Source organism: Bos indicus x Bos taurus, chromosome 6 (assembly GCF_003369695.1).
Source record: "Bos indicus x Bos taurus breed Angus x Brahman F1 hybrid chromosome 6, Bos_hybrid_MaternalHap_v2.0, whole genome shotgun sequence".
NCBI lineage: Eukaryota > Metazoa > Chordata > Mammalia > Artiodactyla > Bovidae > Bos > Bos indicus x Bos taurus.
Window position 1 is genome coordinate 66,247,416 of NC_040081.1, and position 1,043,132 is coordinate 67,290,547.

The 1,043,132-nt window shown below is 39.5% G+C and overlaps 8 protein-coding genes, 1 non-coding gene and 2 pseudogenes across 28 annotated transcripts; 4 read left to right on the forward strand and 7 right to left on the reverse strand.

Annotated features, from left to right (window-relative positions):
* Positions 1–2,423: 2,423 nt before the first annotated feature.
* Positions 2,424–148,228, forward strand: ATP10D (ATPase phospholipid transporting 10D (putative)). 4 transcript variants are annotated; one of them, XM_027544421.1, is made up of 24 exons: positions 2,424–2,669; positions 21,451–21,492; positions 37,822–38,148; positions 40,604–40,798; positions 64,994–65,198; positions 67,539–67,624; positions 77,131–77,237; positions 77,524–77,655; positions 78,040–78,167; positions 78,287–78,539; positions 90,078–90,316; positions 98,796–98,984; positions 101,350–101,956; positions 102,693–102,799; positions 105,379–105,505; positions 107,137–107,321; positions 110,319–110,628; positions 113,513–113,589; positions 123,177–123,302; positions 130,551–130,751; positions 135,470–135,550; positions 136,847–136,951; positions 141,402–141,589; positions 146,640–148,228. In XM_027544421.1, exons 3-24 carry the CDS (start codon positions 37,829–37,831, stop codon positions 146,968–146,970), a joined length of 4,299 nt encoding a protein of 1,432 aa, XP_027400222.1. In that variant the 5' UTR covers positions 2,424–2,669; positions 21,451–21,492; positions 37,822–37,828; the 3' UTR covers positions 146,971–148,228. The 4 variants fall into 4 exon arrangements, with proteins under 4 accessions (XP_027400222.1, XP_027400225.1, XP_027400223.1 ...); XM_027544424.1 differs by having other exon boundaries at positions 2,425–2,669; positions 40,633–40,798; positions 146,640–147,290; XM_027544422.1 differs by lacking the exon at positions 21,451–21,492 and having other exon boundaries at positions 2,425–2,669; positions 146,640–148,213.
* A 1,742-nt stretch (positions 148,229–149,970) lies between these two features.
* Positions 149,971–458,633, reverse strand: CORIN (corin, serine peptidase). The gene is made up of 22 exons (XM_027544426.1): positions 457,815–458,633; positions 405,159–405,303; positions 392,493–392,693; positions 347,909–348,116; positions 326,294–326,475; positions 261,253–261,366; positions 240,703–240,810; positions 239,477–239,587; positions 236,188–236,304; positions 232,801–232,908; positions 224,569–224,800; positions 221,284–221,429; positions 220,025–220,132; positions 210,796–210,909; positions 209,622–209,732; positions 208,429–208,555; positions 182,110–182,226; positions 179,228–179,277; positions 178,899–179,073; positions 163,253–163,524; positions 161,073–161,206; positions 149,971–151,160 (listed from the first exon to the last, which is right to left on the reverse strand). The coding sequence occupies exons 1-22, from the start codon at positions 457,884–457,886 to the stop codon at positions 150,978–150,980; spliced, it is 3,135 nt and encodes a 1,044-aa protein (XP_027400227.1). The 5' UTR covers positions 457,887–458,633; the 3' UTR covers positions 149,971–150,977.
* LOC113894263 lies at positions 186,853–188,425 on the reverse strand (annotated as a pseudogene).
* Positions 458,634–466,679: 8,046 nt separating the features above from the next.
* NFXL1 (nuclear transcription factor, X-box binding like 1) lies at positions 466,680–528,487 on the reverse strand. Of its 10 annotated transcripts, none has more exons than XM_027544435.1 (23): positions 528,258–528,487; positions 527,669–527,854; positions 524,598–524,774; positions 520,838–520,947; positions 518,900–519,030; positions 517,481–517,659; positions 517,091–517,252; positions 516,888–516,988; positions 516,183–516,297; positions 514,504–514,628; positions 513,775–513,897; positions 510,706–510,796; positions 506,044–506,164; positions 505,649–505,808; positions 504,532–504,623; positions 490,422–490,443; positions 489,569–489,709; positions 485,256–485,422; positions 482,321–482,390; positions 475,262–475,366; positions 471,177–471,263; positions 470,306–470,359; positions 466,680–468,270 (listed from the first exon to the last, which is right to left on the reverse strand). In XM_027544435.1, the coding sequence occupies exons 2-23, from the start codon at positions 527,850–527,852 to the stop codon at positions 468,097–468,099; spliced, it is 2,691 nt and encodes an 896-aa protein (XP_027400236.1). In that variant the 5' UTR covers positions 527,853–527,854; positions 528,258–528,487; the 3' UTR covers positions 466,680–468,096. The 10 variants fall into 10 exon arrangements, with proteins under 10 accessions (XP_027400236.1, XP_027400234.1, XP_027400231.1 ...); XM_027544433.1 differs by having other exon boundaries at positions 524,598–524,771; positions 527,609–527,854; XM_027544430.1 differs by having other exon boundaries at positions 527,609–527,854.
* Positions 528,488–545,002: 16,515 nt separating this feature from the next.
* Positions 545,003–560,831, reverse strand: CNGA1 (cyclic nucleotide gated channel alpha 1). Its single transcript, XM_027545302.1, has 8 exons — positions 560,725–560,831; positions 559,140–559,259; positions 558,140–558,202; positions 550,739–550,780; positions 550,541–550,687; positions 549,230–549,337; positions 548,343–548,449; positions 545,003–546,832 (listed from the first exon to the last, which is right to left on the reverse strand). Exons 1-8 carry the CDS (start codon positions 560,829–560,831, stop codon positions 545,418–545,420), a joined length of 2,109 nt encoding a protein of 702 aa, XP_027401103.1. The 3' UTR covers positions 545,003–545,417.
* A 33,463-nt stretch (positions 560,832–594,294) lies between these two features.
* Positions 594,295–622,989, forward strand: NIPAL1 (NIPA like domain containing 1). Its single transcript, XM_027544438.1, has 6 exons — positions 594,295–594,483; positions 607,727–607,993; positions 615,214–615,270; positions 618,457–618,547; positions 620,231–620,391; positions 620,913–622,989. Exons 1-6 carry the CDS (start codon positions 594,438–594,440, stop codon positions 621,527–621,529), a joined length of 1,239 nt encoding a protein of 412 aa, XP_027400239.1. The 5' UTR covers positions 594,295–594,437; the 3' UTR covers positions 621,530–622,989.
* Positions 622,990–634,594: 11,605 nt separating this feature from the next.
* Positions 634,595–695,915, reverse strand: TXK (TXK tyrosine kinase). 3 transcript variants are annotated; one of them, XM_027544441.1, is made up of 16 exons: positions 694,684–695,915; positions 692,748–692,815; positions 676,460–676,514; positions 675,352–675,454; positions 674,445–674,650; positions 670,561–670,626; positions 663,942–663,996; positions 655,234–655,313; positions 654,185–654,312; positions 650,564–650,638; positions 647,219–647,390; positions 643,702–643,918; positions 640,921–640,985; positions 639,799–639,917; positions 638,154–638,311; positions 634,595–635,257 (listed from the first exon to the last, which is right to left on the reverse strand). In XM_027544441.1, the coding sequence occupies exons 2-16, from the start codon at positions 692,761–692,763 to the stop codon at positions 635,189–635,191; spliced, it is 1,584 nt and encodes a 527-aa protein (XP_027400242.1). In that variant the 5' UTR covers positions 692,764–692,815; positions 694,684–695,915; the 3' UTR covers positions 634,595–635,188. The 3 variants fall into 3 exon arrangements, with proteins under 3 accessions (XP_027400242.1, XP_027400241.1, XP_027400240.1); XM_027544440.1 differs by lacking the exon at positions 694,684–695,915 and having other exon boundaries at positions 692,748–693,514; XM_027544439.1 differs by lacking the exons at positions 692,748–692,815; positions 694,684–695,915 and having other exon boundaries at positions 676,460–676,702.
* A 461-nt stretch (positions 695,916–696,376) lies between these two features.
* On the reverse strand, positions 696,377–864,974 carry TEC (tec protein tyrosine kinase). 4 transcript variants are annotated; one of them, XM_027544444.1, is made up of 19 exons: positions 864,876–864,952; positions 864,136–864,214; positions 809,423–809,608; positions 757,937–758,041; positions 753,854–753,935; positions 753,010–753,138; positions 735,461–735,507; positions 733,632–733,804; positions 729,725–729,790; positions 722,456–722,510; positions 717,539–717,618; positions 715,871–716,004; positions 709,280–709,354; positions 708,372–708,543; positions 708,033–708,249; positions 702,192–702,256; positions 698,661–698,779; positions 698,420–698,577; positions 696,377–697,042 (listed from the first exon to the last, which is right to left on the reverse strand). In XM_027544444.1, exons 3-19 carry the CDS (start codon positions 809,558–809,560, stop codon positions 696,959–696,961), a joined length of 1,899 nt encoding a protein of 632 aa, XP_027400245.1. In that variant the 5' UTR covers positions 809,561–809,608; positions 864,136–864,214; positions 864,876–864,952; the 3' UTR covers positions 696,377–696,958. The 4 variants fall into 4 exon arrangements, with proteins under 4 accessions (XP_027400245.1, XP_027400243.1, XP_027400244.1 ...); XM_027544442.1 differs by lacking the exon at positions 864,136–864,214 and adding an exon at positions 836,138–836,219 and having other exon boundaries at positions 864,876–864,893; XM_027544443.1 differs by lacking the exon at positions 864,136–864,214 and having other exon boundaries at positions 864,876–864,974.
* TRNASTOP-UCA lies at positions 859,656–859,728 on the forward strand. Its single transcript has one exon. It is a non-coding gene; the product is annotated as a tRNA-Sec (tRNA).
* Positions 864,975–924,273: 59,299 nt separating the features above from the next.
* On the forward strand, positions 924,274–996,174 carry SLAIN2 (SLAIN motif family member 2). Of its 3 annotated transcripts, none has more exons than XM_027544447.1 (9): positions 924,274–925,005; positions 950,684–950,832; positions 955,437–955,601; positions 958,895–959,056; positions 963,072–963,431; positions 963,799–963,936; positions 970,436–970,513; positions 991,134–991,452; positions 993,144–996,174. In XM_027544447.1, exons 1-9 carry the CDS (start codon positions 924,617–924,619, stop codon positions 993,208–993,210), a joined length of 1,827 nt encoding a protein of 608 aa, XP_027400248.1. In that variant the 5' UTR covers positions 924,274–924,616; the 3' UTR covers positions 993,211–996,174. The 3 variants fall into 3 exon arrangements, 2 of the variants coding, with proteins under 2 accessions (XP_027400248.1, XP_027400249.1); XR_003511527.1 differs by having other exon boundaries at positions 924,280–925,005; positions 970,405–970,513; XM_027544448.1 differs by lacking the exon at positions 970,436–970,513 and having other exon boundaries at positions 924,296–925,005; positions 993,144–996,164.
* On the reverse strand, positions 928,853–928,954 carry LOC113894832 (annotated as a pseudogene).
* Positions 996,175–1,043,132: the final 46,958 nt, after the last annotated feature.

Consider the following 1,043,132-nt stretch of genomic DNA (forward strand, 5'->3'; position numbering starts at 1 on the left):
AGAAATGTTAGATACTAGAGGAACATTTGGAAAAAAAACTGAAACACATTAATAGTGGTTATTTGCAAATATATTCGTAAGTATTGATTTCTTCCAATTTTACTGAGACTCAGTTGACATACAGCATTGTATAAGTTTATGGAGAAGGAAATGGCAATCCACTCCAGTATTCTTGCCTTGGAAATCCCACAGACAGAGGAGCCTGGTGGGCTACAGTCCATGGGGTCTCAGAAGAGTCGGGCACAGACATAGGGACTAAACAACAACTGCAACAACTGTATAAATTTAAGGTGCGCAGCATACTGATTTGACTTACACACATCATGAAATGAGTACCGCAATAAGTTTAGTGACCACCATCATCTCATATAGGTAGAAAAATAAAAGAAAAAATACTTTTTTCTTCTGATGAGAACTCGTAGGATTAGCTTTTAACAACTTTCATATATATAACATGCAGCCGTGCGGCCATGTTAGATGTATTAATCATGTTGTTCATTACATCCCTAGGACTTAGTCATCTTATAATTGAAGGTGGTACCTTTTGACCTCCTTAATCACCACACAAAGATATTACATTATTACTGACTATATTCCCTGTACTGTGCATTTCATCCCTGTGATTCATTCCATAACTAGAAGTTTGTAGCTCTTAAATTCCCTCAACCATTTCACTAAAGTATTAATTTTTAAAACTTAATTAAGTACATTTAAATCAAATGGGACACATGCTCCTTGCATTCAGTCAAATGTTACAGAAACAAAAAAAAAGCTGGTAATGTCTCCTCTTCTACGTCCCCTCATTCTTCATCCTTTTCCTCTGAGTAAACAATTTTGTGTATCTTAACATCATATTTTATGTTTATATTAAGTTCCATTTATTATAATTTTATATTTAATATACATTTTATAAATATATATGAACAAATTGTATTACAAAGTGTTTTACATTATCCTGCTACTGCCTTTTTTAACTTAAATATAATGTAGATTTTCATCTAAGACAATTTAAATCTAAGCCAGTGATTCTCAACCTTTGCTGCAGATGAGAATCACATGGAGAGCTTTAAACAAATAAAAGAGATTGCTTGAAATCCATCCCCAGAGATTCAGATTTAATTGGCTTGGGTGGGGCCTTGGCATCAAGCTCCTCAGTTGACTCTGATGTGTAACTTGTGAGGACCCGATTTAAGCAATCCAAACTGGCTGCAAATAGCAGCTGCCCGCCTGAATTGTCCTGGTATGCATCCTCTCAAGAAAGCCCTCCACTGAGATTATTTCAGCATCAGTGCTGAGGGGAGATTACGGAAAGCCCATCTTAAACTTTGTCTCCCCAGGAAGTGTGGCTATCAGATGGGAAAATTGCTTCATCTTTTATGTCACTTAGAGTCTAATGACTGCTCAAAGGGTTACCAGGGCCAGGAATTTCAGAGACCATGAGATTGACACTCTGCTCTACTAGGCTAGGCTTATCCCAGAACTGACAAAACTTGCCTGCAAGAGTTTCCTGAATTGGCCATCACAGGAAGCCACACCCAGAACTTGTTTCTCCTTGTCTGGGAGAGGCACCTACTCTGTAGGTGCAGGAACTTGTTTGGCCTCTCCAGCTTGACCTTGCAAGTCTCCTAGCTCCATGGTTCTGTCCTGATGGGCTCTTCACTATTAGCGAAACGTTCGTACTATCATTTAGTTTTCTTCACTCTTGCCACATATTTAAACATTTGAGAAAATGGAAGATAAATATACAAAAAAATAGTTGTGGAGAGATTTGCCCTTCTTTATCTTTGTAGGATAAAACAATTGGTAGCCAGTGATTCAGACCAAATAGATCTGAATTATTAATAGTCACCGCTGGTTCTGCCTTCTTTGCATGCCCTTTCCCTTCCTCAAGGCACTTCGCGGGTAAGAAGTGTTGAGAGAGTAGATGGGTTGTTGGAATTTACTTGGAAGTAAAATATTTTTTTAAAGCTGTGAATTTTAAGCTAGCAGACCATGGCAGCACAGAGCCACATCATTCTGGGTGAAGAAGGGGATAGAAGGTCAAGGAGTGAGAAAAAAGACCAAATAATTTTTCTTTTTTTTTCTCAATCTCTTTTCTAGTTAACATCAATATTAAGTATTTAGATTTGACCCTTTTACCCTCCAAAAATAATTCCCAAGAGTTTCAAGTTTAGGTAAATGAATGAACTGTTAAAACAGAATTTCAGCGATACAAGAATGAACCGAACACCCAAGCAGGCAGATTCTGGGTTACTGGGAGACATCTGCATCAAGCAGACAGGAAGCTCGCACCAACAGCTGGAGCTGGGAAACCCCTCGGCGGCCAGGCCCCTCCCCTTTCACCTGACGTCATGAGAGGTGGGGCGGAGAGCGATTGGCCTTCCGCGGAAGCTCGGGCCACTCTGCATCCCCGCCGAAAGGGGAGGCGGAGCAGCGGGGGCGGGCCGCCGGGAGCAGAAGGTTGCCAGCTCGGCTCGGGCTGGGCTCTGGTTTTGGCAGCTGACTTTGAGAGCCGTCTGAGAAGTGTTTTGTTGGTTTTTTTTCTTCAAAGTCAAATGGCTGGCGTAGAAGCATAACCCGCCTCCTCTCTTCGGATCTGTGCTTGGTTCTTCTCTTGCATCTTGGGACTTGTGACCATCATGCTGTGATGTGTGCCCAGAGAGGAACTGGTAAGGGTGAACCAGCGAGCCTCTTTGACGGTTTCCCTGCCTTTTCACTACTCTTTCCCTCTGTTTCTTTACTCTCTCTGTCCTCTGCCTCCCACAGTAGTGGTGTTCAAATTGGATGAAGTACCTCAAAACTGGACTTCGTAGCTTTGTTAAACTTTAAAAAGAAGAATCTTACACCATTTTCAGTCACTTGATTACAGGAGAGGGATGACTATCTTTTCTGAATGCTGGGTTTTGTGAAAAGATAAGTTATGCATACACACCCTTTGTCATCTCATTGTGAAATCGAACAGTTTAAAGCAATTTTGGCTCTGTTTCAAACATAATGAATAGAATAGGGATTGAAATTTTTACCCAGTAGATAAACGACGGATTGATTCCTTAGGAAGAAAAAGGTGTTTGTGTTGGAGCTTGCTCAGAAATAGTTTTTACAGGAGCCCTACCAAAAAGCCCTCAATTTTCCATGCAAACACTGATTTTACAGAGCTTCATTGTTGTTTGGGGCACCCTTTACATTGTAAAACCTGTGATTATACTTTATACAGCAGAGAGACATCTAGTTGGTTAATGAAACCCTCCATTCTGGAAGGTCAGGCTCCCTGTGCCTTCAGAAATGATGTATTTAAACTACTCATAATCATAAGGGCACGTCTACTCGGGTATTTAGAGTGTTATCTAAATAAAACCAAAGATTTTTCTTGCTTCTTTTCTCAGAAGTTCTTTTCAAGGAGAAAAACAATTCTGTAGTCTGAGGGCAAGTCTCTGACTCTAATCAACCTTGAAAGATGACCCACAAGGATAGGGCACTCCTTATCCACCAATGTTACTATATCCAAAAAGTAACTCCAGAGTAGATAAATATTTTGAAATTTGGCTAGGTCACCGTTTCTGGGAAGAGTACCATCAGAAAGATATTTGGTGGCTTGTTTAGAGCCAATGTGTAGCACATGATCATTATAACGGTAAATTCACTCAGTGCCCAGGTGTAAGCACTCACTCCAGTTAACCCCACAAGGTAATCTCTCTCCTGAACTCTTCTGTCCATGATACAGATACATATTACCTACATTGTGATAGTTTATCACAAAGAGATCATGCTATATAATTTGAAAAACAACTCTCCAACATTCAAAAACTTTTAGACAGTTTTAAAAAGTAACACTGTAACTGCTAAACATTTGTTAAGTTGTATGAAAAAGATGGAGAGTCTGAGCAGTCTAAAATAGGATGTCAATACTGTTTGACCTTTGCCTGATAACTGAATATTTGTTCAATACAATTGCTTAGTGACTAAATAGAATTTGAATGGGATGCCTTTTATTTTGATATCAATAAATGGAGGAAACGTTTGGAATTTTATTATAATTTGTAATAGAACAGAGATGATACATCTATTAGACAAGTGGACTTAGAATTAACTTGAAAAATTACGAGGTAAAAAATGTCCACATATTCAAGCCGTCTCTACAGACCTTATTGTCTGATCTAGTTGAAAGTAGTCTTTTTAATGAGGCAAAACCAAAGAAAATGCTACAAACAAGATCACTTGGGGATCCTCAAAACCCAAGGCATTAGCAGCTGTGCAGGTTTCATTTTCAGCTGAAAGAGGTTTGTTGTGAGTATATTCTCTTAAAACATCATTCCCTTCCTCCCTACTGTGAAAGAATTTCAAGCTGAAATTGATAGAATGAATGATCTCCCTCATGTGCCTTTAGGAAAGCGAAGCTTAAAGACTGGGAGACCAATTTCCCATAAATGCCTGATTTACAGAGGGCTTCCCTGGTGGCTCAGAGGGTAAAGAATCTGCCTGCAATGCAGGAGACCTTGGTTTGATCCCTGGGTTGGGAAGATCCCCTGGAGGAGGACATGGCAGTCCACTCCAGTATTCTTGCCTGGAGAATCCCCATGGACAGAGGAGCCCGGCGGGGTACAGTCCATGGGGTCACAGACACCATGGAGCGACTAAGCACACACACACACAGAAGTCCATAAATTGGAATTTTCTTAAATGCCAAGGAGTTAATCAGAAGTTTTGCCTTTTATCAGCATTGGAAAGATTTGCTTATGATTTCCAGAGTAAAAAATAAATGACCCAGGTTGGGTTGGTGTCCAAAAAATGAGTTACATTGAGTTTCTCTTATATGATTAGACTAGTCGTATCTGCTCAGGGAATTTTCAAAGCAGGTCTCCATTTCTTTTGACTTTTTAGCAGATACTCACTGAACTCTCTCCTTGTTACATGCCCTGCCCATAAACACAGCCTATTCCAAACCCTGCCGGCTTCCCCAGTGGCTCAGTGGTAAAGCCTGCGATGCAGGAGATGTGGGTTCAATCCCTAGGTTGGGTAAATCCCCTGGAGAAGGAAATGGCAACTGACTCCAGTATTCTTGCCTGGGAAATCCCATGGACAGAGGAGCCTGGTGGGCTACATTCCATGGGGTTCCAAAGAGTCACACACGACTTAGCTACTAAACAACAACATTCCAAATCCTCGGTGAACTCACTTCTGGCTTGCTATAGTTCAGGTGTCCCAAATTGTAATTCCTCTGTTATTCCCGAATAAACTCGTTTCTTTGAACATGCCTCTCAATTTACCTCTTTACTAAGATGGACATTTCTACTGTAGATGGATTTATTTCATTTTAGAAACCATCTTAGTCATAGAAACAGTACTTTTCCCAAAGCTAATATCACAGTTAGAGTAAAAATAATGGTGGTACTAGTTTTAAGAGTGTGTCCCTATGGACTGCAGCCCATCAGGTTCCTCTGTCCATGGAATTTCCCCCCTTAATTTATTTCGCTGTTGCTGCTACTGCTAAGTCACGTCAGTCGTGTCCGACTCTGTGCGACCCCATAGACGGCAGCCCACCAGGCTCCCCCGTCCCTGGGATTCTCCAGGCAAGAACACTGGAGTGGGTTGCCATTTCCTCCTCCAGTGCATGAAAGTGAAAAGTGAAAGTGAAGTCACTCAGTCGAGTCCGACTCTTCACGACCCCATAGACTGTAGCCTACCAGGCTTCTCCATCCATGGGATTTCCCAAGCAAGAGTACTGGAGTGGGTTGCCATTGCCTTCTCCGAATTTATTTCGCTAAAATCTCCTTACTCCATTTAAGGCCATTCTGAAAGAGGAAGATGAGTACAACTACAGTTCTGTTAAAAAACAAACTTACAAAATTTCAACTCTTTATGTAGGATAAATAATTTTAAAAATCTTATTATCTTGGTTATATGGAAGGTGAAAATTAGCTTTAAATTATCCAAAAATGTGAAATCTTTCTTCAGTTTAGTGAGTGAAGTCGCTCAATAGTGTCTGACTCTTTGCAATTCTATGACCATAGCCCGCTAGGTTCCTCTGTCCATGGAATTTTCCAGGCAAGAATACTGGAGTAGGTTGCCATTTCCTTCTCCAGAGGATCTTCCCGACCCAGGGATCGAACCCAGCTCTCCCGTATTGAGGACCGATACTTTACTGTCTGAACCACCAGGGAAGCATTCTTCAGTTTATAGTACTCGTAATTTCTTAGCACTGTGTTTAAAAATTCTCATTCCTCTTACAGACTATAATAATATATAGAAAGTTCTACTAAAAATCTTAACTGTCCTTTCTTCTTTGCTAAAGTCTTCCATAGAGAGGTAATCTCAGATAGTTTAATGACACATTCCAGTAATCTGTGATGTCCTTCAGCCAACAAATTAACCTTGCCATGTTCGAAAAATGCCTGTCTTTTAAAAAATTTTTATTGAAGACTAGTTGACTTACAATATCATTAGTTTCAAGTGTGCAATATAATGATTCAGTATTTTATACATTATGCATAAAGTTATTACAATATTATTGTTTTCTCTGTGCTATGCACTATATCCCTGTGACTTACTTATTTTATAAGGTAGTTTGCACCTCTTAATCCTCTTCACCTGTTTCATCCATTTCCCCTTCCCTTCCTGCAACCACTAATTTGTTCTCTATATTTGAGTCTGTCTCTGCTTTGTTATATTTGTTTGTTGCTTTATTAAATTTCATATATAACTAAAAACATACAGTATTTCATCTTTTTTCTGACTTATTTTACTAAGAAAATTAACCTCTTAGGTCTATCCTTGTCACAAATGGCAAGATTTCACTATTTTTTTTATGGCTGAGTAATCTTCCATTGTGCATATACCACATCTTTTGTATTCATTCGTTTATTGAGGAACACTTAGGTTACTTACATATCTTGGCTATTGTAAATAATACTTCAGTGAACATTGAGGTGCATGTATCTTTAGTGTTTGAATTTGGGGGGATAAATACCTAGAAGTGGAATTGCTAAGCATGTGGTAGTGGTTGTCGTTCAGTAATGTCTGACTCTCTGTGACCCCATGGACTGCAGCATGCCAACCTTCCCTGTCCTTCACTATCTCCCGGAGTTTGCTCAAACTCATGTCGATTGAGTTGGTGATGTCATCCAACCCATCTCATCCACTGTCACCTCCTTCTCCTCCTGCCCTCAATTTTTCCCAGCATCAGAGTCTTTTCCAATAGAGTCAGCCCCTCGCATCACCAAAGTGTTGGAACTTCATCATCAGTCCTTCGAATAAATATTCAGGATTGATTTCCTTTGACTGACTGGTTTGATCTCCTTGCAGTCTAAGGGACTGCTTGCAGTCTTCTCCAACACCACAGTTCAAAAGCATGAATTCTTTTGTGCTCAGGCTTCTTTATGGTTCAAGTCTCTCATCCATACATGACTACTGGAAAAATCAGAGCTTTGACAAGATGGACCTCTGTTGGCAAAGTTATGTCTCTGCTTTTTAGTTCTGTTTTTGAGAGGACTCTGTATTGTTTTCCAGAGTGGCAATGTCAATTTACATTTCAATTAACAGTGCACAAGCATTCCCTTTTCTATACATTCTCACCAATACTTGATGTTTCTTTTTGATGATAGCCGTTTTGATAGGTGTGAGGTAATAGCTCATTGTGGTTTTGATTTGCATTTCTCTTCTGAATAGTGATGCTGAGCATCTTTTCAAATGCTTAGTCATCTGTATGTCTTCTTTGAAAAATACCTATTTAGATTCTGTGCATTTTTTAGTCAGACTGGCTTTACTTTTTGATACTGAGTTGTATGAGTTTTTTTAAAAATATATTTTGGATATTAACCCCTTACAGACGTATCCTTTACAAATACCTTCTCCCATTCAGTAAGTTGTATTTTCATTTTGTTGATGGTTTCCTTTTTTGTGAAATAGCTTTTTCATTTGATGTGGTCCCACTTATTTTTGCTTTTTGTTGCCCTTTCCTAAGGAGACATATCCATAAAAAATATTTCTAGGACTGATATAAAAGTATACTGCCTATGTTTTTTTCTAGGAGTTTTTGGTATCAGGTCTTAGTTGAAGCCTTTCACTTTTCAAGTTTATTTTTGGTTAATTTTTCATCTTTTTACATGTGATTGTCCAGTTTTCCTAACACAACTTATTGAAGAGGCTGTCTTTTCCTAATTGTATATTTATGTCTCCTTTGTCATACATGTTAAGTCGCTTTAGTTGTGTCCGACTCTTCGGAACCATTGTAGCCCACTAGTTTCCTCTGTTCATGGGATTCTCCAGGTGAGAATACTGGAGTGGGTTGCCATTTCCTCATCTAGGGGATCTTCCTGACCCAGGGATCAGACCCATGTCTCTTACATCTCCTGCATTGCCCAGCAGGTTCTTTACCACTAATGCCGCCTGGAAAGCCCCCTTTGTCATGGAGTAATCAATTGACCAGATGTGGGTGGGCTTCTTTCTGGGTTCTCTATTCTGTTCCATTAATCCATGTGTCTGTTTTTGTGTGAGTACCATACTGTTTTTAATTACTGTAGCTTTGTAGTATAGTCTGAAGTCGAGGAGCATGATGCCTCCAGTTTTGTTCTTTTTCTCAAGATTGCTTTGGCTAGTCAGGATTTTTTGTAGTTCATACATATTTTGGGATTACTTGTTCTGTGAAAAAATGCTGTGGATGAATTGATAGAGATTGCATTGGATATGTAGATTGTTTTGGATAGTACAGTCATTTTAACAATATTCTTGTGATCCATGAGCACAATACATCATTCCATTTATTGGGGTCAACTTCAGTTTCTTTTATAAAGGTCTTATATTTTTCAGAGTACAGGTCTTTCATTTTCTTTGGATTTATTCCTAGCTATTTTATTCTTTTTGATGCAATTGTAAATGAAATTGATAGCTCATTTTTATTGTATAAAAATGCAAAAGGTTTCTGTATATTAATTTTGAATCCTAAAATTTTACTAAATTTATTTATTCTAGGTTTTTTCTTTTTGGTGGAGTTGTTAGAATTTTCTGTATCTAATATCATGTCATCTTCTAGTGACAGTTTTAATACTTCTCTCCCAGTTGTATATCTTTTATTTTTCTTTTCTGATTATAGAACCTAGGACTTCCAGTACTATGTTGAATAAAAATGGGAGTGTTGTCTTATTCCTGATTCTAGAGGGAAAACTCATAGCTTTTCACTATTGAATAGGATTAGCTGTTGGTTTGTCATAAATGGACTTTTCTATGTTGAGGTATGTTCCCCTATACTCACTTTTTTGAGAATTTTTATCATAAATATATATTTTTAATAATATCATATTCCTTTGAATATAATTTTTTTTATCTTAGTAGGTAAAGACTTATTACTAGATATCCATCTTAATTTCCCATCATTCTTTAATTTGTACTTGAAATGCAAACCATATTGAACTACAGTGTTATGTAACATGGGGTTACAGGGTTTTCCAGCTGCCTTACCTTTATTCATCTTTTCTTTTCTAAGATTTACAAATCTCATATCTGATTCTAGACATTTCCCAAGACTCAAAGTTCTGTCTCTTGGGCAGCCTACCCTACATTTGTCTTCCAGTCTCATGTCATGTATTCTCATAAGATGTTCTAGTTCCAGAAAGGTATGTACTGCATGATTACTCTAGTGTTATTTATTTATTTATTTAATTTTTGTCGAATTGAGTGTTTTGACTGGTTCTGGGCATGTTTATTCATTCTCAAAGGACCAGCACTGTGCCTATAAGACAAGGTAAAGGGAATGAACACTCAAAGGTAAGCTCCTAGAAGACAGAGATTTTTGTCTGTTTTGTTCTCTGATTAATCTCTGTCACCTGTTATAATGCCGGCATAATAGTGGAAGCTCAGCAAACATTAGTTGGAAGGAATGAAGTTGAGCACTTTCAGTGTGCTGGACAAGTACTGCTACATTGATTTCATAAACCTCCTTTTAAAACAGTGTGAGGCTGAGTAGTATTCCATGGTGTACAGTACACATAAAAAGGAACACATGTGAGTCAGTTATAATGAGGTAGATGGATCTAGAGCCCATTATGCAGAGTGAAGTAAGTCAGAAAGAGACAAGCAAATGTATATTAACATGTATCAGTGGAATCTAGAAAAATGGTACTGATGAACCTGTTTGCAGGGCAGCAGTGGAGACGCAGCCATGAAAAACAGACTTGTGGACACAGTAGGGGAAGAGGAGAGAGGGTCGAATTGAAGGAGTAACACTGAAACATGTACTTTACCATATGTAAAATAGACAGCCAGTAGGAATTTGCTGTATGATGTAGGGAGCTCAAACCTGGTGCTCTGTGATAACCTAGAGGGGTGGGTTGGGGTGGGAGGAGGGAGGGAGGCTCAAGAGAGTGGGGACATATGTATACCTATGGCTGATACATGTTGATATTTAGTGGAAACTAAGACGATAGTGTAAACCAATTGTCCTCCAGTTAAAAAGCAAAAAATTGTCATTTAAATGAAAAAAAAAAAAGTATGAGGTCTGTGATTTTATTTCCATTTTACAGATGAGGGAACTGAGGCTCAGGCTAAGAGCTTGTGATACTGACTGAGAATCTGAGCATCAGTACCACTAAAACTTTTTAGAGCCTGTGTTCTTTCTACTATCTGCAGGTGCATCTGCTGTTTTGAAAAAAGCTGATTATAGTATCACTTTTAATTCAAATGTATGTGTTTTGGAGGGTGGAGAGCATCTAGTAATTATTGGAATTGACCACTTATCATGAATCCAATTTATAATTCCAGTGAACACCATCCGTTTCTTTTTAATACCATTTGTAGTTTTCATCTATTTCTTATTGCTGTGTATATACTATATTTAATAACACTTAACTTGCAAACTTTGGGGACAATTTAAATGCAGTCATCCCTCCCTGCCCTTAGCGGCTCAGACTGTAAAGAATCTGCCTGCAATCCAGGAGACCCAGGTTTGATCTCTGAGTCGGGAAGATCCTCTGGAGAATGGAATGGCAACCCAATTCTTTTTTTTTTTTTAATTTTATTTTATTTTTAAACTTTACAATATTGTATTGGTTTTGCCAAATATCAAAATGAATCCACCACAGGTATACGTGTGTTCCCCATCCTGAACCCTCCTCCCTCCCCATACCATCCCTCTGGGTCGTCCCAGTGCACCAGCCCCAAGCATCCAGTATCGTGCCTCAAACCTGGACTGGCAACCCAATTCTTATCTGGAGAATTCCATGGACGGAGGAGCCTGATGGGCTACAGTCCCTGGGATTGCAGCTGCTGTTGCTGCTGCTAAGTCGCTTCAGTAGTGTCTGACTCTGTGCGACCCCATAGACGGCAGCTCACCAGGCCCCGCTGTCCCTGGGATTCTCCAGGCAAGAACACTGGAGTGGGTTGCCATTTCCTTCTCCAATGCATGAAAATGGAAAGTGAAGGTGAAGTCACTCAGTCGTGTCCGACCCTCAGCGACCCCATGGACTGCAGCCCACCAGGCTCCTCCATCCATGGGATTTTCCAGGCAAGAGTACTGGAGTGGGGTGCCATTGCCTTCTCTGGGGATTGCAGAGTCAGACACAATTGAGCGACTAACACTTACTTACCTATCCCTGCCTATCTGTGCAGGGTTGGTTCCAGAACCCACTGTAGATATCAAAATCCACAGGTGTTCAGAACGCAGAGTTGACCCTTCATATCATCAGTTCCGTAATTCAGCGAGCCATGGTTGGTGTAGTACTGTATTTATTGAAAGCAATCAGCCTATAAGTGGACATATGCAGTTCAAACTCATGTTGTTCAAGGGTCAAGTGTATGTATGTTGAGACAGTTTAAGTAATTGACATATGTAATCTGTGCTTGTGTTACTTTGTCATGTGCTGAAATTATTTTTATCTGTTGTGAAATTATCTATGAAATACTTACATCATATTTTAAGTGACTAAAATACTTCCAGAATTGAATCTTAAGAAAAGGTTTTAGAAATGAATTAAACCTCTCGTTCATTATACTGGAATATTCTTTTAATAATTCAACTAAAGTAATACCTGTCTTCATCATTTATCCAGTAATGCCACAAACTTAAAAATTATAGTCTTGGATGTGTTTATTTGGTTTATAATTTAATACCTCAGGTTCATGATCTGCAAGAGGCCTTTGGAAAACATTTGTCGTCTGTTTAGTTTTATGAGTATATACATTCTTTAAATGCCTAAATTCTTTCCATTTTAGCTGCAAATAACTCCACTTCCCAATTTACACTTTTTTCTTCTTATTATTCCATATTCTTTTAAGCGTTTTATTTTCTTTTGCTTTTTACAAATTTCCATGATGACTAATCCAGAAAATAATTGCCCTACTTTTTGTGTATAAAAAAAGTAGTTTCACTAATTATTTAAATAATATATGCATCATTGGGGAGTAAATGAATAGTTGCATAAAAATGATACTTAATAGTAATGAATCCATGGAGAATATATACTTTAAATGAAAAATAAGTCTCTCTAAAACAGTCACAGATATAGAAAACAAACAAACTTATGGTTACCAAAGGGAAGGAGTGGGGGGAGGGATAAATTCTATAAATTATGGAATTAGCAGATACACACCACTCTGTATAAAATAGATACGGATTCACTGTATAGGGCAGGGAATGGTGTTCAGTATTGTGTAATAACCTATAATAGAAAAGGATTTTTAAAAAGGAACTATATATATGACTTAGTCACTTTGCTATACATCTGAAACTAACACAATATTATAAATCAACTATATTCAATAAAAAATAACTTTTTTAAAAGGTACAAGAAATAAATCTCTTCGGAGCAAATTTGGGTTGCCTAGGCTCATGGTTTTAAGCCTGGTCCCCAGAGTGAGAGCATCAGCATCACTCGAATTTATTAGAAGTGCCAGTTCATAGGCCCCACTGCAGACTGACTGAATCAAATTGGGGCGAGAGTGTGTGTGTACCAGGTGGAATCTGCTTTCACAAGCTTTCCAGTGATTCAGATCTCTGGCAGTTTGAGGACACAGGCTTAGGCTTAGAATCTTAAGATTTCTTTATTTTGTTATTTTACTTAATTTCAAAATTGTTATTTGATGTACAGTTGATTTACAATATTCATTTCATGTATCCAACATAGTGGTTCAATATTTTTATCGAGTACACTCCATTTAAAGTTGTTATGAAATGTTGGCTATATTCCCTGTGCTGTACAGTCTGCCCTTGTAGCTTTTTATTTTTTCCTTGTAGCTTTTTTATACATAGTAGTTTCTGTCTCTTAATCTCCTACCCCTGTCTTGCCCTTTTTCCTTCCCTCTCCCTATTGGTAACAACTAACTTGTTCTCTATATCTGTGAGTGTTTTTCTGTTGTTGTTTTTTTTTTTCCAACTATAATTTTTTTTTTTAATTTTATTTTATTTTCAAACTCCACACAATTGTATTAGTTCTGCCAAACATCAAAATGAATCCATCACAGGTATACATGTGCTCCCCATCCTGAACCCTCCTCCCTCCTCCCTCCCCATACCATCCCTCTGGGTCATCCCAGTGCACTAGCCCCAAGCATCCAGTATCGTGCATTGAACCTGGACTGGCATCTCGTTTCATACATGATATTTTACATGTTTCAATGCCATTCTCCCAAATCTTCCCACCCTCTCCCTCTCCCACAGAGTCCATAAGACTGTTCCATACATCAGCATCACTTTTGCTGTCTCGTACACAGGGTTATTGTTATCATCTTTCTAAATTCCATATATATGCGTTAGTATACTGTATTGGTGTTTTTCCTTCTGGCTTACTTCACTCTGTATAATAGGCTCCAGTTTCATCCACCTCATTAGAACTGATTCAAATGTATTCTTTTTAATGGCTGAGTAATACTCCATTGTGTATGTGTACCACAGCTTTCTTATCCATTCATCTGCTGATGGGCATCTAGGTTGCTTCCATGTCCTGGCTATTATAAACAGTGCTGCGATGAACACTGGGGTACACGTGTCTCTTTCCCTTCTGGTTTCCTCAGTGTGTATGCCCAGCAGTGGGATTGCTGGGTCATAAGGCAGTTCTATTTCCAGTTTTTTAAGGAATCTCCACACTGTTCTCCATAGTGGCTGTACTAGTTTGCATTCCCACCAACAGTGTAAGAGGGTTCCCTTTCCTCCACACCCTCTCCAACATTTATTATTTGTGGATTCCATGTATCAGTGATAACATACAGGATTTTCCCTGCCTGACCTAATAGCATAATAACCTGTAGGTCCACTCATGTTGTGGCAAATGACAGAATTTCACTATTTTTTATGGCTAAGTAATATTCCATTGTGAGTGTGTGTATGCATGTGTACCACATCTTTATCAGTTTATCTGTTGATGGACACTTAAGCTGGTTCTATATTTTAGCTATTATAAATTCTGCAATGAACATAGATCTTTTTGAATTAGGATTTTCATTTTCTTCAAATATATAGTCAGGAGTGGAATGGGTGGATCATATGCTAGTTTTTTGAGGAACCTCCTATACTGTTTTCCACTGGGCTGCTGCACAAATTTACATTCCCACCGAGAGTGTACCAGGATTCCCTTTTCTCCACATCCTCATCCACATTTGTTACCTGTAAACTTTTTGGCGATAGCCATTCTGACAGGTGTAAGGTGATACCTCATTTTAATTTATATTTCTCTGATTAGTGGTGATGAGTGTGTTTTCATGTGCTTGTTGACCATCTTTGTCTTCCTTGGATTTCAAAAATCAGGTGGAATTGACCAAGTAGAGTCACACCAAAGCACCCTACTCAATCATTCAACAATGATTTTTCCACACTTTTTTCATTGCTTGACTCTTATCCTCTTAAATTCTTTTTTGATGATTACTCATTCCCTGGATTCATAGTGTACCACAGTGAACCTGACTGGACATTAATTTATTTTAAAAAATACTCATTGAGTACTTGCTATGTGCTGGGCATTGTCCAGTTACCAGTTAAAGCAGTGTACCAGATGATCTCATAGAGGAAACAGACATGAAAATAATAATTATAGCTCATTCCTCTTTCTTTTGGATAATCTATTAAAGCTTATCTTTAGGATCACAATACAGTGTGTTTATTATGTTTTACATACACAAAAATACACACTTCATCACATAGAGCTGAAGGTTGCAGTCTTTGTATGAATGAATAAAGATAACACACTAGGAAATTTGTATTCTTCTGCCAGTTTAAAAAGATACTTTGTAGTTTTCAAAATGAGCACTTGTCTGGGGTTTAGCTCTACTTACTTATCTATTGGTTAGTGTTTTAATGCTCTCAGTATTTGTTGTTCTGAAGCCTAGCCATAAACATGTCAAAGTTTGTCCCAAGGCAATTGATCTCTGAAGTATTTCAGGCAATGAGGTGAATCTCATGAACTTCTTGCAGGATCCCTCTCCTGAACTGTGTGGCCTTTGAAGACAAGAACCACAGAGTTTACACATAACTTTTAATCATTTTGGTTGTAATGCCTGGACAGTACTTTGCTGACATATGGTAGCCTTTTAGTAGCTATTTATTAAACAAATGTAAGGAAAAGCAATCTCTGAACAGTGAGAATAGTTTTCACTAAAATAAGTCTTCTGTTTCTATAGGTCTTCTGCTTCCTGAAGACCACTGAGATGGTTAATTCAGTTTATTTGTTCTAAAGTAGTTGGGAATATGAGTTCAAATTTCATAAAGGCAGATATTTGGTCAGTCAAGTGAGACACAAACCTATGAAAATAGTCATGAACATTCAAAACAAGGTCTTCAACTGCTGGTTGAAAACCTACAGATATGCCTCTGGAGACCCTGAAGGCATCACTATATAGAGTACTTTACAATAATTGGTGCTTTGAGCATTTTGGTGATGAATTCTCAGAAAGAAAAACTTATTCAAAATGTTGTATAAAATGTAGGAAAATTGAGAACACACAATCATTTCTATCATGAAGTTATTTTGGTATTTAAGGGATAAACTTTAAACCTCTTGAAAAAAAAATAGGGTACTCAGAAGAACTTCCTTCCTGAGAGTTTTAGAACAATGAAATTCAAATACCTCAGCTATTTTTAAAAATAGGTTCTATTTCCCCTTTTATGTCTTTTGTGTTGCAGAGTCTTATTAGCAGCCATTTTAGGCTTACCTGCTAAAGATCTTCATTCAAAGTATAATAATTTTAGCATATATAATAAAAGCTATAATATCATGAGATAACTAAGCTTATATTACTTCTAGAGTTGGTATGTGTAAGATTGTTAGAGGTATTCTGGTTGTTACTGCATATAAGAGAGGTGTTATTTTAGTCATTCATTCCTATGTCTATTCCACAAATATGTGTTGGAAGTCTGTTCTGGGTCTGATACTGTTCTAAGCGTAGGTTACATCAGTGGACAAAGGAGATAGAAATTTCTACTCTGGAAGGGGAGACAAGAACTATAATACAAAAAAAATTATAGATTGTTAGAAAATGACTTGTTTATGAAAAATAAGAAACGGAAAAAGAATGAATTGCTGAGACAAGGCTGTGTTAGGAGTGGAATGAAGGAGGGGCAGAGGAATAGATTGGAGAGGACATTGGGAGGTAGGTGTGTGTGGCCTTGGTGGCTTTTATTATAATTAATGTGGTAGCCTTTCAGTTCAGTTCAGTCGCTCAGTCGTGTCTGAGTCTTTGCGACCCCATGAACCACAGCACGCCAGGCTTCCCTGTCCATCACCAACTCCCGGAGTTTACCCAAACTCATGTCCATTGAGTTGGTGATGCCATCCAACCATCTCATCCTCTGTCGTCCCCTTCTCCTCCTGTCCTCAGTCTTTCCCAGCATCAAGGTCTTTTCCAATGAGTCAGCTGTTCCCATCAGGTGGCCAAAGTTTTGGAGTTTCAGCTTCAACATCAGTCTTTCCAGTGAATATTCAGGAGTGATTTCCTTCAGGATTGGCTGGTTGGATCTCCTTGCAGTCCAAGGGACTCTCAAGAGTCTTCTCCAACACCACAGTTCAAAAGCATAAGTTCTTCAGCGCTCAGCTTTCTTTGTAGTCCAACTCTCACATCCATACATGACCACTGGAAAAACCATAGCCTTGACTAGATGGACCTTTGTTGGCAGAGTAATGTCTCTGCTTTTTAATATGCTATCTAGGTTGGTCATAACTTTGCTTCCAAAGAATAAGAGTCTCCTTTAGAGAATTTTAAATTGTGGAAGGAGTTTGAGGTTCCAAATGAAGTGTTAACAGGGCAAGTTAGAGTGTTGGACTCAGATGATAGTGGTGGAGTGATGCCAAGTGGTGAGAATCCAGATATACTTGGAAGGTGATGGTGGTGGTGCTCAGTCATGTCCAACTCTTTGCGGCCCCATGGACTATAGCCTGCCAGATTTCTCTGTCCATGGAATTTCCCAGACAAGAATACTGGAATGGGTTGCCATTTCCTACTCCAGGGGATCTTCCCAACCTAGGGATTGAACCCACGTTTCTTGCGTCTCCTCCATTGGCAGACAGATTCTTTACCACTGAGCCATCCAGGAAGCCCCATATTTGGAAGGTAGAGTCAACAAAATCTACTGACTATGTGGATTGTGAGACACAGGACCCTGGATGATCCAGAGGCCTTTGGGCTCAAGGTCCTAGAAGGATGGAGCTGCATTCAACTAACTGACAAAACTAATCTGTGGAGTAAGCAGGTTTTGGTGGGGGTGGTATCAGGAGTTCCATTTTGCGCATGTTACCATTTGACGATGAACCCAAATGGAGATGCGCTGACTAGTTGGCAATCAGAAGTACATATCTGGAAATCCAGTCTGTGCTGGAGGGTGGTTATGTGGTGGGGAGTCTGTAGAAGTTCTCTTCTGAGGGCTTTGACTTTCCCAGTAAAATAGAAATATGGTCTTCAGCAGAGAGGGAGCTGTTGGAAATTAGAGAAGAAAGTCTAAAACAGTTGTCTGTAATAGTGGGAAAGTGAAGAGACTATAAATGCTGTATGATTGCAGTTGGCATGTCTGGTCAACTAGTAGTTCACGGTCAAGAATTTAAAGTAACACTAAGCCTGCTTATTTGCCACCATATCTTTGCACAAGTTCTTACTTATTTCTAGTCCCCTGGCATGTTTATGAGAATATTGCTGCTATCACTTGTGTATTTCTCTTAGCCACTTTCAACTTTTCAGTATTGGAACAGTATGTAGAGATTCAGATCGAACTGATTTGAGTTAGCCAGGAAGTTCATTTGGGTTTTCTGTAAGCTGTAACTAGGGTAAGGGTTTGGCCAAGAAAGAAGTGAAAGAGGAGCTAAGAGGCTGAGAGAATATACAAAGAAGTGAGAACAGTGTTGACCACAACATTCAGACTAAGTAGGGAAGTGTGGCCACGCAAGAATGAAAGGCAGTGAGAAGGTGGCGGGGGGGGGGGCGGGGAGCAGCTGCTTGGAGGTCCCTGTGGGGTCAGAGAATATGGAAGGCAGAATAAAAATGAATCATTTATTTTAAACACATGTTATGTGTATATAGTGAATCGTATTTCAGATATATGGGAAAAACTTTCTATTGAAGGCGTCTAATACATTTTTTAAACTTAAATGCAAATATCTGAAACCTTTAACTTCAGTTTTTCAAATGAAGTATGCCTTCAGCATTTTTTCCTTCTAAGTGACTTTTCCTTATCCTAGTCCTGTTCTTCCCACCCTCACATTCTTCGGAGATGCTCTGTGCCTCTGCCAACCTGTTGCTCAAGTGCTTTTGCCCTGTGTCAGAGCCTCCTAATAACCACAGAGGCTTATTTGCATTAGACTTGGGTGAGTTTCTCACTCTGAGCCTCAGTTTCCTCATTTAAGTGGGGATAATAATTTGTACTTTATTGTAAGAACTAATGTTAATGTGTATTTATCCCTTGCACAGAACTTGGCATGTCTTTAAAAATGGTAGATACTGTTATCATCTTAGGCTTATTGAATGAATCATATGTTATTAGAGCTGAATAACCGAATCTCAAAAGCATGCTGTTCTGTCATTTCAATAACATGTTATTTTAGAAGCATCTAGGATTATCAGTGGCAAAACATTGTATTAACGATTGCTATCATTAACCTTTTAAAAATTATTTTTAATTGGAAGATAATTGCTTTACAGTACTGTGTTGGTTTCTGCCATACAGCAACATGAATTAGCCATAGGTATACATATGTCCCCTCCCTCTTGAACCTCCCACCCCAACCCACCCCTCTAGGTTGTCAGACAGCACTGGGTTTGAGCTTCCTGCATCATACAGCAAATTTCCACTAGCTCTCTGTTTTACATATGATAATATATATGTTTCAAAGCTACTGTCTCAAATTGTCCCACTCTCTCCTTGCCCCACTGTGTCCACAAGTCTCTTCTCTATCTGTCTCCACTGCTGCCCTGCAAATGGTTCATTTAGTACCATTTTTCTAGATTCCATATATATGTGTGTTAATATATGATATTTGTTTTTCTGTTTCTGACTTGCTTCACTCTGTGTAATAGGCTCTAGATTCATCCACCTCATTTGAACTGACTCAAATATGTTCCTTTTTATGGCTGAGTAATATTCCATTGTATATATGTACCACAGCTTCTTTAGCCATTCCTGTGTTGTTGGGCATCTAGGTTGCTTCCATGTCTTGGCTATTGTAAATAGGTCTGTGATGAACATTGGGGTACATATGTCTTTTTCACTTATGATTTCCTCAGGGAATATGCCCAGTGGTGGGATTACTGTGTCATATGGTAGTTTTATTTCTAGTTTGTTAAGGAATCTCCATGCTGTTCTCCATAGTGGCAGTATCAATTTACCTTCCCACCAACAGCACAAGAGGGTTTCCTTTTCTCCACACTCTCTCCAGCATTTATTGTTTGTAGATTTTTTGATGATGGTCATTCTGACCAGTGTGAGGTGATGCCTCATTGTAGTTTTGATTTGCAGTTCTCTAATAATGAGCAATGTTGAGCATCTTTTCATGTGTTTATTAGCATCTTTATGTCTTCTTGGCTTCCCTGATGGCTCAGTTGGTAAAGAATCCGCCTGCAATGCAGGAGTCCCGGTTCGATTCCTGGATTGGGAAGATCTGCTGGAGAAGGGAAAGGCTACCCACTCCAGAATTCTGACCTAGGGAATTCCATGGACTGTATAGTACATGGGGGGTTGCAAAGAGTTGGACACAGCTGAGCAACTTTCACTTCACTTCATGTCTGCTTTGGAGAAATGTCTGTTTAGATATTCTGCCCATATTTTGTTTGGGTTGTTTATCTGGTATTGAGCTGCATGAGCTGCTTATATATTTTGGAGATTTATCCTTTGTCAGTTGTTTCATTTGCTGTTGTTTGCTCCCATTATGAGGGTTGTCTTTTCACCTTGTTTATAGCTTCCTTTGCTGTGCAAAAGCGTTTAATTAGGTCCCATTTGTTTGTTTTTATTTCCAGTACTCTAGAAAGTGGGTCATAGAAGATCTTGCTGTGGTTTATGTCCAAGAGTGTTGTGCTTATGTTTTCCTCTAAGAATTTCATAGTTTCTGGTCTTACATTTAGGTCTTTAATCCATTTTGAGTTGATCCCTCTGTATGGTGTTAGGAAGTATTCCAGTTTCATTCTTTTACATGTAGCTGTCCAGTTTTCCCAGCACAGTTTATTGAAGAGACTGTCTTTGCCCCATTTTATATTCTTGGCTTCTTTGTCAGAGATAAGGTGCCCATTGGTGCTTGGATTTTTCTCTGGGCTTTCTGTCTTGTTCCATTGGTCTATATTTCTGTTTTTGTGCCAGTATCATGTCTTGATGACTATAACTTTGTAGTATAGTTTGAAGTTGGGGTGGTTGATTCCTCCAGCTCCATCCTTCTTTCTCAAGATTGCTTTGGCTATTTGGGGTCTTTTGTGTTCCCATACAAATTGTGAAAAATTTTTTGTTGTTGTTGTTCTAGTTCTGTGAAAAATAGCATCGATACTTTCATAGGGATTGCATTGAAAGTATAGATTGCTTTGGATAATGTAGTTGTTTTCACAATATTGATTCTTTCAACCCAAGAACATGGTATATCTCTCCATCTGTTTGTTTCATCTCTTTCTTTCATCCGTGTTCTATAGTTTTCTGCATATAAGTCTTTTGTCTCTTTAGGTATGTTTATTCCTAGGTATTTTATTCTTTTTGTTGCAGTGGTGAATGTATTATTTCCTTAATTTCTCTTTCTGATATTTTTGTTGTTAGTGTATAGGAATGTAGGGGATTTCTTTATATTAATTTTTATATCTTGTGACTTTAATAGATTCATTGATTAGCTCTAGTAATTTTCTGGTGGCATCTTTAGGGTTTTCTATGTATAGTATTACTTCTTCTTTTCCAACCTGGATTCCTTTTATTTTTCTTCTCTGATTGCTGTGCCTCCAAAACTATGTTGAATAATAGTGGCAGGAGTGGGCCCCCTTATCTTGTCCTTATTAACCTTTTAATGTATGTTTATTTTTTTTCAGCTTTAAGAATAAACTGAGAGTGGGAACTCACTATGAATATAGGTGAGTTTTTTTTTTTTTTTTTTTTAGTTCCCAATAACAAAGGTACATGCATATACTTGCATCACTTACCTGTAGGTTTGCTAGCTTAATTCAGTTTTGAGTCAAAGCATCAGACAGAGGTGACTCATTTAGGTGTGTGATCCCTTCAAAAAAAAGTTGAGGTATATTAGAGATAGTAGATATTTAAGTGTCTATATATTGACATATATGTTTCAGTGTCTATATATTGGGGGAGATATATATATATATATATGTGTGTGTGTGTGTGTGTGTATACGGTTTATTCTCACACAGGAGAATTGAAGAAACTCTTTATATTTAATATGTTTGGAACACTAAGAATGGATACATTTTTCTATATAAAACAATGCATCTGTTTACCCCAGTTATATTTTATACTGCTATCTTCTTTATGGGGCTTCCCTCATAGGTCAATTGGTAAAGAATCCACCTGCAATGCAGGAGACCCCAGTTCAGTTCCTGGGTCAGGAAGCTCTCCTGGAGAAGGGATAGGCTACCCAAATAAACATGTTGTATTTGAAAATTCTAATTTGACTCATCAACAATGATATAAGCCTGTCACCTTTTGCTCTACTTGGTCCCCTCCCTTAATCTGGGCTAGAGGCTGCTTCTCTGATGTAAATAGAACAGTATTTTCTGTTTCTGTCTCCCCACTATCAACCATTGAGTCTATTTTTCAGGCCATGGTTCTTGAATGAATTGGGACTGAGTGAGCTTGATTTAAGCATTCTTTTCTAGAAAGGGGTATGTGCTTAAGTAAAATGGACTTTTTCCTGTTTAGCATCCTAAAAATGATAGAACTGTCACAAAGATTTTTTAGTGGTCAAAGTGAAAGATACTTAGTTTCTTATATTCTCATGTAGCACTTCCTTTCATGATACTAACCACCAGGTATCAAAAGTAATAGTTCAGTGCTTTTGGTGATGTATTACCCTTGCCTGGCCTTAATATGGAGCAAGCATCTTATCTGCAGTGATTTTGGAGCCCCCCGAAATAAAGTCTGTCACTGTTTCCATTATTTCCCCATCTATTTGCCACGAAGTGATGGGACTGGATGCCGATCTTAGTTTTTTGAATGTTGGGTTTTAAGCCAGCTTTTTCACTGTCCTCTTTCACTTTCATCAAGAGGCTCTTTAGTTCCTCTTCACTTTCTTGACTTCACACTCCAGGATGTCTGACTCTAGGTGAGTGATCAGACCATTGTGGTTATCTGAGTCATTAAGATCTTTGTCTTTTGGGGCTCCACTGCAGCCATGAAATTATAAGACGCTTGCTCCTTGGAAGAAAAGCTATGACCAACCTAGACAGCATATTAAAAAGCAGAGACATTACTCTGCCAGCAAAGGTCTGTCTAGTCAAAGCTATGGTTTTTCCAGTAGTTACGTATGGATGTGAGAGTTGGACCATAAACAAGGCTGAGTGCTGAAGAACTGTGGTGTTGGAGAAGACTCTTGAGAGTCCCTTGGATTGCAAGGAGATCAAACCAGTCCATCCAAAAGGAAATCAGTCCTGAATATTCATGTGAAGGACTGATGCTGAAGCTCAAACTCCAATACTTTGGCCATGTGATACAAAGAACTGACTCACTAGAAAAGACCCTGATGCTGGGAAAGATTGAGGCAGGAGAAGAAGGGGATGACAGAAGATGAGATGGTTGGATGGCATCATCAATGCAATGGACATGAGTTTGAGCAAGCTCTGGGAGTTGATGATGGATAGGGAAGCCTGGCGTACTGCAGTCCATGGAGTTGCAGAGTAGGACACCACTGAGTGATTGAATTGAGCTCTGTGTATTCTTGCCACCTCTTCTTAATACCTTCTCCTTCTATTAGGTCCATACCATTTCTGCCCTTTATTGTGCCCATCTTTGCATGAAATGATCTCTTGGTATCTAATCTTCTTGAAGAGATCTCTAGTCTTTCTTATTTTATTGTTTTCCTCCTTTTCTTTCCATTGATCATTTAAGAAGGCCTTCTTCTCTCTTCTTGCTGTACATTGGAACTCTGCATTCAGATGGATGTATCTTTCCTCTTCTCCTTTGCCTTTTGCTTTTCTCAGCTATTTGTCAGGCCTCCTCTGACAACCATTTTCCCTTTTTTCCATTTCTTCTCGTTGGGGATGGTTTTGATAACCACCTCCAGTGCAGTGTTATGGACTTCTGTCCATAGTTCTTCAGGCACTCTATCAGATCTAATCCCTTGAATCTGTTTGTCACTTCCACTGTATAATTGTAAAGGATTTGATTTAGGTCATACCTGAATGGTCTAGTGGTTTTCCCTACTTTCTTCAATTTAAGCCTGAATTTTTCAATAAGGAGTTCAATGTCTGAGCCACAGTCAGCTCCCAGTCTTGTTTTTGCCGACTGTATAGAGTTTCTCCGTCTTTGGCTGCAAGGAATATAATCAGTCTGATTTCAGTATTGATCATCTGGTGATGTCCATGTGTAGAGTCTTCTCTCGTGTTGTTGGAAGAGGGTATTTACTGTGACCAGTGCGTTCTCTTGGCAAAACTCTATTAGCCTTTGTCCTGCTTCATTTTGTACTCCAAGGCGAAACTTTCCTGTTACTCCAGGTTATCTCTTGACTTCCTAGTTTGCATTCCAGTCCCCTATAATGAAAAGGACATCTTTTTGGGGTGTTAGTTCTGAAAGGTCTTGTAGATCTTCATAGAACAGTTCAACTTCAGCTTCTTTGGCACTTGTGGTTGGGGCATAAACTTGGATTACTGTGAATAGAATAGTGTTAGAATAGCATAGAATGGTGTTTCTTAAAGTGGGTCCCAGGACTAGCATACCAGCACTACCTGGAAACTTGTTAAACATGTAGATTCTAGATCCCCACCCGAGATTTGCTGTATGAGACTCGGGTGTGTCTCAGGACTTTCTGATGCATCCTGGTGTTTGACGTCCACAAAGGGCACCTTGAAATGACTATGCACAAACGTGTTTTTCTTTTTAGGACGAGTGAGCTCGTGTATATATTTCAAGTTGTTTGTTGGCTGGTGATGGGATGATCTCAGAAATTTAAAAATACCTACTGGACTCAAGGGAGTTCATTATCCTGTATTTTACCTTTGGTAATCTGCCCTGCTGCAAGCTTCATTAAGCATTCATTAAGGGAAACGGGGTTTTTGAGAACTGACTGCTTTCAAGTATGTTTATGTACAAGAGGGAACATAGTATGATATTGTAGATATGCTCTTATTGAATGACTGTGGCTTTTATATCGTCTAGAAAAATATACCCTGGTTAGAAATAATTTAGCTTAAAATGATTATATTTGATTATTTTTAATTTTATATATAAGTAGGATTGTGTAGTTGGAAAGGCATGGCTTTGGAATCAAAAATTGTATGCCTTGAGTTCTGGAAACCTTCCTTGACTTCTTGTTTCTTCTTCTGAAAAAATGGAAAGAAAACTCCACACCACGTTGTGAAGTTTAAATCACATGCAAAATGTATTTCATAAGCAGTAATAATCATTGCAGAATTGCTTGTACTTATTCTATTCTTGGTTTATGTTTATTTCTGAACTTAATTGATTTTAGGCTTAAAATTGATAGCTTGTAATTTTCAGAACTTCGTTTATTTTTTAGCCTCTGTGAGTAAAGAATATTGGCTCATGTAGCATCATGCAGGCCTAATGTTAAGCACAGCTGCTTTGTTGTTCAGTCACTCAATCGTGTCTGACTCTCTTTAACCCCATGGGCTGCAGCACTGCAGGCTTCCCTGTCCTTCACCATCTCCTGGAGTTTGCTCAAACTCATGTCCATTGAGTTGATGATGCCATCCAACCATCTCTTCCTCTGTCGTCCCCTTCTCCTCTTGCCTTCAGGCTTTCCCAGCATCAGGGTCTTTTCCAGTGAGTCGGCTTTTCGCATTAAGTGACCAGAAGTGTTGTAGCTTCAGCTTCTGTATCAGTCCTTCTAATGAATATTCAGAGTTGATTTCCTTTAGGATAGACTGGTTTGATCTCCTTGCTGTCCAAGGGACTCTCAAGAGTCTTCTCCAGCACCACAGTTTGAAGGCATCAGTTCTTTGGCACTCAACCTTCTTTTATGGTCCAACTCTCATATCTATACAAAGGCAGCTTTAGACTGTTTCATAGCTATTATTTACAACTTCTTCCTTCAAAAAGTTGATGGGAACAATAAAGGACAGAAATGGTAAGGATCTAAAAGAAGCAGAAGATATTAAAAAGGCGTGGCAGGAATACACGGAAGACTATACAAAAAAGATTTTAATGACTCGGATAACCACAATGGTGTGATCACTCACCTAGAGCCAGAAATCTTGGAGTGTGACGTCAAGTGGGCCTTAGGAAGCATCACTACAAACAAAGCTAGTGGAGATTATGGAATTCCAGTTGAGCTATTTCAAATCCTAAAAGATGATGCTGTGAAAGTGCTGCACTCAATATGCCAGCAAATTTGGAAAACTCAGCAGTTGGCCACAGGGCTGGAAAAGGTCAGTTTTCAATCCTAAAGAAGGGCAATGCCAAAGAATGCTCAAACTACTGCACACTTGTAGTCATTTCACATGCTAGCAAGGTCATGCTCAGAATCGTCCAAGCTGTGCTTCAGCAGTGCATGAACCAAGAACTTCCAATTGTATGAGCTGATTTAGAAAAGGCAGAGGAACCAGAGATCAAATTGCCTACATCTGCTGGATGATAGAAAAGCAAGAGAATTCCAGAAAAACTACTTCTGCTTCATTGACTATGCTTAAGCCTTTGACATGTGGATCACAGCAAACTGGAAAATTCTTCAAGAGATGGGAATACCAGACCACCTTACCTGATTCCTGAGAAATCTCTATGCAGGTCAAGATGCAACAGTTAGAAATGGACACGGAACAATGGACTGGTTCTAAATTGGGAAAGGAGTACGTCAAGGCTGTCTACTGTCACCTTGCTTATTTATCTTATATGCAGAGTACATTATGCGAAATACCGGGGTGGATGAAGCATAAACTGGAATCCAGATTGCTGGCAGAAATATCAATAACCTCAGATATGCAGATGACACCATCCTTATACAGAACGCAAAAAGAACTAAAGAGCCTCTTGATGAAGGTGAAAGAGGGGAGTGAAAAAGCTGGCTTAAAACTCAACATGTAAAAAACTAAGATAATGGCATCTGGTCCCATCATTTCATGGCAAACAGGTGGGGAAACAATGGTAACAGTGCCAAACTTTATTTTCTTGGGCTCCAAAATCACTGTGGACACTGACTACAGCCATGAAATTAAAAGCCGCTTGCTCCTTGGGAGAAAAGCTATGAGAAACCTAGGCAGTGTATTAAAAAGCAGAAACATTACTTTGCCAACAAAGGTTCATCTAGTGAAAGCTATGGTTTTTCCAGTAGTCATGCATGGATGTGAGAATTGAACCATAAAGAAGGCTAAGCACCAAAGAATTGATGCTTTTGAATTGTGGTGTTGGAGAAGACTCTTGACAGTTTTTTGGACTGCAAGATCAAACCTGTCAGTCCTAAAGGAAATCAACCCTGAATATTCGTTGGAAGGGCTAATGCTGAAGTTCCAATCCTTTGGTGACCTGATGCGAAGAGTCAACTCATTCTAAAAGACCCTGATGCTGGGGGAGATTGAAAGCAGGAGGAGATGGGGAATGACAGAGGATAAGATGGTTGGATGAATCACCAACTCAATGAACATGACTTTGAGCAAGCTCTGAGAATTGGAGAAGGACAGCAAAGCCTGGTGTGCTGTGGTCTATGGGGTCACAAAGAGTTGGACACGACCGAGTGACTGAACAACATCACATTTTTACTATAACAAAAGGAAAGTTAACAATTTCTGTTTTCTTTTTATTCCCTCCTCGAGATAACCAATATTAATAGATTTGTGTGAATTTTTCTGTACTTTTATTCATGTCCTTGCAGATGTGTATGATCATGCACGCATTCAGGCAGTTTGTGTTAAGGCTGATCAATGGAAGGTTCAGTGATGCTGTAAGAAATAAAACCTAGACCTATGAATCTGTGCTGCAGGAGGACCAGTCCTTGGTTACTAATCAGTAGACTCTTTTGTGTCAATGTGACCGTCTTGCAGCCTAAGAAATTGAAAAGGCTTAATTCCAGGTTGACGTTTCTTGATGGGCTCCTCATTCTCCACAATTGACAAAGCTCCTAAATAGTCATAACTTCATGAGAAACTAGGCAGGTGATAGGAGCTACAGCCACTCAGGTGTATCCTACATCTTTGCAGATCTGTTTACTGATTAGGGCGGTAAATCAGAGTGAAATTTGAACTGTGTCCAAGTTCTTCTCACTATTCTTTGAATCCAGGTCTTTCATATTAGTCTGTTCTTCATTCATTTTTTACAAATTTTGTATTATTACATTTACCTCTGTCATTTGTTTTATTCCTTTTCTGCTTTAGTACCTAATAGTTATCAGTCCAGGTCAATGGTTAGAGAAATGTTATTTTTAATACATGTATAATATCCCAGAATGTGGATGTTATAATTTAGTTAGCTGTTCTCCAGTTGACTTTCATGATATTTACAGGTTGTTAGTGCCAAAAAAACCCAACTACAGTATACATTCTTGTACATATAGATAAGACTCCCCAAAGTGGACTTGCTCTGTTAGTTGCTGGTACTGTTGTTTAGTCATTCAGTCTGACTCTTTATGACCACGTGGACTGCCCCATGGACTGTAGCTTGTTGGGCTCCTCTGTCTATGGAATTTTCTGGGCAAGATGACTGGGGTGGGTTCCATTTCCTCCTCCAGGTGATCTTCCCTCCCCAAGAATTGAACCTGCATCTCAGAGTCTCCTGCATTACAGTGGATTCTTTTACCACTGAGCCACTGGGGAAAGCCCATTGTTCTATCAGTATTCATGTGTATTTAAAATTTTAAGAGATACTGTCAATTTGGGGGCCATGAGAGAGGGTAAAAGAGGAGGAAGATAGTAGCAGTTTTCACTCCCATTGTCTGGGGGTTTGTTTATACCTATCCTCACCAGCACAGGCTATAATTATTTTAATATTTATCAGTCATATGGATAAAAACAGTATCTCATTATACCTTCAGTTTGCAACCTTCTGGTGACTAGTGAGGCTTGAGAGTCTCTTCATATTTATTGGCCCTTTGGATGTCCTCTTTTGAGAATTGCTTATTCATATTCCTTACCCAATTTTATTGGCCTTTTTATTTTTGTCTTATAAATTTGTATGACTGATTTGGTTACTAGGAATATTAAGAGCTTGCCATCATTAAGCGGAGAAGGCAGTGGCACCCCACTCCAGTACTCTTGCCTGGAAAATCCCATGGACAGAGGAGCCTGGTAGGCTGTAGTCCATGGGGTCGCTAAGAGTCAGACACGACTGAGCGACTTCACTTTGACTTTTTACTTTCATGCATTGGAGAAGGAAATGGCAATCCACTCCAGTGTTCTTGCCTGGAGAATCCCAGGGACGGGGGAGCCTGGTGGGCTGCCATCTATGGGGTTGCACAGAGTCAGACATGACTGAAGCGATTTAGCAGCAGCAGCAGCCATCATTATGAGCTGCACTTGTCTCTTGATTTTATTTATAATTTTTGCTATGTAAGATAGATGATAGGTAAGTGAATAGTTAAATCATTTGTCTTTACTAACTTCTCTCTTGCTTTAGAAAGTTTTTCTCAGCTAACAGTAATAAAATATCTTTCTAAATTTTCTTTTGGTAAATTTATTGTAATTTTTGTATTTAAGTTTTTAATCTAGAGATTTGTTTTTAACTTAAAAGTTATTAAATTAAAAATTTATTAATATTTTAATAAAAGATGTATTTTTAATGTATAGAGTAGGAATTTAGCTTTCTGTTTTCAAGATGAATGTCAGTTTATTCCAGAGTTGTTAAATTACCATTTTCCAACTTGAAATTCCACTTTTCCATATGTTATTTTCCTGTTTATAAAAGCAACTAGTTTTGGACCTCTGCATTAATTTCTATAGATTACCACAGTTTAGTGCTTAAAACAACCCCAGCTTATTAATGTATAATTCCATAGATCAGAAGTCCAGGAACAGTGAGGCTGGGTTTGTTGCTCAGGTTCTCAAAGTCTGAGGTTAGGATGGGGAAGGATCCACTTACAGCCTTATTGAAATTGCTGGCAGAATCAGTTCCTGTGGTTACAGGACCTAGGTCTCTGTTTTCTTCCTGGCTGTCAGTTCAGGATGCTGTCAGCCCTTTGAGACCACCAGCAGCTGTTCTTTTGAATTGTATTTCATTTGCTAAATTTTATTGTTTCCCCATCAATATTCATGAGCGAAAGTGGTTTATAATTTTTTTGTGGCAGTTATACATATTTTAGTACATACAGATATTTGTATGATGGCGATAAATAATTATTACAATAAAACATGTTTTTTCCAACCATATAGCTGCCTTGCTGTGGAGTAGTGTTGCAAGTTGGGTGTATGTAGCATTTGTTTTGTGTTCATCTCATGCCAAATCCTCTCTCCTAGTATCAACATGTATTAGGAATCTTGATCTTTAGGATCTATGGTCATATTCATTAACTTTTAAATCCCAGATAAAATGCTAATGTGTGAGTTAAAGCAAGGTGTACAGAGTCAGGTGGCCTTTGACTCCATATTTCTGGGTAATATTAGGCTTCAAGTGGCCATGCTGAGCCCAGGAACATGCAGTCCTTTTCATATAGTTAATCTTTTTTAAAAAATTATATTTGTTTTTAATTGGAGGATAATTGCTTTACAATATTGTTTGTTTCTGCCATATATCAACATCAATCAGCCGTAGGTTTATGTATGTCCCCTCCCTCTTGAACCTACCTCCCACCCCATCCCACCTCCATATAGTTTAACTTTGAGTGCTATTTTTCCATCACTAACCATCAGCAAATTTGTTGTAATCCATTTTACAACAAACTACTACTAATTTTCATATAGTAGTAGTTTGCTCTTAAACTAAAAATGAAATTAGAAATGTAGATTTTAATAAAACCTATGTAAACTATAGTTTTTTTTTTTCTTTTTTAATGAAATAATCTATCTTTTAAGGACAGAAGGTCATTCAGGAGTGATGTATCAGAATCTAAAACGTTCTTTCTTATTCCAAGTGATGATGAATGACCTTTAGGCACCTAGTTCTTGGTATGTTTAAAAAATTGTGTTAATTTTCAAGGGTTAGTGGCAGAGGATGAGGTCAAATAAAGCATGGAGCCTTTTGGTTTACTAGTGGAAAACCATGACAAATCAACTCTTCATGGAGTGGGAAGTCTTTGAATTATGAATGCTGTTCTTGAAAAATTCTGAAAATGCTTCACATGCAGTTGCTCGTTAGAGCTTCTGTCTGTCAGAGTGCTCTCTTTATCCTTTGGGGATAGTTGAGAGCGTGTTGCTCTGCTCAGCTACTTGGTTGCCTGGCAGACTCTCCAGCTCAGTGAAAGAACTAAGTTGCTAAAGCTGTGTGACCAGGTGGTTGAGTGTGAGTTACATGCGCTTTAAGAAATGAAACATCAATGAGTAATTTGGTATCGTCGTTAGTATCAATACTATATATAACATTGTCAACACTTGTGAAAAAATACTATGGTTGAGAGAACATTTCCCGGATTATCACTACAGTTGTTAATTTTACTTAACACTTGCATGCTTCCCACACTGCCCTAAGAGCTTTACATATATTAACTCACTGAATCCTCACAACAAGTCTTAAACTGAGGTTAGGTGGCAAGTGGAGGTGCCAGGAATTGATGTCGGTGTCTGGCTCCTGAGTCTATGCTCTTGATCACGATTATACACTTATTGATCTTACAAATCTAGGACAGAATGATTTCCTAAAAAAGTCCTTCAGACTTGGAGAAGCAGACTCCTTCTACTAATAAAGACAGAATGGTGCAGTCAAAGCTGAGAGTGAATTACTTCTGTTGCCTTAAACTTTCATCTTTTCCTTTTGTGGAAGGCAGGCCAGGCTGAGCCATGAAAGAGGAAACAGTGTGTTTTTGTTTCTGTTTCCCTTCTATTACTTTTCTGTAAACTTCAGTGATCAGCCATTTGTTGATCATCTCACTTTGAGCAAGCATTAGTTAGACTCTGTGGAGTCTGGAAAGGACTTAGCTATGTTCCCTGACTCTGAAAAATGAAGCTACCTGCAGCCCACTGTAGAGACTGCAGTGCCTGAGTCATGCTCAAGTTTGTAATGAGAGCAGAGAAGGAATCAATGTACCGTATCTCCTGTGTGGATCCTTCTCCATCTCTCCCTCTCAAAGGTAAAGCCAAAAGTCTAGCGGGTGAAGAGAGGCTCATGTGGTGAGTTCGTATATGATTGATCAGCCTGCCACAAAGAGAGGGCAGATTTGCAGAGGTGCAGGGTGTAGGTTATACTTGGCAACCTCCTTGATAAGTCACCTGGGTACTTATTAAATTCCACATTTGTGGGCCCCATTCGATAGCCTCTGAATCAGAATCTCCAGGGGAGGGGCCTAGGGAATGCTGATTAACAGGGCCCCCCAGGGAATTCTTGTTGGGGGAGCTTGGAAAACACCGCAGGAGTGGAATACAGTTTGTTTACAAACATTGAATTGTAGAGTTAATGGTTGAGGATGAGATCAGATGATATGTCTTGCCTGTCTTTTGTGATTGGATCTCTATTTGTATCCGACTGAATGTTGCTTACTTTGCAAGTATCATTAGATATATTGAACAGAGCATTTACTTAGACTTGGACAACCTTAATGTGCAAGCAGTATGTTGAAAGTTTGGACTTCAGCCCAATTTACAGGGTTTGCAACCTTGACTTATGTTGAGAAACAGCCAAGGAGAAGAGTGGGGAAAAGAATGAATGTTGTTAATCTACTGTGTGCCCCATGACACTTCATGGTGCCGCCTTGTGTTCCTTAGCCAGGTGAGGCTAATAGGTTAACTATGTGGGCCACATAGCTGTTAGTGACGCAACTGACATTCAAACCTGGGCCTATAGAGGAGAAATTTGATTTGTCAAAAAGTGATGATCAGAGTGTTCATTCACTCAATTAAAATTGGTGAACCAGAAAAAGCAGGGTTAGGATGAGGAGCTATGGTAAAAAACTTCGATGTTTGCTACCATGTGAAAATATATGCCCAGTGTTCTGTACTTTTTTCATTTTAAAAGAAGTCAGTTATCAGCATTTTATGTGAATTTCTCTATTTTAAAATTTTAGTCCTATATTCAAAAAGTGTAAAACAATGTGTTTGCCAACACCGTGATACAGAATACATCATTAGGTAGAAATTTGCTTAAGGGCTTCTGGCTTGTGACTTCTAGATTAAATAATCTATCTAAAGTCTAAACTTTAAAATGTCAAGATTCGTGCTGTGATTTACTGTGATTTGCTGTCCCTTCATATCTTAAAGGAAAAATTTCGTGAACATTTATGTGAAAGTAATAATGAAGCCTTTTCTAAATATTTGTATGCTTTTAACTTTGCTGAGGTAATGGAGAAAGATGAAAAAGCTACTTCTGGCTTCTTGCACTGGGGAAGGTATTGCCCTCTCCTGGGCCTTTAGTCCAACTACTGTGTTTTGGTTGCCTTCTACCATCAGGAGCTAAAAGTGGATCTGTCTATTCGTATGCTTTGAACCCATGAGGAGCCGTGTGCAACTGGTGTCTTTCCAAAGTGTATAGAGCAGCATATTGCTGCTGCTGCTAAGTCACTTCCGTCGTGTCCGATTCTATGCGACCCCATAGACAGCAGCCCACCAGGCTCCCCTGTCCCTGGGATTCTCCAGGCAAGAACACTTGAGATCAGTATATTAGTGGACCTTGAAACCAATTTGGTGCCAGCTTGACCAGTATTAAAATGAGAGAGATTGAGAAAGAGAGCAAAGTAGGATAGAAGATGCTTGCATGGCAAGTAGGAAGGGCAAGAATTGCTTTGTGGTACTATTGTTTCAGCTGTATACGTGTGTGTGTTGCATAAGAGAATGTATTTCCCACTGTCCTAGCAGTTAGATTTTGAAAGCACTGACCTAGAATGACTAAGTAGATTCCTTGGTCATTCTCCTGGAATCTAAGATGGTATAAATTCTAAACTGGAAATTTGAAAGGATTTTCACCACATGTTAATTACATCCACACTTGTGACTCCATGGACTGTAGCCCACCAGGCTCCTCTGTCCTTGGGATTCTCCAGGCAAGAACACTGGAGATCAGTCCTTTAATCCAGTCATTACTTTTCAGGCAAAGAGTGGCCATGACGAAGGGAAGGAGGGTCATTACAAGATGGTAAGTCACATAGCCTTAGAGAGTAGGACAGAGACTCCATGACTAAGAGAGGATGCTAAGGAGGACACTGAGCCAGTCCCAGTTCTGTGTTTACAGAAATTCCTAGAGGATGAAAAGGAGAAAGGGGGAAGACAGTATGAGTAAAAAGAACACCTAATGCAAGTTTAAGGGCACTGGAGAGGCTCAGAGGAAGGTGGACCTGGGGATACTTTGACAATGAAACATTTTCCATTTGTAGAATTGCCTCTTTGGAACTGAGTGAATGGGGAAAGGTGACCTGAAGTTAACACTCTCCACGTGTTGTATTTGCTTCATCATTTCTAAGTTTACATTCTCAAGAAACTCTATTGTGAAATTTAATAATCTAAGTAGAATCTAGATTGTTGTATGAGATTGAGGGGCCCAGCGGGATGCACACTCCTGTGTCTTAAGAGTTTGACTGTAAATGCAAACTCTTAAGGTTTTCAGAAGTAATATAAAGTTGTATTAGTTTCAGCCTGCTAAAAATTAAGTTTTGTCATAATGGCCCCCTGATGGGATGAAATACATGAAAAGTGTTTAGTGCTTATATTAAATATTTTACATTATCTACTGATTCATCGATAAAGCACTATCTTACATCCTTATTCTGGGAAGATTTCTGGATATCTTATGAACTACTTTAAGCTCTCTTAGCTCTCATTACTCGGAGAAGGCAATGGCACCCCATCCGGTACTCTTGCCTGGAAAATCCCATGGATGGAGAAGCCTGGTGGGCTGCAGTCCATGGGGTCGCTAAGAGTCGGACATGACTGATCAACTTCACTTTCACTTTTCACTTTCATGCATTGGAGAAGGAAATGGCAACCCACTCCAGTGTTCTTGCCTGGAGAATCCCAGGGACGGGGGAGCCTGGTGGGCTGCCGTCTACGGGGTCGCACAGAGTCGGACACGACGGAAGCGACTTAGCAGCAGCAGCAGCAGCTCTCATTATTACATATAGGTTAAGAAGCTAATTTATATACAGTTGACTCTTGAACAATGCAGGTTGGAACTGCAGGGATCCACTTAAACTAGGATATTTTTCAGTAGTAAATGTTTACAGTATTACCAAATCCTGGTTGGTTGAGTCTGTGGATGCCTGGAAACTGGAAATGCAAGGCCACGTACAACTTATATGTGGATTTTCTACAATGAGGAGGGTGGGCACCCAAGCCCCCATGTTGTTGATGCATCGCCTGTACTGAAGTGAAAAATAGGCTTTTCAAATTACTTGAGAGATAGATTGTTAAAACATGATATTAAAAGAGGACTAGTTTGACCAGTCAGTGTACTTTGTTTTAGCTCTCTATGGACAGATATTTGAGAGAGCAAACTCCAAAGGACAGCAAACCGATGGGATGGAACTTTTTTTGTCTTGTTTCTATTCCTAGTATACAGCTGATGAAACTGACTTTTTTGGCCATTTTCTCTCACTGATAGTAGATGCTGTGTATTATGGGTCCAATATCCAGGCACAAATACACACATTTGGAGGCTATTGTGTTCTTCCCATTAAAGGGGATTTTCTGCCTCTTACTTGTTTTTATTGTTTTAAGTTTTAAAGATCTGATAAATTTTTGTGAGATTATTTGTAATTCAACTTACTTTCTATAAGTACAGTGATGGTGAGGCTGTGTAACTGTAATCTCTTGGATTGCTTAAGGACCAATATAGAGTAAATAAGTGTGTTAGCTGAATGGATTATTACAAATATTGATTCACTAGAATTACTAGAATAGGACCAAATCTTCCACTGCTGCTACGTATTGATTTATGATTTCAGATCCATGAAAGCTGGATATAATTTTAATATCCTTAGGGGGATAATTTCTATATCTGATTAGTTATAATACTTTAGAGAAAATAATAGACATGTTATAAACTTAAAATGAAGCTTAGAAAGGAAGAAAGCTTAAAGAATTTACCCAAACTATTTTATTACCTTGAAGACTCTTTTGCACTTGGGATTGCATTTATATATTTACATACATATTGCCTCACCTAAACCCTGAGATTCTGGAGATGAGGCTCCAGGTCTCTATATTTCTAACCTCATGTACTTTCCACCACATAACCTAGTTTTTCTGCAGATGCAGTCATGGACCACCTGAATCTGATTCATCAGGGGAGTTTTATTACCAATACAGATTGGTACCCACAGATTTGTGGGTATCTGTGACATACCCACAGATTTACTAAAAATCTCCAGAAGTGAACTCCACCCTAAAATGATCAAGTAAATGCAATGACATTGATAATGCAGGAATAGACATCAAGGCTTCCTGACCTTGCCCTCCACTCTCCTCGCCTACTCAGTGAACTTTTACTGGCCATCTACTAAGTACCAGCTACTCTGGATGTGAAGTTAAATGAAGCACATTAATAGTTAAAAACAGACTGACTTGGAAAGATTTGATTTGAATCAACCTTATCTACATGCTAACCACGTAAATTTCAGCAAGTCACTTAACTTCCCTAAACCTATTTCCTCTTTTGTCAAGTAAAATAATGACTGTCATAAGATTAAGGTAAATACTAAATAAGATCAGTTTAGTTCAGTCACTCAGTCGTGTCTGACTCTTTGCAACCCCATGGACTGTAGCACGCTAGGCTTTCCTGTCTATTACCAGCTCCTGGAGCTTGCTCAAATTCATGTTGCTGATGCCATCCAACCATCTCATCTTGTGACATCCCCTTCTCCTCCTGCCTTCAATCTTTCCCAGCATCAGGGTCTTTTCCAGTGACCCTGACGAGTCCAGTGAGTCAGTTCTTCACATCAGGTGGCCAAAGTATTGAAGTTTCAGGTTCAGCATGAGTCCTTCCAGTGGACATTCAGGACTGATTTCCTTTAGGATTGACTGGTTGGATCTCCTTAAATACTTTTGCAAAGTGCTTGGAATAGAGTGTGCTCTTAATGAACATTAGATTTTTTTTTTCTTAAATTAATGAGCTCATGTTCTAGGAAGGGCTGAATTTCCTGGAAAATACACACTCGAAAATAGAGAAAATAAGGGAAGGGATGTAAGAGATTTTGTTTTCTATCAAACCACCCCAAAACTTGGTGGTATAACTTTTATTGACTCACAGTGTGGTGGGTTGACGGTGGGAGTTGAGTTCAGTTGGGACAGCTTGTCTCTGCTCTAGATTGTATCATCTGGGTACACTCAGGTGTTGTCAGTCTGCTGGCACTCGGTGGCCTCACTCCTATGTTGATAGGAGCAATAGTTGCTAAGTGGGTCATGAGTACTCATCATGAGTACTACCAGCCTGGGCTAGATACGTGGTAGTGGCCGCAGGGTTCCCAAGAGCAGTGGGAAAGGAGTTGTTAAGGGAGTCCCATGAGCAGGCACTTTGCAAGCCTCTGCTTGTGTCAGGTTTACTAGTGATTCATTAGTCAAAGCAAATCACGAGACCAAGCCTAGATTCAGCAGGTAGAGAAAGACTTCACCACTTCATGGGTAAAGGGATGTGACTACAGGGATGGAAAGCATTTGTGGCTATTTTTGTAATCTTCACAGGCTTTACTGATTGCTTCATGCTAGGTGATTTATATGTTATTCCCTTAATCCTCCCAACAGTCTCCTGACATGTGTGACAATCTCATTTCAAGGATGAGAAAATTGATTAGATAAATTGAGACTTGTACACATGAAGCACAAACTTCTTGCCTCAACTTGTGGAGTGGCCTTTTGGGTGCTATCTCTTGTTGGTTAGGTGATCAGCCCACAAGGCAGAAGGTGTATGCTCTATTTCGTTAAGATTTGGTTAAAATGGAGTTTTAGTGACTTGTTTTACTCTCATATTGCTACCTTCTAGACTAAATAAGACTTCTCAGGTGGCTCAGAAGTAAAGCATCCACCTACAATGTAGGAGACGTGGGTTTGATCCCTGGGTTGGAAAGATCCCTTGGAGGAGGAAATGGCAACCCTCTCCAGTAAACTGTTGAGTCATTTGTTTAGTATAGAAAAAATTTAATCTTACTAACATTACTGTTCTTTAAGACTTTCCAGAAGTTTATGAGAATTGTTTTAATGGACTTTTCTTTGTTTTGCCAGATCACCTATGCAACCTGGGTCTCACCGCATTTTGGACATGACCGAGCTTCTTCAATGGGCCAGGTATCACTGGCAGCGGCCGATTGGCCGTACGAACACAGACGATGACGAGAGACCATACAGCTATTCCTCTCTGCTTGCCTGCGGGGGCAAGTCCTCCCAGACCCCCAGACTGGCAGGAAAGCATCGGGTTGTCGTTCCCCACCTCCAGCTCTTCAAGGAGGAGTATGAAAAGTTCTCTGGAACCTACGTGAATAACAGAATACGGACAACAAAGTACACGCTGTTGAATTTTGTGCCAAGAAATTTGTTTGAACAATTTCACAGGTACTTTTATTTTTGCGGGGAAAAAACTTAAAATGTTCTTTGTCATTCTGATTGATATATAAGATTTTTCATTTTCATAATGTCTGTTACCTAAGCCTAACACTTGCGACATTATCTTTGACAATTCTGGTAGGGTCCATTGTGGAATGATGAGTCCTTACATTCATATAACACTTTAGGACTAATAAAATGCTTTCTCGTGACACGAAAAGATATTGTTATCTTCATATTACAGATAAGGAAACTAAGTTTGGCCCTGTAGTTTAACCAGTGTCCTGCCAGAGGTGAATGAGGGGCTATGACCTTCAGTCTATTCACTCCTGCTTTTGTGTTCTGTCCATTAAAAGAATGTTAATTCTGTGTTTAAATTTGACTTATAGCCTTTTCTTCTTTTTTAAAAAATATTTATTTATTTACTTCTTTGGCTGCTCTGGGTCTTAGTTACAGTACATGGGACCTTAAATCTTCATTGTGGCATAAGGAATCTTTAGTTGCAGCATTTGGGATCTTGTTCCCTGACCAGGGATTGAACCCGAGCACCTTGCATTGGGAGCAGGGAGTCTTAGCCACTAGCTCCTAGCTTTTTATTCCTCATAAAAGGAGGAAATAGAGCTCTGAATTAAATACAAATGTAACCTGTAAGATTAGGTAAAGCAGATATAATTCAGTGTAATATGTATTTGCTGAAGCCCTTTCATCAGGTTAAGTATTGAAGGAAATGCAAGGTTACATGAAGCTTCTTTCCTTATGGAGCCTTATGTTTAGCAAGGGCAGCAAGATGTGCATACAATGAAAAGACATGGTGGATGTGATGCGCGCTGTAAGGTGCTGCCAACTAGGATGGAAGCCTCAAAAAGAGAAATACTACTGTTAGCCAGAGCAGTAGAAAGAAAGTGGTATGTGAAGTTAATTATGAAGGTTGAGATTTTCAAGGCAGAGATGTCTGTAAAGCACATTTCAGATGGAGGAAGGAATACAAAGAAAAGCAGAATGGCAGTGGCATAGAAGATTTGCTGGAGGCCTGGGAAGTAGTCCTCTGTGACTGATACTGTTAGAGGCTAATTGAAAGCAGGACAGAACATTTAGGAAGATGCTGCATATATCTTGGCAAGCCGTAATAGAGACCTGACTTAGAACAAAGTGGGGATGAGAAAGAGGACAGTCTATTACAGATACTATGGAATACTAAGGAATTAAGTGAAAGGAGTGAAAAGATGATGTGAGCAAATTGAGTTATGATGACCAGGATTATTAACAGAAAAAAGAAAGACAGGAATAAAAACAAGGTTGGCTCAAAGGTTATGTTTATGTTGTTTTTGTAAATGTTGAGTTTGAGATGCTAATGTGAGTATAGAGATTCTCAGCATTTGTGGTTATTTTTTCCAGTATTATTCATTTCATATATATTCATTCTCATTTTTTAATCTCTGTATATTCCATGTAGTTATGAAACAGTGAATATGGTTAAAGAACAGATGTGAATTTGTCGAATTAATGGTTTTAACTACTATGGATGTTTCTATCTTGTATGGGGTTTGCAGTTGTGCCCATGATAGAATTAGAACCTGGAACCTGAATAGAGTTCAGGGCCCAGCCCTATAGATAGAGATGCAGTTAACCTGGTGTGCTGCAGTCCATGGGGTCGCAAAGAGTCGGACATGACTGAGCGACTGAACGGAACTGTATATGCAAATCATTGAAGCCACAGAAGAAGCAAAAAGGGTTGCAAGTAGCCAAAAATTTCAGCATAAGAGGAATTGGAGGTGAGAAATGAGGAATATGTGTAGATTATTTTGAGAAGTTTGGCTGTGGGAAGAAAATGTGATAAAAATTCAAGGGACCGTGCAAAACTGAGATTTAGTTTCTTTCTTTTAAGGAAAGAGACTGCTTGCATTTGCCTTAGAGTCCAGTGGGAAATATTTGATTATATAAAAGGGACGTAGTTCCTTAAAAAATAGTTCTCAGTAATGTGAAAGCAGAAATGGAAGTGTTGATCTCAGGGGAATATAAACCCTCAGGGTTTTCTAATTATTTTGAACCTTGTTTGAACCTAATGATTGGACAATCAAGTTAACTTCGGAAAGTTTGAGTTAATTTTTTGTTTTTGCAATGCATTAACTTTGAATTTCCTCTTAAGGTTTTTGAACTTTTTAAAAGAAAGTAGTACCTCCTATTGTGCTTTATTATGTTACACAACTCACAATGGTCACACTGCAATATTGACTATAATATATTTAATAAATGATACCTCACATTTATTAGAGTACGTCCAACCAGATGTCTGCAGGGATAATACATCGTTAATTCAGATTTGTTAGATATCACTAGTTCTGTTGTGTAGCATCCAAAATCAACTGATAGGAACTTGTGGAAAAAGGCCACCAGGTCTTTTGCCTCGTTTGTTCCAGGCTTCGCTTGCTTTGTTAACACCTCCTTGTGTGTGTTTGGGTTTCAGAGTCGCCAATTTATATTTCCTGTTTCTAGTTGTTCTGAACTGGGTGCCTTTGGTAGAAGCCTTCCAAAAGGAAATTACTATGCTGCCTCTGGTGGTTGTCCTTACAATTATTGCAATTAAAGATGGCTTGGAAGATTACCGAAAATACAAAATTGACAAACAGATCAACAACCTAGTAACTAAAGTTTATAGTAGGTAAGTGTAACAGGAGCTATGCTGGGGAATATACATGCATCATTTAGAAACATGCAGAATGTTACTCTCCACTCCTTAGATGTGACTAGGACACTTTTGGGGGTGGGATGGTGTTTTGAACTAATATTTATTAAAATCCTAGAGTGCATTTACATCAGGATCATAGGAAAACAATAAACACATTAAACCATTGTCAACCAGATGTTGATAAAGTAAAAGCTTCTATAATTTAGGTGTAAGTAGAGCTGAAAGAATTAAACTTCAAACCATAAGAAGGAAAGCAAGCAGATAGCTTTTAACCCTAGATATTTACAATTTGGGATTAAGAGGTTGGGATATGAAATGTATGAATGAATATGAAAAACAAGATGGGATATGAGAGAAGGTGAGTTTCTTGTGGAGGAAAGGAATTGTGAGATACAGAGAAGTGCATTCTTTTTTGTAAACAAGCAAGAAGCCTATAAAACATTTCCTGTTGCAGCAGCAACTGAGGGCATTCATAATAGGAGGACTTATAAGGAGCATACTTGCTCTGTTGGAGACTTCTATTTCAAGTATTTATGAAATAGCCTGTGTAGCCAAGAGTGAAGTCCATTAAGGTGAGTGTTTAACTGTGCTGTATATTAATGACTACATTTACAAATTTCAATGCTAGTGTCCAGAGACAACTATTTATAAGGCTGTGATGTGTTCCTTGAAGTCATACGTATTGTGTGTGGTAGGAAAATGTAGGACAGTTTACAAAATTGGGATTGTACTACATATATTGTTTTTATTCTATTATTTTAGCCTAATTTACATCATGAATATTTCCCTTGTCTTTATCCATCAAGAAAGCACTTTTAATAGCTACATTGTAATAAGACTCTAAGATAATTTAAACATTTCCCATATTTATATAATTTAAAAATATATCAGTGAGTATTCTTACACAGAAGTATTGAAGATCTATGATTATTTCCCCATTATAATTAGGAATGGAACTAATATATCAAGAGGAGAATATATTTTTTAATTTATTAAAGTATCAGTTTAGTTCAGTCACTCAATTGTGTCCGACTCTTTGCGACCCCATGAATCACAGCACGCCAGGCCTCCCTGTCCATCACCACCTCCCGGAGTTCACTCAGACTCACGTCCATCGAGTTGGTGATGCTATCCAGCCATCTCATCCTTGTCATCCCCTTTTCCCTGCCCCCAATCCCTCCCAGCATCAGAGTCTTTTCCAATGAGTCAACTCTTTGCATGAGGTGGCCAAAGTACTGGAGTTTCAGCTTTAGCATCATTCCTTCCAAAGAACACCCGGGGCTGATCTTCAGAATGGACTGGTTGGATCTCCTTGCAGTCCAAGGGACTCTCAAGAATCTTCTCCAACACCACAGTTCAAAAGCATCAATTCTTCAGCGCTCAGCCTTCTTCACAGTCCAACTCTCACATCCATACATGACCACAAGGAAAAACCATAGCCTTGACTAGATGGACCTTTGTTGGCAAAGTAATGTCTCTGCTTTTCAATATGCTCTCTAGGTTGGTCATAACTTTCCTTCCAAGGAGTAAGCGTCTTTTAATTTCATGGCTGCAGTCACCATCTGCAGTGATTTTGGAGCCCCCAAAAATAAAGTCTGACACTGTTTCCACTGTTTCCCCATCTATTTCCCATGAAGTGATGGGACCAGATGCCATGATCTTTGTTTTCTGAATGTTGAGCTTTAAGCCAACTTTTTCACTCTCCTCTTCCACTTTCATCACGAGGCTTTTGAGTTCCTCTTCACTTTTTCCCATAAGGGTGGTGTCATCTGCATATCTGAGGTGATTGATATTTCTCCAGGCAATCTTGATTCCAGCTTGTGCTTCTTCCAGCCCAGTGTTTCTCATGGTGTACTCTGCATATAAGTTAAATAAGCAGGGTGACAATATACAGCCTTGATGTACTCCTTTTCCTATTTGGAACCAGTCTGTTGTTCCATGTCCAGTTCTAACTGTTGCTTCCTGACCTGCATATAGGTTTCTCAAGAGGCAGGTCAGGTGGTCTCGTATTCCCATCTCTTTCAGAATTTTCCACAGTTTATTGTGATCCACACAGTCAAAGGCTTTGGCATAGTCAATATGTATAGTCTATGTATATTGACTGTGTATATACATACACTGTGAATCTGCACAGCAGATTTAGTTATACGTGTATAGACATTGTTTTTCATATTCTTTTCCATTGTGGTTTATTATAGTGCTTCCCTTGCAGTTCAGTTGGTAAGTGATTTATTATATAATATCAAATATAGTTCCCCGTGCTATACAGTGGGACCTTGTTATTTATCCATTCTATAAATAATAGTTTGTATCAGCTAATCTCAAACTCTGAATCCTTCTTTCTCCCACCCTCCTCCCCTTTGACAACCACAAGTTTGTTCTCTGTATCTGTGAGATAAATTCATTTGTGTTATATTTCAGATTCCATATATAAGTGATATATCTTTTTCTTTCTTACTTCACTTAGTATGATTTCGACCTACATCCATGTTGCTGTAAATGGCATTACATGGTATTTCACTCTTTTTTGTGACTGAGTAGTATTCCATTGTGTGTATATGTGTGTGTGAATATACATATTTTACCTTCTTTATCCATTCATTTGTCAGTAGACGCTTAGGTTGCTTCCATGTCTTGGCTGTTGTAAAGAGTGTTGCTATGAACATTGGGATGCATTGTATCTTTTCAGATTACTATTTTCTGTGGATATATGCCTAAGAGTGGGATTGCTGGATCATATGGTAGCTCTATTTTTAGTTTTTAAGGAACCTCCATACTGGTTGCATTAATTTACATTCCCACCAACAGTGTAGGTGGGTTCCCTTTTCAAGGAGCAATATTTTTAAGTCCTTATTCATGTGGCTTTTGTGAATGCCAATTACAAAGTTTATAAGGTTAATTCTCTGAAGTTCTTTTTCATGAGAAATGTATCTACTTCTTAAAAAGTTATCATTAAGGATAGATTTATGAAATTGTCATTGTGTTTACTGCTTTACAAATAGGGTTTTGGTGTCACTTTTTTTCATTTCAGAGTTTGGAAGGTTTATGGAGTACTCTGACGATAATGAGTAGGTTAATTTGGCCTGAGGGTAGTGGCCCAGTAAAAGGGCTGTAATTAGAAATAAGGGGATCCCCTGGTGACTCGGTGGTAAAGAATTCACCTGCCAGTGCAGGAGATGGGGGTTCAATCCTTGGGTCAGGAAGATGCCCCAGAGAAGGAAATGGCAACCCATTCCAGTATTCTTGCCTGGGAAAACCTATGGACAGAGAAGCCTGGCAGGCCACAGTTCTTGGGTTGCAAAGAGTCAGGCACGACTTAGCGACTAAACAACAACAATAAGAAATAAAAGGGGAGTTTGAGGCCTGCTGTGGCAGGATGTCATGCCCAGGCTACTGCTTACACACTGAATAAAAGCTCTCCAGAGAAATACAATCAATAGGAATAAGATTTATTACAAGGAATTGGCTCATGGGATATGGAGGCTAAGAAGTCCCTTTGCGACCCCATGGATTGTAGCCTGCCAGAGAATTGTCTGTCATGTAGTTTGAAGGCCAGAGAGTGATGGTGTAGATTCCAATCCATGTCTGTAGGCCTGAGAACCAGGAATGTCCAGGGAAGATCAGTGTACCGGATCAGTCAGGTAGAGAGTGAATTCCTTCGCCTTTTTGTTCTATTCAAGCCCTCAACAAATTGGATGATGCCCACCTATACTGGGAAGGGCTAACTGCTTTACTCAGTTCAGCAATTCAAATGTTCATCTCTTCCAGAAACACCTCCAGAGACACCTAGAAATAATATTTAACCAGGTAGTTGGGCATCCTTTCAACCAGTGAAGTTGAGTCATAAAATTAACCATCACAGATATTTTCCTTGAGTTGTACAGGATCCATGTTTTGAGCCAAGAAACAACATAGTAAAAGTTGTGCTTTAAGGAATATTGGTCAATTCGGGTCATAAGAATGGCTTCTTTATGGATCTGCTTCTGCTAATTAATCCAGGGCACTAAAAGGAGTATGTGCTAAGTGCAGGAAGGGATTCATAGAATAGATACTGTGTAGAAGGGCCCAGTGGAATTTGGTGAACTTTTGTGATTTTTTTTTTTCCAGATTTGTAGGGTAAAAATACCATTGATAGAAATAGGGAGTGTTATGGCAGAAAGTGAAAAGGAACTAAAAAGCCTCTTGATGAAGGTGAAAGAGGAGAGTGAAAAAGTTGGCTTAAAACTCAACATTCAAAAAATGAAGATCATGGCATCTGGTCCCATCACTTCATGGGAAATAGATGGGGAAACAGTGGAAACAGTGTCAGACTTTATTTTTGGGGGCTCCAAAATCACTGCAGATGGTGACTGCAGCCATGAAATTAAAAGACGCTTACTCCTTGGAAGGAAAGTTATGACCAACCTAGAGAGCATATTGAAAAGCAGAGACATTACTTTGCCAACAAAGGTCCATCTAGTCAAGGCTATGGTTTTTCCTTGTGGTCATGTATGGATGTGAGAGTTGGACTGTGAAGAAGGCTGAGCGCCGAAGAATTGATGCTTTTGAATTGTGGTGTTGGAGAAGATTCTTGAGAGTCCTTTGGACTGCAAGGAGATCCAACCAGTCCATTCTGAAGGAGATCAGCCCTGGGATTTCTTTGTAAGGAATGATGCTGAAGCTGAAACTCCAGTACTTTGGCCACCTCATGCAAAGAGTTGACTCATTGGAAAAGACTCTGATGCTGGGAGGGATTGGGGGCAGGAGGAGAAGGGGGCGACAGAGGATGAGATGGCTGGATGGCATCACCAACTCGATGGACGTGAGTCTGAGTGAACTCCGGGAGTTGGTGATGGACGGAGAGGCCTGGCGTGCTGCGATTCATGGGGTTGCAAAGAGTCGGACACTGAGCAACTGAACTGAAGTTCATCTAAGGTAGAATGAACTAGAAATGATAGCAAGACAGGCATCCCAGAGGAATGTCCAGTGGGCAAATAGGAACATATGACAATTTCTGGAGGGAAGGAAAGGCTGCAGAGAGAAATTTCAAAGTCATCAGCCCATTTAGAGGTGATTCTGAAGTTAGGAGTTTGACTTACATTCTCAAGGGAGAATATGTGACAAGGTAAAAGACTGAGCTTTGAGTTCAAAGGCACCTATTTCAGCCTTTGGAGAAACTTCACAGGCTGTGTTTGACAAGTGCTACTCTTCTGAGATCCCAAAGCATGTGGCATATTTCTTGGGTTGACTTCAGTGCTCTGATACAGAGCCAACTTTCATAAGACAGTAATTCCTAATCTGCAAACTTATAAAATAACCTGTTATATTTTAGTTTGCAAGTCAGAATAAAAGATATCTCGGTTTAAATGTCTAGTTTTATAATAAACAGAAGTATATTCTGAACAAATTTAAGGCTCACTTGACTAAGAGTTCAACCAGATGACATTTTTTTTGTTTTGGTAGAAAAATAACTCAAAGCCTTGTCCTGATAATAGAGCTGTCTTTCATTTTATATGAGCAAATGATTAGGGAAGGCTTCTCTGAAGAAGTGATACTTAAGCTGATATATGTAGAAATCTGAGTTTTTTTGTTATCAGAATTCTTCAGTGGCTTTCCCAAAATTTGTTTTAAAGACTTATTGAAGCAAAGTAACTTTTTTTCCTCTTTTGCGAGATGCTATGTATGCTCTGTGTGTGTGTGTGTGTGTGTGTGTGTGTGTGTGTGTATGTGTATGTATGTGTGTGTATTAGTTGCTCAGTCGTGTCTGACTCTTTGTGACCCCATGGACTGTGTAGCCTGCCAGGCTCCTCCGTCCATGGAATTCTCCAGGCAAGAATACTGGAGTGGGTTGCCATTCCCTTCTGCAGGGGGTCTTCCCAACCCAGGGATTGAATCCCGGTCTCTCTCATTGCAGGCAGATTCTTTTCCATCTGAGCCACCAGGGAAATCCCAAAGATGCTGTGAACTGTACTTAAATAAGAAAATATTCTGTTTTTTCTTATATAGTCTAAGGGGAACCAGAAAAAAAAATGATGTGTTGTATAGAAAAATAAAAAAATAATAAAAGGCCATGGTTTTAAAATTCATAGATCACTTTACTGAAACAGTGGTATGAATCATTCAGTGATGTTTAAATGCTTTCATATGCCAGGGACAGAGAGATGAAATGTTGATACAATCCCTGCCTTCAAAACATAGCTATAGGAAGTAGAATTTTACAGTGATTATCTGATGAAAAAAATCCATATTTTGACCAATTTTACAATTACTCAGTGTCAAATTTAGCAAATGGAAAGAATATTTCTTATATATTTCTAAATACAAATTCTTGTACATAAATTCTAATTTTTAGTGTGAGTTTAGAGTTGATGCTGTATATTTGCTTTTTAGGGTTGCTCTAAAAGTTCTGGTTCTCATACTTAGTAGCTGTGTAGTCTTGGGAAAAATTATGTAAACTAGCTAAATTCCAGTTTCTTTCATTATGAATAAAACAGTATCAAACAGTAAGCATAGCGCCTACCCCTTTCTAAGTGCTGAGTAGTGTGCTCAGTCACTCGGTTGTGTCCGACTCTTTGTGACCTCCTGGACTGTAGCCCCCCAGACCCCTCGGTCCATGGGGATTTTCCAGGCAAGAATACTAGAGTGGGTTGCCATTTCCTCCTCTAGGGGATCTTCCCAAATAGGGATCAAACTCACGTCTCTCTCATCTTCTGCATTGGCAGGCAGATTCTTTACCACTGCACTACTTGGGAACCCCTTTATTACAATTTCCTAATGGGAGACATGGTATAATTTTTTTCTCAGGTGTCCTTTGGATCTGTTTTAGATGATTTGCATATAAACTTGAAGATGAGAGGCAATATTCTTTTCAGTTGTTTTAAAGTCTAGTCCGAGATAATCATTTTATGATTGCATTTCATAATGGAATCTGCTAATTCTTTTTTATTTATTAACTGTTATTCTATGTAATTTGCCTATTTTTTGGTGCTATAGAAGAAATAATGCTTACATCCCAGTGCCTACCCCTCACTGTTCTTGGAACAAATTATAAGAATATAGAGAAATAAAGATTGTCTATTTATTGTTATTCATTTAAGTTAATGTACTAACTTAAATTCCTGTGAAATACAAAGAAATTACTTTAAAGTACTAATTATTTCTCAGTAAAAGTAAGTTGAAGATATGGGATCATTAAACTTTGCAAGCTTTTGCAAGAAGCATTAACATTTTTATGCAGATAATTTGGTTCTTATTTGTGAAAGACTGTGGTCTTTCACAAGGTGCTTAATTTTATTTGGGAAAGTATCATTGGGAAATAACAAATGCTGGAACAGAAAGTAAACATTTAAACCCTATTACACCTCAATTAAGTTAGAATGAACTATTAGCAAAAACCTCGCATTCTTAAGATTGCCTTTAAAATGGCAGCCATTTGCTAAGGTTTTAAGATTTGCTTCAAGTATATTAGAAGTGTGCTGAAAATAAAACTATTAATCATCTGACAAATTTAGCCGCATACTGTGTTGCTGGCACTGAGAGATTTAGAGGTTTAAACAAAAAACAAAGTGCCTGCCATCCAAGAACTTATATTGTTTTCTGATCTTTAAAAATCACCGTGTTGGTGGTGTTTTGGTTTGTGTGCTTCAGTTCAGTCAGTTCAGTTCAGTCGCTCAGTCGTGTCCGACTCTTTGTGACCCTGTGAACTGCAGCACACCCGGTCTCCCTGTCCATCACCAACTCCCAGAGTTTACCCAAACTCAGGTCCATTGAGTCGGTGATGCCATCCAACCGTCTCATCCTCTGTCGTCCCCTTCTCCTCCTGCCTTGTCTTAGTTGTGTCTCACTCTTGCGACCCTTTGGACTGCAGCCCTCCAGGCTCCTCTGTCCATGAGATTTTTCTAGCAGGAAAACTGGAGTGGGTTGCCATTTCCCTCTCCAAGAGATGTTCCCAACCCAGGAATCGAATCGGCATCTCCCGTGTCTCCTGCATTACAGCCGGTGTCTTTACCCACTGAGCCATTTGGGATGTTGGGAGTTGAAAAATACTAGCTGATGTTAATATTTTAGCATTATCTCATAAATCCATGGTATTTCATTATTCTTGAAACTAAATTTTAGTGGCCTTCTAAGGTATTAACCTTATTTATGTGCGACATTTTCTAAAGTAGTTCTTGAAATTCACTTTCTAATACATGGTTAATCTGTATTCTATTTGGTGGTCATTGGTAAGTTGTTATAACTGGGAGTAAAGTCCAGTATTTGAGAGGTGGAGCTTCTTGTTCTTGCCTTGTTTTAATCCCAGAAATACTAGAAACTGTGTGACCTTGAACTAGTTCCTTAACCTCCCTAAGCCAGTTTTTCTCATTTGTAAGAGGTGGGGAGTGGGGCATAGTGCATTCATAGTACCAACTACATAACATTGATTGAAAATTAAATGATTTATGAATTGATAAAGCCTCCAATAAATCTGTCTAGGTTGGTCATAACTTTCCTTCCAAAGAGTAAGTGTCTTTTAATTTCATGGCTTCAGTCACCATCTGCAGTGATTTTGGAACCCCCCAAAATAAAGTCAATCACCTAGACGGCATATTAAAAAGCAGACACATTACTTTGTCAATAGAGGTCCGTCTAGTCAAGGCTATGGTTTTTCCAGTAGTCATGTATGGATGTGAGAGTTGGACTATAAAGAAAGCTGAGCACCAAAGAATTGATACTTTTGAATTATGGTGTTGGAAAAGACTCTTGAGAGTCCCTTGGACTGCAAGGAGATCCAACCAGTCCATCCTAAAGGAGATAAGGCTTGGGTGTTCATTGGAAGGACTGATGTTGAAGCTGAAACACCAATACTTTGGCCACCTGATGCGAAGAGCTGACTCATTGGAAAAGACCCTGATGCTGGGAAGGATTGAGGGCAGGGAGAGAAGGGGACGACAGGATGAGATGGCTGGATGGCATCACCGACTCAGTGGACATGGGTTTGGGTAAACCCTGAGAATTGGTAATAGACAGGGAGGCCTGGTGTGCTGCTGTTCATGGGGTCACGAAGAGTCGGACATGACTGAGCAACTGAACTGAACCAATAAATCTGAGCTGCTCTGTGCCAGTGATATTCATTATATAAATTGTTTTTAGTGTTTTTTTCAGAGAAGGACTAATGAACGTCAAAAAGAAAAATTCATTCATAATCCCACTCTTTGTTTAGATTTGTTAAAGTAGGAAGTAGCAGTCCACATTTTCCACCTTTTCATCTCACTGCAGCCAACTCCCACCAGTGGAATTACTATTAATAATCGAATATATTCTTCCCAGATTTCCCCAGTGCTTATATATTGACATAAAAGCTGGGCAACTTTGAACAAAATGGGGCTAGAAAATGGGTAGCTTTCCTCAGCAATCAGTGCAAAGAAATAGAGGGAAACAATAGAATGGGAAAGTCTAGAGATCTCTTCAAGAAAATTAGAGATACCAAGGGAACATTTCATGCATAGATGGGCACAATAAAGGACAGAAACAGTATGGACCTCACAGAAGCAGAGGATATTAAGAGGTGGCAAGATTACACAGAAGAACTACACAAAAAAGATCTTCACGACCCAGGTAATCACAATGGTGTGATCACCAACCTAGAGCCAGACATCCTGGAATGCCAAGTCAAGTGGGCCTTAGGAAGCATCACTACAAACAAAGCTAGTGAGGTGATGGAATTCCAGTTGAGCTATTTCAAATCCTAAAAGATGACGCTGTGAAAGTGCTGCACTCAGTATGCCAGCAAATTTGGAAAACTCAGAAGTGGCCACAGGACTGGAAAAGGTCAGCTTTCATTCCAATCCCAAAGAAAGGCAATGCCAAAGAATGCTCAAACTACCATCTCACACACTAGTAAAGTAATGCTCAAAATTCTCCAAGCCAGGCTTCAATAGTACGTGAACCATGAACTTCCAGATGTTCAAGCTGGATTTAGAAAAGGCAGAGGAACCAGAGATCAAATTGCCAACATCCATTGGATCATTGAAAAAGCAAGAGAGATCCAGAAAAACATCTTGTTTCTGCTTTATTGACTGTGCCAAAACCTTAGACTGTGTGGATCACAATAAACTGTGGAAAATTCTAGAAGAGATGGGAATACTAGACCACCTGACTTGCCTCCTGTGAAACCTGTATGCAAGTCAAAAAGCAACAGTTAGAACTGGAAATGGAACAACAGACTGGTTCCAAACTGGGAAAGGAGTATGTCAAGGCTGTATATTGTTACCCTGCTTATTTAAGTCTTATGCAGAGTACATCATGAGAAATGCAGGGCTAGATGAAGCACAAACAAATCAATATTGCCAGGAGAAATATCAGTAACCTCAGATATGCAGATGGCACCACCCTTATGGCAGAAAAGCAAAGAAGAACTAAGAGCCTCTTGATGAAAGTAAAATAGGAGAGTGAAAAAATTGGTTTAAAACTCAACATTCAGAAAACTAAGATCATGTCATCTGGTCCCATCATTTCATGACAAATAGATAGGGAAACAGTGGAAATCATGACCGACTTTATTGGGCTCCAAAATCACTGCAGATGGTGACTGCAGCCATGAAATTAAAAGACAGTCTTGGAAGAAAAGCTATGACCAACCTAGACAGCATATTAAAAAGCAGAGACTACTTTGCCAAAGGTCCGTCTTATCAAAGCTATGGTTTTCCCAGTAGACATGTATGGATGTGAGAGTTGGACTATAAAGAAAGCTGAGAGCCAAAGAATTGATGCTTTTGAACTGAGGTGTTGGAGAAGACGCTTGAGAGTCCCTTGGACAGCAAGGAGATCGAACCAGCCCATCCTAAAGGAAGTCAGTCCTGAATATTCATTGGAAGGCCTGATGCTAAAGCTGAAACTCCAATACTTGGCCACCTGATGCAAAGAACTGACTCATTGGAAAAGACCCTGATGCTGGGAAAGATTGAAGGCAGGAGGAGAACGGACGACAGAGGATGAGATGGTTGGAAGGTATCACTGACTCAATGGACATGAGTTTGAGTAAACTTCCAGGAGCTGGTGATGGATAGGGAGTCCTGGCATGTTGCAGTCCATGGGGTCGAAAAGAGTTGGACATGACTGAGCGAATGAACTGAGCTGATTGAGTTTACCTGAAGGATGGATTATAAGTGCTATATCCTAAATGGTGAGAGTAATACGGAAGCAACAAATAACAAGTAGATGCAGGAAATTCTGGCTGTATATTTAGGCTGTGAGGGAAGAAGAAAGTTTCTGCTAGTTTTAGTTCTATGTCCAAGAAGGAAATACAACCTCATTTAGAGTCTACCACATTGATAGATTCTCAAAGCTAGTTAAGATTGGCAATGTACATTGTTGCTTAGCTTGCAGTTTTAAAACATCGTACACACCCATACCCTGTGGCATTATGCCTCTACTGTCACTCTTGACAGTTATACTGCCCCACTTTCTTCACATGACTCTAGATCATCCTGCAAGACGCGCCTCCTCCAGAGGTCAATGTCCCAGCTATTTGCTTCCAAAAGAGCCTGAGCATACCTATCTTATAAAATTGCTGTTTGTGGTTCTTTTTCACATTTTGACTATAGCTTTCTAGGGTAATGACCGTAATTTAATCACTTTTGTATTCTTAGCATCTAACATGGTAACTGGCATAAATTAAGATCAGTATGGCTCAGTGGTAAAGAATCTGCCTGCCAATACAGGATACACAGGTTCAGTCCCTGGGTTGGGAAGATCCCCTGGAAGAGGAAATGGTAACGTACACCAGTATTCTTGCCTGGAAAATCCCATGGACAGAAGAGCCTGATGGGCTCCAGTCCATGAGGCCTCAGATAATCGGGTACCACTGAGTGACTAAGCACACACACAGCCAGCTATTGGGGACATTAGCCACTTTTTAAAATCTAGTATGAACTCCAAATCGGGAATAGTGAAGTTAATTCAGTTGTAAAATTAACCTCATTTGGATTTTGTTCCAGTGTAGAGTGGAGAGTAAATAAACTTGTCCTTAGAAGAATTCTGTTTACTAGGTTTGAAAGAAAAATAAAATCCTTAACCTTAGTATTCAAGTCTGTCTTCTCTCCCTACTTTCACAAATCCTCAGCAACTTTTCTTATACCTTTCTTCATAGAAAAAGTAGAGGTCATTAAGCATGAACCAGGTATCTCAGTTCCTTCTTATGTCATCTTCACCTGCTTTCTTCTGACTTTACATGAAGCAGTAACTCCCTTCCTTGTAATAGTAGTCCTTTCATCTGTGTTCTTAATTCCATTCCTTGTTACTTCTCGATAGCTTCAACCAACACTGTCCATTCTCTCTCCTCTCCCCTGCCTTGCCTTCTCCATGGGCTTCTTCCTTGCATGCTGTGTGTGTGTCCAGTTCTCTCTTTTTTTTCTTGCCCGGTTCTTTCATCCTTACTGCCCTTTGCCTTCCCTTCCCTTGCAGTGGCTACTTTCACCCTTTATTCCTTTCAGACCTAAACTTGATGAAGTAGACTCCTCCGTCAACTTCTAATCATGCCTTAACCCACTGAAGGTCTCACTTTCTTCTTTACTCTCCATGTCAACAATTTCATACTCCCTACTTAATAGCAGACATCCTAATAACCACATACCACAGACGTGATCCCTTTGTGGCTTTTGTTACTCTGATGACTCCCTTTTTAAAAAATTTTTATTTTTAATTGAAGGATAATTGCTTTACAGAATTTTGTTGGTTTCTTCCAGACATCAACATGAATCAGCCATAGGTATACATATGTCCCCTCCGCCCCCCCATCTTCGTCCCCATCCCACCTCTCTAGGTTGTTACAGAGTACCTGTTTGAGTTCCCTGAGTCATACAGCAAGTTCCCGTTGGCTATCTATTTCACATACGGTAATGTAAGTTTCCATGTTCCTCTCTCCATACCTCCCACCCTCTCCTTTCTCCCTCCCCCACCCACCATGTCCATAAATCTGTTCTCTATATCTGTGTCTCCACTGCTGTTCTGCAAATAATTTCATCAGTATCAGCTTTCTAGATTCCATATATATACATTAGTATACAACATTTATCTTTATTTTTCTGACTTCACTCTGTATAACAGGCTCTAGGTTCCTTCCATCTCATTAGAACTGACTCAGATTGTTCCTTTTTATAGCTGAGTAACATTCCATTGTATATATCCATTCATCTGTTGATGGACATCTAGCTTGCTACCATGTTCTAGCTGTTGTAAACAGTGTAAATATTTTGAAATTTCCTGCTTTCTTGATTTCTCCAACATTTCCTCTTGAATCTTACTTCACTTCCCTATCACCTTGAAGTTTCTTTCCCTAAGGAATCCCATATCCTTCAGTCCAGTTCAGTTCAGTCACTCAGTCGTGTCTGACTCTTTGCGACCCCATGAATTGCATCACGCCAGGCCTCCCTGTCCATCACCAGCTCCCAGAGTTCACTCAAACTCACGTCCATCGAGTCGGTGATGCCATCCAGCCATCTCATCCTCTGTCGTCCCCTTCTCCTCCTGCCCCCAGTTCCTCCCAGCATCGGAGTCTTTTCCAATGAGTCAACTCTTTGCCTGAGGTGGCCAAAGTACTGGAGTTTCAGCTTTAGCATCATTCCTTCCAAAGAACACCCAGGGCTGATCTCCTTCAGAATGGACTGGTTGGATCTCCTTGCCTGGTGTCAATTGCTCTCTCTGTGCCTAGGAGTTGTAGGTACTATATTTCTACTTGTGAACTTCTGATCAAAATCCTCAAAATGCTGGACCTCTTCAATTTTATATCCTACGTAAAACTTTTCAAACTAGATTTATTATCTTCCCCATGATGCATCCAGTTACTTCTAAAACCTGGGACATGGTAAAAAAGACCATTCACCATGAAGGTTTGAAACCACAGCATCATCCTTGATAACTTTTTTGTGTATAATAAGTCAGAATACTTGTCTCTGTTACCCAAATATTATCTTGATTTAATCTCATTTTATCCATCCTTTTTGCTACTGTCTTGATTGTAATCATCTTTATCCCTTCCCTGAATTATTTCAGTATCTTTCCATTGGTTTCTTGCCATTCCTATTTCTAACCAGCCTGCCACCCAACAGTCCATCCATTACTCTGCAGCAGGATTGAGCAAGTAGAAATAGGATCATACTCTTCTATGAACCTTTAGTGATTTTCCAGTTTTTTGTTTGTTTGTTTGTTTTTATGAAATGAAAATCCTTATTTCTAGGAATGGCAGTAGGACTGAACCTTCAAAATGTGATTCCTGCCTACCTTTTGGGTCTTCTGTTTCTTCCTTCCATGGAAGAGTAAACTGATATATTCAAACACTAAAGAAAAACTGTTAAAGCAAAGCATTGATTTATCTTTCGTGGTAAACTAACAAACTCTTTAGGTAATTAAGGAATTCTTTTAGTTGGATTCAACTTTGTACATAAGGTATTTTGGGAGACTATATCCTGAAAATATTCTTCTTAGGTAGCCCTTTGGATGAATTATTTCTTGAAATAACAGTATAATTCTGTGTAGCAGAAGTATGTAAGTGTTGGCTTCATGTAGCATTTCTATTTAATATGATGCATTCATTTTTAATATATAGGTCATATAGCTTTTATTTTTTTTTTGTTTTGTTTTGTTTTTTTTTTTTTTTTCACTTTTTTTTTTAAATTTTATTTTATTTTTAAACTTTACATAATTGTATTAGTTTTGCCAAATATCAAAATGAATCCGCCACAGGCATACATGTGTTCCCCATCCTGAACCCTCCTCCCTCCTCCCTCCCCACACCATCCCTCTGGGTCGTCCCAGTGCTCCAGCCCCAAGCATCCAGTATCCCGCATCGAACCTGGACTGGCAACTCGTTTCCCGCATGATATTCTACATGTTTCAATGTCACTCTCCCAAATCTTCCCACCCTCTCCCTCTCCCACAGAGTCCATAAGACTCTTCCATACATCAGCGTCTCTTTTGCTGTCTCGTACACCAGGTTATTGTTACCATCTTTCTAAATTCCATATATATGCGTTAGTATACTGTATTTCTGTTTTTCCTTCTGGCTTACTTCACTCTGTATAATAGGCTCCAGTTTCATCCACCTCATTAGAACTGATTCAAATGTATTCTTTTTAATGGCTGAGTAATACTCCATTGTGTATATGTACCACAGCTTGCTTATCCATTCATCTGCTGATGGGCATCTAGGTTGCTTCCATGTCCTGGCTATTATAAACAGTGCTGCGATGAACATTGGGGTACACGTGTCTCTTTCCCTTCTGGTTTCCTCAGTGTGTATGCCCAGCAGTGGGATTGCTGGATCATAAGGCAGTTCTATTTCCAGTTTTTTAAGGAATCTCCACACTGTTCTCCATAGTGGCTGTACTAGTTTGCATTCCCACCAACAGTGTAAGAGGGTTCCCTTTTCTCCACACCCTCTCCAGCACTTATTATTTGTAGACTTTTGGATCGCAGCCATTCTGACTGGTGTGAAATGGTATCTCATAGTGGTTTTGATTTGCATTTCTCTGATAATGAGTGATGTTGAGCATCTTTTCATGTGTTTGTTAGCCATCTGTATGTCTTCTTTGGAGAAATGTCTATTTAGTTCTTTGGCCCATTTTTTGATTGGGTCATTTATTTTTCTGGAGTTGAGCTGTAGGAGTTGCTTGTATATTTTTGAGATTAGTTGTTTGTCAGTTGCTTCATTTGCTATTATTTTCTCCCATTCTGAAGGCTGTCTTTTCACCTTGCTAATAGTTTCCTTTGATGTGCAGAAGCTTTTAAGGTTAATTAGGTCCCATTTGTTTATTTTTGCTTTTATGTCCAATATTCTGGGAGGTGGGTCATAGAGGATCCTGCTGTGATGTATGTCAGAGAGTGTTTTGCCTATGTTCTCCTCTAGGAGTTTTATAGTTTCTGGTCTTACATTTAGATCTTTAATCCATTTTGAGTTTATTTTTGTGTATGGTGTTAGAAAGTGGTCTAGTTTCATTCTTTTACACGTGGTTGACCAGATTTCCCAGCACCACTTGTTAAAGAGATTGTCTTTAATCCATTGTATATTCTTGCCTCCTTTGTCAAAGATAAGGTGTCCATATGTGCGTGGATTTATCTCTGGGCTTTCTATTTTATTCCATTGATCTATATATCTGTCTTTGTGCCAGTACCATACTGTCTTGATAACTGTGGCTTTGTAGTAGAGCCTGAAGTCAGGTAGGTTGATTCCTCCAGTTCCATTCTTCTTTCTCAAGATCGCTTTGGCTATTCGAGGTTTTTTGTTTTTCCATACAAATTGTGAAATTATTTGTTCCAGCTCTGTGAAGAATACTGTTGGTAACTTGATAGGGATTGCGTTGAATCTATAAATTGCTTTGGGTAGTATACTCATTTTCACTATATTGATTCTTCCAATCCATGAACATGGTATATTTCTCCATCTATTAGTGTCCTCTTTGATTTCTTTCACCAGTGTTTTATAGTTTTTTATATATAGGTCTTTAGTTTCTTTAGGTAGATATATTCCTAAGTATTTTATTCTTTCCGTTGCAATGGTGAATGGAATTGTTTCCTTAATTTCTCTCTCTGTTTTCTCATTATTAGTGTATAGGAATGCAAGGGATTTCTGTGTGTTGATTTTATATCCTGCAACTTTACTATAGTCATTGATTATTTCTAGTAATTTTCTGGTGGAATCTTTAGGGTTTTCTATGTAGAGGATCATGTCATCTGCAAATAGTGAGAGTTTTACTTCTTCTTTTCCAATTTGGATTCCTTTTATTTCTTTTTCTGCTCTGATTGCTGTGGCTAAAACTTCCAAAACTATGTTGAATAGTAATGGTGAAAGTGGGCACCCTTGTCTTGTTCCTGACTTTAGAGGAAATGCTTTCAATTTTTCACCATTGAGGATAATGTTTGCTGTGGGTTTGTCATATATAGCTTTTATTATGTTGAGGTATGTTCCTTCTATTCCTGCTTTCTGGAGAGTTTTTATCATAAATGGATGTTGAATTTTGTCAAAGGCTTTCTCTGCATCTATTGAGATAATCATATGGTTTTTGTTTTTCAATTTGTTAATGTGGTGTATTACATTGATTGATTTGCGGATATTGAAGAATCCTTGCATCCCTGGGATAAAGCCCACTTGATCATGGTGTATGATCTTTTTAATGTGTTGTTGGATTCTGATTGCTAGAATTTTGTTAAGGATTTTTGCATCTATGTTCATCAGTGATATTGGCCTGTAGTTTTCTTTTTTTGTGGCATCTTTGTCAGGTTTTGGTATTAGGGTGATGGTGGCCTCATAGAATGAGTTTGGAAGTTTACCTTCCTCTGCAATTTTTTGGAAGAGTTTGAGCAGGATAGGTGTCAGCTCTTCTCTAAATTTTTGGTAGAATTCAGCTGTGAAGCCATCTGGACCAGGGCTTTTGTTTGCTGGAAGATTTTTGATTACAGTTTCAATTTCCATGCTTGTGATGGGTCTGTTAAGATTTTCTATTTCTTCCTGGTCTAGTTTTGGAAAGTTGTACTTTTCTAAGAATTTGTCCATTTCTTCCACGTTGTCCATTTTATTGGCATATAATTGTTGATAGTAGTCTCTTATGATCCTTTGTATTTCTGTGTTGTCTGTTGTGATCTCTCCATTTTCGTTTCTAATTTTGTTGATTTGATTTTTCTCCCTTTGTTTCTTGATGAGTCTGGCTAATGGTTTGTCAATTTTATTTATCCTTTCAAAGAACCAGCTTTTGGTTTTGTTGATTTTTGCTATGGTCTCTTTTGTTTCTTTTGCATTTATTTCTGCTCTAATTTTTAAGATTTCTTTCCTTCTACTAACCCTGGGGTTCTTCATTTCTTCCTTTTCTAGTTGCTTTAGGTGTAGAGTTAGGTTATTTATTTGACTTTTTTCTTGTTTCTTGAGGTGTGCCTGTATTGCTATGAACTTTCCCCTTAGGACTGCTTTTACCGTGTCCCACAGGTTTTGGGTTATTGTGTTTTCATTTTCATTCGTTTCTATGCAAATTTTGATTTCTTTTTTGATTTCTTCTGTGATTTGTTGGTTATTCAGCAGCGTGTTGTTCAGCCTCCATATGTTGGAATTTTTAATAGTTTTTCTCCTGTAATTGAGATCTAATCTTACTGCATTGTGGTCAGAAAAAATGCTTGGGATGATTTCTATTTTTTTGAATTTACCAAGGCTAGCTTTATGGCCCAGGATGTGATCTATCCTGGAGAAGGTTCCATGTGCGCTTGAGAAAAAGGTGAAATTCATTGTTTTGGGATGAAATGTCCTATATATATCAATTAGGTCTAACTGGTCTATTGTATCATTTAAAGTTTGTGTTTCCTTGTTAATTTTCTGTTTAGTTGATCTATCCATAGGTGTGAGTGGGGTATTAAAGTCTCCCACTATTATTGTGTTATTGTTAATTTCTCCTTTCATACTTGTTAGCATTTGTCTTACGTACTGTGGTGCTCCCGTGTTGGGTGCATATATATTTATAATTGTTATATCTTCTTCTTGGATTGATCCTTTGATCATTATGTAGTGACCTTCTTTGTCTCTTTTCACAGCCTTTGTTTTAAAGTCTATTTTATCTGATATGAGTATTGCTACTCCTGCTTTCTTTTGGTCCCTATTTGCATGGAAAATCTTTTTCCAGCCCTTCACTTTCAGTCTGTATGTGTCCCCTGTTTTGAGGTGGGTCTCCTGTAGACAACATATGTAGGGGTCTTGTTTTTGTATCCATTCAGCCAGTCTTTGTCTTTTGGTTGGGGCATTCAACCCATTTACGTTTAAGGTAATTACTGATAAGTATGATCCCGTTGCCATTTACTTTATTGTTTTGGGTTCGAGTTTATACACCGTTTTTGTGTTTCTTGTCTAGAGAATATCCTTTAGTATTTGTTGGAGAGCTGGTTTGGTGGTGCAGAATTCTCTCAGCTTTTGCTTGTCTGAAAAGCTTTTGATTTCTCCTTCATACTTGAATGAGATCCTTGCTGGGTACAATAATCTGGGCTGTAGGTTATTTTCTTTCATCATTTTAAGTATGTCTTGCCATTCCCTCCTGGCTTGAAGAGTTTCTATTGAAAGATCAGCTGTTATCCTTATGGGAATTCCCTTGTGTGTTATTTGTTGTTTTTCCCTTGCTGCTTTTAATATTTGTTCTTTGTGTTTGATCTTTGTTAATTTGATTAATATGTGTCTTGGGGTGTTTCTCCTTGGGTTTATCCTGTTTGGGACTCTCTGGGATTCTTGGACTTGGGTGATTATTTCCTTCCCCATTTTAGGGAAGTTTTCAACTATTATCTCCTCAAGTATTTTCTCATGGTCTTTCTTTTTGTCTTCTTCTTCTGGAACCCCTATTATTCGAATGTTGTAGCGTTTAATATTGTCCTGGAGGTCTCTGAGATTGTCCTCATTTCTTTTAATTCGTTTTTCTTTTATCCTCTCTGATTCATTTATTTCTACCATTCTATCTTCTAATTCACTAATCCTATCTTCTGCCTCTGTTAATCTACTATTTGTTGCCTCCAGAGTGTTTTTAATTTCATTTACTGCATTATTCATTATATATTGACTTTTTTTTATTTCTTCCAGGTCCTTGTTAAACCTTTCTAGCATCTTCTCAATCCTTGTCTCCAGGCTATTTATCTGTGATTCCATTTTAGTTTCAAGATTTTGGATCAATTTCACTATCATTATTCGGAATTCTTTATCAGGTAGATTCCCTATCTCTTCCTCTTTTGTTTGGTTTGGTGGGCATTTATCCTGTTCCTTTATCTGCTGAGTATTCCTCTGTCTCTTCATCTTGTTTAAATTGCTGAGTTTGGGGTGTCCTTTATGTATTCTGGCAGTTTGTGGAGTTCTCTTTATTGTGGCGTTTCCTCACTGTGTGTGGGTTTGTACAGGTGGCTTGTCAAGGTTTCCTGGTTAGGGAAGCTTGTGTCGGTGTTCTGGTGGGTGGAGCTGTATTTCTTCTCTCTGGAGTGCAATGAAATGTCCAGTAGTGAGTTATGAGATGTCTATAGTTTTGGGGTGACTTTGGGCAGCCTGTATCTTGAAGCTCAGGGCTGTGTTCCTTTGTTGCTGGAGAATTTGCTTGGTATGTCTTGCCCTGGGACTTATTGGCCCTTGTGTGGTGCTTGGTTTCAGTGTCGGTATGGAGGCATTTGATGAGCTCCTGTCAATTAATGTTCCTTGGAGTCAGGAGTTCCCTGGAGTCAGGGTTTGGACTTAAGTCTCCTGCTTCTGGTTATCGGTCTTATTTTTACAGTAGTTTCAAAACTTCTCCTTCTATACAGCACCATTGATAAAACGTCTACATTAAAGATGAAAAGTTTCTCTACGATGAGGGTCACTCAGAGAGGTTCACAGGGTTACATGGAGAAGAGAAGAGGGAGGAGGGAGTTAGAGGTGACCCAAATGAGATGAGGTGAATCAATAATGGAGAGAGTAGGGTAGCCAGTAGTCACTTCCTTATGTGCACTCCCCAACCAGACCACTCAGAGATGTTCACGGAGTCATACAGAGAAGAGAAGAAGGAGGAAGGTGACAGAGGTGGCCAGAAGGATAAAAGGGGGGAATGAAAAGGAGGGAGACAGATCCAGCCAGTAATCAGTTCCCTAAGTGTTCTCCACCGTCTGGAACACACAGAAATTCATAGAGTTGGGTAGAGTAGAGGGGTTAGGGAGGAGACACAGGCGACCTGGTGGAGAAAAAGGAGAGTCTAAAGGGAGAGAGAGCAGTCAAGCCAGTATTCTTGCTCCCTAGTGAAAAATGGGTCCTGAAGATTGGGTTCTTAAAGGTACAAAATTGATAACAAATACATAAAAGCAAGAATTAAAAATCTAGAGTAGAGTTTGGAATTTCAAAAATACAATGTTAAAGAAAAGAAGAAGGAAAAGAAAGAGAGAAAAAACGAACAAATAAAAACAAACAAGGTCGCGAAAATTGTAAAGAAAGTACAGGTACAAAATTGATAACTAATACCAAAAAGCAAAAATTAAAAATCTAGAGTAGAGTTTGGAATTTCAAAAATACAACGGTAAAAAAAAAAAAAAAAGAAGAAGAAGAAGAAGAAGAAGAAAAATAAAGAGAGAAAACAGACAAATGAAAACAAACAATGTCACAAAAATTATAAAGAAAATACAGGTACAAAATTGATATTATTCAGATATACAATGTTATATAGAAGAAGAAGAGAAAGAAACAAAGAAGAAGAAAAAAAGAAGTCACAGAAATTATATAAAAATAAACTATAGGTACAAAATTGATAACAAATACCGAAAAGCAAAAATTAAAAATCTAGAGTAGAGTTTAGAATTTCAAAAATACAATGTTAAAGAAAAGAAAAAAAGAAAAAAAAAAAAAAAAAAAAACAAGGTCAAAAAATTATAAAATATATACATATGAAGTTTGCTGAAGAAGAAAAAAATAGGGTCTTTTTTTTTTTTTTTTGCAAAGTAATAGGTTATAAAAGTGAAAATTAAAGGAACAATAGAGGACTTAAAAAAATTTTTTTTAATTAAAAAAAAAGAAAGAATGATCATAAAAATAATAAAAATATATCTAGGACTTTCTTGGTGGTGTTGTGTGTTCAGTTCATTTTTGGCTAGTTCCTTGGTCAGACTTATATTTCTCACGATCTATAGGCCCCTTCCTATGTAGTCCGTAGTAACCACAGGGTTTTGGTCTATTGCCTGTAGCTTCCAAGGCGTTTCCCTCTGTTATATCTTCTTCTGTTTGCTAGTCTCTTCAGTATCTGGTTTCCACCCTGACACAAAGGGGACGGTGGAGGACACTTTTTTTTTTTTTTTTAGGCTTACTTGTTCAGTCGCGCTGTGGGGAGGGAGGGAGGAATGCTGCAAACAAATAACACTGGCGTGGGCTCACAGTGCCTCAGCCACCCTGGGTCTGCCCCCGCTCACGGCGCGTGTAGCCTCCCTGTCCACACTGCTCGGACTCTAGGTTGTTCCGCCGGGAACAATCCGAGGCTGGCCCTGGGCTGCATGCACCTCCCAGGTCCAAGCCGCTCAGGTTCAGGCACTCGGGTAGTCCTCAGAGGCGCAGACTCAGTTGGGCCTGCGTTTTGTGCTCTTCCCAGGTCCGAGCAGCTCAGGTGATGAGGTGTTTGGCGAGCGCCAATGCTGCGACTTACCGCCTCGCTGCCACTCGGTTTTCTGGTTGTAACACCGGCGCACCTTCTCAGGCAGATGTTGACCGTCCAGACCCCCAAGAAGTTTTAGTTAGCAAAGAAGCCCGCTTACAGTTTTATAGATAATGTCTCTCTGGGGCTGCGATTGCCCCCTTCCGGCTCTGGCTGCCTGTCACCGGAGGGGGAAGGTCTGCAGCCGGCTATCTCTGTTCAGTCCTTTGTTCCGTGCGCGGGCCTGACGGTTTTAGGTTAGGACTGGCTTTTCGCGTGGTAGGTATCCCACAGTCTGGTTTGCTAACCCAAATTATTTCGCTCAGATAGCGCTCAGGGTATTCAGGTCAGATTCTTACTCTCAGCGATGCAGCCCGCACCGCGCCTCCCTGCCCAGCCCCCGCTTGCTAATGGCGGATGCAGGCGTCTGTGCTGCTTCTCCGCTGGGGGAGTTACCGTAGGGCTCGCAATCTGCGAGTTTTAATTGTTTATTTATTTTTCTCCCTGTTATGTTGCCCTCTGTGCTTCCAAAGCTCGGCACAGATTCGGCAGTGAGAAGGTTTCCTGGTGTTTGGAAACTTCTCTCTTTTTAAGATTCCCTTCCGGGGACGGAGCTCCGTCCCTCCCTCTTTTGTCTCTTTTTTTTTGTCTTTAATATTTTTTCCTACCTCCTTTCGAAGAGTTGGGTTGCTTTTCTGGGTGCCTGATGTCCTCTGCCGACATTCAGAAGTTGTTTTGTGGAATTTACTCGACGTTTAAATGCTCTTTTGATGAATTTGTGGGGGAGAAAGTGTTCTCCCCGTCCTACTCCTCCGCCATCTTGGCTCCTCCCTCCATATAGCTTTTAGAATATAGCTATCTCCTAAGCTTCTTGACAACAAATTTGAGTATTTAGCTCCATAATAGAAAATAAATCTTTACTTTAAAATAAGTGCCTTTTTATGACAAATACTAGTTCTTTACAGATACATGGGAGACAATAAGGAAATGAGACAGATCTTTTTAAGACCTTGTTGGAATCATTGGATGCGAAATGCTGCTTAACTAGTTACATGGTTTTCTATGATACAAACTTACTATTCTACTCTTAAGGAAAACGCTTTGTGGAATCCAATTCATGCCATTTTTTATGAAAAGCTGTAAAAACTTTGGTAAAACTTTAGCACAAAGCAAGAGATTTAAGGCAAATCAACCTCAATTAATGTGCCTTTCTTTTAAAAAGAATTGAATATATAGAATGAAAACCTGCACTTTCAAAAAGGGTTAAAAATTCTTATTTTCCTTTCTAGGGATCAGCTATAGCCAATTCAGAACTGTTTTAACCAGTATTTCTATTAAATGATAGTTAGGGGTGTTAATGGGGTTTCCCAGGTGGCTCAAGCAGTAAAGAATCCGCCTGCCAGTGCAGGAGATGCAGGAAACAGAGGTTCAATCCCTGCATCGGGAAGATCCCCTGGAAAAGGAAATGGCAACACACTCCAGTATGCTTGCCTGGGAAATGCTATGGACAGAGGAGTCTGGCAGGCTAAAGTCCATGGGGTCGCAAAGAGTTGGACTCAACTTAGTGACTGAATACATACACTGTGGGTGTTAATATGCTGGTATAATGATTTTTTAAATGTCTGGGTGTTTATTTTCTTTTGAGTTTATTTTACTCATCCTATCTACCAGATGAGAAGCTCTCCAAGAGCGGATAATGTATCTTGTGCACTTTTGGATCCTTGATACCTGACATGGAGAGCACGCAGGAAATGCTTCATTTATGAATAAACCCATCCAGTGTTAATTTTAATTTTATTCCAGAATTACTCAATTAACATAATGGTTCAAAATCTCACAGGAAAAAAAGAATTGAAAAACTTAGTAACTAAATTTTCAGATGAAGCAAGCTGTGGAATTTAAGTTTTACAAATTCTCTGGCTTCCCCTTTTAGCATTTAACAGATCACCCTAAATTTTTAAATCACTTTAAGTTATAAACTAAAATTAAAAAAAAAAAAAAACCATTATGTGAGTTTTGGGCTTGAGATTCTTTTTAAACTTTTTTTTTTTTTTTTCAATTTTAGGAAAGAGAAAAAATATGTGGACAGATGCTGGAAAGATGTTACTGTTGGGGACTTTATTCACCTTTCCTGTAATGAGGTCATTCCTGCAGATATGGTTTTACTCTTTTCCACTGATCCAGATGGAATCTGTCACATTGAGACTTCTGGTCTTGATGGAGAGAGCAATTTAAAACAGAAGCAGGTGGTTCGGAGATATGCAGAGCAGGTAAAAAATGTGTTCTCCATTGGTGATATTAACATTTTCTTTTCAGAAGATGACTGAGCTCATTTTCACATGTACAGATAAAGAGATGTTTCAAATATATTTTTACCTTTACAAAATAGAAGTCTCGAGGGCTTAATGTAATTCCAGATATCAGTAGAAGTGTGCCATATTTCATAGATAATAGGATATAATGACTTCGAAGTTCAGACATTTCATTCTGACAATCACATTTCTGGGAATTGAATTTACGAAACCTAACAGTTTTGGAAAATTCTTTTGTAATAGAAATGATCAACTTCTGTTTTTCTTAAGCTTCTATTTGTATGTTGTTTTATTGAAGCTGGAGATATCATTTGGTTATTGTTCCTAAAATCTGGTAATTACTTACGTATCAAGGCCTTTTAAGACTTTCATAACTTCTCATGCCACAGAGCTCTGACTCTTCACATACTGTGGAGAGGGAAATAAGAACTTTGAATTTATATTAACACAAGTTTGAGTAACATTCAAACAGTTCTGTCATTTAATTACTGTGTGGTTTTGGGGAGGTCACTTAAACACTTTATGCCTCAGTTTATTAAAGTGGAAATGATGACACCTCCCTCATAGCCTGTTGTGTGACAAAATGAAGAAATATATATAAAAACATCATGCAAAGTGCCTATCAGTTTTTCTTTCCTTTCTCTGGAAGCACTTAAAATGAGGTATTTTATTTTATTTTAATTTTATTTTATTTTTAAACTTTACAATATTGTATTAGTTTTGCCAAATATCGAAATGAATCTGCCACAGGTATACAAAATGAGGTATTTTAAAATATAACTTTTTTTTTTACTTGAACTACTATTAAGTCACGTTTCTTACAAACCAAAAATATTGTAACCTCATTATATCCTTTGGTAAATTTGATCTTGTCACTATAAGTCCATCTTTCTACCTATAGATTAATTTAGATCCTCTGATTGTTATGCCTCTCAACTTCCTGTCATTGTCACATTTGTAAGCATTTTCACACTTAAAACATTGGTAAAAATCCTCTACCACTTGGAAATTACATACCACTAAATACCTACTTTGAGGGGTGATACCAGTTGATTAATCAGCATACTTTACATTCAGTTAAGGGTAAGCTCTCCAGACTCTTATGGCCTCAATTATAATCCTGACTCTAAAAACCTTCTTGTTTTGAAACCTTTAGCAAATTATTGGTCCTCTTTGTGTGTATCTTTCCTCATCTGTTAATTAGGCCTAATTATAGTATCTAGTGAAGAAGAAAATAGTTAAGATGTTTAAAGGGCATAATATAGATTCTAACTCATTAGAAGAACTCAGTAAATATCAATTATTAGCAAGCCAAATCACACGATCATATGACTCATTTTTCAAATGTTTGCTGATACACATATCAATACTTTGAGATGTATCAGTAGCATTTATCTTATCCAAAAAACCATATAAAAAAAGGAAAGGATATAAGATTGATGTGGCTTGTTCTTAGTGAATCCATGCATTATACAAGCCATGCCTATTTTCTGTAAGACACTGTTTATTCACTTGTTGGTTTCATAAAGCATTTTAAAATTATTTTTTGACCTATTACAGAATTTTGTGACATCTATCTAGATTTAATTTTTTAAATAAAATTTGCTGAGATTAAATGCATGCATGCTCAGAGTACTTATATACAGTATGCATGCATGCTAAGTCACTTCAGTTGTGTCTGACTCTTTGTGACCCTATGGACTGTAGCCCGCCAGATTCTTCTGTCCATGGGGTTCTCCATGCAAGAATACTGGAGTGGGTTGCCATGCCCTCCTCCAGGGGATCTTCCCGAACACAGAGATTGAACCTGTACCTCTTATGTTTCCTACATTAGCAGGTGGGTTCTTTACCACTAGTGCCACCTGGGAAGCCTATATTACATGCATATGTGTGTGTGTGTGTGTATGTGTGTGTGTGTGTATATAGATATACACTTAATCTCAGAAACTACCTATATGTGTAAAGAACAATAAGAAAAGTATTTTCAGCTTTTCAGTGTCTTTCGGATAAAAGAGTGTGTTTTGTAGGAGAAGCTCCCTCCTGCAGGGAGTCCTGCATGAATTTCGGTGTACAGTTCAGCCATTCTTATCACCTGAAGATATTTATTAATGCTCTAGGACCATTCTCATCTTATCTATTCATTCATAATTATGTGTGTACTTTCCTTCATTTGGGCAATTTTTGACATATATTTTGTGACATGAATACCTTTTATCTTAGTGAAAGGATAAACACTTAAATCTCAAGATTTAACCTTTAATTTTTGTGTGGTAATTTTTGAAATATATATATTTTTAGGACTCTGAAGTTGATCCTGAGAAATTCTCCAGTAGGATAGAATGTGAAAGTCCAAACAATGACCTCAACAGATTCCGAGGCTTCCTGTGAGTGATACAAGACTTTTCCTTTGTGGGTGTGAGTGGAATTGTATGTTGCAGTTATATTTAACTAAAAAAAAAAACAAAACTTTTGTGTACTTATACCCAAGTTAAATCACTAAAGGCTGTAAGTTAAACCACCTACAAATTTGGCTTATTTTAATTATTTGATAAATATTTACCTATGTATATTTTTAAAACAACAACAAAATCTTGTTCTTAAAATAACCCTAGAATCTCTTTCAGTGATATATGAATGATTTACATGAGCTCCATGTTAAGCCCAAGACATCTTAGTTATTTGGAAGAAAGTGTTTGGACAGACATAGCAGCTTAAGTGACATAACAGGATGGTGTCCTTCTGTCCTATTAGAGTAGGTGGGCAACTCAGTTAGTAAAAGTTAGCCAATGACTTTGAAACACATTTAAAAAAAACTATGGGAATCCACAACAGCATCCATCTGGAGGCTTCCTATGGCATCTGTATCCCTTTCCAATGGAAGCTAGAATTTAGGGTCTTAACCTGATTTCTGGCTGGCTTCTGCCATTTAAGTGCTTTATTTTTTGATCCAAGTTACCGACTGTGGACCCTGGCTGATCCAGGGTGTTCGAAGCGGGGACGGTGTCGGCGAGGATCAGGATACAATAGCTTCAATTAGATATTAATTAGAGATGTAAAGAGTAATAGAATGAGGATAGCTCAGTAGGAAAATTCAGTGGAGAAAAGAGGCTGAGTAGCTTGGTTTACGCAGGAGACCAATAAAACTTCAAGACAAGAAGTTTGCACCACTTACGTAGGCCGCAGGCGTCCTTCCGTTCTCCCCAAGGAGAGGAGACACTGAGGCCTCCCCGGTCGGATCTTTGAAGCCCAGGCATAATTAGTAAGCATGGCAGGTTCCGCGCTCCAGATGGAGACTCAGCCAGAGTGAGAGAGAGAGAGACATGGGGAGACCAGTATTTCGAGAAACTGATCCCAATTCTTTATTTTCCATGGTCTACTTTTATACACTGAGATGTTATGCAAAAGTCACGGGGGGTCAGCAGTCCTGACTTTTATCAAAGTCAGGTGCTTCATACAAATGTATACAGAGGTCTTAGGGGTGTTACATCATCTTCTGGCCAGGGGGCCTGCTGACAATTTATGACCCTCTCCTTGTGACAGCGGTCAGTCAACCAGGACACTTATTTCTCCAGGGGTGATTATTCTTAAAACAGACGTCACCCAAATAAAGTTACATTCCTATAGGGTAAGGGTATAGTGGGTTTTAATTAAGGAAAGAATTTACTTAGCCTAAGGTCTAACGTGATTAATATCAAAGGTTAATACTTATTTCTTCTATATATTCATTAATGTGTATAAGGGCAGGAGATGTGGAGACTTAGCAACAAACATTGGCTAAACAAATGAAAAACCCTTCACCAATACAATTTCTAATCAGCCCATTATACTAATAGTTTTCTAACTTTTCTAAGAAACCTGTTTTTAGAAGGCTTAAAGCATCTTGTGCCTCTCACGGTTGGGAGGTTGTGAGCAATCACATGTGGCCGGACAAGCCTGTCAGGCAGGCCAGAGAACCTTCAGAGGAGTTTGTAGGTTAAAACACTCTTGTCACACCCAGGAGTTTTTATTAACTGGAGCTCTAGATTAACTCCTTCTCCGAAAGAGGTGGTGGGGGACAGCCCCCCGTAAAGTCAGAGGTGTAGGTGAGAGCACAAAGTAGTAAAGTAGGCAGGCTCTGGTTATGGGGGTAGATGCTCGAAGATTTCCAGGGGGACTCCTGAGGCTCGATCCCGCCTTTGCGTATGTCGAGCCTCCTTCCTCGTGACCTTTGCCACGGGCGAAGTACCTCACTCTGGCCCCCAACCACTGACTCTTTTTATCCTTCCTAATGTTTAAGAGAAGTCAGTTAGACCTACTTCATAGTGATGATCTTATAAGAAGATGGCAGAGAAAAAAAAAAGTTCCTAAATCATCTTTTGACACCAGAATCATCCTGATACCAAAAGAATACAGAAACATTTAAAGGAAGGTGTATAGCCCTCGTGATCATAGATGCAAAAAATTTATACAGATTAATAGCAAAGCAAACCCAACAATATATGAAGAGGAAAGTAATAATGACTCAGTAGGACTTACACCAAAAATGCAGTGTTGGATAACATTAGAGGATCAAACAATGTAATTTATAATATTAGCAAACCGTAATTAACAAATGGAAAAGAAAAACCAGGTGAGAATCTCCTGGACATAGAAAAACTTTGACAAAATCTAACTTCCATTTTTGCAAACTGAAAATATAAGGAAATTTTCTCTTCTTATTGACGGGCATCTATAAACACCACACAGCTAGCATCATGCTTAGTGTGTTGTGTGCTGAGTTGCTCAGTCGTGCCCGACTGTTTCTGAAGCCATGGACTGTAACCTGCCAGGCTCCTCTATCCATGGGAATTCTCCAGGCAAGAATACTGGAGTGGTGAATAGTGAAGGACTAAACATCTTTCCCCTAAGATCAAGAACAAGACATGAATATTATCTCTTACCACTTTTATTCAAGGAGCTCCTAGCTAATGTAAAGAAAACGAAATAAAAGCAGTAAGTGATAAAGCAGTAAAACTGTCTTTTATTCATTGATGAGATGATGGTCTTTGTAGAAAACGTGATGAAATCTATTAAAAAGCAACTGGAATTAATAGTTTAGCAGTGTTGTAGGAAATAAGATCAATATAAAAATATTAATGTATTTATGTACATACCAAAGAACATTCAGATATCAAAACTTTTTAAAAAATCAATTTACAATAGCATCAGAAAAAATACTTAAGAATAAACCAGACAAAAGATATGAAAGACCTACATATTGAAAACCACTGAACATGGTTGAGATAAACTAAAGATGTAACTAAATGGAGAGATATTTGTTGTTCATGCATTAAAACTCAGTGTTGTCAGTTTTTCTCCCAAAATTGATCTGTAGATTCAGTGTAATCCCAATTGAAATTCCAACAAAGTTTTTTATTTTTGAAAGTGAAAGCTGCTCAGTCATGTCCGATTCTTTGCTACCCCATGGACTATATACTCCATGGAATTCTCCTGGCCAGAATACTGGAGTGGTAGCCATTCCCTTTTCCAGGGGATCTTCCCAACCCAGGGATCGAACCTAGGTCTCCCACATTGCAGGTGGATTCTTTACCAGCTGAGACACATGGGAAGCCTAAGAATTCTGGAGTGGATAGCCTATCCCTCTCCAGGGGGTCTCCCTAACTCGGGAATCAAACCGGGGTCTCCTGCATTGCAGGCAATTCTTTACCAACTGAGCTATCCAAGAAGCCCACCCCCATCCTTTTTTAAATTTCATTTTTGGAAACTGGCAAGTTTATTCTAAAAATTTATATGGAGATAGAATCATCTAACTAAAACAACTTTGAAAAAGAAGAACAGATGTGGAGGGCTAAGACCACCAAATTTTGTTTTTGACATAATGATAGACCAGTAGGTCAATGGAGTAGATTAGAGTCCAGAAATTGGTCCAGACATTTATGGGCAGCAGGATTTTTACAAAGATGAAAAAGCGGTTTAGTGGAGAAAGGTTAGTTGTTTCAACAAATGCTGCAACAATTACACATACATATTAAAAAAAATAAACTTCAACACAGACCTCTCACCACCAAGATTAATCACCAAGATTAACTAAAAATGGATCCTGTACTTCAGTGTAAACCTGAAATTATAATACTCCTAGAAGGGAACATAGGGGAAATATTTGGTATCTTGTGTTAGTCAAAGATTTCTTAGATATAACTCCAAAAGTGCAGTTCATAAAAGGACAAAAATAATTAAATAACTTTGTCAGTATTAGAAACTTATTCTTTTCAAATGACACTGCTAAATGAATGAAAACGTAAGTTTTCATTCAAACTGGAAGAAAATAGCTTGCAGTGTGTATATCTCATGTAGGACTTGTGTTCAGAATATATGTCTTTATTATTAAATAAAATCTTTATTATTTGCTTATTGTTCAATAAGCAAATGAACAGTACAGTTTTTAAATGATCGAAAATATTGGACACTTCACCAAAGACAATACATGAACTTTAGATATCTGCGTGAAAAGATGCAAGTTAAAGCCTTAGGAGTGTAACTCCTCAATTAAAAGGACTGACTATACTAACTTTTCACAAGAATGTAGAGAAACTAGAATATGCATATACTGCTGGTGGGAATGGAAAAAGCACGATCACTTTAGAAAATAGTTTGGAAATTTCCTTTAAAAATTAAATACACACCTACTTTATGATCTGGTTATTCTACTCCTAAGTAGTTACTCAAGGGAAAACATTTATCCGTATACTAACGTGGACACTAACGTTCAGAGCTGCTTTATTTGTAATAGCCCCAAATATTCCATCAACTGGTAAATGGATAAACAAATGATAGAGCCATACAATGAGTACGACTCTGCAGTGAAGAGGAATTCACTAGTGATATATGCAGCAACATGGATGCATCTCAAAATAATGTTGAGTGGAAGAAGCCAGACAAAAAAGAATATATACTATATGATTTGACTTATATAATTTCTCAAAAAAGAAAGCTAACTCATAGTGATAGCAAGCAGATAGTGGGTGCCTGGGAGAGGGAGGAGAGGAAGAAAAGATTACAGAAACACATAAGGAAACCTTAGGAAGCAATGGATTTGTTCATTTTTCTAATTGTGATGTTTTCACAAAGGAAACGTCAAAACATCAAATTTTGCACTTTAAATGTGTACAGTATATGTATTTACTGTATGATTCTTGTTATTCTTCAATCAAGTTGTTTAAAATTTTAGAGAATTGTCAAAATGGAAGTTTAGAACATAATGGTAGCATCTTTAAGTAGCATCTGATACAGATGGGTGTTGGTGCAGGGACAGGAAGCTATGCAGTGGGAAAAGGGAAAGGATTTAGTCCAGATAAAGAGATAATGCCAGACTTAAACCATCAAAAATAAGATACCAGGCAGACAACTAAATACAACTAAATACAGAGAATTACTGACGTTCTCGGTTGAGGGACCAATACAGGAAATAACATAGGGGCCTGAGACCACAGTGCCTTTGTGGAGTCCTAAGTGGTTTAAGTATGTCTGGAGGGTCGGTGAGCTATATAGAAGATCATAGAGAGGCGAGATGATGAAGGGAAGTTAGCAGATTCTCCTGCCATCAGAAACATGCTCATAAGTTTAAGAAGAATCATTTCTAGTATTATTTTCTCAACTGCTGACTATTTATACATTTCCTGTTGTAATTGGAAGATTTAGAGGTTGTCATTTTTTCTGACCTGTACTTCAACACCTGAGGTCCGGGTCAAAAAATACCTTAGAGTCCAGTTTGTACAGCCCCTCACTGGGAACGCTGACTCCCCTGACAAGCTCAGACTAGATTCTGGCACAATTCTGGACAGAAAAGAACAGAACTTTAGTCTCTTTCTGTGTGGTCTGGAATATAGTACTCTGCACAGAATCTGAGTCAGAGCATGCATATTTAGTAGAGTCAGCCCAGGTGGATACAGTAATTTTTTTTTTCTTTTTTTTTAGTGTCATCCGTGCTATTGGCCTGTAGTTTTCTTTTTTTGTGATGTCTTTGTCTGGCTTTGGTATCAGGGTGATGTGGCCTCGTAGAGTGAGTTTGGAAGTGTTCCTTCCTCTGCAATTTTTGGAAAGAGTTTTAGAAGGATAGTCATTAGCTCTTCTTTAAATGTTTGATAGAATTCTCCTGTGAAGCTGTCTGGTCCTGGGCTTTTGTTTTTTGGGAGATTTTTGATCACAGCTTCCATTTCAGTGCTTGTAATTGGGTGGTTCATAATTTCTATTTCTTCCTGGTTCAGTCTTGGAATATTGGAACTTTCCTGAGAATCTGTCCAGGTTATCCATTTTCTTGCCATATGGTTGTTCATAATAGTCTCTTATAATCCTTTGTATTTCTTCATTATCTGTTGTAACCTCTCCTTTTTCATTTCTAATTTTGTTGATTTGATCCTTCTCTCTTTTTTTCTTGATGAGTCTGGCTAGAGGCTTGTCAATTTTATTTTCTCAAAGAACCAGCTTTTAGTTTTATTAATCTTTACTATTGTTTCTTTCATTTTCTTTTTCATTTATTTCTGCTTGGATCTTTATGATTTCTTTCCTTCTACTAATTTTGTTTTTGTTTTTGTTCTTCTTTTTCCAGTTGTTTTAGGTTTTAGGTGTAAAATTAAGTTGTCTATTTGTTTCTCTTGTTTCTTGAGGTAGGATTGTATTGCTATAAACTTCCCTTTAGAACTGCTTTTGCTGAATCCCATAGGTTTTGAGTTATCGTGTTTTCATTATCATTTATTTCTAGAAATTTTTTGATTTCCCTTTTGATTTCTTCAGTAACCTGTTTGTTATTTAGAAATGTGTTGTTTAATCTTAATGTGTTTGTGTTTCTTACAGTTTTTTTCTTGTAATTGATATCTAGTCTCATAGCATTGTGGTCAGAGAAGATGATACAGTAATTTTTTGTGAAATAGTTTTTATCTGCTGAACTAGATCCTTACATTTTTCCTGCTGTGTGGCCTATTTTCTAAAATTAACAGAAATTGAGATGTTCAGGCTCACTCTCTATATTATTGATGGCTTCTATGATCATCTTACTCTCAGGAAGCACTGACTTTTCCCTATTTGTGCCCAAGTTGTATGCTGAATATCAGATTTCTATCATAATAACTATACTATCGTTATTATACTTAGACATTTCTATATGAATCACCTCCTGTTAAACCACAGAGGCCAAGACTATCTAAGTTTGTTTTTCTGTTCTTGGCATTCAGGTGGGTGTGCTGGCCATATAGTACATCTTGAATGGATGAAGGCTGTAATCAGACAGTCCATGTCTTGCACAGAATCTGAAGGTCCCATATCATACGTGCCAAATACACACTCACCGAGTACAGGATGTTTAGAGTTTGGAGCCAGTACAATCAAAATAAAAGTTGGGCTTTAATGTAAAGGTGGTAAACTAGAGTGATGTAAGGGTGAAAAATGAGGATCCCCAAAAATTTTAATACACTAAGAAATTTTGTAACTGATGCTTTTGTATATTATATCTGTTCCTGTAAATGTTCTAGGAATAATAAATGCTATGTTGTTGTGGAGCCTAATCAAGCCTGGGATACATGCCTGAGAATGCTACATGGGAATGTAAATATTGGGATTAATTTCCTCATCTGTAAATCCAGGAAGTATTGATAGAATTAGGTTAAACCCAAGGACACTGCTGGTTCTGACTATGACCCCATGGGTCTCTCTTTCTGCATAAACCCATATATATGAAGGAATGTAAACACATACCTCTTAAAAGAAAATACGTTGCAAGTTAGAGGAGTAAAATGACAAAGCAGATTTGTCTGTTTTCCTCCTCATTTGAAGAGTAGGAAAGCTCTTCAAACTTCTCTTGAAGAGCTTTCTTTTTTCTTTTCCTTGCAAGATAACATGGATAGCAGATATAATGACAATTTCCCTATATATAAAGTGTAATGAACACCATGGGCCCTCACTCAGTTTTAGCTATTTTATACTTTGCCAACTTTGTTTCAATTATCCTCCCAGTTCCTTCTCTATATGCCCCTACATCACATCATTTCACTGTAAATACTTCAGTATGAATATACAACAGAAAAAAGCTTTATAGAAAAATAGTCATAGCATCATTATAACATTTAAGTAAATTAAGAACAATTTCTTGGTAGTATCTAATACCTAGTCTTTGTTTTAGTCAGTTCACTCACTCAGTCGTGTCTGACTCTTTACAACCCCATGAATTGCAGCACGCCAGGCAATGGCACCACACTCCAGTACTTTGCCTGGAAAATCCCATGGATGGAGGAGCCTGGTACGTTGCAGTCCATGGGGTCGCTAAGAGTTGGACACGACTGAGCGACTTCACTTTCACTTTTCACTTTCATGCATTGGAGAAGGAAATGGCCACCCACTCCAGTGTTCTTGCCTGGAGAATCCCAGGGATGGGGGAGCCTGGTGGCTGCCATCCCTGGGGTCACACAGAGTCAGACACGACTGAAGTGACTTAGCAGCAGCAGGCCTCCCTGTCCATCACCAACTTCCAGAGTTCACTCAAACTCATGTGCATCGAGTCGGTGATGCCATCCAGCCATCTCATCCTCTGTCATCCCCTTCTCCTCCTGCCCCCAGTCCCTCCCAGCATCAAGGTCTTTTCCAGTGAGTCAACTCTTTGCATGAGGTGGCCAAAGTATTGGAGTTTCAGCTTTAGCATCAGTCCTTCCAATGAACACACAGGACTGATCTCCTTTAGGATGGACTGGTTGGATCTCTTTGCAGTCCAAGGGACTCTAAAGAGTCTTCTCCAATACCACAGTTCAAAAGCATCAATTCTTTGGCGCTCAGCTTTCTTCACAGTCCAACTCTCACATCCATACATGGCCACTGGAAAAACCATAGCCTTGACTAGACCGACCTTTGTTGGCAAAGTAATATCTCTTTGTTTAAATTTCTCCAATTATCTCAAAATTTTTTTATAGTTAATATATTCTAACCAGGATCAAAACAAAGGTGTACATGTTGCATTTAGTTGATATGTCTCTAAATTTCCCCTCCCATTCCCTCTTCCACCACTTCTGCTCCCCTCCCCCTACCCCCCCACATGACACTTGTTAAATAGACCAGATCATTTTGCCTGCAGAGGTTACCCCTGCAGATTTCATAGATTTGGCCAACTTCATCCTTGGGTGATGGTTAACATGTTTTTCTGGCCTTGTTTCCTGAAAACTCTTCACAGACATTTAGAATCTGATGAAAGAAATACTGTCTAGAAAATGGCAGATGTATATGAATGTACATACATAGACGCACACAGGGAAATACTGTATCCAGTTTCAAAGGCTTCACAGATCCCCTGATGCCACAGACCCCTGTGTGATTCATTCTCATAGAAGCTTGATTAGATTCCCAGGGGGGTGAGCAGTTTCTGTCCCTAAACTTCTGGAGGCCTTGATGTCCTGTAGTTATGTTAAGATTGGTATTGTTAGCCTTACCCTTTCATTATAAAGTTCCCCACCAGCCTTCTACCTAATGATTTTAGTAGCCACTTACTATTATTGCCCAAGAATAGTCCTTGATTTCACCAGGGCCGAGATAGTAAATTTCTAATTCCATTAAGAACTTTTCCCTCATCAGCTATTAAGTTACTCCCAAATACAGTTTCTACTACAGAAAATAGTTTTCTTATTTGGATTATCTTTTAGTTTTTGTAGTACTAATAGTTAGTAAACAATGAATGATAGAAAACAGTGTTAGAAACCAGTTGTGTCTTTTTTCCCAAAGTGGGAAATAACTAGATCAAGTACATCCAGATTTGAAACTTTTCCTGTGAACTGCTTAACTTTATACTCAATCAAGAAAACTCAAAATTCATAGTGTTTATTTTTCCATTCCCATTTTTGCTATTTAAAAATAAATCTATATGCTGTCTTTTTTATAGAGAACATTCCAACAAAGAACGCGTGGGTCTCAGTAAAGAGAATTTATTGCTTAGAGGATGCACCATTAGAAACACAGAGGCTGTCATGGGCATTGTGGTTTATGCAGGTTTGTTACCCTTCTGACTTTTGACCATCTCCTCTGTGCTTTTCTGCAAGTTAACATTTTCCACTTATTCAAATGCAATCTCTAGCAGCAGAAAGGAAATTTTGTCTTGATAATCTTATTCATTGGTCTCTGTTTTTCTAAATGGATCACAAATGGAAACTAAATTTAACAAAGTGTATTACATAACTACTTTTCATTAAATTGTCTGCCAGAGAGACTTTAAAATACGATATTTGCTACTTGGCTTTAATTTCCACATTTTCTGAATATTTTGTTACCCATGTAGGCCATGAAACCAAAGCAATGCTGAACAACAGCGGACCAAGATATAAGCGCAGCAAATTAGAAAGAAGAGCAAATACAGATGTCCTCTGGTGTGTCCTACTTTTGGTTGTAATGTGTTTAACTGGTGCATTGGGTAGGTAGAATTTGATTATTTGCTGACATCTTTCCCTCAAGATATTCATTTTAAAGTATTATATTTTCAAAATGATATTTATGAATTTAAGTTTGACTCCAGTAAGTGGGGGTGGTTATTGGCCAATAATTATTTTCTTCACATCTTCATCTCAAAAGCATTAATATTGATTACATGTGGCCACAGTAATAAAGGGACCTGGGAAGAGATGTAAAGAGAGAGAGAGGCAGGAGAACATGTAGTCTTTTGAATTTGAATTTGTTTCTCAAACAGCTAGTGTTCTACCAAAATAAATACTGTCATCTCTCTTTCTTTAGAAATAAAGTTTTATATTTGCATAATATATACATAGCATCCTTTTGATGTCTGTGCATTTTTTGAAAGGTCATGGAATCTGGTTGAGCAGATATGAAAACATACCCTTTTTTAACATCCCTGAGCCAGATGGACATAGCTTATCACCAGTGTTGGCAGGTTTCTATATGTTTTGGACCATGATCATTTTGTTACAGGTAATTTCTATTGAGCTCATCATACAATTTTAAAATCTTTCCTACTTATCTAGCTCTGTATGGCTTTTCATCCTTTCTTTTCTCCCTTTAACGTTTTTAAATTGTTTGGTTCTTCTTAGGTCTTGATTCCCATTTCTCTCTATGTTTCCATTGAAATTGTGAAGCTTGGACAGATATATTTTATTCAAAGTGATGTGGATTTCTACAATGAGAAAATGGGTTCTACTGTTCAGTGCCGAGCCCTGAACATCACTGAGGATCTTGGACAGATTCAGTACCTCTTTTCTGATAAAACAGGAACCCTCACTGAGAATAAGATGGTTTTTCGAAGATGTAGTGTGGCAGGCTTTGATTACTGCCATGAAGAAAATGGTGAGTGTTGAGTTTCTGTGAAAATCACCCTTGAGGTTTGTCTTTTTTGCATCCACTTAACAGTTCAGTAATTCTGGCACAGAAGTTCAATATTTAATCATTGTGTACTTAATTTGTCCAGGTGCTCATGGAGTTTCATTGTTGTCTCTTTAGAAGTTAGTAGGTCAAAAGTTAGTCGAGAGTTGGTGGGTTAAAGTCAAGGCTCTGCCTCCGTGATTTTTTTTTTTTTTTTTTGACCATGGTTTCTCTGAAAGGAAAGGAAATTGCTAGCAATTGTAGAAGGTTTGGGGTTAGATATGGTGTCAGTGATACTGCATTATAGATATTCTTGAGAATCTCATGAAACTCTATGGACCATTTGTGTATTAGTCACTCAGTTGTGTCCAACTCTTTGTGACCCCATGGACTGTAGCCTGCCAGGCTCCTCTGTCCATGGGATTCTCCAGGCAAGAATACTGGAGTGGGTTGCCATTCCCTTCTTCCTATGGACCATATCCCTTTAAAAAAAATTTTTTTTAATAGTTCCAAAGAGACGACAGTCTTCCCTTACCCCATCACTCAGCCCATAAGTAACCGTTGGTCCCTGGCTAAGAATACCTATTTTAAGAAGAAATAAGATAAGTAGATAAGAGGAAGTAAATATATAAATTGCAAGTTTTCTTTTAAGAATTAAACTTCATTCATTTTATTATTTACAAAAGTAAATATACTCTTATAAAAATAATTCTGAGAAGTGTCCAAAACAGATTAACCTAGAGGTGAACCACTGTTAATAATTTGAATATATAACCATCCATTTCTTTATGTATATTCTTATATATGTGAAAATAAATGTTTGCACATTTCTTTTGTAAGTTAAGTAATAATATTATTTTGGAACTTGCTTATTTTATTCCTCAATATCTCATGGGCTTTTTTCTAAGTCAGTTCATGAGTTAACATGAAATTTATAGTATCGCATTGTATGTGATCAAGCTTAGTTAGCTATTATAGCAGTGTGTGTGTGTGTGTGTGTGTGTGTGTGTGTGTGTAAGTCTATGCAGTTGTGTCTGACTCTTTGTGATCCCATGGACTGTAGCCCTCCAGGCTCCTCTGTCCATGGGATTCTCCAGGCAAGAGTACTCATGTGGGTTGCCATGCCCTCCTCCAGGGGATCTTCCCAACCCAAGGACTGAACCTGTGTCTTTTATGTTTCCTGCATTGGCAGGCAGGTGCACTCAGTTGGTAATGATCCACCTGCAATACAGAAAAAGGGTTCGATCCCTGGATTGGGAAGATCCCCTGGAGAAAGGAAAGGCTACCCACTCCAATATTCTGGCCTGGAGAATTCCATGGACTGTATTATATCGTCCATGGGGTCACAAAGAGCTAGGCGCAACTGAGCGACTTTCACTTTCTTTACCACTAGTGCCATCTGGGAAGCCCGTTATAATAGTACTTGCAATTAACATCACTTATTCATTCAACAAGTATTTTGTGAGCTTCTAACATGTGACATGAGTTTCTGATGTAGCTTACAGTATAAGGCAAGAAGATAGACAAGATATAATGTTCAAAATAAAATTCATCATGCAATATCCATTTCTGTACACATATCTAAAGTTGGTTTTGCTAGATCCAGAAGTATGCACATATAGAATTTTTATAGATCCCACAAAATTTATCTCTAAAGCATTGTGCTAATTTACATTCTCATAACCCAGAAGAATAATATCTATTTTTCATACCCAACCATAATGGGATGAAGCTATTCTTTTTAATTTGTGAGTTTTGTAGATGCAGTTAGCGTTTCATTGTCTTAATTTTTCTATGATTAGCAATGAGATACTAACTTTTTATGTTTTTAGCCATTTGAATTTCCTTGACAAAATCTATTTTACACGTCTTCCTATTTTACGAATGAGTTTTTCTTATTCTTAGTAATCTGTAGGAGGATTTTATCTATTAAGGCAGGGTTGGTGTTCAGCTTGTATGTCCCTGTCTAGGTTGTCTCTGGCCAGTGTCCATTTTCATTTGTGCACTTGTACTGAACCTTTGTTCAATAATTTGAATTATTTGGAAAACAATAATTTGAATACCAATGGTGACATAATTCTTTTCTTCTACATGTGGCAAATACTTCTCTGGTTTGTTATTTATCACTGTATTAGTTTTCTATTGCCACATAACAAGTTACCACAAATTTGATGGCTTCAAATAACATATACTGTCTTATAGCTTCTGTGGGTCAGGAATATGGGTCCAGGTAGCTATGTCCTCCCTGAGTCTCTCACCAGGCTGAAATCTGGGGGTTGGCTGGGGCTGTGATCTTACCTGAGGTTCAGGGTCCTCTTCTTAGTTCCCCAGTTTTGGAAATGTCAGAGTCTTGAGGTTGTAGGACTGTGGCCCTTGCTTTCTTGCTGGCTGTCAACTTGGGTCTGTTCTGAGTTCATGGAGATAGCCCATCATTCCTTGCCCTTTGACCTCTCCACAGCATGGCAGTCGCTTCTTCAAGGCAACCAGCAGAACCTTTGGTTTTGAATCTCTCTGACCTCAGGGATGTTCTGACACCTCTTTGTACCTGATGAGGTCATATCACTCTGACTGGACCACTAGTAACATTTTAGTGCTTTTCTTTTGAGTATTTTTTCCTGTAAACATTAATATATGTTTTTTAAACAAAGTGACATCACAGTGTGCTTTGACTTTTATAACCATTTGTCTCGAGACTTCATCATGATTGCCTTTCCATTCTCTTCTTATTTTTCTAATGGTTATGCTGTATCGCAGTGTAATAATTGCCACAATTTATGTAACGGATCAACCATCAGTTTAGCTTATCAACAGTCATTTGCTGTAGTAAACAGTACTGCAGTGAACATCACTGGAGTTAAACCCCTATGTCCATTTGTGAGATTAGTCTTTTCCAAAATTATCTGATTATAAATTCCTATTTTGGGGAAGTATCTTCTAGCAGTCATGTTTCACAAAATATATGGTTGGAAACACTATTATTTTTTGTATTTGTGGGATTTTAATTTTGTAGCATCTAGGAGAGCTGACCTCTTGCCCTGTCCCTCAATATATATAGTGCTGCCCAATGAGTACTTTTCTTCTGTAGCCCCTTGTGCAGGGAAGATGCTAAGTGACTGAGAATCAAATGCTACCAGGACTGAACTGTAATTGGTAAGATACCTGTCTGTGAACCAAGGAGTGTTACACCACCTCTGGGAGGTGTTGACATTGCCTGTCCACACGTTTCTACCATATATACATTCATAGCTCTTAATCTCTTGTCTGTGAAAGTGAAAGTCGTTCAGTTGTGTCTGACTCTTTGTGACCCCATGGACTATACAGTCCATGGAATTCTCCAGGCCAGAATACTAGAGTGGGTAGCCATTCCCTTCTCCAAAGGATCTTCCCAACCCAGGGATTGAACCCAGGTCTCCCACATTGCAGGCAGATTCTTTCCCAGCTGAGCCACAAGGGAAGCCCAAGAATACTGGAGTGGGTAGCCTATCCCTTCTCCAGGGGATCTTCCCAACCCAGGAATCAAACTGGGGTCTCCTGCATTGCAGATGGATTCTTTACCAACTGAGCTATCAGGGAAGTGCTCAAGAGACAAGTCTCGGCTTAAAAACAAGCATATGCATACAAACACACACCATCCTCCCTCTCTCTCTCTCTCTCTCTCAGTGCTAAAGGGGATAATGATACAGGCTAGTTTTCCTCAGAACTTAACCCTGAGGCCTTATATTCACTGAAATGAAAATCAGTTAAGCCTTCAGGATTTTCTGTCAAAAGAATTGCCTATGAGGTATTCCCATTGAAAATGTTACTGCTGCGAAGTAACCCTTTACTCTTATTAAGTAAGAGCAAGTACTCTTAGTTCTTGCAGTTGAACTGAATACATTTGATGACACCATTTCTTGTTCTAAAACCTTTCAACTTATAAATTTGGTTCATGGACTAAGCATCAGCAACACCCAGGTATATCTTAGAAATGCAGAGTCTTGGGCCCCTCTTTAAAGTTTCAATTAAAATCTTCATGTAACAATACATCAGGTGACTTATATGGATATTAAAATTTTTTAAACTCCCTTAAAAGATTACTGAAAAAGAATGTTAATAATAAACATTTTATTTTAGAATGGTTTTAGACTTACAGAAAAGTTATAAAGATACTGTGCATTCCAGTATGCTCCTCCTGACCACTTTCCCTTGTCTTAACATTTTACATTAGTCTTAAGATACATTAGTCACAAATAATGAACCTATATTGATACTTCATTGATAACTAAAATCCAGACTTTATCGGGACTTCCTTTTTACCAAGGGTCTTTTTGATCTCAGACCCTGTCCAGGATACCACGTAACACTTAAGTCATCATTTAGGTGGCTCTAGATTTTGAGTTTCTTGGCCTTTCCTTTTTTGGGTGACTGCTCAGATGGTAAAGAATCTGCCTGCAGTGCAGGAGACCTGGGTTCAAACCCTGGGTCAGGAAGATCCCCTGGAAAAAGGAATAACTACCCACTCCAGTACTCTTGCCTTAGAGAATTTCATGGACAGAGGAGCCTGGCGGGTTACAGTCCAGGGGGTCGCAAAGAGTCGGACACGACTAAGTGACTAACGCTTTCACTTTACTTTTCACTTCAAGAGTTCTGAGGGGCACTCTTTAGGGATTTTGTAGGGTGGCCCTCAATTTGGGTATGTCCGCACAGTGCCTTTATGATGAAGCTTGTAAATCTGATGGATGTAGTGGCAGCCTTTAGTGGTTTCTAAAAACAAGGATTTTGGAATCAAGCCTCCTAAACCTGACTCCCATCTTCACTGCCAGCAAGCTGTGTGACTCTGGGCAAGTGATATAATTTCTCTGGGCTATGATAAAAAACGATTGGTGATATTAATAGTATCTACTTCATGGGGATGATTAAGAGGATAAGAGAAAGTAAATTATGAAAAAGCAGTTGGAGACTTCCCTGGTGGTCCAGTAACTAAGACTCTGCACTCCCAATGCCGGGGACCCAGCTTCAATCCCTGGTCAAGGGAGCTAGATCCCACATGCTGAAACTGAAAGATCCCATGTGCTGCAACTAAGACCTCAGTTCAGTCGCTAAGTCGTGTCCGACTCTTCGAGACCACATGAATCGCAGCACGCCAGGCCTCCCTGTCCATCACCAACTCCCAAAGTTCACTCAGACTCATGTCCATCGAGTCAGTGATGCCATCCAGCCATCTCATCCTCTCTTGTCCCCTTCTCCTCCTGCCCCCAATCCCTCCCAGCATCAGAGTCTTTTCCAATGAGTCAACTCTTCGCATGAGGTGGCCAAAGTACTGGAGTTTCGGCTTCAGCATCATTCCCTCCAAAGAAATCCCAGGGCTGAACTCCTTCAGAATGGACTGGTTGGATCTCCTTGCAGTCCAGGGGACTCTCAAGAGTCTTCTCCAACACCACAGTTCAAAAGCATCAATTCTTCGGCGCTCAGCCTTCTTCACAGTCCAACTCTCACATCCATACATGACCACAGGAAAAACCATAGCCTTGACTAGATGGACCTCTGTTGGCAAAGTAATGTCTCTGCTTTTGAATATGCTATCTAGGTTGGTCATAACTTTCCTTCCAAGGAGTAAGCGTCTTTTAATTTCATGGCTGCAGTCACCATCTGCAGTGATTTTGGAGCCTAAAAAAATAAAGTCTGACACTGTTTCCACTGTTTCCCCATCTATTTGCCATGAAGTGGTGGGACCAGATGCCATGATCTTCGTTTTCTGAATGTTGAGCTTTAAGCCAATTTTTTCACTCTCCACTTTCAATTTCATCAAGAGGCTTTTTAGTTCCTCTTCACTTTCTGCCATAAGGGTGGTGTCATCTGCATATCTGCTGCTGCTGCTGCCGCATTGCTTCAGTCGTGTCCGACTCTGTGCGACCCCATAGACGGCAGCCTACCAGGCTTCCCGTCCCTGGGATTCTCCAGGCAAGAACACTGGAGTGGGTTGCCATTTCCTTCTCCAATGCAGGAAAGCGAAAAGTGAAAGTGAAGTCGCTCAGTCGTGTCTGACTCTAGCCACCCCATGAACTGCAGCCTACCAGGCTCCTCCGTACATGGGATTTTTTAGGCAAAAGTACTGGAGTGGGGTGCCATTGCCTTCTCCATGCATATCTGAGGTTATTGATATTTCTCCCGGCAATCTTGATTCCAGCTTGTGTTTCTTCCAGTCCAGCGTTTCTCATGATGTACTCTGCATAGAAGTTAAATAAGCAGGGTGATAATATACAGCCTTGACATACTCCTTTTCCTATTTGGAACCAGTCTGTTGTTCCATGTCCAGTTCGAACTGTTGCTTCCTGACCTGCATACAGATTTCTCAAGAGGCAGGTCAGGTGCTTTGGTATTCCCATCTCTTTCAGAATTTTCCACAGTTTATTGTGATCCACGCAGTCAAAGGCTTTGGCATAGTCAATAAAGCAGAAATAGATGTTTTTCTGGAACTCTCTTGTTTTTTTCATGATCCAGCAGATGTTGGCAATTTGATCTCTGATTCCTCTGCCTTTTCTAAAACCAGCTTGAACATCAGGAAGTTCACGGTTCACATATTGCTGAAGCCTGGCTTGGAGAATTTTGAGCATTACTTTACTAGCATGTGAGATGAGTGCACAGCCAAATAAGTAAATATATTTTTTAAAAGGCACGTAGAGCATAGCACAGAATAAATTCTTTATAAATACTAGTTGCTAGTATTGTTGTCGTACCTGGAGGAGGAAATGGCAACCCACTCCAGAATTCTTGCCTGGAAAATTCCATGGACAGAGGAGCCTGGCGGGATGTAGTCCATAGGGTCACAAAGAGCCACATATGACTGAGTGACCGAGCACATTGTTGTCGTGTCAAAGTAGGACATAGGCTTGTCTCTTGAGAAGCTCATGGTTCAATGTGGGAGGGACACCTGGAAACATAAAAATACCTTTTTAAGTGTCGTAGGTTTAAAGTCAGCGTTGCCTTTCTATATTGTTTTGATTTTTCAGCAGTCAGTTTTGGAGGTGGATTTGCACTGATCAAGGTTTGGGGCTTTGAAGATATTGGCCTAGAAATTCTTGGAATGCTGGAAATATGAGGAATTAGAATAAAAGGCTTTGTGTCAAGGCTGTGTGGATGATACAGTTGAAAGAAACTCAGCTGAGTGTGTTGTTTACAAGCAGGTGAAAGTTGGAATGCTGGAAATGTTTGTGTAGTTAGTTCATAGCAAAATGTTCAGTGGAGGATATGGGGATGATATAGTTGAAAGAAGTTTATCTGAGTGTCCTGTGCTTTTCAACCTTGTGTTTGGCCCTTTGGAGAGCAAGTTGAAAAGTGTGATAAATGTTTTGTTCCATAGGCTAATGCTCACTTCTTCCAGATATCGCATAAATGTAAATAATAGGTCGTGAAAGGTTACTGGATGTTTGAACAGGAGCATTGGAAGAGAAAAGAGATTAGGATTAAATAAGAGAGAAATAAAGTAGTTAATGTAGCATCTAACATAGTACCTACCTTGAGACAAAGGAAACATTACAGACTTTGTATATTTTCTCTTACCAGCTGGAAGGCAAGAATTCTCTTGCCACTTTGAGGTATTCATGGAACTTTTCAAGTCTACTTTAGGAGACATAAAAAAGTCTTGATGATCATTTGGATGGATTTTATTTATCAGTATAATAATAAACCTTTGCTTCTCATGCTCAATTAAAAAAAAAAATTCAGAGTCTAAAAGTATGGCTCTTAGTAGCTTTGTTTTGTGAATCACATTGTAACTTTACTGGTCTATTTATTTCTCATCGCTTCCCACAAATGATTAAAGATTGAGTTACTCCATGTCTTTTCTTATTTCACTCTTACGGTTTTATCAGTCCCTTTTGAGCAAGTTCATCCTAGAGGAACAGCTCAGCTATCTGGCTCTATACTAATTCCACAGTTCCTTGATGAATACTTTCCCTACTGATGACTATGAGAAATTCCTAAAGTATAACCTTCATGTTTATATATGTTGTATATTATTTTAATTATTTAAAAATGGTATCACATTGTCAATATGTAAATTTTTTTAGCTACTCAAGCATTTATCAACCTAGCACTATTGACATTTTGGGCTGGATGACTTTGTCTTAATGGGGAATTGTTTAAGATACTTAGAAGCATTCTTGGCCTTTGCCCACTGCATGGCATAGCACTCCCCCAAAGATGTAATAGCCAACTTGTGAACAGGCATTGCCAAATGTTTGCTAGGGGATAAATTTGACCCTCCTTCAGAATCACTGAGCTAACCTCTTGTATACAAGTAACTATGTGCGATACTGTGCTGTGCTGTGCTAAGCCAGTATACAAGTAACTATGTGCGATACTGTGCTGTGCTGTGCTAAGCCATTTAAGTTGTGTGTGACTCCTTGCAGCCCTATGGACTGTAGTCTGCCAGACTCCCCTGTCCATGTGATTCTTCAGGCAAGATTACTGGAGTGGGTTGCCATGACCTCCTCCAGGGGATCTTCCCAACTCAGGGATCAAAACCCACCTCTCTTATGTCTCCTGCATTGGCAGGTGGGTTCTTTACCACTTGTGCCACCTGGGAGGCCCTATAAGTAACCGCTAAGGACATATAGCAGATACTTGTCTGACTTTGATTGGCTCATGATTGGAGTCATGAAGACTCAAATTCAGATCCCAGCTCTACCCACTCTGAACTGTTTACTGTCTTAGTCTCCTTAGCTGCAAAGTGGAACAGTGATCATTTCTAGCCAATAACATTTTTTTTTAAAGATAAAATATATATAGATACAGCTATATGCAATTGTTTATATAAAGGACCTAGCACAGCATGTACAATCACAGGCAGTGGTCCTGGCAAGGTGGCCAAGGGTCAGCAAAGAAAGCTAGGGGAAGTGTGAAAAAGGAAGGGAAAATAATAACAATAAAAAATTTAAAAAAATAAAGGACCTAGCAAGATGCTTGATGAAAAGGAAGTACTCAGTAAGTGCTAATGCTCTATCCTACAGTGGATTTTCCCTTGACGCTAGGCATGTTATTCATACGTCTATTCATACCCTTATTCATTATTCATATTAATATTTAAACTACAAAACATGGACTCAGTGAAATCAAGCAGGGAATATTGACCATTTTAATTTTTTGGCTGTATTTAATAACAGTATAGCATGAAGACTCACAGCACTGGCTGTGGAATTTAAACTGGAGTTTAATAGAACTGTATCACTCTCATGAGATGGGGAAACTTACTTTAATTTTTATTTCTTTATTTATAAAATGAAGGTATTGATAATATCTACCTCAGAAGGTTGTTACAGGGATTAAATGAGACAAATGGCTGGCACATAGTAACATTTAGCAGTACGTCTAAGCTATAAAGTGGTACCAGTGAGTGGGATGAAGCAGAGGTCTTCAGTGAGGAACTGGGACTGAGGTAAGTAGAAAGGAGGAGAATGGCTGTCTTGAGCTAAGGCATGGGTAAGAATGGAGAACCTCAGGGTATTTGGGATGCAATAAATATATCTGTTTTTGAAGTTCAGAGGACATATAGGGAAATAGTCTGTATTTTTTTAGGCAGAGAATATAATAAACTTACAGAACTGCAGAATTGGAAAGGATCTTGAAGTCATTGAGTCCAAATCATTCATTCTTCCAGTAAGAAAACAGAGGCCTAGAAAGTGATTTGCTGGAAGCCACTTTTTGAAAGAGTTAGTCCTAGAACACAGAATCGCCATGTTGCCTCTTAGTTTCTCCTTGTCCTTAAAAAACATAGACAAAAGCTGTTAAAATAAATAGAATATGCAGATGCTCTTTGTTTTATAAATTGACTTCCTGAAAGCCATACCTATTCAGTAGCTAGAATTGGCATGAATACTTCAGATAACTAGCAGTCCAAACAAGCATGTAGTTTTTGATTGTCTACTCTCTATTCCAGACACTGGACATAATGATAAACAAGACAGACAAGGCCCCTCCTCTCATAGAACTTCTGTTGGAGAAAATTATCACAAGTTAGTTAATTTTTAAATAAAAAATATTAAAAATTGTTTTGCAGAGAATTAAAATTGGGTGACTGGGCTTCCCCCGTAGCGTGGATGGTAAAGAATCTGCCTGCAGTGCAGGAGACCTGGGTTTGATCCCTGGGTTGGGAAGGTCCCCTGGAGTAAGAAATGCCACCACACTCCAGTATTTTTGCCTGAAGAATCCCATGGTCAAAGGAGCCTGGTGGGCTACAGTCTATAGGGTCTCAAAGAGTTGGACACGACTAACATTTACTTACACTTTATGATACAAAATGAAAAGTACTTCGAATGGGATGGTTGAGCAAGGCCTCTCTAGGGGGCATATCAGAGCCTAGATCTGAATGACTTGGTTTTTGAATTCAGGAGTAAAAGCCTTCCAGTCAGATGGAGTAGCTAGTATAGGGGCCCTCAGACAGAAATGAGCTTGACAGTTTTCAAAGTAAAGAAAGGCCAGTGAGGCTAGATTTAGTGTGGAAGAGGGGCCAGAAAAGTTAGGTCATCAGAGGCCAGATCATTTTGAGTTATGTATGCCAAGAAAAGGAATTCAGATTTTATTCCAAGTGAACTGAAAAGCCACTAGAAAGTTTTGTGTGGGCAGTAGTCTGATCTGCTCTATCTTTGAAAGATCACTCTAGCTACTGTTTCAGGAGTAGAGTACATACAGCAGGGAGGCCAGTCAGGAGGCTATTGTTCTGGTCCATTTGGGAGATGATGGTGAGTTGGATTAAGGTGTTGGAGATGAAGAGAAGTTTAGGTATTTGGGATATATTTTAGATGAATAATAGACAGCTGTCGGTGATGCTTTCAATACTAGGGATAAGGAAGAAAAGAGAAATCAAGGATAATCCTAGATTTTTGGTATAAATAGCTAGGTAGATATTTAGGTTTCATTTACAAAGATAAGAAAGACCAGAGAAAGAGTGATTTGATGGGAGCCTGGGGGAATAGAAAGAGCAGTCTACATTTACCATACCAAATTTAAGACGTCCATTATTTATTCAGCTAGTATTTTTTGAGTATCAACTCCTTCCCTGGATTTTAGGAATATCATATTAACAAAAGGCAAAATTATCTGCCCTTCTGGAGTTTATATTCTAATGGATGATTCAAAGAATTAAAAATAAGGTCAATGATGTATAGATGGTGGTAAGAACAGTGTGGTTAGATCTGAGAAGTCTTCACTGACAAAGGACCATGACTTCAAGGAGACTTGAAGGGGGTAAGGGAGTGAACCATGCAGATATGTGCCCAAAATGTGCACAGAGATAATAGTTTAAAGATGACGCCACAGAGGAAGAGTATGTAGGTGGTGAAGGAAGGAATTCTTGTGGCCTCTCTCATTGCTGCTACTTTTCTCAGTGATACAAGTTCATTAACTCAGTGTATTGGAGGAGTTTGGAAGCCAAGTTTTAAAAAGGAGGGGATCGTGTGAAATAGCTGTTTAAGAAAATGCTTGATATATTCGACCTGCAAGTGTTTCATCTCAGGGAATGACCCAGTGTGGTTTTCTTTCCCTCAGCCAAGAGGTTGGAATCCTATCAGGAAGCTGCCTCTGAAGATGAAGATTCCGCCGACACTCCCAGTGGCTCCCTCAGCAATATGGTGAAACCGAGGGCCCTCAGCTGCAGGACAGTTCACAGTCGGCCTTTAGGAAGTATCTCCTCGAATCATCTTACTGGGAGCTGTTTCGCTCTAGAAAGTAGAGAAGGAGCCAGTGAAGTGCCTCATTCCAGACAGGCTGCTTTCAGTAGCCCCATTGTAAGTGTGAATGCGTGACTTGAAACTTGTCTGTCTGTGTTGAATAATGAAAGAACATTCTCATAATTAAAATAGACCACACACTGTTGTCTTTTCTCCCTGAGAAGAGACTGTGTAAGTTCAGTCTGATTGCCACACATTCACAATATCTTAATTTTGGAGATCAGTGTCAAGAGATAGTATACCATTTCTGAAAAACATGTTTCTGGTCAAGGTCAGTCACTTCTGAGCCTGGAGAAAGCTGCCTTGCTTTAATGATCATGGCTCACTTTCAGAACCAGCACAACTTACTGGAGGTATCTCATACACTGGTAAGTGTGTCTAATTGATCGGGAAATCAGAGGCCTTTCAGTATCCTCCGAGGCCTTTTTATCTCTTTGTAATCCTCCCCGAAATCCCACCAAATATGTGTCCTCTTCTCCATTCCTAGTCCTCAGCAGATCATTTTCTAGTGTTTCTATACAGAGCTCAAGAGGGTGTGTGTTCTTAAGTCCTGAGAGGAAAATATGGAGGAAGAACCATGTGGAAGATGGAAAAGAGGAAAGATACTGGTGCGAAAGAATTAGAAATCAAAACTTTTGTGGCACTTAAAATCACTTTGATAAAATTTCAGCTGCCTTCTCTGCCCTCCACATTTCATTAACTTCTCCTTATCCTCATTCAAGATGAGGATTCCCTAGCCATGAGACTGGTAAGCAGTTGGTGGTCTCTGAAGTAGGTGACATAACAAGAAATAAACAGTTTTGGGAAGACTTTTGTTTCTGCAGTGAATTTATCTAGACTTTCATAGTAGAGACGCGATCTGAGTATACCCCAGGGATCTCATTTGTCCTGGAAAGGCCTTGAGGGGAGTCTGGCTTTTTTCAAAGTTCCAACAAATAGAGCAATTTAGAATCTAGGAAGATCATTTCACTGAAACTCATCCAATGCATTTCTTTGGCTCTAAGGATATAATGCCTGTTATATCCTATCATTACCATATGTCAAGCTATTCCAAACATCTGGACTTAATTTTTCTCCAGTCTCTGAGGGAAAAAAAAAAAAAGGTAAAGAATGCATACAACCTCTTTTCTGTACTCATTTTCAGGCTATATCAGAAGTAGATATCTGTTTTCTTCTGTTTTATCAATTTTGCCCATTACTCTGCTGATCTTTTACCTTTTCCAGCCGCCTGCAGTTAACCACATGTTGACTCATGTTTACTTGGAAGTCAAGGATACTAATGACCAGGTGGGCTTGTGCCATGGCCTCCCTCTCAGTTTCCCAATCCAGCCTCACTCTCTTCGTGGAACAAAGGATTATTTCCTAATTTGGAGTCATTATGGTTTTTGTACCATTTCCCCTGTCTAAAATTCATTCTCCCCTCACCACCTACTTCTATCTACCAGGTCTGATGAAATACTTTTTTAAATATCATTTCTTCTGAAGACTTCTCAGACTCTGTGTTTCTAAGTTCTGTTTACACAGTCCCTCCTGCCCTTCAGTCCCTTAGTCCTCATGGTATTGGCATTATTTCTGCCTCTGATGTGGACCTTGCTCCTTGAGAGCAAGGACTTCATCACCTTGAATCCTCAGCATCTAAGGTCAGAGTCTCCCATGTCTGCTCTCCGTGAAGTATTATTGGAAGCCGCTCAACAGGCTCAGTTTTCCTGTTCAATCTGTTTTGTTTTGACTTGCCTTGTACTCCAGTTCCATGCATTGTGCTGATTATACAGCTTCTCTGGGGTTGCTGCATTGTTTTGTGTTTTGAATACCAGACCCTTACATACAGGATGACGAGGTCTTCCTTGAGATCCGAGACCATCTCTCATGCTTGCTCTAGACAAGCCAATTCTATCCTTCTTGTAGACTAAAGATTATTTTGAGAAAACTGTAGATCCTTTAACCTGAAAGCTGACATCTGTGAAAATTGTACATATGATACTAAAAGTCTGTTCATGTATCCCAGGTCGTAGAACACCAGTGTGAAAGCATAGTGAGGGCTGTGATGTCTGGAAGTGAAAAGTTGTTAAGATGGTGACCTTCATGGGGGAGGCAAGGGGAGAATCAGAGAGGGTCCAAGGTAGAGTGCTGGCAAAGGTGTGCCAGCTTCAGGAGTTAGAATGACATTGAGGACCTTGAGTCCTGGATTCACATGACCTACTTTAGAAATAGAAACCTTGACTTTGTGAGTCAGTGTTTTTATGCTTCTTTAATCCTCAAGAAGTTTTCATTCAGCAAGCATGCTATTCATTCTACCTGGAGTGCTATCCTCCTAGATCTTTATATGGCTGTTTCCTTTCTTTTCACTGAGGTCTCAGCTCAGATGTCACCTCCTCAGTAAATCTTGTTGTTCAGTTGCTAAGCCATGCCAGACTCTTTGTGACCCCATGAACTGCAGCTCGGCAGGCTTCCCTGTCCTTCACTATCTCCTGGAGTTTTCTCAGACTCATATCTATTGAGTCAGTGATGCTATCCAACCATCTCACCTCTGTCATCCCCTTCTCCTCTTGCCCTCAATCTTTCCCAGCATCAGGGTCTTTTCCAGTAGTTAGCTCTTTGCATCCAGTGGCCAGAGTATTAGAGCTTCAGCATCAGTCCTTCCAATGAATATTCAGGGTCGATTTCATTTAGGGTTGACTGGTTTGATCTCCTTGTTGTCCAAGGGACTCTCAAGAGTCTTCTTCAACACCACAGTTCAAAAGCATCAATTCTTCAACATGGTGGTAAGATTCAGTAAATCTCACTGACCACCCAATCCAAAGTATGTTCCATCTCCTGCACACTTGTCTGAATAGAACCATCTTGTCTTGTATAAATAGAACCATCTATTTATAGGTTAATTTATCTCCCCCACCTAGGATGTCAGTTCCATGCACCCAGGACCCCATATATTCTGTGCACCCATCTTTCCTTGAGGTGTTGCTGATACCATAGATCAATAATAAATATTTATGGAGTAAATATTCCATAAATGGAGTAATATCCCATTAATGGAGTAATGGAAGACAATGACATAATACTAGAGCCTGGGATATAAAACGGATAAGACACATCCCCAGCTTTCAGCTTTGCTTTTGATAGAGGAGGCAGACATATAAGTAAATAGAAGTAATCCTGTATTGAAGATGCAGTAATGGTAGTTAATCCATAGTATTAAAAAGGCACAAAGAAGAGAGTCATCAACTCTATGGGGATGAGAAGGGATCAAGAAAAGCTTCACAAAAGAGGTAAAACTTATTTTATGATTAAACTAATGAGTAGAGGGTTCACAGTAGAAAAGGAAGGAAAAGCACTCAGGGCAGACAGTATATAGTGTGTGCAAAGGCTCAGAACCACACAACCGGGGAGAATGTAGTGGGGAGGAGGAGCTGTGCATGTGTGGCTGTTGGCCTTTGTCTTTTCTCTTAGGTCTTTGGTATTTAGGAATCTGAGGCAGAAGGCATTTGTATCTATATCTGTGCCACAGTTGTCCAGATGGAGTGCTGCGTCCCTAGGATTGGAGTGAGGGTGGAGCAGGAAATGAGATAAACACCTTGGGTGCAGGTGACAGAGGAGCAGAGCAGTGTTGGGCTTCCCAGGTGGCTCAGTGGGAAAGAATCGCCTGCCAAGCAGGCGACATGGGTTTGATCCCTGGGTCAGGAAGATCCCCTGGAGAAGGAAATGGCAACCCACTCCAGTATTCTTGCCTGGGAAATTCCATGAACAGAGGAGGCTGGTGGGCTACAGTCCATGTGGTTGCAAAAAGTTGGACACAACTCAGCAACTGAACAACAGGGCACAGTGTTAGACCTTGGTCAGTGTTATCTCCCACACGGCGTATCTTTGTTCATTCTTTAACTTTGGACATTTTTGAATTTGCATAAACAAAGTGGGTCCAAGTCATTCTCAGTTTGAAAACAGAGTTAACATTCAGTACATAGTAAGACTACACAAAAACTTTGGCAGACACTTTGAGAGAGCAAAGAGAAGTCTTGGCCAGTGTTTGTTTTAATTGGATTTGCACAGGGGGCAAATACAGAAAGAAATGAAGGAAGGAAAATAGGAGAGGGAGAATGGGGAGGGAGGGAGAGAGGGAGAAAGAAAGGTGAATGTGAAATCTGCAACCTGGTAAGAAAACATTATATGAATCGTGGCAGCAAATGTAAGGTTTCAAATAGCCAGATGCTAGGACTAAGACGTTGTACTCCCACCATGAAACAGATACGGCTTACTTTAAATATGGGAAGCTGTCTACATCATGTTCTGTAGTCTCTAATTAAGAGTATACAATTTTTCACTGCATAAAAAAATGTCTATTTGAGGTCAAGTGGGAGGGGGTTATGTCTTTGTTTTCTAAGAATAACATCTTTTTAATGTTATCCACCCCCTTCTTTATGGAATATAAAACCAGCAAATGTTTATTAGTAATGTACAGCAATAAAATTTTATAGCTTATCCACGTGCCAGGTACTGACACAGCTACTGAGTTAGGAATCCAAAAATCCATAAGATATGTTAAAAAAAATCCATAAAAAAATAATGAAATAATGCCTTTTGCAGCAACATGGATAGAGATTATCATACTAAATGAAGTCAGACAAAAACAAATATCATATGATATTACTTATTGTTTAATCGCTCTGTTGTGTCCGAGTCTTTTGTGACCCCATGGAATGTAGCTCTCCAGGCTATTCTGTCCATAGGATTTCCCAGGCAAGAATACTGGAGTGGGTTGCCATTTCCTTCTCCCGGGGATCTTCCTAACCCAGGATCAAGCCTGAATCTCCCGCTTGGTAGGTGGATTCTTTACCACTGAGTCACCAGGGAAGCCCGATATCACTTACATGTGAAATCTAAAAAAATGATACAAATGAGTTTATTATGAAACAGAAATAGACTCAAAAACGTAGAAAACAAATTTATAGTTACTAAAGAAGAAAGGGGGAAGGGATAAATTAGGAGCATGGGTTTAAGAGATACAAGCTACAATACATGAAAAGGTCTTGGAAAAGACCCTGAAGCTGGGAAAGATTGAAGGCAGGAAGAGAAGGGGACAACAGAGGACGAGATGGTTGGATGGCATCACCGACTCAATGGACATGATTTTGAGCAAGCTCCGGGAGTTGGTGATGGACAGGGAAGCCTGGTGTGTTGCAGTCCATGGGGTCACAAAGAGTCGGACATGACTGAGCAACTGACCTGAATACATAAAATATATAAGCAACAAGGATTTACTGTATAGCTTGGGGAAGTATATTCAATACCAAATAATAACTTAGAATGGAAAAATTTTGAAAAAGAATAGATGTATATATAACTGAATCATTTTTTTGTATACCTGAAACATTGTAAATCAACTGTTCTTCAATTTTAAAACATATGCAAAAATCTATAAGATATAGGTTCCTTCCTTTAAAGGAACTTTCTCTGTGGGGAGAGAAGTACATATACATGGAATTATTTAAAGCTGGATGGTGTGGATTTGGTTCTTGGGTTAATTCAAGTTCAGAGAAGACAGGAGCTGTCCATCACAGAAAAAAAAAAAGAGAGAAAAGTTAATTTTGAAATAGAAGGTAGCCATGAGGAAGATTTGGATCTTAGAAGAAAAAAAAAAAACAAACCCTGTCAAACCATCTTACACATAACAATTGTGTGTGATAACTCTATACTTCTCCTGAGTTCAGGAACTAAACACCTTAGTCACTCAGGGTTAACTTGTTAGAGACACCAACTAAAGGGAAGAATATTTTGTTCTTGCAGCTTCATTTTGACATGGCTCATTCCTTAAATCTTCTGGGTTATTCTTTATATATATATATGTTTATGCTTTTAGGGTCTTGTATGGTCCTGAGTTCCTCACGTCTATTGCGACAATTCTTTTTGTAAATACAGTTTCCAGTCAGAGTCCCAGCTTTGGTCAGCTCCATGTCTTCTTTTATTCTCATGGCCACAGCATCGGTTCTTAAATTCCCTGAATGACCCATTAGGTTGACTTATGTCAACAGTGTTTGTCACCAAGATGGAACTTACAATCCTGTCATTAGTCTTAGAGGAACTTCAGAATGAAGTAGAGTCCTGATGTTCTGAAGCCAGTTACTCATCCGTGTGGAGATCATCAGTACAATAAAATCACTGTTTGCTTCTAAGGTCTGTAACTCAATCCTTATCGTGTTCCAAAGAGCAAATGTCTGTTAGAGATAACATTACCAAAACCTGCATACTGGCTTCTTCTTGGAGATTCCCAGTACCTTTTAAACACTCTTAGAAGTGCTACAATAGAGAGACCTATTTAAACATTTCTTAAACTTATTTTAGTATGGGACTCTTTGGAGTTTTGCTTAATATGTATAAACATTTTGAGAAGGATGCCTTTGGAAATACTGCTCCAGCCTGTGGCGTCTCTCACACTCACTAGATGCCAGTATCATCATAGCCTTCATCAATTCCATGCAGCAAGGTTCCCAAGCATCAGACCTTGCCACTCTCTTGTAACTAACTTTGGCAAGGGGATCCTCAAGGAAGGGATGGTTCTCCAAGTAACTGAGGACGCAGCACAGACTCTTGCTGGCTCAGTGTTACTCTGTGTGAGTCTTGAGAGGGAATGTGGCCAACTAGTTAATGAGCAGTCGTCAGATTACAGACATTTACAAGCTCTATCAAATACAACATGGTTCAAATTTTGCTGAGTAAACTGTCTCAGAACAATAGATGCTGCCTTTAGGTAGAAATTTAAGAATGTCTTTTGACAGCAGAAAACTGGGACCTTTGAAACCCACTGTGAACCAGGTAGAAGGCAATGGCGCCCCACTCCAGTACTCTTGCCTGGAAAATCCCATGGACAGAGGAGCCTGGTCGGCTGCAGTCCCTGGGGTCGCTAAGAGTTGGACACGACTGAGCGACTTCACTTTCACTTTTCACTTTCATGCATTGGAGAGGAAATGGCAGCCCACTCCAGTGTTCTTGCCTGGAGAATCCCAGGGACGGTGGAGCCTGGTAGGCTGCCGTCTATGGGGTTGCACAGAGTCGGACACGACTGAAGCGACTTAGCAGTGAACCAGGTAAACTGCCTGAAAATGAGTGTGTCATTCCAGAAGAAAAAGGAACATAAAATTATTTCAGTTTCTGTTGTGCTGGTCTCATCTCACTTGTTGTCTTATTTACTTTATACAGCCACCCTCTGAGGTAGGTATACTTCTTAAGATTATTCAGAAGAGGGAAATGAAGCTCAGAGGGTTAAATAAGTAAGTTGCCTGAGGCCCCTAGAGAGCATGTGGTGGATCTAGAGCCTGAGCCCAAACCCAAATGATTTCCAGCCTGTGCTCTTTGCTTGTTGAGCCTGTGTTAAAACTTACCGGACTCCTAAGTGTAGAACGCAAGCCATGATCACTAAGTCTAACATCAAGCATCTCCTTATTTGAGTCTGTTCTCTCCATCGCCTCTCTCAGCTTTCCTGAAGTCAGTATGCTTTGCCAGCATCCTGGATTCCTCTAGAATACAGTGGCACTTTTTTGAAGACTTGATTCAGAGTTGATGATCCCTTTTTTGAATCATCTGAAAAATTTCTAAAGCAGTTGACTACATATTATAAAATTATAAAGAAATTTCTACAACAGTATTCTTTCCTTAAAGTTGGTACTTCTAAATAAGTGTGCAAAGTACTGTGTTAAACAGAATGAAGTATTTTCCCCCAATAATCAAACTTCTTAAAGCCAATTTGTAAAAGGAATTGTACAAAAGAGAAAGGCATAGGTCACAGTTGCCAGATATATTTGATAATCAGAAATCTCTTAGAGGGACCCTTGAATGTTCATCGCTGATTCTGTCTCTGGGTCGGGAAGATCCCCTGGAAGAGAGAATGACAACGCACTCCAGTCCAGAATCCCATGGACAGAAGAACCATGAACAAGGGGGTACAGTCCATAGGGTCGCAAAGAGTTGGACACATCTGAAGCAACTTAGCATAGCAAGCATGGATGTTCATGGCTTGTAAGGTATTACTAGGGAAATACAGATAAACTCTGTTAACTTGCTTATAGTAGTTTTTATTTTGCAGGGTTGGTTTTTAAACAATAGTAGTGACTTGAGCCATAAAATATTTTGTTAAAATAACATAGTATGAATAACATGCTCAGTTTTAAAAGAATTAATATTCATCAGTTGCTGTTGGATGAATCTATGCCCAAAGTAGAATCCTACAGTAAAATATAGCTCTGTACTGTATATTTCAAAATAAGGCAAGACTCATTCAATTAGAATTTGGTGAAAGGCATTGTCTCTATCTCTTACTTTAATAGTCAAGGTAATCTCCTTTCATATATGCATTCTAGATTTTGCATTTAATTTTTTGTCTTTTCCTTTTTTTCATTTCCCATGATACCATGTACATTAAATTTTATTTTTAAAGAATACGGTCTCATGTTTCATAGATTCTGGTTAGAAATCATCCTTCTTGTGTAGATTTAAAATTCATATTTTTAGATGCTTATTGTGACCACACTTTGTCTCATTGGATATTCAGGAAACAGATGTGGTACCAGACACCAGGCTTTTGGACAAGTTTAGTCAGATTACACCTCTGCTCTTCACCCCAACGGATGAGACTATCCCAGATCCACCACTGGAGACTCTATACATCATCGACTTCTTTATTGCATTGGCAATTTGCAACACAGTAGTGGTTTCTGCTCCTAACCAGCCACGGCAAAAGGTAAGACTAATGCAAACAAGGGTCACCTTCCAGAAGAGAACTGTGGGTTTAAATATATTTGTTATGTGCTCTTACTGTGCATGCATGCTAAGTTGCTTCAGTCGTGTCCAAATCTTTGCAACTCCATGGACTGTAGCCTGCCAGGCTCCTCTGTCTATGGGGATTCTCCAGGCAAGAATACTGGAGTGGGTTGCCATGCCCTCCTCCAGGGGACCTTCCCTACCCAGGGATCGAACTGGAGTTTTTTTACATCTAACCTGCATTGGCAGGTGGGTTCTTTACCACTTTTGCCACCTGGGAAGCCCCGTGGTCTTATATGGATTGTGATTAACAATAGTAACAGGTAACATTTATACATCACTTAACCTGTACTCTGAATTTATGATGTTCTAAGCGATTTGTTGGTATTAATAGGTTTAATACTCCCAACAGTTCCATGAGTTAGGTACTATTACTCTACTACTCATTTTACAGGTAGGCTTAAGTAACTTGCCCAGGGATACAGGACCAGTTTATTGAGGAAATAGGATTGAACCCAGGGAGTATGGATCCATGCTACTACACTACTTTGCTTCCAGGAGGATAGCTAATAAGAGCAGTTCTTGGCAAATGTGACTCTCTTCATTTTGCTTTACTTTACCTAACAAATTGAAGCTTTCTGTGAAACTTCTGAACATACGCACTACATCAAGCAAAATATAAAGTATTAGATTCATTATCATGTTTAATGATAATATACCTTTTCATATGCCACTTGGGTAATGTAAACTCAATCGCTGGAAGATCCAATACATCTATAATATACCAAGGTTCTGCTGTTCCCACACAAGCTGAATCTTTAAAGTCTCTTTGTAGCTTAGAATTCATGGAAAATTCATTTTCAATTAAAAAGGAAAGCTTGCTTTAGAGATTGGTGATTCACCACTCGCTGTGCTGTCTTCCTTGAGTATAACTATTTCCCCTTTTGCACACATCCACTTAAAATTCAATTTGCAGCTCAACCCAATTAAATTTTCATTTTCTATTAGATCATTTTCTCTTGGCAACTTCAGAGGTGGTCAGTTTTAACATAAAAATAACTTCTCATTAAGCTTTCACTTGATCAGAAACTATATTTTTATCAGATTTCAATTAGAAACTTGCTCTTTGAAGTTATCTAGTTAGAGGATAAATCACTGGTTATTCTGTTTTTTTCCCTCATACAACACCTTTTGATATACATCTATTTCCAATGCAGACATCTTTTGGTGTTTTCTGCTTAAGAAATATAGTTGTCTTATCCCCAAAGAATGTAATATTCTGTGGCCTGAAAGAAAATCTCTGTAGGCATATAAAAGCCTAAGCCTCATGATATTTTAAGGTGGTACCTTAAAATAGGTGAATAAAAGCAGTAAATAAAGAGCTCATTGAAATTCATATGTAATACAGAAACGTCATCTGTAGTTGAGTTCACTTTTCATTTTTGAGTTGCCAGTAAGTTTGCAAATTGACCAACATGAGTCCCTCAAACTATCATAAAATTAATAATTATTAGGAGAAAATTCTTTAATTCTTTGGACATTCTATTGTGAAAATTTTAGAATTCAGTTAATTGGTCTTTCCAATTAGTATTCTAAATTGAATCACTGATAAGAGTTAAGATCTAGAAGAAATCAGAATATGAACAAGAAAAAGTTCTATAAAAGTAGAAATTTGAATTCATATCATGATATTGATAGTCTTTCATAAACTACTTTATTGGCGTATTTTTCTTAAGTCAAATTAACAACCTTTTTTATAATCTGAAAAATGAAAGAAAAAACACATTTTGTTAGTCTTTTGATTTACTTTCTTCTAGTGTTTTAAATGTGTATTACTCATTTGTTTTTCTGCTGCTCATACTGTTTTTATAGCTTTTTCAGTATGGCCCTGTAATCTTTATAAACTTGATATTTAAATATTATATAACATTTTAAGATGTTTCTAATTTGTTATTGAATACTTATAATTTTTAAATTATTATTGCTAGGATGCATATAATAAAGATAATTTTTTTATATTAGGTTATATTATCAGAAAAATTTGCTAAAAGTATGCCCACTGCTACCAATATTAGCACGCTTTATATCTTTTGCTATGAGCTGTCAGATTTCTTCCTAAATGGTTGTAGAAATTCTCAGTGCTATCAACATTAGCACATCTTTTTCATAACGGCTGCTTTTATTTTTATTAATTTTTTTGCAGCATTGTGCAAAACATGAAACAGTTTGCTATGTAAGGGAGTAGTAACTTTTCATTGTCCTTTTTGTCCCCTAGTTTGAGTTCATAGTTGTTATCAACTGCTTTTGACTGTTTTATTGAGACCTTCTCATGTTATCTTTCTTAGGTCGGACTCTCTTCTCTGCGTGGAATACCCATTAAATCTTTGGAAGAGATTAAAAACCTCTTCCAGAGACTGTCTGTCCGAAGGTCGAGTTCACCATCTCTTGCCAGTGGGAAAGAGCCATCTGGAGTCCCAAACGCCTTTGTGAGCAGACTCTCTCTGTTTAATAGAATGAAACCAGCCTCACCTGTGGAGGAAGAGATCTCCCAGACGAGTGAGAGCCTCCAGGGCTCTGATGACTCAGCTTGTCCCACAGAAATTGAGAAACAAAACAGCGATGCAGGCATCGCCAATGGCAAGGTGGAAGCCCTCCCTGGACAGCCCTTGACCTCCAGCCTGTGTTATGAGGCTGAGAGCCCCGATGAAGCTGCCTTAGTGTATGCTGCCCGGGCTTACCAGTGCACTCTGCAGTCCCGGACCCCAGAGCAGGTCGTGGTGGACTTTGCCGCTTTGGGACCATTAACGTTTCAACTCCTACACATCCTGCCCTTTGACTCAGTAAGAAAAAGAATGTCCGTGGTGGTCCGGCACCCCCTTTCCAACCAAGTGGTGGTATATACAAAGGGTGCTGATTCTGCAATCATGGAGTTGCTCTCTGTGGCTTCCCCAGGTGGGTTCATGCAGGTCTGAGAAAGAAGTGATGGGAAGGGCTTGGTGATCACAGGGCTACTCTCAATGGTCTTGTAAAGGCAAACAAGCAGATCTGTGAGGATCCATCACACTTGATGAAGTAGGGAAAGTTGCCTAGGATTTGGTGAGAAAGCACCTAAGTTTTGGGGTTCCGTAGACCAGGGTTCAAATCTGTATTCTTTGTTTTGAAAGTAAGAATGTTGTGTAACTCATGGCAGAGGACACAAACATTTAAAACAATAGAAGTTACACTCAAGTATAGGGTTTCACATTTTTATATAATTCTTACGCAATATTAGGGTTCTCAAGTATAGTCTTTCACATTTTTACAAAAACAAATAACGTTTGTCCATAGTATAATCAGCAGATAATGGATCAAAGGGATATACTATATGCAATATATGCAGTGCCTCTGCTCAGAGCCTAGAAAATGGTAAGTGCTCGGTGGAAGACAGCCAGCATCAGTATAATCATTGTTACTGTCATTATCACTGTTGTGGGAATGCTATTTATATTAATTTGGGGGCCTTTTTCTCCCCAAGGAGAAAGGAACAAGGGAAAAATTTATTCTGAGGGGGTCCCTTTTATAAATGCACATTTAGGATTCAAAACTGTGAGGCCTTTTGTTTGTTATGGATTAAGCTTTCATTATTTTTTAAAAATGTCTGTCGTTGGATAAGCTGGTAGGAGCACTTGTGTGTCGTCAATTATTTCAGATGGACCAGGTCTGGAAAAACAGCAGATGATGATAAGGGAGAAAACCCAGAAGCACTTGGATGACTACGCCAAACGAGGCCTGCGCACTCTGTGTATAGCGAAGAGGGTGAGGCTGCTTGGGGCACCCTCTGGCTTCCTTCTTTCCTGTGTTCGACCATCATTTAATGAAAACAAGCATGTATCAAACCCTGATCCAGATATCTGAGAAAGTTCCTGGGCCAGTGGCTTTCTTTTCATATAGCTTCTTTATTCCTTATATATTAGTTGGTCAGAGTTTGTTCTCAAAGTATTTTGCCAGAAAAGTTTTCAATAGATTTGAGTATTTTCATTTGGAAACTGCAGTATGGCTGGGAATAAAAATTCCTGGATCCTACTCTCTGCTCTCAGTACCTTGTAAATGTCATTCCTCTGTCTTGCAGCATTTTTAATGAATGAGGCCAGAGACTGGCCTTTATTTTCACCGTAGAAGTTCTTGATAATTTTTCCTTGTTTGCTTGTACATCTTTATCTGTAAATCCAGATAAATTCCCTAAATATTATCTCAGTTTTGATTATTCTCTATGTAGAATAATCTTGAGACCTAGTTTTTCCTTTCTACATAAAAAATTATGTAATAAGAAAGTCGAGTTCCAAGAAGTGATTTGAGGGGTGTTACTACCAAAACCATCCCTGGGAGCCTGGGAGAAACTGAGACACAGTCTTTTAAGAGTAAATTCGTTAAGTTTTTTTTTGTGCCCCTTGGCCAGTGGGGCATGGCTTCTGTACTGACCAAGTCCAGCTGCTCAGCTGTAATGTGTGCTATGTGCTAAGTTGCTTTAGTTGTGTCTGACTCTTTGCAACCCTGTGGACCCACGAGGCTCCTCTGTCCATGGGCCTCTCCAGTCAGGAATACTGGAGTAGGTTCCCATTTCCTTCTCCAGGGCATCTTCCTGACCCAGGGGTTGAACCCGCATCTCTTTATGTATCCTGCATTGGCAGGTTCTTTACCACTAGTGCCACCTGGGAAGCCCACTCAGGTGTAATAAGCCTATGCAAAACCTTACACCTTGAGATCCCCCCCCTTATTAATAAACCAAGACATGCCAAGTCCCATCCCTACAACTGTATCCCCAAATGCACACCTAGGTAATGTTTCTTCCTTCATTGGAGATTCAGCTAGCTCATTGATGAGAGCCCTGGCAGGAGAAGATGGGGAAGTCTAGTTAAGGTAGGGAAGGAGAGTCTAGTAAGGCCTAAGGCAAGGGAAGAATGTACTTATGGGGAAGGGAAGGGAGTCTGCTATCAAGATATAGCTAAGACTTTGTTCCTTGTTTCTTGTCCTTCAGTGTTTTATCTGTCAGCCCACACAGGGGAAATACTGGAGGAGAACCAAGAAGGCTGCTCTTGCCAACTCTCTCTCTCCTCCATAACTACCTCCCACTCATTCTGTCATCCTCTCCCTCCCTGGCTGTGAGCCCTGCAGTTAATTTTTGCTGTGTTAGAAGCCAGAGTGTCAATTTTCTGTCCTTCATTGTGAGCTCTAACTAGTAGAGAAGATAGAGAGAGTTGTGTAGATCAAAGTATCCATTCTTTAATGGCTGTCCGATAATACCTAAACGATAGAGCTCCTGAGAGAACTGCGGGTTGAATTGGAGTCTTAACTGAATTGGAGACTGTAACTAGGTCCTGAGGCCAGTGCATGCATCTTTCATTTCTTTCCCAAATTCTAATTCTTGGGAACTGCCTTAGGGAAAGTAGCATATTTTATAGACTCCGAAGCACTTAATTTCAGCTGCAAGGATAATCAAAAGCCTGTCTCACACATGGTTGTAAGAGTGAAGAAAGTAAGATCAAAACAGAGCCTCTGCCTTTTCAGTGGAATGATTCTGTCCTAATAAAGATATAGCCCAGCAAATGTCAGATTCTCCCAAATCAAATTACCTTGTGGGCAAGAATGAATAGAGGAATTGGCTCACCCTATCAACTGCATGCTGCTTTATAAGAATTGAAAGTAGATTTCTTCTCTATAGCAAGCTGAAGACAAAGGAACATGTAGCATTGGTTCTTTCTCTAGGAATTCCACTTAATGTTTTGTTTGGAAGAGAGCTTTCTTGCTTTAATCATTTGGCTTCCTCTTTCTTTTAACCCCTATGAATAACTCACCCCATAAACCAACCATCAAAAGGAATCAAAGGTGGGACTTTCCCAGTGGTCCAGTGGTTAAGACTCCAAGCTTCCAATGCAGGGAGTGTGGGTTTGATCCCTGAGTGGGGGAACCAAGATCCCACGTGCCGCATGGTACGGCCGAACGAAACAGTGCTGCCCTATAGTTCTGTGACACCTGAAATTGAGTACCCAACGCCACTTTCTCAACTGCACCATTAGAATCCCCCTGGATTTCACTTTTCAAGTGGTTCCTTTCTCCTTTCTCTCTTCATAGTTCCTGGTTTAATTAAATGGATTAACCCACTTGCATCTTATGAGTAGAATTTCCCAGAGATACTGAGCTACAGGGTCCATCCATCCTCAGGGTTTTACTAGTCTGATCACAGAAAGGTTTGCTACTGCGTATGGTATTTGGACCTGGCCTGAGTGAACCCAGAAAGAGGTATACCTAAAATGAGTTCATGGTTTGATATTTTTCTAGGGTGGGTCTTGACAGGTTTATCACATAGCCTGCCTCATAGCTTTTTTCCCCCTCCATAGGTCATGAGTGACACTGAATATGCAGAGTGGCTGAGAAATCATTTTTTAGCTGAAACCAGCATTGACAACAGGGAAGAATTACTCCTTGAATCTGCCATGAGGTTGGAGAACAAACTAACTTTACTTGGTAGGTGGACTACAGTGTATTGTCTTAATGGAGAATTTTTTTAAATGCTTAATGCCTCTGTATTAGTTATTTATTCACCAGTGCCTTTTTTTCCCACTTTAATCCAATATATATATGTGGTTCTATCCACCCTGTCCAGTTTGATTTATACCCACCTTCCAGTCTTTCCCAGTCCATTTTCAACCACAGTAAACTTGACTTCATTTGTGGTAGGGTCAGGGTGATCATCCTTAAGATCATTTAACAATTCAACACTTAACATAGACTATAAAGCTGAGTAAATACTCTTGTTCAAGAGAAGAAAGCTAGAGTTTCTTGCCAGGTATTGGATAAGGTTTTTTAATATATGTTGTCTTTTTGAATCCCACACTACAGATCTGTTGTATGTAGAAGAAACTTGGGGCACAGAGCAGTTTAATGACTTGTTCAGAGTCACAGTCTAGTCACCGGCAGAGCTGGGGAGAAGCTCAGAGCTATCCATCCCTCACTCTAGGGCCCATATTCTTTATTCTGTGCCTGCAATTGGACTAAAAATTTTTCTCTCTCTCTTACTTTTTGGTTTCAGCTAAAAGTTGCACACCTGACACCTCTTGTTTCAGATTGAACTGCATCTTAAAATCACCTGGAGCAGTTTAAATAGTACCAGTGCCTACCCATGGAATCTGATTCAATTGGCCTGATATGTGGCCGGGGTATTTGAATTTTTCAAAGTTTCCCAAGTAGTTCCCAAGAGGAAGTCAAGATTGAAAAACACTGTTTTAGAGTCTGGACCTCTAGATACTAATATAAATGCTAACACACCAAAATACCAGTCTCTAAGCTCCATTCCTCAGGTTCAGAGAAAAGCAATGACCTGACTTGGTCTCTAGCCAGTGGAGTAATGATCTTCCTCCCAAGTCATTTCTCCATGACAGTGTGAATGGTCTATAATAGATCCACTTTTCCTCATCTGCAGTCCCAAACTCAACATGCTCTGTGGGTTTAGCGCCAAAACTCATTTATTGGCAAGATCAGGCCTCATTTGATAAGACAGTTTAAAGTGTTTATTATCCTAATTAGTGTGATTGTAATTTATAAGTTTTGCTAAAGAAATATTAATATGCTTGATTACCAGATATTATAAGATATGACACATGTACCGTGTTACTTAAAAATCTGCAGAGCTTTTGAGTTCCAAAATATAGCTAGTCTCAGTTGTTTTAGAAAAGGAAATTATGGACTTATAGTATGAAAGAGCATTAAAAATAGATATTGTGGGTTACTGACCCGAACATTCTTTTAAAGCCTGTCTTTACCCTTGGGAATTATAGAATTATAAAATTGGGAAGTAAGTTTATATAAGTAACTGAGTGAAATCCCCTCAATCCCCCTAGAAGAAAGCTAGCCAGAAGGAGAGCAAGTAAGTTTGATAAACTCATTGATTGCTAAGGCTTTCCTCCCCCAGTATTACTTTTTTGTATATGATTTTGGTCTGAGGGGTCAACATTTCATTTGGACCCCTTGAAGCTACTGGAGTGGTTTGCATAGTTCGGGACAGGATCAGCCAACAGATAGGGTTCCATCATAGTTTAGGTGGGCTTCAGCTGGCTTTTGTTTCTTACAAGCCCTATTGAACTCCGGTTATTTTCTAGGTGCTACTGGCATTGAAGATCGTCTGCAGGAGGGGGTCCCTGAGGCTATAGAAGCCCTTCACAAAGCTGGAATCAAGATCTGGATGCTGACAGGGGACAAACAGGAGACAGCTGTCAACATTGCTTATGCGTGCAAACTACTGGAGCCGAATGACAAGCTCTTCGTCCTCAATACTGAAAGTAAAGTATGTACCCTGAGATTAGCCCGGTCTCCTTTTTTTTTTTTTTTTAAAGCCAGTGGAATACTTGTGATTTCATGACTGTTAGGAGAAAGAAAAACCAATAACCATTAGCTCCTTGATAATTAGTTCTTCTGTCCAGCAGTTGGACTTCCGTGGTGGCTCAGTCGGTAAAGAATCGGGGCTGCAATGCAGGAGACTACTTGTAATATAGGAGACCTGGGTTCAATCCCTGGGTCAGAAAACTCCCCTGGAGAAGGAAATGGCAACCCACTCCAGTATTCTTGCCTGGAGAATTCCATGGACAGAGGAGTCTGGCAGGCTACAGTCCATTTGGTCAGAGGAGTCAGACACGACTTAGCGACTGTACTGCTACTACTATCCAGCAATGTAGCTTGTTTAGTTATTTTAAAGGCTTGGAAAATATAATGATTCAAAGGAAAAAATTCCCATTAAAAGAATTTACATTGTATTTGCTTCTCCCTTTACCCCCATGTAGAATTATCACTGAATTGACCAGATTTAGCCCATGATGACAAAATATGTCAAGCTGTGAGGCAGGCACCTACCTCCCTTTCAAGCTGAGGGGAAGTGATTTCTGGTGTAATCTTGTGAGTATTTTCCTGGTAATTCTAAAATTAGGCTCAGAGGATAATCTTGCCCTCTAGTGGCAAATCTTATATAGTGCACCTGAGAATATCAAAAGTTGAAAGAACTTGAAGGGAAAAAAGTTTTTTCTTCTCCTTTTTTAGGGAGAAGGAATTTAAAAGGTTTGGATTCAGCCTATATTTTCCAATACCCTCTTCCCTCCAGCCCTGTCACTCATCTCTAACACAAATAATCTAATTAGTTAAACAGGCATTTTATTGAATATTCTTAATACAGTGATACTAAGAATTTGTGCGTGTTGTATAATTTGCCTGGAAAACCTTCCTCCTTCCTTCCTAAGTTGTCAGACTCTATCAGTCACGTTCATTTTGGCATAGCAACCTGCCTCTCAGAAATTCTCTGGAACTTGTCACCCGGATCATGTCTTGGGTCTTGGTCGCAGGCTACCATGTTTGATTAGCCATGTTTTTATGGTCAGTCGTCAGTCAGTACCCAACTAGATGGTACATTTTGAGGGAGGAGAATTTTCCTTAATACAGACTTAGTTTTCCTTGGCAGTGGACAGTGGCTCAGGAACCTATAAGCAAAACTAGCAGCCAGATCCCAGTATCAGCTAGGGAGTTAGCACCAGAAAATGCCTGGTGATTTTAGTCACTAAAATGTATGTGCCCTTAAGTCTAGTAAGACCTGGATTCAAATGCTTAGCCTGCCAGTGACCAGGTATGTGACCTTTGGGAGTTAACCACCTGAGTCATTTTCCTTACCTGTAATTTGAGAGTAATCCCTATTTTATAGCATTGTTGTGTGTATTAAATGGGAAAATATACATTATTTAATATGACCCCTGGCAGATGTAAGGGCTCCCCTGGTGCTTCACTAGTAAAGAACCCGCCTGCCACTGTAGGAGACGTGAGTTTGATCCCTGGGTTGGGAAGACCCCCCAGAAAAGAAAGTGGCAACCTACTCCAGTATTCTTGCCTGGGAAATCACCTGGACAGATGGGTCTGGTGGGCTACAGTCCATAGGTTTGCAAAAGAAGCGGACATGACTTAGCAACTGAACAGCACACAACAGGTTAATAGATCTTGATTTTCAGTGACTGCAGAGTATGTTACCTTCCAAATGTACCATTTTAGTTTAACCAAACTTCAGAGGGTTTTTAAAGATAATTTTTTACTATTACATTTTGAGCCTCTAATGAGCATGTTTGATTCACTGGGGACATTTGAGGTGTATGGGATCAGATTTGTACCCATGGTAAAGGTTGCCAGGTAGCTCCATTTTGAAGTTGACTCTCTTGTTAATTGTATCCATCCCTGTTGTTAAGTAAGGTTGTTAAGTCTTTGTTGTGTCCATGTGTGCCTACATATCCATACCTACTATAGTCTATTTTATTGTGGGTTGAGAAATACTTGATAAAACAGCATTTGAAATAAGAGAAAATGGCCTCTGAGTGAGGGACTCTTTCCTGAATAAACTGTTTTAGACCGAGTGTATAAACTTAAATGCAGTGCTCTAGGCTTTTGTTTGTCTCTGTCCTTTGTGTCATTTGACACTGTAGTTTCTGGTTATATTATTCTTGTTTTGAGTAGAATTCATCAATGAATATTTATTGAGTGACTAACTTGGTCCTCTTTTAGGCGTTATGATGGTTTCAAAAATAAATTAAAAGTGCTATCTGTCTTCAGAGACCTTCCTAACAAGCAGGGGGTGAGGAGAGTGGAGGGGATTGTATGCAAACCAACTGTGTTGAGGCCGCTGAGGACAGGACCAGAATGTTAGCTCGGTGAGGGTGGGGACTTCCGGTTCATTGACTTGTCCCCAGCACCTAGAATTCTCAGTAAATAGTAAGTGAATGAGTGAATAAACGAGTTGAATCAAAAAGAAGAGAAAAATAATAATTACTGTTTTAAATTCTGAGTATTGTGCTTTACACTAGGAGCTTTGCGTGTATTATTTCACTTACTCCTCACAACAACTTTATAATGTAGACATTTGTATTTTTCAGATTAGAAAGTTGAGGGTGAGAGAGGTTATATAATTTGCCTAAAGCCAAGCACATAGAAAATGGAAGAATGAGACGAGAGCACACTTGAGATTTATAGTTTGAGAAGTAAACTGCACAAATATTTGTAAACTGCACAAATAAACAAATCTTACACCTATTTCTCAGTTGTGTAGTTGGAAGTGAGATGTTCCTCATCTATTTATCCCCTTCCCACATACACACAGAAGTCTCTGCAGAAGAGCTGTGAGGTCTTCAAAAGGAACCTGTTACTCCCTCCCTGGGGTTGCCTGGATGCAGCAGATGTTAAAGAATAGCAGTGATAAATTTAGCTGAAGGTGGCCAGCAAGGGAGCCCCGAGGCTAAATGTTTGTGCCTCTTGTTTCAAGAATGCCTGTGAGATGCTGATGGATACAATTTTGAAAGAACTTCAGAAGAACCCAGCTTCTCCAGAGCAAGCATCGTTGAGTGCGAGTTTACACCAGCCTCCTCCCACCCTGCAGGGCTCAGGGCTTCGGGCTGCACTCATTATCACAGGGAAGACCCTGGAGTTTGCCCTGCAGGAGAGTCTGCAGAAGCAGTTCCTGGAGCTGACTGCTCGCTGCCAAGCTGTGGTCTGCTGCCGAGCTACGCCCCTGCAGAAGAGCGAGGTGGTAAAACTGGTTCGAAGCCACCTCCGGGTGATGACCCTGGCCATCGGTGAGTGGGAGTGGAACCCAGCCCCATGCTTCTCCCTTTCGTGTCACACCAAAAGCTGATTCTTCTGTTTGTCCTTTCTTCCGTACATCCCTTTGCCCTTCTCTGGGTCTGTCGTTCTCCTCCCTTCTTTCTCTCCATCCCCGACTGCCTCCCCATTCCCCTCCATCACCTATTTGGCCCCCTGTTATGAATCAGGTGGTAGAGATGTGACATAGAAAACAACATAATAGGAGTCTGTGTTACATATCAGATCACCTGGGTTAGGAGGGTTATGTAGTTAAACGTAGACCTGATAAGTCCCTGAGTTCTACCTTCAAGAAAGTTAAACTCAGGAAAATTAACAATTCATTTATTTGTTCAACAACTGTTTATTGAGTGCCTTCTATGTACCAGGCATTTTCCTAGGCAGTGGAGAAAGACAAGTGTACTAAACCGACAAAGTACCTTTTCTTAAGGAGCTTACATCTAGGAGGAGGGCAATGCAGTAAAAAGTGAAACAAAACAAAAAGGTATAAAGATGTAAGATGTCAGATAGTGACAAGTGCTATTGAAAAAATTAAATCAAAGTCAAGGGATGAAGAGCATTGGGGGAGGGGGAAGGGGCTGCTATTTAAAATAGGTTTTTCAGAGATAGTCTTACTGATTAGGTGGCGTGAGCAGAGACTTGAAGGAGATGATAAAGCAGCCATAGGAGATCTGGGTTGGGGGGAGTTTCTGGCAGAGAAGACACTGAAATGTCAGGATATGCACCATGCTCAGCGTGTCAAACCCAAAGCGGGTTGAGCAAAAGGAAGGGTCTTCTGCAGGTTAGTGAAGGGCAGAAACATGGCAGGCAACCAGATCATGTAAAGTCTTGGAGGCCATTAGGAATTTTGGCTTTTATCTGTAGAGATAGGGAGCCACAGGAGGACTTTGGGCAGAGGAGGGACATGATCTGCCTTAAGTTGAGAAGGGTCACATTGGCTCCTGTGTTGGGAGTAACCACTGGATCACAAGGACATAAGGAAGACCAGTTGAGCAGCTATTGTAATAATTCAGGGAGAAGAGAACTGTGGATCGAGCCCAGGTGGGAGCAGAGGAGGTGGTGGGATGTGATCAGATAATGGACATGGTTTGAAGAAAGAGCTGGTTAAATTTGCTGATGGCTTGGATGTGTTGAAGAATAGTAGGCGTCAAGGGGGAGGTCAAGGGTTTATCTCTAAGAGTATAAAGGATGGAGCATCCATTTACTGAGATGGAGTCAGGGAAAGCAGGAGTTCGGTCTTACACACATTAAGTTTGAGAAATCCATTAGCTGTCAGCAGTGATGTTAGGTAGGCAGCTGGAGATAAAGTCTGAGATTTTAGCAATGAGGAATTGGCTAGAGACATAAATTTGGGAATTGTAAGTCTAGTGATGATATTTAAAGCCTTGATATTAGATAAGCTCACCAAAAATGAATATAAGTGGAAAAGAGAAACAGGGTGAGATTAAGTTCTGTGACATACCAAAATTCAGACATTAGCACAATGAGAACTCAGTCTTTCCTTATAGTCTCTGCTTCTACCTGGATTATTTTCAGTCTCAGGTAGCCTCTCCCCTCAGGATGCTGTTCTAGCCACTGAAAATTCCCACCTTTATATCTCATCCTATTAGCAACCTGAGAGAAATAATAGTACATGTTTTCAAGTTGCTGGAATAAAGTATCAGGGTTAGGGTGGAATTCTGTTCAACTGTCCTATTGAAAGAACATATAAATGAGTGAATTGTTCAAGGCCCTGAATCCGTATGTTCCTGAGGCTAGAGCCCTGGACATGTCAATTGTATCAATTAAGTTGAATCATGTACCCATCTCTGAACCAATCACTGAGGCCAGGGAACAGATGATGCTAATTTCCCAGGCTTGCTTCAGTTGCCCATCCCAAATCTGGAGATTTGGGTTCATCCTAACAAAACACATGGACTCAGTCCCCAGGAAAAGGTAGGATACTTCATTAGAAAACAAGTAAAGTTTGCTGGGCAGTTGGGAACAACCAATGTTCATTACCAGTGGGAATGTAATAACTCCCCTTAAGAAGCTTCCCCTGTGTTGAGACAAGGAAATCTATAGCAACCATAATAATACCACGTGACAGGTTTACTAGAGACACACTCAGTGGTACTTGAAACCTAAGGAAGGGGCATCATATCTAAAAGAAACATGATGACTTCCCTGGTGGTCCAGTGGCTAAGAGTCCACCTGCGAATGCAGGAGACACGAGTTCAATCCCTGGTTCAGGAAGATTCCATATGCTGTGGGGCAGCTAAGCCAGTGTGCTGCAGCCATTGAAGCCCATGCTCAGTAGAGCCTGTACTCCAGAAGAGAAGCCACTGCAAAGAGAAGCCCACGCATCATAACTAGAGAGTAGCCCTTGCTCACTGCAACTAGAGAAAGCCCACACATAGCAACAAAGACCCAGCATAGCCATAAATAAGCAAATAAATAAGTATTATTTAAAAGGAATATGAGAAGGATTTCCCAGAGGAAGTGATATCTAAGCTGAGAGAGCAATTAAAATCTAGCAAGGTGGGGCGGGGATGATGAGGGCAGTGTTATAGGAATAGAGAAACACGAGGTGCAGGGCTAGAAGAAGCAGAGTATATCTGGGAAATTGGAAGTAGAGTAAGTGACATAGACAAAGGGGAGGCTAGCCCAGGCAAAGGATTTTCAAGTAGTACTGATTTGGAATTCTTCTGATGGCAATGGGATACCACCTTGAATTCCTGCTTAGCCAGCTTCCAGGCAGCTTGGAGACATGGGATAAACCTTGAAGGATTAGTTTGTTGGCTTGAGAGGCTGCTACTGATTTGTAGTTTGCATCTTTTCTTTGCTCCTCATCTGTTTCTCTTCTCCTGTCTCACGAAGGTGACGGTGCCAACGATGTCAGCATGATTCAAGTGGCAGACATTGGCATTGGCATCTCTGGGCAAGAAGGCATGCAGGTGAGTAGATGTTGCACACCCGAAGACCATAAACTTGACCTTCCCATCCAAAGGTAGCCTTCTCCACGGTCACATCTCTGTGGTAGAGTGAGGCTGTCTGCAGCTAGCTCAGAAGTGAGTGACAGGGCATTTATCCATTCATTCGCTCAGTGACTATTTACTGGGTGAGTATTATGGTATTTTCCTGTGTAATTTTAACTCACTTGTTCAGTTTTAAAAATATAACGTATCTAAATCATAAGAACATATGTGTTATCTCTGCAATAACTATGACTTGATGCTGAGAGCCACTGAGGATTTGAATAAAAGACCTGAAGATCCTAAATAGGGAGATGCGAAGAGAAGATAGGAGAGGATGAGGGAGGTGTGACTGCCAGTTTTCATGTGTATGCACTGGATAGTGTTGTAGGCACAAAATTCAGATAGAGGCTTGGACAAAAGACTGCTTGTCATGATTGGAGCAAGTACTGTCAAAAGAAAGTGGGCTGTGAGGCTGAGGGTTTCCTGAGAATTGTAAATTATGATGTCTTTACAAAAGATGAGAAATTCAAATACCTCCTTTGCCTGCCGCGTTGTTAATAGTCAAGTGAAGTCATAACTGTATGCTTTTATATTCTCTTCGTTGAGGAGAAGCAAATGCTCCCTCGGAGTTCTTTCTGAGGGGGCTGCTTTCTAGGGAAAGCACACTTGCCGAAACTACATCATGAATAGTAGACCAGAGAGAAGTCTTGTTTCATGGGGTCATGTTGGAAAGCTGAGTGGTAACTCCAGGCAACCCGTTAACGCTCTGTATGCAGGCGTTTTTGCTTGTTTGGAGAGGGTTATTTTTTTTTTTTTTTTGGCGGGGGTGGGGATCTGCATGTAAGGCTTAACCTACATGTTTAAAAAAATTTTTTTATTTTTATTTTTACATGTATTCTCCTTTCATTTCCATCTTTTCTTTTTATTTTATTTTATTTTTAAACTTGACAAATTGTATTAGTTTTGCCAAATATCAAAATGAATCCGCCACAGGTATACCTGTGTTCCCCATCCTGAACCCGCCTCCCTCCTCCCTCCCCATACCATCCCTCTGGGTCGTCCCAGTGCACTAGCCCCAAGCATCCAGTATCGTGCATTGAACCTGGACTGGCAACTCGTTTCATACATGATATTATACATGTTTCAGTGCCATTCTCCCAAATCTTCCCACCCTCTCCCTCTGCAACAGAGTCCAAAAGACTGTTCTATACATCAGTGTCTCTTTTGCTGTCTCGTACACAGGGTTATTGTTACCATCTTTCTAAATTCCATATATATGCATTAGTATACTGTATTGGTATTTTTCTTTCTGGCTTACTTCACTCTGTATAATAGGCTCCAGTTTGATCCACCTCATTAGAACTGTTTCAAACGTATTCTTTTTAATGGCTGAGTAATACTCCATTGTGTATATGTACCACAGCTTTCTTATCCATTCATCTGCTGATGGACATCTAGGTTGCTTCCATGTCCTGGCTATTGTAAACAGTGCTGCGATGAACATTGGGGTACACGTGTCTCTTTCCCTTCTGGTTTCCTCAGTGTGTATGCCCAGCAGTGGGATTGCTGGATCATAAGGCAGTTCTATTTCCAGTTTTTTAAGGAATCTCCACACTGTTCTCCATAGTGGCTGTACTAGTTTGCATTCCCACCAAGAGTGTAAGCGGGTTCCCTTTCCTCCACACCCTCTCCAGCATTTATTGCTTGTAGACTTTTGGATCGCAGCCATTCTGACTGGCATGAAATGGTACCTCATAGTGGTTTTGATTTGCATTTCTCTGATAATGAGTGATGTTGAGCATCTTTTCATGTGTTTGTTAGCCATCTGTATGTCTTCTTTGGAGATATGTCTCTTTAGTTCTTTGGCCCATTTTTTGATTGGGTCATTTATTTTTCTGGAGTTGAGCTGTAGGAGTTGCTTATATATTTTTGAGATTAGTTGTTTGTCAGTTGCTTCATTTGCTATTATTTTCTCCCATTCTGAAGGTTGCCTTTTCACCTTGCTAATAGTTTCCTTTGTTGTGCAGAAGCTTTTAAGTTTAATTAGGTCCCATTTGTTTATTTCTGCTTTTATTTCCAATATTCTGGGAGGTGGGTCATAGAGGATCCTGCTGTGATGTATGTCGGACAGTGTTTTGCCTATGTTCTCCTCTAGGAGTTTTATAGTTTCTGGTCTTACGTTGAGATCTTTAATCCATTTTGAGTTTATTTTTGTATATGGTGTTAGAAAGTGTTCTAGTTTCATTCTTTTACAAGTGGTTGACCAGATTTCCCAGCACCACTTGTTAAAGAGATTGTCTTTAATCCATTGTATATTCTTGCCTCCTTTGTCAAAGATAAGGTGTCCATATGTGCATGGATTTATCTCTGGGTTTTCTATTTTGTTCCATTGATCTATATTTCTGTCTTTGTGCCAGTACCATACTGTCTTGATAACTGTGGCTTTATAGTAGAGCCTGAAGTCAGGTAGGTTGATTCCTCCAGTTCCATTCTTCTTTCTCAAGATCGCTTTGGCTATTCGAGGCTTTTTGTATTTCCATACAAATTGTGAAATTATTTGTTCTAGCTCTGTGAAGAATACTGTTGGTAGCTTGATAGGGATTGCATTGAATCTATAAATTGCTTTGGGTAGTATACTCATTTTCACTATATTGATTCTTCCAATCCATGAACATGGTATATTTCTCCATCTATTAGTGTCCTCTTTGATTTCTTTCACCAGTGTTTTATAGTTTTCTATGTATAGGTCTTTAGTTTCTCTAGGTAGATATATTCCTAAGTATTTTATTCTTTCCGTTGCAATGGTGAATGGAATTGTTTCCTTATTTCCTCTTTCTGTTTTCTCATTATTAGTGTATGGGAATGCAAGGGATTTCTGTGTGTTGATTTTATATCCTGCAACCTTACTATAATCATTGATTAGTTCTAGTAATTTTCTGGTGGAGTCTTTAGGGTTTTCTATGTAGAGGATCATGTCATCTGCAAATAGTGAGAGTTTTACTTCTTCTTTTCCAATTTGGATTCCTTTTATTTCTTTTTCTGCTCTGATTGCTTGGCCAAAACTTCCAAAACTATGTTGAATAGTAATGGTGAAAGTGGGCACCCTTGTCTTGTTCCTGACTTTAGAGGAAATGCTTTCAATTTTTCACCATTGAGGATAATGTTTGCTGTGGGTTTGTCATATATAGCTTTTATTATGTTGAGGTATGTTCCTTCTATTCCTGCTTTCTGGAGAGTTTTTATCATAAATGGATGTTGAATTTTGTCAAAGGCTTTCTCTGCATCTATTGAAATAATCATATGGTTTTTATTTTTCAATTTGTTAATGTGGTGTATAACATTGATTGATTTGCGGATATTGAAGAATCCTTGCATCCCTGGGATAAAGCCCACTTGGTCATGGTGTATGATCTTTTTAATGTGTTGTTGGATTCTGATTGCTAGAATTTTGTTAAGAATTTTTTCATCTATGTTCATCAGTGATATTGGCCTGTAGTTTTCTTTTTTTGTGGGATCTTTGTCAGGTTTTGGTATTAGGGTGATGGTGGCCTCATAGAATGAGTTTGGAAGTTTACCTTCCTCTGCAATTTTCTGGAAGAGTTTGAGCAGGATAGGTGTTAGCTCTTCTCTAAATTTTTGGTAGAATTCAGCTATGAAGCCGTCTGGACCTGGGCTTTTGTTTACTGGAAGATTTTTGATTACAGTTTCAATTTCCGTGCTTGTGATGGGTCTGTTAAGATTTTCTATTTCTTCCTGGTCCGGTTTTGGAAAGTTGTACTTTTCTAAGAATTTGTCCATTTCTTCCACGTTGTCCATTTTATTGGCATATAATTGTTGATAGTAGTCTCTTATGATCCTTTGTATTTCTGTGTTGTCTGTTGTGATCTCTCCATTTTCATTTCTAATTTTATTGATTTGATTTTTCTCCCTTTGTTTCTTGATGAGTCTGGCTAATGGTTTGTCAATTTTATTTATCCTTTCAAAGAACCAGCTTTTGGCTTTGTTGATTTTTGCTATGGTCTCTTTTGTTTCTTTTGCATTTATTTCTGCCCTAATTTTTAAGATTTCTTTGCTTCTACTAATCCTGGGGTTCTTCATTTCTTCCTTTTCTAGTTGCTTTAGGTGTAGAGTTAGGTTATTTATTTGACTTTTTTCTTGTTTCTTGAGGTATGCCTGTATTGCTATGAACTTTCCCCTTAGGACTGCTTTTACAGTGTCCCACAGGTTTTGGGCTGTTGTGTTTTCATTTTCATTCGTTTCTATGCAAATTTTGATTTCTTTTTTGATTTCTTCTGTGATTTGTTGGTTATTCAGCAGCGTGTTGTTCAGCCTCCATATGTTAGAATTTTTAATAGTTTTTCTCCTGTAATTGAGATCTAATCTTACTGCATTGTGGTCAGAAAAGATGCTTGGAATGATTTCTATTTTTTTGAATTTACCAAGGCTAGCTTTATGGCCCAGGATGTGATTTATCCTGGAGAAGGTTCCATGTGCACCTGAGAAAAAGGTGAAATTCATTGTTTTGGGATGACATGTCCTATAGATATCAATTAGGTCTAACTGGTCTATTGTATCATTTAAAGTTTGTGTTTCCTTGTTAATTTTCTGTTTAGTTGATCTATCCATAGGTGTGAGTGGGGTATTAAAGTCTCCCACTATTATTGTGTTATTGTTAATTTCTCCTTTCATACTTGTTAGCATTTGTCTTACATACTGTGGTGCTCCCGTGTTGGGTGCATATATATTTATAATTGTTATATCTTCTTCTTGGATTAATCCTTTGATCATTATGTAGTGACCATCTTTGTCTCTTTTCACAGCCTTTGTTTTAAAGTCTATTTTATCTGATATGAGTATTGCTACTCCTGCTTTTTTTTGGTCCCTATTTGCATGGAAAATCTTTTTCCAGCCCTTCACTTTCAGTCTGTATGTGTCCCCTGTTTTGAGGTGGGTCTCTTGTAGACAACATATGTAGGGATCTTGTTTTTGTATCCATTCAGCCAGTCTTTGTCTTTTGGTTGGGGCATTCAACCCATTTACATTTAAGGTAATTACTGATAAGTATGATCCCATTGCCATTTACTTTATTGTTTTGGGTTTGAATTTATACACCATTTTTGTGTTTCCTGTCTAGAGAATATCCTTTAGTATTTGTTGGAGAGCTGGTTTGGTGGTGCAGAATTCTCTCAGCTTTTGCTTGTCTGAAAAGCTTTTGATTTCTCCTTCATACTTGAATGAAATCCTTGCTGGGTACAATAATCTGGGCTGTAGGTTATTTTCTTTCATCATTTTAAGTATGTCTTGCCATTCCCTCCTGGCTTGGAGAGTTTCTATTGAAAGATCAGCTGTTATCTTTATGGGAATCCCCTTGTGTGTTATTTGTTGTTTTTCCCTTGCTGCTTTTAATATTTGTTCTTTGTGTTTGATCTTTGTTAATTTGATTAATATGTGTTTTGGGGTGTTTCACCTTGGGTTTATCCTGTTTGGGACACTCTGGGTTTCTTGGACTTGGGTGATTATTTCCTTCCCCATTTTAGGGAAGTTTTCCACTATTATCTCCTCAAGTATTTTCTCATGGTCTTTCTTTTTGTCTTCTTCTTCTGGAACCCCTATAATTCGAATGTTGTAGCGTTTAATATTGTCCTGGAGGTCTCTGAGATTGTCCTCATTTCTTTTAATTCGTTTTTCTTTTATCCTCTCTGATTCATTTATTTCTGCCATTCTATCTTCTAATTCACTATCTTCTGCCTCTGTTATTCTACTATTTGTTGCCTCCAGAGTGTTTTTAATTTCATTTATTGCATTGTTCATTATATATTGACTCTTTTTTATTTCTTCTAGGTCCTTGTTAAACCTTTCTTGCATCTTCTCAATCCTTGTCTCCAGGCTATTTATCTGTGATTCCATTTTGATTTCAAGATTTTGGATCAATTTCACTATCATTATTCGGAATTCTTTATCAGGTAGATTCCCTATCTCTTCCTCTTTTGTTTGGTTTGGTGGGCATTTATCCTGTTCCTTTATCTGCGGGGTATTCCTCTGTCTCTTCATCTTGTTTAAATTGCTGGTTTTGGGGTGTCCTTTCTGTATTCTGGCAGTTTGTGGAGTTCTCTTTATTGTGGCGTTTCCTCTCTGTGTGTGGGTTTGTACAGGTGGCTTGTCAAGGTTTCCTGGTTAGGGAAGCTTGTGTTGGTGTTCTGGTGGGTGGAGCTGTATTTCTTCTCTCTGGAGTGCAATGAAGTGTCCAGTAATGAGTTATGAGATGTCTATGGTTTTGGGGTGACTTTGGGCAGCCTGTATCTTGAAGCTCAGGGCTGTGTTCCTTTGTTGCTGGAGAATTTGCTTGGTATGTCTTGCCCTGGAACTTGTTGGCCCTTGTGTGGTACTTGGTTTCAGTGTCGGTATGGAGGTGTTTGATGAGCTCCTGTCAATTAATGTTCCTTGGAGTCAGGAGTTCCCTGGAGTCAGGGTTTGGATTTAAGCCTCCTGCTTCCAGTTATTGGTCTTATTTTTACAGTAGTTTCAAAACTTCTCCTTCTATACAGCACCATTGATAAAACATCTACGTTAAAGATGAAAAGTTTCTCTACTGTGAGGGTCACCCAGAGAGGTTCACAGCGTTACATGGAGAAGAGAAGAGGGAGGAGGGAGTTAGAGGTGACCCGAATGAGATGAGGTGGAGTCAATAGTGGAGAGAGTGGGCTAGCCAATAATCACTTCCTTATGTGCACTCCACAACTGGACCGCTCAGAGATGTTCACGGAGTTATACAGAGAAGAGAAGACGGAGGAAGGAGACAGAGGTGGCCAGAAGGATAAAAGGGGGGAATGAAAAGGAGGGAGACAGATCCAGCCAGTAATCAGTTCCCTAAGTGTTCTCCACCATCTGGAAGACACAGAAATTCACAGGTTGGGTAGAGCAGAGAGGGGTTAGGGAGGAGACACAGGAGACCTGGTGGAGAAAAAGGAGAGTCCAAAGGGAGAGAGAGCAGTTAAGCCAGTAATCTCGTTCCCTAGTGAAAAATGGGTACTGAAGATTGGGTTCTTAAAGGTACAAAATTGGTAACAAATACATAAAAGCAAAAATTAAAAATCTAGAGTAGAGTTTGGAATTTCAAAAATACGATGTTAAAGAAAAGAAGAAGGAAAAGAAAGAGAGAAAAAACGAACAAACAAAAACAAACAAGGTTGCGAAAATTATAAAGAAAATATAGGTAAAAAATAGATAACTAATACCAAAAAGCAAAAGTTAAAAATCTAGAGTAGAGTTTGGAATTTCAGATATACAATGTTATATAAAAGAAGAAGAGAAAGAAACAGAGAAAAAACAAAAGTCACAGAAATTATAAAAAAACTATAGGTACAAAATTGATAACAAATACCAAAAGGCTAAAATTAAAAATCTAGAGTAGAGTTTGGAATTTCAAAAATACAATATTAAAGAAAAGAAGGAAAAAAAAAAAAAAAAACCAAGGTCAAAAAATTATAAAAAATATATATATGAAGTTTGCTGTAGAAAAAAAAATAGGGTCTTTTTTTTTTTTTTTGCAAAGTAATAGGTTATAAAAGTGAAAATTAAAGGAATAAAAGAGGACTTAAAATTTTTTTAAAAAATTAAAAAAAAAAAAGAAAGAATGATCGTAAAAATAGTGAAAATATATCGAGGACTTTCTCTGATTTTGTTGTGAGTATGTGGGTTCAGCTCATTTTTGGCTAGTTCCTTGGTCCGACTTTTATTTCTCAAGATCTATAGGCTCCTTCCTATGTAGTTGGTAGTAACCACAGGGTTTTAATCTATTGCCTGTAGCTTCCAAGGCGGTTCCCTCTGTTATAGCTTCTTCTGTTTGCTGGACTCCAGTGCCTGGTTTCCACCCTGACACAAAGGGGACGGTGGAGGACCCTTTTTTTTTTTTTTTCTTTTTAGGCTCACTTGTTCAGTCGTGCTGTGGGGAGGGAGGGGGGGATGCTGCAAACAAGTAACACTGGCCTGTGGTCGCAGTGCCTCAGCCACACTGGGTCTGTCCCCGCTCACAGTGCATGTAGCCTCCCTGCCCACACTGCTTAGGCTCTAGGTTGTTCCTCCGGGGAACCATCCGTGGCCAGCCCTGGGCTGCCTGCACCTCCCAGGTCCAAGCCGCTCAGGTTCAGGCACTCGGGTAGTCCTCAGAGGCGCAGACTCGGTTGGGCCTGCGTTTTATGCCCTTCCCAGGTCAGAGCAGCTCAGGTGATGAGGTGTTTAGCGAGCACGATTGCTGCGACCTATCGCCTCCCCGTCGCTCAGTTTTCTAGGTGTACAACTGGCGCACCTTTTCAGGGAGATGTTGACCGTCCAGACCCCCCAAGAAGTTTTAATTCGCAAAGAAGCCTGCTTACAGTTTTATAGATAATGTCTCTGTGGTGCTGCGATTGCCCCCTTCCGGCTCTGGCTGCGTGTCACCAGAGGGGGAAGGTCTGCAGCCAGCTATCTCTCTTCAGTCCTTTGTTCTCTGCGCGGGCCTGGTGGTGTCTTAGGTTAGGGCTGGCTTTTCGCGTGGCAGATATCCCACAGTCTGGTTTGCTAGCCCAGATTTTTTCGCTCAGATAGCGCTCAGGGTTTTCAGGCCAGGTCCTTACTCTAAGCGATGCAGCCCGCGCCGCGCCTCCCTGCCCAGCCCCCTTTTGCTAATGGCGTATGCAGGCATCTGCGCTGCTTCTCCGCTGGGGGAGTTACCGTAGGGCTTGCAATCTGCGAGTTTTAATTGTTTATTTATTTTTTCTCCCTGTTATGTTGCCCTCTGTGCTTCCAAAGCTCAGCTCAGATTCGGCAGTGAGAAGGTTTCCTGATGTTTGGAAACTTCTCTTTTTAAGACTCCCTTCCCAGGACTGAACTCCGTCCCTCCCTCTTTTGTCTCTTTTTTTGTCTTTTATATTTTTTCCTACCTCCTTTCGAAGACTTGGGTTGCTTTTCTGGGTGCCTGATGTCCTCTGCCGGCATTCACAAGTTGTTTTGTGGAATTTACTCGGCTTTTAAATGCTCTTTTGATGAATTTGTGGGGGAGAAAGTGTTCTCCGTCTTACTCCTCCACCATCTTGGCTCCTCCCTCCTAAAAATTTTTATTTAAGTATAGCTGATTTACAATGTTATGTTAGTTTCAATTTTACAGCAAAATGAATCAATTATACATATACCCAACTGTTTTTAGATTCTTTTTCCCAGATAGGCTATTACAGAGTATTTAGTAGAGTTTCCTGTGCTGGGCAATAAATCCTTATTAGTTATCTATTTTATATATAGTATATATATCAGTCCCTATCTCCCAGTTTATCCCGGTGCCCTTACACCCTGGTAACCATAAATTTGTTTTCTACATCTGTGACTTTGTTTTTGTTTTGCAAATAAGTTCATTTGTACTCTCTTTTTTTTTTTTTTTTTTAGATTCCCACATATGTTTGATATTTGTCTCTGTGTGATTTACTACATTTAAACCACATTTTGACCAGTCTGAACCTGCTGGAGGTCAGGTTGCCATGCTATGTCTATTCTAACATGTTCTGCTCAGGGTGACATTCTCTCCATCGTCCCCACAGGCTGTGATGGCCAGCGACTTTGCTGTTTCTCAGTTTAGACATCTCAGCAAGCTCCTCCTTGTCCACGGGCACTGGTGTTATACCCGACTTTCCAACATGATTCTGTATTTTTTCTACAAGAACGTGGTATGTAGCTCCAGAGAATTCATCCTTTTCCCTGTGGCCCTTCCTCTCCTGCTGGTGTAAGGGGTGAAGAGGGAGGGCCCAACGTTAAGCTTACTTTGCTTATTGATGTTTGGGAAGCAGCCAGGATGACTCCTGCTGTCTTACTAGGAATAATCTGCTATGTTTCAGCAGCTGACAGCAAATTGCTAGGCTTGTCTATCTGCTAGCATTTTCTATTCCCTATGCATTTAAATTCAATTTAACCCTGTCTGATTCATTTAGAATCCAATTTTTGACCTGCTGTAAAATGATTGTGACAAGCAGAATTATGAAATGTTTAATGCTGTCTGTCAGTAGAGAATGAAAAGGTTTGCTTCTGTGTTACAGGCGATTACTAAAAAAAAAAATCTGTTGTCCCTAATGGATGTCCCATGTGGTATGTTGAAGATGCAGATACAAATGAAATCCTAGAATAGTGCCTTAGCCTATAGAGCTGGCTAGTACCACTAGATAAAGAATTCTATGGCAAGCCTGTAAAAGGTGTTTGTACTTGGTAGCTGTAATTCTGAAAAGGGCAGAATTTGATTGGTAAGCGTCTTGGCTTTTAATCTTCAACTTATCGCTTAAATTTCAGTTTCCTCTTTTATAAACCTATGTTGACCTTAGGTTGCTTCACCTGAATCCCTTCTTAGTGGGGTGATTAGGTAAAATGTCATGATTTTCAACCAAATTTATTCTTGGTCTTTTAAGTCCATATGTAGCAAGTTAGTAGTAAACAAAAATTTACATCACTATTGAAATACCATCTTTAGGGAAAAGACGACTTTGGGTCATTTTTAGATCTGTGCATGTGTGTGTGTGTCTATCATCAGCAGGAACATGTTTTTTCTTCTAGCACAGTGAACTTTTCAAGAAGCTCTTGGTACTTTACTAGTTAGAATTAGCACACTTAGTCACCAGAGTACATGATGCAAAATGCTGGGCTGGATGAAGCACAAGTGGAATCCAGATAGCCAGCAGAAATATCAATAACCTCAGATATGCTGATGACACCACCCTTACGCAGAAAGCAAAGAAGAACTAAAGAGCCTCTTGATGAAAGTGAAAGAGGAGAGTGAGAAAGTTGGCTTAAAGCTCAACATTCAGAAAACTAGGATCATGACATCCAGTCCCATCACTTCATGGCAAATAGATGGGGAAACAGTGGACACAGTGACAGACTTTATTTTCTTAGGCTCCAAAATCACTGCAGATGGTGATTGGCTCCATGAAATTAAAAACACGCTTGTTCCTTGGAAGAAAAGCTATGACCAACCTAGACAGTATATTAAAAAGCAGAGACATTACTTTACCAACAAAGGTCCATCTAGTCAAAGCTATGGTTTTTCCAGTAGTCATGTATGGATGTGAGAGTTGGACTATAAAGAAAGCTGAGTGCCGAAGAATTGATGCTTTTGAACCGTGGTGTTGGAGAAGACTCTTGAGAGTCCCTTGGACTGCAAGGATATCAAACCAATCAAACCTAAAGGAAATCAGTCCTGATATTCATTGGAAGGACTGATGCTAAAGCTGAAACTCCAATACTTTGGCCATCTGATGCAAAGGACTGACTTATTTGAAAAGACCCTGGTGCTGGGAAATATTGAAGGCAGGAGGAGAAGGGGACGATCGAAGATGAGATGGTTAGATAGCATCACCAACTCTATGGACATGAGTTTGAGCAAACTCCGGGAGCTGGTGATGGACAGGGAAGCCTGGAGTGCTGCATTCCCTGGGGTCGCAGAGTCAGACATGACTGAGTGACTGAACTGAGCTGAACATTCAAAGTTTTAATAAAAAACTTTACAAAAATATTTGAAATGCACAATGTCTCTGTCTGAGTGTTGACTGTAGGTTAGGCTGTGATTTTAATGTAAAATTCCAGGACTTAGTGGTCTGTGACTTTAAGAAAGGAGCCCCTCTCCTAGGTTTCATTTTCATATCTTTGCATTTTTCTACTTCTATTAATATTATAATGCCCTGATTCAGCAGTGAAAAATCCACCTGCAATGTAGACACAAGTTTGATCCCTGGGTCAGTAAGATCCCCTGAAAAAGGAAATGGAAAACCCATTCCAGTATTGCCAGGATAATCCCAGAGGAGGAGCCTGATGGGTTACACTCCAGGGTTAACAAAGAGTCCGTTACGACTTGGCGACTAAACAAACAGCAGGAGTTATGATGCAGCCCACTCCACCACTCCCTCCTTTTAACTCCATATTTCTAGCTAATATTAGAAAGGGATGCCTCATGCTCTTGGAGAGAGAGAATGTTTATTTGTAGAAAGCACATCACCAGGGAGCAGGGACCCCACGGTCTTTCTGCTCTGTAAACCTTGATGGCTGTTCACACTGAAATCCTCTCTACTTGTTTTGCCTCTTTCTTGCCTAGCCAAACAGGGACTGGTTTGTAAACTATGGAGAATAGGGCCAGTATCAGAAGCCATTTGAGTAGCTTAGCTTTCTGAGACTGTGGTTCTTTCATCTTGAACAACTTTTGAGATAGTAATGAAGGCTATGGATTCAGTCCCCAGAATAGAACCCCAAACTGCACATACCCTAAACCACTGTGTTTTCAGGAGCGATTCATAATGTATATCCATGGACCATAGGCTAAGAAACTCTATTCTAAGGATTGTGGCCCCCATCCTAGTGTTCCAAGGTATCTGTGGTGCCAATAATAATATTTTAATCAATTAATGTTAATTAAAAGTCATGTTATTCTTGCCTTGAGAACCCCATGAACAGTATGAAAAGGCAAAAAGATAGGACACTGAGAGATGAACTCCCCAGGTCAGTACGTGCCCAGTATGCTACTGGAGATCAGTGGAGAAATAACTCCAGAAAGAATGAAGGGATGGAGCCAAAGCAGAAACAACACCCAGTTGTGGATGTGACTGATGATAGAAGCAAGGTCTGATGCTCTAAAGAGCAATATTGAATAGGAACTGGAATGTTTGGTACATGAATCAAGGCAAAGTGGAAGTGATCAAAGAGGAGATGGCAAGAGTGAACGTTAACATTCTAGGGATCAGCGAACTAAAATGGACTGGAATGGGTGAATTTAACTCAGATGACCATTATTTCTACTACTGTGGGCAGGAATCCCTTAGAAGAAATGGAGTAGCCGACAAAGGAGTCAACAAAGGAGGCCGAAATGGAGTACTTGGATGCAATCTCAAAAACGACAGACTGATCTCTGTTCGTTTCCAAGGCAAACCGTTCAATATCACGGTAATCCAAGTCTATGCCCTGACCAGTAATGCTGAAGAAGCTGAACTTGAATGGTTCTTTGAAGACCTACAAGAGATTTTAGAACTAACACCCAAAAAAGATGTCCTTTTCATTATAGGGGACTGGAATGCAAAAGGAGGGGGTCAAGAAACACCTGGAGTAACAGGCAGATTTGGCCTTGGAGTACAGAATGATGCAGGGCAAAGGCTAATAGACTTTTGCCAAGAGAACGCACTGGTCATAGCAAACACCCTCTTCCAACAATACAGGAAAAGACTCTACACATGGATATCACTAGATGGCCAACAGCGAAATCAGATTGATTATATTATTTGCAGCCAAAGATAGAGAAGCTCTATACAGTCAGCAAAAACAAGACCAGGAGCTGACTGTGACTCAGATCATGAACTCCTTATTGCCAAATTCAGACTTAAATTGAAGAAAGTGGGGAAAACCACCAGACCATTCAGGTATGACCTAAATCAAATCCCTTATGATTATACAGTGGAAGTGAGAAATAGATTTAAGGGACTAGATCTGATAGAGTGCCTGAGGTTCATGACATTGTACAGGAGACAGGGATCAACACCATCTCCAAGAAAAAGAAATGCAAAAAAGCAAACTGGCTGTCTGAGGAGGCCTTACAAATAGCTGTGAAAAGAAGAGAAGTGAAGTGAAGTCACTCAGTCGTGTCCGACTCTTTGCGAGCCCGTGGACTGTAGCCCACCAGGCTCCTCCATCCATGGGATTCTCCAGGCAAGAACACTGGAGTGGGTTGCCAAAGAGAAGCAAAAAGCAAAGGTTAAAAGGAAAGATATACCCATTTGAATAAAGAGTTCCAAAGAATAGCAAGGAGAGATAAGAAAGCCTTCCTCAGAAACCAATGCAAAGAAATAGAGGAAAACAATAAAATGGGAAAGACTAGAGATCTTTTCAAGAAAATGAGAGATACCAAGGGAACGTTTCATGCAAAGATGGGCTCAATAAAGGACAGAAATGGTAGGGACCTAACAGAAGCAGAAGATATTAAGAAGAGGTGGCAAGAATACACAGAAGAACCGTACAGAAAAGATCTTCATGACCCAGATAATCATGATGGTGTGATCACTCACCTAGAGCCAGACATCCTGGAACGTGAAGTCAAGTGGGCCTTAGGAAGCATCGCTATGAACAAAGCTAGTGAAGGTGATGAGCTATTCCAGTTGAGCTATTTCAGATCCTAAAAGATGATGCTGTGAAAGTGCTGCACTCAATATGCCAGCAAATTTGGGAACTCAGCAGTGGCCACAGGACTGGAAAAGGTCAGTTTTCATTCCAATCCCAAAGAAAGGCAATGCCAAAGAATGCTCAAACTACCGCACAGTTGTGCTCATCTCACACGGTAGCAAAATAATGCTCAGAATTCTCCAAGCCAGGCTTCAGGAGTACATGAACCATGAACTTCCAGATGTTCAAGCTGGTTTTAGAAAAGGCAGAGGAACCAGAGATCAAATTGCCAACATCTGCTGGATCATTGAAAAAGCAAAGAGAGTTCCAGAAAAACATCTTATTTCTGCTTTATTGACTATGCCAAAGCCTTTGGGTGTGTGGATCACAATAGACTGTGGAAACTTCTTAAAGAGATGGGAATACCAGACCACCTGATCTGCCTCTTGAGAAATCTGTATGCAGGTCAGGAAGCAACAGTTAGAACTGGACATGGAACAACAGACCGGTTCCAAATAGGAAAAGGAATGCAGTAAGGCTGTATGTTGTCACCCTGCTTATTTAACTATATGCAGAGTACATCATGAGAAACGCTGGGCTGGAAGAAACACAAGCTGGAATCAAGATTGCTGGGAGAAATATCAACAACCTCAGATATGCAGATGACACCAACCTTATGGCAGAAAGTGAAGAACTAAGAGCCTCTTGATGAAATTGAGAGAGGAAAGTGAAAAAGTTGGCTTAAAACTCAACATTCAGAAAACTAAGATCATGGCATCTGGTCCCATCACTTCATGGCAAATAGATGGGGAAACAGTGTCAGACTTTATTTTTTTGGGCTCCAAAATCACTGCAGATGGTGATTGTAGCCATGAAAATTAAAAGACGCTTACTCCTTGGAAGGAAAGTTCTGACCAACCTAGACAGCATGTTAAAAAGCAGAGACATTACTTCATCGCCAGAGGTCCGTCTAGTCAAAGCTATGGTTTTTCCAGTAGTCATGTATGGATGTGAGAGTTGGACTATATAGAAACCTGAGTGCTGAAAAATTGATGCTTTTGAACTGTAGTGTTGGAGAAGACTCTTGAGAGTCCCTCAGACTGCAAGGAGATCCAACCAGTCCATCCTAAAGGAGATCAGTCCTGGTGTTCATTGGAAGGACTGATGTTGAAGCTGAAACTCCAATACTTTGGCCACCTGATGTGAAGAGCTGACTCATTTGAAAAGACCCTGATGCTAGGAATGATTGAAGATGAGAGGAGAAGGGGATGACAGAGGATGAGATGGTTGGATGGCATCACCGACTCAATGGACATGAGTTTGGGTAAACTCCAGGAGTTCGTGATGGACAGGGAGGCCTGGCGTGCCATGGGGTCGCAAAGAGTCAGACACGAATGAGCAACTGAACTGAACTAAAAAGGCACTTTATAGTTCATGAGCAGTTTCTAACTGGATCTTGATATTAAGACCTGATGTGGTATAATTCTCTAAGTCTTTTCCAGGCATAGAAACCAAAATTTATAGAGGTTTTTAAAATGACCTAAAGTTTTTACAGTGGTCATGTATGGATGTGAGAGTTGGACTGTGAAGAAGGCTGAGCGCCAAAGAATTGATGCTTTGAACTGTGGTTTTGGAGAAGATTCTTGAGAGTCCCTTGGACTGCAAGGAGATCCAACCAGTCCATTGTGAAGGAGATCAGCCCTGGGATTTCTTTGGAAGGAATGATGCTAAAGCTGAAACTCCAGTACTTTGGCCACCTCATGCGAAGAGTTGACTCACTGGAAAAGACCCTGATGCTGGGAGGGATTGAGGGCAGGAGGAGAAGGGGACGACAGAGGATGAGATGGCTGGATGGCATCACTGACTCGATGGACTTGAGTCTGGGTGAACTCCAGGAGTTGGTGATGGACAGGAAGGCCTGGCGTGCTGCAATTCATGGGGTCGCAAAGAGTTGGACACGACTGAGTGACTGAACTGAACTGAACTGAAAGTCATATAGTCATATAGAAAGTGTCCCCTTGGACTTGAAACAAGACCCCCTAAATCTGAGTTGAATGACCTTTCCTGTGTCCTACATTGCTTCAGGGCAGAAAGCTTTTGCTATTGAAGACTTACTGCACATGAGACAAAATACTGAAACCATGTTGAATGTATGTGCCTGCCTCTGGGATGACCACCTGTCCTGGTTTGCCTGGGTCTGCCCTTGTTTAAGTCGTAAGAGTACTATGTCCTAAGAAACTCCTTTGCTTCAAGCAAACTGAGATGATTGCCCACCCACTGGCACCATCCCACTTCACCACGAAAAGAATAATTGAGAACCCAGAAAGCAATTGAATGAACATGTGTTGTGATGGCTGCCACCTACCAGCACGGGTCCAGCTTCTCTTCATCTGGAACTGGAATGTCTCTATTTGAATCCTGGCTCTGCCACTTATTTGCCGGCTAACTTTAGGCAAGTTCCTTAGCCTCTCCATGCCTCACTTTGCTCATCTGTAAAAATAGGAACAACAATAATTTCCAAGTTGTTACGAAAATTAAATGAATGAATTATAAAGCTCTTAGAACCATGCATGCCAGCACCACATAGTAAACAGTCTGTGTGTGTGTGTGTGTTTTAATAAAACATTTACCAAAAAAAAGCTGTAAGGTCAGCTGTGGTTCTCTATTCTGTCAGCAAAGAAGCTGTACTGAGAGGCTGAGATCACACCATTCAGAACAGCACTGCGTGGCATATGTGGTCATGGCTCTCATAGCAGACTCTAAGATGTGACTTTTTCTCTTTGTGTCCCTAGGCCTACGTGAACCTCCTTTTCTGGTACCAGTTCTTTTGTGGGTTTTCAGGAACATCCATGACTGACTACTGGGTCTTGATCTTCTTCAACCTCCTTTTCACATCTGCACCTCCCGTCATTTATGGAGTCCTGGAGAAAGACGTGTCTGCAGAGACTCTCATGCAGCTGCCCGAGCTCTACAGGAGTGGCCAGAGGTCAGAGGTGGGTGCTACAGCAAAAACGTGCACACCAATACACAGCCGTCGTCAAAGTCAGGCATCTTCCAGGGTGCTTGGCTCAAATACTCTGGTGTATTGAAACGTATCTGAATCATCTGTGTTTGTTTCCAAAGATCTCTACTAATACAACAGACATAAAGTTACTCATTTCTGAGAGAAAAGAAAACTTTGAAAGACCTCAGGTGCTTCTAAGAAGAAATCCAGTCTTCAGACCTTACAAATAACATTATCTAGTATTTCCTAAACCCCCGGCGCCTTCTCTTGGGCAAACTATGACGTATTCACAGTCCCATTTATCTTCACAAAGCACTTTGAGAGAGAACCTGGTGGTGTTCCCATTCTAAGATGAAGAATCTGAACTTCAAAGGGGCTGATGAATTTTTCCAGAAATCTCATAGCTATGAAAAAAAAAAAAATAGCAGAACTGGGATGGGAACCCTTCTTAGTCTGGTTCTGAAGCCAAAATTAAATTCTTCAGGTTTTACTGTCATGTGAAATAGTGGCATGATCTTACTGCCTCCCTCTCCCTAAACCTGTGTCCACCTTCCACTTAATTAACTTCTCAGTCCTGTCCACCCACCTCCGATATATCCCTTATATCTGTCCCCTCTCCATCCTTCTCTCTGCCCTCATTACCTCTTACCCAAAATATTATAATCACCAATTGAGCTAGTTGTCTCAAAACTCTTTTCATTTGTCCAGTTCATCTTTTACAAAATTAATAACTATTTTTGAGATAGCCTTATGAACATTATGTAATGCCTCTTGTATGCCAGGCATATATATATGCATACATACATTTATGTATGTAAGGTGCTTAGCATACATAAATGTAATTCTCAAAATGACTCTGCAGAATAGGTGCTATCGTTAGCCACTCTGTAGATGAGGAAAGTAAGGCACAGGGAGGTATCTTAAGTAATCCACCCATGTCACCGAGCTCATGGGTGGTGCAGATGAACCCCAGTTCCCAAGCCTCTGCTGCGTTGCTGAAAGAACATTGATGTTATCTTCACTCCCTGGGTGCTTCCAACCCCTTTGCTATTTAATGGCCAGAAATCCAAAGTGCTCTCACAAGTGCTCAGGATCACAGGGACTGAGGTGGACCAGCAACCTATAGATACCTGTAAATGGACAAAGCTGAGGGCTTAGTCTGGTAAAATATTCTAGCCTTAAGAAGAAGTCTGTGTTAGTCAGGACTCTTCGGTTTCAGGTGACAGAAAACCACCTCAAATTGGCTTAATGAAAAAGGGAAATATATTGGCCCCATAACTGCAAAATCAAGGACTAATGGTGACATCTATTATTCTTTTTTTAATTTAATTTTTATTTTGTACTGGAGTGTAGTTGATTTACAATGCTGTGTAAGACACCATTATTCTTAAATCAGATGTAAATGTGCTGGTTATGACTCCGTGGCTCAGCTGACGGTGACAGTGTTAGTTGCTCAGTCACGTCCAACTCTTTGCAATGCCGTGGACTGTAGCTTGCCAGGGTCCTCTGTCCATTGGATTCTCAAGGCAAGAATACTGAAGGGGGTTGCCATTCTCTTCTCTAGGGGATCTTCCCTACCCAGGCATCGAATTCAGGTCTTGTGTGTTGGGATTTGAGTCCTATGCTTTTCCCTGTGTGTATCGTTGTGACTAGAAAGATCATTTTCTCACCAACCAGACCTGGGATATGGATCTTTCCTGAGGGCAGAGCTTAACCACGTGGACAGGATTGGGAAAGAGGATTTCCTGTCAAAGGGCTGGAGAAATGAAAATGAGACCCATGGTAAAAATTCATGCATTGGGTTTCACTGGACTCACTATTCTGAAGACACTGACCCAGAACAGCACATGTTACAAATGATGGGTGATGGTTAGCCCGAGTTTACATTCTGGCTCAGTGGTATGTGACCTTGGTAAGTTACTTAACTTGCCTGTACTCCAGTTTCTTTATTTATGGAGATTATGTGAAGATTAAGTAAGATAATATGTATAAAAGTTCAGCCATATTACACTCTCAATGTTGTTTTTACCCCACCCCTAGACTTAACCAGAAATTTGAGGAAATCCTAAATATAAAATGATGCTTTATTTTTGTCTATCCAACTTTCTTCTGGCTTGAACTGCCTTTCCAGACTGGAAAGTAAGTTAATATCCTTAGGCTCATGGGTATGGGCTTCCCTGATAGCTCAGTTGGTAGAGAGTCTGCCTGCAATGCAGGAGACCCTGGTTTGATTCCAGGGTCAGGAAAATCGGCTGGAGAAGGGATACGCTACCCTCTCCAGTATTCTTGGGCTTCCCTTGTGGCTCAGCTTGTAAAGACTCCGCCTGCAATTCGGGAGATGTGGGTTCAATCTCTGGTTTGGGAAGATCCCCTGGAGAAGGGAAAGGCTCATGGGGCAGTCAATGCAAGGAGAAGTCAGCTTCCAGGGAGGAGGAAATCCTTACAGTTCTTCAGTTTCATCCAATTCATTTCGATCAAAGAACCAAATGGGGTATTCTAAAAAAGTCCAATCTGACTTAAGGTTCAAAGCCAGGGGTGCAGAAATGTGTGGCTGACAGTAATGAAGTTGTCCTGCACCCCAGGTCTAAGTAAAATTCCAAGTCCATTGAGGAAAGAAGGATAGAAGGGAGATCTTTAATGTTTTTATAGCTGGTGTTTCAGAAGCCCATTTGTACAGCCTGAAGATTGTAATTGGTCTTTACCCTGGAAGAATTGAGGTCATTGTTTCCTGTTGTTGAGCCCTGCTATCAATTCTGTGCACACAGTGTTCCACTGAGCTGGCCAGTTTTGTAATACATGGTGATTGCAGGCAGTGTCCCAGCATGTGGCTATTGATAAAAGGTAATTGATTTCATTGATTTACCTTCCGGAAGAGCTGTCCTTTCTGTGAACTTGGCCTCCAAACAAATTCTGTTTTATGTTTGGGCCATTTCCTGTCTTTGGTGTCATGAAAGATAACTTTCCAGGGTTATAGCATCTCTCTCCTTGAAAGGAGATGGGTCTGGAAGGCCGCAGTGAGAGGTGTCCCTTCCAAACAGCTGTCATCTATTACCATCTTTCTTCACCCACACAGCCTTCTGGCTTTAACCTCATGTCCAGATTTTTGCCTCTCAGTTTCCAGGGATCTCATGAGTTACTCCTTTCAGCCTCTCATCTGTCTTATCTTTGACACTTCCCTACCCCGAAGTCCCCTAATTCACATGACTGTGAAGAAGGTGTACTTGTTACCTTTTGGCTCTAGGTATTTTGAGCAGCCTCCATTCCCCTAGAAGCATGGAGCTATATTTTAACTTACCCTGGAATTATTCTCTCTTGTCCAATGACATTTTGGTGGCCCTTTTGACTCCGCTGCATTCTCTTCCACCCATTTGATTGTGCTTAGTTTATGGACACTCGAAGAAAGGCAGGTAGAAGATTCCATCATTCCAATGAGAAATTGTAACAGAAGATACAGGGGAAAGTAGACTGGAAACCATCACTCTTCATCACTTTGATTTTTCCAGAGGACAAAGAAATTAAAAAACAAAAGAAAAAAAGATAGAGGCCTCAAACTTCTTTTGAGGGCTGGAAGAATGTATATGGAGATTTCGAACACTTATAAAGTTTTAGAAGACAGCTACCCATTTTGAAGAAAATTTCAGCCTCTTTTTTCATTTTAAAGGAAATAAGACTATAAACATGTTAAGAAAAGGAAAAAGTAGCTCAAAGACATGATATATGTGTTGTCATTTTTGTCCGTGGCAGACATCACTAATAAACCATAGCCCTCCATCCTTCCTGTCAGGTCTGAATGGAGCCTCAGAATCCTTCTGTACACACAGTATTATTTGTTCAGAATTATCTTTTATTTGAAAACCTGTTTTCAATCATTTGGTATTTATACTTGATCTTTCTCTTTCTGCAGGCTTCTGGTAGGAAGCAGTTTAGCACATGAAAAGTTAGGTAAAAATAGTTTATTAATCCGAGAAATATTTGTTGGGTACTTGCTGTATACCAGGCACTGTTTTAATCACTTGAATAAAAGAATCTAGGTCCCACTTTATGAAGCTTGCATTCTGTTGAGAGAAACAGGAAATGATTAGGTAAACAAGATGATTTCCGATTGTGAGGAAAGATTTCTAAGGATCCCTGGTGTTAATAGTAAATGATAACTGGACATAACTTTTAGATTGGTCTGGGGTCTATGCCTCTATGAAGAGTGATATTTGAATTAGGGTATGAATAATGAGGACCTGGTTGTGTAGGAGGTCTAGGAAGAATTTCTAGCAGAGATAACAGCACAGGGGAAGCCCTGAGGAAAGAAGGGATTTGGCATATTTGAGAAACAGATGAAGTCTGTGTGTTGGGAGGATGGTGAATGAAGATTAGACCAGGAGGGTGTGACCCTGGAGAGCAGGGATTTCAATGAGAAGACCACACAGGACCTCCTAGATCATGGGAAGGGACTAAGATTGATCCAGTGTTAGAAGCAATACAAGTTGAGGAGTTCCTTCAGGTTTTTTTTCACCTGTGAACTCATTTTATTCAATTGTCACCCCCTCATTCTTTCACTATTACTTACAGATCTGACCTTTGTCATGAATGAGAGACTGAAGGAGTAGAGTTTTCTCTCAGAGAAGCAAAACAAGCCCTGGCTGGGGGTGTTCCTTGATTTTGCTTTGACCCTTATTAATCTTTCTCCCTCCCCAATGTCTTCTTTGTTTTCAGGCATACTTACCCCTCACCTTCTGGATCACTTTGTTGGACGCCTTTTATCAGAGCCTGGTCTGCTTCTTCGTGCCTTACTATGTGAGTCCTTGTTCACTCAAAGGATTTGTTGTTAATGAATAAATGGTGCCTCTTTGTTCTCTGTCACTGGTGTCAGCATTTAGAGTAGGTATACGAGGGTAGATTGCTCATGGAATTAAGTTATTAACTAAATATAATGCTTCTAAATATATAACTAAACTAAATATATAACTAAATATAATGCTAAATATAATGCTTCTCTCAAATATGGTAGGGTAGTGGGTTAAATTTGAAGAGAGGTACCTAGATGGTAGGTAACGGGTTAAATTTGAAGAGAAGCGCCTAGCTGCATCCTTTTGGTTCTCTTTTTAGCCCTGTACTGCTTGATAATTTTCATCAATGACTTGAATAAAGTTGAAAGCCTGGCGTATAATTAGATGAGTCAAAATCAGAGAGGCAAAGTCAGAATATGAAAGCTATTATTAGTCAGTGCTGGACTAATTCTACCAGGATGACATTCAGAGTATTAAATTTAAGTAGTATCCCCCAAACTAAAAATTTAATAAAAAAAAAAAAAAAAAAAAAAACACCCTGTTATTGCAGGTAAAAAATGGAAAAAATATGACTAAACAAAGAATTAATTTAAAAAATTTAGACCAATACCAAGCAGCATGATATAGTTGCCCATTCACCCACCTCCCTCGCCAGAAGAAAACGCTAATTTGATCATGGATGGTTAACAAAAGTTCATTAACAAAAAGGGAAAAGGTAATAGTCTTTAACAATTTTCATTCTTTATTCAAATAAAACTACTTGAATTTACCCACCTAGAATATTCAAGGTATACTGTATTTCAAGAGGAGTATAAGTAAGGCAATCTAAAGTATATTTAGAAAAGAATGACTAGAATTGTAAAATATCAGAAACCTGTGTCATGTGAGGAGTACTTTAAGGACTTGAAGACATAAGCATATGAAAGGGGTGGATATTTACTTAACCATGATAAAAACTCAAGTTAGTCATAGTATCTGCTTCAAAGGTTTGCAGCTCTGTTAAGTGGAACATATTTGAAATTTCTGTGTACTTCAAAGAATCAGAAGCATAAGTAAAAGAATCAAGGAAGATGAATTAAGATTCAGAATAAAAAATAATTCCAACTGAAAAATCCAAAGATTAGCTGGCCTGTCTGGGATTCAGTCTCTTTTTCTAAAAATGTTCAAGTTTATTCTAAATGACCAATTATTAAGAACACTGAAGAAAGGGACTCAGTCCTCATTTGGGCCATGGAATAAAGTGATGATACACCAGAGTGTGCACAACTCTCCAAGATCACCAACTTTTATCCTCTCTTTGTAGACCTACCAGGGCTCAGACATTGACATCTTTACATTTGGAAACCCCCTGAACACAGCTGCTCTGTTCGTCATTCTCCTCCATCTGGTGATAGAAAGCAAGAGTTTGGTGAGTGGTTTTTCTGCCTCTGAAGTAGCCTGCAACTGTTCTTGGGGAAATGTCTTCATGCCTAGAAAACAAATGGTAAAGAGAAGAGTAATGACTCCAAGGAAGAAGCCACTCTCACAGCCACTCTTGTGGATTGTTGAGCGCTGTTACGCTAAGGTTAATGTGCGGCCAGGGGCAGTGGGGAACACCTGCCTGGTCCGCTTGGTGGTGCTCATGGTGTGAATGGTTCATGGTGTGAGTCAGGCTGGAGAAATAATTACTAGCATTGGCCAGCATTCTTCAAGACCAAGCTGATGCCTTTCAACTAAAATGAAAACAGGTGTTGTGCCATAATCCTGGTATAGTGACTTTTGTAAGTAATGATTTTATGCTTTTCTCATAAACAAAAAAAATTTTTTTTCTCCCTCCAAAAGTTTTACCATCCATTTCATTTATACCTAGGTCTTTTTGAACTTAGTTGTCAACTAAATGATAAAGTTAAGTCTTTTCTTCAAAGTGATTGCAGGATAGCTATGAAACAAAGCTAGTATGGAAACTGCCTCTGTAATTATTTATGCTGCTCATTCACTTCCATTGTTTCTGCTGTCGTCAAAGCCTCTGTCATTTCTTCCTGAATTATAGCTACAGCCTCCTTGATCTTCTCACCTTGACTCTTGACTCTGCTGGCCCTTCTCTACAAAGCAACCAAAATCATCCTTTTGAAATATAAATCACACCTTTTTGCTCTCCTTTGGGTAAAACCCTTCAGTGGCTTCCGATTTTACTTGGAATAAAATCTAAAAGCCCTAAGACAGCCTATTATGCTTCATGCAGCCATGCCGCCTCTTCTTTCTCCAGTGTCATTTCCACTTATTTGTGGACTAGCACCACACTGTCCCTCTTTTTCTCAGGTACAGTGAGCTCATTAGCACATCAGGGTCTTAGCACTGACCATATCTTCTGATGGGAGCATCCCTTGCTTACTTTTGGATCCCTGTACTTTACCCAGATCAAAAGTTTTTGTTTCTTTAGCTTTTTTTGGTTTCAGCAAAAATGCTGCTTCTCTCAAGCAGCATTTCCTTTCCTAACCATCCATCTTCTCCTATTATCCTCTTACTTTATTCATAATCCTAATAATAATTTATAATTCTTCATTTAATTATGTGATTATACTATTCATGTTTGTCTTCTACATTAGACTGTAATCTTCTTGAGGGCAGAATTCATGTTTTGTTTACCATTGTATACCCGTATCTAGGACAAGGCTGGCACACAGTAGGTGCTCAAAAAATATTTGAATAAATAAATGAATAATTAAATAACCAATGTTTGAGGTGATTTAACATCTTACTGGTGATGCATTTTATATAGGAAATAGCTGGGTGAAATTACAGTTTTAAATGATATATGAGGTTATATCATGAGATTATAATTTTTTATAATCTCATGATGTAATAATTTTTTAGGTAGGGCTGAATATTTTTGGCATCACATGCTTTGCTTATAACCTTCTATAACCAAACTTTATAAGCCTAAAGTATTATAAAAAGTTTATATCTACAGATACCAGATGGGAAGAGTAAAGGGAATTCTAGAACTAAAATATTAGGGATTATTTTAGTATGTATTTAATTTCATTTTTAAACTCTTATGTAGATACTTTTGGCTACTACCTAAGGAAATGTCATAAGTTCTGATGTCAAAAGGTGTTGCAAAGATGCTAATATGCCAAGTGTCCGTTTGGGTTCAGTGGTTATGAGCAACAGCAATCTATTTTAGCTAACCTGAGCAAATAGAAAAGTTATTAAAAATATATTGAAGAATCATAGTAAAACAAACAAAAAGATGTCCTGAGGATTCAGAGTGACTCGAGATCCAGGGAACAGAAAGCAATGGATAAGCTTGTCAGGGTGGCACTGCAGTCTGAACTGGTCTCAGTCATTTTCTCTCTTGCCTCATTCGTTGTGTTCCAAATTCAGTCCCTGGTGACAGAATTCTATTTCCTTAACTCCAGTCACAGGCTTTGGCGAAAGAGGAAGGTTTTGTCAAGATTGCACATAATCCTGGGAGTCTTCACTAAGAGAAGGGGAGCAGAAGCGAGGTGCTAAGAACAATGAGTACTATATAAAGAATGTATCATTAAAGGATTGTTTCTCACACTGCAGGGTGGGATAGAGCTCATGGCCTCCGGAGGTCTACTGTCAGTAACAGTCATTCCGAGAATATGAGTTGGTTTCCATCACCTTTTACTCACCATCTCACTGTCACTTCTCCCCTCTCCCTGTTGGTTTTTACCCAGCATCCCTTGACTTTATCTGCATCCATTTATTTAAACAAGTCAACTCCATCAAGTTACTTCTCACTTGCCAAAAGTACTTCTTAAAAGGAAAAAGAAAACCCTGGCAGTAGGGCTCAGTGAGAAGGAAAAACATTTGATAAAGAAAAAAAACCATTGTCTTTGGAGGCATAAAGATCTTTTTTTTAACTGGAGAAGCCCTAGTTGCTTTACAGTGTTTTATTTTCTGCTGTACAACAAGGTGAATCCGCTATGAAAGTGAAAGTGTTAGTCACTCAGTCAAGTCCCACTCTTTGTGAACCCATGGACCATAGCCTGCCAGGCTTCTCTGTCCATGGAATTTTCCAGGCAAGAATACTGGGGTGGATAGCCATTCCATTCTCCAGGGGATCTTCCCGACTCAGGGATCAAACCCGGATCTATATTTATACATATATCCCCTCCCTCTTGGAACTTCCACGCATCCCACCCCTCTGGGTCACCATAAGCACTGAGCTGAACTCCCCGTGCTATACAGCAGCTTCCCACTAGCCATCCGTTTACATATGGCACTGCTCGTATGTCAGTCCCATTCTCCCAATTAACCCCCCTCCCTGTGTCCACATGTCTACTCCCTATATCTGCGTTGGCATAAGGATCTTTTTTGTTTGTTTGTTTGTTTTTGGCATAAGGATCTTAATTGAGGATTCATCCAACATTTTCTGAGCATTTTGTGCATGTTTACAAAATATGAACTGTTTTGTGATTTTTGTGAAGATATCTATCCTGGGAAAATACTTTGCAAGGTGAAAAAGAAAACAGAAAATTGCATCTTGTTTGAGAATTTTAGGCCTAGAAAGTAAAGAAGATTAATAAAAGCATTCTTCCCCCAAAAGACTAATAAATACCACCATGGTGTACACAGTGATTTTAGGTGGGACTGTACACTGCACTAAATAACACGACTAGATAATGTGAAAGTGACTCTCTTTCATACTTTAGATTATGTTAAACAAGTCTGTTTGGGGCTATCATGTTTTATCACAGTAACTCTTGCTAATTTCCTTTTGTAACAAACATAGATCAGACTCCAGACTCAAAGCTGTTATGATAGGAAATGCAGATATTACATTTAAGGTAGTGATATGCTTTTCTTTCTAAATAAAGTTATTTAGTGAGCCTGTTTATAGCAAAATAATAAAAATAATAATGCAAGCTCTGTGTAGTTATGAAGGTGGATGGGTTATAATGTGATATACAAAGATGTGTATCTTGTTCATGTAGAGTTACTAAGGTTGCAGAGAACTTCAGAGCGATTATCCTCCAAGGAGTGGCTCAGTGACCTAAGCCATGTCTTGTAGCTGTACCACCTGAAATTATTCCCAAAAAGAACATCTTGGTCAAACATGGAAAGAAAGGAGACAGTATGGAAAATTGCACGTCTGCTCTTCCATGCTTCTAACTGGAAATTTTTGCACATCCCTTCCATTCATATTTCTTTGGTCCAAGCAAGACATAGCCATGCTTATTTCAAGGGAGTGGGGAAATGCAATTCTTTTGAGTGTTTATTAGAGGCAGAGAATGAGATATTGGTGATCAACAGTGATATCTACCACCTACTTAAATGGATAAAGTTTGAAGTTCACTGGATTAAGGTATTATCTCAAAGAAGAAACAGACCACTAAGTGACTATGTGGAAAAATAAGGAGAAAATCCTAATACCTCATGGAGCATGTGTGTATGTTAGTCACTTAGTTGTGGGACTCTGCGACCCCATGGACTGTAGTCCACCAGGCTCCTCTGTCCATGGGGTTTCCCAGGCAAGCATACTGGAGTATATTGTCAGTCCCTTCTCCAGGGGATCTTCCTGACGCAGGGATCGAACCTGGGTCTCCCACACTGCGGGCAGATTCTTTACCATCTGAGCCACCTGGAAAGCCCAAGCATGGACAATACAAAATGAGCTAGTCATCAGAGTTACTTTTTGGCATTTGATTTCATTTTATATAACTTAAACAGTGATATGAACTATTCATGAAGGATGCTCTTGTGCTTCGATATTTTGTGTTTTGTTCACTGATTTGTTATACCGTTTACCCACTGCTTAAATACAATGTTTCTTCAAAAGAGCAGATTTTGCCAGACTGTGAAACCATCAGAGTGTATTCATTTCCCTTGCTCTTCTTGTCTTGCAGACTTGGATCCACATGCTGGTCATCGCTGGGAGCATCTTGTGCTATTTTTGCTTTGCCTTGGCTTTTGGAGCCATGTGTGTGACTTGCAACCCACCGTCCAACCCCTACTGGATTATGCAGGAGCACATGGCAGATCCAGTGTTCTACTTGGTTTGTGTTCTCACAACCTGTGTTGCTCTACTGCCCAGGTATGGTATTTGTTTTATCATCAGGAGAGTAAGCAAAATCATAGGTTTAGAATTCTTCTAGCCACTACTAAGAATAGATGGTTAGACCGTCATGTTTAGTAGTAGAAAAGTCGGTCTGTGTGGTAGTTAAAATATTGGTTTTATCTCTTTTACCAGAGTACAAAAGTGGCTTAAGCAAATGAAAAGATTTATTTCTCTTTCAAGGAAATTTCTAGTCTGGTTGATAGTCCACAGGGATAGGGCAATTTTGCTTCCCAAAGTTATTGAAGGACTCAGATCCTTTGCTTTGTCTTTTGTTCTGCTGGCTCCCAAGGGCGTTGCCTTCATGTGCATGACTGAAGCTGGTCACCACCAGTACACTCTGGTCCTGGATCCCTGCCCTGCATCTCTGCCTTCAGGAGGGAGAAAGAGAAGATGGAGGGCGTGTAGCTTTCCAACTTTCCTCTTTTTATTCTTTTTCGTAATGATATGACCCAGATGTAATATCCATCACTGCTCATATCTCATTACCTAGAATCTGCATATGCAGAACTCTGAGTGGCTAAAATCTGGTGGTTTCTGAAAAAGGGGGGAATGGGTACTGAGAGACATGTAGCAGTCTCAACTAAAACCTATAAACTTTGAAAGCTTACCTCCTTTTGGACTTCAGTTATCTTCCTCATTTAAGTTTAACTCAGTTTCTCATGTGGATGGAAATGGCTAAGATGTGTGCCTGGGTTTTTACTCTATAGGTTCTTCAGACTCTTTAGAGCTTTTCCCCTTTGTAGTTTTATGTAGCTGTTTAGCTGAAAACACTATAGCAAAGAATTGTTCTCCCTTTATAAATATGATATAAACATCAAAATGATGATTTCATATTATTTGCTCACAGGGTTGACAAATTGGCTCACAAGCAACTCTGACCTGCTGCCTGTTTTTATAAATAACATTTTATTGGAACATAGACGTACTTACTAATTTATGTACTGTCTATGGCTGCTTTTGCACTATAATAGCAGAGTTGAATAGTTCCAACACAGACTGTCTGGTTCCCCAAGCCTTACTGTCTGGCCTATTGGATGAAAGTTTGCCAACCCCAATCTGTCACATCATCATAAGTAACAATGGGCACAGACCTTTTGTTGTGGATAGACATCCCTTCTAGAAATGCATAAGAAAAACCCATCTGAGTCATTCTGGGGTGGCTACAATTATATACTTAACTCAGTTTACCAGGGATATTGTTGCTTCTGTAGTTCTCAATGTAATTAACAACTTTCAGATTAAAAACTGACAAGATGAACATGTAAAATTTATGAAGAAACACTTACTTTAAAATTGGAACCTGAACATTTTTTTCAAGTGCATTAACAGTACAGTTTTACTTATTATTGTTGTAGTAACCTGAAAAAACAAGCCCCTAACCCAGCAATCCCACTACTGGCTAATATACTCTGAGAAAACCATAATTGAAAAAGTCACATGTGCCCCAATATTCATAGCAGCACTATTTACAGTGGCTAGGACATGGAAGCAACCTAGATGTTCATCGATGGATGAATGGATAAAGAAGAAGTGGTATATATACACAATGAAATATTCAGCCATAAAAAGGAACGAAATAGTGCCATTTGCAGAGAGGCAAATTTGCAGAGGGGGAGATTTGACACAGACAGGAGAATGCACTTTGACCATGGTAACAGAAATACCTTGGTCACAAGGCAAGGAATGCCTGCAGCCACCAGAAGCTGGAAGAGGCAAGAAATGAATTATCTACAAGAGGGAGCATGGCCTTTCCGACACCTTGATTTTGTTGTTCAGTTCAGTCACTCAGTCATGTCCAACTCTTTGCAACCCCATGGACTGCGCATGCCAGGCTTCCTTGTCCATCACCAACTCCTGGAGCTTGCTCAAACTCATGTCCATCAAGTCAGTGATGCCATCCAACCATCTCATCCTCTGTCATCTGCTTCTCCTGCCTTCAGTCTTGCCCAGCATCAGGGTCTTTTCCAGTGAGTCAGTTCTTCACATCAGATGGCCAAAGTATTAGAGTTTCAGCTTCAACATCAGTCCTTCCAGTGAATATTCAGGGCTGATTTCCTTTAGGATGGACTGGTTTCATCTCCTTGCAGTCCAAGGGACTCTCAAGAGTCTTCTTTAACACCACAGTTCAAAAGCATCAATTCTTCAGCACTCAGCTTTCTTTATAATTCAGCTCTCACACCCATACATGACTATTGGAAAAACCATAGCTTTGAGTAGACGGACCTTTGTTAGCAAAGTAGTGTTTTTGCTTTTAAATATGATGTCTAGTTTGGTCATAGCTTTTCTTCCAAGGAGCGAGCGTCTTTTAATTTCATGGCTGCAGTCACCATCTGCAGTGATTTTGGAGCCCAAGAAAATAAAGTCTGTTACGGTTTCCATTGTTTCCCTGTCTATTTGCCATGAAGTGATGGGACTGGATGCCATGATCTTTGTTTTTTGAGTGTTGAGTTTTAAGCCAGCTTTTTCACTCTCCTCTACCACTTTCATCAAGAGGCTCTTTAGTTCCTCTTCTCTTTCTGCTGTAAGGGTGGCGTCATCTGTGTATCTGAGGTTATTGATGTTTCTCCCAGCAATCTTGATTCCAGTTTGTGCTTCATACAGCCTGGCATTTCGCATGATGTACTCTACTTGTAAGTTAAATAAATAGCGTGACAATACATAGCCTTGACGTACTCCTTTCCCAATTTGGAACCAGTCCGTTGTTCCATGTCCAGTTCTAACTGTTGCTTTTTGACCTTCATACAGATTTCTTGTGAGGCAGGTAAGGTGGTCTGGTATTCCCATCTCTTGAAGAATTTTCCACAGTTTATCATGATCCACACTGTCAAAGGCTTTGCCATAGTCAATAAAGCAGAGGTGGATGTTTTTCTGGAACTCTTTTGCTGTTTTTGTAATCCAGTGGATGTTGGCAATTTGATCTCTGATTCCTCTGCCTTTTCTAAATCCTGCTCAAACACCTGGAAGTTCATGGTTCACGAACTGTTTGAAGCCTGGCCTGAAGAATTTTGAGCATTACTTTGCTAGCATGTAGGATGAGTGCAATTGTACCTTGAACATTCTTTGGCATTGCCTTTCTTTGGGATTGAGATGAAAACACAGATTTCAGAATTCTTGGCCTGCTGAACTGTGAGAAAATAAAGTTCTGTTGTCCTGAGCCAGCACATTTATGGTGTAGCAGCTATAGAAAACAAATGCAGACTTGTATAGGAAGGTGGTACTGCTGTAATAAATACCTAAAAATGTGAAATAGGCTTTGAAATTAGATAATGAGCAGATCCTGGAAAAATTGTGAGGTACATAATAGACTGTTGAATTTTGAGGCATGTATGCAGACTGTCAATAGAACTATGGACCTTAAAGTACCTGCTGGTGAAAATTCAGAAGAAAGTAGAAAGCATGGTCAGAGAAAGTGATATCTTGGAAAATACATAAATGGTCATTAATGGAATGTTGCTAGAAATGTGGGGAGAAGGCAAGGGCACCCCACTCCGGTACTGTTGCCCGGAAAATCCCATGGATGGAGGAGCCTGGTAGGCTGGAGTCCATGGGGTCGCTAAGAGTCAGACACGACTGAGCAACTTCACTTTCACTTTCCACTTTCATGCATTGGAGAAGGAAATGGCAACCCATTCCAGTGTTCTTGCCTGGAGAATCCCATGGACGGAGAAGCCTGTTAGGCTGTAGTCTATGGGGTCGCACAGAGTTAGACACGACTGAAGTGACTTAGCAGCAGCAGCAGCTAGAAATGTGAGTGTTAAAGGTACTGTTGGCAAAGTCTCAGAAGGAAATGAGAAACATTATTGGAAATTGGAGGAAAGGGAGTCTTGGCAATACAGTGGCAGAGAGCTTAGCTGAAGTGTGTTCTACTGTTATGTGGAAAGCAGAATTTGTAAGTGATGAACTTGGGTATTTAGCTGAGGAGTTTTCAGTGTTGAAGGTTTGGTCTAGTTTCTTCTTGTTGCTTATTTATAGAAACTTGGCAACTGAACAACAACCTGGAAAAATGTGAAGGAAAAGAGATTGAGGGAAGGTACTATTAAGTCCAGAGAAACTAGATTTAGAAAATCCTCAGCCCACCCAGATTTCAAAAGTTGCTAAAATTAGGCAATTTGCTATTGGGAGTATGCTCGAAAGAGAGGGCCAAGAGTGTGGCTGAACAGCCTTTGCTGGTGCTGAAGAGATTGGGTGTGTGACTCATGGATCCTCTCAGTCACCTCAGCAGTCACCAAGGAAGCAGGTGAGATACACAGGAAAGATCTGTGGCGGACCCTCTTATCTAATGGCATAAATGCCCATTAGATACATTGGAGACTCAACAAGGTTTTTGCAAATGTTCTTGTTATTTAGTTGCCAAGTCATCTCTGACTCTTTGCGACCCTATGAACTGTAGCCCACCAGGCTCCTCTGGCCATGGAATTTCCCAGGCAAGAATATTAGAGAGGATTGCCATTTCCTTCTCCAGAGGATCTTCCTGACCGAAGGATTGAGCCCATGTCTCCAGCACTGGCAGGCAGATTCTTTATTGCTGAACCACCAGGGAAGCCCCTAAATACTGTCAGCTTGGTCTGAAGGGGTCAAGTTTGTGGTAATTTGTTACAATAGCCATAGAAAACTAGAAGCTAGCATTTTAAAAAATACTGTGCCAACGCTCTGCCTGCTTCACATGTATTGTCTCATTTAACTTAACAGACTATTGACTAGGGGATTGTTGAAGAAACTAACACCTATGGCATTAGTACATCTCTGGTCATTAACATGAAAACATTAAGACTGTAATGTAGCTCTGTTGGTATCTCTACTTTTATTACAGATTTTATTTTTTATTGGACAATCAGGAACTCATTATTTTCTCAGTGTTTAATAAACATTAATTTCATGTTATCTCCATTTTATAGTTCACTTATCCTCCTCCTTTACCTCAAGAAGGGCCACCAGACCTTTTTACTTTTTCTAATCGGTGAGTATTTTTTGTGGTCCATAATGCATTCGAGGTGAATGTAATTCTGTGATGCTTTTTGTAACCTAGGTTTATATACAGAGTTCTTCAGGGATCCCTCTTTCCATCTCCAATTCTGAGGGCAAAACACTTGGACAGACTTCCTGCAGAGGAGAGGATTGAAGCTCTCAAGAAGTGGAGAGGGACTGGGCAGATGGATCAGTTGACATCTAAGTATGCTGACCACTCAGCTGTTGAGTCAGAGAGAATACCCATTTATGACCCGTCTGCTGTCTTTGCAGTGATGTCGGCAACTGCTTGTGCTGTTGAGAAAGGAAACTTACCTGTATGTGAAACTGCTTTAGACTCGGACTTCTCTGAAACTAAGGCCTCAGGGATGGCTGGACCCTCAAAGGATTAAAAAAAGCAGGATATCCTTCTTGGAGATGCCAGTATTCCATCAAGTTTGGGAAAGCAACTTTGAAGAGGCTCCTTTGCCAAAGCAGCATGACTTGATTTTTCCTTAAGGGACGGGAACATTTTACTGGAAATGTTTGGAAGAGCCTATGTGATGACCTTTACTGTTGGTTTGTGGATCCATGTGTAATGGACGTTAGAATTTGACCTGGACAGAGTTTAGAGAAGTGAAATATATAATTCAGATTCAAATGCTTTCATGAAACTTTTTGGATTTTGTGAAAGCATTTTAGTTGTTCTATAAATGCACATATTTTCAAGAGGATTCATTTGGGACATATATTTATTTGACTCTGCTCAGTGTTCTCCTGAGGTGGAGTCTTCCTGAGAAAGGGGCAGCGGGGATACCAGGGGTCCATGGAGATGCATTCCTCTCTTGGCTTCTAGTCAAAAGAAGACTTTTTATGAGGTCTGCCTCTGTACACATGCTGTCAGTGAAGTGATAGAGGCCATAGGTAAGGAAAATGGAATCAATTGAGTCCAGGCCACCTTGGCAATTTCCTGTATTCTAAAACTGACAGTAGCCAGATCAAAATGAGACAATCAAAGCAATCTTCAAGAGACCATTTGAGGGTTTATCATCTTTACCCTATAACTTTCCTGGCATGCAAATACTTTCAAGCTCTTTTCAACCTCTAAAAATGAGGTATTATAAACTGACACTGATACAGGTGATTCTCAGGAGAATTCTATGAGGTTCTTAGATTTGCTTTTAATTACATTTAGGACCAATTAGTCCTATACCAAGGTCTATACCAAGTCTATACCAAGTCCATTGCTGTTGCAAATCATGTATGCTGGCTTTAATTGAAACAAGGAAACTAGTTTCTACCATAACTGCCAGGTATTATTATAAGATCATGTATTCTTGTCGAGTTCTTTTAAAATTCTGTATCCATTCATCTGAAAATTATCAGCCAACCCAGAACTTCCTTCATGAAATCTCCATGCTAATGTTCTGTGTCTGTATCAAGCTCTTTTTAATGACTATGCAGCTGTGTTCTCAGGGCTTAAGTTTCTACCTGTTGCCTACTGTTCTGGTCTGATATTTTTTGTAGCCTTCTAATATTATTGCAAATGGTCTTTTATACAGACTGATTTCTAGCATATCCAAAATCCCATATGGCTAATGGAGGTAGCTATCTGCTTTCTTATGATTTTTTTAAACTTTTTAATAAATAACATATTAAAAGCTGTCATAACTCTGATACTCATCAAATCCAATAGTAATTGATACCAGAACTGAGAAGGAAAATCGCAAAGCAATACCTTTAAAGAGTATTGTTTGACCTATCCTTATATGGTAAAGTCAGTGGTGTCATATCATCTGTTATCTTCATAGCAACTAGCATTTATTCCTTGAGATCATCATCTTCTGATAAATAAAAATTTAGAGAGAGATTCACTTAAAAAAGATTAGAATCTAAGGAATGAGTCCAAAAGACTAAAAAAAGGTCAGTCTCTCTGATATAAATTATCTGTACACAACAGTTCATGTTATGGGTCTACAACTTCTTGCCTACAATTCAGCAATCCCAGGAACTCTGAAAATTAAAAAAGTTTTCATAAATTAAGCACAAATACAATGGGTTAAACAGATACAAGACTATTTATTTAATATAGTTATTCATATATTTTGCCACAAAAATATTAATAATTTTATTACTGTGCTACTAAACATTTTAATATGCTTTTTAAATTTTTTAAAATTCTGGATTCTGAGACACATCTGGTCCTCAGGCAGAGATTTGGGGTCTTTATAAAGCCTTTAAAGATTCTCATTTCCAAGTGAATAACTCTTATGCAAAGTTTCCTAAGCTAATGTTCCAGCATTTTCGGTAAGTATTCAGCATATTTTACCAAATTTGAGGGAGCCCAATTTGCTCCTAGTAGCCAAGAAAAATTAACAGTATATATTTGTGATATAATTTTTACCCCAAAAGATTTATAAAGGAATTGGATTAGATTCCCAAAATGTGTTCTAGAAGACAAAAATCCTTATCCTCTTACCAGGGCTAAGGTTTTCCTTGGACACTCAATGGGTGATTAGAGATTATCGCAGACTCTTTCAGACTAATCAAATCGTGGCATTTAAAAGAGCATGTTCCTGGGGGAGTGAGATAAAAGACAAGTAAATTTTGATTGGTGGGAAACTGACTGCCAACGTATAATCGTGGGAAACATTTTCTGGGGCTTGCTCCATGTTTTACATCCAATTCAAATTATACCATTTTATTTGTATTAAGGGTTATTTAAAATAACTACAGTATATACATTTCACTGAACATAAGTTGAGCATAGTTGTTCCATTATATGACAGAACTGATGTATGTTCTTAAGTTTTCATACAGTTGTGACCATAATTTCAGTTGCTGGATTTTATATTCTCGATAGGTTTATACAAACTATAGAACAAGAGATGAATCACATGGAAAGTGTCAAGACAGCTTTGTGAATGTCACCTATGCAAACACATAGAAGAGAGTACAAAACGACGTGTATAAAACTGCAGGTAGTCTCTGGGGGTGCTGGGGCAGCCCAGGCTGTGGGGGAAATCCTTTGTTGTTGTTTAGGTGCTTAGTCGTGGCCGATTCTTTGAGACCCCATGGACTGTAGCCTGCCAGCTTCCTCTGTCCATGGGATTTCCCAGGCAAGAATACTGGAGTGGGTTGCCATTTTGTTCTCCAGAGGATCTTCCCAACCCAGGGATTGAACCAGTGTCTCCTGCATTAGCAGGAAGATTCTTCACTGCTAAGCCACCAGGAAAGCCCATAAATTAAATTAGGTACATGTGAATATTTGTGTTTTGAAGGTTTTTAGTGGGGAAAAAAATACTTTAACCACCAATTACTTTATAAATTGATGTGCATCATGACATAGTACTTAAAAGCATATTTAATTTTTTAATTATCAATGGGAAGAAATGGCAACACCAGCTATTAAATATCTTTTAAGAAAAGTTACAAAATGTTTTTATTCATGCAAAAAGTTTACTGTGCTTTGAAATACATCTCTGTGACCTTATTGGTATGGCTGGACAGAGAAAAACTGAAAAATACTTAGGTGTGGGGTGCAATTTAATTTCCTTAAAAAACTGCATCTCTCCACTCTATAGCAAGTCCTCCTTTAGCAAAGTTTAACCTCAACTTCATTGTCACAAAGACAGAAATTTTTCCCACAAATAGTTTCCCAGTTGTCAAAATCTCAGTTGGCTAACTGATACAGAGTGAACAAACCCTAACTCTGGGAAGGGTCTATGGAGACTTTTCTATGCAATTACAGCCTGGATTTAAATTCCAAATGGGCAGTCTTTTCATATCAAGTGCTAATATTGATGTGAAAAGAACTTTGTTGTCAATGGGATTTGCTCTTTCAGCTACCTAAGTGGATGCTCTGTCTTTCATAAGTTCTCAGAATTATGCAAACTTTAGAAGAATAATAACTTAGGCATGTAAGTTATCTTGGCTTTTCATAAATCAAAAGCAAGCCTCTGATGTTGTTATTGAAATTTGCCACTATGCTCTTATGCTGGAGAAATTTTCATTTTGCTGGCAAAGATTCATTAGCCTGGATCTCAATGTCCTTTTGCGACTGGACAAGAGGGAACTTTCTCTAACCTGTTACCCTGGTGCCTACACTCTTCTCTTTCCCAAGTTGACCATTTCACTTTACAGTTGAGGTTAGGCCTGCCTGGCAGAAGAACAAACTCTGTTTTGCTTTGGTTTTTAAAAGATTTTCATTCAACTTGAAGTAAGAGAAAAACAGAACTGGAAAAAAAAAAAAAAACTGCCTGAAATTCGACTGAGACAAACACGACCATTTGCAGTGCACTGTGGAGCATTCCTGTCTATGAAAAGTGCTCCTGTACAGCTCTCTACAGGACGTCCTCCACCGTCGGAAAGGCCGTTGTCTTTGAATGTTGCTGGAAAAAGTCTCTGATCATCTTTGGAATTAGTTCAGGAGAAAGGTACGGATGTATATTTGTCTTTCAATCCATTTGACAAAGTATGTCACGTTGCTGTAAACTCCAGGCCCCAGGACTTTGGAAAAGCAGACGGAGCCCCATGAAGTTAAGCCAAACAATGTCCACTGTCCTCCCGGCTTCTCACAAACCAGAGGCCCACCACTGTCACCCTGTAATGAAGAGCGGTGGATGTTAGTCACTGGTATTTCAGAGCCCTCGTGTGTCCACGCTATCCTGAGGGTAAAACAAAGCCCAACCCAGCTTAACCAATGTCCTGAAAAATTTCAACAAAGGTCTCATTGTTAATGTGTGAAGGGAACATGCTGTCCCCTACATAAACAGAACTTCCAAATGAACATTTTAAATCTTGATCTTTTAAAGAATAGAGGTGGCTTGGGAAAGGGCTATATTCTTTTTTTTCTGTGAAATTGGAGGACATTTTGTCATTTCTCACACTTAATCAAAATATATCAAACTTTTTTTTTTAATTTAAGTATATCAGGACTGAGTCCCTAACTGATCTAATTCTTTTAATTTTGATCCAGTTATAAATGTAGAACATGTTCAAGGATAAAGTTTTCTCACAAAAAATAGTGCTAGAAAAATCTAAAAATAAGTCACTTCCAGGATTCTTGCTGTGTGAATGAATGTATTAAGTAAAACACACTCAGGGTAAGAAAAACTTAATACTTACTGTATTTAATAGAAAAGAATTAGCATGCTTAAATAGAAAATACCACATAAGAATTACAGTAAAACTTATTATAATGCAGACATAGAGATTTCATTTGCATAGAGACGTTCATTCTTAATATTTAAGTCTAGGTATTATAGTTAAGTGAAAGTGAAATCGCTCAGTCGTGTCCGACTCTGCGACCCCCATGGACTGTAGCCTACCAGGCTCCTCTGTCCGTGGGATTTTCCAGGCAATAGTACTGGAGTGGATTGCCATTTCCTTCTCCAGGGGGTCTTCCCAACCCAGGGATCAAACCTGGGTCTCCCACATTGTAGACAGATGCTTTACCATCTGAGCCACCAAGGAAGGCTAAATATTTCTTTGAGCCACTTTTTTTTTTTGCGGGGGGAAGTTGGGGGCAGGTGGCGGCAAGAATACTGGAGTGGGTTGCCATTCCCTTCTCCAGGAGATCTCCCTGACCCAGGGATTGAACCCGGGTCTCCCGCATTGTAGGCTGATGCTTTACCATCTGAACCACCAGGGAAGTTATTACAGTTAAGTTTTATTCACTTTTCTTTGTCCACATATAATTAAAACACTATGGCTTTAAAAATGCTAATATTTTCTACATCTGAAAAGATGAGACTATGAGAGATGTGTTCTGCATGGCTTCAAAAGAGAAGGATAGATACTGTAGAAAATAAGTATGTGGACTCATGACAGATATTTACAAAATACTCCTTGCTTTGCAAGAATTTCAAACTTGGAAGTGTATCTATGGTCCTCCCACTTGGTAATGTTGAGAAATAGAAATCATGTTTATCGATGCTCTCCCAAACACCTTCCCTGTGTTAGTTTATTTAATTCTCATGAAATAACTACAGGTTAATAATTATTATTTACATGTTACTACTTATATAAATATAAATATTTAAATATATAATAATAATTGTTATAATTTATCCCTCCCTGCTTTGGTATCTATGTTTGTTTTCTATGTCTGTAAATCTGTTTCTGTTGTATATATAGATTCATTATTTTTTCAGTTCAGTTGCTCAGTCATGTTCGACTCTTTGCAACCCCAATGGACTACAGCACGCCAGGCTTCCCTATCCATCACCAACTCCCAGAGCCTATTCAAACTCATGTCCCTAGAGTCAGTGATGCCATCCAACCATCTCATCCTCTGTTGTTTCCTTCTCCTCCTGCCTTCAGTCTTTCCCAGCATCCGGGTCTTTTCCAATGAGTCAGTTCTTCTCATCAGGCGCCACTAGTTTGCTTTTGCTTCTATTTCTTTTGCTTTGGGAGGCTGACCTAAAAAAGTATTGCTACAATTTATATCAAAGAATGTTTTGCCTATGTAATCTTCTAGGAATTTTGTGGCATGTCTTATATTTAGGTCTTTAAACTCTTTTGAGTTAATTTTTGTATAATTATAATTATGTATAATTTTTGTTGTAATTTCATTGATTTACATGTAGCTGTCCAGTTTTTCCCAACACCACTTATTGAAGAGATTGTCTTCTTTGCATTGTATTCTTGCCTCAGAGATTTACCATAAATGTGTGGGTTTATTTTTGGCCTGTATCCTGTTCCACTGATCCATATGTCTGTTACCATGCTATTTTGATTCCTGTAGCTTTGTAGTATAATCTAGAATGAGTATGTCTCCAAGTTTTGTTCTTTTTTTCTCAGAGTTGCTTTGTCAATTCTGGATCCTCTGTGATTCCACATAAATTTTAGAATTTTTTTTTTTTTTTACAGAACTAGAACAAATAAAAGTCACAAGTATTTTGACAGTTCAGTTCAGTTGCTCAGTCATGTCTGACTCTGCAACCCCCATGGACTGTAGCACACCAGGCCTCCCTGTCCATCACCAACTCCTGGAGTTTATTCAAACTAAGGTCCATTGAGTTGGTGATGCTGTCCAGCCATCTCATCGTCTGTCGTCCCCTTCTCCTCCCACCTTCAATCTTTCCCAGCATCAGGGAAAGAGTTCTTCACTGATCAGGATTTTTTAACAGGGGTGGCATTAAATATGTAGATTGCTTTGGGTAGTATGACCATTTTTACAATACTAATTCATTAAATCCTAGAGCATTGGATATCTTTCCATTTCTTTGAATCATCTTCAGTGTTCTTTACAATGTTTTAGTTTTCAGTACATAGGGGTTTTCACCTCCTTGGTTAAGTTTATTCTTAGGTATTTTTTAACATGATTTTAAAAATGATTTTTTTTCAATTTTTTCTTTCTGATATTCCATTTAGTGTAAAGAAATGCAAAAGCTTTCTGTATATGAATCTTGTATTCTGTTACCTGGCTGAATTCATTTATTAGTTCTAATAGTTTTTGTATGGAGACTTTAGGATTCTCTATATAGAGTATCATATCATCTGCAAATAATGACAGTTTTCTTCCCCTTCAAGGTTTTCAGTTTTTCACCATTGGGTATTATGCTAGCTGTAAGTTTGTCACAAATCACTTTTATTATGTTGAGATATAGTCCCTCTATACCCACTTTGTGGTGTGAACATTAGCAAATTGAACAATAAAAACCATATTATCATCTCAATAAATGTAGAAAAAGCTTTGGACAAAACTCCATACCCATTTTTTAAAAGTGGGCATAGAGGGAACATAACTCAGCATAATAAAGGCATATATGGGCTACCCTGGTTCAATTTCCTGGATCAGGAAGATCCCCCAGAGAAGGGATAGGCTACCCACTCCAGTATTTTTGGGCTTCCCTGGTGGCTCAGTCAGTAAAGAATCTACCTGCAATGTGGGAGACCTGGATTCAATACCTGGGTTGGAAAGATTCCCCTGGAGGAGGACATGGCAACCCACTCCAGTATTCTTGCCTGGAGAATCCCCATGGACAGAGGAGGCTGGCGGACTACAGTCTATGGGGGTCACAAAGAATCAGACACAACTGAGCACAGCACAGCATGTGACAAACCCACAGCTAAACATCATACTCAGTGGTGAAAAGCTGAAAGCATTTCCTCTAAAATTAGGTACAAGACAAAGATGTCTTGTCTTGCCACTTCTACTCAACATAGTTTTGAGAGTCCCAGCAATAGCAATCAGAGAAGAAAAAGAATAGTAATCCAAATTATGAAAAGTAAAATTGTCACTGTTTGCAGATGACATGATAACTACATGTAGAAAATCCTAAAGATGCTACAAGAAAACTATTAGAACTCATCAAAGAATTTGGTACAGTTGCAGGATACAAAATTAATACACATAAGTATGTTGAATCTGTAGACACTAACAATGTAAGGTCAGAAAGAGAAATTAAGGAAACAATCCCATTTACTGTTTCATCAAAAAAATAAAATACCTTGGAATAAACATACCTAAGGAGACAAAAGACCTCTACTCATAAAACTATAAGATACTGATGTAACAAATTGAAGAAAACACAAATAAATGGAAAGATATACCTACCATGTTCATGGATTAGAAGAATCAGTATTGTCCAAATGACTATATTACCCAAGGTAATCTACAGATTCAGTGCAATCCCTATCAAATTACTATGTCATTTTTTGCAGATCTAGAACAAAAAAATCTTATAACTTGTATGGAAACACAAAAGATCCCAAACAATCAAAGCAATCTTGAGAAAGAAAGAAAAGCTGAGAAATCAGGCTCTGTTACTTCAGAATATATTGTAAAGCTACAGTAATCAAAGCAGTATGGTACTGGCCCAAAGACAGTCTTATAGATCAATGCAACAGGATAGAAAGCCTAGAAATAAGTCCAAATAACTATGGTCAATTAATATGACAAAGACTGCAAGAATATACAATGGAGAAAAGACAGTCTCTTCTTCAGTAAGTGGTGCTAGGAAAATTGGAGAGCTACATATAAAAGAATGAAATTAAAATACTCCTTAACACTATGCACAAAAATAAACTCAAAGACCTAAATGTGAGACTGGATATTACAAAACTCTTAGAGGAAAACATAGACAGAACACTGTTTGATATAAACCATAGCAAGATCGTTTTCAATCCACCTCCTATAGTAATGAAGATAAAAACAATAACCAAATGAGATTAAATTTAAAAGCTTTTGCACAGCAAAGGAAACCACCAAAACAAAAAGACAACTTACAAAAATGGGAGAAAATATTTGCAAAGGATGCAACTAACAAGGGATTAATCTCCAAAATATACAAACAGCTCATGAAGCTCAATATCAAAAAAAATCAAACAACCCAATCAAAAATGGGCAGGAGAGAAACATTTCTCTAAAGAAGTGTTACAAATGACCAAAAAGAACATGAAAAGATATTCAACGTTGCTAATTATTAGAGAAATGCAAATCAAAACTACACTGTAGTATCAACTCAGACTAGTCAGAAGAGCCATTATCAAAGTCTACAAACAGTAGATGCTGAAGAGGGTGTGGAGAAAACGTAACCCTTCCTATACTGTAGGTGGGAATGTAAATTGGTACAATCACTATGAAGAATAGTACAGAAGTTCCTTAAAAAACTAAAAGTTACCATGTGATCCAGCAACTCCTGGACATATATCTGGGGAAAAAAACAATTCAAAAAGATACATGCACCCCAATATTCATTGCAGCACTATTTACAATAACCAAAACATGGAAGCAACCTAACTGCCAATAGAATGATAGGTAAAGAAAATATACTACATATATATGATGAATTATTATTCAGCCATGAAAAAGAATGAAATAAAGCCATTTGCACCATCATGGATGGACCTGGAGATTATCACACTAATTGAATTATGTCAGAGAAAGACAAATATCACATCACTTACATTTGGAATCTAAAGAGATGATATAAATGAACTTATTTACAAAACAGAAATAGACCCACAGGCTTAGAAAACAAACACAGTTATCAAAGGGGAAAGGTGGGGAGGGGGACAAATTAGGAGTTTGGAATTAACATATACACACTACAATGTAGAAAACAGATCACTAACAACGACCTACTGTATAGCACAGGGAATTCTACTTAATGTTATGTAATAGCATACATGGGGAAAGAATCTGATAAAGAATGGATATAACTGAACCACTTTCCTGTACACCTGAAACTAACACAATACAATAACTCACCTATACCCCAATATAAAATAAAAAATAATTATATATGTACATATTACCATTTTAAACCTTATTCCAGTTGAGTTCATTTCTTTTTTTTTTTTTCCTTTTGTGCTTTGATGATTTTCTTTTGAAGTGTGCTTGAGTTCCTTCCTTTTAGGTTTTTGTGAAACTATTTTCTATGTGTTTAATTTGTGATTACTATGGAGTTCAATTATGTTGACCCATTACTATAGCTACTTGCTTTAAATTTATTATAGTCACTTTTACAAAAATTCTGATTGCTTTTTAATCTCTGTACTTGCATATTTAAGTGATCTTCAGTCCTTTTCAGTTTCAACATCAGTCCTACCAATGAACAAACACCCAGGACTGATGATCTCCTTTAGGATGGACTGGTTGGATCTCCTTGCAGTCTGAGGGACTCTCAAGAATCTTCTCCAGCACCACAGTTCAAAAGCATCAATTCTTCGGTGCTCAGCTTTCTTTATAGTCCAACTCTCACAGTCATACATGACCACTGGAAAAACCATAGCCTTGACTAGATGGACCTTTGTTGACAAAGTAATGTCTCTGCTTTTTAATATGCTGTCTGGATTGGTCATAACTTTCCTTCCAAGGAGTAAGTGTCTTTTAATTTCATGGCTGCAGTCACCATCTACAGTGATTTTGGAGCCCAGAAAAATAAAGTCAGCCACTGTTTACACTATTTCCCCATGAAGTGATGGGACCAGATGCCATTATCTTAGTTTTCTGAATGTTGAGCTTTAAGCCAACTTTTTCACTCTCCTCTTTCACTTTCATCAAGAGGCTTTTTAGTTCCTCTTCACTTTCTGCCATAAGGGTGGTGTCATCTGCACATCTGAGGTTATTGATATTTCTCCTGGCACTCTTCATTCCAGCTTGTGCTTCCTCCAGCCAGCGTTTCTCATGATGTACTCTGCATAGAAGTTAAATAAGCAGGGTGACAATATACAGCCTTGATGGACCCCTTTTCCTATTTGGAACCAGTCTGTTGTTCCGTGTCCAGTTATAACTGTTGCTTCCTGACCTGCATACAGGTTTCTCAAGAGGCAGGTCAGGTGGTCTGGTATTCCCATCTCTTTCAGAATTTTCCACAGTTTATTATGATCCACACAGTCAAAAGCTTTGGCATAGTCAATAAAGCAGAAATAGATGTTTTTCTGGAACTCTCTTGCTTTTTTGATGATCCAGCAGATGTTGGCAATTTGATCTCTCGTTCCTCTGCCTTTTCTAAAACCAGCTTGAACATCTGCAAGTTCACGGTTCACATATTGCTGAGGCCTGGCTTGGAGAATTTTGAGCATTACTTTACTAATGTGTGAGATGAGTGCATTTGTGCAGTAGTTGGAGCATTCTTTGGCATTGCCTTTCTTTGGGATTGGAATGAAACTGACCTTTTCCAGTCCTGTGGCCACTGCTGAGTTTTCCAAATTTGCTGGCATATTGAGTGTGGCACTTTCACAGCATCATCTTTTAGGATTTGAAATAGCTCAACTGGAATTCCATCACCTCCACTAGCTTTGTTCATAGTGATGCTTCCTAAAAGCCCACTTGACTTCACATTCCAGGATGTCTGGCTCTAGGTGAGCCAGATCACACCATCATGATTATATGGGTCGTGAAGATCTTGTTTGTATAGTTCTTCTGTGTATTCTTGCCACCTCTTCTTAATATCTTCTGCTTCTGTTAGGTCCACACCATTTCTGTCCTTTATCGAGCCCATCTTTGCATGAAATGTTCCCTTGGTATCTCTCACTTTCTTGAAGAGATCTTTACTCTTTCCCATTCTATTGTTTTTCTCTATTTCTTTGCATTGATCACTGAGGAAGGCTTTCTTATCTCTCCTTGCTATTCTTTGGAACTCTGCATTCAAATGGGTATAGCTCTCCTTTTCTCCTTTGCTTTTTGCTTCTCTTCTTTTCACAGCTATTTGTAAGGCCTCCTCAGACAGCCATTTTGCTTTTTTGTATTTCATTTTCTTGGGGCTAAAACTCCAATACTTTGGCCACCTGATGCAAAGAGCTGACTCATTTGAAAAGACCCTGATGCTGGGAAAGATTGAGGGCAAGAGGAGAAGGGGACAACAGAGGATGAGATGGTTGGATGGCATCATTGACTCAATGGACATGGGTTTAGATGGACTCCAGGAGTTGGTGATGGACAGGGATGCCTGGTGTGCTGTGGTTCATGGGGTCACAAAGAGTTGGACACAGCTGAGCGACTGAACTGAACAATCCTTTTACATATTTGCTTCTCCTCCTGTGATTTTTTTTTTCTTTCCAATAGATTGTTGCTTCTTTTCTACTTAGAGAAGACCCTTTAATATTTATTTTAAGGTTGGTTTAATATTGCTCAATTCTTTTAGTTTTTGCTTGTCTGAGAAATTCTTTATCTTTTTCTATTCTAAATGATAATCTTTCTAGGTAGAGTATCCTAGGTTGAACATTTTCTCTTTCAGGTTTGAATATATCATGCCATTTCCTAGAAGTAGTGATCATCATATTCATAACTTACCAATGCCATAAACCTAACTAATGAGAAGCCCTGGTGGCTCAGTGGTGAAGAGTCTGCCTGCCAAGGCAGGAGACATGGGTTCAAACCCTAGGTCAGGAACAGCCCCTGGAGGAGGAAATGGCAGCCCACTCCATAGTCTTGCCTGGAAACATCCATGGACAGAGGAACCTGGTGGGCTACAGTCCATGCAGTCACAAAGAGTCAGACACAACTGAGCACACAAGCCCAGCCAATAAGCATAGGCCTTTCAAGGGGCTGACTAAATTGTTCTGTCTGAAAGCCTGATTGATTTTTAAGCAAAATTTACTGGAAATATTTTGATTAGACATATTCCAGTCTTTTCATCTCCTCTTATATAAAAGAATTAAGATCCTGATTTATGCTGTGCTACACAACTTAGTGACTGAACCACCACTACCACCACTTATTTATGCTAGTTATTAAAATGGGATATGTTTACAGCATCCCTACGTTTCCAGATCAGAAACTTAGCCACATAATTATTTAGAACCTATTTTTTGGAGGATTCTGTGCTAATGTCTAAACAAGTAAGGAGCTATTTTTACCATAAAAGGGCCAAAAGTCCACTTGGATAATGAGAAAAACTTTACATGAAAGCAAAATCTAAGGGCTATAAATAAAGGAGTCTTCAAAAGAATGAGCGATTGCTTCCAGCTGGAGGGGAACATAGGATCCCCTTAAGAGTAGATTTTGAGCTAAGCTTAGTGAGATAGGTAGACATGTTAGCTGGAAAACAAGTGAAGCAGCAGCAATTCGAAATGAAAGAAGGATACAGAGATAAAGGCACAATTTGGTCCTCTTTTCCTTTTCATAATATTAGACTTCAGGCCAAAGTTTGGTTTCAATATTGAGTCCCTTGGTTTCTAGACCTTAATAGAGGACCATGGCCTGCGATGTGTCCTGTTGAGGCAGTTGAGGAAGATAATGAGAGGTTCTGATGAATAGACTTGGTAAAAAAGTAGCCTTTTGTCTCTCTTCTTTTATCTGGGGTTTTGTTAGAGAGCGTCTGGTATGTGTCTAAGATGCCCACAGTGTGGAACTGCCACCACTAAAGAAGTTGACAGGACCCAGTTCTTATTAGACATTATTATATGAGCATGACCACACCCATGTCTTTGTTGGGCCTTAATTTCTCTTTCAAGAATCAGCCTTCCATCCCCTCGCTTGAGCAGTTACCATTTCATTATACAGTTGAGGTTAGGCCTGCCTGGCAAAATAACAAACTCTGTTTTGCTTTGGTTTTTAAAAGACTTTCATTCAACTTGAAGTAAGAGAAAAATAGAATTAACAACAACAAAAAAGCTGCGTAAAATTAGACTAAGACAAACTTGAACATTTGCAGTGCACTGTGGAGCATCCCTGTCTGAAAAGTGCTGTAGAGAGCTGTCCTGAGGCCCTAGTTCTTAGTGAACCTCCAGGTCATATTGGCAATACAGAGAAATGTGTTCACATTAATCCTTGCTTCTAGGATAGTTAGTGGCCAAGCACATTCATAACTTCATTCTACCACCTTAGTCCTGGGTGATATGGGGTAAATTACTTAACCTCTATGGTCCCTTGTTTCCCACAAGTGATGATTGTGAGAATTCAGTGAGTTATTAAAAAGTATTTAGAAGAGATACTGGAAACATAACAAATTATTTTCAAAAAACTTTCCCAAAGAGCCACACATGAATAATAATGAGCCTATATGGACCCACTGGACCTATTGCAGAATTGAATCTCTTTGGTAAGCACTGAGCAACTTACCATGCATGAGTCAACCGTGCCAGACTCATAGCCAGCACAGATCATCCGGTTGGTGATGGTCTTCATGTCAAAGTAGGACTGACATTGTTCCAGAGAAATAACACGTACTTCTCCCTCTTGCAGCTTAAAAGGCACTGGATTTTTTTTTTTTTTAAGAGAAATAAAACATGAGGGTAAAATGACTCAAAAATTAGGCTAGTCATACAGGAAATCATTACATTTTTATATCAAGAAAACCATATTCTTAGAATGTTATTTCAAAGACAAAGCTCATTTAGACTCAAACTTTTCCAATTAGAAGTGCTGATGGTCATTCCATTAGTCAAATGCCTCCATTTTGTTAATGAGAAAATGGAGGCACAGACTGGTTAAGTAACCTGGCTCATGGTTTCCCTTTCATTTTTTACAAATGGGTTTTCTAATTTATTTTTTGTGTTTTGGTTGCACTACACAGCATGCAGGATGGGTCCCCTGCCCGATATGGAACCCAGGCCTCTGCAGTGTAAGCACTGAATCTTAACCACTAGCCCCACCAGGGAACTGCCTCCCTCTCTTATTACATGTGGCAACATAAACAATTGGTATTACAATTAAAATAATCAAGCCAGAGCTCTGCCCCAGATGGAGGCTGTCCGCTGTGTGACAGCTAAGCATGTGAGTCCATTCTGCTAAAGTTCAGATCATCTGTTCAGAGTAACAGGGGAATGGTTGCCCCATCCTTGGTTTAAACAATGTTATCTCACCATGTGCTATAGTAGCCATCATTAGATCAGGACCTTTAATCCTAGAAGATGTGTCAGAAAGATGTCCAAAGGGAAAAGTGTCCCTTAGTGTCAGCAGAGAGAATGTGTGATTTCCAGCTTGTCTGAAAGTTCTTGCCTGGGAAATCCCATGGACGGGGGCCCCGGCAGGCTACAGTCTATAGAGTTACAAAGAGTCAAACATGACTTGGTGACTAAACAACAAAAGGTGGGTAACAGGACACCGACATGTATCATCATCCCTGAGAGCTACAGTACTACCCTGACATAGTTGGCATGGCCAGTGCTTACTATTAAAGAAAATATCGATTAAATTCTTACTCTAAACTTTTAACAGGTCAAGCAAAGTAAGAGTCCTTTACAGGCAGCTGAGAGACAGCAGTACAAAGTTCTAAATTTCTGTATGTTCTCAATGGTGAAAAAAAGTATTTCCTCTAAGATCAGAAACAAGACAAAAATGTCTACTTTCGCCACTATGAATAATCACCATAGTTTTTAAAGTCCTAGCCACGGCTATCAGAGAAGACAAAAGGAATCCTCATTGGAACAGAAGAAAAAACTCTCACTGTTTGCAAAGTCACTCAGTTGTGTCCGACTCTTTGGGACCCCGTGGACTGTAGCCTACCAGACTCCTCTGTCCATGGGATTTTCCAGGCAAGAGTACTGGAGTGGGTTGCCATTTCTTTCTCCAGGGGATCTTCCCAACCCAGGGATCGAACCTTGGTCTCCTGCATTTCAGGCAGACACTTTAACCTCTGAGCTACCAGGGAAGCCCTGATATTATACATAGAAAATCCTAAAGATCCTACCAGAAAACTACTAGAGCTTATCAATGAATTTGGTGAAGGTGCAGGATATAAAATTAATACACAAAAATCTCTTGCCTTCCTATACACAAACAACAAAAGATCAGAAACAGAAATCAGGGAAACAATCACATTTACCATCTCATCAAAAAGAATAAAATACCTAGGAATAAACCTACCTAAGGAGACAAAAGACATGTACTCAGAAAACTATAAGACACTAATGAATGAAATCAAAGATAACACAAACAGATGGATTGGAAGAATCAATATTGTCAAAATGACTATCCTACCTAAAGCAATCTAGATTCAATACAATCCCTATCAAGGCAGGGATGACTGATCTTGCATGTCAGCTCCAACCATCTGTAGGGGCTCCCTGGAGAAATAAGGTATAGAGAGGGACTTCTGAAGTTTCCTTTGGGTTTGCAGGTTTAAGGGCATGATGAAGTATTGACTTCTGCAATTTGCATGGAAGGGGGAGTGACACATATGCTATTTGAGACTCTCTGTTATAAGTGAAAATGGGAAATGATTACCAAAGGTTAGGAAGTACCCTAGTGTTTTCCAGTTAAAAGCTGAAAGGTGAATGCTCCCAAGAATCTTGACTTACTTTTGTTGCCCATATGTCCCCAGCCTGTGATATAGCAATAAGTATCAGGTTCTAAGGACTGATCCGGGCTGGGTAAGCAGACGGGTCGGACGTAGCTTGTTTCATTGATATCTTGGCTTAGCTCCACTATGCTGATGTCGTAGTCCACCACCGCTCGACTGTAGCGAGGATGCAGGATGATGGTTTTCACAAGGCGCATCTGCATGAACGTTGATGGGTGGTCTAGGTTATTGATGCCAAACACCACTTTCCAAACGGCAGCATTCTCTCTCCTAAAATGATGATTCAAGAGCTATTGGCACCTTAAACTCAGACTTATCTTTTAATATTTATATATGATTTTTAAATATTTTTTTAAAATAATTGCTCTTTCCACTCCCATATCCCATGTATTCATATAAAAAGCATTTATATAACCCTTGAGCAATTGGTAAATATCGTATTGTTCTGGAAACCAAAACTTGGGCTTCCTAAATGGGGCTGCTCTGGAAAATAACACTTGTTCACTTTGAAAGGGAGACAGAGTAGTTACTTGCTTCATTGAGTGGGGAAGATGATGAAAAGTCATGAAGAAGAGACAAGAGAAAAAAAATAGAATGAAAATCAGAGGTTAAGTGATCCCTCCAAGGAGGCAGTGCTTCAGAGAAATGTCAAGTTTTCAAGAAAGGCTTCTGAAAATTTCAAGCTAGCAACTTAAAAGGTCACCCACAACTTATAATGGGTAGTCTCAGACGTCACTGTTTTTGAACACTTGACAGCAATAGTCTAATTCCACTTTAAAACACTTTCCCACTTGACTTCAAGGACTCCCCATGCTCCAGAATTTCCTCCTGTCTCTGGGACCTCTTCCTCTCTGTTGCATCCTCCTCCTCTGCTCTCAGTGTCTTCATTGAAGTGACCCAGAGCTCTGCCTTTAAGTCTTCTCATTCTTCACTCGCCCCTTTGAAGAGCTTATCTAGTCACATGGCTTTAAATGCCACCTGAATGGCATTTGTAACTTTCAAATGTGTATCTCCAGCTCCATCCTCTCCTTTGAGCTATACAATTCATTCTACAGTTATTTGCTATTTACAGCTACCCATTATGCAATATTGGATCATCTCTCTTACACCCAACACTGAATGCATCAGCAAGTCCTCACTGCTCCACTTTCAAATATATCCTGAATCTTGTTTCCCCTTCTGCCACCACTACAATCCTAATCTAAGCTACTCACCTCTCCCAAATAGTGGCCCTTCTTTTACTCTTAACCCCTATAACCCAGTCTCCTCACACAGAGTGACCTTTTAAAAAATAAAATTTGTTTCCTGTTCATAATTCTTTTCAGATTCTTTTCCACTATAGGTCATTGAAAGATATTGAATACAATTTCATGTGCTATACAGTAGGTCCTTGTATAGTCAATACTTGAAAATAACTAAATAGAATATAGCCTTTAAAAATTATGAATTGCTATGTTGTACACCTGAAACTTATATTGTACATCAATTATACCTCAATAAAATTGATATTATTTGAATATATGTAATACCCATATAGAGACAAATATAGCTTTATAGATATATAGATATTGTGCTGGGGATTTCAGTAATGAGCAAGAAAGACATGATCCCTGCCTATACAAACTTTAGGATTGAGTGAAGATAAACAGTAAAAGAAACAATTATAATAAAATGCAAAAAGTGCTATGGCATGAATATTACAGGAAAATATTACAAAATTGTTTTTCATTAAATAAAACCATCCGTTGCATAACATGTCATTCTTTCTTCCTTTTTCTTCCTTCCTTCCCTCGATCCATCTCCCTGTTCCATTTTTTAGTTTAGAGGAGTAAGCATATGACCATCTGAGAAATTCAACACTCACTCGAGATTCTATTATTTAAGGCATCTGAAATAGAACAATTATTGATCTCAAATGTCTACCTGTTTGATAGCTTCTTACCTCAATTCAAAGCTACTAAATTTTGGTTACAAAAAATATTCATCTATCTGCTTAAATCACAGGTAGTATGACAAACAGTTGAACACTGCAAACTATTTGTAACAAAATGAAATTGAGTAAACTTTACAGACTTGATTGCTATATACAGGTTAATGTAATTCTAACTGTAAAACATGTGTCAATAAAACTGCTAAATGTTATTATATTCAGTAGCCTCTTGTGACACAAGCTATTGTCATTATGGCATTAATACCCACCAAAAGCAAAAAAAAAAACAAAAAACAAAACAGGAAATTCACATACTTCAATATTCAGTAAGGAAATTGTTCTGTTTTCTTTTTTGTTATAAGAGGAAAAATAAAGTCTCTTTAAATCTTTTTTCCAAGTCTGGAAAAAACCAGGGGAAACAATAACCTGTTGTTCAAAAAGGGTACATGAAGTGAGGGAGATGTGTCAGATCAGATCAGTCGCTCAGTCATGTCCGACTCTTTGCGACCCCATGAATTGCAGCATGCCAGGCCTCCCTGTCCATCACCAACTCCCAGAGTTCACTGAGACGCACGTCCATCAAGTCAGTGATGCCATCCAGCCATCTCATCCTCTGTCGTCCCCTTCTCCTCTTGCCCCCAGTCCCTCCCAGCATCAGAGTCTTTTCCAATGAGTCAACTCTTCACATGAGGTGGCCAAAGTACTGGAGTTTCAGCTTTAGCATCATTCCTTCCAAAGAAATCCCAGGGCTGATCTCCCTTCAGAATGGACTGGTTGGATCTCCTTGCAGTCCAAGGGACTCTCAAGAGTCTTCTCCAACACCACAGTTCAAAAGCATCAATTCTTCGGCGCTCAGCTCTCTTCACAGTCCAACTCTCACATCCATACATGACCACAGGAAAAACCATAGCCTTGACTAGACGAACCTTTGTTGGCAAAGGAATGTCTCTGCTTTTGAATATGCCATCTAGGTTGGTCATAACTTTCCTTCCAAGGAGTAAGCGTGTTTTAATTTCATGGCTGCAGTCACCATCTGCAGTGATTTTGGAGCCCAGAAAAAAAATTCTGATACTGTTTCCATTGTTTCTCCATCTATTTCCCATGAAGTGATGGGACCAGATGCCATGATCTTCGTTTTCTGAATGTTGAGCTTTAAGCCAACTTTTTCACTCTCCACTTTCACTTTCATCAAGAGGCTTTTGAGTTCCTCTTCACTTTCTGCCATAAGGGTGGTGTCATCTGCATATCTGAGGTTATTGATATTTCTCCCAGCAATCTTGAGTCCAGCTTGTGTTTCTTCCAGTCCAGCGTTTCTCATGATGTACTCTGCATAGAAGTTAAATAAACAGGGTGACAATATATAGCCTTGACGTACTCCTTTTCCTGTTTGGAACCAGTCTGTTGTTCCATGTCCAGTTCTAACTGTTGCTTCCTGACCTGTATACAGATTTCCCAAGAGGCAGATCAGGTGGTCTGGTATTCCCATCTCTTTCAGAATTTTCCACAGTTTATTGTGATCCACACAGTCAAAGGATTTGGCATAGTCAATAAAGCAGAAATAGATGTTTTTCTGGAACTCTCTTGCTTTTTCCATGATCCAGCGGATGTTGGCAATTTGATCTCTGGTTCCTCTGCCTTTTCTAAAACCAGCTTGAACATCAGGAAGTTCATGGTTCACATATTGCCAAAGCCTGGCTTGGAGAATTTTGAGCATTACTTTACTAGCATGTGAGATGAGTGCAATTGTGCAGTAGTTTGAGCATTCTTTGGCGTTGCCTTTCTTTGGGATTGGAATGAAACTGACCTTTTCCAGTCCTGTGGCCACTGCTGAGTTTTCCAAATTTGCTGGCATACTGAGTGCAGCACTTTCACAACATCGTCTTTCAGGATTTGGAATAGCTCAACTGGAATTCCATCACCTCCACTAGCTTTGTTCATAGTGATGCTTCCTAAGGCCCACTTGACTTCACATTGCAGGATGTCTGGCTCTAGGTCAGTGATCACACCATCATTATTATCTGGGTCGTGAAGATCTTTTTTGTACAGTTCTTCTGTGTATTCTTGCCATCTCTTCTTAATCTGCTTCTGTTAGGTCCATACCATTTCTGTCCTTTATCGAGCCCATCTTTGCATGAAATGTTCCTTTGGTATCTCTGATTTTCTTGAAGAGATCTCTAGTCTTTCCCATTCTGTTGTTTTCCTCTGTTTCTTTGCATTGATCACTGAAGAAGGCTTTCTTATCTCTTCTTGCTATTCTTTGGAACTCTGCATTCAGATGTTTATATCTTTCCTTTTGTCCTTTGCTTTTCGCTTCTCTTCTTTTCACAGCTATTTGTAAGGCCTCCCCAGACAGCCATTTTGCTTTTTTGCATTTCTTTTCCATGGGGATGGTCTTGATCCCTGTCTCCTGTACAATGTCACAAACCTCATTCCATAGTTCATCAGGCACACTGTCTATCAGATTTAGGCCCTTAAATCTATTTCTCACTTCCACTGTATAATCATAAGGGATTTGATTTAGGTCATACCTGAATGGTCTAGTGGTTTTCCCTACTTTCTTCAATTTAAGTCTGAATTGAGGGAGATGTGTAGAAATGCTATAATAGTATATTAAGTGTGTGTAGAAAGAATGAGTCACTCCCATCTGGGTAGAAGCAAAAGAGGAAAGAGGACACAGGGCTACATGAAGGCCCCACGAATCTAGTTTCAGTAAAAAGTACCCAGTGGAGAAACACAGGAACAAGCTATGTTCATGTGGTCCTTTTAGTAAAGAGTTAAATTGGGCTACAAAGATGAAAAACCAAGTCGAGCAGCTGAAAATCTTCAGCATCAGGGGGATTTTTTTTCTCAGTGCTGTCAGACTTCAAAGCAACAGCAGGAAAAACTGGCCAATACTTAAAGAAGTTTGTACAAAGATCCTCATGCTCTGAGAGTGAGGAAGCAGGCAGACTGAAGCCAGGTGAAAAAATTCACAATAACAATAAAAAATGACTGAGGAAGGTGTTAAGAGACATTTTTCTTCTTTAATTCTCGCTCTAGATGGCATTTCATTACCAGAAATTCACATTTAATTTGCTTCATGTTTATACTCCTGTATTAATGATGAATACACATTATAGATAATGTTGAGATAATATGATTTCAACTCCTAATTCTCCAGTGATCACTCTAGAGAGAATACACAACTACTTGTATACTTCAGATACATTATGATGTCCAGGGGAATTTATACAGAATTGAAGGCATGAGGTCTCTGGATACAATAACCAATTTCAGTTTGCAATTTTCCACACTCAACTCTAGCTTAAACATAAACTCACCACATTTTCACTTAATTCAGCTGGCCAGGTTTAGAGATTTTCTTCTATCTTTGCCTCTTCTTAAGAGCACAGAATTTCCCCCTTTTTAAATCCTGAGTTTACTTTGAATAACTTATACTATTTATCCTTTTTCAGAAAATAAAAATATATTTATAATTAATATTTGTGATAGAAATCACTCTGTTTTACAAGACTTACTCCATAAATAGCACAGTCAGATGGTGACTTGGAAGTATTAATAGTTTGAATAGCATCATTGCTGTTCTACAAATCTTAGGAGCCTCTTACTTTTAATATTGCACCTACCCTTGGTAATTTTTTTAAAGAATTCTCTGCAACACAGTGAATAGACTTTATAATAGAGTGACCACAAAGCAAATGCATAAAGGGCTGAGTATAAGTCAATAATAGCGAGTGTCACATCACAAGACTTTCCATCTCCAGGGCCACCTGCCTCTCAGCTCCCACTCACGGCTGTTGCGTTGGAATGTCCAGTGAGACCTGACCTTCAAATTGTTTCAGAGAAGCCAGAGTTCTGGATTTTATGTAAAGCATACATAGTTTGAAGTGCTGACTGAAAGTTTTTAAATGCATCCAAGAAGCAAAAGAGATCAGATCTAGATTCTTCTTTAGTGTGAGATCTCTGTGGTTTCCAAGTATTTCTACATGTCAGTTAAATCATCTTCTCCCCAGTTATGTGGTGTAAATAGGAATGCTTATTCCATTCCAGAGTAGAGAAAGCAGTGACTCAGAGCAGATGAGGGACTCATCTAAAGTCACAGAGATACTAAGTGATGGTAACAGACCAGAAAGCCTTTAAACCTCTAACACAACCTTTATACTAAGCTTCTCTGAAACAAAGAGGAGGGTTCACAGGCATCAGCACAGGAATCAGGTGTCGGCTACAGAGGGGAAAGCATGCACGATGGGTGGAGGCTGGCTGATGAGTGATAGGATGGCAGACATCAGGAAGATACCTTCTCTTTCCTGAGTGTGTCCCCCAGATACGATGGAGATCTAGCCTTCAGTGATGAACTTAAAGAAGTGAACAATTCTATCATCCCAGGGGCCAAAACAAGCAAGAGAAGGGGATAGTCAGATACACATCCTAGACCCTGAGAATCAGATTAAAGAATGTTTTGGATAAAAGGACAATGTGTCCAGAGATTCGTGAAGCAAGTACAGCTAAACAGAGAGGGGAGAGTTTGAGTTCCAAATTCTGAATCAGCTAATAAAGTAAATGTGACAACATATGAATCTCAGAGCTTTGAAACTGGAAAGTTTATCACAGAACAGTGGCACAAAATTGTAGCAACTGTCAAAAAATCCTAGTCATAGAACCCCCCTTCCACCGTTGCTGGGAATGTAAATTGGTACAGCCACTAAGTATGGAGGTACCTTAAAAAATGAAAACTAGAGCTACCGTATGATCCTGCAGTCCCACTCCTGGGAATATATCTGGAGAAAACCATAATTTGAAAAGATACATATACCCCAATGTTCATTGACACACTCTTTGTAATAGCCAATACACGGAAGCAACCTAAATGTCCAGTGACAGATGAATGGATAAAGAAATATGAATAATACTCAGTCATAAAAAAGAATGAAATAAAATCATTTGCAGCAATATGGATGAACTGAGAGATTATCATACTAAATCAGACAGAGCTTCTGCACATCAAAGGAAACTATTAGCAAGGTGAAAAGACAGCCTTCAGAATGGGAGAAAATAATAGCAAATGAAGCAACTGACAAACAACTAATCTCAAAAATATACAAGCAACTCCTACAGCTCAACTCCAGAAAAATAAATGACCCAATCAAAAAATGGGCCAAAGAACTAAATAGACATTTCTCCAAAAAAGACATACAGATGGCTAACAAACACATGAAAAGATGCTCAACATCACTCATTATCAGAGAAATGCAAATCAAAACCACTATGAGGTACCATTTCACACCAGTCAGAATGGCTGCGATCCAAAAGTCTACAAATAATAAGTGCTGGAGAGGGTGTGGAGAAAAGGGAACCCTCTTACACTGTTGGTGGGAATGCAAACTAGTACAGCCACTATGGAGAACAGTGTGGAGATTCCTTAAAAAACTGGAAATAGAACTGCCTTATGATCCAGCAATCCCACTGCTGGGCATACACACTGAGGAAACCAGAAGGGAAAGAGACACGTGTACCCCAGTGTTCATCGCAGCACTGTTTATAATAGCCAGGACATGGAAGCAACCTAGATGTCCATCAGCAGATGAATGGATAAGAAAGCAGTGGTACATATACACAATGGAGTATTACTCAGCCATTAAAAAGAATACATTTGAATCAGTTCTAATGAGGTGGATGAAACTGGAGCTTATTATACAGAGTGAAGTAAGCCAGAAGGAAAAACATAAATACAGTATACTAACGCATATATATGGAATTTAGAAAGATGGTAACAATAACCCAGTGTACGAGACAGCAAAAGAGACACTGATGTATAGAACAGTCTTATGGACTCTGTGGGAGAGGGAGAGGGTGGGAAGATTTGGGAGAATGACATTGAAACATGTAAAATATCATGTAAGAAACGAGTTGCCAGTCCAGGTTCGATGCACGATACTGGATGCTTGGGGCTAGTGCACTGGGACGACCCAGAGGGATGGTATGGGGAGGGAGGAGGGAGGAGGGTTCAGGATGGGGAACACATGTATACCTGTGGCGGATTCATTTCGATATTTGGCAAAACTAATACAATTATGTAAAGTTTAAAAATAAAATAAAATTTAAAAATAAAAATAAAAAAAATAAATCAGACAGAAAGACAGATATCATATGATACTGCTTATATGTAGAATCTAAAAATAAAGTATACAAATGAATGTATAAACAAAACAGAAATAGACTCACAGACACAGAAAACAAACTTATGGTTACCAAAGGGGGGAATAAATTAGGAGTTTGGAATTAATATATACACACAACATGTAGAATAGATAACCAACAAGGATGTACTATTTAAGAAGAGAACTATACTCAGTATTTTGTAGTAATCTCTAAGGGAAAAGAATATGAAGAATATGTATATGTATAACTGAATCACTTTGCTGTACATCTGAAACAAACAAAACATTGTAAATTAACTTATTTCAATAAATTTTGTTTTTGGCCATGCTGTGTGGCTTGTGGGATGTTAGTTCCCTGACCAGTGATTGAATCTGGGCCCCTAGAGGTGGAAGAATGGAGTCCTAACCACTGGACCACCAGGGAATTCCTTCAGTTCAGTTCCATTCAGTCACTCAGTTGTGTCTGACTCCTTGGGACCCCATGGACTGCAGCATACCAGGCCTCCCTGTCCATCACCAACTCCCAGAGTTTACTCAAATTCATGTCCGTTGGGTCAGTGATGCCATCCAACCATCTCACCTTCTGTTGTCCCCTTCTCCTCCCGCCTTCAATCTTTCCCAGCATCAGGGTCCTTTCAAATGAGTCAGTTATTTGCAAAAGGTGGCCAAAGTATTGGAGTTTCAGCTTCAGCATCAGTCCTTCCAATGAATATTCAGGGCTGATTTCCTTTAGGATGGACTGGTTGGATCTCCTTGCAGTCCAAGGGACTCTCAAGAGTCTTTTCCAACACCACAGTTTAAAAGCATCAATTCTTCTGTGCTCAGCTTTCTTTATAGTCCAACTCTCACATCCATACATGACCACTGGAAAAACCATAGCCTTGACTAGACAGACCTTTGTTGTGAGGGGGGCTACCCCATGTCCAAGAGCAAAAGGAATTCCTTATACTTCAACAAATCAATCAATAGGGGGAAAAAAAAAACAGGAAAAATTAAAATGGTTCTTAGCAAAATAATGTGTGGGAAGAACAAGAAAAGAGGATTTCTATCTGGGTAAATATTTAATATTAGTAGTAAACTATTTGAACTTTCCTTAAAGTTCAAAAAGATCATTAAAAAATTAATATTAAAAGTAAACTATTTGAACTATTTGAACTTTCCTTAACTTCTAATACCTTAATTCAAGGAGAATGATCTTCAGAGAACATCCCAGAAGATTCATATTCCATGTGATAAAACTGTTAAGTGGTTAATACACTGAAGTGTGGAGTTGATGCCTGGTCTAAGACTATGGGAGGAGTCAGTAGTAGATAAGGTAACATTTCTAGTTCCACCATAGACTGGGTGGTTTAAACAACAAACAGTTACATCTCATAGTTGTTGAGGTTAGAAGACAAAGATTAGGACGCTAGCAGGGTCAAGGTCTGATGAAGACTCTCTTCCTTGCTTATAGATGGTGATCTTGATGTATCTTTACAAGGCACAGGGAGAGAGGGCCAACTTTCTTGCTCTTCTAAGGACACTTAGGCCATTCATGGGGTTTTACCTTCATGACCTAATCACCTCTCAGGGGCCACAACTCCTAATACCACCCTCTTGGGGGTTGGATATTAAACATGGGGACACAAATGTGCTGTCCATAACACACCTGGAGAACTAAAATGTTCAGTATCCTAAAGAAGGAGAAGCTGCAAAAAAAAGAGAGAGAGCGAGGTGGGTGGCGGGATAGGTCAGTGACACAAGAATTTTCACTGTTGTTTTAGAAGAAAAGTGAATAAAGTATTTCAAAAAGGATGTAGTCCTCAAATACTGGGGAGGGTTCCAGTAAGTTGGCAACTGAAAATTCACCATTGGATTTGACAAGATGGAAGTCACTGAGAACTTTGGTAAGTGCCATTTCAAGTGACCTTGATGAGAGCGCAACCGCAAGGACCTGAGGTGAGTATAGGAAGTGTAGGAGTGGAGACAGCGACTGCAGGAAACCCTGAGGGGTTTTACTGTGAATAATAGCTGAAATGTGGCAATAATTGAAGAAGGATGTGAAGTCAAGAAAAGGAGGTTTAAGTTGGAACACTGAGACATGTTTGCTGAAGCGAATGATCCAGCAAAAGGAAAGAAACTGATAAAAAAACAGCAGTGATAATTTGAAAAACTGTCTTTGGAAAGATGAATGGAAATGTGGTTATCTTTAAATAGGAGCAAGGACACATCCTCCACCATTACTCAAGAGAAAGGAGGGAACATGGCCACTGGCATAGACACCTTGTTGGGATTAGGGGTGCAGCAAGGCCAAAGATACAATGATGTCTGTTTTCTCATAAAGAGTGAGATGAGACCAGTGGAGGGTGAAGGACATTTGGGGAGAGAGGAGAAGATGTCAAATAATTGAGAATGGAAAAGTGGCTTTACTGTGAACATATACTGATGGGTACCACGTTGTTAGATGCACATTTGAGATTCATGATCATACATTTGACACGAGCTTAGGTAGCAGTCAGGTGTGTGATATTCTCCAGCGATGGCCAGCTGTTCGGCTACAGGTGCAGAGTATGTGAATAGGTAGCTGCAAGACTAGAAGAAACAATAACTGCAAAGGTTGGAAGTGGGAGAACTCTTTAATGAGTTTCTGCAAGCCCCAGAAATGATAGGGATTGGCCCAAAGTTTAGGCCACCTGCTTGCCTAGATCCTAGACCCAGACATCTGCCACTGGAGTGGGTAGAATGCAGAGAATGCCTCTTTAGGGACAGACAAGTTGGGGGCATGGAGTCAGGTTGGGGTCACCACCATTGCTCACTCTCTGGTGATGCTGGAAAACGGCACCCCCAGGAGACGTATGGATCCCAAATGGAGAATTCCTGTTTTAGTGGACATCAGTACTTGATGGGAATGGGTCAAATCTCTCAAGGTGACAGAATGGAAAGAACAGACTGTAAATGACTGGCATAGTTTATAAGTACCTAGAAGATAAAGAAGTGACCATGAGGACACCATGTGGGCTCAGTAATAAAAAGTCAGACCCAGCCATTCACTTCTTTTCCTGATTGTATTAAAACACTGTTAGATCAGTACAGGTGGGTGAGCACAAGGGTTTTGTTCTATGGGGAATGAGAAAGAGAGCTGTCCAGAAATAGGTGAAAACATTATTGAGTACTATTAAGAGTCCAGTGGGTACTGAAAGTCAGACATGACACTAAACTGCATCGTTGGGTAAATGTTCTCAGTTCTAAAGAGCATAGGATTGAAAATGTGCTATTCACATTGACTCTTAGTTAGAGATCCACCTGATGTGTATGGCAGAAAGATGTAGGGGTAAAGAAGCTGAAGGTCCTAATGGGAGGACTGAATGATACCAGGGTACTAGGTTAGCTGGGGAAAGAAAGAAGAGAGATGAGGAAGAGGCAGAGGACTGAGATAATAGGAGACATACAAATAAGCAAATGCAAGTCTTGGAGTAAAGAATTGGTGTGGTAGAAATCAAGATTTGGGTTACCTGGCAGGGTTAAGGGTTGTGATCATATAGTGAAAGGATAGTTTTTCATGCAGGTTTCCTGGAGAGGAATCAGACACTTCTGAAAATTATGAGTTGTGTGCCAGCCTAAAAAGTTCATCCTTTAGCCTTTTGGAGATGGAATAAGGGAGGAAAATTGCTTGTTAAATTACCCCTGAAACTCAATGTCTTTCTTCCTTAGAACTGTGGAAGTTAAATTGTTATTAGGGCATCTGGGACTTCATCTAATCAACTTAGTACCTCAAGTTTTTAATTTTCCTTTGGGATTTTTAAATACTTCTCCATGGAAGAGCAAGACAACCTTGCCTTTGTTCCCCCCCATGAATATAATTAAAAGAGACAGGCTTGCAAAGACCTACTGATGGGTCACACTGGGCCCTGCCAAAGTATGGGATCAGGATATGAAGCAAATCCCATTAATTATAGCAATCAATGATTCCTCCAGAGAGTAAGGCTTACAATTAGAGGTTTTCAAAAACTTTCGAGGCCACTGGAGAGACTGTAAAATAGAATCAAAGAGATCAGCACCCATTCAAGCAAAGACTTGCTTGATACTGGGCAATTTCTAACTTTGTATGGATAGGCCAGGCCCCACTCAACAGTTCTGTGAAATTCAGTTCCATAAAATTTCATCAGGGCCTTTGATAGAATATCCATGTCCTTAATTATAAACACGTATATCTTTTCTATTGCAAGGTTCCTCCTTAACTTCACAGATCTGTTAGTGGATCTGACATAAAGAGGAAATTCGGATACCACATATGGGAATGACAAAAGTGGCATGTGAACTGAGTGAACTAGCGCATAAAGGGTGTTGTTCCTTTAAAGAGCTGTTGGATTTGTTTAGGTAATCACCTTTTGATGAATGCACTTGCTAGCACAATCTTCTGCTTATCAAGGAGTTATAAATCAGAACTGGAAAAGACATCTGGAAACATCTGGCCCCTTCCAAAGCAATAACATTCCAGCGTATTTCCTGACATACTACACAGACTCTTCCTATCATTTGGTGTCGCTCTTACACACTAAAAGTTCTCAAGAGGAGGTTCTGGTTTGACTTTTTACATTATATTTTCCCCAAAAGAGCAATCAAATAGCTAGACATACACGTTTCCCTTTTATACTCAATTCTTATGTTATATTCTAATTATTTGTTTAGATGTCTGTCTCCTCACTGGCTTAGAATTTCAAGAAATTAAAGATGTGTTCATTTCTTTAACCCCCACATGAAGATGAATATATGTTCTGGGACTCTATCCTGTAGAAACAAGGGTACTAATAGGTGAGTAGCTTTGTATAAGAAGATGTATTAAGTGTTGTTAAAATGAGAGTAAACTGGAACTAACATGAATGTCCATCAACTCAGGAATAATATTAATAGAAAAAGTTATTGTGAGTCTCTGTGATGGAGTGTCATTTAGCTTTGAAGAAGAATGAGCTTGCGCTGCATCCATTGACTTGAAGGGGATGTCCATGATGTACTGCCACATGAGAAAATCAATCAGCAAACAAAAGTACAGAGTGCGATTTCAAATTGTAAAAATAAACGACACCCTGTGAAAAACAGGTGTTTATATCTGTGGAGGAACAATCGCTAGGGGTTACCTTGAGGATGATGAGAAAGTATAAGACAGAGTGTGTGGAAGGAGATAAAAATAGTCTAGCAAAATGCAAAAATATGCCATAACGCTAAGGGAAAAGTCAGAATGCATGTTTATAGTAATAATATATTAAAAATAAATATTTACCTTTATTGATGTCTTCATTGGTATCCAGCATAATTCTTAAGGCATTACAGAGACTATTTCAGCTGATGCCTCCACCAACACTGTGAGGTCAGGATTGTTATTTTCCTCATTTCACAGATGAGGAAACTGTAGCCCAGAGAAGTTTATAAATTGACCCATGGTCATACAGTAAATAGCAAAGCTGAGGAAATCCCCAGTGGCTCAGTGGTTAAGAATCTGCCTGCAATGCAGGAGACACAGGAGACAAGGGTTCAGTCCCTGGGTCAGGAAGATCCTCTGGAGAAGGATACGGCAACCCACTCCAGTATTCTTGCCAGGAAAATCCTATGGACAGAGCAGCCTAATGGACTACAGTCCAGCCATAGAGTCACAAAGAGTGGGGCACGAATGAGTGACTGAGCATAGCACTGAGCACAGAGGAAAAATAATAATAGACAAATAGGCAAAAAAATGAAACTGCATTTTTTTCCTACAAATTAGCCTGGTTAAATGACAATAACCAATTTAATGAAGTGATAGAATTGTGAGTTTTTTAAAAAATATTTGTTATTATTTATTATTGCCATGCTGTGCTTAGTCACTCAGTCATGTCCGACTCTTTGCAACCTCATGGACTGCCAGGCTTCTCTGTCCATGGGGATTCTCCATGCAAGAATACTTTTAAATAAAGTAAAATTATTAAAAATAAAGGGAAGAAATGGGAAGGACGGTGGTTTTTAAAACAAGTCCTCAAATACTTTGCCATTCCTCTCTGAGAGAAGAGCTCCATGTTTGGGCCCTTTGAATGTGGGTGGGGCTGTGACAGCTCTCATCAACCCCATAGCAGAAGGGGGTTGTGTGTCTTTGGTGGCTGGATCAAAAACGGTGACACAGCTTCCTCCTGGCTTCCTGTTTTGGGACTCTTGCTCTGGGGAATGCTAGCCACCCAGCTGTGAGTCCTACTTGGAGAGAAACAAAGGCCCCTGCCAACAGGTACAATCTACTCCCGGATTTCAGATGGCTCCAGCCCCAGAACCTTAGAACCTTCCAGCAGAAGCCCCTGACATTGCCAAGCAGAGACAAACCACGAGCTATGTCCTGTCTGGATGTCTAACTTCCAGAATCCTCCATGGGCATAAAACATGGTTGGATTTCATCGTTGTTACTACTGTTGTTATTGCTTGGTTAGGGCTTTTTTTGCTCAGAAATTATATAACAACAATCTAAACCAACAAGGACCTTCTTCAGGGATGTTTGTCAATCTGGCATAGATTTCCCCTTGGTCTTATTTTTCTGCTCCCCTTAGGTATATTTTGATGATTAATTTTATGTGCCAACTGGCTGGACCATGGTGCCCCAACATTTGGCAGACCACCCTCCCTAATGTGGGTGGGCCTTACCAGATCAGTTGGAGACATTCATAGAACAAAGACTGATTCCCTCCCAATGCAAGACAGAGTTGCTAGCCAGCACACTGCCTTTGGACTTTTACTTCAGCTCTTACCCGAGCCTCCAGCATGTCTGCCATCCCTTCACACTGTACATTCACCAAACCTCCAGTAACATTTGCCGATTCCCTGAAAACTCTTTCTCTCACTGGTCTGTTTCTCTGGGCAACCCTGACTAATACACATATTTTTTCTTTTACTCTGCTTCCCAAACTCCTCACCAATTCCTCTAGCCTCCTAATGTCACTATGCTGCTGCTGCTGCTGCTGCTAAGTTGCTTCAGTCGTGTCCGACTCTGTGTGACCCCATGGACTGCAGCCTACCAGGCTTCTCCGTCCATGGGATTCTCCAGGCAAGAACACTGGAGTGGGTTGCCATTGCCTTCTCCAATGCATGAAAGTGGAAAGTGAAAGTGAAGTCACTCAGTCGTGTCTGACTCTTAGCTACCCCATGGACTGCAGCCTACCAGGCTCCTCCATCCATGGGATTTTCCGGGCAACAGTACTGGAGTGGGGTGCCATTGCCTTCTCCCAATGTCACTATAACATCCAAGTAAATCCCCACTGTTTAATTTCATATGCATTTGATGTCTTTAAGAGGGCTAGAAAAGAGACTAATGCTGGCTGAAGAGTCAGTCTTCTTTACTTCCTCCTGCCCCTCCCTCTTCAGGACATAAATCATGATTAATACACATCTATTGCCAATAAATGAGCATGATAACACCAAGGGCAGAAAAATCTAAGCAGACAAAGGCCAGGGAAGGAGATCAACTGTGACTTCTGCATTGAATTATGGAATGACATATGCCATTAAGAATGCCCAAATGACAAAAGATCAGATCCACGCAAAGCAAAAGAAAAGGTGCAGCTTACCCCTCGAAGCAGTGGGCGACCGTCAGAACCCATTTCTTGGCAATGAGGACACAACCACAAATGTGCCCACTGGGTTCACTCTGCAGGGAACACTGCCAGGGCCACCTTCCTGGGCGACTTGTCCGACCCCCTAGAATCCTCTTGTTCATCCGGGCAGCAGGGCGGCGCCCACAGTCTGCCAAGGAGCAGGACAGAGGACAGACAGATGTGACTCATCGCTAAACCCAACTGGATGCCTGCATCTTGGCTGTCATGTACACGAGATCATTTTTCCCCCGAGCCAATCCAGTTAGGTTCATATACCATTGTTATACCACAAATTCTCTCACCTTGTTTAGTACACAGGAGAGAAATCTTACTTCTGCTGTAACAGGACTGCCTAGATTTGGAAACAAAAAAATGGCATAATATTAAGTTACGTATTTATTGTTTACTTCAAACACTTTACCAGTGGAAAGGAAAACACAGGTTGTACTTAAGACAGGAACTCTTAAGGCAGGGCTGTGGTCAGCTATCACTTTGGGGTGGGGGTATAGGAAGGATGTACTTTTTTAGTGTATTTAACATCATGATAGTTTCACATTTGTGGGAAGAGAAACTACAGTTAGCCAGGTTTCTCCTATCACCTTAGCTGTTTGCACCACCCAGAATATAAACTCAATGATTTTCAAAGTAGGGAGAGGAAAAGGAAAGGAACTAGACTGCTTCTCAGAATGTGTGATGAGGAGGGAGCACGTCAGATTTTTATGCTTATGGAGAGGGTGTGTATGTCCAAAAGAAACTGAGAAATGGTTTGAGAGAAATAATGTATTACTTCAAAAAGGTAGAGAACAGACAAAGGAACTGAATATTTAGACTAGAAGAGAATCTTGTAGAGACTTTATTACCTTTTAAAAAACTGTAGTTGATTTACAATATTGTGTTAGTTTCAAGTATACAGCACTGTAATTCAGTATTTTTTCTGATTATATTCCATTATAGCTTATGATAAGATGTTGAATATAACCCCTCATGCTATACAGTAGATCTTTGTTGCCTATCTGTTTTATGTACAGTAGTTTGTACCTATTAATCCCATATTCCTAATTTGTCTCTCCCTGCTTCCCTTTCACCTTTAGTAACCATACATTTGTTTTCTATGTTGCTGAGAACTTTCAGTTATTTGTTTTCTATGTTGCTGAGAACTTTCAGTGTTAAACTACGTATCTATGATTAGCTGACAGGAAGAAGGGGGATTAAATCCATGCCATGTTACTCTAGGTGGCAGGATCAGAATCAATAGGTGGAACTTATAGAAACAGTGCATTCAGGAAAGCAAAGCTTTTTAAAAATCAGAGTTAAATTTTGAAGGAAAACACATGGCCATGTTTAAGCATCTATCAATGTGGCTGCACAAGAGAATTCAGTTCAGGGTGTGATAAGTTTATATCACAAGGTTCTCTGCTAAGCATTTATTCTACAATGCAAATTTAAAGGAAAAAAACAACACTTTGAGGCTATCAAATATACTAGGATGTGCGTAGAATCCTTGATCTGTCAGGAAAAAACAAAACCCTAAGTATTAATTTCCACATTCCTTTTTGAAGACCTGCTATATTTTCTTTTGTTGCTAAATTTGCATGTGGATCTGTGTATACAATAAATTATATAATACAGAAAAAGCACATATACGTTTTACCTTCCCATAACCTGAAGTCCTATCTCCTCCTCACTCTCGTCTCATTATCCTTAGTTTCTATGTAGCACTTCCAAATATGTGAAATTCATTGTTTGTTATTGCTTATACTCTCTCTTCTCACCTCTAAAGTGTATGTTTCCTGAGACTAGGGTTCTTGTCCCCCTTATCACTTCTACATCCCCTCAGAGCTCAACAATAAACCTGGCATAGAAAAGATAGCAATGATTAGCTGTTATCTATTAGATCTTAAAATCATAGCTTTTAGGAATAGGGAAAGATCAAAGACTATCTATCTGTCTTAACTCTTTTATTTTAAAAGGAAATTGAGGTTGTGTGGGATCACACATCTAGGTAGTAAGGCAGGACTAGAATTAAATCACTGACTCCTCATTTCAAGTGACTTTATCTATCTATCCATCTACCTATCTATCTATCTACCGACCTAGAAGGGCTTTCCTGGAAGTTCCAGTTTGGGAGAACAAACCACTCTGTTGGAAGATTCAGGTCATTGTTTTGGAGAAGGTGCTTCAGTTGACAGAAGCAGAAATTTTCAGAAATTTGGTCACAGTTTTGTCTATAGGGAAAATGTCAAGACATCTAAAGAAAAATGACCCACCTTTTAATTTTCTTCTTTGAAATTCTTAAGAGGTGGTTTCCCTAGCACTAATTAAAAGCTTTGGAGTCACAAAAACTTGGTTTGAGTTCAGAGAATAGCACTTACCATTTGTGGGCTGTGAATCTGAGCAAGTTTTATGTAAATATTCTATAGCTATGCCCCTATAATGTCATAATCACTAGATGTGTTGCAGGGGGAAAGACAGGCGGAGGGGCCCCGCGAACAGACTGAGAAGAGCGGACGCGCTCACCGGAAACGCCCGTCCCTCATCCGGCACCGCTTAGGCTCGGCCCGGGAGAGCACGACCACACCACATCCATCAGTTGCACTTTCATGCCCCTATAATGTCATAATCACTAAATGTGTTAATTCCCTCAATGTATCTTTCTCCTGCACCCCTGCTCATAGATGAGGGAGCAACGCTTTTTAACATTCCACGATTTTTTTTTAGGGGAATTTTTTCAGAAGTGAATTTTCGAGGTTACTTGATTACAATTTCTTTGTGTGTGTGTGTTTTTCTCAGACTTTCCGAGGTTTATCAGCTGTCATTACTTCAATTTCTTCTGTTAACTAGTTCCATGTAGCATCTGTAGGAAGTGTAGACATTAAGAACTTATTTCAAACAGGATGTGAAAAAACACTCTAAGATTAGAACCCGAGCTCCTCATCCTACACTATGATAGTTTCTGTAATCGTAATTTAAAAACGCAATTAGCCAAAAGAAAAAGATGTAAGTCTACAAAGAAGGAAAAAAGCCAAATGATGTTGAAATACAAATGTCCTTAGGTAGTCTATGGAAGTTCCTCTTTGATGTGACACATTTAGAAGACCTTAGATTTGAAACAGAAGCAGGGCCTTATTGATAGACCTTTGCTCCATAATCCACTCCACACAGCTCTAGTGATGGGTTGTCTTACCCTTTTACCAGTAGTTGGTGCAAAGTTGTTGCATTAAGGCTCTCCCAGTTGGAGTGTAATGTAAGCCACTGTTGGTCTTGCTCCTGTTCCTCTATCAATTTGGTCATAGATGGTTCCCTAATAGAAAGACAAATACCAGATAAATATTCTAGTGCAATGATCTTTGACCAAGCAATATCATTATTGAGCACTTACTTCTGCCTGCCAAAGTAGAAGATGTGGGCTCGATCTCTGGGTCAGGAAGATCCCCTGTAGAAGGAAATGGCAACCCACTCCAGTATTCTTGCCTGGAGAATTCCAGGGACAGAGGAGCCTGGGGGGCTATGTCCATGAGGTCATAAAGGAGTCAGATAAGACTTAGCAACTAAACAACAACAATAACAACTCTTACAAAAAAGAAGCATTAAATTAATAGTCAATATTTCAAGAGGGGGATTAGTATTCAAAAAAGTTTGCTATGGAATGTGATCAGCAAGAGAAGTTACTAAAAGTATCCTGAAGCAATAAAGATCCACAATGTTATAACTATTTTAGTCACTCTCTGCGGAAATATATTTGTACATCTGAGGTGTTGGAATTCTAACATATGCCATGTAAAAGCCAATACCTGAAAAACAAGAGCAAGTTTTGGAAGGAATCAAAAGTAAATAAAATGTAATTGCCTGGAGTATTTTTCATCTTTTCTTATCTAGTATAATCTTACAATAAAGCAATATCTTACAATAAGTAATAAGTAGAGAAAATCAATGGCTATTTAGTGTCTGTTTAGACAGTATAAAATTGTAAGTGGGATTTTTTCAACATACTGCAAAATATTTATGCAGTAAAAATTAGGAAGGACTCTAGGAAGCAGAGATAGTGGTGAGCATCATTTTGCTGTTTACCTATATTCTCACTCAGCTTCCACCACTACTCTGCTTTGAATGCCTCATTCAGGTATCACATAAATACAATTGGCCTGTAGCCAAGCTTTAAAATTTTAAGTTTCCAAACTGTTTGGGTTTTTATGTAAAATATCCTATACTGCAAGAAATAGTTGGTTCACTTAGGCAATCCATATTTGAAGAAAATCTTTTGGATCTTTTTCACCTGATGCTATCACAGGTCGATGAGGTGGTGGAATTCATTTTAGACAGGAGGAAGGAGGGTTCCTTCTGAATCTGGAAGAAAGTAGGAGAGAAGGAAATAGGTACTTGGATTTGGAGATGGGGAGAGAATTCAAGAGAGTTCATGAGAGAATGCAAATTAGATAATCAGATGAGTTCAGTTCAGTTCAGTCCCCCAGTTGTATCCAACTCTTGTGACCCCATGGACTGCAGCATGCCAGGCTTCTCTGTCCATCACCAACTCCAGGAGTTTATCCAAACTCATGTCCATTGAGTCAGTGATGCCATCCAACCATGCTTATCCCCTGTCGTCCCCTTCTCCTCCCACCTTCAATCTTTCCCAGCATCAAGGTCTTTTCAAATGAGTCAGTTTTTTGCATCAGTTGGGCCAACTATTGGAGTTTCAGCTTCAGCATCAGTCCTTCCAATGAATATTCAGGACTGATTTCCTTTAGGATGGACTGGTTAGATCTCCTTGCAGTCCAAGGGACTATCAAGAGTCTTCTCCAACAACACAGTTCAAAAGCATCAATACTTTGGTGCTCAGCTTTCTTTTATAGTCCATCTCTCACATCCATACATGACTACTGGGAAAACCATAGCTTTGACTAGACAGATCTTTGTTGACAAAGTAATGTCTCTGCTTTTTAATATGCTGTCTAGGTTGGTCATAACTTTTCTTTCAAGGAGTAAGCATCTTTTAATTTCATGGCTGCAGTCACCGTCTGCAGTGCTTTTGGAGCCCAAGAAAATAAAGGCTGTCACTGTTTCCCCATCTATTTTCCATGAAGTGATGGGACCAGATGCCATGATCTTAGTTTTCTGAACGTTGAGTTTTAAGCCAACTTTACACTCTCCTCTTTCACTTTCATCAAGAGGTTCTTTAGTTCTTCCTTACTTTCCGCAATAAAGATGTTGTCATCTGCATATCTGAGGTTACTGATATTCCTCCTGGTAATCTTGATTCCAGCTTCTGCTTCATCCAGTTCAGCATTTTGCATGATGTACTCTGCATATAAGTTAAATAAGAACGATGACAATATACATCCTTGATATACTCCTTTCCCGATTTGGAATGAGTCAGTTGTTTCATGTCCAGTTCTAACTCTTGCTTCTTGATCTACAAACAGATTTCACATGAGGCAATTCACGCGGTCTGGTATTCCCAACTCTTTAAGTATTTTCCACAGTGTATTGTGATCCACAAAGTCTAATGTTTTGGCACAGTCAATAAAGCAGAAGTAGATGTTTTTCTGGAACTCTCTTGCCTTTTCAATGACCCAATGGATGTTGGCAATTTGATCTCTGGTTCCTCTGCCTTTATTAAATCCAGCTTAAACATCTGGAAGTTCACAGTTCATGTACTGTTGAAGCCTGACTTGAAGAACTTTGAGCATTCCTTTACTAATGTGTGAGATGAGTGCAATTGTGCAGTAGTTTAAGCATTCTTTGGCATTGCCTTTCTTTGGGATTGGAATGAAAACTGACCTTTTCCAGTCCTGTGGCCATTGCTGTGTTTTCCAAATTTGCCAATATATTGAGTGCAGCACTTTCACAGCATCATCTTTTAGGATTTGAAATAGCTCAACTGGAATTCCATCACCTCCACTAGCTTTGTTTTTAGTGATGCTTCCTAAGGCCCACTTGACTTCACATTCCAGGATGGCTGGCTCTAGGTGAGTGATCGTACCATCATGGTTATCTGTATCATGAAGATCTTTTTTGCATAGTTCTTCTGTGTATTTTTGCCACCTCTTCTTAATATCTTCTGCTTCTGTTAGGTCCATACCATTTCTGTTCTTTATTGTGCCCATCTCTGCATGAAATGTTCCCTTGGTATCTCTGATTTTCTTGAAGAGATCTCTAGTATTTCCCATTCTACTGTTTTCCTCTATTTCTTAGCACTAATCACTGAGGAAGGCTTTCTTATTTCTCCTTGCTATTCTTTGGAATTCTGCATTCAAATGGATATAGATTTCCTTTTCTCCTTTGACTTTTGCTTGTCTTTCTTTTCATAGCTATTTGTAAGGACTCCTCAGACAACCATTTTGCCTTTTTGCATTTCTTTTTCTTGGGGATGGTCTTGATCACGGCTTCCTGTACAATGTCATGAACCTCCATCCACAGTTCTTCAGGCACTCTGTCTATCAGATCTAATCCCTTGAATCTATTTGTCACTTCTACTGTATAATCGTAAGGAAATTTATTTAGGTCATACCTGAATGGTCTAGTGGTTTTCCCTACTTTCTTCAATTTAAGTCTGAATTTGGCAATAAGGAGTTCATGATCTGAGCCACAGTCAGCTCCCAGTCTTGTTTTTGCTGACTGTATAGAGCTTCTCCATCTTTGGCTGCAAAGAACACAATCAATCTGATTTCGCTGTTGGCCATCTGGTGATACCCATGTGTAGAGTCTTCTCTTGTGTTGTTGGAAGAGGGTGTTTGCTATGACCAGTGCATTTTCTTGGCAAAAGTCTATTAGCCTTTGCCCTGCTTCACTCTGTACTCCAAGACCAAATTTGTATGTTACTCCAGGTATTTCTTGACTTACTACTTTTGCATTCTGGTCCCCTATAATGAAAAGGACATCTTTTTCTGGGGTTAATTCTAGAAGGTCTTGTAGGTCTTCATCAGCTCAGTTCAGTTCAGTCACTCAGTCATGTCCGACTCTTTGCAGCCCTATGAATCACAGCACCCCAGGTCTCCCTGTCCATCACCAACTCCCAGAGTTCACTCAAACTCATGTCCATCAAGTCAGTGATGCCATATAGCCATCTCATCCTCTGTCGTCCCCTTCTCCTCCTGCCCCCAATCCCTCCCAACATCAGGGTCTTTTCCAATGAGTCAACTCTTCACATGAGGTGGCCAAAGTACTGGAGTTTCAGCTTCAGCATCAGTCCTTCCAATCAACACCCAGGACTGGTCTCCTTTAGGATGGACTGGTTGGATCTCCTTGCAGTCCAAGGGACTCTCAAGAGTCTTCTTCAACACCACAGTTCAAAAGCATCAATTCTTCGGTGCTCAGCTCTCTTCACAGTCTGACTCTCACATCCATACATGACCACAGGAAAAACCATAGCCTTGACTAGATGGACCTTTGTTGGCAAAATAGTGTCTCTGCTTTTTTTTTTTTTTTTTTTCATATTGGATTTATTTATTTTGGAGGGACTGGTTATTTCAAAAAGACATTTATCAATTTTCAGTATCAAAACAGTTACACTATTGGTTTTTTTTCTCCCAATTGGTCCCCAAAGAGACCACACCAAAGGAGAGAACATTTTAAGCCAATTAAGCTGCAGGATGCACCCCTAACAGACCTCACTGAAACCTCATCAAAAAAGGGGGATTGGGTAGGGAAAGAAACTTTAAAAGGTCAGCACACTGCTAGCCCACAGACTGTAGAGAGCTCTCACAGGCAGAGGGGTGACCAGTTTGCCTCAACCCCAAAGAAGCAAAGTTCCAAAATATAAAAATTTACAAGTTTTGTACATACGCTTTTCAAGATTTCTCCAGCACTAACCAATACAAAGCACAGTGAGATGGCACTTTTAGAGACAGCAGCTTCAGACCCAGAAAAGGGTGATGAGATGAGTTTCATATGGCTAAATCAGTGGCAAAACATAATTTTCTTTCCTTTCTTTCAAGGAGGCAGGAGAGCAAATAAGTGGTCACTTCAATATAAGGGGCACATGATCCATTCTGTGAGCAGTTGGGAACAGGGTAGAGCTGGGACAAGGATTTGGTCTCAGAGGTTTTACCATCTTAATTGTTTGGTCACTTCTGATGAAAAAAGAAAAAAAAAAAGTTGTCCAAAGATACCGTAAAGCTGAAAACCTGAACAGCACTTTTTTTTTTTTGGCTAACTCCTTCTGGAATCATCTTTCTGCTTTGGCAGGTACTTTTTACAGGGCAATGAGGTTTCCCCAAATGGAGCCTTTCTCTGGGCTGCTAGGCTCTCAGTAAGGCAGGCCCAAACCTTTTCCCTTTCTCTCTGGAGAAGGCAATATGCATTAAGCTGAAACGTTACCTTCCAAAAGTGAGAAAGGGATTAGACTGCTGCTTCAGTTCTACGGAATTATCTGGAATGTTTTTTTACAAATGGTTGTAACATCAAGAACAAAAAAGGTAATTACAAAATGTGTACATCACAACATGCTTTTAAAGACACTTTGCATTGTGCTCACATTCCCTTAAACGTTGTTCCCAAAGGTGCTCAGCCTCTAGCCCAACTGGAATCTCTGGGGAGAGGTAGAGACTGTTTGGCGAAAAGGACACAGGAGTAGCGGGGTGGGAGAGGTGGCGAAAGGAGAAAGCAGCCTTCCAGTTAAAGATCAGCCCTCCGTTTAAAGGTCAGCTTCGGGCAGGCTGGCCCCAGTAGAGTCGGAGTCGGGGTGAGAGGGAGGAGCAGCGGCAGGGCGGGGCTGGGGTGCTCTACATTTTATTCAGGTCAAGCAGAGTCTGGTTCAGCATCCTTTGTGTACAGAGGTCCTCCTCTTTGGTGCATTTCAGTTTATCTTCCAAATCATCAATTGTCTTTTCCAGCTTGGCTACTGATCTCTCAGCAAACTCAGCACGAGTCTCTGCCTCCTTGAGTTTATCGGTAAGAATCTTTATCTCTTCCTCATATTTGTCTTCCTTTTGAGAGTACTTTTCTTCAGCAGCACTCAGACACTTCAGGTGCTGGTCCATCAGTCTGGTTTGCTCACCCATCTTTCGGCAACGGGACTCTGCCAGCTCCGCTCGCTCCTCTGTGCGCTCCAAGTCTCCCTCAATAATCACCAACTTGCGAGCCACCTCTTCATACTTCCTGTGTGCCTCTTCTGCAATGTGCTTAGCTTCTTTGAGTTGGATTTCCTGAAGTTCCATTTTTTCTTCATCTTTTAAGGCTTGGTTTTCAATAACCTTCATAACTCTCTCGCTCTCATCAGCAGCTTTCTCAGCTTCCTCCAGCTTTTGCAGCTCAGTGGCCAGGCGCTCTTGAGCTCGGTTCAGCTCCTCTTCAACCAGCTGGATCCTACGGTTTAAGGAGACCACTTCAGCCTCAGCCTGTTCTCGGGCCCATCTTTCTCCCTCCACTTTCTGCTGGAGGCACTTGGCCCTCTCCTCTGCATCATCGGCCTGCTGCTGCAGAACCTGGATCTTGCACTTCATTGCCTCGGTGACGGCGATTGCGGCCATGACAGTGGTCCCGGCCATGGTCCCCACCCAGCTCCTGCTTGCCTTCGGGTTCCTTCCTCCTCCGCTCGGCGTTGCAGCCGCTTGGTTCCTGCAGGGTTGAACTTGTGGCCCACACTAGGCGAAGAGCACGAGCAGTCGAGGCTGACAGTAGGAAGCTTGGGATCTCTGCTTTTTAATATGCTATCTAAGTTGGTCATAACTATCCTTCCAAGGAGTAAGCGTCTTTTAATTTCATGACTGCAATCACCATCTGCAGTGATTTTGGAGCCCCCAAAAATAAAGTCTGACACTGTTTTCACTGTTTCCCCATCTATATCCCATGAAGTGATGGGAGCAGATGCCATGATCTCAGTTTTCTGAATGTTGAGCTTTAAGCCAACTTTTTCACTCTCCTCTTTCACTTTCATCAAGAGGCTTTTTAGTTCCTCTTCACTTTCTGCCATAAGGGTTGTGTCATCTGCATATCTGAGGTTATTGATATTTCTCCTGGCAATCTTGATTCCAACTTGTGCTTCTGCCAGCCCAGCGTTTCTCATGATGTACTCTGCATATAAGTTAAATAAGCAGGGTGACAATATACAGCCTTGACGTACTCCTTTTCCTATTTGGAACCAGTCTGTTGTTCCATGTTCTGTTCTAACCCGCTTCCTGACTTGCATATAGATTTCTCAAGAGGCAGGTCAGGTGGTCTGGTATTCCCATCTCTTTCAGAATTTTCCACAGTTTAAGTTCAGCTGCTTCAGCATTACTTGTCAGGGCATAGACTTGGATTACTGTGATATCGAACGGTTTGCCTTGGAATCGAACAGAGATCATTCTGTCATTTTTGAGATTGCATTCAAATACTGCATTTTTGACTTTTCTGTTGACTATGATGGCTACTCCATTTCTTCTATGGGATTCTTGCCTACCATAGTAGATATAATGAGTTAAATTCACCCTTTCCAATCCATTTTAGTTTGCTGATTCCTAAAATGTTGACGTTCACTCTTGCCATCTCCTGTTTGACCACTTCCAATTTGCCTTGATTCATGGACCTAACATTCCTGGTTCCTAGGCAATATTGCTCTTTATAGCATCAGAGAGGTTAAAACGTCTGCCACCAATGTGGGAGACCCCTGGGTCGGGAAGATCCCCTGGAGATGGAAATGATAACCCACTCCAGTATTCTTGCCTGGAGAATCCCACGGACAGAGAAGCCTGGTAGGCTACAGTCCATGAGGTTGCAAAGAGTCAGACATGACTGAGTGACTTCACTTCACTTTACTTCCATCACCAGTCACATCCACAACTGGGTGTTGTTTTTGCTTTGGCTCCATCCCTTCCTTCTTTCTGGAGTTATTTCTCCACTGATCTCCAGTAGCATACTGGGCACCTACCGACCTGGGGAGTTCATCTTTCTGTGTCCTATCTTTTTGCCTTTCCATACTGTTCATGTTTGGGTGTCTCCTGAGGAGGTACAGGTCAGCAGTGGACTGCTGCAGGAGCAGGGGCTCTGGGTGCAGTAGACATGGGCATAGCATAAGACCTCTTGGAGGAGGTCTCCACTGACCCCACCAAAGAGCCACCAGAACTTACACAGGACCAGGGAAACAGACTCTTGGAGGGCACAAACAGAATCTTGTGTGCACCAGGACCCAGGAGAAAGAAGCAGTGACCCCACAAGAGACTGACCCAGAATTGCCCATGAGCGTCCAAGAGTCTCTCACGGAGGTGTGAGTCGGTGGTGGCCTGCTGCAGGGTTGAGGGCACTGAGTGTAGCAGTGCCTGCATGGGACATTTTGAAGGAGGTTGCCATTATCTTCATTACCTCTACCATAATTTGGCCTCAGGTCAAATAACAGGGAGGGAACACAGCCCCACCCTTCAACAGAAAATTGGATTAAAGATTTACTGAGCCCATCAGAACAAGACCCAGTTTTCCCCCTGTCAGTCTCTCCCATCAGGAAGCTTCCATAAGCCTCGTATCCTTCTCCATCAGAGGGCAAACGGACTGAAAACCACAATCACAGAAAACTAACCAATCTGATCACATGGAGCACAGTCTTGTCTAACTCAATGAAACTATGAGCCATGCCATGTAGGGCCACCCAAGTCAGACAGGTCATGGTGGAGAGTTCTGACAAAATGTGGTCCACTGGAAAATGGAATGTCAAACCACTTCAATATTCTTGCCTTGAGAACCCCATGAACAGTATGATAATCAGATAGTCTCTACTTTTCATTTCAAGAAGGAGGGGAGATCCTCAGATGAAAGGTGTGGGGGAGGGGCAGTGGCAGGGGTGTGCAATGGTAAGGAAAGTGACATGTATATGAAGTTGCTCCCTGGTGGAGGTATTTGGGAAAACATATCAAACATAAAAGTATGGTGAGCAGCGGTGAGGATTCAAATGAACCTGGAAACCTTGAAGTGGTAGTAGCACTAAGTCTGTGAGCTTAGCGACTTGCTCTTTTGATAATGGAATGTCTTTTTTTTTTTTTTTTTGCAAAAATAGGGAGAGAGCACAGGAAGGGAAGGAAAGTTAGATTCGGTGGCATTGAAAGAAAAGTTACCATTTCACCTGGTTACCATTATTTAAAAATGACTGTAATCACAAAATAGAAAAAAAAAAAAAAACAACAACCTCATCAAATGCAGTTATTTTTAATAAAACCCTCTAACGACTTGAGGATAGAATAAGAGCCAAAAAACTAAAAACAAAACAGAGTTCTTCATAACAGATGAACTCTAATCATTTGATTTTTTTTAAATGGCATAACCCCCTCCCATACTTTAAGAAGCATTGCACAAGCTTTAATTGATTTAGGATCTTGAATGAACTGTTATATAATCTAATATGCCACAAAACTGACTGGAAAATGCGAATTTTTTTCCTTCATCAAAATGAGGCTGTGGCTTTCCAGTAATCCCAGAAGTGCTGTTTTTTGGAGGTACAGTGGGATGGAAGTAGAGAAATCAGAAGTCATGCATCCACTCAAGGTTTCAAGGTTTCTCTTAATACCTGCATCCTGGGAATTTCTGTCTGCAATAGAACAATCTGTGGCCTCTTAAATCCATGTATTTTATTGGCAAAAAGCCAAAGGAAGATCGGCTTCAGATCTGTTATTTAATGAAAACAGTCCTTAGGCAGATATTCACAGGGCAACAGGGACTCACATGAGGATGGTTTGGCGTAAGCATAGGATTCGCACTGAGGCTGGTTGGGAAAATCACTGCAAAGGAACCAAGGTCCCTTCAGTTGCCTTGAGGGATGTTTTTATTCGATTAGCCTCCAAGAAAGGCAATTTAGCCTGAACCTCTCAGTTACGTCAAGTGGAAATCCTAAGAAATTCATCAAGAAGAAGGGAGTATCATTACGAAAATTAGTTTCCCATGAAACTCTTAAACACTAGCACGCTTCTCAGCGCTAGAAATGTCATCTTATCACCCATTAAAAAAAAAAATCGGTGAATCCATATGGCTCAACTTCTGCCATCATACAGAATCTGAGCATCTGTGTGGTTTCAACATTATTTCTTTAAATAATTTAAAAAATCATAAAAGTAACACTTACACATGGAAAAAATCCAAACATCATACAATGAAAAAATATTCTTCCCATCCAAGATGTATAAAATCACCACTGTAAATAGCATTTGAGTATCCTTGCCAAGCACTGTCTATAATGCTTGTATCCCTCTTTTTTTAGTCTATATACATTTCTGGGAGATAGTGACAGACAGGGAAGCCTGGTGTGCTGCAGTTCATGGGGTCACAAAGGGTCAGACATGACTTAGTGACTGAACAGTATTGTTTTGTATGGTGTTGACGCTTTCATTTAAGGACCTATCTTGGAAGTCTTTGCATAGTAATAGATAGACAATATTAATAATGATGATATTAATAACTATTACTTATTTTCTATAGGCAACACACTATAAGATTAACTTGTTTTATATTATTTAATCCTCTCAACAACTTTGTGAGTTATGTATATGTACATGTGAAAGTCTCTCAGTAGTGTCTGACTCTTTGCAATCCCATGGACTGTAGCCTGCCAGGCTTCTCTTTCCATGGGATTCTCCAGGCAAGAATGCCGGAGCAGGTTGCCATTTCCTCCTCCAGGGGATCTCCTGACCCAGGAATTGAACCCAGGTCTCCCACATTGCAGGTGGATTATTTACCGTCTGAGCCACCAGGGAAGTATACTTTATTGTTATTCACCATTTTGGAGATGAAAAAATTGAGGCAAAGAGAGAATACAAAATTTTCCACAGGTCACACAGCTCTGATATTCCATCCCTTGGTCTGACATCAGAGTACCTCTTCTAACACTGTGAGCACCATGCAGCCCTCTGCTTTATTCAGAGCACACACCACGTTCTCTCCATAGCTGCATAGTGTTCCATTACATGCACGTACATTTACTTCACCAATCCTCTATTGTGACCATTTCCAATTTGGAGTTATAATGAAAAAGCAGCAGTTAACACCTTAACCACTCACCTTTGCCCACATGCACAAATGTGACTTGAGAATAAATTCCTAGAAATAAAACTATTGAATCAAAATGTAAATTTTTTATGAATAGTATGAATTTCCCCTTCAGAGAATAATGCCAGTTTACAAACTTAACAAGACGAGGTGTGCTTATACATCTTAATTTTTATAACTACGCATATAATGTAAGCCATGCTATGAAAATACATCTGGAACTTAACTACTCAAATTTTGTTTATGCATTGGTAATTAGTTTGATGTATAATTTTCATTTTATATCAAGAGAAAAAGATATCCTTTTGAGTAGAGACCAAAAGAGCAAAACAACACCTTTCAAGTGATGAAACATCAGAGTCACTATATCTTAAGGTGTCTATGCAGGGAATGAAGTCTCATGCTTCTAGAGCAACCATGAAATCATATGCAGAGATGAAAATTCAAGCCACAATCTATTCCAATGCCCTCTTTTAACTGTGTGAGAAAACTAAGACCTAGGTATAGACCTTTCCCAAACACTTGTGGGGCCCAGAGCAACAGTATAGATAGAGGCCTATATACTATATCATTCTCAAAAATTCTCCAAGCGAGGCTTCAACAGTATGTGAACCAAGAAATTCCAGATGTTCAAGCTGGATTTAGAAAAGGCAGAGAAACCAGAGATTAAATTGCTAACATCCACTGGATCATAGAAAAAGCAAGACAGTTTCAGAAAAACATCTGCTGCTGCTGCTAAGTCGCTTCAGTCATGTCTGACTCTGTGCCACCCCATAGATGGCAGCCCACCAGACTTCCCCACCCCTGGGATTCTCCAGGCAAGAACACTGGAGTGGGTTGCCATTTCCTTCTCCAATGCATGAAGGTGAAAAGAGAAAGTGAAGTCATTCAGTTGTGCCCGACTCTTAGCGACCCCATGGACTGCAGCCTACCAGGCTCCTCTGTCCATGGATTTTCCAGGCAAGAATACTGGAGTGGGGTGCCATTGCCTTCTCTGAGAAGAATACTTCTGCTTTACTGACTATGCCAAAGCCTTTGACTGTGTGGATCACAATACACTGTAGAAAATTCTTAAAGAGATGAGAATACCAGATCACCTTACCTGCCTCCTGAGAAATCTGTATGCAGGTCAAAAAGCAACAGTTAGAACCAGACATGGAACAATGGACTGGTTCCAAATTGGGAAAGGAGTATGTCAAGGCTGTATATTGTCACCCTGTTTATTTAACTTATGTACAGAGTACATCATGCGAAATGCCGGGCTGGATGAAGCACAAGCTGGAATCAAGATTGCTGGGAGAAATATCAGTAACCTCAGTTATGCAGATGACACCATCCTTATGGCAGAAAGTGAAGAGGAACCAAAAAGCCTCTTGATGAAAGTGAAAGAGGAGAGTGAAAAAGTTGGCATAAAACTCAACATTCAGAAAACTAAGATCATGGCATCTGGTCCCATCGCTTCATGGCAAATAGATGGGGAAACAATGGAAACCATGACAGACTTTATTTTCTTGGGCTCCAAAATCACTGCAGATGGTGACTGCAACCATGAAATTAAAATACATTTGCTCCCTGGAAGAAAAGCTGTGACCAACCTAGACAGCATATTAAAAAGCAGAGACATTAGTTTGCCAACAAAGGTCCATCTAGTCAAAGCTATGGTTTTTCCAGTAGTCATGAATGGATGTGAGAGTTGAACCATAAAGAAAGCTGAGCACCAAAGAATTGATGCTTTTGAACTGTGTTGTTGGAGAAGACTCTTGACAGTCCCTTGGACTGCAAGGAAATCCAACAGTCAATTCTAAAATAAATCAGTCCTGAATATTCATTGGAAGGACTGAAGCTGAAGCTGAAGCTACAATACTTTGGCCATCTGATGCGAAGAACTGACTTATTTGAAAAGACCCTGATGCTGGGGAAGATTGAAGGTGGGAGGAGAAGGGGATGACAGGATGAGATGGTTAGATGGCATCACCGACCTGATGGACATGAATTTGAGCAAGCTCTGGGAGTTGGTGATGGACAGGGAAGCCTGGTGTGTTGTAGTCCATAGGGTTGTAAAGAGTCAGACATGACTGAGTGACTGAACTGAACTGATACTATATCATATTAGATAATATATTAGATATTATAATTTTAGTTAACAAGCTGTTAAAGAAAATTATTCTATCTTCCCATTTTGATCAAGATAACTTTCAAGTCAAATATAGAAAGAAAGCTTGGACTCCTTAAATCAGAGGTTTTCAAACCTGAGCATTCATTCGAATCACTGGAGGACCAGTGACAACAAAGGTTGTTGACCCCATACCTGGACTTCTAGGTTTGATAAGTCTGACATGAGGCTCCTAAATTGCCCTAACATGACCCCAGGTGATACAGATGCTGTGGCCTGAGACCACACTTTGAATACAGTGCATCAGACTCCAGGTGGGCACACCTCTTGATGGACAGACTCTATGCCCCATGAGGTGAGGCATAGCTGAGGAGAAAGACCACAGTGGTCCCTCTAAATCAGGCTTTCTCACCCTTGGCACTACTGACATTTGATGCCAGGTAATTATTTGCTATATGGGGCTGTCCTGAGCACTGTAGGGTGTTTAGCATCACCCCTGGTTTCTACCCACAAGATGCCAATATCTCCACACCACTCCTGGACTGCCAATCAAAAGGTCTACTGACAATTCCAAATGTCCCCTTGGGGCAACCGCTGGTTGAGAAACACTGCTCTAAGTCCTGGGCTCCAGCACAAGGCCCCTCTGCTCTGGATCTAAAGGCAGTACTGCACACAAATGCAAGAGATTTTCACTCCAATTTGCTTCTTGAAATGTGTGGCCATAAGACACAAATAAAAATTGTATAACATAAACCCACCCCACTTCTACTGAAATGAGAAGATACAACATACCTAGGATTCCAAATCATCCTGATATTCTGAAAGGAATTCTGTAAGGCTTAGGTGAATAATCAGATCTCTAGATTATTTTTGTCCTGTTTTTATCTGTCCTATTTTTTTTTTAATCTGTTTAATCTGTCCTATTTTTATCACATTCTCAGGTTACTTGGTATTTAGTAATAAGGCATATCTTCCTTGTGTTACAATTATGTTAGGACCGATTACCTAAAAAATGAAGCTCAGCACAAACCCCTTAAAGTCGAGGGCTTCTTTACTTCTGACAGCAACACAGTAGCGCAGGACTTACCTAGACTTACCTTCCATTGCAGTGGAAGGACAAGGACTGCTCTATAGTATCTGTTGCTTGGGGAAAGCATGAGTCTTTGACCTTGGGAACTGATGGTTAGTCTTGAAATATAAATGCCTTGTGTGGTGGATATATTATTTGCAATTCTAAATATCCTCTTCAGAACTTGGAAAATTTCTATTAACTATTTTATATCTGATTTCAAAAATCTTTTCTTATACCCTGTCATGTTATTATCTCTGTTTGGTTCCTATAGATAACATGTTAGTAGTAAAAGATAGTAAAATTATTTTGCCAGGTAGAAGGATGGTTTAGAAATACTGATGGAAAGGCATCATGAGTTTCAAACACATGCCAGTGAACATGACTATAGAATCATTTGACTGGTTAGATAGCTGAGCTTATGCTTTATACAACAAAGACTGCCATCAACAGAAATGTTTCAAAGAAAACCATAAAGTCTGAATTATTTTCCCAGTAAATTAAGTAGTTAAAAATATTTTTATTGTATGTAATCTTTACTGAAAATATATATTTTCATTCATTTGTCTACCTCAGAGGTAGAGTATAATAATTGTATTAGGCCATGATTTATAGGTAGAAGTGACAAAAACCATCTATAAACAAGAAGAAGAAGTAATAGATTATAAAATTAAATTATAACAGGTTCATATTTCATAAAATAAATCAATGGAACTAAATAATTCATTTCTAATATAAAGTTATAAAACTGTACCTATTAAATATGCATTATCATTTAATATAAATTAAAAAATAAAACTAACACATAAAGCACTATTTAAAATAAACACCGGTAAAAGTATAAAAATAAACCAGTCATAAAATTTTAAAGTCATTTATTTGATCATCTATAAGAATTCAAACTTATAAAACAAACTCAGTAATTGGTGTCAGACTGTAAGTATATTTTTGAGCATAAGTACATACCTCTTTCAGAATCTATAGTAGACCAAGTATTTCCTTCTAGCTATTTTATCTCAAAAAAAAAAAATCCCATTTCTTTTTTGATACGTTGGAGGAAAACTTTGGGGACAGTTATATTTTTTCTTTTTTAAGAGACAGAGACTCAGTATTTTCTTGACAGCAACTTATTTAGTTGTTTAGAAAGTGTTTCCTGTTTGTCTTTGCCTTCTATCAGTTCATGAGTGTAGAGATTACCAGGTTTAATTGTAATATGCCATTTTTTATTCCACTGGTTCAGAAAGTCTGGGAGCCAAGGTAGAATTTATTTTTCTAATAGGATCCTTGCTATGTCAATTGCTCTTTTCTCTCTTATCTCGAGATCATAGGTATATAGAAAGTGTGTGCATGCTGTTCAGTTGCTGAGTTGTGTCTGACTCTTTTTCAACCCATGGACTGTAGCCCACCAGGCTCCTTTGTCCATGGGCTCATCCTGCAAGAATACTGGAGTGGGTTGCCATTTCCTCCTGCAGGGGATCTTCCCTATTCAGGGATCAAAACTGTGTCTCTTGCACTGGCAGGTGGATCCTTTCCCACTGAGCCACCTGGGAAGCCCACAGAAAGTGTACCTTTACTCAATTCAAAATGTTAAGACAGACTATGATACTGGGTATGCTACAGTATAAAATAACGCAAATTTCAGGGCTTAAAAAAATTCACTTATTACATCAACAAAAAAAATGAGCATTTTAGAACCCAAAATAGTGACAGAATAGCTCAATATCAAAATGTGGAAATGCAGTCAGCCACTAAAGCGATGGGGAGGACCTTTAGGATAGCTGGTGCCTGAGGACCAAGTACGTTCAGGACCCTCCATTTCTCATATCCACTTCCATCAGTGAAAAGGAGGGAGAAGAGATGGGAGGGTGGTTTTAGTGACCTCCAAGTGACTTTTCCACAAGCTAGGGGACAGGCTGTCTGCAGCTCTAAACTCAAATCCATTCATCTTTGTGACCAAAAAGGAGTCTTTTTGCCAATGTCTACTTAAATCTTATTGAAGGACTTTATCACAAAACCAATCACTGTTGCCCAAGAGTGAGGTTCTTTGATTCATCCAGCTTGAGTGAGGTATCACCTACCCTTCTACCAATTACTGAAGTCAAGAAAAGTGGATCATGTCTAAAGATGGCAGCTCCCTTTTGGATCCCAAGGATCAAATGGGAACTAAAGTAAGTCCCCAAAATTAAGGGATGCAGGTCCCCAAGGAAGGGAGGAATGCAGAGAAGCAGCACAACAAAAGTCTGCTCCAAGTGACTTCACTTGAAATTTTTAGTTCAAAAGATTATTATGCCTCAGAGTCAAGATCTACATGTTAGTTTGTTAGCTTTTGGAAGATGTAGGAAGGGTACACAATTGGGTAGAAATTAGACTTGTGTTCATGAATGAAATAATGGGTTAATACTCAGTATTAAGTAAATTTGCTTTACTCAGTGCTGAAGGAATATCACCCTAACAGAATTTAAACAAATGACATAGTCAGATGGACAAGGATTAAAACTGATAATTAATAAGGCTAATATGTTAGAATGGAAATTGAGGCAGCACATTGGTGTTATATCAGATAGAATGGCCCTCTCAAGGAGCTATTTTACATACTTTAGTGAGAGGAACAAATTACAAATATGTGAAAAAAATAGTTTCTGATACTGGTAGATGCTGTGAAGAAGACAGTGGAAGCAAATAGAGAGTACCTTGGTAACTGTGAAAGCTGCTCCAATGAGGGTTGTCAAGACCTTTGTAAGCAGTTGATATTCAAGCTGAGACATGATTGATGAGATGGATGTGATCCTGTTAAGGTCTAGAGACCAGCTTTCTGAACAAAGTAACAGTGAAGCCGAGGCATCTGGGATGGGAATAAGTTTATAGCACTGGAATATCAGTAATAAGGTCAATGCATCTAAAGTTTAGCAGACAAATGCAAAGTGCTAGAAGATAGGTCAGAGAGGGAGGCAGCTTCCAGATTATGCCTTGTAAGCCAAAGTAAGAAATTGGATTTTGATTCCAAACTGTACAAATTAAAAGAAAAGACCAGTGGGTTTGGCATTTAGATAATATTGCTATAAACTCTGTCTTGGGAGTAAAAAGCAAGCCAGATTGCAGTAGGTTTCAAAGACAACATGGAAAAGTCAAGTCATCTCCGGGAATCTCTGGTACAGTTCCAAAAGGCACAGGCTGCCATATAAGGACTTTTAACAGAGATAACACAGGTCTTTCTGGTCAATTTCTGATGGATTCTCAAGATGTAAATCATGTTCTTATCTACCTAGGACCCATTCATATTCATGCCCAACAGCAATATGTAATGATGACTAGAGAATCTGATGCCCCAAAGACTTCAAAGAAATTGCTTATTCCCCATTCTAAGACCTTCTTGCTCACAAGTAGCCCTGTATTTTTGGTGGAAAGGTGTGTTTTGACAGTACTTAATTCTGGAGAACTCATGGAAACCATCTTTGGCTTTACAAATCCTGATGTGAGTCCATTTTTAATGATGAACATTTTTTATCACAAAATGGAAAGTAACAGAGTAAATAAAAATGTGATTAACCCAGGATCTTACATAGTTTATAGTTAATAATGGCAAATTTCCCTACACCACTGAGAAGTTTCCATTTCATTTCATAAATTATTCATTAGCCCAAAGGAGACAGTTTGAGATTCAGTTTGCTAACCAATAATCTGAATTCTTGGCATAGCTTGCTAATAGTGATCATGTGGACATGCTCTTAGGACAACTGGTAGGCTCACCTTGCTCTCGCTTATTAAAGCTTCATACCTAGTGGTCTCATTTGTTGTTGTTCAGTCACTCAGTTGTATCTGACTCTTTGCAACCCAATGGACTGCAGCATGCCAGCCTTCCCTGTCCTTCACTATCTTTCAGAGTTTGCTCAGATGCATGTCCATTGAGTTGATGATGCCATCCAACCATCTCATCCTCTGTCACCCACTTTTCCTCCTCTCCTCAATCTTTCCCAGCATCAGGGTCTTTTTCAATGAGTCAGTTCTTTGAGTCAGGTGCCCAAAGTACTGGAGTTTCAACTTCAGCACCAGTTCTTCCAATGAATATTCAGGGTTGATTTGTTTTAGGATTGACTGGTTTGATCTCCTTGCTGTCCAAGGGATTCTCAAGAATTTCTCCAGTCTCAAAGTTTGAAAGCATCAATTCTTCAGCACCCAGTTTTCTTCATGGTCCATCTCTCACATCGTACATGATTAATGGAAAAACAATAACTTTGACTATATGGACCTTTGTTTGCAAAGTGATGTTTCTGCTTTTTAATATGTTGTCTAGGTGGGTCATAGCTTTTCTTCCAAGGAAAAAGTGTCTTTTAATTTCATGGCTGTAGTCACCATCTGCAGCAATTTTGGAGCCCAAGAAAATAAAGTCTGTCACTATTTCCATCATTTGCCCATGTATTTGCCATGAAGTGATGGGACCGGATGCCATGATTTTCCTTTTTTAATGGTGAATGTTAAGCCAGCTTTTTCACTTTCCTCTTTCATCTTCATCAAGAGGTTCTTTAGTTCCTCTTCGCTTTCTGCTGGAAGGGTGATGTCATCTGCATATTTGAGGTTACTGATTTTTCTCCTGGCAATCTTGACTCCAGCTTGTGCTTCAACCAGCCTGGCATTTCACAAGATGTATACTGCATATTAAATATGCAGGATGACAATATAAAGCCTTGATGTACTCCTTTCCTAATTTTGAACCAGTCCGTTGTTCCATGTCCAGTTCTAACTGTTGCTTCTTGACCAGAATACAGGTTTCTCAGGAGGCAAGTAAGGTGGTCTGGTATTCCCATCTCCTTAAGAATTTTCCACAGTTTGTTGTGATCCACACAAAGGCTTTAGCATAGTCAATGAACCAGAGGTAAATGTTTTTCTGGAATTCCTTTGCTTTTTCTATGGTCCAACAGATGTGGCAATTTGATCTCTGGTTCTTCTGACTTTTATAAATCCAGCTTGTATCCCTGGAAGTTCTTGGTTCATATACTACTAAAGCCTAGTTTGAAGGACTTTGAGCATTACCTTGCTAGCATGTGAAATCAGCACAATTGTGCAGCTGCTTGAACATTGCTTGGCATTGTCTTTCTTTGGTATTGGAATGAAAACTGACCTTTTCCATTCCTAAGGGCATTGCTGAGTTTTCCAAATTTGCTGGCAAATTGAGTGTAGCACTTTAACAGCATCATCTCATGGAAGATTCTTCTCATGGAAGAACTTAAAAAATATTTCCTCTTCCTTTAGGATGCAGCAACTTTTCTGGCAAATTATTCTTCTTGCTCGCCCCAGTAGAGCATATTTCAGAGAATTTTACATTTACACATTGGACTTTATGATTTTCTTCTCAGCCAGACAGTCATATAACCAGCAGCTTCTTGGGAATGTGTTAAGAATTTTTTCCCCGTGCCCAAACCACATATCTGCCAGAGAAGTTACGAAGCTACATGTAAAAGAAAACAGTGTTTTATGGATTTGCTTCACCTGATTTCTACTTAGAATAAACCAAGCATGTACTTATTACTATGTGACTTTCCAAAATGAGAGAAACATTTGGATCATGGTCCTGCATGATGAATTTGCACCACCATTACCACCTCCTCACTGCTATTTACTTAAAAATCCTACAATGATAAGATCACTAGGTGACCTTTTTATTTTTTTTTTAAAGCCAAATAAGTTTGGACTATTTTCCTCAACTGGTAGGGCTGCTATAAACTAGCTCATCTCTCTTTCTTGAAATTCATATCCTTATACATGCTCTTTCATGATAAGATCACTAGGTAATTAAGACTTGCCACATAACTCCCATACAAGGCAATACTAAATGAGGTTTATGTTTGAGAAGCTGGGTGACCACATCAATCATGGCATGTTTACTGAAGAACTGGGTGCCTCATCAGATCTACTCCTCACATCAAAGAGGTCTTTTGCCCTTAGTTGGACTTACATCCTAGCTCTGTATTTTTCTGCAACCTAGCAAGTTCCTTGACTTTTCTTATCATCAGTTTCTTCATTATGTAAAGTAGAAATAACAATACTACTTGTCTTATAATAATGTAGATAAATTGAGATAATACATATCAAGTACTCAGAACAGCCTGGCATATAAGTAAGGTTGGTCATTATTATTCTGTGTAAACTATTCTGGGAAATAAATGAAGAATCAAAAAATGTGAGTGATATATATCATTGTAGAATTAAGAGAGCTATCATGTTGTATTGATTTTTAAGTAACCACAGGAAATTTAGGGACAAAAGAAGTCAAGGGGATGAGAAAGGCTTCATAGAAGTCATGAGGCTTGAGCAAGGCCCTGAAGAATTTGAATAGGAAATGTAAAAACAATCATCTGTGGACCCAGAGGCAGCAGCAGGAAGGAATGTGCCTGTAAAGCACAGATAAAAGACCAGTCTGGAAAGAGAAGAAGAATGTAAAAGGATATGAATTTGAAGAAAAAGAGATGATCTAGCTTATAGCAGGCCTACCAGATGAGGAAAACAATCTAAATTTATTTGGTTTTAAAAAAATGGAAAGAAAGAGGACTTTTGACCAAAAATAATTTATTTCTGTCTCTCAAGAGTCCCTTGGACTGCAGGATCAAGCCAGTCAACCCTAAAGGAAATCAGTCCTGAATATTCATTGGAAGGACTGATGCTGAAGCTTAAACTCCAATACTTTGGCCACCTGATGTGACGAACTGACTCATTTGAAAAGCCTCTGATGCTGGAAAAGATTGAAGGCAGGAGAAGGGAACAAAGGATGAGATGGTTGGATGGCATCACCAATGTGATGGACATAAGCTTGAGCAAACTCCGGAAGACAGTGAAGGACAGGGAAGCCTGGCAGGCTGTAGTCCATGGGGTTGCAAAGAGTCAGACATGACTGAGCAACTGAACTGAACTGAAGGCCCATTTCCTCAATCATAGATGGCCATCTTGTTGTGTCATCACATGATGGAAGGCTGGAGGGAACTCTCTGAGATCTCTTATATAAGGGCACTAATTCCATTCTTGAAGGCTCCACCCTCATGTACTAATCACCTTCCAAAGCCCCACCTTTTATCACCATCACATTGGGGTTAGGATTTCACTTGGGAATTTAGAGTGGACATAAACATTCAGTCTATAGCAATTGGACATGATTGTACTATAGCAGGTAGGCCTTTAATAGAATTCAGTCATGGAATAGTGAGAGCTTTCAGGGAAATAGAGGCACCAAAGATCTCCTAATGCTATTTCCCTCACCACGCACTGCCCATGTTTCTTTGCTTCTCTTTTTGGCAAAATTGCTCAAAAAAGTTCTATACTTACTGTCTTTTGTTTCTCTTTTCTTATCATACTATCTCTCAGGCTTTTGCTCCCTTGCTCTATTGAAACTGCTCATGTCAATGACATGCATGTTGCTGACTAATAGTCATTTTCAGTCCTTATTTTACTTCTCAGCAGCATTTGATAGAACTGACCATCACTTCTTCCTTTATAGACTTTCCTCACTCAGTTTTCAGGATACAACATACTCCCACCCCACTGGTAATTCTTTCTCATCTCCTTTAGCTTGCTACTTCTCTTCTCTGATCCTCTTAATGTGAGGGCTCAGCTCTTGGTCTTCTTATCTTCTCTCTATACATTCGCTCTCTTGGCCACCCAGATCAAAAAATGAACAATATCATTTTTGAATACACTGAATACTCACAATCAAAGATATGAAAAAGTGTTGGTGAGGAGATGGAGAAATCTGAACTCTTCTGCATTGTTGGTGGAGTATAAGATGGTGTGGCCCCTTTGGAAAACAGTTCTGTAGTTATTCAAAAGTTACACAGAGTGTTACCACTTGACCCAATAACTCTAGTCTTAAGATATATACCCAAGGGAATTGAAAACATATGTTCACACAAAAACTTATACATAACTGTTCATGGTAACATCATTCATAAGAGCCAAAAAGTGGAAACAACCGAAATGGCCACCAATTGATGAATGGATAATCAAAAGGTGGTTCTATCTACTCAATAGACTACTATTCAGCCATAAACAGGATTGACAAACTGATACAACATACAACATGGATGAATCTTAAGAGATTATGCTATGCTGAAGAAGCTAGACAAAAAAAGCATATATTGCATGATTCTATATGTGAAATGTATACAATAGGCAAGTCCATAGATACAGGAAGTAAATCAGTATTTTTCAGGGGCTGAGGAGAAGAAATGGGGACTGACTGCTATTGAAAATGGGGCTTCTATTTTGATGAAAATACTCTGTAATTGGTGATGACGGTTACAATAACCTTGTGAAGATACTAAAAACAACTGAATTGTACACTTAAACTGTGAATTTTATGGTATCTAAATTATATCTTAATTTAAAAAAAACTACAAGGCTTTGAGCTTCCTTTTCATAGTTTACAGGTACAGGCCCAGCATCCTGGGCTAGATTTATTACTACAGGTGACTGGATCTGTCTTTGAGGTTCATGGAAGTCAATCAATAAGGAAACCATCCTGGATTAAACAGTTCATACATGACAAATGAATTCTGAAGTTAGAAACTTTGTCCTGGGAATACACATTAGGAAAAATTATGATGTGAATCTTATATCAGGGGCTATTAGGTAATACAATAGATGCTGTCTTTGCAGTTTTGCCTAAGACACAGAAACATTCTTTGGAAGGATGTTTCTTCTACTGACCAACTCTAAAGGATTAGGGCATAAAATCAAATTGCAACTAACTCTATAAAGGAATTTTTGCCAAAATAGTATAGCCTATTTCCAGATGATCTAACTTTTATAAAGATAAGCTGATGAGGCCAAGAGACACAAAGAATCACATTTCTTTAGACCAACTTCCCCAAATACCAGATGTCTCAACTGAACATTTGGCAAGCATTAGGAGGCAGTCTAAATTCTGATTTGTATTGCTGATTAAATAAATGTCCATATGTTTTTGATACTGGATACGCAGGTAGCAAAGTCAATATACTGTCATGAGAATTTAGGGGCTTGATTTATACCCTTATCCAATCAAAGAGCCATCATACTTCCAGCTGGGGTGAACTCCAGAGATACCTACAGATGGAGGTAAAATGTCTTTCAGCTTCAGAGGAGAACTCTGAGTCCTCTCATTTGGACAAGCACTTAGTTGAGAGTCTAGCATTTCTGCTGTTAGACATGGGAAGCATAATTTTGGTCTGAGAAAACTCTAAGTGCAGGTGTTTTTAATCAACTGCTTCTATCATGAAAGCATTTCAATAGAATCCCTGCAAAACGTGTCACTTGGTGTAGATCTGCATTTTTAACAAACTAGCTCCAAAATATACCCCCTCAAGTAGATGAATGATCTCTTTGGATTTAAGGTATGTTTGTTTTGGATACTATACTACAGTGCTTTTCTCTATAAATGTTTACTGAATGAGTGAACGATTTAATGAATCTATATTATATTATCAAGGTAATATTAGAGTTGAATATTTTTCTTATACAATTTTAATAGGAATGCCACGCTATAAGTGAAGCTTTCTCAGATGACAAAAAGATTTTCCTTTTAAAAACTGATTATTTACTGATATGTCTTCCCCATTATGTTATAAGCTCTTTGATGATGTTATTCACCTTTGCATCCTCCACACAATGCCTACTCCTGTGCAAGGTCCATAAGCAGATGCTCAAAAAACAATAGGAGAAAGATATGGAATAGAACTAGTTGGGATTATTTTTTACACTTCAAGATTTGGATGCACACTCTGTTCAGCAGTACCAAGGCAGGTCCATAGAGTGACTACTCCACCCCAGAAGCTAAAGGAGGACAGCTCTTTCCTCTCTCCTCTCTCTGACAGCTGGAGTATAGGTCAGTGACTAGTCATGGCCAAAGAGACCTTAGTAGTAGGGACTTTGGATCTGGAGGGAATGACTCAAAGATGCAGGATTACTTAAGTGTTAATTTGAAATACCAGTGGCAGAACTGTGAGTTTGCAGCACAGCAACTGGTCTCCAAGCATAGTGGTAACCACAGCTTCCTAAGTATCCTAGTCCCATGGTAAGAATTTGGCCTTGTCCTGCCAATGATCTTTATTCCTGCCCCAGCCTGACTTTCTAGATATCTGTCAATTCATGAGCCACCCATGTACACTGAAGAGTAAATTCAAAGGCAATCCAAAAGTATATTAAAAAAGAAACCTAATATTACCTTTTGTACTCACTTCCTTGGAAGATGAATCACTTCTTACCCCTTAACTCAGGCATATAACAATTATGGTTTTTCAACCATACTGTGCTCTCTCAAATTTTCCTATCCCTCCTATGAAATACAGTTATCTTTTAAAAAATCCAAACGTCTATCTAGATTTTAAATATCCAAGATATTGCAAAGATTTTCCCACTATGTTAAAGAAATGAAACAATGGAGTAAAGAGATTTTTTAAAACTCCTATATACACACAATAGCCAAAACCAGAAACCACTAAAATGAATACTTCATCAATGGATCAATAGATTTAAAATAAGGGGCTTCACTGGTGGCTCAGTGGTAAAGAATCTGCCGCCAATGCAGGAGACACTGGTGCTATCCCTGGTCCAGGATGATCCCACATGCTGTGGAGCAAATAAGCCCATGCATCACAACTACTGAGCCTGTGCTCTAGACCTAGGAGCTGCAGACGCTGAGCCCGCATGCTGCAACCACTGAAGTCCACATGCCCTAGAGCCCATACTCTGCACCAAGAGAAACCACTGCAATGAGAAGCCTGCACACAGCAACTAGAGTAGCCCCCACTTGCCACAGATAGAGAAAGTCCATGCAGCAACAAAGATGCAGCACAACCAACAATAAAACTAGATAAAGCAATTTTTTAAATATGGTGTATCCACACAATGGAATATTATTCAGCCATAAACAGAAATAAAACACTGATACATGGATGCATGAAAACATTATGCTTAGTGAAAGAAGTCAGATAATGATGATGTTTCCACAACATTATGAATACACTAAATGCCACTGAATTGTACACTTTAAAATGGTTAAAATGGTGAGTGTTATGACATGTGTTTTTTCCACAATAAGAAATTTAAATTTAGTATCCCCCAAATTAGGAGAAATATAAAGCAGAATATTTTAAAAATGATTCCTTCTGTTTACAACAGAACAGAGTGGCTTGTCAAGAGAATTTTCTGGTTATAAAATCTTTGTAGTTCCAACTTTACCTTCGAACTCTCAGTGGAGTTGTGTCATTATGTAATCAGGTTTCCATATTAAGAAATTACCCTGTGTCTGGCGAGAGGAAAGTAACGCTCTTCCAAAAGGCATTTAATTTATCTCTGATCACAATCACAACTCCTTTCATTTAGACACAATGAGGAAGTTGTGAAAATGAAGTACCGTTTAATGGATCTTGACAAATATAATTTTTCCACTCTGGCAAAGTTTAAAGCTCTCTTATTACAACAGTTACTCAATTTTCCAAAGATGTAGGACTTCACATGGGAAGAATAGGCTGAAGATGCTAGTATTTACATAATTCTTCAAACTGGGTTAACAAGAATGTGCTGCAGGTTGCTACCCCATAATTAGATGGCTCATTATTGTAAAATATTTCAAGTTTGCTCAGTGGAATACTGGGAAATGACATTAACTCAGTCTTTTACTCTAGAATTTTATAACGTTTTATTTCTATCATTTCTATATTTCCCCCAAACCTCACATTCATCATCAGTAAAAGAAAAAAATATGTGTGTTTATATGTTTAATTGTATAAACACACACACACTCACACATATATTCTAAGACCTTTCAATTATTGTTTTCCAATCCCAACAGAACTAGAAAAGAAAGCCTTACACACCAAGAATCCCACTTTCAAAGTATTGATTTCAGTGTGTGTGTATCAAAGCCAGAGTGATTGTCTTTTCATTCTAACAAGCAAAAATGGTGAACTCTTTCCTGATTTACATTTTCTGCAATACATAGGGTAAATTGAAATACCAGCAACTTCATGTTCTATTTCTCAACTTATTGAAAAATGTGTGTTGCTTAAAAATGCATTTTCAATACTCTCTTGGGGGAAAATTGCAAGATTTCTCCATCAGATTCCTCGGAAGAAACCATCTTAATGCTTTTATAAATAACAAAAGAATTTCATTTCAGGAGTCCTTAAAATACAATCATTTCATTTACTTTTAGAGGCTTTATTAAAGTAGGTTTTCAACCCACACTCTTCAGAGCAGGTGCCTGTAATTAAAAACAGCCCTCTCACCTGATCCATTTCCTGTGCTTTTTGGGTGTGAGAGCACTAACTCACCCGGAATTCATAAGGAAGACATTATTGCCAAGTCCCATGAAGCCCTCTGAGAAATTCATCAGGGCTACAAACTACTGACCTTACCCTAAACCCATCTGCTTGCAGGCCAGCTGACTCAGGGTCTCTTGCCAGCCATCCGCACACACGTGGTGTTCCATGGCAGATCTGCGAGCCATCAGGAATGAGGAGTTCACGTTTGCAGAGAGGGTCACTGAGTGGGGAAAAAAAGGAGGGGCACTCTAATTTAAAACATCTCTTCTCATGAAACCACATGATAACATGGCTTTATTTTACTTGCAGACATTTATTTTTATTTCTTTTAGCTAAAAACTATTTGAATTCTTCCGCTCTGCAAACCATAGTGATCACCACGTGGCAGAGGACTAGAAAATGAGTTAGATGTGTTGTCTGCCCTCCAAGAACTAGAGACTCAGGGAAATGGACAGGCAATTCTCAACTTTTTATTATGAGTTAGAAGATGGCCAGAGGGTCCCATTCCCATGAGTTTATCCAATGATTTGCAAAAGAAGGAGCTAGTTGTAACGTCATTCAAATTGTTTCCTTTCAAGAAGGTCTTTGAGAATGAAAATGTGTGAGTGATGTTAATTTGGGATTAATGTGGCATATGGGCTAATTCTTCTTTTATAAAAGAGAATCCTCTGTACTTCATACACCACAGATAATTTATGGAAACATTGCACAATTAATGACAATACATTTCATAATTATGATTTGGCCAGATGATGCCAAAATAAGGACCAAGGGAATGGAAAGAGGGATAAGTGTAGGACGACAGAAAGAACCAAACTCAAGATTATAAACTGCAACACTGGAACACCAGTGGGAGATGCCTTTAAGTCCTGTGCATGGAAGGTAGTAGATAGACAGAAATCTCATCTGGATTTGGAGCAAGAATATAGGGCAGACAGAAAGGCCACGCTAATATCTTATTCCAGGTAGTGTCAGTGATATAAGAATGACCAACTATTGATAAATGTTAAAGTTGAGGGATGATAGAGTTTAAAATTATATTCATATGGAAAGTTATATGATCATAAAAATTTGAACCCAAATATTTTCATGTGTAAGACACACAATAACCTGGGGGGATGTGTTCTGTGAGTTGGAAACGGCATTACAAATCATGGATGACTGCTTTTACAGTAGTAAAGTAGAATAGATGAACTTGGTTAGTAAGATCCATAAAACCAGTTAGGATTCATTTAACTTAAATGGCTGCCAGGCGTCAGAGCAGATGGCAGAAACAAGCAGCTCACCACAGTCCCACTCATCGGAACTGTCTATGCAGTCGGCTTCACCGTCACACCACCGGTCACGTGACACACACTCGTGGTTTGCACATTCTAGCTCATCAGCTTGGCAAAACGCTGGTAGGGGAACAAGAAGGGAGGAGACAAACATTTTAGGAATGGATGGGATTTTCACTAACAGGCATCTCACGGTTTGCCAACAGGTGCATCAAAGGAGGAAAAGATGTGGTGGCCGAGGCCTTCCAGTAAGAGTCAATACAGAGGAGCAAAGCTGGTACGATCTCATTTCTGAGATGTCCACCCACACAAACAGCAAGCATTTAAACAGCTCTACTATCTCCAAGTGACTAAGCTCTCTAGTTCTAACCACAGGATTGAAAAAGTGGCACCCAGAGCAGCAGAAATCCCAAAGATGACAGCACAGAACTAAATTCTGAAGTGGCTTGAGCTGAGCACTGGGCATGAGCAGACTGGAGTCACTCTAGGATGAAACCCAGCTCTGTCCACATATATGGTTAGTTTTATCTTTTTTAATCTCTAGTATTAAGTGACTCTCAAGTCACACACTAATCTTCTCTTGGGTTTTTAAAAACTATAGCCAAACTCCTTAATTGCCTATCTAACATCTATTACTTTTCTTTCTCCTTTCTTAAGGGAATCCGATTTTTATTCAGGCCTCCACACCAGCCCCTGTCCAGGGAAAGAATCCTAAGTCGTTTAAATAAGACATGGCATTTTTCTCACTACAATTGTATTTTCCTGAGTACAGTTATTAGCCCAGGAGCAAACATGGCATCTCAAATCAGCGTTTCGGCTTGTGGTTTTGTAGGTTGTACTTTACAAGGTGGTTCCTGACCAAACCCTGCCATCCAAGGCTTCGTGTCCTAACCTGGAAGAGAAGTGACCCGGAAGAGACACCTTCTTTTCTTATTGGTTCTCCCTAAGGATGCTTCTAGACCAATATCATCATGCATATGTTTTACACATTTGATTGTATTTGGCATATATTTTTCCAAGTGAAGTTTTAGTCAAAAAGTCTGAAAATACAAAAAGCTTTTGACATGTATTTCCAAATTTCTCACTTATCCAAAATGAGGGGTAATTAATGTTTAAAATAAAATGTCAAAAAAATAAAAATAAAATAAAATGTCACATTGACAAATGCCCAATAAGTACTTACAGCAGTTTTTTTCATCCATGTTATCAGGGCAGTCTGGAAACCCATCACAGATGACTGTGTGCTTCAGACATTGTTTACTGGATGGACATTCCCAAAGATCTCTCTCCTTACACCCTGGAGACAAAAGGAAAGGTAATTTGCAATAGATGTGAAGGTGAAATAACTATGGCTTTGATCAAACAAAGTAAAAAAAGAATGACAATATAAAGGGAGGATTTCTTTCTTCTTAACAAGTTTTGACTCCTGTATACCATGGAAAATGTAATTTTGAAAGTATAAATGCTTGGTAATCTCCATATTGCATTATACATAGTACATCTCTTCCAGGAGAAGATCAAAAGTGACATATGGCAAACAGGAAAAAAATGAAAAAGCAACTGTACAGTAACGTTCATCTTTTGCTGTTCCTTTTGCTTTCTGAGCCAATTTGCCAACACATACAACTCATCTCTAAAACGATGAGCTACACTTTTAAGCAAATATGCCCAACCTAGTGATCTAAATGTATATTATCTTAAAATGTAATTTCAATCAACAAATGGTAATGCCATCTGTGTTTTAGCCAAAGAGGCAACTCCTATGCCAAATATCTACAAAACTAGTTTATGAGCCAGGTATGAAAGCCATTACCCTCAGTAATGTAGCCAGAAATCTAAGATTAGAAACTATCTATTGTATGAGAAATAAACACAAAGACTATAAGCTTGAATGGTAATTTGTCTATAAAATAACAAGCTCTTGCAATGAACTTAATAAATGTCATTTGATTCACAGATAGTGAATTTATATGTTCGCTAAAACATGCCAAATGTCTAATTGTTCTTGCCACTCAGGTTGGACCCATGACTGTCACCATGTTGTGAGGGTGTGGAGGAAGAGACCACATATATTCATCTTCGAGCATCTTGACTCCCCTGCCTAGAATGGCAGCTAGCCCTCAGTAGACGCCCAACACATATGAATTTTAAATGGAACTTTATTTCATGTAAGAAACAAAAAATCTCTTGTTCCTAGAAAAAGGTAGTTTAGTTTACAGTGAATGAAACACCAAGCAGTGATGAAATAAGGAGTGTCTTTAAAGACACTATTTCTCATCAGCTGCTACTGCTGCTGCTGCTAAGTCACTTCAGTCGTGTCCGACTCTGTGCGACCCCATAGACAGCAGCCCATCAGGCTCCCCCGTCCCTGGGATTCTCCAGGCAAGAACACTGGAGTGGGCTGCCATTTCCTTCTCCAATGCATGAAAGTGAAAAGTGAAAGTGAAGCCGCTCAGTTGTGTCCGACCCTCAGCGACCCCATGGACTGCAGCCCACCAGGCTCCTCCGTCCATGGGATTTTCCAGGCAAGAGTACTGGAGTGGGGTGCCATTGCCTTCTCCGATTTCTCATCAGACCTGGTACAAATCATTCAGAGAAATGGCATGGATGATTGACTCAAGTTTCTTGGAGTCCCTCATAGGAAAATAATCTGCTTTAAAAAAGAATTTTCATTGAAAAATTATCAAAATAAATTCACAGAAGAGAGATTTTTACTACGGGAAAAGTTAGGTTTAAAGTGTTTCAGATGCTTAGCAGGTAAAGAATCCACCTGCAATGCAGGAGATGTGGGTTGATCCCTAGGTCACGAAGATCCTCTGGAGGAAGAAATGACAACCCACACTAGTATTCTTGCCTGGGAAATCCCATGGACAGAGGAGCCTGCCAGGACGCAGAGTCAGACACAGCTGAGCAACCAACCATGCATGGTCGCACCATTCAGGGCCTCCCTGGTGGTCCAGTGGTTAGGACTCTGCACTTACACTGCAAGGAGCATGGGTTTTATCTCTGCTCAGGGAACTAAGATCCCACATGCCACACGGTATGGCTGAAAAAAGGTGGGGGGGGGGGGGCGGTTAATGAAAAGTACAATAAAATATTTTTAAAATAAAGTGCTTCATCATTCAAACATATAGGACCCTGGGAGAGTATCTGACCACAGAATTGTATAGGAAATAAATAGTGAGAATCCTTCACTAACTATCCGGAATTGTCTTAGGCCCAGGGACATCTATTCTAAGAACTCATGGGGATATTATTTGGAGTTTTCAGCTAACCGAGAATATAGACGTCATCTGGAATGTTCTGACAATGAGACTCTCATCACAAACGACACCACTTGCTAGCAGATGATGAGAGAAAACAGCATGAGTCTTTCTGACTATTCACAAGAGTACAGAGAAGAACCTGAACACGTGGAATGAGCTGAGAAAAGACCACACAAGTCAACCCACTGGTCTAGAAGATCTGCATCCTCACTGAGGGTAGTAATAGGAACTAACACTGATTATCCACCCTAAATCCACATTCTAGATAATAGTTTTAGTTCTTAACACCACAATGTCAGAATTACAATCATCATTTCCTAAGTGAGGAAACTGAGAGTTAGAGAAAATAAATTGCTCCAAACGCAGCCTTATGGAGAAATCTCCAGTTGGGAAGAAGGTCCAAGTCCTCAGTTGCAGCCGTCTGTTCGTTGAGAATACATAGCACGTGCCAGGGGTAAGAGCAAGGGAAACAGAGCTTAGAGGCAGACACCTGGATTTAAGCCCCAGCTTCAATCTCATTAGCTGTGTGACCTTGGATAAGTTTCTTAATGTCTCTGAACCTCTGTTTCCATATCTCTAAAATAGGAATCATAACACCTGCTACAAAGGGTTGCTATAAGGGAGAAATGAGTACTCTCTGGTCAGTAATTTCCCTTCTGTATATTCTCTTTTCTAATAAAAGTTTGTGCGGCCTAATGCCCTCTTCTGTGGAGTTATGATGAGCATAAATGAATTAGGATGAAAAAAGGTCAGGACATGAGTCCCATGGAAGACAATACTGTGATTTTGTGAAGAAACCATTCTCTCTTTAAAGTGACATTTTTGGTGTAATTATGCTTTAAAAGGAAGAGGGTATAACTCCATTAAAAATGAAAAACAGATACGGATAGGATGGGATGTCTAATGCAGCTGTAGGTTATAAAATCAAATAATTGTTGATGTCAGGATAACAGCCACCCCTGCGCAGAGTCCATGGCCATAACCACTCACAGTGCTCACTGTGTGTTGCTAAAGTGGCAGTTAATCCCAGTTTTCCTGGGACTTTGCAGGTTTGAGCATCAATCTACCCCACTTCCAAGGAACCACTCGCAGTACCAGACAAACCAGAATGGTTCATCACCTAAGTGTGCTAAGCATTCTGCTGGGTTCTTATTCATTCTCATTTTCACAAAAATTCTGTGAAGCTGGCTTCCCTGTCTTGGGCAGATCCCACTTGAACTGGGGAACCTTGTCTCTCCATCAAAAAAGTTGTCATTCACAAACATAGGGAACTGACTTATGGACACAGTAGGACAGGGTAAGGAAGGAGAGGGTGAGATGTATGGAGAGAGCAACATAGAAACATATATTACCATATGTAAAGTAGATAGCCCATGGGATCTACTTTATGACTCAGGGAACTAAAACAGGGGCTCTGTATCAACCTAGAGGTATGGGATGGCAAGGAAGGTAGGAGAGATGTTCAAGAGGGAGGGGACGTATGTATACCTATGGTTGATTCATGTTGATGGTTGGCAGAAACCAACACAATGCTGTAAAGCAATTATCCTTCAATTAAAAATAAATAAAATTTTAGAAAGTTGTCATTATAGGTGAAGAGAGCAAACCACCTTAAAACAGATGCTTCTTGTACTTTACGAAGCTCTCAGTTATGCAAATATAAGGTAATTAGGTCTGTTCATCAGGGCTGCTAACTTGATCAGTATATCAGATAAAAAGTATTGCCACAAGAAAAGAAAAAAGTATTGCCACGGAGGAGCTGCTCATGAGAGCAAGGAAGAAAGGCCCTTCTGCATCCTGGTGCTAGTAGAGGCTGGACTGGGCTGGATGTAGCCATCTTCAGCCAGCAGCTGTCCCAGTGGCTATGGATGTGACCTCAGGGTGGAACACGGCAGCTGAACAGTGAGGTTCAGGCCTGGCAGGTATGACGGCCCCTCCAGAGCCTGGGACCCCTGACTATGGAGCCCAAATCTCAAACAAAAGCCATAGTACCTGTGGTAACAGCCGGGTCAAAAGGACCTGCCTCCCACTCCTCCCCCAGACTCCAGGCCTAAGCATCAGGGGCAACCAACACCAGCACAAATCATAGAGCTCTCGTCTCTGACCAGAAAACCCCAGTGGACTTCCCAATTCCTGAGTCACCTCCCCCTTTTAGGGGTGGCATCTTCATGCCATCCTCTCCACATGTGCTGGCCCAGCACCCTGGGAAGAGGCAGCCTGAAGAAACTGACAGGGCTTTATATCGTAGCATTGCGGTCATCCTCCATGTGTCATCCTGGAGATGGAGACATTCACCATCCAAACAGGCACTTCCTCCAGGACAAGGTGCCACCCTGATATCCTGTTCACTGTGTAAATCAGGGACTTCACCCAGCCTGCTCTCTTCTGCCATGTATAAGACCTGCTCGGTCAGAGACCAAGCTAGACGAGACTTCTTCCCTCAAGGGAGATCCCTGAGGTGACCTGGGGGTGGGGGGACATGCCTCCTGGATTTCCTAGCACTATGCCAGGTGGGCTCTTGGTTTTTGCCTTCTGAGGACTGAATAAGGCTTGCTATAAGCATTCCAAGCTGTGAGGGATAAAGGAAGGTTTCTCTAAATGTTACAGGTGAGAAGGCTGAGGCCCAGAGAAGTTACGTAACTGGTCAAAAGTCACACAGCCTCCAAGTGCTAAATCAGGATTTAAATCCAAGTCTAGGTCTACATGGGCTTCTCAGATGGCACTAGTGGTAAAGAGCCTGCCTGCCAAAGCAGGAGACATAAGAGACATAGGTTCAATCCCTGGGTTGCGAAGATCCCCTAGAGAAGGAAATGGCAACCCATTCCAGTATTCTTGTCAGGAGAATCCCATGAACAGAGGAGCCTGGCGGCCACAGTGCATAGAGTCACAAAGAAGTGGACACAACTGAAGGAACTTAGCACTCTAGGTCTACATGGACTTCCCTAGTGGCTCAGCAATGAAGAATCCCCTGCAATGCAGGAGACCTGGGTTCGATCCCTGGGTCAGGTCAGGAAGATCCCAGGAGAAGGAAATGGCAACCCACTCCAGTATTCTTGCCTGAAAAATTCCATGGACAAAGGAGTCTAGTGGGCTACAGTCCATGACGTCACAAGAGAGTCAGGCGTGACTGAGGGACTAAATACACACTAGGTGTACATAGAGCATGTAGTGCCATTCCAGGCTGCCTGTCCCAGATACCAAAGGAGACATCGAAGAGCTAACAAGCAGAAAACTCCCTAAAGGGAAGGAGAATATCTATTCCTTAATATGCAATAATTAATTTAATCAGAGATCAGGCCTAAGTCTCATCCTGAAAGTACATTTGCAGACACGCAACATGAGATGAACACAATGACCCTCAATCTGCCTTCTAGTCACAGAGCAGGAAGTTAGTCTCTTCTACCACAAAGGAACAAAGAGACACAGAGGCATGGAGACTGGCTCTCCTCAGTGTTAAAAAACATAACAGTTAAGTTCTTCTTTGGACTCCTTAAAAGTATTTATGTATTTCTTACAACAGAAAAAAAAAAAAAAAAAGTCTTTTGGAAAACCTTTAAAGTCAAGCTGTAAACCCCACCGATATCAGAGCCAAAGGCTTTAAACACAGCTATGGGGGTGTTGGGGCTTCCCTCAGGCTCAGACCGTAAAGAATCAACCTGCAGTGGGGGAGACCCAGGTTTGATCCCTAGGTTGGGAAGATCCCCTGGAGAAGGGAATAGCAATCCACTCCAGTATTCTTGCCTAGAGAATTCCATGGACAGAGGAGCCTGGCGGGCTATGGTTCATGGGGTCACAAAGAGATTAAATTCTATTTCTTTAAGGGGGTTTTGACTCCAAGAAGAAGTTCAGGTTAGAATAAAATGTTTTATTACATTTTATCACCCAAGAGGAGATCAAAGATAGATAATGAAATGGTTTTTAATCATTTGAAGATAAACAGAAGGTCCCTCAAGACACTCACATTTGTATTGTTGTCCATCTTTCCCTGTATGCTGAATGCCTTTTATGTAGAGTAGTGATTGATTAGTAATTGTGAAGCTGTATTCACGTAACAAAGGGTTTTATTTCTCCAGTAGATGCGGAAAAATTGTTCGAACTCTATTCTCATTTAACTGCCCCATTGAGAGGACCTGCTGCTCACATCACAGCCCAGGAACCACCTTACTCCTGCCGGCAGCTTACCTCCTTGTGGACACAGACCTAAAAAAGCTAACCTCAGTCTCACAAGCTCAAGTTCAAATCTATAATGTAAAGGCAAAGCTCAGAAGTATAATCTTGCTGTTACTTTCTTTAGCTTGCCATTCCTTTATGCCCCTCTTATTCATTTCTCCACCCAGATTATATCTCCATAGCTTAGATATCAATGCTTAAGAAAGGTTAGAATGAAAATAAGCCTCTTTAATCCACTTGCTAGACATACAGCCAACTTCATCTACATAGTAAAGGTTCAACTAATGACAAATTATTACTTTAAGACAAGAAACAGCACTGACTCTGCAAACCAATCCTACCCTTTAGGCTTCCCTCCCATGAAGCAATTCTGGAATGATGTGTTCATATTTACATAATGCTTCCAAACACTTGCTGAAAACATTTCTAATAATGCCAATATTTCCAATATAAATGTTGTTTACATTAACAATTACACAAGCAGTGCAACTTCAACAAAAATTTACCACAAGAGCAGGAGCTACTTCAGAATTTAGCATTACCCATTGCTAAATGCTTAATGTGTATATTTGACAAGTATTTACAAACGGCCTGCTCTGACCACCATGTTTTCCTGCTGCATAAGTGTCAAAGAAACAGCGTAAATTTCCAACCCATCAATTCTTTTACAACTAAGTTAAAGAAGTATTGCTCTGAGGGGAAAACCTAGTTATGTTGTTAGAAGTTCTGGAGGAGCTACAGATATGTGAAAGTGAATAGTTAATTGTCACATTATTCAGTAAAGCCCAAGCATTTAAGTGCCCTCCACACCACAATGGGCAGAGTAAATCAGAAAGACCTGAAGCATGGTGTGAAATGCTGCTTTGCTGGAGCTGGCGTTTGTATTACCAGACGGCACGCCTGCCCACGCCCATGGAAACAAAGGGACAAACTGAGCAAGGAGGCAAAATCGGGAGTGGATGGTTTCCCAGGAGTTCTCTCTGCGCTGGGCCTTCCTCTACTCCCTCATTTGACTTTAAGTGCTGTGTTCTCCCAAAGCATGGGGCATGCCCACTCAAACCCCTGCATATGTTCCAAAGGGGATTGTACATAAAATATTTATTATAAGTCATTTTGAAAAATATGATGAGAAATTAATTTCTCATGAACTAATACTGTTGGGGGCAATTAATACCCTCAATATATTAATTTACTACTGACTTTTAACTTTCCTCAACTAGAACTCTCAATAACATCATCAGTATTTTGAGTGTTTTATAGAGATTAGGTAATTTATTCGATAGTTCTGGTGAGCCTGTAATTGTGAGATTAGAGTATGCACAGAAACTTATAGCTTACCTAGAAATCTGACATTTTAGGATCATTTGTAATGAACAGAGCTTTAAATTTCTTCTTCACCAAATATACTCTAGACCTTAGACCATTTAATCTTCCGAAGTCTTTTTTTGAGACTAAGCATTTGCATTTCTCAAATAATCAGTCCCCTATTGCAAATTTCGATCTAGCCACCCAATGGAATATCATGTAACCTCTTTGAACAATCTAAGATAATTTAGTTTAAGCTGCACCTCAAAATACCATAGCCCATAGTTAGTGAAAAGAAAATCCAATAGATTCTTAATGAGTTATTTATATAGGGGATTGTCAATGAGTATTGACTTATTTATTTATATAAAGACCACAAACAAAGCAAGCAACAGCAGCTTCACAAAAAACTGTATGTTCCTCCCCAACAAAATTACCCCTGGTCATTGGACCATCATTCTGACAGCTCTGATTTTCTAGAAAATGCACTTATCCATATTTATCATAGCTGATAGGATTTCAGTTGATTGCTTGTGACATTTTGTCTAGACCAGAAGGGCAATGTCTACTATGGAAAACTCATTTTGGGGAGCAAGGCAATATTTCATCCTTCAAAGGCCAAAAGAATAAAATGATTTCAAAAGATGCATTGCCTCATGTGTTTTCAATAGCAAAAAAATGTCAGGTTTTTTAAAGCAGAACAACCTAAAGAGTCATAACCAAACTATTCTTTGGCTAGCCCTTCAATCATTTTGCTTTACTCCAGCATATTACTTAGTGAAGAGCATTGTCTGTTTTCAATTCCCTGATACATTTTGAGGTTCCAAGTACAACGGTAGCAGGGAAGTAAAATGGGAATTAGCTCCACTTAAATTGCCGTTGGCATTTCCTGCCTTTGCCATGGTGATTTTGGAACTCTAAGGCAGAAATGCCAGGAAGAGTTTTATCCTCTGTGGGCAGAGACAAAAATCATAGAGGGCATGAAATTTAATCCCAATTAAACTTAAACTTTGGAGCCTGCAGTCTGTCTTTGTGTATCTAGATGCCTGTTTAACAATATGGGAATTATAAGTAAGGACAGCATTATCCTGATCTTATAACAGATGACAACTGCTTTAGAATCTCTCAATAAAAATAATCTCTTACATTTGTGAAGAGCTTCTCATTTTACTGAGGGTTTGCAGTATGTCATCAAGGTTATAAACAGAAGTGTAATTTAGGGAAAATCAATGGAATTAACAGGAAAAACACTTATAACTCATGTCTTGCTGTTTGATAATTTAAGAAGTAAATGTCTTAACATTCAGTCCTGCTGCTGCTACTGCTAAGTCCCTTCAGTCATGTCCGACTGTGTGTGACCCCATAGACGGCAGCCCACCAGGCTCCCCTGTCCTTGGGATTCTCCAGGCAAGAACACTGGAGTGGGTTGCCATTTCCTTCTCCAATGCATGAAAGTGAAAAGTGAAAGTAAAGTCGCTCAGTCGTGTCCGACTCTTAGCGACCCCATGGACTGCAGCCTACCAGGTTCCTCCACCCATGGGATTTTCCAGGCAAGAGTACTGGAGTGGGGTGCCATTGCCTACTTAAAACTGTCAGTAAACAACGGACATATCTTAACACAACCCCTTATCCTAGTGTATGTTTGAGAAAAGTGCCATCTCACATACATACCACAGTTTTCTTCATCACTATCATCATCACAGTCAGCCTGGCCATCACATCTTCTGGAAGCCAGAACACACCGTCCTGAGCGGCACTTGAAGTGACTAGGTGAGCATTCTGTAAAAAGCAATGGGCCATATTACTGCCAACAAACAAAACCCAGACTCATCAGCTATGTTATTCATTTACGTGTCGGATGATGTGGAGAAGATATCACTGAAGATAAGGATGGTCCTTCACCAGGCTGAAATCACCAAAGTTTGCTTGGTTCTCTTCTGTCTGCCCTCAGCATCTTTTTCCTTTATCCTTGGCATCATCTCTCCAGATTAGCTGTTTTGTGTCTTTATGCTTTCCAACAATTACCTCTCTTTCTGAACGGACAATTGCTGGAGCCTGAAATATCCTAGGAAGCCAATGCTTCTAACTGCCCTCCTTTCATTTGTCAAATTGCTTCCCATTCTAATCTTTCCACCTGGTGAGCAGGCATTTCTCTACCTGATCATCTCACATGGCCAAGGTATTTGAATGCTTTGCACTTGAAGCTGAGCGCCGAAGAATTAATGCTTTTGGATTGTGGTATTGGAGAACACTCTTGAGAGTCCCTTGGGCTGCAAGGAAATCAAACCAGTCAATCCTAAAGGAAGTCAGTCCTGAATATTCATTGGAAGGACTGATGCTGAAGCTGAAATGCCAACACTTTGGCCACCTGATGTGAAGAACTGACTCATTGGAAAAGACCCTGATGCTCGGAAAGACTGAAGGCAGGAGGAGAAGGGGATGACAGAGGATGAGATGGTTGGATGGCATCAGCGACTCAATGGACATGAGTTTGAGCAAGCTCCGGGAGTTGGTGATGGACAGAGAAGCCTGATGTGCTGCAGTCCATGGGGTCACAAAGAGTCGGACATGACTGAGCAACTGAACTGAACTGAACTGAAGGAGCCATGGCTTTATCTTCACTGTTACCTTCAATATCCTCTAGTATAAAAGCAGCTTCCATATATAATGGACTCTGTGAGTTGTGTTTACAATAAACACGGAGATTATTATAAAGTCATCTCTGCAATTTATCTTTAAAATGAATACAGTGTCTAACAGATGAGTATTAAATTCTTCAATGTAATCAAGTTTATAGATTCACCACCTACATAGCCTTTCTATTGGCAATCAAATAAAAACAACAACAAAGAAACTTCTAAAGGTAGCTGATTTATTCATTCATGTTAGATACTGCAGTGTAATTGATTTAAAAATTAACAAAAATTAACCTTCGACTTCATCATCAGGCATTAGGCAGGTTTGATTGTCTGCATTTTCCTCTGGAAATTGATTGCAATCTGTGTCTTCTGGCCACTGTAGACCCACAATCCCAAGAACAGACTCACAGCGTTCTTTGGAATGCTCACAGAGAGCTCTAAAAGAGCAAAAAAGACAACATTACAGGCAGAAATAGCTACACCAAATGTTAGGCATCTACACAGGACTCTTAATTCTGTACAGCGTGGGTCAGTGTATGTATGTGGTGTGTGTATGCAGTGTGTGTGCGTATCAATGTATATATGGATGCACGTACACATAATAGGTATGTGGGAAACCAAAATAAGGGATATCATGACAAGGGAGATAGATTCCTGAAACACAGTTTCACCAAAAAAAACTCTACTGCAGGAATGGAAATAGCGTTGTTCCCAGAACGTGGATTCCCTTCTCCAGTTTACCTTTCTTGCTTTCTCTTTTGTCTTTCAGGCAGACACATTCTCCAACATTTTTGTTTCAAGCAAGTCCCCAACATCACTTTGGGCACTCTCTCACCAAAGGGCATTGAATCTACACAACACCCGCAGCCCCTTCTGGTGCCCTGTGACTGGGCCATTTCAAGTTTTAACCTGGCTTCCCTAAAGGCAATACTTCAGCTTACACTAATATGGTTGAAAAACTTGGTGCTTCTCCCAAACCCATCTATGTTGAGCTCAAGTTGGTAAAAAATTAAATGTGTTGGCTTTTGTTAAAGAAAAGATATACTAAGCATTGCTCTAGGTGTTTCAATGTGTGTTACTTCATTTGTACCCAGAATATTTTAAATCGAGGCATCAGCATGTCTCAAAGAAGATGTTTTTTACTTCAGATGGGAAAAAAAAATGTAGTTTTGCCTCAGTATATAACCAATAAATTAGTTTTTTAAAATGTTAAGTAGACATAACCAAAGTAAGTTCCTAGGCAAATTTCTCATTTCCTTTTAAAGACATTCTCATTTCTCAAAAGTTTCCAACTTTAAACTAAGTTAATATCAACAAGATAAAGAATGGCTTAGCAATTGAACAGAGAAGTTTCTGAAAAGTCTCCATCTTGATTTAACTGTCTAGATTTAAGACAGAGCATAACTTAATGCTGGTTTAGCCTAGGAATCTGGGACAAAGACAAAGCCATGGCATTCCCATATGAAGCAAAAATGAGAAGCTCAACAGTGTTTAACAACTATCTGTTGGATTGAATAGTTTTGTTGCAGATTAATATAAGGTGTATATAACTCAATTGCTGCTGCTATTTTAAATTAACCAAAATATACTTATTTTCAGATAGAAGTCAGGTACTGCCTGACTCTACCACTTTTTTTTCCCCTGTAAAATAGAATAAAATAAATGGCACTACAACTCCATGGCACACCTGCTCATATCATAATCTGTGTGGTGTTCAACCACAGAGACAACAGTCCCAAAAGATTACTTTGAGGATGACAATTAAAGTATTTAGCACATTATAAGGGCTCAATAACATTAGATTTTTTCCAATTCATAACTTAAAAACTGAATTTTAAGATCAGTAAACAAACCTGGCAAAAGCAACTATGTGCAACCCCATGAGCATATCAGTATTTACTCTCTTTATACAAAAAATATTTTCTTACAAATATCATAAGGTCAAATTCTCTTTGATAGCTACTAAAAATGAAAGACTGCAGCCTACCAGGCTCCTCCATCCATGGGATTTTCCAGGCAAGAGTACTGGAGTGGGTTGCCATTGCCTTCTCCAAAAATGAAAGATGTATATATGATAAGAAACAAAACTAAAATACCTAGAATCAGTTCACCAAATTGTTCACTGTATAGTATTTCAAGACCCATCTCATCTTAGGCATTTAAATATGAAACCTAAATCTTAAAATTATCAGTTATATGAGGATATAAATTTGTTCCAGAGAACACTATGTTAGGGAAATGTTTATACACATATGAAAAGAAAATCAAATACAAGAATTTGTTAAGTACTATTAAAAGTAAGTATTCACTATCATCAACCTTGCTTAGCAAAAATGGAATAAGATTTACAAATAACTTAACATAAAACTTGTAGATGTTTTATTAGTAATATTTTAAAAGGCATTTAACAGAAATTTCAGTATATTTACACAAGCCTACATTGTATTATTCTATTTGTACTTTTTGTTCAGTTTCCCAAGTCATTTTGAAATTTTATTGTTTTCTGTCCTGACTCTATAGATGACCCTTCCTTGTCATCCATTTGATATTCAGTATTTAATTTGTTTTCTCATCTGTTCACTGTTTTGATATTACTGCTTTTTCTTTAAGTTCTGAACGACTTTTGATCCAAACATATGGTTTTCACAGTTACCACTCACATTTAGGCAGGCACATCTGTGTATTCACTCCGTGATGGAAAGCAGCCTGAGAGCAGCCCCACCTCTGTGACAGCCACTTTGCATGCGCACATTCTCTGACTATAACCCAGGACACAAGGCAGAGAAGAAGGCCAAACCACCACAAAGCAGGGAGCTGTGCTCCTGTCCTAACATCAGAGCAGTGTTTAGTCTGGGCTCACAATCGACTGGCAAAGCTTCACTTTTTTGTACATTCGTCTGATCTTAATCTCACAATAACTCAACCCAACCATCATCACAATCGTGATCTTATAAGTAAAGGAACTGGCATTGGAAGAGCTCAAGGAAACGGTCTCAGGCTAAAAGTAGCTAGAGAAAGAGCCAGGACTTGAATCAGAAGGTGGACTGCAGTGTCGTAGTCTTAACCACAGGACATCACTCATATCCTAAGTCCAAGCCATCCTCTTGAAATGCTGTCCTGAATTTCACCCAAGCAGGTAGAAAAACTCTGTGTTCATCCCCTGTCTATCCTGAGAGGTTGGTGTGATGTCTCCTAACTTTTGACACAGTTAAAAAGCAGCATTTTAAATATATCAACACTGCTAGATCAAGAGGCAGACAGATCCCTCCTTCTGCTGTCTCACATTTAAAAAACCACTTCTTGATCCACCATAATGAAACATGTGATTTTATTTAGTTAAAGTCCATGAACTATTATCAAAGGCAGTTCATACCCCTCATTTGGTTCTTCAGTAATGACTTCTCACTTAGATACTCATTTTAGAATTCTACTTCTTTACCATTTTAGTATGTCATTTGTTAAACACAGAGCTTCTTAGCAAAGTAGGTACTTTGTCTAAACTCAGACTAAATCTTCATTTCCTTGGTTCTCCCTGAGGGACAATGAGGATGCCTGGGGGAGATGCCACTGTGTTACCTGCAAGGCGGGATACGCTGCTGTGTATCCTCGTCACACTTTGGTACCAAGATGGTGCAAGCAAAGAACATGAGGTATTTGTAACAGTTGGTTTGAACAAGTGCAGGGAAAAGAGAAGACTCCCAGCTGATGGATGCTTCCTTTTGAGTCCTGTGGCCAAGGTAATTCGGAAAATTTGTATGGTTGTAGGGCAAATTCAAGCAGAGTTCCAACGTAATTGGTTCACACTGACCTAACAATAACAACAACAAAAAGCCACACATACAGATACATATTATATATTTTTATTTATAAAATTTCATTTTGTTTATATTTATAATATAAATATAAATAATGTAAAATATATAATATATTATATTAAAATAATATAAATAATGTAAAAACAACTTTCTTCCACATGTAAAACAACTTACAAAATTAAAGTCTATTTTAGAATCTTTCTTAAAAGTATTTAAGACTAGAACGTAAGCAGTACATGAGGTTGCCATCAAAAGATAGTGTGGTTCATGAGGTGTCTTGACAAGCCAAGATTCATTTCTGTATATGCATCTGCCAGCACACTGCCCTGAATGAATATTTCAGAAAGTCTTCCTCATTTTCCCCTTGGTTTCACTTATCTGAAAGTGACTCCTTTTCCTGCTTCCTTTACTTTAATTTGTCATCTTCTGATTTATCCATTACTTCTAAACTAATGCATTCCCCATCACCCTGCGAGCCACTTTTAAAAATTAATGAATTTAGCTGAGGAGGCAAGTAGATGACTTTTTCCTATGTGTTTTGTGGTTAATAAACATATGAAAGTGAAAAGTGAAAGTCACTCATTCGTGTCCGACTCTTCGCAACCCCATGGACTGTAACATGCCAGGCTCCTCTGTCCACGGAGTTCTCCCGGCAAGAATACTGGACTGAGTAGCCATTTAGCCATTCCATTATCTAAGGACTCTTCCCAATCCAGGGATTAAACCCACGTTTCCTGCATTTCAGGCAGATTCTTTACTGTCTGAGCTACTAGAGATTCACTGATCAACGTGTAAAGCTACACAATTCCAGGGCAAGAGGAGGCTGAGGTCCATTAGATAGCCATTGCCAGAGAGATGGTCCCTAACCCTTAGCTTGGCATCCAAGGCTATTTCACACTCCAAACCACAGCCTAACTTTCTAGCCTCATCACCCATCCTATCTCATCAGCAATATTTGCTTGATGACACCAGACATTTTAAGAATTGCATGACTTCATGATTCCTGTTAGTTTTTATCTCTTTCTTTCCTTCACACACTTGTAATCACCCTTCAAATGCAATCATGTTTCTACCTGTCAGCACTTGCTTCCTGGAATAATCCTTTCCCATCCTCCTCACCAAGCTAATTTCTCCTTGGTCTGCAGCACGCAGCACAAACATCTCTACCAGGAAGCCTTCCTGGCCAACCACTCTCCCTCTTCCACTCCCAGAAGGAGCACCAGAGTATCTCCAGGACATACCTGCCATGCCCACATGGCCCTCTGCTCTATTCACTTACTTACTTGTCTTCCCCACACAATTCTGAGACTTCTGTGAAATGAGACTTTCTTTTTTTAAAAATTGAAGTATAGCTCATTTACAATGTTGTGTTAGCTTCTGGTGTATAGCAAAGTGATTCAGTTTTACATACATAATTAAAATGAATTCTTTTTCAGATTCTTTTCCATTATAGTTTATTATAAGATATTAAATATAGTTCCCTGGAGACCTTATTTCTTGATTTCATAGTCTGCACCAAGCATAGTGTGAGAATTAAGGGAGGAAAGGAGGAAGAAAAGTGTCAGAAACCATCCTGAAAGTGAAGTCACTCAGTCATGTCCAACTCTTTGTGACCCTGTGGACTGTAGCCTATCAGGCTCCCCCGTCCATGGGATTTTCCAGGCAAGAGTACTGGAGTGGATTGCCATTTCCTTCTCCAGGGGATCTTCCCAACCCAGGAATCGAACCCCGGGTCTCCCGCATTGCAGGCAGACAATCTACCATCTGAGCCACCAGGGAAACCATCCTAGGCATTTTAAAATGTAAAAATAATTCAAAATATAGTCCAAGCCATTGAAGCAGTCTAAGTCTCCAGGGATATAACATGAACAGGTTAGGCCAGCAGGACTGGACAAAATGCTTGAACCCAGAGGGACAAAGTGGACAGAAGCAGCTTGGGAAGACTTCCCAGGACAAAAGGAGTTTGGACAGATTTGGGGGAAAGCAGCAGCAAGGCTTTCTGTCCTTTGTCTGCTGTAGACATGCCTCATTCCCAGAGGAAAGAGGTGATCAACAGAGTGTCTTTGTAGAATCAGGCCGGGTCCACCAAAGCCCTCATGCCTTAAGGGTAATTATTCAAGTTAAATTTAATTATTTAACTAAGAAGGAAAACAGATTAGCAATTAGGACTGCAGTGAAATAGTAAAACAGCTCTGGGATGATTTCTCGATTTAAAGAATCTGAGGGCTTTTCAGAGACTATGCTATAGGAATCTTGACACTGATCAGATTAAAAAGCTCATGACCACATATATAAGACTCAGTTTACTGGGGAAGAAGTAACTCTCTAAAGCTGGTGTAATCCTGAGGATGCCTACAGTGCAGAGAGAAGGAGATGGAAGAGGGATGGGGTTTGTCCAACTTCTGAAAGAGGAGTAACATGAAATGTTTGATTTCAGATTACACACAAAAAATGCATGTTCGTTATAAAGACAATAAAAAGATGCATATAGGAAAAGTTCTCCATTCCCCACCTCCCTTTCTCTTAACTTTCCTCAAAACTAAAGACAGTTTTAATCCTTTCAGGCCTTGCACTTGCTCATGTTTATACACGTAAGAATTTACACGCATAGGCAGAGATATGTCTATGCTTTCGCCAAAGGATAACTGTACTATCACTAATACCTTTCAACTTGTTTTTGTTGCTTGATAACCTATAATGACCAAGCAGCAGAAACAGCTCAACCTCTATGTTTTTCCTAATTTCTTCAATATACTTAAAATTTTACCCCCCAAAATGGGATCATTTACACATATTTTGATGCAGTCTTTTTTCCCCTGTAGACACCTTTTCTTTCTCTTTTCCTCAACCACCCTATCAAGTTTTGACTTTCTTATCTGTTCATTTCATTGAGATTAACTAATAAACATATCGTGTGGACAACTTTTCTCTCTTTTGATATGTAGGGGCTGTATCACTTTTGATTTGGGATAAGATACGAGCTTTAAATATTTCAGTGTCAAGGGAAATGAAAGGATTAAGTTATGATCATATACTACTCTGAGATCTTTATTGAATGCGTTGAGGTTGATTGAATCCTGTGTTTTGTTCCTTCATAATGGCATTCTTCACGGAGTGCTAAGCAAGATAAACTCTCAAGATATCTGGCAACCTCCAATTCTGGGATTTATGGTACCAAACTTTTTTTTATCTTAAGCATTAGACTCACATATGAGCCTGATTTACAACAGCCACTAGAGGGCGATCATGTCACAAACATGTGAGGACGTTTAGCAACCACGGGGCTGTTTCCAATGTTTTCAGTGCTCAACAGGGCATCCTGAATATAGACGAGGTTTAAAAAGATATCTGTTGAAAGAAAGGTCGTGATGGAATCCCAATGATAGCCCACTTTTCAAACTTAAACAAGATTTGTTAAATTCAACCCACAGACAGCATTGTTAACTAAACAATGTTACATCTTGGTGGCAATAGTGGTAAAGAACCGGCCTGCCAAGGCAGGAGACATAAGAGACGTGGAGTCCATCCCTGGGTCAGGAAGATCCCCGAAGGGGGAAATGGCTACCGACTCCAGTATTCTTGCCTAGAGAATCCCACGGAGAGAGGAACCTGGCGGGCTACAATCCATAGGGTCGCAAGGAGTCGGACACGACTGAAGCGACTTAGCACACACACAATACCTTAAGGCATTGGGAATCATGTATTAGGTTATGGTCATTTACATGAGAAAATGTCACGTCCAACATCCATTGGCATATATATGATCCTCAGATTCACCTTTGCATCAAACTTTGTGGCTCAGACAGTAAAGTATCCATCTACCATGCAGGAGACCCAGGTTCGATCCCTGGGCTGAGAAGATCCCCCAGAGAAGGAACTGACTACGCACTCCAGTATTCTTGCCTGGAGAATCCCACGGACAGAGAAACCTGGTGGGCTACAGTCCATGGACTCCTAAAGAGTTGGACATGACTGAGTGACTAACACTTTCACTTTTCATTTTAAATTTCTATTATTTTCAATAATTTGAAGAGCTATTATAAGGTGAACACCCTGGTAACCACCACTCAGGTCAAGAAATTGAACTTTACCAGACAATCACAGGTGCCCTTCCATATACCCTGTCATATGTCAACCTTCTCCTTCTCCCACAAAGTAACTACTGAGTTTCAGAGTCATTACTTCCTTGTTCTTCTTTATAGCTTTATTACCTAAGTGTGTACCACAACCTACATACTACAGTTTGACTACCCATTTTTGAAAACCTATTTAAGTCTCTTATAATAGCTATGTTCCCCCGCTATTTCTTTATTTTTCCTTATTATTTAAATATTGAAAAATCTGGAGACTTGACCTTGGAGTGCGCCAGTCTGGATTTTGCTAATGGAACACTCTAGGCAGGTAAACATGTACCCCTGTACTCCTTGTTACCTGAACACTGGCACCTGAAGCCAGGAGGCTAGTTAGGTTTCACCAGGACTTGGACAAGGTTCTGGGTGCTGTGATGTTCTTTCATCAAATGACACATCCACCGACTTCTCTTTGTGATGTCTACAGCTGCATGTCCATGCTCAATGTCTTATCCTATTAATTCTCCTGTTTACCATATGGTAATATTCTAATTCAATCAATTACTTTTTATTTACTCCTTGAAAATGCTTTTAGAAAGAGATCATTCTTCTCAATTGACTCTCTGATCACACTTCTATACTCTCTGTTCCTCCAACTAGAGACTGCAAAGAGAGGCCAGAAAATTGACATGCCCCTGAGAAATTATTTGAATAACCAAGCTGTTACTTCTTCCTGGATTTAACTTTTCAGTGGGAGGATCATACTGCCATCTTCCCACTCATATATACGATTTTGGTTTTCTTTTTATGTTCTTAAAACACATTCAGCACAGTTTCCCTAGCATCTCACGGTCTCATCAGTTTCCTCTTTCATCACAGATGTTCTTGCCAGGTCCTTTCCATATATATTCAGCAAACGTTTGAACATCCCCTCTTCTGAATGTCCAGCACTGGACTAGTCACTTGTCCCCATTCCTTCTGTGTTATTAAAAATGAGTGTTGGAGGCTAACGTACATGGGCAAACATGTAGAACCAAAGACTGCTGGAACACTATGGGAAACTCAGGAGAGGCCCTGAGGCATGATAGTCATTTCTGGCTTCGCATGGCCACAGCGGTCATGGGTGCAGGGAGGCAGAGAGAGACACATGTCCAGGAGCTGCTCCCTCCACCAGGCTTCCCAGCTGTCCGGATCGCACGCTGCAAGGTGCAAGTGATGGGTTAGTCCCTACACCCCAGACTGAGGGAACATTACATCCCTGTTCCTACTCCCTAAGGCAAGGAGCTATCTGCTTTTGCCTCCCAGCAGAGTGCAGACGTATTACAGATTCTGGGCTTGAGTGGATAAGGTGACACTAGCCTATCACTGAACATTATTATCTGAAATATATTGCTTAGGCTTTTATTTTTTAAATTGTAGCCACTTCTGGGAATCTGAGATAAACCATGGAACTTATCCAATGAAAAATACAAAAACCATGAAGACATTTTTCACACCTTCTTTCAAGATGTCACTAATTTCTGCAGCTTCATCAGGCCACAAAGCAGTCATTCTCAACTTGCACTGCACACTGGGGTCACCTGGGAGGTTTTAAAAATACTGATGCCTGGGCCCCACCCAGTATATCCTCAGGGACAATCAGGAAGTTACATAATTTTTTAATGGGACAACAAGAACCACTGCCTTTAAGAACTAGCCTCCTAGCAACTCCAGTGAGAGAGGCTGACTCCACCAGACAAAACATCCACATTTTCCAAACCCATATTCTCCACTGGCAGGAAGCCAAGGAATGACAGTGTTGCTCACTTATGCCCCAGAATCTAAATAACAACAGTGTCTTATTGGTAGCAACAAAGATTTTTAAGTGATTAATCACATTTTCAAGTGATGAAGAGTTTTCTGAAGGGAGATGTTGCTTGTCCATGTTTTTATAGAGAACCAAGTAGACACACACCATTCTGAAGCTCTTTGAAAAATAAGGAGTAGCATCTTTACTCTCAACTGGAGGTTAGGCTTATACACTGTTTTTAATCACACACAAGGAATGGGGATGAGTGACTAGCCCAGTGCCTGATACTCAGAAGAGGAGGTGTTCAAGTGTCTGCTGAATATACATGGAGAGAGCCTGGCAAAAACATTTGTGATGAAAGAGGAAGCTGCTGAGACAGTGAGATGCTAGGGAAATTGTGAGCGTATTTGAAGAACATAAAAAGGAAACCAAAACCATATATATGACTGGGAAGGTGGTAAATGATCCCCCTACTGAAAAGTAATCTCCAGGAAGGCTGAAATCATGTCTCCTTTCTTTTCCATCAAAGTGCACAGTCCCTGGAACATCACAGGCTAAGTACTGGTTGAATATATATATGAGCCAAGTTATCTAGTGCTCTTCCTACAAATTCTTTTGACAGATGAAAAGATATTTAAATTTTTAATCTTAAAATATTTCAAGTATAGAGAAAACAGGAAAACATACAGCTAGTGAGTCCCCACCTAAATGTGATATGGGCTAACATTGCTCTCTCAAGCTTTTTAACCTAACAGTGCCATGCTATGTCAGATAACCCTCAAAACTTTAGTAAAATACACATGTCTGAGACAACACTGTCACTCTCCAAAATTCTGCAACCCAAGTTCAAAGTGAAGTTAAAAAAAAAGATTCTGAAAGAGTTCCAAGGAAGAGTCCGAGATAAGCAAAGTCTAACCATATACACACATACACATATATTTAATGGAGTTTAGAGTGAATAAAATGGTAATACGTCTTAGTAGTCAGACTGGTAACTATCTGCACTGCTCTCTCCCTGTGGGAAGTGGAGGACTGGGAATTGTGCTTTCAGCCAAACGGTTCTTAAGTGCTCATGAAAATAAAAAATCTTGTCAGATGGGTTATTAAGTGGCTGTCTCCCTCACTCTCCTATCCAGCCCACTGTTTTCACCCCTAAAGTTCCCCTAAGGGGTATGGGCTTTCCCCACCCATAAGCTCTATGCTGACCCAGAAAAGTCACGAGTAGAATTAGGATCCAAAAACTTGAACAAATCCAGGGACCTGAACCGTTCAGCTTTTCAACCTCCCAGCCTCCAGGACCTTCACCGCCAGGATCAGTGCTAAGAGGCCACACCTTCTTGTCAACTGAAAGCTTGACAGACCTCTTCTGAATCTTAAGCCCTAGCTGACAAGGAGGCCAAAAATTAGGTCTAAAGAGTGTAAGAAGGGAGTAGACTATGAAGGCAGAGTCCAGAAGTAAGATACCATTACTAGAAATCAGGGTCTTTGGGGACTTCCTGATTCATTTTAAATTCCTCGGGAGAGTATTTCTGCTCACCCTGCCCATTCCATCTTCCCCTAATTATCCCTCCTTATAAGCCAGTTTGGAGAAAGCCACCTGTCTACACCGTTTGGAGCCTTTCCCTTGTCACCAACACAAATGAACACAAGAGCCACAAGATTATTCTAGGTCAGCAAAGTTCCTGGAAGGGTGAGAATACATTTTATTATAAGAACAGACCGCCAAAGTTTTATGTGGTTGTTTAGATTAATTTTATATCTGCTTCTCAGATAAAGTTTCTACTTTTAAAGCTGGGCTTTAAAAAGGAAGAACGATAGCATCTGCCTATAGATGGAGCCAGGAAAATAATATATAGGAGCTGATGCTCAGTGGAAAGTCATGCCAATGATATTAAACAACATGGATTTATAGCCCATTCACAGTGACACATTTGTTTATGATTTCAGTTAATTAAGACCACTTTGCTTCTTTTCTGCTACCACATGTAACCTTTTTTTTTTTAAAAAGAAAAAATGTATGCATATACATATTTTGGAGGGATTCCAGACTTCAGCATTTTAACATCAATGAGAGAGGAAAATGTTGAATGCATATCCTGACAGAGTGATTGCATGTGTCAGAGGCTGTACTTACTACAATTATTCACACTGTTGCTGGGGTCACAAAGAGAGTTACCACCACATGAATCAAGGCAGGAACTGTAGAGGCATCTTTGGTCTCCTTCTTGACACAGAGTCTGACCTACAGAAGAGAGAAAGGCACATTCACTTTCATCAGCATCCGTAAGTAAACTCCAAGTGCTAGTTTCTGAAGGATCCAGAGCCGAGGAAGGACACAACTCTAATTTCCTTCCAGCATCTCCAAAAATATTGAACACAAGCTGAGTAGGTACTTTCTGGATTAATTTTCCTGCTGCTAAATACAACACTGTTATTTCAGAAGGACTCTTCAGGAATTAAGAAACTAAGGGGCAACCCATCCTTTAAAAATAGGTTGTTATAGTTTTTCATGAAAAAGATAGCATCTTGTATTTACATGGGTGCATATAGCTGATGACAAAAGAAAACTCAAGTAATTTGAGGGAAGCACCAATATTTTAAAGTCTCATTTGATCCCAGCTCTAGTTTTCCCTCTAAGGAAAATGCTCTCCTTAATAATAAATAGGGCATCAACATTACTATAATAAGGGTACTTTATCATGGCAGGATTGTAAGCAGCTGTTATCCATATTTTTGGTGTGTCTCTGGAAAGTAGCACTGCCCAGCTGCAATGACCTGAGAATTAGGTTTCTTGTTTCCAAATGAATGACAACAGTAATGTCAGCCTAATGGCTTTTCCTTAAGGTATATGGAGAGAAAACTGCTTTTCCCATTGATTTCCTAGTCATTTGTAGATAAATGGAAGAGGTAATAAATTACTGCCCATTCTCTTTCTATCTTGCCCCCATTATAGTCAATTATTTTTAAACACATCATCTGGACTCTACAATATCTTGCAAGGCATTTTAAAATATAAATAACAGCATAGGTATACATACAATCATTCTTACCTATAATTATGACAATATTTATTATACTGGACTTCCTTATCTAGCATTCTAAGTTATATCTACAATCTTACCTATAATTCTAAATATAATATTTAATATACTGGACTCTCTCTCCCTTCTAGTACCATTAATGAACAACACTATATATCATAGCCTTGCAAAAAAGAGATATTGCTCCCTTTTTTTCAATATTTAGCAGATAAAAGGGGTTTTTTTGCAAGGTAAGTCAGGCTAAGTCCCATGAATATTAGTCTCTTAAAAAATTTTTATTCAGACAGCATGCATTCATTATTTGAGCCAATATTAAGTGCTTGCTATGTGACAACTTAGTTTGCCAGCAAGGCATTGAGCATTAAAAGATAAAAAAAGTCTGATAGTTTCAACTCTAATTAGGGATATTCTTCATGAGCGAAATCTTATAATGCCATGTGATCATTGCTCCCTGAAGGTACATGTAAAAAGCAGTAAAAGCAAATTAGGGCAGTAAGAAGAAAGCTTCTCATAGGAGTTTTTAGGCAGATGGGATAAGCTGGGGTAAGAGGGAAGGATGGTTTTCCAAGCCAATAGCAGGATGTACAAAGGGCTGGAGTCACTCCCTTTAGTTAAGGGAGACTAAGCAGGAAGGCTGAGAGTGAGGCTGAGGGTTGTAAAGGCCTCTATCTTGAATAGGGCTCCAAGCCCTGGGAGAAGCGATCCCAGCCCTCCTCCCAGCCTAGTCAAGCATAAACAGTCAGTGATTACTGCTGACAGTCACTCTGCGGTGTCGTAACTCGCTGCCCTTCACTCTCAGCTTTCTAAAGGCAATGGCGTTCTCCCACTTCTCTATGCTACCTTGCTCTTTCCACCTTGGGGCCTTTGGATAAGCAGTTCCCTGTGTCTGAAAGGCTTTCTCCATTCCCACTCTCCTTTGCTAATTCCATTCATTCTTCAGATAGTAGCTCTAACACCTCCTCCTCAGGGAAGCTTCCCAGAAGCCCTTTACCAGGACATGCATCCATAACACGAATCCTAGTACTTTGAATTTCCCTCCTGGCCCGCATCCCTCCCTGGTTACCAGACCTACTGTTGCACGCCTATCTCCCCCAGAAGCCTGCCAGCCCCATGAGCTGTTCTGCTTGCCATTGAATTCCCAGCACCACAATATATTTTAGTATGCTGAATTTAGAAGAGTGAATAATCTAAATTCACTACAATTTTACTTTCCTTTTTTTTATATTTACATTTTATCATGTGACTTTTCTTAAATCTCACAGATATAAAAAAATACTAGCAAATCCTGCCACTGCATAGTAAAGAATACAAAATTATTTCAAACAGCATTGAATTATGTAGAGAGAAAGAACTATTTGATCAAAAGGGAGCTTATTGGCTGATATGGAATAACTCGAGGCCAGAAAAGGATTTCCTTCTGAATTTTCAAAACTGGTAAAACAAAGCTATCCTTATCTAGTTTTTTATGGAATAAATCTGTGATTTAAAGGCTCTCTCTTTTGGTCTACAATGCATTCTCATTAAAATTTTCTAATATCAATATACATTACGGCAAATCTAATTTAGCTACAGGTGACCAATCTCATTAGCTGATGTGGGATACACACAGCCTACAACAGGCTTTCAGGTACCAGCCACAGAAAATAGCTTACAGTTACATTTATGGAGTACTCAACACATGTCATCTCTATGAAGTAGTTATCATTATTCTGAGATTACAGACACAGAAACTGAGAAGTAACAGGGTTAAATCACTGGCCCAAAGTCAACCAGGGAGTAAGTGGGAGCTGGGATCCAAACCCAGGCAGCTGAGCGGCAACCTCCACATTTCTAACAACAAGGCTATGTACTAAGGCGCAAGTAAGACTTATAGACAAATGTACTGATTTTTAAGTCCAAAGATATTACTAGCCCTGTACCGAGAGATACTTCTACACAAACTGAGGCTTAAGATAATCAAGGTAGAGCTTTCTTTTCCAACAGAGAACCAATTTATTTGGCTTACTTTTTCTTTGGGGGCTTCACAGATAATAACAGACTGCTTTTAAAGTGTGTTCAAGCATATTGTTTGGCAATGGGAGGCATTAAATGGCTTCTCTGCACATGGTTAGTTTTGGAAGCCATTGCATTCAATTTCAGAAGCCATTTCCTTCTAACTGGAATCTAATTGAATTGAAGAGTATGTGCTACACTTTTCTCTCTATTGTAGTGTTTCCCCATAAAACAGCTAACTGAATCTACCTGTGCTGTTTAAGTGTTTAACCACTAATTTTCACCCTTAGGAATGAGTTTTCAGTGTAAGTTGCATGAGACTTGTATTTACCACCAAAAAAGGTTTCTGGCTGACCGGAACTGTGGGGACCAGTGCATTAGGCAATCTGAAATTATTTGTGTGGGAATCCTTTAAGCACTAGGTAACTTCCAACGTTTTGTTTTGCTCCCAAGGAAAGACTATTTCTGGGGTTGGAGCACACACTTACCATCACTGCAACTCTCCTCATCACTTCCATCCTTACAGTCCTCGTCTCCATCACACTGGAAAGTGCTGGGGATGCACTGTCCATTTCTGCATTCCACCAGACCCTGGCTGTGACACGCTAGGGAACACCAAAATAATGCATTTTAATTATCTGTCTTTCTTTCAGTGTGCGGATCATATCCATGATTCCTGTTTATCTGGCATCACCAAGAAATGAAGTGTTCTAAACATCTGAACGTTCTGCCCAAATGAATGAATGTGTCATTAAGTTTTTTCATCCCAAGTGTTCTTGGAATGCAAGGTTGTCTATCTGGAATATCTCTTGCCCTATTAAGTAGAACTTACTTAAAACTAACCTTTTCTAGATCACTGCATAAGTGAAACTAGTATTAACGATGATAGTAGTTATACTGGGCTTCCCAGGTGGCTCAGTGGTAAAGAATCTGCCTGCAATGCAGGAGACGCGGGTTCAATCCCTGGGTCAGGAAGATCCCCTGGAGAAGGAAATGACAATCCACTCCAGTATTCTTGCCTGGGAAATCCCATGGACAGAGGAACCTGGCGGGCTACAGTGCATGGAGTCACAAAAGAATCGGATGTTACTTAGTGACCAAACAACAAGCAGTTTAACTAATGATAAAAAAACTACAATTTCTTAAATGTTTACTTTATGGCAATAGCTGTGCTAGGAGTATTACATATCTAATCTCAAACCCTCATAAGAAATTTGTAAAGTGTGTATTATCAACCTAGTTTAGAATAAAGAAACTGAAGCTTAGAGACTTTAGCGTGTGTGTTATACTCTCAAGGCTGTTGACAAGTAGGGCCAGAATATGGAAGGAAGATTTTTTAACCCTAAGCCCCAGGATTTCACTCTGCCCCAACCTGACCTAATGCACCAATGAAATGCATAATACCTACCCCACAATAAACACTTTATTTCAAAACTTGCTTATGACATCTGCTATTTAAAAGGATGATCTAGTGACCATTAACCTTTCAGGAACCGGATGTCTTAATTCTATCCCTATTGTCTTTTAAAGCATCAGAAACCCCTGTATCATGTGACCTCAGCCTTCACAGAGTTGCTGTCTACATACACGTGAGCACCATGTTCTTGCTTTTCCAAGATCCATCAAAATACAGTCCACTCTGTTTCACAATGTCCACTCAGCTAGGACTCAGATGATATTCCAGTTCAAATATAATTCAGGAAAGAGGAAAGCCGGGCATAGTGTTTGCTAATTATTTTAAATGAGTTTTCTTGTCAACATAAAACCCATGCAACTTACATTTCTATTTATGCCTTAAATTACAAGCAAATTAAACAGCTAATCTCATATGTAGCCACTGTTTCTACTTTTATTAGACAGTAAAAGATGGAATAAAAAGTTTAATTAGCTCAAATATGCATAAAATGCACCTTATTAACTCTTTCAGGTCAATATTACTCTTCTTTAGTTCAGTTCAGTTGCTCAGTCGTGTCCGACTCTTTGCGACCCCATGAATTGCAGCACACCAGGCCTCCCTGTCCATCACCAACTCCCGGAGTTCACTGAGACTCACGTCCATCGAGTCAGTGATGCCATCCAGCCATCTCATCCTCTGTCGTCCCCTTCTCCTCCTGCCCCAATCCCTCCCAGCATCAGAGTCTTTTCCAATGAGTCAACTCTTCCATGAGGTGGCCAAAGTACTGGAGTTTCAGCTTTAGCATCATTCCTTCCAAAGAAATCCCAGGGCTGATCTCCTTCAGAATGGACTGGTTGGATCTCCTTGCAGTCCAAGGGACTCTCAAGAGTCTTCTCCAACACCACAGATCAAAAGCATCAATTCTTCGGCGCTCAGCCTTCTTCACAGTCCAACTCTCACATCCATACATGACTACAGGAAAAATCATAACCTTGACTAGACGGACCTTTGTTGGCAAGGTAATGTATCTGCTTTTGAGTATGCTATCTAGGTTGGACATAACTTTCCTTCCAAGGAGTAAGCGTCTTTTAATTTCATGGCTGCAGTCACCATCTGCAGTGATTTTGGAGCCCCCAAAAATAAAGTCTGACACTGTTTCCACTGTTTCCCCATCTATTCATTTTATTATTCCCTATCAAGTATAATATACTTTCTAGGAAAAAAATGTGGCAAGCCATACGCTATTTTACTAGGTAGTGTAACAGCTACCTGAAGACTCTTTAAAAAAAAGAAAAAAAACAATTGAAGCATAGTTGATTTATAATATCTTGTTAGTTTCAGGTATATAGCACAGTGATTCAATTATACATATATACTTCCATGTATATGTACCTATTCCTATTGGTTACTACAAAATATTAAGTATAGTTCACTGTGCTACACAGTAGACCTTGTTGGTTACTTATTTTATATACAGCAGTGTGTCTATGTTAATCCCAAAGTCCTAATTTATTTTTCCTTTTCTTTCCCCTTTGGTAACATAACTTTGTTTCCTGTGTCTGTGAGTCTGCGTCTGTTTGGCAAATAAGTTCATTTGTGTAATTTTTTTAGATTCCACATACAAGTGATGTCATATCTACTTGTCTACCTCTGTCTAGCTTACTTCACTTAGGACGATAATCTATAGGTCCATCCATGTTGCTGCAAATGGCATTATTTCATCATGTTTTATGGCTGAGTGATATTCCACAGTATACACAGACCACATCTTCTTTATCCATTCATCTGTCAAGGAACATTTAGGTTGCTTCCATGTCTTGGTTACTGTAAATAGTACTGCTATGAATATATGGGTGCATGTACCCTTTTGAATTTTGGGTTTCTCCAAATATACTCACCAGAAATAAGACTCAGAAATAAGGCTCTGAAGTAATAATACCATCACACACTCTGTGTAACTCCATCAGCCCTGAAGGCTCTCTTCTCTCTGTCAGTTCTCCCTATGCTCTCTCACAAATGGTGCCTGTGGGCACGTGTGGAGGCTCTTGCTTAACTGCTAATATACTGTTTGCAGACAGAAAGTTCCCAGTCTCTGGGAAGAATATCTGCTTTGACAAAGTCACAAAAGAAGATTTGTGGGTAATGCGAGAGAAAACAGCCACCTGCTTGGCCAGAGTGGCCAAGTCAGGCTTTGAGTTTTGGAAAGAGGAATTCAGACATCAGGTATACTACACTGTTATTGTCATCCTACCATTCAGTTATCATCTGTATAGGCCAGGACCGAAGTGTAAAAACCTGTTTAGATAGTGAGCCTTGAGTGTATTTCACTAAACAGACAGAAGTGGGAAAATGAACAAGATGAAAACCTTCAGGGCACTCACAGCAATTGACTTCATCGGATTTATCCACGCAGTCGTGGTCCCCATCACACACCCATTCAATGGCAATGCAGCGCCCGTCTCCACAGCGATGTTCCTCTATGGGGTTGCAATCTGGAGGAAGCAAGCACTCAGGAGGATGGAGAGAACCAACATGACAAACACTTGGAATGTATGGCCCATAGTGCCGGTACAAGTTAGAAAGTTCTTCTGTCACTAAATAATACACGACCAAAAATTTGAGAGCTAATCACAAAGTCAAAATGGTAAACAAGCAAGAAGAATTCAGCCGGTTTTATTAAAAATTCAGGAGAGGACATTCAGAATTAAACACAGTTCTTTAAAATGTGGTGGCTCAGTGGTAAATCCATCTGCTAATGCAGGAGACATGGGTTCGATCCTTGGGTTGGGAAGATTCCCTGAAGAAGGAAACTGCAACCCACTCCAGTATTCTTGTCTGGGAAATCCCATGGACAGAGGAGCCTGGTGGGCTACAGTTCACAGGGTCACAAAAGAATCGAACATGACTTAGCAACTAAACAACTTTAAAAGGTTCATTCCTCTTTTTAACTGAGATATAATTGACATAAAATGTTGTGTAAATGTATCCTAAATGAGATAAGTTAGAGAAAAATACTGTATATCACATGTGGAAAAAAGCTGAATTTGTACAACATAGACAAGTGGCTAGCAGGGGCTGGTGTGGGCTGTATTGGAAAGATGTTGTTTACAGGTACAAACATGCAACTAGTATGTGGATTCCTTCTTTAAAAGATAAGATGAGTTTTGAACGTAAAACAAACCCTTGATGTCTCCACTGCAGAAGTCGCCCTGTAGTGCATGGCAATCAAATACAGGAGAGGTCTTTGGTTATATATAACAAGAGGATCAAGCATTGCAAGCAGAGTTTTGCTCAAGAGCTCAAATCTAACCATGAGCCACTGACTCCAACCAAAGAAGAAACACTTTCAAAGAGACAAAAACATATTAACTCCCATTTCCGTTCCACTTCTTTAACGTTTCTTTAGTATGACTTTACCCAAGAAATATTACATTTACATATAAGACATGACAGACTAGTAATTGGAAAAGCCTCCTCTTCCTGAAAATTAAGAAACCATTTTGTAATTTAACTCACTAACCACACTAACAAACAATGAACTACAAGGCTTTGATTATAAATTCCTATAATTTTAAGTGAAAACCTTTAGGGAAATAATGTTACTTACCACAGTTTTGTTCATCACTCAGATCTCCACAGTCATCATATCCATCACACACCAGGCTATAATTAAGGCACTTGCCTGTGTGACAGTGAAACAGATTCTCGCTGCAATCTGAAAAAAGAAAAAACAGAAGCCACTGATGGGTCACCAGAGCAGAATAGGATGTTACCGTAGTAGCTGGTATAACAGAATCATATCATGGGGGGGTGGGGGGGATCATAATGGTGACCTGGTCCACATCTGCTGTTTCCCAGGGGAGGAGACTGTGGTGCAGAGGGAGCCACTGACGTGCTCAAGGTCATATAACAAGTAACTGTAGAACCATGATGAGGACCCACTGGCTCCCAAGCCAATGCTCTTATCACTTCCTGAAAATGCCCACATTCCACGCTATGTCACTTGAAAGCTTCCTCATAGCCAAATATGAGAAAAGACACTCTCAAACCACCATAGTTTCTAGTGAAGTTCACTTTCATACAGAATGAATACTTCATAGACAGTGAGTAGTTATTTCTTTAAAAAGTTTACTTTAAAATGAAAGCCTAGTTTTGTCAATGGTAAACATAGACATAACAAAGAGAAAAACTCGTTTACATTACAGAGTCGTTACTCACATTACTCACACAACTTTACCACTTAAGTCAACTGACTGTTTCATAGCATGACCCTCAGATAAGCAGTACTGTCCTAGATTATGATGCCAAAATAAGAAAAAGTGATGTAATCCTTGAAGAAAGTAGGTAAAAACACTAGACCATTCAGGTATGACCTAAATCAAATTCCTTATGACTATACAGTAGAAGTGAAAAATAGATTTAAGGGACTAGATCTGATAGACAGAGTGCCTGATGAACTATGGACAGAGGTTCGTGACATTGTACAGGAGACAGGGAGCCAGACCATCCCCAAGAAAATGAAATGCAAAAAAGCAAAATGGCTGTCTGAGGAAGCCTTACAAATAGCTGTGGAAAGAAGAGAAGTGAAAGCAAAGAGGAAAAGAAAAGATACACCCATTTGAATGCAGAGTTCCAAACAATAGCAAGGAGAGATAAGAAACCCTTCCTCAGTGATCAGCGCAAAGAAACAAAGGAAAACAATAGAATGGAAAAGACTAGAGATCTCTTTAAGAAAGCAAAGATGGGCTCAATAAAGGACTAGAATGGTATGGACCTAACAGAAGCAGAAGATATTAAGAAGAGGTGGCAAGAATACACAGAAGAACTGTATAAAAAATATCTTCATGACTCAGATATCGTGATGCTGTGATCACTCACCTACAGCCAGACATCCTGGAAAGTCAAGTGGGCCTTAGGAAGAAGCATCACTACAACAAAGCTAATGGAGGTGATGGCATTCCAGTTGAGCTATTTCAAATCCTAAAAGATGATGCTGTGGAAGTGCCACACTCAATATACCAGCAAATTTGGAAAACTCAGCAGTGGACACAGGACTGGAAAAGGTCACTTTTCACTCCAATCCCAAAGACAGGCAATGCCAAAGAATGCTCAAACTACTGCACTATGGCACTCATCTCACACGCTAGTAAAGTAATGCTCAAAATTCTCCAAGCCAGGCTTCAGTAATATGTGAATCGTGAATTTTCAGATGTTCAAGCTGGTTTTAGAAAAGACAGAGGAACCAAAGATCAAATTGCCAACATCCGCTGGATCATTAAAAAGGCAAGACAGTTCCAGAAAAACATCTTATTTCTGCTTTATTGACTATGCCAAAGCTTTTTTGTGGATCACAATCAACTGTGGAAAATTCTGAAAGAGATGGCAATACCAGACCACCTGACCTGCCTCTTGAGAAATCTGTATGCAGGGTCAGGAAGCAACAGTTCGAACTGGACATGGAACAGCAGACTGGTTCCAAATAGGAAAAGGAGTACGTCAAGGCTGTATACTGTCACCCTTTTTATTTAACTTATATGCAGAGTACATCATGAGAAACACTGGGCTGGAGAAAGCACAAGCTGGAATCAAGATTGCCGGGAGGAATATCAATAACCTCAGATATGCAAATGACACCACCCTTATGGCAGAAAGTGAAGAGGAACTAAAAAGCCTCTTGATGAAAGTGAGAGGAGAGTGAAAATGTTGGCTTAAAACTCAAGATTCAGAAAACTAAGATCCTGGCATCCAGTCCCATCACTTCATGGCAAATAGATGGGGAAACAGTGGCTGACTTTATTTTTTGGGGCTTCAAAATCACTGCAGACAGTGACTGTAGCCATGAAATTAAAAGACACTTACTCCTTGGAAGGAAAGTTATGACCAACCTACACAGCATATTAAAAAGCAGAGACATTATTTTGTCAACAAAGGTCTATCTAGTCAAGGCTATGGTTTTCCAGTGGTCATGTGTGGATGTTGAACTGTAAAGAAAGCTTAACATGGAAGAATTGATGCTTCTGAACTGCGGTATTGGAGAAGACTCTTGAGAGCCCCTTGGACTACAAGGAGATCCAACCAGTCCATCCTAAAGGAGATCAGTCCTGGGTGTTCATTGGAGGGACTGATGTTGAAGCTGAAACTCCAATACTTTGGCCACTGATGTGAAGAGCTGACTCATTTGAAAACACCCTGATGCTGGGAAAGATTGAGGGAAGGAGGAGAAGGGAACGACAGAGGATAAGATGGATGTATGGCATCACCGACTCAATGGACATGAGTTTAGGTAAACTCCAGGAGTTGGTGATGGACGGGGAGGCCTGGAATGCTGTGGTCCATGGGGTCGCAAAGAGTCGTACATGACTGAGTGACTGAACTGCACTGAACTGAACTTCAAGAAGCTTACAGTTTGATGTTGGAATAAACATCATGGAAGGAAATTTTAATAAGAAGATAGATCTTGTTCTTGAGTAAACCAGAACTCCTACCCTAGTTCTTCCATCTATTGGCTATGATGTTGAGTGTATTAGTTAAAATTTGCATCTGTAAACTTAATTATGAACTTATGATAAGAACAACTACTTAATAGAGTTCAGTTCAGTTCAGTCACTGAGTCGTGTTCAACTCTTTGCGACCCCATGAATCGCAGCATGCCAGGCCTCCCTGTCCATCACCAACTCCCAGAGTTCAACCAGACTCACGTCCATCGAGTCAGTGATGCCATCCAGCCATCTCATCCTCTGTCATCCCCTTCTCCTCCTGCCCCCAATCCCTCTCAGCATTAGAGTCTTTTCCAATGACTCAACTCTTCACATGACTAAAAAGTACTGAGTTTCAGCTTTAGCATCATTCCTTCCAAAGAAATCCCAGGGCTGATCTCCTTCAGAATGGACTGGTTGGATCTCCTTGCAGTCCAAGGGACTCTCAAGAGTCTTCTCCAACACCACAGTTCAAAAGCATCAATTCTTCGGTGCTAAGCCTTCTTCACAGTCCAAATCTCACATCCATACATGACCACAGGAAAAACCATAGCCTTGACTAGACAAACCTTTGTTGGCAAAGGAATGTCTCTGCTTTTGAATATGCTATCTAGTTTGGTCATAACTTTCCTTCCAAGGAGTAAGCGTCTTTTAATTTCATGGCTGCAGTCACCATCTGCAGTGATTTTGGAGCCCCCCAAAATAAAGTCTGACACTGTTTCCACTGTTTCCCCATCTATTTCCCATGAAGTGATGGGACCGGATGCCATGATCTTCGTTTTCTGAATGTTGAGCTTTAAGCCAACTTTTTCACTGTCCTCTTCCACTTTTGTCAAGAGGCTTTTTAGTTCCTCTTCACTTTCTGCCGTAAGGGTGGTATCATCTGCATATCTGAGGTTATTGATATTTCTCTCAGCAATCTTGATTCCAGTTTGTGTTTCTTCCAGTCCAGCGTTTCTCATGATGTACTCTGCATAGAAGTTAAATAAGCAGGGTGACAATATACAGCCTTGACGAACTCCTTTTCCTATTTGGAACCAGTCTATTGTTCCATGTCCAGTTCTAACTGTTGCTTCCTGACCTGCATACAGATTTCTCAAGAGGCAGGTCAGGTGGTCTGGTATTCCCATCTCTTTCAGAATTTTCCACAGTTGATTGTGATCCACACAGTCAAAGGCTTTGGCATAGTCAATAAAGCAGAAATAGATGCTTTTCTGGAACTCTCTTGCTTTTTCCATGATCCAGTGGATGTTGGCAATTTGATCTCTGGTTCCTTTGCCTTTTCTAAAACCAGCTTGAACATCAGGAAGTTCATGGTTCACATATTACTAAAGCCTGGCTTAGAGAATTTTGAGCATTACTTTACTAGCATGTGAGATGAGTGCCATTGTGCAGTAGTTTGAGCATTCTTTGGCATTGCCTTTCTTTGGGATCAGAATGAAAAGTGACCTTTTCCAGTCCTGTGGCCACTGCTGAGTTTTCCAAATTTGCTGGCATATTGAGTGCAGCACTTTCACAGCATCATCTTTCAGGATTTGAAATAGCTCAACTGGAATTCCACCACCTCCACTAGCTTTGTTCGTAGTGATGCTTTCTAAGGCCCACTTGACTTCACACTCCAGGATGTCTGACTCTAGGTCAGTGATCACACCATCATGATTATCTGGCTCGTGAAGATCTTTTTTGTACAGTTCTTCTGTGTATTCTTGCCTTCTCTTCTTAATATCTTCTGTTTCTGTTAGGTCCATACCATTTTTGTCCTTTATCGAGCCCATCTTTGCATGAAATGTTCCCTTGGTATCTCTAATTTTCTTGAAGAGATCTCTAGTCTTTCCCATTCTGTTGTTTTCCTCTATTTCTTTGCATTGATCGCTGAAGAAGGCTTTCTTATCTCTTCTTGCTATTCTTTGGAACTCTGCATTCAGATGGTTATATCTTTCCTTTTCTCCTTTGCTTTTCACTTCTCTTCTTTTCACAGCTATTTGTAAGGACTCCCCAGAAAGCCATTTTGCTTTTTTGCATTTCTTTTCCATGGGGATGGACTTGATCCCTGTCTCCTATAGAATGTCATGAACCTCATTCCATAGTTCATCAGGCACTCTATCAGATCTAGGCCAAGAGAAGACTCTATACATGGACATCACCAGATGGTCAACACCGAAATCAGATTGATTATATTCTTTGTAGCCAAAGATGGAGAAGCTCTATACAGTCAGTAAAAACAAGACCAGGAGCTGACTGTGGCTCAGATCATGAACTCCTTATTGCCAAATTCAGACTTAAATTGAAGAAAGTAGGGAAAACCACGAGACCATTCAGATATGACCTAATAGAGTTAGGGGAAGACATAAATAATAATGTATGTAAGATGCCAAGGCAATTCAATGGGAAAAGAATACTCTTCAACAAATGATGTGGGGACAACTGGATTGCAAGTATGCAAAGTTAAACTCTGATGTTTATCTCAAAGCATATCAAAAAATCTCAAAATGGATTATAGATTTCAATGTAAGAGCTAAAATTATGAAGCTTCTAGAAAAAAAATAAGAAAAAAGTCTTTCTGATGGGGGGTGGCAAAGAATTCTTGGATATGATAATAAAAGCACATACCTAAAAAATAATAAATGATATTCATTAAAATTAAAAAGATCTTCCCAGTTACTAAAGAATATGCCTACAATGCAGGAAACCCGAGTTTGATTCCTGGGTTGGGAAGATCCCCTGGAGAAGGGAATGGCTACCCACTCCAGTATTCTTGCCTGGAGAATCCCATGGACAGATTCTTTTGGGCTGTTACAGTCCATGGGGTCGCAGAGTCAGAAATGACTGAGTGACTAAACACTTCCACTTTTAAAATTAAAAACATTCGTGCTTCCAAAGATGCTATTTTAAAGATGAGAAAACAAGTCACATGCTGAAAAAAAAATATTTTCAAAGCATGTATCTGATAAAGGACTTATATCCAGAATATACATAGATGTCTTATACTCAATAATAAGACAAACCACCCAATTACAAAGAAACAAAAGAACTTGAATAGAAAGTCTTCATGAAGGATATACAAATGGCTGATAAGCACATGAAAAGGTGCTCAATGTAATTAATCATTAAGGAAATGCAAATAAAACCACAATAAGATACTATTATATATCCCCTAAAATAGCTGTAATAGATAAGACAGACAATATCAAGTATTATCAAGGATTCTCAGAAATCGAAACCCTCATATATAGTTGGTGGGGGTGTAAAATAATAATGCCACAATGGACAGCAGTTTGACAGCTTCTTATAAGCTTAACTATGACTTCATGAGATTCATGAATTCCACTCTTAGAAAAATCTACCCAAGAGAAGTGAAACATATACTCACACAATGACTGGCATGTGAATGTTTATCACAGTGTTATTCATAATAGCCAAAGCCTAGAAATAATCCAAATGCTCAACAACTGGTAAATGTACAAGCGAAATGTAGTGTATCCATACAATGGGACACTGCTCAGCAATTAAAAGTATCAAACTACTGATGCATGTGACAGCATCGATGAAGCTCAGACACATTTTGCTAAGTGAAAGAAACCAAATACAAAAACTACATATTGTGCGACCCATTTATAAAGTTTCTGGAAAAGGCAAACTTACAGAGACAGATGTGGCTGTGGCTGGATATGTGGGAGTGAGGACGGAATGCAGATAAATAGGAGGGAAATGTGGGGAAAGATGGGAAAGGTCTAGAAGTGGATCATGGTGAGGGTTTCACAATCCTATAAATTTACTAAATAACTTTACGGTATATAAGTTATACTTCAATAAGGTAAAAATGTTTACATGTAAAGGCTGTAGTTAGTAGCAACTAGACTTCTTAAATGTATTGGATTGGTCAAAAAGTTCATTCAGGTTTTTTTGTAAGATGTCATGGGAAAATCCAAATGAACTCTTGGCCAACCCAATATTATCTTTGCCCTTGGAGTGAATTAAGTTCAAAAACAGATTCTTAAGGCTGGAGAGGGATCATGGAAGATGTGCAGAGTTTTAGTAGAGTGGATGGAATGAAAATTTCAGCATGTTTCAAGTAGAAGGAAAGAACAAAGCAAGAACAAGCAACAAGAACAAAGCAAGAACAAAGGAAAGAAGTGAGAAAAAAAGCCACATATGAGGATTAGTCTGCTTGACTGATAACGATCAAGAATCTAATGGTAAACATTCCCGCCTCCTGAATTCCAGCTAATTGTTTCTCCTGAAGCAAAAGTCTGCCTCTGATACAATCGGTGATGGGTACTTCTTTACCATGGGGCTTCCCAGGTGGCATTAGTGGTAAAGAACCCGCCTGCCAATGCAGGAGATATGAGATGTGGGTTCGATCCCTGGGTTAGGAAGATACCCCGGAGGAGGGCATGGCAACCCACTCTAGCATTATTGACTGGACAGAAGAGCGTGTGGGCTACAGTCCTTAGGGTTGCAAAGAGTCAGACATGACTGAAGCGACTTTGCACACATGCACCTCTTTAAACATCCCAAATTCTGTAACAATTCATTATTAAAAATCTTGGGCACTGACTAGTGAAACAGTGAGTCACATCAAAATATTATACTTGTTATTTACATGAATCATCAACTTCTATTTCAAACAGCACTCTTCTAAGAAGTCATTTAAATACTTTCAGAATCACACCATTTTAGGCATGGAATGTGCCTTAGAGATGATCTGTTCAGTACCATCATTAAGAGGGTGTACACATGTGCACATACATAAACAGATACAGAAACTTGTAAGTCCTTTTTTTTTTTTTTTTCATTTCCCCTGGGCCAAATAATTTTCAAATGAGGACAATGATCATAAGGGAAAACATAAGGACTAAAAAGAGGTGCCAGTCTTCACCTTGACCGTACTATTTCCCCCATGCAGCCTAGGGTGCTAACTCCCCATCCTGCACCCTATTGCCAGCTGAGCTGACCACACACATACCGGCTGAGTCAAGAAAGGTTGACTGAGGTTCTCCTGCCCACTGAGCTAAGTTGGGGAACTTGTGCATCAAGATAGATACATTTCCTCGGGAAATGTTAAAGATCTTTTTTTGTTTTATTTTCATCTCTTATGAGAAGTTTCGAATCAGCATTACGGGGGGATCTTCACCTTGACCATCAGTGCAGAAGTACTTACATCACCAGAGGGAGGAGGCAGTGTGAAGGGGTGATAGATTTTAAACATATGAATTAATATTTTTTAAGCAGTACACTTCACTTTTTTGGATGGTAGGACTGGAGAATCAAATACTTCTTTCAGAATCTGATTAACCTGAGAACACTTAAAATATTCCCAAGGTCCATTCTGGGATCCCTGGTAATTCATACAAAAAAAAACCTCGTCGGATGTATTTTGTAAATTAATGCCGTCATTGATTAACTTATTTCATAAATGGAGATGATTCAAACATTTTTTATAATTCCTCATTATTCATACAGGTACAGGCTCAACTTTCCACTGCTATGACTTTCTTGGTTAGAAGCCATTCTCTGACGTTAGATACAAAATTAGCTGCATTTGGAAAACAACTTGTTACCTCCCTAAGGTCTGTGTGATTAGTAAACACAGAAAACCTTAACCAGAGGCAGTGCACACCCAGAAATACATAGCAAATAGCAAAGATCACAGTGCTTCCTTTTATTGGAATAAATGTTTGTTTCACCTGAAAAGAGATGCTATAAGGGCAATTTGGGGCCAACAGATCAAAACTTACAGAAGCTGCTTGCTGTGCTTTTCTTGCTCAATACAAGCATAATTTTGCATAACCTAAGGTGGGTATTTTTCTAGATACAGATCTTTTTTTTTTTTTCTGAATGAGAGTTTTGATACAAAATGCTGCTTCTAAAGTTCTTGCATGGTAATATTTATTTCAGTCTGGCATCTTACACTATTAACTTTTATCCCTCAAAAATGTCATTAAATGAAAAGAGACAGCTAAGGAACAGAAAATCTTTTTTTAAGAGCTTCATTCAATTTGCTCAGTCTCTTGAGTCTATAAACATAATCATGTTGCCTCAACTCAGGATTCAAGTAGAGATGCTCAATTTCCACCCAGAAACAGCCTTTTTTTGAGATGACCAAGAGGTTAACCAGTTTGCCCACAGTTTTCCAGCTTGTTACAGTGACCTGGGCTTCTTGATGTCCTGAGGGTTTTCAGCTATTGACTTCTAGCTCCAAAATGGGATTTCTCAACTGCAGTACTGTGGACACGTGGGGCTGGGTGACTCTGTTGTGGGGAGCTATCCTGTGCGCTGCATGTTTAGCAACAATCCCAGCCACTGCCCACTAAATGCCAGTAGCATCCCCTTAAACGTCCCCGGTGGTTACAATCAAATAGGTCTCTATATACTACAAAACATCTAGAAGGGAATATTGTCTCCAACAGAGAGCCACTGTTCTGGAATATCCAAGCATCACCTTATTCCAAGGCCAGTTTTAATCCTGTCTTTCCCGTTGGCTCTCTCATGCCAATCTGGCAACCAGTGATCTGTGCTCTTCTCTCTCACAAGATCTTTCTGTTTACACCATCTTTTGCTTTGCCATACCTATTATATTGGGCTTCCCAGGCAGCACTAGTGGTAAAGAACTGGCCTACCAATGCAGGAGACATAAGAGACATGGGTTCAATCCCACAATTGGGAAGATCTCCTAGAGAAGGGCATGGCAACCCATGCCAGTATTCTTGCCTAGAGAATCCCATGGACAGAGAAGCCTGGCGGGCTACAGTCCATAGAGTCACAAAGAGTCAGACACAACTGAAGTGACTTAGCGTGCACATCTATTATATTGTTCTAAAATACGATATTTAATTATCTCCGTGTTTATGTTATGATCTCTATGCCATTTCCCTGATTAGACTAAAAGGCTCATGAAGCAAAAAAATCATGTCTTAACAGTCTTTATATTTACTAGGTATCTAGAACGTTGCACTCATCTGACACACTAGTAAAGTAATGCTCAAAATTCTCCAAGCCAGGCTCCGGCAATACGTGAACCATGAACTTCCTGATGTTCAAGCTGGTTTTAGAAAAGGCAGAGCAACCAGAGATCAAATTGCCAACATCTGCTGGATCATGGAAAAAGCAAGAGAGTTCCAGAAAAGCATCTATTTCTGCTTTATTGACTATGCCAAAGCCTTTGATTGTGTGGATCACAATAAACTGTGGAAAATTCTGAAAGAGATGGGAATACCAGACCACCTGATCTGCCTCTTGAGAAATCTGTAGGCAGGTCAGGAAGCAACAGTTAGAACTGGACATGGAACAACAGACTGGTTCCAAATAGGAAAAGGAGTATGTCAAGGCTGTATATTGTCACCCTGCTTATTTAACTTCTATGCAGAGTACATCATGAGAAACGCCTGACTGGAAGAAACACAAGCTGGAATCAAGATTGCTGAGAGAAATATCAATAACCTCAGATATGCAGATGACACCACCCTTATGGCAGAAAGTGAAGAGGAACTAAAAAGCCTATTGATGAAAGTGAAAGAGGAGAGTGAAAAAGTTGGCTTAAAGCTCAACATTCAGAAAATGAAGATCATGGCATCCAGTCCCATCACTTCATGGAAAATAGATGGGGAAACCAGTGGAAACAGTGTCAGACTTGATTTTTTTGGGCTCCAAAATCACTGCAGATGGTGACTGCAGCCATGAAATTAAAAGATGCTTACTCCTTGGAAGGAAAGTTATGACCAACCTAGATGGCATTTTCAAAAGCAGAGACGTTACTTTGCCAACAAAGGTCCATCTAGTCAAGGCTATGGTTTTTCTTGTGGTCATGTATGGATGTGAGAGTCGGACTGTGAAGAAGGCTTAGCACCGAAGAATTAATGCTTTTGAACTGTGGTGTTGGAGAAGACTCTTGAGAGTTCCTTGGACTGCAAGGAGATCCAACCAGTCCATTCTGAAGGAGATCAGCCCTGGGATTTCTTTGGAAGGAATGATGCTAAAGCTGAAACTCCAGTACTTTGGCCACCTCATGCGAAGAGTTGACTCATTGTTAAAGGCTCTGATGCTGGGAGGGATTGGGGGCAGGAGGAGAAGGGGACGACAGAGGATGAGATGGCTGGATGGCATCACTGACTCAATGGACGTGAGTCTGAGTGAACTCCGGGAGTTGGTGATGGACAGGGAGGCCTGGTGTGCTGCGATTCATGGGGTCGCAAAGAGTCGGACACAACTGAGTGACTGATCTGATCTGATCTAGAACATGCTTCACACACAGCAGGAATTCAAAACTATTCAGTAATTTTATTGATTCCATATCATCAGATGGCCTCAAAACAGGAGTGAATTTTCCAGACATCTGAAAATTCTTCCATTAGGGTAGAATGAAATATTTTTATTTTTATTAATTTGGTAGAAATTTTTCTAGTATTTATTTGCTCCCCTGTCCTAATAAATATAGTAGCTACAGTCATTTTTGATGATTCAGAAACATTATTTGGAATATCAGTTTTTATTCTGTGCTACTTGGGTGGCCTCCTTTCCAAGATAGCTTCATGTGGTGCTGTTTTTAAAATCATTGTGCATATTGTAGTATTTCTGTCTCCTCCACAATGTATCACCTGACCTTTGGTGGGGCAGGAGTGGGAGGGATGTTAGAAGGATGGCATGGAGAATAAGATAACAACCACAGTCACAACCATAAATCCTAATGCCTTTTGAGAATTAATGCATGCCAGGCACTGGTCTCTGTACTTGACATCTAGTGATTCATTATTCTGCTCAACAATTCTAGAGATAGTTAGTATAATAGTATTATTTATTGTCTCCACTTTACTGATGAGGACACTGAGACCCCAGAGAGACTGAGTACCTTGCCATATTTACAGAGGCAGGAAATGATAAAGAAGAAATAGGAGGAGCTTCCCTGGTGGCTCAGTGGTAAAGAATTTGCCTGCCAATGCAGGAGACACGGGTTCAATCCCTAGTCCTCCTTGGAGCAACCGTGTCACAACAATTGAGCCTGTGCTCTGGAGCCTGGGAACTGCAACTACTCAGCCCACATGCCTCAGCTACTGAAACTTGCATGCCCTAGAACCCATGCTCCACAATAAGAGAAGCCACCGCAGTGAGAAGCCTGCAGCTAGACAGCAGTCCCCGCTTGCCACAGTTAGAGAAAAGCCCACACAGCAAGGAAGACCCAGCACAGCCAAAAAGAAAGAAAGGAGGAAAGAAAGAAATAGGAACCCAGGCAGTCTGACTCAAGACCTCGTATTATTATCTGTGTATAACTAATTATGCTAACTAGTATATTTAGTTAACTCAGTATAATTACTGTACCACAGTACACAAAAATAAATGGGGTAACAAGCAATGTTATCCCAAATTCAGAGTGAATGACTCCTGAAATTATTTGACATTGGTTTACATGGCATAAAGTATGAGGACTTTGTGGCAGTTCTTTTCCCTGTGACAACCCACTTTCTGAGGCTTTTTCATTTGCTAAGCACCTGCTACATATCGGATGCTGTTCTAGAGCTGGTTATAGAATCATAAGATGATAGAATATTAGCAACAAAAGAGACACCAGACACCCTCTAGTGCAGTGGTTTCAAACCTGACTGCACACTAGAGTCACTGGCAGAGTTTCACAAAGGGACTGCTGTCTGGGCGCCGCCTCCAGACTGGGAGAGCTCGAATTTCTGCAAGTGCGGCTTCCTGGAGATGCTACTGTGCTGCCGGTCTTGATGACAAGGAAAACCAGGGGGTGAGATGTAGCCTATTTCAAGTCACAGAACTAAAAATTTTAAAATCACGTCCTAATTTTCAAAAATTTTTTCTCTATACGACAAAAATCCTTCTCAGCAGTTGGATACCTGTCCATTTTACCAATACTTAAGTAAGAGACAGGGCTTCCCTGGTGTCTCAGACAGTAAAGAGTCCACCTACAATGCAGGAGACCTGAGTTTGATCCCTGGGTCAGGAACATCCCCCGGAGAAGGGAATGGCAACCCACTCCAGTGTTCTTGACTGAAGAATTCCATGGACAGAGGAGCCTGGTGGGCTACAGTCCACAGGGTCGCAAAGAGTTGGACATGACTGAGCAACTAACACACACAAGGAAGAGATCAACAAACACAACAAAATGAGTTGTGAGGAGGTCAGTAAGCAGTCCCAGATACCTGGTGAGCCACTGTAATAGACAATTATCTCCCTCAACGTAACAGAGCACCCAAACTAAACATTTTCCTGTCATATGAATGATCTGAGAACAATCATTCACCAAATTTGCACTTTCTGGACATTGGCAAGTCAAAAGCAGCATTAAGAGAAATTAATTTAATTTGGACCCACTCGGGAGTGGGTTCAAATCTGGCACTTTGAACCACTGGCAAATTATTTCATTGCCATGAGCTTCACCTCTGTACCTGAACAAAAAGGAGTAATACTTCCTTTGCTGAAAATTAAACCACATCATGTAGGTAAATGCTTCCCCAGCACACTTGATTTGAGAACTCACTCAAACAGCAAACCCCTTCCCTTCCTTCCTAGGAAGGCAGTCCTCCTCCTGTACCTGTCAGAACCCTCAGAACATGGTAAATCCTTGAGCTCCAACTGGGAATGTCCAGCAAAAACCTCCTTCTCCCCTTGGGAGTATCTGTGGGCTGCATTCCAGCTCTGATCCATGCCCTAAGTCAGACATGACACTATTCCTTCACTTCAGCACGGTGACAACAGGAGGGTGGCCCCTTCCATAAACACACACGCTGCAATACCACAGGCCCTGGCATGCTAAGTTGCAGAGGCTGATGTCCTCGTAAGGTCAGCAATAATTGCATGCAAAGCTTTCAATGTCTAACTATTTTCATGAACAAGTATTCTGAAGGGATGTATTTCCTCAACGAACCAAGCCAAATGGTTTTTGAAGTATGTTCATGAGGAAGGAAAGCCTGTATCTTCCTTAATAAACTCTTCCACTCCTGGGACATTGCTGACTACCTTACAGAATAATAATAATACCTTCTTGTTCAGTGACTGACTGGGAAAATGTACTCTTTCAACAAATGCAGCAGAAAGCTCCTCTTACTGTTTAGAGTGTAATGTTCCATGCAATGGGAGACGAAGCCAGTGTTGGCCTACCTCAGAGGTAGAGGCACCTGTAGAGTTTGAATATGACACAACAAGGGCCATAATTAGGGGATAAACAAGATATTCCACTGTAACTCCCATTACTGCATATAATTCTATTGAACCACTTAAAATCACTACTGTAGGTGCTTTGTATAATATTTGCTCCCAAATCCATAGCAATATTCAGTTCAGTTCAGTCGCTCAGTCGTGTCCGACTCTTTGCAACCCCATGAATCTCAGCACACCAGGCCTCCCTGTCCATCACCAATCCTGGAGTTCACTCAGACTCACGTCCATCAAGTCAGTGATGCCATCCAGCCATCTCATCCTCTGTCGTCCCCTTCTCCTCCTGCCCCCAATCCCTCCCAGCATCAGAGTCTTTTCCAATGAGTCATCTCTTCGCATGAGGTGGCCAAAGTATTGGAGTTTCAGTTTTAGCATCATTCCTTCCAAAGAAATCCCAGGGCTGATCTCCTTCAGAATGGACTGGTTGGATCTCCTTGCAGTCCAAGGGACTCTCAAGAGTCTTCTCCAACACCACAATTCAAAAGCATCAATTCTTTGGCGCTCAGCCTTCTTCACAGTCCCACTCTCACATCCATACATGACCATAGGAAAAACCATAGCCTTGACTAGACAGACCTTGTTGGCAAAATAATGTCTCTGCTTTTGAATATGCTACCTAGGTTGGACATAACATTCCTTCCAAGGAGTAAGCGTCTTTTAATTTCATGGCTGCAGTCATGAAATCTGCAGTGATTTTGGAGCCCAAAAACATAAAGTCTGACACTGTTTCCACTGTTTCCCCATCTATTTTCCATGAAGTGATGGGACCAGATGCCACGATCTTCATTTTCTGAATGTTGAGCTTTAAGCCAACTTTTTCACTCTCCTCTTTCACTTTCGTCAAGCGGCTTTTTAGTTTCTCTTCACTTTCTGCCATAAGGGTGGTGTCATCTGCATATCTGAGGTTATTGATATTTCTCTCAGCAATCTTGATTCCAGCTTGTGTTTCTTCCAGTCCAGCGTTTCTCATGATGTACTCTGCATAGAAGTTAAATAAGTAGGGTGACAATATACAGCCTTGACAGACTCCTTTTCCTATTTGGAACCAGTCTGTTGTTCCATGTCCAGTTCTAACTGTTGCTTCCTGACCTGCATACAGATTTCTCAACAGGCATGTCAGGTGGTCTGGTATTCCCATCTCTTTCAGAATTTTCCACAGTTTATTGTGATCCACACAGTCAAAGGCTTTGGCATAGTCAATAAAGCAGAAATAGATGCTTTTCTGGAACTCTCTTGCTTTTTCCATGATCCAGCAGATGTTGGCAATTTGATCTCTGGTCCTCTGCCTTTTCTAAAACATCTGAAAGTTCATGGTTCACACATTGCAGAAGCCTGGCTTGGAGAATTTTGAGCATTACTTTACTAGCATGTGAGATGAGTGCAATTGTGTGGTAGTCTGAGCATTCTTTGGCATTGCCTTTCTTTGGGATCAGAATGAAAAGTGACCTTTTCCAGTCCTGTGGCCACTGCTGAGTTTTCCAAATTTGCTGGCATATTGAGTGCAGCGCTTTCACAGCATCATCTTTCAGGATTTGAAATAGCTCAACCTGAATTCCACCACCTCCACTAGCTTTGTTCGTAGTGATGCTTTCTAAGGCTCACTTGACTTCACATTCCAGGATGTCTAGCTCTAGGTCAGTGATCACACCATCATGATTATCTGGCTCGTGAAGATCTTTTTTGTACAGTTCTTCTGTGTATTCTTGCCACCTCTTCTTAATATCTTCTGCTTCTGTTAGGTCCATACCATTTCTGTCCTTTATCAAGCCCATTTTTGCATGAAATGTTCCCTTGGTATCTCTAATTTTCTTGAAAAGATCTCTAGTCTTTCCCATTCTGTTGTTTTCCTCTATTTCTTTGCATTGATTGCTGAAGAAGGCTTTCTTATCTCTTCTTGCTATTCTTTGGAACTCTGCATTCAGATGCTTATATATTTCCTTTTCTCCTTTGCTTTTCGCTTCTCTTCTTTTCACAGCTATTTGTAAGGCCTCCCCAGACAGCCATTTTACTTTTTTGCATTTCTTTTCCATGGGGATGGTCTTGATCCCTGTCTCCTGTACAATGTCACAAACCTCAGTCCATAGTTCATCAGGCACTCTATCTATCAGATCTAGGCCCTTAAATCTATTTCTCACTTCCACTGTATAATCATAAGGGATTTGATTTAGGTCATATCTGAATGGTCTAGTGGTTTTCCCTACTTTCTTCAATTTCAGTCTGAATTTGGTAATAAGGAGTTCATGATCTGAGCCACAGTCAGCTCCCGGTCTGGTTTTTGTTGACTGTATAGAGCTTCTCCATCTTTAGCTGCAAAGAATATAATCAATCTGATTACAGTGTTGACCATCTGGTGATGTCCATGTATAGAGTCTTCTCTTGTGTTGTTGGAAGAGGGTGTTTGCTATGACCAGTGCATTTTCTTGGCAAAACTCTATTAGTCTTTGCCCTGCTTCATTCCGTATTCCAAGGCCAAATTTGCCTGTTACTCCAGGTGTTTCTTGACTTCCTACTTTTGCATTCCAGTCCCCTATAATGAAAAGGACATCTTTTTTGGGTGTTAGTTCTAAAAGGTCTTGTAGGTCCTCATAGAACTGTTCAAGTTCAGTTTCTTCAGCATTACTGGTTGGGGCACAGACTTGGATTACTGTGATATTGAATGGTTTGCCTTGGAAACGAACAAAGATCATTCTGTCGTTTTTGAGATTGCATCCAAGTACTGCATTTCAGACTCTTTTGTTGACCATGATGGCTACTCCATTTCTTCTGAGGGATTCCTGACTGCAGTAGTAGATATAATGGTCATCTCAGCTAAATTCACCCATTCCAGTCCATTTTAGTTCGCTGATTCCTAGAATGTCGACATTCACTCTTGCCATCTCTTGTTTGACCACTTCCAATTTGCCTTGATTCATGGACCTGACATTCCAGGTTCCTATGCAATATTGCTCTTTACAGCATCAGACCTTGCTTCTACCACCAGTCACATCCACAGCTGGGTATTCTTTTTGCTTTGGCTCCATCCCTTCATTCTTTCTGGAGTTATTTCTCCACTGATCTCCAGTAGAATATTGGGCACCTACTGACCTGGGGAGTTCCTCTTTCAGTATCCTATCATTTTGCCCTTTCATACTGTTCATGGAGTTCTCAAGGCAAGAATACTGAAGTGGTTTGCCGTTCCCTTCTCCAGTGGATCACATTCTGTCAGATCTCTCATCTAGCAATATTACTTAATGTAAATATGTGCTCAGACACTCAGTGGTATCCGACTCTTTGCAACCCTGTGGACTGTAGCCTGCCAGGCTCCTCTGTCCATGGGATTCTCCCAGCAAGAATACTAGAGTGGGTGGCCATGCCTTCCTCCAGGGGATCATCCCAACCAGGGAGTGAATCCATGTCTCTTAAGTCTCCTGTACAGGCAGGTGGGTTCTTTACCACTAGTGTTACCTGGGAAGCCCAGTGTAAATATACGTCCCATAAAAAATGTTTTTTATGTACAATCATGTACCATAGGTTTTTCTGAAGAGAGAATTCCAAATTATAAAAACAAATATCTTAGTGAAAACATTTCTAACAAAATATGAGCAACATAACTGAAATTCTATAGGATGTTAGATATTAGATAAAATAAATAAATGCATGAATAAATGTGAGGTCTGCTACTGCTAAGTCACTTCAGTCGTGTCCGACTCTGTGTGACCCCATAGACGGCAGCCTACCAGGCTCCCCCGTCCCTGGGATTCTCCAGGCAAGAACACTGGAGTGGGTTGCCATTTCCTTCTCCAATGCATGAAAGTGAAAAGTGAAAGGGAAGTCGCTCAGTCGTGTCTGACACTTTGTGACCCCATGGACTGCAGCCTACCAGGCTCCTCTGTCCATGGGATTCTCCAGGCAAGAGTACTGGAGTGGGGTGTCATTGCCTTCTCCAATGTGAGGTCATATGTAAACAAAGAATTTTGAGGAAATACCAAGTTAAGATAAAATTAATGTTTTAAAAAAAAAACCTGGGATTTATCAGAAACTTTAGTGAGCAAATATGTACTCTAAGTCTCTAGGAAGTAGATCAGGGCTTCCCAGGTTGCTCAGTGGTAAAAGAATCCCCCTGCCAGTATAGGAGTTGCAGGAGACATGGGTTCAATCCCTGGGTCAGGAAGATCCCCTGAAGGGGAAAACAGCAACCCACTCTTGCCTGGAAAATCCCATGGACAGAGGAATCTAGTGGGTTACAGTCCATGGGGTCACAAAGAGTTGGACATGACTGAAGCAAATGAGATCTGACAGACATCATTTCTCATGCTTTTTTCCAGGCATTTTTCAAGACTCAGGTACTATAAAATACCAGTTTGGGAAATACTGACCCTAACTAAATATTACCACAACATACTGCCTTTCAAAAGTTATGGCCTTCATGTGGAAGAAGAGTTGGCCTGCCTGGTAAACACACCAGAGGAATCTTTCAGTTGAGGTGAGCAATTGAGAGGAGCTCTTATAAAGCTTTGGCAACTCCTTCAGGAAGGAAAACACAGCTTTTCCTATAGTAACAATTGCTGGTCATATAACCATTAAAAAGCAATTCAAACACCATTGCATATGGGCTTGTTTTGGAAGCAGATCCTGCAATGTATTCTTGAGGCTAATTTTTCCATTTTATCTGTTGCATAATTGCAAACCAATTTGAGATCTGAATATATATTTGATGTGGACTGAAAGGCTGTGTCCTCCCAAAATTTATAGATTTGAAACTGTGTACAAGCCCTGTGCCCTTGTCTTTGTCTGACTCAAGAGTTAATGACTGGGAAATGTGAAGATGTACAAACAAAGAAAGCAATGGCACCCCACTCCAGTACTCTTGCCTGGAAAATCCCATGGATGGAGGAGCCTGGTAGGCTACAGTCCATGGGGTCACGAAGAGTTGGACACGACTGAGCGACTTCACTTTCACTTTTCACTTTCATGCATTGGAGAAGGAAATGGCAACCCACTCCAGTGTTCTTGCCTGAAGAACCCCAGGGATGGGGGAGCCTGGTGGGCTGCCGTGTATGGGGTCGCACAGAGTCGGACACGACTGAAGTGACTTAGCAGCAGCAGCAGAAACAAAGAACAGCTATTGGGCTGGGGAACTGGTAACAATTTAGACTACAATTCTGTCACATAACAGAATTACCAAACTCCCAGTTCCCTGGAAGGTACAGATAAATGCCTGACACACACTCATAAGTTGCTTTTACAGGAAGAAGACCCCCTCCAGATGAAAACTGCTGACCACAAGAACACAGACCTTAGACTGGTTGAAACCAGAAGGTTGATAAGGCTTGAAACTTACCTGATGCCAACCAATCCAAGACCTATCCATGAGCTGATCATGTCCTAAACACTATAAAACTCCTCACTACCCGCTCCAGGGTGGGTCACACAGTTCAGGGCATTAGTGCACTGAGGCCCCCTTTGCCTGGCAAAGCAATTAAAGCTACTCTTTTCTATTTCACCCAAAAGTGTGTTCTGTGTTTCTATTCTGTACCAGTGAACAGAGGCTGAGTTTCAGCAACATGTTGAAGCTTTAATCCCCAACATGAGGGATAGGGCCTGTGAAGTAGTGATAAAGATCAGTGGGTGGGACCCTAATTCAACTGAGCTGATACCCTTATAAGAAGGGGAAGAGACACATGAGAGCTCTCTCCTCCCTCCTCTCCCCTTCTCCCCTTCTCTTGCATTCCCCCCAAAGAGGTTATTTGACTACACAGGCATATGGCAGTTACCTGCAAACCAGGAACAGAACTCTCATCAGAAACTGAACCCTGTCGGACCTTGATCTTGGACTTTTCAGCCTCCAGAACTGTGAGAAAATACATTTCTGTTGTTTAAGTCTCAGCCTGTGGTATTTTGTAAGGCAGCTCAAGCAAACACATACAATATTGGACAAACCACCGTTTTTGGTCAAAACAACTAACTAAATCAATGATAAGAAAGTGGAGGATGTTTAAAGGCTGAATCTACCGATCCATAGATGCAGAACAGTTGGTTCGTGCCTTAATTCTCTCCAGGCTGAGAGGAAGCATAAACAAACAAGACATTTTGAGTGTTCTGTGTCATGAATGTTAAAAATCATGAGGGTAAAAAATGTTCCTATTAAAAATATCCTTCTTTTTTTTAAAAAAGTTGACCTTTATACTCTTAGAACTTTAAAAACAAAAACCCTCACCCAAAGAAAATAAATGAAAAGCCTTTTTCCAATTTTAAGATACTTGAAGGAAAAACACTTCGAGCCCGACCTGTTCCAAAGCACATCTAGCTGTCAAGTTCCTAATGGAATCAGGCTTTTGAAGGTGTGCAAACATGCAGCTGTCATGTGGGGCGGGGGAAGATAAACACTTTGCTCACCAAAGAAAGGCAAACTAACAGCAGTCCACCCAAGCACCGGGTGGTTGTCAGGACTAGACAACGGAATGCTCTGGTTTCCAGGCCCCTGAATAGAAGCCATAACCCTGCAGACAACCCCCACACCGCCTGTCACATTCTGCAATGAGCCTCGTCACTCCAGTCATCACAGTCGTTGTAGCCGTTACACTGCAGTTTCCTGGGGACGCAGATGCCACTGGTGCACAGAAAGCTCTCGCCCCCTCTGCAGAGCGCTAAAAAAAAAAGGAGAGAGGCAGAAAAGCAATGTCAAAATAAATAAGAGGGTTTTTTTTTTTAATTAGGAGAAATAAAGAACAGAAAGAAAACCTTCTCTTGATGTTCAACAGATGTGTTTCCCAACTCCCTCGGTTTCATTGTCACCAATTCCTCTCTGGCTTTCCAGAACATTAATTGTAAAATTACCTGAGAAGAATACAAAGTGTTTGCCTGAGAAAAGTGAAAGGAAATTCGCCAGTGGGCTTTCATAGCACAAGGGAGCAGCCTCGTCTATTGCACAACTTATGTGCGAAAAGATACTGAATGGGAGTATTTTTTTTAATAACCGAAAATTATTTCAAAGTGAAATTTATTGAACAAACATTTAAAATCCTTCTACAACAATGTCATGCAGAGAAAGTTAGTTACAAATAGTTGATATGTGCTTGAACACAGGCATAGAGACCCTATGCCTTGTACTGAAATGTATTTATTAACTTGGCTTAATAAAAATGCCAGTTAAAAATGTCAGAGCCTATTTTGGCATAAGGAATGTGAAACAACATTGGCTAATAATATTTTCTTTCTTTTCTTTTCCTTAACACGGTTGCACTTTGGTATTCTTTGCTTTAAATATTATGTTCTTTTTCTTCTCAAAATTCAACAAATATTCAATTATTTCAAAATTACATTAGACACAAAATGTGGGAGAAGAAGCTAGAAAGATTTTTCTAAGGGAGACCATTACTTAAAGGACAAATTAATTCAACAAAATGGGTGTTAAAATACACTTCAATATTTAGCAATTTGTATCAAATGCCTTTTAATTGTGTATAACCTTTGGCCCAGCAATCTTATTTCTTGGCCTTCATACAAAGTAAATCATCATGAATAAGTCCAAGTTTTTATATTTAAGGGTATTAATACCATCATGGTTTATAAGACGAAAACTGAAATAACAGCTATGCAATAATAGAAGATTGGTTACATAAATCTTAGTACTACATATAAGGGATACCATTATAGCCACTGAAAATTATATTGCAAAAAATAAAGTCCTGGACCAAAGTTCAGGATAATTTAATTGTAAAAACACCATCTGGTTCTAAAAAAGCATAATACAATTTGGCCTAGAAAGAAGTATTAACATATCTAAGTTTACTCTGATTATCTCTGGTATTAAAATTGAAAGCAATTTTTATTTTCTTCATTGTATTTTATTCTGTATTTTACAAGTGTTCTTATAATGATCATGTCTTATGTTTATAATCAGAGAAAAACTCAACTTATTTTCATGAGATCCGAATTCAGAGTAATGGTAAAATAAATATAAGCCTCCAAAATATTTCTCTCTCCCTTCCACAAAAGTTAGCAGAATCAGCCTATGGTCACCTGCCTGGCCACTGTCACCATTCCCTGAACTGTGTATTCCTTGATGAGATGAATCTTGTTGTCTAACTAAAGGGAAATAGGAAATAGGGAACATTTAACTCACAAACTGAAATACAGAAAACTTCAGACAGAACATTCCAGGCAGTAAGGTCCATGACGCTTACATGTTCCACATTCCCCAGCAGAGTGGTTGGCACTCAGGAGGTTCTTAATTAAAGGGAAAAAGTCACTTCCATCTCAGTGGAGCACAATATATTGCCACAAGGCAAAGGAAAAATGCAATTAATGGATTATCTTGCAATGCTATCAAAGAATCAGAGTTTCAATTTGTTGAACATTAAGTGAAAGTGCAAATGTCTTAGTCGCTCAATTATACATGACACTTTGCAGCCCCATGGGTATAGCCTGCCAGGCTCCTCCACCCATGGAATTCTCTAAGCAAGAATGCTGGAGTGGGTTGCCATTTCCTTCTCAGAGAATCTTCCTGACCCAAGGATCAAATCTGGGTCTCCTCCATTGCAGGCAGGTTCTTTACTATCTGAGTCACCAGGGAAGCCCTGTTGAACATTAACTACCAGTCAATTTGGTATGTTTCTTATGATGGTAATTCATGTGTAACCTTCAAAATATCAACAATGAAAATCTGGATTTCCATTATATCCCATGATTTCTGAATCAATACAAATGGCATCTATGGATTTCAACTGCCAAGACATGCAACAAGCTTAAGCTTTATAGGGTCTTAGAGGAGGAGAAGGGGATGACAGAGGATGAGACGGTTGGATGGCATCACCGACTTAACGGACATAAGTTTGGGTGGACTCCGGGAGTTGGTGATGGATAAGAAGGCCTGGCATGCCTTCTTGGGAAAGTTCATGGGGTCGCAAAGAATCAGACATGACTGAGCGACTGAACTGAACTGAACTGAGAGGACTCAGCCCAGAATTGCACTCCTCTAGCTACAGACAGAAACTCCTCAAGACTATACAGGAAACCAGATATAAAATGAAAAACCAAAACAGTAAAGATATTACTGGCCAGTCTATACAATAGCCTCTCTTTAGGGTTAAGAGAAAGTTTTCAAGAAGTGTGCATCCTATTGTGAGATTGTTTCTGTACCACACTAGAAAGTGCAGAAATTCCATCTGTCTGCATTTCAGCAGCTGCAACCCCTCAGAAGAATGACTGCATTCCCTACATTGTGGTTTGATGATTCCTTGGGAAATGTGGTTCAAAGTTCAACATTAAATAGCTCCTAACATCTAGGCTTCATCTCTAAGACCCCCATATATTTTACTCCAATAAAGCCATTCTTGTGTAAGGTTCTATAAAATCTGGATCAAATTTAAAACATGGAATTGCTGACATGTTTTGATTACTGATATCCCGTGTCTTTGCTGATTCAGCAGAAACTGACTTCTTTTGTGTGGTTTCTCAGTTGGAGAAGTGGCTGTCCCTGATTTTAAGACACTGAAAATTGTTTCTTTATTCTTATTCTCCCTTTGCAAGTCCTTTGGATGTTCATTCACAGCTTCATTAATCAATATTTTCTGTACAGTTAGGATAGCTTTGTACTTTCTCCTTCTGTTTGATGTCTTCTTAACCTGTATTCAGAATCTTAACTTTTGTGTAAAACTGTTTGCATTTGCGTAAAACAGTTCAACTAGCAAAACATTTCAGACATATCTCATTTAGAAGTTCTAAAGAGCTCAATAACTACACAAGTAAGAATTCTATCACAACTTCCTCAGGGTAAGTGGTAGTTTACAAAAGAGAAACTAGAGCATTGTGTGCTTAAGACTGCAATTGCCCAAAGCCATGGAGCTAAGAATACATGAAAACACCCCAGAGTTGTGAGGTCTGGGCTCTAGATCCAATCCTTCACACCATAGCCACTCTCTGCACAGTTGACAGGCATTCAGTTCAAGGACACCAGGTTCAGGTAAAAACTCAAACTTGCCTTTTTCTTTCTAAACAAAAGATAAATAATCTGTCCTTCAGGTAAACTAGACCAGATGAGATGACATTCTTTGTGAGCTCTCAATTTTTTAGAAAACACCCTGAGAGAGCTCTTAGCATGTTTTTGGAGAGATTTTCAACCATAAATGTCACTGTCTTGTAACAATCATCTTCCAATAGCCTTTAGACTGAGTCCTTAAGATGACAAAGGGATATTCCCAGAGGTGAAGTCATGCTATCCAATCTTGACATCATTTTCATTAACATCATCTATAATTCTGTGTATAAATTGGACTTTAGATCAATGGCAGTTTCATTCATTGATTGAGAAAATATTAACTAGCTCCTATATGCTAAGCATTACTCTAGCAGTAATGCCAGATACAGCAGTAAAGAAAACAAAACGACTTCACCTTCATGTAGCATATATTCTACTGACCATCACCTAATAAAGAAATTTTACTAACTAAAGATGCTTCATCACCAAAATTACTTCCATTTATACATATGACAATTAATATTAATACACTAATAGCAGTATACAAAGATATATTGCTTAAGATAGTTTACATATCTTAATGAAGAGGACAATTATGAATCACTTGGACTTCAGAATCTCATGGATTCTGAAGAGTATATACCCCTGAGGATGATCCGCTTTTTTCAGTCTTTTTGCTTCTGATAACAAACTGCTGAAATAACACCTATAGCCTGAAACAAACTTCAGATTTTCTGCAATTGTTTCCAGGCCTCTCAGGTCTCTCTGTCTGTAATACAGCATGTATATCAGCAAATCCTCTCATTACTTTGCTTGTTAACTTTTAGAGTCTTTTCTCAGAAAGTACTCACTGGTGTCTGCCTGCAAAGTATCCTCATTCACCATGCCTTTGAGTCCTTGCTTAAAGCCTAAAGCTCAAATTCAACTCTACCTCTGAAGAGTAAAGCAACCTGGCACACATCGCCTGAGCCTCTACTGACCGAGTTTGTCAGCCCTTCATTCCACATGCTGCTCAAAATCAAGTTACTATAAACCACCATTGCTCTTACCTTTTACAAAGCTACTCGACCATATGAAAAAGAATGAGGTGAGACAAGAATACTTCTTGGAGAGAGAATTGTATTTCCCTACAATAGGTTGATAAAAGGAGTGCAGTGAAAGGTAAGAGGTGAGCGTTGTAGTTGTTTAGTCGCTAAGTTGTATCCCACTCTTTGCGACCTCATGGACTGTAGCCCACCAGGTTCCTCTGTCCATAGGATTTCCCAGCCAAGAATACTGGGGTGGGTTGCCATTTCCTTCTCCAGGGCATCTTTCCAACCAAGGGACAGAAGCCCAAGAGGTGAGAAAGGAGAGAGGAAATCCAAGTGGGTGCTCAATAATTAACTTTGTCTTTACTCTGCCCTCTAAGTCATGTGAACTGGAAGGCCCTTCCTTTTGTTGGAAGCCACAGTCCATTGGGTCTCAAAGAGTCAGATATGACTGAGAGATTCACACTTCCACTTTCAAGAAATCTAGAGTAGGTATGGATGGATTACAGAAAGCTCTGTATGAAAAGAATGAAATCCGCATAGAGAGAGAGGAGCCAGTGAAGTCGGGCAATGTCTTGGAGGAGAGAAAGAGAGATTAAAAACTTGGTTGAATCTCCCCGAGGCACAATGTAGAGAAGACCTTTCGGAAAACAGAAATATCTAAAGGGACATTTCAAGTTGTCAGTGGGAGGTGTAATCACTTCCCCTATCTGCCATATGGAATTGACAAGGATTATGTTGCTTTCTAAGTTTTTTCCACTCATTTATTTAACCAATTTGTCATTCCTCTAGGAGCATGAATACAGAAAGATCCCTTGCTTTGTAAAGACTATATTCTATGGAGAATATAATATCAATGAACATAATAAATAAGAAAATTATTATATATTAGGTTAGAATATGATAAGGGCCATAAAGCAAAAGAGTACAACAGAGAGATAGCAGATGTGGGTGTGGGGTAGGATAGGCCTCCAAGTTAATTAGGGTGCCAGGGCAGGCCTCATTGAAAGCTGACATCTGAATAGCACCTTCAAAGATGGAGGGAGTTAATGAAATCTCAGGGGAAGATTTCAGGGCAGAAGCAAAGACCGTCAGGCCAGAACACAGCTGGCAGGTATGGGGAACACCAAGGAGACCAAGTGGCTAAGGCAGAGACAGTAAAGGGGTGAAGAAGCAAGGGATGAGGCAGAGAAGACAGGAAGGCCCAAACACAAGCCTCTGCAAAGATTTTGTAGTTTAGATAATAAGAGTCATTACACAGTGACTTGATGAGTGAAGAGTGGCATGATCTGACTTATGTTTTCAAGGATCTCTGCTTGTTGTGCTGAAAATATTCCAGAGAAGCCACAGAAGCAGTAGGGATAATAGGTAGGAGCCTACTGGATTTAATCCAAAAAGAGATGATAGGGGCTCAGAGGGGATAATGGTGGAGAGGCCAAGACATCTTTAGATGCTGGACATACTTTGAAAGTAGAACCAGCACTGTTTTCTGGCCCATTAGATGAGAGTTGTGAGGGAAAGACAAGAGCCAATGGTGTCTTTAAGTTTCCATCCAGCCAAACAACAGGAGCTGTCATCTGCTGAGATGGGGAAGACAACTGAAGGAGCAAGACTACAGGGGAAAAAGATCAGAAGTTACAATTTGGACATGTTGAGTCTGACATGTCAAGTAGACACCCAAGTGGAAATGCTGAGGAGAAAACTGGATACATAAGTTCAAAGTCCTGGAAAGAGGACAGGACTACAACTATAAAAGTATGAGTCATCAGCAAATCAATTTAAAGCCAGTAATGCCTGGCTGAGATCATGAGGGGAATGGTTCGTGGAGAGAGAGAAAAGTGAGACTCAGCGAGATGGGGCAGAGAAGATGAATGAGGGCTGAACTACTCCATGAGTAACGGGTACAGGGAAGAGGAGAAGCCAGCAAAGAGGCTGAGAAGGCAGTAGGAGGAAACCCAGCACGTGATGTGTTATCCTGGAAGCCAAGTGAAGGAGAAGATATCAAAGAGGACGAAGTGATCTGCTGTGCCAGAAGGGACCTGCTGATGGGTCAGGTAAGACGAAACTGAGAAATGGGGACACAGGTAAGAGCAGTTTCAATGGAGCAGTGAGAACAAAAGTCTGATGGCATACGTTCGAGAGAGAATGAGAGGAGAGGAAGTAACTCAGAATGAAAGGACACGTTTGCTCCAGAAGAGAATAATCCAATGGGACAGTAAACTACAAGGGAAGTGGGGCAAAAAACAAATGTGCTTTTTAAAATGGGAGTATTATTGCTTTACAGTGTTGTTTTGGTTTTTGCTGTATAACAATGTGAAACAACCAAAGTATACATACATCCTTTCCCTATTGAGCCTCCCTCCCACCCCACCCTCATCCCTCCAGGTCATCACAGAGCACTGAGCTGAGCTCCCATTCTACACAGCAGTTCCCACTAGATAGCTATTTTACACATGCTAGTGTATATATGTCAACGCTACTCTCTCAATTCTTCCCACCCTCTTCTTCCTCTGATATGTCCACAGTCCATTCTCTATGTCTGCATCTCCATTCCTGCCCTGAAAATAGGTTCATCGATATCATTAGAAATGTGGTTTTTTTGTTAAACATTTTGTTAAACATTTTTTTAAATTAATTTTATTTTATTTTTAAACTTTACATAATTGTATTAGTTTTGCCAAATATCAAAATGAATCCACCACAGGTATACATGTGTTCCCCATCCTGAACCCTCCTCCCTCCTCCCTCCCCATACCATCCCTCTGGGTTGTCCCAGTGCACCAGCCCCAAGCATCCAGTATCATGCATTGAACCTGGACTGGCATCTCGTTTCATACATGATATTTTACATGTTTCAATGCCATTCTCCCAAATCTTCCCACCCTCTCCCTCTCCCACAGAGTCCATAAGACTGTTCTATACATCAGTGTCTCTTTTGCTGTCTTGTATACAGGGTTATCGTTACCATCTTTCTAAATTCCATATATATGCGTTAGTATACTGTATTGGTGTTTTTCCTTCTGGCTTACTTCACTCTGAATAATAGGCTCCAGTTTCATCCACCTCATTAGAACTAATTCAAATGTATTCTTTTTAATGGCTGAGTAATACTCCATTGTGTATATGTACCACTGCTTTCTTATCCATTCATCTGCTGATGGACATCTAGGTTGCTTCCATGTCCTGGCTATTATAAACAGTGCTGTGATGAACACTGCGGTACACGTGTCTCTTTCCCTTCTGGTTTCCTCAGTGTGTATGCCCAGCAGTGGGATTGCTGGATCATAAGGCAGTTCTATTTCCAGTTTTTTAAGGAATCTCCACACTGTTCTCCATAGTGGCTGTACTAGTTTGCATTCCCACCAACAGTGTAAGAGGGTTCCCTTTTCTCCACACCCTCTCCAGCATTTATTATTTGTAGACTTTTGGATCGCAGCCATTCTGACTGGTGTGAAATGGTACCTCATAGTGGTTTTGATTTGCATTTCTCTGATAATGAGTGATGTTGAGCATCTTTTCATGTGTTTGTTAGCCATCTGTATGTCTTCTTTGGAGAAATGTCTATTTAGATCTTTGGCCCATTTTTTGATTGGGTCATTTATTTTTCTGGAGTTGAGCTGTAGGAGTTGCTTGTATATTTTTGAGATTAGTTGTTTGTCAGTTGCTTCATTTGCTATTATTTTCTCCCATTCTGAAGGCTGTCTTTTCACCTTGCTAATAGTTTCCTTTGTTGTGCAGAAGCTTTTAAGTTTAATTAGGTCCCATTTGTTTATTTTTGCTTTTATTTCCAATATTCTGGGATGTGGGTCATAGAGGATCCTGCTGTGATGTATGTCAGAGAGTGTTTTGCCTATGTTCTCCTCTAGGAGTTTTATAGTTTCTGGTCTTAGGTTGAGATCTTTAATCCATTTTGAGTTTATTTGTGTATATGGTGTTAGAAAGTGTTCTAGTTTCATTCTTTTACAAGTGGTTGACCAGATTTCCCAGCACCACTTGTTAAAGAGATTGTCTTTAATCCATTGTATATTCTTGCCTCCTTTGTCAAAGATAAGGTGTCCATATGTGCGTGGATTTATCTCTGGGCTTTCTATTTTGTTCCATTGATCTATATTTCTGTCTTTGTGCCAGTACCATACTGTCTTGATAACTGTGGCTTTGTAGTAGAGCCTGAAGTCAGGTAGGTTGATTCCTCCAGTTCCATTTTTCTTTCTCAAGATCGCTTTGGCTATTCGAGGTTTTTTGTATTTCCATACAAATTGTGAAATTATTTGTTCTAGCTCTGTGAAGAATACTGTTGGTAGCTTGATAGGGATTGCATTGAATCTATAAATTGCTTTGGGTAGTATACTCATTTTCACTATATTGATTCTTCCAATCCATGAACATGGTATATTTCTCCATCTATTAGTGTCCTCTTTGATTTCTTTCACCAGTGTTTTATAGTTGTCTATATATAGGTCTTTAGTTTCTTTAGGTAGATATATTCCTAAGTATTTTATTCTTTTCGTTGCAATGGTGAATGGAATTGTTTCCTTAATTTCTCTTTCTGTTTTCTCATTGTTAGTGTATAGGAATGCAAGGGATTTCTGTGTGTTGATTTTATATCCTGCAACTTTACTATAATCATTGATTAGTTCTAGTAATTTTCTGGTGGACTCTTTAGGGTTTTCTATGTAGAGGATCATGTCATCTGCAAATAATGAGAGTTTTACCTCTTCTTTTCCAATTTGGATTCCTTTTATTTCTTTTTCTGCTCTGATTGCTGTGGCCAAAACTTCCAAAACTATGTTGAATAGTAATGGTGAAAGTGGGCACCCTTGTCTTGTTCCTGACTTTAGAGGAAATGCTTTCAATTTTTCACCATTGAGGATAATGTTTGCTGTGGGTTTGTCATATATAGCTTTTATTATGTTGAGGTATGTTCCTTCTATTCCTGCTTTCTGGAGAGTTTTTATCATAAATGGGTGTTGAATTTTGTCAAAGGCTTTCTCTGCATCTATTGAGATAATCGTATGGTTTTTATTTTTCAATTTGTTAATGTGGTGTATTACATTGATTGATTTGCAGATATTGAAGAATCCTTGCATCCCTGGGATAAAGCCCACTTGGTCATGGTGTATGATCTTTTTAATGTGTTGTTGGATTCTGATTGCTAGAATTTTGTTAAGGATTTTTTCATCTATGTTCATCAGTGATATTGGCCTGTAGTTTTCTTTTTTTGTGGGATCTTTGTCAGGTTTTGGTATTAGGGTGATGGTGGCCTCATAGAATGAGTTTGGAAGTTTACCTTCCTCTGCAATTTTCTGGAAGAGTTTGAGCAGGATAGGTGTTAGCTCTTCTCTAAATTTTTGGTAGAATTCAGCTGTGAAGCCGTCTGGACCTGGGCTTTTGTTTGCTGGAAGATTTTTGATTACAGTTTCAATTTCCGTGCTTGTGATGGGTCTGTTAAGGTTTTCTATTTCTTCCTGGTCGAGTTTTGGAAAGTTGTACTTTTCTAAGAATTTGTCCATTTCTTCCTCGTTGTCCATTTTATTGGCATATAATTGTTGATAATAGTCTCTTATGATCCTTTGTATTTCTGTGTTGTCTGTTGTGATCTCTCCATTTTTGTTCCTAATTTTATTGATTTGATTTTTCTCCCTTTGTTTCTTGATGAGTCTGGCTAATGGTTTGTCAATTTTATTTATCCTTTCAAAGAACCAGCTTTTGGCTTTGTTGATTTTTGCTATGGTCTCTTTTGTTTCTTTTGCATTTATTTCTGCTCTAATTTTTAAGATTTCTTTCCTTCTACTAACCCTGGGGTTCTTCATTTCTTCCTTTTCTAGTTGCTTTAGGTGTAGAGTTAGGTTATTTATTTGGCTTTTTTCTTGTTTCTTGAGGTGTGCCTGTATTGCTATGAACTTTCCCCTTAGGACTGGTTTTACCATATCCCACAGGTTTTGGGTTGTTGTGTTTTCATTTTCATTCGTTTCTATGCAAATTTTGATTTCTTTTTTGATTTCTTCTGTGATTTGTTGGTTATTCAGCAGCGTGTTGTTCAGCCTCCATATGTTGGAATTTTTAATAGTTTTTCTCCTGTAATTGAGATCTAATCTTACTGCATTGTGGTCAAAAAAGATGCTTGGAATGATCTCAATTGTTTTGAATTTACCAAGGCTAAATTTATGGCCCAGGATGTGATCTATCCTGGAGAAGGTTCCATGTGCGCTTGAGAAAAAGGTGAAATTCATTGTTTTGGGATGAAATGTCCTATAGATATCAATTAGGTCTAACTGGTCTATTGTATCATTTAAAGTTTGTGTTTCCTTGTTAATTTTCTGTTTAGTTGATCTATCCATAGGTGTGAGTGGGGTATTAAAGTCTCCCACTATTATTGTGTTATTGTTAATTTCTCCTTTCATACTTGTTAGCATTTTTCTTACATATTGCGGTGCTCCCGTGTTGGGTGCATATATATTTATAATTGTTATATCTTCTTCTTGGATTGATCCTTTGATCATTATGTAGTGACCGTCTTTGTCTCTTTTCACAGCCTTTGTTTTAAAGTCTATTTTATCTGATATGAGTATTGCTACTCCTGCTTTCTTTTGGTCCCTGTTTGCATGGAAAATCTTTTTCCAGCCCTTCACTTTCAGTCTGTATGTGTCCCCTGTTTTGAGGTGGGTCTCTGGTAGACAACATATGTAGGGGTCTTGTTTTTGTATCCATTCAGCCAGTCTTTGTCTTTTGGTTGGGGCATTCAACCCATTTACATTTAAGGTAATTACTGATAAGTATGATCCCGTTGCCATTTACTTTATTGTTTGGGGTTCGAATTTATACACCATTTTTGTGTTTCCTGTCTAGAGAATATCCTTTAGTATTTGTTGGAGAGCTGGTTTGGTGGTGCAGAATTCTCTCAGCTTTTGCTTGTCTGAGAAGCTTTTGATTTCTCCTTCATACTTGAATGATATCCTTGCTGGGTACAATAATCTGGGCTGTAGGTTATTTTCTTTCATCATTTTAAGTATGTCTTGCCATTCCCTCCTGGCTTGAAGAGTTTCTATTGAAAGATCAGCTGTTATCCTTATGGGAATTCCCTTGTGTGTTATTTGTTGTTTTTCCCTTGCTGCTTTTAATATTTGTTCTTTGTGTTTGATCTTTGTTAATTTGATTAATATGTGTCTTGGGGTGTTTCGCCTTGGGTTTATCCTGTTTGGGATTCTCTGGGTTTCTTGGACTTGGGTGATTATTTCCTTCCCCATTTTGGGGAAGTTTTCAACTATTATCTCCTCAAGTATTTTCTCATGGTCTTTCTTTTTGTCTTCTTTTTCTGGAACCCCTATGATTCAAATGTTGTAGCATTTAATATTGTCCTGGAGGTCTCTGAGATTGTCCTCATTTCTTTTAATTCGTTTTTCTTTTATCCTCTCTGATTCATTTATTTCTACCATTCTATCTTCTAATTCACTAATCCTATCTTCTGCCTCTGTTATTCTACTATTTGTTGCCTCCAGAGTGTTTTTAATTTCATTTATTGCATTATTCATTATATATTGACTCTTTTTTATTTCTTCTAGGTCCTTGTTAAACCTTTCTTGCATCTTCTCAATCCTTGTCTCCAGGCTATTTATCTGTGATTCCATTTTAATTTCAAGATTTTGGATCAATTTCACTATCATTATTCAGAATTCTTTATCAGGTAGATTCCCTATCTCTTCCTCTTTTGTTTGGTTTGGTGGGCATTTATCCTGTTCCTTTATCTGCTGGGTATTCCTCTGTCTCTTCATCTTGTTTAAATTGCTGAGTTTGGGGTGTCCTTTCTGTATTCTGGCAGTTTGTGGAGTTCTCTTTATTGTGGCTTTTCCTCGCTGTGTGTGGGTTTGTACAGGTGGCTTGTCAAGGTTTCCTGGTTAGGGAGGCTTGTGTCGGTGTTCTGATGGGTGGAGCTGTATTTCTTCTCTTTGTTCAGTCGCGCTCCTTTCGAAGAGTTGAATTGCTTTTCTGGGTGCCTGATGTCCTCTGCCGGCATTCAGAAGTTGTTTTGTGGAATTTACTCGATGTTTAAATGCTCTTTTGATGAATTTGTGGGGGAGAAAGTGTTCTCCCCGTCCTACTCCTCCGCCATCTTGGCTCCTCCCCAGAAATGTGGTTTTTAATGCTTTTGTGTGAGTACAGTCTTTGCAGGGAGCATGGAGTGGTATTAAGTTCTGCCTCCAGGTTGCCACAGGTCAAAAAAACTATTACCGCTCTTGAAGATACAGGAGCTCAGGGATGGAGGATCATTAACATCAGGAATATATTTATAATATAAATTGAAGCCTGTATTATAGCTGCCTGTCCCTTTAACCCCATCACTGCAATGTGACTTCCTCAGAAGTATCTATCTTCCAAGGTTTGTAATCCTTCTCATTCTCTCCTTCCTCTTCTTCATCTATTAGACACCCGTTAAATGTGAGGTACATGTGCTAGTCAGTTCTAATAGCCCCATCAGGACTCAAATGAATTCCTATTACTTCATGACTCATATAATTGATATTAGCAGAAGATATGTATTTGTTTGCTTATACTCTCTCCTTTCTAGAATGTAAGCTCCTTGAGAGAAGGAGCTTCATCAGTTTTTCTCACCGTTGTGTACTGAGTCTAGAGTGGAATTAAATATTTGTTAAATGAGTAAATGAAGACTGAGAATTTAAGGTACCTAGCAGGAGTACATGATTGCTCCTATTTATTGGTTCTACCTGGATAAGCAATAGGTATCCTACAATTTTGTCCTTTTAACTGCTAGAGGAATAAACTGCTGGTGAAATAGGAGAGTCGTGCTGTGTTCTAGCAGGACACTCACTCAAACCCACGGACAAGTCTGGCTTCTGAGCAGCATCTGTTCCTATGTTAGAACAATGAGTATCGAAGGCCCTTCTACCTAAAATAATCTTCCCCACTGACCTGTGATAGTGTGTCTAACATTCTCCCAACACCTCCACCCACAGTACCCATTCCTTGGGCTAACATGGTGGCTTTTAGATGAACTCCAGGGTACCAAGGAAAGGGAATTTGGGGCCACACCATGGATGAAGGGGGTGTCTGAGTCACCCTCCTCCACTTCAACCACAGAGTTCTACCAGAGAGTTCAACTCTCTGATTGAAGTGGAGGAGGTTTATGTATTTGAGTCTATGTATAATTTCCTTTGAAATGGGTTTCTGCTGCCAAAAACAAATTTGAAAACCCCTTCACCCTTAAGATTTTAAGTGTTCAGTTCATGTCTAAGAGAGCTTACATTTTACTTCATTTTCTTGGCAATGAATACTTAGCCCTGAATTTAATTATAGACTGGTTTTTCATTTTACTTAAACTTGAAAGAAGGGGATACAAGATAAGTAACCTTCAGAGTGGGGCAGGTGTGGGAGGCGGGGAGTTCAGGAAAGGTCTAAAACAGGAGAAATACATGTGAGAGTTGAGACCTAGGGCCACAGTGAGCTCAGAGCAGCCCTTCCTGAAGGAGCAGTGGGTGCGGGTCTAACTCCCTCACACTACGGGGCAAGAAATGCCGCGTCACTATTTTTCTAAATCAAATTAATACATACTCCCCCACTCAAAAAAGTGCAAAGAAATAGTACTCAGGCATGCTTCAGGGGGCCTCTCCCACCTTAGGTGGTACAAGGATTAAAATTAGAGGAAGGGGCTTAGCTTTAATTCCTTAGAGAATAGCTGAGGGGTTCATGATGCTAAGCCCTCATGGTAGACAGGGTGCTCTGCCATGTCACTGCCTCACCACAGTCGTGCCAGGGCCCTGGTCCCTGATGTCAGCTTTCCTGGCTGCCCCACCGAGCTGTTCCTCTCTGAGCCCTGTCCTTCCCCCCAGCAAGTGCTCACCAGTCCCTGCTACATAAGGGACAGGCCAAAGCCCAGGCCCCCTCCAAATCTTGGGAGATGTCTCTACCCCTTCACACACTTCCACCATGCTGCCTTGCCCTGGGTGATCACACAGTCTCTGCTCAATCGTTCTCTCCTCAAGGCTGCTCTCCCTTTTCTGAGAATGCACAGATGATAACACACACATCTATTACACAGATTTTTTCATTCATTGCAGAGGAAGCAAATGTTTCCATTAGTACCTTTCAACATCTTTGTTCCAAGGTAGTATATCTTAGGTGGTCAGTAATGCCTGTTGTATAAATGCACTGAGAGAGTTCTTAACTTAGATATTCTAAAAATAGAAGTGCCATGTGGTTTCCTCCTTTAGGATCTGATCAAACACCTTGCAGCAAAGACAAGGTAAAACCAATCCCCTCACTACAGTCCAACTCAGCGCCTATTATATAACTTGTTTTTATTAGTGAGAAACCATCTCTGCCAAACCAATGTTCAAAGCAAGTTCAAAACAACTCCCCCAATTAAATGTCCTTAAGACTGAGTTACTCCTTGACTCATTTTTTTTTTCCCCCTCTGAAATAAAGCTATGCTTTGACTGAGTGGAAACTTTGCCAGCTGGCCTTCACCTTAAATTTCTGAAAATAGAGTTAAGTATACTTATTGCCTGTCCAACAGCATGAAAGATCTATCATTCTGGAAAAAAAAATAACAGTCATTGTAAAATTATCTAAAAATCATTAGCAGGACACAAAAATAGATTCGTAACTGGAAGCACTCTGATAGCAGAAGGGATAGAAATAGAGTTTAGAAAGCAGCTCATGTCATCACCCAACACAAGTAAAATCAAGTAAAATCACAGTATAAAATAAAGTTAGACAAAACCGTGGCCAGTGGATTTTAAATCTAATTAGACAGGGGAGAAAGTAAAGAAAGAGCAGAGTAAAAAGCAGGAAGTCAAGCTTTATGGTCAGAGACTGGCAGAAATAGACTGCCAAGCAGAAGTCTGAAGAAACTCTTTGAAAAGGAATCTCTATTCATTCAACAGTGGAGAAAGAGAAGAGAAAGGAAATTTTCTGAAATGAGAGAAACAACTTTCAAATAGATATTGTCTAATTAAGGGAATATACAAGTTTACTACCTCAAGTTTTAGGGTCTAAAAGTCTTAAATAGGGCTCTAAGAGCCAATTTTGTATTAAAAAAAAAAAAAAAACCCACTGGAAAATAAGATATATGACAGAAATCTGCTATTTATTATTTCATGCAAATAAATGCAGAAACATAGCTTCCAAAGAACATAAAAAATTTGGAAACTCGATGTTTATAGTTGACCCTCCTGTCAGGAATTATTATCAGGCAGGCAGAGATTTCTAAATTCAGAGATAATTACTCCAACATTTAGGGGAGTTATACTTTATAAACTTGCTTTGGGAAATAAAACCTACATCTTATACACAAGTAATTCTCAGTGGCACTTCAAAGTATTTTTGAGGTTTTCTCCAAACATATGGCTGTCTCAAATCACATTTTGCCATTATTCATTATGATTCATAAAACTGAAAATGACGGTACACTATACACACTACCTTTGACAAATTTCAAACAAAGGTAGGATGTCTTCTATAAAAGAGTTAATGCATGCATATAAACCTAAGAGAAATAAAGGAGATTATATATGACTTGGAAAGAAAATAATAGTCTCGTGTATGCACATGGTAGTATCTAAAATGTTATACATATTAACATTTTTCAGATCTTTATTAAATGTGTAAAACTCAGTCACAATATCTATGGAAAGACATAGAAGAAAGACAACATAGAGAAATAATCAGATTGAAGAGCCATCGCAGGGTATTTTTCTTAACTGTTGGGCTATACAAACTGAACTGATATCATTTTATAAGTTCACAGGTGCAAATGCCATTTTCAACTCAAACCAAATTTCTTTTTAATCCCAGTTTCTTTTACCTTTGTCCATTTTATGTACTAACAATGTAGAAGTTTGAATAGATTATCTATGACTTTGCAGTACCGTGGGACTTGAGACCCAGAAATAGAACATATACATGTTTAGAAATTCCCGAGGAACAAACTGAAAAAATATCTTTCAAGAACACATTACAGGAATAAATTAGGAGATTGCTATTAATATATGCACACTACTATAAATAAAACTGATAATCAACAAGGACCTACAGCACAGGAACTATATTCAAAATTTTGTAATAAACTATAAAGGGGAAGAACCTGAAAAACTATATATATATATAGAGAGAGAGAGAGCGAGCGAGCGAGAGAGAGAGAGCAAGAGAGCGAGCGAGCTTCCTTGTAGCTCAAATGGTAAAGAATCTGCCTGTGATCCAGGGGACCTAGGTTTGATCCCTGGGTCAGGAAGATCCTCTGGAGAAGGGAATGGCAACCCACTCCAGTATTCTTGCCTAGAGAATCCCATGGACAGAGGAGCCTGGCAGGCTACAGTCTGTGGGGTTGCAAAGAGTCACACATGACTAAGTGATTTACACTACTATAATATATATATATATATATATATATATATATATGAGAATCACTTTGTTGTACACCTGAAACTAATACAACATTGTAATTCAACTACGCTATGTTATGCTATGCTAAGTCACTTCAGTCGTGTCCGACTCTGTGCGACCCCATAGACAGCAGCCCACCAGGCTCCCCCGTCCCTGGGATTCTCCAGGCAAGAACACTGGAGTGGGTTGCCATTTCCTTCTCCAATGCATGAAAGTGAAAAGTTAAAGGGAAGTCGCTCAGTCGTGTCCGACTCTTAGTGACCCCATGGCCTACAGCCTACCAGGCTCCTCCATCCATGGGATTTTCCAGGCAAGAGTACTGGAGTGGGGTGCCATTGCCTTTTCCGCCATTACTGTTAATTATTGTTAATTACTGTAACAGAGTATTCCAAACATTATCATTATCTTCAAGATACTGTAGGATCTATCAATTTGGCAGATCAGATCGCTAGTAGCTGGATGCAAGATTCTGAACCCCTGGGTTGAAGCTCTGCCTAAAATCCTCTCTACTCTCCATCCTCATAACTGATCATAGCAAACTATTCACTTGCCCCCACGCAGGAAACCATGGGAACAGCACATATTCCATCGTTTGGGTCAAAGCAGAGTTGGTAAAACCTAGATCCTTCTAGCTACCTGACCCTTCAAGTTTAAACCACCCCTGATAATCAGGTCACTTCATTTCTAAATGCTATTATGATTAAAAGAAAATTGTGAGAAAATTAATTCATAAATACTCATCCTAATATCTTGACATAGATTGGGTCTACAGACAAGAAATGCAATTACTCATAACAGTGACTTTATGGTACCAAAATAAAAGTCATTTTGTAGAAAAGGTACAAACTTGAATTTAAATTAGGCTACCTGTGCTGCTTTGACCAAGTTATTTAAGTTTTGGGGGCTTTGGTTTCCTTATCTGAATTCTACCTGTTTTGGAACTGTCTTTGAGTATACACTAAACAGTAACAGATGTAAAATGCCAAGCACCAAATCATGTAAAGTCCACTGCGTTCCATTTACTAAGGCTGGGAATTGTGTAATTCGCTTCCCAAAGACAGCCATCACAAAGTGTTGAAAAATGCCTTGTGCTTAAAGAGTTAACCTGCAAATAACTAGAGCATGTTATTCGCCAATCTTGCAGATATAATACTGCCCACTTAGACCTGGAAGTGAAGGCAATGTCATTCATTGCAACAACCAAGATAACCGAGAAAGAGCATTGTCTGAAGAGATCAACACCCATAGGAACCAATATAACAACATTAGAATTACTAACTTTTCTTTGGCTCATAGACCAAAAAAAGGAAGTCAATTGCTCCAGGAAAGTTGACTTTCACTGTTAAATCGTTTGTGTCTTCTTAAACGATTTACATGCTGGTGGAACACAGAAGTCCCTGAACTCTCTCTCCCGTGCTTCCTCCACTTTCTTCTCTGCATGCCCTTCACAGCACAGCTTCGTAAAATCTCTCCTAGTATCCCTGGTTACCAGTATTATATATAACAAAGCCACACAGACTAAACCTGACATGGAAAAATCAACCTTGCCTAAAACTAAATATAAGCACAATTTAATTAACTTGCATTCCACAGTCATAGCTGCCAACTTACTGAGACTAGAAGACTTGGGTACACAGTACCCAAGAGCTCAGAGGGAGGGGGAAAACATGAAAGTTTTCTCCAAAATCTTCATATGTTCCTTTGTAAACAGTAAACAGGAATAATGTCTCCTGTACACAAGATACAGTGATCCAGTCAATGGTGGAGAGTGGGGAGTAGTGGAATGAGCCAAGGCAGAAGAGAAGAGAGTTTGAGAGAGGCTGGAATTTCAGGAGAGACAAACAGAACTAGAAATGAATGACAATCTGACAACAAGGTCAGACCTAAGTCAATTAAAGAAAGGTCTACTTTACCCCTAAAAGGAGGAAAGATGTTGCTGCAGATAATGGAAAGTCAAAAACTACGTGCCTGTCACTTTAAACTCTCAATACTGCAAACCGAGTAGTGACGTAGTCTCCTCTAAAAATACTCCACTGACCAACCTCCTGTGCTTAGGTTAATACTGGGGAATGTTGCAACACAAGTACCATCCAGTGGTGCATGGGTTAGGGGGTACTGAGCTCTCCTGGGGTGCCGTCCCTGGGGAAATGTCCATTTTCTCCCACCTGTCAAAAGGATATGGAGCGTGCAGTTGCCAAGCAGAAGCACAAGATGGCGGCCGTACTCAGTATACAGACGCTGTTGGCGCCAGAGGGGAGAACTCAGCCTGGGACCTTCACCACCTGACAGGCTGTGGAAATTCATAGGGAATTCCAGTTGGGAGGCTCCTCTTTTCTAAAAGGCATCCTTTGCTCGTGTCTATAACTGGGTAAATTTGAAATCACGGTATCGCACTTCTGCCAATTCTTACTACAGAGGAATAAAAAGTTCTTCCTAATTGTATCTTTGGCACATTTTTCTATTGGTTTTCTTCCTTATTGATTTATTGAGACTCCATCTGCTTCAATTATTTTTCCCTAGACCGTCACTTACTGGTCTTTTAAATTCACAGTCTTTTCAGCTGTAGAAACGTTTTACATGTACGTGAAGTCAACTATATCAGCCTTTATGGCTTATGTCTTCATAAACTGGGTCATAGGACAGAAACTCTAGGAGGGCAGAGATTCAGTCTGTTTGGTTTCCTGCGGTAGCCATAGGCCATAAAGAGCAATGGACACAGAGTGTGGCTAAATAAACTTTGCACTCAGCCCAGAACCTATCTAGAGTAGAAGGAAAATACCATGGCCAAAATTAAGACTGGTCAAGGCAGGCCAAAAATAGGCCACAGAGATACAGAAATCAAGTCAGGCTTCCTAATAGTCAAAACTGATTTTGCCATGGCCTATATGGCCATAGGTGAAAGGCTACAGACTGACTGACTAATTTTTGCTAGGGTATCATTCCTGATTATCATTTCATATGATACTACTTCTCATATTGCTGAAATGGTCAAAATATTATATACACAACCTGATCTGTATTTAGTGGAGCAGAATAAAAGAACTCTCGAGATGCTTTCCAAATTTAAGCTTCAGTAAAACGGCAAAGGGAAGAAGTTGGATAGTTACTTTCAGCCAGTCACTTTCTTAACACTGACCACCAGAGGGAGACCACATCCTGAAGCAAAGCAAAGCACAGAGCCCATGCTACTACTATGACAAGTGTCTGGATGTGTGACAGGGATGGAAAACAATTGTATTTTGCGCATCTGTACTAATTATGTTCAATAAGATAATGGGACTTCCCTAGCAGGCCAGCGGTTAAGACTCTGCACTTCCAACGTAGGGGGAATGGGTTCTATCCCTGGTTGGGGAAATAAGATCCCACATGCCATGCAGCCAAAAAAAAAAGTTAAAATTAAAAATAAAGTCACATTAAAAATCATTTTTACTTCAAATACAGACACAAAAATAAGAATTCTCACAGACCAATGCATTATATGGAGCAAAGTACTTGGTGCAATTATGTCAGAATTGACTTCTTCCATTTTCATAGCAACCAATAATTTCAGAAATCCAGTTATTAGCTTTATTTCAAATGGCTTTATGTACATTTTTAGAATTGTCACTTGTACCTAATGTGATTTTTGTGGAATGGAAATGATTTTTCAGCAGGTGATCTCATTACCAGATAATCTCATTTACAAATGCCTTTAGAAGGTCTCACCATGGCACCCACATTGAAATAAAAGGCTTCCCCACTGCAGAAAAGTTCTTCTGACATGTCAGTCATAAGCTACAAACTTTTCTGCTCTAAGAACTGTGAAGAAAACTGCCAACTTTTCTCTGCAACTATCCCCCTTAGAAAATGGCCATTCCAGGGCCATTTACAAGTAGACAGAAAAGGAGGCCAAATACTCTGTAAAATTTGGCTTGATTCAAAGGGCCCTTGGGAGATCTCACTGCCTAAAATATTTCCCAGCTGGATTTTATTCATTTAACTTATGCCAATACTCGACCATTAAAAGGCAGTTCCGGGGGACTCCTTGTTTACTCAATCAACTTAGAATTCTGGGGTCTGTCAGCAAAAGACACAGTGAGGGGCATGGCAGAAAGCATAAGGCCTTATAGACACTACAAGAGACAGGTCATTATCAATGATCAATACCTCCAGAGAGAGCACTTTGTAAATACTTATATATATATATTTTAAGATATTTAAACATTACTATAAAAAATTAGGAAAAATTAGTATAAAAATTAGGAAAAATCTAGACTGGGCCCCAGCAAGGACATACCTGGGTACAAAGGCCCCAGAGGAATGAGGGTCAACACGAGAGCAGTAGGGACCACAGAAGCCGGGGCAGTGAACTCCACGGGAATCAGAGAGGTGAGAGATCCTCTCTTGCTAAAAATCCCACCCAGGATTAGATACCCATGACTATAAGCTAATACTGATCAAACACATTCTCTTTATCAGGCAATGTCTGAAAAGCTTTGCCTTAATTTATACCTAAGAACTTCATGGCAAATACATGGGAAAGCAATGGAAACAGTGACAGACTTTATTTTCTTGGGCTCCAAAATCTCTGTGAATGGTGACTGCAGCCATGAAATTAAAAGACACTTGCTCCTTGGAAGAGAAGCTATGAGAAACAAAAAAGCAGAGACACTTCTTTGCCAACAAAGGTCCGTCTAGTCAAGGCTATGGTTTTTCCAGTAGTCATGTATGGATGTGAGAGTTGAACCATAAAGAAGGCTGAGTGCCAAAGAATTGATGCTTTTGAACTGTGATGTTGGAGAAGACTTGAGAGTCCCTTGGACTACAAGATCAAACCAGTCAATCTTAAAGGAAATCAATCCTGAATATTCATTGGAAGGACTGATGCTGAAGCTGAAGCTCCAATCCTTTGGCCACGTGATGCAAAGAGCCGACTCACTAGAAAAGACCCAGATTCTGGGAAAGATTGAAGGCAGGAGGAGAAGGGGACAACAGAGGATGAGATGGTTGGATGGCTACACCAACTCAATGGACGTGAGTTTGAGCAAGCTCCGGCACATGGTGAAGGCCAGACAGGGAAGCCTGGCATGCTGCAGTCCATGGGCTCACAAAGAGTTGGACACGACTGAGGGACTGAACAACAACATACCTAAGAACACAGCCATGAGGTGATAATCTCATCAGAGGATGAGACCAAGACTTGGAAAAGTCGATCACTTTTTCCCATTACATACCTAATAAGTAGCAGAAGTGAAGTGAAGTGAAGTCACTCAGTCACTACTTACTAAAACCCAAGCAATTTAATTCCAAAGCCCATGTATTTAATATAAACACTCAAGGGCTCTGGATTAGTTTTCAATTCTGTTGTAAAGAATTATCCCAACTGGGTGGCTTAAAACAGAAGTTTATTGTCTCACAGGTTTTGCAGGTCAGAAGTCTGACATGGTTCTCACTGGGCTAAAATAAAGATGCTGGCAAGTGTGTCTTCCCTTCTGGAAGCTCTGGGGGAGAATCTGTTTCCTTGCCTTTTCCGGTTTCTAGTGGCTGGGCCCCCCTTCCCTGGCTTTTGGTCTCCTTCCTTCACTTTGGAAGCCAGCAACAGAGCATCTCTCTAATCTTGCATGGACGTTCACATCTTTCTCTGACCCTCCTCTTCTGCTTCCCTCATTCACTGTTAAGGACTCTTGTGATTACAGTGGGCCACTCAGATAGTCCAGGAGAATCTCCCTGTTTTAAGGTCAGATGAGAAGCACCCCTATTTCCATCTTCAACTGTGATTCCTCACTGCCATGCAAATTCATGTATTCACAGGTTCCAGGGCCCAGAAGAGGGATATCTTTGGCGGCGGGAGCATTATTCTGCCTACCACAGATGCTGTGATATTTTACTATTTTTTTTCTCTGCCTCTTACATATAAAGATCCACCTGCAGATGACTGGCTCAGGGAGGTGTGCCTTCTCTCCCACCTCCTCTTCCCATTCCCTGTGTCAGAGATGCCATGACTTGGTATCTCTCTCTAGTCACTAGTCTTGGTTCCAGGATAATTCAGTCAATTCTACTGCAGGAGGAGACCATGGTGACAGGCATCTTGTGCCACGCAAGTTCACTAGGGGAAAATTGCTGTTCAATTCAACTCCTCTAATAAAAGTGTTCAAGAGACTCAGGAATGATACTCTAAAGGTAAATGAATCTGATATCAGGCTTCGGTGCAACCAAGAGCCATCTGGGCTTTGGGAGCTATCAGCCACATGTGCTTCTGACTCTCCCAGGAGGCAAGAGAGCCGAGCAAACAACCAGAAGAGGACAGAGTCCTGACCAGAAGCTTGGCCTTGTCCTCCCTGTCTTTCTCATTCATCATCAGTAACCAAAGTCCCTTTTAAAAACTCAAAAGAGCTACATGTGTGAGGGCAGAGATGCCACGGGACTTCACACTCTTCTGTAGCAGGCATAGAAAAGGCAGCCAAGAGGTAGCCGCAGAAAGCTGAGCAGACAGACTAGTTCCCCTGCTGGGATCAGCTACACACACGAAAGTGAAGACGTGGGGTGGGAGGGTGGGGGAAGGACATTAAAAATACTAAAACATAAGCATATTTTCCATTATTTTATCAGTTAAAATAATAAGAGCAGTACACTACTCAAAGCAATCTACAGATTCAATGCAAAGTTAAAACTGCTCAGTCGTATCTGACTCTTTGTGACCCCATGGACTGTAGCCTGCCAGGACCCTCTGTCCGTGGAATTCTCCAAGCAATTCTACTGGAGTGGATAGCCATTCCCTTCTCCAGGGGATCTTCCCAACGAAGGGATGAAACCCAGGTCTCCCCCATTGCAGGTGAATTTTTTACCATCTGAACCACCAGGGAAGCCCAAGAATACTGGAGTTGGTAGCCTATCCCTTCTCCAGGGGATTTTTCCAACCCAGGTAATTTGACAGGGTTTGCATTGAATCTGTCCAAGCTGATCACATTGGGGTCATGTCAGGGTCAGCTTGGACAGATTCAATGCAAACCGTATCAAATTACCAATGGTTTTTTATCACAGAATTAGAACAAAAAAACTTTTACAATTTGTATCGAAATACAAAAGACCCTGAACAGCCAAAGCAATCTTGAGAAATAAAAATGAAGCTGGAGGAATCAGGCTCCCTGACTTCAGACTATACAGTCATCAAGACACTATGGTCCTGGTACAAAATAGATATATAGGTCGATGGAATAGGGTGGAAAGCCCAGAGATAAACCTATGCACCTTTGGTCATGTAATCTATGACAAAGGAGGCAAGAATATACAATGGAGAAAAGACAGTCTCGTCACAATGGTGCTGGGAAAACTGGACAGCTATATGGACAGGGAAGCCTGGCATGCTGCGATTCATGGGGTCGCAAAGAGTCGGACACGACTAAGCGACTGATCTGATCTGATCTGATATGTAAAAGAATGACAGAACACTCCCTAACATCATACACAAAAATAAACTCAAAATGGATTAAAGACATAAATGTAAGGACGGACACCATAAAACACTTAGAGGAAAACATCGGCAGAACACTCCTTGACATAAATTTCAGCAAGATCTTTTCTGACCCACCTCCTAGAGAAATTAAAATAAAAACAAAAATAAATAAATGGGACCCAATTAAATTCAAAACATTTGCAGAGCAAAGGATAGCATAAAGAAAACAAAGAGACAACCCTCAGAATGGGAGAAAATATTTGCAAACAAAGCAACTGACAAGGGATTAATCTCCAAAATATACAAACAGCTCAAGCAGTTCAATATCAAAACAAACAATTCAATGGAAAAAAGGGCAGAAGACCCAAATTAACAGTTTTCCAAAAAAGACATACAGACAGCCAACAAACACATGAAAAGATGGTCAATATCACTAACTATTAGAGAAGTGGCAATCAAAACTGTAATGAGGTATCACCTCACTCCTGTCAGAATGGCCATCATCAGAAAGTCTACAAACAATAAATGCTGGAGTGGGTGTGGAGAAAAGGGAACCCTCCTACACTGTTGGTGGGAATATAAATTGGTATAGCCACTATGGAGAACAGTATGGAGGTTCCTTAAAAAATGAAAAATAGAGCTACCGTGTGACCCAGCAACACATTCCTGGGCATAATACCCAGAAAAAACCGTAATTCAAAAAGATACATGTACCCCAGTGCCCCAGTGTTTACTGCAGCACTATTTACAACAGACAAGACATGGAGGCAACCTAAATATCCATCAACAGAAGAATGGATAAATAAGATGTGGTACATGTACACAATGCACTACTACTCAGCCATAGAAAGCAACAAAATAGTGCCATTTGCATAGATGTGGATGGATCTAGAGACTGTTAGGCAGAATGAAGTAAGTCAGAAAGAAAAAACAAATTTTGTATAATATCACTTATATATGGAATCTAAAAAAATGGTACAGATGAACTTACTAGCAAAGCAGAAATAGAGACACAGACATAGAGAATAAACTTCTGGATACCAAGCGGGGAAGAGAGGATGGTGGGATGAATTAGGAGATTGGGATTGACATACGTGTGTGTGTGTGTGTGTGTTAGTCACTCAGTCATGTTCGACTCTCTGCGACCCCATGGACTGTAACCTGCCAGGTTCCTCTGTTCGTGGAATTCTCCAGGCAAGGATACTAAAGTGGATGATATATATACACTATGTATAAAATAGATAACGAATGAGAACCTACTGTATAGCACAGGGAACCCTACTCAGTGCTTTGTGGTGACCTAAATGGGAAGGAAATCTAAAAAAGAAGGGATATATATATACATATATAGCTGATTCACTTTGCTGAATAGCAGAAACTAACAATACTATGAAGCAATTGTTTTCCAATAAAAATTAATTTAAAAAATACTAGCAGTCATTGTGGTATGTGATAAACAATAACTTATAAGTTAAACAAAAAATATTTTGTATCATAATTTAAGAAATAACAATACAAGATTAACGTGATTTTTCTGACTCATTATTCTGCAAACTCATGAACTCATCAAAATGTATATTTTTAGCAACATTATTTTCAATCTATACAGTGGAAGCTGGTATAAATAGCTTGACAGAAAAGCAAAATTGCAAACAATGTTTGTTAATATTTAATTTTGACAAGGATCTTTTTTCTGATGCAACTTTCCTTGTTCCTTTATGGCTATTTTATACCCTGTGACAACACTGGGGTATATTTCTGCTTAGTTATTTTAAAATACAAATTTTAGCACATCTAGAGCTGATGATTCTCATGGAGCAATTAATGAAAAGGTTGAATTCTTTATATGAATTAGTTCCAGGTAAGTCTGAATTTAATTTTAAATGTAAATTTATACAATGGTATTTTAATGTTTATTCTGTTATTTCCTATAAATTGTGGCGATCATAAAAGAAATAAAAAGTGACTTCAAAATCTGCATACAATTCAAAATATCTGTTTATACATTCTATAGCTATATCATCGATTTTAAGGAAACTTTCATTTTGTATCTTCCTCATTAACAAGTGGTGGACACAAAAATAGTGCACCCCATTAATAAGGGATGCATGTAAAGTAGTGTTCTATTCCCATGGACAATGGTTAACTGTAATTTCTATTTCCAAGGCCATGGATGTTTGTTTTTGCAATGTTTCAACTTTGAAAACCAAGGATTTTTAAATCTTTGAAGAATTCTAATAACTCCTTGATAAACGCTTTATTGTAATGCTCATGTGTGTGCTTTTATTGTGAATAATTTACTAATAAAGTCTGCTGTTCGAGCACTAGTAGCTTCTGTCTCGAAATTCGGGTAGAGAGTTAATATCTGTGCAGACGCCATTGAGACAGGCTCCAGGGACCATCCACCATGCTGGTCTCCCAGAGGATCCCATGGGGAGGCCCTCTTCTTCCCCGGGGCCAAGCCCACCACTGCCACCCTCAGAACCCACTTTTGTTGTTGCTTCTGTGGTGCGACACCATCATGGCCACCAATCTGGGTCAAGGTCCCAACCCAGTCACTTTGGGGTCCTAGGGGTTCCCAGACAGTCCTCAAGCACATGCTTTGGGCCAACAGGCCAATTGTTCAGCACCCACACCTCCCAACCATCATGCGTTTGAATGTGCACACACTACCACCTAGCATATCCCTGCCTTACACACTCCATGGATGCTCGTTGTCCCATCGAATCTCACAAACACAGTATAAAGATAAATCTGTTAATTTCAAGACAGTGGCAGCAGAGCATTAAACCAAGTGTGGAAGTCTTCTAAGCACAGGGCCCTGCGCCACTGCATGGGTCACCAGCCCATCAAGCCAGCCCTGCCCCAGCCTTTCAAAGCAAAGAGAAAGGCAAGAAGGGTGAGATGGGGTGAAAACCAGTGACAAGTTCTTTCAAGATGTTATAAAAGCAGGGGTTCCAGCATCCCAGGAGGTCACCATATACATCCTCCACCCACATCTCTTCTACCACACCCACCAAAGTCCATCCTGTTGGAGTCACTGTCTAGACATGGGAACCACAGCGAAACATGGCAGAGACTGCTGGCTGTCCATCCTCCTGTGCTCTCCATGTCTTCCGTAACAATGGAGTTTAAGGTGAACCCAAGATTGCCGAACTGAGGACTACATTTTCCAGCCCCATATTACTAAGTGGTCCACAATAGAAAATAAGCAGATTCTTCTACTTTGCCTGCTTTAAAAGGGACTTGCTGCCATTTATTTCCTCTTTGCTCTCCTACAAGCTGAAGCACAGATACAGGGTTCAACCAGCTTCTATCACTTAGACAAGGATCGTGGGCTAAGGACTGGTGAAATAAATACATAAAATAGATAACCAACAAGGACCTACTGTATAGCACAAGGAACTATACTCAATATTTTGTAATATATATATATCTGAATCACTTTGCTGTAGACCTGATTTAAAACACAACATTTGAAATCAACTATACTTCAATAAAAAATAAAATTTAATTTAAATTAAAATTTAAAAAGACAAAACCAAGAAGTGAGTATAAGAGAGAAACAAAAAAGCTACCAAATTCACTCCTCTCAACCCCACAAGAGCCTGGCAGTAGAAATAAGTTCACCTTCTTACAAGATTAACTTTACAATCAACAATACACAATGGATCAGTGCAAGACAGTTTTTTAAAACTCAAGAAGAAAATGGGCTTCTACTTTGAAAAAAAATTAAAAAGCAAAAGGAAAACAATAAACCTTCTTGAAAGCTATTGGGAATAAAAAGAGATAATGGAAAACCTTGAGACTTAATTAGGTGTGGAGAAAATCTGGTAATAGATGAAACTGCAAAGGCAGACTTTTAATTAATTACTTATCTCTAGAGTCCTGTTTTCAGAGAGTGAACAATGAATAAGACAATAAAAAAGACCAGAAAAAGGAGGCAAAATAGTGAATATCTGCAGAAAGATTTCTTAAGTCTGGACATTTGTTCAGCATTTTTAAGGAAGAAAATATTTCACATAGAGAAAAATTCAAATAGCTAAAGTGTTTCTCTTCAAGATTCTTAACATCTTTCATAATTTTATTAAAGCTCAGTAAAATAGAACATTGTTCTCCACCTTATTAAATGGAGAGTGCTAAGTTATAACATTTCTTTGCTGCCCCAGGGTCTTTACAATGAGCAACACTTCTCAGTGCCAGGCGGAGAGTTACTGGGGGGAAATCAGGCCCTATGCTAAGCTGCCTAAAACTGCTGCCTGCTTTAGGCTCTTGCCATAGTTGTGTCCGACTCTTTGCAACCCCATGGCCTGTAGCCTACCAGGCTCCTCTGTCCATGGGATTTTCCAGGCAATAGTCCTGGAGTGGATTGCCATTTCCTTCTCCAGGGGGTCTTCCCAACCTAGGGATCGAACTCGGGTCTCCCGCATTGTAGACAAACGCTTTACCGTCTGAGCCACCAGGGAACTATGTATCAGTTCAGGGGTCAGCATCTCTACTGATGTAGAGATACCTGCACCAGTAGTTCTATCCACCTTCATTTACAATTTTTTGCCATTAATTACGGATCTGGGAAACCAAAAAAAAAAAAGAAGAAAAAAAGCCAGTTTTTAGATTTGTTTCCAAAGTAAAAGTGAACATGTTATGAAAGACCTTGGGAAATATTTTTAATGGTAAAGTGAACATCTGTTTGGTTGTTCACCTTTTATGCATTTTTACTTTTTAATTATTGATTGTGTTCTGAATAATTTGGGTGGTAACCTCTGGATAAGTGAGCAGCTGATTTATATAGAAATGACTGAACTAAAATAGAGATAGCACAGGAAAATAGATCATTTTGCTACAGTGGAAAGAGCATGGAGCTTTACCAAAACTGGGTTCAAGTCCCAGCTCTGCCTCTGATAAGCAGTGTGAACATTCATAGCCAGTACAGACAGGTATTCTGAAGACTAAAACAAAACAAGGTAAAGTGCCTACCCCTATATTTGGCACATATAGAGCTCATACAGGTGAGCTACATTATTTTAAAATCATGGAACACGTATGGAAATTTTTATGTACATCTAACATGCTCAAGAGGGATTATGAAAAACCCAAAATTCAATCCATAAGAAAAAAAATCAATTTTAACTTATTTTAGGTAAAATAGAGCTAATTAGGTTTTTGGAATTTTAAAACTGGAAGAGACTGGCAATCCTACAGTCCTGCCTCTCCCTCTCCATCCTAAAGATGAGGAAATTTGACTTGGCCAAAGTCACAGAGCTAATTAGAAAGAAGAGGCAGAATTGGAACCCAGATTTTCTAGTCTCTAATCCAAGGCTCTCAAGCAAATACGAATTAATCTAGAACAGAAGTTGGCAAATTTTTTCTCTAAAGGGCCACAGAGTAAATTTTTTAGGCTTTGCAATGAATACAATCTCTATTTCAATTGTTTATGCCATCGTGGAGCAAAAGTAGTCATAGATAATATGTAAATGAAAGGGCATGGATGTGTTTCAATAAAACTTTATTTACAAAACAGGCTGCAGGTTGTATCTGGTTCAGTGGTTGTAATTTGCTGTTGTTAATCTAGAACAAACTGACAGACTCTTTAGATAAAGGAAAATGATGGGTGTGAATTCAAATCACCAAATCTATTCATACAGTAAAAAACTGGATGACAATAAAAGAACTCAGAAAGTTGATTTTAAGAGGAACTAAAAAGCCTCTTGATGAAAGTGAAAGAGGAGAGTGAAAAAGTAGGCTTAAAGCTCAACATTCAGAAAACGAAGATCATGGCATCTGGTCCCAACACTTCATGGGAAATAGATGGGGAAACAGTGGAAACAGTGTCAGACTTTATTTTTGGGGGGGCTCCAAAATCACTGCAGATGGTGGTTGCAGCCATGAAATTAAAAGACACTTACTCCTTGGGGCTTCCCTGGTGGCTCAGAGGTTAAAGCGTTTGCCTGGAATGCGGGAGACCCGGGTTCAATCCCTGGGTCGGGAAGATCCCCTGGAGAAGGAAATGGCAACTCACTCCAGTACTCTGGCCTGGAGAATCCCATGGAAGGAGGAGCCTGGTAGGCTACAGTCTATGGGGTCGCAAAGAGTCGGACACGACTGAGCGACTTTACTTTCACTTTCACTTTCACTTTACTCCTTGGAAGGAAAGTATGACCAACCTAGACAGCATATTCAAAAGCAGAGACATTACTTTGCCAACAAAGGTCTGTCTAGTCAAGGCTATGGTTTTCCCAGTGGTCATGTATGGATGTGAGAGTTGGACTGTGAAGAAAGCTGAGCGCCAAAGAATTGATGCTTTTGAACTGTGGTGTTGGAGAAGACTCTTGAGAGTCCCTTGGACTGCAAAGAGATCCAACAAGTCCATTCTAGAGGAGATCAATCCTGGGTGTTCTTTGGAAGGAATGATGCTAAAACTGAAACTCCAATACTTTGGCCACCTCGTGCGAAGAGTTGACTCATTGGAAAAGACTCTGATGCTGGGAGGGATTGGGGGCAGGAGGAAAAGGGGACGAGAGAGGATGAGATGGCTGGGTGGCATCACTGACTCGATGGACGTGAGTTTGAGTGAACTCCAGGAGTTGGTGATGGACAGGGAGGCCTGGCGTGCTATGATTCATGGGGTCACAAAGAGTCGGACATGACTGAGAGACTGAACTGAACTAAAATATATATATATATGCATATATATGTTGCTATTGTGACTAATATTTTTAAATGATGTTTGATAAGAATCAATCCTGGCCTTAAGACCATTATAATTCTTGAGTAGTTATTGGGATAATGCAAGAAAGAAACTAAGAAAATAGGAGGCCTTTCAAAGAGTGGGGATTTTAAATGATCTTGTCTAAATAAGATCCATGAAGACAGCAAAATAGTAAATGTTAAATGATATAATTTATTTCAGTTAGAATATCTAAAACATAAAACACTAGGGAAAAAAGCAAAGTTCTCTAACCTGCAGAAATTAATACTGAAAACACATCACTATCTCACCAAGGGAACATCTTTAATATCAGAATCAAGATTATGATCATGCAAATAGGAATCATTTACTAGAAACAAGAATCAAAGAGTACGATCATGGACATAGGAATAATCTACTAGAAACAAGAACACACCTAAAGTATATCTGGCCTTGTGTCAGGACCACCTGGTGATACTGGTTTGATAACATAATCTTCATAATATTCTTTAGACACATAAAGGGAGATCTCATGGAAGAAGGTGCCCAAATGCCTTTTCTGCTCCATTAAGAGCTAGTGCAAAAAAAAAAAAAAGCTGCAATAAAAGGCAGGGGCCAATTTCCTATTGCTAAAAAGTATGACAGATTGGAATAGGTTTGCCAAGGAATATTGTTCAAACTTCCTCAAGGGAGCCTTTGAGAGTAGTTTAAACTCTGCATCTGTTTGGCATAACGTATCCTCCCTGAAGTGAAAGGAAAGAAGTAGAAGACTTTTTCAACATCTGAATTTTAAGGAAGCTATTCAAATTGTCATTTGACATACTCAATTGAACTAAATGTAGTACTCTGTTTTCCCTACTGTTTATGTTGCTGCCTAGTAGTAAATTGGTTGTATAGAAAGCACATCTACCCTTGGAGGCGCCAAAGAATAACCCAATGATATACGATGAAAATGAGGTTCATTACAGCGTGCCAACTTGCTCCCAACATCTGTTCAGTTTATACAATGACTCATTTGGAGTATTCAGGGCTTAGTGCAAACAACTGTGATTTTCCAATATTTGATTTGTCCTTGGGCTTTCCACACACCTAGACTTTGGTTTCACTGCATGATTTTGGAAGAAGAAAGGCATATGAACTTGCATCAATAAACAAGAGAACTGACTTGCAAATATGAAAGTTTTTTCTTTTATCCAATGTGTTTTAATTATTTGCCTTTGTAAAATCAACTCTTTAAACAATGACACATAGAGTTGTATAAGCGACTCTATAAAATAACAAACATGATTGTATATGTACACAACTTCTGCAACTCAACAGTTCTGAGTCAATAGGGCTATATTAGTCAAAAAGCATTTAAACACCTTTGTTTTCTATCAGAAACACAATTAGAGTCATTGCCTGGGTATTTTAGTCCAGTGTCATTTCCTTTTTGATCCAACTCAATGTTAAATCACAGAGAACAGTATTTTTCACATATATATGTGTATATATATGAATGTATATATAGTTCTTTTACTATTTATAATTATTATTATCATAAATGGTAATTAATGATTTATAAATTGCAATCAGTTATAACTTATAGCTAAATACATGTATGAGAAAAGTTTCAGTTTTCCAACCTAGATAATAGGCATTTATTTCTGTGCATCAGCTTAAAAAAAGATGGCTTCAATTATCACACAAGAATGCTAATGCTTTACAAATATTACTAAAAAGTAAATGAAAATAAGCCCACTTTTAAATGTTAACTGAAAGGATAATGTGTTGGAAAAAACAGAGAATATATTCTCTACAATACAAAGTAGAGAAATCCCTATTAGCTCTGATGTTATAAACAAAATTCCTATAGAAATAATATTACAAACATCACAACCAAAGCAAATTTTCAAAAAAAATTAAATTGGCCAAGTCCAAAAAGATGCTTGCCTTTGAAGAAGAAGACAAGTTGCGATTAGTTTCCTTAAGGGAAAAGTAATGTTTTTGTGTTGAAACTCAGAAATCTCAGAACCATGGATTTTTCTCATTTATTTTCTATTGTAATGTCCTTCAGGGTTTTTCACAGCAACAACAATGGCTCTAATAGACAACTCAAGCATGCAAAACCGGTACATATTCAATTTACCGGTTGGTAAAAAATGTTTTTTCTCACCCACAGCTTTGACCAGGTCACCCTACCCCGCCAATGGCCTCACTATTGTTCTCCTTATCAAGTACAGACTCCCAATTCTCCACTTCAAAGGCCCCCTCCAGTTTTCCCAGCTTTCATTTCCTCTCTAACCAGTCTGTATTCTTCCAGCAGAGAAATCCTTCGTTCAGCCCTTCCTTTCACTGGTCCCCATCCTTCATCCATACTATGTCTCACGCCTCCAAGCAGGCTCAGATCACTTTCCACAACCTACTTCTTTCCTTCAAATGAAATCTAAGTTAAACGTGTGAGGTTAAATGGCCAACTGCTTTTATTTCCTTGGTTTTATTTTGTAATCTAATGGTATTTGCCCTGTACAAAAAATATTGGGATCAGGAGCCCAGTGACAAATTTCTCCAGTATTTTAGTCATTCAGGTTCAATCTATGAGACCTATATGAGGCATGACACAGAATAAAAGATAAAGCATTGGCATGACATTTAAATATAGGGGTAAAGAGACACCCCTATTACATTTTGTGACTGCTGATTATAGGAGTTACAGTTGATATTGTTTAGGGAATCATGCCAGGACCGGAAGAAACTGGGAAGGCTAAGTACCAGATACGAGAGGAACAAAAATACAGACAGCCCTGTACACAACATAAGAGTGATAAACTGGCAATGAACTTTGGAGGGGGAACAGAGACAGCACAGGGGAGGGAGAACAAGGCTGCAAATGAGCACAATATCCCAAGTAGGAACAAGGGTAGACTAGAGTTCAGCCAGCCAGGCAGAATGGCCTTTGGGCATCTGCTGCTGCTGCTGCTAAGTCACTTCAGTCGTGTCCGACTCTGTGCAACCCCATAGACGGCAGCCCACCAGGTTTCCCCGTCCCTGGGATTCTCCAGGCAAGAACACTGGAGTGGGTTGCCATTTCCTTCTCCAATGCATGAAAGTGAAAGGGGAAGGGAAGTCGCTCAGTCTTGTCTGACTCCTAGTGACCCCATGGACTGCAGCTCCTCTGTCCATGGGATTTTCCAGGCAAGAGTACTGGAGTGGGTCGCCATTGCCTTCTCCGTTGGGCATCTGACTCAGGCATCTGACTTGGCACCAAATGCTAAGATGGACACACAACATTAGTGACACAAATCACTATCTCACTAGACTTAGCTTCTCAAAGTCCATTCCCCTTTCTGTAATATACATTGCTATCAGTTTGTTTATTTTGTTGCTCATAATACTAATCTTAATGAGACTCCCAGCTGCAATGTAAAAGCCTGGAATAATTCCATGCCCTTAAGTTACTTTCTTCATTGCTAAAAGCACCTTCATTCATTCTTTCATTCAAAAACATACTCAGTATCATGGTTGTTTTGTCAAGAAATATCCTGAAATGATGAGCCTCAGTGTCCTTATCTTACAGATAAGGATAACAGTATACATCCACTATATTACTTAGAAAATTAAGTGGAAAAAAAAAAAAAGGAACTTAAATGAGACTTAGTAACTGGCACCCAGCATGCATGCATTAAGTTAGTTATTATTATTTTTGGTGGTGCTATTGTTATTACTATATCTATTGTTTTTAATAGATGACAGTTGTCACTGTAACCTAACTTGAGCTGTAAACCAATAAAATCTAATTTTTAAACCAAACATGTTTATTTACACACATTTTCTATTTTTCTATAGAATATAATGCACCATGCTTTTTATACAATTTCCCAGAGTCCCATTGTGACTTCACTCCAATTTTCCTGAGGCCAGTAGGGCACCAACCTGTTTCATAATCAACTGGGGAAAAAATAAGAGCAAGAAAAGAAAACGACTAAAGCAGAAGATTTAACATTCCTTAGCCTGTGTTATAGTTAAAAGATGAGTCAGGTCATTTCTCACAACTCATTTGAATCTCAGAGGAAGACAGATGACATCAAAACTGTTTTTGCAATTTGCCCTTTAAATGTCCTGAAGTCTGTCCCCTTTCTGCATCCTTCCTCTGTGCTTCACATTCACCCTCCATAAGCTCATACACCTTCTTTGATTTCGGCCCAACACATGCACCCAAGCTCTTGTTCCCCCAGCTCAAACCTCTCTCCTGGTACCCTCCACGCAACGACCTAACCAGGAAATTCACAAGTCCAAAAGGTTCTTTCTCCCGAACTGTTCTGTTCCCTGTAGCCTCTACTTTGACAAATGGTACAACCACTGAGGCAAGATACAGATGGGCCCCAGGCTGAGCAGCTGGAGTTTGTGCCTGTGGACAAATAATCCAGGATGAAGAGGAGGAGGCGCTGAGCCCTGCCCAGATAAAAGACAAAGACCACATATTTCTCATTCTCAAGGTCAAGAAGACCTTCCCAACTATACATGCACAGAAAGCCTCCTTGGAGATCAAAAGAGAAGTGATGTCAACCTACCCGTAAGCCTCTTCACTAGACTCCATCTTGGCTAAGCGATGTGTGCAGACAAATGGGGGGGCCTTGAGATACACCAAATATGAACTCAGAACCGGGTAAAGCAAGATGAATGACCGAAGAAAACTCAAAAGAAATAGTGATTCAAACTACCACAAGAGTGGAACTTTCTCTCCGAACCAGCCTGTGTGTGCCTATTCATATGTACCCTTTTTCCTCCTAATAAACACTTTACTTGTTTCATTACTTTCCATTTCTTTGTGGAAAATCATTTTCTGCAAAGCAGTACGGGACAGGGCCTTGTCACTGGCCACTGGTCTAGCGGTTAGGATTCAGCACTCTCACTGCCGCAGCCTGAATTCAATCTCTGGCTGGGAACTAAGACCACCACCACCTTCTACCTGTTTCCAACCAAACATTTACTTATTATCATTCCTTCTGCCTTTTCCTCTCCCCAGTGGATCACAAATCTCCAGTGTATGAGTCCTTCAGCACAAGGACTTTGCCATGTTTACTCCTGAATCCCCAGTGCCAGAAACAATCCCAACACACAGTAGGCATGCCAAGCCCCTTTGCTGCACACATGAATGGCACATAGGTGATGCTCCATAACTGCTGAAAGAAGGCGTGAGTGCATTTCTTTTAAGCTGAGTTCCCAGAAAACAGAAGGAACATAAAAATAATTCCCCTTTACCTAAATTTTTCTAGTAATTTGCTCTTCTAAACGGGCTATTACATCATATGAAACAGTTGGTTTTCTATCAGAACAACAAGATAAATATGTTTTGTTACAACATTCAAATGTTAATCCCCTGGCTGTTGAGTTTTGCAATTAAGCAAGAAACTTTCCAGGCTTCAGATTGTATCCACAAAAATCTGTAAAAATCCTCTATTCAAAAGTTACTCTTAGCAGAGGGTCTTCTGAAATCCAAATTGAGAAAATTGGAAACAGCTTAGCCACTCCGAAGAATAGTATTTCATAAAATCCTACGGTGTAAAAAGCCAGGTCCTGTGGGGCCACTGGCTGGGTACATGAAGTAATTTCAGAAAACATTAACTCTTTAAGACCTTCCATATGCTACTGAGTGGACAGAGTAACTGCCAAAGACTCTCAAGATTTTTGAGTGATGAACTTTACACCTCATCCAGAACATTCTGTTTTTCACATTTGAGTTGATTTTAGTGGACCAGGGTCCGAGATACAGCTGTTGCTTTCTTGCTAGAAAGTATGTTGTCTTGCATCTTACTTCATATTGCTCCAGTCAAATCAACTTGGAAGGCTTTGCTTCATAAAAATAGCAAAAATGTGCTACAGATAACAGAAATAAATAAAAGGTCAGTGCATTCATATCTGCCTCTGTATTTGACTGGCAGAATAAAAGATTTCATGAAACAAAAATATTTTGAAGCTCTTTGATTTTGATCATTTCTATTCTATACGGGGCAGATCTGAGCATTGTATGTTTTCTTCAATTAGAAGACTACCAGCAGGCACTTACTTTCAGTGCAGAGTCTTAGCCTGAATTAAGCCACACATTTCTGACATCTTGTTGAAGGAGCCTGAGGGCAAAACTCTAAATTCTCCTTAGAGTTCAGGAGAACTGCTATTAGGTCAATAGCAGCAGTTATAAACTGAACAGCCACTTTTTGTCCTGTGTTGAGATTTATTCAAAAGGCCAACCATGAGAAATAAAAAGAAAAGTAGAGACATTCCCATAAAGAATACAAGAGACAGCAAAAGAGACACTGATGTATAGAACAGTCTTATGGACTCTGTGGGAGAGGAAGAGGGTGGGAAGATTTGGGAGAATGGCATTGAAACATGTAAAATATCATGTAAGAAACGAGTTGCCAGTCCAGGTTCGATGCACGATACTGGATGCTTGGGGCTAGTGCACTGGGACGACCCAGAGGGATGGTATGGGGAGGGAGGAGGGAGGAGGGTTCAGGATGGGGAACACATGTATACCTGTGGCGGATTCATTTGGATATTTGGCAAAACTAATACAATTATGTAAAGTTTTAAAAAAAATTAAATTAAAAAAACAAGAGAGAGAAGCTGATGGGATATGTACAGGTAACCATTGCATATCTAATCACAAATTATTCAGTTCAGTTCAGTTCAGTCGCTCAGTCGTGTCTGACTCTTTGCGACCCCATGAATTACAGCACGCCAGGCCTCCCTGTCCATCACCAACTCCCGGAGTTCACTCAAACTCATGTCCATCGAGTCAGTGATGCCGTCCAGCCATCTCATCCTCTGTCGTCCCCTTCTCCTCCTGCCCCCAATCCCTCCCAGCATCAGGGTCTTTTCTAATGAGTCAACTCTTCGCATGAGGTGGCCAAAGTACTGGAATTTCAGCTTCAGCATCAGTCCTTCCAATGAACACCCAGGACTGATCTCCTTTAGGATGGACTCGTTGGATCTCCTTGCAGTCCAAGGCACTCTCAAGAGTCTTCTCCAACACTATAGTTCAAAAACATCAATTCTTCGGTGCTCAGCTTTCTTCACAGTCCAACTCTCACATCCATACATGACCACTGGAAAAACCATAACCTTGACTAGACGGACCTTTGTTGGCAAAGTAATGTCTCTGCTTTTGAATATGCTATCTAGGTTGGTCATAACTTTCCTTCCAAGGAGGAAGCGTGTTTTAATTTCATGGCTGCAGTCACCATCTGCAGTGATTTTGGAGCCCAGAAAAATAAAGTCTGACACTGTTTCCACTGTTTCCCCGTCTATTTCCCATGAAGTGTTGGGACCAGATGCCATGATCTTCGTTTTCTGAATGTTGAGCTTTAAGCCAACTTTTTCACTCTCCTCTTTCACTTTCATCAAGAGGCTCTTTAATTCCTCTTCACTTTCTGCCATAAGGGTGGTGTCATCTACATATCTGAGGTTACTGATATTAGGTTAAGGTATTTGCTTAATATATGCAATTGTGTGTTTTATATAGACACACATACGTATACACAGAAATGTCCCTATACAACATATACTTTCTGCATAAAATAAACCCTTTCCTTGTTTTGTGGGCCTAATGTGATAGGTCTAATCTTTATTCTAAGTACCTGCAAGGAGTGATTTTTAAATAAGTAGTCTTCACACAGAGCACTTTGTGCGCATTCTGAATGCTATTAAGTTAGATGCACGTAGAAATCCTCTTTTCTTCTCTTAAAATGAGTGCACTATGTTATATAACAGGGTCATTCTAAGTCTTTGAACTCTTAACAGGCCCAGATCAAAACAGGTTCAAATATCAGCTCTGTCAAGTCCTGCCTCTATAATTTTGAGCAAGTTATTTAACCTCTCTAAGCATCAGCTCTCTCACCTACAAAATGAGCAGTGTCTCAGCCAGTTCATGTGGCCATAACAATCTGCAAACTGGGTTGCTTAAACAAAAAATATTTATTTTTCACGATTCGGGAAGCTTAAGATCAGGGTGCCAGCAGGGTTAGATTCCTGGTGAGGGCCCACCTGATTTATGTTCTCACATGGCCTTCCTTGGTGTGTGCTCAGGAAGAGAGCAAGTTCTGGGCTCTTTTCTTTAAAAGGACACTTTTGCTTCTCTTCAGGGTTTGCCACATTTCTCTAAGCACTAATAAATATTGGTCTTTTTCTTTAAAAAAAAAAAAAAGGTTACATCCCATCATGGGATCCACCCTGACAATCTCATCTAAACCCAATTACTTCCTCAAAGTCTCCACCTCCTAATACCACTCCACAGGGAATTAGTTTCAACATTTGAATTTGAGGAGAGGGACACAAACATTCAGGCTGTAACAGGAAGAATAACCATAACCCTCACAGTGCTGCTGTGAGAAAATGTCTTTAAAACACTTAGCACACAAGATGGCGGAGGAGTAGGACGGGGAGAACACTTTCTCCCCCACAAATTCATCAAAAGAGCATTTAAACGTCGAATAAAATCCACAAAACAACTACTGAATGCCGGCAGAGGACATCAGGCACCCAGAAAAGCAACCCAAGTCTTCGAAAGGAGGTAGGAAAATATACAAAAGAGACAAAAGAGGGAGGGACGGAGCTCCATCCCGGGAAGGGAGTCTTAAAAAGAGAGAAGTTTCCAAACACCAGGAAACCTTCTCACTGCTGAATCTGTGCCGAGCTTTGGAAGCACAGAGGGCAACATTACAGGGAGGAAAAATAAATAAACAATTAAAACTCGCAGATTGCAAGCCCTACGGTAACTCCCCCAGCGGAGAAGCAGCGCAGATGCCTGCATCCGCCATTAGCAAGCGGGGGCTGGGCAGGGAGGCGAGGCGTGGGCTGCCTCGCTTAGAGTAAGAATCTGGCCTGAATACCCTGAGCACTATCTGAGCGAAATAATATGGGCTAGCAAACCAGACTGTGGGATATCTACCACGTGAAAAGCCAGCCCCAACCTAAGACACCACCAGGCCCGCGCATGGAACAAAGGACTGAACAGAGATGGCTGGCTGCAGACCTTCCCCCTCCGGTGACAGGCAGCCAGAGCTGGAAGGGGGCAATCGCAGCCCCAGAGAGACATTATCTATAAAACTGTAAGCAGGCTTCTTTGCTAATTAAAACTTCTTGGGGGTCTGGACGGTCAACATTTGCCTGAGAAGGTGCGCCAGTTTTACACCCAGATAACCGAGTGGCGGGGAGGCGATAAGTCACAGCATTGGCGCTCGCCAAACACCTCATCACCTGAGCTGCTCGGTCCTGGGAAGAGCACAAAATGCAGGCCCAACTGAGTCTGCGCTTCTGAGGACTACCCGAGTGCCTGAACCTGAGCGGCTTGGACCTGGGAGGTGCATGCAGCCCAGGGCTGGCCTCGGATTGTTCCCGGCGGAACAACCTAGAGCCCGAGCAGTGTGGGCAGGGAGGCTACATGCGCCGTGAGCGGGGGCAGACCCAGTGTGGCTGAGGCACTGCGAGCGCACGCTTGTGTTATTTGTTTGCAGCATCCCTCCCTCCCTCCCCACAGCGCGACTGAACAAGTGAGTCTAAAAAAAAAAAAAAGTTTCCCCCACCGTCCCCTTTGTGTCAGGGCGGTAACCAGACAATGAAGAGACCAGCAAACAGAAGAAGTTATAACAGAGGGAAACGCCTTGGAAGCTACAGGCAATAGATTAAAACCCCGTGGTTACTACGGACTACATAGGAAGGGGCCTATAGATCTTGAGAAATATAAGTCGGACCAAGGAACTAGCCAAAAATGAACTGAACCCACAATACTCACAACAAAACCAGAAAAAGTCCTAGATATATTTTTATGATCATTCTTTCTTTTTTTTTTTTTTAATTTTTAGAAAAAAAATTTTTTTAAGTCCTCTATTGTTCCTTTTTCACTTTTATAACCTATTGCTTTGCAAAAAAAAAAAAAAAAAGACCCTATTTTTTTCTTCTTCAGCAAACTTCATATATATATATTTTATAATTTTTTGACCTTTTTTTTTTTCCCTTCTTTTCTTCAACATTGTATTTTTGAAATTCCAAACTCTACTCTAGTTTTTTAATTTTAGCTTTTTGGTATATGTTATCAATTTTGTACCTATAGTTTTTTTTATAATTTCTGTGACTTTTTTTTTTCTGTTTCTTTCTCTTCTTCTTTTATATAACATTGTATATCTGAAATTCCAAACTCTACTCTAGATTTTTAATTTATGCTTTTTGGTATTTGATATTAATTTTGTACCTGTATTTTCTTTATAATTTTTGTGACATTGTTTGTTTTTGTTGGTTTGTTTGTTTTCTCTCTTTATGTCTCTTCTTCCTTTTTTTTAAAAATTGTATTTTTGAAATTCCAAACTCTACTCTAGATTTTTAATTTTTGCTTTTTGGTATTAGTTATCAACTTTGTACCTGTATTTTCTTTATAATTTTCGCAACCTTGTTTGTTTTTCTTTGTTCGTTTTTTCTCTCTTTCTTTTCCTTCTTCTTTTCTTTAACATCGTATTTTTGAAATTCCAAACTCTACTCTAGATTTTTAATTTTTGCTTTTATGTATTTGTTACCAATTTTGTACCTTTAAGAACCCAATTCTCAGGACCCATTTCTCACTAGGGAGCGAGATTACTGGCTTGACTGCTCTCCCTCCCTTTGGACTCTCCTTTTTCTCCACCAAGTCGCCTGTGTCTTCTCCCTAACCCCTCTCTACTCTACCCAACTCTGTGAGTTTCTGTGTGTTCCAGACGGTGGAGAACACATAGGGAACTGATTACTGGCTGGATCTGTCTCCCTCCTTTTCATTCCCCCCTTTTATCCTTCTGGCCACCTCTGTCTCCTTCCTCCTTCTTCTCTTCTCTGTATAACTCCGTGAACATCTCTGAGTGGTCCAGTTGTGGAGTGCACATAAGGAAGTGACTACTGGCTACCCCACTCTCTCCACTATTGATTCCACCTCATCTCATTGGGGTCACCTCTAACTCCCTCCTCCCTCTTCTCTTCTCCATGTAACGCTGTAAACCTCTCTGGGTGACCCTCATGGTAGAGAAACTTTTCATCTTTAACGTAGATGTTTTATCAATGGTGCTATATAGAAGGAGAAGTTTTGAAACTACTGTAAAAATAAGACCAATAACTGGAAGTAGGAGGCTTAAGTCCAAACCCTGACTCCAGGGAACTCCTGACTCCAAGGAACATTAATTGACAGGAGCTCATCAAACGCCTCCATACCGACACTGAAACCAAGCACCACACAAGGGGCAACAAGTTCCAAGGCAAGACATACCAAGCAAATTCTCCAGCAACAAAGGAACACAGCCCTGAGCTTCAAGATACAAGCTGCCCAAAGTCACCCCAAAACCACACACATCTCATAACTCATTGCTGGACATTTCATTGCACTCCAGAGAAAAGAAATACAGCTCCACCCACCAGAACACTGACACAAGCTTCCCTAACCAGGAAACCTTGACAAGCCACCTGTACAAACCCACACACAGCGAGGAAAAGCCACAATAAAGAGAACTCCACAAACTGCCAGAATACAGAAAGGACACCCCAAACTCAGCAATTTAAACAAGATGAAGAGACAGAGGAATACCCAGCAGATAAAGGAACAGGATAAATGCCCACCAAACCAAACAAAAGAGGAAGAGATAGGGAATCTACCTGATAAAGAATTCCGAATAATGATAGTGAAATTGATCCAAAATCTCGAAATTAAAATGGAATCACAGATAAATAGCCTGGAGACAAGGATTGAGAAGATGCAAGAAAGGTTTAACAAGGACCTAGAAGAAATAAAAAAGAGTCAATATATAATGAATAATGCAATAAATGAAATTAAAAACACTCTGGAGGCAACAAATAGTAGAATAACAGAGGCAGAAGATAGGATTAGTGAATTAGAAGATAGAATGGTAGAAATAAATGAATCAGAGAGGATAAAAGAAAAACGAATTAAAAGAAATGAGGACAATCTCAGAGACCTCCAGGACAATATTAAACGCTACAACATTCGAATCATAGGGGTTCCAGAAGAAGAAAACAAAAAGAAAGACCATGAGAAATACTTGAGGAGATAATAGTTGAAAACTTCCCTAAAATGGGGAAGGAAATAATCACCCAAGTCCAAGAAACCCAGAGAGTCCCAAACACGATAAACTCAAGGCAAAACACCCCAAGACACATATTAATCAAATTAACAAAGATCAAACACAAAGAACAAATATTAAAAGCAGCAAGGGAAAAACAACAAATAACACACAAGGGAATTCCCATAAGGATAACAGCTGATCTTTCAATAGAAACTCTTCAAGCCAGGAGGGAATGGCAAGACATACTTAAAATGATTAAAGAAAATAACCTACAGCCCAGATTATTGTACCCAGCAAGGATTTCATTCAAGTATGAAGGAGAAATCAAAAGCATTTCAGACAAACAAAAGCTGAGAGAATTCTGCACCACCAAACCAGCTCTCCAACAAATACTAAAGGATATTCTCTAGACAGGAAACACAAAAATGGTGTATAAATTCAAACCCAAAACAATAGAGTAAATGGCAACGGGATCATACTTATCAGTAATTACCTTAAATGTAAATGGGTTGAATGCCCCAAACCAAAAGACAAAGACTGGCTGAATGGATACAAAAACAAGACCCCTACATATGTTGTCTACCAGAGACCCACCTCAAAACAGGGGACACATACAGACTGAAAGTGAAGGGCTGGAAAAAGATTTTCCATGCAAATAGGGACCAAAAGAAAGCAGGAGTAGCAATACTCACATCAGATAAAATAGACTTTAAAACAAAGGCTGTGAAAAGAGACAAAGAAGGTCACTACATAATGATCAAAGGATCAATCCAAGAAGAAGATATAACAATTATAAATATATATGCACCCAACACGGGAGCACCGCAGTATGTAAGACAAATGCTAACAAGTATGAAAGGAGAAATTAACAATAACACAATAATAGTGGGAGACTTTAATACCCCACTCACACCTATGGATAGATCAACTAAACAGAAAATTAACAAGGAAACACAAACTTTAAATGATACAATAGACCAGTTAGACCTAATTGATATCTATAGGACATTTCATCCCAAAACAATGAATTTCACCTTTTTCTCAAGCGCACATGGAACCTTCTCCAGGATAGATCACATCCTGGGCCATAAATCTAGCCTTGGTAAATTCAAAAAAAATACAAATCATTCCAAGCATCTTTTCTGACCACAGTGCAGTAAGATTAGATCTCAATTACAGGAGGAAAACTATTAAAAATTCCAACATATGGAGGCTGAACAACACGCTGCTGAATACCCAACAAATCACAGAAGAAATCAAAACCAAAAGCTGGTTCTTTGAAAGGATAAATAAAGTTGACAAACCATTAGCCAGACTCATCAAGAAACAAAGGGAGAAAAATCAAATCAATAAAATTAGAAACGAAAATGGAGAGATCACAACAGACAACACAGAAATACAAAGGATTATAAGAGACTACTATCAACAATTATATGCCAATAAAATGGACAATGTGGAAGAAATGGACAAATTCTTAGAAAAGTACAACTTTCCAAAACTCTATCAGGAAGAAATAGAAAATCTTAACAGACCCATCACAAGCATGGAAATTGAAACTGTAATCAAAAATCTTCCAGCAAACAAAAGCCCAGGTCCAGACGGCTTCACAGCTGAATTCTACCAAAAATTTAGAGAAGAGCTAACACCTATCCTGCTCAAACTCTTCCAGAAAATTGCAGAGGAAGGTAAACTTCCAAACTCATTCTATGAGGCCACCATCACCCTAATACCAAAACCTGACAAAGATGCCACAAAAAAAGAAAACTACAGGCCAATATCACTGACGAACATAGATGCAAAAATCCTTAACAAAATTCTAGCAATCAGAATCCAACAACACATTAAAAAGATCATACACCATGACCAAGTGGGCTTTATCCCAGGGATGCAAGGATTCTTCAATATCTGCAAATCAATCAATGTAATACACCACATTAACAAATTGAAAAATAAAAACCATATGATTATCTCAATAGATGCAGAGAAAGCCTTTGACAAAATTCAACACCCATTTATGATAAAAACTCTCCAGAAAGCAGGAATAGAAGGAACATACCTCAACATAATAAAAGCTATATATGACAAACCCACAGCAAACATTATCCTCAATGGTGAAAAATTGAAAGCATTTCCTCTAAAGTCAGGAATAAGACAAGGGTGCCCACTTTCACCATTACTATTCAACATAGTTTTGGAAGTTTTGGCCACAGCAATCAGAGAAGAAAAAGAAATAAAAGGAATCCAAATTGGAAAAGAAGAAGTAAAACTCTCACTATTTGCAGATGACATGATCCTCTACATAGAAAACCCTAAAGACTCCACCAGAAAATTACCAGAACTAATCAATGACTATAGTAAAGCTGCAGGATATAAAATCAACACACAGAAATCCCTTGCATTCCTATACACTAATAATGAGAAAACAGAAAGAGAAATGAAGGAAACAATTCCATTCACCATTGCAATGGAAAGAATAAAATACTTAGGAATATATCTACCTAAAGAAACTAAAGACCTATATATAGAAAACTATAAAACACTGGTGAAAAAAATCAAAGAGGACACTAATAGATGGAGAAATATACCATGTTCATGGATTGGAAGAATCAATATAGTGAAAATGAGTATACTACCCAAAGCAATTTATAGATTCAATGCAATCCCTATCAAGCTACCAACGGTATTCTTCACAGAGCTAGAACAAATAATTTCACAATTTGTATGGAAATACAAAAAACCTCGAATAGCCAAAGCAATCCTGAGAAAGAAGAATGGAACTGGAGGAATCAACCTGCCTGACTTCAGGCTCTACTACAAAGCCACAGTTATCAAGACAGTATGGTACTGGCACAAAGACAGAAATATAGATCAATGGAAATCGATTGCCCAGAGATAAATCCACACACATATGGACACCTTATCTTTGACAAAGGAAGCAAGAATATACAATGGATTAAAGATAATCTCTTTAACAAGTGGTGCTGGGAAATCTGGTCAACCACTTGTAAAAGAATGAAACTAGAACACTTTCTAACACCATACACAAAAATAAACTCAAAATGGATTAAAGATCTCAACCTAAGACCAGAAACTATAAAACTCCTAGAGGAGAACATAGGCAAAACACTCTCTGACATACATCACAGCAGGATCCTCTATGACCCACCTCCCAGAATATTGGAAATAAAAGCAAAAATAAACAAATGTGACCTAATTAAACTTAAAAGCTTCTGCACATCAAAGGAAACTATTAGCAAGGTGAAAAGACAGCCTTCAGAATGGGAGAAAATAATAGCAAATGAAGCACCCGACAAACAACTAATCTCAAAAATATACAAGCAACTCCTACAGCTCAATTCCAGAAAAATAAATGACCCAATCAAAAAATGGGCCAAAGAACTAAAGAGACATTTCTCCAAAGAAGACATACAGATGGCTAACAAACACATGAAAAGATGCTCAACATCACTCATTATCAGAGAAATGCAAATCAAAACCACTATGAGGTACCATTTCATGCCAGTCAGAATGGCTGCGATCCAAAAGTCTATAAATAATAAATGCTGGAGAGGGTGTGGAGAAAAGGGAACCCTCTTACACTGTTGGTGGGAATGCAAACTAGTACAGCCACTATGGAGAACAGTGTGGAGATTCCTTAAAAACTGGAAATAGAACTGCCTTATGATCCAGCGATCCCACTGCTGGGCATACACACTGAGGAAACCAGAAGGGAAAGAGACACGTGTACCCCAGTGTTCATCGCAGCACTGTTTATAGTAGCCAGGACATGGAAGCAACCTGGATGTCCATCAGCAGATGAATGGATAAGAAAGCAGTGGTACATATACACAATGGAGTATTACTCAGCCATTAAAAAGAATACATTTGAATCAGTTCTAATGAGGTGGATGAAACTGGAGCCTATTATTCAGAGTGAAGTAAGCCAGAAGGAAAAACACCAATACAGTATAATAACGCATATATATGGAATTTAGAAAGATGGTAACAATAACCCTGTGTATGAGACAGCAAAAGAGACACTGATGTATAGAACAGTCTTATGGACTCTGTGGGAGAGGGAGAGGGTGGGAAGATTTGGGAGAATGGCATTGAAACATGTAAAATATCATGTATGAAACGAGATGCCAGTCCAGGTTCGATGCACGACACTGGATGCTTGGGGCTAGTGCACTGGGACGACCCAGAGAGATGGTATGGGGAGGGAGGAGGGAGGAGGGTTCAGGATGGGGAACACATGTATACCTGTGGTGGATTCATTTTGATATTTGGCAAAACTAATACAATTATGTAAAGTTAAAAAATTAAATTAAATTAAAAAAAAAACACTTAGCATGGCACTTCATATATAATAAATACTCAGCAAGTGTTATATATCATTATTGTTACAGCTATTCCCATCAAATGTTATTATTAAGACTCTCTTATTTTGATTGGAAAGTCTGACCACTATATCTTTGTGGATTTTTTTTTCTTGTTTAATTTCATAACTGCCTTTAACCATATTCAGTCAAGAGAAGCTTAACTTAAAAGTAATTGATCACCCCTTCTACAAATCTCTATCAAAATGCCATTTCTATAGATTAGCCCCATCAGCCTCTAACTATTCCACCTTCACAATTACTCAGCACTTTTCTGTGCTTGATACGTGCATGTGTGCTAACTTATTTCAGTTGTGTCTGACTTTTTGCGACCCTATGGACCATAGCCCGCCAGGCTCCTCTGTCCATGGGATTCTCCAGGCAAGAATACTGGAGTGGGTTGCATGCCCTCCTTCAGGGGATCTTCCCGACCCCAGGAATGGAACCCTGTGTCTCTTACATCTCCTGCATTGACAGCTGGGTTCTTTACCACCAGTGCCACCTGGGGAGCCCTCTGTGCTTGATACTTATCACATATCACTAATGTTATCACTTCCACATATACTAATATCGTCACTTGTACATGCACATCCTTTTCTGTCACTTGTGACTCATATCTACACTAAATGTGTCTGTTTCCAACTTCAGATTATCACTGAAGAAGTAGAAACAGGAGAGTAGCCAGGCCTTTATCATTCTACAACAGCCATCTTCTAAGTGCAGCAGGTCCTTCCCTAGGGGTAAGCAAAGACTTTCCATGGGCACATACAGGCAGATTTTTAGGGAATCAATTTCCATGTCCTTAATTTCCCTCTCTACTACAGTTGCCTTTACTTGAGGCCATATGCAAGAATGAAATCATCAGTTTTTCTTTTCTCACCTCCCCTTTTGAAATGTCCTGTGAATGACTTAAAACAAATAAAAACACATCTCTTATCCATTCCAAGCCTGCAGTGGTATATAATCCTAAAGTGCGAAACCTCTGGAGTTCCAAACAGTAGACAATACAAACTACCTTCCCTTTAGCTGTCTTGCATCCTCACCCCTCAAACGTCAGAGAATACACTGTCCTAAGGAAAACCTTTTGATGGGCAAAGCTAAAAGAGCACAGAGAAGAAGCACTGAAGGCAAGAGTGCTTATTTCCTTCAGACAGCAAATGTGTGTCAAAGCCTTGAGTTTTGTCTGTCTGTCTGCTTAAATACGTATCTTAATATTAGAGATAGAGAGTGAGAGTCTAAGCTTCTAGCTCCAGTTAAGATGGAATAAGAATATTCCACCTCATTACCCCTCTGATTATAACTGAATATTGTCAATAAAACACATAAAGCAAGTTATGTTCGGTATCTGAAAAGGAAGGAATAACAGGCAGATTGAAAAGGGAACTTAACTTAAAATAGACTAATACAAATATTAAGTCATTACATTGTACACTTGAAACTAATATAATGCTATATGTCAAATATACTTCAATTAAAAAAAAAAGACTAATAACGAAGTGTGTTTTCTAGTGTTTTTCTTTTTCCACCCATATTTTGCAACACAGAATCAGGGTAGTAAAATTATGGAACTATGTAGCAGGCATGGTCAAGAGAAACTCTCTCCCTGGTCAGAGAAATGGGAGGGAGGGTCCCTGCCAAACAGAAGGGGAAATCCCCGAGGTGTCTTTTCTCTTGACCCTACTTTGGAGGGAGGTCCCAGTAATAAAGCAGCATGTCTGCAACAGGGGAGGCAGCGACAGCCTAGGCTGTGTATTTGCCCCAGAGGTGGACATGACACTGAATGGATGATGAAACTACAGCTTTTTAAACAAAAAAACAGGAGGAAGGGTCCCTGGGAGTTAGGGAGTTTCCAGGAGGCCACCGAGGAGGAAGCTGTGTATGAAGTCCTGAGCATATTCCCCAGAATGAATCCATAAACATGGTTTGAACAATAATACCAAAAGCTTTGAGAAGTAAACTGCAATGTTGGTATGGCCCAGCTACCAGACTGGTCCACAGGAGGCATACATCCAAGAGGCACAACAAAGTCTTTGAAAACTAAACTGACATTGGAACCAAAGCCCACAGAAAGTATAATGGAACTTATGACCTGAACCCCAGTGGGTCAGGTGACTATGAAACAACAAAACACAAATGGAAACCAACACCCTCCAGAGAATTTTAGCAAGGCCTAGAATCTCATAATGTACTCAAAATGCTGACTTGTTACTCCAAAATCGGTTGACAAACTAAAAAGCAGATCATTCTCAGTAACCCCAGTGAAAACATACACACCAACTCATCTCACATGCTAGTAAAGTAATGCTCAAAGTTCTCCAAGCCAGGCTTCAGCAATATGTGAACTGTGAACTTCCTGATGTTCAAGCTGGTTTTAGAAAAGTCAGAGGAACCAGAGATCAAATTGCCAACATCCTCTGGATCATGGAAAAAGCAAGAGAGTTCCAGAAAAACATCTATTTCTGCTTTATTGACTATGCCAAAGCCTTTGACTGTGTGGATCACAATAAACTGTGGAAAATTCTGAAAGAGATGGGAATACCAGACCACCTGATCTGCCTCTTGAGAAATCTGTATGCAGGTCAGGAAGCAACAGTTAGAACTGGACATGGAACAACAGACTGGTTCCTAATAGGAAAGGGAGTTCGTCAAGGCTGTATATTGTCACCCTGCTTATTTAACTTCTATGCAGAGTACATCATGAGAAACGCTGGACTGGAAGAAACACAAGCTGGAATCAAGATTGCCTGGAGAAATAACAATAACCTCAGATATGCAGATGACACCACCCTTATGGCAGAAAGTGAAGAGGAACTAAAAAGCCTCTTGATGAAAGTGAAAGTGGAGAGTGAAAAAGTTGGCTTAAAGCTTAACATTCAGAAAATGAAGATCCTGGCATCCGGTCCCATCACTTCATGGGAAATATATGGGGAACCAGTGGAAACAGTGTCAGACTTTATTTTTGGGGGCTCCAAAATCACTACAGATGGTGACTGCAGCCATGAAATTAAAAGACGCTTCCTCCTTGGAAGGAAAGTTACGACCAACCTAGATAGCATATTCAAAAGCAGAGACATTCCTTTGCCAACGAAGGTCTGTCTAGTCAAGGTTATGGTTTTTCCTGTGGTCATGTATGGATGTGAGAGTTGGACTGTGAAGGAGACTGAGCGCTGAAGAATTGATGCTTTTGAACTGTGGTGTTGGAGAAGACTCTTGAGAGTCCCTTGGACTGCAAGGAGATCCAACCAGTCCATTGTGAAGGAGATCAGCCCTGGGATTTCTTTGGAAGGAATGATGCTAAAGCTGAAACTCCAGTACTTTGGCCACCTGATGTGAAGAGTTGACTCATTGGAAAAGACTCTGATGCTGGGAGGGATTGGGGGCAGGAGGAGAAAGGGATGAGAGGATGAGATGGCTGGGTGGCATCACCGACTCGATGGACGTGAGTCTGAGTGAACTCCGGGAGTTGGTGATGGACAGGGAGGCCTGGCATGCTGTGATTCATGGGGTCACAAAGAGTCGGACACGACTGAGCGACTGAACTGAACTGAACTGAACTGAACCCTCAGATGACGTAGATGTTGGAATTATTTGATGAAGCCTTTAAATTAGCTATTATACGCATGCTCCATGAAGTAATGGTCAACAGGTTTGAAATGAGTGGAAGGACAGAAGTTCTCAGTAGAGAAATAACAACTTCAAGAAAGAATCAAGTAGAAATTTTCGAACTAAAAAATATGGTAACTAAGTTCCTTTCTTTTTAAGAGCCACAGAATGGCAGAACTGAGATGACAATGGAAAGAGCCAATGAACTTGAACATAGATTAACAGATTATCCAACCTGCATGAGAGAGAAGAATGACTGGAAAAAAAAAAAAATGAACATAAGTTTAGGGACCAGTTGGGTACTATAAAAAGAGCTAACATTGATGTCATTAAAATTCAAGAAGGAAATGAGAAACATTTATTCAGAAAATTGAAAAATAAATGACTATAACTTCCTAAATTTAGTGAAAGATATAAATTTAGACTTTAGAATCACAGCTGCTGCTGCTGCTGCTGCTGGTAAGTCACTTCAGTCGTGTCCGAAGCCCCCTAATATTGGGTTGGCCAAAAAGTTCGTTCAGAATGAATGAGCTTTTCCATCAACCTGATAGAATAAATTCAAGGAAAATCATCTTTAGGCACAAAATAATCAACCAAGTGGGGTTTATCCTCAGAAGCAATGCTATTCAACATCCAAAAAAATTTTTAAATGTAATCATCTGATTACCAAACTAAAGAAAAACCAAATGATCAAAATAACAGACTCAGAAAAGAGCATTTGATAAAATTCAGTATCTTTCATAATAAAAACGATCAGGGACCAAGAATAGAGTTTAAGGGTTAAATGATTATGTCAGCCCTTCCATTCATACTCTACCTTTCTCAAAGTTGGCTGGGACATATAACAGAAGTGACTATCATATCATATACACAATTCATGTCCACATTCAAAAGTAGGGAAATTATACAGGTACAGTGAGTATACTCCAGGGGAATGGAGAGTATTTTATAATTCTGTTTACCATAACAAACAATGAAAAATAGACCAATATCATAAAAACAATACTTTTTACAACAGCTCTAAAAGAATCCAAATATGTGCAAAATCTATATAACGAAAATGTTGATATCAGAGTCAAGGAAGACCTAATAAATGGTAAGATAAACCAAGGTTATGGTTTAAAAGATTCAATATGATTAAGATATCAAACTGACATCTTTCTAAACTGATTAATAGCTTTAACACAATTCCAATCAAATCACTGCAGGATTTTTTGACAAGCTGATTCTAAAATTTATACAGAAAGGCAAGACACTAGAACTTAAAAATAAATTTTCAATAAGAACACAGTTGAAAAATTCACACCACCAAGATATTAACACTTATGATAAAGCTATAATAATTAAGATAGCATGGTTTTGGATAGATACAGAATGGAACAGAGTAGAATCAAGAAACAGACCCACATGAATATGGTAAATAAACATAACAAAGGTACAAAAGCACTTTAATGAGGAAAGGATAGTCTTTTCAACAAGTGATCCTAGAAAAATTGGATATCAATTTGCAAAAAGAAAATACCACTTGACCTGTACTTCACACTTCATGCAAAATTTAACTCACCATATTTCAAAATAAAACGAAAAGTATAAAAGTCTCAGGAGAAATTATAAGAGAAAATCTTCATGCACATATGTAAGGCAAAGAGTTCTTTGATACAAAAGCATGTAACATACAAAAAAAGATTGATAAATTAGACTTCATTGAAATAAAAATGTCTGCTCAGTGAAAGACAATGTGAAGAGAATGAAAAGACAGGTGTAGGCTGGGAGAAAGTATTTCCAAATCACATAATCAATAAAAGATTTGCCACCGAGAATATACAAAGAACTCTCAAAACTCAACAATAAGAAATACAACCCAAGGGGGAAAAAAATAAGCAAAGGAAATGAAAGGGCACTTCACCAAAGAAGATGTACCAATGGGAAATCAGCATGTTAAAGATGCTCATTCACTAGTCAACAAATAAATGCAAATTAAAACCACAATGAGATACCTTTCCATACCTGTTAGAATAGCTAACACAAAAGCAATACAAATCAACCGGACAATACCAAGCACCGGTGAGATTATGGAACAACTGGAATTCACATACATTATTGGCGAGAAAGCAAAACAAAACAGCCAGTCTAGAAAACAGTTTGGCAATTCCTATATAATAAAGCACTTACCAATCTAGGTGTTTATCCTGGAGGAATTTGCTTAAAAAAATTTAAGTAAATGGCTGGCAATAATACTCATAATCACTAAAAGTTGGAAATAAAAAATATCCTTTAGGCCGTAGCTGGGAATCTTGCAGAAGAGGCAGCTAAGAGGACATGCCAACTCAGGGGCACTGAGTCATGGGGGCCACGCAGGATGAGGTTTGGGAAAACTTGCTTGAGCTTGGGGTACAGGTATGCATTAAAAATAAATGTCCTACAACAAGTAAGTCATCATACATAGAAATCAAATACTAATAGTAAAAATAATACTAATAGTGGATACAAGTAACAACATGAATTAATCTTAAAGGTATCACTGTAAGTGAAAGAAGTTTAGTCTCAAAAGATACTGTAATTCTATTTACATGACATCCTGGAAAGGTATGACAAAGTCTGAAGAGCAGATCAATGGGGTTGGAATGTGGGTTTGATCACAAAGGATAACATGAGTACACATTTTGGTAATAGAACTATTGTGCATCCTGATGTGTTAATGGTTATAAGAATCTATGCATGTGTTAAAATTCACAGAATTGTACACAAGAAAAAACTGAATTTTATTGTGTAAATTAAGAAGTTAAGTAAGATACTTTACACAGGGACACGTACTAACACACTAATATAAACTAAAAATCAGCTTATTTCTGTCAGAAAGTCACTCTAATTTGGCCAATTAGTTTGACAGTGAAGTTTGGCTTTACCAATTAGGTAAATTCTATGTCAATTGAATGAACCAAATAAACAGCTTCAAAGTTTTGATGTATATATTTAATGCATGTGATAGCATATAAAGCTTTTCATCAAAATTTGTGTATTATCAAAGATAAATTGAAATTAACAATATTTCAGTTTCCCAATTCTTTATCAGTATATGGATTTAAACAAAGTGATCTAACTGAAAGATGTTAGATAAATAAAATAAATAGATGTTTGATAAATCCTGGTAAAATTATCAGAAATTGAGACCATGAAGACTCTAATGACAGGATAATAAATTCATGGGCAAGTAAGGTGCTTTCCAATTTTTACTTTCAAAAATAGGAGAAGAATCAAACCAAGACTCTAATAATTTTAATGGTAGATTATTACTATGTGACTTTTGATATTAACCTGGAAAGTTGCTCAAATAATTGAGGACCATTATTATGGTAAACTCCTTTTATTTCCATGTACTTAATTATATGAATCGGAGAAGGCGATGGCACCCCACTCCAGTACTCTTGCCTGGAAAATCCCATGGACGCAGGAGCCTGTTAGGTTGCAGTCCATGGGGTCGCTAAGAGTCGGACATGACTGAGCAACTTCACTTTCACTTTTCACTTTCATGCATTGGAGAAGGAAATGGCGACCCACTCCAATGTTCTTGCCTGGAGAATCCCAGGGACGGGGGAGCCTGGTGGGCTGCCATCTATGGGGTCGCACAGAGTCAGACATGACTGAAGCAACTTAGCAGCAGCAGGAGCAATTATATGAATAAGTCTTCAAGTCATTACAATCCAGAAGACAAAAAAAGTACAAATGGAATTGATGCCAAACCCTGTTCCATTCTACACAAACCAGTTTTAAAAGAAATCATCCCATCTAACACAATGAGAGATGAATTTCCAACAAAAGTCACATTTAAGCTTAGTAATTATTTATACATAGTAGACTTAAGTCACAATTACTACAGAAAGTTAATCAAAATGCTAACACTCAGTCTCATAAATGAGAGAAGTTTTTTGTAAGTAATAATTTCCACTCTCATATGTGGCTTTTTTCTAGGGTGATAAAAATAATTATAAGCATTAAAAAGAATACACCAGAATGAAATTCTGTGAGCAAAGGGAAATAGAAGTGTGAAAAGAGAAGCTATGTAGTATCTGTCCAATATTAAAAGAAGAGCTTGCAAATTTTGAATGGCTGTGAGTGCCAAGTCACTATGGTATTTAAATTCCACTGAACACATTTAAAAGAGTAATATAACAGTTTCATTTTTAAAATGTCGATTATTATAATATCCTTTAGATTGTATTCTGTCAACTGCTTACATTCATGATTTAAAGTTTTTAAATATTAACTTAAAATCGTGAAAGGGGTATATAATTTTTCAAAATCCTTTTAGGGTCCCACAAGCAAAAATATTTGGAAGACCATACCTCTGAATACTATGTTACATTCACAGCCTCCTCAATATGGATTTAGCTCATTTTGTTTAAATGTGCACAGAGGTTTAGACACCAAATAAACATATGGATTGAGTGGATGAAATGGAGATGGCAATTGCTTCCCAACTGCTGAGCTCAATGGAATTGAAGTTATGAAGATCGTGATGCTATTTGGCATAATGAAGTCGCAATTTCAGGAGAGATTCAGACTTTGATGAGATGATTCTGAATCACGCATTAGTTTAAGTGGGTGGCCCAGAGTGTAGAGTTCAAACTCTAGGAAGTCTGAATTATCAGGAAATTGCCACGTTCCTGGAGCTCAATTTCAAGGATAACTGACTGAGTGTAAGGAGTTATGTCCATCAAAAGGACTGAGGTAGTATCCAGTCTTGGGAATTTTTAGACAGAAATATGAAACAGAACTAAGCTAACATTTTTATTGTGTGGGAAAAAAAAAAACAACCAGCAATTTTATTCAGCTACCTGGTTCTATAAAGATGTATCTGCTGTGATTAAATTGATCAACATAGAGATATAAAGCTGGAGATAGAATTAAAATAGATCAGGCTTTGAATTGTTCACATGTGAATTACCAGCATTCTTGTTAGAGTGGTCAGACTGCTTATTGACCAAAATAAAATAGGCTTAGCGCTATGAATTTATAATTACATATATCAAAAAATCAAACTTTTGCTTTGTTGATAAACATTTCTGTATTTTATTATCATCTGTAAGACCACAAATGTGGATTTCTGATAGCAAGAGGCAATACTGAACAAAAAGTGGATGCCCTTGGTCTCCAGCCACTGAACAAAATAATATTCTGTAAGATGCACAGGGATCAACCCATGATATTGGGTTTCTGAGTTACCAACTTCCAAGCCATGCTATTAACTCAAAAATAGAAGAAGAATGAATGAAAGCAGGTGAGGAAAGGACATCTCTCTATTTCTGTTTTAGGAACCACTGTGCCATCTCAAGCAAAGCAATATCTGGCAGAGAATAGACACCTAATCTCAAATGATCTATAAATAAGAATTACTGAACCCAAAGAGAAGAGCTAGTACTTAGGCTCAACAAGAAATCTGTTTTATTTGGCACTGCTTCTTTAGCTGGCATGGGAAGGAGGGAAGTCAAAACAAGACTGGCTTTCACAGAAAACAGAGGAAATCCACAAGCTGAGCATTCCTCATGGTTCATAGATGGAAAGAGATTGTTAGGGACTTCAAATGATTTTTAAAACCTTCAAGTTTCAATTCACAGCCAAACGAAATTCAAGTACTGGACAAGTTGATTGTGTAGTTTATTAAGAGTTCTTCCAAGTCTTTATCTCTATCACTGCCCTAATAACCACAACAGTAACAATAGCTGTTATTCCTATGGCTTCTCTTCCTTCCCTTATCTGTGATCACTCTCCCTAACATGTTCTATGTTACAGCCCTACAGACAGATGCCTTAAAGAACTGAGAAGATATCTCTAGGAGAAGAGCATTGCAGGCAGAGGAGTTGGAGCCTTAAGAGCAAAAAGGCAAGTATTCAGAGAAAAATCAGAGAGATGATACGGGCCAGATAATGAAGGGCAGGATGTTTGTGTTGTACAACTCTAGCAGGCACTGTTTATCTTGAATTCTGTGTGACTGGTGCCCCCCTGGAGTCATGCGAGGCAATGATACTGATGGAGTGCCCTGAAGGTTGTAGGGATAGTGGCTTTTATATTGAGGGAGATGGGAAAACTTGGAGAGGAGAGATGTAAATGTTTAAATGATCCCTTTTGCTTCCGTATGGAGAACAACCTGCTGGGGCAAGCAAGGATGCTAATAAGGAGGTGGAAGGATAATCCAAGCAGAAACTGAAATGACCAGAGCCAGGGGTTGTCATGAAGATGGTGAACACTGGTTGGATTATGTGTACATTTTGAGAGTAGAGACAGTAAGATTTCTGAAAGATCAGATATGGTATGGAAGAGAAAGAGAAAAGTCAAGAATGGTACAAGGCTTTTGGCTGAAACAACTAGAAGAATGAAGTTGTTACTAACATGAGGAGGGTTTGAAGGAGAGCAGGGGTGGGGTCAATACTAGATCAGGGTAGTATGTAGGACCTACTATGCTTAACACATTTTTGCAGACACTCAAGTAGAAATAACTAGAAAGCTGAAAGCAGTGTGTGTGTGTGTGTGGTGTGAGTATATAGCACAAGCATACATATACATGCAAGCCCAGAGTTTAGAGGATGTGTGGGTTTGAGATCCATGCTGGTAGATGTCAGTGTCTGGTGGTATTTCAAGCCATGAGCCTGAATTAGATCATCAAAAAGAGGAGTGGTCCAAGAAATGAGCCCTGGGGCACTCTAGTGTTTAGAGGTGAGAGAAATGAGGAGAAAATATCAAAGGAGGCTGAAAATAGGTGGCCAGAGTAGAAAGAAATTCTGTTGGTGGCTCAGACATAAAGAATCTGCCTACAGTGTAGGAGACTTGCAGGAAACACAAGTTTGAACTCTGGGTCGGGAAGATCCCTGGCAGGAGGAAATGGCAATCTACTCCAATATTCTTGCCTGGAAAATCCTATGGACAGAGGATCCTGGTGGCCTACGGTCCATGAGGGTCACAAGGAGTCAGATGCAACTGAATACGCACACAGACCAAAAGTAGAAAGAAAACCTCCCTGGAAGCCAAGCCTTCATCTTGGATGAAGAGAGTGATTAAAGGTGGCAAAAGTTGGAGGAGGTCAAGTCAGGGGAAGACTGAGAACTTCCCATAGAATTCAGCAACATGGATGACAATTCCTGGAGATCTAGGGGAAAGTAGCTTTGCTTGAGAGGTTGGAGCAAGGACTTCGGAATACAGGTTGGAGGCCTGAGGGAGTGGAATAAGATTAGGGATGAAGTACAGATTTAAGAGTCATTAGTACTTATGTGGCTATGAGCAACTATGAGGTTTCCTAGACAAAATGAACAGACTATTGAGAAAAGAGGGTTGAGACCAGAGTTCTGTGGAATATCAATATTTCAGGAGCCAGGAGAGGAGGAGAGAGACTGATGTGTGGCCAGAGTATGGGAAGCAGACCAAAACAGAGCAGTGTTCTAGAAACAAAGGCAAAGAGAGTGCCACAGATGAAGGAGAAATAACCAGAGACAAAGGCCTTCCTCTGTGGGGTGCAGCCAGGTTTCGGACTTCCTCCTCCACAATCCCGTGTCTCTGCTCTTACAGGACATAGTACTTATAGGCTGTAGTAGATCCTTATCAGCTTCAAAGGCTAAAGGAAGGAAGGGTATCCCTCAGTTCCTCATCCCTCTAGTGGGGTAATTTGGAGCCATATTGTACAAATCATACACTATTTCCCAGATTTTACCATGACATTAAGCCCCAGTTGACCACAATGGTAGCTGGATTCATAATTTACCTTTACTGGCCACCTTCCATCCCTTGAACCACCTTCCCACTCCTCCACTGGTCCACACCTCTCCCAAACATATGATTTGTGCTCAAATCCTTGTCTTAGGCTCTGCCTTTGTACTCATCTGTCTAGCTCTCCATGGGCTTATGAGCACTTTAAAAAGTCTGCATGCCAGCATTTCCCTGGTCCGTGGCTAAGATTACATGCTCCCATTGCAGGGGGCCTGGGTGGGATCTCTGGTCAGGGAACTAGATCTCACATGCTGCAACTAAAGAGATCCCATGAGGGGCAACTAAGACCTAATGCAGCCAAATAAATAAGCTTTTTTAAAAGTTCTGCATTCCGTCTTTCCTTCCCAGTTCCTCACTGACTACATGGTCCATAGAACACGCTTCTAAATGTCTGTTATACTGAAGCGTTTACATTTTCATAGTGCGTTATGGATTCCCAAAATGTTTTCAAATACAGTATTTTATTTAGTCCATAAAACCATTCTACCACCCAGGTATTATTCCTACTGTATTGAGGAAATTGAAATAAAATTGAGGAAAGAGAAATAAAAAGGGTTTATGAAACTTGCTTCAAGACCACCCAGTTATTAAATAAAACAACTAGGGCTTGAAAACAAGTCTTCAGATTTAGGTTTGGGGCCCTTAAAAGAAGCAACTATATATCAAAGAAAGAAAATGCTTTTACAACTTAAGCTGTCAATAATTTAAAATTATAAATGTTACAAAATTTGAGGTTCTAGGCAAATCTCATTATATTTGACTATTCATTGTAATGAAAAGTGTGTGGCTAATTTTGGTAACTCTACTCATCTGCCTCTGGCAAAATATTGACACTACCTTAAAGAAAGTAATTTTCCCAAGTGAATTCACAACACAAAATGAGAAAGGGGGTATTATGTTTTACTAAGATCTTGAGACAACAATGTACTGGGGCTAACATACTGAAGTGGTTTATCTCAACAACCAAAGCTAAGAAAGCAAATAAGATATTCGGAAAAGGAAGAGGAAAATGAAAGAATAAATAGCTGAAGTTCTTTCATGGCACCAGAGATCTATTTCTAAACTACTTTCCATACACAATTTCAGACAAGGTGGAGTAAAGGACTAGTCAGAAAGCTCAGAATGATTGATGGACCTTGACCTTTAGCCCTCTGAGTTCTCACAAGTCAACTATGGAAACACACACTAATGTTTATTTTAAAAACCTCTGAGAATAGTTTCCACAGCATTATCACGTTAGCACATTATTTACTTTACGGGACCAGGCATTGATATAAGATAGAAAGGGTAAGACAACTGAGTATCCTTCCATATGAGAACAAAATATCTTCAGAGTTATGACTGATTGAAAAGATGCTATGACAAGATGAATTAAATTTACAGAGCTGTGCATTGGGAAAAGCAGCTGTTACAGGTTGTGAGTTTTGGCTCAGCTCAGTCTAAAAAGGCATTTGAAAGCTCTTGTGAGAAGGAGGCTGTAACAGAGGGGAGCATTCAAAGATTAATAATCAAATCCCAGGACGGTCCCGGGATGAAAACAGAACTGGGGGGCTGATTTAAAATAATCTTGGGATAATCTTCCTGAACCTCAGTTTCCTAATTTATAAAATGAAGATGATAATACCTCAGAGATTTACTCTGGAAGCAAAGTGAGCTAACAGCTGTGAAAGCACTTTGGAAAGGAGAATGGGGTTCACAAGGTAAAAGCGAGGCTGCTGTTTTCTTGGGCAAATGACTTGACGAGTTGGAAGGAGAAAACTAAGATGGGAGTCAACTTTTAATCATCATTTGTTTCATGGGCTAAATAGACACCTGACACCCAATACAGGTCCGCAGTGCTGAATGCCTACCCAGGACACCCCCTTGCTTCCTCTGTGTCAAGTGAGACCCTTCATTTTTCAAACATTCAGAACTCCTTTATATCATTGACTCCACTTCTATTCCATTGACATTTAACTTGTGTTCTTCTACAGTTTCTGTCTGTCAGCATGTTATATGGAGTTACTAATGTTCTTTTTACACTGTTTCTCACATTCTTATATATAGATCTACCAAATTAGGCTTAACACTCCTTAAAGTATTAAATATTACTCCTTAAAGGTCGGGAGTATGAGAAGTATTATTATTATTATTACTAGAAAGTGAGTGAAGTCACTCAGTCGTGTCCGACTCTTTGCGACCCCATGGACTGGAGCCAGCAGGCTCCTCCATCCATGGGATTTTCCAGGCAAGAGTGCTGGAGTGGATTGCCATTTCCTTCTCCAGGGGATCTTCCCAACCCAGGAATAGAACCCGGGTCTCCTGCATTGCAGGCAGCCGCTTTACCGTCTGAGCCACCAGGGAAGCCAAGTACCTTGCAAAACATCACGCCTAACCTAGAGTCTCTCAAAAGGAGCACTACTGGCATTTGGGACCAAACAGTTTGTGTGGGTAGCTGCCCTACGCCCTGCAGGATGTTTTACAGTATAGTGGGTCTCTACCTGCAAAATGCCAGTAGCAACTCTTTCTGTCCCCAGAGTTGTGACAACCAAGTTATCTCTAGACATTGCCAATGTTCCCAGGTGGAGGGGTCGCAAAATTATCTCTGGTTGAGAACCATCACTCTAGGTGGATATAAACCAATATTATCGTTACTGTAATTCCTTTTATTTTTTCATATTACCTGCAATAATGCTCAGAACTGAATACTCAATGAATATTTACTAAATAAGTGAAAAAATGAGAAAAAGACTTTCATGAGTTATATTCATAACTGGTCTTACAGCACAAACCCTTATACGATTAAGGCAATATTATATAATTGATACTTTTCTACCTGGCATACAATATTCTTAGTATATGAACATTTTTAAGTAACTATGTGTGTGTGCGCTAGAAATTATATTCTCATGCATGCATAAATATCACAGCTAACAGTGGTTCTTTCCTAGCACATGCCCTATGAATATACCTGTGATGGCTAGCATACCGCTTATCTATCAAGCATGAGATGGAAAAATTATTTTAAATTCCTGGAAAATACTGCATCAAACACCGATTATCAGACTCATTTTCAGATAATTAACTCTACATGGAAAAAAAGAGTATAAAGAATTCTAAAAAGGTTGACAAATAGAGGGTCTCAGATGAGTGTACTTAGGACATTTCTATTCTCTTAAAATGTAAGTTTTTTTTAATATATCTTCCCAGATCTTTTCCAAAACCATCAATCTTTTCCGAGATGGAAAGATTTGTACTATCTTCTGATATTTGAGGAACATATGTGAAGTGGCATTTCACCTAGAGCTATTAAAGAATATTGGTATTACTTTGATTTTAAAAACTGATACTTTAGGACCATCATGTTATGGAACACTGATGATTTTTTATTTTCACCTCAGTGGATTCTTAAATCCTATATCAACAGGCTACTTTTTCCAAATGATGAGTAATAAAGTGTTCTTATTAAAATGGGAGAAATGTAGCTGAAAAAGAATTAAAAGGGCTTCTTTTTCATGTACACTCACTCATCATTCTGGTAGTTTATTGCTATATACAACCTTTTGGAGGGAATCCTAATTTAGTAGTAGACCTCTACTGTATATTGTGTTAAAAAGAAATAAACAAACCCTTACTTTAGGCTTGGATGAGTAACTTGTGACAGGTTAATGTCTCTCCCATCAAGTAAAACTGGAAAAGCCAGATGAAACACAAGAAACATCCATTTAAAGGCCTCTGATAGCTGGTGAGACTATTAAGAGGTGAGTGGCTAAGATCCAGAGAGAAGACAACTGTAGAACAAACAGTCTACATTCTATGTATGGATGCTTTTACCCCTTGGAACTTGCCAATTCTTGGCACAGTACTAGAAACTGAGAATCTGGACAGAGGGCCACTGCAAAGAGGCAGAGAAGCCAGTAGAACTTTTTGGTAATCCCACAGAGGTAGACAGACAAAAATTCGAGTTTTGGTGCTACCAGAGGAGTGGGAAATAAAGGTGCCGAGGATGTAGCGGGGAAGGAGACACAGAGAAGGGCAGGCCTATTGTGTGGAAAGATTTCCCCTCAAGGCTTCTGCTATAAAGAACAAGCCAAAGAGTTAGGTAGAAAACCTCTGCAAAGCCAAGTGGAAATCTAGCAATCTTTCTGCTCTACCAAAAAAAAAAAAAAATTACAACTTGGGACTGCCAAGGAGGAGCAGAATGCAAGAAACACCTTGGTTTCTCAGCAAGGCTCACCAGAGAAACGCACTCTCAGAATGGAAACAAACAGGAGGGAGGTGGAGTCTTACCGACACTGTCTTATAAACAGAGAGCAAAATCAGTGCAGTTCTTACTGGATCAATGTGGTCTGTTCCCACTCTACACTCCTGCCCTTCAGGAGAGGATCTGCTTCCCCCACTGTAATCCAACAGAGAACGGCCCTAAACAAGGGCACATCCTTCCCAAGAAGGATCACATCCAGTGGTGGCTTCAGGTGGGGGTATAAAGACCTGGCTGACTCGTCCCAACATGGAACAAGTCCCTGAGACCATATGAGCCCCAGAACTCCCTGAGGATTTAGCTAAAGCTTCAGTGGGCCTGGATCACATTTCAGCTTCTGCCTCCACCTAATCCTGCCTTCTCTCTCCTCCTTTACACAAGTGCTGATACCTAATAAACACCCTGTACAACAAATTCCATCTCAGTGACTGCTTCTGAAAGACCCAGCTTGTGACAGTTGCAGGAATGGTCCCAGAAAGCAGGCAGTCTGATGGGGTTATTGATCTGGATCACTCACTGCTGGCATAAGTGTGAAGTTGCCATTACTGATGGTAGGTGGAGACAGACATTCCCTGGCATCAGGGGGTGGTCCAATTGCTAAAATCGTTATCAGAAGTGAACTAGAATACTCTACCTAAAGAAAGGAATGCACTCAATGGGGTGACACACCAAGTATTTGGCAAGTAACTATAAGGACAGTGGATTGGATGACTTAGTGCTAAGCACCAATATTCTAGAAAAAGAACTCAAAACTGCAGGCAACTGTAACTCACGTTGTGGAAGCCAAAGGGCCCTCCTAGTAATTTAGAAAGAGGCTTTCACAGCCTCTGAGAATCTGGAAAACTGAGGATTGGAAAAGATTAATAATACTAACCCATTAAAATTAAGACTTTCTATTCCATAATAGACACTAACAGAAGAAAGTAAAGGTAAGCCAGCCAGTGGGAGATCTTTACAATGCATACAATGCAAATTAGGAACAGACAGACAGACTACCCAATTAAAATGGGCAAAATACTTGGACAGACACTTCACAAAAAAGGATATTTAAATAACCAAAACAGCTTGAAAATTCAGCCCCAATCATTAGGAAAATGTAACTTAAAACCACAAAGAAATACCACAACATTACCATCAGAATCACTCAAATGAAAATGACTGGCAATACCAAGTTTTGGGGAGAATTTGGAGCAAGTGCAACTTTCATAGCTAGGAGGAATATAATGTCCATAACCACTTTAAAAAACTGTTTTGCTGATCAAATACATAGCCATGTTCCATCAAAGACATGTACAAGAATAGTCCTAGCATCACCATTCACAGTAGCTGGAAACACCTCACATGTCTGTCAACAGCAGAGTAGAAAAATATATTGTGGTATAAAACATATTATTGTTTAGTCACTGTCATGTCTGACTGTTTGCAACCCCATGGACTAGCCCACCAGGCTCCTGTGTCCATGAAATTTCCTAGGCAAGCATACAGTAGTGGTTTGCCATTTCCTTCTCTCAGGGATCTTCCCAACTCAGGGATGAACTTGCATCTCCTGCACTGGCAGGCATGGGCAGGTGAATTTTTTACCACTGAGCCACCAGGGAAGCCCATAAAATATATTAGAATACCATGAAAAATGAGAATGAATGAACTACAAGAAGATGAAAGTACAGTGAATCTCTAAAACATAATGTTGAGCAAATGGAGTTAGACAAAAAAGGCATGCATACTGTACGATTGATACCACTGATATCAAGTTCAGAAGTTGGCAAAATTACCTGAGGTGATGGAAGTCCGTATAGAGGTCTCTTTGGGGAGGGTCAGATCACTGGTAGGAAGGTTGGGTTTCTGGATTGCTGTTACTATTCTATTTCTTGATCTGGGTGCTGGTTACATGAGTCTGGTCACTTTATTAAAATTTATTGTACTATATGCGTTATTTGTGTATTTCCTAGCATGAATTTCAATAAAAACTTCAAAAAATGCAACAAAATGCAGACACCTACATTGCTTTTCGTTTTCCTGCTGTGGTGAGAAGCAAATCCTGCTGACATTGCTGTTTTCACTTTGGTTTCTAAACTGTGAACATTTGAGGAAATCGGGCCAGGAGGCATTCACCATTCCCAGGACTGACTCACAGCCCTCTTTTGCAGACTCACAGAAGGATCTACAAGGCAGGAGTCCATGACTAGAAGAAAAGAGAAAGGTGGAAATTAATGTTTTTACAGACTGTTTCTCAAAATAATAATTAAACTAAAGAAAAGTTAGCCACCCATGCTACAATAATACCTTAATTTATATTTACTATAATCAACAACTTGAATTGTCAACAACAACCTTCAACCCTGTAACAAGCATTTTAGCCACCTCACTGTCATGATTCTAGAGGGAATAAACTAGTTCCATAACAGATCATCTAACTCTCTCTTGTAGAAGGATTTATCCAAAATGATTTTTTTTTTGAGATTTCTTGTGTTAAGTAAACCTGTCAACCAAAAAAAAAAAAAAAAAACCACTCTACTTACTGCCGTAAGGAAAAAATTAACATGAAAATGAATGCCTCCAAAATGAAAAGGCAGAGTAGATCACAAAATAGGTTAATCTCATTTCTTTATCAGACCTCTGAGAAATTCAAATTATCTCTGAGAGGCAGACAGAGAGAAAGCTGTTCCTTAACCTACACTGTCTCCTTAGAAAAGAAAATATTACACAAACAAATGGCAACTCTGAAACCTTGTACAGTAATTTATCTTTTCATTGCTATGCTATCTTCTGCAAAATAGCAAAACACAAACAATTGTCCACTAGCAGTAAGGTAATGATGCTTTGGAGTTTGTCTTTATTCATCTGACATGCAATCAAACACTGCTGGATCCGAGTTCCTGTGTCTGGGGATGGGGACGCTACAATGTCAAGGTCATGGACTTGTTCTCCTGCAGATCCAGGCAGCTTTTTCTACTTTGCAGCTATGGGTTGCACCTCTCACCCTAGCTGGTCATCTGGCAAAGGCATCTCAAATGATTTTTATGAAAACAAGGAAAGAAAATATATATGTCAGTCAAAGCAAAGCACACACTTCAAAAATGCAGGGTCAATAAGAAATTTCAGAATCATATAGTATCAGATTTGTAAGAAATCTTAATCAACACCTCATTCAAATCCTTCATTTGAGGGAAGTCTAGGGAGATTCTGAGACATACAGCTTTGTAACAGATGAAGTGGGAAGAGAATCCAGATTTTTAACATTCAACTCATGCCCTATCTACCATCCCATATCATTTATTCTCACATAAGGACCTAATAATTTGGCTTTAAGAATTCCTTGATCCAACAAATACACTTATAATTCCCCACTTATTCATCTATAGATCACTGGAACATAAAGGGATGTGCCAGCCACTGAGTTAAAACAGAAAGGATCAAGTCTATGAAAGGATCTTGAGAGTGAGACCTTGTTATACATAAAAATGTGGGAAAAGAGTACTCAACAATTACATTTAGATACAAACACTTTTGTCCTTCTCAGAAACTTGTCTTAAAATTAAGTACATTTTAGAATCCTAATATTCACATAACTATATTAACATGTATCCAAATTTGTTAGTGAAGATGTAAGAAGAAGTTTTGCATTTGAAAGAATTAGCTTTAGACATAAAATATGAATTAGTCCAAGCAAGTATCTCAGTGGAAAGGAGACACCTGATTGCCATTCAGGAAATAAATTAGATATTCATAGAACTGAAAATTCTGCTTAAATAACATTTTTGAGAAGATTTTCTTTCCTAGATCTCATTCCAGAGACCTTACATATTTTCTCAAATAAAACCGAGAAACGTGGTTGAGGAGTGTGGGGAACACAGAATTCCCATGCAATTGCTTCTACTTTGCTAGGCTCTAAGTGCTATATACACATTAACTCATTTCTCACTACAGTAGTACACCAGCAATACCATTACTGTCATCTCTACTCTACAAATAAAGAAACTGAAGCACAGAAAATATATGAGATTCTTCCAAGATCACTGAGTTAGTGAGTGTCCCAGCCAGCATTCAAACCCAAGCCAACCGATTCAAGGACTATTAACTACTCTATTACACATGAGTCCTTACTTTAGGAATGTATGTCCCAAAAGCATAACTCAAGGTTAATTCAAAACCTGGTATGCACTTTCCCAGTGAACCAACCATATACACAGTGGTTGGGTTCTCCCATCACTCTACAAACTTCTACTTAATCTCCAATCAATCAGTATTTGCCAAAGGGGCTAAGAAACACTAGGACAGGGTGAAGGCTTTTCTCTTTCTTTCCCAGGTGTAAGAGCCCACAATAGAGCTACACAGCAAGCTTGGTTTGGTTTCAGCATTCTTCCTTTGCTTCCTAGTCCCTGACCTGTGTTCCAATGTCCTGACACCATCCTGCCCACCCCACTCCAGCACCCCACCTGGAAAGCCCCCTCCACCAGACCATCATTGTTTTAGTCACTTGGTCATGTCCAACTCTTTGTGACCCCAAGGACTGTAGCCCACCAGGCTTCTCTGTCCATGGGATTCTACAGGCAAGAAAACTGGAGTGGATTGCCATTTTCTCCTCCAGGGGATCTTCCCAACTCAGGAATCAAAGTTGTGTCTTCTGCTTGACAAGCAGATTCTTTACCATTAGCACCACCTGGGAAGGTATCAGTTCGGTTCAGTTCAGTCACTCAGTCGTGTCCGACTCTTTGCGACCCCATGAATGGCAGCACGCCAGGCCTCCCTGTCCATCACCAACTCCCGGAGTTCACTCAGACTCACGTCCATCGAGTCAGTGATGCCATCCAGCCATCTCATCCTCTGTTGTCCCCTTCTCCTCCTGCCCCCAATCCCTCCCAGCATCAGTCTTTTCCAATGAGTCAACTCTTCACATGAGATGGCCAAAGTACTGGAGTTTCAGCTTTAGCATCATTCCTTCCAAAGAAATCCCAGGGCTGATCTCCTTCACAATGGACTGGTTGGATCTCCTTGCAGTCCAAGGGACTCTCAAGAGTCTTCTCCAACACCATACTTGCTGCTAAACATTTTTCCCCTTCCTACCATCAAAGCTACATTCCCCAAGTGAGCTGATTGAAATGAGACTTTCAAAGAAGAAAAGAGATGAAAATAACACAGAGTAGTACATAATAATAGATGGACACTTCACCCTCCAGAGGTTTTTGGCATCATTAGAAGATTGCTTGCTGGACCAAAGGAATCTCTGATGGAATTCCAGGTGCCACTTACAGAGGGAAAAGTCATCCCACATTGTCATGGGGGGAAGATCACTGTGAGGCTGAGTAGCACTTGGGGCCCAATTCTCCCAGGTGTTTCTTGGACCTTTCCTCAGTTCTGAGCCCACATATTCTTTGATCACTCCACATCTTCATTCAGAACCTTCTATGGTAAAGGCGATGAAAGTTCACACAGGGGTCCAGCAGACCATTTTCACTCTAAAGCTGAGTCTATAACTCAGAAGCTCACTTCTTGTCATTGACCCTCACCTGAGTTATTTTCTGCAGGAAATCACAAGCTACCCCTCTGAACTTTTCATGTTGGCCACGGCTCACTATCTGATCTTTGGCCAACAGTTCATTCATACAAGACTCAGTTTCATCATTTGAAAAGTGAGGGATTTGGAAGAGCTGATTTTTCATAGTCCTTTTACCACTGACATTCTGTTAATCAAAATTCACTCTTTATAACACAATACTTCTCAGAGGAGTGGTGATAATCCCACCAGCTTTGCTAAATTTCAAAAGGTAACAGATATTTTTTTTTTTCTCGAGACTTGATCTGGGAATATATAGAGACATTAAAATACCATTAGGCCTTCCATTCTAAAAATAGGGCCTAAGAAAAATGTCTAGAGTGTTTCCAAATAGCTCTCTTAAGAGGTGTAACCAACCGAGACCCATAGGCTTTAAATTGCCAGATGAGGACATGTGAAATAGTGATGGGGTATTAATAACTAGCAGCCCTTTCAAACACTGAGCAAAATGAGGAGCCATTTGTTCTTGCTTTGCATGAAATTCAAGTGCCTACAAGGGGTTGAAGCATTTTGCTTTTCATCACATGGAACAGTGTGTTGAGACAGACCACACTATTTTGGAATATAAGTGCTGATATCCAAGCAACAAGCAGACTGACATCTGAAAACAGTGCTCAGAACAGGGAAGGAGTCAGATTTGGCTATCAGGACACTATTTTAGAAAAGGTGATTATTTTAAATGGACATTTGAAGGGTATTTCGTGTTGTGCAAAATCCCCTTAAAACATTTCAACTAAGGCTTAAGCAGAAAATTCTTACCTCTGTAATTTTGTTGAAACAAATACATACAAATATAAATACTTCTACTATATATTAATAATGAGGTTTTTAGGGGATTTCCATTAGGAATACTACTCAAATTATCTCTCTGTTAATACAAAAAATTATAGACTTTACCTATACAATTTTAAGCAAATTTATCTACTAAATTTCCTGTATTTACAAATTTTATATATATATATATAGTACCCTTTGACCAACATCTCCCCATTTCCCCACCCACAAATTTACAGATTTTTACCTGCAAAAATAGCTCTGATAAAGACATAAAGTTAAAATTATTGAATAAGCTATAGCCACATTGTAGGCTTATATAATAGCTAAAGGATTTTTAGGTTTTATAAATCACTTTTTTCTAACTTTTTAGGTTTTTTTTGAAGTATGGCTCATGTACAATATTATATAGGTTACAGGTGTACAATACAGAGATTCAAAACTTTTAAAGGTTATATTTGATTTATGGGCTTCCCTGGTGACTCAGATGGTAAAGAATCTGCCTGCAATGCAGGAGACTTGGGTTCAGTCCTTGTGTTGGGAAGACCCCCCGGAGGAGGGCACTCCAGTATTCTTCCCTGGAGAATCCCCATGGACAGAGGAGCCTGGCGGGCTACAGTCCATGGGGTCCCAAAGAGTCGGGCACGACTGAGCAACTAAGCACATGGCGCTTGATTTACAGCTATAAAATATTTGCTATATTCTCCATGTTGTACAATATATTCCTGTAGCTAATTGTATCTAATATTTAACTTTTTACTTTAAACTACTTTTAGAGACTTACAGAAAAGTTTTAAAAATAACACAGAAAGTTTCCATATGGCCTTTATCCAGGCTCCCCCAAAGCAAACACCTTACACAACTACAGTACTATTATCTGAACCAAGAAATTAACACCATACAATATCTTTACCTCAAGTAAAGACCCAATTCAAATATCACCAAGATCTTCATTTAGGATCCCACACTGCATTTCATTGTCACTTTTTATTTCTGACAAATAAACTAACTTTTGAGTGTATCAGAAAAGCTTAGGATTTAAAACTCTTTTCCCATGGTGGAGGAGCAGTTCTTGTGAAAGGCTGAGTTTAAGATGGCCCCCAGTGACCTCTACCTCATACTGTTTATGCTCTGTATAATCCCTCCCCTTGAATGTGAGCTGGCTAGTGACCTACTTACAATCAGTAGGAGGTAATGGGATGTCACTTGCGTCATTAGGGTACATAGGACTGTGACTTCTATCTTGCTAGCAGACTCTCTTCCTCACTGGTTCTGTTGAAGCAAGTTGCCATATCCGATGGGCTTACTGGCAAGGACCTGAGGTTGTCCTCTGGCCAATAGCCAGCCAGGAACTGGGACCCTCCACCCTTAAGGAATTGAAATTCTTCCAACAATCACAGGAGCCTGGAAGTGAATCCTTTCCTAGGCAAGCCATCAGACAAGACCCCAGCCCTGGCCAATACCATGACTTGTACCCGTATGACACATCCTGAGACAAAGGACCTAAGGTACTCTCAGGTTCCAAATTACAGAATCTGTTAGATAATAGATGTGTGCTGTTTTAAGCTGCAAAGTCTATGGTAATCTGCTATGCAGCAATAGGTAACTAAAATATTTCTCTTTGATATATCACTTGGTAAGAGACATGCTATTGAGTTAGATGTACTATTCACTGATGAGATTTATACAACCTTTTTTTTTTTAATTCCTAAATTTGTCTCTGGTAATGACCAACCTAGACAGTATATTAAAAAGCAGAGACACTACTTTGCCAACAAAGGTCCATCTAGTCATCTAGCTATGGTTTTTCCAGTGGTCATGTATGGATGTGAGAGTTGGACTATAAAGAAGCTGAGTGCTGAAGAGTTGATGCTTTTGAACTGTGGTGTTGGAGAAGACTCTTGAGAGTCCCTTGGACTGCAAGGAGATCCAACCAGTCCATCCTAAAGGAGATCAGTCCTGGGTGTTCATTGGAAGGACTGATGTTGAAGCTGAAATCAATACTTCGGCCACCTGATGCGAAGAGCTGACTCATTTGAAAAGACCCTGATGCTGGGAAAGATTGAGGGCAGGAGGAGAAGGAGACGACAGAGGATGAGATGGTTGGATGGCATCACTGACTCGATGGACATGGGTTTGGGTGGACTCTGGGAGTTGATGATGGACAGGGGGGCCTGGCATGCTGCGGTTCACGGGGTTGCAAAGAGTCGGACACAACTGAGCAACTGAACTGAACTGAAGCCAAAACAAGTTGTTCAGTAAATAGCACTCACAAGGTCATAGTCATAGGGAGCTCCCAGAGCTGCAGACCTTAGTTATGAAGAGAATGTTAATGACTGATGATCTGGTAAGAAAAGCCACTATTTCCTCCTTTTAATTATGAGAAAATTGAAACCTAAAAAGATCTCATAGCCAGTACTATAATGCCAGCCCAGTGCTCCAGAATCTCACCCAGGTGACCTCATCTCATAAACATGAGTCCACAGATAACACAGGGGTATAAACTCACAAATCACACAGGAGCATGAATTCATCAGCACTGCCAGAAAACACAAATAACAACAGATGGCTCTTTCTCTCTCTGACGGACCAATGGCACCAGCTTCCTCCGTCTAGATCTCTGGTGGCCTCAAGTGACCTCATGAGATGTATGGCTTAGGTGGGGCATAATGGGAGCAGGAAAGAGGTTCCCTTGCTTCCCAGCTTCACTAGGCATGGGCATGGAAAACCATGCTGGTGAACGTTTATGGGTATCACTGTCTCACACCAGAAGAGAGCTCATGGGAGAAGTCAAGGTATTTTTTGGTCGCATTAGTCTGAAATTCTTAAAAATCCAGGACTGTGTCTTATTTTTCATTTGCAATAATCATAGTTTCAGCATGAAATAAACAGCTTGCTCAGGTAGGGTCACTGCAGAGCATTTAACGAAAGGCCCGTTTACCAAGATGCTGGAAAGGTTTCAAAAAACCAACTAGGGGTAGTGCAACCTGTGGGGACAGGTTGCTGCTGGCATCCCAGATTCAAGGGAAAAGGTAAAGTAGCAGTTACTGGAACTCGGAGAGAGCTGTGTGCAGAAGGCGGCCTGATAGGAGCCACAGCCCTTCACAGTGAGGCAGGCAATTCCAAACTGTGTAACCAGGTAAAGAAGAAATGAGGGATCAGCACTGCCTCTCTGAGCCACCAGAAGCTAGAAAGCAGACCTACTGTTAAAACTAACCTGTGGGGAAGAGTGGGCTGGAGGAGGGTGGGAAGTTAATAAAGAGAAATACAGGAGAAAGAGCCAGCACGAGCTCAACAAATACCTCTCAGGGGACAAAATTAGTGCTGTGCGAGGAGACTGTTCAACTATTATTAGCTTGAAATCTAGTAGGAATCTTTACACCACAGAAATCAGCAAATGCTACAAATAATAGTTTTGTTTTTCAGGGAGCCAATTTACCAGCATAGCACTGGATGATAGTATAAATCACATCATCTCCTCCAGAAAGAAAGCTGCTTTTATCTCCGCTGAAAGGAAAATTATGGTCATGCACTTGTTGAACCAGATGAAGACATTATGTCAACAACACCCTGCTATCTCCCACCACCACCATAGCCACAAGTCTTCCTTTGAGATCAACGACTTTCTTGGTGGTAATACTGTCTACCCAAGTCCCCAAGCCTACAAACCTTTGCTTCACCCTCACCATTCAGATGCAATTGATTACTAAGTATCACTAATTTTACTTCCCCAACCTCCCTCACATCCATTTATTCTCTTATTTTTTGTTCTCATAAAATTAAGCTAGTTGTAGTTCCCCTAATACAAAATAGATTTAGGCTGCTCTCTTTTTCCACCTTGTCCACATGGCAAACTTCTGTTTATCCTCCAAAATATAATTCAGCTATTACTTCCTCCCTTGGAGCAGCCTTCCCTAATACTGCCTAATGGAAAGAGACCCTCTGTGTTGTCCCCATAACACACACCTTTTTAAACTGATTGCATTGGACATTAATGTAATTGTTTTCATGTCTGGTCCCTTATTAGGCTGAGTCCCTTGAAGGCAAAACTGTGTTTTATTCATCAAAGTATCCTCAGCATCTAACAATGTACCTAGCACATTGTAGGTGCCAATAAATGCTTGCTAAAGGAATATATTAATAACTTTCCTAATATCCTTGTTGAAAAAAACTGTCAGAAGCTGAAAGGGAGCTCCCAAGCTCTACACGTGCCTGGCAAGACCCTCCAACTCTCCCTTATATCTACACCCCAACACTTGCATCCTTGCCAACAGTATCTGCTTTCAGGATTGTTTCCATTATGCCCTCTTTCTCATTTGGGGCAGATATCACAGGACTCAGGATATCTGGCTCTCCTCACTTCCTGGATTCCCATATCTTCATGGATCCTGGGTTTCCACATCCTTTTCTCAGTGAGATTTTCCTGAATGACACTTTACTTAAAATCTAACCCCTTGCCATCATACCCACACTCTCCAAAGCTCTCCACTTCTTTTTTTATTTTTTCTATTGCATTTAATCAATAGTATATCTGTACCTGACATAGTATTATTTTTAAAAAAATTTTAATATATTTATTTGCTCATTGCTGATCTTCCTCCAATATAACATATGGCTCATGAAGTCAAGGATCTTGTATATTTTGTTTGCTGCCAAATACACTATACAGTAAGCACTCCAAAAATATTTGTTTGCGAAGTAAAAGAATCACATGCAGAGAATAATTTGGTGGCCTCTTGGAACAAAGCTGTCAGTAGCAAAGTTGGGAGCAGAATCACTACTACCTAACTCCCAACTTAATGGTTTGTACAAAAGCTCACTCTCTCCTTGCTCTAATGTTTCCTCCTCCCCCACTGCCCCCAAATTCTATGTGGTTGGATCCTGAAATAATTCCCATGTAAGGGCAAATGGCAGTAAAACTTCTATGGATGAAAAGAAAGTGAAGTCACTCAGTTGTGTCCAACACTTTGCGACCCCATGGACTGTAGCCCATGTAGCTTATCTGTCCATGGGATTTTCCAGGCAAGAACACTGGAGTGGGTTGCCATTTCCTTCTCCAGGGGATAAGTGCCTTGCTTATACATCAATAGTAAAATGTCACCTTTAAAATAGAGAACCTCAGGAAATGCCGACAGATAAACACAGCTCAAATTAAGACAAGTGTGAATAATGTAAAACCATACAAACACCCCTAAAAGAGAATATAAAATTCCATAACCTTCTACACAACACGATCCTGATTCTCATTAATACTTGACATACTTACCAGAGCCCATGGGATAGAGAATTAACAAGTTACAAAAGAAATTTTCAATCATTCAATTATTTTTTTGCAGCTGTTTTGATTTTTTTGCACATCACGAGGTGATGCCTGATATAGGGATTTTTGAATGCAGTGAATCACTATCACTAAATCTAAATTCTAGTCACATCCATATAATTCCCATGAGTTATTGAGGACAAAAGTAAACAAACTACTCCACTGAGTCCGATGAAATATGTGTGCTTGAGACTTTGTCAGTAATTTGACAAGGCATTTTCAGGGAGATTTGAGCTTCTGTGTCCTCATTCAACAGTTTTGTGTCTTTGTAAAGCAAAAATAATACGAGTTATCTGACTATTATCCATACTTTGAGCCATTCTGGCACATAAAATGGAACCTTACTTATCATTTGATGTTTTATGTGTAATGGCATTAAGCAATTGCCATGTTGCCTGATGTTGAGAAGTGACCTGTGATACAACTGACCACCTAAACAGCCAGGTAGACAGCACAGCTGCAGCTGAAAAGACTGCTGTTTCCTAGTTAGCAGATAAAATCAGGGAAACAAGTGGCAGATGACTTTCTGAATTTTTACTTGGTATTAGCAACAAAACCTCTTTTTTCTTTGACTACTGACCCATAAAAATTCTTTAAAAATATAATCATGAAAAAACTTTATTTCTGTCATGTTTCCATTTATTCTCAAATGTGACACAATTCAAATTCTTGGGACATAGACAAAAATCTCTAATAATCAAATTAGCAGTAAAAAAAAAAGTAAGTTTATGCAGACTACCTGATTTATGAATTCTTCAAAAATTGTTTCAACCATACTTTTTGATTGGCTTTTAAGATTATTTCAGGGTCACATTTCCATAGGCGAGTGGCACATGCTTTCTTACAAAATCATGTCTTTAAGACTACAGTAAGCCTTCTAAAATTACATTATACAAACAAATCTGTTGCTTTTTTTACTAAAAGGTTAGCAGTAGAAATCAAACTCAACAATGTTGTAGTAATTTAATGTCATGCAGTAGTAGCAATTTTGAATATAAATTGGATGGTGGAGAAGAGGTTTTATAATTCCAGTATAGCAAATATTTTTGAAAACTCATTCCTATATCAACTTTGATGCCTGTCTTGACTATTCACCTAGAGGCTATCTTGGTGATTTGGCTGTCTTTAGTAAATGGATAGAGTTAAAACAGGACAACTTTATCTGTGTATTTGAAATGACAGGAAACTTTTACTGTAACTTTAAATAATGGGGCTAGAGTATCGACTCATTATTCTAGGGAACTCTGCTACTTCTAAAAAGGAAGCCTAGGGCACTGATAAAAAGTGAGTCAATTGTGTCTTCCAAAAACAGAAATCTTAAATACCTCTTGTTTCTGTCAACACTTTTTTTTCTCCTCTAGAGTGGCTGAAACAAAATATGCCTAGAACTTTTATTTAGCTACCAGGATTTTAGCAAAACCAAAAGCTTAAAAGATGAACACAAGGTGAGTAGAAGATAGCAACACAGAATTCCAATCGTGATTTTAGAAGCAAAACACAGAATTCAGGGTGAAAAGCAGGCAGATCGTAACACAATATTGACTGGGAGCTTTTTGCAGAAACTAATTTCTATGGCCGGTGACTTGTTATGTAAGTGAATATTGAAACATCTCTGGTGATCACATTCAGGTAACAAAAGATATATTAATATATCTCCTGTCAATAAATTAAATACCTAGAGTCAAAAGTTCTACTTTCTACCATAAACCTTTCAACTCTGAGCAAGAGCCAAGCCAAACAAGACACAGAGGTGTTTCCAGCAGATAATTTAAAATTTCCCCAAGGTGATACACTGAAAGTATTTCTTTGACATTTATTTAGGGGAGAACCTGACAGTTACAGCAGAGAGAAAGAGGCCTTTGCCTAGCAGGGTTCCAGCATACAAGCCCCACTGGGCAAAAGAGAAGTCCTGCAGGTAACTCAGCTCATCCTTTCTAAAGACATTTGCAGCTACTGGATCCATCGAATGTCAACACAACCCCCACAAGGCCCCCCAACTGAATTGTCTATTATTCTCAAAGCAAATATAAAAGTGCCCCTGAAAAAAATCATGGTAAATTTAATTTTTTTCATCTTTTTTCATAGGTTTTTAGAGTTCCTTGAATTAGAACCATGAGCCACTGTTGAACCCATCCACAAGAAACTAATTAACCATAAGATGCTAGAGTCCTTGTCACAGTGACTCCACTAAGTCCTCATCAGTTGGTAGAGTTTTGCCAAGAAAATGCACTGGTCATAGCAAACACCCTCTTCCAACAACACAAGAGAAGACTCTACACATGGACATCAACAGATGGTCAACACCGAAATCAGATTGATTATATTCGTTGCAGCCAAAGATGGAGAAGCTCTAAACAGTCAGCAAAAACAAGACCAGGAGCTGACTATGGCTCAGATCATGAACTCCTTATTACCAAATTCAGACTTAAATTGAAGAAAGTAGGGAAAACCACTAGACCATTCAGGTATGACCTAAATCAAATCCCTTATGATTATACAGTGGAAGTGAGAAATAGATTTAAGGGTCTAGATCTGACAGATAGAGTGCCTGATGAACTATGGACTGAGGTTCGTGACATTGTACAGGAGACAGGGAGCAAGAACATCCCCATGGAAAAGAAATGCAAAAAAGCAAAATGGCTGTCTGGGGAGGCCTTACAAAAAGCTGTGAAAAGAAGAGAAGCGAAAAGCAAAGGACAAAAGGAAAGATATAAGCATCTGAATGCAGAGTTCAAAAGAATAGCAAGAAGAGATAAGAAAGCCTTCTTCAGCGATCAATGCAAAGAAATAGAGGAAAACAACAGAATGGGAAAGACTAGAGATCTCGTCAAGAAAATTAGAGATACCAAGTGAACATTTCATGCAAAGATGGGCACAATAAAGGACAGAAATGGTATGGACCTAACAGAAGCAGAATATTAAGAAGAGGTGGCAAGAATACACAGAAGAACTGTACAAAAAAGATCTTCACGACCTAGATAATCACGATGGTGTGATCACTGACCTAGAGCCAGACATCCTGGAATGTGAAGTCAAGTGGGCCTTAGAAAGCATCACTACAAACAAAGCTAGTGGAGGTGATGGAATTCCAGTTGAGCTATTTCAAATCCTGAAAGATGATGGTGTGAAAGTGCTGCACTCAATATGTCAGCAAATTTGGAAAACTCAGCAGTGGCCACAGGAGTGGAAAAGGTCAGTTTTCATTTCAATCCCAAAGAAAGGCAATGCCAAAGAATGCTCAAACTACCGCACAATTGCACTCATCTCACACGCTAGTAAAGTAATGCTCAAAATTTTCCAAGTCAGGCTTCAGCACTACGTGAACTGTGAACTTCCTGATGCTCAAGCTGGTTTTAGAAAAGGCAGAGGAACCAGAGATCAAATTGCCAACATCCGCTGGATCATGGAAAAAGCAAGAGAGTTCCAGAAAAACATCTGTTTCTGCTTTATTGACTATGCCAAAGCCTTTGACTGTGTGGATCACAATAAACTGTGGGAAATTCTGAAAGAGATGGGAATACCAGACCACCTGACCTGCCTCTTGAGAAATCTGTATGCAGGTCAGGAAGCAACAGTTAGAACTGGACATGGAACAACAGACTGGTTCCAGATAGGAAAAGGAGTACGTCAAGGCTCTATATTGTCACCCTGCTTATTTAACTTATATGCAGAGTACATCATGAGAAACGCTGGGCTGGAAGAAGCACAAGCTGGAATAAAGATTGCCGGGAGAAATATCAATAACCTCAGATATGTAGATGACACCACCCTTATGGCAGAAAGTGAAGAGGAACTAAAAAGCCTCTTGATGAAAGTGAAAGTGGAGAGTGAAAAAGTTGGCTTAAAGCTCAACATTCAGAAAACTAAGATCATGGCATCCGGTCCCATCACTTCATGGGAAATAGATGGGGAAACAGTGGAAACAGTGGCTGACTTTATTTTTTTTGGGCTCCAAAATCACTACAGATGGTGACTGCAGCCATGAAATTAAAAGACGCTTACTCCTTGGAAGGAAAGTTATGACCAACCTAGATAGCATATTCAAAAGCAGAGACATTACTTTGCCAACAAAGGTCCGTCTAGTCAAGGCTATGGTTTTTCCTGTGGTCATGTATGGATGTGAGTTGGACTGTGAAGAAGGCTGAGTGCCAAAGAATTGATGCTTTTGAACTGTGGTGTTGGAGAAGACTCTTGAGAGTCCCTTGGACTGCAAGGAGATCCAACCAGTCCATTCTGAAGGAGATCAGCCCTGGGATTTCTTTGGAAGGAATGATGCTAAAGCTGAAACTCCAGTACTTTGGCCACCTCATGCGAAGAGTTGACTCATTGGAAAAGACTCTGATGCTGGGAGGGATTGGGGGCAGGAGGAGACGGGGACGGCAGAGGATGAGATGGCTGGATGGCATCACTGACTCGATGGACGAGACTCTGAGTAAACTCCAGGAGTTGGTGATGGACAGGGAGGCCTGGCATGCTGCGATTCATGGGGTCACAAAGAGTCGGATACAACTGAGCGACTGAACTGAACTGAACTGAACTGAATAACAACTCACCATTTCTTGAGACAACATTTCCATATATATACAACTTTAGTAGGGCTTCCCTGCTGGCTCAGATGGCAAAAATCTGCCTGCAATGTGGGAGACCTGGGTTCAGTCCCTGAGTTGGGAAGAGCCCTTGGAGAAGGGAATGGCTACACACTCTGGTATTCTTATCTGGAGAATTCCATGGACAGAGGAGACTGGAAGGCTACAGTCGATAAGGTTGCAAAGAGTTGGACATGACTGAGCGACTAACACAATGACAGGACAACTTTAGTACTCATGAAGTTCTTAGCTAAGTTAGACTTTAGTCCTTTATGACTTTCAGTTTTGGTTTTCTCTTTGCCCTGTGGAAGTATAGAGAAAAACTGCTCTTCTGGTCATGACCCAGGAGCATTTGAGGGTGGCTGTGGTGCACACTCAGGGCCCTCACACCACCAGGTGCCCCAACTATTCTTCACATAAACAGATTCTGAATCACTCAGTTCAGTTCAGTTCAGTCGCTCAGTTGTGTCCGACTCTTTGTGACCCCATGAATCGCAGCACGCCAGGCTTCCCTGTCTATCACCAACTCCCGCAGTTCACTCAGACTCACGTCCATCAAGTCAGTGATGCCATCCAGCCATCTCATCCTCTGTCGTCTCCTTCTCCTCCTGCACCCAATCCCTCCCAACATCAGAGTCTTTTCTAATGAGTCAACTCTTCACATGAGGTGGCCAAACTACTGGAGTTTCAGCTTCAGCATCATTCCCTCAAAGAAATCCCAGGGCTGATCTCCTTCAGAATGGACTGGTTGGATCTTCTTGCAGTCCAAGGGACTCCCAAGAATCTTCTCCAACACCATAGTTCAAAAGCACTATTCTGGTAATTTTTCTCTAGACATACTTATCATTGTTTTGTTTCTGCTCCATAAAAGAACCTTAAGTCTAAGATTTTCAACTAGAGTTGACCTAAAGTCTTTTTTAACTGATGCATATGAGTCAATATTAAAAGGAAAGCACTGAACCACCAAGCCAACCCTCAGGTATATCTAGTGTTTCCTGATCTATTAGATCCGGGATTCTGAGAGCAATGAAGAACAGCAAGTTAATGTATTTTAGCTAATTGTTCTGCCAAGTGAAGCTCACTCAGAAGGAAACTAAATCATTTTTGGAATACCATCAGTTCCATTCAGTTGAGTTCAGTCGCTCAGTTGTGTCCGACTCTTTGCGACCCCATGAATGGCAGCACGCCAGGCCTCCCTGTCCATCACCAACTCCCGGAGTCCACTCACACTCAAGTCCATGAAGTCAGTGATGCCATCCAGCCATCTTAAAACTGTAATTATTTAACATATATAGAATGATTTAGGCATGAATTTTCAGGAACATATCAATTATAAAAAGCAATCCCCAGCTACTGTCAAAGTACTTTGAACTCCCGTTGACCTAGACATTTAGGAGAGCTCACGAATTGAAGAGTTTATTTACTGATACATTCATTCCAGCAAATATTTATTGAGTGCCTACTATAAGCTAGGCACTGCTCTGGACATTGGCTATACAACAATGCAGAAAGTCATAAGTTCTCTGCCACTGTGGAGCTTATAAAGTTAGACAGAGGATATACAGACAAGTGAAAAGGGACACAGCCAGGCTGCAGTGAAAGACAATAGAATCACCAAGGGTGACCAGAGATTTCTCTGTGGAGACGTCTTCTGAGCAGAGGACATAGTTCAAGGAGATAGATCCAACCTGATGAAGGGAGAAGTACATGCAAAGGAAGTTGGGAAAAGGTTGTCATTTTTGAGAAAGGTCAGTGTAGCCGTGGTAGGGTTGATGACACCAGAGAAGCAAGAAAGTCTTCAAAAGCCACAGCAGGAAGTTGAGCTTGTAATCTAAGTCTAAGGGAAAACCTTTGAAAGGGTAGAGACATCACCTAATTTGTGTTTTTATTTTTTCCCCTTTCAGTCTTATTTAGACACAACTGACATACAGCACTGTATAAGTTTAGGATATACAGCTAACGATTACCACAATAGACTTAGCAAGCGTCTATCATTTCATATAGATACAAAATTAAATAAATAGGAAAAAATTCCTTGTGATGAGAACGCTTAGGATTTACTTTCTTAACAACTTTCATATAACATACAATAGTGCTAATTGTGTTTTTAAATCGTCACTTTGGCAGCTAAGAGGAAAATGAATTAGAAGACGAAAAGAATGAGAAAAATATGCAAATTTTGTATCTGTGAAGGAGGTGAAGAAGTTTATACCCTCCCAGAAACTCACATACCATCTTTGACTACCACATCAATAATAACATTATTTATAGTTAAAAATAATAATTTACTTATTATTTAATAATAATACTATTTATGGAGAACTTACTGTGTGCTAGAGTATACAGAGCATGTATGAGCAGTGCGTATAAATCATTCTTTTTGATACACACAAACAAACCCTTGTTGTTCAGTCACCCAGTCGTGTCCGACTCCTTGTGACCCCATGGACTGCAGCACCCCAGGCCTCTCTGTCCCTCACCGTCTCCCAAAGTTTGCCCAAGTTCATGTCCATTGCATCAGTGATGCCATACAGTCATCTCATCCTCTGATGCTCTCGTCGCCTTCTGCCATCAACCTTTCCCAGCATCAGGGACAGAGGAGTTTGGAGTGCTATACAGTCCGTGGGGTTGCAAAGAGTCAGACACAACTAGAGCGACTTAGCCTCTTGGGTAGGAACCATGAACATCTTCACCGTATCATTTGAATATGGTATACGAGCTGCCAAAATAAACAGTAAATAAGAATTATTTCCTTTCTACAGGTGTAAAAATATCTGCTAAGAACCGAGAGGCAAATCAACACTCCAGAGGAAAAATTCAATAGCAAACATCCCATTTTTTAATGTTAATAATTTATTTCATGAGTAACGTCCCTCTGCAAAGTACTAGAAGGTGTAAGTGGGGTAATGAAGATTAGCAGGATCTCCTGGGTGTCTTCTAAAAACAAAGCCAAGGCTGCACCTTTCAGGCCATAAACCCTGCTTCAGCTTTGTAAAGTCATAGGCCTATTATTTCAACTCTTTAGAAAAGGGTGATGGTTATATATCAAAAGCATGTGGCTGCAATGGCTGCTTCCTCTTCCAAACACAGAGACTTAAAGTGTGTCAAAAGTCATCCAGAAACAGCTGTCATTCTCCTGGCCTAGGAACTGCTCATTTCTCTCTACCAACTTTCTGATATTTTTAAGCTATTCCTTCTAAGCCACATAATATTAGGGCTACCTAAATCATTTATCAGCCAAATCTCTATACCTTGAGATATATTTTATTGAATCAATGTAACTGTGGATTATCCTGTGTTATAAGATATCCTTTAATTATCCTGTATTATAGTCCCTGATACACACATTTATTCTTTAGTAAATGAAACTATTAACGAAACTGTTCAATTAAACTGTTAAGTTTAATTGTTATATAGTAAGTTCATTGCTATATAATACAGTTGAGTATAGTTGAGATCTTAAAGGGACAGGTTAAAAAATATACTACTTACATATCACAGTAGATCTTTTTAAACTTAATTCTAAATATTATTAAGTATCTCTTTTCTCTAGAATAGCATAAAAGCAATTTTCTATTCTTTGAATCCCTGGAGAAGGGAATGGCTACCCACTCTGGTATTCTTGCCTGGAGAATCCTATGGACAGAAAAGCCTCACAGAGTCCACGGGGCTGCAAAGAGTCAGACATGACTGAGTGACTGAGCACACGTTATTTGAATAGTAGAGAAAATCAGTAAAATAAATGATTCAAAATAGTAAAATATAAGAAAAATATTTGATATATAATAGTATAAGAATTATTTTGTATGTTTTACCTTTCTGAACTGATTTTGTTTATTACATTTAGCTTGCAGATCTCATGCACACTGGTCTGAAAGTACAATTAGAAAAGTAAATATAATACAATAATAAGTGTTATAAAAAGTAGGATAAGTCCCCAGAAGATACCTGAAAATTGACTATAAATTATTATCCATAATAACAGAGAAAATAGAAAACTCTCATATGAGAGTATTTCTCAGGATGAACTAGGTCAGGAGAAAAACAAATTTTACCTAAAAGTGCCCTGCAGACTCTGAGCTGCTTAACTAGAATATTACAACTGATTTAGATGAGAGTAGAGATTGAATTATCATAAAAAGATGATCAAAATGAGCTTAAGAGTCTCCTGGAGGCTGAATGTACTCTCTTTCTTTATTTACATACTCATGAGTCCATAGAGAAATTAAAGCAAAGAGATATAAGTGAAATTGTTGAAATTATGGAGAAACAGAATCCAACTCCAGCAGCCTTGAGTATTCTACCTAATTTTCTTTCCATTCATACGATATCTTACATTTTTTCTGCAATCCTTCAATATCGAGCATATAGTAGAAATATTCTGTGTTCTCAGTGTCATCATACTGCCTCTTCTTTTTGATCCACTGAGAGCTATTGCTGACTTCTACCGAGCTCTTCATAAAAGCCTCACACTGTCATTTAATCCTCACGTGAACTTTGTAAAGCACGATGATTATCTACATTTTACAGACAAGTAGGCTCAGACACACAACTTATAGCCTGTGTGTCAAATAAGTTCAGTTCAGTTCAGTTCAGTCACGCAGTTGTGTCCGACTCTTTGCGACCCCATGAATCACAGCACGCCAGGCCTCCCTGTCCATCATCAACTCCCAGAGTTCACCCAAACTCATGTCCATCAAGTCAGTGATGCCATCCAGCCATCTCATCCTCTGTCGTCCCCTTCTCCTCCTGCCCCCAATCCCTCCCAGCATCAGAGTCTTTTCAAATGAGTCAACTCTTCACATCAGGTGGCCAAAGTATTGGAGTTTCAGCTTTAGCATCAGTCCTTCCAAAGAACACCGAGGACTGATCTCCATCAGAATGGACTGGTTGGATCTCCTTGCAGTCCAAGGGACTCTCAAGAGTCTTCTCCAACACCACAGTTCAAAAGCATCAATTCTTTGGTGCTTGACTTTCTTCACAGTCCAACTTTCACATCCATACATGACCACTGGAAAAACCATAGCCATGGTGGCCCCCAAAAGACATGGCCAGGTCTTAACCTTGGGAATCTATGAATATGGCCTTATTTGGGAAAAAAGGGCCTTTGTGGATGTAAAAACCTGGCAATGATGAGATCATCTTGGCTTATCTGCATGCGTAAGCCCTAAGTCCAGTGACAAGTGTCTTCAAAAGGCAAACACAGATACACAGAGAAGGCGGCAATGCGAAGATGGAGGCAGAGACTGGAGTGACATGGCCACAAGTCAAGAATGCTTGAAACCACTGGAAACCAGCAAAGAAAGGAAATGCATTCTCTGCCTGGAACCCCCAGAGGGAGCACAGCCCAAACAGATTTTGGACTTCTAGCTTCTAGAACTGTGAGAGAATAATTTTCTGTTTAAGCCACCCAGCCTGTAGTAATTTGTTACAGTCACCGTAGGAAATTAAAGTAACCACCACCACATCATAATTCCACTGTTCTAGGAACATAACTTTCATGCATTGGAGAAGGAAATGGCAACCCAGTCCAGTGTTCTTGCCTGGAGAATCCCAGGGACGGGGGAGGCTGGTGGGCTGCCGTCTCTGGGGTTGCACAGAGTCGGACACGATTGAAGCGACTTAGCAGCAGCAGGAACATAACAGATAGTTCTCTGCCACTATTCCAAAGTTTGACTCATAAGAAAGACCTAACAGAGTTTCTCTATTATGCAAACATTCTCTGCAAATGAGTCTGTCAAGGAAACATTTTTCCGAAAACTGTGTCTGTTAACAGTGCTTGCATACTTACTTCTACAATTTAGAATCTATTGTTTTTTCTCTACTTGGTTTTTATTTTATGGTAATGTAGGCTTTTTCCAGTTAAAATAATAAATACCTTTGTTATACTCAAAACATTCTTTATACATTAAATTGGTACAAATAACATAAAGTCTATTTGAATTTAAAAATACAATTCATTCTCTCATTACTACCCTGACAAGTTACTAACATTTTAATTCAGAAAATAATTGATGTTATATAAGATTATTTACTTAACAATGCTTTGAAATTTAAAAAGCTGTATACTATTTCAAATATTCCATAACATATTGATTTACTTTTATAGAAAATTATTTAATATAATTGGAGAAGGCAATGGCACCCTATTCCAGTACTCTTGCCTGGAAAATCCCATGGACAGAGGAGCCTGGTAGGCTGCAGTCCATTGAAATTACACTATTTCAATATAATATTGAAATTACATTATTTCAAAAATGGGGGAACATAGTCAAAGGTATAAACTTCTAGTTATAAAATAAATAAGTCATGGGGATGTAATGTAAGCAAGGAGACTATGGTTAATAATACCACATTGCATGTCTGAAAGTTGTTAAGAGAAAAGATCTTAAAAGTTCTCATCAGAAAAAAAAAAGCTATTAACTATGTGTAGTGGTGGATGTTAACTAGACTTACTGTTGTGATCACTTTAGAACATACACGTATATTGCTTCTGGTGGTACACCCAGAACTAATGTTACATGTCCATATATTTCCATTAAAAAAAAAAAATGAGCTTACAAAACATCTAACTCACATGTTCTCCTGCAGGGCCCTCAAAAGAAAATTATTTCTAGTCCTACTTGATATCATGCTGGACAGCCTCTGTCGCTCTGCTCCTATCCTTTGTCCTCCTCCTCAAACTGCTGTGGGTTCAAGTGTTGACCATAAGAATCACCAGTGTCTCACCCAGACCTGATTTAAATGAGATTTGGAACTTCTGAGCTGATGATATTGCGATGAGATTTTGGATCTCATCTATTGTGCTCACATCAATTACTTGCCCTTGCCCAGTGGTTGTGGGCAAGTTCAATTGGTGTGAGGCCCCAGAAGACAAGAAGGCAGGAGGAGAGTGAGGTCAGGGCATTCATGCCCACTTCTGTCTCCCTGCAGGACCAACTGGCTGGCAGTGTCCATGCTCCTTGGTCTTAAGTGACAGCACTTGACTTACTGGGAGACCCCTTGCCCACAGCCCTCTCCAGGTCTGTCTGCTCTTTGACCCTCCCTTGTTCTCTTAATCTTGCCCACACCTCCAAAATTCCTCTCTTTGCCATCACGCTTTGAGTGTGCTGTCTTCTGCTGGAAGACCAAAACACTTTCTGACTACTACGACTGATGGCCTCCATCCACCAGCCTGAATAATTTCTTGCCATAAATAAAATTATCCCAGATTTTCCAAAAATGTCTACTTCAAAAGAATTACCACTGGCTATGACTGGTGTGGGATTTTTTTTTCCCTCCTTTAACAACAATCAAAACAAAAGGCGGTAGCTTGAGATGACTCTCAGACACTCCTGCTGCCACTGACTCTTATCACTGAATGCTTTTGGTTCCAAAATACCTGTCAGCACCATCCCTGATGCACTTGGGAAAGGCCAGGCTGCAGCCAAAAAGCATGATATGTTGATAGCAACCGAGGCGATGGAGGTACGTGAAGAATTTGAGGAACTTCTCCATTTCCATGCTTTTGACAATGGAGAGGGGAGATGTCAGCGTGGTGTAGTAGGGCAATATCTGACACTGGCTGTGGGTGATGTTCATGCAGGCACCTGGGAAGGTGAGAAAATTACATTTAGGAGAAGACACATAAGAATTATATATTTATAAACTCATTTGATATGATAGACTAATGTGTTCATACCATAAAATAAATCTGCAAGTCAGAATAATTATGGATGTACAATAAGACACAAACATACATAGCAGCACTATTTATAATTGTCAAGATATGAAAGCTACCTAAGTGTCCATCAATATGAATGGATAAAGATGTAATGTGTGTGTGTATATATGTATATATATGTGTGTGTGTATGTATATATATAATTGAAATCTACTAAATCATCAAAAAGAAAAATTTGAAATTTTGCCATTTGTAACAACATGGATGGATTTGGAGGGTACTGTGCAACCTAGGTAGCATATTCAAAAGCAGAGACATTACTTTGCCAACAAAGGTCCATCTAGTCAAGGCTATGGTTTTTCCTGTGGTCATGTATGGATGTGAGAGTTGGACTGTGAAGAAGGCTGAGTGCTGAAGAATTGATGTTTTTGAACTGTGGTGTTGGAGAAGACTCTTGAGAGTTCCCTGGACTGCAAGGAGATCCAACCAGTCCATTCTGAAGGAGATCAGCCCTGGGATTTCTTTGGAAGAAATGATGCTAAAGCTGAAACTCCAATACTTTGGCCACCTCATGCGAAGAGTTGACTCATTGGAAAAGACTCTGATGCTGAGAGGGATTGGGGGCAGGAGGAGAAGGGGACGACAGAGGATGAGATGGCTGGATGGCATCACTGACTCGATGGACGTTGAGTCTGAGTGAACTCCGGGAGTTGGTGATGGACAGGGAGGCCTGGCGTGCTGCGATTCATGGGGTCGCAAAGAGTCAGACACGACTGAGCGACTGAACTAAACTGAACTGAACTGTGCTAAGTGAAATAAGTCAGAGAAAAACAAATGCTATATGATATTATGACATGTGGAATCCAAAAAATACAACAAACCAGTGAATATAACCATAAAGAAGCAGACTTACAGACACAGAGAACAAACTAGTGGTTACCAGTAGGAATGGAGTGGAATACAGGGGTAAGGGAGTGGAAGGTACAACCTACTAGGTGTAAGATAGGCTACAGAATATACTGTATACACAGGGAATATAGCCAATATTTTGCAGTAACTACAAATGGAGTGTACTCTTTAAATATTGTGTAACAAATTTTTCAGAAAAGAAAGCGAAAAGAAGTATGTTTGTGATCACAAAATCAAGCTGCTAATATTCACAGAGGGATAACATCTGTGTACTGGGAAAATGTGTGGAGAAAACACTCTCACCTAGCCAGAGGGCAATCACTATTCTAGATCACAGCTGGGCTGGGCAATATGTATCAAAAAAATATGTATTTAAAAAATGCATATCCTTTGACACTGTAGTATTTCTAAAAATTTATCATAAAAAAAAATCACAGTTGTGCACATGGATTTATCTACAGGGATCTTCATCTCTGTACAGTTTATACTTTTTAAAAGATAGCAATCACCTAAACATTCAACAAAGGAAACTGGTTTAAAATATTATGGAACAAACAACAGAATACTCAGTTACATGAAAGATGCTTTAGAAGACTATTAATCACATAGAATGATGTCTATAATAAATAAAAGTTACTAATCACAAACTAATTGTTATACCATGATCCTGTTTCTTAAAATAGATGATTATCAAGAGTTTCCAGTCCTGCCCATGTCAACAGTTCAGGGTAAGCTCAGAGACTCTGACCTTATTTTCCTCCAAATTGTGATCCTGAGAAGGATCACTTTCATGGCTTTTTCTTCTCCTTCAGGTTATAAATTTGCACGATTGGCCAAAAAATGGAGGCACATTTTTTTGGACTTCATCAAACTCATAATGCAAAATGGGAAATAAATGAATCAGAAAGGAAGAAAAACCCAAACTAAAATATGTAGACAGAACACAAATAGGCATAAACATGCATTCAGCTTCACATGAGTGCCGAGGTGGGAATTCTGGGCAAGTTTCACAAATATGACACTGAAGTCTTTCAGGAGGGAAGTTAAAACGCATTGGTGTGGGAGAGCATTACAAGCCAAAAGGAGGTACAGACAGTGGACTTCAAAATGACACAATTCTATGTATTGTGCTACAAGCAGAAAAGCTTGCTTACAAGAGGTAAGAGTAAATTTATGCCCATCCAAAATTTGAAACAATTCATGAAAAATTCAGTATCAAGAAAACCGATTACAAATAAAGTTTGTGTCAGGCACCAAACTAAGTGCTCAGATCTCCTCGTTCAGAATGATCTCATTTCTACAACCCAGGAAAGTGATATCATTTCTGTATTATACACAAAGCCAATTTTGGAAAAGCTAAGATATCTGTTGAGGAGAACACAGCTATTATGTGGAAATTCTAGATCTTCAAATTTATGTTTTCTGAATAACTTCCATTTGGAGCTACCTTAAGCTAACACAAAGAGGGTTATAATGTTAAAAACAGTTTTTAAAGAAGGTAATTCCTAATGGCCTATGAAAGAAAGAGGCCAAAAAGCATATAATGATATACCACAAGATCTATATTTATATTCATAGATAATATCACATGTTATCCTTCATTTTACATTATTTTCTTTAGGAGTCATCAGCTTTAGGGTTTATACACTTGATGATAAACCATATTGGATGAGATCATCAAAAGGCTCATTTATGCCACCAAGGCAAAGAAAACACAGAATACTGAGTGATCATTTTAAAAATACAAGATAATGAGGAAAATCATACTTTGGTTGGCTCTATTATGTTCATGACAGTGTGAGCTGTACAAAAGAAAAAAAAAAAAGATTTTCTAGTAGCAATGATAGATAATAGCCTGAAACCTTAACATATGTCTCAAAATAATTGGTATGGACAAAAATAATCATGTTTTATACTTATATAATGGTTTTATAAAGTTTTCCAAAGCAATCCTATTAGGATTATAATCTCTCATTATAAATGAAGGAACTAAGGCCCTCATAGATATGTAGGTAGATGGAAATGTGATAGATGGATGGACAGGATAGATAGACAAATAGGTAGCTAGGGAGATAGACATAAAGTGATTTGCAGGACACTCAGTAAGTAACTAAAGAGCCTCTTGAGGGTAAAAGAGAGTGAAAAAGGTGGCTTAAAACTCAACATTCAAAAAATGAGTATCATGGCATCCAGTCCCATCATTTCATGGCAAATAGAAGGGGAAAAAGTGGAAGCAGTGACAGATCTTCTTTTCTTGGGCTCCAAAATTACTGTGGATGGTGACTGAAGCCATGAAATCAAAAGGCGCTTGCTTCTTGGAAAGAAAGCTATGACAAACCTAGACAGCATATTAAAAAGCAAAGATATCACTTTGCCAACAAATGTCTGTCTAGTCAAAGCTATGGTTTTTCCAGTAGTCATGTATGGATGTGAGAGTTGGATCATAAAGAAAGCTGAGTGCCAAAGAATTGATACTTTTGAACTGTGGTATTGGATAAGACTCCAGAGAGTCCCTTGGACTGCAAGGAGATCAAACCAGTTAATCCTAAAGGAAATCAATCCTGAATACTCATTGGAAGAACTGATCCCGAAGCTGAAGCTCCTTACTTTGGTCACCTGATACAGAGTCAACTCATTGGGAAAGACTCTGATGCTGGGAAAGATTGAGGACAGGAGGAGAAGTGGGTAACAGAGGATGAGATGGTTGGGTGGCATCACTGACTCAATGTATGTGAATTTGAGCAAACTCCGGGAGATAGTGGAGGATAGGGAAGCCTGGCATGCTGTAGGTCCATGGGGTCACTAAGAGTCTGACACACCTTAGTAACTGAACAACAACACTCAGTAACAGAGGTGGGACAGATACACAGGTCCTCCATCTCTCAGGCCAGCATTCATCCCTCTATACCACAACTGTCAGTAACACAGCAAATGCCAAAGGAATTCAAAAGAGCAAGAACTCAATGTAGTGTGAATGACTAGGGAAGACTTAACGAAGAACAACTTGATTTGCTGATTAAAAGATATCTGACAAACGATAAAAACAGGGTACGTACTAACGGTAGGGAAAAAATTACTACAAACACAGAATCATAATTGCACGTGACACAATGACTAAAAACTTGAATCTGGGCAGAAAAGCACTCAACTGAGAATTTGCTAATAGCCAAAAAATATAAAAGGGAATTACTTTTTAAGACTCTTGATTTCAAGCCTTTTATATTCAAAAAATTGTATAAATTTCCTATCACCCCTTCTGCCTCAGTGTTCATGTCAAATGTTCTTTTTTCCCCAGAATGTTCTTGCCTTTGAAACATGTAATTCTAGTCTTGAATTTGTGCACATTCTCATGGGGGGCAAATGATTTTGCATAAGCCAGCTACATAATAGGCACCATGCAGAGCCATTTCTCTGAGGGAAAAGGAAGGGCACTTTTGGAAATGGATTCATTTATTGTTGCTGCTTTTCTAACTTGATTTTCATAAGGTAGAGAAAAGAGGGGAATGTTTGTTTTTCTTCCCTGGGCATTTACTACTGACTCCAATAGAAATTAGAAGGCAAGGTTGTTGCTGTGTAAGAATAGATAAAATGATACAATAGATATAATTAACCATAGTGTTGCTATAAACATTATTATTCAATTAAATGTGTCTTTTAAATAATAGTTACTTTAAGTTGGGGAACTTGAGGAGGAAAACTTAGAAACAGATTTTAAGAGCAAAATTACTTCTTGATGCAATGTATTTCTGGTCAACCAGAAATATTTATTGTAATTAGTTCCTAAATTCTAAAACAGCATTGCCAATAAGGCATGATTTAATAACAAGTCATCAAAGTATCTGCTGATTAAAACACAGGTCCCAATTTCAGGGAAAAATTAAATATGAAAAATAAAATGCTGCTTGTATTGAAGAAGATATTGATATTTTTTGTTTTCTTTATCTGACTCAATAGTTTATAGATAAAACTGGGGCTTTCTCAACTCATATCACATTGCTAAAACTTCTAGATACTGGAATGAGGGAAGAAAGATGGGTCTGTTTTAAGAGTTTTCCTTATGCTCATTTGGGAATTAGGATAAATTCTGTATTGTCTACTTTTGGGATTAGGTAATGTGGAGCTAGAAATTCTTACTTATATGATTATTTTTAATGCAAAATTAACTTCAGAAAATTCTTGCACAGAATTTAACAATGGGTTCTTTTTAAAAATCCCTGAAGACCAAATAAAGATCATTTTTAAATAAAAGCAAAATAGTATCTAAACCATGATTATCACATAATAGTGCTATTTGACAGGAAAAATCTTCTTAAATTAAAAATAATAAAATATCAACTTTCTAAAGTACTTTGCTATCTTTTCTGGACAAAAGATAACCTTTTGTAGACATAAGCTAACAAGAAACCGCAGTAACCTTTCTGACTTCCTATGTATGATTTCACATTTAATTGAAGGGCTACTTATAAGGATTCCATTGTATCAGAGGGGAATATTTTATCAGAGTTTGGGTTGGTTTGCCCTAACTTACTGACTTATTTTAACTCATGAATTTTCTTCACAAGACTTCTTGTGGATGCTTCAACATTTGTTTGTCTGACTTTCAGATCTTGAGAATTTGACAAGACTGTAAAGGCAAGTTCTCTATACACAGCCCGCTATAGTGATTTGGGAAGAAAGTCATGGCAGCACTGGCCCTCCTCACATGTTTTCCTTTATCATTCCTTTCATGCAGTCTGTCATTAATTTTGTTGCTGTTTTTCCAGACGATAACTCTTATTCCTACCTCTGTAGTTTAAATTCTAGCTTTCTATGGTTGCATATGCCACTTTTATCGCATATTTTTATCTCCACTATTTACTGAAAAACTGTAGCATTGTTCTCTGCCCTTTCATGTACTTTGCCCTCCTTGCAAGTAACTCTGTTTCACAGCTGAGGAAACAAGGTTTGAGTAATTTCCCCATAAGATTCACATCACTAAACCTAAACATCCATCAACAGAAGAATGGATAAAGATGTAGCAATGTATACAGTGGAATATTACTCAGCCATAAAAAGAATAGAGCTTCCCTGGTGGCTCAGATGGTAAAGAATCTGCTTGCAGTGCAGGAGACCCAGGTTTGATCCCTGGGTCAAGAAGATCCCCTGGAGAAGGGAATGGCTACCCACTCTTGTATTCTTGTCTGGAGAATCTGATGGTCAGAGGAGCCTGGCGGGATATAGTCCATGGAGTTGCAAAGAGTCTGACATGAATGAGCAACTAACTAAATAAAAAAGAATAATGCCATCTGCTGCAATATGGATGGACCTAAAGATTATCATACCAAGTGAAGTACATCAGACAGAGAAAGATAAATATTATATGATGTCACTTATATGCAGGATCTAAAGAAATGATACAAATATTTACAAAACAGAAATAGACTCACATAGAAAAAACTTACAGTCACCAAAGGGGAAAGCAGGGGGAGGAACAAATTAGGATTGGGGGATTAACATATACACACTACTATATATAAAATAAATAAATAAGAAGGACCACCTATATGGCACAGGGAACTACATTCAATATCTTATAATAACCTATAATGGGAGAGAATCTGAAAAAAATATATATATACATACACACATATAACTGAATCACTTGCTATATATCTGAACCTAATACAACACTGTAAATAAACTATTCTTCAATAAACAAGTTTAAGTTTAAAAAAATTAAAGATTCACACAGCTAATAAATGACAAAGCTAAAATTCAACTCAAATCATCCTAAGTCCAAGTCTCTTTCCATCAACAGCTGTGCCCATAATCCAAACATTAAAATTGATATTTCCTCCCCGGAATTTCTACCACATTGGTTGGGGCCCCATGAGTTCCATGGAGGCTGGTGGGGTCTTTTTCACTACCCATTCAACAAATATTTATTGACTCCTTATCTGTGTCAGGAGAAGGCAATGGCACCCCACTCCAGTACTCTTGCCTGGAAAATCCCATGGACTGAGGAGCCTGGTGGGCTGCAGTCCATGGGGTCGCTAAGAGTTGGACACGACTGAGCAACTTCACTTTCACTTTTCACTTCCATGCATTGGAGAAGGAAATGGCAACCCACTCCAGTATTCTTGCCTAGAGAATCCCAGGGACGGGGGAGCCTGGTGGGCTGCCGTCTATGGGGTCGCACAGAGTCGTACACGACTGAAGCGACTTAGTAGTAGTAGTAGTATCTGTGTCAGGCACTGCTTGAGGAGCAGAGCAAATGTGCATGTGTGTGTGCTTAGTCACTCAGTCGTGTCTGACTCTGACACCATGGGCTGTAGCCTGCCAAGCGCTTCTGTCTATGGGACTCTCCAGGCAAAAATACTGCAGTGGGTAGCCATTCCCTTCTCCAGGGGATCTTCCCAACCCAGGGATTGGACCCAAGTCTCCTTCACTGCAGGCAGATTCTTTATCATCTGAACCACTAGGGTAGCTCACAGAGCAAATGACATGATGCAAAACAAAATCCCTGCCCTTATGGAGCTTTTAGTCTAGTCAGGGGAGACAGACAACAGACACTTTACTGTCTGGCATTGATACACACAGTCATAGTACTAATACTCAGCAAGAACCAAAGCAGTAGATCTGCCTTAATGGAGAGACTAATACTACAATAAATCCTAACTTATTAGGATGGGACAAAGGAAAGTTAGTTTTGAAAGTGAACTCCTTTCTTAAGAAATATACCAGAATCAAATATTCAGGCAGCACAAATATGTCTTCTCAAATTCAAATGTCAGTCTTTTGATTTTCAATAATTTATATTCAGGCTCATTGAAGACAAGCTTGCCTGTCTTCATTGTTCTTATTATAATATTTAAGTTATCATTTTATATTTATAAGAGATTTGTAGCCATCAGATAAAAGTATCAAAGGAAAGCAGTTCCCTTCTCTCCACTAGATTAATCATAGCAGCTCAGTTTTTCTGTGGGGTAAGAAGCCACAGAAAAGGCTTGCTTCGGAGAACCATCCTTCTGGGGGGGGTTCCAGCAAAGTTCCCATAAGCACACCATTGAAGTACTCCTGGGCCTCTCTATAACATTATCTTAATTTGTTGTCCTTACAACAATTGGACTAACTGATAAGATATTGTTTATTTGTGTTTGTTCTCAGCATCCTTCCACATCTATGGAGAGACTTCGTCTTGTGACTAGAAATCACTGGATACCAAACAGTATACACGCAGTTCAGTTCAGTCCCTTAGTCGTGTCCGACTCTTTAAGACCACATGAACTGTAGCACGCCAGGCCTTCCTATCCATCACCAACCTCCAGATTCCACCCAAACCCATGTCCATTGTGTCAGTGATGCCATCCATCCATCTCATCCTCTGTTGTCCCCTTCTCCTCCTGCCCTCAATCTTTCCCAGCATCAGGGTCTTTTCAAATGAGTCAGCACTTTGCATCAGGTGGCCAAAGTATTGGAGTTTCAGCTTCAGCATCAGTCCTTCCAATGAACACCCAGGACTGGTCTCCTTTAGGATGGACTGGTTGGATCTCCTTGCAGTCCAAGGGACTCTCAAGAGTCTTCTCCAACACCACAGCAAAAGCATCAATTTTTCGGCGCTCAGCTTTCTTTATAGTCCAACTCTCACATCCATCCATGACTACTGGAAAAACCATAGCCTTGACTAGACAGACCTTTGTTGACAAAGTAATGTCTCTGCTTTTTAATACACTGTCTAGGTTGGTCATAACTTTCCTTCCAAGAAGTAAGCATCTTTTAATTTCATGGCTGCAATCACCATCTACAGTGATTTTGGAGCACCCCAAAATGAAGTCAGCTACTGTTTCCACTGTTTCCCCATCTATTTGCCATAAAGTGATGGGACCAGATGCCATGATCTTAGTTTTCTGAACGTTGAGCTTTAAGCCAACTTTTTCACTCTCCTCTTTCACTTTCATCAAGATGTTCTTTAGTTCTTCTTCACCTTCTGCCATAAGGGTGGTGTCATCTGCATACACCCAGTAGATATTCACTAACTGAATGAGACTAAATGGAACAATGTCTTCACTACAAGGTTTCTTACTGAACAAGATGGAAACATCTTGATGGAACATGTCTTGTTCAGACATGAGAAAGCAAATTTATATAAGACTCTAGGGCACTAATGATGATGGCTAATCTTTCTACAGATGTTTTTAACAATCTGTTCCCTAGATTTATCACGGCACAGGGAACCATCCCATTCAGTTCCCTCCACCAGGTTGATTCATACCTTGGGCTCCACTAGTGCAGCAGCTAAAAGTAAAAGAGTAAGAATTACCCTTCTATCCTGTAAAAGGCAAATGTCCCATTATCCTTAAGCATACTGAATTGTATTAAGAGCAGAGATCTTACCATAGTAGAGAGAAAAAAAATGAAGGTGTGCTTCTTACAAGCAGAAAAGACTGGAGAAAGATCAACAGATGAGCAGCTATACACCAGAGCTACAAACAACTCTGAGAAAAGTGAGGGTAAAAATGATGACTGTAGCCGACAAGACTAGGTGCACACTCGGTAAGCTCTCAGAGTTAAGTGAAAGTCAGCTACTCCAAGACGGAGAAGCAGAAGCCAGAATCTACCTTGAGCCTCAGTCCCACCCACAAGGCCAGGGGTGGGGTGACCTTGGGGAAACTACCTAACATCTTTAAAGCCTCAGTACCACCCACAAGGCTGGGGGTGCTGGTAACCTTGGGGAAATTACTTAACATCTTTAAAATGTCCTAATCTTTAAAGCAGAAATAATAATGTGAATCAGAGGGTTGTGAGGATCAAATCTGTCAACAGAGATAAAGAGCTTAAGACAGAGCCTTCATGCTGCTGAGGTTAAACTGATATTTCAACAGCACTGGTACCTTTAGCAAGAAGAAATATAACCATTCAAACAGAGGCTAGGATGAGGTAACTTCACTCTGCAGTAAAAGCCTAAGCAAACTATAAGTAAGTACTCAAGTTCTCCTTTAACAAAAAATACATATATTAGTGTACATGTCAATTCCAACCTCCTTAACTATCTCTTCCCCCCATTCTACCCCCCCACCTCCCTGAAACCATAAGTTCATTCTCTAAGTCTGTGAGTCTATTTCTGTTGTGTAAATACATTCATTTGTTTATCATTTCTTTTTAGATTCCGTATATGAGGGACGTCATATTTCTGCTTTTCTGTCTGGCTGACTTCACTCAGCATGACAATCTCTGGGTCCATCCGTGTTGCTGCAAATGGCATTATTTCATCCTTTTTAATGATGTGTTCCCTGGTACGTCAGATGGTAAACAAATCTGCCTGCAATGCAAAAGACCCAGGTTTGATCCCTGGGTCAGGAAGATACCCTGAGGAAGGGAATGGCAACCCACTCCAGTATTCTTGCCTGGAGAATTCCATGGAGAGAGGAGCCTGGCAGGCTACAATACAAGGGGTCGTAAAGAGTCGGAATGACTGAGTAACACTTCACTTTCACACTCTGCTATATTTAAAATGGATAAAACCAACAAGTTCCTACGGTATAGAATAGGCAACTCTGCTTAATGTTATGTGGCAGCCTGGATGGGAGCTTAAGGAGGAGTTTGGGGGAGAATGGATACATGTATCAGTAAGGCTGAGAAATCTGTATGCAGACCAAGAAGCAACAGTTAGAACTGGACATGGAACAACAGACTGGTTCCAAATCAGGAAAGGAGTACGTCAAGGCTATATATTGGCACCCTGCTTATTTAACTTCTATGCAGAGTACATCACGCAAAATGCTGGGCTGGATGAAGCACAAGCTGGAATCAAGAGTGCCAGGAGAAATATCAATAACCTCAGATATGTAGATGACATCACCCTTATGGCAGAAAGTGAAGGGGAGCTAAAGAGCCTCTTGATGAAAGTCAAAGAGGAGAATGAAAAAGTTGGCTTAAAACTCAACATTCAAAAAACTAAGATTATGGAATCTGGTCCCACCACTTCATGGCAAAAAGATAGGGAAACAATGGAAACAGTGACAGACTTTATGTTTTGGGGCTCCAAGATCACTGCAGATGGTGACTGAAGCCATGAAATTAAGACACTTGCTCTTTTGAAGAAAAGCTATGACCAACCTAGACAGCATATTAAAAAGCAGCGACATTACTTGGCTGGTAAATGTCCATCTAGTCAAAGCTATGGTTTTTCCAGTAGTCATGTATGGATGTGAGAGTTGGACTATAAAGAAAGCTGAGTGCCGAGGAATTGATGCTTTTGAACTGTGGTGTTGGAGAAGACTCTTGAGAGTCCTTTGGACTGCAAGGAGATCCAACCAGTCAATCCTAAAGAAAATCAGTCCTAAATATTCATTGGAAGGACTGATGCTAAAGCTGAAACTCCAATACTCACCTGATGTGAAGAACTGACTCATTTGAAAAGACCCTGATGCTGGGAAAGATTGACGACAGGAGGGAAAGGGGACAACAGAGGATGAGATAGTTGGATGGCATCACTGAATCTATGGACATGAGTTTGAGCGAGCTCCAGGAGTTGGTGATGGACAAGGAAGCCTGGCGTGCTACAGTCCAAGAGGTCGCAAAGAGTCGGACACAACTTAGCGACTGAACTGACTGACCCAATCTCACCAAGGGACGAATTGGATTGGGAATGCCTAGTGTTTATTCCTGACTGCACCATAAAGTCAGCCCAGGTCAGCAGAGTGGAATAATGAAGGACATTCTCTAGTCTAAATAGCTCACATGAAAAGTAACATTTTGTCCGAATAATGTCTAGGAAAAACCTATTTGTGAGGATATCATGTACTTTGGAAGATCTGTAAGAGGGTTACAGTAGGACAAGAAGGAACAGAGTTACTGACAGGGCCTCTCTATGAAGATCCCAGCTTCTTAACTAACTCAAAACATCTGTGAATCTGAACATATTACATATTTTGTTTCTCATAAGAGAAAATCTAGAAGACAAAAGTAAGGCACATTTTCTTAATGATGCATTTGTGACATTTGTAAAAAGTCTTTATAGACATAGTCAAGGCAGAGAGAAGCCAATACCTTGCTAATTTACACACACACAGAAAAAGTGAGCACCTAGGGCTTCAGTTCAGTTCAGTCGCTCAGTCTTGTCCGACTCTTTGCAACCCCATGAATTGCAGCACGCCAGGCCTCCCTGTCCATCACCAACTCCCGGAGTTCACCCAAACTCATGTGCATCGAGTCATAGCCTTGACTAGATGGACCTTTGTTGGCAAAGGAATGTCTCTGCTTTTGAATATGCTATCTAGGTTGGTCATAACTTTCCTTCCAAGGAGGAAGCGTCTTTTAATTTCATGGCTGCAATCACCATCTGCAGTGGTAACACTGTGTAAATTGTCAGAATTAAGAGCTAGCTACTCCTGTCAGGAGAATTACGAGGTTTAGAGTTTAACAGTCTTTGTATAATTACAAATATTCCAGACTTAACATTTTGAAAGCAACCTCAAGCCACTTGGTGAAATTTTTTGCCAATCTTCAAGCTTTCAGTATAATATATATGTGTGTATATATACATATATACATATATACATATGTGCATGAATATATATATATGTATAAAACTAGATCATTCTTTCCTATCATTTATACACACATCCATACTGCCTGATTCTAAGATGTTTAAATGATAGCCAACTGTTCATAACTTGATGAAACTCTTTTATTCAACAAACTCAAATGCTCTAACACAGTGAGAGGCCTTTATTTTATTGTAAATTAATTATTCTATAGAACTAAGTAAAATGTGACATTTCAGCTGTTGCATCTGCTAGTCACTTTCATTAAAAGAACTAGATTTTGTCCCCATATAATTATCTATCTGAGGGTTATAGTGATTGAATAATAACAGTAATTCAAATGTATATGGTGCTTTCAAGTTTGTAAAACACCTTCCCTATTCTCAGTATGGTGGTTCCACAGTCTGATTCAAATTCTTCTTTATTTGTCTAAATTTATGTGGCATTTGACAAGCTACTAAACTTCTGTTTATATGTTTCCTCATCTATAAAATAGAAATAGAAATATCTGCATTATGGGGTTACTGGGAGGATTAAATGATATTTATACAATATGCACTCATCTCACACGCTAGTAAAGTAATGCTCAAAATTCTTCAAGCCAGGCTTCAGCAATATGTGAACTGAGAACTTCCAGATGTTCAAGCTGGTTTTAGAAAAGGCAGAGGAACCAGAGATCAAATGGCCAACATCTGCTGGATCATTGAAAAAGCAAGAGCGTTTCAGAAAAACATCTATTTCTGCTTTCTTGACTATGCCAAAGCCTTTGACTGTGTGGATCACAATAAACTGTGGAAAATTCTGAAAGAGATGGGAATACCAGACCACCTGACCTGCCTCTTGAGAAACCTGTATGCAGGTGAGGAAGCAACAGTTAGAACTGGACATGGAACAACAACTGGTTCCAAATAGGAAAAGGAGTACGTCAAGGCTGTATATTGTCACCCTGCTTATTTAACTTCTATGCAGAGTACATCAGGAGAAACGCTGGGCTGGAAGAAGGACAAGCTGGAATCAAGATTTCTGGGAGAAATATCAATAACCTCAGATATGCAGATGACACCACCCTTATGGCAGAAAGTGAAGAGGAACTAAAGAGCCTCTTGATGAAAGTGAAAGAGGAGAGTGAAAAGTTGGCTTAAAGCTCAACATTCAGAAAATGAAGATTATAGCATCTGGTCCCATCACTTCATGGGAAATAGATGGGGAAACAGTGTCAGACTTGATTTTTCTGGGCTCCAAAATCACTGCAGATGGTGACTGCAGCCATGAAACAAAAAGACGCTTACTCCTTGGAAGGAAAGTTATGACCAACCTAGATAGCATATTCAAAAGCAGAGACATTACTTTGCCAACAAAGGTCCATCTAGTCAAGGCTATGATTTTTCCTGTGGTCATGTATGGATGTGAGAGTTGGACTGTGAAGAAAGCTGAGCACCGAAGAATTGATGCTTTTGAACTGTGGTGTTGGAGAAGACTCTTGAGAGTCCCTTGGACTGCAAGGAGATCCAACCAGTCCATTCTAAAGGAGACCAGTCCTGGGTGTTCATTGGAAGGACTGATACTAAAGCTGAAACTCCAGTACTTTGGCCACCTCATGAGAAGAGTTGACTCACTGGAAAAGACTCTGATGCTGGGAGGGATTGGGGGCAGGAGGAGAAGGGGACGACAGAGGATGAGATGGCTGGATGGCACCACTGACTCTATGCACATGAGTTTGAGTAAACTCTGGGAGTTGGTGATGGACAGGGAGGCCTGGCCTGCTGCGATTCATGGGGTCACAAAGAGTTGGACACAATTGAGCGACTGAACTGAACTGATACAATATATACAATAAACTATAAGTGTTGGCTATTATGATCTCATTTGTGACTCACAAAATTGGTTTTGCTTACCTGCAAAATAAAACAATGCTAAGTGTTATATACAAAATACTCCTTGCTTAAAAACCTTAGTTATTCATTAAGAAAACATTTATTAAGTCTCTGTTAAGCTTGGGGCTGTGAATTTAAAAATAAGAACTTGAAATTAGACCACATTTTATTTATTTAGCCAAACTTTTCTTCAATACATATGAAAATTATTTGTTTTCTAATACCAAGAATAGTACATATAGATTCTATAATAACGAGAGTATAAGAAATTATTTAGTGACACATCATGTTCACTGAGGTCAGGGTTTAGTGTAAACTCATTGCCTCACTTGTGGTTAGTTTTAAACTTTGTTGTTCACAAAGGCAATGAGATCTCAGTGAATCCCCCAGCCTTGTTTAGTTTTACTGGGTATCTTATTTCAGGTTTAGTGGCAGTCATAACTTAAGTAACAGAAGAATAAATGACAGGGCAGACCTGCATACTAAAGTTTGGATTATACCAGCTAGGTATTGTGATTCTTAATAGATTTATGAAATGTTTGCTCAGATAACCATTTTTAATCTGTAATTCTCTAAACTGAAAATCTGTAAAAAGTCAACCTCAAGTTGAGCTGATATTTACCCTTCTTGTTCTATGAATTTACAAAGGAAGATTTTACAGAGAATAAGACGGTAAGGCAGCTTGTCCTACATGCTCAAAAGGAAATATTTAAAATAAAATTTCTAGTACTATTATTGGAATGCATATAACATACTATTTCTTATTAATAACTATACCTTTTATCTTATTATAAGGCAGTGCAATATTAGAAAGTAAAGTAAAACATAGGCAACCACTCAACAAAAAAGACGAAGGGAGGAGTGGAACGTTTCTTGTCAGTTACAGCCTCAGCATCAGCTCCCCATCTCTAACTGAATAGCAGCCATGCAGTCTGGGAGGCCTTTCCCTTCCCACCAGCTCCAGGTGTGCGTCCAGTGACAATCAGCTGGCCAGTGACAATCAGCTCATGGTACAGCCTGGCACTGTGTTTACTTCAAAGGCAGATATGATAATGAAGTTGGTCTCATCACAGTAAAAACCCAAAAGCAGAACAGGTTGCATAATTTGGGCACACCCAGGATAAAATGAAAATGTGGGGGCCCTTGGTCAAAAATTATTTTTGTATTATTTCATTTATATCATTCATAATATTGATATTTTTATTATTGCTAATAAATTCAACAAGGCAACAGCAGAACAATTAAACAGAGTATAAAGTCCTTTTATGCTCAGGGCTCTATGCAACGACACGGGTTAGCATGCTGAGGAAGCTGGTCAATGATCAGAGGAGGAGTCCAGCCTCCAAGACCCTCAATAGATCTCCATGTAGGGATATTTGAGCACCAGTCTCAGGATCTCTCTGTAACTTCTGGTAAGAACTAAAGATCATCAGTTTAAGAGTGTTGAGGCCTCAAATTCAGTCCGAGGACTTCTGTCTTTGTATATGACTTTAAGGTGTCAGAGGCAGAGAAGATTAAACACACAAGCATCCCTGGGTTTGTATACATATTCAAACATTGCACAAAAGCAGTGCCTCTTCCTGAGAAACCAGGTGTCTGCTCATTGCATTTCAATTCCAGCTTGCACAGCAACACATTTCTCCAGGGAAACTGGTCATACTCAGGACTGGTGAGGAGCTCATGCCCTGCCCTTATAAGTAGCTCTTTCTTTCCCAAGGATAGCTAGGATGGAAATCATGATAGAATGTCAGTGTTCCAACTGCTGTGTGGGGAAGTTTGCTGCCTTATACCTGCTTCTAACCTGGAAAAGGAAATGGCCACCGTCTCCAGTATTCTTACCTGGAAAATTCCATGGACAGAGGAGAGCCTGGCGAGCTATAGTCCATGGAGTCACAAAGAGTCAGACACGGTTGAGCACACACACATACCCACACACATCTGCTTCTAAATTGTAATGTACACAGCAAGGCCAATCCATTACAAAACAGTCATTTTGCTTCCTTGATACACAGTTTCTCAAGAAAATATTAATGACTATATTATATCTCTACTATGGATAAATTAGGGGAATTTTTCAGATTAAAGTTGAAGACATTTGTTGGACATTAAAGTCTTCTTTATCAATAATATACAAGCAAGAAACTGTGGACTAGTTTTTTCCTAAGTGTTACCAACTATAGTAGATAACAAGAATACGTTTGTCAATGACAAAAAATATGACTGTGTGATAAATCTGGCCTTGAAAAATGTAAATTCTGAAACCTCTCCACCCCTGACTTTTTCACATTAGGATGGCTATGAAAATAACTAGAATAGAAGGTTCTGGGATAATTAAGCCAAAAAAGACAAACACAGGAAGTTTAAACACAGAAATGAATGTACAGAGTTAGAATAGCCAAGAACCCAAATCAAAATGATAAAGCTGCCCCAGCTTCAAATGGGGCAGATATAATGTGAACCTAAAGAGGTAGAGATCTGAAGGATGCTGTGGAAGGCAAGAAATACCCAACACAAGAAGGGAATGTTGAATCAATTTTGTTTCTAATAATTGGAAAATTGTTGAATATGAATTTCAATAATGAGGAAATATTTAATGTAGTTTAACACACTGCTTTATAAAAACTATGGTTTCTCCAGGTGATTTCCTAAAACTATGAAGTAGAATATTTTAATTACCAACTGGTTAATATCAAAATTTTCTGTGCAAACAATAGAGAGAAGAGCCTAACTTTCAACAATGGAGGCAAGTTTAAACACTACTACAAATCGTGCGAGAAAAAAATGCTTTACAAAAGATCCTGAGAAAACTAATAAAATGTTGATAAAGTAAAAGAGGGCATATGTGCATTCATGTACTAGTCTCTCTACTTTTGTATGTGATTAAAAATCTCTGTATAAAATTATTTTTTGAAGAAAAGATTCTTAAATATTGCTGACTAAGTAATCTGAAAGCCCACCCATTATAAACCTTTAGAAATATTTGATAAAATAAAATAAACAGTTTTATGTAAACAGCTGAATGCTCCATATAGAAAAGGACATCTCAAGATTGCAGAAATTCAAGGGTAAACCAAAACCAAGAGCAGTGAGTAGGACATCACAGGAATGAAGAGCATATGGGTGAACATTTCATGAGCAGATACTGTAATGATCCTGTCTTGAAGGAAGTCATCAATCTCAACAAACAGCTGAGGCTTTGAGTCCATCAGTTCAGTTCAGTTCAGTTCAGTCACTTAGTCATGTCCGACTCTTTGAGACCTCATGAATCGCAGCACGCCAGGCCTCCCTGTCCATCACCAACTCCCGGAGTTCACTCAGACTCAACGTCCATCGAGTCAGTGATGCCATCCAGCCATCTCATCCTCTGCCGTCCCCTTCTCCTCCTGCCCCCAATCCCTCCCAGCATCAGAGTCTTTTCCAATGAGTCAACTCTTCGCATGAGGTGGCCAAAGTACTGGAGTTTCAGCTTTAGCATCATTCCTTCCAAAGAAATCCCAGGGCTGATCTCCTTTAGAATGGACTGGTTGGATCTCCTTGCAGTCCAAGGGACTCTCAAGAGTCTTCTCCAACACCACAGTTCAAAAGCATCAATTCTTCGGTGCTCAGCTTTCTTCACAGTCCAACTCTCACATCCATACATAACCACAGGAAAAACCATAGCCTTGACTAGACGGACCTTTGTTGGCAAAGTAATATCTCTGCTTTTGAATATGATATCTAGGTTGGTCATAACTTTCCTTCCAAGGAGTAAGCGTCTTTTAATTTCATGGCTGCAGTCACCATCTGCAGTGATTTTGGAGCCCAGAAAAATCAAGTCTGACACTGTTTCCACTGGTTCCCCATCTATTTCCCATGAAGTGATGGGACCGGATGCCATGATCTTTGTTTTCTGAATGTTGAGCTTTAAGCCAACTTTTTCACTCTCCTTTTTCACTTTCATCAAGAGGCTCTTTAGTTCCTCTTCACTTTCTGCCATAAGGGTGGTGTCATCTGCATATCTGAGGTTATTGATATTTCTCCCGGCAATCTTGATTCCAGCTTGTGTTTCTTCCAGTCCAGCGTTTCTCATGATGTACTCTGCATAGAAGTTAAATAAGCAGGGTGACAATATACAGCCTTGACGTACTCCTTTTCCTATTTGGAACCAGTCTGTTGTTCCATGTCCAGTTCTAACTGTTGCTTCCTCACCTGCATACAGATTTCTTAAGAGGCAGGTCAGGTGGTCTGGTATTCCCATCTCTTTCAGAATTTTCCACAGTTTATTGTGATCCACACAGTCAAAGGCTTTGGCATAGTCAATAAAGCAGAAATAGATGTTCTTCTGGAACTCTCTTGCTTTTTCCTTGATCCAGCAGATGTTGAGTCCATAGGAAGTACTAATAGGAATCGAGACCCCCACAAAAAGCAAGAACTCCCAGGTAGCGCTAGTGGTAAAGAACCCACCTGCCAATGCAGGAGATGTGGTAATGTAATGTAAGAGACGCAGGTTTGATCCTTTGGTTGGGCAGATCCCCTGGAGAAGGGCAGGGCAACCCATTGCAATAATCCTGCCTGGAGAATCCCATGGACAGAGGAGCCTGGTAGGCTACAGTTCATGGGGTTGCAAAGAGTCAGACATGGCTGAAGTGACTTAGCACACATGCATAACAGATCACACTAACCACAAAATTTAGGGCTTCCCTGGTAGCTCAGCTGGTAAAGAATCTGACTGCAAAGCTGGAGACCCCAGTTTGATTCCTGAGTAGCGAAGATTCGCTGGAGAAGGGATAGGCTACCCACTCCAGTATTCTTGGGCTTCCCTGGTGGTTCGGCTAATAGAGAATCCACCTCCAATGCAGGAGACCTGGGTTCCATCCCTGGGTCTGGAAGATCTCCTGGGGAAGGGAAAGGCTACCCACTCCAGTAATCTGGCCTGGAGAATTCCATGGTCTAGTCCAAAGGGTTACAAACAGTCGGACGTAACTGAGCAACTTTCACTTTCAACTAGCTCAGCTATATGATCAGGGAGAATCTCTGACTGCCTAGAATCTGGTTTGAAACAAAAACCTTTCTTTGGGCTCTTCTTAATACAACTCTGGAGCTCCCATGGATTTGAATTTACCACTACATGTGTGATCCAAGAATCCCCCAAGCCAAAAATTAGCATAAAAATTGGCTCTGAGACAGTGACATCTTGGAATGACTAGCCAAACCAAACATAAAATTGTCCTAAGTGACATGCCCTGAATCCAAAAAGTTTATAATCCAAAGTCATAAAATAAACAGAAAATAATTCACTTGAGGAAAGAATAATAAGTCATTAGTGACAACCAGCAACAATAACTAAAGTGGAGAACTTCAGACAATTGAACAATCTGACAGAGGCTATTAAGCAAGAATAAATAAAACAACTAAAGACCAAAATGTAGTAATTGAAACCATTTGAAAAGAATGACACACTATAAATAAAGATCTGGAAGACTGAAAAAGAAACCAAGTAGAATCTCTAGAAATAAAAAGTATGTATGAATATTATAACTGAATTAGCAATAATTACATCTCAGATAAACATCCTTGGCTATGAAACTGTCACTGTGCAAAGGTGGATATTATGATTTAAAACTCAGTGAACTCAATTCATATGGAAACACAAATGACCCCAAATAGCCAAAGCAGTCTTGAGAAAGAAAAATGGAACTGGAGGAATCAATCTTCCTGACTTCAGATCATACTACACAGCTACAGTCATCAAGAACAGAACTATAGACCAATGGAAAAAAGATAGAAAGCCCAGAAATAAACCGATGAACCTATGGGTACCTTATTTTTGACAAAGGAGGCAAGAATACACAATGGGGAAAAGACAGCCTCTTCAATAAGTGGTGCTAGGAAAACTGGACAGCTACATGTAAAAGAATGAAATTAGAACATTTCCTAACACCATACACAAAGATAAACTCAAAATGCATTAAAGACCTAAATGTAAGACCAGAAACTATAAAACTCTTACAGGAAAACACAGGCAGAACACTCAATGACATAAATCAAAGCAATCCTTTATGACCCACTTCCAAGAGTAATGGAAATAAAAATAAATGTAAACAAGTGGGACCTGAGTAAACTTAAAAGCTTTTGCACAGCAAAGGAAACTATAAACAAGGTAAAAAGACAACCCTCAGAATGGGAGAAAATAATAGAAAATGAAACAACTGACAAAGGATTAATTTCCAAAATATGCCTCTTGAGAAACCTGTATGCAGGTCAGTAAGCAACAGTTAGAACTAGACATGGAACAACAGACTGGTTCCAAATAGGAAAAGGAGTACATCAAGGCTGTATTTTGTCACCCTGCTTATTTAATTTATATGCAGAGTACATCATGAGAAATGCTGGGCTGGAGGAAGCACAAGCTGGAATCAAGATTGCCAGGAGAAATATCAGTAACCTCAGATATGCAGATGACACCACCCTGATGAAACCGAAAGAAGAGAGTGAAAAAGTTGGCTTAAAGCTCAACATTCAGAAAACGAAGATCATGGCATCCGGTCCCATCACTTCATGGGAAATAGATGGGGAACCAGTGGAAACAGTGTCAGACTTGATTTTTCTGGGCTCCAAAATCACTGCAGATGGTGACTGCAGCCATGAAATTAAAAGATGTTTACTTCTTGGAAGGAAAGTTATGACCAACCTAGATAGCATATTCAAAAGCAGAGAGATTACTTTGCCAACAAAGGTTCGTCTAGTCAAGGCCATGGTTTTTCCAGTAGTCACGTATGCATGTGACAGTTGGACTGTAAAGAAAGCTGAGTGCGGAAGAATTGATGCTTTTGAACTGTGGTGTTAGAGAAGACTCTTGAGAGTCCCCTGGACTGCAAGGAGATCCAACCAGTCCATCCTAAACGAGACCAGTCCTGGGTGTTCATTGGAAGGACTGATGCTGAAGCTGAAACTCCAATACTTTGGCCACCTGACACAAAGTGCTGACTCATTTGAAAAGACCCTGATGCTGGGAAAGATTGAGGGCAGGAGGAGAAGGGGAATACAGAAAATGAGATGGCTGGATGGCATCACCGATTCAATGGATGTGAGTTTGGGTAAACTCTGGGAGTTGGTGATGGACAGGGAGGCCTGGCATGCTGCAGTTCCTGGGAGTGCAAAGAGTAGGACATGACTGAGTGACTGAACTGAACTGACAAGCAGCACATACAACTCAATACCAGAAAAACAAATAACCCAATCAAAAAGTGGGGAAAAGACCTCAAAAGACAGTTCTCCAAAGAAGACACACAGATGGCTAACACACACATGAAAAGATGCTCAATATTGATCATTATTAAAGAAATGCAAATCGAAACTACAATGAGACATCACCTCACACTGGTGAGAATGGCCATTATCCAAAAGTCTGCAAACAATAAATGCTGGAGAGGATGTGGAGAAAAAGGAATGCTCTTGCACTGTTGGTGGGAATGTAAATTGATATAGCCACAATGGAAGATGGTATGGAGATGCCTTTAAAAACTAGGAATAAAACTACCATATGACCCAGCAATCCCAGTCCTAGGCATATACCCTGAGGAAACCAAAATTGAAAAAGACACATGTACCCCAGTGTTCACTGCAGAACTCTTTACAATAGCTAGAACATGGAAGCAACCTAGATGTCCATCGAAAGAAGTTGTGGAACATATACACAATGGAATATTACTCAGCCATAAAAAGGAATGCATTTGAGTCAATTCTAATGAGGTGGATGAATCTGCTGCTGCTGCTAAGTCGCTTCAGTCATGTCCGACTCTGTGCGACCCCATAGATGGCAGCCCATCAAGCTTCCCCGTCCCGAGTGAAGTAATTCAGAAAGAGAAAGATAAATATCATATATTAATGCATATATATGGAATCTAGAAAGATGGTACCAAAGAATTTATTTGCAAGGTAGATGGAGAAAGATAAATATCATATATTAATGCATATATATGGAATCTAGAAAGATGGTACCAAAGAATTTATTTGCAAGGTAGATGGAGAAACAGACATAGAGACCAGACTCACAGACATGGGGAGAGGGTGGGGAGGGTGAGATGTATGGAGATAGTAACATGGAAACTTAAATTACCATATGTAAAATAGATAGCCAACGGGAATTTGCTGTATGTCTCAGGAAACTTAGACAGGGATTCTGTATCACCCTAGAGGGGTGTGATGGGGAGGTATATGGAAGGGATATTCAAGAGGGAGGGGACATATGTATACCTATGGCTGATTCATGTTGAGAATGAATTTCATTCTCTCATTCATTCATGTTGAGAATGAATGAATTCAACAATTCATTTCACAATGAAATTCTGTAAAGCAATTATCCTTCAATTAAAAAAAACTTTTTTTAACTCAGTTAACAGATTAAAACAGAATACCGCTGAATTAGATACCACTGAAGAAAGAACTTGAGAATTGAAAATAAATCTGAGAAAATACAAAAGAATTCATTCAGCACAAAGATTTATAGAGGATGAATGAGAATGTCCTACATAAGAATAATTAGAGTTCCAGAAAGAGAGAAAAGAAAAATCAGGAGTGAGGATACAGTCACAGGATTAATAGCTGAGAATGCTCGCAAACTGAAGACCTGAATCCTCAGATTCAAGAAGCATACCTTGTAAACAAGACAAACAAAAAGAAATATACAATAATAAACCCTGGAGAGAGCATGAAGAAAAGGGAACCCCTGTGTACTGTTGGTGGGAATGTAAATTGGTGAAGTCATATATAGAACAGCATGGAGGTTCCTTAAAAAAGTATTGATAAAGATGAGTTTCTATATGTTTCAGCAAACCCACTTCTGGGCATATACCCAGAGAAAACTCTAATTCAAAAAGATAAATGCACCCCAGTGCTCATAGTACAGCTATTTACAATAACCAAGATATGGAAACAACCTAAGTGTCCATCGACAGTTGAACAATAAAAGAAGATGTGGTATATATACAATGGAATATTATGCAGCCATTAAAAAGAATGAAATAATGCCATTTGTAGCAATACGGATAGACCTAGAGCTTATCATATTAAGTGAAGTAAGTCAGACAAAGAAATCCAAATTTTAATAATATATGATATCACTTACACATGGAATCTTAAAAAATTATATAAATGAACTTATTTATAAAAATAGAAAAAGACTCACAGACACAAAAAAATAAATGTATGATTACCAAAAGGGATAGTTGGGATAGAGGAAAGAGGGATAAATTAGGAGTTTGGGATTAACGTATACACATTGCTATCTATAAAACAGATAAACAACAAGGATTTACTGTAGAGCACAGGGAACTATTTAATATATAATAGGTTATTAGATAACCTATAAGCCGAAGCTCCTGTATTTTGGTCATCTGATGCCAGCAGATGACTAATTTCAAAAGTCCCTGATGCTGGGAAAGATTGAGAGCAGAAGGAGAAGAGGGCGTCAGGATGAGACAGCTGGACAGCATCACTGATGCAATGAACGTGAACTTGGGCAAACTCCAGGAGATGGTGAGGGAGAGAGAGGTCTGTCCATGGTGTCACAAACAGTCAAACATGACTGTGTGATTGAACAACAACAACAATACCTTACAATGGAAAAGAATATATATATATATATTATAGAGAGAAGGGAAGCAGACAGAAAGACAGAGACAGAACTGAATCACTTTACTGTACACCGGAAACTAACACAACATTATAAATTAACTATGCTGCTACTGCTAAGTCGCTTCAGTCGTGTCCGACTCTGTGTAACCCCATAGATGGCAGCCCACCAGGCTCCCCCGTCCCTGGGATTCTCCAGGCAAGAACACTGGAGTGGGTTGCCATTTCCTTCTCCAGCGCATGAAAGTGAAAAAATAAAGTGAAGTCGCTCAGTTGTGTCCGACTCCTGGCGACTCCATGGACTGCAGCCCACCAGGCCCCTCCTTCCATGGGATTTTCCAGGCAAGAGTACTGGAGTCGGTTGCCATTGCCTTCTCCGAAATTAACTATACTTCAATTTAAAAAAAGAAATCTACAATATATTCACTTTAGTGAAACCAGAACATGCAAAAAAAAAAAATACATGTTTTTTAAGATTCCAAAGACAAAATGCAAGTTGCCTACAAAGAGATAAAAATTAAATTTGCATTAAAGCTTCTGATGGCATCACAAGAGTACAGAAAAATGTAAAACGAATTTTTTTAAGTTGATGGGTGAAAAAAAAGTTGATCTAGAATTCTGTAACTAAACCATAATATTGAGGGTTAAATAAGGTAATTTTAGACAAAAACTAGAAAGATTCCACTGAAAGAACTTCCAAGGAGTATATTTAATTAAGGAGAGACCCAGAAAGAAGTAGTAGAAAGAAAAGTACCCCGAAAGAAGTTATTACTAGCAGGATGTAAGAAGTTATGGTGATTATTATATTATGTATATTTGAAATCTCTTATAATATTGAAAAAAAGTATAAGAGCCTTCTTTGTTTAAAGATTTCTTTAAATTGTCTCAAAATTTTGGAAGTTGAGTACCATTGGCTACAGTATTTGTTCCTATAGAAACCAGAAACCTAGGGCTTACTGCCTTATTTGCTCAACAATAGAGAAAAATAAAAGTGTCCTCCAAATTTTGAAATTTGAAAAAAAAAAAAAAGAAAGAAACCCTATACTTTGGATGCACAAAGGAACTAAGAGAGAAAATGATATAACTTAAATCATATTATTGAATTATCTGACTTCAGAATTTTAAGCTATATTTGTTTCTTATATTTCCATATCCTATGTAAATCAATTAAGATTTTATATTAAATAACATATGCAAAACTATCTATGCAATTTAGCTATGAAATGAGGTAAGCAGAAGTGGAAATGTATTTTTAAAGACTTATGGTGATATCACTATTTAGTCAGTACATACTATTGTTTAGAGTCTTTAGTAGATATTTATTTTATTATAAGGCCATAAGTGCTTGCGAAAGGTGAAAGATATGGGAAATACAGAGCAGTGCAAAGAAGAATATAAAAAGTTAACAATAGGGACTCCTTGGTGGGCCAGTGGCTAAGACTCTGTGCTCCCAATGCAGCGGGCCTAGCCTTGATCCCTGGTCAGAGAACTGGATCCCACATGCCCCAACTAGGACCTTGTGTAGCCAAATTTAAAAAGTTGTTTTCTTAAAAAGAAGTTACCTATAGTACTACAACTCAGAAATAACCACAGCAAAAATTTAGATATATATAATCACTGAAGTCAAATAACCTAAATACATCTGCCAGCTTCCTTACTATCTTTACAGATGATATTTAAACTCTCTCAACATTCATTTCTTTACTGTAACATGGGGGTATGAATAGTATCTACTTAAGGGTTTTCATATAGGGTATATACTGCAATACTTATTAAAATTTGACTTATTTTACTAGTCTTTTTCTTTCAAAATATATATCATATATATTTAACATGAATATATTTAACATTACAATTCATTGTACATATTCAATGTGCATACTATTTAACAGCCTGCTTATTTACTAATAGGTCTTGACATTTCTACATATCAGTATGTATACTTCTACAACATTATTTTTAATGATTGCACATTTATCCAACATAGGATGGATTAAGAGGAAGAAGGGGAAGAAGAACAAAAGATTGATTAAAAATCCAAAGGAAAGAAAACATAATACAAAAACAAAACACACAGACCTTTAAAAACTGCTATGTGTTATAAGAAAGCAATAAGAAAATGAGTTTATCAAAACAGGAACATAAAGACACAAGAAAAAAAGGCTGGAATAAAAGAAAATGAGTTTGTAATACTAAAAAAATTAATTTAATGTTAAGAATATTTAGAAATAGTATGTAAAAATTAAAGAAACTAATGATAATCATTATGAGCATAATTAAGAAGATAAACATAAGGAAGACAACAATGCAACAAAAAAAATGTTCTGAATTCAAGAACCCAAAAGTGGAAGAGAAAAGACTTGAAAGATGTTATATTTTTTTCCTGAAATGAAGGAGTAAGTTAGTTTGCATATGAAAAGGGAAACTGTATCTCATTATGACATCAGAATCATGAATATCAAAATATAAACTAAGTAAGTTTAATAGTTAAAAAAATGTCAAAATGACTTTTCATTTTAAGACTGAATGTTGAACATAAAATGTAAAAATTAAAAAAAAACACATAACATTTGGTTAATAAATACTAATTTTTGGAAAAAAATACAATTCTTCAATAACTAGCCATCAGATGTGTTCATTGTTCATGGGCTACCACTTCTTAAAGACTTCTTGTGGTAAACTGAGATAAACTAGTATATATTTTTAAAAGAGAAAAAAAAATATTGAATTTATACTGACATTACTGACTCAAAATTAAGGTTCAGATCAGATCAGTCGCTCAGTCGTGTCCGACTCTTTGCGACCCCATGAATCGCAGCACGCCAGGCCTCCCTGTCTATCACCAACTCCCGGAGTTCACTCAGACTCACGTCCATTGAGTCAGTGATGCCATCCAGCCATCTCATCCTCTGCCGTCCCCTTCTCCTCTTGCCCCCAATCCCTTCCAGCATCAGAGTCTTTTCCAATGAGTCAACTCTTTGCATGAGGTGGCTAAAGTACTGGGGTTTCAGCTTTAGCATCATTCCTTCCAAAGAAATCCCAGGGCTGATCTCCTTCAGAATGGACTGGTTGGATCTCCTTGCAGTCCAAGGGACTCTCAAGAGTCTTCTCCAACACCACAGTTCAAAAGCATCAATTCTTCAGCGCTCAGCCTTCTTCACAGTCCAACTCTCACATCCATACATGACCACAGGAAAAACCATAGCCTTGACTAGATGAACCTTTGTTGGCAAAGTAATGTCTCTGCTTTTGAATATGCTATCTAGGTTGGTCATAACTTTCCTTCCAAAGAGTAAGCATCTTTTAATTTCATGGCTGCAGTCACCATCTGCAGTAATTTTGGAGCCCAGAAAAATAAAGTCTTAAAGACAATCTCTTTAACAAGTGGTGCTGGGAAAACTGGTCTACCACTTGTAAAAGAATGAAACTAGAACACTTTCTAACACCATACACAAAAATAAACTCAAAATGGATTAAAGATCTAAACGTAAGACCAGAAACTATAAAACCCCTAGAGGAGAACATAGGCAAAACACTCTCTGACATACATCACAGCAGGATCCTCTGTGACCCACCTCCCAGAATATTGGAAATAAAAGCAAAAATAAACAAATGTGACCTAATTAAACTTAAAAGCTTCTGCACATCAAAGGAAACTATTAGCAAGGTGAAAAGGCAGCCTTCAGAATGGGAGAAAACAATAGCAAATGAAGCAACTGACAAACAACTAATCTCAAAAATATACAAGCAACTCCTACAGCTCAACTCCAGAAAAATAAATGACCCAATCGAAAAACGGGCCAAAGAACTAAATAGACATTTCTCCAAAGACATAGAGATGGCTAACAAACACATGAAAAGATGCTCAACATCACTCATTATCAGAGAAATGCAAATCAAAACCACTATGAGGTACCATTTCACACCAGTCAGAATGGCTGCGATCCAAAAGTCTACAAGCAATAAATGCTGGAGAGGTGTGGAGAAAAGGGAACCCTCTTACACTGTTGGTGGGAATGCAAACTAGTACAGCCACTATGGAGAACAGTGTGGAGATTCCTTAAAAAACTGGAAATAGAACTGCCTTATGATCCAGCAATCCCACTGCTGAGCATACACACTGGGGAAACCAGAAGGGAAAGAGACACGTGTACCCCAATGTTCATCGCAGCACTGTTTATAATAGCCAGGACATGAAAGCAACCTAGATGTCCATCAGCAGATGAATGGATAAGAAAGCAGTGGTACATATACACAATGGAGTATTACTCAGCCATTAAAAAGAATACATTGGAATCAGTTCTAATGAGGTGGATGAAACTGGAGCCTATTATAAAGAGTGAAGTAAGACAGAAATAAAAACACCAATACAGCATACTAACACATATATATGAAATTTAGAAAGATGGTAACAATAACCCTGTGTACGAGACAGCAAAAGAGACACTGATGTATAGAACAGTCTTATGGACTCTGTTGGAGAGGGAGGGGGTGGGAAGATTTGGGAGAATGGCATTGAAACATGTATAATATCATGTATGAAACGAATTGCCAGTCCAGGTTTGATGCACGATACTGGATGCTTGGGGCTGGTGCACTGGGACGACCCAGAGGGATGGTATGGGGAGGGAGGAGGGTTCAGGATGGGGAACACAGGTATACCTGTGGCGGATTCATTTTGATATTTGGCAAAACCAATACAATATTGTAAAGTTTAAAAATAAAATAAAATTTAAAAATAAAAATGAATAAAATTTAAAAAAAAGAAAAATAAAGTTTGACACTGTTTCCATTGTTTCCCCATCTATTTCCCATGAAGTGATGGGACAGGATGCCATGATCTTCGTTTTCTGAATGTTGAAGTTTAAGCCAACTTTTTCACTCTCCACTTTTACTTTCATCAAGAGGCTTTTTAGTTCCTCTTCACTTTCTGCCATAAGGGTGGTGTCATCTGCATTTAGGTTACAGGTTTTTAATTTGTTTTTATATTTATACCTCTTTTATGTTGAAAATGCTGGTTCCTAAAATCATGAATATAAATACTTATTTGTTTTCTCCTAAAATGTGCAAACAGTTCCAAAATAAAAACCCCAATATAATAATAAGACTACCTAATGGAATCTTGAAATGGATTAAAGATGTAAATGTAAGACCTGAAACCATGAAACATCTCAGAAAAAAACATGAAAAAAGCTCCTTGACATTGGTCTTGGCAATGATTTTTTTGATAAGATGCCAAAATACAGGCAACAACAGCTAAAAAAACAAATGGAACTACATCAAACTAAAAAGTTTGAAAAGATAATGGATGGAATAGGAGAACATATTTGCAAATCATATATCTGGCAAAGGGATTAATAATCAAAATACATAAGGAGCTCATCCAACTCAGCCCCCAAAAATCTTTAATAACCCAATTTCAAAATAGGCAGAGGACCTGAATAAACATTTTTCCAGGGAAGACATACAAATGATCACAAGTATATCAGGGGCCAGGGCCTCAATATATGAAATATTGGAGGAATGTTGTTGTTCAGTCACTAAGTCATGTCCAACTCTTTGAGACTCCATGAACTGCAGCACACTAGGCTTCTCTGTCCTTCACTATCTCCTGGAGTTTGCCCAAATTCATGCCCATTGAGTCGGTGATACCATTCAACCATCTCATCCTCTGTCACCCTCTTCTACTGCCCTCAATCTTTCCAAGCATTAAGATCTTTTCCATTAAGTTGGCTCTTCGCATTAGCTGGCCAAAGCATTAGAGCTTCAGCATCAGTCCTTCCAATGCATATTCAGGATTGATTTCTGTTAGGATTGACTGGTTTGATCTCCTTGCAGTCCAAGGGACTCTCAAGAGTCTTCTCCAGCACAACTCAAAAGCATTAATTCTTCAGTGGTCAGCCTTCTTTATGGTCCAACTCTCACATCTGTACATGACTACTAGAAAAGCCATAGCTTTGACTATACAGACATTTGTCATCAAAGTGATGTCTCTGCTTTTTTAATACACTATTTAGGTTTGTCGTACACTCAATTGATAATATTCTAACCCTGGCTCCCCAAAACTCATTGTCCTTCCCACAAGTAAATGTATTCACTTCACCCCAACAGCTCAAAAGTCTTAAGTCATTTCAGCATCAAAATCTAAAGTCTTACTCAAACAGAGACTTATGACTTACTCAGACATGAAGACTTAACTCAGACTATTGACACAGCAGGGGCAGAAGAGGATGGGATGAATTGATAGAGTAGCATTGAAATATATACATTACCATCTGTAAAATAATGACTACTGGGAAGTTGCTGTATAACACAGGAAACTCAACCTGGTGCTCTGTGATAACCTAGAGGGGTGGGTTGGGGTGGGAGGTGACAGGGAGATTCAATACGGAGGGAACATATATACCTATGGCTGATTCATGTTGATGTATGGTAGAAACCAAGACAACATCATAAAGCCATTATCCTCCAATTAAAATAATTTTTTTTATAAAAAGGAAATCATAAGGAAGAGAAAACACATACACATAGAAATCTAAAGTCTCATCTAAATGTCATCTAAATCATCTAAATATGGGTGAGACTCAAGATATAATTGATCCTCAGGCAAAATTCCTCTTCAGCTATCAATGTGTGAAACTAGACAAATTATGTGATTCTAAAACAAAATTGGGGGAGAGGCACAGGGGGGACAGGCATGGGGGGGGGCTTTCCCATTCCAAAAAGGAGGAATAATAGATGAGGAAGGGGTGACAGGTCCCTACTGAATACTGATGGTGTCCCCACGTCTCACTACCTCACCTGTCTCATTGCCTCTTATGGTCAGCCACAATATGACCACTTGGCAAGCCCCAAACTCTAGAACAAGCAAAGACTTTTGATTTTAGGTCTTCTTTTCCCTCCCATAACCAACCCTCCCCTATTAACATTTTCCATTTTTGTTGACTTTCAAGGACACATAATATGGTAACATGGTCTGTGGCTTAATAACCATAAGACTGATCATCATCACTCTTCTGAAACGTATATCCTAGAGGCCTTTGTCTAGTGCGTATCTATGAATGTATAACCACAGAAGAAACTAACCCTCTGCCTTTAATAAACAATGGAAAAATTGGAAAGCAATTTCAAGGAGAGAATTATAGAATTCCAGATCTCCCATTTTCTGAGATGATGAAATTCTCATTTTGGAGAAGGAAATGGCAACCCACTCCAGTATTCTTGCCTGGAGAATCCTGTGGACAGGGGAGCCTGGTGAGCTTCCGTCCATGGCGTCGCACAGAGTCGGACACGACTGAAGCGACTTAGCATGCAAAATTCTCATTACTACCTGTAAAAGCATAGTGGGCCATCCATAAAACTGATAACAAAAGACTCTATTCAATGTATCTAAAAATTATATTATGTTTTTGAATCTAAGAATGAAACAGTATAATCTGATTAAAAATGGAAAATCCATGACAGACCTTCAAAATAAAACTTTTATAACTGTAAATAAAACTTTTATAACTGTAAATAAAATTTGATGATGTTTCGAAGAAAGATTTATTACAGAAAAAAGTGGTATGAATTAGCAATCTTGTCTTTTAAAGAATTAACAGTTGAAATGAATTAAGTCTTCTTTATTCTCTTAACCTCCCTTATAAATTTCTCAGGTTATAAATAAAATGTTCATGTCTCAAGGCAGTTAATAGACATTTGGCTACTTGAGGACAGGATTTCTATCTGATCCACCATTGTACTCTACAGAACCAAACCTCAGAGCTTGGCACCCAAAAATAGCTGTTTAAGAGCCAATGGTGATTCCTAGTATTAACATAGCCTCTCAGAAATTGAGATGTCTCACAAAGCTTGTAAGATACTGGTGTCTTACAAGACTTGGTACGCTGGTGTCAGAATGAGATTACACCAATTAAAATAATCACAAACAAGTACTGTAACTTTTATCAGTTAAACACCTCCTGCAAGTATTAATGATGCACAGCAGCAAAAAATAAAATACGTTAACACTAAGAGACAAGGAATGGTTTGCATCACATGTAAATTGATGCAAAGCTTTTGGCTTGGAAAAGTCATTACCATATTCATTTCAACTACAAGTAAGTGAAAAGGCATAGTCTCCAAAGGCACAAGGAACAGCAAACAGATTCCTGCTGATGGGTTTCTTGCTCTCAACACACAGCTGTACAAAGACTAGAAACCTGAGATAGCAAATTGAGCGATTCAGGCAAAAGAATACATACAGTGCCAATTTGCTTTCAGAATCATGGAGTAAATTAAATTACACACTTTTGAAATAAAACTTTTACATGCGAATTTGGCTTTTAAAAGATCATTTTTGTCCTTGGATTTGATCAGGACTGTTTTCGTAATGCTGTTATCAGTATGCTACTTTTTTTTTCTCTACATGGATCAAATGTATGGGGCTGTTGTTCCTGAAGAGGAACCAAAAGCCTTTTTGAAGTGGCAATTTAACTCTAACTCTCGTTTGCTGTAATAAAGTATTATAGGCACATTACCTTTGCGGGCAGATGTCACTGCGGAGGACTGCAGGATTCATTTTGGAGAAGGGGTCTGGAAGTCTTGCCCAGAAATCTTTGCAATGGGAGGAATGGGATTGTAGCCAAAGGAGAGTGAACCAAGGACTGGAGCCGAAGGAGAATGAACCAGGCACTGTTCCATCATCCCTTTCAAAACCCTAGTTCTGCAAAGACTGAGTTTGCTCTCTCTGGGAGGAACCCAATACATCCCAGGGACAGAGTCCTCTACAGATGGAATGAGGAAAAAGGAAGGAGAGTGGGGAGGGAAAAAAAAGGAGTCCATCCCTATATTCAAATTTCCTTTCTCCCTCTCCTAAAAATTAAGGAGGTCTTTATTAGAACACTACCACGCCAACCAGATAAGCAGGCAAAAATTATTTAAAATGCTTAGTTGTTCTTGCTTGGATGTTGATAGTAGCCAGAACCCATGTCTGAATCTCATAACTGTTCTTTAAGCCTAAAGAATATAATTTAGTATATGGAGAGAGCAACCAACTATACTTGAGGCTTGGAGTCTAACATTGGTGGCCAGCAGAGCACATAAGGGATGGGGTCCAGGGTCATGACTACAGTAAATTTTGAAAGTAGCAAATTCCTAATGAAGTAGCTTAGGCAGATCTCAGACTCTCTCATACTAAAAAAAAAAAAAAAAAAAAAAAAAACACTAATTTCCTCTAAAGCATATGTTCTTAATTATAATCCAAAGACATCAATGGTTTCACGCATAAAATTTTTGCTGTCAATCCCCCTCCCAGGCATATATCTGGAAAAGATGAAAGCTCTAATACAAAAATATATGTGCACCCCGATGTTCAAAGCAGCATTATTTACAACAGCCAAGACATGGAAGCAATCTAAGTGTACATCAACAGATGAATGGATAAAGAAGATGTGATATATATATATATATATATATATATATATACACACACACACACACACACACACACACACACACATACATACACACACACATACATACAGTGGAATATTATTCAGACATAAAAAGAATGAAGTAATGTTATTTGAAGCAACATGAATGGACCTAGAGATTATCATACTAAGTAAAGTAAGTCAGACAAAGATAATATTATATATCACTTATATGTAGAATCTAATAATATTACAAATGAGCTTATTTACAAACAGAAACAGATCCACAGACATAGAAAAGAAGCATATGGTTACTGAAGGGGTAGGGGGATAAACTGGGAGTATAGGATTAACAAGTGCACACTCCCATATATAAAATAAAGAAGGATTTACTGAATAACACAGGCAACTATATTCTATAACATAATGAATTATAATAGAAAAGATCAAAAATAATATATACATATTTACATACATATATATATACACAACTGAATCACTTCGCTGTACACCTTCAGATCAGATCAGTTGCTGAGTCGTGTCCGACTCTTTGCGACCCCATGAATCGCAGCACATCAGGCCTCCCTGTCCATCACCAACTCCCGGAGTTCACTCAAACTCACGTCCATCGAGTCGGTGATGCCATCCAGACATCTCATCCTCTGTCATCCCCTTCTCCTCCTGCCCCCAATCCCTCCCAGCATCAGAGTCTTTTCCAATGAGTCAACTCTTCACATGAGGTGGCCAAAGTACTGGAATTTCAGCTTTAGCATCATTCCTTCCAAAGAAATCCCAGGGCTGATCTCCTTCAGAATGGACTGGTTGGATCTCCTTGCAGTCCAAGGGACTCTCAAGAGTCTTCTCCAACACCACAGTTCAAAAGCGTCAATTCTTCGGCGCTCAGCCTTCTTCACAGTCCAACTCTCACATCCGTACATGACCACAGGAAAAACCATAGCCTTGACTAGATGAACCTTTGTTGGCAAAGTAATGTCTCAAACAATATTAAAAAACAACTATATTTCGTTAGAAGAAAATTGCTGTCTATGAAGAAATTGGACAGGAGAAAAATATTATCTCTATTCCCAATAAGCTTCAAATGAAATTTAGCTTACTTAAATTATCAATGTAGACAACAATCAGAAAAACAAATTAGACATCGTAACTGTTTTCATATCAACATAGACTTATTACAGACATTTCAAAGTATTATGTATGTTCATCCATGTTATAAAATTACAGTTATTGACCTAGGCTAGATATCATTATTTAATGTGTTAAAAAATAAACTCATGTATTACTATATCATGAATTTATATTTATATTTTGATAACTAGATTTTCATAAAATTGCTTTTCTTTATGATTCTGTGTGATATGCTTTAAGCATCAAAGAATTATCTGAGAAAGCAACTATAAGCTTGACCAGATTGTCAAAGGAGTCCCTGGCACAAAAATGTTAAGAAGCTCTGCTGTAGAGTATCACTGCTTTTCCAGAGAATATGTCACAAACAGCAAGAATTCAGGTACCCTAGAGCAGTATCTCACAAGCTGAAGAATTGTACAGGCTTTTTCACAGAGAGAAAGTTATGCAGGTATACATAAAAATTAAATATAAACCCCTTTATACCTATAGATCTAACATGAAATAAAGTCAATATATATAAATTAAATAGAAATGAAACTACAAAACTAGTAAGATTTAAGTTAATTACATTAATAAATTAATGTTAACAGTGCTCTGATAAAGGAGAAGGCAATGGCACCCCACTCCAGTACTCTTGCCTGGAAAATCCCATGGATGGAGGAGCCTGGTAGGCTGCGGTCCACGGGGTCGAGAAGAGTCAGACACGACTGAGCGACTTCACTTTCACTTTTCACTTTCATGCACTGGAGAAGGAAATGGCAACCCACTCCAGTGTTCTTGCCTGAAGAATCCCAGGGACAGGGGACTCTGGTGGACTGCCGTCTTATGGGGTCGCACAGTCAGACACGACTGAAGCGACTTAGCAGCAGCAGCAACAGCTCTGATAAAATACTATGAATATGGCACTAACTCCTAAAGCACAAGTTTTCCTGTATTTAGGAAGCTTATGCTACCATGTATCCCCACTGAGTAAGTCAGTTTTCCTCTATTTTAACTGCCACAAAGGCATCCTTTGTACAACACGCCAGTATATACTTTAGTTCCACAATTGAGAAGACTCTCAAACTTGCCTCTGTTCTTTTCTTAATGGCTGGACAAATGTCTAAGAAATAAAGCTTAGCAGCAACTTTATCATAAATAGAAGCTCAAATATAGGCACCAAAATTTCAAATCAGTACTTGTTATAAGACAGTTATCCAGGTTATCAAGAATAGGTGTACATTAACTACTTATCATTGAAATAGAAGGCTACATTTAAGAAATTCTTATAGAGAATTCTTTGATCCCCCAGAAAACATGTGAGGTTCCTCAGGCTCCAGATAGAGAAATACTGTCCAAGAAACAACAGAAGAATGATAAGCCATTGACACATCCACATTTACATATAAGCACAGATTCTCCCTCCAAACTGCACAATAACCTACAGTCAGTGATCTACAGAGGTGGGTACATGACTCTAAGGACAGCAAAAATGACCCCCAAAGAATATAAAGAAGACATCCAGGATTCCACTCTGGCAGGATTAGAAAATGTCAGGGGAAAAGAAGGAACTTTATGTGATTTCGGATGTCTAAATTAGACCCCTTTAACTTATATGCAGAGTACATCATGAGAAATGCTGGACTGGAAGAAACACAAGTTGGAATCAAGATTGCCGGGAGAAATATCAATAACCTCAGATATGCAGATGACACCACCCTTATGGCAGAAAGTGAAGAGGAACTCAAAAGCCTCTTGATGAAAGTGAAAGAGGAGAGTGAAAAAGTTGGCTTAAAGCTCAACATTCAGAAAACGAAGATCATGGCATCTGGTCCCATCACTTCATGGGAATAGATGAGGAAACAGTGGAAACAGTGTCCGACTTTATTTTGGGGGGCTCCAAAATCACTGCAGATGGTGACTGCAGCCATGAAATTAAAAGACGCTTACTCCTTGGAAGGAAAGTTATGACCAACCTAGATAGCATATTCAAAAGCAGAGACATTACTTTGCCAACAAAGGTTCATCTAGTCAAGGCTATGGTTTTTCCTGTGGTCATGTACGGATGTGAGAGTTGGACTGTGAAGAAGGCTGAGCGCCGAAGAATTGATGCTTTTGAACTGTGGTGTTGGAGAAGACTCTTGAGAGTCCCTTGGACTGCAAGGAGATCCAACCAGTCCATTCTGAAGGAGATCAGCCCTGGGATTTCTTTGGAAGGAATGATGCTAAAGCTGAAATTCCAGTACTTTGGCCACCTCATGTGAAGAGTTGACTCATTGGAAAAGACTCTGATGCTGGGAGGGGGAGAAGGGGATGACAGAGGATGAGATGAGAAGGGGATGACAGAGGATGAGATGGCTGGATGGCATCACTGACTCGATGGACATGAGTCTGGGTGAACTCCGGGAGTTGGTGATGGACAGGGAGGACTGGCGTGCTGCGATTCATGGGGTCGCAAAGAGTCGGACACGACTGAGCGACTGAACTGAACTGAACTGAACTCCCCATATTACCCGTTTGGATAGCTTCCTAATGCAGAGTCATCCAAGTATAATTTCAGATCTTGCTCTGATTCTCTTAGCTTCATATTCTTGCAGAACTCACTTTCAAGCTAATACTGTGTTAAAAACAGAAAACTAGGAAGAAAGAATAAGCTTAAGGTTTTTGATTGGTGTATAAACTTTCTACACTCAGCAAATTCAGAGTGCGTGTTTAGGGCATTTTGGTACAGAGTTATCAGTGTTAATAAATCACTGTTGTTTCACTGTCATGATCCAAGTCATTTTATCTTCAGAAGAGAGACTATATAGTTCACTGAGGAGAAAAATATGTATATAAGGTGAATGTCATTGTTAGGAGAATGGTTCAAATAAATTATGGTGTAATGCCAGTAGAGAATGTCATTTGATCGTTGTAATAATGAATTAGAGCTAAATCACTGTCTTGGAGATACTTACATCAAGTATTCTTTTTTGAAAATTCATTTTATTTGGCTGTGCTGGGTCTTTGTTGCTGCACTGGGGCTAGTTGTGGTGCACAGACTTCTCACTGTGGCAGCTTCTCTTATTGTGAAGAATGGGCTCTAGAGCATGGGCTCAGCAGTTGCGGTGCACAGGCTTAGCGCCACTGTGGCATGTGGAATCTTTCCAGACTAGGGATCAAACCTGTGTCCCCTGCATTGGCAGAGAGATTCTTAACCCCTGGAGCACTAGGGAAGTCCTACATGAAGTATTCTTGAGTGAGAAAAACATTATATATCAAATTGTATGTAATAAATGTGATCTCATTTTTTGAAAAACAAAAATGAGTTAGACTTAAAAAATATTCACAACCTAAAAGTTGGAAGTTATGTTTTACTTGGCAGGAATTTTTAGGACTTCAAGCCTAGGAGGTAGCATCTCAAGTAACTCTAATAGAACTGCTCTGATGAGGTGCGGAGGTGAAGAAGCATGAAAGTGTTAGCTGCTCAGTCCCATGTCTGACTCGGCATTATATAGGAGTTTTCCAACAAAGAGCAGGTAGTCTGAATGTCAAAAGATTATTGTTAATTAAAGAAAACCAGATGTCTAGTTAAGGAATTTAGTGCTTTTCTATGTATGAGAAAATGCAAGAGTCTGGGCTCACTGAAATCATTCCTTTCCCATGCACCTCACCTTTAGGGGGCCGTTGCCCTGTGTTTTCACATCCTGTGTTTCCTCAGGGCTCACTGTACGGAGTGGCTACAGTCTCATAGTTGCTAGGCAGCCGGTATTCGTTCCTTCCTGAGTTCCTTCAGGGTTTAGCAACTCACCATGGGTGGTGGCTGCACCCACTGTGACAGTGACATCCTTCATTTACTGATATGGCACGAAATATTCCATTTCTCAAGACAGAAACACTCCAGGGTATATGTTATTCTGTATACACATTTGAGTATATATGTTTATATGATTGTATGAGCACAGAGAAAATCACGAAATCATATACACTAGGGTAACATGGGTTAACTGTGGGCAGAAATAGGGTAATATGATGCAAAAGGAAGAAGAAGTGAAGTGATTTATTCAAAAAAGGGGGAGAAGAAGATCTTCCATTTAAAAATAATATATAATGTGATCATACTTATTCATCATAAAAAGAAGAAAAATCAACTGTCAATGTTGGAGGACATGCAAAAGAAGCAACAGAGTAGATAAGGAAGATAAAAGCAGGGTTAGGAAACAGTTCCAGGACGGCACAGTAAGATCCTCCAAAAATCTGTTTCTCCATAAAAGCAATAAAAACACTGGGGAAAAATGTCAAAAATCATATTTTTCAGAACTTTGGAATTTAACTAAAGGTCTGCATTAATTAGAGGAACATTTGTTTCCAGAAAAATGGTGGAATCACAGTGAGAACTAAGAACTTTGTAGCATTCCAACTTGCCCTATTCACATCACCCTCTCCTCAGGTCCACAGAAGCCTTGAAAACCAATGGCTTCACAACCCTGGTAACTGTGAAAACCAGCAAACTAGAAGGAAATGGAGGGGGAAGAATGAAGCTTCCCAAAAAGCTGTCTCCAGAGAACTGTCACCATTCAACTTGTCTAGAAGCTCCCTGAAAAGGATTCATGCTCAGCATTTGTCTTTACTTGATTTAACTCAGAGCTTTCTCTTCACAAACATTTCTATCCTCAGGGTACTAGTTGAAAACAATCTATGGTAACTGTTTAACATCATAGTTACCTTCGGCAAGGATACAGATTGACCAAAACACTTCAAAGGAAAAACTAGGGAATGAGATGTTTGAAGGGGCCTTTGAAAAGCTCCAACATATTCCCTGGGAAACCAGAAGGCCAGCGCTGTGCCCAAATTCAGGAAAAATATGAGAAACCAGTCACAAAAGCCACATATTTATTTCATGATGCCCTTTATATGAAATATTCAGAACAGGCATATCTATAGAGACAGAAAGTAGATTAACTTCAGATACAGGCTGAAGGAGAAGAGAAATGGGCAATAATGGATACAGCATCTCTTTTTGCAGTGATGAAAATATTCTAAAATTAGGTGGTGGTGATAGTTGCACAATTCTGTGAATACATTTTTAAAATATGCAATTATTAGGAATTCCCTGGCAGTCTAGTGATTAGGACTCAGTACTTTCACTGCCATGGCCCAGATTCAATACCTCATTGGAAAACCAAGATCTCACAAGCCAATTGACATGGCAAAAAAAAAAACAACCTGATTTATATATATTAGAGGTCAAATTTTATGGTATGTGAATTATACCTCAAAAAAGATTTTTTCTAAGTGAATGAGAAGTATGATGATTTTTCACCTGATATAGAAGATTTAGGAGCAGGTAAGAGTGGGCTTCCCTGGTGGTGCTAGCAGTAAAGAACCTGCCTGCGGGAGACATAAGAGATACAGGTTCGATCTCTGGGTTGGGAAGATCCCCTGGAGGAGGAAACGGCAACCCACTCCAGTATCTTTGCTTGGAGAATCGCATGGACAGAGGAGCCTAGCGGGGCTACAGTCCATGGGATTGCAAAGAGTCAGACACAACTGAAGTGACTTAGTGCACACACAACAAAAAGTACACTAAGAGAACAAAATATGTTTTCAGCACATTAGCCCACTCTTGTCACTAATTCCTAATTAGAGCTTGTAGGTTATTTTATTTGTGCCGTATTACTGTTAACCCAAATGCTCTTGGTTGGTAAAAGAGTTTTCCCTTTCCTTAAAACTCAATATATCCTTGCTTAAATATTTATAATATATAAGAAGAAAAGATGAAAATAAAAATCTAGAAAAATCCCTTGCTGAAATATAGCATGAAAGATAACTGTGGGCCTTTTACCTTTCTATATTACAACTGATTTTCAAAATGCAACTGATGAAACTCCAAATGTAACAGATGTCACACAAAGCCCATTTCACATTTACAAAGCCCAACTCTGCCGCATAGTGTAACATAGGAGGTATTCTGGTTAAATTTTACAAACTGCAGTATTCTATGCTTTGGTATAATATTAAGGACCCCCAAAACAAAATGTCTTTAGGAAAGGCTATTTCCTGGTACTTTTTCAGGAGTTCTCCCCTTGTTTTTCTACCCAGGATATTGGATAGGACAGAATGTCTAGCCACTGTATTTTTGGACTGAAGTAGACTCAAATAGCTTTTACATATGCCAGAAATTTAAAAGGACTTTTAATTAGAGAATAATTTTTTAAAGGAATAAAAGGAAATTCTTTGCTATGTGTTAATAGAGATGCTGCTGCTGCTGCTGCTAAGTCGCTTCAGTCGTGTCCGACTCTGTGCGACCCCAGAGACGGCAGCCCACCAGGCTCTCCCGTCCCTGGGATTCTCCAGGCAAGAACACTGGAGTGGCTTGCCATTTCCTTCTCCAATGCATGAAAGTGAAAAGTTAAAGGGAAGTCGCTCAGTCATGTCCGACTCTGTGCGACCCCATGGACTGCAGCCCACCAAGCTCCTCCATCCATGGGATTTTCCAGGCAAGAGTGCTGGAGTGGGGTGCCATTGCCTTCTCCGGTTAATAGAGATACACAGCATTAAATGATACTTTAAGTAAAATTGACTAAACAGATACCAAATACAAAAGTGTGATTAGGCATTACCAATAAAAGTAATCAGGTATTAAATTTTTGAAGTGACTGTAGTTTATCTATTTATTCATTGAAAAGATATTTTATTGAGCATGGGCAATAAAGCAGTAAACAAAGCAGATTACTTTCTCTACTCTCCTAGACCTTAAAATTTGCTCAGAAATGCTCCTGCTATTGCAAAGAAAGCAGTGAAATTAAATAAGGAAGCATGATATTCCTGAAAGAACACCGGTCCAGGAGCCCCAAGATCTGAATCCCAATTCCATGGTTACTGACTTGTAAACAAGTGACACTGGATACATCAACTTGACTTCCCTAAGCCTCAATTTCATACCTTGAAAAACGGTGTATATATCTGTCCTGTATACCTTATTAATTATAAGGGCCACAGAGAGATAAACAAGGTCCTATTGTATAGCACAGGGAACTATGTTCAATACCCTTATGGTAAACCATAATAGAAAAGAATATGGAAAAGTATGTATATATATGTATAACTGAATTACTTTGCTGTACAGCAGAAATTAACACATTGTGAATCAATTATACTTCAATAAAATGTTTTAAAAAAAGAACCACAGAGAAAATATTCAAACATGTCCCCAAAACTTTCCAAAGCTTGATACTCACAGGCTAGTGATATTATTGAAATGCATGATAAACTATCAAATCCCTTACAGTAAATAATTTTAGTTAATATAGATAGTCTATTGAGAGTCTTTATTATCAGACAGTACAGCTCAAGGCTAACAGTCAAATACATTAAGAACACAGAATGACACATATTCAAAGGTTTTGACCTTTCTCCAATTAAGCATTTTAATTTCACCTGGATTTCCTTTACATGTCAAATTATGTTCATATTCTCAAGCAATGTTCCAGCCATAGGAAGAGAAAATGAGTCAAACAGACTCCCATCAAACTTCCAAACTGAGCGACAAGGATAAGACCATATGTTTCTTTACTCTTCAGGATATGTTTGTCACCTCAATTTGAATCTTAACAATGATGGAACTTTCAAAATACCAATTACTATCATTGTAACCACATTAACTGGACTGAATTTTTGCTTAAATTACTTCTGTCCTTCTGTTGAAAAACACAGTACTAAGAATAATGAGGTGTTTAAGACATGACCAAAATATTAAAAATTTCAAAATTAAACTCATAAGAAAAATACAATTTACCTGGCATAATTTGGGTTTGCAGTATTACTGTCAGGTAATGAATATGAATCTGTAGGAATCACTGCTGAACACAAAGCATAGGAAACAGTTAACATCTATTGGTACCCCGTAGAATCCAAACATTCTGACTCTTTGGGGTTAGAGAAACAGAATAATCCTGCTTTTCTTCAGATGCTGGCAAACTTATACTGTGATAGCTTAACAGTCAGCTTAATCCTTCCCTTCCTGGCTCAGAATGAAAGTAAATACTCTTTCCTAGACCCAAGATGTGATTCTCCCCTGGAGGTTTTGATGAAAGAGGTAGCAACAAACAGGAACGTGATCAGGGATGAACGGGTTTTGTCAATCACACAACACTGTTTTAGGAGGCAGAAAGTAAAAATCAAGACCATTGCAGAGAAACCTTTTACCAGTGACTGAGCTCTGATTATGATGTATGAGTACTGACTGGGTCATTTCCATACTAATCCACTCCCACTAGCATTCTAGAAGGTTAGGAACTTTCCTGAAAGAACTAGAGAGGGACAGAGTTACATTCCAGAGCATATCACCTGCCACCATCTCAGACCCAACTCCACACTTTCTGTCTTCCCTCTCTCCCTCCCAGCTCTTTTTCTGGAACAACTGACAAATACCTCCGTCTGTCCTCAAATAGAAGTTTTGCACATGCCATTTTCCTCAAGGTATGATTATTCGTCAGTCAATAAGTAAAATAAATGTCACAGCTGAGAAAACAGGGAAACAAGAAAGAACATATAGACACCTGGAAAACGAATGAGGGGATAAGCCTCAAATTCCTCGGCATTCAATTACAGAACCGTGTGCCTGGTATTCTCACTATAAGCATCTCTGTCGCAGACATTTTCACATGTAACTGACTGACTGTATGCCAGTTTTGCAATGAAAGATAAACGAATGGTTGACAATTCGGGGCCTGACAATATGCTTTCAACGAAGTGAAATGTGTTAGCATTTCTTTCAGCTAGAGATGATATTGATAGCTTTACTGAGCTGAGAGATGACAATGATTTGCTTCAAGATGGTTTCTTATTTTGAAACACACTACACTGGAGGAGAGGAGGCTGAGGACCTCAGTGGCGCAGAGTTGAACCCACATTTTCCATAGAACTTCAGAAAGTCTATCAACAAACATGTGACACTATGCCAAGAACATACAACACTGTAGAAGACTTTCACAATGCAATACAGGACTCAGTTACAAATATACATCCTAGGATTTGGAGACTGATGCCTCTCTTAACGAAGGGACAAATTTTAGCAAAAAAGGAAAAGCCCAATGCCAAGTGAAGAGAAATGATCATGCCAAAAAAAAAATAAGTATATAAAAATACTATAAACAGAAGACTTTGAAGACCAGGTACAACTCACAAAATCAGTTATTTGTGCTGTGTCACCATGAATCTACACATATTTCAAACGTATTCAAAATTTTTTTATTTAGCCATGAAATTTTTAAAATTATGTTAATTTGTTTTATTAAATCTTTTTAAATGTCCTTTATTTTTCATTGTTTTATCTTTTATGACAAAATTAACTTATAACCAATTAATTAGGAGGCAGAAATGTTTGTAGCAAAGATGTCTAAGGCAAAGGTGCTGACAGTGAAAATACCTAGAACCATAGAATTGGGCTACCTGCTACAAGGTACCAATAACAAAATAAGTAACTTAATTTACTTATTAACTTAACCATCTCAAAATAAGTAACCTAAAACTTTAAAGCAGAGGCACAAGCATTCAGAGGTGAGAAAATCAACACCATTATACTAATGCAAGCAGCATAGATTTTTATGCTTCAAAAGCATTGAATGGCACTGGTACATTTTTATTTCTTACTTCTGTCCCCTTATCTGGATGGCTGAACTGATGGTATTTCATGTTTAGAAAGAGGACACTCAGCTATGCTTGCCAGATAAGGGAACAGAGCTTTTGCTGTGTGACTAGTAAGGGATTGTGAATTAACAGCATCAGTCGCCATGCTTCAAAAATCTACCTGTGGATTCCACAGATGTTAAAGGGCCCAGGCATTCAACATCTTCAGACTTACTTGTGTTCCTGTGATTCTGGTCTGCTGAGAGAGAAGCATCCATAGTCCAGGCTGGAATGTGTTGGGTGGGATGGGCAGCAGATGTCACAGTGCTCTCGTCGTTATAAGTTGTATTAAGAATAACATCAGACACGTGGACTTTACTATCAGTGACCAAAGGTTCACTCCCATTTGATTTAAAATAGGCCTTTTTTAATGTTCCTGAAAGATCAAAAAAAGATATTTTAAGACATTATTAGAGGTATTTATTAAAAAAAAAAAAACATATTAGGAAAACTCTAGAGCTGCCCTCTTGGGCAAGCAAAGAGAAAGATGATGGCCAGCAAATCCACCCACATCATTGGAACAAGCATAATCTCTTCTACCATAAATCACATAACCCTGTGAGGAGACTATCGCTTCTCAAGAGCTAAAGGTTTAGAAACTAGAGTCTCCACCCAGGTTTCCTAGTGCCCATCTCACCTGAGACTCGCCACAAATAAAACATGGGGAATCTTAGTGTTTCCTTCCTGCTATCACGGTGTTTAAATTTCACACATCATTTTATGCTACTTTGTACCCAGGACACAGCTCTCCATCTCTACCTGCCACAGAGGACAAGAGCGCCAGCATACCTCCAGCCTTCTATTTCTCCACGTTTGACACTAGCTTTCCATGAACTACACTCAGTAGATAGTGAAAATAAGAGGGCTCACCATTTACCAAGACTTACTGAAATCCAAAAAATAACTGCAATTCCAACAAAACTAAAAGAAACTAACTCATCTTTGTCTTTGACCAGAAACTACAAAACATGATGATAAGAAACAGGCATTAAAATAAGATTATCAACTGGTCACTTTCTCAAGGTATTTACTCATGAACAAAACAAAGAGCCCAACCTAAGATTGTTGGGAATCCTTTAGCATTGGCTTTAGGCAGAGAATCTGAAAACTTTGAAAGAGATCATGTATTTTTAACGTAGTCAAAATAGACAACAGAGTGTTTCCAGAATACAGCTCTCTGATTGAGTATACCACTAAAATAAATGAATATGATATTGATCCATTATACAAATACCCAAGGGAGTTTTTTTTTTTTTCCCCTAAAAGCATTTACAGTGAATGCTCTAACTGGCTCTCACTTTTCTAAACAGCTCATGGACCATTAAAAATAAAAGAAATATAAATAAAATGTTTAATATCAGTCTATGGAAAAAATTTCTCTACATGTGCTTGACACTTGGAAAACATTAACTACAAATCAAAATAGAAAAGCAGCTGTTTTCTAGCTAACTAAGGTCAACAGTTTCATCTGCCAAAGGACTCTAAATAAAACAGTGGAGTATAAAAGCTAAAGCATGACCATGTGGTGCAGGTAACGCTCCCCAAACTGTCTGTGATTACGAGTAAATATTAAATGCAGTAGGTGAAAGAGAAGACTTCATTTAATTGATTCTGATTTTCAAAGTGATTTAGAATTTATCATAAAAATGTATACAATAGACTTGATCACTATAAAATACGTATTACATTCATGCAAAAAATTACTAATTAATTAGATACAATTTTATTTTTAATTTACTAATTTGCTCTGTTCTTTGCTAATTTTGGCATAAAGAGATGTTCTTGCACATGACATGTCATTTCCACTAATGTGGCTGTGATGAATATATAAGGTCTGTAAAGTCAATTTACTTATCGCACTAACCCTATGATCAGTATCCATCTTCGTTAACATACTTTGAACACATGCCAGTTCCTCAGTCATATCCTTGTGTGATGCACTTAAATCGGGTTCCTTATCATGCAAAATACTTCAACAGTTGTTCTTACCATTTTGTTTGTAATGACTGGCCTTATTAATCATCTTTAAGTTTTTCACCTAGCCACAGTATTGACAGTGTTAATAACATGTTTACTCTAAAATATTCTGTAAACACTGACTTGGAGAAGACAATGGTACCCCACTCCAGTACTCTTGCCTGGAAAATCCCATGGACGGAGGAGCCTGGAAGGCTGTAGTCCATGGGGTCGCTAAGAGTCAGACACGACTAAGCGACTTCACTTTCACTTTTCACTTTCATGCATTGGAGAAGGAAATGGCAACCCACTCCAGTGTTCTTGCCTGGAGAATCCCAGGGACGGGGGAGCCTGGTGGGCTGCCGTCTATGGGGTCGCACAGAGTCGGACACGACTGAAGTGACTTAGCAGCAGCAGCAGCAGCAAACACTGACTTTTTCAGGAAACACGACTTGAATAACAACTTTCTAAAGAAAAAAAAAAGGCAGATTCCTGGCTCTTAAACTCTCCACATCAAAGCAAGTTGACAGAAAAAAAAGATAACACATGACATATGATAGTTGCTGCAGCTAATGTCCTTAAACTATATTTTTTAAGAGAAAGACAACAGACAGAGACAACAAACTTAAAGGACCTGTTTTTAAAAGCCTGAACTCACTAGACAATATTTTCAAGCATCTCTGGAAACTGACTCTCAACTCACAGTTGGCCCTCTATTATGCATTTTTTTTCAAAGCACAAAAAATAGAATTCATAAAACTAAACACTCTCAAGCTACACCATGATGAGCTATAAAAATGCTATGAGTTATTAGCCCAGAGTAGAGTGTTCATTCTTCGAGTGTTGCCACATCCTTCTCCACATTCCTATTTTTATAGTGCTGTGGTTAAAAGTATGGGTTCTAAAGCCTGACCACCTGAGTTTAAATCCCATCGCTAGTACACACCAGCCCTGAAACTCTGGGCAAAGTCTCAACTGACGCAAAATAAGGAAAGTAAAAGCATCTCTCCTCAGTGGGCTGTATTCGTCAATACACACATAAACACTTGGAACAGTTCCTGGCACACAGTAAGTTCTCAGTAACTGTTAGTCATTACTGCACAGTAATAGTAATAGAAGTAAAATAGTCTTTTTTAGGGCTTTAAACGAAAGTTGCTCAGTCGAGTCCAGCTCTTTGCGACTCCATGGACTATACAGTCCATGCAATTCTCTAGGCCAGGATACTGGAGTGGGTAAGCCTTGCCTTTAGGGGATCTTCCCAACCTAGGGATCAAACCCAGGTCTCTTACATTGCAGGCAGATTCTTTACCAACTGAGCCACAAGGGAATCCCAAGCATACTGGAGTGGCTAGCCTATCCCTTCTCCAGCAGATCTTCCCAACCCAGGAATCGAATCAGAGACTCCTGCATTGCAGGCGGATTCCTTACCAACTGACAAATTAGGGAAGCCCCCTTAGGGCTATAAGGTACTTATAAATAAATGCCAATTTCCTTTTACTCTAAATGTATCCCAGCATAATAAAATGACTAAGGAAATTTTCAAAAGTTAATCACTTAACCCTATTTTAGAATAAAATAACTGTGGCCCTTTCATGCTAAGTTATTAATAGAAGGCCACACTGTATCAGGGTTGTATGTTCCAAAAGTGTTTCAGCTATAACACAGTTCTATTTAACAATGTTTAGGAGCATTCAGATGCTCAGTCATGTCCGAATCTTTGCAACCCCCATGGACTATAGCCTGCCATACTCCTCTGTCCATGGCAAGAATAGGGGAGTGGATTGCCATTTCCTCCTCCAGGGGATCTTTAGGACTCAGGGATCAAACCTGCATTTCCTGCACTGACAGTGGATTCTTTACCACTAAGCTACCTGGGAAGCACAATGTTTAAGAAATGGTCTGCAATTCCAATAATAAAAACCAAGCGTTACTGATCACTTATCAATACATCTAGCAGACTGAGCACTGGCATCCAAAATGATGCTCCCCCAGAGATGTCCACATCCCAAGTCTCAGAGCCTGGGCATAGGTTACTTCACACTCCTTACATGGCAAAAGGGGTTGCAAATGTAAGTTATGGAGTCTGAGATGGAGAAATCATCCTAGACTATCTAGGTGAACCCAAGGTACTCACTGGGTCCTTATAAACAGAAGAAGGTAAGAAAGCGCATGTCAGAGCTATAACAGTGTGATAAAGACTCAATGAGCCATTGCTCATTTTGAAGATGGCAAGGGGGCCACAAACCAAGGAATGTAGGAAGACGCTAGAAGCTGGAAAAGGCAGAAAACAGACTGGTCCCCAGAGTCACCTACCAACACCGTAATTTTAATCCCATGAGGCCTATTTTATACTTCTGACCTCTATAACTCTAAGCTACTACATTTGTGTTATTTTAAGCTTCATTACAACATTAATATTACAGCAGCAATACAAAACTAATACAGGCACTAGACTAAGTATCTTTACTAGTTAGACTTCCAACAATCCTATGATACAGATGCTATAATTAACCCTTCTTGATGAAGTTTCAGAGAGAAGAAAACTGAAGCTTACATTAACTTAGCCCAAGAATTGAGTTGGGATAAGATATATACCCATACTTAGACAGTCACACATGCTTTTCACTTTGGACAAGGTATACAAGTTAAAAAACTCAACCATCATAAGCATATAAGAAATTTATCTTCCTATGAGTTTGAAATAAACTCCTTATCCTTATATCTCTTATTGTTCAGTCACCCAGTCATGTCCAACTCTTTGTGACCCCATGGACTGCAGCATGCCAGGCTTCCCTGTCTATCGTCTCCCCGAGTTTTCTCAAACTCATCTCCATTGTGTTGGTGATGCCATCAAACCGTCTCACCCTCTGCTGTCCCTTTCTCCTCCTGCCTTCAATCTTTCCCAGCATCAGGGTCTTTTCCAAAGAGTCAGCTCTTCATATCAAGTGGTCAAAGTATTAGAGCTTCAGCTTTAACATTTCTAGTCATGTGGCAATACCTTTATGGCTCAGCAGTAAAGAATCTGCCTGCCAATGCAGGAGATGCAGGCTTGATCCCTGGATTGGGAAGATCCCCTGGAGGAGGAGACAACCCACTCTAGTATTCTTGCCTGGGAAATCCTATAGACAGAGGAGCCTGGTGGGCTACAGTCCACGGGGTCTCTAGGAGTCAGACAGGACCTAAGGACTGAGTACAAGCATGCATCTTCTATGTTCTAGGAGCGATGTATTTACTCTCTGCTGAGAGCAAGTCACAAAATTGAGCTAGAGGTTTTCATCAAGATGTTTACAGATTAGCTGAGAGAGACATGTATGTATGTAAAAATACAGACCATGAAACAAATGCTTTGAGAATGATATGCATATGACAATCTGTTGACAAAAATTAGAGAAGAAGCTGAGATTCCATTAGAGAAGAAGCTGAGATTCCATTAGAGAAAATTAGGAAAGATTTCTTAGGGGATAATGATCCTCCATGTGAATCTTAAAAGATAATTAGGGATTTTCTAGGTTTGAGCCAAGCATTTATGGGGAAACAATTTCCTGCATTAAGGAATAGAGAACTTTTTAGATAGAGCAAGGGGATATGCAAAAGCTGAGCAGCAAGTAACTAAACACGGCTAGCACACAGGGAGCTGACAAGAGCAAAGGAAGTGGAGCCAGACTGTGAAGGGTATTCCTGTTAAAGCTTTGGAGTTATCTTGTCATGATAGAGAACTTCTGAAGGGTCTTAAATGGGGTAGAATGTTAAAATGACCACTCAGACAACAGTGATGCTTGAAAGGGGCTAAGTCTAGCAGACAGTTAGAAGGCTACTGCAATAGTCCAAGGGAAAAAAGATGGACTGAGCCAAGGCAAAAGCAGTGAGAGCAAGGGGAACATTTGAGAGAGAACTTTCAGAGGCAAAATTATAAGAACTTAACAAAAAGTATCAGAGGTCCCTTAAATGTTTCCAGTTTGAGTTATGGGTAAAAATATTTACCGAGGTGGGATGACTGTCATTTGAGTTATTCATCAAATATTTCCAACTCTCTCCCATTCTACTAGGACACATGCTGGTTTACATTCTCTGCCCTCATTCTCTGTCTCTTGACATCTTTGACGCTGATCAAAGTGTACAGACTTCCAGTTATAAGATGAGTATATTCTGGGGGTTTAATGTACTGCATTGTGATTTAGTTAATGATGCCACATTACATACTTTTAAAAAAGAACCTCTAGGGCTCTTTTTCTTTCTCTCTGACACAATAACCACAAGGTTCAAGATGATGGCTAGTCCATCAATTTAGTCCCTGAGTGACCTGAATGAGCACAGCCCCCCTGCCATCTTGTAAAGCACGTGCTGCAAATGAGAAACTTACTTTCAGTGTTGTTAAACCACTAATATATTATGATTATTTTTGTTACACAGCATAGCATAGCCTGCCCTGACTGATACAATAGATAATAGAGAATGAAAAATAGACATTGTAGAAGTTTCCTTTTGTTATTGTAATTATTATGAATACATTGAGTGTAAAATGCGATGAAACACACAAGGGGAAAGAAATCTAAATCCAAAGCAATCTAAACATTTCTTCCAGAAGGTCTTACCAGACTTCCCCACAAGTGTGCATCTTCTTTGTGTTCCCTGATCACACTGCCTATATCACTAACACACTCAAGTGAAATTGGCTGTTTCTTGTCTGCCTCTTCCAAGTTAAGAAGGTATAGTATTCATGACTGCATTTCAAGCACACAGTAGAATGCTTGGCACCAGTGTAGGCCTCAATAAACACTTGCTGAATGCATGAATGATGAAAGAAGTCATGGGAGAGCACAATACTGTCTAGAGAAGTATGGGTTAGCACCCATACTAGTGAGAAGAGAGCTAAGGTAGACACTCCCAAATTTACTGGCTAGGTACAGAAAGGTGGTGCTAGTGGTAAAGAACCCTTCTGCCAATGCAGGAGACATAAGAGATGAGGGTTCGATCCCTAGGTTGGGAATAACCCAGTATTCTTGCCTGGAGCATCCTACTGACAGAGGAGCCTGGTGGGCTACAGGTAGCAAAGATTTGGACATGACTGAAGCGACTTAGCACATAGAGAAAGACAAGCTTAAGGACACAGAGAAAGACCAGACAGAAATAGAACGAAAATTAGAAATGATAATATCCAGGCAAAGCAGAAGAGCATTTCAAGAAGAAAGGAGTAGTCAAAGCTGAGCATGCTCATTGTGACCAAATATAAACAAACACAGAGGGAAAGCAGAGGCTCTCCAAAATCTTGTTCAAACACACACAGGTTCCAAATGCTGCTCTTCAATGAAAGGACATTGGGGCCCTGGGGCAGAACAGATATAGTAGTATGAAAAGAAGAGAAAGAAGAAAAGATCAGATTACAGTGGATTAAGGACTGGATGAAGCACAGAAATGACCTCGGAAGCTTGTTTGAAAGTAAATTTGGCAGGTCTGGAGAGGGGCCCAGGATTCCAGATTTTGCATTTCATACAAACTCCCAAGTGATGCTGATGCTGCTGGTCCACTGACTACACTTTGAATACAAGACTTTAGACGGCCTTTTCCAAAACATCACACATTATGCATAACCTCAGACCAGAGGAATTAAAGAAAAAATATTCTCAAGTTTGAGAACTGCATAGAAAAATCTTAAGGTTCTGGTGGAAAAAAAAACTAAGGATCTGAGAGGTTTGCCCTTTTAAAATGATATTCAAAACCCAACATTGTATGTTACGAAGTTCAGATTCTCATCATTCCAAATTCTTATAAAAGCCACAGCTGCTAAGAAATTTGGTAAGAGAAAAACTATATTTAAATCTAATGATCTCTAGCTCATCTAGAAGTTTTGAAGAGGAAAGTCACTTGAATTCAAGAAAAACAGACTACTTATATTTCCTATACTTCCATGATAATTTCTTTCTTCTTCACTGAGTGACAAAATTTTAAAAATTAATAGGCCCCACATAGGTTTTTTGTAGTTTTGAAAAAACTAGGATGGTAACCTTAGGCTATTCTTCATAAGCGTAAGGCTGGAGCAGTTTGTTTTAGATGTGGATGAATGGATAAAACTTTGAAACCAAGTCTTCAGCTGTTAGCAAGAAAAAGTTAAGAGCATTTTAAAGAGATTTTTTTTTGGACTTTAATTTTAGTGAAATAAATTGAGATGAATAAATTTTGCAAAAATCAGTGTAGATCATATTCTAAAGCACCACATTTGCAGGACTCTTGCAATAACTGTATTTCTTCTCCCTGTCACATACTCTACCCACTTCAACCCCTTCTCCAGACAAGTGTCAAAGGGACTTTTTAACAGCCCCAACCAGATCAATTATTCCACTCCCCTACTCCAATATCCCCATGGTTGAGGTCATGGGTAAAGCGTTCCCCCATGAACGAAGGCTTCTCAGGCTGGGTTCATACCCTGTCTCAAAGAAACTGTCTCTTCCCACATAGGAGCTACCTCTGTGATAATTAATCAATTATGTGATCATTTTCTATGTGCCCCTCCCTCACTGAACTGGGACCCCCATGGAGGAAGCTTGATTTAGGGCTGTGCCCAAGACCCATAGGTTATCGCTTTGCATTTAGCGAAAGTGAACATTGCTCAGTTGTGTCCAACTCTTTGCAACCCCATGGACTATTCAGTCCATGGAATTCTCCAGGCCAGAATATTGGAGTGGGCACCCTTCTCCAGAGGATCTCCCCAAACCAGGGATCGAACCCAGGTCACCCACATAGCAGGAGGATTTTTTACTGGCTGAGTCACCGGGGAAGCCTGCTTTGCACTTAACAGTCACTCAATAAATGCCTGTTCAAGGAATGAATGGTATCAGATTATACCTACAATTTTATGCTTGTTCAATGTCACTCAACATGTCAATATAATTTTACTTAAAGTGTTGCATATGTAATATGTTGCTATATGATTTATAAATAATTTCTTAGGCATTGGTTCAAGCTCTGATAAAGCATCTCATGGCACAGGCTGACTCCTGCAGTCATGTGATGGCAGCACAGCCCACTGCCAGTTCAAGCTCTTATATGAGGAATGAAAGTAGCTCTCAGGCATAAGCAGAAGAGTCAAGTGAAACTTGGCATCATATCACAAATCCAACAGTCTACCAACTTTATTTCTTCCTAGTTACTTTATTGGCAATTAAACTATACTATGGCAATGGCTTGCTTATAGGGTTATGGGGTTATGGAATATGAGATTACTAAAATGATGGCCATAATACACAGACTTCAGTTCTTATAGAGTTAAAATGAGATAAGAACAATTTTGGCCAATTTTTGAGTGTTGTTCAGCCACACAGTCATGTCTGACTCTTTGCCACCCCATGGACTGCAGCACACCAGGCTTCCCTGTCCATCACCATCTCCCAGAGCTTGCTCAAACTCATGTCCATTGAGTCAGTGATGCCATCCAACTATCTCATTCTCTGTCGTCCCCTTCTCCTCCTGCTGTCAATTTTTCCCAGCATCAGGGTCTTTTCTAATCCATTGACTCTTTGCATCAGGTGACCAAAGTATTGGAGTTTCAGCTTCAGCATCAGTCCTTCCAATGAATATTCAGGATAGATTTCCTTTAGGATGGACTGGTTGGATCTCCTTGCAGTCCAAGGGACTCTCAAGAGTCTTCTCCAACACCACAGCTCAAAAGCATCATTCTTTGGCACTCATCCTTCTTTTTGGTCCAACTCTCACATCTATACATGACTACTGGAAAAACCATAGCTTTGATTAAACAGAACTTTGTTGGCAAAGTAACGTCTCAGCTTTTTAATACGCTGTCTAGGTTTGTTCATAGCTTTTCTTCCAAGGAGCAAGCATCTTTTAATTTCATGGCTGCAGTCACCATCTGCAGTGATTTTGGAGCCCAAGAAAATAAACTCAGCCACTGTTTCCATTGTTTACCTATCTACTGGCCATGAAGTGATGGGACCGGATGCCATGATCTTAGTTGTCTGAATGTTGAGCTTTAAGCCAACTTTTTCACTCTCCTCTTTCACTTTTATCAAGAGGCTTTTTAGTTCCTCTTCACTTTCTGCCATAAGTGTGGTGTCATTTGCATATCTGAGGTTATTGATATTTCTCCCAGCAATCTTGATTCCAGTTTGTGCTTCATCCAGCCCAGTGTTTCTCGTGATGTACTCTGCATATAAGTTAAATAAGCAGGGTGACAATATACAGCCTTGACGTACTCCTTTTCCTATTTGGAACCACTCTGTTGTTCCACGTCCAGTTCTAACTGTTGCATCCTGACCTGCATACAGGTTTCTCAAGAGGCAGGTCAGGTGGTTTTGTATTCCCATCTCTTTCAGAATTTTCCACAGTTTATTGTGATCCACACAGTCAAAGGCTTTGGGATAGTCAATAAAGCAGAAATAGATGTATTTTGGAACTCTCTTTCTTTTTCGATGATCCAGCGGATGTTGGCCATTTGATCTCTGGTTCCTCTGCCTTTTCTAAAACCAGCTTGAACATCTGGAAGTTCACAGTTTACGTATTGTTGAAGCCTGGCTTGGAGAATTTTGAGCATTACTTTACCAGCGTGTGAGATGAGTGCAATTGTGTGGTAGTTTGAGCATTCTTTGGCATTGCCTTTCTTTGGGATTGGAATGAAAACTGACCTTTTCCAGTCCAAACTAGAATAAATTAAACTGAACAAAACCTTTGTAGCTCCAACTTCAGTTTAAGGGTTGAGGAGAGAAACAATTTGCTATTGCTCTTTTCCATAGCCTGCTGCAGAAATAATTATTCAGAAAGTCTAACTCTCTTATCTTCAGAAATCTCTTTGCCATCTTGACTTTATGCATGCCAGAAGCCCAAACAGACAAAATTAGAGAGGCACAATGCATCTGTGTTTGTAAGCACAAGGCTTTTACTATCTTTTCCTAGTCAATAATCCTCTCACTATCATCTCTTCACCTTTTGAAGCCAAAGCTCCTGCTATTTGTACACGGCATTCCAGCATCTCTTAGAGACCCAGAAATAACTGCAAAACTTTGAAAGAGCACAAATTATAAACTCAAATCAAACAGAACATTCTTAAAAGCAAGCAGAATCTAGTGAGGTTTTTTTAAACAGAGATATAAGATGATTTTATTGCTCACTACAACAGTAAATATCTCAGTTATAAAACAGGAAATGTTTATCTGGGCAGAGATTACTTAATGTATCTACATGAAATCATCTGGTTCAGAACATATGAAAAGAATGCTTTTGAAGACAGTGCCAGAAAACACCCACTTTCTAAAAGTTACCTACATAACAGCCAAAATAGTACTAAGAAATGGTTTCAAATCGGTCAGTTTCCTAATTTCATACTGCTACTGCTGCTGCTGCTGCTGCTAAGTGACTTCAGTCGTGTCCAACTCTGTGCGACCCCACAGACGCCAGCCCACCAGGCTCCCCCATCCATGGGATTCTCCAGGCAAGAACAATGGAGTGGGTTGCCATTTCCTTCTCCAATGCATGAAAGTGAAAAGTGAAAGTGAAGTCGCTCAGTTGTGCCCAAATCTTAGCGACCCCATGGACTGGAGCCTACCAGGCTCCTCCATCCATGGGATTTTCCAGGCAAGAGTACTGGAGTGGGGTGCCATTGCCTTCTCTGGTTATGACAATGAGAGCATTCCAAATGACAGATGTATGACCAAGGGAGCCTCTACCAGACAGATTCTCCCAGATGTAACAACTACAAACTCTGGACAAAATATAAAAAAGCAACTACTGGAAGGCACAGGAAAGGAAACAAAAGCAGGCCAAGGCTGGAGGGGAGGGAGTCCTGGCAGAAGAGAGGGGCACAGGTCAGTTTCAGGGTTTGTCCTGCCTCTAGCCCAGAGCAGACCACAGCGGGCACAATGTGGGGCAGGGCGACTGAAACTCCAACAGAAACCTGCGGTTTTCCTGCCCTCTTCTTACTTGTCACCCTGTGACCTCTGACCATCTCTGCCCTAGGCTTCTATGAAACCCAGCATCTCTGGGATCCTTTCCTTCTTATCCAACAACTTGGGTATCTCTTGATCCTTCCTCTTTTCTCATCTCCCCTGAACACCAGCATCCCCCAAGGCTTTGTCCTCAGCTTTGAATCAGAGCACTTTCTCCTCAGTTCATCTACCCCTGCTACTTCCACTGAGACTCCCACCTTCACAGATACAGGCAGGCTAGGCTCCCTTCTCAGCTTCCCTTCCTGATGGTTCCAGCTTCCAACCAGTAACAGCAGGATGAGAGTTAAATTCTAAAGTGTACAGAAGCCAAAAAATCACACAGACTCACAATTTTCCTTGAAATTTTCTTAGGAAGGAAGAAATTCTTACAGTCCATTTCTTGGCCCAGCCTGCATTGTTGAATTTGCTCATGATAAACGCATTTAAACTATGGTTCTACTGTATTTAGTTGTCCCATAAAAATCTCCAACTTAACATGTCCTAACTGAACCTCCAGCCTGACCTCCATCTACCTGCATCTCACTCCTCTGCTTTTTCTTGCCATGTTAACAGATGGCACCAAAGCCAACCTGGTTGCCCAAGCTAGAAATCCAAGAGTCAACCTTGACTCCTCTTTCTCCTTGATGCCAAAATCCTAAGCAGTTTGATTTCCATTGATTTTCATGCACCAAATGCTTTAATTCAAGCTCTTGCTATCTTTTACTCAGATGATAGCCAGTCACCAAATTGATCTCCCTGCCTTCCTTTCTTTCTACCGTCAATTCCCTATAATGTATCCAGGTCTTTTGTCTTTTATAAATGCAAAAGCAATCAGATTTCTCCTTGCCCAGAAAGATCCTCCAGTAGTAAACCATCCAGAGCAGCAGAAACCACTCTTACAAATCATACTAATGTTAATTTTAACTTCATTTTTCTTTAATAATGGCATCACTCACCAACAAAGGAGAGCAGGATCACCAGCAAGACAATGAGAGCACAGATACATGGAATCAGGACCAGCAAGAGGAAACGAAGAATATTCACAGTGGTCAGCTTCCGAGAGCAGCCACCACCCATGTTATCATCATCAGCTCCCAAGACCTAAAGTAGAAGATGAAAATGAAACATGGTTTTAATATTGCAAAGCAATTCAATATAACGCATGACATTTTAGAGGAGAGCTGTCCATTTAGAGCAGTAGCATGCCTAAATTTTCCTCTGTGTACTACATAGCATGAAATGAGTTTAGTCACCAAATCCCTCTAATAAATAAACAAATAACTGTACAAACCATATTCAGGACAGAGCAAACCATCTATTTCTGAAATGTTTTTCAGGAGTATATGGACTTACAACCATATTCCATCTTAAATTTGTTTAAACTTATCTGCTAATTTGGTATTATTCCACAGAAGAACTCACCTTGACCTAGAGCTCTAAGCAAACTGCCTAATGCAGTGATTAAATACTGGTGAGTAGTGTGGACAAGGCATCATCCAGATTTCATTCTTGTTTGTCTCCTTAGTCCTAACCCAAATGTGAATGAGTCTGGATAAAATCAAGCTTTTAACCATTAATAATTTAGCAAGATTGAATATTACTTACTATGTATTAAGTGGCAGGCTCAGTAATGAAAGACAGCCTGTTCTGCTGGCCACTGACAATCTCTCTGCTGTCCACACCACCCCTTCAGCCCATCCATGTGAGAGAGAATGATGAGGTACAACAGTGATGATTCAGGTTGGAATTCTTATCTTCAAACTTTAAATTTTCCTAGCTCAATCTCTTGTCAGAAACAATGTCTGGAAATTCATGTATGTTACATCCACTGTTCCCACAGCCAAAGCTATTTTCAAGGATGCAGCCTTGAGCGAGCAATGCACTGCTGAGACCATCCAGATGGTACACATGACTGAATCCTATTATATGATTCTGGCAGGTGTGGAGATCTAATGACCTTGTAGTCACCCAAGACAAACCTTGCAAGTAAGTTACCTTGGTTATTAAAACTGCCACCTAGTAATCTGGAATGATCTACCTCTTTCTTCAGTCTCTCCTCGTCCTCCGTATATGGGGGCCAGTTTCAGATTTCACTCAACATGAATTAACAGAATGACACAATATAATATCTTTATAACACACTGATTATAACAGTGATGGGTGGTATCCTTTGAGGCTTGGACATAACATTTACCTGCAAAAAAAACCAGTGTGGAACTACAGCTCAGAGACCATAGTAGAACTGACTTTTTGCTTCATTTACTCAAGAAGTGGTTATTGATACATCTACTAATTATAATAAGCACAGTGATGAATTTAACAATAATCTAAGACCAACTGTTCCTCCAAAGTTCACAGTCTTGTAGGAGAGGTAAGATATGGACATAAATAATTACATTTTGAGATAGCAAATGATCAGCACTGTGAGGCTTACAGGAATTGAAAAGACAGGAAAACAATTTCTTGCTAGAAGATCATTTAAGACATTGTAGAGAACTAGCACTTGAACTAGCCATGATTCTCAGAAAAGTATCACTGAAAAGTCCTATTATAATTTAAAAGAGTGATAAAATACACCCAGAGAGGTAAGGAGTTATGAATTTTCTTTGGCTTCCACAACAATGGAAAAGATTTCTTTGTTAAGGAGGTCACAAGAGCGGTGTAGGAGTGATCTTCTTGGGTGGCAAATGCACAGTGGCCTCAGTGCTATCTGAAATCCTATGGCCAAATACATCCCATTTAGTATTCATAAGTGAAGAATCAGCAGGGAAAGTGCCAGTGGCTCGTTTTATTATCTTATATAAGTATATCAACAAGTGCTTGGTCTCCAGAAACCATATTCATGATTAGTGCAAATGCTTTCTCCAGTGACTAGGAAACTGATTCCTTTTATGGAGGGGAGAAGAGGAAGAAATACTTAGAAGAAATTTAGAACTAAGAAATACTTAGAGGAAACCTCAGCCCTTTCCTCAGGTGTTTAACTTTTCTCTAGCATTCATAGCCACTTAAGACTATTACTGCAAATGCTGCATTAGTCAGAGGCCCTTTGAAAAGTGAAAGTGTTAGTCACTCAGTCTTTTTTTTTTTTAATTTTATTTTATTTTTAAACTTTACAAATTGTATTAGTTTTGCCAAATATCAAAATGAATCCGCCACAGGTATACATGTGTTCCCCATCCTGAACCCTCCTCCCTCCTCCCTCCCCATACCATCCCCCTGGGTCGTCCCAATGCACCAGCCCCAAGCATCCAGTATCCTGCATCGAACCTGGACTGGCAACTCGTTTCATACATGATATTATACATGTTTCAATGCCATTCTCCCAAATCTTCCCACACTCTCCCTCTGCAACAGAGTCCATAAGACTGTTCTATACATCTGACTCTTTGTGATCTCTTGGACTGTAGCTCACCAGGCTCCTCTGTCCATGGGATTTTCCAGGCAAAAATACTGGAGTGGGTTGCCATTTTCTTCTCTAGGGGATCTTCCCAGCCCAAGGATCAAGCCCAGATCTCCTGCACTGCAGGCAGATTCTTTACCATCTGAGCCACTGGGGAAGCCCTTGAGGTTCCTCTGAATATAATGCAACTTTCAGACTTTACTGTTGGGAGAATGAGGCCGGATGAGCTAAACCACTAAGACAATTCCTAAGTTTTATTTAGGTGGACTCAACAACCCTCTCTGCAGAAGGTACCCTCTTCAAGAATCTACCCTGCAGATACTTGAAACTGTAAGCCAAGCATTCCAACAGTGCAAGTAGGGAGCAGTGCAACTGGTTGACCTGCACATATTTCAAATATGTAGCTCTTATGGTTTACTAATCTTGTTGGTAAAGATTCATTTCTTATGTCTTAAAGACTACATTTATTTTAAAAGGTATCATGCTGGCTTACACATGCTGAATATAATCTACCTAACTAGAATATCTCGAGTCTCTGGTTCCATTGGGATATCTTCTCATTCATCTCTTTTACACTTTTAATTCTATTACGCTTGCCTCCTGGCATACTGATTAAACTATTTTCACAACAGCCATTCTCTTTTTTAAAGCATATAGTTTGCTTATAATGTGTAAGTTTCATATGTATAGCACAGTGACTCAGTTAATTGTGTGTATATACACACATACATATTCTTTTTCAGATTCTTTTCCCTTATCATTATTACTAAATATTGAGTATAGATCCTTGTATTATCTATAAAATAGATAACCAACAAGGACCTAGCTGTTGGTTATCTATTTCATATAAAGTAGTTTGGCTATGTTAATCCCAAACTCCTAATTTATCCCTACCCACCCCCTTCCCCTTTGGTAACCATAAGCTTGTTTTCTATGTCTGTGAGTTCATTTCTGTTTTGTAAATAAGTTCATTTGTATTTTTTTAGCTTCCACTTAGGAGCAATATCATATGATATTTGTCTTTGGCTTAATTATCATACTTGGTATGATAATTTCTAGGTCCATATGTTTGCTGCATGTGGCATTATTTCATTCTTTATGTCTGAGTAATATTCCATTGTGTGTGCATGTTGAGAGATAGATATCACATCTTTATCCATTCATCACAATAGCCATTCTCTGACACTTGCAGGACTTTGTCCATTGAATCTCTCTTCTGCCACTCTATCAACTCTCTCCTTTCTTCATTTCCCCTACATACCTTCTTTAAAATCTTTGGATTGTTATTTCAATGATACTCTTGCTAATGCCCTGAACCACTTTGCCCCCACTGGATTTTCTTCTCTCTAATCTTATAAAGGTCAACATGAGATGAATTCAACAATCTTCTCTATATATCTACACCTGGACAACTGAATGTGTGGCTGTAAAAAGTTACTCAACGGGACTAACTGATTGCTAGTTTAAAGTCTTCTCTATTCTCCTCAAACTATCTTTCTCTACTCTTCTGCCTTCTGCCCTCACTTTCAGAAAAGGATCCATCCCAATTCCCACCGAATGGAGAAAATAAAAACCATCAAATGGGAATTGCCTCAACACTGCCTGTTTTTACCATAAAGTTTTATTAGCAGACAGCTCTGTTCATGCATGTGTACACTGTTACGGCCGCTTTCCTGCTACAGCAACAGCACTGAATGGTTGCAACAAACCCATGTGGCCCACAAGGCCAAAAATATTTAGTATCAGGCCCTTTATAGGCAAAGTTTGCCAACTCCTGATACAGAGTATCACTGTATCCCTGCATCCATGGCCATTTTAATTATTATAAATCTTAATATGTTAGCCAAATCAAATTATAAATTCTTTTAAGAAAATCACATTATCTCTTACTAGGGCCCTTAGTAAAACCTGATACAATTGTACTGGTGGCAAACTGGCAATAAAAAAAGAAATTGCATAATTATTGCTGTAATACATGGTTATTTCATAAAAACGTTCAAAGATAATCTTCAAAAAAAAATTATCCAGACTTTTAATGCATTAAACTTGAAGAAGAAAGGAAAGCACTAAGTTTCAGGGACGTTCAAACTTAAATAGGACTGCAACATGCATTATAAACTCTAAGGACCAACAGATATTCAGAAGATTATAAAGGAGAAAGTACAAATTTATTCCTGCTTCTGCAAAAACAGACAAAAATAATAGCATACAGTGTACTTAATGTGCTTAGTCACTCAGTCATGTCTGACTCTTTGCTACCCTTTGGACTGTAGCCCGCCAGGCTCCTCTGTCCATGGGATTTTCCAGGCAAGAATACTGGAGTGGTTTACCATTTCCTTCTCCAGGGGATCTTCCTGACCCAGGATCGAACCCACATCTCCTGTGTCTCCTGCATTGCAGGTGGATTCTTTTCCCACCGAGGCACTGGAGAAGCCTCAAATAATAGCATAAATAATACTAACTCAGTTGTATCTCTCTATATGTAAGCAAATATTGCCCTTTCTCATTAGTGTATGCCCAGCATTTAGAACAGTCAGGAATAGATTAATACCTGTTGAATAAATAGCTGAACTCAACCACCTAAACAAAAATTCTCTGTACATAACTATGTAAATAATCCCTTTTTAAAAAATGATATATGCCTCATAAGGCCTATTCTTAAATCATCCAAAAACACTTTAGGGAAGAGAATATATTTGACAAAATAATAAAAAATATTTCCTTTCAGGGAAAACATACTGAAATTTATAACATCAGTTTTTACTAGGACTATTTATTAGTACTTCTCCATACTCAAATTTCCTATCATGAACTTTGAAGTCAGTTAGAAAATGTTGTTTTAAAGTAAATCGTCATGGATTTTATTATCAGTCAGTTCAGTTCAGTCGCTTAGTCATGTCCGACTCTTTGCGACCCCATGAATAGCAGCACGCCAGGCCTCCCTGTCCATCACCAACTCCCGGAGTGCACTCACTCTCACGTCCATCGAGTCAGTGATGCCATCCAGCCATCTCATCCTCTGTCGTCCCCTTCTCCTCCTGCCCCCAATCCCTCCCAGCATCAGAGTCTTTTCCAATGAGTCAACTCTTCGCATGAGGTGGCCAAAGTATTGGAGTTTCAGCTTTAGCATCATTCCTTCCAAAGAAATCCCAGGGCTGATCTCCTTCAGAATGGACTGGTTGGATCTCCTTGCAGTCCAAGGGACTCTCAAGAGTCTTCTCCAACACCACAGTTCAAAAGCATCAATTCTTCAGTGCTCAGCCTTCTTCACAGTCCAACTCTCACATCCATACATGACTACTGGAAAAACCATAGCCTTGACTAGATGGACCTCTGTTAGCAAAGTAATGTCTCTGCTTTTGAATATGCTATCTAGGTTGGTCATAACTTTCCTTCCAAGGAGTAAGCGTCTTTTCGTTTCATGGCTGCAGTCACCATCTGCAGTGATTTTGGAGCCCAGAAAAATCAAGTCTGACACTGTTTCCACTGGTTCCCCATCTATTTCCCATGAAGTGATGGGACTGGATGCCATGATCTTCATTTTCTGAATGTTGAGCTTTAAGCCAACTTTTTCACTCTCCTCTTTCACTTTCATCAAGAGGCTTTTTAGTTCCTCTTCACTTTCTGCCATAAGTGTGGTGTCATCTGCATATCTGAGGTTATTGATATTTCTCCCAGCAATCTTGATTCCAGCTTGTGTTTCTTCCAGTCCAGCGTTTCTCATGATGTACTCTGCATATAAGTTAAATAAGCAGGGTGACAATATAGAGCCTTGACGTACTCCTTTCCCTATTTGGAACCAGTCTGTTGTTCCATGTCCAGTTCTAACTATTGCTTCCTGACCTGCATACAGATTTCTCAAGAGGCAGGTCAGGTGGTCTAGTATTCCCATCTCTTTCAGAATTTCCCACAGTTTATTGTGATCCACACAGTCAAAGGCTTTGGCATAGTCAATAAAGCAGAAATAGATGTTTTTCTGGAACACTCTTACTTTTTCCATGATCCAGCGGATGTTGGCAATTTAATCTGTGGTTCCTCTGCCTTTTCTAAAACCAGCTTGAACATCATGAAGTTCACCGTTCATGTATTGCTGAAGCCTGGCTTGGAGAATTTTGAGCATTACTTTACTAGCATGTAAATATTTTTCAACACTACCTATGTTAAGGACATTAAAAGAAGTAGCCTTGTAACTCTGTTAACCCCATACATCAGTGATCCCCAGACATTCTATGTTCATGGTACCATCAGTGTCTAGATACTATTTTCAGTGGACCTAGGCCAAAAGAAGTGCCTAATGGTTCCATTTGTTAAGTAGCTTCATCCAACAATTTTGTAAGTACTTATATCCTAAAAATTTGGTAAACATTTGAAAAACTACTACACATAAGTTAAAATTTTTAAATATTTTCATGCCATTCTTAACCACGATTACTTCCCATCTTGGGATGTATGCATCTGTTGAGCACTGCTCAACACTTTAACCTCAGAATCAGATTGAAAAACACCCCCACACATTGCCTGTTCCAAGTCGATTCTTGCCTGGTACAACTTTCTATACAGCAACCACCAAGCACCCAGATTTACGAAGATAGAATGACCTCAAAAGGAATAAAGCACAATCCCACATTGAAAGTGTGAACTATGTCAAGCTAGTATTTCATTTGGTAACCAAAAAATGTCAAGTATCACCAGTTTTCCCTCAAAAATTGAAAACTACCAGCAGCCTCTGTGAATCACTGCAGTGTCACGGGGTACTTTATCACATAGTTTCAAAATCATGGTTCAAGACTATTTCTCCCACATCAATCTACATAAATCCCAATCCTTAAAGAAGTAACTCAAACTCCATCTCATTCAGGAAGCCTTCCTTGACTACCCAGACAGAAGCAATCTCTCTCTGCCTCATCTGAGTTTCTGGTAGAGAAAGAGACTGACTCCCAGCATCTATTCTTTCCTTTGATCTTAGAAACAGAACCCTACATTTAGAATAAAGACACCATTTCCCAGTCTCTTCTAGAGTTGTGTGAGGCCATGTGGTCAAGCTCTGGACCATGGGATGAATTTTGAAATGGTCAATGTGACTTCCAGGAAGTATTTTCCAAGACAGGGGTATTGTCTTTCCTCTTTCCTGTTGGCTGGAATAAGACGAGCTACCCACTCCAATATTCTTGGGCTTCCCTAGTGGTTCAGATAGTAAAGAATCCACAAGCAATGTAGGAGACCTGGGTTTGATCCCTGGGTTGTGAAGGTCCCCTGGAGGAGGGCATGGCAACCCACTCCAGTATTCTTGCCTGGAGAATCCCCATGAACAGAGGAGTCTGGCGGGCTACAGTCCATGGGGTCACAAAGAGTCAGACACGACTGAGCAACTAAGCACAGCACTTATGTCATCAATCGGGATAAGTCAAGAAGAAAAATTTACAACTTAGTGATTTGTAAATGAAAATTGCAAATCTGTAATGTACTAAGTAAAGTGTGACAGCCAAAATGTTTTCAAATAGGGATTAGTAGACAGCAAACCATACAAAATAAGGTTGGTCCTACCTTCTTTCCCCACATCCTCACCTTTCCCCTTCAAAATGCCACACTGACCCAAATGATCTTTTCAAAACGCTCATGTGGGTGCGTCACCTGCCTACATAAAACCCTCCAGAGACCTGAAAGACAAAAACCAGTTTTCCTAACATGTTCTGGAAGACAGTGCTTCTCAGACTTCAATGGGCACATGAATCACATGCAGAGAGTCTGATCCAGTAGCTTTGGGGGTGGTGGGGCGGGGCTTGAGATTCTGCATTTCTTACCAGCTCCCAGATGATGCTGATGAGGGTGGTGTGAGGACCACACTTTGAGTATCAGGATATGGAGACTCTCTAGGTGTGCCCCGCCTACATCAGGTTAATTACAGCAGTTCATTACTTTACACCACTCAAGCCCATCCCCTTCTCTCCATACCAGCCACCTGGGTCCTCTCAGTTCCCCATTATCACTCTTTGCCTGGACTGGCCTCCCTCCATCCCCAACCTTTGGTAGTCACACAGCAGTCACCCTTACACATCAACTCATGACCCACGCTGGTTCTGGTCTTTCTGTCCTATATCCCAGTTATCATTTACATTTATTTGTTTGAATATTAGATTATGTTGATTATTCCTGGTAGACTGTAGACTCTATGAGGTCAGGGACCAAGTTGGGTTTTGCTTCTCATTGTAGCCCCAGTATTTTTAAAGGGCCTGGCTTATAGCACATACTTCATAAAAATATCAAAAATAATGGATAAACTCTTCTACTACACCTGCCCATTGTCAGAAGAGTCTTAAAAATACAAGGAATTGAATGCTGCTGCTCCATGTGTGAATAACTATTACAGTAATTATAATAGTAATAGTATAGGCAGAAACCCATTGACCTTTTTCTGTGAGCCAGGCATTCCTCTAAATGTGTCAGATACAGAAATACTCAGGACAGCTCTACTGAGTGGGTGCTATCACCATACCACAGAAGAGGAATGTGAGGGTCTTTGTAAGTAAGTAAAATAATTCATGCTAATCAACAAAAACTGCAGAATCTAAACGGATTCCCTTTGCTGAAATTCTGAAGGTGGCTAGAGATCCATGGTTTTTAATTTGGCTTGAATTCTAGATCACAGCTTTTGGAGCTTCCTGGAACACATCATCTACCCTTCAGATCTGTCTACAAAGACAGACTGAGGTTTTCCCCACTGAGCCACGCAGAGCTGACCTCAGGTGACCCCAAACCTACGCAGGACCAGATCTCATAATGTAGCCATTGCAGGGTAAGCAAGACTTCTTCCTGAGTCCCCATGCTTCTGCCCCTCCTTGCAAGTCAGACACAGCCTAATGGAGGATGACCACTCACGGCAGTTGGACAATGAGAGCTACGTCTTAGAAACGGCCTCTCTGTGGTATTATTTCTAGAGCTCACATTTCAAAATTATTTTTAAAACTAATCTAATTATCTAATAAAGTCTTAATTATGTGGAATCTTTACAGAAGTTTACTATTCTCCACCTTTTGTAGACATGGAAAATAAGAAAATAAGCAAATTATAAAGAATTTATAAAATACTGCCAGAGAATGAAATGGAATTCCAGAAAATGTGAAATCTTCTACAACTTCCACAGCTTCAAATGTTTTGCCCTGAGAATGACATGTAAGTACTGGCCTTGATCATCAGTTCCCAAAGATGCTGGATGCTTTAAGACAGTGCAAGAAAAATCATTTTCAATAGCAAAGATTGAAACAGAAAAGAGGTTCAAGTTTATATTTAATAACATCAACAACAATTAACAACAACAACAAAAATTCCAAAGTTTGGCTAAACATATGCAATTTCAGCCTACAAGAGCTCTAGAATTTATAATATTCACCAAATGATACCATCCACAAAGAGATTAACATCAGCTTACTACTTTTAAGGTACAGCATCAAATATAAGAGATATGCTAATATTTTTATTTCAAATAGGACATGTTTAAATTACAAAGATCAGACAAACTTGAAGTTGTATATAAACTGTTTCTCATCAACAGAATATTTAAAAATGTGAAGGGTAATTCTACCTTTATAATGTGATGCTATATTATGGATTTTATGAAATAAATGATTATATTCTTAAATCCAATTGTGAAATTATGTATACTTGGTTAATACAGGATGATTAAGTAACAGTCTGAACTTCAGGTGCACAAATATTACTGCACAAAGTTTATCCTAATCCATACATCAATCTGGATTTAGTAAAATTCTATTCATAGCTGTCAACTTTATGATATGGTCAAGTCAAAATAAGAAAATATTCTTAAACCAAAATGAATGTGCACATTTAATGGATGGGGTTGTATGTAAAATCCTGGTAGAATTCTGTGACCATCTGTCCTACACAAAAAATTTGCTTACAATGTTAAAAACAATTAAGAACAATACATCCAAAGGCCATACCATGTACTTGGTTTGAGGCTCACTGAGCACCCTGATTCTTTAGACAGGAAGGTGGTGGACTGCACAGGCCTTCAGACTTGCTGTTACCAGAGAACAGCCTGCCATGAGCACAAGCTCACTCCAGCTGGTGTAGCCTGCACCAGGCAGGGAGCTCCCTCTAAACTCTGTGGAGATGTTACACTGTCACATCATGGTCCTCATGGTCATGGTCCTGAGAAAAGGCAGACACTAAGACTCCCCCAGCTGCCAGCCAGCCTGGAACAGTATCCTGCACACAATCACCAGTCCCAAATGTGATGTGAATTGTGGTTTCAGTGTTAGAGACGGAGTTTCTCCAAACTACCTCCACTCTCTGTACACGGAGTAAAAATGAGCCAATGTTATCCACTTATATTAGAAAGGAAAATCTGCCCCTGCTAGATGCTTTCCTCTGTCCTTAATAAACTGAAACCACTCCTTACATGAATCAAGAGTAGATTTGCTGAATATAAGATCAATCATCTAGCTATTTCTCAAACCAGGCATCTCTCAATCCTCGCTTCCACTGTCAAGAAGCAAAAGGTCTCCCAAATCACCCATCAGTGAAGCACACCAAACCCAATGTCTTTTGTTGTGATGTTTGTTTTTAATGCCCCAAGAGGCCTGAAGAACAAGCATCTGGTTTCTGGTTTTTAGTAAGTCTTTCCATCCCATTTTCTGGCATTTAATTGAAGTATATAAAGTTCAAATAACTCATGCACTCTTTCAAAATGGAACACATGGTTCTGCAAGCCAATCCTGCCCACATTTTCTCCTTTGAAAATTAACAGCATCAACTGGTCCTCCCTCGAGTTTCCTAGTCACACATCCCAGAATAGTTGTTCAATATGGAGACTAAATATCAACACGATATTTTTCCTGTCAAGAAGACCTGGTGATAATAATCCCATATCCAGACAGCATATCAATTCAGTGTTTGTTTGGAGGGCAGTGCTATTTAGCTCAAGTCTGAAACATGAGAGAAAAGACTGGAATGCTTCAGAAGCAATTTCTATGATACTGTCTCCACCACTGAAAATCTAGGTGAGCTTATAAAGTCATCGCCCTGTCCCAACCATATATTCATATCTGTAAATAAAGGATAAAAAATAAATGCCTTGCTCCAACCACAAATATTCCAACAATAAAATGAAATTGACAAAGCAAAAGAAAAGTAAGGAAATAGTGATAATAACATTTCTTTCAACTTTAGAAAGCTGTAGGAGTCTTGATTATTCTTGAACACACAGCATGAAATTTGTTCAAATCAGTCTCCCTGGAGGAAAGTTATAACCTTTGTTAAAGTGAGGCGATGTCTTCAAAGGCAACATGAGAACTTTGAAGGTAAACCCCATTTTCTTTAGAGCCCAGTGGGAGGGTCACATGCCTGTGATAGTTTCTGAAGATGATCTTGGAAAGAAACAGCAGGCAACCCCCCACCTAGATGAGGCAGATAAATGAGACCCCATGTCCTCTTTTGAGATGGCTTTGCCCCCAATCTCAAATATGTCAATGATATCATTTTATAGCAGATACAAATCTTGAAGTAATAAAAGGCTCCTTTTAAGACAGATACAATATCAGAACTCTTTCTGCATATATTGCAGAGTCTTAAAGGTCCCTCCTTTTTTTCAGTATGTATTTTTTGAAACAATGAAGACTACAGAGTGGGGGGGAAAAGGAGAGTTGTGCTTTCCATCCTTCAGGAAATTAAATATTTGACATTTACTAATTAAAATATTCTGAATTTCACATCCTGATTACAAGTTATTTCATTTCTAAGGAAGCTGTGGCATAATTCAGAGGAAACTCAGATTTCCAAATGAAGCCAAACCTATCTTTTGTGTAGCATGAAGGAAGCTATTGAATTTGTGCCCATTGTAGACACCGAATTGACTCGCTGATCTAATAATGATGGAAATCTTGTGACTTTCAAAAATTGAAACTGATTGGCAGAGTGGAGAACTACAAACCTAACTTTCTACAGCTGAAAACAATCAGGGAATGCATATAAGACAAAATAGATTTATACTCTACAACAATTCATTTCAGGCATTTCAATGCAAAGTAAAACATAAACAGATGTTGAAGACAACCTACTGAACCTACCTGCTGAATTTTGTAGTAAAGAAAAAAAAAAAGTACAAGTAAGGTTCTTATGCATTAGATGGAGCAGCAATTTCTTTCTGAATACCTGGAGCAAAAGGGTGGATTTCAAACTCAACATTCATCATATATGTTGCTGTATTTCATGAAGATCTAATTGGACAATATAGAGATGGTATGCACGGAGGTTTCCATTACCAAAAAAAAAAAGCCTGTTTCATGTTAGAAATCTCATGAATTTGGTTTAGTCCATTCATGCTTATTGAGCACCTATTTTGTGCACAGCCAAGCTGTAAGTATAGAAGACAAGAAAGACAGTCCTCACCCTCTGGGAGCTGACAGCCTACTTCCACCATATACAGCATCATGGGTAACTTCAAGACTGTATGACAGGACAGTCACACGGTTTGCAGAAAGGACTACGAGTTAACCATGGGGCAGAGGGAACCAGGACACGCTTAGTCCACGTTGTTATAAGCTGCATTCAGGTCCATGGAAAGAAATTAACAAGAAGTGGAACCAATTCTTCAGATACACAGAGCTTGTTTACAAGTGTTGCAGTCCTCCATTAGTTCAGTTCAGTCGCCCAGTCCTGTCCAACTTTGAGACCCCATGAACTGCAGCATGCCAGGCTTCCCTGTCCATCACCAACTCCTGGAGCTTACTCAAATTCATGTCCATTGAGTCTGTGATGCCATCCAACCATCTCATCCTCTATCAGACCCTTCTCCTCCCACATTCCATCTTTCCCAGCATCAGGGTCTTTTCAAATGAGTCAGTTCTTTGCACCAGGTGGCCAAAGTACTGGAGTTTCAGCTTCAGCATCAGTCCTTCCAATGAATATTCAGGACTGATTTCCTTTAGGATGGACTGGTTGGATCTCCTTGCAGTCCAAGGGACTCTCAAAGTCTTCTCCAACACTACAGTTCAAAAGCATCAATTCTTTAGCGCTCAGCTTTCTTTATAGTCGAACTCTCACTTCCATATATGACTACTGGAAAAACCATAACTTTGACTAGACAGACCTTTGTTGGCAAAGTAATGTCTCTGCTTTTTAACATGTTGTCTAGGTTGGTCATAACTTTTCTTCCAAGGAGCAAGCGTCTTTTAATTTCATAGCTGCAGTCACCATCTACAGTGATTTTGGAGCCCAGAAAAATAGTCTCTCACTGTTCCCATTGTTTCCCCATCTACTTGCCATGAAGTGATAGGACCAGATGCCATGATCTTAGGTTTCTGAATGTTGAACTTTAAGCCAACTTTTTACTCTCCTCTTTCAATTTCATCAAGAGGCTCTTTAGTTCTTCTTTGCTTTCTGCCATAATGGTGGTGTCATCTATATATCTGAGGTTATTGATATTTCTCCCGGCAATCTTGATTCCAGCTTTTACTTCATCCAGCCCAGTGTTTCTCATGATGTACTCTGTATGCAAGTTAAATAAACAGATTGACAATATATAGCTTTGATGTACTCCTTTCCTGATCTGGAACCAGTCTGTTGTTCCATAGCCAGTTCTAACTGTTGCTTCTTGACCAGCATACATATTTCTCAGGAGGCAGGTCAGGTGGTCTGGTATTCCTGTCTCTTTAAGAATTTTCCAGTTTGTTGTGATCCACACAGTCAAAGGCTTTGGCATAGTCAATAAAGCAGGAGTAGATGTTTTTCTGGAACTCACTTGCCTTTTCAATGATCCTAACAGATGTTGGCAATTTGATTTTTGGTTCCTCTGCCTTTTCTAAATCCAGCTTGAACATCTGGAAGTTCATGGTTCACATACTGTTGAAGCCTAGCTTGGAGAATTTTGAGCATTACTTTGCTAGTGTGTGAGATGAGTGCAATTGTGCAGTAGTTTGAGCATTCTTTGGCATTGCCTTTCTTTGGAATTGGAATGAAAACTGATCTTTTCCAGTCCTGTGGCCACTGCTGTGTTTTCCAAATTTGCTGGCATATTGAGTGCGGCACTTTCACAGCATTATCTTTTAGGATCTAAAATAGGTTAACTGGAATTCCATCACCTCCACTAGCTTTATTTGTAGCGATGCTTCGTAAGGCCCACTTACTTCACATTCCAGGATGTCTGGCTCTAGGTGAGTGATCACACTGTTGTGATTATCTGGGTCATGAAGATCTTTTTTGTATAGTTCTGTGTATTCTTGACACCTCTTCTTAATATCTTCTACTTCTGTTAGCTCCATTTTTGTCCTTTATTGAGCCCATCTTTGCATGAAATGTTCCCTTGGTATCTCTAATTTTCTTGAAGAGATCTCTAGTCTTTCACATTATATTGTCCTCCATCTCATGGTTCTAATTCACTCTAAATGTGTTCATTAACCTCTGACACTGGTTCTAGATTTTAGAGACCTAATTCATCGATTTCATCAGAGAATGGCAGTTGGTTTTGCTACAAAACAAACAAAAGAGAATGCAAGCCTTTATCTTCATGTAGTCCATCTTCTTGACGTGAAGTAAGAACACAATTCAACAAAACTTTTGCAAATACAAAGCTAAAAGAGCAATTCAAAAGGCCTGTGCAATTGAATGTCCTGACTCTACAGAAGCAGTTTAACTCAGGAAGTCAATGTGGAATGGTTTGAAAAACACTTCAGTCTTATCTTCAGACCAACGAATTGATGAAGTGAAGGAAGAGATTTCCTTAAGAGAAAGACTGAGGTTTGAGCAGATAGGCCGAGCAGATAGGAAGGAGAAAATGTGACTCTAAAGATCTAAACATATCAATATAGAAAGACAAAGAGTTATAACCAGTCTAATACCCTTAGACTGTGAGAAAGAGGAGATGTTCTTAGCAGTTACTAGATGATAATATATGGCTGGAACCTGAAGAAATCAAACAGAGGAGGAAGGGCAGGCTCTCAAAGAATAAATGAATTGACTGCCCCCAAGGAGGCAAGAACCTGAGAAATTACTGAAATTCTCTTAAAGCTTCCCTCGTAGCTCAGATGATAAAGGATCTGCCTGCAATGCAGGAGACCTGGGTTCGATCCCTGGGTTAGGAAGACCCCGTGGAGAAGGGAACAGCAACTCACCCCAGTATTCTTGCCTGGAGAATTCCACAGACAGAGGAGCTTGGTGGGCAACAGTCCATGGGGTTGGAAAGAGTTGGACACGACTGAGCGACTAACACTTTCACACTTTCTTAAAGCTGCAGATAGTTCATTACAAGAATAATTAGGGGGCTTTCCCAGTGGCTCAATGGTAAAGAATCTGCCTGCCAATGTAGGAGATTTGATCCTTAATCAGTGAAGATCCTACATGTTCCAGAGTAACTAAGCCCACACGCCACAACTATTGAGCCTTTGCTCTAGAGCTCAGGAGCCACAACTACTGAGCCCATGTGCCACAACTATTGAAGTCCACATGCCCTAGAGCCCATGCTCCACAACAAGAGAAAACACTGCAATGAGAAGCCTGTGTGCTGCAACTAGAGAGCAGCCCCTCACCCCTACCCTGCTCTTTGCATCTAGAGAAAAGCCCCGTGCCCCAGTCATGATCTAGCACAGCCAAAAATAAAATTATTTTTTAATAAAGAATAATTAGGGAACCAAGCCTTCAAGACTGGACAGCTAAGTCAAGCAGCTATTGAAAATCTAGATATACTGGATGGGGTAAGATTTAGAAAATCCAGATAACATATATCCTTCTAAAAGTCTTTAGCATCAAGTTTCAGTCTGACAGAATTATTATAGGTGAGTACATAAATATTGTGTATATACTTACTGAATGTTATAGAAAATTGATAGAAATAAGAGAAAACACAGCGAAGATGAAACACTTTAAAAGGGAGCTGGGCAGTCCATAACAGACTGAGTCCAAGCCTAGTTTAGAAGAGGACCATCGAAGAACACCTCTTGGATAGAAATTAATGAACTGGGGAGGTTTATTTGAAATGGAAGGTTTTGGCAGACCCTGAATTCACTGAGCATATTTCTGGCTATGGGAGTCCTTGTAGGCGAAAGTTTAGAAGAGTAAGAAAGGGAGAAAGTGTTGGCCAGGAAGCAAAAAGCAAGCCCAGCAAGGAGTACAGACCCACATGAAATACAAATGAAGAATAACCAAACTCAAACAGGTTGAAGGCTTTCAAACTTAGTGAGGTCTCCCTAGAAGAGGAGGGAACAAACAGAGACAAAAACAGTCTAGGAAAGAAAATATCTTTCTAATTAGTAACATAGACTCTAATATGAGGAAATGACCATTCCTAGCAAGCAATACCGGAGAAGGCAATGGCACCCCACTCCAGTACTCTTGCCTGGAAAATCCCACAGATGGAGGAGCCTGGTGGGCGCAATCCATGGGGTCACTAAGAGTCAGACATGACTGAGCAACTTCACTTTCACTTTTCACTTTCACACATTGGAGAAGGAAATGGCAACCCACTCCAGTGTTCTTGCCTGGAGAATCCCAGGGATGGGGGAGCCTGGTGGGCTGCCGTCTCAGGGGTCGCACAGAGTCAGACATAACTGAAGCAACTTAGCAGCAGCAGCAAGCAATACAATGATAAGGGAGGGATAAGGAGGGAATCAGAGTCCTTAAAAAATGTGAAAGATGATGGGAGAGGAGAAATGATCCCATCAACCTTACCCCGATGAAGGGTTTCACATGGTCCTGATACAGAAGCAAAGACCAGAGGCACAACACGTGTTATCTGTGGACACTGAATACCCACAACTGAGTGTGTTCTTTTTTGTAAGATCCCACCAGCCTCTAGTTCATCATTCTGGCTGGCTTTCCTGCCCTTAGCATCTGTGAAACACCAAGGAAACCCAACACAGTCATGTCCTCTTTGGTTTAGCCAGTTCTAGGTTTTCCACTTTGGAGAAGGAAATGGCAACCCACTCCAGTGTTCTTGCCTGGAGAGTCCCAGGGACGGGGGAGCCTGGTGGGCTGCCGTCTACGGGGTCACATGGAGTCAGACACGACTGAAGCAACTTAGCAGCAGCAGCAGAGAAGGCAATGGCACTTCAATCCAGTACTCTTGCCCGGAAAATCCCATGGACAGAGAAGGCTGGTAGGCTGCAGTCCATGGGGTCGCTAGGAGTCGGACACGACTGAGCGACTTCACTTTCACTTTTCACTTTCATGCATTGGAGAGGGAAATGGCAACCCACTCCAAGGTTCTTGCCTGGAGAATCCCAGGGATGGGAGAGCCTGGTGGGCTGCCATCTATGGGGTCACACAGAGTCAGACAGGACTGAAGGGACTTAGCAGCTTAGCAGCAAGTTTTCCGCAACTTATAAGCAACGGAGTCCTATCAAATATAGAATACCTCCCAAAAATTTTAGACACAGTCCAGGAGATTCCAACTGCCATGACCACCTCAAGGCTAGAAAAGTAGTCTCTCTCAGGATGTTTTCTGAGTCTACAAAGTACAAAAGTGGAACCAAGAGTGTGGACTCCCAGAAGTGTAACTTCCCTCCCAAATCTAACCACCAATGGTTCCTTCAACTATTGTTTAGGCCAAAATTAGGCCAATTTAAATATATAGCTGCATTCACAAGAAAGAATGAAATCCTTTAGGGCAAGAAAAGACAAGGAAACTGAAATCCAGGGCATGAAGTGTGAAAATTGAGGCTGAGAGTTCTGGCAATTAGGAGTGCAGGGAGAAATGGGTTCTGGACCTCAAAATAGGCCCAGTTCACTTGGGTCTTCGGTTTGGATGCTAAGGAAGGAACCTGAGAAAAGGTCTAGGCTGAGAGTTGGAGCTGAGAGCCTTGACTCAAGCCAGGATGCCCAGAGGAAACGTTTCTAGAACACATTCTAGACACATTCTAGAAATGTTTCCTCTTGGTTAGCCCAAGAAAAGGACCAAAAGAAATATACCTGTAAAAGGGAAACAAGTTAAAAGCTCTTATGAAAATATAAAAAAATTCCTAGCCTGTCTCATGAGCAGGGCTTGGCATCAAATTTATATGATAGTCAAGGTGTACAATTCTGAAGCTATGAAACTAATATAAAAATATATTAGACTGGAGATTCTACTAGGTGCCTGTCAGAAGAAAACTAAAACCACTCTGATATCCATGTAACCCTTCCCCATCCTGAAAAATTAGCTCATTAAAAAAAAAAAAATGACTAGCTCATGAGAAAGTGATCTTCCAAATTGTGTTAAGATGTGAAGGTAGAGAAATGGGCAAGCAAATAGCTCCTGTCCTCATGGAACACACACTCAACCAGAGAAGAAACAGTAAATAGCTATACAAATAGTCACCTAATTCCAATTGTGATAAGTGCTATATAGACAAAACACTAGGTACAGAATTTGTGGTAATACGAAAAAAAAAAAAAATCCCCAAACTTGCCTTTTTTGTTAAAATGTAATATGTTCTTTGTAAATGACATGACTAATAAGGGAGTTAATATTTAAAATATATAAACAGCTCAACATCAAAATAACAAGCAACCCGATTTAAAAATGGGCAGAAAGACCTGAATAGACATTTTTTCCAAAGAGGACATGCCAATGGCCAACAGGTACATGAAATGATGCGCCACATTGTTAATCATCAGGGAACTGCAAATCAAAACCTCAATGAAAAGAAAAAAAAACCCACAATGCAATATCACCTCACTCCTGTCAGAACGGTTATCATCAAAAATAACAAATGTTGGCAAGGATGAGGAGAAAAATATTGGTTGGTAAAATATAAATTGTTGCAGCCACTGTGGAGAATAGCATGAAAGTTTCTCAAAAAACTAAAAAAGAACTACCATGCTGCTGCTGCTAAGTCGCTTCAGTCGTGTTCGACTCTGTGTGACCCCAGAGACGGCCATCAGTTCAGTTCAGTCACTCAGTTGTGCCGACTCTTTGCAACCCCATGAATCGCAGCACGCCAGACCTCCCTGTCCATCACCAACTCCAGGAGTTCACTCAAACTCACGTCCATCGAGTCGGTGATGCCATCCAGCCATCTCATCCTCTGTCATCTCCTTCTCCTCCTGCCCCCAATCCCTCCCAGCATCAGAGTCTTTTCCAATGAGTCAACTCTTCGCATGAGGTGGCCAAAGTACTGGAGTTTCAGCTTTAGCATCATTCCTTCTAAAGAACACCCAAGACTGATCTCCTTTAGAATGGACTGGTTGGATCTCCTTGCAGTCCAAGAGACTCTCAAGAGTCTTCTCCAACACCACAGTTCAAAAGCATCAATTCTTTAGCACTCAGCTCTCTTCACAGTCCAACTCTCACATCCATACATGACTACTGGAAAAACCATAGCCTTGACTAGATGGACCTTTGTTGGCAAAGTAATGTCTCTGCTTTTCAATATGCTATCTAGGAGACGGCCATATGACCCAGCAATTTCACTTCTGGGTATATATCTGACAGAAACAAAAACACTAATACTAAAAGATACAAGCATCCCAATGTTCATAGCAGCAGTGTGTATAAACGCCAAGATACAGAAGTAACCTAAGCATCCAGCAACAGATGAATGGATACAGTGGTATATGTATATGGGAATATTACTCACCCATAAAAAAGAATGAAATAATGTCATTTGCAGCAAGATGGATGGACTTGGAGGGTATAATGCTAAGCGAAATAAGTCAGAGAGAAAAACAAATACTGTATGTATTCACTTATATGTAGAATCTAAAAAATACAACAAACTAGTGAATATTGACACTAATGAAGCCAACTTACGGCAAACAAACTAGTGGTTACCATGGGGACAGGGAAGGGAGGAGGGGAAGTGCAGGGGTGGGGAATTAAGAGGTACAAACTATTATGTATAACATAAGCTACAAGGATATTTAAAAGTGGAGTATAACCTTTAAAATTGTGAATCTATATACTGTATAGATTCTATATACAGGTGTACTATATAATATTGTACATCAATTATACCTCAGAAAAAACAAGACTGAAAAACATGTTCAACTTAACTACAAGAGGGAGCAGTCTAATAATGAAAATATTTCAACGACAAGTAATATTAATGAATGCTTACATATAGACATTCAAAACTGAATTACTAGAATTATGTTTTCATTTATAGTCATTTACCTTCTCAGATTCTTTCCACATGTTTCCCAATGTGTTTTTTTAATAGATTTACTTATTTTTAATTAAACGACAATTGCTTCACAATATTATGCTGGACTCTTCTATGCATCACCAGGACTCAGTCACTCAGGACATAGGTTTACATATGTCCCCACCCTCTTGAAACTCCATCCCATCTCCCATCTCTTCCCTCATCTTTTGGTTGTTACAGAGCCCTGGTTTGGGGTCCTGGAGTCATACAGCAAATTCCCATTGGTTATCTATTTCTCATATGGTAGTGTATATGCTTCCATGTTACTCTCCATTCGTCCCATTCACTCCAATGCTTTTAATATGTTAATACATACATTATAAACTGTGCTAAATGTTTAATATTGATCATGAGAGTCCTAAGAAAAGGGAACCCTCTTACACTGTTGGTGGGAATGTAAACTAGTACAGCCACTATGGAGAACAGTGTGGAGATTCCTTAAAAAACTGGAAATAGAACTGCCATATGACCCAGCAATCCCACTGCTGGGCATACACACTGAGGAAACCAGAATTGAAAGAGACATGTGTACCCCAATGTTCATCACAGCACTGTTTATAATAGCCAGGACATGGAAGCAACCTAGATGTCCATCAGCAGATGAATGGATAAGAAAGCTGTGGTACATATACACAATGGAATATTACTCAGCCATTAAAAAGAACACATTAGAATCAGTTCTAATGAGGTGGATGAAACTGGAGCTGATTATACACAGTGAAGTAAGCCAGAAAGAAAAAAAATGATAACCCTGTATGCGAGACAGCAAAAGAGACACAGATGTATAGAACAGTCTTTTGGACTCTGTGGGAGAGGGAGGGGGGGGAATGATTTGGGAGAATGGCATTGAAACATGTATAATATCATACAAGAAATGAATCACCAGTCCAGGTTCAATGCAGGATACAGGAAGCTTGGGGCTGGTGCACTGGGATGACCCAGAGGGATGGTATGGGGAGGGAGGTGGGAGGGGGGTTCAGGATGGGGAACACATGTACACCCATGGTGGATTCATGTTGATGTATGGCAAAACCAATACAATATTGTAAAGTAATTAGCCTCTAATTAAAATAAATAAATTTAATTAAAAAAATAATTACTTAACATTTCCTAAAATTATAAGTTGTTATTTTAAAAAGGCTTTTGAGAGTACAGATTTCATTGGTATATGCATACTTTTAAATTTTGTTTTGATATCTTTCCACAGTTAGTATTCCCAAGTAAAAAAGCATTTTAAAAATCAAAATGCAGTATTTCACAAAGAATAACACCTTTCAAGTCTCTGGACTTTCTTTTCAATGCTAAAGTCATCTGTACTTTGAAACAAAAGAAAACACATAATTGACAATTTTTTTTAATGTACAATATTGTGGATATGGGCTTCTCAGGTGTCATAGTGGTAAAGAACCTGCCTGCCAATGCAGGAGACATAAGAGATATGCGTTCAATCCCTGGATCAGGAATATCCCCTGGAGGAGGTCATGGCACCCCACTCCAGTAATCTTGCTGGGAGAATCCCATGGTCAGAGGAGCCTGGTGGGCTACAGTCCATGGGGTCATAAAGAGTTGGACACAAATGATGTGACTTAGCACACACTGTGGATATATCTAATTTGCCCATGATGAAGCAAACCTCTGGATCCCAATTAAGGCAGTCTAATCTAATGAAGCTGCTGCTAAGTCGCTTCAGTCGTGTCCGACTCTGTGCGACCCCATACACGGCAGCCCACTAGGTTCCCCCGTCCCTGGGATTCTCCAGGCAAGAACACTGGAGTAGGTTGCCATTTCCTTCTCCAATGCATGAAAGTGAAAAGTGAAAATGAAGTCGCTCAGTCGTGTCCGACTCTTAGCGACCCCATTGATTGCAGCCTACCAGGCTCCTCCATCCATGGGATTTTCCAGGCAAGAGTACTGGAGTGGGGTGCCATTGCCTTCTCTAATCTAATGAAGAGATGTCTTTAAATGTTTGTGTATGCTCAGCCACCTCAGACTCTTTCTGGCCCATGGACTGTAGCCTACCAGGCTTCTTTGTCCATGGAATTTTCCAGGCAAGAATACTGGAGCAGGTTGCCATTTCCTATTTCAGGGGATCCTCCTGACTGAGAGATCGAACCAGGGTCACCTGCATTGCAAGCAGATTATTTACCTTTAAATGTTTAATAATCACCTAATCTTGATACATTTTTTTTTAATGGAAAGGATAAAAAACAATATATCATCAAGATTAGATGATTATTAAACATTTAAACAATATATCAAGATTGATTATACATGTTAAACAATATATCAAGATTGCCAGGAGAAATAACAATAATCTCAGATACACAGGTAATACCACCCTCATGGCAGAAAGCAAAGAATTAAAGAGCCTCTTAATGAAAGGGAAAAAAGCACCATGTCCTGACTGCCATTGGCCGCACATGGTGGGGTGTTGCTCCAGAATATTGCTTCAGAAAAAGATCAAGCTCTGAGCCTTTGGAGTGGGAGCAATGACTCCAAGACCCTAGACTACCAGAGAACTAACCCTAGGGAATATCAAATAGTGAGAACTCACAGAAAGGAAACCACTTGAATACAAGAGCCAGTATCACCCAACCACCAGTAGCACCCTGTGCAGGATGCCTCATCTAAATAACAAACAAAACAAAAATACAAACCCAATCATCAGCAGACAGGATTACCACCTCACTCAGCCTTGCCCATCAGAGGTAAAACAAACAAACAAAAACTAAGCACAAATCTCACCCTATAGGAAGCTCACACAAACCACTGGACCAACTTTAGGAGGGCAGAAACCAAAAGGAAGAAAGAATTCAACCTTCTTCAAGGAAAGAATTCAACTTTCCTTGAAGCCGGGGAAAAGGAGACCTCAAACACAATAAGTTAAAAAAAATAATGAAAAGGCACAGAAATACTGCACAAATGAAGGAACAAACTAGAAACACAGAAGTCCAAATAAATGAAGAGGAAATATGCAAACTACCTGAAAAAGAATTCAGAATAATGATAGTAAAGATGATCAAAAACCTTGAAAACAAAATGGAGAAAATGCAAGAATCAATTAACAAAGACCTAGAAGAATTATAGAATAAACATACAGAGACAAACAACATAATTACTGAAATTAAAAATAGAAGGTATCAATAGCAGAATATCTGAAGCAGGAGAACGAATCAGTGAGCTGGATGATAAAATGCTGGAAATAACTTCTGAAGAGCAGAATAAAGTAAAAAGAATGAAAAGAATTGAGGACAGTCTCAGAGATGTCCAGGACCATATTAAATGCACCAACATTTAAATTATAGGGGTCCCAGAAGAATAAGTGAAAAAGAAAGGGTATGAGAAAATTTTTGAAGAGATTATAGTTGAAAACTTGCCCAGCATGGAAAAGAAAATAGTCAATCAAGGCCAAGAGGCACAGAGAGTCCCACACAGGACAAACCCAAGGAGAAACATGCCAAGACACATACTAATCAAAGTAACAAAGACTAAACACAAAGAAAGAATATTAAAAGCAGCAAGGGAGAAGCAACAAGTAACATACAAGGGAAAATCCCATACACTTAACAGCTGATCTTTCAGCAGAAACTCTGCAGGCCAGAAGGGAATGGCAGGATATATTTAAAGTACTGAGAAGGAAAAATCTACAACCAAGATTACTATACCCAGCAAGAATCTCATTCAGAATTGATGGAGAAATAAAGCTTTTCAGACAAGCAAAAGTTAAGAGAATTCAGTATCACCAAACCAGCTTCACAACAAATGTTAAATGGACTTATATAGTCAAGAAATACAAGAGAAGAAAAAAGATCTACAAAATCAACCCTAAACAATTAATAAAATGGCAACAGGAACATATATATCAATAATTACTTTAAATGTAAATGGATTAAATGCTCCAACCAAAAAATACAGACTTGCTGAATGGATACAAAAACAAGACACATATATATGCTGTCTATAAGAAATCCACTTTAAACCTAAAGACACATACAGACTGAAAGTGAGAGGATGGAAAAATTTATTCCATGCAAATGGGAAGCAAAAGAAAGCTGGAGTAGCAATCCTCATATCAGACAAAATAGACCTTAAAGATAATTACAAGAGATAAGGAAGGACACTACATAATGATCAAGGGATCAATCCAAGAGGAAGACATAACGATTGTAAATATCTATGCACCTAACATAGGAGCAGCTCAGTACATAAGACAAACACTAACAGACATAAAAGGAGAAATTGACAGTAACACAGTAATAGTAGGAGACTTTAACACCCCACCCACACCAATGGACAGATCATCAAAACAGAAAATTAATAAGGAAACACAAGTCCTAAATACATTAGATGAGATGGATCTCATTGATATCTTCAGGACATTCCATCCAAATGCAGAAGAATCCACCTTCTTTTCAAGTGCACATGGAACATTCTCCAGGATAGACCACACCTTGGGTCACAAATCAAACCTCAATAAATTTAAGAAAACTGAAATTGTATCAAGCATCTTCTCTGACCACAATGCTGAGACTAGATATCATTTACAAGGAAAAAAATGTAGGAAACACAAACACATGGAGATTAAATCACACATTTCTAAATAACCAATAGGGTACTGAAGACATCAAAAGGGATATGAGAAAATTTCTAGAAACAAATGACAAAGGAAACATGACAACTTAAAACCTATGGGATGCAGCAAAAGCAGTTCTAAGAAGGAAGTTTATAGCAATACAATCCTACCTCAAGAAGCAAGAAAAAGATCAAATAGACAACCTAAAATAACTGGAAAAAGGAGGGAAAATAAAACAACCCAAAATTAGTAGAAGGAAAGAAATCATAAAGGTCCAAGCAGAAATAAATGAAAAAGAAATGAAACAAACAATAGCAAAGATTAATAAAACTAAAAGCTGGTTCTTTGAGAAGATAAAGAAAATTGACAAACCTTTAGCCAGACTCATCAAGGGAAAGAGAGAAGAATCAAATCAACAAAATTAGAAATGAAAAAGGAGAGGTTACAACAGAAAATTCAGAAATACAAAGGATTATAAGAGACTATTATGAACAACTATATGGCAATAAAATAGATAACCTGGAAGAAATGGACAGATTCTCAGAAAAGTTCAATCTTCCAAGACTAAACCAGGAAGAAATAGAAATTATGAACAAGCAAACTACAAGAACTGAAATTGAAGCTGGGGTCAAAAATCTCTCAAAAAACAAAAGCCTAGGACTAGATGGTTTCACAGGAGAATTTTATCAAACACTTAGAGAAGAGCTAATGCTTACCCTTCCAAAACTCTTTCCAAAAACTGCAGAGGAAGGACTCAATGACATAAATCAAAGCAAGATCCTCTATGACCCACCTTCTAGAGTAACAGAAATAAAAACAAAAGTAAACAAGTGGAACCTGATTAAACTTAAAAGCTTTTGCACAGCAAAGGAAACTATAAGCAAGGTGAAAAGACAACCCTCAGAATGGGAGAAAATAATAGCAAATGAAACAACTGACAAAGGATTAATTTCCAAAATACATAAACAGCTCATACAACTCAAGAAAAACAAACAACCCAATCAAAAAGTGGGGAAAAGATCTCAGCAGGCATTTCTCCAAAGAAGACAGATGGCTAACAAACACCTGAAAAGATGCTCAACATCACTCATTATTAGAGAAATGCAAATCAAAACTACAATGAGATGTCACCTCACACTGGTCAGAATGGCCATCATCAAAAAGTCTACAAACAATAAATGCTGGAGAGGGTGTGCAGAAAAGGGAATGCTCTTGTACTGTTGGTGAGAATGTAAATTGATACAGCCACTATGGAAGACGGTATGGAGACTCCTTAGAACACTAGGAATAAAACAACCACATGACCCAGCAATCCCACTCCTAGGCATATACCCTGAGGAAACCAAAATTGAAAGAGACACATATATCCCATTGTTCATTGCAGCACTATTTACAATAGCTAAATGTCCATCAACAGATGAATGGATAAAGAAGTTGTGGTACATATACACAATGGACTATTACTCAGCCATAAAAAGGAATGCATTTGAGTCAGTTCTAACGAGGTGGATGAACCTAGAACCTATAATACAGAGTGAAGTGAGTCAGAAAGAGAAAGATAAATACTGTATTCTAATGCATATATATGGAATCTAGAAAAGTGGTACTGAAGAATTTATTTACAGGGCAACAGTACAGAAAGAGACATAGAGAATAGACTTATGGACCAACCTAGACAGCATATTAAATAGCAGAGACATTACTTTGCTAACAAAGGTCCGTATAGTCAAAACTATGGTTTTTCCTGTAGTCATGTATGGATGTGAAGTGAAGTGCAAGTCGCTCAGTCATATCTGACTCTTTGCGATCCCATGGACTATTCAATCCATGGAATTCTCCAGGATACTTCGGGATACTGGAGTGGGTAGCCTTTCCCTTCTCCAGGGGATCTTCCCAACCCAGGGATCAAACCCAGGTCTCCCACATTGCGAGCAGATTCTTTACCAGCTGAGCCACAAGGGAAGCCCTTGTGTCTCTTTCAATTTTGGTTGCCTCAGGGTATATGCCTAGGAGCTAGGAGTGGGATTGCTGGTTCATATGGTGGTTTTATTCCTGGTTTTTAAAAGAATCTCCATATCATCTTCCATAATGGTTGTATCAATTTACATTCCCACCAACAGGGCAATGGATGTGAGAGCTGAACTATAAAGAAGGCTGAGATGGTTGAGTTCAGTTATTTATTCAACAGGTATTAATCCATTCCATTCCTGACTGTGTTCTAGATGCTGGGCATACACTAAAGAGAAAGGGCAATATTTGCTTACATATAGAGAGATACAACTGAGTTAGTATTATTTATGCTATGATTTGAGGCTTCTCCAATGGCTCAGTGAGAAAAGAATCCACCTGCAATGCAGGAGACACAGGAGATGCTGGTTCAATCCTGGGTCAGGAAGATTCCCCTGGAGAAGGCTGAAAGACAAAGAATTGATGCTTTTGAACTGTGGTGTTGGAGAAGACTCTTGAGAGTCCCTTGGACTGCAAGGAGATCAAACAGTCAATCCTAAAGGAAATCAGTCCTGAATATCCATTGGAAGGACTGATGCTGAAACTGAAGCTCCAATACTTTGACCACCTGATGCAAAGAACTGACTCATTGGAAAAGACCCTGATGCTGGGAAAGATTGAAGGCAGGTGGAGAAGGGGACGACAGAGGATGAGATGGTTGAATGGCATCACTGACTTGATGGACATGAATTTGAACAAGCTCCGGGAGTTGGTGATGGACAAGAAAGCCTGGCATACTGCAGTCCATTGGACATGACTGAGCAACTGAACTGATCCAAAAAACTGCAGTGAAGGATGATAATTGTGAGTAAAATGATTATAAAATAATCCTGTTTCAATTGTAAAAGATAAAAAATATTCTACTTTTGGAAATATAAGAGCAAACTGTATGTTAAACATATACTAATTGTTTACAGATTTCAAAAACAAAGAAAGATTGCCAAAAGGTTAGTGATTACAAATAAACTTTGTTAGTGTAGATACAAACATAAAATTCTTGAAATCATCAAAATTTCTTTCCCTTTTATAAAACTTTGAAACAACTACATATTTATAGAAAAGTTGGAAATATGATAAATACAAAGAGTTTGTTTTTTGAACCATTTGACACTAAGTTGCTAACTGGATGCCCCAACTCTCTAGGATCGGTTTCTCCTATGAACAAGGACATCTCCTACATAGCCAGAGGAAATTCCATGGACACATCGTGCTGTGCTTCATCGCTCAGTCCTGTCCGATTGTTTGTAACCGTTTGTGATCCTGTGGACTGTAGCCCTCCAGGCTTCTCTGTCCATGTGGATTCTCTGGGCAAGAATACTAGAGTGGGTTGCCATGCCCTCCTCCAGGGGATCTTCCCAATCCAGAGATCGAACCCAGGTCTCCTGCATTGTGGGCGGACTCCTTACTGTCTGAACCACCAGGGAACCCCAAGAATACTGGAGTGGTAGCCTGTCCCTTCTCCAGGGGATCTTCCCAACCCAGGAATTGAACCAGGGTCTCCTGCATTGCAGATGGATTCTTTACCAGCTGAGCTACCAGGGGAGCCCATGGACACATTGCCACCATCTAATTCTCAGAACCCTTTCCAATCTTGCCAATGCCCAATACTACCCCTTAAACGAAAATGATCTAACTTAGAATCAGGTATTGCATCTAACTCTCATGGTTCTTTGGTTTCCTTCTGTCTTCCTTCCATTTCCTTGACTTTGACACTTTGAAAATTACAGGTCAGTTATTTTATAGAATATTCCTTAGTTGTGGTTTAAGGCTAAATTATGATACCTTTAGCAGAAATATCACAAAAGTAATAGTACATTCTTCTCATTGCCTCCTATTGATTTGTCCCTTTGCTGATGATAATTCCATTAATCACATGATAAAGATGATGACTGCCATGTCCCCCTGTAATACTATTCTCCTCTACTATCCATGTAATCAGTAAATATCCCAGCTTATTCTTTTGTGGACATATGCATGGGCCATGTCTTCATTTATGGACAAATGAAGACATATACATCTTCATTTTCTATTTTATTTAACACTTTGTCACCTGTACTATCATTATTTATTCTGATGCTCAAATCTCACTCTGTTTAGCCAGTGGCAGCCAATTCAAGCTAGCTTCTGTGTTTTGAACATGCCTACATCATTCTTTGAGCACTTTCTTGCTTTCTGGAATAAGATGTTTTGGACTCATCTTGTACTTTCCTTGTCTCACCCTTGGAATTAGCCATCTCTCTGAGGAGCCTGGTTTCTTTTGGTAGAAAATGTTATTTGAAACCAAGATCTGGGGGCCCCGTGTTTCTCACAGGGCATGCGCAATGCTCTTCGCCTGTGGCTATTCCCAATCTCTTCTCAGCTGACAGAGTTGAAGGGAAAATGTATTTATACAGTGTGTACCCTCATGTGTGCATGTGCGTGCACACATATAGACATTGACATCTACACTTATTGCTATATCTCTACCTTTGTATGTTGAAACATATACGTTTATATCCATATTTCCAATTCCAATCCCATCAGGGTTATAAGTCTAGCTTTCTGCCTTTCCCTATTTTTAACCTTTTTTTCCCCAACAATAAGAAACCTGGCTTGTTCTGAGCTTATTCTATCAGTCACCCAGACTGTAAAGAATCCCCCAACTTCATCACCTGCAGGGGTGCCATGCTCACCCTGCAGGGAACGCTGACATTCCTCCCTGGCTACTCCGTGTCTACGCCTTCCTCATCCTGCTCAACTCTGACCGCTCCCCACCCCAGGCCCCCCTCCCTCACACCCTCTTCACCTTACCGGGACTCAAACATCCCACTGGCCACCCCTCCACGGTGATGCTGTCCTCAACCGACGGGTTCTAAGCCACTGTGCTGCCCCTCAGGGCACCTTGCTCCACCCACCGACCAGATTCCAGACTCAGCTACTCAGCACAGAACCAGGAAAAGGAAAATCCACAGAATGGTCTGAGGCCTACAGAAAGCAACCCATGTTATTTTTTCACTCTTTTCTCACTTATAACACCCAGAGAAGAGGAATAAAATGCCAGATCTGGCTCTTGCAGACTTCTCAGCTACTTTTCAGTCAGTCTTTGTGAGGATGTGTGTTTTGTGTGTGTGTGTAATGTTTTCTGCTACAGCAGCCAGACCATGACAAAAGCTCTGCGCTCATTACTTCCCATCAGAGTTGACCTATTTCCCCACCTCACAAGAAGCATCTAGAAAAGGCAAATTTGGATAATTTGTTGTATTTCTTTTTGTCTTGGGGAAACAAGGCCTATTAAGGAGTAAAAGGCTAAGTAGGATAATTTGTTATATTTTCCCTTTGCCTTGGAGAAATGTGAGTGGAGAAGCAAACATTTAAAAAGAAAAGCCTACTTTGGCAAATTAAAAGTTTCTAAAAATGTAATTAAAAAAGTAAAATAGTTATTGTTAATTTCCAATAAAAGTGATGAAAGTGAATTGCTATCGTGTCGGACTCTTAGGGATCCCATGGACTGTAGCTCTCCAGGCTCCTCTGTCCATGGAATTCTGTAGGCAAGAATACTGGAGTGGGTTGCCATTTCCTCTCCTTCTTCTTACTTCCCATAGGGAAAGTAATTTTTTCTGGAAAGAAGATATTTCTCATCTGTTAAGAAAACTTTAAGGAAGGAAGGAGGGGAGAGTTGCCAGTTTTTTGGAGTTTCTGACCCAAAATGATTAAAGAATATTGTTGCTGCTGCTACTGCTGCTAAGTCGCTTCAGTCGTGTCCGACTCTGTGCGACCCCATAGACAGCAGCCCATGAGGCTCCCCCGTCCCTGGGATTCTCCAGGCAAGAACACTGGAGTGGGTTGCCATTTCCTTCTCCAATGCATGAAAGTGAAAAGTGAAAGTGAAGTCACTGAGTCTTGTCCGACTCTTAGTGACCCCATGGACTGCGGCCCAGCAGGCTCCTCCACCCATGGGATTTTCCAGGCAAGAGTACTGGAGTGGGGTGCCATTGCCTTCTCCGAAAGAGTATTGCTAGGAGTATCTATTTCTTATCCAGAGAGCATTTTTGTTCCTGTTACTGACATTCAGCTAACAGAGGTAAAGTTAAAACAATACAAGTAAAACTTGGTGCACAATGTTCATTGCAGCACTATTCATCTGCAACTGCCAAGACAGAGAAGCAACCTAAATGCCCATTAAAAGATGAATGGATACATCTTTGTGAAAGAAGAAACAAAAACTCCTAAAAATAAAAAAACAGATTTGGAAACCTCAGGTGAATCCATCAAAGACAGGAATATGCAACTGGGTTCCCAGTGCAAACATATACTGATTTCAACTTTGATTCAATTACTGTAATTTATCTTTCCAATACTAAGTCCTCCTCTTTAAATCAGCACATTAGAATTGGAAGTTCATTGAGTTTGGCCAAAATTTTGTTAATCAACTTTGTACCATAGCCATTGTTGCAAGGTTCCTGTCCAAATCAGCTTTTATTAGGGTGCTTTCTGGTGCAGTGAGTTGGCCTTAAATAAGGCCACATCAGGAAAAAAAAAGAATGGATAAATATGTGATATATATATAACAATGGAATATTACTCAGCCATAAAAAGGAATGAAATAAAGACATTTGCAGCAACATTGATAGACCTAGAGACTATCATACTAACTGAAACAGTAAGTCAGAAAGCTATCATAGGCTATCACTCCTATATGAAGTCTAAAATATGATACAAATAAACTTATTTATGAAACAGAAATAGATCCACAGACATAGAAAACAAAATTATTGACAAAGGAGAAAATGGAAGGATAAATGAGGAGTTTGGGAGTAACAAACTACTATACATAAAGCAGATAACCAACAAGGACCTACCATAACGACACAAGGAACTATACTCAATACTTTGTAATAACCTATAAGGGAAAATAATCTGAAAAAAAATAGATATACACGTATGTATAGCTAAATCACTTTGCTGTATACCTGAAACTAATACAACATACTAAATGAACCATATTTTAATTAAAAAAAAACCCATGACTCAGACAGTAAAGAATCTGCCTGCAATTCAGAAGACCTGGGTTTGATCCCTAGGTTGGGAAGATCTCCTGGAGGAGGGCATGGCAACCCACTCCAACGTTCTTGCCCGGAGAATCCCCAGAGACATAGGAGACTGGCAGGCCACAGTCCATAGGGTCGCAAAGAGTCAGACACGACTGAGCGACTAAGCACACACAAAAAACAAAACAAATTAAACAAAATGAGCAAAAATGTTGGTTCCATGGGGAAAGAGTCAATAGGCAAGCTGGGGTTGTCCCCAGGGACCCAGACCTCAGACCTGGGCACATACTAATCTGCTCCTTCCAAGGGACCACTCCATTTTTAACCAAGGACACCTTCAGAAATGTTCATCTTCATTTTAATTTCAGGAAGGTCAGGGAGCTCAATTGTTATTCAGAAAAAGGCAGAATAAAAATCAGGATAGGCCAGGTTTAGAATGATAGTTACCAAGTCTAGAATTTACATTTAAAAAAACCAAAAACACAAAGACCAGAGGAGAAAGGGAGCTGGTCTCTCGAGTTTGGCAGAACTTTCTACAGAATGAAACTGAACAAACACAGCCGCTCCTGGCTTAATCCTCCCATGTCCACCCTCGGGGCCTGGAATTGGCCACCCCAAGTAGGCAGCTGGGGTGAGAGCTTTCAGGGGCCTCCCCAGAGCTTTTTTTAACCTGGCATTTTCTGCTTATGGACTTTCCACTAGGGCAACCCTAGGTCCGGGGATTCACTTCGGCTGGGAAATCTGAGACGTCAGCTGGTTTGTGGCAAAGGAGGTATTTTTAGCTGAGACTTGGGGATTTCAGGATTGATACCTACTTTAGACCTCAGGGTGGGAGGCAGAAGACAGAGCCAAGGAAGAGCAGTGGGTGACTCTGCAGTTTCGTGGCCACGACTGCAGAGCTTACCTTGGAAGAGGAGGTTGTGTGCGTCCTGACTGGGGAGGGCAGGCCGACCTGGGAGGTCTCAGCAATGATGCTGCACCTTCCCAAGGAGGTGAGGCCTAGAAGTCTTACCTTCATGCTAATATTCAGAGAGACTCTCCCAATACCTACCTGCCCACCCATCTTCCTCCCTGCCTGCTGCATTGGCATCACATGAAACCTATTAGAAATGCACATTTGGGGCCCCATCAACTAAGTTAGAAATTCTGGCAGCAGGATCCAGCAGTGTTGCATCCGGCCCTGCAGGTGATTCTCATGCACACTAAACCTTACTGATCTAATCACACCCTCACAAACATTCCTGGATAAAGGTACAAGAGCAAATTTTGACCCCTATCAAACCTACACAACAGTACATCTTTTTTAATTGACATTATTTTTAGCATATTTTTAGATTACAGCATTGAACAGATCAGTAAAGACAGCCAGTAATTTTTTCTAAACCATTTTTTTTTCTCCAGCATGTGCTGTCCTAAGTCACTTCAGTTGTGTCTGACTCTTTGTGAACCTAGGGACCATAACCTGCCAGGCTCTACTGTCCGTGGGATTCTCCAGGCAAGCATACTGGAGTGGGTAGCCATGCCCTCCTCCAGGGGATCTTCCCAACCCAGGGATCAAACCCACGTCTCTTACGTTTCGTGCATTGCCAGTTGGGTTCTTTACCACTAGCGCCACCCCTTACCCTAATGTGAAAAGACTTTTTCCCTTGTGCTTTCTTCCAGGGCAGTGACAAGACACCAGGTGAGTTTCGTTATCAAAGGTTGCAAATTGAGTCAGAGTAAGACATAGCCCCCAGTGCTTGGGGAGGAGAGCTGTCCCATGCAGCAGCCCTAGAAAGGGGCAGGGGAAGCTGGGGGAAGCCAACTGAAATTATCTAAGATGCTGTAGCCAGGGGAACACCCCCTCAAAAGAGCCTGGGAAATAATATTTGAGCATTCCTAATGAAGTAGCTTCCTATGGCTGCTGTAACAAATTACCACCATAATTACAACAACACAAATTTATTTCCCTCACATTTATGAAGCTCAGAAGTCTGAAATTGGTTCCACGGGCTAAGTCAAGGTGTCAAGGTATCATCAGAGTCACTTCCTTCTGATCGCTTTGAGGAGAGGATATATTATTTCCTTGCCTTTTCCAGCTGTTAGTGGTCGGCTGCCTGTATTCCTTGGCTGGTAGCCCTTTCTGCATCTTCAGAGCACGTCTCTCCAGGCTCTACATCCATTGCCTTCTCCTCTGACTGACCCTCTTGCCTCCCTCCTATAAAGACACCATGGTCTCATCAGTTCCTTCCAGATATCCAGGACAATCTTCCCATCTTAAAATCTTAGCTAGTCACAGTTGCAAAACCCCTTTGGCCTTAAAAATGGTATTCACAGGTCATGGGGATCAGGTCGTGGCTATACTTGGGGGTCCATTATGCAACTTACTACACTCCACATGGCCCTGTACTGTCTAATAAGGTAGAGACATTGGCCACATGTGGGTATTGAGCACTGGAAAATGCAACTCATCTGGATTGCTGTGCACTGTAAGAATATTGAAATTTGAAGACAGTCTGAAAATAATAAGGTAATATATTGCATTCATAACTTTTATATCGAATTCCATATTAGAATTGGGCTTCCCATGTGGCTCAGTGGTAAAAAATCTGCCCTCCAACACAGAAAACACAAGAGATGCAGGTTCGATCTCTGGGTTGGGAAGATCCCCTGGAGGAGGAAATGGCAACCCACTCCAGTATTCTTGCCTGGAGAATCCCATGGACAGAGGAGCCTGGCGGACTGTAGTCCATGGGGTCACAAGGAGTCAGCCACAACTGAGCACACAGGCACTGTACACATGTTTGAATTACAAAATCTTGGACAGAGTGAGTTAAATAAGACATATTATTAAAATTAATCTGGACCAGCCCATCCTCTGCCAGAGGCAAGGAGGCAGGCAGGTGACAGCCAGAGCTGGAAGGCAAGGGGCAAACTCTGCCCCAGAGATGGCATGTACTACCAAACTGCAAGCAGGCTCCCAGTTGCTAACCAAGTCTTCCTGGGATCCTGGACGGTTGACATCTGCCAGGAGGGTCGCAGCCAGAGATCAGCTCCACAGAGGAGACACACGACACACCTGAGAAGGCACTCCCACTGCAGCACCCAGGAAACCAAGCAGCTGGGATGGGGGAGGTGATAAGATGTACCCCTCTACCCAGGGAGAGTGCTCTTGCCAAGCACCTGGTCGCCTGAGCTGCTCTGACCTGGGAAGGGCACAAAGTACAGGCCCAACCGAGTCTGTGCCTTTGTGGAGTACCCCAGAACCTGAACCTGAGTGGCTTAGACCTGGGAAATGCACGCAACCCAGAGCCCGCTTTAGACTGTAGAGCAACCTGGAACCTGAGCAGTGTAGACCGGGAAAGCACAGGCGCCGTGAGCTGGGGCAAACCCAGTGTGGTCCATACACTGCGAGCACTCCCTACACATGCCAGTGATATTTGTTTGCAGTGTTCCTCTCTCCCCGCAGCACAGTTGAACAAGTGAGCCTAAATAAATGACCATCTTCGCACCCTTGTGTCAGAGTGGAAATTAGACACTGAAGAGACTTGCAAACAGAGGAAGCCAAAATAAACAGAGGGAACTGCTTTGGAAATGACAGGTGCAACAGATTAAAACCCTGTAGTTAGCATTGACCACATTGGAAGGGGCCTATAGACCTTGAGAAGAAGTATAAGCTGGAACAAGGAACCATCTGAAACTGAAATGATCACACACTGCCCTCAACAGCTCCAGAGAAATTCCTGCTAAGTCACTTCAGTCATGTCCGACTCTGTGCTACCCCATAGATGGCAGCCCATCAGGCTCCACCGTCCCTGGGATTCTCCAGGCAAGAACACTGGAGCAGGTTGCCATTTCCTTCTCCAATTCATGAAAGTAAAAAGTGAAAGTGAAGTCACTCAGTCATGTCTGACTCTTAGCGACCCCATGGACTGCAGCCTACCAGGCTCCTCCATCCATGGGATTTTCCAGGCAAGAGTACTGGAGTGGGGTGCCATTGCCTTCTCCGAGAGAAATTCCTAGATATATTTTAATACTATCATTTTTTAATTAAAAAAAATTTTATTTTTAAGTTCTTTATTACTCCTTTCATTTTCACTTTTAAAACCTACTATTACCTTGCAAAAAAAAAAAAAGACCCTATTTTTAAAGCAAATTTCATATATATATTTTTTTAATTTTTGCGATTTTCTCTGGTTTTTTTAATATTGTATTTTTGAGAGTCTAACCTCTACTCTTGATTTTTAATCTTTGCTTTTTGGTATTTGTTATCAATTTTGTACCTTTAAGAATGCAATGGGAGAAGGCAATGGCACCCTACTCCAGTACTCTTGCCTGGAAAATCCCACGGATGGAGGAGCCTGGTAGGCTGCAGTCCATGGGGTCACTAAGAGTTGGACACAACTGAGCGACTTCACTTTCACTTTTCACTTTCACGCATTGGAGAAGGAAATGGCAACCCACTCCAGTGTTCTTGCTTGGAGAATCCCAGAGATGGGGGAGCCTGGTGGGCTGCCGCCTATGGGGTAACACAGAGTCGGACAAGACTGAAGCAACTTAGCAGCAGCAAGAATGCAATCTTCAGTACCCGTTTTTACTTAGAAGTGTGATTACTGGCTTGAGTGCACTCCAGAGAGGAGATCCAGCTCTACCCACCAGAACACTGATGCAAGCTTCCCTAATCAGGAAACCTTGACAAGCCACTTGTCCAAACCCATCCACAGGGAGGAACCTCCACAATAAAGACTTTTTCTCTCCCAGGTGACCTCTATCTCCTCCCTCCCCCTTCTCTTCTCTACTTAACCCTGTGAATCTCTTTGGGTGTTCCAGGCTGTGGAGAACACTTAGAGAACTGATTACTGGCTAGATTGGTCTCTCTTCCTTTTGACTCCCCGTTCTCCTCTCCTGGTCACCTCTATCTCCTTCCTCCCTCTTCTCTTCTCTATTTAACTCAGTGAACCTCTCTGAGTATACCAGACTATGGAGAGAAAATAAGGAATTGGTTACTAGATGGATTGTTCTTTTCCCTTTTGATCCCCGCCTTCTCCTCCTGGTCACCTCTATCTCCCTCCTCCCTCTTCTCTTCTCCATGTAACTCTGTGAACCTCTCTGGGTGTCCCTCACTGTGGAGAACCTTTTCACCATTAACCTAGATGTTTTATCATCAGTCAGTGATGTATGGATGGAGAAGTCGTGAGGCTACTGTAAGAATAAGACTGAAAGCCAGAGGCAGGAGGCTTAAATCCTAAACTTGAGAACACCAGAAAACTCATGACTCCAGGGAACATTAATTGACAAGAGCTCATCCAAAAGCCTCCATACCTACACCGAAACCAAGCTCTACCCAAGAGCCAACATGTTTCAAAGCAAGACATACCAAGCTATTTCTCCAACAATGCAGGAACATAACCCTGAGCTTTTAAAATATAGGTGGCCAAAAGTCACACCAAATCCACAGACACCTCAAAACTCACTACTGGACACTTCATTGCACTCCAGAGAGAAGAGATCCAGCTCCACCGACCAGAACACTGATGCAAGCTTCCCTAATCAGGAAACCTTGACAAGCCACTTGTCCAACCCCACCCACAGGGAGGAACCTCCCCAATAAAAAGGAACCACAAACTTCCAGCATACAGAAAGTCCACCCCAAACACAGTGATCTAAACAAAATGAAAAGGCAGAGAAATATTCAGCAGGTAAAGGAACATGATAAATGCCCACCAAACCAAACAAAAGAGGAGGAGATAGGGAGTCTACCTGAAAAAGAATTCAGATTAATGATAGTAAAAAATATCCAAAATTTTGAAAACAGAATAGAGCTACAGATAAATAGTCTGGAGACAAGGTTTGAGAAGATGGAAGAAATGTTTAACAAGGACCTAGAAGAAATAAAAAAGAGTCAATCAATAATGAATAATGCAATAACTGAGATCAAAAACACTCTGGAGGGAACCAACAGTAGAATAACATGGGCAGAAGATAGGATAAGTGAGGTGGAAGATAGAATGGTGGAAATAAATGAAGCAGAGAGGAAAAAAGAAAAAAGAATTAAAAGAAATGAGGACAGCCTCAGAGACCTCTGGGACAATGTCAAACGCCCCAACATTTGAAACATAGGAGTCCCAGAAGAAGAAGACAAAAAGAAAGGCCATGAGAAAGTACTTGAGGAGATAATAGTTGGAAACTTCCCTAAAATGGGGAGGGAAATAGCCACCCAAGTCCAAGAAACCCAGAGAGTCCCAAACAGGATAAACCCAAGGTGAAACACCCCAAGACACATATTAATCAAATTAATGAAGATCCAACACAAAGAACAAATATTAAAAGCAGCAAGGGAAAAACAACAAATAACACACAAGGAGATTCCCCTAAGGATAACAGCTGAACTCTCAATAGAAACTCTTCAGGCCAGAAGGGAATGTCAGGACATATTTAAAGGGATGAAAGAGAAAAACCTACAACCCAGATTACTGTACCCAGAAAGGATCTCATTCAAATACAAAGGAGAAATCAAAAGCTTTACAGACAAGCAAAATCTGAGAGAATTCAGCACCACCAAACCAGCTCTTCAACAAATGCTAAAGGATCTTCTCTAGGTGGGAAACACAGAAAAGGTTTATAAACTTGAACCCAAAACAACAAAGTAAACGGCAACAGGATCATACTTATTGATAATTACCTTAAATGTAAATGGGTTGAATGCCCCAACCAAAGACTAAGACTGGCTTAATGGATACAAAAACAAGACCCCTATATATGCTGTCTACAAGAGACCCACCTCAAAACAAGGGGCACAAAAAGACTTGAAAGTGAAGGTCTGGAAAAAGATATTTCATGCAAATGGAGACCAAAAGAAAGCAGTAGCAATACTCACATCAGATAAAATACACTTTGAAATAAAGGCCATGAAAAGAGACAAAGAAGGACACTATATAATGATCAAAGGATCAATCCAAGAAGGAGATATAACAATTATAAATATATATGCACCCAAAATAGGAGCACTGCAATATGTAAGGCAAATGCTAACAAGTATGAAAGGGGAAATTAACAGTAACATGATAATAGTGGGAGACTTTAATACCCCACTCACACCTATGGATAGATCAACTAAACAGAAAATTAACAAGGAAACACAAACTTTAAATGATACAAAGGACCAGTTAGACCTAATTGATATCTATAGGACATTTCACCCCAAAACAATGAATTTCACCTTTTCCTCAAGTGCACAGAGAACCTTCTCCAGGATAGATCACATCCTGGGCCATAAATCTAGCCTTGGTAAATTCAAAAAAATTGAAATCATTCCAAGCATCTTTTCTGATCACAATGCAGTAACATTAGATGTCAACTACAGGAAAAAAACTATTAAAAATACAAACATATGGAGGCTAAACAACACACTTCTGAATAACCAACAAATCATAGAAGAAATCAAAAAAGAAATCAAAATATGCATAGAAACGAATGAAAATGAAAACACAACAACCCAAAACCTATGGGATTCAGTAAAAGCAGTGCTAAGGGGAAAGTTCATAGCAATACAAGCCAACCTCAAGAAACAGGAGAAAAATCAAATAAATAACCTAACTCTACACCTAAAGGAACTAGGAAAAGAAGAAATGAAGAACTCCAGGGTTAGTAGAAGGAAAGAAATCATAAAAATTAGGGCAGAAATAAATGCAAAAGAAACAGAGGAGACCATAGCAAAAATCAACAAAGCTAAAAGTTGGTTCTTTGAGAAGATAAATAAAATGGACAAACCATTAGCCAGACTCATCAAGAAAAAAAGGGAGAAGAATCAAATCAACAAAATTAGAAATGAAAATGGAGAAATCACCACAGACAGAAATACAAAGGATCATAAGAGAGTACTATCATCAACTATATGCCAATAAAATGGACAACTTGGAAGAAATGGACAAATTCTTAGAAAAGTACAGCTTTCCAAAACTGAACCAGGAAGAAATAGAAAATCTTAACAGACCCATCACAAGCATGGAAATTGAAACTGTAATCAAAAATCTTCCAGCAAACAAAAGCCCAGGTCCAGACGGCTTCACAGCTGAATTCTACCAAAAATTTAGGGAAGAGCTAACACCTATCCTGCTCAAACTCTTCCAGAAAATTGCAGAGGAAGGTAAACTTCCAAACTCATTCTATGAGGCCACCATCACCCTAATACCAAAACCTGACAAAGATCCCACAAAAAAGAAAACTACAGGCCAATATCACTGACGAACATAGATGCAAAAATCCTTAACAAAATTCTAGCAATCAGAATCCAACAACACATTAAAAAGATCATACACCATGACCAAGTGGGCTTTATCCCAGGGATGCAAGGATTCTTCAATATTCGCAAATCAGCAATGTGATACACCACATTAACAAACTGAAAGATAAAAACCATATGATTATTTCAACAGATGCAGAGAAAGCCTTTGACAAAATTCAACATCCATTTATGATAAAAAAAAAAAAACTTCCAGAAAGCAGGCATAGAAGGAACATACCTCAACATAATAAAAACCATATATGATAAACCCACAGCAAACATTATCCTCAATGGTGGAAAATTGAAAGCATTTCCTCTAAAGTCAGGAACAAGACAAGGACATCCACTGTCACCACTACTATTCAACATAGTTTTGGAAGTTTTAGCCACAGCAATTAGAGCAGAAAAAGAAAAGGAATCCAGATTAGAAAAGAAGAAGTAAAACTCGCACTGTTTGCAGATGACATGATCCTCTACACGGAAAGCCGTAAAGACTCCACCAGAAAATTACTGGAGCTAATCAATGAATAGTAAAGTTGCAGGATATAAAATTAACACACAGAAATCCCTTGTTTTCCTATACACTGACAATGAGAAAACAGAAAGAGAAACTAAGGAAACAATTCCATTCACCATTGCAACGAAAAGAATAAAATACTTAGGAATAAATCTACCTAAAGAAACAAAAGACCTATATATAGAAAACTATAGAACACCAATGAAAGAAATCAAAGATGACACAAATATATGGAGAAATATACCATGTTCATGGATCAGAAGAATCAATACAGTGAAAATGAGTATACTACCCAAAGCAATCTATAGATCCAATGCAATCCCTATCAAGCTACCAACGGCATTTTTCAGAGAAGTAGAACAAATAATTTCACAATTTGTATGGAAATACAAAAAACCTCGAAGAGCCAAAGCAATCTTGAGAAAGATGAATGGAACTGGAGGAATCAACCTGCCTGGCTGGCTATACTACAAAGCTACAGTCATCAAGACAGTATGGTACTGGCACAAAGACAGAAATATAGATCAATGGAACAAAATAGTCCAGAGATAAATCCACGCACCTATGGATACCTTATGGAGAAGGCAATGGCACCCCACTCCAGTACTCTTGCCTGGAAAATCCCATGGGCGGAGGAGCCTGGTAGGCTGTAGTCCATGGGGTCACTAAAAGTCAGACACGACTGAGCAACTTCACTTTCACTTTTTACTTTCCTGCATTGGAGAAGGAAATGGCAACCCACTCCAGTGTTCTTGCCTGGGGAATCCCAGGGACAGGGGAGCCTGGTGGGCTGCTGTCTATGGGGTCGCACAGAGTCGGACATGACTGAAGCGACTTAGCAGCAGCAGCAGCAGCAGCATGGACACCTTATCTTTGACAAAGGAAGCAAGAATATACAATGGAGAAAAGACAATCTCTTTAACTAGTGGTGCTGGGAAAACTGGTCAACCACTTGTAAAAGAATGAAACTAGAACACTTTCTAACACCATACACAAAAATAAACTCAAAATGGATTAAAGATCTAAACGTAAGACCAGAAACTATAAAACTCCTAGAGGAAAACATAGGCAAAACACTCTTACAGAGGAAGGTAAACGTCCAAACTCATTCTATGAGGCCACCATCACCCTAATACCAAAACCTGACAAAGATCCCACAAAAAAAGAAAACTACAGGCCAATATCACTGACGAACATAGATGCAAAAATCCTTAACAAAATTCTAGCAATCAGAATCCAACAACACATTAAAAAGATCATACACCATGACCAAGTGGGCTTTATCCCAGGGATGCAAGGATTCTTCAATATCCGCAAATCAATCAATGTAATACACCACATTAACAAATTGAAAAATAAAAACCATATGATTATCTCAATAGATGCAGAGAAAGCCTTTGACAAAATTCAACACCCATTTATGATAAAAACTCTCCAGAAAGCAGGAATAGAAGGAACATACCTCAACATAATAAAAGCTATATATGACAAACCCACAGCAAACATTATCCTCAATGGTGAAAAATTGAAAGCATTTCCTCTAAAGTCAGGAACAAGACAAGGGTGCCCACTTTCACCATTACTATTCAACATAGTTTTGGAAGTTTTGGCCACAGCAATCAGAGCAGAAAAAGAAATAAAAGGAATCCAAATTGGAAAAGAAGAAGTAAAACTCTCATTATTTGCAGATGACATGATCCTCTACATAGAAAACCCTAGAGACTCCACCAGAAAATTACTAGAAATAATCAATGATTATAGTAAGGTTGCAGGATATAAAATCAACACACAGAAATCCCTTGCATTCCTATACACTAATAATGAGAAAACAGAAAGAGAAATTAAGGAAACAATTCCATTCACCATTGCAACAGAAAGAATAAAATACTTAGGAATATATCTACCTAAAGAAACTAAAGACCTATATATAGAAAACTATAAAACACTGGTGAAAGAAATCAAAGAGGACACTAACAGATGGAGAAATATACCATGTTCATGGATTGGAAGAATCAATATAGTGAAAATGAGTACACCGCCCAAAGCAATTTATAGATTCAATGCAATCCCTATCAAGCTACCAACAGTATTCTTCACAGAGCTAGAACAAATAATTTCACAATTTGTATGGAAATACAAAAAACCTCGAATAGCCAAAGTGATCTTGAGAAAGAAAAATGGAACTGGAGGAATCAACCTACCTGACTTTAGGCTCTATTACAAAGCCACAGTTATCAAGACAGTATGGTACTGGCACAAAGACAGAAATATAGATCAATGGAACAAAATAGAAAACCCAGAGATAAATCCATGCACATATGGACACCTTATCTTTGACAAAGGAGGCAAGAATATACAATGGATTAAACACAATCTCTTTAACAAGTGGTGCTGGGAAATCTGGTCAACCACTTGTAAAAGAATGAAACTAGAACACTTTCTAACACCATACACAAAAATAAACTCAAAATGGATTAAAGATCTAAACGTAAGACCAGAAACTATAAAACTCCTAGAGGAGAACATAGGCAAAACACTCTCTGACATACATCACAGCAGGATCCTCTATGACCCACCTCCCAGAATATTGGAAATAAAAGCAAAAATAAACAAATGGGACCTAATTAACCTTAAAAGCTTCTGCACATCAAAGGAAACTATTAGCAAGGTGAAAAGGCAGCCTTCAGAATGGGAGAAAATAATAGCAAATGAAGCAACTGACAAACAACTAATCTCAAAAATATACAAGCAACTCCTACAGCTCAACTCCAGAAAAATAAATGACCCAATCAAAAAATGGGCCAAAGAACTAAATAGACATTTCTCCAAAGAAGACATGCAGATGGCTAACAAACACATGAAAAGATGCTCAACATCACTCATTATCAGAGAAATGCAAATCAGAACCACTATGAGGTACCATTTCACACCAGTCAGAATGGCTGCAATCCAAAAGTCTACAAATAATAAATGCTGGAGAGGGTGTGGAGAAAAGGGAACCCTCTTACACTGTTGGTGGGAATGCAAACTAGTACAGCCACTATGGAGAACAGTGTGGAGATTCCTTAAAAAACTGGAAATAGAACTGCCTTATGATCCAGCAATCCCACTGCTGGGCATACACACTGAGGAAACCAGAAGGGAAAGAGACACGTGTACCCCAATGTTCATCGCAGCACTGTTTATAATAGCCAGGACATGGAAGCAACCTAGATGTCCATCAGCAGATGAATGGATAAGAAAGCAGTGGTACATATACACAATGGAGTATTACTCAGCCATTAAAAAGAATACATTTGAATCAGTTCTAATGAGGTGGATGAAACTGGAGCCTATTATAAAGAGTGAAGTAAGCCAGAAGGAAAAACATCAATACAGTATACTAACGCATATATATGGAATTTAGAAAGATGGTAACAATAACCCGGTGTACGAGACAGCAAAAGAGACACTGATGTATAGAACAGTCTTATGGACTCTGTGGGAGAGGGAGAGGGTGGGAAGATTTGGGAGAATGACATTGAAACACGTAAAATATCATGTAAGATATATACATATATATATGTAGCAACTTGTGTTCTTACAAAGCACTTTCATAAAGCATTATTTCACTGAGCCATCAATCAGAATCCTGAGAGAGGAATATTGTTCCCATTCTTCCAAGAAAGAAATCGAGCCTAATGGGAATTTACCTGTTACAGTGGCCCCCAGCTAATAAGTGATGGGAAAGTACCTGAGCCAGGTCTGTGTGCCACAGCATCCAGGGCTGCCCTGAGCTTATCTTGGCTCAGGTTTAATGATTTAATCAAGCTTACTCTACTTCCTGAGTTCTTTTATATCTAATTCTTTCTAAATTTCAGAGATCTCAGAATTCTCTTCACCTGGAAATTTTGTTCCCTTGCCACTCTGAACCTATTTTTATTATTTTTTATTTTTTTAACTGTGAACACAGAGGAGTGTGTATCCTACCTACCCAGGTGAGAAAGGACTTTATCCTGTGTTAAACTCCTGCTCAGCTAGAGGCATACCTGGAATCAAAGACACTACCAAAAGTCAAACTACAGACCAATATCTTTGATGTTATAGATGCAAAAACTCTCAACAAAATGTTAACAAACTGAATCCAGCAACACATTAAAAAACAAATCATACATCACAATCAAGTTAGATTCATCCCAGGGTCAAAAAGATAGTTCAACATACACAAATCAATATGATACAGCACATCAACAAATGAAAAGACAAAAACCACATGATCAACTCAACATGCAGAAAAAGCATTTGATAAAATTCAACATCCAATCATGATGCCACTCTTGCCAAAGTAGGCGTAGAGGGAACACACCTCAACATAACAAAAGCTGTTTCTGATAAACCGGCAGCCAACAACAGAGGCATGCCTGGCTCCCAGCTTGATGTGGACCACCTGTTGCGAGGCCCTCAACACCAATGACTGTCTCTCTACACCTTTTCTACCATGCACAAGCTGCATGCCTGGGTGAAACACAGATCTGACTTAGAACCAAAGAAGATATCCCCAGACAAACCTGGCTTCTGGTGAGCAAATTTCCTTTGCTCAGTCTTCCTTGGAGTTGAACAGGCCATCCTGCACTTTGGCAGAGGTCGCTGTGAAAAGAAATGGCAAAGACCCACAAAGAGAGAAGCAGATACCAGCATCGGTTCAGATGCCCTTCACCCAGCAGCACTTCTCAATTGAAAGGGAGGAGAGAAAGAAAAAGGATAAGGGTACAATGAGCTCCTCGTTTTTTCTGCAACATGAAAATCTAGTTTTTAGATCTAGAAAGGCCCTTGGAGAGTGTCTAGTCCTCATTTTACACATGAGGAAACCAGGATCAAAAAGTTAATTGACTTTTGTAAAGTCTCACAGCAACTCAGTATCAGATAAAGACTAGAGCTCCCATTTCTGATTGTGTCAAATTAAACAAAATTGCTTTAAAGGATCCACAGAGAAACATTAAGTGCAATCATACAGTTTTGATTTCCAAACTGCCCTACAGAGGAGTGGCACCTTGCTTGCAGGATGAGACTCTGAAAAAGGTACTGCTGCTGCTGAGTTGCCTCAGTCGTGTCCAACACTGTGCGACCCCATAGACGGCAGCCCACTAGGCTCCTCTGTCCCTGGGATTCTCCAGGCAAGAATACTGGAGTGGGTTGCCATTTACTTCTCCAGAAATAGGTACACAACCCTGAAAATCATGTAGTATCGAAATAATCCTTGAAAATCCTTAAGAAAGTGCCACGTTGGAGACCAATATAACGTCTGTCAATCAATCCCACATGGTTAGTTTTTCCAGAGATGGATCAAGCTCAACAGTTGAGTACCAGATTAATTAATTGGCCTGAGGTTAGAAGAAAAAAAAAAGGCATTGATCTTTAAACACAGGATCACTTGTAGGCCCGCAAGCTGGATACATATAAAAGGCACTGGAGTTCTGAAATTAATAGCAGATTCCCTTCTCTTCATTTGTGCTCTCACTCCAGGGCACTGAGCAGAACAACAGGCAAAGTGACTCATACAACATCAATAGTTCTCTCTTCCCTGCGCTCCTGATAATAGTGTTTACCATGTAATTAGAAACGAATTTGCTTCACACACACATGAATCTCTGTTTGTTCATTGGTGCATCCCAAGTGCCGAGTACTGTGCCTGGCACATAAATGTTTGTTGAATAAATGGATGAATCTGCTCCTCTTTCTGTCCAGGTGATGCAACTGAATTCTTACAAGGTTATCTTGTTCTAGCATGTGGCTCTTAAGTTCTCAGAGAGTTATATTGCCCTGGCCAGAAAAATTCACATTGAACTGTTCATAGAGATTGTTCAGTACTCATGGGGTTCATGGACACATGATTAAAATTTTCTGGTGCTATCAACCTTTAAGATGCAGCTGTGACACTTTAGCAGAATGACCTTCATGGTTCTGGAGAGCCTAGCATCGTTTACTTTCATAGCTGCATAAGAACTTTTCTTTAAAGCTCTCTCAAGCGCTAGAAACAAAAGGTATTCTCTAAATGCTGTCAGCCCAAAAGTTCAAAGGAGAGCCAAGCTAAGCTCAAACTAGTGGCACCAAAACAACCTTTACAACCCATAGCTATATTTTCTGCCCTACTCTTAAGCCAGAGTAGGCCCTTTTTCACAGACGTCCTCTTGAGCTGCTTGTAAGTTTCAGTACTGATACTGAATGGCCAGATGGATGATGCCCAGGAGCACCCTGGATCCCCAGCTAGCCGCAACCAGCTCTGATACTGCACTTGTCACTACCAGCTCTGATGGTTTGAACATGGAGAAATGTACAGCAAGAGAATATTCAAACAGCTGCTGAAAGGTGAGCTAAGGGAGGTCACTGCCAGCAGACTCAGAGGAAAACATAATTTATAGGCATCCTTGAGCAGAGCTCAGAGCTGAGCAAACACGGCTACAGAGTCCTCAGCAATGTGGCCACCAGATACACCAGTGCTCTGGGACAACAGCAGCTCTTTCTGAGCAAAGAGAAAGAAGTAGAGACAGGAGGCTGGGCTGGGGACAGTGACAGGCTTAGGAAAGGGCAGCTGACTCAGCGAGCCAGCCCATGTACTCTACACCCATGTGGAAAGCACACATACTCTCCCAACCTGCATGGTGGTTGCCTATAAGAATAATGAATATTATGGACTATGCACTAAAGCAGATTTAGCAAAGTCCTAGGAACAGAATAAACTTAAGGCAGGGAAAGGATTACCTGTCTGCATATCTGCACTGGCTTGAATAATGTCCCTCAAAAATTCATGTCTACCAGAACTGATGCTTCTGAATTGTGGTGCTAGAAAAGACTCTTGGGAGTCCCTTGGACAGCAAGGAGATCAAACTAGTCAGTCCTAAAGGAAATCAATCCTGAATATTCATTGGAAGGACTGATGCTGAAGCTGAAGCTCCAATATTCTGGCCACCTGATGTGACGAGCCAACTCATTGAAAAAGACCCCGATGCTGGGAAAGATTGAGGGCAGGAGGAGAAGGGGGCCACAGAGGATGAGATGGTTGGATGGCATCAACAACTCAATGGATATGAGTTAGGGCAAACTCTGGGAGATGGTGAAGGACAGGGAAGGCTGGCGTGCTGCAGTCCATGGGGTGGCAAAGAGTCAGACACGACTAAGTGACTAAAAAACAACAAAATGAAGGGTTATTGGGACATAACCCCACTGTAAGTGAAAATAGATCAATATTGTTATTCTTATGGAAAATCATACAACACATAAGGGTACATATGGGTACATATGGAGAGGGAAATGGCAACCCACTCTAGTGTTCTTGCTTGGAGAACCCTATGGACGGAGGAGCCTGGAGTGCCTCAGTCCATGGGGTTGTAAAGAGTCAGACATGACTTAGCAACTGAACAATGGGTACTTAAGAGTGAGAAGCTGCTGCTGCTGCTAAGTCGCTTCAGTCGTGTCCGACTCTGTGCGACCCCATAGACAGCAGCCCACCAGGCTCCTCTGTCCCTGGGATTCTCCAGGCAAGAATACTGGAGTGGGCTGCCATTTCCTTCTCCAATGCATGAAAGTGAAAAGTGAAAGTGAAGTCGCTCAGTTGTGCCCGACTCTTAGCGACCCCATGGACTGGAGCCTACCAGGCTCCTCCATCCATGGGATTTTCCAGGCAAGAGTACTGGAGTGGGGTGCCATTGCCTTCTCCAGAGTGAGAAGAGCCTCCCTCTATTATATCAGAATTTCTGCTCTAAAACCAGGAAAACCATCAGCCATAAATCTCACTGTGAAAGGAAAAGGATGCTACATTAGCAAAAATCATCAGCGATGGGAGACTTTCTAAGGATTTTGTAACTAATACACACTCTTGACTGATTTATAATAAAAATACTATGTATCATTTATTCTATAATTATATAAATTATGCCAATTATAAACAGCCATCTACCGTTCAACAAATGCTCTGGCTGTGACACAATAGAAGGGATTCAGCTATACAAAACAAAAGGAAAAGCAAAGGGAAGTGATGGACAGAAAAACCTTTATCATCTAAGAGTCTCATTAAATTATCACTCAAGCAAAGAGCTCTAGAACTAAGAAAATACTCCTCAGTGAATTAGATGTTCTGTCTACACTATCTAATACAGTAACCACTGGTCACATATGATTACTGAGCACTTGAAATGTGGCCAGTGAGACTGGAAAACTAAATTTTTAATTTAATTTTGATTCATTTAAATGACCATAATAATTAAATAATCACATGTGGCCAGCAGCTACTCTATTGGAGGGCACTGCTCTAGAATCACAGAAGGCTGGCTGTGGAGACAAATCTGAGAGCCTCAGAAATCTGAGATGTGACCAGCCCCACAAGTAAAAACAGGGGAGGAAGCCTTCACAGAAGATACAGCTGTATGTAGAGTATTTCTAGGACATATTTGGGCTTCCCTGGTGGCTCAGATGGTAGAGTCTGCCTGCAATGCAGGAGACCCAGGTTTGATCCCTGGGTCAGGAAGATCCCCTGAAGGAGGAAAAAGTAGCCTACTCCAGTGGTCTTACTTGGGAAATCCCATGGACAAAGAAGCCTGGTGGGTTGGCTACAGGACATATTTATTTCCTTAATCTTCACATGCTCTTATAGTCAGTGATCATCCCCATTGGTTGGATGAGGAAATCAGGGTTCAGCAAGATTCTCTGACTTGCCCAGGGCCTTACAGCTTTTACAGGCTAGGGCCAGAGATCTGAATATGGCTTTGACACCAAAATCCACACTCTAGTCATCAAGGCACTCCATTTACAGCACCTTTCACTCTTGTGATGTCTTCCATTTCCATCCTCTCTGAAGGGTCTGAAACACAAAAGTGGGTATGCATGGATGAGTGCATATATGTGTGTCTGAGTAGATTTTGCAGAATAGGTACAGGTCTGAGAATTACTTGAGTGTTTAGTGTGGATCTAGTATTCCATACAACAAATCAGTATCCTCTAAGCAACCAGCCCCATTTTCCACTTAATCAGGAAGAACAGGAGGCAAGAATGAGTACCTGCTGACTAACTTATTAAGGCCAAATTGGCAGATTAAATAAACCTTCTTCCTGGGACACATTTAGCACTATTACTATCATCCAGCTTTCCTGGTCCTCAGGGAGCCCCCATTTCCCTGGCCATAGTGACACTTAGAAACCCCAAGACTACAGGTCTTCACATCAGGGGAGGCTGGAGGTAAGGGAATGAGGAAAACGGAGAGACAGGATACCTAAGAAATGGTATGTAAGTTTGAAAATAACTCGTTTCAAATCAAGAGTGACAATGTTAAATCTGGGCTGCTCAGCTTCTCCCCCAATCTATTTGTCTCCAGCAGTGGAAAAGGGCAAGTGCGGGTCATTAGATACTGCAAGTGTGGAAGTCAGGTGAAGCCATGGTGGGAAAGATGGCCCTCCCAAGACAAAACCACAGGTCGATGTGGATGGATGCTGTGCTAATAATAAGATTTCTGCAGTATTATGAAGAATGTTTCTAATGGAACTAATTGTGCCTCCCTTTAAAAAGTTTCATTATGCCTGGAAATAACACTTGATGAGATTAATAAAACAATTCTTATTTGTCTAACCTCCTGGAAGTTTAACTGAGCCTTTCATCCTTGTCCTGTGCTCTGATCCTGCAAGGAACCCTCTGGGAAGAGCCCCTTCCCCCTAAATAAAGCTTTACAGCATTTTGAGGTTGTGAGACTTATGTAATTCCACACCCAAATAACTCTGAAAATAGTTTATCCCGTGCAACCCTTGGTGTGTTCTGGGAAGAATTCTATGGAAAACCAGCTTAGCCCAGTAATCACATTTGTCTACCCAGACAGCTAGTCTAACCTCTCAAGCTCCAGGAACCTGGCTGTGGGGAATGATTTCTAGCCTAAGTTTACACAACAAAACTATTAACACCAAATAATACAACCTAGCAGGTGATTGTTGTGTTGTGACAAAAACTGATTTTATACCTTTTTTAAAAGCCATTGTTTCCTCTCATTTTCTCTGGGCTATTCCCAAAAGTGGAGCTTCCCTCATAGCTCAGTCGGTAAATCATCTGACTGCAATGCAGGAGACCTGAGTTTGATTCCTGGGTAGGGAAGATCCCCTTCAGAAGGAAATGGCAACCTACTCCAGTATTCTTGCCTGGAGAATTCCATGGACAGTGGAGCCTGGCGGGCTACAGTCCATGAGGTTACATGGGGTCGCAAGAGTCAGACACGACTTAGTGACTAAACCACCACCATTCATTCCCAAAAGTAATGTGTTGTGACGTCTTTAATTTCTAACACCTTCAGCTAAAATATATGTGTCTTTGGGAAATGACCACCACTAAGTCCTGACTTCACTCCCTTTCTGGTGGCAGTCGGCATTCCTTTGCAGAGTTTTGCTTCCAAGGGTAAATTACTTTACCAAGGAGGGGTCAGGGGAGACTACAAACTACAAATGCACACAGAGAAGTCGTCTGGTCTTATTCAAGAGTGAGTTTGTCTTTGTGGTACATTGTTCTCAGAATTTTCCCGCGGGAGGAAAGCTCCACTTTGAATTGACAGGATAGCTTCCCTGGGAATGTCCCGCCGGGCGGCTTCCCTTATGAGCTCCTAGCTCTGAGCGCGCAGAACTGTCCTGGGAATACCGAGTAGTGCGAAAAAGCGCCTACATCGCCATCCATCGGCCGGGAGAGGGTGGCATCCGGAATGCAGAGCTCGCCGCAAGAGCTGGGGACGAGTCCTGGCAGGATCCGACCCAATAACACCTAACCCGCGCAGCCCTCCATCCCCGCCCAGAGAACAGTCTCTGGTACCCGGCTCTGCGCTGCCGGGACCCCGCAGCAGCAAATGGACTCCGGGACCCTCCTGACATCGAACAAGAACAGCGCGAGAGATCCAGTTCCTGGGGAATCAGGCCAGTGAGGACCTTCCGTGTTCCTCTTCCCTACCTTTCTTCTCCCAAATCAGGGGCAACGCTGTCCCTTCCCAGGACAGGATCAGAGCCCGCCGAACCCAAAGTAGCTGGAACCTGCGTCCCCCGGCGGCCCCGCGCTCCTTGCGCCCAGGGCCGGTACACGCCGCCAAGTTTGCGCACAGGGGATGCAGGAGTTGCCAGCACCCTGCAAGTCAGACCAGTCCTAGGATGCCCACGCTCAGATAGTCCCGTGATCACCGGCACCACTGGTGGCAGGGGAACTGAGGGTGAATCCGGGAGCTCGGAGGGACGGAGACTCAGGCGCGCGCAGTTGAGAGAGGAGGCTTACGTCTGGGACTTGCGATGCTGCGCGCTCCTTCCAGATGCACAGAAAAGAAGCCTTGGACCCCCAAGGGGTTGTTTCCAACGGCTCCTTCAGCAGCCTCCTCAGGAGCCCGGACGCCACCGAGTCCACTTGATGCGTGGAGGACTCCGTGTTGAAGAGGGGCAGTTGGGGGTGGGGGGTGTGTACCTGGGACATGACGACGCCCCTGGCAAGGAGAGCGTGGTCTCTGGACCGACCTGGCTCGAGGGCTAAAGGAAACCCTATCCATGACCCTGCGCCCAAGGACTGGTTATAGCGTGGGGCTGGGACAGCTGAAGCTCACCGACGGTGGGGGAAGGTGGCACCCAAGGGGAGGAGGGGGCGGGACAGGAAGGATAGACCCTGAATCCATCCGGACTGAGAGGTCATCCGACCTATCTGGCGGCAGGATCTTACCCGCTCCGGGGCCAGGGCTGGGCGGTAGCGCTCTTCCGGAGCCAGGGCAGGGGACTGTTTCGTGGAGAGCATGTCTCGCTTTTTCCTCCGTCCACTCTTGGTCTGTTTTCTCTCCTCTGCGTGCCCCTGGGAGAGGCACTACGGATTCCTTGCTCCTCGCTCAGGAAGAGACAAGTTGCCCTTCAAGGGACAGGGGCCCCACATTTTGTCTGCTCGTCAGATCCTACCCGCGGACCACTCCCTCCCTTCCCTCGTGTCCCTAGGCCCCACCCATAAAAAACCCTTGATGACAGATCCTCCGCAACCCCACCTCTTCTAGGCTGTTATTCAAATAAGTTATTCTTCAGGGGCTGGGGGGGAAGCCAAGTGGACTGCTGGTCCCCTACCCAAACCCTCCCCCACACTTAGGACCCGCGACGGCAGCATGGAGAGGGCGAGACCTGAGTGTTTGGGCTGGGGGAGACAGAGTAACTGAGAGTAAAGGAATTGCTTCTCATCCCTCCCAGATCTCATCACAACTAGACCAGTCTCTTGGCCCCAGCGTAGCCAAGTAAAAATCAAAATAACGGCAGCCACTGGCAATTAAGGGCCAAGTTTGTTATCTCAACAAAAACGTATGTTTTCTAGGGTAAGCATTGTTTGCTTTAGGCAAATAGAATCGAGATTCTCTGTTTAGGGAAGAAACTGCTTTTGCAAGACTGCCTGAGACTTTGCTAAGGCTGCAGGGACCCAGGAGTAAAGCAGAGTCAGCTTCCAAACGCCTGGTGGCAATTTCATGCCCAGGGCTTCCACAAGCTGAACCCTAGAGGCCAACAACTCTGTGCGTTTCAGCCACTTCTCGTCAGGCAGCTTCCAGGAGAGCACCGCAGGTATTTACAATGATAAACACTATCACCTGAAGCCCAAGAGAGTTGTCATAGGCTTGGCAGAAAAGCACTACGTTGAGTTTTGCTGAGAAATATTTTTTTGTATCCAACCTCAGTCAAGATCTAATGAAAATTTCACAAATCACTCATGAGGTTATTGAATAAATTCATCTCTGGTATTCTGGAGGCAGCTATGAATAGTCAATAAAAATAAGTACCATGCACCTGTTCCCCCAATATTACAACTGGAGAGGAGGATAACTTGTAAAACTGGGGGTGGGGGAATCAGTATTTTGCTTCTGAAGTGAAATGAGAAAGTAGAAAATGTAATAAGTGCATCATACAATAGTTGAAATCGGGAGAGAATCAAAGTAACCAGACTAATTTTAAGTTTACACAGTTTTAAGTTTAGCAAATACGGAGCTGGAATTCTGCAGAGGCAGGGTAAATTCAGGACTACGTTCTAAAATATTGTCTCATCACACATCATCATTACCATAGGAACACCAGCCTGAAATCAAGAGCCTGAACAATTGTCCATTAGCAACCCCCTTAGTCTTTCATTTCAGTCAACTCCATCTATAAAATGAGGGTTGGATTCAATCCTCAATGTTTCTACTGGCATTCTGAAGCCAAGGATGGACTGTTTATTCATCGTTCATTCCTCTTTTCGCTTCCACTTTCTGCCCTCTGGTGGAGGTGCTACAGAAACTGACATTCAAGTAGCTACATTAGGGAATCTGAACTAGCCACTACTATACAGGACCATCCTTCAGAGAACTAAAGCTGACTGCACTGATAGTGTAAAACAGCATTTTCTAAGCTTCCTTTTAGCAAGAAAACCCAACAAATTCTAGGTACCAGTGGCAACAGAGTAAATATCTGAGGTAGTCTGCATGAAGGTAAACAGCTATTTTTATATGCTTTGTAACAAACTTCTTTGATGTAAGGAATCATAGCAAATGTTAGAAACCTCATAACATAGGTTATATTATGAACCAACTTGAATTTGCAGCAAGCTCACAATAATATTCAATGACCTATGAATTATTCCTTTTTAAAAAATTTGCCACATTTGCTTTTCAACTTAGAGTGAAAACCATCACCTAGTTTCTTATAATACTTTTCATTGTACATAAAGAAGTATTTACAGCCTTTTGAAATTTTTATTGTCTAATATTTCAAACATATATCTATTTGGATGGCTTAAAAGAAAAAATCTTAATGGGATTTGTGGGCAAATTAACTTAAAAGTAGAGTATACCTCTGGAAAGGGTGACTTTACAGATCAAACGTGGGTCACATTGCATATTACAGACTAATTTCAGTGCTTAGTACTACAAATGAAGGCCATTTGAGAACAGGAAAGAGACATTTCAGAGAAGCAGCCAGTACTCCAGGATGAAAACAGGAAAGCAGCAGCTATAATAAATATGTTATCCCAAGACTTACCAATTTATCTATTCATTCAACTAACACTCTAAGATTTGTTAGCTGCCAGATGAACAAAATTGAGTTCCTGCCCTTAGAGAACTTTCTGAAATAATAAATACATTAAACAAACACACAAATGTAAATAAACTATGGAAAAATACTTGCAAGTAAGTTAAGAATGTATTTTAGGGAGTTTAAGCTGAGATCTAAAGATACAAAGCCTTTAAAACAAAAAATATATGAAGAACACAGCAAGAAATAGGCAAACTGGACATTTACCTACTGCAGGGAGAGTTTACTTAAGAAGCAAAAACAACATACCCGTATCTGGAGTAATATATTCCAGCATTCTGAAATGAATGTTCTGTATATGATAAAAATAGCCCATGGAGATACTGTTTGCTGTATATACTATTTCTGGGGTATTAATCCTTTATTCTATAAAGTAGTCCCTGGGAAGAAGGTAGTAAGAACTGGCCCATAAAACGTTTCAAGGGACTTTTATTTCTAACACCCTCACATACCTAGTGTTAGTCTTCCCCACCTCTAGGGCTGCCATTTGACTGCCCACATCCTGTCTAGTTTTCCTAAGAATGCGCGTTTATTCTCACTCAGTTGTGTCTCTGCAACCCAATGGACTGTCGTCTTCCAGGCTCCTCTGTCCATGGCATTTTCCAGGCAAGAATACTGGAGTTGACATTTCCTTCTCCAAGGGATCTTCCTGACCCAGGGATCGAACCTGAATTCCTGCACTGCAGGCGGATTCTTTACTGCTGAGCCCCTGGGGAAACCCCTTCCTGAGGATACCCCCTCAATGATAATGACCACATGAGCAAAAACTGAGATGTCCCAGTTTACAATTCATTTTTCTGATTTGTGGATCAATCTGTAAGAGAACTCACGACATTAAGTCACATTTATCTATCATCATAGTTAAGAATTTCTAAGCACTGTATGCCAGACACTTCACAAAGTAACGTGTATTTTTTCAGTTTTGAATTCTTGAAGCAAACCTATTTCCTCTGTTGTAAAATAAGAACAGCCCCACTGCCTAAGTTGTCATGGGGGTTAAACAAACATAAGAAGTGCTTTAAACAGTTGTAGACATAGCTAATGGGAACCTGCTGTATAGCACAGGGAATTCAGCTTGGTGCTCTGTGATGACCTAGATAGGTAGGATGGAGCGGGACAGGGGGAGAGAGGTCTAAGAGGAGGATATATGTATACATAGAGCTGATTCATTTCACTGTACAGCAGAAACTAATGCAACATTGTAAAGCAATGATACTCCAATTAAAAAAAAAAAAAAAAACACACATTTAAAATAGTTGTAGACACATAATCATCTACTATTTCTCCTTGTTTCTGTTTTACAGATGAGGAGTAAATGAAGTCTAAGAGAAGTTAAGTAATTGCCCAAGACCTCACAACTAGAAAAGGACAGAACCAGAACTGGAGTACAAGCAATCTGGAACTACACCGACCTCTTAACCCCTACCTCCTGCAGTACATTAAGACAGTGATGAAAAATGCCCCCAAAGTTTACAGCCCAGAATTACACTGTGAATCCACTCATTCATCCATCAAATGTTTACTGAGCACTGCAGTGAGTTAAATAGTGTCCCCCCCCCCACCCCCCGCAAAATTAATGTCCACCTGGAACTAAATATATAACTTTCCTTATTTGGAAGTAGGGTCTTTGCGGGTGTAATTGGGTAAAATGAGATTATACTGGAGTAGCATGGGCCCTAACTACAGAGTGTTCTAAGGAGTCAGAAAAGGACACACATAGACAAGAAGGCCATGCGGAAACGGGGGTGACACACTGATGTATCCACGAACCAAGAAACGCCAAGGACTGTTGCCCTAAACTGGAAGCTAAGAGAGAGGTGTGCAAGGCTTTCTTTCTCTGAGTCTCCAGAAGGAGCCAACCCTGCTGACATTTTGATTTTGTACATCTGACCTCCTAAACTGTGAGAGAATAAATTTCTGTTGCTTCAAGCCACTCTGTTTGTGATAATTTGTCATGGCAGCCCTAGAGAACTAAAACCAGCATCTGCTATGTGGCTAGGCACGGTTTCCCATTCTACAGTTACAGCAGTAAGCAAAACTGCACCCCTGGCCTTGTGGAGCTTTCCTGCTAGTGAAGGAGACAGATAATAAACAAATAGAGAATTCAAAGATAGGTAATGTGCAGCGTTACGAGGAAAAAACATTGTGTGAGGATACACAACAGCCAGATGAAGTTAGTTAGGGATGTCTAGGAAATTTCTCCCTACAAATGTTTTAACTCAGATGAGTCTAGACTGTGGAATTTCAGGCTATATTGGATAATTCCTCATAGTACCACTGAAATACATGTCTTTGCGTTAACTGGAAAGAAAACTTAGCAAGAACAGCAGCTTGGCGAGCAACAGACCTAAACTTGCTCAACAGACCAAGATTCTGAAACACAAGAAAAGGATGGACACCCTTAAGAGAAAGCAGAGTGGTTTCTGGCTTCTCTCAACCCTCCCAAATTCACATCTCTTCTCAGAGGTAGTCACCAGTATTCTGCCCTTTCCTCCTCCTACCTCCCAGGGAGACCCTAAGGTCCAAGGCTTCGCGAGGTCTAAAGCACTGTCACTCAAAAGAGAGGCACCTTCCACAGACCAAAGAGACGCAGCAACTTTTACATCAACTCTAGCTCCAGAGCTCAGGCTTCTGTTTCACTTCCTAGCACGCAGGTATGGGCAATCCTAACAGCTGGAGCCGTCCTTGGGTCATCAGAAATAACATGAAGAGTCAAAAATTCCTACAGGATATCTTTAAACACTAACACGGACGCTTACCTCTGTTTACAAAGTTTAACATTCATAGCCATGAAGTTCAAGCATCAGACTTCTTGGCAAAAAGCAAATATTTTCCATGTTTTGCTTCAATAAAGTTCATTTGGCAATTTAGCAAAGATTTTACCAACTTATTTGTGATTGAAAGTGAAATTGAAGTTGCTCAGTCGTATTTGACTCTTTGCGACCTCATTGACCGTGGCCTGCCAAGCTCGTTCCTCTGTCCATGGGATTCTCCAGGCCAAGAGTACAGGAGTGTGTTGCCATTTCCTTCTCCAGGGGACCTTCCCCACCCAGGGATCGAACCTGGGTCTCCCACATTGCAGGCAGACTTTACAGTCTGAGCCACCAGGGAAGCCCTTATTTGAGATTTTCTGAATTTAACTTAGATTTGAGGAGTGAAATTAACTGAAATACAAACATTAGGTGTTGCTCAATCCCTAAAACTGTTTAAACTGAAAAACTAAAAGATTTCAACATAAATATGCCTCAAATTTCAAAAAGTAAACTAATAAACTTTTATAAGGACCCAAGTAAATAGGAAAATAAGACCATCACATTCACATTTTTATTTGTGTCATTCTGAGTGGCTATTTGGTAACTTTTCCATTCCTTCTCTAATTAGCTCAGACTGAAGCAAAAAGGTCAACATGTACCACTCTAATAACTTCAAAACAAATTAGCGTTAAGCATTTGGACAAAATTTAATTTTGACCTTAAAGAATTTATTTCCTCCCCTTTGACTCACTGCACAGCAGTTTCTGCAGTGTCCTCAGGTCACTCCTCCAGGGCAACAGGGAACCGTGGGAACTGCAGGCCTGCATCACTGAATCCCAACATAACAGCCCTTCCAGCCTCGGCTGCCTCTCACCTACCTTGCTCCCTGCTTTCACCCTCGTCTGCATAGTCTTTTCTCCACACAGAAGACAGTTATCTTAAAAGAACAGTAAAAAATTATTCAGTTCAGTTCAGTCACTCAGTCACATCTGAATCTTTGCAACCCCATGGACTGCAGCACGCCAGGCCTCCCTGTCTATCACCAACTCCCTGAGTTTACTCAAACTCATGTTTGAGTCGGTGATGCCATCCAACCATCTCATCCTCTATCGGCCCCTTCTCCTCACGCCTTCAATCTGTCCCAGCATCAGGGTCTTTTCAAATGAGTCAGCTCTTTGCATGAGGTGGCCAAAGTACTGGAATTTCAGCTTCAACATCAGTCTTCCCAAAGAACACTCAGGACTCATCTCTTTTAGGATGGACTAGTTGGATCTCTCTGCAATCCAAGGGACTCCCAAGAGTCTTCTCCAGCACCACAGTTCAAAAGCATCAATTCCTTGGCGCTCAGCTTTCTTTATAGTCCAACTCTCACATCCATACATGACTTACTGGAAAAACCATAGCTTTGACTAGATGGACCTTTGTTGGCAAAGTAATGTCTCTGCTTTTTAATATGCTGTCTAGGTTGGTCATAACTTTCCTTCCAAAGAGTAAGCATCTTTTAATTTCATGGCTGCAATCGCCATCTGCAGTGATTTTGGAGCCCAGAAAAATAAAGTCAGCCACTGTTTCCCCATCTATTTGCCATGAAGTGATGGGACCAGATGCCATCTTCATTTTCTGAATGTTGAGCTTTAAGCCAACTTTTTCACTCTCCTCTTTCACTTTCATCAAGAGGCTCTTTAGTTCCTCTTCACTTTCTGCCATAAGGGTGGTGTCATCTGCATATCTGAAGTTATTGCTATTTCTCCCAGTAATCTTGATTCCAGCTTGTGCTTCATCCAGCCCAGTGTTTCTCATGATGTACTCTGCACAGCCTTGACATACTCCTTTTCCTATTTGGAACCAGTCTGTTGTTCCATGTCCAGTTCTAACTGTTGCTTCCTGACCTGCATACAGATTTCTCAAAAGACAGGTCAGGTGCTCTGGTATTCCCATCTCTTTCAGAATTTTCCACAGTTTACTGTGATCCACACAGTCAAAGGCTTTGGCATAGTCAATAAAGCAGAAATAGATGTTTTTCTGGAACTCTCTTGCTTTTTCCATGATCCAGCGGCTGTTGGCAATTTGATCTCTGGTTCCTCTGCCTTTTCTAAAACCAGCTTGAATATCTGGAAGTTCACGGTTCACATATTGTTGAAGCCTCACTTGGAGAATTTTAAGCATTACTATACTAGTGTGTGAGGTGAGTGCAACTGTGTGGTAGTTTGAGCATTCTTTGGCACTGACTTTCTTTGGGATTGGAATGAAAACTGACCTTTTCCAGTGCTGTGGCCACTGCTGAGTTTTCCAAATTTGCTGGCATATTGAGTGCAGCACTTTCACAGCATCATCTTTTAGGATTTGAAATAGCTCAGCTGGAATTCCATCACCTCCACTAGCTTTGTTCGTAGCGATGCTTCCTAAGGCCCACTGGACTTCGCATTCCAGGATGTCTGGCTCTAGGGGAGTGATCACACCATCATGATTATCTGGATCGTGAAGATCTTTTTTGTACAGTTCTGGGTATTCTTGCCACCTCTTCTTAATATCTTCTGCTTCTGTTAGGCCCATACCATTTCTGTCCTTTATCAAGCCCATCTTTGCATGAAATGTTCCCTTGGTATCTCTAATTTTCTTGACGAGATCTGTAGTCTTTCCCATTCTATTGTTTTCCTCTATTTCTTTGCATTGATCACTGAGGAAGGCTTTCTTATCTCTCCTTGCTATTCTTTGGAACTCTGCATTCAGATGCTTGTATCTTTCCTTTTCTCCTTTGCTTTTCGCTTCCCTTCTTTTCACAGCTATTTGTAAGGCCTCCCCAGACAGCCATTTTGCTTTTTTGCATTTCTTTTCCACAGGGATGGTCTTGATCCCTGCCTGCTGTACAATGTCATGAACCTCTGTCCATAGTTCATCAGGCACTCTGTCTATCAGATCTAGTCCCTTAAATCTATTCCTCACTTCTACTGTATAATCATAAGGAATTTGATTTAGGTTATACCTGAATGGTCTAGTGGTTTTCCCTACTTTCTTCAATTTAAGTCTGAATTAACAAATAATTATTCCCAACTTAAAACCTCCAATGGCTGCCCACTGCAACTAGAAATAAACTCCAATTCCATACCACGGTCTATCAACCCTGCTAGGAACTGGCCCTGGATCCTCTTTCCCTGTCACTCACTAAGCTCCAGACACACTGGCTCTTCCACCTATTCCTCAGCCAGGCCAAGCATCTCCCAACTTAAAGACTTTCTTCTTGCTGCTTTCTCTCACTCACAGACTCTTCCCTCAGAACATCAACTGAAGGTCATTCAGGTCACAACTCAAATGTCCCCACCTCAGAGGGGCTTTTTCAATTTAAGTAGTTAGTGCCTTTACACGCTCCCCGCGCTCCCCCAACCCCATCACTTTCTGTAACATTTCTCTCATTTTTTTAACACCACTTACCATACATGAAATCACGTTCATTTTATTGTGTATCTATTTCCTGCCTGCTTTCTTCTACTCTTTAGCAGGTCCCTGAAAGGACCACCATTATTTCCAGTACCTAAAAAGTACCCATCACACAGTAAAAGCATCTGTTGATTGAATAAATGAATGCACAGCTGTGTGACTCTGGGCTAATTAAGCTCTGAGCTACTAGCCAATCAAATAAAAAACAGCAAACTGTGTTATTCACTGTCTTCTTCTGCTCACTAAATTCTTCTGCAAAACTTGGAAAGAAAACTTAGCAAGAACAGAAACCCAGCAAACAGACGTAAACTAATCTTCAGGTCTGTTTATTAGGCCAAGATCTTGAAATACATGAAAAGAGCTTCCAATGTGGACACCTAATCATTTAATTAATATTCATTTTAGATTAGAGTAAGGTAATGACTTGAGTGTAAGAGCTCTGAATTAAAGCTTCTAAGACACCAACCCAGTAACTCTAACATTGGGAAAGATAAAAAAGAAATCTAAAATTAAAACAAAAATACAATAAAGAAAGGAATGACTGCCTTCCCACTTTAGACACCAGCTAATACTTGACTCAGGAATGCAACATTAAACAAACTGAGTTAAAGGAAGCAAAATTTTAAAATCCTTCTTAGTACTTCTACCACTTTTTAGTACCTGTCGATTACTATGTTTTGTAACAAGCAAGAGTTTTATATATTGATAAAATTATAGGCTCCTGAATGCTTTAAATAGTAAATATTCTACATTAAAAATTTGGTATGAAAAATTTTAATGAAAACATTAATCGTACAAAAATTAAATATCAAAACCATTTAAAATGACTTATAATTCAAAGAGATTCAGCTTATTGATACTTCTCTATTAGCTTGTTTTCATAAGAATTGATTATTTCCAGCTGAAAAAAAAAAAATCTACCAATAGGACTGTGGTAAGAAGAAATGAGAATAACATACATAAAGCTTATAAGCCTGTGCTCAGCATATTTTGCTCATAAATACTAGTTTTTCTTTTATTATTACTTTGAGAAAAACACATAAAAGTTTTACAGAACATGCCAACTTCAGATAGGAGCTTCTTACATGAGAAATAACCACATGTAAGGAATCTAGCCTAGCATTTTTTTAAAACAATTACATTTTCTTCTGAGGAATATACTACATAAAATTGTAATAACTGATAAAAATTCCTCATTAATAAACCAACTTCTAGAGTCTAATTATATAGCTTCATGTTATAATTTAAGAGGCCCTTTAGAGAATATATATTTTTTAAAAAGTACAAAGTTACATGATCAGGAAAAGTACCTTTTAATAAGTAACCACAACATTGTGAAATATTCCTCTAATTACACATATGGCTCAGTTTCATCTTAATTTTGCCAAAAAAGAAAAAGATGGCTTGAAACAGTAAATGAAATAGGTATGTTAATACAAGGAAGCACAACAAACAACTGACATGTTGCCTTGCCACTATCCACATCTTATGAAATATTTTACAATTTCAGTCATGCTTTTACTATTAAATACTGTTATAGTGCCACTTTTAGGATGTTACTTAAGGTAAAGCTTAACATTCTATCCTTCTAACAAGAGTTCAAAGAGAATACAGAGATGAATGTGAATATATATTGTGTTCTACAGCATCTGCTTTCTAATATTCCAAATTTAACAACTTATCTAAATCTAATCTGAGGTATATTAACAAGTCAAACATTTTTTAATCCACAGCATTGGCTATGTACCATGCAAACACTACTACCACAATTGCACACAGTGGAAAGAGGTAATATTTATATTTCTGCCATAGGGTTAGCTCAACTGCCACTTCATCTCTCTTCCTGTTCTTCTTCCGACGACCCTTCAGTCTGTTTTCAAAAGCTTCCAGTTCAGCCTAAATCAAAACAGTATCATTTTTATTAAATTCAATACACACACTGACTTGAATTTTTCCACTCAGACAAAAATAAATTGGGGAAATGTTTTAATAGTAATGGTATATAATTAATATACAGATTTGATTTTTTTAAAATACTATCTTTCCACTACTGACCTTATTCAACAAATTCAGAGTTGAGGTAAGAAGAACTGGAACTAGAGAGTGGTGAAAGAGACTATTTCAGACTGATGGCCTGCTTTTGATACTAAATACAGAAACATCTGATTTAAAATATAGACATTAGTTTGATATAGCACCATTAATCTGTAGTTAATGGGGCTCTATAATACAGAGCTTCCAGCTAGTGCAAACAGACAACCCATTAGGATAAAGATACCTCTAATTCTAGTTTTACACAATGCTGGTAACAAATATTAACGACTTGTATGGAAGACATTCAAGTGAGTGAATAGAAAAAGCTGCTAGAAATTGATTCCTCTCAATCAAATACATTTAAAAACAGAGTAAAAATTCTTCAGGGGAAAAATGTTTCATACTTTAAACCAAAATGACTCCTTTAGAAAGTAGAATTACATAAAATTCATTCTAAAAAATAACTTTAAAAAAAGGATACCTAGATGACACTCATTATAAAGTGCAGATTTTTAGTCTATTGTAAAGAACTTACTTATTAAGCTTTAATGCATGACAATATAATATTATACACTGCACTGTTATTAACTAAAGCCTGGTACTTATTAACATATATGTAATATTCATGAAAATCTATATATGTTCATTTAAAAGAAGGAAATAGAAACTTCAGTTAACATATTCATAACTTTTCTCATAAACTGCATCTGAAGACCTAACATATATTCAATACTTAATTTAACACAAAGTGACATTCTTCAATGAACCAAAATATCAAAATATTCTCAAGTAGTTGTGATATACAGAAAAAGGTCAAAATATATTAAAAGCAGTCAAACTTGAGAAGCACTGACACAGTAAAATAACTGATGCATAAATGATGACTCGCAGTTTTCAAAAGTGGTTTAAATTATGTTCTATACACTGTTTAAAAGGCAGTAAATAGAGACTATATTTAAGATTTCTCTCCATAATGGCTTATAAAAAGGAGAAGAAGGGACACTCCGGACTATTAATAATAATCTCCAGGATTCCAGTCAACCCATGTTTTATTGCATTAGCTCTGATAATTTATTTTTTGATATTAGGCAAATCAACTTTACAGAACATAAAACACGAGAGGTTATTTTATCCCACCTTGCTACATGAGTTATTTTTAATGCCCTCTCTCAAGACATGGAAATTTCAGTTTCTTCATTCATAATGGTGGTAGTTTACATACAATGTATACTACTTGCTAAGCACTGAAGTATCTCAAAATGCAAACTGACAAAAAATTGTATGTCACTATTAGAAAGTTAAGCCACTCTTTGGAATATATGATCAATAAATATAGTATTTGAGCAAACAGGAGGTACAAGAATATACTTGTTATCTAGGTAACACATTTTATCTTGAATGCAGATAAAAATTTAAGAATTCTTAAAGGCATTCAAGAGTCTAATGGGGAAATAAGAAGATGTATTATTAAAACAAATGCATTGGTTAGTAAACAGCACTTGTCTGTCACAGACAACCTACAACTCAGTAACATGAGTGAAGACGTGCACTCCAGGGGATGCCTTAAAACGGATGCTGCCATGTCCTGACCCCCCGTCACTCAAACCAAAAGAGGCATTATCTCTGGAGAATGGATGAAATCAACAAGGAAGTAATTGGGAATACACAAAATACACAGAATATCTGGGCACATACAAGGTCCCATGCTTCCTTCAGAGGTTCAGGATACCTGGACTGAAACAAACGGATAATTTTTGTTTTACAAGGAACTATAGTTTCAGTCCAGAATTGAGCTGACCTAGTTTATATGTTATGTTTATATGTTTCCACGTATCTTGTATTTGCATAAAAACTAACAATTATGCAAAAAGACCTAAGTTTGGGTGTTTTCTGTTACCTGTTGTCTTCGTTTTTCCTCTTCAAGGGCAGCTTTGGCTTCTGCTTCTTTTAACTGTTTATAGACATTTAAAACTAAATTAACATTGCAATCACCAAGTTTTATACAGAATTTTAACATCTTTCCTTCCAGGCTCCACTAACCTATAACAACTTCTGAGAGCTTCATACTGAAAATTATTTAAAGAACCATAAATGTTATACACTGAGAAGTGTTACTAGGGTACTATCTAACAGGGTGTGAGCGGAAGTAGAGTGTTATATCTTATTCAGCTGAACAACTATAAGATACTAGATCATAATACACAGAGTTACATCACTGTAAACTGAAACACTTTTAAAACTGGACTTTTACTCTTAAGTTACCACATTAAGATTATGATCAATTATTAAATATTACTGTTTGCCTAGGGATGAAATTGACCATTTTCCTAAAACGCCCTCTCTGGAGGGGAATCCTTCGTTTCAAACAAAACCAAAAGTTTATGCACTGATTGGGTTAATGGAGGGAAATAGTGACACTTAAAAGTAACCCAAACAGCAAAGAATCCTAAAATTTTATTTTTGTATTACTTTAACATAATTTTCAGGAAGCTTAAACTAACATTAAGATGAGTAACTATGTTCCAGAGTACATCCACTCACTGGTACAGAGTATGGGAAAATCTAGTACATCCCAGACAACAAAGATTATATCTAGCACACACCAGCACATCTGAGAGTTTTAAAAAGGCCTACACACTAGGCTTTTATCACAAAAACAAAAAAGGATGAGATTTCAAGTTCTTCATAATAAGCATCTAAATTTAATGTACAAAATAAATAAGGAAAGGTCACTAACACATTAAAAATGACATTTAACGTGACATTACCTCAGATGCTTTCTGCTTCATTTCTTTGCATGTTGTGTCACATTCTATGGAAATCTGATTTTCACGTACTTTGTTGCACTGCACTTCCTACAAATAAAATTTTTAAAATTTTTACTTCAAAAGATGTCCCTCAAAGTTGTAGTAACTGCATGCCATAAAAAAGCAAAATTTATCTAGCAGCTTAAGATTATGCCTATTATTTCATTTTTATTCTTCATTTCTCTTTATCGCTTCCTATTACTCTTCTGAAGCCTCCAGGGAGGTGTTAGAGTAGTGCCATCCAACACAGCTAGCCGAGGCAATGGAAATGTTCTATACTCACAGGGGTAGCGATTCCCACAGGTGGTGCCTGAGTACTCAAAGTATACTGAAATCAAGAACTGAATGTCATGTCACATATTATTTAATGTTGATTCATTAAAATTCTAATTTAAATAGCCATAAGTGGCTAGTGGCTATCACCACAGTGTAGCTCTAGAGAGTCTTTTGGAGAACTACAAGTTTTTCTCTCAACCATTTATCTTTTTAAAAAAATCTGAGGTGAAAATCATTCTAAACTTTCTGTACCTCACTGACTCCTTAATGAAATAATAAAAAATACAGTTTTATTGATGAGGTGACATCAAGACTATTATCAATTTGTGCACTAGTCAAGTAACGGTTAAAATTCTCCAAGCCAGGCTTCAGCAATACGTGAACCGTGAACTTCCAGATATTCAAGCTGGTTTTAGAAAAGGCAGAGGAACCAGAGATCAAATTGCCAACATCCACTGGATCATGGAAAAAGCAAGAGAGTTCCAGAAAAACATCTATTTCTGCTTTATTGATTATGCCAAAGCCTTTGACTGTGCGAATCACAGTAAACTGGAAAATTCTGAAAGAGATGGGAATACCAGACCACCTGACCTGCCTCTTGAGAACCTGTATGCAGGTCAGGAAGCAACAGTTAGAACTGGACATGGAACAACAGACTGGTTCCAAATAGGAAAAGGAGTACGTCAAGGCTGTATACTGTCACCCTGCTTATTTAACTTATATGCAGAGTACATCATGAGAAACGCTGAGCTGGAGGAAGCACAAGCTGGAATCAAGATTGCCGGGAGAAATATCAATAACCTCAGATATGCAGATGACACCACCCTTATGGCAGAAAAGTGAAGAAGAACTAAAGAGCCCCTTGATGAAAGTGAAAGAGAGTGAAAAAGTTGGCTTAAAGCTCAACATTCAGAAAACGAAGATCATGGCATCTGGGCCCATCACTTCATGGCAAATAGATGGGGAAACAGTGGGTGACTTCATTTTTCTGGGCTCCAAAATCACTGCAGATGGTGATTGCAGCCATGAAATTAAAAGACGCTTACTCCTTGGAAGGAAAGTTATGACCAACCTAGACAGCATATTCAAAAGCAGAGACATTACTTTGTCAACAAAGGTCCATCTAGTCAAGGCTATGGTTTTTCCAGTGGTCATGTATGGATGTGAGAGTTGGACTATAAAGAAAGCTGAGCACCGAAGAATTGATGCTTTTGAACTGTGGGTTGGAGAAGACTCTTGAGAGTCCCTTGAACTGCAAGGAGATCCAACCAGTCCATCATAAAGGAGAGCAGTCCTGGGTGTTCATTGGAAGAACTGATGTTGAAGCTGAAACTCCAATATTTTGGCCATCTGATGTGAAGAGCTGACTCACTGTGATGTGAAGACCCTGATGTTGCAAAAGATTGAGGACAGGAGGAGAAGGGGACGATAGAGGTTTAGATGGTTGGATGGCATCACTGACTCAATGGCCATTAGTTTGGGTAAACTCCGGGAGTTGGTGATGGACTGGGAGGCCTGGCATGCTGTGGTTTATGGGGTCGCAAAGAATCAGACACGACTGAGTGACTGAACTGAACTATAATAAAATAAGTGGTCTTTATTTTAAATAGTCTAAACTCTGCTTCTGTAGATCTTCTGTCTGCCTTTTATTCATTCCATATTTCTTGCTGCCAGATGTCATTTTTGCTGTAAGGGTACCTATTGGTACCAAGTTGCTCCTTTCTCACCACACCCTCACCACACTAATTTTTTAGTTCAAATCTACCAGGGTAAGGAAATGAGATCATCAAATCCTGAGCAAAGGACATACACTTCAATGAAAGGACTTTATAGCAGAGAATTCTGGCTGAGGTTGGTGATAAACAGAGTCTTGTCGTCCAACAATAGTCCAAAGGAAAAATAACATGGACAAACATTAGAGACAAAAATAAATGCTGCATGTTAGTGGCTATTAAGTCTATCAGTCTGGAAGAAAGATCACCATATCTTTTCTCATTCAAAAGGTACTTATAGAGTACCTATTACATGCCAAGCACTGCATTAGGAACAGGGGATACAATAAGGAAAAAATTAATATGGTAAATGCTAAACTGATAATAATAATCATAGCAGCTGCTATTTATTAAACATAGAGTAGTCATGGTGCTAAATGCTATATAAGCATTATCTCTTTTATTCCTTTCAGTAAGTCTATGTAAACAAGGTGACACACATCCCTATAATCACAAAGCTCTTGGTCATGAACCTAGTACAAAGTATAAAGGAAGTCAAGAGGAAGGAGCACCTAAGTCCTTTCAGAAGGAAAGAAAACCTTCCCAAACCAAGAAATGCTTGCATTTATGCTAGTAAGCATAAACAGGATTCTACAAATGGGACAGTAAAGGGAAAAAAATATATATTCTATACAGAAGGAACATAAATAGTATCACATATTAAAGCGGAATATAGCTAATGTGTCAGTGCACTTAAGAAACAAATCACAGAAAGGACTAACAGGGGATATGACTAAACAAGCAGGCAAAGATAGAGTCCCCTCCTATGTCATATTCTGTATTTGTATACCTTATAAAATGCTTATTTTTAAGAAACAGTGAAGAACTTGGATTGGAAATATTATGACTAGAGGCATGGAAATCCGTTATGAAGCTGTTTTCAAAGTCTAAGAATAAGCTGTTGCCAGTTCTAAGGGGTGGCAAATTGTACTTGGATAGTAAGATGAGGTTTGAGGGAAAACCTGAGAAACATTTCAGATTAAAAGTGATTTGACTGAGTACTGATTTTCATATAGAGGTGATCCATTTAAAAACCAAAAACTTAGGGATCCAACTCCAGAAAAACTTAGGCCTATAAATTTAAATTCAGAAATTAACCTTCCCAGGAAATGATAGTTGGAGCTGTAAAAGCAGAAGAAATGCAAAGGTCCTCAATAAAAGCAAAAGATTTTCAATAAATATTTGCTGAATAGATGAGTAAATGAGTCAACTGAAAGAATAGCTTTAGCGAACAACCATAATAATGTGAAGAAAACAAGGAGTTACAACTATAACTGAGAAAGGGAAAATCAGAAGTAAAGAAATCTTCGTAAGAGTCCAGAGTGTAAACAGGGAAGTCAAGGAAAAGGACAACTGACCTGAGTCCTTTCTAAGTTTTGCCAAACGGTGTGTAGTTTGCTATCACTGAGCTTTCCAACCATTAGCTTTTGCCCTTTCACTCCATTACCATAACTTTATCTTTTTTTTTTTTTCATTTCAACCATAACTTTATCTTAAAATTAACTCTCTCCAAGTTTGAATGTTACTTTATAATTTTATAAGGCTGAGTATGTGAGGTCTTTTTAAGGTAACATTTTCACAACAGAATACTGATTATAAAAAAACTTTAGTAAGTAAGAGCAACAAAGGTTCATTCCAGACCATTTCTTAAATCATGAAACTCACTTCATTACTCACACTGTCACTTATGTGGAGACCTCAAATCTAGAACACGGATTCTGTCCAAAAAACAGCACTGAACTCAGTTCCAATATAAAATAATCCTCTTTAACTATTAAATTGCAGAAAACTAAGCTGCCAAACAATGCTGATTTTTAAATTAAGCATTTACAGAAATAGATAGGCCAATAATGAAAAAACTCTAAGAAATAAGAGCTTAAAATTAAAAGGCAAAAAATTAAAGTCAAAGAACTACCAAAACACACTCTCCCCACCAAAAAAAAGAAAACCAACAAAAATGTACATAGAAAAGAATTTTTAAGAACTTAAAATATTTACCTTTTTTATTCTTTTACAAGGACATCTAAGTTTCACCTTTTGGTTGCAATTAAAGGGACATTCACCAGGATGACACATTTCTTTGCATCTATGACCACAAGGAAGCTAAAATAAAACCAAAATAAAACAATTACATATTTATAGTCATACTCTACTTCCCCTTTCCCCCAACAACTATTTTAAGAAAAAGTCCATTACAATAGGGTCGATAAATCTTGGACAACTGGCTAAGTTTTTCATTTTTTTCTTTTAGATATAAATAATCTTAATTCCCAGAAATGTTCAATGTTCTCCCTGGTTCCACTCCAAGAGTACACCTTACATCTTGGTAAGTTAGAGCCCTGTGACTAAGCTCTGGCCAATGGAATGTAATCAAGTGCACCTCCATGCCTTAAAGCTTTTAAGAACACAGGTCCATGCTCTTCCCTTCCCAGTATGCTGGAAATGAGGATATCTAGAGCAACGATATTTTCATGCAAAAATGGGCTCGATAAAGGACAGAAATGATATGGACCTAACAAACAGAAGCAGAAGATATTAAGAAGAGGTGGCAAGAATACACAGAACTGTACAAAAAAGATCTTCAAGACCAAAATAATCAAGATGGTGTGATCACTCACTTAGAGCCAGAAATCCTGGAATGTGAAGTCAAGTGGGCCTTAGAAAGCATCACTACGAACAAAGCTAGTGGAGGTGATGGAATTCCAGGTGAGCTATTTCAAATCCTGGAAGATGATGCTATGAAAGTGCTGCACTCAATACGCCAGCAAATTTGGAAAACTCAGCAGTGGCCACAGGACTGGAAAAGGTCAGTTTTCATTCCAATCCCAAAGAAAGGCAATGCCAAAGAATGCTCAAACTACCGCACAATTGCACCCATCTCACATGCTACTAAGGTAATGCTCAAAATCCTCCAAGCCAGGCTTCAGCAATACATGAACTGTGAACTTCCAGATGTTCAAGCTGGTTTTAGAAAAGGCAGAGGAACCAGAGATCAAATTGCCAACATCCACTGGATCATGGAAAAAGCAAGAGAGTTCCAGAAAAACATCTATTTCTGCTTTATTGACTATGCCAAAGCCTTTGACTGTGTGGATCACAATAAACTTGTGGAAAGTTCTGAAAGAGATGGGAATACCAGACCATCTGACCTGCCTCTTGAGAAACCTGTATGCAGGTCAGGAAGCAACAGTTAGAACTGGACATGGAACAACAGGCTGGTTCCAAATAGGAAAAGGAGTACGTCAAGGCTGTATATTGTCACCCTGCTTATTTAACTTATATGCAGAGTACATAATGAGAAACGCTGGGCTGGAAGAAGCACAAGCTGGAATCAAGATTGCCAGGAGAAATATCAATAACCTCAGATATGCAGATGACACCACCCTTATGGCAGAAAATGAAGAGGAACTAAAAAGCCTCTTGATGAAAGTGAAAGAGGAGAGTGAAAAAGTTGGCTTAAAGCTCAACATTCAGAAAACGAAGATCGTGGCATCTGGTCCCATCCCTTCACGGGAAATAGATGGGGAAACAGTGGAAACAGTGTCAGACTTTATTTTTCTGGGCTCCAAAATCACTGCAGATGGTGATTGCAGCCATGAAATTAAAAGACGCTTACTCCTTGGAAGGAAAGTTATGACCAACCTAGACAGCATACTCAAAAGCAGAGACATTACTTTGCCAGCAAAGGTCCGTCTAGTCAAGGCTACAGTTTTTCCAGTAGTCATGTATAGATGTGAAAGTTGGACTGTGAAGAAGGCTGAGCGCTGAAGAATTGATGCTTTTAAACTGTGGTGTTGGAGAAGACTCTTGAGAGTCCCTTGGACTGCAAGGACATCCAACCAGTCCATTCTAAAGGAGAGCAGTCCTGGGTGTTCATTCGAAGGACTGATGCTAAAGCTGAAACTCCAATACTTTGGCCACCTCATGCAAAGAGTTGACTCATTGCAAAAGACTCTGATGCTGGGAGGGACTGGGGGCAGGAGGAGAAGGGGACGACGGAGGATGAGATGGCAGGATGGCATCACCGACTCGATAGACATGAGTTTGGGTGAACTCCGGGAGTTGGTGATGGACAGGTAGGCCTGGCAAGCTGCAATTCATGGGGCTGCAAAGAGTCGGACATGACTGAGTGACTGAACTGAACTGAGGGCAACGAGGATCCCATGAGTCAAAGAGAACAGAGCTGCCCTGCTAACTTGGGTCCCGTGGAGCACAGTGACACATCTATATTCCCTTTCATTGTTATGTGAGAAAGAAAATGTCCTTGTCCTTAAGCCACTGTATTGTAATACAACTGCTTAGCCTTTTACTCTAAAAGGCTTGCCACTCTGAATTAAAACATACGAAATAGGTAGCCAAACTAATTCAGTAATTGCTGTGATGTCTATGTGCTCCTTGACTTTATATACTATTTTCTTATCTTAATCAAGCTTTCAAATCAAAGGGTTCTCTTCTTTTTTCTATTCAAATCTTATACAAACTTGAAAATACAGCTTAAATCATCATTAATCATGGCATGAGTTTGCTTACATTTGAAAAATAATAATCTATTTCTAAACTGTTGTGACAATGCCTGTATTATTTTCAACTTAAAAAACATTTTTAAAACCACTTCATATTTTTCTGTCTCTCCAACCAGAATATAAAAGACATCCACTGGCTAAGGGTTAAATTTCAAAATCATACTGCCTACAACTGAATCTCAGATGCCCTGTTGACTAACTATGGGACCTTGGGTAAGTCACCTGACTTTTCTGTACTTCACATCTAAAAATGGGAAGAGTAATAAAACTTTATAAAGCTGCTGTGAGGATTACATGGGCTTAATATATTTAGCTATCATAATAAAGGTTGTTATTACAAATTAGTTAAGAGCAGTGGTTTTATATTTCTTTTTGTCTCTCATATTCATTAACAAAGATATTTACAGATAGTGGACACCTCAATAAATATCTAAATTCTCTGAATTCTAGTCTTTATGATTCACCAGACTGATCTTTCAAATTCCTGACTCTACCACCCATTTTAAGAAATTCAGAATCCTTTTCCATTGTCTTTAGTCTCTCTAGAGTATGCAACCAGCTTTCAAATTTTTAAATTTTTAGCTGAGACATTCATACCGTCAGGCGAGTGTATGCTCCTCGGTTCTGTCTCGTCACAACAAAGATTTGGAGTGACGGACATTAAAGCCCTCGGTGAGTCACAGCTCCCGGGTCTTGGGCAGACCGTGTTATAGCTCTTAGACAAATCAGTGTTACAGCTCTGTGTTACAGCTCTATTTTACTTAGAAAATAGCAGGAAAATCCATTCTCGAGGCATGAGGACATGTCAACCCACAGATGCAAAGAGAAGAGTGTCCCAGCGCGCAGGGGAGAGAGAGAGAGAGAGAGACCCCTTTCCCTTTGGCTCCTCTTTTTATATATCTTTTCTTCCCCCCTGGGCCTGCCCTATGTAAACTGGGCTAGCCAGGAGTGCTGCTTGTTCTACCTGAGGTCCTCACTCCAGTCCTTGGACCTTCCATTGTTCTATTTTCATGGGCTTTTCCCTTCCTTGTCTTTTAGCCACCGCCATTCTGGACTCCTGTTTCCTATTCTAACTACCTAACAATACCAAAACTAAATTTGGATCATTCACACTGCATTTTCACTAATCCTAGCAGAGTGCAATGCTACCTACTAGAATGAGTTCCATCCACACTAGGCATTCCTGGGCCACTTCAGTCTTGTTTTTCTCTACACCTAATACTAGGCCCTCAACACAACTTAACAAGCACAATATTTATTCACTATCAAACACCTGTCTCAGAGTATTTGTTTCAGGGACTTCCTCACTTCTCTCTCACCTCATTCCTGCCAGTGCCTCTAGCCTGTCTTCATAAACAAGACAAACACTTGGCATTAGCTCACCACCTATCCTTTTTTCCCTTCAAAAGATGTCTTTACAGCATCTTGTTCTTTCCTTAATCTTGGATGTAATTACATCAGTCATCTTCTCTGAAAGTAATTAAGCACTCTACTTTAAATCAGTGATTCTGAAGTGGAAAGTGAATAGGGAAACATATCAGAATCAGTAAGGGAAGATGTTTTTGAAATTATATAGACTCATGGCTACAGTGTGGTCTCTTACTGATCATTATTCTGTCTCTTCAGTGTGCTGGAGAGAAAGGGAACTTTGGTAGACTTCTAAGATGCTATATTTTTTGACCTAGGTAGTGTTATACGATGTTCAGTTTTTAACCATTTTTTATACTGTACATGTGCATTCTATGCACTGTTGAGTGTGTAATCATTTCATTATTTAAAAAATCAAATCACGTAACCGTTTCCCTGTTAGATGTGCAGGCATGTATTATCTCAAAAGCCAGATTATATTCTCAAAGGGCAAAAAAGTAGTCCCAAAGAAAATTACTTAGAATGTAAAATATATACAATGACTGTATCTTCATTACAGATTTCACAGCAAAAAAAAGACATTTTTTAAAAACATCCAACCCTGGTATTCATTTAAAGATGAGATATCCTACACCCTTCCCATTTAAAGTGAGATGGTTTTCCTCTACTCTACTCAGCCCTTAATATCATTTGCTAGCACTTTGGTAAGTCAAAATAAATGGCTTACCAACAAGCAATATTGTCTAGTTCAAAATGTTTCATTTTAATCCCAATAATTTTAAAAGCTCCTTAAAAATAATTAAAGAAACTTTGCATACCAATATTATTTGTGGATAAATACCCACATCATCATCACCATGGCTGGAACATCCATAGCATTTACCGTATATTAAGATCTTTACCTGTTACGGATTCATTTAATATTCAGCACTCTGAAATGAATATTGCTACTGCCTCCATTTTACACATGAACAATCTGATATACAGAGACATTCAATAATGTGTCTAAGTAAAAAACAGAAAAGCTTGCATGGGAATGATAAACCCAAATTCAGAACTGATTTTTAAAAGCAGAATTGTATATGTGACCCACAGTTTAAATAAAGGTTCAGTTCTTCACGCTATCTTTATGTATTTCCTTTAAGTTTAATTCAAACTTAACTGAACAATCCAATAGACACATGGAGTGTATATCAGAGAAGCAATGTAACTAGAACACATTTATGCCATCCCCACAGTTCACTCTTACACTCACACTCATTAGACATTTACCAGCTACCTAGTAAGTACAACCAGGGACTGGATACAAAGACAAATATGACATAGTCGCTGCCCATAGGAAATCTATAGTATGGTAAAGGGAAGAGAAAACAAACAGAAATTTATCAATGCAGCAGAATTTGTCATAATCCTGTATCTTCAGTCTGAGTCTAAGATTTCTGTCTTTCTGTTTAAGATTTCAGAAAGACAGTTCTTGGTTGATACCATCATAGTCTACTGGTTCAAACTGTACCAGACCAATATTATCGGCCTTATGTAAGAGCTTATTAGAAATGCAAATTTCTGAATCTCCACTCCAGGCCCACAAAACCAGGAACTCTGGCGTGGGGCCCATTAATCTGTTTTAACAAGCGCTTATAATGATTCTGATGCACATCAGAGTTTGAAAACCACTGCTGTAGCCTTATCAGAACATAACATAAACTAGATTGAATTCTATTAGACATAATAATGTTCACCTGTCTACTCTGAGACTGTTCTAAACCTTAATAACCATATGGACTGTTCCCAACCTAAGGATATATTTTTCAAGAAAGTCCAAGGAGACACTAGCAATACCATGGTCTCCAGAATGTCCTAGAATTAAAAAATGATGAGCATGGGGGAAAAATTTCTCAATAAATAGTGCATATTCAGCTCGAGTCCCACCCTAATGTCATAACAGGATCACAAACGAATCATAACCAAGGCAATGCTAAACTGCAAATTAGTGATCCCTGAATTAAATGTTTATTTCTGACAGCAATCTCATCCCAAATTACTGTTGTCAGATTAAAAATAAAACATTCTCAACTACTTATTACCTGAAACTTGAATCTGAACAGAGGAAAATTTATTTTAACAAGGGGAAACTTAGAATTTGAAGAATTCAGAAAATTAAATTTGAAATATCCCATGCCTCATGTTTCACTTATATAACAAAGACAGGATTATTAAAATAAGCATGTATTGCTTGAAATTTCTCCCTTTTATAATCTCACATGACTTTTAAAATTCCCAGGTCCAATTTCCAATAGTTCTTAAATAAAAACCCACAAATGTGTCCAAAGTTTTAGTTAAAAGGAAATGCTGTTAATAAAAAGGCATATCATGCATTGATTTGCTTTTTCTTTAATCAAAGAGACAGACTGACTATAGTTAAGACTTTGCTGTCATCTCTTCCTGATTCTAAATAGGATAAGAAACACTTAGGTAAATACATAAAGACAGAGAATTAAAGAAAAAAGGTGCTACTAGTACAGTTATAAGTAAAAAGAATTCCTTTATAAATCAAATAACTGTCACTTCCCTACTCCAATGATCAAAAAAGGACTGTCTTAACTTTTAAGTTGGTCAGAGATAGACTGCTTTGGTTTCTCAAAATTACTGCCAGTGATACTCAAAATTATTCCCAGTGAGTTTTTACCTTTTCACTCTGAACAATTTTTCTGAACTACTTTTGATACTTTTAGCTTGAAAACAATGCATGTACCAGCATCATAATCTCTAAAAGCAAAACTTCATACATGAATGCTTTATACGAATTCAAATAATGAGCTTTAAGGTTTATACACACACACACATGCGATCTGTTTTTTCTACTGTAGATTTACTGTCCAGCTGCCCATGAGCCACACAGTTCCTAATCTACTTATATTTCAAGATGGGAAAACATTAGGTCATAAAAAAAATCTTCAAAGGGTCATTCCTTCTCCTACTATCCCAAAATTTTACAAAGAGATGTGCACCGACCCTAACTACAAGTTTCTACACATATCAATCACATTTTGCTTTCTGGGCCCACATATCTAGTGGGTCCAGAAAAGACCTAAAATAGGATGAACAAACAACAAAAGAGAAACAATGCCCAAGAAATACAATGTAAAAAAGTTGTATTAAATCTTACCTCTTTAGGACACTGATTTTTGCAACAACTCAAGAGATTCTTTTCATTTACATCAGCTGTGGTTATTTTTCTAAAAAGATGAGAGGAAGTTTTAATGACAGTCAAAGCAAAGTCCGTTTTATAGTATGGTTTTTCTAAAAACAGCTCACAATTTCAAACAGCAATGCAATAAGCTTATCAGAAAAACTTTTTTCAGTTGATTCTGGATTAAGCTATTTATTAATGTTAGAAAATGATTTAAAATCATTCATTTAATTCACTTAAAATCAGTTAGTTCACTTAAAATCAGTCTGTGCTTTTATATCTGATGCAGGGGGTAACTCTGAAGACATAAACATCAATGAATAAAACTACTTTCTAACAAAGAGCTGAACAGTAGATAGATGAGTCAGTAACCAATGACAATCTAAAAATCCCCATAATACATATCCCACTTTTCTCTTCCCTATTACCTTTCTTCTCTTTTCCTTTATTCTTTCTTTTCCAATTCCCTTCACTAGACATAATTGCTAAAATACACTGTAAGTTTAGCCTCACTAATGTTAAAACTATTATCTTAAGTATATATATCAAATTAGCTAAAACCTGTACCCTAGATAACACAGGCAATTTTCTTGACAAAGTTTCATGTAACAATAACATAGTTTTTATACTGGCTCTACAACTAAAGTTTTCACACTGGCTCTATATTTTCATTCTTACAGGTAAAGTGCTCCCCTCTGAACTTAAAGAGGTAATATTATTTTGTTCCTGTTTCTCTATAATTAGAAACAAGTTTTTCAAGGCCTGTATCTTTTATAACTAATTTCTACAGAAGAAACTGCATGAAGCAGAAAATGACTAAAAGGAAAAGATGACTTATGAAATGGAAAGTAAATGAAATTATCAGAAAAAATACTGAGACTGAAGAATTCTGTATAAAAACATGGATTCAAGAAAAGGAAAAAAGAACTCAATAGCTGTGGTAATGGAAACCACTTCCAATCCATCTACCTCCAAACATTTCTACCCAAAATCATTCAGCTCATTAATAACAAACAATCACCGAAATTCCATGATGTCAGCAAAACTAGAAGATAGAAATTTCTACAAATTGCAAATGACCTGTAAGTAGACAAATAAACACCAACTCCTAGCAGAGCTATTTCTCAAGCTCCCATAGCAAATCTTTACAGACAGCTTGGTAGAGTTCTGGAAAAAATGAGAGGTGTACCAAGAAGAAAAAGTCCACCACAAATGTAAAAATACTGAAAAAGTCTTGGTAAATCAAAGCAAGAGAAGACACTTTTAAAAAGTAGGCAAGAATCAAGGAGCCAGTGTTAGAAAGGCAATGCTTTGTGGAAGAAGGTAAAAAGAGAAGGTGTCCTTTGGAGACCATATGACAAAGGAAAAAGAAGCAAGAGGGGTAAATTTAGGACACTGCAAGACCAAAGAAAACAAATTCTTGGGACATTCCTGGCAGTCCAATGATTAAGATTCCATGCTTCCACTGCAAGGGGCATGGGTTTGATCCCTGGCTGAGGAACTAAGATTCACAGAGGGCACAGTCCCAAAAAAGGAAAAAAGAAAACAGCCTCTTTTCATTCAGTAACACTCATTAATAAAGCAAAATTTTCCTCCTAACTCTTCTTACAAAATTTCTAAAACTAAAAATTGTAATTTTTTAATTTCAACAAAATATTTTTAGTATTTGAAAAGAATAAAATCTGACTTCCCCATTTAAGTGGGAGAAGGAAATGGCAACCCACTCCGGTATTCCTGCCTGGACAATCCTGTGGACAGAGGAGCCTGGAGGGCTGCTGTCCATGGGGTCACACAGAGTCGGACATGACTGAAGCAATTTAGCATACATGCATGCATTGGAGAAGGAAATGGAAACCCACTCCAGTATTTTTGCCTGGAGAATCCCAGGGACAAAGGAGCCTGGTGGGCTACCGTCTCTGGGGTCACAAAGAGTTGGACACGACTAAAGCGACTTAGCAGCAGCAGAGTATAAGTAACAAAAATATTTTTAAGAAACTATCAGCATTTACTCTGGCCACCTGATGTGAAGATGACTCACTGGAAAACACCTTGATGCTGGGAAAGATTGAAGGCAGGAGGAGAAGGGGAAGACAGAGGATGAGATGGCTGGATGGCATCACTGACTCGATGGACGTGAGTCTGAGCAAGCTCCAGGAGTTGGTGATGGACAGGGAAGCCTGGTGTGCTGCAGTCCATGGGGTCACAAAGAGTAGGAGACAACTGAGCAACTAAACTGATTACCATTTTTCTGTATGGTAATGTATGGTCCAAAAAGTCAGAAATAAACTCATATTCCCAAATTTAATCTGAGTAAAATATAAAAATCTCACTTTACAGACTTAAGTGAAATGGTTAATTATGTCAGAGCATGATTAAACAGAAAAAAAATGAAAAAAAATTTTTCCTCCACATAATCCACAAGCAAAAACTTGCACGTTTAAGTAAGGAAAATATAGAAGTCATATCCTAGTATAATAGCCATAACAGTAACGTCTGCAATAAACAAAAGCCTAACTTTTAAATCTACGATTTAAAAATTGTGCCTAAGTAACTATACGCAAGTCAACTTTGAACCAACAAAACCCTAGCTGACACTGGTATTTGAACAATCTGCTATAGGAGTGCTTCTGCTGTTTTTCTAAAAGCAAGTTTTTTCCTAACAAAATCTTACATGAAATACCCAAATGGAAAAAAGAGAATTTCCCTGATTAAGATCAAGGTAAAGTATCTGGAAGGTGAAACAGCCTACATTTCTTCCTTCCAGATCTCTACCGGAAAATCAAGGCCTCCAGCCTCTAAGGACCACACTGAAAAAATATTCCTTAAAGTACTGTATTAAAGGTTCTGAATTATAAAAAAGATAACAGTTAAAATGGCTGGTAAAACAAGAGTATTTCTTCAGTCTACTTACCTACATTCCACATAAAGACTTGTGATCTTGCAGTGACATTTTATTCTAAGCATCTGAACACATGGAGGGCACTCTCCAGGGTGACATGGCAGGACACACGGATGAGGACAACCTGACGGCCGTGATTTAGAGCACCCTTCTTCACAGTGAAGGCATTCTGGGCCAGCCTGGTAAGTACCAAGGAAATACATCACTGAAATACAGAAATCTAACATTTCTATACAGCTAAACCTATAAAATGTATATATCTACATCTGCAGCTCTCAGAAATTCAGTTAATAAAATGGTGCTATGCTTTCACTCTTCTAAAAATATTCAAATGAATAACAGCAAGATTATCAATAGGACCATTACTCACAAAGATTTTTGTCTGCCAACCTCATTTGATCAAACTGCTTCACCTTTAAAATGGACTAGATTACACGAAGCTTTCCTACTAAAATGTAAATTACTTCCTAGTCAGTGGTACGGGGTGGGGGGGAAACAGTAAAAGCTTACCAATTTCCACTCAAGAAGTATGACCATCATCTAACTAAAGAAATCAACGCACTGTTAACACACAAATAAAAATCACCAAAGCATTCAATGTTCTAGGAATGTTAATTGCATCTGGCCAAGGAGAAACACATACAGAAGGGAGAGAAAATGACTAGCAGTCTAATTTATTTTTTAATGCACTTCAGTAAGACAAGATTAAATTACATTTGCAAATAAATGGACCTTAATGTAGCTCAACAAAGTACCTCTTTTGTAATCATGGCTGAACTTGGAAATGATAATACAAATGTTTAACCCTCATAACTTAGTATCCATGTCAGTTCAGTTCAGTTCAGTAGTTCAGTCATGTCCAACTCTTTGCAACCCCATGAATCACAGCACGCCAGGCCTCCCTGTCCATCACCATCTCCCAGAGTTCACTCAAACTCACATCCATCGAGTCGGTGATGCCACCCAGCCATCTCATCCTCTGTCGTCCCCTTCTCCTTCTGCCTCCAATCCCTCCCAGCATCAGAGTCTTTTCCAGTAAGTCAACTCTTCGCATGAGGTGGCCAAAGTACTGGAGTTTCAGCTTTGGCATCAGTCCTTCCAAAGAACACCCAGAACTGATCTCCTCCAGAACGGACTGGTTGGATCTCCTTGCAGTCCAAGGGACTCGCAAGAGTCTTCTCCAACACCACAGTTCAAAAGCATCAATTCTTCGGTGCTCAGCTTTCTTCACAGTCCAAATCTCGCATCCATACATGACCACTGGAAAAACCACAGCCTTGACTAGATGGATCTTTGTTGGCAAAGTAATGTCTCTGCTTTTGAATATGCTGTCTAGGTTGGTCATAACTTTCCTTCCAAGGAGTAAGCGTCTTTTAATTTCATGGCTGCAATCACCATCTGCAGTGATTTTGGAGCCCAGAAAAATAAAGTCAGCCACTGATTCCACTGTTTCCCCATCTATTTGCCATGAAGTGATGGGACCAGATGCCATGATCTTCGTTTTCTGAATGCTGAGCTTTAAGCCAACTTTTTCACTCTCCTCTTTCACTTTCATCAAGAGGCTTTTTAGTTCCTCTTTACTTTCTGCCATAAGGGTGGTGTCATCTGCATATCTGAGGTTATTAATATTTCTCTTGGCAATCTTGATTCCAGCTTGTGCTTCTTCCAGCCCAGCGTTTCTCATGATGTACTCTGCATATAAGTTAAATAAGCAGGGTAACAATATACAGCCTTGATGTACTCCTTTTCCTATTTGCACAGTATCCATGTCAATTGCTGTCCTTTATTCATGTGAAATGCTAGGCTGGATGAAGCACAAGCTGGATCAAGATTGCCAGGAGAAATATCAATAACCTCAGATATGCAGATGACACCACCCTTATGGCAGGAAGTGAAGAGGAACTAAAGAGCCTCTTAATGAAAGAGAATGAAAAAGTTGGCTTAAAACTCAACATTCAAAAAGCTAAGATGATGCCATCCAATCCCATTACTTAATGGCAAACAGATGGGGAAACAATGGAATCAGTGACAAACTATTTTCTTGGGCTCCAAAACTACCATAAATGGTGACTGCACCCATGATTTTAAAAGACGTTTGCTCCTTACATGAAAAGCTATGATAAACCTAGATAGCATATTAAAAAGCCAGAGACATTACTTTGCCAACAAAGGTCTATATAGTCAAAGCTATGGTTTTTCCAATAGTCACGTATGGATGTGAGAGTTGGACTATAAAGAAGGCTGAGCGTAGAAGAATTGGTGTTTTTGAACTGTAGTGTTGGAGAAGACTCTTGAGAGTCCCTTGGACAACAAGGAGATCAAATCAGTCCATCCTAAAGGAAATCTATCCTGAATATTCATTGGAAGTACTGGTGCTGAAGCTAAAACTCCAATACTTCGGCCACCTGACACAAAGAGCCGACTCATTGGAAAAGACCCTGATGCTGGGGAAGACTGAAGGCAGGGGAAGAAAGGGACAGAGGACGAGATGGTTGGATGGCATCACTGACTCAATGGACGTGAGTTTGAGCAAGCTCCAGGAGTTAGTGATGGACTGGGAAGCCTGGCGTGCTGTGGTCCATGGGGTTGCAAAGAGTCAGACACGACTGAATAACAACCAACACAAACTCAGTTCTTTAGTAGATACATACTAGTTATTATTAAATTACTAGACCAGAGAGGTCTAATAATTTGTTGAGCATCTCTATGTCTTTTTTAATTGACATAAAATTCTAATCTATTTTTGACATGCAGGATTACAAAGAAAAAGTGTTTCAATTATCAAACATTCCTCTATAATTTCTTTTTTAAAAAAATACATATTAACTTATTCCATTAATACTTATTCAGCATTATGTGCCAGGTATTGTCTCATATACTGGGAATATGCAAGATTGGAGAGGGTTCCTGGCCCAAGAAATTTATATTTAAGTAGGGGACTATAAAGAACTTGTAACAGAATATCTTCATATATACTGAGAAAAGATAAAGCAGAACCTATAGGAGACTCAATTGAAATGTTACAGTAAAGAATTTTAAAAGTTTCTGAATTATTTAATTTTCAATACATAAACTAGAATGATTACAAAGTTATCTTCCAAAATAATTTTCATTCACGCACACTGCAGTAGCCTTCCCTGAATGTGAGACAGGGATGAACTTGTAGCTACATCGAGAAGAATTGCACATAACTTATAACTCGTATTTTGCCAGAGCAATTCACTGCCTAGGAAGCCATGTCAAGTAATCCAAGGTAACTGTAATTCCCCACTTCCTTAAATGAATTTTTTCTGACTCAGTTGATATTCTGGCCATACATCACACATCAGCTATTCTCTAAAGCGATTCTGAATCATTATATTAGTTTGATTTTGTAAGTCCAGGATCTTCCTCATTTTATCATGACAATATTTTTACTAAGGATCAAGGTATAGCTCAATGAAAAAATTATAAACAATACAAGTTACATATATATTTACACACGAAAAAGAATATACTACGGACATTTATGTTGCCATGTATTATAATTATCAAATCAAAGATCAAAACATCTAACAATGCAAGTGAAATTTTCAATAACACAATTCATATAATAATTTAAACATCTGTTAATGTAACATTACTTAGTAATGAAGCTTAAAAATGTTTGACTTATTCCTTATTAAGCACACTACTAAATTAGGATTCTCTACAAAATGGACACCTAAGAAAAAACACTATTTAAAAAAAAAATTTTATATTATTTGAAATTTGATTAGCTACATTTGTTTTTCTATGTAAAATGGCAATTTTTAGACTTTTTTTTAAGGTTGATATCACATATGCTTGTAAAATGCTAATTTTAGTAAACCTCACACAATTTACACATATCCCATATTTGTGATGTTATTTACTGCCAACAGAGAATTTCTTAAAATCGTGAACATCGCCTACTACCAATTTTAGAGTTAAAAAACAGCTGAGAGCAAATGCTCCAGACAAAACTTTGAGATATAAACGGATAGCAGTAGAGGTGATACTGCCGCTATTGTCTAAAAAGGACAATTTCTGTACTTTTATCATAAAATCAAATCCTATGTATTAACACAGGTACAGCATGTAAAGAGTACCAAAGTAAAAGTCGTACCATTTTGAGCTAGCACAAAGATACAGAGACATATACGCCAAGTGTTAAAGCTGGTTGTCTTAGGAAAAGCAAGGAAGGAGAAGGGATGAGGGCAAGAAAAGAGAGAAGAAATTATAGCAAAATATTTATGGCATAATTATTAAAAGAAAGTGTTTTAAGCATATCATAACCATGTACACATTCAATCCAAGGACATTACCTTTTTTTTGTCAGTGCAGGAATCTGTTTCAGTTACTTTGTGACACTCTTTCATACATGTATGATTCTGACAGGTTAAGGTTCGTCCGCAAGCTCTTTTACAAGAATAAGGTCCTACAGCATGACATGGTAGAGGGCTCACCTTAAAATTTAAGAAAAAAAGGAAAATTAGCAATATACACCAGAGAAGGCAATGGCAACCCACTCCAGTACTCTTGCCTGGAAAATCCCATGGAAGGAGGAACCTGATAGGCTGCAGTCCATGGGGTCGCTAAGAGTAAGACACGACTGAACATCTTCACTTTCACTTTTTACTTTCATACAATTGGAGAAGGAAATGGCAACCCACTCCAGTGTTCTTGCCTGGAGAATCCCAGGGACGGGGGAGCCTGGTGGGCTGCTGTCTATGGGGTTGCACAGAGTCAGACACGACTGAAGCAACTTAGCAGCAGCAGCAACGTACACACATACACAGCCTACTGGAAGCATGTTTCCAAAATGATTGTTATTCATTTGAGAACAAGTTCTATCTGATACATTTCATTAATAATTACTATCAAAATCAAAGTAATCTATCAAAAAAAAATCCAAAGAATGAATGCCAAAAAGCAAAATATCCTATTCCTAAAAGGGAAACTCAACAATATAATGCTTCTGTAGTGAATGCATATTCATAGGCTAATTCTCAAATAAAAGCACTGTATATTTTTGAATACTTAGTAGACAAACTCTTATACTCTTTAGAGCACTAAAAAGACAATACATTGACTTTGTTATTTCTAATACCCATCATATAGAAGAGGAATATATTAATAGATTGTAAGCTTTAGTTAAAGCTTGTGCCTGTAACTCACCTCATGTTTTCCAAGACATTCCCTATAAGAAAAAAAATGAAAACATTATACATTCTTCAAAAAGAATATTTTTAAAGCAAAGATGCTAACTCTACTGGTTTTTAAATTAACAAAAAATAAACACATATGGAAATAATAAGTGATTACAGAAAGATTCCAGGATACAAAGTTAATATACAAAAGCCAACTGCTGAACTGGAATTTGAAATTAAAAACACACCACCATTTACATCAGGGCTTCCCTGATAGCTCAGTTGGTAAAGAATCCACCTGCAATGCAGGAGACCCCAGTTCGATTCCTGGGTCAGGAAGATCCACTGGAGAAGGGATAGGCTACCCACTCCAGTATTCTTGGGCTTCCCTTATGGCTCAGCTAGTAAAGAATCCGCCTGCAACACGGGAGACCTGGGTTCAATCCCTGGATTGGGAGATCCCCTGGAGCAGGGAAAGGGTACCCACTCCAGTATTCTGGCCTAGAGAATTCCATGGACTGTATAGTCCATGGGGTCACAAAGAGTAGGACACGACTGAGCAACTTTCACTTTCACCATTTATACTATCACACAGAAAAATGAAATACTTAAGATATAAATCTAACAAAATAAATAATAAGATCTATATGAAGAAAACTATAAAACACTGCTAAAGAAATAAAAGCAGACCTAAATATATGAAGAGATATTTCATGTTCATCTTTAGAAAGGTGCAATGCTGTTAAATGTCACTTCTTCCCAACTTCATCTAGATTCAACACAATTACAATCAAAATCCCAGCAAGTTATTTTGTGGATATCAACAAACTGATTCTACGATCTTTATGGAAAAACAAAAAAACCCAGGATAGCCAACACAGTACTGAAGAACAGAGGCAAAGAGCTGACACTACCCAACATCAAGCCTTATTATAAGGCTACAGTGATTAAGATAGTATGGTATTAGTGAAAGAACAGACAAACACATCAATGGAACAAACAGAGAGCCCAGAAACAGACTCACAGAAAGATAGTCGATTGATCTTTGACAAAGGAGAAAGGCAATTAAACGATGAAAGGACAGACTTTTCAGCATACGGCTGGTGCTGGAACAAAGGAACATCTACATGGAAAAAAATACAAACAGACTTTACAACTTTCTGAAGTTACGTCAAAATGGATCAAAGACCTAAATGTGAAACGCAAAACTATAAAACACAGGAGAAGATCTAGGTGACCTTGAGTTTGGTGATGACTTTTTAAATACAACACCAAAAGCACAATCCAGGAAAGAAAAATGGCTAAGTTGGACTTCATTAAACCCAAAACATCTGCTCTGCCATAATCACTTAAATAAGAACACTTAAATGAAAAGATAAGCCACAGACTGGGAGAAAATATTTGGAAAAACACAGCTGGTAAAGGACTTTTATGCAGAATATAAAAGAACTCTTAAAATTCAATAATAATAAGTCAAACAACTCAATTAAATCAATGGGCAAGATCTGAACAGAGGACACTTTATATATATACAAATGGCAACTGAGCATATGAAAAGATGTTCAACATCATTTACCATTAAAGAACTGCCAATTAAAACAGCAATAAGATGTTGCTGTTACTACACACCCATTAGGACAGCTAAAATTCAAAACACTGACAATAATATTTGCTGGTAAGGATGCAGGGCAAAGGGAACTCTCACTCACTGCTGGAGAGAATGCAAAATGGCGCTCTCATATAGGTAAACATAGGTCTACCATATGATCCAGAATCAGCACTCCTAAACATTTACCCAAATGAGTTGAAAGCATATGACCACAAAAAACTTACACATGAACGTTTACAGCAGCTTTCTTCATAACTGCTACAACTTCGACAACCAAAATGTCCTTCAATAGGTGAATGAATAAACAAACTGTGGTACAATGGAATATTGCTTAGCAATAAAAAGAGATGAGCCATCAAACCATAAATAGACATACAGGAAATTAAATGTAAATTATTAAGTGCAACATGCTAAAAAGGCTATATACTGTAGGATTCCAACTACAGGACAATTTGAAAAAGGAAGAATTCCAGAGACAGTAAAAGAAAGAAAAAGATGAACAGTTTCCAGGGGCTTGAGGGACAGGCAGGTGAGGGATGAACAAGTGTAGCACAGGATGTTTTTAGGGCAGTGAAACTATTCTGATGCAGGCAGGACATTATGCACATACAACTGAAAAAGTATATCCTAATGTAAACTATAAACTTTAGTTAATAACAATGTATCAGTATCAGTTCCTCAGCTGTAAAAAATTCTGCTCTAAGAAAGAAATTATATTACCTGGATAGTTCATGTGACAAATAATAAATTTCAACATATACCTCATAATAATAATTATGTTACACATGCCACTGAAAAAGCATTATGTCAGAGTTAGAAAGACCTTTATATATATGTTTTTGGTTTTTAAACTGAGATAAAATTCACATGCCATAAAGTTTACACTTTTAAAGAATTCCACACTAATGTATTAATAACAGGGGAAACTGTGTGTGAATGGCAGGAAAACAAGACCTCTTTGTACTTTCTGTGAAATTCTCCTGCAAACCTAAAAAGTCATCTTTTAAAAAAAGTCTATTTAAAAAAACAAAACAAATATTTTATATCCCTTTCGAGAGACTAGTTTAGAAATTGTCATGTGATCCAACTCTGGCCAATGAAAAGTGAAAAGAATTTTATTATGGGAAAAATTTCCTCAGTCTTAAAAGAAAAGGATGGCTGAAGGCACAAATATCTTCCATTTCTCCCTTTGGAAACTTCACTAACTGGATGGGAAGTTTATCAGAAAGGAAAATAGCCAGAGAGCAAAGACTATATAAAGGGTACAAAGTAAGGACAAAATTTGGGCCCTCAATGAGGTATCTGAATTAATCAGATTAACCAACTAGGAAGCAGTTCTAACACCAGTCTAACTGTGCAAGAAATAAATGTTACCATGTTGCTTTTAATTTAGAGTTTCTGTTACTTGAAGCTAAAGGCACCCTAAATGATACAGCACATATTATATATATTATACATACATATTCAGAATTCTTATACCACACGGCCAAATTATTATCAAATGTAATGTTATTTTTAACAAGAGGACAAGAAAACAAAAACACTGTACAATAATAAGAAATTACATTGCCTTGATAATTCATGTGACAAGTAATATTTTTAATATATACTTTACAATAATTTTGTTATGCATGTTACTAAAAAATCATATCAGTGTTAGAAGGATCTTTATACATGTTCTTCTCCTTTTTAAAACTGAGATAAAATTCACATACCATAGAATGTAGACTTTTAAAGAGTACAATTCAGAGGTGTTTAGTGTACTCACATGGTTGTGTAACTAAAATCACCATGACTTAATCCTAGAATATTTTTATGACCCAAAGAGAAGCCGTGAAACAATCAGAATCATTCTCCATGGTCTCCTATCCCCAGACTCTGCAACCACTAACCTACTTTCTGTCTCTATGGATTTGCCTACTATGGACATTTCATATAAATGTATTATGTGGCCTTCAGTGTCTGGCTTCTTTCATTTATTTTTTTATTTTTTTTTAAACTTTACAATATTGTATTGGTTTTGCCAAATATCGAAATGAATCCACCATAGGTATACATGTGTTCCCCATCCTGAAACCTCCTCCCTCCCCATACCATCCCTCTGGGTCATCACAGTGCACCAGCCCCAAGCATCCAGTATCGTGCATCGAACCTGGACTGGTGACTCATTCCACATATGATATTTTACGTATTTCAATGCCATTCTCCCAAATCATCCCACCCTCTCCCTCTCCCACAGAGTCCAAAAGACTGTTCTATATTTCAGTGTCTATTTTGCTGTCTCGTATACACGGTTATTGTTACCATCTTTCTAAATTCCATATATATGTGTTAGTATACTGTATTGGTGTTTTTCTTTCTGGCTTACTTCACCCTGTGTAATAGGCTCCAGTTTCATCCACCTCATTAGAACTGATTCAAATGTATTCTTTTTAATGGCTGAGTAATACTCCATTGTGTATATGTACCACTGCTTTCTTATCCATTCATCTGATGATGGACATCTAGGTTGCTTCCATGTCCTGGCTATTATAAACAGTACTGCGATGAACATTGGGGTACACGTGTTTCTTTCATTTCTGGTTTCCTCAGTGTGTACGCCCAGCAGTGGGATTGCTGGATCATAAGGCAGTTCTATTTCCAGTTTTTTAAGGAATCTCCACACTGTTCTCCATAGTGGCTGTACTAGTTTGCATTCCCACCAACAGTGTAAGAGGGTTCCCTTTTCTCCACACCCTCTCCAGCATTTACTGCTTGTAGACTTTTGGATCACAGCCATTCTGACTGGTGTGAAATGGTACCTTAGAGTGGTTTTGATTTTCATTTCTCTGATAATGAGTGATGTTGAGCATCTTTTCAAGTGTTTGTTAGCCTTCTGTATGTCTTCTTTGGAGAAATGTCTATTTAGTTCTTTGGCCCGTTTTTTGATTGTGTCATTTATTTTTCTGGAATTGAGCTGTAGGAGTTGCTTGTATATTTTTGAGATTAGTTGTTTGTCAGTTGCTTCATTTGCTATTATTTTCTCCCATTCTGAAGGCTGTCTTTTCACCTTGCTTATAGTTTCCTTTGTTGTGCAAAAGCTTTTAAGTTTAATTAGGTCCCATTTGTTTATTTTTGATTTCCAATATTCTGGGAAGTGGGTCATAGAGGATGCTGCTGTGATGTATGTCGGAGAGGGTTTTGGCTATGTTCTCCTCTAGGAGTTTTATAGTTTCTGGTCTTATGTTTAGATCTTTAATCCATTTTGAGTTTATTTTTGTGTATGGTGTTAGAAAGTGTTCTAGTTTCATTCTTTTACAAGTGGTTGACCAGTTTTCCCAGCACCACTTGTTAAAGAGATTGTCTTTAATCCATTGTATATTCTTGCCTCCTTTGTCAAAGATAAGGTGTCCATATGTGCGTGGATTTATCTCTGGGCTTTCTATTTTGTTCCATTGATCTATATTTCTGTCTTTGTGCCAGTACCATACTGTCTTGATGACTGTGGCTTTGTAATAGAGCCTGAAGTCAGGTAGGTTGATTCCTCCAGTTCCATTCTTCTTTCTCAAGATCGCTTTGGCTATTTGAGTTTTTTGTATTTCCATACAAATTGTGAAATTATTTGTTCTAGCTCTGTGAAGAATACTGTTGGTAGCTTGATAGGGATTGCATTGAATCTATAAATTGCTTTGGATAGTATACTCATTTTCACTATACTGATTCTTCTGATCCATGAACATGGTACATTTTCCATCTATTAGTGTCCTCTTTGATTTCTTTCACCAGTGTTTTATAGTTGTCTATATATAGGTCTTTAGTTTCTTTAGGTAGATATATTCCTAAGTATTTTATTCTTTTCGTTGCAATGGTGAATGGAATTGTTTCCTTAATTTCTCTTTCTGTTTTCTCATTATTAGTGTATAGGAATGCAAGGGGTTTCTGTGTGTTGATATTATATCCTGCAACTTTACTATGGTCATTGATTAGTTCTAGTAATTTTCTGGTGGAGTCTTTAGGGTTTTCTAAAGGATCAGAGGATCATGTCATCTGCAAACAGTGAGAGATTACTTCTTTTCCAATTTGGATTCCTTTTATTTCTTTTTCTGCTCTGATTGCTGTGGCCAAAACTTCCAAAACTATGTTGAATAATAATGGTGAAAGTGGGCACCCTTGTCTTGTTCCTGACTTTAGGGGAAATGCTTTCAATTTTTCACCATTGAGGATAATGTTTGCTGTGGGTTTGTCATATATAGCTTTTATTATGTTGAGGTATGTTCCTTCTATTCCTGCTTTCTGGAGAGTTTTTATCATAAATGGGTGTTGAATTTTGTCAAAGGCTTTCTCTGCATCTATTGAGATAATCATATGGTTTTTATTTTTCAATTTGTTAATGTGGTGTATTACATTGATTGATTTGCAGATATTGAAGAATCCTTGCATCCCTGGGATAAAGCCCACTTGGTCATGGTGTATGATCTTTTTAATGTGTTGTTGGATTCTGATTGCTAGAATTTTGTTAAGGATTTTTGCATCTATGTTCATCAGTGATATTTGCCTGTAGTTTTCTTTTTTTGTGGGATCTTTGTCAGGTTTTGGTATTAGGGTGATGGTGGCCTCATAGAATGAGTTTGGAAGTTTACCTTCCTCTGCAATTTTCTGGAAGAGTTTGAGCAGGATAGGTGTTAGCTCTTCTCTAAATTTTTGGTAGAATTCAGCTGTGAAGCCGTCTGGACCTGGGCTTTTGTTTGCTGGAAGATTTTTGATTACAGTTTCAATTTCCGTGCCTGTGATGGGTCTGTTAAGATTTTCTATTTCTTCCTCGTTCAGTTTTGGAAAGTTGTACTTTTCTAAGAATTTGTCCATTTCTTCCACATTGTCCATTTTATTGGCATATAATTGTTGATAGTAGTTTCTTATGATCCTTTGTTTTTCTGTGTTGTCTGTTGTGATCTCTCCAGTTTCACTTCTAATTTTATTGATTTGATTTTTCTCCCTTTGTTTCTTGATGAGTCTGGCTAATGGTCTGTCAATTTTATTTATCCTTTCAAAGAACCAGCTTTTGGCTTTGTTGATTTTTGCTATGGTCTCTTCTGTTTCTTTTGCATTTATTTCTGCCCTAATTTTTAAGATTTCTTTCCTTCTACTAACCCTGGGGTTCTTCATTTCTTCCTTTTCTGGTTGGTTTAGGTGTAGAGTTAGGTTATTTATTTGACTTTTTTTTTGTTTCTTGAGGTATGCCTGTATTGCTATGAACTTTCCCCTTAGGACTGCTTTTACAGCGTCCCACAGGTTTTGGGTTGTTGTGTTTTCATTTTCATTCGTTTCTATGCAAATTTTGATTTCTTTTTTGATTTCTTCTGTGATTTGTTGGTTATTCAGCAGCGTGTTGTTCAGCCTCCATATGTTGGAATTTTTAATAGTTTTTCTCCTGTAATTGAGATCTAATCTTACTGCATTGTGGTCAAAAAAGATGCTTGGAATGATCTCAATTGTTTTGAATTTACCAAGGCTAGATTTATGGCCCAGGATGTGATCTATCCTGGAGAAGGTTCCATGTGCACTTGAGAAAAAGGTGAAATTCATTGTTTTGGGATGAAATGTCCTATAGATATCAATTAGGTCTAACTGGTCTATTGTATCGTTTAAAGTTTGTGTTTCCTTGTTAATTTTCTGTTTAGTTGATCTATCCATAGGTGTGAGTGGGGTATTAAAGTCTCCCACTATTATTGTGTTATTGTTAATTTCTCCTTTCACACTTGTTAGCATTTTTCTTACATATTGCGGTGCTCCCGTGTTGGGTGCATATATATTTATAATTGTTATATCTTCTTCTTGGATTGATCCTTTGATCATTATGTAGTGACCGTCTTTGTCTCTTTTCACAGCCTTTGTTTTAAAGTCTATTTTATCTGATATGAGTATTGCTACTCCTGCTTTCTTTTGGTCCCTATTTGCATGGAAAATCTTTTTCCAGCTCTTCACTTTCAGTCTGTATGTGTCCCCTGTTTTGAGGTGGGTCTCTTGTAGACAGCATATGTAGGGGTCTTGTTTTTGTATCCATTCAGCCAGTCTTTGTCTTTTGGTTGGGGCATTCAACCCATTTACGTTTAAGGTAATTATTGATAAATGATCCCATTGTCATTTACTTTATTGTTTTGGGTTCAAATTTATACATCCTTTTTGTGCTTCCTGTCTAGAGAATATCCTTTAGTATTTGTTGGAGAGCTGGTTTGGTGGTGCTGAATTCTCTCAGCTTTTGCTTGTCTGTAAAGCTTTTGATTTCTCCTTCATATTTGAATGAGATCCTTGCTGGGTACAATAATCTGGGCTGTAGGTTATTTTCTTTCATCACTTTAAGTACGTCTTGCCATTCCCTCCTTGAAGAGTTTCTACTGAAAGATCAGCTGTTATCCTTATGGGAATTCCTTTGTGGCTTCTTTCATTTAGAATGAAAATTTTCAAGGTTCAGCCATGTAACATGGAAATATATCAAAAAATCATGCATTTTTATGGCTGAATCATATTCCATTGTTTGTTGTGGTCCACACAGTCAAAGGCTTTGGCATAGTCAATAAAGTAGATAATTTTCCGACACTCTCTTGCTTTTTGGATGATCCAATGCATGTTGGCAATTTGATCTCTGGTTCTCTGCCTTTTCTAAAACCAACTTAAACATCTGAAAGTTCATGGTTCACGTACTGTTGGAAGCCTGGCTTGGAGAATTTTGAGCATTACTTTACTAGCGTGTGAGATGAGTGCAATTGTGCAGTAGTTTGAGCATTCTTTGGAACTGGAATGAAAACTGACCTTTTCCAGTCCTGTGGCCACTGCTGAGTTTTCTAAATTTGCTGGCATTTTGAGTCCAGCACTTTCACAGCATCACCTTTTAGGATTTGAAATGGATCAACTGGAATTCCATCACCTCCACTAGCTTTGTTCATAGTGATGCTTCCTCAGGCCCACTGGACTTCGCATTCCAGGATGTCTGGCTCTAGATGAGTGATCACAACATCATGATTATCTGGGTCTTTAAGATCTTTTTTGTGCAGTTCTGTGTATTCTTGCCACCTCTTCTTAATATCTTCTGCTTCTGTTAGGTCCATATCATTTCTGTCCTTTATTGACCCCATCTTTGCATGAAATGTTCCCTTGGTATCCCTAATTTTCTTGAAGAGATCTCTAGTCTTTCCCATTCTATTGTTTTCCTCTATTTCTTTGCACTGATCACTGAGGAAGGCTTTCTTACCTCTCCTTGCTATTCTTTGGAACTATGCATTCAAATGGGTATATCTTTCCTTTTCTCCTATGCCTTTCGCTTCTCTTCTATTCACAGCTATCTGTAAGGCCTCCTCAGACAACCATTTTGCCTTTTTGCATTTCTTTTTCTTGGGGATGGTCTTGATCACAGCCTCCTGTACAATGTCACGAACCTCTGTCCATAGTCCATCAGGCACTCTATCAGATCTAATCCCTTGAATCTATTTGTCACTTCCACTGTATAACAGTAAGGGATTTGATTTAGGTCAAACCTGAATGGTCTAGTGGTTTTCCCCCTACTTTCTTCAATTTAAGTCTGAATTTGGCAATAAGGAGTTCATGGTCTGTGCCATAGTCAGCTCCCGGTCTTGCTTTTGCTGACTGTATAGAACTTCTCCATCTTTGGCTACAAAAAATATAATCAATCTGATTTTGGTATTGACCATCTGGTGATGTCCATGTGTAGAGTCTTCTCTTGTGTTGTTGGAAGAGGATGTTTGCTATGACCAGTGCATTCTCTTGGCAAAACTATTAGCCTTTCACCTGTTTCATTCTGCACTCCAAGGCCAAATTTGCCTGTTACTTCAGGTATTTCTTCACTCCCTACTTTTGCATTCCAATCCCCTATAATGAAAAGGACATCTGTTTTGGCTGTTAGTTCTAGAAGGTCTTGTAGGTCTTCACAGAACTGTTCAACTTCAGCTTCTTCAGCATTACTGGTCAGGGCATAGATTTGGATTACTGTGATACTGAATTGTTTGCCTTGTAAACAAACAGAAATCATTCTGTCATTTTTGAGATTGCATCCAAGTACTGCATTTCAGACTCTTGTTGACTATGATGGCTATTCCATTTCTTCTAAGGGATTCTTGTCCATAGTAGTAGATATAATGGTTATGTTAGTTAAATTCACCCATTCCAGTTCATTTTAGTTCACTGATTCCTAGAATGTCAACGTTCACTCTTGCCATCTCCTGTTTGAACACTTCCAATGTGCCTTGATTCATGGACCTAACATTCCAGGTTCCTATGCAATATTGCTCTTTACAGCATCAGACTTTACTTCCATGACCAGTTACATCCACAACTGGGTATTGTTTTTGCTTTGGCTCCGTCTCTTCATTCTTTCTGGAGTTATTTCTCTACTGATCTCCAGTAGCATACTGGGCACCTACCAACCTGGGGAGTTCATCTTTCAGTGTCCTATCTTTTTGCCTTTTCATACTGTTCATGGGGTTCTCAAGGCAAGAATACTGAAGTGGTTTGCCATTCCCTTTTCCAGTGGACCACGGTTTGTCAGAACTCTTCACCAAGACCCATCCATCTTGGGTGGCCTTACATGGCATGGCTTATAAGTTTCATTGAGTCAGACAAGGCTGTGGTCCATGTGATCAGACTGGTTAGTTTTCTGTGATTGTGGTTTTCAGTCTGTCTGCCCTCTGATGGAGAAGGGTAAGAGGCTTATGGAAGCTTCCTGATGGGGGAGACTGACTGAGGGGGAAATTGGGTCTAGTTCTGATGGGCAGGGCCCTATTTCAGTAAATCTTTAATCCAATTTTCTGTTGATGGGTGGGGCTATGTTTCCTCCCTGTTATTTACCTGGGGCCAGCCTATGGTGGAAGTAATGAAGATAATGGCGACCTCCTTCAAAAGGTCCCATGCATACTGCTACACTGAGTGCCCCTAGCCCTGCAGCAGGCCACTGCTGACCCACACCTCCGCCAGAGACTCCTAGACATTCACGAGCAAGTCTACTTCTGCTTTATTGACTATGCCAAAGCCTTTGACTGCGTGGATCAAAACAACTGCAAAACATTCTTAAAGAGATGGGAATACCAGACCACCTGACCTACCTCTTGAGAAATTGTATGCAGGTCAGGAAGCAACAGTTAGAACTGGACATGGAACAACAGACTGGTTCCAAATAGGAAAATGAGTACATCAAGGCTGTACATTGGCACCCTGCTTATTTAACTTATATGCAGAGTACATCATGAGAAACGCTGGGCCGGAAGAAGCACAAGCTGGAAACAAAATTGCCAGGAGAAATATCAATAACAGCAGATACGCAAATGACACCACTCTTATGGCAGAAAGTGAAGAAGAACTAAAGAGCCTCTTAAAGAAAGTGAAAGAGGAGAGTGAAAAAGTTGGCTTAAAACTCAACATTCAGAAAACAAAGATCACGGCATCTGGTCCCATCACTTCACAGCAAATAGATGGGGAAACAATGGATACAGTAACAGGCTTTATTTTGGGGGGCTCCAAAATCATTGCAGATGGTGATTGCAGCCATGAAATTAAAAGACGCTTGCTCCTTGGAAGAAAAGCTATGACCAACCTAGATAACATATTCAAAAGCAGAGAATTACTTTGCCAACAAAGGTCTGTCTAGTCAAAGCTATGGTTTTTCCAGTAGTCATGTATGAATGTGAGAGTTGGACTATAAAGAAAGCTGAGCACGAAAGAATTGATGCTTTTGAACTGTGGTGTTGGAGAAGACTCTTGAGAGTGCCTTGGACTGCAAGGAGATCCAACCAGTCCATCCTAAAGGAAATCAGTCCTGAATATTCATTGGAAGAACTGATGCTGAAGCTGAAACTCCAATACTTTGGCCACCTGATGCGAAGAACTGACTCATCTGCAAAGAGCCTGATGCTGGGAAAGACTCAAGGCAGGAGAAGAGCATGACAGAGGATGAGATGGTTGGAAGGCATCACCGACTCAATGGACACGAGTTTGAGTAAATTCCAGGAGTTGACGATGGACAGGGAGGCCCGGCATGCTGCAGTCCATGGGGTCACAAAGATTCGGACACATCTGAGCAACTGAACTGAACTGATATTCCATTGTATGGCTAAACCACATTTTGCTTATCCATTCATCAGTTGACAGACAATTGAGTTGTCTTCACTTTTTGGGCTATTAGTAATAATGCTGCTATGGACATTCATGTTCAAGTTTTTGTGAACATATATTTTCAATTTTCCTGGGTATAGATCTAAAGCAAAATTGCTGGGTCATATGGTAACTTTCTGAGAAACTACCAAAATGTTTCCAAAATAGCTACACCATTTTACAATCCCAATAGCAATGTATAATGGCTCCAATTTCTCCACATCTTCACCAACACATCATATGTCTATTTTATTTTAGCCTTCCCAGTGGGTATAAAATACTATCTCTTGGTGGTTTTGATGTATATTTTCCTAACTGGTGACATGGAGCATCTTTTCACATGTGTTTATTATCTATTTGTAGATCTTCTTTGAAGAAATACCTGTTCTAAGTCTTTGACTATTTTGAAATTGGATTATTAGTCTTTTTGTCTCTCAGTCTAAGAATTCTTTACATACTCTGGATAATATACTCTTATAAGATATATATTTACATTTTCTCCCATTCTGTGAGCTATCTTTTCAATTTTTTCATAGTGTCCTTAACGTACACTTTCTTGATAATGTCCTCTGACTTACTTTTTATGAACTCCAATTTATTTTCTCTTGTTGTTTATGTTTTAGGTGTCATATCTAATAAAACAATCCCTAACCCAAGGACACAAAGATTTTATTCTATGTTTTCTTCTCAGAGTTTAGTAGTTTTAGTCCTTAATTGTAGGCCTCTTATCCATTTTGAGTTACTATTTACATATGCTGTGACGTAAGAATCTGAGCTAATTTTCCATGTGAATATTCAGTTGTCCCCAAACCATTTGTTACAAAAAGCATTCTTTCCCCTATTTAATTATTCTGACGCCCTTGCCAAAAATCAACTGACCATAAATGCATGCACTTACTTCTGGGCTGTCAGCTCTATGCACTTGACCTTTATGTATATCTGGATGTCAGTACTACAGTTTTTGGTCCTCTTTAAATTCTAACAATGTTTTATAGTTCTCAGTGTGGAAATCTTGGATTTCTTCTATCCAAATTTATTTAACAATTTGTTAAATAAACAAAATGTTTATTCTTCTTAATGTTATTGGAAATGGAACTGTTTCCTTAGTTCAATTTTCAGACTGTTCATTGTTAGTGGATAGAAATAAAATTGACTTTTGTATATTCATGCTTCTTATAACCTCATTAAACTCATTTAATATCTCTAATAACTTGTGGAAAGATTCCTTAGGATCATCCATACACATGATCATGTTATCTGAAAATCCAAACAGTTTTACTTCATTTTCTAGTCTAATTGCTCTAGCTAGTATGTTTAGTATAGTATTGAACAGAAGTAGCAGAACAAACATCCTAGTCTTGTTCCTGATATTCAGGGTGAAACCTTTAAATCTTTTACCATTAAGTGTGATGTTAACTATGGGTTTTTCATAGACATCCTTCATTAGGTTGAGGAAGCTCCCTCTTACTCCACGACTGTTGAGTGTTTTTATCAAGAAAATGTGTCAGATTTTGTCAAATGTTTTTCTGCATCTATCAACTGCCTTTTACTCTACTGATGAAGTACTAAGTTGATTGATTTTAATCAATTATTGATGAATGAATGACTGAGGTTGATTCAAATTCATATTTCTGGAATACACACATTTGGCCATGGTATGTAATTCTTTGTGCACATTGCTGGATTTAGTTTGCTAATATCTAGCTAAGAATTTTTGTATCTATATTAAAAAGGGGATATTGGTCTGTATTTTTCCTGTCTTTTTCTAATTTATTATCAGGGAAATTCTAGCCTCACTGAATGCATCAGGAAGTGTCCCTCCTTAGTAAAACACTGGTGTTAACTCTTTAAAAACTAGTTATATTCAGATCTCCTACTTCTTTTTGGGTCAGTTTCAGTACAGTTATGTGTTTCTAAGAATCTGTCCATTTTCCACACAAACAGTAACCAAAAGAAGAGTAGGAGTGGCTATACTGACCCATTAAAACTCTAATTGGGGAAAATGACTCAAAAAAAGTTATCTAGAGGAAGATTTTAAGCAGTATGCAAAATATATTTGGAAAAGAATGAAACAGAAAGACAGACTACTTTACAGGCTACCAGGGAAGAGATACCAGGTTACCAGAGCCACCAGGGAAGCCCACTTTACAGGCTAGGCCTGACATAATGATGAACTACAAAAAGAAAAAGGGGAGAAGTTTCTTAAGATATGCTTTGGACTATGTCAAAAGGTCTTAAAGACTCTGCTCCCAATGCAGAGAGCCCAAGTTTCCAAGTCAGGGAACTAGATCCCACATACCCCAACTAAGAGTTCACATGTTGCAACTAAATATCTCACATGCCACAACCAAAATAAATTAAAAAAAAAAAAAAAAGCTAAAATTCTAATACTTACATAGGAATAGGAACTTGACATGGAGGACAAGGCAATGCAGTCTGAATAAATGCTGGTTCAGAAGGCTGTTCCCAAGGGCCTGTAGGCTGGTGCTACAAGTAAAATACACACCAATTTTAAGTCAGAGGAGCTAAACTGTATGGCCAGTTTAAGTATCTAAGAAAACAGTTCCAAAAATCCTCTGCTCAAGCAGGTTGAAATTTTTTCAAGTCATCAACAAATTGTGCTTATTGAAATATTTTACTACATCCTTAAATTCCATTACATTGTTTCCTTCTAACACATTTATATTAAAAATTGAGGCAGACTGCAGTTTTTAAATAACAGAACAAAGGCAGTATAGCATCCTCCACTTATTACAAGCCCAAACAAAACAAAACAGAATCACAAAATCTAAATTCCACCAGTAGAATTTAACCTCCATTGTTTGGTTCACTACTATCTCCCCAGCACCTAGAAAAATGCTTAACACATAGTAAGAATTCAGTAAATATTTGCTGAATGTGTGAAGGAATCTTTGAAGAAATTAGGAGATATTTATAACCCTACACCACAATATATGGAGGACTCACAAACTCATCTGCAAGATTATAAAATGACTATCATGCTGTTCTTACAAACATTTGTTTATTGGTTTCTTTTCTATACTGTAAGCTTCTAAAGACAGAAGGTCAAGTCTTAAACCTTATGTGAAAGTCACTCAGTCGTGTCCGACTCTTTGCGACCCCATGGACTCAGGCCAGAATACTGGAGAGGGTAGCCTTTCCCTTCGCCAGGGGATCTTCCCAACCCAGGGTTCAAACCCAGGTCTCCTGCATTGCAGGCAGATTCTTTATCACCTGAGCCACCAAGGAAGCCCAAGAATACTGGAATGGGTAGCCTATCTCTTCTCCAGCAGATCTTCATGACCTAGGACTCAAACCAGGGTCTCCTGCATTGCAGGTAGATTCTTTACCAGCTGAGCTACCAGAGAAGCCCTATACCTTATGACCCAGCTCCTATCACAGTGTTTAATATCCAGTAAGTAATTAATCATCGCTTGTTGTATGACTAAGTAAAATTAAGAAAACCTAACCCAGAGAAATGCATTATCTCTTAGTAATATTTGTTCTCTTACCCTGCCAGTTTGCTTTATTAATGCTTGATCATGACACGGAGCAGGACATAAGTGACCGCATTTCTCCAAAACCTTTTGGCAAGGTTGATGACATGGAGGACAAGAGCCAAAGTGACAGCGATGTTTTTCTTGACTTGTATGATGGCAAGTTGGTGGCCGACTAAATTATAAAATACAATTTTTTTAATTACTTTGATCACTGAACAATTGTATCTAAAGTACAATTATTTATTCATATATATATATATTCTGATTCCACACAGAATGATCATACTGTGAATATTAATATTTTAGAACATTAAAGCAAAACTGAAAATATTAACAAAATTAAAAATCAATATGAATTTAAATCTCTAAGGTATCAGATGTAAGTCTATGCAGAGCTTTGTACTAACCTGCACTGCTCTTTGCACTTGGGGGGTCTTGTGGTACGTTCTCGGCCACAGGGTACTGTCACCTTTGTATTACCACAATTGCACTTCACATCTACAGTTTCTGGGCAAGGGTAACAACTACCTAGAAAAAAAATGTCTGAAACTTAAAGAGAAAGTTCCTTAACTATCCAAATTCCCATCAACAGCAGAATCAATAAGTTTAGTATATTCACAGAATGGGATTCTACTATGAGAATAAAACCAGTATGAACGAACCTCACACGTAACACTGAGCAAAAGAAATTCAACACCAAGAGTATGATTCCATTTACATAAAATGAACAGGAAAAACTAAATCTACTCTGTTTAAAATCAGGATGATGATTACAAAGGACACAAAAATAGTTTTGGAAATGCTGGTAATGTTCTGTTTAGTAATGTGAGTTCTGATTATATGGGTAGGTTCCATTTACAAAAAGTCATCAAACTGTACACTTGCTATCTGTATACTTTTCTGTACCTACACTGGTACTTCAACAAAAAGTTTTAGAATTTCACTTAAAATTTGCTAAAAGTTCTAAGTAACAAATAACACATTATTAAAATTATATAAGCAAAATGGAGCTAAGTCTGTGGAAAATCTGTTAGCAATAATCTTTTTGGCTTAATTTCATACATACATTTATTCAAGTACATTATTTTAAGATAAATTCCCCAATATGAGTGACTTCTTTCATCAGATTATTAACAAGTACAGTCAATTTTCCATTAGTCATGCTCTGAGAAAAGACTAAATTGTAAAATCTCATTTTAGGCTATAATTCCAAATAATTCTCTTCTAAACATTTCAAAAGTAAACATCTTTAGAGTTTTAGTTTTTCACCTTCTTTTGTTATGGGTTGGTAGAAACATGCAAAACCAACTGAAAAGAAATCTTTTAAACTGGGCTAAAAAGTTCTCCCCAAGGCTTTGACATTCTCTTAAGGGCTTTCTTTCTACTCTGTTTTCCCAGTAGGGCACCCCATTAAAAATGAAATAATAAAAAAGGAATAAAGAGTCTTCAACTAGGAAGTATCTCAAGACACTGCTGCCTAGGTGTCAGACCAAGCAAAATAATGAACAGCAGTTAACCTAATAAAAAACAGATTAAAGATGACAAACAGCCTGGTTAAAGATTCTATAAGTTCAAAACAAACAAAAGTTAAAAATATTTAATAAGTTAAATAATGACCACAGAAAACGAAAACAAAAATCATCATAGGGAAAAAACACACATGTATCATACAAATTACCAAACTTAGACTTCAGAGTTTTGGTAAGTATAATCCAATGAAGTATTATCCTGATGGTAATGCAAACCAAGTCATCCTGACTCACCTGAACAAACTTTATTTTGTTCCTTCCAAAAGAATGACTAGATGTCACATTTTTTAAAAGTTAATAGCAATATTTATGTCTGTTCTTACTCAGCACATTGTATCAATTTCCACACTTAACAATGATCATTTTCATTCATCTTCAGCAATTCAGAGAGGAACTTATCAAACAATATCTTTTCACCATCCTAAACTACAGTATTAGTTTTCTTTTTTTTTAATTAAATCTTGAGAATAAGGGATAATTTCCCTGAACAGTCTTCCTAATGAACCCATTACAAATACTTGTACAACATGACAAATAAACTAAAATAACTTCAGTTACAGTATTTTTTAAATGAAAAAGGAGCATAGAGTTACAGTGATCAGTGGGTCAAAAGCCCAATAATTCTGGAATCATAACCATAGATGGTCTTAAACTTAAAAGAACTATAAATTGAACTTTCATATATTCACAATGCAAACATGCAGACAGCATGCTCTTCCTATGAGTTACCGTATAACTTAAGATTATGAAGGTGTCTAGAATAATGAAAAATGACATAAAATAATGATTTTACATATCTTATGCAATTGTGGTAAGAGCTGGACAATGGTATTTTCATACACTTTCCATTAAGATAAATTTTGTTAGGGGCTAGTAAACTTTTTTAAAAATAAACATTCTGCCAAACAATAATAATAATAATTGAACCCAGATCTGATCAAACCACTAGTCCCACTAATAGTTTATAGGAAATACAGAGGAAAATGCCAAAAATTCAATAATACCACAGAGATGCATTCTGAAAAATCCAGACTCTATAAAACTGTATAGTTTTTTAAGTGACAAGTTTTTTAACTAGACAAACAATCTAGTTTCTTAAGTGACAAATGAAAAAGATGGAAAATCATAGAAAAAGAGGGAAATTACAGATTAACAGACTTTAGAGACATAAACCAACTACAATGTCAATCTTAGTAAGATTTCTGAGTCATACAAACTGAAGTAAAAAAATAAAGGTATTTATGAAACAACAAGATATGTGAACACCACGTATTTGCTGATATTCAGAAACAGATTAACTATTTTCAGGTTAAGAATCCATCTTTTAGAGATGCACCTTGAAGTATTTATGGGATCTGCTTCAAAGGAGTACAAGATGGGGATATGCTTTCAACATTTCTCCACTAAGTATGATGCTTGCTTTATGCTTTTTGCAGATACTGTATAAATCAGGTTAAGGATGCTCTCCTCTATTCCTGGTTAAGTTTTCATCATATACAGATTTTGAATTTTATTAATGGTTTCTCAGACATTTACTAAAATGATCTCATTTATCCTATAGTCTGTTAATGTGGTAGAAACATATTACATTTACTAATCTTAAACCAACCATATATTATTGCATGGATATCTTAATACCATCTAGCTGGATTTGAGTGGTTAAAACTAATTTCACAAACATGTTCATGAGTTAGATTGACCTGTAATTTTCTCTTACTTTCTCTGTAAGATAAATAACGAGCTGGGGCACAATCCTTTTTTATATATACTATCAAATAATTTACAAAGAGATTAAACTTATATATACCTTAAATGTTTATTTGTTAAAAATCAAGTGTAAATATCAATGAGACCTTTTTTTTCTTGGTGAGAAAATTCTCAACTACTGATCTAATTTCTTTGATGGTCATACAACCAGTCAAGTTTTCAACTTAAAGTGAAGGTCACGTTTTAACAGTGGCTTCTGAAACCCTAGACATATTCTCCTTTCCTCAGCAGTCCTTTATCCCACCATTTTTCTGACCTCATCTCCTTGGACAATCACTTCAGTCCTCTCAAACATTTCCGTCTTAAGGCATCTGCAATCCCACCGCCCCATCCCCATTTCCACAGCATCTGATCCCTACGTCTCTCAGGGTCCCCCTCACACATCATCCTACTTGACCATACTATGTAAAGCAGTATATATCATCCACTAACGTGATTTTAATTTCACTCTAATTCTCTTATTATACTTGTCACTATCTGATATTCTGTACTAATTTATTTATTTTTATTCTAATTAAGGGAGAATTACAAAATAAGTTCCATAAAAGCAGGTACTCTGTCAAATTGTTCACTCATGTAATCCCAGAGCCTGGTACTTAGAAGACACTCAAAAATACTTATTGAAGTTTTGGGTTCACATCCTGACTCTGTAACTAGTTCTATAACCTTGGGCCAATAGTCTTTGCCTTCTTCCTCCTTACACAAAACACTAATGTCATTCACCATCCAAGATTCCTGAAAGAACGAAGACATTAAGAGAGCTATCTAGCATCCACCTAATCCCAAAGGAAAACAACAAAAAACAGTACAGTAGTTTGTCCAAGGTCATATAGCTACTAAGTCCAGACTTGACTCAGACCTCTTAATTTAAGTCCATGCTCTTCCCACTACCATATACTATCTTTCAGGAGATTTCACTTCATACTAACATACTCCAAATGAGTAAAGTTAACTCAGTCTTCAACGTCTAATAACTTAGGGACTCCTGAGACCCTTTCAGGTGGTGTGCAAGATCTCATATACATAGATTACAATTTCCCAGAAGCTATGTGACAAGGGATATCACAATAGATCGAATGCAGAAGCAGATACGTGAATCCAGTTATCTTCTACTAAGCTGGACATTAAAGAAATCTGCAAAAATACAAAATACCATTCTTCCCACTAATTTTTTTTTTCCAGAAAATATTTATTTTTCACACAAAAAAAGTTACTGTATTAAGATGTAATGGATTATTACTATGCTTAAATAAAATAATAAATGTTATTATATTTTAATTTTAAATAGAATAAATATCAATAGATAAAACCCATATTAACAAAAGGTCTTTGGGTCCAAAAAGAGTTTAAAGGGGCCTTGAGATTAAAAATTTTGAGACCCACTGGAAAGAATATATCCATTCATTTACTAAACTTAATTTCATATAAATGTCTAAAATTCACAATAGTACTGAAAAACCTATTAGCTTAAGAACTATATGGGGAAGGTTGGGTAGAAGAAAGGAAACAATATGGTATTACAGAAAGAACTAAAGTTTATATTTAGAAGGCCTGTGTTCAAATCTTGGTTATGGTGCTTTGCTAGAAAATTCCCTAAGGAAATCACTGAATCCTCTTCAGCTTAAATGTCCTCGACCATAAAATAAGGATACTAGCGACTACTCTAATGTCTCAAGATTGTTAAGAGTAAGATAATAAATGTGAAAGCTCTCTATCAACTATAAAGCACTATGTAAATATAAACATAAAATTACAGCTGTTATTAAATTTTACCTCTATGGCAGACAGATGGACACTTATGGTTTCTACATCCTAAAGTCCGTCCACAGTTTTGATCACAAGGTGGACAGTTTCCAGGGCAACACTGAAGGGAAAGCAATATATAAAGAACAGATAATTTGAAAATCATACATAATATGAATGTCATTACTAGTTATTCACAGAACTTAGGGAAATCAAAAGATTGTTCTTTTCACTATAAGAATAAGAATATTCAAGAGTATTAACATTCTTGTGTAGAATACATTATACTAAGAACTTGTAAGTTTAAATAGACAATGACCTAATTTAGTGAAATCAAGCTAAATTTACGTGCCCTTTGGTTAACTATTCTATAATTTAAAATAGTTCCATAAGAGATTCTCTTCTACTTATATATGCAGAGACTGACAACATTAACCATAGGAATGCATGTAGTCAAACTCTATAATCAATTTAGGCAAACAATCTGCCTATTTTTAAGATTTAATTATAATAAAGCCAGTGCATTATATAAATTAGGTGGGGAACTATTTTCAAACCAAAGAATCAGAGTCTAACTAAAGGAAAGAAGCAGAGACAGGCTAACTGATTTCAGCACTCTCTCGTTTGTTACTTCTTAATTTTCAATCTGTGAGAAATACAGCTGTCTAAGACTTGTCCCAATTTTCATTCATCAACACAAAGCAACTACTTAAAAGTTCTATCTGCCATTCTAACTCCTTGACTTCTCATATATCCAAACCTTGGAAACAAAATACAGACTACAATTGTCTTAAAGAAATATGGGTTTGTAACCTACTTAAGAAAAAGTTTCAGGATAAAAAAATAGCTCAAAACAAAATATACATTACTGAAAAGCAATTAAAAGTTAAAATAGTTCACTCAATTCAATAAGTATTTACCAAAAAATACTATGTGCCTATCACTTTCCCAGTGCCAGTGGGGGAAAAGAAGATTATTGCGATAAGCCTTTTAGGTATTTGTTTCTCACCACTGATGAGCAATAATGACCAGATTTACTCTCCTGCTTTAAACAACTAGAAAATCAGACAAAATATATCCAACAACAGTTTTCAGATTTTGGACAATTAGGCAACACTGGACAGAAACCCTATGAAAAGATAAACAAAAAAGGTGAGTCCTATGATAGCACAAGTTTAGACCTGGAAGTTTCCACACTGCAGCACAAGGAGAAAAATCACAAGCAAAGTCCAGTGGTCTCACCAAGTTAAGGAGACAAAATTCAAGGTTCAGAGGCCAGTATGGTTAGAATTTGTGGAGAAATGGTAGCACAAAATATAAAGTTCATAGTATCTGGAAACCAATCAAAAGTCACCCAGGAGGAAAGAATAACCCAAAAGGAAAGCAAAATTCGATCAACAGAAATAGACCCGAGAATGACAGATGACAGAATTAGTAGATAAGTACATTAAAATAAGCCTGTGAAGTATAGCCCATCCACCTATACTGATGACAACAGAAGAAAGCATGAGCATGAAAAGGACAGACATGGAAGTGATGAAAAAGACCCAACTCCAAGACTCAGATGAAAAAATACTGTCTGAGAGGAGAAAATACATGATGGGATTAAAAATAGGATTATACAATGCAAAAGAAAACTTGTTGAACTTGAAGATAAAGCAATATAAGCTAACATAAAATATGAACATTAAAAAAACTAAATAATAAATGGAGCATGAGTGAAGCATTAGAACTATAGGCCCTCAAGTAGTTTGACATATACATCACTGGAGTGTCATAAAGCAAAGAGTAGGAGAAATATTTGAAGAAATAAGGATCGAAAATGTCATAAGTATGATGAAAACTATAAAGAAATACAAGAAACTCAACAAAAGCCGAGCAAAAGAAACATGAAGAAGGCAATACAAAGGAAATCACTAATAAATTCCTGAAGACTAATGATAAAGAGAAAAATCTTTTTAAACAAAGAAAAAAGATACATACAGAAGAACAAAGATAACAAAAATAGTTTAAAGTATGGGGGGAAAACTGTCAAATAAAAATCATACAGTAAAAATATTTTTCACAAACAAAAGCTAAAGAGAGTTTACAAAAATTGAAAGACTCCATGACCAGCACTCAAGAGGTGTTAAAGGAAGTTCTTCAGATAAAAGAAAATGAAACCAGATAGAAACCTGAATCTTTATAAAAGGATGAAAAATGGCAAAAGTCATGAGTTTGATGATAAATATAAAAGATTACCTATTTTTTTCAAATTCTTTGAAAGATACCTTTTAAAGCAAAACAACATATTTAAGATTATTTTAAAAAATAGTATAAAATGTGTCGGAATTAAATAAAGGAGGTAAAGTAGAATCATTGAAAAGCAACACTCAATCAAATAGAAGACACAAAAGAAGAAAAAGCAACAAAGAGCAGATGGGCAAACAGAAAATAAATAGCCAATGACAGATTTAAATTCAACCATTTTATTAAAGATCGTAAGAAATGTAAATGATCTACACTCAAATTAAAACTAAAGATTGAATAAAATAAAAAATCTAAGTGCTCTGCATAGATGTTCACTTTAAATATAAAGATATGAATAAGTTAAAAGGATGGAAAAGATATACTGTATTAACACTATGAAAAACAAAGTTGAAATCACTATATTTAATAAATTTAAGAACAAGGTATCTTACCAGAGATAGAGGGATAATTTATAATAATAAAAGAGGCTTGAAAAAACTGCAAATCTACAGACTCAAAAAAATACTCCTTATACTGTACCAAGTTTCTACAGATAAGATCTGAACAGCAGAAGTTAAGCCTCTACAAAACCAAATGACACTGCTAACACTGCTATGACGTTTTAGTCAGGGAACAGAAATAGCCAGAGAATCAAGACAAAAGAATTATGCACAGGACAAAAGGACACCACTGTTATTTAAAAACATTGGTAGAATTTCCACTAATACAAACAATATATTTATTAATATTTCATATAGGAAGCAAAGAATATGTCTAAATACCTGAAGAACAAGTCAAGATGGCACTTATCATAGGCCCCAAAAGGAAAAACTCAAAAGAATTTTAAAATCAGTTTTCCAAGCTTATTACCTTTCTCCTACACTGATGCTTCTGACAGTCCCGCATCTTAACACACTTAGTTTCACAAAGATAAGGTTTATGGCACGGCATTCGTTTTGTATGCTTCCCACAGCGACAATGCTTTTCCACTTCCTGGAAGAATCAAATGCTATTGACTTTTGTTGATATGATTTTTTCACATTGCTATCTCTATAATTACTAAAAAATGAAAGAGAAAAGTTTTAAGAGCCTTTTGTATTAAAGACTTAAAAAAAAAAAGGCTGAATTTTCTAAGACACTTGTTTCAAAAAGACTTCACAGAATTTCTATTATTAAATTTAGTAAAAACTTGATATTAAATAGTAAAACAATTAAAATCTCTTATATCTAATTACACCGTAACATCTATACATCTAGTTTCAATAAAACAAGAAAACTGGATTATCTGGTAGCATGTCAAAACCAAAATGACATCTAGGCATTTTTTTCCATCATCACTAAGCCTAATTCATTGTTGCTTTGAATGTCTACTGAGAACAAACAAGTCCACACTAGTCTAAAAATGACAACATTCAAACTTTTACCAAGGAATACAAAATAAATGGTAACTTCAGATTTAACTGCTGGCATACTCTCCTGTTTCATCATAATAAATGTTAGATCATGACAGCAGATGTTTAAGAGAACAATTATAAAACAACCCCATTTGACATATTATGACAGCTGTTAAAAAAGTAATCATTACAGGAGATGACTAACTTGTCTACATGTTTCACAAGGGCCTCGGTGACAACGCTGTGAACATCTATGGATTCCACATTCAAGTACTTTGTCACAACTGTCTCCACAAGTTGGTACATCTTCTGTACAAGGCAAGGAAAATTCTAGAAGCAGATAAAAAAAAAATCAGTATTAGTAACAACATATATTATTATAAAACACTAATAATGTGCCATGTACTTCTGGTTCCCTAAATGACAGGCCTTTCTGACATGAGTTTTTGCATCTACATAATTAATGGACAAAGTTCACTTTAATGAAAATAACCCCTAATATTTGTAAAGTTTATGCTTTAAAAAAAAAAATTATTTCGGTGCATCGGATCTTAAGCTGCGGCACGTGGGATCTTCGTTGTGGCGCACAGGCTCTCTAGTTGTGGCACTCAGGCTTAGCCGCTCTGTGGCATGTGGGATCCTAGTTCCCAAACAGGGATCCAACCCAGGTCCCCTGCATTGCAAGGAGGATTCTTAACTACTGGACTGCCAGGAAGTCCCAAAGTTTATGCGTTTTAAAAAGAATTCGACACATGACATGTTACCATACTCAAGAAGCACATTTTTATGAGCCAACTACTTCAGAAATAACTTTTCTAAAGAAATGAGTAAGTCCCTGGAAACTACTAGGAAGAATTCTACAATATACAGAATAAAAAAAAAAAAGAAAATTGCTCTAAACAAGCTCATAGGATGAAAAAAAAAAAAAATCTAGATTTTCAAACTATGAAATTGGCCTTTAACATAAATATTTTATAACTAATGCTGGCAATAATCTCACAAATATGTGTGCTGGTATTGGTGCTTAATCAAGAAAGTGAACGTCAACTGAAACTCTTCTATGCCTTCATCTCAAAGCAGTCAAAACTAAATTCACCTCTAACACAGAATAATGGCAAGAGTTTATAACTATTAGGTTTCCTTCATGTGCTGGCCACTACACTAAATAATTTATGTGCATTTTATCACTTAATTCTCACAATTATCTTATGAAGAAGGTACTACTATTGTCCCCATTTAACATGAGAAAAGTATATTCAAGAAAGTGGGATTTCAACCCAGATACGCTTAGTCTTTTTTTTTTTTTTTAATTTTAGCAGAGATTTATTCAAGCAAGCAAAGAAAGAAATGGGATCAGAGGAAGGAACTAAATCAGGAATACATCTTGTAATACTTATATTCATCACAGTCTTAACTCACCCAGATTTATATATGTTGGCACGCTATTCAGAATGGTGACCCTTATATAATCAAAGATCATATTATTATCACTCCAGTTTTTTGTTTGTTTTATCAGCATGCAGCACAGGATATTGACATTTACTTCCCTCAATCACTTCTCTTCACTGGTCAGGGGTTGAAAGAATAGGGGAGTTGGAAGAGCATTCAGATGGAAGCCGAAGATACACCTTGAATGTGCTTTGATGGGTTGAAAAGAGGTTGGTCTGAGCTTGACAAGACACCCGTTTCAGAGGCTCAGGAAGTTTGGGGCCAAAATCTGAGTTCTTAATCCACCTGTTACCCAGGTGTGTAGAAATCTAATACTGAATTTATATTATTATTGAAATGACATTGTAAGTTTCCAGAGAAGACTAATTGGGAAAATATAATAATTAGCATAACAAGTAATCATAATCTGATTAAAGATTTTTTAGAAAGCCTTACTTGACTTCTGACATGGACAGAACCTTTTCCCAGATCGAGGACAATCTCCACAAGCACCTACATGGCAAACTTGCTCACACGTATGATTACCACATGGTAGTGTTTTCCCACATACCTAGAACAACATGCAATAAATGCTAAAGACTTAAAAGTTAACAAGACTTTGTATATGACATAATAATTTCTCAATCACAAATAAGCAACTTCTTTATATTCCTCATATTATTATGCTTTCTCTCTTACATAGGTATCATGAATGTGCATAAACACAAACACACATTTCTTTTGTGCCAGAGTATATTTTTAAAATACAATAAAGGCAAAAAGAACATACAGTTTCATGTGGTCATCCACCAAGATTTCCAATGGTACTAAAGCCATGCCAATTCTAAGACAAGCTACAAAATCAACCCTACTTCCTCAAGTGGATTAACTCAAGAAGAGGGAAAAGAGGAGAAAAAGCTAGCAAGAAAGAGTACATATGTACTAAATCTGAAATTCAACAAGTCGCTGTTAATTTGAAAAATAAATTTCTCCTGGTAATTAAAATGATACTAAGTTGAAAAGTTTCCTAAAACATGAATAAAATTCATCTGAATTGCTGTTCTTCCTCTCTTTTTATCCAACTAAATCTAACTAGCATTTCTAATTGTATATGCTTTGGTAGACTTTAACACCCACTCCTCAAAATGCATATACACTTACTTGATCACAGTGCCACAGTGGACTTGCACAGCTTCTTTCAGCTACTCGTTTGCCACAGACACACTTTTGTCTACTAACTCTTGGACAAGGTGGGCAACTTCCTAAAATCAAAACGATAAATAAGCATGGAACATCATAAAAGCAATGGCGGCTGCTTTGACTTCTGCTTAAGGCTGGAACATCTAACACTTATGACCTTTTACCTGCATGACAAGGATTTTCACATTTATGTTGTCCACAAAGCAATTTCCGTCCACATGGCAGCTGACAGGACCATTCCTTAGCACTGCACCGGCGAGGGATAGGTTTTGCTTTCTTACAATAACAAGTAGTTGTGACCATCTTGGGACAAGGGGGGCAAGGACCTAGAATCCAATGAAAGGAAAAAAAATCAGAAGTCAAAAATTAAAAATTTCAGTTCCTACACCTATCAGTAATTCCTAACACTTTCCTGATACTTTAAAAGGCAATCCCTTCAAACATTTTCTTATGTACACTTAAGTTCTGGATTCAACTTTCACAATGATTTTTTTGCTTCAATGTAAGAAGAAATAACTACCCACAAACAACAAGAAATATAATATATAACTCACCCGGATGGCAGAGGAGTAAACACTTATGGCCACAAGAAGGTTTAAAATCTCTCTCACATACTTGGCCACATGAATGAGGCACAAGCCACGGATCTAAAGGTGGATCTTCCACTTTTCCACAATAGCAATAGTACCTGCTAGGTGTGTCAGATCGTTTGTATTCAAACCTACATTTGGGACTACAAAGAATGAAATTCCTGAAGTTAATTTCATTTATAAAAGTGATATGAGATGGGATATAAATATACTTAACAATGGAGTATATACAATCAGTTAATGTAACCTCTGCTCCATCTCTATATTAGTAAGAAACATGATTTTACTAAAATCAACTTCAACCATCTAGAACAGCTCTGTCCAATAATTTCCTGAGACAATGGAAGTGTTCTACACCTGTCATGTCCAACACAATAGCCATTAGCCACATATGGCTAGTGAGCACTTGAAATGTGGCTAATACATACAACTGAGGAAGAAACAATTTTTTATTTCATAATTTTTAAGAGTATAAACAACTGCATGCGGCTACTTGCTACTGTATTAAACAACACATATCTAAAATACAGCTATACAAGAAAGCAACATTAGCTTTCTACTAACCACCTGAACTTTATTCTTGAGTTATTCATTCCAATTTTATAAGGCTCACTATTTTAAAAGTTTGGTTGGGTGGTCTACAAATAAGCAAACTATATTAGCAATAGCAAGCAGAAGAGAGAAATCAGGTTACAGGTAGGTAATATAGCAGCAAGAAACATGGCAAAATCTAGAAAGGGAAAAATATTTGAAAATAAAAAATATTCATATTTAACATCTAATACAAAAATATATATATTTCAAATATGCCTAAGTCAAAGAAAAGTTCAAATACTGCTTCACATTCTCTACTAAAACAAATTTTTACCCAGCAAGACTAAAATAAAGCAGTTTTGGTCCTAGAAGCCAAACTAAAATAATAAATGTAGAAAATTTAATGAGACTGGATAACCTGAAGCTTTGATAGATTTTGAGGCTAAAACTAGGAAGCCAATGATCAAAATGTTAGATGTCAGTCTTGTACAATGTGACACTAAAATATACAAACAGGAGCTCCTGAGAGAAGCTGCAGAATTTCAATGGATTCTAGTCAGAAAGAAATTAAAAGTTCTTTAAAAAGATAACTAAGGCGTTGCTTTGTGGTGGGGGGGGGGGGGGGTGGTGGGGGTAAGAATCTAAATGATTTAGTAGTTACCAAAGGAACTATTAGTTAATACAAGTTGGGGCAATGGAGGGAGCCATTAGTAGGTTTCATCTCTTCACAAACCAAATGACTACTTGAAGGCCAAGCATGGACAATGAAATTGCCAATAGAACAACTTAGAAGCTACAATTTTCATTTATTTTACTACTAAACACTCCAACTAAATTAGAGAAAGTTACCAAGGCCAGGGATAATCTCTCTTTCCAAAATCATCATCCGTCAGAGAAGATACCAGAAACTGGCTGTCTTTAGCCCACTTCTGGATACAGGGCATGTGAAATATACAGAAACATCCTGAACAACTCCAAACCTAAGACAAAGGTATCAGAGATTAACAAACACAAAATGATTTTTCTTTGATAATTCCACAATACTTTAAAATAAGTATCATTTTCAAGAACTAATTACAGAAAAAAACCTTCCTCTAGCATAATAGAAGAAATGTTCTTTTAAAAAATTAATTTACATGTAGAACACTGTAAAGAAAAATAATATTAACCATCCAGATTCATTCAGCTAGAAACTACTGCTAACATTCTGAAAAAAATCTCTAATATTTTTGTATATATTTCATACTTTTTAAAAAATGAGGTCATACTGCAGTTACTGATAAGTAACTATAGCCTTTTTTTTAACATAGTATAAGCACTTACCCTTATCAAATATGTTCATACAACATGATATTTATAGCTGTATAGCAGGTATCACGTTGATTTATATACCATAATTTAACAAATTTTGGGTCGTTGTACATTTAGGTTTTTCTAATTGTAAATAACACCACAAAAGGAATCCTTAAACACAAGTATGTACTTATAATCTCTGTTGCCCCATTGTTATTAAAAATCTATTAGTCTCGCAATTAATGCTAAATTCTAAAACTTGGGTGAACAAAGAAACTTGAAAATATATATATAAATATCATAAGCCAGCTGAAGCACTGAAAAAAAGCCAACTTCTTCCCCCAAAAAAGCAGTGCCTAAAAAAAGAACTGGGATATAGAAGTAAAAGGTCAAGAGAGGGAAAAGGAAATGCGAATAAACTGCATATTACTCAGCTGATTACTACTAAGGGCCAAAGTTCAGTCCTGTTAGGAATGTTCTGAAGAACCACATAAAACATGCCTAGGACAACTCCAGCCCCAACCACTAGCAAAGAGGAAGCTAGAGCACTCATCCCTTAACTCCTTATGGTGGAATGTTGCCCCAGTGGGGAATAACTCTGCCCTACTTCGGTACTATACCCACTTCCTGCTGAGTTAGTTCCCAAAGAGAAAGCAGTGAGGTTGGGGAAAAAACCCACAGACAGCAAGTGTTTAATGCAGAGACTATTCCTCCACTGCAGCTGAATTCACAGTAAGCCAACCAGAAGCACCAAAGGCACCTGCAGCTGCTATGCTATCTTATCTGATATAGCTTAAATTTCTGGTTCATTCTGCATGACCCATCCATTTCACATCTGACCTGACTGCCCTTCTCTAGGCAATGGTGCTACAACAGCAGAGGATTAGCTTGAGGTCTAAATGGTGAGTCTATCACATTCAGTCATCATGTCCCCTTAATTGCTTTATTAATGCTCTTTAAATTTACATATATATTAACTTCACCATTAGGCCATAGAATCTCTAAGTACATAAGTTATCTCTGAATCCATCTCTCCCCATTAACCTAGCCACTTTCCAGAAGCACCTTCAAGACAAGAGAAGCTCACTAATAAACCATAAATGTCACTGCTAGGTTTTACTTCCTTGAAGGCAGGGAACATAATGATATTTTTTAAAACCTGGTGAAAGTAATGAAATGTAAGTTATTTAACATTTCAGTACTTGTGAGTCTCTATGAAGTACTAATGCTAAAAATGCTTTATCAACATGACATATGCATTGACACTGAAAATATTTGCTTCAGTTTTATTAATAGTGCTGAAAATATTCATTGCTCATTTAGAGGTATTTTTCTTTTAATCACAGATTCCCCAAAACTGAATATCAATTTATAAATAGAATTCTCAAATGAAACATTTTTTAGCAAAAACAGTAATAAATGATTACAAAGTATACATGCAAAATAAGATATTTGACGGCAATAACATTATTTTAGATATGGACAAAAACTTACTGCTTGGTTTCTCTTCACTGAAGCAATACAAATTAAGCATGTCATAGCCCCGGCTTGAAAAGCTTCATTTACGTACTGTTTCGTTCGCTCTAATTCTCGTACATCTCCATCTTGAAATTTAAAAATTGAAAACCTAAGGTTAAGCAACATCTGAAAATAACACAAAGTCACCAACAGCACCACATTACGTGAGAACTGTCTAGTATTATCAATTGTTCAAACTACAGCTAAAAAAAGGAGAAGCTAAAGGAAAAAAGCAATCAGTGAACTGCAAAGAGGTCACAAAGTCCATGCATTCTATTTTGACCTTCTCTCAGAGTTCACCTGCTGTTACAGTCCTTAACAAATCCGGTGGGGGCACAGCCTCAGGCAAAGGCAGCAAGATGCCAAGTAATAAGAGAAAGCATACCTAAAGCGAGGTGAAAGGAACTGAAAAGCAAAAGCTCAGCAGAGCCACTGAGCCTAAATATAAGCATATGTCTATCAATGTGTAAGTGCATAAGAGTCTGTGTATATGAGTCTGTCTGTCTGACAAAGCATGTTCTTAGTAAAAATCTGTTGAATGAAAAGATCAATACAGTACAATAACCTTGTTTCATTAAATTATGCTATTTCTGCTTAAAAAGGAAGCATGACTTAGAAAAAAAATTACTACACCGTATTTTCTTTAAGCAATCATTAAGCATTTACTTGGTAGACACTGCACTATTTGTATTTCAGTAAGATTAAATAAGATGTTTTTAATTTCATTTTACAGATGAGAAAACTGAAGCACATAACATTTAAGTAACTTCGGTATGGGTCCAAAGTGAGCCCTCTTGACCACTATGCTATGCTGCAGCAAGGGTTTAATACAGGAAGGTCCAAGAAATAACAGCACAATGAAAGGCAGAAAAGCAACCCTGAAGCTCACATGACACCAAAAGGACAATAATCTGAGTCACTTTAGTATAAGAAAAATAAACCTACAGGCCTTTAGTATAATAAAGATTATTCAACAGAGGTTAACCAAGTCTCCAGGAAAAGTACACTACTGGCATAAACTATCATAAGTACAGAACATGGCAATAAAATTGTACAAGCCAAAATTTATGTCATCAAAAAGAAAAATAAGAAGGACACTTGGATAATTCTTTACTTTGTAAGACCATCTAAGTAAACACAAAAGTCACAAAATCTTGTTGTACCATACTATAAACACAAGTATAATTTTGATTATTCAACAAAATATATATAAAATCACTCCCAAAACTATAAAATACTATAAACTTACTAAGACAATTGTTTTGAACAAACATCAAAGTTTGACGAGAATCCTTAAAGACAGACTTAATAACCATATTCTATGTATTTATTTTGCTCTTTGACATGGCTGGCTCTAACAAATGTAGAGCATTTTAAAATTTCATCTAATTTAACAGCTACCATGTAACATAGAAGATAAAAACAAGATGAATAGACTTTAATAAAGTCTAATCTTATATTTATAAAATTTATGTAAGACTTCTTTGAAAATTGTGTTAAAACTTGGCTGCAGCAATAAAGTATAGTGCCCAAGATGTCATGGTGGACAGGATGGCATTTGAAGTCATGCATTTTAACAAGATCACTCTGGCAACTGAAGAAAAATGACTGTGAGGAGGCCAAGACTGGAAACATGAAGTACCAGAGAGGAGGTAGTTACAGCAGATGAAGCAAAAAAGACATTTAGTAAGTCAATGTGTCCATCTCAGCTTTCTCATCTTTAAAATAGTAGTAATAATAATATCTACCCCACAGAGCTATTATGTGGATTTAAATAACTATTATTTAATAGCTATTAAACCTATTAAACAGCTGTAGGGGCCTGAATTAAGGTGATGACAGTATGGGGAAAGGTGGGGTGAATTTAAGAAATTTAGGAAGTAAAACTCAGCAGGACTTGGTGACAATGAGATTGTGTTGCTTTGAAAAGTCAACGTTCATGCCAAGATTCAGAAGGAAAGATTGCTGTGCCTGAAGAGCTGTCTGACATAAGCTGAGGGGAGGAGTGGGAGCAAATAAAATATACTCATGTCATGCATATGCCAACCCTGCTCCCAGATTTCTGCCTTAGGTGGGTGACTGGGAAAACTGTGGCACTACTAATTAATATAAAGAAAATAAGACAATAAATAAGTTATCTTTCAACATATGTTTATGTTTCCATAGGCCAGCAAGACAGCAATACCCAACAGGAAGCTGCCATTAAAGTCTGAAACTTGACATGGAAGTATAAAGGCTGTGAGTTCTGGTGTTCAATTCACTAACGTGAGATGGGAACCATCTCATAACTCTGGCATTTACTGTACTAGTCAACTTTCCTGACTTTGGTAGAGGCAAAGTACAGAACACAATGGAATGGATATCAAAATACTTATGGATTTGACACAATACAGCGTAAGAAAATCGCCTTAACACTTTGAGATGAAAGCCGGGTTAAAATTAACAATACTCATAAATGATAAAAGTTTTCTAAACACTAGACAGAAATACTTGGTTATATCACTGGATTTCCTATTTAAAAATAACACCTGTACCTAGAATGGTTTAAGTGAGGTCTTCTTGAAGGAAGCCTGAAGTTACTTTCTATGAAATCCTTTAAAAGCAAGAAACCTCAAGGTTCCTCTTTGCCAACTTTTACCTGGCTGAGTCAGACTTCTCAGTCAAGCTTCCTAATCTTAATTCCTTGCCAGACAGGGTAAATTCCTTGGAAACCATTTTGATGATATGTACCCAGGCTCATGATGCTATCAATATACTCAGCAACTACTATGGATAATACCTTCAAGAATGCTTCCAGCAATGACTGTAAGCATAAAATGTGGAATATGTAAGAGCACTTCACAGAAAATAATCTATTTCTACACTTAGTACCAAATCTTCACAGCAACATCACTTTGCCCCTTGCTCTCATAAACGAATGTGGTTAAGTAACCCAGATATATACAACATACAATGTGACTGTACACACTGAACCTGAGGAGACTAAGATTTTTTTAAAGCATAAACATCAGAAGTTGTAAGATATAAAATAAAGGAATAAAGTTAAGAAATGAAACTGACTCCAAGATACACTTAACATAATGAAAAAGAGAAAAATGAAGAATCAATTTAAAGGAGTATTCAAAGTCTTCAAGTGCAATCAAACCATCATCAGGAACAACTGGACCCAACTCATCTCTCAGGGAAGATCCCCCATCCCCACCACCCAGGCATACTAATGAGATGCCAATGAAACACCAAAGAGAATTTCTAAGGCTATAAAGGACATTGCCATCCTATTACTGTGATAAAACATATAACTCAAATAGTAAACGGAGAAGGCAATGGCACCCCACTCCAGTATTCTTGCCTGGAAAATCCCATGGACAGAGGAGCTTGGAAGGCTGCAGTCCATGGGGTCGCTGAGGGTCGGACACGACTGAGCGACTTCACTTTCACTTTTACGTATTGGAGAAGGAAATGGCAACCCACTCCAGTGTTCTTGCCTGGAAAATCCCAGGGATGGGGGAGCCTGGTGGGCTGCCGTCTATGGGGTTGCAGAGTCGGACACGACTAAAGCGACTTAGCAGTGGTGGCAGCAAATAATAAAAGGTGTAAAAATTCAACTCCATAGCATAAGAATGTTCATTCTTAAGATACAAAAAGTATTCCACACAGAGTAAAGGTGTTAGAAAAAGTCAGGAATATATTTTTCATTTGATGTAAAAATATCAAAATTTAAAAGCTCATACAGTACCTGTCTGAGTAGTATAAGTTATAAATGTATTAGCAACTATTTTTCCTCTTTTTCCTTCAAAATCTTCATCCCCTTCTTCTTCAGATGAAGAGCTAAAGTGTTCTTCAACAATTTTTTTGGCTGCAGCCTGATTAGCCTTCTTGATTTCCTCAAATTTCTTTTGAGACATTAGCTCTGCTTAATAGAAAAAAAAAATGTTTTTCATTTCTGCAAAACAATCTCGCAAAAAGAAAGACATGATATACCAACACATTATTAAAATACAGATTTAAAAGTCACCTTTGGTGCATTCTATTTTACTGTCATCTATGAAAAAAAGTATTTTCAAATTTCTTATCATATAGGTAAAGAGAATACCACGATATAAACTTTCACTTTTGTTAAATATTCTGCTAAATGCAACAAACTGTTCTAGAGTGACTAACAAATCAATTTTTTAATTTACAAAGGCATGTTAAAGTATCAAAAAACTGGTGATCAACCTCAAGACAAGGACATTAACAAAATTAAAGTGAGATGTTTAAAAATAAATGGTAGGAAAGTCCAAGAGGGAAGGGATACACATAGCCGATTCACTTTGTTGTACAGCAAAAACTAACACAACAATGCAAAGAAATTATACTCCAATAATAAAAAAAAGTTTTAAATGAATGAATGGTACACAGTGATTCTTAAGAGGTGGGAAACATACCCACTGGGAGCACATCAAAATCAGCAAAGCCACGTGCTTTTTCAAATCATCTTCTTCCATACTACAAACCCAACATGGCCTGGCCCACCAAAGACTTAGCACAAGCAATATTCACTGTATACTCACTATGTTTACAATTGCTGCTTAGAAAGCGCAAGAACTTTTTTGTCTTTATTAGCATGTGGTCACAAAACACATTTACTGAACATTAATCCCACACAAAAAGTGACTGACGGTAAAGAATCAGACAGACTGTAAAGAATCAGACCGTAAAGTGCCAGACAGTAAAGAATCTGCCTGCAATGCGGGAGACCTGGGTTCGATCCCTGGGCCACAAGAAGATCCCCTGGAAGAGGGCATGGTAACCCATTCCAGTATTCTTCCCTGGAGACTCCCCATGGCCAGAGGAGCCTATCGAGCTACAGTCCACGGGATCGCAAACAGTGATACACGACTGAGTGACTAAGCACAGGAATCCAACACAAAATACTGCTAACATGGAAAATGTGCTTCTCACAACTTCATTCCAAAAAGAAACGTTAAGTAAGTTTTGAATTAGTTCCGTTATTCTGCTTAGCACTGTCTGTACTTCTGATTTTGTTACTGTCTTAAATAATGCAAAAAAGAATTAGACTACTTCATAGCACATTCCCAATGAGACTTCAAACTCCTCAAGAGCAGGACTATCAGAATTCTCTACAAGCATTATTAATAAACCCTTCTAGACAGCAACCACAGTTCAAGAAAGGAGCCACAAACATACTGAATTGATCTTAATTCATGAGTGCCTTAATTCATCAGTGCACTAAGAAATGCACTTTATGCTTGAAACTGATGAGTCACTACTCATAAAAACTTTCCTATTTTAGGTGGTGTACTTGTATTTAATGATGTTTTATCTTTATTTTCCTCATGAAATCCTCTCCTTTTCTTATTGCAGCTGGTTTGGCTGGAACTCCTGGATATTTCAAGTAAAACTGGAGGAAAATGTACAGAGCTTACATAGGAATCTTTGAGTACTAGTAGAAAACTAATTGATATAAGATATATGACTCAAAATTTTTTTAAAGGTTGAAGCAGATATAATAAAAACATTCATAACCTGATCAATAGACCCAGATCAGATCATCTCAAAGACAGCTGACAAAGCAACCTTCCCATATATTATTTTTTACAGTCAAATCTCAATTATCCAGTTGAAGGATGCTTGCTTTTCTCTAACCACAAAATCCAAGGAAGTTCACCAAAACTGTTCACAAGTCTCCCTCTTGCATACCTCAGTACCACCAATATCATACTCAGTAACTCATCACTATCCTAAACTCAGAATTTTCTATCACCTAACTTTAAAATTAGCTGGAGGAGGTATAACATTCAGAAGCTCAATTTGCTCCTCCACCCAAAAAAATATATTTTGAAAAATACAACAATAAAATGATTTCCGGGATTATTCTCTGACCCCCTGCACTCTTTCACTGCTGTGGACAACTGAAAGCTGCATGTGTGCACGCCACCAAAACACTGCTTTGTTGTTCAGTCACTAAGCTCTTTGCAACCCCATGAACTGCAGCAAGCCCGGGTCCCCTGTCCTTCACTATCTCTTTTGAGTTAGCTCCAACTCCTGTCCGTTGCCTTGGGTGAAGGATACTGACAAGCTGAAGGAGGCCACACCAGATATATCCAGGAAAGGACATGAAATTTGTGACCCCAGTAGAAAACAGTACCACAAACTCAAGTGCATATAGGGCATAGATAATTAAGGTCACTAAACTAGGCAATCAAACAAAGATGGAAAATGACAAACAGCCCCAGAAGTAGGAGACACAATGCGAAGGGGAAAGCCTAAATCCAATCTAAAAGGGACTTCTGTAACTCGGCCCAACCGACTGTTGCCACGCATAAAAGTACCAAAGCCACAGTGTTTGAGAAGAAAAGTTGCTAACCGGGTTTTTATGAAATTTTAAAAAGAAAAACCAAAAAACTGCCGGCAATCAATTCAGATTTAACGCATTGTGTTAACCAAACTATACGCTAAATCAGACCGCTGGGCTACGATTTGCAACCTTGGGAATTCAATAGACAAGAGAGAAGAGAAGACTACGGGACGGAGAAATAATAAAGATTAATATCAATTAAACTGATGATGAATAAGGTGTGATGGGAATTGGCCTAGAATGAACAGTTGCCTGAAAGCTTTGAGAAGTGAGGCCAATTATAAACTCCCGAAGAAGGAAAGTAGTGAATGAGGAGGCAGCTCAGACTAGGCAGTGCCTTAGGAGGTGGGTATTCAGGTGAGCCCGAGAACAGGAGCCATTCTCACCACCGGCCACGGAAGTCTGAGGCGCTTCAGACCCCGCGGGGCAGCGCCGCGCTGAGCTACCTGCAGCCGCAGGGGTGGCCGCTCCTCCGGGGCTGAGGCCAGGAACAGCAGCGCCCACCGACCCCTTCTCTCGCCCTCCTCCGGCGCCGCGGAGATGGACTCCATTTCCCGAGGAGGGGGCCGCAGTGCCTCGTCCTCGGGCTCGGCCTCGACCACCGGCTACCTGGCGCCAGGAAGCTTCCATCCCTGCAGAGGAAAAAAAAAAAAAAAAGAGTGGAAGGAGCGTGAGGTCTGTGGTGCCGAAGAGTCTGGGGAAAAGGACAGTGAGGGAAACCGAGATGAGGGTGAAATGAGGAGGGTCTCCGCCGGACGGGGGCCGGATTTGAAAAGGTCGCGGCCCTGTCTCTCCCAGAGGGCGAACCCCCGCTACGCCCAGGCTTTGGAGATGGCTAGGAGAGGGAGAGAGCTAGGCAGAGAAATGGACTGCAGAGCAAGGCGCATACAGCCACGGAGAAAGAGTCGAGAGAGAAGGAAGGAGCCTCCTGGACCTCGGAGTAGCGCGGTGATGGGAGAACAACCGACTAACCCGGCGTATCCCGCCGGGAAGCAACTGCAGTAGCAAACCCCAAGGAAAGCTACGTCTCCTTACCGACGGCGCCCGCCTCAAGCGACTACAATTCCCAGAAGTCCAGGCTCACAAATCGCAGAACGCGTGGCATCACCGGCCGCTTCCTCATCCGGGACCTTTTCTGTGTGTTGGCCAGCCCTCGGAACGCATGCGCCAACTGAACCGGGCCTTCGGAAACCGGGCCTACAGTTCCCGAAATGCTCTGGGGTTCGGGCTTCCCTTGTGGCTCAGCTGGTAAAGAATCCGCCCGCAATGCTGGAGACCTGGGTTCGATCCCTGGGTTGGGAAGATCCCCTGGAGAAGAGAAAAGCTACCCACTCCAGTATTGTGACCTAGAGAATTCTTTGGATTGTATAGTCCATGGGGTCGCAAAGAGTCGGACACGACTGAGCGACTTTCACTTTCACTTCGGGCGGGCAGGGCGCAGAGAGAGCGAACTAGATGGGGAAGTGGGCGGGCCCTGAGGTGTTCAGGACACCGAAGGTTGCTGTTTTTTTCTCGAAACTTCCCTGAACCTAGCTGGAGTCTGTACCAGTGGTCGTAATTGACTGCCCACTGTCTTTGGTGCCAGGGAACTTTTCTCGCAGATAGGAAAAAGCATTTACGAGAAAAATACTTTGAGGTCGGGGAAGAGGGAGGGAAAGCCGAGGGAGTGCTGCGGTAAAGTGGCTGGAGTGGAGAAAACGCTCTTCTGAATTACTAAAGGGATGTAGAAGATAAATCTAACGGCATTAGTATCAAAGTCCTTTATAGTTTATAATGTACTGTTTCTGAAGCAGGCCGATTTTTACTTTCACAACAAAAGGAAAAGTAGTTAAGAGCCAGGTCTGGTCCTGATTCTTCTGGCTTTGCTGTTTTCAATAATAGATAAAGAGAAGAGTGGGAGAAATTTTAAAAATTCAGGCGTCTGTCTGGGATTGAGAAATATATTAATTGCTGTTTGGGACTACACGGCCCTTTACAACTCTTCAGCTTAATGAATACCTAATATTAATATAGCATTTATTAAGTTCCAGGCACTATGCAAAGTGTTTTACATATATATGTATTTTAACAGTGTGATACTCAATAATGCTATTTTTATCCCCATTTTACACTGTGGGATAGAGAAGTTAAGTTCCTTGCCCTTGACATAGCCTGGTGTTGTTTTCTATTCCATTTTGTAAATTAGAAAATAAAGACACAGAAAACTTTCTTATTAAATATCCTAGCAGAGCCAGGACTGCAGCTGAGCTGTGTGACTCCTGTACTATACTCTTAAAAACATCCTACTACTTAATTACTGTGAAAAAGTAATGTTTACATAGAAATTCCACTTAGGTTTAGAGGCCCTAATCAGGCAAAAGGCTCAGTTGTTCAGAGTTTTTCCCTTGCCATTTTACAATGATAATTGATAATCATAATAACTACTGCGGAGTCAAAAAGAATGTTATATGCTATGTGAATGAGCAAGCATTTATTATATTATTCTCAAAAAGCTTAGTTGAGAGCTGATGGATTTATAATGTGGAAGTATAGGTAAACTTAGAGCACATTTCAAAATACCATTTTCTGCTATTTTCACTTTGAAATATCAGATAACATTTGAAGGAAACAAGTTCTATTTATCAAAGGGGAACATGAGAAATACATGAAGATGATAAATATTATATAGTTAAGATTATAAAAGTGATAAATATAATTGTATAGTTCTAATTAATCTTAATTATTAAAAATACTACCCTCAAGAAAAGCTAAAAACAAAAGATGCACCAAGTACTGGCAACAATATGGAGCAATTGGAACTCTCGTGCATTTTGGTAGGAGTGGAAATTGGTTCAAACCTTTTAGAAAAATGTTTGGCATGTTCCAAGGCCCACGTAATTCCACTTCTGAATATATACCTGAAAGACCTGAGTGCACAGCTTCACAAAAACTCATTTTATAGCAGCTTTCCTCATAATAGTCAAAAACTAGGAACAAACCACATGTCTATCAACAGGATAGAAAAATTGTGGTATATTCATATAATAGAATGCTATGCCAAAAGAAATACTGATATGTGAAGCAAGATGAGTGAATCTCAAAGATACCATGTTGAACAAAAGAGGCCAGACACAACAGATGACTTACTTGTGAATCCAATTTCATGAAGTTCCTGAACAAGTAACAGAGGCCAGATTAGTGCATACTCCTGGTAGGGGTGGGAGAATTTTAATTGGGAGGAGGAATAAGGTATCCTCCTGAGTGGTGGGAAAATTCTATCTTAATCTGGGTGGTAGTTTTACTTGTGTGTACATGTGTTAAAACTCAAAATATTATACATTTATGATTTGTGCAACTTACTATATGTATGACACACCTCAATTTTTTAAAGAATCCTAAAATAAAATATAGAAAAATTTGGATATCTGAATACCCCTATTGTCCAGTCATTTAAAAAATTATTTGTCCATTACTGACATGTCTTCCTGATACGGATTCATTTTGCCAGTGTTTCAATATAGCTCCCTAAATACATTGATCTTTGACAAATGCATCTAGACTCAGGTAAACACTTTGCCTGTTATCAATACATTGCCCCTCAGCTCCTATTCACCCTTCAGTATATGCTCTGTGACAGGACACAACTTGAAGCATCTCACCAGAGATGTTAAGTTTTCTCGGCAGAGGGCACTGGAGAAGCATTGGAGGAAGCAACACGCTCTCCTGTTACTTCCTGCTGCTGTATAGTAGGTCAACCACCTTGCAGCATTTGCCTGGCCTGGAGATAAACTTCCAAAGCAGCCCTCTCAACATGGAAACCTACCTTAAGGTCTTCTGCTCACCACTGATCCCCCTGAGTCACCATTCCCTTTGCAGCTGACACCCTCCTCATACCTGCCACAGCACCCCTGAGCCTTGGCTCCCATCCCCTCTGCAAACTCACCCCTCTGGTTTCTGATCACTGCACTCCGCAGGAGACTGCAGAACAGCTGTGGCCTGAACAAACCAGCAAGCTTCTCTGCTATCTAGTGGGCTGAACTACACCTTCACCAGTAAGACTGAATCAACCTTGGGGAGGGAAACTCTTCCAAGTTTGTCCTTCCTTGGGTATTCTCCCTCAGTCCTAGAACACCATACATAGTTTCCTTCTAGTCCTTCTTTTATAAGAGCTTAATAATTCTTTATATAAAACTTGACCCACAAAGGTCCATCTAGTCCAGGCTATGGTTTTTCCAGTGGTCATGTATGGATGTGAGAGCTGGACTGTGAAAAAAGCTGAGTGCTGAAGAATTGATGCTCTTGAACTGTGGTGTTGAAGAAGACTCTGGAGAGTCCCTTGGACTGCAAGGAGATCCAACCAGTCCATTCTAAAGGAGATCAGTCCTGGGTATTCATTGGAAAGAATGAGGCTAAAGCTGAAACTCCAGTACTTTGGCCACCTCATGCGAAGAGCTGACTCATTGGAAAAGACTGATGCTGGGAGGGATTGGGGGCAGGAGGAGAAGGGGACGACAGAGGATGAGATGGCTGGATGGCATCACCGACTCGATGGACGTGAGTCTGAGTGAACTCCGGGAGTTGGTGATGGACAGGGAGGCCTGGTGTGCTGCAATTCATGGGGTCGCAAAGAGTCAGACACGACTGAGCGACTGAACTGAACTGAACTGAGTGGTTTCTATTGTTGATTGGACCAAGACCAATACAAGCACTGAATACATTTTACTTGACATATTGGATATCATCCAATCACATTGACAGCAAAAATAAATATAGTTAACAAGGAAATAAAGAGGGAAAGTGTTAAGAAGAAAATAAAGGGTACAACATAAAGTGCAAAATACACCAGTTGCAATAAGTGGGACAGAAGTGCTATCCGTGGGACAAAACAAAATTAGAAAATTGAATAATCAGGCTGATTTCTCTAGGCAGGTTAAACACAAATAACTTTCGAGGATAGATTCTTATTTTGCTTTAATTATTAATACTGAAAGAACTGAGTGATAAAAATAGTATTGTATAATGTTAATTTCATTAAAATAACATAATTTTTAAACTGGGTCATCAGTTTCTTTTTCCAGTAAAACCTTCAAAAACAAAAGTTAACCAAACATTTATTCATATTTCATGTAAACTATTTCTAATATTCGGCTAAATAACCCATCCATCAATCAATAATTGAGTCTGGGGCTTCCCTGGTGGCTCAGTGGTAAAGAATCTGTCAGTCAACACAGAAGACACAGGTTCGATCCCTGGTACAGGAAGATGCCAAGTGCTCCAGAACAACTAAGCCCAGGTGCCTCAACTATTGTGTCTGCGCACTAGAGCCCAGGGAACCAAAACTACTGAGCCCACATGCCACAATCACTGAAGCTCACGTGTCCTAGAGCCTGTACTCCACAGCAAGAGAATCTACGGCCATGAGTAGCCCGTGCACAGCAACTAGAATAGCCCCTGCTCAGCACAACTAGAGAAAAGCCCACACAGTAACCAAGAACCAGCAGAGCCAAAAATAAATGAAATAATTTTTTTTATAAACTGACTCTGGCAGTTATCCAATATTGTCAGGCATTACATATTTGCACTCAGAGATGGGAAGGGTTCATTGTAAATAAAGAACCAGAATAGGAATGAGAAGGTTCACTGAGATGCTGACAACTGAGAAAACTATTAAAGGCAGACTAAGATGTGGATGTAAGTGGTCAGTCAGTTCAGTCGCTGAGTTGTGTCCGACACTTTGCAACCCCATGGACTGCAGCACACTAGGCTTGCTGTCCATCACCAACTCCCGCAGCTCACTCAAACTCATGTTCATCGAGTCAGTGATGCCATCCAACCATTTCATCTTCTTTCGTCCCCTTCTCCTCCTGCCTTCAATCTTTCCCAGCATCAGGGTCTTTTCCAAGGAGTTAGTTCTTCATATCAGGTGGCCAAAGTATTGGAATTTCAGCTTCAGCATCAATCCTTCCAATGAATATTCAGGACTCATTTCCTTTAGGATGGACTGCTTTGATATCTTCCTGCAGTCTAAGGGACTCTAAAGAGTCTTCTCCAACACCACAGTTCAAAAGCATCAATTCTTCGGCGCTCAGCTTTATTCACGGTCCAACTCTCACATCCATACATGGCTACTGGAAAAACCATATCTTGGACTAGACAGACCTTTGTCAACAAAGTAATATCTCTGCTTTTTAATATGCTGTCTAGGTTTGGCATAGCTTTTCTCCCAAGGAGCAAGGGTCTTTTAATTTCATGGCTGCAATCACCATCTGCAGTGATTTTGGAGCCCAAAAAAACAAAGTCAGCCACTGTTTCCACTGTTTCCCCATTTATTTGCCATGAAGTGATGGGACCGGATGCCATGATCTTACTTTTCTGAATGTTGAGCTTTAAACTAACTTTTTCACTCTCCTGTTTCACTTTCATCAAGAGGCTCTTTAGTTCTCCACTTTCTGCCATAAGGGTGGTGTCATCTGCATATCTGAGGTTATTGATATTTCTCCTGATAATCTTGATTCCAGCTTGTGCTTCATCCATTCTGGCATTTGGCATAATGTACTCTTCATATAAGTTAAATAAGCAGGGTGACAATATACAGCCTTGACGTACTCCTTTCCCAATTTGGAACCAGTCTGTTGTTCCATGTCCGGTTCTAACTGTTGCTCCTTGACCTGCATGCAGATTTCTTAGGAGGCAGGTAAGGTGATCTGGTATTCCCATCTCTTTCAGAATTTTCCACAGTTTGTTGTGATCTACACAGTCAAAGACTTTGGCATAGTCAATAAAGCAGAAGTAGATATTTTTCTGGAATTCTCTTGCTTTTTGATGATCCAACAGATGTTGGCGGTTTCATCTCTAGTTCCTCTGCCTTTTCTAAATCCAGTTTGAACCCCTGGAAGTTCGTGGTTCACATACTGTTGAAGCCTGGCTTGGAGAATTTTTGAGCTTTGCTTTACTAGTGTGTGAGATGAGTAAAATTATGTGGTAGTATGAGCATTCTTTAGCATTGCCCTTCTTTGGAATTGGAATGAAAACTGACCTTTTCCAGTCCTGTGGCCACTGCTGAGTTTTCCAACTTTGCTGGAATATTGGCTGCCGCACTTTCACAGCATCATCTTTTAGGATTTGAAATAGATAAACTGGAATTCCATCATCTCCACTAGCTTTGTTCATTGTGATGCTTCCTAAGGCCCACTTGACTTCACATTCCAGGATGTCTGGCTCTAGGTGAGTGATCACACCATCGTGGTTATCTAGGTCATGAAGATCTTTTTCTATAGTTCCTCTGTGTATTCTTGCCACCTCTTCTTAATATCTTCTGCTGCTGTTAGGTCCATATCATTTCTGCCCATCTTTGCGTGAAATACTCCCTTAGTATCTCTAATTTTCTTGAAGAGATCTCTAGTCTTTCCCGTTCTATTGTTTTCCTTTATTTCTTTGCACTGATCACTGAGGAAGGCTTTCTTATCTCTCCTTGCTACTTTTTGGAACTCTACATTCAGATGGGTATATCTTTCCTTTGCCTTTAGCTTCTCTTCTTTTCTCAGCTATTTGTAAGGCCTCCTCAGACAACCATTTTTCCTTTTTTGCATTTCTTTTTCTTGGGGATGGTCTTGATCCATCTCCTGTACAATGTCATGAATCTCCATCCATAGTTCTTGAGGCACTCTGTCTATCAGATCTAATCCCTTGAATCTCTTGGTCACTTCCACTGTATAATTGCAAGGAATTTGACTTAGGTCATACCTGAATAGTCTAGTGGTTTTCCCTAGTTTCTTCAATTTAAAAATTTTGCAATAAGGAATTCATGATTTGAGCCACAGTCAGCTCCTGGTCTTGTTTTAGTTGACTGTATCAAGCTTCTCCATCTTTGGCTGCAAAGAATATAATCAATCTGATTTCGGTATTGACCATCTGGTGATGTCCATGTGTAGAGTCTTCTCTCGTGTTGTAAGTAAGAGGCACTATATTTGGTAGGGATGGAATGAGCCAAGGTTTAGAAGTGAAAACAAACAAAGCACATGTTTGAACCAGACAGAAGAAAATTCTACTGAATCCCCAGGCAAAAGTGATTAATGGGGTTGAACACTGTGAAACAGAAGTAGAAAATTTTGGTTTCAATGTTGACACTAAGTAGCCACTGTGAGGTTCAAGAGAAGGGAGATGACATTATAAAAGGGAGATTTTTCAGGAAAATGAATGTAGAAATAATAGGAAAATTTGAGCTAGGAAGAGCCTTGTAAAAGAATCGCTGCTGCTGCTGCTTCTAAGTCGCTTCAGTCATGTCTGACTCTGTGCAACCCCATAGATGGCAGCCCATGAGGTTCCCCCGTCCCTGGGATTCTCCAGGCAAGAACACTGGAGTGGGTTGCCATTTCCTTCTCCAATGCATGAAAGTGAAAAGTGAAAGTGAAGTCGCTCAGTCGTGTCTGACTCTTAGCGACCCCATGGACTAGAGCCCACCAGGCTTCTCCATCCATGGGATTCTCCAGGCAAGAGTACTGGAGTGGGGTGCCATTGCCTTCTCCGTAGAATTAAATTGTACTTGTAGGATTCAGTTTACAAATTCAGATGTGCAAATAATCACACTACAGTAATCATAATCTTTCAGTTACCTTAATTTGAACTCTTGAGTTATATCTCCCAGGATTGGTTGGGAAAATGCATTTATTAATTCACTCAACAGACCCCTATTATGCCTAGACATTTTCTATATACTGAAAATAGAGCAGCACATGAAATAAAGTACCTGTCCTCATGGAACTTACATTTGAATGGGGAAAGCAGATAGCAAACAAGTAAAATATAAATTAAGATATAATATGAAGCAGTGATCTGTGTGGGGAGATGCGGTGAAGAGGTTTTCAATTCAGACTGAGCAAAGAAGGTACTCTACCATGGTGACGTTTGAGCAGAGATCTGAACGAAGGTGCAACACCCACTGGATACTGGGGAAAGAATTTTCCAGGGAGAGAGAAAGAAAACAAGGACCCAGAAAAGGGGGCATACTTGGTATGTTTAAGGACCAACAAGGAGGCCAATATAACTAAAAGAGTTTGAGCAGGCAGAAGAGCAGTAGGACACCAAATCAGAGAGATGATCGGGGCCATTTCACGTAGGGCTATGGTGAGGACTTTGGATTTAACTGTAAGCAAGCTGAGGCAAGGAAGCAACATGATCTGATTTTGTTTTTGTAAGATCACAATGGCAGCTCTACCTCAAAGTGGGCTATTGGGGAAAGGGGAGCAAGAGTTGCAATAGACACCTTTAACATGCTGTGTATAGTCCAGGTGAAGATGGTGGCTTGGATATGAGGACTTACAGTGAGATGCAGGATATGTTTTGAAGGTTGAGCTGACAAAGTTCACTGACAAATTATGATAGCGGGTGTGAAATTAAGAGGAACTGAGCCAATGGAATGCCCTCTTATGAGAGAGAGAATATTAGGAAAGGAATATATTTGGGGGGAAAAATCATGAGTTCTGCTTAAAACACGTCAAGTCTCCACTAAAAGCTGGCTCTCCCATTTCTCTTTACGTCCAGCAACACTTTTGATACCAGATGTGTGGATTTTTCCACACAAAATAATTATTCAGTTCTCAGTGGGTACCACCTGGATGTCCTACATTTAATTCAGCTCTGACACTAATTGCCTGGAGAGTTCAGATCTCACTGGTTAAGGGCTCAATCCCACAAGACTGGCCCCCTCACTTCAGATGCCAGTCACTAGTCTCATGGCTGTCACTTTTACTCCTGATCACGCAGCTGGAGACCCACCCTCCCCTACCTCTGGACCATTTATTCACATGTGGCAACTCTATCACCCTTGTAGTCAATCTCTAGGGCCCATCCACATCTAATAGAGTACATTCTGTTCACTAAACAGAAATGCATACAGTATTCTAAGTTCAGATGCCCCATGATTTTCTATAAAGGCAAGAGCATGTTTCTTCTTAAAACTTTCCAATTAAATCCAGTCTTTTTTGATCTTTTCGTAATCTCCACTGAGAACATTACTAGCTGCAAAGTCCTTATATAAGCCTTCACTGCCTTTGATTACTTAGAGCCAATTATTTTAAAATTATAATGTTCATTATCTTATCCCAAATGTATTCACTCCAGTAGAACTTACCCCTATTGAAGCCCATCTACTGGTTTTAAGATGATGTTTAATTAAACATCTTAAATGGCTCAGATGGTAAAGCATCTCTCTGCAGTGCAGGAGACCTGGGTTCGATCCCTGGGTTGGGAAGATCCCCTGGAGAAGGAAATGGCAACCCACTCTAGTACTCTTCCCTGGAGAATCCCATGGATAGAGGAGCCTAGTAGACTACAGTCCATGGGGTCGTGAAGAGTCAGACAGGACTGAGTGATATCACTTTCACTTTCAAATGTGACCAGTCCCATTAGAGTCAATACCTAGGGAATCTATTTATCCTCACCATTTATTGTATGATATCTGTTCTAAGTCTACTATAAAATTCAAAAAATAATTATGGTAATCATTGTTACAATAACTTTTAAAAAGTTTAAATAAGTGATATCTACTGATTTCCTTTTGTTCACAAATTTATTTACAGCTCAAATAGATTATTCAGTTATGGCTTCCAGTTTGAGAGGCTCAAATAATTTGAAGAAAGTGATTATAACTGGGCTCAGGAAGCAAAGGCTCAATCTGCATTGCTTGTATCACAGTATACTGCATTTGATGGCAAATAGGTATTTGAAATATGGTTAATCTATATTATGTATTTGTATTTGTGTGTGTGTGTGTGTGTGTGTGTGATTTATTTTTGGTTACTCTCTTTGAGCTTCAAAAAAGCTTTCTGGTTTGGCATGTGGGCCAGCGGAGCAGGGAAGCCTGGTGTGCTGCAGTCCATGGGGTTGCAAAGAGTTAGACATGACTTAGTGATTGAACAACAACAACCAGTGAAGAAGGCCACCTCTCAAGGTAAAAGAAATAAGACTAGGTCAGTAGCATTAAATAAAGAGATCTATATTAAAGAGTTTAGCACTAAAATTTATTTTTAAAAGACCTATCCATTATTTCAGTTCATTAATAAAACAACTCTCATTTTTCTACCACTGAGGAGTCTTGTCTCTCTTTAATCAATGAATTTCAAATGCCCAATTCTTTTAGACAGAAAAATAAAAGGAGTACAATCAAGGTAAATTTCATGTTACTTTACTGTAATATGCTTCTTTGGTGATTTTATATATTTTATGCTTTTTTAGGCACTTTGAAATTATATCAGAAATGGAGCAATGGAAAAAGCCATAAATGTAGATCTATTAATTATCCTTATTTTTAGCAAACTAAGAAACTAGGGAGAGAGGTCTATTACACTAAAATCTGAGTGGAAACAAATTACATTCCTATCCTGGAGTCCCCCTGGTAATGGTAGACAGATGGTCATCCTTCAACACTCTTTCTGCCACAATGAGGCCATTGGAGGATATCAGGGAGCACCAGGGACTTGGGTGCCACCAGGATACCTGTGCTCCTCAGCATCATGAATCTTTGTGACAAACCCAGGAAACAGGCTCCCTGCTCTCTGAAGACCTAACTCAAGTAGCTTCTTGGACCAAGTCCACCTGGCCGAAGCTCAGCCTAGATGAAACAAAAAGGAACCTAACTGAAAAGAGGAGAACTGGCAATTTGACAAGAAATCAAATATCAACTCTTTTTAAGGGCCAACATTGTCAGGCTGATGAGTAATTTTGTGGTAAATTGCTATTTTCAGAATCCCAAAGGAATACATGGGTGAAAAATGCATTCTTTCACCTTGAACTCATCAGGAAACCAAGAGCCAGACGTGGAATGTAATTCTAGAAGGTATTGTCTCCAAGTGATTTAATATGCACTCTGACTAACTTCAAGTGGAAACACAGGTAATTGGCATGTAACCACCAAGTAGAGCCTCATAAAGCACTCAAGTTCGTCTGTGTAGAAAGCAATCAAGTACAATCTCATGGTGAAGTAAACACTGAGCCAAGGGTTAAAAGTCCAGGCTTTGCCACTAAACTAGCTGTGTGAATGTATACTTAACTCATCTTTTCTTCTTCTTGTGAAATAATTCAAATATACCAAAAATTATAGAGAATATATGTCCGTATTTGTATGCAGGTTTGTCAAATCTTAATATTTGGACTTATTTCCTTCATATTGTTTTAAAATATATAAAACATATAAATGAAGTCCTCTGAATTTTCCAGTTTCTCTTCCATCCCATCCTCTTCATTCAACACAGAAGTAACCACTCTCCTGATTTCTGCTCATTCCCCTGCCTGTTATTAAACTGTTATATCATAGGTACACATCAGTAAGTGCTACCTAGTACTTTGCTGTATGTTTGTAAGTTTTGTATAGATAACAATTATATGTACATACAAGAGTGCACAAATGAAAATGTTAAGAACAAACACAATGGAGCCTCAGGGCTTGGATTCAAATAATGGTTGTGTAACTTTCTTCTTGAGGGCATCAGGCAAAATAAGCAAACTCTCTGTGGCTCCATTTCCTCGTCTGTTAAACAGGAGACATAAGAGAACCTAACTTCTAGGTTGTCCTGAGAATTAAATGAATTGACATCTGCAAAATACTTGGGACAGAGCCTGGCACAAACTCAGCACTACATAAATGTTCAGTTCAGTTCAGTCGCTCAGTCATGTCCAACTCTTTGCGACCCCATGGACTGCAGCACACCAGGCCTCCCTGTCCATCACCAACTCCCGGAGCCTACCCAAACTCATGTTCATTGAGTCGGTGATGCCATATAACCATCTCATCCTCATGTCGTCCCCTTCTCTGACTGCCCTCAATCTTTCCCAGCATCAGGGTTTTTTTCAAATGAGTCAGTTCTTCACATCAGGTGGCCAAAGTACTGGAATTTCAGCTTTAACATCAGTCCTTCCAATGAACACCCAGGACTGATCTCCTTTAGGATGGACTGGTTGGATCTCCTTGCAGTCCAAGGGACTCGCAAGAGTCTTCTCCAACACCACAGTTCAAAAGCATCAATTCTTCGGTGCTCAGCTTTCTTTAGAGTCCAACTCTCACATCCATACATGACTACTGGAAAAACCATAGCCTTGACTAGATGGACCTTTGTTGGCAAAGTAATGTCTCTGCTTTTTAATATGCTGTCTGGCCTGGTCATAACTTTCCTTCCAAGGAGTAAGCGTCTTTTAATTTCAGGGCTGCAATCACCATCTGCAATGATTTTGGAGACCCCCAAAATAAAGTCAGCCACTGTTTCCACTGTTTCCCCATCTATTTCCCATGAAGTGATGGGACCAGATGCCACGATCTTCATTTTCTGAATGTTGAGTTTTAAGCCAACTTTTTCACTCTCCTGTTTCACTTTCATCAAGAGGCTCTTTAGTTCTTCTTCACTTTCTGCCATAAGGGTGGTATCATCTGCATATCTGAGGTTACTGCTGTTTCTCCCGGCAATCTTGATTCCAACTTGTGTTTCATCCAGCCCAGCGCTTCTCATGATGTACTCTGTAAATAAGCAGGGTGACAATATACAGCCTTGACAGACTCCTTTTCCTATTTGGAACCAGTCTGTTGTTCCATGTCCAGTTCTAACTGTTGCTTCCTCACCTGCATACAGGTTTCTCAAGAGGCAGGTCAGGTGGTCTGGTATTCCCATCTCTTTCAGAATTTCCCACAGTTTATTGTGATCCACACAGTCAAAGGCTTTGGCATAGTCAATAAAGCTGAAACAGATGTTTTTCTGTAACTCTCTTGCTTTTTCCATGATCCAGCAGATGTTGGCAATTTGATCTCTGGTTCTTCTGCCTTTTCTAAAACCAGCTTGAACATCTGGAAGTTCACAGTTCATGTATTGCTGAAGCCTGGCTTGGAGAATTTTGAGCATTACTTTAGTAGCATGTGAGATGAGTGCAGTTGTTGGTATTCAAACATTTTATAGAATGCATTATATGAATATATTCCAATTTATATGTCATCTCCTTTCCATGATCATTTAAGTTGCTTACATTTTTTTACTATTACACCCTTCAACATGTCTCACTGTTGAAGAATGTGGCCAATATTTGTAGTGACTATAAACACCTAAGAATGAACTTTCTGGGTTTTAGGTTAACCCAACTTGCAGCTCTAGCAGATATCAGCATATTGCTTTCCAACATATGGCAAAAATTTCCAGTCTCATTCAAAGTTCCCATTACTACATACTCATCAGTTTTACTGTCGTCTGATCATCATTTCTGTATTTTCAAAATGAGGAGGGATAAATAAGATGATCCGTAGAGTGTGCATTTTCTATATTCTCTGATTCCCTTTTCTTGAATTTCCCACTTTCTCTCTTCACCTTGAGATAAACTAGTCCAGCAAATAGCAAACTGTTTCTTCTGAGTCTATAAGCCTATTTTTTTGTATTTTATATTCTGAATAGTCTATAAACTAGGACATCCAATAATAAAATTTCAGTAGTCATAAGGAAGAATATAACTTAAACTGACAATGTCCAAGCCAGGCATACATACATCCAACACTATTAAAACATATCTGTGGTTTTCAAATATTTTAAAGCAGTGGACTTTTTAAAAAATAAAAGTACAAAATGAAGCTCAATATAAATGCTGCTTGCTCCTTTTCTCCCCTTTTTGCTTACCTTTAAAATGCATCTTACACATTGGTAAAAGCTTCTTGCAATGAAATTATATTAGTGCCTAGATGAACTTCCTGAAAATAAGAAATATTAAAATGCTTCCATTCATGTTGTTATTTTACCCATTACATTTGTATTTTATACTTTATTTGATCATGCTTTCATTTTAGACTAATATATAGTCTATACTAAAATCTTCTGGAAATATTCATGTCAGAGAAAGACTGCCTATTGTTACCAAAGAGCTCTGATTTTACTACCTACAATTTCTATGAGAAAAAAAAAGCTTCAGGCTCTGAAGTTTATAATTATAGGCCAATATTGCCTCCTAATGGTAAGAAGCTTAATCACATCATATTTCAAGTTAGAAAAGTTGATTTTTAAAAATTCTGCAAAATCTTGAAGTAATCTCTTCCTATATCATATTATAATAGATTTGGGAGGAAGGCAGAATACTTACAGACACATTGGCAAGCCTGGGTCATATTCTCTCTGATCTGCCATCTACAAGTCCCAGAATTCTCCCTCTCATTTCCTCTCAGATGCCATTACTAAAGATCTTCCAACTTCAGCCAGCCTTCACTTGTCCTTACATCAAGCCTGTCGTAGTCTTAACATGTTAAGATCCTAGTCCCAGACAGCCACTGGAGTGCGGGATCAGGCTGGAATGTGGATGGTCTCTGGATTGATAAAAGAGAGCTCCTGCTTTGACATCCACATGTACCCAAGTCAGCACACTTACCATCAGTCTCACCAAAGCCACATGTTCCCCGTCTTTTTTTTTTTTTTTTTTTAATTTTCTCATGAAGCCAGCAGAGAAGGCAATGGCAACCCACTCCAGTACTCTTGCCTGGAAAATCCCATGGAAGGAGGAGCCTGGTAGGCTGCAGTCCATGGGGTCGCTAACGACTGAGCATCTTCACTTTCACTTTTCACTTTCATACATTGGAGAAGGAAATGGCAACCTACTCTAGTGTTCTTGCCTGGAGAATCCCAGGGACAGGGGAGCCTCAGGGGCTGCAGTCTATGGGGTTGCACAGAGTCGGACACGACTGAAGCAACTTAGCAGCAGCAGAAGCATGAAGCCAGAGCTCAGTTGTGAAGTTCTGCTTCACACTCCAGGTGTCTAAAACTGGAGTCTTCACCACCTGGAAGAGTCATGAAAAAGGATTTGGCTAAACCCTCCTTAGCCCAAGGCTTTGCACCAAGAACCTGCTACCTATCTGATGTAAGCTCAGAGCTTGGGGTCAGAGGTCATCAAATCAGAGCCCTTGGATACGTCTCTAGCCCAGATCAGATTCAATGTGCCCCCCACTGGATGCTGTGGTTGGGGCTGCTTCTCCTTTGGGAGACAGCCCTGAGCCAGGTGTGCAACCCTCACTTATTCCCAGCAAATCTGCCGCTATGAGGAGCCTTCAAGCCTGTTTACAGTGTTTTAGAGGTTTTTATAACAGACAAGAAGGAACATAAAGAAAAGAATAAAACACAGATGAAGGAAAAGGAATAATAAGAAAGAAAAGAGAGGAAAAGGAGCACTTGTCTCAAGAAGAAGCCGTACTTTTTTATTACTTATGATTCACCCACTCCAGGACTAACCACTTCCTCTGCAGTGAAGTATTTGCCTGTTGATATTAAAGATATAGGTAGGATGTTGAAGGGAAGGCTTCAAAAGCTTCAAGGCAAAAACAACATTTAGTTCAACAAATATCCAATTGGTAGAGTAGGATAACTTCTACCATGGGCATACACTGATTGAAGTCCATAGAGATATCTGAAATGTCAAATTAACAAGTCATATTATTGTCATATTAAGTCATATTATGTCATATTAAGTCATGTTAAGTCATATTATTATAGGCATGGATAGAAATCTGAAGTCAATCCAAGTGATCTGTGGTAAGAATTTACTGAGCCACATCTGAGTTTAGCAGTAGAGTTATATAACTGATTGTCAGTGTCTTCTGTGAGCACACACTTGTCATATAATTCCCATTTCTTTTCTAGACCCATCCTCCTATTAACTCCTTCCTGGCTGTCTTCTCACGCTTTAATGTATGAATTACCTAGGGGTTTGCTAAAATTTGGATTCTGATACAGCAGGTCTGGAGTAGGGCCTGAGATTCTGAATTGCTAAGAAGCTCCCATGATGCCCATGCTGGACTATAGTACTTCCAGCTCTCATTTTCTAACAATTTCCTTTGTTCATCACCCAGCAAAATATTAGCTTTATCTCTTTTTCTTATTGCTGGTCAGTCAGAGAAAAGGAGATAGTAGCCAACTTCTATCAAGCTTTAATAATCATAAATTTTAAAATTTATATAATTAAAGATTCTTATAATATTTTATGATTTTCAATTTCATGATTTTCAATTTCCCAGGTGGTTCAGTGGTAAAAATCCTGCTTGCAATGCAGGAGACGTGGGTTTGAGCCCTAAGTCGGGAAGATTCCCTGGAGAAGGAAATGGCAACCCATTCCAGGATTCTTGCCTAGGAAATCCCATGGACACAGGGCCTAGTGGGCTATAGCCCATGGGGTTGCAAAAGAGTCAGACAAGACTGAGCAACAAAAACAACAACAAGGCTTACTCGATGGCTCAAGTAGTAAAGCATCCATTTGCAATGCAGGAGATTCCGGTTCAATCCCTGGATCCAGAAGTTTCCCTGGAGGAGGAAATGGCAACCTATTCCAGTATTCTTGCCTGCAAAATTCCATGGACAGAGGATCCTGGTGGGCTATAGAACACGGGGTCACAAAGAGCCAGACACAACTAAGCACAGCATAGTCACATGTGTGTGTGTGTGTGTACAGAAAAGGAAATGGCAACACACTCCAGTATTCTTGCCTAGAGAATCCCACAGATACAGGAGTCTGGCAAACTTCAGCCCATGCAGCTGCAAAGAGTCAGACATGACTGAGCATGCACACACCATGTGTGTATGTATGTGTGTGTGCATATGTACATATATATACACACATGCACATATATACATTCACACGTATATAAATATGATTTGTCATGCTTATATCAGTAAGAAGTTTCTTTCAACCATTCTTCCCAAGCTCTAGCATAAATGATTAAGGTCTTTAAAATGACCTGGAAGCTCTAAAATGTCCTAAACTCTTGACCAAATTATCAAATAAATAATATTCGCTATAGCTTTAGGATTTATCTCACTTTATTGCATTCTAATTCTTTTTAAATAGTATCCTGAACATGAGATACATGATAATTTTCAGTTGCCCCTGAGCAATATAAATTGTCTGAAAGTGAGAGATGCTTGTTTACTTTTATAAAGAGTGTTACATAAAAGGACCATATGTGAAAAAATTAGAAGATAAGAGATGCTGACAAGTTAATTGGTTCTTTGCAGGTTATCCATTGTGAAAAATTCTAAGTGTGATGATTCTTTAGCTACAGTACCTCACAAGCAAATGTATGGCTTTGTGCCCTGTACCAAAGCACATTTTCCCTATGGAAAAATTCCCAGCTGAGTCATCCTTGTCTCCTGGCTTACAGGTACCTTCATCACATCACCAAAAGGATCCTGAGGAATGTCCTTATGAAAAACCAGCTTTTCAGTCCTGTGTAGAGTCTGTGGGCCCACTTTCAGTTCCAGATCCTTCGATAGCTGAAAATTCTGTGTCAATAAGTGGTTTCAGGAATTTCTCAACCTTGGTTAGCCTCTGCTTCAGTTTCTGCTGCATTGACTCATACTCAGCCAGGATCCGAGCAAACCTTGTTTGCAGGAGGTCTACTGAGCTCTCCATTCGGGTGACCTTCTCTTCAAGATCTTTAGGATCACTTCCAGCATTTGCAATGTTTATGTCCAATAGACCATCTTTCATCAAGATTTGCTTCCCTTTCTCTTCTAGCATACCTTTGGCATCTGGGTACTCAGTTAGAGCTTCCATGAGGTCATCTTTTGAGAGACAGAATAGATCTGAGTAGCCAATGCTTTTAATATTGGCTGTTCTTCGATTGCCAGCTTTGCTACCTTTAATATTAAGGATACTGATTTCACCAAAGTAGCTGCCATCACTCAATACTACAAACTGAGTGATCCCATCATCAGCCACCACGGCGAGTTTGCCTTCCTTGATGATGTACATCTCTCGGCCAATGTCCCCTTTCTTGCAAATATAATCTCCAGGACTGTAGACTTGGGGTTGTAATTTTAAGACCAACTCCACCAACAGACCAGCTTCACAGTCTGCAAAAATGCGCACCTTTTTTAATGTGTCTAAATGAACATTGATGGCGATCTCTGCTCTTAGTTTATCAGGTAGATACTTCAAGACTTCTCTCTCATCCACTGTTTTTTTGTTGGTCCACAGATAGTCAAACCATTTAATAACTCGCTTCTCCATATCTTTGCTTACATTTCGAAAATGCATGTATTGCTTGATTGCATCAATTCTTGCTTGAAATTCTGCCCTGGCCGCATTCATGTTGGAAATCATAGAACCTATGTTACCGACAATGGTGGCAAAAATTAACACTCCAATGAGGAAATCAGCCACCACAAAGAAATACTCAGAATCCCTCACAGGAGGTGGTGTTTCGCCAATAGTGGTCAAAGTCAGTGTAGACCAGTAAAGACTGTACACATATTTTCTAGCCAAACGGCCAAAATCAGGATCATTAACATCAGGATAGACCCATGTGTCATTTCCAAACCCAATAGCTTTGGAAATAGAGAAGTACACACACGCATTCCAGTGGATGATGATGATGATGTACATGACAAGGTTAGAGATCCTGAAGATGTTTGGGTAGTTTGTCCGTGTTTCTGTTCTCTGGAAGAACTCAAACATTCGAGAGATCCTTAACAATCTGTTTAATCTAATTTCTGGATAATTCCAGCCAAACTTAATATACAGCAGATCAGTTGGGATCACTGATAGAACATCAAGTTTAAATTGAAAGGTTGATTTATACTTGTCTATGAGTTTACGCTCTTCCTTCACCAGTAGTCCTTGTTCTAGGTAACCTAAAATAGAAAAAAAAAAAAAAAATGTTTTTCCTTTTTATGCCGTTGTGAATTTTTCTAAAGTAACTTTCAACCAACTTTGTTGAGTTCAAAACAAGAGCTCATTTCAATAAATACACTTTCAGCAATGTAATGAGATCAACATACGGCTGTGGAAAATGTTCTTTGGCAGAAATAAAAAATCTAGCTTTATAAGTACAAAAGTGAGAGATTATATGCAATGTATATATATGAGGTATTTATGCAAATTTCTCTAGGCTCAGTGTCTTGTCCAGGTTAAGCTATTCTTTTTATAAACAGTGTTCATACAAAGTTTTCTGCATGCTCTAGCACTGTGTTTAATTCCTCATGCCACTCTTTTGTCAGAATCCCAGCCTCACCCTTGAAGCTTGGGTACCTCCTTGCTGTTTGACTGTCCTGCATAGTCTTGCCTTACCCTTTCAATGTGAAGCATATCTCCTTAGAGGCTTCATTTTCATATCTCTTTCTTGACCTTCCCCAGGCTAAATTAGACATCTGGGATCTTCCTTTCACTTAAGCTGCTACCATGGGCCCTGTGTATTAAACCCAGAATTTCAATGCTCTGATATATTTCACTAGGGAAAATTTTTATTTCTCTTCCTATTTTGGTTACCAGAGCTGTGCATAGAACAGAACTGAAATATTGTTTCAATGCACTGATACTAGAGAATGTTGCTATTTTACATAATGATTCTTAAAAGCCATTCTCTGCATACATAGGTTACCTTTGCATGTAGACAGTAGTATAGAAACAATAAGCTTATACCTATTTAACAAGAATACTTCAGTAAGAAGCTATCAGATCCTGCCCAGATTATTGGTCAATAATGCCTCCCTATGAACCATAAAGTTGAATTAAAGATGTATGTCCTGTTTCTTATAATATTTCTAGGACAGCTCTGCTAAGTACAATGACCTTTTCCCCCATGTCTCTTCAAGGTACCTCTGTTAAGTAGCAATTACCCTTTCCTCACAGAGCTGCAGAATATTTCTGTTCTCTCTGTTCCTCTTGCCTGGTATGAACCCAGTGAACAGGCTAATGGAGGAAAGCCATCAATCCATATCCAGAAGGTTGCTAGTAATGTCCTTCTGAATCAGTTGGAGTAGCCTAAGCCTGTGGGTTGGGCTTCCCTGGTGGCTCAGATGGTAAAGAACCTTCTGCAATGTGGAAGACTCAGGTTCAATCCTTGAGTCAAAAAGATCCCCTGGAGAAGGCAATGAGAACCCACTCCAATATTCTTGCCTGGAGGAGTCCATGGACAGAGGAACTCGGCAGGCTACAGTCCACGGGGTCGCAAAGAGTCAGACACAACTGAGCGACTAACACACACCAGCCTGTGGTTGAGTATATGGTACTCTTGCTTTCAGTGGTGCCTTTTCTTCTCAAAAAACTCTTTGTTTTCTTTAAGAATACTTGAATTAATAAATTTCAAATTAAACAGAGACAAAAGCACAAAATTGCAAAATATCCAAAACTAAACATATTTACCTGTCCTTGTTCGTACAAACATATCAAGAAGATAGACTACATCTGATAAGTAATCAAAAGCAAGCCAGTATTCTAGGTAATCAGACTGAAGTTCATCAAAACATGCTCTGTAAAAGAAAAACTTGTATAAATAAAATGAAAGGGGACCAATTTAAATAAATTTAAATAAAATTCCTCTTTGTATAATCTTTATCATGATGAGAAATATAATACACTAAGGTGAGGAGGGGTCCTTAGAATCCATTTACTCAACCATGGTTTTCCCAAATTTATTCCCAAATCTGAGGGTTAGATTTAGTTTTTTCACATTTCTGAATTTCAACATTCTTTCCATTATACCAGTCAGCTTTGTGAAAATATCAAATGAAAATAAATGGCTCAAGCTAATGTCAAAATACTGATAATTTTTGGTGATACACATTGATAACCAGGTTCATACTGACTGTTTACACCCAAAGTGCCTCAGGAAATCACACTTTGCCCTAGGTGACTGAGATGTTCACTGTCTAAAAGACAAGGAACCATAGATACTACTTGGGAAACCCATCTTGCTCTATAAAACCTAGATCTTTGATCTTTTTCCAGTCTTGGCAATTTTCTTTTTCTTGCAGGCCAAAGAAAATAAAAAGTTTCTCCCCAAACTCTAATTAAATGATTGAGCAATTAAAAAGTTTAAAAGTATGCCCATATCCCCCATCCCAGTTCTGGATTTCCAGGGATATTGGAAACCAAATAACTCTTGATCTTAGGAAAACACAGAGAATGATGTAACATCTAGAAAACTGGTGGTGGAGAAAGGTGTGTCCTAAAGACTTCTAAGCCAAACTGTTAAGTCAGTGAAATTGGAAACTAAAAGTGGGTTGAGATCCATAAAAATATATAGACACCTTGCAATAATCATGGTCCAGTTATACATAACAGGTAAGGTGATGCAGAACAGCCAGTTGTAATACGTATTTCCTGAGGGATCAATAACCACGACTTCCTTCTTCTCTCTACCAGCAATTAGAAATAAAGGGAAGGTTACCAAGAAACAAGATTTTTATTTCACATATCAAATATGGTTACACCCATCACCCACAATTAATGATATAAAAACAAGCTGGAGAAGCTCACTCCACAGTGGGAAGACTAGTTTGACATAGTGCATTAATCATAAGAAACCGGTTAGTGAGGGGTGGATAGTTAAATTATTAGTCTCACATTAAACCATACTTTAGACTTTATCCAAGCCCTTATTTAACTGCGATGCTGCGGACACTTCTATCACTCCAGCTACTGAGAAAGAACAACGGCATAGATCATGCCAGACTCTGGATATTCCACAGATCCCTTTGGAGGGTTACGGGTGGTGGGAGAATGATGGTTTTGCCACTCCCCTTACCAGGTAATATAACAATCAGGGACCACATTGTGAGGGGGAGCTCATGGCTTCTTTCTCATCTGTATGGAGAGAAGAATATAACACAATCTAATAAAAAGTACTCGTCCTTAAGTGTGAATGAAGAATTGAGAAGAAGTAGAGGACAAGAGAAAGAAGAAAGGAAGAAACTATACCATCAAATGACATTTTTAAAAACTTTCTGGTATCAAGTCTATTATTTTTAAGGATTTTTCCCTATATACAACATCAACAAAGTGCTAACAGGCACAAATAATTAAACCATTGTCTGATAAAGAGTTTTATTTGAGTAAGTTAAACGAACAAGTTTTTCTTTAATTATAAAGTAAAAAGATAGCTCAGAAAACATCACTCAGTCTTATTCTTATGAAATTTTAACTCAAGCATGGCTTTTGTAATGAGACTACTTTACTTTAGATTATTTGCCATATAGTATAGATGACTCAAAAACATTAATGAAATTATTAAATTTTTACTTCAAATAAAAAAATGATGGTAAGAGCCTAGAAATGCAATTTTCTTTGGATCCTAAATATGTCCCAATAATAAGTTTATCTTCATCAGTGCTTGAGGAAGGAAATTAACTATGACACTGAAAGTTCTTGATGAGAAAATTGAGATTAAGACTACCATTGCTAATTTTAAGGAAATTGGAAAAAAAATTAATTCACATTTGACAACAATTTATTTAGCCTTTACACAGGGCCTCTTTCCTGTGAATTTCTGGGAAATTATCTCTGCATTCAAAACCTATCACAAATTTACTTCTAATCTCAATGCCATTAAAAATACTTACTCCTCTTTCTTATCTTTGCCTTTCTCCTCTTTCTTTTTCTTGTCTTTGTCCTTTTCTTTCTTCTTTTTCTTTTCTGGGTCCTTTTTATTTTCATTTTTATCATCTGGCTTGCTGAAAAAGTGAGCAATATAGTTGGTAAAATACAAAAATATTATGGGCAGAAAAATTTGGGGTCATTCAAGGCAAAGTCTCACTTACCTCTTCTTTTCTTTTTTCTTTTTCGTCTTTTCCTTTGGTTCTCTATAGGAAAAAACAGCATCTGCGTCACATAAACAAATCACATTCCGACTTCCATTCTTATTCACTTTTCTCTTCATTGGGCAAGAATTCTGAGCTTTGTGTTCAAGGACACACCCCCATGTTCAGAGACCAGAAATCTGATCTCTTAATGGAGTGTTCAACCAAAAATAGACACATACCCAGATAAGAAGCAAATAAAAATTCCCAGGAATTAGTGCATGTAGAAATTTGGAGGAAATGGAGGTGGATAAAGGCATAAACCCAGGGAGGGAAATTTACAAAATAACAGATGTAAGAGTGCACTTTCAAAGTCTCAATACATATCCAAAAAATGATTACTTAAACTTTCAGCTTCTTGATGTCACTTAGATTTATGCTTGAATAAGAACTTTGAGAATTTCCAGAAAATGTCATGACATTTCTCTAGAGGGGTAATCCTGGCTGAAGCAATGTTTTATGAGCAGTCAAAAAGTTCTGTGGTAACAGAATTAGAATTCCAGTTCTTAGAATCATTCACTGGATTTGAGATCATCTTCTATGTACTGTTTCTTCTTGAGTGGAGAGTATGTGATTAGAGGCCTCTTTCTGCAGTTGGCTTTCTCTGTCAGCAGAAGAATGGATTCTGGAGTCAGACAGAGCAAAAGTAATAGTAGGCTGTCACTGTTGGCTCAGATGTCTTGGGAAAATATAATATTCAGAGTTGAATGAACAAGCATCTCATTACTACTGGGATAGTCAGAGAATGCTGTTAAAGAGAAGTAGGAATAAACTAGGCATCCAGGTATAGGTAAGAGTTGTAGAGGCTGAGAAGAAGAGGAAGAATCCTAAAGGGAGGGAAACTTTCAGGTGCAAATATACAAATGAACTTCATCTGGGTAGGAATGGCCCAGCAGAAGTAGAAAACTGCTACCAAGGAGAAACAGGAGATAAAACTGACAAGGAGCCGGGGCTTGGCACCTAACAGGAACAGAATATAAAGTCAGATAAGGAGGAATTTACAGCTATAGGAGTACATTCCTATGATACAGGATTTCACATCCTCACACAGACCCTGGGAGATGGTGCTGGCACCTTCTTGGATGGCATTTAAAAGTTTAGAAAAGGTCAAAAATATACAAGCAACTCCTACAGCTCAATTCCAGAAAAATAAATGACCAAATCAAAAAATGGGCCAAAGAACTAAATAGACATTTCTCCAAAGAAGACATACAGATGGCTAACAAACACATGAAAAGATGCTCAACATCACTCATTATCAGAGAAATGCAAATCAAAACCACTATGAGGTACCATTTCACACCAGTCAGAATGGCTGCGATCCAAAAGTCTACAAGCAATAAATGCTGGAGAGGGTGTGGAGAAAAGGGAATCCTCTTACACTGTTGGTGGGAATGCAAACTAGTATAGCCACTATGGAGAACAGTGTGGAGATTCCTTAAAAAACTGGAAATAGAACTGCCTTATGATCCAGCAATCCCACTGCTGGGCATACACACTGAGGAAACCAGAAAGGAAAGAGACATGTGTACCCCAGTGTTCATCGCAGCACTGTTTATAATAGCCAGGACATGGAAGCAACCTAGATGTCCATCATCAGATGAATGGATAAGAAAGCTGTGGTACATATACACAATGGAGTATTACTCAGCCATTAAAAAGAATACATTTGAATCAGTTCTAACGAGGTGGATGAAACTGGAGCCTATTATAAAGAGTGAAGTAAGCCAGAAAGAAAAACACCAATACAGTATACTAAGGCATATATATGAAATTTAGAAAGATGGTAACAATAACCCTGTATACGAGACAGCAAAAGAGACACTGATGTATAGAACAGTCTTTTGGACTCTGTGGGAGAGGGAGAGGGTGGGATGATTTGGGAGAATGGCATTGAAATATGTATAATATCATATATGGAACGAGTCGCCAGTCCAGGTTCGATGCACGATACCGGATGCTTGGGGCTGGTGCACTGGGACGGCCCAGAGGGATGGTATGGGGAGGGAGGAGGGAGGAGGGTTCAGGATGGGGAACACATGTATACCTGTGGCAGATTCATTTCAATATTTGGCAAAACCAATACAATATTGTAAAGTTTAAAAATAAAATAAAATTTAAAAAAAAGTTTAGAAAAGGTGATGGCTCACACCAAGTGACATAAAAATTACAAAATGTCATGGCAGATGGTGGAAGAAGGTATCAGAAAGATTCAGAGAAGCGGCATGCTAAAATGAATACACTAAGTAAGCAAACTAGCCCACCAACTGATTGTGTTCCCTAAGAGGGCTGAGAGGATACAAAAATGATAGGGACTGTGCTGGTGAGAGGGGCACCAGCATCACTGAGCAGCTCAGTGGTATTGTCCTCTGTTTACTTCAGGGAGCAGTGAGAGACACTGACCTGGGTATAGAACCAGGTCCCTATTGCTCTCAGGGATGGCAGGATCTAGAATCATGGAGATCAGCGGCAGTGCTTACCCATCAGAAAAGAAGTGGGCCTGATTGTTGTAATTAGCAGTTAAGTACACATAGTAGCCGGAGAAGGCAACGGCACCCCACTCTGGTACTCTTGCCTGGAAAATCCCATAGACAGAGGTCCCTGGTGGGCTGCAGTCTATGGGGTCGAGAAGAGTCGGACACGACCGAGTGACTTCACTTTCACTTTTCCCTTTCATGCATTGGAGAAGGAAATGGCAACCCACTCCAGTGTTCTTGCCTGGAGAATCCCAGGGACGGGGGAGCCTGGTGGGCTGCCGTCTATGGGGTGGCACAGAGTCGGACACGACTGAAGAGACTTAGCAGCAGCAGCGGCAGCACACAGTAGCCAGGGCCTTAACCCACAGAAAGCTATAGAAGGGGTTAATAGTCTACTGCGTTCCTAGATAGGTGGGCATCCCATTGACTTGTTAGGGTACTGTTTAACATTTACAACAACAACAAAAAAAAACCAGGAATGGATGATCAGCAGGTTGAGGGCAAGTTACACCAATAAAAAGTCACAACCCCTTGAACAGTTTCTAAACCTGAGTAAGCTTTCAAAAATGAAACCCCTGAATGGAGGAAAAGCCAAGCTCCCATGAAGAAGGACTACAACAGCAATGACAAGTATATTCAGTAATGATTTCCCCAGTCTTTCGCTTAAAGACAATCAATGGTCATTTACTTAGGTAACTGTACCCTAGTGGGGCTTCCCCGATGGCTTAGCAGTCAAGAATCCACCTGCACTGCAGGAGTCAGAGGAGACACAGGTTGGATCCCTGGGTCAGGAAGATCCCCTGGTGGAAAGCATGGTAACCTACTCCAGTATTCTTGCCTGGAGAATCACCATAGACAGAGGAGCCTGGTGGGCTACAGTGTTGCAGAGTCGGACACGACTGAAGTGACTTAGCATGCAGACACGCACCCTGGGGGATAAAAAGAATGCCTAGATACATTAAAGACCACTTGGCAGAGGACCCAAGTTTTGTTATTGAGACCCAGGAACTAAAGCATTATCATGCCCCCTTCCATTAAAATGGGGGACACATGGTGGTTTGGTAGTAATTTGTGGGGCCTCCATTGGGTCTGAAGATGCCGGCTTGTGGTCATTTCTCCAGTTCAGTTCAGTTCAATCACTCAGTCAAGTCCAGCTCTTTGCAATCCCATGGACTGCAGCATGCCAGACTTCCCTGTCCATCACCAACTCCCAGAACTTGCTCAAACTCATGTCCATCAAGTCAGTGATGCCATCCAACCATTTTATCCTCTGTGGTCCCCTTCTCCTCCTTTGAAATCCATTGATTCTCTTTATGGGAAAGACTGGGGAAATTATTATTGAATATACTTGTCATAGTAGGTGTCATGTGTTTATACTTTCTCCAGTAGAGGATGAGATGGTTGGATGGCATCATTGACTCAATGGACATGAGTTTGGGCAAACTCTGGGAGATGGTGAATGGCAGGAAAGCCTGGCGTGCTGCAGTCTATGGGGTCACAAAGAGTCAGACATGACTGAGCAACTGAACAACAACAACAACATCTCCACAAGTTTCTTGGCTTGTGGAATATGAGCTAACGTAGTGAGGAGGACCAAGTGGAAGCCATAAAGCTGTTTCCTACCTTCTGGCAAAAAACAAACAAACAATATTGCATCCTGGACAGGAAAGGAAATCAATCCTTAAAGACCTAATGCATGCAGGGGTGGTGTTTCCCCATCACATCCTCATTTAATCCAATGTCTGACCCCTACTACAACCAGATGGATCCTACTGGACAGCAGCAGACTACTGCAAAATCAACCAAATAGTAGCTCCCATTGCAGCCACTCTGGTGAATGTGAAAAACAATGCACTCACCCAATCTATACCAGATCCCTAAGATTCTGGGTCAGTGTTATATTCGGGGAGAATGCGCTATATTTAATCACTCTCAGGGAAGAAGGTCATAAACAGTCCATATCCGCAAGGGATGGACAACAGTATGTCATCTGCAGTATTTTCCAGGGCTATGTTAACTCTCCCACCTACTATCATGACATAATCTCGAGGGACCTGGGCCATCTGGACATTCCTCAGATTATCACATTGGTCCACGATATCTGTATCAATGACATCAAGTTAACTGGGACCTTAAGGAGGATTATCTAACCATAGGATAGACAATGACCGCTGACCATGAGCTGGATCTTGTCAGAACTAATAAGTCCTAAAGTTGTATTGCAGTCTATCATATGATAAAGTGGTATATTTGGGATTGAGCAGGTGGCTCAGCACCTTCTCCCCATATCATCTACCACTGCTGTCTCAAAGCTACTCCTCCTGCCCTATCATGGCCATATATTGGCTTTGTATGAGCAGCTGATAGAGCATAATCTATGATGAGTCAGTTTGACACTTTGGATTAAGCCAAAATGAGCTGTTGTCTACAGAAAAGCACTACAGAGAGGTGGCCTTAAAAGACAGTGAGGTTAATCTTACCAATGGGACAGTGTCAAACACTGCATAGTCATCCACTTTGTGGGAAAAAAGAAATGGCTCAAATTAAGAATGTACAAGGATTCATGGACAGTCACAATGCATTGGCTGGTTGGTCAGGGACCTGATGAAAAGATACTGAAAGATCAGCAAAAATAATTCTGGAGAACAGGCAGACTAGATGGACCTCAGGAGCATGGGCACAAAGTTTTAAAATCTCTGTATCCCATGTTAATGCCCATCAAATATCAGGTGCCATGGAAAAGGAAAATAAAAACAAGCAAGGAGAAAAAAACCTGCCTGCTGATAAAGCTACCCTCTGTCACTTGCATCTTTAATGATGCTGACACACATGGACATGAATGGAGCAACCATGGTGATAGAGATGGAGATGATGTATGGGCCCAGCACAGAGGTCCCATTCACCCAGGTGATTTAACTGCTGCTAATGCTGTCTAACCTTCCAGTTACAAAGACTAATGCTATGACTCTAAAACAGCACCATTACTTGAAGAAAGCGGTCACTTGGTGTCAAGTTAATTACACCATGGAAAGGGTATCAAATAATTCTGACCTGAATCAATGTATATTATGGATGCTGTGCTTCTCTCTCTACCCAGTCCTACTGCCTTAACTCCCTTCTAGGTGTCATTTCTGAAAGCACTCCCAGTAAACCTCCACATACAAGCCTCCATCCCAGAGACTGTCTCCTGGGAAACTTGACCTAAGACATATTGACTCAGAATGAAAATGATTAATAACGTTTCATTTATTTGGTCAGCCACCCTAACCCTAACCACATGGAAGTGCAATTGCACATATGCTGTAGACAAGGGTTTCCTACATGTATTCAAATAAACACATACTACTTTTAACATGGCTAGGTCAATTTTTCAGAAGGAAATAACCAAATGACAAAACAAAAGAATATCTTTGCAATTGCATTAGATCAGATCAGATCAGATCAGATCAGTCGATCAGTCGTGTCCGACTCTTTGCCACCCCATGAATCGCAGCACGCCAGGCCTCCCTGTCCATCACCAACTCCCAGAGTTCACCCAGACTCACGTCCATCGAGTCAGTGATGCCATCCAGCCATCTCATCCTCTGTCGTCCCCTTCTCCTCCTGCCCCCAATCCCTCCCAGCATCAGAGTCTTTTCCAATGAGTCAACGCTTCACATGAGGTGGCCAAAGTACTGGAGTTTCAGCTTTAGCGTCATTCCTTCCAAAGAAATTCCAGGGCTGATCTCCTTCAGAATGGACTGGTTGGATCTCCTTCCAGTCCAAGGGACTCTCAAGAGTCTTCTCCAACACCACAGTTCAAAAGCATCAATTCTTCAGCGCTCAGCCTCCTTCACAGTCCAACTCTCACATCCATACATGACCACAGGAAAAACCATAGCCTTGACTAGATGGACCTTTGTTGGCAAAGTAATGTCTCTGCTTTTGAATATGCTATCTAGGTTGGTCATAACTTTCCTTCCAAGGAGGAAGCGTCTTTTAATTTCATGGCTGCAGTCACCATCTGTAGTAATTTTGGAGCCCAGAAAAATAAGGTCTGACACTGTTTCCACTGTTTCTCCATCTATTTCCCATGAAGTGATGGGACCGGATGCCACGATCTTCATTTTCTGAATGTTGAGCTTTAAGCCAACTTTTTCACTCTCCACTTGCACTTTCATCAAGAGGCTTTTTAGTTCCTCTTCACTTTCTGCCATAAGGGTGGTGTCATCTGCATATCTGAGGTTATTGATATTTCTCCCGGCAATCTTGATTCCAGTTTGTGTTTCTTCCAGTCCAGCATTTCTCATGATGTACTCTGCATATAAGTTAAATAAACAGGGTGACAATATACAACCTTGACGAACTCCTTTTCCTATTTGGAACCAGTCTGTTGTTCCATGTCCAGTTCTAACTGTTGCTTCCTGACCTGCATACAAATTTCTCAAGAGGCAGATCAGGTGGTCTGGTATTCCCATCTCTTGAAGAATTTTCCACAGTTTATTGTGATCCACACAGTCAAAGGCTTTGGCATAGTCAAGAAAGCAGAAATAGATGTTTTTCTGGAACTCTCTTGCTTTTTCCACGATCCAGCGGATGTTGGCAATTTGATCTCTGGTTCCTCTGCCTTTTCTAAAACCAGCTTGAACATCAGGAAGTTCACGGTTCACATATTGCTGAAGCCTGGCTTGGAGAATTTTGAGCATTACTTTACTAGGGTGTGAGATGAGTGCAATTGTGCAGTAGTTTGAGCATTCTTTGGCATTGCCTTTCTTTGGGATTGGAATTGCATTAGATAGAGTTTGCCAATTAAATATTTGGAGTCTAACACATTCAGACGTATTTATGCCTTTTTCTGGTTTTCTTTAAAAACAAAAGTTTGGCTTTCTATTGCCGATATACTTACTGCTCCTTATTGCTGCTGTTGTTAACATTAAAAAGTGCAATGGCTCCAGGCAGGTATTGCTCCCTGGGAAATGAAAAAGTACAGTAAAGTCTTAGTAGTTACCATAGATACAATGTCCATGGCAAGCAAACAGTCTTAAAGAACAAATGCTTTCCAGTTTCTACCCATTACTAACCAGTGCCTAGGCAATTTTTGAAAATAGAGAGCTTCCATGAAGTGTGAGTTGCTGAATGTTAGTGCCGTGAATCAAAGCGATCGGTAAATGTCTATTCATCAGTGCTTACAATGGATCACATTAGCATTCTTACAACCTGAGTAAGCCAAGTTGGATGCTACCAACTCTCAGCAAGAAATCTAAGTCTTAGACTGTCATGGAAGACAAAAGAAATGAAAACAATAGGAAAGGTGAAGGTGGTCAGTGGGGAAAGAAAGAGGAGAGGGGGAAAAGAGAGGGATAAAGCCAAAGAAAACATGAATAATCGTGATAGAATGGGAACCCCTCATCCACACCAATACTACACTTCTTTTACACTCTCAAAGTCAACAGTTTGAGGTGGATTTGTTAGCTTTTCTCTTCTCGATACTCACCCTAGTGCTTGCCTTCCCTGAAAGTAGGGTTGAAGGGGACAGAGCATTTTAGAGAATGACAGCTAATCCCTCTCACATACAACTGCTTGGAAGAAGCATCAGAGAAGAGGAGGAAATCAGAGAGGACTCAGGCATGAGATTTCCTAAGGGATAGACACAGGTCTCAGGGAAACTGATTGGAAAGTGTGTTTATGACTTGGAGCCCCATAAACATGAATCATCATCAAGCAATGGCAGTTTCCCAAGAGAAGAAAAAAGTAAGGAACAGAATGTACTTCAGAGTAGCTGGGCAGCAGGAAGGTTTGCCAAGCTTATCAAGGTTACCAAGCCCACCAAGTGGAAGAATAGTGCCTTTCTTTCATCTAAATAATAGTTTAAAAACAAGTGTGGAGGGACCGATCACATTGCTCACCTCTGTGATGGTTGTCCACTTCCGTGTGTATTACTTCTAAAGGAATCCCTTGCGTGGGGGTTCTCACTCTCTGATTCTTCAAACATAGAGGCACTGTCGTCATCATCATCAGAAAAGGAGCTACGGTCCAAAAGGCGGCAAAGATGAATTAGATCAACGTTTTGAACCATTATAGGGGAACAACATTTCTCACTGGGGGATCTCTTCTCCTTCTCTCTCAAACAAACACAGACAACAATGTGTAATAAGACTGAAATGCGAACTGTGCAGAAGTAGCAATTTACTCTCAAGAAGAACAGAATTAGAGTATATGCACAATCCAGCACAATGCGTGTAATTAAGAAATTACTCTCTAGGATGCTCATATTTGTATTGTTTGATGAATTGATGACGATAATGTTAGTATTTGTCAGAAAGTATGATATCTATGTGTGCATGTATGCTCAGTCGCTCAGTTGTGTCTGACTCTTTGCTATGCCATGGACTGTAGCCCACCAGGCTCCTCTGTCCATGGGGATTTTCCAGGCAAGATACTGGAGTGGGCAGCCTATCCCTTCTCCAGGGGATCTTCCGACCCAGGAACCTACCAGGGTCTCCTGAATTGCAGGTGGATTCTTTACCAGCTAAGCTACCAGGGAAGCCCCCTTTATATCTATGTGTTTAGTCGCTCAGTCGTGTCCAAATCTTTGGGACCCCATGGACTGTAGTGTGCCAGGCACCTCTGTCCATGAGGATTCTCCAGGCAAGAACACTGGAACGGATTGCCATGCCCTCCTCCAGGGGATCTTCCCAACCCAGGATCGAACCCAGGTCTCCCACATTGCAGGCGGATTCTTTACACTCTGAGCCACCAGGGTAGCCTTTGATACCTATACTTCAGGTCAAATAATACAGGTTTTTTAATTAACTTGTAATAACATTTCAATTCACCAAAAATAAATTCAACTTATTTATACATGTTTGCTTCATTTATAGGGTGACCACTTTAAATCATACTCTTAAAACACATTAGCATTTCACACTATTCTTTTTCCCCACATTTCTCCATGGCACTGTTGTCCCTTTAGATGTGAAATGTTTCATGAGGAAAGGTCCTGCCAGTGACAAAGGAAATATTTGGCAAAGGTGCTTCTAAAGAATGCCCACAATAATATCTATGTTCATTTGTTAGACAAGTGACGCTAAAGCTGAAACTCCAGTACTTTGGCCACCTCGTGCAAAGAGTCGACTCACTGGAAAAGACTCTGATGCTGGGAGGGATTGGGGGCAGGAGGAGAAGGGGACGACAGAGGATGAGATGGCTGGATGGCATCACTGACTCAATGGACATGAGTCTGAGTGAACTTCGGGACTTGGTAATAGACAGGGAGGCCTGGCGTGCTGCGATTCACGGGGTCGCGAAGAGTCAGACACAACTGAGTGACTGAACTGAACGGAAGCTGTCACAAAGTAGAAGCAAATTCACTAAATTAAATAAATTATGAAGTTCAAGGTTTGAAATTAAAACTTAAACTGCAGTTAAGCCCGTTCAAATTTAAGAATGGTGGCTGGTATTAAAAATACATAGAAGAAAGTGTGCATTTACCTGCATGCTCCATTTTCCATCCTTGTTATTTCCTTTTCAACATCTGGTCCAACCACATTGGGAATATTTACAAAAGAGCGCCATGTATTGATAATCACTTTCTTCATGGTTAGTTTAATATCTGGGAGGAAAAAGTTTTGTTAGCAGGAAGACTTTTTATATACTTACAGATATAATCCGAAGTTTCACTCTATCATTCTTCTGAGGCTGTATTAACAATCTTATTTCTAGTTACAGGTAGAAATTATTTTTAATATAGTAATGGTCTAATACTTAAATTACCACTAGATAGGTTTTTGTGTATTTTTTTAAAATTCAAGAATGTACCAGAAGTGTAGAACTTTTTAAAATTTGGATTTGCCCTAACTTTAAAATATTTAGACAATGTAAGTGTAGAACAAAACTATAGGGACTTCACATACACATCCAACAATGAAGTATGAATAAGAAGCTGTAAAATAAAATACCAAAATGGATGTAATCAGAGGTGAATTTCTACAGGCATTCAGAAAAAAACAGTGAGTCTCAAGTGGGATTCAAACTTTGGAGTGAATAAAGATGAGACTGATCCACATTTTAGCAAGTTTACTGTGTTATTCTGGTATACATACCACTCAGCTTCCATACAACCAGTTAAGGCATCAGCAAAACACCAAGAACAAAGCAACCCAACCTTGTGGTGGCTGGAGCCCAGCTTTATACAAAGTGAATGGCCAGCAGGCAAATCAGCTTTTGCCTTCTTTCCTGATGTTCTGCCAGCACCCAGAGGTGCATGCATGCTCAGCTGCTTCAGTCACGACCGACTCTTTTTGACCTTATGGACTGTAGCCTGCCAGGCTCTTCTGTCCATGGGATTCTCTAGGCAAGAATACTGGAGAGGGTTGCCATGGCCTCTTCCAGGGAATCTTTCCAACTCAAGGATCAAACCAGCTCCTTTTATGTCTCATACATTGGTAGGTGAGTTCTTTAACCACTAGCTCCATGATGACACCCCTGCAATCATGACTGATCCAAGTTCCTTACTGGGTCTCCAGGGTGCTGCAGTGACATGGCTGGAAACAAGTTCCTGCTGGGCCCGGACAGTGTGCCTGTGTGCCCATGGACATGAAGTCCCATGTTGAAGCTCTGCTGTCCCAAGGGCCCAGCTGTGTCCAGGATCCTCCCCTTACCCTTGCTGCTTGGTATTCACAGAGCTACCCTGTCAGGATTTCATCCCTAAGGATGTTTCCTTTAAAGTTGCATAGAGTCAACATCTGATACCCAGAAAAATGAGCCTAGATGGGCAGTAGGTATCCATACCAGCTCCTCCCCCAGACCAAGACTCCCCACTAATAAAGTGCTGCTGCTGCTTCTAAGTCACTTCAGTCGTGTCCGACTCTGTGCGACCCCATAGACGGCAGCCCACCAGGCTCCCCCGTCCCTGGGATTCTCCAGGCAAGAACACTGGAGTGGGTTGCCATTTCCTTCTCCAATGCATGAAAGTGAAAGTGAAGTCGCTCAGTCATGTCTGACCCTCAGCAACCTCATGGACTGCAGCCTTCCAGGCTCCTCCATCCATGGGATTTTCCAGGCAAGAGGACTGGAGTGGAGTGAAACAGGCCACTGGCCTTAGGTAATTAAGATGCATAGCAAAGGAATAATTTCAGTAAGCCCAGACTCTTGACACTTCCCATACATAGAAAAGCACTAAAATCATTAACTTAGGAAGTCTGATTTTTGTGATTCAGTTCAGTTCAGTCGCTCAGTCGTGTCCGACTCTTTGCGACCCCATGAATCACAGCACGCCAGGCCTCCCTGTCCATCACCAACTCCCAGAGTTCACTCAGACTCATGTCCATCGAGTCAGTGATGCCATCCAGCCATCTCATCCTCTGTCGTCCCCTTCTCCTCCTGCCCCCAATCCCTCCCAGCATCAGAGTCTTTTCCAACGAGTCAACTCTTCGCATAAGGTGGCCAAAGTACTGGAGTTTCAGCTTTAGCATCATTCCTTCCAAATTTTTGTGATTAGCAGTAATCTTCTGATGGTCGACAACAAGATTTTCTTTCCTTTTTTTTTTTTTTTTTTCCAGCAAAAACTCGTATATATATCCTCGTTCCCTCCCTACCTCTTTGGATCAGTCCCTCATAGCCATCTGCAAGGTTGCCTCTCAGACTATAGCTCTCAGTAATGTCCCCAAATAAAATACAATTCTCAGCTTTTAAGCTCTATGTTTCTTCCAGTCAACAAAATAAAAACACAGTATCTATTCATGGGCTCTAAGAACATCAGTTCTTGTACTGAATACCACTTGCTGTGGTCCTGCTGATGAAGACCCAAAGAAGGCCAACGTGAGAGGATGACTGGGATGCGAGACAACTTCAACAGATCCCAAACCTCCATCTATGCTCCGTGGCTGGTCATCCTGCCATCCCTCTCCTCCCACAACACCACCCCCCACTTCCCTGCACTCCCAGGTTTTTATTATATAGATTGGGAATTTTTCCTTTGTTATTTTTCTACCACTGATCTCTGGGTTTTATTGGGAAACTTGCCTTTGTTATGAATAAAATAGAAAAGCAAAAATTAAAAAAAAGACACCATTTCATGTGAGAAACTGTATAAAATACCCTTCATTCTTTAAAATGTTACATCTTCTAGTGAGGATGGCAATAAATAATGTTCTTTATTTCACCCTACTATTCATACAACTAATGAAAATAACTAGTGATCAGTAGTCAAAAAATAGTAAACAGGATTTTTGTGATGCTTGTTAATAAAAGTGTGCATATTTATTTAAATATGAAGCAATTTTTAAAGAAACAGCCACTGAGAACTATCTCATCGACTCCTTTTCAATATTAACATGGATATTCTGGTTATATTTATAGCATGCTGGCTTCCTATTGTCGTCAATTTCCACTCTTTCTGAGAGATCCTGTACCTTAGGATTAACAAAAGGAGAATATATGATTATTTCATTCATCTCAACATAGGAAAAACTATGTGTGAGTAAAAAAGATTAAATAAGGACAAATAATATTATCCAATATGTCAGAATGAACCAAACCAGGACTTTGCTTGCACCTGAAGAACAAAGAATCACTTCCCTTCTCCCATAATTTCTTGTTGGCCTAAGTGTTGTATATAGGAAAAAACCTTTTTTATATCACACAATCACTTTTTAATACATCTTCACTCTAGGAAAAAATAAAAATATATAAATAGAAAAATAAAATACACAAAATTCCACTCTAGACCTTATAATTATTTATCAACACATTTTCTCCACTGTTTCTATGGTTTCCTTTTTCACATTTAAATTTTAACCTATCAAATTTATTTTGGTGTAAGGTGTGAGGTAGGGATTTAACTTTACATTTTCTAAATGGCTAGTCAATAGTCTAGCACTAAATCAATAATCAATAGTCCATCTTTCCCCTACTAGCTTGAAATGTCATTGTTCAAAATTTGTTTTGTCAACCATAAAGATTTTGGTGGAGTTTGCATTAAAATTATAGAAAAATTTATAAAATTATTTTTCTTTATGTTTTTGAAAAAGTTTCTAAGTACAGATTCTATATTTTTATTAATTTCTAGATATTTTGCATTTTTGTCTCTATCAAGATAGTCAAGACATTTTCCCCTTGCTTTTCCCTTTTTCCCATTGTTTTTGCTGTATCATTAAAAATATTTATTTACTTATTTATTTTAAACCAGCAAACCTAACTGACCTTTATAGTTAAAGTTAAATAATTAAAAATATTTCTAATAGTTTTTATGCTAAACAATTTCTGCTTTCAGTAATGAAATCATAGAACTTACACAAATTATTCTTTGTCTTTTTCATGAGGTATTTAGCTTTTTTATGTCTAGTTACCTTGACTAAAAATTCCAGAACATACAAGTAACAGTCTTGATATTCTGATATTAAAACTATTTTAAGAGACACCTAGTATGGTTCCTGGCTTTATGAGAATGTTTTATAGGTTCACTCTTAAGCATATTACTGACTGTTAGCTTAAGAGAAATGTTTGATACACGATAGCAAAATCTCCATTTATTCATATTTTATTAATTTTTAATAATTAGAAATTGGAATGAATGTTGATTTTTATTAAGGCTCCCTTGCTTTTATAGAAAAAAATCATATTTTTCCTGTCAATTTTCCCTATTAATATACTGAACTATATTAATAAATTATTTGAATAGTTATGGAATAAAATCTCCTTGACTATGGTAAGTTATTCTTTTCATATGTATTGAATTTTAGCTGCTAATATTTAATTTTGAAATTTTACATTAAAGATTTTTACATATTAAAGGCAAAATTTGTAGTTTGAGAAAGGGTTTTTAATGTTAGCAACAGTTGATTTTTTCCATATGCTTTTCAACTTTTTTGGTATCATAGGATAATTAGTAAGACATCTGAACAAAAAACAAAAAATTCTTTTAGAGAATTCATTCCTTTGTTGGTTTTCAAACATGAATCTTTGCATCAAAATGAAACAACTGTTTTTACAAAGTTTCCACTTTCATTTTTAAATGAATAACAAAATTTTCTCACTTAAGCAAGGCAATAAAAAAACTTCACGAAGAAACCAACACAACATTGTAGAACAATTATCCTTCAATTAAAATAAAAAACTAAAACGAAAACTTCACTTAGATAAAGCAAAGTAAATGATTGAGAAACCTGATGAACAATTCAGGCAAAATTAACTTGGAATATAAATTGTGAATGACCAGGAAGCAGTCTGACTTGGGTTCAAAATCTACTTCTACCATTTATTAGTTGAATGAACTCAAGTGAGATTTTTAACCTTATTCAGCCTTGGTTTTACATCTGCAAAATCAGAATAGTATCTTTTTTATATCAAATATCAGAAAGATATGCTGTGTACTCACACACATGAACATAATTAACTATGAAGCAGTGGTTCTCTAAATTTAGGATGAATGATACCTGTAAACTTTGTGTAAAATACAGATTCCCCGGTCCTGCTCTCAGAGTATGAATGTCATGGGGCACAGGAATCTACAATTCTATCAAGCACCTTAAGTAATTCTATTTCAAGCCATTCCTAAATTACATTTAAAGAAACATTACTCTATGTTATTTACCCTACTGCTGCTGCTGCTGCTAAGTCGCTTCAGTCGTGTCCGACTCTGTGCAACCCCATAGATGGCAGCCTACCAGGCTCCCCCGTCCCTGGGATTCTCCAGTCAAGAACACTGGAGTGGGTTGCCATTTCCTTCTCCAGTGCATGAAAGGGAAAAGTGAAAGTGAAGTCGCTTAGTCGTGTCCGACTCTTAGTGACCCCATGGACTGCAGCCCACCAGGCTCCTCCATCCATGGGATTTTCCAGGCAAGAGTACTGGAGTGGGGTGCCATTGCCTTCTCCGATTTACCCTACACTAACCCAAATATATTTGAATTTCTGAATACAGCGGTGGGAGAGATAAAATAATGGTCAAGAAAGACTTCAAGGCTGATGTTATTACCTCCCTGACAGTTCAGATCTGCAAATCTGAAACATTTAGGATCAATTCTCAAAGACAAAACTCACAAACAACTAATATAAGAAAAAGTCAACTTCATAACTTAAATGAAAAATATAAATTTAAATTTGAAAAACAATGAAACTCTCTATATTAACAGAAAAAAGTAAGAAAACAATCTGATCATTTCAACAGATACAGAAAAATCATTTGACAAAATTTAATAACTATTCACAATAAAAACTTTTAGCAAACCAGGAAAAAAAGGACATTTCTTCAACCTGATTTAAAAAAAAGTACAAAAAACCCTATAACTGGCATCATACCTAATGATGAAAACACTGAAGATATTCTCCCTAAAGCCAAGAATAAGGCAAAGATATTCTAGTGGTATCCAAATTGTACTGGAGGTCCTAGCTCTTGCAGTAAGACAGAAAAAGAGAAGAAGAAGGAGAAGAAAGGGGGAAAAAAAGCAAGGTTCTATATTGGAAAGGTTTTATATTAGATAAAAATGAAACTATATTTTCAGAAATGATAGATGATAGATATCCTTATTTTCAGACATGAAATTGTAGTATCTGTAAACAACACTAAAGAATCTATAGAAAAATATTAAAACAAATAAGTGAACTTAGCGAGGTCACAGGACAAAAAGTCAATGTAAAAAAATTAATTTTATTTCTGTATATTAGCAATGAATAACAGGAAAATGAAACATACATTCCAGGAAATGAATGTAAATGTTCAATTCAAAACATAAATACTATGTACAAACTTCTCTGTCAGCTGCTTTGAGAAAGAAGCCCAGATATGACTACAACCCTGAAGAGCTCACAACTAATAATGATAAAAAAGATAAGAGCACCACACTGAACAAAATGTTTCAGACTCATAAAATAAACTGCTGCTGCTGCTAAGTCGCTTCAGTCGTGTCCAACTCTGTGGGACCCCATAGACGGCACCCCACCAAGGCTCCGCCGTCCCTGGGATTCTCCAGGCAAGACTCTTTCAATTTCTAAGATTATTTTCTCTTTGTTTCAAAGTTAGTGGCCATTTTAATAGTGTTATACCATGAGAAAAAAACTGATAGCTGGAAATGGGGAAATTTGAGCACAGAGACACTGACAGAAGGAAGACTGTGGAGATACACAAAAAAAATACCATGGGAAGATATATCCACATGTTTGGATGGCGTTACTGATTCAATGGACCTGAGTTTGAGCAAACTCCAGGAGATGGTAAAGGACAGGGGCATGCTGATGAACATGATTTAAAAAAAAAAATACAAAAACCCTATTACTGACATCATACCTAATGATAAAAACACTGAAGATATTCCTCCTAAAGCCAAGAACAAGGCAAAGATACTCTAGCGGTATCCAAATTGTACTGGAGGTCCTAGCTCCAGTACAGTAAGACAGAAAATGAGAAGAAGGAGAAGAAAGGGACCTTCTTTGGGTCCCATGGGGTCACAAAGAGTCAGACACCACTGAGCGACTGAACAACAGCAATCCACGAGCCAAGGAATAGCTGCAGTAACAGAAGCTAGAAGAGAGGTATGGAACAGACTCTTCCCTTGTGCCTTCAGAGGGAGCATGGCCCAACTAATACGTTGATGTGGCACTTCTGGCTTCTAGAACTGAGACAATGATCTCTGTATTTTTAAGCCACTGTGTTTAGGTAAGTTGATCATAGCAGTCCTAGGAAACTAGTACATGGTGAAAGGGGATTCAGGGAGTAGTCAGGCCAGGGGTGCAGTGGGAGCCGAGAGAGGATGTACTAAATCCTCTGCAGGGAGCCTGAGATAAAACTTCCTAAAAAGACAAGGCTAATCCTTGTACAAAGAGCAGGCACCCACCAAGCCTATTACAACATGGAACAAGATTGTAGGTAGGAGCAGCAAGTACAGAAAAGCAAGCATGTGAGACAGCAGAATGCCTTCAGGGAGGCACAGAAGATCAAATCATGCAGAATACAGTTGTGTGAGTAAATGACAAGAAAAAAAGGGAAGAAGGAGGCAGGGGTTAATTCATTACCTGCACTGAATGCTGTGTTAACAAGGATGAGGAGTCACTGGAGGATGCTAATGGGGCCATGGTCAGCTTTCCAACTGGGTGAGGCGACAGAAAGACACTGGGGTAGAAATCTATGGAAGGATTACAGTTATCACTGGGTCCCAGCACCAGTGCGCAGGGTGCTATGATGTCTCACCACACCTAGTCGTTCAGGAAGAAAAGAGCCCAAAATGTATCTGCAATGATCTGAGACTGGTGTCAGCAACTGAGATAAGGAGACTGTGAGAGATAAAACATCACAGAGCTTCAGCTGAAGGAGGGAGAGGGATGATAGGAACGGAGGATTTGTTAGGAAATTAAAGGTTAAAGGGACAAATGTCTCAGTAAGGCTGAACAACAGGTTTAGAGAGTAAGAGCAGGAAGCAGAGGGGCCTGTGGTCAGGAAATAAGAAGTTGCACTGAAATTTACAACTGTGGAGGTGAAGCAGCTATGAGTTAAAGTTTCAGGTGACCACAGTGGAAAGGTGGAAGAAAAGGGAAGGAAAGACCTTGTGAAGCTAGGAACTCAGATGTCTCGAATGCATATTTCATAGGTATGGAAGTTGCCTGGAATGACAGGGAGACACAACAGGAGAGGGACATCTGAACGGTAAGTGCCAAATTATTTGATGAAACTGGAGCAGCAACAGGGGGTCAGAAGATGCTCAAGATATGTTCCAGTGGGAAAAGAGTAGAAAAAGAAAAGGGTGTCGTGAAGGATTTAGAATAGGCAGTTGAAAGGTAAGAAAATGTCAGCCTCTTTCTAAGAGGATCAGGAGCATCTAGCCTGTGCATCATCAGAATCTGACCAAATTCTAATCATTTTTTTAGACATGAAATGAAGCATTTCTGACTGCATTGGGGAGAACGTCTCTGTGAAATATTCATGACTCCTTGCCATCAGGTGTGACAAAGGTAGGCAGGACAAGAACAGGCAAGTGAGAAAGAACTATATGTTGTCCATTCTCTGCATCAGTCTACCTCTCCCAGCCTCTGTGTGTGCTTGGGGACCACAGAGACAAAAAGACAAAGGTGAGAAGGATTTATTAAACACCTGCTACAGGTCAGGCGTTACACCAGTTTAGCTTATTTAATCCACGTAAGAATCTGAGGCACAGCTTTATCTTCTCCATTTCACAGGGGAGGATATGAAGCTCAGAGAGGTTAAAGTTTTGTTCACGTGACTTTTATTGCAGTGCCGGTATGCACACACAAGCTGTAAAGCTCAAGTTCTTTCTGGCACAGCTCAGGAAAGGCATGATATGGGAACTTAGTCACCAATGGCCCCAAGTGACACCTGTCTGTCCCTGCTTTATGCCTATCAGTGTTGTCTTCTCCAGGGAAGTGTACCTTTTGGATTCAGTCAGTTATTTACAAGGCAGTGAGATAGACTCAAAACACATGTCTTAAAACACTGACTTCAGCAAAATGGCAGCCTTGGGGGTTCTAACTTCCAAAGACGTCCTTTAGGAGCCAAGCTACCACCAAAAAATATACTTCAAAAAACAAAACAAAAACAAAAACAAAAAACAGTCGATTTGGTAAATAAATATAACTTTAAACTAAGTTCCTAGCCGCCACCTCTTATCAGATAGCATCAACCCCATAGACAGCAGCCCACCAGGTTCCGCCATCCCTGGGATTCTCCAGGCAAGAACACTGGAGTGGGTTGCCATTTCCTTCTCCAATGCATGAAAGTGAAAAGTGAAAGTTAAGTCACTCAGTCGTGTCCGACTCTTAGCGACCCCATGGACTACAGCCTACAAGGCTCCTCCGTCCATGGGATTTTCCAGGCAAGAGTACTGGAGTAGGGTGCCATTGCCTTCTCCACCCTAAACCCTTACTGTGTAGAAATTCTAAATCCACTTAGGAAAAATACCAGACAGGATATTCTATAATTTCACTAGATTGAACTCTTTAAGAGAAGGGCTTGCTTTTGTTTTGTGTTTCATTCATATATATCCTTAGCATTAAGAATAGCACTTCAAACTCTGCAAGTACCCAGTGATGTTTGTGGAAAGAATGAATGAGCAAATGAATCAATGCAGGTCAGAGGAAGCAGGGGTGAAAGCAATGAAGAAATAAATCCAAATCTCCTTGTTTGCTCCTGTTCCAACCTCTTTACTAAAGTCTCATTCCCCACCTCCTCTGTTTATCACTTTCTCCCAACTCTGGTGTAGCGCATCAGGACTGTAAGGACAACTGAATCTGAAGATCCTGTAGCCACTAGCAACGTGGCATGGATGTGGATCTCCTTTTTTCATTAATGAGTAATAGGCTTCCCAGGTGCCAGTGATAGTAAAGAACACGCCTGCCAATATAGGAGACATAAGAGACTCGGCTTCCATCCCTGGGTCTGAAAGATCCCCTGGAGGAGGGCATGGCAACCCACTCCGGTATTCTTCCCTGGAGAATCCCATGGACAGAGGAGCCTGGGCTACAGTCCATAGGGTCACGAAGAGTCAGACATGACTGAAGTGACTTAGCATGCACGCGAGAAGCTCTAGACCTCCAAAACACCAGTGCTCTGTCTGCTCCAGTAATTTTTTCCACTGTGTCTTTCCATTTATACTAGTAATGTCACAAATTACGTAGAAATCTGTAGCATGCACAGTCCTGCATTCAACATCCTGTACTGTTGAGAAACAAAGGGACTCATACTTTCACCCATCTTCTTGCATAAAATTCTACCTTCACTTCTATGCAGATATCTCCAAATTTCACATAAATAGCCCTGACCATCTTTCTTGGCTTCAAACTGCATTTCATTCATTAATTCATTTCAAATATTTTGAATACCTCCTATTAGCCCATCTCTTCTCATTTGTTTTCTGCAGCAGCCACTCCAGAGCCCTGCGTCCCATGTGTTCAAAAGTGGACTTTCACTTCTTTCCCTGTCAAACCAGCTCTTCTTCCTGACTTGCCTATTTCTGGTCATAGAATCACTGTTCTTTCATGCACTTAATTCTCTGAGAACTTGGAGTTCATTGTCTTTGACTCTTTCCTTCCCCACCAAGTCACCCTATCAAGTCTTATATATCCTATTTTACAACCCCCACTTTTTCATTCTAATTATCACTAGGGGTTTGTCAGGTGCTTGTTGCCACTTACTTTGACTAAGTCTTTTAGCTGATTTATTTGTCCCCAGCCTCACCCTCCCCCCAGTTCATTCTTCAAAGTACTCCCAAATTAATCTTCTTAAGGAGCATATACATAGCATATTCTTGTTCTAGAATCTTCAAGACTTCACCATTGTCTACTGAATTATTACCCTTTCTTCTGCAACAAAGTCCCAATTTCCCTCCCTCCCTCTCAATTTCTTTCTCCCTTTTTATTACTTCAAAAAAGACAGGATGAAATACTATATAGTTATTAAAAAGAACAAAATACTTCTAGATGAACAGGTATTGTAAGTTCTTAAAGATATAGTATATTACCATATGTCAGAAAAGATATATATATACACATACATATATATATATTCATGTGTGTATATGCATGTGTGTGGAGAAAGAGAAAAGAAGATGCAACAAGAAAGTGGTAACAGTTATTACCTGCCTCTGAAAAAATAAAACCATGGATGAAAATGAGCAATAAGCATAGAAAGGGGACTATTGCATTTTCTGAATATTGTACAATGTACATTAATAAATTTGAGGATATGCATAGTGACCCTCATTTCAAAATGCAAAACAATGTAAAATTATGTTACCCATAGTTCCACCACCAGGAATTAACAAAGTTAACTTTTATCTTTTGTCAAACTTGCCTCCCACATTTGATGGCATTTGAAAATAAAATTTTATACCTGGGTGGGAAGGAGTTTCAAGAGGGAGTCACATATACTTATGCTTATATGTTATATACTTATAACTTATATGTTATACATATAACAATGCTTCACATTGTTGTATGGCAGAAACCAACACAACATTGTAAAGCAATTATCTTCCAATTAAAAATAAAATTAAACTTTATATCCAAACTTTAGGTCCTTTTACCAAGCTGTCACTACGAAGTTCCAACCTTGTCTTCCCTCTACCCTCTACCCAGAAGCAACCACCATGGGTGTGTATCTTTCCAGCTCATTCCATCGTTTTCAGTTCAGTTCAGTTCAGTCACTCAGTCGTGTCCAACTCTTTGCGACCCCATGAATAGCAGCACACCAGGCTTCCCTGTCCATCACCAACTCCTGGAGTTCACTCAAACTCATGTCCATCGAGTCGGTGATGCCATCCAGCCATCTCATCCTCTGTCGTCCCCTTTTCCTCCTGCCCCCTATCCCTCCCAGCATCAGAGTCTTTTCCAATGAGTCAACTCTTCTCATGAGGTGGCCAAAGTACTGGAGTTTCAGCTTTGGCATCAGTCCTTCCAATGAACACCCAGGACTGATCTCCTTCAGAATGGACTGGTTGGATCTCCTTGTAGTCCAAGGGACTCCCAAGAGTCTTCTCCAACACCACAGTTCAAAAGCATCAATTCTTCATTTTACATAGATATATAAGTATCCATAACCAAAGCATAGTTTGAGACACGTTAAGTGTATAATTCTGACTTCCTATTTCATTTTATAATATTGTTTGTTAATACTGTAACCTGTATAGATTATATTTTGTTCCTTTTTTCTGTTTGTACCTCTTCTTTATATTAATGAAAAATTGGTTCTTTCCAGTTTTTTGCTATTATGAACAATGCTACTATAAAAATCCTTTGCATGTTTCCTTAGACGCCTGTGCAAGAGTAGTCCTTATGTCTATGTCCAGAAGTGGAATGGCTGGTTCTACTTTCAGCTTACGAGATCAGCCACGTTGCTTCTCAAGGTTGTGTATCATTTTACATTCTGTGACTCCTATACAGATATATCATTTCCTCCACACCAGACCAACCTTCATATTGTCAGATTTTAGGGTGTTTTTTCTGAATCTGATGAGACAAATTTGTTTGCACTATGGTTTTTGATTTGCCTTTACTGAAGAAGTTGGACAAACTCTCATGAGTCTATTAACCATTTGGATTTATTAGAAGTTTATATTCTTAGTAACATTTTTTCAGTTGGGTTCTTTCATTCATTCAAAACATATTTAATGCCTGCTAGTTGTTAGGCATTATTATTACCCTCCAAGTGAATATGTACCCCTGGTCCTCTGTTAACTTCACTTTAATTTTACCTTTCTGAACTAAGCATAATAGTATAAAGCATAAAAATCCAAAATTAGTGCTCTACTAATGACATTCATTAAAAAGTAGAGACATTACTTTGCCTACAAAGCTCTGTCTAGTCAAAGCTTTGGTTTTTCCAGTAGTCATGTATGGATGTGAGAGTTGGACTGTGAAGAAAGATGAGTGCTGAAGAATTGATGCTTTTGAACTGTGGTGTTGGAGAAGACTCTTGAGAGTCCCTTGGACTACAAGGAGATCCAACCAGTCCATCCTAAAGGAAATCAGTCCTGAATATTTGTTGGAAGGACTGATGCTGAAGTTGAAACTCCAATACTTTGGCCGCCTGATGCAAAGAACTGACTCCTTGGAAAAGACCCTGATGCTGGGAAAGATTGAAGACAGGAAGAGAAGGGGATGACAGAGGATGAGATGGATGGCATCATAGGCTCGATGGACATGAGTCTGAGCAAGGTCCAGGAGTTGGTGATGGACAAGGAAGACTGGCATGCTACATTCCGTGGGGTCACAAAGAGTCGGACATAACTGAGTGACTGAAATGAACTGAACTGAATGCCATTCATGAGGCTTCCCTGGTAGCTCAGCTGTAAAGAATTCACCTGCAATACAGGAGATCCTGATTTGTTTCCTAGACTGGGAAGATCCCCTAGAGAAGGATAGGCTACCCACTCCAGTATTCATGGGCTTCCCTGGTGGCTCAGATGGTAAAGAATCCACCTGCAGTGCAAGAGACCTGGGTTTGATCCCTGGGTTGGGAAGATCCCCTAGAGGAGGGCATGGCAACCCACTCCAGTATTCTTGCCTGGAGAATCCCCATGGACAGGGCTGGTGGGCTACAGTCCAGAGGATCTCAAAGAGTCAGACACAACTGAGCAACTAAGCACAGCACAGCACAGCAATGCTATTCATGTACTCTACTAACATGTGAATCCCTTAAATTATTTACCAAGAAATATTTGTTTATCAGTGTTTGGCTTACTAAGCAATCTAAATCCTTTAATCTCATTTAATTATCATCACAACTATGTTTTGACCGTATTATGCCACCCAAGCAGTGAACTACTTCTGGATAAAATTGAAAACTGAACTGAGCAATCCAGTTTCTAAGTTTGGCAGAGCATGCAGACTTTAAAGCATCATCTTTAAACAAAGACAGTTGCATATTATGCAGCTCAGAGCACCCACACTGTAATTATTTGTTGTTCATTCGCTCAGTTGTGTCTTACTCTTTGAGATTTCATGAACTGCAGCATGTCAGACTTCCCTGTCCTTCACCATCTCCTGGAGTTTGTTCAAACTCATGTCCATTGAGTGGGTAATTCTATCCAACCATCTCATCTTTTGTCACCTCCTTCTCCTCCTGCCTTCAATCTTTCCCAGCATCAGGGTCTTTTCCAATGAGTAAGCTCCTCGCATCAGGTAAACAAAGTAGGTTACCTTTCAGTTCAGTTCAGTCGCTCAGTCATGTCTGACTCTTTGTGACCCCATGGACACCAGGCACACCAGGCCTCCCTGTCCATCACCAACTCCCGATTTAGCATTAGCCAAAGACCATTCAACTTGTATGAGGATTCCTATATGTTGGTGCTTTCTGGAGTAGAATTCTTTGTGAATGTCCCAAAAAAAACTGAGAAAAATGATGTATTTGGTATTCATCTATTATTTGTATGTAGGAAGACAAAGAAGGCAGAGCACTGAGGAACTAATACCTTCAAACTGTGGTGCGGGACAAGCCTCCTGAGAGTCCCTTGGATAGCAATGAGCTCAAACCCGTCAATCTTAAAAGAAATCAACCGTGAATATTTGTTTGAAGAGCTGATGCTGAAGCTCCAATATTTTGGTCATCTGATGCAAACAGCCGACTCACTGGAAAAGTCCCTGATGCTGGGAAAGATTGAGGGCAAAAGGAAAAGAGGGCATCAGGGTCAGATGGCTGGATGGCGTTTCTGAAGCAATGGACATGAACCTGGGCAAACTTTGGGAGATGGTGAGGGACAGGGAGGCCTGGCACGCTGCAGTCCATGGGGTCATAAAGAGTTGGACACGACTGGGAGACTGAACAACAACAACAACATTATTTGTTATATTGACACTAAGTAAATAGGTACCTTTTTAAAGAGAAATGCTTTCTTCTCCATTAGTGCAAAGATATTCTAAAGAATGTACTCTAATCTGCCAATGCAACCAGTAAAACTCAAGCCTCAAAAAAAAGTACAGAACAACATGCAGTAAACTATAAATAATAGTTACCTCTGGAGACTAGATCTTTGCATTATTTGAACTTTATACAATATGCACATATTAACTTTATAATAAAAGGATAAATTTCAGTATCTTTTCTCAAAAGAATATTACTAAACAACTTGTAGAAATGTTCATGATATAGTGTTAAACAGAAAAAGCAGATAGCTAAACACTATTTATGTTACACTATTTATGTTATCATCCTGTCTTATTAGAAATGTTGCATATGTGCATGGAAAGGATAAATACTTTAATATTAAACATTTTAAGTTTTTAGTGGTAGGATCATCAGTATATGGCTTTTTCTTTGTATTCTGTAATTTTCCCTAATTTATTTTCTTAATGAGAATAAAAAGGCAGTATTTATAAATTTTGTTTAGTAGCAAAAATAATTTATGTCAGCAGTTTTGCTTTAAAATAATGTTTTCCAGCCCTTGCCCAATCTCAGTATCCTACTGCAGAGCCTAGGTTCTTTCTTAATATTTAACAATGCTCCCAGAGTTGTGTAACCATCCAGAACAGGTTTTGCCAGCTCCACAATAGAGAAGCAGCCAGTGCCTGAAAACAACCATCTACTGCTTGGCAAAGCTTAGGTTCTAGCCCCAGCTCTACACCAAATTGCCAGTGAGAACTTGGCAGAGATCTTTCTGAGTTTCGTTTCCCCTTCCATAGAGTGGAGATGCTAAAACCTGTCCTGACTTCTATAGTGATTCTCTATGGGGAGTTAATGAAAAATACACACAAAGTAATATTGAAGGCTGTGAAGATTTACACAAATTCAAGTTGACGATCAGAGAAGGCAATGGCAACCCACACCAGTACTCTTGCCTGGAGAATCCCATGGACGGAGGGGCCTGGTGGGCTGCAGTTCATGGGGTCACGAAGAGTCAGACACAACTGAGCGACTTCACTTTCACTTTTCACTTTCATGCATTGGAAAAGGAAATGGCAACCTACTCCAGTGTTCTTGCCTGGAGAATCCCAGGGATGGGGGAGCCTGATGGGCTGCCATCTATGGGGTCACACAGGGTCAGACACAACTGAAGCGACTTAGTAGCAGCCAAGTTGATGATGTAATTATATAACTACCAAGCTCAGAAAGAGACAACCATCAACTTTCTAAGGGAGACAAAGAGAGCTAACATGCTTAAAGTAATCTTTCTTTAAGCCTTCCCTCCTTGAACTGTCACTTTGAGAACTCAATTTTGTCAGAGCAACTATTTAATAATTATCTTTAGAGGGTCATAAGCTAACTGTAATTGCCATGAAGACCAAAACAGAACTGAACAAAACTGTTGCTATGTGTGCCCGTAGCAAACAAACACAAGGAACGATTGTTAAAACGACTGTTATCAACTTACAGAGAAAATACAACACTTCCTCAGGAAGCAACAATTTCACTAAAGAGGTCGTTATTATCCTAGTCATTATCATCACCTTTACAATTCACAGAAAATTCGCAAAGGGGCCATCATAAAGTAAAATCTCAATTAATCAAAAGGCAGTTAATAAACCATCGAATAACCAAATATATTCTCCAGACTCATTTTTTTAGCCAAACATTTTACAATAAAACAGTGATATAAATGCCAGAAAAATAAAGGTCCTAAGAGCAAAACTACTACTTTTTGAATGAAGCTACTCCATTCCCAATGACCAGAACTAGGAATATTTTTTAAATAAACTTAAAGTATGGATTATAACAATAAAGTCATATATATTAAAACCCTAGAGCACCACAAGACCCTACATCATCAAAGAAAATTTTCTCTAGAATCGATGTGTTATACTGATCAAGGGTAAGAATGAAGACTTTCTGCAATGGTTGGAAGCCTTAATGCATACCTCCCCCTTTTACCCACTCAATCAGAAAGTATTCTGAATTCTAAAAATTGACCATAAAAATTAATAAATTATGATTACCTGCAGGTTTCCTTGACCTTTATGTTAGGGTACCTCACTCAAATATTTGTTTCTCAGGAAATGCAATCTGATGAGAATGGAATTTCTCAGAAAATGGATGCTGATGAGAAGCCTTTGGGGAAAGTCTGAATTAGAGTTTCATCTTCCATAAAATCTGTTGTGATTTCACCATCTATTACATGTATTGACTATATTTTAAACCATTATGTTAGCCATAAGCATTTATTTCCTTGTACATACATCTACGTTTGCATATGACTATTCCACTTTACCAATTCTTCTCTAAGCTTCTTAAAAGCAGAGAACTTTCTCTGCTCTTTACATCCTTGGGACAAAGCAAATACAAAATTTGATGGAAACAATAATGAGTAAACATACAAAGAGGCAAATAAGTATTTCTAACCCAGCACTTGAGGTCCCCTGGATTCTAATTACACAGGAATTTTGTCAGTCACAATGTCTATTTGAAATTTAGGATAATTTTTTCCCTGCTTTTCTTACAAATCTATGTCTTATACCCAACAGAACACATTAAAACTACTGATATTTTTACTTTAAACAATGTGAAGATAGCATAATCTAATCTTTACTTAATATTTTTGTTTCTCCACCCTTGTTGAGCATGTGCTATATGCCATATAGCTTGCTGCAGTGTGAAGGCAAGGAAGAAAAGAGGAAGGATGGAAGGCAGGCTTCCAGCCCTAAAGAAGTTAATAAGAGAGCCCTGTAAGTAACAAAAATCCAACATGACAATTTTGTGTGTATAAAGGCCAACTCTGTGGAGTCAGGAGATTCATGAAAGCTCTCCAAAGCAGGGAATATGTGACTGGGTTTTGAAGGATGAGTAGGAGTTTACTAAGGTAGTGGTGAAAATGAGTCCTCCTGGCAGAAGAAACACCATCTGAAGAAGGTAAGGAATGAAGAAAAGAGCAAATATTTCTAATGACTAGAATTAGGATGCCTGGGTGCTTGTGGCTTCCCCTCAGCACTCATGTAATGTGGAACACTTTTCGTGAGTGGCCTGACCCATTATTGTATTATGATCCAGTTATCAGTGTCTGTCCCAACAGACTTGAGATCAGGTACCAGTGAGCTCTGATTTTTATGTTTCCAGCAACTTACATAATGCCTGGCTCATAAAACCTTCCAAAAAAGCTTTGCTTTACTTTTGATATTTAGTTTATTGCACAAACACTACTCTCAAAACTTAAACATCTATACTCTATCATCATTGTAATGATCACATTTAAATACTATTTCTATAACAGCACAATGTGTACATTTCTTAATCCCAATTTCCTTTAGAACAATTTTATCAATTCCCAAGAATGTGCTTTGAAAAGAGATTTCATTAGATTTATGGATTTATTTTGAGAGAATCAACACACCTAATATATTAAAATTTTTAATTACCTGACAAGGGACATCTCTTCATTTATTGATAGCTTTTAAAGTCTACTATATATGTTTTAAGTCTTTATAATTTTCATTAAACAAGCTATGCATATTTCTAGTTAAATATATTCTATGTATTTAAATTTGTATTTGTAAATAAGATTTTTTTAACATATTGTCTCACCAGTTACTACTGATTTATAGGAGAGGTGTCTATATATGTATTTTGTAGCCTATCATCTTACTGAACTTTAGCTTTAATAGTTTTAAATTGATCCATTTACATTTTCTAGGTAGACGATACCATAAGTAATGATAATTTTATCTCTTCAAAATGTATATCTTGTTTATTTTTCTCATTTCATTCTACTCATCTCATGAGTAGAAGTTATAGAACACTGCTAAATAATAGATACTATATCCTGCTTCTGTTTCAGTCCCTAGAATTTCTCCTATTTTTCTCACTGGTTCCAGATAAATTTTCTTTATTGTGTTAAGGAAGTTTTCTTATATAAGTAATTTCCTCTTCTTTCAAGAATATACATTAAACTTCACCAGTTACCTTTCATCAGCTAAAGCTAAGTTTATTTGTAACTGGGAACATTTGTAACATTTGAGAACTATTACATGTAATTATAAGTACTTGCTTCACACTCCAGAGTATCTATATTACCATAATTCAAAATCTTGGCATAATGGTTGTCTGCTGATGGGAAGGTACACGCTATTTTTCCTTTGAGGGAATGTAGGAAAGTGCCAGCTGTTTGATTACTGCCATAGCCAAAACTTAAAATATGACAGTCTAAATTCCCATGCACTCTTATGTCAGGTGACGGGCTCTAGCACTATGTGGATTTATCCCGCTGAACTACTGATGGGGACACAGTAGGAAACAAAGCAAAGTTTTTATCTAAGACAATCACTGGCACATAATAGGTACCAAATAAGTCTTTATTGAATAATACATAAAAATATCTAGGGTACAGTAGCTTTTTTGGAGGTAGTTTTGGACCCCTTTTAAAAATCATGTCCATAAGTTTTAGTCAATTTAAGTTTTACTTTTCAATTTAAACTTAGGCATTTGTTTATGTAGAAAATAATCTATTTTATCCAGACTTTTAAGTTTTTAGCACTATTAATTTCATAGCTTAAAAAATTACCTCCATGAAAAAGAGAAAGATCTATAATAGTGTCTTGCTATTATCGTCAAAGAGTTATTTGATATTTCTCCCCCTTCCCACCCCTTTTTTTTTTTTTTTTTTCATTTCTAAGGGGTAGGGTCCTTAATTAATTTATTTATTTATTTATTTTTTTTTTTTTTTTTTTTTTTTTTTTTTTTACTAGCCCGCCCCGGTCCGCGGGCCGCCTAGTCGCGCTCGGGTCCCGCCCTGCGGGCTGCGCAGCCTGATGACGTCAGGGCAGCCGGCTTCCCCCCTTAATTTAAACTTATTAATTTTTAACTCTATTTGACTGTGACCAGAGAATGTATACTTTTTTGCCTAATTGAGATTATTTTTGTGATCAATATGTACCAATATTCTAAGAGTAGAGGAAAGAGGGTGTATTTTCTATGCAGCGGTCCCCAACCTTTTGGGCACCAGGGACCAATTTCGTGGAAGACAATTTTCCCAAGGACCAGGGTCGAGGGGGATGGTTTGGTAAAGATTCAAGGACGTTACATTTACTGTACACTTTATTTCTATTGTTACTACATCTGCTTCACCCCAGGTCATCAAGCATTAGATCCTAGAGGCTGGGGACCCCTGCACTATGGGATATAAAGTATAATCAATAATTATTAGGTCTTTTATTTACAGTTAACACCATGATGCTTAACCACCACCATTCTCTTTTATCCGCCTGCTTCATTTAACAAAACTGTAAGTAACATTTATAGAAAGGACAGTAAGTGAAAAAATGAATATAGTGGAACAAATTGACTGAGGGATATATAAACAGAAAAGGTCAAGGAGTGAAAAGCTAGTTATAAGATATGTCTTTAACAGTAGGAACATTTTAAAAGCTCAGTTTAATAAAGTCTAACTTTCTGATACAGAATGAAAGCACAAATATTTAAAATCCTGTAATCTTGGCATTATGTATGTATGAATGTATGTATACATTATGTATGTATGTATATATATACATAATATATATATTATGTATGGATGTATGGATGGATGGATGGATGGATGTGAGAGTTGGACTGTGAAGAAAGCTGAGTGCCGAAGAATTGATGCTTTTAAACTGTGGTGTTGGAGAAGACTCTTGAGAGTCCCTTGGACTGCAAGGAGATCCAACCAGTCCATTCTGAAGGAGATCAGCCCTGGGATTTCTTTGGAAGGAATGATGCTAAAGCGGAAACTCCAGTACTTTGGCCACCTCATGCAAAGAGTTGACTCATTGGAAAAGACTCTGATGCTGGGAGGGATTGGGGGCAGGAGGAGAAGGGGACGCCAGAGGATGAGATGGCTGGATGGCATCACTGACTCGATGGATGTGAGTCTGAGCGAACTCCGGGAGTTGGTGATGGACAGGGAGGCCTGGGGTGCTGCGATTCATGGGGTCGCAAAGAGTCGGACATGACTGAGTGACTGAACTGAACTGAATCTTGGCACAATAAACATGATAAAGAGTAGTTTTAAGTTTATAAAAATAAAGTGAAAAAAGTGAAAGTGTCAGTCACTCAGTGGTTCCTGACTCTTGGTGACCCTGTGGACTTCTCCAGGCTTCTCTGTCCATGGAATTCTCCAGGCAAGAATACCCACAAGAGTGGGTAGCCATTCCCTTCTACAGGGCATCTTCCTGACTCAGGGATCAAACCCAAGTCTCCTGCCTTGCAAGCAGATTCTTTAGATTCTTTACCTTCTGAGCCACCAGGGAGGCCAGGAAAATAAAACTATCAAATAATTGATAAGTTTTTTAAAGTCTAATTAAATTATACATGCCTATCATGGAGAAATAAAAGAAAGCAAGATAATTTAAATTCTGGCTCCATCGCATAATAGTAATATGTTACCTTGAGAGAGTTATTAAACCTCTTTAGACCACTTATCTCTAAAAGGAAGTGTGCAGGTTGCTACAATAATGTTTGTAAAGTAACTAACATTTAAAAAGTTCTTAAATGTCTCCAATGAGTTGGAGCTCATATTTTCAGGGAGTTTTATTAAGATTTACATGAATTTGACAGTGTTCCATCTTCAAATATCTTAAAAAGAAAGAAAACCTAGTATATGATACTTCCTTTGAGGAAAGACACATCTGAACAAAGGTATTGTTTTGACTTCTAAAAATGAACTTGAAGGTAAACAACAAGGACCTACTGTATAGCACAGGGATCTCTACTCAATATCTTTTAATAACCCAAACGGAACAGAATCTGAAAAAAAAAATATATATATGTATCATATGTATATACATACATTCATATGTTTTATGTATATATATATAACTGAATCATTTTGTTGTACACTAGAAACTAAGACAATATTGTAAATCAACTATACTTATATTTGTAAAAAATAAACTTTAAATTTGCAAAAAGGCAGTATTTACTATGCTATGATATTCAGATTAGCAGGACCATATTGCCAGACTTTATTTAGTGTTATTTTTAACTAAAACTGTATCTTTAACTAAACTGTGTTTAGTAGAATACTCATTTATCTGTCAAAAATAGAGAGAAATCAATAAAAATAAAACCATCAGTTGTTGCTAGAAAGCATATACCATGGAAAACAAAGCAAATGCTGATGCATTAATAAATCAAAACAGAGGTATAAACATATGTGAAAATATAATTTTAATTACCAATGAGTTCTTACCTTTGGTTGCTTAAGCACTGTATCTGTGTCTTCCAGAAACAGAAGTCAGTGGTGTATCCAAAGCAAACAGGGATATAGTGTAAATCCGGACATTGTCAAAATCCAGGTCCTAATTTTTAAAAGAAATAAATATGCTGATCTTTTTCCTTTCTTTAAACATGTACAAACAGCTAGTTTTCTTAATCATTCCCAAGGAAAGAAACAGTTCTGTGGCAATGACAAAGGAGGATTTTCATGAGCCAGTATTGGATTTGCGGATTTATATACAGATGAAAATAACAGCAAAGCACCATTATCCTTTGCTAGAGCCCAAGCTTATTAATATGTGACAGATTTAGGAACAAAAGGGGTTTTCTTATACTATACCTCTTAACAAATTTGCAATTAAGCTTAACCAAAGGTAATATCGGCTAATGAATTTTATTAAAGTTCTGTTTTCAATTTATCCAGCATTACAATCTGGATAGAATTATAGGCTTTTACAAATTATGACTAAAATTTTAAATATAGTGCCATCATAATAAAACTATTAAAATATAAATAAGGTGTACTTATTTATTCATTGACCCATTTAATGTGTGTTTTGTGGAAGAGCTGCATGTCTCATATCTAGTCAGAAATAAAATTGGATGAGTCTGAGCATCCCTGAATGAGGCATACTTTAGGTGTGGCAATAAGATATGCCAGTTAGTGTCCAAATATTATTCTAATGACCAAACAGTAAATTTTCCTCAGAGTTTTTAATCCAATATTTGATAGTTTACATACTCACTAAGGGCTTCCCTGGTGGCTCAGCTAGTAAAGAATCTGTCTGCAAATGCAGGAGACCGTGGTTCAATTGCTGGTTTAGGAAGAACTCCTGGAGAAGGGAATGGCTATCCACTCCAGTATTCTGGCCTGGAGAATTCCATGGACTCTATAGTCCATGGGATCACAAAGAGTTGGACATGACCGAGCAGCTTTCACTTCACTTCACATACTCACAAAATTTTTTTCTGATTTATTACTGTAGACTTCCTTAATAGCTTAGTTAGAGATCTCTTCTTGGAAGTAAGGATTTTTCAGAAAATTATACTTGTCTAATAATAAAGAACCTTTTGTTCTTAAATTCAATGTTCACTTTACTTCCGTCTCTCTTACAGGAACTATGGCTCCCTTTAGGTTGGGGTGGTGTCTGTGACACCACACTAAGTTTACACACAGAGGTTTTGGAGTCACAGGCCTGGTTTGAACCTCAGCTCCAAGTTCACCAGCTCTGAGACTAGAGCATGGTAGTGAACCCTCTGGGCCTCAGTTTCAGTTTCCATGGAATGGACATGATAATACCTTGAAGATCTGAGGATTAAAACGAGATATAGTAATATGAAGAGTTTATTACACTTTCTAAAACATGGTAAACACTTGATAAGTGACTATTAAACATTTTTAAAGATAAATAGCAGAGTTAAACTTTATTTTACAATAATTGGTCTACTATCAGAAATGTGTATGCTTTCTTTTAAAAGTTGAAAATATATTTTCTTGAAAATTCCCTGACTGTCCAGTGGTTAGGACTCCACACTTCCAGTGCCAGGAGCCCAGATTCTATCCCTGGTCAGGGCACTAAGATCCTATATGTCACATGGCATGGCCAAAAAGAAGTAAAAAAAAAAAACAAAAAAACATTTACTGCTCAGTAAATATCTTATTTAGAGTAATCTTTTTCTAATCTTACCTCATACACCAAGTGAAAGTCATGCCCAGCGCTTTGTGACTGACCCCACGGACTGTACAGTTTATGTAATTCTCCATGCCAGAATACTGGAGTGGATAGTCTTTCCCTTCTCCAGAGGATCTTCCCAACCCAAGGATCAAACCCAGGTCTTCCACACTGCAGGCAGATTCTTTACCAGCTGAGCCACAAGAGAAGCCCAAAAACACTGGAATGGGTAACCTATCCCTACTCCAGTGGATCTTCCCAACCCAAGAATCAAACTGGGGTCTCCTCTATTGCAGGAAAATTCTTTACCAATGAGCTATGAGGGAAGCCCAAAGATATAACTAAAACAAATATACCTAAAAATAAAACAAGATGACAAGATTAGGAACTCCTTCCCATTCATTTTCCCCTGGATTGCTTGTTAGTTGAAATACTCTTAGAATGATTCAATGAATTAAATAGGAAAGTTGAAGCAATAACTCTGATACCTTTCTTCCTCCTGCCAACTCAACCCCTGGTTGACACAAAACTTCACAGAACTTGCCATTATAAAATAGCTATTCCCCAATGAATCACACACACACACACCCCATAAGAAGCTCTCGTTTATTTTATCTTCCCTTACTAGCTTACACTGCCTTTGTGCACCTTTCCTACTCCAAAACTATAATTAAAGATGAAGTGAATATTTTTGATTCTTGGGATGACACTTACTAGTTGTGCAGTCTTGAGAAAATGACTTAATCTTTCTGAGCCTCAATTTCCTTATCTGTAAAATGGAAATATAATACCTCCCTCAGTACATTTTTGTGAGAAAAATGGAGCAAGATTACAGCATATGATACACTCATGGTGTATATAAGAGGACACTTAATAATGCACTCTCTCTCCTTTCGCTTTCCTCTAAACTGGAGCTTTGCAGCACATTGCTTAGGCCTTACCTGTATTCAACATGTTGCAGTTGGACTTTTGATAGCAGGTACATGTGGCTATTAAATAACTAATAGGTAAAGATACAGAGCTATTTTTTATACCTTGTTTCTAAACAATTTATTACATAATTCTAGCAGAGTGTGACCAAATAAAATAATTCTCTTTAGTTTTTTAAAATGAAAATCGGTGTTTTATGTGTGTACAGTACTTAACAATGTGAAATAATAGTCCTTCACAAAGGCGTAGAATTCATTCAACATGTAATTCCCGAGCACCACACTATGCTGGGTGCTATTCTAAGGTCTGGGAGCACACCCACAAGCCCTTTCCTTAGAGATTATCCACGAGAAGGAGACAGGCAAAGCAAGAGGTGCTTACGAAAGAGTGTGATAGAGAGCTAAGGAAGCACACCAAAGAAGCCCTAAGATTGGGAGAGGAAAAGAGTTGGTCAAGAAAACTTGTGGGGGAAAATTATCTCTGCTGAAATTGAAGGTAAGTAGGAATGTTGTTTTTGTATATACAACACACATACCAGGATACTTTTCTGATTTACCCAAATTTAAAAGGGTAAAAGCATGTTTCATCTTATTTCATTTTGTTTTCGCCTCCAAAGTACAATTAACTTGACCCAGTCTACCAATGGGTTTCTTTTCCTGGGACCTGCAGTAACCTTGACTGATGGAAAGAACATAGCCAGACTGGATTATCTGTTTAGTAGGCTACTTTTAGTCTGGTTCCCAGCCTTGCTTTGTCAGCTCCCTCTAAATCTTTATAATCCTATTTAAACTGCCTCTAACTGTAGATGCTCATTTGTGTGACATTGATTCTTTTGCATTTTCATTTCAAAAAAATTGTGTGATGTAAAGGATTCTGGCACTTGGCCCTAAATTATTAAATATTTGATAGTATGTCTTCCAGCACACCAAGACCTGCAGTGAGAATGGTCTGAGATGTCTTCTCAGCACTTATAACCATAATAATTAAATCTGGTGTAAAGTAAAAGTCACTAAGTAGTATCTGACTCTTTGCGACCCCATGGACTATACACTCCATGGAATTCTCCTGGCAAGAATACTGGAGTGGGTAGCTTTTCCCTTCTCTAGGGGATCTTCTCAACCCAGGAATCAAACCCAGGTTTCCTGCATTGCAGGCAGATTCTTCACCAGCTGAGCTACATTGTTTAATGTCTGTCTCTCCTATAAAAACTGTAAACTCCACAAGGGACTGTGTCTGTGTTATTCACGACTGTATCTTTAGTGTTTAGCTCAATACCATGCATAATCATTCATTTAACAGATATTCAGTGCCAGGCTCCTTTCTAAGCACTAAGAAGTTTAATAGTAAACAAAACTAAGTTCCCACCCTCATAGAGGGTACATTCTAATGGGATAGGATGGCACAAGACAATAAACTAAGCAGTAAACACAGAAGTCAGACAGTGATTAATAATATGATAAAATAAGGCAGTGGGGAGAAGATGATTTGGGGATAAGGCAGGACAGTTTCAGATGGGATATTCAAGGAAGACCTCACCTAGCTGAGACCTCAATATAGGCACAGAGCTAGTCAAGCCTAGTTCCGGGGGGACAGATCCTGCCTGGCAAGAAAACATGTGCAAAGCTCAAAAACAGGACTGCCTTAGAGTATTTAAAGAACATCAAAGAGGTCTGATGGCTAAGTTAGAGGAAGCAAAGACAGGAGGGGAAGGAGTTAAGGTCTTAGAGGACAGATCATGTGAAGAACAGTTAGGAGGCTATGACAGCAATTCAGTGAGAGATGGCAGTGGTTCAGACCAGGATGGCAGATGTGGAGATGATGAAAAGGGGATGTATTTTTAAGACAGAGACAATAGGATTTGCTGACTGACTACATGGAGGCAGGGGTGGGGGGCAGTGTGAGTGAAAGAATGAAATCAAGGTGGACTTTAGATTTTTTGATCTATGAAACCAAATAATAGGTTGTAATTTAATGAGATAGGAAGGCATCATGAAGAACAGGATGGGGATAGAGGGAGATTGGGGGTTCTGTTTGGAAAATAAGGAGTTAGTGCATATCAGTGCATCAGTAATATTCATTGAAATAGATGAATGAAAAACTTACATATTTTTCTGTACCTATATTTACTTTATTATTCAGGATTCCAGAAAGAGAAAGTAGAGGCTGTACAGTTTTGAGAGTAGCAATACTGATAAACAGTAGAACTGCCTTCCACTGCCCTTTGAACACAAAAGTTCTTAAATCCCATTAGCATAGTTTGGGGGTCCAGGACCCCATGATACTATAACATGATGTGGTATATACATGAAAATATGTTCTTTTCTGAAATGATCCATGATTTTCATCAATTTACCACTCCCAAATAGCTAGTATGTATCCACATTAATATAACATACATTTATTAAATATCTTTTCACTCTTCTTCATTCAGTAAACTCAGAGTTCAAAATACATAAAATGTGCAAGATTGACAAAATGCTAGTGTCCTTATTCAGTTAAGAAAAAAATGGGGAGTGTTACATGCCAGGCACTGGGATAGGGAGTGTGCATATCACTCCCTATGAGAAGCAATCTGGCTTAATAGTCAGGAATATCAGCTTTGGATGTCAGATACACCTTGGTTCAAAATCCAGTTCTTCTACTTGCTAACTGTGTTACCGAGGCAAGTTATAAAACTTCTCTATTTCATATATCATATAATAGGGAATCTGAAAAAGTGACACAAATGAATTTATATACATACTACTATATATATAATAGCTAAGCAGTAAAGACCTACTGTATAGCAGGAGAACTACAATACAATAACCTATAATGGAAAATAATCTGAAAAAGAATATATGTATAACTGAATCATTCTGCTATACACTTCAGTCAGTTCACTTCAGTCACTCAGTCGTGTCTGACTCTGCAACCCCATTTAATGTAGCACGCCACGCTTCCCTGTCCATCACCAACTCTCGGAGCCTACTCAAACTCATGTCCATTAAGTCCGTGATGCCATTCAACCATCTCATCCTCTGTCATCCCCTTCTCCTCCTGCCATCAATCTTTCCCAGAATAAGGGTCTTTTCAAATGAATCAATTCTTTGCATCAGGTGGCCAAAATATTGGAATTTCAGCTTCAGCATCAGTCCTTCCAATGAATATTCAAGACTGATTTCCTTTAGGATGGACTGGTTGGATCTCCTTGCAGTCCAAGGGACTCTCAAGAGTCTTCTCCAACACCACAGTTCAAAAGCATCAATTCTTCAGTGCTCAGCTTTCTTCACAGTCCAACTCTCACATCCATACATGACTACTGGAAAAACCATAGCTTTGACGAGACGGACCTTTGTTGGCAAAGTAATGTCTCTGCTTTTGAACATGCTGTCTAGGTTGGTCATAACTTTCCTTCCAAGGAGCAAGCGTCTTTTAATTTCATGGCTGCAGTCACCATCTGCAGTGATTTTGGAGCCCCCAAAAATAAAGTCTGACACTGTTTCCCCATCAATTTACCATGATGTGATGGGACCAGATGCCATGATCTTAGTTTTTTTTTTTTTTTTTTTCTCCAATTTTATTTTATTTTTAAACTTTACATAATTGTATTAGTTTTGCCAAATATCAAAATGAATCCGCCACAGGTATACATGTGTTCCCCATCCCGAACCCTCCTCCCTCCTCCCTCCCCATACCATCCCTCTGGGCCGTCCCAGTGCACCAGCCCCAAGCATCCAGCATCATGCATCGAACCTGGACTGGCAACTCGTTTCCCACATGATACTTTACATGTTTCATTGCCATTCTCCCAAATCTTCCCACCCTCTCCCTCTCCCACAGAATCCATAAGACCGTTCTATACATCAGTGTCTCTTTTGCTGTCTCGTACACCGGGTTATTGTTACCATCTTTCTAAATTCCATATATATGCGTTAGTATACTGTATTTATGTTTTTCCTTCTGGCTTACTTCACTCTGTATAATAGGCTCCAGTTTCATCCACCTCATTAGAACTGATTCAAATGTATTCTTTTTAATGGCTGAGTAATACTCCATTGTGTATATGTACCACAGCTTTCTTATCCATTCATCTGCTGATGGACATCTAGGTTGCTTCCATGTCTTGGCTATTATAAACAGTGCTGCGATGAACATTGGGGTACACGTGTCTCTTTCCCTTCTGGTTTTCTCAGTGTGTATGCCCAGCAGTGGGGTTGCTGGATCATAAGGCAGTTCTATTTCCAGTTTTTTAAGGAATCTCCACACTGTTCTCCATAGTGGCTGTACTAGTTTGCATTCCCACCAACAGTGTAAGAGGGTTCCCTTTTCTCCACATCCTCTCCAGCATTTATTATTTGTAGACTTTTGGATCGCAGCCATTCTGACTGGTGTGAAATGGTACCTCATAGTGGTTTTGATTTGCATTTCTCTGATAATGAGTGATGTTGAGCATCTTTTCATGTGTTTGTTAGCCATCTGTATGTCTTTTTTGGAGAAATGTCTATTTAGTTCTTTGGCCCATTTTTTGATTGGGTCGTTTATTTTTCTGGAGTTGAGCTGTAGGAGTTGCTTGTATATTTTTGAGATTAGTTGTTTGTCGGTTGCTTCATTTGCTATTATTTTCTCCCATTCTGAAGGCTGTCTTTTCACCTTGCTAATAGTTTCCTTTGATGTGCAGAAGCTTTTAAGGTTAATTAGGTCCCATTTGTTTATTTTTGCTTTTATTTCCAATATTCTGGGAGGTGGGTCATAGAGGATCCTGCTGATCTTAGTTTTTTGAATGTTGAGTTTTAAGCCAGCTTTTTCACTCTCCTCTTTCATCAAGAGTGTGCCCTAAGTGTGGTGTCATCTGACACACACAGTAAATTAACTATACTTCAATTTTTTAAAATATTTTTTAAGTCCTCTCTATTTCTTAGTTAAAAGATATATCTAACATAGTAAGTAACCTTTCTTCCACAATGAGGTGTTCAATATATGGCTATGTGTGCAGGCTCAGTCACTCAGTCCTGTCCAACTCTTTGTGATCCCACAGACTGTAGCCTGCCAGGCTCCTCTGTCCATGGGATTTTCCAGACAAGAACACTGGAATGGGTTGTCATTTCCTACTCCAGAGAATCTTCCCAACCTAGGGATCGAATCTGAATCTCCTGAGTCTCCTACACTGGCAGGTGAATGCTTTACCACTGAGTCACCTGGGAAGCCCTCAATACGTGGTGAGATTCCTGCTAATGAGCAAACTGACTCCTTAATTATAATTTAGGTTTTCAGGTAGATCTGTTAATAGGGAGAGCACACACTAATTACAGATCATAAGCATCCAACCTGTAAAACCAGACCTACTGAATGAATAAAATAGGATTTTAGAGCCTACAGAATCACAGCCCTACCCATAAGAAGTGTACGTACCTAAGTTACCATTGTGCTATTGTAACTGAAATTACACAACTCTTCATAAACTATCATGCAATTTAAAGGAAAACATTTATTATTACTGAATTTAACTGATCTTAAAAAACTGATCAAATTTTGATTAATTTTCATATATCTAAAAGAAGCTGAGTAGTAAAATTTTAGCATCTGATGTTAACAGTTGCTTAGAATACCAAACAGACTTTGGAGTCAAACTAATGTAGAGCTGCACACTGGCTCTGCCAATTAGCAAGTGTTTGTTTTTATCAGTATAGTTGATAGTTGAAGGGATCCTTTTTATCAATTAGTGGTATGGCAACCCACTCCAGTGTTCTTGCCTGGAGAATCCCATGGACAGAGGAGCCTGGTGGGCTGCCGTCTATGGGGTCGCACAGAGTCGGACACGACTGAAGCAACTTAGCAGCAGCAGCAGCAGCAGAGATATTCTACACAAAACTCTTCCCACAGGTATAGCATACATTAGAACCTCAATTATGACAACTATTAAGATATTATTTACTGAAAGGTCCTGGAGTTCACTATTAATTAATAATTACTGTTAGAGTATCAAATTTATGGTTATGTGTGGGGTGTGTGTGTGCATGGAGGACCATTTCCTACTCGAGGGGATCTTCCCCACCCAGGGATAAAAGCTGTGTCTCTTGCATCTCCTGCATTGGTAGGCAGATTCTTTACCACTAGCACCACCTGGGAAGCCCACAAAATTTCTAGTTAAACAACATAATCAAATATAGAAGGGCTCCAAAGGATTCAGAGTAGGGAAGGAACCTATCACGGAGGAGAGAGGGTTGTGTATTACTGACAGCAGTGCCAAGAGAAATAACACTTGAGTCATCACAGATTATCAATTTCTATGTGGAGAAACTTTGTACTGTTTGCTTGTCAATACAAGTCATAAAATGATGCTTAGATTCAGAAATAAATCATGAATTTTAAATATCATGTTCAGGGACTTTCCTGGTAGTCCAGGGAACCAGGTTCAGTCCTTGGTCAGGGAACTAAGATCCCACATGCCTGGGAACAGTTAAGCCCGTGCACCACAACTGCTGAACCCAAATGCCTCAGCTACAGAAGCCTGTGTGCCTGGAGCCCATGCTCCGCAATAAGAGAAGCCACCACAATGAGTAGCCCCCACCCTCCACAACTAGAAAAAGACCCCCGCAGCAATGAAGATCCAGTGCAGCCAAAGATAAATAAGTAAATAATAAAAAATTTTATTTAAAAAAGCAGAAAAATGTGATCTATAATCAGGAGGAAAACCACTCAATAGTTGCAGATCTAGATTTATATATCATCTCAAAGATACATTTTTCATTAAAAAAAAAAAATCCAATTAGCAAATGGGTTAAGAGCACAGACTCTGAGGCCTTAGTTAGCATCCCAGCTCCACCACTTACTAGCTATATGTTCACAGGCAAGTTTTTGAATCTCTATGTGCCTCCCTTTTGTTATCTGTAAAGTGAGGATTAAGAATAGTTTCTATCTATTATGATAATTTAAAAAGCAAATATTCATAAAGGTCTCAGAATATTTGTCCATATAAATGCTACATATGTGTCAGTTAACTAAGTAATAAATAAATAGTACTTTAGATCCCTGTTGACTATCATCACCAATCTTTGATAAGGTAAAATTTTCAACTCTAAGGTATAAACAAAACATTTAAATAGAAATCTAAGCTTTACAGTAATCCAAGTTTGGCATAAATCTCCCTTCCTTCCAACTTTCACCTCCCCATGCTATTCCTTCTCCACCAAGCCAATCACATGTGAAAGTGTGTACTTTGTATTGTTTTGTTTCCTGATCTTAGCATCTTAACTCCTCATCCTCCTCCTGTTTCAGCCTAAGAATAAGAAAAGCAAGATCGAGCCTCTGCTATGCAACTCCTAGGTAACAAATAGCGCTGCTCATGATTACCTACAGCAAAGGTAAGATAGGCAGACAAGAGTATTTCCTTCCCTGCCGAAGCCCCATAGCACAGAGGCACCTCATTCCTGTGGTGAGAGTTTTACCAGGAATTATACCCATATCTGCATAATGGTGCATAATGCTGCATAATGACCTGCTACCAAGCCTTCCAATGTATAGCTGGTTAAATTACTTAATCTCATTCTTTTCCTCTGATCTCTCCTCTGTAAACTAGGGGTTAACAGACTATGTTGTGGGATATAACGAGATAATACACATAAAGTGCCTACATATGCATGGTGAAGTAAGACTATCATAAACGTTCAGTTCAGTTCAATTCAATCGCTCAGTCGTGTCCAACTCTTTGCGACCCCAGGAATCGCAGCAGGCCAGGCCTCCCTGTCCATCACCAGTCCCGGAGTTCACTCAGACTCACGTCCATCGAGTCAGTGATGCCATCCAGCCATCTCATCCTCTGTCGTCCCCTTCTCCTCCTGCCCCCAATCCCTCCCAGCATCAGAGTCTTTTCCAATGAGTCAACTCTTCGCATGAAGTGGCCAAAGTATTGGAGTTTCAGCTTTAGCCTCAGTCTTTCCAATGAACACCCAGGACTGATCTCCTTTAGGATGGACTGGTTGGATCTCCTTGCCGTCCAAGGGACTCTCAAGAGTCTTCTCCAACACCACAGTTCAAAAGCATCAATTCTTCGGCGCTCAGCTTTCTTTAGAGTCCAGCTCTCACATCCATACATGACCACTGGAAAAACCATAGCCTTGACTAGAAGGACCTTTTTTGGCAAAGTAATGTCTCTGCTTTTTAATATGCTATCTAGGTTGGTCATAACGTTCCTTCCAAGGAGTAAGCGTCTTTTAATTTCATGGCTGCAATCACCATCTGCAGTGATTTTGGAGCCCCAAAAAATAAAATCATAAACGTTAGTTATTACTATTTTAATAGTAGGAATTAGTCGTTTCAGTTTGAGCATTGCCTTTCTTTTAGGGTTTAGGGCAATAACTATATGACTTAGGAAAGGGAGAGACGGAAGGTGGCAGTTTGAGCCTAGGGATTTAGGGAAAAGCTGATAATAATACAAAACAACAAACTCTCTTCTCAAGCCGCCAGAATAAACTTTACTTGGTAATCAGAGCAGAATCCAGGGGCCACAACTTCCCTGCAAAGCCGCGAACACCCAAAGCAGGGCCCTCAGAATCCCCCGGCAGAAGGCATTTCGACCAGGGAAGAGCCTGAAGTGGGCCTCAGCACAGACTTTTACATCACAAAATTTCCAGGGAGTTGACCTGGCTGGCGACTTCCACGCTCCGAGAGACGCTTTACCCCGCGAAGTGTGCCTGTGCTTCTGTTCTGCTTGGGTCCAGCAGCGGTCCCCAGGGGGCGCCCTCGCACCAACCCTCGATACCTGCGCGGGCGGACTGCAGCCTCCGCCCGCTCTGTGGGAATCAGCACCCAACCCCGCGGCTCGGGGGCGTGGCTCTAGCGGAGGCCCCACCCCGCCGCCCCCATTGGCTGAGGCTGCCTGGGGCCGGGGTCTGCGCGCCGCAGTCCGAGACCCTTCAGCTCCGCCCCAACGCGGTTACATGGGGAGCCGGAGAAGACCGGTTGCTTGAGGAGCGAGCTTCTGCGCCTGGGAAGCCCCGTCGCGGGTCATGGGGGGACAGGTGAGGCTGCCGCCCGGAGAGCCCTGCCGAGAAGGTGAGTGTCTGCTCCGGGCAGGAGGACTTGGCGTCCGGATGGCGATGAGACCCGGCGGGCGGTCGCGGGTACTTGTGGAGTCCAGAAAGGGAAACGCCGACTCTTAACGTACTCATTCATGCATTTATTCATTCTCTCAGCTGTCTACAGATATTTATTGGTGCCAACAATATGCCAGACTCTATGGGAATGCCTGAGTCGAACAAGATATACGTGGCTTCCCATTCCCACTCTAGAAGACAGGTCCATGTAAATTATGAAGAGCTGAGTGTCTTGACGGGGTGTTCAGGGTGTTGTGGGAAGACTCCCAAGTTTCATCCGAGAAAGACGCTTCCACTGACTCGGACTCACTTCCAGAGTCCGTGGTCGACGTCATCCCGTGGGCAGAGGGCGCGGCCGTGGACCCGGGGTGGGGGGGTCCAGTCTTGCGCCCCGCACTGGCTTGGCGAAGCTCAAGAACGGTAGAGGGTCAGGCGCCCTGAACACCCTCGGGGGAGGACGCTGAACAAGCCTGGGCTGCCCACCTCCCTCCTCTTTCTTTGAGAGGTGAAAACGCCTCCAACCTCTGTAGCCTCGCGTCTGACTCGCTGCAGTCACTTGGCTGCTTAAGGCGAGACCGGAACTGGGCGCGATCATTTGTAGGTTTCTCACTGCTCTGTGGCCTAGGTTTTTGCCTCCACCCTCTTCGGCTAAAGTCTTAGGGCGCCGCCCCTTGCTCTTTGCTCATGGGCTTTCTACAACTTCAGTACCGAAGGCTCATGTAACTCGGGATGAAACTAAGGACCTGGGGACCAGGCAGGCGGGGAGGGGGCGCGGGCGGACAGTTTGTATCAGGTGAAATCACAGTTTTCAGTTTGTACAGAGTCCAGAGGAAAGCTGATTTCTGGTTTACCCAGTAAGGATGTAAAGAGGGAGGGGGCAATGAGAAGCGTGGCAAGAACTCTACCTTCCCAAAACTGCAGGCAAATCCCCCGAGTTTCTCTTCCCTTGGCTCTCCCAGCTTATTCCTTGATGTGGAGAGGTATTGTTTGTTTTGTTTTTAAGGTAGAACGCAGTGAACTAGTCAGAACGGTGCCAGGAAGAGAAAGAACGAACACAGAGTAAAATGCCTGAACAATTCACAAACTATTAGAAAGTTGTAGTTTTGAAAGTGGTTATGAAGGCAGTAGGATCTAGAATTATTTCCTAGATAGTCAATCTTTGTCTAAAGAATTCCTAAACCAGTAAGTCAAACTGTTACTAACATGTCCACTGTTACTAACACATCCACCCAAGGAGGATGTGTGAATTAACCTGCTTGTTTGAACTTAGGGATGATTTTCCTGCTTTGCTTGTATATTTAGTTCCAACAAGAAATGTTCAAGCTTCATGTTTAATCATTGTTTTTTAGTCATTAAGTTCTGTAAGACTCTTTGTGACTCCACGGACTGTAGCCACCAGGCTCCTCTGTCCGTGAAATTCTCCAAGCAAGAATACTGGAGTGGATTGCCATTTCCTTCTCTAGAGGATCTTCCCAATCTAGGGATGGAACTCAAGTCTCCTGCTTTGGCAAGTGGATTCTTTACCAATGAACCACCAAGGAAGCCCTCCATGTTTAATACCAAGGGTTAACTGTAGTAATTAATTGTGTGGGACTCTGGTGGCATCACGAACTCAATGGACATAAGTTTGAGCAACCTCGGGGAGATGGTGAAGGACAAGGAACCTTGGCGTGCTGCAGTCCATGGGGTTGCAAAGAGTTGGACACACGACTGAGCACACGACTGAGACTGAACAACAACTGGGGGAAAAGACTTGAGAGAAACCAGAATTATCAGTGAAACTTCCCTGGTGACTCAGTGGTGAAGAATCTGCCTGCAATGCAGGAAATGCAGATGACTCCAATTCGATCCCTGGATCAGGAAGATCGCCTGGAGGAGGGAATGGCAACCCACTCCAGTCTTTTTGCCTGGAGAATCCCACGGACAGAGGATCCTGGCGGGCTGCAGTCCATGGAGTTGCAAAGAATCCGACATGACTGAAGCAACTGAGAACACAGGCAGTCTTCTCAGCTATGACACCCTCCTTAAGTCTTTCTTCGTCTGTAAATTGAGAATAATTCCTACAGTTTAGTTTGAGGAGTAGATGCAGGTAGGATTTTATATGAAGCAAACACTTCAGAGTCTGACCTGACATGGAGTAAAGGATCCATTTTTCATTTGTTCACTTATTCAAATGACATTGACCTAGGTTCTATTAATAGAACAGAGAGATTTGCAAGACAGTCTGGGCCTAGAGGCCCAAATAATTGAATAAGTCTTCATAATTAGGAATGAAACCAAGTACAAAATTATTTGAGACTTTGTATTTTTGTGGGTACCCATCCGCATTCTCTGGCCTCTTGGATGCAATGGTATATGTTAATGATTCTGAGATTTTACTTTTTTTTTTTTTAACTTTACAATATTGTATTGATTTTGCCATATATCAAAATGAATCTGCCACAGGTAGACATGTGTTCCCCATCCTGAACCCTCCTCCCTTCTCCATCCCCGTACCATCCCTCTGGGTCGTCCCGGTGCACCAGACCCAAGCATCCAGTATCCTGCATCAAGCCTGGTCTGGCGACTCGTTTCATATATATTATACATGTTTCAATGCCATTCTCCCAAATCATCCCACCCTCTCCCTCTCCCACAGAGTCCAAAAGACTATTCTATACATCAGTGTCTCTTTTGCTGTCTCGTATACAGGGTTATGAAATGTTCCTTTGGTATCTCTGATTTTCTTGAAGAGATCTCTAGTCTTTCGCATTCTGTTGTTTTCCTCTATTTCTTTGCATTGATCGCTGAAGAACTCTTTCTTATCTCTTCTTGCTATTCTTTGGAACTCTGCATTCAGATGCTTATATCTTTCCTTTTCTCCTTTGCTTTTCGCTTCTCTTCTTTTCACAGCTATTTGTAAGGCCTCCCCAGACAGCCATCTTGCTTTTTTGCATCTCTTTTCAATGGGGATGGTCTTGATCCCTGTCTCCTGTACAATGTCACGAACCTCAGTCCATAGTTCATCAGGCACTCTATCAGATCTAGGCCCTAAATCTATTTCTCACTTCCACTGTATAATCATAAGGGATTTGATTTAGGTCATACCTGAATGGTCTAGTGGTTTTCCCTACTTTCTTCAATTTAAGTCTGAATTTGGCAATGAGGAGTTCATGATATGAGCCACAGTCAGCTCCTGGTCTTGTTTTTGCTGACTGTATGGAGCTTCTCCATCTTCGGCTGCAAAGAATATAATCAATCTGATTTCGGTGTTGACCGTCTGGTGATGTCCATGTATAGAGTCTTCTCTTGTGTTGTTGGAAGAGGGTGTTTGTTATGACCAGTGCATTTTCTTGGCAAAACTCTATTAGTCTTTGCCCTGCTTCATTCCGTATTCCAAGGCCAAATTTGCCTGTTACTCCAGGTGTTTCTTGACTTCCTACTTTTGCATTCCAGTCCCCTATAATGAAAAGGACATCTTTTTTGGGTGTTATTTCTAAAAGGTCTTATAGGTCTTCATAGAACCATTCAACTTCAGCTTCTTCAGCGTTACTGGTTGAGGCATAGACTTGGATTACTGTGATACTGAATGGTTTGCTTTGGAAATGAACAGAGATCATTCTGTCGTTTTTGAGATTACATCCAAGTACTGCATTTCAGACTCTTTTGTTGACCATGATGGCTACTCCATTTCTTCTAAGGGATTCCTGCCCGCAGTAGTAGATATAATGGTCATCTGAGTTAAATTCACCCATTCCTGTCCATTTCAGTTCGCTGATTCCTAAAATGTCGACGTTCACTCTTGCCATCTCTTGTTTGACCACTTCCAATTTGCCTTGATTCAGGGATCTGACATTCCAGGTTCCTATGCAATATTGCTGTTTATAGCATCGGACCTTGCTTCTATCACCAGTCACATCCACAGCTGGGTATTCTTTTTGCTTTGGCTCCATCCCTTCATTCTTTCTGGAGTTATTTCTCCACTGATCTCCAGTAGCATATTGGGCACCTACTGACCTGGGGAGTTTCTCTTTCAGTATCCTATCATTTTGACTTTTCATACTGTTCATGGGGTTCTCAAGGCAAGAATACTGAAGTGGTTTGCCATTCCCTTCTCCAGTGGACCACATTCTGTCAGATCTCTCCACCATGACCTGCCCATCTTGGGTTGCCCCACGGGCATGGCTTAGTTTCATTGAGTTAGACAAGGCTGTGGTCCTAGTGTGATTAGATTGACTAGTTTTCTGTGAGTATGGTTTCAGTGTGTCTGCCCTCTGATGCCCTCTTGCAACACCTACTGTCTTACTTGCAAGAATACACAGAAGAACTGTACAAAAAAGATCTTCATGACCCAGATAATCACGATGGTGTGATCACTGACCTAGAGCCAGACATCCTCAAATGTGAAGTCAAGTGGGCCTTAGAAAGCATCACTACGAACAAAGCTAGTGGAGGTGATAGAATTCCAGTTGAGCTATTCCAAATCCTGAAAGATGATGCTGTGAAAATGGGGCACTCAATATGCCAGCAAATTTGGAAAACTCAGCAGTGGTCACAGGACTGGAAAAGATCAGTTTTCATTCCAATCCCAAAGAAAGGCAATGCCAAAGAATGCTCAAACTACCGCACAATTGCACTCATCTCACACGTTAGTAAAGTAATGCTCAAAATTCTCCAAGCCAGGCTTCAGCAATATGTGAACCATGAACTTCCTGATGTTCAAGCTGGTTTTAGAAAAGGCAGAGGAACCAGAGATCAAATTGCCAACATCCGCTGGATCATGGAAAAAGCAAGAGAGTTCCAGAAAAACATCTATTTCTGCTTTATTGACTATGCCAAAGCCTTTGACTGTGTGGATCACAATAAACTGTGGAAAATTCTGAAAGAGATGGGAATACCAGACCACCTAATCTGCCTCTTAAGAAATCTGTATGCAGGTCAGGAAGCAACAGTTAGAACTGGACATGGAACAACAGACTGGTTCCAAATAGGAAAAGGAGTACGTCAAGGCTGTATATTGTCACCCTGCTTATTTAACTTATATGCAGAGTACATCATGAGAAATGCTGGACTGGAAGAAACACAAACTGGAATCAAGATTGCGGGGAGAAATCTCAATAACATCAGATATGCAGATGACACCACCCTTATGGCAGAAAGTGAAGAGGAACTAAAAAGCCTCTTGATGAAAGTGAAAGTGGAGAGTGAAAAAGTTGGCTTAAAGCTCAACATTCAGAAAACGAAGATCATGGCATCTAGTCCCATCACTTTATGGGAAATAGATGGAGAAACAGTGGAAACAGTGTCAGACTTTATTTTTCTGGGCTCCAAAATCACTGCAGATGGTGACTGCAGCCATGAAATTAAAAGACACTTACTCCTTGGAAGGAAAGGTATGACCAACCTAGATAGCATATTCAAAAACAGAGACATTACTTTGCCAACAAAGGTTCGTCTAGTCAAGGCTATGGTTTTTCCTGTGGTCATGTATGGATGTGAGAGTTGGACTGTGAAGAAGGCTGAGCGCCAAAGAATTGATGCTTTTAAACTGTGGTTTTGAAGAAGACTCTTGAGAGTCCCTTGGACTGCAAGGAGATCCAACCAGTCCATTCTGAAGGAGATCAGCCCTGGGATTTCTTTGGAAGGAATGATGCTAAAGCTGAAACTCCAGTACTTTGGCCACCTCATGCGAAGAGTTGACTCATTGGAAAAGACTCTGATGCTGGGAGGGATTGGGAGCAAGAGGAGAAGGGGATGACAGAGGATGAGATGGCTGGATGGCATCACTGACTCGATGGACGTGAGTTTGAGTGAACTCCGGGAGTTGGTGATGGACAGGGAGGCCTGGCGTGCTGCGATTCATGGGGTGGCAAAGAGTCAGACACGACTCTGATCTGAGCAACTGATCTGATCTGATACAGGGTTATTGTTACCATCTTTCTAAATTCCATATATATGCCTTAGTATACTGTATTGGTGTTTTTCTTTCTGGCTTACTTCACTCTGTATAATAGGCTCCAGTTTCATCCACCTCATTAGAACTGATTCTAACGTATTCTTGTTAATGGCTGAGTAATACTCCATTGTGTATATGTACCACAGCTTTCTTATCCATTCATCTTATGATGGACATCTAGGTTGCTTCCATGTCCTGGCTATTATAAACAGTGCTGCAATGAACATTGGGGTACACATGTCTCTTTCAATTCTGGTTTCCTCAGTGTGTATCCCAGCAGTGGGATTGCTGGATCATAAGGCAATTCTATTCCCAGTTTAAGGAATCTCCACACTGTTCTCCATAGTGGCTGTACTAGTTTGCATTCCCACCAACAGTCTAAGAGGGTTCCCTTTTTTCCACACCCTCTCCAGCATTTATTGCTTGTAGACTTTTGGATCACAGCCATTCTGACTGGCGTGAAATGGTACCTCATAGTGGTTTTGATTTGCATTTCTCTGATAATGAGTGATGTTGAGCATCTTTTCATGTGTTTGTTAGCCATCTGTATGTTTTCTTTGGAGAAATGTCTATTTAGTTCTTTGGCGCATTTTTTGATTTGGTCATTTATTTTTCTGGAATTGAGCTGTAGGAGTTGCTTGTATATTTTTGAGATTAGTTGTTTGTCAGTTGCTCCATTTGCTATTATTTTCTCCCATTCTGAAGGCTGCCTTTTCACCTTGCTAATAGTTTCCTTTGTTGTGCAGAAGCTTTTAAGTTTAATTAGGTCCCATTTGTTTATTTTTGTTTTTATTTCCAGTATTCTGGGAGGTGGGTCATAGAGGATCCTGCTGTGATGTATGTCGGAGAGTGTTTTGCCTATGTTCTCCTCTAGGAGTTTTATAGTTTCTGGTCTTACGTTTAGATCTTTCATCCATTTTGAGTTTATTTTTGTGTATGGTGTTAGAAAGTGTTCTAGTTTCATTCTTTTACAAGTGGTTGACCAGTTTTCCCAGCACCACTTGTTAAAGAGATTGTCTTTAATCCATTGTATATTCTTGCCTCCTTTGTCAAAGATAAGGTGTCCATATATGTGTGGATTTATCTCTGGGCTTTCTATTTTGTTCCATTGATCTATATTTCTGTCTTTGTGCCAGTACCATACTGTGAGATTTTACTCTTAAAAAAACCATATCATAAACGTTTCTCAAAATTCCACCAAATGAATATAATTTTATTAGCAGGGCAAGCTGTATTTTCTATATAAAATATAGCTTCTTTTATATTACACTAAAATAGACATTCTCCAGATTTCTACAAGAAAGTTAAAAGCATAAGTTTTTTTTTCCAAGTTTAAGTGCTCTAAGTGCTGAAATTTAAGTGCTCTAAGCTAGTAAAAATTCTTCACTTAAGGTTGTTCAGAAAACAATATGTTTGAATTGCAGCAGTTTATGTAGGAAATCTGATGGTCAACAGTCCTCATAGAGTATTTGGCTTCCAAACATACTGATAGTGGGATGATCTTGTTTAGAGATACAAATTTTTAACTTAAAAAAAATCAATAGTATCTGCTCAGTTTTATTTGGATTAATTGAAATAATGGGCTTCTTACCCAGTCCTGTCACAGTTTATTTCCAAACTTCCAGTTTATAGCAAAATTATTTCTCATTCTGCTCCAAATTTTCTCTCCATTTCTCCCAAAATTTTTTCTCATTCCTATTCTACTCTCCTTATTCTTGTCTTTTTGTTAGTTTTCTCAATAAAATTGTCAGTTTCCGTGAGAACAAGACCTGTTTCAGTTTCAAGACCTGTTTACCTGCCTTGTTGATCACTGTCTCCCACATTCCTAGAGCAGGCCGGGCACACAGAAAGTATAATAAGAATTTAAATGCTGATGAATGGTTGCCCAACATGGTGCTTTGTATGGTAGTTTGGGCTCCCCAGGTGGTGCTAGTGGTAAAGAACCTGCCTGCCAATGCAGGAGACACAGGAGATGCGGGTTCAATCCCTGAGTCTGGGAGATCCCTTGGAGAAGGAAATGGCAACCCACTCTAGTATTCTTGACTGAAGAATTCCATGGACAGAGGAGCTTGGCTGGCTACAGTCCTTAGGGTCACAAAGAGTTGGACACAACTGAAGTGACTTAGTACACGCATGGTAGTTTGTTGAGTAAATGAAATAGATCTGTGGATATACAGTGTTGTTACAAAGCCATAATTAAGCTGTAAGAGGACATTTGTTTGGTTGGCAGTGTTTAATTATACAGTGGAAAGTGAGAAATTAGGTTGGAAAGGCAGAGAAGGCTTTCCAAGGAGGTGAGAGTTCAGTGAAGACAAGGAGCTAGCCACACCAGCCACTACTAGGAGTAACAAGTGAAGGCTACTTAATTAAAAGCTTCTAAGATGAGAAGAAATTAAGCCTATTAAAGAAAGAAGGGAGAAAATTAGGAAATGAGGTTACAGAGATACATGGAGACAGGATTCTATAGGCCATTTTAGACTGTGGTGGGGATTTGGAAAGGGAAGCCATTGTAGAATTTTGGAAGGAGAATTTTGGAAGGACACAAAAGGATGGACTTAACTAAAGGCTTATTTCACCTGAGCTTATGTCTTACTACTCTTTGACCTCATCTCATACCATCTCTCTTCTCTCATCAGCCAACCTGGCTAGTAAAGTTCCTTTTACCCTCCTCAAGTAAATTCCCACATCTGGGTGTTTGCATTTACTTTTAGCAGAGAGGTTTTTCTATTCAATGCTCTCTCTTAAAAAATACTCCTTTATGCTGCTTTTACTCCTTTCCATGGCAGTCAACATATTCTGTAGTTTTTAGTTCACTTGTTTATTTTCCCCCATTTAGAATGACTGTAGTAGAGCAGGAATTTTACTTTACTCACAGTTGTAACCCCAGCTTCTAGAAAATGCCTGACAGATGGTAGATACTCAATAAAAACATATTGAATCAGAGAATGAAAAGTGTTGTTTCAGAGAATGAGTGAGGGAGAGTAATGCAAGGTAATGTCAGAGGTGAGCAAGCTTCAGAACATGTAAACCTCTTTAAAAATTAAAAATTCAAATTTTGTTACAACTGCCATGAAAAATCATGGGGAATTAAGCAGGGGAGTGATGTAATCTGATTCACACTGGCTGATATTTGGAGAATAAATTGTAATAGACAGAAGAGATTTCATTCATTCTTTCCTTCGCTAATATAAACAGGCAAGTGTATCAGTCAGCTAGGGGCTTCCCTGGTGGCTCAGCAGTAAAGAATCTGGCTGCAAGGCAGGAGATGTGGGTTTGATCCCTGGATCGGGAAGGTCCCCTGGAGAAGGAAATGGTAACCCACTCCAGTATTCTTGCCTGGGAAATCCCATGGACAGAGGAGCCTGGCTGGGGTTGTAAGAGTCAGGCACAACTTAGCGATTAAACCACCAAACCACCACTATCAGTCAGCTATCGCTGTATTACACACAACCCAAATTCTAGGATGCTCAGGCTTCAGTTGTTGCAGCTCCCAAGCTCTAGAGTACAAGATCAATAGTTGTGGTGCACAGGCTTAGTTGCTCCAAGGTATGTGGGATCTTCCAGGAACAGGAAGATCCACCTGTGTCTCCTACATTGGCAGGCAGATTCTTTACCCCTGAGCCACCAAGGGACCCCCAAATTATTCTTTATAGACAAATAAGACTTGAAAAAGCTGTTCAAAGCATTTCATCTTTGTATAAACAACAATAAATTTTAACTGACTTTATTTGTACTTTTTGTTCTTATGTTTCTGAAAGAGAATAGTAGTCTGGGAATTGGATTATTTGGCCCTGATTTTGGCTGTTACGTGGCTTTGCCAAGTCACTTAATATCTTGGCATCAGTTTCTTTAAGATATCTTCCAGATACAAGTGCCTATGAATTTAAAGCTGGTCCATCAGCAATATTTATGAACTACCAGAATTATAAGTAAATTACTCTGGGAACCAAGATAGCTTATTATCAAACCCAAAAGTATTGAAGGGATCTTTAGACTCATTGAGTCAAACTCCCTCATTTTAGAGATGAAGAAACTGAAGTCAAGAGTGATGATTCAATTTTCCCAAGATTATAGACAATTAGTAATGGAGTTTAAGATGGGAAAAGGCATATAATCCTATAGAAAATTTGACTTTGTTGTTAAATTTTTAAGTGTGTGTAAGAAGATATTCACACCTGTACCTAGAAGATACATCTTAAGTTGAATCATATGAAACTGCTATTTTTGGGGGGTAAAAAATTGTCAAATATCATCAACTTCATTTGGTTTAACATAATTGAGAACATTAGCAGCACTGTTTGTAAAAACAAAAACACAGCAAATTACCCAAATGTCCACAAACTATAAAATATAAAAATTACTGGTGAGATAGTCATAAAGGGGAATTCTATAGAACAGTAGGGAAAAAAGCAAACCTTACAGTCAGAGCATCAAGAATGATAAATCTCAAAAGCAAGCAAATCACCAAAGAATGCATACTATATGATTACATTCTTAGAGAATACAAAAAGAAGAAAATGAAACAATTTATTATTTAAAGATAATCTTATAGGGCAAATTTCTTTCTTTCTTTTTTTTTTTTTGGCCATTCCCCATGGCATGTAGGATCTTAGTTCCCTGAGCAGGGATTGAACCCATGTCCCCTGCAGTGGAAGCTCCAAGTCTTAACCAGTGGATTAGCAGGGAAGTCCCGAGAAATCATTTTTTTTTGAAGCAAGGACTATTAGACAGAAAATCACATTAATTGTTACCTCTGAGAGGTAATGTTTTATTTCTTAAATTAGGTGGTTGATACTTTGGTGTATATTATTTTTTTCTTTATAACTGACACATATTTCCTAAATTAAATTATTCAATATTTAAAACAATATAACATTAAAGAAATGACACATGCTCTTTGCTGACAGGAGTATAAATTGGTATAGACACTTGAAAGGGCTATTGGCAGTGTCTATTAAAATGAAAAAGAAGGAATGTAATAGATTTTCTGTGTTAGAGAAAGTTTGGATTAAACTCCTGGAGAATTACTTTGCTTACTATAATCTTAAGAAGCTACCTGAATTTTGAGATCTCTAATTGCTCTGAAATCCTCCAGTGTCCCTGCCCACATATTCTGCTTCCTCCATCCCTCCCCTCCTGCCCTACAGCACTCCATACCCACCTACCCACCAGTCACTCCCTCATTCGTTCATATCACATGCCCTCCCTCTTTCATATGCTCCCCAAACATAAAACAATTTAAGTTCTAAGGTCAGTAACTAGACAAGATTTTATTATTTTTCCTGCCATAAAACATGCAACATTAATGTTCATTTACAATGAGAACTTACAAAAGGCAACAAAGATTATTTGCACTCCCTTATCATCCTCTGCCCCACGCCCCCTAAAATGTTGGAAGCATTTTGCTGTGTAAACAGTTCAGAGAGAGTATTGTTTCACTGGAATGAGGTCCACCCACACTGTTTCCAGAGATAAAGTTTTGGAATGGTTAACTACATAGTAAATGATACTGATGCAGCCATGGAATTTTCTGTCCAGTTCAATCAGATGTTTTCACAAAAATTCATATAATCAAAATTCTTACTACTAAAAATTACTTTTGTAGTAATTGGGGGTTAGATGAGATGAACAGTGTCCAGGACTAGATTGCCTATGGCTAGCTTATGTGAAAATTTGCAGCAATTCTTACTAAAACAACCAGCCTAAAAAATTCCTCAGTTACGGTAAACTATCCCTGAAGTAATATAATTCTCCTTGGAATATTTAGAAGTTTTGTCTCAGAATTTATCCTGTATCTCTGAATCAAAGTTGGTTCATTTTCAAATTACAGAGATAAATGAAATAATAACCATGAAAAAATTGAATTCAATTATTTTACCTTTTGCTAGACTTGAGCTTAATAGTTGTTTCTCACCTGTATGTGTGGTAAAATTCACATAACTCAATACTGCTTTTAGGGCTTCCCAGGTGGTGCTAGTGGTAATGAACCTGCCTGCCAGTGCATGAGACAAAAGATGTGCAAGTTTGATCTGTGGGTTGGGAAGCCACTGTAGGAGGACATGGCAACTCATTCCATTATTCTTGCCTGGAGAATCCCATGGACAGAGGGGCCTGGTGGGTTACAGTCCCTACAGTTGCAAAGAGTTGGACATGACTGAAGCAACTTAGCACACACACACGCACGCATACTGCTTTGCCCCAGAGACACAGATCCCACTATTAAAGTTTTGTTTCTAAGACAACATTTAGTCAAACTATCTTTTGTTGTTTTCTTGCTTTCTTAAGATTTTTGAGATGTAAAGCTGACTTTATTTCACTGAATCCTAAAATTTGTTTTTGCCCATTTTTGTTCAGGGTAAGTAACACTAGGAAAATAAGCCTTTCAAATGGAAAAAAAAAATTGAGAAGATAGAAAACCTAGTCACAGGGTCACTGTGTTGGTAGCTTTTCAAATGGAGAATAGATTATAAAAATCTCTTAAACAGTATAAAATGTTGTCATTCTGTGTTTTAGTATTTAGCTCCCCCCCCCAAAAAAAGGCAGTTATAATAATGGGTCTGGTTCAGTGGATTTACATGCTTATTTGAATCCTCTTCAAGGGGGAAAAAAAAGGCCAACTGATATTTAATTCACTTTTCTATTTGAGTCTATTTTATTAAGGAGGAAGTGAATTAGACTTGAAAAATTATTATCTCTGGGAAAGTGGTCTAGTAAACTAGACCCACTTTTACACACATTTTCTGAAATGCACATCAAGTGGGTTAGCTCAGTTTCCTGTAATGTGGTGATTTCTAGTCTGGTGGGGTTGCTGTGCTCTTTCCTACTTTCGGGCATTATACACACACTGATGCTTTCTGATGAAACACAGATGATGAAACACACTGATGGAGAGAAGTGGATGTGCCGGGGAGGGGGCTGTAATGAACTGCTGAGCCCAAGCCAGTGCACACAGCTCCCTGATGCTCCAGCAGAGAACCAAGTATTGGTAGACTTTCCATTCAATAAGCGGAATCCAGACTTTGATGTGAAGTTTGTCATGCTTAGATGATGACAGCTAAAGCACTTTGCAAACACTGTGAAGAACTTGTGTGTGTGAGCCCAGCAGAACGTGTCTGCCAGCCCGTGGATCAGGTGCTGGAGACTGCCCATCAGGCAGTAAAAAAGTATATTAGTGGAGAAAGAAAGTTTCTATTTCTTGGAGAAAGAAAGAAAATGTTAATGCATCTCCCTTTCGTCGGTTGACATCTCCCTCTTTCCCTTTTTCCAGGCTATGTGCTGTCCCTGAGCTGTCCGAATACCTCCCAGGCTTGGTGTGAGATCACACGTGTGTCACAGCTGCTGGCTTCTCCTGTCCTCTACAGGGACCTGAATTCCAGCATAACCAACCTGAGTGTTTCTACAAATACAGAGAACAAATACAACCTTTATATAGGCCTGGTACTGGCAATAAGTTCCAGTATTTTTATTGGCTCCAGTTTCATCTTGAAAAAAAAGGGCCTTTTGCAACTGGCCAAAAAGGGTGTCACTAGAGCTGGTAAGAGACAAATGCAACTAACAAATTCAAGTTTCTAATTGCAGAGATAATCGTATTGTAACCGTGGTGCTATGAGAATTTCAGAGAATTTCCCTGTCTCTGTCTTAGCCCCTATCTCTGTTCTCAGCAGTTTCCAGGATTGAACCAGTTATGTCTCCTTTAGGTTGAGACTAAAACTCAAAAGATTTAGCATGTGGAATGAGTTATTCTTTCATAACCTTGTTGTCGTTCAGTTGCTAAGTCATGTCTGACTCTTTGCAACCCTATGGACTGCAGCATGCCAGGCTTCCCTGTCCTTCACTGTCTCCAGGAGTTTGCTCAAACTCACATCCATTGAGTCAGTGATGCCATTCAACTATCTCATCCTCTGTCACCTCCTTCTCCTCCTTAGTCTGAGATTTCAGGATTTAAAGTCAGATCAGGCTAAACACATTAGGGGGTTTTGTTTGCACTCAGAGTAAAATCCAAACATCCTTGCACAATCTCTGACCTCACCTCCTGTCTAAAGTGTCCCATGCTACCTCTCCAGCTTCATCTTCTGCTACCCTCCCTGCCACCTGCTTTTCTCTGGTTCTTAGAATTTACCAAGTTCTTTCCCACCTCAAGAGACAGGGGTTCAATCCCTGAGTCGGGAAGATCCCCTGGAGTAGGAAATGGCAACCCACCCCAGTATTCTTGCCTAGAGAATCCCATGGACAGAGGAGTCTGGTGGGCTACAGTCCATGGGGACAGCAAAGAATCAGAAATGACTGAGCGCAGCATGGCTGGGACAGCTTCCCACCTCAAGTTCTTTTCCTTTGCCTGCAACTCTCTTCTTCCTGCCTGTCACTTGGTGACTCATACTTCAGACTTCAACTAAAATATAACCACTCCAGAATGGCCTTCTTGACCATCCTCTTTGGGAAGGTCTCACTCACCTCCACCCCTGCTATTATTGCACTAAGGGTTTCCTTCAGTGTCCCTGGAATAATTTGTCATTGTACATTTATTGTTTATTTACTTGTTGTCAACAGTCTTGTTTATTGATAGTAGATTCACAAAAGCAGGAACCTTCCCTAGCATAGAGGTTGGCACCCAATAAGTATTGTCAAGTCAATAAATAGATAGCAGTAGAATTAGGTACTATTTGCAGTGACATTTCAGAAGCTGTTAGCTCTGCTTGACTGTCCTTTATTAGCCATGAATTTTCTATTCATTCTTATCAAGAAAAATGTCTTTAAAAAGCTAAATATTGTTTTAAGATCCATGGAGGATAATAAATGGTTATGAATTACACAAACAAGTTTACAGAAGAGTACTATTGAGGGGACACTGATTAAAATAGTTTAGCATTTAAAAAGATAGACAAAATAAAAGATAATTGAAAAGTCGAATAAGTCCATGCAGCAGTTTATTACACAATTTTTAAAGTGGCATTTCAGTCCACTAGAGAAAGGATGAATTATTCAATCGAAAGTATAGAGACAACTGTCAAAAACTAGAGGAGAAAAATGTAAGAGTCCTACTTTATTCCATTTTTCACAATAGATTTCACATACTTTAATTTAAATTTAAAATAAAATAATTTTTTTAAATCCTAAAAGAAAGTCTTCCTAAGCATAAAGATAAAGGAGGAAACAATTCTATATGAAGAAAGAGATTATTTGGATTGACCAAAAAAAAAAAAATCCTACTTGAAAACACCTTTAACTGAAACTGAAAAGGAAATGACATGTAGGGGAGGAAATTTCAAAATATATGACAAAGGGTAGTTAGGATCCACAGTATGTAAAGAGTGACTACAGCTGATAATCCCAGGAAAAGGAAATGGCAACCCACTCCAGAATTCCTGCCTGGAGAATCCCAAGGACAGAGGACCCTGGCAGGCTACAGTCCATGGGGTCTCAAAAAAGTCTGACATGACTTAGGTGTGACTAAACAACAACAATACTTGATAAGAAAATGATTAGTACCTAACAGAAAAATACAAAGCACATAAACAAGGAACTCACAGAATAATAATTGTAAGTGGCCAATAAACATACTTAAGTAAATGTTAATTCACTAGTACCCAAAGAGATATCAACTATATAACAATTGGCTCCAGGGTTGTTGCCTACTATTTTAATAAGATTTGGTTTTTCTTTAAAAAATAATGCCCTATGCTGCTAAGGGAACTTGAGAAATAAATAGCTTTCTTAAACATTGCTGGAAGCAATATAAATAGGTACAAACTTTCCTGAGAGAAATTTGGGAAAGTTTAAAATGTTACCATCTTAAAATCGAATAATTCTACTTCTGGGAATTTATCTTAAGAAGTGAATGAAACTACAGTAATAAAAACAGCATCATATTGGCACAAAAACAGACATATAGATCAATGGAACAGAGATAACCCACACATCTACAGTCAATTATCCTATTATAAAGCAAGCAAGAATATATAATGGAGAAAAGAGTTTCTTCAACATGTGGTGTTGGGATAACTGGACAGCTACATGTAAATCAAGGAAATTAGAACATCCCTTATACCATATACAAAAATAAACTCAAAAAGGTTTAAAGACCAAAATATAAGATGTGACACCATAAAACTCCTAGAGGAGAACATAGGCAAAACATTCTTGGACATAAATGGTAGCAATATTTTTATATGTCTCCCAAGGCAAAAGAAATAAAAGCAAAATTAACAAATAGGACCTAATCAAACTTAAAGCTTTTGCATAGCAAGGGAAACCATCAACGAACAAAAAAGACAACCTATGTAATGGGAGAAAGTATTTGAAAATAGTGTAACCAACAAGGAGTTAATATCCAAAATATACAAATAGCTCATACAACTCAATATCAAAACAAACAACCCAATCAAAAAAATGGCAGAACACTTAAATAGACATTTTTCCAAAGAAGACATTCATATAACCTATAGACACATGAAAAGACATTCAGTGTCACTAATTATCAGGGAAATGCGAATCAAAACTATAGTGAGGTATTATCTCACCCTGGTCAGAATGGCCATCATTAAAAAGTCCACAGACAAATAACTAGAGAGGGTGTGGAGAAAAGGGAACCCTCCTATACTGCTGGTGGGAAGGCAAATTGGTACAGCCACTATGGAAAACGACTGGAGGTTTCTTAGAACACTAAAATTAGAGTTACCATATGATCCAGCAGTCCCATTCCTGGGCATGTATTCAAAAAGACAAAAACTCTAATTTGAAAAGACATATACACCCCAGTGTTCAAAGCAGCACTATTTACAAAAGCCAAAACATGTAAAAAACCCAAGTGCCCATCAACAGATGATTGGCTTAAGAAGATGGGATATATAAATATAATGGAATATTACCCAATCATAAAAATGAATTAAATCTTTCCATTTACACCAACACAGATGCACCTAGAGAATATAATACTAAGTCAAACAGAGAAAGACAAATATATATTACTTATATGTGGAATCTACAAAATAATGCAAATGAGAACCAGACTCATAGACATAGAAAACAAATTTATGGTTACCAAAGGGAAGGGGATAAATTAGAATAAATTAGAAGTATGATATTAAGAGATACAAACTACTGTACCTAAAATAGATGAGCAACAAATATTTACTGTATAGCATATAGAACTACATTCAATATCTTATAATAACCTATAATGGAAATTAATCTGAAATATATATATATATAAAAAACTGAATCACTTTGCTGTATACCTGGAACTAACACAAAATTATAAATCAAGTATATTTCAATTTCTTAAAAAAAGAATTAAACACATCCAATATAAGCATTATGGCCTATAAAGTAAAAGAGTTTAAAAAAAAAAGAGTAAATAAGAATTCAACCTAGATTTACATATCTGGATGTTTATAATATTTAAGGCTTTTATATAATGATAAGAAAAAAACTAAAAACAATATATATATATTGTTTCCAGTTTTATATATATATACACTCTATGGTTATATATATATATATACACACACACACACACACACACACACACACACACACACACTCTATGTTTGAGTGTCTGTATGATCTCATACAGGTTAATAATAATACACCAGACTTTGGAATGCTCAATTATTAATTAAGGGCTGACAAAGTATTTCTGATACTAAGTTTTTTAAAAATAGCATATGAAATCATATTTTAATATTCCAATTTAGTTATTTGCAAATTTTGTAAGGAGAAAATCATAAATGGTTAATTCATGTGGTTAAGGTCAAAAATTACAAGAGTGGGAAGATAATTCTCTGAGTATCTTAGGAAAGGTTTTGTCGTTTTCAGTAGACTAGACACAAATAGATTCAAGGGATTAGATCTGATAGACAGAGTGCTTGAAGAACTATGGACAGAGGTTCATAACATTGTACAGGAAGTGGTGATCAAAACCAACCCCAAGAAAAAGAAATGCGAAAAAGATAAAATGGCTGTCTGAGGAGGCCTTACAAATAGCTGAGAAAAGAAGAGAATTGAAAGGCAAAGGAGAAAAAGAAAGATACATCCATCTGAATGCAGTTCCAAAGAATAGCAAAGAGAGATAAGAAAACCTTCCTAAGTGAACAGTGCAAAGAAATAGAGGAAAACAATAGAATGGAAAGACTAAAGATCTCTTCAAGAAAATTAGAGATACCAAGGAAACATTTCATGCAAAGATGGGCACAATAAAGGACAGAAACGATATGGACCTAACAGAAGCAGAAGATATTAAGAAGAGGTGGCAAGAATACACAGAAGAATTATACAAAAAAGATCTTAATGACCCAGATAATGAGGATGATGTGATCACTCACCTAGAGCCACACATCCTGGAATATGAAGTCAAGTGGGTCTAAGGAAGCATCATTACAACCAAAGCTAGTGGAGGTGATGGAATTCCAACTGAGCTATTTCAAATCCTAAAAGATGATGCTGTGAAAGTGCTGTATTCAGTATCCCAGCAAATATGGAAAACTCAGCAGTGGCCACAGGACTGGAAAAGGTCAGTTTTCATTCCAATTCCAAAGAAGGGCAATGCCAAAGAATGCTCAAACTACCGCACAATTGCACTAATTTCACGTGCTAGCAAAGTAATGCTCAAAATTCTCCAAACCAGGCCTACAGTACTTGAACAGAGAACTTCCAGATGTTCAAACTGGATTTAGAAAAGGCAGAGGAACCAGAGATCAAATTGCCAACATCCGTTGGATCATAGAAAAAGCAAAAGAATTCCAGAAAAACATCTACTTCTGCTTCATTGACTATGCTAAAGCCTTTGACTATGTGGATCACAACAAACTACGGAAAATTCTTAAAAAAGATGGGAATACCAGACCACCTTACCTGCCTCCTGAGAAACCTGTGTGCAGGTCAAGAAGCAACAGTTAAAACTGGACATGAAACAACAGACTGGTTCCCAATTGGGAAAGAAGTACTTCAAGTGTGTATATTGTCACCCTGCTAATTTAACTTCTATGCAGAGTACATCATGCAAAATGCCAGGCTGGGTGAAGCACAAGCTGGAATCAAGATTGCCAGGAAATATCAATAACCTCAGATATGCAGATGACATCACCTTTATGGCAGAAAGCGAAGAGGAACTAAAGAGCCTCTTGATGAAAGTGAAAGAGGAGAGTGAAAGAGCTGGCTTGAAATTCAACATTCAAAAAATGAAGATCATGGCATCTGGTCCCATCACTTCATGGCAAATAGATGGGGAAACAATGGAAACAGTGACAGACTTTATTTTCTTGATTTTCTCCAAAATCACTGCAGATGGTGACTGCAGCCATGAAATTAAAAGATGCTTGCTCCTTGGAAGAAAAGCTGTGACAAACCTAGACAGCATATTAAAAAGCCTAGACATTACTTTGCTGACAAAGGTCCATATAGTTAAAGCTATGGTTCTTCCAGTAGTCATGTATGGATTTGAAAGTTGGACCATAAAGAAGGCTGAACACCGAAGAATTAATGCTTTTGAGATTTGGTGTTGTTGAAAACTCTTGAGAGTCCCTTGGACTGCAAGGAGATCAAACCCGTCCATCCTAAAGGAAATCAGTCCTGAATATTCATTAGAAGGACTGATGCTGAAGCCCCAATACTTTGGCCACCTAATGCAAAGAACTGACTCATTGCGGAAAAAAAGACCCTGATGCTGGGAAAGATTGAAGGTAGGAGAAGGGAATGACAGAGGATGACATGGTTGGATGGCATCACTGACTCAATGGACATGAGTTTGTGCAAGCTCCCAGAGTTGGTGATGGACAGGGAAGCCTGGCATGCTGCAGTCCATGGGGTCACAAAGTGTCAGACACAACTGAGCGACTGAATGACAGCTGACACAAATTCAGTTTCATGGTGCCAAAAGGTAGAGAATAAGTAGAGTCCAGCTGGCTAATGCTGGTTATTCTCTCATTGACTATCCAAAATTTCAAAAGCTCTTAGGTCAACCATCTTTCCTTTAATGTCTTCATTAGGTACTAATCTAATTTAATATTTACGGGGTTCTGTCTTTAACTGTGGCCAAAATAAAGCATTTAGGGCTTATAATACTCTATCTACACCTCTGAATGGCATAAATAGTTTACCTTCCATATCAGTAAACAAAGGATACTGCTGACATCAAGACAGTAGTGACTGCCCCCACCAGCAGTCAGTGCAGCCTGAGGGGATTTGAGATGGAGAGCACTCGATATTGGCCCTAAACAGTTAAGGTGCATACCAAAGGAATGATTCCAGTGAGCCAGACTCCTACATCTTCCCATACAAATAGAAGTGCTAAATTCATTGTTTAAAATTAACAGTAATCTTTTGATGTTCCAACTACCTGTTTGTTTTTTTTATTTTTTTTGCAAAACTCCTATATATCCTGGCTCCTCCCTTTTCTATTCAGAGCAGGCCCTCAGAATTATCTGAGAGGCTGCCTCCCAGACTTAAGCCCTCAGCAAATCCACCAAATAAAACATAATTTTCAGTTTTTAGGTTTGCATTTTTTTTTGAGTTGAAAATAATAAACCTCATGACTAATTTTCCTGCAAATGAAGAAAACTTATTTTCTGTAGAAATCAAAGGCAATGTAAAGGAGATCTCTAGAAATGACTGAGTAAGTAAGCTAAAAGATCAGATATACTGAGTAGGCCTTAAGTCTTGCTTTTTCCAACCATATTCCGGTACCTTTTATAGAAGTTAATTCCCCAAACCCTCTTCTTCCACTTTAGAACTTAATTTCTATTTTCATCATTTTCCTAGGACAAGGTGGACATTCTTACCTCAAGGAATGGCTCTGGTGGGCAGGATTACTCTCAAGTGAGTCCATAATGCCAAGAATGGTGTTTGCTTGCAAAATGATGAATAAATTACATGCAGTTGTTCAAACTGATCAGTTTATCCAACTGGTAAGGCTGGCATATCAGTCTGGAAGTTTTTGTGTGGGCATAATGTCTCATATATAAAGTAAGTCCTATGAATTTAGAATTAATTTTTATTCTGTCTTCCTCCCACCCTCATGTTCTCAATACTGTCTTGGATAGCCAAGAAAAAACTTACCATCTGAAATCTTAAGTTTTATCACTAACTTCTCCTTCTTTTGTATTTTATTCCCCATAATAATTGATGAAAATGCTTCCCTCCTATATTTCCCTGGCTCCTAATTCTATATGTGACTATTCTAGCTGCATAGAGTGGGTAAATTTCCTAGCAAGGACCAAAACGTGGATAAATGAAAGTCCCCTCAGGTTGCTTGGTTCTGAACAAACAGAGAGGAGATGAAGATTGTCAGCATCTCCCTCCTCCTAGACTTGCCCGGAGGATTAAATGAGACTCTGTATGAAGTGAAACCACTTTCGTTAATGTGATGTCCAGAGAGAAGGCGGTGTTATCTCTCAAGCACTTTTGTAGATTTATATCTCCCTGCTAATTCCTCTGAACTTTCTCAAATTCCAAGCCTTAAACTTCCAGAGAAAGGACCTCATAGTTTCACATACTTGCCAGCCATCTCCCTCTGCAGCCAGAAGCCTTAAAACTTCCATCGGTTTTCCTGTACCACGTAAAACATTTCAGTATTTTTGAGATTCTCTTAAAGAATTGGATAACTTTTTCTTTAAACAAATGGTGGTATCTAAAAGGCTTGTTACATCAAAACTTGGTTTCGCCTCTTGGTGGGTGTCAAAAGACACAACCAAACCAAAGATAAGAAGAAGAAAGGATTTGTTACTTGGAGCAGGTAAGGAGAATTCTGGGGATCTTTCCCAAAGTGCTGTCTCCCCAAACAGCAAATTGGGAAAGTTTCAAGCTCAAAGTATGTGCATATTCATAGAGGGCTTGAGCAGAGAAGAATCGAACATAGAAATGGGATGAAGGTTGATAAAATCCAGGCTAAGGCTTCTGTCTAGTTTATAGAGGTCATGAGGGTTGGGCAAGTTCAACATCATTCCTTAGGTTCAAATGGACTTAGTGGTGGAGGGGATTTAAATTCTGCAAAATAGCTCAAGAAAGTACTTTAGGCTAGCCTTTCCACTGAACCAGAATTGGGAGTCTTTACAACCAATTTATCATCTTTGCTGTTGTGACTTTTCTTGCCTGATAACAGTTTGTCCTTTTGTTCCTTTAAGATTATTAATTATTGAGCCCTGTTCAACGGCAAGCACTGTGGCCAGGCTTAGAGCACACAATAGCTTAGGCCTAAAATGGCTTCTCTTACATCAAAAAGCTGTATCTCGTTCTTTTCCTTTGGGAAACCCATACCCTATCTGCTTACAAGATGCTGAATAAAAATAATTTCAATTTATATAGCGTTTTTTCCATTTTTAAGGTGTTTTCACATTTGTTTTCATACTTCATTTGAGTAACTGTTGTCAGGGACCATACTGGGAAGATTCCAAATAAATACTTGGATGATTCTCTCCCTTTACTCTCTCTCTTTCTCGTATCTTCCCACCCTCTGCCTATGCGATAGAAAGTAGAAGAAGAATATTATATGGCTACATTTGTAATTGTATTCTCACCATGCACATGGTTTCAACAAGTATTAAAGACAGAAAAGCATTGTCTTCAACATTAGAGATTTTTACCTAGAGACAAACACACATTACTTCATGAAGTCAGTATTTTCCTGGAAACCTATCGTGATAAAAATATAAATAATGAGGTATTCAAGAAAGCTTATGTTGATGAAAAATTAACTAGTCAATCTAAAAAAGAAATGGAACATTTTTATTCAAGTCAAATTGAGAATTATAACCTGAGAACAGCCTCTCAGCAAACTATTCTGTACGTTAGAGATCAAATCACAGTTGTATAAGTTTTTTGAGACAGGAGGCTGTACACTAAATGCTGTATAACGAACACTTTACACAATCCAGAGGTGCACGTACAAAGAAGGTCGTGGTCCCTTCAAGATTGAGGAGGAAGGATATCCGCTAAGGAGTCTGGCTAACGCACAAGACACACTAAAGGGGAGAGGGGAGGCCCAAATGGGGAAAAAAATTGTGTACATTTTTCTCATCTTGCCATAAAATGTGAATTTTATTTCATTGCTTATGATTCCAAGAAAACTACCATTGTTGCTGTTATGCACAGTCTCCTAATGTTCCATTCTGTATGTTTCTATTTGTTTTAAGATGTTTTGAAGCTGATTACTCTTGCAGATCTGGCTGGGGATGGGGTAGGGGCTGGGAGTGGAGTGGATAGCAGCCAGGGGGAAAAAGAAAAAGTGTACTGGTGTCTTTTATCTGTTCCAGAAGCTCTCTCAACAAGAAGTATGTGCTTGGCATAGCTGCAGTGTGAAATACTACATTCTGTGGGCAAGCATTCAGTTGTGACCCAGGAGAATAATCTGCCCTCAATACAAGAACCCAACTCTTAGAGGGATTTTCCATTGCTCTCGAAGTTAATTGCATCCCCCTATCTCATGGAAGTCTGGAGTTGCTCAGATAAGAAAAGGCCTCCAGGAGCACATTGTTAGGACTTGAGCTACTAAGATACTGTTACTTGCTTGTAGATCCCCTGCAATCCAGGGCTGCCTGACTACACAGGCCTGTGGGTATCTCTGCCTATCCCCTGGCTGGACTATCCCCTGGCTGGACCTCTAGAAAGCATTCTAATTTTACAAGTTGCTTTATTATTAATTTGCCCACAGTAGGTATTCTTGAGCAAACAATAATTCTCTGCTCACTTCAAAGCCTACCTCTGCCAGATTTCAGCAGAGTGACCAACTATGTTTCTGGTACTAAAGTAAATGAAATCTTTATTGAAGGTCTTTTAAAATAGATATTTCCCTGTCACCACTTTTTGCATTAGTGAGTTTGCGTCATCAGGTAATTATGGTGCATCTGCAACCTTTGAATACCAAACTTTCCCCACCTTCCCTAAAAGAAGTTAAATTATTCCTTTTCATTAGATGTGTCTTCAGAATAAAAGACTACTGTTTTGCCTGTGTCCGTTGTTGAATACATGTGCCTATCCTTCATATTAACGCTGCTGCTTGCTTTCCAGTGGGAGCAGGAGAGGCTGTGAATTTTGCAGCTTATGCTTTCGCTCCTGCCACTCTGGTCACCTCACTGGGCGCTCTGAGTGTTCTTGTCAGGTACGTGAGCAGTAAGGAACTTGGCTTCTGCAGAGATTTTAATACCATGATTCACATAACCCACAAGAAATAGATTACTAAGTGTATCTCAAAGAAAATTTTGAAAATCACAAAAATAATTTAAGAAGATTCCACAATAAATAGCAGTAGAAATAAGAAACAAGAGTGTCTTCCTGCTAAACTTAAGGTAATTGTGTGTTTTCTTTGTGATGATTCAGTGAAGCCAAGCAGTTTTCCCCTCTCACCTGAACAAATTGCCACAACCCTCTTTATGCTTTCTGTTGCCATAGTGGTTAATGACCATAGTTATCAGAGGACTTTAAAAAGCATGATATTTGGTTTAAATTTCAGCTCTTACTAAAACTCTTGCATTGATGCTGAATTACTTCTGTTTGGAGACATCTTAGTTTCTTTTAGTCCTGCAAGCAGGAGTCATTTTCCTGTCAATAGAAAGTGGATCTAATATATCTGAGTTGATCATTATTATGATCCCAAATGAATGTGTTCCATGAACCCATGAACTGTTTTATTTTGTAACTAAGCAACTATTGTGTTTTTGCCTTTTCCTTTTATCTCCATTATCAACCTCTAGAAGAAGGTTTATGACTAGGCCTACCCACTGGTGGGAGTGCCAGGGCATAAGGAGAAGGGACCACAGCCGACCTAGTGGTTGAACAGCAGGATGGCATAATCTGTGTCCATCCTGGTGCCAATCTAGAACTCCCTGAGGCCATAGCAACCAAAGTAGTGGGAGCATTGGATAGGTGAAAGTATCAGGGCAATAGCAGTTGGTAAGGAAATATTTTAGTATTTTGACAACCCATTTGGTTGTACTTGTGTGTACCAGCTAAATACTGGCCCTGAAGAGCAGAGTTAATTCTTCTTTAGGCTTATATCTTTCTTTGACGCTTTCATGAGCATGCATGTTCTAAATGTATCATGCCAGTAAGATGTAAAAATATCTTCTACTTTGACTTTACAGAAAAAGATGGGGAAATTGAAAACAAATTGAGTGGGACCTCTTAGAAGGCCATGGGAAATTTTCAGGTGTACAGAATGCCTATTATAATATTTTAGATAGAAAAGCAATTTAAGCAGATTTGATTAATCATCTTTTCTGAGTTTTAAAGCTAATCAGAGTACAGATGTAGAAAATAAAGTTACCAGAAGGTGAAGGGAGAAGAAGGGATAAATTGGAAGACTGGAATTGACATATATATATACTATATATAAAATAGACAACTAATAACCTACTGTATAGCACAGGTAACTCTACTCAATACTCTGTAATGGTCTATATGGGAAAAGAATCTAAAAAAGAGTGGATATATGCATATGTATAGCTGATTCACTTTGCTGTATTCCTGAAACTAACAGAACATTGTAAATCAACTATACTCCCATGAAATTTTTTTAAAATAGCAAACTACCAATGATTTTTAAAATGTTAATCTTAAAGTTTGACAAATGGTAGAAATTTTTCTAAATACAAATATAGTAATATATAACAAACTTCACACACATACATAAAGCAAGCAAGCTAATTGGGGTTTTCAGTGTCATGTAGCATATTCCAAGCAGTTGACTGAGATACAGACTGGTGCACACCATGGCGTGACAACTGAGCTGCTGTGGAATCCAAAGGTAATTGAATAAGAGTGATTTTTTTCCTTCTTCCCACAGTGCAATATTGTCTTCCTACTTTTTAAATGAGCAATTGAACATTCATGGGAAAATAGGCTGCATATTAAGTATATTGGGATCAACTGTGATGGTTATCCATGCCCCACAAGAAGAGAAAGTTGCTACTCTGCATGAAATGGAAATGAAATTGAGAGACCCAGGTCTGTAATTCAACTGAAAGAGACACTCAAATTCTGCTCCACTTTCTGTCATCACATGAGTTTGTAATAATATTGTAATATGCTTCCTGCAAGCCTGTCTGTGGCTTGAGATATAGTACAAGCCTTCTGAGTAGTACAAGCCTTCTGAAAAGGTGCCACAACTAATTTTTGTGTCCGTGCTTCGCTTCCTCAGAATGAAGGGAAGAGATGGGAATTGGTGAGGGGAAAGGCTTATATTCCAACCCAAACTTTGACATCTTCCTCATTCTGAAAATAAAGTCAATCGGGCAATACCTGCTGTACCTTATAGTGTTGTCTGTGAGGTTCAAATATGTCTGTGAAAGTCCATTATGAGATATCAAAAGCCATGCAGTAACATGTTGTTGCTGTTCCTGTTTTTAATTTAATCACGGTTCTCTTTCTAAAACACTTATGCTCCTAAACTCATGACTAACAAGATTTCACAAAGACCTGACCCTATTGGCATTTTCTAAAGTCTAATTCTTTTCTCCTTCTAACAGGATTTATCTGCTTTGCTGTGATCATAACTGTGATCTCCTTGGTACTAATTTTGATTGTGGCGCCCAAGAAAGGACAGACCAATATATTGGTCTACATATCAATCTGTTCACTGATTGGAGCATTTTCAGTTTCCTCTGTCAAGGGCCTGGGAATTGCCATTAAGGAACTACTGGAATGGAAGCCCGTTTATAAGCATCCCCTGGTCTTTGTTTTGTTGGCTGTACTTGTGCTTTCAGTGGCAACACAGATCAACTATCTCAACAAGGCACTGGACACCTTTAATACATCTCTTGTGACTCCCATTTATTACGTGTTGTTCACATCCATGGTAGTGACTTGCTCCGCCATCTTATTCCAAGAATGGTATGGCATGAATGCTGGAGATGTCATCGGGACTTTGAGTGGATTCTTCACCATCATCAATGGCATCTTCCTTCTACATGCTTTTAAAAACATTGACATTACCTGGAGTGACCTGACATCCACTACTCAGAAAGAAGTCCTCTCTGCGAATGGCAGTGAAGACAAATATGTCTTACTAGAGAACACAGACTGTTCAGTGCCAGGATTCGATGATGACATTACCTTGTATAGCAGGACTGGTCAAAATCCCTAGAAACGTGGACTTTAACCACCAGGAGACACTTGGAGAGGAGAAGGAATACCTGATTCTTGAAAGAAATATTAGGAAAGCTGGCATTTTTAAAGTTCTAACTAATAATGTACACATGAGGCCAAATAAGCCATCAAGTTTGAAAAATCAAAATTTTGGTCCAGAAGACTTTTGCTGTTTTTCATTTCTGCAAACTTGAAACACTCCCTAAGCATGAAAGAAGTCAAAGAATTAGATAACTCTCAGAATAATCTCTTTCTTTTGGTCACAGTGTGTGTGACCTGCCAGGTGGCTCGTCATTTCTTTGGCTGCTATTCTTAGTTTCTCAGTAATTCACAGGTAAACTCAACTGTGTACTGATAAGCAGAATATCAGTCTTCACTCTAATGAGTCATAGTTTCAAATTATTAAGACTGAGAAGCGAGATCACTGATGCTTCCCCTCGCTCTACAACTTCCTTCTTTCTAAACTAAATAGCTAAAAGGAAGAGTGTTAAAGAACACACACATGTTGGAAATCTGCTCGGTGGTATGCTAGACTGTGCAAGACACATGTGCCCATGAAGGGCTTATAAGTTGTAATTTATTAGTATATCATAGAGGTTTATTAACAATTAAAATGGGAGAATGGAAGAGAGAAATACTTAATACCTTAGGTAAATGAAACTATTTTTCCTTTTCACAAAAACAAATGCACATGATTATGTTCATGGGTTAATTCAGACCTGAACAACACAGGACACAACTGAGTTTCTGAAGAAGCACAAGTGATTTTGGCTTTGGAGTTCTTTCTATTCATTTTGTTCTTTACTTTTATTATTATTATCCCAAGTGTCATTTTTATTTTTGATGTAGACTTTCAAAGAGTAATTGCTGCATTGTTTTAGCATTATATTGTACACTTCAATTTTTCTCAAAGGTTTAATCCCCAAAGGGTGGGTTTTCCACAAACTAGAAACAAATAGAAAAATCTTTATGAAAGACCTGAATGAGTTATCATAATTGTCCTCTTGAAATCTGGCACTTTCACCTTTATTAAGGAAATTATAATTGGTTACTAACCTTTTAAAAAATATACATATCCTACCACAATAAGTGGTAGATTGTCTTTTTCTGTTGAATTTCATCCTGGCCATGCTTTCCATCCATTTTATTGTAATTATCTGGGGAAAATAGGAAGGTGGGTTAACTTCTTAGAAAACAAAATACTAAGACCCCGGGGTAAAATACTAAGACCTTAGTACAGGGAAATATATTTTCATGTTAAAGCATGCATAAAATTTTCCTATCTCACTCCAAGTGCATGGGAGAAGTAACAGTTTTGGTGGTCTTTACTGTTTATGGGTAGATTACTCATCACTCATTGATTTAATGGAAAAGAAACTAGCTATATTATTTCTAGACCAAAGTTATTTCTCTCAAAAAAATCCTAAGCCCAAAATTATGACATGAAAAAAAAAAAAACCTTCAGTTTGACTGGATTTTTCTTCTCTAATGTCAAATGTTATTTTGTTTGTAATCTAGCTCAAGTCTATCCTGGGTAATAGTAGTAGATTCTTTCCTTCAGAATTCCATTAAAGTGACTTGAGCATTTCCACAGTTTCGTTGAACTATGACTGACGTCCACAGTGATGACCTGCGATGATTGCAAAATTCTAAAGTGCTGGTATAGTCTCTTTGGCATAGGGCTTCCCAGATGGCGCAATGGCACCCCACTCCAGTACTCTTGCCTGGAAAATCCCATGGACGGAGGGCCTGGTGGGCTGTAGTCCATGGGGTCGCTAAAAGTCCGACACGACTGAGTGACTTCACTTCACTTTCCCAGATGGCGCTAGTGGTAAAGAACCAGCCTGCTAATGCAGGAGACATGAGAAACACGGGTTCAATCCCTGGATTAGGAAGATCTCCTGGAGAAGGGCATGACAACCCACTCCAGTGTCCTTGCCTGGAGAATCCTATGGACAGAAGGGACTGGCAGTCTACAGTCCATGGGGTTGCAAAGAGCTGGACACAACTGAAGTGACTTAGCACACAGGCAGTGTTGAGTGCAATTCAGTGCCTTCCAAATTTTTGAAAATTGATAATCCATGGAAGATTCATGGGTTGATACCTCAGGTCAAATATATGTTTACTCTGTTGATTGCTGTTTCATCTAAATTGTATATCAGATACATAAATTATGAATATAAGCTTGTGTTCATAGAAAACATGGTTTCTAAAAAGGTAGGTGTTAAAAGTTGTAGAAACTCATTTAAAGTTTTTCTTTTTTTATGTTGAAAACTGTTGCTTTCTCCAGGACACCTTCTTAGTGAGCAAATTCATAGCGTCCAACCTGACTCCAAGGTAGTCCTCCTTTTAACTGAATCTTGGTTTCAGGTATTTCCTCAAGGGCACCTGTTACAAAGCTTTGCCCTTGGTATATTGTGCCCAGCTTGAAGGTTCCTGGAATACAAGAAACCATGTGTACCCTGGGATGGATAATGAACTGGTGTTGACACATATGCCCAGGAGAAAGTCTCAGAAAAATCTAATAAGTTGAAATATATTGAGAAACAATGAAACATTTGAAAAACTCTAAAAATCTCTGGCGGGCATATGCATTGAAAAACCAAAATTTTGCAAATCCAAAACCCAGAATACTTTTTCCCAAATAGGAAGATGTTGTCTAAGAAGGAATACAATGCTGGATCCCTATATTCAGACTAACTGTGTTAGTCTAACTGGTACTTTCAAATGTATATATTTTAATATACATACACTTTATCTCAGATACCTTAAGATTTATTATGTGAAAAGCCTTTTGTAATTCTGTAAACATAATAGTTTCATTTTATTTTCTAACTTACAATTTTATTCCTAGATCAATGGTTAATTAATTTTTAGTTCAGATTTCCAAATGTTCATAAAGCCTCTAGATTTGGCAGCATGCAATTAACATTTTTAAGAGTATGAAATCAAATATGTGTGTATGGAAAGCACTCACATTTATCCCTGACATTGAGGCATTCAATACAATTCAGTTCTCTTGGAAACATTTTAATTCTCATAGTCTTAATATTGGACTGATAAGGACCATTAGTCATCAGTTTTCATAAATTCTTTTTTGTTCTCAGTTTGTCACTTTAGTTCATTTTTAATAATTCAAGTGAAAATGAATTCTATTAGTGTATTATCAACAATACAAAATGTCAGACAAAAATATTTTTCTTAATAAAACCAAACTAAATACACTTCACATCCCAATAAAGCTTTGTAGAAAATAACTTATATCAATATATATGAAATATTTTCAAATATTTAAAAAATTATGATTATGAAATTTTCTATTTTTCTAATGTTTATAAATACTGTGCATTTTAGAAAGTTTACAACTTTTGATGTTTCTCTATATCTTTCATTTGTAATAAAATAATGTGGCTTACTTATCCTTGTTGAAGTTCTATTTTGAGTTTCTTGAAGTTAAGTTTATGCCATGGCAAAATTAAAAAGAAAAGTTCGAGGTTTAAAATGCTTTGTGCTTAATGCTTTGTCATTTTCCTTGAAATTAAAGTCTATGTTTTAGAGAAAGGCTCTGCGCAAAACCATCTCCTGTATAACTAACTGATCTGGCACCTGAACAAAAAGTAGAAGAAACTGTCTTATCTTTTGATAATTTTGTTGAACAGTCAGTGTAATGGTATCACCTCTCAGTTCAGAAATTTAAAAGAAAAACAAGAGAAAAAAATATATAACAATATTTGGTAGCACTGCATTACATTAAAATTTATATTCTCAAACCCTCTTTCTGGCCCCAGGGGAACTTGACCACATGCCTTTATCAACTTCATCAGTATTGACCATATCACCATGACTTTATCAACTTTCCTTATTTTAATTTGAATTCATGTTTAAGAACAGCTCTCTCAGTTGTTTCTAAGGAAATGAATTGTCTAGGGTACAAAAGCCTCTTTCTTACCTGTGTCTTTTTTAAATGAACAGAAATAATTTGCAGTTCCCTAAATCACATTGTTACTTAGGGCCAGAATGAGGACCAAAACCCAAGCTCCCCAAACTACCCACTCCACAGTATGCAGGCACATATAAGGAGGGCTTGGTGGAACACATCTCCCCAGAGTTAGAATGAACTACAACTGCCCCCAGCAAGCCGTGTTAGCGTAGACCAAACATGACAGTACCCTGGCTGCAGTGTACAGGAAGCCTCTAAGAGGTAAGCTTAGGTTACAAAGAGTCTTAAATTTTATCTACAACAATGAACAATATATGTTTCCCAACTAGAATTTGTTTGCCAAAAAACAAGCAGAAAAAGCTTTTTGAGAGAGCTGACCACCTGAGACACCTTTTCCCACTTCAGTTACAAATCATGAAAAATCTTTCTTCTTGAAGGAAAACTGAGTCTCCATTAACGCCTTTAATATGGGAGAAAACCTCTGAGTTCTAAAGCACTTTTGTGTTTCATATGGAGAACTCCCCCTGTGACTGGGAATGGAGCCGGCAGGAATCTGTAGGCCAAGCGTCACTAACCTCAAGCTTGTCCAGTGGTCAGGAGGCAAGTCTTCACACCAGTTTTCTGCACTGGGGTGCTCTTAAGACCATGTAGGCCTGAGCAACCACTTGACTGGGGCAAGGGGCGGGGGCGGGGAGAGAGGTGTGCGGTGCAGAGGGGATGACAGATGGAGGTAAAAGCCATGAGTACCATATTCTCAGAATTCCCTCCCACACCCTGCTTTCTGTGATCCAGCCAGAAATTCCTGACCACCAGCATGAAACTCAATCTGTTCCCACAGCTTGTGGCACTATTTATAACAGCCAAGATGTGGAAGCAACCTAAGTATCCATCAACAGATGAATAGATAAAGAAGATGTGGTATGTATACACAATGGAATAGTACTCAGCCATAAAAAACAGTGAAATAATGCCATTTGCAGCAATATGCCATTTCCCTGATAGCTCGAAGATCCCCTGGGGAAGGGATAGACTACCCACTCCAGTATTCTTGGGCTTCCCTTGTGTGGCTCAGCTGGTAAAGAATCCACCCACAATGCAGGAGACCTGGGTTCGATCCCTGGATTGGGAAGATCCCCTGGAGAAAGGGAAAGGCTACCCACTCCAGTATTCTGACCTGGAGAATTCCACGGACTACAGTCCGTGGGGTCACAAAGAGTCAGACACAACTGAGCAACTTTCACACTTTCAGAGATTATGATATCAATAGGTCAGAGAGAGAAAGACATCATATGCTAATATCTTACTTGTGGCATCTTAAAAAAAATGATACAAATGAACTTATTTACAAAAGAGAAACAGACTCACAGACTTAGATAACGAATTTATGGTTACCAAAAGGGAAGTTGGGGAAGGTAGGGGAGGGATAAATCAGGAGATTGGGATTAAAACGTACACAAAATACTGTATATAAAATATATAATAACCAACAAGGACCTACTGTATAGCACATCAAACTCTGCTCAATGTTATGTGGCAGCTGGATGGGAGGGGAGTTGGGGGGAGTATGAATACATGTATATGTATGGCTGGTTATTGGTTTTTATTTTTTTTGCTATTCACCTGAAAATATTACAATGTTATTAATCAGCTATACCCCAATACAAAATAAAAAGTTTTTTAAAAAAAGAATACATATATAAAACTGAATCACTTTGCTGTATACCTGAAACTAATACAACATTGTAAATCAACTGTATTCCAATACTTTTTAAAAAGAAAACTAGGTACAATAAAAGTATTATACTTAAAAAAGCTTGTGGATTGCATTGTGAATGTCTTCTATAGACTCACCAACCATGGAAACCAAATACAGGGCCTGACTCTTTAGCATCTATGAATCAAGTCTCTAGATCTTCCCTGGAATGGATCTGGGTGAAGTATATGGCTCCTCCTTGAGTTAATTGTGCACAACAAACATTCAGAAAATAAACTCAAACACATCCCAATGAAATAAATTTTTTCATAGACCAAGAAGGGACAAACTAGTTCTCCGACTCAGAAAGTCTCCTTGTTTTTCAATTAGTTTTTGCCTTTGTTTTCACTATAAACATTTCATCATTTCACTAGAAGAGTTTAAATAAAGTACATTTGAATAAAAGAGTTCACACTTCTCCCAATCCAGGGAATGGTAAGTCTAGGTTATAATGGACAAGCCTTGCAGGAAACAGAAATTTAATTATTATGGATAGAATGTGGTTTTATTTACCCTTGTTATCTTACTTGAACTTAATTCCTTCTGAGTAATCTTGCATGCACAGGAAAAAGGGCAAGGCTCTTTGAGAGTCTGGGATCACAGGATCGCAGCGTGTAAACTTAAGGAAGGCAGTGATTCAGTCTTTTCAACAAGTACTGAGACAGACTTTCTGCAAAGGTAGGCTGCTGGATTGAGTTCACATGGGCAAGAAGGAGGGTCAACATTGGAGACACCACAGTATGGTTTCACTGTGAGAACCAAACTGGTTTAGGTCAGGTGGACTTAAGGAATTCAATGCAATTCAGGTTACAGGCAGCATTTCCACTTCTTATGGGGAGGTGCCTGCTGATAGGAGATTACCCTGCTGCTCAAGGAAAAATAAAAGGCATGGAAGAACTGGTCAAACAAGATCAAGTGTTATATTATTTGTTTTGCTTCATGGTGTGGCATAGCTGGGGCTGGAAGAAGCAGGTCTCCACCAACGACCTGAGCACGTGATCTTACCTTCATAACATTGGGATAATTTACAGTCTAGCCAAGTGAAGATTAAACCCTTCTGACAAACTCATCTGTGTGTCCAGTGTCTCTGAAAGACCATGACTTCAGAATCATCAATGAGACATAAAGGCTGAGCTCTAAAACCTGTAGCTGAACAGAAACACGTCCAGTTGGGTTCCCAAGCAGACAAGAAAACAAAGCTTAATTTCAGGGTCAGAAACTCACTTGACTTTCACTTCCCCCAATCAACCAGCTGATTCCACAAAACAACAAAGCCCTTCCTAAAATACATGAATTTCTGGCTCTTTTCCTGAGATTTCATGAATTCTGTATGCAGAGTGCCCCCCACCCCTCCTCCATGAGATATAAACAGTAACTCCTCAGGACTTGTCTAGTGGTTAAGACTTCACCTTCCAATGCAGGGGATGTGAGTTCAATCCCTGGTCCGGGAGCTAAGATCCCACATGCCTTTTGCCCAAAAATCCCAAAACGCAAACAATATTGTAACAAATTCAATTAAGATTTTAAAAGTGGTCCACATTTAAAAAAAAAAATCTTAAAAATAATTTTAAAATGAGTACATCCTCTCTAGGTTCTCAGCATCTTTAACATCTTCCCAAGAGACCTGGGAGCACTGCCATCCAGAGAGGAGAAACTGTAAACTTCCTGCCTCTGGATTTCTGGCTCTTTGTAAAAAAAAAAAAAATGTCATTGTATTCCTTTTGCCCTCCTTGGCTTTGATTTCCTGGCCATGCTGGTGGCTAAAGGAAAGCTAACTAAAGCATCTGATGTCTTAGTAAGGGGCCCCCCTGTTGAACAGCTGTTAGTTATCAGGCATCACTGAGATATTTTTCTCCCTTTTTTCCATCTTTTAAAAAATCTTCACAATAAGTCTTGACCCAGAGAAAACATACATAAAGTATTTTATCTCATGCAATGATTTTTGACCCTGACTGCACATTACTTTCGCCTGAGAAGGCTGTTTTACCTTCCCAAGACCAGGCCCCACCCCAAACCAATCAAAGAGAACACGTGAGGGTCGGGGTACAGTCATGCTATTTTGTTAGAGGTTCCCCCAGTGATTTTAATATGCAGCCCGGCTTGAGAACCACAGATCTAATCTAAGACCCCACCTATCCAAGTCACAGCCCCATGGCAAAGCTGTTTTTTTAAAAGTGCTGAAATATAGCATGTATATTCTGTAGCTATGGTTGTTTTCAATTTCTTAGATTTCAATGATCTTTGAAGTGAGCTACATAATTGGGACCTAAGAAACACATAGTAAGATAGCTGCCAATAGAAGAATCAGTGGACATGTATCATTTAGGAATAGGTTTGGCTTCTGGTAATTAAATAACTGACTAATATTGGCTTAAAGAAATAGGGATTCATTTGTTTCATAGAACAAGAAGCATAGAAGCAGGCAATGCAGAGCTGCCACAATGGAGAGATTGATGCCCTTTGTATCTCTCTGCTCCATAGACAAGGCTGCCAGATTTAATCACAACAAACACCACCCAGCTGAATTTGAACTTCAGACACACAATACCTCAAATAGTATAAGAATATCCTTACAATCTTTGGAACACACTGTTATAAAGAGTTTAACTGATGACAGTTTTCAAGCCTCATCACTGCCTTCTTCCCTTCTGCCCACGCCCAAGCAAGCTGATAGGAACCGCTGCTCCTTCTGTAGCAGCTGAAGTTCAAACTACACCAGCCCAGCCCCTTCCTCTCTGCCCCACCCCTCCTCGCCACAAAACCCCAAGGAAACTGCCCCTCCCTGCTCTCTCAAGTCAACTTTTGGGTCTGCTGGGGAGCGTGTTCACTGATGTCCGCAGAAACCCTTACTCTGTGAGTCATAAACCTTTCACACTCTCTCGATGCGTGTATGACAGCGGCAGTCTCAACATCTGAACCAAGTTTGGGATAGGGGTTCATCCATTTCTGAGGGTGACCACAACAGAAGAGACTACAACACACTGAAAAACTGTTTGTTGGGAACCCCCTGGGGGTCCAGTGGTTGAGTCCACACTTTCAGTGTCCATCCCTGGTCTGGGAACTAAGATCCCTGCAAGCCATCCACAACGTGGCCAAAAAAAGAAAAAAAAGTCAATTATCCAAAATTCAAATTTAACTGGTCCTTCTATGTTTCATCTGAGAACCCCATCCACGGTCACTATACCTACTATACCTCCAGGTCTCAAGACCATGCTCCAAGCAGGAAGAAGCATAAGTTTTCCTCCTTGTTTCTTCCTTTGGGAAGGGAAGCTATCCTTGGGTGCTTCTGGCTGCATCTCATTATGTAGAACTTGCTCACGTGGGTAAGCTTGCCATGGGGCTTTAAGAACGTATCTGCCAATGCAGAAGATGTGGCTTCGATCCTTGGGTTGGGAAGATCCCCTGGAGAAGGAAATGTCAACCCACTCCAGCATTCTTGCCTGGAGAATTCCACGGACAGAGAAGCCTGGTGGGCTACAGTCCATGGAGTCATAAAAGAGTCACATGTGACTTAGCAACTAAACCAACAAGCTTGCCACAAGACAGCCTTAAAAATTGAATTTTTCAACCTTTCATAACAGGAATGATAAAGGATCTTACCTGACTTTTGGAAGATAAAACCCCCAAAACTACCAGGAAATATGTAATAGGCATAATAACTTTGAAATACGTCACTCACTCACAAGGCCATTTCCCTCTCTCTGAATCCAGTTAGTCTGTGGGGGTGGGAAGGCAAATGTCCTTTGGGAAGAAGGATATGGTCTAAAGACCTACACTATTGACATCAGCTGGGAGCTTTTTAGTAACTAAGACTCTGAGGCCCCACCTCAGACCTATTGAATCAGAACCTGCATTTTGACAAAGGCCGTAGGTGATTGTGCATACATTAGCATTTGAGAGTAACTGACCTGGAAGAACAAGGGTTGTCACATTTGACTCCTATTGGAATAAGCCAAAGAACTTAAAAAGTCCTGTGCTAGTGATTCTGATTTCATTGCTGTAGGATGTTGCCTGAGCATGAAACCTCCCCAGATGGTTCTAATAATCAGTGAACACTGAGAACCACTGGGCTAACAACTGCGGTTCTCAACCCTGCATGAGAATCACTTGGGGCACTTTGTTGTAAAACTACCAATGCCTGGGTCCCCTCAAAGCAGTTAAATAAGATATTTTTGATGAGCTCTTGGATCATTCTAATGTGTGAGAACCAGGGCAAGGAAGTGAAAATCTCATATTCTTTGGGAGAGTGATGTTAGATGGGCTGATGATACCACCGAGGCAGGGGAGGCCAGGGGACACTGCCAAGGGCAGTGGGGGGCTTTTGCTGTGATTCATATTTCAGACTCCTGGAGGGGGTTCCCTCACAAACAGTCCCTGCCCAAGTCTGGCAAGCAGTCATAGTAAGATAAACTCTGCTGCACAACAAGGTCAGGCAGGGTGGTAAGGGGGAGGGGTGGCAGTGCACAGTTGCAGGGTTTCAACTTTCTGAGCTGTTCTACCCTGGGTGATATGAACAAGACCCAGAAGTTCCCACACACACTCAAGATGAGACTCAGGAACTCAATGAACTGACAGCAGAAGCACTGTCATGGTGCCCATTGTTCAAGAGCCAAGGTGACTGGCAGCCTCTGCTACAACACGTCCAGGCCGAGGGACAAATGGAACTCAGAGCAGAGCCTAAGAGGGGCCCACAGTGCCAGCAAGAGCTGGGATGAGGTTTTGGCAGCCAGGAAAGGCTTCTGTATCCTGAGCTAGTCAAGAGAGGCCAACCTACTGGCCTTTGCAGCCACCAACATGGTCTGCAAAGGCCAGTAGGACAAGCAGCAACCAGGCTGATAAGCAGTGTTGCTGAGACCAGAGGTGCCAGGGGACACTGCTCCAATCCAAGCAGCCCTCCCATTCACGTCAGCACCTCACGGTCACCTCGCCAGGGCTGATAGTCATGGTCTCCATCAGCAGGGCTGGACTGATTACTGGCGGTCAGCATCCATTCTGATTGGTGTCTGCCTGTGAGAAATCAGTTGGTAAATATTTTGAATATCACCCCCTGGATAAAGTCACCCCTCTCTCTTCTCTGCCCAGATGCTACCTTGTCAGAAACAGAAGGAAAGGCAAAATCTGAGAGGCAACCCACTTCACCCACAGAGAATATTCTCATTTTTGCCCTGGACTAAAGTCACAAGATTAAGCTAAATTTTCCCAGCACTCCTAAGCAGGTAGGGGCACCTGAGGAAAACAGGATAATTTCAGATAAAATAAAATAGCTGCAGGCTGCTTGTACATCTGGTAGGAGTGTGAAGAAACTTCTATCCTTGTGTAGACACAGGATAATCTACTTCCTCTATTAAATATTGATGTGTCTATATGAATTTATATTTCTCTATAGATTTATTCAGGAATCTTTTTTTTCTGTTAATCTGAAGTCAATCCCTAATAAAACATAATTTTCTCTATGTAAACAGGGAAAAGGAGATACAGAAAATTTCTGGGTAAGTCAAATTGTTCTGGAAAAAGTAAGAATTCTACCAAAAAGAAGACTGGATGAACACCTGAGATTATACACTACAAGCAGAAGGAAAAATGGCCCACTATTGTGTGGCAAAGCAATGGATTGGCCAAGAATCCCAAGAGGAGAGCTGTTTACCAGACTGGATCCCCACCTCTGGAAGATGAAGCCTCTGGATAATTCCAGCACTTGTATTTCATTGGGTTATTCCATGAGTATTTAGCTTAACTCTGTGTCGGGCCCTATTTAAGGACCTGGGGATATAGCAATGAACAAAACAGACAAAAATGCCTGACCTCACACATGTTACAGTTTCAGGGATAATGAGACAGACAATAGACCAAATAAATAAGTAGAAATATGTGATTTTTTTGTATAGTGTTAAGAGCTATAGATAAAAAATTATATGGAAAAAGGAGACGGGGAATGTCCATGGTGGGGTTATTGTTTTAAATAGGATGATTCAAGAAAGCGTAACAGAGAGGGTGACTTTTTAGCAACAGTCTTGAGGAGATGAGGAGGCAAGCCATGTTGCTATCAAGGAGAAGCACTCCTGGCAAAAGGCAGGCAGATGCAAAAGCCCTAAGGTGAGGAGGTGCCTGGAATGTTCGAGGGACAGTGTGGGTTAACGGGGAGGAGCAGGAGATGAGTCAATAAGTGGATGCGCACAAGTGCCAGAAGGAAACCACTCTGCTTCAGTCCAAGCCGATTCACCTGCATTTTCAGCTTTCCCAGACAGCTTATCACACAGGAAGTCACCAAACCCACCACTACCGGCACTAAAAGAAGGCACCTATAAAGGACTTTCAGCTTTTTCTTAAGATCCTCATTTACTGCGAAAGCTTTCTCGTTAGTTGTGAGAAAAATTACCCCAGATTACTTCAAAACATTAAAGTGCTGGAGAAAAACAAACCTGGCCAACTGGCACTTAATACTGACAAAGTCCCCCAATTTATCAATCATGCTTTAAGGAAATAGGGGTCATAGCTGAAGAGCTCCAAGTAATTACTAGTGAGGATGCTGGACCAAGTGTTAAATGGCCAAGAAAGCAAGAGAGTCACTGGGAAGAGAAGAATGGTGGATGTTTTTTGCTTATCTTTCCTGCATCTATTACTCCTCCGCTGCCCTCCCCAGAGCTCTCAGTTTCTATTTCCAAGTGCGAGTGTGCTCAGTTGTGTCCAGCTCTTTTTGTGACCCTATCGGTTGTAGCCTGCCAAGTTCCTCTGTCCAGGGGATTCTCCAGGCAAGAATACTGGAGTGGGTTGCCATGACCCCGCCTCCAGGGGATCTTCCCGACCCAGAGGTCAAACTCATGTCTCTTATGTTTCCTGCATTGGCAGGCGGGTTCTTTACCACTAGGTGCCACCTAGAAAGCCCCTCCCATTGTTAAACTTCATGGTAATGACTCCCGCTTTCTGCAGCACCCTTTCCCCTATGCAGCTTCCCCTTTCTGAAGCACTGAGGATGACGAAGATCAATTTCCAGTCATTCCTGCAAATGGTACGTGAAAAATTAAGGTTTAATGGTGATTACTGGTTGTTTCATTTTGAATCTAAAACCCTGGACTTCAGAAATAATGGAACTTTGATGTAACATTTGAATATCTTGCTTTTGCCACCTTTTATTCTTATGGAAAAAGCAAGTCATCTTCTAGAAGGTGCCAGAGGTACTCTCTATGATAAAATGAGGCTTCCTCAATTATTCAATTTCACAGGTACCAAGGGTGAAATCTCAGAACTGAGATGCAGGTTCTGAATTGCCCTGGACAATGGATCTCACTAGAAACAGAAACTTCACCAGGTCCTGTTCAAAGGACTTTCTCCTGTAACAGTGTTCAATACTGGAGCACAGGAAACTGCTGAAATAATTAAATCTGTGCAAAAATAGTTTATTAAATAACATAAGGAAGATTATGAAGGACAGTTCCAGAATGTCCACTCATGTGGCTTGTAAAGGTGCATTTTTCATAAAGATCTGTACAGCTCAAAAGCACAACATCCTGCAGGGGAGGCTCCTTTATTCCAGGATTTGGCAGAATTTATTTTCATCTTCTACACATGAGCCACCAAAGTAAAAACAAAAGTCACTCCTCTTCAGTAAAGCAGTGTCCTCAGTTAAGGATAAGGTTTTCATGTAACCTTAGGGCTCTCAGGGCGCTTCTCGTGAAGAGCAGCCACTATAAAGACGACTATGGAGCAATTTTTTCATTCTTCATGCATGAGACATAAAGAATATTATAGAATAGTCCAAGTTTAGAAGTCACTCTCAAACATATATGTAGAAAAGTTATTGTCAGAATACTCTCAAGCTTTAACAAATTGGAAAAGCCTGTAATCTTTGCACTGTTTCTTAGAGTCAGTGGCTCTAAAGGGTGATATTCACCATCAGTGACTTCACCCAGGGTTTCCTTTCATGACAGTCCTGCAGGATGATCCTCTGGGTTGGCAGTCCCTTTAGGTCACCAGGTTTCTGCAATCTCTGTAAGAACCTGTAGCAGCTCAGCAAACGTCGGGCGGCCTTTAGGTTTCTGGAAAAGGGAATTGGAGGCAGTCAACTTAGCTTAAGACTCACACGGAGACCAGCTTTGGACCCGGATCCAGGCTAGCTCACCACGAACAGAAGAGACAGATATCTTGGCTGATACACAGGGCATGAATGGCAGTTGAGCGAGGCAGGGGTGTGAAAATATAAGGGAAGAGATCGCTGCAAAAATGGCTAGAGCTGCAAACACTAGCTGCACGTGGCTATTTAAATTAACTGAAATTAGATACATCTTAAAATTCAGTTCTCAGTCACCCTAACCACTTTTCAATTCTTTGATAGCCAGGTATGGCCTGACCTATTGGACAATGCAGATAGCATATTTCCATCACCACAGAGCGTTCCACAGATCTGCCCCAGAGATCTATTTGGATGACTTGATATGCATGGAATAAAGGAAGAGCTGGGAGAGAGGGGCCTCTAGAGTCCCAAGTCCCCAAGCTCAGCCCCAGTTATTCACTATACCTGACCCCCTGTAGAAAGACAGATTTTAGTCAGAAAGCAAAAGGCATATTTCCATGAGGGCCTTTTCAGGTCTTAAAGCACTGATTGTGCTGTCTTAAGGCTCAGTCAATAAACTCCCAGCCACGAAGATTAGAGCCTTTTCTCTATTTCACAGTGGGATGTGGTTTGACTTTGACTCCATGAGGAAGCTCCATGGCATCTTTGAAATCCATGGGAAATAGAAATATTCATGGTAGTAGAGGTCCCTGGCAACAGGGTTAGTAGGGAGACACCACCCCTAGTGGCTTGTAAACCGATGGCATCAATAAAAGTACAGAGTAGGAGACAACCTAAATATGCGTCAATGCAGGAATGGATAAAGAAGATGAGGTACATATATACAATGGAATACTACTCAGCCATAAAAAGAGAAAGTAATACCATATGCAGCAACATGGACGGACCTAAAGATTATCATACTGAGTGAAGTCAGTCAGAAAGAGAAAGACAAATACCATATGATATTACTTATATGTGGATAAACTATGAAACAAATGAACTTATCTACAAAAAAGAAGCAGACACACAGACATAGAGAACAGATTTATAGTTGCCAAGGGGGAAGGGGCGTGGAGGAGGGATGGATTGGGAGTTTGGGATTAGAAGGTGCAAACTATTATATACAGAATGGATAAACAACAAGGTCCTACTGTATACACAGGGAACAATAGTCAATGTCCTGTGATAAACCATAACAGGGAAGAAGAAGAAGAATGTATGTATATGTATAACTGAATCACTTTGCTGTACAACAGCAATTAATGCACAACATTGTAAGTCAACTATACTTTAATAAACTAAATTTTTTAAATAGAGAAAATCTAACAATTAAAGGACGGAATAGAAGAATATGTGAGCACATGTGAGGGTCTTCCTTGAGACTTCAAGAATAAATAGTGGAGCTTGTTGCTGGTGCTGAGGTTGTGCCAGTAGTAGAGCCAATGAAACAAGTGTGCTGCTGCTGCTAAGTCGCTTCAGTCGTGTCCGACTCTGTGTGACCCCAGAGACGGCAGCCCACCAGGCTCCCCCGTCCCTGAGATTCTCCAGGCAAGAACACTGGAGTGGGTTGCCATTTCCTTCTCCAATGCATGAAAGTGAAAAGGGAAAGTGAAGTTGCTCAGTCATGTCCTACTCTTTGCGACCCCATGGACTGCAGCCTACCAGGCTCCTCCGCCCATGGGATTTTCCAGGCAAGAGTACTGGAGTGGGGTGCCATTGCCTTCTCCGGAAACAAGTATAACCATGCTAATATAATCATGTTTGAGTCTAGAGATGCTTAAGCACCTTGTTTACTTGGTCCTCTTGTCAGTATCTTATTTACTCCTTTCTCTGTCTCCTCTCCAAGATATGTAAAATCTCAATAAGTATTATATTGTATGTGTATATGTACAAGTATATTGCTTTAAACATGTACATTCCTGAGCTATTTACATGATTATTGCAAAGATGCTCTTCAGACATCTGTTTGTTACTAATAGCTTACTTAATATTTTTTTTATGTCTTTCAAGATTCCTTGCATAGCAGTTAATCATATGTAAAGTATTTTCATACACTGGGGATCTTTATAAAATTAATACTTCTCTGGAATGGAAACAACCACGTTACTTTTGAAATACTGAATTTTTTTAGTGTTTGTGAATTGAAAGTCGAGTGACTTCTTTTTTGGCCAGGAGGAAATCCTCATCCAGCTGTAGTTATTCTGGGCTGAAACTGTCAACTGGAAAGAGAGAAGAACTGTCAAAGTCACAGAGGAGTCTGATGATGGGGAGGGGTGTGTTGAGTTGTGCCCAGAAAAGACAGAGGTGGGATGTAAACTCTTCTGGCTTTGTTTTTAAGGTTGGCATTTCAAGTAAAAGAGAAACTGGCCTCCTGAGAGAGAGTTTTCTGAGTACAAGTTCCTGGCTCACTTCCTGCCTTCATTCCTATTCTTGTTTAATCTCTCTCTCAGTCTCAAATGCCACAGGAGAGATGAAACCCATTACTCTTAGCCTTGGAAAAGCAAGATGAATTATAGTAGAGTGAAGTAAATAAGAACACCATCCTTCTCTTTCAACGTGAAAATTGAACAAGTTTCCACCCAGAAGTTCTTAAAAGGAGTAAAACCTCTCATCACCGAGGCTTTAATAACATCAAGAGTTTCTGTAGGAACCAATTCTGGAAAGATAAGAATTAGAAAAGCTACTGAATTCCTCAGTTGAAAGGCCACTATTAAAATGGGTTGATGATTTTTGTTGTGGAATTACTTCCAGCTCTCAGGGATCATTACTAAGAAACAGAAACCGTTTCCTGCCATGACAGAGTCCTGGGGTAACATGGGTGATAATCTGCTCTTAGATGCAGGAACTGCCAACCTTTGTAGGAAAGTAAGGGCACTCACCTCATGCCAGCAGCTATACATGACTTCATATATGCACATTGGTGCCAGGTAAGGTCGGTACAGCCTGAAGCCTTTAGAAATAGCTTCCACGACTTGCAAATTTGACCTATTTTCAAAAGGCATTTTTCCTTCTGAGAAAACTTCCCACATCAAAACTCCTGAAAATAAAACACATTAAAATAAGAGGTTAGAGAGAGGTGGTTACTTGGAACTGGAAGAGCTGTTTCCAATCACAAGGCATTATTTCCCTCCTGCAGCCATGGAGTTACGATCATCCAGAATGACTGCAGTTCTGTCCAGGAAGCAGATACTGTGCATTGTAGGTTTTGAACTGAATATATTCCAAAGGAAAACAATTTATTCCCTTTTCTGTTGGTCCTGACTGCCTCCTTATTGGAAGAAAATGCTGGCAGCATCTTTAATTCAAAGTACTATTCATGTCTCCACACCCTGACATCAATGAAACCTTCTACCATTCCATAGAAAATGACAATATTGTGTAATCCCCTACTGCCTGCTAAGGCTAGGAAAACTCCTGTCCAGGAGGAGTGCATTTCCCTCTTTCCACTGAAAGACTGCTGAGTAGAGTCCCAGAAAAGCTGGCAGGGGTTCTGTTTATATAAGCAGGTGTTCAAAACTCATTGATGATTGATGAAGCTCCTTCAAGTCTCTCACTTTGAGTTCATTTAATTATTCACTTATTCTACAAATATGTATTATGTATTGATCAGATTCCACCCTTATGTTAGAGCCACAGAATTAAGATTGAAACCTGTCCAAGTTCTTAAGAATTTAAAAAGCTCACTGTTCAGTGATGAAGAAAGACAGGTGGTCAGGTAAAACTCAAGGGTTTCTAATTGTTCTACAACCACCATTGATGAGATCCTTATGTTGCTATCATTGGTCTCACAACTCAACTGCTCTCCAGCAGAGCTTAAAATGTCACCAGCCAAGACTATCACATGTCAGTGGAGAGCTAATGAGATCAATACAAGCTAAACCTTATTGTGGGCAATAACATTCACACCCCTTGATGGTACAGATGTCTCTCAAAACCTAAGAAGGCACCCAGGAAGGCCCAGGTAAAAGAGAATAGATAGATTATTTATATATTTATTGCCATTTTCTGGAAGTCAACTCAAAGAACAAATTCTATCAGACATGGGTCCACAGTATCTCTTTTTCAATGAAGAACATTACCCAATATAAATAGCAATTGATAGACCCCAAGGAAGCCTATGTCTAATTTCACCAAATATGGGAATAATAATGTAAATGAGATGGCATCACTGATAGTCAAGCAATGAAGGTTCTTAATTACACTCAAGAATAAATGACACTGTAAGATCAGTTTTCCTTGCAAGTCTCTGTGGTGTGGGAAGTTTGGCTGAATTTGTTTTCTAAATCAGTAGACTCGGTAATGGTTTTACAGCAAGTGCTCAGTGGGAAAGGGAAAGATCCCAAAGGCAAATTTACGTAAGAAGGTTACCAGTTGCCAAAGACAATCTGATGTGTTAGAACACCTGAGACAGAAACACAGTTATAAGAAGACTTTTAGCTAGATAATATCAAGAAATCAACGTTAAAAGAGCAATCTCTATTTTATTCAATAAAGCTCCAACAAATGAACATCAAATTCACTCACCGAATGACCAGACGTCAGATTTGCTGCTGTATCTGTTGAAATGAAAAACTTCAGGAGGGGACCACTTGACTGGGAACTTGGCTCCAGAAGAACTGACATATTCATCATCCAAAACGTACCTGGGGCCATCAGAGTTCAGAGCACATTGTGTTAATCACCCCTAAGTTCTGTGTACTTCTAATCCTTTTAGTTAACTCTGATTTCTAAAATACAAAGTATTTTGCCACAGAAAGGCTAAGGATACCTTCTCTCCTTGCTATCAAGGTGGGAAAGTCACCTTTATACAGTTTCCTCCTTAAACCAAACCTCCATTGTGTTTATATTTGAATCCCAGAAAACCATAGCAATTCTTCAGTCTAAAACAGGCCTGCGGTTTAATAATGCCAGGCATGAAGGAATCTTGCAGACAGAAATTCAGGATGAGTCAGCAACCACCTGTGTCAAGAGTCAGACCAGGACAAAACAGGAAGATGGTGGCTGCAGGGAAGCCAGTGTCCGTGGATAGCAACAGGGACCAGTCAGGCCATCTCTAGTATGTGGCCCCATGAGACAGAAGGAGTTTGGATTTTGACCCTGAAGAGAGCCAGGGAGAAACCCTGAAATCACTAGGATTAAATTTCTAGCAACCTGAAGGGAAGCAGACTCAAAATATAAATTGCCCTGAGTTGTTGAAAATAAGGTTTTCCAACCTTATTTTCACACCCTTGCTGTCTGTAAGCTACTACAGTTGATAAGAGAAATGCAGGAAAAGGATAGCAAAATCAGAGCTGAGTAAACAAATTCTTTTTGTTTTTTTTCTATTTCAGAAATATATAAGGAAAACTTTTCTCTTAACCTTCTACATATGATAAGTAGACTAAGAAATTCTTTTTATTCTTAAGGGATGACATACTTCTTTTAATAATGACCTGACAGATCAGAAGACTAACCCACAGTCTCAGTTTCCCTTATAGCTCAATTGGTGCATGTGCTAAAACTCAAAGTGGGTCAGCAGGATATCCAACCACATCAACACTTCCCTCAGGGAAGAAAGAGCAATGCCAATAACACCTTCAGCTTGTCTGTAGACGAACATAAGAGTCCCTACTATGAGCAAAGAAAGAAAGAAAGTATATCATGTACCTTGTCATTCCAAAGTCCGAAATTTTTACTATACATGTAGAACTGACCAAACAATTCCTTGCTGCCTATAAAAAGAAGAAAAGAATTCAGGTTTGAATACAAAGTTTTTTCTTTACAGAGTTTGTACTCTTTTCCTTATTTCGTTTGTGGCTCAGCACTACATCTGAGTGAACACCCATGTTACTTCATGGTGATAACTGTCAATGCTACATAGGATTTAATGTATCTGCCCTTGCGAGATGGATTTTAGTGATTTTTTTTTAAGAAATGATAAAAAAGAAAATTTTTAACTAACTTTTTTCCTTTTTAAAATGTGTAATCTTTCTCAAGAAGTATCCTTGACAAGTATCAGGAGAAACTCAACCTAAGAGGTAAAAAACTATGAATCTTGATATAAAAAACAGTGTGTATTTAAAACTTTACCTTTATAAGTAAAAAGAGGAAAGTCCAATATGCATGAAAAATAAAAGATCATTATATATCTTTGGGATATTCATTATATAAAATTATTTATAGAAATTAACAAATTGTATTTAAAATTTACATTTCATTGAATGTAACATCATGGGGTCACAAAGAGTCGGACACAACTGAGCAACTGAACTGAACTGAACTGTTTACAATTGATATTTTCTTATTTATTAAACCACAGTGAACTAAATATAGTAGTATATAATGCAGAAACTATTTGATGCCAAGACAATCTATTTTCAGTCAGCTTAGTCAGAAAAACCATTGACTTGATTTTTTAGCCTCATGTAGGTGAAAGGTTTGACAGAATTTTTCTCTTTTGAGCTAATTTGTGGTTCAGTTAGTTCAAAAACAAAAGAAAAAACTTGAAATGGAGAGCCAGCAGGAGCCAGTCTGGAAGATGTTGTCAAGTGCCAGCAATGATCTCAAAGTCAAACCACAAGGCAAGCCCTCGACAGAGAACACACGCATTGTTAGCTAATATATCTTGAGTGGCATGTAGGTGGAGAAGACAGGACACAAAAGAAAGTGATCGAGGAAGGAACCAAGACCAGGCAGGTCTGCAAGAAGACAGCTGGAGCAAATGGAATTACCTCAACCATCACCTGACTGAATTTTGAATTCTAATCTTTATGGGGAGGACAAACCACAGAGACTAGGAAGGTGAGTTAGGTGGAACTGATACCATATCCATCCAACAAAATGTGCGCTCAACGGCAACTCAGGCCAGACACTGGGGAATGTGTCATGAAGCGTGTAAAACGATGGTGGGGCTTTTGCTTGAAGTGCTTACACATATTAATCCACGCAATCCTCCCAGTAAGCCCAGAGGAAGGAGGTGCTATAATTAACACCACTTGACTAGTTAACTAACTTAAGGTCACATGTCTAGTAAGAAACAAAGGTGAGATTTCAACTAGCTGAGGCAGGGTATGCCATCTTGACTACATAACAAACTTATCAGGGAAATTTTCCAAAACAGTTGATCACTAGATTTTAGCCCCAAAGATTCTAATTTCATTGGTTGGTGGTATGGGCTCGGTACTGTGATGTTTTAAAGCTCCCAGATGATTCTAATGCCCAGCTAAGTTTGAGAGCCATTGCTCAGCAACTTGCACTCTAATGACACTGAACTGCAGCTCAGAAGTCTACGCCTTGATGTCAAGGAGTCTGGAGTCTAATATTTGCATAAACAATGTAAACAATTATTAAAGGAGGTAGTAAATAATAAATGCCAATGAGAGCTCTAAATCATGTGTAGGACAAGCAATGGTGTGCTGGGGCTAATGAAATTATGACCCCTTTCTTTCCCCAAAATAGTCCAGCCTGAATGACAGTCCATTGGGGTCGCTAAGGGTTGGACATGACTGAGCGACTTCACTTTCACTTTTCACTTTCATGCATTGGAGAAGGAAATGGCAACCCACTCCAGTGTTCTTGCCTGGAGAATCCCAGGGACGGAGGAGCCTGGTGGGCTGCCGTCTGTGGGGTCGCACAGAGTCGGACACAACTGAAGCAACTTAGCAGCAGCAGCAGCAGTCATGGCTGATGAAAGTTCAGGATTACCTGTAAGTGTCAGTAACAGGGACTTCTCATAAATTCTCAAATTTTCATTGGATTTAATTTAGGAACTTAGAAACGAGACATGAAAGGACACAGAAGGAATAGTACGAATATCATGAATAAATACGGAGCAGACAGAAAATGTTTTTCAAGGGGAGGTAGCAAGGCAGGGAAGCAGAGCTATTTGCTTCTGAGGTAAAACAAGCTTTGATCTTGTTTGTTGGAGGGTTGTTCTGAGCTATACAGAACAGAATGGTTTAACATTTCGAGTCCCTCTCAATAATGCCAGTAGTGCTTTTATGATGCTGTAAGAACCAAACCACCTCCACCTGGAGGCAGTTTCGCCCCCTGGGTGAGACCCACTGGGGCTGGGGCTTCAGCATGGTCCTCCAGCACCTGGCAGAGAGCTTGTCATATACAGGCACTTAATATGTATTAGATTATTAGTTGAAATAAAGATAGCAGTAAGAGAAGGACAAAGAAAGGGGGAGAGAGGAAAGGAAAGTAGTTGATTTGTTGGTGAATAATTAGTTCAAGACATATGTAGAGTAACATCTTACTTGGTTACAGCATCAGTAGGCAATAGAAAATTAAGCTACATTTCCCAACAAATTACACGAATAGAAAAATGTTTTAAAATTAAGCCAAAGGATGCATTATTCAAAGTGTTGAAAGTCCTAACTTATCATGTCCTTCTGAATATATGTTTAATACACAAAATAGTCAGCAAATTTGCACTGTACTTACTAAATCTCTATGGATAAAGCAGTTTCTCTCCAGATACTCCATTCCTTCACAGATATCTTGGCACACACTCAGTAGTATCTCCTTGCTGAGCTTTCCTTTTCTCTCTCTCAGATAGTTAAGCAGGCAGCCATGTTCCATAAACTCTGTCACAATGTAAAGGGGCTTCTGCTGTATACACACTCCATAAAGCTGAACCAGCTTCGAATGAGATAACTTCCTGTGGAAGAAAACATAGACCCATGAGCAAATTTGTGTTTTCAAGTGTTTGAACTCAACTGGTGATATTTACCATTTCCACAAGATGTTCATCATCAAGCTATGATTGAAACTAACCCAACCACAGAGCAAGTAGGACAGTTTCTTTTCCACTTTATGTGCTAAGAGAGTGGGGTCAAGAGGTCATGCGGTACTACTTCCTAAGTTGTGATACATACAGGATAGTCCATGCCCCATATTCTGTTTTTCTTTTTTCCATTTTGTAAGCCTTTTGTTTCCTCTTTACTGCTACCCCTTGCCCAGTTCCTGGTCCTTGAGTTTCAACCTCCCCAATCACAGCTGTCTAGACAAAAAATTCAGGACAGACAGAGGGAAGAAAGAGCAATTGATGTGAATTTTTATAAATTGAGAAATTTTAGAAAATTGAATTATAACTAATAAATGCATTTAAAGGAAATTTTTAGATTAAGTTGAAGACTGAAAAACATTTACTGACATGAAACTCTTCTATGTATTTAGTAATCACACACATACACACAGACACACCCATATCATACTTTTATGTCTCTTAAAAGGGTGATGGCTGTGACACCTCATAGAAATGAGCTTTGAACTGTTGGATAACTTAAAGAAAATTTCACTTTAGAGAATTAAAACATTCGTGCTCAGCTGCTTGAACTTTTCTCTCCTCTCTTTTTCTCTTTTCACACACACATACTGTGTTCTTGAATATTACCTACTAAAATACACTAAAATAAAGTTTTTAAGAAATGATACATATGAGGGGCTTCCCTGGTGGCTCAGTGGTAAAGAATCCACCTGCAAATGCAAGAGACACAGGTTTGATCCCTGATCTGGGAAGATCCCACGTGCCATGGAGCAACTAAGCCTGTGCGCCACAGCTATTGCGCCTTTGTCTGGGAGCCACAACTACTGAAGCCTACATGCCCTAGAGCCTGTGCTCCGCACAGGAGATGCCACTGCAATGAAAAGCATGCACACCGCAGCTAGAGAGCAGCCCAGGCTCACCGTTACTAGAGAAAAGCCCGTGCAGCGACAATGACCCGCATAGCCAAAAATAAAATACATTTTAAAAATCTTGTTTAAAGAAATGAAATGATACAAATGAACTTATTTACAAAACAGAAACAGATTCACAGACTTAGAGAATGAACTTTTGGTTACCAGCTGGGAAAGATGAGGAGAAGGGATAGTTAGGGAGTTCGGATCCACACGTACACACTGCTATATCTAAAATGGATAAACAACAAGGACCTACTGTATAGCACAGATAACTCTCCTCAATGTTATGTGGCAACCTGGATTGGAGGGGAGTTTGAGGGAGAATGGATACATGTAAATATATGACTAAGTCCCTTTGCTGGTCACCTGAAACTACTACAACATTATTAATCGGCTATGGTCTAATATAAAATAAAAAGTTTAAAAAAAGAAAAAAACTTTTTAGTCATCTATTTCTCAAAAGTTTATTGTTTCTTTTGTACTGTAATATTTAGTCCCTAAAGCCCTTTTATGCCAACTTGAATATGGAATAGAATATTCAAATTAATGTTTGTAATTTTAGGAGGTGTATAATAAACTAACATTTTGCTAGTCAAAAGTACCTTGAAATGTTACTTCTTTCCATTCATAAAGATAACACAAGATCAATGCATCAGGGAGATTAATTATATTAAAACAACATGTATGAGTGATTGATACATTCCCATATAATGAGCAAACAGAAACACTCCAGTTAGTAGGGGAGAAAGCTATTCAAGCAGCTCTACATGATTTTAATTTGTAGATATATGTATTATATGGTGGCACTAGTGGTAAAGAATCTGCCTGCCAGTGCAGGAGACACAAGAGACGGGTTCCATCTCTGGGAAGATTCCCTGGAGTAGGAAATGGCAACACACTGCAGTTATTCTTGCCTGGGAAATTCCATGGATAGAGGAGCCTGGCAGACTACATTCTATGGGATCACAGGAGTCAGACACAACTGAGCAACTGAGCACACACATGTACATATTATATGTGTAGATTTTCTCTGATTTACCTTTCTAATTCATGAAGTGTATTTTCACTTAGGGGATGCAGCTTACATGCGTGCAAAATAATGGCAGGGAGGTAATTCTTGAAATGTAAAACTAATTTTCCACGAGAAAGCTGCCAAATTGATACTCACATGTAAGCATTTGAGAATTAGAACATTACACTGTATTTGCTCAGTAAGATCACTAGCAAAAGTTTATCAGAAAAAAAGAAATAACCTTTATCAGAAATAAGGCAAGAACAAATAAATAAACCTTCACTTGTATGGTTCGGTCTAACAAATAGAACAAATATTTTTCAAGGGCACAGAAAGATGCAAACAGAAAAAGAACGTTGTTTGCTGTAACTTTAGGACGCATTAATACACATTCCTTTCTCATCTTAGAAAAATGCATATGATTCATTGTAGAACAAACATGTCATATTTATGTAAATTTGTTACTTAAATATTTTCAAACTCTGTAGTCTTCTTTTCTTCTAATTGTTCTTTTTTCCCATGTGATCAGATCAAGTTTCAGAGTTTTTAATGTCATCTGTGGTGACCAGGCTGACCTCTCTCCTGAACTCTAGACTCGTTATGCACTTGACCCTTGGTCATACTTGGCTACCCAATAGGTCTCTCAAATTCAACACGTCCAAAGCAGAATTACTCATTTTTCCTCTAAAACTATTCCTCAGCCAGTCTCTCCCATTTCAGTAAATGGTGCCATTCTCTGCCTAACAGTGCACCCAAGACCTTGGTTTTCACTTTTTGGTCCCGCAGTCTCCTTAAGTGATTTGTTACATCTAATTTATCAGCAAGTCCTGATAATTTTATCTCAAAAATGTATCCTGAAACTATTCTCGTCTCTCCATCTCTGCTATCACCCCTTTCACCATCATCTTCCACCTGCTTTATCGAAAGGGCTCCTAAAAATGTATAATGAGATTTGAAATAGAAGTGAAATATCTTTCCCAAAGTTTAAATTGCTCAAATTATATTTAAACATCTCAGAAGAAGGATTTAAATTCTAATTCCTTCTTTCTGATAGAGATTCTAGGTGAGATTTTACAGGTGAGGAAATTGAAGCTTAGAAAAATGAACTAACTCAAGCCACACAGAAGTCAAATAATTTGCCCAGGTCCCACAACTAGCTTGGGCAGAGTTGTGACACAAATCCACTAGTGACTGACTCCAAAATCCATGTTCTTTCCATGACACCTGGATGTTGTGTCTACTTGTCTGGGTTTTGTGTATACTTACATCATCACTTTAGCCTCTTCAATGAAATCCTCTTCAGACATGAAGCCTTCGTTGATGGCCTTGATAGCTACCTGGACATGTGCTCGCCATTGGCCTAAATAGACCACCCCAAACTGACCACTTCCAATCTGCTTCACAAAAGCCAATTCAGATGGATCTATCTCCCACTTTTCTGGAAAAGTAAAATATCCATGTTACAAGTAAGGAAAAATGTTAAATTTTAGAGCTAGAAAAGATCTAGGAATTATCTCGACCTATTTTCTTTTATTTTTCAGAGAGGTCGAAAACATTTATAAATGAGTAGTAAGGACCTGTTACCATTTTTAATACTATCATTGTGGCTTAAAAGTGTAATTCCAGAATTCAAGTTTAAATGCAATAAGTTCTAAAGGAATTTTATATGTTGAGTCGTGCCATATAAACACATTATTTTAAATAAATAAAAGCAAACAAAGATACAAATCTCACTTACTTGGAGAGAAATTATGGCTTATCAAAACAGGCTTTTTCTTTCCCGAGAGACCCAGAAGGAAACACAGTTCTGTGTCTTTCTAAACTAAACCTGCCAAAACCAGATGTGGTCCTAAATACGTACATCCCCACACTGGTTTTGTTCTGATAAGTAAACTTGTGAGGTAGATAAAACCTGGGCTCCCCCCACCCCCATCCCAGTTTCTTTTACTGTTCCTCTGCCACTCCCACTCCAAAGGGCTTTTTTGCCCTTTCTCTTTTGCAAAAAGCCTAATCAATTCATCTAATAAATATTTTCAATATTAAGATTCTAACCTATATCTAAGTGTACGTTTGAAATGAGAATTACATTACTGAATATGTCTCATCCTATAGAAGCAAATCAGTGGTTGGGGGGGGGGACTATTTTTAAAATAATGCTTTGGAAAACTCAGAATCAAATCTTAACTTTTTAGTATCCCCTTTTATATAGCAATGCCACCATCTGCTGGAACTTTAAGATAATGCATTTAAAAGAATTGAAGGGAATTCCCTGGCTCTCCAGTGGTTAGGACTTCATGCTTTCACTGTCCAGTGCCCAGGTTCAATTTCTGGTCAGGGAACTAAGATCTCACAAGCTGTGAAGCACATTCTCCTCTACTCCCCCCAAAAAAGAATTATAAGGACTAATGGACCCTTGTATCGGGCTTTGCAAGGTACTCTCCTTTCCAATAGTAGGTGTGTTTTTAAAGTAACATAGGAGAATATAGTCATGACCTTGGGATTGGCATAGATTTATTCAACAGAATATAACCATAGAAGAAAATATTAATAAATTATACTTCATAAAATCTTATTTATCAAATATAGCCCATTAAGAAAATGAAAAAGTAAGCCACAGACTGGGGAAAGATATTTCTTAAAATACATAACCAACCTAAGACTTCCTTTTCAAAATAAGAATAAATCAACTAGGAAAAGGCATATAATCCTATTGTTAAGTGTTAAATAAAAACTTGAATAGAGTTTTCTCTCACAAAAGAGAATACCCAAAGTGGCAACTGAACCTATGAAAAGTTGATCAGGGAAATTGCATATTTAAACCAAAATGAGATATGCACACATACACTGCTAAGTCGCGTCAGTCGTGTCTGACTCTGTGTGACCCCATAGACGGCAACCCACCAGGCTCCCCCGTCCCTGGGATTCTCCAGGCAAGAACACTGGAGTGGGTTGCCATTTCCTTCTCCAATTCAGGAAAGTGAAAAGTGAAAGTGAAGTCGCTGAGTCTTGTCTGACTCTTAGCGACCCCATGGACTGCAGCCTACCAGGCTCCTCCATCCATGGGATTTTCCAGGCAAGAGTACTGGAGTGGGGTATGAACAAAAACCAAGCCAGAACAAACAAAACCACAAGAATACGAAACACTGGCAAGGACAAAGATGTGGAACAGCTGAAACTCACATATGTCATTGATTGAAATATAATTTGGGATAAGCTCTTTGGAAAACTGACTAAATCTGAGTGTGTGCATACTCTATGACCCAGCAAATCTACTTCTAAGTATACATCCAACATTGTCTGGCCATAAATGTGATTAAACTTTATCAAAAGACATACAAGAATGTTCATAATAATATTATTTAGAAAAGCCAAAAATTGGTTCAACCCAAATGGCTATATAAAGAAAAATGGGCAAGCCCATTGCAGTATAGTCACAAAAGAGCAGTGCAGCGCCACACAGATGGACCAACCACAGTCGACACCACGAGTGAATCCACTCATGGACCCGTGGGAGAAAGAAGCCAGACATGTATGCACGGTGTTGAATTTTGTTTATATAAAGTAATCAAAATTAGACAAAATTAATCAGACTCTAGATCTATGAACTATATACTGTTAAGAATATTTAAATATTGAAAAGTTTATTTTTTTAATGAATGAGGACCATATTTAACTTGGATAAATTGCTAATGATAGAATTTTTAAACATGTAGTATTTATGGGGTAGCAATGGCACCCCACTCCAGTACTCTTGCCTGGAAAATCCCATGGACGGAGGAGCCTGCTAGGCTACAGTCCATGGGGCTGCTGAGAGTTGGACACGACTGAGCGACTTCACTTTCACTTTTCACTTGCATGCATTGCGGAAGGAAATGGCAACCCACTCCAATGTTCTTGTCTGGAGAATCCCGGGGACGAGGGAGCTTGGTGGGCTGCCGTCTATGGGGTCGCACAGAGTCGACAACGACTGAAGTGACTTAGCAGCAGAGAAATGATCTAAGCACACATAACACTCTGGAATCACTTTTCCATCCCAATTCAGAGACTGAGTCCTGGGTACCTGCTACACAATAATTGTGGTTTTTTTTTTAAAGCATATTCTTAGTCCCCATAGTGAGATAAATTTAAGGAAATAAAATATCACCAAATTAGAAAGAAAGATTCTTTGGCTCTTATTTATTCTTATAGATTCATAACTACCACATTCACTAGAAAATAGTTCAAACTTCACCCAAGTTCTATTTGAAAAGGTGAAAAGGACAGATTAAGCAGTTTATTTTAGTAGGTCCCATTGGGAAGAAGTCATTTCCCAGTCACCCACATAACCAGAGAGCAACAACCCAATCATTCAGATAAAAAGAATTTGAATTTATCAAACAGGTTCCAAATAATGTATAATGAAATTTGAAGAAAAGTGAAATATTTCCCCCCAAAGTTTAAATGCCCTCATGAGATGCATTTAAATCTCAGAAAGGAGATTTAAACGTTGAGGAGAAAACATTTTTCAAGACAGACATCTCAAAAGAGCTGAGAATTTAAAGAACATAGAGAAAACTTGGGGTAGACTCTTTACTGGTTTGATTTTTACTTAAGCACACATGCATACTTTACCATAACTAAAACCAGCTGTGGCCGGCAAACAACTGCCCATCAGACCAACTGGGTAACGGAGACGGGACATGAGTCCTGGGGAGAAAGAGAAACGAGCATTTCAATTCTAGTTCCTGGTACAAGAGAAAAAGCCAAATATACCAGAAGATGGAACCATTCCCTAAACAGATCAGCCAGAGAAAGTATTCTACAGCTAGTCTGTTTGGTTATTTTTCCTATTTGAAAAAGACTTTTCATAATATAGTATATGCTCATTGAACACAAGTTAAAGAAGCCAAGAAAATACAAAAATGAAAAGGTCCCTTACAAAATCTTAGTATCCAGAGATACTTTGTTATCATTTTTGTGACCATCTTTGCAAAAATCTCTATATTTGAACATATATACACATCTGTATGTTTCATGGAAATGGAAATGTTTTGCTATAAGCTTCTTACACTCAACATATAATCGATGTACATCAATGACTATAAATCGACCTTAAAATTATTTCCAAGATTTCACTATAGAAAAATATGCTGTATGCTGGAGGGAGTGAGATGAGGGTAAGAGCGTGGCAAGCAAAAGGATGAGATTGAGATAGCTCATGTTTGGTGACTTTGATGTTCTTTTAATTTTTTAAAACAGAATATAGTTGATGCACAATATTATATAAGTCACAGCTGCACAATATTATATGTCACAGCTGTACAATAAGGTATTTCACAATTTTCCAAGGTTATACTGCATTTATAGTCATAAAATATTGGCTGTAACTCTCTATGTTGTACAATATATCCTTGTAGCTTATTTTATACATAGCTTATACCTCTTAGACTTCAATTTTCTTAGTGAAGTAGAGAGGCAATTTGCTGATGGGCAGTGGGTAATACTGGAAAGAGGGTTTTGAGGAGAATGGTAGAAATTTGAACAGAAGAAAGCATGCCTACTAGTGACTCTGAAGACCTAGTTGGAGTTAGAGCCCTCATTGAGTTGGGACTCCATAACACATAATCCAAATAGAAAACACAAGAGGAATTGCTTTAACACCCTAACACTTCCCTCTGAATTCAAAGTTTTTGTTTGCAAATATTTTTATTTTGTGAATTACTACCAACAGTTTCAACAAAGGTCCGTCTAGTCAAGGCTATGGTTTTTCCTGTGGTCATGTATGGATGTGAGAGTTGGACTGTGAAGAAAGCTGAGCGCCGAAGAATTGATGGCTTTTGAACTGTGGTTTTGGAGAAGGCTCTTGAGAGTCCCTTGGACTGCAAAGAGATCCAACCAGTCCATTCTGAAGGAGATCAGCCCTGGGATTTCTTTGGAAGGACTGATGGTAAAGCTGAAACTCCAGTACTTTGGCCACCTCATGCAAACATTTGACTCATTGGAAAAGACTCTGATGCTGGGAGGGATTGAGGGTAGGAGGAGAAGGGGACGACAGAGGATGAGATGGCTGGATGGCATCACTGACTCGATGGACGTGAGTCTGAGTGAACTCCGGGAGTTGGTGATGGACAGGGAGGCCTGGCGTGCTGCGATTCACAGGGTCACAAAGAGTCAGACACAACTGAGCGACTGAACTGAACTGAACTGAACCAATAGTTTAGTGACAATGTATCTCTCTGATAGAAACAAAAAAAGTCTGTCACTCTCTTTGCACTGTCCTTACTTCTGGTAAGGAAATGGATTGTTATGAGCTAAATTGACCAGAAGTCAAAAAGTAGATGGGCTAGTCATGGGTTTCAAGCCTCTTCTAAAATGGTCTCTCCAAAAATCTAATTTACTTCTTTCTGGAAAAGACATCAGGCATTAAACACAGACTGTGGAGCCAGTGGGTTGAATGACTCCAGTGGTTTCATAGATTTCTGTGGTTTCAAATCTTGGCTCAAATACCTATTAATGGTGTGACCTTGAGCACAACTTATGCCTGAGTTTCCTCACCTGTGAGATGGAGATGTCAACAGTATCAACCTCATCGGATTTCTCTGAGGATTAAATAAATAAGTAGACATAAATAGGGTCTGCCCCAAAGTAAGTCTTCAATAAATACTAGTTGTTTCTGGATCCTGTGCCTTTCCTCTTATCATTTTTCTTCCTCTTTGTCTTATCTCTTTTCTACTTTCTTTTCTCTCTAACAACAGCCATAGTTATTAGTTTTCAACTCCTATCTTTCATCTTATTATTGTTTGATCTAACTTTAATTTTAAAAGTTATCTGTATGGTATTTCACACACTGTAAGAATAATTTATATATGTATATTGTAATTTAAAAATCCCTAGGGCAATCTACAAAGCAGAAAATAAAAGTTTTCCTTACCCTCAGTCTCCTTCCGCAGAGGTAAACATTAACAGTTTATAGTCTGTTATCATCTTATTAGTTTAAAAATTATTATCTAAACTTTAACAGAATTTTCCTAGGCACACATGTCTGTGTGAATGTGTATTACTCTACAAAAGTGAGGCTATAAATATACTGTTTTGCACTTTTTTTTTTCCTTTATGAAACAATTTTTCACTAACATCTTTTTAGGTTAGCACATCCTGATCTGCCTCAGTACTTTTTTTAACCTCACCACCACAAACACTCAGTTTCTTAAATTTCTTCTTTGAAGGAAGAGGAAAGAAGAGTGTGAAGAAGAAAACTCAGACCTGATCTGATTCTAAGGGTTTCCATCTCTGGCCACAGATACGTCCTCACTGGCCTTACTCAAACACATTGCCACTTCCTCTCTAACCAAATGCCCAGTGACCACCAGGAATATCCAGGTGGACTCAGCCCATGAGTGCATAAAATTTCCATGGATTTATTCCTGATATAAAAAACCAGTATAATGGAAAAGTGACTGCTTTCCAAAAGGGAATCTTTTTGTCAACACAACTTTTCATGAGAAAAATCTTAAAAAGTACTGAGCATCAAGAAATCAAAACAGTATGAAAGTTGCACTGGGTTCCCAATTCTATAATGTTGAGGTAAAGAGATTCCCCTTGGACTCAGAGTAGTCCAGGATAGACTGAATGAGGGCTGAAGGTCAGAGCTGCGATTGTAATTGTGATGGAACTTTCTGGAATCTTACATCTTTCCACAGATGATAGGTTTGCAAAAGTAGCCATTATTGCAAATAACAGCAAGAGGAGGGGGTTAAATATGACTCTGGTATGGTATACTTAAGTCAGATTATAACTGTGAAAGACTATGCCTGCTCTCCAAACAGGAAATACAGAGAATGAGACATTTAAGGGTAATTTTCTACTGTAACTATCTAGAGAGCAAATTTATAGGGGCAAAGGAAAAAAAGCATGATTCTTTAAGACATTTGAAATTTTATTACATTTAGCGCCATGTAAATTTCAAGAACAAACGTATAGTGACTAAATGGCCTTTTGAATCTTTGTCATGTATCTTTCTTCTAAACTGGCAGAAATGTGGAAAATCAACCTACCTCTTGCCCCTCTGACTAGAAAAACAAAAAAACATTTCCACCTCTCCTGAGGAGGAGAACTTCTCAGAAGACAGGTTGTATTTCAAGCTCTTAAACATTTCTACAGGGACATTTGCTCCTGTTAAATGTCTGACCAAAGACACATAACCTGCCTGGGGCCTGGCTCCCCAACTTTCCCAGCCTGAATTTTCCAACTTACCGGCTGCATTGTGCTGGTGATACCAGATCAACTCGGGGATTGATTGAAACAGGTGTCTTTCAGCCACATACCACTTTCCTGAGTCATTCCTTTTAATTTGATAATGCTTGATGGTAGCCTCCATATCTCTACAACCAATAAAATGTGAGTTCGTAAACAAGCAAAAGATCACTTTGGAACCAAGTCAATCATTAAGCAACAGGACTCGACTTTAAAACCTTGTATCCTCACTACACACTGAAAAGTAGATAGGATTACAATAAACAGGTGGCTCACCATTGCTGGGAAAGTTCCACAGCTATAGTATTAGGGTCTTAGATTCAAATATAACTTCAGCCAAAGATGTCTAGGTAACGTCTAGTGTCCAAAAACGTACAGCTCGTAATGGACACTTATAAGTATCTACTGAATCAGGTATCAGTCCAATGAGTAAACAAATGCCCTGTGAGAGATGTGAGACAAAGAAAAGAGGAAAACCAGCATAGGGTGTCTTGATGAGCAGGTTTGTTATGGGCAAGTGGGACTTAAACCCTTTAGGAAGCCATGAGAGAAACGTGGAACACACCTCGGAGTTGTCCCACTAAAGTGCGAAGAAGCTGAGGAATTTATCCCTTATTTCACATGGATGGAGGGTCACCCCTACAATGTTCTTAGTCACTTCTAGCCCACCACGAGAACCCGTAGGCAAAGAACATTCTCAGGAAGAAAGAAACAGGAAGCTTTCTGCATACAAGAGAGCTCTCTGTAGGTAAACCCTGGGGTTAAACAAGGGATATGAGGAAAGCATCAGCAGTGTGTGCTACAACTAATCAAATCTCCTTACCTGATACTTGAGAAAAGGAGACGAGAGAGTGTAAGTAACTTATATTTAATATCACACACAGAGCTTCTTAGGGGATAAAATTGGAACCAATTAGTTGTCCCAACATCCAGGCCAGCAATTTTCTATGTTAGGCTCTCACTTCCATTCTCTATGCGATGGTGTCTCCTTAACAATGACTATCCCAGTGACTGTTATTTCTAAAGTGACCAAAATCACAATTGCTTACCTCTTATCTCTTATAAACACAGAAATGGTGTAGGATCCCAAATGTCTTGAATCTCTGACAATAAATGCACCTTCTTTAGACTGCAAAACAATTCATTCATTGTACATGTTTATTCCTTATCTGGAAGAAAGACAAATATCTCCATAATGAAAACTAAAGCTATACTGACTATAGAAGGATGATACTGTTTTTATAAGTACACACAATCTTATCTTTTAAATTCTTACAGATTTAGATGTCATACCTATAAAATAAAATAAAATTGGGATAAGAATCTGCAATGTGCGAGCATTTTAAAACTTCGCTCATGATTTTTTCTAATACTTCATTTGACAACCTTGTACCCCACTATTTAGTTATTTTTATATACTGATTAAGTAATAGATAAAAGAGCTGATGAATAAGAAGAACTCTGAGACAGATGGACAGGATTTTTCTTTACAGGAAAAGAAACAATATGGCAAGTGGGGGTGAGGGAGGCAGGGAGAAATACATCTGGGAAGCTGAGGAATGGGGAAAAAAGACCAGTTCATGATGCAGATGGAAAGAGAATAGACTTGGAGAAGTCTTGAGGGAAGAGCAAGGAGAACCATTTTGTTTGCTCTAAGGATACAGGCTTCCCAGGTGGCACTACTGGTAAAGAACCCGCCTGCCGATGCAGGAGACACAAGAGATGCAGATTCGATCCCTGGGTTGGGAAGATCCTCTGGAGAAGGGCGTGGCAACCCACGCCAATATTCTTGCCTGGAGAACCCTATGGACAAAGGAGCCTGGTGGGCTACAGTCCATGGGGTTGCAGAGTTATATACAAGTGAAATGACTTAGCATGCATGCATGCAGGGACATAGGAGACACAGAGGGAGACATGGCAAGAGGGAAGAATATTGTAGTAAGTTTGATGTTTTCATTATCAATTGGATCCCCAATGACATTCTTTGGGCTTCCCTGGTGGCTCAGATGGTAAAGAATCTGCCTGCAATGTGAGAGACCTGGGTTTGATCCCTGGGTCAGGAAGATTCCCTGGAGAAGGGAATGGCAACCCATTCCAGTATTCTTGCCTGGAAAATCCCAAATACAGAGGAGTCTGGCAGGCTATGGTTCATGGGGTCGCAAAGAGTCAGGCAGGACTTAGCAACTAACACTTTTGACATTCTTTGAAACTGCTTTTAAATAAACTTGAAGGTTGGACTGCTTGGTTTGGTTTGCTTGATATTATTTTCTAAATAAATCTTTACCTCTATTAAGTTTGCTTACATTCATGCAGAGGAAAATATCTCAGATCTTGTCAAACTCATGAACATTTACATTTATGAAGTACTGGAGAGAACTGCACAACCCTAACAGCATGATGTGACCCCTCAAGAGAAACATAATACATTGTCTCCTCCTTCCAGATGCTTACCAAGAGACAAGGCTTTTCTGGTCAGAGTTTTTAACCAGTGGTACAGTAGAGAGCCCAGAAATAAACCCATGCTTATATGGTCAAATAATCTGTGACAAAAAAAGGGCAAGAATACACAATGGGAGAAAGACAGCCTTTTCAATAAACTGCAATGGGAAAACTGGACAGCCATGTGCAAAGGAATCAAACTGGCCTACTTTCTCCCACAATGTACCAAAATAAACTCAAAGTGGATTAAAGACTTAAATGTAAGACCTGAAATCATCAAAGTCCTAGGAAAGAACATGGGCAGTATGCTCTCTGACGTTGGTCTTAGCTACATGTTTTTTGGATTTGTCTTCTCAAAAGGAAGACAAGGAAAAATGGAAACAAAGCAAAGGAAACAAGCAAAAATGAACAAGACAACATTAAACTAAAAAGCTTCTACATAGTGAAAGAAATGATCAACAAAATGAAAAGGCAGCTTACTGAATGGGAATAGATATTTACAAAAGATACATCTGATCAGGCGTTAGTACCTAAAATATACAAAGAACTCATACAACTCAACATTAAAAAACAAACAATTCTGTTTAAAAATGGGCTGAGGACCTGAAAAGACATTTTTCCAAAGAAGACATATAGATGGCAAACAGACCTGTGAAAAGATGCTCAACACCACTAATTATCAGGGAAATGCAAATCAAAACCACCTTGAGATATCACCTCACACCTGTTAGAAAGGCTGTTATCAAAGAGACAAGTGTTGCCAAGGATGTGGAGAAAAGAGAACCCTTGTGTACTCTGTGGGATTACAAATTGGTACAGCCACTATGGAAAATAGCATGAAGATTCCTCAAATAGAACTACCACATGGTCCAGCAATTCTACTTCTGGGTATTCACCCAAAGAAAACAAAAACATTAATTTGAAAAGATACATGTTCATAGCAGCATTATTTACAATAGTCAAGATATGGAAGCAACCTAAGTATTCATGGATAGATGAATGGCTAAAGAAGATGTGGTATATATATATACAATGGAATATTACTTAGCCATAAAAAATAATGAAATCTTGCCATTTGTGACAATATGGACAGACCTAGAGGGTATTATGCTAAGTGAAATAAACCAGACAACAAGAAGGACATATACCATATGATCTCACCTATATGTGTAATCTAAAAAGCAAAGCAAACAAAACAAAAACAGACTCATAGATACAGAGAACAAATGGGTGGTTGCCCAATGGGAGGCGGTGGTAGGGAGCATGAACTAGGTGAAGGGGATTGAATTACAAACCTCCTGTTAGAAAATAAATAAGCCACAGGGATGTAATATACAACATAAGAATGTGGTCAATAATATTGTAGTAATTTTGTATGGGGACTGCTGCTGCTGCTGCTAAGTCGCTTCAGTCTTGTCCAACTCTGTGCAACCCCAGAGACGGCAGCCCACGAGGCTACGCCATCCCTGGGATTCTCCAGGCAAGAACACTGGAGTCGGTTGCCATTTCCTTCTCCAACGCATGAGGTGAAAAGTGAAAGGGAAGTCATTCAGTCGGGTCCGACTCTTCACGTCCCCATGGACTGCAGCCTACCAGGCTCCTCCGTCCATGGGATTTTCCAGGCAAGAGTACTGGAGTGGGTTGATATTGCCTTCTCCGGTATGGGGACAAGTGGTGACTAGATTTACAGTGATCATTTCATAATGTATGCAAATATCAAATCACTATGTAGTACACCTGAAACTAATACAATATTGTAAGTCAACCGTGTTTCAATAAAAAAGGAGATTCAAGTACAAATGAAAAAATCTAGAATACGGACACACTACTTATTAGGACCTCTGCTATATAGTTCACGCAATACTCAGAAATAAATTCACAGTCTTATTATATCAATAAATGAGAAGAATACAAAATAAACATATCCAACTCAAGTAGGTTAAGAATTATAAAATAAACTCAGGTAAAGCAGAAGAAAAGAATAAAGGCAAAATCAGAAAATAACAAATTACAAAAACAAAAGTATAATATAGATAGTAATTACATTCAAAGTCTGGCTGTCTAGGGGAAAACCATAAAATAGGTAACCTACTAGTTAACCTACTAGTTAACCTAATTAATAAATAGTGGAGGAAATCTATTAAAAATGTCACAAGGATTCAGAAAAAAATTAAAGGATCTTCTTGGCTCTATGTAATATATTTGAAAACTTGAATAAAATGGATAATTAGCTAGAAAAACATAAAATTTGTTAAAATTGATTCCAGAAAAGCTAGAAATCTAATGGACCTAATAAATTGAAAAGCAGATAAGGTTTTATAAGGGCTTCAACATTAAAAAGCACTACATTGCACTGTGATGTTACTAAATCTTTAAAAAAAGGTAGATAGATCAATTAAATAATTCCAGAGCTTATGAAAAGAAAAAATCTTCCAGATCATACAAAGTAGGCTCAATATCCATACCATAACATAGCAAAGATTGTGCACAAAAGGGAAAACTACCAACCAGTCTTCACTCGTATCAAAGCAAAAACCCTAACTGCTGCTGCTGCTGCCGCTGCGTCGCTTCAGTCGTGCCCGACTCTGTGCAACCCCATAGACTTCAGAAGCCCACCAAGCTCCCCTGTCCCTGGGATTCTCCAGGCAAGAACACTGGAGTGGGTTGCCATTTCCTTCTCCAATTCAGAAAAGTGAAAAGTGAAAGTGAAGTCGCTCAGTCGTGTCCGAGTCTTAGCGACTCCATGGACTACAGCCTACCAGGCTCCTCCATCCATGGGATTTTCCAGGCAAGAGTACTGGAGTGGGGTGCCATCGCCTTCTCCGAAAAACCCTAACTAAACACTAACAAACCGAATCCAGCAGCACAACAAAAGAATAATACACCATAACCAAGAGGGATTACATATAAGAATGTAAAAGTAATGTAACATTAAGAATTGTATTAATATGATTCAACATGTAATAGATCTGAGAAGAAAAATCTCACGAAAATTTCCATAGATGTTGAAGAAGCACTTAATTTCAATTCCTATTATCAAGGGTTTTTTTTATTCTTTATAAAATGGGAATATATGTATATTAACACAATAGCCCTTATTTACTTTGGTCCCAAGTCAAGCATCGTGCTTTATGTGGAAATCATTCTAACTAAAATTAGGAAAAAAGAAATGGCCACTGTCAGCAGTGGTATTTAAAACTGTTCTGAGAAACTAGCCAGTGCCATTAAATGAGGCAGAAATTAGAACCCTGAATTAAAATTGTAAAAGAGGGTTGAAATAATCTGTTTGCTACTGCTAAGATTACATACCTAAACCTAAGAGCATCAACTGAAAAACTACTACAAAAAAATATTTGAGCCACACTCGCCTTCTGTGATGGCCCATACTCTCTCTGTGGAGTGTGTCTCTCTCTAAATAAATCCACTTCTTATCTATAAAAAAAAAAAAAATTTTGAATTCATCAAAGTCATCAGTTACAAAATTAATTCATAGAAATCAAGAGATTTCAAAAGTAAAAATAAAAAGATATGCCCATTTATAATAGAAACAAAAAGATAAATTATTTTAATATAAATTTAAAAATACATGTGCAAAAGTTAAATGAAGAAAACCTTTAAATTCTCCTGAAAAATACAAAAGCATTTGCTTTTTCTAATTAGGTTTTTCATCAATCTAATATCAATTTTTGCTTGAGGCTTAGGTCTAATTTTGATTTTTTTCTATGTGAATAACTAATATATACGTCCTGGAACAAACTGGTCCCCAAACCACACTGATTTGTAATGCACAAATAATTTTCCCTAAATTAATCTTTAAATTTAATGCAAACAACAGGAAGGTTTCTTAAACAAGGCAAAGTAATTCTGAAGTTCATACAGACAAAACATATATTTTCAGAAAGTTTCTTAAAAAGGGAGACTAGCCAGAGAAACCTTCATTGTTTAAAACAGTAAAATGTACTTTGCTGTACAGCAGAAACTAACACAACATTGTAAAGCAACTATCCTCTAATAAAACTTTTAAAAATAAGTAAGTTTAAAAAATTGACAACTGTATCAATATCTCCAATGTTAAGATAACTGGGTGCCACCTAGTGCTTGATTATTGCAGCTTCTAACCTTACATATTCAAAATTGCTACTATTAATAAAGCCCAGGTTTTAAAAACTGCAGTTTGGAAACAACTTTTTTGTTGATATGTTTATAGTGGCAGAATAAAATCATGAAAAGAATGCATATGATATCAAAATTAGTATGAAAATAGCCACATGCCCCTTAAATATGAAAAACAGACCAATCATTTTTTTACTGCAAATGCAGATTTCTGCCTCCCTTAAATTTCACCAAAATCTCAAGGGAACATCTATGTAACTGGAATGTACAAAAACTCACCGTATGGTCAACAGGCTAGTCAAAACGAGGGCTTAATTATAATCCATGATGAGTGTACAGCAAATGGTTTCTTCAAAACTTCCATTTACTTACTCAAAGTGGTCAAAGTGGAGAAGGGAGTTATGTATTTTTTTCTCTTTCTTAAAAGGGTAGATGTGGTCTTTGCCAGACTATTTTATGAAACTTTAACCTTCAAATAACATCTATCTGATATAAACAATTTCAGAGACTAGAAAAAGAGATTAAAAACCCCACATTCCAACTCATTTTATGATGCTAGGATAACATTTATACCAAAACCAGACAAAGAGAACAGAAAATTAGAAGCCGGGCTCACTTTGAACTTGACAGGAAAAATGCTAAATTGAGGATAGCCAAACTAGCAATATATATTTTAAATGACTCATAACCAAATGAAATTTAAGCCAGGCATAATTTTAAAAATAAAAATTGGAAAATATGTAAATTACACAAATATTTTAAGATATATAGGAAAAATATGTGTGTATTTAAAACATCATACATACATTCTTCAGACAGATTAAAGACCTAAATGTGAAAGCACATCTTTAAAACATTTAATGAAAAATATAAAATTCCTTTATTACCTCGGAAAAGAGAGGAATCTCTTAAATAAAAACAAAAAGCAGATATCATAAAGGAAAATATTGAGGGATTTGACATTAACATTTAAAAATTTTTGTATACGACAATAGTCTAAAGTTTACAGAAAGCCAGAAATCCAAAAAATATCATTGTAACACATAATGCCGAAAGATTGGTATTCGGAATATATTTCTTAAGTACAATACATATTGATCAGTATAAAAAAAACCAAACACATTATAGAAAAATGAGCAAAGGATATTAACAGGCATGTAACAGCAGAAGTAGGACAACTGGTCAAAGACAAATGGAAAGTTACTTCAATTGAACTGTTTACCAAAGAAATGTACATTTTAAAATACAGAATTTTTCACTCAATGAATTGGGGGAAAAATGTGAAACTACCCACTGTTAGTAAGAATATGAGTGAGTGTTAATCACTCAGTCGTATCTGACTCTTTGCAACCCCATGGATTGTAGCCTGCCAGGCTCCTCTGCCCATGAGATTTTCCAGGCAAGAATACTGGAATAAGTTGCCATGCCTTCCTCCAGGGGATCTTCCCAACCCAGGGATTGAATCTCAGATCCCTTACCATCTGAGCCATGAGAAAAGCCCATGTAGGAAATCAGCTTTTTCACTCCCTGTAAGAGTATAAATTGGTCTAAGTACTGAATCCTGATTTGAATACACAGTATCTAGTCATGTTAAATCTGCACATATCCTCTGACCAGATGATTCCATTTTGGAGTGTAATTCAAAGAACCCCTTGCCCTTGTATAAAAGATGACATGCACAAGGATGTTCTTTGCAGCACTGTTTGTAAGAGCAAAAAAATTAGAAATGATTAGAATGTTTATCTACAGTAAAATTGATACATTTTTATATAATCATAATGAAATAGTACACAATACTTGAAGGTATGTGTTGATCCTATATGCCTATGAATTAAAAGGAAAATACAATGTTTGGTTAAAAAATCAACATATATGTGCTCTCCTTGACATCAAATATTAAAACACATAAAATAGCACTATAGGTTGTTTATACACATACATGTGATAAAAGTATAAACCCATGGACAAAATGGGAACATGCTCCTCTATTGTGGTTGCCTCTGAGAAGTGAGGACCAAAAAGATAAGGGAGAGGGTGGGCCTCAACAGTTTCTGTAATGTCTTATTTTATTAAAGAATGTTATGATCAGTGCTACTATTTGTGATATCTGGGTTGTGGGTATGGAGGTTTTGCTACAAAATGCCCCATTCTACTCTTGGTAGGGAGGTCAGATTCTCACCCTGTTCTGGCTTCCTCTCAGATGCAGAACCTCATGTAGAACCCGGCCAGCCCAGTGATTCGGGCCATATTGCCTGTAACAAGCTTGCTTTCTGTGGACCGAATTGTCCATTCCTTTCTCCAGTTCTGTCTGCTTATCACTACATCTTCCTTGTCCGTTCTGAACCAATATATAATGTCACCATGCCAGGCAGATATCACATTTGCTGTCATGTTCCCTTTCCTTGTAGCCAATGAGACCGGGCCAGACCTCCAACCTCCATCCCCACCAGCCCCTGAGAGGTCTGTGTTCCTCATACTCAGCCTATCCCCCAACTACTAACTGCATCTTCCCTGTGTCATAGGTCTTTACTGGCACTGAGTTTTGAGTTACAGAACTGATTTTTTTCTCACTCATATTACTAGATTTCCTCAACATTCAACATCAGGTCATAATGACATGCATACTTCTCAGCTACTTTCTAGTTTTGACTATGCATTTACCCACAGCTGATACTTACCGTCAGTTGGAAATTTAAACTACACTCAGTTTTGTTTTGTTTTGACCTAAATGAGCAGTTTTGATCTAAGTTTGATATTTTGGCTGCTCCACTCTTCCTTTTGTTCCCAAAGAATGAAAGTGCAGCTGCATGTATTTTTCTGTATCTGTGCTTTTTACGAGTCTAAGCTAAGCTCAGGAGGACAGAGAATCTATTGGACTGACATTGATGCAAATGTAAACAGGCAATTCAAATAGAGACCCTTCTGGCAGAATGCACTTTGGAGTGAATGAAGCAGTTTTGGTATGTTAGAGATGAAATCATTTCAGGAGAAAGATATGTGAAATTGTGGTGAAAATCAATGGAAAACATGATTTGATATAAATTAATCTATTTTAATACAAAATGTAGTAGCAGTGAAGTTGTAATAATATTTTAGAACTAAAAAAAAAACCAGGAAGTAATAAAACATTTTTAGCTGAGTATTTATAATTCACCTCTCTCAGAAATTTTGAAACTATCCACAAAATGACTCATGAATAAATTACCTCTTGTCTCAAAAGACGTTCTGCCTGATTTCTAGTAATATTCCTATGGTACCACCTGTAAAAGCAATAAAAATAATTTTTAAGTGTTATATATCATTTATTTCCAGAAAAATACCTGTTCCATTTCCTTTATTTTAAAAAACACACTCCAGAACTAATTTTATAAATGGACTGATTAATTCACATAAACAATAATGTACTATAATAATATATCAATTGATTTTTTAACACAGTTATATTAATTGCAAGCCAGTATCTCATTTTTCTACCATATTTCAATTCAACTTTCTGAAACACACTTGGTTTAACACACTTAATTTTGAATGGTTTAACTTCCTGAAAATTTCCATGAAATGTGTGTGGTTAAAAAGCCATCATCTTCGATAAACACTTTCCTGAGCTTTGGTTAAACCCAACTAAAACATACACATTTCTTTCCCCTCAGGAATATCTTATTTGCATGCTTTTACATGTGCCGTTACCTTTCCAAACTTAAAACTCATACTGACTCATCTGATTCTCCTAAATATGTTGTTGTTGCTGTTTAGTTGCTAAGTCATGTCCAACTCTTTTGCAACCCCATAGCTCACCAGACTACTCCGTCCTTGGGATTTCCCAGGCAAGAATACTGCAGTGGGTTGTCATTTCCTTCTCCCAGGGATCTTCCCCAGTCAGGGGTTGACTCACGTCTCCTGCATTGGCAGGTGAATTCTTTACCACAGAGCCACCTGGGAAGCTCCAAAGTATGTCACCTTGTAGTAAAGTCAGTAATTTACTAGAGTAAATGGAACAACCAGTATACTAATCACCCCACCCACACCCTCCTGGGCCTCATATTCTCCTCATTCTGCCCTCACTCACTAAACTTCCATCACATTGGATTTCTTTCCTGGCTGAAATTCACCAAGCCCTTTTCTGCCTCCAGCCTTCCTGTTGTCTCTGCATGAAACACGTCATTAAATGACCTTAAAATATCAGACGTTCACACAGTAATCATAATTAATGAACACTGTAATTTAAACATATGGTTTTGGGACCTCCCTGGAAGTTCAGTGGTTAAAACTTCATCTTCCAATACAAGGGGTGTGTGGGTTTGATCCTTGATCTGGGAGCTAAGATCTCACATACCTCAGGGACAAAAGACCAAAAACAAAACAGAAGCAATATTGTAACAAATTCAGTAAAGATTTCTTTTTAAATGGTCCACATAAAAAATCTTTAATAAAAATTTTATTAAAAAAAAAAAATAAATGGTTTGATGTGACAGCACCTAAGCAGTAAGCAAATGTTGTACAGGAAAGAGAGAGGAAGTGACAATAGAACAATGGAGAGGAAAAGAAAAATGGAAACACTTTCATTTCAAAACAAGATTTTAAAAAGAGGTTAATCTAATATTACCAGAAATACTATTTTTGTGGACAGCGGAAGAAAGGGTGTGTGTATAACCAGGCATTAAGTCAAGTGAGGGAGCCCAGTGGTGGCTGAATGAGACTCATACCTGCCTGAGACAATGGAACCTATCTCCTCATGTGGACTTCCCCTAACCTTCTATAGTAGAAAGCTGCCACTAACTAACATGGCCAGGTTTTTAAAATATTAATGCACTTCAATTGAAAATGGTCTTTTAAAAAGATGAACCACAGAGAACAGGAGATGATTACAGATGATTCTAGTCAAAGTCATATAACTACCTATTGCTAATGGGAACAAGAGTAACTGTGAATTTAAACTGTGCCTATCATTCAATACTTGTTAATGAATATTCTTATTGTGGGAGGGAATTTCAAGATGAGTCTGAGACCTCTTGTTGTAGAAAGAAGAAATTCTTTCAAAATAAATGAGGCAGAGTTAAATTCAAGGGGACCAATTTAAAGAGGCCCCCATACTGGCTAAGTTATGAAATATGGGTCTAAAAAGAGACTAATGATTATAGCTCACTGAAATAGACTGAAGTTGAGAAAAGAGAAGACTGCATAATGACACTCAAAAAGGGAGGAATTAACATAAACTGATTTTTTTCTAAATAATGTTTCTTTACCTGCAGTCATGTTGGTATTAATTTTGTTGCTTTGTATTTATTTATTATAGTGATAAATAAAATATATTGTGATTAAATATAAATTAAAAATCCATCCGTGTGGAAGTCATTCTCAGAATGACTTCAAAAAAGTAACAAAAGAACCAGATAGAAGTATATGATGAATTTAAGATCAATTAAAATAAGGCAGAATTCCATCTGCATTATGATAATGATAAGTAAAAGGCAGAAAAAGGATAAATGTAATTTAGAGGAGGTTGAGGCATGGTATTTCAGAATTTCAACTATTTAAGTCAGATGATAAAAGGTAGAAGAGTTTTTTGTTTTGTTTTATTTCAAATAGGTAAGGCTGCAACTTCTTTACTGAGACAATACTGATTATAAAACTAACATTGAATGATGTCAGTAGAACCCCCAATACACAGGATTGGGGTGGGGATTCTATTAATACATTTTTTAAAATCTACTACATCTAACTGTGGTTGACTACAACCATCACATATGGAACTTACATGTAAGCCTCCCATGCGCCAGTCTTAGATGTCTAATCAATAAAGAACAGTATTGTGGCTTTGAGTTTTAGACCTGGAAACCCTATTAGATCTGAGAAGGTTAATTTGCTTCACTTGGTGACTTTCTGACCCTGAGAAGATTTAAGCATTTAGTGTAGAGAAAATGAGGTAAGTCACATTCATAGCTCAGGATAATCAATGTCTGCTACTTAAAGTATCAAAAATTTTAAGAGAATCTGGCATATCAGATTTTTTGTCTTTGCTTGAAGATTTATAACTAATCTTCAACTTGTTTACCAGCTGAGCCACAAGGGAAGCCTCTGATAGCTCAGTTGATAAAGAATCCGTCTGCAATGCAGGAGACACCAGTTCAATTCCTGGGTGGGAAAGATCTGCTGGAAAAGGGATAGGCTACCCACTCCAGTATTCTTGGGCTTCCCTGAGACCTGGGTTTGATCCCTGGGATGGGAAGATCCTCCAGAGTAAGGGAAAGGCTACCCACTCCAGTATTCTGGCCTAGAGAATTCCGTGGACTGTAAAGAGTTGGACACAACTGAGTGACTTTCACTTCACACTTCAACTTGATATTTGAAGTTTGAGAATAACTAATTTTTAAAATGATATTCACATGGTTAAAATAACTCAATTCACATTATGTTTAATTAAACATTTATGTTTAATTTATTACATTTCCAGGATCATGTAAGGACGTACAAGGGACTATTACAATTGCAAATTTGACGGCATGTCCTTTATAAAGAAAACTGAATTTATTCAATTTATTAATGCAAGTTAAATGTTTCAGGAAACTTAATTAACTGAGTTTGTAAGTAGGATGGATTGTTTAAGGATATTTTTATGTCGAGTATGCATTTAGGTAATTGTTCTTTTTTAGATTTATAAATAGTATATCAAGATTTTAAAGTTCAATTTGAAGGCTTACTGAAAACAAAGTTTTTTCATTGTAATGTTGATAATTTGGATATTAATTTCAAACCAAAGTAGCCATAAACATTTCTCTGTATAAAGGTTCCCCAGAGATGTCAGAAGCCCACGTGGACAGCATTCCTTCTTCCATCAGCCCCCTATCTCCTTCCTTTCTCCTTTAGGCCTCAAGTCACATCCTCAGAAAGGTCTTCCCCACTCAACATGCTCATTTAAATTATATTCCCTCCCCTCTTGTTTCCTTCCCATGCCCCATACTATTCCTTCATAACACCACAATTTAAAATGATGTATTTGTGAATTCAGGGTTGCTTAATGTCTATTTCCTTGTGAAGCTGTAAGTTCCATGAAAACCAGGACTCCTTCTGTGTATTCCATATTGTGTTTCCACTGCTTACAACAGCTAACATCTAACATTATCCTAAGTACATAATGATAAAGATCAAACAAATTAAGTGGAGGACTGAAGTAACTCTGAATGTAGTGTACCAGTTATACTAGGCAAGGTGGACAAAGCTGTCAATGTCTTTCTTGTTTCACAGTTCAAGGAAATAGTCATAACTTCTAGAATGTATTGAAGAGCTACTATGTACCGAATGAGACAGGCATTATTGTCCCCAGGGTTCAGATCATTCAGAGATTTAACGGCATTAGGTAACTTTGCTCAGAGCTGAACCATTAGTCAAGAGGGATGCCAGGATTTGAACCCAGATTTCTCTGATTTCTAAGCCCGTACTACTGCACTTCAATGTGGGACAGTAGTTTCTGTACAGTCAGTAGAATGGTGCTTGGTGCATAGTAAGTGGTTGATCAATTTTAGTGATTTATATTGATGATCTATATTTTAATAACCTTCTTGAAACCATAATAAAATTTAAAATTGGTCTTTTCATAATTAAAGTCATTATAAAAGAAGGCTTACAGAAACATAAATCCAGGCTAAGGAAATGAGATGATCAGAGTGGTTTAATTTGTGATCCAGTATCTGCAGTATAAACAAGTTGTTAAAGCCAGACGCTAAGCCTGGTCTAAACAGGGGAAGCAACAAGCACATCAATTCATAACAGAAGGAAGAAAAGTAGCCCTGCTGATTACTGAGCATCCACTTGCTAACCACCAGGCACTGTGTTAGGTACCTTCACACAGGTCTCCTTTAATTTCCAGGAAAATCCAAACTGAAGTTAGAATATGGTGATAAAACCATCTTATTTTTCTGGTTTTTCTTAGCAGGATATTTTCAAACAAAATTTTCCCTGACCTGGCCTTCAAAGAGTTCAAAGAGACCTGTTTGTGCTGAGCAGCTTCAGCTGGGGCTAGTGGTGAGTTCCTCTCCCCCACCACACCCCCCTGCCTACTCCCACCCCCAACTCCAAGCATGGGGCATGCCTGAGCAACTGTAGAGAGTTGTGGGGCTATTTGCTAAGGAAGGCGGGGTCAGCCACCTGGGGGCTTTGAGTGGAGAAGGAATTTCAGGGTAGAGCTAAATGACAGATCAAGAGAGGGGTTATGACAAGCTAAGCAAAGGAGAGGAAGAGAGAAGAGACACTGTGATGGAGCTGAGGACAGAGACTTGAGGAGAATGGAAACAGACAGCAGAAAGGTCTGGTAAGGTTATGGGTGTTTTCAGTGACGGATGTGCTGAGTCTGGAGTTTCCCAGGTGGCACTAGTGGTAAAGAACCTGCCTGCCAACGCAAGAGATATAATAGACGCAGGTTCTATCCCTGGGTTGGGAAGATCCCCTGGAGGAGGGCATGGCAACGCACTACAGTATTCTTGCCTAGAGAATCCCATGGACAGAGGAGCTTGGTGGGCTAAAGTTCATGGGGTCACACAGACTCAGACATGACTGAAGCGACTTGGCAGGCAGGCAGGCATGCTGAGTCTGGCCTACAAATGGGCTTCAATAAGCAGCAAGGCAGTCCAAGGCTGAGTTCTCTTTTAATTTGCCTGGTTCTCAGGCAGGTACCTGTTCTAATGCCTCAACTCACATCACCTAATACAACCTACTAGAACATATGCTAATTGCAAAACCAGTATCTAAGCCAGGGGAGGGCACTCAAGTGCTCAAACTGCAAACCTAAATTTATAAAAGACTAGGAAACCAACCCAGAATACTCTTTGGAAGGAGTGATGCCGAAGCTGAAACTCCAATACTTTGGCCACCTGATGCAAACAGCTGATTCATTGGAAAAGACCGTGATGCTGGGAAAGATCGAAGGCAGGAGGAGAAGGAGGCAACAGAGGCAACAGAGGATGGCATCACCAATTCATGGACATGAACTTGGGCAAAGTCCAGAAGATGGTGAGGGACAGGGAAGCCTGCCAAGCTGCAATCCCAGGGCTCCCAAAGAGTCAGACATGACTTGGTAACTGTACAACAAGGACCACTCCTAGCCCTGTCACTCTCTATCTATACATTAATATCTCAACCTTATTTTCTGATCTGCAGATTGAGGGGTTAAATAGTGCTTGCTTATGTTTTATCTTCTAAATCCATTAATATATTATAAAAAGAATGCATTTCTAAGCAAAACTCTAGTGAACATATCAAAAGTTCTTCTGAACTATAGCATTAGCCTATTTCTCATCTTCAGTGATTTCTAAACACTTCAAAACATGAGTCAAACTATAGTAATATGTCTGTATATTAAGTCTAACTTAATTAATGAACAACTGATGTCACTTTTTATTTTTATTTTTTATTTTTGGTCAAGCTGCACAGCATAGAACATCTTAGTTCCCCAACCAAGGATGGAACCCATGCCTCCCGCAGTAGAAGTGTAGAGTCTTAACCACTGGACCACCAGGGAAGTCCCCATTTTTAAAATAATAACTTTTCCACTTAGGACATGCAGTAAAACAAGTGCAAGATGAGTGTTTGGTTTCTTGTACTCACTGTTAAAATTTTCTTTAATTGGCCACACAAAACAAAAAAAAAGTAATTTTAAGAAAAAGAAGTTTCTGAATCAGCCATTATTAAGATCAAAAATCTAAGCTAAAGCTTCCAAATGTGTTACTTTCTTTTCCCTTTTCAGACCCAAAACAGTATGTATACTAATAAGTTACCCAAATGTACCTGATTTTTATAGATTAACCATGGGACATATTTTGGAGGACACTTACTCATATATTTCTAAATTAGTTGGTTTGTTTTCGGTCACATAGTTGCTTGGAATTAAGCCTTCATTCCTACAAACACAAAGCAAAAATCAAAATTTTGACACACCTGTGGTATTATTGTGGCGAAGATCCCTTTAAAAAACCTCAAGGATGCAGAGGAAAATCAAATTCATTTGACTAATTAAATTGTCGAGAGAAGAAAAAACTTTTTTTCATTTGAACATTCAACTAAAATCTTTGCACAACAAATACTAAGTTTCTGATGTTTAACATTAGTAGTTTAAGATGTTTTCTGACACAGATATCTTTGCAAATAGGAAAAGGGCCACTTAACATGATCACTGGGACATCATAGTGACTAGATTAAAAACATACCAACTACAAAGATATTGACGTAATTCTTTTTCATTGCTGCAGAGCATCCCACAGAATGGATATCCTAGTTTAGCCATGCCTCCATTCCAACAAAGCTGTACAGAAATACTTGAATATGCCTTCTTGTGCACAAGTAAGAGTATTTCTCTAAGACAGATACAAAGTGGGGGAATTGCCGGGTTGCTGATTAAGCGGTTCTTTTCAGTAGATACAGCAAATTGCTGTCGAAGGGCAACAATTTTCACACTTATCAGCAGGGGAGGAGTTTTTCTTTTCCTATAACTTTACTAACAAAATCTGAAATTTAAAATCATGAAAGATCTCCAAGACATATTATTGAGGAATACAAGCAAGTTGCAGAGCAATGCATAAAGTCTAGTCAGATTTAAGTAAATTAAATCTTCAGACAATACCATATTTTTAATACATCCAAGAAAGTGCATTGAAAGCGATCTGGACAGGAAGATCATTGAAATGAATCACTAAATGGATAATGGTGCTTACTTTTGGGAAAGAGTCTGGGTTTGGAGGTGTGGCAAAGCAGAATTTGGGCACTATTTATCATGTTTGAATATTATTTTTTTAAAACCTATATTCACTTATTAACTTTGAAGTTAAAAATTGGTGCTATTTAAGTCTGAGTCCTGACAACACACCACCTGCAAGGGTAGTTAATTATACAGCCCTGAACCTACTAACTCATATGATCACTGGGACATCATTCCTCTCTACCCGCTGAAAAGCCTCCAGCATATGTTGAGTCTTAATGAAGAACTGGTAAAAGAGCCAAATCATTAAGAAAACATAAAGAAAGAGATTTGTATGTACTTAGATACTTATAACCTTATACCTTAGATACTTATACCTTAGATACCTATAACGCTTAGATACTTATAACCTCAAAATCTTGACAAGGATCAGAAATCAAGGCCAGAATTCTCTCCCTGAAAGTAGACATACTCCTCAGAATTCTTTTCTACCCAGGACTCCAGTCTAGAATTAACAATCTATCGCAACCAGTACAAAGAACCGATACAAAGGCCCTTTGTATCCCAGGGCCATTTTTTCTAATTTCATTCAGAAACTACTGCAATGTTTACTTCCAAAACTAGTCATTGTAGAAATATGAAAATGAGTAAGACACTGTTTCTGTTTCTATCTTAGAGCTTAATAGGAAAAAAAATTCAAATTGCGAAAAAAAAAAAAAAAGCATAAATTAGAAGAAGAACTTGTAGGTAGAAACTAGTATTATGCTTATTTACAAATAAAATTCATTAAAAACAGAACTATCATATGATCCAGCAATTCCACCTCTGGGTATTTATCTGAAGAAAATGAAAACACTAACTTAAAAAGATACCTGCACCCCCATGTTCACTGTAACACTATTTATAACAGCCAAGATATGAAATATTATTCACCCATAAAAAGAAAAAAATTTTGTCATTTGCAACAACATAGACGGACCTTGACAGCATTATACTAAGTGAAATAAAGAAAAACCATGTGGTCTCACTTACATGTGAAATCTTTAAAAAAAAATGAAAAATTGAAACAAAACAAGCTCAAAGGACAAAGAATACACTGGTGGCTGCCAGAGGCAAGGGTGGTTGCAGGGCGATAAAATGGGTGAAGGGGATCAAAAGGTATAAACTTCCAGTGACACAATAAATGAGGCTTGGGGATATGATGTATAGAATGGTGTCGAGTTAATAGTACTGTATTGCATGTTTCAATTCTACAGTGATAACAGAACAGACTTCTGTAAGATTTCAATACATTTAGACCATGAAATTTTTGCACCCGGTCTTATGTCCCTGAATATGTTCCAGTGTCTCCTAGTTTATTGTCTTATCAATTCAGTTCAGTTCAGTAGCTCAGTCATGTCGGACTCTTTGCAACCCCATGGACTGCAGCACGCCAGGCTTCCCTTTCCATCACCAACTCCCGGAGCTTGCTCAAACTCATGTCCATCAAGTCAGGGATGCCATCCAACCATCTCATCCTCTGTCGTCCCCTTCTCCTCCCACCTTCAATCTCTTCCAGCATCAGGGTCTTTTCCAATGAGTCAGTTCTTTGAATCAGGTGGCTAAAGTATTGGAGTTTCAGCTTCAGCATTAGTCCTTCCAATGAATATTCAGGACTGATTTCCTTTAGGATTGACTGGTTGGATCTCCTTGCAGTCCAAGGGACTCTCAAGAGTCTTCTCCAACACCACAGTTCAAAAGCATCAATTCTTCAGCACTCAGCTTTCTTTAGAGTCCAACTCTCACATATCCATACAGGACTACTGAAAAAACCATAGCTTTGACTAGGCGGATCTTTGTTGGGAAAGTAATGTCTCTGCTTTTTAATATGCTGTCTAGGTTGGTCATAGCTTTTCTTCCAAGGAGCAAGTGTCTTTTAATTTCATGGCAGAAGTCACCATCTGCAGTGATTTTAGAGCCCAAAAATATAAAGTCTCTCACTGTTTCCATTGTTTCCCCATCTACTGGCCATGAAGTGATGGGACTGGATGCCATGATCTTAGTTTTCTGAATGTTGAGTTTTAAGCCAACTTTTTCACTCTCCTCTTTCATTTTCATCAAGAGGCTTTTTAGTTCTTTTTATTGTCCATAGGAACTTGAATAGAGTTTGTATCCTACTGTTGTGTGAAAGTTGTATAAATTTATATTATGTTGAATTGATTCATAGTGCTTTTCAGGTCTACTATATCCTTCTACTTCTCTGTATATTCATTCTATTACTTTTTAAGAGTTTGATATTGAAACTCTAACTAAACATCTTAATTTACCTACTTTTAAAAAATTATAATATATATAATAGAACTATATGTAACTTTGTTCTATATTTTCCAAGTCTCCTGTAAATGTGTTACCTTAGTTTCATAATTTAAAAAAGTTAAAAAGCATTAAAAGTGAAAAATAGTACCATATTGCATGTCTGATTGCTAAGACAGTAAATCATAAAAGTTCCCATCACAAGGGAAAAAAAATTGTAACTATGTATGCTGCCGAATGTTAACTAGACTTGTAGTGATTATTTCACAATAAATACGAAGAGCAAATCATTATGTTGTACACCTGCAGCTAATATAATGTTCTATGTCAATTATAGAGACTTCCCTGGTGGCTATACCTGAGAAGAAAGAAAGAAAGGGAAAAGGGAGGAAGGAAGGGAAGGAGGGAGGGAGAAAGGAAGGAGGGAAAGGAAACAGAGAGGGTAAGTAATTTGCCCCAAAACACACAGCAGTGTGTGGCTACATCAGGCTATAAAGCCACATGTACCTAGTTTGGAGAGTCTGCCTGAAATCACAGCATTATAATGCCCATTCATACAGACGGAGAGGTGTGGGAACAGCTTCTGTTTCATTTACAAGGGAGAGTTATAAACCTTGAGAAAATAAACAGAGTCTATTTCTCTAATAAACTAAATGGAGTCTATTTCACACTTTGGAAGTCTGTAGGGACTAAAAGAGGAAAGATTTGGTAAAGACAAACCACCAGTCTTACCCCAAGCGGTCTCTTGCCTTCCACCAGTGAGGATCATACTTCTCCAAGATAAGGTATTCCTCTGCTCTCTTTAAAGCTAGATCATAGGGCTCTCTGGGCAGGAAATCGTACAGTGCCTTAACATGGATCTTCTCTTCAGAAACCTCAGAGGGTGGGAGGGGAGGCAGTGGCTTGCGTTTTGATGGTTGCCCATGGCCCCTGTTGGACTGTAAAAAATTAAGGAATGAGTCGTGGTACTATTGTTTAAGTGATCTGAGCTAAAAAAGAATAAGGGTAGAGAGCATCTGCCTGCCGCCTTGTTTCTCCCAGCTAGCTGCAGTAAAGCAGAAGCCTGGTGGTATAAACATAGGAAATGACTAACTACAAAACAATTTTCAGATCCAGCAACACACTCATCATTTTGTAAATTCTCAAGATCACAAATTCTCTTGCCAGCATGGCACTGAATATTTTCATGTCATAATTCTTAAAATGTTATTTTCTCCTTAATAATTTCACTTTAAGGATTTTTCTCCTTTAGAAAAAGGAGAGAGAGAGAGGGAAAAAAAAAAGCTTTTCCCTTTAATATGCTGTAAGCTTGTGTTTGGGCTTATCAACTTCCCAAGAAAATTTATTTTCTAACACTGAACTGAAAATTAATCCTGGCCTCAAAATGGTGATAGCCAGAAGGCATTTTTTCCCCAATTTCAAATTCTGCCAAAATATTGCAGAATAGGCCATTTTAACTGGTCTTATTTTCTTTCCCTTTCTTCTAGGCTGTTGATTCACTAAAAGTTTATTGAAAACTTATTATGTGCCAAGCATGACATTAGGTTCTGGGCAGGGTAGCAAACGGTACCTCACGAAGCACAGACCCTAAAAATGCCACCTTCCTCTACCCCTTCTCCCCCTTCAAAATGATACTCACTTGCTTCTTACTTGGCAAGTCACTGAACCACGGTCTGCGACGCTGTGTGTATTTTTCTGAAAGTTCTTCATCTTTGCTAAGGCTTATTTGTGTCCTCACTTGCCTGTCATTGAAAAATAATTACGTTACAAAGGATTATTTTACTCTTAGCTATAAATCCACTAGACTATAAACAAGCTAGTAGTGAAGTCTTCTTCCTATTTTTTATTTAGAAGACTTCCTAACTCCATTTCCTTGGGCAAGGTACTCTGGGACCTCTCAGAACTTTATTTTACTTTTTTTAATCTAGGACTAGAGACACTAAGAGCATATAGAGTTGCTATGAATAATAAAATTGAGAAAATACATGTCACACGGGCAATACAGAGTCTGGTGACTATTAAGGGCATACAGTTAAATCACGATAATGAAGACCTTTCTGTGTCAGGCAGTGTTTCACATTTCACATGCATTGCCTCATTTGAAAGCATCTATTGTTAAAAAGTAGACATGGTGTAGCGATTAAGAACATGAGTTTGGATCCCAGATCTACCATTTTTATAGTGTGGCCTTGGGCAACGTAACCTCCCTAGGCCTGCGTTTCTTCATCTGTATAATGGGGATTGTAAAAACAAACAAATAAAAAGGGTGGTTTTGAGAGTTACTAAGAGCTAAAAAAAGTAAACTGTTTAATACAGTCTGACATACAGGACTCCCATTAAATGCTGGCTGTTACTATTATCATGGCACCCTGGATTTTTATCTTTATCCATCATTTACTGGGCACCAAAGTATAAAACACATTGGTAGTTTCAGGGAGAACCTCAAATAAGACAGGATTCTTGCCCTTAAAAGGTAAAAATTACAGAATGAGACACAGACACATAAATAGCACGCATGAAACAAAAATTAAATAGAGAACCAGGCCGCATGCTCTGGGAACACAATGGAAGGAGCAATTAAGTCCAAGAGGATCGAGAAAGGACCGTGGACCTGACACGTGACCTATCGCTAGCTTTAAATGAATGGCCATTCAGTAGGGAAAAAATGGGAGGAGTTTCCCAGGCAGATGAACAGCAGATTCAAAGAAACATGGAGATTCCACCCAAGAAGTTGCCCTCGGACTTACCGCTTCTGCACGGAACAGCAACAGCAGCAGCAGAAAATCGACTGGATGGTGTTATCTGAAAAGCAGATCATTTTCAACTGTTAGAAAGCCATGAATCCATGATATTGGAAAGAGGAGGCTGCTGGCACTATTCCAAAGGAGGAAATCTCTGAGGGCATGGGTAATAGAAAGTTTCCTACACATGCAAACCTTTACCCTGCCCTTCTTCACTAGTAGAAGATGAAAGATTGTCACTAACACGAAAATAAGTTACTGGTACCCTGGCCACTGTGGTTTCCCTTCTCAGGCTCTTATCTCTGGGTCTGGTTTCATGCATTTCCTCAGTCAGTGGATGAAAAATGACCAGTGTATTCACTTTACATTGATAAGGGCTGATGTCGGCTGACAAATGTACCAAAGAATATGATTCTGAAAACAATGTTCCCTAGGGAATCTGCTAGCAGGGATTTTAAATTAGGTCCATTACATTTCTTCAAATATATTTTAAAATATATTTATATAAAGTAATATAAATATACTAAATATATTTATAATATTATGTAATATATTATGTAATAATATAACTTAGCATGTTTATTCTATTTTTATATTTTGTGTATAAAAATACACTTACCTTTTTGGATCTCAAACTTTCTATGGATTAGGTTCAAACAAATGAATATTTAAAGAAAGCACTAACTACTTAGTGCTTTATTAAATCTGGGTCATTCTTACACTTCTTTTGTCAAGCTTAATCTTTATTTGTTAGATTATTTGCCTATTTTCAAACCATAAATAAATTTTGAATATATCAAAAGCTGTTTTATGTGCACAGAACCTACATTTCACAGCAACTCTTTCTCATACTGGCCCCTGAAAATGAAATATTATTAAGAAAGCAGAGTACATTAGACATGAGCATTAGCTTTGAGGTTAGGAAGGGCTGCATATGAATTCTAGCTGGAGGTGGGTGGGGTGCTGACTATATCGGGAATAAGTCCCTTTACTTCTCTAAGTCATTGTTTTCCTATCTGTAAAAACAAGAAAATCAAACCTATCCCCTTTGAGAAGCCTTCAGGGGCAGAGATTAATCTCTGCTTTTGTGGGTTTGGGCAAGCTAGTTAAGTGTTTCGTGCTTAGGTTTCCTCATCTGTAAAATGGGAATAATAGGATACTTAGCATGTAAGGCTACTGTGAGGATTAATTGAATGAGTTCCTATACAACACCTAGAACAATGCCAGGTATGTTTAAGAGGGCAATCAAGATCTATTATCATTACAGTTTTGTTGAAAAGGTTAAACTAGATGTTTTCTCTAAAGTTTCTCTCCTGGAACACATGAGAGAGACGGATCCAAGCAGAAGCCACCCAGTACAATCTACCCCTCAGCATCCACTCTATGCCCTCAGAACACAGGATGCAACAAAGCCCCATCAGCTAACATATTATCACCAGCTGATGTCAATTTGATTACACTCCCACCTGAAACTTGGTACATTAACCATCATTAGGATTCTTACATCAGATAAAGAAATGAGGTGAAAACAAGAGTAACAGAGGACATGGTTGCTACCATTCCCACCTTTACAGCTATCCTGCGTCGTAAGTTGATCACAGGTGCCCTCTGTCACCTTCCATTCCTTGTGCCCTCTTGCCTTTGCGAACACTTTGGTGGAAGGAGCTTTCCTCTGCTGGAATTGCCCAAATGTTCATTCCTGTAGGATCTGGTCCTTAGGTGTTCTTAATGGGGTTGTTACAATTTTCTACTGCCCAGGACTATTTTGAATACGAAGAAACGAAGCTAGTGGCTACTGTTGCCTCCTGAGGTGGCCCACACTCTGTGGAGTGTGTTTCTCTCTAAATAAATCCACCTCTTACCTATCACTTTGTCTCTCACTGAATTCTTTCTGTGATGAGACAACAAGACTGAGCTTCATTAGGTCCTGAAACCCCCACCAGATGGAAGAAGTTAACTTCATGCTGCCCACAAGCACGGAGTCCCCAGACCTGTTGGACCAGAAGTTGATGATGCTGACTCACCACTAGCCAATCAGAAGAATGCCCATGAGCTGATCATGCCCTGCTCCTTGAACTATTCCTATAAAATTCCTCATTACCGCCTCCAGGGGAGAAACACTGTGACCTACCCACCCATCCCCCTCCTTGCCTGAAAAGCAATAAAGCTATTCTTTTCTACTTCATCCCCAAAAGGAAAGAAATGAAGCTAGTATGTCCCCTCAGTTTCCAAGTCCTCTTTGTCCTCATTGTAAAGAATGAACCCAGTTTCTTCCTGGAAATTGGGATACTCATCTCTGATACATTGAATCCTTTCTGTGCCCATCAACTCACTGATACCAAGAATCCCACAATGGTCAGAGGGCAATCTTAGCTCCCAATATTCCCTAAGAAAAGGATTCTTCTCTGGGGCACTGGTATCTCCAAGCTCACCAAACACAAAAGTCACAGGGAAAGAAAATAACAATATTCCAGTGGGCTATTAGTTGGTAAGAGGGGCCACTCCAATCTCTTCCTCCTCAGTTGCCAGACTCATGCATCCTAGCTTTATGAAGACATCACCACATTTGCTGCTGGTTTAAGACATTTACTGTATCCTATAGAACATCTTTCCAACTTTGCAAGATGTTGTCTCCCAGATGTCATAGGAATTGATGCTTTAGCAGGCCATTTAGCAACCAGAAGCCAGAGAGCTTGGAAGCATGTTGAACTAAGCCCTACAGATAACTTTTCAAGGAGAAGGAATACTAAGAAGCCAAGCTCACTAAGCCACCATGGAGGCTGGTTCTACATTTAACTCCTACTGGTCATCCTTCCAGGATAGAACAGGGTGAATAAGAATAAAGACACCCAGGACAGTAATCAATTATATATTGTTTCCTTTTCCTTTCACTGAAATTGACCTTCAAAACCAGATTCAGGTATTACTAACACGCCTTTCTCCGATTTGGACACTGCCATTATTCTGTCTTTGGGCTATAGACACCTTGGGAGTCCAGTGGCAAACATCTCATTTCTATCAGGCAAAGATTCACCTTTACCCCTCTGATTTAATAGCTTTCTTCCTTAGCCAAGAAACCATCTGTTCTCCATCCCAAAGTTGATTTCTGGAGACTCAAATAGAGTCCCCCCCCCCAACAAATTTGCACTACACTGTGTATTATTAGGCTTTTGGGTCTCAACTGCTTCTGTCAGTTTTTAAAATCTTACTGTTTTTCCCCACCCTTCTGTTACTGCTGCTGCTAAGTCACGTCAGTCGTGTCTGACTCTGTGCAACCCCATAGATGGCAGCCCGCCAGGCTCCCCCGTCCCTGGGATTCTCCAGGCAAGACTTCTGTTACTAAAAAGGTCCATTATCTGAATTATACCAAGAGCCTCCTAACTTCCTACTGCTCTACCCTTAACTCCCCCTATGGTTTCTTTTCCGCAGTCGGAGTAATTAATTTAAAACCTAGGTCAGATCATGCTACTCCTTGTCTCAAAACCCACAATGGCTCTCCATTTCACAGAGTGTTTTAGCCAATTTTCTCACAATAGTCTCGAAACCTTCTGTGGTCTGGCCTCCTGGTGCCTTCTCATCCCTCTCCCCAGTGCACTCATGCTCATTTACCCCCCACACTGGCCACACTGGCCCCACAGTGCTTCCGGGCCAGGCCTGCTCTCAGAAAAGGCTCTTCACCTCTGTTCTGCCTGGACCATTCTTCCCTCAGGTGTCAGTCTTCCCTCTCTCCACTCCTCAAGTCTGCTCCAATCTCACCATCTCAGTGAAGAGTACCCTGACCCATGACTATTGACCTGCTAACTTCAGGATTCCTGACTTTGCTCTATTCTTTTTTTAAATAGCATTTCTCACATTCTAACATGATAAGCAATTTATCATTTTTCCCCTTTCTGTCTCCTCAACTAGAATGCAAACAGGGATCATTGTCTACTTTGTTCACAGTTAGATCCCAAGAGGCTGGAACAGTTTTTGACACCTAATCATTACTCAACAATTATTTGTTGAGCAAAATCAATATATGAATGAAAGAGTTTGAAGGAGCATCAAATGATAACTTTTTCAAAGCACCCACCTGCTTTGCTTCAATCCCAACAGGAAAATGAAAACTGAATGTGTGGGGGACAGAATAAGCAGGTGCAACTAAATAAGCAGCAGAACAAGTAGTGAACTGTAAGAGTGGGGATGTAAGATTATGAAAGTCCTTGAAATAAGAGAAGATAGGACCTTGACTGTATTTGTAGAACGGAGTCACTAACTACTGAAGACAGAGAACAATTCAGTCACAATAAAGCAGAATAAACTCTGTACGCAGCCTAGAAACCTTTGTAAGATGATCTGGCAAGGTAAGCGATGATCTTCATGGTCACAGGTTCTAATATAAGCTAGAACATTGAATATCATTGAAGTTAAGTATTTATAATGGTTACGTTACTCCTTGAATAACTGCTGGCATGCTATATTTATTCTCTATAGTTTTCTGTATGCTTCAATACAGAATATATAAAACTAAAATTTGTGAATTAAAAAAAAAAGCAAAGACCCAGAAAATCAGGTAGGTCTGTGACTAGTTAGATACCTATTCTAGGATTGGAAACTTTTTGAATGTATATGATTTTTAGTGATAGATACAAAGATTTTTTATTTCTCTAATTCAGCCAACTGTCTCACCTTTTACCCAATCAGAATTATCATCTTCCTTCCAAGCCCTAATAAGAAAACTAGCCAATCATTTCCCCTTTCCAGTTTTCCTATGTCTGTGTATGAGTCCATCAAAATCATGGATTCTGTCCAAGCCCCATCTTTATATCCAACTTCCATGATTCAGTTCAAATTATTCGGCTTTTTACTTCTTCTCTGCCCTGCTACCAGCCTAGTCCAAGCCCTCATAAGCCCACACCTATAATTCTGCATTAATTCACTTAATTCTCACAATGACCCCATGAAGGAAGTCCCATTTATCAGATGAAGACTCTGAGTCACAGAGATGTTGAGAGTCAAGGGCTTATAAGCGGAAAGCCAGGACTAGAACCCAGGCAGGCTCACTCCAGAGTCTGCTCTGAACCTGTTTCAGTGACTGAATAAACTGGTCAAATTCCCCACTGGTCAAATTCCTCCCCTCAGTACATCCTATATACTCATTTCCCTAAAGTCTATCTTAGCCAGCTGCTCTACATCCTCAGCATCTAAAATGACTCTCCGGTGACTATAGTTAATAATACTGTATTGCGTTTCTGAAAGTTGCGAAGAGATGAGATCTTAAAATTTCTCATAATTCCACTGTAACCAGGTATGCTGACCGACGTTAACTAGACTTATTGCGGCGCTCACTTTGCAGCGTATACATGTACCAAATCACTGGGCTTCCAAGGTGGCGCTAGTGGCAAAGAACCACCTGCCAATGCAGGAAGCATAAGAAATGCGGGTTCAATCACTGGCTCGGGAAGATCCCCGGAGGAGGGCATGATAACCCGCTTCAGTATTCTTGCCTGGAGAATCCCAAGGACAGAGGAGCCTGGCAGGCTACAGTCCACAGAGAGTCAGCCACGACTGCAGCAGCAGCTTAGCCCTGCACAGTGCAGCACCAAAGCACTATGCTGTACAGCTACACCTGATATACTGTAGGTCAGTTAATCCTCAAGAAAAAATTAAATTGATAAAATGGATTCTCAACAACATATGGCAACAAGATTGTATCTTTCCTTATTTTCAGGGCCTTTCAAAATCTGATCACCCATCCTGACTCTTACTGTTCACCAATTCCTATCACACCAACTTCTTCTATTTGCTGTTCTCACAGACATCTTGCCTATTTCTGCCTCCAGCCTGAAAAAGGCTTCCTTTGTACTTTACTCCCATTTAATCTTCCTTCAGGCTCCCAAAGCGCTGTGACCTGTCTTGCCCTGTGGCTCTTAATTAGGTACCATCTTCCATGGTCATTTATATTTCTTTGTGTAGCCTTCATCGCTCACTGGGCTTCTCAATCTCACCACTGTTGATACTTTAGACGCTTTAGATGGATGAATTCTTTGTTGTGGGGAGCTGTCCCGTATATTGCAGGATGTTTAGCAGCATCTCTGGCCACTATGCACCAGGTGCCAGCGGCAACAGCCCCATCACCCCTCTAATACCCACCTCCCCCTCACTGGTGTGAACACCGCAATGTTTAGCGGCATTGTCAGATGTCCCCTGAGGGCAAAATCACCCTTTGTTAAGAACCACTGATTGAGCTAGATTGTAACCATTGAGCTAGATTCATGGTCTGTGTTGCATGCTTTTTTGTCTTGTCCATAACATCAGAGGCTTGTTTAGAACAAGAACCTGATAGATAACTGTTAAATAACACCTTCCTGATCTCTACACCATCATACTACATTTAGGCTCTATTTCTCAGTAACTCACTCTACCACATGGTATCTCACAGCTTGATGCTGGCCGCAGAGAAAGCTAGGTTGACCACGTCCTTTTCACTAAGTGGGACAGCAAGGCTGAAGAAGACAGCTTCCGGAGCTTATAGTAGGTCATGAGTCTAACTAACATTTTGTTCCAGATATAATAAAAGAAGAAGAAGGAGAGGTGGGGGGAGAAAAAGAAACAGCAGTTTATCCGAAATCAAACATCAATCCATGAGATGCTAAACGAAATGGTGAAACTGGTGTTCAAATTTTTTTTTCTCTGTTAGGACAGATATGGAGTTGAGCGATCATTAGGGTCAGAGTAACCTGAAGTCACATCATGTCTCAATTTTCTTGTAGCAATAATATGATGTGGGGCAACTACTCAGGAAACTCACCTGGAAACCTACCTTCTAAGAGAGGCAGTTCCCCACTCCTACCAACAAAGCCTTTACCATATGCAGACACTACAGTAAGATCTTATTATCATATACTAATTCACACCCTATGGGAGTGACGCTACTGGTAAAGAATCCCCCTGCCAATGCAGGAGATGCAAGGAGCTCGGGTTTGATCCCTGGATCAGAAAGATCTCCTGAAGTAGGAAATGGCACCCCACTCCAGTATTCTTGCCTGCGAAATCTCATGGGCAGAGGAGCGAAATCTCATGGACAGTCCATAGCATCACAGAAAGTCAGACATGACTGAGTGACTGAGCACACACACATATACACACAGCTCACTCCCTACACTATTTCAATGTGTAATAGTAAGATCTTACTGTAATAATAACGTAATACTGTTATTATTAATGTTATTATTACCTAGAGCCAGATATCCTGGAATGTGAAGCCAAGTGGGCCTTAGGAAGCATCACTACAAACAAAGCTAGTGGAGGTGATGGAATTCCAGTTGAGCTATTTCAAATCCTAAAAGATGATGGTGTGAAGTGCTGCACTCAATATGCCAGCAAATTTGGAAAACTCAACAGTGGCCACAGGACTGGAAAAGGTCAGGTTTCATTCCAATCTCAAAGAAAGGCAATGCCAAAGAATGCTCAAATTGCCACACAATTGCACTCATCTCACACGCTAGTAAAGTAATGCTCAAAATTCTCCAAGCCAGGCTTCAGCAATACATGAACCATAAACTTCCAGATATTCAGATTGGTTTTAGAAAAGGCAGAGGAACCAGAGAGCAAATTGCCAACATCCACTGGATCATGGAAAAAGCAAGAGAGTTCCAGAAAAACTTTGCTTTATTGACTACGCAAAAGCCTTTGACTATGTGGATCACAATAAACTGTGGAAAGTTCTGAAAGAGATGGGAATACCAGACCACCTGACCTGCCTCTTGAAAAACCTGTATGCAGGTCAGGAAGCAACAGTTAGAACTGGACATGGAACAACAGACTGGTTCCAAATAGGAAAAGGAGTACGTCAAGGCTGTATATTGTCACCCTGCTTATTTAACTTATATGCAGAGTACATCATGAGAAACACTGGGCTGGAAGAAGCACAAGCTGGAATCAAGATTTCCAGGAGAAATATCAATAACCTCAGATACGCAGATGACACCACCCTTATTGCAGAAAGTGAAGAGGAACTAAAGAGTCTCTTGATGAAAGTGAAAGAGGAGAGTGAAAAAGTTGGCTTAAACCTCAATATTCAGAAAATGAAGATCATGGCATCCAGTCCCATCACTTCATGGCAAATAGATGGGGAAACAGTGGAAACAGTGAGAGACTTTATTTTGGGGGGCTCCAAAATCACTGCAGATGGTGACTTCAGCCATGAAATTAAGATGCTTGCTCCTTGGAAGGAAAGTTATAACCAACCTAGACAGCATATTAAAAAGCAGAGACATTACTTGGCCAACAAAGGTCTGTCTAGTCAAGGCTATGGTTTTTCCAGTAGTCATGTATGATGTGAGAGTTGGACTATAAAGAAAGCTAAGCGCTGAAGAATTGATGCTTTTGAACTGTGGGTTGGAGAAGACTCTTGAGAGTCCCTTGGACTGCAAGGAGATTCAACCAGTCCATCCTAAAGGAGATCAGTCCTGGGTGTTCATTGGAAGATCTGATGTTGAAGCTGAAACTCCAATACTTTGGCCACCTGATGCAAAGAACTGACTCATTGGAAAAGACCCTGATGCTAGGAAAGATTGAGGGCAGGAGGAGAAGGGGACGACAGAGGATGAGATAATTGGATGGCATCACCGACTCAATGGACATGAGTTTGTGTGAACTCTGGGAGTTGGTGTTGGACAGGGAGGCCTGGCATGCTGCAGCTCATGGGGTTGCAAAGAGTCGGACACGACTGAGTGACTGAACTGAACTGAATGTTATTATCCCCATTGAACAGAAGAAACTGAATAACAGAGAGGTTCAGTAATTTGTCCAAAGCCACATACCTAAAAAGCAACCAAGCACAAATTTAAGGCCACAGAGCTTGGTTGAGTCCATGAGCATAATGATGAGCCTCCTCTTGTGGATGAGAAGATTGGGTAAGTTAGCAAAGGGGAATGCCTAGAACAGAGCAGTTAGCCATTTAATTTCGCACCTTTCCCATCACTCAGCTTCCTAGAACTCATTCATGTACTGTGTATTCACAGGGTGGATTGAAGGTAAACAGATAGAAGCGGACTGCGGTTCTCCCTCTGAAGACAGAATGGGAAGAAGGCCAAGTAGGTTAGAGCTGACCTTCAGTATTCTCTACCCTATTTGCCCCACTCAGGACTCTAATGGGCCCTCCTCCAACTATCAACAGCTCTCCAGAAGGTGTAAATGATATGAGAGTAAATTGATGTAACAGTAAACATTCACTGCAGGGCTTCTTTTAAAGGCATTTTCACGTTTGTAGGCATGACACTCATATTTATCAAAGTGATCAGAGACAGAGAGAGAGAGATTGATTTAAGGAATTGGCTCACACAGTTATGAGGGCTGGTGAGTCCAAAATCTGATGAGGCAGACTGGAGACTCAGGGAAGAACTGCAGTTTGAGTCCAGAGGCAGGCTGATGGCCCACTTTTTCCTTGCTTAGTGGAGATCAGTCTTTGCTCTATTAAGGCCTTCAACCGATTAGATGAGGCTCACCCACATTGTGTAAGGTGATGCTATCTAACTATCTCATCCTCTGCCACACCCTTCTTCTTTTGCTTTCAATCTTTCCCAGCATCGGGGTCTTTTCCTTAAATTAAATATATAGACCTTTCAAAGGGAAATTGCTGGTATTTGTCAGCAGACATAATATCTGGGGACTAGGAAAAGGCCTTGCCCTCTTCACTGAATTTATAATACATGACTACACACTAGCAGAGTGGATAATAAATCCAGCAACAATCTCTCAGTTATCTTTACTCTCTTCTGCAGCCTAAAATTTAGGAGGAAGATTATTCAGAAATACTCATTTGATTTGCAAAGCAGAAGTAGAGACATAGAGAACAAACATGGATAACAAGGAGTGGGGAGGGAGGTGGGATGGACTGGGATATTGGGATTGCTACATACACTGCTGCGTACAGAATAGATAACTAACGAGAACCTACTGTATAGGGAACTCTCCTAAATACTCTGTGGTGACATAAGTAGGAAGGAAATCCAATATCCATATATGGGATATATGTGTATATATATAACTGATTCACTTTTCTGTACAGCAGAAACTAACACAACTTTGTAAGACAACTATACTCCAATAAAAAAAATTATTTGTCCTCATTCAATAGCAAAGACAACTGCCTTGAAATAAAGGTCCGACTCTGCCATGACTTTAGTCACAATAAGGTTTTGTTCTATCACTGCTGAAGGCCAAGGACAGCTGAGAGCAGGGAGGCCCACTTCTGCCTTGTTTATGGTTCCAGTTCTGCACAAAACAGTTACTAGCAACTAGTTGCTGCCCAGGGAATTATCAATGAGTGAGTGAAAAACAAACTGTAAAAGCCAAACAGCTTCCTGATGATCCTTGTTTGGCATGACTCTCAAGACACTTGGCATGTCTGCTTACAGACTGAAGTGTTGATTCATGCCAAAGTAAATGACAATGATTATTGGATTCATGGTCATTTTCTATTTACAGCATCACAGGTCGTCCAGGTGAATGAATAAACGAAGTCACTGCCAAATGCCCACAGTGATTACAGAAGCTATTCTTTGAATTTTTTCTCATTAACCTGCAAAGAGAAAGCCTTTTTGCGCCTTTGTAAAATTTCCGATTTAGGCAGAAATTCATGCATACCTGGCCTTTGCCAGAGACTGTCTAAAACGCCCCAGAGACAGACAATGACTATTTGCCTGCTGGAAGGTTATACTCAGGGTTGAGGATTATCACTGAAAGTAATCAGAGCTTCCTCTCCCAGGCTTACATCTGCGCTGTTCTTTTCATCTGCTGCTTATTCCCCAGCAAATGTCTTTAATTATCTATCGTGTACCAGCAAATCAGGAAAAGGGCATCACATCCCGGCGTAATCTCTGTGACCTTTAGGAACTGGCACGTCTCTCACGGATAAGGGAGTTGGGCTTCTCATTTTATTTGATATTCTCGTTCTTTCCTGTGAAGGCTTGCTCCCCCTTCTCCCATCCGCGCAGGTCTCCTTTCCACCTCTGGCCTTGCGCACATGGCTGAGGCAGGGCTCGGTTTGGGACGGGTTTCCACCAGGGGGCGCTAGAAGGGAGCAAATGGGAGAAGCACCACTGTTCACATCTCCCGAAGGCTCTCAATCCCACAGATAAGCCCAAGTACAGGAGCTGTTGGGCCATTGCTGTCTGGGAACAAAGCTGGCGCGTTTCTAATGTTTTCAGGTTTGTATGTGTATAACTTCACGTTCATCTCCGGGCGTTTCCGATGGCAGAGTTTCGTTTTGAATCAGTGCGCCAAGTGAAATTCACTCCTCCTGAGTTTGCTTATAACAACTGGCTGGTTGCTTATAACAACTTTGCTAGTAATAGATGGCTGGTGACTTTTATTTGAAAACGTAAATAACTGGCTCGTTTCAAGAGCTGCCTCGAGCCAAAGACTAGGCTAGTGGCCCAGCCCACACGATCCAGGTTGTGGTTTTAGGACCAGGAATTCTAGGGCAGCTGCACTCACAGCTGAAGAATTCCAGGAATGGCAAAGTCTGGAAAACTTTGGCTTTGGAAAAATGGCTCTGGGCTATTGGAGCTGATCCTCCTAAGTCCACTATAAGAACCACCTTTTTTTTCCCCCCAGAAATTCACAGAAAGGGCACACCTCTTCATGACTGCAGTAAACTTCCACCACTAGATCTATTTCTGGGACTTTCCAGTAGGTCAGACAGTAAGAATCTGCCTACAATGCAGGAGACCTGGGTTTGATCCCTGGGTCGGGAAGATCCTCTGGAGAAGGAAATGGCAACCCACTCCAGTATTCTTGGCTGGAGAATTCCTTGGACAGAGGAGTCTGGCGGGCTACAGTCTGTGGGTTTGCAAAGAGTCAGACACAACTGAGCGACTAACACTCCACTCCAGATCTATTAAGGGACTTTTAAAGACAGGTACATTTTAGTGAACTTAACCCCACGCCATCTAGGAGGTATGACACATAGCTAGCTTTTTTCTAGCTTGGATTTCTACCTCTGAACAGGCACCGAAAAAAGGCTTTGTGTTCACCAAACTAAGAATCCACACCAATGAGGGAAAGACAGAAAAGAAAATAGAAAGAGAGGGAAAGGGGAAGAGAGGGAGGAAACAAGAGGGAGAGAAACACATTGAGTTTTTCACAGAAATATTTACTCAATGTAAAACATTATGCTTGAGACAAACTTATGGTCACCAAAGGGGAAAGGTGAGGGCGTGATAAATTAGGAGTTTGGATACACATATACATACTACTATATATAAAATAGATAATCAACAGGAACCTACTGTATATATATAGCACAGAGAACTTTTACTCAATATTCTGTAATAATCTATATGGGAAGAGAATCTGAAAAAAAAGTTGATCTATATGTATAACTGAATCATTTTGCTGTATACCTGAAACTAACACAACATTGTAAATCAACTATACTCCAGTATAAAATAAAAATTAAATTTAAAAACATTTCAAAGATATCCTCAATTCTGAGTTTATGCTCTATGTATTTGAAACCTTACATTTCCCTTGTTACGTGTGTGCGCCTCCTCTGATGTTAAAAGGACACTCCTTTCACAGAATTAAGAAACAGTGTGTTTCCATTCTTCTAAAAATAGCAGTCATCAGAGATGTTAGTGTCTTTTAAATGTATTGACAAAATAAGTCAGCGACTCTGTATTAGATCCCAAACTGGTTTTTGGACATTATCCTGTCTGTTAAAGCTTCAAGCTATTCCACTAAGGGATTCGCTGGTTCCTAATAGAAAACAGGCAGCTAGCTCGTGGGACGGTATGTGATACTCTGGGTGAAGGATAAGCACAGTGCTGGCCTGGCTGGGCCTGAGAGGCTGCTGTGTCAGGAAAAGGGCAAGGGGACTCTGGAAGCTCGGGGAGCTGCACTGGGGCACTGGGCACGAGGGGAAATGGTGTCCTGGGAGCAAAGATGCTGAAGGAAAAGACGGAGTCTCCCTGAAGACTGACAGCCCATCCGTTCACAGCTTCAGCCAGCAAAGCCCCGGATACTGAACATTCCAGCTCCAGAAGCCCTTGTTTGCTCCAGGAAAGAACTTTATTTCTTCTCAGTTCTGAGCTAGCATGAGGAGGGCTTTGCAAGCATCCTGCACACAACTCCTCCATCCCCAGGTCTCAGAGTGGTGTTTCCTAGGAGGTTATGGTCTATGAGCTCCAAGTGCACGAACAGCTCACAGACATCACATGCAGACATCTGGCCAGCTTGGTGGCCACCAGACCTGCTGGCAGCCAGCACTGGGCCACGCTCTCCAAGGGCAGGGAGGAGACAGATGCTGGTCAGTGGGCTTCACTGTGCAGCAGGGCATCTGTTGGTCACACACAAAAAAGTGTGGAAACCTCACAAACCCAATGCCAGTCAGTGGCTGCTGTGGGCATTATTGCTTTTATGCAGCTGTGAGGGGATAAAAATGAAATGATTTAGAAACAAAAGGAAAGACATGCATTCTAGTGTCCATATTAACACCGAGCCTATTTTTCAGAAAGAGGACCAACTCTAGCCTGAGGCAACTGGCCGAGTCTTCTTTGGGTCCATGGCTGTCCTAGGTTTTGCCACTGGTTTAGCTAGTCATTGTTGGATGCCAAACCTCGAGGCAGAAACCATCTCACAGTTTCTGTGGGTCGGGAGTCCAGGCACAGCTTTGCTGGGTGCTTCTGAATCAAGTTGAAAAGTTCACGAAGCTCGTGACATTGTGGTAAAGGGGAGTTGGGTTAAGTTGGAGAATCTTCTTTCAAGTTCACTCACACGGCTGTTGCTGGCTTTGGTGGCATGGCTCATGGGGATGGGGATTCTCATAGGGTGTCCAAGAGTGCTCAGAGCATGGCAGTGGGTTTTCCAAAAGACAGGGAGTCTGAGAGCACTAAGACAGAAGCTACAGTCTGCTGCGAGCTCATCTCCCAGGAACACTCTATCCAGCCCAGCTACCATACTCCATTCATACTAGAGAAGAGGGATCATGCAAGGGTGTGGACAGCAAGAGGAGGCATCACTGGGCCACCTTAGAGATGCCTATGCAGCCACCCTCCTTATCTTCATATTAATTGGAAAAGAAATAACAGAGAATATTAATTTAAAGGGGTTTGTGTGGGACTCAAATACAACGAGGAAATGTTGTTTTTCAGGTTTTGTTTGTTCAGTTGTTGCTTTTCAGCTCAGTCATGTCTGACTCTTTGTGACCCCATGGACTGCAGCACGCCAGGCTTCTCTGTCCTTCACCATCTCCTGGAATTTGCTCAAACTCACGTCCATTGACTCGATGCTGCTATCTAACCAACTCATTCTCCCGTCGCCCCCTTCTCCTCCTGCCTTCAATCTTTCCCAGCATCAGGGTCTTTTCCAGTGAGTCAGCTCTTTCCATCAGGTGGCCCAAGGAGGAACAAGAAGGAATAAGAGGGGCTTTGAAATCAGAGGCCCAGGAAAGGTAGAGTGACCGCGGGGTCCTTACCTCGCACCCCACCCCCGCCCCAGATCAAATTATGAGTCCAGAAAACTGCCTTTTAACAGTATCCCAGGCACATTTTGGACACACTAAGACTTAAGAAGCACTCAAAGATTACTTTCCTTCTACTCTATAAACTGGAAAGAAACGAGAAATAAGGTGATGATGAAGTGGAAGGGAGGGCGGTGGTCAGCTACATGAGCCCCCAGCATTTCTCCCTGGTCCCTGTGCCCTAAATAATTCCCCTGGGCTGGGTCTGTCCTCAGACCAGCCGTTAGTTGTCGTTTCACAAACCAACCCTCACTGGAGCAGGGCCCTGGCACCTCCCTCAGGCTCTGCCCACCAGTCTGTATGATCAACACTCACCTCCCACCTTCTCCTGTCCCACAGCAGCCTAGGAGGCCAGACTTCTATGACAACCCTTAAAACAACCAGTGTGTTTCGCAAATGACTCTGGTCCAGTAAATACTTAGAAATATGGTTTCAGCTGGTACTAACACATCTTGGGGCACCCCTCAGTTTTCGCTCATCGGCAGTAAACACTCATTTGTTTCACCCAGGAGAAAACAGAGCCACATCTAAGTGCAATTTGTTGGAATAAATAAATCAGTGATTCTCACCATGCAATCAAATAATCAGAAGCTGGAAAGGACAGTGATAGTTCATCAAACCCATGCCCTTCCAGACCAGACAGAATGATCCTCAAAATATCCCCACAAATAGGCAACCTCTTATTCAATCCTTTGGGCAATCTAATCGTTGTCTCAACCCTCACTGTTTATTTTATATATAACTGAATCCTTCCTGTTATTTACAACCTTTTCTCTAGTTCTGATCTCAGGAGACATGAAGAACAGATGCCCACATGGCTTTTAATAAAAGATTTTTATTAAGTCACTGCTCATCTTTGTCCTATCGCCGGGGGAGGTGGGGACACGGGCTGTTGCTTCTTAGCTCTTAATGCTTCACTCTGCTTTGCCTGTAAGTCTGATAACAGGCATCCATCTTTATGTGTGGATCCAGACAGTAAGTTATAGTTCAGGTAAGTACAAGTGGGATAGCCTGGATTATTATTTTTTTTTACAAATCTTATCAACGAGTCCTATGAGGTGATTTAGTTTAAACCCATGACATTTTAAAAACTGCAAACAACTTTTCCTAATGCAACTTAAAAAATCAGAAATGCAAAAACTGTTGTCAGCTGGCCTTGATGGCTTTATTCTCATGTGACTGAGTGTAGTTTTCATAGTCATCCAGTATTCAAATCAGTGTTTTTCTTCCCAATTTTTAATTTCTTGCATAACAAGACTCTCTGAGTCTTCAAGGTAAATTAATATGCATTTCCAAAACTTGTACATGGGACTGAATAGTCCTCCAAAGCAATTCCAAAATTAAGTTCATGAAGAACCTGTCGTTTTAATTTCTTGTTTCTCTAATATACTGTGTTGGGTGGTAGGCAAAAAGAGGGTCCCTGTTGTACAGATGGGGACCTCACATGAGGAAGTTGCCAAAGGTGACCCCCTAAGGTTGCAGCAAATCCTGAACTAGAATTGGGATCCTAGACTTCTGCCTTCAGTTCTCTACACTAAATATTCTAACACAAATACTTTTCAAACTGATCACATTTCTACACACAGCAATTTTGGGGTTTTTTGTGTGTTCTTAAGGCTGAACATTTTCTAAAATGACATCATCACCATGCTTATTCAAATAACAAACAAAACCCTGTCACAACACCTGGGGAAACTATCTTCCAAACATCATAATTTCTGGCTTTCAAGAGTGAGAATCAAGCCCAGAACAAGCCCTGAAGATAAAGGCCCGAGCCATCTTACTTACAGGTGGAAAGAATCATGCTGCCTTATGTGGGGAGCATACAAACAGCCTTCTGGTCTCCAGAGATGCTCCTGTCACAAAAACACATCTTTTAACTGAAATCATAGCTCACTGAAGACGTTTCTCACGGACAAAGTTAACCCCACCTATTTTCCTGTTCTAAAAACCTCAGCGAAGTGTGTGAATGACAACCTGATGGCCTATATAAGAGAAAGCTGAATAATCTCCATCCGGATCTGAGGGTAGCTGCTGTTCGCTCCTCCTTCCCGACTGTGTGGGTGACCCCACCAAACACCATTTCAAGAAGTCACAAGGTTTGGGCAAAAGGGACCTTAAAAAGAGCATGAATGCAAACTGCTATCTGTGAACTGAGGAGGAAACGGAGGCACAGATGGGATAAGGGGCACAGTTCATGGTAGAAACAGAACTAGATTGTCAGTTTTAAAGTACCGTGTCTAGAATGTTCTGTCCTCCGGCTCAGTACTAACACTTTTTGGCACCATCAGAAGAAAATTTATTCCGTGGGGAGAAGGGAAAACCAACCCATCCCCAGGTAACTGGGGTGTGGTAACATTATCAATGATAAAAATGCACTTGGGAGTTTCACTTTATCCCATTGAAAAATAAACAAAAAGTAAGTAAACTAAAGGGAACAAGTGCACTGAAGACACAGCAAATTCACATGGCCCTTCCTATTTCCTGCTTTATAGATTAAGATCTCTTTACACACTCTGGGTGGATTCTTCTATTTTTAATTCTTTTGCTGCAGCTATATATATATAAAGCTATATATATATAGCTTTAAAAAAACGTTCCAGTGAATGATTTAAAGATTTTTTAAGATGTTCCCAAATGTAGCCAAAGCTTGCTTTCCCATCAAAAGTATTCATCAACTGTTAGGGCAAGGGCTATAGCTTCTCCTTTTTCATCAAAGCCCCCTAGCACTTTCAGTGCAGCTCCTCAAGGTCAAAAGGGAAACACGGGATGTGGCTGGGAGGCGCAGGAGGAGTCAAGGCGAGGAAGGAAGGAAGGAGGAAAGCGTGAAGATGACCGTAAGGTAGGCTACACCTTGTGCACAGCCAACTCCCTGAAGGAGCTACAGTTAACAGATGCATATGTTGTTGCGATGAGGGTACAGTTAGACAGGAAGATGAGGAGGAAGGCAAGAAACAGACTGTGACAAGACTCAGGACAAATGTTTTATTTTTTCCCATTAGACAGGGAACAGGGAAGGATAGAAGACAGCTGAACTGAACAGACTGGAAAGATGATTCTCCAGGGTCATATTAAGGTGCTGCTCAGAGAAGCCAGCCACAGCTTGTGTTCCTTAAAAGGTCTTGTTTTTCCATATGTACAGCATGTATAATAATCTTTTTTAACCATTTAAGCACTTTTTCAATTAAATGGTTCTAGCACCACTGTGTGGAGAAGGCAATGGCACCCCACTCCAGTACTCTTGCCTGGAAAATCTCATGGGTGGAGGAGCCTGGTAGGCTACAGTCCATGGGGTCGCTAAGAGTCCGTCACGACTGAGCGACTTCACTTTCACTTTTCACTTTCATGCATTGGAGAAGGAAATGGCAACCCACTCCAGTGTTCTTGCCTGGAGAATCTCAGGGACGGAGGAGCCTGGTGGGCTGCCGTCTCTGGGGTCACACAGAGTCGGACACGACTGAAGCGACTTAGCAGCAGCAGCAGCACCACTGCAAGACCTGGGTTTGATCCCTGGGTTGGGAAGATCCCCTGGAGGAGGGCATGGCAACCCACTCTGGTATTCTTGCCTGGAGAATCCCTATGAACAGAGGAGCCTGGTGGGCTACAGTCCATGGGGTCACAGAGTCAGACACGACTGAGTGACTTAGCACACACAGCACACAGTACCACTGCTGCAGTATTCAAGTCGGTGCAGTCAACAAAAGAGGGTAGATGGGTCACTCACCTTGACTTTGCCTGCTCTTGCCTCTAGATCCTCAGAGTAAACAGGGAAATGAGAAGTCACATGTAGAGGACATGCTGTGTGGGTCCCAGCAAGCTGGCATGTGCCCTACAAGCTGGCATGTGATAGAAGCAGCCCCACCCTTGTTCATGAGACTTGCAAGATGGTAAAGGAAGTGGGTCTTGAGTGTGTAGTTTAAAAAAAAAAATTAAATATGGAGGCCTCAGCTCATTCTTAGAAGCAAGAGCCATAATAAATCCTTTGAAACCCAAGTCTTGCAGTACACAGGTTTCTTTGGGCCCCGCATAAATAAGACATTTTAGTGCTTCAAACATATGAACCACAGAGGTGCCTTTTTAATGTCCCTAGGTCAACAGGGAGTCCTAGAGGAAACAGGTAGCTAGGGAACAGTATTTGCACTATTCTGAGGCCATGGGCTCATCTTCTGGCCTGTTACTTGCTTAGGGAACCAGTGGGGTATACTCCTGAACACAGCATTGCCCTCCTGTGAGCTGTTTCCTTGGCAACACTGTGGTTTAGCCTCTGCAGCTATTCCTGGGGAGGGTTCTATAGGATGTTGCTGGCCAAGACAACTCATTGCTGGGCATTAAGTAGCTTCTTCACATAAGAACTGCTGTGTGAATGCTACATAAGGAGTGTTCACACAATGCTGCACAGAACAGGGTCAAGACCAGGGCCCCTGGAGCAGATGAATTCCTGAAGCAAGCCCCTGTGTCCTCCTGGGCTTTCAAAACGAACAATCCTGTGTGCAGCAATACATGGCCTTTGCTTTTATGACAGAGACTGTGTTTCTTTTCCCTGGGCTTATGAGGAAATGAGGTTCTAATTCAGATTGTAACCTCATTCACAGGGTCTACTATAAAGCAATAATAGACAATTTCTCTGACACAGGAACTCAAGTCCAAGCAGGCCTCCTGAAAACCAGCTGGGAGACAGCTTAGTATACCATGCTCTCCATTATTCCTGGCTGTTTCCTGGATTTTGCCAGAACTTGGCTTGCTCCTGCATCTTGCAGGCAGTGGGGACAGCCATTGTGTTGAACATCACTGATCCTTCTGCTCCAGCATTTATGTCCAGGGACAGAGTCTTAGGACACAGAGACTAACTGAATGGCCGAGTTCAATTCTCCATACAACTCCAATTAGCTGTGGATATCATAGACAGGACCTTTCAACTCTTTGTGATCCCAAGGACAACAGCCCGCCAAGGCCCTCTGTCCATGGAATTTTCCAGGCAAGAATACTGGAGTGGGTTGCCATCGCCTTCTCCAGGGGATCTTCCCAACCCAGGGATCAAACCCAGGACTCTTGCATTGCAGGCAGATTCTTTACCATCTGAGCCATCAGGGAAACCCAGTTCAATTTTCCATCCAACTTCAATTAGCTGTGGATACTGTGGACAGGACCACTTAGCCCAACACAAACCCTGCTGGGGGCTTAAACTGGACAGGCACCCCAAACATGGCTACTCAAGTAAGGAGCGGGCACAAGCAATAGAAAGGTCCTGACATTCCTCTTCAGTAGGGAATGTTTTATCCTTGGGGGAAAAGGAATTAAGACAATCCATGTCCTAATAAGGCTGGCTCATGTATTATAGAATTAAATGTTTCAATTAAATGACAACTCATGAAATCAGCTATATCCCAATAAAAATTAAATAAAAAAGACAACTCACGTTTCTTATAAATATATAACTTTATATATTATATATATTTATAATATGTACAGCATACAAATATGTTTTAATGAAATACTAATGGCAATCTTGAAAACAGATGTTTCAAAACCTAAGATGGGTACTGATCCATCCAGAACCCACATTCTAGACAAGACCCTGGCCCAGATTTTTGTAAAAATCATAGGGCCGATGGGTGGCTGGACTGCAGCTCTGACACCCTTCCTCCTCCCAATTACCCTGGCCTTCCACTGATGCCAGCGGACATGACCCCGCGTACACCCGAGAAATGGACTGACTCCGGGGGCCTGGGTACAGTGCCTGGCCCACAGTGGGCACTCTAGCACTTGTGGAATGAATAAAAGTGGGTGCTTTTAACCACTTTGTCTAAGCCAGCATTTCCATTAATCCAGAAGATTCAGTCACAGAGCTATGGCTGGTCATGAAGCAAATGCATCAGATGTTTCCACTTTATAAGTACAACAGTCTTCCCGTCCAAGTGCTAAATAAATTAAGAGTCTGCCACGAAGTGCCATTTCATCCTTGTGCTTTGGAATCTGGAAGCCGTCGGTCACAGCACCACTCATCTTCCAAAAGTTTCTCCACATTCGACTAGTTCATCTATCGTGCGCAGCAGATCTTCGAAGGAAGGCCTTCCCTCTGGTTTCTATAATTCAAAAAGCAAAGAGAAGCTGTGGGTTCCAGAACCCATCCCCAAAATGAGTTTTCACTGTTCAAACTCAAATGGCACAGCGCACCAGAGCACACATACATCCCATCAGGTCTCACTGATCCTGCGCGTGCTGCTGCTACACTCATCTTTCTGCCCCACAGCTTTTGCATCCAACTCAAAAACCTAGTAGAGATCCCAGCTACCTGTAAAATCAAGTCCTGCTAACCTGCAGTGCCCTCTACGACCTGTTCCACCCCCATGGCCTTGCTACCCAGTTTTATTTCCCACAAAAACCCTCATATGGGCTCTACGCTCAAGCAGAACAATCTCCACCCTTGTGGACACAAAGTCCAGTACCACCACCCTATCTTTGCTCATACTATCCCCTCCTGGCCAGTGCTACTTCTTGGGCAGTAGGCCTCTTCCCATCCCAACCAATGCTCTTAGGAGGCAAATTATAGCACGTGACTGAGAGCATGGGCTTTGGAGTTGGACAGGACTCTGTTTCTCTACAGTGAAGTGGCCTTGGGCAGGCATTAACATGGTATCCCCATCCACACCATGGTCAATGTATCCATACTTCAAAGGGTTACTTTGAGGACTAATCAAAAGCACTTAGCACAGTGCCTATCACGTAATAATTGTGAGCTAATATCACTGTTATCTTTCAAAAGTCACTTTCGTGTCTAATCTCTTCTGTCATTGTTGCTGTTTAATTGTCAGTCAGGTCCGACTCTTGTGACCCCATGGACTGTAGCCCGCCAGGCTTCTCTCCATGGGATTCTCCATGCAAGAATACTAGAGTGGGTTTTCATTTCCTTCTCCAAGGGATCTTCCCGACCCAGGGATCAAACCCACGTCTCCTGCATTAGCAGGCAGATTCTTCATCACTGAGCCACCAGGGAAGCCAATCTCTTCTATGAGGTAACATTTCAACACAAGGAAAAGGAAAACTTTCAAAGACCCTGAGTAAAGTAGACCTGAGGAATTTGAGGCTTGGAGAAAGAAACCCTCTCTGGTGAAAGAGTAAATATTTCAATAACACAAGAGGGCCACTGAAAGAAGAGCTACTTCTCCAGGTGTGTTCCCAGAGTCTCCAACTCAGGCAACCGTGGAAGGATGCCCACTTGGGAGGGAAGGGGCAGCCTGAATTTACTATCTTATTATTAGCATTTTCCACATCTTCACATCTTCTTCCTGTTATTCAGATTGAGTTGAGAAGAGCAGCTTCCTACTTAAGAGTCTGAAATCATGTAAAGCATGCACTCATTCACTAGGCTATAATGACCACACATTAAATTAAAATCTACCAAGCCCAGATCCCTGAATGCTTTAGAGTCTGAGGAAGAAAGCACCCCAAAAATGTTATACCTCCTGCCAACATCTCAGCATCACCTCGTATACATATCTGGAGGCCAACTTTGGCTGGTGGAGTCGGTGGCCGCGAGTAACCATGGTTACCACTTCATAGTTGGTGTTTTTCTCAAAGGGCATTCTGCCTTCAGTGAATATTTCCCACATTAAGACACCTGGAAGATGAGAAGGATTGCCAAAAAATGCACCCACTTCCTCTTCAGGGCAGTGTGGAGGGGAAATGGAGCGTGAGTCTTACCAAATGACCACACATCTGATTTGCTGCTAAAGCGGCTGTAATTAAACACCTCAGGTGGACACCACTTCACAGGAAATTTAGCACCAGAAGAACTCGTGTACTGATCATCCAGGACATACCTAGAGTAAGACACTGAGTTATGATCTCTATTTTGTACAGGTTCTTTAATCCACCCCCCCACCTGCCTCCCTCCACCACAGCCCCCGCCCACCACCACCTCCCCCCCACCCACCCCAGAATCAAAACACAGTTGATTGAAGTCCAACAAGCATCCGGTTGAAGCTGCTTGCCTCTGCAGCCACGCCTCTGCGATTGTTGTCTTCCTCTGAGTGCTTGAGATGGAAACACTACCTTCTATCTGTACTTTCACTTTTCTGTTTTTCTTTTTTATAAGGCAGTGGAGGCAGCACACAATAAAAGCTTGCAAACTGTTTTTTTAAATAAGCAATTTTGTCCTTTAAACCAAGTTTTGCCCAAAGGTTCCATTTGTAAAACATCTAAAGCAGAGCTGCTCTAAGGAAGTAGTGCAAAGAGCTTGGAACATGTGCTTTGCCCCCATGATTCCACAGAGCACAACTTAAAACTATATCAAATAAAAAGAGCAGAATGATGTATGTACACTGTGGTGTATATACCATGACATCCCTCCTCCATACACACACACTCAAAACAATACCATGTAGGACACACACAAGCTGGTAACACCAGTTACCCCTGGGGAGGATCCTTAATTGGGATGGTAAACCTGGGTTCTTCAGCCCTTTCTATAATGTGTTCAGTATGTATTTACAAGAGGAAGGTAGGGACATATAAAGTTAATTTATACAAACTCCATGGGAAAATATTCAAATACTTGCACTAACGTCCTTTGCTGTATAGACAAAGCTGGTGAAAATGCCACCGTGGGTGCCTGTCAGTCAAGAGAGTTTGAATTGAGTGTAGAATGAGTGTTTTAGAAGCAGGGATCCCCAGCCTCTGAGGTCCAATGCCTGACGATCTGAGCTGGAATTGATGTAATGATACTAGAAATGAAGTGCACAATAAATGTAACATGCTCGAATCATCCTGAAACCAGCCCCACCCCCGGGTCCACGGGAAAACTGCCTTCCACGAAACTAGCCCCTGGTGCCAAAAAGGCTGGGGACCACTGTGTTAGAGGGACTGATGCAAAAGCACAGGTTTTTCTGAAAGCCTGACGTATATGAAAATCAAGCATGAAATGGGAGGTCTGCCTGGCAGATACAGAATGTCTTCACAGAATGAAAACAAAGAGCACTGGGTCATTACTTCCTGAGAGTCGGCAGTTCTGGTCCCATTTCTGACAGTAAAGGCTTTCAAACCTCCCTCGGCTTGAGTTTCCTTAGGAGAGAGACCTGCCTGTATGACCTGGCCTTGCCTGCTTTATAACCATTCCTCGTGCCGACCGTGGGCCAACCACCCTGACCCTCTTCTGACTCCTGAGCAGGCCAAACTCATCCCTAATTTCAAGCTTTTGGACTCACTGTTTCTTACCCCCTGGATTATTTTACAGTCAGATTTTTCACCTAATTGACTGCTGCCTACCTTTTGAGTCTCTTTCCAAATATCCTGGCCTCAAAGAGTCTTCCAGGGCAATAGACCTAAAGGAGTAACTATCACCCCTGCCCCACATATCACTCAGCACCCCCCACCGCATGAACCCCAGCTTATCACTATCACAGGGGTTGGCAAATGTTTTCTGTAAAAGGCCAGATGATGAATATTTCAGGTTTGCAGGCCTCTGTCGAGTGAAAGCAGTCAGACGAGTCTATGTCCTAATAATATCATATTTATGGACACTGATACTGGACTTTCAGATCATTTTCACATGTCATAACATTTTTTTAAGTTTTCTTCCGACCATTAAAAAATGTGAACCCCGTGGGTGGCTCAGGTTGTACAAACAGAGGTGTCAGGTCAGATGTGGCCCGGAGGTTGGTGTTTGCGAACCCCTGTACTGGGACCTCACTCTGTTCTTTTCCCCTTAGTGCTTCTCAGGTCTTATACTTCTCTCTCCTCCTGAATTAAAGCTGCATGTGGGCAGGGACTCGAATGTCTTAGCCTCTGCTGGCTTCAATCTCTAATGTTGTGCCTAGCACAGCACAAGCACCTAATATTTTTATAGATGGATGTACAGATGCCTGGAGAATCCCATGGACAGAGGAGCTTGGCAGGCTCCAGTCCACAGGGTCGCAAAGAGTCGGACATGACTGAAGCGACTTAGCACTCACACACGTACGGATGAATGAATGAAAAGAAGGAAGGAGGGAAAGACAGGACAAATGAAATGCTTTTTAAAGGTCTTTTATAACACACTACTAAAATTACAAAAATTAGGAGAATAAAAACACTACAGATTGGTTATTCTAAAAACTGTACCCCAAACACATTTCTATCAAAACAAAAGATTCTAGAAATTTCATCCTCACGAGGGAGAAAAGAAAGCAGTATATTTAGCAGGCTATACTACCACCTAGTGGAGAGAATGGTTAACAATGATTAACACAATGTATGGTTTAGTGGTGATTTAGTGGCTAAGTTGTGTCCGACTCTTGCGACCCCGTGGACTGTAGCCCGCCAGGCTCCTCTGTCTATGGGATTTTCCAGGCAAGGATACTGGAGTGGATTGCCATTTCCTTCTCCGGGGGATGTTCCTGACCCAGGAAATGAATCCAGGTCTCCTGCATTGCAGGCAGATTCTTTACCGACTGAGCTACAAGGGAAGCCCTCATATACAGTACTATTATCTTTAATACATTTATCTTTATCTCAGGACAGCTAACAGGATTTCCTTTTTGCTTTATCAGTACAGACTATTTCCATGCTTATCAATTTTATGAACTAATGTGACTATCAACTAAAGCCACATAATGAAGCATTGCTGCTGCTGCTGCTGCTAAGTCACTTCAGTCGTATCCAACTCTGTGTGACCCCATAGACGGCAGCCCACAAGGGCCCCCGTCCCTGGGATTCTCCAGGCAAGAACACTGGAGTGGGTTGCCATTTTCTTCTACAATGTAGGAAAGTAAAAAGTGAAAGTGAAGTCGCTCAGCTGTGTCCGACTGTTAGCGACCCCATGGACTGCAGCCCACCAGGCTTCTCCATCCATGGGATTTTCCAGGCAAGAGTACTGGAGTGGTTTGCCATTGCCTTCTCCGAATGAAGCACTAAGTAATCATAATTTCTCAACAGTTTACCTGAGAAAAAGTCAAAGCTAACAATAAAAAAACAAATTCAGCAAATAAATTTTTCAAAATATAGATTATCTAATTTATTTTCTAACCTTATATCAAAAACACTAAGAAGCAGAAAAATCGATCTGTACAAAAATGATGGGTACTTCTAATGTTTTGCTAATGGAGAAAAAGATATTTCAAAACAGTTCTTAAATAGGCTTTAGAGGAAGAAGTTGACACAAATTGCAAAGAAAAAGTCAAGTACTTTAAAGGGAAAGGCCAGAGCCTTAATTTAACCCCAAATTTAGAGAAAATGGTCACATATACTCAGTCTTACCTAGCCATTCCAAAATCAGACACTTTCACAATTCCTGCCTCATTTACTAGACAATTTCTGGCAGCCTGGAAAACAACATTAAAATGGTATATTAGTGTAAAAGTTCAATAAAAATAGAAAAATATAAGTTCTGTGTATATTAAATTTACTGTAAGCCAGTCAACATTTGCAGAGGTGTCTTATATGAAATTTTTTTTACCCCTATGGAAATGTCTTCAACATATATGTGAAAGAATGTATACAAAGACAGGTCAAAAGTCTCATGTGCAAACAAGACACTATTACATAATCTTTGCCAACTGTCGCAGCTAACGACTAATAGAAGGGTCAACCAGCTTTTTGCTATTCTTATTAAATTACCTGATTTTCTTATTGATAGTAACAACATCTCTTAAGGTCCTTAATTCAGGTTCTTACTAGGTGAGCTATATAACACACAACCACCACAGTGATGGGTGAAGATCTTTTACCCAGTGTTTTGCTCAATGATTGGTCTTCCCTACCCCAGTCAAAAGAACAGCCCTGCATAATATAGTCTGCTTTATCACTTATGACAAATACAATTCTAGATTATTTAGATTTTCTTGCCCATGCTTTAAGGTTACAAGGTTCAAGAAAATAGTTTGGAATAACACATAGTATCTCTCAGAAGGAGGACATGATGACAATCATTTAAAATGCTAAAGCCATAGGGTAAGAATGTATTTTTCTTCCTGATGCTTCAGAATTTTGTTCTCTATGCATGGCAAATTCCACTTAAATGAGGTTATTTCCTGTTGAATGTGTTTTAAGTGTTTCTTTTAAAGTATTACTTAATGCCCATTCTCTGGGTTATCTCCATCTTCCTGTAAAGATATCCTATAGTCCTTTACATGATGGTCACCAGGATTCCTCACCCAGGAGACAGAACCATCAGAATCTTCCTTAAGGGATGATAAAAACATACCCTACTGATGTCAGTATCACAGGCACAAAGATATCAAAATTGCCTTCACCAAGATGTGATATGTATAAAGAGGTGTAATCTGTCCTACCCATGTAGACTACAGATTTCCATCAGTTTTACAAGTTTAAGAAAGAGGAAGGTGCTAAGTTCACAAGTTTCAATATGACAAAGAGATGTTCTTTATCATCACTGCACATAATAATAACAATAACTAATGCTACACATATCACATCTTCCTTTTAAATTTTTTAATTTATTTATTTCCTGGCTGCACTGGGCCTTCATTGCTGAGCATGGGTTTTCTCTAGTTGCAGCAAGTGGGGGCTACGCTCTAGTTGGTGGTGCACAGGCTTCTTACTGCAGTGGCTTCTCCTGCTGCGGGACTCTGAGACTCGAGGGCTCTTGGGCTCAACAGTTGCAACTCGCAAGCTCCAGAGCGTGGGCTCAGTAGTTGCAGCACTCAAGCTTAGTTACTCTGCAACATGTGGGATCTTCCAGGACCAAGGATCAAACCAGTGTCCACTGTATTGCAAGACAGATTCTTAACCAATGGACTACCAGGGAAGCCCCCCCACCCCACCACCTTTTCACATCTTCAAGTTTGAAAAGTCCTTTGCCCCTATCATAAAATGTAGTCTTTAAAAGTTTTGTTCAGTGATTGGGAATCCGCCTGCCAATGCAGGGGGCGTGGGTTCAATCCCTGGTCCAAGAAGATCCCACATGCCATAAAGCAACTGAGCCCATGTGCCACAACTGCCGAGTCTGTGCTCTTAGGCCCCTGCACAGCAACTACTAAAGCCCACGTGCCCTAGAGCCCACGCTCTCCAACAACAGAAAGCACTGCATGAGAAGCCCATGCACTGGACTAGAACAGACCCTACTCAGCACAGTTACAGAAAGCCATGTGTGGCAATGAAGACCCAGTATAGCCAAAATAAATAAATAAATTTTTAAGTTTTGTGAAAGAAAAGCCCAGGGCTAGATGATTTCACTGGTGAATTCTATCAAACGTTTAAAGAAGAATTAACACCAAATTTGAGTTCTCAAGCTCTTCCAAAAATTTTTGAAAGGTACACTTCCAATATCATTTAATAAGGCTGACATTACCCTAACACCAAAGCAGGATAAGGACACAAGAAAACAAAATTATAGGCCAATATCCCTGATGAACACAGATGTAAAGATCCTCAACAAAATATTAGCAAACAGAATTCAATAGCACATTTAAAATGATCGCATGCTATGATCCAGTGGTATTTAATCCTGAGATACAAGGATAGTTTGACGTATGCAAATCAAAAAATGTGAGGAACCACACTAACAGAAGGAAGGATAAAAATGATTATCTCAATAGACACAGAAAAAGCATTTGACAAAACTGAATATCCCTTGATTTCACGATTAAAAACTCTCAACAAATTAGAAGTAATGTACTTCATAGAAGTAATATACTTCAACATAATAAAAACATATATTACAAGCTCACAGCTAACAACATACTCAATGGTGAAAAGCTAAAAAGCATTTTCTCCAAGATTCAGAACAAGACAAGGATGCCCACTCTTGTCACTTCTTTTCAACACAGTACTTGGGAGTCGTAGCCAGAACAAGAGGAGAAAAGAAAATGAAAGGCATCCAAACTAGAACAGAAAAGTAAGACTGTTGCTGTTTGCAGATGACATGATCTTATATATAGAAAACTATAAAGACTCCACTAAAAAACTGTTAAAAAAATAAAAGAATTCAGTAAAGTTGTCGGATACAAAATAAACAGAAAAATCAGTTTTGTTTTATACACTAACAATGAACTGAGAGAAATTAAGAAACCAAGTGAATTTCAATAGTACAAAGAACATGAACATATGTAGGAATAAATTTAACCAAGGAGGTGAAAGACTTGTACATTGACAACTGTAAGACTGATGAAAGAAACTGAGAAGACACAATTAAGTGGCAAGGTGGCCCGTGTTCACAGAGTGGAAGAATTAATAACTGTCAAAATGTCCATACTACCTAAAATTATCTACAGATGAAATGCAACCCTATCAACATTCTACTGCATTTTTCATAGAAATATAAAAAATCATCCTAAAATTCATATGGAACTACAAAAGATCTTGAATAGCCAGAAGAATCTTGAAAAATAATAAAGCTGGAGGCATCACACTTCCTGATTTTGAACCAGATTACAGAAATACAGTAATCAAAACAGTATGGTGAAGGCACAAAAAGAGAAACATAGACCAACGGAACAGAAACAGAGAAACTGGAACTAAACCCACACATGTACGGTTACATAATCTTTAACATGGGCACCGAGACACACAATAGGGAAAGGATAATCTCTTCCACAAATGGGGCTGGGAAATTCAAATATCCATATGCAAAATAATGAACTTGGACCCTAACCTTACACCATACACAAAATTAACTTTTGGATATGACACCAAAGCATGGCAACAAAAGCACAGATAAACTAACTAGGCTACACCAAACTGAAAAGCTTTTTCACAGCAAAGGAAACAAGCAGCAAAATGAAAAGGCAAACTACAGAATAGGAAAAAATGTTTGTAAACCATTCATCTGATACAGCGTTAATATCTAAAATAAATAAGGAACTCATTCAACTCAATAGCAAAAAAAAAAAAAAGCAAATATTCAATTGAAAAATGGGCAGAGGACAGAATACTTATTTCATCAAAAAAGACACACAAGGGAATTCCCTGGTGGTCCACTGGTTAGGACTCTGCACTTGCACTGCAGGGAGCATGGATTCAGTCCCTGGTCAGGGAACTGATATCCTGCATGCCACATGACACAGCAAACAAAAAAAAAGACACACAAATGGTCAACATATATACGAAAAGGGGCTCAACACCACAAACCATCAGGGGAATGCAAATCAAAATTACAATGAGATATCACTTCACACCTATTAGAATTACGACAACAAAAACACAAGATGACAACACTAGCAAGAAATATAAAAGGTAGAAAAAGAGGAATCCTTGTATGCTGTTGGTGGAAATGCAAATTGGTACAGCCACTATGGAAAGCAGTATGGAGGTTCCTCAAGAAATTAAAAATGGACTACCATATGAACCAGCAATCCCACTTATGAGTACATATCCAAAGGAAACAAAATTAGTATCTTAAAGAAACATCTGCACTCCCATATACATAGCAACACTATTCACAATAGTCAAGATATGGTAACAACGTAAGTGTCCATCAATGGGTGAATGAATAAAGACAATGTGGTGTGTGTGTGTATATATGTGTGTGCGTATGTATATACACATCCATTCTGCATGCATGTGTAGTGTATGTGTGTGTGTATACACCTGTGTGTACATATACATGCATACATATATATATACACACACACACGTATATAACTACACACACACAGGCATGCAGAATGGAACATTATTCAACCATAAAAAAGAAGGAAATCCCATCGGTTGCAACAACGTGGATGAATCTGGAATAAACTATGTCAGGTGAAATAGGTCAGTCAGAGAAAGACAAACACTGTATGGTATCACTTATACATGGAATCTAAGCGGGGGAAAAAGAACAGAACTCTTATAAAGAGAGAGTATACTGGTGACTGCCAGGGGTTGCGGGATAGGGGAAATGAAGAGCTGTTGGTCAAAGGGTACAAACTTTCAGTTATAAGTTCTGAGTATCTAAGACATAGCATGATCACTACAGTTAATAATAGAGGGTTGTACACTTTAACAGGAACTAACAGTTCTACCAACATACTGAAAATAGACACACTGGGCAATAACAGGCAGAGAAGAAAAAGAGAAAGAAAAAAGAATGGAGGAGAAAGGGAGACAGAATAAGACAGAGGAAAATCTAGAAGTGTCTCTATCATAATCATTTAGAACCAGTAAAAGATTACTGATATTTTCTGGAGTTATTAACATGGCCCTCCATCTCTTCCCAATGAAGAAAATGAACCAAAGGATTTTTGTTACATAATAGTTTCTTCTTCTAGTCTAGAAAAGACCTTAGTATTAAGTCAAAAGATGAGTCAACCCTTAACTTACCCATTTTTCACCATATGCAAATTATCTCATTTCTCTGATGCTAATTTTCTTATATAAGACAATGGTGGTCAGAAAATCTGTTATCACTGGCTACCTCATGAGATTCTTGTGAAGATCAAATATCAGTGCATGGTTATTAACTTGGAAATACGACCTCTGTAACTATATATACTACATGTATTAGATTTAACAAGATCTTTCTGTTAAAACTACCAGGCAAGTTAAATTTACCACATTTAAAAATAATGGTGAAATACTGTTGAGAACAAAACTTGGGTATGAATAAATCATTGCTTGTCTGCTGACAAAGCTATGGTTTTTCCAGTAGACTAGTCAAAGCTATGGTTTTTCCAGTGGTCATGTATGGATGTGAGAGTTGGACTATAAAGAAAGCTGAACGCCAAAGAAATGATGCTTTTGAATTGTGGTGTTGGAGAAGATTCTGGAGAGTCCCTTGGACTGCAAGGAGATTCGACCAGTCAATCCTAAAGGAAATCAGTCCTGAATATTCATTGGAAGGACTGATGCTGAAGCTGAAACTCTGATACTTTGGCCACCTGATTCAAAGAACTGATTCATTGGAAAAGACCCTGATGCTGGGAAAGATTGAAGGTGGGAGGAGAAGGGGATGAGATGGTTGGATGGCATCACCGACTCGATGGACATGAGTCTGAGCAAGCTCCAGGAATTGATGATGGACAGGGAAGTCTGGCATGCTACAGTCCATGGAGTCGCAAAGGGTCAGATATGACTGAGCGACTGAACTGAACTGAACTGCTGACCCAGATTACAAAGGAATTTGGCCAGGGACAGGAAAGCAGGTGGTATGATTACCAGGTCTCTGTGGATGAAGCTGTTTCTCTCCAGGTACTCCATCCCTTCACACACATCTTGACACATGCTCAGCAGCATATCTCTACTGAAATGGCCTTGTCTCTGGCGGAGGAAATTCAGAAGGCATCCCCTCTCCATGAACTCGGTAACAATGTAAATGGGTTTCTGCTGTGTGCATACACCATAAAGTTGTACTAACTTCGGGTGTGTCAGTTTCCTGGGAGGGAAGTTAAGCATACAGAGAGTTACTGCGGAGAAAGAAACCACCAGGGGTGTTAGCTGGCAAGGGGCCACTTCTGAATACAGAAAGGGGAACCAGAAAAAAACACAGAAACGTACATCATCACTTTAGCTTCTTCTATGAAGTCTTCCTCACACATGGCACCTTCCCGAATAGCTTTGATGGCTACTTTGTACTGAGCTCGCCACTTGCCAAGCCTTACCACTCCGAACAGTCCACTCCCCAACTCCCTCATAAAGGTCAGCTCTGAAGGGTTAATCTCCCATTTTTCTGTGAGACAGAAGGAGAAAGTGGTTAAAATTTAAGCAGGAGAACACAGTAAAAATCAGTGAGAAACAAACTATAACTGAAGTCAATCTAAAAATTATACAGTTAATACTAGTACTGGTAAAACAGCGAGCAGACTTGCAACCTGCAGGTAAACCCCAGAAGGTGGCTTTCTACTCTCTAGGAGGATGGACCCATTCTCAGCTGTCGCAATAAAAGCAAAGTGAACTGAAGAAGGAAAGAAGATGCTGCATCATCAGCTAATAATGGAGCATGAAAGAACGGTACCTCTTTTTTTTTAAACAAATACCTCCTCCTTTACCATTCCTCTCCTTCAGTTTTTTTTTTTTCAAGTCCATCAAGTTGGAAAGAGTTTCGCCAGTAGCACAATCAAGTTGGATCTCTTCTCTACTAACCTCCATCTTTACATTCCTGTGAGTAGCCAACCGAGCCCATTGAGACCCAGGAAGACTTTGATATAATTTAGAAGCAACATGGTAATGCTTCATTTTCACAAACAGGCGGTTTTTTTTTTTTTTTTTTTTTTGCCAAATAATCAATAATGATGAAAACAGAAAACCTAGGGTTACTACAGCTCTTAAGTATAATCATCTAACATTTCAGACTATAAACTTCTATAAAAACAGTTCCATATGTGGAATTCTACACATCTAAACTGGCCTTGTGATAATGGGTTCTTTACAAGAGAAATGACCCACACAACTGCGAAAGGAGTTACCATAGCTGAACCCCGCAGTGGTTGGTGCATTCTTCCCCTTTGTGCTGACTGGGTACCGCAGCCTTGTGACAAGTCCTAGAAATCAAAGAGAAGTACTGCAATTGAATTCACTCTGAATCATTCTGCATAGTGAAACACTACACTAGAAATTCACCCACAGAATTCATTCCTTTATTCACTTACTGCTCGTCTTCTGTATGTACATACAGCCCTGTGCTATATGCTGGCAAAAAGTAAAGGAAGGAGGGAAGGAAGATGATCCTACGTTGTCAAAAGCAAGTCTGTGTGGCTGATGCATAGTGAGGCCAAACAAACCAAACTGTCAGGGTTTGGAGCAGATAAAGGTTTATTGCAGGGCCGAGCAAGGAGAATGGGTGGCTTGTACTCAAAAGACTCAAACTCCCCAAAAGCCTTTCAACAAGGGTTTTAAAGACAATGTTATGGGAGGGGATCATCTAATGAGTGATTAGTTCATGGACCTTCTACTGATTGGTGGTAGGTAACAGCGTGATGTTTCAGGAATCTCAGTCATCAGCCTTCTAGTTCCAACCAGTCTGGGGTCTACCTGCTTGGGGTCAGCAGGCAGTCACCCTCCTCCACTTGGATGGGGGTCTTAGTTTCTTCAGAGCAAATCAAAGGTATGCATCAGATTGTTATCTATATCCTTTCAGGAGGAACTAGGAGTCCGGTAACTCTAATCACGAACTGCTTGAGCCTGTCCTTGTGAATTCAGGGGAGGCTTTTTTTTTTTTTTTTTTTAAAACAAAGAAATGGCAAATACACAGGGGTTTTTGTACCCAGGAAGGCCCCACAGGGTTCTACTTGGTTTCACTACTGAGTTGACAATTTCATATTTTTTAAATATACATATGTTTTTATTCATTCAACATTATTTTTTAAAATGCAGTGTTTATCAGGCACCATGCTAACATACTGTCTTTGCAAACATTTTAAAGGATGTTTAAAGTTAGTTTCCAAAAATTATTATCAATTATTATATCATGTTCTTTCCCAGTATGAGATTTGAATTATAAAATGGAACTACAGTAGTCTACTAAAAATTAAAGTGATTCACCTGCCATAACTCTGTATTTGTAATCTCAGCATAAAAACTGGATTCTATAGGGAGGGAGATGGGAGGGAGGTTCAAGAGGGAGGGGACATATGTATACCTATGGTTGATTCATGCTGATGTTTGGCAGAAACCAACAAAATTCTGTAAAGCAACTATCCTTCAATTAAAAAATAAATTTAAAAAATCATTTAGTAGAGAAAAAACAAAACAAAAAGTTGGACTCTACAATATTAACGACTGGGAATACCAGCTACTGGAAATCAGAGATGTACATTAAATCCTTTAACTTAAGTTGCTTAAGTACTAAAAAAGAAATCCCAGAAAACCTATAGATACCTTGTAGCACAATGTATTTTCTCTAATATACGATATCTCATAGTAATTTAATATTATTATGTACTTCTCTGTCTCCCCCACCAGATGTTGAGATTAATAACATCTAGTTCACCATAGTCTCCCTACAGCCTGACATAGTTTACTGGTATGCACTAGGCATTTAATACATGTTTCTGAAATGAATTAACTGAGATCATGATGAAGAATAAAATTCACACAAGAACAAAAAGAAATAAGGGAATGTGAACACTGAAAAAGCATAGAATAAAAGATAAGAAAAAGTTCTTTGGGGGATAAATTGATATGAAATTAGTTCATCAATATTAAACACAGAGTTGCTATATCATCTAGCAAATCCATTCTTAGGTAAATATCCAAGAAAAATGCAACATGTTCCCAGGCAAAAACTTGTACACATATGTTCATAGCAGCATAACTGAAAACAGCCAAAAGGTGCAAACAGCCCAAATGTCCATCAACTAATGAATGACACAAAATGGATAAACAACCACACAATGGATGATTATTCATCAATGAAAAGGAATAGAGTACTTATAGAGGCTCTGACATACTATACTCAAAGAAGCACAATAGACCACATGTAGTCACAATACACCACATATTGTATGATTCCATTTACATGAAAATCCAAAACAGGCCAATCTGTAAAGAGAGAACGTAGACTAGTGGTTGCCTAGGGCTGGACTGGTGGAGGGGATTAGGTGATGACTATTAACCACTTCAGTATTCTTGCCTTGAGAACCCCATGAACAGTATGAAAAGGCAAAATGATAGGATACTGAAAGAGGAACTCCCCAGGTCAGTAGGGGCCCAATATGCTACTGGAGATCAGTGGAGAAATAACTCCAGAAAGAATGAAGGGATGGAGCCAAAGCAAAAAGAATACCCAGCTGCGGATGTGACTGGTGATAGAAGCAAGGTCCAATGCTGTAAAGAGCAATACTGCATAGGAACCTGGAATGTCAGGTCCATGAATCAAGGCAAAGTGGAAGTGGTCAAACAGGAGATGGTAAGAGTGAATGTCGACATTCTAGGAATCGGAAAACTAAAATGGACTGGAATGGGTGAATTTAACTAAGATAACCATTATATCTACTACTGTGGGCAGGAATCCCTTAGAAGAAATGGAGTAGCCATCATGGTCAAAAAGAGAGTCTGAAATGCAGTACTTGGATGCAACTCAAAGGCGGATTCATTTTGATATTTGGCAAAACTAATACAATTATGTAAAGTTTAAAAATTAAAAAAAATTAAAAAAAAATTGACAGAATGATCTCTGTTCATTTCCAAGGCAAACCATTCAATATCACAGTAATCCAAGTCTATGCCCCAACCAGTAATGCTGAAGAAGCTGAAGTTGAACGGTTCTATGAAGACCTACAAACCTTTTAGAACTAACACCCCAAAAAGATGTCCTTTTCATTATAGGGGACTGGAATGCAAAAGTAGGAAGTCAAGAAACACCTGGAGTAACAGGCAAATTTGGCCTTGGAATACAGAATGAAGCAGGTCAAAGACTAATAGAGTTTTGCCAAGAAAATGCCCTGGTCATAGCAAACACCCTCTTTCAACAACACAAGAGAAGACTCTACACATGGACATCACCAGATGGTCAATACTAAAATCAGACTGATTATATTCTTTGCAGCCAAAGATGGAGAAGCTCTATACAGTCAACAAAAACAAGACCAGGAGCTGACTGTGGCTCAGATCATGAATTCCTTATTGCCAAATTCAGACTGAAATTGAAGAAAGTAGGGAAAACCACTAGACCATTCAGGTATGACCTAAATCAAATCCCTTATGATTATACAGTGGAAGAGAGAAATAGATTTAAGGGACTAGATCTGATAGATAGAGCGCCTAATGAACTATGGACAGAAGTTCGTGACATTGTACAGGAGACGGGGATCAAGACCATCCCCATGGAAAAGAAATGCAGAAAAGCAAAATGGCTGTCGGAGGAGGGCTTACAAATAGCTCTGAAAAGAAGAGAAGTGAAAAGCAAAGGAGAAAAGGAAAGATATAAGCATCTGAATGCAGAGTTCCAAAGAATAGCAAGAAGAAGAGATAAGAAAGCCTTCCTCAGCGACCAATGCAAAGAAATAGAGGAAAATAACAGAATGGGAAAGACTAGAGATCTCTTCAAGAAAATTAGAGATACCAAGGGAACATTTCATGCAAACATGGGCTCGATAAAGGACAGAAATGGTATGGACCTAACAGAAGCAGAAGATATTAAGAAGAGGTGGCAGGAATACACAGACGAACTGTACAAAAAAGATCTTCACGACCCAGATAATCACAATGGTGTGGTCAATGACCTAGAGCCAGACATCCTGGAATGTGAAGTCAAGTGGGCCTTAGAAAGTATCACTATGAACAATGCTAGTGGAGGTGATGGAATTCCAGTTGAGCTATTTCAAATCCTGAAAGATGATGCTGTGAAAATGCTGCACTCAATATGCCAGCAAATTGGAAAACTCAGCAGTGGCCACAGGACTGGAAAAGGTCAGTTTTCATTCCAATCCCAAAGAAAGGCAATGCCAAAGAATGCTCAAACTACCGCACAATTGCACTCATCTCACATGCTAGTAAAGGAATGCTCAAAATTCTCCAAGCCAGGCTTCAACAATACGTGAACCGTGAACTTCCAGACATTCAGGCTGGTTTTAGAAAAGGCAGAAGAACCAGAGATCAAATTGCCAACATCCGCTGGATCACGGAAAAAGCAAGAGAGTTCCAGAAAAACATCTATTTCTGCTTTATTTACTATGTCAAAGCCTTTGACTGTGTGGATCACAATAAACTCTGGAAAATTCTGAAAGAGATGGGAATACCAGACCACCTGACCTGCCTCTTGAGAAACCTGTATGCAGGTCAGGAAGCAACAGTTAGAACTGGACATGGAACAACAGCCTGGTTCCAAATAGGAAAAGGAGTACATCAGGGCTGTATATTGTCACCCTGCTTGTTTAACTTATATGCAGAGTACATCATGAGAAATGCTGAGCTGGAAGAAGCACAAGCTGGAATCAAGATTGCTGGGAGAAATATCAATAACCTCAGATATGCAGATGACACCACCCTTATGGCAGAAAAGTGAAGAACTAAAAAGCCTCTTGATGGAAGTGAAAGTGGAGAGTGAAAAAGTTGGCTTAAAGCTCAACATTCAGAAAACGAAGATCATGGCATCTGGTCCCATCACTTCATGGAAAACAGATGGTGAAACAGTGGAAACAGTGTCAGACTTTATTTTTCTGGGCTCCAAAATCACTGCAGATGGTGACTGCAGCCATGAAATTAAAAGTCGCTTACTCCTTGGAAGGAAAGTTATGACCAATCTAGATAGCATATTCAAAAGCAGAGACATTACTTTGCCAACAAAGGTTCGTCTAGTCAAGGCTATGGTTTTTCCTGTGGTCATGTATGGATGTGAATTGGACTGTGAAGAAGGCTGAGCATCGAAGAATTGATGCTTTTGAACTGTGGTGTTGGAGAAGACTCTTGAGAGTCCCTTGGACTGCAAGGAGATGCAACCAGTCCATTGTAAAGGAGATCAGTCTGGGTGTTCTTTGGAAGGAATAATGCTAAAGCTGAAACCCCAGTACTTTGGCCACCTCATGCGAAGAGTTGACTCATTGGAAAAGACTCTGATGCTGGGAGGGATTGGGGGCAGGAGGAGAAGGGGACGACAGAGGATGAGATGGTTGGATGGCATCACTGACTTGATGGACATGAGTCCGAGTGAACTCTCGGAGTTGGTGATGGACAGGGAGGCCTGGCATGCTGTGATTCATGGGGTTGCAAAGAGTCGGACACGACCAAGCGACTGAATGAACTGAACTGATTAATGGGTTCAAGATTTCTTGTGGGGGATAGTAAAAATGACCTTAGATTATCGTGACAGTTGACACAACTCTGTAAATTACTAATTTATGAACATATCACACAGATGAACTTTAGGGTGTATAAATTATATTTCAATAACGGTTTCTATCATTATCTGAGAAAAGTAAAAGAGAGTCACAAATAGCAACATTCTTGGCAAAAGCCTTCAATAAAATATCCAAAGTTAATTTTCTATAAATTGGGTTGGATGCTTGGCTCTCTACTCAGTTATACCTTTGAAGTCAAAAGCTAGAAACCTCTCTTTTTCATCCTGTGGAGCCTCAATGGGCAAAACTGTGGTCTCTGGTTTTGTTTTTGGTGTTTGGTTTATTCCCATTCAGTGGCAAGTGTAGCAGAGATTCAGGAAGATGGGAAACTTGTCTGGGACACTATTACTCTAGTTTCTAGAAGCCTCTAACATAGACCTAAACCCAAGCTGCTCATCTGGTAGCTTCTGTGACAACTCTGACACAGACATATGTTGAATTTTAGTCTGGTACTGTTAAAGGAAAAAAAAAATATTCAACGACACTGTCACAGATGGTTCGGCAGGCTTCAATCAGCACCATTGTGACAGGTATAGGGACCACAGCAATGGGATTTTAGAATAGGGGAGAGAGATGGACTCAACTCCAAATACAGCATGGGTAAGTGAAAGCTTACAGCCAAGGAGAAGGGTGGGGTTCAGTGGGTGGAAAATTACTAAAAGAAACACCAGTGGAGGGAGGAGTGGGGATGGTTCTAGCTAAGCCCATCTATCAGGAATCTTGCAGCAAGATTATTCTCACTGAAGATAAGCCAGGGTGCCGGACTATCACGCAGGGGATGACTGGAGATGAGGAACTCAATCAGATACTGAGGGTGCTTAGATATGTATCAGATCTCAAGGTTAAGAGGTTCTGGTTAAACTGACATAGCAGTGTTATTGCTAAAATTGGATTTTATAAGAAAATATACTGATGGACCTAGGAGATGGTTCCAGACCCTGACTAAAGTTTGGTCAAGCAAAGAGTGTTTGTCAGCACCAAGGGTATAAACCACAGAAATGTGAACCTTTGCCACCTACAACAAAAATAACTTGCATTTAAAGGTCAAGACTGCACTTCTTTAGTCATTATTTCTGATTTTTCTTTGTATATATCATTTCCTTAATATGCAACCAATGACATTCTACAACTAATTGCAATATAAAATTGCTCCAGGAAGAACGCATCACAATGTTTAATTATTCTAAGCATATTTGAAATAGGTTTTAACAGCTTACTTACCTGCTGCATTGTGCTTATGATATTCAATAATCTCAGGAATTGAACCAAAAGCATGTTTTTCTGCCAGATAATACTTCTTTGGAGATGTCATTGTTTCCTTTATATGGTAATGCCTGAAACCTGAGGAACCTTCGCTATAACAAAAATCCAAATGTGTTAGAACTAAGTTGGAATAACATAACTTCACTTGTAAGATATTTTCTACCAGGGTCCCTACATATAGCCCCATCTAGTCTCCAACACAAATTTTATTTTTCCCCATGTTCTTCTTAATTTCACCTTTCAAATTAGCAGATGGGATTTAAAGTGGTCACTGATAACATCATTGATCTCTTGCATGAGAATGTAAAAAAGAATTTCTACCAACTCTTTACTAATAGTTTAAAGTCTTAAAATAGCAATTAGCTGGCTACTGCTTTTTGTCCCTATTATTGATGTTACAAATGTTCAGAGGACCTCTAAAAGTGAATAAACTGAACTTATAAAACATGTACAACTTCTGTTTTAGATATCTTTCTGTAACACAGATCTTCTTGAGTCATCTGCTAAAAGTCCTTTTCAGAGAACTCTTGCTGGTATTAAGATAAAGCTCAGACTTCACATTTCCTTCTCAGGTTCCTCTCTCCTCCCTTGCCCCACCCCTCCCATTCTACAATCTAGTTACAATACACTTTCCTCAGCTTGCCAAGTGCTCCTTCACTTCTGGGTCCAGCAATTTCCTGTGTCAGAAACACTTGTTCCCCTCCCTCCAACCTCCACCTGCCTCACCCATCAGGTCTCAGATTGGATGTCAGTAGGTAGTATTAATGACTAACTCAGATGTGTCTGGGCTATGTACCCCACTACCCTGCCACACAGGCACTCTGCCCAGCACTCACTCATATATACCAGCACTGCCTGTTTGCTTCTCTGAAAGAAATCCCCACCAAGCAACTGGAAGCAACTCAGTGTGGTAGCCTTACCACTAGCACAGTACAAAGTAATTATCTGTGGAATGTTGCTAAGATTTCTATGTGTGTGTGTGCTCAGTCCCTCAGTGGTGTCTGACTCTTTGTGACCCCATAGACTGTAGCCAGTCAGGTTCCTCTGTCCATGAACTTTTCCAGGTAAGGATACTGGAGTGAGTTGTCATTTCCTACTCCAGGGGATCTTCCAGACTCAGAGATCAAACCTGAGTCTCTTGCATTGGCAGCTGTATTCTTTACTGTACCAGCTGGGAAGCCCCAAGGTTTCTATAGCCATTCTCAACAAATACATATATAGAAAATGATGAGGACAATTACTAGATATGAATACAAAAATGTTATAGACTTTAGGGCTTCCCTGGTGGCTCAGACAGTAAAGAATCCACCTGCAGTGCGGGAGAGCTTGGTTCGATCCCTGGGTCAGAAAGATCCCCTGGAGGAGGGCATGGCAACCCACCCCAGTGTTCTTGCCTGGAGAATCCCCATGGACAGAGGAACCTGGTAAGCTACAGTCCATGGGGACACAAAGAGTTGGACATGACTGAGCGACTAAGCACAGCACAGCACAGCACAGCACATAGACTTTAGAAATCAAGTTCAGATTTTAAAATTCTGAATTGCAGCTTATTTTTCAGGAATCCATGCAAGCTATGTAAGAACTGCATTCAAAAATTCTGAATTAAAAGACAGAGAGATTACTTACCCTCCAAACTTTGTATAAAGGGAAACTGTGTACATGCCTGGTTGACTGGAATCTCTTACCATAAAACCACCTTCTTTATCCTAAAATCCAAGTTAAGAAAAATTTTATTTCAATCCAATATCAATGCCATACAGAAGATCCAAGAACCCAGTTTTATGATTTTATGATTATTATCCTCTGCCTAGAAAATCTGGTTGGAGAAGCACAACTTAGCAACAGGTAAGTCATCCACGTGATGTTTCACTTCACATTACTGGACCGTGAGTAGTTAAAGAAAGTGAAAGTGAAAGTGAAGTCACTCAGTCGTGTCCGACTCTTTGCAACCCGTGGACTGTTGCAACCCATGGACTGGTTAAAGAAAGCACACTCATAATTCCCCATAGCTGTAACTCTTCACACACACGCTGCTGCTGCTGCTAAGTCACTTCAGTCGTGTCCAACTCTGTGCGACCCCATAGACGGCAGCCCACCAGGCTCCCCTGTCCCTGGGATTCTCCAGGCAAGAACACTGGAGTGGGTTGCCATTTCCTTCTCCAATGCATGGAACACACACTAGTAGGAGACATTTCAACAAGATAATCTCTCAGGGCCCTTCCAGAACTGACAGACAAGTTTTGCAATTCCTTTACTTCCTGGACATATGGGGAAACAGTTACTGAAAACGGCATTTCTTAACAACGGGGTTTCATTTCATACATTTTTTGTATTTTCTAGAAGTCGTGAATCCTAACTCTATATCATCTTTGTCCACATAGCATTTTTCCTATAAACATCTCAATGCTCTTTATAGAAACACTTAAAAAAGTCCTTAATTCCCCTAGAAATCTATGTTAAATATCACTCTTTACAAAAGGAGAGACGGAAGCACAAGCAACTTAAGCAGAGAAAACCAAAAGGCAGAAACACAGTGAATGGTCAAGAGATAAATCCTCATCAAGTTCTAAGCCTAAGAGCAAGAAACAGAAGCCAGGAACCTCAAACACCTCTCCACCAATAGCACCACAGTCAGTCTCCAACACTGAATCCGCTTGGAAAGTGTGCCTAGCAGATGAAAATAAAAACAGTCTTTCCTTATTCCTAGGAAAGACAATGGAATGAAATAAAGCCCCCAAAATAAATCTGATAAGAACCATTAGGGACAATGATCATAATAATTTATTGGTCAGTAAACTTTGTTTCCCCTGATTTATGTTTCCCATGAGTTAACATTATTTGCTTACACAAAACTTCCTGGAAATGATTTTACTCTATGAAGCAGAACTATTCCTTTATCTTTGCTGGAAGATTTTCTAGTAAAACACATTTTGTTTGTCTGTGTGCTTATTTTCTTTTGTTTTTGGCTGCACTGTGTGGCATGTGAGATCTCAGTTTCCCAACCAGGGATCAAACAGGTGCCCAGTGCAGTGGAGAAGAGAGTCTTAACCACTGGACCACCAAGGAAGTCCCTGCTGCTGCTGCTAAGTCGCTTCAGTCGTGTTCGACTCTGTGCGACCCCGTAGACGGCAGCCCACCAGGCTTCCCCGTCCCTGGGATTCTCCAGGCAAGAACACTGGAGTGGGTGGCCATTTCCTTCTCCGAGGCATGAAAGTGAAAAGTGAAAGTGAAGTCGCTAGAGTCGCTCAGGCCAACTCTAGCGACTCCATGGACTGCAGCCCACCAGGCTCCTCCGTCCATGGGATTTTCCAGGCAAAAGTACCGGAGTGGGGTGCCACTGCACATACTTATTGAAAACTTACTCTGCTTTGATATATTATATGTGGATCTACTCAGTCCTCAAAATAGTCTTTTGAGGTAGGTACTACTATTATCCCCTTATCTGTTTACAGGTGAGGAAATGAAGCACAGAAAGGTTGGAAATTTACCCCAGGTCAAATGGCTAATAAAGAGCAGAGCCAGGATTTAGACCTCAAGCCTTCTAGGTACCCACTGCCCTACAGCGGCCTTTCACTGTGGAGCCACCCACAGAATGGGAGGAGAGGTGACATGTCATATGAATCAAGCATGAGTTGAGTTCAGTTCAGTCACTCAGGTGTGTCTGACTCTGCAACTGCATGGACGGCAGCACGCCAGAATTCCCTGTCTGTCACCAACTCCTGGAGCTTGCTCAAACTCATGTCAATAGATAGAGTCAGCAATGCCATCCAACCATCTCATGCTCTGTCGTCCCCTTCTCCTCCCGCCTTCAATCTTTCCCAGCATCAGGGTCTTTTCCAATGAGTCAGTTCTTTGCATCAGGTGGCCAAAGTATTGGAGTTTCAGCTTCAGCATCAGTCCTTCCAATGAATATTCAGGACTGATTTCCTTTAGGATCTACTGGTTTGATCTCCTTGCAAACCAAGGAACTCAAGAGTCTTCTCCAACACCACAGTTCAAAAGCATCAATTCTTTGGCGCTCAGCCTTCTTCACAGTCCAACTCTCACATCCATACATGACCACAGGAAAAACCATAGCCTTGACTAGATGAACCTTTGTTGGCAAAGTAATGTCTCTGCTTTTGAACATGCTATCTAGGTTGGTCATAACTTTCCTTCCAAGGAGTAAGCATCTTTTACAAGGAGCAAGCGTCTTTTAATTTCATGGCTGCAGTCACCATCTGCAGTGATTTGGAACCCAAGAAAATAAAGTCTGTCACTGTTTCCATTGTTTCTCCATCTATTTACCATGAAGTGATGGGACTAGATGCCATGATCTTCGTTTTCTGAATGTTGAGCTTTAAGCCAACTTTTTCACTCTCCTCTTTCACTTTCATCTAGAGGCTCTTTAGTTCCTCTTTGCTATCTGCCATAAGGGTGGCGTCCTCTGTATATCTGAGATTATTGATATTTCTCCCAGTAATCTTGATTTCAGCTTGTCCTTCAACCAGCCCAGCATTTCGCATGATGTACTCTGCATATAAGTTAAATAAGCAAGGTGACAATATACAGCTTTGACATACTCCTTTCCCAATTTGGAACCAGTCTGTTGTTCCATGTCTGGTTCTAACTGTTGCTTTTTGACCTGCATACAGATTTCTCAGGAGGCAGGTAAGGTGGTCTGGTATTCCCATCTCTTAAAGAATGTTCAAGTTTTTTGTGATCCACACTGTCAAAGGCTTTGGCGTAGTCAATAAAGCAGAAGTAGATGTTTTTCTGGAACTCTCTACTTTTTCGATGATCCAGTGGATGTTGGCAATTTGATCTCTGAATCAAGCATAATCACCTGCTATTGCTCTCTTCCAGTATGGGCTTTCCAGGTGCCAATGGTGGCAAAGAACCTGCCTGCCAATGCAGGAGATGTAAAAGACATGGGTTCAGTCCCTGGGTCCGGAGGATCCCCTGGAGGAGGAAATGGCAACCCACTACAGTTTTCTTGCCTGGAGAATCCCATGGACAGAGGAGCCTGGCAGGCTACAGTTCATAGGGTCACAAAGAGTCTGACACAACTGAAGCAACTTAGCATGCATGAATGTACTGATCTCTTAACATAAACTATAAGAAATAAGCACCCAACCAAACCTCAACTAGGGATAATAAACAGGAGACAAAATGAGAAAGCACAGGTTTAACAGAACTATTACTAAATAGAATAACTAGGTCATAAATGCAGAGAACTGTAGAGGTCATCTTCTAACACAACATTTCGGCCTTACAGATGCCAAAAATAGACTAGAAAAGTAACAGCTAGACTTGGATGGGTCTCCTTATTCAGTCCACTTAGCTTCCTCTAGACTGGATTTCATCTTGCCACTGTAATTATTTCTAAAGTGCAAGAATTTTGGCACATTTCTAAAGGCAACTAAATACTGTGTTAACACTTCATTTATAAAAGATAGCATGTAATATTGATGTTAAACTGTTTTAAAACAACTTGAAGCAAAAAATAAAAATACATATAAGTACTAACATTAAGGTAGCAAATGATAAATCAGTAAGAAACAGTAAAGAAAATGTTGGCCATGTATAGCTATTATCCATTGTTATAAATCTGTTCGGAGAAGGCAATGGCACCCCACTCCAGTACTCTTGCCTGGAAAATCCCATAGACAGAGGAGCCTGGTAGGCTGCAGTCCATGGGGTCGCTAAGAGTCGGACACAACTGAGCAACTTCACTTTACTTTTCACTTTCATGCATTGGAGAAGGAAATGGCAACCCACTCCAGTGTTCTTGCCTGGAGAATCCCAGGGACGGGGAAGCCTGGTAGGCTACCATCTATGGGGTCACACAGAGTCGGACACGACTGAAGTGACTTAGCATAGCATAGTATAGCATAAATCTGTTGACAGGAGTTTGAGCAAACTCCTGGAGATGGTGAAGGACAGGGAAGCCTGGCCTGCTGCAGTCCATGGAGTCACAAAGAGTCAGACACGACTGGGCGACTGAAGAACAGGGACTTTCTTTCCCCCTTGAAAAACACACACTGGAGTTCTGATCCCTGGTGCTTCAGAACGTGACCTTCTGTGGAGATGTATGGAGGCAATCAAGTGGAAATGAGGTCATGGGGCAGGGAGCCCTAATCCTATGTGGCTGGAGTCCTTATAAAAGGGAAATCTGGACACAGAGCCAGATATGCATAGAGGGAAGAACCACAGGGAGAAAGGGAGAGAGGCCTCATTCAGATCCCTCCCTCACAGCCCCCAAAGGAGCCCAGCCTGCTGACATCTGGATTTCAGGTTTCTGACCTTCAGATCCGTGAAACAACAAACTTCTGCTTGTGCTACTTTGGTACAGCACTCAGTTTGTGGTACTTTGTTTACAGTAGCCCCAGGAAACAAATATGGCAGCCTTCGATTTTAAATTTTTTTTTTTTTTAATTTGTACGTACATCATGGTATTTTTTTAGGCTTTGGTCACAGAGGTAGGTGGAATTTCTAATCGGGAATTAATTTCAATTGATTCTGTGCTGGAACCAAACCCACAAAACAAGTACAAACACTTACCTCACTTCTAAGGAGTTGCTCTGCTTTGCTCCTATTCATATTTCTGCAATACCATCTGAACAGAAAAAGATATGTTTAAGACCTCAGGTACTTTAATTGTTCTTTTTTCTTTTTAGAATTAGCAAGGCAATACTGCTCCCCAATGACAAACAATAAATAAGAACAAGATATCATGCATGATCTCTATAAAATAGAAAACCACTAGTAACATTTGGATGTACATACTTGCAGACTTTTTCTACCCATATTTTTATAAAGACCCATATGTATGCTAACATTCTCATTTTCATTATTAAAGCTGATCAAAGTATACTTGCTGTATCAGAACCTGGATTTTTTCACTTAACAGTGTATCACACACATCTTTGCAAAACAATATAGTTCACAGTCTGGATGTGCCATAATTTATTTAAGCTCTTTTTTATTAGTTAACATAAAAATCATTCCTATTTTTCACTATTATAATAACAGCAAGAATGAATTTTACCCCACAGACTCAAATATGCAGGAAATATCACTACATTATTGTCTTTAATTCAAATTAAATCTAATCCTAAGCCTCCATCCCACCAACAGGCAGTAGATTTCATCTCAGCTTATCAGGAAGACTCCCCTAGTGAACTTCACAAAGGTCCCAAGTGTTGAAAGAAACAGAGCAAAACAGAAGAGGCCTCCTGGGTCTTCCCGACGTGCTGCTTCTAGCACAGTCCTAACCCCTGGGAGCCTCCTCAGGTGTGCTGTAGGAACTCCGCCAGGGCCAAGCAGTGGCGCCTGCCCTCCCCACTCTGTGCTAAGCCCCTGCATATCAGCGCCCCTTTTACCCCTTGGGAAATTTTTCCTAAGGAAAGATGGATACTGCCATCTCCCACTTCATGCTCAGAAGTACACCCCTTCCCTTGCTTTCCACAGCTCAATCTCTCCATGGGATTATAAGCAAGTTGGCCGAAGAAGATGAACTCAAATTGTCAGGTTTATTTATATTTCTGGCCGTGTGACATGTAGAATCTTAATTCCTGACCAGGAATCCATGCCCACCACCCCACCCCCACCACCCCGCCCCGTGTAGGAAGCATGTTAACCGCTGAACCACTAGACAAGTCCCTCAAACTGTCAGCTTTACACTTGGGTTTTTGCTCTCTGCTGTTTTGTTTTAGATGGCCTTTCATGGGCAGAACCCTCCACCAGTCATATTTCCTGAGGGTTCCAATAGTACAAAACTTAGCTTGGCCCCTCTAAACATGTGAATTTTTTGTCACTGTTTCAGGCTTTTATAAGAGGATGAGCACCTGCTTTTGGCCCAGCAAACACCGTGAGACAAGCAAATACAAAGGCCTTCCCTGACTGAGGAAGAGAAAAACACAAAGAAAAAAAATACAAGATCTTTTCTCATCAAGATTCTTTTAAGCAGTTGTAGCAGCCAAACACAAATTATAATCTCAGTACAAGCCAGTAACTTATTTTATTTGGAACCTGAAATGATTAACCAGGCCTCAGAATTGTGGGTATTAAGATCTCATTTCTGTGGGTCCCACTTTATGAACTGGGACCACATTCAACAAAGCTATAGTTCTGATCAATTTCTGAAAGTAATTGAGAAATGAAATAAAGGAGGAGGGGACTTTCCTGGCTGTCCAGTGGTTAAGACTTCACCTCTCAATGCAGGAGGTGTGGGTTTGATCCCTGATTGAGGAGCTAAGATCCTAAGTGCCTTGCAACCAAAAAAAAAAGAAACATATAGCAGAAACAACATTGTTAACGAATTTACTAAAGACTTTTAAAATGGTTCACATTAAAAAAAAAAAAAAGGAGAACAGATTGGATTCTGTCCCTAAAGCTTTCTCATTGATAGAGGAAATATTTCTCTTCTTAAAAACAGTCATAAGAAATAATTAAGAACAGTAACTGGATCTCTCATTATGCATTATAAACCAGCAGGATCTGAAAGACTGAAAAATATTCTCTTAACTAATCACAGAAAATCCAAGCCCATATTCTCACAGCAAGAGTAAACAATGGAAGATTAGTCTCACATTCACATGCAAGTAGTCAGTAAAACTAGACTGTGGCTTTCAAGAGGAATTAGATATAAGAAACTCGGGGAAAAAAAAGAGGTCCTTTCCTCACTTAGTATATTCAAGCTCCTGCTGCTGCTGCTGCTAAGTCACTTCAGTTGTGTTCAACTCTGTGCGACCCCATAGACGGCAGCCCACCAGGCTCCCCTGTCCCTGGGATTCTCCAGGCAAGAACACTGGAGTGGGTTGCCATTTCCTTCTCCAATGCATGAAAGTGAAAAGTGAAAGTGAAGTCGCTCATTCGTGTCTGACTCTTAGCGACCCCATGGACTGCAGCCTACCAGGCTCCTCCATCCATGGGATTTTCCAGGCAAGAGTACTGGAGTGGGGTGCCACTGCCTTCTCCGATTCAAGCTTCTAGGAAGGGATAAAGAAAATAAGGAAAGAAAAGGAATTCACAGCACAAATCCTGTTCTAAGCAGTCATTTTTAAGGCATTTGCAGGTTCCCCAGAAAGGATGCTTTCTTTCCCTAGAATAGAAACTCAGACACTAAAGTGGAAGGAAAACAGGAAGGAGTGATGAGCAAATCAAAAGAGGAATCAACCTGTGGCTCTTGGTGAGTATTTCGTAACGGTTCTTTGTGGCCTCTTTGTCTCTTCTATGATACCTATCATAGAAGGTATGGGCACGGAGGTACCGGGCACGGAGGGACAGACAAGAGGGAAAGGATGCTGAACGCATCGTATGGGAAAGAACGATGCAGAGGGTGGGAATGTGAGGAAGCACACACGGTGAGGAGAGTTACAGCTCTAGGACGCCAGCACACGCATCGCTCACAAGCCTGGTACACAAATACCTAGGGAGATCAGTTAGTTCCCCTTGATGAAGGTACAATATATGTCTAGAAACAACGTCAGGATTTGTAAGTAACTTGTCATTCCCTTCTTAGATATCAAAACCCTAATGGGAATGAGGGTTTCAGATTGGCTAGTCACTTCAAACACTTAAATGGATAGGACTTCATGGTGGTGTCTGAATTGAGGGGAAAAGCTGATTTAGGGATACTGAGTCCTTTCTGGAAAGGAAAGATCCTAGCCAAGCTTCTTGGGGAGGGTAGGCTGGGTAAATTATAAAAAGGAGGCAACAGGTATAAAATAACAAAAAAAGAATTGAAAACAACCAATCAATGAGCTATAAATCTTAGCCGGTTCTCAATTTGGTCCTTGCCTCCTGGATCACCCATGCAAAGTCTTGTTCTGGACTTTTCCCATCTAAGGGCCCTTGCATTCCTGTCACCTTCTTCCTTTAATGTGTTTCCATCAAGAATATATTCCTGACCACCATAATGAGTCCAGTTTCTTTCCTGCAGCACTTCTGCTGGTTCTGTCCTCCCCCAACTGGGACCTGATGTAGAGGTGAGAACCAGGGTACTGATACCCCAGGAGCTGTAGGTTGGCAGTCCTGAGTCCAGCCCAGGGGACAACCATTGCCTAGGGCTCCTCCTCCTGCCCCCAAACAAACAGCAGAGGGGCTCTTGATTCAGTTCAGTTCAGTTCAGTTCAGTTTACTCACTCAGTTGTGTCCGACTCTTCGTGACCCCATGGACCACAGCACACCAGGCCTCCCTGTTCTATCACCAACTCCCAGAGTTTATTCAACTCATGTCCATTGAGTTGGTGATGCCATCCAACCATCTCATTCTCTGTCATCCCCTTCTCCTCCTGCCTTCAATCTTTCCCAGCATCAGGATCTTTTCCAATGAGTCAGTTCTTCACACCAGGTGGCCAAAGCATTGGAATTTCAGCATCAACATCAGTCCTTCCAATGAACACTCAGGACTGATCTCCTCCAGAACGGACTCGTTGGATCTCCTTGCAGTCCAAGGGACTCTCAAGAGTCTTCTCCAACACCACAGTTCAAAAGCATCAATTCTTCGGCGCTCAGCTTTCTTTAGAGTCCAACTCTCACATCCATACATGACTAATGCAAAAACCATAGCCTTGACTAGATAGACGTTTTTTTGGCAAAGTAATGTCTCTGCTTTTCAATATGCTGTCTAGGTTGGTTATAACTTTCCTTCCAAGGAACAAGCATCTTTTAATTTCATGGCTGCAGTCACCATCTGCTTAATTTTTGAGCCCCCCAAAATAAAATCTCTCACTGTTTCCACTGTTTCCCCATCTATTTCCCGTGAAGTGATGGGACCAGATGCCATAAATCTTCGTTTTCTGAATGTTGAGCTTTAAGCCAACTTTTTTCACTCTCCTCTTTCACTGTCATCAAGAGCCTCTTTAGTTCTTCTTCACTTTCTGCCATAAGGGTGGTGTCATCTGCATATCTGAGGTTATTGATTGATATTTCTCCCGGCAATCTTGATTCCAGTTCGTGCTTCATCCAGCCCAGCATTTTTCAGTGGTAGGAGCTGACAGAGGGCATCAGAGGGCAGACAGACTAAAACCACAATCACAGAAACTAGCCAATCTAGTCACATGGACCACAGCCTTGTCTAACTCAGTGATATTAAGCCATGCTGCATAGGGCCACCCAAGACGGATGGGTCTTGGTGGAGAGTTCTGACAAAATGTGGTCCACTGGAGAAGGGAATGGAAAACCATTTCAGTATTCTTGCCTTGAGAACCCCATGAACAGTATGAAAAGGCAAGAAGACAGGACACTGAAAGATTAACTCCCCCCCGATATGCTACTGGAGATCAGTGGAGAAATAACTCCACAAAGAATGAAGAGACAGAGCCAAAGCAAAAACAATACCCAGTTGTGGATGAGACTGGTGATAGAAGCAAGGTCTGATGCTGTAAAGAGCAATATTGCATAGGAACCTGGAATGTTAGGTCCATGAATCAAGGCAAATTGGAAGTGGTCAAACAGGAGATGACAAGAGTGAACACTGACATTTTAGGAATCAGTGAACTAAAATGGACTGGAATGGGTGAATTTAACTCAGATGACCATTATAACTACTACTGTGGGCAAAAATCCCTTAGAAGAAATGGTGTAGCCATCACAGTCAACGAAAGAGTCTGAAATGCAGTACTTGGTTGCAATCTCAAAAATGACAGAATGATGTCTGTTTGTTTCCAAGGTAAACCATTCAATAGCACGGTAATCCAAGTCTATGCCCCGACCAGTAACGCTGAAGAAGCTGAAGTTGAATAGTTCTATGAAGACCTGTAAGACCTTCTGGAACTAACACCCAAAAAAGATGTCCTTTTCATCATAGGGGACTGGAATGAAAAGTAGGAAGTCAAGAAAACACCTGGAGTAACAGGCAAATTTGGCCTTGCAGTACAGAATGAAGCAGGGTAAAGGCTAATAGAGTTTTGCCAAGAGAATGCACTGGTCATAGCAAACACCCTCTTCCAACAACACAAGACTCTACATGTGGACATCACCAGATGGCCAACACCAAAATCAGATTGATTATATTCTTTGCAGCCAAAGATGAAGAAGCTCTATACAGTCAGCAAAAACAAGACCAGGAGCTGACTGTGACTCAGATCATGAACTCCTTATTGCTCTTGGTTCAGCACCTGGCAAAAAGTTTTTTAACCCTGGAGATATTTGAGATGTATTACAAGATGGGCTTTAGCAAAATCCAACACCAACTGTGGCATGGAAAGATAGCAGGAGTCAGCACTGAGAACAGGTTTTTCATCTCTCATGCAGCCAGAACTGGCACCCTGACACGTGGTATCCCCAACCTTGGGCAGAAGCCAGCTGAGGGGGCTCCCACAGCAAGTCCCCTTAGTCATGCAGAGGTGGAGTCAGGCACCCAAAAAATGCATGGCAATGCACCATAAACTTTCTAAAACCTTTATGTGTAATCCCGTGAGTCATAGGGGGTAGCTCTTACATTCAGATAAGGATTATCTAGTTTCCAAGCACTTCCCTCCTCAATTATCAGTCACTTCTCTACCAGATCCCTTTAAAATCAAGTCCAAGTTTCTACCTTTAGCATCTTCCCCAAATTCTAAATATATGCTCTATTTTCCTAAAACTTATTTCAGAGCAAAAACACTATTTTAGTTACATGTTTTTTATACCCTCACCTACTTCTAAAACACCTTTGAAGGGGTCACACCACTGGGAACTACGACTTTTGAATCTGTTAATCCTTTTCTAGACTTTTAAGGTACACTCATATTATAGGAAGTGACATGGACAGAGGAAACAGCTTTGTGTTGGAGGTGGTGGTGATGGTGTTGTTTTTAAAGAAGTGAATGAAGCATCAAAATACCACCTCAGAATGACCACAAACAGTGTTTGGTATATTTGAACCTCTCACTAAAACCTGGCCACACACTGCTAGTGGGCGTATGAACAGCAGCCCACTTGCTTTCTCTGAAAAGTAATTTGACAGCATGCTTTAGAAGTCTTAAGAAGTTCAAAACTAGCCTTTAGCCCAGTACGTAGGTTTTTAAAGATCTAGTTTAAAACAATAAGCAGAAAGAGGTATCCCAGTATTTTTACATAGCAAAGATGCCAAAACATTCATGTCACACAAATAAGAAAATGATTTTATAAATTACTGCACATCCATGTGGCTATATGCCTGGTTGTACTCCTTAAGATCTCACACAGTGCAGGATACATACTAAGGTCTCAGTAAATATTTGAAGAATGAAACATAGTACAATTATGAAAATGTTTTTGAAGAACATTCAATGGTATGAGGAAATATATTGTTAAGTGAATTAAACAGGATATAAAACAGTATATACAGCATGATTCTATTTTTTTAAAACAGTAAAAAGATTGAAAGAAAATATACAAATGTTGACAGAGTTCAGATCTAGTTGATTTATAATTTTTTCCTTATTAACATTTTTCATATTTTCAAACAATTTTAAAACAATAATCACTTATTATAGTTAGAAAAAATAAACAATCAAATGCTTTTTTAAAGGCAACTCTAGGAAACTGTATTTTCATTTCTTGAATGAACAATGAGCTGTATTTCAAAGCCAGTTAAGCTGTGATTTGTTTAAAATCAATTTAATTATATTCATTTCTGTAACTCGATTCACACATAGTATGTTCAGGTGAAGTGTATAATAGAAACTAATTATACACTAATTACAGCATCATTTACCATCTTACACAACTGAGTTAAGAATAAGTTGGTATCACCTTATAAAGACAGTGAAAGATAACCATTAGTCTCTCAGATCCCTTACATAATTAGGAAAAGAAAAACAATGTCTGGTTCTCCACATTCACAAAATATCTTTTACTTACTCATATTGATCTAAGTTGTTTGATTTCTTTCCTGTCACATAATTACTTGGGATATATCCTTCACTCCTAGAAATAAGAAAAACACTTTAGATAAACTGAAAATATTTTACTGACAGTATTAAGAGGAAAATTACTGCCCTTCTGGAATAATTAAAGTATAATATTGCCTAAAGCTTATAAGAAAGATTGGCTGACCCTCAATAAGTCAATGTATCTACAGTATTTGATGCTTTACAAAGGATTTCCTCATTGGATCCTTACAAAAATTCTGAGGTAGGCAGACATTCTTGTACCCACTTTTCGGTGGGGAAACCAAAGCTTAGGAAGATTGAGACTTTTTCAAGGGCTCAGAACTAGTCAGCAACAGGGTCAGAATGTGAATTCTGAACTTGTGACTCGGTTCAGGGCCCTTCCTAACGTTCTATGGTGCTTCTCTTGAATTCACCCTTTCTGGGGATGTTTTAAAGAAACCACTACTTCAGGAAAGTGGCAGTGTGGGATGAGAACAACTGCCACTGCAACACCGCGACAGTCTGTGCAGTGCACGCTTTCAGAGAGTAATCCCTAACATCTGCATCAGCATCATCTGGTCACTCGGTAAACGACAAATTCCTGGGTCCCACCCGAGAGACATGAACTGAGGAGGCCTGTGTGGGGCCAGGGGACCTTGCATTTTTACCCTAGATGACTCCTGTGCACATTAAAATTTAAGGAGCAGTCATAGTAGGTAGAATCTTGGCTGGAACCAAGAATTTCAGCAGAAAAAGAGATATATGTATAAAATTTCTACGTTGAGTAAAAATACTATAATTCTGAATTTGAACTGCTGGTTTAGTTCAGTTGCTCAGTCTTTGCGACCCCATGAATCGCAGCACGCCAGGCCTCTGGTAACAACTCATAATATATGCACACATAAGAGTGTATATATGTGGCTCTGTGCACTGAGAAAAGCCTAGAAGCAAGGACAATCCAGCAGCAATAGAATCTTAGTACCCCACCTGTTGTCTTTAAATATTATTTCGTATGAAAAGGAGCCAGAACTCTATGGGGAAATGGCAAATTGCAGGTTTGACCAGGAAGAACACAAGAATGAAACTGAGCTCTTTTATTTTCTTCAGAAAGCAAGGAAGCTGAGAAAGAAAGGCTAAAAGGACCCCTAACAAAAATAGTTACCATTGACGCATGATGGGACAATCCAAGCAAAAAGAATAATGACAGCAATAGAAAAAAACCAAATATGAAACTATCCATGCTTCTCCTTCTGTTTAGTCGCTCAGTCATGTCTGACTCTCTGCAACCGCAAGGAGCCCACCAGGCTCCTCTTTCCATGGGATTTCCCAGGCAAGAATACTTGGAAATGGATTGCCATTTCCTTCTCCAGGGGATCTTCCTGACCCAGGGAGTGAACCCACGTCTCCTGCATTGATTGGCAGGTGGGTTCTTTACCTCTGAGCCACCTGGGAATCCCAGAAGTATCCATAATAACACTTTTAAAAGTATTGGTTACCACTGTTATCAGCAGAGGAAACTTGGTCGTCAGAATTAGAAAAATCTCCATTTTGCTATCCTGAAGGAAATAATAGATCTAAGCAATAATCATCAATTGATGCTAAAATCATTAAGTGAAACGTTGACGAAGAATTTTATGATGGAGGAATAAAGTTGACAAACATACCTCCAGTGTGTTTACCTGCATAACCCTGGCATCGTAAGAAGTGGAACCACCAGATATAGGGGACATAGATACATATTCAACAACACCATGTGGAAGCAAATAGCTTAGTCTAGATTGTGGCTCACTATAGAGAAAAAGATCTGGTTTTATCAATAAATCAAAAATGGGGGGAAAAAGGACAGGGATTGTGGTAGAATAAAAGAGAGACAGACATGAGACGTGTCAGCAAAATGCATTGTGTGGACCTTGTTTTAATCTTGAGTAAATTGTAAAAATACAGATTAGAGCTAATCAAGGAAAACCAGAATTACAGAGTTGGTACTATCCTTAAACCTGGGCCAGAAGGGCCCCTGTTCTGACCTCACACTTTCGAGGGAATGCTAAAGTCCATCATTCCTCAGCTGGACCATCATCTGAAACTATGGCCTCAGAATTCGCTGCCCATTGCCAAGCCCTACAGGGGCCTTTCCAAGGGGTTTCATTCTCTGGAAACCAAATGATGCTGCTTGCATGCACTCCTCCAGCCCAGGTCCAGGCAGTGACCAAGCTGGGAGGTGGCTTTTGCCAACCAAATGGACAGAATTTGGATGTGTAGCTGGGAGACGCACATGGTGCATGCGAGACGGAACCAGGGACAGAAGGGAAGGGAGAAGGGCGAGACCCTGAGACGGCCAGCCCTCCGGGCGCTGTCACATTCTGGCACGGAACTCTAAGCCAGACCTTGCTTTCCTTGTCATTTTGGAGGTATGTTTGTCAAGCTGCAGGATAAATTATACCTTATTCACTAATTTGTCAGCCTGACTTATAAATATTTAAATATTTGATATCTGGGCTTTTATTTCTTCTAGTCCTGAAAATGCTGGGGGAAAGCCTACCAAGGAATTTTTAAAATTATTATTCTATTATAATGTTGGGGTTCCCTGGTGGCTCAGACGGTAAAGAAACTGCCTGCAATCAGGAGACCCAGGTACATCTCTGGGTGGGGAAGATCCCTTGGAGAAGACAGTGGCTACCCACTCCAGTATTCTTGCCTGGAGAATTCTATGGACAGAAGAGCCCGGTGTGCTATAGCCCATGGGGTCACAAAAAGTCAGACACGACTGAGCAACTAACACACGCACACATGCTAATGACACAGCAGTTGTTTAAAAACATCTTTAAGCAATTAGACTTGGGGGTGAAATTTCATGATGATTTGAATCTACTTTTAAATACTCAAAAAAAAAAAAGAACAGTTGGGAAGATTTTTTTTGTTGTTTTAATGGGAAGATTTAAAAATTATGACCGACCAATTTCTGAAGTCAAGTGACAAGAGGCTCCGTTAAACTATTACATATCTTTTGGATATGTCTATAATTTAAAAAAAAAATCTTGTTTGGCAAAAAAAAGCAGTGATGACCTTCCTATAAACACAGATGAACAGGTTTCCATAAAGGTACTAATGCACAGCACTCAGGAGATGTACCACTGCCAAGAAGTGAGCAGCAGACATGGGCCCTGCCCAATCCAGAGGCTTCCATTGCTTCTCCAGCAGTGACCCTGGAACTGCAGGTGGGGCAGGAGGTAAGAAAGTGGATTTGCATGAAGGGAATGCTCTAATCAGGACAAAAAGCCCTCCTCTTCTTATTCACAGGAACTCAGAATAAAAACAGGGTTATACTACAGAGGTAAGCACAGGATATAGAGCTTTCCTAACGAAGCTTAAGATACACGCCCTGCCGTATCATATTTACCCATTATTTACCAATAATAAGGTTGAAAGGATTATTCTCTTTAAATCCTATTTAGTATAAATAACATTTGTTTTTAAACTTCTTGAATGTATGTATTTTAGACATAGGCACATACACACATACATATAGACAGACACACACTCACATTCTCTCTTTCTACAACCAATCTAAGATTACTTATTTATTTTGAGGGGGAGGGGGACAGAAAGAGACCTAAAATGTAATTTCCCCCAAGATCAAAACAATCCAATTCAAACATACAATGGATGAGAAATAGACCAGTGTAATGGATTCTAATTTCTGGAAAGAAGTAGTTGATCTATTTATATTTATTGAGTTACTAAGAAGACACTGTGCTACTAAAAGGTAATGATGTATATTTTCATTTACAGCTGTTGAACTGGTCTCACTACATAGCAGTTACAGATTATCATCTTCTCGCTCAGTATTTAACTCCCAGTCACCCACTGTGTATCATCCACAGGGAGGGAATACCTACCCATATTTATCTCTTGCTTTCCACCAATGAACATCATTCTTTTCCAATATGATATACTCCTGGCCTCTCTCTAGTCTGAGATCATGTGCTTCTGTCGCTTGGAAATCATACATGGCTACAACTATTTCTTCACCATTTTCTTCTTCAGGCGGAATTGGTGGAGGAGGCCTTCGCTAAGAAACGGAAATGTGAAAGTTTAGTCTTCTATGTGAAACTGGGTGTAAAGTAAACACTAAGCACTGCATACCGCCACAGAATAAACTCTACCTAAAGTAATCTGGTGACTCTCCGCCCATGAGTTTGAGGATGTTGATGCTACTGGGCCTCTCATGGGTTTCAGAATACAGGACAAGAGCAAAAACTGTCTTTAAATATCAGAAGGATTCTTCTCGGGGTCAGGATTAACTTACCAGGGAGAGGCAAGGGTAGAATGTGAGTAGAAATCACGACTAAAAGCAGATCCACCATTTAATGGCCTACAATGGGAAAAAGACCTACTTTCGTCAGGTCTCCCACTTGAAGGAATCTACTTCTTCATGCCTACTATGTGCAAGGTACACTCTAAGTACATAGCTGGCATATATCTTCTCATTTATTCTTTTTTTTTTTTTTTAATTTTAAATTGAAATATATAGTTGGGCTTCCCTGGTAGCTCAGCTGGTAAAGAATTTGCCTGCAATGCAGAAGACCTCTGTACGACTCTTGGGTCAGGAAGTTCCCCTGGAGAAGGGATAGGCTACCCGCCCCAGTATTCTTGCCTGGTGAATCCCCATGGACAGAGAAGCCTGGTGGGCTACAGTCCATGGGGTTGCAAAGAGCTGGACATGACTAAGGGACTAAGCACAGCATAGCACATAGTTAACTTACAATGCTGCATTCGTTTCTGGTATACAGCGAAGTGATTCAGTATATACTCTTTTTCATACTGTTTTCATTATGGTTTATTATAGGATACTGAATACAGCTCCCTATGCTATAGAGTAGGACCTTGCTGTTTATCTACTTTATATATAATAGTTCCTATCTGCTAATCTCAAAAGCCTAATTTACCCCCATACCCCGCCTTTCCCCTTGGGCAACCCTAAATTTCCTTCCTCTGTGAGTCTGTTTCTGTTTTGCAAATAAGTTCATTTGCATCCTCATTTATTCTTAGTACTAATTCCATAAGAGTATATAATTTCCATTTTATAACTAAGGAAACAGTGGCTTAAAGTCACCCACATCAGATTCGAGCTGGATCGGGTCCCTCCCAAGTCCAAAGTATATGTTTTGTACCATACTTCACTATTCATAGGTATATCATTAAATCAATAGAGTCATCCCTTTGTCATAATACTGTGGTCTCAGGACTGAAATATTCCTCTAAAGTCCCCCATTGCTTGAATAATATTCAAAGCCAAAATATAGGCAGAATGCCAGATGATAATAGGGCCCCCAGTGATAATTTCTGATACATTTAAATAAATATTATTTGACACCAAAAAAAAATCAAGTTAAGCCATAATCTATCCATTTCTGATAGAAATGTAGGAGGCAATATCACAGGACTGAACAAAAACACACTTGGTAAACACACGCTTAAAAAAGTTAGGGGCTTCCCTGGTGGCTCAGACAGTAAAGAATCTACCTGCAATGTGGGAGACCTGGGTTCGATTCCTGGGTCAGAAAGATCCCCTGGGGAAGGGCATAGCTACTGACTCCAGTGTTCTTGCCTGGAAAATCCCATGGATAGTGGAGCCTAGCAAGCTACAGTCCATGGGTCACAAAAAGTTACACATGAATGAGCAACTATCTCTTTCATCACTTCCAAAAGTTAAAGACCACCTTACTTTCTTTATTTCTGGCGCTGGTGTTGGAGGTAGTGCTTTTCTTATACCTAAAAATACAACAATAAGATAGGTTAAAATGCCATCTAACAGTGATCGACAGTTTTAAGGAAAACTAAACATAACAAGACGGAGAAGGCAATGGCACCCCACTCCAGTACTCTTGCCTGGAAAATCCCATGGACAGAGAAGCCTGGTGGGCTGCAGTCCATGGGGTCGCATAGGGTCAGACACGACTGAAGCAACTTAGTAGCAGCAGCAGCAAACATAACAAGAAGTCCACTCTGACTCTCTCACTCTGGTGCATGTTGCTTGCAATACTATTTTAGAACAGATTTCTTGAACAGACTGTAAGTGCCATAGGGATTGAGGCCATGTGTTATTCATTGTAAGCAAATGGGATTACAACAGAACCAAAAATCTTCTGCTCAGCAAAGGAAACCCATCAACAAAATGAAAAGGCAACCAACAGAAGGGGAGAAAATATTTGCAACCCACATATCTGAGAAGGGGTTAGTATCCAAAATATACAAGGAACTCATACAACTCAATAGTTAAATAATAACTCAATTAAAAGTGGACAAAGGACCTAAACAGACTTTCTCTTAAAGAAGACATACAAACAGCCAAGAGGTACTTTAAAAGGTGCTCAGCATAACTAATCATTAGGAAAATGCAAATTAAAAGCAGGAATAAGATACCAACTCATACGTACTGGGACAGCAATTATAAAACCCACATGTGACAGTGGGTACCCTTGTCTTGTTCTTGACTTTAGGGGAAATGCTTTCAATTTTTCACCATTGAGGATAATGTTTGCTGTGGGTTTGTCATATATCGCTTTTATTATGTTGAGGTATGTTCCTTCTATTCCTGCTTTCTGGAGAGTTTTTATCATAAATGGATGTTGAATTTTGTCAAAGGCTTTCTTTGCATCTATTGAGATTATCATATGGCTTTTATTTTTCAATTTGTTAATGTGGTGTATTACATTGATTGATTTGCAGATATTGAAGAATCCTTGCATCCCTGGGATAAAGCCCAATTGGTCATGATGTATGATCTTTTTAATGTGTTGTTGGATTCTGATTGCTAGAATTTTGTTAAGGATTTTTGCATCTATGTTCATCAGTGATATTGGCCTATAGTTTTCTTTTTTTGTGGCATCTTTGTCAGGTTTTGGTACTAGGGTGATGGTGGCCTCATAGAATGAGTTTGGAAGTTTACCTTCCTCTGCAATTTTCTGGAAGAGTTTGAGTAGGATAGGTGTTAGCTCTTCTTTAAATTTTTGGTAGAATTCAGCTGTGAAGCCGTCTGAACCTGGGCTTTTGTTTGCTGGAAGATTTCTGATTACAGTTCCAATTTCCGTGCTTGTGATGGGTCTAAGATTTTCTATTTCTTCCTCGTTCAGTTTTGGAAAGTTGTACTTTTCTAAGAATTTGTCCATTTCTTCCACATTGTCCATTTTATTGGCATATAATTGCTGATAGTAGTCTCTTATGATCCTTCGTATTTCTGTGTTGTCTGTTGTGATCTCTCCATTTTCACTTCTAATTTTATTGATTTGATTTTTCTCCCTTTGTTTCTTGATGAGTCTGGCTAATGGTTTGTCAATTTTATTTATCCCCTCAGAGAACCAGCTTTTGGCTTTGTTGATTTTTGCTATGGTCTCTTTTGTTTCTTTTGTATTTACTTCTGCCCTAATTTTTAAGATTTCTTTCCTGCTACTAACCCTGGGGTTCTTCATTTCTTCCTTTTCCAGTTGCTTTAGGTGTAGAGTTAGATTATTTATTTGACTTTTTTCTTGTTTCTTGAGGTACGCCTGCATTGCTATGAACCTTCCCCTTAGGACTGCTTTTACAGTGTCCCACAGGTTTTGGGTTGTTGTGTTTTCATTTCCATTCGTTTCTATGCATATTTTTATTTCTGATTTCTTCTGTGATTAGTTGGTTATTCAGCAGTGTGTTGATGAGCCTCCATATGTTGGAATTTTTAATAGCTTTTCTCCTGTAATTGATATCTAATCTTACTGCATTGTGGTCAGAAAAGATGCTTGGAATGATTTCAATTTTTATGAATTTACCAAGGCTAGCTTTATGGCCCAGGATGTGATCTATCCTAGAGAAGGTTCCGTTTGTGCTTGAGAAAAAGGTGAAATTCATTGTTTTGGGATGAAATGTCCTATAGATATCAATTAGGTCTAACTGGTCTATTGTATAATTTAAAGTTTGTGTTTCCTTGTTAATATTCTTTTTAGTTTATCTATCCATAGGTGTGAGTGGGGTATTAAAGTCTCCCACTATTATTGTGTTATTGTTAATTTCCCCTTTCATACTTGTTAGCATTTGTCTTACATATTGCAGTCCTCCTATATTGGGTGCATATATAATTATAATTGTTATATCTTCTTCTTTGATTGATCCATTTCCCCTAAAGTCAGGAACAAGACAAGGGTGTCCACTTTCACCATTACTATTCAACATAGTTTTGGAAGTTTTGGCCACAGCAATCAGAGCAGAAAAAGAAATAAAAGGAATCCAAATTGGAAAAGAAGACGTAAAACTCTCACTGTTTGCAGATGACATGATCCTCTACATAGAAGACCCTAAAGACTCCACCAGAAAATTACTAGAGCTAATCAATGAATATAGTAAAGTTGCAGGATATAAAATCAACACACAGAAATCCCTTGCATTCCTATACACTAACACTGAGAAAATAGAAAGAGAAATTAAGGAAACAATTCCATTCACCATTGCAACGAAAAGAATAAAATACTTAGGAATATATCTACCTAAAGAAACTAAAGACCTAAATATAGAAAACTATAAAACACTGGTGAAAGAAATCAAAGAGGACACTAATAGATGGAGAAATATACCGTGTTCATGGATCAGAAGAATCAATATAGTGAAAATGAGTATACTACCCAAAGCAATCTACAGATTCAATGCCATTCCTATCAAGCTACCAATGGTATTTTTCACAGAGCTAGAACAAATAATTTCACAATTTGTATGGAAATACAAAAAACCTCGAATAGCCAAAGCTATCTTGAGAAAGAAGAATGGAACTGGAGGAATCAACCTACCTGACTTCAGGCTCTAATACAAAGCCACATTCATCAAAACAGTATGGTACTGGCACAAAGACAGAAATATAGATCAATGGAACAAAACAGAAAGCCCAGAGATAAATCCACACACATATGGACACCTTATCTTTGACAAAGGAGGCAAGAATATACAATGGAGAAAAGACAATCTTTTTAACAAGTGGTTTGGGAAAACTGGTCAACCACTTGTAAAAGAATGAAACTAGAACACTCTCTAACACCATACACAAAAATAAACTCAAAATGGATTAAAGATCTAAACGTAAGACCAGAAACTGTAAAATTCCTAGAGGAGAACATAGGCAAAACACTCTCCGACATAAATCACAGCAGGGTCCTCTAGGATCCACCTCCCAGAATATTGGAAATAAAAGCAAAAATAAACAGAAATAAACAGTTCAGTTGCTCAGTCGTGTCTGACTCTGCGACCCCATGAATTGCAGCACACCAGGCCACCCTGTGCATCACCAACTCCCGGAGTTCACCCAAACCCACGTCCATCAAGTCGGTGATGCCATCCAGCCATCTCATCCTCTGTTGTCCCCTTTTCCTCCTGCCCCCATCCCTCCCAGCATTAGAGTCTTTTCCAATGAGTCAACTCTTCACATGAGGTGGCCAAAGTACTGGAGTTTCAGCTTTACCATCAGTCCTTCCAAAGAACACTCAGGACTGATCTCCTTCAGAATGGACAGGTTGGATCTCCTTGCAGTCCATGGACTCTTAATAGTCTTCTCCAACACCACAGTTCAAAAGCATCAATTCTTCGGCGCTCAGCTTTCTTCACAGTCCAACTCTCACATCCATACATGACTACTGGAAAAACCATAGCCTTGACTAGAAGGACCTTTGTTGGCAAAGTAACGTCTCTGCTTTTTAATATGCTACCTAGTTTGGTCATGGAGAAGGCAATGGCCACCCACTCCAGTACTCTTGCCTGGAAAAGCCCACAGACGGAGGAGCCTGGTAGGCTGCAGTCCATGGGGTCGCAGAGAGTAGGACATGACTGAGCAATTTCACTTTTCACTTTTCACTTTCATGCATTGGAGAAGGAAATGGCAACTCACTCCAGTGTTCTTGCCTGGACAATCCCAGGGATGGCGGAGCCTGGTGGGCTGCCGTCTATGGGGTCGCACAGAGTCAGACACAACTGAAGCGACTTAGCAACAGCAGCATGTTGGTCATAACTTTCCTTCCAAGGATTAAGTGCCTTTTAATTTCATGGCTGCAATCACCATCTGCAGTGATTTTGGAGCCCCAAAAAATAAAGTCTGATACTGTTTGGAACATAATTATAATTAAAAGTTTCTGCACAACAAAGGAAACTATAAGCAAGGTGAATAGACAGCCTTCAGAATGGGAGAAAATAATAGCAAATGAAGCAACTGACAAAGAATTAATCTCAAAAATATGCAAGCAACTCCTGCAGCTCAATTCCAGAAAAATAAACGACCCAATCAAAAAATGGGCCAAAGACTAAACAGACATTTCTCCAAAGAAGACATACAGATGGCTAACAAACACATGAAAAGATGCTCAACATCACTCATTATCAGAGAAATGCAAATCAAAACCACAATGAGGTACCATTTCATACCAGTCAGAATGGCTGCCATCCAAAAGTCTACAAGCAAGGAGGAGCTAAGATGGTGGAGGAATAGGACGGGGAGAACACTTTCTCCCCGACAAACTCATCAAAAGAACATTTAAATGCTGAGTAAATTCCACAGAACAACTGCTGAATGCCAGCAGAGGACATCAGGCACCCAGAAAAGCAACCCACTGTCTTTGAAAGGAGGTATGAAAAAATATAAAAGACAAAAAGAGACAAAAGAGGGAGGGACGGAGCTCCGTCCCAGGAAGGGAGTCTTAAAAAGAGAGAAGTTTCCAAACACCAGGAAACATTCTCACTGCCGAGTCTGTGTCGAGCCTTGGAAGCACAGAGGGCAACATAACAGGGAGGAAAAATAAACAATTAACACCCACAGATTACGAGCCCTACGGTAAGTCCCCCAGCGGAGAAGCAGCGCAGACGCCTGCATCCACCATTAGCAAGCGGGGGCTGGGCAGGGAGGTGCGGTGCGGGCTGTATCGCTTAGAGTAAGGATCTGCCCTGAATACCCCGAGCGCTACCTGAGAGAAATAATTTGGGCTAGCAAACCAGACAGTGGGATATCTACCACACAAAAAGTCAGCCCTAACCTAAGACACCGCCAGGCCCACACACGTAACAAAGGACTGTACAGAGATAGCCGGCTGCAGACCGTCCCCCTCCAGTGACAGGCAGCCAGAGCCGGAAGGGGGCAATCGCAGCCCCAGAGAGACATTATCTACAAAACTGTAAGCAGGCTTCTTTGCTAACTAAAACTTCTTGGGGTTCTGGACAGTCAACATCCGCCTGAGAAGGTGTGCCGGTTGTACACCCAGATAACCCAGTGGTGGGGAGGCGATAAGTCGCAGCAACCACGCTCGCCAAACACCTCATCACTGAAAGACAAGTATATGTCTTGACTTTCTTGTCTGAGCTGCTCTGACCTGGGAAGGGCACAAAACGCAGGCCCAGCCGAGTCTGTGCCTCTGAGGACTACCCGAGTACCTGAACCTAAGCAGCTTAGACCTGGGAGGTGCAAGCAGTCCAGGGCTGGCCATGGATGGTTCCCGGCGGAGCAACCTAGAACCTGAGCAGTGTGGGCAGGGAGGCTACACGTGCTGTGAGTGGGGGCAGGCCCAGTATGGCTGAGGCACTGCGAGCACACGCCAGTCTTATTTATTTGCAGCGTCCCTCCCTCCCCACAGCACGACTGAACAAGTGAGCCTTAAAAAAAAAAAAAAAAGGTGTCCACGACCACCCCCTTTGTATCAGGGCAGAAACCAGACACTGAAGAGACCAGCAAACAGAAGAAGCTATAACTGAGGGAACTGCCTTGGAAGCGACAGGCAATAGATTAAAACCCCATGGTTAGTACCGACTACATAGGAAGGGGCCTATAGATCTTGAGAAATATAAGCCGGAGCAAGGAACTAGCCGAAAATGAACTGAACCCACAATACCCACAACAATATCAGAGAAAGTCCTATATATATTTTTACTATTTATACGATCATTCTTTCTTTTTTTTAATTTTTTTAAAAATTTCAAGTCCTCTATTACTCCTTTAATTTTCACTTTTATAACCTACCATTACTTTGCAAAAAAAAAAAAAAAGACCCTTTTTTTTTAAAAAAGCAAACTTCATATATATATTTTTTATAACTTTTGTGACCTTGGTCTTTTTTTTTCCTTCTTTTCTTTAACATTGTATTTTTGAAATTCCAAACTCTGCTCTACATTTTTAATTTTAGCTTTTTGGTATTTGTTATCAATTTTGTACCTATATTTTTTTTTATAACTTTTGTGACTTTTTTTTCTCTCTTTCTTTCTCTTCATCTTTTCTTTAACATTGTATTCCTGAAATTGCAAACTCTACTCTAGATTTTTAATTTATGCTTTTTGGTATTTGTTATCAATTTTGTACCTATATCTTCTTTATAATTTTTGTGACTTTGTTTTTGGTTTTTTTTCTCTTTCTTTTTCTTCTTCCTTTCTTTAACATTGTATTTTTGAAATTCCAAACTCTAGATTTTTTAACTTTTGCTTTTTGGTATTTGTTATCAATTTTGTACCTATATTTTCTTTATAATTTTTGTGACTTTGTTTTCTTTTTTTTCTTTTTCTTTTTCTCTCTTTCTTTTCCTTCTTATTTTCTTTAACATTGTATTTTTGAAATTCCAAACTCTACTGTAGATTTTTAAATTTTGCTTTTAGGTATTTGTTACCAATTTTGTACCTTTAAGAACCCAATCTTCAGTACCCATTTTTTACTACGGAGTGAGATTACTGGCTTGACTGCTCTCTCCCCCTTCAGGACTCTCCTTTCTTTCCACCAGGTCGCCTGTGTCTCCTCCCTAACCCTTCTCTACTCTACCCAACTCTGAATTTCTGTGTGTTCCAGACGGTGGAGAACACTTAGGGAACTGATTACTGGCTGGATCTGTCTCTCTCCTTTTCATTCCCTGCTTTTATCCTCCTGGCCACCTCTGTCTCCTTCCTCCCTCTTCTCTTCTCTGTATAACTCCGTGAACATCTCTGAGCAGTCCAGCTGTGGAGTGCACATAAGGAAATGATCACTGGTTAGCCTGCTGTCTCCTCTATTGATTCTACCTCATCTCATTCGGGTCACCTCTAACTCCCTCCTCCCTCTTCTCTTCTCCATGTAACTCTGTGAACCTCTCTGGGTGACCCTCACGGTGGAGAAACTTTTCATCTTTAACCTAGTTATTTTATCAATGGTGCTGTATAGAAGGAGAAGTTTTGAGACTACTGTAAAAATAAGACTGATAACTGGAAGCAGGAGGCTTAAGTCCAAACCCTGACTCCAGGGTACATTAATTGACAGGAGCTCATCAAGTGCCTCCATACCTACATTGAAACCAAGCACCACACAAGGGCCAACAAGTTCCAGGCCAAGACATACCAAGCAAATTCTCCAGCAACACAGGAACACAGCCCTGAGCTCCAATATACAGGCTGCCCAAAGTCACCCCAAAACCATAGACATCTAATAACTCATTACTGGACACTTCATTGCACTCCAGAGAGAAGAAATACAGCTCCACCCACCAGAACACTGACACAAGCTTCCCTAACCAGGAAACCTTGACAAGCCACTTGTACAAACCCACACACAGTGAGGAACGCCACAATAAAGAGAACTCCACAAACTGCCAGAATACAGAAAGGACACCCCAAACTCAGCAATTTAAACAAGATGAAGAGACAGAGGAATACCCAGCAGGTAAAGGAACAGGATAAATGCCCACCAAACCAAATAAAAGAGGAAGAGATAGGGAATCTACCTGATAAAGAATTCCGAATAATGATAGTGAAATTGATCCAAAATCTTGAAATCAAAATGGAATCACAGATAAATAGCCTGGAGACAAGGATTGAGAAGATGCAAGAAAGGTTTAACAAGGACCTAGAAGAAATAAAAAAGAGTCAATATATAATGAATAATGCAATAAATGAGATCAAAAACACTCTGGAGGCAAAAAATAGTAGAATAACAGAGGCAGAAGATAGGATTAGTGAATTAGAAGAGAAAATGGTAGAAATAAATGAATCAGAGAGGAAAAAAGAAAAACGAATTAAAAGAAATGAGGACAATCTCAGAGACCTCCAGGACAATATTAAATGCTACAACATTCGAATCATAGGAGTCCCAGAAGAAGAAGACAAAAAGAAAGACCATGAAAAAATACTTGAGGAGATAATAGTTGAAAACTTCCCTAAAATGGGGAAGGAAATAATCACTCAAGTCTAAGAAACCCAGAGAGTCCCAAACAGGATAAACCCAAGGCGAAACATGCCAAGACACATATTAATCAAATTAACAAAGATCAAACACAAAGAACAAATATTAAAAGCAGCAAGGGAAAAACAACAAATAACACACAAGGGAATTCCCATAAGGATAACAGCTGATCTTTCAATAGAAACTCTTCAAGCCAGGAGGGAATGGCAAGACATACTTAAAGTGATGAAAGAAAATAACCTACAGCCCAGATTATTGTACCCAGCAAGGATCTCATTCAAATATGCAGGAGAAATCAAAAGCTTTTCAGACAAGCAAAAGCTGAAAGAATTCAGCACCACCAAACCACCTCTCCAACAAATACTAAAGGATATTCTCTAGACAGGAAACACAAAAAGGGTGTATAAATTCGAACCCAGAACAATAAAGTAAATGGCAACGGGATCATACTTATCAGTAATTACCTTAAACGTAAATGGGTTGAAGGCCCCAACCAAAAGACAAAGACTGGCTGAATGGATACAAAAACAAGACCCCTACATATGTTGTCTACAAGAGACCCACCTCAAAACAGGGGACACATACAGACTCAAAGTGAAGGGCTGGAAAAAGATTTTCCATGCAAATAGGGACCAAAAGAAAGCAGGAGTAGCAATACTCATATCAGATAAAATAGACTTTAAAACAAAGGCTGTGAAAAGAGACAATGAAGGTCACTACATAATGATCAAAAGATCAATCCAAGAAGAAATAACAATTATAAATATATATGCACCCAACATAGGAGCACCGCAATATGTAAGACAAATACTAACAAGTATGAAAGGAGAAATTAATAATTACACAATAATAGTGGGAGACTTTAATACCCCACTCACACCTATGGATAGATCAACTAAACAGAAAATTAACAAGGAAACACAAATTTTAAACGATACAGTAGACCAGTTAGACCTAATTGATACCTATAGGACATTTCATCCAAAAAGAATGAATTTCACCTTTTTCTCAAGCACACACGGAACCTTCTCTAGGATAGATCACATCCTGGGCCATAAAGCTAGCCTTGGTAAATTCAGAAAAAATGAAACCATTCCAAGCATCTTTTCTGAACACAATGCAGTAAGATTAGATCTCAATTACAGGAGAAAAACGATTAAAAATTCCAACATATGGAGGCTCATCAACACACTGCTGAATAACCAACCAATCACAGAAGACATCAAAAAAGAAATCAAAATTTGCATAGAAACGAATGAAAATGAAAACACAACAACCCAAAACCTGTGGGACATTGTAAAAGCAGTCTGAAGGGGAAGGTTCATAGCAATGCAGGCGTACCTCAAGAAACAAGAAAAAAGTCAAATAAATAATCTAACTCTACACCTAAAGCAACTAGAAAAGGAAGAAATGAAGAACCCCAAGGTTAGTAGAAGGAAAGAAATCTTAAAAATCAGGGCAGAAATAAATGCAAAAGAAACAAAAGAGACCATAGCAAAAATCAACAAAGCCAAAAGCTGGTTCTCTGAGGGGATAAATAAAATTGACAAACCATTAGCCAGACTCATCAAGAAACAAACGGAGAAAAATCACATCAATAAAATTATAAGTGAAAATGGAGAGATCACAACAGACAACACAGAAATACAAAGGATCATAAGAGACTACTATCAGCAATTATATGGCAATAAAATGGACAACGTGGAAGAAATGGACAAATTCTTAGAAAAGTACAACTTTCCAAAACTGGACCAGGAAGAAATAGAAACTCTTAACAGACCCATCACAAGCATGGAAATTGAAACTGTAATCAGAAATCTTCCAGCAAACAAAAGCCCAGGTCCAGATGGCTTCACAGCTGAATTCCATCAAAAATTTAGAGAAGAGCTAACACCTATCCTGCTCAAACTCTTCCAGAAAATTGCAGAGGAAGGTAAACTTCAAAACTCATTCTATGAGGCCACCATCACCCTAGTACCAAAACCTGACAAAGATGCCACAAAAAAAGAAAACTACAGGCCAATATCACTGATGAACATAGACGCAAAAATCCTTAACAAAATTCTAGCAATCAGAATCCAACAACACATTAAAAAGATCATACATCATGACCAATTGGGCTTTATCCCAGGGATGCAAGGATTCTTCAATATCTGCAAATCAATCAATGTAATACAGCACATTAACAAATTGAAAAATAAAAACCATATGATTATCTCAATAGATGCAGAGAAAGCCTTTGACAAAATTCAACATCCATTTATGATAAAAACTCTCCAGAAAGCAGGAATAGAAGGAACATACCTCAACATAATAAAAGCTATATATGACAGACCCACAGCAAACATTATCCTCAATGGTGAAAAATTGAAAGCATTTCCTCTAAAGTCAGGAACAAGACAAGGGTGCCCACTTTCACCATTACTATTCAACATAGTTTTGGAAGTTTGGGCCACAGCAATCAGAGCACAAAAAGAAATAAAAGGAATCCAAACTGGAAAAGAAGAAGTAAAACTCTCACTGTTTGCAGATAACATGATCCTCTACATAGAAAACCCTAAAGACTCCACCAGAAAATTACTAGAGCTAATCAATGAATATAGTAAAGTTGCAGGATATAAAATCAACACACAGAAATCCCTTGCATTCCTATACACTAACACTGAGAAAATAGAAAGAGAAATTAAGGAAACAATTCCATTCACCATTGCAACGAAAGGAATAAAATACTTAGGAATATATCTACCTAAAGAAACTAAAGACCTAAATATAGAAAACTATAAAACACTGGTAAAAGAAATCAAAGAGGACACTAATAGATGGAGAAATATACCATGTTCATGGATTGGAAGAATCAATACAGTGAAAATGAGTATACTACCCAAAGCAATTTATAGATTCAATGCAATCCCTATCAAGCTACCAATGGTATTTTTCACAGAGCTAGAACAAATAATTTCACAATTTGTATGGAAATACAAAAAACCTCGAATAGCCAAAGTGATCTTGAGAAAGAAGAATCGAACTGGAGGAATCAACCTGCCTGACTTCAGGCTCTAATACAAAGCCACAGTCATCAAGACAGTATGGTACTGGCACAAAGACAGAAATATAGATCAATGGAACAAAATAGAAAGCCCAGAGATAAATCCACACACATATGGACACCTTATCTTTGACAAAGGAGGCAAGAATATACAATGGATTAAAGACAATCTCTTTAACAAGTGGTGCTGGGAAAACTGGTCAACCACTTGTAAAAGAATGAAACTAGAGCACTTTCTAACACCATACACAAAAATAAACTCAAAATGGATTAAAGATCTAAACATAAGACCAGAAACTATAAAACTCCTAGAGGAGAACATAGGCAAAACACTCTCTAACATACATCACAGCAGGATCCTCTATGACCCACCTCCCAGAATATTGGAAATAAAAGCAAAAATAAACAAATGGGACCTAATTAAACTTAAAAGCTTCTGTGCAACAAAGGAAACTATAAGCAAGGTGAAAAGACAGCCTTCACAATGGGAGAAAATAATAGCAAATGACGCAACTGACAAACAACTAATCTCAAAAATATACAAGCAACTCCTACAGCTCAATTCCAGAAAAATAAATGACCCAATCAAAAAATGCACCAAAGAACTAATAGACATTTCTCCAAAGACATACAGATGGCTAACAAACACATGAAAAGATGCTCAACATCACTCATTATCAGAGAAATGCAAATCAAAATCACTATGAGGTACCATTTCACACGAGTCAGAATGGCTGTGATCCAAAAGTCTACAAGCAATAAATGCTAGAGAGGGTGTGGAGAAAAGGGAACCCTCTTACACTGTTGGTGGGAATGCAAACTAATACAGCCACTATGGAGAACAGTGTGGAGATTCCTTAAAAAACTGGAAATAGAACTGCCTTATGATCCAGCAATCCCACTGCTGGGCATACACACTGAGGAAACCAGAACTGGAAGAGACATGTGTACCCCAATGTTCATCGCAGCACTGTTTATAATAGTCAGGACATGGAAGCAACCTAGATGTCCATCAGCAGATGAATAGATAAGAAAGCTGTGGTACATATACACAATGGAGTATTACTCAGCCATTAAAAAGAATACATTTGAATCAGTTCTAATGAGGTGGATGAAACTGGAGCCTATTATACAGAGTGAAGTAAGCCAGAAAGAAAAACACCAATACAGTATACTAACGCATATATATGGAATTTAGAAAGATGGTAACAATAACCCTGTATACAAGACAGCAAAAGAGACACTGATGTATAGAACAGTCTTTTGGACTCTGTGGGAGAGGGAGAGGGTGGGATGATTTGGGATAATGGCATTGCAATATGTATTATATCATATATGAAATGAGTCACCAGTCCAGGTTCGATGCACAATACTGGATGCTTGGGGCTGGTGCACTGGGACGACCCAGAGGGATGGTATGGGGAGGGAGGAGGGAGGAGGGTTCAGGATGGGGAACACATGTATACCTGTGGCAGATTCATTTTGATATATGGCAAAACCAATACAATATTGTAAAGTAAAATTAAAAAAAAAAAGTCTACAAGCAATAAATGCTGGAGAGGGTGTGGAGAAAAGGGAACCCTCTTACACTGTTGGTGGGAATGCAAACTAGTACAGCCATTATGGAGAACAGTGTGGAGATTCCTTAACAAACTGGAAGTAGAACTGCCATACAACCCAGCAATCCCACTGCTGGGCATACACACCAAGGAAACCAGAACTGAAAGAGACACGTGTACCCCAGTGTTCACTGCAGCACTGTTTATAATAGCCAGGACATGGAAGCAACCTAGATGTGCATCAGCAGATGAATGGATAAGAAAGCTGTGATACATATACACAATGGAATATTACTCAGCCATTAAGAAGAATATATTTGAATCAGTTCTAATGAGGTGGATGAAACTGGAGCCTATTATACAGAGTGAAGTAAGCCAGAAAGAAAAACACCAATACAGTATACTAACACATATATATGGAATTTAGAAAGATGGTAACGATAACCCTGTATGCAAGACAGCAAAAAAGACACAGATGTATAGAACAGTCTTTTGGACTCTGTGGGAGAGGGAGAGGGTGGGATGATTTGGGAGAACGGGATTGAAACATGTATAACATCATATGTGAAACGAATCACCAGTCCAGGTTCGATGAATGATACAGGATGCTCAGGGCTGGGGCACTGGGACGACCCAGAGGGATGGTATGAGGAGGGAGGTGGGAGGGGTTTCAGGATGGGGAACACGTGTACACCCTTGGCAGATTCATGTTGATGTATGGCAAAACCAATACAATACTATAAAGTGATTAGCCTCCAATTAAAATAAATAAATTTATATTAAAAATAAAAAAACAAAAACAAATAAAAAACAACTAAGGAAAAAAAATACCCACATGTGATAACAAATGCTGCTAAGGATGTAGAGAAAAGGGAACTCTTGTGCACTGTTAGTGGGCATGTAAATGATGTAGCCACTGTGGAAAATAACATAGAAGTTCCTCAAAAAACTTAAAAATAGAACTACCAGATGATCCAGCAATCCCACTTCTGGGTATATACACGAACGAAAGGAAATCAATACCTCGAGGAGACAATCTGTACTCCCATGGTCACAGCAGCATATTTTACAATAGCCAGGAACAGAAACAACCTGAGCATTCACCAACAGGACTGAATACAGAAAATGCAATGGGTGTGTACATATGTACATACATACATGATGGAATATTCAGCCTTAGAAAAAGAAGGAAATCCTTTAATTTGTGACAACATGGATGAAGCTGGGGAGCATAATGCTAAGTGAAATAAGCCAGACTTAGGACAAATAGCACATGCTGTAACTTATATGGGGAATCTTAAAAAAAAAAAAAAAATTCATAGAGAGTAGAATAATGGTTGCCAGGGGATGCAGGGTGGGGAAAATAGAGATGTTGGTAAAAGAATACAAGTTTACAGTTATTCAATGAATAAGGTATGTTAATTATTACTCAATTTATATATATATATATTATATATAAAACTGGAGAAGGAAATGGCAACCTACTCCATATTGCCTTGAGAATCCAATGGACAGAGGAGCCTGGCAGACTACAGTCTATGAGGGTAGCAAGAGTCGGAAACAACTGAGCAACTAAGCATGCACACACACACATATATCTAGAACTAACACCCCAAAAAGATGTCCTTTTCATCATAGGGGACTGGAATGCAAAAGTAGGAAGTCAAGAAACACCTGGAGTAACAGGCAAATTTGGCCTTGGAATACGGAATGAAGCAGGGCAAAGGCTAATAGAGTTTTGCCAAGAGAACGCACTAGTCATAGCAAACACCCTCTTCCAACAACACAAGAGAAGGCTCTACACATGGACATCACCAGATGGTCAATACTGAAATCAGATTGATTATATTCTTTGCAGCCAAAGATGGAGAAGCTCTATACAGTCAGCAAAAACAAGACCAGGAACTGACTGTGGCACAGATCATGAACTCCTTATTGCAAAATTCAGACTTAAATTGAAGAAAGCTGGGAAAACCACTAGACCATTCAGGTATGACCTAAATCAAATCTCTTATGATTATACAGTGGAAGTGACAAATAGACTCAAGGGATTAGACCTGATAGGCAGAGTGCCTGAAGAACTATGGATGGAGTTTCACGAGATTGTACAGTAGGCAGTGATCAAGACCATCCCCAAGAAAAAGAAATGCAAAAAGGCAAAATGATTATCTGAGGAAGCCTTACAAATAGCTGAGAAAAGAAGAGAGGTGAAAGGCAAAGGAGAAAAGGAAAGATACACCCATCTGAATGCAGGGTTCCAATGAATAGCAAGCAGAGATAAGAAAGTTTTCCTCAGTGATAAATGCAAAAAAATAGAAGAAAACAATAGAATGGGAAAGACTAGAGATCTCTCAAGAAAACTGAGATAGCAAGGGAACATTTCATGCAAAGATGGCCACAATAAAGGACGGAAATGGTACGGACCTAACAGAAGCAGAAGATATTAAGAAGACATGGCCAAAACACACAGAAGAACTATACAAAATAGATCGCCATGACCCAGATAACCATGATGGTGTCATCACTCACCTAGAGCCAGACATCCTGGAGTGCAAAGTCAAGTCAGCCTCAGGAAGCATCACTATGAACAAAGCTCTTGGGGGTGATAGAATTCCAGTTGAGCTATTTCAAATCCTAAAATATGATGCTGTTAAAGTGTTGTACTCAATATGCCAGCAAATTTGGAAAACTCAGCAGTGGCCACAGGACTGCAAAAGGTCAGTTTTCATTCCAATTTCAAAGAAAGGCAATGCCAAAGAATGTTCAAACTACTGCACAATTGCAGTCATCTCATACACTAGCAAAGTGATGTTCAAAATTCTCCAAGCTGGATTTAGAAAAGGCAGAGGAACCAGAGATCAAATTGCCAATATCCTTTGGATCACAGAAAAAGCAAGAGAGTTCCAGAAAAACATCTGTATTGTTGACTATGCCAAAGCCTTTGACTGTGTGGATCACAACAAACTGTGGAAAATTCTGAAATAGATAGGAATACCAGAACACCTGACCTGCCTCCCAAGAAATCTGTATGCAGGTCAAGAAGCAACAGTTAGAACTGGACATGGAACAACAGACTGGTTCCAAATTGGGGAAGAAGTACGTCAAGGCTGTATATTGTCACCCTGCTTATTTAACTTAAATGGAGAGTATATCATGTGAAATGCTGGGCTAGATGAAGGACAAACTGGAATCAAGACTGCAGGGAGAAATATCAATAACCTCAGATATGCAGATGACACTACCCTTTTGCCAAAAAGCAAAGAGGAACTAAAGAGCTTCTTGATGAAAGTGAAAGAGGAGAGTGAAAAAGCTGGCTTATAACTCAACATTCAAAAAACTAAGATCATGGCATCTGGTCCAATCACTTCATGGCAAATAGATGGGGAAACAGGGGCAACAGTGACAGATTTTATGTTTTTTGGCTCCAAAGTCACTGCAGATGGTGACTGCAGCCATGAAATTAAAAGGCACTTGCTCCTTGGAAGAAAAGCTATGACCAACCTAGACAGCATATTAAAAAGCAGAGACATTAGTTTGCCAACAAAGGTCCATCTAGTCAAAGCTATGGTTTTTTCATTAGTCATATATGGATGTGCGAGTTGGACCATAAAGAAAGCTGAGCGCCAAAGAATTGATGCTTTTGAACTGTGGTGTTAGAGAAGACTCCTGAGAGTCTCTTGGACTGCAAGGAGATCAAACCAGTCAATCCTAAAGGAAATCAGTCCTGAATATTCATTGGAAGGACCTATGCTGAAGCTAAAGCTCCAATACTTTGGCCACCTGATGTGAAGAACTGACTCACTGGAAAAGATCCTGATGCTGGGAAAGATTGAAGGCAGGAGGAGAAGGGGACAACAGATTAGGGGTTGGTTGGATGGCATCACCAACTGGATGGACATGAGTTTGAGCAAGCTCCAGGAGTTGGTGATAGACAGGGATGCCTGGCATTCTGCAGTCCACGAAGTCGCAAAGAGTCCGACACAACTCAGCAACTGAACTGAACTGTGTGTGTATATATATACACATAATATAAAACAGGAAAAAAGACAAAGTCTAAGGATCTTGTGTATAACATGGCAACTATAGCTGATAGCTTTGTAATGTAAATTGAAGTTTTCTAAGAAAATAGAGCTTAAGTGTTTTCATACATACACACACACAAAGGTAAACATACGAGGTTTTAATCAGCTCAATGAGAAAAACCTTTTCCAATGGAAAAGCATATCCAATCACCTCACTGTAAATTTTAAAGATGTTGCAATTTTGTTAATTATACCTCAGTAAAGCTGGGAGGAAAGGAGAGAAAAAGTGCTGACAGTCCTTCCTTAGGTTCACACTTACCCTTACAAAATAGACCTACCCTGAAAGTTTGAAGGCCATATTTAACCAGCAGCAAAATCAAAAACATGTCACTTTCTCCCTTTACGAATAATATGTACATCCTGAGCACAACATAGTTATAGAATAAAATGAATACTTACTACTTTCAAAAAGATTATATTTTTCACATCCAGGTGCTAGTTTTTCAGTTTGTCTGCAACACTGATAACTTCCATCTGCCCAAAATTTAGGATGATATTTAATCATAATATTATTGTTGTTCTTTATTTCTGTAATTCAAAGATACATTAAACAATCAGTGAAATAAAGCAGAGATGACAGAATGTTTCCTTGAATAACACTGTTGATCACTCTTTCTCAAATTCATTGTTACAGTTTAGACACTAAGTCGTGTCTGACTCTTTTGTGACCCCATGGACTGTTTATTATGAGGAAATCCTCATAACATAAAATCAAACATTCAGAAGATGCATACAGTTCTCTTTTGCCTCCTTTTTTTGGCGAGGCACCCTTGTGCTAACAAGGTGAAACAATCTCTGCTACATTGTGATGGATAAACACAAAAGTCAGCCCATCACCATTTTGTTCTTCAGAGGAAGCAATGAGGATTATGCAGGACAAATTACAAATGAACATTCTTCACGTGCAAGTCAATTCCTCCACATCACATGTTGACTACACAATTTCTTAGAAAATACTAAATCCTGCTATCGTAAAAGCCCAGTGGTTAGTCACCTCCAAATGTATTATATATTAAACGAAAGCTTGTTTTTCTTAAAAAACTATGTATAAGCCACTAGAAGGAAGCAGATTATAAAAAAAGGAAGTTATCGTCAATGTGTGTCACTTACAGGAAAAGAATGACCTTGGAGAATCACTTACTGTAGATTAAAAGATTATAAATATAAGATAGTTCTGTCCTAGTGATAAGAATGTTATATTCTGAAATTATGTACGGATTCATATTTCATGATATGAGCTTACCTTCTTTTAATTTCTTTACCCACCGGTCCCTGCTTTGTGCACTAGGTGCAAAAATGTAAAGTGTGTTAGCATCATGCACAACCTGAAATAAAACAGAAGATGGAGCAGGTGAGAACAGCACTCCTGCCCAGCACAGAGCCCTGGTACCATAGGGACCAATAAAAGACTCGGAAACTCTTTAAGCAAAAGTCAATTGCTTTCAGTTCAAAGAACCTAGATTCCCTTCTTACAAAAGCAAATATATTTCTTCAGGTCTACATCAGGTGGGATTTTGCAAAGGATTGTGCTTTTACAGGACGAAAAAAAATGTACAGAGGCCAGGATGCTTTGCCAATCTTATTATTTCTTGCAACGTAAGGAACTAAAGTTCCTTAAATAAACTTGGTACAACAGGGATTATTCCAATCAAGTATTTTTCTGAATAATATTTAGATGAATGGACTACTCTTTCAGCATCACTCCTACACCTTCCTTTTGCCACTACAAATAACTGCAGTAGGTAGCTTAATTAAGCACGGACTACTCCAACTCTAAACTTCATGCTTTACAGACATCAACTCAATCAATCCTACCATCAAGGCATTAGTATTCCCATTCTGCAGAAGAGGAGACTAAGGCCTATCCAAGACATCAATTCTAAATAGCTCCCGGAGGCACCACTCACACAGAATACACTGCAAATGGTACCCTTTAATTTACCTGCCCATCAGCATGTATCTGGTCATCCAGAAAGCCAGGATCCTGACTCTAAGTTCCAAACTTTTAACCACAGTACCTCTTTTACAGTTACCTCCAGATGAGCAATTAGACAGTCTTATTCCTAATATTTTTAATAGCAATAATAAAATTAAGAATGGGAAGCTAACCCAAGAATTTTGGTCTTCACTTTACCCTTGGTGGTCAGTCACAAGGCAGAAACACCCTGATTGACCGAAAAGAAATATCTGGCTAGAAACCTCTCTTTACTATGTCAACAGCCACTAGATTGAACACAGATAGCTCTTTTATCAATAGATGGTTCTTCCTGACCATATTTAATAGATAATCCTCAGAAATAAAAATCATATTTTTATGGCAAGACAAGAGAAATGTAAACAAAAATTTCTTCTCTGCTCTTCAGCCTCCTCTCTCCCCCACTGTACATTGTATAATTCTGTGATGCAAAATCAAACCTCCCCATGGGCAGAAATACCTGCTCAACCCTAAAGAGCAACATCATCTTCCCAGCAGGAACAATATAGAGCCTTAAAAGATAGCATTCCTTCTTGATCTTGTAAGGGGTCACATGACCCACTACAATGCTGCTCAGATCTGGATTCTGTAAAACTGTCAATAATATGTCACATGATGTCCAGCCCTCTGACTCAAAAACTGATGTATCATTAACTGTGTCCTGACTTGTAGAGGGTGGAACAGTTCTCAGAGCTTTTTGAGATGCTCCTCCCAGGTTATAATCCTCAACTCTGGCTCGAATTAAGTTTTCCATTTTTTTTTCAAATTCTTTTCCCATGTAGATTGTTACATACATTGAGCAGAGTTCCCTATGCTAACAGTAGGTCCCTGTTGGTTAGCCATTTAAAATACAGCAGTATGGGGACCTCCCTGGCCATACAGTGGTTAGGACTTCACCCATGCTCTCACTGCCAAGGGCCCAGGTTCAGTCCCTGGTCAGGGAAATAAAATCTCACAAGCTGCACGGCAAAGCCAAAAAAAAAAAAAAAAAATACATACACACACACACATACACATAGCAGTGTGTACATGCAAATCCCCCAAAAGAATAGATACATGTGTGTGTGTATATATATATATAACTGAATCATTCTGCTGTACACCTGAAACTAACATGACATTGTTAATCAATTATACTTCAATATAAAATAAAAAGTTTTTTAAAATCCCCACTTCTTTCCTAGATCGACTGATTAGTTTTTTGTCAACAATCCCTCCTCATTCATTTGAATCAAATAAATGTGGTCTAATAACAATGGGAACACCATAGAACAGTTCAGTTCAGTCACCCAGTAGTGTCCAACTCTGCAACGCCATGGATCGCAGGACACCAGGCTTCCCTGTTGATTGCCAACTCCTGGAGTTTACTCAAATGCATGTCCATTGAGTCGGTGATGCCATCCAACCATCTCATCCTCTGTTGTCCCCTTCTCCTCCTGTCTTCAATCTTTCCCAGCATCAGGGTCTTTTCCAAGGAGTCAGTTCTTTGCATCAGGTGGACAAAGGATTAGAGTTTCAGCTTCAGCATCAGTCCTTGCAGTGAATATTCAGGACTGAGTTCCTTTAGGATGGACTGGTTGGATCTCCTTTCATAGAACAAATATTGCTATATTCTACTCGGTGATTAATTCATACAACTAGCACTTTGCTGGGACTACATGAGATACAGACACGAATCTAAGAAATACCTTATGACAAGACAGAAAATGAGATGTACTAAAGAGGTAAAGATAAAGCACTAAGAGAAAGGGCTGTATGCTGGGGGTGTATGCTGCCTCATTTGGCCCATGATTTTCATACCTGTGTCAACCTTGAAAAGATATAATGTGAGAGCTGCAAGTTTTATTTAGGGCAAAATGAGGACTGCAGCCCAGGAATCAGCACGTCAGATAGCTCTGAGAAGCTGCTCCAAAGAAGCAAGGGGGATGGTCAATATACATGTGATTTTGCTGAAGGGAGGGTACATGCAATGAAGCACATATTTTGCCAGAAGGTTTCTGCTAGGCTCGTTAAGCAGTCATCATTATGAAGGATTTTAGTGCTTTTCCAGATATGAGGAGATACAAGAATTGTGCTCATAAAATCAGCTCCTGAAAATATCTAACTATCAGAAGACCTGTCTTGCCAGTTTTTCCTAAAACACAGAGTACTTCATTTCCGCCCTATACCCTGAACTTCTTTCAGGGGTTACTGAAGGTCAGCAACTGCAGCAGCATCTTGTAGAGGTAAATGGCAAGTGCCCATGACAAGTGCCAATTTGCAGCTGACACCTCTGATATTGTGATTTATAACAACAAATATATATTTGGTCTCTGTTCTGGTTCCTGGCACAGAGCTCCTAGAAACCCCTTGGAATTTCCTGGGCTGAGAAAAGGGGTATCTTTTATTATGCTAATGAGGTGACAATCCAGGAGAAGGTTGGGGAGGGTGCTGGTTGCCAGTGAAGCCAACCCTGTGATTACAGTATTGGAACTTTCAGTCCCACTTCTCAGAGGTGGAGAGCTCCGAGAAGGGCAGTGGAGCTGTGACTGAGTTCAATCATCAATGGCCAATGATGTAATCAATCGTGCCTAAGAAATGGAGCCCCTAAAAAAACCCAAAAAGGAGAGGGGTCTGAGAGCCATCTAGTTGGTAAACATGAGGAGATGTCCACAGACAAATTACTGAATAAAAACAATTATTTTATACACACACGTATATATACACATACACATATATATAAACATACATATACACAGTGGAATATTATGCAGCTTTAAAAAAGAAAACCTGGTCACTTGCCTCAACATGGATGAACCTCGAGGGCATTACGATAAGTAAACTAAACCAGACACAGAAAGATACACATTGCATGATCACAGATGTGGAATCTTAAACACCCTCATAGAAACAGCAAGAGTGGCTGACAGGGGCAGGCAGGAGGAGCGCTGGGAGATGTTGGTCAAAGGGTACAAAGATGAAGTTATGCAGGATCAATGAGTCTGGAGATCTAACGTACAGCATGGGGATAGCAGTTAACAACACTACATGCTTGACTGCTAAGAAGGTAGATAAGTGCCTCACCACTGAAGGAAAAAAAAAGGGAGAGGAGAAGGAAAGAAAATGGTAACTACGTGAAATGATGGATATGTTAACTGGCTTGATTGTAGCAATCATCTCACAATGTTGAAATATATCAAAACATCAAATCTATACCTTACATATATATGATTCTTATGGGTCAGTTATATTAATACTTCAACAAAGCTGCAAGAAATCAATCAACAGAGCAAGGACAGGAAACTTTAATGTGAAATAGTAAACATGACTAAAAGCCCAGAAATTCACTGTCAGAAAAATACGCCAGCTCACCTGAAATGGATATTTATTTTGACAGGGAATGACACCATCATCGTTCTTCACTATTTCCACACACTTGATTTTTGACACATCAATAAATCCCTTTCTGTACTTTTTCTGTTAAAAAAAAGAGAACCATTTCAATCATAAGTTAAAGGAAAAATGTTATTAATAGCAATATTTGTTTTAAAAATCACTGATTCAAAACATTACAATTTCCTTCATAATTATATAAATCATGCCTCCCTGTATGGCTAAAATTATTCAAAGTACTAACACTATGAGGATTATAATCAAAATAATTAAGCCCTTTAATTTTCAAAGCTGAAATTGCTCTGTCCTTGCCCTCTCCAGAAAGGTCTAGAACTGAGAAGAGACTCCCTTTGATTGCTGTCTTCCTCACAGACACACACCTTAACTTCTAGATGACAGCCAACTCTCATAACCCAAAAAAGAAAGCATCAGAGACAAACCAAGCAAAAGTCCATGCACTCGATCACAGATGCAAACTCCAGCCAGTGACATCTTCCACTCCAGCACACAGAACTCAGGAGGATGTGAGGAGGATGCATGCTCCTGCAAAGCCTCCATTCAGAATCTATGTTTGAATTTTCTTTTCTTTTTTTTCCTTCCCTATTGCCCTCCCTCCCTGCTCACTGCAAATCTCCCTACAGCAAGTAACTAATGACAAACCAGGACTTCTCCCTCTAAAACATTAACATCCGTGAGCATAATGATCTCACGTGTGAGAATTTATCCCAGGGAAAAAAATCCAGAAGAATACAAAGTAGTATGTGCAAAGACAAGTTGGCATAGTGTATTCCTTAAAAATGATTTCAAGCACAATGTAGAAATAAAAAATGTTTACTGAAAAATATTAACTGATACATCCCATATAAAAAGCTGCACAAAGACTAAGATTACTTTAGAAGAGAATGTACGGAGTCATATGACAAAGAACAGAAGAAGAGAAATGAAGATGAACACTGTAGTATCTGGGATGACCCAGGCATGCCCTGGCCCTGGTCATTCAAAACTGCTTCATCTAATACTTTGAAACTACCCCATGGCCACAGCCTTTGGAGTCCCTACCCTGCTCCTTATAAGCAGCTCTGTGTTTCACTACCACCACCCTTAGACCAGACCACCCTACCAGACTATCAGCTCCCATTTTTATCCCATTTTATCCCATTGTTATCTGGCCATCATTTTACCAGGGCATCCATCCTCCTTGTCTCCCTCCCTCCACCCCCATCTCTCTCTCCCTCTCCCCAACCCACCCCCACACAGGAATCCCCATCCCCCACTGACATTTCCGTCAGTCCCCAGTTCTACCCACGCCTTCTGCTCCTGCATGCCTGGCAGCAGCAGGTCACAAAACAATCCTACCTGTCCTCTCATACTTAGCCAGGCCTTCACAGGTCTCATCTGTCTCCAGTGGAGAGAAGCTGGTGGCCTCCGTGGAGACCACCAGTCTCATAAATGCTACAGAGCTACAAACCCTACCCATTCCCCTCGTCCCAGTGGACCATCCCTGTCACTACCTCATGGAGAAGAGAGAAGCCATCCCACAAGCACACCCCTGACTTCTTACTTTTGCAGGCCTAAAACACCCTAAGATTCACCCTTCTTTTTCTTCTCTTTCATCCTGTCTCTATGAGAAGGTTAAAAGGACACAACAGCTAAGGACACAGTAGTTGGCACTTAACAGACCTCATTTCTTTCTATGCTCACCAAATTCTTACTTTACAGATGAGGAAACTGCACCTCACACAGGTTAAACACATCACCCAAGGATCCCAAACTGCTCCTAAAGCTCCCTCAACCTTGGATGCCCCAGCTGCCAACAGGTGACAAAATTAATGGAGCCAAGTCCTCGATGGGGCAACATGGATTCTGAGCATGGACTGAGCTTCCGCCCCAAGAGCCAGAGGAAAGTTCTTTATAGCCATACTCTTCTGAGGCCTTTGCTTCTCCTGCCTACAGACCAGCGGTCCCCCACCTTTTTGGCACCAGGGACCAATTTCATGGAAGACAATTTTTCCAGGGACCATGGCGTGGGGGGATTTTTCAAGCGTGTTACATTCCCTGTGCACTTTATTTCTAACTAATGTTGCCGCCAGCAATTAGACAGCAATGAGCGATCTGACGGCAGGTACCGGTCCCAAGCCTGGAGGTTGGGGACCTCTGCTATAGTCACCTTCAGGCCTCTGCCATCCACACCAAGGACCTTCTTCTGGCCTTCCCTTCCTAAAAGAGAGGTATTACACCTTCAGCCTTCATTTCCTTCCCACCCACGCCTCCTTAACCACGTGCAATCTGCCTGCCTCCCTTCTCACCGCAGCTGCTAAAGTTGTTCTCAAAAACACCGCTCATGACCAAACCCAATGGCCTTCACTCAGCTATCTTCCGCTCAAGCCTTTATGAGGCATTAAGGGGGTGCTGCTGCTCTCTCCTGCAGAGGCTCTGACTTTAGGTCACTCTGGTTTTCTGTCTCTTCCACTCAGTTTCTCACAGAACAATACCTGCTCTGTGCCAGCCACTGTGTTAAGGAACACACGAAGTCCAGAGATAGAAAGTGCATTTCCTGAACATACAATCCAAATATTGTGCCATTTCTGTGAGTTAACAGTTAATAGACACATCTTACAGAAGAAGGAAACAAAAGTTAAGTAACTTGCCCAAGTTTACCTGTGGGAGAGACATACATGGTAACACAGCAATACATAGTAAGTACTGGATATAAAAAAGATGCTAAGAGAACACTGGGGAACCAAGGCTTATATGATTAATTTCAGAAAAGAAATTCTGATAATATGGTAGGAAGGGAATGAAAATCACAGCACATGGGATGAAAAACATATTCCAGAATGACCTCAGCTGCCTCATCTATAAAATGGGAATAATAATAGTACCCACTTCATAGAGATTATTAGATAGTTATGAGATTGAAATGAGTCAGCATTTGCAAAATGCTTTAAAGAGTGATCTGTATGCTATCCGTGAGTGTTTGCTATATAAAATAAATAAACAGGAAAAAAAACTGTGGCTGAAGCCCAGGGTACATGAGGCAGGTGAGCAGGGCCAGCTTGTAAAGAACCTGGTGCACCGTGCCAAGGGGGCTAGTTAGACAAGGCCACCTACCCCATTCCTGGGCTTATGCCAGTTAGTGGGCAGAAGAGACTGCGATCCTATTAATAAGTCACAGAAACCTTGGAAAATATTTCACTGTAGAAACCTTAGAAAATATTAATAGCACAAAGAAAATCAAATGACCTTTAATCTCCCAACCCTGGAGAAAATCCCTGTTGATACATCATAGAGTTTTTTCAGACACTGCTCTGGGGTCATTTATCACCTGCCAGCTCTCTTAGTTCTTGAGCAGCAGGCCATCATCAGTTTCTAAGATGCCCATCTCCACTCACCACCTGCCCCCGGGACTAAAAGCGGCTGACAGATGCCAGTTAATCTATATAGGAAAACTGGGGGTGGGCTGGTTTATGGCCCCCTAAATACACATCCTATGATATATAATCTATTGTACTATACTAACATTTGGGTTTATTAATTCAAATACTTCACTATGAAATTTACAGATAAAGGTTCACACTTAAGTTGGTCATTCATTACTTTACCTATCCTGCTGGCAAACACTGATCAGACACCAAGCACAGCGCTGTGTGCTGCAGTCTCAACATTACGGAAGAGGGTTGAGAGTCCCCTCAAGAGGAGCTCACAATAATACAGTAGGTGGAAGGGGAAGAGGAGAATGACTCACAATCAAATAAAGATGAAGTCATGTGTCATGCTATGCTATGGAATGAGCCGGGAAAAGCCAGGGAAGTTTCAGGGAGGAACTGATATTTTCATTTGGTTTTTAAAAGATAGTACGAGTTTTCTTTTAGAGAAAGTGGAGAAGAGAACTCAGGCGAAAAAAAAAAACAACAAAGCACCGATTCAGGGAACAGAAATTCATTGGGGCTGAAGTTCAAAGTGTTTCAGGGGAAGTCTAGGAAAGGACACAAAAATGATTATTTGAGACCAAATAAGGAATAGGTAACTAATGGTCATTTTGTCCATTGTTTAAATAGGGAAACTAGAGAGACAGATGAAATATGACGTGTGTAAAACAACACACCAACAGAACAGTAGAACTGGGAATTAGATGAAAGAGAATCTGCCCCTAGGAAAGTCTTACAACATACACTGTTTTCCTTTAATTTCTAGAATTAAAATATTTTTTAAAATATCAATAACAACTCTAAATTAAACTAAATTTTTATGATTATATACAAATATCCAGAGCTGGCCCCAGGTTTATGTGCAAAACACCCTCAGGTCCTCCTTTCTACACCCCTCTCCTAAGACTTACTATGCGCAATGAGTTTCCTTCCGATATTGTTCGTGGTTCCTCCCTTTCCCCCTGTATCACAACTTTTATTCCTAATGTGGCTATTCTCAGCTGCCTGCCACAGAAGAAAGTACTGGATGAATCACCCGTGCACTGCAGGGACCTCAGGTCCGGGGCATGAACTTGGAGGCAGGCAGATCCTGAGTCCAGCCACATTCTGCCTTCTCTGGGTTCCTCTGTAGGTATAGGATAATTTCACTAAGGATAAGGGATAATTTCACTGCTCATTTCACTAAGCTCTAAGCAGGAAAAAAGATAAGGCACAAAGGTGCTCGGTACAGTGGCTGGTACAGGGAAGTCACTCTCTAAATGGCAGCATCTACTCTTAATTCATCTTCACAACAACCCTGGGAAGTTGTTAGGAAACTGAGTAGCTGAGAGGTAATGAGTGGCTGAGCTAGAACTGAAACCACATCTTTCAAACTCACAGAAGCTCTTACCTGACTCCTGGTCTCTCAAGCCTGAGTATTTGTGAACACTTATTTTAAGAAAATAAAATTATCTTATGTCAAAACGTAACAATTACTCTGAGCCAGGCACTATGTGCACCTTTAATGGTAACTCAGTGAATCCTCACAGCATTATGAGAGCTGCCACCCCACTTTACCGATGAAGAAATCAAGGCTGACAGCGTATAATTAACTGGGCAGAAGTCACACAACAAACCAGGGCCTTAACTCTAATTCCAACCCTGAATTCTCAAGTGCCAGGTACTCTTTAGTAACTTGATATCACTTAACTGAGCACAAACTAACTCAGTGGAAATTTCTCGTGTTTATAACTCTTAATAGGTATAAGATCAAAGCAAGTTCACCAATTAAATGCAAACAAAACTGGACAGTAAGTAAGATTCAAACCAACAGCTTACTTGAATGTGAGGGCTGGGCTATTTGCTGGAATTCAATCTCTCCCCCCAAACCATGGAATTAAAACTCCATGGACAGAGAAGCCTGGTGGGCTACAGTCCATGGGGTCGCAGAGTCAGACACAACTGAGTGACTGAACACACACACAGCACACCTCAAAAGCACACCTCAAACCAGTTAGTTGCACACACACTGCCACGCTTTGGTTAGGACTCCATCTGGTCCAGTTAAGTTGTTTAGTGTTCAGTCAGCTTCTGTTTTCTCCAAAGGACACAACAATTAAAACAGACCATAAGTACAAACCCAAAGATGGCTGTTGACATGGCATGTTTAATGACAAAGGACCTTCCAGAGAATACAGACAAAAGATATGTTTTATATAATAATAGTGAAGTTCTTAAATCTCACAGTCCTCAGCAGATGGGCAGCATCAAAGCTTACTAGTGACATTCACTATATTCTATCATGACCATTTCTTCACTCAGTCACATTAATTAAAGATTGATTTTAATCTTTAATCTTTAAGATTGATTTTTGGTATCTCTGTACCACCAGGCACAGAGATACCAAAGAACCATGACAGAGATTTTAAAAGCACAGAATTTCTTGCCCTTATGGAATTTACAACTAGCCATTTGCTAAGGTAAGGAAAGGAATAATCAGCTGACACTGAAAGTTCAGAGGGGTCAATACTAAGAGGCCATAGAGTTTTCAATCAGCTCTTGAAAGGAAAGAAATAAAATGATGTATTCTACCAAAAATCTCAAATGAGTAAAAAGGCCTATTTCATACATGAAAGTTGTTTTCCCTTTCCACTCAGAACAGAGCTGAAAGAATGGGCCTCAAGAGCAACAGGACACATAAATCATAAGAAACAAGGAAAACCTCAGGATGGTTATGACCCTGTGCGTGTGGATACTGGGAATAATTCTGATGTAGGCCTTTCTGGTATCAGGAGAAGTAGAATAAATAAAATATAAAGTCATTTTCAACTTGGTAATTCTATGGTGAAATGTCCCCACTTTACTAAGTACTAAATTTCAGTGAAAAACTAGAAGAAAACTAAAACAAAAACTTGGCATCTTAATATTTTTGTCCTCCCTTTTAATCAGCTCATAATAATAACTGACATAAGGGCCTTACAATTTACAAAGTGACTTTAATCAAACAAACAAACAAAAAGAGTACTTTTACATTAAGAAGCCAGTAGTTACATACACAAGCAAGGCTCACTTATGAAGATTATGGTTTCTAACATAACATCCAGAACAAAAACAGGATAACTTATAAGGAATTTGAAGACAAAAAAAAATCATTTCCAAAATCACATAATAATCTTCAAATAATATTGTGCTGATAGAGATGTTTCTATACTTCTGGTACCCTTTTCCTAATACCCTTTTGCAACCCAAAGGCACTTTTTAAAACTTATACCAGTTATGTTTTAGCATATTTGAAAGCAAAACCTACTAACACAAATATCTGCAAGTAAGTCTAAAAGTAATTTACTTAAATTCTTAAAGTTAGTAAAGACTGGAGTGAGTTATGTAGAAATCAACATATATAGATCTCTTACTTTATAAAGTTAATGTGACAGACATCCAAATTCAATGAACTCCAGGATTAATCAATTCAATCCAAAGACTATGAGCCCCAGGGAGCAGAGACGATGCTAGTGATCTCAATGTTTTCCCCTTCTTCCTGGGTGCCCAGCTAGACTGTATTTTCCTATCTCCATGCATTTGGGTAAGACCATGTGCCCAATCTCTGGCCAAAGGAGTGCAAGTGAAAGTAATATCAATGAGTGTTTATTGTATTATACATAAATCTTTCAGTTTTTAGAACTATTAATTGCCACATGCAAACACTAAGATCACAAACAAAAGACTAACAAAGCTCTCTTACTCCCAAACATCTGCTAAAATGTTCTCCCCAGCAGTTTTATTTGTATTAGCTGAAAACTGGAAACAATTTGAATGACCATCAACAGGTGACTGGACAAACAATGAAATAGTTTACAGCAATAAAAAGAAATGCAACATTGATACAATAGAATGGATGTATTTCAAAATAATATGCCAGGTGAAAGAAGCTAGCTTTTTAAAGAGTAAATGCTATACGAGTTTATTTCAAAATGCCCATATATTCAAACTAATCTATAGTGCCAAAAATCAGATAAGTGATTACCTAGGGACAGTGAGATAGAAAGAGGGGGTATGAATTACAAAAAGAGCATGAGGAAAATTTGAGGGGTAATGGATATGTTCATTATTGTATTGTAGTAATGGCTTCGCAGGTATATACATATGTCAAGACTCCTCAAATAATACATGTAGTTTGAAAGTGAAAGTCACTCAGTCACGTCCAACTCTTTGCGACTCCATGGACTATACGGTCCGTGGAATTCTCCAGGCCAGAATACTGGAGTGGATAGCCATTCCTTTCTCCAGGGGATCTTTCTCAACCCAGGCATCGAACCCAGGTCTCCCCCATTGCAGGCAGATTCTTTACCAGCTGAGCCACCCAAGAACACTGGAGCAGGTAGCCTATCATGCAGTTTACTATATATCAGTTATAACATACAGTTTACTATATATCAATTATAATCTCAACAAAGCTGAAAAAAAAAAAAAATATGGCCCCTGCATTCAGAGACCTTGAAATCTGGGAACATTTAGAAACTAAGAAATTCCTTGCTAATAATTTACTGTTCTAAATCATAGACTTCAAATAGCTCATGCAGCTCAATAACAAACAACCCTGGGACTTCCCTTGAAAGTCCAGCACTTCAGACTTTACCTTCCAGTGCAGAGGATGTGGGATGGACCCCCAGTCGGGGAGCTAATATCCCACATGCCTTGAGGTAAAAAAACCAAAACAATGGAAGCTATATTAACAAATTCAATAAAGACTTTAAACATTGTTCACAGAAAAACAAACCCTTAAAAAAAAACACCCAATCAAAAAATGGGTGGAATATCTAAATAGACATTCCTCCAAGGAAGACATACAGATAGCCAAAAAAGTACATGAAAAGATGCTCAATGCAAATCAAAACTACAATGAGATATCACCTCACATGGTCATAAAATAATCTACAAATAATAAATGCTAGAGAGGGTGTAGAGAAAAGGGAACCCTCCTACACTGTTGGTGGGCATGTATATTGGCACAGCCACTATGGAGAACAGTTTGGAGGTTCTTTTAAAAACTAAACACAGAGTTAGCACAGGAGCCAGTAATCCCTCTCTTGGCATCTACTCAAAGGAAACCATAATTTGAAAAGATGCATGCATCCCAACGTTAATTGCAGCATAATTTACAGTGGCTCAGAAGGTCAAGAATTCACCTGCAATGCAGGAGATCCAGGTTCAATCCCTGAGTCAGGAAGATCCCCTGGAGAAGAGAATGGCTTCCCACTCCAACATTCTTGCCTGGACAATTCCATGGACAGAGGAGCCTGGTAAGCTACAGTCCATCGGGTCACAAAGAATCAGACACGACTGAGCAACTAATACTTTCACTTTTTTTTTTCACTTTCACAGGACATGAAAGCAGTCTAAATGCTCATCAACAGAGGAATGCATAAAGAAGATATGGTACATATATGCAATAGAATATTGCATGCCCAGTCATTCAGTTGTGTCCAACTCTTCAAGATCCCATGGACTGTAGCCTGCAGGCTCCTATGTCATAAGATTTTGCAGGCAAGAATACTAGAGTGAGTTGCCATTTCCTCCTCCAGAGGCTTTTCCTGACCCAGGGATCAAACCCACATCTACTGCATTGCCTGCACTGGCAGGCAGATTCTTTACCGCTTGGGCTTCCACGGTGGCTCAGACAGTAAAGATTCTGCCTGTAATCTGGGAGACCCAGATTCAATCCCTAGGTAGGGAAGATCCCCTGAAGAATGGAATGACAAGCTACTCCAGTATTCTTGCCTGGAAAATTCCATGGACAGAGGAGTCTGGAGAGGCTAGTTAATGGGGTTGCAAAGAGTCAAACACGACTGAGCAACTAACACTTAAGCCACTTATTCTTAGTCTTCTTTACCACTTGAGCCACCTAGGAAGCCTACAATGAATATTATCAGATCAGATTAGTTGCTCAGTCGTGTCCGACTGTTTGCAACCCCATGAATTGCAGCACGCCAGGCCTCCCTGTCCATCACCAACTCCGAGAGTTCACCCAGACTTACGTCCATCGAGTCAGTGATGCCATCCAGCCGTCTCATCCTCTGTCGTCCCCTTCTCCTCCTGCCCCCAATCCCTCCCAGCATCAGAGTCTTTTCCAATCAGTCAACTCTTCACATGAGGTGGCCAAAGTACTGGAGTTTCAGCTTTACCATCAGTCCTTCCAAAGAAATCCCAGGGCTGATCTCCTTCAGAATGGACTGGTTGGATCTCCTTGCAGTCCAAGGGACTCCCAAGAGTCTTCTCCAACACCACAGTTCAAAAGCATCAATTCTTCGACGCTCAGCTTTCTTCACAGTCCAACTCTCACATCCATACGTGACCACAGGAAAAACCATAGCCTTGACTAGACGAACCTTTGTTGGCCAAGTAATGTCTCTTCTTTTGAATATGCTATCTAGGTTGGTCATAACTTTCCTTCCAAGGAGTAAGCGTCTGTTAATTTCATGGCTGCAGTCACCATCTGTAGTGATTTTGGAGCCCCCAAAAATAAAGTCTGACACTGTTTCCACTGTTTCCCCATCTATTTCCCATGAAGTGATGGGACCAGATGCCATGATCTTCGTTTTCTGAATATTGAGCTTTAAGTCAACTTTTTCACTCTCCACTTTCACTTTCATCAAGAGGCTTTTTAGTTCCTCTTCACTTTCTGCCATAAGGGTGGTATCATCTGCATATCTGAGGTTACTGATATTTCTCCTGGCAATCTTGATTCTAGTTTGTGTTTCTTCCAGCCCAGCGTTTCTCATGATGTACTCTGCATGTAAGTTAAATAAACAGGGTGACAGGATACAGCCTTGACGTACTCCTTTTCCTATTTGGAACCAGTCTGTTGTTCCATGTCCAGTTCTAACTGTTGCTTCCTGATCTGCATACAAATTTCTCAAGAGGCAGATCAGGTGGTCTGGTATTCCCATCTCTTTCAAAATTTTCCACAGTTTATTGTGATCCACACAGTCAAAGGCTTTGGCATAGTCAATAAAGCAGAAATAGATGTTTTTCTGGAACTCTCTTGCTTTTTCCATGATCCAGCGGATGTTGGCAATTTGATCTCTGGTTCCTCTGCCTTGTCTAAAACCAGCTTGAACATCAGGAAGTTCACGGTTCATGTATTGCTGAAGCCTGGCTTAGAGAATTTTGAGCATTACTTTACTAGCGTGTGAGATGAGTGCAATTGTGTGGTAGTTTGAGCATTCTTTGGCATTGCCTTTCTTTGGGATTGGAATGAAAACTGACCTTTTCCAGTCCTGTGGCCACTGCTGAGTTTTCTAAATTTGCTGGCATATTGAGTGCAGCACTTTCACAGCATCATCTTTTAGGATTTGGAATAGCTCAACTGGAATTCCATCACCTCCACTAGCTTTGTTCATAGTGATGCTTTCTAAGGCCCACTTCACATTCCAGGATGTCTGGCTCTAGGTCAGTGATCACACCATCGTGATTATCTGGGTCATGAAGATCTTTTTTGTACAGTTCTTCTGTGTACTCTTGCCATCTCTTCTTAATATCTTCTGCTTCTGTTAGGTCCATACCATTTCTGTCCTTTATCGAGCCCATCTTTGCATGAAATGTTCCTTTGGTATCTCTGATTTTCTTGAAGAGATCTCTAGTCTTTCCCGTTCTGTTGTTTTCCTCTATTTCTTTGCATTGATCACTGAAGAAGGCTTTCTTATCTCTTCTTGCTATTCTTTGGAACTCTGCATTCAGATGTTTATATCTTTCCCTTTCTCCTTTGCTTTTCACTTCTCTTCTTTTCACAGCTATTTGTAAGGCCTCCCCAGACAGCCATTTTGCTTTTTTGCATTTCTTTTCCATAGGGATGGTCTTGATCCCTATCTCCTGTACAATGTCACAAACCTCATTCCATAGTTCATCAGGCACTCTATCTTTGCCTTGGAAACAAACAGAGAACAATGAATATTACTCTGCTATAAAAAAAAGAACAAAATAATGCCATTTGCAGAAACATAAATGAACTCAGAGATTGTCATACTGAGTGAAGTTAAGTCAGACAGAGAAGGACAAATATGGTATACTGTTTACACATAGAATTGAAAAAAAATGGTACAAATGAACTTATTTATAGAACAGAAAAAGAGTTACAGATATAGAAAACAATCTTATGGTTACCAAGAGGTAAAGGCAGGAGGGATAAATTGGAGATTGGGACTGACATGTATGCCCTACTATATATACAATGGATAACTAATAAGGACCTAATGTATAGCACAGGGAACTCTACTCAATACTCTATAATGACCTATATAAAAAAGTTTTAGATAAATCAAAGACTTAGAAAACTTAACAACAAAGAAAAAAATTGTTATAAAAATGAAGTAGGCAATTAATAGGCTCTCAATTAAATGAAGGCTCTGCCTTAGTATTTGTTTTGATTTAGAAACAACTCATCCACCCACCTGATTCATCCAGTGCTAAATTTTTTCTGGTTAAGAAATAAAATTAATTTAATACCTTCCCCTAATGCTGGTTCCCAGCCCTACGCTCCTCTTTCTCCCTTTCTCACCCACTTCTTCGAGACAGGCAGGATAAAGGTCACCAACTGGGAAAGACACACCCACCTTCTCCGCAGCACCTGACATGTGGCAGGTGCCTGATGACTTGTGCATGAATGAATGAATGAATGAATGCTTCCCAGGTGGCACAGTAGTAAAGAACCCACCTGCCACTGCAGGAGATACAAGAGACTTGGGTTCGATCCCTGGGTCAGGGAGATCCCCTGGAGAAGGAAATGACAACCCACTCCAGTATTCTTGCCTGGAGAATTCTATGGAAGGAGGAGCCTGGCAGGCTACAGTCCACAGGGTCACAGAATGAACATGGACATGAATGAATGAAAACATGAATGAACAGAAGCGGATTCAGCTAAGCAGGGAGGAGGCCTTCCTTGGATCTGATTTCACAATATCCTGTCACAGCCATCACTTTTTTTTTCTAATTAGAGGATAAGTGCTTTACAATGTTGTGTTAATTTCTGCAACAATAATGTGAATAAGCTAAATGTATACAGATATCACCTCCCTCTTGAATCTCCCTCCCACACTCACACCATCCCACCCCTCTAGGTCATCACAGAGCACCAAGCTGAGGTCCCTGTGCTATACAGCAGCTTCCCACTAGCTATCTGTTTGACTATGCTATTTTAGAGCAGGGTTTCAGCTAGTGGGTTGGGAAGATCCCCTGGAGAAGGGAAAGGCTACCCACTCCAGTATTCTGGCCTAGAGAATTCCATGGGCTGTATAGTCCATGGTGTCGCAAAGAGTTAGACATGACTGAGCAACTTTCACTTTCATTTCAGCTAGCTTTATTTCTGCCATTGCTGTGTCAGACATACACCACCCCAGATGGGCACAGGCACACCACAAATTTCCAGGACCTAAAAGGCCCTTTTTCTGCCCTCCTGTTCAGTCAAAGCGCATTGCTAAATGTGCGACTACAAATGAACACAGTAACTGTCACATTACAGTTCTCAGAAATACAGCTCTGTCAAGGGACCCCTCCTCAACCACAGAGAAGGTAATCACTGGATAAGCCACTGCAAATCTTTTTTGTTTGTATGTTTAAGTAGTAAAAGAGAAGGAAGGGGATAAAAGAAAGAAAATCCTTTAACCTAGGTTTCAGTTTTCAAGTTTCTACAATTAACAGTGACAAGCAGAACCTTGCTTCTGTCCTAGGGGTTCCGTGCACACCCGCACGTATATGACTGCATGTATGTTTGCTCACACGTGTTCTGAGGCTCTCCAGTAAACACTTCATGTGTTCAGGTTTTTTTTTTAATGACATTTTATATCTTTTTGAAAGTATAAATAACTAGAATCACAACAACATGATTTCTAATCAAGAGGAACTTAGGAGAGAGAAGCTTTATGAGTTTCTGGTGGGTGAAAATTACAGACAGCAAATGGGGCAAAATTGAAAATGCAGTTTCCGGGATAAGTGGTGGGTGGCAGGGCAATGAGTAATGGCAACACACACAGCAAACTCTGTGGCTTTTGCATGTGGCATGAACCTACTTCTGCAGCACAATTAGGGGTATGATTTCCACCCCTACTCCCAGTATCCCCATCGTGGCCAAATGGATTGATGAAGTGATCGTTCAGAGAAAGGATAGCCCCAGGGGTGGGAAACCCCTGTGGTAACTGCCCCCAGCCTCATCCTGGAGGCTGACCTATGACATGCAGGCAGGACTGGGTTTCTGAGCAAGGGGAATATGTTAGGAGGCTCACAACCTCTTGGGAACTTTATCTCCGCACTGCCCACGCCAGACCTCCAGGTCCTCCACTAAAAAAAAAAAAAAAACAAACTTTCTCTCTGCTTATCTGATGTGAGTGGACCACAAAAGTGCTTGCAGAGAAGTATGATTTGGAGATAAGATTTTTTTTAAATAAACCTAGCTGTGCTAGGATCCTGTAAAACAGTGCATGAACTTGGTCTTTAAATAAGTTTCTACTGAACCATATATGACATTTCTCTAGTTTGCTCCAGTGTTAACAGGACCATCCTGTAGTCTGTTCACTAAAATACCTTTAAAATATTCAACTACATATAACGTAGCTTCCCTAGATAGCTTGCTGCCCCCAAGAAAGCAATATCCTTGCTTTTTTCCAGTAAAGATAATCAGTCATGCTAGGGAAAGTTCCTTCTTTTGCTTCTCGGGGGCCTAAGAGATAGGGGTGAAGGGAAGGCGAGTGAGGAGGTGGACGTGGGGAGAAGGAATCATGTGGGACAACACCAGCAAGAGAGAGAAACTGTGTGTCTTATATCGAGATCTCTCGTAAGAAAAGATGAACTGTCTGTCAATTCTCCCCACAGTAAGATATTCAAAGAGAAATACCCAAAATTGCCTAGTTCCACGGATTTGTGGAGGCCTAATGGGTGATGCACAGGGAGGCCTGGCGTGCTGCGATTCATGGGGTCGCAAAGAGTCGGACACGACTGAGTGACGGAACTGAACTGAACTGAATGGGTGCTAACCACTGCTTTTACTATGGTTTCTATAGGAATATTCACTTTGTATTGCAATTAATTTACAGAAAATGTTGGTAGCACAGTTTCTTAATTGTGAACATTCTACAGATAAAACGATTTTTGAAACAATTTCTTCCACTAACTGGGCCTGCTTCATGCCATCAAGGAAGTTGTGTTGATATGTTTTGAGATGTGTGATAGTATTAAGGTTCTAACTAAGACGCAGACTTTGTTAAAAAAAAAAAAAAATACGATACAAATGAACTTACATACAAAACAAACAGACTCACAGACAGAAAGCAAACTTACGGTTACCAAAGGGGAAAGGCATGGGGAGAGAGAAACTAGAAATTTGGAACTAACATATACACACTACTATATATAAAATAATCAACAAGGACCTACTGTACAGCACAGGGAACTATGCTCAATATTTGTAATAAGGGAAAAGAATCTGAAAAAGAGTATATATATATATATGTGTGTCTAGCTTTGCTGTATTCCTGAAACTAACACAGCACTGCAAACCAAATGTACTTTCATAAAAACACAACAGCAAAAAGATGGGTCCTCTGTGTCTTTTGGGGATGAATACTGAAGCATCTGTAGAAGAAACTATGTGATTTCTATGAGATACTGAGAGTGGGAAGGATGTGCCACAAGACAACTGAAGTGGGCATGGGGAGTATGACTTGGGGTTATTTAGCCAGGTGCTGGATACATACGAGTCAGTGCACTGTTCTGTCCACACTTGAGTATGTTTGAAAAGTCTAAAAAAATATTTCTTCCCATCACATTTTTAAAAATCCTGATTAAAGCAGTTGTTGAATATACTTACAAAAATTCTTTGTGAAAACACAGAAAGTCTGCATTATAAACAGGTAAAAAAGTAGATATGAACAAATTGCTTAAGTGCTGCTAATAAAGATTTAGCTATCCTTGTTGGTACTGTGAACAATGGATTCAAGAGAGGAACCAACACAATTCCTGATGTTCACACAGTGCTCTTAGAGGTCTCATTTACTCAACTCTTTGCATCCATCAATCTCTAAGTGCTTCAAGTCTAATTATAAAACTACTGATCTTACTGAAAAAATGAGCTACTTAGCATCTGCACTGTATAATTAGGTACATGGGGGCACTGACATTAAACCAATTGGCCAAGAGCAAATGAAGACAGAGTTCTAGACTGCGCTACTCTACTCTTTATTGGTTATCACAGCTGGGGGCCATCCTTAAACTGTTCATCCTCTCTTACTCTGCTATTGCTAATACAATTAACTCTCAAATAATCTAATAAAAATTAACCCATGTTGCAGAATATATGGCCATTCCGAGAGATGCTCTCCAATGCCAAATACATGACCCCCACAGCCCAAGAGCCAGGCTATACTCACTGTGGGCCCACCAGCACCTGGGAGGGGGCATTATCTGTTTGATTTTCTCTTCTAAAGGGATATAAGGGTAACCCTTTAGCTCCCTTCCGAGCACAGAGGGACCATTTCACACCACCTAAACAACAACAGGCTTTGTGAGACTTTCAAGGAACTTGTAGGAGTTTCTATAGCAAATGACTTCAAACCTCCATATTACCAAGCACAGGCTTTTAAGTGGATTCAGAAAGAGAGGTGGCTTTTCTCATCAATTCACAAAAGTAATATTAGGTCATAAGAAACTGCCCTTTTAGAAGTGAAAAATGATCAAATAATGGTAATTGCAGGTGGTTCCATTTAATACATTTTGTACCGTTAGAACGTTTTGGTCCTACTCACATACCTCACACTCTGAAACAAAAGCAGCCTGTACTTTTTCTGAAAGTACTTTTTCTAACTTCTACATATCATAATATGTAGTTAACTGTGAGACTCTCATGGAGTACTCCACGTCCATAATAGATGGGTAAGGGATGGGCGCCTGCCTCGTGTGGTCGCCACCAGCACAGTGGGAACTCAATGGATATGTGGTATGGGCAACCCAGGAAAACAATGGAATTGAAATTAGACTTAACTTAATCAAATTAAAACATCCGACAGTTAACCTAGAATCAGCACAATTATTTTAAATCACACACACTATTTCAATTGCCAAATCGAAGAGTTATTTCACTGTTGCTTGTTTCATGGATATCACGGTTGTGAACAATGTAATTCGTATACTTCTCGTTTCGAGTTATGAAAGAAAGTATGAATAGGTCACAATGAATAGTTTATGTCCCCAAATCAAAAATCCTTACATTCCATACACAGGATATTAACTATCTGGAATTAACCCAGGTCTAATATCCTCAGACCTTTCAAGTATCTCCCCTGCACCTCCTCACCCCTCCAGCTCTCACAGTCAACATTTATGTAGCATCCGCTCCTGTTTTCAGGAATTTCCAGCTGATTGGGAAGAGATGATTACTCATGAGGCAGTGTGGAAGGTTCTTTCCTGAACAAAATGTACTGGGACACAAAGGAAGAAGAGGTTGATTCTTCCAAGAGAAGAGTCAGAGAAGGCTGCATGGAGAAGGTGCCTCTTTGAGCTGCACCTTGAGTCCTAAAGAAGAGTTTTCCAAGCAAAGAAAAAGAGTATTACTGACAACTAGAATATCATAGGCTAAGGAGCAAAGCAGATTTAGGGATGTCAGTGTACCTGCATGTTCAGATAACTGAGGAGGACAAGTGGAAGAGGCAGGAGAGGAGAGTGGGAGGGTGAGAAGGGACCAGATTATGGAAGGCTCTGATATAGGGGTTGCACTTAACCTTAAAGGAAATGAGGAACCATGGCATTGAATGATTATATTTTGGCATGCAAGGGCCCAGGCTGCTAAAAACAATAAACTGGGATCTCTCTGGTGTCCAGTGATTAAGACTCTGAGATCCCAATGTAGGAGGCCCAGGCTCGATCCCTGGTCAAGGAAGTGGATCCCACAGGCCACAACTAAAGATTCTGCATGCCACAAAGAAGACTGAAGATTCTGTGTGCTGTCACTAAGACCAGGTGCAGCCAAATAAATAAATAATAATTGAAAATAATAATAAAAGGAAAAATCATTTTTACTTTGTATTATATATCTTATACCTCATTAGACTAAGAACCAGCAGGACTCTAACAAGAGCTTACTGCTTGAGAGGCAAGGCTCTGGACTCTGATTCAAACGCCTGGGTTTGAATCTCAGCTCTGTCACTTACTTGCTCTGTCTCCTTGGACAAGTGACTCGACCTTCCTGAGCTTCAGTGCCTTTAGCTATACCATAGCTATAACAGCACCAGAACCTCCTAAGCCTGCTATAAGAGTTGAAGAGTCAATTCATGTTAAGCTCTCAAAACAAAGCTGACAAATAGCCAATGTTTGATCAATTTAGCTATTAATGTTATTTTAAAACAACACTAGTCCTTAGGGAAAATAAAGGAAAAGTTTCTAGTTCTACTAAAAGAAAGACTCTCACACCTACCTTCTAGATGCCAGGAAAGGTCTTCTGAGAACTGATATCAAATTTGATTGTATCTTAGAAAATAAAATGGCATGAATGAGATTCTTCCCTGGGTCAGGACAAATATCAGTTCCCTAACATTACAGAAGGATAGAATAGAAATGACCAGTATCTACCAACATCCACTCTTTTCATCTGGAAAAAGAGATTAACCTCTAATTCACAAGTATGATAATTCTGTTTTTTAAAAAGGACTATTGATGCTTCACGTGACTGTACTATTTTTGCCCTGTGAGGCTATTTTAGCTCTGTCTTACAGTATGAAACCAATACTGAATCTGCAAACTACTATATTAGCACTTCCTTTTTACGTTAGAAACAGTTGATCTCTGGTAGCTCACAGCCTTTACACAGCACAGCAGAGAGCATCTTTGGCCCAAAACTGCTCTTTCTTCAAAGTATACTATTGACAGTAGTTACTACAAAGGCACACTTGAACCAGTTTCCTAGGCTTTCTTGAAGAAAAGTTCCTTTTTCTGCTGAACATAAAGATGAATAGAAGCCTGATCCTTATGTATGAATCAGACAGCTTCAGCTGGATTCCTGCCTCTGCAACCCTGGGTGAGGCACTCAATCTCCTTATCCTTCAGTTTCCCCATCTGTAAAATGGAAATGATAGGTGCATCTACCTTATAAAGTTCAGAGGATTAAAGTTAATGCTTGAAAAGCACAGAAGACCATGACATATGGTACACACTACGGAAGTATTTGGTAAGTTACGTTCAACAAGGACCTACTGTACAGCATGTGGAACTCTGCTCAATGTTATGTGGCAGCTTGGATGAGAAGGAGTTTGGGGGAGAATGGATACATGCATACATATGGCTGAGTCCCTTTGCCATCCACCTGAAACTATCACAACGTTGTTAATCAGCAATCCTCCAACATAAAATTAAAAGTTTTTTTTTTTAAAAGCCTCCAAAAAAGCCCCAAAGCCCTCTGTTCCTAAGCCCAGAAGGCAATTTGATTTTCACTGTGCAAAAAGGATGTGCATGCAAGATGACCAGGAAATGATTAAAAAGGATAATGTTTTCCATCATCTCTGTTTATTTAAGTAGCTATATCTTCCTTTTTAATAGTGAGGTGTATCTTCCTTCTTAATAGTGTTTTTTTAAGACTAAACAGAAGAGTTCAAAATATTTTGGCTACATGTAAATGTCCTTGCAGGCTATGTATTTTCTCCATTTACACAAAAGGAAACAGACTTAGAGAATTTTATCAGCTGACCAATGTCATAGCTAGTGAATGACAGATCCAGGATTCAGAGCAAACTGTCTGGATTTAAAGCCCCATTGCACATCCCCTTAGGAAGCTACCTCCTTCTCAAATAAAGAGAATTAAACAGATTAGATATGATTATTTCAAAATTACTTCTCTAGTCCCAACTTCTTACTGTGCCTGATTCAGTATCTCTGACTACCTAGCAAGCCACTTCTCTTTACAGTTTTTATTTACATCTCTTTATCATGATCCAGAATAAATTCATAACATCCATCCTTGAACCTCAATCCCATTCAGTCATTCAACAACCATTTATTACCTACCACAGGTCAAGAACTGGGCTAAGAAATGCCTTCATCTGCCTTGCAAAAGATTAGTTAAGAGAGAGACTGCAAAAACAATTGCACTAAAAATTTATTAAGCAGAGATAGGTGGTAAAAAATAGTAAAAGCTCAAGTTGATTTTTTAAGTAGAAAACTAATCTAACCTGGAAGAACAGTGAAGTTATACTGAGCAAGTGATATTTAAGCTGAAACCGGAAGAAGTTAGCCAGTCAAGGGAAGGGAGGGATGGATTCTAGACAGAGGACATAGCTAAAGCACATGCTCTAAGGTGGAAAGGAGTCAGGTGCCTAAAAGGAACACAAAGACTGGTGACCTGGAAGGTCAGAAGTGAGGAAGAGAAAGAAGTGCAGATAATGCAGGCAGATGGGCAAGCTGCTGGCCCAAAGGCCTGTTGAGGACTTTTGAGATTTAAATTGGAGATAATGATTAGTTTCTGAAAGATTTTAAGCAGAGGAGGAACAAGACTGTGTTTTTAAAAGATCACTGTGGCCAAGATGTACACAGACTGCAGAGGGCAAGAGCAGGAAAAGGAGCTATTAGGACGCAGCAGAAATCCCTACTTGTCTAGTCATAATATCCATTTCTCAGCAATAACGGAACCCTAACTCTTAGTTGGGTATACTGATATTAAAAATAGAAGACTACTTTCCGGCTCCCTTTGCAGCTAACTTGACCATGCGGCCAACTTATAGTCAATGAGATACAGGTGGAAGTCTTACACAGAACATAAGGAAAGGCTGTTAAAGGAAATCAACTCGGGTGAGAGAAGTACCTTCTTTTCTTTCTTCCTTCTTACAACCTGCAATTCAGAAAAGATGGCTGGAGCACCAGCAACCATCGTGGGCCAAAGTAAAAGATATAAGCTAGGACGATAAAAGAAAAAGACAGGATTCAAAATCCCTAGGTTGGATCTACTGTACCAGTTCAGGGCAGCTTGCTTCCAGTCTTTGTCTTTTTCCACACTGAAAGAAAAAAAAAATTTCTAGTACATTTAAGCTGCTATTAGTTAGAGGTTTTGTGTGATATATAGCCTAACTCAATCCTATATGATACAGAGGCCACTATATTTACCCAAGAACAGGCAGGGGTGGTTTGGATCATGGTGGTGGTAGAGATAAGAAAAAGTGGCAGGATTGAGGTTATATTTAGAAGATAGGATCAACAAAATCTGTTGAGAGTCCAGACATGACAGAGGGTGAAGGGTAAGGTCAGACTGACTTTCAGGTTCCTGGCACAAGCAGTTGGAGAGACCATGGTACAATTACTGAGGCAGAGATGGTGGGCACAACCTGAGTTTCTTTTCAGACAGTTTGAATTTAAGGTGGCGATGAAAATTCTTAGATCTCAGAATAGACATCAGGCTGGGAACCACAGTAGAGACATTATTCGCAAATACATGCCAACCCAAAGCCACAGAAATGAATGATGTCCCCTCAGGCAAGTGTGGAGTGAGAAAAGAGACCTTAAAGAGCAACCTTAAGGAACACTGACTCTTGAAGGAGACAAGAACAAGCAGCCAGAAAGGAAGCAGGAAAACCTTGGAGTTCACAAAAGGAGAAAAACGCCATTACTCACTGTATGAACAAGAAGGGTTAGGGGTCAGGGAGTCTGGGATGGACAAGTACACACAGCTATATCTAAAATGGACAACCAACAAGGACCTACCATATAGCACAGGACCTCTGCTCAAGTTACGTAATAACCTAAACGGGAAAAGAATCTGAAAAATAATAGGTACATGGATCAACATACGTAAATAAATTAATACATAAGAGCTGCTGCTGCTGCTGCTGCTGCTGCTAAGTCGCTTCAGTCGTGTCCGACTCTGTGCGACCCCATAGACGGCAGCCCACCAGGCTTCCCTGTCCCTGGGATTCTCCAGGCAAGAACACTGGAGTGGGTTGCCATTTCCTTCTCCAATGGATGAAAGTGAAAAGTGAAAGTGAAGTCGCTCAGTCGTGTCCGACTCTAGCGACGCCATGGACTGCAGCCTACCAGGCTCCTCCATCCATGGGATTTTCCAGGCAGGAGTACTGGAGTGGGGTGCCATTGCCTTCTCCGACATAAGAGCTAGGGGGTCATTAAAGAGGCTGGGAGATCACATCCAAATGGCACTGTACGAACAAGGAAGCAGGATCTAAAAGACGGAGTTGGGCCAGGAGGAGGAGAAGAGGAGGAGCAAGGAACAGGAGAAGCAGAATGGTGGGAGGAAGCTGTGAGCCTGCAGAGAGACTTTGGAGGGGCCTACATTCTGAGGCTGGAGGGGCAGATCACGCCCTCCCCACCCCCACCTCAAGAATCAAAAGCCCAGTTAGTGGTCCCTCTGCTCACATAGTCAGAGAATGGTCTCAGGTGGACCCCAGGCTGCCCAGTCCCAAAGCCCGTAACTTGTTTCAAGGTAAGCAGGCTTCACTCACCACACTGGAACTCCTTTCAAACAATTTTCTTAAAATTTTCACTGTCAGTTAAATAGAGTTCTAAAGGAGTGTGGGGTAGAGGGTCAGGGTGTTTATTTACTCAAATCAGTATGAGCAGTCAAAAAGAATGATTTTTTTATACCAAGAGTTAACTAAAAGATACTGACTTTTCTTTTAAAGTCAAAGTCGCTCAGGATACTGGAGTGGGTAGCCTACCCCTTCTCCAGCGGATCTTCCCCAACCAGGAATCGAACCGGGGTCTCCTGCATTGCAGGTGGATTCTTTACCAACTGAGCTAGGCTCACTACATGGTGGGTTGTGTTTTAAATTCACTTAGTGCCCATTTTAAAGGCATTCTCTCAGACTTCCCTGCTGGTCCAGTGGCTAGGACTCCATGTTCCCAATGCAGGGGGCCTGGGTTACCCCTGGTCAGGAAACTAGATCCCACATGTCACAAGTAGGAGTTCACATGCCTCAACTAAAGACCCCACATGCTGAAACTGAGACCCAGTGCAACCAAATAACTAAGAAATAAATATTAAAGGCATTTTCTCAACTGATTCCCACAACAACCCTATGAAGTAGTAACTATTATTGTCCCCAATTCACACATGAGAAGACTGTGGCACAGAGCAGTTAAGTTCACTCACCCAGCTTCATATGAGCCAGTGAGGGACAGAGTTTGGGACTGAACACTGGCCATTTGACATCTGAATCAGTGCTTCCTCTTTTAGTTAGAAAATTTGCTTTTAACTCCAAAAAAGAATATTTCCAGCCATAATGTTAAATTAATTAGTGGAAAAAATAATTATGTAAAGTCATAGGCAGAAAAACAACTACTTCACCTGAAAGCTGAGGGAAATGGTCAAAGAAAGGTAAGTTGTTTGCTTTAACTGATCTGTCTGGTGACTCAGAATGAGAGGAACTGGGTTTTAGTCAGCTCGTAGCAGCCGGGTCTGCTCTCTCCCAGTACTGTTCATCTAGAGCAGAGACCCCCGAATGTGCTGGTAACAACTGGACACAGTGCAGACAACTCACTCTGTCAGTGCCCATAAGAACAAAAAGAAGGTGTGACCCCAACAGATGACCATGACAGAGGAAGTCAGGTGGAAGAAACTGTTTCAATTTTAGTTAAAGTTCACAGAAGTAAAAGTGAGTCTGAGGCAAGGTGTCTGGGGTACTGGAACAAAAGAACCATTGTTTCCACTGGAGATACAAATGTAGATCTCAGTGATTCAAACAGAAGGCCTTACAAGAAAGAATAGTCGCTGAGAAGTCAGAGTAGGGGTGTGAAGCTACACAGAGATATCTGGGAGAAGCAGTCATAATTAGTCATAATTAATCATGATCTGGAGGTTCTGGCTGAACCCAGAGAACCTTTCGAGCACAGAAGCCTTACAGAGGGCACAGATACACAGGGGCTGAGCATCAGTGAGGATTTGCATAACTCAGGGCACCATTATTAGAAACCCAGCTCATATCAAGTCTGATGCAGGCACCAGAAGCGGAAAAGGGATGAAATGATAAGCAGATATGGTTTCTGCCCTTTCTCAACCTTCTTCCCTATTTTTGCTTTGGGGTTAGTGTGCAGAAAAGAGTTAATACAGCAGACTGGAGACTGTTATTCTTAGAAAGGCCTACTGGCCTTTCTGCAATTGGCCTGGGCTGGCATTTAGGAACTTGGAAAGGTCCCGTCATTCCCAGCACAGATAAGAATGGCTCACTGAGATCCAGTGCTTGAGACCACGCTTCCACTTGCAGGAGGCATGGGTCTGATCCCTGGTCAAGGAACTAACAGCCCACATGCCACAGAGTCAGAAAATAAAAGAAAATAAAGCATGGCTCACTGAGTCTAAACTGTCTGTACAAACAACCTGGTTTATACTGAACACCTGTTTTCCTCCTGGAATTTGGAGTTTTGACTCATGCTAGGCAGAGGGTGCCAATATAACCAACCAGTGCCCTAATGCATTTCTAATGAGCTTCCTGTCAGGTAATATTTCACACGTTGTCAACTCACCGCTAGAGGTTTAGCATACTCTGTGTGACACCACAGAAAAGGGATTCTTGCAAGCTCGAGCCTGGTTTCCTCTGGGCTTCACCTCATGTGCCTTTTCCCTTTGCTGATTTTACTCTGTATCCTTTTGCTATAATAAATGAGAGTCATGGGTACAGTAACATGCTGCATTGAATGAGTCCCCTCAGCAATTAATCAAGCCTGAGGGCGGTCTTGGAGATCTCACCATCTCTCCAAAACAGTTAGTAAACTGGAATCCTAACCTAAATTCCAAGGATGACACTGAGCTGTGAATCACTGAATTGGTTAATAGTTCCCTAAGCCTTGGATTTCTCTGAAAATAAGATAGTAAAATCTGCCTCAGGAGACTGTTGTGAAGATTAAGTACATGGTAGACACTCAATGAACATTATACATTTTTCTCTTTAGGCTAACATGAGGATGGCACCCCTTCCGATGTGCAGGGCCCAGCCTGCACTGACCAGGCAGCCCGAATGAGGTTCACGTCACCCGTTCCTCTCCCCACTGATATGCTGGAAGGAGTCAGCTCATGCCAGCTCATGAGAGCGTACTGTGCACACCATCTCCCTGCTCCACGTTCAGTGGCTCGTTGATGGCTGGAAATATGCCATAGTAGGAGTGTTTAAACTACAGAAATTGGCAAACACTAAAAATATGGGCTTCCCCCTGACCTCTAGTTGCGAAGCATTTACTAGGACACCACTGTCCCCTTCATTTAAAAATTGAGTAAAGATAAAGTTCCTGCCAGACAAGCTTTACTGTCTAACCAAAGAGAGCAAGCATATATGCATTTTAAAAAGCAACAGGCTACATGAAAAGATGCTCAGCATTTTCAGACAAAAGAGAAATACAAATCAAAACCACAATGAGATGCCACTTCAACTAGGAGGACTTCAAACAATAAAGGAGATTTTAACAAGTGTCTTAAGAAGGATGTGGAGAAACTGGAACCTTCATTCTCTCCCAGGTGGGAATCTAAAATGTCACAGCCCCTTTGGAAAACAGTCTAGCAGTCCCTCAAAATGTTAAATATAGTTACCCAATGACCCAGCGTGAGAAATGAAAATATACCTCCACACAAAAACATGGACATGGATATTCACAGCAGCTCCATTCAAAAAGCCACAAGGACCTACAATGGATTAGTCTCCAAAATTTACAGACAGCTTATGATGCTTAACGGCATCAAAACAAACAGCCCGCTCAAAAAATGGGCAAAATACCTGATAAGCCATTTCTCCAAAGAGGACATACAGATGGCCAAAAGGCACATCAAAGATCTTCAACATCACTAGTTATCGGAGAAATACAAACGAAAACTACAATAAGGTATCAGCTTACATCGTCAAAATGGCTACCATCAGAGAAATTCACAAACAACAAACACTGGAGAGGGTGTGGACAGATGGGAACCCTCCTACACTATTGGTGGGGATGTGAACTGCTGAAGCCACTATGCAGAATTCCTTAAAAAACTAAAAACAGAGCTGCCATGGGACCCAGAAATCCCTCTTCTGGGCATATATCCAGAGGAAAACATGATATGAAAGGATACCTGCCCCCCAGTGTTCACTGCAGCACTGCTTACAACAGCTAAGACATGTTGTTCAGTCACTCAGTCGTGTCTGACTCTTTACGACCCCACGGACTGCAGTCTTCCCTGTGCTTCATTAACTCCCAGAGCTTGCTCAAATTCATGTCCATTGAGTTGGTGATGCCATCCCACCATCTCATCTTTGTCATCCCCTTTTCCGCCTGCCTTCAACCTTTCCCAGCATCAGGGGCTTCTTCACATAAGGTGGCCAAAGTATTGGAGCTTCAGCTTCAGCATCAGTCCTTCCAATGAATATTGAGGACTGACTTCCTTTAGGACAGACTGGTTTGGTCTGCTTGATGTCCACGGGACTCTCAAGAGTCTTCTCCAGCACCACATTTCGAAGTGGTGCTTTGACACTCAGCCTTTCTTTATGGTCCAGCTCTCACATCCATACATGACCACTGGAAAAACCATAGCTTTGACTAGACAGACCTTTGTTGGCAAAGTAATGTCTCTGCTTTTTAATATGCTGTCTAGGTTGGTCATAGCTTTTCTTCCAAGGAACAAGCGTCTTTTAATTTTATGGCTGCAGTCATCATCTGCAGTGGTTTTGGAGCCCAAGAAAATAAAATCAAATAGGTCAAACAGGAGATGGCAAGAGTGAACACTGACATTTTAGGAATCAATGAACGAAAATGGACAGGAATGGGCGAATTTTATACAGATGAACATTATATCTACTACTGTGGGCAAGAAGCCAAGACTTGGAAGCAACCTAAACATCCATTGACAGAGGAACGGATAAAGAAGATATAGTACGTATATACAGTGGAATATTACTCAGCCACTAAAAAGAATGAAATAATGCTATTTGCAACATGGCTGGACCTAGAGAGTGGCATATTGAGTGAAGTCAAACAAAGAAGGAAAAATATTGTATGACATCCCTTATATGTGGAATCTAAAAAGAAATGATACAAATGAATTTACTTACAAAACAGAAAGAGACTCACAGACTTAGAAAATGAACTTATGGTTGCTGGTGGTGGGGGGTCGGGGGGAGGGGATAGTTAGGGAGTTTGGGAAGGTCATGAACTCACTGCTATTTGCTATTCAAAATAGATAACCAACAAAGGACCTATTGTATGGCACATGGAACTCTACGCAAAGTTTTGTGCCATCCCAGATGAGAGGGGGCTTTGAGGGAGAATGAATACATGTATATGTATGGCTGAGTCCCTTCACTGTTCACCTGAAATTACCATAACATTGTTAATCGGCTATACCCCAATACAAAATAAAAAGGTTAAAATTTTAAAAAAAGAACAAAAGAGCCACAAAGTGGAAACAACTCAAATACCCATCAACAGAGAAGTGAATAAGCCAAACGTGGCATATCCTTATGATATAATATTATTTAGTTATAAAAAGGAATGAGATCTGGGTGTATAGACAAAAAAATAAAAACACTAACATGAAAAGGTACAGGCACCATAATGTTCACAACAGCATTGCTTATAACAGCCAAGACATGAAAACAACCTGTGTCCATCAACAGGTGAATGGACAAAGAAGATGTGATCTATATATACAACGGAAGACTATGCAGCCATAAAAAATTTTGCCATGTGTAACTAACATGGACAGATGAAGATGGCCCTATACTAAGTGAAATGAGTCAGATGGAAAAAAATAAATACTGTAAGGGATTACAGTATTAAGGGAATGGGGATTAACTATTTAATGAGGCCAAGGGTGGGTGGGTTGTTTGTTTTTGTTTTAAAGACCCACTGCTCTCCTTTGTTGCCTTTCCCTGTATCAGTCTTTAGGATTCTATAATGTTTAGTCTACTCTTTTACACTGGAAGTTCTTCCCTTTGAAAATTTTAATGACCCTTCTTGATCATTTCCAGCTAGTTTCCAGTTTTTTTACTTTGAGGAATGACCAAAACTACATGCAGTTTTTCAGAAGTTAATTATGTACTAAATAATTCTACACCATCTGGATTTACCTGACCTAATACAGCTTTTCAGATGACTGATAATGACAATTAATTTAGAATCATAATAATATGTGTGCTCACTCAGTCAGGTCAGACTCTGTACAGCAGGTCAGACTCTGTACAGCCCCATGAACTGTAGCCCTCCAGGCATATCTGTCCATGGGATTCCAGGCAAAAATACTGGAGTGAGTTGCCATTTCCTCCTCCAGGGGATCTTTCCGACCCAGGGATCAAACCCACATCTCCTGTGTCTCCTGAATTGGTAGGCAGAGTTTTCACCACTGAGCCACCTGGGAAGCCTGTATCATAATAATAATGATAGCTAATTTTTTAAAGATGCAAAATAGTTTCACTACCATTTTTTTAAGTAGATATTCACCAATGTATAAAATAGGTTAAGGCAGATGCTACTCCTCCTGCCCCACCTGCACCTTTTTATGCATAAAATTACTGGAGTTCAGAGTGATTAAGTGACTGCTTGGATCCACAAACCAAATAAACACTAGACCTTGGGTTTACTGATTCCCATTTTTATATTTGATAGTCTTAAAAACTATCAAAAGTTAGAGGTAGATGTTTCTGGTGGTCCAGTCATTAAGAATCTACCTGCCAAAGCAAGGGACACAGGTTCAATCCCTGGTCTGGGAAGATTCCACATGCCAAGTCTGTACACCACACCTACTGAAGCCCTCATGCCCTAGAGCCCCTGCTCTGCAACAAAAGAAGCCACTGCGGTGAGGAGCCTGAAAACCACATCTAACAAAAGCCCGAGTACAGCGAAGAAGACCTAGTGAAGCCAAAAAAAAAAAAAAAACAGAGGTGAAGTGCAAGACATTATGTGTAGTTCAGGTCAGTTCAGCCGCTCAGTTGTGTCCAACTCTTTGCGACCCCATGAACTGCAGCACACCAGGTGCCCCTGTCTATCACCAACTCCCAGAGTTCACCCAAACTCATGTGCATTGAGTCGGTGATGCCATCCAACCATCTCATCCTCTGTTGTCCCCTTCTCCTCCTGCCTTCAATCTTTCCCAGCATCAGAGTCTTTTCCAATGAGTCAGCTCTGTGCATCAGGTGGCCAAAGTATTGGAGTTTCAGCTTCAGCATCAGTCCTTCCTATGAACACCCAGGACTGATCTCCTTTAAGATGGACTGGTTGGATCTCCTTGCAGTCCAAGGGACTCTCAAGAGTCTTCTCCAACACCACAGGTCAAAAGCATCAATTCTTCGGTGCTCAGCTTTCTTTATAGTCCAACTCTCACATCCATACATGACCACTGGAAAAACCATAGCCTTGACTAGACAGACCTTTGTTGGCAAAGTAATGTCTCTGCTTTTCAATATGCTGTCTAGGTTGGTCATAACTTTACTTTCAAAGCATATGGACACCTTATCTTTGACAAAGGAGGCAAGAATATACAATGGATTAAAGACAATCTCTTTAACAAGTGGTGCTGGGAAAACTGGTCAACCACTTGTAAAAGAATGAAACTAGAGCACTTTCTAACACCATACACAAAAATAAACTCAAAATGGATTAAAGATCTCAACGTAAGACCAGAAACTATAAAACTCCTAGAGGAGAACACAGGCAAAACACTCTCTAACATACATCAAAGCAGGATCCTCTATGACCCACCTCCCAGAATATTGGAAATAAAAGCAAAAATAAACAAATGGGACCTAATTAAACTTAAAAGCTTCTGCACAACAAAGGAAACTATAAGCAAGGTGAAAAGACAGCCTTCACAATGGGAGAAAATAATAGCAAATGAAGCAACAGACAAACAACTAATATCAAAAATATACAAGCAACTCCTACAGCTCAACTCCAGAAAAATAAATGACCCAATCAAAAAATGCGCCAAAGAACTAAATAGACATTTCTCCAAAGAAGACATACAGATGGCTAACAAACTCATGAAAAGATGCTCAACATCACTCATTATCAGCGAAGTGCAAATCAAAACCACCATGAGGTACCATTTCACACCAGTCAGAATGGCTGCGATCCTAAAGTCTACAAGCAATAAATGCTGGAGAGGGTGTGGAGAAAAGGGAACCCTCTTACACTGTTGGTGGGAATGCAAAGTAGTACAGCCACTATGGAGAACAGTGTGGAGATGCCTTAAAAAACTGGAAATAGAACTGCCTTATGATCCAGCAATCCCACTGCTGGGCATACACACTGAGGAAACCAGAATTGAAAGAGACACGTGTACCCCAATGTTGATCGCAGCACTGTTTATAACAGCCAGGACATGGAAGCAACCTAGATGTCCATCAGCAGATGAATAGATAAGAAAGCTGTGGTACATATACACAATGGAGTATTACTCCGCCATTAAAAAGAATACATTTGAATCAGTTCTAATGAGGTGGATGAAACTGGAGCCTATTATACAGAGTGAAGTAAGCCAGAAGGGAAAACATCAATACAGTATACGAACACATATATATGGAATTTAGAAAGATGGTTAACAATAACCCGGTATACGAGACAGCAAAAGAGACACTGATGTATAGAACAGTCTTATGGACTCTGTGGGAGAGGGAGAGGGTGGGATGATTTGGGAGAATGGCATTGCAATATGTATTATATCATATATGAAACGAGTCACCAGTCCAGGTTCAATGCACAATACTGGATGCTTGGGGCTGGTGCACTGGGATGACCCAGAGGGATGGTATGGGGAGGGAGGAGGGAGGAGGGTTCAGGATGGGGAACACATGTATACCTGTGGCAGATTCATTTTGATTTATGGCAAAACCAATATAATATTGTAAAGTTAAAAAATAAAATAAAATTAAAAAAAAAAGACGCCTACTTTTTTTTTTTTAATTTTAACTTTACAATTTTGTATTGCTTTTGCCATAAATCAAAATGAATCTGCCACAGGTATACATGTGTTCCCCATCCTGAACCCTCCTCCCTCCTCCCTCCCCATACCATCCCTCTGGGTCATCCCAGTGCACCAGCCCCAAGCATCCAGTATTGTGCATTGAACCTGGACTGGTGACTCGTTTCATATATGATATAATACATATTGCAATGCCATTCTCCCAAATCATCTCACCCTCTCCCTCTCCCACAGAGTCCATAAGACTGTTCTATACATCAGTGTCTCTTTTGCTGTCTCGTATACCGGGTTATTGTTAACCATCTTTCTAAATTCCATATATATGTGTTCGTATACTGTATTGATGTTTTCCCTTCTGGCTTACTTCACTCTGTATAATAGGCTCCAGTTTCATCCACCTCATTAGAACTGATTCAAATGTATTCTTTTTAATGGCGGAGTAATACTCCATTGTGTATATGTACCACAGCTTTCTTATCTATTCATCTGCTGATGGACATCTAGGTTGCTTCCATGTCCTGGCTGTTATAAACAGTGCTGCGATCAACATTGGGGTACACGTGTCTCTTTCAATTCTGGCTTCCTCAGTGTGTATGCCCAGCAGTGGGATTGCTGGATCATAAGGCAGTTCTATTTCCAGTTTTTTAAGGCATCTCCACACTGTTCTCCATAGTGGCTGTACTAGTTTGCATTCCCACCAACAGTGTAAGAGGGTTCCCTTTTCTCCACACCCTCTCCAGCATTTATTGCTTGTAGACTTTAGAATCGCAGCCATTCTGACTGGTGTGAAATGGTACCTCATGGTGGTTTTGATTTGCACTTCGCTGATAATGAGTGATGTTGAGCATCTTTTCATGTGTTTGTTAGCCATCTGTATGTCTTCTTTGGAGAAATGTCTATTTGAGTAAGTGTCTTTTAATTTCATGGCTGCAATCACCATTTGCAGTGATTTTGGAGCCCCAAAAAATAAAGTCAGCCATCGTTTCCACTGTTTCCCCATCTATTTGCCATGAAGTGATGGGACCGGATGCCATGATCTTAGATTTCTGAATGTTGAGCTTTAAGCCAACTTTTTCACTCTCCTCTTTCACTTTCATCAAGAGGCTCTTTAGTTCTTCTTCACTTTCTGCCATAAGGGTGGTGTCATCTGCATATTTGAGGTTATTGAAATTTCCCGGCAATCTTGATTCCAGCCTGTGTTTCCTCTAGCCCAGCGTTTCTCATGATGTACTCTGCATAGAAGTTAAATAAGCAGGGTGACAGTATGCAGCCTTGACGTACTCCTTTTCCTATTCGGAACCGGTCTGTTGTTCCATGTCCAGTTCTAACTGTTGCTTCCTGACCTGCATACAATTTCTCAAGAGGCAGGTCAGGTGGTCTGGTATTCCCATCTCTTTCAGAATTTTCCACAGTTTACTGTGATTCACACAGTCAAAGGCTTTGGCATAGTCAATAAAGCAGAAATAATTAAATTTATAGACTAGAAACTATTAGCCAAGAATGTAACTAAACTTCCTTCTAAATAAAAACAAAAAACATTTCCAGTGGTATGCCAGTATCCTCACAGTGAAAATGAAAGTTACAAGTTGACATACTAAGTCAGCTTCATTTAGGTTTCTTTTGTATACTGTTTGAGATTCTTAATTTAAAAAAAATTTTAATCACAATTTAGGGACAAATTTAGGAACCAGAATGTATGGGAAGCAGGCAGCTCACTTTCATTTTCAAAAAATGCCTTAATGGATTTACTTTTTTAAGGAAAATAAGAGAAACTATGTATTCTAAGTTTTATTGTAATTTCTTTTTTCCCCTGATCACTTTATTATGTTTTCATTTTTTAAATATTTAAATACATTTGTACCCATTTTTCAAACCCTGCACCCCTACTTCTGGCAACCACCAATCTATTATCTCTATCTATAAACTTGGCTTTTTATTTTTTTAGGTTCTACATACTTAAAAAATCACTCTGTAATCCCAGAGAAAGGCAATGCCAAGGAATGCTCAAACTACTGCAGAATTGCACTCATCTCACATGCTAGTAAAGTAATGCTCAATATTCTCCAAGCCAGGCTTCGGCAGTGCGTGAACCATGAACTTCTAGATGTTCAAGCTGGTTTTAGAAAAGGCAGAGGAATTAGAGATCAAATTGCCAAAAATCTGTTGGATCATCAAAAAAGCAAGCAAATTCCAGAAAAACATCTACTTCTGCTTTATTGACTATGCCAAAGCCTTTGACTGTGTGGACCACAATAAACTGTGGAAAATTCTGAAAGAGATGGGAATACCAGACCACCTGATCTGCCTCTTGAGAAATCCATATGCAGGTCAAGAAGTAACACTTAGAACTGGACCCAGAACAACACACTGGTTCCAAATCGGGAAAAGAATATGTCAAGGCTGTATACTGTCACCCTTCTTATTTAACTTATATGCAGAGTAAATCATGAGAAACACTGGGATGGATGAAGCACAAGCTGGAATCAAGATTGCCAGGAGAAATTTCAGTAGCCTCAAATATGCAGATGACACCACCCTTATGGCAGAAAGTGAAGAAGAACTAAAGAGTCTCTTGATGACAGTGAAAGAGGAGAGTGACATGCAGAAAACTAAGTGGCTTTTGGTCCCATCACTTCATGGCAAATAGATGGGGAAACAGTGGAAACAGTGATAGATTTTATTTTGGGGGGGCTCCAAAATCAATGCAGATGGTGATTGCAGCCATGAAATTAAAAGATGCTTACTCCTTGGAAGGAAAGTTATGACCAACCTAGATAGCATATTCAAAAGCAGAGACATTACTTTATCAACAAAGGTCCATCTAGTCAAAGCTAAGGTTATTCCAGTAGTCATGTATGGATTTGAGAGTTGGACTGTGAAGAAAGCTGAGCACCAAAGAATGGATGCTTTTGAACTGTGGTAGTGGAGAAGATGCCTGAGAGTCCCTTGGACTGCAAGGAGATCCAACCAGTCCCTCTTAAAGGAGATCAGTCCTGGGTGTTCATTGGAAGGACTGATGTTGAAGCTGAAACTCCAATATTTTGGCCACCTGATGCACAGAGCTGACTCATTGGAAAAGACCCTGATGCTGGGAAAGATTGAAGGTGGTTGGAGAAGGGGATGACAGAGGATGAGACAATTGGATGGCATCACCGACTCAATGGACATGAGTTTGGGTAAACTCTGGGAGTTGGTGATGGAGAGGTAGGCCTGGCATGCTGCAGTCCATGGGGTTGCAAAGAGTCGGACGCAACTAAGCGACTGAACTGAACTGATCTGTGGTGTTGGAGAAGACTCTTGAGAGTCTCTTAGACTGCAAGGAGATCCAACCAGTCAATCCTAAAGGAAATCAGTCCTTAATATTCATTGGAAGGATCGATGCTGAAGCTGAAACTTCAATACTTTGGCCACCTGATGTGAAGAAATAACTCATTGGAAAAGACCCTGATGCTGGGAAAGATTGAAGGCGGGAGGAGAAGGGGACAACAGAGGATGAGATAGTTGGATGGCATCACCAACTCGACAGACATGAGTCTGAGTAAACTCCGGGAGTTGGTGATGGACAGGGAGGCCTGGAGTGCTGCAGTCCATGGGGTCGCAAAGAGTCGGACATGACTGAGAGACTGAACTGAACTGATGTTTTCTTTAACTGATTTTTACTTAGCAATGCCCTTGAGGTCTATCTCAAGTATTCAAGTGTTAGTTGCTCAGTCGTGTCCAACTCTTTGCAACCCCACAGACTGTAGCCTGCCAGGCTCCTCTGTCTTTGGGATTTCTTAGGTAAGAATATTGGAGTAAGTGGCCATTCCCTTTCTCCAGAGGATCTTCCCAACCCAGGAATCAAACCCAGGTCTCCTGCATTGCAGGAAGATTCTTTACTGTCTGAGCCACCAGGGAAGCCCCGAGGTCTATCTACATTGTTGCAAATGGCACGCTTTCATTTCTTTTTTTATGATTGAGTAATATTCCCCTATGTGCATGTATGTCTCTGTATATCACAATTTATCCATTCATTCATTTATAGATATTTAGATTGCTCCTGTATTCTGGTTACTGTAAATAATACTACAATGAATACTGAGGAGTGTATATCATTTTGAACTAGTGTTTTCCATTTCTTTAGATATATATCCAAAAGTGGAACTACTGGATCATATGGTAGCTCTATTTTTAATTTTTTGAGAAACCTCCATAATCGTCTTCTATAGTGGCTGCACCAATTTACATTCCCACCAACAGTGCACAAATGTTTCCTTTTTCCCACACCCTCACAAATGTTTGTTATTTCTTGTCTTCTTTAATAGCTATTCAGACAAGTGTGAAGTGATATCTCATTGTAGTTCTGATTTGCATTTCTCTGATGATTAGTGATGTTGAACTCCTTTCCATATACCTGTTGGCCATCTGTTATGTCTTCTTTGGAAAAAATGTCAATTCAGACCTTCAGCCCACATTTTTTTTTTTTTTTTGGCCACTGACTTGTATGAGTTATTTGTACATTTTAGATATTAACTTCTTATCAGATATGTGATTTGTAAATATTTTCTTCCATTTGGTATGTTGCCTTTTCATTTTGTTGATGCTTTCCTTTTCTATGCAGAATCTTTTTGGTTTGATGAAGACCTATTTGTTTATTTTTGCTTTGTTGCCTTTTCTTTTGGTGTCAGATTTAAAAAATCATCAAGACCTATGTCAATGAGTTTACCACCTAAGGATTTTTACATCTGAATTTATCAGGGATATTGATCTGCAATTTTCTTTTCTAGCAGCATCCTTCTCTGGTTTTGATACTGGGGTAATTCTGGGGTAGTTCAGTATAGCTGAAGTCCTGAAAGAAGTAAACTTCAAACCAAGAATACTTAATTGACAGAGTTATTCAGAATTAAAGGAGAGACCAAGAGTTTTCCAGACAAACAATGCTAAAGGAGTCACCATCACTAAACCAGATGTGTAAGGGCTTCTTTAAACTGAAACATTCATATGTTGCATGAATGAGCAACAAGAAAATACTCGGAAGGATAAATCTCATGGGAAATGTAAGTATAAAGGTAGTGGTGAATGGAAACCAAAGGAAAACTTGGGTTTTACCAAGTTTTGGGTAAAACTTGACAGCTTTACCCATGTCATACAAATAGACTTTGAAACAGACTATAATAAAAGGTGAAGAATATGTAATTATCATTACCTAATTATAAAGATGTCAACCCAATGGTTGACGATAAGACAGTAAGACGATACACCATTCATAAGTAATTATGTACCCGACATCAGTTCAGTTCAGTTCAGTTGCTCAGTCGTGTACAACTCTTTTCGACCCCATGAATCGCAGCATGCCAGGCCTCCCTGTCCATCACCAACTCCCGGAGTTCACTCAGACTCATGTCCATCGAGTCAGTGATGCCATCCAGCCATCTCATCCTCTGTCGTCCCCTTCTCCTCCTGCCCCCAATCCCTCCCAGCATCAGAGTCTTTTCCAATGAGTCAACTCTTCGAATCAGGTGGCCAAAGTACTGGAGTTTAAGCCTTAGCATCACTCCTTCCAAAGAAAACCCAGGACTAATCTCCTTTAGAATGGACTGGTTGGATCTCCTTGCAGTCCAAGGGACTCTCAGGAGTCTTCTACAACACCACAGTTCAAAAGCATCAATTCGTCGGCGCTCAGCTTTCTTCACAGTCCAACTCTCACATCCACACATGACCAGTGGAAAAACCATAGCCTTGACTAGATGGATCTTTGTTGGCAAAGTAATGTCTCTGCTTTTGAATATGCTATCTAGGTTGGTCATAACTTTTCTCCCAAGGAGTAAGCGTCTTTTAATTTCATGGCTGCAGTCACCAACTGCAGTGATTTTGGAGCCCAAAAAAATAAAGTCTAATACTGTTTCCACTGTTTCCCCATCTATTTCCCATGAAGTGATGGGACCAGATGCCATGATCTTCGTTTTCTGAATGTTGAGCTTTAAGCCAACTTTTTCACTCTCCTTTCACTTTCATCAAGAAGCTTTTGAGTTCCTCTTCACTTTCTGCCATAAGGGTGGTGTCATCTGCATATGTGAGGTTATTGATATTTCTCCCGGCAATCTTGATTCCAGCTTGTGCTTCTTCCAGCCCAGCGTTTCTCATGATGTACTCTGCATAGAAGTTAAATAAGCAGGGTGACAATATACAGCCTTGACGTACTCCTTTTCCTATTGTTTTCCTGAACAACATTCTGTTGTTCCATGTCCAGTTCTAACTGTTGCTTCCTGACCTGCATATAGGTTTCACAAGAGGCAGATCAGGTGGTCTGGTATTCCCATCTCTTTCAGAATTTTCCACAGTTTATTGTGATCCACACAGTCAAAGGCTTTGGCATAGTCAATAAAGCAGAAATAGATGTTTTTCTGCAACTCTCTTGCTTTTTCCATGATCCAGCAGATGTTGGCAATTTGATCTCTGGTTCCTCTGCCTTTTCTGAAACCAGCTTGAACATCTGGAAGTTCACGGTTCACGTATTGCTGAAGTCTGGCTTGGAGAATTTTGAGCATTACTTTACTAGCATGTGAGATGAGTGCAATTGTGCGGTAGTTTGAGCATTCTTTGGCATTGCCTTTCTTTGAGATTGGAATGAAAACTGACCTTTTCCAGTCTTGTGGCCACTGCTGAGTTTTCCAAATTTGCTGGCATATTGAGTGCAGCACTTTCAGAGCATCATCTTTCAGGATTTGGAATAGCTCAACTGGAATTCCATCACCTGCACTAGCTTTGTTCATAGTGATGCTTTCTAAGGCCCACTTGACTCCACATTCCAGGATGTCTGGCTCTAGGTGAGTGATCACACCGTCATGATTATCTTGGTCTTAAAGATCTTTTTTGTTCAGTTCTTCTGTGTATTCTTGCCATCTCTTCTTAATATCTTCTGCTTCTGTTAGGCCCATACCATTTCTGTCCTTTATCAAGCCCATTTTTGCATAGGAGGACTTAAATATATAAATATTAACCAACCCAAAGGGAAAAACCACAATGCAATAACAGCAGGGGACTTTAACACCCCATTTACATCAATGGATAGATCATTCAGACAGAAGATCAATAAGGAGCCATCTGCCTTAAATGATACTTTATATAAGATGTACTTAACAGATATACACAGAACATTTCATCCAAAAAGCAACATAATATATGTTCTTCTTCAGTGCACATGGAACATTCTCAGTTTCTGTTTGGAGAGGTGAAAAAAGTTCTGGAATTAAATAGCGGTGGTTGTTGCACAACATTATTAATATACTTAATGCCACTGAATTGTACACTTTAAAATAGTTACAATGGTAACTTTTATGTTATGTGTTTTTACCACAATAAGAAAAAAGATGCCATGAAGAGAAGACAAGTCACAAAGCACAAACAAGTATTTGCAAAGCATATACAGATAGTGGGTTTGATTCAGAATATGTATTTTATGTATTCTAAAAGTACATTTTAAAAGGCAGAAAACTTAATAGAAAAAAAAAAGGAGGAAAAAAATCTAAAGGGGCACTTCAACAGAGAGTAAACACCGACAGTAAATGAAAATAGGTAGACTTGCTCACCCTTTTTAGTAACCAAGGAAATATACGTTGGAAAAAAAAAAATGTTATCACCACTCCACACTCACCAGAATCTGGCTACCCACAGATGCAGAGGTGAAGCTGAACAGGGAAGGAAAGTCCAAGTCTGAGCAGGTAGGGGAGGTGGGGACACTGCCGATACATGTTTAATAACTATTTTAAGACTTGAGAATCATATTTAGCCATGAAAAGGACTCTATAACCACACAATCCAACTTCTTCATTTTAGGGTTGAAACTGAGGTACTGCCTGGATAACTCACCTCCTCAAGATCACACTGGCTGCTGCTGCTGCTGCTAAGTCACTTCAGTCGTGTCTGACTCTGTGTGACCCCATAGACAGCAGCCCACCAGGCTCCCCCGTCCCTGGGATTCTCCAGGCAAGAAAACTGGAGTGGGCTGCCATTTCCTTCTCCAATACATGAAAGTGAAAAGTGAGAGTGAAGTCGCTCAGTCATGTCTGACTCTTCGCGACCCCATGGAATGCAGCCTCACATCAGCTAGCAGAGCCAAAACAACCTCACACCTTCTAACCACCAACCCATGTTGCACTGAGCCCCAGTATTCTGATGTGCATGAATGTCAGGGCCAAACTATGTCACTCCCCACTCGTAACCCTCCAATATCTTGGTGCTCGGGGCTGGTGCACTGGGATGACCCAGAGGGATGGGATGCGGAGGGAGGTGGGAGCGGAATTCAGGATGGGGAACACATGTACACCCATGGAGGATTCAAATCAATATATGGCAAAACCAATACAATATTGTAAAGTAAAATTAATTAATTAATTAATTTTTTAAAAAAGAAGAAGAACAAAATTCAGTCTTTTCCATGGTTGACAACAATCCATGTACAAACTTGCCCAGGTCACCAGCCACCTCCCCCACCCCCACCAACCCCCCCACCCTGCCAACTCCACTTTAGTCCCTCAGCCTCTCTGCTGTTTCTGGAGCAAAGAAGTACCCCATGTCTCCCTTGGGGCCTTACTTCCTGGATTCACCTGCTGGAACACCCTCCCCTAGGCTTCCATGTGGCTTTCAAGTATTCCTGCTTAGGATTTTAAATACTTTTATTTTTCTTAATATATTTTTAAAAATTTTCTTCTTCTCATAATTGGATTAAATTTAGTAGAAAATAACCCTTTTATAGCAAGGTTGGTAATATAAAATTGTGCCCCAATGTAAGTACTTAGAAATAATATAGTATACTGGTTGGTTACAAAACAGATGTATAAAAATCAAGAGCTTGATTACATATCAACAGTATCTAACTATAACACATCCTGAAAATTCACCTGTTCATAAGAGTAACTACAACCATAAAATACTCAGGAATATATTTAGTATGAGACTTTTTAAAAACAATGCTAAAACTTTAATTAAAGAAAAATAAATTGACAAATTTAAATAGATAAACTAGCTTGATCTTGAAAGAAAAATTTAAGAGCATAAACTATAAATGTGCTTCCTTTACAGTGGAGATGTCTGGGGGTATTTCACTCGCAGATTTGTAGTTATTATCAGATACTAGAACAAATAGTGTCTCACAAGTTCTGCAAAAGCAGATCCAAGTCTTGAGAGGCTTGAGGCTTACACACCTTGGGGAGAAGATTCTTATTTTCAGTGCAAAATTATAAATGCGAAAGTGCTAGGGCCCTTCTAGGGGCTTTACAAATCCAATTCTATGGAATTGAAAGGTTCTAATGCTTACTTTTCTTTACCTTCCCAGTCGATCTACCTCTAGTGTTATGAAATATAAAACTGAACAACACAACATTCATCAAACCAGCATTCATTCTATCATGTGCCAGTGGACAAAAGAGACACAGGGTAAACGCAATGAGAGCACCACCAACAGATGCTCAGAGGTGCCAAAAATGAGAACTAGCCCTATCCCAAGGTATGCATGGTTTCCCAGGTAGCAGAGTGGTAAAGAATCCGCCTGCCAATGCAGGAGATACAAGAGATGCAGGTTCAACCCCTGGGTCAGGAAGGTCCCCTGGAGGAGGAAATGACAACCCACTCCAGTATTCTCACCTGGAGAATTCCAGAGACAGAGTAGCCTGGCGGGCTACAGTCCAGGGGGTCACAAAAAGTCAGACATGACTGAGCACACACACACACACACACACACACACATGCACACACACACGGTATGCATCTCCCCTAGTGATCAGACTCCACAAATGCAACTAGACTACAAGGAGCAAAGATCAATGAAATCACCTGTGATTAGTGACTTATTAGGAAAATGAAATGGTTACGCTTATTGCAAAAAAAAAAAAAAATGTCTGTATCTGGGAAAAGCCAGATGCAAGACAAAAACTCTGAAACGCATTATACTAAAAAGACAGAAGTGGGTAGACAATGCAATTTACTTGTAACAACAACAATCACTGACACTTAGAATGGCACCTACTAGATGCCAGGAACTGTCCTAACTACTTCATATGCAGGGGAATCCATTTACTCCTGACAAAAACCTATAAGGAAGTACTATTATTTGCCCCAGTTTAAAGATGAGGAAAATGAGACACAGAGAGATTAAGTAATTTGACTGAGGTCACACAGTTAATAAGTAACAAATTGAGAATTTGAACCCACACCATCTGGCTCCAGAGTCCATGATCTACTCTCTAACTCACAGAAAAGCAATTAATTCAAAGATGGACCTCAGACCACAACAGAAGTTCCCTACAGTGAAGAAGGAACAGAAAACCGCCGATAAGCTTGTTCTAGAACCTCTAGAAATATACTCTCTCCTCCAGTAGATATTGGTCTTGTTTCCTACATATATTTTAGTCGTAATACCTATCTTAGAAAGTGATTAAGTGTGATATCTGAAAGTAAAAGAATCGCTTTGTTTAAAAACAAATTTTAAATTCCATATTTGACCTTTAGCTTCAAGCTGCTAAATTTTCCAAGAAAATTCAAGTCTCTACCCTTTTTTTGATGTTGTACAATAATCAGTGCTTCCTTGATGGCTCAGACGGTAAAGAATCTGCTTGCAATTCAGGATTGAACCTGGGTTCAATCCCTGGGTTGGGAAGATCCCCTGAAGAAGGGAATGGCTACTCGCTCAAGTATTCTTGCCTGGAAAATTCCATGGACAGAGGGGCCTGGCAGGCTACAGTTCATGGAGTCACAAAGAGTTGGAGACGAGTGAGCAACTAACACTTAGCCAGGACTGAGTTAGCCTAAAAATCAGCTTACTTAACTATTTAGAAAAAATATTTAACTACTTATCTACTACTTTAAAAAGCACTTAACGTCTTACTGCAATAGATTTTATGGGTTCTCTTCAGCTGTGATAATGTTCTCTACTTGTTGGGATAGAATATGAATATGAATAAATTCATCTTTAGTTGAGTTACCTGTGAGTTTTCTTTGTGAAGAAACATTTGACCATTCATACTTTGAAATGAAGGCTTCCTGGGTAGCTCAGCTGGTAAAGAATCCGCCTACAATGCAGGAGACCCAGTTCAATTCCTGGGTCAGGAAGTTCCCCTGGAGAAGGGATAGGCTACCCACTCCAGTATTCTTAGGCTTGCCTGGTGGCTCAGATGGTAAAGAATCTGCCTGCAATGTGGGAGACCTGGGTTCGATCCCTGGGTTGGGAAGATCCCCTGGAGAAGGTTATGGCAACCCACTCCAGTATTCTTGACTGGAGAATCCCTATAGACAGAGGAGCCTGGTGGGCTACAGTCCATGGGGTCACAAACAGTCAGACACGACTGAACAACTAAGCACAGCACAAGCACTTTGAAATGAACTATTTAAAGTTAACTAAAATGAATTATTTAACCAAACCCATTTTAAAGTTCTGAAGAGTTACAACTTCAGTTTAGCCCTTTCCATTTCTTTCATCTAAGTATTCACAGGAATGTGTTCTTTCTGTGGGTCCCTTTTCTGTACAACTATAATTCACTGAAATGCATAGGGTTCCCAGCATCTCACAGGGGTACAATGAGGAAAAAAGGAAACACAATTCAACATCTGCTAAAAGAACACCCTTTCAAGATCTTATATAAAGCTACAGAAGGAAAGGAGGAAGGAAATGTATGTTTAGAGGCGGTCAGTGAAAACACTATTTAAGGAAGTCCCCCTTCATGGGAAGGAACATAATGTGGTTTAACAGCATGCTAGCCAGAAAGATAAGGCATCTTGGTTCACCTAGTCAAATGGGATCTCACTTCAGAGAAGGTACAGGACTTAGTTGTTCCTCCTTCAGTGTCTTCACTTGTGAAGTAAACGGTGGAGAAATGGTTATCTACACATATACTTTATGGAGATGCTATGGAGAACAGAATATTGCAAGTGTGTATGTAAAACCCCTCTACGTTTGTGAAATCTAGGCTACGTAAAGTCTAAGAACAGAGGGAAACCCAAGGGCGAGGGAAGTTCAGAGTTTCAGGTAATCCAGAAAAGTATGGGCGAGTGCAAATAACTGTAGCATACAAGGACAAGAACTCCAGGTGGCAAGAAGTCCCCTTTGAAACAGACTGGATGCAGGATAGGAAAGTCTACCATTATGAACCCAGAAAGGCAGAACTATAACTTAATCAGATTGTAAGCTTAACAAAACCAGGATCATCCATTTTTCAGTTTCCCCATCCCTATCTTATTGTGTGTGTGTGTGTGTGTGTGGTCAGTCATTTCTGACTTTTTGCAACTCATGGACTATAGCCTGCCAGGTTCCTCTGCCCATGGAATTCTCCAGGCAAGAATACTGAAATGGGCTGGCATTTCCTTCTCCAGAGTATCTTCCCGACTCAGGGATCAAACCCAGGTCTCCTGCACTACAGGCAGATTCTTCACCATCTGAGCTACTGGGAAGTCCGTGCTTCCTCTACTCATATAATTTGGCCTCTTTTCTAATTGTCCTTCAGGACAAGTGATATCATATCTATCCTCATCAACAAACACTTAATAGAAACTACTAATTACAGAACTAGCTTCTAAGATTTCTAAGGATCCCCAGACCAGCAGCTCATGATGCAGAGAACAAAACTCATCTTACAAAAACCATGATGTCAAATACAGTTCTTTAAAAAAAAAGAAAAGCTGCAACAAGTGACATACACTTCTGGTTAAAACAAGTTTCTTTTAAGACAGGCAGGTGGGAAAGGGGGGTACAGAGAAACACTGTTTCCACTATACTGCCATTTCCCAGACATTCTGGGAATTGGTCTTTTCATAATTGCCTTCAGTGCCTACAGCACAGTTTTCTGAATATATTCAGCGCTAAAATAACTATACAAAACTTTGATGTAAATTTTATTTTTTGATAACACTAAAAATTGCTGAAAGCTATGAATAAATTAGGTAATACCATTTCTGAACAGAAATGCTAATTTTTTCTTACAGGCTTTGTCTTTCTCATCATGATACAAATAATTAGTGAATAAATCACAACTATTATAGCCAGATCCAGAAGTGTTTTTGAGACCTAGAATTCTTTTATTATTTCTACTTTTAAGTAGACCAAAGACCAAAGACCAAAGACCAAACCTTTGATTAAACTCCCACTTCATTTACTAGAAATTACTCATACTGTACTATTCTCCATAAAATGCTTTATATGACTAGTAATTGTTTAACACAGAAAAAGAAAAAGTTAAAATTGAGGAGGGGGCGAGAGAAAGGGAAACAGGAAAAAGTGATTTCTCATCATCCCAGGGTACCAGGCTAAAATAATTTATTTCATGGGAAGGTGATCTTCAGCTCCTAATGATGACCATGAGAATGTGAGCAGGGGAATAACTTATAATGATTTTTAAACCTGATTTCACGCATGTGGACTCTCATATACAGTCACTGAGTATTCATGATATAGTTGGCATTTTACAACAAAGAACAGTATTTCCTGTATACCGTTCTCTTCCTTGCACCATGAACATTTACAATTTGTATGTCTTGACCTACTAAACACAATGCATGATCAGGGATTAGATGCTGGACTTGGGAGGGGCGGTTTTGAAACAGCTATGAAAACATCAGTGGAATGATGAATGAAATTTGACCATGGCTGCTGCTGCTGCTGCTGCGTCGAGTCAGTCGTGTCCGACTCTGTGCAACACGGCAGCCCACCAGGCTCCTCTGTCCCTGGGATTCTCCAGGCAAGAGTACTGGAGTGGGTTGCCATTGCCTTCTACTATTTGACCATGGACTCTGGACCAAATAATAGTATTGTATCAGTGTTACATGTCTTGACTTTGACCATTGTACTGTTGTTCTAAAAGAGAATATCCTCATTTTTAGGCAATATACAACAACCCATTTAGTGGCAAAAAGGGATTATCTACATGGGCCTTTGCTGTGATCCAGTTAAGACTCTACACTTCCACTGCAGAGGGCACAGGTTCTATTCCTGATGCGGCCACAAAAAAAAAAAAAAAAAGAAGTAAAGAAGGGGACTGTCTACAACGTATTCTCCAGTGGTTCAGAAAACATGCATAGGAAGAGAAAGAGACCAAGTAACAGACCAACAGAATGACAGAGCAAATGGGGCAACCAGAGGCAATTTGTGAATCTAAGTAAAGTTTATCTGAGAATTCCTTGTACTAGTCCTGCAACTCTTCTATCAGTTTGAAACTATAGCAAAATAAAAGGTTATAAAAATACTTTAGGAGAGTGGATAGAACAAATGGTGTTATCCCCCTCTTCAGTCTTAAATACGTTTCTGCTTCCTAGAGGAAAAAAAAAGAAAAAAAAAAGTGAATACTGTTTGATGGAAATAGATAAATTGGCAAATAAAGAGGGTAAATCAGACCCCTAGGACTTCAGACCTACATCTTGGCTGTTTTAAGTGATGAAGAAGGTCAGATCCAGGAGAGTAGAATAAGAACACAAATACGAATCAAGAGTGGGAGAAGAAGAGACAGAGAGGAAATTAAGACACAAGACAGGAAGCTGATACAACCTTATTTCAGAAACATGGAAACTCAACTACCAGTGAGAAAATGAGTTTTCATGGGATCACAGAGTTGAGACTTTTCAGAGCCAGAAAAATCCCCTAGTACACTAGCCACTTTACTGTTTATGGAGTATTTAGAGCTGTCTCACTTTTTATAAGCTGGAGAATTGTCTGGAAACCTCTAAAGCCTGATGCCAATGCTCCCAATTGTCCTGAAATAAAAGAAACTATATCTTCTACCCCATACTCACCCCCCAGAATCCTAGAAAGTGCTAGAAGATACAAATCTTCAGGTAGCAATAAGAAGGATCCTATAAACTTATACTTTCCCCTAGGAGTCCAGCTAGTCAAGGCATACAACTAAGGGAGAAATAACCAATAATCTCAGAAGCTTACAAGCTCTTATGCCTGCATCACTAGAGTCTCCAGGTTCCCAGGGTCAGTCAAGCAAACAACAATATGACCCAGAAGACATAGAAATACGAGAGATGGCCCAGGATATTCAAGAGACTCATGCCATCATCTTGTAACTTCCTCCACCATCAAGACAGTTAAACTGGCTAAAAGGTCAAATTTTCAATCATCTCATCACATAGAATGTTTGATTTAAGTACAAAGTAATAAAATGAGAAGGGAGGCATTACAGAAAGAGCACTGAACTTACAGTTAGAATACCAAGGCTCTAATCCTGACTCTTATTCTTACTAGCATCATGATAACCTTTTTGGTTGTCCATGATATTTTCTGGGCTCCAAAATCACTGCAGATGGTGACTGCAGCCATGAAATTAAAAGACGCTTACTCCTTGGGAGAAAAGTTATGACCAACCTAAATAGCATATTCAAAAGCAGAGACATTACTTTGCCAACAAAGGTCCATCTAGTCAAGGCTATGGTTTTTCCAGTGGTCATGTATGGATGTGAGAGTTGGACTGTGAAGAAAGCAGAGTGCTGAAGAATTGATGCTTTTGAACTGTGGTGTTGGAAAAGACTCTTGAGAGTCCTCTTGGACTGCAAGGAGATCCAACCAGTCCATTCTGAAGGAGATCAGCCCTGGGATTTCTTCGGAAGGAATGATGCTAAAGCTGAAACTCCAGTACTTTGGCCACCTGATGCGAAGAGTTGACTCATTGGAAAAGACTCTGATGCTGGGAGGGATTGGGGGCAGGAGGAGAAGGGGACGACAGAGGATGAGGTGGCTGGATGGCATCACTGACTCGATGGACATGAGTCTGAGTGAGCTCCGGGAGTTGGTGATGGACAGGGAGGCCTGGCGTGCTGCGATTCACAGGGTCGCAAAGAGTCGGACACGACTGAGCGACTGAACTGAACTGAACTGCTGTCTGCATAGGATAAACCTGCATAGGAAGCCCTGCCTTCTTTGAAGGGTTGAGGTCTCCCCAAATCTCCTTTGAACCAACCAGCCATCCTACTGGGTACTGAGGACTCAACTCTCCACTCAACTCCCGAAAATTCGAAAATAGGAAAGCTTTGAACCCTGCCCTCAAAGAGCTTGAAGTCCAATGGGGGAACAGACACATAAACAAAGTCAAGCAACCAAGATGTCTCAATAAAAATATGGGACAGGGCACAGAGGGCTGATGGGGGCTGGTGAGTCCACCACTGGTGTGAGGATTACAGAAAAGGCTTCAGAGAAGGTAAGGACTGAACTCAGTCAGAAAAGATGAGCAAGTGTTGACTAGGCCTCTCACTATATTTTTGATGGATAAAATGTGGATAGATAGACAGATCCTGGCAGGTATGTGGAAGAATATATCACTCCAAGCTGATTGAACAATACTAAGAAAGGTACAATGTGAAAAAGTACAGATAGAAGACACAGCTGGAGATGGAGGAAAGACAGAGGGAAGACAAGGAAAAATGGCATCAAGTACCTTGTATTCCAATCTAAGGAGTTTTAACTTGATCCTAGAGTAGATGCAAAGCTATAGGTTTTAAGTATCCTTCTGAAGTCTGTATAGTTGAAAGATGAAGATTCAAAAGTAGAATCAACTAGGGCAGTGATCCACCAAAAGAATGAAAGTGGGAGCTGGAATAAGATTCTGATGAAAGAAAGGAGAATTCATGAGATTTGGTAACAGACTGGATGTGTGTTGGGTTGAGCAGTCATGGTAAAGGAGTTAAGGGTGTAAAGAGACAATATATATGAAAGTAATTTCTAAACTACAAAAACAATTGAAAAACATTGTTTTATAAAGTCTAGATAGATAATGACAGAATCAGACAGAAACCTTAGTTTTGTCTGATGTTAATTTTCTTCTACCACAAAGAAATGTTTTTAAAAAATCATAACTGAAAGTAAGAAAAATTTCCTCAAAACTTTTAAAATAAAAATTTATCTGTACTATAGAGAGATTTAATAGATTTTTTTCCTTATTTTTCCCTGGAGTATCAAGGTTGTTTCAAAGATAGGCTTTGAATAAATAGCCCTGTAATTCATCAGTATTTGATTGACCTTGTGTAAGTTTTTATTACATACAAGTCTCATGTTGCTCATTTTTGAAATGGGAGTCCTAGTAAGATGTAATATGCTATTCTTTTGAGGAATAAAGAAAATAATGCATGTACTTAGCACAGTAGAACAGTACCTGGCCATATCTGGTACTCAATAATTTGTGCCATAACTACTACAGATGTGTGGGAAGGAGCTAACCTAACAGGCCTGTGAGGCTGAAAAAGGTCTGCTTACAAGGCTGGTCCTTGGCTGGCATCTGGGAACTTGGACTTTGGGAGAGGGAGAGCTCTAACATTCCCAGTGCTAATAAGAATAGCTCACTGGGTCTAAATTGTACAGACAATCTGGTTTACGCTGAACACCTGCTTTCTTTCTGGAGTCTGGAGTTTTGGTACATGCTTTGACAGAGGGTGTCTATGTGACCAGCCCAGTGAAAACCTTCAGCACTGAGTCTCCACTGAGATTCCCAGTGAGAAAACATTTCACAACTGTCACAACTGGGAGCTGAAGGAATTATACACCCGCTTTGTGACTCTACCGAGAGAGAACTCCTGCAAGCTTGTGCTTGGTTTCTCCAGACCTGCCCCATGCACCTTTTGCCTTGCTCATTTTGCTTTGTCTCCCTTTCACTGAAATAAATCATAGCGGTGAGCTCAACTCTATACTGAGTCCCATGCATTCTCCTGAATCCCTGAACCTAGGGATGGCCTTAGGGATCCCCAGCACAACTAGTCTCCCTGTTCCTCAACCTCATAAACTACTGGCCAGTTTTCAAACCAGAGGAGTATTACAGACAACAAACCAACCAGATTGATAATTTTAAAGTCGAATGATAAAACTTCCTGATTTCTCAAGTAACAGTAGTTGCAGATTTATATACAACTTGAAATTTCTGTATTCAAACATCTCATCATATAGAAATCTCACCATTCTTTGTTTTCTATTATTTAATAGGTCATTTTTCTGATTAAACTCCAGTCCTATTCTTCCCTAGATTCCATCTCAAAACCAAGTGGAGGCTCCAGCAGAATATTAGGTGCTCTGATCTATGTGATTAGTTCCCTAATCAGAAAGCAAGATCACAGTGTCCTCTGTTCTGTGTTATTACAAGAAGAGCAAACAATATAAATTGTCAGTAAGATCGTTTATCAGTTCACTAGAAGATGCAGAAATATGAGCTAGTTGAGAACGAATAAGAAGGACAAACCAAAAAATGAACCACAGCAGAAACTAAAACACAAGTTTTCCAACATCAGACTTGGAAGAAACAGCTTGACTGAATTTCCCAATGAATTTCCCAGAATTCCTTGGCACACTTCGAAAAGTACAATAAACTGTACTTAGGGTACAAGAAAATTTTCAGTAAAGTCCTGCTGCCATCGTATCAAAGGAGCTGGGATATAGAAAACCTGGAGAAGACTGATGCCTGACTCACACTGTGATTAACTGAGACTTTTAATAAAGGATAAGTGTCACTTAATAGCTATAAAGAAACCACGTAGCTACTAGATCAGTCAGTAGCCTACCCACTGTTTCTCTTCTAAAACAGAATATGAACAACTAAAATAAATATATCTGGGGCTATCCACTTAAAAGAGTTTTATATTTTTAACAAAATAATATTTTTAAAATACCTGTTGATTTCCATGGGTTACCCACATTACAGCCCTTCTTAGATCACAGCTTCTAGGGTAAGGGAGATGGTAACAAGAACACTGATCCACGGAAAACAGAAAACTGGGCACATTAACCCAACAGGGAAGAAATACTACAATGCATGCTACTGGGCTTACCTAGAAGCCAGGTTCAGAGCTGTCATGAAGGAATTAAGCCCAGTATTATCAGAACTTTTACTTTCTGAAGAATTCAGATTCTTATCTTAAGATGCCAAACTTTTTAATATAGGTAAACATTTGTTTTTAATTGTGGGAGGAAAGCAAATCTGCAATCATATTTTCAACTGAAGGTCATAAGTGTCCCAGTGAACATCAGTTCCTGAGAAAAGAATCCAGGAGGGATAAAAATGCCCAGCTCCTGGGATGAGTAAGGGCTCAGGCAGAACTAGCTAATGCGACTAGGCTCCCTGGGCCAGTCATCAGTAGCCAGAAAGGAGATGAATTCTTTTTTTTTTTTCCCATTAAAGTATAGTTGATTTACAATATCATGTAAGTTTCATGTATACAGCATAGTGGTTCAGGTTTTTTGCAGATTATATTCCATTATAAATTATAAAATATCGAGTATAATCCCCTGTGTGTGGGTGTGTGTGCTCAGTTGTGTCCGATTCTTTGTGACCCCATGGACTAGCCCACCAGGCTCCTCTGTCCATGGGATTTTCCAGGCAAGGTAATTCCGTGTGCTATACAGTAAATCGATGATAAGTGTCAGAGGCTGGGCTTTTTTTACATGTTGTGACAACTTCCTCATTCTGTCCTTTCTGGTTCTCATGGTGGCTGAGGCTGCTTCCAGGAAAGACAGCGGGTCAGGTTGTCAAACAAGAGGGTTTCCACTCTTCTCTTTATTCTCCCTAAGCTAAAGCAATGACGGCCTTTTTAACTTTGTATCATCTTTGTATTATCATTTATCATCTTCAAAGTGACTTAACAATTACAAAGAATTTCAACTGTAACAGTCCATATCTCTAAACAGGTAAAGTAGGTTTCCAAGGCTTTCTTGGTTAGTAAAGGACCACACTTTCCCATGTTTACTGTAATATTTCTATTCTTTTCTTATTATACGATTCAAATTATAACAGATCATTATCATACAGCAAAAATGTATTAATGTTTCCCTTAAAATTTATTTTAGATTTTAAAATAATTCGTATTTCTAGTCTTACCTGAAACTCTTTTGGAATCCTGAATTTTTCAGATTTAATAAATGTATTATACCTCATATACCACACATAACACTCCCAGCAAGAACTAGGACAGCCCCACGCAATTAAACACATGATTATTACCACATATACCCATATCCACTAAGATAAAAACTAAAAATAGCTTCATCTAAGGTCAGGTTTTACAACTGAGTTTTTGAAGTTTGGGTTTTCAGCACTATGGGGATTTAGGAAGGTGGATAAAAGACTGAATTATATGAACCTGCAGAATTCCACAGGTCACAATGACAAGCCACAACAGAAATTAACAGAATTGAGGGCCACCAGTGAAAAGCAATGTCATTCTGTCTGTACTGGGGGAACCAAAACACAGAGAAATCAGTGGGAGAAGTTAGTGGAAGTAAAACCAAAACAGAAAGAAGCAAATCCATTTCTGAGGATGGTACTCCAGAAAAAAAGTAGAGTAAAATAAAACAAAACATCAAGATCACCAACAATCTACTAGTAAACAACTAGACCACGGCATGTGGTAAACAAGGGTGACCCAGTCTCTCCAGCCATCCCCTGGGACCCGAGAAAATGTCTAAAAGGGAGAACACGGCTGGACCCGCAGTACTGGATGATGAGTCCCCAACACGGCAGGAAGAAAAAGGTGGGTCAGAGGCTACTCTACACTCGCACACCTCATCGAGTGGTAGAACCAGAGGACAAACCAACTTAAGAGCCAGGAGCTGGATGACAACATGAACCGCATGCCAGCTGCTCACCAACCAGGTTCTCAGTGAGCCACTGTCCCCTGCTCCCATCAAAGGAACTTTGTACTAGCTGCTTAGCACCAAAAAAGTTGAACAGTTTTGCTGCCAGTCAACTTCATCAAATCACTAACCAGTTTTAAGTGACTTCCACTGAGTAGTGGAGAAATATTCATATAGAGTGATGGACATAGACACAGTTTGTATATGCTAATGAAGAAGACTTTGATACATAATATGAGTTTATGGGAAACAGTCATTTACAAAACATACCTAATGAATTCCGCAAGGATCTAAAACTGATGTAGGAATTTATTTCCTCTAACAGATTAATTCAGTAGGCCAACATAAAATGTATACCCATGTATACTAAACCCATAATTAACAGACGTGTGAAAATGTCCATCCATATTCTAAACTTTATCTTTCAAATCATTAGCTTAACTTCATTAGCTAACAAATCATTAGCTTAACTTCATTAACCTAAAGCTTATTGCATAAGATTTGGAGGGTGTGAGGAATGTCAGTGTCAAAAGGTAGTATCAACATAGAAAGCAGCAAAGTAAATTTTGATTGTCTCCTACCTCTGGGCGACCCTCGTAGTAGGTCAACATGGACTTTGTGAGCACAAAAAGTCTCTCTTTGTAGTTTAAGGGCGACGTCTTCTTTTTCTGCTGTGACCTCTTAATAAGAATCTCTTCCAGAATAGTGTTAAAATTCATCTCGGTCTTCTGATCACTCTTTCTCCTGCCATTGAAGATCCCAGTGTTCTAAAGTAAGAAAATAAACAGTTGAAATAAAATGCAACATGTTAATTATCCAAGGACACCAGTCACTCCAAATTACAAAAACAGATTTTACTCTGACAGCTAGAGCTGAGGAATGTTACTCTATGCACCCGGACAGAAAGTGCCCGGATAGGGCATGAAAGCTCAACCTCCTCTTCTTCCCTGCTGCTGCTGCTGCTGCTGCTAAGTCACTTCAGTCATGTCCGACTCTGTGTGACCCCATAGACGGCAGCCCACAGGCTCCCCTGTCCCTGGGATTCTCCAGGCAAGAACACTGGAGTGGGTTGCCATTTCCTTCTCCAATGCATGAAAGTGAAAAGTGAAAGTGAAGTTGCTCAGCTGTGTCCAACTCTTCACGACCCCATGGACTGCAGCCTACTAGGCTCCTCCATCCATGGGATTTTCCAGGCAAGAGCACTGGAGTGGGTTGCCATTACCTTCTCCCTAGCCCCATCCTTTTCCTCTAAGTCCCAGGATTTCATAAGAAAACCTAATCCGAACTGCCATGATGATCCACTCCTTTGTCCCTCCCTGCCAATCCCTTGGTTTGCTGGCACACTCTACTGCTATTTGATTGCAGAGAAACAAATATCTCAGATGGAAAAGTACATTTCATCACCTGCATGGCTAGTTTAGGCTGGTATTTAAATTGCCTCAGGATCTTGGTACACAAATAGACAAGCACATAGGCATGGCAGGTTTGAACAAAATGAATTACCACAGTGGTGTATGGCATCAATTTCCAGTTGTAACAAGGATGTAATCTTGATAAGCAACCTCACCACCAGAACTACAAGGATGCTCTCTGATACCTACACTACCATTCCCCACATTCTCTTCCCTGTGGCTCCTGTCTCAATCACAAGAGAAAACGATTCCCACCCAGTTACAGCTTATGCTACTCAGCTACCCTACCCTACATGGCTGCCCCTCAAGGCAGAGCTCCTCTGTATGAGGTCCTCAGTCCTGTATTTGGAGCCCCCACATCTAGACTATCCATGCCCAGGCTAATAAGCCTTCCAAAATCCAACAAAATTTCACTTTCTGAAAACCAAAGACACTCAGTAAAGGCCTGGACATTTTTATCTGAGACAAGTTGAAAGGACAACAGCCCTTTCTTCCCTTCCTTCCACCACACCCTGACAAGAAGTTACTGTGTATAAAATCATAGAGGCAGGGACTTCCCAGGTGGTCCAGTGGCTAAGACTCTGGCCTCACAATACTGGGAGCCTGGGTTCGATCCCTGGCCAAGGAACTAGATTCCACATGCAGCAACTAAAGATCCTGTATGCCACAACTAAGACCTGACACAATTAAATAAATTAATAAAATATTTTTTTTAAAAATCAGAGAGGCAACAGGAGTCACGTGAAGAAAATAAGTGGTTATCAGAGAGCACAACTGGGAACTTGCCACTGAGTTTGGCAGTGAGAAATTTACAAACTTTTTGGCCAACCCAATACCAACCTCAGCCAACATGATACCACCCAAGCTGACACTCTGGCAACTTCCTTGCAACTCCCTACTACTGATCTTTCATTATCCAATCAGGCCCTCTGTTTTCTGTAAAGTTACTTTACAACAGCTTAACCTCTGAACATCAGTTTCTTTCATTCATAAAACATGGAGCTAAATATCACAAGGTTACTGTGAGGTTTAATGAGATGTGAGAGAGAACTTACTTATTATGAAACACTGTACAAATGTTTATTATTGTTATTTTTTAATTCCAGTGTTCTTTTTTTAGCTTGAAGAATTATCATCTGGGCCATGAAAATAGCTTTCCAACTGGTCTTCCTTTCACCCCAGCTCCTGCCTCCTTTTATTCAAACTACATGCCCTTTATTTTCATTGGCTCAGCCTTCAAAGACACCACTGTCATCATGCCATTATTCCCACTGGCTCAGCCTCCAGAGACATCACTGTCATCACACCACATTCATTCACTGGAAATCCTCCATGCCTCCCCAAAGTCCTCCTCATCACCTGCAGGATAAAGTAAAAATTCTTTAGCCAAAACACTAGACATGGTCCACAATTTAGCTGCAACCTAACATCCAACCTTTACTTTTACTGCTCTCCAAACACTCCACCGGAGAAGGCAACGGCACCCCACTCCAGTACCCTTGCCTGGAAAATCCCATGGGTGGAGGAGCCTGGTGCACTGCAGTCCATGGGGTCACTAAGAGTCAGACACAACTGAGCGACTTCACTTTCACTTTTCACTTTCATGCATTGGAGAAGGAAATGGCAACCCACTCCAATGTTCTTGCCTGGAGAATCCCAGGGACGGGGGAGCCTGATGGGCTGCTGTCTATGGGGTCACACAGAGTCGGACACGACTGAAGCGACTTAGCAGCAGCAGCAGCCAACACTCCACATCCCAGTCAAAATAGTCAGCATTCATTCCCTGGCCTAGAGAACCCCCTCTCTCCACCTATGAAAACTACTAGCTCAAAACTCACCTCCCTGATGAAGCCTTTCCTGATGGTCTCAATTAATTAAAACCTACCTGGTTCCTGGGCCCGTGATCTCTGTATCACCCATCACAGAGCTCATTGTTGCCTTCCATGGTTTAGAGAATCGGTGTTGCTCTAAATTGATATTCTAACTCTCACCTAGATTTTAAGCTCCTGAAGGAATAATTATCAACTTTAAGTGCACATCAGAATCACACAGGGAAGTTTTTTTCAGAATTCAGACATCCTGAACCCACACCCACGTACTCTGAATTGGTCTGGGGTGGGGTCCAGGGCATCATGATTTAATGTGCAGGTAGATTTGAGAGCCACTATCTTAAATGAAGACAAACTGGGCTCTGACACAAACTCTTTATACCACTCTTAGTGCTTCTCAATAAGAGGTGGATAACAGGTCTATTTGACCCATTATCCTAAGCTGAGAAGTCAGAGAAAAAAGCTCTTGCTCCTTTGCATCTAAGTTGGTCCTCCTTAGTTTAAACTATAAATTTGGTACTGACCCAGCAAGCCCACTACACAGCAAATACCCTGAGAAAACAATAATCAAAAAAGACACTTGTACCCCAATGTGCATAGCAGCACTATTTAAAATAGCCAGAACATGGAAGCAACCTACATGCTTATCAACAGATGAATGGATAAAGAAGATGTGGCACATATATACAATGTGATATTAGACATAAAAAAGAACAAATCTGAGTCAGGTCTAGTGAGGTGAATGAACCTAGAACCTGTTATACAGAGTGAAGTAGGTCAGAAAGATAAAAATAAATATAGTATATTAATGCATAAATATGGAATCTCAAAAATGGTACTGACAAGCCTATTTGCAGGGGAGGAATGGAGACACAGATGTAGAAAATCGACTTGTAGACACAGCAAGGGAGGGAGAGAGTGCGCCAAATGGAAAAAGTAGCACCAACATACATACACTATCAGATGTAAGATGGGTAGCTGCTGAGAGGTTCCTAAGTAGCACAATAAGCCCAGTCTAGTGCTCTGTGAGGACCTGGGGGGATGCTATGGAGGGAGAGGATGGAGGTTAGGGAGGGAGCGGATGTATGTATAATTACGGCTGACTTGCACTGTTATATGGCAGAAACCAACACAACATTGTAAAAATTTTAAACTACATACTTAAATAAATGAAAAAAATAGTTCATTGTTGTTGTAATAATCTGTTGGTCAATGGGAAATCCTGGCCAAAGAATACTATGAAACTTCATATAAACAAAGGAAAGTTCTCCTCACGTAGATTTTCAGTTAAAGATGGAGGGCTGAATGTACACATTAGCCCAGGCTCCGTCCTAAAATCCTAGTGTTAAGAGAAGACATTGCATGCATAACACAAGGTCAGGATACAGCCAAAATAAAGTACACAGAACCAAAAGAGAGGACCCTGGAGGAAAAACAGATATGAAAAGCACAGTAGAAGAGTCAGAATTTAAAACTGAGGAAATATTCCCAAAATATGAAACAAAAAAAAACAAAAAATAAAAATAAAAACTGGAGAGGAAATATAATTTTCTGGATCCATCCAGAAAATTTAGCATTTGAAAAATAGGAGTTCCAAGATGAGAAAGCAGTGAGAAACCAACCAAAGAAGAAATTTAGGAAAATTTCCCCAAATTAAAGATTACTTCTCAATTGAAACAGAACCAAATCAGCAGAGCTCATAAAATTTCAAAATCACAGGGACAAGCAGAAGATTCAGCAAGCTTAAAAATAGGTTTCACAGAAAGGATCAAAATTCATAATAGCAATCATCAAGGACAATAACAGAAGCTAGAAAATAATGGAGAATTTTTTTGAAGAAAATTTATTTCTAACCTGAGTCTATAGCTGTTCCCTGGTGGCTCAGAGGATAAAGCATCTGCCTGCCATGCGGGAGACCCGGGTTCGATCCCTGTGTTGGGAAGATCCCCTGCAGAAGGAAATGGCAACCGACTCCAGTATTCTTGCCTGGGAAATCCCATGGACAGAGGAGCCTGGCGGGCTACAGTCTACAGAGTCGCAAAGAGTTGGACACAACTGAGCGAGTTCACTTCACTAAGAGTCTATCCTCAACCAAACTATCAATACAATGACAAGAGAATAAAAACATTTTTCAAATATTCAAGGGTTTAAAATTTTTACCTCCCATTCACCCTCTTCAAATAGCTACCTGAGGACAATACTCCATTAAAATAAAAAAACTATATCACAAAATACACGGAACCCAGGAAACAAGGGTTTCAAAACAAAAGAGGTAAAAACAGTCTCCCAGACAATGGTGAAGGGAAATCTGAAGCTGACATTGGGCAGCAGACTGAAAATCACCAGGCCAAATTAGACCAAGGGCAGGTCAGGAAGCAACAGTTAGAACTGGACATGGAACAACAGACTGGTTCCAAATAGGAAAAGGAGTACGTCAAGGCTGTATATTGTCACCCTGCTTATTTAACTTATATGCAGAGTACATCATGAGAAACGCTGGGCTGGAAGAAGCACAAGCTGGAATCAAGATTGCCGGGAGAAATATTAATAACCTCAGATATGCAGATGACACCACCCTTATGACAGAAGATGAAGAAGAACTAAAGAGCCTCTTGATGAAAGTGAAAGAGGAGACTGAAAAAGTTGGCTTAAAGCTCAACATTCAGAAAACGAAAATCATGGCATCTGGTCCCATCACTTCATGGGAAATAGATGGGGAAACAGTGGAAACAATGTCAGACTTTATTTTTTTGGGCTCCAAAATCACTGCAGATGGTGATTGCAGCCATGAAATTAAAAGACACTTACTCCTTGGAAGGAAAGTTATGACCAACCTAGATAGCATATTCAAAAGCAGAGACATTACTTTGCCAACAAAGGTCCATCTAGTCAAGGCCATCGTTTTTTCCAGTGGTCACGTATGGATGTGAGAGTTGGACTGTGAAGAAAGCTGAGCACCGAAGAATTGATGCTTTTGAACTGTGGTGTTGGAGAAGACTCTTGAGAGTCCCTTGGACTACAAGGAGATCCAACCAGTCCATTCTAAAGATCAGTCCTGGGTGTTCTTTGGAAGGACTGATGCTAAAGCTGAAACTACTTTGGCCACCTCATGCAAAGAGTTGACTCATTGGAAAAGACTCTGATGCTGGGAGGGATTGGGGGCAGGAGGAGAAAGGGACAACAGAGGATGAGATGGCTGGATGGCATCACTGACTCGATGGACGTGAGTCTGAGTGAACCACGGGAGTTGGTGATGGACAGGGAGGCCTGGCGTGCTGCAATTCATGGGGTAGCAAAGAGTCGGACATGACTGAGCGACTGAACTGAACTGAAACAGTTCTTGGAAGGAATTATTCCAGGAAATGAACCTGAAGGTATTGTTAGAAGATCTATAATAAATTAGTTAAAATGTAGCAAACCTAAAAATAATAAATCAATTTATGGAAAGTAAGAAATTATACAGAAAAGGAAAAATAATCACAGTTTGCTACAGAGTTTAGCCATATATAACATCTAGAACATCATAATAAAATAGACTATAAGTAGTAATCTTATCTTTAAGATCAAATTAGTCAATCTGAAAGGAAATCAAGCCCGAACACTCTTTGGAAGGACTGATGCTGAAGATGAAGCTCCAATACTTTGGCCACCTGATGTGAACAGCTGACTCATTAGAAAACACCCTGATGCTGGGAAAGATTGAAGGCAGAAGGAGAAGAGGAAGACAAAGGATGAGATGGTTGGATGACATCACTGATTCAATGAACATGAACTTGGGCAAACTCTGGGAGATGATGAGGGACAGGGAAGCCATGGGGTCGCAAAGAGTCAGACACAACTGAGCGACTGAACAACAATAATCTTACTACTAGCATAAAAATACTGGGATAAGGGAATGCAGGAAATATGCTTCTTTGTGGATCTCAAGGTATGTTGTGAAAGAGAACTATGTCCTCCATAGTACTAGGAGGAAGTCAGTGCATCATACCTAAAATTGAAAAAGCAAGAAGTGGCAGCGTAAGTACATCACTTAGAGATTTACGTTACTAACATGTTGTTTTAAAAGTAAAAGTGGTTGCTTCTGGGATCAAAAAGTTATTAGAAGATGGCAGTGGAAAGAGTATTAATATGTTCTCTACTCTCCTTCCCTAAAATTCTATGCAAGCAATAAAATACTCAAATCGGAGAGGAAGATAATTCCTACCTCCAGTGAACAAAAAGATGGCTATGAGCTGCAAACTATGAAACACATATCTGCCAAATACTGTGAAAAGTACATGAAAAGAGGAGAGGAGGCTGAGTAGATTTCCCTTATAGTTATGTGTATAGCTGAATCATTTTGCTATACACCTGAAATTAACCTCATTGTCCTGAAAGGTCAATCTAATGACCTTTTGATAAGATCAATGAAAGCCGGAGGAATAAGCAGACTATAAGAGAATCAGGGAGTATCCCTGTAGAGTTACTATTTACACAGAAAAATAATAAAAAATATAATCAAGCTTCCACTATTTTGCTACGTGTTGGCATAGCAAACACATAGCACTAAGCACTAAGCACTAAGCACTAAACACTAAGCACTTCAGATGTAACAACTCATTTAATTCAACAAACCTACTGAAGGTAATATTCCCTAGTCATATGGTAAGAATAAGAGCCAGATTTTAATTCAGGCATTCTCACCACACAGCCTGCACTATTAACCGCTACACACACAACCTCTCCAGTGGAAAGGAAAAGAGAACTAAAGGGAAAAGCATATGATGCGTCATTATCGGCCTTCTATTTAGGCAGATGGCTAAAGGCAATTCGACACAACCTCCAAATTTCAACAGATAAAACTGACTCCCAAGGCATCATTAAGAAGGACACCAATCTCTCAATACCAAAAACTAAAGAGAACAAATGAATTTATAATCAAACAGAAACAGACCCACACATTCTACCAGAGGAACAGGGAATGGCAGGAAAAGTATGAGCTCTGGAACCAGCCAAATCCGGGTACCAGGTCAAGTTAGGCTTCTTCAGCTTTGTGAATTTGGGAAAGTCCCTCAACTTTTATGAAACTGAGTTCTCCCTTGGGATAGGGGACTGATGATAAGAAATGTAAATGTAATATGCATGTCAAAGTCATTTGATCACTGCAAGTTTCAATAACAGATCTAAGAGATTTTTTTTAAAAAGAAAAGAAAGAGACCATAGAACACAAACCTATGGTTACCAAAGGGGAAAGGGGTAGGGAAGGGATAAATTGGGAGTTTGGGATTAACATACATACACTACTATAAATAAAATAGATAACTACCAAGGACCTACTGTATAGCATAGGGAACTATACTCAATATTTTATAATAACTTACATGGGAAAAGAATCTGAAAAATACATATATATATGTAAACCTGGATCATTTTGCTATACACCTGAAACTAACACAACATTGTAAATCAACAGGACTTCAATAAGAATACATACATACATAATTAATTAATTTTTAAAACCTGGAGACAATCACTCTGAATGAAAGAATCCGTTTGATGCTCCAAAGTAAAAAATGAAGATGAAACAAAATTTCAGACTCCTCCAGCTGATTCTCCCTTTTTCCACACCAAAAAGGACTGAGCCATTCAGACAAAAGAATCACAAATGAACCAACTCTGGGTTACAAGTATCTTTTTAAAATAAAACGAAGAGCTATAACTTAAGACCCTTTTCTCTGTGTCTCCTTAACAGTGAACACAAGAACATTCTTTCCTTTACTCTGACTGCTAATTGTTAAAAGCTTGAAAAATAACGCATTAGTCTTTGAACATCAATATTCTTTTTTTATTAAAGTATTAGTGGATTTACAATACTGTGTTAGTTTAAGGTGTACAGCAAAGTAATTCAGTTATGTTTTTCAGATTATTTTCCATTGTAAGTTTTTACAAGATATGAATATAGTTCCCTGTGCTATACAGTATATCCTTGTTGCTTATCTGAATACCAATATTCTGAAGTAGACACTGTTCACCGTTTCACCAATGAGAAACCCAAACCACCATGAAGTTGTATTCTCTGTCTAGTGTTACAAATCTAAATACCAGACTAATGGTTCTTGGTTTCATGGTCTACCAATTTTAGCCAAAAGATCTAAGAACTCTTTTTTATCATAAAAATTCTGCTGAAGAAAAATATGTTTTTTTTAATGGCTACTAAGGTTACCCAGCCTACTTTATACATCCTTTCACAATATTTTTAATCACGGGTACAGAGGTGATTGTGAATTACCAAACATGAGGATGGTAAGGAATATAGTAAAAAAGAAACAAACAGCCTACTTGTCAGGGTAGAGAAAGGATGAACTCCTTACAGAAAGAAGCAGAGTGATCAAAGGTTGTTAAAATTCTCATCTTACTATGTTAAGCCATATGAAAAGGTCAATGTTTGGCAATATTTTACCTATACAAATCAACAATATTATCTAACTCAATCTAATACTTGTCAATGCTCTAAGAGTAGTAATGTAGTTAAAGCTCTCAATTTCAGAATTTTACATCAGAACACAGTGGCTATTACACATTACATCATAGGTTTACCACAAAGTTTCAGCCTGTTTGTAATGTTAAGAAATATAGCATGAATAAACATCAGACTGACAATTATCTGAGAAATCAAATGGTGTATGTCTGCCAACAGTTTCTGTGGGTTATATTTCAATTCAAAAGTATCTAAAATGGGTAGGTACTATATAGTAACAAACCTTATTCTGCTCTCTTCTACAATGTAAACCCCAGCTTAAGCCCCAATTTTCTTTTGTAAAAAGGGAACCGAACAGCAGAAACACAAGCAAAAAGGAGGGAAATGCTCGGCTGACTTTAATCAGAATAAAGGGTACATTCTAGGCTCCCCATTTAACATCATGAATTGGTGCTATTCCAGGATCAGGCACTTTTTTAGCTCTCAGATAAGAGTAAAAGTTTAGCCTGCAAGTCTTCCTTACCTACTAAACAAGGCACCCAGGGATAAACTGTATTTTCTTAAAGTCTTGACTGTGTCTCCTTTCAGCTAGTTGCTCAGTAACAGGCCACAAAGTTTTGAGTAGTTTGTTGATCTACTGAAACTAGGTCTAGATTAGACTCAAAAGGTCAAAAGGCAAAAGTTACAGAAGTCAGCTGACTTATCTCTCCTGGGTAGGTAGTGCCTGTCCAGCCACATGGTGGGTGACCAAGATGTTGGACTGGGGGCGGACTGTGCAGTACTACACTACAGAGAGTGGTTTCTTACTGTCCATATAATACACGTAAATGCAATAATTTAACATATACTCTTTAAGACAACAGGTCTGGGGTTCACAACGAAGGACCCCGCTGTGGTCTTTGGCTATGATTGTGGCTGAGGGTCTCCTGGCTAATAAAAATGAAGAGAAAAAAAAGAGATAAAAAGAACAGTGGATGGAGAAAAAGTTCTGACAAAAGAAACCATGAGCAATACTATTACAAGGAAATTGGTTTCACCTCTTGGCAGGTATCGAGCCAAAAGACAGACTCAAAGAGAAGAGCAGAAGGAAGGATTTATTACTTGCAGCAAGTAAGGAGGACAACAAGGACACTTCCCAGAGCATTATCTCCCCAAACAGCAAGACTGGGGCTGGAGCAAAGAGAAGTCAGCATAGAACTGGGGAAAGGTTGACAGAGTCCAGCACAAGTTGATGGAAGTTGGGAGGGTCAGCAAAGGTCACCATCATCATTCCTTAGGTTCCAATGGATCTGGAAATTGTGCCCTCGAGAGGGGTTTGCATTCCGCAAAACAGCTCAAGAATGTGCTTCAGGCTAATCCTGACCTTTGAAATGGTACAACTGATATATTATGGTTAAGTTACCTCTCTGGCCTGATTATATCTGTTCAGTTTTACCTTCTTTTGCTCCTATAAAATCATTAACCATTGAGACCTATTCTTCTTCAAGAGCAAGCACTGTGGCCAGGCTAGATCACAAAATGACTTAGGCCTAGGAGGCTGGGTTCTCTTCCTCTGAGGAGCCCCACCCTATCTGCTTGCAATACCTCAACGCATCATCACATATACTTACACTACAGGAGATTCAGAGTTAAGTATTCTAGAGAGAATCAAAAGTTGTCTTAACATAGAAACTACTCATTGATCAACTGACCACATAGGCTCCAAATATTCCTTCCACATTACTAGGTTCTGCTTCTTTGTGGGTCTGTTTCACTCACTGAATGAGGGAATGCAACAGTCAACAACATCAAATGTTCAAAAGACGAGGGTTTTCAAAAAGTCAATGAAAATAATGTTAAAGAACTGCTCCCATCACACTCAATGCCACTGGCAAATAAGGATCTTGCAGTTAGCTGGTAAAAATAAAAAAAAAACTTGCAACATTGTTAAGTAACTATACCCCAATAAAGATTAACTAATTAAATGCACTGAAAAAAAAACAATAAAATAACACAAGTATCAAAAATGACTTACACTTTAGAAAGGGAAATATAAATATCATATCAGTTCAGTTCAGCTCAATCGCTCAGTCATGTCCGACTCTTCGCGACCCCATGAATCACAGCACGCCAGGCCTCCCTGTCCATCACCAACTCCTGGAATTCACTCAGACTCATGTCCATCGAGTCAGTGATGCCATCCAGCCATTTCATCCTCTGTCGTCCCCTTCTCCTCCTGCCCCCAATCCCTCCCAGTATCAGAGTCTTTTCCAATGAGTCAACTCTGCATTAGGTGGCCAAAGTACTGCAGTTTCAGCTTCAGCATCATTCCCTCCAAAGAAATCCCAGGGCTGATCTGCTTTAGGATGGACTGGTTGGATTTCCTTGCAGTCCAAGGGACTCTCAAGAGTCTTCTCCAACACCACAGTTCAAAAGCATCAATTCTTGGGCGCTCAGCTTTCTTCACAGTCCAACTCTCACGTCCATACATGACCACTGGAAAAACCATAGCCTTGACTAGACAGACCTTTGTTGGCAAAGTAATGTCTCTGCTTTTGAATATGCTATCTAGTTTGGTCATAACTTTCCTTCCAAGGAGTAAGCGTCTTTTAATTTCATGGCTGAAGTCACCATCTGTAGTGATTTTGGAGCCCAGAAAAATAAAGTCTGACACTGTTTCCACTGTTTCCCCATCTATTTCCTATGAAGTGATGGGACTGGATGCCATGATTTTCGTTTTCTGAATGTTGAGCTTCAAGCCAACTTTTTCACTCTCCACTTTCACTTTCATCAAGAGGCTCTTCACTTTCTGCCATAAGGGTAGTGTCATCTGCATATGTGAGGTTATTGATATTTCTCCCAGCAATCTTGATTCCAGCTTGTGTTTCTTCCAGTCCAGCATTTCTCATGATGTACTCTGCATATAAGTTAAATAAGCAGGGTGACAATATACAGCCTTGACGAACTCCTTTTCCTATTTGGAACCAGTCTGTTGTTCCATGTCCAGTTCTAACTGTTGCTTCCTGACCTGCATACAGATTTCTCAAGAGGCAGATCAGGTGGTCTGGTATTCCCATCTCTTTCAGAATTTTCCACAGTTTATTGTGATCCACACAAAGGCTTTGGCATAGTCAATAAAACAGAAATAGATGTTTTTCTGGAACTCTCTTGCTTTTTCCATGATCCAGCAGATGTTGGCAATTTGATCTCTGGTTTCTCTGCCTTTTCTAAAACAGCTTGAACATCAGGAAGTTCACGGTTCACGTATTGCTGAAGCCTGGCTTGGAGAATTTTGAGCATTACTTTACTAGCATGTGAGATGAGTGCAATTGTGCGGTAGTTTGAGCATTCTTTGGCATTGCCTTTCTTTGGGATTGGAATGAAAACTGACCTTTTCCAGTCCTGTGGCCACTGCTGAGTTTTCCAAATTTGCTGGCATATTGAGTACCCCATTTTCACAGCATCATCTTTCAGGATTTGAAATAGCTCAACTGGAATTCCATCACCTCCACTAGCTTTGTTCATAGTGATGCTTTCTAAGGCTCACTTGACTTCACATTCCAGGATGTCTGGCTCTAGGTCAGGGATCACACCATCGTGATTATCTGGGTCGTGAAGATCTTTTTTGTACAGTTCTTCTGTGTATTCTTGCCACCTCTTCTTAATATCTTCTGCTTCTGTTAGGCCCATACCATTTCTGTCCTTTATCAAGCCCATCTTTGCATGAAATGTTCCCTTGGTATCTCTGATTTTCTTGAAGAGATCTCTAGTCTTTCCCATTCTGTTGTTTTCCTCTATTTCTTTGCATTGATCGCTGAGGAAGCTTTCTTATCTCTTCTTGCTATTCTTTGGAACTCTGCATTCAGATGCTTATATCTTTCCTTTTCTCCTTTGCTTTTCGCTTCTCTTCTTTTCAGAGCTATTTGTAAGGCCTCCCCAGACAGCCATTTTGCTTTTTTGCATTTCTTTTCCGTGGGGATGGTCTTGATCCCTGTCTCCTGTACAATGTCACAAACCTCAGTCCATAGTTCATCAGGCACTCTATCTATCAGATCTAGGCCCTTAAATCTATTTCTCACTTCCACTGTAAAATCATAAGGGATTTGATTTAGGTCATACCTGAATGGTCTAGTGGTTTTCCCTACTTTCTTCAATTTCAGTCTGAATTTGGCAATAAGGAATTCATAATCTGAGCCACAGTCAGCTCTTGGTCTTGTTTTTGTTGACTGTATAGAGCTTCTCCATCTTTGGCTGCAAAGAATATAATCAATCTGATTTCGGTGTTGACCATCTGGTGATGTCCATGTGTAGAGTCTTCTCTTGTGTTGTTGGAAGAGGGTGTTTGCTATGACCAGTGCATTTTCTTGGCAAAACTCTATTAGCCTTTGCCCTGCTTCATTCCGTATTCCAAGGCCAAATTTGCCTGTTACTCCAGGTGTTTCTTGACTTCCTACTTTTGCATTCCAGTCCCCTATAATGAAAAGGACATCTTTTTTGGTGTTAGTTCTAAAAGTCTTGTAGGTCTTCATAGAATCGTTCAACTTCAGCTTCTTCAGCATTACTGGTTGGGGCATAGAGAGATCATTCTGTCATTTTTGAGGTTGCATCCAAGTACTGCATTTCAGACTGTTTTGTTGACCATGATGGCCACTCCATTTCTTCTGAGGGATTCCTGCCCGCAGTAGTAGATATAATGGTCATCTGAGTTAAATTCACCCATTCCAGTCCATTTCAGTTCACTGATTCCTAGAATGTCTACATTCACTCTTGCCATCTCTTGTTTGACCATTTCCAATTTGCCTTGATTCATGGACCTGACATTCCAGGTTCCTACGCAATATTGCTCTTTACAGCATCGGACCTTGCTTCTATCACCAGTCACATCCACAGCTGGGTATTCTTTTTGCTTTGGCTCCATCCCTTCATTCTTTCTGGAGTTATTTCTCCACTGATCTCCAGTAGCATATTGGGCCCCTTCTGACCTGGGGAGTTCCTCTTTCAGTATCCTATCATTTTGCCTTTTCATACTGTTCATGGGGTTCTCAAGGCAAGAATACTGAAGTGATATATAAATATCATATACTGAGACATATATATGGAATCTGAAGAAATGGTACTGATGAATTTATTTTCAGGGCAGCAGTGGAGAAACAGACATAGAGAACAGACCTATGGGCGGTGGGAGGAGAGGAGGGAGAAGGGGAGATGTATGGAAAGAGTAACATGTAATTCACAAGACCATATGTAAAATAGACAGCCAATGAGAATCTACTCTATGACTGAACTCAAACAGGGGCTCGGGGACAAGTGGAAGGGTGGGATGGAGAGGGAGATGGGAGGGAGGCCCAGGAGAGAGGGGATATGGGTATACCTAAGGCTGATTCTTGTTGATGTACAACAGAAAATCACAAAATTCTGTAAAGCAATTATCGTTCAATTAAAAAAAAATTTTTTTTAATGAGTTACACTTAAAATACTAAAATACACTGCGTCAGACTGCTTTTTGCTCCCTTCCCCACTTGTAACCCCATGCCCTACTCATCCTTCCCTTCTTTCCGGATGTATGGGCTAGAGATAATACTTCCCAGCCTTGGCAGCAAGCTGTGGCCATCTAACTGAAAGCCAAAGGGATGTGTGCAGACATGATATGTGGACCAGCTTCAACTTAAAGACAGGTCACTCTCCCCAGATTTAGAGCACTGTCCACCTTCTTAACAGTTGGAAAGTAGACACGGCAGACACAACTTTATGCGTTCAACACATGACCGTAGGGAGTAGAGGGGAAGAAGAAGGAACCTAGTCCTTGAATAACTTCATGGATCAGAGCTGCTCAATCAGCCTAGACTTGTGCTACCCTTCTTTGTGAGGGATTAACACACTTCTGTCAGATCTTAGAAATGCCATATGATGGTTTCTTTGTTATCGTGACTTAACCTTTAATCTACCTCGGGATACACCCTTGCAAAACCTGATAAAGCTTGCTAATGCTTTCCCAAAAAAGGGCCTTCTTTAGATCTGTGCTGACAGATGCAAATGTAAAGGGAAGGAAGTCAAAAATCTTTATCATGCATTTTCATCAGAAAAATAATTTCAAGAAAACTAATAGTTGATTCCCTATTTGTTCAAACGTTAAAAATTATAATCTAAACGGTACCATATATGAGATAAAAAAACATATATTCACTTTATTTTTCATGATAAAGTCTGAATCATAGTGGGTTTTTTGTTTGTTTACTACTTACTATGAAATGTAAGTGGATTCACTTTAAGTGACAATACTCTGGCACTAGTTCTCCTCACATGAGGGAATTTCTGATACACAAAAAATATTTCTCTTTCTGCTTCTTGCAAATTCATAAGGAAACAATAACCAGTGAAAACAAGGCATGAATAACAAATTTCTCAAGTAGGTCAAGTGATTTTCAGCAACTTTTACTAGGAGAAAACATGAAAGTAATTTGAAAATTATATATAAAATAATTTATACCAAAATATGTTCCTTGACTACATTAATCTAGATTGTTTTTAATTTGAAACATTCATCAATGCCAACATATTATTTTCCTATTGTTTTCAAAATAGGAATAAAGAACTCAAGTCATTATTGCATTCAGTTGTTTTTACAGGAAAGTAAGCTTAACAAAAAATTGCAAGAACAAAAACACTGAGACTGAGAAGGAGTCAAAAGCCTTTTTAACAGTCTTAAGAGATATCTCTTAAATGTGTGAGACAACTCTTAACAACTTGACCACTAACTATATATTGGTGATATATAGTTTGTGGTAAGATTTATTTGATGATAACAAAATAGTACTAGGTCGTTTTGGAATTTTTTTGGTGAGATGATGCTACTGTGATTCTATTTTTAAGAGTTGTCTTTTAGAGATACATACTGAAATTTTGCAGACAAAATACTGTATGTGATTTGCTTCATAATCTGGTAAAGGGGATATGGGGGTGTAGACAAAATAAAACTGTTCATGAGCTGATAACTGTAGAAGCTGAGTGAGGCACACAGGAGTTCATTACAGTTTATTTTTGTCTGCATTTGAAATTTGTCATAATAAAAACTTTTTGAAATTTATTTAAAGGAACAGCATGGTTTTCCATGTCCCTGTCATCCAACCCTTTGCAACTGGTAAGAAAGAGTACATAAAAAGATGAAAAAAGGAAGAGAAGGGGGTGGGGGGAAAGACAGTCAAATAAAAGTGGAAAAAGGTGGGCGGGCTCTCCTTCGAGGATATTATTACCACGCTATCCAGCTCATCACAGAAGCTCTTCCAATGATCCCAATGATTCATTGAGTCAGCAAAGCCTCATGATAATGTAATGTGATACCATTTCTTCCCCGACAAACAGGAGTATGTGGTTTCCAGGGCCAAAAATAAAACCACAGTCTACGTAACATTTGTCCTTGTTATAACTCCTCTTCTTCTATTTCCTGTCCTTTCCCCTGTTCAAACTTCATGAAAGCAGAAGTTAGCTTTTCAAGCCTAAAGCACAATAAAAAGAAAATTCTATACACATTAACAAAGCACCAAAGCACAGTGGACAGTCAGATAAAGTGAGTATATCTGAATTGTAGCCTTTTTAAAAAGAATCATTAGAAAGTTTACCAAAGGTGAGCATCACAATTGAAACTACAGAGCACCCTAAGATAAGGAGGCAAATTTGACCAGAGAATTATTTACCCTTAATTCTAAGGCTTGTGGAGCTCAGTTAAAGATGAATTTCCCAAAGTGAAATGCCAGCTGTTATATACCTGATCTCTAAAAAGGATAAAATTAAACATCTAAGAATACCAATTCCATAGAAAACATTCTTTTTTCATTTTTTTATTGAAGGAGAAACATTCTTACACATCACTTGCAACAATTAAATACTGTAAACTACATTCAAAAAGTATCATGAATATAAGCCATGATCTAATTACTGAGGAAAATGTCCACTGACTTTTGCTTATGGGATTATAATTAATACACAAGAGTACTGGAGTGGGTTGCCATTTCCTTCTCCAATTATATTAGTTTCGGGTATACACCAGTGATTCAATATTTTTATACACTATGACATGATCGCCATAAAAGTCTAGTTATTATCTGTCAGCACACAAACTTATTACAGTATTACTGACTGTATTCCTTATGCTGTATGTTACTTTCCCATGTCTTATTTGTTTTATAGTCAGAAGACTGACCCTCTTCATCCCTTCACTCATCCTTCCATCCGCCTCCCCTCTGGCAACCACCAGTTTGTTTTCTGTATCAGAGTCTGTTTCCATTTTGCTTTTCTTTGTTCATTTGTTTTGTTTTTTAGATTCCAAATAAAAGTAAAGTCATAGTATGTGTTTTTCTCTGTCCGATTTATTTCACTTAGACCTGGAAGGTAACCAGGTCCATCCATGTTGCTGCAAATGGCAAGATTTCATTCTTTTTTATAGCCAAGTAGTATGGCACCCCACTCCAGTACTCTTGCCTGGAAAATCCCATGGGCAGAGGAGTCTGGTAGGCTGCAGTCCATGGGGTCGCTAAGAGTCGAGCACGACTGGGTGACTTCACTCTCACTTTTCACTTTCATGCATTGGAGAAGGAAATGGCAACCCACTCCAGTGTTCTTGCCTGGAGAATCCCAGGGACGGGGGAGCCTGGTGGGTTGCTGTCTATGGGGTCGCACAGAGTCGGACACGACTGAAGCGACTTAGCAGCAGCAGCAGCAGCAGTATTCCACTGTGTATATATACCACATCTTCTTTATCCATTCATCTATCAATGAACACTAGCTATTCATAAATAATGCTTCAATGAAGACTTACAGGTATATGTCTTTTTGAGTTATTGTTTTTGTTTTCTTCAGATAAAGACCCAGAAGTGGAACTGCTGGATCATTTGGTAGCTCTATTTTTTAACTCTTTAAGGAAACTCCATACAGTTTTCTATAGTAGCTGCACTGATTTACATTCCCACCAACACAGCACAGGGGTTCCCTTTCCTCAACATTTGTTGTTTCTTCTTTTTGCTAAGAGCCGTTCTAACAGGTGTAAGGTGATACCTCATAGTGGTTTTGATTTGCATGTCCCTGGTGGTGAGTGATACTGGAGCAACTTTTCCTATGCCTTGTTTATCTTCTTTGGGGAAATGTCTATTCAGGTCCTCTGCCCATATTTTAATTGGGGCTTTTGTTTGTTTTTTGATACTGAGTTGTAGGAGTTCTTTGGATATCAACCCCTTATCAAATATATATTTATAAATATCTTCTCCCATTCAGTGGGTTCTCTTTTTGTTTTGTTGACTTCATCAAAGGCTTAGTTTGAGGTAGTCCCATTTGTTTATTTTTGCTTTTGTGGCCCTAGCAGCATATTAAAAAAATATTACTAAGATCGATATAAAAAAAGATTACTGCCCATGTGTTCTAGTTTTGTGGTTCCAGCTCTTATATTCAAGTCTTTAATCCACTTTGAGTTTATTTTTTAGTATGGTATAAGAAAAGCAATATACATAAATCTGCTGCATTTCTGTATACTAATAACAAACTATCAGAAAGAGAAATAAAGCAAACAATGCCCTTTACAACTGGAATAAATTTAACTGATGAGATGAGAGACCTATACTCTGAAAACTCCGAAGACACTGAGAAAAGAAACTGAAAACAAGACAAATAAATGGAAAGATATACCATGCTCATAGATTGGAAGAATCAATATCATTTAGATGTGCTACCCAAAGCAACCTACAGAGATTCAATGTAATCCATATCAAAATACCAATGTCATTTTTCATAGAACTACAACAAATAATCCTGAATTTGTTTGCAATCACATGCATGCTAAGTCACTTCAGTACAATTCTTTGCGACCCCGTGCTCCTCTGTCCACCAGGCTCCTCTGCCCATGGGATTCCCTAGGCAAGAATACTGGAGTAAATTGCCATTTCTTCCTTCATAGGATCTTCCCAACTGAGGGATCAAACTCGAGTCTCTTACATCTCCTGCACTGGCAAGCAGGTTCTTTGCCACTAGCACCAGCTGGAAAGTTTGGAACCACAAATGACCGCAAATAGACAAAACAATTTTAAGAGAGAACAAAGCTGGGGTATAACACTCCCTGATTTCAAACTATACTACAAACTTACAGTGCTGTAATCAAAACTGTATGGCACTGACACAAAAAGACACACAGATCAGTGGAACACACTAGAGAGCCCCCTAATAAACCTACACTCACACAGTCAAGCTACAGCAAAAGAGGCAAGCATATACAATGGAAGAAAAGACAATCTCTTCAGTACGTGGTGTAGGGGAGATTCCCCGAGGCTCAGTGGTAAAGAATCCACCTGCCAATGCAGGAGACAAGAGTTCAATCTCTGATCTGAGAAGATCCCTCATGGCATGTGGAGCAACTAAGCCCATGCACCACAGCTATTGAGCCTGTGCTCTAGAGCCCAGGAGCTGTAACTACTGAGCCCACGTGCCACAACTACTAAAGTCGGGCACCCTAAAGCCTGTGCTCAGCAATAGGAGGAGTCACCATAATGAGAAGCCCACACACTGTAATGAGAGAGTAGTCTCCATTCCCCACAACTAGAGAAAAGCCCATGGAGTAACAAAGAGCCAGCACAGCCAAAAATAAATACATGAAATAATTTTTCCAAAAAGAAAAGAATACAAATAAATAAATGGTGTTGGGAAAACTGGATAGCTATACACAAAAGAATGGAACTGGACCTTTCTCACACACACTCTCCCTAATGAAGTAAATTGATAATGTACTTCCCTGTTTTTGGCTCTACCCATCACTGCCATTGTCTGAACCACTTATGACATGTAATACAGCTGTTTTTAAAAACAGATGCAAATTGACTTACACTCCTCCCATGGAATTTGAGTGGGATTTTGATTCCTTCAACTAATAGAGTACAGTGGAAGGGATACTGGGTAATCTGTGAGGCTAGGCCAGAAAAGGCCAAGTAGCTTCTGTCTTGTTTTTTCAGACTTCTCATACTTGGGACAGTCTTACTTGGAACCTAGCTACCATAATGAGAGAAGCTCCTGCCAAATAGAGAAGTCACATACAGGGTGTTCCAGTGGAGAATTTCTGCTGAGCCCAGGCTTCAAATCATCCCAGCCCAGACGCCTGAGACAGATGAGTGAAAAAACCCTCAGATGATTCCAGCTCTGAGCTGTCCAAGTTGCTCCCAGATACCAAGTTTTACAAGCATCAGATATTGTGGAGTAGACATTCCCACTGTGCCCTAGTCCAATATTTAGCCTACAGAATCCATGAGTGTAATAAAGTGGTTGTGATTGTGTGCTGGTAAGTTTAAGGTGGTTGGTTACACAGCAATACATAACCAGGACATATAATTAATGTACTTTATCATTCCTGATCATCTCATTCTCATTTCATTCATTTCTAATCCCTGTCAACCCTCTTCCTTCCCTTAAATGTTTCCTCTTCTTCACTCATCCATCTTTTCACCATGTTCAGTTGATGACATAATCTGTCCACAATAATAATTCCAGACATTCATATATGATCATTCATTCTGGCATTTATTGCGAAGCCGTGATGTATGAGAACTATGCAGGAGGCACTGAAGAGGTTACAAAGGTTAGCAAGACAAGAACTCTGCTCTAGGCAGGCATAGGGAAAAGCAATTTTAAAACAAAGAGCTACAATGCAGTCTGTTGAGGGCCATACAAGTGACATGGACAAAGCTGTTTTGGAACACCAATAGACCTTAAAAATCACTAACATGTAATCACTAAAGAAGAACAACTACCCCTCTTCAAAATATGGTAGACCACATCAATGAGGATATTACAGAATTACAATCAAATTAACTGTAATTTAATGAAATTACAGAATTAAAAATATCTTTCCATGGGGGAGAAAGATTTATTCAATACACATACTACAAATATTTGGAAAGAAACAAGGCCATTCTGGGTCTTAAAGAATTGAGAAATGGTTTCATGGAACTTCCAGAATTCTGACAGATAGCTAGATGTACACCAACACATGAATAAAAGTATTAATAGATGTTAATATTCTGGTCTGTATAATCACTTGCACATATTAACAGATATGAAAATGTTCTTATCAAGTTGCTTGATTTTTATCTGAATCATAAACAAGAAAGAAAAGTTTAAAATGGCATGTGTTCACTCTCATTTTCAGAAGTTATGTACTGGCTCTCCATCATGAGATTTACTTTTGCCATGTTTTGTTGTGAAGAAAAGAACTTAAAGAGAAAAGCAGAAGTCTTGGTTACAGAAGAATGACTCTTTTAACTACATATATCCTTTACTTTACAGACCAAATGCATTCCAAGTATATGACTGAAATTAAAATAAAATTTAACTAGAGTAACATGTCTGTCTGAATTCAATTACAGAATTAAAAACACATTTCCATGGGGGGCAAGATTTATTCAATACACATACTACAAATCTTTGGAAAGAAAAAGGCCATTCTGAGTGTTAAAGAATTTAGAAATGGTTTCATGGAACTTCCAGAATTTGTCAACAGCTTGAATTGAAATTTAGTAGTTACAGAACTTTCACTTCATCATCATCCTACTATTTTCAACTACTTTCTCCAAAATAAAAGTTTCCCCCACATAAGCATTCCCTAACCATACAAAGATTCTGAAGCTAGATACTTCTCATTTTGGGGAGACAGCCAAGCATTAAATCTTAACATCATGTTTAGCCAACAGACGGTTGCATATTTCAGTGCAACTGAAAATTTCATTTGAAAAATTATATTCTATTAAAGAAACTGATGTCCAATTTTTTTCCCAGTGCTGTGTGAAATTGTAAAAATCAACTTGACATAAACAAGCAATACTGGGACTTCCCTGGTGGTCCAGTGGTTAAGAATCTGTCTTCCAATGCAGGGGATGTAGGTTCTATCCCTGGTCAGGGAACTAAGATCCCATATGCTACGGGACAACAAAGCCCTCGTTCCACAGCCCCTGATCCCCTGCGTTATTGAGCCCACATGCACAACATGAGAAGCGCATGCACCATGGCGAGCAGCCCTTGCACTGCGACTAGAGAGAGCCCGGGTACTGCAATAAGAGCCCGTGTATCACAATGAGGCCCATACACCACAGCCAAAATTAAAAAAAAAAAAAGGCAATTCTGTTATTTAGGCAGCCACAACAGAATAAGTTAGTTGATATCTATGTATGTATGTATATATATGTTGGAGAAGGAAATGGCAGCCCACTCCAGTATTCTTACCTGGGAAATCCCGTGGACAGAGGAGCCTGGTAGGCTACAGTCCATGGGGTCGTAGAGTCAGACACGATTGAGCCCATGTGCACATACATACCCTATACAGATATATAAATCTCCATTCCATTCCACAGCAATTCTCAGAAGCATATTACCAAGTATTTCTCCCACCCTGAATAATACTCTGTCTTAACAGAAAATCAAGCAAAACAAAGTATAACATTTGGCAGGATCCAGCAACCAGTACTTCTGCCTGAAATACAACAGGTATTCAATAAGTACTTGATAGCTTAACAATTTCACTCTATTTAAGCCTTGGTGGTATTTACCTCAGAAGCCAAACCACAAAAGTAACAGAAGTATCTACTTCAGATCCTTCACCATTTTTAGTTTCTCTTATTGTCACTGGACAGACTTGCAGGAAAAATCTTTTTCAAAAGTACATCTAACTGTATTGCAAATCATCAGGGTCTTTGTCTTTTAATCATAAATCACCAAAAAACTAACAGGATCTTTCTGTCCTCTGAGATGTTCCGGAGGATTAAGTCTGACCTATGCAAGAGGTTCTTTTTCCTGACAGGGTTAGCAGCTCAAAGCTCCAAGTTTCACCCATCTCTGAGGCTGGGAAATGACGGTGTTTCCTCCCAGCTCTCCTGCTCTGTCTCATCAATGTGGCGGGTCTTTGTCCGCCACTATTCTGAATCCCTTGTTACAATATAAAAGTGAACCTCACGGTGTAGAAGAATCTTCTCTGCCCTCAGTTGACAATGCAACTGAAAGCAAAACTCACAAACTCTAATGTCCTATGACGTTATCTCTAAATTAATGCCTTGAAGCTGAGGAACTCTAATGTTGTCAGCCCTAAAATTCTATGTAGCTCAACATTTTGGAAACCCACTTGTTCCCTATATTACCACTGTACTCAGTTCAGTTCAGTTCAGTTCAGTCACTCAGTCATGTCCGACTCTTTGCGACCCCATGAATCGCAGCATGCCAGGCCTCCCTGTCCATCACCAACTCCCGGAGTTCACTTAGACTCATGTCCATCGAGTCAGTGATGCCATCCAGCCATCTCATCCTCTGTTGTCCCCTTTTCCTCCTGCCCCCAATCCCTCCCAGCATCAGAGTCTTTTCCAATGAGTCAACTCTTCACATGAGGTGGCCAAAGTATTGGAGTTTCAGTTTTAGCATTGGTCCTACCAAAGAACACCCAGGACTGATATCCTTCAGGATGGACTGGTTGGATCTCCTTGCAGTCCAAGAGACTCTCAAGAGTCTTCTCCAACACCACAGTTCAAAAGCATCAATTCTTCGGTGCTCAGCTTTCTTCATAGTCCAACTCTCACATCTATACATGACCACTGGAAAAACCATGGCCTTGACTAGACGGACCTTTGTTGGCAAAGTAATGTCTCTGCTTTTCAATATGCTATGTAGGTTGGTCATAACTTTCCTTCCAAGGAGTAAGCGTCTTTTAATTTCATGGCTGAAATCACCATCTGCAGTGATTTTAGAGCCCAAAACAATATAGTCTGACACTGTTTCCACGGTTTCCCCATCTATTTCCCATGAAGTGATGGGACCAGATGCCACAATCTTCATTTTCTGAATGTTGAGCTTTAAGCCAACTTTTTCACTCTCCTCTTTCACTTTCATCAAGAGGCTTTTGAGTTCCTCTTCACTTTCTGCCATAAAGGTGGTGTCATCTGCATATCTGAGGTTATTGATATTTCTCCCAGCAATCTTGATTCCAGCTTGTGTTTCTTCCAGTCCAGCATTTCTCATGATGTACTCTGCATAGAAGTTAAATAAGCAGGGTGACAATATACAGCCTTGACGAACTCCTTTTCCTATTTGGAACCAGTCTGTTGTTCCATGTCCAGTTCTAACTGTTGCTTCCTGACCTGCATATAGGTTTCTCAAGAGGCAAGTCAGTTAGTCTGGTATTCCCATCTCTCCCAGAATTTTCCACAGTTTATTGTGATCCACACAGTCAAAGGCTTTGGCATAGTCAATAAAGCAGAAATAGATGTTTTTCTGGAACTCTCTTGCTTTTTCCATGATCCAGCAGATGTTGGCAATTTGATCTCTGGTTCTTCTGCCTTTTCTAAAACCAGCTTGAACATCATGAAGTTCACGGTTCCCATATTGCTGAAGCCTGGCTTGGAGAATTTTGAGCATTACTTTACTAGTGTGTGAGATGAGTGCAATTATGCAGTAGTTTGAGCATTCTTTGGCATTGCCTTTCTTTGGGATTGGAATGAAAACTGACCTTTTCCAGTCCTGTGGCCACTGCTGAGTTTTCCAAATTTGCTGGCATATTGAGTGCAGCACTTTCAGAGCATCATCTTTCAGGATTTGAAAGAGCTCAACTGGAATTCCATCACCTCCACTAGCTTTGTTTGTAGTGATGCTTTCTAAGGCTCACTTGACTTCACATTCCAGGATGTCTGGCTCTAGGTCAGTGACCATACCATCATGATTATCTGGCTCGTGAAGATCTTTTTTGTACAGTTCTTCTGTGTATTCTTGCCATCTCTTCTTAATATCTTCTGTTTCTGTTAGGTCCATACCATTTCTGTCCTTTATCGAGCCCATCTTTGCATGGAATGTTCCCTTGGTATCTCTAATTTTCTTGAAGAGATCTCTAGTCTTTACCATTCTGTTGTTTTCCTCTATTTCTTTGCATGATCGCTGAGGAAGGCTTTCTTATCTCTCCTTGCTATTCTTTGGAACTCTGCCACTGTTTAATACCACTGTATTAAACACAGGAAATTCAACCATCTCGAAGGCAAGCCTATATCTTTTGACATATTAACTCTAAAAATTTTAATATGTCCCCTGACAGAGCTGTAGAAGATATAACCAATGGTTCTTTATACATTATCCTAACGATTTCTTTCCCTATGTCACCCTCCGTCATCTTATGTCACCAATTACTTACATTAGAACTCCTGGTTTAAGCAGAATGATTTAGTAGAAAGAACCTAACTTTTTTTCTATTGTAGTATGATTGATTTATAGACTGTGTTAGTTTCAGGTGTACAGGAAAGTGATTCTGTTATACATATACATATATGTAGTCTTTTTTCATATTCTTTTCCATTATAGGTTATAAGATATTGCATACAGTTCCCTGTACTATATAGTATGGCCTTGTTTTTATCTATTTTATATATAGTATTGATAGTTTGTATCTGCTAATTTCAAACTCCTAATTTATCCCTCCCCCACCTCCTTTCCCCTTTGGTAATCATAAATTTGTCTTCTACATCTGGAAGCCTGTTTCTGTTTTGTAAATAAGATCATTTGTGTCATATTTTAGATTCCACATATAAGTGATATCATATATTTGTCTTTGTCTGACTTACTTCACTTAGTTTGATAATCTCTAGGTCCATCCACGTTGCTGCAAATGGCATTATTTCATTCTTTTTACAGCTGAGTAATATTCCATTGTATATACATCCCACCTCTTCTTTATCCATTCATGTGTCAATGGGCATATATGTTACTTTCACATCTTGGCTATTGTAACTAGTGCTGCTATGAACATTGGGATGCACATATACTTTGTCCTAGAGTTTTCTCCAGATAAATGCCCAGTAGTGGGATTGCCGGATCATATGGTGACTTTATTTTTAGTTTTTTAAGAAACCTCCATACTAGTTTCCATGTGGGCTGCATCAATTTACCCTCCCACCAACAGTGTAGGAGGTTTCCCTTTTCTTCACATCCTCCCTAGGACATTCTGACTACTGTGAGATAAGTAGTTTTGATTTGCATTTCCCAGATAATTAGTGATATTAAGCCTCTTCTCATGTGCCTTGGGCCACCTGTATGTCTTCTCCGGAGAAATGTCTATTTACGTCTTCTGTCCATTTTTTGACTGGGTTGTTTGGTTTTTTTGTTATTGAATTGCCTTGGCTGTTCGTATATTTTGGAAATTAAGCCCTTATCATTCGCATTGTTTGTAAATATTTTCTCCCAGTCCATAGGCTGTCTTTTCATTTTGTTTATGGTTTCTTTCGCTGCACAAAAGGTTATACATTTGATTAGGTCCCATTTATTTATTTTTGCTTCTATTTCTATTGTCTTGGGAGACTGACCTAAGAAGACATTGCTACACTTTACGTCCAAGAATATTTTGCCTACAAGAGCCTGAACTTTTAAGTCTCACTGACCTGGCTCTAAATCTTAGCTTTGCCATTTATTAGTTGTATAACTTCATACAAGTTACTTAACTCTTTTGACACTATTCCCTTACCTTCATAATAAGGATAATGGTACCAACCTTAATGGAGTAACATGAGGTATAAATCAGAAAAATCCACATAAAGTTTCTTATACATAGCCAACAGTCAGTTCATTTTGCCATACCTTTGTTTTGAACTGATACATGTCTTCATATTCAACAACTGTTAACTGAGTATCTGCTAAGTGCCAGATACGCTATCAGGTTCTGGGAATAAAGCAGAAGACATAGCCAATAAGGTATCCACAACGTAGGAGAAAGGACATATATAACGGAAAGTAAAAATGTCATTAACCATGTGGTAAGTGCCAAATCACAGATGGATACAAGGTTCAGCTCTGCCCAAAGGTAGAAGGTAGAAAGATAATCAGAGAAGATGATGTCTGAGCTGGGGTAAGGGCTGAGTTAGTTGTCACCCATGGAAGATGGTTGAACAAGGGCTCAGCCCCACTAAATGCAAGGTGAGTTTGAAGAAAAACAGTAAAAACAACTTCCATTAATTTAAACATATTCTATTTCAATAATCCTTTCTCTCTTCCATTTCTACCCAAATACACACACACATATTCCCAAAGGAGAGAATGGTATTTCCACTATCAAAAAGAAATCAAAATCCAAACTGATTCTTTTTCAGCCTTGTATTCATTTGTTCATTAATTTTTCAACCAAATAGTTTGTTTAAAATCCACTTTACATCTAATGCTGTGAGAGGATTACAACAGTGCAATGGAAAACACAGGCCCCACCTTCTTCGAGCTTATACTCCAGCAGAGTTTCTGTCTAAAGCTTTAAAGAGCCCTCTCCTCCAATATCCTTCTCAAGTGCCATACAGAGGACTGTGATGTTTACAGCTTATTCATATTCAAGTTATTTGTTTACAGAAAATGAGAGCTGGGTGCTCCAATAATTAGAATCATTGGGTCCAAACCTCTCTACCAATAATTCAGAGTACACAAAAGCTAAGTTGACAAATACTACTTCCCTCTCTTTGTTCATTAATACTATTATTAGTATCTTAATTTTTAAAACTAACAACTCACTATAGCTATTTTTAAGAACTCTAGATTAAAATTATGTTTTTAAAAATGGCATTCAAATGTAAAGTTTCATACACACAAACTCACAGTCCCTTAGCTTTTAAAACTGCACCCCCACTCAGAATTTCATTAAATGAGTTAATACACAGAAAGCACTCAGAAGAGTACATGCACTTAAGTGTTAAGTGTTTGCTCTTAGTCTTACCATTTTAATTTTTGTAGTGCTACTATTATCACTAAGAAATTAAAATGCACCAGAGTCCCATAGTAAGTGCAAGTACCATTTTATAAACAAAGAAAGAAAATAGAATGTAACTAATATAATACTAATACCTTTAAGAATAGAAATCTTGTGTCCTTACTCTCAGACTTTTATAGTAAAAGTCTGACTACATTATATAGCTGATGAACTACATTAAAAATTTTATTTGTATTGATTTACAATTTATACCTTGTATACATTCAGAGAGAAATTGAGACATCTTACAATAAAAACACATAAACAATAGCAGCACTATTCACAATAGCCAAGACATGGAAATGACCTAAATGCCCATCAACAGATGAACAGATAAAGGAGATGTGGTACATTACTCAGCCATAAAAAAAGAATGAAATGATGCCATCGGCAGCAACATGGAGCAACAGAGACGGACCTAGAGATTATCATACTAAGTAAAATAAGTCAGAAAGACAAATAATGTGATTATCACTTATATGTGGAATCTAACACATGATACAAGTGAACTTATCTGTGAAACAGAAACAGACGCACAGACAGAGAGAACAGACTTGGGACAGACAAAGGGGAGTGGTGTGGAGGGAGGGATGGATCGGGAGTTTGGGATTAGCAGACGCAAACTACTATATATAGAATGGATAAACAACAAGGTCCTAGTGTGTAACACAAGGAACTATATTCAATATCCTGTAATAAGCCACAATAGAAAGGATATGAAGAAGAATATATATATATGCATGCATAACTGAATCACTCTGCTGTACAGAAGAAATTAACACAACATTGTAAATCAATTATTCTTCAATAAATTTTTAAAAACTACATGAACATGGGAATTTCCTTGAGGCCCAGTGGTTAGGACTCCATGCTTTCTCTGCCAAGGGCCCAGGTTCCATCCCTGGCCAGGAACCTAAGATCCACAAGCCATATGACTCCACCAAAAAAGAAAAAAAAAAAAAAAAAAGAAACATGAACAAAATTTAACCAAAGATGTGTGAGGCTTATGCATTGGAAACTACAAAATGCTGTTAAAAGAAATGTAAGAAGACCAAAATAAAGGGAAAGATGTCCATGCTCAAGGATTGAAATTCTTAATATTGCTAAAATGGCACTCATTATCAAATGGCTCTACAGATTCAACATAATCTGCATCAAAATTCCAATTGCCTTTTTTGTTTTTTCTTTTTTTGCAAAAATGGACAAGCTGATACTAAAACTCACACAGTAATGCCAAATAGCCATTTAATCTTGAAAAACAAAAGGCTGGTGGTCTCATATTCCCAATTTCAAAGGGAATGGCAACCCACTCCAGTACTCTTGCCTGGAGAATTCCATGGCCAGAAGAAACTGGTGGGCTACAGTCCGTGCGGTTGCAGAGTCAGACACAACTGAGCAACTAACACTTTCACTTTCACTACAATATTACAGGAATCCAAACAGTGTAATATTATATAAAGATAGATGTACAGATCAACAGTGTAGAACTGGGAGTCCAGAAAGAAACCCCACACATCTATGGTTAACTGATTTTTGATGAGCATGCCAACACTATTCCACAAGGAAAGAGCAGTCTTTCCAACAAATGGTTCTGAGACAACTGGATATAAGTGAATTGGGATCCCTACTTCACACCACAAACAAAAATGATTTCTAAATGGATCAAAGACAATGTAAAAACTAAAATTACAAAAACTCTCAGAAGGAAACATAGCAGTAAGTTTTCATGATTTTAGTTCACACAATGGCTTTTTAAACACAACTTCAAGAAGAGCACAAGTGACGAAAGAGAGAAACTGGACTTCAACTCAAAAACTTCTGTATGTCTAGGGACACTACAAAGGAAGTGAAAAGACAACCCACATATGAGAGAAAGAATTCACAAATGACATACCCAATAAGAGTCTGAAGTGAAGTGAAAGTCACTCAGTCGTGTCTGACTCTTTGTGACCCATGGACTATACAGTCCATGGAATTCTCCAGGCCAAATACTGGAGTGGGTAACCATTCCCTTCTCCAGGGGATCTTCCCAAACCAGGGATTGAACCCAGGTCTCCTGCATAGAAGGTAGATTCTTTACCAGCTGAGGCACCAGTAAGAGTCTAGTATCCAGAATATAACACTTACAACTGAATAATTTTTTTTTAATTAACAGGTAAAGGACTTAAGTAGACATTTTCCCAAAGATGTCAAAAGGCTAATAAACACTTGAAAAAATGCTCAACATCATTAGCTTTTCAGTTCAGTCCAGTCGCTCAGTCATGTCCAATTCTTTGAGATCCCTGGACTACAGCACGCCAGGCCTCCCTGTCCATTATCAACTCCCAGAGTTTACTCAAACTCATGTCCATTGAGTTGGTGATGCCATCCAACCATCTCACCCTCTGTTGTCCCCTTTTCTTCCCACCTTCAATCTTTCCCAGCATCAGGGTCTTTTCAAATGAGCCAGTTCTTTATATCAGGTGGCCAAAGTATTGGAGTTTCAGCTTCAACATCAGTTCTTCTAATGAACACTCAGGACTGATTTCCTTTAGTATGGACTGGTTGGATCTCCTTGCAGTCCAAGGGACTCCCAAAAGTCGTATCCAACACCACAGTTCAAAAGCATCAATTCTTCAGCGCTCAGCTTTCTTTACAGTCCAACTCTCACATCCATACATGACTATTGGAAAAACCATAGCTTTGACTAGGCAGACCTTTCTTGGCAAAGTAATGTCTCTGCTTTTTAATATGCTGTCTAGGTTGGTCATAACTTTTCTTCCAAGGAGCAGGTGTCTTTTAATTTCATGGCTGCAGTCAGCATCTGCAGTGATTTTGGAGCCCAAGAAAATAAAGTCTGACACTGTTTCCACTGTTTCCCTATCTATCTGCCGTGAAGTGATGGGACTGAATACCATGATCTTAGTTTTCTGAATGTTGAGTTTTAAGCCAACTTTTTCACTCTCTTCTTTCACTTTCATCAAGAGGCTCTTTAGTTCTTCACTTTCTGGCGTAAGGTTGGTGTCATCTGCATATCTGAGATTATTGATATTTCTCCCAGCAATCTTGATTCCAGTTTGTGTTTCATACAGCCCAGCGTTTCTCATGATGCATTCTGCATTAAGTTAAATAAGCAGGGTGACAATATACAGCCTTGACATACTCCTTTCCCTATTTGGAACCAGTCTGTTGTTCCATGTCCAGTTCTAACTGTTGCTTCCTGACCTGCATACAGATTTCTCAAGAGGCAGGTCAGGTGGTCTAGTATTCCCATCTCTTTCAGAATTTTCCACAGTTTATTGTGATCCACACAGTCAAAGGCTTTGGCTTAGTCAATAAAGCAGATGTTTTTCTGGAACTGTCTTGCTTTTAGGAATACATAAATCAAAAGCACAAGGAGTTCCTACTATACACATACTAGGCTAGTTATAATCCCAAAAAAAGGAAAATAAGGATTGACAAGAATATGGAGAAATGGGAACCCTCATCCATTGTTAGTAGGAATGTAAAGTGATACAGCCACTGTGAAAACCAGTTTGGTAGTTCCTCAAAAGTTAAACATAGAGTTAAGCTATGACCCAGCACTTCCACTCTTAAGTACATACCCAAGAGAATTGAAAACATATATTCACAAAGAGGCTTATAAACTACTGCGCATAGAGGTATTAGTCATAATAGCCAAAAAGTGGAAACAACCCAAATGTCCATACACTGATGTATGGAGATATATATAAACCCATACAACTGAATGTTACTCCACCAGAAAAAAACAATGAGGTACTGATTCATAGTGCAACACAAATGAGCTTTGAAAATATTATACTAAGTAAAAGAAGCCAAGCACAAAAGGCCACATTATATTGATTCCATTTATGTGAAATGACCAGAACACTGTTTATGTGAAATGTCCAGAACAGGCAAACCCATAGAGAAAGAAAGTAGACTATCGTTTGGCTGAAATGAAGAGAGAATGGGGTAGGGTGGGTGTGTACAGTTTTTTTTTAAGTGATAAGAATCTTCTGGAGTTAGATGGTGGTGGTGGTTATACAACATTGTATATATATTAAAAACCACAGGATTGTACTCTTCAAGTTGGTTCAAATGGTGGTTACCTGAATTTATTCTCAATTAAAAAAATTTAAGAAAAATATAAATGTACAATATGTAAATAACATACAGATGAGAATCAAAAGTAGAAGGAGAAATCACAAACCAGAAGGAAGGAATAAAACAGAGTGAAACCAAGCAAAACTTATATGGAAGTTGGTTCTCACATCAGTTCATACAACAGAAACTGAATATAATCAAAATTAGCCTTGAATGTTCCATAGAAGACACAGCCACACTGTGTCCAGATGAGCCCAACACAGCATCAGCAGAAACGTCCACCAGCACTGGAAGCTGTGTCCATTAGCTTCTGATGAGAAAAACCACCAGCAAAATACACCCCATTCTGTAATTATGAACATGAAAACAATTAAAATGTATTTTTCCTCCTGATTCTGTCAGGGGAACAATTCTGCTCAATGTCCAGAATGGCCTCACTCACATTTTGAGCACTTGCAGGCTATCAGCCAGGGCACCTCAGGAGAAATGGGTGGCAGAACTAAGATCCCATAAGTCACAAAGCATGGCCAAAAAAAAGAAAGAAGAGTCGAGTACAGAATTAGGTAAATAGATATGATCCTTGAGCCATATCTGATAAACGCGCTTAAGCTCATTTTCAATAAAAATTAAATGAAATTCAGACTTACTCTCCAACATGTGAAAGAAATGTAAATATTACATTAATAATATAATAATCAACATATTTGCTGTAAAAATTTTTGAAGGCTAAGTATTTTCAGATACACCCTCCTGAATGATCTAAGATAACAGAAAACACCAACAATTCCAAAGATCTACAGCTTCACACTAGAAGCATTTACATTTTGAGATTCTGACTTCATCTGATTTACGTCTTGCTTCTTGACTTCCTAATATTTCTGCTAACTTTGAACTAACAGTCCTTTGAACTAACAGACTGCTATATATAAGAATTACTAAGGCCCTGCTGCTGCTGCTGCTGCTGCTAAGTCACTTCAGTCGCGTCCGACTCTGTGAGACCCCATAGATGGCAGCCCACCAGGTTCTGCCGTCCCTGGGATTCTCCAGGCAAGAACACTGGAGTGGGTTGCCATTGCCTTCTCCATTGTGTGAAAGTGAAAAGTGAAAGTGAAGTCGCTCAGTCGGTCTGACTCGTAGCGACCCCATGGACTGCAGCCTACCAGGCTCCTCCATCCATGGGATTTTCTAGGCAAGAGTACTGGAGTGGCTTGCCATTGTCTTCTCCAACTAAGGCCCTAGCAGATGTCTTTTTCAGTATTATTTCCACCAAATCAGAAAGCAATAAAAAACAGAGTGGTGACTGATGTGGTTCTCAGTTCACAATATGAACTGCACAAGCACTAATATTTTAAATCAGTGAAATAGGAAAACAGATTCACAGCAACTGAACAAAAATCTTCGAAGACTGGGAAGATACTCTGAGACAGGGTACTACTTTTTTCAACACCACCATCCTCACCCCACCACACACAGAGCACAGATTCCAGGAAGGCTGGTGAAAATAGTTGCTTAAATATCATCAAATGTACACATGAACTTCTACAAAATACATTTTAAATTACCATTCATTTAATATATTTGCTTTATATTATAGTTTCAAGTTGAAGTTCAGTTCAGTTGCTCAGTCATGTCCGACTCTGCAACCCCATGAACCGCAGCATGCCAGGCCTCCCTGTCCATCACCAACTCTTGGAGTTTGCCCAAACTCATGTCCATTGAGTTGGTGATGCCATCCAGCCATCTCATCTTCTGTCATCCCCTTCTCCTCCCACCCTCAATCTTTCCCAGCATCGGGGTCTTTTCAAATGAGTCAGCTCTTCACATCAGGTGGCCAAAGTATTGGAGTTTCAGCTTCAACATCAGTCCTTCCAATGAATACCCAGGACTGATCTCCTTTAGGATGGACTGGTTGGATCTCCTTGCAGTCCAAGGGACTCTCAAGAGTCTTCTCCAACACCATGGTTCAAAAGGTAAAGTTGAAGTTACCTTATCTTAAAAAGTATAAAAGGCAATTTTTATCTCCCAGCTGGAATTACAGAATGCATATCTGGTCTGCAATCTACTGAACTGATCAAAACATCAAGTCATACTGTTATAAGAATCTGGACACTGTCATTCACATTCCCTCCCTAGCTTTGCTCAAGAAGTGCCAAACTTGCTACCCATATCAAAATCTAAGAAACTGAATTTATCAGTTTTTCTATCATTATAGGAAACGTGGAAGGCTTCCCTGGCAGTCCAGTAGTTAAGACTCCATGTTTCCACCGCAGGGGGAGAGGTTCAATCCCTGGTTGGTAAACTAAGATCCCACATGTCAGGCAACACAGCCGAAAAATAAAAATAAGTAAAAAAAGAAAAAAGAAACACTGAGCACCACCTACAGAAATAGAATACTTCCAAAGAAGTCTCTGCATCTCTCCTCTACGATGGTAGCTGAATGAGCCTAATACAGACGCATTCCCTCTGCCCAGTGTTACAGCAGAACTCATATTCTTCCTTACCCTGGCTGAAACGATTCACTTCAATGGTAAATGTTTCATTCCAAAATTAGAAATAAAACAGAGTACCCAAATACCCCCGAAGAAGGTAACACACTAATTATTCTAAATTCTCAATCCCGTCCTCTCCTGCCATCTCCAACATTTGTGGCCTGTAGCTTTCCCTTCTTTGGTGTACCTGATGTCTCTCTACTGGATCATCCCCTTTGGTACAGAAGCATCACATACATTCCCAAAAATAAACCTCTGCCTTGACCCACAGTCACCTCCAACTACCGTATCACCTGAGTCCCTTTACAGCAAAAGCTCTTGAAAGACAGGATTGGGGTTGCTATCCCTGCTCCTCAACTCATGTGCTGGCCTCAAACTGCTCCAGGTGCGTTTCTGTCTCATCAGGCCACTAAGATTTCATGTGTCAAAATCACCAAGAACAGCCTTGTTGCCAGAACCCGTGATCACTTCCCAGTTCTAGTCTCTCTCCCCTGCTGCCCTAACAGTGTTAACACAGCTGACCATTCTCTCCTTGAAATGCTTCGCTTCTGTTGGTTCTCTGTGACACCAAAGTCTCCTTGATTTTTCTCCAATCTTAGAGGCTGAACCTTCTCAGTCTCCTTTGCTGACCTCTGTTTTCCTCCTTTACTTCTGAACACTGGTGTGCACCAGCACTCTACCCTGGGCTTGTTCTGCTTCTTCATCTATGAATCCTTCTCGGAGGCAGCCTCATCCAGTTCCACGGCTTGACATACCACCTGTGTGGTAATAACCCTGACATCTCCATCTTTAGCCCTGTTGCCAAGAACCTCAGATTTATATATCCAACTGCAATCCTGATATCTTTATTTAAATATTTAGCAAGTATCTCAAATGTAACATGGCTACAATGGAGTGCTATATAGTCCCTGAAAATTTGCTCTTTATCTAGTCTTTGATGTCTGAATAAATGGCCTCACCATCTCCCCAGCTGCTCAGCCAAAAATCTAAGAGTTATCATTGATTCATTCCTCTCTTTCATACCTCAACTCTAATCCATCAGCATGTTCTTTTGACTGTGGAAGTGGAAGTGTTAGTCACTCAGTCGTGTCCAACTCTTTGCAACCCCATGGACTGCAGCATGCCAAGCTCTTCTGTTCATGGAATTCTCTAGGCAAGAATCCTGGAGTGGTAGCCATTCCCTTCTCCCGGGGATCTTCCCAAAACAGGCTTCGAACCCACATCTCCTGCATTGCAGGTGGACTCCTTCCCACTGAGCCACCAGGCTCCAAAATATTCCAATATCCTATGAATATTCAAGACTCCATACTTTTCCCTTTAGTGCAACAGACTGATTGCACTAATGGCTCTTATTGTAATGCCTCCCTGAATCTTTTCATACCTCTCTGTATACCTGCTCTTTGGCAATGCCCCTCATAGTAGCTGTCGATGTACTCAAATAACCTGCCTTGACCAATGTGACAGTAGTAAATGGAACACCAGCTAAGGCTTAAAAATCTGCCTGCCCATTTCTACTTCCTTTCTTGCTTCTTTATTATGACCATGAGAGAATAAGAATAGAGTCATGTAACAACACCACACAGAGGAGAGCAGAGTTGTCCCAGCCATCTGAGTTGAGGCCATCCTAGACAATCAGCAACCAGCTGGCCCTCCCAAACATATCAGGAAAAGCAGGCAATATGGCAGAGTTGCCTACCTGACCCACAGCTGATCACAGACATGCGCAAGCTCAGTTAGGATCAGCTGAGCCTGGCCCAGAAGAGCCGCATTACGCAACCATTCCACTGACTGAGCAAAAATAATCCTTTTTTCTGTATGTCACTAAGTTTATGGGGATATCTGTCACACAGCATTACTGTGGCAATAACTGATATACACACCATCATCCCTTGTCAGGACTATTGCAATATCCCCCTGTTAGGTCTCACTACTTCCTTCCTCATCTTCTTACAATCCTTTTTCTATTCATCAATCAACACAAACTTTTTTTTGGTTGCATTGGGTCTTCGTTGCTGCACACAATCTTTCCCTAGTTGCAGAGAGTGGGGGGCGACTCTTTGTTGTGGTGTTTGGACTTCTCATTCCCGTGGCTTCTCTTGTTGCAGAGCACGGGGTCTAGGCACACGGGCTTCAGCAGTTGCAGCACACGGGCTCAGTAGTTGTGCCTCATGGGCCCTAGAGCACAGGCTCAGAAGTTGGACACACAGGATTAGCTGCTCCAAGGCACGTGGAATCTTCCCAGACCAGGGATTAAACCCATGTCCCCTGCTTCAGCAGGTGGATTCTTATCCACTGTGCCACCAGGGAAGTCTCAATCAACACAAACTTTTAAAAACATAAACCAGCTTATGTCCTCAGTTCTGCTTAAACCCTCTAATGGATTCCCTGAACTCAGACTAAAAATCTCTTAATTTAGGACACCACCTACTTGTCCAACCTCATCCAGTACCACTCTCTCCCTGGCCCACTATGTGTCAACCCACAAAAGCCTTCTTCCTGTCCTTTACACATAGCAAATCCATGGCATGTTGGGGGGAGGTGGTCTTTGCAAATCATGTTACCTCTATCTAGAAAATCATTCCACCTGCTCTCTCTTGCTCACTCTTAACCAATAACTTCTTGTAACTCAAATTCAACCTATATGCCACTTTCACCAAAAGACCTTTCCTTGACTGTTGTTGTTTAGTCGCTAAGTCATGTCTGACTCTTTGCGACCCCATGGGCTGTAGCTCCTCTGTCCATGAAATTCTCCAGACGAGAATACTGGAGTGGCTTGCCATGCCCTCCTCCAGGGGATCTTCCTGACCCAGGGATGTAACTTGTGTCTCCTGCATTGGCAGGCAGATTCTTTACCGCTGAACCACCATGGAAACCCTCCTTCCCTTGACTACACAATCTAAAATAATTAGTCACCCTGATTAAATTAAAATAAGGATTTTAATTCTCTGCATCATACTTATTACTACGCAGGATTTCTGTTATTTGTTTTTAATCGTGCGACCTCCACACTGACTCTAACTTCCTCGTAAGCAGGAACCTAGTCTTGTGTTCACCACTGGATCCTCAGCTCCTAAAACAGTTCCTTCACACAGTTAGCACCCATTAAATACTTGATGAATGTTACCTGACATGGAATAAATAAAAGATCAGATCCTTTCTGAAATCAAGTTTTTCACACAGAGAATGGGCTGGGCAAGCTGAAATGGCAAGGGAGAAAAGACAGACTGATTCTGAGAAGGAATTTTAGAAGCAGAAAAAAAAAACTCACCTAATAGAAGATGAAGTTAAGCATGTGGACTCTGAAAACAGCCTAGAATGGAAGCCTGGCTTTGTTGCTTCCTAGCTATGTAAACATGGATATATCACTTACTTCTCTGAGCTTGCCTCCTCATCTATAAAATGGGGTAATAATTACTACTTCACAGAGTTGTTGTAAAAATTAAATATATGTAAAGTGCTTAGCACAGGACATGGATCATAGTAATTACTCAACATTAGTGATGACGATGGTGGTGGTGCTGGTGATATCTAAATCAGCCCTGATATTGATTAAACTGGCATAATCCATAGTATCTCATCTCACTCAACCTGTTGAGTCTATCTAATTTTTTTTCAATATTTAGGCATTCCATATTGTCCCTTCTCACCAAGAATGGAATCTGCATAGGACCTAGAGCCTGAAGAGCTGGGTTCTGGCTCTACCACTAACTAGCTGGGTCACCCTGGGCAAGTCACCAGCTTCCCAGAACTGAAAGTTAGCTTGTCATCAGCTCTGTCCATCCCCGAGGCAGAAGGGGCAGGAAACAGTATGCAAAAGTAGAGATACCGGTGTGACAGAGAGACATGGAGGCAGAGAGACGGGACGGGAGGCAAGCAAGCTGCTCAGGGGCTTCCCTGGTGGGCCAGTGGCCACGACTCCAAGCCCCAAACCCTGGTTAGGGAACTAGATCCCACCCCCTGCAGCTAACAGCATTCAAATGCTACACCTAAAGATTCCGCAAGTCCCACATGCCACAAGGAGGACTGCGGATTCTGAGTGCCACAACCAAGGCCTGACACAACCCAATAAATAAATATGTATTGTTTTAAAAATCACTCCACTCTACTCCAGAGCACAAACAAGAATGTCTACACACCTTAACTCAAAGCTTCCCAAACTGTTTCAGAACACTATGAACTTGTCAGATAATACCAGGCCACACTCTCACAAGGGCAGGCACGTGGGCTGATTTTATTCTCTTACTGACCAGTGGCCAGCACAGTGGCAAGATCATACTATTACAGTGTGTTGACCACATCCTTGCTGAAATGGACAAATTTATTAGGGAAATCAGGGTTAATCAATGTCTAAATGGTTCCCTGTGTGCATTTCACAGAACCTCTTAAGACATGAATAGGCTCTGTGAATCATATAGAATACTTTCCAATCTTATTTGATCACAGAACTCATTCCGTTTCCCTTGAACCTGATTAACATCTCCCAGAGTTGTAGTATTCTACAGAACAGTTTGAGAAACACCTTAACACAATTTTTTTTTTTTCGGCCATGCCGTGTGGCTTACAGGATTTTAGTTCCCTGACCAAGGACTGAACCCAGGTCCCAGCAGTGAAAGTATGGAGTCCTAACCACTAGATTGCCAAGGAATTCCCAAGCTTACATAATTTAAATTGTTTTTACCATCATGATATAAACATCTTACTCTTAATACATAAGATAATTAAAAGGCCAATTGTACTTTGATTCACATCTAGTACACGGTTGTTTCACACCAAATCCTGTACCTCTAAATCACCCATCACCAAGCAGACCTCGATCTCTCCCATCTCCTAAGAAGCAGATGTCCTGCTGGTTTCTCTGCCTGCTCCCAGCACCCTCACAACCAGTTTGCTCCACAGATTCTCCCACCTTTTCTTCTACCACCCACCCTCTCTACATCCTTAGTCTTACTATGAACTTCCTTCAACTGCTTTAATTACAACTCTTCTCCTTTTATAATCAACCTAACAGGTTTTTATCTTATAATCTGTACTATCAACCTATGCCTGAAAACTTCAAAGTACTTCTCCCTTTAATGATAAAGGCTGGTCCGTCGCTTGCATTCTCCACACTGGATCCTCTTTTGGGTTATTCCTTAATCTTAACTACATATCATCATGTCAAATTCTACCTGGGTTCCCTCTTCCCATCCTACCATCTGTTTCCAAGAGCTCAAGGACATAGATGTCTTCCTTTCCCCACGCCTTTGTTTGAGTTCTCTCTGCCTAGAAGAGCACCTGTTGAAATCCGGCCCATTTGTTAAGGTCCTGATCACAGGTAATCTCTTTTAAGGAGTGTCCCTGATATACCACTCTGGTCACAATCAGCTACTCCCTTTAAGTACCTCAAGGCAACTGGACAACTTATCACAGATATATAAAGCTAGTTGTACAGATGAATGCAGAGACGGCAGAGTTGGGAGAGAAAACCATGAACCAGGTGAGTCTAACAAGCAGCATGACCATGAGGTCAGTGACAAAAGGAGAAATCAGAAGGGTATTTGCATGAATGGCTTGAATGCTAAAGGAGAAAAGCTTTTACATGTCCTGGAAGGAACAAAGGGAAGCCAGGAGAAGGCTACAGAAGAGCCAGCTGCAGAGAAGGGAGTGTTCTCACTCTGTGTGGCTGGGCTGTGGGAATGCTGATTCACAATGGAACAATGCCCTCAGAGGGCCACCGGAAAGATGTGGGCAGGAAGCCAGTAGAAGGCTGGAAGCTCAGAATCACAGGGGAGTTGAGAATACATAAGAAGGCAGCTAATCAGAAAGGCTGGGAGCCAAGGAAACTAGGGATAAGAGGCAACGCTCTGGCCTAAACTGGCTGAGATCCCAGAGTGTCAGAGGCCAGATGAGTTAAGCATTCAACAATCTTTGATCAACACTCAAACGTAGGTTGATGAGTAATTGTTCTAATGTCTACAAAGATCCGATTTCCCTAATGTTCCACTCATGGCACAACTGACATCTCCGTGTGTGGGCTGTGCCACAGGGGTAGTGGATTGGGGGGAGTACCAGGGAGGGGCTGGGTGTGGAATCTCCCTTCATGGGGGCAGGGCTCACAGACTGAAAAGGGAAGAAACAAGCTGAATATGTACAGGGTCTACAGGGATCAAAGACCTCCAAGCATAGAGCAGACCACAGTAGGCACCCAGGCCCAAGAAGTAGTGAATTCATCTAGCTGTCAGACAGAGAATGGCAACAGGAAATGCACGACAAAAATATCTTCTAGTCTGTCTATTAGTTAGCATTTTCAATTCCAAACAACTAGATTTGTACACACAACAGCAGCAAAAAGGAATGTATTAGCTCACATAACCAAGAAGTCCTGGATGCTTCAGGCACATCTGAATGCTGGGGTTCAAATGCTGCAATCTGTGCTCTCACCACCACTTGGTACTTCTCTCTGCGTGTCAGCCTCATTCATTCCCTCCTCCTTCAAACAGCTGCCTCCATGTAGTAGAAAGATGGCCACCAGAAGTTCTAGGTTACATTACTTCAGCAGCCTAAAAATCCCAGAGGGGGAAAAAATGCCTCCTCTCTTAAACTGAACCAGAAAAAGAGCCTGAGTGAGTGAATCTAGGCCATGTGCTCACCTCTGACCAATCACCTGGCCAGGTAAGGAGGAACTTCTCAGATTGGCCAAAGCTGAGTCACATGACCATCCTTGGCATTGGTGTCAACCCCACCCAAACTACATGGACTGTGAATAGAAAGTTCCCCAAAGGAAGGAAGTCTGGGCAAAGACAGTGTAGTGACTTGTCAGTCAGGCCCCAGATACCAAAAGAGAAGCCCAGTTTTGTCACTTAAACCATTAGAAGGACTTTGAAGTCAGACAGAACTGGTTTTAAATTTCAGTTTTGACACTGACTAGCTGTGTATGTATATATGTTCAGCCGCTCGGCCGTGTCTGATTCTTTGGGGCCCCATGACTGTATCCCACCAGGCTCCTCTGTCCATGAGATTTCTCAGGCAAGAATAGTGGAGAGGGTTGCCATTTCCTCCTCCAGAGGATCTTCGACCCAGGGATTGAATCTACATCTCCTGTGTCTTCTGCATTGCAGGTGAATTATTTACCACTAAGCCACCTGTGTGACCTCAAGTAAATTACTTAATTTCTCAGTGCCTCAGTTTCCTGCTTATAAAACAGTACCTACCTTCTAGAGATGTTTGGAAAGATTAAATGAAATAACGCACATAAACTGCTAAGCATAATGCTTGATGAACACGGATCAATAAATAGTAGCTATTATCAGTAATAATAAAAATCATGACAATTATTATTCAGAACAAGGGCGCCACATGAAGGATTAGTTGTGACTTGGTGAGAGAGAGAGCCAGGTTAGCAAACTTGGATAAATCAGCCTCAGGTCAAGATTCATTAAGGGCAACTCAGGCTACAATACAGGGGCCCTGAATGAACTCTGAGATGATAATTCAAATCAGTGAATGTGTTCAGAACCTATATACTATGTGCCAGCCACTGAGGATAGAGTGATGAGTGAGTGAGACACATGGCTCCAAGGTAAACTACCATGAAAAATGACTATGGCTTTGTAACATGATTTTGGGGAGAGGAGAGGGTGACTGAAGCTGCTTCCCTACTTTTAGCCGTAGGCTGTGAACACTGAAGAGTCCTGAGCATACAGGAGAAAAATGTCAGGCCCCACTGCTGGAATGCTAGGAAGGTATACAAGGACTGCAACCACTGCCCCCTCCCCAAAAAATGCCTTTGCATGAATTAGGAAATTATGTCTCTTCATTTAGACACTTCACTTCCATCCTCACAGTAAACACATCTACCAAATTGTCCACCTGAATGACATCCCAGAGTTTTGCCGTGAATAACTTGCACAACAGTACATGGTAGCCCTGGGTATAGGCAGGGAAGATGACATGGGGGCTTGAAGGGATCAAGGAATAGGAGGGATAGAGAATCTGGAGTCTCCAGGCTTTTGGAGACAGAGAGTAACTTTTGCTATGGGGCTGCTCCATTTAATATGGTAGACACTCACCACAAACAGCAATTAAGCATTTGATATGTGGCTATTACAACTGAGGACTAATTTTTAAATTTCATTTTAATTAATTTTAATTTAAAATGTAAAACTGAAGTGGTGTAAAATATGTTTCCTAACTTTGTTTGATAGGATTACATTTTACTTTATCCACTGTACTGCATAAGATATTCTACTGAATTGCACTGCATTGTATTATACTGTATTGCTCATAGTAAGTTCCTGAGTTATTTCTAGTATCACATTAATAACTTTTATATGATTATATGGTAAAATATTTTTTATGTACTGAGTTACCCAAAATATACTATTAAAATTAATTTCACTTGTTGTGTTTTGCTTTTTTTTAATGTGGCAACTAGAAACTTCTAAATTACATGTCTGGCACACAGAATATTTCTTTTTTAAAAATATGTATTTATTTATTTGGCTGCATGGGTCTTAGTTGAGCATGCAGGATCTTTAGTTGTGGCATGTGGGATCTAGTTCCCTGACCAGGTATCAAACCCAGGCCCCTTGCATTGGGAGCATGGAGTCCTAGCCACTGGACCACCAGGGAAGTCCCTCACAAAATATTTTTATTCATCAGTGCTGCTGTGAAGACATCTTAGGACCTATAGTGCGAAGGGGCTTGGAATGATACCCAGGGGAGCTGGTTGCTTTTAGTTTTGTTTGAAGCAGATCTCTATGTTTTCTTCCAGGTTTTCCAACTCTGTTGACCAGGAAGGAAAATAACAGAGGGAGCGGGCAAGCAGGTAGCTCAGTATGTGTAGCTCAGGAGAGCTTGCAGAGTACACTGGAGTCAGACTGTATTGTTCTGAACTCTGGCTCTACCACGTAACCAAATTTCCCAAGTCTCCTTCAGGCTCTTCATCTATAAAAATGCCCAAAATTATCTTGTGTACTTTATAGGGATTGTTGGGAGGGTTAAATGAGATAATCCAATGTAAAGAACTGAGCATGGAGTCTGGCACATCTTACATGCTCAGTTAACTACAAGGGGGCCACTGGAGCATTATTTGGAAATAAAGAAGGTGCAAATGAAAGCTCTTCCTGTACAACAGAGCTTGGGTTGCCATGGCTTAAGAAGGTACACCATGTCCACGTGTCTCCTCAGCATTTATCTTTCTAGACAAAAGAACTGCACAGAATTATTTACTCAATCCTCTATGCTGCTGATTAATATATTGCTTTTTTCTAAGTCCATTATGTTTTTAAGGTACATTGATGAAACAATCTTACATGCTTAAGGATCATGAAAACTGGTAAGGTAGCATTTCTGAATTATGTGTAACAACAGCTAAGATGTAGCTAGCTTTTTTGTTCCAAATCCTACAGTGAATCAATGTCTTCAGTTAAGAATTGACAGTAATACCTGAATCTCATTCTTGAGTAAACTAGAACATCCATTTGTATGTACAGACGGATTCAGTTTACCTAAATGCTTTCTTTACTACTTCCCTGACATTTTGCATGAACTTGAGACCAGCAATTTGGCTTCTTATGTCCCAAAAGGTTCAGGTTGACTGTAAACTTGGGAGTTTACACTGTGTTCTCCCTCTTCTACATGTTTTACTTTAGAAATAGTAATAAATAAACTAACTTTCTCACATTTGTAATCTCAGACATGTCCATCTATGCTTAACCTCTGTTCTGTCTTCCAGTCCCCTCCCTATTCCTGACTTTTAAAAATATTTCTCCCAGCCTCCCTCTGACTAAATTTATTTAATGGCCTTTGTGTGGAGTCTTTTCACAGTTTATCCCTAGCTTCCATAACTATGCAATGTTCCTCAAGAACTCTAGAGAATTTGTCAAACACGATTCCTCCTCACAAAGGAGTAGCCTATCCCAGCAAAAGGTTATATCTGCTTAAAAACTGTAAAATCCACTTTCCCAACACATAAACTTCTGCAGAATTTGTTTTAGATTCCACTCGTCCCACAAGTTCAGTTCAGTTCTCGCTCAGTCGTGTCTGACTCCTTGCGACCCCATGGACTGCAGCACGCCAGGCCTCCCTGTCAATCACCAACTCCTGGAGTTTACTCAGATTCATGTCCATTGAGTCGTGATGCCATCGAACCATCTCATCCTCTGTCGTCCCCTTCTCCTCCCACCTTTAGTCTTTCCCAGCATCAGTGTCTTTTCAAATGAGTCAGTTCTTCCACAAAGACCAAGAAAAATTCCACAGACACCACATTAAGTTTATCGTCTGATTCTCAACAAGGCATTATCCTCTATGAGGCTCACTTTTTTCATCTGTAAAATGGGCATAATATACATGTGTTAAGTTGCTTCGGTCATCTCTGACCTTTTGCGACCTATGGACTGTAGCCTGCCAGGCTCCTCTGTCCATGGGATTCTATAGGCACAAATACTGGAGTAGGTTGCCATCCCCTCCCACAGGGGAATCTTTCCAACCCAGGGATTGAACCCACATCTCTTACATCTTCTGCCTTAGCAGGTAGGTTCTTTATCACTAGTGCCACCTGGGAAACCCATAATTTAGATGTCCTTTGCTAAATAGAGCAGGCCATCTCATTACTCACGAATGTATATAAAACACTCTGGGAAAAGCTCAAAGTCTTTTACAAGCATTAGGCCATGAATCTTTCTGAAGTGGACTGTTAATTAGGTGTCATTATGCTTTGTTTAATAGATGGAAAACCTGAGGCTTGGGAACACAATACCACATAATGGCTATCTTAGAAATCTAGCCTAGGCTTTACACAGCAGACTGAGAGATTGCGGGGAGTTGGGGTAGGGATCTGAATAGGAATTCACTCTGCTCCAGTTCTTTATCAAGAAACTGCATTACTACAAAATTCTCTCCTGTTACTGGTTGCCCTGCCCCTCCTACTTCCTCATGCAGTCCAGTAATGGGGAAATGGGTGGGAAAGTCGGAATTCCCTACTGAACATATAATGCCTTCCCCACTTCCGTGAACCCTAGACCAGATACTAAAGACAAATTTAGTTTCACAGATCTCATTACAACTCCTCCACATTTTGTTACTGATCCCTGGAAACTTTTCCTATCAGACATCCAACAAAATAAAGAGGCTGTAGACATTTATCAACAAGAACACAGTCTCCGCAAATAAACCTGTCAGGCTACTCCAGCTTTACTATCTGACCTACAACTGGGTACATGGCATGGCCTCAAGAACTCCAGATAAACCTTATGTCTTCACCCAAAAGAGATACCATGGATCCAAAAGGTCAAAAAAGAGGTAATGGAAATTTTATATAGCCAGTGAGCTTTTACAAACTATTATTATGTACCTGCTGACAATGATTAATGGAAACTAGAAATCCTTTAATCCCAGAGTGGTATTTTGAAAAATATTTCCTGAGAAAACAATTCCCAAACGGGAAAAAGATAAAGCAACACTATTTACTTAAAGACAAACAAAAAATATGTCCAACAATTGGGGAGTGGTTCAAAAATATCATTGCATATTAACAAGACAGACTGTCAAAAGGCTATTAAAAATGATAATTATTCCTATAAGAAGATGCCTATTTTGAAAACTGTTACCCAAAGAACAGCATGTCTAAGTATAATCTCATAAAGTATGTGTGTGTGTATATATATATATATATATATACACACACACACATATGTGTGTGTTTATGTATCTATATATGTGTTATACATGTAAAGATTATCGAATTTAGAGTTACATAAATGGTTGCACACAATGCTCCTTTGGTTAGTTATTTTCTAGAAAGTTGTTAAAGATTTGTAGAAAGTCAAATGATGATAAAGATGATGGAGAGGGGAGTTTACCAAGATTCTCTCTGGAACAGTTTGGGGGTTATTTTAAATCTCTTTTTTGCAAGCTTCACTATTGTTCACAATTTTTTAACAATGAATATATAAAGTTCTATAAAATGACTTCTTTTTAATGATGGCAGGGAGAGTCCAGAAAGCACACTGAGAGCTGAGGAATGCTAGTGGCAGGCAGAGTTCCATCCTTGGTCTGGGGGAGGAAAGCGGGATGTGTCACCAGCTGAGCCTCAAAAACCTTCAGCTATGATTCCAGAATCTATGAACAAGAATTCTTTAATGCACTGCTTCTGTAACTGGCTTAAATTTGTGACAAATAAGCTGAATATCATTTTAAAAAAGTAAAAAGCATTCATACCTAAAACTTACATATCTAACAGCACTCAAAACTCAGTTAAATTGTTTTCTTTTTCTCTGCATGCTTAAAGGATCAAGCATTTTTATTACTCAAGGCAGGAAAATAAAATAGAAAGCCAACTGCCTTCTATGAAACAAAAACAATCCCAATGGTAAAAACTAACTCTGCTGCTGCTGCTGCTAAGTCGCTTCAGTCGTGTCCGACCCTGTGCGACCCCAGAGACAGCAGCCCACGAGGCTCCCCAGTCCCTGGGATTCTCCAGGCAAGAACACTGGAGTGGGTTGCCATTTCCTTCTCCAATGTATGAAAGTGAAAAGTGAAAGTGAAGTCACCCAGTCGTGTCCGACTCTTAGCGACCCCATGGACTGCGGCCCACCAGGCTCCTCCATCCATGGGATTTTTCAGGCAGGAGTGCTGGAGTGGGGTGCCATTGCCTTCTCCAAAACTAACTCTACTGCGTGCTTAAATTATTTGCAGAATAATAAACACTGAAATCACTACTATGTAGGAAAAAAAAACCACAATTTAACTTTGGGGTTCAGTTCAGTTCAGTCTCTCAGTCGTGTCCGACTCTTTGCGACCCCATGAATCGCAGCAAACCAGGCCTCCCTGTCCATCACCAACTCCCAGAGTTCACCCAAACTTATGTCCATCAAATCGGTGATGCCATCCAGCCATCTCATCCCCTGTCATCCCCTTCTCCTCCTGCCCCCAATCCCTCCCAGCATCAGAGTCTTTTCCAATGAGTCAACTCTTCGCATGAGGTGGCCAAAGTATTGGAGTTTCAGCTTTAGCATCAGTCCTTCCAAAGAACACCCAGGACTGATCTCCTTTAGAATGGACTGGTTGGATCTCCTTGCAGTCCAAGGGACTCCCAAGAGTCTCCTCCAGCACCACAGTTCAAAAGCATCAATTCTTTGGCACTCAGCTTTCTTCACGGTCCAACTCTCACATCCATACATGACTACCAGAAAAACCATAGCCTTGACTAGATGGACCTTTGTTGGCAAAGTAATGTCTCTGCTTTTCAATATGCTATCTAGGTTGGTCATAACTTTCCTTCCAAGGAGGAAGTGTCTTTTAATTTCATGGCTGCAATCACCATCTACAGTGATTTTGGAGCCCAAAAAAATAAAGTCTGACACTGTTTCCACTGATTCCCCATCTATTTCCTATGAAGGGATGGGACCAGATGCCATGATCTTTGTTTTCTGAATGTTGAGCTTTACGCCAACTTTTTCACTCTCCTCTTTCACTTTCATCAAGAGGCTTTTGAGTTCCTCTTCACTTTCTGCCATAAGGGTGGTGTCATCTGCATATCTGATGTTTTTCCCGGCAATCTTGATTCCAGCTTGTGTTTCTTCCAGCCCAGCGTTTCTCATGATGTACTCTGCATAGAAGTTAAATAAGCAGGGTGACAATATACAGCCTTGACATACTCCTTTTCCTATTTGGAACCAGTCTGTTGTTCCATGTCCAGTTCTAACTGTTGCTTCCTGACCTGCATACAAATTTCTCAAGAGGCAGGTCAGGTGGTCTGGTATTCCCATCTCTTTCAGAATTTTCCACAGTTTATTGTGATCCACACAGTCAAAGGCTTTGGCATAGTCAATAAAGCAGAAATGTCATGTGGAAATCTCACAAGTTGTGGCTGAAACTTAATATTGGGGGATACTTGAGGACATGACAGTTTCCAAAGAAATAGCTAACAGAAGAACACTATTAGAACTCTATTCAGAATAAAGAGAAGAGACATTACAAGTTTTCCCTATTAAATCAGGCTAGAATTTTGCAAAAACGTAAGGTAAAGGAAGTAAGATACTTGACAGAGTTCTACTTTATAAGCCTTTCATGTAGTATATGACGATGTAAAGTTTTTCATTTTGATACTCTGTAGCTAAGCATTTCCAAAGCTCTCAACCTAAAGTTGGCCTATAGTTACCAAAGGAAAAATATATGAAATATTGCTGAAATCCAGAGAAATCTTCCTCTTTTAGAAATGTAAAACCTAGAGGATTTGAAACCTAATTTGCACACACTTCCCTTCCTCTTCCAAAGCTACTCCCCTTAGCTATAAAAATCAAGACAATCACGACACTATGCTAAGAAATATATGGGTGAAAAACAACTAATAATAAGTAAAATTAATGTTGTCCTCTCAATGTTTTCAATCAGGATTATTTCTAAATAATATACTTGGGAATACTTAAATTGAATACTGTACGGCTTCAGTCTATTCAGCCAAAGAGAAGTGAAAGTACTATCAAGAATTTAGTGAATATACACTACTGTTTGTTAATCAGCTATACTGATACAAAATAAAAAGTTTGAAAAAATAAAAATATAATAGATTAAAAAAGAATTTAGTGAATATAGACTATTGGATACAACTTGGATAATTATAACAATATATATATGTGTGTGTGTGTGTATATATATAACTATCAAGTGTTGACAATTATCTGGAAAATTCATGTGATACAATGATCTAGTATTCATTAGACATGCACTCTTAACCTGGGAGAGTTCGCATTTCAGCTAAGAAGACAAAAAGAAGAACTTATATGAATTACTCAGCACATTAAAGAAAAGGTATGCTGCTTCGAAAAAGATGTTGCAATGTCTTCAAAGGTTCTGTTTAGAAAAAGGGAAGGACCTCTGTGGAAATACAGAGGGAAGAATGAAAACTGAAGGTATTCCCCTTGGCCAAGCTTTTGTTCACAATGGTACCTAGTGAGTTCCAACTGAGTGTTTCCTAACCATCCTATCCTTTGCTGTCATCCTTCAGAATGACTGCTGTATCTGCTCCACTGTAGCAACTGGCAGCACTGGTTTTTCTGGATTCCCAATGCATAGCCACCATCATGAGAGCATAGAGCTTTGCCTTTTCTACACAGATAAGGTGGTGTGTGATCAACACTCTTCCTACTTCAGTGGAAGCTAACTCTTGCGTCACTCCTCTATGCGTAACCAGAAAATCATGTTGGTATTGTCAAGCTACTGAGATAGAAAGCTGTAAGATCACACTGCATTAAGGGAGCCTGAAGAATGTCTCAGCTGGTTAAACAGGGTTGGGAAAGTTGTGATCATCTGTGAGGAGCAGGGTAAGTCCGTCATCCCTGCTCATCCAAGCCAGAAACAGGAACTTGGTGCCCATTTCAAGAAAAGGCGTGAGCTCTGAAACGGGAAGAGAGGATGTTGCTGCTGGTCAGGCAACTATGTGATAAATGCCTCCAGAAGGACATATGATAATTTCCACTGGAGATCACATGATCACCAATGACACCAGGCCCATCTTTCAGCTTAAAACATTAGACTTATAGAGGCTGAGTTTCACTGAAAAGTGTAACACTAAGAGGACAAGGGGACATAATGAGTCCTCCTAGACAAAGCCAATTTGAGAAGCAGGAACCAAGGCTCTATGAACAGTAAGCTATACCTACTCAAGCTAGGGCTGGAGAGGGGTTTTGCTTCCTATGACTCCTGGAATCAACTGGTAGCAGATCCTAAGCGTGGTATAAGAAGGAATGAGGGGCCTAAACTGGGCTGGGTGAGAAAATACACGCAGGCTGGTTAGAAAATGTTTACTGGGACTTCCCTGGTGGTCCAGTGGTTAGGACTCCGTGCTTTCAGTGCAGGGGGCCCAGGTTTGATCCCTGGCCAGGGAACTAGGATCCCACATGCCATATGGTGCACCCAAAAAGTAAAAAAGATAAATTAAAAATAAAAGAAAATGCTTAGTCTGGGTAAAGGTAGGAAAAATGCCAGCACACTGCTGTGGCTAAACCACACTAGTCCCTTTGCAGGGATGATCAAGAAAGCTACACTTCAGGCACTAAGAGCAGAGTAAACAAACCTTCTGCTTTCTCTCCCGCCTGAGAGTCCAATAAAATGAAAATTGAGGGACAAACCCACAAGGATGGAGAGAATGAGAAAAGAGACAACAGTAAAAATACTTTGGTGGGGTGAAGGGAAGCCAAGATCCACCCTGATTTATACCATGGAATCTCAAAATGCTAAATTGTTGTTGTTCGGTCTCTCGGTGTCCGACTCTTTGCAACCCCATGGACTGCAGCATGCCAAGCTTCCCTGTCCTTTATTATCTCCCAGAGTTTGCTCAAACTCATGTCCACTGAGTCGGTGATCCCATCTAACCATCCCATCCTCTGTCGTCCCCTTCTCCTCCTGCCCTCAATCTTTCCCAGCATCAGGGTCTTTTCCAATGAGTTGACTCTTCGGATCAGGTGGCCAAAGTATTGGAGCTTCAGCATCAGTCCTTCCAGTGAATATTCAGAGTTGATTTCCTTTAGGATTGGCTGGTTTGATCTCCTTGCAATCTAAATAAGTCAAGACGATGGCATCCTCTGTAGGGGGAGGGGTGATCGAAAATGAAAATTGAAAGCCTCCTAAGGACGCAATTAGGTCTCCCAGGTCTCCTGGAGTTTCTCCCCTGCCTCTTCCCCCAGAGGAGTTACAGGAACATGTAACTACCCGCAAAGAGGGCAGAAAACAGAAGGTCTCTGTATTGGAGTATGTCAGCCACAGCTCAGGTGTTTTAATACCATGGAGGGGTTACATGAACATGCAGATGCTGAGACAATCAGCCTCTTCTCCACCTAGCTCCCAGATCCCTGACAGCCAAGCTCTTCCCATCAGGCAGGAAAAAGACTGCAAGAGCTTTTTCTGAGCACCCTCACCAGCCCAAGAGGCACTAACATCAGAGTCTCCCCAAATCACCCCATAGTGAATTTCCCAGTCAACAAACCCACTATATCTTTAGCTTTTTAATTCCCCATTTAGATATGAGTAGACAATGTAGGATATCAGAAATGCAAGGAAAGTCTCTAACACAAAAGGTAAAGACCTAAACAGACAGACAATAGCAACCTGGGGAAACAGTCTGTGGAGGAAGGAAAAAGCTTTAAAAAACAAAACTCCTCAGAAAGATAAGACACTGAAACCATGAAACAAAATCAAGAAAGAAAGAAATACAAAAGCCACACACAAATACATATGTATATATATTCAGGGAACAAAAAGGTTTTAATTTTAAATATTTAAAATATGACTGATTACACTCATGAAAAACTCAGTGGAAGGAGTTCATGATAATATTGAGAAAATCTCACCCAAAATAGAAACAAGAAATAAAAAGACAGATAAGAGTGAAGAAAAGGTAAGAAAATATCTAGTATCCAGCCCAAAATATCTAGTATCTCAACAATAATTTTCTGAAAGTGACATCATAGAGAAAAAGTAATGACCAATAAGATAACTCAAGAAAAGTTCCCAAATTGAAAGACACAGATTTCTGGACTGGAAGAACCCAGAACAGTGGATGAAAACAGACCCATATCATAGCACACATGAAAATTTCAGGCTATGGAGGCCAAGAGAAAATTCTATCAACTTCCAGAAAGGAATTCTATAAACTTACTTCTACAAACAGCAGGTGTGTAGAAAGGTTACAGACAAAATTAAGAAATCAGAACAATTTTACAATTGTTAATTGTTAAGATTCCTTAACAATTAAGGACTCTGAATTTCTCAACAGCAACACCACAATCCAGGAGGGGATGATGAGACAATGCCTTCAAATCTTCCATCCTATAAATCTGCAGCCAGATAAACTATCAATTTACAGTGGTAAACATATTTTCAGCACTTGCTATTAAATGAATAGACAAAACACAAATCAATAAACTAAATAGAACAAAATACACATCCTATGCAGCCTTCACCAGGAAACTTATTGAGGATGGACTACACCAAGACAAAGGAGTCCGCAAAGATGAGAAAGGCATGTGCCACGGGTAACAGGAGAACTGATACAGGAGAGAAATGATGAGGATTCCCAGGATGATGACAAACGGAGGTCCTCAGGGTGACCTCTGTGCCCATATGTAGAAGGCAGCCAGTCCAGACTAGAGCAAGCCAGGAGGCTCAGGGACACCTTCTTCGAGGAAAATGCAATTGACTGAATACCTGATGCATCCAAGGGAAGAATTTGAAAACTATTCAAAAGTTTTGGGTAAAATTAATGATGAGTACATAAAAAGCTAAGTCAGTGAACAAACAAAGCAATTACTGACTCTGAAGAAAAGAAGTTGTACTTGGCTTGGCTATGAATATTGATCTAATTACTATTTAACCATAGCAAGGATAGGAAAATAAGGAAGCTGTGGTTAGATGGGGGGGTCAGAGGGAAAAAGAGAACCAAGTCATCATCTTCCACAGCGGGAAGTGAACAGATAAACCTTCAGACTGAAAAGTGCAACTACAAGTATCGCCTACAAGGAATAAATACCAAAATAACCAGCTCAGGGAATCACAAGTGTTTATTTCTGGAGAGGGAAACATGTAACTTGGATTAAAAGTTTAAAACTAAAACTAAAAAGAAAGAGAAGAATATAACAAAACAAAAAACATAGAGGCTTCTGTGCCCTTTTATTATTTGCTTTTGCTCTGTTTCCCTAATAACAATTTGTTTGGGAAATTCCAGCCTTGTTTCACCTAAACAAAAGAAAATATCATTTTCTACATCTAGACCATGCAGCTGTGGTCATCTGAGCTCTGAACAGTCAGACTTAGTGGGAAAGTTAATAGTTATAATCCAATTCAAGAAGGACTGGCTGAGCCAGAGCAGAGATGCAAAGGCAAGCCTGGGTGGAGGCATGCTTGTAGGTGAAAACTGCTATGCCTCTCTCCTCTGGGGTTCTTTTCAACATAGCTAGTCTCATGGCATAATCTCCTGGGACAGGATAATTTTAGAACTGCCAGGGACCATGGACCAATTGCACTCCTTTCTAGCAGACTCCAGTTACTCCAGCTAAGGCAGCTCACCTTCACAGTGATCAGCTGCTCCACTTTGCCTGAGTCGACCGGATAAAAGAACATAGTAAGGGCTCTGAAACAGGCAGCCCCGTCATCAACAGCATCTATGCACCAAGCTGAGAGTCAACAGCCCTGTCAACTACGTGGACTATCCCTGCCCTGAACAAGAAAATGATTCTCTCCAGGGGTGGAATCCCAGGGAGCAGTGGAGTGGGGTGGAAGCCAAGGAGCTGGAAGAGCTGGGGTGGGGAAGGGAGGCACCAACCAGGTCAACCTGGAGGAACCTGTAGGTAGAGATATGCCTGGAGCGCAAGGCTCAGGCTGCCAACGCTCTGTACACACAAAGGAAGGTCTCTACCAGCAACTCTTCCCCAAGCAAAAAGTGGCCAGACACAGCCACAATGCCACCAGCCATCCTGTCCAGGGTCAGCTTAGGAAGCAAAGATCGCCTTTTTCTTGAGATTCACTATGATTTGATAAAACATAGATTCTGCCCTTGAGTGACTAGCTGCTGACAAAATATGATGACTATTTTGATACACAATAAGCAAGGAACAGGTTGACAGTGCTAGAACATATATTAATATTCTTTTTTTTTTTTTTTCTGTTTGGGAAGATGTGAAAATTCTAGTTCAAGAACCTGTGTGTGGCAAACTAGAGGTTTGCCAATCAAACAACACTGATTCCCATGTGTTTGCAACGCTTGCCCTATACAGTTCTACAAACCAAAATGTACACACCCTCTGAGAAGAATCAAGATCATTAACATAAATGCAGTAAGCATCTAGAACTGACAAAAGAATATACTGATCAGATTAACTGGAGTATTGGGAAAGTATGGCTTTTCCCTAAACTATGAAAATGTACCTAAACCAAAAAAAAAAAAAAAAATTTCAAATACTTAAGGAGGCTGTTATACACATTTTCTATTCTCCATATAAATCATGACACTCCATGTGATTCTCAACAACTAAGCTACCAGTATCACAAACCAACCTGTTAAATCCTAAACTTACTTGGGAAACCTACGGGTTTGTTGGAGTGTTTCCTTCTTTCTAGCTCTTTAGGGAAGAATTATCTAGAAAAAAAAGTGAATTCTCAGAATTTCCTAAGAGGAAAAAAATGGGCATTCACTGGAAAAACACAGGGTATATGCTCAGAACACTTAACTATTTTGGATAAGCTTCAAACCCACTTAGCCACCAGTCATCCTGTTGCTCTAACTTAACACTGAGACCTACCCTTCTAATCAAGTCTTCCAGTTTCCAAAGAATGGCAACAGATGAGACTGTTTCCGAATCTGATATACAGCAACTTGTTCTTCCATGGAGGAAAAAAAAAAAAACAAAATCAAACCAAAAGGAAATTTAGGATCCGAAGGAAAGCGCACACCCCCGAGTCAAGGCCCTAGTTTCCCCAACACATGTATTCACCGACTCCCTGCTATCGAGATTCAAACACAGTTTCCCAGATTTAAAATTGTGAGGCTGGATGGGAGAGGCACTCAGACACATGCAACCGTGGAAAGTCTGTCGATTCTGCCAACTCTCGCATCAAGACTTCGCTGCTGCCCAAGAAGAGAGGAGGAGTGAAGTCCGCGGCGAGGCTGGAAGTGAACCCAACGCTGAATTTGCTACAGGGCGGCCTCGGTCCCAAGACTCTAAAGGAGAAGGGGCGGGCGCTCCTCGGGAGAAGCCAGCGCCGGAGCCCAGGGGACGGAGAAGCTGCGGCCGCCGGAAGGCGCGGCTACGCCGGGACGCGCACCTGTACCTCCGTAGCCCGCAGAGGATGGGGGGTCCTCACCTGGGGCGGCGCGCTCCGGCTCACGGCCGCGCGGGGTAGAGAAAATCCTTCCTGGTTCCATGAGAGTCAGCCTCTGGCCTGGTGGAACCCTCCTCTCGCCGCACACATCCCCACCCACCCTTCCCCGCCCCGAGTGGCGCAGGCCCGAGGCCGCCCCGCCGGCCCGCAGCGCCCTTACCTGGCTGGAGTACACCGCTTCGCGGAGCCCGGGACACTGAAGTCCGCCGGAGCCGCGGAGTCCTGTGCCTGGAGCCCCGCCCCCTCCTCCGCTCTCCCCGCCCCGGCCGGCCCGGCGACCGCCCGGCCCGAGAGGGCTCCGCCTCCAGCTCCGGGAGGCCGGCGGCGACCTGTTCCCACTGCTCTGCTGCGGTTCTGAGACTGAAGGTGGGAGTGGGTCGCTTACGCGTTCCGACTCCCGGGACCCAGCGGGAGTTTCGGGGAAGTCGCGGGAACGTCCCTGGTGTTTCCTGGACGCAGGAACCTCCTCCTTCCTGCCCCCCACCAACCGCCCCGCGAGGACGCAGACACCCCTGGCCCGGGAGAACCCCGAGTGTGCCACCTGTGGGTGACCGGGGACTCGATCGGAACTAGGGACCACACCTCCCCTTCCGCTAAATGGTGGCGAGCCAGGTGGTAACGCAGTGAGGTGGAGCGAAGCAGCCAGTTTTACCAAAAGAATAAGTCTTTTTCTGTCCAACTTGAAGCAGCAGAGCGCATCTGATACACTTACAGGTCACGTGGTGTATGTATATGTGTGTGTGTTCTCGCTCAGCGGCTCAGCCCTTTCTGACTCTGCGACCCCATGGAATTATAACAGGTCACGTGGTGTGTGTGTGTGTGTGTTCTCACTCAGTGGCTCAGCCCTTTCTGACTCTGCGACCCCATGGAACTATCATAACCTTGATAATCGACGTTACTCCAGCATAAAAAAAAAAAAAAAAAAAAAAAGTCCACCATTTTATGTAGGGTGAAAGGCACAGAGAATTTAAAGAACCTACCTAATGTCAACCAACAACAAACTGAAAGGCTGGAATTCAAATCCCTGTAGTCTGCCTCCTGATTTTGAACGCTAAACCACAGCTCTCCTGGCTCACCAAATCTGAGTGTCCACCATGTCTCATGAGGAGAAGGAAATGGCAACCCACTCCAGTCTTCTTGCCTGGAGAATCCCATGGACCCAGGAGCCTGGCGGGCTATAGTCCGTGGGGTTACAAAGAGTCGGACACGACTGAGCAACTAAGCACAGCCCAGCACATGTCTCATGAGCTGTTAAGAGGCCAGAGAAATACAAGGACTCTGCCCTCCAGAAGCTTTTAGTATAATGGGGCGAAAGGGACAGTCAGTCATCAATAAGCAAGTGAAAAATGAAGCCATGCACGTGCAAGAAGCGTCCTGGCTAAAATACAGTAGGGTGATGGAATTGAGAGTGTGGGGAGGGGAAGACCACAGATCCAGTTGTCTCCAAGGCTTCTCGAAGGAGGTGACAGTGGAGCTGGGAGCTGAATGATCGGCCAGGTAGTCAGCCTGAAGATGAAGCAATGGGAAAGTCACATTCATTAATCCTCATTCTACCTTGTGCTTGTTGGAGACCTAAAAGCATGCCTTCCTATATATTCTCTCTCTTTTCCTCATACAGTAACCCTGAGAAGTCTGACAAGATTCTATTTTACAGAAAAAAAAATCTAATGATTAATGATTTGCCTAAGAGGGAGGGGCGATGGGAAGAGGGCACAGATTTGAACCAAGGCTTTCTGATTCCAAAACCTCTTTCACTCAGGTGAGGGCCTTGAGTATGACGTCTCAGAATGAATCTAGTAAAATTTCTCTTTGGTGATCTTGCCTCTTCGCAGCCCCAGTCTCTTCTGCTGCCTGTTGACTGGTTAAAGAATTTCCCCCAGGGCAGGTGCTCTTTGAGGGAGCACAGGTCAGGAACCTTCTGAAAGTATGGAAAATGTATGTGTGTGTGCAAATTATAATTATGTAATTATGGTAATAATGTTGGCTTTCTCCCAAGAAAAATGCTCACACATATATGTATAAGGGAGAGAACTTAGAATTCTCATCAGATTGATCCAAAAAAGGTAAAAGTCACTGTCTTGAGTTTAACAGATACTTGTGGTGATTAAAAGAACTAATTTTCAGCTCACTTTCCCTGGAGGGAGGCAGGTCTGGTGACTCCTGTTTTTGACTTGGTGAGACTCTTAAAGTTTATGAAGGTTGATGGAAAGGGAAGCAAATCCCGATCCTCACATAACACCTTCATAAACGGCCTCCCTTCTTAGAAGAGAAGTTCTGTGTTGTCACTCTCTGTTCTCAAGAAAACCATAGACTGATCTGTAAACAAAACATCTAGGTAAATATAACTCTTTATTGGTGATAATTAGTTTCCATAACATTATACCATTTCCAGAAGAAAGCATTGTTTATATTACCAGTCAAGGAGCATAAGTAGGTGATTAACACATGTATATCATCTCCAAAGCCAGTAGAGAGTACTGGCATTGGTTTTCAGCAGTGTTTTTAGAGACAGTGTCAGGAGAGCTTCAGCTACATTAATGAAAAGGTGTAAAACTGAACTCAGGATGTGGTAGACCTAAAAAATTTAACCTGTACTATTTCTTATGTGAAATGGGCAGTAGCTTTAATAGAAAACAGCATACATATTATGTATGGCTGAATCCCTTTGCTGCTCACCTGAAACTATCACAACATTGGTTGTTAATCTGCTATACCCCAATACAAAATAAAAAAAAAATTAAAGAAAGATCTAGCTGCAGTTTATGTCAGTGTTCTGCCTATGTTTTCCTCTAACAGTGTTATAGCATCCAGCTTAGATTTAGGTTTTTAATCCATTTTGAGTTTCTCTTTGTATATGGTGTTAGGGAGTGTTCTAATTTCATTCTTTTATTAATATATGTAACTGAAATGGCATATATGGAAAAAGAATCTACAAGAGAGTGGAGAGATATATATATATATATATATATAGCTGATTCATTTTTGCTGTGTATCTGAAACTAACACAACATTGTAAATCAACTATACTCCAATAAAAAATTTTTTAAAGAAAAAAAAATAGTATACAAGGTTAGGCTTATGTAACTCAAACTTTTAGGTTGGGCCTCTTCCAAAGAAGGAATCTGGTGATGGACCTGAAAAGATTTCTTCCTCTTCCTCCAAGGAAAAGATTCAAACATTCTTACTGCCCTGTTTATTTTAATAAAGTTGAAATATAGACGGGGGGAAAAGGCGATCTATGACTTCTTTGAGAGAGGGACTCCCTTCTTACCATATATCCACATGGCTTCATGAAATTCATATGTTTAGGTGAGAAATATCAGGTTGACGTAATCTTAGTTCCTTGAGAAAAGAAAATGCCTCTTTTTAACTTTCAGATAGATTCCACATGATGCCTGAGAAGACATGCAGAATCAACAAGGAAAGTTTGTAAATAAAGTGGTGTTTAGCATTTGGAGCTTCACTCTTTTTTGTACCTCTCTGGCTTCCTTTTGTAACATTCTTCCTAACCATTGTCCACGCCCGTCCAAGGTGAATAGTAAATGTTTGTGGAATAAATGAATGATAACAACAATGATGCTAATAATGTAGACCTTATCAGTCTTGTATAGGGTCTGTTCCTACATGAACATCACTTCATTGTGGTGATATGATATGTCTGCCTCTCTTTCCATCATGTACTGAAAGTACATGTAAAAAGTATAATGGTTGCTTCTTTGGAACTAAATACATGGGAGGAAAGAGTTCTATGTTGGACACAAAATCAAAAATTATACTCCTGGGGATAGCTGGGAAATAAATCATTTGAAAGAAGGAAAAAGCATCATGTACAAAGCATGTGCATAAGATCGTCAGTTCAGTTCAGCCGCTCAGTTGTGTCGACTCTGCGACCTTATGAACTGCAGCATGCAAGGCCTCCCTGCAATCACCATCTGCAGTGATTTTGGAACCCAAAAAAATAAAGTCAGCCATTGTTTCCATGGTTTCCCCATCTATTTGCCATGAAGTGATGGGACTGGATGCCATGATCTTAGTTTTCTGAATGTTGATCTTTAAGCCAACTTTTTCACTCTCCTCTTTCACTTTCATCAAGAGGCTCTTTAGTTCTTCTTCACTTTCTGCCATAAGGGTGGTGTCATCTGCATATCTGAGGTTATTGATATTTTTCCCAGCAATCTTGATTCCAGCTTGTGCTTCTTCCAGCCCAGCATTTCTCATGATGTACTCTGCATAGAAGTTAAATAAGCAGGGTGACAATATGCAGCCTTGACGTACTCCTTTTCCTATTTGGAACCAGTCTGTTATTCTATGTCCAGTTCTAACTGTTGCTTCCTGACCTGCATACAGGTTTCTCAAGAGGCAGGTCAGGTGGTCTGGTATTCCCATCTCTTTCAGAATTTTCCACACTTTATTGATCATCACTCATAATAATAAAGAATATTATTCATCACTCAGAATAAAAAATTTATAAGATCATAACTCATAATAATAAAATAAATGCCCAGTAACAGGGAAATTTTTAAGCAAGATATATCAATAGTATGGCATGTCAGGCTATCATTAAAAACAGTATGTTAATTAAATAAGTGTGAAGGAAACCTTATTAAAGTTAAATTTAAAAGTATAACACCATCCTTTACATATCCTGTGTGTGTGTGAGCGTGCACATGTGTGTGTGCACACATGCTCACATGCTCAGTCATCTCTGACTCTTTGCAACCCCATGGACTGTAGTCTGCCAGGCTCCTCTGTCCATGGAATTTCCCAGGCAAAAATATTGAATTGGTTTTCCATTCTCTACTCCATACATATCCTATGATTGCAACTAAATAAAAATTATGTGGGAAGAAAATTGTTGGGTTGATAATAAGAATTATGAACAGTTATTGAGGAGGGGGTTCTTGTGTGCCAGACTGTTTAAATGCATTAGATCAATTCACCTAATTCTCACAACAACTGTGTGAGGTACAATAGTTTTAACAAAAAGCTGTGTGCAGTTCTTCTTTTCATTTTACAAATGAGAGGACTAATGCAGAGGCCCTAAGTATAATTTCGGAGAAGGCAATGGCACCCCACTCCAGTACTCTTGCCTGGAAAATCCCATGGATGGAGGAGCCTGGTAGGCTGCAGTCCATGGGGTCACTAAGAGTCGGACACGACCAAGCGACTTCACTTTCACTTTTCACTTTCATGCATTGGAGAAGGAAATGGCAGCCCACTCCAGTGTTCTTGCCTTGAGAATCCCAGGGCCAGGGGAGCCTAGTGGGCTTCATTCGTGGCACGACTGAAGTGACTTAGCAGCAGCAGCAGCAAGTATAATTTGTCTGAAGTCACACAGCCAAGATATGAATATAAAGCTTTATGACTCTAGAGTTTAAAACTTTAACCATTCAAAGCTGCCAGGGAAAATATGTTTGAATCATGGATCATGGTGTTTTTTTTTTTTTAATTACTTCTATAAAGTTTTAATGTTGATTTAACAGTAAGTAAAAACATATTAAATTACAGAGTTAGAAAAAAAGGCCCCAAAGTAAAACCAGATTATGCTCAGAAGAAAACATATAAAAAGGTAAGAAGAGGAACATATTGAGTGAAACCATGTGGGTTTGGCCAATTTTTGTTTTGGATTAGGATCTAAATAGTGTTTCAAATGAGTCATACTATATCAACAAATTTATAATTATGAGGATTGAGATGATATGAGCTATGTCACATAGAATGTTATACTCAGTATTTTTAGTAGGATTCTAAGTATATTCTGGCCTGATGGCTTTTACTTACTGTTTCTTCTACCTAGAATGATCTAGCCCCACAACTTTTTGAAGCCGCTTCCTTTTCAGTGGCTGTTGATGTTTAGTGTTTAAGTCATATCCGACTGTTTTGCAATCCCATGGACTGTGGCCCACCAGGTTCCTCTGTCTGTGGGATTTTCCAGACAAGAATACTGGAGTTGTCATTTCCTTCTCCAGGGGATCTTCCTGACCCAGGAATCGAACTTGCATCTCCTGCATTGCAAGCAGATTCTTTACCACTGAGCTTTCAATGGTGGCAGTTATGAAAATGTGACCATCACTGCATTAGCAGAAAACTAACACTGGTGAACAATCCCAAGGAAACTCCCTGTTATGGTGGTACTTACATTCTGGTAGAAAGATCAGTCATCTAAAAGTGGATTGAGTAAAGTATAAAACCCTTTCATTGTTATTTTTATTTATTTACTTTTGGCTGCACTGGATCTTTGGTGCTCTTACACAGGTTTTCTCTAATTGCGGCAAGTGGGAGCTACTCTTTATCGTGGTGCATGGGCTTCTCATTGCAGTGGCTTTTCTTGTTGTGGAGCACAGGCTCTAGGCAAATGGGCTTCAGCAGTTGTGTGGGCTCAGTAGTTGTGCCACACAGGCTTAGTTGTTCCACGGCATGTGGAATCTTCCTGGACCAGGGATTGAACCCATTTCCCTTGTATTGACAGGCAGATTTTTATCTACTCTGCCACCAGGGAAGCCTTTAAACCCTTTTAAATGAGATTTTCAACAGAAGTCACTGCTGCTGCTAAGTCACTTCAGTCGTGTCCGACTCTGTGCGACCCCATAGATGGCAGCCCACCAGGCTCCCCTGTCCCTGGGATTCTCCAGGCAAGAACACTGGAGTGGGTTGCCATTTCCTTCTCCAATGCATGAAAGTGAAAAGTGAAAGTGAAGTCGCTCAGTTGTGTCCGACTCTTAGTGACCCCATGGACTGCAGCCTACCAGGCTCTTCCGTCCATGGGATTTTCCAGGCAAGAGTGCTGGAGTGGGGTGCCACTATTTTAAGGCCAATTATAAATGGGGGAAAGTGCATGCTTGCTAAGTTGCTTCAGTCATGTCCAACTCTTTGCAACTCTATGGACTGTAGCCCGCCAAGCTCCTCTGTCCATTCGGATTCTCCAGGAGAGAATACTTAAGTGGGTTGCCACGCCCTCCTCCAGGGGAATCTTCCCAATCCAGGGATAGAACTCGAATCTTAGGTCTCCTGCATTGGCAGGCTGATTCTTTACCACTAGCGCCACCTGGAGAGTAAAGATACGCAAAAGGAGTTAAAGTTTCTCTGTTTCCCTCAAACTGGTAAAATGATGACACCAGGAGGAGTTATGTGTATGTAATGTATCAATAAAACCTAGAGCAACCACTTAAAAAGCTATAGAAAAACATATACACAAAAACACTGTATTTAAACTGAAATAGAATTCTTAAAATAGTCCTCAAGTGTTCTTAAAGCATATACTGAGATAATCATATCCTGGGCCATAGGACAAACTGCAGCAAATTTTAAATAATTGAACTCATACAGCATGTGTTCTCAGGTCACAATGAAAGCAAACCAGAAATCAATAACAAAGATTTCCAGGAAAACTCCCAAACACTTGGAAAATAACAACTTACTTGTAAATAATCCATGAATCAAAGTATGTATTAAGGAAACACACAAAAAATATTCTGAATGGAATGAAAACAAAAATACAACATATCAATATTTGTGCATACAGCTAAACAGTGTCAAGAGAAATTTTTATAGCAATGCTACTGCTAAGTCACTTCAGTCGTGTCGGACTCTGTGCGACCCCATAGACGGCAGCCCACCAGGCTCCCCCGTCCCTGGGAGTCTCCAGGCAAGAACACTGGAGCGGGTTGCCATTTCCTTCTCCAATGCATGAAAGTGAAAAGTGAAAGTGAAGTCGCTCAGCCGTGTCCGACTCTTAGCAACCCCATGGACTGCAGCCTACCAGGCTCCTCTGTCCATGGGATTTTCCAGGCAAGAGTACTGGAGTGGGGTGCCATTGCCTTCTCTGTTTATAGCAGTAAATGCCTACATTAGAAAAGAAGAAAAGTCCCAAATCAAAATCTAAGCTCCCACTGTCAAGAACCTAGAAAAGGAAGAAAAGCTATATAAATTTAAATAGAAGAAATACTAAAAAGCAGAAATCAGTGTCATTCAAAACTGAGCAACTAAATAACAATACAGTATTACTTTGTGCCTGCAAAATGAAACAATCATGAAGAAGAAAAAAAATATTAAAACTACACTGATTTAGGGCTTCCCTGGTGGCTCAGGGGTAAAGAATCTGCCTGCCAATACAGGAGACATGAATTTGATCCCTGATCTGGGAAGATCCTACGTGCCGAAGAGCAACTAAGGCTGTGCTCTGGAGTCCGGGAGCCACAGCTACCGAGCCCATGTGCCACAACTACTGAAGCCTGCTTGACCTAGAGCCTATATTCCACAAGAAAAAGTACCACAGTGAGACGCCTGTGCACCATAAGGAGAGAGTAGCCCCTGCTTCTACAACTAGGGAAAGACCCTCGAAGCAATGAAGACCCAGCACAGCCAAAAATAAATAAATTTAAATTTTAAAAAACTTAATTGATTTAAACCTAACAAAGACGGGTGATTGAAAGTAATATGAAGTCTGAATTAGATTATATGGTTACAGAGCATCACTGACTCAATGGACGTGAATTTGAGCAAACTTGGGGAGATAGTGAAGGACAGGGAACCCTGGCATGCTGTAGTTCATGGGATTGTAAAGAGTCGAACATGACTTAGCAACTGGACAACAACAGCAAAGTCTGAATGGTAGAATACGTTTTGAATAACTATAATAAAGCAAATGCAAATCGCTACTGCTAAGATCACAGCATATTTATTGATATTTTTAAAAAAATGAAATCTTCCAATGGTCCAGTTCTGCTCATACTGTTAATTACTTAGTTCATCCCTCTTTCAGACATCCTTTCCCTGCCTCACCCCACCATAGTAGCTGTCAGTGTCCCTCATATTCCTTAGATACACAAGGTCTTCCTTGGGCAACTTGTGCCTGACAGCTTTCTCTTATACAGAATAGTCCAGAAATGCCAGAAGAGTTAGCATCGCCAGGGAACTGCCACCAACCAATGACAGGTGAGGACTGGAGGATAAATACCCCAGTTTGCTTGCCTTTGGATAGGACAGCTCTGAGGCATATTCTAGTGAATGGAGGGCCAGTTGCCCTCAGTGATAATCTGCTCACTAATACACACTTTATTCACTTCTTTCTTTTCTTTGATTGCCTCCCAAATAAGTCATTTGCATTGAAATCCTTGTCTTAGTTCTGATGAGCACACACTTTAGCCTAAGACACCCATCCCAGGAAAGAAAGACCCATCATATTGTCTTAAAAAAACATAGCCTCCAGGACTTCCCTGGCAGTCCAATGGTTGAGACTGTGTACTTCCGATGCAGGGGACACAACTTTGATCCCTGGTTGGGGAACTAAGATCCCACATGCTGTGTAGCATGGCCAAAAAATTAAAATACTTTCCTCACCCAGGAGGAAAGTAAAGATTGGCTTTGTTTCTAGCCCATTGAAAAGGATTAACCTGGTTCATTTTAGATAGTGAGGGAAGATCTAGTTTTGACTTGAGAAGGAAAAAGGTGACCATCCAAGCATCTGAAATCCCAACTCCGTATTCTTTCCCCTCCAGAAAATAGTGGAGCAAACTCCAAGAAATAGTGAAGGAGGGAAACCTAGCGTACTGCAGTTCATGGGGTCTCAAACAGTCAGGCATGACTTAGCAACAGAACAACAACAACATTCTTTCCCCCTCACCTCCTAATTCATCCAAGTCTGAATTTCCAGTAACTTTACACTACTGCATTTGTTCTCTACGCTGGTCAACAAGTTAGCTCCGCCAAGGGTAACCATTATGGAGTGAATTGTGTCACCCTATCCCCACTCCGACCTCTGCCAAATTCATAGTTTAAGCCCTAATCTCCAATGTGAACGTACTGTATTTGGAGTTAGGGCCTTTCAGGGGGTAATGTAGTTCAAAGAGGTCATAAGGGTGGACCTTATATGGACTAATGTCCCTGTAAGAAGGGGAAGGGACGCCAGGAAAAGAGATGCAGAGAGATAAGGCCGGGTGAGGACACAGCTAGCAGGTGGTCATGAGCAAGCCAAGGAGCGGGACCTCAGGAGAATTCAGACCTGCCAGCCCCCCAAATTTTGAGAAAATAAATTTCTATTGTTTAAGCTGCCCAGTCTGGGAAAGTTATGGCAGTCCAGGCAAACTAACACAGCAACCCTAGACAAATGGGAGACAATATCTGATGTATATATGAATTTTTCCAACTCCAGTACAGACAATTTTGAACAGACAATTCTGGAAGTCACTTAGCATACTGCACTGAAGGTTTTCGCCAAATCAAAGCCCTGTTGCCCAAAGCATCGACCTCCAGAACATGCCTTCACATGGCTTTTCCAGTTTCTCGGCTTCATTCTCCCCACTATCTTACTCCTGTTTCCTATGGTCACTCTAAGTGTTGTTGCTGTTGATGTTTAGTTGCAAAGTTGCGTCTGACTTTTTTGCAGCCCTATGAACTATACCCCACCATGTTCCTCTGTCCATGGGATTTCCCAGGGAATAATACTAGAGTGGGTTGCCATTTCCTTCTCCAGGGGATCTTCCCAACCCAGGGATCAAACCTGCATCACCTGTATTGGCAGGTGAATTCTTTACCACTGAGCCACCAGGGAAGCCCTATCACTCCAAGTATACTGCCTAAGTAAGAGCGCTTATCACAGCTCTGCTTTGGGAAAACCCAAGCCAAGACAGGGCCTGCCCCTAGACTCAAAGTACAATCTGGTTCTAGGAATGGCAGCTGTGGGCCTCATTCATGCACTGCACTCAGGGTGGACATTGGTAGCTCCTCCAAGTAAACTTAGGAAACTAAGCAAGGGTCTACTTCATCCACCACAGTCTTGTCCACCAAAGTACCAAAGACCAGCTTCTACAGAAGAAGCAATAGATGTGAAGTCAACATCCATTCAAGGACTAAGTATGGGCCTCTTCCCAAAGCTCCTGGAACAATGTGGGCCTGTGATTCTTGTATGATTCCATGGAGGGGAGTAAAATGGATTGAATAATAACTGAGATTTTATTTTCTGCCTAGTGAAAAGGAAGAAGTGCAAGTGTTAGCTGCTCAGTTTTGTCTGACTCTTTGCGACCCCAGGGACTGTAGCCCACCAGGTCCATGGGATTCTCCAGGCAAGAATACTGGAATGAGTTGCCACACCCTCCTCCAGGGAATCTTCCTGACTGGGGAATCAAACCTGGGTCTCCTGCATTGCAGGCAGATTCTTTACTGTCTGAGCCACCAGGGAAGCCTGTAGTGAACAGATGAGGGCTCAACACCGATGACATTTGGTTTAAGGACTATGATATGTTTTATATCCTGGTGGTATGGACTCATTAATAGCTGCAGCTGGTTGCATTAGAAACTGAGATCAAGGTATGTTTCACATCATCTCCCAGCAGTCCCCACCCAGAGGTGCTCAGCCAATTTAATTCCAAACTAAGGAGATTGGATACTACATGTTTTTATAAAATGGAAGAAATATTTTTGCCTTTTCTCTTCTCTTTTCCCTGAGGAATAATTTAAATACAAAAGAAATTAAAAGGTTATAAAGAACCTTTTCCTGTGCTTGTTTTTCTAACATTGCATGTTATTTCATAACATTGATAACACAATATGATGATCAAAAACAAGCTAGACTTCTTTAGTTCAACTTAATTCTTGGCTTCTAAACAATAGTGGGAACAAAGCCCATTAGAAAATGTGGCCTGCCAGACACATTTTTGTTAGGCAGTCTGTTAGAAATGATGGCAACCCTCTTGGTCTTTTTCAAAAGGTAAAAATTAACATCTTTTCTTTTTAAAGAATTTCTTCCCCTCTTTGTTAACTTTAAGTTTCTCCATCTTGAAGTTTTCACATCTACACTAGAAATTGTCCTCTATGATGTATCTTCTTAATTGTCTGCAAGATTTCATGAAACTAGCACCCACTGTAGGTACTACTACAGGTGCCTTGCACCTACCTGGGAGACTATCATCAAATTGCCAAGTAAATGAATCAATATATAAATTTCTTTTCGTAGAGGAAGATGGTTAACAAGCTCAAGTCTATTTGCAAAATCGCCTTCATCCTCAGGCTGTTTTTCTGCTCTTTATAATATCCTGCATTGTTAACTTTAACAGCAAAAAAAAAAAAAGAATTGCTTTAGTAGAACTCCTATATCCTAAACAGAAAGTTCTTGAACATCCTTCCATTATAAGGCAAATGCAAATCTATTCCTCAGGGGCTGATAGAAACATTCAAAAGGACAGCTAAGCATCTCCCCCTGACTTCTGAATTCCAAACTCTTCGATTAAGAGTGTCAACTACAAATTGGCACTTACCATGGGCACACGCCATCTACTTCTATAAGAATTAAGTCATGTGCAGCTGCAAATGCTGACCTTCAATACCCTCTGCAAAGAGTTCAGGGTGGAGAGCAGAAATGAAGCACTCTGTGCTCATTGCGAAGGAGGGAGGTCTTCAGATAATTATATATTTCCAGGAGTCAATTTTATGAGCCCAATTCTTGTATCTCCCCATATCTAGAAAAGCACTAAAATCCTTCATGGTGATGACTCTTCCTCGTGACTAGCAAAGGCTTCATGAGACAAGTAGAAACCTTCTGGAAAAATATGTGCTTGATTGCATGTATTTTCTTTTCACCAAAAATCACATATATATTGACCTTTTTATCCCTGCCTCTTTGGAGCAGTTTCTCAGAGCTATCTGAGGTGCTATCTCCTGGCCTACAGTCCTCATTTTGCCCCAGTTAAAACTTAACTCGCAACTCACATATTGTACATTTTTTTTAAAGTCAACAAGTGTCAGCAGCAACATAGACAGCATGAGTGCTGTGAGTAGATACAGAAGAAGCCCTGTGGGACAGAGAAGTTGGCTTCTCTCCTTCCCTTGAATGCATAGCCATCTCCTGATGCAGTGGAGAAAATGAGCCCTGTATTTACTATGAAACAGAAAAACTAAGGATTCACAGTAAAACCCAGAAAGTCATACTCTAAAATATATATATGAATGGTTTCAGTCAAAGAACTTTAAGTAAACAGTCATGTTGAATATATAAAACAAACTTTAGTTGTGTGTTTACATATCTAAAGACCTACCTGTATTAATATATTCTTCTCACTTGTTTCCACGCCCCCTCCCTGACTTAAATAAAACAACCTAATAAGGAAATTTCAGGAAACTGAAAATACAAATATCTGTTATTTCCTCCCTTGACCTCATCCGCCTTCAGCCCAGACTCAGCTGGGCTTCCAACACAGCTTCCAACACAGCCGCCTGCTGTTGACCATTAGATAAATCCTCCTCCTCTCCGGAGGCAGGGCCTCCTCTAATGGTCCCTGGTGTAATTCCCAGCATGCTGTGCAAGCAGAGTGCTGGGATGGACAGGAGCTCTTCCCAGTGGTATCTGTCTAGAGCAGCAGCATCTAGCCGAAATCCAATGAGCACCACAAACCCAGGCCACCCATGTTATCAAAAATGAAACAAGTAAAAAGAAACAGGTAAAATTAAGGTTAATTGCATGTCTTACTTAACCCAGTTTACTAGAATATAGGCTTTTCGACATGTGGTGCATACAAAAAATTATTAGTGAGACATTTTACTTTATTTTTTCCCTCTATGCTTTCAACGTTGGGTGTGTATTTTACAACGTATTTATTTGGATTAGTCAGGTGCAAGTATTCAAGAGCTGTTTGTGTCTGGTGTGCCCAGATTGGACAACATGGGTCCAGAGCATACTGTGCACATACATTCACAGAAGGGCAGGCAGGGAAAATGGCACTGCCTTCAGTACTCTAGGTGTCACACTTTGGGAAACATTGCCATTGAAGTTTCCGCAGCCTGAGTTCATGATATTAAGGGTTCCCTAGCCATCTTATGGGCTTCTCTGGTAGCTCAGCTGGTAAAGAATCCGCCTGCAATGCGGGAGACCCTGGTTTGATTCCTGGGTCAGGAAAATCCCCTGGAGGAGGGCATGCAACCCACTCCAGTATTCTTGCCTGAGAATGCCTATGGACAGAGGAGCCTGGCAGGCTACAGTCCATTGGGTCACAAAGAGTCGGACACAACTAAGCAATTAAGCACAGCACAGTCATCTTATACTGAACAAGATTCCCTGGTTAATCCTAAAACTGCCCACAATCTCCTCAGAGATAAGGAGGGACCTCCAGACTAGGGGTTGATTACACTGTCTTAAAACTGGAACAGACCCATCAAAATTCACTTCCGTGTGATTTGTGACGCCTTTGGCCATTGCTGAAGCTATGCAAAATTCTGTACCAGCAGCTGAAGGATACCTTGTTAGTTAGTGGATTTTACTTTTCCCCTTTTCTCCAGAAAATTTTTGTGATTTTATAACTGAGGCTTACAAAGCTCTTGATTTCCAATGAGCTGTCTCTAGTGTGTCTGCTGTACTCCAATACTATTTTATCTCAGGCCGTGTGCATAGTCAACATGGAGTGTGAAAACGACTGCATGAAGCATAGAGCCATTTAAAGAAAGTATCCTCACTATGTGTAAAAATACCCTACCTTCTGTCATCTTGAAGGAGTGTTTAGACTAGTCACATGGCTCTGCTCTCTGAATCCACTAGACTAGGGAAGCACTCAATTCTGTTTCCACTGACAATACAAGTCTGGCCTAAATATGCCAGTTCCTTTTTTTTAATGTTTCTTAAATAATATTCAAATATAAAAAACTAGATTTTACTTTTTTTGGCATTTGTGGGCCAATGAATCATAAAGTCATAGAATTATTTACCTTTAGGGAATTCCCTGGCAGTCCAGTGGTTAGGGCTCTGTGCTGAAGGCCTGAGTTCAATTCCTGGGTGGGGAAATAAGATCCTGCAAGCTGCACAGGATAGCCAGAAAACAAACAAACAAACAACAAAAAAATACCTTTATAAAGGATGAAAGGGTTAATTAGAGGTGCTCCAGGCAAACCTCTCATACTGTAGACAAGGATAATTTTTCAAATAAATGTCTAAAAGATTTGATCTGGATTTTAATCCAAAGACTTTCAAAAATCAAGATATTTCAAATCACTTATGTTCTTATGAAATGATCAGGACTTTTAAAATCATAAAATTGAATTTATTTAATTACCATCTATTGGAAGTATCCCATATGCTAAGAAGTCTGGTAGATAAAGACAAATTATTTTATCTTGCTTGTATTTACTCCAATATATTATGATACACTATGACAGAGGTTTATATAACTTGCAATGCTTTCCATAAACAACTAATAGTTTAGCTAACATATTATTATTTATAATATATGAGGATACTTTTCCTTTGTGGTTAACCACAATGATAACATTGGCTAAATGACAAACTGAAATGTTTGCCAGAGACATAAGAAATATTATAGCAATATAGCGAATTATATTTATGACAGATAGAAGGAAGACTTCCTGACCAAGAAGGTTATTAAAACACTAGAATGGCTTACCACAAGAGAATAGGGTCATTATCTATAAATGTAGGATATTTCTTCATTATTCAAGGTCTGTTCAAGGAAATGTATCTGCAAACAATGAAAGACATTTCTCTTTTAGTTTTGGTACATTCATTTTTTTCCAACTTATAAAAGTAATCACAAGCGTTTTGGAAAACAAAAAATAAAATCTCAACCTATAATCCCTCCGCTCTAAATGTAACCTAGATAGTGTTCTTCATCCCTGTCTTATTTTCTATGTAGACATTTTCATTTTATATAGCTTTAACCAAGGCATAGTTACATTTTTCCTATTTTTTCACTTAACATTTCCTCATGTAAGACATAATATTCATGAGCTGTTTGACGGGATGACTCTGTGAGGTTTTGGTCCATGTATTTTGTTTCCTGAATCTTTGACCATCTCTCCCCTCTGGGCTGCAAGACAGGAGGCTGCCATCTGGGTAGGGTCAGGACAGAGATCAGCATTTAGTGTGAGGAGAAAAAAAATACACTGAATTCTAGCTTTCTAAATTCAAAAGGAATGTCCAAATGTAAGGTCATTTAAAAAATTATTTTGAAAGCAAATGCAGCAGAGAACCAGTTCCTTCCCCATCACCAAAATCCAAAATAGAAATATTCCTCAAACCTGGGAAGGGTGGGGAAGAAAAAAGAAGGGCTTTCCAAGTGGCGTTAGTGGTAAAAAAAAAAAAAAAAAAAACCTGCCTGCCAATGCAGTAGACAGACTCTGGTTTGATCCCTGGATTGAGAACGTTCCCTGCAGGAGGGAATGGCAATCCACTCCAATATTCTTGCCTGGAGAATCCCATGAACAGAAGAGCCTGGTGAACTATAGTTGATAGGGTCGCAAAGAGTCAAATATGACTAAAGTGACTTAGCACGCACTCAACTCCCCACATCCCAGCTCCTGTATGTTCTGGGTGAGGGAACAAAAAGCAGTGGAGCTGCTCTCAGGGAGGAGCGTAGTGGAGAACGGAAGGAACCTTGAGGGTCCTTCCTGGGACTTGCCAAGATGTGGTGGAGTTGAGGAAATGCTGGGAGGGGGTGGTGAGACCCTGCCAGATCTGAGATTCCCACAATGATTACTTAAATATTGCCAGGTGAAGGGCTCCAGTGAGTATCAGTGGTATCACTTGGAGCCAGCAGAAACCCCAGGTAGAAGGGGCAGCAGATGGATGCATTCCCCCTCATACACGTTCTAAAAAGAGATGTACTTGAGCCCGGACATACTGGGTATAATGTGAACGCTAACTTCTAGTTGAGAGACCTGCCCCTCTGTTTCTCTCTCTTTAGGCAAGGTGAGCATGAGAGTGTTGTGGGGATAAACGAACTGCTTGGGCAGCCTGAACTTTAATGCCAGCAGTTGTGAGCAGTGCTGAGAAAGTGGCTCCCAGCATCTGGAGACCTAGTGGGAAGATGCAGCCCCCCTACTGCAGAAAGAGGGGAACCCCAGTCCCAGAAATTCCTACTCCAGGAATCCAAGGTCATTCACCAGTCCTGTAGTATTTATCTCCACAAATATAAAAAATTGAATACTCTTTTTTTTTGGCCATGATGTGCAGCATGCCAGATCTTAATTTTCCAACCAAGGATCGAACCCACACCCCCTGCATCAGAAGCCTGGAGTCTCAACCCCTGGTATCATGGAAATCTAAACTCTTGCTATGAAGAATGTTGGTAGTGGTTTAGTCGCTCAATCAAGTCCAACTCTTGCGAGCCCAAGGACTGTAGCCAGCCAGGCTCCTACATCCATTATCCTGGGATTATCCTGGCAAGAATACTGGAGTGTCTGGCCATTTCCTTCTCCAGCTATGTAGAATATGAAATGGTGAATGTGAGATTGTTTGTAGAAAAAAAAAACCTAAAAATGTTTAAATGGTACATGTAGGCACTCAAAATTTGTTGAATGAATGATGCAAGGACAATAGAGTATAATAATTCCATTTGTGATCAGATTGTTACTGTTAAGTCACGTAAGTCGTGTCCGACTCTGTGCGACCCCATAGAGGGCAGCCCACCATGCTCCCCCGTCCCTGGGATTCTCCAGGCAAGAACGCTGGAGTGGGTTGCCATTTCCTTCTCCAGTGCATGAAAGTGAAAAGTCAAAGTGAAGTCACTCAGTCGTGTCTGACTCCTAGCAACCCCATGGACTGCAGCCCACCAGGCTCCTCTGTCCATGGGATTTTTCAGGCAAGAGTAGTGGAGTAATATTTATAATCTAGTTGGTGGGAAAGTGCTGCTCCATGAAATAATTGTATGTAGTATACTTAGTCTCTATTTTGAGTCAATCATTGTTCAATTATCCATAATTTATCTAAATTTAAACAATTTTTTACTATAGCTTCAACCTATACTATTTCGTGGATAATTTCTAAATGTTTCTGGAGAAGCAAATGGCAATCCACTTCAGTATTCTTGCCTGGAGAAGTCCATGGACAGAGAACCCTAGTGGGCTACAGTCCATGGAGTCGCAGAGTCAGAAACGACTTAGTGACTAACACATTCACTTTCACGTCTAAATATTTCTATTATAACATACAGTTCTGCTCAAAACCTACCTTTCTGTGACTCTCACTCATTCTCCAATAATATAGTAGTTTATTTAAAAAAAAAAAAGTAGGGACTTCCCTGATGGTCCAGTGGTTAAGACTCCTCACTCCCAATGCAGGAGGCCAGGGTTCAATCCCTGGTCAGAGAACCAGAGCCCTCATGCCACAACTAAGACTTGGTACAACCAAATAAATGATTAAATATTTTAAAAAGCTTTTAAAAAAAGTATTTTCCTGAATATATTTTGAAGGAATTCACAGATAAGTTTTTACATTTACTTTTCATCTTCATTTAATAATAGAAATGGCTCTCAGATTAATATTTACCTATTAATAGTATATGATAAGATTTCTAATGCATAGCACTGTACAAAATGGATGTTAATGGGTCAATATTCTATTGGATATTGATAAACATTATCAAGCTTTTTATGTATTATTTACAGAGTATGGCCAACAAAGTTGAAATGTTACCTGTAAGAAAGTAAAAAAAAATATTAAAAGGCTTTTAAGTGTGTAAGTTATATAAGTTTTATCAAGATAAATTTTGTAGTAAATATCAAAAGCCCCCAAAATTTTTATACCATTTGCTCTGGAGTGACTGTTTGTCAAAGAACTATTCATAGACATGTGTAAAAAGTTATTAATGATTTTCATTAATGTTAAAACTCATAACATAAAAATTTAGAAATGATTAGGTACATTTCTATATATATGTATATTATGACACAACTCTGAAGGCATATATATGTAAAAGGATCTTTTAGATAAAATTATATTTTAGCTGAATATTTACTGATTAAGTAAAATGTTATATCAAGAAAGAAACAGTGAAAAATATATTTACAAAGCAGATGGACTTTATTATCTCATCTTTGGTTAAAATGTACATAGATATGCATAGAAAAAATAAATTATATTCCAAAATATTAATAATTATTACTTCTAGGTGGTATGCTTACAGATTTTTATATTCTTTTTTTCTCTTATAATTTTGTAATTATTATCCATTGTTTCTGTGATTAAGCATTCAAAGATATTGTTATCATTGTTACTTATTTTTATTCATTAATTTCTTTTTTGGCCACACCACAAGGCTTGTGGGATCTTAGTTCCCAGATTAGGGATCAAACCTGGGGCCCACTCAGTGAGAGTCCTAACCACCGGACTGCCAGGGAATGACCAGGTTTGTTTTTTTTTTAAACTCACATTGTTAACAATTTTACTGAACTTAATAATTTTCAATAAGAAATGAAAATTCAATAGCTTTAAAAAACAGTCTTTAATAGGGGTTAGAGAAATTATCTTAAAAATGAAGAAAGACTCATACCACATATAAACATAAAAGAGAGCATTAAAAGGAATCGATCACTTGAACCAATTTTCTCTCTGCCCACCTTTCTGGAAGATGAGCCTCTATAGAGAATCAGTTGGGGTGTAATTTTTAGTATTAGTAATGACTAATACAGAAGAACTGTACAAAAAAGATCTTCACCACCAAGATAATGACGATGGTGTGATCACTCACCTAGAGCCAGACATCCTGGAATGTGAAGTCAAGTGGGTCTTAGAAACATCACTACGAACAAAGCTAGTGGAGGTGATGGAATTCCAGTTGAGCTCTTTCAAATCCTAAAAGATGATGGTGTGAAAGTGCTGCACTCAATATGCCAGCAAATTTGGAAAACTCAGCAGTGGCCAAAGGACTGGAAAAGGTCAGTTTTCATTCCAATCCCAAAGAAAGGCAATGCCAAAGAATGCTCAAACTACCACACAATTGTACTCATCTCACACGCTAGTAAAGAAATGCTCAAAATTCTCCAAGCCAGGCTTCAGCAATACGTGAACCATTAACTTCCAGATGTTCAAGCTGGTTTCACAAAAGGCAGAGGAACCAGAGACCAAATTGCCAACATCCACTGGATCATGGAAAAAGCAAGAGAGTTCCAGAAAAACATCTATTTTTGCTTTATTGACTATGCCAAAGCCTTTGACTGTGTGGATCACAATAAACTGTGGAAAATTCTGAAAGAGATGGGAATACCAGAGCACCTGACCTGCCTCTTGAGAAACCTATATGCAGGTCAGGAAGCAACAGTTAGAACTGGACATGGAACAACAGACTGGTTCCAAATAGGAAAAGGAGTACGTCAAGGCTGTATATTGTCACCCTGCTTATTTAACTTCTATGCAGAGTACATCATGAGAAACGCTGGACTGGAAGATACACAAGCTGGAATCAAGATTGCCGGGAGAAATATCAATAACCTCAGATATGCAGATGATACCACCTTTATGGCAGAAAGTGAAGAGGAACTCAAAAGCCTCTTGATGAAAGTGAAAGAGGAGAGTGAAAAAGTTGGCTTAAAGCTCAACATTCAGAAAGCCAAGATCATGGCATCTGGTCCCATCACTTCATGGGAAATAGATGGGGAAACCGTGGAAACAGTGTCAGACTTTATTTTTGGGGGCTCCAAAATCACTGCAGATGGTGATTTCAGCCATGATATTAAAAGACGCTTACTCCTTGGAAGGAAAGTTATGACCAACCTAGATAGCATATTGAAAAGCAGAGACTTACTTTGCCAACAAAGGTCTGTCTAGTAAGGCTATGGTTTTTCCAGTGGTCACATATGGAAGTGAGAGTTGGACTGTGAAGAAAACTGAGCGCCGAAGAATTGATGCTTTTGAACTATGGTGTTGGAGAAGACTCTTGAGAGTCCTTTGGACTGCAAGGAGCTCCAACCAGTCCATTCTGAAGGAGATCAGCCCTAGGATTTCTTTGGAAGGAATGATGGTAAAGCTGAAACTCCAGTACTTTGGCCACCTCATGCGAAGAGTTGATTCATTGGAAAAGACTCTGATGCTGGGAGGGATTGGGGGCAGGAGGAGAAGGGGACGCCAGAGAATGAGATGGCTGGATGGCATCACTGACTCGATGGACGTGAGTCTGAGTGAACTCTGGGATTGGTGATGGACAGGGAGGCCTGGCGTGCTGCGATTCATGGGGTCGCAAAGAGTCGGACACGACTGAGCGACTGAACTGAACTGAACTGAATGACTAATACATTGGTATTTAATTTTGCTTTAAAAAGATTTCATAATAAGGAAAATTGACCAAGGATTTTAAAGTTTGCGTTGATTCAGTTAGGTAGTCTTAGGGGAAAGTAACTTTTCTAGTTCTCACAGTCATTAAAAAAGAGGATATATACTGCCTTTTTCTTCCTCGTGGAAGCAAAGTAGCCATTATATTAGCTTTTTACACATCCTGCTATCCAAATGTTCAGCAAGGTAGAGTTGGGTGTGAGGTATTTCATATGGATATGAAAAATAGCTACTCATCCAATCCTTGCAAGAAAGAAATTTCTTAACAAATGGCAGAGAATTAAACATCAGGTATTACAAAACCCCAGCTGTCATCCACAGAACCAGCAAGATGTTATGGAAATATCCTGGCAATTCCTATCCACTAATGTGACTCAAGACAATATTTCTTGGGAGAACATGTATATGTATGACTGAGTCCCTTTGCTGTTCACCTGAAACTATCACAACATTGCTAATTGGCTATACCCGAATACAACATAAAAGGTTTTAAAAAAAAAACTTAATAATTTTTCTTCTTTTTGAAGAGTAGCATATACCAGATTATCAATACTCCCCATTAGGAATAATAGCCCTGGTGGCTCAGGCAGTAAAGAATCCGACTACAATGTAGGAGACCCAGGTTCGATCCCCGGGTAGGGTAGATCCCTTGGAGAAGAGCAGGGCTACCCAGTCCAGTATTCTTGCCTGGAGAATTCCTTGGACAGAGGAGCCTGGTGGGCTACAGTTTATGTGATCTCAAAGAACTGGACATGACTGAGGGACTAACACACACAGATAGTAATAGTTGTTAAGAAACAAAAGCTCATCTACCTGGTTTAACCCCTGCCCTTCCCCAAACAAAACTAAAACGACTTGGTAAGAATCTCCTTCATTTACCCCAGGAAAAGTATTTGCTCGAAGTGCAACTTCTTATGGCCAGTTTTAAGATTCCCAACTATATCCAAATTCTAAGAATTTGTCTCAATTTCTTCTGCTTCCATAGGCATTAGAAGGGATATGGAACCAGGGAACGTTTAGCACAGGGAACTAGATTTCATCCAGGTATGCACTAGATCTAAGTAATGCTGGTCTTCTGGTCTTCATGACCCAAAACAAATGAAACTATCTGGTTACTAAGTTTAGCCACATTAAATTTAAAACATGTATCCAAAGCACTATACACAAAGTTTACCAAGTTACAGGTGGCAGGATATGCAAGGCATAGAACAAAGAATTAATATTCATAATAAATAAGAACCCTTTCAAATGAACAAGAAAATTATAAATAACCCAATAAAAACTGGTGAAAGATATAACCAGGTATATGGCAGAGAAAGAAAATACAATAGCAAAAACATGAAAAGAAAAGTTTGCATACTACTAATTAAGAAATTCAAATGCAAGCAATAAGGGGATAATAACTCACATACTTCCAATTGGAAACAAATTAGAAAGCCTGATGAATCAAAGTACAAGAGAAGATATGAGTTGTTGATATGAGTATCAGTTGGTGCAACCATTTAGAAAACAATTTGGCAATACGTAGTAAAACTGAAAATATGGTTACACCATGACTCAAATTTTTTTTACTACAGGGAAACTTGCCCACATATACCAAGAAAAACATATAAGAATATTTATTACATCACCCTTTGAGGCAGTAATAAATAAATTAAAATAAAATAAAAACACTAATTCATCATCAGCTGGGAAATAAATAATAGTGAATAGATGGTTATTCATACAATAAATTTCCATACAGTAGTTAAAATGAATAAGTCAGATGTACATGTTTCAAGGTAGATAAGTTTCAAAAATATTAGACTAAGTAAAAATGAAAGTTGATGCATTCAGTATGATACAACTTATAATCAATAATCTAATTCTGTAATGCATAAAACAGTGTTATATAGATATATTTATAAGGTGGTGGTGGTTTAGTGGCTAAGTCGTGTCTGACTCTTACAACCCCATGGCCTGCCAGGTTCCTCTGTCCGTGGGATTCTCCAGGTGAGAATACTGGAATGAGTTGCCATTTCCTTCTCCAGAGGATCTTCCCAACCCAGGAATCGAATCCGGAGCTCCTGCATTGCAGGCAGATTCTTCACCTACTGAGCTATGAGGGAAGCCCATTAATATATTGGACTCAAAGATTAACTGTTTTGTACAATTCAAAGCATGAATTCATGCATGGCAAAGACACATTGATGATAGGAAATGGCTAACCCTAAGGAGGGAAAGGAAAAAGATGAAAGTTTGGCTTTAAGTGTATCCATACTTTATTTATGTAGAGAAAAAAACATTCTGAAGCAAAGATGATAAGATATAAACATCATTTACATTCAGATAGTGGGTAATGGATGTCTGTAATTTTTTTCTGTATGTTTGAAGTATTTAATAATTACAGTAATTTTTAATTTCATGTAAGTTATTATTAAGGAAAACACCTTTTGTATTTGGAGAGATACAAAAGCAAAGCATATAGATCTTGTAAGATTCAAGCTTATTAATAGAGTTAATTTCATCCCTGTGATAAGTTTATGATATGATAGTCTTCTCCAGTTAACCCCATCAAGACATCTTTTTTCAAGCTTATGTTGGGTGGGCATCCTTTTTATTTACCCCCAAAGATATGTGTGACAATTAAAATTTAAAAGGTTTCCCAAAATTTCTTTAACCTTATATGTATAGGTCAAAACAAACATGATGACTAAGAGCTAAACTGCCAGATGGTATATTTGAAAGTTGCTAAGGGGGTAGATTCTAAAAGTTCTCATCACTAGGGTGAAAACGTTTCTTTTTCTTTTGTTTCTTTGGAGTTTTTTTGTACCTATGTGAGATGATGGATGTTAACCAACTTATTATAGTAATTATTTCACAATATATATGAGTCAAGCCATTATGCTGTACACCTTAAATGTATACAGTGCTGCATGTCAGTTATATCTCAATAAAACTAGAAAGGAAGAAAAGGTTTAGGCTGTAAGAGACTTGCTCATTCATACTTCTAAATAGTTTTTGTTATTTGTGCAAACTGACTTTGTCATTAAACAGCTTCTTTGGATTGCTGTTTTAAGCTATTTTATTTTCTCTGGCACTGTATATATTTCATGAACATGCAAACAAATGTATTATTACAATTATAGTATATTAAGAAAATCCAAACTTGGGAATTCCCTGGTGGTCCAATGGTTGGAACTCTGTGCTTTCACTGCTGAGGGCACAAGTTCCATTCCTGGTTCAGGAACTAAGAGCCCACAAGCCACTGTTAACATTCTGCAAGCTGCACAGCACAGCCAAAAGGGAAAAAATCCAAATTAAACAATATCCTTATGCCACCATTTGGTAACTATCACATAGTTATTGGCTTAGTCAAGAATTGTTGATGGATGCTAAAATTAGTAGATGAAAGTTTAATGAGAAATATGATATAGTCTCAAAATATCTCCCCACAAATTGCTTTTTATTTATAAAATAAAAAAATAGTGACTTTACAGTGGAGAATAACTAAGATACGTATCATGGCTACTGGGACACATTAGTGTCATGTAAACTGGTGCATGACCGACCCAAGGCACTGAGAATACAGCATCACTTCTGTGTGAATCCTGTTCCAAATTCATAACTTGAGTCTAAGTATGAGGGACCATCAGACAAACTCAAACTGAGGGACATTCTACACAGTAACAGACCTGATGCTCCAAAAGCATCAAAGCCATGAAAGAAAGTCTGAGGGGTTATTCCAGGTGAAAGAAGACTAAAGCAAACATGGAAACTAAATGCAATGTGTGATATTGAAGTGGCTTGGGTGCTGGACCAAAAAATTATTTTTCTTGTGCTATGAATGACATCATGGATAATTGGTGATTTTGATTAATTTGCTCCAACTTTTTGCTTTTATTAAGAAGTCTCTGAATGCAAATTTAGTGTAAAATACTTCTAAGTAAGTGTCTATACCTTTTAATGAGACTAAAACTGTAAAAGCGTTGCAGTTTCATCCTGCTATTCCATAAGGAGCCAAGTCAAAAAGATAATTTCCATACTCTGTTCTCAAGAATTACAAACCATTATGTCATAGTAAGACTGATAGAAAAATTCTAATATATATAGGCCTTGCCTTCAGATTTCATATTGTAAATTTGGGAACTATTGGCAGAAATCCATTAGCAGATCTATTTGACTGTAAAGCTGAAAAAGTGAGAAAGATGATTGATAAGGCTGTTAGAACCAAGTGACTTTGGGTTTCACTGCTCACATCAGCTTCCAGAATTGTACTAAAACACAGCAGCAGTCACTCGAGTACCTGGGCTTTGATGTAATCCATCAGAGTTTAATTTAGTGAAATTGTTATGAAGATGAGTGTTATGCCTTCCAGTTTGTGGAGAGCATTCTTCATAATTTTGATGTAGTCACTGCAGTATTTTTAGCTTTAGTTAAATGTGAGTTCATTTTTTATGAACCATGTAACTTGAAGTTAATTACCTGGCTTCTTTGAGCTCAAGAGTTTTACTTTGTTAAAAGATAAAATCAGACTTTCTTACCTCTGAAATTCTTTCTCATTCTAGCTGAAAATTGTTCTAGTTCTTTTATCAATAGTTAGATTATCAGTAAAAGTGGTATATTCTAAGACTGAAATAGAAAACCTATCTTCTTTAAAAATACTTATGTTAACTTGTTTTATAAAATATCCTAGATGCATAAAATGTATAATTTAGAACAGAACAGACTTCTATAGTGCTAAAATGTAGAACATTACAGCTTTCCTCTATCACATTGGCAAAAATCCTTAAGTTTAACAAAAGATCTTATTGGCAGATCTGCAGGAAAACGTGCATTATCATACATTGCTGGTGGAATGCAGGGGTATCAGGAGAATTTGGCAATATCTAGCAAAATTACATATGCATTAACCTTGGACACTATAATCACCTTTCGATAAAATGTATCTCAAAGATATACAAACAGAAATATGAAATGATGTGTGCACAAGCTTATTCACTGTAGTGTTATTTGTAATACCAAAAGATTAGAAACCGTTAAATGTTCAGCATTTATGAAACAATAGTATGTCCGTATGATGGGTTCTATGCTGCTGTAGTAAAAGATGCTCTATAAAATGCTTTGGAATCTGTACAGTATGCTACCTTTTGTGTAAGCAAGGGGACTATAAATATAAGTACATATGATTTTTTAAGTAAAAATAGAAGGGTAAACCAAAGTCAATAAAAAATGGTTACCTATAGTGGAAGGAAAAACCCAGAAGAAAGGGATGGCAAATAAGTTTATGAAAAGATGCTTGGGGGTCTCCCTGGTGATCCAGTGGTTAGGAATCCACCTTGTGGTGCGGGGGACACCAGTTTGATCCCTAGCCCAGGAGTATCCCACATGCCACAAGGCAAATAAGCCCATGTGCCACAGCTATTGAGCTCATGCACCCTAGAATCCGTGCTCTGCAAAAACAGAAGCCACTGCAATGAGGAGCCTGATCATAGCAACTAGAGAAAGCCCATGTGTGATAATGAAAACCCAGTGCAGCCAAAAATAAAACTAAAAAAAAAAAGATGCTTAACATGGTAGATCACTAGGGAATTGCAAATTAAAACAATGAAATACCAATACACACATATCACAACGGCTAAAATCCAAACACTGACAATCCCAAATGCTGGGGAGTATGTGGTGCCACGGGAGCTTGTTCATTTCCAGTGGGAATGCAAAATGGAACAGCCAATTCTGGAAAACAGTTTGGCCGTTTTTTACAAAACTAAGCTTACTCTTAGCATATGACCCAGCAATGATATCCTTTAGTATTTACCTAAGTGAAAGTCGCTCAGTTGTATCCGACTGTTTGCGACCCCATGGACTACACAGTTCATGGAATTCTCCAGGCCAGAATACTGGAGTAGGTACCTTTTCCCTTCTCCAGGGGATCTTCCCAACCCAGGGATCAAACCAAGGTCTCCCTCATTGCAGGCGGATTCTTCACTAGCTGAGCCACAAGGGAAGCCCAAGAATACTGGAGTGGGTAGCATATCCCTTTTCTAGGAGATCTTCCCAACCCAGCAATCGAACCAGGGTCCCCTGCATTGCAGGTGGATTGCTTACCAACTGAACTATCAGGAAAGCAGTATTTACCTAAACATCCACAGAAAAACCTGCACACAAATGTTTATAGCAGCTTTACTCATAATTGCCAAAACTTGGATGCAACCATGGTATCCCTTAGTAGGTGAATGGATAAATAAATTGTGGTACAACCAAACAATGGAATATTATTCAGCAATAAAAATAAATGTGCTATCGAGTCACAAAAAGACAAAGGGGTAAAAAAAGATATGGGGAATACTTAAGTGCATATTGTTAAGTGAAAGAAGCAAATATGAGATGACTACGTACTGTATGATTCCAATTATATGACATTCTGGAAAAGGCAAAACTATGGAGACAGGAAAAAGATTATTGGTTGCCAGAAGTTCTGGGAGAGGAAGGGATTAGAGAAGTGAAGCATGGGAGATTATCAATGTTTGGTAAGATCATTAGGTGAAATATTGATGAGGGGTCTTATTATTATATGATTGATGAATCAGATTGGCCACATTTGAACTTATTGATTGACAACCAGTTGTTATTTAGTCATTAAGTTGTGTCAGATGACCCCCATGGACTATAGCCCGCCAGGCTCCTCTGTCCATGGGATTTCCCAGGCAAGAATACTGGAGTGGGTTGCCATTTCCTTTTCCAGGAGATCTTCCCAACCCAGGGATAGAACCCGCATCTTCTTCATTGGCAGGCAGATTCTTGAGCCACCAGAGAAGCCCCTATGTGCATTTATTAAATTTATTAAACCTGAAAAGCTCAGTATGCCAAAAGGGTTTTAGATAAGACTAGAAATATGAATTATTTTAAAATCTAAAATACATAAATAAATAAAATAAATTTTAAGAGAAACATTGATAAGTTTTTGCTGTATGATAATGATTTGTTATAATCTGAGTAATATAATAAGAAAGAACAGAAATACAACAGTAAAAATGGGAAAGTGTGGTCCTTTACTAACCAAAAAAGCCTCAGAAACCTACCTTACCTGCTTAAAAATATGGACAGAAACAATTGAAACACACTGCAATTGTTAAACCACTTTGAAGATAATAGATGATAATGCAAAGATGATACAAAGTGCAAAGTGCCCTCATTGCTTTAGCTTGTATAGCTTATAATCAGTATCATGTGCCTTTTGTTGTGATACAATAGGAAGTATATAGAATTGTGTTAGTAGTATCTTTGCCTAAACTAGAACACTTCCTAACTCCATACACAAAAATAAACTCAAAATGGATGAAAGACTTAAATGTAAGGCCAGAAACTAAAAAGCTCTTAGAGGAAAATACAGGCAGTACACTCTTTGACAAACGTCACAGCAAGATACTCTTTTACCCACCTCCTAGAGTAATGGATGGAGAAGGCAATGGCACCCCACTCCAGTGCTCTCACCTGGAGGATCCCAGGGACGGGGGAGCCTGATGGGCTGCCATCTATGGGGTCGCACAGAGTCGGACATGACTGGAGTGACTTAGCAGCAGCAGAGTAATGGAAATAAAAGCAAAAATAAACAAGTGGGACTTACAGTACAGTAGTAGTGCTCAGTCTTGTCAGACTTTTTGTGACTCCATGGACTGTGGCCTGCCAGTCTCCTTTGTCCGTGGGATTTCCCAGGCAAGAACCCTGGACTGGGTTGCCATTTCCTCCTCCAGGGGATCTTTCTGACCCAGGGATAGAACCCACATCTCTTGGGTCTCCTGCATTGGCAGAAAGATTCTTAACCACTAGTGTCACCTGAGAAGCCCTTAAAAGCTTTTGCACAGCAAAGAAAACAATAAACAAGATTAAAAGACAGCCTCAGAATGGGGGAAAATAATTGCCACCAAAACAACTGACAGGATTAATTTCCAGAATATATAAGCAGCTCACACAGCTCAATATCAGGAAAACAAACAGCCCAATCAAAAAATGGGCAGAAGACCTAAACAGACATTTCTCCAAAGACATACAGATGACAAATGAGCACATGAAAAGATGCTCAACATCACTCATTAGAGAAATGCAAATCAAAACTACAGTGAGGTATCACCTCACACCAATCAGAATAGCCATCATCAAAAAATCTACAAACAATAATGATGGAAAGGTGTGAAGAAAAGTGAACCCTCTTGCACTACTAGTGGGAATACAAATTTATACAGCCACTACAGAGAACAATATGGAGATTCCTTAAAAAACTAGGGATACAACTACAGTGTGACCCAACAATCCCACTACTGGGCATTTACCTTGAGAAAACCATAATTGAAAGAGACACACGTATCCCAATGTTCATTACAGCATATTTACAATAGTTAGAACATGGAAGCAACCTAGATGTCCACTGACAGATGAATGGATAAAGAAAGTTGTGGTACATATATACAGTGGAATATTACTCAGCCATATAAAAGAACACATTTGGGTCAGTCCTAATGAGGTGAATGAACCTAGAACCTGTTATACAGAGTGAAGTAAGTCAGAAAGAGAAAAGCAAATATTGTATATTAACGGATGTATATGGAATCTAGAAAGATGGTACTGGTAAATTTATTTGCAGGGCAGCAGTGGAGATGCAGACATAGAGAACAGATTTGTGGACATGCCGGGGATGGAGAGGGTGGGACAAATTGAGAGAATAGCATGGAAACATATACATTACCATATGTACAATAGATAGCCTGGGGAAATGGCTGGGACTCAGGGTGCTCAAATCAAGTGCTCTGTGACAATCTAGAGGGGATGAGATGAGGTGGGTGAGGAAGGGAGGTTCAACAGTGAGAGAATATATGTATACCGACTGAGCGACTTCACTTTCACTTTTCACTTTCACGCATTGGAGAAGGAAATGGCAACCCACTCCAGTGTTCTTGCCTGGAGAATCCCAGGGATGCGGGAGCCTGGTGGGCTGCCGTCTCTGGGGTCGCACAGAGTCGGACACGACTGAAGCGACTTAGCAGCAGCAGCAGCATAACAAATATCAACACAATATTGCAAAGCAATTATTCTCCAATTAAAAAAATAAACAAACAAACCTGAATCTAAACCAAGCCTCTAAATATAACCTCAAGTTTATGGGAAAGTTTATGGGCTTCCCTCGTGGCTTAGTTGGTAAAGAATATGCCTGCAATGCAGGAGACCTGGGTTCAATCCCTGGGTTGGGAAGATCCCCTGGAGAAGGGAAAGGCCACCCACTCCAGTATTCTGGCCTAGAGAATTCCATGGACTGTATAGTCCTTGGGGTCGCAATGAGTCAGACATGACTGAGCAACTTTCACTTTCACTTATGGGAAAGACCATTCCATACTTACCAAATGATAAAACTGGACAAGGGTGACCTTAGCAAGCCTGCTGAAGATCGGGAAGATGTGAAACTTAGGAAACTCTCACACTCCGCTGGTAGACATGCAAATTGACCTGTACAATTTGAATTTGACAATTCTTAAACTGTGGGGAAAGTCATCTTCTTGCCACTAGATGGTGCTTATTGGCTTTTAAGGAGTTTATTGTATTGTGTTCTATTATTGTGTTACATTCTCTCATTACTCTCCCCTGATCTTCGGAGGAAGGGACTAGCCTCTAGCACTAGAGAAGTTGTGATCCAGACCCAAGCAGCCATATCTGCTTTCGTCCTGTCTCGCCATATTGGTACTAAGGACATATCTCTGAGGCTTGCTGTTTCCCCAAGCCATTTATTTTATTCATTTCTTTAGTAATATCTTTCTCTTAACACTGTATCAAAGATATTTTTTCTGAAGAATGTTTTTTGATATTCAGTAGCTCCATTCTCTAGTTTTAACTTTTGTTTTAGTTTGAGACCAGAGTTATAGAAAACGGTACAAAGAAATTCTATACAGCCTTTACCCAAGACCTGGATTCCCTACTTATTAACATTTTCACCATTCTCCTTTTTTCTCTTTCTCTCCCTCCCTCCCCTTCTCATTATCTCACCCGTACAAATACATGAGACAGCAATGATGTTTAATTTTTTAAACCATTTAAAAGTAAGTTGGCAGACATGATGCCCCATTGGCCTTGTAAAGAAGGGCACTGTTTACAAAACCACAGCATCCCTATCAACATCAGGACCATTTCTCAAACTCTCTTTGTCTTTTATAATTTTGGTATTTTTGAGGCCCAGGCTCATAATCTTCAGTTTGGGTTTGTTGTGTCCTCATGATCGGATACAAGTTATAATTTGAGGGGCAGGAATATACAGATGTTCTCAGTGCATCATATCAGTAGGCAATGATGTCACTGGTAATACTGTGTGTGTGTGCTCAGTTGCTCAGCCGTGTCCAACTCTTTGCGATCCCATAGACTATATAGCCCACCAGGCTCCTTTGTCCATGGGATTCTCCAGCAAGAATATTGGAGTGGGTTATCATTTCCTCTTCCAGGATCTTTCCCACCCAGAGATCGAACCTGCATCTCCTGTGCCTCCCGCATTGGGAGGCAGATTCTTTACCACTGAGCCACCTGAGTAGCTGGCATTCTACCATAAAGTAACTGGGCTTCCCTGATGGCACAGGCCCTGGAGCCTGTGCTCTGCAACAGGAGATGCCACTGCAAAGAGAAGCTGCACACACCACGACTAGAGGGTGGCCCCAGCTCACCCCAACTGGCGAAAAGCCCTAGCAGCAGTGAAGACCCAGCACAGCCAAGAATAAGTAAATAAATAAAAATTATTAAAAGAAAAAAGAGAGCGTTCCTTTCTCATTGTTATACTACACCTTGAAGGATAGGCTAAGATGTGAGAATCGAATGATTAAAAAGGGAGATAAGTGGAAAAGAGAGATCAGGTAGTCACTTGAAGAAGTATGCTCATTTTAAACTTCTTTTTACACTAGTATGTGAGGTGATGTTTAGCCATTTTTATTTTCCTGGGAACTTTTAGCCTTTTCCAATGTATACATCCAGGGAAACAGAAAATTTTAAGTTCTAAGATATTTTGGTGATGTTGGACATTCAGCTTTGTCACTTAGTAGGAAGGTGAAGGAAATTGAATTGTGCAGAATGAGTACTTTTGAGCACCCTCCCTGTCTCTTTTTCTCTCACCCTTCACATCTAATCAATCAACAAATGCAGCCATTCTGCCTTCTCTCTGCCTGTCACCACCTCTTCACCCCTATTAGCTTCTCCAGTTCAAGCTGTCATCCTTCACTTAAATAAATACAAGAGCTTCCGAACAGACCTCTTTCAAATCATCCTTTGCATAGAGTAATCTGCCTAAAGCACAAATGTAGTCATCTCATATTCTTGTTTAAAAACCCACAAGGATCCTCATTGCCTACAGAATAAGGATCAAGTTCTTCATCCTGAAGACAAGGGTCTGGTGACCTCTTTCCCACCTGTCATTCAGTACTCTTAATTCTTCCTGTCCTGAGCCTTATACTTCAGTAATGGCACGCTACTTGTAGCTACTGCCCAAACACCGTTTTGTTTCTTGCCTCTAATGTTCTCATTCTTACTACCTGGCATATCTCCCTCCCCCCTGATAATGGCCTTAATTCCTTTTAAAAAATAGTCAATTGCCCTTTCTTTGTGTCTGTCCCACAGATAATAGGTTTGGTCGTATGATTTGTTTGGATGAGGAATATGTGAGCAGAAGGTATGTTTATCACTTCCAAGCTTAAGCTTTAAGAGTCAGAATATGGCTTGCTATGCTCTTCCTCCCACCCCACCCCCCACCCCCACTGAAGCTATGAGATTAGTAATGTTTCCAGGTAGAGGCTGCTTCACCAGCCTGGGTCCTTAAATGAGGACAGTGTGTACAGTCTGCAATAGTTGTGAATGAGAAGTAAACCTTTGTTGCTGTGAACCACTGAGATTCTGGAGTTATTTTTTACTGCAGCATAAAGAATCATGTCCTGGCTGATACACTGGCTGTCTCCTACTCAGTCTTTCACACGGGGGACTACCTCCACTGAGGTTCTGCAGTAGAAGTGTGACTGCCCAATTCTTAATACAAATGAACTTCCTGTTTGGAGAAGCTGCCATTGCATGCATTTGGGCAGGAGGCTGCTTCTCCCTCCCTGGGAAAGTTAAAAAGAACTACCCTAGTACTCTCAGATTCCTCCCAGCTAGGGAATAGGCGTACACCCTAAGGTCAGACAGTTGGAAACTCTAGATTTAGGATTTTGAGTCTTTTTTTTTTTAATATAAATTTATTTCTTTTAATTAGAGGCTAATTACTTTACAATATTGTATTGGTTTTGCCATACATCAACATGAGTCCGCCACGGGTGTACACATGTTCCCCATCCTGAACCCCACTCCCACCTCCCTCCCCGTACCATCCCTCTGGGTCATCCCAGTGCACCAGCCCCGAGCATCCTGTATCCTGCATCGAATGTGGACTGGCGATCCGTTTCACATATGATAATATACATGTTTCAGTGCCATTCTCCCAAACCATCCCACCGTCGCCCTCTCCCACAGAGTCCAAAAGACTGTTCTATGCATCTGTGTCTCTTTTGCTGTCTTGCATATGGATTTTGAGTCTTGATACAAAGAAGCAAGAACAGTAGACTATAGCATTATTTCTGTTGCTGGTGTAAGCAGCCAGTGCTCAACAGAATACCAGCAGTGAGAGCAGAGTCAGGCGTGTAACAGTGAGCATCCAGTAGTGACAAGAGAGGCAGGCTGTTCCGGTGTGTGAGCTGGCTGTCTTCCAGGCTGTTCCCTCATTCTTGCTCATTTTCTTAGCCTGCTTTTCTTGTTTTCCTGATTGATATCCTTCCAATCAATCTATTTTCTTCTTAAGTTACCCAGAATTGTTTCTGTTGTCAGCTATCAAGAAACTTATTCCTACTAATTCCCAGGACTCGAAGTGACCTGGTCTTCACGTGGAGTTACATTTTATTTTTGCTTTTTCTTTTTTATTAATTTTTCTTTTCTTCCTTCCTTCTTTTATTTTTGTCACATTTTAAAGCCCAATCCTAGCATCCAAAAAGATCTTTAAAAAAGAGTTCCAATCTCTACCTAATTTCTCTGAGGATCATTAAAATGTGAGCCGTATTTACTGACACTTATTCATGCTCTTTCCTCACTTTACCTCCGCCCTAAGAAGATTTCTCATGCAGCACTCCTCTAGAGCATCCTTCCCATTTTTCCACACCTGACTGCCCAACTCTGGAAACTCTGTTTCTGTTACCCCCCTTTCCTCCCAGCTCTTTGTTATCTAGATCAGCCTACCTCATTCAGTTAGGTCCTTGTGCATTTCATTTTACCCCCGAGATCTTGGTTCTCTCTACTCATTTTTTTCAATTCTGCATTATCAATTGTGCAAAAGGTCTGGGAATCAAGCTGGCCAAGACAGAACTCTCCTTAAAGTAAAGGTGGTGAAATGGCAACCCACAAGCCATTGCCAGCCCTCCAGCTTAGTTTAAGTTGTAGAATGTTTCCGTTGTCTTTACTGAGTCAGGTTCCAACATTTAACAGTGGGAGAATTTCACCTAAAAATCTGTATTTCCAGATCACCTGAGAAATCAAAAGACCTGGCAATATTGGGATCCCATTTTCCAATGGTAAGAATCAACAGGAGCTTGGTAGTAGCCACTTCCTTTTATGGGGCATCATTCCAGTTCTCTGTGATCCCGTCCCACTTTTCCTCAGTAAAGTTGCCTTTCTGGCTACTGTGGGCATTTGAATTTGCAGCCTCTGCTCTATAAGGCACACCAGGAAGGACAGGAAGCATCTGTGAGATGAAAGAGTATATCTTCTATGGGGATGGGGCATCAGGTGAAAAAAAGTATCCAAGAGGGGAGCACTTACATGTCATCAATCCTGTCCTGCCACCTAGGACAAGGGAGGAGAGACTGATGAAAGATGAACATAGAAGAAAGTGAGGCAGCTTCAGAAAGAATGGTAGGTTGAGGGGCAAGACACATAAATGGAGTTGCCTAGTTGATCTAAAGAATAAAAGTGCAATGAATGTTTACCATCTTCCATGAGCTCATGTTTGGGAGGCTCCCTCTCTCTCCTTCCACCCTCCACCCCCACTAATCCTGTGCTCTTCTCTATACCTGAAAGGCATCATCCATGATGTCCCTCCAAGCTGCAGAGGAAGCAGAATATTGCTCATAATTTAGAAGCAAACTACACTTGACTCCATTTTAAATGTATGAGAGAGAAAGCTTTTGAAAAGAATCTTAAGGCAAAATATTTCAAAGAACATTTACCTTCCAAAGTTTGCTTATATTCCTTTTCTGTAAGAAATTTTCAGGCTTCCCTGGTGGTTCAGTGGTAAAGAATCCACCTGTTAATGCAGGGGACACGGGTTCAATACCTGGTCCAGGAAGATCCCTCATGCTGCCGGGCAACTAAGCTCGTACACCAAAACTACTGAACCTGTGCTCTGGAGCCTGGGAGCTGCAACTACTGAAGCTTGAACGCTCCAGAGCCTGCGCTCTGCAACAAGAGAAGCCATTGCAATGATAAGCTCATGCACTTCAGCTAGAGAGTAGCCACAAGTAGAGAAAAGTCCACCCAGCATAGCCAAAGAAAGAAATTTTCTTATGCAGTATTAATGTTAGATGCATGTAAATTATCAAACAACTGAACTAAAATTTCTTACACTAAACTTTTTGTTTTCTTACAACTTTACAGGTTCTTCACTGAAAAAGGTTACTTGGGGTCTATATCTCTATTTATATATGAAAGAGAGTTTCAACTCTTTAATGCTCCATGATTGTGAGTATAAAAAATAGCAAGTTTCGGGCTGGTAGAGAAGAAACCTATGGCAATGTTTAAGGAAAAGAGGGATCAATGAAACACTGAACTATGAAGGCACTGCGCTTCAAAATAATTCACTCCTCTGTAAAGAATTCAGGGGTTTTAATATTTGTAGTAATACATCAGGTTCATGCTTTTCAGGAAAGATCCAAGAGTTGAATATAGCTTAGGAAGTAAGGAAAAGGAGATGAGAGAATTGATAAATGGCAAATTTGGGTTACTATACTCTTCTTTTTAAATTCCACTTCTTGTCACTTTTTTGGGCATGTTATTCCAGTTTCTTGTAGTGCTTGGTTATTTTTTATATTGTAACCAGGGACAGAAGAATGTTTTTCAAGCTGATTTCTTGCAAGTGAAATGACATCATCATTATGGAGAATAACTGGAAATATCTAGTTAGTTTGAAGATGCACATACCATATGACCCAGAAATTCTTTCTGTAGATATATACACTATAGGAACTCTTGCATGCGTGCACAGGAAGACCTGTTCAAGAATGTACTTGCAATATTGTTGGTAATCATCTCTATTAATAGTAGAATGAGTAACTGAATTGTGGCCTAGTCACTGAACAAAATACCATGTTGTAATGAAAAGGAAGGAACTATGGCTTCATGCATCATTATGGGGGAATCTTGCAAATATAATGTTGAAGGGAAAAGCAGGCTGCAAAAGAAACACAGTATAACAATATAATATTTGAAATAGTGTGGTATAGTCATGCAGATACTCTGGAGTCAGACTCTTGAGTTCAAACCCAGCTCTACTATTTACTACCTGTGTGACTTCGGCAAGTAACTTAACCTCTGTTGGCCTCAGTTTCCTTATCTGTGAAGTGGGGATAGTATTTGTTCAACTTAAGGCAGCTATTATGAAAAGAAAAATAAGTTAGTACTAAAGTACTAAGAATACATAGTACCATTATTTTTCATACAGTGTATATTCAGTCTAAAATCACACAGAAAATACTATGTATTTTATAAGACTGTCTACATGTAAAAGTACATAGACATGAATGAGAATGAAAATACAAATTAATGAGAGCAGTTATCTCCTAGACAGAGAAATATTTCTTGAACTGTGGTAGGTACATGATTTTTTTATTATCCTAATGCCTTTGTGTGTGACTGAACTATCTTATGATAACTTTAAATCAAATGAATAAAGTTTACTTTTAAAACTATAAATACAGTATAACCAAATTTCCAAAAGAACTGGAAAATAGAGGAAAATACACAACAAATTACACACTTAATTCACAATTTAAAAAAAATTATGTGTGATTCTTTCAACATGTGACTAGGGTTGGTGAATAAGAATGCTATTTCTGCAGCATTATTGATAATAGCCAAAATCAACCCAAATGACAATTAGCAAGCAAATGGGTAAACAAAATGTTGTACATCCACACAATGGAAGGAAATTCAGCAATAAAAAAGTAATGAAATGTTGCTGTATGCTACAACTTGGATGAAATTCAAAAACATTATGCTCAGTAAGAGGAGCCAGACACAAAAGACCACATATTGCATGATTCCATTTATATGAAATGTCTAGGAAAGGCCAAAAAAATGCCAAAAATAGATTAGTGGTTGCCTGGAGCCATGGCGGAGGAAACAAGGAATGCCTGCAAATAAGCACAGAAGATTTTTAGGGAGTGATGGAAGTAGTCCACAATGAATGGTGGTGATGGCTGCATAGCTATGTTTATTACTTTGAGTGTTATTAAAATTCATTAAATTACACACCCAAGTGGGTGAATGTTATGGTATGTAACTTATATGTCCAAAAAAACCACGTGGTTTTAAAAAATAGTCTTTAAAGAAACACTTAGGCTTGGGAGAGAAGGAGGCGGTGTTATTTTAGTTTATAGACGTGAACATGGATGGATATAAACTGAGAAGGGGCCCAGAACTGTATCCCCATTAAACTGTGTCAGTAAAAACCCTTCAGGTAGGTTGATGGGGAGGTTGAAAGCAAAGGCACCTTTCTGTCAGGGTATCTGGGAGGAGGCCGCCTTGTAGGAAGGCCCTCATCAACTTGGAACCACCAGAGAAGGAAAAAAAATAGTCATGGTGGCACCATTAGGCAGAGAAATCTGAACATGGTGCTTCCAGTTCTTAATGTTCTGTGGGTGGTTTGCAGGAGATTCAGAAGTTCCTGCACATCCCAATTTGGGGAGAAAGTGAAAGTGTTAGTCGTTCAGCCCTGTTTGACTCTTTGTGGCCCCATGGACTGTAGCCCACCAGGCTCTTCTGTCCATGGGATTCTCCAGGCAAGAATACTGGAGTGGGTTGCCATTTCCTCCTCCAGGGGATCCTCTTAACCAAGGGTTGAACCCAGGTCTTCTGCATTGCAAGCAGTTTCCTTACCATCTGAGACACCAAGGATGAGCACTAAATCCTGGGAAAGAAAGTAAACTGGGACCAAATACTATGTATATGTTGATCATCCTCAAATTTATATCTAACTCTAGGCTTCAACCTCCAATGGCCAACTTGATATCTTCCCTGGGGTATCGCATAGAAATGTACAACTAAACATAGCCCCAAATGGCAGTCTTGATTTGACCAGCCCCAGACCTCCCCCACCCACCACTCTCCCAGGTTGCCACCCCTACCCACATCCACTGTCCCAGTCACACAGGACCCACTGCTACTGCTGGTTTTTGGCCACCATCATTTCTTTCCTGGATAAAGCAACAACCTCATAATGGGTCTCTCTGCTTCCAATTTTGCTTTCCTCCAACCCATCCTCCATACAACAGCAAAATTTGTTTTCTTTAATGTAAATTGGGTCCTGTCACTTAAGTTCTTAAAACTCTCCAATGGCTTCCCATTGTACACAGAGTAAATTCCTGAATAATCTGGCCTAAGTCCCCACCTGGCATTCTACCTGCTACTCATTACATTTATTCACAATTGTTCTTCTCTCAATTTTCACATTTCCTAAGCTCTTTCCATCTCAAAGCTTTGGCACTTACTGTTCCTTCAATTTATACTGATCTTTGGCCTTCTCATCCTTCACATTTCAGTTTAAATATGCCTCTCCCAAAGTCACCTTCTCCAATCGCTCTTTGTAAAGTAGCCTCCCTTTTTATTCCCTTCCTTCACCTCCTTTTTGTTTTCTTCACAACACTTCTCACAGTCTGCAACTAATATGTGTTGCTTTACTTATACTTAAGGCTGCTTCTCGTATGGATAATTGAACCTCTGTGAACCACATGCTACTTACTATTGTAGCCCCAGCATCCAGCATAATACCTGGAACGGCTCAACAAAGATTTGTTGAATGAAAGCATTTAGAAAACCACTCGAATATTCCCCCCTATTGTTCTATTTTCAAAAAGAAATAGATTTTCTTGATGGTATTGAAACTAAACAGGACCCTGTGGTCCTTCCCTTCCATATCCTCTGCCGGCCTTTTGTCTATGCAAAAACTTTAGCCAAAGAATAAGTCTAAACAGGGAAGCAAGAAAATATAGAAGCAAAGGAAAATAGGACAAAACAATAATAGTTTAGTCAATAAGCAAAGTCAAGGACCTTTAGCTCTTTCTCAAGGGCTATAGATAATATTCTGAGCCATATACTGTGAGCTGTCCTGTGGATACTAAAACCCCCACCAGGTAGAAGAAGTTAACTAAATGATGACCAGACTGTAGTCATGATACAGTTCCAAGAACTGGCCTCCTGGAAACGGGAACAAAATGGACTGTGGACCAGAAGAGTAACTGTACTTAAAACAACCAACATGATGCTGATCCGACCACCAATGACCAATTTCAAGATGACTATCAGAGCTGTCTGTACTGTTTCTACATGTAGCTGCCTCCTTCATCTATAAAAGCTCTTGGCTCTGATTGTAGGGAGTTGGCCTCTAGACAGGACACCATCTCTCTCCCTTCCTCCCTCTCCTCCAATTTCTGGCATCTATAGTAAAGCAAGCTTTCCTTTCTACCAATCTTGCCACTTTATCAGCTTTTGAGTGGTGAGCAGTCTGATCCCGCTTTTGGCTACAGTATCAGGACTATTTTGATTACAAATAATGGAGCCCATTTAAATGCAAATAAAAAGGAAATTCATTATGGAGACACAGGTTCTCTCAGGAACCTGAAGGGCAAAGGTAAGGGGGGTGCATTTTAGGAAAGATCTTAATGCAAGAACTGAGGTATTGCAAGGAACCCAGGAATTTTACCCTATTTACAAGCTAAGAAGTTTGCCTGCCACAGTTTCATTCTGGCAGAAAACAAAAATGTTCCTGAGCTGCAGACAAAGGACAATATATCATTCATACTCATAGCAGTAGCCAGAGTATCAGCATTTGCACTGGTTCTGAGCTCCAGTGCTCACTGGGCAACATGAAGAGAGCCAGGTGGTGCTTACATACCCAGTGGATTGTAGGTGAGAAACCCCAAGTTTAGGGAACCCAAATCTTTATTATTTTACTTATTTATTTTTGGCTGCCCTGGGTCTTCATTGCTGGGTATAGTCTTTCGCTAGTTGAAGTGAGTGGGAGTGCTCTCTACTTGAGGTGTGAAGGGCTTCTTACTGTAATGGCTTCTCTTGTTGTAAAGCTCAGGCTCTAGGGCAAGCAAGCTTCATTAGTTTGGTGCTTGGGCTTAGTTGCCCCGTAGCATGTGGAACCTCCCAAACCAGGGATCAAACCCATGTCCCCCTGGGTTGGCAGGTGGATTCTTAACCACTGGACCACCAGAGAAGCCCAAGGGAACCCAAATCTTTTATAATAAGCAGGATGTATGCCTGACCTTGGCCCTGAGAGGAAACATTATTCTTACAGTTTGTTGTTTAATTACTAAGTCATGTCCAACTCTTTGCGATCCCATGGCCTGCAGCATGCCAGGCTCCTCTGTCCTCCCTGTCTCCCAGAGTTTGCTCAGATTGATGTCCATTGAGTTGGTGAAACTATCTAGCCATCTCTTTCTCTGCTGCCCCTTTCTCCTTTTGCCTTAAATCTTTCCCAGCATCAGGGTCTTTTTCAGTGAGTCGGCTCTTTGCATCAGGTGGCAAAGAATTGGAGCTTCAGCTTCAGCATCAGTCCTTTCAATGACTATTCAGGGTTGGTTTCCTTTAGGATTGACTGGTTGGATCTCCTTGCAGTCCAAGGGACTCTCGAGAGTCTTCTCCAGCACCACAGTTGAAAAGCATCAATTCTTCAGCGCTCAGCCTTCTTTATGGTCCAACTGGTAGCAGCCCTTCACACCTCAAGTAGAGAGCAGCTCCCACTCACTTCAACTAGCAAAAGACTACACCCAGTAATGAAGACCCAGGGCAGCCAAAAATAAAGACCAAGATCCATATGGTCTTTATGGTAGTAGTACATGACCACTGGAGGAACTACAGCTTTGACCATACAGACCTTTGTCAGCAAAATGATGTCTCTGTTTTTTAATATGCAATTTGTGTTGTATTTGATGGTTAAAAAAAACCCTGCCCTTTTCTACAGAGAGGCATTATCTGTAGTTTCCAAGACTGTTTGTTGTGTAAACATCCTTGAAAAGATAATCCAGAACAAGAGTGGCAATGGCTCAGTTACAAGATATGCAGAAATGCAAGAGATCCAGGAGAAATGTCTCTCTCCAGATAGGTGAGAAGGAAGAGGATGAGCTAAGCAGAAGAAACAGCAGTCAGTAACCTATTTACACCTCTGAAGTAAATATGTAAATATTTAGACCTCTGAAGTAAATAAGTACATATGATAGTTTTTAGAATGGTTATGGGAATAGGTTTAGCATTTTTACAAGTGAATGCAGGGAATATTTACTAGTTTGTATCTTATACAACCTTACCATTAGAACTTGATTTAAAAAAAGAAAAAAAAAAGGTATCTCCCCTCAAAAGGTATAGAAATATTTTGAAAACAACATTAATATTTTTTCACAACAATGGTATGGAGGAGACCAATTTAAATTCCTGGCAATGATGCACTTGAAATAATTCTTTAAAAACAATTTCCCTTTTTTAATTTTCTTTTTCTGTTTTTTAAAGAGTAGATTGTGGCAAAGGGTCAAGTGGGGTATTGTTGTATGTTTTTCCTGCTGAACTACTCTGATTCTGTATGAATAAAAACAAAACTTGGAACATTTAATGCTATCTTTGAAAGAAATTCAAGGCAGTACTAAGAGATTTAAACACCTTCACTTAATTCCTCATAACCATTTCAGGTTTTTTAAATCAGTTTGTGCATGAATTTAAATTTTGGTTACTCAGAATTCTGTGGATAAAAAAAAGCCATATAGTCTTAGGAAATAAACCAGTAGTCAAAGCTTACTGCTACCAGAGTAAACTTATTCTATAATTTCTTTCCAATCAGGGATTATAGAATGGTAGTTTGTAAATAAATCAATGATTTATATACTGTTTATTCAGTTATACTTATTGATACATTTGTATTAAATGATGAAACCATAAAATATTAGGCTTTAATCAGCTTAATTCACTTTATAGAAAACCCAGCATAGCAATTAAGTGCTTAAATACTAGCTATATTAAAAAATGGTCCACAAATCAATTACAGAACCAGGATTTTCAATCTCAATGAAATGTGAGTATTTAGAAGCACTGTTCCCTCTAATTTAGTGTTAGTAATGAAGCCATATGACTCAAACTGGAACTTGAACCCATGGTCTTCTAATTGAGATCATACCTGGTCACAGGACTTAATGAAGCTTAGGTTCTTCATGTTTCATTGCAGAAAGTCTTTAGTGAGAGACAAATAGGTAAGAAATTTATTTATTTAGAGAGAAACACATTACACAGAGGGGCCTCCCTGGTTGCTCAGACAGTAAAGAATCTGCCTGCAATGCAGGAGACCCAGGTTCAATGCCTTGGTCGGGAAGATACCCTGGAGAAAGGAATGGCAACCCATTCCAGTACTCTTGCCTGGAGAACTCCATGGATGGAGGAGCCTGGTGGGCTACTGTCCACGGGGTCTCAAGGAATCAGACCCGACTGAGCAACTAACACACACACACACACGCTACACAGAATATGGGCTATCTCAGAAGGCAAGAGTGGCACTCAGAAGTGCAAGAAGGTAAGAGGGTAAGGCATTGTCAGTTTTTATGAAAAAAGAATGTGTAGTCACTCAGTCGTGTCCAACTCTTTGTGACCGCATGGACTATAGCCCGCCAGGCTCCTCTGTCCATGGGATTCTTTAGGCAAGAATACTGGAGTGGGTTGCCGTTCCCTTCTCCAGGGCATCTTGTCAGTTTTTATAGGGGTAAGTAATTTCATGGTCTGATGAGTGGGAGGAGTATTCCAGCTATTTTAGGGATGACGTGTGTCCATGCTAAGTCGCTTCAGTCGTGTCCGACTCTTTGCAACATTATGGACTGTAGCCCACCACGTTCCTCTGTCCATGGGATACTCCAGCAAGAATACTGAAGTGTGCTGCCAGTTCCTTTTCCAGGGGATCTTCCCAACCCAGGGATCTAACCTGTGTCTCTTATTATGTCTCCTGCCTAGACAGGCAGATTCTTTACCACTAAAGCCAGCTGGGAAGCCAGATTTTAGGGAAAGGATGGGGATTTTCAGGAAGCGAAAGGCCACTTTCTAAGGCCACTGCTCACTTTTGGCCTTAGAAAGGTCATGGTGCCTGTGGGTGCGTCATTTAGTTTGCTGATGTATTATAATGAGTGAATGACGAGGCTCAAGGTCTAGTGGAAGTCGACTCTTCTGACTCTGCCATCATCTTGGACCTATTTGGTTCTAATCAGTTTATGTTGTGTCCTCGGTCTACATCATTCTTTAAGGGTCGAGCCCTGCCCCCTTCCCTCCTGTTTCAGTACTCTGTTGTTGTCTATATCTGAAATTTGGGCTTTCCAGGTGGCACTAGTGGTAAAGAACCTGCGTGCTAATACAGGAGATATCAGAGACTTGGGTATTTAAGAAGATATTTTGCTTTTCCCCTTGAGTGTCCCATTTCTAACCCAAGAGAGACTAGAACTTATTTCAGCCATATTTAGCACTTAGAGTTCAGTTCAGTTCAGCTCAGTCGCTCAATTGTGTCTGACTCTTTTTGACCCCATGAACTGCAGCATGCCAGGCTTCCCTGTCCATCACCAACTCCCAGAGCTTGCTCACACTCATGTCCATCGAATCAGTGATGCCATCCAACCATCTCATCCTCTGTAGTCCCTTTCTCCTCCTGCCTTCAATCTTTCCCAGCATCAGGGTCTTTTTCAGTAAGTCAGCTCTTCACATCAGGTGGCCAAAGTATTGAAGTTTGAAGTATTGAAGGACTTCACCTTCAGTCCTTCCAATGAATATTCAGGACTGATTTCCTTTAGGACTGACTGGTTGGATCTCCTTGCTGTCCAAGGGACTCTCAAGAGTCTTCTCCAGCACCACAGTTCAAAAGCATCAATTCTTTGGTGCTCAGTTTTCTTTATAGTCCAACTCTCACATCCATACATGACTACTGGAAAAACTATAGCTTTGACTAGATGGACCTTTGTTAACAAAGTAACGTCTCTGCTTTTTAATATGCTGTCTAGTTTGGTCATAGCTTTTCTTCCAAGAAGCAAGCGTCTTTAAATTTCATGGCTGCAATCACCATCTGCAGTGATTTTGGAGCCCCCCAAAATAAAGTTTCTCACTGTTTCTATTGTTTCCCCATCGATTTGCCATGAAGTGATGGGACCGGATGCCATGATCTTAGTTTTCTGAACGTTGAGTTTTAAGCCAACTTTTTCACTCTCCTCTTTCACTTTCATCAAGAGCCTCTTCAGTTCTTCTTTGCTTTCTGTCATAAGGGTGGTGTCATCTGTGTATCTGAGGTTATTGATATTTCTCCCAGCAATCTTGATTCTAACTTGTGCTTCATCCAGCCTGGCATTTCACATGATGTACTCTGCATATAAGTTAAATAAGCAGGGTGACAGTATACAGCCTTGATGTACTCCTTTCCAAATTTGGAACCAGTCGTTGTTCCATGTCCAGTTCTAACTGTTGCTTCTTGACCTGCATACAGATTTCTCAGGAGGAAGGTCAGGTGTCTGGTATTCCCATATCTTGAAGAATTTTCCACAGTTTATTGTGATCCACACAATCAAAGCTTTGGCATAGTCAATAAAGCAGGAGTAGATGTTTTTCTGGAATTCTCTTGCTTTTTTGGTGATCCAATGGATGTTGGCAATTTGATCTCTGGTTCCTCTGCCTTTTCTAAATCCAGCGTGAACATCAGGAAGTTCACGGTTCACGTATTGCTGAAGCCTGGGTTGGACAATTTTGAGCATACTTTAATAGTGTGTGAGATGAGTGCAACTGTGCAGTAGTTTGAATATTCTTTGGCATTGCCTTTCTTTGGGATTGGAATGAAAACTGACCTTTTCCAGTCTTGTGGCCACTGTTGAGTTTTCCAAATTTGCTGGCATATTGAGTGCAGCGCTTTCACAGCATCATCTTTTAGGATTTAAAATAGCTCAACTGGAATTCCATCACCTCCACTAGCTTCGTTTGTAATGATGCTTCCTAAAGCCCACTTGACCTCACATTCCAGGATGTCTGGCTCTAGGTGAATGATCATACCATCAGGGTTATCTGGGTCATGAAGATATTTTTTGTATAGTTCTTCTGTGTATTCTGGCCACCTCTTCTTAATATCTTTTGCTTCTGTTAGATCCATACCATTTCTGTCCTTTATTGTGCCCATCTTTGCATGAAATGTTCCCTTGGTATCTCTGATTTTCTTGAAGAGATCTCTAGTCTTTCCCATTCTGTTGTTTTCATCTATTTTTTTGCTTTCCTCTATTTATTTAGAGTTAATCTGTAATAATAAATTTAAATAGAATAAATTACACATTGTTTTGCATAAAATTATTCTCAAACTACAGAAATATTTCAATCAACAAAGATTCATTAGAAATGAATAAATGCATTTCTGCATGCAGGGCACTAAGCTTATTTAATGAGAAGAATGAGGAAAGTGAAAGTAACATCAGCAGCACAATTCATATTCTTTAATATGCTTATTCAGAATATGAAATGCCCTTAATCTTCCATCATTACTGTAGAATTTAGCTACTACTTAGATAAGTGAGCTTTAGTACAGTGCTATTTAAAGCTTAGAACTATTTGTAACAGGTGCATGATAAGTACAGAGATTGAGACTAAGCATTTTGAAACTTTTATAGCTATTCATATAACTTTCTAAGTAAATAAAAAAATGAAAATTTTCTCTCACAACAAATGTAGGTTTTAATTTTATCTATCTTCTTACATTTAATTTTTCTAGGAATTCACTTTTACAAAAGTCTAATTCTCCTACAGACTGGAAATGAGAAAAATGGTCTTTACCATGGACAGCTTTAGAAGCTCTATTTTAGTACGCTGCCGTCCATGGGGTCACACAGAGTCGGACACGACTGAAGTGACTTAGCAGCAGCAGCAGTAGTGTTAGTCGCTCAGTCGTGTCCGACTCTTTGCGACCCCACAGACTGTAGCCGGCCAGGCTCCTCTGTCCATGGGATTCTCCAGGCATGAATACTGGAGTGGGTAACCATTCCCTTCTCCAGAGGATTTTCCTGACCCAGGGATCAAACCTAGGTCCCCTGCATTGCAGGCAGAATCTTTAGCATTTGAGCTACAGGGAAGCTCCATGTACCTTTTTTAGTATAAAGCACTGTAAAGTCATCTATTATTACTATTACTCTTAGGTGGTTCCTGAGCACCCTAGCAGTCTAATTGGATTATAGATTGTTTACTAAATATGCCAGATTACTAATTGTTATGTATATGTTGAATAATCAAAATATTTGAGGTACCTGTTGAAGCTGATGTACTAACCATTGCTTTTCTGTCCATAATATTTTGGACATTTTATAGGATTCTAATCACTTCTGCCCACACTTGCTTCAGCTTGTTCTCTCTCAATGGGCTAATCTTAGCCTAGTAATATGGTGAGTCTAATATTGTGTCACCCAAGAATCTGGGATTGAGACACTGAGAGACTGAGTGATTAGGTCACAGTAGGCACACAAGCTGAAATGTCAACAGTTGTTACAACACCAAACAAAAAGTCACATGTAAGCTGATGTTAAGATGGGAACTCAGAAGCCATGAGTAAGCAGAAGTTTTGAGAGAGAACAAGAGGGATGGGGCCACTGCTGAATATGCAAGAAGCAGAGACCAGGAAACTGGTTAAAATGCAAATCAGGTCATGTCACTCTTCTGCCCAAAACCCTCCCTTTTCTTCTCATTTTAGTTGGAGTAAAAGCCTAAGTCCTTACAAGTACCTCATAGGCCCTATAGAAGCTTTCCCCTTTCCCTCTGATCTCCATCTCCCAAGACCCTCCCCACCACTCACTCCAGTTCAGCAAGAGAGAACTTCTTCCTTGAAGTCAGGCACATTATTGCCTCAGAGCCTTTGACTTGCAATTCTGTGGGCATGCTCTTCCCAAGTAACCTGGCTGTTATGCTTTCTTACCTGGTTCAGACCTTTGCTCAAATGTCATCTTCTCTGCAAGACTCTGCCTAGCCACTCTATTTAAAATTACAATCCTACCCCTGCCCATGCTCCTTATTCTCCTCCCTGATTTTTCTCCATAGCACCATCATCATATGGCAAACTCTACATTTTATTCATGTATTTATCATCTGTCACCCATCACTAAAATGTAAGCTCCATAAAGTCAAGTCTTTTCCTTTTGATTTTTTACTATATGCCTAATGCCTAGAACAATTCCTGGTTCCTAATATGTGCTCAATAAACATGTTGGATAAATAAATGAGCAACTTAAAGGAGATGGAGGACGTTGCCTTGGTTTCTTTTGAAACGTGACTGATAGTTCTTACGATTATATATAGTACCACTTTTTTTGTTGTTGCACTGGGTTTTTGCTGGTGCACACGGGCTTTCTCTAGTTTTGGTGAGGGAGAAATAATCTTCATTGAGGTTCATGAGCTTCCCATTGCAGTCTCTTCTCTTGCTGCAGAACACAGGCTCTAGGCATATGGGCTTCAGTAGTCGCAGCTCGAGGGCTCTAGAGTGCGGGCTCAGTAGTTGTGGCGTACAGAGTTAGCTGCCTTGAGGCGTATGAGATCCTCCCGGAAAAGGGATGGAACCTGTGTCTCCTGCATTGGCAAGCAGATTCTTATTCACTGTGCCACGAGGGAAGTCCTTGCCTTGGTTTCTTACTTTGTAGTTCTGTCCCTCAACTGGCTTTACCTATCATCAGATATTATAGTATGACTTTTTTAATAGCTCCACTTTTTTACTTTTTTGAAAAATGTATTTATTCATTTGGGCTCTGCTGGGTCTTCATTCGGAGAAGGCAATGGCACCCCACTCCAGTACTCTTGCCTGGAAAATCCCATGGATAGAGGAACCTGGTAGGCTGCAGTCCATGGGGTCGCTAAGAGTCGGACATGACTGAGTGACTTTACTTTCACTTTTCACTTTCATGCATTGGAGAAGCAAATGGCAACCCACTCCAGTGTTCTTGCCTGGAGAATCCCAGGGACGGGGAGCCTGGTGGGTTGCCGTCTATGGGGTCGCACAGAGTCGGATACGACTGAAGCGACTTAGCAGCAGCAGCAGGGTCTTCATTGCTGCCCGGACTTTTCTCTAGTTGTGGGGAGCAGAAGCTACTCTCTAGTTGTGGTGCACAGGCTTTGCATTGCCGTGGCTTTTCTTTTTGTGGAGCACAGGCACTGGGGCATGGGGGTTTCAGTGGTTGTGGTGTATGGGCTCAGGAGTTGTGGTTCCCAGGCTCTAGAGCACAGGATCAACAGTTGTCATGCTCGGGCTTAGCTGCTCTGTGTCATGTGGGATCTTTCCAGACTAGGGACTGAACTTATGTCTTCGGCCTTGGCAGGCAGAATCTTTATCATGGAACCACGAGGGAAGCACCCCCTGCTCACCTTTTTTACTTTCAATTTCTGTTTCTTAAGCATGTCAATATTTACATGGTTCCAAAGTCAAAACTATGTTACAAAATAAACTCAAGATAAATTCTATTTTGTTGATGAAAAATTAATCAGTCAATCTAAAGAAGAAATGGAAAATTTATTCAAGCCAAATTGAGGATTATAACCTGGGATGAGCTCTTCAGAAAGCTCTGAGAACTGTTCCACCTATTACAAGTCAAAGCATAGTTATGTAAATTTTTTGAGATAAGAGGGCTGTATATTAAATGATATATTATTGACAGCTTATGCAATCCAGATCTGTAAGTACACAGTGGTGGGTCATTGAGACCCCTTTAGAAGATTAAGAAGGAATGTTATCTTTAAAGGAGTTGTCTTTGTCCAGACAGAATGTTGCTCTTTATGGTTGAGCAGGTATTTCTGCTGATGGGGAGATTTGGTCAATGCACAATTCAGATACACAATGTACAGTGGGGGAGAGAGGAGGCCAAAGGGCAGAGAAATTTTTTTTCATGTTTAAATTTTTATCTTGCCAAAATTCATAAAATATGAATGTTATATCATAATTTCTATTTCCTTCACTCTATTTCCTCCTTTCTCATTGTGTACATGAGTGTAAAGTCACTTCTGCTGCTGCTGCTAAGTCGCTTCAGTCATGTCCGACTCTGTGCGACCCCACAGACGGCAGCCCACCAGGCTCCCCCGTCCCTGGGATTCTCCAGGCAAGAATACTGGAGTGGGTTGCCATTTCCTTCTCCAATGCATAAAAGTGAAAAGTGAAAGTGAAGTCGCTCAGTTGTGTCTGACTCTTAGCGACCCCATGGACTGCAGCCTACCAGGGTCCTCCATCCATGGGATTTTCCAGGCAAGAGTACTGGAGTGGGGTGCCATCGCCTTCTCCAAAAGTCACTTTAGTCATGTCCAACTCTGTGCGACCTTATGGGCTATAGTTCGCCAGGCTCCTCTGTCCATGAGATTTTTCCAAGCAAGAATACTGGAGTGGGTTGCCACTTTCTCCTCCAGAGGATCTTCCTGATTCAGGAATTGAACCCAAGCCTCTTATGTTCCTGCCGTGGCATGTGTGTTCTTTACCACTAAGTGACTAAGTGTTAGTGGCTCAGTTGTGTCTGACTCTTTGTGACCTTATGGACTATACCCCGCCAGGCTCCTCTGTCCATGGAATTCTCCAGGCAAGATTACTGGAGGGTGTTGCCATTCCCTTCTCCAGGGGATCTTCCTGACCCAGGAATTGAAGCCAGGTCTCCCTCATTGCAGGCAGCTTCTTTCCTGTCTAAGCCGCCAGGGAAGCCCTCTTTACCACTAGCATCACTCTTTCTCATTGGGTCACTGTTTGTTTGTTTGTTTGTTTGTTTTATCATTTTTGTGTTAGTCTTCCATTGTTTCTTTCTGAAAATATAAGCGCATATGTACATACTTTATATCTGTCCCTCCTGTTGACACTAAGCACCATTCTAAACCAATTATCTTGGAGACAAGTTATCTTTCTCCTTCTTTTTACTGCACAGTCCTCATGATGTCTCAACCAGTCTCATACTGACAATACTGGAGTTGCTTTCAGTCTCTTGTTATTACCAATAATGGCATAAAAATAGTAAATTGCCCTGTGCGTATTTCTGTTTAATATTTTTTCCCAGTTTACTTTTGGAATAGATTCTTAAAAGTGAGATGAGTGGATAACCCCCTTTTTAAACGGAGATGGTTCAAGTGGTTTTCTGCTCATTACAACCAACAAGTCAAGATTAAAATAGCTACCTATCCCTGAAGGCCTATCTGAAATCATACTTCTTCTGGGAAAACTCAAGCTACTTCTATTCCCTGAATACTTTCTCTCTTTCTCTCAAAAAAAAAAAAAAAAAAAATCAGATGAAAAACAAACACACAAAAAAAGCCCTTGTATTCTCTCTTGTCCATATGGCTCACATGGCACTTTTCACAAGGTTCTTTGTATGCATAGTTATCTGTGTACATTTCATCCCCTTAATTGGACAGTAAGCTGCTGCAGAGTAAGGGGCACAGTCCTTATATGGCCTTTATCTTCTCTGGCCCTTAACAGTGTACTTTGAACTAGTAACAAAGACCGAATGAATATATAGAGTGTAACCCAGCATACTACGGTGCCCATATAAAACTGTCCATTTAGAGTTAAGCCTTACTGAGACTTCTCTGGCTGTCCAATGGCTAAGACTTGGGGGTTCCACTGCAGAGGGCACAGTTTCCATTCCTGTCTGGGAAACTAAGATCCCGTATGCCACATTGCTCAGCCAGAAAAAAGAAGAAAAAAAAAAAAAAAGTGATAGATTTATGCCTTACACACCCACCACAATAAATCTCATGTCAACTGAAAGCTGAATGTAAACATTCTAGGAAACTATAAGAAAAAAGATCTGATGTTTAGCATTTGTTTGGAGGTCAGGGAAAGGACTGTCTAAACTTTGGGCATTAAGCTGCTGCTAAGTCACTTCAGTCGTGTCCGACTCTTTGCGACCCCATAGACGGCAGCCCACCAGGCTCCGCCGTCCCTGGGATTCTCCAGGCAAGAACACTGGAGTGGGTTGCCATTTCCTTCTCCAATGCATGAAAGTGAAAAGTGAAAGTGAAGTCGCTCAGTCGTGTCCGACTCCCAGCGACCCCATGGACTGCAGCCCACCAGGCTCCTCCATCCATGGGATTTTCTAGGCAAAAGTACTGGAGTGGGGTGCCGTTGCCTTTTCCGAAGCTAGATTTACCTAATTAAAAAAAAAAAAAAAAAGAGCCTGGAGCCCTCTAGCACATCATTTTGTATCCTCTCACATAGCTCCAGCTCATATTCTCTGCTCATGGTACTAATCCTGGCTGGTTCACTGCTGGGCTGACCCTACAAGGGATGACTGAATGTTGTTGCTCAAATATAAAACTCCAGAGCCAAGCCCATTGCTACAATCACTTGGAAGCTCTGGCAACTACATTATTGTGCTCAGGGAGCACATCAGCCTCTGTGTGGAGGTGGTGGCCTTTATTAGCCTTTTGACTAAGTGTAGGAGGAGTTGTTTTTTCTGCCTGAATTCAGGCTATGCCTATTCTTGGAGGGGACCTTGTGCAACATTATGATGTAGCTCTAAAGGTATCTGAGGTGGAGATGTAGAAAACCGTCTCTTTTATCCTGCCTGGTGGACAGGTTGGAGAAATTCACTTTCCACGCAGCCTGTAATTCTATTTATGAGAGCAATACACATTGCCCTGCTAGCCCATAGTACACATACCCTCTCTCTGCCAGGATCATGACAGTCAGTACCATGATCTGTCCTGATGCCCACGCACAGCAGAACTTTGGGGGTTTTCTCAAGAGTTGTTTACAAAGATATCATATCATAATTTGGCTCCAATATTCAAAGGAGGAAAAGGGGACGACAGAGGATGAGATGGTTGGATGGCATCACGGACTCGATGGACATGAGTTTGAGCAAACTCTGGGAGATGGTGAAGGACAGGGTATCCTGGCGTGCTGCAGTCCATGGGATCACAGAGTCGGACATGACTGAACAACTGAAAGGCAAACAACATTCAAAACATTAAGTACCAGAGGGTACTTAAGCAGAACTGTAAACTGACAGCTATGTGTCACGGAAGGTTGCCTAAATACCTGGCCACACTTCCTGATCAACTGAAAGGGGGTTGAAAAACTAGGCAATAGCAAAGTGGAAGCCATCTGGGAGAATGGTGATGACTGAAAGAGGAAGCAAGTCTTCCCATAAGCTGGGGTAGACAACCATGCCGACAGACAGAGCCGCTCTGTCTGAACTGGGAGTCGTCTCTTCACGTGCAGGTGCCCTATCTGAAGTCAACCATACCCACTGATAACAGGGGAACCACCTGTGCCCGGCTTCTCATCTCCCTGCCAACACCCTACCCTCATTTCTCTAGACAAGGGTACAGATGTGAGATAGGGCTATCTGGTTTCAGGGAACTTGGGGGAGATGGAATCTGTTTACAGATCGGCACAATGGTGGACTCTTGTGCAGCAGGGACTCTGTAGAGCGGGCCCTGGTCCAGCATATCTGGTTACCAATGTGTCCCAAGGCTAGAAACACACAACCCAGCCAGGCAACAGCATCACTGGCCCTTTAAATGCAAGTCTTCCTCCCACACAACCTGCTACTAAGCCTGCAAACACTTAATTTTAGTGGAGACTCACCCTCTCATCAACTCACCCTCTCATCCAGAGAAGGCAATGGCACCCCACTCTAGTACTCTTGCCTGGAGAATCCCATGGACGGAGGTGCCTGGTGGGCTGCAGTCCATGGGGTCGATAAGAGTCGGACACGACTGAGTGACTTCACTTTCACTTTTCACTTTCATGCATTGGAGAAGCAAATGGCAACCCACTCCAGTGTTCTTGCCTGGAGAATCCCAGGGATGGGGGAGCCTGGTGGGCTGCCGTCTGTGGGGTCGCACAGAGTCGGACACTACTGAAGCGACACAGCAGCAGTAGCAGCATCCTCTCATCTACTGTTGAGGCCACCCCTCCTGCTCTCATGTGTTTCCTTTGCTTTATACTTTGTCTTTTGATAACTGTTTTGTCTCCCTTATTTCAGGACCTGTTCAAATTTTCCTTCTCTCATGTATAGGCCTAGGACTCTTGCCATTAAATTCTGACCTTTAAATCTTCATGCTTTGTTGATTGTGGTGGTAAGTACTACTGCTCTGGGTAAAAGACTCCCTCAGTCAACTTCTTCCCCATAAAACTCCTACAGAACTGAACTAGTCTACCAGCCTTTCTTTCGGGTAAGAAGCTCAGATGCCGAAGCTTCATCTAAGTAAAGTGCTGACTGGGGGGCAGGAGGGACATGGTCCTCGGGACCCTTCCTCCTGCTTCTCAAGTATCTGGAGTACTATCAAAATGTGAAAGTGAAAGTCGCTCAGTCACGTCCAACTGTTTTTGACCCCAAGGACTATACAGTCCATGGAATTCTCTAGGACAGCATACTGGAGTGGGTAGGCTTTCCCTTCTCCAGGAGATCTTCCCAACCCAGGGACTGAGCCCAGGTCTCCCGCATTGCAGGCAGATCCTTTACCAACTAAGCCACAAGGGAAGCCCAATACTATCAGAGTAAATGGCCTACTAGGAAGTGTTTTGAACAAGAGATGGAGGAATTACTTCCCTCTCTTAAGGAACAGATTGTTTCCATGTGTCGAGTCCCAGGGTCTTTGAGACTGCAAAACTGGCAAACGTGCTCTTGGAGCAAGAGGATCAAGTTGTTGGGTATCATGAAAGCAATAACCCTTGTTCCCAGTCCCCACTCCAGATGGTAGCTGACTGAGGTGTCAAAATTCTTGGAAGGAAAATAATGGAGAACTCATCTTGGTCATGAACTATGGGAGATTATGAGTGCAGATTCTAAAGTCAGACCACCTGGGTTCAAAACCAGTTATCCTACTTCCGGGAAGTTATTTAACATTTTTGTCTTGGTTTCCTCATTTGCAAAACAGAGATGATGATACTAATAGCTGCTGCCTCAAAGGACAATTGTGAGTTTTAAATGAATTATTATGTATCATAGAAGTGGTCGATAATTGTTAGCTACTATTTTTTGTTGTTCTGTTTTCGGGGAGTTTTTTGGGCCACATCTTGTGGCATATGGAACTTCTCTGACCAGAGATTGAACTAACAACCCCAGGAATGGAAGCATGGAGTCTTAACCACTGGTCTGCCAGGAAAGCCCCTTGTTAGTCACTATTATTGGGCTAATTCAGAAAGACCTAGATATTTACAGAATTACACTTCCAGGGTACATATAACTTTGTTTATATAAGGGTGATGATGAATAAGAAAGGAAATTTCTCGATGTGCTTCAGTAAATTGAATAGTTGATTATGTCTGTCAGTCTGTGTAATATTCCATGAGTATTCCAAAGACTTAAGAATAGAATTCTTTCACCTTCTTAGAAGAGTAACTGTATAAATGTCTAGACAGCTTAATTTATTTAAGCCTAATCCAGCCCTTTATTCATAGTCTACTATCTCTCTAGCATCTCTAAGTCAGTCCTCAGAATATAAATCCTAGACAGATAACTGGGACTTGTATCAACTTGGAGATTTGGATGATTCTTAATAAGGTTTCTCCTATCCTTGAATGGTAGGTTCCCTAGAACATCATTGATATTCAGAAGTGATTCACAGTCTTCTTTTCCAGCTTCACTGTTCTGCTGATATACTACTTTAAAAAAGGAAGAAATAATAAATTTTATTTAAAATCTTATCTTCCTTTTTGCTGCCACAAAAAGGGTGGGATATTAGGTGTTGTTTCATTTGGGGCTCAGACAATAGCCTCCTAAGACTATAAGAGCCTATTCATCTCTGCCCTGATCATGGGCCTTCCCATCTTTATATCAATATAATACATGCCCCCAACAGTGAGATAGGGGGCCACTCTTGACCAGAGGACCTTCTTAAGGAAGTGATGCCTGACATCATGGCCACTTTTGAGGCATCCCATAACTGTAAGGCCTAATCAATGTTGACTGGAAAAATTTTAGGTCCAAATCCTGGGCTCCTCTTCTTTTTGTTCCCAAGATTTCAATTCAGAATCTCTTATATGCATAGCCCTTTAAAGTTCCTGAGATTCCTTCTTAAAGTAGTATGTGCCAAGACAGTAAAGAAAAGGCCCCAAGATAGACCAGAAGGAGGTAGATCTCGGGGGAAAATGCTGGTGAGGATTAGGTGCGAGAGAACATCTAGGAAATGACTAGCCCAGTATGTGCCTGTGATGACAAAATGGATGTGCTAAATAGACAAGGTTTCTTCAAAGAATCTGAGCATTTTTAAAACAAATGCAAATATTTCTGTAAGTGCCCAGTGATTTCTAAACTCCTTTTGGGCATATGCTCATACATACACATACACATATTGGTTTAGGATTTTAGGACTGCTGAATATCTTTAAACCATTGAGTAATAGTTTTTCCTTAAATACTTTTGGTGGTTTGTAATATTTTCCACTTTGTTAGGAGTTTCGCCAAGAACTAACATGCAAGTAGAAACAAGTTATGGAAGGGGCCACACCTGCTTAGAAAAGAAGCAACTCCTTCATTCAGGAACAAAGCAAGCTTATCATAAAAGACAACACCTGAAGAGCTAGTTGGGCTAACTGTGATGCATACTACAGACACCTCCCAGCTTTACGCTTCATACATACATGAGGTCACTTTTAGAGTGACTTTGAAAATATGCTCTGACAATTCAGAATCACCAGAGAAGACAGTATTGCAGTTAACCTGAAAGAGAAAGATAGTTTTAGGATGGAATGTAATATTCTTGTCCTCACATTTCTCAGTGAAAACCTAAGATTTTCTCTCCTCAGCAATTTGTAAGGGCTGTTGGCATTCAGGACGTGTTGAAGATGACACATGTGTATGACATGCTGCTCTTTTGGGAGAGGAAATATAATCAACCATTCAGTGTTATTAGGACTCTCCAGCTTAACGATCTGAGACATAACAAATACATTTATCTGAAATCCACTTGACCTAAGTCCATCCATTCATTCAACATTTATTAACATCTACCATATAGTAGGCACTGTTCTTGGCACCAGGCATCAGTGAATCGTGTTTTCACACAGTTCACATTCTGCTGGGGAGAAACAGGCAATAAACTAGAGGAAGAAATAGATGATGTATCAGAGGAAAAATTAAAAGGTTAAGTGGATAGGGAACGGTAAGGATGCTATTTTGTGAGGGTCATAATAATGAAGATAGTGAACTTAGGTGGTTATATTTGAGCTGAGACCTGAATGAAGGGAGATTAGTAATGTGACAGTGTGGAAGAAGAATTGACCCTGGATAGAGGGAATAGCAAGTGCAAAGTCCCTAAAGTAGAGATCTGCATGGCATGTTTGAAAACATCAGAAAGGACAGTGTGGCCGGACTAGAGTGATAGAAGGGAAGAATAGGGTACTCAATGAGATACCTAAAGAAGTTGCCAAGTATCCAATCTTACAGGACAAGGAAAGGACCTGAGATTTCTAAGTATATTAAGAATCAAGTAGAGGATCCCCAGCAAAGAAGTGACCTGGTCTGAATTAAACAAAGGATCATCTGGTTACTATGTGCATCACAGACTGTAAGCAACAATGTGAAACAACCCATTAAGAGAGAACCACAAGAAAAGATGGCAGCTTGAACTAGAGTTGTACTACTGGTGGTGCGAGGAAGTATTCAAACATATTTTGAATATAAGGCCAGAGATTGTCAAGTAGGTGGTGCTATTGGTAAAGAGCCCATCTGCCAATGAGAGATGTGGGTTTGATCCCTGAATCAGGAAGATTCCCTGGAGAAGAAAATGGCAACCCACTCCAGTATTCTTGCCTGGAGAACCCCAGGGACAGAGGAGCCTGGTGGGCTATGGTCCAGAGGGATGCAAAGAGTTAGAATGATTGAAGCAACTTAGCACACATGTACCATATTTATGGTATAGCTAGAATCTGCCATCCAGTCTTCTGATGACCCATTCATTCCTTCACATTACACCAACTTCTCCTTGCCCCATGAACTTCATAGTGTTATATGAACTATTCTTTGCAAGGAATATATTTGGAATGCTCTTGTTACAGAATCTGGCTGGTTGAGATTTATTTTGCAAACCATTAAATGCAAGTGAAACTGCCCTATGTAAAGCAACCATGATGTTTAACCTTCTGGTGACTAATTCAGATGTGCCAGGGATAGCAATGATATTTAGATGTGCATTATACAGGTAATATATACTGCTTCACAGTTACTGTGATGCAAAGACGTTCTTTGACTAGGTGTGCATAGCTAGGAAAATATTCTACTTGTTTATAGTTAGCAAATGTTGAAAATACTCAATGCTTTTTTTTTTTTTTTTTGCTATGAATAAACATCTATCTGGTCCTTGACCTGTCAGAATTTACATCCCACATAACTTTCAACAAGCCAAATATTGAATGTCCACTGTGTCAGGCACTTTACTAGACCTGGAAAACTAAAATGAATGGTCCCTTTTCATCAGGTACAAAGACAAAAAGAATTGAAAGTGACTTAGAAAAAGAAGCAGATTTTTCAAAAGTGCAAATACCTGTTGAAAATTATTGATCAGGTAATGCTGATCAATTTACACGAGTTTGAGCAAGCTTTAGGAGATGCTGAAGACAGTGAGGCCTGCCATGCTGCAGTCCACGGGGTCACAGAGAGTCAGACATGACTTAGCAACTGAACAACAGCAATGCTGCAGTAAACAGAACAACTAGATCTTCTTGGAATTGTCAGGAAAAAGTTTCCTAAATGGGTGAGCAGAAGTTTTAAGAAAAGAATCAGACTTGGCAGGTAGAATATTCAGCATAAGGAAAATGCAGCGCAGGAGGACTAAAGGGTGGAAGCAAGTATGACAGGGCATGAGTCCACACCCAGGTGTAGCAGGACTGGGTCATTATTAGCAAAGGGTGGAGGACGCAATTAGAGGAAAGCTGCAAACACAAACCAGTAATTCACAACTGAGGTCTCAAGGGCACTGAATGTGATCAAAACAGAGTATGTGTGTGTGTCTCAATTCATTTCCGACTCTTTGCGACCCCATAGACTGTAGCCCACCAGGCTCCTCTGTCCACGGGATTCCCGAGCAAGAATACCGGAGTGGGTTGTCATTTCCTTCTCCAGGGGATCTCCAGGGATCGAACCCAGGCCGCTTGTGTCTCCTGCATTGGCTGCTGCTGCTGCTGCTAAGTCGCTTCAGTCGTGTCCGACTCTGTGCGACCCCAGAGACGGCAGCCCACTAGGCTTCCCCGTCCCTGGGATTCTCCAGGCAAGAACACTGGAGTGGGTTGCCATTTCCTTCTCCAATGCATGAAAGTGAAAAGTGAAAGTGAAGTCGCTCAGTCGTGTCCGACTCTAGCGACCTCATGGACTGCAGCCCACCAGGCTCCTCCGTCCACGGGATTTTCCGGGCAAAAGTACTGGAGTGGGATGCCATTGCCTTCTCCGAGGCAAGCAGATTCTTTACCACTGCGCCACTTGGGACAAATTACAAACGGGTGCCACTGAAGACAAATTTTTAGTCATACTTCTCTCAGCGTTTATCAGTATTTGTCAACATGTTTATTAAGTACTTTCAATACACAACCTTTTAAAGGCAAGACACAATATGGAAAAGTTTTTCAGAAGAAAACAATACAAAGAAGAAATTATGGATCGACTAACAGACAAAGTTGAGAAAGGAGCAGTTTTCTATCCCTGCTTCCATGAGTGTGCTGAAAACAGCAATGAAGTCGGGAAAATTGTTCTAGATAATGCCTTTATCTAATGCATAGTGTCTCTCCGTAGTAAGTACTCAACAATTTATGGTTATTCTTTTCTAGACATCTCTTAACCATTTGAGATTTGGCTTTCTCATTTTCAGAAGAAGAAACGGGTCACAGATGGTCTGCGGCTCCTGCCAGACCCGACGATCCCCTATTTCAAGAAGGCATCGACTAAATATTTGCTGAACACACGAAGTAAACTCTTTCCATGGGGCCAGGCTCAGCGCCCACCAGAAAACCCGCTTAGGAGAACAGGATCGGACGCCGGACACACAGGCGAGTGTTCAACCAACGCCAATTGGTGGGGCTAAGAGTGTCGACTTGCAATCTTAGTCCCACCCGCCGCCTGGTCCACACTCCTCTCGTGCCCCGCCTGCGCCCGGAATCGCTCGTCTCATCCAGCAGAGCAGTGACCCGCCTCCGCCAACGCTCCGACCACGCCCCTTCCGGCTTAAGACCCGCCCCCACGCGGCCCCGCCCCACCAGCCTCGCCCATGGCCACGCCCCTCCGCGAGATCTGAGCTGGGTTCCTAGCGCCGGTCGGCGGCCGGTCCACCCTCGACGCTCTGAGGTCACCCACTGGGCCGGGCTGAGGGGGGCGGAGGGACGGAGGGAAGATGGCTGCCGAGGCCGGATATTGGCGCCGCCTCCCCCAATCCTGGAGCCGGCGCAGATGAGGCGGCTCGGCTGGGTCCGGCGACGCTTGGGAACCGGAGCAGGAGGGACACAGGCGGTGGGGCCTGGCCCTGCTATATGCCGGCGCCTCGGCTAGAGTGAGCGGCGGCGGCGGCGCCTCTTTCCTCCGGCTCTTTGCCTGTCGCTGTGAGTCCGAACGGGTGGCGGGCGGCAGAGGCAGCGGGGCCGGGATGGAGGACGTTAACTCCGACGTGAACGCGGACCAGGAGGTGCGGAAGCTGCAGGAGCTGGTGAAGATGCTGGAGAAGCAGAACGAGCAGCTGAGGAGCCGCTCCGGGGCCGTGCAGGGCGCCGGCTCCTTCGGGCCCGGCAGCCCGGTTCGGGCCGGAGCGTCCACTCCCTCCTCCGGCACGGCGTCTCCTCGGGGCTTCCCTTTGGGCCTCAGCGCCAAATCGGGCAGCGGGGCCGGGTCGGGCCCGAGGCGGACGAGTAGCGAGGAGCTGCGGGACGCCACCTCCTTGCTGGCGGCGGGCGAGGGCGGCTTGCTGGACGAGGTGGAGCCGCTGCGGCCCGAGGAACTGGAGCGCCTGTCAGGCTGGGAGGAGGAGGAGGAGAGCTGGTGAGCGCGGGGCTCCGGGCCGGGGCTGGGCGGGGACGGGGGTCCCCCGGTAAGACACCTCGCTTTGTGTAGCGGGGTCCGCTCTCTGACTCGTGGTTTTCTTGCTTTGGTAGCGGTAAGGTCAGCGAGAGTTGGGGGTTCGAGGCTTGCGAGAGGAACAGGGTTTGTAGCTAGTTCTCCTCTGGGTTGGGGGACCCTCTGGTCTTTGGGCCTCGTTGGGATCTGGGGACTGGCACAGCCTGGGAAGGGCTGCTCGCCGTGGGAGGAGTCGGAGGTGGGAAACTGCTCTGTAGGAAGGGATCTTGCTTTGTGTGAAATCCTGCTTTAGGATGCTGGCCTGGGTATTTTGGGTGTCGGGGAGGGGTTCTGCTTGATGAGGTGTCACCGGTGCGGGGAGCAGACCAGGGTAATCGAAGTCCGCGCAGTGGTCAGCGTTTTGGACCAGTGGGAGTTGGGTACATTTCTGGCGGCGATGGGGAGACCGTGTGAATCAGCACTCCCCCTTGGGTAGTGGGGTGAAGCTTGCTTTGTGTGAAGAGGGCAGAGGATGGTGCCGCTTTGTGTAAGAGTCAACGGTGGAACAAGAGCCCTGACTCTCATTTTTTAAACAAAAATTAAGTTTGGCGTTTTCCTGAGCTGTGAAGTGACATTTTCCATCTTTTATTTCCATGTCATGCTAGAGGCAGAGAAAAAGAGCCCTGTTTAAAAATGTGAACCGAACTGCATTGTCACAAGCTACTTGATAAAATTGTGACCCACGGCATAATATCACTTCCATATATAGAGAGGACATGAGAGGCAGTTTGCTTCGTGTTTTATGGCAATTGCATAAAAATATCTATGGGAAATTCTTAATTTGTCTTTTTTTTTTTAAGTTTTCATCTTTTAGCTAAAGTATCTCTCTGTTCTTTGTTGAAATTGAAACTTCTAACTTAGTGAAATTGAAATCCTTCATAGACTCTGGTTTTGCAGGGCTGCAACTTTACTGAATGTCCTGATATAGTTGAGAGCTTTGCCTGGATTCAGGCCCTGGCTCTGCTACTCACAGCTGTACGACCTTGGGCAAGTTACTCTGAGCCTCACTTTCTTCCTCTTATTTGATGAAGAAAATAATAGTTCTTTATTCTATAGCGTTGTGAAGATCATGTGAGATAATCCGTGTATCCTTTTAGCAAGGGTCTGGTATATAAGCTCTCTGAGACACTAGCTGCTATTACTGTTAAGCCAAGTTGTTAATATCAAGAGATATTTAGTGAGTGCTTCCAGGATCTTGTGGGAGATTCTTAAATTTGATCCCTGTTCATTAAGGCAGTTACAGTCTTGTTGGGATAGGGTTGCGAAGAGTCAGACCCGACTTGGCGACTGAACAACAAAATAAGAAATAGGTTGGGAAATACATAGTGAATTGCTTAAAAGACTGATAGGGACCAAAAGTACTGAGAGTGCTGAGAAATTGGGAAGAAAATAACAGTCTAAGGTAGTTGGGAAAACTTTGAGGAGAGGTGGAGCCTGAGGACTGAGGGGCATTTTATGCTGTGACAACTGCTAGAGCAGAGTCAGAGATATTTGTAACTCTCGATTAGAAAGGTTTGAAATACAGAGATACTCTTGAATATATGATGTCAAGCCTTTATTTTACTGCCAAGTGATACCAAATATAATTAGAACTCACTGTGGTAGTGACAGTTTTCATATTAGTGTGAAGTCATGTCCTCACAAAGGAATCCTAGGTATGTATACACTTTAAAAGAAGTGAGAATCATCTAAATACCATCACATGCCTCTTCCAACTGATGATGATAATGATGCTCTTAATAATAACAAGGATTAGCTGCACTCATCCCCCATTTTAGATTATATATTCTTAGAACACATTAACTCCACTTGGAGAGGCTGATTAAGTCTTTTGCTGCTTTGGTTAAGTAAAGCAAGTCTTTTAAAATAGTATGCCAGAAGTTTCTTTTGGCCAGTTGGTTCCTGGTTACATGTCTTTATATTATAGATGTCCTACTCTTTTTCTGAAAAGACTTGTGTGAATTAAAAGTTTGAAAATCATGTTTAAAATGTTTTTGGAGTATGTGTATGAAGTATTAAGTTACAAAGGGTGGTGGGTGTTAGTAGCAGTAAGAGGAAGATTTTTAAATCAGTTTTTCTTAGCAAACTAAAAATCTACTTTCTGTAACATACACATTTCTTTCTTTTTCATTTAGGGAAATGTTTTTTTCCCAAAGGTATACCACAAAATGCCACTCCTGAAGGTGTTAGTAGATATTGTATGAAAAAATAATTGTTGGTCTGAGATCAGATATGTCTGGGGAAAAGGTTCAACAACAACAAAAAAGTTTTCTTTTATGCTGAACTTTTTTGATATGCTAGTATGTGTTGAATATAGTAGATCTCTAAGTGGTGTGGTTTGTCTCCTAAACTCATTTGAGCTCCCAAGGAATTAGTTTCTGTAGAACACACTTAGTAACCAGTATTGTACTTAGTGGAGACAGAACTGGCAAACCACTCAGGTATTCTTGACTGGAGAATCCCATGGACAGAGGAGCCTGGTGGGCTGCAGTCCATGGGGTTGCAAAGAGTTGGGCATGACTGAGTCACACACACACACACACACACACACACACAAACACTGTACTTTTAGCAGTGACTTTCACTTATTTTTTTTTAGACTCATCTTCATGATAAGTACATTTTATACCATAGTTTAGTACACACATGTATGTGAATAATTGAAACAGTTTCACAAAACTATACTTAGTATGTATATTAAAGTGCTAAGATTTTCTGTTTCTTTAGGGTAAAAATGCTGGTTACAATTCACTAAGCTGATTTGGTGACCCGTTAATGGTAATTATTAGTTTGAAAAATGCTCTTATAGAACAACTCAGAAAAATCTAGAGAAGGAAACGTACATTATTGTGTATCCCAGTGTGTCACGCGATGCCAGGCAACGTATGAACAATTTTACACTTAATTGCATTTAAGTTTTTATCCATTTATGAGGTAGGTATCATTTTCCAGGTAAGGCAACTTAATCACTCTCTAAGCATCAAATAGCAGACAGTAAATGATGGAGTCAGGATTTGAATCCAGGTCTTTATGACATCATAGCTTATATTGTTCCCACTTTATTTTGCTTTCTCCAAGTATAATTCCTTTTCCACCTGAATAGCCCCTTACAGTATTTGAATACTACCATCATAACCCTACTGACTCCTCCCTACCACACACTGAGCACTCTAATCTCCAGAGTAAAACAACCTCAGTTTGTTTCCTTCTTGTTATTTAGCTCCTAAGTCGTGTCCGACTCTTGCAATCCCATGGACTATAGCCCACCAGTCTTCTCTGTCCATGGGATTCTCTAGGCAAAAATACTGGAGTGGGTTGCCATTTCCTTCTGCAGGGGATCTTTCTGACCCAGAGAGCAAAGCTGCTTCTCCTGCCTAGCAGGTGGATTCTTTACTACTGAGCCACCTAGGAAGCCCTTTAATCATTCATAACTTAATGTAATTCTCTGATCTTTCAGCCATGGTCATTTTTAATAAATTGTAGTTGTTCCTTGTCATTAAATGTGTTATCCAGAACTGAACTTGGAATTTTAGATGATATTTGACCAGCGTGTGGTGGATATATTTTACATGAGCTAAATGCTGTTATTTGGAACCAAGTATTTCATTAACAGTTTTGACTTCTGTTACTTATGCCTAATATGAGCCAGTAGTTTCAGTTACACTCTGTATTTTTATACATAGGTTGTTAAACCAAGTCTTCCTAACTCTGGTTTTCTGTAATGATTTTTTTTAGCTTAGGTATTAAGTTTTTGTATTTTGTTAGTCTTGATTTAGGCTTTTTTTTTTAAGTCCTCGGATAGAGGACGTATCAGATATTAAACTGATAAGAACAGATACTACACTTGATCTTAGCCAAAAGGCCGAGAAGCGATCGATTTAGGCATTTAATATTACCTATTTCTTGCAATTTTGGGGGTCATTTTCATGGCTTCCCTGGTGGCTCAGACGGTAAAGTGTCTGCCTGCAATGTGGGAGATCTGGGTTCCATCCCTGGATGGGGAGGATTCCCTGGAGAAGGAAATGGCAACCCACTCCAGTACCCTTGCCTGGAAAATCCCATGGACAGAGGAGCCTAGTATGCTACAGTCCATGGGGTCTCAAAGAGTCGGACAGGACTGAGCGATTTCACTCACTCACTCACTGATATTTCATAGGAATACTTAATGGGTCTTCATTCAGGTTGTTGATGAAAATATTAAAATTATAGAATAAAGAGCTCTGAAGATGCAGCTCGACTAGACTTCCTCCAGATTAACATCATTAGTCAACATACATTGTGGTTATTCAATAACTGTTAGTACTACTTCTTCTTATCAAGCCTATATGCCGTTTTGCCTGTATGGATATTATGAAAGATTTTGCCAAATGTCTTGCTGTAATTAAGCTATATGGTGCCTACAAAGTTCTTACCTACAGTTAAGTAAACCTATCAAAATAGAAATTGCAGTTATTTGGTTTCACTTGTTCATGATGAATCTTCTGGCTTTTACCTTTTCTAACTTTACATTTTGTTTAACATAATTTTGAATTTTGCAAGGAATCAATCTGTCTGGAATTTCTAGACATTGCTTCCTTTTCGCTTTAGAAATTCTAGTATTTCCTCTTATTCAGGCTTTTGACCCTTCCATAATATTTTGGATCAACAGCAGTAATTTGGTGATACAATTTCAGTTATTTTCCATTATTTAGAAGAGTAGAGCTAACCTTGTTTAAAGCTGCCTTTCAGCTTACTATCACCTTGACTCAATTTGGACTTCAGTTTCCCTCAATGTAGCCTCCCAACAATTCCAAGTTTGTAGTTCAGTACTGTCAGCTGCATACACATTGCTTCTGTGCAGCAGATCCCCAGAACCTCCCATCCTGCATGACTAAAACTTTACACTCACAGAGCAGCAACTCCTTACCCGTACTCCCAACCCCTGGCAGGTACTGTTCTATGTACTTTATTTCTGTGAGTTTAGCTACAGTAGATGCCTATAAGTGGAATCACGAAGAATTTGTCCCTTTGTGACAAGCTTATTTCACTTAGCATAATTTTCTTAAGGTTTATCCATGTTGTAGCATATGATAGGGCTTCCTTCTGTTTTTAAGGCTGAATAATAGTCCATTCTATGTATATAACACACCTTCTTTATCCATTCATCTTTTGGTGGATGCTTGCATTGCTTCCATTTCTTGGCTGTTGTGAAAAATGCTGCTATGAATGTGGGCCTACAAATAATCTGTGCAAGTCCTTGCTTTCACTTCTTGTGGATTCATAACCAGAAGTGGAGTTTTTTGATCAAATGGTAAATCTAAGTTTAATTTTTTGAGGAGCCACTGTATTGTTTTCTACAGCAGCTAAGCCATTCTGCATTCCAACCAGCATTACACAAAGGTTCCAGTTTTTCCACATTCTTACCAATACTTACTCCGATTCATTCTGAGTTTTTAAATTTTTAAATTATTTTTGGCTGTGCTGGGTCTTCATTGCTGCATGTGGGCTTTCTTGAGTTGTGGTGTGTGGGCTGCTCATTGAGGTGATTTCTCTTGTTGCAGACCACGAGCTCTATGGTGTGTAGGCTTCGGTAGTTGCAACCCTTAGGCTCAGTAGTTGCTATTCAACTTAGTTGCCCAACAGCATGTGGGATCTTTGTGGACCAGGGATTGAACCAATGTCCTCTACATTGCAAGGTGAATTCTTAACCGCTGGACCACTAGGGGAGCCTTCATTCTGTTTTTATATGGTTTTTATATGGTGTGAGCTAGGGGTCCGACAATTCATTTTGCATGTGGACATCCAGTTGTCTCTGTACCATTTGTTGAGAAGACTTTTCTGTTCCCATTAAATTGTCACCACATCTTTGTCAAAATTCAGTTGCTTATAAATGTATGGGCTTATTTCTGGACTCTCCATTCTATTCTGTTAATCTATCTTTGACTATCTTTATTCCAGTACTACACAGCCATAATTACTATAGATTTGAAATTGGAAAGTGTGAGTCCTCTGATTTTGTTTATTTCAAGATTGTTTTGGCTCTTCAGAGACTGTTGTATTTCCATATGATTTTTAGGATCAACTTGTAAATCTCAGAAAAAAAAACCCCTGGAATTTTGATAGGGATTATGTTAAATCTGTAGGTAAATTTGGGATTTTAACTATTGAGGTCTTAACAATATTGATTTTTAATTTTTTTCAACTTTAAAAATTTTCAGTGTAGAAGAGTTATATTCCTTTTGTTAATTTTATTTTAGTCATTTTATTTTTTGATGTCACTGTAAATGGAATTGTTTTTCTTAATTTCATTTTTGAACTCTTCATTATTGCTGTATAGAAATACAGTTGATTTCTGTGTATTGATGTCATTGTCTCTTGCAGTCTTACTGAGCTTGTTTATTAGCTGTGATAGTTTTTTGGTGTGAATCCATAGGATATTTTATATATAAAATTATGTCATCTGCTGATAGATAATTTTACTTCTTTTTTCCCAGGCTGGATGCCTTTTATTTCATTTTCCTGCCTAAATGCCCTGAAACTAGAACACCCAGTATCATGTTGGGTACAAGCAGTGAAAGAAGACATCCATCAGTGTGATTTTCATTGTTCTTTTATTTTTAATAATTGCTAACAATTATTTATTGCATTAACACATGATGGATACTATACTAAGCACTTTATATGCAGTAATTCATCTTTTTAATAACCCAGTATGGTCATTCTGTTATTAATCCCCATTTTAAAGGTGAGGCAATTAAAGCTTAGATTAAATAACTTGCTTATAGTCACTCAAATATATGGACAAACTAGGATTGGAACACAGATACTCTGACTGTATTTAAACATTTTCAACCGTTGTGTGTGTGCATGCTTAGTCATGTCCAACTCTTTGCGTCCCCATGGACTGTAGTCTGCCAGGCTCCTCTGTCCATGAAATTTTCTAGGCAAGATTACTGGAGTGGTTTTCCATTTCCTCCTCCAGGGGATCTTCCTGACCCAGGGATCGAACCCACAGCTCTTGTGTTTCCTGCTTGGCAGGCTGATTCTTTACCACTGTGCCCCTGGGAAGCCTTTACCTAATTCTTGTTATTCTTAATAGATTTGTACTGTTATTCACCTTTAGCTCTATATTCCACCTAATTCGTTTGATCATTTATCTTTTAACAACCTGAGCCCTAGGTACATTTTTTATTTATCTGATGACCTCATTTGGTACTCATTATTCTTGTGCCGAAGTGGCCTTTAGAGCCCCAGGAGTCAGACTGTAGTCCCACCCTTGTCAACTGCATGACCTTGTCAACCACTTACTCTCTGTGCTTGAGACTGTTCATTGTTTGTAGAGTTAATTATTATACCAGCCATATAGAATTAAATATCTGTAAAGCATTTACAAGTTCTTGGTACAAACTAAAAATATAAGTGTTAGCTTTGTCATCATCATCACCATTTTAATTCAACTCTAGCCTGTCTTTGCAGTGAACTTGAAAAATTTAAACATGTACAAAAGTAGAATGAACAATGAAACAAACCTTTCAGTTCACTTCAGTTCAGTCGCTCAGTCGTGTCCCACTCTTTGTGACCTCATGAACTGCAGCATGCCAGGCCTCCCTGCCCATCACCAACTCCTGGAGTTCACTCAGACTCTCACATCCATCAAGTCAGTGATGGCATCCAGCCATCTCATCCTCTGTCGTCCCCTTCTCCTGCCCCTGATCCCTCCCAGCATCAGAGTCTTTTCCAATGAGTCAACTCTTCGCATGAGGTGGCCAAAGTACTGGAGTTTCAGCTTTAGCATCATTCCTTCCAAAGAACACCCAGGGCTGATCTCCTTTAGAATGGACTGGTTGGATCTCCTTGGCATATTGAAAAGCAAAGGTGTCGTATCATTTAATTACTAAATATTATAGTAGAAGATATGGACTCTTTTTAAACCTAACTACAATACCAGTTTCCTGTCTTTAATATCATCAAATGTGCTCTGAATGTTTTTAGACCATCACTATTACATCTTTTCTTTGTATGGAATTTGTATTAGGTAAATAACATCATTCATATTTTTCTTTGGCCTATTGGCCTATAGTCAGCTCCTGTAATATCATCATTAGTTTTATAATTAGTTAACATTTTTAATTAAATTTAGTTTTAGTGTCTCTCTGCTTTCATTTCTTAGTTGTTCCTTTGCAGGTGGAATCTTCCTGGACCGGGGATTGAACCCGTGTCCTGTGCATTGGCAAGTGGATTCTTATCCACTGTGCCACCAGCGAGGTCCCCTTAAAAGTTTTTGAGATTGGAAATCTAAATTGTTCCTTATATCCTGTTAAATTTGCTTTACTTTAAATCAGTTTTAAGTTTATGAAGGCACTTTCACTCAGACTGCTCGTCAATAAATTTTATTGATAAACTTTCCCCAGCTCAGCGATCGATAGGTATGTAGTTTTTACTTTATTTTTTTTCTCATAGCCCTTCACTTTTGAGAATGGACTTTATTACCTGACGATTTTGTTTTATGTATGCTTTTTGTAGGAAACTGTCGGTAGAATTTGTAATTTAATATGATGAGCCCAGGTTTATAAAGCAATTTAATTTGTATACTTGCCACCACTTATGATTTGGCAATGGCTCACTGATTAAAATCTTAAAGTTTTATCTTCTGGATTCTTCTGTACCAAGGAGATGTTAAAGTAACATGGTTTGTGTGTGTTTTAATTGAATCAGAAGTTATACATCAGATGACCATTTTATTCCCTTCTTAACTCTGGTTTCCCAGTGATTCTAACATGACTTTATATTTTCTTTTTTCTTCAATGAACAAATTCTTAGAGCCTGTATGTGTGAGCAGCCCAATGTTAGAACAGTTCGGGACATAGTAATGCATTTTCTTGCTTTCTTAAAAAATTGAATTTGACCAAGAAAGGCCACGTGATTGGTAAAATACATTATAGTCATTATTGTTTGAGCATGTTCTTTATACCAAGGCATTTTATGCGTGTTAAATCATTTAATCTGTTTTGAATTGTAATTGTATTTATTATCCCCATTTTTTTTTTCAATTAGGGTAAAATATACAAAACAAAAACTTCACCATTTCAGTCACTTCTAAGTGTATAGTTCAGTGGCATATTAAACATTTATGTTGTTGTGAGGTCATCTCCACTATCCTTCTCTAGAACTTTATCTTTACAAATTGAAATTCTGTATAAACAGTAACTCCCCATTCCCCTATTCACCCTGCCTCCAGCCCCTCACCACCACCACCATTCTACAGTCTGTCTATGAGTTTGACTACTCTAGGTACCACATGGAAGTGGAATCATGTAGAATTTATCTTTTAGTGTCTGGTTTATTTCATTTATTGTTGTGTCTTCAAAGTTTATCTTGATCGTATTGATAAGAAGGTGTCATGTTATCTTGTCATCTTACAAGTAAGGAAATTAAACTTGATGTCACACAGCTAATATAGTTCATTGAAATTTTTACCAAGCCTTAAAACCGTGCCTGGTAAATAACATTTTATCTTGATTTGTTTAACCTGTAGATAGATTGATTTTTTAAGGTTTATTCTGTATAACTCTGGAGATCATCACTAGGACAGTAGGTATACACTGTTGTTGCTCAGTCGTGTCCGACTCTCTGCGAACCCATGGATTGTGGCACGCCAGGCTTCCCTGTCCTTCACCATCTTCCAGAGTTTGCTCAAACTCATGTCTATTGAGTCGGTGATGCCATCCAACTCTCTCATCCCCTGTCATCCCCTTTTCCTCCTGCCTTCAGTCTTTCCCAGCATCAGGGTCTTTTTCAATGAGTTGACTCTTTACACTGGGTGGCCAAGGTATATATTAGAGGTAAGCAAATATTTAATTAATAGAAGGAAAATGTTCTAGTAGAGCTGTTCCTAGACAGTATGAACTGCCTTTAAAAAGTGTTGTGAGTAACTTTTAGCAGTAAGAGTTAATTGTCCTGTGGCAAGGGATGTTAGAAAGAGGTAAAAGTTGAATTTGATTACTTCTAAGTGTTCTTTTAAATTCTGTTTCCGTGATTAAAATATTGTAGTCTTTTGGGAACATAAGATACCTTCAAGACAAAGTGCTAAGCTTAAATGTGGGAGAGATCTTTAAGCATCATGGAGTTTTTATAAATCTGTGGCACATTTCTTTGAATATCCTTAGTAATGGCAAATTCTTTTCCTGTTGAGGGTAGGTTTGAGTTTTGAAAACTGTCTAAAGTCATTATTATGCCTAGTGAATAAAAATGGGTTAGGAAGATATTTGAAGCTCTCAGCAGTGTAAGTCCAGTTCACCTTTTTCCTAGATTTACTTCCTGTTAGGAAATTTCATGAACATTCAGGCCTATTACCTTTTAATGTTTGTTCTGTATAGAGTATCTTCTTTTTCTCTCTGAAATTCTAAATTTCCCACTTGGTTTACTTCCTCTTCAATGTTACCTACTACTGTTTATGTTTCTTTTTAGAGCACGTGTAACATCACAACCTCCTCTTTGGTCTGTCTTGTCTAGATTGTGAGTATTTTAAGCAGAGGGAACAGTATCATATTCATCTTTGTGTATCCAAAACAGGCTTTCAGAATCTTGTGAGTTCAGCTATATTAAATTGAATCAATCTGATTGTCAATGATAAATTGAAACTAGGTGAAGCTGGAAATAATGAGACCAAATTTTTTGCATGACTTGCATGACCCCAATACCAGTTAACAGTAAGGAATTGCACATGTAGTCTGCATAATGGCAATATTGAAACTGTACTCTCCCATGAATTAATTAAAATATTGTCAAGATACAGTGTCTTATATCAAAAATCAGTTTCAAAATTATCTCTTTGGTAGGATAAAAGATATACTTTGTTTTATACTTCTTTGTATATTTTATGATTTCTCAGTTTTCTGTTACGAACACAAGTTGCTTTTATAATTAAAAAATCCTAGTGATAAATCCTACTAATTGAAGTCAGTTTCATTAGTCTGTGGTCACATAGAGTAGGGATCATAATACAACGTGATGGATATTTAGGTCACTTCCATGTCTCGGCTGTTGTGAATTGTGCTGCGGTGAACATTGGGGTGCGTGTGTCTTTTCAAATTATGGTTTCTCTGAATATATGCCCATAGTATACCCATAGTGGGATTGCTGAATCATGTGGCAGTTCTGTATGCAGTTTTTTTAAGGAATCTCCATACTGTTTTCCATAATGTTGTACCAATTTACATTCCCACCCACAGTGTAGGAAGGTTCCCTTTTCTCCACACCCTCCCCAGCATTTATTGTTGGTAGATCTTTTGATGATGACCATTCTGACTGGTGTGAGGTGATACCTCATAGTAGTTTTGATTCACATACCTCTAATAATTAGTGATATTGAGCATCTTATTGTGTGCTTTTTGACCATCTGTATGTCTTCTTTGGAGAAGTGTCTGTTTAATCTTCTGCTCTTCCCGCCGCCCCCAACTCATTTTTTTGATTGAGTTGTTTGGTTTTTGTTTGTTTGTTTTATTGAGGTACATAAGTTGTTTGTATCTTTAGAGGTTAATCCCTTCTTGGTTACTTCATTTGCAAATATTTTCTCCTTTTCTGTGGGTTGTCTTTTTGTTTATGATCTTCTTTGCTGTGCAAAAGCTTTTAAGTTTAATTAGCTCCCATTCGTTTATTTTTATTTTCATTAGGAGGTGGATCAAAAAGATACTATTGTGGTCAGTAGTCTGTTTTTGTTGGGGGGAGGGATCCAAACAGCTTAATTTTCCAAGGATACCAGATAAAGAATTCTAAAGCTTGGAGTTCACATTGTGAGCCTTCTGGGTCACTGATGTTGCTTGTTCTCCTCAGTCTCATTTTTGGGACTACTTTGCATGCAGATCCCTGTGCCAGACTTCCTGAAGTACCTGGCTGGTGCTGATGCCCAGATAGCCCCAAAAGACTCCTTTTCTCCCAGATCCCTGCCTTCTTGCCTTCTGTTGGGAGCATATCTATATATCAGTAAATTCTTTTAATTTTGACATGATTAAAAAAATACTTTGGATAGTAAATAGCATTAAATAATGTATTAATGTAAATGCATTGAGTTATATTAATAATAATGTACTCTTCTTCATAATGGTCTTCCCAGATGGCTCAGTGGTAAATAATCCTGCCAATGCAGGAGACGTGGATTCGATCCCTGGGTTGGGAAGATCCCCTAGAGAAGAAAATGGCAACCCACTCCAGTATTCTTGCCTGGAAAATCCCACGGATAGAGGAGCCTTGTGTGCTACGTCCATGGGGGTCACAAAAGAGTCAAGTACCATTTAGCAATTAAACAATAAAATAGCAACAAATTCATTATAATAATGACTTGTGCTAGCCAAGGCACTCTGCATGTTGACTCCTGTTATAATAGTTTAGTAACAAAAGTGAACTTGTAAAAACATTTAGGTTTTAAGTCTTTCAGTAATACAAGTTCTTATTTTGCATGTTCTGTTTACTCAAAAATCACATCCTCTGTGATCTTTCATTTGGGAATCTAATGGAGGATGTGGACACCTTTAGGAACAAACTAGATTATTTAAGAGGAAGACACAAAATGCAAAATATACAGTTTGCTTTAATCTTGGAAAAGGTTCAAATTCTGGAGTAAAATTGCAATTTCTTGACAATATTAAAGAACTATAGGGAGGAAAATAAAAAGTGATTATATCTTCTTGAAATCTGAAAAATAATAGATAAGCAAGATAATGCAGTACCGTGAAGTTTATGGAAATACTTAGAAATAGAGAAATAGTGTTTAGTTAAAATTTGGAGGTTTAGAATTCATGAGGATGAATCAAACCATATCCCACTTCTAACAATTTACTAGAAGGAGATTCCTCCCACGCACAACCCTCCACTACTCCATTCAGGAACTTCTGCTCATTTGTCTGTGAGAGAGTCAGAAAGCACCCAACCGTGTGTGGCTGTTAAGGGTTGTTTTGTTTGAAAAGTATGAAGAAGAAGCAAGGAGTGAGCCAGGCTAAGTCCACAAATAACCTGTGAGTCTGATAAACATGAGGAATGGAATTTAATAGATGCTATCAAGTTAGTGAGGAGGTTTTAAGTATATGCATTTCGTGCCTAATTAGTGCTGTATTTTATAATTATAGAGATTATATTGTATGTCTTTATTAATAACTAGTAGATATAGAAGGAGTAAATTAATAGTTTTAGGATGTGACTATCTTTTGAGTGAACCTGCTAATTTCCCCCCTAGGAGGAAGATAATGGGTTTTTCATTGACTTGTCATAGTGAAACTCTTGTTTACCATTGGTTATTTTTCACTCGGGCTGATCTGGAGAGGATTGAAAAAACAAAATCCTCCCAAAAAAGATGAATCCTAGAAACCTGAATCTGGAGGTTTGGAACTTGATGAGTAGGTGCTGTAGGTTTCGATGGTAGTACTGCCTATGACTGAGAGAGCTAACAAGTACTGTGTTGGGTACAATCATTCAGTTTTGTCTTAATTTATCTTTGGATTCCTGTTTAGCACCATGCCTGGCCAGTGGTAGCTATCATATAAACGTTTGTTTAAATGACTGACTGTGGCTTTACACTAAGCCTTCAAGTGCTTGGAGTTTAACTTGGAAACATTATGAGAACAGAATTTGATTCTCTGTAAAACCAGCAGTGAGAGTTCTTAAAAGAAAAATTTATATGGACTTGAATGTGAGGAAGTGAAAAGTGAAAATCACTCAGTTCTGTCCAACTCTTTGTGACCCCATGAACTATATAGTCCAGGGAATTCTCCATGCCAGAATACTGGAGTGGGATCTTCCCAACCCAGGGATCGATGCCAAGTCTCCCGCATTGCAGGCAGATTCTTTACCAGCTTCCAACAATGGGTACAGATAGATCAATGGGTATTTCTTTCTGAATCAAAAAGTACAGGGAAAAGAATGAGTGCCTCATCTGAGTAGGATGAAGCAAAGCCTGTGAAGTTTGTTAGGGAACAAGTAAGAAAGTTGGCTTAAAACTCAACATTCAGAAAACTAAGATCATGGCATCCAGTCCCGTCACTTCATGGCGGATAGATGGGGAAACAATGGAAACAGAGAGAGACTATTTTTGGGGGCTCCAAAAATCACTGCAGATGGTGACTGCAGCTATGAAATTAAAAGATGCTTGCTTCTTGGAAGAAAAGCTGTGACCAACCTAGACAACATATTAAAAAGCAGAGACATTACTTTACCAACAAAGCTCTGTCTAGTCAAAGGTATGGTTTTTCCAGTAGTCATGTATGGATGTGAGAGTTGGACTATAAAGAAAGTTGAGCGCCGAAGAATTGATGCTTTTGAACTGTGATGTTGGAGAAGACTCTTGAGAGTCCCTTGGACTGCAAGGAGATCCAACCAGTCAATCCTGAAGGACATCAGTCCTGAATATTCATTGGAAGGACTGATGCTGAAGCTGAAACTCCAATACTTTGGCCACCTGATACGAAGAACCGACTCATTGGAAAAGACCCTGATGCTGGGAAAGATTGAGGGCAGGAGGAGAAGGGGATGAGGATGAGATAGTTGGATGGCATCACTGACACGATGGACATGAGTTTGAGTAGGCTCCAGGAGTTGGTGATGGACAGGGAAGCCTGGCATGCTGCAGTCCATGGGATCACAAAGAGTCAGACACGACCGAGAGACTGAACTGAACTGAAGAAAGTTGAATCATTGGATTGGAGACCATACTGTGGATGATCTCTGAAATCTAGGAGGAGGTTTTTGAGTGTTGGAATATCCTTAACAAAATGGTATTTTGAAAAGAATAATGTGGCAGTGGTATGTGGGTGGGAACAGGAGATGTAGGTATCTTTGTGTGCTAGAAAACCAAGTCTGATCTTTACCCACCTCTTGGGTCCAGAAACACATAGCAAAACTGGAATCCAAATCAAAGTACTGAGCCGTGATGATGGTCTTTCCATTTCATCCCAACCACTTACAATTGATTGCCAAAAAAAACAGTCATACCAAGCTAAATGATTCAAGATCAGATTTGTTTCATTCCGCTTATAAAATGTTTGTGTGCTTAGTTGCTCAGTCGTGTTCGACTCTTTGCAACCCCATGGACTGTAGCCTGCCAGACTCCTCTGTCCATGGGGATTCTCCAGGCATGAATACTGAAGTGGGTTGCCATGCCCCCCTCCCGAGGATCTTCCCAACCCAGGGATCAAATTCAGGTCTCCTGCATTGCAGGCAGATTCTTTACTGTCTGAACCACCAGGGAAGCCCTATAAAAGTAATATCAAATGATATTTTTAAGCAGTGTAGATATTTTATATCTACATAGCTTATAAGAAAGTTAATTTACATTGCTTAAAAATAGCATTTTGATCTTACTGTCTTATATGAGAGAATTGATACTTTGGGCCACATACTTCTTTGTTGTGAGGGCTGTCCTGTGTATTCTATGATGTCTAGCAACACCCCTGGCCAGACAGAAATGTCATATGTTGCCAGATGTTTCCTGGTGGCAAAATCACCCCAAGTATTACACTAAAGCATACTTACATTGTCTACTTAATCAGAAATATTTAGTGCTGTATTGCAGGAAGAAGTATCTGATTTAGTAACTTTGCTTCATACACATTTCTAAGTAATAAAATAGTAATATTCTGAACATTAGGAAAAACTACTGTGTGCCAGGCAGTTATCTTTGGGAATAAGAGTGGGCCATAATAGATGACACGAATATTTCTGGCCCTGAGATGCTTGGAGTTGTATATGACAGAGTGTTAAATATATATAACTTTTATGTATATATACAACTGCAGGCTTGAACAGTAGAGGACTAGATTGGGTTTTCTCTCCAGGACATTGTTAAATACTTTCCCCCAAACCCCCTAAAATGTATTTTATGCATTCTAACCATCTCGGTATACAGTACACTTTAATGATAAGGAACCCTCACATACTCATTCCTATCTTTCTGTATCTATCTTTTCAAAAGAAAAAGAAAAGAGAATGTCTGGACTGGCCTTAATACTAACTTTAGTTCTAAAAGCAGAGTATAATGTATTACTTACTCTTACTGCTCTGTCATGTAACATAAAGATATTAGCACTGTAATTACCTAATGTTTTAGGCTAGCGTATTGTTGCGGTTAAATTCTTATATTTGAATATATGTTTATCTTAATATATGTATTTTGATTTCTTCTATTCCTATTTGATTTGTGTTTTCACAAAGTGGACAAAATATTCTAATTTTACAATAATTCAAAAATCTAATTTTAGAACCTGTAGGAATACTGCAAATAGGAGATTCTCTGAGAAGGCAGTTTGGTGTTTATTGTGTTGATAAATCTTTGTTACCAGTGTTTAGTAAATTCTAACTTGCTGCTTTCACATCTTTTCTCAGATATTTTTGCAGAAACCTTTCCAACACTAAGAAAAATATATATTAATTTTAAAAACCTAAGCTTGGTTGACAAACCATTAAAAGTCAGTATACATTATTATTGGGCTTCCCTGGTGGCTTAGATGGTAAAGAAGCTGCCTGCAATGCAGGAGACATAGGTTCAATCCCTGGGTTGGGAAGATCCCCTGGAGAAGGGAATGGCAACCCACTCCAGTATTCTTGCCTGGAGAATCCCATGGACAGAGGAGCCTGGTGGGCTACAGTCCATGGCGTTGCAAAGAGTTGGACATGACTGAGCAAGTGACACACACACACATACATTATTATTATTTAGGACTTGAAGAACATATCGTTTGCTAAAAGTTAACTTCTTAGCTGTAAGAACCATGGTTTCTTAAACAGCTGAAGTCTTGTTTAAGGCATTTCACAGATAAAATTAGCTGTTGACAAGCAAAATACTCTTAAGAGAATCAATATGAACCACACACACATTTCATGAAATATATAGATGTGATACATGCTTTTGCTATAATTTGCAGCATCTCATATAGTTTGAGACTTCAGTCTTCCTGATGTTTTTTCTCAAAAAGAAACAACTCATTTTCTGATTGCTACACTCCCAGTTGATCTCATTGTTACTATTGTTTTCCAGCAGTACATGATTATGCCTCAACACTAGATGTTTGCCTTTTTAAAGAAGTAATTTCCAGCCTCAGTTTTGTGGCATCCCAAGGAATATCAAAATTGTTTTTATTTTCTTAAAATTAAAAAACCCACACCATACCAAAATGAGAATCAAGAGACTCATGAAATGAAAATGGAAGCATAGCATGTCACTGTCCAGAAGTTTGAGATTTACTACTTTAAAACTTTTCTTCAGTCTCTTCTACTTGCTCTGCCATTTTTTGATTCAGCATGTTGTGTTTTGCTGACATACTAGCAATTTATATCTGTATTCTACCCTGCAGCTGATGTCATTTGGGGGCTTGTAAACTGTTCTAAGACTTTATTAATGAATTTGCCTTGCAAATAATTACCACTGTTATTTACTAAAATTTAAAAAGACTTACATTTCATGTAAACTGAAGATACTTTTCTTCAATTGCATAATTACAAATAAACTAAAGATACTTTCTTCAGTTGCATTGTGATTTTTTTCCTTGTAATAGTAGGATCAATTACAGCTTTATATTTTGTGGTTCATAGGGCTTAGAAGAAAGCAGGGAACAGCAGAAGGCCATTAGGATGATTATTATATTGACGTCTTTACAAGTATCTTTTGCATTTTTTAAAGTAATGGTATTAGTTGGAAAAATATGATAGTTAAGAGCAATTGTTCTCAAGCAATCGTGATTTTGCCACTTAACAGCTATGTCACCTTGGGCAAGTCGTTTATCTCACTATGCTTCAGTGACCTCATTTATAAAACAGGGATTATAATAGTACCTGTCTCATAAGAGCTGTGCTTTCGGGGTGGCTTGGTGGTAAAGAATTCACCTGCCATTGCAGGATATGTGAATTCAGTCCCTGGGTTGGGAAGATCCCCTGAAGAAGGAAATGGCAACCCACTTCAGTATTCTTGCCTGGGAAATCCCTTGGACAGAGGAGCCTAGCGGGCTACAGTCCATGTGGTTGCAAAAGAGTCAGACATGACTAAGCAACACAATCCTAATAGTTTATTAAATTATATTTAGATGCGGTAGGACAAAAAATCTTGGGCTTCCCACATGGCGCAGTGGTAAAGAATATACCTGCCAATGCAGGAGACACAAGAGATGCAGGTTCGATCCCTGGGTCAGGATGGCCTCCTGGAATAGGAAATGGTAGCCTGCTCCAGTATGTCTTGCCTGGGAAATTCCATGGACAAAGTAGCCTGGCGGGCTACAGTCCATGGGGTCGAAAAGAGTTGGACACGGCTGCGCAACTAACACTTTATTCAGGATCAAATACTTAACAGTCTGGAAATGTCATTACTATTGCAGGGAATATATATTGAGCTTTGTGAAGACAGAGGCTCCAATCTTTTGCTTGGAGTATGCCTTACTCAGTAAATAGAGAGGATGATTTTGAGGTATTCAAATCTGATTTTCCTTAGCTTGTAAAAGTTTTCATACCAATCTGCAGAAGTTTTTCAATAATAATTTTAATATAGCTTTTATTTTTACTTTAAGTTAAATCTTAACTTTGTTAGCCTACTTTCAGCTGACTGCAACATGAAAAGTAATTATTGTGGTTATCTTAAATTCAGCAAAGTATCTCCAGTCTCCCCTCTCATCTTTTAATTATGTGTCTGCTATGTGTATGTATAGAAAAGTCAGGAGAAACCTACTGCAAATTATAAATATTAATAACTTCAGAGGACAGAATTGGTAGAGGGGAGATTATTATCACTTCTTTGTTGTTGTTCAGTCATTAAGTCATGTTTGACTGTTTGAGACTCCATGGACTGTAGCAGCACAACAGGCTTCCCTGTCCTTCACCATCTCCCAGAGTTTGCTCAAACTCATGTCCAGTGATTCAGCGAGGCCATCCAACCATTTCATCCTCTGTCGTCCCCTTCTCCTCCTGCCTTCACTGTTTCCCAGCATCAGGGTCTTTCCAGTGAGTCGGCTCTTAGCATCAGGTGGCCAAAGTGTTGGAGCTTCAGCATCAGTCCTTCCAATGACTTTTAATTTCATGGCTGCAGTTACTGTCTGCAGTGATTTTGGAGCCCCCCAAAGTAAGTAGTCTCTCACTGTTTCCATTGTTTCCCCATCTATTTGCTATGAAGTGATGGGACCGAATGCCATGATCTTAGTTTTCTGAATGTTGAAAAATATTTTTTTTTAAGTTTTTGAAAAAAACTTAAGTTTTAAATTTAAGCCAACTTTTTAAGTTTTAAGCCAGTTTTTTCACTCTCCTCTTTCACTTTCATCAAGAGGTTTCTCTTTACTTTCTGCCATAAGGGTGGTATCATCTGCATATCTGAGGTTATTGATATTTCTCCTGGCAGTCTTGATTCCAGCTTGTGCTTTATCCTGCCCAGCATTTCTCATGATGCATATAAGTTAAATAAGCAGAGTAACAATATACAGCCTTGACATACTCCTTTTCCTATTTGGAACCAGTCTGTTGTTCCATGTCCAGTTCTAGCTGTTGCTTCTTGACCTGCATACAGATTTCTCAGGAGGCAGATAAGGAGGTCTGGTATTCCCATATCTTGAAGAATTTTCCACAGTTTGTTGTGATCCACACAGTCAAAGGCTTTGGCATAGTCAGTAAAGCAGACGTAGCTGTTTTTCTGGAACTCTTGCTTTTTTTTGATGATCCAGTGGATGTTGGTAATTTGATCTCTGGTTCCTCTGCCTTTTCTAAATCCATCTGAAACATCTGGAAATTCATGGTTCACGTACTGCTGAAACCTGGCTTAGAGAATTTTGAGCATTACTTTGCTAGCGTGTGAGATGAGTATAACTGTGTGGTAGTTTGAGCATTCTTTGGTATTGCCTTTCTTTGGGATTGGAATGAAAACTGACCTTTTCCAGTCCTGTGGCCACTGCTGAGTTTTCCAGATTTGTTGGCATATTGAGTGCAGCACTTTCATAGCATCATCTTTTAGGATTTGAAATAGCTCAGCTGTAATTCCATCACCTCCACTCTTTTTGTTCATAGTGATGCTTCCAAGCCACTTGACTTTGCATTCCAGGGTGTCTGGCTCTAGGTGAGTGATCACAGCATCATGGTTATCTGGGTCATGAAGATATTTTTTGTATACTGTCCACAATATATATTTCTAAATATATTACTAAAATTCTTGCTTTTCCAAAATAGTTATATTCTTAGTTTTTTTTTAATAATCACAGGTCATATTATACAGGCATGTGTGATTTTTATGGGTCAAAATATGATTTGTAATGATTAGTTTCTTAATATTCATATTGTTAGTATTCATATTCTTACATCTTTATTAGTTCTTTTAGCAATATACATAAATTACATTTAATGGTGTTTAATTCCTTTGTATTGATTACTCTAAGGGAAAATGCAATATCTTAAAAGGCCAATTATTTCTAACAGATTTTTTAATACCTTCACTGAGATAGAATTTGGAATGGCACCCCACTCCAGTACTCTTGCCTGGCAAATTCCATGGACAGAGGAGCCTGGTAGGCTGCAGTCCATGGGGTCGCTAGGAGTCGGACACGACTAAGCGACTTCACTTTCACTTTTCACTTTCATGCATTGGAGAAGGAAATGGCAACCCACTCCAGTGTTCTTGCTTGGAGAATCCCAGGGACGGGGAAGCCTGGTGGGCTGCCGTCTCTGGGGTCGCACAGAGTCAGACACGACTGAAGTGACTTAGCAGCGGCAGCAGCACCTGTTTGTAGTATTGAGTTATTTCCAGCATGTTTACAGAATAGTACAACCATGGCCATAATCTTGGTTTAGAATATTTTCAGTATTCCCAAAAGAATTCTTATCCCCATTAGCAGTCACTACCCATTTCTCTTTCCCCAGCCTCTCTCCTATCCCTAGGCAACCTCTAATCTACTTTCCATCTCATAGATTTGCCTCTTCTAGACATTCCATATGAATGGTATCATCTGGTATGTGGTCTTTTGTGGCTGACTTCTTTAACTTAGTTTAGTATTTCTGAGGTTTATCCATGTTTAATGTTTTTATTGCTAACAGTTTTTTACAGGTCTCTCTTCAACTTATAAATACCAACTCAGAAACTTCAGACAGGACAAAAATGAATAAAGTAAGTTTCTTTTAATTCAGAGAAAGTTAGAGGTGGAATTTTCTTTTTGGTGAGCCATGTCTAAGTAGATCCAAAGATGCTTTGTTAAAACACCTTTCTTCACTATATAGTAAATAGAGGGGCACCTAATACAGTCTTATGAAAGATACTTAAGAAGGTTCCCTTGAACAAGTCATATTTAAGATGAGATTCAGTAGAAAGTAGTAATGGGCTGGCTGAAGTTGGACAAGGAGAAGGTAAGGTAAGCCCAAAGTGGAATTGAGCAAGGGGAACAGCATATACAGATGACCTAGAAGCAAAAGTATTGGGCTTTCAAGACTAGAAATTAGTACCATATGGCTTTTATTTAGATTGGAGTGATGGAGGAGGGTGAGAAATGTAGCTTAAAAAAAAAAAGGTACTACAATGGTTAGATCATTGCTGTGTCTCAAGGGTCATGGGAGCTGTGTTTTGGAAAAGACTGTAAGGCAAAAGGAAACTGGCATAGTGACTTCCCTGGTGGTCGAGTGGTTAGGAATCCGCCTGCCAGTGCAGGGGACACGGGTTTGATACCTGGTCCAGGAGGATCCCAGATGCTGCAGAGCAACTGAGCCCATGAGCCACAACTATTGAAGTCCATGCTCCTAGAACCCGTGCTCCAAAGTAAGAGAAACCACCTCAAAGAGAAGTCCTTGCACCACAACAAAGAGAAACTCCCACTCACTGCAGCTAGAGAATGTGCATGCACAGCAAAAAAGACCCAGTGCAGCCTATAAATACATATTAAAAAACTGGTATCCAAGTTTTAGTAGAGTAATGTTAATAGTCAGATTCATATTTTAGAAAACAGTTCACCTGCAGTATATGGAATGAATTGGAAGGGAGCAAGATTAGAGATTTTGAAATTAAAAAAAGGACTTTTCTTTTTCAGAATCCTTTTGGCCATTCTGTATCTTTACATTTTCATGTAACTTTTAGAATCAGGCTGTCCATTTCTATAAAAATGTCTGATGATATATTTTAGGGATTGTATTAATTCTGTTGATCAGTTTGGAAGAATTGACATGTTAATATTGAGTCTTCAGATCTGTGAACATGGGCATCTCTCCCATTTATTTAAGGCTTCTTTAATTTCTCTCAGCAATGTTTTAATTGTTTTCAGTGTACAACTCTCGCAGTTCATTTGTTAAATTTATTCCTAAGTATTCTTTTTGATTCTATTGTGAATGGAATTATTTATTTCATGTTTGAATTCTTCATCGATACATAGAAGTACAATTTTTTTGTGGAGGGAGAGCTGTTGATTTTATATCCTATTGCTAAATCTAGTTGATTTTGTTTGCTTTCAGTAGATTCTACAAAGGATTTTTTATGTACAGGATCACAGTCTGTGAATAAAGACAGTTTCACTTTTTCTTTGCCATATGGATGCCTTGAATTTCTTTTTCTTGCCATATTGCACTGGCTAGATACTCCAGTACCACACTGGATAGAGATGATAATACCGTACATCCTTAACTGTGTTCCTAGTCTTCAGAGAAGCATTCAGTCTTTCACTGTTAGATCTGTCTTCTGAAAGATTTTGTACAGGATTGGCATTATTTTTCCTTAGTATTGATAAAATTATTAAGTGAAGGCATCGGGCCTGGACTTTTCTTTGGAGGGAGATTCCTCATGACTAATTCAATTTCTTTTTATAATCTCTACAGAGTCTCAATTTTTTCTTGGGTCCCAGTTGATAACTTGTATCTTTCTAGAAATTTATCTGTCATACCTCCTTTGTTGCCATAAAGTTGTTCGTGATATTCCTTACAATTCTTTTAGTATTGGTAGCAGTGCTCACTCTTTCTTTCAGACTTTGGTTTGTAGCAGTGCTCACTCTTTCTTTTTTTTTTGTTGTTTAATTTTATTTTATTTTTAAACTTTACAATATTGTATTGGTTTTGCCAAATATCAAAATGAATCCGCCACAGGTATACATGTGTTCCCCATCCTGAACCCTCCTCCCACCTCCCTCCCAATACCATCCCTCTGGGTCGTCCCAGGGCACCAGCCTCACTCTTTCTTTCAGACTTTGGTAATGCACATGAAGGAAGCCATACACACAAAACATTGAATGATTTCATTTATATGAAATGTCTAGAAAAGGACATGGAGCTGAAAGCACATTAGTTAATGCCTAAGGCTTGAGGTAGAAACAGAAAAGGGGTTTCTTTTTAGGGTAATATAAATTAATTCTAAAGTTACATGGTGATGGTTGGAATAATTAAATACTAAATTTATCAAATTATACAATGGATTTTATGGTACAGAGATTACACGGGTTGATTTTATGGTATGTAAATTATATCTTGAAAAAGTTGTACTTTTTTGAAAGTTGTAAGGTACTTTTAGCATCTTAAAAATACAGAAACTACTATAAACTAAATGAATAAAGCATCAATAATTCAGAATCTATTAAAACATCATGATCTCCCCTATGCCACATGAATGGTAGCTTTCCTGTTTTTGTTAGTGGTGCTGTAGTACTTTCAGTCACAAAAAGCTTAAAACTGTAGAACAATTTTGGATTCCTCTATCTTTTTTATTTCCTACCCTCATCATTAATCTGTCACCAAGTCCTGCTGATCCTACATGTATAAACTACTTCTCTCCCTACAGATCCTATATTTAATCCCCTTATTGGCAATAAAGAATGCTCTTGCCTTCTGTTAACAGATAAAAGGTAATGTAGCAAACTGTCTATTCCTCAAGTGATGAAAAGAGGGAAAATGATTCAATAACCCTATGTGTGCAAACTATCTTCTGCTACTCTGTTCTCTTATCTCAGTGTCCCATCACTAAAATGATCCCTAAAAATAAAACACTTTGGCCCATATGATATTGGCACCAAATTATTTTTCAGTCAGGGAACCTTTGGTTGACATTTCACAGTACTTTTAAACCTGCCAGAGGACACATAAGCTGTATTGTATGTAGCATGTAACTGAATGTCTCTTTAGCAAAACCAAGTGTTTCCCTAACCCTAAATTTTAAAGAAAACCCCAAACAAAAGTGCTTGCAGTAATTGTATGTATTATCTCCTTTGCTCATCTCTTACAAACACATAGACTTCTTTAAAATAACTGTTTGCCTACTGAAAACATTTTTTTCAATCTGATGCTTTTGAATTTCTTACATAATGATACATAGTTTAATCAAGAGGGATGGCGTTCTGATGGACACAGCCAATTTATTGATGGCTAATATAATTTACAGTAGGTTGAGATTATCAAGTTTTCACTTGTCAATAAAACTTGAAAAGTATTACTTCATTACCCTGTTTCTGTTAAAATTAAGTCATAGAGGCCCAGTGAGACCGCTGAACTTTCACCTCTATCTAGCATCAACAAGACAAGGAAGCAGTGGGAAATGGGGCCCTTTGTCTCCCGCTCCCCATCCTCCATGTGTCAGTAGGATCCAAGAAAGGAGCTGATTTTACATCCCATCCATTGGAAATACAATAATTTTGTTTATATCATAGATTTCACCTAAAGTGTCTTAATTTGGAAACCACTCTGGTTAGAGTCCAGTTAACTTCACATTTTTCCTGTAGAGTCACATTTGAGATGAACATCAGTTGATACCGTCTGAACTCATTCGAGGAAAAACAAATCAAGTAGGCTTCCCTTGTAGCTCAGTCGGTAAAGAATCTGCCTGCAGTGCAAGAGACCTGGGTTCAATCCCTGGGTCGGGAGGATCCCCTGGAAAAGGAAATGGCGACCCACTCCAGTATCCTTGTCTGGAAAATCTCATGGACAGAGGAGCCTGATGGGCTGTAGTCCATGGGGTCCCAAAGAGTTGGGCATGACTGAGCGACTAACACTTACTTAGGAAATTAAAGTACACCTGTCTCCTGTCTTCTCACCTTTTTGTTTTTATATACCTTCTCTAGGAACTTATAAAATTTATGTCTTCTTTCTGCTTTACTGAAACTGAAGTAATTTAGTAAATTGGATCATATTGTTATTAAGGATTTTTTAAATTATTGCTTTTTTCTAACATACCATCATTTGAAAAGAGGGCTACAGAGGGGCTATTGCTTAAGTAAAAGGAATGAATTGCTAATGATAAATTTTCATGTGGTTTGTGGTAGGAAGGGAACTGGGAATTGGAAAGCAAGGTATTTATCTGACTTCCAGACAAAGCCCTAATGATATGGTTATGTTAGGGAGTTAAGAACTACTGAAAACAGAATAAACTATTGTAAAAACATGTTTCCTCATAGTTTTTGAATGAGAGTAAAAGAAAAATAAGACACACTTTAGGACAGGACAGTTGGCCTCCTTTGAGTTCACTTAATAGTTGAGATTTGGATTTGTATTGATAGTTATAATATTTTCTTCCTGTGTAGAAAGTAGATGTGGGTGATTTAAAAATACGCCATCAGTTTTACTTCTCATCCCCCAATTTAAATCTGTTCAAAAGATCCCTTATTTTATAACCTTGTGTTTAGTAACTAACATTAGTCTTTTTTTGTTTTTTGTTTTCTCCTAGGCTATATTCATCACCAAAGAAAAAACTTACACCAATGCAGAAATCGGTTAGTCCTTTAGTTTGGTGCAGGCAAGTTTTGGATTACCCAAGTCCTGATGTTGAATGTGCTAAAAAGTCTCTTATCCACAAACTTGATCAAACTATGTCAGGTATGTCTGTAATTTTTCTTGTAAATTCACCCCTTTGCTTTCTTTAATCAAAAAACAGATAAATGTTGAATGATATATTTTTAGGAAGGCAGGTCCTTGTTTGGTGGTGTTTTTCAGATCACATCGTGCATGCTGTTGTGAGGTTTTGCCATATGCACATAACCCTGTTCTGTTATTTACTTAATAAGTTCTTTTTTTTTTAATCTCTATTTAGCTTCATGCTAAAAAATATCTGTGAAATAATGGATTTTATGACAAGCTTTTTTTCTAATGTAAACTAGAACAAATGGTTATTTTAAAAAATGTTTTGTCTGGTATCATCTGAAATCATCTCACCAGCCTCAGGGAAATTCTGATGTGATAGAAGGAATCAGATGGAGAACCTTAGAGACCTCCTTCTCACTCTGTCACTTAGTTGCTTGTGACCCTGTGAATTACTTAACTCTGTTGAGCTCAGTTTTCTTATAAGGATGATGAAATCTTATAAGTGTTATTTAAGGGTTAAATGATAATCTTTATGAAAGAGCCTTGCATGTTTTTCTGGTTCATGGTAGTGATTAGTAAATGTATTCATGCCTATCGTCTTTTTGTTTGCTTCGTTTTTTTATTTGGCATTTTAGGTTTAAATTGCTTTTATGCCCTGTTTAATAGCATTCACAAAGCTAATCAAATATATGTGTCACTATTGATGGCATTTAATGTAGCATACTGGTGTGTTGGAAATATAGGAAAAATATTATTGATTCTTTCTTGGAATTACTGTCATTGTCTTAAGAATATCAGTTTCCAGGAATTCCCTGGATGTCCAGCGGTCAATACTCAGTGCTTTCGCTGCTGGTGCCTGGGTTCAGTTCCTGTTCAGGAAACTGAGATCCCGCAATTCGCATGGCATGGCCAAAAAAACAAAAACAGAAGACCAAAAAAAGTAATAGTTTCCCGGAAAACTCATGTAGTAAAAGATTGATGCATGATTACAAATTTGGAATAGGTTTTTGTTTTTTACTTTGTGTTTACTTGGCAGCTGTGTCCTTAAGATTACCTTTTTTGGCTTTTTTGTTGAAGTACATGCTCTTTTTTTTCAGGGTTTAAGCTCCCAGTGGTCAGGGGAGGCATGGGGAATGTACACAGTTAAACTGGCATAAAGTGTAGTTTGCCTGTAAGGAGCAGTGGTTATTTTAAGAAAATAATGTATGGGATAGACATAGTGGAGAAAACCAAAGCTGTTACACTTCAGAAGTAGCAATTGGAGTGAGTAGCATTTTGCTTTATTATGACAAAGTTATTAAAGATAGTAGGAGCCTGTAAGAGAAGCTGTTACTCTTGAACCGAAACTAGGTGTAATCAAGTACTGGATCTGCTCAACAATGCTTAGATCTTATAGCTGTGTGCACAGAGCAGTAGCTATAACTGTATATATTTAAAGGAAAAGTAATTTGGCTGTTTAAAGTTTGAAGCTTATAGTCCTAAACCTCTCTTTTCTCAGGTTGGAGGGAAAATACTTTTTTAAATGTATTTTTTGATAAGGCACATCTTCCTAGAAATTTAGCTATTGTATTCCAGCACAACAGTTTCTGCTCCTTCACACTTGGCTTCTCTTCAGTGAACTACCATGTGTTTCTAAGACATTCTTTTCTTGTTTATTTATTTATTTTTTAATGATAATGCATTATCTTTTTTACCCTGTCTTAAACACTCCCTACAGTTTTCTTTTCAGTCTTTAAGGTTCTCCCTTCTCTGTTCTCTGCCCATCTTCTTTTTTTTTTTTGGTTGTAAGACTTATTTAACATAAAATTCCCCACTTTAACTCTTTTTAAGTGTACAGTTCAATGGCATTAAGTACATTCACATTGCCGTCGCCTCTTTCTCCAGAACATTTTGTCATCCCAGACTATATTAGAGCGGAGAAGGCCAAAAGTGAACATAGGATGGTTTTGAGGAGGGTTGATGATGATAGCTGAGCAGTGTGCGTTGGGAGAAAGGGTCATACCAAGATGAAAAGGTATGAAAGGAAAAAGGAATAAGCCAAATATGTGGAACTGGGGGAGAAGAAAGTATCGGCACTGATTTCTGTGTTTCCAGCTAGTGTGATAGGGTGAATGTTTTTACCGTTCTGAGATAAGGACCGCAGACATAAAATTTGTTTTAGCTCAGAAAGAATAAGTTTGGATTTGGACATGAATTGGTTTTGAGAATGAAAATGAGAAAAGAATGAGTTGCTTTGGGGGTGCATTTGCCATATCTTCAGGGGAGACATTAAGTGGGCAGTGTATATGAGACTGAAGCCCATGAAAACTTAGGCTTAGAGATATAAGTAAAGGGGATTTGGGTAATATATACTAACTAATGTTATGAGTATGATTAAAATTTTTCAAGAAAAAGAAAGTTAAAATTTGAGTTGAGAACTTGCAGTGCTGGTTATTTAAATAAATAACCATATAGAGAATATGCTTCAAAGGAAATCAGAGTAAAGAGGAAGGAACGAACACCCCTATTTCTGCTCAGGTTGATATATTGAGATCAAGCTATGTACTACATACTCAATATGTTTAATGATGTCTTGTCTCATGGTGAAATATGTGTAAAACTGTACTACCGACCAGCTTACTATACTATCCAACTTAACAGAAAACATGTTTGCCTTCTCTCAAAACCAGTGCTCTGCCTATAAGCAAACCAGAAACTTCAGAACCATCTTATTTTTTTTGCCCTTTAGTAATCCTTTGTAGTTTTTAATATTTATCCCTTTCTTCCCTTTTTTGGTCACCTTTATTAACCAGTTCAGTTATTTAACATTAGGATTTCTACCATTTATTTTTCCTGTGCTGATTAGACCATAGTACTCTTGCTCAGAAGTCCCTAATGGTGTTATCATTGCTACTGGACACATTTCAAACTCCTAAGCATGGCGTTCCAGGCCTCCTGTGACCTGGCCCCAGCTGGTTTTTCTTGTTTTGTTCCTTACCATGAACTTTACCTTTCTAGATTACTCACTGTTATTCCCTAAACACAGTATGCATTTTCATGACACAGCTTTAGTTTGTTATAAACACAGATGAAACCATACACTTTGCTCAGTTCTGGTGCCCTATCAAATTACTACTCATCCATTTAAGCTCCACTGCCTCTTCTTCCAAAAAGCCTTACCTATTTTCTGTCAGTTGTAATGAATTACTCCTATCTCCTCATTTCCATTAGCGTCTTTGCACTTTTTTGATGCTACTGATTTCATTTTGCCTTGAAATCATTGTTTTTTCTCCCTGCAGTACTTGGCGATAGGCCTGTTGAGAAAAAGTACAATGTCACATCTGTGTATGTATTCTACATCATACTTCGGTAATGGTCATAAACATGAGTAAATGGTAGATTTTAGAATAGAGTGGAGGAAAGGAAAAAATACTTTTATATATGTGTTTATTTGGCTGGCTGCGTTGGGTCTCAGTTGCAGCACACAGGATCCTTCTTGAATCATGAGGACTCTTTCGTTGCGGCACACAGATTCTCCAGTTGTGGTGTGCGGGCTTAGTAGTTCCGGCATGTGGGCTTAGTTGTTCCGCAGCATGTGAAATCTTCCCAGACCAGGGATCAAACCTGTGTACCCTGCATTGCGAGGTGGCTTCTTACCACTGGACCATAAAGGAAAGTGCCCCCCAAAATATTTTAAGTATTAATTTTTCTTACATATAATTTCACTTGAGATCTTTCGTACTACTTTTATAATTTTGTACACATAGCACAGATGTTTTACCTTTTTCTAGCAGAAGTATTCTCCTTGGCTGAGAAAATGGGAGTGGTGGGAACTTTTTTTCTTTTTAAAAAAGAATTCTTGCATGTTTGACTTTAATATGGGCTAAATAGTCAGTGGACTTCCCTGGTGGCTCAGACGGTAAAGCTAAAGCGTCTGCCTACAATGTGGGAGGCCTGGGTTCAGTCTTTGGGTCGGGAAGATCCCCTGGAGAAGGAAATGGCAACCCACTCCAATATTCTTGCCTGGAAAATCCCATGGACGGAGGAGCCTAGTAGGCTACAGTCCATGGGGTCGCAAAGAGTCAGACACAACTGAGTGACTTCACTTTCACTAAATAGTCAATATTGTTTTATTTCTTCTAAAATCCAAACTTAGGAAAGGCTATGTTTAAAACTCATTATTTCATAGTTTTTTGTTGTTATTAGCAGTATGTATTCAAAAAATGAGAAAACACAAACTGCTGTATATTCATTTTATTTTTAAAGGCTATTCAACAGTGGGAATAAACTTCCCAACAAGACAGAAGTAACTTAATTTAGTAGTTAATAGTTTATTGAAGAGATATTCTTCCTGTGGTATTATTGGGTTAGCCAAAAAGTTTGTATGGGTTTTTCTGTAACATCTTACAATATTTTTGTTTGATGTGGCTCTCTTTTTATTTGCGTAACCGAATTTAAGATAGTGGAGATATTTTGTTGGGATTATTAATGTGATATTACCCCCCCCCCCCCGCCCACCCCGTAGAAATGTTTCTGTATTTAAATTGAGATAATGAATTACTGAATTGCCTAACAGGAAATTTTTTGAAATGTTACTAGCCTTTTGTTCAATTTGATTGTTTCTCTTGTCATTAATGCAGCTCTCAAGAGGCAGAATTTGTATAATAATCCTTTCAACTCCGTCAGTTATACAAGTCCGTACAGTCCAAATGCCAGTAGCCCGTACAGTAGTGGTTTCAATTCTCCATCCTCAACCCCAGTGCGACCTCCTATTGTCAAACAGCTGATACTTCCTGGAAATTCAGGTAAGGAGAAATGAATTGAAGTAATTAAGAAATAGTTTTTAACTTATTGCCCTGCCTCAGAAAATAATTTATTCATCAGTAGCTCAAGTTTTCTTATTTATGAAACCTCCAACTGATTAGAGAGGATATTGTCAAGGAGCTACTTAGCACCAGGTGGTGCTGTACTAGGCACCAGGGATACAGATAAGCCAGGATACATCCAGTTTTCTTTAGCACATATGTAAAATTTTTTTAATGTGGCTTGATTAAATAGGGTCATAAGTTTGATTCTCTTAACAAATGCTTGCTTGGGTTGTAAAAGCTACAGTTAAATAGGAGTTTTAATGAGCTTTGATATTGTACTTTAATAATAGTATTAGACCATATATGAATGTGCCAAGGAGGTGTTTAGAGCCATCAAGGGTATAGGAAAAGGATAGATTGCTATAATTGAGGAAAGAATGTTCTGCGTGGTTCTATGACTGCGACTGTTACTGTATAGCTTACTGTTCTCTAGATTTCACCCGTTCAGTTACTCTTATTACTGCTGTTGTTATGATTAATTATTATAGCTCCCTTAAAAAGTATTAATCACCTCAAACTTTTGACCTCTGTACTTGCCAGTTTCATCACTTACTGATCCCGCTCTTTGCTCTTTACATAGGTTGTTAGTTGTTACTTATATCACCCATGACTGTTGTACTAAAACGTTTGATCTACCATATTTGATTAATATTTTTAAAAAATATTAAAAATTTTTATGCAGGTACTATTTGAGACTGACCTTGTAGTACATTTCCTATTAGGTACACTATACTCTTTTTGATGAAATAAATATTAACTATGTTTTGTATTCTTCTTGTTCTTTTTATGTGCCATTCATGTTAGAGCTGACTCTTACGGTGAAAAATTCAGAAAACAAGAATTTCAAATACATCTGTATTAGAAATATTAGTAACAGTGTTGGAATTTTTCAGTTCTTCATTGGAAGTTGATCAGATGAAAAAGCATTTCCTTAGAAGGTATTAGGTTGGTGCAAAAGTAATTGTGGTTTTACATTGTTGAACTTTGCCGTTTGGTATTGGAATAGATTCTAAATAAATGTGGTTATGTTGTACATCATTTTAATGCACATTTCTCACTTTATTTTTTTTGGCTAATTACTTATTACTTGCTGTATTTTATATTTATTTTAGACTATGGAAATGATGATTGACAAAAAGCAAATTCAAGCAGTTTTCTTATTCAAGTTCAAAAGGGGTTGTAAGGCAGCAGAAACAACTTGTAACATCAGCAACGCATTTGGCCCAGGAATTGCTAACGAACATACAGGGCAGTGGTGATTCGAGAAATTTTGCAAAGGAGATGAGAGCCTTGAAGATGAGGGGCGGAGTGGCCAGCCATTGTAAGTTGACAGTGACCAATTGAGAGGGTCACTGAAGCTGATCCTCTTTACAACTATATGCTGCTGCTGCTGCTGCTGCTAAGTCTCTTCAGTTGTGTCCGATTCTGTGCGACTCCATAGACGGCAGCCCACCACGCTCCGCCATCCCTGGGATTCTCCAGGCAAGAACACGGGAGTGGGTTGCCATTTCCTTCTCCAGTGCATGACAGTGAAAAGTGAAAGTGAAGTCACTCAGTCGTGTCCGACTCTTAGTGACCCCATGGACTGCAGCCTACCAGGTTCCTCTGTCCATGGGATTTTCCAGGCAAGAGTACTGGAGTGGGGTGCCATTGCCTTCTCTGTACAACTACATGAGAAGTTGCCAAAGAACTCAACGTTGACCATTCTATGGTCATTTGACCTTCAAAGCAAATTGAAAGGTGAAAAAGCATGATAAGTGGGTGCCTCATGAGCTGACCACAAATCAAAAAAAATCATCCTTTTGAAGTGTTGTCTTCTCTTATTCTACGTAACAACAATGAACCATTTCTTGATCGGACTGTGACGTGCGACGAAAAGTAGATTTTATATGACAGCCAGCAGCGACCAGCTCGTATTTGGACTTGGATAGCTCTTCGAAAAGCCAGACTGGCACCAGAAAAGGTCATGGTCACTGTTTGGTGGTCTGCTGCTCGTCTGATCCACTACAGCTTTTTGAATCCTGGCGAAACCATTACACCTGAGAAGTATGCTCAGCAAATCGATGAGATGCACTGAAAACTGCAACGCCTACAGCCAGTGGTCAACAGAATGGGTCCAGTTCTTCTCCATGACAACACCCAACCACATGTCGTACAAACAACACTTCAAAAATTGAATGAACTGGGCTACAAAGTTTTACCTCATCCACGTATTCACCTGACCTCTCGCTAACCAACTACCACTTCTTCAAGCATCTCAACAGCTTTTTGCAGGGGAAATGCTTCCACAACCAGCAGGAGGCAGAAAATGCTTTCTAAGAGTTCATCAAACCCGAAAGCACAGATTTTTATGCTACAGGGATAAACAAACTTATTTCTTCTTGGCAAAACTGTGTTGATTGTAATTGTTCCTATTTTGATTAATAAAGATGTGTTTGAGCCTAGTTATAATGATTTAAAATTCACGGTCCAAAACTGCAATTACTTTTTCACCAACCTAATAAGACTCTTTTGGATATGTATAGCCTTTATTCCTTTGAGCTGTCTTCTATCCTCCTTTGGTTTATAGTGATAAAATGTGTTTTTTAATCCAGTCATTTCCTTCATCCTGTCTTTGTGCTTCACTACTAAACATCAGAGAACTCCTTGGATCCCCATTACTAGTTTGGCAAAGGAATTTTGTAAACATGGCATAATGTAGGAGAAACGAGCTTAGTGTTCTTTCTTTGGTTTGGTTCTAAATCTCTAAGGAATCCTGATTTTCCTCAAATTATAGTTTTCTTGTTTAGGAAAAGTAGGTGGTTTTATTCAAGGGAAAAGATGATGGTGTTTGCTAATGACTGAATGGGAGGAGAAAACACGACATAATTCATCTATTTATAGAGCAGTTTCATTGGCTACCTGGTAAAAGTTGAAATCCTCTAGCATGTATTATTTGAACATTAACTACTTTGCCAGTACTGTTTTGAAAACTTAATTTTTCATAAGAATATGGATAAATTATAACTATAAGAAAATGAGTTTTGTATTTGTCATTGTATTTGAAGGAGTCTCTATAGCTGTCTTTATTCTTAATCAGGTCAGTTTTTAATTTTAACATCTGGGAATTTTATAAACAGAAAAGACAGAATCAGTGAACTGAATCAACCCAAAGATACAATATCAAGTTAATTGCAACAGATGTTTATTCAATTTTTGTTCACCAAAGTTTGAATCATTTTATTTTTAAGGTAATTTGAAAAGTTCATCAGACAGAAATCCTCCACTCAGTCCTCAGTCCTCTATAGACAGTGAATTAAGTGCTTCAGAATTAGATGAAGATTCAATTGGATCCAATTATAAGCTAAATGATGTAACTGATGTGCAAATTCTAGCTCGGATGCAGGAAGAAAGTAAGTATTTTAATGGATAAAGTTTAGGTCTTTCATTATGGTATAATTTTGTTGCCCTTATTAAATGTCTTACAGTGTTGTGGAATAGTAGTATAATAAGAATAGAAATGTTGAAATTTCAGAGCTTTTTCAGCATGTGGACTGGTTTGTTCATTGACTTGTTTTTAGAGTCTATTGTATGCTGAGCAGTTTGCTGTGTGAGTACTGAAGAAAAGCAGGCTGTGCTATACGGTGACTGGAAATCATACCCTGCATGTTACTCTGTACTGTAATTCACTAGTATGAGTGAGTGAAGTCGTTCAGTCGTGTCCGACTTGTTGCGACCCCGTGGACTGTAGCCCACCAGGCTCCTCTGTCCATGGGATTCTCCAGGCAAGAGTACTGGAGTGGGTTGCCACTTCCTTCTCCGATTCACTGGTGTAGTATACTCTGTTGCTGTTTCCTTAGTGTAGGTTAGCATTTCTTAGCTGTTCTTTCATTATTCAGATCAGATCAGATCAGATCAGTTGCTCAGTCGTGTCCGACTCTTTGCGACCCCATGAATCGCAGCACGCCAGGCCTCCCTGTCTAACACCAACTCCCGGAGTTCACTGAGACTCAAGTCCATCGAGTCAGTAATGCCATCCAGCCATCTCATCCTCTGTTGTCCCCTTCTCCTCCTGCCCCCAATCCCTCCCAGCATCAGAGTCTTTTCCAATGAGTCAACTCTTCGCATGAGGTGGCCAAAGTACTGGAGTTTCAGCTTTACCATCATTCCTTCCAAAGAAATCCCAGGGCTGATCTCCTTCAGAATGGACTGGTTGGATCTCCTTGCAGTCCAAGGGACTCTCAAGAGTCTTCTCCAACACCACAGTTCAAAAGCATCAATTCTTCGCTGCTCAGCCTTCTTCACAGTCCAACTCTCACATCCATACATGACCACAGGAAAAACCATAGCCTTGACTAGACAGACTTTTGTTGGCAAAGTAATGTCTCTGCTTTTGAATATGCTATCTAGGTTGGTCATAACTTTCCTTCCAAAGAGTAAGCGTCTTTTAATTTCATGGCTGCAGTCACCATCTGTAGTGATTTTGGAGCCCAGAAAAATAAAGTCTGACGCTGTTTCCACTGTTTCCCCATCTATTTCCCATGAAGTGATGGGACCAGATGCCATGATCTTCGTTTTCTGAATGTTGAGCTTTAAGCCAACTTTTTCACTCTCCACTTTCACCTTGATCAAGAGGCTTTTGAGTTCCTCTTCACTTTCTGCCATAAGGGTGGTGTCATCTGCATATCTGAGGTTATTGATATTTCTCCCGGCAATCTTGATTCCAGCTTGTGTATCTTCCAGTCCAGCGTTTCTCATGATGTACTCTGCATATAAGTTAAATAAGCAGGGTAACAATGTACAGCCTTGACGTACTCCTTTTCCTATTTGGAACCCCTAAGGAGCCTATTTAGATTTTTCTTTTCCTTTTTACCCACCTCCACTCCCAATAAATTTTAATACCACTGATATAGTCTACATCTCTTTGTGTGTACTCTAAGAACTACAAACTATTATATCTAAGATTTTTTTCACACCCACAAAATCAGTTTTTTCTCCTTGGAGGCAAGTATATCATCTTCCTTAGAATGTATGGTGTATTCTGATTAAAAAGAGAGAGAGAGACCTTTATGGGAAACTTGAAATTGTGACATTTAATTAAATGAAGCATGTGATATTGCTTTGCACAGTGGTCCTTGCAACTTTTTGGGTAACAGATACCTTTGAGAATCTGGTAGAAGTGTCCCCAAAATATACATGTGCACAAATTTTTTACTATTTCAAGGGTTTATCAGTGACTTGACTCTGATCTGAATATAAGATGATGATGATAATATTATTCTTGCCTGTACATTTTATTGTATGGGCTTAACTGAAGGAAGCAATCTCTCTAAAGTGATCTCTTTAAGCTTTACAATGAAAAGATCCTTAAAGCACAGGTTTCAGAGTCTTGACAGTTGGCTGAGGTAATGGAGCAGTGCTGTAATTTGGTTCAGAAATTTTGTTTGTCCTTTGTTTTATGTAAGTTTTATCAAGCTGTAACATTAAGAAACTGCAAAATGTTGGTTTCTTACTCTGCTAATTCTTATCCCATTTTTACACATCTTCCCTTAGAAAGATAGAAAGGTTTGGTGCTTATCTGTCTTTAGCCCTAGAAACCAATAACATGTTACCCTTTTCTTCTGTAACTTTGTAGACATAACTCCTCACTCCAAGTATGGTATTGCCAGCTAATGAGGGGTTATTGTCACAGATGTGAAAAAAGAATAAAGAATACTGCCTAACTGTTACTTAGACTAAACTTATTTGTTTCTTCTTTGAATCCTGACTTTTTAGACTGCAATATTTTGTTAGTAATTCAATCACATATTTGATACAGTTTTCATATTGTATGTTGGTAACACATAATAGAAATTTTAGCCTTTCTTTAAAAATCCTTTCTAAGCTGTTCACATGCATAAATATTTCTTTTTTTGGTGAATTAAAAAGATACTGAAAATGTGAGTGATACCTCTTTGAAAACACCATCATTTTCTTTTTAAGAATGATTTTCCTTTTTGCAACATTGTTTCTCCAGTTTTTTTGCTAACAAAATTGTAAAGTAACAGATGTGGGCTTTTGCTTGGTTCAGCTCTCATTTTTAAGATGAGAGAAGCACAATGCCCATAGTGGTTGTGATCTCCCTAAGACCCACTTGTTAGTGGAGAACTTGCATCAGGATTGGGATTTTCTTTTCTTTTCTTTTTTTTTTTTTTACTAGTTTGCATTCCCACCAACAGTGTAAGAGGGTTCCCTTTTCTCCACACCCTCTCCAGCATTTATTATTTGTAGACTTTTGAATCGCAGCCATTCTGACTGGTGTGAAATGGTATCTCATAGTGGTTTTGATTTGCATTTCTCTGATAATGAGTGATGTTGAGCATCTTTTCATGTGTTTGTTAGCCATCTGTATGTCTTCTTTGGAGAAATGTCTATTTAGATCTTTCTTTTCTAAAACAATACTCTTCATGGGTCTGTTGTCTTTTGCTAGGTGACACCAAGTAATTTATCAGTTACTACAATGGTCTCCAAACCTGACCAAAGGGCTAGATGGGCCCTAGGAAAGCATAGTGTTATAGGTACCCTGATATGATTCTCTTTCACTTCTTTGGGGAACCATGTTGATAACACTTTCTGTGTATGACTATATAACTTAAAAAGTTTGAATACTACTCAAGAACACACAGATCTTCTGGACGAAACTGCCAGTAGTTAGCAGGATTTCCTCAAAATATTATCTGAATTCGACACTCTTTTTCAATTGTAATTTTTTTCTCATTGAATATGTGTCACATTTGTTTTTATTCTAGAAGTTTTTATAGTATTTGAAGGGCTCCTTAGGTTGCTTGGGTGTTTCTGGAAATAACAAGATAAAAAGGGACTCCTTTGAAAATTCTTGATGGTTTAGAATATAAGCTTATTTTATTGAAGTCTGTTAGCTTATGAAGCAATTGAAATTACATTTGTACCCAAGTACTGAATTCCTAAGAGTGGGTTAGAAGTTTCCTTCATCATCTTCTGGAGTAAGATTAATCCAAAGGTTTAGTATCCAGGATGTTTGTTTACTCACTGATGTATTTTTTACACTGGTTGGACAGGTAATTGTTTTCCTTCAATATTCCTTTAATGTTAATCTCAAATTTGGACTCCGTCTTTTGAAATAGAAGTATTTTTAAATTTATAGTTTTCTTTTTAATATAGATTTTGGATTCAAGAAGAAATGTTGAAATTGGGTAAAAGTTTATGAATTTCATGTAATTTAAAAATAGCTTTTTAGATGTACTATATGCATCCTTATGTGTGGGGAAGTCTAAGATGAATCAAGTGAAAGGGAGTTTTCCTTTAAATGTTATATGCTATTTGTGTTTCTCAATGATAATTTTGTGCTTTTAAACCTTAAAAATGCTTAAATGTCTAATACTAAAGAAATAACACATTCACTATTGTCAGGTCTCCGGCAAGAATATGCAGCCACAGCGTCTCGGCGCAGTTCTGGTTCATCTTGCAATTCTACAAGACGGGGTACTTTTAGTGATCAGGAACTTGATGCACAAAGTTTAGATGATGAAGATGACAATATGCATCATGCAGTATACCCTGCTGTTAACAGGTTTTCACCATCACCACGCAATTCACCTCGACCATCACCTAAGCAGTCACCCCGAAATTCACCTCGTTCTCGATCTCCTGCTCGGGGAATAGAATATAGTAGAGTGTCCCCACAGCCTATGATTAGCCGCTTACAGCAACCTCGCCTTTCACTTCAAGGCCATCCAACAGATTTACAGACAACCAATGTTAAAAATGAAGGTAACTCTAAGAATGGAAAAAAATTGTCCTTCATATTTTGGTATATAGTAACATGGTTTTTACCAAGGTTTTGTATTTTAGATAAGTACATCAAGAATTTTTACTTAGGTTAGTTTTGCTTTGCCATACTCATGAAGTGTTTAGATTTTGAGTTAAGTAATTTATGGTTCTTTTTTAAAGGTTCTACCCATTTATAGAAACTGTATTGAGTTATTTTTTATAAGATGTGTTTTTTTCCTGTTACTTCTTCTAAAGTCTTCAGAACACTTAAAGAATTATTTTTGAATATTAATATTAATATTTTAATTTTCTCCATCCTAAAAAATGTTTTGACTTTTTTTTTTTAATTAAAATTCTGTTGTCATAGAAAAACTAAGACGCAGTCTTCCAAACCTGTCCCGAACATCTAATACGCAAGTTGACTCAGTGAAAAGCAGCAGAAGTGACTCAAATTTTCAAGTGCCAAATGGAGGTATACCTCGCATGCAACCTCAGGCTTCAGCCAGTAAGTATCTTTTATGTATCAGTTATTTAAAGAAAAATGAAAATTACAGACTTTAATTTTGTGCTGAATAGCTATACTATAGTAAAATGTAGTGTTTATTAGTTCTGTAAGATAATCATAGCTGTATTTAAAATTTGTCCCTATTAAATATCCAGTTGTATCAATACTTAAATCTGTATGAAACTGTAGTCTCTCGAATTTTGAAATAAGCAAGTTCTGTTTAATTTATAAATATATATATTCTTTAAAAACCTTCTGTTCTGCAATACTGAACATTAAAAGTGACAGAATCTAGGGGGGTGGGAGGGAAATAGTCCTGAAATAGACCATTTAAAACCTAAGGAACTTTCTTACTAGAGTATCAATAAAAGCAATAATCGTCCTATGAGTATACAAATAAAGGCTTGCTAAATTCTTAATAAATACTTTACCAAAGGTAGAATTTTATTTTTTTAAAAAAGGTTAAAAGTAACTTGATGGAAAGAAAAGCTGAAACTGTTGACTTAAGGAGACATATGCAACATAAACAAGGATTAGAAAATCACACAGAAGGAACGCCTAAGACAAAGTGGCCAGACTGAGCCAAGAAGTGATGTGGGAGTAGATGGGCACTCTGTACTTTACAGAGTGATTTTAAAAGAATTGAACACTTTCCAAGAAGTATTGCTTATTAACTAAGGCAGATATGAGCATGTACTAAACCCAGTTTAAACAACTATCAGAGTTATTTCTGCAATCTTAGAAATGCTCAGTTATGCATGCCTTCTATCCCACAGTTCACATCAGTTTTGTAGTCTGATTTATTCAGTTCCTTTGTAACATATTTACTGTTTGTGGTTAAAGTGGTCACTATGATGTGTTCCTTCATTTCCTCAAAGCTGTAATGAAGAAGTGATACAAACATAAAGTTATTGACTGTCCATTTTATAACTTGTGTATTGAGGAACAACTTTGACAGTGTTCAATTCTTTTGTAAGTCTCCTTGCATTCTTCCTTGGCTCTGTTGTGTTTAGCTGACTTGGTGTACTTTATATTAAGCTGCTATTATTTGGTGGCTCAAAAATTCACAGTCTAGAAAAAAATTTTGGTTCAATTTGAACCAAAACGACTTTTGTGATGATAAGTTTTCCTTATTTACCAATTGTAAATGATATTATTTATATTATAAAACTCACATTGTGCTATACCTTATATTCATAATTCTGTTTAATCCTCTGAACAAGTCTATAAAGTAGGTTCAGTTACTAATACATTTTTACAAACTAGGAACCGGAAGCTTTGAAAGGCTATGTAGCTTTAATTTTTTCCCTATAGGTGAATTATTTTCTCTTTCCCCTCAGAAGTTGATAATTAAAAATAGATAAAGAAACATAGTGAGGTTCTAATCACTAATTTACTTTTAAGTGGAATGAATATATGTATGCAGTTTCATAGTAGTATATTTCAGTATTTGAATAATGTATAGGCAGAAGAAATAGTAAGGTACCATCCTTTTTTAAAAATTGCATATACTTGTTTATTTTTATATTTGTAGTTATGAAACTTGTTTATAATGAAAATGTCAGAAACATTTATTGTAGTATAGAGTCACATTGTTCACAGGTTGTATTTGAAAAGTAGTAAATCCATAATATTAGCAGGTTTAAAATTTAATAAAGTTTATTTGATAAAAATATTTAAAACTTGGACTTCCCTGGCAGTCCAGTGGTTAGGACCTGTTGCTTTCACTGCCATGGCTCTGGGTTCAGTCCCTGGTCAGGGAACTAAGATCCCACAAGCCACATGGTGCCGCCAAAAAAAGAAAAAAAGTTAAAACTTTGTGTTTAAAGTCAATACATTATGAAGCAAAATGTTACCTATTTTTCTGAAAATTTTACATATATCTTTGATACATAATATATATGTGTTTTAATTAGTGTGTGTGTTAGATGTACTGTTACATATCAAAATTAAGACTAATATGGTAATTATGTAAAAATATTACAATGGCAAGTTTTATACATGAATAGCATTTTAAATATTTTATACAAACCAGTTCATATATTTGCTGCATTTTGTTTTCTTTTAAGTATTTTTCCAGCTCTTAAGTGGTAAAGCTTTGGTTCTTACTTGCTGATCTGCATGAACCTAACTTTGCAAGATTGCTGTTATTTCCACCTAAGGGACCACTTCTTTTGCCTTGTTACTATGCAATCACTATTTTTATATGCTTATTTGCTATGGCTGCATTATTGTGGATGCTGGCATTCAAATATGAATATTATGAAAGTTCTAATATACTTCATTTTGATAGCTATTACCAATTCTTGACTTTTATATTTGGAAAATGTGAGTAACTTAAAAAGTTTAAGAAAACCAGAGCATTGCAAAGGTCATGAATACATGTAATTTTTTCATTTTCTCCAGTTAAAGGAAGGAATGTTTGTCAGGGACAGTTTTTCAAAAGACTAGTGTAGTGCTTGTTTTCTAAGACCACTAGAGAACAGGTTTAGTTTTCAGAAAAATAAGAGAAGGGAGAAAAACCCAAGACAATCTGCTGGTTTTAAAAAAGTAGTATATATTTACTTTTATATGTATTATCTCATTTGAACCTCACACCATCCCATTTTTTATTTTTATAGAGAGGGAGCAGAGATCCATATAAATTATATGTGCAGTGCCAAGTAACTAGAAAACTGGCAAAACCAAGCCAGATTAACTCAGCTCCTCTGTGTGTCTCCTGATTTCCTCCCAGTTACTGTTTGGATTACATCATGCTGACCCTAACTGCAAATAAGGAGGCATTGGAAAATATTCTTGGATGACTATTGGAGCATGATTTGAGGTTGAACTATAAATACTTTATGAATTACCACAAAAGAATAAACTAAGTCTGTGTAACATTTATCATTTGCTTGCTTACATGTAACTAAGTGGAAGAACATATTTGCACAAGATACTCCTAGAGGAGAGATGTATAGGATCAGTATTGTACTGTGGACCTCACACTGAGAAGGGAGTGTTCAGGGCAGTTACCAGCTTATGCATAGCCAGACTGCACTTAGGCCCATGGGGAAGGAATTCTCATCCAAATTTCACTTGTGACCAAAACACTAGAATTTTACACAATTATGAAACATGAAGTTGAAGTAAAATAAGTCATGATAAATCTGTGTAGTGGGCTAATATAAGAATGAGTGAAATACTTGTAGAACTTTTGTTTAAGGATAAGTAATATAATTACGTTGAGTCAGTTATCACAAAGACATTGATACTAAGTATAGTTCTTCTGACCTTTACTTCTGAAAATGTTGATTGAATACATCTGGAATGGGGACCCAGAATCTCTATTTTTTTAGAAGTGTCTCAGCTGACTCTGGGGCATAGTTAAGTTTAAGAACCACTGAATTGGATCTCAGCTGTGGAGGATCTTGAATATTTAATTGAAGTCTCCAGATTTTATCCAGAGATTGTTATTAATTATTACTTAATTATTCAGTAAATAATTAAGATGTTTATAGGGTACATGTTATGTTCCAAGCATTGGGAATATAAATGTGAAAGAGAGAGCTCGTGCCCTTCAAAAGCAGGAAGTGATGGGGAAACAGAGGTGTTACACTCATCAGTATAAAGAGGTTTTCTGAGAAGATACTGAAAAATATCTCAGCCAGCTCTGGAGGAGGTGTCACATGAGGGAAGAAAGTACAGGTTTTCCCAACAGTGGGACCAGTAATGAAATCTTAAGAACGACACCCTGATTATAGTGGTTTTGTTTGACTAAAGTGTGGGTCACAGGATGGTTAGTCAGTTCAGTGACAAGAATGAGAGATGTAGGTAGGGGATAGATTGTGGGAATTTTAAAATACCGTATTTGGAATTCCCTGGCACTCCAGTGGTTAAGCCTCTGTACTTTCATTGCTGAGGGCACAGGTTCTAGTTAGGAAACTAAGATCCCATAAGCTGTGTGGTGCAGCCAAAAAATAAGTAGGTAAATAAAATATATTGAGGAGTTTAGATTTCATCTTAACAAGCTATCATAGCTTTTAATCAGGGTTCCTTCTTAAATTGAATCTGATAGCAATGTGAAGAGTGGATTAAAGTTCTAGAAGGATTTGGAGACTTCAGTTTAGTATACGTTATCATTTAAAAAGTGATTTTGGGAACTCCTTGGCAGTGCAGTGGTTGGGACTTCGTGCTTCCACTGCAGCAGGCATAAGTTGGATCCCTAGAGGGGAACTAGGATCCCACAAGCCACATGGTCAAAATAAAGAAAGACAAGTGATTTTGCCATTGGAAAATGGATCAAATTAAGATTGATAATTCAGATTAAAATTTAGTTTTTGTTCTTATTTGTGTAACATTATGTTTCTTTGTGGTATCATGAAAATCATTCATTTTATTCTATCTGTATCAGGCAAATTTAGAGTATACTGCCTGAACCTATTTGCAGTTTGATTCTTGGCATTACCATTGGACAGTCATCACTTGTCTGTAGATGCTGTTCTTGTGACATCACCCATGAAACTTGAGGGATAAATAAAGTCCATTGGAGTCATTATAGCTGTGAATTTAAATAAGATCTTTACAGAACAATTGGTTATAGATGATATTTTATATTTAAACCCTTGTTTAAGAAATCTAGTGGTTAATAGATATTGTGGATTGCCAGCGTTACGTGCAGTTGGTTACCCTTTGCCCTCATTTGCGCCACTACAAACACTGTGGCCTACTTCTGTTCTTCATGTATATCCGGCACACTCCTACCTCAGGTCCTTACTACTGCTTTTCCTTCCGTCTACAGTGCATTCCCCCAATATCTGTATGGCTCACTTCCGTGCTTCCTTCAGATCTTTGGGCAAATGTCATCTCAGGAGAAATATTTCTTAATCACCCTATTTATAGTTGCAGCTTATGTCTCCTACTTCTTGTCCCCCTTTCCTACTTAATTTTCTCCTTAGCTGTCACCATCTGGCAGGCCATGCATTTTATTCTTTGTTTATTGTCTGTTTCCCCTTCCCTAAACTCTTAGTTCCATGGAAGTAGGAACTTGTCTATCTAGCCAGCTATGTATTCATTATTTCTAAAACAGTACCTGGAATAAAGTACACAATTATTAGAAAGAAAGTAGGAATGAATGGGTGAGTGAATGAATGAAAATGAATGGTAGAAAGCATGTATGAATAAATACATAAATGAAGAATATTTAATGATGATAGTGCCTGATATTTCTGTGGGATAGATATGGGGTAATGCATTATAAAATTGATTCTTTTTTTTAAGTTTGGAGAATTTTTTGCTAGTCCGCCTGGCAATATGTTTAACTTAAACTGGCATACAACATTTAGTTGCAGTAGTGTGTTGTAATAAGTGTTGGTAGAAATTGAAATCAAATGGGTTTGTTACTTTTAAAAAATGTTTCCTATTAGTGAAAATTCTATCACCATTGATTGGATTAAGCAATAAAGAAAAATTCTCCTTAATTCTTTTTGGTGATGTATCAAGTAATACATTTATCCACAAATGACTGTTTGAATGCTGGCCAGGTTTATGGTTTGAGATCTCTTTTTTGGGGCAGGTGGAAGTGGTGCTTATAAATCCTAGAGGTGTATGAAGTCTTATTTTCACATCATAGAATGATGTTTTAGAACAGCTTACATAGGTGACTGCACTGGTGGCTGTGGGACTCACCCATTCATTGGAGCCATAGTGAGCTTTAACTCTGGATGTCTCTGAACTGCTGCTTAGTTGCCAGTTTTGAGAGTTTTACTGCAGTTAATAGATGAGGAGTTGTGAAGAAAGCTTAGAACTCCTCCTTGAACACTTAAAAAACAGATGCTCTGACTCCTCCAAATCCCTCAACTCCAACACATACGCACACACATCCCTACCCCTCACCATCCCATATGCATATGTACATAGTCCGGATAACCAGGTCTAAAATGCAGCTAGTTAAATTCTACACCAAGATGGTGTTGAGCATATTTAAAGCAACTAGATTGTTGACTCCCTTGAGGACCTGCCTGGTTCTGAGTTTTCTTTTCCTTTTTGAGTATGAGGATTACTATTTCACGTTAGGACAGTTCATCTAACAATAACTGCTTTGCCAAAGTCTGCTTTTTTGCACTGAACAAGTACTACATTTATTTATTTTTTTCTGTACTGTGTGCTTGTGTTCATCACTTTTACTTATTAGCTTTGTATTCTTTGCATCCTGTAGCATGTTTGCTGGTGGTTTGTTTTCTCTGGTATTTTGATCAGTTTACATGTTATAGATTTTCTCATCTATAAGAAACAATTTCTTAAAGTATGCACTTTGCACTAAGATTTCCATTCCCTTTCTTTTCTAACTTAATGCACTAAGCATCACTTTGATTCCTCTGATTTTAGGTTTCTGATGTATTCTCGCCTATCTGTTTCTTGATAAATTTTCAAGTTTGTTTTAAAATATTCAAGTTTACAGAAGCTATAGCCTTTATCTTGTCCTTCCAGGCAAATATTACAGTTCCTTATTTTTCAACAGCTTCGCAAAGGCTGAAAAATTTGCCTCGTACTTCCCTCAAAGCCAAACAGTTGCTTCAAACTTCATCTACAAAAAGAGGTAACTACAGCCTCTTACTAAGTTTTAAATTTCAGCAAATGATCAAGTTAGTTAAATCTTTCACCTTTTGGCATACTGAGTCAGTGATGTCTATAGGGCACATTTTAGTCTTTTTTTTTTTTTTAAATAATAAAATAATGTGGATTCATTCTCTGTTACTTGGATAAATCCAGAAGAAACTAATTTTCTACAGAGGTATGTATGGAGTTTCAATTCTGAAAGGAATAAATGATATTTATTTTTGATAGCTTTTCATATTAGAGAATTTATCATTTTTCTTACCTAAAACTGAGGGTCACTGTTTTAATTTTGTTAGATAAACTAATAAATGCTTTAAAATGTATGAAATGCCAGACATTCTGTATGCAGTATTTTTTCTTCTGACTTTGGTGTTTGGATTTACTTACCTGTAGGATGAAATGGGCCTGTTTTCATATTAGAGATTGATTGAGGTTAGAGCAGAGTTATGGTTAACTGATGATGTTTGGAATATTTATGGAATGGTAGTTTTTATAAGAACTGAGTATTGAAGAAATATCTGAAGGTTGGACATCAAAGCTATCATATTGGTTCCAGGAGGTTGAATGTATGGACAGCTAGGAAAAAGTAGAATTGGGAGAAACACTGTGGGATTGGATAGACCAACAGTAATAAGAATGAACAGGACTTCCCTGGTGGGAAGTGGTTAATAGTCCGTAATTCGGCTTCTCAGGGCAGGGTTTGATTCCTGGTCCCCCTGGTCAAGGAAGTTCCAAATGCCGAGCAGCCAAGAAAGAAAAACAATGAACAGAAACCTCAGAGAATATGGGACAGAATAAATACAGGCAGTGAAGAAAAATATTTCCCCTGTCTGCATAGATTTCCTGACAGCTTCAGAACTCAACAACTAACAAAGATATAAGGATAAAACACTAACAGAATGTTACATGGAAAGAGGAGGTTTGAGGTTTGATTTGTTGAAAAAACAATTTAGTTAATATGGCGACAGAAGTACTGAAATAGGTATCAAAACTTCAGCAAGTTCATTAAAAGCAAATGATTTAACAGTGATTTGGTGGATAAGTATAATTTAAGGAAATACTTTTAGATATTAGAATCCCAAGAAAATAGTCAAATAGAAAACAAGAATGTAGGAAAGTTTGTGTTTTGGATGTCAGAAGTTGATCTTAGGGCCTCCAGTAGGGGTGTTTTCTGGTACCTTCTGTCAGAAATAATGATAGACACAATAGATTATGCTCTTTTATTGAAGAAAAAGGTGCCTTACTAAAGATCACTGTAGAAAATGTTCTTAAATTTTTTGAGGGCCCTAGGCCTCTTTTTTGAGATTTCCAAATACTTTTGAATATTTTTAGGTATGGGAGGAAGGTGAAAACAGATGATCATAAAAGGATTCTAGTATCTACAAAAGGGCAGGAGAGGATATTACATTTATATATATTGTATTTTTTGTTATGTTCTACAAGCTGCTTCATTTGGGGGGCCTTAGGTTTATATAATTTAAAATTTTTACTTAATTCTGTGTTGCTGTTTATTAGATTGAAAGTGAAAGTGACAGTCACTCAGTCGTGTCCAACTCTTTGTGACTCTGAACTATATAGTTCGTGGAATTTTCCAGGCCAGAATACTGGAGTGGGTAGCCTTTCCCTTCTCCAGGAGATCTTCCCAACCCAGGGATCGAACCTGGGTCTCCCACATTGCAGGCAGATTCTTTACCAGCTGAGCCACAAGGGAAGCCATTATTAGATTGAGAAGATCGTAATTTCTGGCTGACTTTTTGGAGGAAGAGTGATCTCCATTACCCTATGGTGATTCTGAGCTACCAACTTACCTACCCTCTGTGATAACAGGAAAGCTGAGTCTCATAATTCCTGGTACCTCTACCTGTCTAGTTGACATGGTAAAGGGAGAGTAGTTTGTGCATGTGCATGTTTGATATTTTGTTCTTTTAATTTCATTTTGTTTAATTTCCTAATTATCTTAATCCAGACTCCCATATTTTCTGGTTGGTGTTGTGACTTGGTGATCATTTACACTATTAAGTTCTAAACCAATTGAGAAATGGTTATGACAGGATTTCAAATACTAATTTAATTACTGGTAAAGCTGAATTGGAGAATATCTCTTGACTGGAAGGCCAAAATGGATTTTCTAATTTCCCCTCCTGCCTTGACTTTGTGAGAGAAAGGGGTCTGCTTTGGACTGTGGGTTTCTCTGATCTTGTAGGGATGTAAAGCAGACAGAACATATGTTCACAGGTAACTTTGCATATTAAACCTGCCCAGTAGAGAAACATGGACTAGATAGTAAATTGCCACATAAATCAAATGTTCCTTATCCTGGGGATGAACTTCTAATGTTTTCTAGAAAGCTGATTTACTTACTTTAAGGGTTCACAGAATTGTGGGAAGAGGAAGAAGTTTTCCTTAAACTCTTGGAAAAATGGTCGCTGATTTTAATTGCATTTAGTAGTGGCTGGAGTTTGAAGATGGGAAGAGAAGTAAAACTGTGTGGCATGGCACAAAAGAAACACACCATAAACATTTGTTGATGAATACGATCATGCCACTAACTCAAGAAGGCTGGACACATCCCTGTTTGCATTTTCTTCTTGCAAAGCTTTTGGCTTTCTTCATCCCATTTTTCCCTTTGAGAAGAGGGAAGAAACCCATTGTGTGTTTTTAAGACTTCATAGAAATGACTGCTTAAACTGCTTTGATAAAGATATGTTTTATCTACCTCCAGTTGTTGGAAAATCAGTGAAGTAGAGATAAACAGGGTTGGGGGGACCTAACCAAGTTAGAGGAAGAAAATGACTAATTAGAAAAGTGAATGCAGAGATCAGGGCAAATTTAAATGTTTTTTTTTTTAATTTAAATGTTTTTTATTTTAAAAACAAATTTAAATGTTTTATATTTTTATTTAGAAGGGAAGAAGCAACTAAGGAGTTTGTGATGGTAGCTGTCTAATATTGCTTTAATGTTCTAATTCACTGTATTTTGAGATATTTAACATGAGATAAGCAATAGTTAATCAGAGTCCTTAATGATATGAACCCAGGAATTTTGTAATTACTCTGGATCCAAAATTTAAAATTTCTTGTGTTCTCTTTTCTGTCAGTTAACATGTACTGAATCTGAAGCAAACAGGATACATGCATTGTATCCTTTTCTCTTTTTTTCTCTGTTCTAGCCCCTCTTTACTTTTTCTTCTATTAACAGTTGTGATCAAAGCCAGCCTCTGCCATAAACAGCTTTTTGAAGCAGTTAAAATGATAGGCGTTGCTCTCGCTCCCATGACTTTGTTATATACAGTGGGAGAATGGGAAAGAAGAGCACAGAGAACTGTTCTTGGGGCTCCCTTCAAACACACACATTTCTGTTAGACCATGTCATGCTGTTTTGGACTGATGATTGAATGGATTGTATTTACATTTAGACTTGCTAAGGCTTTCGTGATTTTCTAAGATTCTCTTTTCTTCTCTGGTTAAGTCTTAAGTACATCGATTAATTTCCTTTGCTGATAAAATCCTATTTCAAAATTCCCTCCTCTCTGAAACTTGTACCTTGCTTTTCCTGATTAAATAGGACTGCATTTTAGAATGTTAAAAATCTAATATTCTGTGGTCTTAAAAAGATCACTTGATTCCAGTTTACCCTCATTATATTTTTATTCCTCCCTAGCCCGCAAATTTATAGATAAGGCAAAATGCTGCTGCCATTAGAGAAGGAAACATTTTTTACAATAGTGAAGCTACAGCTTAGTGCACCTCTTCATAAACTCTCTAGTTTTCCCTCAATTTATACATTAACCTTATTAAAGTATTTCTCTCCATATCTTGAGATTGTGTTAATAGAACATTTTGACTTCTCCTTTCATAAAGGAGTCCTTTCATTCATCTAAGAACTTAAAGATTAATAAAGTTAAAGTTTAAAGATTAATAAAATTAAAAAGATTTCTGATTTATAAATCTGTATTTTAATCCTTGTTATTTTAAAATACAACACCAATTCAGAAAACCGTATAATACATAGAGAACTTAATGAATTCCTATAAGGCAACAACCTTGTGACTACCATTTGTATCAGGAGACTAGAACTTACTCCCTTAGATGCTCTACATCCATCTGCTTCCGAACACAATCCTCTCTTGACCCCTTTTCACCAAAGTAGCCATTCTCCCAAATTTTTATAATTTTTATTTTAGAACTTCCAGAAGTTCCTTACTTCTCTGTATTTGTCATCCAAGTAATCAAACTATAGTTTTGCCTCTTTACTATGTCTTTTTAAGTGTCCCTTAATTTATAGCTTTCCTCCAACTCTTTACTACCCCTTATTGTTTGAAGAAACCACCAAATCACTTGTCCTATAGATGTTCACACAAATTGGATTTTCTGTGATGTCTTTTATCAGGTTCCTCTGTATTTCCTATAAATTGGTAGTTATCTTCATGCTTAATTAGATTCAGTAATGTTATTTTTGGCAAGACTATTTCATTGGTGGTGGCACTTCTTCAGCCAAAGGTGCATACAGTGGGGTTGCCTGTTTCATGTGATATTAACAGGCATTGATGCATAATGCCTATATCTTTACTTTATTAGGAATTGCAGAATTGGGTTTTTCAATTCTAACATTCCTTTATTTAAAATAAAAAAACTAGTATGTAGAGAAACTTTTTCTTATTCTTTGGTAAATCAGCACTAAAGTTTTATTTCAGTGCTTGTTTTTTCCCTTTATTTACCAGTTTGCAAAATAAAAAATTAGCAACCTAGAATTCTCCAAAGATTAACCAGTATTTTTCTTTACTATGTATCATTATAAATGTATAGATTTAAACAAACATTTTTTTATTGTGTTTCAATCTATTCTGGGCATTTTCCCAACTTTGGTAGAAGCATCATCAAGTTGGTGTTCAGGTCTTTTTGACATAACCCTGGTAGTCTTTGATAAAGTCTTAATAAACTTATATGACAAGATTGGCTCATCTTTTACATTTCCTGCCACAGACCTGGATTTAGGTTTTCTTCAGAAAACCTGTTTTGGTAGGAAATGGAATCTCAAAACCAAAATCTTAGTTATTAGTTATGCTCTTTGCTATCTTATTGGTCATTATTTCTAGGTCTTTTCAGTTACTAGAACTGTATATGTGTAAGTTTGTTTATTTTTTAAGATTGAGAGCCTTAATGAGTTCATGCTAATACTTCCCTTTCAAATTTAGGGCTTTAGCCTCTTTTAACTTATTATCTTTCTTTCTTTTATCCTGCTCTGAGAAGCCTATTTCTTGGAAACACATAGAAATAGAGTATCATGTAACAATTTTTCTCCCATGTTTTACACAGAATCTTCTGGCGATAAATAACATTAGTGTAATACACCATACAGTATGGTTACTAAAAACAGTTTATAAAACGTTTCCCATATATTAACTATTCCATATTCTCCTTTATACCTCATTTAGAGATAGCTCTACATTTAAATAATTTCTGATGCTTACTACCAGTCTGTTGATATTGTCTCACCAGTCAATTTTTTTATTTAAAGCTTATCCTCTAGTAGATTCCTTCAGAAGGAGTTATGGGAACAATATCCATTCTCTCATTTTTTGTATGTTGGTGACAGCTTGTTTGCTATTTTTATATTTGAAAGTCAGCTTGATATGAAATCTTTGGCTTATATTTTCTTTCCTTGAGTATCCTAAATATATGACTCTTATTTTTTGTCAGGAATAAGAGTTGTTTCTGTTACAATCATTTGATATTTTTATCTAGATGTCCAAAGGTTTTTTTTTCTCTTTAAAGTCCAATAATTTATGAGAATGCATCTCTTTGTTGGTTCTTCTGAGTTGATTTCCCCAGACTTGTGTTATTTCAATTTAAAGTTGCAGAGATTTAAAAATTTTAGACAAGTTCTTTGAAATTATAGTTTTCATTATTGCGTCCTTTTGTATTGCTCTTCTCTTTTTGTGGGAATTCTTGTACACATATTAGGAGTTCTTTGCCTTCTATATTTGTTGCCTTCTCTTGAATCCTTTTCATCTTTCTTAATTTCTTCTTGTTCTATAAAAGTTTATTTTCATTATTTATTTCTCTTAAAGCACTCTGTTGTGTATGGTGACTCTTGTTCCTTGCATCTTAGACTTCACTTTGAAATGATTTATTTTACGTCTAAATCTTTTCTGTGTTCCACCATCTCACTTTTGAGTGTTTTTCATTATTTATTATTATGTTCTTTTGTATCTTGTAATTTTCATCTTTGTGTGTGTGTGCACATCAGTTCAGAGAAGGCAATGGCACCCCACTCCAGTACTCTTGCCTGGAAAATCCCATGGATGGAGGAGCCTGGTATGCTGCAGTCCATGGGGTCGTGAAGAGTCAGACATGACAGAGCGACTTCACTTTCACTTTCCACTTTCATGCATTGGAAAAGAAAATGGCAACCCACTCCAGTGTTCTTGCCTGGAGAAGCCCAGGGATGGCGGAGCCTGGTGGGCTGCCGTCTATGGGGTCACACAGAGTTGGACATGACTGAAGCGATGCAGCAGCAGCAGCAGCAGCAGTGCATCAGTTCAGTTCAGTTGCTCAGTCATGTCTGACTCTTTGTGACCCCTTGAACTGCAACATGCCAGGCTTCCCTGTCCATTGCAGACTCTTGGTGCTTGCTCAAACTCATGTCCATCCAGTCAGTGATGCCATCCAACCATCTCATACTCTGCCACCCCCTTCTCTTCCTGCCTTCAATCTTTCCCAGCATCAGGGTCTTTTCTTTCTTTTTTTTTTAATTAATTAATTTTTTTTTTACATTACAATATTGTAGTGGTTTTGCCATACATTGACATGAATCCACCATGGATGTACATGTGTTCCCCATCCTGAAACCCCTCCTCCCACCTCCCTCCCCATCCCATCCCTCTGGGTCATCCTAGTGCACCAGCCCCAAGCACCCTGTATCATGCATGGAACCTGGACTGGCGATTCGTTTCACATGTGTAAATTTACATGTTTCAGTGCCATTCTCCCATATCATCCCATCCTCGCCCTCTCCCACAGAGTCCAAAAGACTATTCTATACATCTGTGTCTCTTTTGCTGACTCGCATACAGGGTTATCATTACCATCTTTCTAAATTCCATATACATGTGTTAGTATACTGTATTGGTGTTTTTCTTTCTGGCTTACTTCACTCTGTATAATCGGCTCCAGTTTCATCCACCTCATTAGGACTGATTCAAGTATATTCTTTTTAATGGCTGAGTAATACTCCATTGTGTATATGTACCACAGCTTTCTTACCCATTCATCTGCTGATGGACATCTAGGTTGCTTCCGTGTCCTGGCTATTATAAACAGTGCTGTGATGAACATTGGGGTACACGTGTCTCTTTCAATTCTGGTTTCCTCGGTGTGTATGCCCAGCAGTGGGATTTCTGGGTCATATGGCAGTTCTATTTCCAGTTTTTTTTAAGGAATCTCCACACTGTTCTCCACAGTGGCTGTACTAGTTTGCATTCCCACCAACAGTGTAAGAGGGTTCCCTTTTCTCCACACCCTCTCCAGCATTTATTTCTTGTAGACTTTTGGGTTGCAGCCATTCTGACTGGCGTGAAATGGTACCTCATTGTGGTTTTGATTTGCATTTCTCTGATAATGAGTGATGTTGAGCATCTTTTCATATGTTTGTTAGCCATCTGTATGTCTTCTTTGGAGAAATGTCTATTTAGTTCTTTGGCCCACTTTTTGATTGGGTCTTTTATTTTTCTGGAATTGAGCTGCAGGAGTTGCTTGTATATTTTTGAGATTAATTCTTTGTCCGTGAGTCAGTTCTTCACATTAGGTGGCCAAAATATTGGAGTTTCAGCTTCAGCATCAGTCCTTCTGATGAATATTCAGGACTAATTTCCTTTAGGAAGGACTGATTTGATCTCCTTGCAGTCCAGGGGATTATCAAGAGTCTTCTCCAACACCACACTTCAAAAGCATCAGTTCTTCGGTGTTCGGCTTTCTTTATAATCCAACTCTCACATCCATACATGACTACCCGAAAAACCATAGCTTTGACTAGATGGACCTTTGTTGTGTATGCATGGTAGACATATTTGGCAAGATTTCACCATTAGTAGAAGTATTATTCTATTATTTATTTTCTTTCTTTTTTTTCATATAATAGCTTTATATGAAATTTGGCCTCATTCTTTCTGTTGTTTATTGTTCTGTGAAATTGGTTTTCTAAACACTTAGAAAGGGAGTTTTAAGTTTCTAATTTATGGCTGTAGTGCTCCCTCTTCTGTTGTTTTAGGGAACTGTTCGAAAATAGGGCTATTTATTTTCTGAGGTTTCTTGCTTTTATTCTCCTCCCTTATTTTAAAATTCATTCTTTTAAAGTGTACGCAAAAAAAGGGTGATACAGTTAACCCGTGAACAACATGGGTTTGAACTGTGTGGGTTCACTTATACATGGATTTTTTCACTATGCACATGTGCTACACTACTACACGGTCTGTAGTGGCTGAATCCACAGGCGCAGAACCATGCATACAGAGGGCCAACTGCAAAGTTATGTGTGGATTTTCCACTGTGAAAATGGTCAGCACCTCTAACTCCTTGAATTACTCAAAGGTCAGTTCATAAGTTGAGCAACTGTTAACCACTGTCTGATTTTAGAAATTTTCATCACCCCATAAGAAATACAGGCACTGTTAGCAGTCAGTCCCCATTCCCCACTCCTTCCAGGCACTGGTAACCACTAATCTGTCTCTGGATTTGCCTATGCTATACATTTCATATCAATAGATTCATACAATATGTGATCTTTGCAGCTGGCTTATTTCACTTACCATAACATTTCCAAAGTTCTTCGTATTTAGCATGTATTAGTACTTTGTTCCTTTTTTATTGCCAAATAATATCCCATTGTATGGACACAAACCAATTTTGTCTATCCATTCATCAGTTGGTGGACATTTGAGTTGTTTCCCATTTTGTATTTATTGTGAATAATGCTGCTGATGCTGCAGATGTTTGTTGGTAGCTTATTTATTATCTATTAGTGTTTTTGTATATATGGAAGAAAAGCTAGTGAAGTCGATTCTCACAGGTTTCTTCTGCCTTTATGTTTAATAAATATTCTCTTTATATGCTTAGAAAAATAATGGCAAGTACTGTATACTAATGAAAGAAGAAATCAAAGACTTTTTTATGATTACTTGTTAGCCATTAAAAATTTAATATGCCTTGGTGTCATATCTTATCAAACTTGCATAGGATAGTAGCCCCACAAATAAACTTTCTGAGTCTAGCTGAAATTTAAAATGTTAAAAATGATATTTTAACTTTTAGTCCCAGAGGTGTTTCTCCTTTGGTATTACCAGTCTGGGAATCAGGAGACCTGGATTCAAGGCCTCATTTTCCTATTTATTTGGTCAGTTGATTTCTGTGATTATGGCAATTTTCGTTCACTATAGAGTGGAAGGGTTGTACTAGATGGTTACTACCATCTCGTTTAACAAGGATTCTTTAACTTTGTAATGAGAGAATCATATTTACTTCATCTCTGTGGCCTTTAATAACCAGAAATTATTTTTAAAGCCCTTACTATGTCAGTAACCTGTTGCCCATCATTTATGGTGCATAGATCATTGAGGGGCTGGAATGAGTAGTGTAATTAGGATAACTGACAAGGAAGTATTTTTGTCCTTATTCTTTATTAATTAACTGAATGGCATATATGTTTTAATAAGTATTTTGTTCCCCATTAGTCTTGGTGGCCAATGTTTGGCATTATGTGTTTTTATTGCAAACTATATATTTATTGGACATTTACATATTTTTTAAAAATTATACAATTAATGTAATTTGTAGTTTGGTTGACACATGACTGAAAACAACCACTTGATATGTCTAGTTTTTATATTGCAAGATAGTGTTTAATGTTGTGATAGATTATTTGTAAAAAATTCAGTGAATATCAAGATGAATACAGTATACAGTTTAATCAGTTTCTGTTTTTTAGAGTGAAGTGCCTGCTGAATTATTTAAGCCTTAAATAGAAAATAAACAGATTTTTATTAAATGCTTATTAAAAGACAAAAATGAGTATGAAAAACAAGAATCCTCATATCACCCACCATTCCATTTTAGAGATGACTCTGACACCACAGTTAACATTCTTAGTCATGTCAGTTTTATAAATAGAATTCTAATTCTTGCTTGGGGCAGATAACATTCCTTCATTTTGTGCCTTGGTTCAAGTATAATTCTTGATATCCAAAATGAGTAAAGAGAAATTATATCCTGCTGTCATAATTAATTTGGGTGATAGAGCCTAACTTACTTAATGCCTATATTTTAGTCAGTTTATCAGAACAGCCCAGGAGACTGTCCTGAGTGGCATTGTTGAATATCTTTCCAGAAAACTGAGCTGCAGCAGGCTGAGAGGCACCACATTCCCTGGGTATGGGAGGCATGGATATGATTTGTCTTATAAATCCTGTAATATTTTACATTTTATCAACAGTTTGCGTATACATTACTCATTTGATCTTCACAGCTAACCTATGGTATCTGCTGAAACTTGTTTTGTTAGATTTGCATCTATGTATGTATTTTTCTCTATTTTGGGATGCAGTGCAAATGGTATTGCATTTAAAATTTATATTTCCATACACTTACTGCTGGCATATAGAAATATAATTGGTTTTTGTATGTTTATCTTACATTTTGTGACTTTCCTGAGCTTAGAATTTCTGGAAGATTTTATTTTTTGTCTGTTTTTTAGATTCCTTGGGATTTTCTGTGTAAAAAGAGTTTTTTTTTCCCCCCTAACTTGTTGTTGTTGTTCAGTCGCCCAGTTGTGTCTGACTCTTTGTGATCCTATGGACTGCAGTATTTCAGGCCTCCCTGTCCCTCACTATCTCCTGGAGTTTGCCCAAGTTCGTGTCCACAGCGTCGGTGATGCCATCCAGCCATCTCATCCTCTGACACTTTCTTCTCCCTCTGCCCTCAGTCTTTCCCAGAAATCTATTAGGTTGGTGCAAGAGTAATTACAGTTTTGTACTATGAATTTTAAATCATAACTAGGCTCAAACACATCTTTATTAATCAAAATAGGAACCATTACAATAGACAAATTTTTGCCAATGAGAAATAGGTTTGCTTATTCCTAGAGCATAAAAATCTGTGCTTCGGGATTTGATGAACTCTTGGAAAGCATTTTCTGCCTCCTGTGGTTGTGGATCCATTTTCCCTGCAAAAAGTTGTCGAAGATGCTTAAAGAAATAGTAGTCGATTGATGAGAGGTCCGGAGAATATGGTGGATGAAGCAAAACTTAGTAGCCCAATTTGATCAACTTGTGAAGCATCAGTTGTGTAATGTGCAGTCAGGCGTTGTCGTGGAGAAGAATTGGGCCATTTCTGTTGACTGATGCCGGCTGCAAACGTTGCTTGTTTTTGTTACATCTCATTAATTTGCTGAGCATACTTCTCAGATGTAACAGTTTCGTTAGGATTCAAAAAGCTGTAGTGGATCAAACCACAGCAGACCACCAAACAGTGACCATGACCTTTGCATGCGAGTTTAGCTTTGAGAAGTTCTTTGGATCTTCTTCTCAGTCCAGCCATGAGCTGGTCCTCATGTGTTGTCATACAAAATCCTGGTTTCATCATACATCACAATAGGATTGCAAAATGGCTCATTGTGTAGAATAAAAGAAGACAATACTTCAAAATGACAATTTTCTGATTTGCAGTCAGTTCATGAGGCACCCACTAACTGAGCTTTTTCATCTTCCCAATTTGCTTCCTCTGCCAAACCACCACAGAATGGTCGACATTGAGACTTAGGCAACTTCTCATGTGGTTAGTTGTAAGAGGATTAGCTTCGATGATGTCTCTCAGTTGGCATCTTCCAATGGATGGCCACTATGCTCCTCCTCTGCAGTGCTCTCTTCTCCTTTGTAAAACTTCTTGAACCACCACTGCACTGTATGTTCCCTAGCAGTTCCTGGGCCAAATGTGTTCTTGATGCTGTGAGTTGTCTCCGCTGCTTTATGACCCATTTTGAACTAAATAAGAAAATCACTTGAAGTTGCTTTTTGTCTAACATCATTTCCATAATCTAAAATATAAAAAATAAGTAATAAGTCATTAGCAAAAAGCATAAAGCAAGAAATGTGAATTAAAATGATGTGTAACATAACCACCTTTATGAAGAATGTATTCCAGTATCAAATGGCAAGTTTCAGCAATGTAAAAAACCTGTTATGTTTGTACCAACCTAAGGTCCATTGTTTTCTGTTCTTATTTATTGCACTCACTGGAACTTCTGGCACTGAGTTGCATAAGAGTGATGAGAGCATATATCCTTACCTTGTTCCTGATCTTAGAGGGGAAGCATTCAGTCTTTCCTCATTAAATATAATGTTCAGTTCAGTTCAGTCACTCAGTCATGTCTGACTCTCTGCAACCCCATGGACAGCAGTATGCCAACTCCTGGAGTTTACTCAAACTCATGTCCATCGCATTGGTGATGCCATCCAACCATCTCATCCTCTGTCATCCCCTTCTCCTCCAACCCTCAATCTTTCCCAGCATCGGGGTCTTTTCAAATGAGTCAGTTCTTCGCATCAAGTGGCCAAAGTATTGGGGTTTCAGCTTCAGCATCAGTCCTTGCAGTGAATATTCAGAACTGATTTCCTTTAGGGTTGACTGATTTGATCTCCTTACAGTCCAAGGGATTCTCAAGTCTTCTGCAACACCACAGTTTAAAAGCATCAATTCTTCGGTGCTCAGCTTTCTTTATAGTCCAACTCTCACATCCATACATGACTACTGGAAAAACCATGGCTTTGACTGGACGGACCTTTGTTGGCAAAGTAATGTGTCTGCTTTTTCATACGCTGTCTAGGTTGATCATAACTTTTCTTCCAAGGAGCAAGTGTCTATTAATTTCATGGCTGCAGCCACCATCTGCAGTGAATTTGGAGCCCAAAAAAATAAAGTCTGACACTGTTTCCACTGTTTCCCCATCTATTTGCCGTGAAGTGATGGGACCAGATACCATGATCCTAGTTTTCTGAATGTTGAGCTTTAAGCCAACTTTTTCACTCTCCTCTTTCACTTTCATCAAGAGGCTCTTTAGTTCTTTGCTTTCTGCCATAAGGGTGGTGTTATCATCTGCATATCTGAGGTTATTATTATATATTGTTTATATTGTTATATCATGTAAGTATAATGTTAGCTGTAGATTTTTTTGTAGGTGCTCTTTATCAAGTTGAAGTTCCTATTCCATCTTTTTCTGAAAATTTTGTCATGAATATGTGTTGAACTTTGTCAAATGCTTTTTTCCATCAAAAATAGGTGGGCTCATGTACTTTTTCTTCTTTAGCCTGTTATTGTGGAGGATTATGTTGATCGATTTTCAAATATTGGACTATCTTTGCATCCTGGAAAAAACCCCACTTGATCATGGTGTATAATTTTTTTTTATATCACTGAGTTCTTTCTGTTTATATTTTGTTAAGAGTTTTATGTCCATATTCCTGAGAGGTATTGGTCTTCAAGTTTCTTTTTTGACACTGTCTTTTTCTGTTTTGATATTATGGCTGATATTTCATAAAATGAATTTTGATTTATTCTCTCCTCTTCTCTTTTCCGGTAGAGAGTATATGGAATTGATGTTAATTCCTCTTTAAACATTTGGTAGATTTTTTCAGTGAAGTTGTCTGTGCCTGGAGGTTTCTCTTTCAGAGGATTTCGAGTTATGAAATTTCAGTTCAGTCAGTTCAGTTCAGTCACTCAGTCATGTCTGACTCTTTGCGACCCCATGGACTGCAGCACGCCAGGCCTTCCTGTCCATCACCAACTCCCGAAGCCTACTCAAACTCATGTCCATCGCGTCGGTGATGCCATCCAACCATCTCATCCTCTGTCGTCCTCTTCTCCTCCTGCCTTCAATCTTTCCCAGCAGCAGGATCTTTTCTAAGGAGTTGGTTCTTTGCATCAGGTGGCCAAAGTAATGGAGTTTTAGCTTCAGCATCAGTCCTTGCAGTGAATATTCAGGACTGATTTCCTTTAGAATTGGCTGATTTGATCTCTTTGCAGTCCAAGGGACTCTCAAAGTCTTCTCCAGCACCACAGTTCAAAAGCACCAATCTTCGGCACTCAGCTTTCTTTATAGTCCAACTCTCAAATCCATACATGACTACTGTAAAAACCATAGCTTTGACTAGACAATCCATTGTTGGTAATCAGTTTCCTTAATAATTATACGGCCATTCAGTTAATCTGTTACATACCAGATGAGTCACGGTAGTTTGTGCATTTTGAACAGTTGGTTCTTTTCATCTAAATTGTCAAATTAACATGTGTAGAATTGTTCTCAGTACTCCCTTATGGTCCTTTTAACGTCTCCAGGGTCTGTAGTGATATCCCATTTCACTACTGATACTATGTATTTTCTCTCCTTTTTATTTTGTCAGGTTTGTCAGTTGTGAAAGAACTCTCTATTTCATTGATTTTTTTTTCTGTGCTCTTCTATTTTCAGTCTCATTAATTTTTGCTCTTTATTATTTTCTTCTGCTTGCTTTGAGTTTTTTTACTCTACTTTTTCTAGGTTTTTGAAGATAGGAACTTAGATTACTGATGTAAGACTTTCTAATTATGACCCACAAACTTTGATATTTTGTATTTTAATTTTTATTCAGTTCCATATATTATAAAATTTCTATTCAAGTGTATTGTTTGGTTTTCAAGTGATTTTTAAAATCTTTGTTACCTTTTAGTTATTGATTTCTAGTTTCATTGTATTATGATCAGAGAAAGTACTCTTTGTAATTTCAGTTTTTTAAAAACTTGTTGAAGTTTGCTTTATGGCCCAGGGTATAGTCTGTCTTGACTTGGTTTCTGTGGACACTTGAAAAGAATGTGTTTTCTCCTGTTGTTGAGTAGACTGTTCTGTTGATATAAATGTCAATTAGATCCTATGATTGGTGGTGGTGATGTTGAGTTTTTACATACACTTGCTTGTTTTCTGTCTAGTTCTGTTAGTTGAGAGGGAGATGTTGAAATCTCCCAACTGTTATGGGTTTGTCTATTTCTCCTTTCAGTTCAAAGTATTTCCTTCACATGTTTATAGCTGTCTTTAGTATGTACACATTTAGGATTGGCTTGTCTTGGTAATTTGACCCTGCTTTCATTATGTATTATCCTTCCTTGTCCTGTGTAATTTTCTTTTTAATTATCTGATATTACTGTAAACATCATGCTTTGCGTTTTGTATTGTTGGCATGATATATCTTTTCCCATCCCTTAACTTTCAACCTCCCTATATTTTTATATTTGAAGTGAGTTTTCTTATAGGCAGCATAAACTTAGGTTATATTTTAAATGCATTTCTACCAAATCTGGCTTAATAATTGATACAGATGGCCCATTTACATTTCGTGTAATTATTGATGTGCTTAAGTCTGCCATTTTTATTTGTTGTTTTCTGTTTGTTTTCCCTATTTTTCATTTATCTGTTTTCTTTTTCTTGCATTCCTGTGGGTTACTTGAACATTCTTTAGAATTCCATTTTGACTTACAGTGTTTTTTCCCTTTTAGTTTTATTGAGATGTAATTGGCATACAACACTGTATATATATAAGATATACAACATAATGATTTGATTTCCATACATTATGAAATGATAGCCAGTTAAGTTTAGTGAACATCCATCATCTCATGCAGCTACAAAACCAAAAAATCTTAAGATTCACTCTTCTAGCAACTTGCATATATAACATACAGCAGTTAATTAAGTTCTATCAATACATTATACCCCTGGTACTTATTAGTCTTATAATTGGAAGTTTGTACCTTTGGACCAACTTTGTCTGATTTTCTCTCTCCACTATGGCAACCACAAATGACTTAAATGTAGTGTTTTTGAGTGCATATATTTGCATAGTTATTATGGTGACTGTATTACATTATATATGCATTACATCATATATACATATCAGTCTCTCATAGCTCAGTTGATAAAGAATCCACCTGTAATGCAGGAGACCCTGGTTTGATTCCTGGGTCGGGAAGATCCACTGGAGAAGGGATAGGCTACCCACTCCAGTATTCTTGGGCTTCCCTTGTGGCTCAACTGGTAAAGAATCTGCCTGCAATGCGGGAGACCTGGATTCGATCTCTGGGTTGGGAAGGTCCTGTGGAGAAGGGAAAGGCTACCCACTCCAGTATTCTGGCCTGGAGAATTGCATGGACTATATAGTCCATGGGGTCACAAAGAGTCGGACATGACTGAGCGACTTTCACTTCACTTCACTGTTGATGTTATCATTTTATCAGTTCAAGTATGTAAACCTTACCTTTTTTCATGTATCTTTACCCTCACCCTATTTATAATTGTCATAAATATTTACTTTAATATTTCCAATGACATTAGTATTACAAATTTTTCTTAAACCTGCAAATATAATTTTGAAAACTCAAGGAGAAGGAAAGCCTGTGTGTCTGCCTATATTTTTGTTTACCTTATTCTTTCTTCCTTTCTGGTATTCAAGGGTTCCATCTTTTTATCATCTTCTGCCTGTTTATAGAACTTGTTCGACTGGGTTTTTTTGGCAGGGTGGTGGGGAGGAAATGGGTCTGCTGCCCACACATTGTCTTGGTTTTCTTGTCTTGAGAATGTCTTGATTTTCCCTTAATTTTTCTAGGATATTTTCTCTGGGCATAGGATTCTGCGTTGACATTTCTTTTCTTTCAACTCTTGAAAAGTTTATGCCACTTTCCTTCTAATCTCTGTGGGTTATGATGGGAAGTCCACTGTTGTTAAAAATTCATCTTCCCCTATAGGTTATGTATTATCTCTCTCTCTGACTTCAAGGTTTTTATTGTGTTTCATGTTCAAAAGTTTAATTGTGATGTGTTTTGACATGGATTGCTTTGGATTTATCTAGTTTAGTGTTCTCTTAGTTTTTTGAATCTTCAGGTTTATGTCCTTTAGCAAATATGGTGAGTTTTAATATACGAAAGTCATTGTTTCCCACTATACTTTTTGTCCTCTCTTTGTCCTTTCTTCCTAGTACTCCAGTGATATACAGATGTAAGCCTCTTGTAACCCTGCAGGTCCCTGAAAATTCTGTTTGTTCCTTTCTTTCTTTTTTTCTGTTGAAGTATTAATAGTTAGTTTAGAGTGCTGTGTTAATTTCTGCTGTACAACAAAGTGATTCAGTTATACATATATATACATTTTAAAAATTCTTTTTAATTATGGTTTTATCACATGATATTGAATGTAGTTCCTTGTGCTATGCAATAGGATCCTGTTGTTTATCCATTCTGTATGTAATGGTTTGCCTCTGCTAATCCGAAACTCCCAATCCATCCCTCCCCCCACTTCATTCCCCCTTGGCAACCACAAGTCTGTTCTTTGTGTCTGTTTCTGTTTCATAAATAGGTTTATTTGTGTCATATTTTATATTCCACATATAAGTGATATATGGTATCTGTCTTTTTTTAACATATTTCACTTAGTCTCATAATCTCTAGGTTCATCCATGTTGCTGCAAATGGCATTATTTCATTCTTTTTTTTACAACTGAGTAATATTCTATTGTGTATATGTAACACATCTTGTTTATCCATTCATCTGTTGATTGATATTCAGGTTGTTTCCAGGTCTTTGCTATTGTGAATAATAGTTCTGCTGTGAACATAGGACTGTGTTTATCTTTTTGAATTGTGGTTTTGTCTGGATGTTTGCCTGGGAGTGGGATTGCTGGATCATATGGTAGATCTATTTTTAATTTTTTGAAGATCCTCTGTACTGTTTTCCATAGTGGCTGCATCAGTTTACATTCCCACCAACAGTGTAGGAGGGTTCCTTTTTTTCCACACCATCTCCAACATTTATTATTTTGTAGAGTTTTTTATCATGACCTTTCTGATGGGTGTGAGGTGGTACCTCATCATAGATTTGATTTGAATTTTTCTAATGATTGAGTATCTTTTCATGTGCGCATTGGCCACCTGTATGTCTTCTTTGGAGAAATGTCTATGTAGGTCTTCTGCCCATTTTTCAATTGGTTGGTTGTTTTTTGCTGTTCAGTTATATGAGCTGTTTGTATATTTTGGAAATTAAGCCCTTGTTTGTCCCATCATTTGTAAATATGTTATACCATTCTTTAAGTTGTTTATTCATTTTGTTTATGGTTTCCTTTGTTATACAAAAGCTTGTAAGTTTGATTATGTCCTATTTGTTTATTTTCACTTTTATGTTTATTGCCTTGGGAGACTTTTTTTTAAGTCTGTTTTCTCTCCACAAGCCACAGGGTGCAGCCAAAAATAATAAGAATAGAATTCCTAAAGTTTTTTAAAAAGTTCTATCTAGCTCTTCAAAAAATCTTTTAATTCTCATCTCATATTTATATTTTTTTATATCCTTAAGCTTGTATGTAATAGTATTTATAAACTATTACAGTAGTTCAGTAGCTCAGTCATCCCTGTGACTTCTTAATCTGTTTGTCCTGACTAATTTTTAGCCTAGTTTTGGTTATCACTTTACAGTTTCTTTATATGTCTACTAGTTTTTATTGGTTAGTAGACATTGTGAAGTTTTATGTTGTATGCTGGATTTTGTTATCTAATTTTAAATAGTGTGGACTTTGTTCTGGTAGACAGTTATTTATAGATTAGTGTGATCCTTAGAGCAAGGATCAACAAACATTTTCTTAAAGAACCAGATAGTAAATATTTTAGGATCATGGGTGATATGGTCTCTATTGTAACTGTTTTACTTTGTAGCTGGAAAGCAGCCATAGACAATAAATATAAACATACAAATGTTGCCATATTCTAATAAAACTTTATTTACAAAAGCATTTTAGTTTCCCATGAGTGGTAACCTGCTGATCCCTGCTTTAGTGGCTTTTTGTTGAGTTTTGTTAGAGTGGATTTAGAGTTGTTTTATTCTAGAACTAGTTTATTCCTTTTAGAGTGTCCCCTGATTGCCCTGAATATTTGGCAAGGATTCTCTGCTCTAACTAGTTGAAACTCAAACGTGTCCTAGTCCTGTATAAGCTTTGGAAACTGTTCAGTTTACTACATGCCTTCTTTGCTCAGTCATATGGAGCTTTACTTGGTGAGTGCACAGCTCAGTATTCAGGCAGAGGTTCAAACAGACCTGAGTTATAGAGGTCTTCTGGAGCACCTCCCTCCTCTAAGGTACTTTGCCCCTCAGAGTCCAATTTTTGTCTCCTCAACTCAGCAAGATAATTTTGATATTCTCTGGATCCTCCTCCTCATTCTATAATCCAAAAAGTCCACCACCATCCCCTCCCCAAAAAAAGCCAGAGAGCTCATCACATTTATTTTCCTTCTCTCAGGAATTACAGTCCTGTACTGCCTGTTGTTCAATATTTGAAAATCGTTTTTATGTATCTTACCCAAATTATAGAGGTGCTTATAGCAGGAGGGTAAGCCCTGTCCTGTTTTTGTCAACATGGTCGGACACTCCTATTGTGGTTTTAAAATAAGTATATTGATTTCATTCCAAACTAGATTTTCTGGGGATGGTGCTTGGGCCCCTCTCCCCCTCCTTTTAATGTTCCTTGGGATTTTGATACACAGTCAAGCTTTCTCTCTATTCATATCTTAGGCAAAGTAATGCAGGTTCAGAGAGAATAGGGTGACTCTGACTTCTTTCTCCCTTTTCCTCTGAACTCTCCTGCCTTACCCCCATCTATCATTCACTCTGAACCCCCACCCCAGAGTTCTTTGTTAGGTAAAGCATATTAAGGTAATATTTTTTTATCTATATTGTATGTAGGCATTCATAGGTATTTGAAGAAACCTTCCAGAGGTGATTTATCCAAATAGAATAAGCAGGAAAGGACGAATGAATCCCGCAACATCTGAGCTTACAATGCTAAGGGACCACCACAATAATAAAATTTATTTTGAAGTCTTATTTTGACAAAAATTACTTCAATTGTACATTTAATTCTTTTGTGTATCATTACTTGTTTTAATAATGTCTTTTAACTAACTACTTAGTAGAATTGACATTCCAGCGAAACATAGCGTCTCTATCCTATGACTTCATATAGTTCTTGATGTGCCCCTAGATTTTAACTTCCTTACTTGCTGAAGCACAACAGAAGCAGGTTCAGTTTCTAAGATTTAAGTTACACTGTGGATGAGAGAGGACTTACTTTCCAGGTACTTGATACATGTTTACATGATTGTTTCTTTGAGGGGAAAGTGTTTGAAATTCTAGTCAACCCTCTAGTAGCCAGCACTTTTTTCACCTCTACAATGTGGCTTAGGTTGGTTGCCGTGCTGAAACAGAATGCTGCAGTGTCTCTTCTGTTATTGTGGATTCCTAGCTGACCTAGTTAAAAATTAAAACACTGTTATCAAGGATAGTTACAGTCCTCTGAGTAAGGACTTGGTTACTTAAGAGCTGCTAGTGATCTTTATGTAAATGTATATATTACCCCAGAAATATTCTTTACTCCTTGCATTTCTATAGAGTGAATTTTCAGGAATACAGATGTACTGGTGCCCAGTCATAAAGCAGCAGTTTCACTTGCACTTGATTTCCACTGAAAACGTTGATTTTTCTTTGCCATTCTGCAGTACCTTCTCCAGGTAAATTCCGCTCCCCTGCAGCACCGTCTCCTTTGGCTCTTCGGCAACCAGTAAAAGCATTTAGTAACCATGGCTCTGGTTCTCCTGGTAGCCAAGAAACAACACAACTCATGCAAACCACTTCCTCACCTGGGCCTCCCATGGTTCAGAACACAGTCCCAGCAAATCCTCCCAGCAATATCAACAGCACTACTCTAACCAGACCTGCAGGGACAACTGTGATGAGAAGTGGCTTGCCCAGACCCAGTGCCCCTTCTGCTGGGGGTATACCAGTGCCTCGCAGCAAACTTGCACAGCCTGTTCGCAGGTAAGTGGCAAACACTCTGTTTTGACCTTCTTGAGTATAGGAAAGTGGGTAGACAGGAATTACCTTCAGTTCTAATAGTGAAGATCAGGAGTCCTAGTGGGTTCCCACTAAAATCATTAAAATTTGAATAAAACATTACTTTCAAGAAATTCTCACTTGGGACATTGGGGTATTATATCACTTTGATTCAGATTAAATTTGCCCAGATGCCTGGTATGATTAAGCATCTTGGTGAATTCCTAGGAAAAATTGTTAGAACCACTCCATCCAGTTGTGGTATTTGTTTGTTTTGAATATAATGAGATTCAGTAAAGATATTAAAAGCATAGTAAGATGCCAGTCCAGGTTCAATGCACGATACTGGATGCTTGGGGCTGGTGCACTGGGACGACCTGGAGGGATGGTATGGGGAGGGAGGAGGGAGGAGGGTTCAGGAGGGGGAGCACATGTATACCTGTGATGGATTCATTTTGATGTTTGGCAAAACTAATACAATTACGTAAAGTTTAAAAATAAAATTAAAAAAAAAATAAAAGCATAGTAGAACCTACAATGAGATTTAAGATACAACTTGTAGCTGTCAGGTCTGAGTGTGTAATCCAGGATGTTGGTTTTCAAATCTCACTACAGTTCAGAATGTTCTGTGGAGTTTATGTAAATATAGAGGCTGAGTTTTGCCTACAAAGTAGATCTGGTGTGAAGCCCCAGATCTGTAGGTATGCTGTTTTTAAATTTGTTTGTTTAATCTCCAGATGATTCTGAGCCTACCCAGATTGGGAGTCACATATATGTAGTCATATCTGTACCTTTCAGATATGGTGGTAAGGACTGTGCTTACCACCATCATTAGGTGTTGAATGTATTAAACTTGAAATATTTATTTGCATGAAAGAAGTGCTTTTGTGCCTTAAGCATTGAAACTGAATTAACCATACTTCTTTTATTTCTAAGATAATATATTACATTTTTGAGTTCAGTAGAGTACAACAGTTTTTCAATCCCTGCGTTAGGATGATCCCTTGGAGGAAAAAATGGCAACCCACTCCAGTATTCTTGCCTGGAGAATCTCATGGACAGAGGAGCCTGGCAGGCTTCAGTCCATAGGGTCGCAGAGTCGGTCACGGCTAAAGCGACTTAGCATGCACATGCACACCTTACTTAATTTTTACTATAGCATTAGACATATAGGTACTGTTGTTATGCCTATTTTTCAGAGAATATTAAAATTTAATGAAGTTAAGTAATTTGCCTGAGACTTCAACTAGCAACATACAGTTCCAAGTATGTCTGACTTCAGAGTCCTTTTAAGCTCTGTCCCATTTTGCCTCTCTCATGATGGTGACACTGTGCCACTGATAACACATTCATCAGTTTACCCCTCAAATAAATAAGTAATAAGTTTGGTGATCCATTTGGTTGGAAAAGATAAGACAGTCTTTTCTCTTACTGCAGTGTCTATGTTAGCAAAAAAGAGGTTAGTGCAGTTACCTGATACCCAGTAAAACTTAAAAGTTGTGGACATGCCTGATGTAGAATGGTCGTGCTAATAGCTGTTTAGAGCTTTGATCTCAGCAGTTCCCTGGAACATTGGATTGTGTTGCAACCTACAAAGTAATTGATATGCGTGGAAGATAGCATGGTAATGTTCCATAAAACCTTGCAAATCATTCTGTAAAATTGCTTTATTTCAGATCCTTGCCAGCTCCTAAAACCTATGGCAGCATGAAAGATGACAGTTGGAAAGATGGCTGTTACTGACCAGCAAAGACAAGAATGCAGAGGTCCACAGCTTCATGGATACCCCTTCACCAGGCTAAAAGACAACTTTTATATGCAGACTGTTCAGATAAGACTCTTGGGATTTATAAAATCCCAGCCCTCTCTGTCTTAATTAGCACAAATTGACAGAGATGATCAAACAGCACTTTAATGACATTTAACATCAGATGTGTTTGGTAATCATACAATCACTCTCCATGGAATCACTTTTAGTTTTATTTAATAGCAACTAAATTGATTTTTTAATATTTGACAGAGGCCAATATCTGGGCAAAAAACTAATGGATGCCAAAGAGAAATGCCCATCTGTAAATGAGAGCATACCTTTGTGCACAAGGTGAATTCTAGCTATCCAAAACTTCACATTCAACCTAAGTTACTGTATACATAGTATCAATAAATATTTGTGTTAATGAGAACTAATATTCTGACTAATTATCTACAATGTTTCACTAGTACTCCAGGAAACTAGATTGAGATGGAAGGGGACAGGGTGGGAAGAAACCTGGGCTAGAGATTTAAAACACAGTTCCTAAATTTGGGAGAATCCTATAAATTATTTTCACAGATTCATTAGAAAAATTGTCATTTTGTTTAATCTTAAGTTTTGGATGTAGCTCACATATCACCACCACCAGATAGTGTTACACCGTGCATCCATCATGTTGCATCGACATATCAGACTTTTGTGTGTTTGTTTTGATTGCCAAAAGGGCTTAATATCAGTTGTACAATCTTTCTAAACTTTATAGCTCCTGGCTCAGGAAAGATAGCCTTTGCTATTGAAGCCAACTTCTTCACATGCTGTTATCTGTTACAGGACTAAGAGATCTTGTTTTTATTAGCAGGTTTCCATGATGGGAAAGAGCAAGTAGTATGTGTCTTTATTCTTGATATAAATAACACCACTTCAGTGCTTATAACCTGGAACAAAACCATACAATAAGGGGGAGGGGGTGTAATCTATGCACTTAACGTTCAAAAACTCTGGTAATGACAGTTGTATTGTTACTATTAATTGACCTAGCAGCCTATTATGTGGTGGGAAATTATAGCCTGCTGAATCCTATTTAAGTTTATCTGCTTTAAACTGAGCAACTGTTTCAAAACACCCTTTGAAAATACTGTCCCTTTTAGATTCTGTCTGACGTCAGTTTTGGGATTTGGGGGTACAAATGAAACCTACTACATGTGACTCTAACCTGTTAAACACTTGCTCTGTGATGGCCCTTATATATACCTAGAAATAACTAATTTGGATTTTATTTGACTATTACTAGACTAAAGCTTCCATCTTCTGCAGACTTCTCATTTTTTTCATGGTGAGGTCTGTTTTAAAATATTTAATTTGTAGAGCTTTAAAATATTGGCAGTCAGATCATTAAAGGATTTTAGATATTTGAACATACGTTCATCTTCTGTTAGTCAAAGACATTCTGTAAGTTGGCAAAAGAAATTGAGAGAGAAATGGGAAGCTTATATTCAGCATAGTACTGAGGTTTATAGGTTGAGAGAAGGATAAAACTTTTAAGATCAAGACCGCTGTTCTGCCATGATGGACATCATGGTAGTCTTTATTAGCTTGACCAGTAAGGAGTCATTCAGTTAGCACAGCTGCTGGAAGTTTAAACTGCCAGTGCTAGTGTATTTTGGTGTATAATGCAAGGAAGAAATTTTATTCTTGGATTTGAGGGTGATGGGGGTGGGTCAGGAAAGGATGGCGCCAGAATTCCACATATAATGATGAACTTAAAAATGTTGCTTTTCAGAGGAAGATAATGCATCTGTTTCGGGTAGAGGGGTATCTCTTATAAAAATCTAAGTAAGTAAAAGAGCTAGCCACTGTCTCTTTTAAACCATGTATACACAAGAGGAAAAATAGGTCTCAGTTTTCAGTGCAACATTGCAAAAAAAAAAAAAAATGCTGCAATCTAATAATTAAAAGGAATTTTAACTCTTACAAAACACCCATTACATTTTTAAGTTAGATTATCAGTTTCAAAAGGAATATTCAGGTTATTTAACTTTTTTTTTAATGGCTGCATCAGAAAAAAAAAATGTCTATTTTTCTTTAATTAAAATTTTCATCACTTGTTAAGAACATGATGGATCTGAGTTAGGTAAAGTATTATTTTACCTGCTGTTATACTACCACAGACTATTGGCTTTTAGTTTCCTAAAGAGAAAAATTGCCTTTTTACTAGAAAGCCTTTGTGTATTGCCAATTTTTCTGTTTGGGAAAAATATAAGGATTCGCTGTGGTTACTCTTACAGATGAAATGTGGATTTGATAAACTAGTGCCTATGATTTTAACTTATGTTTGATATATAGTAGTAAGGGTTTTATGAATGTTGATTATTTTTTTGTGCCAACAGCCCAGAATTGTCACTTATATGTGAGCAGAAGGCTATGAGCTCTGCTTCCAAAGTTATTTAATTTTTCAGTGTTTGAATGTTATTTTTTTGTAAGTGTGTTAATAAAAGTGTAAAGAATTGGAAAAATATAAATATTCTTAACTCAAGCATTTGCTGGATCATTTTTCTACAAAACTTGTTTGTATAATATAAAACACTCTGAAGGGTTGGCTTTTTTTGGTTTTCATACCCTGAAAATCACATTTTGTAATACTGGGGACCATTCATAATTGTCAGATACTTTTTAAAATTATTATCTCAATACATCACTTTTATAAAAACGTTTTTCTGAAGGAAATAAGATCCATATGTGTCCCCAGATGTTTGTATAACTCTAGAATGATCTAGACTATGTATATTTAACTTTTTATTGAATGTACAGGCGTCCATTTTTGACATTACGCATGGTCCTTTTAGATCACATGAAGTTTGATTTGCAAACATTTCTATAGCCGAACTTGTATGTGTGGTTGCCTCCTTAATAAACAACCTGACCATAATGTTTATTATTAAATTTATATTTGTTTTTTCAAGTGTTTTATTAATTTCTGGGTACAGTAAGATCTACCCTCCTTTTCGCCAGTTGCTTACAATTGGTAATAATAAATATCTCAGTTGATTTTTTTTTCTAAACGCAACCCAAGTCACATTGTCCTTTCGGACTTGATCTCTGTGAGGTTGGAATATATCATGCTGTATACTCTCTGTCCTAATTACTTCATATATGGATTTTGAAGGGTGAAATTTGTAGTTTACTCAAAACTGGTACATTCCTATAACTTTTTAACTTGCTGTGAATTGTTATCTAGTTAAAAAAAAGATAGCATACATAAACTAGCAAAAACACCATTATGTAAGAGGCTCCAGGAACTTCCCCTGGTGGTCCGGTGGTTAAGAATTCCCTTTGCAATACAGAGGATAGGGGTTCGATCCCTGGTCGGAGAGCTGAGATCCCATATGCTGTGAAGCCCACGTGCCACAATGGAAGATCCCACGGGCCAGAACACTGACCCAGTGCAGTCAAATAAATGAATCCTTTTTTAAAAACAACCTTAAAAAAAGTGTCCAGAAGAGGAAATTAATACCTTTTCAAACCAAATATGCATATTTATTTAGTTGATCATGTACTACTGCTAAGTCGCTTCAGTCCTGTCCGACTCTGTGTGACCCCATAGACAGCAGCCCACCAGGCTCCGTCCGTCCCTGGGGTTCTCCAGGCAAGAAGACTGGAGTGGGTTGCCATTTCCTTCTCCAATGCATGAAAGTGAAAAGTGAAAGTGAAGTCGCTCAGTCATGTCCGACTTTTCGAGACCCCATGGACTGCAGCCTACCAGGCTCCTCCATCCACGGGATTTTCCAGGCAAGAGTACTGGAGTGGGTCGCCATTGCCTTCTCCAGTTGATCATGTGTATCTTTCTTTTATGGGTGAATGGGGGAAAAAATCAAGAATTGTATATTGTTTTATTAGTTCCCTGCATCCCTTTTGGAAGTTTTCATCGTTCTCTGTGTTAAAATTGGTCTCATTAATGAGTTGTAGAGACATGACACCTTCATGCTTGACTTTTCTCCCAAGTCAATCTAAAAGCTTTTAAGAATATTTTTTTAAAGAATCATTTAAAATTGAATGTCATTATATTTGTAAATTCATGAATGAAAAGTTTACTTAAGCTTTTTATATACCCAGTGCAACAGAAAAATATATATGGTGGTTTTTGTGAATTATTTGCTATATCCAAGTTTAGCTTTGAGCCGCAAAAGCAAAATAAATGATAGTGAAACTAACTTGGAGGAAAAAAATGTGTTCATATGAGCATGAAGCCAAAGTTAGCAACCACTAACATATTTTTAATGATCCTGAATAAGTCTGAGCAGACTAAATGGCCTTCTGTTTACTGGTAAAAAAATGGAACAAATTTTCCTCATGGACCTAACTAAATACAACTCAGTTAAAAGTATTAACTGTATTCTAATTTCAAACCAGTTCTTTACACTGGGTAACTTCAGTGTTTTCTTTTTAGATAGAGGGGAAGAAAGCTTTATTTCTAATGATTTTGAAAATAATAGGCTCATTACTTTTTACTTAACTGAAAATATTAAGAAACATAAAAGGGGAAATGATCCCACATTTTACCTTTGGATCCTGCAATCCCTCCTCCCAGAAATAAAGATTTAAGTGCTGACCTTAACATGGTTATAAAATAACAGGTATCTCAAAAAAATAAAATAACAGGTATCTCCCACATTTCAAAGGTTCACTGTATGCCACTTCACTTTTTTGAAAGACCTATTTGTACCTCTTTTTACTAACCAAAAGAAGTTCAAAGAGGATTTTTGCTTTTACAAAAAAGGGTGAAAGCAAATATAGTGTTCAGTGTTTATTTTGCAGGGAACAGTGAGCCCAACACGTGAAGCCCCTGCACCAGGAGCTACTCAGCGTCTCAAGCCACCATAGCTTGGAACCATGTGAGCATCTGTGCTTTACTTGATTTGTGTCTCTGTTAGCAAGATGTGTCCTCAGATAATTGTTTCTTCACTTTATGCCATTTCAGCTCAGGAAAGTTTCATAGAAACGCTCTCACCTTCAGTAGTGGAGGAAACCCGTATTAAGTGGAAGGGTAAGAAGTCTTCTGTTTAAGATGAGGAAATACTTTTCACTTAAACAATACTGACATGAGTTTCCTCTTGAAACAGAGGTGTACATTAACTGCTTATTGAAAGCTTGACACATTTCTCGGTTCCTGATTATAGATATTCCTTGATTAAAAATAAATACACTGTATCTTTATAACATCAGCTGTCTTTTGTTATGAAAAATTATGTTTATTACAGAAAAATGGAGGAATAGAGTAAATTTATAAAGAAGAAAAAGCACTTACTCCATAGGTAATCAGCCACTTAAATTTAAGGATGTTGTTTTCCCTCCCAGTGAAATTGGGATCATTTTCACGATTGACATTGTAACTTTTTCTTAACTCTGAGGTCACTGAGGACTGCCATCGTTCAGATGGATTCTGCTAGGGGAGAAAAAAGTTCCAGGAAAAATATACAAATATTCCAAAATTTTCCCACATCTGTATTTTCATATTCTTTATATAGTTTCTTTTCTTGACACTTGAGCCCCCTGCCCCCCACATACACACACAGCCTACCAAGCCATGACTTGACAGTTTTGGTTGAATACAATTCCAGTTTCAAAACAAAACACCTCTGAAGAAATGGACACAGCCAAATAAAGAATCAAGATAGTCTAGATGAGAGTCTTCAAACTTCAGAATCATCTGACAAGCTGCTAAAATGCAGATTTTTGCACCCTACCCCAAGCATGCCTATTTAACAATAGAGCACTGGCCCCAAGAATAAAACGTCTAGGAATACTATTCCCCAGCACAGGTCAGGTGCCCATTACTGGGCTTGTTGACTATGGCAGGTGATTGAGGTTAAGTAAAAAACATGTATCTCTTGTGAGAAACCATATGGATAGAATGAGGGAAGACCATTTTCCCTAAAAGTGGTGCTGTCTCCAATAGGTAGGCCTTGTCTTTAGTAAACAAAACAATAGTTACACCCCCAAAATGTCTCATTGTGTACCATATAGAATGGTTGTTTCATGTCAGTGGTCATGTTTCCTCAACTACATTTGTGGTGAGAGGGCAGGTTCTGATAGTATTGGATCCCCTGGGTCATGTTCATGCAGCCCAGTATCATTCCTGACCTTGAATTCCACGAAACACCTCGTATCCTTATTATAAATTCCCCTTAATACACAGATTGATTTAAGCTAAGGTTCTGTCATCTGCCACCTGAAGGAAGAGTTAATGTGTTTTTTAAATTGGCACATAAAATATGTACAGAAAAGCGTACAAAACAAATGTTCAGCTGAGTGAATTACTAAGTTACTATATGTATAACCACCATGCAGGCAAGAGTTAGACTCTTAAGAGCACCCAAAAAGCTCTCCTAATGCCATCTGCCAATTACTACTTCCTTCCTCTTCAAAGATAACAGGTATCCTGACTTCCAACATTATTATTTAAGTTTTGCCTATTTTTGAACTTTATCTAAATGTGACCAGAGAAGCTGAAGCTCCAGTACTTTGGCCACCTGATGCAAAGAGCCGACTCATTGGAAAAGACCCTGATGCTGGGTAAGATTGAGGGCAGTAGAAGAAGGGGGCAACAGAGGATGAGATGGTTGGATGGCATCACTGACTCAATGGACATGAGTTTGAACAAACTCTGAGAAATAGTGAAGGACAGGGAAGCCTGGTGTGCTGTAGTCCATGGAGTCACAAAGCCTCAGACACAATTTAGCGACTGAACAACAAACCATACTCTGTAATTTTTTCTGCCTGTCATTTTGATTAAAGGCTAAAAATAGTATTTCTCTGACTCAAGGACTAAACAGCAAAGCTAATGTGAAATTCACCCATGTTGATATTACTGTAGGTCATTGTAATTGTCATATGCCATTGTATATATCACAATTTGTCCATTCTAATGTTAAAGAGCAATTGGGTTGTTTCCAGTTTAAGTCTCTTAAAAATATTGCAGATTTGGACTTCAGAGATAATTAAGACAGAGCAAGCTCTCAAAAGGTTTTTTCTCCTACTGACAACTCAAAATTTTGGACAAAATGCATAAGGTACCTACCTGTGGACACAGAAATACAAACAAAAGCAGGTGGTGTGAGAGGACAGTCAAACCTGAAGAAGAGACTCAGAGAAATTAGTGGTTTTTTCCTCTTTTATCTTGGCCCTGTCCTCAGAGAAGGCACCCAGTAGAGCTGTCATGATGGCTTCTCTGATAGGTTAAACCAGAGAAAATTCTGAGGGAAAACCTATGAAAGGAACCCTGCCCCCTACCTGCGCCGCCCCCCCCGCCCCCAAAAAAAAGGGAAAAATAAAAAGCTCTTGGAAGCTAGAGCTTGTTGGGGACTTTTATTTTTGCTTTTCTTTCATGGTTTGTCACTGTTAAGCACCCCATTAAGCCCTGGTAGCAAGCAGTTGAAATTGATGGAAACCCTATTTTTCTGATAGAGAAAATGGGAAAAGAACCTCTGCAATCTAAAGAGTGAGAATAATATCCATTTTTCTCTACTTTTTGTCCTAAAGGTGAACTGAGTTGTGGCAACTGCACAGTGATAGTGATGGTGTTAAAATTCTGAGAGAACCTTTGTATCTGCTCAGAGGAAAAGCAAAGGCACCCTTTGGGGTAAGGAGGAAACTAGAAAGAGAGCCCAGAGAAAGGGGTCCTTTATTGTGTTTTAATCCAAACTAATCAGTGTAAGCTCTAAGCTTACCCCTGCAGTACACATACTCAGACCCAAAGTGGCACAGCAAAGCCTTTGAGAAGTGAACTAATTTAAACCGCTAATTGTGACACAGCATAACTACTGAGCAGTGTGTGTGTGAGGTTGATCCCACATAGCGTAACAAAGCCTTTGTAAACTGACACTGGAACCACAGGCTGCAGAAGATGGAACAGAAGTTGCATTCTGAACCTGTCTGGGTTGTTTGTTTAAAAAAACAAAATCAACATTCTCCAGAACATTTTAACAGGACCTAGAGTCTAAATAATATTCAAAGTATTTAACATATAATCCAAAATTATTCAACATACAAAGAACCAGAGAAATGAGATCAATTCTCAAGAAGTTAAGACAGTAAATGTCAACACCAAGATGGTCCAGATGTTACAATTTTCAGATTTTAAGGCAGCCATTATAATTATAACATGAGATAAAGGAAAACACCCTTGAGATGAATGAAACTGTAGAATCTCTGAACAAGTACATTTTTTTTTTAATGGAAATTTTAGAACTGAAAAACTGAAGATTTAAAAAGTTGGTAGATGGATCCAAGAGCTAACTAAAGATGACAGGAAAGTCAGTGATACTGAAGACAGATCAATAGAATTTATTAAACCTGGAGAACAGAGCAACAAAAGATTGGAAAAATAAGCAGAGCCTCAGTAACCAGAGGACCAGTATCAAAAGGCCCAACATTTGTTTCACTGGACTCACTCTCAAAAAGAAGTCTTTTGTAGGGACTTCCATGATGGTCCAGTGATTTAAGAATCTACCTGCCAATGCAGGGGACACGGGCTCAATCCCGTCTGGGAAGATCCCACGTGCCATGGAGCAGACAAGCCCATGTGTCACAACTGCTGAGCCTGCGCTCTAGAACCCACACTCCTTGATGATACTCCTGCTGCTCCCTTTGCCTCTTCTCTGTGGAGCCTTACAGTAAGCACCCTACATATGAATGAGTTCCATTCCGAGAGTGTGTTATAAGCTGGTTCTAGCACCAGTGTTAGGATACCAGAAAGGAAGAGAAAGAGAGAGGTACATAACAATTATTTGAAGTAATGAATGAAAGTTCCCAAATTTGATGAAAGACATACACTTATAGATTTCAAGAATCTCAGTTAACTGAACATATCTGGGTTGATAAGATAAAACCACACTAAGACACAGTGAAGTGAATTAAACTTTATAACTCAAAAAGCAAAAACTCAGAAATAGACAAACAGACGTAATTACAATGCTGACACCAGAGACAAAGGAGAAAAGTCCTGAAAGCAGCTAGATTGAAACACCTTATGTATGGTAGAACAACAATTTAAATGATCACAGATTTCTGTGAGTCCAGAAGATAGTGAATAAGATCTTTAAAGTGGTGAAAAAGAATAATCAACTCAAATTTCTACACACTGGACAGTAATCACAGCAAAATGACATTTTCAGGTGAGGGAAAACTAAGACTTTATATAAAATCTGCAGACTTGAAGAAAATGATGCCAGGGGGAAATTTAGAACTGCAAGAACAAAGGAAAAGCAGCATAAATGTTCATTCAGTTCAGTTCAGTCACTCAGTCGTGTCCGACTCTTTGCAACTCCATGAACCGCAGCACACCAGGCCTCTCTGTCCATCACCAACTCCCAGAGTCCACCCAAACCCATGTCCATTGAGTCGGTGATGCCATCCAACCATCATCCTCTGTCGTCCCCTTCTCCTCCTGCCCTCAGTCTTTCCCAGCATCAGGGTCTTTTCTAATGAGTCAGCTATTTACATCAGGTGGCCAAAGGATTGGTGTTTCAGCCTCAACATCAGTCCTTCCAATGAACACCCAGGACTGATCTCCTTTAGGATGGACTGGTTGGATCTCCTTGCAGTCCAAGGGACTCTCTAGTGTCTTCTCCAACACCACAGTTCAAAAGCATCAATTTTTTGACACTCAGCTTTCTTTATAGTCCAACTCACATCCACACATGACCACTGGAAAAACCATAGCCTTGACCAGACGGACCTTTGTTGGCAAAGTAACTTCTCTGCTTTTCAATATGCTGTCTAGGTTGGTCATAACTTTCCTTCCAAGGAGTAAGCGTCTTTTAATTTCATGGCCGCAATCACCATCTGCACTGATTTTGGAGCCCAGACAAAAAAAGTCTGACACTGTTTCCACTGTTTCCCCATCTATTTGCCCTGAAGTGATGGGACTGGATGCCATGATCTTAGTTTTCTGAATGTTGAGCTTAAAGCCAACTTTATGTGGGTAAAAACAAAAATTTTCTAAGTTCTTTAAAATTTTTATGACTGTTGTAAGCAAAAGCTGTAACTTTGTCAAAAGTTTTCAGTGTATTTATCATTAATACATATGACAACTGTAAGAATAAAGAGAACTGTAGAGCTGCAAGTTAGTATTTTGTCACTAACGCTAAATACACTAACTTTATTAGACTAATAGACAAAATACTAACTCTAAATAGACTGTGAAAGTTTAGCTATGTATATTGTAATCCCTAGAGTGTGTATATTGTAATTAAGAGAGAGAGAAAATAGCTAAGTTATAATTTAGTTCAGATAGTCTAAAAGAAGGCAGGAAAGGTGGAATAAAGGAACAAAAACAGGACAAACAGAAAACAAATGTTAAAATGGAAGACTTAAATCCGACCATACCATTCTTCAGTTGGTTCAGTCGCTCAGTCATGTCCGACTCTTTGCGACCCCATGAATCGCAGCACACCAGGCCTCCCTGTCCATCACCAACCCCTGGAGTTCACTAAGACTCACGTCCATCGAGTCAGTGATGCCATCCAGCCATCTCATCCTCTGTGGTCCCCTTCTCCTCCTGCCCCCAGTCCCTCCCAGCATCAGAGTCTTTTCCAATGAGTCAACTTTTTGCATGAGGTGGCCAAAGTACTGGAGTTTCAGCTTTAGCATCATTCCCTCCAAAGAAATCCCAGGGCTGATCTCCTTCAGAATGGACTGGTTGGATCTCCTTGCAGTCCAAGGGACTCTCAAGAGTCTTCTCCAACACCACAGTTCAAAAGCATCAATTCTTTGGCACTCAGCCTTCTTCACAGTCCAACTCTCACATCCATACATGACCACTGGAAAAACCATAGCCTTGACTAGACGAAACTTTGTTGGCAAAGTAATGTCTCTGCTTTTGAATATGCTATCTAGGTTGGTCATAACTTTTCTTCCAAGGAGTAAGCGTCTTTGAATTTCATGGCTGCAGTCACCATCTGCAGTGATTTTGGAGCCCAAAAAAATAAAGTCTGACACTGTTTACACTGAAATCAAATTGATTATATTCTTTGCAGCCAAAGATGTAGAAGCTCTATACAGTCAACAAAAACAAGACCAGGAGCTGACTGTGGCTCAGACCATGAACTCCTTATTGCCAAATTCAGACTTAAATTGAAAAAAGTAGGGAAAACCACTAGACCATTCAGGTATGACCTAAATCAAATCCCTTATGATTATAAAGTGGAAGTGAGAAATAGATTTAAGGGACTAGATCTGATAGATAGAGTGCCTGATGAACTATGGACGGAGGTTTGTGACATTGTACAGGAGACAGGGATCAAGACCGTCCCCATGGAAAAGAAATGCAAAAAAGCAAAACGGCTGTCTGAGGAGGCCTTACAAATAGCTATGAAAAGAAGAGAAGCAAAAAGCAAAGGAGAAAAGGAAGGATATAAGCATCGAATGCAGAGTTCCAAAGAATAGCAAGGAGAGATAAGGAAGCCTTCTTCAGCGATCAATGCAAAGAAATCGAGGAAAACAACAGAATGGGAAAGACTAGAGATCTCTTCAAGAAAATTAGAGATACCAAGGGAACATTTCATGCAAAGATGGGCTCGATAAAGGACAGAAATAGTATGGACCTAACAGAAGCAGAAGATATTAAGAAGAAGTGGCAAGAATACACAGAAGAACGGTACAAAAAAGATCTTCATGACCAAGATAATCACGATGGTGTGATCACTGACCTAGAGCCAGACATCCTGGAATGTGAAGTCAAGTGGGCCTTAGGAAACATCACTACAAACAAAGCTAGTAGAGGTGATGGAATTCCAGTTGAGCTATTTCAAATCCTGAAAGATGATGCTGTGAAAGTGCTGCACTCAATATGCCAGCAAATTTGGAAAACTCAGCAAGTGGCCACAGGACTGGAAAAGGTCAGTTTTCATTCCAATCCCAAAGAAAGGCAATGCCAAAGAATGCTCAAACTACTGCACAATTGTACTCATCTCACATGCTAGTAAAGTAATGCTCAAAATTCTCCAAGCCAGGCTTCAGCAATACGTGAACTGTGAACTTCCAGATGTTCAAGCTGGTTTTAGAAAAGGCAGAGGAACCAGAGATCAAATTGCTAACATCGGCTGGATCATGGAAAAAGCAAGAGAGTTCCAGAAAAACATCTATTTCTGCTTTATTGACTATGCCAAAGCCTTTGACTGTGTGGATCACAATAAACTGTGGACAATTCTGAAAGAGATGGGAATACCAGACCACCTGACCTGCCTCTTGAGAAACCTATATGCAGTCAGGAAGCAACAGTTAGAGCTGGACACGGAACAACAGACTGGTTCCAAATAGGAAAATGAGTACATCAAGGCTGTATATTGTCACCCTGCTTATTTAACTTCTATGCAGAGTACATCATGAGAAATGCTGGACTGGAAGAAACAAGCTGGAATCAAGATTGCCGGGAGAAATGTCAATCACCTCAGATATGCAGATGACACCACCCTTATGGCAGAAAGTGAAGAGGAACTAAAAAGCCTCTTGATGAAAGTGAAAGAGGAGAGTGAAAATGTTGGCTTAAAGCTCAACGTTCAGAAAATGAAGATCATGGCATCTGATCCTATCACGTCATGGGAAATAGATGGGGAAACAGTGGAAACCAATCTTACATTTATTTAAGCACACCAGATTAGATTGTCAGATTGCCTAAAAAGACCCAATAAATATATGCTGTTATAACCCCAGTGCAGGCACAGAGGTCCTCACATATGGATTAAGGAGACAAAAGAGGGAGAACCAGAGAGATGGCAATGGGAGGACTCAGCTCAACACTGCCAGAGGAATGCAGCCATGAACAAAGGATTGTGGACCATCTCTAGAAGCTAGAAAATCAAAGTAACATATTCTTCCTGGTTAAGATAAAAGCCTACCAAAGCCTTGATGTTAGCCCAGTGAAAGTTGTTTCAGACTTGTGGACCATAACTGTGAAATAATAAAGAAATTTATGTTGTCTTAAGCCACTAAGTTTGTAGTAATTTGTTACAGCAGCAACAGCAAACTGATAGAGATCTCAAATCAACTATCTAAGCATTTACCTTAAGAAACTACAAAAAGAAGCCAAAGGAAAAAAATTTAAGAGCAGACTTCAATGAGACTGAAAAACAATTGAGGAAATCAGTGAAGTCAGAGGACTCTGCTATGAAGTTTCTTGTACATGTGCATGCATTTCTGTTTGATACACATGATTATAAGTGGAATTGCTAGATGAAGTGATGTGCGTATGTTCAGCATCAACAGATGTTTCCCAAGCTGTTTTCCACAGTGTTGTGCCAGCTCCCATTCTTACCCGCAGTGTATGAATGTTCCCGTTGCCCCACATCCTTGCTAGTCCTTTTTACTGTATTTTTGCCTTTTTCCCTTTAGTCAGAGTATATTGTGATATCTTTGTGGGTTTAGCTTTCATTTCTTTGATAATTCATGATGGTTGTGTACTTTTTCACATGCTCGTTGATCATTTGGGTATCCTCTTGAAATTTGTTCCAGTAACTTGCCTGGTTTTATTTTCTTTTTGAGTATAATTGCTTTACAATGCTGTGTTAGTTTCTGCTGTACAATGAAGTGGATCCGCTATATGTATACATATGCCCCCTCCCTCTGAGCCCTCCCTCCCACCCCCGCATCCCCACCCCTCTGGGTCATCACAGAGCACTGAACTGAGCTCCCTGTGCTATACCGGAGGTTCCCACTAGCTAATGTATTTTGTACATGGTAGTGTATATATGTCAATTCTAATCTCCCTATTCATCCTACTCACCTTCCCCTTCTTACCTGTGTCCACATGTCTGGTTCATCTGTGCCATTTTTCTAGATTCCATATTATGCATTCACATACAGTATTTGTTTTTCTCTGATTTTCTATTGAGCTTTCTTTGATTAGTAGGAGTTGTCTGAAGGTGAAAGAGGAGAGTGAAAAAGCTGACTTAAAACTCAACATTCAGAAAACGAAGATCATGGCATCTGGTCCCATCACTTCATGGGAAATAGATGGCGAAACAGTGGAAACAGTGACAGACTTTATTTTGGGGGGCTCCAAAATCACTGCAGATGGTGACTGCAGCCATGAAATTAAAAGACGCTTACTCCTTGGAAGAAAAGTTATGACCAATCTAGACAGCATATTGAAAAGCAGAGACATTACTTTGCCAACAAAGGTCCGTCTGGTCAAGGCTATGGTTTTTCCAGTGGTCATGTATGGATGTAAGAGTTGGACTGTGAAGAAAGCTGAGTGCCGAAGAATTGATGCTTTTGAACTGTGGTGTTGGAGAAGACTCTTGAGAGTCCCTTAGACTGCAAGGAGATCCAACCAGTCTATTCTGAAGGATAGCCCTGGGATTTCTTTGGAGGGAATGATGCTAAAGCTGAAACTCCAGAACTTCGGCCACCTCATGCAAAGAGTTGACTCATTGGAAAAGACTCTGATGCTGGGAGGGATTGGGGTCAGGAGGAGAAGGGGACGACAGAGGATGAGATGGCTGGATGGCATCACTGACTTAATGGACGTGAGTCTTAGTAAACTCCAGGGGTTGGTGATGGACAGGGAGGCCTGGCGTGCTGCGATTCATGGGGTCGGCAAAGAGTCGGACACAACTGAGCGACTGAATTGAACTGAACTGAACTGAGGAATTGTCTCTGGGCTTCCCTGGTGGCTCAACTGGTAAAGAATCTGCCTACAATGTGGGAGACCTGGGTTCAATCCCTGGGTTGGGAAGATGTCCCTGGAGAAGGGAAAGTCTATCTAATCCATGTATCCTAGATAAGTAAAAATAGTTTTGAGTGAAGTTTTTCATGGTTCTTTTTAATGAATGAATAATACAATGTGATATCCCTTTCATTTCATGTATTGATATTTGGGGTTTCCTACATTCTCCCTCTCCCTATCCATCTCCCTCCTCTCCTCCCTTATCAGTTTTACCAAGCATATCTCAATTTTTTAATTGCAGCTATTAATTTTATGTGTCCCAAGGCCCAATCCAGGGCTTCCCTAGTTGCTCAGCTGGTAAAGAATCCACCTGTTATGCAGGAGACCCCGCTTCGATTTCTAGGTCAGGAAGTTCCCCTGGAGAAGGGATAGGCTACCACTCCATAATCTTGGGCTTCTTTGGTGGCTCAGATGGTAAAGAATCTGCCTGCAATGTGGGAGACCTGGGTTCGATCCCTGAGTTGGGAAGATACCCTGGAGAAGGGAACAACTACCCACTCCAGTATTCTGGCCTGGAGAATTCTATGGACAGAGGAGCCTGGCGGGCTACTGTTCATGGGGTCACAAAGAGTCAGACATGACTGAGCGACTAAGCACAGCACAGCAAGTCCCAATCCTTGGTCCACTTCTCTGTCTATACTCATTCAATGGTTCTTGGCTTAGAAATCATCTATTATGTGTCTAGATTCAGACCCATCTCCTGAACTCCAGATTTACATACCCATCTGCTGATTTGGTATCCTCACTTGGAAATCCAGTAGAAATCTCAGGGTGTACATGTGCAAAAACAAACTTCTGATCTTGCAAGCCTGCATCCATCTTGGCTGTGGCAACAAGATGAAAACTTCAGAGTCATTCTTGGTCTGTAACACCGAGCAAAATTTACAGTGTAGATTAAAATGTAGATACAGTGATTTCCAGGGCTTCCCAAGTGGCGCTAGTGGTAAAGAGCCTGCCTGCCAATGCAGGAGACGTAAGAGACGCAGGTTCGATTCCTGGGTCAGGAAGATCCCCTGGAGGAGGGCATGGCAACCTACTCCACTATTCTTGCCTGGAGAATCACATGGACAGAGGAGCCTGGTGGGCGACAGTCCATAGGGTCGCATAGAGTTGGACATACTGAAGCAACTAAGCACACACAGCGATTTCCAAGAATGTATCTTATACCTGCACATGTGCTTACGTAGTTGTGAATACAGGACCTTTATTATAGTGTTAACTTGTGGCAAAGGCTGAACTTGAATGACAACCAGTAGGACACTGGTTAAATTATGATACATTATTCACTGAAATATCATGCAGCCAATTAGGAAGATTGTATATAAGAGCTCTGTATAATTATGTGGCATGATACCCAGCATACAGTGTTAGAAGCAAAAACGAAGTACTAAACAATGCCATTTGTGGCAAGAGAGGCTTCTGTGTGCTATTTCACTTGATTAGCAATGACTTTCTCTAGAGGAAAACAAAAGAAACTGGTGACTGACCTGTGGAGAGGGGAACTAGGGACTCTGTGTACAGTAGTAAAAACACTCATTTTACCAGAAATCTTTCTTGTACTTCTGAATTCTTCACCATGTACGTATATACACCCAATGGTTTTTCAAAAAGTAAGAGAAATGTAGGTCTTCTTCTAATTCTCCAAACCTCGCCAAAAACTTACCTGACTTTTAGTTAAATGAATAGAATCTGGTTTGTGGGACATGCTCTTAGATATTTGGGCCACAAAAGGCACTTTCATAAATTTTACTTTAGTGTTGTGCTTTGGGCTTTATCCAGAGTTTTATGAAGAACAACCACAAGAGCTACTTCTCTCTGGTGTAAAATTATCAAGGGCATTGTTCATTCTGTGGTTCAACATCCCCTGCATAAGGGCCTGTTGTGAAAACTTTATTCTAGAATGCAGTACCTGGAAGATCACTGTGTCTCTTGAGGAACTGAGGGTGGCCCTTGTGATTACAAGACCTTTGTGCTTTGTCATATGCTTTGCATTTTTCTTCCTTTGCCAGAAAGTGTAGATTTCTTAGCTTGGTGCAAAAGTAATTGCGGTTTCAAATCTTGAATTTTGAAACATTATAACTAGGCTCAAATACACCTTTATTAATCAAAATAACCATTACAATCAACACATTTTTGCCAATGAGAAATATTTGCTTATTCCTATAGCATAAAAATGCATGCTTCAGGATTCAGTGAACTCTTGGGAAGCATTTTGTGCCTCCTTCTGGTTGTGGAAACAAAGTTGTTGAGATGCTTTAAGTGGTAGTCAGTTGGCAAGCAGTCAGGTGAATATGGTGGGTGAGGCAAAACTTTGTAGCCCATTCATTCCACTTTCGAAGCATTGGTTGTGTGATTTGTAGTCAGGTGTCGCGGAGAATTGGGCCCTTTCTGTTGACCAACGCCAGCTGCAAGTGTTGCAGTTCTCAGTGCATCTCATCAATTTGCTTCTTTGCTTTCTGAGCAAACTTCTCAGATGTAATGGTTTCACCAGGATTCAGAAGGCTGTCATGGATCAGACCAGCAACAATGACCATGATATTTTTTTGGTGCAAGTTTGGCTCTAGGAAGTGCTTTAGAGCTTCTTCTCAGTCCATCCACTGAGCTGGTCATCTCTGGTTGCTGTATAAAATCCACTTTTCATCATACATCACAATCCCATCGAGAAATGGTTCGCTGTTGTGTAGAATAAGAGAAGACAACACTTCAAAATGATGATTTTTTAAATTTGCAGTCAGTTCACAAGGCACCCACTTATCGAGCTTTTTCACCATTCCAATTTGCTTCAAATGCCCAATGACTGTAGAATGGTTGACATTGAGTTCTTTGGCAACTTCTTATGTAGTTAAGATCAGCTACAGTGACCAAGCTTTCAGTTGGTCACTGTCAACTTGTGATGGCTGGCCACTACACTCCTCATCGTCAAGGCTCTCCTCTCCTTTGCAAAACTCCTTGAACCACCACTGCATTGTATGTTCGTTAGCAGTTCCTGGGCCAAGTGCATTGTTGATGTTGAGAGTTGTCTCTGCTGCTTTACAACCCATCTTTTTAGAAAAAGAAAATCACTTGAATTTGCTTTTTGTCTAACATCATTTCCATAGTCTAAAGTAAATATAAAATACACAGCAGATAATAAGTCATTAGCAAAAAAAATAGAAATGCTCATTAAAATGATGTATAAACATAACCACATTTAAGAATATATTCCAATATCAAATGGCAAATTTCAATAATGCAAAAACAAAAATTACATTTTCACCAACCTAATATATATGAATTTATTTCTTTATAGTCTGTCTTGGTCCAAAAAAAAAAAAAAGTGATTTACATAAATAGAAGAAGAAGAAGTTTTTACTGGACAAGAAAACATGAAGCTGAAGAAAATAGAAGAAACCTCATGTGGCATATTTTCTTTTTCCTTTTCAGAACACTGTATTGCGATTTTATTTTATAATACAACTATTCTCTTAGAGGTAAGGTGAGCATAATGAAATTTTTAACCTAGATACTAAAATTTTCCAAATATTTTCATTCTTCCGCAAGCCAGAAAGGCTTCTGTAGGTTTAACTTACTCTGCACAGCCCTAAGCTGTGCACTGAGAAAAAAATACTTATGATAATATAATTTCATAATCAAGTTATACATATTGGTTTATAGTAAATAAAGGAGACTATGTCTACTAAAGAAGTGTAAGCAAAACCTGTAAAAGTCCCTTATCTTTGTCTTAATTCCTTTAAAATAACATGAAAAGGTTTTAATTAGAAAACTTGATTTTCTATGGTAGACATCCTTGTTTTATTTATTTTTTAATTTAATTTTATTTTTAAACTTTACAATATTGTATTGGTTTTGCCAAATATCGAAATGAATCCACCACAGGTATACATGTGTTCTCCATCCTGAACCCTCCTCCCTCCTCCCTCCCCATACCATCCCTCTGGGTCGTCCCAGTGCACCAGCCCCAAGCATCCAGTATCGTGCATTGAACCTGGACTGGCGACTCATTCCGTATATGATATTATACGTATTTCAATGCCATTCTTGCAAATCATCCCACCCTCTCCCTCTCCCACAGAGTCCAAAAGACTGTTCTATACATCAGTGTCTCTTTTGCTGTCTCGTATTCAGGGTTATTGTTACCATCTTTCTAAATTCCATATATATGCATTAGTATACTGTATTGGTGTTTTTCTTTCTGGCTTACTTCACTCTGTATAATAGGCTCCAGTTTCATCCACCTCATTAGGCCTTATGATCCAGCAATCCCACTGCTGGGCATACACACTGAGGAAACCAGAATTGAAAGAGACACATGTACCCCAATGTTCATCGCAGCACTGTTTATAATAGCCAGGACATGGAAGCAACCTAGATGTCCATCAGCAGATGAATGGATAAGAAAGCTGTGGTACATATACACAATGGAGTATTACTCAGCCATTAAAAAGAATACATTTGAATCAGTTCTAATGAGGTGGATGAGACATCCTTGTTTTAATATACACTCCAGAAAATTGCAGGGGAGAGGGAAAGCTTTCTTTGAGAATTGGTAACTTGGTCAGCAGCTAGTTAGAGTATTTATACTTAAACATCTTTTAGATAAAATGAATTACTTGTAGATTATTCTCTTGTAGATGCCACCAAACCAGGCAGACTCATAAATACCAAATAAGAGTTCTTTTTAACACTTTCTCTTTTATTAATCTATTTTTATTTGTATTTAGCTACAATTGACAGGTAGCATTATATTCATTTCAGGTGTATTACATAATGATTTGATATCCACCATAGTAAATCTAGTTCATCACTATACATAGTTACAAATTTTTCTTGTGAAGAAAACTTTAAAGTTCTATTCTCTTAGCAACTTTCAAATATACAATACAGAATTATTAGCTATAGCAACTTTCAAATATACAATACGGAATTATTAGCTATAGCAACTTTCAAATATACAATACAGAATTATTAGCTATAGTCCCCAAGTTGTACATTATATATCTACAACTTATTTATTTTGTAACTGTGGGTTTCCACTCTTTAATCCCCTTCACCCACTTCACCCACTTTCCACACTACCTCCCACTTCTCCTCCCCACCTCTGGTAACCAGCAATCTGTTCTCTATATCCATGAACTCAGTTTGTTTGTTCATACTTTGTTTTGTTTTAGATACCACATATAAGTGAGATCATACAATATTCGTCTTTCTCTGGCTGACTTATTTCACTTAATATAATGTCCTCAAGGCCCATCCATGCTACTGCACATGGTAGGATTTCCTTCTTTTTTATAGCTGAATAATACTCCATTGTGTATGTATATGTATATACATACTTTCTCTAGTCATTTATCCATTGATGGACACTTAGGTAGCTTCCAGAGCTTGGTTATTATAAATAATGCTGCAGTGAACATGAGTGAGTGAAAGTCACTCAGTTGTATCTGACTCTTTGCGACCTCATAGACTGTATAGTCCATGGAATTCTCCAGGCCAGAATACTGGAGTGGGTAGCCTTTCCCTTCTCCAGGGGACCTTCCCAACCCAGGGATCAAACCCAGGTCTCCCACATTGTGGGTAGATTCTTTACCAGCTGAGCCACAAGGGAAGCCCAAGAATACTGGAGTGGGTAGCCTTCTCCAGGGGATCTTCCCAACCCAGGAATTGAACTGGGGTCTCCTGCATTGCAGGCGGATTCTTCACCAACTGAGCTATGCAGTGAACATGGGGGTGCATAATCTTTTCAAGGTAATGTTTTGTTTCTTTCACATAAATACCCAGCAGTGGAATTGCTGGATCATATAGTAATTCTATTTTAAATTTTTCGAGGAAGCTCCATACTATTTTCCATAGTGGCTGCACCAGTTTATTAATACATTCCAATTAACAAGTACACAAGGGTTCCTTCCACATCCTCAGCAATACTTACTATTTCTAGTCTTTTTGATAATAGCTATTCTAACAGTTGGGAGGTGATATGTCATTGTGGATTTGATTTGCATTTTTCTATTGATTAGTGATTTTGAGCATCTTTTCATGTGCCTGTTGTCCATCTTTGGAAAAATGTCTATTCAGATCCTCTGCTCACTTTTTAATAGAATTATTTGCATTTTTTGCTATTGAGTTTTATGAGTTCTTTATATATTTTGGATATTAACCCCTTATTATATATGATTTGCAAAAATTTTCTCCCATTTGGTAGGTTGACTTTTCATTTTGCTTTCTGATTTCCTTTGCTGTGAAGAAGCTTTTTAGTTTGATGTAGTCTCACTTGTGTATTTTTTCTTTGGTTGCCTTTGCTTTTGGTATCAAATCTAAAAATCACCAAGACTTAGGTCAAGGAGTTTGTGGTCTATGTTTTCTTATTATAAGAGTGTGACAGTTTCAGGTAATGTTCAAATCTTTGATCCATTTTGCATTAATTTTCATGTATGGTAAGATAGTGGTCCAGTTTCATTCTTGTGCATGTGACTATCCAGTTTTTCCAACACCATTTATTGAAGACACTGTCTGTCGTGTATGTTTTTGTGCTCCTTTCTTATAAATTGACCCTATATGTGTGGGGTTTTTTTCAAGGATTTCTATTCTATTCCATTGATCTATGTGCCTGTCTTTAATGCCAATACTATACTCTTTTGATTACTATGATTTTGTAATACAATTTGAAATCAGGGAGTATGACACCTCCCATTTTTTTTCTTCTTTCTCAAGACTGCTGTGGCTACTCAGAGTCTTTTATGGTTCCATACCTATTTTAGGATTTTTCTATTTCTGTGGAAAATGCCTTTGGAATTTTGATAGGAATGTATTGAATCGGTAGATTGCTCTGGGTAGTGTGGACATTTTAACAATATTAAATCTTCCAACCCATGAGCACAAACTATCTTTCCATTTATTTGTATCTTCAATTTCTTTCATTAGTATCTGATGAAAATCTTTTTCTGATGCTTTCATAAACAGAAGATGCTGATATGATGTGAATATTGCTTAATAATTTAAGCTCATCAGTAAAACCAATGACTATTCTGTGTTCAGTAGATGTTCTTCTATTGCCAGAAATACAGCATTGAAGCCATCTTTACAAAGGTGCTGTCTTTTTTCCTGTGGATGCAAATCAAATTATCATAATTATTAGAATTACATAGAAGAATATTCAGTAAGTTCTAAGTTCTTAGCTATGTGTATTTTTACATGGGTGCCAGATTTCTATTTACTTGTCTTTGGGACAGTTATTCCACAGGCCTCCTTTGGCATTCTTCTTGATTTTTCACTATGTTCAAATGTTCAAATAGCTAGAAATCCAATATCCAGTAATTGGGGAGGGATGTAGGAGAGGAGGAAAGTGCTGCTGACTGGACTGCTCATTAAGACTAGTCAAGTGGACAGATAGCACAGGAATTGAATGCCTCACCTTTTATACTCATTAATCCTGATTATATTATAATGAATATGAAGAGTGTAAACTCACAGAAAACTGCCCATTCAGTCTTTGATTACCTGTTCTGTAGGAAACATGACATCAGGCCCGGTAGGGGACACCTGCTCACCAACCTTGCACACATTTACATGAACCCCCTACCAGGTCCAAAACTCCATCCCTCTTCAAGGACATTTTGACGCTGAGGTTGTTGGCCATTTTTTTTTTTTTTTAGTAATTAACTGTGCCTTCTCTTTCTGTGGATAATATTTAAACTATGATTTTTGATATTTCAAAAACAACAACTTTTTATGCAAGGAAATAGAGGAAAACAACAGAATGGGAAAGACTAGAGATCTCTTCAAAAAAATTAGAGGTACCAAGGGAACATTTCATGCAAAGATGGGCTCAATAAAGGACAGAAATGGTATGGACCTAACAGAAGCAGAAGATATTAAGAAGAGGTGGCAAGAATACACAGAAGAACTGTACAGAAAAGATCTTCACGACCCAGATAATCACAATGGTGTGATCACTGACCTAGAGCCAGACATCCTGGAATGTGAAGTCAAGTGGGCCTTAGAAAGCATCACTATGAACAAAGCTAGTAAAGGTGATGGAATTCCAGGCGAGCTATTCCAAATCCTGAAAGATGAGTGCTGCACTCAATATGCCAGCAAATTTGGAATTTGAACTGTGAACTTCCAGATGTCCAAGCTGGTTTTAGAAAACGCAGAGGAACCAGAGATCAAATTGCCAACATCCGCTGGATCATCGAAACAGCAAGAGAGTTCCAGAAAAACATCTATTTCTGCTTTATTGACTATGCCAAAGCCTTTGACTATGCGGATCACAATAAACTGTGGACAATTCTGAAAGAGATGGGAATACCAGACCACCTGACCTGCCTCTTGAGAAACCTATATGCAGTCAGGAAGCAACAGTTAGAACTGGACATGAAACAGCAGACTGGTTCCAAATAGGAAAAGGAGTATGTTAAGGTTGTATATTGTCACCTTGCTTATTTAGCATATATGCAGAGTACATCATGAGAAACGCTGGGCTGGAAGAAGCACAAGCTGGAATCAAGATTGCCGGGAGAAATATCAATAACCTCAGGTATGCAGATGACACCACCCTTATGGCAGAAAGTGAAGAGGAACTAAAAAGCCTCTTGATGAAAGTGAAAGAGGAGAGTAAAAAAGTTGGCTTAAAGCTCAACATTCAGAAAACTAAGATATGGCATCTGGTCCCATCACTTCATGGGAAATAGATGGGGAAACAGTGGAAACAGTGTCAGACTTTATTTTGGGGGGCTCCAAAATCACTGCAGATGGTGATTGCAGCCATGAAATTAAAAGACACTTACTCCTTGGAAGGAAAGTTATGACCAACCTAGATAGCATATTCAAAAGCAGAGACATTACTTTGCCAACAAAGGTCCATCTAGTCAAGGCTATGGTTTTTCCATTAGTCATGAGTGGATGTGAGAGTTGGACTGTGAAGAAAGCTGAATGCCAAAGAATTGATGCTTTTGAACTGTGGTGTTGGAGAAGACTCTTGAGAGTCCCTTGGACTGCAAGGAGATCCAATCAGTCTATCCTAAAGGAGATCAGTCCTGGGTGTTCATTGGAGGGACTGATGCTGAAGCTGAAACTCCAGTATTTTGGCCACCTCATGCGAAGAGTTAACTCATTGGAAACGACCCTGATGCTGGGAGGGACTGGGGGCAGGAGGAGAAGGGGATGACAGAGGATGAGATGGCTGGATGGCATCACCGACTCGATGGGCATGAGTTTGGGTAAACTCTGGGAGTTGGTGATGGACAGGGAGGCCTGGCGTGTTGTGATTCATGGGGTCCCAAAGAATCGGACACGACTGAGCGACTGAACTGAACTGAACTGAAGGAAGGTTTGTTTTGTTTTTGTACAAAGTTGAGAAGATGCTATTTCCTATTCTAAACACTAGGGGGAGACCTTGTTTTTTCTTGAGGCACTGGAAACTGACTCCCAGTCGGCTAGCTCTGAATTCAATTTATTTTCAACACAAGTGAATTAGTGTGAGATTTTTATATCTATAAAAGTAAAATGAAGATACATGACAACTAAATGCAATGTAGTATGTCCTAAAAGAGAAAAAGAACATAAAGCAAAAAACTAAGGAAATCAGAATCACGGATGGACTTTAGTTATTCAGTTCAGTTCAGTCGTTCAGTATTGTCCAACTCTTTGCAACCCCACGGACTACAGCACACCAGACCTCCCTGTCCATCACCAACTCCTGAAACCTACTCAAACTCATGTCCATCACATCAGTGATGCCATCCAACCATCTCATCCTCTGTCGTCCCCATTCTCCTCCTGCCCTCAATCTTTCCCAGCATCAGGGTCTTTTCCAATGAGTCAGTTCTTCGCATCAGGTGGCCAAAGGATTAGAGTTTCAGCTTTAGCATCAGTCCTTCCAGTGAATATTCAGGACTGATTTCCTTTAGGATGGACTGGTTGGATCTCCTTGCAGTCCAAGGGACTCTCAAGAGTCTTCTCCAATACCACAGTTCAAAAGCATCAATTCTTCAGCTCAGCTTTCTTTATAGTCCAACTCTCACATCCATACATGACCACTGGAAAAACTATAGCTTTGACTAGACAGACCTTTGTTGGCAAAGTAATGTCTCTGCTTTTTCATATGCTGTCTAAGTTGGTCATAGCTTTTCTTCCAAAGAGCAAGAGTCTTTTAATTTCATGGCTGCTGTCACAATCTGCAGTGATTTTGGAGCCCCCCAAAATAAAGTCTGTCACTGTTTCCACTGTTTCCCCATCTATTTCCCATGAAGTGATGGGACTGGATCCCATGATCTTAGTTTTCTGAATGTTGAGTTTTAACCCAGGGTTTTCACTCTCCTCTTTTACTTTCATCAAGAGGCTCTTTAGTTCCTCTTCACTTTCTGCTATAAGGGTGGTGGTATCTGCATATCTGAGGTTATTGGTATTTCTCCCGGTAATCTTGATTCCAGCTTTTGCTTCTTCCAGCCCAGCATTTCTCATGACGTATTCTGCATGTAAGTTAAATAAGCAGGGTGACAATATACAGCCTTGACATACTCCTTTCCCTCTTTGGAACCAGTCTGTTGTTCTATGACCAGTTCTAACTTTTGCTTCCTGACCTGCATACAGATTTCTCAAATGGCAGGTCAGGTGGTTTAGTTATTAATAATGTATTAATGTTGGTTCATTAACTGTGATAAATAGATCATACTAATATAAGATGTTAGCAAGAGGAGATAGTGAGCATCATGTATGTGGGAACATAGTATCTTTGTAGCGGTTCTGTAAGTCTAAACTGTTCCAAAATAAGTTTATTCTAAAAAATACATTTTAGGGGACTTTGCTGGTTTTCCAGTGCAGGGGGTGAAGGTTTGATTACTGATCAGGGAGTTAAGATCCCATGTGCCTCGTGACCAAAGAACCAAAACACAAAACAGGAGCAGTACTCTAACAATTCATTAAAGACTTTTAAAATGGTCCACATTTAAAATTTTTAAAATAAATTTAAATATATACATATTTAAAAGTGAGACCAGAACCTAGTTTCCCATCTTTTTCAGAACCATGGAAAATACTTTCAAAGCAGTATATTTTCTAGGCAAGTTGAATACTAGAAATAGGAACTTTGTTAAATGAGCTATAAATATGTGAGGATGTAATTAAATAGGATTAGAAACATTTAAAGAAACTTAACAAAAGTCTGCTCAGTTTTCTTGAGGAGCTATCAGAGAGTTCCTCTTTGATATGTGTTGCTACATGGCAACCAGGCTTCCATGGTGGCTCAGAGGTTAAAGCGTCTGCCTCCAATGTGGGAGACCAGCGTTCGATCCCTGGGTTGGGAAGATCCCCTGGAGAAGGAAATGGCTACCTACTCCAGTATTCTTGCCTGGAGAATCCCATGGACAGAGGAGCCTGGTGGGCTACAGTCCACAGGGTCGCGAAGAGTCGGACACGACTGAACAACTTCACTTCACTTCACTTCACATGGCAACCACCTAGCAAGAATTTCTGTCAATCCCAGTCAGACCTCTCTCATATGCTCTAGTTTCTATTTCTCATAGGAAGTCTTACATTTCTATTTTCTCTCTCAAACCTGTGTCCCTGGATTGACTACTCCTTTCCCTCTCCCTGGCCTTCTCCGTATTCCCTCTTTAGGAACTATGTATTCCTCCATTCAGATCGTGCAGCCCCCACTTCCTATCTAAAGCCTCGGATTCCTTCCGGGTGGAGGGATCCCACGGGCTTGGGGATCTATGGTGGTCAGCAGAGTGTGTATCATCATTCTTGTCCTTCTCCTTCACTTGGACATAAGGTAGAGTTGCATGTCCCTGTCTGTCCCTTGCTTCAGCCAATGGAACCTGAGCAGAAATGACATGTTATTTCTGGATAGAAGCTTTTTATAGCTCATCTGTAACTCTCCATTTTTCCTTCCCCTACCAGAGAAAACACTGTCATTCCAGACGGTAAGGAATACCTCTGCTTGCAGGCTTCAGTGGGGAGCCCCAGGCAACCCATGGGACATACATACAGCATGAGAAAGGAAAATATGTTTGTGTTTATAAGCCACTGAGATTTCAGGGTCGTTGAACAACATAACCCAGCTCGTCTTGACCATCCACCAGTTCTCCCAGCAAAGCATATTGTAACCTTCAGTGTTTTGTATATGAAAAAACCAGAAAACTAGAAGATTAATATCACTCAGCTACAAATTTAGACCCAGGAAGTATGGCTCTAGCATCTGTGCCCTTCATAACCATCCCACAGAAACTCTCAGGAGTCTACCTTCCGTTTCCTTGCCCTGAGCAGTCATCCTGCTGCTCCTGTCTGCCAGGTGGCTTCCTCTGCCTGCTGTATCGCTGTTGCCTGGAGACTAGCCTGGTTAGAACCCTTCCCTGGATCCATGGCTTTTCTTTCTTAGTTTACTCCCTCATTTTGCGGAAGCTTTCTAAGAGGCTCATAGGCAAGGAAACATGGGAGGTTAACTTTTGGAGGGCTTGAATTTTAAAGAATAGTTTATTCTTCTCTCACTGTGATGGTTAATTTTATGTGTCACCATGGTTGGGCCACAGTGTCCAGATATGTGTCCAGTGGTTTTCTGGATGTTTCGCCAAGAATGTGTTTAGATGAGATTCAACAAACATAAACAGCACATTAAAAAGCAGAGATATTACTTTGCCAACAAAGATCCATATGGTCAAAGGTACGGTTTTTCCAGTAGTCTTTTATGGATGTGAGAGTTGAACCATAAAGAAGGCCGAGCACTGAAGAATTCATGGTTTTGAACTGTGGTGTTGGAGAAGACTCTTGAGAGTCCCTTGGACTGCCAGGAGATTAAACCAGTCCATCCTAAAGGAAATCTATCCTGAGTATTCATTGGAAGGACTGATGCTGAAGTTAAAGCTCCAATACTTTGTCCACCTGATGTGAAGAGCCAGTTCATTAGAAAAGACCCTGATGCTGGGAAAGGTTAAAGGCAGGGGAAGAAGGGGATAACAGGACAAGATGGTTGGATGGCATCATTGACTTAATGGACAGGAGTTTGAGCAAGCTCTGGGAGATGGTGAAGGACAGGGAAGCCTGGCGTGCTGCAGTCTATGGGATCACAAAGAGTCAGACACAACTGAGTGACTGAACAACAACAACAAATATTTGTGTAGCTGGATGTTCTGTCAATCTCTGCTTCTTTGTAGTGATGCTATCAGCTAGGAATGCCTGAGGCACTCATGTAGTCTGTGTACTACTTCTGGGGACCCCCACTGACATTTCCCTGACCGGAGCCAGTGTGTGGCTATTCTGTCCCTCATGGTTCTTGCTATGATCAGAAGACACATTAAGCAAACACCATGAGGAAACTTTGAAGCACGATGTATTATTCACAGATCCTGGAGGTTACATGGCACACCCAGTGCCACTCACAGAGGTCAAAGGTAGACAGGCAGAGGGTACAGATCTGAGGTTCTGTCTCAATTGGGGTCTGAGAGTAAGGTGACTAGTAGATGTCTAGTCACCCTTGGTGGTCTGCTCGAGCTCAACAGAAGAAGGCTGGAAAGCTGACTGGAAGCTTGAGCGCAAGAGTGGGATTTGTCTTCCCTTTAGTGGGACCTGGCTGGGAGAGCCCAGGATCATTATCTTCTGACTCTAACTGCCAAGTTCTGGGAACCAAATGGAGGAAAGAAGGCTAGGGTAGTATAGTATGTTGTGTGCACACGTTCACCTATCATTTTTGCTCCTTGTATTTGTACCCTCCCCTGTGTCTGCTATCCCCCACTACAGACAGTCTTTTACCCTCTCCAGAGAGGAAACCTCTAGTTCCCAGGAGGTTGTCTTGAGACCTAAACTGGGGAATAGACCTGCACATTAACTCCTCCTCTTCTTCCTCCAGTTTCTCCTCATCCTTACTCTTGCTCCTTTTCCTCTCTGGACAAAAAAAAAAAAAAAAACACTTTACTCAGATATAATATGCATACAGAGAAATGCACTGATTTTCAGAGTGGACCTGCCTAACTGCTTCTCAAACAAGAGCAGATGTTTGAGATGGCCCATCTCTCACACCATCTTTAAGTATGTGGTACTGCCCATTCTTGAGCCTGGGGGGTTCTGGGGTGTGAATTGAGTTAGTAGTGCAATCAAACCCCAGTCTGAGTCAGGGGCCTGGTTCTGGCTACTAATTTTCTCAGAAGACATATCTTTCCCTTCTTTTTTTCTTTCCCAGTGCCAGGACTGAGACAAACAAGTTGTATTTCTTCATGCTTTGCCTTGGTTAAGGGCAGAGAGTTTTCTGTCCTACCTTTGTGAGGAGGGTGTGGCCCTTCAGGTTCTTGACTTTTTGTGAGGGTCTGGCTTTCATCTCCCATCCCCAGTGTCTTATCCTCCAGAAGCCCCCATGCAACTTCACCCTAGGGTTTTGGGTTCCTAGTTCTTGTAAATGCTTTCAATAAAGCATGGACTTCAGCACTGGTTCACTAATTCTATGGTCTTGATTCCAAGGACAGTTATTGTATTTAATTCAACAGTTTTGGTATTTTGTAACTAGAGGGGTTTTTCGGATATTTATTCCATAGTATTGCTGGGAGCAATTCATCTTGTTAAATCCTATTCACCTTTACAGGCTCAATTCAAAGATCACCTCTTATATAAAACCGTCCCACATTTTCCTGGACAAGTAGACCTGCCTCTGAGCTTCTGTGGTCCCCTGTGGCACTCCCCCTCCAGGGCTGTAACTCACTTAACTCACTTGGAAGGCTGCTTTATCTGTGTGCTCACACCTCTCTCTCCACTGCCTGTTATGAGCTATTCAGGGAAAACACTTCCAGATGCACCTCTTAGTGTCTGCAGCTAGCTTAGAGCCTACCACCTGAAGGGTAATTAATACTCACCGAATTAAAAGAAAAGCAATTAATAATGTGCTGGTGCCATAGTTCAAATTCTGATGTGGCTCCTGTCACATTTGAAAGGAGGTATTAGACATCCACATATTTAATGCAAACCCATAAATGGCAACCCACTCCAGTATTCTTGCTGGTAGAATCCCATGGACAGAGGGGCCTGGTGGGCTACAGTCCATGGGGTCACAAAGAATTTGTCACAATTGAAGCAACTTCGCACGCACTTGGCACACACACGTGCAAACGGGTGCCTCCATTCTGTCCCTGAAACATGCCACGTTCGTTCTCCTCTCAAGGTCTTTGCATTACTGTCCTCCTGCTGGGAACATTCTTCCCCTGGATGTTTACATGGTTTCCACCCTCCCCTTCTACGGATCGCAACTAAACTGTTACCTCCAGAGGAGACCAGGCTCCCCTAACCACCCCTGCCCACGTGCCCAGTCATAGTATCCTGTTTTTTCTTTCTAATAGTATTTATTACAACATATAATTCTATAATAAACTAAAATTAACTTTCTTATTTGTGTTTAAAAAATAAACACATAAATGCCATCTATGTAGTAGCATCCCCAGAACCTAGAACAGTGTCCCAAATAATTTGTTGACTATCTGCCTAGCCTGATATGTACAGGTGCAAGAGATTTTAAGACAATGAATAACTGGTCCTCACAGGTTCATTGAAAAGTTTATTTGATCAAAAATTGATCTTCTTTAGGACAGAAGTATCAAATAGATGACATCTTTTACAGTGCATTGACCAAGGAAATACTTGTGGCCAAAATGATGTGGTCTTTTATATTTGCTTCAAATTATTCCTTATAACACAAAAATCCTTATAATTGCTGCTGGGTACATGAAGGCTCACTGAGCTAGGCTCTCTACTTGTATGTAAGTTTGAAATTTTTTGAAATAGTATGTAAAAGAAAAGGTAAAATGCATTTTGGGCTTCAATGGTGGCTCAGATGGTTAAAAAATCTGTCTGCAGTGCAGAAGATCCAGGTTTGATCCTTGGGTCAGGAAGGTCCTCTGGAGAAGGAAATGGAAAACCACTGTAGTATTCTTGCCTGGAAAATTCCATGGACAGAGGAGCCTGGCAGGCTACAGTCCATGGGGTCGCAAAGAGTTGGACATAACTGAGTGACTAACACTTACACTTTCAAAATGCATTTGGCAAAAAAGGGGGGGAAATTATCTTCATTTGGATCACTTTTGAGATTTTTCTATGGCTGTTGTGGACAAGTAGTACTATCTGCCCCTTTCTAGGCCAAAATCATCTAAATTATACTCTGTAATTTGGACCTCACTGGTCATTTAATCATGTGTTAGGGCAGATTTAACCTTGTTTCCTAAGTACAGCCCTGGCTTTTCTATAGCTCGTACCAGCTTTGCTCCATTTAGTCATACAGTTAGTTCAGATCCTTCAAGGTGGAATTTTGATTCAGCCCATCCACTTCTAAAGGATGCACACCTGCTTATCCCTACACCTTTGCTGAAGTAGTTTGTGTGCTTGGTAGGAAGGAGGACGAGATTGTAGGCGAAGGAGAACACAATGCAGTGGGATCTAGAAATGGGGCGACACACAAGCGCCACGGGGTGAGAAGAGAGGGTCGGCCTGAGTGCTGGGACAAAGGTGAAAAAAGGCAAAGTGGAAAGCCTCAGAAATAGCTTGGACCAGCTTTGATATTCCGTCCAGTGTCCGCTTTGCCAAGAATTGGTCTGAAAAGATGCAGTTCCTCCCTTATCTTGGTGAGAGATCTTGGTGAAAATGGGGGAAGGAAGGAGGCTGGAGGTGGCTTTTTTTTTTTTTTCCTGGAACAAGAGCTTCTTACTAGACAACACAGGAAAGCAAAGCACAGATTTCTCCTTCAGCTCTAGGAATGTTATAATCTCTGTGGCCCGGGGACCACACTGCCTTTTGCCCACCTGTTCCGGGAAGCCAGGTCATGGTACAAGCTCTATATGCTAAATAAACGTTCTTTGGAAGTGGTCTGACCTAGTCTAGCCACACATGTGCACAGCTTCCAGCAGTGAGCCTTCAGCTCTGGTGTGCAAAGGGGTTTGTTAAAAATGCTGGCCAGCCCTCCCTCAGAGGTTCAGATTCATCAGATTTGATGCAGGGTCCATGTATCTACTTCCTCATCTAGCACCTCCGGTAACCTAATAAAGGAGATTTGTGGATCACTCTTTTATACAATTGGCTTTTAGAAAATAATGATAATAATTACCAGTTACTAAATGTCCACTGTGAGCTAGGTATTGTGCTAATCCCCTATGTGTATTATTTTTCTTAGTCCTCACAACAGTGCAGCAGCTAGTCCAGTACAGTTATTAGAGGAGGACATAGATTCAGAGGGTAGCTGAAATTTGTAACTGGTGAGCCCTGGACTGGAAATTCAATGGACTCTGATTTCAAAGCCTGTGCTCCTTCATCAAACTGTGAATCCTCTGTTGATTCCCTAATACCTTGCTACTCAAAGTGTGGTCCTTGGAGGAGCCTGGGAGTTGATTGGCAATGAAGGATCTTATGTCCCAGACCCTGGGAATTAAAATCTGTCTTTTAACAAGACCTCCGAAGCACGATTCTCATCTATTTTATTTATTCATTTTTACCCCATCTCATGGACTTCCCCTGTGGCTCAGCTGGTAAAGAATCCCCTCATAATGCATGAGACCTGGGTTCAATCCCTAGATTGGGAAGATACTCTGGAAAAGGGAAAGGGTACCCACTCCAGTGTTCTGGCCTGGAGAATTCAATGGACTGTATAGCCATGGGGTCACAAAGAGTCAGACACAACTGAGTGACTTTCACTTTCACCCCATCTCATGGGGGCTTCCCAAGTGGTGCTAGTTGTAAAGAACCTGCCTGCCAATGCAGGAGACACAAGAGACTCAGGTTTGATCTATGGGTTAGAAGAGTACAGCAAACCACTCCAGTACTCTTGCCTGGAGAATCCCATGGACAGAAGAGCCTGGCGTGCTATGTATGGTTCATAGGTTGCACAGAGTAGCAGATGACTGAAGCAACTTTGCATGCACACACGCCCCCAGTCTCATGCCAATATAAATTAGAGGCATAGTCTCCTGTTACATATCATGGAGATATCTTATATCTAGGGAATGTGATTCATATTGGTTTATTGATTCATATTGGTTTAATTCATCCATTCAACTAGATTTAACTGAACCTTTTTTTATTTTTTTGGCAGATTGGTTAAATTTTGTTCATTTTTCTCCCCTGGTTGCACCATGTGGCTTGTGGATCTTAGTCCCCCGACCAGGGATTGAACCAAGGTCCGGCTTAAAGCACCGTATCCTAACACCTGAGCCACTAGGGAGTTCCCTGAACCAGTTTTATTATTCTCACCCAAACTGTTACAACTATGTCCTATTTGTTTTCTCTGCCTCCAGTCTCTCCCACCTTCTATCCATTTTGCAAACAACTTTTTAAAAAAGCGGTGAAACATCTTATAAAAACAAAATTTTAGTGATAGATCTACCATAATTAAAGTGCAGCTACTTTGGTTGAAGTGTGTTTTGTACATGTGTGTGTGATGGGGATGGTCCAGGCTCTGTCTTCTTACCTACCCTCCCTTCCCAAGACACCTTCCCTGAACCCTCAAGTGTCCACAGAACACATATGACCATCCTTGCTCTAGCATTTCCCAGCCATGATCAATTATGAAGCACGTGGTCAATAATTTAGTAATAGTTAAAGTACCAAATTTGTGATAAATTTAGTTTAAAATCACCTGAAAGCATTTCAGTATGCTTTCCTGAAGATGAAAACCCCAAATCAGTTACATGCAGGAAAGTGGAATGATATCATTAAGGGTGTCATGGATTCAGGCTGGCCTTCAAATTACTACCAGAGTTTTATTAAAAAATATCACTCTCTTTGCTTAGAAGCTCAGTTCCTTACAGCCTACAGATTTAAGACTTTGGGGAAAGTGGATTCCTGACCTTCAGTGCCCACTTCTGGTCCCTCCTGGGTCCAGTAGTTCTTCCTGCCTTTGTACTTTTTGCTGCTCTTTGGTACTCTCGGTTGGGCCCTGTCTCATCTTTTTACTTTTGTCTGTGAGTTGCAGAAATCTCATCCAACTCACCTTTGTACTCTCAGGCCCTGGAAAACAATGGGATGACAAGTTATTTCTGCTTTTTTTTTTTAACTGATGCATAGATGGTTTATAATATATAAATTTCAGGTGTACAGCAAAAGGGATTCAAATATATATATATATATATATATTCTTTTCTCATTCTTTTCCATTATAGCTTATTATAAGATACCTGAGTGTAGCTCTCTGTACTATATGGTAGGTCCTTATTGTTTATCTATTTTATACATACTAGTGTGTTTCTATTAATCCCAAGCTCCTGATTTTTCCCTCCCTCCCCTCTTTTCCCCTTTGGTAGCCATAAGTTTGTTTTCTATGTCTATGAGTCTATTTCTGCTTTGTAAATAAGTTCATTTGTATCATTTTTCTAGATTCCACATGTAAGTGATATTGGAATATATATATTCCTCATATAAGCGATCATATGATATTTGTCTTTGTCTACTTACTTCACTTAGTATGATCTCTAGATCCATCCATGTTGCTGCAAATGTCATTTTTTCATTCTTTTTATCACTGAATAATATTCCATTGTATATATATCACATCTTCTTTATCCATTCAACTGTTGATGGACACTTAGATTGGTTCTATGTCTTGGCTAATGTAAATAGTGTCGCTATGAACATTGGAGTATTTCTTCCATTTTAAATGGAGCAAAGCTACCAAAGAAAGCTACCTTATATTTTCTTTCCTTTGTTCAAGGTAACCCCTAGACATATTCATTTGAGTAAAAATAAACTAGAACATGATCCTCAGGGCTCTAACTTACCATAAAGATTTTTCAAGTTCTAGTTTTTCCATATGAACAAGAATTATTTATGTTGATTCCCTAAAGAAGCAGCAGTACTTTATCACCCCAATCATTTTCCATTTGCGTGAGATACACATCAGAAATTTCCTCCTTTGTACTAAACCCAGCAGTGCACAGAGCCAAGCTTTTTAAACAGTAATTCATTAGTTTGGAAATAGGAAGTGACAAGAGGTAATTGATCTGTTTCAATTTGCTCTGGCAGGGGACAGCTTTTATTCCTTTGCCCCATGGCCCCTTTTGATTTGTGTGTGTATTTTTCTCAATTTCTTACCTTTTTTTTTTTTTTTCAATTCAATGGGGAGCAAATTTTAGATTATTTTAAATCACAAATGCAGACATCTCAGTCTCAACCTCTTCTTTCCTATTATAACTAAATATAGAAATTAGGCAATACCATGGTCTCCCTCCCCTGCCTGGCTCCATCTCTGCATTCTGCCCAACCTTCTTTATGCTCTGCTTCCCCTCCCCCACAGAGATTTTAATTTTGTTAAAACGTTTTTACTGCAGCTGCGACTCAAGCAGCTCAGCTAGCCGAAGAAACACAATGTCATTTAATATTCCAGTCCACAGCCCAGACAGTTTCACTTCAGGTCATTTGGAACAGAGCTGTGGCAACGGCTTTATGACAATGATTGGCAACACCCTGCTGCGGAAATCAGGCAGCCTGGAAACCCACCAGTGTGCTCTGCACACATTTCTGCTTTCACACCAGACTGCAAATCACAGCCAATTTAACTGAAGTGAGTGTGGTCACCAGATGACGATATTACCCAAATGCCACTCTCTTGACTCGCCCTGTGTTGGATGGATAAGACACATCCATTCATTAAGCCATCGCCCATTCATTCAGCTATATTCAGAGTGGGTCTCTCTCAAGACAGGAACCACGACAAAGCAGTGCTCAGGACATAAAACTGCACTAGCTCAGCTCCCACTGCGACAGACCTGTGTCTACTGGAGAAGGTAGATGTCAAAAAAATATCACAGGTTGGGGAGGCCATAACGGTAACTTGGGGAACCAGAGAAGATGACACTCGACTCACAGGGAACCCAAAGGTGAGTTCCAGGGCCTCACAGAGGAAGTGAGATTTGAAGTGAATTTTGAAGGATGAACTGGCTATTACGAGATGAAGAAAAGGAGTAAGTGTATTTCTGGCTACAGAAACACATACTAAGAGCAAGAAACTGATGATGGCAGTGCCATTAACTGAGGTCAAGAATAGGGGTCGGGGGTGGAGAGGATGAATTATAGTTGATGCCATGTTTGCAGTATCTGTAGTGGAGCTGGGACTAGAAGTAGAGATTGGAGAGTCATTCTCTGCAGTTCAGGGCTAAAGGCAAGTGAAGGAGTAAGTCATCTAAGAATGTGTAGAGGGAGAAGGAGCCCCTGACTAAATCCTAGGAAGGGCAAGGATGTGACAAGTAACACACAAGAGAGTCTGAAGAAGAGTATAAACGGAAAATAGAAATGTGTGGTGGAGAGAAGGCACTGTTTTTATAGAAGCTGTCTTCCTCATTTTTACATCCCTAATACCTGACATTCACCCAGATATCTGATAAATAATGATTTTAGACATTATCCAATTCAATCTTATCCAAAAATGAGAATGGTAAAGCTAAAAGTTATATAATTAAGATATCCTGTCTTTTTTCATTTTTACTACGAAATATCTAGGTATGAAATTATTTCTGTTTACCATTCTCAGGACTCACTATGCTTCCTGAATCTGGAATCATTTTTTTCCAAGTCTGGAAAATCTTTAACTATTACATTTTGAAATATTACTTCTTTTGCCCTCATCTCCAGCCTCCATAAGTCCTTCTGGAATGCCCATTAGATGTAATGAGGTTTTCCAGGATTCTGTTATGGGCTTGTCTGTGTCTTTAAAAGGATGGTGTTACCTTTTATGTAGCATATCTGGGTGTTTTTTCATAAAAGAAAGATTTTCAGCTTGCAGAATCAATCATATTATCAGAAAGTAGAGGCAGGTGTGACAATTGCTATACATCTGACTGCTAATTTACATCTATTCCCAGTTCTCCGTCTTAGGCTTCAGAACCAAAGTTCATTTGCATATTGGACTCCAACTGGTCTAATATCCAAACATCCAGCATCCGATGTATTTATTTATTTACTTTATTTTGGGGCGAATCTTAGTTCCCCAACAAAGGATCAAACCTGTGTCCCCTGCAGTGGAAGCACGGAATCTTAACCACCAGACCTCCAGGGAAGTTCCTACCCAACGTATTTAAAACCTAGTCTCATACTTGCTACTTTGCCTATGATATGTAGCTCAGTTAATGTTATTACCATCCACCCAGTCTTCCAAATTAGAACCTAATTTTGCTTTTGACTCATCTCTCTCCGGCACCACAATTGTATCTTTTCTCAATTTCCATGCTTATTCTCCAGATAAGTTGCCATTAATTTCCATTGGCATTACCATAATAGCCTCCTAGCTTGACTCACTGTTCTTACGCCCGTTTCTGTCCATTTACCCTAAGTTTCTGGAATTGTCTTTCTGAGTCTTGAATCTGGATATGTCATTTCCCTGCATAGAAAACTTAGCTGACTTTCTGCTGTCCACAGAATAAAGTTCAAGATCTTTACATGACAATAAAAAATTAAAAACAAAACAAACAAAAAAACAGCCCTTCATAGCTGTCTCCGCTCCGGTTTGATTCCTGGCTTGGCAAGATACCCTGGAGAAGGGATAGGCTACCCACTTCAGTGTTCATCGGCTTCCCTGGTGGCTCAGATGGTAAAGAATCCACCTGCAACATGGGAGACCTGGGTTTGATCCCTGGGTTGGGAAGATACCCTGTCGAAGGGAACAGCTACCCACTCCAGTATTCTGGCCTGGAGAATTCCATGGACAGAGGGGCCTGACAGGCTATAGTCCATGGGGTCACAAAGAGTTGGACATGACTTTCCAACTTTCACTTCACATAGCCCCTACATAATTTACCTCTCCCACTCATCTTTCTGTATTTTTTTTCTTATCCTGGCCACTTGTGTACACTCCCTGTGCTTCTGTGTAAGTTATGTACCCATGATTTTGTTCAAGCTCTTCTTTGGAATGTCCTTGCCTTCCTTCACACAATCAAAGTCTAGACACTTGTTGGTTAACCAGGCTTGGACTCCACAGCCAGAATTCATCACCACCATCTATCTCTATTTGAACTTGAATATATACAATTCATTACAATATGCCATGTATTGTAATTGACTGTTTACTTGGAGCAGCAAAGTCCTGGAGAATATGAAACAGATCTCATATCTACCTACCTCTATCATCCTGTGTGTGTTTGTGTGTATGTGTGTTAGTCACTTAGTTGTGTCTGACTGTTTGCAACCCCATGGACTGTAGCCCACCAGACTCCTCTGTCCATGGAATTCTCCAGGCAAGAATACTGGAGTGGGTTCCATTTCCTTCTCCAGGAGACCTTCTTGACCTGGGGGTCAAACCCAGGTATCCAGCATTACAGGCAGATTCTCTACCATCTGAGCTACCAGGGAAGCCCTCTACTGTCTTGAAAATTCACACACACACACACACACACACTATTAAAATATATGCCATACACACATGTATACTTACATGTGTCATATATATAACAAAATATAAGATTTTCTGAAAAGTCATTTGTATTTGACCAGTTCGGAGAGAGTCAAAACAAGTATGATAAAAATACTAGCACCAGTTCATAATCCCCCCATCTCCAGCCCCTGTAAGTCCTTGCAGCATGATTTTGAGAAGTGGTAAGGGGGATGCAGGGACCTTATCTACTCTCACCCAACCAATACTCTACACAAAGTAGGGCAATGGATCACAATGACAGATACTGGAAAGCAGCATCTATTAGTAATAATTCTCAGATCTATTGGATGGCAAGACTAATTCAATATTGAGAGTGGGAAAAGAATACATGAAATATAAAATTGTTAACAGACCACAGTCTTGTCTTAGGATCAACACATATCATTACTCACCAAGGTTAAATTAGTAAGACGTTGTTTTTATGATTTGCTTCTTGTGTGATGGGCAGGATGCTTCAAATTATTCCAAGAGAGCTAGCTTTGAAGAAAGTTTCAAAATAATACTTCCCAAATTCAAAAATGTGAATGTTTTTCTACTTTGTATGGAGTGATGGGGGAAAAAAAAGTATTTTTAACTGAAATTCAAACTAATTAGTGGTGTCTAATTTTAATAAAACATTTTTTTAAATCTCATTTTTGCTATTTATTGTGTTTTCTGTTTAACAAGAGGTAATCTTTCAGTTGGAGGCCTTTAAAAATATCACTGGAGCTTTTCATGTTTAGATCAAATAATTCTCAGTTTAATATCCTGCTAGAGCTTTGTAGATACTGTTTATTTCTTTTCAGTTTATCAGATGACAAATGCCTCCTGATACAAGCCTTTATGCCATACAAAGACTGCTATGTGAACTCCCCAGGAAAATCTTCTATGTATCAGAAGCCCATTGAAATATTAGGACTCCAGGAAAGCAAGACTTCTCATCTTTCTGTTTAGTTGATAGTGGTAAGAAAGTTAAAGAATAGGGGAGAATAGGTGAACAAGGATGGGACTGGTTAAAGAATGGCAGTTTAGCAAAGCAAAGAAAAAACAATCTTCTCATGTAAGGCAACCCCTATTGTTAAATCACTGAGGACATGAGTGGAACTCTGATGGCCCTTCTGATACAGACTTTGAGATAACACACAAAGGAGGACCTGGATTAAATCAACTCTCAACTGATGCCTCCTGTAGGGACTAGGAAGTGCGCATTGGATCACGTGATGCAGGAGCAGATGAGATGGTATTTTTACAAAGATGATTGCTGGATGAGATCTGACGTGTTATCAGAGCAAGCAAGATAGGCTGGGAAAAGTCATGCGAGGACACAAGGAATCAAAGCCTCAGACAAAGTAGCAGAAGGTTTGGAAGCAAAAGCTGCACAAACCAACAAAGGATCTTGACATACCAAGATCCTCCCCACACAGGAAGTAGGTGAGTTATGCCACTCTGATGTATTCAGTAACAGCTAAGATCACCTCCCAGTATGGGAAGCTGGTAATACCTTGATGACAGATCACGCTGTATTAACAACTGCTTATTTTGTGCAACAACTTAATGGAGCCCATTCTTCCCCTGGCTGCATGAGATTGGGCTGCAATCCAGGAATGTGAGTTACACCAAAACTAACCAAATAATAGCCAAATGCCACCTGTAAAATTACTAAACAACTAATTCCCAATTTTTTCACACTTTCACACTAGCTGAAAATGGTCTTATTATTCAAGGAATCCTTCACTTGCAACTTGAACTGGCTTGGCTGAAAGGGAAGATGGATCAGCTCGCATAACCAGGAAGGTGAGGAGTGTTGTTGGGAAGAACCAAAACAGGAACCTGCCTGCATTTTCTCTCTTCACCTCTCATCAGCTTTATTTAGGCTTTTATTTTTGGCTTTATTCTCCCAAGCTGGGTGGTTTTACAAAATGGAGCTATGGTTAGTATCAGTTTCTGGGTTCACAACTTGCCAACTTCTTAACAAGAGGGCTTTGCCTTGTGATTCTCATTTTAAAAAACATCACAGGAAAAGGCCTTAATTGACCTTGTTGTTGTTTGGTCGATCAGTCATGTCTGACTCTTTGCAGCCCCATGTACTGCAGCACACGAGGCTTCCCTGTCCTTGACTGTCTCCTGGACTCATGTCCATTGAGTCAGTGATTCCATCCAACCTTACTGTCCTCTGTTGTCCCCTTCTCCTCCTGCCTTCAATCTTTCCCAGCATCAGGGTCTTTTCTAATGGTGGATCAATTTCTACTTACTGAACCAGTCACCAAGGGTAAGAGGTTGTTTCCTGGGGTCACATCATATACACACTTTATTGTTTACAAAATCAACTCTTTGAGTTGGATGAGGGGAAAATAACAGAGAGATGATGGTTGTGTGTGGGTGATGCTGCCGGCCACTAAGTATAGTTGGTCCAAGCCCAGAGAAGACAATCTGCTGTACCTGAGGTCCCAGCACTTGTCATGGCCTGATAACCTGGAACAAAGGTCCAGAGAGTCATTTCATATAACCTGACCCTGAAATGCAAGCTGGTCGCTTCCTCTGGTGCTCAGAGGAAGAAACAGCCCTCTGTTCCAATACTGGGGTGATGTGTCACTGTGACCTTCATGAAAAAAAAATTATACTGTTCAGTTCAGTTCAGTCGCTCAGTCATGTCCGACTCTTTGCAGCCCCATGAATCACAGCAGGCCAGGCCTCCCTGTCCATCACCAACTCCTGGAGTTCACCCAAACTCATGTCCATCGAGTCAGTGATGCCATCCAGCCATCTCATCCTTTGTCGTCCCGTTCTCCTCCTGCCCCCTATCCCTCCCAGCATCAGAGTCTTTTCCAGTGAGTCAACTCTTTGAATCAGGTGGCCAAAGTATTGGAGTTTCAGCTTTAGCATCATTCCTTCCAAAGAACACCCAGGACTTACCTCCTTTAGAATGGACTGGTTGGATCTCCTTGCAGTCCAAGGGACTCTCATGAGTCTTCTCCAATACCACAGTTCAAAAGCATCAATTCTTCGGCACTCAGCTTTCTTCACAATCCAACTCTCACATCCATACATGACCACAGGAAAAACCATAGCCTTAACTAGATGGACCTTTGTTGGCAAAGTAATGTCTCTGCTTTTCAATATGCTGTCTAGGTTGGTCATAACTTTCCTTCCAAGGAGTAAGCGTCTTTTAATTTCATGGCTGCAGTCACCATCTGTAGTGATTTTGGAGACCCCCAAAATAAAGTCTGACACTGTTTCCACTGTTTCCCCATCTATTTCCCATGAAGTGATGGGACCAGATGCCATGATCTTCGTTTTCTGAATGTTGAGCTTTAAGCCAACTTTTTCACTCTCCTCTTTCACTTTGATCAAGAGGCTTTTTAGTTCCTCTTCACTTTCTGCCATAAGGGTGGTGTCATCTACATATCTGAGATTATTGATATCTAAAGGATTTTCAAGGACAATTCTGCCTGTAGTGAATTTCTCCTTACAAGCTGATAGTAAAACCTACCCCCTGCCTAGGATTTGTCCAAGCTATTAAGAAGGGTCTGGAGGTCCATTCCTAAACCAGTCCCTGACAACTCAGAGATGGGGTCCTTAGGAAGGCAGTGGCTTCCATTTGGACTTTATGACAACAGCTGTTGGACATGCAATACCCTCCCCCTCCCCACTTCCACACCCCTGCCCCCGCCCCGATCCTCCCACCCCAAAGGAGGGTCTATCTCCCAGGAGAAAAGGGGAGGAACTCTGGGGAGCAAAACAACTGGTTTTGCTCAGTGGAGTGACTGTTTGGCCATATGATTTGGGTGAACATAAATACCTTCCTCCATGGACATCTTGGACTCCACCTCTCTCCACTGGTCCTCCCTGGGTCTTCCTCCTTGGCTTTCTGTCCCCCTTGAGAGCCACTCTGCATCCAATTAACACATCCTTCATTCCCAGATTACTTCCTGCTATAGTGTTCGTGTACATCAATGTCTTCCTTCCACTCTATGAGGCTGCACTTCATCTACAGAACATGTTTAATTAGAAACAGCAATAGCAGTGCTTCTCTCCACCTGGAACCAGGCCATGTTCCTCAGGAGACAAGGAGGTGCCTCGCTATCTCCTCTTCATCACTCCCCAGGCACCACCCCTGGCCCAAGCCTACTACCTCCCCTTTTCCCATCTAGAGTATTTCCTGCGATTTGGGGGTTGCTTCCTAGCCACATGGTGCTCCTGGCCCTCAGAAGCCACCACTTCATTTCAGTTTTCTCAGTTCAGTTCAGTTCCGTTTTCTAATCATCCTCTTTCTCCAGGTACTGATGCCTGATAAAATGTTTGGACATCTATATTAAAAACTTTATTGTTTACCTGATATTCAAATTTTACTGGGCATCCTATACTTTTATTTGCTATATCTGGCCACTCTATAGTAAGGCTTCCATAAATAGGACCTCCGCCTGCAGAGTCCAATAGGTCACCCATACATTCCTGAGCAGGTTTTAACATGTCTGCATGCACCAGGTGGAGAAGGCAATGGTAACCCACTCCAGTACTCTTGCCTGGAAAATCCCATGGCCAGAGGAGCCTGGTAGGCTGCAGTCCATGGGGTGGCTAAGAGTCGGACACGACTGAGTGACTTCACTTTCACTCTTCACTTTCATGCATTGGAGAAGGAAATGGCAACCCACTCACGTGTTCTTGCCTGGAGAATTCCAGGGATGGGGAAGCCTGGTGGGCTGCCATCTATAGGGTCGCACAGAGTCGGACACGACTGAAGCGACTTAGCAGCAGCAGCAGCAGCAGCAGCATGCACCAGGAGTGACAATCCAAGCCCCCCACCAACTCGAAATATTCAGGCTTTCATGCCAGTTATATAAATGTAACATGGGTATCCTCCCCTTTTCCAAAGTTCACTTCACACCACTTTACTTTTACAAAAGACCTACATATTAGTCCTTGTTTTCACTAACCAAAAGCAATCCAAAGAAGATTTTCACTTTCAGAAAAAAAGTGAAAATTGTGTTGGTTTTGTAATAACCATTACAGAAGCATCGAGTGCTCCAAGAAGTAAGAGTGGACCCAACAAATCCCTTCCTGGGAATGACACTCCTCGTCTCAGCACCAGGTGGCCAGAGCTGTGAACTCTGTCTGAGCATCTGTGCTTCATCTTGATTGATTTTGTACGTCTGTTGCAAGATGTGTCCTACGGTAATTGCTTCTTTGCTTTATGCCAGTTTGGTTTATCGGAACCTCTGCTTTGGGAGAGTGGTGAAACCTTTATGCAGACCAGTATGTTAAGTGTGGAACGCTTTTTGGACACAGAAGACAGTCCCTGGTTATATCTGTCATTAGCTAGTTATTGAAGTATAATTAACACTGTTAGAAATTGACATTTATCCTGGAAAATAGGCTTGATTATACAAATCAGGCATAATCACCAGGCCATGTTGTTCTTAGATAAAAACCAGCTGAGAGGAATATTCCAACCAACTCTCCTGTTTGATGGATTCTATTAGAAGAAAATTTTCCTGCTTCCTTTCAACAAAAGTGGTTAAACGTTATTGTAATTCAAGTTGCTTCAAGGAGTTTAGACAACTTCCCTGTTTTATTGATTAAAATGCAATATAGCTATATACTTAATCTACTTGTTTGACAATTTCAGTTTCTATGAGGGGGTGGTGGTTGAGAGTAGAGATAAAGCAAATATAAGAATACAAAAATCATCCATCATCCACTATATTTTGTATACATTGGTCCAGTCCTTTTGAATGCAAATATATAAATATTTTTAAAGAAATTGGGACCAAATTCTATCTACATTCTGTTGTATAATTAATTTGCTTCATTTCAGATTATTAAGCTTTTTAATAGTTGTATACTGTTCTATTACATGAATAAAGTGTAATATGCTCAATCAATTGCATATTGCTGAATATTCAGGTTATTTCTAAATTTCTTTTCTCTTGCTGCTGCTAAGTCGCTTCAGTCGTGTCTGACTCTGTGCGACCCCATAGACGGAAGCCCACCAGGCTCCCCCGTCCCTGGGATTCTCCAGGCAAGAACACTGGAGTGGCTTGCCATTTCCTTCTCCAATGCGTGAAAGTGAAAAGTGAAAGGGAAGTCGCTCAGTCGTGTCTGACCCTTAGCGACCCCATGGACTGCAGCCCACCAGGCTCCTCCGCCCATGGGATTTTCCAGGCAAGAGTACTGGAGTGGGGTGCCTTTTTTGGCTTCCTGAATAAACTGTCTGCAATTCAGATGATTTCTCTAAGTCAGCAGGGTGAGGCCTTCTAGTTTCCGCCTGCCCAATATCCATATTTCCTCTATCTGTTAAGAGCCCCCAGTATTCCTCTGGGGAATCCCTGACCCAGATCTGAGTTCATGTGTCTCATGTGGGGATGAGACTACCCCAAGTTCAAGGGAGAGCATTCCCCTTTGTGGCTACAATGTCTTTTTGAGGATGGGCACAGTTCCTGGGTCAAATTTACCCCAAGACTTTTATGAAAATCACTGGGAAGTAAGCTTTCTCTTTCCGTGGGTGGTTCTGAGCTGGTGGATATTTCTGGAAAAAAAGCCCCCTAGAGAGAAAGTGAACGTTAAAATGAAGATGACATAGAGGAAAGTGGAGCTGAGAAATGGACAGAGACCGAGTCTTCGCTGTAACCTGGGAGCCAGCCACATCAGGGGATTTTTCATTCTCATGAGTCACTAAACTCCCTTTTTGGCTCACAGCAATTTGAGTCAGGGTTTCTGGCACCTCATTTGAAATAATTCAAATTTTTAAAAAAATGTCAAGCAGGACTGTATTATCAGTGTTTTCCCCAGAAGTTGTATCATATACCCACTCACCATCAAAGGTGTGCTTCTATGGCGTTACCACAATTAAATGTTACTCTGATACTCTATTTGACTTTTTTTTTTTTGAAGTTTCATATTATATGTTTATTTAACTATTAGTGGGGTAAAACTTTTCCTATTTAAAACTTTTCCTATTTAATAGAATATAATTTGTCTATTATAAATTGTATCTTTGGCCTATTTTTCTGTATCAACCTATGGCCTATAGATTGATTACATGATTTTCACTTTGATACTCATAGAATGTATTTTTCCTCTGGATTTTAAACTATTAAAATTTTTTTATTTTTCTGATTATAAAATATATGTATAATTTTGAAAAACACAGTAAAACACAAAGAAGAAAATAAAAATCCCTTTTAATACTACCTCTCAGATATACATTGGAGAAATTCCCTCTAAGTTTACATATATATAAAATATATTTACTAGAATATGCGTATGTTAATATGTGTTTATAGCTTTATCACTTATGATTATGTCAACACATAATTTCTCTTTTATCTTTAAATAGTCCTCAAAATTACTGAGAAAAGTCATGAACTCACATTTCAAGGAAAAAAATGTACATATGTGGAAAAACTAACTTTATTTCAGGAGAGTCTCAGACTCATCTGTGGACTCCAGATTAGGAACTCTGGTTGTGAACACTATTCTTGGCATCTGCATAGTAGTCTCTTGTCTTAGCACATTCATATTTATTTATTTTTTAAAATTTCTTTAATTGAGGCATAGCTGATTTACAATGTTTCAGGTATGCAACAAAGTCAGTTATATATGTCTATTTATCTTCTTTCTTGGATTCTGTTCCATTATAGGTTACTTCAAGATATTGAATACAGTTCCCCGTGCTGTACAGTAGGTCCTTGTTGTTTATCTATTTTATATATAGTAGTTTGTCGTTGTTATTGTTGTTTAGCCGCTCAGTCATGACTATTTTGCGACCCCATGGACCGTAACCCCTCCAGGCTCCCCTGTCCATGGGATTTTCCAGGCAAGAATACTGGAGTGGGTTGCCATTTCCTTTTTCAGGGCATCTTCCCAAACTAAGGATAGAACCCACATCTCCTGAATTCCAAGTGGATTTTTTTTTACTGCTGAGCCACCAGGGAAGCCCTGCCTGTTAATCTCAAATTCTTAATTTATCCCTCCTCTGCCTCTTTCCCTTTTGGTAACCATGGGTTTGTTTTCTATGTCTGTGACTGTATTTCTGCTTTGTAAATAAATTCATTTGCATCATTTTGTAATATTTCACATAGAAGTGATATAAAATATTTACTTTTTCTATCTGACTTACTTCACTTAGTGTGATCATCTCTAGGTCCATCCATGTTGTTGCAAATAGCCTTATTTCATTCCTTTTTAATGGCTGAGTGATATTCCATTATATATATGCTATATGTATCACATCTGCTTTACCCATTCATTTTTCAGTGGACATTTAGGTTGCTTCTATGTCTTGGCTATTGAAAATAGTGCTGCAGTGAACACTGAGGTACATGTATATTTTCAAATTAGAACTTTACTCTTTCCAGATATATGCCCAGGAGTGGGATTGCTGGATCATATGGTAACTCTATTTTAGTTTTTAAAGGCAATTCCTATTGGCTCAGGCGGTAAGGAATCCTCCTGCAATGCAGGAGACCTGGGTTTGATCCCTGGGTTGGGAAAATCCTTTGGAGAAGGAAATGGCAACCCACTCCAGTATTCTTGCCTGGAAAAATCCCATGGACAGAGGAGCCTCGCGGGCTACAGTCCATGGGGTTGCAAAAAGTCAGAAACGACTGAGCAAATAACACGTTCACTTTCCTGTTTGACTACATCATATCCGGTTTAGGACTGACTTTGGGATCCAAAAGCTTGGGTTCAAAAAGCCTGACTCTACCCCTACTGGGAGGTAACTTGGCAAATTCTTTCTTTTGACTTGGCAAATTTCTGACCTCAGTAAGCCTGTTATAAAAATTGAATGAGATGATCCATGATTAAAAGCTCAGCAGATTGTCCTGTATGTAAGCACTCAATGTGGCTCTCATTTTTTAAAAAAATTCCCTGAGTGTTTCCTTAGGATAAACACCCACAAATAGAATTGCTAGATCAAAGTAGATGCACATTTCTAGGACCACTGTCATCTACACCAAGTTTTCTTCTAGAAAGGATACACCACCAGCAGGATGAGAGGGTCTGCAGTTGAGAGAATCCTTGGCACCATAATATAATATCATTTATGTCAGTCTTTTCTAACAGTGAAAGAATAGCATCTAATTGCTTCAGTTTAATTTCTTTGGTCTTTTCTTTGTATGATCTTGTATATCTACTCATAGCATTTGCTTTTCTTTTTTTTTCCCTATTATATTGTTTGTTCTTGTTAATTTATAAAACCGTTTTATAAAATTAATACTAGCTCTTGGTTTTATAAAAGTTGCAAATATTTTTTCTTATTTTGTAATTTGCTTTTAATTTTTCAATGCTTTTTTGACTATAACAAAGTTTAAAATTTTTATGGCATCCTAGCTATTGAGTTTCCCATTACAATTTCTTCTGTTACTTTTTTGCTTAGGAACATTTTCCCTATCCAAAGATGAGATAAATACTAGCTAATATTTTTCTCCAGAAATTTTGTTCCATTATTGTTATTAATATTAACTCTTTAATCCATGTGGAATTAATTTTGGTGTATGGTGTGCAAGAAGCCTCTAAATTTATTTTCCCCCAGCTGGCATTTTCCACCTATGGTGTCATCTTTCCCATCTATGTATTTTCTCCCTTTTGGGTGGGCCAGACTCTCTTTGGCAGCAGTAAGAGTAAAAGGTAGGGCGATAGAGGAAGTTCAGTGACCCGCAGCAGCCTGCCATTATCACCACACCTGGAGAGTGAGCTCTCTTTTCCTAATCCTAGGGTTTTTCCTAAATAGTGAAAAAGATCAGAAGGAAGAGGGGAGGCAAGAGCATATGCTTTCTTTACAACAACCACATGAGCAGGAGAGACGGCAGGTGTGCAGGCCCCAAGAAATCCTTGAGGCTGCAGGTTGAGCGTGATCCTCCTGCTGATTTACAACCCAAGCCCATCTCTTCTGCTTTTTACTCTTCACCCTCGGCAAAAATTCTCTCCCATATCCCTCCCCAGTCCCCAAGAGGAGTTAGTTGGATGGGTTGGCCTGCCTCTAGTTACTGCTTATTTAATTTGATTGTGGATTTTAATACCATTAGCACAAAGTGGAGTGGTGTCTGCAGAGTCGGGCTTCAGCTCACCCTCTGCCATTTGTGTTCTTGGTTTATCTTCTCCTGTGGTTTCAAGAATGTAAAGATTCCACAGTGCCTCCTCCTTATCTTGTCTGTCTGTTCACATGTCTCCTACTAACTTAACCGAAGTATTTGGGTGGCATTTTTTTATCTGCACATAAGCCAAAATGAAAACTTGGAATCTTTTTGGTCACATTCTACTTTCTTCAAAGCTCTATAGATGTTAGAGCATTGTTTTTTTAGATTTACTGTCTGGGGACAGTTTGAGGGTATATTATTTTCCTAAATGCTTGCAGAAGCACTGCTCTTGTGGATTTATGGTCTAATGGAGAGGAAATAAATTATTTGTGATAAAGAGTGTACTATGCCATGAACTTAATCATATTTGTTATGTGTGTGCGCGCGTGCTAAGTCGCTTCAGTTGTGTCTGGCTCTTTGTGACACTATGGACTGCAGCCTGCCCAGCTCCTCTGTCCATGGGACTCTCCAGGCAAGAGTACTGGAGTGGAGGAGTGGGTTGCCTCTTCCAGGGGATCTTCCCCACCCAGAGATCCAACCTGCCTCTTTTATGTCTCTGGCATTGGCAGGCAGGATTTTTACCACTAGCGCCACCTGGGAAGCCCCCTATTTGTCATAATCTCTTCCATTTTCACAAGATTTGGGGAAGAGAAAATATAAACATACTTATATTTTCAAAGGGCAAAGGAGAAAAGGAAAGATGTATCCATTTGGATGCAGAGTTCCAAAGAATACAAAGAGAGATAAGAAAACCTTCCTAAGTGATCAATGCAAAGAAATAGAGGAAAACAATAGAATGGGAAAGGCTAGAGACCGCTTCAAGAAAATTAGAGACACCAAGGGAATATTTCATGCAAAGATGGGCACAATTAAGTACAGAAACAAACAAACAAACAAAAAGAACAGAAACAGTGGGGACCTAACAATAGAAAATATTAAGAGGTGGGAAGAACACTCAGAAGAATTATACAAAAAAGATCTTAATGACCCAGATAACCACGATGGTGTGGTCACTCACTTAGAGCCAGACATCCTGGAGTGTGAGGTCAAGTAGGCTTTAGGAAGCATCACTATGAACAAAGGGGGAGGTGATGGAATTCCAGCTATTTCAAATAGCTCATCCTAAAAGATGATGCTATGAAAATGGTGCACTCAGTTCAGTTCAGTTCAGTTACTCAGTCATGTCCGACTCTTTGCGACCCCATGAACCGCAGCACACCAGGCTTCCCTGTCCATCACCAACTCCTGGAGTCCCAAACCCATATCCATTGAGTCGGTGATGCCATCCAACCATCTCATCCTCTGTGGTCCCCTTCTCCTCCTGTCCTCAATCTTTCCCAGCATCAGGGTCTTTTCCAATGAGTCAGCTCTTCGCATGAGGTGGCCAAATTATTGGAGTTTCAGCTTCAACATCAGTCCTTCCAATGAACACCCAGGACTGATCTCCTTTAGGATGGACTGGTTGGATCTCCTTGCAGTCCAAGGGACTCTCAAGAGTCTTCTCCAACACCACAGTTCAAAAGCATCAATTCTTTGGCACTCAGCTTTCTTTATAGTCCAACTCACATCCACACATGACCACTGGAAAAACCATAGCCTTGACTAGATGGACCTTTGCTGTATTCAATATACCAGCAAATTTGGAAAACTCAGCAATGGCCACAGGACTGGAAAAGGTCAGTTTTCATTCCAATCCTAAAGAAAGGCAATGCCAAAGAATGCTCAAACTACCGCACAATTGCACTCATCTCACACACT

Coding starts and splice junctions, on each gene's coding strand:
- TXK (XM_027544441.1), bottom strand. Junction 655,314..663,941: donor AACGTCTTTTGAGACAAGAG/GTAATTTATTCA, acceptor ATTGTTTTGCAG/TCTAAAGAAGGTGCATTTAT. Junction 638,312..639,798: donor ATCTGACGTCTGGTCATTCG/GTGAGTGAATTT, acceptor TTTTATTTTCAG/GAGTTTTGATGTGGGAAGTT.
- TEC (XM_027544442.1), bottom strand. CDS start 836,158: ATGTATCAGTTCAAAACAAAG. Junction 753,936..757,936: donor AAAATAAATATCCATTTCAG/GTGAGCTGGCGT, acceptor GTTTTATTTCAG/GTTGTGCATGATGCTAACAC. Junction 722,511..729,724: donor AACAACTTAGATCAATATGA/GTAAGTAAAAGA, acceptor TTTTCTGTTCAG/ATGGTATTGCAGAAATATGA.
- SLAIN2 (XM_027544447.1), top strand. CDS start 924,617: ATGGAGGACGTTAACTCCGACGTGAACGCGGACCAGGAGGTGCGGAAG. Junction 959,057..963,071: donor AGCTCGGATGCAGGAAGAAA/GTAAGTATTTTA, acceptor CACTATTGTCAG/GTCTCCGGCAAGAATATGCA. Junction 963,937..970,435: donor GCAACCTCAGGCTTCAGCCA/GTAAGTATCTTT, acceptor ATTTTTCAACAG/CTTCGCAAAGGCTGAAAAAT.
- CNGA1 (XM_027545302.1), bottom strand. CDS start 560,831: ATGAAGAAAGTGATTATCAATACATGGCGCTCTTTTGTAAATATTCCC. Junction 558,203..559,139: donor AGTGGACAACCATCACAGAG/GTGAGCAATGTG, acceptor TTCATTTCCCAG/GGAGCAATACCTGCCTGGAG. Junction 546,833..548,342: donor GTTTGTACGAACAAGGACAG/GTAAATATGTTT, acceptor TTTCTATTTTAG/GTTACCTAGAACAAGGACTA.
- NFXL1 (XM_027544430.1), bottom strand. CDS start 527,852: ATGGAAGCTTCCTGGCGCCAGGTAGCCGGTGGTCGAGGCCGAGCCCGA. Junction 520,948..524,597: donor AACTTATACTACTCAGACAG/GTACTGTATGAG, acceptor TTAAATTTCAAG/ATGGAGATGTACGAGAATTA. Junction 470,360..471,176: donor TGAAGCAGAAAGCATCTGAG/GTAATGTCACGT, acceptor GTCTATAAACAG/TTAAAAGAAGCAGAAGCCAA.
- CORIN (XM_027544426.1), bottom strand. CDS start 457,886: ATGCTCTCCACGAAACAGTCCCCTGCCCTGGCTCCGGAAGAGCGCTAC. Junction 240,811..261,252: donor GAGTGACGAGGCTCATTGCA/GAATGTGACAGG, acceptor TTCTTTTTTCAG/ATTGCAGCGAGAATCTGTTT. Junction 179,278..182,109: donor CACCAACTACTGGTAAAAGG/GTAAGACAACCC, acceptor TTCCAAATCTAG/GCAGTCCTGTTACAGCAGAA.
- ATP10D (XM_027544421.1), top strand. CDS start 37,829: ATGCAACCTGGGTCTCACCGCATTTTGGACATGACCGAGCTTCTTCAA. Junction 77,238..77,523: donor GGGCATTGTGGTTTATGCAG/GTTTGTTACCCT, acceptor TTACCCATGTAG/GCCATGAAACCAAAGCAATG. Junction 77,656..78,039: donor GTGTTTAACTGGTGCATTGG/GTAGGTAGAATT, acceptor ATTTTTTGAAAG/GTCATGGAATCTGGTTGAGC.
- NIPAL1 (XM_027544438.1), top strand. CDS start 594,438: ATGGGGGGACAGGTGAGGCTGCCGCCCGGAGAGCCCTGCCGAGAAG. Junction 615,271..618,456: donor GTGGGCAGGATTACTCTCAA/GTGAGTCCATAA, acceptor CTTGCTTTCCAG/TGGGAGCAGGAGAGGCTGTG. Junction 620,392..620,912: donor AATGAAATTGAGAGACCCAG/GTCTGTAATTCA, acceptor TCCTTCTAACAG/GATTTATCTGCTTTGCTGTG.